The sequence below is a fragment of the Lynx canadensis genome, chromosome E1, assembly GCF_007474595.2.
Source record: "Lynx canadensis isolate LIC74 chromosome E1, mLynCan4.pri.v2, whole genome shotgun sequence".
Lineage (NCBI taxonomy): Eukaryota > Metazoa > Chordata > Mammalia > Carnivora > Felidae > Lynx > Lynx canadensis.
The window spans coordinates 33,073,918-34,180,194 of NC_044316.2; the positions used below are offsets into that span (position 1 = coordinate 33,073,918).

General features: G+C 42.2%; 5 protein-coding genes and 1 pseudogene across 16 annotated transcripts; 2 read left to right on the plus strand and 4 right to left on the minus strand.

Moving 5' to 3' along the window:
• Positions 1-192,417: 192,417 nt before the first annotated feature.
• On the plus strand, positions 192,418-678,067 carry CA10 (carbonic anhydrase 10). The gene is made up of 9 exons (XM_030296817.1): positions 192,418-192,487; positions 272,100-272,174; positions 393,397-393,539; positions 575,196-575,381; positions 653,484-653,579; positions 658,102-658,174; positions 672,161-672,315; positions 674,193-674,367; positions 676,776-678,067. The coding sequence occupies exons 1-9, from the start codon at positions 192,427-192,429 to the stop codon at positions 676,796-676,798; spliced, it is 987 nt and encodes a 328-aa protein (XP_030152677.1). The 5' UTR covers positions 192,418-192,426; the 3' UTR covers positions 676,799-678,067.
• Positions 678,068-773,465: 95,398 nt separating this feature from the next.
• Positions 773,466-773,563, minus strand: LOC115501890 (annotated as a pseudogene).
• A 171,210-nt stretch (positions 773,564-944,773) lies between these two features.
• Positions 944,774-987,753, minus strand: UTP18 (UTP18 small subunit processome component). 2 transcript variants are annotated; one of them, XM_030294586.2, is made up of 14 exons: positions 987,281-987,753; positions 985,452-985,564; positions 984,026-984,124; positions 980,338-980,405; positions 976,121-976,209; positions 974,161-974,286; positions 973,887-974,061; positions 967,946-968,046; positions 967,623-967,713; positions 962,606-962,729; positions 952,377-952,551; positions 947,325-947,467; positions 945,698-945,736; positions 944,774-944,923 (listed from the first exon to the last, which is right to left on the minus strand). In XM_030294586.2, exons 1-13 carry the CDS (start codon positions 987,617-987,619, stop codon positions 945,712-945,714), a joined length of 1,668 nt encoding a protein of 555 aa, XP_030150446.1. In that variant the 5' UTR covers positions 987,620-987,753; the 3' UTR covers positions 944,774-944,923; positions 945,698-945,711. The 2 variants fall into 2 exon arrangements, with proteins under 2 accessions (XP_030150446.1, XP_030150447.1); XM_030294587.1 differs by lacking the exon at positions 945,698-945,736 and having other exon boundaries at positions 987,281-987,639.
• Positions 987,750-1,058,892, plus strand: MBTD1 (mbt domain containing 1). 10 transcript variants are annotated; one of them, XM_030294582.1, is made up of 18 exons: positions 987,750-988,090; positions 989,014-989,077; positions 993,013-993,111; positions 1,015,845-1,016,046; positions 1,023,152-1,023,291; positions 1,024,600-1,024,714; positions 1,027,169-1,027,254; positions 1,036,303-1,036,420; positions 1,038,765-1,038,899; positions 1,039,178-1,039,266; positions 1,039,479-1,039,713; positions 1,040,332-1,040,387; positions 1,040,727-1,040,831; positions 1,044,247-1,044,394; positions 1,045,266-1,045,348; positions 1,045,739-1,045,973; positions 1,046,505-1,046,582; positions 1,055,661-1,058,892. In XM_030294582.1, the coding sequence occupies exons 4-18, from the start codon at positions 1,015,893-1,015,895 to the stop codon at positions 1,055,777-1,055,779; spliced, it is 1,896 nt and encodes a 631-aa protein (XP_030150442.1). In that variant the 5' UTR covers positions 987,750-988,090; positions 989,014-989,077; positions 993,013-993,111; positions 1,015,845-1,015,892; the 3' UTR covers positions 1,055,780-1,058,892. The 10 variants fall into 10 exon arrangements, with proteins under 10 accessions (XP_030150442.1, XP_030150443.1, XP_030150444.1 ...); XM_030294580.1 differs by lacking the exon at positions 987,750-988,090 and adding an exon at positions 988,160-988,375; XM_030294583.1 differs by lacking the exon at positions 993,013-993,111.
• A 5,823-nt stretch (positions 1,058,893-1,064,715) lies between these two features.
• LOC115501146 (nucleoside diphosphate kinase B) lies at positions 1,064,716-1,068,018 on the minus strand. The gene is made up of 5 exons (XM_030296054.1): positions 1,067,939-1,068,018; positions 1,067,558-1,067,686; positions 1,066,589-1,066,690; positions 1,065,727-1,065,839; positions 1,064,716-1,064,970 (listed from the first exon to the last, which is right to left on the minus strand). The coding sequence occupies exons 2-5, from the start codon at positions 1,067,681-1,067,683 to the stop codon at positions 1,064,853-1,064,855; spliced, it is 459 nt and encodes a 152-aa protein (XP_030151914.1). The 5' UTR covers positions 1,067,684-1,067,686; positions 1,067,939-1,068,018; the 3' UTR covers positions 1,064,716-1,064,852.
• A 3,772-nt stretch (positions 1,068,019-1,071,790) lies between these two features.
• On the minus strand, positions 1,071,791-1,079,047 carry LOC115501147 (nucleoside diphosphate kinase A). 2 transcript variants are annotated; one of them, XM_030296055.1, is made up of 5 exons: positions 1,078,977-1,079,047; positions 1,076,841-1,076,984; positions 1,074,269-1,074,370; positions 1,072,854-1,072,966; positions 1,071,791-1,072,102 (listed from the first exon to the last, which is right to left on the minus strand). In XM_030296055.1, exons 2-5 carry the CDS (start codon positions 1,076,964-1,076,966, stop codon positions 1,071,985-1,071,987), a joined length of 459 nt encoding a protein of 152 aa, XP_030151915.1. In that variant the 5' UTR covers positions 1,076,967-1,076,984; positions 1,078,977-1,079,047; the 3' UTR covers positions 1,071,791-1,071,984. The 2 variants fall into 2 exon arrangements, with proteins under 2 accessions (XP_030151915.1, XP_030151916.1); XM_030296056.2 differs by lacking the exon at positions 1,078,977-1,079,047 and adding an exon at positions 1,078,690-1,078,823.
• Positions 1,079,048-1,106,277: the final 27,230 nt, after the last annotated feature.

Sequence of the window (1,106,277 nt, forward strand, 5' to 3'; positions counted from 1 at the left end):
TTGATGGGTCCAGTTTTAGGATGGCAAGAGGCAGACATTTCAGACACCAGGTTTTACTTTCAAGTCAAACAAGACCGGGATGGATGGCGTTGCTTAGCCTCTCACTGTATCTCAGTGAACAGCTTGGGCACTATAATGAAAAACTGCAGGGAAGCCCAGGTGGTGTGGATTTTTCTTATGAGAGCAATAGCTATGACTAAAAATCTAATAGCAATCAAAAGCGAGTCCCAAGGGGTGAATTCCCTTTCTTCAATGTTGCTGAACAATAGTGGCAGCACTTTGGATGTTGAGAGCTGATGAATGGCCAAGGTTGCTACAGTATTGTATAACTTTTCAAAGCCATTTCTGACATCCAAAAAACTGAGACATGTGGTAAGCAAGCCTAAAAATGGCAAAGGCTCTAAAATAGACTATAAAAAATAATGGTAGGCTGAGCAGCTGCAATCATAATATAATACTTAAAGAACAGTGAGCCCTGCTGTCTTCTTCCTGTTGTGCAAGGCTCCACAAAAGTCCTCACCCTATCTCTCCACCTCTGGAATGCACACACCCCCTCCCCAGTTCTCATCACTTCTCTCTCCATAGACAAAAAAATAGGGTTGCCAGGGAGAAGGTCAGCCTGCCTCTATAAATGGCCTTGCGAATCTTACTTGAGACTCAATTGCTTAATCTGGTTTAATTAAATAATAAATAATGATAAATTTATAATAATAAAAACCATTACACACTAATAAGTTCTGAAGGAAACAACTGTAGGCATTGTCTTATTTAAGTCTCATTTTTAGAAAACTATAAATTGAGGTATTATTATTACTATCTTACAAATAAGGAAATGGAAGTTCTGGATGGTTCAGTAATTTGCCTAAGGTTATTCAGTTAGTAAAGGACAGAATTGTAACTTGATCCCACCAGCCTTGACCTCCTAATTGCTGTGCTTACTGGCATCCTATAGTTTCAAGTGAATTTTGCCGACAGAGCATATTTGACACACTGGCTTTGTAGTGCATGTTCAGAAAATGTTAATGTTTGCCTTTTGCCTTTGTTTGGTAAAGAAATCTTCCCCTTCTCGCCCAAATCCTTATTAGAGTCCCTGCTGCACTGAAGATCCTTCTGAAAAAACTCAAGCCAAAGTTTGCAAAACAAACTATGATTAATACCCACTGAGAGCAATTGCTCAGAAATTATACTAAAGGTTAGCATTGTTTTATCTTAAAGAAATTCTTAGACCAAAGAATGACACCCTTTCTTTTAACACACACAGTATTAAGTAGGATGTTGGAAAAAAATGTCTTTGTTAGGGATGAAATATACGAACCCTAAAATCAAGAGCAGGAGAAGGGGGCTAAAGTCTCTGGAGTTTGGGGGACTTTTATATAACCACTAGCCACTAGAAAATCTACAGTTTCTCCAACCTTTAAAATATATTTGTTCTTAAAATTAGTAAAAAAAAAAATCAGATTTTTAAAAAATTAAATTTGAATTTCAGGAATAAGCATCATCCAAGGCAAAAGTGACCCCAAGACATAATCAATCAAAACTGTGTTGAGGATTCAGCAAATACCACCCTTAAAGGAAAATGATATGCATGTCCTGATGGAATATTGATGTGCTCAGTGTGTACCTCCATCAAGACAAGACAGAACTTAAAGGAATGGAGAGCAACAGAAGGCTGACAGCTACCAGTGGGCAGGCCTCCTGCAGATGTGGGTCTACGCCCACTGATCTTCCAGGTACTCAGCCTGAATGGCCTACTTATAGTAACCTAGCCCTAGGAAACCTGCTCACACCAATCAAACCTACATGGGATTAATTGGTACTAGAAAACCACTTTAATAAATTACAAGGAAAATTTGACTGTTGGGATTCCAGCTATCCACAGCAGCAGATCAGTGCGTTCCCTTCCCAGTGGGGAAACTTACTTGAGAGACCATCTGCACCACAGGCATTTGCTAGAGATTTCAGTCATAAATTGATGGCAAGCCAGTATCTGCTAAAGGATTATTTAAGAGAGATAATTTTAGACAGAGAATCTAATGTATGGTGTAAACAATCCATGCTTCTAGATTTTCCAGGTTGTTACATTATCAGAAAGCAAAGTACTTGACTGTATTAGCTCAATATTTCCCATCATGGAAGATGTATTCTGTCTCCCAGATTCCCATATTCCCAATAAATTAATACTGTGATTGAATAGTCCTTGAGTAAGTTATATGAGAGTATAGAAATAAAGAAATAAAATTTTGTCTCTGCATTTGAAAATTGCAACAGACTTATTATAGTCATTTAGTCATTAGATTGTACAACAGATATCATTAAGCTCCTACTAGACGTTAGGTAATCTGCAAGATGCTGAATTATAAAGTTGAATTAAGACACAGTCCATATCCTGGGGAGTTTATGGTCTATGAGGAAGCCTCACATGTAAGACAGCTAAATTAACCAACACTGGAGGCAAGCCCAAAGGGTGAAACCATTAATTCAGCCAGGATGGAAATGAGAAAATGGTTCAGACAGGCTTTACAGTGGAATTCATAAACTGAGATTCCACAGATGCATACATAGACATGTTTTTTACTGGTCAGAGAACTCTTCTGGTTGGAAGTAGGGTAAATAACCAGTACCTACTAACTACGGGATGGAGGGAAGCTTATTAGCTTATAAAAATAGAATATCCATGAACGTATCCAACATTCACCATTCACTTATTAATTCTATCTATTATCTATCTATCTATCTATCCATCCATCCTATTTATTCACTATTCAGGTATGACTGAAACCAGGTGTTCGTGCAGTATCCTTGATTTGTCTCCTTTTCTATACTCCCCATCTGTATTGCCTTTATTTTCAGGGAGTTCATCCCCTTGATGGGAAAGAGAACAACTGGCAGTTTCAGGCTTGCATATCCCTTGCAGCTTTGATCCTGGAGGATGTTAAACAACAAACTCCTTTCTCAATAAACTCCTTTCTCAACAAGGTATAGGAAAGGACCCTAGGTCTGACTTGTACAGCATGCCCATCCCTAAAATAAGTGCGGTATCCATTGTTGAGATGGTCTGGTAAGGGGTGTATGGGATCTGATAAAGACTATTATGACATCAGAGTGAGGTAGACCCCATAGGAAGGAAATAATCAATATTTCCTTTGGAAAGATAAATAATGTTCCCACTATTCCATAATGCCTGGATACATATTGTGTTCTAGAAATCATAGATGTGGTTACAAGTATATATACTTCAGAAAATAATGAAAAATTGGTCAAGAAAATCAGGTTGTTTTTTAATGAAACTTTGAGAAGAGTAACATATCTGATGATACAATATGTGAATAGTTCACTAAAGGGATTGGTGTTTATTTTAAACATGAGCAGGAAGCAGTTACAACTTATAACTAAAAATGTCTGGTACTTCATAAAGCACTTTTGTGTACATCACTACATCAAATAAATTCCTACAAATTAGGTGCCATTGTCTTCATTTGACAGATGCAGTAAAAAACGTCAAAGATTAGGTGGTTTGTCCAGGTTCACCAGACAGATAAGTAGCAGAGTCAGGATTTAGGTCCTGATCCAATTCCAAGACTCATATTCTCAATCCCCACAAACTTTTATGACACTTTAGATGAGTCTGCCACCATGAAAAAGGTCGGTTTTAAAATGGCAGGTGCGAAAGGAGGGTAGTCTTTGCTGAGAGAAACAAATGAGAGTTGAAGACTCCAGCACTGGCTCAAGGGTTTACTCTGTGACCATCTGGACACCTTGGCCAGATTATGTTTAGTGGTGGAGTGTGACTTATTACCACAACTTGATTAAAAAAATATGTATATATAGGGGCACCTGCGTGGCTCAGTCAGTTAAATGTCTGACTCTTGATTTTGGCTCAGGTCATGATCTCTCAGTTGTGAGATCGAGCTCCATATTGGACTCTGCCCTGGGCATGGAGCCTCCTTGGATTCTCTCTCCCCCCCTCTCTCTCTGTCCCTCCACGCTTACACACTCTATCTCAAAGTAAATAAATAAACATTTAAATATCTATATCGATATCGATATAGATGTAGATATGCATCCATTCCTTTCCTTAAGGGCGGCCAATTCAACCTCTTTCCTCTGCCCTACTTGTAACAGGCCAGCAGTTCCAAGTACTGGCTGTGCATCCTGGCATTTGCAGTTTAACAAGCTCCTCAGGGGCTGTCGATGCTCAGCCACATCTGGGGTACATCATACAAATAATCTTTCAATCCCAATGTGTTTTTCCCCCACTAGGTGCATTGATTTTTATCCCCAGGAGCAAAGGGTTGGAGTGCTTAGTAAAAACGTCAGGTATTGTATACAACCTTATCCTTGGGAAAGAGGGAATCTGCCTCTCCTTCACTAGAACTTACAGTCTCTTGGATAAAAATGAGCAAAATGAATTCCCCTCATCAGCTATTTAATTTTCTATTTTCAAAATTTATTATTTGAAAAGGTTTATTTATCTTAGACATTCTGAATATTTTGGAATTGGGGCTGATTCATCACTGAAGCTTTAAATTTCCTTTGACTTTAAAAGGCTGTGATTACCTCAATATCTTTCTCAAGTTTTAATTTTTCTTACCCTCTGTTTAAAAAATGCCTCTTTGTTGCTTATCCTTCTTCCTTCTTTTAATAAATCAGAACTATTTCATTTTAAATGCTTTACGGTTGCATTAGGAACCAACATTTATTTCCTTGTTCTGAGCACTTTCTTAGCTAATCATTCTCTGTGTTGTTGTTTGTGTGTTAAGCTTCACAAATCCTAGCAGAAATGTGGAAAGCAAACTATCAGGAATGAATCAAGGGACAAAACTCTATCAGAACTTTCCCTAAAATCAGATTGAGAAGGACCTGGAAGGGTATGAAAGCTGTGGGGACCCATATGGAGCCAGCCTAGAAGGAAAGGAGGGAGAAGGCACAGCAAGAGAAATTTGGAATAAAAGACAACATTATCTGTTCTTTAGTTCCTTAGAATGATCCCCCTGCTTGAGTTCCCCCCAAATTCTCAGAATTAGGAATATATTCTGGGGAGAAGAACATAGAGCAGATGTTTTGATTTTTAGGAGGTGGAACTGTTTGGCCACATAGGGCAAGTTAAAGAACATCCATTCAATATTTCCAAAGACTTCATTATATAAACAAATACGAATTAACAGTTTGGAGATCAAAACACTTGAAAGTGTTGTTACCCATCTACGAGTAAGTGGAGAAATATCACATGCAAGACTATTTAGTGAAGCATCTATTTCATTTATAGCAAATATTAGTGGGAGTAACATGAATTTGGAGAAAGGGCAACCGATTTCTATCTGTAGGAAAAGAAAGCAAATTTTCGCAATGGGAAGGAAAACTAAAGCTTAATTATCAGACATTTTCTTAAAGTTAATTTTCCTTGCCTTTGTCTCAGTGAACTAGCTCTTCATCAGAGAGCATCTTATTTTAATTAGCAGCGTGGAAATAAATGTTCTGTGAAAAGTTGAGTGTATGTCCTCATTTCACAAGGCTGCAAGGGGGAAAAAACTGTGAAAGATGTCATACAAGTTTACTAATGCCATATATTATATTTTCAGTTGTGTTTCTTTCTAAAGAATGTTTTTCATATGTGGTCCCTACCATGGTGGGTTAACCATGAAGCTAATAATGATGTGAAAGTATAGAGCCACAGGTGTTATCACAATCTGAAGGTATGTGAACAGTGGAAAAGAAACAAAGCTTGAATTTTTGGAGCCGGAAGCTAGTCTCTGGAAATTCCTCCCAGGTATCACGGGTGTAAAATTATAAGCAGAAGATTTGTTTCATAACATGTCTATTCAAAGCAGAAACTTTCTTATGCCATGAGTATACTAATAAAGCAGCTTATACACTTATAAATGTATCAGTCATTTTTATGTAAATCAGGCAAAATAGAACTTATCAGAATTCTGGTATTTATAAGGGACAGATATGCTGCAGAACTATAAAACAGGATTTTTGCATGGGAATTTGCACATTTTATGAATCCCCAATATCAATAATGTTTTAAAAACCAGTGTCAGTTGTTTACGTTAAAGGAAAGACTGAATTCTTTTCCAGAATCTGCATAGAAAATATTTAAAAATCATTTTCTCATAAAGAGGTGGTTTTAAGATTATGCAGCCAAAGTTGTCCAAAAAAACCAGAAACCAAAACAAACAAACAAAAAACAGTGTTAGTGTGGTGTATCACCAAGTAATTCATGAATAAAACTGTTAGGTTACCTTTCTAAATTTTGTGATATTTATGATATCCAACAGCTTAATGAAATTTGTAATTTGTTTTTTTTTTTCAATTTTAAATAGGTATTCACTTCTATAGCTAATTCGTATTCATAAATCTGAGTGTTTATTCTTATAAACGGATCCCAAATTAAATAAAGTTTCAGATCCCTATACAGCTGGATCTGCCTCTGTGGGTAACTCCATCTAGGAGTGAGGTTTTAGAAATGGAACAGATACTCCCTTATTGCAGAGTGGAGTTGTTCTTTCCAGAAAACATGAAATAGGGTTGGTTCCAGGAATGTAAGAATGGCCAACTTCAGAAAAATCTGTGAATGTAGTTACTCCATTCATTGATTAAAGGAGAAAAATCATATGATCATCTTAGTAGATCTAAAAAATATATTGGATAAAATTTAATACCCATGGAGGTAAAACGCATAGTGAATTGAAAATGGAAGGGATCATCCTTAACCTGATAAAGGCTACCTACCAAAAGGCTATAGCACTGACTGCACTTCAGGTAGAATATTAGAATCAATCACTTTAGGATGAGGAAGCAAATGAAAAACCGCCACCATACTGCTAACCAAAGCAAAAAGACAACAAAAGGCAATAAGAGATAAAAGGATTGGAAAGGAAATTTTTTTTCTTAATCCACATATTATATGATTGTCCTCCTGGGCTATTAAATTCAATCTGCAGGAAATTGCTAGAAACAATAAGCAAGATTGTTGTAGTAAAGATACAAAAATTAATTATAACGCTATGCATTAGAAACAGCGATTAAGAAAATGTAATAATTATTTTTAAAGACACCGTTCACATTAGCAACAGAACCTATCACATAGCCAGAAATAAATCTATCAGGAAAGGTCCAAGACCTATATGGAGAAAATGAATAATATCTTTATTGAAGGACATAAAAAAAGCCCTAAATAAACGGAAAGAGATACTTTTGGTCATGGATGGGAAGAATCAATTTCATAAAGGTGTCAATTCCCTCTAAATTAATCTATAAATTTAATGAATTCCTATCATAATCCCATCACACTTTTTTATAGACTATGACAAGCTGGTCTGAAATTGCATATGGAAGAGGGTATATAGCAAAGAATGATTAAGTTAATTTAAAATAAGAATGAGTAGAAAGAATTTACCCTACCAGATATCAAGACTTAAACAGTTACAGTTTTTAAGATACTATATATTCAAAAATAAATAAATATATTTTAGAAACATAATAGAGTAATAGACTCTGACCCTCAAAAATATGAAAACTTTCTGTGTGACAAAGTCAGTATTTTATAATTCAGCAGGAGGATGGATTTTATAACAGGTAGCTGAGACAATTAGGATCCATATAGAAAAAGACAAAATTATTTATTTACTTATTTATTTTTATTTTTTAAATGTTTGTTTATTTTTGAGAGAGAAAGACTGAGAACAACTGGGGGACAGGCATAGAGAGAGGGAGACACAGACTCCAAACAGACTCCAGGCTCCAAGATGTCAGCACAGAGCCTGGCACAGGGCTTGAACTCATGGACCGTGAGATCATGACCTGAGCCGAAGTTGGACACTTAACTGACTGAGCCACCCAGGCGCCCCAAGATAAAATTATTTATATGCTTTATACCAGTGCTTCTCAATCAGGGTGACTTTGGCCCCCACAGGACATTTGGCAATGTTTGGGTCATTCTTGCTTGCAACAACTAGAGGGGAACATACAGTTAGCATATAGTGGGTAGAGGCCAGGGGTCGTGCTGAACATCCTACAAAACACAGGACAGCTCCCACAACACAGGATTATCTAGCCCAAAATGTCAACAGTGCCCAGTGCCTCTACTTGAGAAACGCAGTTTTGACTGGAAGTGGCTTCCTCCAGAAAACCACACAGTTAACTCCTTTATCACTTTCCAAATCTGTTCCAAGTAACACCTCCTCAGAAAGAGTGCTCTGAACCTCTCTTTTTTAAATTACCACCTCAATTCCTTCTTCCATGACACTTCTGATCTCTTTTATTTTGCTCTCTTTATTTATTCCATTGTGCTCATGATCTTCTAACAACCAATACAATTTAGTTATTTATCATGCTGTATTGTCTATTATCAGCCTGCTAGAATGTCTTGTTTTGTTCGCTGATCTATCCCAAACACTTAGAATATTGCAGTAGTTAGTAATAAGTAAATAAACAACCCCCAGTGCTAATCGGAATGTAGAGTAGCAGAATCACTCATAAACTGCTGGTGGACTGTGTCACTTTGGAGAGGAATTTGGCTTTGTCACGTATACTTGGAGATGCACATACCAGGGAAATCAATGTAAAGATGGTAGGCTGAGTCATCTCAGAACTTCCTTTCCCCAAGACCTAACCAAATGAGTCAATAAAGTCAGCACCTAGAAAAAGAGTCATTAAGTTACTTTTTGAGGAATAACACAAATCCATAAACTTCAACAACATGTGGCTAAGGAAAGAAGCTTAAGAACAGAAGAAAATTGCAGCATAGCAGGGCTCTTACCCCTGCTCACCTCCCAGTCTGTATACCCTGGTTTCTTTCATCTTTGAATAATAAATAGAAATTCATATATATTTTTTCTTCTAATAGAAAAACCTGATTTTAACAGAAGCTCTTATCCAAGAGCACAATTCTAGAAGAATCACATCAGTAATGCATGTGTGTGTGTGTGTGTTAATGTATTTATATCCTAATACCCAACCCTAGACCTACTGAACCAGAGACTCTAGATAAGAAGCCCAAGAATCTGTGTATGTGGTTTCACTTTTTTAAAAGTTTTTCAGCTGATTCTGATGATCAGTCAAGTTTTACAACTATTTATCTAGTAGGTTTTCCAACATGTCCCAAGAAACTCTGGGTATCTAAAGTAGAGGTATCTTACGAGTCATTTCTTGGGCATTCTGGAAAAGTAGCTGCTTTTGTCTCTTCCCTATAGAAAGATTTGTGTAAGCTATTGCTTGGAACAAAAAGTGCTGTTTCTTTAAAAAAAAAAAGTTTGTAATCCACTGGTCTAGGGACTCCATGTAAATTGAGTGACCATCAAAGTGTATGATAGATACTGTGATGTGATCTTCAGGAATGAGAAAGCCTTCCTCTCAGATGTTGCGAGTGCTGTCAGAAGATGACCCTCAGCTGCCATCCATCCTTGAGGATTGTGTCAGTCATGGAAAGCTGCCAGAGCCAGTCAGCCTCCTCCCAGGGAAAGTCCCTACCCAATGACTAATCTATATGAGTGTAGAAAGGCCTGGCTCTCTTGCCTCAATTTGAGACAATTTTGAAGAGCCAACCCATTGCCCCCCAAGGGGTCAACTGAGCCCTTCATGAGGACAGCACCACAGTTTCTTCCACCCAGTTCTGCTCCCTTTCACTCCCCACATCTACACCCTCAGAATACCTGCTAATAAGCACCTTGTTCACGAATCTGAATCTCAGAGTCTGCATCTGAGAAAGGCGACGCACCACACTAAATAAACCTAGGTCATATGATGATATGATGCCCAACACCATATCACGCCCAAGAGGATGAATGGACTAAATGACTTCAAAGGAGGAAAAATTCACCACATGACAACATCAGACTATTCTGCATTCCGGCTGTTTTCCATCATGACACATCTAATCTTCTGCAAGTTGTGAGTTAGCAAAATAGGAAATTTGCAAGTCACGCTGGCATGATGTTGATATGAAAACACATGTGTAGCATTAGCCCCATCCAGATGCACTATTTGGAATCCCCATTCATGACAAGAGTTGTAGAAACATAGGCGAGCAATAATTAAAGTCTGAGGAATTAAACTTCTGGAGAAAAATCAAAGAATTTGTTGTAAAGACAGTAGCCCCTACCTCGGAAGCTCAGTGGAAAGAATTCAATAAACTACACATACATACTTTCCAATTTGGGGTCAATTAACATACTTGTAACCAATTTATGTATTTTGGGGCTAGGTGATAATTCAGTAAATAACTTAAAACGTATACATATTAATATGAGGAAAAAATACATCCCAAAGTTTTGGAAATTGTTTACTGGTGGTGGCAAGTTTTCACTGGTGCTACCAGGGACTTAAGCGCCGTTTTGAGTAAGGACATGAGGCCACTAGTGGGAAGCAAGCTCTGACCAGTTTGTCCCCTCGAATTCTTGTGTTTCTGGGGATTTACGGTTGTTGTTATTTCACTCTTAAATAAATCCTTGTCTAGGAAAACGCCAGTTAATGTCTCGAGGAACCCTTCAGATGAAGAACCACTGGAAAGGGTGAAAGGATCACTGTCAACACAGAGAAGAAGCCCAGTTACAGAGATATTTGACAGAACTGCTAGGGATGTGCAAAGTCTGGAACATGCAAAGAACTTCCTATGCAGGAGTTTCTATGACAGAGAAGATGGAGAATAAGAGAATTCATAGTTTTATTCTGCAGCTGAATTGATCACCGCCTCAAACTTTTCTTTAATTGTTTTGGAGAATACAGGTTTGCATGCATTTATTTCCTCCCAAATCTATGTATTTATCATTACAATAAGTAAATGTGGCAAAAAGAAAATATGAAAACAACTTCGACCTAACATTTTTCCAACCCACTGTAACACAGATGCTACTTAATATATTATTTTATTTCTCATCAGAATATATATTTACATTTGAGTGTTTTCTTAACTTCTTTATACCTTTCATAAACCCAACTGATGCATAAATAAAAAGACAAGCATACTATTGTAAGGAACCCTAGCCAGTTTTCTGGGATTCAACATATGTTAGTTACTTACATTACTTACCCAAACTTTCTCCAATGCTTACAACTTGGCTCAATACACCAGATAAAGAATACTGCCTTGAGTTTTTAAATATAATCAAAATGCTTAGATTTACTACAAACATGAATAACTGCTACAGATATGATGAAAATATTCTTCTTTTTTCAATGACTCTTTATTATAATGGGCTATTTATTAAAATGGAATATGAATTATTTATCTGCTCACCATAAAAAATGTAAAACTTTTGTGAACTGGTAGCAAATTGAGAAATACAATTAAAACTGTAAAACAAAATCTTCATCTCATGCAGATGGGTAATGGAGAATAAGACACATTGTCTAAGAATTTAATTAGACCAGAGTAATTTTAAGGCTTAAATTCACAAAAGGAGCCCCAAAATAAGCCTGTGTGAAGGGACTAGAAAAAAGCCAACTTGCTCTGTATAAGAGAGCAGAAAGTATTTGTTTTTATGTCTGAGAAAAAAGAAGCAAAGGATAGAAAAGATGTGGAGAGAGAGAAAGAGAAGGAGAGGTGGGCTGTAGAGATGGCAAGAAGCAGGATCTGGATTTGTAGGAATGGCTAAGACACTTGAAAATGCAAAGGGTCCACACTCAGATATCACCTCACACCAGTCAGAGTGGCCAAAATGAACAAATCAGGAGACTATAGATGCTGGAGAGGATGTGGAGAAACGGGAACCCTCTTGCACTGTTGGTGGGAATGAAAATTGGTGCAGCCACTCTGGAAAACAGGGTGGAGGTTCCTCAGAAAATTAAAAATAGACCTACCCTATGACCCAGCAATAGCACTGCTAGGAATTTACCCAAGGGATACAGGAGTACTGATGCATAGGGGCACTTGTACCCCAATGTTTATAGCAGCACTCTCAACAATAGCCAAATTATGGAAAGAGCCTAAATGTCCATCAACTGATGAATGGATAAAGAAATTGTGGTTTATATACACAATGGAGTACTACAGGGTAATGAGAAAGAACGAAATATGGCCCTTTGTAGCAACGTGGATGGAACTGGAGAGTGTGATGCTAAGTGAAATAAGCCATACAGAGAAAGACAGATACTATATGTGTTCACTCTTATGTGGATCCTGAGAAACTTAACAGAAACCCATGGGGGAGGGGAAGAAAAAAAAAGAGGTTAGATTGGGAGAGAGCCAAAGCATAAGAGACTCTTAAAAACTGAGAACAAACTGAGGGTTGATGGGGGGTGGGAGGGAGGGGAGGGTGGGTGATGGGTATTGAGGAGGGCACCTTTTGGGATGAGCACTGGGTGTTGTATGGAAACCAGTTTGATGATAAATTTCATATATTGAAAAAAAAAATAAAGTCAAAAAAAAAAAAGAAAATGCAAAGGGTCCAATAATCATTTAAGAATGTTTGTGTGGTTGCAAACCTCTGCTTATTCCCAGATTTCCAGTAGCTGTACCCACAAATGTCTTCACTGAGTGGTGTGGTGTGTGTGTGTGTGTGTGTGTGTGTGTGTAATAAAGTCTATTTGTGGACTTATGTGAAGAAAGGCACATGCATAGGATGGTGAACAGAAGCAAGAACTCAGATCAAAGATGAACTTGTGGGGCGCCTGGGTGGCGCAGTCGGTTAAGCTTCCGACTTCAGCCAGGTCACGATCTCGCGGTCCGGGAGTTCGAGCCCCGCGTCGGGCTCTGGGCTGATGGCTCAGAGCCTGGAGCCTGTTTCCGATTCTGTGTCTCCCTCTCTCTCTGCCCCTCCCCCGTTCATGCTCTGTCTCTCTCTGTCCCAAAAATAAATAAATGTTAAAAAAAAAAAAGATGAACTTGAGAAAAGAATTCCCCTGGGAATTTGTAGCCTTCATGGGGAGAACCTTGGACTTTCCACAAATCATAGAATGCTGGCAGTGTGGTGGTGGGTAGGTAGATAGTCGTATTTAAATGTCATAGATTCACCCCAGCTGACATTTGGGGTTCAAATTTGATCAGGTACTGGTGCATCTTATAACTCAGAATTCAACAATACCAGTTCCTGCTAAATATAGCTCTGTATTCTCTAAGGACTTGAGTTAACTTCATCATGACTCTACACTTAAGGTCAGAGATCTTCTGAGTTATGCTGATTCAAACTTCTATTCAAATCAGTAAGAACAATCCTTCTCTCCACCCCAGACCCCTCCACTGCATCAAGAGGCAGATGCTAGCTTCTCTAGCTAGATCTCAATTAATTGAAAATTTTCACCCCAATTTGAAAACCCTGATCCTGTCACCATCCCTATCATACTAGTGAGAGATTTTTGTTCCAATTCTTTGTAAACCTCTCATGACAAACTCAGATACGAAAAAAGAAAAAGCACACGTTGTGGTCAACACAGTAAGATCCTCCCAAGATGTCTTTTGACCAAGAAAGAACCATGTTGGAGACTTTCTCATGTCTCATACCCCTCTAGTCTCTTCCTCCTCTTAGAACACTTATTGCTTATTGAATATGTAACTGCTCTCTGCAAATCCTCTTCAAGTTTTAGAGATTTTTTTTTATCATCTTACTTCCTATTGATAGGAACTGATTATTTTCCTCCTTTCATAGAAAGGCAGTTTCCTTTACAGAACACTTTTTAGAAATGGGTTTACTGTTGTTTTGGGGCTCCTCCATATTTAAATAGCTTCATTATTGTTTCTCCCATGCCTGATTTATTAAATATATGCTCATTTCATGACTTAATTAAATATAGATGTAAATAATTAAGATAGTGAAAAAAAAATCACATATAACTAACTTGGCTGTATTATTTGTTATCCAAACTGGGACATTTTTTAGAATGAAGAAGTGTATTAATAACTACTTTGGGACAATAGACTGTTCCAGGTGAATCAAGACCCATGGTCACCCTAATAACCCCCCAGAACTTATTCTATGAATATATATGCAAATATATTCATAATAGGTAGAATGCCTATCTATTTAGAAAAACTGGATCATACTATGAAGTTTTGTAGGCTTTAAAAAAGGTATTTATTGATTTTGAGAGAGCGAGAGACAGCAGGAGAGGGACAGAGAGAAAATCCCAAGCAGGCTCCTGACTGAACAGAGCTCGATGTGGGGCTCCATCTCACGAACTATGAGATCATGACTTGAGCCAAAATCGAGAGTCTAACACTTAACCGATATTCACTTTCTCATCATGAAATTGTTCTTTTTATTTCAGGTAATATCCCTTTGTCTAAAAATCTACCTCGTCTAATATTAGTCTAGCTACTCTAGCTTTTATTTATTAGTATTAGCTTGCAATGCTTTTTTTTTTTTTTGCATCTATCTACATTTAATCTGTGTCATTTATTGGAAACAGAGGTCCTATAGACAGCAAATAGTTTGATCTTGACCTTTTTTATCCAGTCTTACAATCTCTACCATCAAAATGTTAAGGCCATTTACATTTAGTTAGATTTAAATACACCATTTTGCTATTTGTTTTCCATTAGTCTCATTTGCTGTTTAAACTTCTCATTTTTGGGGGGCCTGGGTGGCTCAGTCGGTTAAGCGTCCAACTTCATCTCAGGTCATGATCTCGTGGTTCATGAGTTCAAGCCCCATGTCAGGCTCTGTGCTGACAGCTCCGAGCCTGGAGCCTGCTTCAGATTCTGCGTCTCTCTCTCTTTCTTCCCCTCCCCCACTCATACTCTGTCTCTCTCTCTCTCTCTCTCTGTCTCTAAAATAAATAAAACATTTTTTAAAAATTAAACTTTTCATTTTTATAGTGGTTTTCAGTTGGTTCTTCTTTTTTATCTCCACAGATAAACAATATAACCTAAGTATAATGATAATTTCTATTTCTCCTTACTTACTGATATCTGGTATTTTTAATATATGCCAAATAGTACTGTTACAGATAGATATTCATGTTTTAATTTCTAGAATGAAAATGGCTAACAAATATATAGCAGTTAACAAATATGGCAGGCACAGTTCTACATGTTTCTAAATGGATTATTCAGTTAATCCCCACAACAATCTTGTGAAATAGTTAGCATTATTATTCCCAGGATAGGAAAGTGATATAAAAAGGTGTAGAAATTTGTCCAAGATCATACAGCTAATAAGTGGCAGAACTGGATTTAGTTCAGGGCAGCCTAGTTCCAAGGCCCATGCTTTTAAGTAACAACACTATCCCTGTATAAAGAAAATGTCTAGTGATCCTTCAGGAAGCATGATATTGACCATAAGTAGATTTTTTTTCCTTTAGGTTAAAAAGTATCTTCCTATTACTCTATAACTTATACCATAAATAGAGAATGGATGTATTTTCCCCCAATTTTAGCATGTACTAAAGTAAATATAGATTTACCCCTTTTGCTTATTAATATGTTAAATACACATTAAATGTGCTCTCTCTCTTTTGATGATGAATGTACTTTCTTAAGTTTCAGAACAGAAGCAGGGGCAGCTCTTTAATTATAATTTCCTGTGTCATTATAAAACAATGAAAACAAATACTCATCTTAGATGATACAGGGTGAAGTTTCAAGAAGTAGACAGTTTCTTTACTGTTCTCATTATTTATCACCCCTCCTTATAAGAGGTAAGTCTTATATGGCCTTAGCTGATGTGTTGGTATGCATATTCCCTAGCATCTTCCCTGTTTTACTTTCTTTATCTCAAACGATCCACGTAAAAGTCTTCTGTCTATTAAAGCCATCCTTCCTAAGAGTGGTTTCCTGTGCTTTGCTTATTTTTAAGTTAGCCTTCATTTTTTTTTTGAAATGGCTTTGTATTTCTACTTTTAAAAAAAAATTCCAATATAGTTAACATACAGTGTTAGATTCGTTCCAGGTGTACAATATAATGATTCAAGAATTCTCTCGATGACTCAGTGCTCATCATTATACATGTACTCTTAATCCCTTGACCTATTTCACCCATCCCTCCATTCACCCCTCCTCTAGTAACCATCAGTTTGTTCTCTAGAGTTAAGAGTCTATTTTTGGTTTGTCTCTTTTTCTCTTTGTTCATTTGTTTTGTTTCTTAAATTCCACATATGAGTGAAATCATGTAGTATTTATCTTTCTCTGATTGACTTATTTCATTTAGCATTATACCCCCCTAGATCCATCCATGTCATTGCAAATGATTTAGCCTGCATTTTTGAGATTTTTTTTCACATTCCTAAGAATGCATCTTTGCTATGTTTACCTTCTCCAATAAAGCCAACTACTTTACCTTATATCTAGAAACCCCCTGAAACACCGAAATGGGGAGAAAAAATGAAGTGCTTTTTGAACACTCAGAACCTAGTGTTCTGACCCAAAACTCTGATCCTTGGTAGACCGAGTAGGCCTACCCCCCGCCACCAGTATATGCAGCTCAAGTATGTGTAATTTTCTGTTGGGGAGGTTTTAAAATATAAACCCCGGTTTTCTTAACTCAGTGGCAAAGAAGAATCTACAGATCTCTCTATATATGAATGTTATTAGGAATGCTTTTGGCTGATTAGAAATTAGAACAGGTGTACCTCTATGGAAGCTAGAAAAACCTGAGAAATTCTATGTATTGATCAACGAGTAGTTCTCAAATTTCTACCCAGGACCTAGAGTTTAATAACGTATATGCATTATGATATAGTATTTGATATTAAGGTAACCTATAAACTAGTATTTCAAGAGAAGAATAATCATTCAAAATACAAAAGCAGAACGAAATTTGAGGAAAACTATCTTTAGCATCACCTAATTTCCCACTTAAGATGTAAATAATACTGGTATAAATAGTTCCATAAGAAACTGGGTTGTATTTTTCCCCCCAGCTACTTTCTAGTTTTACTCTAAGTACTACTGAAATGAAATTCTGCCTAAGTGTCTATTAAAAAAATAATGGGAAGATAGAAAGATCATTTTAAAAGATGCAGGTGGAAATTCAGAGTCAGCTGTTTTAAAATTTATGAACAGCAGCAGTAATTTAACTTGTGACGGGGACAATTTTATTCCCATTCCCACGAATGCTAATGTTCACTTTCAGTTATTAAAATTAATCTGACTCAATTATATTCTGTGGGCTGTGTTCAGCTGTACTGATTGATAATAGCAACAAACATTAAGTATGGTTTTGTGATCTGTGACACTATATGGCTATTAACACCAAATATGAAAGGGTTGAAAGCATGTCCTTTTGACCCAAAATGCAAGGCCCATTAGGAATTAATGGTAATGATATTCTAAAGATAATGTCATTCATTCGTTTGACAAATATTTATTGAGTCTGTCCACAGAACCATGCTTAGGGAAAGGAAACCAACATTGACTAAGCACTTCAATATATGCCAAGAATTGTGTTAGGCTGTTGCTAAACCTTTCCTATTTAATCTTTACAGCAGCCACATGAGAACAGGTATTATCATTACGGTTTATAGATGAAGAAGTATAAATTTATCAAGGCTAAATAACTATCTCAATGTCAAACAAAGGATAAGCAGTAGCACTGTAATTCATATCCATACCTTCTATAATCCAAAATCTCCGTTCTTTTTATTATACTATGTTCCTAGTTTCTTGGGTGGATTCCAAGAAATATAAGACATCCTATTGTCAAGAGATTATAGCCTAATTGAAAACACAAGATATGAAAATGGTCATTCATTCTACAAATATTTTTAGGCCTTTGTAATGAACAGTGTTTCATAAAGGTGGAGAAAAATACGAGTCAATAATAATTGTGATTTATATCCATTGCGATGAGAAATTCAGAAATTTGCTTCTTTTGTTCTTTTGTGGACAAATAAAATCATTTATGTTTTAAAAATCCATTTCAATAAATTTTTTTTCTTCAGAACTATTAGTAATAAACTAAAGCATGAAATTTTCCAAGAAGTGATCACTTTCTGATGCTTGCAAACTTAATCATACCCTTGGATTTAACTTAAAACACAAGAGTTGCTCATAGACATTTAAGGGGAAACCCAATTCATGCATTTTCTGGCTCTACCTTACATATGTTTATACATATATGTTACATATCTATTGTCTCTTTGGTTAAAATAGCTCTTTTTCTTTTTGTTTTTCAAGTTCTTTTTCATACACCACTTGGAAATCAATAATGTATTTATTGTCTCTAAAATGAATGCCCTGGGGGGTTGGGGGGCACCTGGGTGGCTCAGTGGGTTGGGCGTCTGACTTCGGCTCAGGTCATGATCTCGCGGTTCATGAGTTCGAGCCCCGCGTCAGGCTCTGTGCTGATAGCTTGGAGCCTGGAGCCTGCTTCGGATTCTGTGTCTCCCTCTCTCTCTACCCCTCCCTTGCTCATGCTCTGTCTCTCTCTGTCTCAAAAATAAATAAAACATTTTAAAAAGTTAAAATGAAAGCCCTGGGGCACCTGGGTGGTTCAGTCAGTTGAGCATCCAATTTTGGTTCAGGTCCTGATCTCACGGTTTATGAGTTTGAGCCCCCACATCAGGCTCTGTGCTGTCAGTGCAGAGCCCGCTTCAGATCCTCTGTCTCCCTCTCTCTACTCCTCCCCTGCTCACATTCTCTCCCAAAAATGAATAAACATTTAATAAAATGAAATAAAAGCCCCTATTTTTATCCCTAAACTGTGACAATCCCAAGTTTTCCAACTCAGTGAACGGCACCACCATCATCCAGTTGCTCAAGCCAAAAACCTAGAAGTCATCACTGATTCTTTCCTTTCCAACCCATAATCCCATCACCCATATAATCCACCAGTTCATCTTTCAGTGCTCCGTGTCCACAACATGCACCACAAATATATACTTCCCTCCAATTTCATTTCCTCCACCATAATCTACCCCACTACTACCTGACATCTGGTCAGTGGTAATAACCACCTCATTGATCACTGCTTCTGTTCCTGCGCCACTCCATATTTTCTCTACATGGTAGCCAAATCAAGTCTTCCTTTGTCTTTTAAATATAATTCATATATTGTCTCTTCTCTACTTTAACCCTTAACACCATTCAATGCATCCATTTGTTGATTGCTTTAAAAATAACATCATCTCAAACACTTTTTGTTTCCTTCTACATTTTGATTCCTAAAATCCTCTCCTCCTATTATGTTAGGAACAGCAGCATGATATTTCTAGCTCAGGTACAAACACCCCATGAAATCAGGCACAGTTGCTCACATCTTACACTTCAACTCTACTGGGAGCTGATTTTGTAGCAATAACAGGGGAGTTTCTCCTTTGATTGTTTTGAGATAGATTCAGGCTGCAACTATATGTTCTCTGGCAGGTTTTTGTTTGTTTGTTTGGTTTTAGCTTGAATACAAGCATTTTCTTAGTTCACCTTGGTTCTAGAGACTGAAAAATCCATCAATCCTGGGAGAGAAGAGGAGGATACATATATTTTAGTGCAGGATATACTACTTAAAAAGATATTTTTAAGTCTACTTTAACACATTGATCCCTTTTGAAATGAGAGTTACTTGACACCAGAGATGAAAAGTTAAATCATCGTTATGTCTGTGTGGATCTTACTCTGAAGGCTCCCAGTTCTCTTCCTTGACAGCTTTTGTTCAGAGGTCTAGTGCTGTGTGACCAGAGTCACATCTTAATAATCCTTGGGAGACACAGCAGTCCATTAGAATGCTGAAGAACAAATTCATTCAAGAAGGTTGAATGATCAAAACTGATAGGGTCAGAATATGATACTCTATAGGAGGAAGCATTAATCCAGAGAGAAGATGTAAGACCCATGATCTTCTTACACCTTTGGAGAGGCAGGCACTGACTTGGTATCAGGTTTTCTACCCAGAATCCACCACTACTGCAAATCTCTCATTAGTGGAAAACAAATGATGTATCAATTTTAATGTACCCTGAGTAAAGATTTTCATGTTGCATTTTCAACGCTACATGAATTTTTATTAGTCAATGGCTTGATGACTATTTTGAATCCTCAGGGAGCATTCTTAGAGAAGTCATAACAATGCCAAAAATTATGAAAGGTGTAGAATTTTAAATAAAATCATCAGAGTAGAAGCAAACGACTAAGTAAAGGAATAATTTATTGTCACATTTGCCTGTGCACTTGTTTATTTACTTTGGGTATTTTGACTATATGCACAGAGGGTAAAAATAAAGGTGAGATCAGAAACCAAAACAAAAGAGGAACAATTATAGTATTTGAGCAATATATTGATGTCTGGGCTTCCCAAACAAAACAGGGAAGAGGTCTTTGCGCAAGATCTTACATGGGTTTTATTATCTGATAAAAAGCTTACAAGATTTTTTAAAATGAGAAAGTTTTCCTGCCACTAAAGGCTAAAAATATCTCATAGAAATTTTTTTTCTTTCACAAGGAGTATCAAGATGTCACTGTGAAAAACATGAACACACCTCCTGGGTTCAAAGAACCAAGTCTTCCTTTGAGACTCAGTTTCCACATCTGCAAAATGACAGTAACAACATCTACCTCATAGAACTTTTATAAAGATTAAAAGAAAATTAACTAAAATGTAAAAGTGTGATGTAATACAAAAGTGAAGAACTTACAATAGTTCTTGGCACATAATAAGCACTATATGTTCTATTATTACCATTATTTTTTTTATCGTCATGATGGAAATCACCACTTTCTTTCCACAACCTTCTCCTGTCCAGTCCAGCTCCCAAGAGGTCCCGATTTTTAACTATTTCCAGGTTTATTACATCTGTTTGTTAATTTCACAGAGCTAAATAACATTAAAACATTTGATTCATCAACTTACCAACCCTCCTCCACCTTCTATTCCTGGGTCATGTTCTCTATCCTCCACTGAGCAATTCAGTAATTTCAAGGACTGGCTGCCTAAGCATTCAATACTCATTCATCCAACCCAGGCATTATCGTTTGACTCATACTGTAAAGATAATAAGTCATATTAAGGAAATGATCATTTACAATAGATCTATAGAAGCTGGAAAAAAACCATAAGCTATCCAGCAAAATTTTGTATTAGCTTCACATAAATAGTAATAGCATAGCATCAAATCACTTTCCTCACAGAATCTCTCCAATACCTAAGCTAAAAATGCTTTGCATTCTGGTGCTGTGACCTGATAGAATTTTGTGAGACACCAGAGAAATAGGTGAGCTTGCTCAAATATTAGTCAGTTTAACCATGCTTTTGAAAGAAAACAAACCACATGCAGTTTAAGATTATAGTGTAGATATTGTGTGTTAATGATGGAAGGGAGTACATACGCTTGAATTACTAAGCTTTCACAAGGAAGTCTTCACATTCTGCATTAGCGGGAGAAGGATCTGAGGTGTACTCATGTTGGCAACTTACTCTGAGATGCATGGAAAGTAAGACGGATCAACGGATAGACAGATAGAAGGATGGGTAATGTGACAAAGCAAACACAACAAAATGTGAGCAATTGTAGCATCCAGATCGTAGGTATACGAGTGTCCACTATATAATTCTTTCAACTTTCCTACACGTTTCGTAATTTTTATCATGAGATGATTGGGGAAAGCTAGAAAGTCCTGATTTCCTTCTATCAGCATTGAAAATGCATGGAGGTGGTTTGTATGGAAGCAGAGCTACATGATTTTTTTCCAGAAAAAAGAACATTCACCTGTTTAAAACCTGGATGCACATTCTCAGGCCCTAAAAGTCTTTATCATAAAGTAGAAATGAAAAGTCTCTGTTCTGCACATATTTAAAATAAATATTAACCATTAGCAAGTTTGAGTTAAGAAAATCGCAGTGTAGGGGCGCCTGGGTGGCTCCATTGGTTAGGCATCCGGCTTCGGCTCAGGTCATGATCTCACGGTTTGTGGGTTCCAGCCCCCCATCGGGCTCTGTGCTAACAGCTCAGAGCCTGGAGCCTGCTTCGGATTCTGTGTCTCACTCTCTCTCTGCTCCTCCCCCACTCACACTCTGTCTCTCTCTCAAAAATAAATAAAAACTTGTTAAAAAATTTAAAAAAAATAAAGTTTTTAAAAAATTTAAAAAAAGAAAAGAAAATCCCAGTGTGGTGCCTATAGGCCATATAATTTTCAGTAACGTTGCCTTCTAGTAATCCCCTGGAAGGATGATTTTGCCTCAAAATGTGGACCCCCCCCAAAACCTGCAAGTATTGACTTGTAAGGCAGATTTTCTTAAATATTGTCTTTTAAAATATTAGATAGTGTCAGGAAAGGCCAATAACTTGAGGTGTAGCTTAGTATTAAAGCATGAATATCTCTTAATCCAGGTTGAGAGAAGAGCATTCTAGGAAGAAAACGTAGAGCAAGGCATGGAAATGTGGAACTAAGAGGCTTTTTTAACAAGTGGGAAAGAAGCTAAGAATGGCTACACAAAACATGAGGCAAAAAATGGAAAATATGGGTTCAGAAGGTGGGAGGGTCCCCATTCAAAGTCATGATCCATAATTTAGACTTTGTTCCACATGTAATAAAAAACTGTCAAGTATTTTTTTAGCAAAAGAGAATGACTAGATTTGTGGTTTAAAAAAGTGACTATCCTGGCATAATTGAGAATGTGCTAGAGATAAGATAAAATTAAAGCCAGAAGAACAGACCAATTAGAGGTTTTCTTTTTACTCCCTCTCTCTCTCTTTAACCTTCTCACTATCTCACTTCTCAAATTCTTGGCTTCTTTACTTCTGTATTTTTGGGAAAGGTATGTGTCAATGTATATATGTGTGTGTGCATATATATGTATGTATATGTGTGTGCATGTATACCAGATAGATTGCGTCTCAAGCATCGATATGCAACAACATCTCCTAAGAAGCTTGTTAAAAATACAGGTGCCAGGGCCTGGCCCCAGACCTGGAAAATACTGAAAGACCTCATTAGCTAGATATTCTGAACATTACTAACAAGCATATTACACAAAATGATGTACCTATAAATGAACTTTTAGCAAGCAATCCACTGATCATTTCATAAGGGCAACATCTGTCCTGCCTTTGGCTTGATGTTTCATTGAATTTTTATGAAAAGTACAATTTGATGTGTGATTTGAGTTATCTCAGAAATTAGTGCTTTAAAGAGATTTGCCTGAGGGGCTCCCACGTAAGAATTAACAATGACTTCATTATCACAGTGAGCTGCCATTTAAAGTCTTATCATAGGAGAGAAAACAAAGCCAGCTGCCATTTCTTGGGAGTCCATTCACTTAGCACCCTGCACCTAAATTGCTGTGTTTTACCATTAGGAAACTATGAATGTCAAAGTCCCTTAAGGACAGGGTTCCGTGTTGACATAGTAGGCTTAGTACAGAATGCTGTCAATTAATGCTATCCTTGTTAGGAAAGACAGATATGCATGTGTTCAATATTATGTATTCACTCATGTACTCATTCAGTCAGTCAACACCCATGAAACTTATATATATATATATATATATATATATATATATCATATATATTATATTATATATATAATATACAGTAGGAGGATTTAATGAGAATTAAAATTAGCAGGACATAAAAACACAGAAGTTTGGGGCTTGCTAGGATGAGACATATGTGCCTAATTTGGACAAACATTTTTTTGAAGAAAGTTGACTTACCATAACACAATAAAATATCTCCCTCTGCCAACCCCAACCCCAGGAAACAGGGAGGACCTTTTGCAGGATTTCTTTTTTTTTTTTCTTTCTTTCTTTTCTTTTCTTCTTTTCTTTTCTTTTCTTTTCTCTCTCTCTCTTTTTTATTTTTTTTTACTATAATTGACACACAATGTTACATTAGTTTCAGGTGTACAATTTAATGACACACCAAGCGTATACATTATGTTATGGTTACTACAGTGGTAGTTACCATCTGTCCCAATATATCATTATTACAGTATTCCTTATGCTGTGACTTTTATCCCCATGGTTTACTCATTTCATAACTAGAAGCCTGTATCTCCCACTCCCCTTCACAAATTTCACTCAGACCCCCACCTGCCTCTACTCTGGCAACCACCAGTCTGTTCTCTGTATTTATAGATCTGACTCTGCTTTTTGTTTGTTTATTCATTTTTGTTTTTTTATATTCCACTTATGAATGAAGTCATATGGTATTTGCCTTTTACAATCTGACTTATTTCACTTAGTGTTCTACCTTCTAGGCCCATCCATGTTGTCTCAAATGGCATAATTTTATCATTTTTATGGCTGCATAATATTATATATATATATGTGTGTATATATATATATATATATATTCCATATGTATAATATAATGGAATATTATTCCGTATAATATATGGAAATGATATTTCCAATAAGGGGTTAATATCCAAAAATATGTAAAGAGCTTATACAACTCTTTGAGAAACCTCCATACTATTTCCTAGAGTGGCTGCATGAGTTTGCATTCCCACCAACAGTATAAGAGGGTTCCCCCTTTGACAGCATCTGTTGTTTCCTGTTTTGTTAATTTTAGCCATTCTGACAGGTGTGAGGTAATAGCTCAATATAGCTTTGATGTGCATTTCCCTGATGAGTGATACTGAGCATCTTTTCATGTATGTGTTAGCCATCTGTATGTCTTCTTTGGAAAAATATCTATTCATGTCTTCTACTCATTTCTTAATTAGGTTATTTGTTTTTTGGGTGTTGAGTTTGGTAAGTTCTTTATAGATTTTGGATACTAGCCTTTTATCAGATATGAAACTTGAAAATATCTTTTCCCATTCTGAAGTTTGCCTTTTAGTTTTGTGGATTGGTTCTTTTGCTGTGCAGAAGCTTTTGTCTTGATGAAGTCCCTATAGTTCATTTTTGCTTTTGTTTCCCCTGTCTCCAGAGACATGTCTACTAAGAAGTTGCTAGGGCCAAAGTTGAAGAGGTTGCTGTCAATATTCTTCCCTAGGATTTTGATGATTTCCTGTCCCACATTTAGGTATTTCATCCATTTTGAATTTATTTTTTGTGTATGGAATAAGAAAGCAGTCCAGGCTTATTCTTTTGCATGTTGCTGTCCAGTTTTCCCAACACCATGTGTTGAAGACACTGTCTTTTTTCCAATGGATATTCTTTCCTGCTTTGTCAAAAATTAGTTGACCATAATCCTGAGAAACTTAACAGAAGACCATGGGGGAGGGGAAGGAAAAAAAAAGTTAGAGAGGGAGGGAGCCAAGTCATAAGAGACTGCTAAAAACTGCGAATAAACTGAGGGTTGATGGGGGGTGGGAGGGAGGCGAAAGTGGGTGATGGGCATTGAGGAGGGCACCTGTTGGGATGAGCACTGGGTGTTGTACGGAAACCAATTTGACAATAAATTTCATTAAAAAATTAGAAATAGGGGCGCCTGGGTGGCGCAGTCGGTTAAACGTCCGACTTCAGCCAGGTCACGATCTCGCGGTCCGTGAGTTCGAGCCCCGCGTCGGGCTCTGGGCTGATGGCTCAGAGGCTGGAGCCTGTTTCCGATTCTGTGTCTCCCTCTCTCTCTGCCCCTCCCCCGTTTATGCTCTGTCTCTCTCTGTCCCAAAAATAAATGAACGTTGAAAGAAAAAAAACATTTTTAAAAAAAATAGAAATAAAAGTAAAAATAAATTAAAAATAGAAATACCTTATGAAAAAAATTAGTTGACCATATAGTCATGGATCCATTTCTGTGTTTTCTATTCTGTTCCATTGATCTATATATCTGTTTTTGTTCTAGTACCGTACTATCTTGATCACTACAGCTTTGTAAAATAACTTGAGGTCCAGAATTGTGATGCCTCCAGCTTTGGTTTTCATTTATTTATTTTTTTATTTTTTTAATTTTAATATGAAAAGTGTCTATTCATGTCTTCTGCCCATTTCTTCACTGGATTTTTTGTTTTTCAGGTGTGGAGTTTGGTGAGTTCTTTATAGATTTTGGATACTAGCCCTTTGTCTGATATGTCATTTGCAAATGTCTTTTCCCATTCTATCAGTTGCCTTTTAGTTTTGTTGATTGTTTCCTTTGCTGTGCAGAAGCTTTTTATCTTCATAAGGTCCCAGTAATTCATTTTTGCTTTTAATTCCCTTGCTTTTGGGGATGTGTCAAGTAAGAGATTGCTACTGCTGAGGTCAGAGAGGTCTTTTCCTGCTTTCTCCTCTAGGGTTTTGATGGTTTCCTGCCTCACATTCAGGTCCTTTATCCATTTTGAGTTTATTTTTGTGAATGGTGTGAGAAAGTGGTCTAGTTTCAACCTTCTGCATGTTGCTGTCCAGTTCTCCCAGCACCATTTGTTAAAGAGACTGTCTTTTTTTCCATTGGATGTTCTTTCCTGCTTTGTCAAAGATTATTTGGCCATACGTTTGTGGGTCTAGTTCTGGGGTTCTATTCTATTCCATTGGTCTATGTGTCTGTTTTTATGCCAATACCATGCTGTCTGGATGATTACAGCTTTGTAGTAGAGGCTAAAGTCTGGGATTGTGATGCCTCCTGCTTTTGTCTTCTTCAAAATTACTTTGGCTATTCGGGGCCTTTGGTGGTTCCATATGAATTTTAGGATTGCTTGTTCTAGTTTCGAGAAGAATGCTGGTACAATTTTGATTGGGATTGCATTGAATGTGTAGATAGCTTTGGGTAGTATTGACATTTTGACAATATTTATTCTTCCAATCCATGAGATCGTCTTTCCATTTCTTTATATCTTCTTAAATTTCCTTCATAAGCTTTCTATAGTTTTCAGCATACAGATCTTCTACATCGTTGGTTAGGTTTATCCCTAGGTATTTTATGCTTCTTGGTGCAATTGTGAATGGGATCAGTTTCTTTATTTGTCTTTCTGTTGCTTCATTGTTAGTGTATAAGAATGCAACTGATTTCTGTACATTGATTTTGTATCCTGCAACTTTGCTAAATTCATGTATCAGTTCTAGCAGACTTTTGGTGGAGTCTATCAGATTTTCCATGTATAGTACCATGTCATCTGCAAAAAGCGAAAGCTTGACTTCATCTTTGCCAATTTGGATGCCTTTGATTTCCTTTTGTTGTCTGATTGCTGATGCTAGAACTTCCAACACTATGTTAAACAACAGCAGTGAGAGTGGGCATCCCTGTCGTGTTCCTGATCTCAGGGAAAAAGCTCTCAGTTTTTCCCCATTGAGGATGATGTTAGCTGTGGGCTTTTCATAAATGGCTTTTATGATGTTTAAATATGTTCCTTCTATCCCGACTTTCTGAAGGGTTTTTATTAAGAAAGGGTGCTGAATTTTGTCAAATGCCTTTTCTGCATCGATTGACAGGATCATATGGTTCTTATCTTTTCTTTTATTAATGTGATGTATCACATTGATTGATTTGCGAATGTTGAACCAGCCCTGCATCCCAGGAATGAATCCCACTTGATCATGGTGAATAATTCTTTTTATATGCTGTTGAATTCGACTTGCTAGTATCTTATTGAGAATATTTGCATCCATATTCATCAGGGATATTGGCCTGTAGTTCTCTTTTTTATTGGGTCTCTGTCTGTAAACCACAATTTCTTTATCCATTCATCAGTTGATAGACATTTAGGCTCTTTCCATAGTTTGGCTATTGTTGAAAATGCTGCTATAAACATTGGGGTACAAGTGCCCCAGCACTCCTATATCCCTTGAGTAAATTCCTAGCAGTGCTATTGCTGGGTCATAGGGTAGGTCTATTTTTAATTTTCTTTTCAAAATTGCTTTGGTTAGTCAGGGTAGTTGTGATTCCATAAAAATTTTAGGATTATTTGTTCTAGCTCCGTGAAAAATGCTGGTGGTATTATGATAGGGATTGCATCAAATGTTTAGATTGCTTTTGGGTAGACATTTTAACAATATTTTTTCTCCCAATCCATGAGCATGGAATGTTTTTTCATTTCTTTGTGTCCTCTTCAATTTTTTTCATAAGTGTTTTGTAGTTTCCAGAGTATAGATCTTTTTCTTCTTTGATTGGGTTTATTCCTAGATATCTTATAGTTTTGGGTACAACTGTAAATGGGACCAATTCCTTGATTTTTCTTTCTGATGCTTCATAATTGGTGTATAGAAATTCAAGATGCAACACGCAAAATGCAACAAAAAAAGATTTCCATACAGCGATTTTGTATCCTGTGACTTTACTGAATACGTGTATCACTTCTAGCAATTTTTTGGTGGAGTCTTCTGGGTTTTCTACAGAGAGTATCATGTCATCTGTGAATAATGAAAGTTTGACCTCTTCCTTGCTGATATGGATGCTTTGTATTTCTTTTTGTTGTCTGATTGCTGAGGCTAGAACTTCCAGTACTTTGTCAAATAACAATGGTGAGAGTGGGCATCCCTGTATTGTTCCTAACTATAGAGGAAAAACTCTCAGTTTTTCCCCATTGAGGATTATATTAGCTATAGAACTACCCTATGATCCAGCAATTGCACTAGTAGGTATTTACCCAAAGGATACAAAAATGCTAATTTGAAGGGACACATGAACTCCAGTGTTTATAGCAGCATTATTAACAATAGCCAAATTATGGAAAGAGCCCAAATTTCCATCAACTGATGAATGGATAAAGAATTTGTAGAATATTACTCAGCCATAAAAAATGAATCTTGCCATTTGTAAAGACATGGATGGAGCTAGAGTGTATTTTGCTAACTGAAATAAGTCAGTCAGAGAAAGACAAATACCATATGATTTCACTCATATGTGGAATTAAGAAACAAAACAGATGAACATGGTGGAGGAAAGAGAGGCAAACCATAACACACATTGTTAACTATAGAGATCAAACTGAGGGTTGCTGGAGGGGAGGTGGGCGGGCGTGGTGAGTTAAATGGGTGATGGGTATTAAGGAGGGCTCTTGCTGTGATGAGCCCTAGGTATTATACATAAGTGATGAATCACTAAATTCTACTCCTGAAACTAATATTACACCTTATGTTAACAAAAACAAAACAAAACAAAACAAAACAAAAAAACACCCCAAAACCTCCAAAAATCTAACACAACTCAACACCAAAAAAGGCAATTAAAAAATGGGCAGAAAACCTGAATAGACATCTTCCCAAAGAAGATGTCAACAGACACATGAAAAGATGCTCAACATCATTAATCAGCAGGGAAGTGCAAATTGAAACCACAATGAGATGTCATCTCACACCTGTCAGTACAGCTAAGGCTTTTGCAGTTTTAGGAAATGAGACCTGGATATGTAACTATCGGGTAAGTCTTAATAAGTGATTAAACCTCATTCACCTTGGTCATGAAACAGAGGACCCAGTGTTAGAATAGAGGGAATTATACCTCAAGGATAAACATGATTTAAAGATAACTCATCTGTGGTGAGTAGACACCTGAGTGAAATGGAATGTAATTCCCTGTAAAAGTGTGAGGATCTGGGGTGGCAAATTAAAGATGGTCACAAATTCTTGGATACTCCTTCCACTTAGAAGTGTGGACTATGCCCTCTCCTTTAGAATCTGGGCAGGATGTGGGGCTGTTTTGATCATTAGAAAGTGATGCTCTGGGGCACCTGGGTGGCTCAGTGGGTTAAGTGTCTGACTTCGGCTCAGGTCATGATCTCGTGGTTTGTGAGTTCGAGCCCCACGTTGGGCTCTGTGCTGACAGGTCAGAGCCCGGAGCCTGCTTCAGATTCTGTGTCTCCCTCTCTCTGCCTGTCCCCTGCTCGCACTCTATCTCTCTCTGTCAATAATAAATAATCGTTAAAAACAATTAAAAAAGAAAGTTATGCTATGCCACATCACGTGGACCCAGGCCTTAGGAACAGTTTATAGAGCCTATCTTTTGGAACACTTTTGGAACATGGAGCCCTATTTACCCAGGAGCTGTCCTGCTATGAGAAAGCCCAGGGTAGCCACATAAAAAGGTAAGACAGGGGTGTGAGGAGACAGAGAGAGAGAGAGTTCTGGCCAGTTTTCAGTTGTCCCAGATTCAGCCATTTGAATCAGCTCAGCAGAACCATGTTTTGGGGTAGTTTGTACCATGGCAGTAGATAACCAATGGGGAAGCCTGTGAAGGTGTCCATGATGGTATGGCCTTGAGAGGTTAGGCAAAGGGTCTCATGGCTGAACCCGTTAAGGAGGTAAAAGTGCTCCAGGGAAGCTTCCTATCCTCAAGGAGATCACTCAGGCCTGGCCAAGGACCAATGACAGTGGTGACCACTATGACAAAAGATACTCTCCAAAGAGTTGCTTAACCCAAGGAAAGGGAAGGCAACCTTGAAAGGTGATGGCCCCTGCACTGCCTGACAGCCTTGGAGAGATACTTGAGCAGGTTTAATTTAAACAAAGAAAGTTAACATCTCGCAGCTGAGTGTGAAGCAATTCTTCACTGGTTAGAAATGGATTGAGGGGTCTCCATCACTTCCTTGAAGGATGAACTTGGAAAAACCATTGAGTCTCAATTTCTTCTTTTATAAAATAGTGGAAACTCCTGCCCTGTATGCCTTGGAGACTTATTGTAAGATAATTAAACTAATGGACATGAAATCATTTTGAAAACTATAAATAACATATATGGACAATAAACACCTAAACTATGATAACCACTTAATCTATTATATGCGCAAATATGTTTTGAATCAAATGAAAAGGCAATCCCTTTGCCCATATCCATGTATATGTGTGCACACACACATACACATACACACAGAACTCTCTTTCTTGGCCATCTCTATACCTGAGCATAGCCTCCATATTCCATAGACAGAGGATAGGCCTAGTTGACAAGATGATCTCAAAACTAAAGGGGAAGGTAGGTGGAGTTATCTCTCCGCTAGCATCATGCTGGGTGCTTTTCATGCAATTATGTCATAAACCATATAATCTAATATATTATTATTATCCCTTTGTTCAAATGAGGAAGCTGAAGCATAAGTAGGTAAGTTAATTTGCCCAGAGTCACAGACTGCTAAATGGTAGAGCTTGGTTTAGGCTCCAGTATGTTTAAGTACCAAAACCTGTGCTTTTTCTCTTTCTATGCCTTGTTGAACAAAATAATAATCATAATCGCAATCATAATAGAGAACGATGAAAACTTTTCATTGTAGCTGGTGTATACCAGGGCTCACCAGCCTCGTGAATTACACAGTCAGAGTGATGACTAAACTAATTTCCACTAAACGTCTGGACTCATCAACTTTTGATGTGCAGATCTGGATTTCTGGGCTCAGCCAAATGCGAGGAAAGCCTGACAAGAAAAGTGAACCAAGCATTGTGTAAGAAATGAAGGTTGAAAATAGAACTGAAGGCTCAGCATCCTATTAGAGAAGGCAGCAATTTGCTATTTCCTATCCTTTCCCCTCCCTATTCTTCTTACCAACACGGAAACCCATCCTCAAATCCCTGTTGTGCTGTCCCATACATGCACCTTGTAAGCTTTAAATTTTAACCTGCTAAACCACCCTCCTATCTACACCAGGACACCACCAGGAATTCAGCCATGTGATTGAGAGACAGCCTCTCTCCATCAATCCTGCAGGGTGTGGAGGAGTATAAAAGACAGTAAGTATTAAGTCCAGAACAAAAAATAAACATCCATCTGCCTTGCTGGGATGGTGAGTCAATGAAACAGCCTATGTAGTTCTGCTGAGCAGCTAGAGTTGAGCTTGATTGGGTAAGTTTGAGGTGCTGAGGAGAACTGGAGAGCTACACTTACGAAGAAAAAATATTTGGGAGTAATTGGGCAGAAGAGGGAGAGGACCTGAAAGGAGAAGATTCCATGATGTGACTTGTCCTCTGTAACCTCCACAATCTTCTGCAAGTCTACTAACCTTACAAAGCACTGTGTGAGTAGATTTGTCTTAGAAACTGGTAGCAGCATTAAGTTTTGTGTCTGAGCTGATGTGGAACACAACAGAAAGTAAGTTATCAATGCTAGAGTAGGAAGGTCTTTAGGGGTGCCTGCATGGCTCAGTGGGTTAAGCGTCCCAACTCTTGATTGCAGCTCAGATCATGATCTCAGTGTTCATGAGATAAAACCCTAGGCCAGGCTCTGTACTGACAGCAGGGAGCCTGCTTAGGATTCTCTCTCTCTCTCCCCCTCCCTCTCTCTCTCTCTCAAAATAAACAAATAAACTTACAAAAAAAAAGAGGGTCTTTAGACTTCCACACTGCGTGAATTCTGTAGTTAGAACCAATTTTAACTAGATCTCTTAGAAAAGGAGTCCTTCCTGTCACATATGGATTACATATGAATCTATACAGATTTCTTACCCATTAGCCTTTTCATTCATTTACTTATTCACTCAACACCTGTTGTGGTCACTATGCTAAATAATCTGAGTAGAGAAATAATAAGTCACAGTCCAGTGCTGCTCAAACTTGTTTGCACCAAATTACACGTTTGTTGCAAAGGATGCAGATTTGGGAGATTTTCTCCCCATCTCCAATTAATCTGACTTAGTAAATCTGGAGTGGGGCCCAAGAAACTTGCATGTTCTCTATGGACCGCACTTTAAAGGAACATAGACCTAATCTTCCATTCAAGAAATGCAGTAGGGAAGATAGACACATGAACAAAGACCATCATAGTAAGAATTGTAAGCGTTGTGATTGTTGTACGTACAGTGTTGGAAATAAAAGAGGGATGCTCATTTCTTCTGTAGAAAGGAATTTCTGGTAGAAGTGACAGTAAGGCTGATAACTGAAAAGTGACTAGGAGTTGAATAAGGGTGGGAACTAATTTCCAAAGAGAAATAACGCAAAGCAGGTATTAGAAACATGAGTTGGCACAGAGAACTGCAAGAGGTTGAGAGGTGGTTGTGTAGGACCAACAAAAGGTACAATATCGTAGGCTACTAGAGATGAACACAAGCAAGACTCGGAAGGCTTTGCCAGCTACATGAGTTGCTGGACATTAGGGGAACCACTGGAAGAACTCATTAGGGGAGCCACTGGAAGAACTCACAAGAACCACTGCAGGAGGGTAAAATAGTCCAACTTTCCTTCATTGAGGCTTAATACAGCTACTAAGTACAAAGCTAACACTGAATCGTGTCTCACCTCTAGACTACAGCCTAGGAAAGCTGTCCTGGTACAATCTCAAAGTTGTGAGGTGCAATTCCTTAGAAGATGAACTGAGGCTCTGAGTAAGCAGAAGGAGAGCTGGAAGAGCATCCCCCACCCCCCCGCCGAGTATGACCCCAAGAAGACAAATGCATTTGTCTGTGCTGATATCGTTCCAGTGGAGAATAGTGGGTTTTATGCCTGTCTTTTAGTGGATCACCAAATAAAGTTATACTTATTGCTCTCTGCTTCATCAATAGAATCTGTAGCTTTCCAGGTCCATCTCTGAAAACTTAGAATTCTAAATCTGAAGGCTAAAATACCCAAAGGAAATAGATGTGCTTTTTTTATGTTGTTATATTTTGTCTTCATTCCTTTGCAGCTTCTGTAAGTTTGTAACCAAAGATTTACCACAGCCTGACTTTCAATCTGCACATTTGCGATTGAATTCAGTATTTGTAGGATATCCAGAAAACCACAAGTTCCCTAGTTATCCAGGGCCAAATCATAGCTAGACTCACCTCTATGAGGGACCTATAACACTGGATAAAATTGGGTAGTATAGCCATTTAGGCCAAAGGGAGGAATTAGAGATCAAGAGAGTTCTATTCCATTCATTCTTTAATCTGTACTAAATATCAATTGCTGAGTCTTTATTCAGGGTTGAATGTCATCCTAAGAGCCTGGCTAAGTCAGTTTGAATTCCAAAATGTCCCACTGGTGCCTTCATGCCCAGAAAGACTTACCTAAGTATGTACAAGCATTTCTACTTAAACGTGAGCAATCTGGGACTCCTGGCTGGCTCAGTCAATAGAACATGCTTCTCTTGAATTTAGGGTCATGAGTTTAGCCCCACATTGGGTGTAAACCTTGTTAAAAAAAAAAGAAAGAAAAGTAAAGAACTCTTTAAAAAATAAATGAGATAAAAGTGAGCAATCTAATGTTCTTTAGACATGGATTTGGTAAAAATACTATCAATCCTACTAACAAATAGTAATTCAGAAAATGACTGAATAAATATTAGGGGCATGAATATAAACATTAGCACCATCCTAAGTATATACAAACAAGTAACATGCCATCACTCATTTGAAAGCAAAACTTTTGGTTTTAAAAACTCTTGGAAACCATCTGTTTAATCACAGTGACATCAAACAGTAGAGACATAGGATTTAGAGCGAACTCAGAAAACCTCACATTCCATCTTTCTTGAGAAAAAATTCTTTAATAATTATTTTTAGAGTAGTAAGTGTTAATATTTCTTTATCACCCAGAGAGCTTAAGATTCTTGATCAAGGTCACACAGGTATTGAGGAGTAAAGCCAGGCTCACAAGATCTTAATGTGCATATACGTGGACATTCTCATTGCCTTCCTTAACTTCCCCGTTCCCTTTCCAGCTATCATGACCCCCCCACCCCCACCCTTGACATTGAGTCTGAAATTGAGTCTGAACACTGAGAAGCACAAGGCTTTATCTTAAAATTTGTCTTCAAACTCTCAGCGACCACAGCCCCTTCTTTCCTGCACTTGCTTACACAGGATTATTACAAGGGAACGTTGTATATTGCTATCCAGAATTGGCAGAAGGTTTTGGAATTGGAAAACTCAAGGAGTCAACCAGGGATAAAGGGGAAGACTTACTCTTACTTTCAAGTACAAAGTGTGATGTGATTAATAAAGTACCAGAAAAAAACAAAACAAAACAAACCAGGATCACATTTTCCTGGAACCTGAGAAGGTTCGCATAGGTGAGAAGAGTCACATTGTTTGAGAACGAGATGCACCAAGGTTCTAGTGCCCAAATGATTCTTCTGGACATTTCAAAAAGAGGATCAAGGAGGGGAAAATGTTAGCAGCTTATTGATATACAAGAATTTTCTTTAGAATGACCTCCAACCTGCACAGAGTGCTTTTTCAACAAGAAAAACTGGAATCTAGTCCTGTCTTACCACCCGTCAAGCTCTGGGACTTGGGAGGTCCAGTCATTTTCTTCCCCTAGACCCCATTGACTGGTCTTTACAATGGATCCACTGAACTAAATTATGAATCACTCTAGTGGTTTTTTCCAACTCTTAACTTTCAGGATTCTAAATAGAAGAAACCTCTAGTGTACCCATACACGTAAGAATTATTCTATTGAGGAAGCAGAGAATGTCTCCAGATACCACAGGTCTTCCTCCTTCATGGATTCCTGTCCAGTCACCAACAGAGTGCTGATCCAAGACAGTTTGATCTTGTTTGATCCTTTTATCAGTAAATAAAGTGAAAGGATTCAGTCCTACTTCAAAATACCTATAACTATGACTCAAGTGATCAGGGCAGCAAGAAGGGAATTGCAGTTTAAAATCACCTAGAAACTGTCTCAAGCTTCACTGACCACAGACTCCTCTGCCCTCAAGGAAAACGAAGAGCCAATGTGTGCGATGGGAACATTCCCTAAGGGATTCTTGTAATCAACCAGTTGGGGGAATCAGTGGCATAGACCAGTAACCTCCAGGCAGGACTGAGCTTTGTAAAGGGGAGACTCAGCTGGGAGAAGTTGAGGAAGGTAGAAAAAAAGAGCAGCCAGTGGTACCCTCTACTGACTGTCCTATGGGAAGCGTCCCATTCTTTGAATAAGCAGCCAACTCGGGATGTCTCTTGTTGTTTTTTAGAACTTTATGATTTACATTATTGGCTCTAATTAATCTTCTGAATTGGTTTTGCCTAGATGGGGCTTTGGTGTGTGTGTGTTTATTACAGCTGCATATTTTTAACTATTTTATCATTGCCACTTTATGTAGTGATCTTTTAGCTTATTTTATTTTATTCATTCTATTTCTCTTTTACTTTCACTCTTAAAAGTGGAACAAGAAGTGACAGAGTGATGGACGTGGTTATGAAAATAGTCTATGCCCCAAAGAGGAGAACAAATGGAACAAATGTCTCCACTCTGGTTAGCTCTGCATAGCCCCCGGGATCACAGCATGATGCTAAATTCAGCCAGTCAGGCCAGGCTAGGGGCTCTGCATTACATAACAAGTGTTTAGAAGGGTGTGGAGAAAGGGAAACTCTAGTGCACTGTTGGTGGGAACGTAAATTGATGCCACTATGGGAAATAGGATGAAGATTCCTCACAATCTTAAAACAGCACTACCATATGAGCCAGCAATCCCACTTCTGGGTGTATATATTCAAAGGAAATGAAAGCAGTATCTGAAAGAGATACCTGTACTTACACTTTCTTTACAGCATTATTCACAATAGCCAAGATATAGACACAACCTAAATGTCCATTGGCAGATGAATATGTAAAGAAAATGTGGATTATACTGAAAATTAAATATTATTCAGCTTCAAAAAAGAGGGAAATCCTGCCATATGTGGACAACTTGGATGAACCTGGAAGACATTATGCTAAGTGAAATAAGCCAGATAGACAGAGATAAACAAGGCATGACCTCACTTATATGTGGAATCTAAAATAGTCAGACTCATAAAAACAGAGCAGGGTAGTGATTACCAGGGGTGCAGTGGAGGGGGGAGAGGGGAGGTATTGGTCAAAGGGCACAAAGTTTTATTTATACAAGAAGAATAAATTCCATTGATCTGATGTACAACACTGTGACTGTAGTTAACAATACTGAAGTGTATATTTGAAATTTGCTAAGAGGATGAACTTAAGTATTCTCACTACAAAGAAGAAAGAAATGAAGAAAGAAGGAAAGAAAGAAAGAAAGAAAGAAAGAAAAGAAAAGAAATTTTAGTTATAGGAGGTGGTAGGTACGTTGATTAGCTTGATTGTGGTGACCATTTCACAACATATATATAGCACATCAAAACATCAAGTTGTATACATTAAATATATACAATTTCTATTTCTGTTCTCAATAAAGCTGAAATTTAAAAAAAAAGAAAAATAGAAATAAGGAAGGTGGGAGAATGTAACAAAAGAGAGAAAGAAATAGAGGAAAAAAAAAAAAACAGAAGAGAAGTAGAAGGAGAGGAAGAAGGAAGGAAAGGAAACCTACTTATACCGGGAACTCCAAAGGACCTCCAGCCAAAACTTACTTAAAGCAGCTTGAGAGTAGAGAATAGTCCTAGCACAAGACTCTTATCTTGTTTCAGAATTCCTAAAAGGGAGTCTGTTGCTGAAAAACTAAATTCTGTGGCATAAATTTAATAATCAAAGTAATAGCTATACTAGTGAAGAAACAACGCAGGATAAAAAATCAGATTCTAAGATCAGACTTCCTAGGTTCACATCCCCAATCCACTAATTCTTTCATCACTTACTATTTATATGACCTTGAGCCAAATATTAAACATTTATAAGTTGAATTGCCTTTAAAGCAAGGGTAAGAGGTTTATTTACCATACTGGGTTCTGAACATTGGATGAGATGATAGATGTAAGCTGTACACTGTCCCAACACAAATTGATGAATGTATGTTAGCTCTGATTACTCATCATTAGTTAAGCATCTACTAGAGGCTCTGAGCTCCCTTATAACTAGTCCTTACAACATGCCTAAAATTCTTTCTCCCATTAGACTGAATACCATCTTTTTATCAAGATCATCCAACAAATAAACAACAGAGCTGTCTGATTCCAAAGCCTGCATGCCTTATGCTATATCACTATCCCTAAAATAAGACCCTACTAACAGAAGCAATTCAGAAAAAAAAAAAAAGATAACAAAAGGATGATGATGTAACTAAACCCATATGCCTGAGACAAAATAAATTAGCACTAATTTCAAGTACTCATATTTTCGTGGGAGATTTTCTCTTCTATTACAACTGAATTTTGAAAGCAAAGAGATGATTCGCATTGTTGTTCTCCATTCGGCTTACTACATATAGTAAATGGTTATATCATTCTTTTTTTTTAAGTTTTCATGAGTCAGGAAAAATAAAAATGTAAATGAGAATGTGCATAAATCAAATGGACAAATCTGGGGGAAAAACATCTAGAGATGGAAGATAAAATAAACTTTTTCTTTAGGTCAAACAAAACTTCATAACAGGAAAATATAAGGCATAATTATCAAACATTTCAGAGATAGGATTTTTTAAATCTACAGTAAAGATATTCACTTTGATTAATAAGATATTCAAAATTGGATGATACAGAAAGACTTCCCAGTGAGTGCACCACAATGAATTCCAAATGGCAACACATTTGCTATTGAGCTCTGGACTACGTTAGATGCTCACTGAAAGAATTTGTTATAATTAATGTCACTGCACTGAATGTCAAAGGAATTAATAATGATTAGCCCCTGATTATAAAGAGCTGCCTATCATGGTTATTATGTTAACATTCAAAAACAACTTGCTTTATTAAAGCATTTGTTTTTAAATTGTCAACAGCAATCTGTAAATCAATGAGTTGCATTTTTAAGGATCAGGGATCTCGTATAGGTCGCTGGTTTTCTTGCTAGAGCTGTGTTCCATAATTATGTTATTCAGGCAGATGATCAATTTGAAAAGGGAAGAAAGCCGAAGCTCCTTATATCTTATATATCTTGACATTGCCCATTACCCTGTGTGGGGTTATGTCTAGACTTACCTGGATAAATTGGAAACCATTTTGCTATTTGAAATGTAGACTGTATCACTAGCTATGGTCTAATCTAGAATCAATGGACATAAAAATTGACTTAAAAAAATTGACACATTGGCCTTTGTGAAATGCCAGAATATTTGTCCAGATATACAAAACAAGTATCTACAAAAATTAACTAAAGGCCCTGAAGTCCGAGTGTCACCCTTCTCTTTATCAATTTGAAAATCTTCACAATTGTTGAAATTGATGAGCAAAATGCCTCACAAAATAGTTGAATTTTTGAAAATGTAAAATTAGCATTGATATTCTGAACCGGGAAAAACTGAATGAGCAAAATAAAAATAGTCCAGGAGAGTGGTATATTTAAGCCAAAGAAATGGTGGAGAACACTGCATGATTATCAAACCCCAGAGAACAAAAATCTTCAGAGTTTAAGGCAGATAATTAAGTTCAGACAATGTGTGAAAAGGAGAAAAGCATCCTTTCCACATACACATGCAGTCAGCTGGCCATCAAAAGATCATTTACTTCCTTCTTTTAACACAAGATGATGTATGTGAAATGCACATCATGTTTGCTTGTACTGTAAACCTTTCAGTCTTTGTCAACTTCTTAAGAGAGAAATAATAGAAACAGAGCTTTGAAGCTTCAATACAATATGATTTGAGATATGGAAATCAGACAAACTACCAAAGTATGGCTCACTTGAGCTGGCCATGAAAAGAACTTTTAACACAATAAACAATATAAGAATATTCTATACCTTCCATGAAAAAAAATCCTTGTTATTTCTTCTTTTTTCTTGTTTAAAAATTTCTTAAAAAAAAAAAAAGATGCTGCTGTTTTGACCTCTGCTGACATATCACCCATAAAACTTCCATTTATACATCAATGGGAATCTTTCAAAGAATAATAGTAAAACGAGGGAACAAAACCCATATTTCGAAGGAAAATCAGTCCTGATGAACTTCTAGCCACCCTTTTTTTAAGTTTATTTATTTATTTTGAGACAGATTAGAGAGAGCACAGGCAGGGGAGGGGCAGAAAGAGACGGGGAGAGAGGATCCCAAGGGGGCTCTGTGCTGACAGCAGATATCCCAAAGGAAGGCTCAAACCCACACACCGTGAGATCGTGACCTGAGCCGAAGTCAGATGTTTAACCACCCAGGCACCCTGTCTAGCCACTCTTAAGGATACATTGCTCTTCTGTGCTGCCATTCCTTTGTTAGTATGACCACTGAATTCTGGAATGTTTTGGAATTCTGGACTAAAATTCCTATTTCTAGATTTTCTCTCATATTATATTAGAATTATTTGTTTATGCTTCTGTATCATTTCACTTGACTCGGGGTTGGAGATTCTGACCACATTTTCATTGCAGCATCTCAGTCAGACACACTGGACTAAAGCCCCTGTTCACCAAATGAAATGATTTCTCAAATTCAGAATAGTTAAACAGTCATTCAACTACTCTAAGGAGGAGTCTTTCCTAAAAATGGCTGATTTTAGATTTTAAAATTTGTTTTAACTCCTATTTGAGTCATAAAATAGTTATCTCAAACATCTTGGTCTCCAAAAACCTTTGTATTCATAAAACTAACTAAAGACCCGAAAAGCTCCTGTTCGTATGGGTTGTCTATCGATATTTGCCATATTGGAAATTAAAACTGAGAAATTGTTTAAAGACGAACAATACACATTAATGATGCACTGCAACGATGATGTCATCACATATCACACAACAGGAAACTCCATTGTTCTCTCAGGAAAGAATGATAGTGTGTGAAACAAGCACCTTATATTTATGATGAAAATAAGTTGGCCTCATAGGCCTCGTAAAAGGGTTTTCGGAACCCCTCAGGGTCCCCAGACCATGCTTTGAGAAATTGCTGCAATAGGCTAATAAAACTAATAGGTAATGACTAGTATTTTTATATCATTTTATAATTTCACACTACTTTTGCATCATCCCATGTGGTGCTGACAGCAATTTAGGAAAAGTATATAGCAAACTGGGAAATCAAAGCTTGGGCAAAAGAGCTTGCCTAAAGACACACTATAAATATCAGAACCACATTTTAAAAGGAAGGTTTCTGATTTCGATTCCTTTATCCTTCACATAACATTAAACAGTGCCTTTCATCATGATCTTGGAGAAGTCTTTAGGATGTTAATGAGTAGGGTATTCTTTTTTAATTTGCTAAACTTATTTTCAGTTTTACTTATTTTGTTCTTTGGATTATAACTCAATACTGTACGTAGTACGTATGTGTGTGTGTATTTATATCATTTTCTTACTTTTTTGGCATTATAACACGTTCCTGGTCTATCTTATGTTTTCTGTGCCATAACCACTAGCACCAGCCACTTCTCCAAGGTGCTCTGACTTCTTTGATTGGAGTATGGTGTTTAGAAACCAAGATCCAGATGCTGAGGGTGCTTGCTTCTGCTGAGCTATTACTGTTTCTAGGCCTCCTCAGGAGACAGAGCCAAGAAATGCACATACACATACACATAATAATCCACATATCCACACATATCTGCATCTATCCATCTATTTATCACTATTTATCTATAAATATGAGTTTATACTGATATTTCTGATTGTAACCCAGTACTAAAGGGATTATTCTGATCTTTTTTTCCCCTCGCTCCTATGTAAGTTCTGTAACAGTAAGAAATCTATAGAGTCTGTGTTTTTAACCATATACTATATCTTTCCAATTCATACATAAGTGTATTCTAAAAACTGACTTTAGAATTTGGGATGTATTTTCCCATAGACAGAAACAATTTTGGACATGGTACCCTATTATATATTGGAATTAGGTCCCCTGCTAGCCTACACAAACCAGATAAGAATTGAGTACTCACCTCCCTGTCCAAAATCCATACTATCAAAATTCAGTGAGTGCTATCACCATTAGCACGATAATTACTACCACATTTCACAGTTGAATAAAACTTCTCATTTTAGAAAGTGCTTTCACATGGACCATCTCATCCAATCTCATAAAAACTATAAAAGGTAGGTGTTATTATGTGCAATTTCCATTATATTAGAAACTAGAACATGAGAATCAGAGTGAAAGATTCTTAGAGAAAATAATATATTTGTTTGCTGTATACTCTATTAGCTTAGCCAATACTTACTTAACATAACCTGTGAGCAAATTAATAGACAATAACACAGTAGCACTTTAGAAGAGTACTTCTCACTGTACCCATTAGGCCAGCAGCAACATCACCTGAGCACTTGTTGGAAATGCAACTATTTGGATTCCACTCCTGGTGAGTTGAATCAGAATGGCTGGATTTGGGGTCAGGAATTCATGTTTTGAAAATTTTTCTACAGGGAGCGCCTGGCTGGCTCAGTCGGTTAAGGGGCCAACTTTTGATTCGGCTCAGGTCATGATCTCATGGATTGTGAGTTCCAGGCCTGAATCAGACTCTGTGCCAGCAGTGAAGAGCCTGCTTGGAATTCTCTCTCTCTGTCCCTCCCTCACTTGTTCTCTCTCTCTCACTCAAAGTAAATAAATAACCTTAAAATTTTTTTCTAGGCAATTTTGATGCTCACTAAAGCTTGATAACCACTGCCTTCCATTTAGATAAACTTGCAAGGGGCTAGAAATCAAGACTCATAAGAAATAAGGCTTAAGCTGGGCTTTCTCCGAGTCAGGGACAGGGTTTTATTATATTCTATTAAGTATTTGGGTAGGTCATTCCTGCCATGTTTTTTTTACATTTATTTTAGACATTTTTAAGGATTTTGGAAAGCAAGTAACAAACTAATTGTTCCCTTTCCAGGCAGACCTGGGTAGAAAGATGATTGAAAATATTCTTGGTGGCCTGATAAATATGCGATTCCTATTTAAAAGGCTGGTCTATATTATCTTGGCTTTCCTCAAAAACAAAACAAAACAAAACAAAACAAAACAGATTCTTAATGTTATCCATGATCACCCTGAAGAATGAGCCATGGATCTGAGAAAGAATATTCTTGGACCTGGAGCTCAGGAGAAGGAAGATCCTGGTAGTCATTGGAGCTCATCCTATGAAATGTCTAAATGCCCTCATTAGTATTCACCAAACCCGATGAGCAGCACTTCTGAACACAGACTTTAAATCAAAAGCTTTGCTCAAAATTCTCATCTCTTTGCAAATCACAATGAATATCAATGATGAAAAAAAAATTACAGCATAGAAGATTGCAAATGGATCTCAGAAATCATCTGGTCTGACTCTGTCACTTTACAAATGAGGAACCTGAGGTAGAGAGAGATTCATTGGTTTGTCCATGGTCATACAGGGTCAGCAACAGTGCTGGGACCAGCTTAGGGGTTTCCTGCCTTCTAGGGTGGCTGTGGATATTTAAATCTGACCCTAAAAACAGGATTTTTCTCAAGTGTCTCATCCAGTTTATCACACACAAAATAGCACTATTCTTAAAAGAGAGGTTTTCTTAGATGTCTCCATATCATTGTCAGGCTGCTTGGAAAATATGTAAGATGATACAGATGACAGGGAAGCCAGAGACCCTAGTGAATTAACATATATGGAACAAAACTGGAAATAGCACAGAAAGGTGATGTTTGTAAATTCCCTGAATGATTTTGTTGTAAGTCAACTCATTTTAGGTGAGTGTACATACAGCCAAAGTTGATTTAAGTTTTCATAGTCTTAAGTACCTGTTTGAGAGTGAAATGAGAGTTACAGGATTTTTTTAAATTTTTTTTTCCACGTTTATTTATTTTTGGGACAGAGAGAGACAGAGCATGAACGGGGGAGGGGCAGAGAGAGAGGGAGACACAGAATCGGAAACAGGCTCCAGGCTCTGAGCCATCAGCCCAGAGCCCGACGCGGGGCTCGAACTCACGGACCGTGAGATCGTGACCTGGCTGAAGTCGGACGCTTAACCGACTGCGCCACCCAGGCGCCCCAAGAGAGTTACAGGATTTTTAAATAAGAATGTCCCACAGAGGGGGCTAGCGAACCAAGGGGCAGAGTACCTCACGGAGAAACATATCGGCACAGAAAATAACTCTCCAGAGACAAAAGGATGTAAAGGAAGAAAAAAAATATGACTATTGTCTGCGAAGTGGATTTGATTCTTGCCACTCCTGCAGGACAACCGAGAATTCATTGATAGGAAGCTGCAAGGTGAAGAAAAACCATAGAAGCAGCCTGAAATAATGACAGGAGTCATCAAATCCTGAAAGCTCATAATTGAACTTTACCAAAGTACAAATAGTAAAAAGAAGAGCTATGTATGTTCAAGGAAGAACTAAATCTTCAGGAAAATTTTAATGTACAAACTTCAAATTCTGCAAGTAGATGAGGTGAATTGATTTTAGAGACTGAAGTTGCCCAGAAATTGTTAGTGTCTATATATAGCCTGTGTGCTTAATATTAAATAAATGTGTTATGTAATATTTTTGGTTAATTAAATGTCTTAATGCAGGTTTATAGTAAGAGTGCTTACATTAAATTGAAGCTCTTTAGGAGTCCTGTAAAAATTTTATATGCTAGACAATATCCCATGAAAATAACAACATGGTAGAATTCAGGTAAATATCCATGGAAAAATGTGCTACAGAAATAAAGAACTCTCCTTGGGCCTAAAACTGGGTTTCCTGCTTCCTTGAACAGCTGTGGATATTGAAAATCAGAACCAGACCCTAAAAACAGGACCCTAAAAGCAATTTTCTAAACCTTGTAACATTTTTTATTTTATTTAGAGTTGACTATATGCCTATCACTCTCCTAGGCTCTGCAAGAGATTAAGTGAAAAATAGGACACAAATGAGCACATATGAGTTGAATTGTGCAATCAGGAAAACACTGTGAGTCCTGAATTAAGTATTTATCTACTAATTTAGGAGAAAACTCAAAGATGAATCAAGGAAAAACCAAGCAAAATGCTAAACTGAGCATGGGGAATGAAGGGATTAGCATGTCTTGGATACACAAAGAATGTTTCACAGAAGTCATAGAGGTTGGTTCTTAAAGGGTAAATACGATCTAGGTAGATGAATAAAAGAGTTGATGCCATTTAGGCTAGGAAAATATCACCAAGCCAATAATAGCATGGCCTATATGTATGGAAGGTGGAAGAAGATGGTGGAAATGATGAGAGAAATGGCCTGTCCAGACTATGGGGAACATACTGGAGAGCAGTCATAATGGTAGATATTACTCATCAACTTGACTAGGCCACAGGACATCCAGATAATTGGTTAAACATTAGTTATAGGTGTCGGTGAGGGTATCTCTAGAGAAGATTAGCATTTGAATTGATGGGCTGAGTAAAGCAGATGGTCCTCCCCAATGTGAATTGACATCATCCAATCCACTGAGGGCCTGAATAGAACAAAAAAACAAATGAAAATGGAATTTACTCTCTGCCCCACTGCTCAGGATGGGACATCTATCTTTCACCTTTTTCTCACAGCACTCCTGGCTCTCAGGCCTTTAGACCCCACACTAGGATCTACACTGTTGGCTATCTGAGTCTCAGGCTTTTGAACTATACCACAAGCTTTCCTGGGTCTCCAGTCTGCAGACAGAAGATGGTGGGAATTCTCAGCCTCCATAGTCATGTGAGCTGATACAATATAATAAATCTCTTTCTAGATAGATTGGAGGTGGAGGTGGAGACACAGACACAGACACAGACACAGACACAGATACTGACACAGACATAGACACAGACCTATATGTAGACATTCTATTGGTTCTGATTCTCTGGGGAGCCCTGACTGATACAGCAATAGAAAATTAAGTCCTCTTGGGGCGCCTGGGTGGCACAGTCGGTTAAGCGTCCGACTTCAGCCAGGTCACGATCTCGCGGTCCGTGAGTTCGAGCCCCGCGTCAGGCTCTGGGCTGATGGCTCAGAGCCTGGAGCCTGTTTCCCATTCTGTGTCTCCCTCTCTCTCTGCCCGCCCCCCCCCCATTCATGCTCTGTCTCTCTCTGTCCCAAAAATAAATAAACGTTAAAAAAAAAAATTTAAAAAAAAAAAAAAAAAAAAAAGAAAATTAAGTCCTCTGGATGGTATGGGACTGCTGATGCAAAACTCTGAGATCCAAGAGTGTTTGGACTTGATACTGAGAAAAATAAAAAAGTCATTTATGCAGGGAAGAAATGCGGGGGGGAAAAACATTGTTTTAGGAAGATATTTCCAGAAAAACAATACAGGATAAACTGAAAAGAGAAATGAAATAAAGAGGTGTCTGAAGTGATACAAGCAGGAAGTTTATGACTCGGTGGTCTAAGGTAGCAATACTGAAAATGTCTGACTGACATTTTAAAAGAAGAAATGATAAGATTTGGTGTCAAATTTTATATAAGGAATAAAGTAGGATGATTTGTTAAAGATAATGCTTTTAAGTTTGAGATACTTATGAAAAAGTAATGGGTAACTATTGGAAATAGTTTGTTATAATTGGTTAGCTACTGTTTGGAAAGGAAAATGATAGATTGGAGTTAGATTGGATTTGAGGGAGAATCCTGTTGTAGAAAAAAATATTCTTTGTTTCCTTTGGTGCTCACATGAAGACTACATTTATGAGTCTCCCTCAAGTTAGGCTGGGATCATGTGACCGGGTTTCAGCCAGTTGGGTATGTTTGGAAGAGATGTATGCCACTTCCGCCTCTGGCCTGAGCTGGATGCCACATGTTTAAAAAGGAAAGGTTTTGGATCCTTGAGTCACTGCTTAGAAGAAAGCAATCTGCCCCCCCCCCACACACCGGGCATGAAATGGGTAGCAATAAAACTTAGTTGTATTGTCACTAATCTTCCAGGCTTATCTGTTGTGCCACAGAGTTTGTTTTGCCCTGGCTCTTGTAGATGTGCCATCTAAGGAGACACAACCTATAGACAGTGCTGGATATGTATGAACAGTCAGTAACTGTCCATCAGTATGGATAGTACATAACTAGAACCATAGTTTGAGATTTAGATTTGGAACTCATTTGCCAGGTAGTAATGGTTGAGGAAACAGCAGAAGATAAGCTTTCTGAGGGAGGGAGGGAGTGCCCAGAAATCCAGGCATGAAAGATGGGGTGTGAGTAGACATTAATAGCTAAATAACAGGAAAGAGAAGATGACGGAGCAAAACATTTCAGAGAGGTTTAAAGAAGCAATGTATGATTAATAGCATTCAGTGCCTTAAAACCATTGAAGATAGTGATGATTAGGAAAAGAGACTGATTTTTCAAAAGTAGTTTCTCAGTGATATTTGGGATCATTTCAGTAGAGTAGTGGGGTCTTGAGTCACACTGATGAGAACTGGTAAGGGAAAGGAGAAAGAGAATTTGTGTCTATTAAGGTATGGGAACCTCCAAGTTCTGTCCACCCAAATCCCCCACAAAACACCTAACGGCCTGGTTGGAACTCTATATGTATTAAAATGGCTGAACAGAAAGCAGCATGCCTATAACAGAATTCTAAGAGACAAACCCCAGCCAAGATGTTCTTTTAATCACTTTGAGACTTCCGGGTTGAAACTGGCTCACAGGGTGCCTTCCTACTGCAGCCGTCTTCTTGCCGAGTTTCTTCAGAGCACACAGCACCCGAAAATGACTTAGTTCTAATCATTGTATTCTCTCATCTATCCAAAAGCAGGTTGGTGATGCTTTTTTCCTTTTTCATCTTCCAATTCCATCAACATGGAAAGACATCTTATCTTATGCTAGATGCAGCTAAACAGATCCATTCATTTTAATCCCAGACTTTGCCACATCTAAGATGTCTTTGAGGGACTTGCTATAATCATGTCTTTGTTCTTATCATTCTTGGGCAAATCACATTTCCAAAACTCTGGCCAGCTCTTCAACCCTGTCACACTCCCTACACCAAATTCTGTTTCTCTTCTTCGCTTTGTTATTTAGATAAGGTTCCTATCCCACACATCTAAGGAAAAGTTGAAAGCGCACTGTGTAGGTGACAGTTTCCAACAGAACAGAAAGCTGATTTCACCTGGATACTCATTGGGTATTTTTATTGGAATTTTATTGTTCAAGTTCAAGTGAATTTTAAGTACTGCCTTACAAACATATTAAGGACTGCCTGTCCAAGAGCATCACCATTAAAATATGTTTGCATAATTTTAATGCCTTACAAAATTATATTCCCTGTGGGCATAAATTCATGAAATTTTTAGTCCTCCTCTATATGGTCATTTCTAAATAGTCCTAATATGATTTAATAGACGTTGAAAATGTACACATATTAAAATAAAATTACAGTATTTCAGTATTTTAAGCGATTTAAATTTCATTTCATCTGACTACTCTTTGAAGAATAAATCTCCTCTACAAAAATTGTATACATGGCTTTTAATTGGACAGTAGAAGCACACAGCAAACTTGTTAACTCTGAACTGCTGCAGTCCAGACAAGATGATTATTGATTTATGGATAAATAATATGGTTATCATGCTCACACTCAACAGAAAAACAACTTATTTCTGCTTGAAATGAAATTGGGGAGTAATTCCTTCTACCAAAATTACTCTTTCCCACAGCAGTAGAGATAGCACAAGGGACACCATAGTTTGGGTTACCATGTATTCCATTTGGATACCAGAGACAGCAAAACTGTATACCCAGAGATGTCATTTCCAGGTTAACCTACATGAGAGCAAGCATTTTTCAGGGAGCCTTACAGGCCACAAACTTCTCTAGAAATCACTCCATAATGTCCATCCTTAAAATGAATCTTGGGCAAGTTCATAAGTAGAAGCTGACATTAAGGCCCTGGTAATAATATAATAGTAATAATAAACATTTATTGTGTATTTACTAAGCACCCAGAGCTGTGTGTGGTGCTTTGCATTTATTATCTCATTTAATATCTGCAACAACTCTTGGAGTAAGATGACAAAGTAGGTCAAATGAAGAAATGGAGGCACAGTGATTTTAGAATTTCACCAAAGTCACATAATCCGTAAGTGTCAGAGCTGGGATTAAAACCCAGGTATGTGTGATCCAGAGTCTTTGACTCTGACTCTTGGACATCACATTATCCCACAATGTGGGAAGTGACATCCCACAACAGCATAAGAATAGGGTGGGGCACAGAAAGGGATCATCGCAGAACAGGAAAGAGGATCCCAGACAAGACCCAAAGAAAGGCTACATGTAGTGGATTAAGATCAGCCGCAAAATCTTTGCCTATCTTCCCTTAACAGGTAGCACTATTTTCCCTCTCCTTCAGTCTGGCCTGGTGTGTGACTCACTTTGACTGAAAGGATGTGGCAAAAGTAGTGAAATGGGCCTTCTGGGCCCAAGCCCTAAAACAGCTGGGAGCTTCCTCTTTCCCTTTCTCGGAAGCCAGCTACCATGTTTAAAAATCTTGGTTGGGCCAGACTGATTCTTCTCAATCCGGGGACAAATTTGCCTCAGGACATTTGGCAATGTCTGGAAATATATTTGATTGTCAGGACTTGGGGGAGAGGAGAAAGGGCTGTCGCTGGCATCTGGTGGGTAGAGGCCAGGGAGGCTGCTACAGAGCACAGAACAGCTCTTGGCAGCAAAAAACTGTTCAGCCCAAAACGTCAGTAGTACAGAAGCTGAGTAGCCCTGGCTTAGACTACAAATGACAACAGCATGAACGTGGAAGGGAGGCCACCTGGAGCACCGAGACACCAAAGCTTTGAGCAGAAGATTTACTGGACCTTCTTCTTGCTCAGCCTTGGTGGTGGTTAAATGAAATTCAAAGAGTGAAATACCTCAGCGGACCCAACTTGGAGAAGAATGCTGACCAAACTCCCATACTACAGGATTGTGGAAAATACCACATCGAAGTCACTAAGTTTGGGGCTGGTTTTTTACACAGCAACGGACAATGGAAACACTATCCTTTCAGCCATATGTGGATGGATTAAACCCTTTTGTTAAAAAGGGTATGCATTGAAATGCAACTGTCCAATACCTCCAGACTGTGACATATTCATATGCTTACATTAGTAGCACCATTCAAGCTTATATGTTTTATGTACTCTCCTGAATTTGGGCTCATTCGTTCCCATTAAAATATTTATTTTCTGTGTGACGTCCCAAGCCATGCCATTACTCTGATGACCTTATTGATTAAAATGTCTAATTCTTTCTCAGATGTGGTGTTCCTGACACCTATCTGCCCCATTTTACATTTGAACAGTTTGTTTTTCAACTCAGATCCAACTTCTAACATTTAGTTCTTTTAAATTCCATGTTGTATCTGCACTTGTGGTGAGCATAACATAATATATAAGCTTGTCGAATGAAAGATGAAACTAATGTAATGTTGTGTATCAACTATACTCAAATTAAAAAAAAGTTTTTTTGGGGGGCGCCTGGGTGGCTTAGTCGGTTAAGCATCCGACTTCGGCTCAGGTCATGATCTCATGGTCCATGAGTTCAAGCCCTGCATCGGGCTCTGTGATGATAGCTCAGAGCCTGGAGCCTGTTTCAGATTCTGTGTCTCCCTCTCTGTCTCTGACCCTCCCCCATTCATGCTCTGTCTCTCTCTGTCTCAAAAATAAATAAATGTTAAAAATAAATAAATAAGTAAATAAATAAATAAAAATTAAAAAAAGTTTTTTAAATAATAAATAAATTCCATGTTGTTTTATTTATGTATCATCCCAAACTGTCAAGTTTCTTTTTTCTTTATGTTTTCTTGCAATTGAAAGTATTTTTTAATATTTTTTAGCTCTTGTTATTTGAAAATTTGGTAAGCCTGCCCTCAATTTGGCATAAAACTCTGAAGAGGTCAGGGCTGTAGACAAAACTCTGTATCATGCTCTTAAAAAACGCCTGTTTCCTGGGTTGACATTTGAAATATACTATGTGGCAGGCACATACACAGTGGAAAATTATGATGAACTGAGAATTTTTCAGGCACAGGTGCAGCCATTTGGACAAATGAGTTGTAATGGCGAAGTTTTAGAAGGATGTTGTCCTCTTGTGAATTGATCCAAAATAAACAAATGAGCATGAAGCCATTAATATGGGCATGTTAGGATGATGTTCAATTGCTAAACCCACAGGCTTCTAGCATACTTTAGTTTATTATGATTACTTTGGTAATAATGAAATCATTCCATTTAAAGTTGAGTCACATCATATTCTTAATTAACTCATGTAAATTCTATCATACTTGTGTGGTCTGTAAAGACAAAGGAGAGATTTAAATAGCACGTGATTCCATCTGCTTTTCCACTCACTGAGTGCACACCCAACAGCAACCTTGGTGTGGGGGATGAAGATCTGCTGGTCTCTTAAGCACAGATTCCTCATGCTTCTGACAGCAGAGACTTCTTACCTCTCTGAGTGATTATGACATTTACAGATACAATTTTTAGTATAATTCCATCCTTAAATATAAGACAACTCCTTTATATACTTTATATATGACATTTTAACTGGAAAAAAAGAAAGTTTCCAAAGCAGGAGGTGAGATGCTGTGCTCAGTCTCAATGAGACTGACTGTCTACAGGATTTTCAAGGGCAGTTTGGGCTACCTTTCATTTTTTTTTGACCAAGTTGTTACCCCACCATACAGTGCATTTGCTGCTACTATGTTGGTTATTTCCCTACCTTGGTGGTGATTTATTGATTTAGTCAGGGTACCAGTGATTTTTATTGCTGTTGCTAGGTTTTATTTAAGTACTTCTGCATCCAACACGGGGCTCGAACTTGCAACCCAGAGATTAAGAGTCACATGCTCCTCTGACTGAGCCAGCCAGGCCCCCCTGAACCAGCATATTTTAATAACAGCTATATGCTTGTTTGGGGTAGTAGAGCTTCAAGGAACTCAGTTTCTTACACAGAATCCCATGTTGCACACCAGTTGAACTGATTTGGAGACTAAGAAGGAAGATTGATACCTCGCCCCTGGGGAGAGTGATAAGGAAGGTGCTGTTATATATTCCCCTACAGTATTTGAAGGTTGAAATCTCTCAGAGATATGACCACCCGGCTTCTGGTGTCAGGTTCCGAGTCTTCTGCACCTCCTCCTCCTCTTTGTCTTCTTTTACTTCAACATGTATAAAGTTCTCAAGTATAAACTCAAGCAGGAAATATGGCGCACAAACAAGAATGGGAATAATGCTATGGACACACATATTCGCAATGCTTGATTTAACACTTTATCATTTTGGCACACTTGTTTCAGAACATATTTTGAAAGAAGTAACAATGAAAATGGAACCCTTCCCCTTACCCCTTCCTCTGTGGAGGTAAACATGATTTCAAAATTGGTGTCTACGCTTTATATCCATGATGTCAATACTTTCACTACATATATATCCCCAAACTACAGCGAATGTTTTTTTAAGTTTATTTATTTTGAGAGAGAGAGAGAAAGAGAGCAATATGAGTGGGGGAGGGAGAGTGGCAGAAAGGGAGGGAGAGACAGAATTCCAAGCAGTCTCTGCACTGTCAGCACAGAGCCCAACGTGGGTCTCAAACCCATGAACTGTGAGATCATGACTTAGCTGAAATTAAGTCAGAAGCTTAACTGACTGAGCCTCCCAGGTGCCCAAGAATGTTTTCTTTTTTATTATTTCTTTTATTTAAAAAAATTTTAAGTGTTTATTTTTGAGAAAGAACATGTACACACACAGGAAGGGGCAGAGAGAGAGGGATAATCACAGAATCCGAAGTAGGCTCCAGGCTCTGAGCTGTCAGCACAGAGTCCTATGCGGCGCTCAAACTCACAGACCGCGAGGTCATGATCTGAGCTGAAGTCGGACACTTAACCTACTGAGCCACTCAGGTGCCCCAGAATATTTTCTTTTTTAATGCAAACAAGACATGACACAATTCAGCATGCCATTTCAATTTTTGGCCACCCAACATTGTTTTGACATCCCTGGTGCATATTTGTTTTGTTAATCCATTTTAACTATGTGGAGTTTCATTGACTAAAACTGGAATCATTTATATATTTATCCTTCTATTGACTTCCTGGGTTGCTGTCAAGACTTAAATGTTACAAACATCTTTGTACACACCTCGCTGAGCATTTAGAAAGGGCATCTCCAGCCTACCTACTTGTCAGGTCATAGGTATGTGTGGCTTCCATTTGATCTAATAAGTACTCTGCCACATGGCTGTACCTATTTACATCAGCAATTGGCATAGAGCAAGTCCATTTACATCACAATTCCATCAGCAATAGTGATAAGTTATCTTTTACCATTGCTCCTTCAGCTGGTCTTAGTAGATGTTTAACGTTGTCTTCTGTGATGAGCGTGAAGAATTATCTCATTGTTTAATTTGCATTTCCCTGAATACTAGTGCTGTTGAGCATCTTTTCATATCCTAGTTAGCCATTCAGTTCAGGTTTTCTCCTCTGAAATGCCTGGTCATTTGTAAATTCTTTTATGGATTTGGTAAGTGTTCTTTATACAGTTTGGATATGAATTGTATTAGTCGCTGTTCTTACCTGCAGACAGAAGAACACACGAGCCAGTTTAAGCAGAAAAGTTCTGTAGTAGAAGGATATTGGGCAGTTAATAGGATCTCTGGAAGGACCAGAGGGTCAAGCTTGGAGGATCTATGGTCCACTCAAGTCACATTGCAGGATTGTCACAGCAAAGGCTTCCCTGCGGTACAGCTGGAACCAAACACTGTGTGTGCCATTAATGAACCTGAAGACTGAAGGCTGAAAAAATTGCTTGCTGTCCCCTACAGCTGGGACTTTGCTCCTAATCAGACTCTTGCCCGGCACATCTGATCATTTACATCTAGGCCCCCTCCCTTTGCCCTAGCTGGTTTCTGCCTTGGGGAAGCAGCACCCACATGATGGGAAATTTGCCAAATATCAGGAAGGGTGAGCAAAACATTCCAGGCATGGTTAATGCCCACCTCGCTAATCAGTTGTGGCCTATATGCGATAAAAATATCTATTTCTTGTCAGTGGCTCATCTTTTAACTCTGTTTTATGATATTTTTTTGGTATGTAGTAGCTTTACATTCGGATTCAGATTTATCAATCTTTTCCTCTATATCCTGTGCTTTGTGTGAGTTATTTATGAAATCTTTCTCCATGTGAATATTTTTCTATATTTTTTTCCAAAAATTGAAGTTTTATTGTTCACATTTGTATCATTATTCTATCTAGAATGGACTTCTCATGGGAGAAAGAGACTGGATTTTTTTCTCCCAATATTTAACCCAGTTGTCACAGGACCGTTCTTGAATAGCCCCTGACTTTCTCACTCATTAAGGCTGCTATCTCATATACCAATATTCCCTATTTATACAGGTTTCTGTTTGGATGTTCCATTGTGTTCTATTCATCTACTTGGCAATTTTGCATACTACTGCATGGTTTTCATTACTAGACCTTTATAATAGGTCAACGTCTTACAGAGTGAATGCCACTTTTTACTATTTTTCTTGTTTGGGTTATTTTTGGTCCTTCCACATAAATTTTCCTCATTTATCAACCCATGGTATGATTTCAGGTGAAACTGTATTAAATGCATTGATTTATAACAATTTTTTATTCTTTTAATTATATCTTTTCATTAAAATTTTCTAATTGGTTTTTGCTTCTGAATCAGAACATTGTTGATTTTGGCATATTAAACTTGCAACAGATAAACTTACCAAACCTTTTATAAATTCTGTTTTTCTTTAGATTCTTTACCGAACTTCTATAGGACACAATTATTTCTCTTCAAATAAATCTGTTTCATGTTTTCTTTTCTACTTTTGTACAATTTGTTTATGATGTCTCAGTGGATTGACATGACCACAGGGTGGTAGAGAAGAGAAATAGCAATAGTGGGTATTGTTGCCTTGTTCCTTTGAGGGAAGGCTGCCAACATTACTCAATAAAGTACAATGCTTGATGGAAATTATTGGTGGTAACCCTTACCAGATTAAGTATATTCTATTCTGTTATCAAGACTAGATGTTGAATTTTATCCAGTGCTTTGTTCTCTCTTGAGATGATCATATTTTTCTCTTCTTTCCTATTATTATGGTTAATTATGCTAATAGATTCTTGCATTCTTCGAATCAATCCTAATCATTCATGGTATATTTTTACTGTGTGTGTATACTTGTGTATATGTGTATGTAAGGAGATGATCCAGGTTCTATAGGACCTGAAACCTACACTATTTGTGGACCCTCTTCAAGATAAAGATCACAAATTAAATTAAAAAACCCAAATTAAACAATATGACTTAGAAGACTCTGAGGCTTAAATTTCATTATTGCCATGGTAAATCCACTTCTGTCTGTGTATGATCAACTAGATTCTGTTTGCTCAATATTTATTTAAAACCCTATTATTTATGTTAGAAAATGAAATTGCCCTATAATTTGCTTCACTCACATTTTCCTTAAGATCGTACTATCATCATAAAATAAGTCAGGTAGCTTTTCATCATTTTTTTCATCTCTAGGGCAATTTGAATAAGATTGGAGTTAGCAATTCCTTGAAGTTTTCAGTCTGGAGCTGGTACTTTCATTAGTCCAATTCTGACAATGGGCCTACACTTCAAAGAGGAGGAGGGAAGGGAACGGAAAAGGGATGCAAAGGAAAGCCCATTGTGTGCCATAACTATGTCGTATTCTCAACTTTGGCTTTAACAAGTAATAAAATGATGCATTTCCCCTTCTTCCTTAATCTTTTGTCTATCTCAATTGATTCAGAACTCAGAAAAGGAAAATGGGCCTGTCATTTATCAGCATTCCTGCCCCCAAACCCTACTACTTAAGTTCCTATTGTGTGACTCACATTCAGAAGCCTGAAGTATGGGCATCATTTGGACAACCTGCACTAACTATGGAAGCTTCCACACTTCTACAAGGGGGCAGCCACCTAAATGTTTACTGAGCCCCTACCAAGTGTTCAGAAACACTCAAGATAGATTCTGATTAATAGACACTATCCTTGCCCTGGGGAAGAAAAGTCGAACCCAAGAATGAGGACTTGCTTCTGCCTCTGGTTTTATATTATCATAACACTCATAACACCATGTGAATAAATTATTTCACATAGAAGAATAACCCAGATAAATACATATTTCCAAAGTCAACACCAAGATTGCATCACTAACTACTTGGATAGGGAAATGTCTAAAGTTTCTTTACCTCTCTATTTTCTTATTCAAAGCAGTATACTGAGCATGGACATCGGCTTCAGGGCTCTGGATTCACACTGCAGGACTTTACAAAGACCTTTATAGCAAGGTCCTAAGGAAACACTCATGAATACACAACAACCAATGACCACATCTGCCTCTTGAGAGTGTGAGCCAATCAGGCTCAAAGAGGCTGACTAAGACAATGCACTGGAGTTGCAAAGTCACATACAGTTAGAGAGAGAATCAGACTCATGATAAGCTATTGTCTGTGCAAGGCACAATTATGGGAAAAGAAATTAAGAGTCCCACTGACAAAAACATGAAACAAAGACAATCATGACATGTTCGGAAAGAGGCAAAACAAATTTTACCATACAGCCAGAAAAAGAGAAGAGAGAGAGAGGTTGCCTAAAGACTTTTCAGTCCCATGACATGCAGTTCTGTTTTCTGCAGTTGGTTCCATTAGGTTCTCATAGAGCCTTTATTGGGTATCATTGAGTGGCTACCTTATCTTTGCTACCAAACAATCCCTAAATAAGAATTAGTAATATTGGGGCTCCAGGCTGGCTCAGTCGGTTAAGTGTCCAGCTTCGGCTCAGGTCATGATCTCCTAGTTAATGAGTTTGAGCCCCACATCAGGCTCTGTGCTGACAGCTCAGAGCCTGGAGCCTGCTTAAGATTCTGTGTCTCCCTCTCTCTCTGCACCCCCTACTTGCCCTGGGTCTCCCTCACTCTCTCTCTCTTTCTTAAAAATAAACATTTAAAAAAAGAATTCGTAATATTCATTTGAACTATAATGAAGTATTATATTAATATAAGTAATGAAGACTATACTAATATATTAATATTAGTAAATTAATATGTAAATTAATGTGTAAATTAATATGATCACTGTTTATTATAAAATTAAATTTTTCATCAGTTGCCATTTAAAAAATTTTTTTAACATTTATTCATTTTTGAGAGACAGAGTGTGAGCAGGGGAGGGGCAGAGAGAGAGAGCAGACAGAATCTGAAGCAGGCTCCACGCTCTGAACTGTCAGTACAGAGCCTAATGCAAGGCTTGAACTCATGGATGACGAGATTATGACGTGAACTGAAGTCAGATGCTCAAACAACTGAGCCATCCAGGCACCCCATCAATTGCCATTTTTATAGTAAGTTGGTACCCACTGCACCCAAAGATGTGCAATAGTTGTACAAGGCTGAGTCCAGAGTTGAATGAGTAATGGGAGGGCAAATATTTATTCACACAGAAATATTTACTGAGTTTCCATTATGTGCTGGATGTGGGATATGTAAAACCAAATAAACATGGTCCCTGACATAGTTTTTAACCACTGAGAAAAAGGTGGGATGTATTTTAAATAATTACATGAAAACTACAGAGTAAGAGCATATGGTGATATGAGACAGGAAAAATAGAGAAGACAGTGGATCTCCCCTGGAAAGGGCAAGGTCCTCTTTGAGAAAGTGGCACATCAGCTGAGACTGAGGTCAGAGGTTAGAGGTTGGTCAGACATGGCGAAGCGGGTGAAAGAGCGGAAACAGGAACAGAGGCAGTCTGTGCAAAGAAGTCAAGTCTGAAAGAGAAGAAGCCAATGTGTATGTGAGCAGGGGAGAAACTGCAAACACAATGGAGGAAGGAGACAAAGCCAGATCATTTGGAATCTTTCAGAGGTTACTCCGTGGAGGGAGATTGCAAGTCATAAACCCAGTGCCCCTCATTTCTGGTCTGGATAGCTTTTTTATGAGGTTTGACCTCTGGCTGGTTTTTAATAAATGGTTTTACGTATTCATAAAGTAGGAAAATACTGATCCTTCATGTTCTCGTCCTCACTCCCCACAAACACCCAGAAAGTAAAATAGAAGTCATTTGTAACAGCACATTATCCAAGATACTTTGTCAACCTCTAAAGGAGTATCTATTTCATGTAAGCCTGCCACAATGTGTAAAATATTTCATTCTTCCAAGACAATCATGCCCCGCCAACTGTAGGCCAAACTGCCTTACCAGAATCCCAGTTTGGGTGTGTGAACCAAACTGCAGCGTTAAAATGCATGGCACTGAACGAAATGCCAAATAAAGAATCATTAGACAATAAACTGACATCCAGTATCAAATCTCAGTCTTGCAATCATCCAGTTAAACATATAATGGAACCGGTAATGATATTTAGCATCTCTAAATAGTGTAGGTGACATTAGAAGAACTGCTTTCCTTGTAATGTGCCAGAGTGATCCAGAATAAACCTTGCTGAGTTGCAGGCTGCAGGGGCTGATGGTAAGAACAAGAACATGGAATTCTGTTGGGGGAGGAACGTTTGGTGAATTTCAAAACAGGAGCTAAGTGCTGTAGGAGGAGGAAACAAAGCTGATGGGCTGTGACTGTGTGGGAACCAGAGCAAATTTAGTAAAATAACTTTCATAGGCTAATTGACCCATTTTATTCCTGCTGTTACAAAGGACAAGACCAGGGACAAAAGCTAGCATCCTCTGGTAGACTGATATCCCAGCAACAGAGTCAAATACTTAAATAAAATTCACTTTAATAAAAGTCTTGGGGGTGAATACACCTGAGTGGCCCTCTATTACAAACCTTCTCTGCTTTTGGTATATGAGAAGTGAGGCGTGGAAAAAGATGTCATTTTTAGCTACCATCAGAGAATGATTGAATTTGGAGGGACCATCAAAATACCTGTTCATGTGTCTCATTGTACAGGTAGGGAAGGACTAACAGGTGAAGTGACTTGCTGAATCCACAGCAAGTGAGGGGCAGAGCCAGATTTAGAACTCAGCTCTGACTCCCAAACCTGGTGTAGTTACACTCATGTGATTGATTACATGCTTCTTTCGGCAGAAAGCTGCTTTTACCATATTCCACAGTTCATGGAACACTATCTTCAACTGCCCGAGAAAGATTGCTCACTGGTTTATTATTTCTCCACCTTCATCCCAGATCCAAATGCCCATTCCCACCTTTCTAGATTTCAGCCATGACACGGGTCACTTTCCTTTTTCCTTTAAATAATATGATAGAAATACTCGAGTATCTCTTATACAAATTGCTTTGTAAACAGAAGTAGTTTCAGGCAAAATTGTGAGGTTATTTTGGATAGGGAGAAGAGGGGACTTTGAAGAAAGTTTCATGGCAGGTAGGAGACATTGAATTTCTCACGTAAGAGTTTCTACTCATTTATCTAACATGGCATCATGGATATTAGAACAACACAACATAATTCTGTGTTAAATATCTGATATTTGACCATTGATCTCCCTGGTGGGATGGTTTCCGGCAAGCCCTAACCCTTTCTGCAACCCTAACCCTAACCCTTGAGTTCATTCAAATATCAAATGAGGGGTTTCGACAGATCACTGGTTTGCAGACCTCTGTTCTGTTGATACATGCTTTGTTAATAGTATCACCAGTTCTTTTCAACACAAAACAGATGAAAATGGAGAACTCTTCCATCCCTCAGGTGGTGTTGAGGACAACTCTGAGAAACCCCAGGGATTCATACGATAGAACTTCAAAATTCTGGGGGAGATGAGTCCCATGAGCCCGTACAGCTGTAATACTTAAAAGTGATTAATTCCCAGTCTATTAGGGAAAACCATCCAAGTTGGGAAGAAAAGTAGAAGGTCACGCATCCAGTAGGTGGCAGGTACTGCATTAGCTGCTTAAGTACATTCTCAAATTCAATACTTAGAGCCACCTTAGGAGAGAAGTACTATACTCTAGTTATACCAACAAAATAACTGTACTCAAAGGGGTTGGTCATTTCATTTCAAAGAGATTAAATGACTCTCAGGGTCATGGGGTTAGGAAGTAGCTGAGCCAGAATTTGAACCTAGTTCTTCCTGGTTACAAAATCCCCTGATCTTTCCACCATGATAAGTCTGAGTTACGAGTTCAGAGGCTAGTCTAGGTATCAGACATGCTCTATTCATTTGATCTATCTGGAGGTGTTAGCCGCTGCACCAGTTGGGTGGGAAGATTAAGTAGACCCTCTGATCCCTCTCAATCTGAAATAAGTCTCAAGTGGTTTAGTAAGCCCCTGAGTTATCTTACCTCCTTATGCATATTTGATTCCACTTCATCCCCATTTCTGAATCAGCTGGGTTTTTTTTTTTTTTCCATGCTCACGAAGGACACAGAGGTATAATAAATGTCCTGTCAGAACGTTCTCTTTTTTTGAAGAGAAATGAGGGACATTTATTGAGCACCAATTGCACGCCAGATTTGGAGCTACATATCTATTATTTCATTTTATCACCAACAGTGCTGCAATGTAGAAATTAATATGTACAGTTTATGGACAAAAGAAGTGGAGAGGCAGCTACGAAGGCAGAGCTGAGAACAGGTGAACCAGGGATTTCAAATCCAGACCAGACCTTCTGGCTCTAAGCCTAATCCTTTTTTTTTTTTCATTTTTCCATGCTGCCTCCCTAATGGTTCCCTGTCTGAACTAAATCACAGTTCGGCTTCTCTTTCATCCTGCTGCTGTTGAGGTTTGTATGCTTAACCAGATTTCAAAATAGTTGCCTGAATTTTCAAAGAAACGTGTTATTTCATTCTGACATCTTTACTCTCATTAGTTCTAAATGCTATTAACTTAACTGCCAGTTTACTCTGAAATTCTCCCACCACCAGATAATGATCACCAGCGAAGGATTCGAACCCCGTGACAAAGTAGAAAGATTAATGCGTGGATGTTAATTACGCAGCGTGGAGGATACCAAGTGTTCTCTCCTGTCACCAAGAAAAAGATTACTTCATTTTAAAAGATGAACCTCTCTCAGGTGAGCACCATATTACTCCTGAAAATCTATTGCTTGGTGATAGGCAGATGACACAAATATTGGCTTTGAGGTGACAGCCAGGCAAAGGCTCTCGGTTCCTGATCATTGGAACTGATTATGGCTAAGACAGAGTCTAGAGCTGAGACTGTCTGCTCAAAGAAGAAGTACCCATAAGGGTGAAGCTTTCTGGTCTCACATGTGTGACTCACTCACTCACCACTCATTGATAGTTTCCTTCTTTAGGCAAATATTTAATTGCTCTTCTAAGCGCTGTGCTGGGCATTGGAGATACAAAGATGCATCGGGTCTCTGCTCTCAGTAGGTACACCTGCTAGAGGAAAGGCAACAGTTCATGCAGCCTGAGGAATGAAAGGGGTGGAGAAGGACCCAGTGCGGTCACTGGGCTGAACTAGGAAATAAGAGAAATTACTTAGCCTTGCAGAAAAAAATGGGAAGGGATCAAAAGGCAGAGAACACATTGTATGTAGGAGACTGGAAGAAGATACAGTGACCTAGAAATAATAATGGTAATTATCTCAGATGACTGGTAGGTTGATTTGGAGACTGAAAGTGATGGAAGATAAATGCAAGGAGTAGAATGATACCAGATTAGGGGGGTCCTTGAATGCCCTGCTGAAGGCTGCAGACATTATTATACAGATGTTTGGAAGCTAGCTTCCTTTCCGATCAAGTGTCCCTGGGATCACCAGTGGGGAGGAATAAGGTGAAGGTCACAAGGACTTTGGACAGCTGTTTTCAGCTTACACCAATCACACAGCTCCTGAGCTAGCATCAAAAAAAAAGACATGATGTTCTCTCCATTTCAATTTTCATTTGCACTAAAATGGATGGCCTTTTTACACACTATCAATAATGCCTGTGCTGGAGGAGCTTTTAATAGGACAAACATTCATCATTTTAAGGTTACTCTTTCCCCAAAAGCATGAGAGCAATCTGTTGGTAAAATGGAAAAAACCTTGTGCACTGGGCTGCCCTGCTGCCTTTTTTCCAGGTGGTGCCCACTGATAGGAAACAGTGGCAGTGAGTGGAGACAAAGTAATATGAATTATCATTTTCCTAAGCCTCCGTCCCTCCGAAGAAGCTGTGCTATGTAATAGAAAGGGTCAGCACAAGAGCAATTGACAAAGGCTCTAACTCCATTTTTGCTTCCAAATAATTGTATGGATTCTCAGTGTAACTCCATAATTGTGAGGTCTTGTGAAATCTTGATAGTAGTTTAAAAATGAAAAGCATCATGTTCAAAGTTCCTGGTATGTTATCCACAACACCACTGTAGCTCACATACCTTACTTGAACATAACAGCTACTTTTGACCATATTATCACTCAGATTGAATATTCTTTCAATTCAAATATACCCAACATTGGTACGATAATGAACTGTGATTCGCTCACTTAAATTTAATACAAGCATTGCAGATGGGCTGTCCGTCCAAACTGAAAGACCAAAAATGTATATGGTGCTCAGACATTCTTCATTAATGAGATTTTAAACTCCAATTCCCAGTTAGTCCACTGGGTGGTGACTATGGTGTAGAGAAGTTGCTTTGAGCCAGATCATATAATAGTGTAATCATGCAGTAGGTACACTGGATTTGAATTCAATCTACCTTCACACCGTCAACATTTAGAGATGACCTGGTATGTACCAGACTCTGTGGGAAGTCTTGGTAACCACTGGAAAATAGCAGAAGAAAACATTCCTGACCTCAGGAAGGCTATAGGCTATTTGGTGGGGGCAAAACAAATACCCATGAGAAAGAAAGTCCAAAGTGTTCTATAACAGTGCCCCAAGAATTCATGGTAATAAAGGTTATCAAGGGGTACAGTTGTCTCAGAGTGTTTCAACTCAAAGTGATCGTCCTCCTCCCCATTTTGTAAATTGTCCTAGCAACAAGCGGTTCCTTTTCAATGTTTCTTCTAATTTCTAGCACTACAGTATAGGGATTGGTATCTTCTCCTTTTTGTTTTAAGTGCTCTGAGAGCAGGAACTATATTGTTTTCATTTTAGTGTCCTCCAAATGGCCTAGTAAAGTGCACTGCTTGCATCAGACGTTAAAAAAGGGATATCGAACACATTGGTTGAATCAGTGATGAACATGAATTGAAATGAGCATCAAAGGATACAGTAACAGGAGTCACAGAATGCCTGCAGGGAACAGTAAGGGGGGACAGAGAGGCTGAACCAAGGAACCTATTTTGGGGTATACTGGGAGATAAGTTTGTGTAGGAAAAAGAGGGCTGGCTGAGAAGGGGTTGGTAGATACATATTAGACCCGAGGACTTTGCTTTTGGGCTGGCAAAGTAGTAAAGGTTTTGGAGAAGAGGAAAGGCATGTGATAAAATCTGTGCCTTAGGAATATCTATCTGACAATCTTGTATGTGATGGCTGAGTAGAGGCAGAATCAACCAGGGGTCTATTACCACAGTACAGACATAGAAATAATGCCTTTACTATATGGCTTTTGATCTTTAATTAATTAAGACTTAGTATGAGAAGAGCCTTATTTTATCTTGTCCCAGCTACTTCTCTAACTTCCTCTTCAATCATTCACCCTCTTGCTTACTCCAGTCCAGCCTTGCTGCATCTTCAACAGGTCTAGTAAAACTCTTGATGCAAGACTTTTGCTCTTTGATTCTTCCTGGAAAGCTATTCTCTGAGCAGAATACTCTTCTCCTAGATAACTAACTGGCTCCCCCCACTTCATTTAAGCATCCCGTCACACATCACGTTATTAGGGAGCCTCTCTAACCACCCTATCTATGGTAGTACCTTACACCCTCCACCCTGGCAACTCTATCTCCCTAATCTGAATTGATTTTTCCTCAGAGTTTTTATTGTCTACCTAGGTAAAATGAAAACTCTATAATGGAAGATATCAGAGAGTTTTGTTTGTTGGTTTGTTTGTTTGTTTGTTAGCTGTATTCCCAGGAGCAGTGCCTGGCAAATAGCTGGTGCTTAAAAATACTTACCGAATGGATGAATGAATCGGCAACTCCAAGTCCCAACATGAGCTAATAAACAGTTTTTTCTTTTCTATCTTACTTCCATTCCTATTATTTTATCCTAACATTCACACTAAGGCTAAAATTACCATCTTTCAATGCAGTGTAGAGGACAAGCACTAGCCTGTGGATACAGGATCTTGGCTGTAGAGGTTGAAATGTGGGGCTCCAACTCATGACCCTGAAATCAAGAGTCACATCTCTACCAACTGAGCCAGCCAGGTGGCTGCTGTAGATGTCACTCTGCATGTTACATGTTGAGTGGCTTTGGGCCTTTCCTTTTGCCATATTCTCCTGCCTTACCTACTAAACCATCTTCCTAATTATCATCTCTGCATGGTCCCTTGCCTCCTACAATCCAGTCTCCAAAACACCAGCCAAAGTAGCGCTTTAAAAGTGAGTCCTCTTTGTTTAAAACCAGCCAATGAACTCACAAGGCTCCATATGCTCTGGTGATTTATCATTTCTTTAGATTTAACATATGTCACAAATGTCTTTTCCGCTCAAACCATAAAGGCTTTTTTCTAGGATCTTGATTATGTCTGGCTTTTTCCCTCTGAAGGGTTCTTACGCATGCTAGTCCTTACTGCTTGGAATGCTTTCTTCCTTATCACCACCCTCTCTTTCCTACTAATTCCTAGTCACTGGGAAAATCTCATAGTGAACATTTCCTTAGGGAAACCATCCCTGGTCCTTCAACTAGGCTGCACACCACATACTTTTCTTAGTAAAGCAAACTTTTTTTCCTTAATGTCAATTATTTTAAACCAATTTTATGGAATCAAAATAATTTAAGCAGATAATTATTTCTAAATAATAGGCTTATACCTCTTTCTTATCTATTAACTTACTATTAGGGGAAATGAACATTTTTAGCACTCTTACACTGCCATTTTTTTCTATGTCCCCTCATCCTCTTGATAAAATTATAATATACCTCTTGGTTAAAAATATGCAATATTTGGTTCCTATGGCTAGACAAAAACCGTTCACAGCCAAGCAATGTTGGGTATAACAATTAGATTTCCCTTCTTTTTAAAAAAATAATAGTCTCATTTTTTCATTTAAAAAGTCCTTTGTGTCTATTTACAATTCTTTCCACCTCTCAGTAAGTTTTCATGATATTTTTCCATAAACTCAGTCCTATCAGAGGCACCATCAGATCTAAGTTTTATTTTTCTCAAAGTCATTCCTCAGATAGACTTCTGTTCTTCTTCCATCTGGGTTGGTGGCTCTCCAGGCCCATAGAGTGGATGCAGGACACAGCTGTTATCTCTGGTTTCCCTTCTGCTATTATTTTTTTAATTCCCTTGGCCTGCCTCTTAGGTTGCATTCTCTGCTTCCTTGATACTGGCTTAGATTTTGATTATGTCCTTTTTTTTTTTTCTCTTCCAGGATTTATTTTCTTATTTGCATGGAGTACTTTTTCTAGTTTGTTTCTCAGGTTAAAAAGATGGCACCCTGGAAGAGGGGATGATAATGACAGTCCTTGGATCTTGAGTCACGTTCTCCAGTTGGACTGGTTCCCCTCCATAGCGGGGTCCCAGCTGTTCTCAGGCATTTTCGCTGCACCAACATCCTAGGGATGCCTTCTGCATTGCTCCTGTATCCCCTCTTCTTCTTGCCTTCTTGCTCTACTCATTGTAGTGGAAGAAATCCTCCCGGAGTTTCCAGAGGAGTTCATGGGAGATTATGTCTTAAGACGTTAAAAATGTCATTATTCTACCCGTACATTTAATTGGTATTTGGCTAAATAGGATTTTAAGTGTGAAATAATCTTCTTTTTTAATTTTAAGACATAGATCCATTATCTTCATGGGTCCAGCTTTGCTTTGAGAAAGCTGAAGCCATCTGGATTTCTGTTTTAGGACAGAAAGCTCGTTTGTCCTCTGTACTCTGAAATTATAGAATGATTTGTCTTGGTGTTGATGTATTTTCATCCTTTATTCTGGGCATTCAGTGATCTCTTTCATTCTGAGAATTCAAGTCCTTTAGTTCTAGAGACTTACTATAATTTTTTATTGATAATCCCTATTCCAACTCCTCAATTTTCCCTTCCAGAGTGCCTATGATTCAGATGTCCTGGAACTGATTATTTCTTGTTGTTGTTGTTATTTTTTTTTTAATTTGCTTCATATCTTTCCCTAACTCTGTCTTTTTGCTTTAAAGAGATATCTCCAATTTTATCTTCCAAATCATCCAGTTGGTTTTTAAATTTTGCAGTATATTTTCAATTCCTACATCTTTTTATATGCATGCATATATTTACACATGTAGTTTCCAATACATAATCTAATATATGTGTGTGTATATATAGTTTCTAATTCCTCCAATTTGCTTCCCTCCCCCTCCCCTTTTTTTCTTGTTCTTGTCTCCTCTGTTGGAGGCTTTCTTCAGTTGTCTCAGGTATCAATGGACTGTGGTCTGCACATAGTTAATAGCAAGCAACTAAAATCTGATTGGAATCTCTGAGAGGATGTGTAATTTGGGCTTTGCTTTAGGATGATCCTGGTGGGCTTTTTGTTGGGGAGCCCTTGATGGGGTGCAGTGGACTCTTCCATTGGTGACCTCTAATGAATGATGTCTCCTGGAATTCATGAATGTCCACACTGACTCTGAGCTGGGTTTATGACTAATTTCATAAATAGAATATGGCAGAAGTGGATACTGTGCTAGTTCTCAACCTTTCTGGGCTTCCCTTTTAAACTGCTTCCTCTTGAAACACTACTTGGAAGCTCCATGATGGAAGGCAGCCCAAGCAGCCACATGGAGAGACCCACAGGGAGGGGAGCTCCAACTGAGCACCCAGTTGAGACTTCATAGGATTCCACCCATCCTAGTACCTCAGCCAATCCCAGAGAAGCAGAAGAACTGCTCACTGAATCCACAGAATTTTGAGAAATAATAAGCTGTTACTTTAAGCCACCAAGTTTTTCAGTGGTTTGTTACACAACATTAGATAATTTAAAGAGTCAGTGTAGTTAGCTTTTTTTTGAGGGGGGCAGGGCTTGTTAGATTTCCAGGAAGGAGTTTTTCAAACCCCTATCTGGAAGTCAATGTTTATCAGCCTATACTCTGAGACCTAACTGGAAGAAGGTCTCAGCATTCAGTATGCACATGGTCAGTTACACCCCCGACCCCCTACTTATATTTCAGCTGGTACTCATGTTCTCAACTCTTCCCCCTCGATCCTGGTGAAAATGAGTTTCCCCCAAAAATAAATATCCATTCTTCTGCCAAGGAGGAGGATGGGCTGTCACTCAGCATCATGGGATAGGGGAGAAGACTTAGATTTCTAATTTTCAAAAATATTTTACTCAAGAAAATATGTTTTAGCTTTCCCCACACCCCTTTCCCCTAATTCTAAAAGTTCCTGGAACTGCCAGAACGTAAACCTTTCCTTTCAGAGGTTTTGTAGTATTGAGTTGCTTTCCATCTGTAATGCTGGCTCAGGGTTTGCCTTTCTTTGGGGTACTAAGCCCATTATAACTGGCTCATCTGCTTTTCAGGTTCCAAAACACCATTAATGTTACTTTGCTTCTGTTTTCCCTGCACTTTTGGATTGAACTCCTAAGGAAAATAAATGTTTCCAGTAGTTTTAATGGTGCTTTTGGAGAAGGAGAAATTAGATATTAGATGAATGTGTTCAGTCTGTCATCCTAACGGGGAATTCCTCATTATTATTATTTTATAACTCTGTGTTTTTACTTTTATTTTGAAATAATCATAGATTTATAGGAGGCTGACCCAAAAATGTACAGAGAGGTCTCATGTACTCTTTACACATTTACCTTCAATGGTAACAACCTCGTATTAGCTAGTAAAATATCAAACCAGGAATTTGACATGGATACAACCCATAGACACTATTTAGCCTCATTATTTCATGCTCTAGTGTGCGTGCGTGTGTGTGTGGTGTATGTGATTCTATCATATATGATACAGAAATATTCTAATACCACAGACCTACTTTATAGCCACCACCACAACCCCCATCCCTAACCCCTGACAATCACTAGCATGTTCTCCATTTCCATCATTTTGTTACTTTAAAAATGCCATTTAAACAAAATCATACGTATGGAACCATTTCCCGAGGTTGGCTTTTTTTTACTCAGCACAATCTCAGGACCCTTGAGATCCTGCTTGTATTTTAAAACGTCTGAAATCTTCACTAAGCTGTAGGCTTCCATGAAAGTGGGACAATGTCTGACTCACACATAGCAGGAACTAAATCAAAATGGTTCTAAGTGCTGAATAAAGCTCTGGTTCTTGATCCTCTTTATTAAGGATAATTTGACTCCATGTACTAGAAAAATAGTAACTTCAAAGGCTTACAAACACAGAGATGTTTTATCTTCCATATTCAGGAGTCAGGATGCAGAGTAGTTCCAACTGTATGTCAACATTGATTGTTATCAAGTACTGAGGCTCTTCCTGAGCTATCCTCCCTAATGGTCCCCGCATGCTGACCACAATTCTAGACATCACAATGCAGATGCTGCAATATTCAATGAGATGCGACAGGTATATCAATGATAAAATGGAAGCATTATTGATACAGAATAGCAAAAAGATCATTTTCACCTCTGAGTACCCTGATTATAATCTAAAAGTTTTGAAAATATATCCACACCCCCATGTTCACAGCAACATTATTTACAATAGCCAAAACATGGAAACAACCTAAGTGTCCATCAATAGATAAATGGATAAAGGTGCGTGCGTGTCTGTGTGTGTGTGTGTGTGTGTGTGTGTGTGTCTGTATGTCTGTGTGTATTTTTCAGCCATAAAAAAATGTATGGTCTCACTTATATATGAAATAAAACAAACAAAAAACTCATAGAAAAAGAGATCAGGCTTGTAGTTACCAGAGGTAGGGCAACAGGGAATTGGAGAAAGGTGGTCAAAATGTACAAATTTCCAGTTACAAGATAAATAAGTTCTAGGAAGGTTCAGAATGTAATGTGCAACATGATGACTAGAGCTAACACTGCTGTATGATACACATGAAAGTTGTTAAAATAAATCCTCAGAGTTCTCATCATCAGAAAATTTTTTTTCTTCATTGCTTTATCTCTTTTTTTTCTAAAGAGAGAGACAGAGGGTGGGAGACATAGAGAGAGGGGGAGAGAGAATCTTAAGCAGGCTCCACACTCAGTGCAGAGCCTGATGCAGAGCTCAATCCCTCAACCACGAGATATGACCTAAGCCAAAATCAAGAATTGGACGCTCAACCAACTGAACCACCCCAATGCTGCTTTTGCTTTCTCTTTTTACTGTGTCTGTATCCAATAGATGCTAACTAAACTTTGTGACGATCATTTCCAATATATTTAAGATCACCTTAAACGTATACGGTGATGCTGTCAATTACATCTCAATAACACTTAAAAAAACCATCGGACGTTTTGGTAGAACTCTTACTCCTATAAACCCAGGATCTGCAGTGTTTTGAAATTTATGTTCTAAAAAACAAATTTAAAGCTGTGAGATGGTTTATATTAATGATGCGGGGGTGGGGGGAAAGCGACGGTTTTGCCTCTTACTGAGGAAATATTACCCTTCGTTTTCCCCTGAGCTTTTCAGTACAAGTTTCCCATTTGTCTTCTTGATCATATCACGTCTTCTCTTCAGATGGCACTGCTCTACCCAAAAGACTAACAGATATTCAGGAATGCTGCTAGTGGAGGTTCCACAGAAATGTACAAACAAGCACCAGCATCCCTGGGTCTGTTGAGAATGTGGGTGGTTTGCATTTTACTTCTGAGATCTGATTTTCTCCATTATGAAAGAACAATCATTAAGGGAGTCTGCTCTGTCCATAATGTTCTTTCCAGACCCTTCATTTCAGTCCAGTTTCATTAATTGTGGTGCTTAAATTTATTGCTCTGGAGTCTAATGGGTATTACTCCTGTCGCATTAAATTAATTTACTGCGACGGGGCAAAGGGGTGGCTGAAACCAGATTTTAATTCCCAAGCCATTAAAACATGTTGCCCTTGATAAACAAGATCTTTATTACAGACTAGTAAAGATGTGTGTGCCTACAGAGCTATCGCTCTGCAGAATGTGCTTTTGGGATAGCTTTTTCTTTTTAAAGTGAGGTTTAGTCTCTTTCTTCTGCAGATTATGAATGTTCCAGAAATGTGGGCTGTTGAAGCATTTTGTTCTATGATTTTTTTTTTCTGATGAAATAGGAAATCTAAGCCCAGCCAGACTACAGAATTCTGCTGTATTCCTGCTGAGACCTTCTCACCAGTGGATTATAGCCAAAGACACAATGTTGACATTTTTGTAAGGGGCAGATACTAGATCAGCAGGGATTTCTTTATTGTCAAAATGAAAATAGATTTTTTTTAAATATTTAAAAATTTCAAAGAATATTTTGTTGTTAAAGTCATATGTGCTTGTAAAGAATGCAATTTGCACGAAATGTTATACACTGTCAGCATTTTGTCCTATATCCTTCCAGATCACTCCTACTTTTTTCCTCTCCACCTTCTGTCTTCATATATGTGTACATGTATAGGGTTGCTGTATATATATAATTTGTGTGTGCGTGTATACATTTGCTGCATATATTTATTAAACTCTCTCTGTCTATGCATAGTACATAATCATTTAATAAATGCTTATAGAATAATTGAGTTGACTAACTTATTCTTTTCATTAATTGTATCAATTAAATGCATACTACTGAATGTAAACAGAGCAAACAAAAAATAACCTCAAATTGACTGGAGATGAGAACACCTACTAGCTCACCTTAAAAGAAGCTCATCTGAAGAGTGGACTCAGGTTGATTTATGGGCAGCTCCAGGATGTTTTCAAGACCCTAGACTTTCCATGTCTCCCTACTCTGTGGTCCCCAGTAAAGGCTGTGTCCTAAGATGAATTTCCTTGCTCCTGTAGCAGTTAGAGATCCATATTTCCTCATTCACAATTGGCATTCTTTGGCTCACTCAAACACGAGGAAAAACTTTCCCGGAAGTCTGTAGCATGCCTCTTCTCCCATATTGTTAGCCAGAATTGGTTTGCATGGTCATTCCTCACCCCGCCCCTGGCAGGGGAGGTGAGAGTTCCAACGTATCCATCAGGCCATTTCCTAGCTTGTTCTGAGAAACAGAACTGCAGATCTGAAGGGTAGCAACATCTAGTTTCTAGTAAGAAGAAAAGGCAGAATATATCCAGATTTACCACCAGAAAAATTCACTATGGTAATATGAGTGTTTAAAGTTCTGAATGTTTCAAGTTTTCCTGTGGAAACTACTAGAGACCTACTGGAGAGAATTGTTTTTCATTTAATTTTCAGGTGCTTGCTTTTTGTTTTGTTTTTAGTGGGTATTATTTTTAAAATGTTTGCTTTGTGATGTAGGTTTCTTTCTAGCTATCTTTTTGGCCTTTTCCCCTTTTGGTAATTTCAAAGTTTTGAAATAAAATTGTAGGTTTTCCAGTGGCCCTTTTAATATTTTCCAACTTTAAAATAATACAGCAAAATTTATTTGCTGGTTTAGGAGCGACTTCAACAACATCTATTGATAACTTGCCCTGAAAAAATATGGACAATATTTTACTTAAAATGCCTCCTACCTATAGTGTCTTCCTTTTCTTTGATTTTATTAGTATAAAATTTACATTGTCAGGTCTGATACCCCTCGCATTGTATTCTGTAAACCATTAAATACAGATTCTAAAGTCTAATTTTGTATTTATGTACATTCAGTGATCAATTCTTTTATCATTCAGCTCCCGAATTTCTGGTTTATATTCATTTTGATTCTCCTCCTCCTCCTCTTTTTTCTGATTAGCTAGATTTCAAAAATATATTTATCCAATCAATCTAGCTGAGTGCAACTTTTCCTCTAAATTCTTAAATACAGACATTACATTTCCATGACATTTTAAAAGAACAAAAACCTAGCAGGGTATGGAATTCTTATATTTGCTTTTCTCACAATTCTGAAAATATCATTCTGATGTATTGTTCTGCTGAAGTGTGGCTAAGGAGAATTGTGAAGCCAATCTGATTTTTTTCTTTGTTTAGATATATCTGTTCTACTTAGATAACAGTCGTGTTAATTTTCATATCCAGGAATTATAGTAACTTGATCAGGATATGTTTCAGTGATTGTCATTCTTTAGCAGTTTTTCTCCCTTGGGTCACATAGTATTCTTTCAATCTCTGCATTTATGGCTTTATTCCTTTTAGAAAAGCTTTCTTGTATTATATCCCTGCATATTTTTTTCTGGTCCATATGCAACATGTGTTGTGTGTTGTTTTTTCTGTTTCAGCAATGAGGATGGTGATTATCTATATGTTGAATATTTTTTTTGTGTCCCCCAAATATTCCTACCTCTCTCTAACTGCTGTAATTATTACCTTCTATATTATATAATTTTCACAATCCAATTCACCATGCCCCTATGTTTTATCAGTATCTATTCAAACTCCTTCTACATTTTTGTGTGGTTGTCATTTACATAAAATATCTTATTTTTGTCTCCTCTGACATATGGCAGCTCACTCTTAACTCTCTTTCTGTAGACTTAATAGCTTTTCTTTGATTCCTTATAATTTTTGAAATGCTTATGTTTCTTTAATGATTTGAGAGTATGACAGTAGTTATCTAAAATATCCTTTTATTCATTAAATAACTTTTTTAAGATACATATTTTCCATTTGTCTTTTAAGTTTTAGATCTCCTTTTTATCAGGTTAGTTTTGCTTGTTTTCTGAATAAGAATAGTTCATTTGCGACCTCTATTTTTCTCAACAGGAGGGAACAGTAGGATAATTTGGGGCAGACAGTCCCTCATTTCTGATTTGTTGGCTGAGAATACTATCTTATCCAAACTGTAATATATTCTGTGAGTATACTCCCTCTCGGGGTTTAGAGTTCCTTCTTTTATGGGTCATCATATCAGTCAAAGAGGGGATTATGCTTTTTAAAAAAATTTTTTACTGTTTATTTATTTTTGAGAGAGAGAGAGAGAGAGAGAGAGAGTACAAGCGGGGGAGGGGAGAGAGGGAGACACAGAATCTGAAGCAGGCTCCAGCCTCTGACCTGTCAGCCCAGAACCCGACACAGGGTTGAACTCATGGACCGTGAGATCATGACCTGAGCCAAAGTTGGACACTTAACTGACTGAACCACCCAGGTGCCCCAAGGGGATTAGTTTTAATCAGCGAATTTCTATAGCTCATAGAGATTTTTAATGATAAACTACCAATTTAGCTCTCCTCAATTACCATTGTTCAGGAACTACCAACAGCGTTGACATTTTTCCATCTCTTCTCTACCAAATGTAGATCTGATAAAACACAGATGTCACTTTGCACTGCCCCTCCTTCCTCCTTGCCTCTTCCACCAATCTGAAATGTGGATTTGGCTTCCCCAAATGTATTCCCCACATATGATTGTGACCACAGGCTCAGGAGTCAGATGGTCTCAACTGAATACTGGCTTCACCTGTGTCTCTTAAGCAAGTTGGCTTGCCTCTCTGCTTTATAGACATTACCTCATCCATAAAATGGGGATACTAACAGTACCTGGCTTAGTGCTATAATAAGATGATGAAATAAACCAGTATACATAAAATACTTAGGGAAGTTTCTGACACACAGCAGGCATTCACAGGCTCCTTATACCCCTGCATCATTACAAGATGCTTACTCATTTGGCCTTCCAGGATAGTTTAACTTTCAATGTTACATACATTTTATTTGAAATCTGGAGAGGTATGAAGACACTTGACAGCCTTCTTGATTTGAGAGAAAAGTTACTGTATTGCAAGGACTTTTCATAGCTTAGGGACCAAAGTCTCAGTTACTTCTTGTTGTTATCAATGATGATGTTTTATTCCCTAATATGGGTTTCAATCATTTATTTATTACAGTTTCAGGACCAGTGGAATAAATAGTTTATTTCTGTCCTTCAGGGGAATTCTGTTTTACTTTTTATTCTTATTCTAGAAATATATATGTTCCTTGTTAAAATGTTTTCACATAAATAAAAATCTATCACTACAAATGTCACCAATCAAAATTTGTACCAATTTGTACTGTTCACCAGCAATTTGGTGAACATCTTTTAAGCACTTACATGCACATGCATGTACACACACACACACACACACACACTCACACACTCATGCTATTAATTTGAATACTCCCCTCCATCCTCTTTTTTCCTTCCACAATGTTATGAACTTATTTCTATGTAAAGAAACTGATAACTTTAAATGGGTGCATATCATTCCATTGGATAAAAATAACTTAATCTCTTGATAGACATTCAGTTTGCTTCCAGATTTTGTGGGACCTTTTCTTCCAATGACAAATAATGCTTTAATGAGCATACTTGTCCAGCAATATCTTTAATGCTACAATCCAAATCATAGAATGAGACAGCAGGTCTGTGCCTCGCTCAATTTAGCCTGCTCTTTGAAAGTGCACCTTTTGGCCAAGAGGCTGATAGCTCTCTCTTTTTCTCTAAGAGATAAGTCATATGCTTTAAAAAAAATGCTATATCAGCCAGCACAAAGATGGGCTGTGACTCAAGCCTAGAATGAAACGTGTTTTCTCTTTTCAGGGGAAGTCTGAAGTATTAAAAGGGTGGATGTAGGGTGCTAAAAGAACAATTACAGTCTCTGATTTTTCCCTAAACTGGCATCTCTACCCGAGGAAGCTCTAAATATGAAATCCACTTGTTCGGCTAAAGCCTTACTTTGTTCAGTAAAATCCAAGCTTGAGGGCTGTCAAGAATCGTGAGTCTCATCACTTGTCAAAAGCCCAGAGAAAAGACAGGGCTATTGAAATCAGCTGGAAAGGAGAGAAAGGAAACTCTCAGAGGTGCAGAAATCAAAACTCAAAAAAGTTTAAAAAATCTGCTCCTTTTTTTTTTTGGTATTTATATAAATTTCTATTTCTGGACATTTTGGGAAATTAATGGGCAAGCCTACAGTGTCTGTGTTAATGACTCTAGCTATCCAGCAGTGTATCATCTCATATGGTTTCTTCTATCATGGAAATTCTTCATGACACTCCTTTTACATAATGTATATTCTTTGAGAATCAAATTCTAGCAATATTTTTTATGTGGTTGTTCTTTCCTTGTATTTTTCCCATGCAGAAATATTCTGTTTCCCTGTAGATATTTATCAGGCAGATTGTGCCTATGTTGCAGAGAGAGAGTACTCTGCTACCATTGCCTGCATGGTAAATAGATAACCCTGAAAGAGTAACCGTGTGTACAAAATGTTCCAGGAAAAGTACTAAGACAAAGATGGTAGGGTATGTATCAACGAACATCACGAGTCTTCTCTGTTAATGGGCATTATTGCATCTTTGAAAAGAATTTTGGCTGATCCCAGCACTACTCTAAGATTCTTCTTTTTCAAGTCTTTGCCAAAAAAAAAAAAAGACAGAGAGAGAGAGAAAAGATGTTAAGTCTGCTAAATCATCCAAATAAAGTAAAAGATTTATTCAGATTCATCTTATAACCAGTTTTGCTGTAATACTTGTTGTGAAAATATAAATTTGTTCCAACGTGATTGATATATTAAGGAATAATTTAAGCATACCTCAAATGTCACATTTGCTTATTTGTGATTTTATCAGGAAGAAATTTAGCGAGTGCAGAAAACCACACTGAGTTGAACCCAGTCAAGGAGAAATACATAAAATATGGCATATCCACACACGGACAAATAGATTGCAAAGATCTGCAGCTGCTTCAGTTCATTGTTAGAAGCCTCATCCATCCACATCTGGTCATACAACTTTCTCTCTGATTTCAGATAACCCTCCGTCCACCTGACAGGATTCAGTGAGGGGAATAAGCAGCATTTCTGTATTATTCCTGCCAAAGATACATGAAATGAATCTAATTTGAAACACTAAACAAACCCAAATTAAGGGTCATTCTACAAAATTGACCTGTTCTCTTCAAAAGGAGAGAGTAGCTCTTCCAGACTGGAGACTAAAGAGACATGAGAACTGCATGCAATACCTGATCCTGAGTAGGATCCTTTTGACATATGAAACATTATGGGGGTACTTGGGGTGCCTGGGTAGCTCAGTTGGTTAAGCATCCAACTCTTAATTTTAGCTCAGGTCATGATCTCATGGTTCGGTTCATGAGATCAATCCCCACATCAGGCTCTGTGCTGACAGTGCAGAGTCCACTTGGGATTCTCTCTCTGCCCCTAGTGAGTCATGCACACACTCTCTCTCTCTCAAAATAAATAAACATTAGAAAAGTAAAATAAAATAAAGGCCTTATTTCTTTTCAAAAAAGATAGCTTCTTGTGATATGTCACAAGCTGCTTGAAATTTTAGATGTCAATTTGGCTAAGTCACAGTCCCTAGATATTTGACGAAATATTATCCTAGATGGTTCTGTGAAGGCATTTTGTAGATGAGATGTTTAGATGAGATTACATTTAATCAGAAGATTAAATAAAGCAGATTACCCTCCATAATATGAAGATTACCTTCATCAGATGCCTCCAGAGGCAAGCTACAATTCTTCTCTGAGCCAAATTGTGTGAGCCAATTCCTTAAAATTAGTCTCTCGATAGATAGATAGATGATAGATAGATAAATAGATAGATAGATAGACAGACAGACAGATGTGGAGATACATGGATACAGGAATGTATGTATCCATCCTACTGGTCCTATTTTCTGAAGAACTCTAATACACTGCTCTTCTTTTTTTTAAATGGTCATTTATTTATTTTGAGAGAGAGAGCATGCAAGCAGGGTTGGAGCAGAGAGAGAGAGAGAGAGAGGGGAGAGAGAGAGAGGGGGGGGAGAGAGAGAGAGAGAGAGAGAGAGAGAGAATTCCAAGCAGGCTCCATGCTGGCAACACAGAGCCCTAGATGAGGCTTTATCTCATGAACCTTGAGACCATGTCCTGAGCCGAAATCAAAAGTGGACGCTTAATGACTGAGCTACCCAGGTTTTTTCTTTTCTACGCTGTTTTTCTTTTCTAAACTAGTTTTTCTTTTCTAAACTAGTATTATTGGGTGAGAATTCAGGTTCCATATTGAATGAACTTCAATATTCAGGAGAGACAGAAAACTAAACCATTTAATGTGAATTAGAACATTTAAAGGGGTGCCTGGGTGACTCAGTTGGTTAAGCACCGGACTTTGACTCAGGTCATGATCTCACAGTCCATAAGTTTGAGCCCTGCGTGGGGCTCTGTGCTGACAGCTCAGAGCCTGGAGCCTGCTTTGGATTTTGTGTCTCCCTCTCTCTCTGCCACTCCCCCACCCTTCTCAAAAATAAATAAGAAACATTCAAAAAAATGTTTTTAAATAATGACTCAAGTTTTTGTAAAACATTGTGAGATCCAAGCCGGACATCCACATGCCAGATCCAGCTCTAGGGACATCCGTTTGTGGTCTCTGCTCTGTGGACATGACACTGAGAGCTTTGCCAGCCTTGGGTGCTGCCATAGTGAGAGGGTTGGAGAGGAAAGATGGTGGCCAGGGCTCAGCCACTCCACAATTGCTTCAACCTGAGCAGCTCTGTCTTGGATGCTTTCCATATTAATTTTCTACATAAGTTTCCCTTGACAGAAGGGTTTCAATGCTGAATTTTTAAGAGGTTAAAAAAAAACAAAACACTGCTCTTAAGAACCAGCATCAAATCCTTTTAAAATGGCAAAACATCACCACAGAGATGCTCTCAATCATTCTCTTGCTCAGTACCCTGCCCACAAGTACGACTTTTCATTCTGTCACCATGCAATGTGATGGTCCCACAGCAGGGTCGTCTCCTGCCACAGTTTCTTCAAAGCCTTCATAACCTCTTTATCCTGGGAAGACTGGAGTGCTTTTGTTTATATGTGTTCAGGTCAAATAAAAACAAAAATCTGAATTTTGGGGGGAAACTTTATGGTGATGTCTGGAATATCTCTTCTCTGCATCTCTTTTTCTTGTGGTTCCTCTTCCACAGCTCTAATCCTATACCTCATTAGCTCCTACATGGATTCTTTCCATGTTCTCAACTTGTGTGGAGGGGCAACAAACAATACTCTAGATAATCAGGGTCCAAGAAGTTTATTCAGTTGTAAAGGAGGCTTTGGGGAGATGAAGAATTTAAAGTGAGTATGATGATATTATCATCTCCAAATCCTAAAAACAGTCAGAGCTGGAACATCACATCAAGTCAATGCTCCAAAGATCAAGGCAGCAACACAAATTTAAGAGCCAAGCACTCCTGATTCATGGATCAGAATGAATGAATGATTTTCTCATATGTGTCGATTCACCAGGAAACATGGTAAGAACGTGGAATATAGAATTTAGCAGTCAGGGGGAAGTTAAGTTGGGTATTAGAATACCAACCAACTGTTTGGGATTGTATAATGGGAACCCAAGTTCCAAAATAAAAGTAGAAGTCTGCTCCAGGAAAAAGGGTAGTCTATGGGTGTAAAGGGATAAAGACCCAGTCTATAGGAATGAATTGACCCAGAAGGTAGAGAGTGGTACAGAATGGGAGCCATGTGTTTGTCTACCATTTATTCAATAGTTGAGTCTTGGTCAGGTTGGCAGAGGAGACTCAGATAGAACAAGGATATGGCAAGTCATGAAGGGGCCCATAGGTCATGGCTCAGCCCTTACATCCAAGGATTGGGAAATATGACTTTACCCAAGCTTTCAACAAACAGCTAAGTCTAATGAAGCCACCAAAGTAGGGTTGATTCTACTACCGTGGCCAATTCTAATAGTGCAACAAAAGGATAGAAAATAAATCAGGATCTGAAGGTAGCCTCTGATGGCCACTCTTTCCTAGAGCACAGTTACACACTTTTCCTTAGAGTAAGTCTCATTTCCCTAGAAAAAATAGGAAGCCCTCGAGGCAAGGACAGATCTTCTGCCTTTCTACATCACATCTGCCTGTCACTGTGGCCACTGTGCAGAGGCCTTCCACCCAATCTTGACTCCCTCCCAAGCATTGTCGTGAGCCTGTTAAAATTTTCTATTTAAAGATATGTAACATTTATTATCAGTGCATAAAACAATCACAACACACAAAAGCTTTATAACCTGCCTCCCATCCAACCTCCCTAACTCCCCTTTCATCCTATATGTGAGCCATGCAAACCACTCAAATTTCCCCATGTGTATCAAGCCAGAAATAAGTATTGAATTTCACTCTGAAAACTTATATGCAAGAAATATCTCATTTCTTTGTTCTCTCTGAACTGATTAGATCTAATGTTGCACCCATTTTAACCCGGTTGAAGGGAAATTCAGTCTTAGTCAATATGGTGCTGCCTCCTTACCCACCCCCTCCTCTAGGGCTCTTTACAATTTTATACTTCAGGGTATAAACTGTATAGTATACTGAGCAGAGTATTCAGAGGTGCTGTCCACACTCATGGGTGACATGACTGCTGTCCAAACCCAGGAGGTCTACAGACCTCAGCTTCCCCTTCTCCCCCTCCCCCCTATACCCCAGCTGGGCACCTCCCTTCTCACACATCCCGCTGTCCCCTCAGCATCCACTGGAAGGAGGTTGCTTCCAGGTATCACCTTTAAGCCCCAAACACGGATCTCCCCTGATTTATTTATTCATTTGTCTGTTTGGCCTTCATCTTAGAAATGAAAAGGAGTGGCACCTGGATGGCTCAGTTGGTTAAGTGTCTGACTCTTGATCTCAGCTCAGGCCATGATCTCATGGTTCATGGGTTCAAAGCCCTGCATGTCTGCCTCTCTCTCTGCTCCTCCCCAGCTCAAGCATGCGTGTGTTCATGCTCTCTCTCTAAATAAATGAATAAACATTAAAAAAAAAAAGAAGTGGAAAGGAAGTGTTGTGGGAGTGGGGAACAACAACAACAATAAACACTACAAATTAATCCATTAATAAACTATGCTTCTTATACTTCCAAGTTCTCTCGTCCTAGGCAACACTCTCTCTCCTTCTGGTAATTTCTCTCCCTTCTTCCAAAAGGAACTCAAATGTTATCTTCTCAGTGAAATCTTTCTACCTTTTTTTCCCCTACCAGAAGTTATAGCTCCCTCTTCTGGCCTCTGGCACTTTATACCAACCTTTCTGTGGCACTTACCCAGCTGCACTGTGTTTTTATTAACCATGTCTGTCCTGCCTTACATATTATGAGTTCCTCAAGGGTAAAAAATATATATTATTTTTGTATAATGCTGGAAAATAATGAAGGCTCAATAAATGCTACATGGAATGAATGGGCTTAAAAATAAGTTTTTTCAACACTTATTTCATTGGACTACATATATGTATATATTTGTGTGTGTGTGTGTGTGTGTGTGTGTGTTTGGGGCAACCATACACAACATCTAAATAAATAAGCCCAACTTATTTTTCCTGCCAATCTGGGTTAGATTAGGACCCCGATCTAAGAGGCAGCCAAGGGACACTGTCAAGGACCAGTCCTGACCCAGCAGCAAGCAGCTTTCTCCAAAAGGGCAGAACTGAGTCCAGGTGGCAAATATTCTTCCTTTCCTAGGGAAAACATTTTCTAGATGCTTTCAACTAGGAGACTATTTTCAGTTGGCTTCCTCAAGCCAGACCCTGAGATGAGGATTTATGAGCAAGTGATTTTGTTATGTAAATTTGAGGAAAACCCAGTAGGAGACTGGGGAAATCCAAAAAGGTCAAGCAAGGGTACAATTTCAGGCAGGTTTCCAGAACTTACACTCATCCTGACCACCCCTGGAAACAGGAGTGGAGAGGAGACAAACTCAGGCACTTTGCACTTTTTGTACTTTAAGCACAAGTGGCTCCAGTGGCTTAAAAGTGGCTTCCAAAGAGGAGCCACAGGCACAAGCCATTGAAGGCAGAAGCTCACAGAAGCCTAGAGAGGGGCTAGAAACAGAAGCAGAAGAGATGTGATTTGAAACATGGGGAGTGTCCTCCAGAAAGCACACCTGCCTCCCAGCAGCAGGGCTGTGCTTCCTCACAGGGGCTCTGGGAAGGGGTATGTTGAAGAAACTATTCCAAATCAGCAAACATCCTCTGCCAACAACAGGCTTGTGTCAATGTCATCCAACCATAGTCATCAAATGCCCCAGAGTGACCACTGTCCTCAGACATCAGAATTCTGCACAAAGCCTGAATACATGGCATATTGCTTAGAATGTGTACATTGGGATTGGAGAGATGGCAACTGAATCCAGAAAAATACCCTTCAACAGCTTAGTATATTCAGTTTCCTCAAACTTTAAATAGGAATAATAACATCCATCATATAGAACTATCATAAAGATTAAATGCAGGTAACAATAACTTATGTAAAATATTCAGTAACACATAGGTAACTCAATATATGACTTACCAATGTTGTTTTTTCTTTGTTTTGTTCATTGCTGTTCCCCAGCACCCAGAGATGAGACTGGTAGTTTGTTGTTAAACAAATGAGTGAATGAAGGAAGGAAGGAAGGAATTTACTATGTTAAAGCCACTCATTTATTCCCCAAATACTTAATTAACATAAGTCACAGTAATTTGGGGGATTCAAACTTTAATAAAATAGCCCACATCCTTGAGGAGCTTATAGTCTAATCAAGAAGATGAAATTATAATGCCTATTATATGTAGAACAACTAGGTATGTGATCAGGTAAAAAAGTGTTCAATGTCTTAAATGTTTATTTATTTTGGGGGGAGGGGGGAAGGGCAAAGAGACAGGGGACAGAAGATCCAAGCAGGCTTCACTCTGTCAGGGCAGAGCCTGATGGTGAGGCTCGATCTCATGAGCCGTGAAATCATGACCTGAGCCGAAGTCAGAAGCTTAACCAACAGAGCCAGCCACATGCCCTATGTTCAATGTCCTAATAAAGGGTTATAGAAGCAGAGGAAGAGAGGAGAGAACCAAAGTTAGAGGTTGGGGATGAGAGATGGCTTAATGAAGTAAGGGGCACATTTTAACTGAGATTTGGGGGAGGGGTTGCATTGCCATCAGTTTCGACAATATTTGAATTGCTTCTCTATAGGAGCAGCGCACACATAGACACAACCCCTACTCTAGTGGAACTCACATTCCAAATACAGGGACAGTGACAAACAAGTGACAAACAAAGCAATTAATAAATGATTAGTAATTAATTAATTAATAATTAATATATAAGTGAGCAGTGATGACTGCTACGGAGAAAAATAAAACAGGGAAAGAGAAATGGAGGAGAAGGTGGTGTTTCTGACACATCAACAGGCCACAAACAGAGCAAGTCTCATTATACATACCCAGGAGAAGAGCATTTCAACTGAAGAACAATAGTGAAGACCCCAGGGCAAAAGCAGGTTGGTGGGTCTGGAGACTGATGAAGAGGCCAATGTGGCTGGGGCAAACTGTCTGGTAAGAGATAAGGTCAGAGAAGTGATGGGGAGATTATGAGCTTGAAGCAATGGAGAAAGGATATTTCAGGTCAAAAGATCACTTGGATAAAGTTCAGGGCATGACCAGCAACACTATCTAATAGCTGATACCAGCAAGGTCAACAGGCCCATTTCAGGCCATGTGAAATATCTTCCCCAAATAAAGAGTTTTGTAGGAGAGTCTGGATTCCCTTTGCTAATTGCCAGGGCCCTGACCAGCTGCTCCTTCCTAAATCTGTCAACCTGTGTCTTCAAGAAGACTAGAATCCTTGGTCTCATGAGCCAAGTAGGTGGGGCTGTTGAAGAGAGAAAAGGTCTGCTAGTGAAGTTTCATTGACTGTGTTGCCTTGGACTTCACCATCTTAATGCAGCAAAAGATCAGCATTTTCAGAGAAAGTTGGCAGAGATCATGCTGGCCCAAGTTGTGTTTGGTGATGCTGTTATTTATCATCCCTTAGCTCTTGTCTGCTGACATGTGTGACAGCTAAATGGTAGTTTTGAAGGGGTCCCTGTGATGCTGAGGAATGACTTAAAAGCAATGAGGGGACCATGAGCTTGGCTATTAGGTTAGACTTATTGTCAACATATGGTATTCAAAGGTACCTGAGTCCCTTTATGACAGCAGGAAGAATTCTGTGGCAGGATGTACTGGACTTTATTGGCACAAATGAATGATACTAACCATGCCAGGGGTTTCTGAATTATGGAGATGAACTGGCTGGCAAACAGGAGGTCTGAAATTACATCCCACACAGCTTTATTTGGGAAAACATGTGTACTATTCCCCCAGATTCAGTTTCAGGGAAATATGTACTCTTGTTCATGAAAAGGAGCATCTGATAGAAGAAAAAGTGCATATAATCTACCTTCTTACACCACCTTGGCTTTCTAGATCTAATTCTGTTATCAAATAAGAGAGACAGCAGCAAAATAAGGTTAAGGAAAAATCTTTAGACACCTGGGTCCAGAAATTAGTAAAAGGAAAGTTATCTTTGCCATTGGCATGTTATGTTGGCATAGAGCTTTGCCATTTACAAAGTGTATATAAGTGTGTGTGTGTGTGTGTGTGTATGTATTTAAAATTAGCTTTTATTCATCTGATTATCATAAAAATCCAGTAAGGTATGTATGCCAGATACATTACCATTCTAGACATAAACAAACAAAAAAACAAACATACAAACCAGCAAACAAAAACAAAACCTGGGATCCAATGAGGCTATGTGACTTCCCAGAAGATGAATATTGGCAAAACCAAATCCACTCATGCTTACTCTTTTGCATGCATTTTACCTGATGCATTTTAATTCAATACTGAGCACAGAATATAATAAATAGATTATCTAGTATTAGCTTTCCTTACTTGTATGTACATATTGTTGAAAAAATTAAAGAAGACACAAATAAACAGAAAAACATCCGTGTTCATGGATTAGAAGAATTAATATTGTTAAAATGTTTGCATTACCCAAAGCAATCTACAGATTCAATGCAATACCTATTAAAATTCCAATTGTATTTTCCTCAGAAATAGAAAAACAATCCTAAAGTTCATATGGAACCACAAGACCCCAAATAGCCAAAGCAATCTTAGCAAGAACAAAGCTGGAGGCATCACACTTCCTGATTTCAAAATACATTATAAATCTATAGCATTAATCAAAATAGCAAGGTACAGGCATAAAAGCAGACATAGAGATCAATGGAACAGAATAGAAATCCCAGAAATAAACCAATCTAGTGTGAAAGGAGAGCAATTAAAAATAATCGCACAGGTATTGGTACAATGATAGACAAGGCAATGGAAGAAAATGCTGAATCTAGACACAGAACCATTCATATAAGGTCACCTAATGGCAAATATACCACTGCAATTCACTGGGGAGAAACTGGTATTTTTAATAAATTATAATAAAATAGTTTTGATCCCTATCTTAATTTGTTTTTTTCCAGGTTTATTGAGATATAATTAACACATAACATTATATAAGTTTAAAGTGTTCAATGTGATTATTTGATAAATGTATATATTGTGAATGATTACCACAATAAGGTAAATTAAAACACCCATCATCTCATGTAAGTACATTTTTTTTTTTTTTTGGTGAGAACCTTTAAGATTTACTCTTTTAGAAACTTTCAAGTTTATAATACAGTATCATTAGCTTTAGTCACCATGCTGTATATTAAACCCTCAGAACATATTCAGCTCATAAATGGGAGTTTGCACCCTTTGACCAACTTCACCCATATCCCCCACCTTCTCACCCCTGGCCACCACCAATCTATGTTCTGTTTCTATGAGTTCCTATGTAAGTGAGATTACATAATATTTGGATTTCTCTCTCTGGCTTATTTCACATAGCATAATACCCTCAAAATTTATCCAAGTTGTTGCAAATGGCAGAACAGGGTCACAGACTGTGTCCCCAAATTGAGTGGGCTTTGTGATTGTGTAGACCTTTGGCTGTACTAAACTATTGGGTGAAGTTGCTGGCTGGGCTCTCTGGTTGGGCAGGGTTCTCTAGATGGACTCCCTGCCTAGGGGAAAGCCACAGGCTGTGTTCAGCAATCAGACAAGGTTGTATGCTGGACTCCACTGCTTGGTAGGGTTGTAGTCCTGACTCCATGGCTGGGTGGTACCATAGGCTGTGCTCCATGGCTACTTAGGGTCACTGTTCAGTCTCCCTGGTTATGAGGACCAGAGGTTATGCTCAACAGCTGGACCAGGCTGCTGGCTTGACTGCCAACCTGAGTGGGCACCTGATGTGCTCTACAGCTGCTGGATGTCTGTGGCCATGTTTTCTGGAGGGGTAACAGCAGAAATTATGCTCAGTAGTTGGACAAGGTACATATTTGCTCCCCTGCCCAGTCACAACGTTAGGATAGGCTCTACAGCTGGTATTTCCCACTGGCTGGGTATCCAAATCAGGGAAATCCACCAACTGAGGTCCCTGGCCATATGGGGCACTGGTTCTGCTCAGCAGATGGGCAATGCTGCTGGCTGGGGATCTGGGCTGTAAGCCCCACCCCCATTCCAGTCTCTATCTAATCCCCAGGGTCATGGATCCTTTTGAGGTGAAGTGTACCTCAAGGCTTGGGTTCTCATTTTCCCACTGGAGAAACTGTAGGCCCATGGGGGCTATGTGGTGCTGCATTGGTCCAGCCTGGGGGAGGGGCAACCTGGTCAAAGTGTAGCTGCTCCTCAGTCTGTGCTATCCACAGAGGTGTTTCAGCCTTACATCCAAGGGTTCTGGGATTTTCATAATGGTGTTCTGCCTCTGGATAGTTACTATGTGTCTGTTTGTATGCCAACACCATGCTATTTTGATCGCTACTATAGATTTATAATATAGTTTGAAATCAGAAAGAGTGATGCCTCCAACTTTACTCTTAGGAAGGGGACTGAAGTCAGTGAGCGTCCTATGTTGCCATCGTGATGATGTCACTCCCTTACCTTAATTAAAACTGAATTCAAAACATCTTTGAAAAAGAAGAATAAAGTTAGAGAACACACACTATCTGATTTCAAGGTTTTTTTTATAAAGTTACAATAATCAAAACAGTGTAATATTGGTAAAATTATAGATATAGCAATTGAATATAGAGTTGAGATAAAGATCCATACAAATATGGTCAACTGATTTTTGACCAAGGTTCGATTTAATGGACAAAAGATAGTCTTTTCAACAAATAGTGTTGGGCCAATTGGACATCCATATGCAAACAAAATTTAACCTCAACCCATATCTCGCACTTTATGTGTAAAAATTAACTCAAAATGGGCCATACACCTAAATGTAAAATCTAATACCTATACCACTTTTAGAAGAGAACATAGGAGAAAATTTTTATGACCTTGAGGTAGACAAGTAATTTGTAGATTTGAAACCAAAAGCATGATCCAAAAAGAAAAACATGAAGGTAAGTTGGAGCTTTTCAAAATTGGCAATTTGGCTATGCAAAAGACACCATTCAATGACACTGTGCATAGGAAACCCTAAAGACTCCCCCCAAAAGCTGCTAGGATAGTAGTACAGGGATAGTAACTACCAGGATACAGAATTGTACCTTTATACACTAATAATGAAATAGCAAAAAGAGAAATTAAGAAAACAATTCTGTTTAAAATTGAACCCAAAAGAATAAAATACCTGGGAATAAACTTAACCAAGGAGGTGTGAAAGACTTGTACCACAAGAACTATAAAACACTGATAAAAAATATTTAAGGTGACCCAAACAAATGCAAAGATATTCCATGCTCATGGATTGGAAGAATTAATATTGTTAAAATGTCTGTACTACTGAAAACAATTTACAGATTCAATGCAATTCCTATCAAAATATCAATAGCATTTTTCACAGAATTAGAATAATACTAATATTTGTATGGAATTTGGCTCAAAGAGCCAAAGCAATCTTGAAAAAGAACAAAGCTGGAGGTATCAGAATCCCAGATTTTAAGATATACTACGAATCAAAACACTATGGTACTGACACAAACAGACACATAGATCAACGGAGCAGAATAGAGAGCAGAGAAATAAACTCACACTTATATAGTCAATTAATGTATGACAAAGGAGGCAAGAACATACAATGAGGAAAAAACAGTCCCTTCAACAAATAGTGTTGGGAAAACTGGACAGCTACATGCAAAAGAATGAAATTGGACCACTTTCTTACACTATAAATCAGAGATAATCTCAAAATGGATTAAATACCTAAATGTGAGACCTGAAACCATAAAACTCTTAGAAGAAAATATAGGCGGTAATTTCTTTAATATCGCTGTCACCACATTTTTCTAATCTATCTCCTAAGGCAAAGGAAATCAGAACAAAAATAAACTATTGGGACTCCATCAAAATAAAAATCTCTTGTATCATAAGGGAAACCATCAATAAAATGAAAAGACAACCTACTGAGTGGGAGAAGATATTTACAAATGATAGATATTTATAAATAATATCTGATAGAAGGTTGTGTATCTAAAATATATAAAGAACTGATAAAACTCAACACCAAAAAGACGAATAATCCAATTAAGAAATGGGCTGAGAACTTGAATAGACATTTTTCCAAAGAAGACATACAGATGGCCAACAGACACATGAAAAGAGAGTCAACATAACTAATCATCAGTGAAATGCAAATCAAAACCACAATGAGGATATCACCTTATACTTGTTAGAATGGTTAACATCAAAAAAAAAAAAAAAAAAAAGACAAGAAATAACAAGTGCTGGTGAGGAGGTAGAGAAAAAGGAACCCTCGTGACCTTTGGTGGGAATGCAAACTGGTGCAGCCGCTGTGGAAAACAGCATGGAATTTCCCCAAAAAACTATAAATAGAAATACCACATGATCCAGTAATTCATCTACTGAGTATTCATCCATAGAAAAGAAAACACTAATTCAAAAAGATGTATGCACCCTTATGTTTATTGCAGCATTATTTACCATAGCCAAGATCTGGGAACAACCTTAGTGTCCATCAATAGATAAATAGATAAGGAAGGTGGATACACACACACACACACACACACACACACACACACACAGTGGAATATTACTCAGCTCTAATAAATGATGAGATCTTGCCACTTGCAATAACATGGATGGACCTAGAGGGTATTATGCTAAATGAAATAAGTCAGAGAAAGACAAATGCCCTATGATTTAACTTCTATGTGGATTCTAAAAAATAAAATGAACAAAAAGCAGAAATAGACTCACAAATACAGAGAATAAACTGATCGTAGCCAGAGGGGAGGAGATGGGGGAATGGACAGAAAGAGTGAAGAGGAGTGAGAGATACAGGCTTCTGGTTATGAAATGAATTAGGCATGGGAATAAAAGGCACAGCACAGGGAATATAGTCAATAGCACTGCGGTAGCATTGTATGGTGACAGATGGTAGCTACACTTGTGATGAGCATAGCATAATGTAGAGACTTGTGCAATCACTATGTTGTACACCTGAACGTTGTGCACGTTGCGTGTCAGCTACACTTCAAGTTTTTTAAAAGACACCAGTCAGAGAATGAGAAAACAAACAACAGACTGAAAGAAAACATTTGCAGATCATATTTCTAACAAAAGACTTGTCTTGAAAATATATAAACAACCCTCAAAACTCAAAAAAATAAGTAAACAACCCAATTAAAGAAAACAGACAAAAGATTTAAGTAGAAACCCTGCCAAAATAGATACACGGATGGCAAGAAAGTATATGAAAAGATGTTCCACATTATTACTCATTAGGGACATTTAAATTAAACCCACAATGAGATACCACTAACACCCATTATAGTAACTAAAAAATAATAATAATAATGTTTTTAGTTACTATACCAAAGCAAGGATGAGGCACAAGGAACTCTCAGATGCTGCTGGTAGAAGTGTAAAATTATATAGCCATTCAAAAACCTCTCTGGCAGCTTCTTATAAAGTTAGATACTTTTATGATATGATCCAGAAAAAACTCTCCTAGGTATTTCCCCCAAATAAATAAAAACTTATATTCACACACAAAAAATTTACACAGAGGTTTGCAGCACCTTTATCTGTACAGCCAAAAGTTGGGAACACCCCCAGGTCCTTCCACTGGTAAATGTATGACCCAATTTTAATATAGCCATACAAAGAGTACTATTTATCAAAAACAAAAACAAGAAACGATTGATTTACATACAACGGGGTGAACCTCAAATGCATTTTCCTAAGTGAAAGAAGTCCAACCAAAAACTTGGACATATCGTACGATTCCATTTATATGATGACAAGTCAGTGAGAGAAAGATAGACCCCAATTAAAAGAGGAAAACCAGGTGAAGAATGCAAATTCACGAAAGAATGTCAGTGCCAATAAATGTGTGTCAGTCAAATATATTTAGAAAGTACACATAAAAACGCAAAATGTTACCATTTGTATTTATGAGTTTGGAAAAGTAAATTATTTAAAATGCCTAATGTTGATTTTTTTTTTGAAGTGTAGAGAAACAGTCTGCACTTTTAGTGGGAGTATATAAGGCTTTTGGAGTGATTATTTACATCAATATTTTATATTGTCAATCACTAGACCCAAACATACCACTGCTCATGCACACACAAAATGTATATTGCAAAATCATTACACATGTTCGCAAAAATATAAACACAAATATAATCAGTATGGTATTATCTGTAAGAGTAAGAAAATGAACAAAACATAAATATGCCTCAGTAGGAAACTGGTTATATATCATTATACATAACAACAATGGACCCTCAGTCATGTCCAGCGCTAACACTCCATGGCTCTGAATTCCAGCAACCTGATTCACACTAACATTCAATTTCCAAGATGTTTCAGGATCTAGAGGGTACAATATCACTGCACTAAGCGCTCAGGTTACAAAGATGAATAAGGCACAGACCTGAGTCTCAGGGATCTTACGGTTTAAAAGAAGACCTAGTCTTGGAAATTAACAACTTCAATAAACCATAAGTGCATGTGATAAAGGTATTTATAAGTTCCTAATGGAGTACAGAGGACGGTCATTTAATTCAGACTCTAATGAAGACCTACTTGCCAAACAGTTAATACTTCCTGCATTTTCCACTAATAATTTACCCGATGCCACAGAGCAGTAAGTTTTTTTGTCAGTACTGGCGCACGTGTCTGCCTGGGGTTATAGATCCTTTAGACCTCCATCGCACCATTTATGGTTGGCATTAAGGGATATCCATAGGGAAGAGCTCACTCTTGGGGCTAAAATAGAAGGAGTTATGTGTCAAGTATAGTGGACCGGCTCATTTCCTTCGCAGAGCACAGGGAATATAGTGGATCCTTAGTAAAAGCTTGTTGTTTCATTGATTTTCCAAAATTCTCCAAGAGAGGATTGTCATGAGGTATGTTAAGATGAAGTGCTAAGACTGCAACCAAGATTAGCAAGAATAAACTGTACTTGTTGGATATACTTGATAGAGTCATACACTGGTGAGTACATTTGATGATGAAAACTCTTAAACCCAATTCTTTGTTATTCCAAACACTGGGTCATGCAGATGCTAATGTGTTCTCTTAAAAATCTGAACTCTAACAGACTGTCCAGAGGAAGTTTTGGTATGAATCATACTAATATTCCAGCAGCCGCCATGCCCAGAGAGAATTTTGAAAACCAACAACTTCTTTGTTAATTTTTTATCACCTTCCCTAAAGAAAACAACCAAAAATTTATAAATGATAATGAAACCATTCATTGCACTAAGTTTAAAGACAAATCACTTGATCAGGCTTTTAGGAAGGAGGGAAGGGAAGAAGCAATTAATTTATTTTTTTTCTTCCTTTGAACAATGCATAGATAATAGCCCATTGTGTGTGCAAATTACAGTCAGGCTGCAAAAATGCTGTATAATTTTAACATTCTACTAGCCTTTCCCAATCAATCTCATTGATGTTCTTTCCAAGTATAAAAAATGGAAGTTTGGCTTCTCCAACTTAAAGAAAATATAAGATCTCATTCTGTGCTTCTTAGTTTCTTTGTTATGATTCTTTAATGCCACTGGTATAATTGATTTCTTTCTTTCTCCTGGAGTTGAATGCTCATTTTTGATTCTAGAATGACAGAATCTGCTTCTCTGAAGCTGTGATGAATGAGGTATATGTACTTTTCTAAATCTTCTGTTTACGTCCAAAAGATGCACTTGAAGAAGGGAATTGCTGCTTGTCAGAACTGGATGCTCATTTTTCCACACTGGTGAAATATTTCCTGACTGTCTTTGTCTCAACTAGAGAACAAGCAAGCAAGACAGTCATCATAAAATCCTAAGGAAGCAGGCAAAAATCCCTTGCAGGCTTGCATAGAAAAATCCAGACCAAAACTGGAGAAATGCATCAATTGTAATGATACATGGATAAACATTTTTAAACAATTTCTCTTCAAATACCTGTTAGCCACCCAAACTCCCAAAGAATATAGGAAGCCCAAAATTCTCACTAAAGCCAAGTAATATTGGGAATGTTAGGAAGATTATACAAATTTCACTAACTCCTACAATACCTTAGGAAATTACCATCATTGATGATCTTCCCAGATGAAAGCAATATGACTTCATAGTTTCACAGTCAGTCTCAAGGTTACTGAGCTAGTAAGTACTGGAGTTGAGATTCAAACCCAAACACATGTGTCTTCAAAGCCCAGGCTCAACCAACATCTCACTGACAAGGATGTGGGATGACTGCAAGATACAGTCTTTAACACTTGGCTGGGCTCAAAACCATAACCAACGTTTTATCTCTCCGTCCCACTGCCCCTTGAACTAATCAAAAGACACACCGTATTCTCTATTCCCATTTAAACAAATCAAGAACCATAAATAATTATTTTTAATATTTGTTTGAACTCCGGCGAGATATAATTTGAGTAAACACCATGACAGGCAATGAAGCCTACTTTAAAAGGATTTTGTTTTATAGACTTGGCTCTTTGTGAAGTTGATTTTTACCTATTAGCTGCTGATATAATTTAAGTGCGCCGCCAGGAGACAAATGGCAGAGTGTTGAGAAAAGGATAGCACAGCAGCGAAAATGCATGCTTCCTTTTCAGCTCCCAAGAGAGTGACTTTTGTATTACCTCTCCCCTGAAATAATATGTTTTATTCCCAATACTTTGCGTTGATACCGCACCCCATCAAAAGAGTTTTCTTTCTTTGTCTCTCTGTCTCCTTGAATCTGTTGCTTTTTTCTCTGTCATGGGCCTACTCAGTACCAAGAAATGTTCATGTTATCTCATTTCATCCACTAGGGAAGAACTGTCCTATTTTCTACTGCATGATTACATAGCCAATAAGACGTGAACTTAAAATTTAAGTCCAGATAGTTCTGACTTAATTTCTACAATATCGTGGCACATTTCTATTATTCTTTTTTGGTCTCTTTGCCTTTATTTCTCTATATAGCCCGGCTTAACTGAATTTCCTTTCTTTGGCCCTCTGTCCAGTGATATATCTTCACTCCTATTCCTTTCATCTCTTTCTTTTTACCTCCCTCTTCCACCTGTACTAGACCACCATCTGACTAGCTCTCCATTTCTAGGACTATATTATACATTTATTTATTCAACCAATCATTCATACATTAATCCCTTCATTTAATAATTCAACAAATACCTATAAAACATATATTATGTGTCAGGCCCCCTGATGAGAATCACATACCCTCCCGTCTATGAAAGAGTTCATCGTCAATCAAGACAAACACAGTAGAAGTGTAAACAGGCCTAGGAAGCAAAAACATTGGGCATTCCATTTCATGGAAACAGAGACATCTCTCTACATACATATTTTTTTCCAAAAGTGAAAACCTTGTTTACTTAATTTGGATCCTAAGTAACTCTTTAAAATCTAATTTATCATGCATATTTTCTAATGAGATGAAATATTCTTTGAAATATTCTTTTAATGACTACATAATAGTCAGTGCATGGATTTATTATAATTTATTTTTAAATTCTACCCCTGTTGGTGACAGAGGTTGTTTCCATTTTTTTTTTTAATTTTTTTTTCAACGTTTATTTATTTTTGGGACAGAGAGAGACAGAGCATGAACGGGGGAGGGGCAGAGAGAGAGAGGGAGACACAGAATCAGAAACAGGCTCCAGGCTCTGAGCCATCAGCCCAGAGCCTGACGCGGGGCTCGAACTCCCGGACCGCGAGATCGTGACCTGGCTGAAGTCGGACGCTTAACCGACTGCGCCACCCAGGCGCCCCTCCATTTTTTCCTCTATTAGACTAGTAATGTTGCAATGATTTATCCACATTTAAAAAAATTTTGTTAATGTTCATTTTTGAGAGGCAGACCGCAAGCAGGGGAGAGGCAGAGAAAGAGGGAGACACAGAATCCGAACTAGGCTCCAGGCTCTGAGCTGTTAGCACAGAGCCCAACGCAGGGCTTGAACCCACAAACCATGAGATCATGACCTGAGCTGAAGTCAGATGCTCAACTGACTGAGCCACCCAGGTGCCCCTATCCACGTTTCTTATTGTACTTATAAGGTAGATGCCTAGAAGTTGATCTTCTGATTCAAAAAAAGAAACATAGGAAAGTGTCCATAACACATCTTGCTAAAGTTCTTTCAACAAGTTTCAAATGTGCATGCTCACTGGCAGTCTATAAAGGGGCTACCTCCCAGCACTCAGTATTAAGTAACATAAAATTTTTAAAGATTCAATTTAACACATGGAAAAGAATACTTTGTTACATAAACTTCCCTTCATTTGATTATTAACAAGGTTTAAAATATTCCCAAAGACTTATTGGTTATTTGAATTTCTTTAGTTTATTTCTTTGCCCTTGTAGCCCACTGAGTCATTACTATTTTTTATAACTATTTATAAAAGCATCTCTCTATGAAATGTTAATTTTGATAGGAAACATTTCATTATTTGGCATTTTATTTAAAATTGTAAAGTATGCTTCCATTTCCATTAAATCAAATATTCCTACAACATTTATTGAAAGACTACTAGTTTCAGATGATTGACTGAGCCAACAGTGTTTTTCTCCGTCTCTATTGTGTTTCCACTAAAATTATGGTACAGTAGGAAAAAACGGAAATAAAATCAGAGGGACAAAAAGAACACAAGGGGAGCATCAGCAGAGGAGAAATTGCAACAGATTTTTTTTTCTATCAAAAATACATGGAAGCATATCACGGGTATTTGTATACGCCCAAACTCATCAAAACGCATACTTTAGATAGGTGCCATTTAAAAAAAATTCTTTTTTTAACGTTTATTTATTTTTGAGACAGAGACAGAGCATGAACAGGGGAGGGGCAGAGAGAGAGGGAGACACAGAATCTGAAATGGACTCCAAGCTCTGAGCTGTCAGCACAGAGCCCGACGTGGGGCTCGAACTCACAGACCATGAGATCATGACCTGAGCCGAAGTCGGACGCTTAACCGACTGAGCCCCCAGGCGCCCCAATAGGTGCCATTTTTTACCTATCAATTATATTTCAATAAGGCTTTAAAGAACTAATTAAAAAAATTAAAAGGAGATGGAAGCATGTTGATAATGGAAACAGTCTGGAGGACCCACAGCCCCAAAAATCAAGAAGGGAATAAGCAGAAGAGGAACCCCATCTGCCCAGGAGACCTCCAGAGAGGGTCAGGCTGATGAGAGGAAGGGTAAGTGTGAAGAAGAAGACTACCTCTGTTCCCAGAAAAACTCCGATGGTCATCCACACCCCCTTCCCCATGCCTGTCTACAGTAAGAGATAGCTGAGTGTTTATGCCCAAACAAACAGAATCTGGAGAACACTATGCTAAGCGAAACAAGCCAGATGCAGAAAGAAAAAAAAATCTGCACGATCTCACTTAAATGTGGAATATAAAAATTTGGATATACAGAAGCAGAAAGTACCACAGTGGTTATGAGGGATGATGAGGTAGGGGAAATGGTAGATGTTGATTAAAATGTACAAAGGTGCAGTTATGTAGAAGAAATCTAGAATGAATCTAGAAATCTAATGCACAGCACCATGACCATAGTTCACAAGAGAGTAGTGAAAACTGGAAATTTGTTGAAAGATTAGGCTTCAGGGGCTGTAACTACACACACACACACGGTAACTATGTGAGGAGATGATCTGTTAATTAGCTTGACTGTAGTAATCATGTCACTATGTGTATGCATATCAAATCATCATGTTGCATACCTCAAATATATATAATTTTTATTTAAAAATTCAATTATTTGAAAATTTTAAAATAAAGAAATTAAGTGGGTAACCTGGGAAAGCTAAGGCTGCTGGGGGGCGGAGAAGTAGGGACTGGGAGGGGGCAGTACAAACCCTAGTAAAACGTATGTCACTGATGGGGGTAGGGTCACCAGCATAATAGTCAGTCCCTGGCTCCTCACCCTAAAGACATGCCTGATAGACTCAGCAAGCATAGGGCGTTCTGTTTTAACACTCAAAACCTCATTTTTATATAGTACAAACTCCTTATCCTTATGGGGGGATTCCTGCCATTGGTTTTAACGCTTAGAAACATCACCTAAACTCATGGTCAATTTAATTATTGCTTATCTTTTCTCCAATATTTTCTAATATTTAAACATTTCTAAATATTCTCTAATATTGAAACATTTCATGCTTTAATCCCTCAAAAATGTATTTTCTAATATATCATAAGATCTAACCTAATATTTGAATATCAAATTTTAAAACATCATTTTTTATGTTTTAAATTATTATTATTATTATTATTATTATTATTAATTTGAGACAGATTGAGAGAGGGAGGGAGATAGGGACAGAGAGAGAGAGAGAGGCAGACACAGAATCTGAAGCAGGCTCCAGGCTCTGAGCTGTCAGCACAGAGCCCAACGCGGGGCTTGAACTCACGAACAGCAAGATCATGACCTGAGCTGAAGTTGGACGCTTAACAGATGGAGCCACCCAGGCGCCCCATATGTTTTTATGTAAACTATGGAGTTTTTCAAAAGCTATTTACTCTTTTCCATTTTACTATAATGTGTCAATTCCACTCTGCTTTAATTTTAACCTCAAAATACCTTTTAACATTTGAAAAGAGTTATTATTTTATTGTTTTTCAAACTTATTATTGTATTGTTATTGTATTATCATTACTTTATTTTTTTTTCAGAATTATCCTATTTATTTCCCAGATTAAATTTAATAACATTTCACCAAAACCTCTAAAACCTCTCATAATATTTCAATTGATATTTTCTTAAAACTATAAATAAAGAATAGACAATATTAAAATATTTAGTCTTCCTACTCAGGAACACACTATGTCTCTTTATTAATTTATATACATTTTTCCTTCTGGTAAAATTTTGCCATTTTCTTCACATAACAGCAAAACATTTTTCTTCATGGTTACCATCAGGTATTTTTGGTTCTCTTACTACTGTGAAATGATATTTCTCTCTAGTAATTCTTTTTTAGCTGTTGTCATTAAATTTTTATTGTTATCACAACATATACACATACAGAGGGTAAAGGGGTCAAATACATCTACAAATCCTGTTACACCTAAAAACACTCTCATGCCACCCACCTGCACATTTCCTCATTCCTAGCAGCAACCTTCAAATGTTTGAGCTGGTTCTTTCGGTAGTTAACTCCACATTTCTAGATAACCTGCTTATATTACTATTTACTGAGCATTTTAGTTTTAAGGACTATCTACTGATTTTTCTCCCATAAAAAGTCTAATTAAGCTTTCTTTTACAATCCCTTCGTTCCATCCTTCAAAATGTTTTGAGATATAATTGACATTTAACATTCTATTTCTTTCGAGTGTACAACACAATGATATATACAAATATTTGTATATTGCATAATAGTTACCACAATAAGTGTAGTTAACATCTGTCACCACAAATAGTTACAAAAAATCTTTTTTCTTGTGCTGGGCACTTTTTTTTTTTTTTTTTTTTTTTTAATTTATTTTGGGACAGAGAGAGACAGAGCATGAACGGGGAGGGGCAGAGAGAGAGGGAGACACAGAATCGGAAACAGGCTCCAGGCTCCGAGCCATCAGCCCAGAGCCTGACGCGGGGCTCAAACTCACGGACCGGCGAGATCGTGACCTGGCTGAAGTCGGACGCTTAACCGACTGCGCCACCCAGGCGCCCCTGTGCTGGGCACTTTTAAGATCCTCTCAGCGACTTTCAAATACACAATACAGTATTGTTAAATACAGTCACCATACTGTATATTACATCCCCATGACTTATTTTATAACTTTTGACTCCCATTTTTCACCCATTTTGCTCAGTCTCCTAATTTTTATTTGAGCAATGTTTACATTGTTATTTGTATGTAAATGCTACTGAGAGCTAAACAGTAGTTTAACTTCCCTGGTCAGCTCTTTATTCTGACATTATCATTGTTTTGTTTCTATTTATTTATTTGTTTGCGTGGGGATTTTTTTTTAATTTTGTAAAAATTTTAATGTTTATTTTTGAGAGAGAGAGAGAGAGAGAGAGAGAGAGAGAGCACAAGTGGGGGAGGGGCAGAGAGAGGGAGACACAGAATCCGAAGCAGTCTCCAGGCTCAGAGCTGTCAGCACAGAGCCCTACACAGGGCTCAAACTCGGAACTGTGAGATCTTGCATGACCCGAGCAGAAGTCGGAAGCCTAACCGACTGAGCCACCTAGGCGTCCCAGGGTGGGGTTTTTTAGAGGGGGTGAGGCAGGCATAGTTTTCCATGTGCTACTCTTTGTCATCATTTTCTTTCCTGGTGGAGTGAAATCCTCTTGAGATATCCAAAAACATAACGTGTTCTTTCATGTTCATTTTTTTCGAGAAGTTTTTACTAGAGATGTCTGCTCTTTAGGTCTACTTCAGGTGTGATCTCTCTACCTATAGTGTTTGTTTTGTTTTGTTTTGTTGTTTTGTTTTGTTTTGTCTTTCTCTTCCATTGACGATCTCTCTGGTATGTTGGATACATTGTCTCTTGGATTCCATCTCTTCCTCCTTTTGCTTTATTACTGTATTTTGGCAGAGCATATCTGCCAGTAGCTTCCTGAAGCAAAGGAAATAATTTTTGCCTGTCTATAAATGCCTTTATTCTACCCTCACACTTCATTGATAATGACATTGGGTATAGAATTCTAAATTAGAAATTATTTTCATTCAGAAATTTTGAAGGCATTTCTACGCAGGTCTCCCAGTTTCCAGTGTCTCCGTGGAAACGGACTTTGCCAGGCAGACTCTTGGTCCTTTTTTCCCTTGTGTTATGAAATTTTACAATAAGATGAGGGGTTTTTTTCATCCATTTTGCAGGGTACTCAGTGGGCCTTTCAACTCTGGCATCATGAGTCGCTCACGAGCACTTCCATTCTAGATCTTCTTTCATTTTCTTGGATTATTTCATGTTTCATCTCCTTGTCCATTTTTTCTGTTTTTCTGAAACTCTCATCCACTGTTATTAGTCTTTTCCTCGAATTCTTTTCCTCTCTCCTCATCTGAGATTTGACTCTACTTTCTGAGATATAGCCTCAATTCTATTGTCCAATTCTTCTTTTAAATTTTGCCTTTCTGCAATTATAGTTTTAATTTCCTACAGCTCTGTTTTGCTTGCAAAATGTTATTTGATTTTACTCCCATTCTTTAGGGTTGGGTGGGTTTTTAAATTTTTTATTTATTTTTAAGTTTATTTATTTTGAGAGAGAGAGAGCAGGGGAGGGGCAGAGAGAGAGGGAGAGGGAGAATCCCAAGCACGTTCCATGCTATCAGTGTGGAGCCCAATGCAGGTCTTGAACTCAACAGATTCTGAGATCATGACCTGAGCCAAAATCAAGAGTGAGACACTTAATCAACTATTTATAGTTGGCTATTTATAATAGCCAAGATGTGGAAGCAACCCAAGTGTCCACTGATATATGAATGGATAAAGAAGATGTGGCATATATATACAATAGAATATTACTCAGCCACACACATACACACACACACACACACACACACACACACAATGAAAGCTTGCCATTTGCAACAACATGGATGGATCTAGAAAGTGTTATGCTAAGTGAAATAAGTCAGTCAGAGAAAGACAAATACCATATGACTTAACTCATACATGGAATTTAAGAAACAAAGCAAATGAACAAACAAAAAACCAGACTCTTAAATAGAACAAACTAGTGGCTGCCAGAGGGAAGGGGGGTGGGGGGATGGGTGAAATAGATAAAGGGGATTAGAGTACATTTATCATCATGATGAGCACTGAGAATTGTATAGAATTATTGAATCATCATATTGACACCTAAAACAAATTTAACACTGCATGTTAATTATACGTGAAGAAAAAAGTAAATTAAAAAATTTTTAAATTAAAAATAAATAAAAATATCTCTTGAAACAATTTGTTTCTTTCAAGCTCCTTTAACGTTTGCAGTAGATGTGATCTTTGTGTTCCCTCATATTTTAGAAACAAAAACTAAAAAATTGATTGGAAACACTGTGGACACCAGTAGATGTCTTCACAGTGGGATGATCTGATTGAACCAGTTCTTTTGGAACTCCCCAGTGTTATACGTTTTAGTCTTTCCTCTTGAACTGGTCAAATTCACTACAAAAGCCTCTTATGGTCTCCTGACTGGAGGGTGTAAACCAACTGGTCCTCTGTCTTCAAGGGCCACCAAGAGAGAAGAAAGGTAAAGATCTCCGTAGTTGGTGAATGAATGTATACCTACGTCCTTCTTCTTGTACTAACCCTCTCCACTGAGGCTGTGAGCTTCCACAGATATCCTCTGCAGAGAAAACATTCAGTCTTCTGCTACCACAGTAGTCAAGGGCAATCATGTATGTGGGCGAGGATGGGGAGAGCCTGGGCAGTTTACACAGCCTTTTAATCCCTCTTCCTGTTTTAAGGTCCATATCACCCATACCTACTGCCTCCCCATTTCTGAGCCTTTTGATGGATCCACAGTAAAAATTAGTTTGCTTCACTATTTTTCCTTCTGGAAGCCTAGAGTTCACATTTCTTGGGTCTATAAGTGAATGTTGCATGAGAGATGATCAACCTTAACCTTTTGTGCTTCCAAAAGATCGTCCATGTTCTTTATTCTTGTGCGTGAATGTCTTTAGCTGGTAGTCTCATTACTTTTTTTAGTCTGATATAGATATATAGATATAGATATAGATAGATATAGATATAGATATAGATAGACATAATAATGATATCTATAATAATATATATAATAATGACATATATATTTATAAATAAATATAAAGAAAATATTATATATCTTATATAAATATATGAATATATACATATATAATATATGTGAAATATATAAATATATAAATATTTATATACATTAATATATAAATATAAATATAGAATTATATGTGTATGTGTGTATATATGTATATATGTACATATATATATGTATATATATATATGCACACACACATATTTGTTGTTCTTGTTTTCCTCATGTATTATCGCATTTGCTAGAACTTCCTGGAAAATGCTATATAACAATAGTTTTAGTGGCTATTTTTTTTTTATTGCTAAGTTTCTCACGTTTTACCATTGAAGATTTCTTTCACCATTAGTTGTTGGTAGTATACATTTTTTATTGTCCTAGAAGAATATCATTCATAGTATCTTAAGAAAGTATCAAAGCTATATGCTTTACAAAGCTTTACAGAAGAGTAAAAGCAAATTTCTTTGCATTAACTGTATATGCATTTTTACATTATTTACAACTAACATACATCGGCTTTGGAAACTGCCTTCGGAACAGATTACCCAAATTTTTAAAAACCCCCTAAGAGTTACTAGAAATATTTATTGAATTTTATTTTGTCCAGTGCATGTTCCTTCATCAACCACTCACTTACAAACAATATGGGGGTGATGCTATATGGCGGGCAGTCTGGCAGGCACTGGGCAAAATAAACAAGGTCCTTACAGCTATGGAGCTGACACCTTGTTCATGTTGCAATAAAAGGATCCAGATATCCAGATCGAGTAGTCAGGAAAGACTTCTCAGAATACGTGGACATTGAAGCAGAGGTTTGGGGCCTCAGTAATATGGTAAATGATGGTGTTATTTAATGAAATGAGAAATATGGTGAAGGTTTGGTTGAAGGGGTCACAGGTCATATTTGGGCATATTAAATACACGATATCTGTTAGGCAACAGTGGTGGAAAAGTCCAGTAAGGAGGCTGCTATAGAAATCTGAAGCTCAGGGGAGATGCCAGAATGATAGATATAAATTCAAGGATAAATGATGTTTAAAAGAGCCTGCATGATATCATCAAGGGAATGAAGTCACTAGAGAGGAGGAGAGGAATGAGCATGAAGCCCCGAGGACGACCAAGAAGTTACAGGATTGGAAAGGAGCCAGCAAGAGAGTCTGAGAGGAGTGTCCACAGAGACAGGGGGAAAACAGGAGAGTGGAAAATAATCAGCACAGTAAAGCAGCCTCTCCAGAGGAAGGAGAGCTCATCAGTCATAAAGAGTTGTACCTGTGGTTGTAAGATGCAAACATTCAAGGTGTCTGGGTGAGGAGTACAAGGGAATTCCCTGCACTATTTTTGTGACTTTTTTTGGAAATTGAAATTGTTTTGCAATGAAAAGTTAACACTTGAAAAGTAAATTTAAAACTCAAGTGTTTAAAAACCTTAAAAACTGCGAACAGGTAAAATTAAATTTAAGAATATCATAACATTCAGAAAAGGCTTTCAAATCGGTAGTGTTTTCTCTCTAGGCTCCTACTAAAAGGCAAGTAAAATTTTAGCAAGCCTCAAGTTAAATAATTAAATGGCTAGAAAATAAGCAGTCCAGGGCTTTCCAAATCAAATGAAGTAATATTTTTTTTAATTTTTTTTCAACGTTTATTTATTTTTGGGACAGAGAGAGACAGAGCATGAACGGGGGAGGGGCAGAGAGAGAGGGAGACACAGAATTGGAAACAGGCTCCAGGCTCCGAGCCATCAGCCCAGAGCCCGACGCGGGGCTCGAACCCACGGACCGTGAGATCGTGACCTGGCTGAAGTCGGACACTTAACCGACTGCGCCACCCAGGCGCCCCAAATGAAGTAATATTTAATGAGGATTTCCTGCATGCAAATAATAGAACCACATAGTAGATGTAATACGTAAATGAAAAAGATGCCATTTCTTTCCTCAGTGAGCATCCAGGCCAATAAAGAGCCAAGACCTAAAATAATGCGATAAACTCGACAACTATCAAGTAGTGATCAAACACAATTAAAGAAGAATTAAGAGGGGCGCCTGGGTGGCGCAGTCGGCTAAGCGTCCGACTTCAGCCAGGTCACGATCTCGCGGTCCGTGAGTTCGAGCCCCGCGTCGGGCTCTGGGCTGATGGCTCAGAGCCTGGAGCCTGCTTCCGATTCTGTGTCTCCCTCTCTCTCTGCCCCTCCCCCGTTTATGCTCTGTCTCTCTCTGTCCCAAAAATAAATAAACGTTGGAAAAAAAAATTAAAAAAAAAAAAGAAGAATTAAGAGATGACCTTATTTGGTGACATTGCCAAATGCATCTTTCTGATCTGCGGGACAGGCTCACAGATAGCCTGCGGGACAGGCTATTCCTGGGGCAGTGCTGTTTCCACCCATCTCAGTAGAGTATAGCTCCAACTAATGGCTCAACCCACATCCTTAGGTCACAGGAATGTCATAAGGACAGCACATGTAGCACAAAAAACAGAATAGCATAAGAAGGGCAAGCATGGATTCTGCAGCCAGACATACGTCCAAGTTCAGATCATGGCTCTGCCATTTACCAGCTGTGTGTCTTTGGACAGGTAGCTTGACCACTCTGTGCCTCCATTCTTTACTTTAAAAAAATGAGAATAATAAAGTACAGAGTTGTTAAAAAGAGCCAAGTGATTTAATATGTGCAAACACCTGGCAGGAAATAAATGTTATACAAATATAATTACTCTCTTTCTCATACCTACCCCACCCACAACAGTCCCCACAGGCACATATACATGATCTTTCAGTGAATCCTTTTCACGTTCCTCAAAACAGATTTCCTAAATGAACCCACTTTTCTGTCTTCACTGCTAACTTGTCCATCGTGATCATCTCTAATTGTGTCCCAACCAGTCCCTTTGTTTCCACGTTGGCCACCTACCATCCATTCTGCACACAGCGAGAGCATCTTCCTAATGTGAAGGAGATGCCACACTTCTTTTTTTTTTTTTTTTATGAAATTTATTGACAAATTGGTTTCCATACAACACCCAGTGCTCATCCCAAAAGGTGCCCTCCTCAATACCCATCACCCACCCTCCCCTCCCTCCCACCCCCCATCAACCCTCAGTTTGTTCTCAGTTTTTAACAGTCTCTTATGCTTTGGCTCTCTCCCACTCTAACCTCTTTTTTTTTTTCCTTCCCCTCCCCCATGGGTTCCTGTTAAGTTTCTCAGGATCCACATAAGAGTGAAACCATATGGTATCTGTCTTTCTCTGTATGGCTTATTTCACTTAGCATTACACTCTCCAGTTCCATCCACGTTGCTACAAAGGGCCATATTTCATTTTTTCTCATTGCCACATAGTATTCCATTGTGTATATAAACCACAATTTCTTTATCCATTCATCAGTTGATGGACATTTAGGCTCTTTCCATAATTTGGCTATTGTTGAGAGTGCTGCTATGTCTTCTCTAAAGAAGACATCCAGATGGCCAACAGACACATGAAAAGATGTTCAGCGTCGCTCCTTATCAGGGAAATACAAATCAAAACCACACTCAGGTATCACCTCACGCCAGTCAGAGTGGCCAAAATGAACAAATCAGGAGACTATAGATGCTGGAGAGGATGTGGAGAAACGGGAACCCTCTTGCACTGTTGGTGGGAATGCAAATTGGTGCAGCCGCTCTGGAAAGCAGTGTGGAGGTTCCTCAGAAAATTAAAAATAGACCTACCCTATGACCCGGAGATGCCACACTTCTAAACCAACCAGGAGCTTCCGACTGCACTTAGAATAACTGCTAACTTTCTTACCATGGTCCGAATGCCCCCTGTGGTCTGAATAGCTGCTCCTCTTTGAACGCATCTGAACTCCCTCCTGGTGGTCACCACCCTCCGGCAGATGGCCTTTCCCTGTCTCCGTCACCCTGTCGGCTCATCACTTCCTTTGGACTTGCTCTTTCCTCACCTGTGTTTTTCCCTCACCTCTTGTATGACCCGTCTCCTGCCTCTCACCTGTTGCACACACTGTTGGCCACTTCAGCAGCAAGGCCCCACTTCTGTCAGGATCCAGTGTTGTTCAGATATTTATCCCTCCTTCACATGACCCACAGGATGACTTTAGAATAGTCCCAGTTTATGCCTATTGTTTAAGTTTAAAAAGTCATGGCATCCCCCTTCAATGTCAAAGAACCCTGGTTTGGACTAAAAATCGTATAGTCACCCTATCCATGGGCAAATCCCAACTGCAAGCCAGCTGTCAGCAAACTGTGGCCTGATGGTCAAACCCAATGCCTGCTTTTGTAAATAAAATGTTATTGGACACAGCCACACTCATCCCAGTGCATACTGTCTATGGCTACTTTTGTGCTACAACAACAGAGATAAGTGGTTACAACAGAGATCTCATGGTCCACAATGCTGAAAACATTTACAGAACCCCCCCCCCCCTTATCCATAGGGATACATTCCAAGACCCTCAGGGAATGCCTGAAACCACATAGTACCAAATGCTATGTTTTTCCTATACAAACATACTTATAATAAAGCTTAATTTAAATTTTTTAATGTTCACTTATTTTATTTTATTTTTTTTTTTTGAGAGAGAGAGAGAGTGCACAAGTGCGGGGGGGGCAGAGAGAGAGGGAGACAGAATCTGAAGCAGACTCCAGGCTATGAGCTGTCAGCACAGAGCCCGACACGGAGCTCGACCTCCTGAACCCCGAGATCATGACCTGAGCTAAAGTCAGATGCTTAACCAACTGAGTCACCCAGGGTGCTCCCAATAAAGCTTAATTTATAAAGTAGGCACAGTAAGAGACTAACAACAACTAATAATAAAACAGAATAAGTATACAATATACTATAATAAAAGTTATGCGAGTGTGGTCTCTTTCAAAATATCTTATTATACTATACTCACCCTTCCTGTGATGATGTGAGATGATAAGATGCTGAGTGATGAGATGAGGTGAGGTGAATGACGTTGGTGTTGTGTCCAAGGGTTAGTTAGGCTCTACTGACCTTCTGAACATATATCAGACGAGTCATTACCCACGGTTGACGGTGGGTAACAACGGTGGAAAGCAAACCCGCGGATGGGGAGAGGACTTACTGTATTAGTTTGCCCTTTACAGAAGACTTTTGCTGACCCCTGATCTAAGCCAATCAAGTTGCCCTATTCCCCCTGCCAGTGATGGATTTAGGAAGGTGTATAAAACCCAATCCTGGCCAACGAAATGTGAGGGGACATCTCTCTTAAGAACCTAAGAATTCTTAGCTGGTGAAAGAGACACACAGGGAGAGCTGCTACTTTTCTTTGTCTTCCAGATGACCTAGGTATGGGGATAGGATAGCCTGAACACTGACTGCAGCCATCTTTCAACCAGCCTGAGGCTGAACCCAAGAGGCTGAAGTCAGAGCTGGGAGATTTTCAGGGAAGTGGAGCTAAATCCCCAAAGTGCCACTTCTGGAGGCTGCCATACCTATGTATATCCCCTTAACCTTAAAAATCCAATTGCCAGGGGAGCCTGGGTGGCTCAGTCTGTTGAGCGTTGACTTCTGCTCAGGGCCTGATCTCCCGATTCATGAGTTCCAGCCCCGCGGCAGGCTCTGTGCTGACAGCTCAGAGCCCGGAACCTGCTTCGGATTCTGTGTCTCCCTCTCTCTCTGCCCCTCCCCTGCTCGCATTCTGTCTCTCTCTTCTCTCAAAAATAAATAAACATTTAAAAAAAATTGTTTAATTAAAAAAATACTGTTGCCAGTTAGTTTACCAGCAAAAATGGGTTGATTCGGGAATAGCAGAGAATTGCAACCTCAGACAAGCGAGCTACAGGGAAACCATAGGCAAGTCCTGAGAACAAAGGAGAGAAAAGCACTTTTACATTGAAAAGAGGGGAAGTTGGGAAGCTGTTAAAAACAAAAAGTCCACTGGAGTAAATTGGGAGTTGGAAGCGTAGCGGCTTTGCATTGGCTGAGTTGTGTCGGTCTCTCATTGGCTGGGCTGTTACCGGGGCAGCCGGGGAGGGGGCTGAAAAAAGCCTTTCTTGCTCCTGCTGGGATTCTAGCATAGGAGCTAAAATAGTAGGGACTTGCAAGGTCTTCCTCTTCGGTCTGCAGTTGACCATGAGTGGTAGTGTCCGAGAGCTCCCCCTTCTGGCCTCCTGACCCCATTTTAAATGAGGTTTCCTTTTATTAATTTCCACAATCTTCTCATGTGAGAAGAAAATCCGATTATTTAAGCTGATTGAATGCTTGCTGTTATAACCGAAATCACATTAACTGATATAAGGTCACACCATCCAAATGTCACCGCTACACAGAGTCACTAAATTTTCTGTTGTTTCTGTCTAACCCCATTGGCCACCATATTGCCCCGTTTATTTTATTAGCAGCACTTTTTAAAGTCTCTGAAATCATTATTATTTATTTATGTGCTTTGTCGCTCATTAGCTGATTCCTCCACTAGAGTGACGTTCCCATTAAAGATTTCAACTGTATTGTTCTACCCTAAACCTCTGTAACCTCTGTTTACTCCATCACATAGAAGCCCTCAAAAAATACTTGCTAACTGAATAAATAAAAACTAAAACTCTACAAGGGAGCTAGGATTTAAGTTAGGAAGGATGCCAGGACCTGGGGTAGCCTGGAAACAGTGGGAGTTGGTGTGTTTTCTAGGGAGGCATAACAGGATAAAAACACTGGTCACATCTCTGTGTTGTGACTGGGTCCCACTCCCTGAGCTTTGTTACAAGGCTTGCTGAGATTTCAGTAGTGGCCTGAGCAACAAGGGAAGGGATCTGGGCATGGGCTTAACTGGACTTAGGGAATTGACCAGCCTGTAGGATACATTCTTGAAGGCATTGTCCAAAAATCTAATGAGAGTGTACAGGCTTTGTGTATTCATACAATATCAGTACCCAAGAAGGTCTCACAAAGGGAGTGGAGGGAGAGAGAAAAAGGCTTAGATAGCTGTCTGCCAACTGAAGAGATTACAGTCTGTCTCATTTCAATGCAATGTATCTTTCCTGAGCAGGACAGAAAGATCACAGTTGTGCTGACCCTGGAAGAGAGAGTCAGCAAGAGCTCAGCAAATGGCCAGTGTTCCAGCCAAGCAGGCTGAGTTTCTGAACAAGGCTCCAGAAGTAACATGCGAACCATGTCAATGCAATAGGTTTCTATGTATGGTCCAAAATATATGGAATCATATGAACCAGATCAGAGGTGGTGAACTCACCCATCTACAGCACCAGGCTAAGTGTGTGTAGAGTGGATCAATGAGCATGTACCCCCTCTAAACGAGAGGGTGGCTCCCAGATCCATCTGCTTAATGCCATTTGCAACAATGAAAGCAAGAGTATTGCTAGATCTGATCTAGAAATCGGAATATTTTTTGTCTCAGAACCCCACATTGTAAATGTCGACAACTCACTTAAATGTTCAGACAATACCATGCTACCCAACCAGAGAAGGGCCAAAGACATTTTTTCTATGTCTGAATGAAACAGACATGGCAGTGGTTAGGTTGCAGCTTAGTGAAATGGGGAGGTCCAAAAGAACTCTGCAGGTAGCTAGAGAAACCTAGAACAGCAAGATGGCTCCTTGATGCCACCTATAGGTAGAGGTGGGGCTAACAACATACTTCTTCACCCAGGCAGGACCAATTCAGTAATGGGTCAGCCCTGAACCTGTGGTTCAAATCTCAGTGACTCCACCTGCTGCCAGCAAAGAAAGCTAAGTCTGGTTCAAGTAGAAGGTTTGTGTATTGGGGAATGAGAGATAAGGCTAAGGACATAGATGACGTAAATCCAATTTGTTGTAAAGGAATATTATCAGGGTATGAGGCTAATCAAGACAGAGATCCTTTTGCCATAAGTATAATGAATATGCCAGAACTTGGTTTACCTAACAGAAGTGTTTGCACACCACTGAGTAGATACACCTGTCTTATTAGCAGGCAGCCTGAGATCAAATGAACCAGAAAAAAAAAATAACATCACAAATGTTACAATTAAAATTCTCATTTTTTTTTAAATGTCACTATGCTGATCTGGCCCTAAAGCTATGGCAGTGAACATCAGGAAGGTTTGCAAATAACATCTGCAAAAAGTGAGAGTTGTGAGCTCATACCTTTCTCCCTCAGTTCCTAAATTTATTCTCAAAGCTATAAAGGAATTATTCAGGAACAAGTGCCTCTTCCCCCTTGCCCTCAATCTGCCTGACATCAGCTTATATCTCTGTGGAGAAAGGGTGACAGTTTTTGAACATAAAACAGTCTTGGGAACTTGGTCATTTACCTGTTAAGGTGAAATAAGAGAAAATCTGTGTCCACACTGCTGTATGTGCATCCCGATGGGTACCTGGGAGCACACAGCATGGACACACAATCACTGGCAGAAGCAGCCTTCATCCTGCCTCAGCAGGTAACACAACCTGATAATAAGGGGCCGGGGAAAGCACTGCCTACAACTTAGGTCTTTGCTGATCAATTTCAAACCCACAGAAGAAGACCCAGAGCAGTGACTCATGCGTAAAAATAATTACGTCGCGAGATCTGAATCTGCTGTAAAAGAAACTGAAGGTCTTTTCACCAGGTAAATTCACAGCTCAGGAACTTCACACGGCCCAGCTGGATGCTTTAAGTGTACAAATTCTTTCGGTGTAATTTGTGTCCATAAATACTCATTTTTCTTTCTCAACACCATCATCATCACCCTCATCACTGTCACCATTAACAAGCTAAGCAGCATTTACGTTATGCCAGACACTTTAGCAGACATTTTATATGACTTATCTCAGTGAACACATTGCTATGGGATAGGTACTATTTTTATTCCCCATTTAATAGATGGGCGGAAATAAGACTGAATAAGAACTTCACCAAGGTTCCAAGCTAATCCATGGCAACATTAAGATTTGAACTTCAGTCTCTCTGAGGTTCATCTCTGGCTCTCCACCTTGATTTCTGATTGCTTCTTTAACACTATTTGCCTCTGACACTCTGTTTTGGACTTTCCTTTCCAACTCAGCTCTTAAGTTTACTTTGAACATCCCTTTTCCCCTCCGACCCCAATTCTAGTCCTCAAAAGATTCAGACCACCTGAATCTACCCTACCTCAGCCTTTCCCTTAAGAAAGAGAAAACTGACAGAGCACCTGTGTGGCTCAGTCAGTTATGCGTCTGACTCTTGGTTTCTGATCAGGTCATGATCTCACAGTTTGTGAGATCGAGCCCTGGATCAAGCTCCGTGCTGACAGCATGGAGCCTACTTGGGATTCTCTTTCTCTCCTTCTCTCTCTGCCCCTCCACCACTCGTTTTCTCTCCTGTGCACATGTGCTCTCTCTCTCTCTCTCTCAAAATAAATAAACTTTAAAAAAGGAAATAAAGAGAAAACTGACAATGAATAACCAGTTATGGAATTCCAGCTAATTTTACTTAAAATTTCTGTACCTTCTCCTCCTGCTTCAGTAACTGGCAGTAACATACGGAGATCCCACGCAGCAAATGTCAAAATCCAGGAGACCCTGCCAGCATTTCAGGTCATTACTCCGTCTACACCTGGGGCAGGCATTCCAGGCAGCCAATTACAATAAGCCAATTATAGGGCCCTGACCAAGGGCTGAGTCTGACCCATGTTTACGACAGCATGAGGTAAGAGATTTAATGAGAAGTAAGAAAAACAGTTTGCTTTCTATTTCCTGCCTTTCCTTGACTCAAAACCCACTGTCTACCTCCATGTGTTCAAGGACTGTAAGGCAGGGCTTTTAATGGGCTGGTTGCCATTCCCGAGGGAAGTACAACTGAGCTGGATCTGGAGTCCGCTTGCAGCTAATAAGGTCAGAGTGTGCATGCCCAGCCCCAAATGGAATAATAATATACGGTCACTCACAGTGAGAGGATTAAGTTCCCATAATTCACATCATTAGACAATAACAATAAAGCACCAGCAGGCTCTGGTCTAATAATGTGTCTGGTTCCTCGAAGAGAGTGAAAAGAAATCCCTGGCAATGAGTCCTTTGGTTCACACTACTATTTACTGTACCTGGTTTTATTGGAGGCTTTGTCCAAAGCCCTACATGGGAGCTGGGGCCCTGACAAAGTTAATGTACCTCTTTGCTTCATTCAGTTAACCTAATTTTTCCTAAAAAATGCTGGTTGATGACGTTGCTAACTGATCTTCCCCACTGTTAATCCCCATGCATATTTTTTTCTTTCTATAAATACACACTTGTACACGGGCATGCACATACACACACACACACACACACACACACACGGTAGTTTGTGTTCATGATACTGCTGTTCTTGGTGCAATTAAGCATTCTCTTGCATGCTTCTATCCTTGACATGTACTGATACCTCTCCCTGGAGACTCTTTCCTCTTTTCTGGACCTCAAAGACTCTTGCTCGTGCTTCTATAACCCATATGAATGTCACCCCCTGGAAATTTTTCCCTAGCTCCTGATAGAACTCATTGTTTCTTGCTGTTAATATTTTAGGTATAACTACAGTCATACTGCAAACCACTACGCTCTTTTTTTGCTTTATGGACAAATCTGTTCAAAGCCACATAAGAATATAGTTTCCTTTGACTTTCATCAGTCTTTGATTCTGTACATGGGAACCAAAGAACTTAATATGTGCTAAGGTTATTACTAAATGGTCATGTTTATTACCATTTCTTCAAAATCTGTACTCTAAACACTGCCAAGACTAATGGAAGATGACATTTTTCATAATCTATAAAAATGTAGTTCGATACCTCTCTATTTTAAAATTTATATTTATGTTGAAGTGAATTGGTTCTTCTCACCATACTGAAACAGAAGGCTAAACATTCTTCTATATTCCAAGCCAATATCTGTAGGACAGATCACCCTTGCTTAAGTGTCCATTGCTACTGATATATGGGCATGTCATTACTCTAAAAATAAAGCATGGCCTTCGCATAATATCTCTAACACATAAAGAGTCTGTATTTATCAGTGGAACTCTGTGCTTGGGGGTTCCCAATAAGGGTGTTGGTGCTAGTCAGGGAATCAGAGGCAAGTTTCCATGTGAAGGAAAACTTCACATTCACACTACAGCCCATTCAAGATCATCAGCCAAACTCAAGTTAGACTGAAAGGTAGGAATGCAAAATCCAAGTGTATGTCAACAACAGAGCTATAACATCTCCATACCTGAACTGCTCACATTGTTTTTGGTTAATGATGACCTCTGCATCAGCCATCTGTTGTTGCATAACTAGGCTAAGACTCTAGTGGATTAAAACAATAGCCATATCTTTATTGCAAAAAAAAGTATATTTAGTTTATTTTGAGAGAAAGAGAGTGCATGTGCAAGCAGGGGAAGAGCAGAGAAAAAGAGAGAGAGAATTCCAAGCAGGCTTCTGCTGTCAGTGTGGAGAGCAATGCAGGGCTTTGTCTCATGAACCTCAAAAATCATAATCCGAGCCGAAATCAAGAGTCAGACCCTCAACCAACGGAGCCACCCAGGTACCCCAACAGCCATTTCTTAATGCTTACAAGTTTACAGGTCAGCTGGGTGGTTCTGCTGATCTAGGGAAGTCTCAGCTGATCTTGGCTGGGCTTGATTTTAAGTCTGTGTCAGTGGGCAGGGTGGCTGGAGCTTGGCATCCCTGTGATGATCTTACTCACGTGCCTGGAAGGTGGCCAGCTGAAATTTGGTGTGATGCATGGAACCAAGCCACATGCTTCTCTTTCTCCAGCAAGCCTGGGCTTGCTCACATGGCAGGGTTCCAAGAGAGCCAGTGGAAGTGCTGGCACTTAGCCTTGGAAGTGACACACCATGACTTCTATTGTATTCTATTGGCTACAGAAAATCACAAGTTTAAAATCACGCTTGCAGCTTGACAATTGTACTTATCAAGGCTCATCCCCAATGTTGTTTCCATAAGCAATTGGGAGTCAACACGTAGAGGCAAAAAAATCTTTAGTTCCAACAGATCAAGGTTAAGGCTGTTCTTGTTGGGAGGATTATAAGAATAATGCTCAAGTGGGAGAAAGAGCCTCGTCAAACGTTTCATCTATAGCTGGTTCTAATAATAGTGCAACCAAAAGCAACTGGTTGGAGGGGGTGAGAGGAGGGAATCTGAAGGCATCTCTTTTGAAAAACACAGTTCTTCTTTGGGGAAAAGAGCACTGTATATGCTATCCCCTGGTGAATCTGCTCTATCCTGGATATTTTGATGCAGAAGATATTTCAGACAGTGAGCACCAGGCTCTAGTTTCAAAAGAGCTGCTTATGAATTTACTCCAGAAGCATTAAGCTAAAAGGGATGCCATGCTGGCTGCAGTGACACTGGGGGATCTCAAAGACCCCAGTCATGGATAGGCCACAGGGTCAAAGAAGGATGGAGTACAGGCAGTCAGAGGATTTGGCTGGAAATGATTCAACCCATAAGAAATGAAGGCAGTATCCTGCATCCATAATCGCACACCATATTTGCATAGCACTTTAAAATGAAAGACATTTGCTGCAGAATTTTCACAACTTTCAGTTTATTTTATCCACACACCTTCCCTTGAGGACTGTGTGGAGCAAGATCCATGAAATTTGCTGCATTTCGCAAGGGAGGAAATGAAGGCAAAAAGAGATAAAGTGATTTGTCCAATGTCAATCAAATAATCAAGAACAAATTCAGAATTAGGACTTCTCCAGGACTCTGCTTTTGAAAGTCACCCTTCTTCCAGAAGCTTAGTGAATTTCTCAGACACGTCTAGTAACAACCCCTCAGGGAGAATGCCTAAATGCGACTAATTAAATTCTCACCGTTCATCCCTTCCTTCTTCCCAATCTCTGGTCACTTCCTTCCCACCATCCCTTCCTGAGACCTGTTAACTGACTCTGGGCAGAGGGGACATGCCTTTAGCAGCTGCTTACTCTGTTTTATTAACTCAATCCAATTCTAAAACTAGACTAGAGTGATATTGAAAAGCAAAGAGGACCAATCAATATTAGATGTAGTCATTTGCTACAATCCCTATGGCATGATAAGCCTGCTGTTGGTCGGTGGACAATGGCCATAGGTAAACGTGGTCCAGCCTTGGAATCAGCCAGACCCCATTTGCTTATTCTGTGACCTTGGGCAGGTTATTTAATCTCTCTGAGCCTCAGTTTATTCAACTACAAAAATGGGTATAATAACCCCCATCTCACAGGATTCTTGGGAATACTGAATGATGATAAATGTAAAAACCCCCAAACAGTCCAATAATTATTGTTTCCTTTACACAAAGTCAGTTGCAAAGCAATCTACGGATAACCCACCTAGGTAATTCAAATAAAATAGGGGGGAAAATTTGTCTGAAATATCTAACATAGTTATATATTTTTTATTATTTCAATATATTCAGAAACATAATGGCCAAATATTTCCAAACTAGAAGTAATACTCTCTGTTTAGTTAAACAAAATACTATGTCATTTGAACATTGCATGTAAATATTAATAAAGTTATGAAAGAATTGAATGAGGTAGACATTTCTTCTTCACTGCGCTTTATTGACTTAATTTATTAACTAAATTTCTGTGATGGTCTTTTTGATGTGTCAGTTTGCCTGGACTATACTCCCCAGTGTAAAAATAAAGGAAACCTCATTTGTTTTTTAAGTTTTTAATGTTTATTTGTTTATTTTGAGAGAAAGAGAGTGCACAAGTGGGGTTGTGGCAGAGAGAGAGAGAGAGAGAGAGAGAGATTGAGACACAGAATCTGAAGCAGGCTCCAGGCTCTGAGCCATCAGCACAGAGCCTGTCATGGGACTCAAACTCACAAACAGTGAGATCATGACCTGAGCTGAAGTCAGCCCACTGAATCGACTGAGCCACCCAGGTGTCCCAAAGGAAACTTCATTTAAATTGGAGCCGACGTGGCACCTAGCAGGCTCAGTCTGTAAAGCATGAGACTCTTGATCTCTGGGCTGTGAGTTAGAGGCCCATGTTGGGTGTAGAGATTACTTGAAATAAAATAAAATAAAATCTGGAAAAACAAATTGTGCTGGGAAGCCCTGAAAGGGGGAGCTCTCACACACATTTCACTCATGGCAGCCTGTGTGACCAGCAGGAAGAAGGAAGAGAAGAATTGCTTTGACAAGAGAGGACATTTTTCACACAGGAATTTCATCCCCTGCTTTTAAGAAAAAGAAGGGATATCTCTCTCTGCCCCAGCAATAACCAATGAGAAGCCGGCAGCCAATGAGAAGTTGCCACAACTTTAAACTCTTGGTCTTCTCCAATAAATTTTGTTCAGAACAAAATCCCCCCCCCCAATTTCCTCCCAAAACCTAATAAAAGCCGACCTTCCCTTTGTCTTTTCAGATTCGCCTATGGTTCTCTATAGCTTGAACATTCCTAAATGTAATTTCTCCACTAATCCCGAATAAACCCATTTTGCTAGTAAAATAAATGACAATTTTGTTTTTAAGGATGACACCAGCTACACAACCAAACACGAATCTCAGCAGTTGCTGTGAAGGTACAAAAGTAGATGAAGAAAGTCCATAATCAGTTTGCTGAAATTTAAGGAGATTATCCTAATAACCTGGGTTGCTTGATTCAATCATTGGAAAGACCTTAAAAGCAGAGCTGCGGTTTCCCTAAGGAAAAAGAAATTTTGCCTGTGGATTGCAGCTTTCATTCATGCCTAAGAGTTCCAGCCTGCCTTTCTTGCTGATCTGTCCTCCAGATGGCAATTCCTTGTGTGTGTGTGTATGTTGTGTGTGTGTGTGTGTGTGTATATATACACATATATACATATATATATACACATACATATATACACATATATATTTCTGTAATGCATGTACATACATATATTATATAAACAATATTGTATATATTTTGTGTAAAAATATTGCACATATATGCATACATGTATATGTGCATAAATGTATGTGTGATTGAACTTTATGACTTTTCTTTTGCAGATCAAAAGAGATCCACGTGGAAAATAGATTTGACTGTACTTCTGTGTTCTAGAGGTCTTGGCCTGCTTTATCTGGCAAGTACTTGTGAAATGTGGGCTCTTAACGAGCCCACGTGATTAACTCTGGCCCCTGGTCCTCAATGCCCTCACAGTCAGCAAACAGACTGGGAGCCTATAAGAATTCTATGAACACAAATGGGCCGTCCTTCTGTCTCGCTGTTCCCAAGAGCGGTGGAAACTCCTGCCGGCTTTATGGAATACACTTTGTGCATTACCAAACCTCAGTGTCACCTTGACTCATCCAAAACCTTAGTAGGATTTCGGAGCAGAGTTTAGGAGAAGTCAAACATTGAAAGCGTACAAATAAAACATCCATTTGTGAACCCAAAGCCTCAGAAAAACAAACTCCCAAGTAATAGGTCCTTGTTCTTTTCATTCTCAGACAAACATAATCAATACCTTCAGGTTTGAGGATATAATCTTTCTTGCATTCCCCCACCCAGTCTTCCAGACACCCCTATTGTTCACAGAATTATATCTAGCACAACATGGCAAAGAGGCCACGGGCCTGATTTGAATTGAACCAAAACATTTCTCCTGCCCAGACAAAGCCGAGAAACTTTTCTTTGTGCACTTTTCAGCTGATGTGCAGCTTCCTATTATGTGAGCAAGCAGGCCACCATCCATCTTCCTTTGGAAGGTTGTGACATCGTTCTGCAATTCCTAATGAACTGGCAAGGCCAATTAAGCACTGCATAGAATATCCATAGCCAATTCACCCGATGAAGACAGTTACACGCATTAATACTCTGTCTTTTGTAGGTGAGAATTATTTGGAAAGAGGACTTTTGTGTTGTGTGCCAGCCCTGAGGAAAGCAATTGCCCAAATTTACTGGATCAGCGTCCTTTTCTCCCCTTCGGGACCTCTTGGCCAACTAGATTCAACTAACATTTATTAGGTATCTAGTATGTGCTGGGTACTCAACTAGTCAGTTTTGTGTCTATAATGGCATTCACTTATCACAAGAAATGCAGGATGTAAGGATCTCCATGTGATGGAAATATTGGCACTCATAAACTTGCCAAATCATGCAGCTAAAATAATGGCAAGCTAAAAAAAAAATGCAGATTTCTTAACACCGAGTCTGAGAACACCATGTTCTTTCCACTCTGGTATAGCTCTGATGCGTGTTAGTGCTTGCATTTAAGAGACAACTGACTTCACTGGGTATAGTTTAGAGTGGGTTCCCCAAAATGTCTTCCTCTCTGGATACCATGCCTCTGCTTTCTTTTGAGTACTTCCATTCTCCCACCTCCACTGGAATTCTTTCCATGGATTTTGGAAAAAGAGACAGAGGGGAGAAAGGTCAGTTTCACCCTGGATAATGGAAATTGAGAATCAAGAACCTTGGGAGCTGTTATTGGCTATATCCTACCTGGACCTGTTCAGTCTCCGAGGAGAAGGAGGCCATGACAGAGATGAGCATACAGAGCAGCAGCAAGAGGAAAGATAGCTCTGTCCCCTCTTTTCAGTCTGTTACTGGCGTCAGCCCACCTTTGGGTGTCCCCAGAATAGTTCTCTGAATCCTTTTCTTTTGTTCAGGCAGTTTTTGTTCCTTGGGATCCAAAGAGCTCTGATACACCAGAGAAGTCACAGAGTACACTGGGTCACTGGAAACGAATCGGGGGCTGTGCTTGGATGTGTATCAGGATCATTTTGTAAGCATGACCATGGGAAATGCAAATTGTAATAAGACAAGGGGAGTATGGGCATGGAATTTAGGTCAACCTAGAAGTTAGCCAAAGCCACCGGGGAAACCACTGAAGGGCAGGTAAAGAAGAATTCTGGAATTGGTACCCACAGGTAATGTCACATTTATAAAGTGAGAGGAACAAGATGGTCAAAGGGAAAGGCAGAGGAGTCACGGTCAAAAGAGTAGAAGAATCAGACAAGCGCGGAGTCATAGGAATTAATGAATGTGTTTCCAAAGGGGAAAAAAAATCTTCCACAGCAGCCAATGTGGGTGACAAAGTGAAGGGAACTGGAGGCCATTTCTGACCCATAAGAAAGCTTTTTCAGGGGCGCCTGGATGGCTCAGTCGGTTAAGCCTCCAACTTCGGCTCAGGTCAGGATCTCACAGCCCGTGGGTTCGAGTCCTGCATTGGGCTCTGTGCTATGGCTCAGAGCCTGGAGCCTGTTTCGGATTCTGTGTCTCCCTCTCTCTCTGCCCTTCTCCCTCTCATACTCTCTCTCTCTCTCAAAAATAAATACACATTAAAGATTTTTTTTAAAAAGAAAGATTTTCATAAAAGACATAGGCACAGAATTGCCATGGGTTACAGAGAAAGCAGGTGGTAGGAAAGTCGGTGCACTGAGTATAAGTGATTATTTTATAGAATTCTGGTGTTCAATAAAATGAAAAGAGGGCAGTAGCCTGAGGGGATAGCAAACTGCAATTCATGTGTTTTTAGCACATGGGAAATTCTAGTTAGTGATCTATTAGCTAAGGAGAAAGCACATTCACTTCCCTATAGTGACACCCTAGCACCACATGGCAGAGACTGGTAATTTTCCCACAGTACACATTCTCCCCTCTTCATTTTACTTTTTTAATGTTTATTTATTTATTTATTTTGAGAGAGAGAGAGAGAGAGAGAGAGAGAGAAAGCAGGGGAGGGGCACAGAGGGAGGGGGGTAGAGAGAGAATCCCAAGCAGGCCTCACACTCAGTGTTGAGCCCAATGCAGGGCTCAATCTCATGACCTTGAGATCATGACCTGAGTTGAAATCAAGAGTTGGACACTTAACTCATTGAGCCACCCGGGGCCCCTCCCCTTCTTCCTCTTAGTAATAAACTCCTAGCAACCTGTGTGTCAGCAAGGCCCATGGCTGCCCAGCTAGAAACTGCACATCCCAGCCTTCCTGGCTGCAGCCTCCCATATGCCAATTCTCATTAATGGTCTAAAAATAATATGTGCAACTTTCACATCCCTTCCATAAGTAAGACGTTCTTGTCCTCTGTGTGAGCTCTTTCCCTTTTCCCATAAGCTAGAAAGTGTACTTCCTGATGGGCCAGCTCAACAAGCATTCTAAAGAATGGTGGAATAATCAGAAAGAAGGAACACGAGCCCCTGATGGAGTAAAGCTGCCCATCGGTTGCTCGTTTGACGATACATAGACCTTCTGGACTGCTATGAAAGAGAGAGAGGAGGAAAAAAGGAAAGGGGAGAGAGACTATCATTCTTGAGTATTTATTTTGTCTTGGGCATCTACATTTCAGAAGGCCTTGCCCCAACATATACCCCTATCAAACACAAAAGCTGTAAGTATCCTCTGTGGTTTTTATAGGTCTGCCTTAGCGACCACTGAATGAGATCACCTACATGGAAAAAGTTGGGAAGAGCAAATATGGCTATTTCTTAGCTACAGAATAAGCCTAATTTGGGACATTGTCCTTCTGAGAAAGTCGACTATTGACTTCGGAGAAAAAGAAGTCAGAATTTTTTTTTTAATCCACTAAGTTGATTTATAAATGCCCAGGGCAATTGGAAGAGGGTTTGCTAAGAGGGGCAGAAGATTTCATTTTGATGTTGGTCGTGGAAGTTGGTTCTTATAAGTGACAGAATCAGATCTCAATGAGCTTAGGAAATAACAGGGATGTGTTGGTTCATACAACCAAAGAAAGATCAGGGATAAAACTAGCCTCTATGAAAAAGAAACTAAGGTTGTCCTCTTCTCCTCAACCCCCTCCCTCCTCTGCTTATCCTGACTCTTCCTCGTACCTCTTCATTATGATCTTAATCGTCGTATCCGGATAAGGATGGAACTATCTCGGCGTCTATATCGCTCTAGCTCTCTCTCTTTCTCTCTCTCTCTCTCTCTTCCTCTTCTCTCTCTATCTTTCCTCTCTCTCCTGCCCCCTGGCATTTATTGCAGGCCAGCTCCATCTTTTACAGAAGCTTTCTCCACAAGATAGAGAACCCAGACACAACAGCTTTGGCACGTCTCATCACTCAACTTCACCTCCTGAGAGGACCTGGGATTTCCTCTCCCAAATTCAATAGACCTGGAAAAATGCTCAGACTGGCCTAGCTCAGCTCAGGTCTCCATGCTGGGGTCAATGAATTCTTGGCAGAGAAAATGATATCTAAGAAGATAGTAACTCCCATTTCATTATTTATTCAATGATTTACATTTGAAATCAAGCACCTCACTTGCCCCAGAAAGCAGATGAGAGCATTTGGGAAGAAAGTTTGATACTGTTTATTCTGCTTCTCAGAACTCACATCTTACAATAAATAAAGTGTAGGCTTCTGAAAAAGAGCGTGCTTGTCTGCAGATAAGCTATAGGACAAATCAATGCCCTTCTCACCTCATCTGCTATTTTCTGGAACAAGGACATTAAATGAGTTTGTAGAAATCAGGCCTTCATCCACTTTCTTTTTAATTTTTTTTAACGTTTATTTATTTTTGAGACAGAGAGAGACAGAGCATGAACAGAGGAGGGGCAGAGAGAGAGGGAGACACAGAATCTGAAACAGGCTCCAGGCTCCGAGCTGTCAGCACAGAGCCCGACGCGGGGCTCGAACTCACGGACCGTGAGATCATGACCTGAGCCGAAGTCGGACACTTAACTGACCAAGCCACCCAGGCGCCCCGACTTATTTAACCATAATTTATGAATGTGGACCTTCTGTTAGGAAATAGCCAAATCACAGCCTGATAAATATAGGAAACAACTGAGTTGAAATATCTGGAAACAATGGTCAAAACAAATACATGTGGCATTAAGCAGGGCAACGGCTGCTGGGGCGCCTGGGTAGCTCAGTCAGTTAAGCGTTTGACTCTTGATCTCCACTCAGGTCATGATCTCTTGGTTTGTGGGATGGAGCCCATGTCCAGCTCTCAGCTGATGGCACGGAGCCTGCTTGGGGTTCTCTCTGTCTCTGCCCTTCCCCTGATCACACTATCTCTCTCAAAATAAATAAATAAACATTTAAAAAAAATAAAAGAAGGACAACTGCTGAAAGTTTTGTGTGATAGAGGTCTCACCCAATACCAGCCTCTTTGGGGCCCTAAAAACAGAATATGATTGACCGCAAAGCTCGCCTCCAACTTGAGTCAGGCTTTCACGATGCAGAAAGGACCCCCTTGGTTGCACGACGACCAGATCTGCTTAGCACCTCCACAGTCAGACCAGGATCTGCACCCATCTTTTTCTTTCTTATTTGGTACAGTGGAAGAATTCAAAGGGAGTTCCTCATCCCATAAAACGACCTCGGGCTGAAGCTGAATTATGACTTTCAGATCCCAACTTCCCCATCTCCTCTACCTCAGGGGAGTGTGTGTCCTGCTGAATGCTCACCTGCAGAGTTAAATAAAATAAGAGGCTGGAATCTTTGAGACTAGACCATAAAACATAATTGGACGAATCTCCGTAGACAGCATAAAATATCGTATCCTGTCTCACACAGATGGGATTATTTAGCCTTCACACAACCTTCAAATAACACGTTGTGCTCCTTTTAATCAATCCATAATTCAAAGAGGACATGCCTTAGCCCCCAGAGGCTTTCACTATGACAATAGTGTGGGCAGGCTAAGGCGAGCTATGTTTTATTAGGAAAGTCAAAGTCAGCTTGGGTTGAATTTCATAAATCTCATTAGTGATTATGGTTTCTGATTTCCAGGTTCGATAAAATACCGTTTTTACTTTGTAAACGTACCTCCGCCAGGAGGAGGAGTCCCAGGGCCTCCCCACCAGGCACAGTAACAGAGGGATCCCTGGTGTGGGGAGGATGCCAGGGCCAATAGGAGCTCTGCTGAGCACCAGTGTCCTTTGCTTACAAGCCTTAATGAAAGGTCCCAGGGCAGAGTGGCCTCCGTCTGTGTGTCCCAAGGAGAGAGAGGCGAGGAGTTTTATGACTGTCCCAACAAATAGCTCCCCGCTGCCTCTCATGCTCTCATCCCTCTGTATGGCCCGCTGTCATATAATCTGGGAATAAGAATTCCCTACAATCACCAACGGCACATGCACTTGCAGAAGCAGAGATGTGGACTCTCAGAGAGGTTAAGTTGCAGCTGGAGAAATCCCTAATGGAAGATGGTGGCATCCCCATCAATCTGCCCACAAAGCAGACCTCTGCAGCTGTGGCTCTTAGCTGGGATGAGAGGGAAGAGCCAATTAATATTGGAAACACTTTTCAAATGCCAAATCCAGGCAAGGCCATGGGCTGGGTGCTGGGGAGACAACAAGAAAAAGACCCGTTTCACGTGCTCAAGAAATAGACAAACAGTGGAGGGATGGGGAAGAGGCCCTAATAATATAGGAGAGAGGGCGGGATAGGGCAGTGTGCCCGGAAATCACTCCAGCGGAGTGCCCAATGGGTGGTGGTCTTGGGGAACCATTAAAGAAATGCATACAATGAAATCTGAGAAATGATTGGAAGGGAGCCCTGACAGGAAAGAGAAGGAAGAGTATTTTAGGTAGAAGGAACAACAAAAGCAAATGCACCTGACTCGTGGCTCAGCAAAGCTAGACTACAAAAGGGGCTTTCTTGGGCCAATCCCAGTTTATGCCAACAACGTTATCCCAATATTGTCACTGACAGTGCCCTCTTCCCACCGGGAAAGTGTCCCACATTGCTTGAACAAAAAATTAGATGTCACCTTCATTATCAGGCACATATACAGAGGGGTAAGAGTGGCTTACCTTCCTAAGGTGGCAAAGTTGAAGACTGAAGCACGGAAAGCCAGGGGGAGCTTTGTAGCGGTATTGGGAGGGCTGGATTTTATTCATCAGGCATTGAGAAACCAACAAAAGGAGTTTCAGCAGAAGAGTGGACAAAACTAGCTTTGTGTTTAAGGAAGTAAACTCTGGCAGGAAAGGGAAGGATGGATTATAGGAAGGGAAAAACTGGACTTAAGGAGACCAATTCATTCAGTGAAACTCAGGGTTCAGGCCCCACAGAAATGCATTATGTATATCAGTGCTTTCCAATTGAAATAGAAAGCAGGGCAACATACGTAATTTAAAATAGTCTTGTGGAGCACCTGGATGGCTCAGTCAGTTCGTGAGTTCGAGCTCCGTGTCGGGCTCTGTGCAGACAGCTCTGTGCTGACAGATCCTGGAGCCTGCTTTGGATTCTGTGTCTCCCTCTCTCTCTCTCTATTCCTCCCCTGCGTGCACTCTGTCTCTCTCTCACACAAATAAATAAAGATTAAAAATTTTTTTAAATACATAGAAAAAATTCTCGTAGCCACATAAACAAAAGTAAAAAGAAGCAGATTAAATTAACTTTAGTATGTTGCATATAATCCAATATATCAATAATATTATCATCAATAAATACTAAAAAATTAGTAAGTTTATTTATGTTCTCTTTTGTACTAAGTCGTCAAAATCTGGTAGGCATCTCAAACTTACAACAGATCACTGGCCACGTTTCAATAGCTCAGTAGCCTCATTTGCTAGAGTCCACTGTGTTGGCCAGCACGGGTGTAGACAGACAGAAAAGACACATGCCTAAAAAGGGTTGAATGCTCAATTTAAAAATTTTACCACTTAAAAAACATTTTTCAGGTGCCTTATATTTCACTAAAATTATCAAGTGAGTTATAAAACACCTGTACACATTAAGAGTGACTTTTTACTTTGTAAATTTACAAATATATAGAATATAGCATTCACCTTCACTGGTCTCACAGAGCTCATATGTGGTGGAGGTGGCTCTTGACCCTGGATTCTCATGCTCCCTGGATGTTTGTCTGCCGTGTTAACTCCATGTGCCCCCTTCCTTTGCCCAGCGTGGGGTCTTACTGACTCCCACATCTGACCACTGAATCTCTAATCCTTTCTGTTTCTGTATCAGCCCCCTGTTCTAATCCTTCTGTTTTTGTATCAGCCCCCAGGAAGCAAGAATTACAACCCAATACAATTTGGGGAGCAAAAGCATAGAGATAGGAACAGCGTGGTATATGGTGGACAGAAAGAGAAAGGCAAGGATATTTACCTGAGTTGAACAGTGGTTCAGAGGCAGGGTGGTTTGCTTTTTGGAGTCAGACAGACCTGAACACAAGATCTGGCTTCACTGTTCATTTCATTCTGTATGCCAGGCCTGGGCTTAAATCGTGAATTTCAATCTCTGCATCTGGAAAATGGGCAATCTGATATTACCATCTCATTTGAATTAGTATTTCCTCGATCACTCTTGGGATAAGTAGAGCATCCTTTCATATGGCCAGGAGCCAATCATATTTCTTTGATTCATCTGCCTATATTTTTTTCCTATATTTGTACTTAAAGGTATCAACCACCATTCAGGCTTGCTAAGAAGATCATACATTATTTTCATAAAGGTCCTAGAACATAATATGCATTCAATAAATGGGAGCTGTGTTTACTATAGTAGAAAATTATAATAATTAAGTCAATCATTGTGTCCCTCCCCTGACTGGAAATCCTCAACAGTTCCCCATTAATACCTTGAAAATACTGCCAGGATTCAATGACCATATTGGAGATGCACAGCATAATACAAGTAACAAGTGATAGATACCATTAAGAGCTCTGTGTTCAGAGAAAGAAAAAAAGCCAAAAATAAAACCCAGTGAAAAAAATAGATAAAAGAAATAAAGATTTAAATAAGAAAAGCCAAACTTAAACCACTTAGAAATGAATACAGGAAAATATTTTATGACTTTGAAGTAATTAAGAATTTTAAATACAAAATATAAAAGCACTAAACATAAAGGAAAATATGTACAATGTATCAACAGACAAAGGATTAATGTTCCAACTGTCCAACAGGAAAAAAAAATGCTAAGAATACAGTTGGCAATTCATAGAAGAGAACATACAAATGACTAGTAATAAACACTTGAAAAGATGTTCAATCTCATAGATACCAACAGAAATGAAAATCGAACCAAATTATATATATATATTTTTTTTTAATGTTTATTTTTGAGAGAGAGAGACAGAGCATGAGCAAGGGAGGGGCGGAGAGAGAGGGAGACCCAGAATCTGAAGCAGATTCCAGGCTCTGAGCTGTCAGCACAAAGCCTGACGCAGGGCTCGAACTCACAGAGATCATGACCCGAGCCGAAGTCGGATGCTCAACTGACTAAGCCACCCAGGCGCCCCTCAAAACAAATATTTAATGGGTATTGTTTGCTTATCAGATTGGCAAAAATGAAAGGAGATTGTAAATATCAAGGGCTGGTCAGGATGTTGGGAAATGGGCACTTTCATATATTTTGGGTGAGAAAGTAAGTATCCAGACACTTACGGAAAGTAATCTGATAATTTTTATGAAAATGAAGAAGTACAGTCATGGGAGCAAAGGCATAGCAGAGGGGAATACGGGCAGTTAAGATTGTGATAACACTGTGTGCTGAACATAGCATGACATATGGAGCAGTTGTACACTTGACATAATGTAGTGTAACATTGTGTCAGCCACACTCAGAAAAATAAAACAATGAAATTAAAAGTGCGTACATATTTTGGTTCAACAATACAACTTTGGACAATAATAAAATACAATATTAGAGAGCAAATACAGAAAGATAAGGACAAATTGCTGAATTGCATGTACAAGCAAAACACTGGTACCAATCTGAGTCACGTGGGGCATATTTTCATAATAATACATCATGCTAGAAAATACTAAGATCTATGAAAGCAGACATAGCTTTAATTGTATTGACTTGGAAGCGTGTTCACAGTTTGCTTTAGCATAAAGAAAAAAAACTACAAAGTAATATTATCTGATCCGTTTTCATAAACGAAAAGGAATCAAATCAAAATGCTTTTAATGTGGGACATATATAACTATATAAACAAAGTTAGCAGGTTTGGGGAAAAAAAAGAGAGAGGGAGGCTATTTGTTTTACTTTGGACACTCGTGGTTCTTGAGTGATTAAATTTGATTTTTTAATTTAATTCAAATTGCTGAAAAACAGATAATCAATTAAACACCTTTTTAAAAAATAATAAGACAGAAAAAGAGAGAAAATATATCCAGGCTACATCTGGGGCCATAACACTCAGAAAATAAATCGGCATGATGAAGACAAACATGGAAATCAAAATCTGCTTATTTAATTTAATTCAAATTGCTGAAAAACAGATAATCAATTAAACACCTTTTTAAAAAATAATAAGACAGAAAAAGAGAGAAAATGTATCCAGGCTACATCTGGGGCCATAACACTCAGAAAATAAACTGGCATGATGAAGACAAGCATGGACATCAAAGTAAGAATCAAGTAGAAGAAAGCATTGTGTGAACCTGGAAAAGAAACCCAGTCCTTAAGTGAGGTTGGGTGGTGATTAGAAAGTAATGCAATCTGATGTTATCATCTCATTTTAATTAGTATTTCCTTGATCACTCTTGGGGTAGGTACAGCATCCTTTCATATGGCCATGAGCCAATCATATTTCTTCAATTCATCAGCCTACATTTTTGTTTCCTATTTGTACATAAATGTATCAGTTTGTAAGAGCTCCAGGTATCATAGGGATATAAACACTTGAAAAAAAATTCTTACCTCCTCAAAGTTCCAGTCTGTCACACACCAAATGAGCATAATAAAACCTACCTCACAGGACAAATACCTTGTTTTTCCACAGAGAAAATATCAAAACTTAATAGGAAAGGCAAGGGTTGATGTCTGGCCATTTGCATAAGGGGTTGAGTTTGAAAACATATCCTGTATTTCTACAATATGTCAGTTACTCTGCTAGTCGCTGGTAACAGAAAGATGAATAAGATGGGTCCTTAACCCCCAGGAATTCATGTGTGTAAGTGATAAAGTAAAATAAATCGACGGTTGTACCAGTTTAATAGCTGTAATATTAGTTTAATAGCTGTAATAATAGAAGCCTTCACCAACACCCTAATAACGCGCCTCCTCCTTGCCTTACGCTCTTAAAGAATCCTGCATTTCTCCTTGGTGGCATTTACCATAATTGCAATTAATCAGTTATGGTGTGTCTCCTGGATGACTCTGCCTGCAAACTGTTTACCACACCTAGAGTGTAGTTAGCATGGGGTTAGCTTCCAGTAAGTACTTATTGGCTGAATGACAGAATGCAAGTGGTGTAGTGACAGGACAAGAAGAAAAGACAGCGTGGATGGGTTGGTGAAGGAAAATCTGAGACATTTGATTTTCCCCCCACACGTGGGGTGAGATTCCCCAGATGGATGAGAGCAGAAATACTGGCATGACCAGTGAGAATACCCAATGTGATGGTAGAACAAAAGCACAGAAAATGTGAAACAGAATTGGTAGGAGGTGAAATTGAAGACCTAAATAGGGATCAAACCCCAGAAAGTTATGCTAAAGACTTTAGAGTTTTTCCTGTAGGCAATGAAAAGCCGTTGGGGAGTTTCTAACAGAGTGAAAAATCACATTTGGGCTTTCAGAAAATTATACTGTGGCAGCATGGGGGAAGAAACTAAGGCTGAGGACACGTTAAGGAGAGTAAGTATGGCACACAGTAGGCTCAGTAAATATGTCTTAAATAAGTGAATGGGATGGGCAAGTCACAGTTAACCTTTACATAAGAAAAAAAAAAGGTGCCTCTCTTTTATGTTGCCTTATCCATGTAGAGTCAACGGATTACTAACATCAGACACTGCATAAATGACCCAAGATTCCCAGGTTTTCATCAAAGAACCAAATTCTTCATGGCAAGCAAGAAGGCGATATTGAGGGAGGAAGTGAAGCAGCCAATCAGGGTGGGAATGGGTTTCATCAATGACTGGAGACAGCATTTCATTAAGTTGCATGTCAATGGCAGGAACAATTTAACTTAGAATGTCAATGGTTTTACCATTTTTTTAATCTTGTGCTGAGATAATCTGGGTAAATTTCAGCAGTAAACACTACAAGTCAAAGGGGAGATAAGAAAGCAAAAAGTAATGCATAATTTATCCTCGTCCATATTTTATTATAAAAAGTAAAACACAAGAGAAGATCTTGAGAGGAGAACTCATTTTCTTCCCTTGGCTTTCAATTTCTTGTTTGGAAGTTTGGTCGCAATGCTTCATCTCTATAACCTTAAGGGACAGACTCTTCATGCCCTAGGCACCATTTTTGGCCTCTTTGCATGCCAAAGTTGTTAGCTGCCTATATATTTTTCATGGATGCCAGCAAGAGAGCAAGATTACATTCTCTTTAAACTTGGAAAACAACTGTCTCAGGGTTTCAAACAAGCAGATTGACCTACACCTGTTGCCATCTCTTATTCTGATAATCAGGGAAACATATAAAACCCAGCATTTTCTTTTAACCTGCTGCTTGAGAGGGCTGCTTAAGCTATCAATGAACTGAATTAGGAAAAGGCACAAGAAAATAAAATATATCCACACCTCACCTGCAAATTCCCAGCTCTGAGATTAATTCTGAGTCTAGATTCAGTAAATATTCTCTTACCAGGACAATCATTAAACTCTGAAAATTAGCCATTTCTCTCTGGGCCTCTGTTTTCTCATTTATAGAGACTTCCCAGAGACCTCAAAGGGCCTTTCCAGTCTTACATTCCAGGATTTACAAGAGAAGATAAAACAAGCCATGCACAGGAGATAATTAAGGAACAAAATCTCTAATGATTAGGAGAATAAGGAAGAATCAAAACCCAGTGCTGTTGGCTTTTAAATACCAAGTACTTCCTCCTTCTCTTCCTTCCCTTCATGGGTAACGTAGAAAACTTTGACATAGATCTCTTTAAAATGTCCTAGACCATAGCTTATTCCACTGTTGCTACTTGAAATACACTGCCTTTTAAAGGGTGAATGAGTTGTTAAATTCACTTCCGCATTTTGGCTTATTTTTAGTACAGTTAATTGAACGTGGCTGCATTTTATCTACAAGATCTGCTGGGGATTTCTGCTCTCCAATGCTTCGTACGGTATATATTTTGCTGTAGATACTACCCAGTGTGCATGTCTTCATACCTTTTCAATGAAATACGTGAACTTCTGCAGGAGCGGAGCAAGAAATTGGAAACCCAAGTTACGTACCGTGCGAGCCACAGGGCAATCCAGCGTTCTGTATTTTAAACGAAATCTTTTCATCTTTGCGGATGCCTCTCTGGCTCTCTGCTTAACGCAGGTCTCTTTCCAGGACAGTTGACTCATCAGCAGCCCTCCTCATGCCCCTGCAGGGTGACAAAGGCCATTAAGCACAACTCCAGAGACTTCTCATTGTTTCAAATATAGTTGCTTTCTCTCATTTCCTTGTTCTTTTTTTTCTTTCCTTAATTTCACAGACACCCAGCAGAATCACTTGCAAATGCCCTCTCTGCAATCTTTTCCAAAGAAAGAAAGAACTGGGGTGGGGGGAGAGGGGCACGAGGTGACTTTGTTCTACTTGAGTGTTCCTGTTTTTCTCAGCGGAACAATTGGACTTTTTTTTTTTTTTTCTGGTGTCTCTCGCCGGACCATTTTAGATTTCCTAAAATAAAAGTGAGGATTCCAAACCCCACTTCTCTCCTGTCTGGCTCTCACTCATATGCAAAGGTCTGTAAGGGTCATGTGTCTGGATTCCTCAGCATTTGCTTGCATTTCTTTCTTCTCTCCTCTCTGGTTGTTGTTGGCCTCACCAACAGAACATTTCCTCTAGCCTCAGCTGTTTCTTGTCCATCCCACTAATGAGAAACCTAATTGCAATGTCTTTCTTCTCTCAGTACTTTCTCAGATCCCTGGCTCTGAGAGCTGGAGAGCTGGAAGTGGGTCTCTGTGTACCTTGTTCTGTTCTGGTGACTTGGTCAAAACTTATCGCCTGTTTTTTACCCGCCCGCCAGGGCAGTTTGGTCAGGACAAACGAGAGACAGGCAGAAAGTGGGGACCATCCCATGGAATACCCCCAAAAGGAGAGAAACCTGGGAGAATTTTTAGAAACAATTAACAAATGGCAGTTTTTAGTATAGACCCTCAATATCTTTAACCCAGATTCTTCTAACAATGTCCTATAAGGTTCCCCTTCACTAAGCTTACACCTTTCAGAACTTCATAGCATTCCTCTGGGACTCATCTCTCTAAATGTCAAATCTGATTGGCATGTCTAATGTAGATCTCTGCATGGCCCCCGGAACCTTCAGAATAATGTCTTGGTCTTTAGGCAGGGCATGCGAAGCCCTCTATGACCTGGCCCTTCTTACCCCTCCAGTCCTGTGTCTTACCTCCACGACCCGCGACCCCCTACTTGAATTCGATGCTGCAGGCACACCGGTAACCGGGTAACATGCAGATCACTGGATGCATCCTGTGCAAATGTCTCCCTCTCAGAATCCCCTCCATGATTTCATTCACTCAGAGTGCCTCTTTACTTTTTAAAAACTCAGCTCATGCTACCAAGCCTGTTCCTGAACAACTCTTCAGGGAAAACTGAAAACTCTCTTCAGAGTCACAAACGTATCTTATATCGACATCTATCAGTATATGAGCAACACTTCTTGGATTTACAACACAGAGTCTGTTATTCTCTTCCCCAGGAAGGCTTTAAGTTCCTCAAGGATAAAGTCATGCCTGCTCTATTTATTTCTGATGCACCAAGGTCTAGTGCAGTGCCTGCCACATAATGTCTACACCATAATAGGTGCTCAGTAAATGTGAAATGAATGAGCAACTTACCCCATTATTTTCCTTCCTAAAAATCTATCTATGAGCACCTTAAGGTGCTTCATTTAAATGAAGCCTAAACTGGAATCAGTTTATTTTCATTTTCTCCACTGATTCTGTCATGAACTTAGCACCCTAATCAGGAAAAGGACCTGTCGGGCATTTTGATAATTTCATCCAAAGGACTACTGGACCCCAAGTGAAGCATTAGGTCAACTGTGACATGTACCATGGAATTTTTTTTAATTATGCAAATGACCATCTGTTCAGATACCATTCTGGATTTCTTTAATGTGTATAGTTTAGGATAAAGGGGGAACTAGAAAAGGCATGTCTCACTTTGGGCCCATAAAAATCTGAGTGGTACCTGATTCATATCAAGTTATGAAGGGTCTCAACTTTAATGGTTGCATCTTTTCTCTTTGGTCAGAATTCTAAATCTTTTTAATTGCAGTTTAAACACCTGTGGTCAAACCTTAAATGTCTTTCTCATTTAAATTCCAAACATTAAAATTCCAAGCACCTTGATTATGTAAATAGTAAAAGTAAGGGACAGTTCTTCTTTAAGTTTCTTTGGTTCTGGTTTTGTTTTTTTGTTTTTTTTTTTTTTGTGTGTGTGTCCACCACTACCTCCCACTGCTCCCAATTATGATTGTTCTTTATGTCCCTAGCATGGTGGCTAAGTTTCCTGAATACTTTTGGAATTGAACAGGAAGGTCAAATCCTGGTGATACGTTTTAAAGAGAGCAAAAATAGCAAAAAATAACTACCATTTGTTTAGCACCTGTTATCTGCTGGTCACAATACTGTGCCCTTGAATATCTGATATATGTTCACTCTTCACAACTGTACAGTTTTATATGATTAAGCCCATTTATCAGTTCAGGAAACTGAGGCTACCATACATAAGCAACTTTTCCTGGGTCGTACAGCTAGCAACTGGTGAGGCTAGAATTCAGAATAGACGGGTCTGAGTCTGCATGATCTCTTTACCACATTGCTGCCCCCCAGACACCTGGCTCATTGTTTTCTGCCAGGAGATATTGTTGGAAATTTTCTGAAGAATGGATGTAGCAAGGAAGATTGTGATTCAGTGGACAGACAGAGACCTGGAGAAGTATGCTTTAATCCAAAGGGAAGATAATATACAGAATGAATAATGTTTGTGGTTAAAATTTATTTTTTTTAAGAATGGTCTAGCATGCACACCAGGCTGAGGCGCGAAGAAGACACCATCAAGGAGCTCCGTCTATTAAAGACCTATGTAGCTTACCTTTCAGTTTGAGACCAATTTCAGTGTTTTCATTCTGCTCTGGCTTCCTGTGAGACCTACCTCCAACCCTGTTCCATCTGATTCCTACATGGAATGATCCTTATCATGGTTTAATGGCACAGCTCTGCTCTGGATGTTTCTGGTCCTTTTCGTATTACCCAATTGTTTCTCCTTTTACCCAGACATAGCAGTTATGCACCAACAGTCTAAATCTTTCTCCTTGCCAAATTGAGGCAGCATGGTGTACTGGAAGGAATATGTAGCAGACTAGTTGTACGAACTTAGTCAGGATATTGAAGCTCTCTGGCTCTCAGTTTCCATATCTGTGACATGAGGAGAGTAAAAGCTACAGCCCAGGAGCGTGTAAGATTATGACAATAATATATACAAGAGGGCTTGTGACACAAAGCCAAGTGCTGTATGAATCGTATTTACTCGACAAATACTGGGAGTGCTAGATGCTCTCCCTTCTAGATGCTTTGGGATACGTTGGTAAACATAAAGTCTTGGAACTTTATTCTAGAATGTGGAGTCAGATAATAAACTCCAGACAAATTAGGAAAGTCTACACTACGTTATAGAGGAACTTGTGCTGTGGAGAAAAATAAAGGGAAGGTAGAGAATAAATACGAAGATCAGGAGAGCAGGGAAGGGTGAGGGAGGAGATATAGTTGGAATATTAAAGAAGATAATGGTTGAGAGAGTTAAGAAAGTTAGCCAAGCAGATCTATGGAAGAAGAGGTCTGTGGCCAGAAGAAACAGTCACTGCTAATGGTTCATTCAGGGAACAATGAACAGAACTGGGATGTTGGAGCTGAGTCATGGGAGGGGAGAGTGGGGGAGATGAGGTCAGAGAGATGAGAAGAATAAGATATGCAGACCAGGGGGCTATTGCAAGGATTTTTAACTTTACTTGAGTGAGATGCTGACTTAACCTTCCTTTGGTATGACAGGGGATCCTTAAGAACTTTTCCCTATTCTCATGCATCCTCTGTGTAATGAGTTCAGAGCTAGATGCTCATGGGTAGGATCATGTCCTACTCATCTTTACAATGCCAAAGCCTAACATAGTGCCTGGGATATAGACCATACTCAAGAAACATCTCTTGAATCGGTGCCATTGTTTTAGCTTCTTATCCTGGAACATTTTTAGGTATCATAAGGCTTTCACATGGTTAAACTGTATATGTCTCCCGAAGGCCACTAGGAAAGATGGCTTATTATAGGCATTCTTCAATTTCTCTCAAGTCAGAGCCATAAGTGGATGTGTGCTCCTGCTGTGTAATTATGAACCTTATCTCACAAGATTTAATAAAAAAGTATGGACTTGGAATTTAGACCTAGGTGTGACTGCCAGAAATACTACTTAGTAGTTATGTGGTCTTAAATTACATAATCTCTCAAAACCTTTTATATCACTCTAAATTATATCCAAATCATGGGGTCAATGAGAATCTAAAATATAATGTGTAGGAAAACATTTCAGTAAATTACACTGTAATATACAAATGCTAAATGTTATTATAATAATTCAGGCACTAGCTGACTAATATTTGGCATAGAAGTTTGAAATTTTGTCTAAAAACGATTTACATGCTCCTGGGCAGAAGAACCAGAGATTGCATTGTATTTGTTGCTGTGGATCCACAGTGAAGAGAAGACCCATTTCACCAAAGAAAGAAACACTTCTGTTGCTCTAATAGCTTACCATACTGTTGAATTTTTCCCACTTTTGTATAACAACTGTACTTGCATTAGAATGTTCTTAAAATAGCATTTTGCCCAATTAAGAGGTCATTAAAGATGCAGAAGAGTTTGTGCCAGATCAATAACACCAGTTCAAACCATGTGATCTATAGGAAAACTCAGTTACAAGGTGATGGATGCACTCAGCTCTCCATTTACATTCTCTCAATTTTTTAGACACTTCTCTGGGCAACTACAGCAGACCCAGGGGCAGAGGCTCTGCTATCCTTCAGGGTTTGCTGAACTCATTTCCAACTGGCATGTTGAGAGGAATCTAGAAACATCTCAGTAACATTAGTAAGGCAGCTGCCCAACAGATCCACAGGAGTCCCCACTCTCAATTTTGACCAAATTCTTTCCAAAACCGAGTGTATTTGTAGATAGACAGCATGAGCATTTCCCCACAGAAGATTATATAAACCTACAAAGAAAATAGAGAGATGCATCCATTTCCCATGACTGGGTGGAATAACATATTCAGCTTTAATTGACTCTGGAGAATCCAAGTTAATTAGACTGGGGGTATAATAAGAATGAGAAGCTGTATTATTTTACTACCTTGATCATTTTGTAAAAATAGAAAGAAAGAAATGTAAAATTTGAATAGTCCCACAGCATTGAGATGTGTCATCTATGCTAGGCTGTTTTAAACAATTAAGGGTAGGTTTCTTTAAGTTATTTTTAAATGAGTTGAAAAGAAGATCTACTTGTCCAATAGTCTGAGTCTTAAATTGTCCTATAAAACGTTAAGTCACCTCTGGTCAAGTGACCAAAGCACTTCTATGTGGGTTAAATATATTTATGGAAGTAGAACCAAATGTCAACATAATCTTTTGGAAGAATGAACCAAAAGTAAGAATTCTGAGAAAAACAAGAAAGGATCAATTTGACATTCATTAGGCACCTACTATGTTCCACACACTGAGCTAGGTTCAGAGGATTGAGGAATAAATAAATTCCTTAAAGGGTTTCTCAAAAGCACTACAACTATACAGACAGTCAAGGAAAAGTAATTCATTGGCTACAAAAAGATTATTTGGGGGAGAGCACTAATGAGAAAGTGGTTAATTTTATTTAAAAAATGAGTTTATGGAAGTTTCTATGGAAGCAGAGAGCTGAGTCTCGCAAGATTCATAGAATTTCAACAGATAGAGGTGAAGGAGACACATATTCTAGGCAAGAACACCATCATATAGCTTGGAAAGTACAAGAACATATGGGGTTGAAAATAGCCCTGTCTAGCTAGCCCAGAAGGAATGTAGTGAGGGGAAAAAGCTAAGACAAAGCCTTGAGGCATGTGAAGAGGGGAGGCTAGATGTGCTGATCCAAATAGATTGTAAAGAGAATTGTTCTCTGTAGACTTTGAGCTTTGTGCTATAAGAAATGAAGAACTATTAAAGATGATAAAGACAAGATAGGGCATAGCCAAGCTGAGAATTTTTTTTTAATTAGTAGGTTAAATATCAGTAAAGGTGAGGTACAAACCCATCTCCCGAAGAACAAACCTATCTATCATCTGTTTCATACTAGTAATATTTTGCCTAGACCCTGCAATAATCACTGATTTTTCATACTTAATCATCCTTTTATGCAATCAATATGTATTAAATTCCCTGGATTGGTGGAACGCAATGGGGACCAAGACAAATATATTCCTGGTCCTTATGGGGTTTATAACATTGGGGCAATAAACATTGAACATATAAAAGAGATAATTACAGATTGTGATAAGTACCACTACAACAACATGCTAAATAGCCCCAGCACTCACTTGTACCGAGTTACAAAATTTCATATTGAGCTCATCACCAAAAGTCTGAGTATAGTTACCTTTTTTTTTCTGAATAGCAGAACAACATTCTCCTTTTGAGCCATGCCACTTGCCAGTGAATTGGGGGTTGGGTAACCTCAACACAAACCATTGTAATATCTACAAGACTTTTTTCTATTCCAAAAGTTTATAAATTACTGGAAATCATTATATTTTGCTGGAGAAGAGAGATAGTCAAGCTTTTCTCAGCTGGAGTCTTTGAAATGTATGGGTTTACTGGTAGAAAGGACAGATGGCTGAGCTAATGTTAGTAATTACAGAGAGGAAAAAGTCCACTGTTGACCTAAAAATGCAACAAAATCTATTTCTTTATAACTTCCCAGTGACTGTTTCGCTCAAGTCCTAATTATTACACTGAGAAAAGAATAACTTAACATTAGAAAATTTCCCTAAGAACATAAGAATACTAGGCCATATCTCTATATGTGACTATAAGCCCATTTACTTAACGGCTTACTTACTCCATCTTATCTTGTCTGTGACACATTTGAGAATTTAATTAAATGCTCACATCTTGTCCTATGGGAATGAAGGTGAAGGCTAGCCTCAACAGAAAAGCAATTCAACAATCTAATATAAAGAGATTCTTATGAGATAATTTTTCTCTTTGAAAATTCAAAGTTCATTTTTCAGGGTATAATCATCACCCTTTCCCATTCTGATAACACTGTACTTGTTTGGTGGGGTTTTGTAAAAAGTACCACAAACCGGGTGGCTCAAAAAACAAAAATGTGTGCTCTCACGTATCTGGAGGCTAGAAGTCCAAGTTTCAAGATGTCAGCAGGGCTTCTTTCTTCTGAGGGCAGTGAAGAAGCTGTTTGTGCCCGTTGCCTATCTTCTGGTAGGTTGCTGGCAATCTTTGGTGTCTCTTGGCTTGTAGATGCATCACCCACCCGGATCCCTGCCTTCATCTACACATGGCGTTCTTCCTGTGTGTTGTGTCTCTCACCTGTTTTTAATTTTTTTTTTCAACGTTTATTTATTTTTGGGACAGAGAGAGACAGAGCATGAACGGGGGAGGGGCAGAGAGAGAGGGAGACACAGAATCGGAAACAGGTTCCAGGCTCTGAGCCATCAGCCCAGAGCCCGACGCGGGGCTCGAACTCACAGACTGCAAGATCGTGACCTGGCTGAAGTCGGACGCTTAACCGACTGCGCCACCCAGGCGCCCCTCTCACCTGTTTTTAAATTACCTAGTTTTTATAAGAATATCAGTCATATTGCATTAGATCCCACCCTAATAACCTCATTTGAAATTGATTACCTCTGTAAAGTCCTTATCTCCAAATAAAGTCACATTCTGAGGTATTGGGGGATAGGACTTCAACATACAAATTTGGGATACACACAATCCAGCCCATAATCAACATTCTATGAGCTAACGAGCAAATTTTCTCTTCAGCAACAAAGCTTCAGCATCTTTGATATATATATAAGCATAAAATCACTGTAATACATTTTTTTTCTTCTTCAGATTGTGTGTGTGTGTGTGTGTGTGCACATGTGTGTACTTCATTTTCATTTTTCATGTGATCTATAGTTGAGCTTTGGGAATAATTGCGAGAGTTAAGGTTGGGATATAAGGTGTGTGGCAAACAGTATGGGGGCATGGGGTGGGTGGCTATTCAACTCAAAACAAATACTCTTGTCTGAGACTGACCCAGGCCACATGGATGTGTCCCAGAAGCTTTGTCCATCCTGTGTGACTCTACCCCCTGGCCTAAGTTTAATTCAGAGGAGCCTAGGTGGTTCAGTCAGCTATGCATCCAACTGGCTCAGGTCATGATCTCGTGGTTTGAGAGTTCAAACCCCACATCGGGATCTGTGCTGACAGCTCAGAACCTGGAGCCTGATTTGGATTCTGTGTCTCCCTCTCTATCTGCCCCTCCTCCACTCACTTTGTCTCTCTCTCTCTCTCTCTCTCTCTCTCAAAAATAAAAATAAACATTAAAAACCACTAAAAATAAAACAGTTTAATTCAAAGATAGTCACCTAACCCAGAATGATCTGCTGGGGTTTTGACATTTGGAATGGCAATATTTGGAAACAGAACAATTGAAACTGATCAGTTGTTACCTCAAGAAAAAGACCCTAAATTTCTACTGATAAAGCATCCATGCTGCCTTCATTCCCTCCCCCTATGAGCCTCAGTTATTCATCTCTTCCTTCAGTTCTGTAAGAACCACGCTATGATTATGACAAAATGTTTTTTAATGTGCCTGAGCTTCCCTGGGTTATTTTACGGTGCATGTGACCAAAAGAACCTTAACAACTACAGGTGGCTCTGCAGTGATCTATGTCTCAATTGTGCACTTCTGGTTCTTTATCTCATCCCATCTCTTCTGGCTCATGATTGCAGATGATACTCCTGGCACCTGTCGATCCATGTCGTTGGTCATAATAGGAACTCGGGGAAAGAGTGAGAGTTTGGGGCAGAAAAACAGCCCTCCTTCTGGAATAACAATAAAAAGCATGCATTTTATCTATGCTGGGTCTATCCTGTGATCTTTGTACATCTAATTTTTTTAATGATATGATGGACTGCCAGATTGATTCTCTAATTTAAAAACAACTCAAAGTAGTAGCAAATACCCTGGAACAAGTCTGAGGGTCAAAGTAGTCAGCCTATATTGAGAAAAAATTGCAAATATAGATCCCTGGAAGTTAATATTTGCAGTCCATGATTGCCATTCAGGGTGTCCTTCAGAGTTTCTGCTTCTACTATTCATAGAAGCAAAAACAATTTCTGTTGCCTGTGAGAAAGGACATATTAAATGTGGGCAGTAGTGCACAACAACTTAATCCCCTGTGTTCCACTCATTCTCACTCAAGTGCCCATCAGTGCCCAAACATTGCACCCAAGACCTCTTTGGTTCTGTTATCATTTATGTAAATAAAGGTCAAAATTAGAACTGGCTTTATTTTGTGGTGTTATATCAAGTGTCTCTGAAGGAGTTCCTCATCGATTTATCTAGTGGTATTTCAGACATTTACAAGTATATATGCAAGGCTCTTTGGATGATGAAATAAATAACAAAAGGAAAAGTTTGAGGTGCCTAAAGCTTGTCCAAGAAACATGGCTCACAATCAGAAGGAAGAGCTGACCCCCAGCCATGAATCCCTGCTCTGCCAAACCTCATGAAGGGAAAGAGTTGCATCACTGAAACCCCACAATGAGTATCTGAGAACTTGTTCACAGCTTTACATCAGAGAGTAACAGAGAGTTATAGCTCAAGGAAAAGGTAGATGATATGAGAATATTAATGTCCTTCACAGATCAGTTTCCCTGTGATATCTACATCAACCTTTTATTTTACCTGCAGATCTTCTAAAGACTGGTTAGATCAAGACAGCTTGGTGCAAGAAACTATTGAAACTTATCAGCAGGAGAAAACAAAGGAGCTGGGTTGGTATAGAATCTAGGTGGATGTGTTAACTGAAGTAGAGAATTGGCACTTGATGGCGTTGACTCAGGGTCCAACCACAACATTCAGAAATATGAGGTGAGCTTGGGCTTATTCTGATTCTGTTCTCCATCCACATGGAGCAGGACCCAGTCAGTATCAAGGGCTCCAAATGACAGCGCCCATCTCTGAAAGGGGTGTTAAGGACTAGGCAGGTTGTCACGGTCTCAGCAAAGTGTCCTGAACTTGACTAGAGGAATCAGCATGCAGATCAGGACACCAAGGCAGATGTTGAGGACCAAAGCTGTACAAACTAATGAAAAGAAAGAAAGTAGAAAACCATGCTCCCAAGCATATTGGCTAATATGCTTCAGGACTCAAAGAATATTTCCAGGTCCCAGCAGCTAGACCAGTTGATTTTGCTATTCTGACCCCTATCTTACTCACATTTGGCTGAGGACCTCGATGAGGTAGTTGAAATAGTCTTCAGTCTCTGAACTGACTCATGTCAAGAGAGACAGGAACTAATTTATGAGCACACTGGATTTGCCTAGACTCATTTTATCAGTCTATTCACTTCACACAGACACCTGCACAGTGCCCATTTTTCTCTTTATTCCTAAGATTATGTAACCCTTACCATCACTTCTATAAAAGTTAGGTTTGATGTTGCCTGATAAATGCTGCTATTTTTTGAGTACCTATTATATCTCAGGTACTGTGCTCTGTATTTCACATGCAGTGCTGCTAATTTTCACAACAACATTGCAAATCAGTATCCTTATTGTCGGAAGAGGTAAGTTACTGACTCAAGGTCAGGACACAGGGCTGAGATGTAAACCCAGATCCGTCTGGCTCCAAAGTATGTATATCTTACACTATATTCTTCTGAGAAATCTTTGAAAAGGATGATTCATTTTGATGTAATTTTGCTTTGTGAAGTTCTTAATACAACCAATTAAACATTAGCTCTTTCCTCCAACTTGAGTTGAATGTGAATATTGCACATTCAACATTTTTTAAAAATACTTTTCATAGTGAAAAACAATTTTAGCAGAATGAGCACTGATCAGAAATAAGATTTGAGAATGCATGCCGATGAGTCATGTGACCTTGGGAAGACCTTCACTTGTCTGGGAAATTTTCCTTATTTGTAAAAAGGGAGTCGAGACTGAGGGGTGGTGGGGAAGGTTGAAGCTCAAAAATTAAACTCTACCAGTATCTTCTAACTCTCCCAGAATCTAAAGGTCTTTCCAATTCTTCAGAGCACACGCTCTTTATATATTTCAATGATACCTTTTGCAAAGGAGCCATAAGAATTTGAGTTCTATTTTTCAAATTTATTTTTTAAAGAAAAATTTCCCAGCTGTATGCATATCCCAAGTTCATCAATGTCTTTCATGTGTATGCAACTTAAGAAAAAAGCAGTTACAGTACTTGAAGTTGACAACTGAGATCTAGTTGAAGCCTTGTTGACCAATGAAAATAAATAAATGTACCTGACAAATAAGTCCAATTCTTGTCCTCAACTAGAGATGGATTTTCCAGATAATTCAAGTTAAGGAACTGGTGTCTTCATTTTAGCCATGAAAATGTCTTTAGATGATTTGGATGAGAAGAATGGAGACTGGACTTAGTCATGTTCTTCACAAAAGCCGTGGCAGCTGCAACACTAGAGAAGGTACTGCAGATAAAACCATCCACAGACCTTAAAATGAGGAGGCCACAGAATGTTTCCAGCAGAGAGCTGTTACAAAATCACCTATCTCATTGCCTTTGTGGCCTAAGTTAAGAACTACATAGAAGATGGAGAGGAAATAAAGAAAGAGAAGGAGGGTATGGGAAGACTGGACAGAAATACATAATGAACTGCTTCCATGGGGTAATTTTTCACACGATGGTGGGTGCAGACAGTTAGAATAGTTCACCATGATTTTGCAGTCTGGTCTCAGATTTATTGCTGGAATTAATTCCTACATTTCTGTGAAAGGCATTATACATTCCATTCCTACCATTTTAAATAATAAATTAATTTTAATGCATTTTTGCTCTAGCTTGAATGGGAAAGATGAAGAGCAATTGATAGGCTCTGAGTTTTTAGAGCGCCTTTCAACAAGATTAAATGCATAAGGCAGCCCAAGTCGCCTCTTCTAGAAACAGAAAGTAGCCAACTTCTGGGGCTGCAGAGTTACTCTACTCTAAAGTGCTGTGTGGTCCAGTACCGTAGATGCTGCCCAAAGTACACCCTTTGACCAAACTGATCCTTGGACAGAGTTGCAACCCTGTGGGCTTTAAGAAACTTAAGATGCTTCTTTAAGATGCCTTCAATCTATATTTGACAGAACTAATGAAAAGTAAGAGGCTGCTTATAATTATCTTAGACCTAGAAGATGTAAGTACCTCTAGCGAACTCACTACTATTCTTAAAGACTACCCGGGTCTCCCACAGTTATCCAGAGAGGAGGTGGGACCAGGAAGAGAGATTGCCTTGCTCTTCATAAACTAAATGCTAGGCTAGGACTTGAGCAGAGAGAGAAATGACACTATTTTAATTTTGTTTGTTCATTTGTTTTGTTTTGTCTTCTTGGGTGTTTTGCTTTCTTCTGGCACCTCTTTACTGTTTCCAAATCTTCTCTCAACTATAGTGTTTTTGTGTTTAACTGTCTACACTGGACTGGATTGGAAACTGCAGTGGAATGCTACTTTTCAGGGGCCCCTTCTTCTCTTAACATCCCTGATCAGCTTCTAATGGGTGCATTTCCTTCTCTTACACCCAAGGGAAAACTCTATGATCTTTATTTAAAGTTTATGGATATCTTCTGAGGGTTGATGGGGGGGTGGGAGGGAGGGGAGTGTGGGTGATGGGTATTGAGGAGGGCACCTGTGGGGATGAGCACTGGGTGTTGTATGGAAGCCAAATTGACAATAAATTCCATATTAAAAAAAGAAAAAAAAATAGAATAAAATAAAATAAAATAAAATAAAATAAAATAGTTTATGGATATCTGAAGGAAAGACCAGACAACCAAAAACACATGCTGACTCTTAATCACCCTTAGTGGCGACTTCCTCCCCCACTGGAAGCTGCTTTGAGAACTCAGTGCTATGCTTGATCATTCAACAACTGATTAAAAACTGAGATGTTCAAGAAAATGTGGTAAACGCTGTTGGCTGGCAAGCCCAGCATCCACTCTCAACCTCCTTCTTCCTTGCTCACCTGAAGTCTCTAGTCTTCCGTGGCACGTGAAGTGGCCATGGGAATTCCAGGCATTGAGATGGGAGAAGTCTGATGAAGGCTCCTAGAAAAGCTTGTGCTTCTTAACAAAGAGAACAAGTGGATCTTGTGCTTCCTCCTTAATCTCCCTTTGTCCTGCCATGAATGAAGATGTCAAGTCTGTAACTACTGCAGCCATCTTTGAGGAAACAAGCATGAAGACAAAAACCAATGTGCTAAAGATGATGGAGTAAAACTAGAGAACGGACCCTGAGTCCCTGATACATTACTGAATCAGCTGAACCAACTATTTACTCCCATATTTCCTGTTGATGAGAAAAATAGACTTCTGTTTCTTAAACCACCATTTTTCCGGTTTTGTTTCTTGCAGTTGAAATCATTCCAAATGACTGAAAAATTGTGCTTTCTGTATCAATAAACCATTTAGGTGTGGTGATCATACTATCTTGTATTTTTAAAGCATTCTTCAGTTCACAAGGTTGATTTGCTACATACGATCTCATCTAATCTGCACAATAGGATAGTAAGGCAGGAACTGTTAGCCTAACTTTAAAGCTGAGCCAATTTAAGCTCAGAGGGCTTTTAAAAATAACTTGTCTAAACTCACAATAAGAGAATCGGGTGGAATTCAGGACTTGAACCCGTAGCCTCTGACCCCAACTCCCAGTTGAGCCCAGTCTGCTCGTATTGGAGATCAAACTCTTGTCCTCACATATTTATTATGTTCTTAACAATTCCTGAAAGACTTCTGTGAATAAGTCTTTAGACAGATAACAGGAATTGGATAAAAATGACTGAATACATAGTCTGGGGTGAACTGAGGCACTGTGATAAACCCTATGGTTTTAATGGTGAATAGTATAAAATATCCTATTCTAAGGATTTCACAGGCCACTAGGAAAGACAAACATTTAAATAAGTTATTATAAATATGCCATATCGTGGGCCATAAGGGATATATTTACACTATAGTATGGGAATACTGGTTTCTTATTTTGGGGGGAGTGGGGACGAGGGGTAAGTGGAGAAGAGTGACAAGGACACAAATGCAGGGCGTGTCATTAAGCAGTTCTGTACGGTCACGTACATTTTGGGGAAGTGGCAATTTATGAGGCTCCAAAGCTGATCACATCTAGGTCATAAAAGTTCTTGGAGGGCCTACGGTGTTGTATTCATGTGTGTGGTTACAATCAATAGATTCCATATTATAGACATCATATTATATAAAGAATTATATTTTTGAATACTCCTCTGGCATCAGGCGGTAAAGTATTGCCTGGACACAAGGTTAAGAAGGTTTCTGGGGCAATCTTAACAGCAAGATATAAGGAGACCTAAAACTCAGGCAACGTCTATGAACTGGATAGAAGGAAGCAGTTTGGGGAGATATTCAGATATTATTATCTATGGGCAATTGTAGGCAACTAGACATGGTGGGAGGGTGTTGTGTGAGAAAGAAGAAAACAGGAATTCATGAAGGTTTCTGACTTGGGATTTTATGGTGGTGATAGCACCATTCATGATAGGCAGTGCTAAAGGAATCACAGAAAGGAGTAGAGAAGCGTCACAGAAGAAATAAATTCCACATTGCATATGTTAAAACATCCAGCTAGCGATATTCATAAAAGAATCAGAAGAATCCACAATATAATAAAAAATTTGCAACTAGAGAAATGACTTTCTGAAGTTATAGAAGTAAATGGAACCTCACTGGGACATGTGTAGGGAGAGAAAAGCAGAGGATGGAACTCTGGAGAATACAAACATTAAAAAAAGGTAAGCAAAGGCATAGGACCCAGTAAAGGAAATGAACCGAGAAAGATCAGATGGGTAGGAGAAAAGCAAGCAAACAAACCAAAGTTGCTTCCAGAAAGTCTTAGGATAGTTTCAAAAAGTTAAGGAGTGAGCAATAATATAGTAATAACAGATGACATTAATAAGCACTTACTATACATGCAATATTACTTTTCATCTCTGCACTGTCAGTTACTCTGAAGGGGGTAAGTGTTATAAGGGCTGGACATTTACAGTTGGGTTTCACCATGGCCAATCACTAGTGACCTATGACCTCAAAAAGGGAGTTTCAGTCAAGAAGTAAGAGTAGAAGCCAGACTGCAGTGGGGTGAGAGATGAGTGGGAGGTAAGGAAACAGAAGACAGGGAGGGGTGTCTATTCTTTTTAAGGACCTTGACTGGAAGAGAGAGAAAACACCCCAAGGTCCCAGGATCATTTTTGGAACACAGTAAAGACTCTCCCTAGGAGGAAAGAGCGGAAAGAGAGAAGCAGAAGAACAAAAGAGATATTACAGTAATGCAGAAGGATCCCTGAGGAAAGCAAATTGAGATCACCACACCGGTGGAGGAAGAATTAGCCCTGAATAGGAAGAAAGATGCATGTTCACCTCAGAACAGTGGGAGGCAATGTGTGCAACTGCAGAATTTGATGACAAACATAAACATATAAATAAAACCTGGAATTAGTACACATCCAGCTAGGGAGTTACAGTGCTTCTCCAATAGCCGATGACCATCAGTCATTGGCCATTGGTCTCCATTGACGCTAGTCTCCTTGTGTGCTCAGTCTGAGGGAAGTTAGTTTGTAATTGCTGATTTCAAGTTGCTCTCTGATTTCAAGCTGATTTATTAACTAAGGAAAACCCCCACATTCTCTTTCCACACATGCTCAAAGTTCAAATTTTAAAGAGGAATGTCTTAACTTGGGTTCCTCTGGAAGCAGACCTTGAAATTTGAGTTTTAGTGTGAGTAGTTTGTTTAGGAGGTGATACCAGGAAGCACCAAGAGGGAGATGAGGAAGTGAAATGCAGAAGACAAGGGAGCCATTGCAGGCTCCCCCGGTGTGGAGCTGAGGTTCAGTGTCCTTGGGGAACTCCACGAGATGGAGCCTAAGAGGCCTTAGAGTTGACCCCCCCTCTATGAGGAGAGGAGGAAACAAGATATTTATCTACTGTTAGTCATTGATGAGAGCTACCCCTCAAGGGGGTTGACTCTGCTCCCAGGGGTGTTAACTCCCTGGCACTTCTGGGCTGCTTGGGGGCTAAAGCATGCCTGTATCGATAAGAAAGCTCCAGGCAGAAAGTCATGGATGGCAGCAGTGAGGAAGCTTAGGTAATAGAGGCCAGACACAAATAGTATCTACTATAAGCTCCTGCTCATGAACTGAATCTCTCAATTGCTATCAGTGTTTATATTTTATAGTGCACATGTCTGGAACAGGTGGGAAGTGAGTCTCTCTTAAGTCCATGTGCCCGGCAAGATCTGTCTGAGACTCGTTCCTGCACTGTGGACAGTAGACTCTGAGGATGGGGGTGGGGTTGTGGGGAAAGGACAGCTACAGCTCCCTCTAGTCTTCAGTCATAATGGACCAAATTCTCGGCAGAACACTACCAGAAAGAGTCTCTATTCTTTAGTCACTGAATTTCATCGCAAATTAAACATACACAGCTATGGAATCACAATAGAGACATCAAAAATGTAGCCGACTTATAGATAGAACATTATAGATTCAAATTTGCTGCCGCTACTTTCTGGATAAACTTGGACCAACCAAGGCTTCAGCTTCCGTGTCTGTAAAGAAGGATTCTATGGACTGTCCCATCTACTGCGTCAGGTTGTGAAAATCCAACGAGATCACGCACATGAAAATAATTTAAAACCACGTCACATCCCGAGTATTACTCATCACCATTACTGCAAGAGGTGGCCTTCTCTTTCTTCCTCTCTTCACCAAACAATGCTAACCACATCCTGTTTGCCTCCCCTGCTCCCCTCCATCTGCCCCTGCTCTCTCCATCCCTATTTGTATGTGTGTGTGTGTTTGCAAACGTCCACACATTTTCTTTGTCCAAATCCTAAACCTTGAGAAGGCAGGCGTCCATTTTTCATGATGAGACTCGCACAACAGGTGTAAACTGAGCCTTTCATGCATTAACCTGAAGTCATGCTCTCAGGAGGAGGAGACCAGCAAGGGAAATGGAGGGTGAGGAAGGAAGGCACTCCGAGCAGTGCCCTCTAGTTCTAAGAAAGAGAGAGAAAAAAACTGAGAGAAAAAGAGAAAAGAAGGAATTCCAAAAGAGGAACATGATCATTTTCACCAAGTTCAAAAGTAAGAGGTCACCTCCTCCAGCTTATCTGAATAGAAGAAACCATGGCGTCAATCTGGTGTGACCTGTTTGATTTATGATTCCACCCCTTCAAGCCTTATTTCCTCTCTCATGTTTGTACGTGGTCTTATTTTCCAGCAAACATCCACTAGTTATGTGAATAAGCATAAATCAATCCAAGCGGTAGCTGTGGGAAGCTTACTGTGTGGCAGGTGCTATGCTAAATGCTAGAGACACAGAAATGAGTAAGATATAGTCTGTGCCTGCAAGAAGTTATAATTAAGTAAGAGAGAGATATAAACAAATTATAATATACAGTAAGTGCACCAATACAGGCATGTACAAGAGACAGAAATAATTGTGAGGAGGAAATGATTAAATACACAGACAATAAGTCAGAAAAGATATTCTAAAAGAGGTGCTGGCATGGGGTTTGAAGGATGACTAGAACATCCCCAGCCCTGAGATTAAAAAGATGTGGCATTCCAATCAGAGGCATGGAAGGCAAAGGAGCTATGAAAAGCACAGCTGTGGGTAGAGATAGAGAACAACCATGAATTCCATTATAAGTAGTTTGGACTTGATTCTATAGGCAATAGGGAGCCATAGACGTTTTAAGCAGGAGAGCAATGCAATAGATATATATTTTTGGAATATCACTTTCACAACTATGTGGAGAATAGTTTGTATTTCTTTTTGGCAAGAGAGATGGAAACTGGAGACAGGAAGGCAAGTTAAGATGTTATATTAAAAATCCCATCTCTGAGGTGTATCTAGCAGCCTCCTTTTGAGTGACGTGGTAAGGGCTGGGAAAGGGGTAGGAAAATGGAGATAGGAAGTGATATTTGGGAAATGGCCCTAAGGTGGGTTGAGCACACAGGCACTCCAGACTAGTGAGAATTCAGAATCCAGCTTACAGCTCGAGAAGACATTTTTGCAGAGGGGACAGGATTACAAGCAGCCTTTGGGGTAACATGAAGCCTGCACATAATGCTTACAAATACATAAGACATCCAAACAGTCTTCCTGATTCAGCTCAAATTAAATACACTTACTTTAGAAAGGTTAGCGAGCTTGGCTTTTGCTGAAGTGTTTCTTCTTCACACTTCATTTTAATATTGCGCTGACAAATTGCCTTCGCTTTGAGGATTTATCTCCCTTCAGATGTAGCTCACCAAACAGTGGTTGTAAAGTCATAAAACTTCAAGGTGGTGATTAGCGGTAATGGGGAGAGGGCGGAGGGCGGGGTGCGGTGTGCAGGGAGAGGAGCGTGTGCCGTGCCATTTCTGGAATGGGAGGCATCCCCAGAGCCAGCTGAAAACATCTGCAACCCAGGCTTTCAAGGTGTCATCAGCACCCCCTCTAATCGGCCTTCTGGTTATGCCACCAAGCGAAATTCCGCACTTGTGACAAGTGTGAGTAATCACACGGCCCGGCGGTCCCCTCCAGAGCTTGTTCAAGGGTGATCCTCAGAGAACAACGATTCCGTTAGAGCCTGGAAGGGGAAAGCTGCCTTCTAATTCAGCTCTGGGCTTCCAAGGATCTTGTCCTGGCAGCCACCAGGCTCTTGTCACTGAGAAATTAACAAAGCAGCGTCAGCTCGGAGCAGGCAGCCCCTTGGTAGGCAAGACTCCTAGGAAAAAATAGTCTGCCTTATTTTGGTCCTTGCTCATGAACTCTCCTAGCAGCAGCGTCTCCAAGGTATTTCCGTACACGCAGCTGGCACTGGCTTTTCCAATTTATCGAGACGGAAGCCTGCAAAATACCAGGTATTGTGAGGGCACAGGGACTTTGCATAAGCCTTCGGTTAATGTTAGTTGTTCTTATGGGAGTAGTGGCTCCTTCTTAGCTAGTGGGAGGGAGGGTAATTTCCGTCTGTCACCAGCAGAAGAAATCTCTGTTAGGCAATCTTGAACTCACAGAGACCAGAGGTGGAGCAAAATGGTCCTTTATTTTAGTCATGCAATCACATGTTAGTTCATACAACTGGTGCCCTGAAGTCTGCTTCATTACTGGTGGCCCTCACCCTTATTCCTTAGCATGGCTTCTGTCTACCAGGGTCAGAGCCCCATCCTGGAGAGAGGGAAAGAGAGTGTCTTTCAGACTTAATGCTCTGGATGGTGGCCCATGTCCTTCTTCTGCTGAAGAGGGAATCCTATTCAAGACAGACAATCTCTTCCTTATACCGTATTGCCTTCCTCTCACAGCAATACTCCAGTGTATTATTATTATACAAACATTGTCTCTGTTTTATCATCTTTCTTGCTGGACACCTCCAATCCTATAAGGAATAAAAAAGAGCAAAGAAGGATGAGTGGAAAATAAAAATATGCCCTGCCATATCACTGTTGCCGTCATGCTTGCTATCATTACTATTATCTCTGTGTTTATTATTGGAGCTGGAGATAACAGCTCCCCCACTCAGATCTAAACTCCAAAGATTCGAAAAAGCCTGTGTCTTTCCACAATAAATGTTTGTCTCCATTTTTTCCCCCTAGTGAATAACTCAAAAACCTTTATGGTTGCAAAAGTTCAGTTATTATAGAAAATACCTTCATTTTCTAAATGAAAAGGAAAAAAAAAAACTATAAAAAGTGTACTGTAATCCAGTAGCCGGTATCAGAAAAACAGTGGCAGGGATTTCAACAAGGTGAGGAGAATTGGTTTATAACACATTAAATCCAAGCATTAGGAGAGATTAGAAAAAAATTAGAAACCAGAGCATTGGAAAGCTGATTCCAAAGCTGGCTTACAACTGAAAGCAATAGCTACGCAGAGCTGAGCCAAGAAGCAAATGGCATGGAGGTCCTTCTGGCGGTTCTGCTCAGAGCCAGGACTGGTTTTGGGGTCCAGGGCATCCTTCGTTGCAGGGTAGGATCAAAGAGAAATAGGTCCCCCTGTCAGAGGCTATAGGAAAGGAGAGCTGATATTACCATCATTTGTTATGAAGAATTCCTTGTTCACATTTGATTGCAGGAAGAAATCTCTCTTTTTTTTAAATTTTATTTATTTATTTTGAGAGAGAGAGAGACAGAGAGACAGAAAGAGAGCACAAGCAGGGGAGGAGCAGAGAGAGAGAGAAAGGGAGAGAGAGAATCCCAAGCAGGCTCCTCCCTGTCAGTGCAGGACCAGAGACTGGGCTCCACCTCATGAACCTTGAGATTGTGACCTGAGCCGAGATCAAGAGTCCTATGGTTAACCAGCTGAGCCACCCTGACGCCCCAGGAAGAAAACTCTCAAAAACAATCAAGAATACAACCTTTTAGGGGCATGTGGATGTCTCAGTCGGTTAAGTGGCCAACTCGTGATCTCGCGTCAGGTCATGATCTCAAGGTGGTAAGATTGAGTATGGAGCCTGCTCGGGATTCTCTCTCTCTCTCTCTCTCTCTCTGCCCCTCCCCTCTGTGTGCATGCACTCTCTCTCTCTCCAATTAAATAAGTAAACTTTAAATAAATAAATAAGTAAATAAATATTATATTTATTATAAATATATAGATAATAATAATTAATAAATAAATAAATTCTGAAGATTTCAATGGTGGTGGTACTTTTTTAACGTTTCTTGGATGTAAGTTATTATTTTAGTCTCCAATTCAACTTTGACAACTGCTTCCCAAGTCCCAGCCTGCCCCCAGAGAGGGACAAAGGTGAGCTTTCAAGCCAGAAAATAAACCCTTGTAAAAATATATTTTTTCTGTGTTCAGATTATAGCACAATATGTGTACACGGGTAGCTTTCACGAATAGCACAAACTTCCTAATTATACTGTATGGGCCTGCTATATTTTCTTCCTTACCTTCCAGGGGAGAGTTAGGTATTGATACATTATTCATGTCTGCTCAGATCACAGTAAACCTAATGGACATTTTGCCTGCCTCACATCTAAGGTGAGAGGAAAGGGGGGGGGGGCGTGTACCTTACAGTTACTACTCTTCCTGGTTCCCTTCTCCGCAGAGCAGCCTGCAGGATTCTTTAAGACAATGGTTCTCAGCAGGGTACCTTCCACAAGACAACTGGCATTGTCTGAAGACATTTTGGCTTGGGGGATGGGGGTTCTACTGGCATCAGGCGGGTAGAAGCCTCAGGTGCTGCTAAACAGCCCAGGGGAACACTCCCCACAACTAAGAAGTATCTGACCCCAAATGTCAATAATGCTGCAGTTTGGGAAACTACTTCGAAACCTGAGTTAGATCATGTTGCTTTTTGTGCCTAAGTCACTCCAACAGCTTGCCCCCACACTGAGAATGAAATTCACCTCTTTTGAAATTGCTTGTTTATAAATAAATAAGCAAAACACAAACAAACAAGCAGCAGGATTCCTTTGCCATCCTCTGCCATCTTGTTGAAAATAAATCTTAAGTTGAACCAAAAGGGACTATGGGATAAACGTCATATGATTGAGGACAGAACATTCACATCTAAAGGTTGCTGGACTTCATAGCTGAGTAAGGTGTGTAAGAAGTCCATTTTAGGTAGTGGCTAATGTTATGCCCAGAATTCGTGATCCCCAAAGACCACTAGGGAGCCGAGTCCGATGCAAAAGCAAAAGAGCCTTTATTCGAGCTAGCTTGAGCTCAATCCCCTACCTGCACCGATGCAGCGGTGAGATACCAGGGAGAGAGAGCAAGTTTCAAAAGCACAAAGGTTTTATAGGGGTCTAGGGGCAGTTGGTGAGGTAATGGCTATGGCCTCAGCCGATTGGCTGGAGAAGGGTCCTGGGGAAGGGTCCCAGTCCTGTTAGGCAGGTGAGGGGGGGGTTACTCAAGGGGAGGGGGTGTGGTCAAGGTGAAGGACACAGAACAAGACGGAGTTGACTGGCGTAGGCCCACCCTTTCATTCCCCCCTTGTCATGTAGCTTAGGGACCCAATCATGGGACCGGCTGCATTTATGGTGACAAGGGGAACAGAGTTTGGAGGTTTACGCAAAGTTCTGGGAACCAAGTGTCCCTGGGGTGGCTCTGGGACGTCTGATTAAGTATTGTCCCCGAGCTGGTGTCTATGATCTGCCAGGTGATGTTTTGGGGGGCGTGGGGACTCCCGGCAGCATGAGCAATGACAAGCAGAGTTAACAGAGTTACCAATATTAGGTGGGTCGAATGCACTGTAGCTTGAGCTTGAGCGGGCTGTGTTGGTCCCGACTGATGGCCCATCGCGTGACAACGTCCTTCCGGATCGAGGAGGGGTCCGCTGGCCGAGCGTGGGTGTGATGGACCCAGGTCGCGATGCCGTCTACTTTGAGAGCGGTGGGGGTTGTCAGCACCACGATGTAGGGTCCCTTCCAGCGCGGCTCGAGGGTCTCTCGGTGGTGCCTCTTGACATAGACCCAGTCTCCCGGCCTGTACTGATGAGGTGTCAGGGTTGGGCCAGCCTCGTAGATGGCACGGAGGTGCGGCCAAATGTCCTCGTGCGCCCTCTGGAGCCCTCTCAAGGAAAGAAAAAGTTCTTGATCTTTAAACTCAGCAATAAGTTCAGCTCAAAGGCTGGGAATAACAGGGGGTGGCCTGCCAAACATGATCTCGTAGGGAGTAAAACCCAGAGTGTAAGGAGTGTTTCTAACCCGGTAAAGGGCGTACGGTAGGAGAGTCACCCAGTCCCCGCCAGTCTCCATGGTTAATTTGGTAAGGGTCTCTTTTAGGGTTCTATTCATTCTTTCTACCTGTCCTGAGCTCTGGGGCCTATAAGCACAATGTAATTTCCAGTTTGCCCCCACCGCCTTGGCTACTGCCTGTGTTACCTGCGAGATAAAAGCTGGTCCATTGTCTGATCCTATCATGGCAGGAAAACCATACCTGGGTAAGATGTCTTCTAGTAGCTTCTTAGCCACCGTCTGAGCTGTTTCATGCTTGGTTGGGTATGCCTCCACCCAGCCAGAGAAGGTGTCTGTAAATACTAAAAGATATTTATAACCATACTTTCCTGGTTTGACTTCAGCGAAGTCGACTTCCCATTGGGCTCCCGGTCTGGTGCTTCTGAACCTGGTTCCTTTTTTATTTGATGTGGCTCTCGCGTTGGTGAGTTGGCAGGTCTTGCAGGCAGATACAGCTTGCTCTATTTTGGTGTCCTGTTGGTGAATCTTGATTCTGGCATGTCGGATTAAGTCTTTTAATTTTCGGGCCCCCATGTGAGTAGACCGATGCATGTGCTCTAATATTGAGACTCCGAGCCGGTCTGGCAGCACGAGCTCCTTGTTAGGTGTATACCACCATCCCTTTATCTCCTGGGCCATGGGGAGTTTCTTGATCCGCTGTAACTCCTCCTGGGAGTATTTGGGCTGGTCTGGTAAAACTGGGTCTCCGGGTCCGGTAGTTGTTAAGCCATTTTCTAGCTCCCAACGTTAGCGCCTTAGTAAGGGCGACTAGCTCTGCTTGCTGGGCTGATGTTCCGGAGGGTAGAGCCTCCGCCCATACAGTGTCCGTATGCACCCGCTGCACCCGCATACCTGTGTCCAGCTCGCACAATGCTGCTGCCATCAGTGAACCAAGTAGCCTCAGCATCGGGGAGGGGCCGGTCGGTCAGGTCCATCTGGAATCCAGGTACTTGTTCCAGGATTCCCGCAGAGTCATGTAGTGGAGCACCTAGGTCAGGGTCAGGCAGCAGGGTTGCAGGATTGAGGGCTGCACTGGGTGGAACCGAACTCGTGAAGGGTTGAGTAGGAGGCTCTGGTAATGAGTCATATGTGTATTGCTCATCCATCTATCCGGAGGCTGTTTCAGGACCCCTTCAATGGCGTGTGGGGTCGTGATCCAGATCTCCTGTCCTAGGGTCAGTTTGTCTGCATCCTTGACTAGGAGTGCTGTCGCCGCAATAATTCTTAGGCATGGTGGCCAGCCGGCAGCCACTGGGTCTAGTTTCTTAGACAGGTAAGCCACTGGGCGGTTCCAGGGGCCTAAGGCTTGAGTTAGAACCCCTTTTGCTATTCCCTTATGTTCGTCTACAAAGAGGTGGAAGGGTTTCGTAATGTCTGGTAGGCCCAGGGCTGGGGCACTTAAGAGGGCCTTTTTTAACTGATTAAAGGCAGTTTCTTCTTTTTCAGCCCATTTAAATGTTTTCCCCTCTTTGGTAGCTTCATATAGGGGCCCGGCGATCTCAGCAAAACCTGGAACCCAGAGGCGGCAGTAGCCGGCTGATCCTAGGAATTCCCTCACTTCTCTTCGGAAGGTGGGAGTACAGATCTTTAGGACAGTTTCTTTTCTGGCATCTGATAACCGCCGCTGTCCGCCCTCCAGGATATATCCCAGGTAACTTACCCTCTCCCTGCATATCTGAGCCTTCTTCGTGGATGCCCGGTACCCTAAGGCCCCCAGGGTAGCCAGCAGGTCCTGGGTCCCTCGCTCACAGTCTTTGGCCATGTCGGCAGCAATCAGGATGTCATCTACATACTGTAGAAGGGTGAGGCCAGGGTGCTCCCTTCTGTACTCACCCAGGTCCTCGTGTAGTGCCTCGTCAAAGATGGTGGGTGAATTTTTGAATCCCTGAGGTAGCCGTGTCCAGGTGAGTTGCCCACTGTAGCCCTCCTCCGGATCATGCCACTCAAAGGCGAACAAGGGTTGGCTCTGGGGTGCCAGCGGCAGACTGAAGAAGGCATCCTTTAAATCTAGTACAGTATACCAGACCCTGGAGGGCACCAAGGAGCTCAAGAGAGTATATGGGTTGGGAACAGTTGGGTGTATGTCCGCGACCCTCTTATATACTTCCCGGAGGTCTTGTACCGGTCGATAGTCATTTGTGTGAGGCTTTTTGACCAGCAGTAGGGGGGTGTTCCAGGCAGACTGGCAAGGGACTAGTACCCCTAGGCTTTGTAGTCTCCGGATGTGTGGCTGGATCCCCTTCCGGGCCTCCTGAGACATGGGGTATTGTTTGATCCTTACCGGACTCTCTCCTGGCTTGACCTCTACCAGGACTGGGGTCCTGTGAGCAGCTAGTCCCATCCCCCCCGTCTCTGCCCAAACCGAGGGGAATTCTTGTAGCCATCTGTCTATATTACCCTCTCTCGGGAGCGCCTCCTGGTGGAGGAGGTATTCATCCTCCAGTTTCATGGTCGGTACCTCGATGGGGTGGCCCTTGCCATCGGTGACCTGAGGCCCCCCTTGTATGAAAGTTATCTGAGTTCCAATCTTGGTCAGTAAGTCCCATCCTAACAGCGGGTAGGGGCATTCTGGTATTACCATAAAGGAGTGGGATACCCGTCCCGTCCCCAAATCTACTGTTCTTCGGGTAGTCCATGAATACTGGCTCATACCAATTGCCCCTTGTACCCAGGACTTCTTGCTGGCTAGTTTTCCTTGTGGGGTGCGGAGGACCAAATGTTGTGCTCCGGTGTCGATAAGGAAGTCAACAGGGGTCCCCTCCACTTTAAGAGTTACCCTGGGTTCGGGGAGAGGGTCTGAACCCCAACTCCCCTAATCACTTAGTTCATCTAGCTCTAGGACTTTTACTCGATCAGTCTTGATTCCCTTCCCGCCGGCCCTTTTTGGACAATCTCGGGCCCAATGCCCTATCTCCTTGCAGTATGCGCACTGATCCTTCTGCAGCCTCTGCTTCCCCCCCTTGGTGGTTCCTTTACCTTTTCTTGCATCGTCTGCCAGCTGCCGGAGATGGCGGTCTTGTTCCTCGGGGAAGTCAGCAGTGGTAGCTAGTAGTATTCTGGCCAGGTCTCGAGTCTGCTTACTGCTGGCAGCCGCCATGGCGCAAGCCTGCTTGTCCTCAGGAGGCTCCCGGTTATTATATACCTTTTCGGCTACCACCAGTAAGTCCTGCAGACTTTTTTCTCCTAGTCTATCTATTTTCTGTAATTTTCTCCTAATGTCTTTGGCCGATTGGTTTACAAAGGCCATGATAACAGCTGCCTTGCTTTCCGGAGCCTCTGGATCCATGGGGGTATAGGTACGGAATGCCTCCATGATCCGTTCTAAAAAGGCAGCCAGAGATTCATCTTTTCCCTGTTGTACATTTCCTACCTTGGCCAAATTGGTTGGCTTTCTAGCAGCCATTCGGAGACCCCCCCATTAGAGTCTGGCGGTAGACCCGGAGCCTCTCCTTACCTTCTGCCGTGTTGAAATCCCACTGGGGCCGAGTTAAGGGGAAGGAGGCATCTATCTGAGCCTGGTTGGTGGTGGGATTCCCATCTGTGCCCAGAACTAGTTTTTGGGCCCCATTGAGGATTCATTCTCTTTCTTCAGTCGTGAACAGGACCTGCAAAAGCTGCTGGCAATCGTCCCACGTGGGCTGATGGGTAAAAAGAACAGAGTCTAATAAATCAATAAGCCCTGCCAGTTTCTTGGAAAACTTAGGATTCTGAGCTTTCCAATTGTAGAGGTCACTAGTGGCAAAAGGCCAATAGTGATGGGGCTGATTCCCCTCCACGTCTGGGGGTCCGGTGGCTCGCAGAAGCAGAATAGTGGAGTTGGCGGCGGAGGCGGATTGCTCCTTCTGAGCCCTTTGTCTGGTAAAGGGCGGGCTTCCCACTGGAGCGTTTCTGCCTCCCACTCTCAGAACAGCGTCTGCCTCCCCCGGAGGGGGAGGATGGTGTTCTTCCAGCATCCTAGAGGGGTTATACAGGGGAGGAAAAATTAATTCTTCTTCAGTACCCCCCTGTAGGACAGGGTAGAGGGGTGCTGAAGGCTGGGTAAGACTTTTCTTCTTCTTTGTCCCCTGCAAAGCAAGAATGGGTTTGGCTCCAGAGGGAGCGGGGCTAGGAAGGGCTTAAGCCAAGAGGGTGGGTAGAGGGGTAGTCTGAGTCTGTCCCATAACGTCCGTCCAGTAAGTCCACAGAACAAAACAGAGAAACAGACAAACAGAGGGCCCCTAGAAAGTCTTCCAACCAAAACAGATGAGGGGATTCCACGGCCCTCCAGAAGGGAGAATCGGAATGTCTTCCGAAACTCCCGGCCCGTGGTCCTCCTGTGCGTCCACTTAGACCGCGTCGGGCACTACCAGAATTCCAGAAATGAGCTCACACAGAAAAGACAGAACAAACAGACACTAACCGTGGCCAGTCAGGCTCTCTGGGTCGGGGGTCCCTCGGGGGTCTTGGGGATCCCGGATGAGCCCCCAAATGTTATGCCCAGAATTCGTGATCCCCAAAGACCACTAGGGAGCTGAGTCCGATGCAAAAGCAAAAGAGCCTTTATTCGAGTTAGCTCGAGCTCAATCCCCTACCTGCACCGACGCAGCAGTGAGATACCAGGGAGAGAGAGCGAGTTTCAAAAGCACAAAGGTTTTATTGGGGCCTAGGGGAAGTTGGTGAGGTAATGGCTATGGCCTCAGCCGATTGGCTGGGGAAGGGTCCGAGTCCTGTTAGGCAGGTGGGGGGGGGGGTTACTCAAGGGGAGGAGGTGTGGTCAAGGTGAAGGACACAGAACAAGATGGAGTCGGCCGGCGTAGGCCCGCCCTTTCAACTAATATGATCAAAGAAGCAACAGTGGGGAAACGAAAGACACGTAAGGAGTGACTAAGCCAGCTGGAATTGGGGGTTCAGATATGGGAGGCAGTAGTAGGGAAAGGAATGAAAAGTCAGATGGATTTACTTTGGAGGGTTCTGAATGTCTGAATGATATTTTTAATGATGTGAAGCCGTGGAAGATTCTCAGACCAAGCCACAAGTAGACTGTTCTGTCAGCATAGGGCACTATGGATTAGAGAAGAATGAGCGGAGACAGGAAACAGGAAATTTACAAAAATCATCTGAGTGTGACGTCACTTGCACCTGAACAAGAGTGAAGGCAGTGAGAATGGACAGGAAGGTGGCAAAACATTCACAGTTCGCGAGGGTTTTAAAAATCCATCCAGGAACAATTGGTAAGTGCAAGTGGGCCAGAAAAAAGAACTCAGTGCTAAAAATATAAGAAAGAAATTCCCACTCTAGAAACTCCTAGTTCCGTGAACATGATTCATTCATTCGTTCATTCGTGGCTAAATATTTAATGACTCTCCATATGTGCCAACCAAAGTTTTAGGGTGTTTGCAATTCAGCAAAGAACAAAACAAGTAGATGTCTCCCTCGTGAAGTTGATATTCCGGTGGGGAAGATAGATAGTCAACAAGTATGAGAACACAAATGTTCAGTTCTATGATTTTGGTAAGTAAATATTGAGAGCCCAGCCTCTAGTCCAGATTCTTGGAGGAGAAACAAAAGTACATTTGAAGCATAAGCTCAGAGTCTTACAGCCTTGCTGGCAAGGCAAAACTGATGCACAGGACACAGACGACGACATGAGACAACATAAGATAGCACCATATGGTTTACAAAGCTTATACCACCTCACTTATTTGACCCTCACAAGTACTCTTTGAAGTAAAAGTGTTGATGGCTCTATTACAGAAGAGGAAACAGAACCTCAGTGATTTATCAATCGAAGCCCCTAGAGCTAAAAAGCAGCAGAGCTTGTACCCTCTCTAGCCATGAGGCATCGCCCTGCTCATCCCCCAGGAGTAGAGGGGCACCTGTTGCCAGCTATGACCTCCTGAGGCCACATGCGTCCACCGACGAGTGTTTCTTTGCTAATGCTGCTTTTAATCTCAACTAGTAATTCAGGTGTGATCCAAGGACACGGGTCACCCTTAAGACAGTATGTAGATTCAGATTCCGGTCCCCACAGTGCCAGATTACAAGGAGACATCACTTCTGGGGGCTCTGTGGGTAACTGAAGCCAGAGTGAGAGGCAGTTAAGTAAAGGCACATGGAGGCATCCGATTTACTCCCCGCCTTCTTTATCATTTCACCATCATCAGGGGCCATTTGGGGAGCTGCCATTTAGGACATGGCTTCCAGAAATTCGTTTTAAAATCTCAACTTTTCTGTGGCACCTGGGTGGCTCCATCGATTACCTGCCCGACTCCTGATCTCAGCTCATGTCACGATCTCATGGTTCGAGCCGCGCTCTGGTTCCTCCATGACAGCACGAAGCCTGGGATTCTGTTTCTCCCTCCCTCTCTCTCTCTCTCTCTCGCTCGCTCTCTCTCAAAATAAAGAAATAAACATAAACAAATCTGAACTTTTCTTTCAGAAGCAGCATGACTCAGTAGCAAGGCTGGAGTAAAGTAGCATGCCGGAGTGGTTACAACATCGTGTATATAAACAACCTACAGTTTGGACACTGAGGATCTTGATTCAAGTCAGATTAGATGCTTCATAGAATGTGACTTTGGGAACCAAAGAACCGTTATCAGACTCAGCATCTTCCTGTGTAAAATGAGGAGTAGGACCATAAAGTACCATGAACCATGTAAAGAGCATTAACTGAAGGTGTAAAAACGTATTGTTAACTTTGGTTACTCGCGAGGTATTTTTCTCTCGCGTATTTCCGTATGACGTGAGAAAAATAAAGACATAGTTGCGAAGAGCAAATGAGGCAAATATTGTAAATTATAATGATGGGTATGAGTGTAAGTTGTCATCACTGACAGCTATCACCCAAAAATCCTGCCTCACCAGGCAAAGACAACTCCTCTGGGTTTGTCTCTACAAATCCATGTGCCTGCCCAGTACCCAAGAGAAGGTATCCCACGGGACTCAAGAGTGTAGGCTTTAAAGAGCGCCTGGGTGGTTCAGTCGGTTAAGCATCCGACTTCGGCCCACGTCATGATCTCACGGTTCATGAGTTCGAACCCCGCATCGGGCTCTATGCTGACAGCTCAGAGCCTGAAGCCTGCTTCCGATTCTGTGTCTCCCTCTCTCATTCTGTCCCTCCCCCACTCATGCTCTGTCTGTCTGTCTCTCTCTTAAGAATAAACATCTTTAAAAAAGAGTATAAGCTGTACAGTCTAGAAAACTTAGATTTGAATGCTAGCTCTACCCCTTTGCAAGTATTTAAACTAAAGTCCATTTCCTAAAACCCTATTAGAATCATGTTGTGGTGGGGCACCTGGGTGGTTCAGTCAGTTGAGTGTCCGGCTTCCGCTCAGGTCATGATCTCACGATTTATGGGTTCGGGCCCCACATCGGGGCTGACAGCTCAGAGCCTGGAGCCTGCTTCGGATTCTTTGTCTCCCTCCCTCTGCCCCTCGCCCTGCTCGTGCTCTGCCTCTGTATCTTCCTCAAAAATAAATAAACATTAAAAAAAATTTAAAAAAAAAGATCATGTTGTGGTGTTTTACTTCTTCCACTTTATCTGTCAAATGATCTTACATTTTTTATCCTCTCATCCCTTTGTTCCGTATGGAATATTTACTTACCAATCTTTGTCTTCCATTCCATGAATTCTCTCTTTTTTAAATGTTTACCTATTTTTGAGAGAGAGAGGAGAGAGAGAGAAAGAGAGAGAGAGAGTGGGGGAGGGGCACACAAGATGCCAAGTGGGCTCCACACTGACAGCAGAGAGCCCGATGTGGGCCCCAAACTCATGAACCACAAGACCATGACCTGATCTGAAGTTCAGTGCTCAACCAACTGAGCCACCCAGATGCCCCAGTGAATTCTCTCTTAAGCTATGCTTAAGCTACTCTTTGGATGCTTAAGCTATGCTTAAGCTACTCTGAGGGGTTATTTTGTTTGTTTGTTTCCTCATTCTATCTTTTGTAAATGTGTATTTAGCTCCTTACCAAATATATCTTTGTTCATAAGTGCCTCTTTCTCACCATTGTCTCTGTAACTTATTTTATCTCTTTGCACATTTACCCATAATTAACACCTGTATTGGAGTTCCATTTCCCAAAATTCATTGCCCATGATTTCTCTAATTAGCCCCATTATTTGACTATTTTTCTAGCATTGTTTAAAAATGTCTGTGCTTTACAGCAAAGGAAACAACCAACAAAACTAAAAGGCAACCAACAGAATGGGAAAAGATATTTGCAAATGACATATCGGACAAAGGGCTAGTATCCAAAATCTATAAAGAGCTCACCAAACTCCACACCTGAAAAACAAATAACCCAGTGAAGAAATGGGCAGAAAACATGAATAGACACTTCTGTAAAGAAGACATCCGGATAGCCAACAGGCACGTGAAAGATGCTCAACGTCGCTCCTCATCAGGGAAATACAAATCAAAACCACACTCAGATATCACCTCACGCCAGTCAGAGTGGCCAAAATGAACAAATCAGGAGACCATAGATGCTGGAGAGGATGTGGAGAAACGGGAACCCTCTTGCACTGTTGGTGGGAATGCAAACTGGTGCAGCCACTGGAAAACAGTGTGGAGGTTCCTCAGAAAATTAAAAATAGGCCTACCCTATGACCCAGCAATAGCACTGCTAGGAATTTACCCAAGGGATACAGGAGTGCTGATGCATAGGGGCACTTGTACCCCAATGTTTATAGCAGCACTCTCAACAATAGCCAAATTATGGAAAGAGCCTAAATGTCCATCAACTGATGAATGGATAAAGAAATTGTGGTTCATATACACAATGGAGTACTACGTGGCAATGAGAAAGAATGAAATATGGCCTTTTGTAGCAAATGGATGGAACTGGAGAGTGTTATGCTAAGTGAAATAAGCCATGCAGAGAAAGACAGATACCATATGTTTTCACTCTTATGTGGATCCTGAGAAACTTAACAGAAACCCATGGGGGAGGGGAAGGAAAAAAAAAGAGGTTAGAGTGGGAGAGAGCCAAAGCATAAGAGACTCTTAAAAACTGAGAACAAACTGAGGGTTGATGGGGGGGTGGGAGGGAGGAAGGGTGGGTGATGGGTATTGAGGAGGGCACCTTTTGGGATGAGCACTGGGTGTTGTATGGAAAACAATTTGACAATAAATTTCATATATTGGAAAAAAAATGTGTGTGCTTTATCAGTTTTGTCTGTGGGCTGATCCTCAGTGGTCCCTCAGAATTGTTTTCTAAGGGTTTTGCAGATGTTCCTGTGTTTGGAGAAGCCCTTAAGGGGCTATTTTGTGAACAGCCATGCTTGGGCCTAATAGAGCCCAGGCCAATGTCTACATTAGTTTCCATCTATGGGCTTTTACACAAAAGGATGGCATACACAGTCATATGTGGTTCAGCATTTTTTATTCAATTTCCCACAAGTAACTCTGCTTATAGCCATGACTTGGGGGAGTTGACTTACTTTCTGGAAGCATCCTTGAGGTGATAGGTTAAAGTTTTCCAAAAGGGAGTCCTTTCTTGTCTTCCAGATTTTAAAGGGAACCATAGTTCCTATTCCAGTTACATAAGGAGTCTGAGACTTTGATACCAATTTCTATGAATGTGTTTAGACATCAGCCGTTAAGGCACATATCTTGTGCAATTGCCCTATGAGCCATGCAATTTCATGCACCTCTGGGACTACACTTCCATTGTGGTGGAATAGTTCATAAGTGTTTTTAAAAATTCTTAGCTTGGCTTGGTTCTATATTTAAATGACGGTGATAATTATAATAATCTCATCATTTTCATCAAGCATTTCCATCTGTTTAAAATTGAGGGAAGAGACTCGTGTAACTCATTTGTCCATCTCTACTGGAAGATCCTCCTTGACTTACTTTGGAGATGGTACTTTGTTCATTATAATCCTAGATTCAGTATAATTCTCTCCCATTCTTAAGACATCATAAAAATGAACAAACACAACATTATCTAAAATACCAAAATCTAAACTAGTAAGTTCTAATATTCTGGTTTAAAAAAAAAATCAAACAGATGAAGCTATCAGGGGAAACCATCTCAGTGGACCTCTCCTTTTGATGCTAAAACCGGAATTACTGCCAGCTCACTAATTTGTGAGAGAGAAAGAGTGACAGAGAGATAGAGTAACAAGAGACACTCCCCTAGGAACCACATGATTTCTGATACTGATAGTGATCACAGAGAACAGGAACTCCAGATCTGATCCTAACAGGAGACACACCGAGTTAATTTTCATCCACTTTCCTTAAAAACAAAACAAAACAAAACAAAACAAAAAACAGGGGCACCTGGGTGGCTCAGTTGGTTAAGCATCTGACTTCAGCTCAGGTCACATCACCATCTCACACCTTGTGAGTTCGAGCCCCGCGTTGGGCTCTGTGCTGACAGCTGGAAGCCTGAAGCCTGTTTTGGATTCTGTGTCTCCCTCTCTCTCTCTGTCCCTACCTCGCTCACACTGTTTCCCTCTAGCTCTCAAAAATAAATAGACATTTAAAAAAAACCAAACAAACAAATCAATGCAATTGTTTGCAAGTAGTTTATCATGTAGTTTTAAGATACATATTAAGAAAAGAACCTGGGTCACCTGGGTGGCTCAGTCAAGCATCAGACTCTTGATTTCCAATCAGGTCATGGGATCAAGCCCCAAGTTGGGCTTCTTGCTGATAGCAAAGGAGTCTGCTTGGGATTCCTTCTCTTCCTCTCTATCTGCCTCTCCCCTGCTCGCTCTCTCTCTCTCTCTCTCTCTCTCAAAATAAATAAATAAACTTAAAAAAAATGAATGTCATTAAAAAAAACACACAAAATTGGTGTTTGGGTAAGACACTTCACCCTGTAGTCTACATCCTATAATAGGCTTTTCAGCTTGAGTGATTTCCCTTTAAGGACTGGAAACCTATGAACTTTCTTTTCATAGGAGAACAACTAGTATACATTTGTAGACAGCTAGCCTGATCCTGAAATATTCCTGCAGCCAAAATTCAGGCTGCAGCTCATTTCTCAGGCTTCCAGTTTTGCCAAAACAATAGGCTAGATAACCAGAAAATGTCCTCACCTAGAACACTTAGGAGGTCTAAACAAATATATTGAACATCCTTTAAACTCATAGCTAAACTTGTGATTAAGTAAGAGAGATTCTCAGGGATCAGATATGAAGAGAATATTGAAAAGTACAAATGTCAGCAGGTGAGGAAGTTGCAATGGCCCTAGGAGGTGCCGTCAGCTTCAATGATGTGTTTTATATTCTTATATTTTATTACCATGGTAGATGAAATCTTGGGCCAATGGGAAACAGGGAAAGGAAACGAACTCCTACATAAAGCTGAGACCCTTGACAGCTGGATTAGTAAAATATATCAAAAAGACTTTGTCTGAGTCTCCTTGGTATTTGAATGAGAAAACAGAATTCCCTTAAAAATTCATAACGATGCAACTGTACCACATAGATTTGGGGTCAAATGTAGAGCATCTGCATGGTGTGTGCACTTTTGAACAAAGAAAAGGATATTAAATTGATCCCAATTTGTAATACTTCAAAGCTCTTGCCAAAGAAAATTTGAAACCACCTTAGAAAAGCATGTCCTTTAGCCAAGTCATACAGGATTTCCACAGGGAAGGCCAGTGTAAGGAAGCTTCACATTAAAAAATGTAAAGGTCATGAGGAAACAACAAACCATGAGCAAGAGTCAGTATATACACACACACACATACATGCACACACACACATACACACGCATACATCTACACACATACACACATACACACACATACACACACACGCACAGAATTAGGCTACCAAGAACATCAGATTGTAGAATAATCTGAAATTATAAATTATTCTATTGAAAATTATTAATCATATAATATAAGGAATTAAGACATATAAGTAGTTTATGAAAAAAAAGAACAGATATTTGAGAAATAAACACCTAACACTTGCAGAGATAGAAAACCTTATCATTTAAATTAAAACAGAGCAAATGGGTTAAAGAACAAATTGGAAACAATTTCAGAGAGCTGGAAAATACAGGAAAGAAAATTACTCCTCATGAATTACTGATGGGGCACCTGGATGGCTTAGCCAGGAGAGCATGAATCTCTTGGTCTCAGGGTTGCGAGTTCAAGCCCCATGTTGGACATGGAACCTACTGAAAAATGAAGAGAAACACTGAAAAATTAAAAGATAAAAAAATATAAAAGGAAAGTTAAAAAACATGGGGTTAGAGAGAAGATTTTCCATATATCTTGTAGGATTTCCAGACAAATAGGTCTTTGTGACCTTGGATTTAAGCAATTATTTCTTAGATATGATATCAAAAGTACAGTGAGCAAAGAAAAGCAGACACACCGGATTTCATGAAAATTAAAACTTTTGTATTTTAAAAGACACAAGAAAATGGAAAGAAGTCACAAAATGGGAGAAAATATTTGCAAATCATGTGTCTGATAAGGATCTAAGCCATAATATGTAACTAATTCTCAAAACTCAACAATAAAAAGATAACCCAATGTTAAAATGGTGCAAAGGATGTAAGCTGATATTTCTCCAAAGATGATACACGAATGGCCAATAAGCACATGAAAAATGTTCAACATCATTATTCAGTGGGAAAATGCAAACCAAACCATGAGATACTACTTTATGCTTTCTAAAATATGTACAATAAAAAATGGCAATTACAAGTATAGATGAGGATATGCAGAAATTGTAACCCTCACACACTACTGGTGGGAATTTAAAATAGTGTAGCCATTTTGGACAATAGTTTGGAAGTTCCTCAAAAAGTTAAACATCGAGTTATGTTGTTATGTAGCAATTTTCCACTCTAGTAGACAAAATAGTTGAAAGCACGTCTACATGAAAGCTTATGCATAAATGCCCGTAGCAGCATTATTTATGTTAGTCAAAAAGTGGAAACAATTCAAATGCCCATTGACTGTTGAATGGATAAGCAAATGTGGCGTGTTCACATGATGAAATATTATTCAGCCATAGAAAAGGAAGTGCTGTCTCATGCCACAGTGTGGATGACCCTTGAAAACATTGTGCTGAGTAAAAGAAGCCAGAAAAAAAAATAAACAGTCACATATGGTGTGATACCATTTTTATATGTGATGACCACAATCATCAAATCCATACAGACCTAGAAAGGATTAGTGTTCACCAAGAGCTGGTAGAAGAGGGTACTGAGGACCGCTAACGGACATGGCGTTACTTTTGGGGTGATGAAAATGTTCTCAAATTAGATAGCAGCGGTGGTTGCACTACTTTGTGAATGTCCTAAAAACCATTCAACGTACACTTTAAAAGTGTGAATTTAAGGTAAGTGAATTAGATCTCAAAAAAAAAAAAAAAGAAAGGAAATAAATAAGGAGCCCACTGTACAAACTTGTCAAACTCTACTCACATCACATCTATGAATATCTCATGAGCCAAAGCATGCCACATGATGTATGGGGGACAGGGAATCATACTTTGTCCATGGAGGTAGTGGGGAAAGACAGGATATTTCCTGAGCAATAATCTAATGGACCACAGACCATAATAAATCATAACTTTGGGTATATGAAATCATGGAGGAATAAAAATACTGGGCAAACTCAATATGTAAGGTCAGTGACTTAAAGCATTTTAAGGTTATTGTATTGATTAAGTGGAGGGTAAAATATTCATTAACTTTAGACTTAGTCAAGAAGCACATTACACCTCTAAGAATATATACATACATATATACCTATATGTATATACATATACACCTACATAAAACATGCACATACATGTATGCATATGAGTATGTGTGTGTGTATGCACATGTAAATTCTAAAACAATAGGAAAGAAAAAGGGAACAAGGATGACTTAATTCATTTAAAAAGGTGAAAAAGAAGGGGGGAAAGAGGTAAAGAGAAAGACTAGGGCATAGAAAACACAAAGTGTCATAGTAGAAATAATCCCAAATATATGAATAGTCACAATAAATGCCCCAAAGTCATCAGGGAAAACAAATTCTCTGCCGCAGTTTTTAAAATAATAACACCTTTATGTGTTACACACAAATGAGAGCAAAGGAGGCTTTTCACCTTATTGCTAACCAAATACAAATATCCACTCTCCCCCCACCTTCAAGTTTGGCTCTAATGATAACACTTTATTCGTGTTTGAAAGCACTTTGCTTCAAATCTTGATTTGAAGGGCCTTTAAGCTCGCTGTAGAATTTTCCCACGCTCATCCTCATATCCACCCCACACTGTGGGTGGCAAATAGGAAAAGCCAACTTTTTCAAGTGGAAAAAATGAGCAGGCCCAGAGAAATTTGCAAGTGATTTCCCAAGTGTATGTTGCGGAACGCTGGAACATAAAACACGTTATCTCCACGTGAAGATACAGCTGGGGTGAGTCTGTGACACGGAGCACAGATTCGTGGTCTCTCCTTCCCTAACCTATTGCTTTCAATTGTCCGAAAGCACAGCCCAATTTGGAAGCCAGCGAAGCGAGGTTCGGAAAAGTAGGCAGGACACTGTCTGAGGTCAGTTGCTACAAACCACAATTCCCCTCTCAGGTTCTGGGCTTGGAGAGTATGGCTCACCATGCTCTCTGGTTTGAATGAAGTAAATAGACAAAAATATCCCAAGCATTTCATGGAATTGTGTTGGGAAAAAAATAAAACAAAACAAAACAAACAAGCAAAGCAAAACAAAACAAAACAACAAAACAAAAAAACCCAAGCTTATCTGTTGTCGTTTAACCCCTAAAAAAAAAATCCCCTTGTCCCTGAACTCGCACTGTGCCATATAGGCTGCAAACTGCATATAAAAATGGAATTCTAGACAATGGCCATATTAAAATATAACCACAGAGTGAAATGAAAAGGAAGAATCTAGAATCTACCAAACAACAGAACTTGGGGCTACCAGAGTGACCAAGAAATTCCCTAGCCTATCAGGGATCGACATTCCCATCTTCGGACCTACAGTATGTGATGATCATCATGGATATATGACGACCACTGTATATTATTTACCAGTATTTTCTTTTCCAAAGAGAAGGTTTATACCATCTATACCTCCACAGTGTGCTGGATGAGTCAGGTGTGGATAAATTTATAATCTAGACATATATCAAAAGACAAGGAGATGTTACATCCCCACGGGGCCAAGAGAGTTACATATCAGCTAAGGAGGAATATTGGACTTGAACTTTCTCCCTTTGAGTGAGTTTTATGTATGGAAAAGTAGATGTATGATTTATTTTGAACAGCAGAGATGTAGACTTTCCAGGATGCCTGTGATTATCATCCCTGCATTCATTTCTCCTCCTTTTGGAAAAAAGACCCTGAATTTCCTTTGGAAACTATCCCACCTCTTTTCTCAGTCCTACAGATTGGGTTGGATTGACCACACACCTACTCAATGGACCCTGAGTAGCTTAAGCCAATAGGAGAGATTCCATTTCCCTATTCATTCAAATCATTGGCAGAATTCAATTCCTTATGTTTATAGGACTGTGGCCCCCGTTTCTTGGCTGAATGTCAGCTGAGGGCCATTCCCAGCTACTAGAGATTGCCTGCATTCCTTAATTTGGGGCCCCCTTCCTCCATCATTAAAGCCAGCAACATAGGGTTGAGTCCTTTTCAAGCTTGCAGCGTCCTTTTTTCTTCCATCAAATCTGTCTGACTTTTCTGTCTTCCTCTTCTACATTTAAGTATGCTTGTGCTTAGATTGGGCCCACCTCGATAATCCAGGGTAATCTCAGAGTTCATACCCTTAATCAGATCTGCAAAGTCCCTTTCACCATGTAAGTAACATAGTCATATGCTCCAGATATTCTAGTCTAGACATTTGGGAAAAGGGAGACATTACTCTGCCTGCCGTAGCATTGTTACTATGGTTTTTAACAGGATTTCAACAGAATTTGTTTTGGATACAGAAATCACAGTCTGAATGTTTATAAGAAGCGACTCCGTCTACTCTTCAAATTAACTAAGCATGTTGTTTGTAACATTTGCACAAAGTGAAAACAGTACTCATTACCCAAGTCTACTGATGTGTGACATGTACTGTACATCTGAGTGACGTCTCCAAGTACATAGTGTTACTAGTATGGGAATAGTTTACCAATAACAGAAATCTTCCACTTTGGGTCACTAAAGTGAATAATCATGGATTATTCCTCTCTGCCTAATGGATCATCATATCCACATCTCCAAATTCTATTTAGCTGGATATGGCCAGGCCAGTAGGACTTCCTAAAAAATATGGAAACCATCATCTTCATATTAAGGTTTGTCCTAATTGTTTTTATCTGGTCTATATCAGAGCCAAATGCATTGTGTTTAATTTACTAAATTCAAACCTACCTTCCTGGGTGGCTCAGCCGGTTGAGCATCCTCTCTCTGCTGTCAGCTCAGAGCCCACTCCGGATCCTCTGTCCCTGCTCCCCCCCCCCCTGCCCCTCCTCCACTCATGCTCTCTTTCTCCCAGAAATAAATATTTAGAAAGAAAGTAAAAAAGAAAGAAAGAAAGAAAGAAAGAAAGAAAGAAAGAAAGAAAGAAAGAAAGAAAGAAAGAAAGAAGTAATAACACTGGGGATAAGAGGCTCAAAGTTCCGGTCTCTACTTTTCCTGTGCCCTTGGGCATGTCACTTCATTCCAGAGGATTTTCTCATTTACTAAAGGAAAGAGGGAAGAGAAAATAATTTCTTAAGTAACTTCTAGTTCTGGAAGTCTATGTATTACTAACTATATCAGATATAGAATCCAAAGAGTATTTTGAAATCCCTCACTCTTATTGAATTTGCCAGTTAAATCAGGACCCAATGGAATAACTATCTGTTAATACTTAAAAACACACAAAAATAAAAAAAAATTTAAATCCTAAAAATACAAAAAAAAACACAAATAATGGGTGTTAACTAGACCTATTGTAAAGATTATTTCACAACATATATAAATATCAAAGCATTATGTTGCACACCCGCAACTATATGTCAATTATATCTTAATTTTAAAAGGAAGGGGAAACAGAGAATCCCAAGCAGGCTCCGTACTGTCAGCACAGGGACTGAAACCCACAGACCATGAGATCGTGAACCTCAGCCGAAATCAAGAATCAGACTTAACCGATTGAGTCACCCAGGCATCCAGTCAATTGTAAAAGGTTAAATAAATAAATAACATAGTAATATTCACTATTAGCTATCGAAAATTGCATTTTGCTTTTTACAACCTATCTTCTGAAAAATCACTTCTCTGAGCTCTTAAAGAGAGTACCTTTCCTTTCACAGAAGAGGCCGTATGTTGTCAGGTAAGCAGGCGCTATCTGCACTAGACCACCTGCATTCAAAGTCCAGGCTCTTACTTAGTAGCTGTATAATTGTGGAAAGGTCACTTAGCCTCCTTCTGCTTCAGTTCCCTCAGCTACAAAATAAAGACAATAATTTATTTTGATTGTATCCATATGAGACGATGGATGTTAACTCACTATGGATACCATGTGGCAATGTATGTGAGTCCAACCCTCATGCCTTATACTTGAAACACATATGGGGACATACGTCAATTATATCTCAATAAAACCTGGATGAGGTAAAATAATAAAAACACTCTCACAAGTAACAGAGTGCAGTCGGTGAGTTAATACAATGCAGTCTCACTACAGAGTGAGACATGTAACAAATCCCGAATAAATGAGAGTTACTATTATTGCAAGACTTACAGATTCAGTTCTCATAAATGAAAAGTCTACCATCGTGAGATGATCATAGGGCCCATTCTTGAATTTACATGTCCTATGTCCAAATGCCTGGGTTTCTCAAATAAATTTTCAGCAGAAATAACAGCAGGGAAGACAAGGAAAACACATACAAAGGGGCACTCCTTGTAACAGTGGGGGTAAAGCTTAATTGAGCTAAAATTGTTGTTTTTTTTTTCTGTTTGCATTTTAAGCATTTGAGAGTTTTTAAGCAAGTCTTGGAGCTGCTAGAACAAATTATGAGGCTTCTGATTCTACACTGAAAAATGGAAGGGTGGGGGTGAGGTCATTGTTAAGCAGGCTTTAAAATTCCTGTGAGGTCCTAGACATTAGCTCTTAGTGATATTCAGGCCAGGACTTGAGGCAGGCTCTGGGGGTTGAACTGCATCTTCTGAGAAGACACCATTGTGCCTCCCTGCAAACTTTAGACCTTCACCCGATTTGTACGTTGGTGGCACTAACGAGCTCAGTGTGCATTTCCTGGTGCCCCTGGGTGGCTCTGTCTGTTGCGCTACCAACTCTTGGTTTCTGCTCAGGTCTTGATCTCACAGTTGGTGAGATCGAGGCCCCCATGGGCTCTGCTCTGACAGCACAGAGCCTGCTTGGGATTCTCTCTCTCTCTGTCCCAACCCTGCATGCTCTCTCTCTCAAAATAAGTAAATACACTTAAAAAAGAAAAAAGAAAACAGGAAAGTGTGTCTTCGGTCATTCCTTCCTTCAAGGGTGATTCGTACAGCCCAGGCCTTCTCTGCAGAGACAGTACAGGAGCGTACGTGGTGACCAGCATGAATTGTGGTTTCTTCTGGGACTCCCCCAAAATAAAAAGAGTTCCGTAGTAAGGAAAGCTTGGTAGTCCTAGAATAAGTGATGATGTTGATAAGAAGAAACATTCGTGTGTTTATTAAGTATCAGCACTTTATTTTTTAATGTTTATTTATTTATTTTGAGAGAGAGAGAGAGAGCAAGTAGGGGAGGTGCAGAGAGAGAGGATGACAGAGGATCCCAAGCAGGCTCCACACTGTCAGCCCAGAGCCTAACATGGGGCTCGAACTCGTGAACCATGAGATCATGACCTGAGCCCAAATCAGGAATCTGATGCTTAACTGACTGAGCCACCCAGGGGCGCCTGAATGCCAGTGCTTTAAATACACTGTGTAACTCGATCCCTGTCACTAATCAGTAAGGCGGAAATATCACGCCCATTTTCTGTGGAAGAAAACCAACGCACGCCAAGCTCAAGCAACTGGCACACGATCACAACATTATTTAAACCTGAGTCTCTTTGCGTTCGGAGACCCTGATATTGACTGCCGTACTTTATTGCCTCCATAAAGACTGCAGGGAGGGCCCCTGCCACCCCTCCTAACCTCATCCCCAGAGGTGGTCTCTCACTTGGCTTGTCTCACTTTTCATCGGCATCCAGCTTCACATCCCCTATTTGTGTTTACTTAGGAAGGGCTTTGCTCCAGTGATTAAGGACCTAAGGCGGATAATTACCCTGTGATTTGCAAGCAGTGCAGTGGCTGGTATTTCTCAAGGTAGCATCGCCATATAAATATTACCTGTGTGCTGTGTCAGCTTATTGCCCACCTTGAGAGCAATCTCCCTGTTAGTTTTATGGCACATTAAGTCTCCTTTTGGAATGAATTGAGTTTGCACGAGTGGGATTGGTTACATCAGAATAAGAGAGTAAACAGCGGAGATGACTGGAAAAGCTATAAAACAGAAGCATTAGGCAAAGGAAAGGGAGGGGGGGAGGAAGGAAGGGGAGACACTGAAAGGAGAGGTTCAAAATGATAAACTGATTGAAATGGGGTGACTGTCTGAGCAGATCATACCCAAGGCAGAGAGTATGACCGTTACCAAGAACAGTGAGTCAGAGGATGGGATGACACTTAGCTCTACAGGAAGGAAATTACTTGGAGAAGAGAGAGGGGAGAAGAGAATCATTACTATTTATTAAATGTCTACGATGTGTTTCTCCCTGTACCTTCAAGCCAGCATGAGGCCCCAAACAGGCACCCCTGAAGTCTCTCGACTTGCCCCCTACGGACTGCACCATCACCGAAACCATCAAGGGAAATTAAGCACCATGAGCCAAGCACTTATCACACAGTATGGTCACTACTAGTCTGCTCACACTTCAACTATATGAAGCCAGAAAGCATCTCCTTGATCTTGATATACCTAGTAACTAACACCAAGTTCTCCATAAGCATCTGTTTATTAAAAAGAAAATAAAGCGAATGCGCTAAGCAAGAAAGCCTCTCTATGAAAGAGCAGAGAGAATTGGAGTTCTTGGTGTGAATTTCAGGACAAGAATCATAGCCATTCAAACGCAGTTCAGTTTACTAATTTTAGGATACTGGGGGCACCGAGTTTGATCAGAGTCCCTAACTGAAATCATCTATTAACTTTGAGATTGGTTTGTGTTACAGGTGTGAAATTACGATAGTACAAGAAATACAATATTTCTTCTATTCACCACTACAGAGGTGTCTCTATGATGTAACATTAAGGGGAAAAAAAAAATGCACGGTGGGGAGAAGTGTTTTAAAAGAGAGCACACAAACATGTGTGCTGTTTGCTCGTTTTAAAAAATAATTGAGGGCCCATGGTTGGCTCAGTTGGTTAAGTGTCTGACTCTTGATTTCAGCTTAGGTCATGATTTCATTCATGGTCGTGAGATTGAGCCCTGAGTCAGGCTCTGCACTGGGCCTGGAGCCTGCTTAGGATTCTCTCTGTCTCCCTCTGCCCCTCCCCTGCTTTCTCTCTGTCTCAAAACATAATACATAAAATAAAAATAAAAATAAAAATTGTTTTAAATTGATAAATTGAAAAATAAAATGGTAACCTATGGGAGGGAGGAAGAAGGTCTAAGGGACAGAGATTGAAGCTAGAAATATCTAAATATATCTTGTTTTATATGTTTTATCTCAGGATCAGATATTTAATATAAATAGAAAATAAAAATAAAATTTAAAAAGCAGTTCCTAAAAATCAAAAGCATAGTAAAACAAAGGAACCGAGCTGTGTATTGAGTTAGTAGCATAGCCATACATAGAAGAATTATTTCAAGCAATGTAAAACATTTATTATACTGAATATCTCTAGTGGCATATATCCTAAATAGTAAGATTACTTTTAAAGTTTTTTAATGTTTATTTATTTTTGAGAGAGAGACAGAGAGACAGAGACAGGGGGAGAGAGAGAGAGAGAGAGAGAGAGAGAGAGAGAGAACGAGCAGGAAAGGAGTAGAGAAAGAAGGAGACACGGAATCTGAAGCAGGCTCCAGGCTCCGAGCTGTCAGCACAGAGCCCAATGTGGGGCTCAAACCCATGAGCTGTGAGATCATGACCTGAGCCAAAGTCAGACACTCAACCGACTAAGCCACCCAGGCACCTCAACAGTAAGATTATTTTTAGAAAGTCTTAGTGACCATGCTTTCGAGGTGGCACTGACATTGTTATTCTGAGACTGTCATGAATTTTGGAATTTCACACATTAACCATTAAGCTGGTGACACCGCAAACCGAGCTTTTTGACATAACAGGATGTTATATAGACGTAAGATTGAAGAAATTAAGGTTAAAACTTGGTAACCCTAAATTTTAATTGGAAGCATATATTCTATCTTTATAAATACATGTAAATAAATATGCATGTATGTGACACGCATTTTCATATTTATATACACATACGTCATGTATACGTGGATGTACATAAACACACGTATTTCCTCCCCCTATTATGCTGTCCACCTAAAAGACCCAGAAACAAAGTAGCAACCAGTGCCCCTACCACACAGATTCTGGTCTTAAATACCTGGGGTCTTTGAAAAACAACTTAAAAAAAAACTTTTTTTAATGTTTATTTATTTTTGAGAGAGAGAGTACGCGCAAGTTGGAGAAGAGCAGAGAGAGAGGGAGACACAGGATCTGAAGCAGGCTCCAGGCTCAGAACTGTCAGCTCAGAGCCCGACCTGGGGCTTGAACTCATGAACGGTGAGATCATGACCTGAGATGAAGTCGGATGCTTAACCAACTGAGCCACCCAAGCACCCTGAGAAATTTTTAATTTTAGATCTTGAACAAGAATTGTACAAGATTAGCTTATGATATTTCATTATACCATAAAACAAAGAAGTATTCAAGTACTATGTTGCAAAAAATAAAAAACAAAAACAAACAAAACAAAACAAAAAACCCACAACGACTGTGTTGCTGTTTTACGTACTAACACATTTTGGAAACAAACAGAAAAGTGTTTTTGTTAATCACTATTTTTGTGTTTCTATTATTTTCTCCTGCATTACTGTAACACACACACACACACGCATACACACATACCATAAATTTATGGTGGATAACATAGCATGGTTACATTTGGAGGGAGGAAAAGAGTAAACCCACTAAAAGTTCATTTAGATAAATAAAAAGTACCCTCTATGTCTGGCATAGGGTCTCCCACATCTACTCTCATTTAAAATTGCTGTTACATGTTACTGATTAACTTAAAGACGTGGCCATTCATTGGCTTTTTAATTTTATCTTTTGTTTCAAATAAATAGTATTTTCAGTTGTTTTGTTTTGCTCACATTCTGTGCTCTACTTTTCACTACCAAATTAAGCGTGGAGTAATTTTTATGCTTTTACCAAAATCAATAAAAGGTTTATGTTGCCTTTAATACAAATTAAATACAGAGGAAACTGGGTAGAATCAGCTGCAAGGCTGTTTCAATTACACAATTTATATTAAAACCTCTCACAATTTTTAAAAATTTGCCCTATTTTGAAAAGTTACATTTTATATATTTGATGTTTTATTGGTGCATAAATGCTCACAATTGTTATCTCTTTATTGGAGACTGTGCTTCAGCAGTATAAAATAACCAGCCTTTTCCCATTGAATGTTTCTTACCTTGAGTTCTACTGAGCTGGAATAAAAATTTTCTCCCATGCGCCCGTTTTCCTGGTGCGTTTCTTTTAAGCAGCACAGGCTTGAACTTTGCATTTTATCCAGTCAGCAAATTTTATGATAGTTCCCCTCTACCTATAGAATTTCACCAAAGATAAATGCCCCTAAACCAGAAAAATTACCCTTTTCAGCTCAACTTTGATACAACAAAGGGAAAGAGCCTGACTACATACTCTGTGGCCTCTTGAAAGATGGCTATTCAGGGGCACCTGGGTGGCTCAGTCTGTTGAGCCAATTTGGCCCAGGTCATGATCTCACAGTTCCTGAGTTGGAGCCCTGCATCAGATTCTGCTTCGGATTCTGTGTCTCTGACTCTCTCTCTCTGCCCCTCCCCTGCTCTCTCTCTCTCAAAAATCAATAAACATTAAAAAACAAAAAAGATGGATATTCAAATGTGGTCTGTGGACCTACCTGCATCAGAATCAGCTGAGATGTTTGGAAAAAGGTAGGCTGGGGGCTCCACCTCAGAGGTGAAGTCTGCATCTTTGGGGAGTGGAGCCCTGGCATGTGCATTTTCAGCAAGTTCCCTGGGTGATTCCTACAGTTATTAGAGCTTGAGAACCACTGACCAAAAGGCTAGTGAAAAGGTACACTAAGTTTGCTTCTTATTTATTTGGATGCTTTTAAAAAGAAGGGTTTCAAATGAACTTTTTCTCTGGACAGGAACAGTTAAAGAGTTAATAAGAAGAATTTGGCAAGATTGATGGAGAAATTTGTTTTCCTATTCCCCCTCCCTCACCAACTCAGGGTAACTGAAGATAAGAGAGGTATAGTGTTTGAATTTGCCCTCTGTCCGGCTTTCTCCTGCATTTTTCTCCCACTTTGCCCAAATGTTTCCCATTTCTACCTTTCTTCCATTGTTAGTTCTGGCTGCTTGCCTATTTATATTTTACGATCCTGGCCTATAGGATCTTTTGTGTAAACAAACCAAGGCTCTTTCTCAGATTTTTTTTTTTCTTGCAAAAGGGAGAAAACACATATTTGAAATAATAACAGTGTGTTAACATGCTCTGATTACACAATCAAGGTTTCTTCCTTTTTTTTTACTTCCTATGCAAGAGTTTCAATTTGCCAGGCCAAATATCTCAGTACTTTTGCTGTCAATCAATGAAGCTATAATATGTAATTCAATCATCATGCATTTCTTTCCCCACTGAACAAACATTTACTGACTTTTTAGATTAATCTTTTGGCTGAAGAACTCGCAACATTGTCAAACACATAGTAGAGTATAATAACTAGATTGAGCCTCTTCCCTCTGCCCAAGGCATTAGTGAGGCAAATTTCTGTTTATTCAGTCTGTTTTATTAGGTCAGGTCATCAGAATGGGATTCTGTGTAAGCTTTAAATGACATCTCAATTCATTGGGTACACTCCTAATGGAATTCTATACACTTTTCCCTTGGGAAATACTTCTCTTGCAGGCCCCTAGGAAGTAAAGTCACCAGCAAAGTCACTAATGGGTTCAGAATATCTATTAACAAATAAAGGTTGCGTTTAATCCTTGGAGACATTGCACAAATGAAGTAAATGGACTTGTAGAGAGTATATACTTTACCTTTTAATTTCTACATACAAAAAAACCTGAGGTGGCCAGTGATGGGAAATTTTTTTTTGCTCAAGGCCAAATCATGAGTAACAAGGCTCAAAAAAAAAAAAAAAAAAAAAAAGAGTCCAGTGTTATATTATTGGTTGTGCCATGCTGTGAATGGGCTGTGTCAGAATATAATTTTTCACATATCAGTAAAACTTTTCTTTGGACCCACTGATTCTTTACCTGTTTGTAAAAACTGTCATGCACGTGTTCTACAATGAATTCCTTAACCCTCTATTTTTCCATCCCTATAATTATCAACAAGTCCTGTGAACACTACTCTTCAAGTAGATTCCACATTCAACCACTTGCCCTAGTTCAAGTCCCCAACATCTTTGGCTGTGATATTGTGATTTATCCTAAGAAATATGTAGTTGGTCTTCATCCTGTCATTGGCAGAGAGTTCCAAAAGCTCTTGGAATCCTCCTACCTGATAAAAGCAATGAAGGTGTCTTTTGTTATGTTAATGAGGTGGCTTGAAGGGCTGGTTGGAAGCTACTGGGGAGTTGGAAATTAAGGTCCCTCCTCTCTCCTTCCCAACACACACACTTCTTGGGCTGGAGGTTGTATCCATCCTGTTCTGTGTACTGAAGCCCCCATAAAACCCCAAAAGGGCAGAGTTCAGAGAGATTCTGGGTTGGTGAACTCACATGAAGCTGCTGGGAAAGCCCAGCCTGGAGAAGGCAAGGAAGCATGGAGCCCTTTCGCCCTGCCTTGCCCTCTACATCCCTTTCATCTGCTTGTTCCTGAGTTATATCTTTTCATAATAAATCAGTGATCCAGAGAGTAAAAGCATGTCCTGAGTTCTGTGAGCCACTCTAGCAAATTAATTGCACCCACCCAGGGGCTTGTGGGAACCTCTGATCTATAGCCAGCGAATCAGAAGTACAGGTCACAACCTGAGCTTGGGACTGGACTGAAGTCTGAAGTGTTAGAGTCGGGGGCAGACTTGCGGGACTCAGCCCTCAACCTGTGGAATCTGATACTGTCTCGGATACTCGCACGGATAGCGTCAGAACTGGGTTGAATTGTGGGACACACAGTTGGTGTCTTGAGCATTGCTTATTGGTGTGGTGACCTCCACCACTCTCACACACATAGATACACACTGGAATTGGTCATCAGAACACCATTTTACCTGCCTAGTCTTCAGCTATCACTCATCCCAGGTGATCTCCCCACTTCTCTCCATGGCTTCCCTACCACTGTCACCCAGATCAATTCCCTACCCTGGAGCCAAAGTCAGTGATCTCAAAATGACAGTCTTTGATGAAAACACCCAATGGATTCCCTATTCCTCTTGGCATGGAATCAATTTATTATCAAATCCTACAAGGTGTGATAGCATATGATTTGTGCCTAACTCCCTGACCTTACCTCTTACCACCCTCCCTCTTGCACATTTAACCAGAGGCACCCAGGTCTCTTATGGTTTCTCAGACATGCCAAGCTCACTTGCTCCTGAGCCTTTGTACTTGCTCTGCCAGAAATGCTCTTCCTTCAGATTCCACTGGTTCATTCCTTTGCTTTTTTTCTGCCTCCTATTTAAATGTTACATCATTGGGGCACCTGGGTGGCTCAGTCGGTTGAGTGTCCGACTTCAGCTCAGGTCATGATCTCACAGCTCGTGAGTTCAAGCCCCGTGTCGGGCTCTGTGCTGACAGCTCAGAGCTTGGAGCCTGCTTCAGATTCTGTGTCTCCCTCTCTCTCTGCCCCTTCCCTGCTCATGCTCTGTCTCTCTCTCTCTCTCAAAAATAAATAAACATTTTAAAAAATGGTTAAATATTACATCATTACAGAGAACAGAATGTGGTTGCCAGAGGGGAGGGTGTTAGGAAACATGGGTGAAATACATCAAGGGGATTAAGAGGTACAAATTTCCAGTTATAAAATAAACAAGTCGCGTGATGTATAGACTTGTCGAATCGCTATGTTGTGCACCTGAAGCTAATGTAACATTGTGTGTCAACTGTACTTCAATTAAAAAAAATAAGTCGCAGGGATTAAAATTATAGAATCAGGAATATAGTCAATAATATTGTAATAATTCTGTATGGTGGCTACACTCATCATGGTGAGCACTGAGTAAGTATAGAGTTGTCAAATCAATACGTTGCATACCTGGGACCTAATATAACATTGTATGTCAATTGTACTTCCATAATAAAATTTTTTAAAAAGATATGCTGATTAAAATAAAAAGTTACATGATGAGCAAGGCCTATCCCGATCACCTGATCTCAAAGAGCTACCCTTTCTTCATCAGCCATTCCCTATTACCTTACTCTACTTTCGTTTTCTCAATATTTACCTAGATAATTATACATTGATATATTTGTCTCTCTCCAACTAGCCTCCCGAGAGCAGGAAATATATCTATCGTGCATGTCTTTGATGTCTGACTAGCAGCATCAGCACCCTGCATGTCAAGACCTTAATTAATATTCATTGAGTAAATAAATAAACACCATCATTTCCTACACAGTCTGTTAAAAGCAAGAGGACATACAGTCATATGCATACGTACACAGTACAGACACACACACACGTGCCAACACACAAATGCACGACCTACCCCGCTCAGAACACACTTGAAGAGATACATTTAATTCTGGGTACACTTTCATAGACTGAAGAAGCCAGGCTATTAAAAAATGATTGAGTATAATGAAAACATCATTGAAAACCTGAAAATTTGCTTAACTTGAAAGAAGAGTAAACAGAGCATGGATAGAGCCAGGATAGATGGCAATTTTGGAAGAAAAATGTTGCAGGAAAACAGATTCCAACTCCATTATTAGAAGGATTTTCAAAAGGCATAAATAACCAAAGATAGTATGGACTACAATGTGGAATGGTGAGTCCTGTGTCACTTAGAGTATGCAACCATAGCCTGGACCACCAGCGATGAGCACGACGATGGAAGGAGTTTTAGCATCACACAGAGAGCTGCGGGCGGTGGTCTGAGTGGTCCTTTCCAGCCCCAGGATGCTCTAATCCAGGGAGTCTACCATGATATCACTATTCGGAACACTGCTGAGAGTCTTTCTTAGAGACTGCTTTCAAAATCTATGACTTATTCCTTAGAATATCTTCATGAAGAATGAACTCTAGTTTTCTGAAGCAAGTGAGTGATAAAACTTGTTTACACATTTTCTAGTTTCAAAAAAAAAATTGGTTGTGACCGTAAATTAGCCATTTTATTTTGGCATGACTTTTAAAATCCATTTTTTAATGTTTATTTATTTTGGAGAGAGAGAGAGAGAGAGAGAGAGAGCGAGAGAGCAGGGGAGGAGCAGAAAGAGAGGGAGACACAGAATCTGAAGCAGGCTCCAGGCTCTGAGCTGTCAGCCCAGAACCCAACGCAGGGCTTGAACCCACAAACCCGCGAGATTGTGACCTGAGCCGAAAGTGGACGCTCAACTGACTGAGCCACCCAGGTGCCCCTTAAATTCCATTTTCAAATAAGAATTGCCATACTCTTTGGAGAAACGATGGAACTGCTGGAAAAATTCTTTTTAGAGGCTCTTCTTTGGAAGAACAAAATTTTCTGAACATGAAAATTCTGTAGGAATAAAAAAACACACAACGGAAGATACTAACTTCCTCAAATTGCATGATAACGTCGCTGTTTGTGTAACCTTCATTAACCTCCATGATATATGTAAAGTGCTTTAATTAATATCTCATTTTATTCTCTCATAACATGTTTAGTAATAATATTATCTGTGATTTTATGTTTCTGATGTGTAAACTGAGGATCATATAGGTGAAATGGCCTTGTCGTTAGTTACAGAGCAAATTAAGTACGGAGCCCGGGTCCCGAACCCTCTGATGCCATGTTCGTGCTCATATTTTCCACCCAGGCTTTCTGAAGGGAAGACCCTCACCAACACTTCAGGATCCCAGGCCCCAGCAAAGGTGCATGGAAGAAATAATTCTGGGAGATTTACTTTTTATTTCCCCTCAAGCTACGCTGTATAAGAAACCTCCTATCCAGCTTCCTTGTTGGACTGTTCCAGCTATAAAGCACAATAAAAATGTCAAAAATTATTCTCCTCTCCCATAATGTGGGCCTTTTCTTGCCAGTGTGTAGAAGGCAATGATGGATTTTCCATACACTTTATAAATTGTCACACCCTTGTTATTTTGTTTTCCAAAATCTATTTACATTCCGTGGCTTTATGTTAAGCTTGGGTTACTAACTCGCACATTTATTCTAAACTTAATTGAATTTTTATTACTCATGATAAAATTGGTGTTTTGCATTTTGCACAATATTTCTCTGCTGTGGGCTTTCATAAGGTACAATTATACTTGAATCAGAGCCTGGGGCAATTAATTATTAATAAATAGAATAAAGATATTAATGTTTATCTGTAACAAATGAGAGGCTACATTTGCTCTCCTCAAGTGTCACAGCACAGCCTGGATTTTGATGCCCTTCTCTTGTGTTAATTAGTAAATTCCAATCCCAGGGCTACCATAGATAAATTATGTAATATTCAGACATTTGCAAGTCAAAGTCCAAATTAAGGCTTACACATTTGTACATGTGTGTGTGTATACAAGCATATGCATATATACATACATATGTAATACACATACACACAGGTGTCCATATAGATATATGTACATATACACATATATAAGATGTCTTGCACTGAGTTTTTCCTCCGACCCACTACCCATTTACCCAGGGAAGTTGGGACACTCAGTATTTGTCTCTTAGTTTTAAAGATGAAGAAACTAAGAAACTAAGTCAATTACCCAAGATCACATAGCTAGTTAAGCGGCAAAGCCTTGAGACTCAAATTCCACATCGCTCCGATCTGTCCACAAAAACTGAGAGCTTAGGAGCTAAAAGTAATGGCCCCCAGGAATATAGGGCTGACTGTGCACCAGGCACTTTGTATGTCTTACCTCACACATTTCTCAAAGTACCCCAGTAGGGTAGATACTAATCCACCTATGACAGAGTCAAACAAAACAAAACAAAACAAAATAAAAACAACAAGTAAAACACAAACCTATCTGGGGAAATGTCAAGTAACCTGCCCACATCACTTCTAAATGGCACAGTGGTGACTTCAACCCACACCTTCTCATTCCTATCTCAGTTCTCCTTCAAGTATCTTCCTGGTGTCCCCCCCCCCGCATAAGAATAAGAAAAGTTTAGTTAGTGAACATCAAACGAATATTTGCTTAACATGTAAAAATCTGTTTGTATGAGTATCCACTCCACTTTATGTCACTTTCCTAACCCAGAACCCCACCAGCTAATCAGACACACCATAGTAGCTAGGGTGGAAAGGGATACAGAACAGGGTGCATGAGAGCCATACCTTGGTATATGCTGAGTGTCTGCTGCCTGATGTTTTAAAATTCCCGGTTGGCATGTTTTTTTAAAACCACAGGTTACATTTTCCAATTACAGGTCCTTATAGATTTAGGTTAATAATTATTAAGTATCTATAATGCATTAAATGCTTTTATGTATACTATTCATGCAATTATCTCAACAATTCTATACGAGAGATGTTTTTATTCTGCTTTTGTAAAGGAAACTGTGGCTTAAAGCACTCAAGTGCCTTTTGAAATCTCACAGATGGTGAATGGTAGACCTCAGATTCAAACACCAGCCTTCCGATTTGAGGTCCAGTCCTTTTTCATCCACTGTGCTCTCTGCGGGGCTAAGGTTAGCTACTTTTGAATTTAGAGTGACTCACCTCTGCCGTCAAGCTTTGCTTGGTTCGTATTGGACATTTCTTTTCTGAGTTCCTATAATGGTTTCTAAGTCTGTAGGTCAGATGTATTGCCTATCCAATTCAGACAACCTTAGGATCGAGTCTCCAGACTAGAAGACCTCTTTTCTGTTTGCCTCTATACTGTTATCTGGCAGGTTCTAGGAACATGGAAGTGAAGCATGATCTTTGGCACCACTGGCTATTTGGAAGCTGGTCCCAATCATTCTTAGGAGGAGGGCTTAGCCTTCGATTATGGTGGAAAAGCCAAAGTTATGATATTAGAAGGCAGGGGAAGAGACTTTGGGATAGGCTGCTTAGTCTCATAAGGCAATGGGAAATTAACACAGAAACAGGTTCTGGGAAATCGCATACGGCATATACGAAGTTATGTGTAACATATCAGAACTGCTGGTGCATCAGAGAGAAGAGTACTGGTTAGGTCTCATCAAGCCCTGTGAAAAGCAGCCAAGAAGCAACACTTCATTTTCAAAATCCTGGACGACAGCAACCTATGTAACTCTATAGCATGAGAGGATAATTTTCCTCCATCAAAGTCCTGTCGTTGTAATTAGAGGGTGCCAGTTATTAACCTATCATCCCTCCTTTTCAATTCCTTCCATCCTCTGGGATGCTGTGGCTGAGTCTTTAGCAAGCACTTTTCTCTTTTGTCAGGCTCTTCTCTGCTAGGTTTGTGCCAACAGAGGGTGGTAGAGGGAGATTAGAAGGCGGGAAGCAGAGAAAGGACTTGATCCATTCAGTTTTGCATCCAGTTTTTGCTTCAGCAAGGGGCAGTTGTTCCAATTTCCAGTCTTTTCCAGTGGTGTCAAAAGCTGCCCCCTTTGCGCCGCATCGGAGATAAAAGATATTGGTCTCAGCGGAGCAATACCCTCCTTAGGGGTCTGAGTGACAACCCCTCCTCAGAGTTTCTCAGGTACCAGCACCAATGGGAGAGCACCTTCTCTTGAGGGGTACGGGTGCTAGACCGTCAGGGACCCCTCCCCCAAGACTTCTGATAACCCTGACATCTTTGTTTTGTCTCCCCTATCATAACAGTGGTAGCTGTTCCCTACACTTACTCTGTCCCTGTTAATTTAGTGTTTCCTGTTGGCTATTCGGTCATCCAATGCCTGTTCGACCAATTCTCTACATTAAGTTCTCTCAGAAAAATAACGAGTGGTTTTTGTGTTCCGACAGGACCCTGCTTCGTTCACTGGGTCCACGTTATCTAATTTGGGTTTCCTCTAGAGTAGCTAGGAGAGTCTTCCCCTCAGTGGGGAATGGTGTAGGGGGACGCTCTTAGGTCCCCTTACCTCTAGTTACCTCCAAGTCTGGCCATTGCTTTTCCACAGTGATAAGGCATATCCAGGCTAACTCAAGGTTGCACCCTGCTGGTGTAAAGTGGTTAGCTGGGAGCAGGTGGCCAGAAGAGGGTCTCTTGACAGTGTTCCATGGCTGGTTTGGAACAAAATCAGTGTCTGCACCATTATCGACCCGACTTCCCTTCACCAATGGGCCTTATCCAAGCTCTCCATCATTTGATTTTATGACACAATCACCCCGCACCTCCTTAAAAGTCATTGCAATTCAAGTATATTAAAATCAATTTTCTTTGAGAATTTTATGAAATTCCTGCATGTAAATGAGAAATCTTTGAGAGTGGCATTCACATTCTGCTTTATTAGGGGCCCAGTTCTCTTTCTTTGGTTAGTGAGGACTATTGAACAAGCTAATTCAATTAGTTATTGATGAGCGGAATGCAAGAATCCAAAAATTATTATGGCAACACCTCCAAACGTTACCACTGCTGCCTTCTGAAATTCACTTACAGGAGAGGAGAAAATAGGACTCATTCCACTCATTTTCTCTCTAATGAAAAACCGGAAATGAAGAGGGTACGATGAAAATCTGTGTCCTGTTTTGTAGGTAGGAGAGTGAGAAACAGCCACCAGGAACTCCTATTTTCTTACGAGAGAAATTAGTGACATGAAGTGAATGCTCTCTTTTTTAATAGTTGATCATTTAAAGCACACTGAAGATCTCATTCGCATCCATTTAAAATCCATTTTCCTAAAAATAACTTAAGGGAGATGAAAAGGAAATATGTTTGCACATGTGATATTTTTATGTTCTTTCCCCTCCCAAGAGGAATTTCAACGTCAGGTAACATCAGCTCATAAGGGTCCTAAAAGATTCATTAAGAGAAAGTATTCAAGTCGATGAGATGAAAACCATCGCTGGGTTATAAGTTTATGTGACATTTGCTACAATCTTGATATGTTACAGTCCCTGACAAAGGCATGTTTACATCTTTGTAACAAAAGCTCTAGTCTTACAACCCTCTTTGGTCTCAAGTGTTGTTAACTCTGCGGTAGGGTTATGGCTACTCATATCTCTCCTGTTCTGCTTGGCAGGAAGTTCTTTTTGTTTTAATGAGTTTTCTCCTCTGTCCAGCAGCAGAGAACAGACACAGAGCTTGGTGGGTTCCCTACCATGGCAATCCAGCTCCTGCTTTATTAAATCTACGCAGTCGTATCAGGAAGAAAAAAAATATATCTGTTGCTGAAGTTGGCTGAAAATCGAGAAATTCCATGTGCAGGAGAAGGAAACAAGGGAGATGTGGAGACCCCTTACAGCAAGGTCTCCTCTGTGTTGATTTAAAAATGGGATTCTTTTGGGGCGCCTGTGTGGCTCAGTCAGTTGAGCATCTGACTTCGGCTCAGGTCATGACCTCATGGTTTGTGAGTTCGAGCCCTGTGTCAGGCTCTGTGCTGACAGCTTAGAGCCTAGAGCCTCCTTCAGATTCTGTGTCTCCTCCTCTCTCTGCCCCTCCTGTGCTCAGGCTCTGTCTCTCTCTGTCTCTCAATAATAAATAAACTTTTAAAAAATCTAAAAAAACCAGAAATGGAATTCTTTTCAGAATCTTCCAGTTGCAGTATTCCTCAGTATCAAACATTTTCAATGCTTTGAAGAAAAGGGCACAAGCATTTGATGTCTAATACTGTTGAGGGGGGCAGGTCTGTTTTGCCAAGAGTGACTGCAGTGCTGGTGAGTGCCTACCCAGGACTGAGGGCGTGGCCAAGACATGGCTCTTTAAAGAAGTGTGTGTGGAAGAAACACAGGCTTGAAGCACTTAACCTTGAGGCATCTCACTTAAGCACGAAAGAGCCCACATGAGGCCCCTGACAATGGGAGACGGTGTCTGGCTGCTGAAGAGACAGAGCAAGGGCTATAGCTTGGGGAGGGAAGACTCCCTCAGATTTACTCTTGACTTGAGCCTCCAAATATTTGGGGCGGGTCTATCTGCCACCCTCATTATTTGTAGCTTTTTCTAACAAATAAATGGGACATAAGACTCTCTAATTCAGCCTGTAGAAAATGCTGAGTAGTGAACCAGAACGTGGTTTTCAAGGGCAAACTAAAAAGCGAAACTTAATACTTATAATTTTAATGCTAATCATTGGGGAGGCGATGGGAAAAAAATCTTGGCAAATAATTTAAAAACCTAATGCATTAGTTGCTAACTCCAAAATTATACAAGCTGAGATAGGAGCATACTGTTGTTCTAATTGAAGCCTTTCTTTAAACCTTAGAACCATTATGAAGCTAAAATCCTCTATATTGATCTATAACTGCTACCTGAAGTTACTGCAGCTGGCTTAAGAAGACAAGGGAAGTCGTATTGGTATGACACTTCACCAGAAAGCATTTAATGTAAAAAAATACACGTGTACACACACACACACGTACACACACAGACACACATACACACAAATGACAGGGTGGAGTGGAAAGTCCATTGGACAGAAAGCAGCAGAAAATCCAGGAAAAGCATCTTCCACGGAGTTGTATGGATTTGGATAATCTATTTATCTTCTGTGTTTCAGCTGCTGCAGTGCGTTACTTAGTAACAACAGAAAGAAGGATGGGCATGGTAGGTTGTTGGAGAAGGTCATCGAGAGGACATGGCTTCTAGCTGCCCTTCAAAGCGGGACCAGGCAATCAGAGACTCCTTACCCCGTTCCCTGTCCTTGGCTCATGTGCTCTGTCTACAGATCCTATCATAGGAGCTGTTTCAAGGAGAGCAGCGTAAGATGCTGTTGAGACCTTCCGTACTGAACACGTGACTGAATCTGGTTAAGGCCTCTCTATAAACTTTTAGGATTCTGGATGGGTGCAGAGATCTATTCAGCTTGCTGCCACAAGATGAGCCTCATGTGTAAGTTCCCTGACTCATCAAACCTGCCACCTACTGGTCCAGAGTGCTCTGCCCCTTTAGTTTCCCCTTGCGCTCTGTGTACAGGACCAGTCTGCAAACCAATGAAGGTTTAAAATAAATAATTAAAGGGGCGCCTGGGTGGCGCAGTCGGTTAGGCGTCCGACTTCAACCAGGTCACGATCTTGCGGTCCGTGAGTTCGAGCCCCGCGTCAGGCTCTGGGCTGATGGCTCAGAGCCTGGAGCCTGTTTCCGATTCTGTGTCTCCCTCTCTCTCTGCCCCTCCCCCGTTCATGCTCTGTCTCTCTCTGTCCCAAAAATAAATAAACGTTGGAAAAAAAATTTTTTTTTTAAATTTAAAAAAATAAATAAATAAATAAATAATTAGGAAGGCTGGAGTCAAGTTCTAACTCTGCCTCTGCTTCTGCTTATATTTGAACTTGGACACCTTAACCCCTTCATCTTCGCACCCGGAAATTAAGGGGTTAGATCATGTCTAGAATTTTATTAGTGTGCACTCGAAATGGACTGTAAAACATCTACCATCAAATCCGTGACAAAAATGCAAGAAAGTATGGAGCTATTTAAATCAACAAATAAACCTATTCAATTCTCCAGCAATCATTGACAAAGTTCCTGCTGTTTCTTCATTGCAAACAAGTCTTCCGTGTGTAAGAGCCTGAGTTCAGGAGATTGGATATGTAAGAGAAATTCACACTGATGAAAAGAGAAAAGGTATAGAATGGGTTTCACTGACTTCCAAAATGATGCCCAAATCATTGGCCAAAATGCCATCCAGTTAGGGTGTATCATCCCTAGTTACTGTTCATCTGCCTAAAGTTAAGTGCCAAATAAGGCATAATGTTTGATAGGAATAAAATGTCTGCTATCTCCTTTGAAAACATAAAATTCCTTTATGTTGGTCACAAATTACAAAAAGGAATGAGAAGAAATCCTAGTTACAAAATATCCTGCACACTGGTGGTAACAAACCTGTTATCCAGCCTGATGTCAAAGAGAGGAAGATGTTGACCTGTTTTCCTATGGTATATGCCATCTTAACATCTTCACATTCTGTGTCCAGAGAGGTGAACTGCATCCACTCAAACACATCAACACCTCCTCCCGATTGACTCATTTATAGAGAACAAGGTCTCATACCAACGCCTTGGTCTCATACCAACCCACATGAACTCGCCGTTGAAAAATATAAGGTATATTACTGAATGGTATTGAAAAGTGTCAAGCTTTTCTTTTATTTCAATTACTTCCTGAGAGGCTCCATTGACCTACATTTGGCACTTTTCATGTGACCCAAATATCTACCTGTTTGTGGTATGCAGACTAATGCACCCCCACCCCCACCCCCACCTAATCCCTAGAATCCACAAGTATGTTACCTTATATGGCAGAAGAGATTCTCTAGATGCCCTTCAGTGAAGGGTTTTGAGATGGAGAGACAACCCTGCGTTATTTAAGTGGGCCCACCCAGTGTAACCACAAGAGTCCTTAGAAGGAAAACAGGGAATAAAGACGAAAGCAGAGATTGGAGTAAAGCCATTGCTGAAAAGAAACCACGAGCCAAGGAATGCACATGACCTCTTGAACCTGGAAAAGGCAAGGAATGGGGTCCTCTTCTTGAGCCTCCAGAAAGAATACAGTCCTGCAGACACCTTGATTATAGCCCCAGAAGACTCATTTCAGACTTCTGACCTTCAGAACCACAGGATAAAAAGTGTGTGTTTTAAGCCACTAAATTTATCCTAATTTATCACAACAGCAATAGGACACTAACATACTGCTTCATGGCCTCAACCTGCCCACTGGAGAGCAGAGTCCTGCCCCCCACCCCTTTCCAGGTCTCCACCTAACTCTTAAGGAGTCCCTGAGGGGATAACGCATCTCTGCTCACAATCCATGTTATCACCAGGGTCTTTACCACCACCCACATAGCTCTCTGGTCTACCAATGGGCTGCTCTTTGTGTCACTGTCCATCACACTCTGCAGTTTGGGGTACCACCAAGAGTTTGCTTCTGCTTCTGATACCATCTCCATATTGGTTTTGGAATGGCTGCATTGGGTGTTGGCACAGAGATTTTCCCACACAACGTTATCATGTTCATCAATAGTCATCTGAAGGGATAGCAGAAAGGAAAAACATTCAGAGACTAACTTTTAACTGGTTACTAGATATGACTGCTCTCAGATAACAGAATTACATGCCAATCTTACTGGTTTTGCTCCTGGTATGTTCATGCCTTACCAAAAGGCTTCCTCCCCAGCTAGCTCATAGCCTGTGTCTCAGTGGCAGAATGCAATTTCCCATCACCATTAAACACGCTCCTGAATGTACAGCTCCTTTGCCTCTCATCCTAACTCTGAAGAAAAGGATTCCTTGGTCAACTCACTCTAAGACGCATCTCCTAAGTTTTCATTTCTGCTCCAAGATCTGCCTTTCTCCAGGAATGACTGAATGAATGATTTCTATTGCCTTTAAGGGAATACTCCCCACTTAATACAAGGAGAGTTTATCCTATGTTCCCAAGAGGATGATTTCATGACATCATATTCCAATACCTGTAAAACAAAGATACAGATACAGTGTCAGAACCACCACTTTACATAATAGCTTCCAAACTAAAGAAAGAAAACTCCTTTAATTTTTAACATTTCACAAAGTCTGAGCAATTTGGTAGTAAGTAACAATTCACATAGAACAATAACAGCACACTAAGGATGAGTTCCAAGCCTAGCCCAGCCATGGTTTATTAAATGTATCTATTTATGATTATTTGTGATTACAGTCTCTGACTTATGTTTGCAAAAGTGAATCATCCATCTGGATGGATAATCTTGAGATTTAATTGACATAAAATCAACTGCACATGTTTAAAGTGCACAATTTGATAACTTTTGACATATCTATACACCCATAAACCACCAACACAGTTAATATACTGATCATATCCATTACTCTAAAAACTTTCCTTTTTTTTTCAAAGTTTATTTTTTTGGGGACAGAGAGAGACAGAGCATGAACGGGGGAGGGGCAGAGAGAGAGGGAGACACAGAATCGGAAGCAGGCTCCAGGCTCTGAGCCATCAGCCCAGAGCCTGACGCGGGGCTCGAACTCACGGACCGCGAGATCGTGACCTGGCTGAAGTCGGACACTTAACCGACTGCGCCACCCAGGCGCCCCTAAAAAGTTTCCTTTTTATCCTTTGTAATCCCACCCTCCTGACCCTCTCCATTCCTCCACCCCCCTTAGGCAACCACTATTCTTTCCAAGTTAGATGTGGGATGGAGACCAGTGAAATAGTGAGCCCATTGTGCCTGAACGCAGGTTCACTGAGACAGATGGACCTGCTTTGGCTTCTAATACAGATGTCCAGACTCTGGGGAATGTGCCTTAATGGATATCAAGCTCCTCAAAATTTTACCAATCAGGTAAGTCACTCTTCTTTCTATGGGGCTGACAAAAAGAGAACATGGGCAAAGAATCCAAAGGATTTCAATATTGTCTTTTCCTGGGGAGAATTGTAATCCACTGCTTTCCATGGGACACTGGAACTGGCCCCCACACCTGGGCTTAGCGAAGACTTTCTGTTATATGTGTAACATATTGGCACTGAATTCACAGGGAAGAAATGTAGAGCAGGACAGAGACAAAAGACAAAGGCAGATATACAGGAGACAGATTCTTTGTCCTAATCAAGATATGGGCACAAGCTCATTAAAATATGAAAAAAAAACCTTGTGAATTAATATTCCTAGCTACATAGACTTATTTTTTCATTTCTTTTGTTTTATAGACTAAAAAAATAAACAGTTCAGTAAAGAGTGAAGACAGAAGGTTCCTACTTAGTAGTGCATGCTTTTTCTGAGTTATCTTCTGGATTAACATGGAGATTTTCTTAAAAAGACATACAGGTTAAGCCTAGAAATGACTAAAAAAAGTTTTTTTTTTTCTTCTAGAAAATGAGAATATTGAAACTAAATGTTGAGGAACCGTTGTGTTCAGAGCTATCTTCCAAGTGTGGAGAACAGAATCGGCAGTTAGCAGGCTCTTGGATTCTTTCATTAGAAATGCCTTTGATTACCTCTAAATCCCAGTGATCTGGTCTTTCTCTCAATTCTACAGTAGTGAAGTTCTCAACTGCATAAGATGCCATTACATTTCACCCCACCTTTGTTTAATTTCTAGCTGTGTCTAGTGAGGGCTCCTGCTTTACCTAAATACAAAATAAGCTCCCCAGGATGATACTTGAATTTTGCAGAGCATGAAGGGAGTTGGTGGAGAATGTCCTCTGAGTTTGAAATGCCTGTAGAAATGCCTCTACACTACCAATTAATAACTGTGACACCTTGGGCAAATAACTACTCTGGGGCTCTCTTTCATCATCTGTAAAATGGAAGTAATAATGATATTTCTCTCATATAGATGTAATGACAAAAGGATTTGGCAATACATGACACATAGCAAAAAAAAAAAATTGATGCGTGCCACCATTTTTATTTAAATACTATCAAATGAATTGATTTTTTTTTTATTGAAAGGACTTGGTGGCAGAGCATAGATTAACTATTCCTTGAGAGTACAGAAGGTCGGTGCACAAGTTGAAAAGCGGGGGGGGGGTTAAGTATTATTTTACTGGCATTGGCTCTTAAGGCAAAATGTAGAATATGGCCTGTAAGCATTCTGAAAGAAAGGTTTATGGATTTTTCAATTAGGAAACTCCAGCATCTCGCCACAGTGCTTGCCACGTATAAGGCGCTCGCTTAATATATGCACAATTCATTAATAAATAAATGGGTCGTGGTATAAAAATCCAGGCGCCCCGCTTCTGCTTCCAGAGAGAGGTCTCCTGCTGGCAGCCAATTCCACTCCCAAGTGCAGAAGGTCAGTCACTGCCCATGTTTCCAAACCCTGCTAGGGTGGCATTTCTTCATCTTTGGCAAACTGCTTTCCTCTCTTTCCCTTCAAAAATCTCTTTTCGCGCGGTCGACTTTCAAGGCACGGAGACAAACATCCCCCCTCCCCCCCCCCCCACATTTCCCAAATGTGCTAATTCCCACTATCTCAGGTTCTTTAAATGTGACTTCCCCGCCTAGCCTCGAAGCCCCCCCCCCCCCCCCCCCCGTAAGAATCTTGGACTTTCTTCATCTGGGCAGGGATTTTTCATGTGCTGACCACATCAAGTCCTTGGCCGTCACCGGATAACAGATCCCTCGGCCACACCTCCTTGTTCAAGTCAGCCGGCGGTTCCTTTTGCCAATCCCCAGAGGTAGCAGGGCTACGCAACTCCCCAAGTCTGTCCAACCCAGGCAGCCCAGGCTGTTCGGCTCCGCTCCCTCCCACCCCTACCGCTACCCCCACCTCCACGCCTACCACTCCGCAAAAAGACCCGCCAGACTCCAGGGCAGTTGAAGTCGGTTCAAGAAGCCTGGAGCTCCGCAGTGTTACTCCTTTGGCTCCAACCCTGCCCGCCCTCCCATGCCACACAGCCTGCAAGCCTCCCTAACTGTGCGGAGGCACGGTACCCTCTTTCCCTTTCCTGCTCCCTCTCCACTCCTCCGCCCTTTCTGCGGTGATTAGACCGAGACTCACACGGAAATGGCTTCTAAACACGAAAAATTAAAAAGTGCAAAAAATACCCTGCGGGTTACGTGTGTGTTTGTGTTTGTTGTGTGTGTCCATCCGCGCTTGTGCAAAATCTCCAAACGTCACAGTTTGCAATCCGGACAAGTGCGCCGAGAAATCCGAGATCTTTCCAGGGATTCCCCTCCCCTGCCCTCCGCTTCTCCAGCTCTCCCAAAGAGGTAGGTCTGGGGCTTTCTCTACCCGCTGCTGCGGCGAGAGAGGCGATGCAAATGTGCTACAATTTTTCTTTTCTTCTCTCGCTCCCAGCCCTCTTCTCGGGCGAACAGTCCCGAGCGCAGGGTTTCCTCCCAATTCCCCCGCATCTGCATTCCGAGCGGCGGCCCGGACGCACGTCCTTCCCCGGGTCGCGGCGAGTCGTTCTGCGCACCCGCGGCCTCGGGCCTGGGCCTCGGCCTCGGCCGCGGCGGTGGGTGGTGCTCACGCCGCCCCCACCTTCCCCCCGGGACTCGGAAAGCCGCGCGCTGGGCGTGTGTGCGCGCGCGCGCGCGCGGATTTGGTGGGGAAATCTCCTTCGGTGGAAGCAGCTGAGTATCGCTGGCAGAGAGTATTCTGGAGCCCAGCAAAAGCCTCCAAAGCACTTGAGCTTCCCGAAAGAAAAGCAGACTAAAAAAAAAAACCGAAAAGAAGGGAAGCCGGCTCCCCTCAAGCCCGGGTTTCCAATAGTCTCGGATCCGCCCGGAGCTGAGCGGAGGCGCAGTTTGGCGGCGGCCACTGTTCGCACCCGGACTTGGAAAGACGGTTTTTCCCCCTTCGGGGAGGAGGGAGGTGAGGGACTCGCGGGCGAGAGTTGCACCTGGTCTAGGAACGTACACAGAGGAGAACTCTGGGGTAAGTAGTGTTCTGGCACTGGAGCGGAAAGGGGAAAGGAGGGGGGGGCAGGAGAGGGACGAGCGGGAGAGGGCAGGGAATGAATTATGCAAAAAAAAAAAAAAAAAAAAAATCCCCACTATTCCGCAGCAGGGGGAGAGCGCATCACAGCGCCCCGGCTGAGTCCCGCCCGGGTCTCCCGCGCCCCAGCGGCGGGCGCGAAGTTCTTTCCAAGGAGATGAGAAACTCCCAGTCCTGGTGGGCGACCGAGCGGCCGGGGCCCAGGCGCCTCCGCGCTGGCCCGCGGCTCCGACGCCCAGCCCTCGCCTCCTCCTTATGGCCGCGCTAAGCCTGGGCTCCCCAGCCCGGCCTCCTGCCTCCGCCCCCGGGCGCCGGGCGGCGGGGCTGCGGCGGGGGCTGGCGGCGGCGGCGGGGACGCTCACCTGGCCGGGCCGCCCCCTCCTCCCCCTCCTCCCGCCCCACCTGCCCTCCTCCTCCCCTCTGAATCGGGCAGCGTCGGGCTCCGTAGGCGAGGAAATAACGACCCCTGCAGTTGCATTGCGGAAAATCGCGGCGGCGGCGGCGGCGGCGGTGCTAGTTGCGGGCGATGGAAGCGAGGCAACGGGGGTTCCGGGGAGCCTAGGAAAATAGCAGAGGGACCGAAAGCGCGCGCGCGACGTGGGGAGCCCGCGGGCCCCCGACGCGCCCGGGTCCCCGGCTCCCCGCCTTCGGCGCTTGGCGCCCTGGATGCGCCGCCCGAGCCGGGCTCGGAGGCGGCGGGCTGCGCGCGACTTGGGGAGCAGGGAGGGTCGGCGGAGCCTGCCGGCGGTTTCGGGCAATAATTCCTGCCTCTCTTTCTCTGTCTCCCTGTCTGCGGTGGCGTCTCCTCCCCCCGCCCCCCGGAAGCAGGAGGAGAGCGGCCCCGGAGCGCGGCAGCCGGCCTCTGACCATGCCCCGGTGAGGGGGGCGGACTTCGAGGGCAACTTGTCGCGGACTGCCTGGGCTTAGCCAGCGAGCTGCGAGCGCCGGGGGCCCGGAACTGTGCAGCGCGGCCCGGCGGGGGGCTATCGTCTATGTCTTCTTGGGGCGCCAGGCGGATCGGGGTCTCGTTTTTGCAGGAAGAGCCCGGCGCTGGTGGCTTCAGGTGGCTGCCGCCGCCGCTGCTAGTGCTGTTTCCGCCTCTCGTGCGAGGAGGAGCGGAGACCGGCGATCGGGGAGACCTCCGGGGCAGCGAGGCATCGGACATGTGTCAGCACATCTGGGGCGCACATCCGTCGAGCCCGAGGGGAGATTTGCCGGAACAATTCAAACTGCGATATTGATCTTGGGGGTGACTGTCCCTGGCCGGCTGTCGGGTGGGAGTGCGAGTGTGCGCTCGCTCGCAAGTGTGTGCGTGTTTGTATGTGTGTGTGCCGTGTCGGGCTCTCCCCTTCCCCCCCTGTTTTCCCGTCGAGTGATGCACTTGGAATGAGAATCAGAGGATGGAAATAGTCTGGGAGGTGCTTTTTCTTCTTCAAGCCAATTTCATCGTCTGCATATCAGGTATGGGACGCGCTGGAACCCCTGGCGGGTTGGGGTTCTGTTGTGCTGTTGGGAATGTGTGGGATTTTATTGTGTGTAGGCGCTCAAGTAGCCTCGCGGGGTAGGAGGGGAAGGGGGGGGTGGCAGAGATCCTTTCAGTTCTGAGGGTTTGCTGCCTTGAGAATGAAAAACCTTCTAAGCCCAAGGGTGTGTGTGTGTGTGTGTGTGTGTGTGTGAGAGAGAGAGAGAGAGAGAGAGAGAGAGAGAGAGAGATGGTGATTATCTGTTAGGAGTCCTGGAACATAGAAGGGGTGGGGGATGAGAAACAAGAGGCAGATGGGTGTTGATTTTCAACGGCTTTCCTGCTGAGAACTCTGGCCCCCAAATCTGAGCCTTGGCAACCCCCAGCCCCATCCCCTGGCTTTCAAAGTTCCCAAACTCGGAGGTTCCCGGCAGGCAAAATGGACGCAGAGCCCTGCCCTGGTTATCTAGGCACTTTCAAGAGACTGCGGGAGGATGCGGGACTGGAGAGTGCCACCAGCAGGGACAGGAGGGATGTGGAGGTCCTCCGTGCCTTCCCCAAGCACATCAGAACTGGTGGTCTAAAACATGCTAGCATGCCATGCTCCACATCAAGTAAAAGCCAAGCCTGCCTGAAACAACACTCTGTGGGAAATACCACTCTAGAGGGTAGCCTTTCCTAATTCCCAGTGGAATGGTAGCTCTGCCTCACTGACCTGAGGCCACTTATGTCAGTCTGTGGTTTCAGGAGTTGATGAGGTGAATCGGGTAGGGATTGTGCCTGCCTGCCTGTGTGTCTGCGTGTTGGAGGGGATTCTGATTTCCAAGCAGTGTCTTTGTTGGTGCAGGGAGTTGGCTGTGTGGAGGGGAGCCATGAGAAAAAGCCCCAGGATCAGCAGTATTTCCCAGTTCAGTTCAGTGTCTCCTCCCACTGAGAGTGTCTACCCCATTTCCCCTCACACCTGTCATTAAAGTGCCTAGGGTAGGACCCATTCCCAGCGCTCCCCTCAGCCTGCATTCCCTCTGCAGAACTGGGGACTCAGCCAACTTCCCACTGAAGCCACCAAAAGAGGAGAACAGGAACCTTGCCCCTGTGAGCAGACACGTTTGAGCAGCACTGAAGTGGAGGGACCTGTTTCCTGCATCTTCCCTGGCCCAGCCAATCCCCACCCTCTAAGCTAGTTCTGGTTCTGGATCTTCAAAATCCTTGTCTGTGCACACCCTGGACCTCGTTCCAAATACCACTGCTCAGTGTCAACTTTCTCTTCCTAGGGCAGGAATGGGGAATCTTGAATTCAAAATCATTCTGTTTGGGGCTTTGCCACCAAACTAAGGATTTTGCCTCTGTAATACTTTAGAGACAAGAAAAAGTACCCTGGGACCACCCCAAATCCTCTAGTGGGACCTGTTTTACCCCATTCTGCGTCTGAAAGGAAACATTCCCTGGTGACTTGTAAGGGCTGATATCAGTCATATGTCCAGGAATGGACTGGATGGCACCTTAGAAGACCACAGTTTACGTCTTTCTCTTCTACATGTCTATTCCAAACTCTCTCGTTCCTTAATATTTCACTAGTTAGTTATATTCCTTAATATTTCACTAGTTATAGCCTTTCCTTACCTTTCTTCACCATCATAAATAATTTGCAAAGCAGACAAGCCAACTGAGTCCCTTTAAGGTTTACAAAGGGTTAACATGCATTGAGGCTCTGGACCCCCCACAGTCCTTTGTCTCCCACCCCTACCCTGCATTTATTTGGTCAGGCCATTACAAAGGAACCATTTGAGAATGGGTCTGTTCTTAGCTTCCAAAAGAGGCACTAGTGGGCTCCTTATCACAGCTGTACTTGGTGTATCAGTAACTAAATTATATAAATACAAGTATTAGGAAGGGGTTATTTCCAACCCAGAAGAGGTGCTATGGAGTATGTGGCCTTTCACATGTATTTACTAAATGATCATCATTGCTACGTAATGAGAGGATAAAAGTGTAAGCAAAATTGCCAGCTATTAGCTAAACACAGAAAACTAGGTTAGCGTTCCAAATGCCTAGTTAGGCTCTGCATTAATTTGCACTGTATGAAGACATTTAGGCAGAGTTGCAACATTATGTACTCTACATTTACACATCCATAAACTTAATTTTCAAAGACTGTACTTTCTCCAGGGCCAAGGTGGCCTCCCTCCTAAAACAACTACACGTTCAGTGGTATCCATGTACGTCCTAATTCTGATTAATAATATAATTATGACTCACAGTTGCCACAGTTTGGGGGACATCCCCCCCCCCCCATCGAGCAGCCTTAAGAGGTGTAGGTATACAGTGCACTAAGGTTGAATAATTGCGGCTCAGGGAGAGTTTAGTGGGTCTTTCATTTCTGTTTCCATGATTTGCAGTTTTAATTTACTCATGACTGAGCTTTTACCAAAAGGAACATAACCCTCTGATCATAGAACCTACTACATCTTAAATTTAAAAAAATTTAAAAAACAAGGCACCTCTCTTCTATCTTGGGATGAATTACCCTACCCAGTAAATGGGTACTAATTCTTCCTGAGTCACCAGGCATCCGTGATGGATGCATTGGTGGGGTGGACTTCATGACTAGAAAAGGTCAGCAAAAATCTGCAGTGTAAACACTTTACAGAAGGAAAATTTTGGTGGTAGATCTGGCCTAGTGACTGCATTTCCCTTGGTAGCCTTGGCTTTCAGGAACACTCTGGTGCTTTGTAGCTTAGTGCTTTGTTAACCAAAGATTCCTACCCTCCCCACTCCCCATTCCCCAAATTAAGCATACCCAAGGCATTTTTTTGCCTGGGCCTGAGTGGCTATATTTGTTAAAATACAGAGCCCTGGTTTTCGTGTATTTGATGGCTCTGCACTCATCACTTGGTTGTGATGAAGCTGTCAACAGAGGGGACTGGGGGTCCGCTTGACCAGGCTTAACTAACTGCTGGGGCTGTAGCATGTGTACCTTCCGTTTGAGAGAGCATTTCAATTTTGGCTACTAAAAGGACAGCACAGCTAGGTTTAAGAGGGAATGCCACGATCTGGGAGTTCTGTTCCACATCAGACTCAGATGTCATTTTCCCAAAAGTGTAAGGCAGTGAAAATCTGTGAAGAGGAATGAAGGGGGGAGAGAGAGAGAGAGAAAGAGAGAGAGAGGAAGGGAGGGAGAGGGAGGGAGGGGGGAAGAGAGAGGGAGAGAGAGGAGAACCAGGATGTTTTTTTTTTTTTCTATGTTAGCAAGAGCACCATTCCAATCTTACAAAAGCAGCTCAGATCAGCGAGAATGAATGCTTAGCAGCGCCAGGAGAGAATTTCCAGGTCCAAAGACAGCTGTCGGATTTAATTTCCACAACACATCCTACGTGCCTCTATGTAACTTTACTTTTTTGTCAGTTTATTCATAATAATAGCAATAGCAATTAAAATTATGTGGTGCTTTCACGGGTATTATATAATATTGCACATATTTTAATTCATCTAAGAATTTGTAGGGTAGTTTTATAGATGAGGCAGCCAAATCCCACAGCAGTTCAGCGTGGAGGGGTCACACCCAGGTCTAACTGAGTCAGAATTCAGTATTTCATTTCTTTTGGGATCAAGAGTTCTTGTAAATGTTTTTTTGTAAGTGTTTTTTATTGCAAGGTCTCCAGACTGAAAGAATGAATTATGTGAAATGGATGTGAGTTAGAGAGTTTGGAAGTGAAGGTTTAGGGTGATTGCAGTTCAGGACTAGAAATCAGGTAGCATTTGAGTTGTATATATGACTGTCAGTCAAACAGTGGATACTACTACCTGGGTTTGCCACCTGCACCTGATGGTCAGCAATCCCTATAAGCAAGGAATATTTCATACGTTCTTTTCCTAATTGGAAAATTAAAATGGTTCAACTTCTGTGTCTTTATGTGTGGAAAGGAGATCATAGTACATACCCCACCCTTTTGTGACATGGATTATAATGTATTCAGTGATTTTCACTTAGCACGGTATCTGAGGCACAGGAAGCTTGCAGTAATAGAATTATTTTTTTTCTCCCTCCAAATCAGGCATTGCACAGGTTTGTGAGGCCAGGAAAGAACAGAGCCTTTACCTTCCTTCCTTCAACTTGTTTAAAAGCAAAAGAACATCATGAGAAAGCGCATTTTATAACACTGAGTATGAATCCTACTTTCAAGGAGGCCTTGGCTTCACAACTTTGAAATGTCTCTTCACTTTCTCATATAAACGAGGTTGGTAGTATTGGGCTTTGGTGCATATTATGAGTAAAACCCACTTTATCTCGTTGAGCCCAGTACTCAGGTGAGGCTTGGAAAGTTTAATAAATCACCTGGGAACAACGTAGTACTTATTACCCAGGGGGCCATAAGCCTCTTTCTGCTTGTAAATTATAACTCTGTATAAACCCAGCTTTAAAGTGCTTCCAAAATGGCAAACTACGTATGCCGTCAATAGGACTTGAAAGAGAACATTCCGTTACACACAAAAAGAGCCCCACCCCAACAAAGACTACTTATCTGATGATGTTATTGGCAATATGGTTCCTGTAAATGCAGTTTGCCATTTTGATGTCCTATAGCCCAGTCCCTGACAGATACCATCATCACAGATGGGACTTTCTTGTCTGTGAGATGAGAGTCTTTCTGAGTAATATAAAACCCCTGGGGGAAAGAGAAGTGTCAATGTGGACAGTCATTTTCTTGGGTGGGGAGGAGAGGGGGTTTGATTTGCCATCTTTGGCCATCAGCACCTAACACCTCAACTTTTCACCTTGATTAAGCATTGCATATGTAGCTCTGGGGTTTAGGTCAGGAAGAGATAGATCCAGGTTCCATAAATGTGTATGGTGGCAAGCCTTTATACAAAGAGTATAGAAATTAGAAGACCCACTCTGCAGTCAGACTCTTCCTTAATTACTTCTTTGGGTGAGTCCCTTAGCCTCTTAGAGTCTCAGTTTCCTCTTCTGTGACATGGAAACAATATCCTCTTTGCCCGTTTCAAGGAATTGTTGAGGGAAACATCAGAGGGTGATCCTGAATGTTCTTTGTGTTATGTAAATGTAAAGTACCTGTATCGTTAGTGTATTATGGAATGATCCATGCTTAAGGTATAGTTAGAAAGTCAAAGTTGAGGTACATATGCATAATGTAGAGTGATGTAAAATGATAAGAATAATGCTTGACTGCTAAGATAGAAGAACAAAGTTGTAATGCACAAAGTGTATAGTGATACAAAAACATTAAGAATAATGCCTTGTTGTTTGCTAATGGACATACATGCTGCAGAAGAGAGAAGTCCGGATGCAAAGGAAAAGGAGGATATTAGATAAATGTTGGAGGTTGGAGAGAAGGGATGGAGGGGACCACATCATCCAAAGGAGAGGAGAAGGAATGAGTGATGTAGAGTGAAGACAGTCCCAGTTGGAACAAAAGGTTCACTTTTATGGCAAATTGGGATGAGCTCACATTGGGAGCTATTGAATTGAGAGAATGTAGAGTGCCTTCAGATATTTAATTACTTCATGATTTTTATTTTTTTTTTATTATGGATCTTGGCATGCCTTCAATGGACTGAACTTGGTTAAAATTTGTGTGAAATCCTAACATTTCTTTGGGTTGTAAGTCTGGGTTGCGAGTCTCCAGCCACTGCTGCACTTTGCATGGTTTGTAGCCTATTTGGGATTGTAGATGGTTGAGTTTGGGGAGACTGCAGCTTTCTCGTCTGTAAAATGGTTGATTCCCCAAGGTTGTTGATCCTACAGTGTAATTGTCACTTACTATTTGTAAAATGCCAATATGGTGTCCGGAATACATTTACCATGAGCCAAGTGACACCTGTCAAAGGGGAGTAAGTATAGGCCTTGGAACGAAGAGAGGCCTGTACATAATAATCCTCCCTTTGGCATTCTCTCCCTGTGTGTGGTCTTAGAGAACATCTTTAAGCTCTCGGAGCCATCTATAAAATGAGGATTGGAAAAAATATGCTTAAGATCCTGCCCTGGTGCCTAACATGTAGTGGTCACTCAGTGAACTAGAGCTACTCCTGTAAAATCACCATTGGCATCAATAACTTGTCACTTGTTATTGACACCTTGCACCTGTGCATGTAAATTCCAGTGAACAACTCAGTCATTTCTTTAGTGTTCAGCAAAACAGGATTGCCAGCTAGCTTTGTGTCAGGCATAGGAATCACAAAAATGAACAACACTTGGTCCTTAGTACTTACAAGATGGTACCTGCCAGGGGATAGAGTTGGGCACAAAGTGCTGTGGGAGTGTAAAGAAGGAGCAGTTAACTCTTGTTGGTGGATACCAGTGGGGGAGGGAAGGATTCATAGAGGAGAAGACATTTGAATAAGGCTGGAAGAATACATGAGATTTCAAAAGAATAGGAAGGAAAAGGCACTCAAGGAGGCAAGGATAGTCTGTCAAAAAAACCCAACAAAGTATCAGAAGTGCTTCGAACTGGGCATGGGGAGTGGCTGGGCCGGAGTAAGTGACTAGAGACAGGGCTGGAAGAATAACCTGGGGCCAGTGTGAAGGGGGCTTGAAAGCCAAGATAAGAAGTTTAGACTTTATCTTTTGTTATGAGGAGCTAAAGTGGAGGTACGGAAAAGGACATAAAAAAGGTTTATGTGCAATTCTTTTTAAACTTTGATCGCAATAAGCAATAACTTAGAAACCCCATTCCTTGTCTTCTTGTCAGCCTTTATTCTTGCTCACAAAACCCATTTAAGAAATACCGGTCTAATAGATCAATTAGGCCATTAATGGAACATTCTGAGTGACAGACCTTAAAAAAGAAAAAAAGTCAGTTGTCCTATCTGTTATGGACCTGATTTACCCTAATCTTTGAGATTCGGTATTTTCATGTGGAGCAAATGCAAATGTCTCCAATTTTGTACTTGAATAACAATGATAACATTAACAGTGATGGCTTTAACATTAGAGGCAGGCTAAGAGAAATGAATCATCCGTGCACGCTTTTGTGCTGTTGAAGATCGTGCACCAAGCAATAGATTCTCTAGTTGACATGAAACGGATGCTTGACGCACTGCAAAGCATTTTCTAGCCGTTTTCCCTTATTCCACTCTGCACTCCTACTTCCAATAGACTCTGTTCACTTGGGAGGGTATCCTCATGGCCCACTAAATTATATACCCATTTTACCCTCTCGAAGGTCCAGTTACCGTAGAGCAAGTGTAGAGACCTAAAATGAAATGGCTTCCTTTGTCCACTTAATCACTCAGCATTTATGGAGGGTGCACTATGCGTGAGGTCCTGGGGATCCTACAGGAATGAGTCAGACATGGACCTTTCCCTCCAGCAATTCACAATCCAGTAAGAGACCAATTTAAAGAATATTAGTAGTTACAGCAGAATCTGATAAGTATTGAGAAGGGACATCTGACTCATTCTGGGGGTGGGAGGGAGGAAAGGAGTGTTAAACGATTCTTGGGCCGAGTCTCGAGAATGGAAGATTTTTGCCGACTGACCAGGAGGAGTGTAACGGGGGGAAGGGTGATCACGGGAAAGAGCATTTGCAAAGGCAGGAGTATTAGATAAGACGCGATGAATGCAGGGGCTGTCAAGAGGTCAATACGGCAACCACTAGAGAGTGGGGTGTGATGGATGAGGTTGAGATAGAGGAGGTTGGGGAGATAGGATTCCAATAACAGTAACACCTTGCAAGCAAAAATTGTCAGTGAAAACCACCCTTGCACCTCTCAGTGCAGGGGAGGCGTCCTTTAAAGGCCCAAGAAGTAGCTCTAGCTTACATCTTTCTTTTCATTAGGAACAGATGAGTCAGGGTTAAAGCTTTGAACCCGCTCTGCTTCATTTGGCCCAGATCACTGGTTATTTTCCAGTGTCACCTGTAGTTCCAGGTGGCTTCCCAGAAGCTTTTGAAATAAGCCAGATATACATTGCAGAATTTATCTCCTGACTTAGTTTGCCCCCATGTGTTTCTACCCTAGGAAAAAGCCAGAACCCACTGGCTGACTCTGGAGTGGGCAGTATGCTAATTGTCATCTTATCGTCTTTGATAATCGAGTCTTCCCTCTACCTTTTTGCAGTTTTTGTCTCATAAAACCCTACACAAAGCTTTGGAGGATTTCCATCGTGCAGGGGCTGGGGTGGGGAGCTGTAAGTGGTAAGAGATGGTCCACGATTGCCTTTTTAAGAGAGCCATAATTGCTTTTTATTAGCAGGATTGGGCTGGTAATGGGGTAGCCAGTGTTTGGGCTTGATTACATTTGCATTAAGGTACCATCAGGATGGCAGTGGAGAGATTATCCGTGGCTGTGAAGGAGACAGCCTGCAAGTGCCTTTTCCTCCTCATGTGGGAGAGGTGTGACCTTTGTCACAGTAAATGCAGAATTAATCTTTAACTTTGTCCAATGCTTCATGCCCCGTGGCTGAAGGGGCTGGCGGTAGGAAATGAAGCCTGTGACTTTCAGGTGACGTTTTCCAGAGCCAAGTCCCGCTGGTTTCACAACACATTTGGCAGCAGTGCTAGAATTGGAATAAACACACTTACTGAAGGATATGAGTCAACATATTCCCCTTCCGCTGCCCCCTCTTCCTACCACACACAGCTACCTTTCACCCTCAAGGAAAACAGTTTTGATGGCAGCGTGTATTGAGTGAGCACAGGCCATTCTTCCTCTGTGAGGTTGGGATGATATGAATGCTTCATGGGATTCTTGAAATGAACAAAAAAGGGACATATCTGGGGGAGGGCTCTGCCCCCCACCCCTAGCGTTTAACGTGTCAGTTCATTCATTAACAAAATGTTAGTGAATGCCTCCTTTGAGGGAGGCACTCGGCCAGGCAATGTAGTGAACAAATCAGTCGTGATCTTTGCCCTTATAGAATGTATGGTAGGTGATACATAAATATCGTGGGGTTTTCCCCCCATTGTTCAACCCAGTGCCTTGCATTTAGTAGATGATCAATAACGAATGATTGGATTATTACATAAATGAGTAACAAGGAGTGGGGTTAGAATGGTTTTCTTGCTTTTGTGGGAGAATGGGAGATAAGATGTGAGGCCAGGAGGGAGGAGAGATGAAGAAGATCTCTGTTGGCTGCCCTTTGACTTCTACTGCAGGGGGGTCTTTGAGCGTGCAGAGCCGACTGGAACCTTCCCAGGGAGCCATATATTTGGTAGCTTCCTATTTTCTTCTCAGACTGAACTCATCTCTGCATTTGACAAACCCACCGTTAGCTGTTTACAATGTATTTTGGCTCCTTTGTGTTGATTCCACACTGTAACACCTGCACCAGGAAGACTGAGGATCAGCGGATGTGTTGTTGTTCCTTTCTCCGTGTCATCTCTGTTCCCGTTAAAGGAGTTTGCTTAGGATATGGCATGTGCTTGTTGGATTCCAGTTTGCGAGAAGCCAGCACTTGAGAAAGCTCACTGCCCTATAGCATTGCACTAGAGTGCTTTGGGGGAAAAAGCCCACCCAGTCTTTAGTCTGGGTGCAGACTAATACAGAAAATGACTCTGGTTCCTAAGGTGTTTCCAGTCTTGTATCAGAGAACTTGACTTCTCCCTCTGGCCTTCTGTAACTGAACCACTAGTTCTTACCAGCGGGGAGACTCTGGGGCCCAGAAATGGAAAGAACTGGCTGCACATTCTGCTTAGAATCTTCTAGGTGATCTCCACAGCTGCGGGGAAATGCTCAGTTGGATGGTTTGTTGTGGTCAGTTTGCTTGTTAATTTAATTTCGAAAAAAAAAAATTAGGGCCCCTAATTTTAAAAAGGCTCCTCCTATTAACTTCTCCGTAGATATATGGAGATTATACTAGTAGTTAGAAAGCGAGGCATCTATGAGTAATCAGTCGGCTTCTTCTGTATGGCCCGGGTGTGAATAAGAATGTCATTGGATGGCTGACTCTTATAATCACTGTGATGATAGCAGCTGTAAGTCCCAGAGGCTCAAATCCCGGTAGAATGACATATAGTGAAGTCATTATTTTTTGTGTCTGTAATAGACTCCATCTCTGTTTTTCCACCGTGTTGAAGACGTTCTGTGCGGTCTTTGAAGGGCTGTGCTGTGGCTAAGTGAGAGTCGTATGCATTTTAATTGCAGGGGTTGGTGCACCCCCCTCCCTTTTCTTTCCTCCTGCTCTTAGAACTGCTGAAATTACGGCTTGACTGAGCCAGGTAAAGTCTTGTAATGTGCCCCATCTGAAGGTAAGACGTGCTGAACAAATTAATGAATGAGAGTTGTGTTTGTGCATTTGCTGTTTGGGCTGAAGGCATGTTCAACTGAAATGCTCCTCCTTGATCAGGGTTCCTTGCAAGTTGGGGACTGTGTGTGCAGGTTTTCAGCATCACAGATGTGAGTGATGGTGGAAGTCATTGAGTACCTTTTAATGCAAAATCACAGCATCAAAGGAAATTGCGAAAAACGAATGGATTCCTTATAGACTAGGTTTTTATTTACCAAAGTTTGCAATTACAACATTTTCAACCTTAAATCTTTATAGTTTTTTTAACTCTACATTGTATCTGAAGTATTTCCCTGTTTGCTTCCTCACTATGTTAGTTCAGGAAATCCTAGACTTTGTGACAGATAAACACCAAAATCTTGGTGACCTAACACAATAGAAGCTTACTTCCTGCTCACATTAATTGGCCGTTGGTGTCAATGCGTGTGTGTGCACGTGCATGTATAAGGTGCATATGGCCATGGTGAGGGGGGAGGGATGGAAGGGAAGGAATCTTGTCTTTGTGGTGACTTGGAAGTCTCCAGGCTGACAGAGGCTCTGCTGTCTCTAGGGTAGGGTTTCCAATGCTGTCCTAGGTCAGTATCAGCAAATGGAGCAGAAGGAGAAGGATCATGGGAGAGTTTTTATGGGCTTAGCAGGAAAGCTGTGTGCATCACTTATGGTCAGACACATGGCCCCATCTTATTGCCAAAGAGCTTGGGAATTGTACCCTAGCCTTGTGTCCAGGAGCAGAGGGACAGCGGTTTGGCAAACCATTAGTTGGTGTCTGTCGCTTTAATGTTCATGACTTTCTTTATAATAGTTCCATGTAACTTATTCATCTAAAATAGCATCATTTATATTTATCTTTTTCCCTGTTTTTGAGATCTAGGTTTCTACGTTTGGCCATTTTGGGGGGGCGTATGTTTTGTTTTGTTTTTTGTCTATAGAGATATGTTTTTAAGTTCTTATTTAAATTCTAGTTAGTTAGCATTTAAATTCTAGTTAGTTAGTAATATTAGCTCCAGGTATACAGTATAGTGATTCAATGCTTCCGTACAATACCCAGTGCTCATCATAACACCTGTTTCTTACCCCCCATCACCTGTTTCTCCCACCTCCCCCTCCCACCTCTCATCGGTTTGTTTTGTATGATTAAGACTCTGTTTCTTAGTTTGCCTCTCTCTCTCTTTTTTTCCCTTTTGCTCATTTGTTTTGTTTCTGAAATTCTATTTATGAGTGAAATCATATGGTGTTTGTCTTTCTCTGACTGACTTATTTTGCCTAGCATAATACTCTCTAGTCCCATCCACATCGTTGCAAATAGCAAGGTTTCATTCTTTTTGATGGCTGAATAATATTCTGTTATATATATATATATGTATATATATATGTATATATATATGTATGTATATACGTATATACGTATATGTATATACGTATATACGTATGTACATATATATATAAACAAAACCCATATATATATAAATATATGTGTGTGTGTATATATATATATATATATATATATAACCTATATATCACATCTTTTTTATCCATTCATCTATCAGTGGACACTTGGGCTGTTTCTGTAATTTGGCTATTGTTGATAATGCTGCTATAAACATCAGGGTGCATGTATCCCTTTGAATTAATGTTTCTGTATTCTTTGGGTAAACACCTACTCATTCAGTTGCTGAATCATAGGATAGTTCTACTTTTAACTTTTTGAGGAACCTCCATACTGTTTTCCAGAGTGGCTGTAGCAGTTTACATTCCCACCAACAGGGCAAGACAGTTCCTTTTTCTCCACATGTTCATCAGCACTTGTTTCTTGTGCTTATTTTAGCCACTCGGACAGGTATGAAGTGACATCTCACTGTGGTTTTGGTTTGTATTTCCCTGATGATGAGTAATGTGGAACATCTTTTCATGTGTCTGTTAGCCATCCGTATATCTTCTTTGGAAAATGTCTATTTGTGTCTTCCGCATACTTTTCAATTGTTCTTTCGGTGTTGAGTTTTGTAAGTTCTTTATATATTTTGGATACTAACCCTTTATCAGATATGTCATTTGCCAATATCTTCTCCCATTGCTTAGGTTGCCTTTTAGTTTTATTAATTATTTCTGTCTCTTTGTAGAAGCTTTTCATTTTGATGAAGTTCCAGTAGTTTATTTTGGCTTTTATGTCCCTTGCCTCAAGAGACATATCTAGAAGGCGGTTGCTATAACTGATGTCAAAGAGGCATAGATATTTATTTATATTGAATTATTTCTTTAAAATCATCCCTGTATTGTGATAAATGGATAAAACAGTATGAAGTTCTTTATGGTTTGACCATATTACATCTTTAAGTAATGCACAACCTTTTTATAAGTCTCCAGAAGTATGCCTAAATTCCTTGAGAAAGTAAACAAGTATGTAGAACAGTGATTAAACTTTCAAAAATCGTTTCAACAGTGGCCCACCCCAGAAACTATTAGACAAAACCCAAATAGCTTTGGTATTCAAAATGTTGTTCTGCTCAATAAGTCAGATCAGACACAGGAAACCTGGTTAAGAACAAGCAAATCACTATCCTAAATCCAGAATTTTGAGACTTTTTAAAAACAATGTTTATTTATTTATTTTGAGAGAGAGAGAGCGCGCGCGTGAGAGAGCGCGTGTGTGCATGTGTGTGTGAACAGGAAAGGGGCAGAGAGAGAGAGGGACAGAGAGAGAATCCCAAGCAGGCTGTGCACTGTCAGTGTGGGCTCGATTCCATGAACAGTGAGACGTTAACTGAGCTGAAATCAAGAGTTGGACACTTAATGGACTGAGCCACCCAGGCGCCTCCAGAATTTTGAGACTTCTGGAATATTGTTCTAATAACATATTTCTATAAATTGTACAGAAGAACATTTCAGGTGGATGGCAGCAAAGATTAATGGGATGGAAGTTAGAAAATGTTGATGTGAGTGCTGCTACCAGCTCTGTGGTCTGGGGAAAGTCGTTTTACCGGCCTGGGCCCCAGTGTTTTCCATTTAAACAGGGACATTGGACAGGTAATTTCTAGGTCCCTTTCCAACTCGGAATTTTATAATGTTAAGAGGCTTTTACCGAGAGTTATCCAAGTTTACTGTCCAGTTGTCCAGTGATGCTAAACTTTCCCAGTTTGGGAAACGTTAAGGCAGAAAAATTGCAGGAAGAACTTTCATGACAGTGAGTAGGCGGGAAAGTGGCCAATGATTTCAAAGATGGACAAGTATAAGACAAGGGGTGATAAGAGAATAGCCTGAACTATGCCTGTAGAAAGATGACCTTATAGCCCTCTAGTGAGACCCTTGGAAAGACTCAAGTGGGCATCATTGCTTCATAAAAGCATATACTGAAAACCATGTGGTCCATATATTGGAGTCTTAGAATTTCACCTCTTGTTTTGTGACCTTGGGAAGTCACTTAAAATCTCTAAGTAATCCTCAGTATCCTCTTTCATAGGCTGGAAGTAATAACATCTATAACATCAGTTAAGAGAGACTGAAATTTTAAAACGCAGCCGAGTGCTTAGCACATAGGATATACTTGATAAATGGTTTCGTATTGTTATGGCTGAAGCTAGAAGAACAAAAGATGTTGGGCAAAATTAGGAAGGAATTTGGCAATATCATGTAAAACATGGGGATTAAATGAGCCAATTCATGTGAAAGTGTTTAGCACAATGCCTGCACATAACATATAATCAGTTGAGGTTGGTTGAATCTGATTCACCAGGGAAAGCTAGGATGTTTGGGGAATATTTTAAAGGTAATAAGAAAGAAGACAATCATGTCTTTTTCATAAAATGATCTTCAGAGGCAATCTACTGAGTCTGGCTCACATTTTATTTAATAATTTAAAAAATGTGCATTTAATGCCACGTCCTTTTCATTCTACAACTAGGGTTTAGACTTATCAAGGCCTGTATATCCAGTAAATATTTGGCCTTGAGATTGGTGGCATAAACAAATCCCTGAGTCAGGAATTTGCTCATAGGTTTTCTTGCTTGATGTAAATGTTGGCTTATTGGCCAGAGCAATAAAGAAATGAGGTATTAGGATCTAATCCATTTATGATAAAAGATATAATATTTACATCTTCTAAAACTATCCCTTGCTCGTTTTTTACTGGAATTTGGTTATTCTGTTTTCTTTTCATTACTCAGTCTTGCCAGGTTCCCCAACCACTAATTTATGCAGATGGTAACCTTAACTATGTTTTTTCAACAAATTTGCAACATGAAATGATAGTTCTGATTTATGCTTCATAGCCACTCGAGAGAATGATTTTTAAAATGATAATTAAATGCTGAGCTATTCCTGGGATTGCGACATGGTTCCCTTTCAAATATATCTGATCTGAGAATTTCAGCAAAAGGCATAAAAGAAAAACTAACAAGAAATTTGACAGATGACAAAGGCTGTCTTGATGTTAAGTAAAGAGAAGCAAACTGTGACCTAAGCATGTGTGTCTCTAGGGAGCCAGCTTGGGAGCTTTTCTGAGTGTGTGGGTGTTTTTGTGGGATTCTCCCCACCACCCCCCTCCCCCAGTCACGTTGGTAGGGGCTGGATTACAATGGAGAATGTGCAGATTAATGGCCTGTTGGGGCTAATCCACTAAACCCCTACTCCTGTTTCTCTTAAATTGATTGAGTTTTGAGGAGCTGATGATACACCCATACCTGATACTAGAGCCCCGTGAATTAATGAGACCTGCTAGCTTAAAGTGCACATAAGCAAGAATCACTGACTTCATGGGACATACCTCCTTTTTGCACTAGGAAATTCTTTTATTAATTGCATTTAGTTCCCAATGTGTTGTTTCATAACCTTTTTTTCTGAGACTATTTTTACATGATTACATTTTAAAATTATAGCCCTAATATAACCCAATTTTTAAGAGAAGACTAGAAGAGGAAACAGATTACCTATAATCCATAACCTGAAAGTAACTATTATGAATAGTTTGTTCTCCTGTAAAATTTTATTTATAAGCGGTTTTAGTTACTTGAAATTTTATTCCACTATTCTGTTTGAGCAAGAGGCACATGAGATAAATGCATGGTTTGTGTGCATTAAAGCAGGTCCTGCCTAACATGTAGACCAAACCAATATGAAAATAATTATGTACGTGGATGGATAGATGTGGGATTGATGAAAATCACAATTTCATGCTAAATTAGTGAACTCACATCAGATGAACTTTGAACAGAATTTAAATTTCTAAATCTTCAATTATGAATCTGTTGCTCTTGAAAAAAATAATTAGGAAGATAAAAAGATGAGACATGCAATCATAGTATTGGGGATTTTTTGAGTAGGAAACATTTGGAAGAGACAATTTAGAAATGAGGTTTTAAAAAATACATCATTTAACTATTAAAACACAGAAATATGTTTGAATGCACCGGGAAACTATTTGAGAGAGTGATTTTAAAGCTTACAGACAGACAGACAGACAGACAGACCTAGGTTTAAACCCACACACTGCCTCTTCCAACCTGGAAGGCTTTGGGGATGTTGACTTCTCCTGCATCTGTTTTCTAATCTGTAATATGGGGATAAAAAGAACCACCTCAGTGATTTTTTTGTGTGTGTTAAATGGCATTATGAAAGTAAAGCATTTAGTGTGTCGTTATTGGCCATATAATAATGGCTTAATAAAGGTGGCTCATTAGTAACATCATGTTCATAACTTGGGAGATGAGGCCAGTCACATGGTCTTTGTAAAGGAGGAGGATTCTTTGAGTTACCTCCTTTGTAAGGAACATTGCAGTAGAAGTTCAGAAACTTCATACCCCCCGCTGACTCTACAAGAGTTCACACTGTTAAAACCGATGTTTAAAAGTCGTCTGTAATACTCCGTAAACACCTTTCCAGCTTTGCTCCAACTTGGCTGCTCTCTATTCCGCGAATGCATTTTGCCCATCCTTACCTGTGCTATTGTTCGTGTTGTGTTTCCCCACCTGGTTTTCAACCACCTGAATCTTGCCCATGTCACACGTTCAGCCGGAGGGCTCCTTCTCTGTGGAGGCTGTTGTGATCCCGCAAGTTGGAAGTCCTCTCTTGGTTCTTTACACCCCATTGGCTCTTCCAGTCTTCAGTGCTACTCATCACTGACCTGACTTGCTTCCTCTGTCAGATGGAAAACTCACCGTGGTCAAGAATTGTCTAGTCTGCTTGTGTGTTCTGTTCTCACTCCTAGCCCAGCATGCTGGTTGGGTGGGTTTTACTCCCCAGTCTGTAGTGATAATTGCAAGATTATTTGTAGATATGCTGAGTAGTGTTTGTTGACTTAAGTTGTATTACCTCTTTCTGCCCAGTCCCTCTTGGAGATACTACCACTTAGGACAGGGCTCAGCACACAACGGCCTCTGGGCCAAATCTGGCTTGCCGCCTTGCATTGTAAAGGAAGTTTTCTTGGAACACAGCCATGCTTGTTCATTCATTTGTCTCTGGCTGTTTTTATACAGCAACGGACTTGAGTAGCTGCAACAGAGACTCTGTTCCCTGAAATGCCTGAAATATTTAGTGTTTGGCCCTTTACAGAAAAAGTTTGCAACCCCTTAATGCAAACAATTAATTTGAATACTTCCTAACAGGTAGAATAAGAAACCAGGTGCCCGGGCAACCTGTTTTTTTCAATGAAAGATTAAATTATATACAAAATGTTAAAAAAAAAAAAAGTTTTTAAAGCCTTGAGGTTTTTGAACGACAGGATTATCTTGACTTTCGTAGGTATCTTGGCAGTCTCTACCACCCCCAGGGGGTTCCTTAAGCACCTACCACTCTCAGAAACCAAAAAGGAACTCTTATTTTGTGCTGAGTTGGATTTGTAAAGCCTTCTTTACTGTCAGAGGAGCTTGGAGTAGCTGTGGCCCTGCCCAGACAAACATTCTGAGGGGAAGCCACTGTCCCCTAAGGGATGGTTCTTGCCGGGGATGGCAGCTTGGCAGGGAAGGAGCAAGCTTTCTGTGAGCACCTTCTGCCACCAGTCCTTTGAAAAAATAACCCTCCTCTTTAGGGAATGTGAAGGTCAGACCACATTCAGAAATAAGAACATCACCTGGAAAGGCAAGCAATTTTAGGAATGACAACCTGAAAAATCAAACCTTTCCCCCTGACGATTGAGACAGGCCAGACACATAACCTGAGCCATGATCAGTTTCTGCACTTGGACGGGAGCATTTTCTCCCAAATAACAAGCCGAATGAGTTCTGCTGGGCTCTGGGAGATGGTTGCCGTCCTCCCTGGACAGATGGGGAAATTGAAGTCAAGATGCAGAGGCTTAGCCTGGCCACAGAGGGAGTGGGTTCTGGCATTCCCAGCTCTTAGACCTGACATTTGCACTGAGAAGCCACTAAAGCAGATTTCAGAATGTTGCTTGACACGGGCTCTTTGGGACTCTAGAGCAGGGCTTGGCAAACAGTGGCCCACAGACCAAAGCCAGCCTGCTGGCTGTTTTTATAAAGCCGGGAGCTAAAAATGATTTTTACATTTTTAAATGAATTCGATAAAAACAAAAGAAGGAGAAGATTTCGTGAAACGTGAAAAATATACAAAACCACATTCTGATCCATAAATAAAATTGTATCAAAATCCGGCTACACCCATTCACTTATATATTAGCTACCTATCCTCTGTGGCTGCCTCTGCATTACAATAGCAGACCTGAGCCTATAGTATTAGAGCCTGTATGTAGCCTTCAAAGACTAAAATACTCTCTGGCCCTTCACAGAAAAAAATCTTGCCAACCCCTGCTCTAGTGTGCCTATAACATAATAATTAAAATCAACTTTACCAAAGTGTGCTGTATATAAAATGTACTCATTTGTTTTATTTAAAAAATTTTTAATGTGTATTTATTTTTGAGAGAGAGAGAGAGAGAGACAGAATCTGAAGCAGGCTTCAGGCTCTGAGCTGTCAGCACAGAGCCCAACGTGGGGCTCGGACTCGTGAACCGCGAGATCATGACACGAGCTGAAGTGGGATGCTTAACTGCTGAGCCTCCCAGGCGCCTGTAAAATGCACTGATTTTAACTCTGCTGTTTAGTGCGTTTAGGGAAGGAATATAGTTACGTAACCACCACAACCATCATGCTACAGAACATTTCAACCATCCCCCTAATTTCCTTGTGCCCCTTTCGAGTCATTCCTCTCTGAGTTCATCCTTGAACTCAAGCAACTGCAGATCTGATCTCTGCCAATAGCATCAGCTTTTAAATGTCTGTTTCCTGAGCATTTGAGAACACTAGAGACCACAAGAAGGTGGTGGTTGGGGATGTGTGAAAACAAGTTGATTGTATTCTTCCGTGTGAAAATGCCTTAACTCTCTACAAAGACTCACTCCAGACAACTCCTTCACTGTTTGTAGCTAACAGGCATGGTGCAAAGAGCTCTCCGCCTATCATCTCATTTATTGGTTTTACCTTTATAAGGGAGTGCTTGCCCATCTCCCATTTTATTGATCAGGGCAACCAGGCTAACTTGCTGAAGGACATACAGCTGATAGGATGTAGCTTAAGATTTGAACTCTGATATGTCTGGATCCAGAGCTTGAGCTCAGTGGCATCCCATACACTTACTCAGTATTGTCTGCAAACCTGCTTGGAGGTGTCAGCACTTGCTAGAGAAAGCTCAGAGAGTTAAGTGACCATTCCCAAGTCACCCAGCTACTCACTGCCAGAGTCAGGATTTGAACTGCTAACGGCAAGCAAAAGGCAGAGAGCAGAGAGCAATTGAAAAAAATGTTATTTTGAAAGATCAAAATCCCCCGTCCTACAAAGGGGTGAACTAAGAGCCCCAGGTGAGCATGCTGTAGATAATGCAGGGGTGAGGGTGGCAGTGGGTGAGAGGAAGTCTTAAGCCAGATGTACTTTTGTTTTCTAAACTAATGGATAGTCCAAGACTATGTAATTTAATATAAATAAGTAATGGTGGTAAAGCATTTTGAAAAACACTGAAGGGTACATCCGTGCTGACCAACATTAATAATCAAAATCTCTTCCTGTTCCCTTACAAACAGCATTATATCTACCTTGGAAGAGGTGAAAAGAGAATAGTCTCAGAGTCCAGCTACGTAGAGTATTCCCTTTTAGTCCTCCTCCTCACCCCTTCTATGATAAAGAATGGTGCCGTTTACCAACCCCTAGTTAGAATGATGTCACAGCATTTCTTCAGAGCCCTTTTACTAAGTACTCGGCCCTTAAAAGGCACCCCAAACAATTCTTTGTTGTCCCCATTTTCTAGGAACACTCCCAGCCTCTCTTCAGGCTCTCCTTATAACCTAAGACCAGAGGCTGTGTCCACTTGAGGTTCTTAGTTTGAAATAACAGAACCCTTTTCAGACTCAGGCAAGCAGACAAGATGCTCATTAAAGCATTTGAGGTGCTCAGAATCTATGAGTGAGCCAAAGAATTGGACTTGGAGGGTAGACTTACAAGAATGTACTATAGGATTGTTCTAGAAAGCACTCCTCCTCTTGCCACTACTGGGCAGAGATAGATCCCTTCACTGATGTGGAGGGGTCATTAGACACCACTGGTGGCCATAGAGCTGGACACTTTTGCCATCAGCATCACCAGAAAATGGATGCTCCTTCCTCATACTGCTAACTTCAGAACTGAAGAGTCTGGCATCCCAGATTGGCCAGCTTCAGTCACATGCCTATGCTTTATTAAAAGCAAAGTTCAGGATTCTGCCTGGGCAGGATTGAACACTAAAGGCAGGAAGTACTCCAAACACAGTGGATTGGTTGGGTGGGTTGAATAATGACCCCCACCAAAGTTGTCCACATCCTAATCTTGGGAGCCTGTGTATGTGTTACCATAGACAGTAGAAGGGACTTTGCATGTATGACCAAGTTAAGGATCTTGAGATAGGGAGATTTTCCTGGATTATCCAGGCAGGCCCAGTGTAATCACAAGAGTCCCTATAAGAGAGAGGCAGGAAGATCAGAGTCAGAAAAAGGAGATGTGATAATAGAAGCAGAGGTTGAAGTGATCTACTCTGAAGAAGGAGTAAGGGGGCTGTAGGCTATACAATGCAGAAGGTCTCCAGTGGTTGGAAAGGCCCTGGAAAGTCTCCCCTGGGAGCCTCGACAACTAACACAGGCCTGTTGACACCTTGATCTTGGCCCCATAACACTCATTTCGGACTTCTGAGCTCCAGAAATATTAAGATAATAAATTTGCATTCCTTAAAGCCAGTAAGTAGTAATTTGTTACAGCAGCAATAGGAAACTAATACACATCATAAAAGCATTCAAAAGGTGGTAGGAGATTAGAAAGCATGACAGATGTCCAGCACAGCACCACAGAAGGAAGGCTAGAAAGATAGTTTCCCCACATCCTATTCATAGGTCACATCTCTCCATTTTTTTGACAGCGTTTCACCAGAATCCTGAAGCTAGGTTGGGTGAACAAGTTGAGTAATTGCTTGTGATTATTCATCTTGTTCCCCTACTTTATTCATTCCGTGATTTACTCAGCAAATGTCCCGTTCATTAAATTAACATTCACTGGAGCTAAGTGCCAAGAACTGTGAAAGATATTATGGTCATAAAAGCAAATACAAGAATAAGACTTGGAGCTAACATTTGAGATGCTCATAGACACTGGATTAAGTTTAACCAATTTTCAGTCGTCTCTACATATCAAATCCCACTAAAAACTTACATTAAGGTGGTTTTGAAGAATGGGAATTAGGATGTCCTAGTGACTTCAGAAGAGGAGCCCCAACAATTTATGGATAAGACATCATAATTGGAATAACTAATTTAAAAAAAAACAGTAATGCCTAGGGGCGCCTGGGTGATTCAGTGGGTTAAGCATCTGACTTCGGCTTAGGTTGTGATTTCGTGGTCCGTGGGTTTGAGCCCTGCATCGGGCTCTGTGCTGACAGCTCAGAGCCTAGAGCCTGCTTTGGATTCTGTGTCTCCCTCTCTCTCTGCCCCTTCCCCTGCTTGTGCTCTGTTTCTCTCTCTCAAAAATAAACAAACATTAAAAAAAATGCCTATTTATAACAGTAGTCAACTCCGAGTGCTGTCTCTGTGTTAAAGGTAATACTAAGTATTTTATATGCGTTATTTTCATATAATTATAGAAACTCCAGGAGTTGTGGACAATTACCATCCCCATTTTACAGATGAGGAAACTGAGGCTCAGGGCATAGGACCAAATTCACATTGCTAGCTTAACAGAGCTGGGATTTGAACCTTGGGTCTTCTGACTCCTGGGCGCATGTATCTGGCTGTTCTGCCTGCTTTTGTGCCAAGCACTAGGTTAAGGGCTAGAGAGTCACATGTGTAAGAGAAAAAAATGCCCAGAGAAGTGAGCCTCGAAATTTAGTAAGTGAAATGAGCTACGGAAATGCAGACAAAGAATTATTTAGCATTCTAAGGTGACTGCTTTTAAAGGAGAAAACCCTCATTTGGATACATAATTTCTGGTCCGTTTGGTTAAAGATCATATTATTTTCCTATTGAGATAGGAGCCACTCCTATATCGCTTTCACTGATTAAGATACAAAATGCACTCTCCTGGATTATTTCAATTTTAAAATCATACTCCATAAGGAATATACATGAATCATACTCTTTCTGTTTTCCTCCCCCCACCCCCATAGTTGTATGCTAAGGTAAATGGTTTGGCTGGTGTTATTGTCTGCATTAATACCTTGGAAGCTTCTTGCTGGAAAGTGTAATGGTCAAGGATGTAACCCTCTTAACACCTTGTTGTATGCTGGATGTCTCCTTCTGCAATGGCTTATCAAGCACCCACGCATAAAATGTTAAGGCTGGGTTAGACTGTGAACAAGAACACAGGTTTCACTTATCATTCCCAGGTTGAGTAGATAAGGTACGTAAGGTCTCTTGACTACAGAGCCAAGGGCTACGTCTTACCCAAATGGCACCCAAGTGTTCTCCTCCTTGAGGTCTGAGAGCTGCTGTTAGCTGAGTTACTGCTCAGCAGTCCTGTTGACAGATGGTGTGCCTTGCTCATTAAATCAGAATCCTCCCCACTCCAAGGGCCCCAGGCATGTTGGGAGACAGACTTGATGGTGTTTTCTAATGCTGAATGGTCTACAGCTCAAGAGCGTGAAGATAAATATTCTACTTCATTGTGCATCCACTAACTTAAGCCTTACTGGGTCTATTCCCTTCACTTTGACAGGGCACATTTAGAAAAGTGAAATGAAGTGCTTTTAGGCACCCAGCTCCTCCATCCATCACTTTGTCTTGTACTTTACAAGCTTGGCCCTTTTCTCTGAGACTTGTCTTTGCCCAGTGCTTTGTATCAGTTACATACAATATCCTGAACCAAAAAGAGACCTTCCTAGTCCAAAGTTCAGGGCTTACCTTTGTCTTTGAGCCCGTGTTGTGCAAGTCTTGTTTCTTTGGAGAGCTTGTTGGAGGAAAAGAGAACAACCCATGTGAAGAGGAGCCCTGATATAAACCAGCGTGATTGCAACACAGGTAATAAGTCTGATTCTAGAACAACCAGGTTAGCAAGTTGTGCGTTTACCCTAAGAGCAATGGGAGGCTGCGAGGGGGTCACATGATCGCGTTTGAGTTTTAAGAAGACCTCTCTGGCTGTAGGATAGAGAATTGACTGGCAGCAAAGATGGGTGAGGGAGACAGGTAATCTTGAGAGGGGCAGTCAGGAGACCCTGGTGGCAGTCTCAGAGATGGAGGTCAGCAGATCAAGGTGGTTGTGGATATGGAGAGCAGTGTAGAGAATCAGGAGCTGTTTAGGACATGGGCCAACAGAGCATAGTGAATTGCATATGGTGGGCATGAGGGAGAATGGCGGGTCAGAACAAGACCCAGGTTTCTGGCTTGTGAACTGGGTGGATGACAGTGTCATTCATGAAGCTAGGGCACAGTGGCAAAGGGGAACCATGATGCATAGCAGACACTCTGCATTGAGTTACAGAGAATAGCAAGACACCTTGAAGGGGAGAAGGTGATGTAGAGTTGGGGGAGGGGGAGAAAAGGAAATAACAACATGAGAAAGAGAAGACAGTGTCCCCTCTCAGAGAGTAGAGCAGGGCATAAGAACAAACAGATCTGTGACTACAATTTTAAACTAATATTGGCGACTCCACTGTTGCTAGCTGCTATTGATTGCTTAGGATATATCTAAACCTTAAATAGCCTTCACTTCTTACAAAAACCATGTTGATAGGCGTCATTCATCACCCCGATATAGCTGAACAGACTGAGGCGCAGAGATATTAGGTAATTTAGTTGGAGTGAGAAAGCTAGCAAATAGCCAAGCCATGATTTGAACCTAAGTTTGTTTGGCTCTAAAGAAGAAACTCATAACTTCTAGGGGAACACTGTTACCCCGAGGGACAAATAAACAGGTGCGGAGTTGGAATGATGTAAGTTAAGAAAAAAAGTACTGAGATAATGAAGAGTCGGATAGGAGGTCATTTTAAGAATATTTCTTGGAGGAGTTGGGGTCTGCTGGTTTTGAATGAGGCCATAGATGCCAAATCTCTGGGCTCAAGAACATTAATTTGAAGTAGGGAGCAAATAAATGAGATTAATAACATGTAGGGTGAAGAGGGCATTGGAGACAGCTTTTTCAAATATCATTCTGCTCTATAACTTTTGATTATGCTACTTTGCCCATGAGGTAAATACTCAGCTTGGTACACATGACTCTTAGGACATGCTGAGCTACGTTTATGGACTCACTTCCTGCCACCCCTCCATGCACCCTGTACTTAACAGCCATAAAAGGTCTTTCTTCACTCCCTTCCTCCTTCCTTCTGTGGTTCCTTCCTTCCTGTTTTTCCTTTATTCATTCTTTTTCACGCATTTCCTCAGGTATCATAAATGGACTACCCACTGTGTGCCAGGAACTATATTAAGTCTTGGGGGGGTCTTGGGGGTAGAAAGATGGACATCCTCAAGGAGATCGTGCGTGGCCGCAGTGCACAGACTTCATAACCCATTATTGTAGACTTTGAAATATGCTATTAACAAATGGTGAAAACAGAGACCAAAAGAGAGTGTGGCTTTGCCTGAAGGAGGTGATCTCTGAACCAGGGTTAAGAGCACATAGAAGTCTGTCAGATGCATAGAGGAGGGGGCTTTTCAGGCAGAGGAAATAACGTGCCTGAAAAAGCAGCAGGTATTTGGAGAATGGAAAACAGTGTTCCCAATTGTCGACTTGAGCCATTTCTGAGATGTGGCCATTATGTTTTTCCCCTTGTTCCCAACCTTTGTATTTCTCTCCCCAAATCCTGGGGCCTCTTCTTCCACTGTCTTCTGTTTCTGCTTCCTTTCACCTCTTTGCTGACTCGGAATTAAACTCTTCATTTCAGATCTCTGACAGTTTCTCCCCTGCTTTGCTAACCACTTTAAAAAATAGACATTTAAAAGCCTTCTGTGGGTCTCCCGCTATGTTATGGCTCTCGTGCTGTGTGAATCGACGCTCCCTGCCCGGAGGACGTGGGCCCCACCGCTGGGGCCCCGGAGGCTCTGAGGCTTGCAGTCAAGTCTCGCACCATGGGCTGTGCCCACTGACAGCTTGGTTTCCGCTTCCCAGGGTCAGTCACCTGCTGTGCACCTGCCTTCAGCAAAGGGCACGGCACCAGACTGCTGGCTCACCAACGGGGTGAGGCCCAGATAGGGCCGTGAGGCAGCCCCGTGCAGCATGGAACAGGTCCAGACCCACTCCCAGCTTTTCCTTACCTGCACTGTCATGTGATCCTCAGTGCAAGCTCATTCTGCCCGTGGTTCTCTATTCCTGAGCAGAGGTAGGGCTGATTTAGGCTGTTCCACCCCATCTTGATTGGGCTCTGCCCCAAGATACCCTTGCTGCTGTCTTGCTCCAGTCCTATGCCTCAGGTGACCCATGAGATTTCACCTATGCCTGGCACCAAATCCTGTATGTGGCCTGGTCCTGACTTGGGGACCTTTTCCCTGTACTCAGGGCTTGAATTTCTATAGGCATTACACAGGGACCTTGGAATCCCTAGGCTTAGGGTCCAGTGCCCTCCTGAAATTTGGCTCTACTACCTGTGGCTAGGCTCTCTAGAGCGCCAAGGACTCAGGTTGCCAGAGCCCCAGAAAAAGATGCTGAATTCTGAATATCCACTGTGCCTCATTCCCTTGCTGTGTCCCATATAGAAGTCAGGAACCCAGATACCAGATATTGTTCTCCCTTCTAATTATTATGAATAATACAGCAGTTAATGCACGTGGAGCGTCTACTGTGCCCATTACTGTGCTGAGCACTTGAGAAGAATTAGCTCCAGGAGAAAAGTGTTCCATGGTGCTGGGATTCCAGCTCAGCAGCCTTGCCCTAAACCCCATCTTCTTAAGCAGGATGCATTTCACTGTCTGCCTCAAATGGACCCTGACCTCTCGTTGTCATGCTTCGTGCCTCTCTAGCCAAACCAGCTTTCAATAGCAGCTTCCTCTGGGTCAGCTTTCTCCAAGGCTTTCATAGCTCTGTGGGCAAATCTTGCTCCAGTATGAGCCCTTCCTCCGCAATTAGACAACGACCAATTAAGTAAGGCGCAAGGGAGTCCTGAAATGATTGTAAAGTGGACTTAGGGACACTGAAAGGGCAGCTAATATCAACTTGTATACCAAGTAGCCAATGAGTGTTTATTGTGCAATATCTCTGCTTTTGGTACTATCGCGGGATTGCATGGAAGAGGGGTCTCAGTTGTTAAGCCCATAGACTCCAGGACCAGACTGCTCAGACTTGAAAACTTACTTTACCACATTGATATCCACGTGACCTTGAGCAAGTTATTTATTCTCTCCATGCCTCAGTATTCTCATCTGCAAAATGGAGATAATCATAGTACCTCTCTCTTAGGGTTCTTATAAAGATTAAATGAGTTAATTCATGTAGTGTTAAATAAATATTTGCTATATTGATGATGGTGATTACAGAGAATATGGCAATATGGTACCTGTTTAAATAAATATTTGCTATATTGATGATAATGATTATGGAGAAAATGGCAATATGGTACCTGTTTCAAGAAGCTTTTTGGTCTGTGAGGGCAGACTTCAAATCACATGAAACAAAATGAGACAATGTATAATTAAATATTAGTTTGGAAAATGGATATGAGATGTCTAATGAAGTTCTCAATAATTATTGGGGAAAATTGGGAAAGGCATTATGGAGGAGGAACTTGACTGTGGCTTTCAGCCTGAGTAGGCTGAAGAGAGGCCAAGGGGAAAGTGATGGTCTAGTCTTACTGACATGAGGGCTGCTTCCTTGCATAGAGCACCGATAGTCCGATGTGGGAATCAGCCCTGGGACAGATCCAGGGTACGATACCCATGAAGGCCATGGTCAGATTCAGCATGGAGGGCATTCAGTCATGTGGGAATGTACAGGAAGAAATGTTATGAGATTGAATAGTACGTCTTTCATTTAAAATATTAAGTTTCTACTGTGTTCGAGGTACTGTGTTTTTGAAACATTGGTGAAGACAGAGGTGACTCAGCCATGCATCTTTCGTTCCAGAAGCTAATAGTCGAAAAGATAAGATAAATACTATTGACAAATAACTAACACGAGGCAGAAAGCAGCGCCTGACATAGGGAGGTGGAGATAGAGAGCCTCAGCGGGGAGTGATTGTTTGCTGTGGAGCCTGGTGGCTCACAGTCTCAGAACCCACATTGGAACTACCTAGCCCAGGTCCAGGTTTCTACACTATGGGATGTATGTTGTGACCCTGAATGGTAGGTACATTTGACCGTATCCTCATCTGTGAACTGTGGACCAGAAGGCACCTACATAACGGAACTATCTCGCGGACCGACGGACATAGTGCGTGCAAACTGTGTGCCAATAAATGATAGTTGCTGCTAATTCCAGTGGACTGTGTCATTAGGGTCACATCCCAGGGGAATATAAAGCCACAGGATGTCTGATACCAGAGACCTAAGGTCAGCAGAAGATGGAATAAAAGAGCAAAGTAACATAATGGAGGAATTCACACTAGTGTAATAGAAGAGAAAGAATTGTTGCTGGGCTCAACCCCTTCCACTGCTTCAGGATTTACCCATTGAATGTTTGTATGTAACTCCCAGAGGGCTAGAGAGCCCTCTTCTCCTTCCCCACCTGCTTCCTCCCTGAACAGCATAGTGATGCCCCCTAATGGGAGTGGAGCTAGTTGGTGAGGGTGTAAATGGAGATTCCATTACTGGAGAGCAAGTCTGCAGTGTCCGTTAAAATTTAAATGAAGAAAAAAAGGTGAATATCCCCGAAGCCACGGGTCCACCTCTCCACGAACACCCTAGAGCAGAATGCACACACAGGCAGTGGGAGCCATATACCAAGTATTCAGTGTTGCACAGTTTGAACATAAAGACCTTGCTGTGTGGCGGGATCCCCAGACACAGGTGAAGAAACAAAGTTGCTGGACAGTAGGTACAGTGCACTATTCATATAAAAACCAGTGTGTATGTCTGTAAACATGTATTAACAGGTCTACAAAGGCTACACGGTGAAATTATGATGGCAGAGGGGAGGAGAGAAGAGAAACCTGAGCCTTATAAGTGCTGTCAGAATTACTGGGAGACGTAGTCCCATTTTATTGTATAATTACAAACAGACAGCACGTAAGTAATATAAGGAAGCTTCAGTTGTCTACCCACATTTGCCACATCCTCACCTCACTCCTGTGTCCCTTTCAAAATGGTGGATGTCAGGTTCTTTGGCAAATGCAATGTAAAAAAAAGCGTGGTTTCATTTATTCTCATGCACTATCCCCTTTAAAGCTAGTAAAAAAAAAAGTGTGTTGCCATTTTTTAAAAATTTTGCAAACAGTTGCAAAATTAAATTTGGCTCCTAAGTTTCATGGGGAATGATTTAATGTTCTCCCACACGTCGTTGGCATGCACATATGTCCTAAATAAAAATGAGCTACACAGAAGTATAAATAACGTTTATGTGAGATGGACAGTCCCGCTTAGCTTGTTTTCCCAGATGAGCATGAAAATGCCCATTTAAAATTTACATTTAGACAGGAAAATTACCATTATCTCAATAGTATGAGGAAAAATAATAATTCTAGAGGTTGATGCCTTCAAATGCACAGCAGCCAACACATGACTTTTGCAACCATGCAGGTACGTTAACTAAACGTTCAGATGCAGAACTGAGCCGTCAGTCAGACATTTGTTCGTTTTCAAATATCTAGATGACTGATGCATTTCTTTTTTATTCATGTATTGGCTGCTAGAGAGAGTAAATAGAGACCACATTACTTCAAAATTAATAATTATAACAGCATATACTTGGTGTGTTTTCAAAACTGCATTCCTGTTTCTACCTACCAGAACCTCACAGAAACCCTGCTCGTTTATTTAGAGCAAATATTATTGACACCATTGTATAAACTGACACTGAGTTTCAGAGAGATTTAATAGGTTTGTCCAGGTTAGCACAGGCAGTATCATAGCCACGCTTTTGCTCACAGCACTTATCCCTAACACGCGTAACATTGTATGTTTGTCTTTTTTGTTTTGATCTGACGCCCCCACTAGAATGAAAATTTTATGAGAGCAGCGGCTTTGCCTGTTCTCTTCCTTGCCTGGAATAGTGCTGGGCACAAAGATAGAAAGTACTCTATAAATACCTATTGAGTGAACGGATGAATGAATGAATGGGACCTGAGACTGAGCCAGCACCGAGTTCAGCATTCGTTACACCACAACATTTACCCCCAAACGTTTTAGTGATGATTATAAAGATGGGGAGGCATCTCCAATAAGGAACATCAAGGAGGATCTGGTTATAGACTCTCTTCTGGGACAGACATGGTATATATCAAAGAAGAAAAAAATCAGGGGTGACGTTGGGGGAGTTGGTCAAAGAGTACTTATCATGGTGAGGAGGTAGCAAGGTGCAAGGAAGAGGGCCACCAATTCTGACTCTGGACACCTTCCTGGAGGAAGTGACAACTCAGCTGAAAGATTGAGTTGGAATTCTCCCAGTAAAGGGGAAGAGAAAGCAGGGAGCCTGCATGTGCAGGGGCTTACGGGAGAGATAGCCAGTGATGTGTATGTGCAAACTGAAGGTTGTTCAGTGTAGAAAGGGAATAGTGTGAGAGAGCGTGTGAAGTACAGGAAGATATAAGACTGAAGATGTAAGTAAGAGCCAGATCACAGAGGGCCTTAGCAGGCCATGTGGAATGAAAGCTCAGACTTTATCCCAAGAGCTGTGGAGAGCTACTTGAATGATACGGTGTTGTAGGTACAGAGCAGAGCAGGCCTCACCCAGAAAGTTTCTTAAGTCTTGCTTATGCAGGCTCTAGAAGGATGAATAGGAGTTTGCCAGGTGAGCAGGATAGGATAGATGTGAGGGATCCTGCAAGGTCGGCATGACTGGGGCACTGTGTGAGTCATGGGGAGTGATGCAAAAGGAGCTGGGAAGTCAGTCCAAATTATGAGAATCTTGTGAATCATGCTAAAGAATTACTATTTGATTCCATAGGCAGAGAAAGATACAGTGTTCTCCAGTATCTTCTGGACCTTTCTGTATGACTTGTTATGCCACTTCTTACATTAGGCTCTAATTGACTGCATGCTATATATAAGGCTGAAGTTCTTGGTGACATAGGAGAATCCTGTACTCATTTGAAGGTAGTGGTAAAAGGCTTGCCTTGGGGAAAGAAAGCCTTGTTCTGAATCCTGGATATATCACTTACTGAGATCTGGGGCCAATGCACTTAACTTCTGTGACTCTCAGTTTTGCCAACGAGAAAATGGGACCAATTTCCAATTGCTCTGCCAGCTTCGTGGGATTGTTGTGAGGGCCAGCAAAAACAAAACAAAACAAAAAAAACGTGTAAAAAACTGTCTAAGCTGGACTGAACTGTGTGTGTGGTAGGGGGTGGGGTGAAATAGAGGAGGATAAGTACAGATTAGAGGAGGCAAGCTCAGCTGTTGGAGAGCCAGGAAGTACAGGAAGGAGCCACACAGTTAAAAGGAAGAAATTAGGAGGGTGTGACAGGGTGGGAAAATAGGCCAAACAAGAGACTGGAGAGTCCATGGGAAACAAATGAAAGGGGAAGAGTCTATGGGATAGGTCACTGGTTTGTTAGTCATTAGGTGTGAATAAATAGATATGTTCCATACTGTCTTTTGATGATTGTTGTTGATAAGATGCCTTTTTTTAAATGTTTATTTTATTTTTGAGAGAGAGCACAAGCGAGCAGGGGAGGGGAGGGGCAGAGAGAGAGGCAGAGAGAGAATCCCAAGCAGGCTCCACTCTGGCAGCACAGAGCTCCATGCAGGGATTGAACTCAAGAACTGTGAGATCATGACCTGACTGGAAATGAGGAGTCCGCTGCTTAACCGACTGAGCCACCCAGGTGCCCCTCCAAGAAGCCTTTTTTTTTTTTTTTTTTTTAATTTTTTTTTCAACGTTTTTATTTATTTTTGGGACAGAGAGAGACAGAGCATGAACGGGGGAGGGGCAGAGAGAGAGGGAGACACAGAATCGGAAACAGGCTCCAGGCTCTGAGCCATCAGCCCAGAGCCTGATGCGGGGCTCGAACTCACGGACCGCGAGATCGTGACCTGGCTGAAGTCGGACGCTTAACCGACTGCGCCACCCAGGCGCCCCAAGAAGCCTTTTTTAAAAAAGGGGCCCAAGGCTATGCTTCCATGGAAGGCCTGTGAAGGCAGACTTCTCCAATCCTGATGCCTCTTGAAGTGCATTCATATGTTAAAACGGCAGTGAAATAAAAACTCAACTCATTCATTCATTTATTCAGTAAATACTTACTGTGCCCTGGGAGAGAGCCTCTGCCAGATACTGGGACACAGGGATGGACTCAGGGAGCTTACAGTCTAGCAGGTAATCTTGAAAAGTATCTGGAAATGTCATATTCTTAAGGAAAGATATCAAGCTTCAGTCAATGGCCTTTAGCCCCTCGCCCTGCTTACCATATATTCACGAGCCTTCTGTTCATGAATTCTTGCTCAGAAGTTTATTATTCTAGTAGGAATCTTCCCCCACCACTGATTTGTTTTCAGTACAACAGTGGTTCTTCCTTGGGAGCCCTCAGGCCTCAAGAAGACCAGGAATTTGGTAATGAGATCTGGATCCTTTTTCAACTTTTAAATGGAAACACCACATGAGTTTTAAACAAATGGTCTGTAATCCTATTACTAGAACACCAAACTGTTTTTCTTTGCACATGTTTGTTATCTTTTTATAAACCTAAGGGAAAATGTAGCATACATACTAGTTTTTATGTCACTCCTTTTAATTAATAGTTCATCGTAACCGTTTTTGAGAATTCCCCAAATTTTGAAATATCTGAGAAAAAGCTTGACATCCTTGATGAAGCCACACAGGCTGACCTGAAGGTCAGGTATTTCTGTCTTTGGTCAGCCTGGCAGTCACAGACTGTCTCTCACCCGTCAGAAGATGAGGCTGACAGCTGTAGATGTGTTGGCCTATTAAAATGGTGGACAGAGGTATTGATAATGTATTAATAAATATCCAGGAAAATAAACCATTTTTTAAAACTCCAGACTTGGCTGGGGAGGGGGGGGGAGAAATAATGTCTTTAGTGGTGCAAAGACCAAATTACTGATGAAAAAGGACTTTGCAGGGGTGCCTGGGTGGCTCAGTCTGTTAAGCAATCCGACTCTTGGTTTCGGCTCAGGTCATGATCTCATAGTTCTTGCATTTGAGCCCCAAGTCAGGCTCTGCGCTGACAGTGCTGGGCTTGCCTAGAATTCTCACTGTCTTTCTTTGTCCCTCCCCCACTTGTGTTGTCTCTGTCTGTCTCAAAACAAATAAACTTTTTTAAAAAATTCAAAAAATAAAAAGGGCTTTGCCAAACAAGACCCATCATGTAACAGAAATGGGTAAATTAATGTTAAATTGGGGGGCTTTCCAATAATAATTTCTCTTGAATCTAATCCATGGCATTTGAACGCAAGGGGAGTGGTTAACCTGTTTAATAATGCTTAAGTAGGAACTGGGCTCTGTGCTACTGTACTAATTCTGGGTAGCCGTGTTCCAGAAGGCTGTATCAGAAGTCAGTACCCTTGCTTTTCCTAGTGATATGAGGATTCTCAGTCATTTGGAGAAGGACAGAGATGAGGGTAAGCTAAGTGAGGCACTTGCCTGGGGTGCAAATCGAAGGGAGGGGGTACCAAAACCACAGAAATCAAGACAAGTTCTACCTTAATGAAGTATTTTTAAGAAATCAAAATTGGCACAGGAAGGAAAAAAAACCCACTATGGATGAAATAATCCAAATTTTTAATAAAGATAGGATCAGCATTACTGATTTTTCCTTTTGTCTTAGGCTGTGAAAATGGTTCATCATGGCACTATTGAATTTTCTTCTTATTTAAAATTTGGATATTATGTTCCCAATGGAGTTTTTGCATTAACTTTGATTTTTAAAAATATTGCATTGAAATATTATTCAGCTCAGTGGCTGAGTTCTACCTCACCTGCCTCACTCCATCACCGTAGTTAGTCCCCAGCATCTGTGAAGTTCTTCATACAGATCTGACTTGGAAGTGCGTTGTCTGGTGTTTTAACTTTTTCTTACTCTTCTCCCTGTCCAAGCCATCTTAACACCTACTTGGGTAGTTCCGATTGAAGTTGCAAAAAGTGCTATTTGCTATGGAATAAAAGGCAGTAGGAAGCATATTTGTGGAAGAGATTTCAGCCTGCAGATCCCAGTGCTGGCATAGTAATTGTTACATCCTCAGACATGCACTAGAGGTCAGGGAGGAGTGAGAAGGTCAAGGCTCTCAGTGACCAGCTTTTTGCCTACAGGCTCCTGGAGGCCTTTGGATGAGAGGGCAGCACAGGTGTGTAGTAGGGGCAAGAGTATTGCCAGGGAAACGCAACTTGGACTCTGAATTCTGAGCTGCCAGTTGTGGTAGACCTGGTGCCATAACAGTGGCTAGAAATTAATACCCAACATTTTATTTTGCCTGTACATACAGTGTGCGTGTGTGTGTGTGTGTGTGTGTGTGTGTGTAACATAGCCAAGAATGCCCTCAATTTTTTCCCTTGATGTGATTGCTGGAGGATGCCACCAAGAAGCTACAATTGTTCCTTCTCCATGAAGGTCTCTTTCTAAAGAGAATTGTGCAATGGGTTCATAGCTTCGCATACCTAAGCTCTGCAGAGTGATTTAGATAAGAGTTACTCAGCATTTTTGTTGTGTACACACACTGTGGGTCGGGCTTTAGTTTATGTTCGAATCAGCAGTATATTCTAGAGGCAGTGTCCCCTGTCACTTGTGTCTTCTCCCCATGTTAATGCCGGTGAGTAGATTTGCCGATTATAGCAGAATTGAGAGGAGCTGTGAATGTCTACCTTGTCTTCTCATGTTGTCAAACCAGCTGAACAAGAGGTAATGTGGAGAAGGTGAATCCTTTGAGAGTGCCTGGAAGAAACTCATTATGGCCTTTGCCATAATGTCTGAAGAACAGTTGATGACCCAGCCTTTTGAGGATACTTGCCATAAGGAAACACTAACAGTACTTGAGTGGATTAGATGCCAAACCACAAATGCAAAATGTTGAAACCAGTCAGATTCTTGGAGCCATAGCTGGTGATGGGGGAAGGTCTCAACAGGACAGTGGAAGATATCCAGGTAGACATGCAGTCATCACTCGAGTGGTCCTGCCATAGAAAAGATCCCGAGAGCGAGAAGAACATAGCATTGGAGGGACCCAGCAGCAGGAGGGGGCCTGGATGTAAGACTGCATCCAGGCCTAAGAATGACTGACACGGGTCAACACAAAGGGCACCCAGCAGAGAAAATGGGGTACGTTGAACTCAGGATAGGAGGAATAAGAAAGTTAGAATCAAGTTACTAAAATTAAGTCCTCTGGGTGGAACCAGGGTTGGAGAAAGATACACACAGGGCCAGAAAGAGGGCTACCAAATAAACTCAGACTTGATTGTCCCCCTTTGTAGGGCCCGTGTTCATTCCAGAGAAGGAGGGAGGACTGCCCCTCTGGCTGGAAGGTTAAGTAACAAAGACAATGACAAGGGTATGGCAGCTTATACTTATTAGGCTGTCTGTACCAGGGATGGTTTTAAAAGGCCCACATGTACAAATTCACTTGACCCTAGTGACACACTGTGAATTCAGTAGTATCATCCTCCCCATTGGGGTAAGCACCTTGCTCAAGATTAAAGTGGCAGACCTGGGGCTTGAACTAAGACACTTTGCTTTTGTAGCCACATTCTTCACCACTGTGCTATAGAGTTTATGTAAGCATGTCATCTAAACACTCAAATTACAACTTCAGTGGTTCAAAAGAAATGGAGATCTGAGTATGTGGTTAAACTGGAATTTGGTGACAGGTCTGGGAATAAACACCTTTCCCAAACTGGGAAATAAGGATGCCTACAGTGAATTGGTAAATGCAGTAGAGAAGCTTCATCCATGAGCCTTGCTCACAGGTTTCAGCTTGGTCTTTCTAGAACATTCTAGAATTCAGCCACCCATGCTCATTTATGCTGACTCTGGGGAGGTGCTCCCCTGAGTTCTACATTCCTTCAGCTTTTGGGTCTTTTGACACTGTTCAGGGCTTGGTCTTTCTAGAACGTTCTAGAATTCAGCCACACATGCTCATTCATGCTGACTCTGGGGAGGCGCTCCCCTGAGTTCTGCTGTGTTCCTTCAGCATTTGGGTCTTCTAACACTGTTCAGGACCCCATCGCATCTTCCCTCACCTAAAGCCCCTCTGTATAATGCATCTTGATTTCTATCTACACCACTTGGTCCAACCTATGCCAAAAACATTCCAATGGAAGTTAGAAAACAGTGTTCAGTGGCTCCTTCACACACGTTGTTAGCTGGGGAAGCTAGTTAATTAATGTTCATTTTAAACTAAAACACCTTAAATTACTCACTTGAAATGTAAATACGTATTTAACTTTGGCATTTCATCTTCTTTGAGTAGGAGGAAGTAGGAGGGCCATTCTCTCCTGTTTTGGATTTCAAATTCACATGTCATGTGGATCTTATTCTCTTCTAAAGTTTCTATAATGTTCACTATCTAAAGAAAGCATTTAGCAACTAATTCCTTATTACGTGGCAATATATTTTCTGTTGTTGTTTTGTACTGTCATTGAACTCATTAATTGCTATTTAGCTTTTCATGGGCTTGTCTTGTCTTCCCAAAGGAAGTACTAACTAACTCCCTAGGACAGGAGTTAAAACTCATGGGTTTTTCCTGTGGTCCCCAGGGCAGTACCTTGCGCATCTGGGTATCAGTGTAATTTTTTTACTTCCCAACACTGATCTTTTTATTATTGAAAACTTCCAGAAGGAGAGGTAGAAAGAAAATGAGAGAAAGAGAGAGAGAGAAAGGTGTCACAGAAAAGCAGGAGAGAAAAAGAGAGGAAGGAGTCATCTACTCGTCCATCTGTGTTTTTCAAGGAGATGGGTTATTCACAACTGGTACTAAGTTTACCTCCTCCTTTGCATTCCTGCTTTACAGAGGCGGGGCCCTCTGTGCATTTTGAGCAGCTAATCTGTACATGCTAATAAACTCTCTTAGGAATTGGGGGTTGGTGTTTTAAGCCATAGTCCCTTGATTATACAATATCTTTAGAGCCCCTGACTGATTTTAAAGGTGAGAAGAGAGGCTATTAGTTGGGAAAGCAAACTGTTATTTTATCAGTTGTCAGACTGGTGATTGAATATTTTAGTAGCAGACAGAGGAAGGAGGTTTCAAATCTCTGCATGAGCTTTGGACTGGATGCCTCTTATGGAAATAAACTGAAGAAAGGGAAAAAAATTATTTCTTCTCTGAATGGCTGTTATGGAATACCTAGAGGGTGATCCATTTGCATTCATAGTAAGTTGTTTCTGAAAGAAATTCCAAATTTCTGCACGAGAAAAGGAAGCAAGGTGTCTAGGTGGTCTTTTGGGCAGAAGAGCCAATGACATATCTGGGGAGAAGGAGGAGGTTTGATCTTGCTGTTTATAATAACAGTGGCCACCAGTTATTGATTCTCATTAATATATGCTAGACACTGTTCTAGGTGTCTTGAAAGTTTTAATTCATTCTTTATATCAACCTTATGTGGTAGGTAGTGTTCGTTTCCTCATGATGAGACTGAGGAACTTGCTTAAGGTAACACAATGAATAAGTAAGTGATAGAGTTTAATCCCAAGAAGTCTGACGGTAGAGCAAGGATTCAGCAAACATTTTCTGGAAAGGGCCAAATAGTGAATATATTTTTGGCATTGTGGGCCAAGATGGCCTCACCTCCTTAGCTTTTCTGTTGTAGAGTAAAAACAGTCTAGAGAATATGTAAATGAATGGGCATCACTGTGTTCCAATAAAACTTGATTTACAAAAACAGACAAAGGGCCAGATTTGGCCAATAGTTTGCCAACCCCTACTCTAGAGCTCAACTGTTTGCCCTTCCAGAGTCTGCCTACCCCCTGCCCCCACCAGACCATTTTTTCCATTACTGTGAATTCACATGTATATGTAATTGAGGGATTGATTATTTTGTGGATTATCTGTGCCAAAAAGTGGGTGTTGTTTTTTTTCCTTTTTCTTCCTTTCTCAAATACCCTGTGGTCCTGAAAGAACTACAATGAAGTCTGGTGAATCAGAGCAGTAGGTCTAGTTGTTTCCCAAACTCAACACCTGGTTGTTTGGCATTCATTTCCTTGAGGTCATGATGGTGATGATTGTCTCTAGAATCCCCATTCCCTTTCCATATGATACCCAGAGGCTACTCAGCATTAAGGCTCGTCTAGCACGTACTGAGACTTATTTTCTGAATTCAGTTTGATCCCTACCAATAGAGAGAGTATCAGATGAAAGTGTACGAAAAGAGCTGGTCACTCAACCTGGATGGGCTCCTTTTAATTTGTCCCTAATCACTGGAACAGAAGCAAAATCTCTGCCAGGGACTGATTGATTCAGTAGGAAATGTGGGGTTAGAGGATTTGCTGAGTACCGAACATAAGGTTGATGGTAAAAGTATTAATATAATACTAATAACTGACCTTTATAGAGCACTTCATGATTTACAAAATGCTTCCCCCCCCCTCCTGTCAGTGACCAGCCCATCTCTGCCCTCCTCTCCCCTCCGCTCCCTGGGTGTTTGGGGATTTGTTTTAATGGTGTTTTAGAGTGTACGGCTGCTGATACAATCTAATCTGAGCAGGTACTGGGACCTGAGCACATTACTTATTCATGCATTTGCTGATGGGGATGGAAATCCAGGCATGACATCAGTAGATCCAGAAGGCACTGCCTTTACATCTTCTATCTCTTTAAATCTGGGTCCTTGCATGTCAAGGAGACAAGAAAGTGCATCATTTAAAAACGCATCTGTCACTTACGTGCTTGGAAACATGTCACAGTGAGTGGTGAAACATTATTAATTCCTTTTGCCTTCGAAGAATAATTCATGCACTTACAAGTATAATCTGCATCACAATGAAATATTTGGATGTAAGCATAGGTGTAATTAACGCCAGAAAAAAAATCTCTGAAACAAGTATAAAGCAAGGAAATTCACAGTTAAGTTAGCTTTAGCCGTAATCAGCGTGCCAAGGAACTTAGGGACCTGCTACAATCTTGCGTAGTCTTGGTAATTATGAGGGCCAGCGAGGGGGAAGACGCGTGAGAGCTGTCTCCAAAGCTCTTGGACCCATGGATGAGGCTTGAGCAACTCGTGCTGGTTTGGCATGCTCTCCATAGTTTGGAGCCTTTCATTTAATTCATTGCAATAACCGTTTATTGAGTCCCTGTCATATCAAAAGCACAGATCTAGACATGGGATGATATAAATTGATAATAATAGTGTAGTGGGTGCTGTTGATGCCCTGCCCAGATTTCTCTTACACAGTTGCTGTGAATATTGCCTGCTGTCAGCCCACAGGTGCCCTCTTCTCCAGAGAATTATCCTCAGCCAAAGGGGAACTGCCTGGCCCTGGAGAAGAGGATCTGACTTCCTCTGCCCTCAAGGGGACAGCCCATAGCCGATGACTGATGGATGTGGATGGGGGGAGGGTACAAAGCACTGGATCCAAGTTGATTTGGATTGGATCCATGTTGGATCCAAGACTTTGGTGCAATTTATCCTCCAGAGCTCCCCCTGAGATCAGGCTGGAGCTAGATTTCGGCAAAGCTTCTCTTCCTGCTCTATCTTGCTTTCCTTTCTTCCTGAGATCTCTCCTTCAATGAAGCCATATCCTTAAGCCATATCCTCATCTCAGATTTTTCCTCCAGGGAGCCTAACTCAAGGTACAGAGCATTGCCTCAGTTACTAGGGACAAGGCATTGCCTAGGCAATTCACAAGTATTAGCTCATTTGATCTTTAAAACTACCATTTTGCTGTTGGAATTGAGGCTCAAAGAGGTTAATTAAGGGCTCCAGGTTCCACAGGTAGGAGAAGCAGCTTCCTGGGACAGGTCTTTCAGACTGTATAGACTTCGCTGAATCTGACTGCCTGAGTAGGGTAAGAGACGTGGTCATGCATGTTTTCTACCCACAGGAGCCTGAGTTCAATAGACAGAGAAAGAAAATGCAAAAATATTATCAGAGAGATGCAAGAAAGGTTAGGGGGAGAGGAAAGCTCATATCCAGATGAAAAGCGTGACTGTGGAGATTTTGTCACATGCCTGCACAGAGATCATGCTGATGTCTGAATTTTTCCAACTGGACTCACACTGGTGTCTAGTCTGGTATATTTTAAGCTTTGTACTTGCAGAATAGTCATGCGGATGAGATTGAGAAGGTATGAACACGCATAGTTATGTCGTATGAACTCCTGCATCAGCCTGTTGCAGATAAAACTTTGTGAGCATGACATCAAAGGAGACATGGGGCATGTTATCTCCTGATTCCAGAGATGACAGGAAGAGGGGGTCAGGTTTTTTAAATACATCGGCAGAGGACCCCTCTTTGATGCTCATGTCTCTGACATTGGCCACCTAAAAGTCATGAAACATACCTTCCGTGGTCCTATTCCCACGTTTTAGACCACTAGCCTGGTATGGTGATAGTAGAGATGCAGAGAATGAGGAGATTTGGGATGTATTTTGAGCTAGAGCTGATAGATTTTTTTAAAGACTTGCTTGTGGGATTGGACGTGACCTGCACAAAGCTTCCTCTCCATTGTTTTCCAACCCCTGGGAACTAATAGCTGCCATATTGTCCACAAGCCGCATGGGAAACAGAATTTAATCTGCATTCATCTGCATAGCTTGTTCCCCAACCAGGCAGTGAACTTGGAAGGGAAGCCGTGTTTCCCACTCAGTCCCTTTTAGGTGCTCAGTCAACGTTCAAAGTGATCTTCACATTGAAGAGAACTCTTGATTTGGAGACATCAGTGCACAGTCAAACTCAAAGACTTCCTGTCCCAGCTCTGTGACTCTGGTTTTCCCCTGGGAATCAATGGTTTGCTTCTCCTTTGCTCTCCTTGGAAAAGGAGATGCATACATGCATACATACATGCATATAATCCTAACATCTTTGGAATGACTTGTGTATTTTCCTAAACAAATCTATTAGAGCATGATTTTGAATATCTAAAGATGGTGCTTATCGTTTGTGTGATTTGGCTTTATAGGCAAGGTGCATATGCTTTCCAGTTTCATCTACGAAATGGGCGTAATAATGCTCCTGCCTGCCCCTTCCAGGGTTGTTTTAAGAAGCAAGTCGAAGTATGCATTTGAAAGTGCCCAGTCAGATAAATGGCTAGTTAGATGCAAGGGAGTTATGATTTTTGTTTTTAGTTCTTGAAGCTTGGTGCATTTTATCTAGGCCAGATCACTGCTAGGTCGATCGATTTCATGCTGATTTAGGTGGCATTTTCTGTTTTGCCCATGATAGAAAAAGACCTTCTTCCAGCATTGCTTCACTCTGACTTTCTTAAATGCTCTCAGTGTTTGTTTCAAGGATGGAGAATCACATCATGCTCACTTTGCCTGAGCAGCTGTCTCCTCTGAACGGTGACCAGGGGCTGAGGAGTCCAGCACAAAGTGAGGGAAGCAAAAGCTTGCCTGCCGACCACATTACAGGTCTGCTTGGTAGAGGGAGGTAGTCCAGTTTGTTTTTTCCCAAGTGTCTCCAAATACTCAGAGGTGGCTCTTCTTCCTTGGACTTGAAAGGGCCTCTTCATGTCATATTTTCAATTTATGAAAACCTGTGCCTACAATCTAGTGTCTGAATTTTTTCCCTCCCCTATCTTCTATACAATAAAAATGTTAGGGTTTATTCAGACTGTTCATGAGATACAGTCATTTCAGTGACAGGTGTAAGTGTTTCTGTAAGGGATAAACCCTGTATTTTCCGGGGAATATTGATAGGAAAAAAAAAACCCACAAATACAAAAACACAAAGGGATTTAACTGGAATTATCCTCTGGAAATTTCTCCCAGTCATTTATATGTGCTTAAGCTTAGTATGACTTGTTAATAACATGGCGGAATTCAAAGGAACCCTAGAGATTTAATCCCCTCTTTTTTTTTTTTTTTTTTTTTTCACTTTACACCAAGAGTAAACATTAGAATAAGGACTAGACCTCAGGGTACATGTGTGCCATCTATACCACAGCAGTTGGAGAGACTCAAAAGGAACCTTGGGCTTGTCTTACCTCAACCTGCTCCTTTCACAGATGAGAAGACTGATTTCTATGAACTCAGGTCTCCTGGCTCCTGGCCATGTTTCTTCATTAATCACCAAACATATGATATAAGATCATCTCCTTTCAGGAAGCAGAATATTCAAAAATAAGGCAGACAGTTTGGGGTTTAGTGTAGCTGGGTCTCTCGACTATACTCATAACTGACCCATAGAAAGTATTTTGGAGTTTAAAAGCCCATTGCTTTCTAAAAATAGCTGTCGCTTTTGTAGGACCTGGTCACAACCAGGTGTGTGCTCCATCTTATGGCCAGTAGAGGGCGATCAAGTTAATACAATCTGTCTGAGCTGTTGAGCTTTCAATTAATGTACAGATATGAATAAATAAAACAACCAAGTTAGCCTAAATGTTTTAAAACAAACCCTTCAATCAATATCCACTAAATGGGGGAAATGCATTCTGCTTTATACACTGTAGTCATTCACCGAGGAGTATTACAGAGTCATAGCATAGACCGTAACAGTTCATTAATCGAGCCCCTGAAATCCAGGTGGCTTGTCCTCCATCACTCTCAGGGCCGTGGTGGCCGTCAGGTGAAAGACACAGGCATGGAACTTGCCATGTGTTTTTGTAACAGCTGTAGAGTTTTCATATTAACAACAACACAAAGCTATACTCCGCCACAGTGAAAGGACCTCTTATCAAATGTGATGGGGAGTAGCTCTTAATTCATTCTTCATCCCTCCCTCTCCCTCCCTATTCAATTTTCAAGGACTCAGCGATAAACAAATCAGCGGTGGAGGATTCCACCTCCCTGGCTCACTCCACAGGCAGCATAAATCAGGTCTGCTCTTGATTAGAACTGTGGGCAGGTCGGCAGCATTTGGAAACAAAATGAATGGCCCGTGGTCAGTGAGGTTTTCACAGTCCTGGGACACGGGCAAGATCAGTGTGAGAGTGAAGGCACATGCACATTCTCTGGTCATTCATTCATTCATTCATTCATATGTTTGGGAAACATGCGTTGAACTCCTGACAAGGACCAGCCACTGGGCTAAAATCTGGAGAAATAAATATGAGTAAGACATTTGGCTTTGTTTAAGGAGCCAAGTTGGACCGTCTTCTTGAATAATTGTATTGAAAATGCTAAAGGAATGAGGCGCCTGGGTGGTTCAGTCAGTTGAGCGTCCAACTTCAGCTCAGCTCATGATCTCACGGTTTGTGAGTTGGAGGCCTGCATCAAGCTCTGTGTTGACAGCTCAGAGCCTGGAGACTGCTTCGGGTTCTGTGTCTCCCTCTCTCTCTCTCTGCACCTTTCCCGCTCATGTGCTTTCTCTCTCTATCTCAAAAATAAATACTTAAAAATTAAAAAAAAAATTAAAAAGTGGTGAAAGAATATTATCTTTTATTGATGTTCTATTTGTAGTTATAACATCTGAAATTTATTGATCGTTTACTGTGTGCCAGGCCTCTGCTGAACACTTTACATGCAATATTTCATTGGATCCTCATGATATACTTAGTCTATAGACGCTGTTTATGATTTCTAGAGGCACAGGGGGATTAGGTAACTGGCTCATGTAATTTATTTATTTTATTTATTTTTGAGAGAGTATAAGCAGGGGAGGGGCACAGAGAGGGGGACAGAGGATCCGAAGCAGGCTTTGTGCAGACAAGCTCTCAGCACTGAGCCCAATATGGGCCTCGAACTCCTGAACTGTGAGATCATGACCTGAGCTGAAGTCGGACACTCAACCAGCTGAGCCACCCAGGTACCCCCATTTATATATATTTTATATATATGTACACACACATACATACATTGCTTGCCCACAGTAAGAGCCAAATAAATGCTTCAAATGCTAATAACCTGCTAATAATAATAATAGCCCCTACTTAATGATATTTTCTATGTGCCTTAAGTTATGCTAAGTGATTTAAATCTTGTTTAATTCCACAAACACTTTTGGCGCAGGTACTGTTGCTACTGTCATTTTATAGGTGGGTAAAGTGGGGTACCCACCCATTTAGGACATGGGTAAGTACCTTACTCAAGATACTATGGTAGCAAATGCAAGGGTAAGGATTTGAACCTGAGTTTGGCTCCAGAGCTGGTGTGAGTGCCCAACAGGACACCAGTGGATTTTTAAGTTGTAGTGAGTGTAAGAATTTCTTGGGAGCAAATTCTTTGATCCCATTCTGGTGACTTCACCCTAATCACCAATAAAAATCACCTGAAAAGCTTTTTTAAATTACCCACTTGGCCCCACTCCAGATCATTTGAACCAGAATCCCTGGAGGTGGGTCTGATGTGAAGCCGGAGGTCAGGTGGGGTGGGGTGGGGTGGGGGGCGCTGAATTGCTTTCAAATGTCTGACATGAGGCTTGGAAACCTGTATTTTTTTTACCTTAACCCCAGTGAGAAAAGTTGCCTAAGCTTTATTGTTAACTAACCTAAACTGTATCTAAACTACCAGGAGAAAGGAAATGATTGTCCTCAGTGTGGCACATGGTAGTTGAGGCAATGAAATCCCCAGCGGGTCAGGACTAGAGTGAGGTACCCAGCGTGCCGGATGTAAGGAAGCACATGCTGTCGGGATTGTGCGGGAGTGGGGGCCTCCTTAAACTGTGCACCCCAGACACCACACTTGCCTCACGTGAGTCTGTCACCTTAGAGCGATTTGAAGTCACTGAGAGAGTGGCAGACAAGAAAGATAAGGTTGAGAGTTTGGATAAGGTTGGATCCAGAGGTGGGGGAATGGATGCTTGACAGAGCTCTCCCAATAATTATTATCTGTGCCCTTGTTGGAAGAAGGAGGATAAAAAGAAGGCAGGGGTGTGGTGTGGTGTGGACTCTGCCCTCCTCTGTGAGGGGAGCCAAGGGAAGAAGGAGCACCTGCTACGTGCCTGACGTACGGACCCCAGGTCATCTTATTTCATTCCATTCGACTCCTGAGGCAGTTATTATGTCACTACCTCCATTTTATAGGTAGCAAATGGACTCTCAGTCAGGTGTGGTTGTTGGCCCAAGGCCACAATGCTTGATGTGACAGAGCTGGGATTTGAACCCAGATCAGTCTGGCTCCCGGGCCTGAGCTTGTGTCACTCCTTCGGGCTGGCTCCCAGCCCACGTGGACACATTTCACGTCTGATGTGGCACCGGTGCCAGTGTGCTGGTATGTTGTCAGCCTGACCACCCCCAGGGCCTCGGGGGCGGGCCTCCGGGTGGGGGTAAGGAGAAACCCTGATGGTGGATGGTAGAACTAGAACCAGTGGAAGAAGGAACAAGCCAGCCTTCGTTCTTCATCTTGTCTATGCGAGGAGCTCACCAAGGGGTAGTCCCCAGGTCTGTGGCTGAAGGAAAACTTCCGGGCTGAAATCCCCACAGTCCATACAGGCAGCACCTAGCTGCTCACATGGGCACACTACAACACTCCAGTTATACATCCAAAGGGGGAACCAGCGAAGGTCAAGTTTAAGGGTCAGAGTCTCAGGCACAGACAGGTTTATGAGTCCCTCTCAGTAGGAAGGGGCTGACCAACTCCCCCTGATGGGGCGCAAGAGTGAAATCAGAGTGACCCCCAGTGATATGACTACTGAACATGCAGATGAGCACAAACATGGCTGTCACTGTGGGTTGTGCTGTGGACACCGGGGCAAGTGATGAGGAAGAAGTTACTACAGGAGCAAGTGACAGGGTTGTGTGTAAGGTCACCAGAAGCCTCAAGCCTCCACCTCGCCACAGGAAGCAGTATTCTGGCGCCCCCCACAAAGACATTTGTCAAGTTCCTCCGTGGGGGTGAAGAGCTTAATCAGGGCTGGACACCAAAATTCCTTTTGAAGATGGTTTTATAAAACACAGATTCTCGGTGTCGCCCCACTGTTACTGATTTAGGAGATCTAAGATGTTCTTGAGCAGTTTCAAAATCTCTCCAAGGTCTTCTGATCCCTGTAGGCTGAGCGCTACAATTCTAACTACTTAAAGTCGGGGACAACAAAAGGAAATGAGGAGGATGGTCCCACAATCTGCTTTGGGGCATGTGTCCAAAGGAAATGAAACAGATATGGAGGCTGTATCTGCACTCCCGGGTTCATTACAACATTATTCACAATAACGGAGACATGGAAACACACTGTGTCCATCCACAGATGAATGGAAAAAGACATGTGAGATACAGATGTGTGTGTGCATAAAGAAATATCATTCAGCCATGACAAAGAAATCCTGCCATCACCACATGGATGCGTTATGCTAAGAGAAATCAGCTAGATAGGGAAAGACAAATACTGCATGGTATCGCTTATATGTGGAATCTAAAAACAAAAACAAAACTGAGGGTTGATGGGGGGTGGAGGGAGGGGAGGGTGGGGGATGGGTATTGAGGAGGGCACCTTTTGGGATGAGCACTGAGTGTTGAATGGAAACCAATTTGGCAATAAATTTCATATATTGAAAAAAAATAAAAAAAATAAAAACAAAAACAAAAACAAAAGCCAAACTCAGAAACAGAGTAGAAAAGTGGTTGCCAGGAGCTGGGAGGGGGGGATGGGGAAATAAGGAAAGGTCGGTAAAAAGGTACAAACTTCCAACTGTAAGATGAATAAGGTCTGAGAATCAAATGTAATAAAACATGGTGACTATAGTTGATAACACTAGTGTATAACTGAAATTTGCTAAGAGAATAGAACTTAAATGTTCTCACTGAAAAAAGAGATAAATATGTGACGTGATGTCTGTGTTAATTAAGTAGATGGAGGGTTATCCTTTCACAATGTATGTGTATATATCACATCGTCACAACATATACTTTAGATATTTGTCAGTTATACCTCAGTAAAGCTGAGATTTTTAAAAAAATGAAGAAGGCATGTAGACAACAACAACAAAAAAAAAATCTAATGCAGGAGAGCCCTGGAATATTTATATTATATTTGCATCAAGGGTAAGTGCCTTCCATAAAGATGGAGGGTAGGTGAGTACATATCTGGAATAAAATGCATTTTGGATTTTGCCTGAGACTTTAATAATTAAGAATGATTTCTCATTCTGAAAATCTGTAATGCAGTGATGAAAATTTTATTTACCAACATTCTTCCTGAGGAAAACACTGTATTTATTTTGGAGAAATGCTCAGAAATACGACATAGGAACAGGGTGGGGGGAGGTGGAGGCCACAAGGACACATTTAAGGCATTAAAGATGTTCCACAAATAGCCTTTGAATGAGGCCAGGCTCTGTGCCCTGCAAGAGCCTTTGTTTTTCCTAAGAATCTTGGTGTTTGGGTTTGCAAGTTAAAGACTAAATGAGTGCTGTGTTAGGAGGCAGAATTCTATAGGAAAGTAATTTGAAATTTCCTAAGGGAGGGAACAGGATGCAGGAAAAGAGAGCCACGAGTGGCAGTGTGGCCAAGAGGGATTTTGGAGAACAGAGTTGTCTGTGGATTTTAATTTTTAGTGAAATGCTCCACACTCCAAAATATGATCCTTTCTTATGATGCCATCACTCTTCAGTATGGACTACCAAGAAAAAAAAAAGAGCAGGAAGGAGGGAGAGAGGAAGGGGGGACAGAGGAGGAGGGGGAGAGGGAAGAAGAAGAGAGGGAAGGGAGGAAATGGAGTGGGGAGGAAGAATTTATTAACTTCTGTGTAAGTTGCTTTAGAGCATTCCTATTTAAACCCTGTGCTATGTGTGTGTAAGTTGATTTTACCCATATCCTGGAAGCAGCTAACATTTGAAGTGTCCTGGAAAAGGATACACACTGCAGAGGGTAGCATTTGAGAGATACTGATGGGGAGTTAACAGTTCAAAGGCAAAGACATGACAAACAGTCAACTCTCCATATCTAAATCTATGCCTAGAAGTTACGTTGATTAGCACAAGAGATATTAGCAATAAAATTTTATTGGTAAAATGAAAGGCATTCAAAACCTGTGGATTAGGCTAGAGGTATCATCAGGGCACCCCCGCCCTAGGATGAATGAGGTCTGAGGTTCTAGCAAGCCCCAGAGCCTTCACTCCTTTCTAGTGGTGCCTTCAGCTGACGTAGGGCTTCAGTGAAGTCCTGCATACAGCAGATTATCTGAGGATTTGGTTGCCTGACTCTAAGAGAAGATTGGCTGGATTCTGCTGCTGATACAGTGTCACATTGGGCTCAAGTAACCCTTTCATACAAGGATCCTTTTGAGAGAGCCTCAGAGAACAGAGAGATGGTGCTTTCCCAGCTCACGAAGTACGAACTTTTGTATACGTACTCATGAATCCAGGTCTGTGTGTGTTGCAAAAATCAGGGACGTGTTTACATTGCAGCACCCACCAGGGTTGGGGAGGGGACCTAGCTCCAGCCTGTATCTTGTTACAGGAAGACATCGGTATGCATCCCAGAGGTCCTGCTAACTGTGAATGCCAACACTGGCTTAGACCATTCTTAGGCTTGTTGAGACCAGACTTCTTGGGGGACTCTGTTAGGTCTGAGTTTTGCAGAGAACCAAAAGAGAGTGAGGCTGTCTAGACAAGGGAGCAGTTGATACTGGGATCATGAGTTAGAGTAGCAAAATAATATTTGGAAGGCATAGCAGGCAATCGACACATCATTATTTCCTTCCAGGAGTACAAAACTATAATACAGGAAGGACTTTGCTGAGTGATGTAGTAAGACTGAGAAATCCAAAGAGGTCAAGACAGGTACCAATGTTGGGGGCATTGGGTGGGTATTAGGAAAGGCTTGATGAGGTGAGCTTTTAAAGATGAAGGAAATTCTCAACATACCAAGAGGAGAAGCAGAATATGGGGAGAAGTCTGTCAGGAAGGGGACATTAAAGTGTTAGGAATGGGGGTGCCTGGGTGGCTTAGTCGGCTAAGCGTCCGACTTCAGCTCAGGTCATGATCTCATGGTTTGTGAGTTTGGGCCCTGTTTCAGGCTCTGTGGTGACAGCTCAGAGCCTGGAGCCTGCTTCAGATTCTGTGTCTCCCTCTCTCTCTGCCCCTCCCCTGCTCACACTCTGTCTCTGTCTCTCTCTCAAAAATAAATAAACATTAAAAAAATATTAAAAAACAATAAAGTGTCAGGAATGGTCATGGGAAAGTAGGATATAATGGAACATGTTTTGAGAATTTTGAGAGGTTTAAATGCTCTAAAGGAGATCACATTTCCTCTCCCAGACTTCTCGGGGTACAAGGTACCTACCTCTCCCTTGCTCACTTTCACAGAGTTGTTTGTTTGTTTCTTTGTTTGTTTGTTTGTTTGTAGCTGTGGTGGGGTCATGCCAGATGTTGGCTTGTCTGTTTTTCTTGCATGTGAGAATAGGTTATGCCTTTTTGATCTCCAACGTAGAGAAAATGGAGGGCGACGGACCCCTCCATTGTCAGTACCAAAATCACCTCTCTGACTCTGTACACCCTTCTTTCCCTCCTGTTTCTATGGAGACAGTGTCTCCACATCCCATCCTACTGCTTTTCGTTTGGATCCCAGTCTCTTTCACCTTAAAGTCTTTCCTGCTGTAGTTGTATCTTCCTTCACTCCTGACTCTTCCTCATTATTCCTTCCCTACTAGTTCATTCCTGTCATCATTCATATATGCTCTGGGCTCTCCTGCAGGAAAAAAAAAATCTTTTGTTTCCCTCTGGCTTCTCCTGTCTCTGCTCCCTTACATGAAGTCTTGAGCTGTTTGTCAACCATCACTATTTCCATTTCCTCTCTAGCATTTTCTTTTCAACTCACCGTATACGCTTATCTCCCCTCACTCCACTGGGGACACAGCTGCCAAGGTCACTGGTGATCTCTGTATTGCCAAATTTGGCAGGCGATGAACTATTCTTATCTACTGTGACCTTAAAGTAGCATCAGATACAGTGGCCCACTGCCTCCTTGAATGATTTCTTAGAGCTCACAGGTCTCCAAGTCCTTACTTTACTCTTCCTCCTTTTTAATTGGCCTTTCTACCTCTAATCGGTCTGTAAGTGTGGTATCTCTTATAGGTCTGCCAGGGAACCACCGGCTGTATATGCCGGGCCTTTCTCTCCAGCCTAATCGCTCACTAGCTCTCTAGTAGATGCCCCACAGCTGACTTGGCATCTAAAGTATCTTGGATATTTAGCATGCATCTCAAGCTTACCATGTTTAAATGAAACTCTTGCATTTCCCCCATAAATACCCTCCATATTACAATTCCCCTCAGCCAAGTGAATGATCTGAACACCCAACGGATTGCTAAAGCTCAAAAATCAAAACACAACAAATTCTATAGATGAAAGCAAGCCTTGCAGACTCTACTTCTAAAACAAATCCAAAGATTTCAAGGATCTCTTATGGCTGCCCATCTAAACTAAACTAAACTAAACTAAACTAAACTAAACTAAACTAAATAAAATCTAAACTCCTACTCTGACTTTTGTAGCGCAGCAGGCTCTGGCCCCTTCCCTCCCTCCCTTCAGTGTCGGTGAGTACTACCCCCTACCCCACTTATTATGCCCCAGGCAGCTTACTGGCCTTCTTGATCTGTGAACATGCTTCTTTCTTGCTTCCAGGTCTGGTACTGTTTATTTTCCCTACCTGAATTTCCCCCCCCCCTATAATCTCTGTATGGTTTCTTCCTTATAGTCTAGATCCAGAAGATCTCGGCCTAAATGAGATCATTTCTGAGAGACTTTTTTTCTTTTTTTTTTTTACCGCCCAATCCATGGTAGCAACCTTATCACTTACTCACTTCATTCTCAGCATATGAAACTCTTCTTGTTTCTTAATTCGGGTTGGTTTTGTTTATTTAGTATATCTGGCCTCAAAAGAATGTCAGTTCCATGAGAGAAGGGACTTCGTCTCAGTCCCTAAAACAGGGATAGCCAGGTGTGAGTGCTCAAAAACTCCTTGTTAACGTAATGAACGAAACATTATAATGATATGCCTTTGAACCTTAGGTCCCTAGAAGGCTACTTTCATTTAGCAGTGGACCTTTCGACAGGCTAGCAGACACTGAGGTGCATTGTCAGACACAACATGGGATATAGCTTCTCTATAAACTGACCTGTTTGAGTAACAGCCAGGATGCAGTTTCACTAGCCTCCAAATCAGTATGTATTCTTATTATTATGTATGCACAAAAATGCATATTTGCACAAAGGAGAGATGAGAAAGAGTAGACTTTAACCTCCACCCTTCTTAAAAAGACTTGGGTGATGTAGGCCAATACGTGTGATTAGTGTCTTTGCCAAAAAGCTGATGTGACGGTGGGCTGGGTTGTTAACAGTGTTGTGTGAAAATTAGGGTGGTGTTAGTTGCACCGTATTCCAAGTTGATGAGGCCCTTGCTACTCAAAATGTGGTTTCCAGACCAGCAGCACTGGCCTCAGTTGGCAAGTGGTCAGAAACATGGTCTCAGGCCCCACCCTCAAACCTTCTGAATCAGTGCATTTTAACAAGATCCTTAGATGTTTCAGATACACATTGAAGTTTGACAAAAATGGTGCTTAGACCATTTCCTCCTAGACGGAAATATTGTTTGGGATGTTATAATTTATGACGGATAAAGACAAGCCTAAAAGAGGATGGTGAGAATACCTGGATAAAGACAAGCCTAAAAGAGGATGGTGAGAATACCTGAAACCAGGTCCCACGAGAAGGTAGCCCCCTCCCAGGGGAGACAGTCAGAATATATGACAACAGGGCTAAGCACCAACCAGTGGGAACTGGGGCCCGTTGTAGCATGGAGCGGGGTCCTAGAGCCCCTGACCCATACCACCCCTTTAATGTCAAGATGTTGGGGGGGTTGTGCCTGTAAGGTGCCAGGGTGGCCAGGTGATTGAAGGAGGAGATACACAGGGCTTAAGACAATAGATATTTATAATAGATAATTTTTATGCAAATATCTTAATGTTTCAGTAAATTGTGTGTTGAAATGGTATCTTCTGAAATCATCCTTGTTCTGCCCTATCTTTGTTTCTTATATATACCACTATTCTTAGACTTAACCATGTTATTGTTATTAATTGGTGCAGTGTCTGTCTCTTCCTCTAAACTGTATCTCCTGATGTCATGACCCATGTCTTCTTCCTGACCTTGGTGACCACTTAATTAGCGTTTGCCAAAATGAATGAATGAGTGAGTGTGTGAGCAAATGAATGTTTAAGGCAGCCTTGTGAAAGAAAGATCAGTCTTACTGTGTGTCATACCAGAATGCAAACCCAGTGTACTGGGGGCGGGTGTGTGGGGGGAAATATCAATGCAGGTTTGGGTTTGACCTTAAAGAAGAAACTCCTGAAAATTGGAGCTGTGAGAAAATGGGTTGAGCTTCCCTGGGAGGAGTCCAATTCCCTGGCACCAGATATATTCAAATATTCTGATAAACCATTGCATGTACAAACTGTATAAACAAGCCTGTTTATAGACGAAGAAACTCAAACAGCCATAAATATATCGAAAATGTGCTCAGTCTCGCTGGGATTCGGGGGAAATTAAAATTGCAGTAGATTACCATTTCAAACCCATCATACTGGCACACATTTTAAAATCTGATTACACCAACTGTGGGCAAACGATATGGTGGTTTAAATTGTTGTAACCACTTTAGAAAGCTCTAATTTATTTCAAGATAAGCTTGCTCTACAATTCAGCCATTCTACTTTTCAGCATCCATTCTAGTTTTTTTTTAAATGGGATATCCTAGAGTAGAAACGAGATCTACCCAAGGGTATTCATTGCAGCACAATTTGAAATGGCTAAAAAAGAAGGGGTGGTGGAATCCAACTGATTATTGGTAGGGGAAGGAACAAAGCAATGAGAATGTATACAGTGTTGTACCGCACGGCAGTTGAAATGAATGAATGGAGCCTCCAATATGACAAATTGGAAAAAGCAAGTTTGAAGGGATGGCTATGGGCTGAATTCATTTTATTTGACTTCATTGACACCCCCAAGCGGTAGTAGAGGGGGATTATGGGTTGAAAACCAAAAGGATGTTTGCAAATGATGCACACCAGCTTCAGACGAGAGGTGCCTCAAGGGAGGGGACAGATAAGAAGGAGGGATGGCAGTCGAACTTGAGCTCTACCTGTAATATTTAATTTTTTTTTAAAGAAAGAGATCCTAGCACATTGAACATACTGTCAACTTCTCTTCCAAAAGGATAGTGTAGACATTGGTGTCTATCATACCATTGTCTGAGCTTTTTGATATCCCACGATGCATAATGAATTTTAAAAACTAAAAGGAGCCATTGTCATGGAAGTAAGGGGGTGGAGGACATAAGGCATCAGTTAAATTCTGTTGGAAGCTTGTTCACTTTGTCCTCTGTCTCCCATCTCTTTCTTCTGTGAGCAGACATGCAGGGGTGGCCTGGGATTGTCTCTCTAAGGGGAGACAAAAGAAGGTAGACCTGAGCTTCAGAGTTCCATGGTCATTATCCAGCCAAGCCTTTCGAGACACTTTCACAGGCTTCTTATGGAGACTCTCCTTCCTGACAGCAGGAGGTGTGTTTCATTAGGGGGGACACCCACCAAGTTCCAGAAAGGAAATGTAGGTCAGAGGAAATGTGGCAGATGGAGAGCGATGAGGTCCTAAGTCTGTGGCAGGGGCACTCAGACTTCACTGACGTCAGCTCATGCACCCCTGTATTGGTAGCCAGGTGAACGCTACTACCTTGCTTTCTGGAACTTTTGCAGGCACTATCCTGGGAGATAGTCACAACACCTGTGGGATGGGTCCTGGCATCCTGGTTTGAGAGGCAAGGCTGCAGAGGTTTAAAAAATTCAATGGTTTGCTCTATAGCCTGCAGGCAACAAAGGAAGTGGCCAAACCAAAAGTTTTCTGAGTGAATATTATCCTCTTTCTACCACCTTTCAACTGTCCTCCGCACCTTATTCATTTGGCACATTATTTGTGTTATGCATCCTGTGTGGTTTTGAAGTGGCAAAAGGCATACGTGAAAGGTATTTATCAAATGGAAATGGGGTTGGAATTTGGGGAGTAGGCAGAAGAAAGAGGGAATAGAAGTAAATATACCAAAACCCAGGCCAGGAAAGTGATCAATTTAGTACTGAGTTCGTGTGTGCTTATTGGCACAAGTTAAGACACGGCAGGATATATGGTTTTACTGCCTGGTAAAGGGAAGATTGACACTGTGACAGGAGAGTCTGCTGTTTTCCCCTGGACCTTGATTATAAAAGGGAAAGATCATATAAATCCTTATAAAGGAAATTTGTAGTTACAAATATATTTTCATTTACCATACTATCCTCACTGGGAGACAGTGTTTTTTATTGATTTTTATTGAGATATATATGAAATGTGCAAATACTAATTGTATGGGTTAATATATATTAATTTTTTTAATATGGCTATGTTACATTACATTATATGGTTACATGGGTGTATATATACTTATATGTTATGTAAGTATATATGTTATATATAAATACACACCCATTTATATGTTGTATATTATATGTGTTATATATAAATATATCTCCCATGTAACCACCATCCATATAAAAATAGAGAATATTTCCAGTCCTTGCCTTGTTTGTTTCTTAAATTCCACATATAACTGAAATCATATGGTATTTGTCTTTCTCTGACTGACTTATTTTGCTTAGAATTATACTGTCTAGCTCCATCCATGTTGTTGAAAATAGCAAGATTTCATTCCTTTTTATGGCTGAAGAATATTCTACTGGTGTGTGTGTGTGTGTGTGTGTGTGTGTATACACACACCACATCTTTATAATCCCCCAGTAGAGTCCCTCTTACTCCTACTCCTTCCCAGTCAATTAGCGACCTCTCCACTCCTACCCCATAGTGGTAAAAACTGTGATGACTATTATAAACATTGACTTGTTTTGCCTGCCCTTAAACTGGATATAAATAACTGCTTTGTTTCTTGCGTCTTTCATTTAACAATTTGTGAGATTCAGCCACGTTTTTGCAGACACCAACTGTTCATTTTCTTTAATCGATGTGTGGTATGCCATTGTATGAACATACAAATATATATATTTATTTCATTCTACTGTCAACGGCCATGTTGGCATGTTGGTTGTTTACAGTCTTTGGCTATGTGTGAGCGAAGCTGCCGTAAACATTTTTGTGCATTTCTTTTGGTAAACATGCACACTAATTTCTTTTGTGTGTATGCCTACAGGTGAAATTGCTGTGTTGTAGAGTAGGTGGAGTCTGTAGTTTTAACTTTTAGGAGATACTGCCAAACATTTTTCCAAAGTACTTGCGCCAGTTTATACTCCCACCAGCAGCATATGAGAATTCCATTTGCTCCATATCTTTGCCAATACTTGGTATTGTCAGTTGTTTCAATTTTAGCCATTCTGGTGGGTGTTATTGGCGTTTCATTGTGGTTTTAATTTGCTTGATGAGTAATGACCTTGAGCAAGTTTTCGTATGGTTACTGTTCATTTTGATGTTCTCTTTTGTGAAGGTCCTGTTCAAGTCTTTTGCTCATTTCTATTTTTTAAAGTAATCTCTACACCCAACCTGGGACTTGAACCCACAACTCTGAGATCAAGAGTTGCACACTCCACCTACTGAGGCAACCAGGGACCCAAATCTTTTGCCCATTTTTAAAAAATCAGGTTGCTTATCCTCTTCCTATTAGTTTGTGGAAGTATTTCATACTTTCTGGGTACAAATCTTTTGCCTGGAAGTATTTTCTACCAACCCATGACTTCCTTTTATGCCCTTTTAATGATATTTTAAGATGAATAGAAGTTCTTGATTTTAATGAAGTCCAATTTATCCACCTTTTTCCTCAGTGGTTAGGGCTATTTGCATCCTGTTAAAGAAACCTTGGCCTGTTCCACAGTCCTGAAGATACTCTTGTATGTATTCTTCTGGAATTTTCTTGTTCACTGTGACATAATTTTGAACACATGATTCTAGTTGGATCTTGGTTTCAAATCTCAGCTTCCCTACTTAACAGATGCATAACCCTGACCAGGTAATTCAGCTTCCTCAAGTGTAGATGAGATAAAACCCACTTAATAAATCGAGGGTGAGGGGAGCCTAGGTGGCTCAGTCGGTTTAGTGACCCAACTCTTGATTCCATCTTAGGTCATGATTCCAGGGTCACGGAATTGAGCCTCATGTCAGACTCTGTGCTGAATGTGGAGCCTGATTAGGATTCTCTCTCCCTCTGCCCCTCCCCCACTTGCGCTCACTCTCTCTCTCTCTTTCTCGTGGTCTAAAATAAAAATATAAATAAATAAATAAATGTCAAGAATAGAACTGGATATGCATGTAAAGCATCTAGCGTACAGGAGAATCTCACCCAATTTCATTACCCCTTTCCCCCATTCTGTCACATAAATGGTAGACATTTGTCTCCTGATTTCAACGTATTAATCAAACATGTGTTGAGTATGTACTTACTTATTGAGGATGTTAGAAGAACACAGTAAAGACACAAAAACTAAGTTTCACTCAGTGGCAGGGAGAATAACAAGGGAAATGTGAAATCACAATACAGGAGGTAGGTCATCACTGAAAGCACTAAAGACTATTCACAGAAGAGTACTGGATAAATTGCCAACAGGAAAAAAGTGCCAGAACTGTTCTGAGAGGAGTAGTTTTTCAATCTAAAGTAGCAAAGAAGACTTTCAGTGGGTGCAGTGATTCGAGCCAGGATGTGAACAGCACTTGTAATGGACAGGGCATTCTCTCAAGGGGGTGTGCTGCAGCAAGCAAGACAGTAAATGGCATGTGTAGCCAGTACTTTTCTAGTTGGCTGGAGCGGAAGATTTGTCGAGACAAGGATTATAATACTGCCAATTGGTTCATTCATTAATTCAACAAATATTTTTTGAGCACCTACTATGTGCCCAGCTCTATGACACTTGATTTTCCCAACTACATGCTCTCATTTAATTCCCTAATATGTTTCTGTGTATCTATATCACACACACATATATAAGTATATGAAAAATATGGATATATACACGAATGTCTTTAAAAAGGAAGAGACAGAATAATATATACATATAATATATAGACATATGTATCTGTCTATATATATTAGTTATATATATGTGTATAAGTCTATATATATTATTTTACCTTTAAAAGAGAATAAATAGAAAATGGTTGAATATAATACCATTTTACAGCGGCTAAGGACACAGTAAGTTAAAATGAGTTTCATGGTGCTCAGTCTTTAGAGAGAGCCAAGTACAGTAAAGACTCGGTTGTGGCCATTGGGTCTTGGACATTAGAAGACCCTTGGAAAAAGGTAAGGCTATATTGCCTTAGGAACAAAAATCAGGTTGGAGGATGTTTAAAAACAGCAGGTTGGAAGGCAGAGGAGCTGAGAGGGATGGGAAGCTGGTTGCTCTGCTCTCTAAACCCTTGGCTAGGTCGGCTAACGTCTTGCCATGGATTCCCCAGTTTGTAGATTATGAAGACTAAGCCCTTCTATCATAGAAAACGTGCCTGCTCCAAGTGTATCCACAGACCAAGAGAGGTATTATTCCAAGAGGATGACCACAGCAGCTCACTGCCAGATAGCTTACTCTGCCTTCTTTGAGCAGAGAGGACAGACAGACCAGTGTCCAAAACCCCATCTCTACCACTCACCTGCGACATTGGACACAATCCTTCTCTGAGCCTCCATTTCTTCCTCTTAGTGTTCCTGAGTGACTTCAATGAAATAATAAAGTAACAGAGTGCCAGGCAAAATAGGTATATTAGCCACCCCCAACTTTTTTGTTGAGATTCCATGAACAAGGAGAAGGGATGTTGTACAGAGAGAGACTGAGATACAGAGAGACAGACTCCCAGAAAAGCACACTGATGCAAAGAGATGTGAGAGAGACACAACGAATCAAAGACACAGAGTCAGGAGGAGACAGAGCTGATAGACACAGAGGAGGCTTTTTTAACTCCTCCCTCTCTTAGAGATCTATGTCTGGGTTTGTGCAGTGCTTTAGAAGCACCAGAGTGTGTGAAAAGCATAGACAGCATTCACCTTTTACAGGCATTCCCTACGCACCTCTCATTTGCACCTCTTATTCACAAGGGCCTCACGAAACATCATTAGCTGTGCAGAGAATGGTTCCTTCCAGAGCAGATATCATCATGCAGCTGATATCCTAGTAGGGAGACCTCACGTCATGGAAGTGAGCTTTGAGTTTGCTAACAGTATTCAGGATTTCCTGATAAATTGAATGCTGGCATACACAACAAAGCTCCCCAGAGTGAGGTCTGCTGTCATTTTACAGGAGCAAAGTAAAATGGAGTCCAAAATGTTGTCACGTTTCCTGAGCTTACGGCTGGAAGCAACACTCCAGGCTCCCTTCCTTAATAATTGCCCTTAAGGAGGTTTCTCTGATTTAACATGTATCTTTTATGCATGAGTCAAAATGAGTAACCAAGAACGGGGGAAATAGTTTAGCCAGCAGCGTAGTGGGCAGTGCGTAAGAGTGAGAAATGATGTTCAAGAATGATTGTCTTTTGGGTTTTCTTGCTCCTATCTATAGGTCTAAAAATTAAATATTAATGTTGGAAAACTCATTATTTTTATGACTAAGAAGAGAAGTTGTTAGGGTCCTCTCTGAAATCTGGGTCACTAGTTCTGGGAAGCTCAGCACACAGTGGGAGGTTTTATCTTTTAAATTTTTAATCACTTTTTATATCCTAATCACACAAAATAAACAGGTTACAGGAAAATGTTGGAAAATACAGAAAAATGAAAGTTAAAGAATTCATTTCACTTCATAATCTTACCTCCTGGAAATAACCTTGCTCAACATTTTTTCTTCCAGGTTTTATTGTCCCTTCTCAAAACCAGGATCATATTTTATGTACTTCTTTTTTTTGTATTCTGCTTTTTTCACATAGTGTTATTTGGTGAGGATTTTTCTGTCTTTAAATAATCTTCAAAAAACATGGTTTAGTCCTCCACTGTATGGATGATCCATAGTATATTTGTTAATGCTTTTTTGTTCAACATTTAGTTATTTTCAAGTTTGTTAATAATGAATGTGTAGATAGCACTCATTTATAGAAGTCTTTTTTTTCCCTGGTTCATGGTAATCTCCTGGAAGGGGGGCCTTTATTTTTCCTTCAAGGGGCATCTCAGTCCATCAGATAATCGACACAAGCCTGCATCCCAGTTTTAGACCAGGTTCCAGTTCATTTCCCATAATGGCATGGACAATATTTGTTTCCATTTCCCTGAATGTTTTATGAGGGTTAGGCTGCTGGTCTACCTAGAATCCATAAGCAAGCTAGGTTTAGTGGAAGAGGGTGACCTACATTAACTTAAAATTGCTTTACTTGTTTATTTTTTATTGGCGTATAGTTGTCATACAATATTCTATTAGTTTCAGGTTTACAACATTGTGATTTGGCAATTAAATTATCTACATTACAAAATGCTCACCATAAGTGTAGTTAGTGTTTGTCACCATACAAAGTTATTACAGTATTATTGATGCTATTCACAATACTGTATGTTTCATCCCTGTGACTTGTTTGTTTTACACCTGGAAGTTTGTACCTCTTAATCCCTTTCACATATTTCATCCACCAACCCACACCCCCTCCCCCAGCCCCCCGGCTGCCACCACCTTGTTCTCTGTATTTAACAAGTCTGTTTCCAATTTGTTTTTTTCATTTGTTTTGTTTTGTTTTTTTGTTTTTTAGATTCTACATATAAGTGAAATCATACAGTATTTAGCTTTTTCTCTGACCTGTTTCACTTAGCATTATACCCTTAGTCCCATCCATGTTCTCACAAATGGGAAGATTTCACTCCTTTTTGTGACTGAGTAATATTCCATTGTAAATATGTGTCACATCTTTATCCATTCATCAGTCAACTGATACTTGAGTTGCTTCAATATCTTGACTATTGTAAATCATTGTCAGGAACCATTGGAATACATATAGCTTTTTGAGTTAGTGTTTTTGTTTTTAAGGAATGTTTCTGCACCAGTAGAATCAGTGCTATTTCACTGATCTGTCTGCCAATTGCTTATCAATAATTCATCATATTAGTTATTGTAACTTTAAAATTTTGATATCTGAACACATAAGTCCCTAACAGTATTCTTTTTCTAAAGTCTTATTTATTTTTTCCATATAAACTTTGGGAATAATTTGGGCTACTAAAAAGAATCTCTGATATTGAAGTAGATTATCATTAAAACTACACATCCATTTGGGAAGAATTGACATCTGTTCATTCTACTGCTTCTGAAACACGAAAGGCTCTTACTGATCTCTGTCTTACTGACTATTATTACTTATCTATTCTAAGGTTGTTTTTTCCCAGCTGATTTAAAAAAAAATAGGTATTTAAGGTTATATGATAACATGTTTATTTGCCACCCTACCTATTTCTTTTCACCTATTCTAAAATTAGGAATTCTTTTGGGGCACCTGGGTGACCCAACTGGTTGAGCGTCCAACTCCAGCTCAGGTCGTGATCTCACGGTTTGTGAGTTCAGCCCCGAGTCTGGCTCTGTGTTGATAGCTCAGAGCCTGGAGCCTGCTTCGGATTCTGTGTGTGTCTCTCTCTCTGCCCCTCCCCCACTCATGTTCTGTCTCTCTCTCTCTCAAAAACATTAAAAAATTTTTTTAAGTAAATGAAATAAAAATTAGTAATTCTTTTAAACGTACTGCAAAACTACTAAGACTATATCAAACTGTAATGTACCCACCACTCTGAAATAGCAAATATTAACATTTTGCCATATTTCTTCAAATCCTTTTAAATAAGTAAAATTTATAGTAATCTGGATACCCCTTTCCAACTCCATTCCCCATTCCCTGTCTTCCTCTTGAGATAATCACTTCCTTGAAGTTAGTGTGGATCTGTGTTTTTATAATTTTATTATATATGCATGCATGCATAAAATTTATAGTTTTATTTTGTGAGTTTTAGGGTAGGCATATATAAGTTATATTTTATATATCTTTAAATGATCACTATCATTTACAAATTGCTTTTTCATTTAATATAGTTTTAGATCTATCCTGATACTTAAAGACCTAATTCAATTGTTTGAACTACTTACTGTATGGCATTCTGAAATATAAATATGACAGTTGATTCACCTATTGCTATATTGATGAGTATTTGAGTTCTTTTCATTGTTCACTTCCAGTCTTTTTTTTTAATGTTTATTTACTTTTGAGACAGAGACAGAGAGATAGAGAGAGAGAGAGAGAGAGAGGGCACAAATTGGGAAGAGGCAGGGAGAGAGAGAGAGACACAGAATCCAAAGCCAGCTCCAGGCTCTGAACTGTCTGCACAGAGCCCAACACGGGGCTTGAACTCACAAGAGTGAGATCATGCATGACCTGAACCAAAGTCAGAAGCTTAACTGAGCCACCCAGGCGCCCCTTTAACTTCCAGTCTTTTTGTGTCATTTTATTTCAGGCATATTGTTAGAATATAGAATGTCTCATTTTTAAACCAGTGTGAGAGTCTGTATCTTATAATAGTTAAGTGTAATCCATTTACATTTATAGTGATGACTAATATAAATTTAAATTTATTTTCCCATTTTGTTTTTTTTTCCTATCTGTATGATTTTCTTTGGTCCTCCGCTGACCCCTGCTCTGGGTGTGTCTCTCTCTGTCTGCCTCTCTCCCTCTGTTCTTCTATCTCCGTTCTTGACTCTACTAGATTATTTTCTTCATGGCTTTTTTGGGGTGGTTTTTTGGAAGTAATACATTTCTTTTGACAAGATATGGTGTACAAATAATGATTTTTCCCCACTTCTTTTCTATAGATATGGTTATGGCTCCCAGTCCTCCTCTATTGATTGTTCAGAGCTTCCAGACAATATAGCTAGTAAAACCCGTGAGCTTTATTTAAATCCTGCATCTGCCATTGAGTAGCTTATGACTTTGGATAAGTTATATAACGTATTTGAATTTTAATCTCCAGAATGTTTTCTGTGTTGTAGATTTGACTTGATTGAGTGAAGTGCTATATATGAAGTACCCAGGAGAGTGTCTGGCATGCTACCGTCACCAAGTAAATGGTAGATTTTACTTTCTCATCATTATTTTAATCGTCCTTGTTTTATTTCTGATTAGATTTGGAATACCCATTGATTTAAGTTATTTCTCCCCTTTGACCCAAGTAACTATTCTTCTCAAATGTTTTTGAAGGAATTAAGCACAGGTGCACTAAAGGTTTATTCACAAGAATGACTAGTTTTCTGAATAGTTGTGAGGGAATAGTCTGACAAGGAGAGGACAGCTTTGGTGAAGGGGCAATAGGTCTTTTCTTGAGTGCCCACCTGAACCTGTGCCTTTACACCTGTGCCTTTTTAAAAAAATATTTATTTATTTATTTTGAGAGAGAGAAAGGGTGTGAGTCAGGGAGGGTCAGAGGGAAAGGGAAAGAATCCCAGGCAGGCTCCACGCTCAGTACAGAGCCCCACATGGGGCTCGATCCCTTGACTGCAAGGTCATGACCTGAGCTGAAATCAAGTCAGATGCTTAACCAACTGAGCCACCCAGGCGCCCTTACGTGAGGCCTTTTTATTTTTTTTTTTAATTTTTTTTTCAACGTTTATTTATTTTTGGGACAGAAAGAGACAGAGCATGAAAGGGCGAGGGGCAGAGAGAGAGGGAGACACAGAATCGGAAACAGGCTCCAGGCTCTGAGCCATCAGCCCAGAGCCCGACGCGGGGCTCGAACTCACGGACTGCGAGATCGTGACCTGGCTGAAGTCGGACGCTCAACCGACTGCGCCACCCAGGCGCCCCATGTGAGGCCTTTTTAAACATGAGCCAGCTATTTGCTAGAGGCCTCTTGCCTCCCCCCTGCCCTTTTTCTAACTGTTTCTTCTGTCTTGGTGACCTCTTATCTCTACTGTCATCTCAAGTCCTGTTTCACCTCTTGGCATTTGATGAGCTTTTCTCTGTCTCTCTCTCAAGCTCTCAATCTCTTTTTATTAGAGTTCTCTAAAGATAAATGTGATATTTTCCCTGTGACTCTTGAAAAGCAATGGGCATAGTAGTTAAGAGCCCAATCATTGGAGCCAGACTGCTCGAGTGTGTTAAGTCTCAGCTCTACCATTTATTATTAGAGAGACCCTGGGCAAATTACTTGACGTCTTTAATTTTGGTTTCCTCACCTGTAAAATGGGAAAGATGAAAGTTAACAGTAAAGAGGATCTATGTGAGTTTAATGAGTCAATATACATGAAGTGCTTAAATAGTGCCTAGTTTTAAAAGCTATTTAAATGTTAGCTATTATTTTTTTTTTTAATTTTTTTTTTTTCAATGTTTATTTATTTTTGGGACAGAGAGAGACAGAGCATGAACGGGGGAGGGGCAGAGTGAGAGGGAGACACAGAATCGGAAACAGGCTCCAGGCTCCGAGCCATCAGCCCGGAGCCTGACGCGGGGCTCGAACTCACGGACCGCGAGATCGTGACCTGGCTGAAGTCGGACGCTTAACCGACTGCGCCACCCAGGCGCCCCTAAATGTTAGCTATTATTATGACCTTTTCTTCTCTTGGCTGACTCTTGACTGCTAAGTCACCTTCCAGTACAACTCAAGCCCACAACCTAATGCCAGCCAGTCCTGACCCCTCAATGGCACTTTTGTGCACCTTCCGCTGCCCCAAGCCAGCATCTGTTTAGCAGCTATACATGCACAAGGTAGTGACACAGAAACTCAGCTAAGGTCAACATTGGTGTATTTCATGTGAATGTCTTCACTCTTCCAATCCAATCTTTTCGACCTTGAAAATTAGAGCACAGCATTTGCTTCTGCAGCACACAGACTGTGTCTGTTTTTGACCACCTTTTGAAATTTATGGTTGCATGCCCCTGGATGTTCCAAAGGAAGTGGATTTGTAGAATTGCAGAGCATTAACTAATGATGAAAGGGCATTTGCTTCCTTTCTAAACAAAATATGGTCCGAGGAAATCTGGCCAGGATGATGGGGGAATTTTATTGACTGAGCTCTTTATAATCCTTAGTGTAGTTTTCCATGTTTGTGCTCAGTGACTTTCTTTCTGAAAGCCAAGTGTGCTCCCGGCTCTAAGGAATGGCATCTGCCTCGCTTGTGTGATAAAGCCGTATTTGTTTGTAAGGGTTTTCCTTTCTTGCTTTTGTTACTAAATGACTGCACGTAACATCCAACATCCGTAGTAGAGATAGGATGTTCTCCGCATTCCTGGAAGTCTGAGAAAACCTATCGTCTGAGGGGGGAAGAAGTCATTTTAAAGGACATTTGCCTTTGTTCCTTTAAAGATGAACTTTTGGAAAGCATCTCAGAGAAAGCACAGTTGTCTCTTTTCATTCATCATAATCTGTGATTTAGAAGTGAGTAGACCTTGAGCGTGTTGCACGGAGTTCTGAAGGCGAATGATCACAGAACCAAGGAAGCTGTCTTGTCAAACTCTGTCCCCACACTCGGCTTTCCTAGGCACGGAGTGCATGTTCTGCTTCAGGACCCCGTTGCACCGGTTAACAAGACCAAAATCTCACCGCTGCAGATTTCTTGGGTGAAACCTTGGATTTGCTGACTGCCAAACTAATAATCCAGAATAACTGAGGCTGGATGTTCTGCTGGACTGACAAACGAATCTTTCCTTTTACAAATCACGGAAAATCCTTCTATATGAAGTTTGGAAGAGCCACAGATAGGTCACCAGAGGTCTTAAGTCACAGTACTGGCTCCCTGCCATTCACTCTTTTGAAGGCTTTAACTCCTCTGGGCCTCAGTTTCTCCATCTGATAAACAAGGGAAGCAGAAAAACAAGATTTCCAAGCTCTCTTCCACATCCGTTGTTCTATGTCATATCTTCATTCTTCTGAACAGGTTAGCCTGTATAATTAGAAGAAAAGTTGTAAGTAGGGAGTTTGTTTATAAAATAATTATAATTTATCACATCCACTCTCTTACACTACAATTCATTCCAGTAGCCATTCTCATTGTATAGAACAGGAGGAAGGAACTGGGGTTCATGTTGAATATTTGCCGATAGAGAAAGGCTACTCAGAGAAAGGAGAACCCTCCCCCCACTCAGCCCTGTCACAACCCAGCCTTTAATACCTTCAATAAGCTTATTTCTTTAAAATATGCTTCTTTCATCTAACATTTAAATAAAAGGAAAAAGATCTGGGTCATCAGGTTGCCAGTAATTGGGGCTTTTCTGTGGTCAGATAAACTGGTTTTATTGATTTGTCAGGTAGCAAATAGTGATGAGGAAAGCAGGAGAAAGAGGGTATAGGAGGGGAGGGAGAAGGTACACATTCTTGCTTTAGGGTGGACAGCATACACGAGACAAAATATTGGCCAATATGTGGATGATCTCACACGAGTCTAGATGCTCTGTAGGCAGATTCCTCACAATGGCCATTGCTACATATGGCAGATGCTATTATCTGGAGGGACAACCGTATAACTTACCATCTAAACTGGAACATCTTTAGGACCTTAAAAAAGAGGATCTTATTTATAATTATTTTGAGACAACAAGGGTAAATTGGGAATATCCTAAGCAAATTAAAAGTTATAGCCATCCTGGCTATATATTCCCCCAAATGTATTTCCGTTCCTTCTTAGTTCATCTCAGGGAATGCAGAAGCTTTCAAATTCTCTTTAGTATGCCTGAGGGATATGGAGGGTTCCACAAGACTTACCTGAGTTCTATCCAGTCAAACACCATGATTTAGTCTACAACTAGACAACATTGCCCTGGCCCCCTTTACATTTAGGTATGTTCAGAAGATGAAGTTCTAGTCAATGAAATGTGCACAGAAGGAACAGGCCTCATTTCCAGGCTTCTGCCACAAGAACAGCTTATGAGAGCTATCCTACGGTCTTCTCCCTTCTGGCCTGATGGGCACAGCTTGGTGGATAGTGCAGATAGCAGAGCTACAAGGAAGAAGGAGCCTGGGCCCTGCACCCAGCTTAGGATTTCGCACGTGGGAAAAATGAATTTGAACTACGCCACTGAGGTTTAAGAGATTACCTGTTACATGGGGCGCCTGGGTGGCTCAGTCGGTTAAGCACCCAACTTTGGGTCAGGTCATGATCTCGCAGTTTGTGAGTTCAAGCCCCTTGTAGGGCTCTGTGCTGACAGCTCAGAGCCTGGGGCCTGCTTCAGATTCTCTGTCTCCCTTCTCTGCCCCTCCCCACTCATACTGGCTCTCTCTCTTAAAAATAAATAAACATTAAGAAAAATTTAGAGATTACCTGTTATAGTAGGTAAACTAACATTATCATCAGTAGCATTATCTTAACGAATGCACTGCATAGATGTTAGCCTCAGATATGTTAAAAACGTCTCTTTCTTACTGAACTGTGAGCCTCTCCAAAATAAAAACCAAGAATAGGTAGTCAAATACAGATTGCATTCTAACCATTTTTTGGATTGGATTGAATTGAATCATGTTGAACTGGATAGAAATGAAATAAATTGTACATACACCGGTAGTAAACTTCACAGATGATAAAACCTCCCTGCAGCTGGATGGAACATGGAAGTTTTCAAGGAGAAAGTGGTCTTTGAGCTGATATTTGAAGAATTGATTTACTTTGGATATGTCATGGAGAAAATGATTGATGTTACAGGGAAAATAAAGAGCATGAGCATTTGACACACATAAACAAGAGCAGAGATAGTTCAGTCTAAGACACAGAGGCAGTAGGTGAAAAACAAATGTCTAAACTTACTTCAGCTCAGAAATATTTATTGGGAACTGGAAGACAAACCCATGAAGAGATACGTTAAGCAAATAGTAGATATGATGAAGCAGAAGTATGTAATAAATGCTCTGAGAGCACAGAGGAAAGATCCCCAAAGGAGATTAGAGTTGTTGTTTTTTTTTAACGTTTATTTATTTTTGAGAGAGAGACAGAGTATGAGCAGGGTTGGGGTAGAGAGAGGAAGACACAGAATCCAAAGCAGGCTCCAGGCTCTGAGCTGTCCGCACAGAGCCCAATGTGGGGCTTGAACCCACAAACCGTGAGATCATGACCCAAGCCGAAGTCGGACGCTTAACCTACTGAGCCACCCAGGCTCTCCGGATTAGAGGGAGTGTTAAAAGAACAGATAAATTAACCACACCACACAGGGCATTGAAAGTTTCACTAGGACACCTCCCCACTACTGTGTAACCAGTGAGAGCCATTGAAGGGGTGTGGTGGTGATCTAGTTTGGACATTGTTTTGTAAATAGTTGGAGTTGTTGAAGATTTTTGAAGGGTCAATAAAAGACAGGAGCAAAACATTGCTCTAGGGGGAGCGATCTTAATAGTGGGGTAGGTAGAGATGGGGAAAGTCATGTGATGAGGCAGTTGTAATTGCCCACATAAGTAATTATTGAGGTCCTGTTTCTAATACTTGTGTCAGGGCACCATAAATGTATAGGAAAGGATGAATTAGAGCTATAGTGGGAGTAGAATCAATGTCTTAATTCCTTCTTATTGGAGGTGGGTACGTATAGGTTGGGATTCATTTCAGCTGTGAGTGACAGAAAATACCAAATAAGATGGAAATTTCCTTCCTTGTGAATGTAGTCAGTATAGGGATTCCAGCTCCTTCTATCTTGTTACTGGAAGCGAGGCTTTTGTTTCATGGTTCAGAGGGCAGCTTGAGGTCTTGCCATCCAATGCACACTCCAGCCTGCCAGAAGGGGTGAGAAGAGGCATAGCATTTCCCTTTAATATTTCCTGGATGTCTTACACACTAAGATCTCATTGGCCAGAACTTAGTCACATGTCCATAGCTACAAGGGAGGAAGGGGAATGAATGTCTTTATTCTGAGAAGTCATGTGCCTTTCTAAAAACCAGGGCTTCTCTTGTAAAGGGAGAAAAGGAAAATGGATATTGGGACAGTATTTATACTGTGTTTGCCATAGCTGCAAAACACAACTGTTGTGGTCATGAGGTTCTGGAAGAAAGCAGTACGACTATTGAGTGAGCCACTGAAGAGGTTGAGTGAAAGCGGGATGAAACATGCAGGAGAGGAATAGAAGTTTTTGAGTTTCACTGAAATTGTAGCTGCAGTGGGTAGAATGATCAAGTCTTTCCAGTTACAACTCTCTAGGCAATTGGAATTTCACACTTAACTTTCATCTTTGTTATTTCAATAACGAAACTCAAACAAATGAAGGGTGCCTGGGTGGTTCAATCCCTTAAGTGTCTGACGCTTGGTTTCAGCTCAGGTCATGATCTCAAGGTTCATGAGTTCAAGCCCCGCGTCCAGATTCTGCTTGGGATTCTCTCTGTCTCCGCCTCTCTCTGCCCCACCGTTGCTCACGCTCGCTTGCTCGCTCTCTCTCAAAATAAATAAATAAACTTAAACAATGAAACTCTAGTTTGGCCCATCTACACAGCCCAGATCTGCTCCTAACTCACTGGCCCCACCACTTAAAGTGTGTGACCGTCCCTGTTACGTAGTGCACGATCAGCACACAGGCAGTGGATCAGAACCTGAAAAGAAGGAAAAGAAGCACAAAAAGATAATGAGCTGCTTCTACATGAGAAAAATAAATTAATAAAACCATTCTGGCCTTTTCCTAAGGTTTGGACCTGACCTTCTGTCCCACCCTGGCTAATTGATCGCGGAGGGTCATTTTGTCTGCTTTCCATACAGCCCATTGGGCCTTGGGCTTGGCTAGGCTTTGTCCCAGTGAATAGCATAGGCTCCCCACATGAGTTCCCAGAATCCGTGTTTTCCTGCTCCAGGTCTCCTGCCCTGTTGCCACAGATGGCTAGCTGCGCTTTGACTTGCAAATGCTCTAAGTGTCTTCAGGTGCTCCTGAGCTCTTCCTCAGTCTAGCAGGGCCAGCTTTTACCTTCCAGGAGTTGGCTCAGAATTTAGAGAATGGAGAATGCAGATCAATGCTTCTTTAGGCTGTGATTTTTTTTTTTTAACTTCAACCAGATTCAAGTGAAATTATGCCATAGCCTCTGATTCCTTTTCCCAAGCATTTTCTGCCTTTTTCCTTTTGCTAGATTCCCATGCTGTCCCTGGTTGCACTCCCCTCCCCACCAATACCACTGCCACTGCCATCAAAGAATACAAGTATTGATTGCGTGCTACTTATTGAGCATAAAGTATTGTCTTATATACATGAGTATATTTAGTATTTCTGACAGTCCTTCAAGATATTTATTCCCAATGTTCAGATAAGGACACCGAGGTATGTAGTGTGTGAGTGTGTGTGTGTGTGTGTGTGTGTGTGTGTGTGTGTGTGTTTTAGCTGCACATTTAAAAGTGAAATAATTTGCCCAGAGTGACACAAAATTTAGTAGTAAATTTGGGACTCAACTCCAGGATGCTGCACATTTTCCTTGATTTCACACTATTTCTCAAAAGACAACCAACAACTCTGTTTCTTTCTTTTCATTTGACTTAGCCCTGCTGAATTCAAGTTAAAGAGAGAGAGGAGGAAGTTTTAGTCTCAATCAAAGCTACTCGTTTTGATTGAAAGTTTTGTATGAAATGAGATTAATCCCAAAATTGACTAACTCATTGATTTTAGGAATTACCAGTCGTTTATCAACTGCAGTTTAAAAATTGTTTCATTGCATGGGGTGCCTGGGTGGCTCAGTTGATTGAGCATCCAACGTCAGCTCAGGTCGTGATCTCATGGTTTGTGGGTTAAGAGCCCTGCGTCGGGCTTTGTGCTTACAGCTCAGAGCCTGGAGCCTGCTTCGGATTCTGTGTCTTCCTTTCTCTCTGCCCTTATCCTGCTTACACTCCATTTCTCTCTCAAAGATAAGTAAACATTAAACAATTTTTAAAAAATAGAATAAAATAAAAATTGTTTCATTGTATCAATACCCTTTTAGTATTCTGAATACAACACACACACATTTACCTTCTTCTGATGGGGGGCAGAGGATGCAGGGTGCATCTGGGGGTGGACTTGAACGTTTGAGGTCTGAAGTTTCCTCCAGCTGTTTTAAAACATGGACAGGAACTTACTACCAAATTGATCTATAATATTTATGGAAAATACATCTATACCTGATTCCAAGATGATAAATAATAGTAAAAAAATGGAATACAAAATGTGTCCTGACTTCAATGAAATGTTCATAACATGAATTTGTGATGGAAAACAATCCTTTTTTAGACAGAGTTACAGTGCTTCTTGATAGTTGCCTATTTGTCAGAGGTCAAATTTGCTTTTCAGTTAGATTAGAATTATTCTATCATTATTTATTTGTCTTGAAGTTACCCCAGAATTTCCCCTTAAAAATAATCACTTACATTACTATGGGAATGCAAATCGCTATACATTTTTTTTTTTTACCAGGTAAGTTAACAAACGTATGCTTTGTCCTTTGACCTTGATTTTGGTATGCTGCACTTGAAGATTAAGATTCTAAAAGGGGAGCAGGGGAAACTCTGGACTTAAAGAACTGCAGTATTCATGGGGCGCCTGGGTGGCGCAGTCGGTTAAGCGTCCGACTTCAGCCAGGTCACGATCTCGTGGTCCGTGAGTTCGAGCCCCGCGTCGGGCTCTGGGCTGATGGCTCAGAGCCTGGAGCCTGTTTCCGATTCTGTGTCTCCCTCTCTCTCTGCCCCTCCCCCGTTCATGCTCTGTCTCTCTCTGTCCCAAAAATAAATAAACGTTGAAAAAAAAAATTAAAAAAATAAATAAATAAATAAATAAATAAATAAAAAAAAAAAAGAACTGCAGTATTCAAATAACCAGATAGCCCACTGGAAGGGCATAATGGAGGAATTATGGCATATCCACTACAAGGACTATCAAAAAAGACATTAACAACAAGAAGAAAACAACTCAGGAAGTGATGTTTGGTGAGAGAAGCAGAAAACGAAATTACAGCTACAGTCTCACATAGATGAGAGATTTTTTTCATCCCTTTTCTTTTGTGTTCTACTGTTGTTATTATTTGAGTGACATGGTTCTTAAGTTCTCATGACTCTTTACCATTAAACTTACCTTAGGGAAAATGGCAAGGATTCTGAAGGGTGGGTATTCCTAGAAAACTTGTGAATGGCATTTCTAAATGGAGCTTCACCTGTCTCTCTCGCCCCCTTCCTAGGTTTGTTAAACAGATATTTATTAAACAGCATGCCCAGGGCACCTATTACATGTGTTATGTTAGAGTAGACGAGGCACAAGATTTACCCTTGAGATGGTTTTAATTTAGTTAGGGAGACAGGGCCGTCAGAAGCCACAAATTAAAAGTATATGAGGAAATTGCTGCAGCCATGAGAAGCCTAAGGAGACATGACAGCTAAGTGGAATGTGGGATCCTGATGGGATCCCGGAACAGGGAAAGGACTTCAGGTTAGACAATACAGGACATCTGAATAGAGTGTGGACATTAGTTACTACTAACGTATCGATACTGTTTCACTAATTGTGACAAAGATACTGATGAAGGATAGAGATAATAACAGAGATTGAGTGTGAGCTTATGTGGGAAGCGTCTATCTTTGTAATTTTTCTATGAAATTAAAAATATTCTAAAATGTATCTATCTATATCTACATCTGTCTATCTATCTATCTATCTATCTAACAAGAGAAAGTAAATAAAGATAACAAGGAATAGCACCAGACTACTATTTTTCTCTCTTGTTTCTTTTTTGTCTCTACCCTTAACGGCCTGTCCCTCTCAATCTTTTCTCAGATTTTCCTCTTCAGTTCAACCTCTAAATATTGAACATCCCAGAGCTCTATTCTCTGTCCCTTTTGGTCTCTCTCTTTACATTTTCACATTCTTCTTGGTGACCTCTTCTAAACTCAGTGTTTTAAATATCATTTATATGTCAAAGAGTCATAAATGCATATCCCACTTTGACTCTTCAGAATTCCTTTTCTATCCAGCCACCTACCTGACACCTCTGTGTAAATGCTCATTCACCATCTCAAGTGGAACTCCTTTTTTTTAAGTTTATTTATTTTGAGAGAGAGAGAAAGAAAGAAAGAACGAGTGAGGGAGGGGCAGAGAGAGAGGGAGAGAGAGGATCCAGGCAGGTTCTGCACTGTTAATGCAGAGCCCCACGTGGGTCTTGAACTCCCGAACCGTGAGATGGTGAACTGAGCTGAAACCAAGAGTCAGACACTTAACCCACTGAGCCACCCAGGTGCCACTCAAATGGAACTTTTGACTTTCCTTCATGCTGCAATGATACTCCTCCCCCATCTCCTTTGTTATCTCAATAACTGTCAACATTGAATCACTCAGGTCAAAAAAGGTAGGAGCTCTCTGGGAGCCTGGGTGGCTTAGTCAGTTAAGTGTCCGACTTCAGCTCAAGTCATGATCTCATGGTTCATGGGTGTGAGCCCTGCATTGGTCTCTATGCTGACAGCTGGGAGCCTGGAGCCTGCTTTGGATTCTGTGTCTCCCTCTCTCTCTACTCCTCCCCTGCTCATGATGTCTCTCTCTTTCAAAAATAAACATTAAAAAAAACTTTTTTAGAAAGGTAGGAGCTCTCTTTGATCTGTGGTCTTTAACTTCCCTCATTCTTTCCATCAGGCTGTTCTCTTCAGTCTTCCTTTAAATCATATGGTGTCCATCCACTTCTGTTTTCACCAACATGATCCTAGTTGAAGCCACTGCCACCTTTCTTCTGGACCGCAACCTAAATCATCAGCTTCATCTTAAACCTCTCTTTCCATGCATCTACTGTTGTTCACCCCTAATGGCTACTTTTCTGTCTCTTGAAAAGTTCCTTCTGCCTCCTTAGGGCCTTTGAATCCACTTGAAATACTAGTGCTATTCATTTTCAGGAGGCCATATCTTTTTTGTCATTTAAATCTCAGATTAAGTATCATAATCTCAAAGGCCATCAACTGTCACACAATCTAAAGTCTGTCTTGTCCTAATCTTTGATTATACTGCAGAATACTTTCTGTACATAATGTTCTCCTTATAGTTTAATTTAGTTACTTGTGTTTTTTTTTTCTATCCCCTCCAATAGATTACAAGTCCTTGGAAAACAGGAACTTTGTATGTTCGATGCTTAGAACACTGCCTCACAAACACAGGTACTCAGTGATGTTTGTTGAAATAATGAAAGTGACAAATGAGACACTAACATGCTGAAATTCAGGGAAGTGAGGGATCACAGTGGAACTAAAATGATCAGGAATAATTTCTTGAAAAGAGGGCAAATTGGTGAGGCTTTGAGAATCAAGTAAGGCTAGTCAAGAAGTAGATAAAGAGAGAATTCCAGGCAGTAAAACAAAAAGGCAAAAGCAAAGGTGTGAGAAGAGTAGTAAACAGGAATACTTGGGGACAGCAGGTAGAGCAGAAATTTTGTAAAGATTATGTGAAATGAGCTCAGACTGGTAAATCCAAATGGCAGGGATTCTAGAATACCAGTTAGAGGGGCTAAAAATCATCCATGTTAGGGACTTTTCCTCATGTTGATTTTTTAAAAATGTTTATTTATTTTGAGAGAGAGAGATTGCACATGCAAGCAAGGGAAGGACAGAGAGAGAGAGAGGGAGAGAGAGAATCCCAAGCAAGCTCTGTGCTGTCAGCACAGAGGTCTCGATCTCATGATTATGACCTGAGCTGAAATCAAGAGTCAGATGCTTAACCGACTGAGCCACCCAGACACCCTCCTTTCATTGATTTTTGACTATAGCTACATTTGAACCTCTTGATTGCCATTTCATTCTGAGTCATTTAGGTGAAAGTAATACAGTCCGTTCTACCACCGAGTTGTTTTTTTTTTCTTACTCTCCCAATGCACATACAATGTTAATGCCAGCTTGCTGGAGTCTGACCGAATGTGCAAGGTGATTCTGGCTTATGTGTGATTTCTGTGCTTGGAACAGTCATTTTGTGGCTCAGTTAGCCAGTGCAATCCTTGGTCTGAGTGTTCTGTCTAGTTTTTATGGTAAATGGGGGTCACGTCGGATAGGGGGATAGAGAGGAGTCTCACCCTTTTCTCACAACTTAAAAAAAATGTAAAGAATGGCACAGATGTAAGTACCCTCAGGTAGAGTATCACCCCCAGCCCCCACCATACTTTTCAATGAAACACGTTGAGCCAGATAACGGTCTGCTGTGGCTTTGATTTCTCTAGGCAGAGTGTCAGCTCCTGGTGCCCTTCCATCTGTCAAGTGAGTGTGGGCCTGTCAGCCAACTTCAACACGCTTCTGTGGACGTTCCCATTGCCACAGATACAGGCATCACACCAACAAGTCTTTGGATATAAACTACAACCTCCCAAGGACTGTTTGAGCTGCACCGCAATTTTGTATATCATGTTCCGCTTGACACAGCATTTTTCACGCACTCCTCCAGCTTTGTTGGGCACCTCTTGTGGACCGAGCTTTGCGCAAATCATGGGATTTCAAGAGAAGACATGTTTTCTGGCCTCAAGAAAGTTACAGTTGACTGTGAAAGAATGACATGGAACCAGATAAGTGTGGAGCATGATCTCAGTGCCCACATGGAGGATAACATAATATGACAGGTGCATGGAGGAGGGAGAGACCTACGCCATGTATAAAAGTCAAGCACTTGGCAAGAGCATTATCCCTGGCAGGTCCAGGGGGGCCGTGCAGTGTACCAGGATGGCCATTTCCATTTCCTCTGGTGATCCATGCTCTTCTCTGTTCCTGCTTCCCGTGTAGGGGACAGGCTTGACCCTTTAAGGGAAAACAGTGATTGTCGTGGGGATAGGGAGTGTGACATTTTGCATCCTGCATCCAGTGATAGCACGGCTTTTTTTTTTTTTTCACCTTCTAACATCTGGTGTTCTGATCCAACAGGCTCGGTGTGTCCTTCCTTATGTTACCTCCTAGGCAGAGAAAAGGCGTTTCCTAAGGAAGCTACTCTTCAGGACTCCTCACATCCCATTAAAACTAAGTAACACAGTAGTCCCTAGACTCTAACTGCCTCTCCCCTATATTTGGTTCCATCTCCCCTTGTCCTAGACCACCTGGCACAGATAACATTGTACTGACCAAGGGCTTGGAAGTACACTTTTTGCAATGTGCATGCTCACGGTTAGGTGCCTGTTGACTGAAGTTTTATCAAGCCATTGCCCTTCTCCTGCAGATCCCTTGGTGAGGGCTCTTCTGTTCCATCTTGTGCCATTTCCTCCGCCACCACACCAGGGTACTCTCAATTGTTGCTCTTGAGTTTTCTTTTCCATTAGGTCAAGAAGCCACTGTAATTTCCACATGGAGATGGTCCATGATTGTGTTTTCTCTGAATACAAGATGTTAGGTGTTAGGTGTTAGGTGGTGATAGGGTTGAAAATATAGAGCGAGGGGAGAGTTGCAAAAGTTCATCTCAAAATGATGTGAGGGAATTAGCGTGTGAAAACATAATTACTCTATCTATGGAAACAGTTGAGAATCCCATGAGTCATCCAGAAACATGCTTTATAGATGTATGGGAAGGGTAAGAAGGGTTTTAGGAATCAGTCTGTTCCTTAATGACTGTTTGAAAAACCCAGCATGAGGGTGTGGACTGGCATGTTTATATGAGGTCCCTACAAGTTTGATGGTTTAGCCCAGAGGAAATGGACTTGGATGGGGCATGGTGGTATTTTGTGTAGACTCTGGTGATCAATTTCAGGGAGTTTGGAAAAGATTTAGGATTATACATGCGTTCTACAGTGCTTATCGATCAGATGCCATTTACTTGTAATTAGAAACTCATTTCCTTCCAAATTCTTTCTAATTTTCCTTTTAAAGTAGCTCACCTCTGAATGTTTGAGCAGGGAAGCAGAACTAGATGACAAAAATGGTTCCTAGCTCTAAGACAGGAATCAGCACAGTGCTGCCCACCGCAGACCAAATCCAGCCCTCTGTCTGTGTTTGTAAATGCATTTTACTGGCACATAGCTACAGCCATTCATTTATATATAGTCCCTGGCTGCTTTTGGACTACAGTGGCACAGAGGAGTAGTGGGGACAGGGACTGAATGGCCTTCAAAGCCTCCAATATTTATTATCTGGCCATTTACAGAAAAAGTTTGCTGACTCTTGTTCTAAGACACCATATACATTTTTTTTTCTTTTTAGTGGCGGCCCTCTTCTGTTCGTCAATTTCCTCAAATGCCCAGAAGGAGATTGGAGCAATGAATTCTGTGTCTCTTTCCAAATGCGGAGATTCTGAGTTTTCTTTTGAAACTCACAAGTTCTCAAACTGCCACAATGAAAAAAAGGAGAATAACATTGAAATATGTTTTCCTTACTATCAAGAGAGGGGCCCTTGCTATGTATATCTCTCCTCATCTGGCAGGGATGACAGCTTTTACTGTCAACACAATTTTTTTTGATTAGACACCTGGATCTTTCCCAAGGGCTGGCTGCACGTTAAGTAAAGAAATCCTATCCACCGGCAGAGTGCTGCAGCAGCTAAGGCTGCTTTCTGTTCACCTGTTTGCTGTGAGGAATTCTCAACCGGCTCTCCACTCACTGGGTATCAGATGTAAACAACAGGTGATAATGGAGGATCTGGCTAGGAAGATTTAAAATGGAAAGCCAGTATTTCTCCCTCAGCTCTGTTGCAACACTCATGGTTACTGTAGCAGGGCTTTCAATGAGGTGCGTTTACAATGTGCTGTCCTGTCTTTCCACATTGCCCAACAGTATGAGGCCAGACAGGGCATACAAGGGCATTTGAAAACACATTATATAAAGCACCTTGCTTTTCTTCAAATCTAGCCTGCAGGCATCGTATTTTGTAATTGATGGACAGCAAGTGGGCTCAGCTCAGGCTGATGGATTTTTGCAGGGCGAGTTTGGATCCTTCACAAGGCATGTCAAAGAAAGCAAACAGAGACTATGCAGTTCTATCATTATAACAGACTTCATTCAGATGATCTGATTGTCTTGCCGCCTATTAAAGTCTTACATAATTTCACTTCTGAATGGATGGGCTGGCCGAGGAGGAATGAAGGGAGAGCAAGGCTTTTTGCAGCCTTCTGAATGGGACAGAAGCTTTCAGTGATACATTTGTCAGTTGCAATACCCTTAATTATCCAAAGACTTTATTTTCTTCTACCTTTTAAATCACATCTCTTAAATCAGTGCTTCAGTCAGACTGATAGGTCTTCCTTAAACGGCCTCTGTGTGTGGCTGGGGGGTGGGGGGGAGTGCACAGAGAGAAGAGAGAGAGAGAATATGAATGTATCTACAAATCTGAAAACTTAGTCGACTAGTTTACTCAGGACTGTGTTGGAATCAGCTTTCCTTTGTGGTCGTCTTAAGAGCAAACATCTTTGCTTTCTCTTTCTTCCTCACTGGAAATGATAGTTTCTTGAGGATATGGTCAAATGGCAGGAAAAAGCAGAAAAAATACTTGAATATACAACGCGGTGATGACATGTGGACTTGACACTACAATTCAGATAGACCTTTAGGGAAAACAGTCTCCTCTGATCAGTATTCAACATGATGTTTTATCCTCACTCATTTAGCATATGTAAATAGTGCTATAAATAATCCCATTAGGTCAATGACTGTCAAGAAGGGCATGGTGAGATTGTTTTAATGAAAGATACTGCATTTGACACCAACTGGGTCAGGGTGGGCAGAGAATATGCTCTGTAACGTATTTGACGGTTTCAGACAGTGATACGTTGTCCCATGTCCCAGCAGACATTCAAGTGAGTGACAAATTTTTATTTATCTGAACTTACAAACTCCATGTTGCCTATGAACAGAATATCTCTTACATAGTTTTAGTATGCCCTGTTCTTCGGCAGTGCAAATACTGTGTATATCAAGGGAAGATGGTACTTTATTTTGTTCTGAACTTTACCAAGAGTTGTTGAGTATTTTGGAAAATCAGACTACCAAGAGCAATGCCACCTGTGGATCATGGCCTCCCAGATACAGCACCACCGTATTATTTGTTCCTGTTTCAATCAAGCATCCAACTTCTTCATTCTTCTGGTGCATAACAACCAAGTATTTATAAACTGAAATATATATTTTTTATTACAGATTATGCATTAATCCTTTGTATTACAGGTAAAGCATTACACTGTGTTGTTTTTTGAAATTATGTGTGTAAATTAACTATCAGCAAACTTTCTGTAAAGAGCCATATAGGAGATATTTTAAGTTTTGCAGGCCATTTGGTTTCTGTCACAATTATTCAACTCTGCCATTCTAGTGAGAAAGCAGCCATAGGCAATATGTAAATAGGTGGGCATGGCTGTGTTTCAATAAAACTTTATTTATAGACACTGAAATTTCCATTTAATATAATTTTCACATGTCACAAGACATCCTTTTTTATTTTCTTAACTACTTAAAAATGCAAAACCATTCTTAGCTCTTGACTGGTACCAAAACAGTCAGTGGGCCATCTTTGTTTAGTAGATGATCATTTACCAGTGTCCGTTCTAATGCGTCAGGCTCAAGCATACACAAATATATATTATTTCGAATTACATTTATCCTTTACATTATAGCTAAAGCACTACGTTAGTTTTTGAAATGGATGTGTGTAAGTACTAGCAACAAAGGTTTTTGTAAAACAGCTTGGTAAAAATATTTAATATAAAACAGTTTTTAGTGCTGTGCAGATCTTTACTTGTAATGATAAATATATACAAGAAACTATGGTTTTCCCAACAACTACCTCTGAGAATAAAGAAAGAAGGCCATATTAAAAAGCAAGCAAGCAAAAGAAAGAGCAAGCAAGCTGCATTTATGGTTAAAATTGTTCAAGACAGGCAACAATCCTGATTGGATAAAATTTGGTGCCTTTTTATAAAACTCAGAAATTCTTGTCTTTTTTGGTAGGGAAAATCAATCCTGGCTTATCTGTAATGCAAAGCTGTCAGGTGATGTTTGCCATCCAATACTTTTGGGCTTTCAGATGTGTGTTATTTCTTCCAGGCTTGGGACATGCTTCATGTGCAGCAGAGTTGAGCTGAGGTTTAGTGAAATATCAGAGTTGTTTTTCTTTCTTTCTTTCTTTCTTTCTTTCTTTCTTTCTTTCTTTCTTTCTTTCTTTCTTTCTTTCTTTCTTTTATAGAATGTACTGCCTATAAGTTTTATTTACTTATCAAGGCGAGCGTTACAAAATGTTTCAAAAATGAGCCCCTGGGTCTGAGTACATTAGGTGAATCTGATCTCATAGATTTCTGAGCCTCTGGCATTCCCTTCTTTCCCTCCCGTGAGCTGGGAAGGAGGGTAAGAGTGGATCCGGCAATGTCAGGTCTCAGAGGAGGCATCAGAATTGTGCTGAACCTGAGAAGTGTCCTTTGTCCACCTACTTGGTAAACTTTCCAACCATGTAAGTCTTGATCTGGTTTCTCAACTTGATCAGATGTAAAGATTTCCTGGCTGACTTCAAATCTCCTTGTCTTTCCCTAGTGACACAAATACGTGGAGTCTCTGTTAACTCTGTTGTCCTTGGCTGGACAAAGCCATTGCAGCCTCTGCTTTGAGGCCACTTCCTGCCTGCTGCCCCAGGACAGATGCACTGGCTTTCAACTCCCCTGCCTTTAGGGCTTCCTCCAGGGCTGTAGGAACATCTGAGCTCTCTATCCACTCCACCCGGAAGTGGGGTACTGGGTAACCCAGGGTACTTTGATGCATCCCAAAGCCCTAGATTTGTACTGGGTGACTTCCAAGGTGATACCTTTCCAGAGCCTTCAATAGGTTCTTTGTTCCTGTTCTGGTCGTGTCTGAAGACACCAAACCTCATTGTCAACTCCAGAAGGAGTTGGCTTCTCTTTCACTCATCCTGTGTTATAAACCCTTCTTCATCACAGAGCTGCAAGCCTCAGGGGCCTTAAGGTCATAGGCAGAAAAAGTATCTTCACTCTGGGAAGACACTTGGATCTAAGCAGCTGGAGCTTATATGGAAGATGAAGTTTAATTTGGCAAATCCTTTCTCTACACAAAACTGTGCTTTCAGACACATTGTCTTGTGTCATTATCTCTAACTCAGAATGATGAGTCTGAAGGAGACTGAAAAAAAGAATAAGATTTAAAGAAAGGAAATAAAAGTCAAGGTTTAACATTTCTATTTACTTGCCAGATTACAAATATGGTTGAAATGACCTTATTTTCTTCCAGTGTGAAGGGAAGCTGAAATATGAATACTGTTCAGTAGTAAAGGGATCCACACAAGTCTGTATTATCTGCGCTTTGGGGTGTATACCCACATGTAATAGAATCGCCCCAATTCACCCACCATCTGTCATAAGGTCAGAGATTATCCTGAGATCACGTCAGCATGAGCTCACAGATCCCTATGCTCTGTCCCAGTTACTTGGGCTTTCCATTTTTTCTCTTCATGGTGTCAAAACCTCTCACCATGATTGTTTATATTCTTGTTTTCATTTTCCTGGAACCTGAGGAAAGCTGGCCAATTGCACCTTTCCCTCTTTTAGCCTAGCCCTTTTAGCAAATGCCTTATGCCCTCTCTGTTCCTAAGGGGTTTGTGCACATGGAGAGTTCTTGCCTGGCTTGTGCATGGGATCAGCCTCAATCTGAGTGGTGTGTGTGTGTGTGTGTGTGTGTGTGTGTGTACGTGCATGTGTGTGTACATGAGTGTAGGGGCAGGTGTGGAAAAGAGGTGATTCAGAGGTAGAGACAAGTGATGGGGGAATTCAGATAGGCTTAAATACATAATTACTGTCTACTTCTCTTCAATAGACCTCTCTTGAGTGCTTTGTATAAAAACGCAATGACAGTATATTTACAGGTTAATAATCTGTTTTAAAGAAAAGAAGAGGGAGGGATGCTGGATGGCTTGTGGGTAGAAAAGGAGTACTGTATGTCTATTCACCCTTCTTACGTGGCCAGGACCAAAGGATTGTCTGCTATTCTCTTAATCTCTCTTCCTCTCTTCCCCCTTTTAGCTCAACAGAATTCACCAAAAATCCATGAAGGCTGGTGGGCGTACAAGGAGGTGGTCCAGGGAAGCTTTGTTCCAGGTAAAGACACATTTATTCTTGTCATTTTATTTTTAAGAAAAGAATTTGAATGAAATAGAATATTATTTCCAGAATTTTGCATTTGCTACATGGCAGGAAAGGTATCGCCAGAAGCAGCAGGGTTCCTCTGCCACTGCAGGTGAATGCTCCATCCGGGGAAGGTTTGTTCAGGAGTGGCGGTTTAGGCAAGACCACCTTTTTCCATCTGAGCCTACCTGCCAAGGCCTTTCCCTCTGCAGGTGGCTCTTCCAGGGAGAGGCCAGGGGAGGACAGAGTGTTGAAGCTCTGTCTGCTGGAGTTCGGTGAAGCGAGAAAGAGCCATCTTTGAACATTGATGAAACAGGAAGGCTGGAAAGGCTGACCATGACAGTGAGGCTTGCTGGGATGCATGCTGTCACTGATGTCACTTCAGTAGCATCTGTGGTCAGGACTTAGCACATTGAGCCAAGCACAGGCTAAAAATAACAGGTGGAGTGGATGCCGTCAGCATTGGGGGAAGAGAACTGAAGACAAGGCAGAGCCAGAAATTAAAGCCATGACTCTAGTTTCGAAGGAAGGTGGAGAGTTCTCCTGTCTTCCCCACCACTCTCACCTCATCCTTCTGCTGTATCAGACTTCCGTGGGAGAGAGGTGAGAGAAAGAGCAAGAATGGTAAGGAGAAGGATGGAGGGGAAGGCAGGTGAGATATGTCAAAATATTTTAAACTGCTGAGATGTGGGAAGGTAAGAAAGAAAGCTCTTGAGAGAAGCGAGTATGGAGCCCCCACTTAGGCCCTAAGAACAGAAAGCTCCAGTGTCAGTGGAGATCTTTGTAGTTGGTGGCAGGTGGGAAGAACAGTGCCCCTGGTTCATTCTTGGCTGCTATATGGCCTGTGCCTGTTCTTCTGTAGAGTTCATTACATCACCTGTGCAGAGCTCAGCAAGTTGTTAAAGCCCTTGGAGCATCACTTTCTCGGTTTTGCCATGGGACAGTAATACACGCTCTTGGGGCTTTCCAAGAAGAGGAAACAGCTTGGTGGGGGAGGGTGGGTGACCCACAAAAAAGCCAGCTGGCTGCCAAAGAGCCTCATAAATTGATATTATTAACTGCACAAATTTACTCTGGTACATTTATCCCTTGGCCCAGTGGGCATAGAAACCGGTCTTGATTAATTCACCCAGAAACGATCAGGTTTCTAATAATAATCTTGGAACAACTTAATTGACACGTGCTATATTCATATGGTGTGATATAGATACATGGCATTTTATCCATAACAACTGGAGACATCCCTTTCCAATGGAGTGCTTACTGTGTTTCTAAGGAATCTGCTTCCCATATTCGAGACATCCCAGAAGTTGTGTTTATAATGACACTCATGTGCTTTGTGATTATGGGAGTAGAGCCACAAAGGGCATTCCCTTCAGGTTATAATGAGTCCTGCTAAACTAATAATATCCTCTGTAGTGACTGAAGTGTTGATGGATAATATGGAAGAGGCGGTGCAAAGTTTTGCTCTTCTGCCCCACATTTTATTTTTGATGTTTTCCGCTCTGTTGACACATTCCTTCTCTACACACTTGCAAGGTCCTCTTTTGATTTGGCAGTTGCTTCTCAGACAGCCACAGGAAAGAAGTTTTATCTTTCCTTTTTTACGTGTTGATTTTAAAAAGTCAAACTTCCCCTCATTTCCAGCTTTATATGAGATACTATGAATAAAACCTGCTATATGGTAAGCAGTAAGGTGCGGAGGTCTGAGAGTGGAATCTGGAGCCAGGCAGACCTGGCATTGAGTCTGGGTTCTATGGCTTCCTATTGGTAGTTCTGTCAGCCAGTTGCCTGCCTACTCTCAGATCCTTGGGTTATCCATCTGTTAAAATAGAGATAAGGACTCAGTCAGCCTCATGAGGTTTTGTGAGGATTAAATTAGATAATGCAGATAAGGTGCTTATGGTAAGGTGTGGTGCATGGTGTGAGGCAGGACATATCAGTTGTTCTTGATATAACTATTACTATTTTATCGGTAGCAGTGTATTTGGATATCTGATACTTCTCTGCTTCAGAAAAGGCAGAGAGCCATAAACTGGAAATATAATAATTCAAGTGAAGGTCTCTCATGATGTGTAGAACATGGGGGATGCTTAGTAATTGTTCCCAGGATGGGTGAACGCAACTGGTCTGGACGCAGTGGCCAACTGAGGAGTGACTTGATCATCCTTTGCATTGAATGGTCTCAAAGCCCTTTGGCTTCCTGGTACAGACGACTGGTAGCTGATGATTTTACTTCCTAAACTTTGGGGCACTACACTCTGTTAAAAAAAAGATAAGAGTCATGAGAATTTTTGAATTAAGTAATTGGACCTGAGGCCCTAACATCTGACAGACTTCAAATGACCTACTTTATCTAAATTGGTGCTTAGGGCAATAAAGAGATCCTTTATCTCTTATTGTCATTGCTGAATATAAGGTTGACAGTGTTCCTTGATTTGCCACTGGGATTTTTTTTCATGGTATGGATGTGTGAAAGAAAAGAGAACTCTGTATGACGAGACGATTTGGACAAGTTTTATTGCCCTGTAAGTTCTTTACAAGAGTATCTAGAAATAATTGTCAGTTGGCATAACAGTTGTGAATCTGTGATTTCAACAGCTTGTGGTGCGTAGAAATATAGGACTTCTCTAAGAGTGGCAAGCCTGGGGTTGATTTAGCACAAGAATAACCCACTTTGGTCAGTTCAAAGCACCTATGGGGTAGGCTCCTAGTGTTGAGAACCATGTATGGGGCTGTTGATAAAGAGGTAATGGGTACACAGTTATTATTCAAGGGTGAACCTACTGTCTCAAGAGGAAGATAAGCCATAAACCCATGACTCAGTGTAACAAGACCTCTAATAGGGTCTAGAGAACATGTAAAGGAGCCTATAAAGTGTTGTGATTCTGCCTGCCTGTTGACGAGTAGACTTCGTTTACCTGCTCAAATCCACATCTTCATCTAGCCTCACCCCTAACTACAGCCTACTTTGCAGGCAGAGCCCCGATTTGATTTGTGTTCACCGCCCCCCCCAGACAGCCATGGGCTCAGAAGGAGTCCTTCCCCAGCCCCAGAAAGTTACTCTTGATTAATATCTACCCCAATCATGGTGATTTCATATTATTCTTGAGACTGATGGATTTAGACATCATGATGGCTAATTTCCTGCATCAGATTGGATGGTCTGCAGTACCAAGATACTTTGTCAAACACTATCCTTGATGTCTCCGTGAAGATTTTTTTTAGATGAGATTACCATTTACAACAGTGGAGCTTAACTGAAGCAGACTACTCTCCCTAATGGCAGTGGGCCTCATAAAATCAGTTGAAGGCCTTGAGAGAAAAAGACTGAGGTTCCCCCAAGAAAAAGGGAATTATGCTTCTAGAACCTTTTGGCCTCAAACTACACCATCTCCTCTCTGGATGTCCAACCTGCCAGCCTGCCCTGCAAGTTACAGATCTGTCAGTGTCCACAATCAAATGAGCCAATTCCTTAGAATAAATCTCTCTTTACATATAGACACATACAGATGGGGTGCACATACACACACACACACACACACACTATTGGTTCTGTTTCTCTGGAAAACCCTGACTGATTCACTAATATAAACATAAGCCTGTGGTAAACAATTCTACCCATGGTGGGGACAAAAGTTATGCCAAAGATGGTAAAACAGAAACTTGGAATGAACCCAGATCTTGTATGGCTTACTTAGCATTAAATTAACCGTGGAATTGCCTCAACATTGATTTTCTTAAGTGAGATAACAGACTCCTTACTGTTGGAGCTGTTTTGAGTCAGGCTTTCTGTCACTTGCAGCCCAAAGCATTCTTCCAGATTCTGGATTCTCGTGGAAAAGGAGGAGAAGGGGGAGGGGGACATCAGAGCAAATAGCACTGGCAGAGAGGGGTGGAAATGCACCATGCATACGGGCACTGTCTATAGGACAGAGCACACCATGGAGCTTGATATGTGAGGAGGCCAGAAGGGGGCTTGGCTATGGGACTCTGTGTTTTGTGTTCAAGAGCTTAGACACAGTCCCTTTAAAAGTAGAGGAATTATAAGACACCCCTAAGCTCTAGAGAGACACAGTGATGTGTATTTTAAAAAGCCAGCTATCAACAGGCACATGAAAAGATGCTCAACGTCGCTCCTCATCAGGGAAATACAAATCAAAACCACACTCAGATATCACCTCACGCCAGTCAGAGTGGCCAAAATGAACAAATCAGGAGACTCTAGATGCTGGAGAGGATGTGGAGAAATGGGAACCCTCTTGCACTGTTGGTGGGAATGCAAACTGGTGCAGCCACTCTGGAAAACAGTGTGGAGGTTCCTCAAAAAATTAAAAATAGACCTACCCTACGACCCAGCAGTAGCACTGCTAGGAATTTACCCAAGGGATACAGGAGTACTGATGCATAGGGGCACTTGTACCCCAATGTTTATAGCAGCACTCTCAACAATAGCCAAATTATGGAAAGAGCCTAAATGTCCATCAACTGATGAATGGATAAAGAAATTGTGGTTTATATACACAATGGAATACTACGTGGCAATGAGAAAGAATGAAATATGGCCTTTTGTAGCAACGTGGATGGAACTGGAGAGTGTGATGCTAAGTGAAATAAGCCATACAGAGAAAGACAGATACCATATGGTTTCACTCTTATGTGGATCCTGAGAAACTTAACAGAGACCCATGGGGAAGGAGAAGGAAAAAAAAAAAGAGGTTAGAGTGGGAGAGAGCCAAAGCATAAGAGACTCTCAAAAACTGAGAACAAACTGAGGGTTAATGGGGGGTGGGAGGGAGGGGAGCGTGGGTGATGGGTATTGAGGAGGGCACCTTTTGGGATGAGCACTGGGTGTTGTATGGAAACCAATTTGACAATAAATTTCATATATTGAAAAAAAAATAAAAGTCAAGGAGAGGTAAAAAAAATTAAAAAATTAAAAAATTAAAAAAAATAAAAAAACAGCTTATTGGGGCACACAGGTAGCTCAGTTGGTTAAGCACCTGACTCTTGGTTTTGGCTCAGATCATCATCGCAGGGTTATGGGATTGAGCCCTGTGTTAAGCTCCACACTGAGCATGGAGCCTACTTAACATCCTCTCTCAGGGTGCCTGGGCAGCTCAGTCAGTTGAGCATCTGGCTTAGGCTCAGGTCATGAACTCGTGGATCATGAGTTCGAGCCCCGTGTCAGGCTCTGTGCTGACAGCTCAGAGCCTGGAGCCTGCTTTGGATTCTGTGTCTCCCTCTCTCTCTGTTGGTCTCACGCTTGCTGTCTCTCTCTCTCAAAAATAAAGATTTAAAAAAATCAAAAAAAAAAAAAAAAGATCCTGTCTTTCCCTCTCTCTCTGCCCTCCCCCTCCTCCAAAAAAAACAAAAAACAAAAAAAACAGCTATGACTATAGTAATGGAGATGTATACTGTATTTTGAAAAGAATAGCAGAGGCAAAAGGATTCATGAGGTGATTTTGTTTTGTTTTTAATGTTTATTTTTGAGAGAGAGAGAGAGACAGTGTGTGAGCGGGGGGGGGGGGGTGGGGGGGGTGGGGGGGGTGCAGAGAGAGAGGGAGACACAGTATCCAAAGCAGGCTCCAGGCTCTGAGCTGTCAGCACAGAGCCCATCACGGGGCTCGAACTCAAGAACTGTGAGATCATGACCTGAGCTGAAGTCAGACGCTCAACTGACTGAGCCACCCCAGCGCCTCAAGGTGGTTTCTTTCTTTCTTTCTTTCTTTCTTTCTTTCTTTCTTTCTTTCTTTCTTTCTTTCTTTCTTTCTTAATCATCCAGGCAAGAGATGGCAAGCACCTGTACTAATACTGTGAAATAAAAAAAAAATCCTAAAAACAAAACCCCAAAACTGGGTTAATCATGTTATGGAAGGATTCAGCATAGGGTTTGTTTAGTGACATTTAAAGTATATCTCTCTTTCACACATGTAGATAACACATTTATCATTTAGCATAAATATACACATTTAACACATTTCAGAAAAATTTGTGCCAAATACTGTCTTTTCACATTCCATTTATCCAAAACAGTGGGGGAATCAGGCATTCTCTATGGAGGAGGCACTATGCTGGGACCTGGGGTTTTAAAAAAGAGATGCCCTCTGGGGCACCTGGGTGGCTCAGTCAGTCAGGCTCTGACTCTTGATCATGGGTCAGGGCTTGATTTCATGGTTCTGGTCATTAGATTGAGCCTCGAGTTGGGCTCCGTGCTGAGTATGGAGCCTGCCTGGGATATTCTCTCTCTCTCTCTCTCTCTCTCTCTCTCTCTCTCTCTCTCTCTCTCTGCCTCTTCCCTATTCATGCTCTCTCTCTCTCTCAATAAATAAATAAACATTTAAAAAAAAATAAAAAGGAGTTGGCCTCTAACTTCTTTCCATCTAGTGGGAGAGACAGTCACTAAAAGTACTAAGTAGCTTCTCACTCCCAACACCTGCTTCACATGGCAATGTTTGGATGGGCAGTTTCTTTTTCTCTGTTCAGACTAGGGCATCAGAATCAAGGGGTTGCTTCCATTTTAAAGCTTTAAATCATGACACTGGGGGTATATATTTTTAGAACTTTATGAAACCCTGGAGCAGGTGAAGAACCTCTTTTCCATTTCACCACCTCCTAAGGGTCGCTCTCAGGTTGCTGAATGTGAGCTCTTGAACTCACTCATTCTGCGGTCTGTCTCTGGACGCCTGCTTTCAGCATGGCCATACTTGATTCTTGGTGGATAAAGACACAAAGAACATTGCACTGTGGCTTAAAGGAGCCGAGGATAGTGACAGAGAGAGAGAGAGAGAGAAATATCCATCATGCTATAGCACTTCCAGGATTGCCATGGAGGGTGTCTGGGGCTACCCAGTTCGAGAAAGCACAGAGGGGACTTCCCAGCAGATGAAATGCCTGGACTGAGTCCCCAAGGGTAACATGTATGAATGATTCTGCTAGGGGAATAAGGGAAGAAATGGTGTTTCAGAAAGGGGAGGAGTCTGGGAAGAGAGGGGCTCACTGTGCAGATAGCTCAGGGGGAGTTAGGGCTGAGGAGGGCAGCAGAGGTCCAGTCATGGAAGGCCATACCAGCTGTCAGTGTAGATGTTACCCTAAAGGTTTTTGGGGGGGGGGCAAGGGAGGGATGAAAACTAGTGCAAGCTTCAGAATGAGGGAGATGGGAGCTAAGATAGGAGCAGTGGGGGCCCTGAGGAGGGTCTAGCCTCCAGGGACAGGAGCCTCATGTCCTTTTACCCCTACCCCTCCAGGACATAGCACAGACGTTGCATACAGCCGGGGGGGGGGGGACCTCCATGTTTGCTAAATCAACTTGGATCAGAACAGAGGAGTTACTGCTCCTTGAAGCCAGGTGGACAGCACCAGCAGCAGCATCAAAATAGACACAGCACGACAAACTATATGGGCTGTATGGGCTATAAAGGTGCATTGGGAAAACCTCCAGTTTCCCACGTGTGTCCCCTTCTCACACTTTACTGCTGACACTTCTGGTCACCAAATGTGTGGAGGTTTTTTTCGCACAGCAAGTAATTCTCCATGACGCAACTGATTGTCTTTTACTCAATTGTAACACTTTCTACCTGGAGTTAGTGTCGGATCCCACAGCTTAAGGGCTAAGTCCCATGAGACTGCCACCACCCCACTGCAGATGCCAGTTACACATTGTATAGGTCCCCAGGTTACCCACAACTTCTGCCTGACTGGGCTACAAATCAGAAGTCCCCACCATCTCTTCTTCCAGTTCAATTAATTTGCTAGAGTGGCTCACCGAACTCAGGGAAACACTCACTTATATTTAGCACTTTATTAAAGGATGTTATAAAGGATACAGATGAACAGCCAGTTGAAGAAATACACAGGGAGAGGAGCTTCTGTCCCTGTGGAGTTGGGGTGTGCACCCTCCTAGTACGTGAACGTGTTCACCAGCCTCGAAGCTCTCCAAACACCCCGCCATGGGGATTTTTATGGAGGCTTCATCAGGTGAGCACGATCGATTGCTAACTCTATTTCTAGTTGCCCTCCACATTATGGAGGAATTGGTGGAGGTTCCTGAAGCTGAAAATTCTAAGCTTCTAATCATGGCTTGGTCTTTCTGTTGACCAGCCCCCATCCAGAGGCCATCCAGGAACCCACCTTAAGTTGCCTCATTAGAACTGGAGATGCTCCTAGTGCTGGTGTCTCTTGGGAATGTGGAAGGGTTTCAGGAGCCCTAGATGTGACAAATAGGCTTAGAGGTGTGTCCCAGGCAGAAGAGTGCACCTGCATGAAGTCTCAGAGGCATGCATGCGTGAGCATGGCGTGCATTAGAAACGGAGCAAACTTCACTGTGGCCTGAGTGTAGAGTGTCAGAGGCAAAGTGGTTTGAGACCGGAGGTGGTCAGGAGCCAGATCACACTTGGTTGGGCCACACTTCAAGTTTGTGAACTTGAAGGATCCCGGAACAATGGAAGGAGAGTAAGCAGTTGTAAGCAATTCACTCTTCCTCGGAGATCCGGCAAGCACCAAGGGATCATGAAAGTGAGTTTCTAACTGTCTGAATGATGAATAGAGAAACTCAAAGCTTCATTTCTGATCATGGGTGGGATTAGGAGGCTGCTTTGGCTCACTGGTAGAGCCAGATGGCTCACCATGTTCTGGTATATTCTTCAAAATCAAGTAGAGATGGCTCGTGCAGGACAGTAAAGTCTCCCAGCCTGCACAGCTTCCCACCTCTTCCTTGTTGGGGAGTTTTAAAACCTCAAGATTGTTAGAAGATGACAGTAATAATATCTGTTGCCGGCGTTACCTGTAGTTTAGCACTGATACCTAATTACCTGCGTTGTTCCAAATGGCCAGGTTTCTTGGCTTGGGAAAGGTTCCTATAGACATGGGTAAGGAATGTGAGCTCTCTTTTCTCCCTGCAGCCCTCCTAGGGAGGGAAGCTGGGTGGTGGGTGCTTGGTGACGTGGGGTGACCTGCCAGGGGTCACACCTGCCTCTTATTCCTCCATAGAGCAGATGGTGTCTATATTTGTTTTCTATTGCTGCATAGCCAATCACCATTCGTCTAGGAGTTTAAATGTGTGTAAACAGACACGTATTTTATTGTCTTGCAGTTTCCACGGGAGTTCAGGCATGGCTCAGCTAGGTCGTCTACTCAGGGTCTTATAAGGCTGTGAAAGGTGTCAGTCCCGTTGCTTCTCATTTGGGACTAAGCTCACACAGGTTCTGGGCAGAATTCAGTTGTTTGCAGTTGTAGGACTGATGCCCTTAGCTACTGTAGGCTGGCCCGTCTCCACGGTTCACAGCATGACCGACTGTTTGAAGGCCAAGAAGAAACTGTCTTGCTTTGAATCTCTCCTTTCTCCTCCAGGAAGGTTTGGACTCTCTTTTAAAAGTTAGACCTACCCAGGAAACTCTCCTTATGCTGATGGAGGGCCTCATTCACATCTGCAGAGTCCCTTCATCTCTGACATAACACGTAACGTAGTCACAGGAGTGAAATTATTCACACAATTATTCACACAAATCCGATTCATGCTCAGGTGGTGTGTGCACCAGCGGGTGAGAATCTTGGGGGCCATCATGGAATTTGGCCCTACCACCTTGACCTTCATTCCTCTACATGGTAACCAGTGCCGGGCTGTGCCCCTCATTCCTTCATATGTACGAGGCTGCTAAAATGCTCATTCTAAATCGATCACAGTTGAAGATGAAATAGACATTGTTCTAGGCTAACATCTCCAAAAGGAGAGGTGAGAAATAATATTTTTTGGATCAGATATTGTTTCTGTTGCCTTTCCATGAAGAGTATCCTCAGAAGAAAACCAAAGCTAGCTTCCCCCACTGCGCCTCTGATTTCTCAGCCAGTGCTCCTAGATTTATAATCAACGTAAAGTGTGAGGGAGACAGACGGAAGGATTTTATACAAGACTCCCAGGTTTCTGGTTTGGGCAACTTGCTGGAGGGTGGAATTGTTCCCCATTGCGGACACAGGAAAGAAGCAGTGAGGGGGGCAGGACAAGGCTCGTAGAGGCTCCCAGTGGACAACACCCCTCAGGGGCTCATCCAGGCGCCACCCCGAATTGCTCTCCAGCCATTCTCCCCCTGCTTTTATCTCCCCTGCCCTTCTATCCTCCAGCCGCAGACTCTGGCTTCTGATACTTCTCCCTACTCAGACCTCTGTCCTTGTGTTTGGCGAGCTTGCCTTTTGGCGGCTGGCTCAGACTCAGCATTTGCTTGCCACCATCTTCCCAAGCTCCCACTCCACTTCCAACTGACAGGCTCTGTTGACACCGGGGTCAGGTATTGCTCAGGCTTTCTCCCCTCAGGAATTCACTGCATGACCACGCCTGCCCCACTCAGTCTCCTGCGGAAGGGAAGAGGATGCCACAGCCCCTAAACGTTACCTGCCCTCCAGCATCCTTTAACACACCCCAGTTGAGTATTGGATAAAGTCATTGCATTGGTTTCACGTGACTGCCTTAACAAATTACACAAGCAGTGGCTCAAAACGACACAGTAATTATATAATTATTAGCATTCTGGAGGTAGATATTCTAAAATCAAGCCCCTCTTGATATGTCACTTTGACATCAGTTTCTTTGCTACAAAAGTATGTGCACACCTTTTTGTTTGACTGTAAAATTTCATTTTAGTTTCTCTGAGGTAAAACTCGCATTTTACAGAGTCCTGGTTCCATATTGTTTGGTCAAGGGAAATAACCCTCTGCTGTTGGAGGTAGTCACTCCTTACTGTGTATGTTCCTGTTTTATCTGTTTCATTTACTAGAGCGGGGAGTGGGTGAGTCCACACAGCAGTGCTCTCCCCCTTGGACTTTGCTTTGGTCATTACCAATCTTCTTTCTTCTCTGGGTCCCGGAAGCAGCAGGAAGACTATGGGAAAGTGCTTACTGGCTTGGCTCGTCCACTAACCAAACGTGTAATTTTAGGCAAGTCATTTAGTATCTCAGGCTCTTGATTTCCTCACGTATAAAATCACTGTGTTGGGCTGCATTAATTTCGGAGACCCATTCTGGCTCCAATATTCTCTGAGAGTTTGCTAATGTGATAGAAGATTGGTTTGGGAGATACATTTAGCAGCATTAAGAAATAGAATATTGATTTCATTCACAGGATAATTTTATTATGTTCTCGGTATCAGTATTTGGAAATGGAGTCAGTGATGTAAGCGTGTCTGTCTAGATTTCTGATCTCTTGTCTCTATGAGAAAGCAAATAGAACGTAATGGATGAATTCTTCTCAGTATAGGAGGGTGATGTTATGCTGACTCACCCTCAATTATAAAAAACTTCATTTATGTTTTTTTTTCTCAGAAATTGGGATGTGTAGAGATTAAAATGTGCTCTGAGCTTGAAAGATGCCAGACACCCTGCGAGACACTGGGGCTACAAATAAGAATAATGCTCTTGAACTTAAGGAGTTCACAGATACGTTTAGAGGCAGGTGGCAAATCACAGGTTCCAGTTCAGCCTGGTAGGCGATGTGAGACTGGAGTGGAGAGACAAAGGAGAAAGTTTCCCCTAACTGTGCCTTCAGGTCAGAGAAGGCTTTGCAGATGAAGACGTCTCTTGAGATAGGTCTTAAAAGATATGGAAGAGTCTGCCAGGTGGACGCCATGGAAAAGGTCACTGCCGGTGGATTAAGCGTAATGGAATCTGACCTGCCACTAAATAACAGATTGTAAACTTCTTGCGAGCAGTAAGCGTTTCTCTTTCTAGTCCTCTGTATGACAGCCCCTATTATTACCATACTTCAAAGCTGTGTGGTGGAAAGTGCACTGGACTCAGAAGATCACTCTTTGTGTTCCACTCCATTGTGAACCAGCTGTGTGATGTTTAGAAATCACCTAACTTCTCAGAGCCTCAGTTTACTCACTTGTAAAATAAGGACAATGAAACTTACGTCTCAAATATTTTTGTAAAAATAAAGTTACAGTAATTGGCCCCTTATCTGTAGAGAATGCAAGGTACTAGACCCCCAGTGGATGCCTGAAATGCAGGTTGTACCAAACCCTATATATACTGTGGTTTTTCTTATACATACATACCTACAATAAAATTTAAAAAAATTTTTTTAATGTTCATTTATTTTTGAGAGAGAGAGAGAGTGAGACAGAGCGTGACCAGGGGAGGGCCAGAGAGAGAGGGAGACACAGAATCTGAAGAAGGCTCCAGGCTCTGAGCCGTCAGCACAGAGCCCGACATGGGGCTTGAACCACAAACCGTGAGATCATGACCTGAGCCGAAGTCAGACGCTCAATTGACTGAGCCACTCAGGCGTCCCGTACAATAAAATTTAATTTAGAGGCACCTGGGTGGCTCAGTCGGTTGAGCGTCAGACTTCGGCTCAGGACATGATCTTGTGGTTCATGAATTCAAGCCCCGTGTGGAGCTCTGTGCTGACAGCTGGGAGCTTGGAGCCTGCTTCCGATTCTGTGTCTCCCTCTCTCTCTGCCCCTCCCCTGCTCATGCTCTGTCAATCCCTCTCTCAAAAATAAATAAACGTCAAAACAGTTTTTTGTTTAATTTACTTTATAAGTTAGGCACAGTAAGAGGTCAACAACAAACAGTAGTGAGTAATAAAATAGAATAATTATAATCATACATTATAATAAAAGTTATGTGCATGTGGTTTCTCTCCAAATATACTAGTGTACTGAACTCATCCTTGTTCTTGTGATGAGGTGAAACGATAAAATGCCTACATGACGAGATGAAGCGAAGTAAATGTAGGCATGTGGTGTCGCATGATGCTATTGTGGATCTTTTGATGATAATTCAGAAGGCAGATCATTTGCTGTTGGACTGGGGTTGACCGCCAGTGGGTGAAACTGCAGAAAGCGAAACCGCGGGTAAGGAGGGAGCCCTGCGTATATTAGACCTAGAGGTGCCTTATAGACTCAGAAAGACTATAAAGGTATTGCTCTTGGTGTTACCATAATTTTGCATTGGGCTTTTTACCTTTGCAAGGAAGGGCCCTGCTTGTACTGCTGTTCTGCGTTCCTGTTCCTAACACATCGTTCTAATCCAGAAAGGCACGGTAAGCCTTTTGAAGACATGTTAGCACGTTGTGCAAACAGATACAACTTGAGCACAAGTATACATAAAGCTTGTATATATGCTTCACCATGGAAGCCTGTTCGGTTGTAGCCATCATAGAAAGTGCTGCTGCCAGATGGGCTGTTGCACCAAGCCTTCTGAGGGGCACATGTCTTTCCTGGTGCCATGACACTGCTTCCTATTCCAGTCAGCACAGATGGCTCTAGCCAGTCACCCACTTTGGAAATACTTCTGGAGCTTTAGGACCTACCCAGTTGGGAGTGGACCCAGGCAGGCTCTGTGGCAGTGGGCCACACTGGGTTCAGGCAGGAAGGGGTACCCTGTCTGTAGAGAATTTCAAACAAATGGTGAAACCCGCTGAAAGTTCGATCTGCTTTTCATTATCTTCGTGTGCTGAAAATTCTGGAGATGCCAGTGAGAAAATACTCCTCCTGAAAAAGTCGTTTGTTGGCCTAAGCTCTAAACAATTCCTGTGGTTGCTGTTGTGTTTTAATAATATATGTGTGGTCTTCAGGTTAGCACGTCTTTGTTACTTACCCTTGAATGAGCACCGTATCCTACACGGAAGTTACTGGAGGAACCCTCAGTTACTCAATTAGCTTCTAACACACGGGGACGCACTGACATATGTTTGTTCCTAGACAACCGTCCCGAGGGTTCAGAATTGGTGGAGTTCACTGTTGGTAAGAAAGTCCCTGCCTCCGATCCCTGTCGTACTACATATTCCTGAATTTAAACAGTTGAACAGCAATAGCACTGTGCTTGTAAACACAAAGAAGCAGAACTTGAATTCCTTCAATTACGTCATTCTCTTCATTTACGTCAAACTCTATGGAGTTTTTATTTGTACTTTTAAAACATGGAACCAGAATGAACTGCAAAGGTAAAAAAATTTTTTCTTTGGGAAGTGCAGTTTTAATTTCGTACGCAAACTATTTTATTGAATCTGAACCATGCCTTTACCACCTGTTTTGTGTGTTTTAAAGCCAAAGAAAAAAAAACATTATTAATTATTGTGATTGCTAGTGGAAATAATTGTGTTGTTCAGAGCAGGGAGTGCTAAAAATGAGAAGCTCTTAAGTCACATACTTTAGGTTTGCCCCTGTATTCAGCCCTAGGTTCGGTAACTGTACCCGCATTGAGTAAACAGCACAAAGCTGAGCTCATGGCTGCTCTCTGGCCATGAAACACATGGTTTCTTTGAGTGAAGCTAACTGGGTTAACATCCATGGTGTTGGCCATCCCAGCTAGCTGAAAATCCACTCCTTCCTCCTCCTGGCAAGGCCTCCCATTTGAAAGATGTGCCTGGGTTACCTTCACAAGCCACAGGTAATAGCTTTATTGAAAAGCAGCTTGGTGAGTTGTTGAGAGGTACCTTGTAAGGGTAAATAGTGCTCGTTGAGTTGTTGTGTGATAATGGGATTGTTTACAGAATACGCAGCAGGCTGCTGCCTCTTCACCCTCAGGTTATACCTCTTTGTCAGGTGGAAGATAATCAAAGGCAGCAAGACTATAATCCCAACCAGGAATCCTTCTCCCTGCCAATGGATGACAGGGAGGTGCCTGTGGACTTTGTTATAGACTGTAACATTCGACAACATTCTCAAAAAGACAAACTATGCAGCAAAGGCTTTTATGCCTCAAGTGTGCACAGAATGCTCTTTGAAGATTTGGCAATAGGAGGGCGTCAACTCCCTAGGTTGCAGTGTCCCCATGTGATGATAAGGGCTGGAAGGGTGGGGGTGGGGGGCATCCTTTCTCTCCTTACACACTCCGTGCCTCCGTATGACTGGACCCCATGGTAGCTGTGCTGTTTTTGCATTCCATCTCCAGTTTACCCTGCAAGCTGTCTTTTCCCCCCTTACTGACCAGAATTGGGTCACCAGTTCCTGCCAGGTGCCGTACCATTGGCTCCTTTTCAGCCTGGACTCAGATCCCCGATGATGCTTCTTTCTGGAAGAGTGCACATTTCTCTATCGACAGCTTAGATATGAGGGCCCCTTTGCAACCTTCTGTGCCTACCCATGGTCCATGATTGGGTGTTCCAGAGCCTCTTTCTTTGCCCGCTAAACTCTTCTCACAGCCTCGCAGCACCCCCCCCCTCCGCGCCGCCTGCCCCCCCTGCTTGGTGCAAACAATTCCCAACATCTCCAGCACTGGTTCTAGCCTCTTCCCAGTTTTGTCCTCATTGTCCGAGCTTTTGAACAGCTCTACTTTCCCATCTTTTGAGCACCACAGTTTCACAAGGTATAGTTAATATCAGTTATACACTCTATTTTATTTCAGACAATCTGCCTTACTCCTAGAAAGTTGATTTTTTTTTCCCCCAAAGTGATCTCTCTAACACTGCGGCAGTTGTCCAGAATCCTGTCTCCTTTTAAAGTGTTTATTTAGATCACACCCTTCTTGCATTTGTTTCCCTGGGAAAAATATCACCCAGGCTAATCGGAAGAAATTCTGCCCTCATCTCAGCAGGGTGGAAATATATAAATAATGTATCATATTATCATAATACCTTATACAACATGTCATAGCATAGTGTACCAGTATAACAACATATAATATACTTACTGACTTTCAATTATGCATTTTGTTATTGCAGCTGCTTTTTTTCTTGAGGACATCCTCCTTGGTGCCTTTTAATATTCTTTCTTTTCTAATTCAGACTGATCGCATTCTAAGTTGCTCAGCTGTCACACTGACTTTTGTTTTAGTTTGAGTTTTACTTCATAGGTTATTTGTATTCTTTCTCAGATGTTGTGGTATACTCTTGAATTCACTGTATAATTTTCTGAACTCCATATTTAAGTTTTTCTCTTTTTTTTTTTTGGCACTAAAGGTACAGGGGTGATCAGTATTCTGGGTCTCTATATATTCAATAAGAGGCCTTTCTTTTGCCCTTACACTTGAGTGATAGTTTCTTTGGTAATCAAATTTTATTTACAAAACTACCTTCCTTCAGATTTTTCTTGGTACCACTCCACTGTCAACTTGTAAATGGTGTCCAAGATGAGAAGTCTGATGCTATTATAGATAACTGTCTCCCACCAACCCAGGCTCCTACTGGCTTTTAGGACATTATCTTTATCCTTGAAGTTCAGAAATGTCATGGGACGTATCCAAATGTGTGTCTTTTTTCATTAATTGCACTCAGCAAGCTGCAATCTAGGGTCTAACAGAGCTGAGGGTTTTTTGGATTTTTTTTTTCCTGTTTTGTTCGCTGTTCTATGAATGCTAAGAAGAGTACCTGACAAACAATAAGAGCTCCTTAAATCTTATTGGCTAAGTGAACTAGTATTCAAGTCTCTGCTTATTTTAGGGAAATTTTCTTCTTTTATGTCTTTGATTATTTCTTCTATTATTTCCCCCATCTGTTCCTTCTGCTCTCACATTCTGGACAGGTTTGGGAACGTATGGATCTATTTTCTAAGCCTTTCTTTTCTTTCCATGTACAACTTCTATGTCCTTTGCTTTCTCTCATCATTTTATTCTCTTTTTATTTTAAGTTCTAGAATGTTTCATTTACTTACCTTTTCATTGCTCGACTTTGGCCTTTGGCAGTATCTGTTCTTTTAGACAGGATCTTTTATTAACTTTTTAAGTTTGGCAATCATATATTTTTTAACATTTATTTTTGAGAGACAGAGAGAGAGCATGAGTGGGGGAGGTGCAGGGAGAGAGAGGGAGACACAATCTGAAGCAGGTTCCAGGCTCTGAGCTGTCAGCATAGAGCCCCACGTGGGGCTCAAACCCAGGGACCGCGAGATCATAACCTGAGCCGAAGTCCGATGCTTAACTGACTGAGCACCCAGGCGCCCCGGCAATCATATTTTAATTTCTAAAAAACTATTTTTGTTTTCTGATTTATCTTTTTAATGTTTATCTTGTTTATCTGGTTTATCTTGTTTTATGTACTCATTATCTTCCTGACTTTGTTCAAGTTTTCTTTTCTCTTCAATGTTGTCCCTCTTTGTTAATCACGGTTCTTCTCTGTTCTGTTGCTGACTTCCCTCAAATGTCTGGTTATCATTGGCTGTCCATGTTTTAAACAAAGGATTCAGTAGTTTAGTATTGGAAACTGGTATGGTTTTCTCTGCTGTTAATGCCCATCAGTGTCTATGATAAATCTCTAACCTTGAAGGAGGGGGTCAAAATGGAAAATGCCGATGGGCCATCTTTTACAGGTATAGGAGGAGTAGATAAAAAAAGAGAAGCTGGTGAATCTTGGCCTCCAAAATCAGGACGCCTTTATTGAGGGGATGGTGTGTGTCGTAGCTGATGCTGTTACAGAATTGCCTTATTATTATTCATCTCAGAGATGAACACACATCACTTGTGTGGTTCTGAAGTTACCTTAGGTTTGGTCAGCTTCTCTTTCTGGCCTCAGGCAGAGAACCCCCAGTGCCACCACTACCTCACACGTGTGCACACATACACACAGACACAGTTGATGTCTGCTCCCTTGGAAGGGCCTTCTCATGGCTTTAACACAGGAGCAAATGCCATTTCCAGCCTTAGCACAAATATGCAGAGGAGGAGCGGCTAAGGCAGCCGAACCTTTCCGTAGGCTGCACTCTAATCATTGCCCTGTGTTTGGCCGGTGCCCGTTTCCTATTCTTATGTCTGCAGGTTTGACCTTTCTCTAGGAAGCCAGTGAGAAATTAGGAAGCAAGACTGTCACCACTGCAAGGAGTTTATTCTCCCTCCTAGTTATTTATTTATCCTGCTACTAAATCCAATTTTATCTGCTTGATATCTTCTGAAAACTCCTCCAAATTCCTGGCCCTGTAAATGGCACTTGTTCATATTTATCAGAGTTGTTATATATTTATTCCTTTTGTAATGTCTTTTCTTTAATTATATCTGGGAAGTAATAGTGGAAGAGAATAAATATGTGTGTCCTGAATGATAATGAACCACAACTTGAATAAGTCACCTTTTCTCACCAAACTAGTTCTTTTCTACTCCGATTTCTTTCTACTTTCTACTACTTCTACTACTTTCTATTTTCCACTTCTTTCCACTCCCATTTCTACTCCAACTCTCCCATTATTTTAATGGCTCCCTACTTCAGAGAAGGAAAGGTTAATGGCTGTTGATCAGTGTTGCTGATTGCCTTTCTTTTCCTTCCATCCTTTCTTCCTTCCTTCCTTCCTTCCATCCTTCATGCCTGTTAAAAACTGTATTTCTATCTAGGCACTGGAAAGGGGCTGGATATATAGGGGTAAACAAACAAATATGGCCTTGTGCTTTTAGAGCTTATAATAGTGGGGGAGAAAAATATCAACCAAACAAGCACACAGTTAAAATACATATTTACAAAGTATGGTAGAGTCCTTGAAGGAAATAAGGGTGAGAAGGCCTTACTGGTCAAATGCCATTTTAGGTGAGCTCTGAAGGGTAAGTAGAATTTGGCCAGCAGAAGGGCAAAGAAGGTTTCAATAAGATGGAGCATGAACATTGGAAGTCCTTGAGTTGGGAAAGAGTTTGGCATGTTGGAGGCCAGTAGAGAAAACCAGGGATGGGATTGAAGTGCAGAGCAACATGAAAAAAGAATGAAACCTGAGAGTAAGGGGCCTCTAGGCCATGTAAGGAATTGAGATTTAAATCTTTATTCAGTAGTAAGCAATGGCAGTATTAAACAGAGGAGCTACATGCATGATACACATTTTTAAAAATGATCTTTTTAGCTACTGTGGAGAGAGTGAGTAGACTGTAAGAAGGAAAGAGTGGACTCAGGGAAAGTCTTACAGGAGGGCAGGTGCAGAGTGCTGCAGAGGCTAGAGTGAAGGTGGAGGTGAATGTGCTCATGCTGGGAATGTTCTGGAGGTAGTGGGGATTGGACATTGATATATTGGATGGGAAGAGAGTCATGGAGGATGAATCTTAAATTTGGAGTAAATGACGGTGCCATCATCTGAGTTGGTGAACCATGGGAGAGGCAGGTCTGGAGTACAGAGTCCAGTGTTCTGTTTCAGCCATGCTAATTTTTACACGCTCGCGAAACACTCAAGAGGAGGCAACATGTTGGCAAGAGATGTCTGAGGGGAAATATGCATTTACCTCCTGCCAACGTACAAATGGTTTTTAAAAGCCACTGAGTGAATGAGATTGCCTAAAGAGAAAATATAGCTCACAGACAGAAGATTAGACACGGAGAAGAGCCAACATTTCAGGACATGGGCAGACATGGAAGCAGTTTCACCTCCTATGACAACTCACATTAGTGTAGGACTACATGAGCATTTGTATTTTTTAACAAACATTTATGCCACACTTACTTTGTGCCAGGCATGATTTCAAATGTTCATTTGGAAACAAACTTTGTGAATGTTAACTGAGTTATTCCTTGCAACCACCCCATGAAGTAGTTATGGTTATTAGCTCCATTTTTACAAATAAAGAAATGGAGGCATGTGGATGCATCTTACCCAAGGTCACATAGCTATTAGATGACAGGGCCAAGTCTCAAACCCAGGCAGACTGCCTCTAGAATTCATACTCTTGAACACTGTGCCATGGTACCTCTCAGCATCCTGCTGTCTCACCTGGATTCAGTGAGACCGGGTCATCAGTGAATATGGCAGGTGCGAATGGAAGTATATTTGCTCTTGTTGGCCTTGTAGACTTAGATTCTAACTCTTGCCACTATAAACCAATCTGTTGCCCAAACTCATATCTTTTAACTCCAAAAATAACTCTTGCATCTGTCATTTTGTTACATTTTTTGTATCATTTGAATTTCAGACTTTCAGAATATTGTGATAGGGGTGCCTGAGTGGCTCAGTGGGTTGAGAGTCTGACTCTTGATTTTGGCTCAGGTCATGATCTCACAGTTTGTGGGATTGAGTCTGGCGTTACGGTCTGTGCTGTCAATGGGGAACCCACTTGGGATTCTCTCTCTCCCTCTCTCTTCCCCTCCCCCACCCCTATGTACATTCTTTCTCTTTTCTCAAAATAAATAAACTTTTAAAAAAGAATATTATGATAAACTCCTAAGTGCTTTTGGTTTTTTCCAGCTCCTATCACGTTTTCCCGTTACAACCAGATTAACCAAAGCACGACCACATACTATTATTTCCTAGATCAAAAACCTTCCGTGACCTCACATTTCTTACAGAATGTTCACAAGCCTCTCCTCATATCCAAAATCACCTGTAATTTGGCCTCAACTTCCAAGCTCATCAGTTACAATTCCCCAGCATGTGGTCGTGGCTTTCAACCAGGACTAATTCATTATTCCGAGTATGTCCTGGACATTCTCAGCTTAGCAACTTTGTCATGCTTCCCAGCATACATAGAACCTCTCTTCCTACTCCGCCACGCCCCAGAGGTTCCTGCTGCTGCCAGTTAGAATCTGACTCATCCCACACAACCCAGTATCAGGGTCCTCCCTTTCGCCATTGCATCATTTTCAGCTGGAACTGATCAGATTCTCTTCTGAAAGAAACCCTGTTCCTTTTATACTAGTTATTGGATTCTAAATATTATGGGAATTTGTGCGTACAGATTGTCCAGTCTTAGAGAGCAAGTGGTCTGTAGCTTTCCACCACCATCTAGAATGCCTGCACCGTGCCTAGCCAACAGTTGGTGCTTTAGGGGTTTAAGTACTCCATAAACAGATGCAGTCTCTCCCACTCAGCTGCTTTTTCCTGTCTGATTAGTACCTGAAGAGCGCTGCCTCTTTGTCTTGCTTTTCATTGGACTGATTCTGCTTCCCAAATGCATTCGCATCATGAAGTGATTTTTATTACATGTGTTTCCCAAACACATGTTAAAACCAAGAATGCTAAGTGGCTGACTCCCCAGTTAAGCCACTTGCAGGTTAGGATGAACTCTGTACATGACATTTTCCCCCCTAGTTTGCCTCTCGGCAAATTGCCTCTCAGATACTTCAGGAAAAGAAACAAAAGTTTTAAAAAAGGATTTTTTTGAGGAGAGTGGAGATACCAGTTTATAGATGGGAACCAAGTACTGAAAAGTCATGTGTTTTAATCTAAATAGAACAAATGGAACTTCTTCAGTCTCTCGTTTTACTAACACATTTCTTTTTTACCATAAGACACATTTTCTTTTAATTTTTTGAATTTTTCAAATGCTTATTTATTTTGAAAGAGAGAGAGGAAGGGGCAGAGAGAGGGAGACAGAGGACCTGAAGTGGGATCCACACTGACAGCAGAGAGCCCGATGTGGGGCTCAAACTCATCAACTGTGAGATCATGACCTGAGCTGAAGTTGGACACTGAACTGACTGAGCCACCCAGGTGCCCCACTATAGACACATTTTCTAACTGGCATTTATTTTTATTTTTATTTATTTGTTTTTTAATATTTGTTTATTTTTGAGAGAGAGAGAGAGAGAGAGAGAGAGAGACAGACAGAGCATGAGTGGGGAGGGGCAGACAGAGAGGGAGACACAGAATCTGAAGCAGGCTCCAGGCTCTGAGCTGTCAGCACAGCCCGGCACGAGGCTCGAACTCATGGACTGCGAGATCATGACCTGAGCCGAAGTCGGACACTTAACCGACTGAGCCACCCAAGATGCCCCTGGAATTTATTTTTAATAATAAATAGTTATAAACTAGATATTTTGACCAGGAAAATAAACACCATATATTAAGTTTTAACATTATAGTTTTTGTGATAAAAACAAGGTATTAAATCAAATATACAGTATGATTCAATTTTTTTTCATATTCTATCATAACTATATAACAAAGCCCTGGAAGGAAAAACAGCAGAATAAAAAAAAGTATATCTTTGGGTGATGGGTTATTTCTTTTCTCTACATTTCTGTATTTTCTAATTGCTTAATAATTAGCAGATATTACCAGTATGTTAAAAATTTATTTTAAATATAGCTTTTTTTCTAATAGGGGGGTTGTGGAAAAGGGAGGTGGTGGTGAGGGTTTATTTAGAAACCCTATATGAAATTTAGGACTTTTGAAAATCTCATAGTCTTTTTAAAATCTCTTTTATTGAGATATAATTTATAGTAAAATTGTCTAATTTTAAATGTATAAGTCCATGATTTTTGACAAATGTATACAGTACTGTAACTAATACCACAATCATGATATATAACATTTTTATCATCCCCAAAAGTTTCTTTGTACCCCTGTATAATTTGTTGACTCACTCCTCCTAACTCTTGTTCCCTCACAACCACTGGTGAACTTTCTATCAGTAACATTTTACATTTTCTAGAGGTCCATATTGATGGAACTATAGGTATATATAGACTCTTTAGTGCACGGTTTCTTTCCTTTAGAATAATGTAAATTGCATCCATGTTGTTGAGTCTATCAGTAGTTCACCTCTTTATTTTGCTGAATAGTAGTTTATTGTATACATATATGAGATGTACTTACTGATGGACATTTGAATTGTTGCCAGATTTAAGCTATTTGGAATAAAGCTGCTGTGAACATTCAGTATAAGTCCCTATCTGATATATATATATATATATTTATTTACCTTGATTAAATACCTAGGAGAGGGATTACGGAGTCATTTGGTAAGTGCATTTTATTTTACAAGAAACTACCAAACTGTTTTCTAAAATGACTTACCATTTTACATTCCCACAAGCAATGTGTGAGAGTTCCAGTATCTCTACATCCTCATCAATACTTGGTATTATCAGTCTTTTTATTTTTAGCTATTCTAGTGAGTGTGTAGTAATACAGCTTCTTATATTTATAATTTTGCATTTTCCTTATGATTAATTTTCATGTGCTTATTTACTATTCATATATCTTCTTTTTTTTTTATATATGAAATTTATTGACAAATTGGTTTCCATTCAACACCCAGTGCTCATCCCAAAAGGTGCCCTACTCAATACCCATCACCCACCCTCCCCTCCCTCCCACCCCCCATCATCATATATCTTCTTTAGTGAAGTATCTGTTCAAGTATTTTGCTCATTTTAGAAACTGGGTTGTTTTCAGGGCTCCTGGGTGGCTCAGTTGGTTAAGAATCCAACTCTTGATTTCAGTTCAGTTCATGATCTCAAGGTTCTTGAGTTCAAGCCCCACATCAGACTCTGCACTGGCAGAGTAGAACCTGCTTGGGATTCTGTCTCCCTCTCTCTCTGCCCCTCCCCTGCTTGTGCACATGCATGCTCTCTCTCTAAAAAGTAAATAAACATTTTTTAAAATTGGGTTGTTTTCCTTATTTTTATTGATTTATGGGGGACCTTTATGTCTTCTGGTCACAGGTCATCTATTGGATACATTTTAAAACATATTTCTTTTGGTCTGTGGCTTGTATTTTCATTTTCTTAGTTTTGAAGGGCAGATTTTTTAATCTGGAGGATATCAATTTATCTTGCTAATTGTGAGCTAAAGAATCCTTTATTTTATGGTTCATGCTTTTTATGAGCTAAGACATTTTTATTTAATCCAAGATAACAGATTTTTTTCAAATGCTTATTTCTGTAAGTTTTATTATTGTCTTATTATCATGCTTTTATGACTATGCTATATTTTGAGATAATTTTTACAAATCATTCAAGGTAAGGGTGCATATGAATTTCAAGTTGTTCCAGTTCATATATTAAAAACCTAATCCTTTCTCACTGAAACAGCTTGAGACTTTTGTTATGCAGATCTACTTCTGGACTCTATTCTGGTCAACTGATGTCTATCACCCAATAAATATTATCTTAATGATTGTAGCTTTATAAGAAGTCTTAAACTCAAGTGATATAAATCCTGTAATTTGTTTATCTTCTTCAAAATTATTTTGGCTTTTCTAACATCTTTGCATTTCCATAAACTTATGTAAATAACATCAAGTTCTACAAAAAAGAAAAAGTCCTTTGGGACTTTGACATTGACCAAGTTGAATCTCTACATCAGTTTGGAAATTCAGATTTAATACTATTGAACCTTCTGATCCATGAACATAATATATGCCTTTACATTTATTTAGGGCTTTTTAATTTTTTTAGAAATATTAAAAAACATATTTCTTAGAAATATGCTATTCTTTATAGTATAGGTCTTTCTCATATTTTAAAACTTATACCTAAATTTTTTTGATATCATAAATTATACTCATTTCCTATGTTTAATTTTTGTTTTTTTTACTATATAGAAATATAATTTTTATGTGTGGACGTCCTGCCCTGTGGCCTTGCTAAACTCACTTATTCTAAATATTTTGCTTTACATTAGATGATCATGTTTTTGTAACATAAATAAAGTTTTACATTTTCCTTTGATTGTTATGACTTTGATTTATTTTTTCTTGCCTTATTGCATAGCCACTATTTCCAGGTCAATGTATAATACAAGATTTGGGAGCAAATATTACCCTCATGTTTCTCATATTAGGGAGAATACAATCAGTGTTTTCTAATCAATTATGACTGATTATGGTTAAAGGCTTTTAATGTCCTTTATCAAGTTGAAGGAGTTTCCTTCTATTTTGAGTATACTAAGAATTTTGGCTCGAACAGTAATTGAATTTTATCAGAAGTTTTTTTCTGCATCTATTGATATAATCATGTGGCCCTTTGTTTTTCACAGTTAATAAGGTTCATTACTGATTGATTCTGGAATGTGGAACCAACCTTGTATTTATGGGATAAACCATACTTGGTGATAGCCTGCTACCATTTAATATATTGTTAGATTCTATTTGTTAATATTTTCTTAAGGATCTTTGTATTTATCTTCAAGAGCTGTATTGGTCTAAAATTTTCTTTTAGTATAATATGTTTCCCTAGTTTGGAGGCCAGGGTAATTTTGATTCTGATTTCATGGAATGGGTTGGAATTGTGTCATAACTTCTATTTTCTGAAAGTCTGAATATTTGGTAGAAGTAATCAGTGAGGCCATCCAGGCCTAGAGAGTTTCAATAGGAAGATTTTTTAACTACTAATTCAATTTCTTGAATAATTATAGAGCTATTCGGATTACCTATTTCTTCTTGAGCAAACTTTCATAGAATGTGTTTTTAGGGAATTCATCCTTTTCATCTTTGTTGTCAGATTTAGTGGCATAAAGTTGCTTACTATACTTTTCAGTGTCTGTAGGATGTTAATGATGACATTAACAAAAGGATCCTTCCCTTTGTGCTATTAATGATTTGTGCCTTTTCTTCCTTTTTCTTTTCCAGAACAGTTTGACTAGAGGCTTATCAATTTTGTTCATTTCTCAGAGCCAGTTTTGGTATCGCTGATTTTCTTTCTTTTTTCTCCCTATATTCTATATCACTGATTTCTCTCCACTATTTATTACTTTATTCCTTTTCTTTATTTTCAGTTCAATTTTCTTTCCTCTTTTTAGGGTTTTGTTTCAGTTTTTGTTTTTGCTTTTTAGTAGAAGCTAAAGATCTTGCTTGTATTCTTTTTTAATAAAAGCATTTAATAGTTCAAATTTCCTACCTTAGTGGCATCCCACAGATTTTAATATAAAAATAATATGATTCAATTTTCATTCCAATCAAACCATTTCCTGATTTCTCTGTGATTTTTTTTTTATTTAATCCATCAACTGTTTAGAAGTATGCTGTTTAATTTCCAGATATTTTAGAATTTTCCCAGGTATCATTCCATTATTTATTTCTGGTTCATTTCTGTTGTGATCAGAAATACTACTTCGTATATTTTCAAACTTCTTAAATTTATTAAGATTTGTTTATGTCTCAGAATAGGTCTGCTTGGAAAATGTTTAATGTGCACTTGAAAAGAATACTATTTTCGTGGAGTGTTTTATAAATGTGATTTAGCTTCCATTTGTTGAAAGTGTCATTCTACATTTTCCATGTATTCATTGATTTTATTATTGTTATATCAATTATTAAAAGAAGAGTGTGGAAATCTCCAATTGTAATTGTGGATTTTTAGCTATTTTCTTTCAGTTCTATGAATTTTTGTTCTGTGCATTTCAAAGCTATCTTATTATGATGAAAACCTAACAAGAGTACACATCATTTCTGTCTTCCTGGCTTTGTATTATCAATGTCATACATGTTACTCCTATATGTGTTAGAGACCCTATTTATTATATGTCATATTTTTGCTTTACACAGTTTTCTTTTAAAGAGATTAAAAATGGGGGGGGGAAGTCTTTCATATTTATCCACCTATTTACTATTTCCGATATTCTGTATTTCTTTGTGTAAATCCAAATTTTCATCACTTTCCCTCTGATGGAAGAGCCTCCTTTAGAGCAGATCTCCTAGCAATGGATATTCTCATATTTTATTTTTCTAAAAAATACTTTATTTAACAATTGTTTCTAGAATGTATTTCCACTGGATAACAAATTCTGAGTTTTGTGTTTTTTAATATTTTTTCTTTTAATGTTTGATACCACTCCACTGACTTTTGGCTTGCATGGCTTTAAATAAGTTCACTGTAATTCTTTTATTCTTTATTTTTTTATTTTTTTAAGTTTATTTATTTAGAGAGAGAGAGCAAGAGCAAGTGAGCGGGAGAGAGACAGAGAAAGAGAGGGAGGGAGAGAATCCCAAGCAGGTTCCACACCCCTAGCACAGAGACTGATGCAGTGCTGGAACTCACAAACCATGAGATCATAGCCTGAGCCAAAGCTGAGAGTCTGATGCCCAACCACCTGAGCCAACCAGGTACCCCAAGTTCACTATAATTCTTATCTTTACTTTTTGTATATAATAGCATTTTTTTCTCCGGCCACTAAGATTTTTCTGTTTATTGCTGGGTGTCGTCACTTAAGTTATGATGCTTTTTTTTTAATGTTTATTTATTTATTTTTGAGAGAGACAGCATGTGTGTGTTTGTGCGTGGGCAGGAGAAAGGGCAGAAAGAGAGGGGGAGAGAGAATACCAATAAGCCTTTGTGCTGAAATCATGACCTGAGCTGAAATCAAGTTGGACACTTAATCGACTGAGCCACCCAGGTGCCCCACGTTATGATGCTTCCTATCATGGTTTTCTTTAGGTTCAATTGCTCATAGCTCAATGAGCTTCTTGGATTGTATTTCTTTGTAACATCTGACATTTTTTATCATTATTTCATCACACTTCATTCCACCATGCCCTCATCCACCTAAACCCTCTGGGATTCCAGTTATATGTTTCTTAGACTGCTTGCTATTATTTCACAAGTCTTTAAGATTCTCTGTTCAATTTTTAAATTCTTTTTTTTTCCCTCTGTGTGCTTAATGTTTGAAATTTCTACTGCTATTTCTTCAAGTTCATGGATCTTTTCTTCTGTAGTATCTAATCTGTTATTAATTTCAGAAAGTGTGTTTTTCTTTTCAGATATTTTGTTTCTCATCTCTGGAGGACCCTTTGTGTATTTTTTAAAGCTTCCATTTCTCATCATGCTCATGTTTTCCTCTACTCTCTTGAACATATAGAAAATAATTATAATAGTTATTTTTGTGTTTTTGTCTAAAAATTCTACCATTTGTGTTTCTCTGCATTTGTTTCCATTGATTAATTTTTCACCAGGGGATGAGTTGTCTTTTTATGTTTCTTTGAATGACTTGCCATGCTGACTTGATGGCAGGTAACTGCAAATTGTATATTTTTGATTGCTGGATTTTGTTATATTTGCTTTCTGATGCTAGATTTTGCTCCAGTATGCAGTTAAGTTACTTGGAATCTTTTCATTTTTGAAGCCTTGCCAGAGGAGCCTTTATTTGGGGGTTAATTTATTAGCTCCACTACCAAGACTGAACTCTTCTATGGCTTCTACCTAATGCCCTCTGAATTCTACACCTGTGTATTTCCTCTTTGGATATTGGGAATACAAACTACTCCCAGCCCTGTATGAACTTCAGAAATTGTTGTGACTATTTCTTTCCAGTGTTTTCTCCCTGACTCTGGGTAGTTTCCTGTTATGCATGCTAAGATTAGTAAAGCCAAGGGCTCAGGGGTCCCTTCTGCTTATCTCTAATATAGTTTCCTCCTCTCAATAAACAGCTCACAAATCCTAGCCATCCTAGCCTCTCCAAACACTGAATTCTGTCTCTTCAATTCAGAAAGACCACCTGGTTCTGTTTGGGCAACCCCCTCTAGAGCTTTGACCTGGAAACATTTTTCAGGTAGTGATCTGGGAATTCACATGCCTCATCGTGTTTGTTTTCCTTCTTTCAGGAATTATTGTCCTACACAGCTTGTTGCCCAGTGTCTGAAACCCATTTTTTAAATAGATCTATTCCAGTTTTCTTCTTGTTTAAGGCAGGTGGGTAATCTGATCCCTGCCATTCCATCAGGCCTGAAATAAAAGTTTCTTTATCCATTTCATATTTTGATCCCTACCTTTGACATCTGTAGAATTCAGAAAAGACTTTAAAGGAAAAACAAGAAGCAAATTACTATGATGGAAGAGGATCTGAGGGCCCAAGTATCTGTACTATAAAAGACATGATTAGTTGCAGAAGAGTGAACACTTGTAAATTGACCAGGTACCTGACATTGATTTGGAATTAGAATCCCATGATTCTAAATGAGCCTCAAAAGCCACACTTTCTCTTCAGTGGAAGTGGTGGTTTTTCTAAGGAATCGATTTTGAAAGTCACTTGAGAATAACTCAAAAACAGGAAAAAAAAAACAAAAAGGAAAGAAAAAGGAATCTTAATGATCTAAGGAACCTTTACTATTTCCCACCCATATCATCTCTGGTAGATGGCCACCCACCCTCTGTTTACACATGTTCTGTGTCCAGGCAGTGCCCTTCTGGAAGGACCTGTTCTAATACAGAAGTGCTTGGTCATTTGCAACCTTCTCTGTATCAATAAGCCAAATATCTCTTCCTTTATGTTCCTCCTATTTATCTGCTCTGTCCTCCTGGATAACTAGAATATATTGTGTTAAATTACTGACAACCATTTTGAAATCTCCTTCAAGTCTTTTTTATCTGGATTAAAATCCTCTGCTGCTCTTACAGAGAGCATGGCTTTCAGACCCTCTCCCCATATTAGTCATTTATCCTCTGGACAAATGCTAATGTGTTACTTTTATGCTTAACATCTGATAGCCAGAAGTAAGTACTCTACTTTAAATATAGATTGAATGGGTCAATTCTTTCCCATGGCAAGGAAACCAGACTTCTATTAATGCAGATTAAGGTGTATTAACTTTTGTCAAATGTGGATAGACTTAATTTCTTAGGTATATCTGAAACCATAAGTAATTTAAAACACATTTATTTCCTTCCCCCATTGATATATGGGGAGCAGAGGTGATCACAGGAAGCCCATTGGTTCATCCATCTGTCTGGGCTTTAGGTAGAGAAATGTTCTGGTTTGAGATCACTTCAAAAAATCAGTGTAACCTTTTATTCCCTGAACTAAAGCAGGTGTCTGCTGCTTGAGGTGATCACTTTTCCCTGGAAATTTCCTATCAGCTGCTAGCTGACAAAAGATGCTATGAACAATGGAAGTATTTTTTAAAATACCTGTCAACAGTAAGAATGTGGAGTCAATCTAATATTTAGACAGAAGCTTACTCATCAATATTGTAATCAGGATATTCGTAGTCAGAGAAAGTGGCCTAATAGGTATATCCTTTCCTAGAACCATTGCAGGTCAAGAAAATAAACATGACTCCAGATTCTTAAGAACCAGGTTGGAAAGATTAAACCATGTTTCACACATCAGTTGATTTCAGAGGAGTAAATAGTCATTAAATTGGAGAGTTGGAAAATATTTTAGAAATCATTGAATTCCACTCACTTGATAAGTACGGGAAATGAGACCAAGAGAAGAAAAATTGTTTCCACATGGTCACATAGTTGGTTTGTGGCAGAACAGGCTTTCTGGTATCCTAGTCAAACTTCTATCCTATTTGGAATGTTTCTTAAAACTACTTCTCGGGGCCCCTGCATAGTAGTTCAGTTGGTTAAGTGTCCAACTCTTGATTTGGGCTCAGGTCATGATCTCGTGGTTGTGATATCGTCCGTGCTGTGAGTGGAACCTGCTTAACATTCTCTGTCTCTCCCTTTGCCCTTCCCCTGCTCACATGCATGTGCTGTCTCTCAAATAAACAAACAAAATTACTTCTAAAAAGGGCTCATAAAACCAGTATGTATATACGTAATTGTATTCACATTAATATAATTAAGACACGAAAGAACAAGCAAAAATTCTATGAGAGAAATGTCTCAAAGAGTATAGGGTGGAGGAGATGACAGGGGGCCTAGAATTAATGATCCCTTAGGTACCTATCGCTTGTTTCAGTTTTCAAAATGCTTGCAAAGTGTGTTATCTTGTTTGCTCCTCATTACAACTGTGGGAGCTAAGTACTCAGGTGGCACCTAAAGGCACGATGTGGGTGATATGGCTTAAACAAGGCAACCCAAGTCTAAGTGGCAGAGTCAGGAGCAAAGTCTAGGTTATTAAACCTTGTTCAGGACTGTTTTCACTGTACAATTCTCTGCACACAGTGATTAATTATGATCCATCCCTAAATTATAAGTCTATCTGCTCCTACGTGGGCAGTTCTGTGACCCTCTGCTAGATCAATTAATGGCCGCCAAGTCTCTATTCATATCATGTTTAATTTTTAATTTAGTCTGCTCTTACACATTCTAATTCATGAGAGCAACATACTGTCGTACAATGCCATGGTGTTGTACAATCAGGCTCATTTCCGTGCTGCCACTTATTAGCTGTGTGAGTTGGGCAACACATTAGTAGCCTCTTTAAGCTCCTGTGCCCTCATTCATGAAATGAGAAAAATACCACTTACGTGGTGTTGTTCATGGGAGGATAAAATTACTAATGAGGGATGTTTCTAATAGGTACCTGGTGACTTCTCTCCCCTTGATAAACCTTCTCTACTCCCACTTGCTCTTCCCAAACTTCAGCTCTGTGACCCCATTCAACTCTCCAGTAGACATGCATTCCTTCGTTATGAGCTTTCTTACACTTGTCCTAAATTAGTTTAAAATGCTTTTTTAAGCATGACATGTTGTTCCCTACGTTCATTCCATAACTATTCATTGAGTTCCTTCCATATACCAGGCACCTGAATATAATAGGTCCAACTGGACAGAACGTAGACCTAGACAGGTGTGTGACCCTTCACGTGTGATGCTTGCATTCCAGAGAAAAGACAGGGACTAAAGAGATAAGTGAATATATGAAATGTAGCTTGTGAAAACGTGCTGTGAAGGAAATAAAGAGTATTGGGGCAGAGGATCATGGTCGGTGGGCAAGGTGAGAGTCTGGCATGGCACAGAAATTAAGCTTAAAGTGTAAGTAGGATGTTTTTTTACTCATAATTTTTCATCATTTTAGAGGAGGATAAGGAACAGAATGGCCACAGGCCTGGAGGTCATAAAGTCATGGCGTGTATGAGGAAGATACTCTGACCATGGCTGGGACAATCTTCATGGACGAATGTAGGGGTATAGGGGTGGGATGAGGCTGGCATCATCGGTGGCCAGATCACAGAGGGCCTGGAATGGCCATGCACAACCTTGAGTGGACAATGAGAGTAAATTATTCAAATCATTTTTCTTCAGGTTTTTAGCAGATGTTTTTATCTGCTTGTTTTTGAAGAAAAATATCATATTAGCTGTTTGACTAATCACTACCCATCCCCTTTATCTTCTTATATGTCAGATTATAGTTCTTTATAAAATGTAGGTGATATAATCCATCTGGCATAAAGCAGATTTTAAAACTCTGTCTCCTGGTTCTGAATCCAGGAGTCACTCTGTGATCCTTCTATTGCTTGATCTCTGAAGTATCTGTATTGTTGACTGTGTCTTCTTGAAGCTGTTATCCCTGAACCACTGGGGTAGTATCTCATGAATCTTCCCTTCCACTTCTCAATGCTGACTGTATAAGCACCTTGTGGACACTCTTCTCTCTACATAGTGTCACTGGGTCATTTCATCCACTTCCGTGGATTCAGCTGCCAACTGACAGATCCCAGATTTGCATAGCTGAGATATTTCATTTGAGTTCGAGAGAGTTCCATTTAAATACTCCACTTGGTTCGAAAATTGACCTCCTTGTCTTTTCTTCTAAATCTGCCCCTACCTCTTAATGGGGCACCTGTACCTCTTAATGGGGCACCTGGGTGGCTCAGTCAGTTGAGCGTCTGACTTCGGCTCAGGTCATGATCTCACGGTTTGTGAGTTCAAGCCTCATGTCAGGCCCTGTGCTGACAGCTCACAGCCTGAAGCGTGTTTCGGATTCTGTGTCTCCCTCTCTCTCTGCTCCTTCCCTTCTCATGCCCTGTCTCTCTCTGTGTCTCTCAAAAATAAATAAACATTAAATCTGCCCCTACCTCTTGGATCACTACATCACCCATCAGTGTCATCCTCCTTTCCTCTGGTTATAGTGCAGACCTTGGCACATCACTCTTCTGCCTGAATTCTTCACTGGCTGTTCATTGCCTTCACGTTGAAAGACACGGTTGCGGACAGTCCTTTACTGTCTAACCTAGCCTGCCTCCGTACCTTCACCTACACTTCATACTCCAGGTCTGTTCGTGCTTGTGAACGTGGGGGTGTTCTGACATACTGCTGTGCTGTGATAACAATGCCCACAACAGTTGTTCCTGTTTATACGGGGACAGGTGCGTTTAAGACACTATGCCAAAGCATCTTACCTTCATCATCATATATGGTCTACGCATCAGCCCTATGAGGTAGGTATGTGTCATGTCCCTGTTTTCAGAAGAGGACACAGAGGTGTGGAGATCAAAGAATTCACCTAGGCTGGCAGTTAATAAGAACCAAAGGTAGAACTCCTACTGCGAAGCATGATGCTGGGTTGCTTCTCAAATATCTCACAAAGCTGTTCCCTCTGCCTGGAATTTCCTCCTTCTACCTGTTTATTTATTTTTTTTAAATTAATTTATTTTTGAGAGACAGAGACACAGAGTGCAAGTGGGGGGAGGGGCAGAGAGAATCTGAAGCAGGCTCCAGGCTCTGAGCTGTCAGCACAGAGCCCGATGCGGGGCTTGAACCCAAGAACCGCGAGATCATGACCTGAGCCGAAATCGGACGCTCAACTGACTGAGCCACCAGGCACCCCCCCCCAACCTGTTTATTTTGACAGGATGCCTCCGATGTCACCTCCTTCAATAAGCCAGGCCCTTCTTCACTGTGGTCCCACTGCTTCCCGTACTCTCAGGAGTCATACACGCTCTCATCTCTCATTTCATTTTCTTCCACTAGACTGCTAGCCCACATCACATTCATCCTTTCATACCCAGGACCTAGCCCAGTGCCCAGAATATGGTTGGCGCTTCATACATACTTTCAGACTAAATAAGATTTTAATCGAAGCCCCAATTCCCTCACTTACTGGCTGTGAGACCTCTGGTAAGAAATTCAGTCGGTATCTCTGGTGTTAGTCTCCTCATGTATAAAGTAAAGAAGTTGGATCATAGCAGTGGTTCCCCAAGTATGTAGTATCAGCATCAGGCTCTCCTGGGAACTTGGTGGAAATAAAAATTCTAGGGCTCTTCCCCCAGACCTGCTGAATTAGAATCTCTGGGTGGGCGGGGCGGGGGGGGGGTGGCAGAAACTTGTTCACCAAGCCCTCCGGGTGATGCTAATGCATGGCAGTATTTAAAAACCACCATACTAGGGGCTGGAAAACTAGGGCCCGGGGGCCCATGAGCCAAATCCCACCCAAGGCCCATTTTTGTAAAGAAAAGCCCTGCAGTAAATGATAGGATCACTGATGGACCTTCTAGTTCTCATTCCTTGGTGATAAGTCCAGTGTGTTTTCTCTGATTGATGTGGACTGCCAGACAGGAAGACTTGGGTTCTAGACTGTCTGTTTTACCTCATTGTAATATAAGTTATTTCTTTTCTCCAAAGCTTAGTCTTCTCAGCCTGAAAAATGACATGAGGGTAAGCTTGCTGAATCAGTCAGAGTCCGGTTAGGAAAAAGAAAAACCATGCCAGCTAATTCAAACAAAGGGGATTTAATACAGGAAGCTGTGCAGATGTTTGGAAGCAAAGGTGCAAAAAGAGGGAGCCAAGGAAACTCGGCATGAGTAAAAACAGAAAGCAGTGCCCCCTCTTAGAACTCAAGGATCTGAAAGGAAGAGGCCGCAAGGAAGAATTTGGGACCCAGGAGGTGGGCCTTGAGGGACTGTGACTTACATGTCTACAGAGGGAGGTGACGCACTGCTTATACTGCTGAGAAGGCAGTGCCCCGTGGCTGGTACTTGGATGACCAGGGAGGCAGAGTTTTATGGTTTGAGGAACGAGTAAAAGAGTGTCGCCCACAGTGAGTGCTTGGACTGTCAGGCAGCCATGGTCCAGCAGATGCCAGGAGGACAGTCTGGTGGATACAGCTCTGTAGCTGGAGACTGTGGCAAGGGGGTTCACCCCGGGGGCGCTGGGGGAAGCTGAAGAGCAAACTCCTAACTGCTCCTTGCTAATACTGCTACAGTAACATTGACTGATCCTGAAGGTGGAAGGAGCCCATACTCTCCCCCTCCCAGCCTCCTAACAGGAAGCCAGCTAAAAGGGAGAGAAATGCAGCATATAGAGTCCCAGCATCACAGAACAGAGAGTGGAAAGGGGGACAGAGAGTCTTGGAAGGGGGGATGGAGAGAGACAGGCAAATAAGCAGCACAGTCAGTCTGATGATCTTCCAGGTCCTTCTCTCCATGAAGAAATGCATTACGTAAATATGTGGTTATGTAGATAATGCCATGAGTCTGCTCAGGCCTCCGATAGCCACTCCAGATACTACAGAACATAACCATCCTCTAAACATGGTCTTAGTCATGACCCCAAATATCAGGGCAGTGGTGGAACCTGTATTTTAGGTTGAGAGAAGAATAAAGGAAAGAAACATACTTGCTTTTTGGGCACTACTTACTTCCCAGGCGTTGTTTTCAAATACAATAATAGATTGAATTTCAGTCCTTCCAGGAATGTTCCAAGTGCAGACTCTTCTTTTGTCATCTATGGTCACTCAAACTCAGGGACTTCCCAGGAGGACTACTGGCTTCCAAGGCCCTGTGCTTCAGCCTGTCATTCATCGTGACCCAGCCCAGCTATCCTGTTCTCTATCCAGCTGAGCTGTGCGCCACACGAATTGTTTTTTATTTAACAAATGCAATCCTTACTTTGTGTTCTAAGGGCTTTTCAAACACTGATTCATTCAATCCTCATAGCCACCCCATGATGTGGGCGCTGTTGTTGGCCATAGTTTACAGGTGAGGAGTTGAGACGTGAAGAAAAATCATACTCTCAAGGTCACACACTGGTGAAATGGTAGAGCCAGGGGATTAGATTGGACTCAGGCTTGACTGCACTGATTACCACACAAATATACGTTGGCCCCCCTGTACCTGTCACCCAGTGCAGTCACATCTAAAATTCCTGCCACATTTGTTTCATCTCTCTCTCTTCTAAGAATAAAGCTGGATTACAGTCAAAGGCATCTGTGCATCTCTTGTTCTCTCCCTTTTCTTTCCTACCTCAAGTAAAACCACCATCCAATATTTTGTATTTCTCACTCCCATGCAAGCTTTTTATCATATATTTTTACTGTATTTGTATATATGTATCCATGAAACAATGTATAGTAGGATTTCCATACTGTTAATCTTTAAGGGTATGGTATCCTATAATACATAGTCTTTCTGTAGGTTCCCCCCCCCTTTTTTCACCAAACATGTTTGTGTGATTTATTTATATTGACAGATGCTTTGGGTTTTAGTTCATTTAACTGCTGAATAGCAGTCTATTTTATGGATTTACTACAATATTTTTTTCATTCTGCAGTTGAGCAACGAAGGTATTTCTTTTTTTTTAATTATTTTTTTTAATGTTTGCTTATTTTTGACAGGGAGAGAGAAACAGAGTGCAAGTGGGGGAGGGACAGAGAGAGGGAGGGACAGAGAGAGAGGGAGACACAGAATCTGAAGCAGGCTCCAGGCTCTGAGCTGTCAGCACAGAGCCTGACATGGGGCTCGAACCATGAATTGTGAGATCATGACCTGAGCTGAAGTCTGACGCTCAACCGACTGAGCCACCCAGGTGCCCCAGGGTATTTCTAGTTTTTCACTATTACAGACAATGTACAGTAAATATTCATCTATGTGTCTTCTTGGGCACACCGGTAGGTTTATGCCAGGAATTTTATTTTTAGATAGTAGGTTACACATAGTAGATACTTCCATGGCAGTCACCAAATTGATTGTGCTCAAATATAGGATATTAATCAATGTGGTTATACAATGCTGGGTATTATTGGTATTATCAGGCTTTTGCATTTTCTCAGTATGATGAGACCAAAATGGCCTCTTGTGGTTGTTTTCTTTGGGTTCATCTGGATGGGTAGAGCCACATGATACAATTTTACTGCTTCACACCTTTGTGCTTGCTGTTTCATTATGCCTGGAATATTCTCCTATTTTTTCACTTCACAACATGTATTTTTCTTTGATGACCCAAACTCAAAAATTCCTCTGAAATTCCTGGTGGCCTTTCTTCCCAGCTAGGGTAATGTTTATGCCAGTTGTCCTTGCATAATTATTAACAGTGCCCCTTTCACTCTCAAAAGTGACCCAGTTTGGACAACAAATCATTAGTGACCTTGATGTTAACTCCATCATGGCCTGAACTGCAGTTTATAGACAGTCCATGTTTGCCTATTTTTCCCCCTTGCAAATCAAAGTTCTCCTAGACTACTGATAGCTTCGTCCAAAGGGCCTGACTTCTAGTTGTTGCCAATAAATGTTTGTTTCAGCCAGCCACTCCTTTGTCATCCAGAAGGAAGGTTTTGGTCACTCATGTCTTACTTCCTTTTAAGGGGCCTGACTTGGCCCAAATCCTCCTTCTTGCAAGGGGCAAATGTGAAGAACCCTTTGTCTGCAACAGGCATATCCCATTTCTTATTTGCACTTTGCCAAGAAGAAGGCACCATGAAACAAATAGCTTTATGTTTTTACTTCAAGTTTTATTTAAGAGTTGAGTTTCATGAGATAATTAGAATAAGCCATTGTATTTCCAGCATGCAAAAAGAGATACAAAGCCTATGGACTAGAATTATTCAGGGAGCTATCAAGTAGACCCAGGCAGAAAGGGAATTGCTCTTCAAAGAAGGTGACTTGCAAAGTGAAAATAATAATAATAAAGTGATATTGATAGTCTTTCGTTGCCATGGAAATACTAGTTCATCTGCTCTTGTTAGTATGTGGTTCATTTCACTATATTAGGTTTCAAAGAAAATCACATACCCAGATATATTTTTAACCGTATCTGGGATTTAAAACATTCACTGGGCTGTACTGCTAGTGGGTAAGCACAGAATTATGCATTTCAGCTTGTGCATTGATATGACCTCCCTGTTGGGTTTAGAAGGCAGAACAGTCAGTGCTTTTAACTTAATCCATTTTTATTTGTGTGTATGAGATTAGAGATGTTTGCTGTGCCCATGGCGGCTCCTGTATTTTTCAGAGTGCTTCCAATTCTAAATTCCTGTACCTCTGTTAAAATTCTATATTGCACCAAAAATGTGTTCACCGTAATTATATCTCAAAGATGCCAAGGGAGTCAGATAATCTCAATTTCTAATTTTTAACTTTATCAGTTTGTTCCACCCTATGATTTGTGGATTGAACAACTTAGTACAAAGAGGGGATTCTGGGGGTAGAGGGAGAGACCCTGGCATTTATTGAACCCTTGGTAGGACCAAGGCACTGTATGAAGAATTTGTCAATTACTATTTTCTTCAAACTTTAAGATGTTAGAAACCTTTGATTTATTTTAAGTTTATTTATTTTGAGAGAGAGAAAGAGAGCACATACAAGCAGGGGAGAGGCAGAGAGAGAGGGAAAGAGAGAATTCCAAGGATGCTCTGCTCTGCTCTGTCAATGCAGAGGCCGATGCAGGACTGGATCTCACAAACTGTGAGATCATGACCTGAGCCCAAATCAACAGCCAGATGTTTAACCAACAGAGCCACCCAGGTGCCCCAAGATGTTAGAAACCCTTGATTTAAAAAAAATGGGGGGAGGGATTCAGTACTAGAGAAGGGAGGCACTTTGCATACAATCTTTTGTATGATTAGTGATTGAATCCAGTGCTGTTCCCAGTATATAGTGGTGAATTGATGAACATCACCTATTTTTTAATAGACATTCACATTATTGGGTATAAAGAAAGCATGTTGGAGTCATTGTCAACCACCTCATTATAAGTCAGATATTTTAGTCTTGGCTCATGCCTTGATGTATGCCCAAGGATTTCGTATTTGAAGTAGAAACAGAAATGGAGTTCAGTTTGCTTCCATTTACATGTGACTCCTCAGTCCCCCCCACAAGACCAAAGCTAGTTCCTATTATTATCCTGAACATCTCTTTCTCACCTCTTGCACTCCACAGGGACAGCTCCTGAGTACACACTCTTTCTCACTTCATTCCATTAATGTTATCCAACGGTTTTGCAACTCATCATTAAGACAGAAAGGTCAACAGGCCCTACTGCATGATCTTTAAAAGGCTGATAATGTCAAGATAAATGCATTCTCCTAAATCTGTTTTTAAAGGCCAGAATCATTCATGCATTTCTGGGAGAGGATAACGACATCAGAATTATTACCGGGAGCCAGTCCCTACAATCGTTAGGACCAGCTAAGATTTACTGCTTAGCTGGACAGAAGCCTCTGCCACCAAAAGCCTGTTTTCCATCATTGGTGAACTCAATTTGAGGATGTAAGAGCGAGTCATTACTCTGTACTATGCAACAAAGCAATGCACACTCTATGCAAATGAGCAGCTGCCCTTACTTGACATAAAAATTCTCAACTTTTAAAAAAAAAAGTCTTTCTCTCTGAGAGTATACCTATAAACTGTGTGGGAAAAATACACATGTAATATTGTGATACAATAAACTATTGAATAAATCTACTTTTTAGTTCAGCCACATGGCTTTTTTATACTTGGATTTGAAAGTATATGGCTTTCTGGCAGCTGGGTGGCTCAGTCAGTTGCTCGTCTGACTTTGGCTCAGGTCATGATCTTGCAGTTCATGGGTTCAATCCCACATCAGGCTCACTGCTGTCAGTGCAGAGCCCGCTTCAGATCCTCTGTATGCCTCTCTGTGCCCCTCACCTGCTTGAGCTCTCTCAAAAATAAATAAATATTAAAAAAAAAAAAATATATATATATATAGATATATATATATATATATATATATATGGCTTTCAAGTGGCTAAGGAGTTATGAGTTTCTTGGAAGTATTTGGGAACAGGATTTAATGGCTCATACTTCTTGATTTCTTGACTCCCCTCCTGAGATTCAGATTCAAGCTGACTGTGAGGTGCCCACTGAAGGCCAGACACCATGCCAAACACTTTGCACCTTACTAGCCTCCCACGACAATGAGGAGAATATCATTTGTGTGATAGGATAAGAATCTTTGGTATTTTACAGTTGAGAAACAGACGGGGCCTTGAGGGGCTAAGCAGCCTGCCCAAGGATGTGTGATTTAGGCCTTTTAACTTCCACATCCTGTGCTCTATTACTACACTATAGCTTTCGTCTCCATAGGACAAGGTGAGGCCACGTGATGCTCTATATCAGTGTTGTTCATTCTAGAATCAGAAAAAGTACTCAAGTGTTGCTGAAATATGGATTTGTCAACCAAAGGATGTTTTGAGATAATCTTGAGATGCTAATTGTCCATCTCCTGTGATGGTCATCCCTAAATTAGGCAAGGCAGGGATCCAGGAAGCCTAACTGGGCCCCTTTTGTTTCTTGGAATGTTGTAGAGGAGACGTGAGACAGAAAGATTTGAGGTGACCCTCAACAACAAATAAACATAAAAGGGCTCAGTTAAGTTATTTGATGAACTTACAACGTAAAACTGAAGATGTTCAGTGTTTGCCAGTGGAAAACTGTAAATGCTGACATGTTTGGGCCATTGTAGCACCCTCAAAAGGAATTATCCAGTAATTCTAAAGGAATATAATTGAACAGGTTTTGGCAAGGCGGAGGCGGGGCATGATGTAAAACCAGAAAAATATGTTCTCTAGGCTACCATCTGGGAAGAGAGTTTTAGTGACAAGCTATGTGGGGGAAAAGGTAAAAATTGAAATGTAAAAGTTAGCCTTCGGCTCTTCATGACCCTAAAAGGCATGCCATCAAAGCAGAAGTTTCCTGGGCACCCAAAATGCCAACATTTTGTGGATGCACGTTAGAGAAGGGGACAATCTACTTAATTCAAGATTATATCCACAGTCCTATCTTGACTAGCACAGCCCCTTTGCAGTGCAGTGACCCACAGCACAAGTGTGCCTCCATTCTCATGCCCAGATATTCATTCTAGATGCTTTTATGGGTTCCAAAGGCAGCCCAAGGCAGCAGCTGCCAGTATTTTCAAGTAATGCAATCGGCTGGTAGAATCTTATCCCAGGAGAGACCCGTTGCTGAATTTCAAGTGGTAACTTCTGTTGTACCTCGCTTAATACCAAAGATGTGCCCTTGAAAGACTTTGTTTCAATCATAATTTTACAACTCCAGCATCACTGAAATGCCACAAAGCATGAAACATATCAAAGAAGTCTCTTCTTTTTTTAAAATGTTTATTTATTTTTGAGAGAGAGAAAGAGAGACAGAGCATGAATGGGGGAGGGGCAGATAGAGAGGGAGACACAGAATCTGGAGCAGGGTCCAGGCTCTGAGCCATCAGCACAGGGCCCGATGCAGGGCTCGAACTCAAAAATCGTGAGCTCGTGACCTGAGCCGAAGTTGGACGTTTAACTGACTAAGCCACCCAGGCCCCTCACAGAAGTCTCTTTTTAGTTAAATCCAGAATAGTTCCATTAAAGGTATATATAGATTGATAAAGTCACCTTCTGATGTACTTTTGCTGTTAATTGGGTTTACATATAATGGGTTTGTTTGGAAGTGAAAGCATACTGGCTGTCAGTTTCATTATTAGTAAACATGGATTCCACATCTATGTTTCCTTACTAAAAAACTGGAGGTGCAAGATTTTGGCCATATGTAACTCTGCAGCCCCTGCATTTTGTTAATAACACCATAATACTCCATGGGGTTTTTAGCACCGACATTAAAAGGAGGTCATCTGGTTCTCACCTTTATTACCTCATTTATCTTCCCATCCCTGGGAGGCACGAAGTCAGATATTGTAACCTGCATTTACAGGGGGGAAGTTCTGAAAGGTCAGCCAACATAAAGCAATGGTCAGCAAGAGGGCTCCAGAGAGAACGCAGGTGGGCACAAATTAGTCCAGCCCACCAGTGTTTGTTGGAAGTCTGATCCCGGAGGCCCTTGGTACAGAAGCCCAAGAAAAGCAAGGTTCTATCAAGTGATTTCCCTTGTCTCCTACTTGTCCTGCTCTGCCGCTTAGTAGAGACACTGTGTGACTGTGGACAAATCACTCAACGCCTCTGACTCACAACTATGCTGTTGGAAGAGTGCAGAGAATAACATCTGCCTCGATTCCAGGAGGAGAACATTCCTCCCCAAGAGAGATGGGCACGGGGTTGGATTAGGAGTGAGGGAAAGAACTGCCCTTTCTGCAGAATGTGGCAAAGTCAGTCCATCCTGACCTTAGGGGTTCTTTCCTGCCTAGATAGACTTTTCAAAGTTAACTTCTAAGGGGGAGTGTCTTCTCTCCCCAGTTTTATTGTGGGATATCAATTATTTGTGGGATATATTTATTTTTATTTATTTTTTATAAATATATAAATATATATTTATATTTTTATATAAATATATTTATATAAATATATATTTATATATAAATATATAAAAATTATTTATATATAAATTTATATATAAATATAAAAATATTTATATTTTATTTATTTAAAAAATAAAATATATTTATTTTATATCAATTACTTGTGGGATAATTTATTGTGGGATATATCAATTTTCTCATGATCCCATCCTAGAACCTAGAGCAGCAGGACTTTGAAAATGTGTCCTGTTCCTGGAAGGTTGGAATTATTTTTAGTCTTTGTACTTAATGGGAAGAACCAGACAAAGAGTGGGTGGGATTTGGGCTCCCAGAGCTCCCAGCTGGGATAGGCTTCAGAGAATTATAGTTCAGACTCCTCCTTTTACAGAAAAAAAATAAACAAAACAGAGATCCAGGGGTGAAGTTCCAAGCAGGAAGGCAGCTAGTTGCATTTCCTTTCCTTGAGGAGGTTTCTTTCCTTCTGGCACCTGCCTTTGTGTATGAAAACCTGAGGTCATTGGGATGATTAAAGTAGAAAAGAAGGGACAGTGGTAGGTGCCATTGAGCAGAGGAGTGTGAAGTTCTGTTGTCGGGGAGGGGAAGACTCTCCACGTCTGAGGGGACAGAGCCTCAGAATGACTGGATTTTGCCTAAGTGCACACCCCACTTTGTGAAGCAGGATATGCACCTACATGTGGCCCCCAAACCCACATCACTGAGACAAATCCACTCAGACTGGGGGCACATATCTGCCAGAATCTTAACCTCAGACAACCTGGAGAAAGACTGCTGTGTTCCCCTTAGTTTAAAAGATATTTTTCCCAGGGCACTTGGGTGGCTCAGTGAGTTAAACATCTGGCTTTTGATTTCGGCTCAGGTCATGATCTTGTGATTCATGAGTTCGAGCCCTGCATCGGGCTCCTCCCTGGTGGTGTGGAGTCTGCTTGGGATTCTGTCTCTCTCCCTCTCTGTCTACCTCCCTCTCTCTCAAAAATAAATAAATAAAGTTAAAAAAAAGATATTTTCCCTTTATACATATATATACGTATATATATATATATATACACGTACACACACACTATATAATTATATTACATTAAAACATATACACAAATATATACTATATATATTATATAATATTTTAAATATTTTTATTTTATCATTTTTATGTATATACGTATATGTATACATATACTGTGTGAAATTTTTTATTTTTATTATTTTTTTAGCCTATCTGGCCATCAAAAGAAAGTGTAAACATACACTTCTCCTTTTGGTACCTGTTTCCTCAACTACCCTGTGCCTGTGTCTCATCCCTTCCCTGCTATCACCATCCCCCTCTTTACCCACAGCTTCAAAAGCAATCATCAAATCCATTTGTCTCAACAAAGCTGCCTATCACATTCTGAAAAGGCTCGTATTTTATGCATGTTTCACTTCTCTACAATCAAAAAATATTTTAAGATAAATGAGGACAGGAAAGGTGTTCACGAATAGAAATGGCAGTGCCCAGATTTTGTCTCTTCCCATCTAGGTGCCTTAGCCATTTGGTTCAAGTGACAGATTTTTTTTTTCAAATTATCCCCTTTTAAAAATGCAGTGTATTCGAAGCAGAAAACCATCTAGTCCTATGCGAATGAGCCTTAAGGAAATTGCTTCCTGTTATCAATATTTTCAGCAAGAGCCACAATGAGGAATGTGTCCATACTGAGGTGTTTTCTGTTTCTCCTTTGAGATCTCGTGTATTAATCATTGTGAAATTCCAAGCCATATAAACCAGCATTGAGTCCTTTTGCCAGATCTGTGACAGTAAGTGAATTAGCTTTCTCCCCTCCTTGTTACTATGAGTTTTGGGCGACAATAGGGCAGGACCATTGTTGTGACATGTCATGTGTCCCATGAGATCTGTTTGGGGTACTGGTCCCCCAAACAGAACTTGACCCTTTCAATCAGATGTACCCTCAGGGGCGTCACCACTTTCAGGTGGAACAAATATTTTAAATCAATAAACACTAGACTTCCCATTTATCTTAAAAAAAGGAAAAAAAAACATGCCATGGAAAGTCAGCTGTAACATGTTAGGACTGTGCACTCTGATATCCTCTGACTTCCTGCTGATAATAATGATGACCATTCTCATTTCATGGTCATCATCACATCATCATTACCACCATCACCTATCGTGGCTCTGACTTATTAAGCAGATACTATGAACGAGACACTATTCTAACCACCATACATATTTATTATTTCCAATCACTACAAGCCTATAGGATAATTATTCGTGATTATCATCATTTTAAGAAAACTGAACCTTAGAGACAGGAAGTTGTCTGCTGTTTGAGGGAGGCCTGAGCCTTAGCTATAGTTGAGGAGGTAGCTTGTCAAGGATCCCAGAGTGCATTTGGATATCTTCTGATACATCACTCTGCTTCTCCTTTGACTTGGTTTACTTCCTCTGCTTCTCTGACCCCAGCTTATGATTTGGCAGCCCCTCTGGTCGCTGTGGGCTTATAGTGGGGGTCACAGTGCCCTAGTCCTACGTGAATGAGCCTTAGAGCAACTGGTGGCTGGGACAGCAGAAGAACTAAATTGTATTTAATAGGCTTGCCATTATTACTTACTTAATACCTTCAACTTGGTTCCCATTTCATGTATGTGACTATGTCTAAGTAAGAATAAGAAGACTGTGTGTTCAGTTTATGACTGGGATTAGTACAGTAGAAGAAATATCTCCTCAAAAGAGGTTGTTCTCCTTCTGGCTATTAGAGGATTAGCTCCTACCGATCTGTCCTTTTGCTGAGAGCTAGATAACATGCATAAAATATTTTTTTAAATATCTCAGAAGGAATCATAGAGCCAAGGCTGCCAATGCCTAAAAGGCCAAGAGCCCAGACAGAAGCTTAGTGCAGAATGAAGTAGAAGTAGAAGTTTGATGAGATCATGGCTGAGACTTTTCTAAACCTGATAATGCACTAGCCCACAGATTAAAGACACTTGACACATGGCACGCAGAATAAAAGAAAATAAAAACACATCTAGGGATAGCATAGCAAAATTGTTAATAAAGACAAAGTGAAAATCTTAAATACAGAGGGAAAACCTATATTACTTTCGAAGAAGGAGCAATAAAACAGACTTCCCCCTCTCACCAGATGCTATGGAAGGCAGAGCAAATGGAATGACATTTTTAAAGAATTAAAGAAAATTATAGAAATCCTGATATTGTCTCCTAAGTGAAAATATCCTTTCAACATGAAGGCAAATAAACACATCTTTAGAAGCCAAATTGCAATACAAAAAAATACAAGGAAATGCTTTAGGCAAAAGAAAAATGGTCCTGTATGCAAGCAAGAAAATTCAGTAAGGTGTGAAGAAAAATAAAGGTACATCTAAGTTAATATTGACTCTCCAGGGATGCCTGGATGGCTCAGTCACTTAAGTGTACAACTTTGGCCCACGTCATGATCTCGAGGTTTGTGAGTTCAAGCTCCACGTTGGGCTCTGTGCAGACAGCTCAGATCCTAGAGCCTGCTTCAGATTATGTGTCTCCCTCTCTCTCTGCCCCTCGTCAAGTCATGTCTCTCTCTCTCTCTCTCTCAAAAATAAATAAACATTAAAAAGTTTAAAAAAATATTGACTCTCCAAGGCAATAATGAAAATAAAATACTAACAGTATTGTTTTGGATTTAAGATGTATGCAGAGTTACAATACCCAAAAATAATAACATAAAGTGTAGGAAGGACATCATTGGAATTGTAATATTCTAAGAACCTTGCATAGCTTAAGAGGTGGCAGAAACACTAATTTATATTAGCCTTCAGTAAGTCAAGTATTGAGGTGATAATCTCAACAACTATAAGAGCAGGAAGATCATATAACCAACAAGTGAAATTCCTTAAAAATAAGGAAAGATAAGACTGAACATAGAAAACTAGAAAAAAAAAAAACCTCCCCAAACAGTTTAATATCAGATAATGTAGAATTTAAGGCAAGAAGCATTACTAGAGAGAAAGAGGACATTTCATAATGATAAAAGGGTCAGTCCACCAAGAAGATATAACAGTTCTAAATTCGTGCTCACCTAAAACTATAGCTTCAAGCTTATTAAAGCAAAAATCGACAAAACTACAAGAAAAATGGAGGCATCTACAATCATAGTAAGAGACTTTATCAACACTCTCCCAACAACTGATATGACAAACATAACAAAACAAACAGAAGACCTACAGATAGCCAACAGACACATGAAAAGATGCTCAACATCACTCATCGTTAGGGAAATGCAAATCAAAACCGCAATGAAATATCACTCACACCTGTCAGAATGGCTAAATTCCAAACACAAGAACAACAGGTATTGGCAAGGATGTGGAGAAAGGGGAACCTTCGTGTACTGTTGGTGGGAATGCAAACTGGTGCAGCCACTATGGAAAACAATATGGAGGTTCCTCAAAAAGCTAAAAGTGTAACTGTACTGTGATCCAGCAATTGAACTACTAGGTATTTACCCAAAGAATACAAAAATATTAATTCAAAGGGATACGTGAACCCTGATGTTTATAGCAGCATTATCAACAACAGCCAAATTATGGAAACAGCCCAAGTGTCCATCAACTGAGGAACAGATAAAAGAAGATACGGCACACACACACACACACACACACACACACACACACACACACCATATCTATACATGTAGTGGAATATTACTCAGACATCAAAAAGAGTGAAAACTTACTATTTGCAACAATGTGGATGGAGCTAGAGAGTATAATGCTAAGTGAAATAAGTCAGTGAGAGAATGAGAAGTACCATATGACTTCACTCATGTATGAAATTTAAGAAACAAAAAAAAATGAGCAAAGGGGGAAAAAGAGAGAGAGGCAAACCAAGAAACAGACTTTTAACTATAGAGAACAAAGTGATGGTTACCAGAGGGGAGGGGGGGTGGGGGAAGGGTGAACAGGTGATGGGAATTAAGTAGTGCACTTTTTGTGATGAGCACCTGGTGTTGTGTCAAAGCGTTGAATTACTGTATTGTACACCTGAGACTAATATTACACTGTATGTTAACTAATTGTAATTTAAATAGAAACTTTTTTAAAAAGCAAGCAAACAGATAAAAACAGGTAAGATATAAAAGATTGAATATTCTATTCATAGAGAGATTAAACTATAATATAAATCAATGGTAGAAATGTAAGTAGAAAATACCCAAATGTTAGCAAACTAAGCAACACATTTCTGACTAGCCCAAGGATCAAAAGATAAATTACAGAGACAATTTGAAACTATTTCTTGCTTCTCCTTGCTTCCATCTGGGGCTTCTGGGATGTTGATGTTCTTCCATTTCTTGGCTAAAGACCTAGATTTTAGATGCTAAATACAAAAGTTATTTATTATATAAAAATTCATCAGTCTTTGTACACCTGTAGTTTGTGCACTGTTTTGCATGTATAGTCTATATCGATTCCTTTAAGTTAAAAATATAATATTTTTATATTTTACATTGCTCCTTGTAAAAACAAAATCCCCAAATTGCTTTCAGCTGCTGAAAGCTGTTTGTGGGGATTTGCATAAATTAAACAAACAAAAAAGACTAAGTTTTCTCTCCCAGTATTCAGAATGGCTGAAGTGGTGACACATAATCTTTTTGGCATCAGAGTCAGTGCAGAACAAAATAAAAATGTTTATAATCTACAAATGTAGACAAATGGCTATATTGAATTCTGTGAAAAAATATATATAAATTTACCACTAAGATTGTCTTTTTTGTTAAAGAGAATAAAGCAATGAGAAAACTGACCCTCTCTTTAAACTGCCAAAATGTCCAAGTATCTGTAAAAAAAAAAAAAAAAAAGGTGGAATTAGCTCTTTTCAATCAATACCACATTTACTAAGTGGCATTTTCTCTTTGGGGTCACTGATCTTTGTTCGGATTTTGGCTCTTTTATCTGCTGTTAAGTCACTCAGTGTCTCCAGTCTTACATTCTCTTATCTGTCAATAAGATTAATAGTGCTGATTTTGTAGGGTCGTTATGAGGATTCAGGGTTTTGAAAGAATTTGGGGACAAGTTACTTAACCTCTCTGTTCCTAAATTTTTTCATCTATAAAATTGAGATAATGATCATCACTGAACTGTAAGAATTATACAAGAAATTGTAATAAATTGCTTAGTATCTTGTGTAACAAATGAGAAGCTACCGGCACTAGCTCAGTTCATGACGTATCGGGGTGGAAAGGTGGAAGGTCTTCTATCTTCCTCAGCCCAGGTCCATGCTCCCTGATGCAGCCCCCAGCTCACCCTGGATGTGGGCTCACCTTCTGTCCTGTCTGCCTCTTTGACCATGGATGACGTGAAAACACAGCTGTGTGTACTGCCATGTCCCTGAGGCTAGCTACCTAGGGAACAATGATCGTTTCTTCTTGAGTTTTCACTTTGCTCTTACATGATGCTGAAGTCAGTTCTCTATCCACGTGTACTTCTTGATTCTGTTCCCTCGAAGACTCTCTCTTCCCCACAAATCCATAAGCCCTTCTCTCTTTCCCCTATAGCTTTTCCTGCGTCATGTCCCTTACAATGTATGTTGTCCTTACAGAGTTCCATGTGTATTTCACATACATTTCCATGATAAAATGTGAAACCAGCTAGCCCATGTTACAGATCATTGATATATTGTAAAGAAAAAGAGGAAGAAGAAGAGAAGGAAAAGAAAGAAAAGGAGGAAGGGGTGAGATTGAGGGGAAGGGGAGGGGAGAAGAGGAGGAGGAAATCTAAATGTACTTTTGCAAAGTGGACTTTTTTGTCATTTGTTTTAATAAAGCATCTCATGTTTTATATATTGGTTAATATACTGAATAAAATTATTTAGTATCATCTTCCTGTTGTGATGAACTATTCCACTTTATCATGATCAGCTAATAAAAAATTAATGCCCAAGCCATTTAGAATGTAATTTTTTAAATTGCCCAAAGTAGTTGCACCAGAACATATTGTCATGTTGATGACCCTAAGACCAAACTACTTATTTCCACTTGATCAAAGCAGAAACTCAATTCTAAGTTTACAAGGCTGATCCTATGGCCCACAAGCTCAGGAGACACTGCTGACCTCGTGAACATTTATCAGCATCATCACCACCATCATCATCATCATGATAAATACCATGATAAATGGTCATGATTATAAATTATACAATGAATGATCGGTGCATACTACACAGGACACATGCAGACTTTTCTATAACCATCACAAATATTCTGCAAGGTCAGAATTACAATTCCCAATCTTCTGGCACAGAAAGCAAGGCTCAGAAAGGCTTAAATGACCTTCCCAGCTTGGGAGTTGACCTGCCCAAGACATTGGTCTTCTTGGCCCCACTGTGTGTGCATATGCAACATCCCACTCTGCATGTGATTTCTCATTCTCTACAGATAGTTTACTGAAACTTGACTTCATTCTCTGATCAGAGGACTTAAACATTAGTTATATATCTAATGGAGTAATGAATGTAGGACATCGACTTGATGACATCAGCCTTGCTAAATCTAATTGAAATAGGACAGTGTGCATTTTTATGAAATAAAAATACTAATAAATACACCTTGAACAGAATGTGAAAATAATATAGGTGTTTTTTAATGTTTGGGGTTTAAAAATGTGAGTTTTGAATCATAAACTTTTCTTAATCTTATAAAATTAAACATCTCCAAATAAGTTCAGAAGAGAAATAAATGCTCTTGCAGATTACAATTGATTGTTGCTTTAGATATTGTCTAAAAGCTGGGGCATTGGGGCGCCTGGGTGGCGCAGTCGGTTAAAGCGTCCGACTTCAGCCAGGTCACGATCTCGCGGTCCGTGAGTTCGAGCCCCGCGTCGGGCTCTGGGCTGATGGCTCAGAGCCTGGAGCCTGTTTCCGATTCTGTGTCTCCCTCTCTCTCTGCCCCTCCCCTGTTCATGCTCTGTCTCTCTCTGTCCCAAAAATAAATAAAAAAAAAAAAACGTTGATAAAAGCTGGGGCATTGTGTATAGCCCTGCTATGAAGCCACTGCTAAGGAGTATATTCTGCTCTGAAAGGAAGGAAAACAATATTTAACGCCTAGAGGATGTCTTCTCTCCAAACGCCATGTCAAAACCATAGTTCAGGAACCTTCATGAAGGCCTGATAAAATAGTGATTGATTAAGTAGTGAACAAATGGAAATTTCATTTTTTTACAATTTATCTTTATATTTTAAACTTTTTATTCAGCAAACATTTGTAATTTGCTTTACTATGTGTAAAACACAAATCAGATCCTGGTCTAGAGAGTTTTGGGGTCCTATAAAAAAGAGAGTCTGTGTTCATTAATCACTGTCCTTTAACATCGAAAATAAAGTGGCATAAAAAGTTATATTAAAATACTTTACAGATTAAAAGAGAAATGAAATGATTTCCAGTTGGGAGTATAAAGGAAAGCTTTATTATAGAGGACAGCTGATTCTTGTAGGAGTGAGATTTAGACTTGTAGTGTCTTTATGGTCTGGTATTCATAGTTTTAGAGATGAGACAGACTAATATTAGTGGCTGAAAGCAGCATTTTTATATATCCAAGAAACATTGGTTAAGTGCTCTGTGCCAGGCACTGTACTAGATGCACTTTCTATCCCAGGAGCCTCCAGTCCAGTGTACAGGTGTGGGACTGGGGAGAAGGTGGAAGGTGTGGACAAAGGCAGAAAGGGACATCAAGTACAGTTGACTCTTGAACAACACGGATTTGAACTGTGCGGGTCTACATATATGCAGATTTTTTTAGATACATACAAAACAATATTGTAAGTGTATTTTCTGTTATGATTTTTCTTAACATTTTCTTTAGTTTACTTTATTGTAAAATACAGTATATAATGCATATGACAAACAAAATATATGTTAATCCACAGTTTGCGTTATAAGTAAGGCTTCCAGTGAACCTTAGACTATTAGTAGTTGGGGGAGTCAAAAGTTGTATGCAGGTTTTCCACTGTAGATTTTTCGAATGGCCAAGGAGTTGGCACTCCTAATCCCCCTCATGGTTGAAGGGTCAGCTAACTGTGTTCTGTTTAGGAAAAGGGGACGCTGTGCCCAAGCAGGAATAGGAGAAAACTCAGATAGGAAGGCCACTACACTCATGTTTAAATTCAGTGTTTTAATTTAGTTAAGTTCAAAGAGCTTTGTGTATATCAAGTCTGCATGACACTTGAGACTGAGAGAGTCTTTCAAAATTTCTTTAAGTAAAAGTGGGTACTGAGAGATCTGAAACTTCTGATAATGTCTGCTACTGATATCAAGTCAAAATGACATTGTAAGTTCATATTTTGAGCCCCACTCTGCTTCAAACACATGGCAGTAACAATACACACACACACACACACACACACATGTTTTATAAAAAGAAATTAGAACAGCTTAGGCAGTCTATTCCCTTAAATTTTTAACATACTTAACCAAAGTATAAATTATTTATTTTCTCTACCATGTTCCCACCAAAAAACAATCATGCATCAGGTATTTTTTGCACTCCCACCTTCCTAGTAATTTTTGTCTAAAGCCTTATCTTTTCAATAAAAAAAGACACAGTTCTTACGATATTTTTATCAAGTCAAGGATCCTGAACTTTCCATCTTAAATCTATTTTTAGTTTCCTCTATTATTTTCATTCCATCTGGAGTATATTCACATCCTAATTGCTGATTTTATTGAATTCCTTTGTAAAAGCTCTCCTTGAGGGCTTTACACCTTTGTTTGCAAGGGAATCCTCTGGAAAGAAGCAGTAATAAAATGGGAAACAAACAAGAGATCATCAACAGAACCAAAGCTTGCCCTCTGAAAAGTAAACAAACTAGATTGTATTACAAAATAAATAAGCAAGATTGATTAAGAAATAAGACAAGCTGCATGAATAAATAATATGAGTAGCAAAAAAAAAAACCCACTCAAACAAACAAGTAGTGTAACCATAGATACAGTGGAGACATAAAAGAAAATTGGATACTGTTCTGATCACATTTAAAATTTCACGAGATGGATAATTTTCTAGAAAAATATAAGTAATTAAGCATGCTTGAAAAAATGAACCAGTAAGCATTGTAGAAAATTTTTTTTTAATTTTTTTTTTCAACGTTTATTTATTTTTGGGACAGAGAGAGACAGAGCATGAACGGGGGAGGGGCAGAGAGAGAGGGAGACACAGAATCAGAAACAGGCTCCAGGCTCTGAGCCATCAGCCCAGAGCCTGACGCGGGGCTCGAACTCACGGACCGCGAGATCGTGACCTGGCTGAAGTCGGACGCTTAACCGACTGCGCCACCCAGGCGCCCCAGAAAATTTTTAATAGAAAACCATAGATATAAATGGATTTATGAGCAATAGATAGTTCACATATAATACAAACTGTATCAGACAATAGGAAAATAAGAAAAGCTGCCCAACTCACAGAGACTAATACAATATTAACACCAAAATCAGATAAAAAAAGAAAAGAAAATATAAATTTAATTCAACAGAATGTTAAAAATACACTGTAGTATTTTTTTAAAAATCCTTTTTTTCCGGGAAAGTGACAGTTGGCCAACATCCTAAAAATATCTCAGTGTAATTCACTACACTGATTAACAACAAAAAAATCACATGGTCATCTCAAGAGAAACAGAAAAAAAAAATCCAAATTTTAGCATTATTTGTAATAAAATTCTTTTTGAACTAAGGATCAAATAAACCCCCTTAATCTATTGAACATATCCACCAAAACCATATATCAAACACCTTACTTATAGATGAAATGTTAAAAAGTATTTCTGTTAAAGACAGGCATCCGCTAAGATATTCAGTGCCACAGCTAGCATTTAAATTTGTTACTGGAGGTCCCACCCATAAAAAATATAAGAAAAATAAACTGTAGAAGGGTTGGAAAAGAAGAAAAAAATAATTGTTAATATTTGAATATCATATGATTATATAAAAACTTGAAAGAGAATTTACAGCTAAGTTTTTAAACAAAGAGCATTTAACAGGTTTTTTGGATATAATATCAATAGGCAAAAATTGAAAGTATTTATATAATATCAGTCATAACAAAACAGAATGTAATAGGAGGAAAAAAGGTACCATTCACCACAGTGACTACAAGGAATCTACATTGTACAAGTATGTGTCAAAGGCCTATAACAACAGCCACAAAATTTATCATATATGAAGGAAAGATCTAGAAGATTGGATGAAAGGGAAAGAATCATAATGTATGTGAATGGCAAAAGTTAAAATAATAAAGAAGCTCATTCTCCCCAGATTAATCAATTCAGTAACATTTTAATCAAAACCCTAAGAGGGTGCAAGAATTTCCATGACATTTTTAGAAAAGACATTTATGCAGGAGTATTTTACTACACTTAAAATAAATGAACTAGTATGCCCATATCAACATTGATACATCTCAACCAATCTCATATGAAAAAGCAAGTTGCAGAATAAATTGCTATATGATTGCGTTCATGTAAAATTTTAATATGTATATACATTAAAAACATGAAAACAAAGATCTTAAAGCAGCTGTGGGACATTGATTACCTCCAGTGAGAGAGGGAAAAAATGGGCTTAAAAATGACAAAAATGAATCTTCCACTGCATTTGCATTTTTTCACAAAGAGAGATCTGTTGAAAGAATGGCAAATATTAACAATGGTTAATCTGGGTGTGTGGCTGATGGTACATGGCACTTTTATTTTTTGTATATTCGGTAATTTTTAATTGAGGTATAGTTGACGTACAGTGTTATATTAGTTTCAGGTGCGCAAAATAGTGACTTGACGATTTCTATACATTACATGGTTCTCACCATGGTAAGTGTGGTCACCATCTGTCATCATACAAAGTTATTACGATATTATTGACTATATTCCCTATGCTGTACTTTTCATCCTTGTTACTTACTTATTTTATAACTGGAAGTTTGTACCTCTTAATCCTCTTCACCTGTAATTATTTTCTGTAATAATTATTGCAGTAGTTATGAATTTTAGACTCAAGTGTGCCCCATTTTCTTTTTGAGTTTAAGTGGTTGGGATGAAGGGGCAGTGAATAGAGTGGGTTGTATATCATAACTTCATCCTTTCTCCTATGGTGGCTGCTGGTTTCATCCTGTAACATTCAAGCACAGTCAATATGGAAGTTCAGATTTAGGTGAAAGCAGAAATCCTGTCAGGGGCTACTTCCTTCTATAGAGGCAAAGCCTGATCATTTCACTATTCATCAGAGATTTTGGAGTATGTGCCTCATGTGTCTTTTTCTGTATGGAACTCATTACCTTGCTGTCTATATCACATGATGAAAGTTGCAAGCTGGCATTATCACTAAGACCCATGGAAGCTCTATGTATGATGATTTTTTTTTTACTTTAGGGCATTTTTTTCATCCTCTTTTCTCCTTGAACCTTAATCTCAGTTTCCCCTCATTTTCCCTATTGCTTCATTTGTCACTTTTCTCCTTCTTTGTCCAAGTATGAAAAGTAAATCTGGCTTATGGCACAAACTTCCAAGCCCCTGGTTAATTCTCATGTGACTACTTAGTACAGACCAATGGAGCCAAGAGCTCCATATATTTCAGAGAAAGTTCCCTGAAACCAAGAATTTGTGAGGATATAAGAGGCTCTTTTTGGAAAGCTTCTTATTACATCAACATTGTAGATCAAATCTTCATCAATCATCCATTATATCTACTCTATACCATGAAAGTCTGGTAAGGAATTGGTCACCCATGAAATGGTTTTAACAACTGCTCTCCAAACAGTGAAATAGATTTCTTTTTAGGGCTAGAAGGAACACTCATTATGTTTTTTTATTGTAAAGTGCCTTAAAGAGCCATATGTTTGATAAGTATAATGCCAAATAGGATGGGCTAGACATCTGGTAATGGAACCAGTCACTTGGGTAAGGAATGGCCCCAGTGGATGGCACACCCTTTTGATTTCAATGAACCTTGAAGTTATCTATTACTGCTTAGAGAATAACTCCAAAAGGTAGATATCCAATGGAGACAGAAAGGTTCTTTAAAGTCTCCGTAAGTTTAGGGTGCTTAGGTGGCTCAGTCAGTTGAGTGTCTGACTCTTGATTTTGGCTCAGGTCATTGGAGGTTTGAGCCCTGTGTCAGGTTCCACACTGGCAGTGTGGAGCATGCCTGGGATTCTCTCTCCCTCTCTGTCTTTTTCTCAAAAAATAAATAGAGATGTCTGGGTGACTCCGTCGGTTAAGCATCCGACTTCAGCTTCAGGTCATGATCTCACAGTCTGTGAGTTTGAGCCCTGCGTCAGGCTCTGTGCTGACAGCTCGGAGCCTAGAGCCTGCTTTGGATTCTGTGTCTCCCTCTCTCTGACCCTCCCCCATTCATGCTCTGTCTCTCTCTGTCTCAAAAATAAATAAACATTTAAAAAACATAAAAATAAATAAATAAACTTAAAACAAAAGAATATTTTAAAATTCCATAAGTTTATAATTAATGTTATAGAGTAGCATGGAAGCATAATGAAGTGTAGAGTTTATTTTAAAAGCACAAATTATTTTTATGGCTTTAGAAATGATTTTATTATTATATATATATATATATATATATATATATATATATATATATATATATAAAATCATTAAGGTTCTCAAGGGTCGACTAAATTATTATGTTATACTTTACTACATTTTGTGGGGGAAAAGATGTGCTATAGAGATATTCACAACTTTGGGGATTTATGAAGGTCCAGGTTCTGATGTTTCATCGTTATATACTTCAGAATAAATTGCTAATACACCAGTGAAGTTGAAAAAAACATTTAAGTAGTCAAGAGTCTTAAGGCTTTGTTTTGTGTTTTGTACAAGTTTAAGATTTGAGTAAGAAAAATAAGAGCCTTGTTCTTGACCTGGTTCTGAGATGTCTTGGAACAATTAGCAAATTTCTTTAGAGACTAAAAATAAGTTGGTATTTTCATAATTTTATGTTAAAAATAGAAATTTTTTCATTATTGAGGAATACCATTTATCTGTTATCTTGTAAAACAAGAACTAGACTGGTTGACAACAAACGCTGTTTATCACTATCTCATTCTAGATTTTGAGGTATTCTTAGAACCTCACCATGCCTCAGCTTCTCTAAAAAATTGGGAAAAACTTATTAATTACTGAAACACATCTCTTTGCAGAAATGGTGTGAAAACAATGTAGAGTGGTGGCATGTCAATTAATGCAAAATTCATAACTCTACTCCAGATGTTGGATGTCATTTATTTCAGTAGCTGTAACTCTTTTTAATGTCAAAGGCACAGAATGGAGGTCCTTCTGTCACCCTTCTGAGAAAGTCATCCTTCTAAGAAAGCACATACAGGTGTCTTTTCCACAGGATTGGTTATGAATCACAGTTTTGGTAGAATCAGCAAGATATTGCACTTATTTCAGAAATCTACAGCTGGCTTTGTTGTTAACTGGGCATTTCTGTTGTTGTGATTCCTAATTAGGTTAGATACTTCTCTTTGTTCCTTTTGATTTAAGAAATTACAAGGTGAGACATGTCTTCCATTAACTCCTGAAATGCATGTGTGAATATCAAATGCATTTTTTGTGATGGACTCCTAAAGGATCACATAGGGAAACTGTATACTTATCATGGGGATTTATTCTGGTGCTGAAAAACAAGATAGAAAATTATACCATAAAAAGAAGCATAATTCAATGAATTTTTATGATCTGCAGAGATGGGCAAATTGCATTGCAAATGATAAATGAGTTTTCAGCATCAAGATCTACAAATAAATCATCATAAGTAGATATTTTGATGTATTAATATAAGTAGGAAGCAGCCCCATGGGATGTGGGTGTTATTTTCAGTGGTTGTCCTGGTAAGAGACAGATAACTTATTTATGTGTTGTGTTATTTTGTTCCCTAGAAGTGACTACTCTAGATTTTTTAGGGAAGAGTTTACTCCCTCAGAAAGAAGTTTCCTTGCCCGTGGAAGTAGGATGAGATACTAATGGATTAGCCCAATACCAACACATAGTTCAAAGCTGATACAATTCAACAGAGCATTTGGGAGGACTCTTTTCTCTGCCTTTTCCTTTAAAGAAAGTTCTTGCATCTAAATGTTCCCACTTCCCCTGTGAGTAAACTCTGGATGTCTTATTTTCTACTGAGTTGCAGACTTCCACGTCAAATCCCTCTGTCTTCAGCTTTTCCTACTCAAATATCATGGAAAGAGTAATGAACATTCATGTGTATTTCCTTTATCAACTCCTATCCAAAACTGTGGCCTAGAAAGTATTAAACAGGAGGGGCTCCTGGTTGGCTCAGTTGGTTAAATGTCCAACTCTTGATTTTGGCTCAGGTCATGATTGTGAGATCAAGCCCTGCTTTGGGCTCTGCACCGGGCATGGAGCCTGCTTGGGATTCTGTCTCTTTCTCATTCTGCCTCTCTCTCTCTCTCTCTCTCAAGTAAATAAGTAAGTAAGTAAGTAAATAAATAAATAAATAAATATTAAACAGGAAAAAAAATAAGTTTCATCCCCTCATTAACAGATACTGACTGCTTATAGGTCAAGAACCATGCAAGAGCCTGGGAAGCTCCTGCCTTCAAGGAGCGTTCCATGAAGTGAGAGAAAAAAAAAATCTAAACTGGCTATTATTAATAGTAATAGTATTAAAGTATTACTCATATTAATAGTACTACTCTTAGTAATAGTACTATTAGTAATAGTATTAACCGGATATTATTGTTAGTGTAGTGTGGTATGTGCTTTATAGGGAGAGGACGAGGCATGTAAACTGGAGGGCATCCTGGGGGCCAAGGATGGGGGGTCATGAGGAGATGATGCCCCAGCTGAATCTTTAAAGATATAAAGAAAAAAAAAGATATAAAGGGCAGGGAAGGATATCCCTTCAAGGGGAATGGCACATGTTATGGCCCACTGGTTAAAGGGAGCACATGCAGGGATCTAAAAAGAGATAAGTCTGTTGAATGGTCCACAATGCAGCTTCAGGAGCAAAGTGGAAGTAGCTTGGCATCTAGAAAGAGCAAAAGACTTGGGAGACAGAAAACCTCATTCTTTCCCCAAACTCCTTTTCCTTACTTTTGAAAGTAGGATAGTCCTACATCTTCTAGCTGTTCTGACATAGGGAAGGCAGGTAGCAAGAGGTCAGGGTTGTAGCCAGACATGGAGTTCCCATTCCACCTTCAGAACCCGACATTTGTGAGCCTTTCCTACACATCTCAATCTCAGTGTTCTCATATGTTAAGCATGATAATACGGTGATGATGTCCACATGAGAGAATGTGGGCGTGTCTGGAGAGTGCAGGATACAGCAAAGGTTCTTAATGCATATTTGTTGCCTTTCCTTTTCTTTCCTTAATTTCTAAGATGGAGGACTTGATTCCTGCCCCCCCTCCATAATTGCATCTTAAGGATCAAATAAGATAATCATACCTGGAAAATAAACAATAAATGAACTTAGATATATTGTATGTTCATTATCTATGTGTGGGAATAAATGTAGAGCACCCCTGAAGTCTCACCATTTGTGTAGATATCGGGCCTTTGCTACTTTTCTGCTCCGTGACCCCAAATGGGTCACTCCCCTGCAGTTGCACCTCCTGTATGTGGTCTCAAAAGTGCTGGTCTTTTTTATGGCCCCAAGTGAATCCTTAGGCCTGTTTTACCTGCCCACTGGCCTCTCCTCTCTCCCTCATATCATTGCTTCTTTTTGCTCTCACATACCTTACCTCTGCAATAGGTCAACCTCTATGGTAAATATGTCTCCAGAAGCTTCATATTTTTAATTCAAATGGCATGACAGCCTCAGAAGCACATGCTTGCTTTAATACATAGGCTCTTGCCCACATATTCAACTCTGAGCTTCCACAGCCCCTGTGACTTGTCACACCATATGGAGAGACCATCTCCCCAGCCTCTCTTTACCCCCTTGATCAGGTTTCAGGTAAAACCAGAATCACTCCTACAGTGGCTATCAGGTTATATGTCTTGAGCTCTTCTTGACCCTTCTGTTTTTCTTTGATCTGGAAACCAAGCCAGTAGCCTGGGACTTCCAGGTACCTCTTATCCCCAGGAAAACCCAACTAACCCCACTGATTGAAGCCCAGGGTCTTCCAGTAAATGACTTGGCTTCTCTTTTTTTGTGTCTTGCATGAGGATGCATGCCATCTCCCAAACGCTTTTATCATAGGAAGATGTCAGGAACGGAAGCTGCAAATCTGTTGCTGGATAGTTTGGGGAGGATATATATGCAACCCTAATATAGCTGGGCTGCCTCATGGCCTATTTCCATACAGCATAATAGCCTAAAATAATCTACAACTCCACCTTCAAAAAGTAATATAAATCTTTCTTAGTCTCTTTTAAAAAATGGCAGGAGATCACATGTCATGACAGATAGCAAGATCTTCTAGAAAACCCCTCTCCCCTGCAGTCACTGTGCTGTACTTGCCTATAGGGGGAGGGGCAGTGGAGCTGCTATGGCAGAGAGGACATCTGGCCTCTCATTATTTTTATTCGCTGCACTGGAAAACACAAAACATGACTCTCTTCTGCCTCTTTCACCTCCTCCTTCTGTCTTCTAGGATCTGCTCATTCTCTAGGCAAGGTCTTCCTTTTTTTTTTTTTTTTTTTTTTTTTTTTTTTTAAGAGTAAATCAGTGTAGCCTTTTGGGTTCTTTCACTTCCGTGTCTCAAGGCCAAATAAGCAACATGAGAAAGACCATGGGTTGGCAAACTTTCTGTGTAAAAAGCTGGATAGTAAATGTTTCAGGGCTTGTGAACTACATAGGTCTTTGTTGTTTGTACTTCTTTGTTTGTTTGTTGCAACCCATGAAACTCTAAAAATCATTCTTATGGGCCATATGGAAACAGCCCTCATGCTGCATTTGGGCCAGAAGATACAGTTTTGTAATCCTTGGTATCAGCAATAAAAGCACCAGTTCTGCTTAGACTGAGTAAGAAGGTCTTAGAACATGTCAGGTATAATACAAGAAGCTTTCTTATATTCCCTTGTCCAGTCCTTGGGGCAACGTGTACTGTACAGATCCACTGTTAAGAAGCTGGTGATGGGGGTGCCCTCCCCAGCCCCTCTCAGGCCGTGGCTCATCAACCATCCAGCTTTTGGTCCCCACTCACCATTTACCTCTGTATGATGTAAAGCAGATAACTTAACCCCTTAATCTTTAAACTTCATTTTCATAATCTGTAAAAAAGATAGTATTATTGCTTATTATAGAGTTTAGGGGTCTTTTTTTTTCTTAGTAAGGATGAAGTAAGCTAATATGTAGCCATTGTCTGATGTGCCATAGAATCACATATGTTCCATATTCATCAGGTTTATCACCATTGTTTCAGTGGATTGAGTTATTGGCCCCTGTTCTATCACTTGCTGTTGGTCCTTGTAAGCCCTTGCTAGCCATATGACCTTGATCAAGGCATTTATATACTTTGCTTATATACTCTTTTTTCTTACTAAGTAAAGTGGATGATAATAGCATTCCAAGGTTATCCTGAGGGTTCACTGAGGACAGCCAGTAAAAATCAAATAAACATACAAACTTAAGAAATAATAACCACTTATTCACTGCTTTGTGCCTCGCTTCATCCTGAGGTCTCCACTTCTGTTATCAGTGTTTCCCACAGCATCTCCATAAGGCAGGCATTTTGACAAGTGGGCAGTAGTGTGAAAGCACTTGAAAGAAGCGAGGTGCTACACAAGTGTGAATTTATTGCCTTCACTGAACCTACATGAAAGGAGGCTCAACAACCTCAGATCTTGCTCTCGACCTTCATCTTCTCATGCACTTCTTCATGCAGGTGGCTCCAGGCTTGAGTGCTCCCTTGAAACATTGTTCCCATCATGAAGTCCAAGACCCTGGGCCTAGTGGTGACTCTTATCTTCACAAGAACATCTTTTCATTTACCTTGTGATTGTCCATATGCAAATTACCTATTTTGTGATTTGTCTGTCAACAAAAAGAAAATCCCCTTAGCATATTTTTGGTCAGGGGACTAATTCACTGATACAAAAGAGGAAGTGATTTCCTAGGATTGCATGGGTCAGAGTTTGATAAGAAAAGCAGATCTAACTGACACTCTGGAGAGTAAGAGATTGTTATAGGGATTGGACCTTGCACACTCGTGGGGCTAGGTGAGCAGACCATGTGAGGCTGCTGCTTCTCTGAAGCCTGAAAGTCCGCACAGAAAGCCATGAGGAAGGAAAGATAGATGTGAAGAGAGGGAAACAAGGACAAAGTGGACAGGCTGGAACTCATTAGGACAGCCTGAACACACACTGCTCTCTCACATCCCCCAAATCTTCAACTTTGGTGATGGACTCATCTGTCTGCAGGAAAAGCCAGCATCCTTTCTTCACAGTGCTAACCACACACACAGTGTCCAGGAGAAACAGAATTTGCTGAATACTGACCAGCTACATGGGCAAGAAGCATTTCCAACATTTTCAGGAAGTGTAGGGTGATCCACAACTTGAACTCTGTTTTCCCTAATTCTTTGCCCAGAGATTTTCACACAATGCTCTTCTGCCCCTGAATTTTCTCCTCTACAAACTGGAAATAGTAATGCCTTCCTCATAAAGTGACTGCCCGAGATAGTGTTTATAAAGCACCCCCCAAAATGCTTGACCTTCTAAAAAGTACTAGCTTCTTTTCCTTGATATCTCCTTAGGGACCAAGAAAATATAGTTAATAAGAAAGGTAAATCTTTTGAGAGGGAGAAAAATATATATATTGTATTCCTCAAGACAACTATGATTGATTTAGAACCAACCATTATTTTGGATTATCCACTCCACCGATTCCCATTACTAGTAGGGGTAATGGACAGTCAGTGACAATTTCACCAGACCAATTTAGAATCTGGCTTTAGCTCCAGTTTATGTGGAGTGGAAGAAATGTGCTGTTCCATTTGGAAGAGAGAAGAATGGGGAGGAGGGACTCATTTGATTACTCTCAGCTCATGGCCTACCTGACACCACTGGGTGATTACCAAGAATTATTCTGTGACCAAAATAAGTTGATTAAAACCAGAGTCCTGCCGATGAAGTGAAATTAAACCACACAGTGTGATCTTAATACTAGGCTCTTTCCCTGTGGTGTGTTGCATAATAGAAACCAATTGAAAAAATATGTATCAGTACAAATAAATATAAATAAATTGATGTACTGTGCAAAAAGTTGGCCCAGGGGAGCCCAGAATGAAAGGAGATACTGTCAAAGTTGTGAGTGGTACATTTTAATTGATAAAAAGAAAATGGGAAGGAAGAGAAATACATCAAAGGAAGATGAGATGGTGCTGTAATTTTATGTTGGTATTTTATGGGATAAGGAATTCCCAGGGACAGGTACTTAAAATAAAGTAAAGCTAAATTTATCCTTGGCTGACTCACTACATGAAGGATTGCAGGAGAGCAAATATTTGTATCCCATCCTTTTCTAGATGCTCCTTCTCCCGTCTCTAAAATATCTGTAGCACCTGCAGTCTGTACATGTAATTTGAGTACAAAATTATTTCACTGCTTTTATTGTTCCTTCATTCTCTCACCTGGTATGTCTTTATAGTTCTTGTTCCCCAGGATGTACCAGTGTAGAATGGGTGAACAAAACACATGACCGGCCATGGCTTCTGTAAAGAATGTATGCTTTCACTTGGGTCCTGACCCAAAGAAACAGCTGAGTCTCCCAATGCCTTCTTTGTCTTTCTTCACCAGTCTAGGTGACCAGGGTGATTGACCCATCTTTTACCTTGGCAGACACTACCGTTAACATGCAGCTCTTCAGTTTGCCATTTGGTGGTCATAATGCCCAGATTCTTCTATCCCTGTGGTTCTCAATGGGAAGGTGACCTTGGGGTTGCCATTGGAGGCTGACATTGTTACCATAGCTTATATTGATTCCTTTCTGTTATCCCAAGTGCTTCTCTCACAGGGAATGAGGTGAGGTATTTCTTCAGTGGTGTCAATTTTATTTGGAGATCCCTAAAATATTGCCCTATTCTTTTAGTTTCTTGGAGCATGCTATTTTAAATATGACCAAGTTTCTCCCAGGTTGAGTCAGATAATACTTAATTGCTCCCACATTATGTTTCATCTCACAAGATTTCTTCCTTGCCAAAAATCAACATGTTTCACGGAAGAAGCCTGGGCAACTTGACTTTTTTCTATGTCAGGATGTATTTTCTGTCCTGAGAGAGTTTGACTGCAAATTTCAAAGTTCTTCTTTTGCCCTTCTTCCTCTCAGCACCTCCTTGGGGTCTTCATGTACACAAAACTATTGGAAATCACTTAGCTACCCTGATATGTATAGATCTTCATCAATAATTGATTTCTCCAGCAATTAGACTGTAACTCTGTCATCTACTTTTTTTTTTTCTGCTTTCATGCCATCTGGCATAATACAATGTGGAAGAATTGTCATTCAACACATATTTATTGAGGCTCACTTTGTGCCTAGTAGGCTAGTGCTGGATAGGTATGGATGAATAAAACAAAAGTGTTCCCTATCATTATAGACTTTACAAATTTGTGCAGGAAAATAGAAAATCAAACAATAAAATAAAACAATAAATTGGGGTAAGTGATGTAAATGAAAAGAATCTTTGTCATGATTCTGTAAGAGAGATGATAGCAGGGACTAACCTGGGAAGAATATCTAGAAATGTTTCTTAAAGAGCCTGAATATGAGCCAAAATTTGAAGGATAAGCCAAAATACAGAGTGGTTGGAAGTTAGGAAGGTTAGGGTATAATTCAGTCTCTGTCACCTTGATGCTCTGAAACCCCAGGATGGCTATGAGGAAGGTAGATAATTTGAGAGTTATAATAACATCTTTTAATCCGTAGAAAATAGTTAAGCACATTATAGCAGCTCTCTTGGTGACATTTTTACCACATGTGAATGTTGTGTGCTTGGCTGAAATGTGGTCCTCAGCTGTTATTTAAAAGTCAAGTTTTTGCCTTTATATGGAGTGGCCTGAGGTTGTTGGGTGAGTGGCCATCTGGTAGCCTTCGCAAGCTGGGTACTGAAAAGGCCAAGTGGGAATGGATCTGCTAGATAAGAATTTTCCCACAAAGATGGGCTCAGAAAGAAAGGTATGCCAAGCAGAGAAAAGGGCATGCTCAAAGCCGTAGATAGTGGAAAGAACATGGCATGTGGAGAGAATTAGGAAAATTTTGGTGTCACCTGGAGAACGACGTGGGCTCTGAGGCTGAAGAAGTATGTGAGGGCCGGATTGTGAAAAGTTACATGGGCCGTGTGGAAGAAATTGAACTTCTTAATCTTATGAACAAGTCAGAGCCCATGGCAATTTTTTTTTTAATTTCTTGAAGTTTCATTTTAACTCCACAAAATAGTGAGTCTGAAAAGGAAGAAAATGAAACATAAAAGAACGGAAAATGGATTGTTCACATTTTTATTCAATTATTTAGCTAGCTCCTTGAGTTAAGCAATGATTCCATAAAAATGGCGAACTCTTTGTTAATTTCCACAAGGCATTAAAAAGTTCCCGTGACTCTTGCCTGAGCAAAAATTCTAGCCTCTTGGGAAGAGCTCCTAATGTATAGCTGTTTAGCATCATGTTATAATGGCTTCACATTAGCCACGATGGTCTCTCTAGTTTCTATTAGTAGTATTATGACTGCTCCTACTACTATTACTGAGGTGTAGCTGACACACAATGTTACCTTAGTTTTAGACGTACAGCATAGTGATTCCACAACTCTGTGCTCACAAGTGCAGCTACCATCTGTCACCATGCAACGCTATTACAACGCCGTTGGCTGTATTCCCTATGCGGTGCCTTTTATTCCCATGATTTCTTTGTTCCATAACTAGAAGCCTGTCCCTCCTGTTCATCTGTTTTGCCCACCCTCCACCCACTTCCCCCAGTGGTAATTTTTGAATCCGTGCTGCTTAACATTAAATAATATACAAGTTTTGGAGGAAAGACCGGAGTGGCAAAGAGGTTATTGTAGAGTCACTCAGGCAAGAGATGTGGGGGGGGGCCCAGTTCACTGGCAGTGAGAAGAGATGTCAGGGATACTTCTGAAGTAGAAATCCCCATTTGATGAGAAGAGAGAAGAGAGGAGATGGGTGTGACATTGAAGCATCGGGGAAAGGGTGGATGATGATACCATGAAAAGGAGATGTGGGAGAGTCACCTTTCTCCCGTTGGACTGATCCTCCCTCTTCTGTACTTTTCTAGCACAGACCTTCTCTGCAGTGAACATCTGCTTACCTGTTTGCCTCTCGTGGTGGACTGGGAGCTCCTCAAGGGCAAAAATGCTTTATTTATCACTGAATCCCCAGCACAGCTGGCAAAGGCATATTTGAGCAGTTCAGTAAATAGTAACTATGATTATTATTTGGCTTTCAATGGTTGTGTTTTTGACATGCTTTTGACAGTGTAATGGTGAGTTCTGAAGGCTCCAGAGAGAAGGATGGGCAGTTGATTGAGAGAAATGGCTTTGACTCTTTAGGTGAATTTCTTTCAAGGAGAAGAAAAGTGACAGCTCCTAAGGGAAGGAGAAACGTAATATGTGAGGGGATACAATGGCTGACCTAGTTTGGCTCGACTGCTGAAAGGCAGCCATGGGAAAGGTTTGAAAGCAAGAATAACACAGGAAATGAGTTCTGAAAATCCAGCCATCTCAGTTGGGTCATCCTTAGCCTTGGATAGACAGAGAACCTTTGCATAAAGAACACATAACTTTCTTAGGTATTACAGAAACTTTGGAATTAACCTCAGCTATACTTTTCTCCATTTACATCCTTTTTTTGTTAGACCCATTTCCCTTAGTTAGGGAAAGCCACTGAATGTAAGGCTTGGATATAACTTTAATGAAAATGTTAATTTGGCCTGCTGAGGGTTTTTACATTTTTTTAATGGTTGAACAATGTCTTCTAATGATCAGACTTCAATTATTTGGTTAAACAATTATTTGCATAAGTTTTTTTTTTTTTTCTGGAAGCAATGCTGAGGCACATAAACAGAATTCTTAGTTGAAAATTCAGCATTTGTGTTTCAGGCATTTTATTTCCTGAATATTTTTACTTATTTGCAATAAGTGAAGCACAGCATAAAAGCAATTAACAATTTTAATTAAGGAATGATGTTTTTCTAATAATCCAAATGCTGAGTGTTGAGCTTTATTTTCTTCTCTTGGTTGCTTTGTTTATATTAAGTATTTTATGAACTTGAGATTTGAGAGGTAAAATGCATTACATGTTTTTACTCTTGTAAGTTAGCTTTGTGTATCAGCCATGATCTTGACATATTATCAGCTTTATTCCTTTTTTTAAAAAAATGTGACTGTGCCTATTTGTTTATTTCTGGGTTGCCATTCAATTCCATTTAAGCATCTTCTGTTAGGTCTAATATTGTACACACCATGAAAAGATAAGTTATTCTATGTCTTAGAATTTTAGAGTTGGAGGATGTAGGTGGGTAAGGAATAACAAGGGACCTCAGAACTGAGCTATATGAAAGATAAGATTGTGCTCTCCAACTTGAACTATCAAATCAACTCTTGGAACAGTAGAAATAGGCAATCATCTTAAGGAGAATGAATGCCCCATAAAGTAGTGGAGACTTTATTGAGGCATCAGTAGTTGTAGATAATACATATTTACTGAGTCTTATAGGAAAGGCAAAGAATGGTAAGTAATGAAAGTTTAGATGAAAAGAAAGGCCAGGAGCTGAACATTGGCACTGACTCTTTAACAGGAGTTCCTGTTCCAGCCTCTATGAAAAGAGTTCCCCTTGACGGACAGACCCTCCCATGGAGATGGATGCATTCAGAGAGGTGCTTTCAGCATCTGATGTCATGAAAGATTAAAATCATTCAATTCCCTTTGCTTTGAGTTTATGCTTAAGTAAGCTTTGATTAAAATATAGCTTTCCCTATAGTTTTTCCTGTAAGAAGAAAATTTCAAGGTAGGCTGACAAGAACATTCATTATAGATTAAGAACTTTATATATATACCTCAGTCTCTTATAAATCTAGTCTGCATAAATCAGGTACTCCAGCCCAGCACTGATAAGAGGGTTTCCGGACTTGCAGAATGAGAAGCCAGACCCTGATTTATAGTGAATTCTCCAAGGTAGTCTACGAGCCACCTCTTAGGGAGATAGACCAACCTCATTCTCCACTATTGGGCGAATTTTTGCAGACCTTCAGTAGGATGTGTCCTTGCCAAACTCTGCATATTACAGTGGAAGAAATGAAAGCCCAGACAATGCAAGTGACTTGACAAAAGTCACATGCAAATTTGGCTTCTTGCCAGGTATCTGTTCCTTCCATTACATAATATGGCCTCATAATACGCCATAATCTTTGGAGAACTGAGGAAATAATTCAACACATTTTATCTAACTCTTAGGGGGTGAACAAAACCTTATTTGTTAGTCTAATCCCTACTCTGGTACCTCAGTGAATGATGCATCTACATGCCATTTAGTTCACCCTGTATTCTTTCTCTTCTTTCTGGTGGAGTCAGGATCTGGAAAATTCTACTCCATCTTTGGAGACTCACCCTGTTTCTTACTTCCAGTTTCAAAAGCCTTCCAATACCTCTAGACCAATCCAGTAGGATTAGTTATCCTTCTTCTGCCCCATTCATATCTCTAGTGTGTACTTCTCACATGCTGTTAAATTGCTACATACCTATATTATTGCCTGATAAGATGCCAACTTGTCTACGAGAGTAACCACAGTTTGTTCATCTCTGCATACTCACGCCCATCACAGCATCTGTCACTTAGTAATATCATAGTAAAGGAAGAGATGGATCGGAAGAAAGAGGGAAAGGAGGGAGGGCAGGAGAAAGGGAAAACACTCAAGTGCATCTTTCACTGGGAGAGGCTTCCGTTTTCTCAACAGCAGCTATTGAGATCACACGAGAAAGGAAAGGTGCAGAAAATGTAGGCAGAACTGCATCTCAAAAGGACTTTAATTTTCAAGGCTGATTTGGAAGACCCTAAGTTATTTTCTCTTCCAGTTACCTTATGCAATATGAATACAATTATAAATTATTAGAATTTTCCTTCACATTCCACAGTGGATTTAAATAATAATATCCTTTGAATACTGGAGGCACGGGGGAGGATTTTTGCTCGTGGTTACACAGAGGCTAATAAATAACTCTCTTTTCGCCAAAGTGACCTCATGTCAAAGCTGAAGGGTAGTCGGTTCCAGTGGCAACTGAGATGCTGCATCAGTTGAACAGATGGAAAAGAATCAAAGTGTATGCTTGAGAAGAGGTCCTTATGACATTCAGTGTCAGAGACAACAGTGGATGTTAATCCAGCAGACCTAATTCTATAGTGGGGAGTGAAATATTATTTAATCAGCAGTGCTTCATACATAATTCAATTAACTGCCTTCACTCATCAGTATTAACGAGAACAGGAGCCTGGATTAATGTGCAAGAGCCTCATGAAGGAGCTCCCAGCCTACCTAAACGCTGCCAAAACTTAATAAAGTCCTGCCAATCAAATTCTGGTATCTGGACCCAGTGCATCAGTGCACTGATATTACAAATTATCCCGAGCACTTCTCATTGTTTCCTAATTCTTTAATTATGCTGATCCCTGCACTAAAATGTTTAATTAGTGTATGGGGGAAAACGAGTAAGATTGCCTGCCACTTCCTTGACTATTGGTGTTTAGTGTCGAGTAAACAAAATCGAATTTTATTGCAAATAATTTAAAATGGCAAGTTGTGCTTTTTTTTCTGTCTGTAAATCTCAGTAATTGAATAGGAGACAGCAAGTGGGGTTTTAACAAACTAAAAGGCTGCTTTTATCTTGAGAGGATATTGAGGATGCCAGGACACTGGGTGCACATCTGTCCATTACCTGGCCATCTTTTAGTTCAGCTTCTGAACTTTAGAAACCTTAATTTTGTCCCATTCTCCTCTGAGTCAGGGACTCGAGAAGAATAAGGGATACAAACAAATGAGTAACCAGGACCATTTGAAAGAACTAAGAGATTATTGTTACTCTGGATGTTTTCAAGATGAGTGAATGAATTCCGGTCTGCATATAATGGTCAATTTTCTGATTTAGACACTTGGTAAAGGACCGTGCCTAAAGTGTTTTAAGATAATGCCTAAAATTAGAGAATGAACGGCAGTCAGTCCAGCCTTTATAACACTTGTTTAATTTATAAATTTTGTGTGTTGGCTATGTATTGGGAACCGGGCTACGCTGTAGGTATATAGAGGGGAAAGACAGTTCCAAATCTAAAAAAAAAAAAAAAAAAAAAAGGCATAACTCTACTGGAAGAGACAGATAAACATGCAGAGAAAAGTAATGGTGACAATAATGATGGGGAGGGCAATGATGGTGATGGTGCTGATAGATCCAACTATTGAGCAGTTAGCTCATTATCGGCCACATTATATGTTTTATTTTACTTAATCCTCATAAGCCTGTAAGACAGATATTGTAACTCCATTTTTACAGGAAGTAAAAATGAAACTTACAGACATAACAAGACAGCAGTTGCCTCAGAGGGAGGAGGAAGAGAACAGGGTTGAAAAGTTTATGACTGTATCTGAAGCATTTACAGATCTCTACAAACCAGAACTTGAATAATATGACAAAAGGTCAACATTAATGAAATCTGAGTGGTAGAGACATGGAGGTTTTCCTTCCCTGTGTGTTTGAAATGTTTTGTAATAATAACACCTGCTTCGCAAAGAAGTGAGGGAAGGTCTGTGATGGAGGATCCCGGGATAGGACCAGAGGGTAGAGCTGGAGTAGTGACCAAACTGTGGGGTTTATGGATAGTTTTCCAAAGACATTGGGGGTGCCTGTTATCAATAAAAAAAGCCTTTGTCAAGCACCTGTTTGTTCCTGGCATTGTATTAGATACCCGAGAAGGAAAGTGATATGACCCAGACCCTATCTGTTCACAATATAGTGCTGATGAGTAAGTAAGTAGAGTGTTTGCATACGAATACTGTTTAGCACAGAATGCATCTGAAGGGTAAATGCAACTTGGATGGGGGTGGCATGGAAGTGTGCGGTTGGCCATTGAGAGGTCTAAAATACTGACGCTACCAAAGCCTCAAAACTCCATAGTTAAGTAAGATAGGATCACAGCAGAATGATAATGTGATCTTATTCACTGGATGCCAGGCTCTGGCTTGTATGTTTTTGTATCTTTTATTTTCAGCTATTGTATTAGAAACTCTAGGCAGTTAATGCCACATTATAATAAGTGAAACATGAGGTTCATAGTAAACTTGTCATCCAAGTTTGCACATTTAAGAAAAGTAAGGTGCAAAGGGTCTGGGTAACGTGCCCAAGAGCACACAGCTTTTGAGTGGTAGAAGGTACATCACACGATAGCCGTCTCTACACCTGCTCAGAAAGGAACAGACTCCTCTCTCCCTTTCTGGGGTCTGCCATTGTTGGAGCAGATACCGGGACCATCTGTGAGGCAGGTGGTTCTCCTGACTTGGCAGCATCTTCTTGGAAAAGCAGCTGGATGTTGGCAGCCAGCGTGAGCTTCTAGCAAAAGGGCACAAGGTGCTTCCCCACCCACAACTCCATGTCCTGGAGAGCATTTCAGCCACTTCAGTGTGGTAAGATGAGAAACAGGGAGTTAAAAGTGCAAAAGGAAGAAGAACTGGTCCCTTTCCAAAGGGCAGGATGGTAACTGAGAAAATATAAATGGAACTGGACTGATTCAGTTAGAACAAAAAGCAAGAGAATCTGAAAAGGTCAGTACTGGATGTACAATGAAACTTAGCAACTGGAGGGTCGCCTGGGTGGCTCAGTCAGTTAAGCGTCCGACTTCGGTTCGGGTCATGATCTCATGGTTCGTGGGTTCGACTCCCACATCAGGCTCTGTTCTGACAGCTCAGACCCTGGACCCTGCTTCAGATTTTGTGTCTCCCTCTCTCTCTCTCTCTCTCTCTCTCTCTCAAAAAAAAAAACCAAAAAAAAAAACCAAAAACACTTTAAAAAAAAAGTCATCACCTGGATATCAAGAAGATAGTGTTTGGATTTAGAATCATTCAACTTACTTTCTCCCTTAAATCTCTTACTTACTTTATGGTCATTTCATTAGTTTTCACAACTTCCACTCATAGAACTCAGACCAGTTAGATTACCAGTGAGACAAAATGTATCTTCTAAATATTTAGGAAGAAACAATTTCATAAGCAAAAATTGTGTTTGGATATTATCCATAACTTTCAAATATGAAACCCCATTTGTTACTTCCAATTTCCAAGCCTTCTCAACTTCCCCAAGTGGCATTAGTCACTTTGCTTAATATTAATGGGAAATAGTAGAGAGAAAACTGGTGCTTGGACAATAGCCTACCACAGTTATACTGTATCCACTAGCTTCCGTAAGATAAGGATCATCAGTAATGGAAGCATGCATGGCAGACACTACAGGGCATTTGGTCCTGGAAGGACAGTCCTAGTGGGAGAACATACAGGAGTTCTCCTTCCCTTCCTTCCAGAAACATTTAGTGTATTATACAGGTGTTATGAAGCAAAGATGTGTAAGATATGGTATACGTCCTTGAAGAGCTGGATGTATCTCAGGTAGAAGAGACAGATATGTGAACATATAATTGCTGATTAAGACATAGGACTTTGGAGCAGACTGGTTTCAAATCCCAGCCCTACCAATTACTAGGTGGCCTTGGGCACTTAGCCAAGGTAAGTCCTGGGTTGGGTGATCTTGGGCACATTACATAATGTAATGTGTACATACATTACATAGACAATACATAATTTTCAGTGCCTCTGTTTTCTCCTCTGTAAAATGAGCATGATAGGACTTCTAAAGTATTAGCACAAGGTAACCAACACATAATAAATGCTGTTTGGAGAAATGATGGAGATGAAGAGAGAAAGAATAGTGACAGGAAATAGGTTAGGGAACCACTGCAGATATTCTAGAGGAAGATTGAGTTGGAAATATACAGTCTTGCTACTCAGCGTGTGGTCTGTAGGTCAACATCATATGACAATTTGTTAGAAACAGATAGGTGCAGGGTGGGGACTGAGGGGCATTTCTTACAAGTTCCTCAGTGATGCCAATGCTGCTGGCCTCTAGACCATACTTTGAATAGCAAGGATCTAGAATTTCACCATCCATTATGGTAGTAACTAGCTACATGTGGCCACTGAGCCCTTGAAATGAGTATGAGTTGAGATGTGGTACAATTGTGAAAGACACCAGACTTCAGAGACTTGAGAGAAAAAGATGAGATAGCTCATTTATATTTTTATTGATTAGGTGTTGGAATGGTAATACTTTGGACATCCTGGGTTAAATAAAAATATTATTAAAACTAATTTCATCTTCCCCTTTTAATGCTTTGCAGTATGCCCAATAAGAAGTTTTAAATGATATATGCGGCCCCCATTGTATTTCCATTGGCTGATGCTCCCCCAGAGCATGTTATCAACAGGGTTCCCTATAACATGTGCATCACCGTAAGTATTTTACCTAGGCACTGACTTTCCTGGAAAGGTAGACGTAAAGAATGTATACTCTTGAGTAAGAGTAAGGGGCCTGATATTTTTTAACATGACTTTCATGGTCTCATTTCTTATTACTATGGTGTTGCTATCCTATTGCAGAACAGTTGTTGAAGATAGAAACAGAAAAACCAAAATAAAATCGCCCACAAACCCACTGCATCAAAGCAACCACTGCTAACATTCTGTTTTATATTTGCTCAACATTTTTATGCATCTTAAACACACTTTTATCTTCTTTTATGAGACTCTTTCTTCACCGGTCCTCTGGAAACCATCCTATCTTGGATTTTTCCTAGCTCACCAGTTGCTACTTTTCATTTTCTCCCCGCCTGTGTCTTCATCCTCCCACCCCCCCGCAATGGACTTGACTGTTTAAAATGTTTCTCAGAGTTAATGTGTCTAAGACCCAACTCCTGATTCTTGATTTCTGTCTCTTACCTAGACTTTCTTGTGAGTGTGTGTGTGTGTGTGTGTGTGTGTTAACCCTAAAGTTCACCAATTACGTTTCTAATTAGTCCAAGTCTACTTTCAAGTAATATACACATTATTTTGAACAAATGTTATTTGGTAACATGATTAAGAATAAGAAAAATGAAAGATTTTGTTTTACCTTCATCTATTCCTTTCTGATGCTCTTCCTTTCTTTATGTAGTTCTGAGTTTCTGACCTATATCGTTTCCTTTTTCTAAGGAACTTCTTTTAATATTGTTTGCAAGGCAGATCTGCTGGCAACAAATTCCCTCCAGTTTTGTTTTCCTTTCGAATTTATATTTTTTTTTTGTATTTGTGCTTTACTCTTTCCCTTTCTTAATTAGCTTGGTGAGTAATCTATTTTTGTATTTTTATTGTTGCTGTTTCTTTGTTCCCATAGAACAAATTCTCAGATTTAGTCCTCAAATCTGTAGTTTCTCTGTCTTCTATTTTCTCATTTTATGCCTTTATCTGGCACACAGTAGATTCTCAATAAACGTTTGTTGAATAGATTTTTCAATAAATCTTTTCATGTCTATTTTTTGCTCTTTTTGTATCTTCTTAGATTATGATTTATTCATTGGATTTTCTAGACTTTCTCTAAGTGAACCTTAAAATATACTTCATAGGTCAAATACGTAGTATTTCAGTCATTTTACAGATAATCTTCAATGAGTTTAATTTCCTTTTTGACATAAGAACTGGTAGATTTAATTCTGAACAGCTTGTTGTCATTTCTGTTTTAACCAGTTCTACATTTAAAAATCTATTTGGGGCTCTGGGTAGCTCAGTTAAGTGTCTGACTCTTGATTTTGACTCAGGTCATGATCTCATGGTCATGGGATTGAGCCCTACATCAGGCTCCTTGCTGAGCATGGAGCCTGGTTAAGGTTCTCTCCCTCCCTTTCCTTCTGCCCCTTCCACACACACCCCCAAAAAAGAAAAAAAATATATATATATATATAAAGGTATTTGTGGTCTAAAACATATGATAAATTTCTGCAAATCTTCCATGGCTACTAAAATAGAAGGTACTTGCAGAGTATAGAATTATACATACACACAAACACATACACATATTAGATAATTTTTTAAAATTGTTATTTACATGCTTCATTTTCTCCCTTTGTTTTGTTTTCTTATCAAAAACTGAGAAAGAAATATGAAATTCTTCTTTATTACATTGTTTCCCTAACTTTTGCCCTAAAACTTCCTTGTATTCTCTGTCATTTTACTTTAGGTATTTCAGTGCATTGTTATTGAGTATGTAAAAGTTCAAAACAGCCATGGTTCCAATTCTGACTTTACCTACAAATTTATCTCCTCTTTCAGCGCAATGCTTTTTTCCTTAAATCCAACCTGGTTTGCTTTTTGTATTGTGACATTGACTTTCTTTTTGTTTGCATTTTGCTTTGTGTATTTTTGTCCATTCTGTCAGTCCCTGAAATTGTATACACTATCATAGGTGGGTGGATGTATGTTTTTTGGTGAAAGCATGCAGTGCTTCCATTAAGTTAGCCATTGAAAGGATCCAGAAGCCATTGAAGGTTGAGAAGTACTAGAATAGAATAATTTGGGGAAAGCTAATTGAAAGGAGATAGCTATGATTGTCATACTAATCATAGTCCACGCTCTTGTAGAGACTTTATGTTAGGAATGTTTGCTAAGAATAAAAGTCACGGCTCTCCTGCCAAAGCACCCTGTTATGTGGCAAACTTCTCCTCCCTCTCTGAGCTCTAGGCTCTATACGCACAACAGGCTGTTTCTGCATGTGATGTAATTGATTTTGTCTTCACCCTCACCCATCCAATTTCTTTCTTCTGTGGGTGATATTTTGCTTCACCTACACATAATCCTCCTTTTCTTAATCTGTCGTTCACCATATTCCAGCCACAAAGCTCCTAAAATAATGACAGTGCCCAGTAATCCAGGAGGACATGGCAGCACATGTGCCCCTGAAAATTGTCCTACAAAACATTCTTTTGACCTTATAGAAAAACGAGCCACCCAGACAGTGAATGTACTGCTAAATGTTCTTGATTTGTGGCATAGCTTAAAATATATGTGTATAAATATATAAAAATTTAAAATATATATACTATATATATATAGTGTATGTGTGTATATATATATATATATATATATTTATATATACACACCCATATTTATGTATATATGTGTGTGTATATGTTTATATAGTAGACCCTTGAACAACATGGAGGTTGGGTTAGGAATGCAAATCCTCCCCAGATCTGTGCATAAGTTTTAACTCTCCCCGAACTTAACTACTAATAGCCTACTGCTGACCAGAGCTTTACCAATAAAAGAAATAGCCAATTAATTCATATTTTGTATGTGGTATTTAATATATACTGAATTCTTACAATAAAGTAAGCTAGAGAAAAGGAAATGTTATTAAGAAAATCATAAGAAAGAGAAAATACAGCACTGTAGTGTATTTATCTAAACAGAAAGTCCATGTGTAAGTGTAACAATGCAGTTCAAACCGGTGTTCAAGTATCAACTGTGTATGTGTATGTGTGCATGTGTGTATATCTATCTATCTATCTATCTATCTATATATCTATATATCTTCAGTTATAAAGGTATGAATGAATAACCAATAGTCATTGACTTCTGGTTCCATTTTTGAGTAACTAGACCTTCTTGTTGCTGTGGCTTTGATGAAATTCTATCTAATTACAGTGTTCTTTTCATGCCTGATGTATAGCCATAGGCCGCCTCTTATTTTGTCTTTGCATAATGTTTTAAATCAATAAAATAAACAAATAAGAGGCGAAATACATATGCAGTCATCTGGCAAAAAATGAGGAGCTAGGACCCATGAAAATAAATAAGGCCTGCCATCCATTTTCAGAGTTATTTAAGAAGAGTGTATTATTGCAGATTCAAGGGACAGAGAAGAGGCATTCTAGGTGCAGATAATTTATTGAGATTTCTATGGTACTTTTGATATTGCACAGTATAGTGGAAGGAATCAGTCTAACAAATCAGAAAGCCTGATGTGAGAGAGATTTTGTACATTATCCCCAGTTTGTTTCTAGGAGAGAAAGAGAAGTTATTCATGATGGCAGAAAGCACTCTATGTTATGAATGTCTTAGATAGGAATATAGCTTGAAAAGTGTTCAGGTTTCCTGACACCCAGAAAGCTGGCAGGGAACATTAGACGATGAGTAATCTGGACAGAGTTAGTTTCATGCTGGATAAATGACAGACTCTATTAAGGGTGACCAGATATAAAACACGAAAGAGTTTGGAATCAAGAAAATAGAAAAAATATATCATTTCCTATAGCAAAATTGAAAGATTTTGACTCAAAGATGTGAAACCAGATTAGGCTGGAGATAAAAAGCAATATTACTGGAATAAAAAAAAAGTAAAAAAAAAATCCAAAACAACTGAATATTTTGAGCTAAAATACCTTCATGAAGTTGACACCTAGATGAGATGATATGGGCGGCAGTGTTCCAAAATCTCTGCTTCATGTAGTTGATTTGGTCCTTATCAAAGTTATTTAGCACCTATTGTGAGCCAGACAACAAGGACACAAAGATTAATGTTACAAAGTGCTTCCCTCAATGAGTTCCCTATCTTCTAGAAAAGACAGAGACGTGAGCAAATATATTTAAAACACCTAAAGTTGGTGAGGTAATATATTGGGGAGATGTTGTGGTATTTTCACAGCCCTGAGTGGAGAGTAGGACTTTAACCAGTAGAGAAAAGGGGAAAGAACAGTCCAGAGGAAAAGAGATAAAAGACCCTGGAGAGTGTTTAGTACCATGCATGGCTTGCAGCAGCCCTTACAGTTCTAAATCAGTCCAAGCAAAGGTTGGATATGGACCTGGAATCTCTTGTAAGTATTTCCTCTTCTTAATGCTTTATCTTTGAAAGTTGGAATGACCTGGAATCTCTTGTAAGTATTTCCTCTTCTTAATGCTTTATCTTTGAAAGTTGGAATGAATCGGGCATTACATTTCTTTCCCTGGATATCTTTAACTTACAGATGCAAAATGCGTTATAACATTTGACAAAATATAGCTGAATACATGCATAGACCCTGATAGCACAATTTCAGTCAATCAAGACACTGAGCACATTGTTGTTGGTGATAGTAATTAGAATCTTTCCTACTTACCTACCTCCAAGACCACCTCAGTTAGATCCTCAGGGGAGGTCTGTGCACAAGGGATGTGCTGGCAGATGTTCAATACCAGGATAAACAATCATGGAAAGACACAACGCCTGTATTATTTCTGCATCATTTTTTCCTTGATGTATACCTAGCCACCGTAGTTCTAGTGTTGGAGGTAAGAGAGAGAAAATGTTCAAAGGAATTTTTTGTGGCCTGACAGTGAATTATAAATTAAAATTAATGATTGAGAATCCAGCTTTGCCTCTGATACTTGTTTAGTTGCTTGTAAGGTTGAATGGCAATTTTCCAAGCATGCTTAAATTTTTAATACCTTTACATATTATGTCCTGCTTACCTGTAGAATGTGTTAGGGAAAAGAGACAATACATAAATTCAGTTCATTTTTCTGAATCCAGCCCATTTCTTCTTATGTTTAAATGAATTCTTTCATCTTAATAGATATATCCCCAGCGGTCAGACCAATTTCAGTATTGACAAAATCTGCTACTTTCATTATCATTTATACACCTCAGCAACAGAAAGAAAAGAAAAAAGAAAAAGGAAGTAAATGCTGTCCCGGGCAGGCAGAAGTAAATATCAGCTTGCATTACTAATCCCATGTGTAGCCTTTTAAAATCTTGAGATATAATCTATGTACAGGAAAATGTATATACCTTAACTCTAAATAAAGTTCAGTGAGTTTTGACAAGTGTGAACACATATATAACCCACCCCCATCATAAACCATTTTTGTCACTCTGAAGTTTCTTTGTGTACCTTCCCCATCAATCATATTCCACCCCCACCAAAAAAAAACTAGTGTTCTCATTTCTTTCATCGTAGTTTAATTTTGCCTCTTCTAGAATTTCATACAGTAGAGTCATTTAGTAATGTACTCTTTTCTGTTTGACTTTTTTCTCAACGTCATGTTTTTGAGATTCCTTCATATTGTAGCATGTTACAAATAGCTCTTTGCCTTTTATACTTGGACAATATTTCCTTGTATAACTGGGTCACAGTTTATCGTTTCTCCTGTTGATGGTCATTTGGGGTATTTCCAATTTGGAGCTAGGATGAATAAGATTGCTGTGAACATTTATGTACCAGTCTTTCTGTGAACATGTGTTTCTATTCTTCTTGGATACATACCTAAGAATGAAAAGGCTAAGTCATATGATGGGTATGCGATTAACCTTTTAAGAAGCTATCAGAACTTCTTACAAAGCGATTGTACCATTTTATACTTACACCAACAGGGTGTGGGTATTAGAGTTGCTCCACCTTCTCACCAGCATTTGGTGTTGCCAAGGTTTTTAATTGTATTGATTCTATTGGGTGGGTAGTGGTAAACCACTCTTCTAATTGTATTTCCTTGATTACAATTGATGTTGAACACTTTCACGTGTGTATTGTCCATTTGTACATAGCCCTTGTGAAGTGATTGTTCAAGCCTTTCCCTTATGTTTTTAAGTTGGGTTGTTTGTACTATTGGGTTATTTACCTACTCTAGAGAGATTAGTGGAGCTACATTAGTGGAATTTTGTGTATTTAACCAATCTTAAATTCCTGATTGAATTCCTAAACATTACATTGAATTCAACTCTAAATAGTTTATACTTGGGATGATATTGTCAATGGTATTTTTTATTTTTACTTTTTCAAACATTTATTGCCATTATATGGAACCCAGTTGCTCTTTTTATATTGGTTTTATCCATGATATTGATAAATTCACTTTTTAATTTGTTGGATAAAAAGTCCTTTGGTCGAGATATATATTTTGCAAATATTTTCCCAATCTATTACTTGCCTATTCATTTTCTCAACAAGATCTTTAAAAAAATTTTTTTAATGTTTATTTCTGAGAGAGAGAGAGAGAGATAGAGAGAGAGAGAGCATTAGCGGGGGAAGGGCAGAGTGAGAGGGGGACAGAGGATCCAAAGCGGGCTCCACACTGACAGCAAAGAGCCCAATGCAGGGCTCGAACTCATAAACCATGAGATCATGACTTGAGCCGAAGTCAGACACTTAACCTACTGAGCCACCCAGGCACCCCTCAACAAGGTCTTTTTATGAGCAGAAGACTTTTTATTTTGATGAAATTTTTTTCCCTAATGATTAGTCCTTTATTGTATACTATTTAAGAAATCTTTGCTTACTGTATGTTCAAAAAGAAATTTTGCTACATTTTATACTCTGATTTTTATCATTTTAGCTAGTCTATGATTGCCTAATACCAATTTTTATTTATGATATGAGATAGAAGTTGAGATATTTCCCCCTGTATGAATATCTAGTTTTAGCAGGACCATTTGTTGAAAATAGGTTTTTTGTTTGTTTGTTCCTTTCCTTTTTTTTTTTTCTTTCTGCATTGCTTTGGTGACTTTGACAAAAAAAGAAAGAAAGGAAGAAAGAAAGAAAGAAAGAAAGAAAGAAAGAAAGAAAGAAAGAAAGAAAGAAGAGAAAGAAAGGAGGAAAGAAAGGAGGAAAGAAAAGAAAAAAAAAGAAAAAGCAAGTCTACATATAACTGTGGTTCTGTTTCTGGAATCTCAATTCTGTTCCATTGATCTATTTGTTTATATTTATTTCAATACCTTATGATTTTGATTATTGTAGCTTTATGCTAAGTTTTGAAATTCTCCAACTTTGTTCTTTCTCAGGATTGTTCTGGTTATTCTAGATTCGTTGCTTTTCTGTATAAATTTGAGAATCAACTTGTTTCTATTAATAATACAAGCTCACTGGACTTTAAGTAGAAATGCATTGAATCTTCAGACCTATTTGGAAAGAAAATACTTTCTTCATAACATTGAGCCTTCTAATCCCAGAGCGTGATACATCTTGCCATTTACTGAGGTCTTCTTCTGTTTATTAGAGTAATGTTTTAAGTGTCAGCATAGAGCTGTTGCACAGCTTTCCTTAAATTTTCCCCTAAATATTTTATGATTTGTATGATTATTGTAAGTTCTACTTTTGTATCTTCAGTAAAATATTTATAAAGTTTTTTTCTTTTAATTTTATTTATTTTGAGAGAGACAGAGACAGTGTGAGCAGGAGAGGGGCAGAGAGAGGGAGACAGAGAGAATCCCAAGCAGGCTCTGTGCTGCCAGTGCGGAGCCCGACATGGGGCTCAAACCCTCAAACCAGGAGATCATGACTTGAGCTGAAACCAAGAGTCCTATGCTTAAAAATGAGCCACCAAGGTGCCCCTCTTCGGTAAAATATTTAAATAAAAGTGCTGCAAATGGACTTCCTTTTCAAATCTTAAGGGAGGGTTTCATATTTTATAATTAGATGTGATATTAGCTATAGGTGTTCTAGCAGATGTATTTTATTAAGTTGAAGACATATCCTTCTGGTCATTGTTTGCTGAGAATTTTTCAATGATAGGGTGTTGAATTTTATCTAAAAATGTTTTTCTTGTGGCAATTGAAATGATCATATGCAATTTCTATTATAATCTTTTAATGTGGTAATTATATTCATTGCCTTTTGTGTATTTAACCAACCTTGAATTCCTAGAGTAAGCATCACTTAGTCATTATGTACAATCTTTTAAAAAATTATTACTGGGTTTTGTTTACTAATACTTTGGTAAGAGCTTTTTGTATCTAGGTTCATGAGAGGTATAAGTCTGCATTTTTTTTCTTATAATGCCCTTGTATAGATTTGTTATCAACCATATGCTAGCCTCATAAACTTAACTGGAAAGCCATTCCATCTCGGCTGTTTTCTGAAAAAGTACATATAAAATTGATATCAAATATTTCTTTTTTTAAAATTTTTTTAACATTTATTCATTTTTGAAAGGCAGCGAGAGACAGAGTGTGAATGGGGGAGGGGCAGAGAGAGAGGGAGACACAGAAACAGAAGCAGGCTCCGGGCTCCAAGCTGTCAGCACAGAGCCCGATGCAGGCTCTAACTCATGAACCACGAGATCATGACCTGAGCCGAAGTCGGTCGCTTAACCAACTGAGCTACCCAGGCGCCCCACAAATATTTCTTAGAGATTTTATGTATTCATCAGTGAAGATTTTAATGCCTGAGTGGAAAATCTTTAATTAAAATTAAATTTTGTTAATGGCCACAGGGTTGATCACACTTTCTGCACTGTCAGTGTGGAGCCTGACGTGGGGCTTGAAATCACGAACTGTGAGACTGTGACTTGAGCTGAATTCAAGAGTAAGACGTTTAGTCAAGTAAGCCACCCAGGTGCCCCATATTTTCTTTTTTTTTTTATGTTTATTTGTTCATTTTTGAGATACAGAGAGAACACAAGTGGGGCAGCAGCAGAGAGAGAGGGAGACCCAGAATCTGAAGCAGGCTCCATAGCCCAACCTGGGGCTCAAACCCATGAACTGTGAGATCATGACCTGAGCTGTAGTTGGACTCTTAACCAACTGAGCCACCCAAGCACCCCATATATTTTCTACTTGTTATTTCATGTTTGTTTTCTACGTTTGTTGTTTGCTCTTTTACTTCATTTCTACCTTTCCTGCCTTCTTTATGATTAAATGAGTAATCTTCAGTATTTCATTTCCTTTTTCCCTTTCTTTTTTTTTTTTTTTTTTTTTTTAGAGAGAGAGTAAGAGCATGAGTGGGGAGGGACCAAGGAAGAGGGAGAGAGAAGGAGAATCTCAAGCAGGCTCCATACCCAGCTTGGAGCCCTATGTGGGGCTTGATCTCACAATCCTGAGATCATGACCTGAGCTGAAATCAAGAGTTGGACGCTCAACGAACTGAGCCACCCAGGCACCTCTATTTCATCTCCTATGTTGACATTTCTGTCATGTCTCTTTGTGTTATTTAGTTGTTGAGCTGGGCATCATAATATGTGTGTTTAACTTATTGTAACTTACCTTCAAAACCATAAATTCTCCAAGAAACAAGAAAGATGTTCTGTTTGCTGACATATTTTACCGTTTCTTGTGCTCTTTATTCTTTCAACTAGATTTGTGTTCCAAGTTTTTAAACAAAAATCTTAACAGTTCTTTTCACTTTAGTTTTTATGGAAATGTCTTTATTTTCCCCTCATATCTGAAAGACATTTTTTTGAATATAGAAATTAATATTGGCAGCTTTTTCAGTTTTTTATGTCTTTTTGCTTGCATTATTTCTGGTAAGAAGTCAGTGATAAGTCCTATCATTTTTTCCTTGTATGTAATGTGCCTTTTATTACTGCTTTTACTATTTTCTTTTTATTTTCAGTAAGATAGTAAAATTGGTTTTCAATAGTTTGACTATGATGTATGTGTCTATGGCTGATTTTCTTTGTGTTTATGTAACTTGGGGTTTGTTCTCATTGCATTTGTGATTTGAAATTTTTCACCAAATTTGGAAATGTTTAATCATTAATTCTTCAAATATGTTTGCCTGATTCTCTCTTCTCCTTCTGGCACTTCAACTACACGTTAGACTGCTTGATGTTGTCCCACAATTCACTAAGGCTCTGTTCCTTTTTTCAAGCTTATTTTCTTTTTGAGCTTTAATTAATATAGATTCTTTCATTCTGTCTTCAAGTTCACTAATATTTTCTTTTGCATTGTCCATCTACTGTTAGGTCATCTAATTTTTTTTTCATTTTAGCTATTGTAATTTTCTGTTGTAGAATTTCTGGTCTTTTTTTAGTTTCTCTTTGCTGAGATTCTCAGTTTTTTTTTTTTAAAAAGTTGAATCTATTTGTAATAGCTAGTTTTAAAATCTTTACCTGCTAATTACAACATCATTGTCATATCTGAGTCTGTTCATATTGATGTTCCTTCCAAGTTATGTGTTATATTTCCTTGCTTTGTCTTCTAGTAAATTTTTTTATTATATGCTGTATGGTATGTTTGACTCATGTTTAGAGTTTAAATAGTATTGTCTTTAAATAAAACTGACTTTTTTTTTTTGCTAGAAAATAGTTAAATTAATGGAGAATCAGCTTTATGCTCTCAAGGCTATTTGGGGCTTCATTAGGATGAATCTAAGGATACTTTAAGGCTAATGTATCCATACTCTTTGTTTTTTTTTAGGTTTATTAATTTATTTCGAGAGAGAGAGAGACCACAAGTGGAAGAGGAACAGAGAAAAGGGAGGAGATTCTGACAGTGCAGAGCCAGATGCAGGGCTCGAACTCATAAACCATGAGATCATGACCTGAGCTGAAATCAAGAGTCAGACACTTAACCGACTGACAAGAGTCAGACACTTAACCAACTCTTTATTTGCAAATTTTATAAAATTTTAACTGAATGCTTGGGACATTTAGGGAAGTCTTCCTACTCTGAATGACAGAATTCCAATGTTTCCCCACGTTAAGCAACCTTCAGAAACTCCATTAAGCTCAACATTCCCCAAAAGCTATTCTCTGGTAAACCTCATAAAGTCTAGCCGTGCACATGTGTAGGAGACACCAAAGCAGATTCTGGGGCTCCTTATGTTCAAAGCTTGCTCTTCAACTGCACCCTTCCCTGAAGATTCCACCCTTCTCACCTTCCCTATTAGCATAATCTCTGTTCCCTTCACCCAGTTGAGAATGTCATTCTCTGCTTGGGCTCCACTTCCGTATGTCAGGGCTTGGAATGTGCCCTCTGGCAGAAATTCAGGGTAAATATGGAGCTCATTTTGTGAGTATGTTTTCTCTCAAAGATCACAACGTTATGCTATCTAGCCGGTGCCTGAAAATAGTTGTGTTCCATTATATAGTTGTTTATGGAAGGAAAGTTTGTCCAGTATTCATTACTTGGTTATGTCAGGACCTGAAAATCCTGATGCTTCATTAGATTTAGATCCTGTAGAATGCCGCCTCATCATTTGGCTCATTCTCCCTGCACCCAGTTTTGCAGCATTTTGTAACCTATTTGACCAGGCAACGGGGAGCCACATCAGCCTGAAGTGCAGTGACTGCAAGTCCCTCCCTGTGTTTTTTTTACAGCTGTGCTTGCACTTTGTTTTTGTTTTTGTTTTGGAGGCATTTGGATGGTGTTTTCATTTAAACAATCATATACCATAGATGATACCACACAAAATTGATTAAGCTGGCCATCATGGTCAAATTCCTTCAGTACCGCTTAATATTTCGTTTTTGTTGTTGTTGTTGTTGTTGTTGTTGTTTTCTTCATCACTTCTTGCCTTTATTTACTCATTTCATTTTTCTTCATTGTCTTCAGAGATGAAAACACTTCATGCGTATTTCACTTTTGGCCTGTCTGTTACGAGATACAGTTTTCAGGAATGCGTGACATTTTCAAACAATATCCTCCTTTTGCTCCCCTAGTATCTTGGGGTTTTTTTTGGTTTTTTTTTTTTTTTTTTTTGTTTTTTTTGTTTTTTTTTTATCACAGCATGTTAAATTGATATCTGTTCTTGAATCTGTTTCCCACAAAGGATGGTCGCTCCCTTTAGACAGGAGTCTTGTCTTATTAATCTCTTTGTGGGCATTACTGTTGTTCTTCAGATTTTTAGATGTTAGGCCATGTTTATATACAAACTTAATTCAGAATGTCACTTAGGGGCGCCTGAGTGGCTCAGTTGGTTAGCGTCTGACTTTGGCTCAAGTCATGATCTCACGGTTTGTGAGTTCGAGCCCCACGTCAGGCTCTGTGCTAACAGCTCAGAGCCTGGAGCCTGCTTCAGATTTTGTGTCTCCCTCTCTCTCTGCTCCTCCCCTGTTCATGCTCTGTCTCTCTCAAAAATAAATAAATGTTAAAAAAAATTAAATATCTGGAAAAGTCTATATACAAACTTGATTCAGAATATCACTTTGGGGTACCTGGGTGGCTCAGTTGGTTAAGTACCTGACTTCCGTTCAGGTCATGATCTCATGGTTCATGAGTTTGAGCCCTGCATTGGGCTTTTTGCTATTTGCTGTTGGTATGGAGCCTGCTTCGGATCCTCTGTCCCCCATTCTCTCTCTGCCCCTCCTTCCCTCGTTCTCTCCTTCCTCTCTCTCTCTCAAAATAAATAAATAAACTTAAAAAAAAAAGTATCACTTATAATCTTTGGCATTCAGGGTATAGATCTAGAATCTAAGAATAAAGATTGGAGATTCATGAATATCAGTGAACATAAAGACAGAAGGCAAATTATATTCACACTGTTCTTTTTCAGAGTTAGCCTCCATAAAGTATTATAGTCTACAGTATGAACGAACTTTTCTAGGACCAACCAGAAAAAAAGGGAGGGGACCCAGAGTAAATTTCACATCTTTTTTGAAACCTTGCTCTTTTTCTCATTCCTCAAATAGCATCCTTCCCTTATGTAATTCTCATATCACATTTTGTATAATTTCTGATTCTATTTGGTTCTATAATTGCCTATGCCCATATATTTTTCTTCCTCCAAGATTATAAGGTATTTAGATAAATAACTATGCTTAGATTTTTTAAAATACCCCTTTACTTTGGTTAAATGCATAATCTGAAAAATCAATAGATCTATAGTGGCTTTATTCTATATATAAATAGGTAACAGTAACTTTTTTTTTTAAATTTTTTTTCAACGTTTTTATTTTGGGACAGAGAGAGACAGAGCATGAACGGGGGAGGGGCAGAGAGAGAGGGAGACACAGAATCGGAAACAGGCTCCAGGCTCCGAGCCATCAGCCCAGAGCCTGACGCGGGGCTCGAACTCACGGACCGCGAGATCGTGACCTGAGCCGAAGTCGGACGCTTAACCGACTGCGCCACCCAGGCACCCCAATAACTTTTTTATTAACACAAGATTCTATGTAAAATATGAGTTTTTTGAAAGTGGTATAAGTAAAAATTTCAAAAATACAGCAGTAAATATTTTTAAACAGTTCCACTGTCTTGTTAAAATTCCCTATTTTTTAACTATGACTGAAAGTGAGCTAGGTAAGGGTAACTTTCATTCCCACATCAATGTTAATCTGAAACATTACAAGTTCTGATAAGCAGATGTTACTTTTCTATTGTGGTTTCTATCCAGATTGATCATTCTCAAATAATGCTGAGGAAGCTTTCTCCTGCAAAGAAAAGGCTAGACTTTCTAAAGAGTCCTTCTGTAATAAGGGATCCATAGCTCACACACAGATACATTTTTATTCCTCATGCCCAAGGACAAATTTAAACACAGTCTCAATAAGTATTTGTTCTTCTTAGGGGAGAAATTGTTTTGTAACAGTGTGTAAGAAATTTTAGAAGTAGAATATGTTTTTCCTGCTTCTAGGCACATGCAGGCAATAAGCATAATGTTGCCATTTCTGGAAACCAAAACTGTAAGCCCACCATTGCATGCAAATATCATGTTGTGTTCCAGATTCATTTTTAGATTCTCTTCATCATTGATCTGAGACAAATGAACAGCTCTAGGTCCTTAGGTACTAAATCATTTGTGACAGTTTTCCAGACAAGTCAAAAATCTTATCTAGAACTAATTTATAGTGTATTTTCAAATCCTTGTTTAGTTCACACCCCTTCATAAATTGACTCCAATTACCACGTAATACCTGTTCTGATATGGAGTTTTTAGAGCAGTATTTCCTGTGCAGGTCCGTGATGTAGTCAAGTGCATTTTCATCACTTCCTGTCCATTTTCTCCATGCCTCTTGGCCCACCCTCACATCCGCCTCTTATTGCTGGTTGCTTCTTCACTCTTTTCTATTTCTGTTTCATTCCTGGAATGTGGATGTTTTACCTACATTACTTTTAAAAAGACCCAGTCATAGAGCGAACAAAACTTATCTGTGATTTTGGATAAGCAGAATAAAAACAGTGAATGCTTTCAGAATAAAGGGATTTTTGGAGAATTTGTCTTAGTAACTTTAGAAAGGCTGATTAATTAGATCACGGAAGGATTAATGCTTATCATGCTTATCCTACACGTGCTAATAGTTCAAATAATTTTGAATAGGCCAAATAGTCATTCCAGCACTTAAGCAGTGATGCATGTATGCTTCCTCAACAAACATTGTGCAGAGTGGTACTTGAATCACTTTTCGTCTATTTAAGCCATCTAGCATGAAATAAAAAAATGTATATATACTTCAGCGATAGCTTTAAATTCAGATTTTAGACTCCTCGTCTCTATCCCTCATACGTAAGAGAGAGAGAAAAAAACATAAAAATAATAAAACTAAAAGATTCCTTTTGCTTTGTGGAGGCCTTTTTTTTCCTTCCTCCAGGAAATGCCTTTCTTTGGGTAATTCCCTTTGTTCTCTATAAGCATTTTTAATCCATACTCCATAAAATTAAATTGAAGAATTAGACTTTCTAGACATCATAAAAGGATATTTGAGAAGATTGTGCTTTAATAGGATTTAAATGAAGTCGAGACTTAGCCTGCGTAGCTTGGAATTGGACAAGTTTTCACCCAGGCTTGCATTGTATTTTTTTAAATTAAAGATGCTGTGAACATTCCACTGGGGAGCATGAAATCTGCATTGGCCTGAGATGTGTGTTCCATCGCTCCTGTTTTCATTCCTCCAGCTAGGTAGCTATTGTGTGATCTGTTACTCTACAAACAGCCCTCTCAGTAACTCTGTATGCTTTGGCTGCCTCATTAGAGTCATGAATCCAGTCCCCACTGTCAGAGGCCCGTTAAAGGAAGCAAAGGGCATTGGAGGGGCAGAAAAGGTAATTAATATCTCAAAGCATAATTTTTCTGATTCTATTTCTGTTTCTTTGTTTCCATTATTTCCCTCTGCCTGGAATGGGGATTTTTCTGCTTATTCCCCACTCCTTCTTTAAATTGCACACAAAAGTTTCTTAAAGATTCATTCATTCATTTATGTTAATTTTAGGTCTAATCTTCATTGCTTATCACAGGACTTGGCACACAGAGGGTATCAGTAAATATCCTTCTGGGTGGAAGGGTGAATATATAGTTGAGTTCCAATAAGCACTGGCCTGTTTCTTATGGTTCAAATCTGTTGTTTCATGCAGAATGCTCACAGCAGGTCAGGGAAGGTATTTTAGAGGGACACCTTTTTTTTTTTTAATTTTTTTAATGTTTATTTTTGAGAGAGAGAGAGACAGAGCATGAGTGAGTGAGGGGCAAAGAGAGAGGGAGAAACAGAACTGGAAGCAGGCTTCAGGCTCTGAACTGTCAGCACAGAGCCCAATGTGGGGCTTGAACTCACCAACCATGAGATCATGACCTGAGCTGAAGTTGGATGCTTACCCGACTGAGCCACCCAGTTGCCCATAGAGGGACACCTTTATAAAATATCTTTATTTTACCTTTTCAACTAATTATCTGCCTTATTTACAGTAAAATGACTGTAGACTTTAACCATATCTATGTCACAGCAGCACCTAGGTTCCTGCTTGATTCAGTAATAACAACAATAGCCTAGCTAAGTTGGTCACATGAAACTGATCACCTCTTGTAATATTTTCATTTTCACTTAGTTCAAAATATTTTCTAATGTTCCTTGACACTTTCTTTCTCACAGAGGTACTATTTATAAGTGTGTTATTTAATTTTCAAATATTTGTGGGTTTTTTTCCCCGAACATCTTTCTGTTACTGATTTCTCATTTAATTCCATTATGGTTAGAGAACACACATGGTATTAATTGAGTCACTTCACATTTGTTAAGGTTCATTTTATGACCCAAGATATTGTCTATAGACACTTCAAAAGAATGTGTATTCTGCACTTGTGTTGAATGTTCAATATACATCAAGTTGGTTAAGTCTCGTTCAAAACTTCTATGTCCCTGCTGATAGTTTACTTGTTCTATTAATTACAATGAGGAGTGTTTTTAATCTAACTGTAATTTTTTATTTTTCTATTTTTTCCAGCTTCATCCACTTTTTTTTTTTAATGTTTATTTTTTTTTTAATTTTTTTCAACGTTTTTTTATTTATTTTTGGGACAGAGCGAGACAGAGCATGAACGGGGGAGGGGCAGAGAGAGAGGGAGACACAGAATCGGAAACAGGCTCCAGGCTCCGAGCCATCAGCCCAGAGCCCGACGCGGGGCTGGAACTCACGGACCGCGAGATCGTGACCTGGCTGAAGTCGGACGCTTAACCGACTGCGCCACCCAGGCGCCCCAAAATAATACCCTTTTAAATGCGATGTCTAGTGTTTTTCTTCTTGCCTTTTCAATTTTCTTCCTTGGACATACTTTTGAAGTAGTTGTTTACTTTAATTAAAATAAGCATTTCACTGTATGCTATCTAGGAAAGGTGAGGAATCTAGTAGGAAATGACTTACTTTGAACACAATTTGTAGGAAAGGTCATGAGGACTACCCTCATATACCCACTCAAACATACACAACTTGCTTTCTTGCTCAGGGAATTGAACCCTGGACTTCCACATGGAGCCAAGGGAATCAATGCCAATTATCAAAAACAAAAAATGAAAAACACAGTTATTTTCAAAGGAATCATATCCATGTGAAGTTTAAGGCAAAGTACACTCCTGGGATGCGCTGCTTACTCTCGTTCCCAGTGCTGTTTTCTTCTCAGCTATGCAAGTCATTTAATGAACTTCGTATTGAACACTTACTATGATGGGCACTGTGCCAGGTACTGAGGGGACCACAAAGATGAATGAGATGAATCCCTGTCTTCTAAGAGGGGAGGACACAGAGGCATGCACAATTAAGAGACTATTTGTCAGACTGTGCCGAGTGCTTACTTTACAGGGACAGACGCTGCCTTCTCGGGAAGCACACACAGGGATGATTCACCCCTCCCAAGAGGTGTGAGGAAGGTTTCCTGGGGAGGTGAGGTTTCAAATGAGTTCTGAGGATGCATTAGTCCACAAGGAAGTGGAGCACGCAGAGAATGTCATCAAAGTAGGGGTGTAGGTAAGGCTGGGTGGCTTGCAAATTCACAGCACTCTTCGGGGGTAGAAAATAGTTCAGTGTAGCTGGTGTGTGGTGTACTGTATTTTGTTTTTATACTTTTGAGTCAGGTTGTATTATTTCTTCCACATGATGGTTTGGGTAGTGGTGTAATTGGCAAAACTATGGAAACCAGGATTTACGTTCCAAGAACATGTACTGTCACAGGTGTTCCTTGGGGGCAGTGATAGTTTGTTACTGCTTCGTGCCTTTGCTCCAGCTCCCTTTGTGTGGCATTCCCACTCAATCTCCTGCTTCCCTCCAAAGGACCATGCCATCTTGCTCTCTCTCTCTCTCTCTTTCAATTATGTTTTCACCTATTTGCAGGGTGGCTAATAGCTTCTTTTTAAAATTTTTTTTTTAATTTTTATTTACTCTTTGAGAGAGAGAGAGACAGAGCATGAGCAGGGGAGGGCAGGGAGAGAGGGAAACACAGAATCTGAAGCAGGCTCCAGGCTCTGAGCTGTCAGCTCACGGACCGCGAGATCATGAACTCACGGACCGCGAGATCATGACCTGAGCTGAAGTCAGTCACTCAACCAACTGAGTCACCCAGGTGCCCCTGTGGCTAATAGCTTCTTAAAAGCAGACTTAATCGTATTCACCCCAATGTCCCCATTCCTACCACCATGCCTATGAGATTATATACTATCACAGTAAGCAGAAAGGGAAAGGTAATAAATGCAAATATCCCAGTGGAGCCCTGGGGCATCTCTGAGTTCAGATAAGGCATCTATTTTCCTGCCTGACCACCTTGTAATAACATGTCTCACCTTCCTGCCAATTTGTGTAACATCATTAAGAAATAAAACCCAAGTTCTGCTTTAATTAGCCCACAAAATAGTTGAGCTTGTCTACTCCCCTGTTTTCTATAGACTTATTTATAGGCGTATTTTAAAATTGTTTGGGGAAAAACAATGACATCACCTATATCCTGGGTTGTTTGTTTGGATTTTTTTAAAGAGTTTATTATTTCAAGGGAATATTAAAGCAATCTGGGCCAGTGCTAGGTACAGGAAATTAGAATTTAGAGAGATAAGACTCCAGGTACCCTTTGGACTTAATTCAGTGATTTTTGTTTAATAGTATGAACAACTCCTTTTACCTCTATTTTTGAGATTTGGAAGAGTTTGGCAGAGGAAGAGGTGCCTCTGTGCCTCTGTTATATGTGTATTTTCCTTAAAAAATGCTGGTGGGTGCCCCTCCTGCTTTTTTTTTTTTTTTATAGCTCTAAAGAAGAAAAAGATTTCTACTGAACAAAAATGAATGAGACACTTCTCACCACTGTCAAAATATTATTTTGATATCTCTAATTTTTTTTCTTTTGTAAGAGCTTGAATAGTGCTCTAGGGTGGGAAAGTTCATGAGTTAATGGCTTAATCCATCCAGATCCACGTCCTGGTTTTCCTAATAAAACCAGTGCTGCAGTGTGCATTGTTGTATGTTTCTCCTTGTTCACACACACACACACACACACACACACACACACACACACGGTAAATAAATGAGAAACTGAAATGCTGAGCAATTGAATAGAATACATGGTTGTGTATTCCTATTAAAATAATGAACTAGTGGGGCGCCTGGGTGGCTCAGTCGGTTAAGCGGCCGACTTCGGCTCAGGTCATGATCTCACGGTCCGTGAGTTCGAGCCCCGCATCGGGCTCTGTGCTAACGGCTCAGAGCCTGGAGCCTGTTTCAGATTCTGTGTGGCCCTCTCTCTGACCCTCCCCTGTTCATGCTCTGTCTCTCCCTGTCTCAAAAATAAATAAAACATTAAAAAAAATTAAAAAAAATAATGAACTAGATTTAGAAAATCACCAACACATGTTACATGAGAAAACAAAATATAGAAAAACCGATTGATATACACAGAACAATGACATGTATATCAAGTTTGACAACATACAACACAATCCAGTATGATTTCTGGGATACATACATGTGTGGCAAACATACAGAAGTGTGCCAATTAATCATAAACACAAAATAAAGAGTGACTAATTCTGAGCAGGAAAAGAGATTGGGAACAGGGAGATATGCACAGAGGACTTTAAAAATAACAGCAATGCTGAGGTTCCTGGGTGGCTCAATTGGTTAAGTGTCCAACCCTGGATTTCAGTTCAGGTCATGGTCTAATGGTTTGTGAGACCAAGCCCTGCATCAGGCTCTGTGCTGACAGTGTGGAGCCTGCTTGGGATTCTCCCTTTCCCTCTCTCTCTGTTCCTCCCCCACCCTCTCAAAATAAATAAATAAACTTAAAAAAATAGCAGTAATGCTTTATATCTTAAAAAAAAATCTGAAGCAAATGACATAATGTTAAGATTTGATAAAGATGGAGGTAAGGGTATGTTTGTAATACTATTCTTTATACGTCTCTATAAAATGCTTTTTATTCTAAAAAGTTATTAGGTGGGAATTGTCTGTATTATCTCTGCAACCTTTCTGTAAATCTAAAATTAGTCCAAAACTGGGGCATTTGGGTGGCTCAGTTGGTTGAGCATCCCACTCTTTTTTTTATATGTTTTATTTATTTTAGAGAAAGAGAGAGAGACAGAGTATGAGTAGGGGGGGGCAGAGAGAGAGGGAGACACAGAACCCGAAGCAGGATCCAGGCTCTGAGCTGTCAGCACAGAGCCCGACGTGAGGCTCGAACTCACGGACTGTGAGACCATGACCTAAGCCAAAGTTGGACACTTAACTGACTGAACCACTCAGGCACCCCAAGCATCCCACTCTTGATTTCGGCTCAGGTAATGATCTCACGGTCATGAAACCAAGCCCCACGTTGGGCTCCATGCGGGATGTAGAGCCTGCTTGAGATTTGTCTCTCTCCCTCTCTCCCTCTGCCCCATCCCCTGCTCACACGCTCTGTCTCTCTGTCCTCTCTCTCAAAACAAAACGAAAAAGATAAAATTAATCCGAAATAAAAAGGATTTTTTTTTTAAGTTTTTACATTTGGCATTGATTTACAAATGCCTTTGTGTTTAGGTTTAATCAAAAGAACGAAAGCTTAAAAGTAGGAGGCTTTGAGCTGAGGCCCGAAGAAAGAGCTCAGGCTGGGGAGCGATTTGTTCTGACTAGAAGATTTCCCACAGAACAGAGCTTCTGAGCTGAGCCTTGTTCTCGGGGAGAATCTTGATTGACAAGAGAACAGCAAGGTCATGCCCAAGGCAGAGGCAACAGGTGACCTGTCTGAGGAGCGGCAGGTGCCCCAGTGTGGCAGAAACGTGAGTACGTAGAACAGAGAAGCAGGAAATGAGGCGGAGTGGGTGCTGGGTTTCCAAGCACCTGCCATCTCATGCTGGGAAATGTAGACTTTACAGTGTGGAGAAAATAGAGGTTTCTGAGGGTAATGGCAAAACGCAACCTGGTTAGCAGTGGGGAGAATGGCTGAGACGAGTTGAGGCCGTGGAGAACACCACTCAGAGGCAGTGAGGCCCTGAGGTCAAAGACAGGACCCCGTTGAGGTCCAGAAAGATTCAGGAGCAGGGAGACCAGCTTCTTGGCTTCTCCCTTCCCTCTCTCTGCTCTGCTCTTTATTCCTTTCAAGACTTCTGGCAAAGCTTTCAGTTTCTTTATGAAGGCCATCAAATACTCCACCCAACAGGAGCGAGGCTATTTTTAAAAACGAGATGCAGCATATTCTGTGGGAAGGTCATCGGTAATAGAGCCTCAAACTTCCCATCTCTTTTGTGAATCTTGACGCCAGGAGAGAAGCATACACTACCTTTACACAGACCCCCTGGAAGGAACTGATGTCTTGTCCTCTGGAGCTGTAATGGGGTCTCTGTCGAAAGAAGCCTCGTGCCTCAACATGCAACCTCTTTTTATAACCTTACAGACGAGCTGCTTTGTGCCTGCGAAGGGCACTGCGGCCACCAATTTAATAATTTTGAATATCACTCTTGCACAGTATTGTATTCTTTTACGGTCTCACCCGTGCATCTTTAATGACCTTTCGTGCCTTCAGAGAGAGTGGGATAAAAGCAGTCTGATCGGGACTTTCTTCCAGCCTGTCTTTCTCTTTTTGAAATGGCTATAGATCCTAAAGTCCTCAGAACACTGGGCTGAGAGTCATCAGAACCCAGGATCCTGGGTTTTTAACTCACTGCAGGACCTAGAGACACAGGTTCCTTGTCTGGGAAAAAAAAAGTGTTATTTAGAAATCCTCTAAGCTCGTTCAAATCCTAAGCTTATGTGACTCTGTGACTCTCTAAGATCTGAAGACGGACTGTCATCATTTGCTCATATTTTATGACCTTCTGCTGAGTGGAAAGCAGTGGACACCGAAATCACTTGGTTGGCCTGTGAAGCATTGTCTTAAATTTATATTTCAAGAGAAAAGTAGGAAAAAAAAACTCAAATGTAAATACTAAGAAGTTTATGAACCTTAAACATGTTTAGCTTAGTTTTGCTCAGAATAGTAAGAATTTGGGAGACAGCACGGTGGAAGTTGAATCCAAACTTGAGATAAAATACAAGCTCTATCAAGTCAGGCTGTAACACTTTTGCTTAAAAAGATTGTTTGTCTTTGAACCTCAGTTTCTCTTTCTGTCAAACAGAAACAATGCATATCTCAGAGTTGGCAGGGAACAAATAGATAATGGATTTGAAAACACTTTATACAACTGAAGCTCTAAGTGCCGTGAGTAATTCTTTGTACTACTAAAAGTAGTTTAACGTATTAATTCAGAATTGCTCAGAATGCAGTGCAAGTTGTCAGGTGAGTGTCCGCCCCTCAGGTTTATTTTTCAGTACTCACACCTGGCTTTCCCTTTTTTAATTGCCTGTTGGGGGTCACCCTCCTAAAGCAAGCTGGTGTAGACGTGCTACATCAGCCTTTGGGCAGCTTTTTCCAGATAGGATGGTCAAGGCTGCAATGTCCCCTCTGCGAATGCAAATGAGTCTCAGCTTCAGGAAGAAGAAAATTAAAGGCAGTGTCATGTGCTTAGGAAAACACCAGAAGCAGAGCCAGAGGCCCTGTGTTCTGGGTCTGTCTACGCTGCTAACTGTCAGGAAGCCCTGGACAAGTCACTTTATCTTTCTGTTCCCTACTAAAATAATGGGGTTTAATACAGTGATCTCTTAGCATCTTCTTGACACATAATTTAATTTTTACCATTGTTATGGGTTGACTTGTGGCTCCTCTCCCCACCCCCAAATAGCTCATGTGGAAATCCTAATCCCCAGTACCTCAGAATGTGACCTTATTTGGAATAGAGTTGTTGCAGATGTATTGACTTAAATTAGAATGAATTCGTACCAGAGTTTGGGGGGGGGGGTCTAATCTAATATGATAGGTATCCTTATGAAAAGGGGAGTTTGGACACAGACATGCACACCAAGAAAATGCCAAGTGGAGGTGAAGGCAGAGATAGGGGTGATGCAGAGAAGCGAAGAAACACAAAAGATTGCCAGCAAAGCACCAGAAGCTAAGGCAGAGGCATGGAAAACCTAGAAAGCGAATGCAACACTGGAGAGTCAGACCACTGCTAACAGTGGGAAACTATAAATGGTGTTCGTGTTGCAGTGAAAGAAGGCTGTTATCTTACTCTGTGCCTGTTTGTGCAAGCTCATCCACTTTGGTTGTAATAGAAAGCAGAGTTCCATTTTATTTTTTTTAAGTTTAGTCATTTAGTTTGAAAGAGAAAGAGTGAGCATGAGCAGAGGAGGGGCAGAGAGAGGGAAAGAAAGAATCCCAAGCAGGCTCCACGCTGTCAGCCCAGAGCCCCACGTGGGGCTTGAACTCAGGAACCGTGAGATCATGACCTGAGCTGAAATCAAGAGTCGGACGCTCAGCTGTCTGAGCCACCCAGGTGCCTCTGAAGTTCCGTCTTAATAATATTGGCAGTTAATTTCTTCTTCCCAAAGACTGAACATCACAACGTTTTGACTCGCAGCTTGAACAACTTAAAACCACATAAGAAAACACTTACTCATGCTACTATATATAGCCAGAGATGAGCACAGCATTTAAAAATGGAGCCACACCCACGTGGCAGTCATTGTGTTTACAAAATGTTTCTTCCTGGATGCAGGATTCAGCAGTTTCTTGTTACTTCTGTCCTCCCTCCCAAAGCAACCTCAGCAGCTTCCATGAGGTTGTCTTGAAGATCAGGTTCTTTTCAGCACAGTAGCAACTCTTAGAACCCAGCTGCATTTATCGATTAACACAGAGAAAGAAACTCAGGCATGTGAAAAATGATCTGGTTTATCCAAAAGTAAAGTACCTGGCATGTTTAATAGGCATAAGGTAATTCAGTCAGAGGCAATTACCCAAATGTTCACATTGAAGGACAAAAAAGGAAATGTATGTGCCTCTGATTTTAAAAAAAGAAATCATTCCTGTTTAATTAGCTATTCTGCTCTAAGGGATGTGTTACTAAAGACAATTGTTAAGTCTGATCTGGGCAACTAAGCCCTAGAAGATGTAAGTTAATTAAATAATGGGGCATTGTATGCAAATTAAGTAACTGAGCTGGGGAACAAGATATTGAGTGATTTTTCTCCTGTTGTGAATAGGGACAAAATGAGCGACCCATGTCTATACCTCCTTGGGCAGTTTTTATCTTCCTGTTTAGAAAAAGGAAGACAGGATCTTAAAGCAGAAATCAGGAGGGAGAAGGACAAATCTGTTAACTCAAAGACAGCATAGAAAGGTGAACTAATAAAGACTTTCCCGTGATTGGCTCCATATCTGTTGGGGCCATGATTATAGGAATCTTGTGGGAGGCAAGTTTGAGCCTCCAGGAGGATTTGATACTAAATTACATTTCTTACCATTTAAAAATAATTAGAGCTCTGTATTAAGTGGGAAGGAGGCTAAATTAGTCCAAGAGTTAGTAAAATCAGGCAAAGAACAATATATTTGCACCTTCAGCTAGTGATTGTCAAAATAGGATGTGTAAGACAATCCACAGAGATCCAGGAGAAAAATATTATTCATCTATTTACCTGAGTGCCTGCTGTGAGATGGGAACTGCACAGATAGCAGTGAACAACAGCAAAAAAAAAAAAAAAAAAAAAAAGCAAGATGAAAAATGTCTGTCCTCAGGAATTTTACATTTTAATGAGAGGAAACAGATTATCAATAGAAATAACTGATAACGTCCTGGGAAGCAACATTTGCCACACTCAAGGTAAGTAATTGAGGAGAGATTAATGAAGAGCTGTTTATAGAGGGCAAGTCAGGGTTTAAGAGAAACCAGGAGGGAATGATGGAACACCTCATGGGCTACAGTAGTGCGGAGTTGTCTCTCCCAGAGGAGGGATCCGTGTTCCGGTGCTCAGAAGGCAGAGCAGCAGCTGTGGATGGAAGAGAAGGATACCCAACAGGAGGTGTGGCCTCCGGAGGGGAAGCAGCCCTTTCCAATCCTCAACCCTGTAGGATAGTTGCTGAGGGAATAAGCCTCAGGCTTCTCCCTCCTGTCTCTCTCTCTCTCTCTCCAGTGCCCTGGTGTGCCCCCTATAGCCAATCTCAACTGAAAGCCAGGGTACAGAAGAGCCCAGTTGGTGTAATCCTTGCAGGACAGGCTCTTAGGGCATAGAGAAGGGTGGAGAAGGAGGAAGAGGTATCTCCAGGGTCAGTGGGGAACACCCAGCGCAAGAGATCTGGAGAGAAATAAAGCAAGAGTGGGGAGAAGGAGGGCAAGGGCAGAACTGGGAAGGATTTTCAATTTAAATGAGGCAGTGAGGGAAGGCCTGTTGAGAAAGTGACCCTTGAGCAAAGACTTGAAGTAACTGAGGGTATGAACCAAGGGGCTAGCTGAAGAAGGGGCATCCAGGGCAGAGATGGTGAGGTCAGGACATGCTTGGCAAGGTCAGGGGTCAGATAGGAGGCCCATGTGGCTGCACCTGAATCAGAGGATGCTGGCTATTCATTGTTTTGTAAGAGACCAAGTGCTAGGAATAATTAGTACAATGGTGTACGTGTCTAACTTATGAATAAATGCTTCTATATGGAGGTTGCCTTCTGAACTTTTTTTTTTTCACCGATAGGGAGGGCTATGGCTATCCAAAGGTTTGGCAACCATTGCCTTAGACTAATGGCTTTAAGACATTGAAGGTAAATGATCTTATTACTATAATGGCAGGCTGCATAGTTGCCGACAAAGCTCTTCTAGTTCAATGCCCATACTCACAGATTGGGATTAGCCTAATGTCACAGTACGGAACGTGGCCTTGAACTCAGGTCCCCTGAAGTTTCTATTCATTGCTTGCTTCTTTACCTGATGCTCCCCTCCTTTATCATGTGTTGAAGGTCAATTCTCTTAAGAAGGAGCTCTATTTTGGCTTACATATCAAACGAACACTCTCTGGATGTGGTATCTCGGTCACATTCAGAGACCAGACTTGTTGCCTCTGCCTTAGAGCCTCCCCCACATGGCATAAAGTTGAAATGTTGACAAAGGAATCAAGATGTAGAAATTTCGAACATATGTGCAGATATTCAAACGGTGTCATTTTCTGGCAGGTACTTACAGTTTGATTGAAGGCAGAGGCACAGAGTTAAAATTAATTCATGAATGGGCTTGAAAATAGAAGTGTCAATGAGACCATAATGAAAGTTTTTGCTAATTCTTCTTCCCAGCTGTGGACTTGAATGTGAGTTGGTGTTCGCTATATTTAGCTAAAAAGTTAAATTTTAGATACAGTAGCCTGTATGCCTTTGAATTAAGCGTATTATGTAAATGTTTGGGGTTTCATATTATGGCAGACGCATCAAAAAAATTGCATCTTAATTGTTTTATGGTTACTGCAATCCCAGCTAAATATGGGCAAAAAAAATCATGTCCTGATTACATATGTTAAAGATATTTTAAGAGTTATTTTAACAGGGTTAATAAAGTACTCTCTTAGAAATTACAGTATCCTGTTATTTTATCCCTCTTAAACATTTCCTTTATCTCCAATTACAAGACGAATGCTTGCCACTTATAAAAGCATTTGCTTTTATCAATCTATCATGGGCATCTTTCAGGATTGTAATATTGATCCTTCATGTGCTTTTTAACAAATGCAGTTTTAGCACATGGATGCCCCTTCCAAAATATAAACATATTAACTATATAGTAAAAGTCTGTGTCACTCCATGATGAGCAATAAATTATATCAATTAGGGCCCAGTCAAGAAAACAGAAACCACATAATTATTTCAATAGAGATAATTTAATAGAAAATAATTATTTAATTAGAGGATTGGAAAGGGGACAAAAGGGACCCTAGTGTATGACAGGAGTCATGATAAAAGTAATCAGCTTCCACTCCAGGGCTAGGAGAAGAGATTGGGGGAGAATTTATAAGCTTAGTGGAGGAGACCCCAGAAGTGGGGATTCGGAGTGGGGCCGGCTGCTGAGGGGTCAGGAGCTCAGGGGAGACTCACAGTCAGCTGGTTGGTGCTGATATCTCAAAGAGGGTGTGATGAAGCTGGTTCTGGGAGCAGGGGATGGAAAACCTGCAAAGTAGAACCAGATGGTGCTGCCTGGGCGAATGAAGCCCCATGCCTGGGGTAATACCGGCAGGAGGGGGAAGGGAAGCAAACAGGAAGGAGCGGGTCCTTCACGCCAGCCTTCCAGTGTCCCTCTAGATCTCCCTCTGGCACAGTCTGCAGAAGCCAGCTGGTAAAGCACAAATGTGGCTGTTGAGCCCCGCGGCAGCCTCACACAGTGTAGAAGGGCACAGTGGAAGCTGCGAGAACCTCGTGTAGGTGGCCGTGCCCTCCTAAGTCCCAGCATTAAAGGAAATTCCACTGTGTCAAACTCAGGTCTAGCTCAGTTTCCCGGGCCCCTTTCTGCTCAAGTTCCAAAGGACAATTATCCTTGATAACCACCAGCAGACAGGTGGATCTGTTCGTGATAGGCCAAAGCCACCAAGAATAAATCTAGATGTGTTGTGTGTGATCTAAACCCACCCACCCCTGTGTCCCCTCTTGAGTTCCATAAGCTTTCCTCGAATCTTTGGAAAAGACCTGTTTCATATTCTTCTGGGTCTGACTTCTGCAATTGGAAGTAAGTCACCATTATGTTAGCCCGTAGGGGTTTGCAAGCAGAAGTGCTTAAAAGTTCTCAGAAAGGCTGAAAAAGTCCATCACAGACACCTCCTGCATCATCTTGTAATTCCCAAGGTCTGCTAGGTACACGGTGGCCTCTGCAAGTGACATTGCTGAGAGGAGCTTCAGAGAGGCAGAGTTTTTAGTGAGAAAGAGGTAATGACTTAATCTATGCTACATAGAGCCGTGGTGTTAAAATATGGCATTCGCAATTTTACTCGAGCTTGAAAAAGGACCCCTGTCTCACATTAAGAATTCAGACTATAGTGTCATATTAAGTGAAGTTAAACATCTGTCTGTTTGCTGGGAGAATAATTTCCCTGAGTATAATGTGCCTTCACAACTGAGTAGGAATATTTGCACAGCACTAATATAGTCGGCAAAGAGACCCACAAGGTCATGTCTATACCAATAAGAACATATGCTCTGTTTACAAACCTCACGTAGGTGAACCACCGTCAGATTTAATGAGGCTTTCCCATATACCACTCTACCATTTACCACTTTCTACAGAAATCTGGGCTATTTGTTTCTGTCTTTCACCACCACACTGATAAGGGTAGCTCAGAAGGTCTAGACAAAGTGTTTTCTGCCATGCAAAGATGCATCCTAAAATCAAGACTTCGGTGTAAAACACACCCAAAGGCCTCTGTGGACCAAAGTGGATTTCACGTACAGAAATTCATAAATAATTATGTTCTAAAAGACAAGTAGAAAAAGATCTGTCTTATTGAGACAATGGAAGTATTAATCACTCTTTTTTTTTTTTTTTTACTATTTTTCCCTCTGCTTATCAATCTTTTATATTTCAATTAAGGTATCTGAATTGTTCTCATGGACAGAAATGTATGAGTATATATGTGTGCGCATATGAGAACAAGAGAGAGTAAGCAAGAATAAGAGAAAGCACCATCATATGGTGTGGTGGCATTAACTCAGAATTTGCAGTCAGGATTCTTCATTCATTGATCAAACCATTGATACCCCATTATCACACCATAAGCTACAAGGAATGTTAGGACATAAAAACATGGTTTCTGCCACTATTTTCAAGACATTATAAGATGTGGCATAAGAGAGATCGAGGATACAACAGAATTTTAGAGGAAAAAGGGAGTACCACTTCATGAGGCAGAAAGGGGCATCGAAGGAGATTCCCGAAGGAAGAGATACTTGAAGAATGAGTGGGGTTTTAATGAGTAGGCACATCAGGCAAAGAGCATAGTTCTGCTGAAGAGGAGAAAGCCCCAGGACACATGGGGGATGACAGTTCTTGTTCAGCTGTTCAGGGGCAGCGGGAAGACCAGTGGGAGGTAAGCCCCAAGGACAGGTTCCTTCCAGACCATGGAGGGTCTTGAAAGCCACGCTGAAGGAGGCCTCAGCAGACCAGGAAGCAGTTATATTCTGTGCCTGGGAAAAGAAAGCAAGGAGAAACTGAATGTTCTAAGATCTCCCAGTAGGTGATTATCCTAGACAAGACAAGAGGTTCAAAAGATATACAGGAGGAATGGAAAGGGACAAACATGGAAGAGACTTCATTCTGCATGTTTTGTGAATCCTGGGTTCCTTTCCTTTGGAATCCTTTCCTTTGCTGTGGTGGCTGATGGCCTGAGCCTTGGGGCCTTTATCAGTTGGTCTTGAGGTCAGCATTGGTGGTATGTTAGCTCTTCCGCCATATGCTTTTTTCCATATTCCCTTCCACTGTGTGTGTGTGTGTGTGTGTGTGTGTGTGTGTGTGTGTTTAATACTTTTCCTTCCATCAGCTCTCATCTGTTCTGACTCTCTGATCCAGCACATTCTGTCTCAGACATTCTGTCATCCATCCTGCAAGTGTGTTCGTGAGTGTGTGATCATCAGGGCTGAGTTATGGCTCAGACTGTATGATTATGATACATGCAGTACCTGTTATCAGGAGCGGCAGAGGTAGAAAGGGGGCGAGAAAAGGAAACACAGATGACCTGGGGAAAGAATGGGGAGGGAAGGAGGGTAAAAGGCCAGTGAAAAGATAGGGAAAACCAATTTCACCTACCTTGAAATTTTGCAGAACGCTAGTTCCGCTAAGTAGTTTGATCCTGATCCTTTGACGAATCAGCCCCAGGAAATGAGATTGTTAATCCCTGTGTTAAATGGCAGAACTAATTGGTGTGAGGAAAGAAAGAGCAAACTCAGCTCAGATGGATTTAACTCATACCTTCCATAAGATGCTAGTACCCACGTGGTATAAGAGATTCAGCTCTCTCAGAGCTTCTATTCCCAGCCCAGAGTGAGCCTGCCTTTGCTTTAAGCTAAGTTCAGTGTGAGATGACAAAATCAAACGGGTGCCATCAGTTTCATTTTGTCTTTAAAGAGACAGGAAGGCCGGGGGTGTCCCAGTAGGGACGCTCACCCCTTCCTTTATGGAGTCCCCCCCCCCCCCGTCCAGGGAGCTAATGCTCTGAGCCCAGGACCTCAGACCTCCGGACACATAAAATGCTATCTCTTTTGAACATCAATCGGCAGCTGAACCCCTCCTGTTATTTGTTTCCTCTTCTTTGGTTTTTCTCAAGATTGGAATAGATTCGTTAGCCAATTAGAATGAAAACCAGCCAATTAACTAAATCCCCATTAATGTCTCTTGTCCAAGGGCAGAGATGAAAAGGAAGAATTCTTGCTCAATATATTGAGGTTTCTTGCATCTCCTGTTTGGTGGTTGCTAAGTATGATCACCATTTCTCTCTTTACTTATGAGGGGAAGTATCCCCTGCATTTTATTCCTCGGTGTGACCAGATCATCCCAATTGGCCCAGAAATTTGGAAAGTGGGGGCAGGGAGGCAGTTTTTCTTTATTATTCCTGCTCTCAAAACAGAGGTGATGAGAAAATTAATCTCAGTTTAACAAAATAGAATTCTTTGGAAGGTTAAACTTTGGCCCAGATAAACAGTCTTTGTTTTGTAATTGTTGTTGTTGTTTTTAATTGTGAAAGTACTATGCCTTCATATAGAAAGCTTGGCACATATGAACACACCTATGTATACATTAGTATTAGCCAATAATTTCACTATCCAGAGATAACTTCTAGCCATGTTTCTGTTATTTTTCCCTTCCAGTGCCCATCGTTGTATATATTCGAAACAATAATCTATATAAAAATTTGTGGTGTAGTTAAAATTTATGTTAATAACTGCACAAGTATTCTTTATGTGAATGTACCTAATTTACTAAACCATTCCCCTATTATTGTTGCACATTTTTTTTATTTTTTACTTAAAATTTTTTTTTAATGTTTATTTCTTTTTGAGAGAGAGAGAGAGACAGAGCATGAGCAGGGGAGGGGCAGAGAGAGAGAGGGAGACACATATCTGAAGCAGACTCCAGGCTCTGAGCTGTCAGCAGGGAGCCCGACGCGGGGCTTGAATTCATGAACTGTGAGATCATGACCTGGGCTGAAATCAGACGCTTAACCGACTGAACCACCCAGGTGCCCCTGTTGTTGTACATTGAGTTTGTTTTCAGTGTTTCATTATTATAAACTATGCTCGGGTGAACATCTCTGTGTGCAAATCATTTTTGGTTTTTAAATGCAGTTTAGGTTTCTGAAGTAGAGACGAGTGTGGATTGTTCTGGGGAGGTTAGGGGGAGCTGCTACAGAGGCAGGCCATGAAGAGGTATGGTCTGGTTGCTGGCAGTGCCTATGTCAGAAGCCATGTGCTGGTCAAAACCTCATGCCTGGTGTCTTGTCTGGTGCATAGATTCACAAATGCAGAAATAGGATAGTCCCAGTATATCCACAGGTGATCAGGCCATTGGAACTGACTGGTACTTTTAAAAATAGCACAGGATGATAAATAAGCCATCATGACAATTTAAAATGAGAAAATTAGCACCCTCTTTTCAGTAATAGAACTATTTCTGTCTACCAGCTAAAACAACTTCTTTTTTTGTTTGTTTCTTGAGATTAGAACTTGGGAAAGTTTCTCCAAGGGTTGCTTGGAGGACAAAGAATTAGAACAAAAGAAGGTGAGTGTTGGTGAAATATTACTACCTACCCCCCCTCCCCCGCCCACTAAGAAACAACTTTTTGTGCCATTCTCTCATGGCAGGATGGGAAGCAAAATGCGGGTGTTTCTCTGTTTTATTCTTTCTTATTGACCCTTCAGTTGATAGGTTTTTCCCCTTAGATCTGTCACTGTTTGGGTCACATGGCTGACCTTGTGAATCTGGTAGGTAGACCTACTTTCTCCCAATATATGTTAATTTTATCAGCTGATTTTTCCCATTATTATGGTCTATGAGCAACCAGCATAAGAAGCACCTTGGATGCTTGTTAATAACACAAATCTCTGGACTCCACAGTACATTTATTTAATCAGAATCTCTGGTATTAGGGCTCTTTTGACAAGCTCCCTACTTGATTGTTTTGTATCCTTAAAGATCAGAACTCAAAGTGAGTAAGTGGCCATGGTTTTTAAGGGGTGCAGGTTCCGGAGCCAGACGTCTTGGCTTTGAATCCCAAGTTGACAACTACTATCCGTGAGACATAAGCTCCCTCTCCTTCACTGTCTTCACCCGTTTAATGGGGATAATGGTTATATTCACATGATATGGCTGTTGTGAGGATTAAGTGAGTTAATACACATATAAACACTTAGAGCAGGGCCTAAAGTGGAGTTAGCACCGAATAAAGGTTAATTATTCAACCATGGTATTAGTCGATTCTCTGCATAGCATCCTGTAAAGACCATTGACCCTTTAGCCAGCTTCCCCTTTCTGTCTCCCTTTCTTTTTGAACATTTTCTACCCCCCCATTTCCTCACTGAACCAGTATTAACTCAGTGCCTCCTGTGTTCATGGCTTCTTGCTATGCCCTGACATTAATGCTTCATCAGTACTCTAAGACTTCATTGGTGTACACTTATAATGACCAGTAATCCATTACCTCTGATTGCTTCTGGATTTGGGTGTAGCATCCTGTTTCTTAGAAGATCACAGACAATTTTATTTTTATTTTTATTTTTATTTTTACTTTTATTTTTATTTTTATTTTTATTTTTATTTTTATTTTTATTTTACCAAGAGAACACATGTGCAAGAGAGAGAGAGAGAGAGAGAGCGGGGGTGGGGCAGAGGGAGAGAGAGACAACATTAAGCAGGCTCCACACTCAGCACAGAGCCCATCGTGGGGCTTGATCCCCAAACCCTAGGACCATGACCTGAGCTGAAATCAAGAGTAGGATGCTCAACCAACTGAGCCACCCAGGCGCCCCATGATCACAGAAAATTTTAAAAGGGTGCCTCCTGCTGAGAGAAGAGGGTATGCATTCTTATATTTGGTGACCCAGACTTTTGCACAGTGGTTTTTGTTGAACTTCTAACTCGCTGATGAAGTTGTGTACTGCTCCCCAGGAAGTAGTAGAATTGCATGTTTTGAGAACATGCTTTATAAACCTTCAAGTGTTGCAAAAGTGAAAACTCTGCTGATTTTTCTGATTTCCCCATGCATAGGCAGAGACAGGAAAGGCAGGAGAGGGCAGCCTTATGATGAACCCAGAGCTGGGGTTCAGGTCACTCACAGAGGAAACTTTTAAGGATGTGTTCACTGCTGATTAAATTTCTGAGCAGTCCTTGCTGACTCTCTTGGGCATTGGGGACTTTGAAACTCAAATGATCTTTTAATGTCTTGTCACCATGAACTGGTGTTTCCTTGGGGCAATTCACGTTCTTAGTAAAGCCCAGGGAGCCACCAACTATAATGAGGAAACTTCAGATTTTTTGCTGTTTCAAAAAGAAGATGTCGGACTTTAATGTCCCAAGCCATTGATTTGAGAGACTCTTCTAAACTGGATCAGTCTCTAAAAGAAAGCTTTACTTAGATCAGCATGGATTTCTTTTGGTGCACTGTCACGGATCTCCTGAGGAGGCTGAAAGTTGGAGTATAGTTTGTTAAGCACCTCACTTTTGTCCTTAGGAAACAATAATAAAGCAAAAGGCGAACATCCATGCTGTCTGTTTGAGCAAGCATTACAGCAAAGATCTAGATCTTGTGTTTAGTACATGAACCTGAGTAATCCTGCCAAAGAGCCAGAATGTACTGAAATTCAGAGAGCCAGCTGACCAAGAGAGTGCTGGTCATTTGTAGGCATACTGAAAGCAAACATGAATGATTAAGAAATGAAGAATGTGTAACAGTTTCCAAGGCACTCCTGCATTCGTTTATTATTGAATCTTTATACAATACCCTGTGGAGATGAGAAATGCCTTCAAAATGGAAACATAAGTACCAGCAGAGTTAGGCATTCTTTAATGTTCTAAAGCCATGTTGACCAATGTCAGAGTCTCCGATGGTGGTAACATTCTAGTTCTTTTTGCAATCTGATCATTTGATGTAGCCTTCAATCCACCTTTTATGATTGTTACAAGGATGGATCAAATATCGGCCCCAGGGCTACACTTTTGAAAGCTCAGAACATACCATGCTCATGGACATACAAATGAATAAAATGCATCTCTGTCTCCTCATTGGCTGACTCATGAAATCCTTTATTCTCCTTCCTACTGCCCACTGCAGACCTCGCCACTCATCCACTTTCTTCCTTTGATTTCACATCTTGAATCATTCTTTTTTTCTTCATTCCGTGTGGTAAGCCAACTTTGGATGTTTGCCTTGATCACAATACCATCAAATCCCCACCATGTCTGGTATTCATACTTCACAACCTGGATAAATAAGACCGTGTTGCTGGCATCAGGCCTTATCTCCCACTTCATCTGGGGAAAGTGATCAGACGTGAAATAGACATCCTGAGTAAGTGCCTAATACCAAGGCTATCACGCAGTGAATGCTCAGTAAAATGACAGATCACCCCACTCCTCACCCTTTGCCTTCTCTTTCACTTGTATATATCAGGTCTTGACTGCTTTTTATTCCTTTTTAAAAATTTTAAAAATTCAAACAGTATTGCCTATGAATTTACTATATCCCAGGCATTGTGCTTAGTGATGGTGATTTAGAGACAAAGGTTTTCTAATCATGTCCATCGTAACTGGGGAGAAAGGCATGTACAAAATTGCAAGATTGGAACAGAGGAGTGCCCAAGCTGCACAGGGGCAGGGCATGTGACTCCAGCAGGAAGAATAGAGAGTAGAGGGAGGAGTGGATGAAGAGGCAGCCTGCATCTTGAAAGATAAGAATGTGCTCTCTGCATGGGCGATTGGAAAGGGTATTCTAGGCATGAAGCCATTGCAGGCAGGGTGTGTTAGTTGGAACTGCAAGGAGCTTCCTACGGCTGGGCATATGTTTGGGCACTGGGTGGCAAGGAGTGTCAAAATATCACTAAATCTATTTCCCTGCTGGTGTCTTTTCAAATACAAATCCTCTCCATTAAAACCCCTTAGAGAGATTTAATTTTGGTCAGTCACTTCATGAATCTTTTATGGGTTTGGACCCTATAATCAGGTGCTGTGCTCTGTTTGAGTACCTGATCTTAAAGCGCTTGCTTTGACTTAGGAGATGACATTAATGCCTTTGTAAAACTGTGAACAGTATAGCCATGCATAGTTAAGTACAAAATGGTCTGGCATCTGACTGGCTTCACCAGAAATCCAGAATGATGGCCTTGAATAGTAGAGAGTGACTTAATGGAGGGATTGGGATTTACATTAGGAATTAGAGAATGTGTAGGATTTGATTATGAGAAGGTCAAGAGAGAAAAGAAGAACTAAAATGTGGAATCTAAAAATTCTAACTCTTAGAACTAGAGAATAGACAGGTGGTTGCTAGGGACTGGAGAGGGGGGGAATGGGAATAAATAAGTCACATGACACATAATTTCAGTTATGAGATGAACAACTAATTTACAGCATGGTGGTTATTAATAAACTATATTATGTACTTGAGATTTACTAAGAAAGTAATTTTTTTTAAGTTTATTTATTTTTGAGAGAAAGAGAGAGAAAGAGGGAGAGAGAGAGCAAGCAGAGGAGGGACAGAGAGAAAGGGAGAGAGAGTATCCCAAGCAGGCTCCATACTGTCAGCACAGAGCCCAGTGCAGGGCTTGAACTCACAAACTGCAAGATCATGACCTGAGCCAAAATCAAGAGTCGGATGCTTAGCTGACTGAGTCATCCAGGTGCCCTCTAGGAAAGTAAATCTTTTTTTTTTTTTTAATTTTTTTTTTCAACGTTTATTTATTTTTTTGGGGACAGAGAGAGACAGAGCATGAACGGGGTAGGGGCAGAGAGAGAGGGAGACACAGAATCCGAAACAGGCTCCAGGCTCTGAGCCATCAGCCCAGAGCCCGACGCGGGGCTCGAACTCACGGACCGCGAGATCGTGACCTGAGCTGAAGTCGGACGCTTAACCGACTGCGCCACCCAGGCGCCCCTAGGAAAGTAAATCTTAATTGTTTTCACCTCACACCCAAAAAATAACTGTGGATGTGTTAATTAACTTGGTTGTAATCATTTTACAACATACACACACACACACACACACACACACACACATATAAAATCGTCACATTGTACACCTTAAAAAAATCACATCATAAACCTAAATATATGTGATTTTTATTTGTCAGCTATATCTCAGTGAAGGTGGAGGGAAAGGAGGACTGAAGTAGGAATGAGCACACTCTGTTGTTGGGAGTATAGAAATGAAACATAATGATGAGTATCCATTCATTCCACAATTTGTATTAAAAGACTAATACAGGGGCGCCTGGGTGGCGCAGTCGGTTAAGCGTCCGACTTCAGCCAGGTCACGATCTCGCGGTCCGTGAGTTCGAGCCCCGCGTCGGGCTCTGGGCTGATGGCTCAGAGCCTGGAGCCTGTTTCCGATTCTGTGTCTCCCTCTCTCTCTGCCCCTCCCCCATTCATGCTCTGTCTCTCTCTGTCCCAAAAATAAATAAACGTTGAAAAAAAAAATTAAAAAAAATAAAATAAAAGACTAATACAACAAGCAAAAGGGAGAAATGGTATGCAAGGCAGACAGCATGGTCCTGTGCTCTCTCTTCCATCCATACATTTATGTATCTACCCATTTCATAAGTAGTTATTGAGTGACTACTCTGTGCCAAGCATTGGGGACATAATGGTGGCATCAAACGAGAGCCCTAGGGTCACAAGGAAACACAAATCTAAAGAAACCTAATCCTGACCCTTGCTGTGTACTAAATTCTGTCGTGGACCTCAGATCTGGCACAGTTTACAGTCCTGGTTTTTCCTTGTGTGCTCAGCTGTCATGCCATTTGTGATGTGGAAATTCCCCGGCTCTGGGGAATTTATTTAAGGAATTATTATAGAGACTAAGGTAGGTGGCAGTGGGAACCTGGATTAGGCTAGAAGTACCAAGGTTGGATAAGGGGCATTTCAAAGCAAAGCACTCACCTAGATTTGACTGTTGATAAGATTTTGACAGAGATCTACAATCCGTGAGATGCCTGCATGGTTTTTTGCCTGCTAAGAGGAAGCATGTTAATGCACAAGTCAAATAGAGAAGTTACGAGGAGAAATTCAATGTGTCCGTCCTGTAACTATATCAGTGAAGCTAAATCTAGTGTCTCTATAGAAAATACGTTGCAGACATATTGGTCAGTCCACCCTAGCACAAAATCAGAAGACCAGCAGACTGTTTGTGTGTCTTTGTTCCCTGTTTAGTGACTGATTCTTTTGTGTTTGGGACCCAAGATTCAGTGCTGGCATGAAGATTATGTCTCCTGATGTATCATGAAGATAACAAAGACCTGTTATTTGTGCAAGTGATAAATGCCCTAAATACATGCCAAACTCCAGGCAGATTGGAACAGCTGGATGTTTCTGTGGGATTACACAAATGTGAACCCAGTGAGATGTTGTAAAAGGCTGCCCATCACTGGGAGGGCTATAAGGCTAGGCTCAGCTGATCTCCACACATCTGGGTCACAGGGCTTTCGTTGTTTGCTTACTTTTGACATTTGTATAAGGGGATGGATTTGTGCGCATATACAGAGGGAGTGAGAGGGAAAAGGAGGTGTTTACACATTCAAATAGGTAAAGGATGGTATATTCCAAGATATCCAGATGTTTTGCAGGATTTTAACAGTGGTTCACCAGATGTTTGAATTTGTAGGAAATTGTTGCCTGTATCAGTGACATTTTCAGAATTTCCAAAGGCTGAAGAAGATCGCCTACTTTCACTAGCTAAATGTTTTTTACCTGGTGTTCAATCCTCATGCTCCAGCAGGTTCCAGCATTACAGATCTGTACTTCTTGGAGCCAAGAGGATGCAGCTCTTATATAAATTTCAAGTAGGTCATGTGGTTTTTCAGAGGCATCAGGTTGGTCATTTTCTTCCAAGTTGAATAGGTGGAAATAATTAATGGGCTGGATTATTGACATGCATTGAGACGTTCTTCTCCTTGTGGTTTCAATTACCAGCTTCAGTAGACTAATTTCAGATTTTATCTGAAGCAACAGTAATTATACAGGGCAAGAAAAATGTCCACCGAAATACGATCGGATAATGCTTAACACCATTGTTAGGCTTAAATCTTAACCCTAAGACAGACACCCAGGGCTTAATGCCTACATAAACCAGACTGTGTTTTATGCCTTCCTGTGGGCTCTCAAGAATGAGTCATCTAGAGAAAGCAATGAATTCTGAGAAAGCAAAATATTGAGGGGAAAATAATGGTGTCAGTTGAGTTCCACTGAGCTCGGTGCTGGATGTGGGATGTGGGAGTCAGACCTGGATTTGAGTCACCACCAGCTCAGCTGCGTATTAGCTAAATGTCCTCATTGAATGACTCAGTTCTGTGAGCTTCAGTTCCTCATTTATAACATGGGATAAATAATACCTAGCCCTGAGGATGACAGTTATGAATGATTTGATGTAAAGCTAGCCTCTTTCCAGTCTACCACCAGTAGCATAACCCATGACTAAGTGCATAAATGGACTGGCTGTGATGGACTTTGCTGTGTGTGTGTGTGTGTGTGTGTGTGTGATTTTAATTTTAATTTTTACTTAGATGGGCACACGTATCTAGTGAAGTGTATATTTTTTATGATCTTGATTTTACAAATGAGAGGCCTGAAGCTCAAGAGAAAATGTGTTTGGCTCAAGCCAGTGCACCAGCATTAGAAGAAAGTGTAACACAGGGATGAAAGTCAAGGTTGCAGGCCAGACAACCTGAGTCTGGAATCCTCACTTCTCCACTGTCAAGTTGGGCTGTTTGTTTATATCTTGGGCAATTTAATTAATGTCTTTGTGCCTCAGATACCTATAAGACCTGGTAAGAAAGAAGATAATAATAAGATCTACCTCCTAGAATATTAAGTGAGCTGATGAATAGAAAATGTCTAGTGTGGTGTTCAACACATGGTAAGCACTCAGTAGATGTGACTGTTATTAGTAGAACCAGGACCTGGTTCTACTGGACCTAAATGCTATGCTATTTCCATCTCAATGCCCTGTCTTCCAAGGAGTTAATTCTGGAGTTTGAGTATGCTTTTTGCACTTCTAGGGCTTTTTGAGGAAAGGGACAAGCACTGTCCTGTCTATCAGGTATGATTCAAATACATAACTACCTGAAGATAAGAAGATGGGTCAGATAACCTCTAATGACCTGGTGTTCCCAAGAATACTAGATCTGTGTTCCATATCTAAAGTCAGTAATCCTCGCTGGTTTCCCTGGAGCTCAGGCATTTTATGGTCCCCTAGAGGTAGCAGGGAACAAGAGTAGGCTTTTGGATCAGAAAGTCTGATCTTATAAATTACCATAAATGTTACTATACTCAAGACAATATGGCAGTGATACAGAAATAGACAAATATGTGGAACGGTCTCCAAGTTGAGAGGCAAATGTGATCTATACCAAAACCTAATATGTAATCAAAGTAACATTCATTTTGGTGGAGAAAGAGGACTTATTTAATGAATAATGCTGGCATTATTTACTTTCTACCTGGGAAAAATCTTAGACCACTGTCATAGCATATGCAGATTCATTTCTGATAGATTTTAAAAGTCAAAAATTGTAACGATAAAATTTTTGTTTGTTTTTAGTGTTTACTTATTTTTGGGAGAGAGAGAGTGAGTGTGAATGGGGGAGTGGCAGAAAGAGAGGGAGACACAGAATCTGAAGCAGGCTCCAGGATCCGAGCTGTCAGCACAGAGCCTGACGTGGAACTTTAACTCACAAGCCGTGAGATCATGACCTGAGCCGAAGTCAGACGTTTAACCGACTGAGCCACCCAGGTGCCATGATAAAAATTGTTTTTAATCATATAGAAAATATTTATATGATCTGCATTTGGAGATACAACCTTAAGTAACAGAGGAAGCTCAGAAACCTTGTAAAGAAATAGATCAATATAACCAACCATATAAAATTTAAAAATCCCTAAATAGCCCAACACTCGAAGTGAGGTTAAAAGCTAGGTAATAAGCTTGGAGAAAACATTTACTGCACATGACAAAGAGTAAGTGTTTCTACAGTTCAAATTACAACAAAAATTTACATGAAAAATATAAATAACCCAGAGGAAAATGCCTGAAGAATGTGATCAGAAGAGAAATGCACATAGCTAATGAGCATAACATGCTCAACATCAGCAATGGTTAGGAAATGCAAATTAAATCAATGAGATTTCATTTTTCCCGTTAGATGTCCATAAATAAATAAATAAATAACATCCCATGCTATGGAGATTATGGGGAAGTGGACATACTCATGGCTGATAGCATAAATATTTACAGACACAGCCGGTATCCTTTAAAGGAACCTGGCAGCATCTGTTAAAGCAGGTGCCTACCGTGACTGGACAATACTACCGTTAGGGATCTTTCCTGCTGAAATGAAAGTGTTAGTGCGAAAAGTATACAAAAGCATAGTAAAATAAGATGTAAATAACCTCAATGTCTTACGTTCAGGGAAGCCTGAGAAAAGGGAGGTGCGTCCAAACTATGAGAGTTCTGTTGCCTTACATGTGAACAAGAAGCTCTAGGAAAGACTGACATGGAAGACATTCGTGGCATATTGTTACCCTAAACAAAAAGTACTTTTACAAAGAGAACCTGTCTGAATACAGGGATATGTATTTGGGTGTGTTTATGAGAGCATAGTGAAAGATACCTGGCCAGGAGTTCACACCGATTACCTCAAGGGTGTCACCGGAAGGAAGGAGAGGGAGATGATTACCCCCTTGTTTTACACACTTGTGTATCACTTCACATGCTGTCACACATGCATGCTTTTGTCTGGTTGTTTGTCTGCTTTAAAGAAAGGAACTGATCTCAAATTGTAGGCACTTTACTTACTAGCCAAGTGACCTTGGAAAGTCACATAACCTCTTGAAGTCTTAACTTTTCACATCTATAAAATAATGATAAAAGTATCTCACAGAGTTGTGGGGAGGATTAGCAAGATAAGATACGTCAGGCTCGCTGCACAGAGATTATGGTGCATGATCAGCAGACGCGGACTCCCTCTTCCTTCCTTTCTCCTCACCCTCAAGGGATATGTTTTCAGAAGTGCAAGCCAGTCCCCACGCCGGAACCAAGTGCAAATGGGCAGATGAAGATGCAATGCACACAATTAATCCAGCAACTTCCAAAAGCCAAATAAAAATGGTTTTCTTTGGAGTTAAAGCCACTGTGGATGATTCATATCACTTCTCAGTCCCCCCATTCATCCAGACATGGAGAGTTCTGGATTCAGGGAATAATTGCACATGGCGCATTCTGGGTGTGACAGGAAGGGGCCAATCCTATGATCTAGACGGCTCCCTGTTCTGAATCCAGGGTGGGTTGTGTGGGCATCTGAAAGCTGCCTCTCCCCCACCCCCCATTCTGCCTTTTCCATCTCCAGAATGCTGCAGTGGTGCGTCTGGTATCGGTAGCCAAACACCATCCTCCCCCATCCCCTCACCCGCTCTTTCTCCAATACTCTTTGAATACTTATAAAAAACACATGATGCTGGACCTTTGATAAACATGTTCTCACTTAATCTTCCCAGCACCTCTGTGAAGTAACTATCACCCCCATTTTACAAATGGAGAAACTAAGACTACAGAAATTTAGCCACAGACTCAAGGTTCCATGGTGAGGATATGGCAGCTCGTGATCTTTCTCCTCTGCAATACTAACCACCCCCCCAAGTTGGACAAGTTAGATGACCCGGTGGCTTAACTCTCCTTGCATAATAGTTATTTAGATTCCAGTGATAGTCTGTCTTGATTGCTAGGAATGTCAAGTTTCTCTGTTTGAGGAAAAAACTTCAGACTTTTAACTAGTTATAAGATTTCTGTGGCTTGTAGCCTCTATTCGTACTTGCCGGCTGAGCTCAAATATCCCCTCTATTAGGAAGGCTTATCTGAACACTTGAGAAAAGGGTCAAGGTCAGGGTCACTTAAGCCTTAATATGGACACACCTTAATTACAACACTTACCATGTTTTATTATAATTATTTCTTAGTTTGCCTATCTTCCCACCATATGGGATATACTTAGGAGTGGCGCATTTTTAAAAAATCTGACTCATTGGGGATATTTCATTAATTTGAAAATGAATGCACAACCTAATGATTATGTGTTAAGTATATGTGTTACTCACAACCCCTGAAAGGTCCCCAAGTGAGAAAATGGGAAGCCCTAGTTAGACGCTCTTTATGTAGTATGAATCAGAGTCCCAGCAAAGGAAGAATCCAGAAGCAAAAGAGTTATTCAAATGCTATTCCTCCTATGAAATAAATCTGAAATCAGAAAGGGGCCAAAAGCCTGCAGCAGTGGGTATTTTAAACATGCTTATTAATAATGGCTCAAAGTGGAGATTTATTACAGTTGAGAATAGGGAAAGGGACAGTAAATCAGCATTGGTGAGGAAAAGAGCAAGGGAAAGATAGGAGTTCTTATTTAAAATGTATTCATATGCTTTATAACACTGAAATAGAGACAGCTATATTGAAGTAGAAGGCTTTATTTGTAGGATTGAATTCGCCAAAGATACGTTTTATGCCAGTATTCATTTTCCCAGCTTTCATTTGCTTTCTTTTGGCCGAAAAGTTGGGGGCCTTAGTTTATTGCTTGAAAGCAAGAAAAGATTGCCTTAGCCAAGTCTCTTCATGAAAATATTCCTTGCTTCGAGTGGTGACTTCTAAAGTGCTAGTTGGATCCCAGGAAAATGCTATTTTATTGGCACATATGTTGAAGAGAATAGTTTTTAAAACATTCAATTAGTTCTGCCTTTGAGACAGAATTTAAACCTATCTAAAGCAGTAGGATTAAATTCACGTAAAAACCCCAACTGTTGCTTGGGAACCAATCCTTTCCCCACTCAAACTACCCTAAGGATAATCAAGCTCACACGTGGCTGTATTCCAGCCAAGGCAGCAGATACATGCTTTTAATTCATCAATCAGACCTCGCTACTCCCTGGCCTAAAAACTCTCAGTGGCTTTCTAATACATTAGAGTAAAATACAAACTCCTCACTGTGGTCAGCAGAGCTCTGGAACGTCTGTGCCTTGTCTCGACAGCCAGCCTCCTCTCCTCCAGCTTTTTTTTTTTTTTTCTTTTTCTCATCTGGTTCATCAGGTTTGTTAACTGGCTTCCTCTGGATTCCTTGAACATATTAGGCTCTTCTCTGTCAACACCAGTGCCGCTTCTCTGCCTAAGACCCACTTTTCTCTGCCAGTCTTCAGGAACAACTCTTCTCAGTCCTTCCAGAGAAATTATCCCTGGCCATTCTAGGTTATCTCCCTATCCATGCTTTATTCTGTAATCCATTACCATCTTAATTGTCTCTACAGCGAGGTCATCAGAAGTGCTAATGACACAGATAAACAAGATCTCCCATATTCCCCACTAGACTGGAAGACCCCTAAGAGCGTGAGCTGTTTGAGCTGTTTCCATTAGTCGCTAACTACCCACAACTGCTAACAGTGCCTGGCCTGTAATAGGTCCCCAGCAAATATTTGCTGCATGAATTCTCACTGTCAGGCCTGAAGCCTGACATGTTATAGGCTGTCAGTAAACACTTTTTTAGTGAGTTTGTCTTGTTCCCATAGGATTTAGCAAATTCACATAAGCCGCATAAATTAATTCCAAGTGCCCAACTCCCTGCCCGCGACAGCATGGTCTCTGCAAATTCTGCTAAGATGAAAAATAAAAAGAGGACAGATGAATGAAGGAGATGCCTAAGACTAACTTTCTAGGATTAAAAAAAAAAAAAAAAGTCCCAGGACAAATTTTAACTCTCAATATCAGACTTGATTCCTCTGGTTCCTTGCTCTCCTGATCTATTTCTTGTTTTGGTGAGAACTTTTTCGTTATTGTATGGGAGTTACCATGATGTGTTAATAAACTAAACTGGGGCTTTTTTGGTTCACTGGTTTTGAACGAGCAGCTGATAGGTTTTGCTTTGGGTTTTCCAAGGCTCATGTTTTAAGCAGCTGAAATCCCAGTCTTTCATAGCTCGCTGGACCCTGAGCCAAGAGACTGCTTGGGATTTGTGGTTTATGGTAACAATACAGCATTGCCATGGAGAGATGTTTTGGCAAAATAACACATGGTCGTGATGCAGCAGTTAAGTGCCATCGTTTGGGCTCTGCAGAAATTAATTTGCAAAAACATCCCGGTCTGTTGTGTGTTCTAGTTTATATGTAAATTAGAAGATTGTGTGAAAAAGATGGCCCGGATGATGCCATTCAATTTCAGACCACTTGTCCATTAATTGGTTAGAGTGATTCTCACTCAGTTTTCTTTTATGTACATTTACATTATTTTCTTAATAAGGTGTACAGTCAAGCTAGAAAAAGACACAGCATTAGCCAATAAGTCATAATAACTGATGCTTTTAAAATTTTTTTTTTCAACGTTTATTTATTTTTGGGACAGAGAGAGACAGAGCATGAACGGGGGAGGGGCAGAGAGAGAGGGAGACACAGAATCGGAAACAGGCTCCAGGCTCTGAGCCATCAGCCCAGAGCCTGACGCGGGGCTCGAACTCACGGACCGCGAGATCGTGACCTGGCTGAAGTCGGACGCTTAACCGACTGCGCCACCCAGGCGCCCCTAACTGATGCTTTTAAAGTATGATGGAAAGTCTGCAAATTTGATTCACGGGGACAGTCATGGAAACTAAGAGAAAAAGAATTCTGTAGCAGTTCTCTAAATTTGGAAGTAGAAGCAGTGCCATAGTATCCTGCAATGCAATTCTGCTCCCAGGGGTGACATGGGGTGTTTATTAACCTGAAGGATCAATAACATGCAGGATGGTTAAGTGTCAGAATGCTGGGGATAATGGTCTGCACAAATCCAGAGGGAGAGTTTCTGATTCTAACTCTTGAAGCCTTAGTTCACATGTCCAGCCTTGTTCTTCAGGTAAAGTGTGCAGGCTTACTCCCATGCCCCAATAAGCATGGGATCTCCATGCCCTCCTGTCTCCAGAGCCTTCCTCCTAATGCATTTCCCTAGAACCTAGATTACACCACATTTGCAGACATTTGAGTTGATCCTTTTGGTACCTGAGTTCCCTGGACTGGTTTTGACACCTTCATTATTGTCCCAACACCAAACACTGATTCTAAGAGCATTAGCTTCTTTCATTGGACCGTAGAACCTGGCCCAGTCCAGCTGGGCCCAGGACACAACCCCTGGAGCCTCTCTTCATGAGCAGTCATCCCCATTAGATTTCCTTGGGGCCCTGCAGATGAGACCCAAGCTCATCCGCTCTTTCCTGGATTGAAGCCTTTTTTTTTCCTAACACAGTCATAGATATATGGCTTTTTTTTTTTGCTTTTAACATTTATTTATTTTTGAGAGGAAGAGCAGCAGAGAGAGGGGGGGGACAGAGGATTTGAAGCAGGCTCTGTGCTGATAGCACAGAGCCCAATGCAGGGCTCGAACTCATGAACCATGAGATCATAACCGGAGCTGAAGTCGGACGCTTAACAGACTTCTGAGCCACCCAAGCGCTCCCCTGTATGGCTTTTTAAAAATCCTAATTTTATTTGGGATGTTTGACATTCAAAGCAGTTTGATTTGAAGCTTGGCACTTGAAATGTATTTTAACTAGCAAATGGGCACTGATGTTGCTTTTGATTTACCAAAAAAGAAAGGGTAGCAAAGTCTACAGTTGGCCATGGCAACAATTAACTCTGAAACTCCCTGGCTACAGTAATATGCCCTCCTATGGAGCCTGCTGGGAAGGGAGGGAGGTGGAGAAGCACCAGGAATCTTGAGACCCAGGCATTGGTCCTTACTCTGTTCCCCCCTGCCTCTCCCTTGGCTGCGTGGCCTCGGGTTGAGGACGTCACCCTCTGCTGTTTAATCCTTGATTTCATGAATGTGTTTAGGCCAGATGATCTCTAAGGTGGCTTCTGTTTCTGAAAGACAATGAATCCATGGCTGACTTCAAGTGAGCAGTCCAGTGGGGAGCAAATGCAGGTACCCCTTCAGGAGCGGAGCAGGGGCGAGCGCCTTCCAGCCTCCCAGCCTCCCAGCCTCCAAGCCATTCCTCAATTGTCTGAGCAGGTGGTTAGAACCAGACACTTAGGCCTTGATAGTGAAGTGGGAATATAAAACCCTGAAACTGTTTGTCATAAAGAATGCCATGCCCAATAAAAGCAAAGGCAGATGTTCGCATAAAGTTTTTGTTGTTTGTGTTTTTGTGGGGGTGCTTTTGGGGTGGGAGGTTTGTTAGGAAGGCACAGCAGCACCTGCCCACACGTGCTGCCATCTATTAGCAGTCTCGCAGTCCATTTATAGGGTTGGAATTATTTTTGTTAATGATTTTCATGGGAATAGATGAAATGCACTGTGTGCTATAGCTGTAACTACATTTATTGTGCAGCTGCCTTCCAGGGGAAGCCCCCCACACATCATAGGTGGCCCGGCTGTCCAAGAGGCTCTGGTCTCACAGAGTGTTAAAAATAAAAGGGGCTGTATTCATTTCCTACTGTGGCTGTAATAAGTAATCACAACTTAGGGACTTAACACATCACAAATTTATCATCTTACAGTTCAGGGATGAGGGAGCCCCAAATGAGTCTTATGGGGTTAAAACCAGGGTCAGCATGCTGGTGGTTCCTTCTGGAGGCTCTAGGGGAAGAATCTGTTGCTTCATCAGTTCCAGCTTTTGGAAGTCACCTTAGCTCCTGTCCTCTTCCTCCACCTTCCATGCCAGTATCTTCTTTCCTCTCTGACTCTCTTTCTATCCCTAGAGCTTTTCTCTAAATCTTTGACCCTCCTGCCCCTCTCTCTTAAAAAAGATCCTTTTGATTACATTGGGCCCACCCAGACAATCAAGGATAATCATCTCAGTACCCTTAACTTAATCATTTCTGCACAGCACCATTGCCTATGGAAGGTAACATATTAGGATGTGGACATCTTTGAAGGAGGGCCATTATTCAGCCTACCACACAGACTGTAGAGACCAACCAAAGCCCAAGGGATAAATGCCTTATCTAAAGTCACACAACTGATCTGTGGCAGTGCCATGGCTATATCCCTGGAATCCCCAGAGCTTCCACGTTGATGTGCATCGCTGACAAAGATAGGTGGGAGCAGGCACTGAGGGAGGCTTTATTTTCATAATAAACTGGAAATGATTGAGGAATAAATATAGGATTTTTGGTGATTTAAAAATAGTTTAGAGAAGACTTCTGTTTATATATTTTTTAAATACATGTTTAATTCAAGAGCTTCCTTAAATATTATAATTTGGCTAGGGCATGGTACTTTCTAAAGATGTTAAGTGACTTGCAGAGATAATAGAACTTAAATAATAAGGGGAAATGAAAGTGCCAAGGAACACACATACAGGTTCTTCTTTCTACTCCACCTTCTTCTCTTTTACCCCTCTTACTCTGGCCATGGCTGCCATTTTGAAAATCAGTTACAGCTGGAAAACCAGTTCAAGCTCTTTAAACTAAAGGGAATGGAACCAGCAGATATGCTCATTGAATGGGTTAAGCCAAATAGATATTTTCCTTATTTCACAAGGAACCTCACCTTATTTTGGTGTTGAAACAGGCTTCTAAGAATCTGAGGAACTTGTTTTTGGCTTTCCTCCCACTTCTGCCCAACAATGGCCTGTAACAAATAAAAGGTTCGTAGAGTTTTGGATTTTGGTGGTACTAGACGTGCCATCCAGCCCAATTCTTCTCCTGAATTACGGGTCTCTTATAGACTATCTTTGGCAAGTATTTACCATACTCCTCTCTTGCCTCAATTTTCTCCATCTGTGACATGAGGAGGAATGATGGCTACCGTAAATTAAAGGCTGAATTAAACTTGAGTTCCTGAGAGGACAGGTGCATCTGGGAGGGTCGTGACTTGGTTGTTAGGTTCATCTTCTCTAGGAATCACTCCCGAACTCCACTTCCACTGCTTCAGGGTTCAGTGCCCTCACCTAGAGATTTATAACCCACTTACCTCATCCTGCAGCCACCCACCACCACAGTGTGATAATTGTTCTTGTACGTAACTCCCTTCCTCTAAATTCAGCCTAACCCAGGGCTGAACATGCGCCAGGAGCTTACTGTAGTGTTGATGGACGCTGCGGGTGGATGAGTGAATGATGACCATATAATCTCAAGGCCACGTAGAGATGGATCCAGAGCCTCAGTGGAAATACGGAGCTGGGGGTGGGGGGTTGGGCAGGAAAAGGCTGAAGATATAGTCTGTGATCTTCCATGACATGAAATTAGTAACTGGCTCCCCACTGCTCTGCTGACTTTCTTAAACAGAAGAAAATAACTGGAAATTGCCATAGAAATTTATTTCCGTCAATTTTTAATGTGATACTGAAGAGGAGTAGACATTTCCCCTTTGGATATTTGGACTCAGTACTCCCGAGTCATTTTTCTCTTCCTATCAAGTGAATGCATTCTTGAGCTGCTGGTACATTAGGTTAGTGACACAGTGCTTGACTAAACAAAGACAGAGTCATGTTGCTGAGCTCCTGTCTGGCATTGATTGGGGTCATAAAAGTAATTCACTCCCTCAGTTTGGTTTCGACAACCCACAGAATACATAATACCTTGCATATGTCGAATGCTACTTTCTTTGAAAAGCTTTCAATACCTACTGTATAGGGCAAGGTTGATTCCCACATCATTCCTGCCACACAGAAAAGTGGAGCATCAGCTCAGGAGTTACTAAAACTCTGGTGTGCCTCCACATGAAAAGATGATGCAGGTGGACTATGCTGTCTTCCCATTAAGGTGTTAATGCCAACTGTACTCATCCAAGAGGCCACAAGGTGAATGGATCTGACACAAAAAAATCTGAAGGTGGACCTTAGAGAAATTGACCAAGATCCAAGTCAGTAAAATACCATAGCAACACCCAGGGGTCTTTATGGGTGGGAAACATTAGGTGTCTGTCTCTGATGTCACCCTTTTTGTGCCATGGCCCTTTTGCATTGTTTCTCAAACCTTCCACCTGGACTAATCCTACAATTGTTTGTTTGTTTGTTTCTAGTTCCTTCTTTCTGGGGATTGGTGAACTCAGCTTGGAACCTTTGCTCTGTGGGTAAACGGCAGTCGCCAGTCAACATCGAGACCAGTCACATGATCTTCGACCCCTTTCTGACGCCCCTTCGCATCAATACTGGGGGCAGGAAGGTAAGCAGCCATGTTGCTTCCATTGTGAAGTTGAGGATGCCGAGAGATGCTGATTCTGAAAGCTAGTCTTACAGGTCTCCTTCTCTGTGATGAGTTTGTCTTTCCACCTAGGAGTGAAATCAAAGACCTCAGGCTTACTGCCAACAAATATAATTATGTCTAAATTGTACTTTCTCTCTCTAGCTGGTCAAACCCTCATGCTTCTCTAATTACTTTGTACCCCCTGGAGGTTGCTGGAGGCCCTATCCCTCAGTACCCCATGAAGGTCAGAAAGCAGTGTTGCTTCCCAAGCATATCACACTGGGAAAATCTCTCCTCTCAGAAACCTCTTTACTGGGGCTTCTTTTAACTTCAACAAAGTGAAAGAATAATTTGTTTAACAAAAGTAAAATCAGATATTTATCATTTTGGAAAGAAAAACAAACAAAAATCACCTTAGATGATTTATAAGAAAATCAACAATTAATCTTTCTAGGGGCATCTTGCTGGCTAAGAATCCTAACTTCTGCACAGAAATGCTGAGTTGTGCCTTGTCATTCTCATACCAATGTCCCTTCCCCTCACCAACCTCCCTCGATGCACTCCACCTTCATGTGTGGAAGGGCATGATGCCCATGGGGATCTTCTCGTCGCTGGGTTCTAGTGTTTCTCTTGTGGGCTGATTTCTTTTTGGCTACCTTTTACTGTTGAATAGATCATTGAAAATGGAAAACACACACACACAGAAAATTGTGTTTGAAGGTGATTTAGTTATTGCAAACTCAAGAGGAATGGAAAATCGTTTGTGTGCAAGAAATTGGGATTAAAATTATGGACAACTTTGTTACTGCCGGCAGCTGATTCTCCAGGGTTTGCATTTCTTGGGCTCTGCTCTCTACATCCGCAGCCTGTTTACCTCACTTATCATGGAATCTATAAGAATTTTTGCCCCCTTCTGATGTATTGGAATATGTTTTTTCCTATTACCTGTCACCAAAACACCAACCAACCAAACAAACAAACCCAAACTCGAATGACTTATTTAAGAGTTGTTAGTGGCTTTGACTCCAGTCATAAAGTGAGTTCTAAAGACCTTGCACGTGATTGTAACTATTTCTCTATGTAGTATCTGTGTGTTATTTTAAATAGGACTTGAGAAGCATTTGTGTAGAAAAGTCCTATGTAGGTCATGTAGTTTATTGCTCTGATTCCACAAAAATTAACCTATCCAAATTATTGGTCCATTTGAAGTTTTATTTTTACAAACTCTAAAGGGAACTTAACCTGGGTTCTACACACACCTCTCTTATTCAAGTCACGAACATGGGTAGGTCCACTGACCAGTAAAGGGCAAGTTGAACTTTTGAGTACTCAGTCTATCTTTCCTTCTTGGGGAGGATGATGGAGGGAATAATTTGTGTCCTACACAGAGGAAGAAGCAGTAAAAATTCAGAATGAGGGGTGGGACCTGAGTTCCAGAAATTAGCTGAAAGGTAACCAGCAAGACTGAAGCCCAGAGACCACAGAGGTATAGGCAGGAGGAACAGATGGAAAAGGAAGATGGAGGCCAGATCTAGAGGCTGTGTTAAGGAGCTGGATCTTTTTTCCTGAGTGATGGCAAGCGAATGAAGCATTGTTCAGTCAAGAGCACACTGGGCACGGGATGGGAAAGGTGGCGATCTAACACAGGAATGGATACATAATTCTCACTTTCTATCAGCCCATCTTAGAGGAAAATATTGATGTGAAAGAAAAAAAATAACTAATTCAAGCCTGCTTCTCCCTTAAATTTATTGGGAAAGAAGAGATGGGGGAGACAGCCTAGTGTTAAAAAGCACTCATATGTTTTGGTTTGATATTTTTGTTGTTGTTGAAAGTGATATATATATTTTTTTATGTTTCCAATTCAGTAAAGTGTACCTGATCCAAATCAATTTTCAAAAGCACTGGAGTTTGGAATTTTGGAAACATTTACTTTTGACAATGTAAATATTTATATCTGGCACGATTTGTGTTGTCAGCTGTTTGAAAAGCTGAGAACTGTCTGATGGTTTTCCTTTGCATTAGCAAAAGGTGGAAAATAGAATAGAGATAGTAGTAGGGCCAACTGGTAATGAAATGTCTAAACTTGATAGACAATAGCTAAATCACGTTTGCAAGCTTTTTAAAGGTGGTGTTTAATGAGTTGGAGACTTATTTTGGAATGAGTATTCAAATGACTGCTGTGAATTTAGTTTTGCCTTGAAGAAATATGTATCCAATTCAAAAGGTTTAAAAGACTGGGAGGTTTTGGGCAAGGTACCACATTTTGAAGTCTGAGATCAGCTGGATATCAGCATGTTAAGTGTATCCCAGTCATTATGTGTTTCATGTCACATTTTTATCCATGAGCATTATTCTTGCTCCTGTTTAAGTGTACCTTATGCGTAATAAGCCCATGAAGTACCCTTGCTACGATCTCTGACTTGTGTTACTGTGTTTGTTTTTTTCATGTATTTGGCCTGACATAGGGTTCAGATGATGAATTACGGCTTATCTTAGCATGAGCAAGGGCTGAAATTTACCCCGAATGCAAGAATACAAAGAATGATAATAGTTACATGACAATCAAAACATATGATGTCTTGGATACAACAGAGTATATTCATTATACTTGAACAGTGATAGTTCTTCTACTTTTTAGGTTGCTTATTTTCAATGGTAATTCTTAAGCAATGTTTGGTGTTGTTGTGTTTTTTTTTTTCTTGAAAGAGAGTATTTGTTACCCAGTTGTTTTTATCTGACACATAGGATTCTTATGGGCAAAATTTAAAATGACTCTGCTTTTCAAACAATACTCACTTGGGGTGCCTGGGTGGCTCAGTCAGTTAAGCGTCTGACGTCAGCTCAGGTCATGATCTCACAGTCTGTGAGTTCGAGCCCCGCATCGGGCTCTGTGCTGACAGCTGAGAGCCTGGAGCCTGCTTCAGATTCTGTGTCTCCCTCTCTCTCTGCCCCTCCACTGCTCATGCTCTGTCTCTCTCTGTCTCAAAAATAAATAATAACATTAAAAAAGTGTTTAAAAAAACAATACTCACTTAAGTTTAGGTTGCATATGGACATAACAATTTTACCTTGGAATCCATCTCCCACCCTTGACCCCCGTTCAACTTAATTCCCAACAGTCTAAACAGTTTTTTAAAATCTTGGAGATAATTAATCTATTCTAGATAAAGCTCCTGAGTCAACTCAGGAATCAGAGTGGGCGGGTGGAGATAATTCTTCCCTCACGATCTCAGATCATTTAACACCCTATATGTAGGAAATTGGATTATGATGTGTTTTAAGCTCAGTTCAAGCCTGATTGACTGTTTTAAAGATGGACACCCTTGGTAGTCAATGGGCATGTACAGATTCACATGTGGTCTTTTTCCCCACACCAAAGTGAGTGTACAATATGTGTTTGTGTATTAATTTTCATGTGCTATTCACGTAAGTCAGCTTCTTGGTAATTTGCATACAATAGTGTAAAGTGTGAATGTTATTCACAGCAAAATCTGAGTGGTTGGCTTGATCATTTTGGGGGTGCAGAAATTCCTCTAGATATGTGCCTGGAGTATTCTGACACAGGTGAGTGCTGGAGGGTTTCTGGATTAAGAGGTTGGGTTAGCCTTCATGGAAGACGTGGTTTGTAGTAAAAGAAGAAAACGCGTATTAAAACTGAGTCAAAAATCACTTGCCGATCCTGCCATTTTTTTTTATTTACTTTTTTAAATTTTTTTATTTTTTTTTCAGTTTGCTCATCTTTATTTTATTTTTTTTCACACTCTTTTTTTTTTCAATATATGAAATTTATTGTCAAATTGGTTTCCATACAACACCCAGTGCTCATCCCAAAAGGTGCCCTCCTCAATACCCATCACCCACTCTCCCCTCCCTCCCACCCCCCATCAACCCTCAGTTTGTTCTCAGTTTTTAACAGTCTCTTATGCTTTGGCTCTCTCCCACTCTAACCTCTTTTTTTTTTCCTTCCCCTCCCCCGTGGGTTTCTGTTAAGTTTCTCAAGATCCACATAAGAGTGAAACCATATGGTATCTGTCTTTCTCTGTATGGCTTATTTCACTTAGCATCACACTCTCCAGTTCCATCCACGTTGCTACAAAAGGCCATATTTCATTCTTTCTCATTGCCACGTAGTATTCCATTGTGTATATAAACCACAATTTCTTTATCCATTCATCAGTAGATGGACATTTAGGCTCTTTCCACAATTTGGCTATTGTTGAGAGTGCTGCTATAAACATTGGGGTACAAGTGCCCCTATGCATCAGTACTCCTGTATCCCTTGGGTAAATTCCTAGCAGTGCTACTGCTGGGTCATAGGGTAGGTCTATTTTTAATTTTCTGAGGAACCTCCACACTGCTTTCTAGAGCAGCTGCACCAATTTGCATTCCTACCAACAGTGCAAGAGGGTTCCCGTTTCTCCACATCCTCTCCAGCATCTATAGTCTCCTGATTTGTTCATTTGGGCCACTCCGACTGGCGTGAGGTGATATCTGAGTGTGGTTTTGATTTGTATTTCCCTGATAAGGAGCGACGTTGAACATCTTTTCATGTGCCTGTTGGCCATCCGGATGTCTTCTTTAGAGAAGTGTCTATTCATGTTTTCTGCCCATTTCTTCACTGGGTTATTTGTTTTTCGGGTGTGGAGTTTGGTGAGCTCTTTATAGATTTTGGATACTAGCCCTTTGTCCGATGCGTCATTTGCAAATATCTTTTCCCATTCCATTGGTTGCCTTTTAGTTTTGTTGGTTGTTTCCTTTGCTGTGCAGAAGCTTTTTATCTTGATGAGGTCCCAATAGTTCATTTTTCTCTTTTAATTCCCTTGCCTTTGGGGATGTGTCGAGTAAGAGATTGCTACGGCTGAGGTCAGAGAGGTCTTTTCCTGCTTTCTCCTCTAGGGTTTTGATGGTTTCCTGTCTCACATTCAGGTCCTTTATCCATTTTGAATTTATTTTTGTGAATGGTGTGAGAAAGTGGTCTAGTTTCAACCTTCTGCATGTTGCTGTCCAGGTCTCCCAGCACCATTTGTTAAAGAGACTGTCTTTTTTCCATTGGATGTTCTTTCCTGCTTTGTCAAAGATGAGTTGGCCATACGTTTGTGGGTCTAGTTCTGGGGTTTCTATTCTATTCCATTGGTCTATGTGTCTGTTTTTGTGCCAATACCATGCTGTCTTGATGATTACAGCTTTGTAGTAGAGGCTAAAGTCTGGGATTGTGATGCCTCCTGCTTTGGTCTTCTTCTTCAAAATTCCTTTGGCTATTCGGGGCCTTTTGTGGTTCCATATGAATTTTAGGATTGCTTGTTCTAGTTTCGAGAAGAATGCTGGTGCAATTTTGATTGGGATTGCATTGAATGTGTAGATAGCTTTGGGTAGTATTGACATTTTGACAATATTTATTCTTCCAATCCATGAGCAGGGAATGTCTTTCCATTTCTTTATATCTTCTTCAACTACCTTCATAAGCTTTCTATAGTTTTCAGCATACAGATCTTTTACATCTTTGGTTAGATTTATTCCCAGGTATTTTATGCTTCTTGGTGCAATTGTGAATGGGATCAGTTTCTTTATTTGTCTTTCTGTTGCTTCATTGTTAGTGTATAAGAATGCAACTGATTTCTGTACATTGATTTTGTATCCTGCAACTTTGCTGAATTCATGTATCAGTTCTAGCAGACTTTTGGTGGAGTCTATCGGATTTTCCATGTATAATATCATGTCATCTGCAAAAAGCGAAAGCTTGACTTCATCTTTGCCAATTTTGATGCCTTTGATTTCCTTTGGTTGTCTGATTGCTGATGCTAGAACTTCCAACACTATGTTAAACAACAGCGGTGAGAGTGGGCATCCCTGTCATGTTCCTGATCGCAGGGAAAAAGCTCCCAGTTTTTCCCCATTGAGGATGATGTTAGCTGTGGGCTTTTCATAAATGGCTTTTATGATGTGTAAGTATGTTCCTTCTATCCTGACTTTCTCAAGGGTGTTTATTAAGAAAGGTGCTGGATTTTGTCAAAGGCCTTTTCTGCATCGATTGACAGGCCGATCCTGCCATTTTAACCAAAAATTAGTTTTGGCATTTTTCCTCACCTTTTAGCTCTTTTGATAAAATGGACATCTCAGTAGTTAGTGACATGGGAATTGCTCATGATATGTTAAATGTAAAAGGTAGCATCTGAAGTCATTCACTTCATGATCCCAATTTCATTTAAAAAGTACTCATGCTATGGGGCGCCTGGATGACTCAGTCATTTAAGCGTCCAACTTCGGCTCAGGTCATGATCTCAGTTTGTGAGTTCAAGCCCCGTGTCGGGCTCTGTGCTGACAGCTCAGAGCCTGGAGCCTGCTTCAGACTCTGTGTCTCCCTCTCTCTCTGCCCCTTTCCTGCTTGTGCTCTGTCTCTCAAAAACAAACAAACAAACAAACAAATAAATAAATAAACCCATGCTATGCATAGAAAAGAGACCAGGATTAAATGAGATGTTGTTTTCTTTCTACTTTCCTGAAGCTTCTAGTTTTTCTATGACAAGCTTGCATTAATTTAATAATCTGAAAAACACCTTTTTTTTTTTTTTTACTTATCCTTTCAGTTTAGGCAAAGATATACTTACAGTTGGCAAATATGGTAGTTGGAATAATGCCCTCTCCTAAAGATATGCATCTCCTGATCCCCAGAACTTGTACATATGTTATCTTACATGGCACAAGGTATCTTGAAGGTGTGATTAAATTAAGCATCTTAAAATGGGAAGTTCATCTGATATCATCCAGATAGACCCATTGGAATCACAGGGTTCTTATAAGGAAAAGACAGAGAGGCAGGAGAATCCAAGGCACAGAAGGGGATGTGACAAAGGAAGCAGAGGTCAGAGTGATGTGTTGCCATGAGCCAAAGAATCTGGGCAGCCTCTAGAAGCTTGAAAAGGGCAAAGAAACAGATTCTTCCCTATAGTCTCCAGAAGGAACACAGCCGTGCTAAAACCTGGATTTTAGCCCAGCAAAACTGATTTTTTACCTCTGACTTCCAGAATGTAAGATGACCCAGAATATAAGGCAGGATTAATTGCTAGCCCATGCCACCCACTGGGATGGATCTGAGGACTAAAGACCTCAGCTGCACTTCTCCCCACCCCCACTTATGCCAGGCTCCCTCTAGGGAGAAGTCAGAGACCAAGACAAGACTGTTGACTCAGTCTGCATAAGCCAGCCTCCAGGCCACAGAGCAAGGTGAAGGCAGATTGGAAGGGGCAAACAGATAACATCCAACACAAGGCTATACATTTTATCTGTATGACCATTTCCAAATTTCCCATTAAATGAATATGAGGTAATAAAACTCATCATTACCTATCAAATTAGGTATAAATGTCTCGGCCTGGCATTCACAGTCCTTGTAAGATGGCCCCAGATCTCCCCTCCAGAGCCTTATTCCTCGTGCATGTTATGTCTATGTTTTGTTTTCAGTGAGATTGTAATACTTTTTTTTTTTTTTTAATTGACTGTATCTCACCTTCCCCTGTGCTTTGGACACAACATAACCCTTCACCTGATGTACCTCTGTACCTTAGCAATCCCCATCCCTACCTTTTTATTATTCAACCTCTCTGGTACCAGTGTTACCTCCTCCATGATACTCCTCTTGATCTCTTTAGTGGATGGTGAAATCTCTCATCATTTGACTTCTTAAGTAACTTGCTTGTATTTCTTTTAGGACCTAACCTTGGCCTATAGTATATTAGTTTTACTTGCCTTGTCTCCCTGGCTTCAATTAAGGGCTCCTCATGATAAATGTGCTTTCATATTTTCATTTTATATCTGTGGGGTTATCTGTGACAGTGCTGGCTGGTTTGAACTGAACCGAGATTATCTTTGATTACCAAACAAATGGTTTATGTGGACTTAGTTAAAAGTTGCTTTGACTCAAGGCAGGAAAAATATGAGCAAGTCCCATGATGAAGAGTAACCTTGCTATCAACAGAATCTGTCATTAGAAACTAATTTTCAGTTATAGTACTTTTCCTGAAATATGTTGAGAAAAATAATGACTGTGGATTGGTTTGGTGCCTAAAATCTTATCACTTCTCTATTTTCAAATTTCTCCATGAACCTGATAGGAAAATATAGTTGGCCACAATTAATCATTGCATTTCATGGCATGTCTACATTTGCTACGCTAAGAAACCTTTTATGAGTGAGGCATTTATGTTCCTTCAAGGACTTTGAGATATATTAGGGGAGAAAATACAGATATACAGAAGTTAAATCATAGTAACTGATTTAAATAACTATTTGAGATAATAATGGAAGAGATACTAAGGCACCAGTGAAATGATTAATTAGCAAATCAATCATTTTGACGTTAATATTTAATGGTGGTAAGAAGTTGGGTTGGCCAAACCAGACTTTATGGAGGTGCTAGAATGTGAGCTAGCATGGAAAGATAGGTAGAATGAAATACTGTTTGCAGAAGGGTCTTTAAATGTTAAATGTTCTGGCTCCACGTGTGAAAGATTACAGAAATATAAGGATAGATCCATTTTGCCATCTAAATGTGTTACAGTGGTGCTGGTTTTTATTGGATAACTGATATTAAACTTTCATAGGTAAGTATTCCTTCCCATTTGGAACTCATTAGCTATCTTTAAGTACCATGGGTCTTTTTATACTGAAGCTCTGGTGTGAAAATGATACACATAATTTCACATAGGCTTGTGGGATAGAGCAGATCTGTAAGAGCTGATGAAGAAGTGAATGTAATTCGTACTCATTTGTATTTTGTGGTTTGATAAATTTCTTGACTTGCCACATTGATAATATCCTTTCTCAGAAGGAGGCAATAAAGGGTCTCTTTATTTGGATCTAAAGCAGCTTGGTGGTATGGAATGGACAATAAAATTCTAGAAGAAAGTGGGTGTATTATCTTAGAAAATACGGTAGCTAATATAAAAAAAAAAGCTAATAACTGTTGTCAGACATAGATTCTAAACCTTCAAAAGGTGAATTTTTGTAATATAGTTAGAATAGATGTGATCTCTTTGCCTCACGGAAGGTAACTCTAGAGGATTGAGAAGCTCTTAACAATGAAATTATGGTAATAAAATTACAAATGATGATACCAAATAAAGGAAGTTGTAGTGACTAAAGATACTGGTGTGGTGGTTCAGGGAGTTTTGCCAAAAATATGTGTTAAAATGGCATGTAAAAGATGTAAGAGAAAGGGCTTATAGTCACAGAGGGGGACAAAAGTGGAAGGAATCTTTGAAAATGGTTAAGGGAGAATAAGGCCCAGAATGAGTGTAGGATTGCAGAGCAGGAAGGTTTTTTAAAGTTACAGTTAGAGGAAGCAAGGGCATTAAGACAATGTTGACCTTGGGGCACCTGGGTGACTTGGTTAGGCGTCCAAACTCTTGATTTTGGCTCAGGTCATGATTTCACGGTTCATGAGTTCCAGTCTTGAGACAGGCTCCATGCTGACAGAACAGAGCCTGCTTGGGATTCTCTCCGCCCCCCCCCCCCCCGAACTCACTCTCTCTCTCTCAAAAATAAATAAACTTAAAAAAAAAAAAAGACAACGTAGACCTTCGTTTGGGGGAGGATAGATGTCCACAGATGTTCTGCTTTGGGTTTGGATTTTAGGTTTATCACCAACCACCTAGATGGGAGAAACCTAACTCTCGGAGCTTTAGTTCCCTCTCCTGTAAAAGAGAGGTTGTAACAGTCCCCCTCTTGCAGGGCTGGGATGAAGGGAAGTACATGGAATAGCGTCCCTATTAGGCGGGTTATAACCAAGTTATCGGGCCAGTGGCTGGCAGAGGAGATACACCACAATTGTTAACTACTGTCTTCGTCCATTCAGGCTGCTGTAACAAACTGTCAGTGACTGGGTGGCTTCTAAAGAATGGAAATTTATCTCTCACAGTGTTGGCAGCTGGGGGGGATGTCCAAGATCAAGGCACTGGCATGGTTGCGTGCTGGCACCTTCCTTCTTGCTGAGTCCTCACATGCTGAAGGGACCGGGAAGCTCTGTGGGGCCTCTTTTATAATGGCTCCAATCCTAATCACGAGGGCTCTGCCCTTATAACCTAATCACCTCCCAAAGACCCCTCCTCTTGTTACCACCACCTTAGGGGTTAAGATTCGAACATATGAACTTTGGGGGGACACCAACATTCAAAAACCATGGCAGCGACCATCAGACATGTTGTGGCTGTTAGCGAGAAAACACAACTTAACTCCCACTTGGGTTTCTCTGTCAAAGAAACTCATACTCACTTTAAAATCTGTAACATATATGCCAAGAGGTAAAGTGGATGGCAAACTAAAAATCCCAAACCACCTCGCCAGTGCCCCCTGTCCAAAAGTTTGAAATTCAGGAGGCATAAAGGTAAAGCTTTCCTCTCAGGTGTGTGTTTATAAATAGCTGCACAGATTCAGGCTGGGCTGCGTTTGTTGTAAAATCGCTACATGCGAAATGGTAGAGGAAGTTACTGGATAATGTGTGCAGCATGCGTAAATAGCACGGGGAAGATACCAGGAGACAAATTCAACCTAATTACATAGTACATAAGGTACTGCTCCACGATAAGTGAGGTCACTGTCCTGTAATCACCTTCAGCGAGAAGAGACTATCTGGGATATTACGGTCAGATCCCTCCGTGCTGATGGCTAGAATAACTAATGGGAAAATGTTGACAAAGTGCAGAAGGAGACGCAGGAAAGAGTGATGAGAAGAAGCAGACATTCGGTATATTCTCTGTTCAATTCTCTTTCTGTTTCTTTCTCTGTTTCTCTCTCTCTCTCTCTCTCTCTCTCTCTCTCTGAAAGGATGGTATTTTAAGGTAAATTACAGGTGGCTTCTAACAGTACCTGTCCCGTGCAGCCTCAGACACAGAGAACCAGTGCTGGTGTCTGGAAATGGCTTGGACCAGACTTTATTTCAAAGTGTGGAGGGTGAATGACCTCCCTGTGTTTCGCTGAGAACCCCCAGCACAGAAAGAGTTGCAGCAGGCTCCCGGGTCCACTGGCTGTGGTGGAAAAGCTCCAGCATCAGAGGGCAGCCTCGACCTGGCCCGGAATCCTCTTCCCATCTGGCAACTATGAATAATGGTTAGGCGGGCACGTGGAATATGTTTCTTTGAGGCTGACCCCCGAAATGCGGATTTAGCTAGGATGCACACCCTCTCAAAGGAAAGCTCCCTTTAAAGCCCTAGCGTAGGTTTGGAACTAACCTGCCTTCTCGTCTTTCTCATCCACTATCAAAATTACTCCTCAGAGTTTTGAATAGAGGACTCTTTCTCCTTTGGGATATTTTGTTCTGAATAGCTAGGATGGGGGAATGTTCCAAGAAAGGACTTTGATTAAAGATAAAGAAAATGAGGCCAAGGTAATTGTGTTTATGCTCAGAGCAGAGCGTTTCGCAGGCAGTGGCAGGTTCAGTGCGCGGTGCTGAAGAGTGATGAGAGATAAGCAAAATGCAAGAGACTGACGCTGTCTTGAAAGTTGGAAACGGGCTCGGGGCTAAGGCGCTCTGTGGTTGTTTTCTGGCTCTCCTGCACTGTCGCCCAGCTTAGAGCGAGACTCAGGACTGCTGCTCACTCTCTTGGCCGCTGCTTGTAATGTGTCCCTCTTGACATCACGCAGGTAATCAATGCAGTCATTAGGCAAGCCTTTGAAGGAAACACCTGGATGTTGGCTTTAGTAGTTTATAAATATATCTGGTTCTGTCTCATTCTTTATTCCTCTGGTGAGTATTAGAAAAGTCTTTGCTCTCCTTTCCTGATTCTTGGTCTTCCCTGACCACCCCCTCTCTCCTCATTTACATTTCTCTTCTCTGTCACTCTGACTTGCTCTCCTACCCTTTGCTCCTCTCCCCAGTCTCCTTTCTCCAGTTCACCTTGCCCCATTTCTCTGTCCCCCTTTCCTTTCCTCCCTCCTTCCTCCTGGTTGGGTACAGGTGACTGAGGGATGACCTGTGTGCCTTCTCTCCTCTGCATCAGAGTGGAATAGGGACTCCCCTTTCACACATTTTAGAAGGACTGACAGTTCTCTGATCTGGGCAGCAACACTTAAATAAGAGAAAATTCAAGTTATCTGGGGACTGAGTCCAATTTTTTATGAGAATATGAAGGGAATTAAGTCAAGATGCCTAATGAATTTACAGGCAAATGAATTTCTAGAAGGAATCATTTCTTCCAGGAATTTCATGGGTGTTAACCACATGGTAGTTTAGTTTTCTGGTTAATTGATTCCACAGATGAAACCAACAGGCATTTTACAAATTAACTGTCCTTCCAAACATAGATGACAAAGTGTCTTATTTGCATAAGACAAATTTGCTTGGAACTCAGCTCTCTTGCCATTCACCTAAAAATGGGGGAGAAGAGCAGGAGAAAAGGGAAAGACATGACCTAATTTTTACAGACCTCTCCCAGCTTGCCTCATCTTTCAAGCATTCCAGAAGAAGTGTCTCCATCACAGTCAAAGAGATAAAACTGATAGAACACCTGGGCGATACAGAAAGAGTTGTATACCCAAGAGAAGTTCTGGATTTTGATATTAAAAAATCTGATATCAGTTGTGTATTCTATCCAAGAAGGCTCTGTCTACTCCAGGTAAGCCTTTTCGTTTGACTGCATAAACTGGCCAGGCTCCCCCTACCTGAACTTCCGAGACCTTGAGTCCTGTTAAAGGGCTCTATCGTTGCCTAGAAACCAGGTACCTTTGGTCCGAAAATAAAAACAAATAATAATTTCCCCATCACTTCAGGGAAAAAAGCGAAGCATATTCTGTTTGAAGGACTTAAGAAAATACAAATTTTCTTCTAAGTTCTGCTTTTCTGAAGCAAAAGAACTACATTAAAACCGGAAAACTAGAATAAAAGGTCTGAATTGGGGAGTGTAAGCATCATAAGCCATTGAACATATAAGCAACTACAGACTTCTAATTTTTCTTATGAAAATTTAATGTCCTATAGAAACAACTTTATTAATATTGCATGAAGGATTAAGAATAATTAATCAATCCATTTCTTTCCAATATCTCATATTTTTATCACTTTAGAATGTCAGCATTCTTGGGGCGCCTGGGTGGCGCAGTCGGTTAAGAGTCCGACTTCAGCCAGGTCACGATCTCGCGCTCCGTGAGTTCGAGCCCCGCGTCAGGCTCTGGGCTGATGGCTCGGAGCCTGGAGCCTGTTTCCGATTCTGTGTCTCCCTCTCTCTCTGCCCCTCCCCCGTTCATGCTCTGTCTCTCTCTGTCCCAAAAATAAATAAACGTTGAAAAAAAAAATTTAAAAAAAAAAAAAAAAAAAAAAAAAGAATGTCAGCATTCTAATCCCTTGTTCTGTTAGGGCCAAGATCCAAATTGTACAAAATGTTAAGAGTAGCCATTTCATTCTTCCATTTCCCCACCTCCCCACCCCAATGTTGTAGTTTGTTTGTTTGTTTGTTTGTTTGTTTGTTTTTGTATTTATTTTGAATTTTTTAATGTTTATTTATGAGAGAGAGAGCGTGCACATGCGACCATGAGTGGGGGAGGGTCAGAGAGAGAGGGAGACACAGAATCCCAAGCAGGCTCCAGGCTCTGAGCTGTCAGCACAGAGCCTGACGCGGGGCTCAAACTCATGGACTACGAGATCATGGCCTGAGCCGAAGTTGGACGCTACATCGACTGAGCCACCCAGGCACCTCTGTTTGTCTATTTTTAAATGTTTATTTATTTTGAGAGAGAGAGAGAAAGAGTGCAAGTGCTCACACAAGTGGGGAAAGAGCAGAGAGAAGGAGAGAGAATTCCAAGCCTGCTTAGCATGGAGCCTGACGCAGGGCTCAATCTCATGAACCGTGAGATCATGACCTGAGCCCAAATCAAGAATTGGACGCTCAACCAACTGAGCCACCACCCAGGCACCCCCACCCGCCAGCACCGCAGTGTGTAGTTACATAAGATGAGTAAGCACAGAGATCTAATAAGGAGCATGATGCCATATTGAATGCTGGAAATTGTGTTCTCACCAACAATAAGAAAATGCTAACTCTGAGTAGATAGGTATGTTAGTTTGACTGTGGTAATCATTTCACTCTCTATCTATCTGTCTATCTATATCAAATCATCATGTTGCACACCTTAACTATATACAATTTTTATTAAAAAGATAAATAAAAAATTTTAAGAGATTAGCTGGCTCAGCCTGGCATCTGTTTTTCTTTTTCTTTTTTTTTCATACAATAAATCCAGTGTCTATTCAGTAAGGTATTTCATTTTGTTAATGTGAGCCTTACCTACTTCAGGTTCTGAACAGATCCTTTTCCTGTGTTTACTAAGCTCTTCATCTGACGTGACACTTAATATAACATTAGTCATTGGCCATTAGCCCTGAAACCCACATGCTCTAACCATGTACAAAACATATTTACCTATGATATCATATGATATCATATGATGAAGGTGCATGATTTCCAAGGAGTGAAAACATACACACCCACACAGTTTGGTGTGTCAGAGTCAATAGAAACCTGTCAACGTGGCAGCATCTCACCTGCCTGAAAATATCTCCTCCTACCTTCATATCTCAGAGAGGCCTCACATCACATTCTAGGGAGCAGAGATATTTCTTAATTTGCATTTTCCTCTGAAATATTCAGAAAACATATTTTTTTAGTTGAGAGAAAGCAAGTCTTTTTTTTTTTTTTTTTTTTTTTTTTTTTTTTTTTTTTTTAGCCAAGTAGCTATTTTCACTGATTTCTCAACAGGAGCAGTATGCATGACTCGTGCTGGGATAGAAAGGGATTATGCAGTATGTATAGCTTGCTACTATTTATTGCTGGTGTGCTAGGTAGGCTTGAATATAGAAATCAGCTCAGTGCTTGATGACTCCCAAATTGTTTATTTTGAGCTTGAGTGACTCTGGTAGAATAAGATTTGGGCAAAATGATCTGTTCAAATTAAGTGCTGTGTCACCCCTTCAGAGTCTGATGCTCCCCCAAGCCCAAGTTTAGAGCCCGACCTGCAGCTTCTTATACCAATGAATTGCAGAGGAAGTGTTCTTCAGTGTGAGCTGCAAATGTGTGGGGGGAGCACAGCGGGGGAGATCAGCAAATGTATGGGTCCACCTGGAGCCCAACTACAGCCTGATCGCCCAGGAAGCTCTTGAGCATGAATGAGTGTCACTATTCCAGAAGTCTTCCACTCCCCCCCGCAGGGGCCGAGGAGGGGCATAACCTCCCTGAGGTTCCTGGGCAAGGTGGCTCTCATGCACTGGCACACTGGAGAAGGGCTGGCTTTCCAAAGCCCATCCTGAACATCTCTTCCCACCTCTGCACTCACTAACATCAAGCTGGTATCTTGGCATCCCCCATGGTAGGTGTGTTTACACCACAGAAATCTGCAGGCACGACACAACAGGGCCTTTTTTTCCTGGAGAGCTGGTTGATAAACATTTACCAGCACACCGCAGTTCTTATAGGCTAAGGGCACTTCCCAAGAGGAAGGTGAGTTGATTGCAGCCAACACTCATAGAAGCTGGGAGACCTGCCCCCTAGCCCAGACCGGGGGATCTGAGCGGATCACCAGCAGCATCTATTACAGCTCGTGTTGCAAAGAAAATTTTAGATTTGTTACAAATATCCCTTATTGAAAATGACTCCAATGACTGTGCTTTGGCCTCCTTAAATATCACTCACATCCGGCTGGCCTGTCTTCTACCCTCCCCAAGCCCCGTTGCCACTACCTGGGGAGGAGGTGGGAAGCATAGAAATAATTCTATGAAATTCTGACTCTCCTTACCTTCATCCTTTTAATACATCTTCTTTACTTGGTTGCCTCCTACAAGCCTACATCCCTCCTGATCATGTCGTTGTACAGGTAAGGCTAGCATGTGGGGACAGCTTTTTCCCAATGCCTTGGCGATCACAAAGCAGTGTCACCAACAACTTTTCCATGTTAAGCTTCAGAATCAGGGATGCCCTGGGCTATTTCACAACCACACTTCCCCAACCCCATCCCCCAGCTTCCTGTCAGTGATAGTACACTTCCAGCAGAACAGCAGGCCACACTCTAAACACATGCTATAAACATATTTGCAGGTCTGAAGGAAAGAAATGGGGAGGCGCTTCTGGGCTTTTCAGTAAGTGATCCTTATTTAACACGTTGCTTTGTGATGATGAGTTCACAGTTTCTGAACCTAAGGGGTATGATTAAAAAAAAAAAAATCTGAATAAGAGTAAGGAAACAGCCCTGTGCCAGGCAGTTTTAAGTCCACACTGTTCAATCAATTCGAAGTATTACTAGCATTTTTCTCAAGAGTGTAATATACAACAACTGCCAAGCTTTCCTTTTGCGATTACGAAAAGGACAGATACTGGAGTGAGCCATATTTCAGCACTGCAGGGATATAAAAAATGAACTGCTAAAAACGGCCCAGGAGGAATGAATAGCAATAAGACATCAATGTCATCCGGATACTGATTTGTGATGAATTTCCAAAAGGCTTAATGGTATGATGCTATGATATATAGGGGCTTCCTGAAAGTTAATAACTGTAAGGTACCCACTTGGAAGAATGTAATGGAGGAAAGCGAGTGATCACAGATAATCTATAAATAAGTAACTTCACTAATACAGTCAAACTGTTCTGTGTCTTCTGGATTGCTACGCTCGGTGATTAGAAATATAAAATTAAAAGGATTGTGAAGAGAGAAGAAGGTCAAATGTTACACAAACATCCGTAATCACACATCTGGTGAAACTTGAATTTGCCTCTCACAGATTGGCACCTGCGTAGTAAGGGAAAAGTGGATGCCTTGATCACCTTTCAGAGGTGAATTAACCACCGCCAGAGACCTTTGATGCAGATTCAGTTGGGAGCAACAAAATCTGTTGGGATGAACACATCGTTCTTGCTAATTACCACGTGGTCTGGCATTTCCCCCATGGGTTGTGTGCTTAACGCGCCAACAGCTATGAGGCATAGGGTCTTGAATGAGGGTAGCCCCTTTCAACCTGCAGTCTGGGCTCATCTGGCCCACTTAACTGTCATGGCTGTGGCTGACAGATTCTGGTTAGCAGGAAAGTATGTGGCACAAAGACAGCACTCAATAAATGTTCATTGAATGAAATGATAAACAGATAAGTGAAAAAAATGCCCCAGATCCTGGAATTACAAATGGATGGGAAGAGGGAAAGCAACTAAATTTATTGGCTACCTACCACATCCATTTATATATACATATTTTATTTCACTTAATTCCCCAAACAACCTGAGATGGTCAGTTGTGCAGACCAGGAAGCCAAAATGTACAGTTGTTAAATAATTCACCTAGAGTTACAGGGATGACAAGAAAAAGAGCTGAGTTTCAGCCTCAGCTTGTCTGCCCAAAACACTGTGTTCCTTTCCAGAATGCTGCACGAATGCTGAAGACAGGGGAAAATATTTGCCATGATAGCACGGATTCAGGAAGAAGAGGGCAGGGGATCAGAAGAGCCCTGACCTTCAGCCAATTTCCATCTCTTTGCCAGCATTTGAGAGAATGAGGGGAGGTGGTGCCCTGTGCTGGGTTCCTGCCATGTTCTGCCTGTTAATTGCATCTCTGCAGCCTGTTTATTTTGGCCATAGCATCATACATATTTTATCCTTCGAGGTGATGCTGTAAGTCTGCTTTGTTATCTGGCTGCCACTTTCTCCTCCCTGGCACGGTGGCAGAGCACGTACTGAATGTCATTTCTAAATGGGTAGTTAATTCTCCTGCATCCTTCATCAAAAAAGTGCCACATAAAATGCTCCCCGATAGTTATTGTCGTCACTGCACCAGATCTGGCAGCTGTAGAGTCAGGGGAAAGACATATAGTTTTAATTTCTAGGACACAGACATGGGTGTTTTCTCTCTGTGTAGAAGGTGGCTGGGCTTCCTCCGTTTCCTCTCTTTGCTCTGTCTCTTTCACTTCGTGCCGAGTACACACCGTGGTGTTTCTGCGTGTACGGGTACTCCCCCGTAGACATGAATTGCACTGTGGAAATCCCAATAGACACATTTCCATGTACCACAGGGCTCACGGCAGATCACGAGAAAAACTTCTAAAGTCATGAGACTCAGAGGACCGGCCAGTGTAAATGGCCTGTCCCTGTGTCTCCTGTGGGCCGTCATCCTGTAAGTCACCCCATGTGATGTGCATAATTTAATAGGGGCGAAGCTGGCACACCCCTGCCATTCATTTCTCGGTCTGCCCTTAGTTCTCTGTGGATAATAATGACGGTAATGGATGGAGATTTTAGGTTTGCTCTTCTCCACATCCAGTGTTAAGACTGAAAGGTCTTCAGAGGTGACCCTTGGTTCTCAAATCATGTCGGGAATGGGGCAAAGCAAAGACTTAAAATTGCAGTGGTAGTTCATGTCCCCACTCAAGACCATTGCTCTCTCCCTTTGCGTGGTTCGGGGTGACTTGGGCTGTCTGGGAGGCTGATGCACACCTGTGCAGGCGGGGTCATTCCTGCCCCTTCCACCCACCCACTGTTACTCTGCCTGGCTCTTGTAGGCACTGAACATGGTCTTTCTCTCCCATCCTGGCAGTGGTATTTCTCCAAAGCTTCTGAAGGCCTTTATTCCCGAGCCCAGATGGTCTGACCTTGAAGGGACTTCAACTTTCTTTTTAGTACCTAGAAGATGGCATGGCTTTTCTAATTTCATAGGAGCCTCTGACAAAAAGTTTAAACCAGGATCTTAGGGACTTGCCTGGAAGCCATTTGAGTGACCGTGCCTGGTGGAAATCATAAGTGAAGCTCTCAGCCACCAACAGAAGGATGCCTTACCCAAGACATGTGTCTTTATACTCTCTTTCTACCTCTAACTAATTCACCCAGCTTCCAATCCTCCAACTATCCTTGCCTTTTTGTTTTAATGTTTATTTATTTATTTTTGAGAGAGAGAGAGAGAGAGAGAGAGAGCAGGTGAGGGTCAGAGAGAGAGGGAGAGAGAATCCCAAGCAGGCTTTGCGCTGTCAGCACAGAGCCCAACATAGGGCTCAAACTCATGAACCCATGACATCATGGCCTGAGCCGAAATCAAGAGTCAGACACTTAACCTTGAGCCACCCAGGTGCCCCCTTTCTCCTTGCTTTTCTTGAGACTGTCTTTATCAGTTTCAAAATCCTCTTTGTTGTTTCCTAAAAATGCCCTGAAACCTTTATGTAAATTATTTCTCAGAGGCTAGACTCAACACCCCTGTGATTCTAGAAGAATATGCAAATTAAGCTAAGCTAGTCCTTAACTCCCAGGGCACAGGACATTCCTCCCCGATCTTGCCAATTGGGAGAAAGCCTTTATGAATGGATGCCCTCCAGTCTGCCCCTTAGCTTCCACCTAGCCTCTGCTATAAGGAGTGAGCAAAGCCACAGGCTTGAGCCCTTCTTCCAGTAATGGAGGGATATTCATTCCTGGCTCAGACTGGTGAGCTACCAGAGCCCCATGAATTGTTTTTAATGATATTAGTGTGCATGCAGCATTATTAGAAAGTACTTTGAGTTTTAGACAGATATTTTATTCTTTTGTTACCAAGGCTTCTCAAAAGATAAAATATACATTATACTGCATGGAGTATATGAAAGTTCAATAAAATATGATAATGTTCCTCCACACGCTGTTCTCTTGGGTATGATATCAGGAAAATATTTTCCCCTGACAAGCCTCTTATAATGGATGAAAATATTCCCTCTCATTGCACATACAGTGCAAGGTTTGAGCCATATTATTGGAGTCAGGTAATCTGCCTCTGAAATACTGGTATTTGAAAAGCAAATTTAAGGCTTAGGACGTTTCGTTTTATGATCATTGACACTGATGTTAGTAAACTCTTTCTCTAGCTATGAGGAAGAGAAATGGCAGGCAAGTTGTTGTTGTGTGTGTGTGTTTTTTTCCAGTTGCCATTTGCTTTTTACTGACTGCACCATATGGAGCACAGTAAATAAACTATGAGGGTAGCAAGGATGCAGAGAAAAAAAAGGAATGCATTTGGATTCTGACAGCCCTTAAGCAAGTTACTTTATCCCCTGTTTCCTGATCTATAAACTGGAGTTAATATTAAGCATTTTATGGTGAGGATCCCGGTTTATTGGAATGCTCCCATTATTGTGCACGGCACAAATAGTGTTTCCACAATTTAATTTGAATTTAACAGAGAAGTAGCTGACCCTGCAAATTATGTCAACATAGTAACGATACCCATGTAATAGTACGTACCCATGTAATAATATGCTCATGATTTGAAGTCAGTTTTATTTATACCATCAGCATTACTATATGTTTTAGTCCATAAAAAGAGGTAAAAGGCACTACATATATTATGCTAAAATATATAGTAGATGATAAGCTTTGAAAAAAATATCATTTTCCTCCTGTCCTAGATTCTTCAGCTGGGGCCCTGTACATTAGGCTGACAAAAGACAGATTAACAAGAGAAAAACAAGTTAATTAGCAGGTGCATGGTGCCTATTAATACATGGGAGTAATACATGGATAGAAATGAGTAACTCAGGGGCACCTGGATGGCTCAGTCGGTTGAGCATCCAACTTCGGCTCAGGTCATGATCTCACGGTTCGTGAGTTCGAGCCCTGCGTCGGGCTCTGTGCTGACAGCTCAGAGCCTGGGGCCTGCTTCAGATTCTGTGTCCCCCTCTCTCTCTGTCCCACCCCTGCTTGTGCTCTGTCAATCTCTGTCTTTCAAAAATGAATAAACATTTAAAAAAATTTAAAAAAAAGAAATGAGTAACTCAAAGGGATAGTTCAAATTTGGGATGTTAGTAGGGGAAAGAGGGAGAAGGGTACTTACGGAAAAGCAAATGACTTTTGGAAAGATAAATGGGCTCTTAGGAGACTGGATGGGAGATATGATAATTTGTGACAATGGCTGTGGGAGTGTGGTGCTGTCCCAGAAGAGAAATTAGAGTTGCTTCAGGACAGGGACTTTATGACAGTTGAGTTCTTTGGGGAGGCCCTGCTTTTAGGAGGACAAGGGATTTCAGGAACTCAGATGCTTCAGCTCAAAATAATTCTTATGCCAAAATGGTATATTTGAGGGTGGCATGTCCTGGTCCCAATCAGTGATAGCTGTACTTCTTAGTCTTTGTGACATACAGTCCTCATGTATTTTATAATCTGGTATATATTTAACTCTGTCTGTCTTGCTTCTTCCTGAAGTTACATATAATTTGGCTCATTGTAGGTGCCCAAAAAATACGCACTAAAATGTGTTGGTAGCCACTGGAGAAGTGTTTATTGTATTTAATCCGTGCTCAAATGGCCAAAGTAGGTTAAATAAGATATACGGAAATGTGGATATTGTCATTATAATTCCTATGGTTACGCTCAGGAAAGGACAAATAGGGAATTCAAATTTTTACCGACTGAACAAAGTCATCTCCATCACATCAAATGTTTAGTGTTTAACAGTACATCAGCCAGACTTGCACTTGGGTTTCCAAACTCTAGTTGGTAGCTCTTTACTATTTTATCCCAGTCGTATGAGCTTCTCCTGGATTGTCCTTTGGCATCACTGCAGCCAAGTCTCAACTCCCTCTCCTGTCCATGCATGATGGACCGAATAAACACAGTATGTGTTGCAATACACAAGGGTCCATATAACATGTCAATCAATGGGCCTCGTGATGCCAGGCAGAATGAACCACCTCCTCTACTATTCACTTGCTGGGTATGTGACTGTCCCAGAATCATCAGTTCATTTGCCAGCAAGCAAAAGGCAGGTCTACTGTAAACTCTATAAGCCATATATTGGAGTAGACATCAGAGACGTAAATGATCATAATACACCCAGTAAGTTTGGTTATGCAAATAATATCCTTGATCATCCTCTCACTTAACCTTCACAATGCCTTTGTGGCATAGTCAAGGCAGGGTATTAGCAAGCTATTGCCGCAGTAATGCTATTTAACAAAATCACTACAGGATCTCGGTGGTATAAAACATAAGCATTAATTGCTTACCCATGGGTCTTCAGGTCTGCAGGAGCTGGTCTCATTCAAGTCAAGGTCAGGTATGCTTTGTGGCCCAGACTGAAGGTCATAGAGCATGACCTTTTCGATGAGATCAGAAGTTCTTAGAGGGGTTAGTGGAAGCACACAATGCCACATAAGCCTTAGGTGCAAAATTGGGCCGTTGTCACTTCTGCACACATTCCACTGGCCAAGTTGTGTAGCCGTCTATAGTTTCTACTACATTCACACCACTACCCAGATTGGCCTTTAATTGAGAAAATTTCACATAAAACAATGCAGTTAACAAAAGTGACAAATTAAAAGGTGGTAACTTACAGACCAAAATGTGTCCCCTCTCCCCAGTGACAAACACCTGTAAGATTCATTTTGCCTTACAAAACTCAAATTTATGAACAATCTGTGGCAAGTGTCTACCCTTTAAATTGCTGCTGGCATTTTGTAAAGGACACCATGTCATTGTGTCTTCCTGAACGAAGCCCTCGGTAAGAAATTTCTTTAACGCTAAGTGTTAGGAAAAGCCTTGCTCCCTCTGCACAATTGATGTGCCTTTTCCCTCCATGAGAACTGTGTTGTTCATTTCCTTTTAAGTATAAAGAACTTCAGAGCCAAATTTTCACCCGTAATAAAATTAGTGGGCCTTTATAACCTGCTGAATTACTCTCTGGGTCCTGCCATTCTATTCTGTCTTTAACCTGCTTTGATATTTTTGTTATATATAATTTTTTTTCTGTAAGGCGTATGAATTCTAGAAGACTTTCATCTAGAAGATAGAAAGAAGAACAAAACAAATAGTTAAATAAATCAGAGGTACCTAATTAAGAAGAGGGAAACCAGCTGGTCTGTTTCTCTGCTTTCTAGCTTTATTCATTACCACTGGTAGAAAGATATTTTGTTTATAATCAACATTAAACTAAATCTTTGGAGATTAGGTTTTTCTAAAAGAGCTTAAGGGTAGGATCAAAGGGGATTCTGTGCATTGTCTGTAAGTCTCCCCTCTGACACCATCCCCCTCGCAAAGCCTCTCTTCTTCCCACCCTCCAGCCTGACCCCACAAGAGGACATGTGCTTCCCTCCCCTTCTGCTGTTAGTTACTGTCACCCTGCTTCTGACTGGTAGGTCTGGTTCAAATAGTTCAGTCACCAGGATTTGAAAAGAAAGGACAACAGACAGAAGCAGGAGCTTAACCCATCTGAGTTAAGCAAAACAGCACAGGGCCCCCTTTTATAACATATCTACAATTTTAAACGCTGAGGCGGAAAATATTCCCAGTTGTGTACAAAATAGAAGAAGTTGCAATCATTTAAAAACACCCAGTGCATTGAAAATAGAGGAGGGTGCTCTGAGGTAGCCTGCGGGCTGTTGAAGGAGAGGGTTCTAGCTCTCGTTACCTTCTGAGGTGAACATCAATGAGGTGAGCACATTGCGCAAGAGTGAATTCTACAACTCTCAGAGGCACTGAATAGACTCCTAAGAGAAGATGATGCTTTTCCTAGGAAACCAAATTATAAAAAGCTGAGCCTCCAGTTGCCTATTAAAGAAAAAGCTATCAAAAGAACATCTGTAGAAGATTCCCTAAAATGGGCTCTTTGTCCTTTAAATGATGATTGGAAATTGACAGGTTCGGGCTCTGACACTATAATTTTGCTCTTCTAAAGGGTGTTGCTTCTCATTTCTTATACTTTCCATGTTTCTCCACTGTCTTCCTATGTCTCAGAATAACCCAGTAGAAAGAACAGAGGACCCCATGTGTCCCTCTTTCAAACTGGTAGTGTTTACCTCTGAATTCCACCTGATTTGTGTGGCTTTCATTTCCTGAAATCATGATAGGAAGTTCTATGCTTAGTCTATAGATAAACAGTGACTAATTCCACAGGCCCGACCCCCAGTTTCAGAGAAACCTGAGCATCCCTTCACTGGAATTTTGCAGGAGCAGAGATGGCATCCAGTGTTAGTATTGCTTGAACTGGGGAAATGATTTTTTTTTTTATCTTCACCAAAGGCCAGGAAAGAGCTACCTCAGTGCACCTTCTACTTTCTGTCTCCCCCAGGAAATGGCTGCACATTTATTCCGGCTGTGGAAAAGACAGCACGGCTGCTCTGAAACATTGTGTGTGCTTGTGCATGCGTTCTCTTCTTGAGTTACGGTCTTCCTGGAAATACAAGGGCAGCCGAAGCTCTGGCTTCTGCAGAGAACCAGGTGAAGTCAAGTCAAGAGATTACTTAGGAAAGCCAAGGACATTTTATTCAGTGCGAGTAGCCTGTTTCACTAACGTCCTTGCATTGGTATCAGATTTACATAATCAGAGTGTGATTCTCTCTGCATTTGGACAAATGTCACGGCACATAGCTTTCCTAGTGATTTGGTAAAGTAAGTACCAAACACATCACTGGAAAATGAGCTGCAGTGCTGTGAGTTTTAATCCAGTGGTTGTGACAGGAGTCATTGGGAAGGTACAGCATCATTCCTTAACTGAATTGGCTTTTTATTTAGTAACTGAATTTGTATTTCCCCAGTAGTCTGGAATGAAGGTGGCCAATATACTCAGCTATTTCTATTGGCTGCCTCCCATTTTATTCTGGTGTAGAGCTTAGCTAATACCAAAAGCGTCTATAGTGGAAATCCACAGTAGGAAGATAACGGAGTTGAATGCTCTCCGAGGAAAACTCAGCTCCTTAACAAAATCTAATCTAGCAGGCGGGAGCTGTCAACATGATAAATATTCTAGTCTTTAATATCAGTTTACATACCAGGGCATAAGAAAAGGAGAAATTATTCACACACTCAAAATTTGTTAAAATGATGTTGTTTGACTTCAAGAGACAGAGGCCCAAGGAAATTCAAAGTTAAGATGGAAACCTCTCGGGCTGAGCCTGTTTCTGGACCCTCCAGGGCCTTCTGATGTGTTGACGCCACCAGAGTAATTACACTGCCACGCATGAGCTCTCCCAGGTTTACCATTTGTGAGAGCGAGTTCTTCCAATTAATCTCTGTGCGTTAGCTAACTGCAAGTTTCATCTGTTACCAGCTGCATGCAGACTCGAGGGCAGAGTTTCAAATTGAACTGGATCTCAAAGTTAGACGTTGGAAGTTTCTTTGTGGTAGTATTTGCGGAGCAGAGAGCACTGGCTTTGAATCTTGCAGAACTGGGTCTGATACTAGCTCTGCCACTTTTCCCATTCATTTCCCGGCTATCTATTGAACATCTGCTGTATACCGGGCACTGTTCTAGACTGCAGCCTCCAGCTGAAAAACAGCCAGATAAGGTCCCAGCACTGGTGGAACTTAACATTTTAGTGGAGGTATTACAGGCCACTTTTCCCAGGAAAAGACTCAGAGATGAGCATTTGTGTGCAGGAAGTTGACTGGGGATGGCTCCCAAGCTTAACTCCTGTGGGGAAAAGCAAGGCTGGAAGACTGAGCAGAAGTTGGGTTGCAATGTAGGTGACCCTGTGGTGAGCTCTGAAGCGAGAATGGCCCTTCAGAATGATTCCCCATTGGAACGTGGGGGACCTGAGTGAGGGCTATCTGGGAAGGGGGCATGACCTTGGGCAGGAGGTTCTTAGCAGCTAAAAGCAATTCTGGGAGAGAGCTGGCAACTGAGGACTCCCAGCTGTAGCACTCAGAACAGTTGGGGTGATAAGTCCTGCAGCCTTGATTCGGGATCTGGTCAGCAACAGACATGAAACAGACATGTATACACACACACACACACACACACACACACACACACTACATAGAGTATATACATAATATACATACTAGAGACAGAAAGACAAGTTAGAGAAGAATAAGGATCAAAATAAAGTGTTGTTTTCTATTTCAGACAGGAGGTATTATGAAGTATTCATATGCTAATAGGAATAATCCAATTCATTTGGTGAGGCTAAGGGAAGACAAGTTCCCTGCAGGCATCAAGTCTTCCTTTAGGCAAGAGAAGGTGGCATCCAATGCAAAAGAGGAGGTGTTGGTCATAGGTGGGTGAGAGGACATCTCACCCCCATAACTGGAGAGATGAGGAGAGCCTAGGTGCAGATGGGGCTGGGGAAGTGGGTTTGGTTATGGAAAGGCGAAGTAGCTCTGTGTCTGGCTGTTTTTTGTTATCAGTAAAATAATCAAGGTCATCAAGTAAGAGTGAAAAATGGGAATGGGAAATTTGAGGAGGATGGGGTGGAGGTATAAAATAGATATCCCTGAATGTGGATCATGAATTGACCAAAGCATTGCTAGGGAGTACTGAGGGCATACTTGAGAGTTATGGTTACAAATGAAAATATAGTGGTATGTTTTTTTGTTTTTCCAAACTTACTCTATAGTTGGGGGCAGGAACAAGGTAGGCAGAGAGGTAGTTCCAGCCAGCTATATAGCCTGTGGCAGGTGACTGTGATAAAGGAGTTGAATTGTAGGGAAGGGGCTGATTATGGTGATGAGCTGTGGTTTCTAAGAGAGGAAGAAGGGAAGCAAGAGAGTGATAGAAACACTACTTACTAGCCATATGACCCTTTGATTCCCCTTACCAGAAGGGAAAAAGAAGTCTACCTAACTTAACCAATGGACATTCCTGGTCTGTGCCCCATGGTCTGTGTCTCGTGTTTTTTAGATCTATTCTCATTTAATTCTCACAAGTCAGTGAGGTCAGGAGGAATTATCCCCACCTAAGATGCAATGTGAACTGTTTGCCCAACCCCTTCTAACTCCATGCCTAAGTCTCATATCCCAATTGTACAGCTCTCTCTGTGCCATAGGGGAGAGCCATCTGCAATTTCTGGGTCACTGATGAATAACCCTTCAGATTTCCAATCTTGGAGCAAATCATCAGCCACTTCCTTGCCTTAATGAAGAAAACATAGAAACCTTACTTGTATCTTTCTCTGATTGTTGAGATTCCTTTGTGTCTCATAACTATCTATCATGCTGAACATTAGAGCAAACAAAGCAGCCTCCTTAGAAGGCTGGAAACATGTAAATATTAACTTTTTGATGCTTTTTACATCTTTGTGACAATATAATGAGTAAACTGAGGTTCAGAGGGATACAATAATTCATTCAAGCATATTCAGCTAAAGAGTGGCAGAGCCAGAATCTGAAACCAGCTCTGAACAGGCCGAGAACCCTAAAATCCACATGGTTTATAGTACATTCACTGCCCCCTATGGCCATGGGAAGTGGGAGGAGCCTAGGATAGAGACCTCTTTGCCAAGCCTGCAAATAGTAGAGGCCAAGAGAGAGGTTGGGGATGGAATAGAGGTGGGAATGACTCTCTCAGGCACACAATTAGTAACTAAGGATGCTAGGGTAGAAGTTGCTCCATGTATGTGTTAGAGAATTCCAAAAGTTATTTTTATTGTGACGTTTTTGAGGCTCTTTATCACTTGAATGTTGATCTCATGTTTTTTTTTTCTGTCCCCTGGTTAAAAATCTCTAGAAAATGTGAACAAAGCTCTGGGCTTGCTTTGCGAACAGGGGATAGATGAGTCTGAGAATCTTCTCATGCTGCTGTCAGCGATTGACTGTATTTAGCCCGGAAGCTGTGAGGGTGGGAGCTAGACCACAGGGAACAGGGCCAGAAGAGAAGCAAGATGGTAGAGAGTAGTATGGGATTTGGACAGAGGAGCCTGGTTAGGAACCAAAAACATCTTTTCTGATGTTCCTATGAACAGTCTGCCTCGTTCCTCCAAATGGTCAAAGGAGAGCAACAGAAACCACTGACTTGGTCAATATGACCTTCTAAGTTTGCAATAAAATTTTTTTATGACCATTGTTTACATGCATCAAAGGTGATAGACGCATCTCCATTTGTCTGGGACTTCCCTCATTTTAGCACTGAAAGTTTGCATCTCAAAAGACCCCTCCATTCTAGGCAAAGCAGGATGGTTGAGCACCTTATGATGCATGCCCGATACACAGGAACTGTACTTTATTCAAATGTGCCAGCCCCTGATCCCCTAAAATTACACACATACATGCCAGAATTTCCCATTTTTGTGTAGACAGTATGCCAACCCTCCTGCAGGAACCAAGAAACTTTCTACTGCTTTGCTTGTCTGAGAAAGGATTAAGGCCTTGGTAACATAAGATAGCTTATCGCATTAATCTTTCTCCTTTGTGTCCTAAGAATTCCCTTCCTGCCAGAATATTTTAAGCTCTTTTCTCTTGCTTTTGAAAACATAGTTTCCAGCATAATGTAGATGGGGTACAAGTGTTGGCTAATTAAGTTTTGACACATCACCATATTCGATGAGGTGGCTATAGCGTGCTTCATGTAGGAGGGGGAAAAAAAATTAGAAGGAGTATAATCAGGTTTCCATTCCTTCTAGCATAGGCGTCCCGATGCCATCTGTTACCCTCAGCAGAGGACGCTTCAGGTTAGGAGCTAATGCTTTACTATGAATAATGTGATAAGATTGCAGCGTTGTTTTTTTTTCCCCTCCTGGGGGGTTGGGCGGGCGGGAACAAACCCTGTGGGGGTTGGCTTATTTGGAAAGAGAGGAACATTCCAACTTTACATTCCTTCCATAAACTGAGGGCAAGAGAACAAGCATTTACTCTGGGCAGTGGTGGGGAGGGGAAAACAGAACAGCAGTGTGTTAAGAAATAGAGTCTATCAAATTATTATCATAAAGAGATAAGCATTATCGAGTAGGTTACTTCCAATCAGCACCTGAAAGTCATCCTGTGAATTCCCAAGCCTTCAAGGAAGTACAAAATTTCTGTTTCTAGTAGAGGGTTGCAAAGAAACTTTCTCTTGAATCAAAAGTATGTGTTGTATGTAGATCGTATGCTTTTGACAGCACTGATTATCCTTTGCCATATTGATCATATTTCCATTTAATTTAGGTCTGTATAATCAATATAATTCTGTCTTCCCCATTAGATAATCCTCACGGGTAAAGATCATGTGTTCTTTACTATGGGTCCCCAGAACCCAACACAAAGCATGGCAGCAAGAAGGCACTCCATGGTTATTTCTAGAATGAATGAGTGAATGAATGAGGAGCAGTGTGCCCCTCTTTTGAGAGCTTGTGACATCTTGCTATGTCTCTTTCACATTACTCATTCCATTGTATTATATTACTAGATTTAATTCCCCATGATAGGCTACCTGAAGACAGACATCACTGAATCCCCAGGACTTCCGTAATGCTTGGCATGCAAAAACTGAATATTGCATGAATGGCTGAATCATTGTGAAACAACTGGTATTCCTTTTATTTTGCTGAGGTTGTACCAAACCAAATTTATAGCAGACATGACACAAAACCTTCAACCATGAATGTTTTAGATAGCTGATAGCCTGGTAAGCTTGTCTTTCCTGCCAAGGGTAATCAGGACTCCATGTAGGTAGCTATTATCCTTAAAGAGAGCACTGAATTGAGAGCCAAGATTGGGTTCCAGTCTCAGATGTTTACTTTCTCATTGTGTGGCCTTGGTGGGTAGCTGTTCTCATTGCCCCTCATTTTCTGGAACGTGGACATTAATGGTGCCTGTTTTTCCCATCTCTAGGGGGTCTTGTGAGGGGCAAGTGAAAAGAGATGAAAATAAAGTTACTGAGAAGAGTATAAATCACCATACACACCCAAGGTGCCTGCGTTCCTTCCTTTTTGGTTCACCAGGAGCATTTTTCCATCTCTGAGACGTCTCTAACTATGTTCCTCTTTGGGTGAACTTTGAAGTAGTGCCTCCTAAAAAAAAATGGTAGGAAATGGCTTTTCAACCTGATGAAGGACCAGATCTAACCTAGGTTCTGTGGAGCCCCTCAAAGACCATTTGAGAACCAATATTTTCGAGTTAGTCATCTTCAGAAGAGAAATTACACAGCGCTTGTTTATTTTAAATAAAGTTGCATGTGTTTTCCCAGTGGAGAAGTAACAAGGGCTTATAAGAGACAAGAAATTAAGGAAAAGAAGGAAGAAAAGATGCAGATAGTCCCACCTTCAAGAATCAATCACCAGTAATGGACTGTATTTATTTCCAGGTTTTTTTTCATTAAGTAGTTTTTCTCCTGCAGAAGAAAGAATTTTTATCTTACTTTTTTTCCTCCACTTTATCATAAACTGTTGCCAACGTTTTCTTATACTGAGCTTCATAAGATTGCTGTGAAAATGAATGGAGGAGGGGGTGGATCTATTCCTAATATTCCTAATGAGGACTTGAGAAATGTGTGCTGTTGCTTACCATCAACAAGGACATCATCGTCAGCATTATTAATATTGCCATAGTTTATTCAGTGTTCTCTTATGTTGGCCATGTAGAGTGTTTCTGAACTTGGATATTAGGAGTAAGTTCTAGGCTCCTAACTCCTTTTTTAATAAATTTCTCTCAAATGCTGAGGAGTTGTCATGATTGTTTAAAAACTACCCAAAAGCAAGAAACATAAAATTAAAAAAAAATAATGATACTGATAATTCTTTTTCCTTTTAGCCTTGCTGCACTAGATTCACAAGAGTACACAGGTATTACAGCTGGGGTATCAGAAAGCCGGGGAGAACGTATCATGTTCTTGGTGCTCATATTCACAAGGGTGTCTGCCAGCATTGTAGCTTGGAGCATTTACTCTTTCAGTGGACCTTAGTCTTCATGTCATCATTATTTGTAAGCAACACTAACTTGAAGTTGACTCTGGGCCGGGCCCTCATTGTACATACAGAACTATATGTAGACAGTTCCTCCTTACCTGGGGCCTGTGGGACTAGTGGGCCCTCAAGAGCAGGTTGTAGGGGCCAGGCTAAAGCACAAGGGATATTCATTGAGGTAGTTCACCAGTGGTTAAGCACACGGTCTCTGGGTGCACATGGGATCCCAGATCTGCTTCTTCCCCTTACACCTCCTTCTCTAAGTGACCTGAGGTAGCATTTATAAGACAGAACATCAGGGAATATCAACAAAAGGAGCTGAGATGGTAGCCAGAAAGTGGTTCCAAGTATGAAATCTTTTTCAAAAATTTTTTAATGTTTATTTATTTTATATATAGAGAGAGACAGAGTGCAGAGTGTGAGCAGGGGAGAGACAGAGAGAGAGGGATACACAGAATCTGAAGCGGGCTCCAGGATCCGAGATGTCAGCACAGAGCTCGACACGGAGCTCAAACTCATGAACCACGAGACCATGACCTGAGCCAAAGTCGGACTCTTAACCAACTAAGCTACCCAGGCACCTCTCAAGCATGAAATCTTAAGGGTGGGGTAAGGCTAATAGTAAGAACATGAGGAAAGGCATCTGTTATAAGAATGACAGTTAAAGAGTAGCTCAGTTTGTGAAAAAGAATTTGAGACCAAATTTATGAAAAAAATGTGAGAACTTTATGTCACAGGTTTGTTTTCATCTGGCTTTTATTTGGACCATGACAAAAGGTGGATCTATTGGCTAACTGATCCAATCTTCACTGGTATGGTCCATTTGTGACTTAAAGAAATAGAGAAAGTTTGTGGGGGGAGATATAGGGACAGAGATAGATAGATAGATAGATAGATAGATAGATAGATAGATAGATAGATAGAAAGAAGATATTGCTAAGACTCAATTGACAGAACACAACCTATTTAACTTAAACATGACTTAAAGGCAGTGATACATATAGGTTAGAGCTAATTTTGTTTTAGATTTAGTAGTATGGTATAAAAAATAGTTCTATTGTTCTTTAATGCATGATCCAGCCTGGTGTAGCATATAGAGCCTATACATGGTATGGTATAGGATATAAGTGAGCCATCTAGGGGAGACATCTGGTATGAAGAGCTTTGTTCTAGATTGGCTGAAAAAGAGAAGAGTACATACACCACCCTATAGCCAGAAACACTGAGGAAAAACCATCAGTAGTGTGTCATTTTATTTCCTGTTGACGAGCAGAAACTATGGGTTCAGTTGCTGTCTCTACATCTGAGAGACCCACAGAGCCCATACCTCTCTAAACCATGAAGTAAGCCAATTTGAAAAGAGTAGTTTTTGCCTCTTGATTTTAATTACAACTACTCAGGGAAGAAAATACATTAAAAAATCACTTGGCATTCCATTAAACACAGACTTTTTTAATGCATATTAAGTGGGTTTAAAATCAATTAAGATTCAAATAAATGGGTCAAGTCCCCATTACAAGTCAGAAGAAAGAAAATCAGTCTTTGGTAAGAGCCCAGTCTAGGCTTGATTTCAGAAGAATGATTTGCCTACATGAATGTCAGTGTCACCTCTTGTGTATTTCTCAAATCTATTCACTTCTCTGTATACTCCCATCTTTATCCTAATCCAGACCATTGTCCCTTTTGAAGACAATTTAATAATCTTCTAATTGTTATTCCCACCACCCCACACACACACTTACTTTCTACTTCATCAGCTGTTCACTCTATCCAGAGATTTTTGAATTATAATTTCCCTACCTCCAGCACTAGCACTGTTTCACACTTTTCAAAAATTTCCCATAGTGTTTAGAATGAAAACAAAATTCCTTACCACAGGCCATATTATAATCTCTCATTGAACCTTTTACCATTCTTTGGAAGCAATTATGACAGTTATAATTTTACCTTCATTGATGTGATTATTTAAATAACACCTGCCTTCCCCAACTATACTACAACCTCCAGTGGGTCAGGGACCACATAATTTTACCCAACACATGACTTAGCAAATAGCAGCTGACCCAAAGAAAATGTATTAAATAAGTGGATGTGACCTAAATCCTCATGTTGAATCTTTAGGAGTATTTTCCACCCTCACTGCCATTAGTTCTAGGCAAGGCTGCCAGAGTAAACATTTAGAATCAGAGACCTGAGTACTTCTGGCTCTTGATATTTCTACCATTCCAGAAATGCATGGTCATGAATTTGGTATTTTCTTAGACTTTTTCAGCTAGTATAAAAGAGTGGAAACAGAATGAACTGTATGCTCAGACAGACCTTGGTGTAAGTCTCAGCTATGCCACTGAATAATTCTACAGTCTTGGGGAAACTTCTGAATTCTGTGACCCTCAGTTTTGTTATCTGTACCTCCTAGAATGGCCATGAGGATTAAATAAAATAACACTAATGAAGCACTTAGCAAAATGCCTGGAAAATATTGAGCATTCGTGGAAGGTAGCTATGATTTTTGCTATTAGGATTGCCATAGTTACCATCAAATTACTATCACTACTACTACTACTACTTATTATTATTATTATTATTATTATTATTATATTTTCTATCAAAAATTCTGTGATCTGATTCCCTGATCTCTCCAAAAGATATACTCAAAGTATATGGTTTTACTAAAAGGCAGCCAGGAATCTCATTTACGTTCCTTTACAATGTCTGCTACTGCTGGGGATAACTTAGTGATTTTTACGTTTTTTACTTAATAAAGATAACAATGCCATAACCATCCTGATGGATCCAAGGATGCAGGAAATGTCTAGGCAAGGGGGGCTTGGGATTCTAACCAATAGCCCTTGGAATGTTCTTACTTACCTAGATTTGGAAACACTCGTCACATCAATGTGGTGTGAGCAAACAGAGCTATATTCTTAGTGACTGGAAAGTGACAGAGGTGAGAAGACAGTATTTCCTGACTCAAGTGATAATTGCTCATGGTTTACTCAACATTATTATTGAATTAGTATTGAAAAGGTAATTTCAGGGGCGCCTGGGTGGCGCAGTCGGTTAAGCGTCCGACTTCAGCCAGGTCACCATCTCGCGGTCTGTGAGTTCGAGCCCCGCGTCAGACTCTGGGCTGATGGCTCGGAGCCTGGAGCCTGTTTCCGATTCTGTGTCTCCCTCTCTCTCTGCCCCTCCCCCGTTCATGCTCTGTCTCTCTCTGTCCCAAAAATAAATAAACGTTTTAAAAAAAAAAAAAGAAAAAAAAAAAAAAGAAAAGGTAATTTCATGCTTCATGAAGTGGCAAATTTGATTCATATGCTAGGCAGGCAAAGGAACGAATGTGACATTGATGGTAGTAATTATATCCCACCCTAAAACAAGGCAAGGTAAACATTTCACATCACTTTGGCATGAAGCATGTTTTCCCTTACCACCTCCTTAATAGACTAAGGATAGAACATCCTAAGATAACAGAAGTCCCTTTGTTGGAATTTATTGGCCTGATTTTTTTTCTAAGTAATAAATTACTGCATTTTGTTTGTTCTGCCCAGGAACAAATTTGTCACTTGCTGACATAAATTAATGAATTACTCATATTTACCTTATATGTAGGTGTGAATAAGCTGTTCATCCCCAAATGATCATCATATTATTTATCCAGCTTCGTAATGGCTTTGATTTAAAAAGAGCTCTAATTCTTGAGGGGGGAGTTTGTGGGATCACAGGCTTGCTTCATCTCAAATATCCCACTGGCCATTAATTCTTTTATTCTTCATTTTGTACAAGTGGGTAGTGATTTTTTTTTCAATGATTTTGCTGCTATGGATGTTTCTGTCTGAAGAACTTAACTGAGATTCACTAATATTTTCTCAAAGAAGAAGGACTTTGCTCCTCATTGGGACTAATCCTATGAATGTCTATGAGGTCAGCCTAAGAAATCATGGTATTTCTTGTGGGTAGGGTTTTTCATTTCATTTGCATCCATGCTTTATATGAAGCCCCAAGAGAATCTCTTTTAGTACCTGGGAAAATGGTACCTCTCAAGAATATGGCAACTGTTTTGCATAATTACTATGGTTTCTGTAGCCATATACTGGTTATGTTTTTCTTCTTGCTTTGGCTTCTGAGAATCTCAGTGCTGGATTTATGGCCCACCTAGCCCTGAATACCCTGAATTTATGTAAACTCACCTACCCTCAGTGTCCGCTTACTACTGTAATCTTATCTTACTTCCACCTTGGTTAATTTATCTATTGTTAGTTTTGGATTCTAAAGTAATGTTACATGTTTAAATAAAAAATATATATATACAATTGTATAAAATTAAGTCCCACATGTCATTCCATAGGGAAAGTCATTGTTGAAAATTCAGCAGCATGTATTCTTTTAGGCTTTTCTGTAAACATAGTCACATATAAGCAACATGTGTACATATATATGTTTATACATACATGTATGCATGGGGGGCACACATGTATACACACACAGCCTTTTCTTAACTCAGCAATATATGGACATTCTTCCATGGCAGTTCTTAAAGACCTGTTGCATTATATTGGAGAGTTGTTTGGTATTGTATGGAATAGCTGGGATGTACTCGATCTAGCCATTCTGTTGTCAGTTGGAGTTGTCTTCAGGTTTTTCTTTCTTCAAAAAAATCATACATTGAGTATCCTTGCAGGATAGATTCCTAGAGGTTAATCTTACTGTTTCAAAGGATCTATGTTTTAAAATGTTTGATAAGTACTGCTAAATTGCCCTCCAAAAATCTGAACCTGTTTAAAAACCAGCCAAAAAGTGTAAGAATGTTTATTTCCCTGCCTCCTAACCAAACTGGTTATTAGCAGACTTAAATTATTTTTCCAAACCAGTGGACAAAAACAGTATCTTATTTCGACATGCATTTTCCCCATCACCAGTGTGGACATATGTTGTTATATTTACTGGCCATTTCTGTTTCTTCCTGGGTGAGTTGCCATTTCTCAATTTTTTTTTCCTCCAGAATTTATACATTCTTTTTGTATGTTACATGTGCTAACCCTTTATTATATAGAATGCAAGTGTGTTTCTCCTCCATTTTCAACCAATCAGTGGGTTTTTCATATAAAGTTTAATTTTCTGTTACCAAACCCAAGGTTCTTCATGACTTTTATGTCTCATGTTTCTTATAGTGTTCTCATTTTCCCTCATGCCCAAGGAGGCTGCAAGGTCAGTGCTGACTTTTACTTTACACAAAATGTTACATAGACGAGTCTTTAAAAAATGTCCAAGGATTTTGATTTTCTTTTACTTTTCTTTGTTGTTGTTGTTATGCCTTTGGTTTTAATACCCAGCTTTATCATACAATGGTCAGAGAATGTAACTTGTAGGACTTGATCTTTTGCATATTTGTCCAGAGTTTCTTTATGGCCAAGTACATGATCAATTTTTGTAAAGACTTCATAGTCTAATAAAAAGAATGCATTGTCTCAATATGTCTGGAAGAAAATCTGATTTTTCCCCTTCCTGTCTTTCTTCATTCTTTCTTATCTCCTGCCTCCATCCCTTCTTTCTGTCAACTCCTTCCTTTCTTCCTTCTCCCCTCTGTTTCTCTCATTCTTTACAGATTGTTAACTATGTTATTCAAACTTTCTAAATCCTTACTTTTGGGTCTACTTAATTCAATTAAAAAATATCTCAGTGTGTTTCATTAAATAAAACTCTCCTTTTATTATCTTTTTTCCCCCTTGATTGTACAGTTAACCCTTGAACAACACAGGTTTGAACTGCATGAGTCCACTTATATGTGGATTTTTCACAGTGTAGTCCTGTAAATGTGTTTTCTCTTCCTTATGATTTTCTTTATAACATTTTCTTTTCTCTGGCTTACTTTATGGTAAGAATATGGTATATAATGCATATAACATACAAAATGTGTTCATGGAGTGTTACGTTCTCAGTAAGGCTTCTGGTCAACAGTAGGCTTTTAGTAGTTAAGTTTTTGAGGAGTCAGAAGTTATACATGGGGGTTTTCAACTGCATGGGGCATCAGTGCTCCTAACCCATGCACTGTTCAAGGGTCAATTGTATTGTCCTGGTTATTAATGCTCATAGCTATGGTAATATATTATTAGAACATGTATTTTTATCAATATAAATTTACTCTCTTCTGTGTGTATGTGTGTGTATAATGCTTTTTGTCTTGAATGATACTTTGTCTATAACTCTCAAGTTGTTTTTGTACTGACATTGGCCTGATAAATCTTTGTCTTTTTTTTTTATTATTTTCAACTTCTTTATATGATTTTAAGTATTTCTCCTTAAATGTAGTGGGATACTTTTGTTTCCCCCACTCCAACCTGAGAGTCCTTTCAGTGAAAAAATTCAGCTGATGGTCATTCTTTATAATGTCTGCCATGTTTGTTATTTCCTGTTTTCCATACTTTATCATATTTTCTTCATTATTTCATATTTTACCTTTTGGTACTTATAAAAAATTTTTTTAGTGTTCATTTATTTTTGAGAAAGAGAGAGAGAGAAAAAGAGAGAGAGAGAGAGAGAGAGAGAGAGAGAGAGAGAGAGACCAAGTGTGAGTGGGGGAGGGGCAGAGAGAGAGGGAGACACAGAATCCAAAGAAGGCTCCAGGCTCCAAGCTATCAGCACAGAGCCCGACGCGGGGCTTGAACTCATGAACCTTGAGATCATGACTTGAGCCTAAGTCAGATGCTTAACCAACTGAGCCACCCAGGTGCCCCATTACCTTTTGGTACTTTTCAAGTTTTACCTTATATTTTTTTTCTGCTAGTGGTCATCCTGAAATGCTTCACTACCAGAAATTATTTTCCTTTCTCCCTAAAAATGAAGCTGTATGTATAGCCGCGTCACTGAAACAAAATAAGAGAGTTGTATCTCTGGTTATTTTATATCTTCCCTTTATTTCTTCCTTACTGCCTCCTCTGTACTATTAAAATTATCTTCAATTTTGGTTCCAGATTGTTAATTTTTTACTTTGTGCCTCTTCTGTTTTATGAAGACCTACTTAACAATTCCATTAAATTTCACTGCCATATTTTCAACAATTACTTGGTATTAACTATAAGTTTTACTGATATCATGGCTCATTTTATTGGTATCTTATGTTATATTTCTGTTCTCAGCTTTACTTTGCTAAAGTACAACCAGAAATTTTGTCTTTTTGTTTGTTTATTTTGTTTTCAGAAAAGGTTACATGGATGGTAAACTTGCCAAATTCTTGCATGTCGAAAAATGCCATTTTCCCTCTGCCCCATACTCTTAATGATAGGACTCCAGCTTCAGAACATATTATTTCCTTAGCTCCTTATATTTGTACTTATATTTTTATATATACCTCTTATATTAATATAAATATATTTGTATTATATATTTAGCATTGGCCTGTTGTTTTTCTGCTTTCTTTATTATAGATGAGATGCTTGATTCAGTGAGCAACTAAGGTCAGAAGAATCAGAAATAGGCAACCTGAGTTGTAATTCCATTTCTACCACTAACTGTATAACCCCTACTGTCAATGAGGCTCTTCTTTCTCATGCATATGTATGAGATAAGCATGTGGTATAGGGTCCTCGTGCAGCAAAGATTAAAGTAAAATCCTGAGTACCATTGAATCAATGGATTGACTAATGAGAATGATCACAGTTTCTTTCTACCAGCCTTAATTTTTCTTTCCTCTCTGGAAGCTTGTTAGGATTTTTCTTTCTCCTCAAGGATCCCAATTTTCTATGATTTTGCCATCAAGGACTCCATTGGCCTTTTTCTCTCTGAAAACTCAAGTCCCTTTCAGCTCAGAGATATTCCTTCAGTTATTTATTTGGTCGCATACTTCCCTCCATCCACGTATCTTTCTTTACGCCTGAACTCTCCCTACACAGCTATCAGGTCGGCTGCCTGTTCTCCATGTATATTCGTTCCTTTGGCCTCTGTAACACATGACCACACACTTCATGGCTTAAAACAAAACAAATCTATTATATTATAGCTCTGGAGCTGCAAAGTCGGAAATGTTTCACTAGGCTAAAATCAAGGTGCCTGCAGTACAGCATTCCTTCAGAAGGCTCTGGGGAGAAGCCACTTGGTGACTTTCTCCAGCTTCCAGAAGCTACTCCATTCCTTGGCTTGTGCCCCCTTCCTTTATCTTCAAAGCTAGCTGCACATCATCTTTAAGTTTCTCTCTGACTGGTACTCCTGCCTCCCTCTTTCACTTGCAAGGGCCCTTGTGACTACAGATAGTCTCTAATTTATGATGGCTTGACTTAGAATTTTTCAACTTTACGATGGTGTAAAAGCGACACACATTCTGTAGAAACTGCACTTCAAGTTTTGAATTTGGATCTTCTCCTGGGCTGGTGACAGGTGGTATGGTGCTCTCTCAAGATGCTGGGAAGTGGCAGTGAGCTGCAGCATCCAGTCAGCCACACGACCGTGAGAGCAAACAAACAACATACTTAACAACCATCCTGGACCCACACACCATTCTGTTTTTTGCTTTCAGTGCAGTATTCAATAAATTACATGAGATAGTCAATACTTCAGCATCAAATAGGTTTCGTGTTATGTGATTTTGCCCAAATGTAGGCTACTGTAAGTGTTGAGCATGGTTCAAGTAGGTGAGGCTGAGCTGTGGTGTTCCATAGGTTGAGAGTATCACATGCATTTTCAACTGACAGTACTTTCAACGCGTGATGGGTTTATTGGGACGTTATGGTTATGCCCATTGTAAGGTAAGGAAGATATCTTGAGCCCACCCGAATAATCCAGAGACTGTCCCCATCTCAAGATCCTTAACTTAATCACATCGGTGAAATCCCTTTTGCCACGTAAGAGAATGTATTTACAGTTTTTAGAGATTAGATATGGGCATTTTTGGAAGGGCTGGTACCCTGCCTACCATATCAGTCTCATTACTTTCTACACAAAGTTCATCTCTTTGACTTTTTACGTTGTTTTCTGTGAGAGTTCTTTGTCTTGTTTTTTCAGGTCTCACACATTTTATTTGCACAATGATAGTTTCAATTTTCAAGAATTCTGATTCATCTTTAAAAAAAAAACCCGAGAGGAAACTCACAATTATTTCTGAAGATACTAATTTTACTTGCCTTAATTTTTTTTCTATTTTATGCATTAACTCCTCCTCCTAGGGGATTTTTCTATTTATTCATCCTATGAATCACTTCAGACTATTATATTTCATTCAGTATTAATGATGAGGTCATATGTTCACATTTACAAATCAGGATCTAGATGAACAGAATGGGTATCTTGAGTTTGGCATTCTCATCACGTGCAAAACTCATTGTTTTGCCAGCAATGGGTACAGACTCTGATGCGAAAAGCCTTGATTCCTTACAGGAGGTGGGGACTAACCAGGAAGCCCTTTTCTTAGCAGGTGTGGGGATTTATCTGTTGTTAGTGGTAACAAAAGTTAGTTGGAAGCATAATGCTGCATTTTTTTGGACCCTATTGCCCACTTTGGGGGTCCCCTATAGGTCATTTCACCCTAATCAGCAAGCCAATTCCTTCAGCTTTACTCAGCGCGGGCAAGGGGAGTGGGCATATGATGCATCAGCCTTCCAGACATTACAGCTCCTTCATTCAGTTACCCCTCGCTCTTTTCCTGCCCCTGATCTTGGGGCCCTTCCAGAATTTAGCTGGGAAGTCTCCTGTTTTCTTGGTCTTATCCTTTCTCCAGTTTGTTTTGTGAGTCATTTAGTCTGTTCCCCATTAGATATGTTGCCATCTGCCCTACACCTTTCAGAAATTCCTGAATATTCTGATCTGTCTATGGCAAGTTCCTGTGTTTTTCCAGTGATAATTTTGTTCTCATTTGCATGTACCTCGTGTTGTTTAATGAGATGCAAGGCAGGACATACATGGTCTGCTATCTTGAACTGCAAAATTCTCCTATCAGTTGTTTATTCTATTGCTGTGTATGTGTTTCTGTAAATTGTAGGAAATATTTTTGAAACTGTATAAATAAATAAAAGTGATATAGAGAGGTGGCAGATAGACTGGCAGAAATTTTGATCTATTGATCTCATGAATATAGAATCTCTGATTTTGTCTGAACAACTGTATATTATTTATTTGATCATTCACTTACTTAGCAGACATATATATGCCCAGGGCTATGCTCTGCACTGGAGTTGTTTGTTTTTTAATAACCTTTCTGGTTTTGGTGCTTATTGTTCATAGCATTTAATTTTGCACTTTAGTTTCATGAAAATCTGCCCATTTAACATACATTATAGATTAAGTTTATCTCACTCAATACCTGGTTGGAGAATTCTGTAGGTCAGAAAATGCATTTCCGTGGACCTTGGCTTCCCTGATTCCTAAATTCTTTACCAGAAACCAGTCTCTCTCTTTGCCAGTCTGATTCTCTCCATCCCCATGAGCACTCAATTTAAGTTAGAGCCATGGAAAGAATTTTTCTTCCAGAGTCAGAGCACTGATTTCGTCACCATCACTCAGAATTCTCCAGAAAAGAATTCTTCCAGAAGAGAATTCTTCCCTCCCCCCAATCCCCTGCCGTGTGCACTCTGTTCCCACATCTGGATAGAGAGTCCTTCACTTTAATCCTGGATTTGGGCTTGTAGCCTGGATTTTCCCAACATATGTACAGACAGTTTCCACCCCTGCAGGATCAACTTTGTTTTAGGTTATACTCAATCCTTGGTGGTGACTTTGTTTTCATCTTTTCATGGGGATATCACATATCCATTTTTGTATTTTGATTAGTCTTCTCATCTGCAAGTTAACATTAGCTTGATGTTTTCCAATGCTTACCATAACAATAACAATAATATCGATGATGATAGTAACAAGCATCATTTATTGTCAACTAGGCACCAAGAGCTTTTGTACGCTATATCAATTTTAAGGGCTTTTAACTGAAAGTAATAGAATAGTTTCTTCAACAAGTACTCTATTTTTGTCACATAATGAGAGGTCTGGGGGTTGACAGCTTTTAGAGCCGATCCAATTGTTCATTTTTATCCATGGTGAAATCACTAGAATTCTCATGGCCTTTTCCTTATTGTGGTAGGATGTCTATATCAGCTCCAGCTATCATCGGGAAGAAAGGATAAAAGGAAAGAACCTCCATCAGAAAAATAAATGCATTACTAAAAATACAGCCAACCTCACTTGTGTGCAATTGGTGACACACAACTAATCCTGGCTGCCATTGTCTAGGAGAAGAAATTTAAGAATGCAGGTAGGGCCAACTAACCCATGCTGGCCATATGTTTGGCAGACTCACATTTTCTTATTTTGCACATCTCTTTCATTGTGATTCTCTTTCCCACTGTACACATGAAGATACTAGAAGTCAAAGAATTTATGTGACTAACCCCAAATCATACCATTGGGAAGAGGAATAAGAGCTGGGATTTAACCCACCTCCGTCTTTCTTTTAACTCCATTCTTTCCACTTTATTACACTCTCTCTCTGGACTGTTCCTAACACACCTGCAGCACTGAAGAGGGGTGGCTGGGTGGCTCACTCAGTTAAGTGTCTGACTTCAGCTCAGGTCATGATCTCGTGGTCCCTGAGTTCGAGCCCCACATCAGGCTCTGTGCTGACAGCTCAGAGCCCAGAGCCTGCTTCAGATTCTGTGTCTTCCTCTCTCTCTTTGGCCCTCCCCAACCTGCGCTCTGTCTCTCAAAATAAATAAACATAAAAAAATAAAATAATAAAAATAAAGCAGGACTGAAGGAATGGATGAATGGCTTTTTAGTTTTGGTGCTGATGCCTATGACTCTATGTATGAAAAAGTTCTATTAAGGGCTCTATAGGCTCTCAATCATAAGGCTCCAATCCTTGGAGTCCTTAGAAAGGTGGGTGAAAAGAGCTTTGGGAGCCACCAGCCTGGATTCAGATCCCAATTTCATGATTTACTAATATACAAACACTTATGAATCCATCACTTAATCTCTGTGCCTTAGAGTTCTTTCTCTCTTCCACCATTTTCTCAAAGTGTGGTTATATATTACAGGCAAATTTGTTATGAAGAAGCACAGTTTTAATTCTATCATTCCCCTGTTCAAAACCATCAGTCGTTCTATGGTAGACACTGTGAAATAAGTCTTTTTTCCCTTAGCTTTCTTTGCCTCAGAGGCAGGAAATGTAAACTACTCAAAACTTCTCAGCCTCCCCTGCAGTGAGGGATGGTACCACAAATTTCTAGTGAGATGTATGTGAAAATCTTAGGAGGGGCTTGACCAGCATGTCACTTTACCCTGAACCCTTCTTCCTGCCTGTAGCACACACCTGAGGCCCGAGGTGGAACAGCCATATTACCACTATGGCATGACAAACAGGAGGACAAAAACTACCTGTGAGACCCATTGTTGAGCCAGCATACTGACTCTGGACTACCTGCCTGCCCTCTGACTTTTTCTGCATGGAATAAACAAACTTTCTTCTCATTTACATCACTATCTGTTATGGGGTTATCTGTCACTTGACCCATTCGGTCAGTATTGAAAATGCTCTAGAGTCTGGCATCAACCTTCTTTACAGACTTTCCTTCCTCCTCTTTCATTCCTAAACTGTGATTCCTCTAAACCAACCCATTTACTGCTTCTGCCTCTACTTCACGGCCAGGCTGAAGTGGGACCTCCGTTCCCAACAAGTCTTCCTCCTGTTTATCTGACTGCTGACATTTCTCAGTCCTCAGAACCCTGAGCTTTTATAACTCTTAGCACTTTCTTCAATTATGGCTATTTAGGTATGTGTCTAACCCCCTTTTGTGAGCTCCTAAAAGCCTTGTTATTCATCCAAGTGCCTGCACGCGTGCGCGCACACACACACACACACACACACACACACCTCAATCCCTCCATGGCATCTTGCTCAGGTGGGTCCTCAGTACCTCTTTGGTGATGGGTGGGTGGTAGTTTTGAGTTCTTACCATTCGTTTTAACTACCAAAGACAATCATTGGTATCCTTCATTTATCCCTACTGCCAGGGACAAATTTGAATCTTGGTCAGTTGAAACAGTTTTCTGATTCAAAAGTAAATCTTTCTTGAACTGCTCTTGACCTACTTGTGAAAACCTGGAAAGGAGGAGACATGGCCTCGTGTTCAGTGCTTGGTTTGCAGGAGTCTTTCTGAGCCAGCTACTATGCACTAAGCAGAAGGAAGCTTTCACTTCTCTGCTTGGCAGGCAGAGTGATCTGTGCTGGTGGCCTAACCATCAAACAGCTCCCAATTCAACAATTGGGGGTAAGTAGACTTACTAATTCTGGGTATGTAGACTGGAAGAAGCTTTGAATGCAGGGACGTAAAGTGAACCTTGTCTTCTATGGAGACTCGCACAGTGCCTTACAAATGCTTGTGACCCAGTAGATATATTTGGTTGGTTTGAAACTGTGATTTGAGCCCAAATGGTCAAATATGCTTGCTTTGCTTTGAAATACGGTTCATTCATTTATTATTTATGTGTATTATTCATACCTGGGATACTTTGCAAACAGATTTGTGGTAACTAAAAGCTACAGGTACACCATAACCATTAAGCCATTCAAGTGAAGTTAAAAGACAAAACCAGACAACAAAAATGTCCCAGTATTAAAAAGACCTGGAGTAGGATCTTAAAGTGCATCTCATTTATTCCTGCCAACAAAACTGTGGACTCTATTTTTTACAAATGAGAAAGCCTAGGATCGGAGAGGTTATGCACATGGGAACAGGTCTCACCCTTGTGAATATCAGAACCAATGACTCAAACCCAGTACCTGCTGCTTCCGTGTCTGGACTCTGATCTCCACCACACTGTGATGGAACCACGGTTCTGTGCACCCTGCCTGCTCCAGTCTCATGAATGAACCAAAAGATAAATAGGAGGTGATTTAGGAAAATGCATTACAACAACCGTAAGTTAACTAAAATGTTCTATTCTGTGAAGTTCCCTGAGCCACTGGCACATTAATGGAATGTCAGGAGGGAAGAGACCATAAAAATCATCTAGTATTGCTCTAGTCATCTAGTATTTTTTTCCAGATGAAGGAACTAGGGGAAGTGAGTTGCCCAAAATATTCAACGTAAATGGTTCATCTGTGCCAGCTTACTCCCTCAGGACTCCTTAGCATCTGGGAGACTCCAACTCCCTTTCTGTCTAGGGATTGGGGCCAAAAACTCTCAAAGGATGGATATCTCTAGTGGAACCCTATTTAGTAAAAACTCTTTCACAGATGTTTTAGCAGGCTATTTTTGGTCATGTGTTTTGTTACCTTTGATAGTAACCTTCTTTTCAGGTGAAACTTCCATTTGGAATTTGTATTAAAATTGTTTTTTAAAGGTAGAAATGCCTCTATGAGCAGAAAAGTTAATTACAAGATAATGGATGTGACACCTAGTCTGCCAGGTGGCCCCCACAAACTCTGCTTCTGAGGAGTCATTCTCTTGCAGAATCAGGCGCTGGTACACTTTGATTCTTGACTGGCCCTGTGTAACCAATAGAATACAGTAGAAGTGGCATTGGGTGACTTGAAGACTAGATCATAAGAAGCCTTGCAGCCTCCTCCTGGTTCTTTTGAAGTGCTCACTCTTGGGGCTTTCCCTCTCAAGTTAGTTCCCTCCTAGCCACTATACCCAAGAAGCTGGAGCCACCTGGAGAGGCCATGTGTAGGTTTTCTGGTTGACAGCCCCAGCTGAGCTCCAGCCAACTTCTTAAATCAACTGCTGGTTTTGAGAATGATCCAGCTTCACATCCAGCCCAGAGAGCCTTCATAGTCTATAGTCCCAGACTGCAACCACATGAAAGACCCAAGGGAAAGCCACCCAGCTGAGCCCAGTCAATTTAAAGAACCATGAGTGACAATAACAAATTGTTACTTTAAATCACTGAGTTTTGAGATGATTTGTTATGTAGCCGTAGATAATGGGAGCAGTAGAAAATATCAAAAGATTTTTTTTTTCTCTCCAGTTTCCACAAAACTCAGTGGTAAAACAATCAATATATACCAAGATCTAGGAGATGGTCAAATTGAAATTTATTTAAACTCCCTTCCTATCCCACCCCAGATGGAGCTGTTTCCAGCTAGGTTATTTCTTTCATTCCTAAGCGAGACACTAGGGATAGAAAGATCTTGAAAAAGGAATGCAATTTAAAAATATCTATCGAGACACGTATTTTGACATTTGAGGGAAGAAAAAACAATTTAGGATGCTTTAAAAGCTTTCCAATGTTTACTTCCCTATTATTTCACTCCGAGCTACAGAAAACAGTCTTATTCTACTATCTAGTTATTTGGAGCAATCTACAGTGACATGATGGATCCTTTAAAGGTATTAATTGAAATATTCAGTAGAACATTTTATATACAGGTAACTTACTTTATATCTGCAAAACTGGACCAAGCTAATTTTCTTTTCTTTTAATATTTTTTCTTTTTTCTTTTACTTTTCTTTCTCATTCTCTCTTTCCCTTTGATTCCTTCCTCCCTTCTTCCCTCCTTTCCTTTCCTCCTCCTGATCCACCTTTTTTTCTCCCTCCTTCCCCTTCCCTCACTCCTCCCCTCCTCCTCCCCCTCTTCTTCCCTCCTTCCCTCCTCCTCCTCCTCCTCCTCCTCTTCTTCTTCTTCTTCTTCCTCTTCCTCTTCCTCTTCCTCTAATACCAACCTCTGATTATCTCTTCCTGGGACAAGGGAAACAAATCTAGAAGAAGATTCTAGGGCCTCACAAGTATCAAGTGTCATGGTAGGTGATATTTTATTTCATTTAATCTTTACCACAGACCACTCAAGTGGTAATGTTCCTATTGTGCAGTTGAGGAAACTGAGACTGAGATAAATTAAATAACTTGCCCAAATTCAGCCAGAAATAACTGATGGAACAGGAATTAAAGCCTTGTTCTTTCTTATTCCGAAGACCTTGTTGTTTCCACTAGACCACCTGCATCTGGAATCAATATTTAGTTCCATGGGCTGTGAAAAAGTATACAGAATAACTGTCCAGAGTACCTCTTCATCCCAGAATCCCTGCCTGTCTTTGAGTATGATTGATAATAAGCTGTCAAGAATTGCTCTTTTGTTCTGTATCCCAGCCCTGTGGGACTACTTGCTTCTGCCCACAGGCTCCTTTCTGGGGACCTACTCTCTAAGAATAGTTCTATTTGGAGATGGTAGAGTATTTAGAGAAACCCCAGCTTGATCCAAAGACTTCCTATTTATTTCCCTCTTTTCTCTCTCCAGCTTTGTCAAAAATACAGTTAATCATGATAGCTTCTATAGATGGATTTAGCAGTGGGTTCCTTTTAGACAGGAATCTTAAAACTCCTTATGCGTTGTATTTTCCAGGGGCAGGGGGATGTTCATTGACAATGAAGATTTTAGGGGTCCACCCAAAAATCTGATTCAGGGGAGATTTAGATGGGCCCTAGGAATTAGATTTTCAAAAAGCACTCACATGATTCTAATTTAGTAGTTCTAAGACTTTGTGGAACGCTGCCTAAAGATGAAACAGATCAATTGTACCTTTCGGTTACTTTGGGGGAAGGATTGTTCCTCTAGGAAATTTGTGTAGTTGGCAGCTGCGATTTTATAGCCACTCTGGCTCATCTACATCTAAGACCACACTACTAAATTCACCCGCAATGCTGAAAATACCTCTGGAAATGGCTCTAAGGAAATGGACTTTGGAGACAGTGCAGATGACTGGAGGAAGATCTACCCTGCCTCCACTTACTGGATTGGCCATCACTGGTAGACAGTTTGGAGAGACAAAGCCCCTCTTTTGGCCTCCTGCACCATCTATTTTGAGTGTTTGAGTGCTAAGCTCTGCACTCTCTGCCCATAACTGAGGACTTTACTGGAAGGCATGTGGTGACTGTTTTAAAAAGCCTTAGAAGCCTCATCTTTCCTACTTTACTCATTGTCCGACTCTCTAGGACAGATGTTCTGGGGCCCATGGCCAACACTGTATCTGCTGTCACTTCAAATCCCAGGATTTGAATCTGGTTTGCCTCTTTCATTCCATCTATAGGTTTTTACCTCTCAGCTATTATAGTCCAAGTGCTGGATGGATTTTGGAGGTTGAAGCAAAGGGAAGATAGAAAGATAAGGAAGGCATCGGCCACTTCCAGAAGGGTCTCTCAGTTTAATGGAATGGTCAGAGTGGTCATGACAACAAGCCAATAGATTCATGTTATAAAAAGAAAATCCTACTAAGTTGCCAATGGAAAAGCTAGCACAATAGGAGGGACCAGGGGAGGAGGCTGTCACATGCATATGGAGAACTGAGCTGATCTTAGGAGGATGTTTGAGATTTGAACAGAGTAATGAATGTTGTGAGGAAGAGAAGGAGCATATTTTAGGATATGGGGAAAGAAAGAACAAATATGGGGAGTTGCAGAAGGACTTGTTTGAAGAAGAGCCAGGACTTCACTTCAGTAGAAATTTAGGACCCTGAGAAACAAGAGCTGTAAGACAAGAGCTACACATGAAAAGTTAACTGAAGGGCAGATTGTCGAGGCATGTCAATGCCATGTTAATGGTGGGGCCTTTATCCTCTTCATCTTGGCAAGCTAGCAGGAAGACTCCAGTCATTCAACAAGTCTTTATGGGACACATCCCACTGTGTTAGTCCCTGAGAGGATAACAGCAAGAAAAAAAAAAAAAAGATCAGACAAAAAGCTCAGCCCTCTGAGAGCTTGCATCTTGTATGAATTGAAAAACAAACAAAATAAGTGAAATAAGTTGTATGTCAGATGGTGCTATGGGCTGACTGTGTCCTCCAAAGTTGTGAAGTCTAACCCCTGGCACCTTGGCAGGTGAATGTATTTGGAAATAGTCTTTGCAGATGCAATCAAGTTAAGATGGGGTCATACTGGATTAAGATGATCCCAAAATCCAACGGCTGATGTCCTAATAAGAAAATCATGTGAAGACACAGGGACACAGACACGCAAGGAAGAAGGGATGATAGAGAAAGGGATAAAAGTGATATATTTACAAGTCAAAGAACACCAAGTTTTGCCAGCAGCCACCACAGTTATGAGAGCCTAGAACAGATTCTCCCTCAGAGCCACCAGGAGGAACCAAGCCTGCCAGCACCTTGATTTTAGACTTCTAGCCTCCAGAACTATGAGACAATAAGTTTCTGTTGTTTTAAGCACCCCCCCCCCCACCGCAGTCTGTAATTATTTGTTATGGGAACCTTAGGAAACAAATACAGATGGTAATAATAGCCATGAAGAAGAAAAGACTGGAAAAGGAAATAGGAAATGCCAAGAGGTTGGGAGGAATGCTGTTCTAAGCAGTGTAGTAATGGAAAGCCTCACTAAGAATAGGGAATAAAGTCAAACAGCTATATGGATTAAATTTGCAAGCCATTAGATATTTGGGAAAGAGTGTTCCAAGTAAGGGAAAGGGAACCGCAAATGCAAAGGTCCAGAGGCACAGCCTTGCCTGGCCTGCCCTAGGGAAAACTGGGAGGCTGAAGTGAGGGACAGAGGAAGGAAAGAGCAGTGAGGTCAGAGGCATCCCTCATGTTATGTGAGGTCTAGTTGGTCATTATAAGGACTTTGCTTTACTCTGAGAAAGATGAGGGACTTTTGTAGGGTTGTGAGTAAAGTGACAATCTGCTTATGATTTAGCAGAATCACCCTATGTTGAATCATGGAAGGGACTCAAAACTGAGTCAGGGCAGCCAGTGAAAAGGCTGTTACAACAATCCAGGGCGAAGGTGATTGTGTCTTGAGCCAAAGAGGTGGCACGAGAGTTGGTGAGAAGTGTTCAGATTCTGTATATAAGTTGAAGGTAGAGTCAACAAGATTTGCTGGTGGGTTGCATATGGAATGTGAGAAAAGGAGAGGGATCAAGGATGACTCCGAGATTTTTGCTTGGGCCATTCAAAGGATGGAGTTATCATTTATCATCTTGAGAAGAAGGCGAGAAGATCAGTTTTGAGAGGGAATATCATGAGTTCAGTTTTGGGTATGCTGAATTTGACATAGTTACCACACTTCTAAGTGGAGATATTGAATGGGCAGCAGGATATATGACTCTAGAATTCAGGAATGTCAGGCTAGGCTAACAGTAAAATATTGGGGTATGGTTCACATACCTGGTATTGAAAGTCATGCCTAATGAAATCACACTAGAGAAGAAGCTCAAGGACTGAGTCCTGAAGCACCCAACATCAAGATGGGAAGGAGTTGAGGCAAAATCAGTAAAGGAGACTAAGATGGCTCTGCCAGCAAAGGAGCAGGAAAACTCAAAGTACTGCTATTCTGGAAGCCAGGAGAGCATACTCTAAAATGGAAGGAGTTGCTCATGGGTCAGGTGTGATGAATACTGAAACCGACCACTGAATCAACACTATGGAGCCCATTAGTGACCTTGATGAGAGTAGTAGCAATGAGTGAAGGGAGAAAACATCATCAGCGTGATTTATAAAGACAATTTGAAGACTTTTGCTGTAAAGGGCAGCAGAGAAATATGGTTATAGCTCAAGAGGGAAGGGTGATCATGAGGGGATTTGTTTTAAGTCAAAAGGAATAATGGCATCGGTGTAGGATGATGGAAGTAGTCCAGGTGAGAGAAAGAAACGTTTTGGTTATTTTTAAGTTAGTTTGCATATATGTAATATGTATGTGTATGTGTGTGTACACACAACTTCCCTGATCCTCCCAAAATACAGTCAACCCCAAATTTAGTCCATTCAAATTCCTGTGGAGTAAATAGAACCATACTTCATATGATTCCCACCTTCCTACAAGGCGATGACCAACCATAATAGTTTGATGTGCCTCCCTCCAGACCTGTGCAGTGCATGTCACATCTATCCTATCAGTGAACTGTTCCATCAGGACTTTAACTAAGGTAGACCCCACAAGAATTATATTTGTTGGAAGCACAGGCTCTCCTTCCTGGGAGAAGTGCTAACCTATTGCTCTGTTCTGGGGAAGGTGAATGAATAATGACTTCTGAGGTTTAAAAAGGAAAACTTGCCTGAACCCCTTGGTGGATTTCTTAGAGAGCGAAGGAGGGTGGCAGTGTTGTGGTTCTGAGCTGGAAGATTCCAGTCTTGACTTGATGCTCTCTGCCTGACGGGTGCCCTGGAAGTTGGTTGCATGGGAACTAAGACAGCTGAGCATGGAAAGCCTCACTCTCAGCTGGCCTTAGGTCAAAAGGCATGGAGAGCCTCACTCTCAGCTGGCCTTAGGTCAAAAGGCATGGAGAGCATGTCCTTCAAGGACCAAGTACAGATAGATGCCTAGATCAGGGAGCATGATTACAGCCAAGCGTCAGCATCACAGACCACACTGGAGGAGGCCTGTCTTCACAGTGGCATCTTCTGAAAGCCAGCCCCATTCTACTGCATATTTTGGGTCTGGAAGCTGGATTGACATCCTTCCCCAGAACAGAGACACACACAGGATTCACAGTTGACATTCATGAGACTCTAAGGGATTTTGGACAGTTTGGGGGATGGGCAACCACAAATGAGATCCTGGATTTCTTCGTACTAAGACATATGGGGACTCAAATGATCATCTGGGGAAAATGAGAAAGGATATGATGATGTAATACTATGATGTTATGAAGATTTTTTTCAGTTACTTTATTTATATGTATATACATGTATAAATACACACCTTTAGGGGTGCCTGGGTGGCTCAGTCGATTAAGCATCTGACTTCAGCTCAGGTCATGATCTCACAGTTCGAGTTTAAGCCCTGCGTCAGTCTCTGTGCTGACAGCTTAGAGCCTGGAGGCTGCTTCAGATTCTGTGTCTCCCTCTCTCTCTGCACCTTCCCCACTCATGTTCTGTCTCTCTCTCTCAAAAATAAATAAACATTAAAAAAAATTTAAATACACACCTTTAAAGATATGAACATATCTTTTATATATGAAAACATGCACATATCAATAGATAATACTGTACATGTTACATCATTTTGCAAATTTCATTCTGTTTTTTTTTTTTCTTTCTAACCAACACTCTAAGATAGGTGTCTATTTTAAAGCCAGGCCAGGGGCGCCTGGGTGGTTCAGTCGGTTAAACGTCCGACTTCAGCTCAGGTCACGATCTCACAGTCTGTGGGTTCAAGCCCATCGTCGGGCTCTGGGCTGATGGCTCAGAGCCTGGAGCCTGCTTCTGATTCTGTGTCTCCTTCTCTCTCTGCCCCTCCCCCATTCATGCTCTGTCTCTCTCTGTCTCAAAAATAAATAAAAATGTTAAAAAAAAATTTAAATAAAAAAAAAATAAAGTCAGGCCATAAGTCTACTTTTTCTTTTTAGCCACTGTGAAAGCTTTCTAAGGTATTTGACCATGCCCCTAATTAATGAGCCTCTACAATGCTTCCACTTTTTTACTATTACCAACACTATTGCATCTAACATGTTACACCCATGCCTTTCTGCGCTTGAGCAAGATTACAATAGGATATGTTATTAGGAGTGGAATTGCTGAGCCCCAAAGTCACAAACTTGTAATTTTATTTTATTTTTTTTTTTAATTTATTTTTGGGACAGAGAGAGACAGAGCATGAACGGGGGAGGGGCAGAGAGAGAGGGAGACACAGAATCGGAAACAGGCTCCAGGCTCTGAGCCATCAGCCCAGAGCCCGACGCGGGGCTCGAACTCACGGACCGCGAGATCGTGACCTGGCTGAAGTCGGACGCGTAACCGACTGCGCCACCCAGGCGCCCCACAAACTTGTAATTTTAAAGGATTCTGCCAAATTGTCCTCCCCAGAGCTGTCTCCCTCCCACACCAGTATAAAATGTTCCTTTTCCTCCTTAGCTTTGCCATCTTTGGGTATTCTGTCTTTAAAATTTCTGCCAATCTGATATGTGAAAAAGGCTGTCTTATTGTTGACTGAATTTGCATTTCCCTGATTGCTAGTGAGGTTCATCACCTTTTCATATGTTTATTTGCCTTTTGTGTTTTTATGTGAATTGCCTATTCATAGCCCTCACTCTTTTTTTTCTATTAGATATGCTGCCTACTTCATATTGATTTTTATGAATTTGTTATACATATCATGAATATTAACCAGTTTCTGTTTTAGATGTTGAAAATATTTTTTTCCATTTTATCATTTTTCTTTTATGTGTGTTTATAGTGACTTTTGCTGTTATGCAGAAACTTCCATTTTTAAGATACAAAATCTGTAAATCTTTTCCTTTGTGATTTCTGGGTTTTGTTCTTGCCTGGGAAAGCATCAGATTATGAAAACATTATCCTATTAATTTAATTATGGTGGAATTTTTTTTTGGCATTTATGTCTGTAATCCATCTCAAGATTATTTTTAGTCTATCTTTGCAAAAGACATATATCTAACATTTTTCCAGTTACTCAATTCCTTCAATAAATCATCTATCCCCACTAATCTCAAATGTGGCTAAGTTCTTGCATGTGGATAGACCTGTACTATGATTTCTCTTTTAATTTCTCTGATTTCTTCAGGCACCAGGATCATCCTATTATTCTATATGTTAGATTGGGCAGGGAGTTGGGAACACCAAGAGTACCACAGTAAGGAAGCCTTTGTCCTAAATATAGTGCAATAATAGAAAGGTAGAGTGAGGTCAACCAATCAGAAGATGATTGCCATTGAAAAGAGTTTGTGATAGTTGCCAAGAAGAGGTGGCATGCCACACCAAGGGAGACCACCCCAGGAAGCAGGAGGGCCTATCATGGGCAGAGGGGGGAGAGGGGAACTTAAGGCAAAAGGCTTTATTATGGTTCCTTCTTTGGGAAGGAACCAGGGAGTCAGGGTAACCAGGTTTAAGATTGAGTCCTTTGAACAACTTCACTGGGCTCTGAGGCATAGGGGCAGTCCCTAGTTTTCTGGCACCTGGCCGTGGGGTAATTTGGGCCAATGAATAGTGGCCCAGAGTAGGAAAGCCCAGTAAAGGAGGTGGTAGAGTGTGGAGTCTGGATTGGTTGGTTTGAATATGAAAAGCACACTCAGGCAAGTCGTTTGTGTCTAGAAATTGGCTAACTTTGGCAGTGGTAGTCCCTCCAAGATCAGCCCAGCCTCAGATGTTTAGGCATCAGAATACAGATTATAAAAGACATAATTAATACACCTTCACTCAAAGAGCACTACCCATCAGTGAATTTCACTCCTGGACATGTTTCACTGCCTTTCCTTTTTCAAAGAATTCCCCTCTGTAATATGACTTTGAAGGACATCTTTATATTCCATTCCTGCTCCTCAGACTTGTAGATATCCCCATGGAATTTCTTCAGGATTCTTTTGGGAACAATTGGCTCTCCCCTCTGCAGGGAGTCTTTTTTTGGATAGGTTTAGGGTCACTCTGCTCTATAGTCTTCACTTTCTGCCAAATCTATCACATTTGTTCTTTATATTCATAAATTCTTCAACATTTCTGCTCATTCCTATTTTCATGAGCTTGAATTGATTTAATTCTTTACTTTGTATCTTTTTGTTCATTGGAATATTAGGAGGCTGAGGGGAGGTAACCACCATCTTGAACAGGGATCCTGTCACAGATCTAGTCTAATGGGAGAGAAAGGGGACAAAAACCATATGTTGGAAAAGAGAGTCTTGGCAGTAGCAAAGATGAGTAGAGGAAGGAAAGAATAGAGAGAGGAAGACCATTTAGAAGGCTTGTGCAACTGTTTGCAGCATTTGAATCCCCAATAATTCCAATTCTATTGGCTTATTCTAAAGAAATAAGCGGAGCTACACATAAAAATACATGTACAAAGAATAGTCATCATTGTATGATGTTCAATGAAAAATAATTGGAAACTACCTAAGACGTCTGAGGGGTGGTTACCTAAGACTGATAACTATCTAATAAAATACTACGCCAGATACTTAAAGTTCTGTGTTGAATAGTGTTGAATCATGAAAAAATTCTCATGTTACAATGGAGAGAAATTTTTTAAAGGTTACAGAGCTACATATATGGCATATTTTATTTTAATATATGAAGGAAATAATCGAAGCTGTTAACAGTGGGTATTTCTGCATGTTGGAATTATGAAATGTTACTGTTCTTTATATTTGTTTTTCAGATCTTGTATAATGAGCCCATGTTGTATTTGGAATGATAAAAAATATTATTTTAAAAATAAAACCTGGAGCTTCCAGGTTGGTGAACACGTGGAGGTATTGGGAGAATGGGGCACCCAGAGAGAGCATGGGAGCTCTGTGCTTCTTCCCCACACTTCACCCTGTGCTTCTCTTCCATTTGGCTGAACCCAAGTTATATCATTTTATAATAACCTGGAGATCTAGTAAATGAGAAGTACATACAGACAGATATACAAATAAAACCTGAACTGATGAGAACCTCACTTAGGCAGATACCCCATTTGTTAGTGAATGAATAGTTACAAATTTGAAAAACATTTACTGGGACCGTATCATGCATTAAAATCCAAAGTAAAGGAGAAGGTCCTCAACTCATACAACAATCTCGTGGTGTAATCAAAATAAATGTTTGGATTACAGAAGATAATAGATCAAGGGCTTTTGTAGGTCTCACCCATTTTGCAAATGTGGATCCTGGTGCCCAAAGAGCTGTTTTCTGCCTAAGGTCTCTCTGCCAAGTTAAAGTAGAGCCAAAGATAAATATTGGGAAAGAACATGAAAAAATTGCTATGACAATTTATAATTCTTCCAAATGAGTAGTATGGACTGTTGTCATTCCTGAATGGCTAGGATGATTTCAGCAGTTTTTCTGAGTCCTACCGGGATTCTTGGGGTCACATCTACTGCCCTTCTGTAACTAATGAAGTGGTCCCCAAACTTGTCTATTCATCAAAATTAATAATAGGGAACTCTTTAAAAATATTTTTAAATATTAATATTAAAAATTAGGTCCCAGACCTTACCTTGGATCTGTTGCTTTAGAATCTCAGTGGGGTTAGGTCTCAGAATCAGATTTTTCAGATTCCTACAGGTAATTCTGATGCACCATCAGCTTTGGGAACCATTGTGTTTTTATACCTCTTTACATTCTTGGAAAATGGGTAAGTGGACAGAAAATGTGAAAAGGTTAGCTGACCAATGAAAGACCTTCAAAACATACAGTGACTTGTAGGAGATAGGCTTTAACATGACTTGTTAGTTGTCATTCAGAAGAATATGTTTGCAGCATCACAATGATGCTGTGTCCTTGAACCCTGGATGGTGTACTTGATGGGCAGGTGGCCAGTGAAATGTGTGCTTGCTCCAGTCTGTCTCTTTGAGATCAATCTGTTCACAGAGTACCTTGAAGGAGTTGAAGTAATTCTGTTAATGCATTATAGAGAATAAATGCTGTATTTATAAATGGAAGAATCACCCTGGGATAGGATGGTCAGGGAAGAATAAATAGTTATGATAATAGCAACCATTTACTGAGCACTTATTTTGAGCCAGGAACTGTGCTGAATGCATTAACCACATTTATCTTGTAAATGCTTACAGTGTGTCTATCACATAAGAATTTGTTTTAGTCAAGATAGACTAAATATGATGAGGTAGCAAATGATCTCAAAATATCAGTGGCTTAAAACAACAAAGGTTTAGTTCCTGCTCATACGTCATGTCCATTTGAGGTTTGGCAGGAGCTCTATTCCATGTCATTTTCACTCAAGGACATTGGCCGATGAAGTCCTCACCATCTGGAGTGTAACTGGTTGCCAAAGCTGGGAGAAGGGAAGACAGAGAGAGGTGCACCAGCTCTTATATGTGGCCATCCTGAAGTGACCCAGCTTGCTTCCACTCTTTGGTCAAGGTAATTCACAAAGTGAAATGAACTTAATGCGATCTGGAAATGAAATCTGCTCAAGTGACAGGCATCACAGAACTGAAAATATTGGTGAGCTGCACTAATATCTGACACAGTATTGTATTTTTATCCCTTACTTTAAAATGAAGGAACTGCCTGTTCGAATGGCTAAAATTTAAAAAACCTGCTAACACCAAGTGCTGACAAAGACAGGGAGCAATGTGACATCTCATGCATTGCTGGTAGGGATGTCAAATGGTACAGATGACCTTGAAAAATAGCCCAGCAGTGTCTTTTAAAGGTAAACATATACTTACCATATGGACCAGCAATCTCGTCTTGGTTTTTACCCTAGAGCATTGATTCTCTACTGAGAGCATTTTTGCCCTGCCCTCTCTGGAACATTCAGCAACGTGAGGAGACATTTTTGGTGATCACATGGGGTCAAAGGATGCCACTGGTATCTAATGGGCAGACCCAGTGCTGCTGCCACACATCTTACAAAGCACAAGTAGCCTCCTACATCAAAAAATTATCCCACTTAAAATTCTGCCTAACACCCAATATGCAGTCATTGAAAACTTCTGTACTCGAGAAATGAAAACTTACATTCACATGAAAACTTTCCCATAAAAGTTTATGAGAGCATTATTTATAATAACTAGAAACAACCTAATGTCCTTCATTGGATGAATGGATATACCTATTCAGTGGAATACTACTCAGCAATAAAAAATAAAGAGCTGCTGGTGGGTCCAACGACATAGACGAACCTGCAATGCACTATACTAAGCAAAGGAAACCAGTCTCAGAAAGTTATTTACTGTATGATTTCATCTATACGCTGTTTCAGAAAGGACACGACTACAGGGATGGAGAATATGAAGAACAGATCAATGGTTTCTAGGGGTAAAATGTGGCAGAGATGATGGAATTGTCCTGTGTCCTGATTTTTGGCAGTGTTCACATGAATCCACATATTGAACTAAACTCTCCCCCCAAAAGTGAATTTTATTATATGTAAATAAAGTTGAAAAACAAAGTAAAAAACATGAAGGAATGTGGTCTGAGAGACTTGTCTGTGACACAGAACTTGAAGTCATAGAGCAGGGAATAGAACCCAGATCCATTATGACTGCTTCCCTTTACATAAAGCCGTCTGCACAGGGAAGGGCAATGAGCTATGAGCAGAGCTTAAAGGACGTTCAAGGTGAAGGTATTTGTTGTTCAGTCATATTGACTGCCGAGAGTGTTAAGTTTACTAATGGTGGCTTGAGTACCCTTGTAATAATACGGTGGCTCTCTGTCTCCCTGTGAATGCAAATCCAGACACGGGTTAAAACCAGGCTCCCCACCCTGACTAGCCTTCTTTGTACCCCACACAGGATGCCCAAGTGTAAGTATGGAGACATGCCACCATGGGGAGAGACCCAGTTCAAGATGCAGTACCCTTAGGTAAAGCAGGCATTCTATAGGAGTGATCAAGCAGCCACTGAGTTACGTGTCGCAGTGTTATTCCAACTCACATCTCCGTTTCATTTTCTAGGCCTTCATTTTGCAATACTCTTGCAATTTTTAGCTGTGATAGTGAGCGGTTGCCTGAGGTGTCAGAAACAAAACCAGGAAGAGCTGAGCAGCAGTGTTTGCAGCACGTTTTACATTGAGGTTAATATAATACACCATGTTAATAATGAGGTCATCCTCACAAATGTAGCTCTCTCACACACGGCTTTCTTGGTACATGTGGTCAGAGGCTATTCTAATCTTTATTTATTTTGGGGAGAGACAGAGACAGAGTGTGAGCAGGGGAGGAACAGAGAGAGGGAGACACAGAATCTGAAGCAGGCTTCAGGCTCCGAGCTGACAGCACAGAGCCCAATGTGGGGCTCGAACCCACGAACCGTGAGATCATGACCTGAGCCAAAGTCAGACGCTTAACTGCCTGAGCCACCCAAGCGCCCCCATCAGAGGCTATTCTAATCAGCCGTGCCCACCTCCTGAAATTGTAATCACTGAAACAATGACTAATTCTTAGAAAACAACTTGAAAAGGACTTGAATAAAAGAGCAGAGGAAAGAGAACTGAGTTTTGTTTTGTTTTTTAATAATTACTCCCAGAGTAGATGCTCACAGAGCAATGTTTTAAAATGGAGTTAATAAGATAATGTTGGGGTTGGATACCACCTCCACTAGGAATAGTCATATATTAATGCAAAACTAATTTTTGGATCCCATGGAAAACTTTCCCAAGCCATGCCATCTTCTATCAGTTTCCAGAAGGGATGGTCTTACCTCCTAAGTTCAGCAACTACTCTATAGTTCTGTGCATGAAGGCCACAGTCTTATAACATTGTTTAGCATCCTTTGAGGATTTGCATATATAAAAATGGACTTAGATCAGTGTTCTAGCTTCCCAGAGAGTGAATACACCCCCACAATTCCCCCACACGCTGGACAGAAAGGTCATAAAACAGATTATGCTGATTACAAGCCATGATGAGCTGGGTCTTTTCCTTACATAGTGATAGGAGGGTTGGAGTGTGGAAAGAATTGCTTAATGTTCCAAGTCACCCTGTGGAATAGCCCCTACCTTCTTTGATGAAAGGAGTAGAAGGTATTTCCATTCCAGAGGCTTATGTGAGCACAGCATTGTAGTGGTGCTCTGTAGAGAAAAATCACCCCTGCCTTTCTCTTCCTTAGGTCTTTAACATGCTATTCCCTAGCTGAAGATGCTTGTCCTTTTCTTCTCCTGATGAAAATCCTATTCCATCTTATATGAGATACTATCTCCAAATATCTACAGTTGGAATTAGTTTTTCTTTCCTTTGCTTATATTCTCCTTTAAATTATACACTTCTTCTTTTTTGACATTATCATCAATAGTGTACCCATGTTTTTCTGACAGGAGATGATGAACTCTTTGAGGGCAGGGTGGTAACTCTGCTTGCATAACAAAGAGCCTGTCACCTACAGATGCTCACTAAGTAATACTGGTGTTGGCAATAAGCACCTGGTCTTAGAGTGTGCTTTTCCCCCAAAACTCCAGGGAAGGAGTTAGGGGGGAGAAGGGAAAGAGAGAGGTGAGAAAAAAGGAAGGAAGGAAGGAAGGAAGGAAGGAAGGAAGGAAGGAAGGAAGGAAGGGAAAGGAAAGGAAAGGAAAGGAAAGGAAGGATATAAGGAGGGTAGGGGAGGACCTCTACTTCTTTTTTTTTAATGTTTATTTATTTTTGAGATAGAGAAAGAGAGAGAGAGAGAGGGCGAGCACAAGCAGGGGAGGGGCAGAGAGACAGGACGACACAGAATCCAAAGCAGGCTCCAGGCTCCAAGCTATCAGCACAGAGCCCAACGCTAACTGTGAGATCATGACCTGAGCCAAAGTTGGATGCTCAACCAACTGAGCCACGCAGGTGCCCCAGGGACCTCTGCTTCTTAACTTATTCATTGTCTGGCCTGAAGGTTGGGGGTACATTTTGCCACCATGATCTGAGATTAAAAACATGGCTTTGGAGGAAGGCAAACAAGAGAATCACTTTAAAACCTCTTAGAGCTACCTACCTGAGAATCTTCTTTTATGACGTAAATGTAATCTTTCTGTATTTCCTATTTATGAGTCATTCTTTTTAGGGACACACATTTTTCCCCATGAGAGGTATTCACCAAAGAGATTGTCCTTGGCAGAGCCATTGATCAGAAGTTAAAGCATTGTTTCATTCGATGTGCCTGTGCCTCCTTGAGAGTAAATGCTTCCATGATGCAAACACCTTAATCACTTTGTGTTTCTCCAAGTGTGTCAATAAGTGCTCATATATAATATATGTGTGCTTACAGCATATATAATATATATGGCTGTATGTGGTGTTTGGTATTCCATGCCTGAAAGAACAGCTGATTTATTTCATAGCTTTTATGGACTGTTTTATTATTCTCAACAACATCACATCCATTCTCTTTGCATGCATATTTTATAGCACCTTGATGGACTTATTTGATTTGACCCAGTGTTTTGATGACAGCACGGCTATAGGAGGTGCACATTAACTTACACAAATCATTTGCTCAAGTCACTTCAGAGTGTGATCCTGCCCTCAGGTGATTTGTGGACCGCCAGCCCTTTCATGATGGGCAAAATAGCACAGCATGTCCTATAAAGCCATGGCCCAAGAAAAGCTATTGGTGATTCCTGGACCAGCAGGGCAATCTCCTAGGAGGGGCTGCTAACTGTGTAAGTATAGTCAGTCTTGCCAGAATTGTATCATTGGCTTCAGTTCCCTGTGATTCTTTTCTTCTGGCTTTCAACTTCCTTATAGAGAAAGTGTAAGACAGAGCATAGTGGCTGTAGTTCAGATTCTTGAATCCTAAATGATTGTGCAGCAGTGGAACAGTCGTAATAAATGCTAATTTAAAAAAAAATGATTAGGGAAGGAAGGTCTGAGACTTGATTTTGGATACTTCCTGACCTCTGCTTTTATCTCCATCTGAGAAACCAGACCTAAATGCCAAGGTTTGCATCCTTCTCTTTTTGGTGTCCTAGTTTTTACCTGGCTAGTTTTATTCCTTGTACCCTAGGAAATGAAAGTTTCTTTGTAGTGGTGTAACCTTCCATCCTTATCACCATAGGGTAACCTCGGATGATATCACCTGGCTTTATTTAAAAACATCTTTGGTGTAGTGACAGTGGATGGAAGTTTGATGCCCAGAGTAATTTGTTCTATAAAGGTCAGTGTTTATGCTGGATTGCAGAATCTGAAACACATTAATTCATTCAGCACGTGCCTTCTTTTAGCATACTTTTTTGGCAGTCTAGTAAGGTCTGTGAAAAATGCACATTTCTGCATGTGGGAATCTCTAGATAGAAGGCTCAAGTGCGCCCTAAACATCAAGGAGCCCTGCTTTAAGAAGCTTATGATCTTGCCATGGATGTTAACATGGATGTAAACATCTCCGTCGCATGCTATGGGAAGCCCAGAGAGTCCATGACAAACTCCATCTGGGGTATTTAAGGCCAGTCTTTCCAAAGATTTGATATCCAGCCTTTCTCATCCCCCCACTTTTTCTGCCCTGTCAGATAAGCTAATTTTCCTGCTTTCCCTCTTCCTGAGTCCAAGTGGCTCTGTCCAGGGTTCTGAACCCTGCCTTTTCTGTGACCGTCGTATGAAATAGTATCAAGGATCTGGAAGAGTCTCCTGTTACAGTTCCAGGTGAGTTTTGCATTCTTTCCTGATGAGCTCTTATATTGATCAGATGTGAGGGCCACACCAGTAAATTTACATATCAGGAAACTGAGGCTTTAAGAGGTCTGGTAACTCAGCCTGGATCACAAAGTAGTTCATGGCCAGAGAGACCAGATCCCAGGCTTCCTGATCCCGATGCAGCTAGTCTTTCCAGGGCAGCGAGTTTCCTCTGATCTCCTCCCTTTGTCTTCAAAGATTCTCCCTGTGCGTTTGAAATGGTCTGTGATTGGGTTTGTGGTCATCAAAGGAGTACACAAGAGAATTCAGTGTTCAAGACTGAAGTTTTCACTACTTAACTTCAATAGACATGAACTTCTTAACCTTGAGATTGTGGTATTCTTTTGTTTCTATCCTTAATTAGAAGATAATAATTCCCCCTGTTGTTTTTTTTTTTTTAGAGTTTCTCTCTGATGTTTTTCTTTTTGTGTTTTTTTTTTTGTTTTGTTTTAAAACTATTATAAGCATTAACATCATCCTGTGTCACCATATTTGGAATGTTTTTAGAGGTGCATAACTCTTTTTAAAAGTACTATGTTCCTATTAAAAGTAGTAAACATAACTTAGATGAGACATTATTTTGACTTTGTATGTTTTATACATGCAATGCTTGTGTATGTGTGTGTATGTGACTTTTTGTAAAAAGACTTAGGCTTCATAGCTAACTTGGAATTCCTTCTGATAACATTTCTCTGAGAATGACCATAAGTGTCTAGCATCAACCCTCTTGGGCAAGCACTGAGAAAGTCAAGTGACTGTAAGCCACTTGGACTGAGCCATGTCCCAACAAAGTTGCTCACAGGTGTTGTATGTAAAGGAGAATCTTGACATCAAGCAGGACATGTCAAAGTACGAGGTGGTCAGTCTGAACAGTGCTGGGCCAGGATAAAAAAAAATGTGGGTGAGGCACTAAATCTTTCAGTTGGAGATTAGAGAAGCCGCTAAATCAAGGGCACAACTCTGTAAAGTTTATTAAAAGAGAGGCCATCAGATTGGGGGGCGTGTACACAAAAGCCAGACAAAGATTGTACAGTGCAGGGCTAGGTCTTGTCATCTTAACCATGGAGTGCCTCTTATGGGGGACTTGTTACGCTCATCCTGAGTGGGGCAAGAGATAGCACACTTGAAGCATCAGCACATTCTGCACGGAGGGTCAGTTTGTTCCAGAAGCAGTGTCACAGTCATACATTTATAACCCATGGCAGTAAAAATAATTTGAGCATTATGAGAAAAAGTAGAAGAGATTCTAGTGCTTTGTGTAAAAACCTTCAAATTCCCATTTCATTAAAAATTCCTCTCTGCAGCTGGTAGCAGAGATTACCATGGTTCACCATCTGTGTGGATTAATGTTTACTAAAAACGAGAGAGGGAGAAGGAGAGAGCGGCACGTAAGATGAATGGTTTCCCAGATAGAAAGCCAAAGTAGAATACCTTTCCCTGAATTTTCTCTTTTTTCTTCTTTCCTTTCCTTTTATTTTTTTTTTTTTGCATCTTATACCTGTTTTATTTGAATCTTTATAGAATTGTTTAAGGAAAACACAGAGTTACTTATTTTTAAAGGACTGAATAATGTAAAAACTGTAAGCCATCAAACTGTTTAGATTTACATTTATGCAAAATGCATGTTGAGAGGCTTTTAAAATTTGTTGGAAATAATTAGGCACCTTTGGCACTTCCCTTTTAAATTTCCTGTTCTGTGAAGATTTTTTCCTGCTCCTTGCAGCCTGGGTTCACAAGGCAGAATCTCAGATCCTGTCCTGAGGGACCACAGATTGTCAGTTGCCTCCAGGTCTGAAGTTAATCAGTTACAAAAGTCCATCTCGTCCGTAGGCCGACTTAGTTTCAATAGATCACTGGGTGGTTGCTTCCTAGGATCAGGAGTTTCTAGTGAACTAATACAACATTGTAGATAGCTTTTTTTTTCTTACTTTCTCTTTTCCTTGTTGATCACTTGCTGTGTGAGAGACACAGACTTTGCTCTACTTGCATTTTCTTTTAATCCTTACAGTCACCTAGAGGAGTAAACATTATTAGCATTCCCATTTCGTTGTAGGGAGGACAGAGACCTGGAGAGTTTAAAGAACTTGCTGCCTGTCAAAAAAAACGAACACATGTTGAAATTGATCTCTGAAGTCAGAACTGTCTCCTTGTAAAGCCCATGTGCTTAACCATGACACCCTACAGTCTCATTCAATAGTTAGGTTATTTCCAATTCTCTCTGGGCACTTTTAGACCCAGTCTTAATATTGGGAATCTCATTTCCTTGCAAATCATGCTTTTTCCTCTCAATATGCCATGAGTCATCATTACCAGGAGCAGAGAGCATCTTACTTACTGCAATTACACTTGCTAATCAATTCTGCATCACTGCCCAGTGCTATAAACGTCTAGTTACCTATATTCTATTGACATGTGGCCTCATTTCTTACTGAAATGGGCAGTAGTCTCAATTTTAGAGGCCCTCTTTCTAATAGCACAGGGGAGCCAAGGAAATATGTCAATCTTATTGCCAGCCAAACAGAAATAAACCACTGTAGTCATTTCTCATAGTGGAGATTCATCAGCCAAGTGCAACCCAGGTATTTCTGAGTTTTAACTTGTCAGTCAAGGGGACTGTTTCTGAGGAGTTCTGCTTCCTACCATTATTTTCAGTTTTTCCCTTCAATTTTTTATTAATACTTGTCTAATTTGCATTAAAAATATTTTCACAGGGGTGCCTGGGTGGCTCAGTTGGTTAAGCGTCCAACTTTGGCTCAGGTCATGATCTCACAGTTCGTGAGTTCGAGCCCCACATCGGGCTCTGTGCTGACAGCTCAGAGCCTGAAGCCTGCTTTGGATTCTGTGTCTCCCTCTCTCTCTCTGCCCCTCCCCTGCCCATGCACATTCACATGCTCTCTGTCTCTTAAAAATAAACATTAAAAAATATATGTATTTTTTCATTATTTCTTCTCCGGGTCTAAAACCATTAAATGGGGCAACATTTCTACCCAGTTTTTAAAAGTAAACATCATAAGCCATGAAACTGTGTTAGAAGACATCTGACATTGGTTTCCCTGCTGTCTGGCTAGCCACTGGGGAGGTGGTATGATAGGACCTGAAAATTAAATAAGCCAAAAACGGTGCCCTCCTGTTCTCTCCAGAGGAGTCGGAAAATCCAGGGGGTATCCTAGTGTCAGTCCAGTCCAGGTGGGCAATGCTTTTCAGTGTGCAGAGGGAGCAAGGATTTTAGGAAGGAGAGGTCTTAGCATCTCTTAGTTGCTCTTTGCAGAAAAACCTGGTGGCTGGGGATAGGCTGGAAGGATGGTCCAGTCTTAAAGAGAGACTGACAAGAGCCAAATGAGGAGGACACTGGAAAGAACTGGAATAAAACCAGCTGCCAGGGTGAATATCTGCAAGGAGGGAAGATAGTTACGTGGAGAGGCTGTTCTGTGAGATCTGATCCATCTTGAAGCAAGGCATGGCGACAGCATTCAAATTTCAGAGCTTTCTTTCTGCTACAGGGATGGTTCTTAACCTAATGCCTCACTGGGGCTTGACTGGCTCAGATCTGGAGACAGTGTAGGGGGGGAAAGGGGGTGTTTAATCAGGAGGAGTCAGATTAGGATTAAGAAGTGTTGCAGTGGGTTTACTGGAGCAGTCATGAGCTAGCAGGACATGACAGATTTTTTAAACATTGCCTTTTTTTTTTTTATTTGGTAATAGCCTATTTTTTTTCCTCTCTAGTTTTGCTCCTTTGATCTCTCTTGACAGTGAGTCTTCAGGGGCACAGTCAACATGGAGATGAGGGAAGCCAACAGCTCATTCATTGCAGCATTCTTCTGTCTACCCCATCCAGCCTTCTGTGAATGTTGTAAAGGGGTGCACAGTCTCAACCTTACAGACCAGTGTGGTTTCTTAGGTGAGGGTTTGTCCAGTTTATTCTGTCAGTGCCTGTGGTCTTGCCCATTTTTGGCAATCAGTAGGACTTGGTATAGAGACAGCCTAACAACATTGTACATGGGAAGAACATGGGCCAGGGAGTTCCAAAGTATTAGTCTTAAAGCTCATCTCTAGCATTAGGGCTCCTGGATGGCTTAGTTGATTAAGCATCCGACTCTTGATTTTGCCTCAGGTTGTGATCTTATGTTTCGTGAGATTGATCCCTGCATCAGGCTCTGTGCAGACAGTGAGGAGCCTGCTTGGGATTCTCTCTCTTCCCCTATCTCCTGTTCCTCCCCCACTCATGTTTGCACCTTCTCTCTCTCTTTCTCTCTCAAAATGAATAAATAAACTTCAAAAAAAGCTCACCTTCTAGCACTGATGAGATGTGGGACCATACGCAAGCTATTTGACTACCCCTCTCCTCATTAAGGATTAAAATGAGACAACACACACAAAGTACACACTTCAGGGTCTGGCTTTGAGTGCATATAGGTTCCCTTTCCCTCCTTTCTGTGGCCACAGACACTTCCCCGTGGCCTGGCACCCTGAGGAACATCTCTAGCCCACTCTGGAGGGGTGATCTTATCATAAACACATCTTTTAAATTTTTTCATTAGCAAAGAAGAGTCTTATTTGAAACAAAGAAAATAAAATTCCCTGTAGATTCATCCTATAGATTGGTAGTGAACACACATTGATATTGGTATTGATACATTCCAAGCACAGATTTAGGAATTGGAGATAGAGCCATGAGTAAAAGTAGATGAAAACCCTTATCCTCATGGGGCTTACATTCTAGTGGGAGAGGGCAAGCCAACAAATAGGCAAATTAGATAGTATGCTGGATGGTGATAAATAAATACCATGGGGGAAAAGTAAAGCAGAGAGGAAAGATGAGGAGTGCCAGAGTGCAATGGAAGAATTCGGATCTTGGATACACCAGTCATACCTCAGAAGGTGACTTAGGGCCTCTGAGGAGTTTCTACTGGGTAGAAAGAACCTAGGAGGGAGAATCCATTCTGCCTGTACCCCATCTAGGGTACAGGTTAGGTTAGGTATTAGGTTCCTTGAGGCAAGAAACTATGCCTTCTAGGGACTCCCAGGTGGCTCAGTCGGCTAAGCATCCTACTTTGGCTCAAGTCATGATCTCACAGTTTGTGAGTTCGAGCGCTGCATCAGGCCATCAACACAGAACGGGCTTCGGATCCTCTGTCCCCTTCTCTCTCTGCCTCTCCCCCACTTGTGCTCTGTCTCTCTCAAAAATAAACATTAAAAAACTTTTTTCTAAATAAATAAATAAGGAACTGTGCCTTCTTAGTACTCGCCTCCCCAGCACAACATCTGACCCAAGAGTAGGCACTCAGTAACTGCTTGTTGAACCAAACTACAAAACTCAAACCTCTGTCTGTCTGTCTGTCTCTCTCTCTCTCTCTGAAACCAGTGGGCCTGTTTGACACCTGAAATACCGGTTTGCGTTAACAGCTCCACTGGCATGCCTCAGTTTGACAGGCAGGAAGTGCCAGACCTGCAGGTTGCTTATTGATTTAACTAATAATAAGTAATGGAGTGGCAACTGGAGTGACATTAATATAATGTGGAGAGGAGTGAGCTTCAGGATTGAAACGCTGTCATGCATCAAGACACCTCTGCCGCTGGGGGAGGAACCTCATTTTCTTGCGGGGTGTTTTCTGTCTCACTTCCTCAGCTCTGAGCCTGTAGAATCCCATTGAAAAGGTGTGAAAGGCAAAGCCAGAGTTTTAAGGAGGAACCCAAAGTCAGTTTCATGGTAGTAAGGAATGGTGATAGTGGGAAGAACTCAGTGAAAATAGGAGAAAGTGGAAGAGGAATGGAATAAGGGATGTGAGGGTTTCAAATGCCAGAAATAAATCTACCCCCCCAAAATAAAGGTAATTGCCCAACTCTTTTTTTTTTCCTGTGGGGTTAAAACAGTAGTCTTGTTTTGACTTTTACTCCTTATTCTGTTATTTATTAAGCAAATATTTACTGACCACCTACCCTGTGCTCTACTGAGCACTCGGGATCCATAATCTCTATCCCTGTGTAATAAAGAATTTGGCTGACCTTTGCCCCACATTCCAGGGAGGTAACCACTAATCCTTGGAAGTCCCTGAGTGATAGGAGTGCCTTTGTTATTCATAGTGGACCCCTTGGACCACACACCTGCACCTGATAGCTTATGCTGACATGGAGACCCAGGATGGGAGCTGGCTACACCAGAAAAACCCACCACGTGACTGGCTTTGATCCACTTGATATCAGCCCAATGCTGGGAAGGGAAGAAGGGCTAGAGATTGAGTACAGCCACGTAGCCAATGATTCAGTCAATCGTGCGGGTATAACAAAACCTCAGTAAAAACCCTGGGCACCAAAGTTCAGGTAAGCATTCGTGTTTGGATGCATTCTGTATGTTATCTCACACTGATGTGCCATGAGGGTAATGCATCCCAAAGATGATGGGAGCTTCTCATCTGAAACCCTCCCAGACTTTACCCTATGTGTCTCTTCTTTGGGTGGTTCCTGATTCATATTCTAATCATAAGTACAGTGCTTTCCTGAGTTCTGTGAATTGTTCTAGTGAATTATCAAGCCTGAGGGAGTCTGTGGGGACACCCTGAATGTGTGGCCAGCTAATCAGAAGTGAGGGTGGCTCAGGGGACCCTGAACTTGTGGCTGGTAGCAGAAGTGACAGCAGTCTTGTGAAACGCTGTGCCCTTGACCTTAGCGCTGAAGTTTGGCTACCTATGGGTAGTCCCTCAGGTAGCTCATAGTCTAGCTAGTGTCATGAAGATCAAAACTGCTTTCATAATGCAGTGAGAAAACTGTCTGCTCACAAGTGTAGGCTTAGTCGTGGGAGAGCAGAGTAGGTGCCATCTAACTCATTGAGGATAATCCGAGGTAGCCTTCTGTACAGAGTGAGCTGAATTCAAGTCTATATTATAATTAGCAAAGTAAGGCAAGGACAGAGAACACACATGGATCAACTTTCAGAATTGACTTTGTGCCATCTGAATTCATGATAATAATGCTAATAATAAGAAAAGGAATAGCAACTAAAATCTCTTGCACTATTTGTATGAGAAATGTGCTTTGTGTGTATTGACTCAATCTCCACAACACCTTTGTCAGGAAGGAGTTGTTGGGGTTTCTGTTTTCCAAAATCATCTGATATTTATTTATTTATTTATTTATTTATTTATTTATAATTTTTTAATTTTTTTTAACATTTATTTATTTTTGAGACAGAGAGAGAGCATGAACAGGGGAGGGTCAGAGAATGAGGGAGACACAGAATCTGAAACAGGCTCCAGGCTCTGAGCTGTCAGCACAGAGCCTGACGCGGGGCTCGAACCCACGGACCGCGGATCATGACCTGAGCCGAAGTCGGACGCTTAACCCACTGAGCCACCCAGGCGACCCAAAATCATCTGATATTTAAATGTACAATGTGGTGGGGTGCCTGGGTGGCACAGTCGGTTGGGCATCCAACTTCAGCTGAGGTCATGATCTCATGGTTTGTGAGTTCAAGCCCACGTCGGGCTCTGTGCTGTCAGCTCAGAGCCTGGAGCCTGCTTCGGATTCTGTGTCTCCCTCTCTCTGTGCCCCTCCCCCACTCACACTGTCTCTCTCTCTCTCTCTCTCTCTCTCTCTCTCTCAAAAATAAAGATTAAATAAAAATTTTTAAATATACAATGTGGCTAAAGTCACATAGCTACTAAGTTGGCATACCTTTGCTTCATACTTAGGTTTCTATTGTGGAATGAGTGTTTGTGTTCCCCCTCAAAATTCATATGTTGACGCTCTAACTCCCAGTGAGGTGGTATTTGCAGATGGGGCATTTGCATGGTAATTAGGGTTAGATGAAGATATGAGGGTGGAGCCCTCATGGCCTTAGAAGAAGAGACACCAGAGAGCTCGCACTCTCTCCACACACATGAGCTGAGGAAAGGACACGTGAGCACAGGGAGAGAGCCCTCCTCAGAACCTGACCAGGCTGGCACCCTGATCTCAGACTTCCAGCCTCTAGTACTGTGAGAAAAGAAATTTATGTTGTTTTAAGCCACCTAGTCTATGGTATTTTGTTTTATGATATTTCAGTAGAAGACATCCTGTGTCTTTTGGAGCCAAGTGGGGATGTCCTGTTAAACAGGACAATAGAGTCCTGTTTAGTGCTGGTTTTATCTAAAATCTCTCTAATCTGAATGAATTGAAGCTCTAAATGTCTGTTGTAACATGTTCTTGCTCACTGCACTACTTAACAACCTAAGAATCTCAATGCGAATGTCCCCGTCTGATTCTAGATTCTGGTAGTCTTCCAACTTCAGCTTGACTACGTTTCCTGGCACGTGATACCTCCTTCATGCAGATCAGATCCCATGAAAATTTCTTCAAGGAGTTGAAATTACTTCAGTGTTGTTGTCCACTCATTGATCCTGGCTCTGTCTGTGAGAGAATTAAGGAAGAAATAGTACCAGTAGCAAGAAGGTAGCTGGTGTATATGGCGGACCATACATGAAGTCTTGCAGCTCTATTTTGGACCCTTTCTAGCCTTGTGGAATCCATTCTCGTTTGTTTGAAGAAAGCCATGGTTCTGGAGTTCTTTTTTAGATGTAGCCTTTAGTGATTCATCATTCACCATGAGTGTTTGAAGTGTCTAGTCATATACATAAGTAATCTTTTATTCAGCTCTTATTTTCTGTGTGTCCGTTCATTGTTCACATTAGACTTCTTTTATGTAAATCAAGTCCCCGGATATGAGGAAACAAAGCAAAGCCAGATTAATTAGCTAATTTTCAAAGGCTTATTCTACATTGATTGCAACTTTTTTTTTCCATGAATTTTTTATTACGTTCTCTCTTTGCTATGCCGAGTCGCCTTTGAAACAATAGCATGTAAAGTTAGTATATAGAAAATTGACCCAAATCATCTCATTTAAAAAAAAAAGACACACATATCATGACCTATTTCTCGTTTTTCCAACTCACTGGGTTTAAAATATAATAGGAGAAAAGAGGGAGTTTTTTCATAGGTGCGGGCTTTCCTGATGCCTTTCTAACCTTATACTTCGCATCTGTTCAAATTCTTTGCTTTTTCTCTCTCACATCCTCATTATTTTTCCACCTTTGCAATTTTAACCTGTGAATCTAGAAAACTTAGACTAAAACCAGAGGATTAAACAGCACTGGGTTTGAAAAGAACTTTCACAAGTATCTCCACTGCTGCTCAAAGCCCCGCTTTCTCAGCCTAGCAGAAACCACCTTTGATGAGTCTCCTCATCTGGTGGAGATCTCACTGCTTCCCCCGGCAGTGGAATTTCTGTTTATCTTAAGCAAAAATTATTCTTTTTCTCCTACCATCCTTTGTCTGACCTCTTGGGCTGTGGAAAACGTGCCATATTTCCCACCTACTTCAGATCTCTGACGATAATTAAAGAGACTTAAGTCTCTTTAAGCCCTCTCTCTTCTTCGGGCTAAAAGGAACATGAGCCATCTCCTTTTATCCCTGCTAATTTTGTACAGCAAAAACAGGCAAAGGGATACAGCTTCCAGTTTTATTTTCCTAAATCCCCACATACAACGGTGTCCCTTCCTATAACAACTTTTCGGGAAACAGCATAATCACTTGTCCTGCTTAAAAAAGTATTTGCACGCACACACAATTGTCTAGTATTTTTGGAGACTTATAATCTGCTGAGTGCTTTATATGGCTGTCTCAGTTACTATCCCCAGTAGCTCAGGGAGATAAGTATGTACCTCCATGATCCCAGCATGTGGCTTTAGGTGCTCCGGCTTAATGAAAAATGGAGACTTTTCCAGTATGAATAGTTACTATGGTCCCTAGATTATCCCTCTCAAATATCAGCTGTCTCTCACGGGCTTTCAACAGACAACCCATAGAGCATGCAATGGGTCTTTGATTAAAAAGCAATGCTGTGAGCTCTCAATGCCAAGCATGCCAGACAGCAAAAGTGATGCATCTGTCAGAGTCCAATCCGGAGACAGAAACCACACCAAGTATTTTAACAGAGAGAGCTTAGTAGAAAAGAGGGTTAACAAGGTCTTGCATATCTGAAAAGGCAAAGAGATAGCAAGAAGGTATCGTAGAGCCAACAGTTTTATGGAGCGCATGACAGTTCTAAGGCAGGGAAAGTAAGAGTGAAGCCTAGAAGCTTGGCTGATGTGGCTGAAACTTAGAGCTCTGAGAAGTGGGAGTTGTTTGGCCAATGTTCACATCTCTGCGCTGAGAGGACCCAACCCCCTGAGGAGCCTGGATGGTGCTGATGTCTCTGAAGGGTCGCCATGAGGCTGGCTCCGTGACGTTGGGAAAACTGCAAACTGGATTAAATTGCTGTTACCAGACGGAACTGCTGCTGCTGGAGCAGAGAAAGCAGAGGCCAGCAGCATGTTGCCAGGAGCTCACAGCGGACCGGGGAACCGCGCTGTCCTTGGCCTCCCAGGCTCCGACAGCGCCCCCTCCTGGCGGAACCTGGCATGGCTGCAGCCAGCAAAGGCAGAATGTGGTTCGCAGGGTCCTGGCCCCAGCCTCACAAAACAAAGTGTGGAAAGCTGAATTTGAAGCGGAGTGGCAGTAGCTTCACACGGGGCATGCAACGTGTTTTATGTTAAAATTTCAAAACTTCCAGTGTCTGTGCTCGGCTTTAATGGATCAGCACAACACAGCTCACAAGTAGTGGGGAGTAGGGAGGGCGAGTAAATCAAGAAGCTGGTGCAATGTCTCTTGGTCCCATTCTCAGTCTTTATTTCCTTTTTTCCACACCTCAGCCCATCAGGATGGCTGTTGCTGGGACTTACATTCTGAATACCGCTACCCCCCCCCCAATATTTTAATGGGGTAGAGAAGTCAATGCGGTTATTGGCATATATATCAGTACAAGTCTTTAGCATGTTTCTGCTGCATGGATAAAAGTCGAGGAGGCAGAGGAAACCTACTTGCTGCTGGTTCTCCAAAGTCAGGGTCATGAGGAACTGTTTGGGACAGCTAACATTGGGGAGCACGTCCATCCTCCAGACCATCTCTCAGAACGATAACTGTGGAGCATGGACAGTGGCCGACAACCCCTACCAGCCAGCTCTTCCCCTCAGACAGTTCCCCTTGCAGATCTGCAGCAGGAAACAGCAGGTCTGCCTCCCCCATGCCCTCAAATTTATACCGAAGGGGTACCTGGGTGGCTCAGTTGGTTAGGGTCCAGCTCTTAATCTCAGCTCAGATCTTGATCTCAGGGTTGTGGATACACACACCCACACACACGCGCGCGCACGCACGCACACTCACTGCATATTTGGCCCACTCCCCTAACTAGTGCTTGCAGCCAGACTTCCAGCCACTCAATTTGCTCGGTGTTTCAGAGAGGAAAACAAGAGAAGGCTACAAATGAGGCCTCTAGACAGGTGAGGCCATGAGCATTGCAATGCGGGCTGGGGTCGAGCCTCTCCCTAATGGGATGGCTCCAAATAGTTAGGACTAATTTCATGGGGTCAGTACTAGGTCTCCTAAAAGCCTCTACCATTTAAAAATTAATACTTGATGAGTGCTAATTCCAAAGGGTCTCAAGAGACTGGAGGAGAAAGGGTTTCCAGGAATGGGATTGAAAAGAACCTAAGGATGAAATGGGATATGGCTGTAAGGAAGGAAGAAAAATGTAAAGAAATTCACTTCCAATAAATCAGAAGTAAAGCAAACTTACTGTCTCCCTGGCTCACTTGCCTTTCCATAGCCACGTAGTCTGGCATGGCCCTGTGCAAGGAGGCCCTGTCTCTCCCCATCATACCCTATCTTCAGCCACTCCCACTGCTCTGACATATGAGTAAGAAACACAACAAATAGGGGCACCTCGGTAGCTCAGTCAGTTGGGCCTCCAACTCTTGGTCATGATCTTGTGGTTTGTGGGTTGGAGCACTGCTTTGGGCTCTGTGCTGACAATCCCTGCTTGGGATTCTCTCTTTCTGTCTGTCTCTCTCTCTCTCTCTCTCTCTCTCTCTCTCAAAATAAATAAACTTAAAGAGATACAACAAATATTTTTAGGTGTATCCTGGCCATCTTCAGCCATAGAAACCCTCAGACTTCTTATGATATAATGGACTGAGCAGACGGTCATGACCCTGCTTACCAAAAGTAATAATAAGTAACCTTTATGTAATCCTCATCTTGGTTTATCAACACACGATGTTCTTTTTTTGTTACATCTTTTAGTCTTCATGAAAACTCTTTGAAATAAATAGTAATGTAGTTTCCCTTTTTTAGATGAGAAAACTGAGGCCCAGAGAGTTTAGGTAATTTCTTCCAGATTACATCATCAATACTTGGGACTTAAAATCCAGCTCTCCAGACTCCACTATTTGCAGCCTTGCAGTGGTCTGTGTGAAAAGTGGCACAAGGAATTGTGTGGCTCACTGGGTAGGTGGGTCCCTCAAGGTTATTTCCAAATCCAGCCCAAGAGTATAATTTCGGATAGCCCTGTGGGCCAAATAATTTCCAGTCTGAGGTAAACGTCTGTTAACAAACATGGCATCTGGAAGGTACTCTCGTACGAATGCAGGATGCTGACAGTTCTATGCCAAGTCCTGCCTTTACTTGTTCACAGACAAGGTCAAATGGGAGTATTAATCTTGCTGGACCCCTTTGGTAAAGGCAGAAAAATGTAGAGTTCACCATTGTTCACTTTCAGTTGCCTTAAGAAAACGCTTACAGGTATCATGGAGGTTCCTCAAAATGTTAAAAATAGAACTACCATATGATCCAGCAATCCCACTTCTGGGAGTAGATTCATAGGAAATGAAATCTGGATCTCAGAGAGACATCTGCAGCCCCGTGTTTATTGCAGCACTATTCACGATAATCAAGATATGGAAACAGCCTATATGTCAGTGGGCAAATGGATAAAGAAATGTGATGCACACACATGTGCACACACATACGTGCACACACACACATGCACACACACACACACACACACACACACGATAGAATATTATCGAGGAAACCCTCACATCTGTGACAACGAGGACAAAGAACAAAGAGGACATTATGCTGAGTGAAATAAGCCAGACACAGAAAGACAAATACTGTGTGATCCCACATGTGGAACCTTACATAGTCACACTGACTACTTTACAGCAGAGTAGGATGGTGGTTGCCAGGGCTCAGGGAAGAAAGAGGGGAGGAGAGGTTAATGAGGAGGTGTTGGTCAAATGGTAGAAGGTTTAGGGGCACCTGGGTGGCTCAGTCGGTTAAGCAGCAGACTTTTGATCTCGGCTCAGGTCACTATGTCACAGTTCATGAGTTCAAGCCTCACATGGGGCTCTGTGCTGACCGCATGGAGCCTGCTTGGAATTCTCTCTTCCCCTCTCTCTGCCCCTACCCCACTTGTGCTCTCTCTCTTGAAATAAATAAACTTAAAAAAATTTTTTTAATTAAAAAAATGGCAAAAGGTTCAGTTACACAGTTCTGGACAAGGACTGAACGAGTCCTGGACATCTAATATACAGCATGGTGACAATAGTTAAGAATACTGCATTGTGTGCTTGAAGTTTGCTAAGAGGAGAAGTCTTAATCTCAACATGCAGACACATACACACTCCAAAAAAAATGATAACTATGTAGAGATGATGGATAAATTATTTAGCTTATGGTGATCATTTCATAACATATAGATATATCAAAACATCTGGTTGTACACCTTAAATATACACAATTTTTATGTATCAAAGATCTCTCACTAAAGTTTTTTCAAAGAGTAAGTGATTACAACAGAAGGACATGGTTGTAAAATCTCACTTTGTCACAGATTCTAGAACCCTGCTCTGATGCAAAAAAAGATAATGATATTAATTCAACAACAATAATACCTAATTTTTTTTAACGTTTATTTATTTTTGAGACAGAGAGAGACAGAGCATGAACGGGGGAGGGGCAGAGAGAGAGGGAGACACAGAATCAGAAGCAGGCTCCAGGCTCTGAGCCATCAGCCCAGAACCCGACGCGGGGCTCGAACTCACAGACCGCGAGATCGTGACCTGGGCTGACCTTGGGCAGGGACCAAGACTCACCAGAGCCAAGTGTTTTAATAATAAGTTCCTGTGCTAGAAGTTACAAAAAAGTGACCGTAGCTGCAGGTTTCAAGAATTAAAATATGGCAAGGTAGAAGAACCTCATAAAGCCGGTTTTCAGAACGACGACTCTGCCCTTGTAAACAAGTTTTATATACCCTTTTTGGAGTGTGTATAATGAAATGACTAACATTTTCAGCTGTAACCGAAGCTATTACACAACAGCTGAGTGTTTTGTAGCTGGAAATCTGTTCAGGAAAACACTGAAAATTGGTGGAAAGAGTGGGCTGTGGGGACTCCACGTCTCTGCAGGGCACATTGTCCCCATCCTGCCAGCAGGAGTGGCCTGCACAGAGCACAGCCACGTAAGAGCACCACGGAAATCACACCCTGCTTTCTCAGAGTAAAATGGAGCTCTTAGCTGCTCTTAATGCTTGCGTCTCTTTACTCTTGCTCACTAAAGTGGAACGTATGGTTCATCTTTTTTTTTTAATCTTCCCCCCAAAGAAAACTACAAGCTGAGATTCCAGGTGCCCACCTAGAATCCAGAAACTTCTATGATCTGCGTTTCTGATGAAGGTCCTCAGAGAGATTTTTGATGAGTCATTTCTTTCTTCCTCTGCTTCACGATTTACATAATAATATAGTTGCAGGTCACAGTTATGAATATTCAGGAGAAGGACAAGGTGAGGTTACTGAGCTCTTTTTCCCCGGAATTCCAGAAGATGGGACTCAGCAGATTGAGCCGTGGGAGCTAAAGAGAAAGTCTTGAGTGTCTCATCCAATCTCCATGCTAACTGTGCCAGAAATGAGTATTTTCTGAGGGGAGACACTATCACAGAATCAGAAGGATTCTCCTGCTTGCTCCTGCAGACTAGACCAGAAATCAGAACATTATGGGAACAGAACATGGTGCCTGTGTCATCCACTGCCTCTTACATCATTCGCATCAGAAAGACAGATTCTCTTCTCTTTTTAGCCTTTTCATATGGGAATGGCTCCAGGGACAGAATGTGGGAATGTCGCTCTACCCACTCAAACCCAACGGCAGTTTCTTGCTAGAATAGGAGAAAAATGAAGTCATGTGTGACCCAGCCATATCATGGTAGGTGGTCAGGCGAGTGTTGTTACCTGGGCCAATTTTTTGTATAGTGTCTTATGGTGTGGCACTTGGCATTCCTAAGAGTGAACCTCGACAAGCTAGACTGATAATGGTGTTTCTTGTCCGAGGCTCTTTCTATTAAAATCCAGGGCCATTGTTTTGTTTGATAAAATCAGTAGCATATGGTGAAAGGTGTCTACTGCAGGTAGGGACCAGCAGCCTTTAGAATGTGAGAGCCTTAGGGCGCCTCCGTGGCTCAGTCAGTTGGGCGTCTGACTTCGGCTCAGGTCATGATCTCGCAGTTGGTGGGTTGGAGCCCCACATTGGGCTCTGTGCTGACAGCTCAGAGCCTGGAGCCTGCTTCAGATTCTTTGTGTCTCCTCCTCTCTCTGCCCCTCCCATGCTCATGCTCTGTCTCACTCTGTCTCTCAATAATAAATAAACATTAAAAAAAAAATTTTTTAAAAAGAATGTGAGAGCCTTTTCTGTGGCCCTTGCTCCACCATTGATATGCAGATTAAGTTCTTTCTTAGAACTTCAGGTCCTCACCTGTGAAATGGGAACCATAATACATATTTAAGGTTACAGCAAAGAATAAACAAGATCACAATTATGGAATGCCTGGCAATGGCAAATGTTCAGTATATGGTGCTTATTAGTGTTATCCTGGAGTGTATGGTTTTGTGGGGGAAAGCAGTGGGTTTGATTTCCTTGGAATATATTTAAAAAACATTTTTTTTAATGTTTATTTATTTTGGAGACGGAGAGAGAGCATGAGTGGGGGAGGGGCAGAGAGAGAGGGAGACACAGAATCCGAAGCAGCTCCAGGCTCTGAGCTGTCAGCACAGAGCCCGATGCGGGGCTCAAACTCACAGACTGCAAGATCATGACCTGAGCCGAAGTCAGATGCTCAACGGGCTGAGCCACCCAGGCACCCCTGGAAGATAATTTTTTTAAATCCCTGATCTAACTAATTATCATGTCACTTCCCTCTTTAAAACAAATGAATTACTTTGCACAGCATATAGGTTAAAGTGAATCTCTTTCTCTATCTCTGTTTTTGTCCCTCCATGTCTCTTACCGCACACACATACCTGCGTGAAATCCAGGATAGTCACCATATCCTGGATTATTGCCCCGAAGCCTGGATTTTGTTCCTGCCACCCTAGTCACCTGGAATGTGGATTCCTCCTTTCTCCACCTGCTGAACCGTGTTATCAAACTCTTCCACTCCAGCCCCCCTCCTCCACAGATCTTTTTACAAACCCTCTGGTTCAAGTCAGGGTCCCCATTTCTCCAAGGAACCTCCTGTGCCCCGGCACACAGCTCTGTAGAAAAGAGGTCTTGACCCTTTCTCTCAGCCCCATGGGAATGGGAGAACCCAGTGGGTGCAGGAATTGTGGTATATTCACCTCCCAACTGTGGACCAAGTAGGTGGATGTTGATTTGAGCTGAAGTTTAGCATTTATGCCATTCCTATGGCTTTTCAGAATCTTCTAGTTGGTGATTTGTGATTTGTGTGTCTTGTCATTATTTTCATGCTCCTTGGTGGCCACTTACTTTACAGCGATCTCTCCTTTCACAGTAAGCGTTTCTGGACACTCATGGTGATTTGGGGGGAGTTGCCGTTGCTGCTTTGCTGAAATGTCTCTGGCATCTGTTTTCCCATGGGCGACCCCTTAAGTAACCAGAATGGACATTGGGAAAGAAACGGAAACAAGAGTTTGGAGCGCAGCGTCTTTCCCATTGCTGGTTGGTGGTGTGAAAGAAAAATCTCGAGTACGTTAGGACTGGATCTGCTTTCGGAGGGCATTGACCCCAGGGTGCTAGTCCTCTTTTCAGGCAGGAAGCTCAGGCAGCACAGGGCCGGGATTGTCCCGGTGACAGATCAGAAAGACACAAGGTGCTGCAGAGTCCAGATTCCTGGTATCGTCTTCAACTTAACCTTGGCACATTTGCCTTCAGCAAAGACACATACTGGTTCAGAGCAAGAGAAACTTCATTATCTTCTCCGTTGGGCCCTCACTGGTAGCCAGGGTAATTGAGGTCCAAAGGTGACCTGACCAGCCCAAGTCCCATAGATAATTAGGGAGGAAAGTAGGGGCCAGACAAGTCTTCAGGCTCTGTGTCCCCTCCACTTTCCTCTCCTGCACCCTGTGGCCTCTTCCTGTGCCTGGATTATTCACACAGTCCACATGTTGACATTTTAAGGATTCACTTGAGGAATTAATCACACCTCTTTGTTTTACCTCTTTTTGCTTTGAGGTAGAGCCAGAGTTCACCATTACTAAACTCTGCAACTCCACAAGTGATGAAGAGGCTAGCCAGGCCTAACTGCCTTCATACGTCACTGGCCAGCCCTGTGAACACCTGTTGTGTGGCCCTTCAGTTCCCTTGAGGTCTGGGTCCCGAGCTCCTCCTAAAACTGGCACTCTGTCTTTGTTTCTTTTCATTGCTTCCCTTCCTTGCGGGAGGGCGGGGGTGAGCAGGGAGGCCTCCATTCTTTTTAGGTTGTCTGTACATAGATACAGCATTTTAGCATCCCTGAAATTGAGGTGTATCTTACAGTCAGTGGTGTGTGATAGTTTAATTGTCAATATTGTGTCCTTACTTAAATAACGGTGCATGTTACAACATTGCCATTAGGGAGTCAAAAAGTGTAGGATAGTTTCAATTTTGCAAAGTGCTTTCCCACATAATAAGAGCTAACATATATAGATACCCACCGTGTGTCAGGCACTGTGGGCTCGGTGTTTACACCAATTGTTTTATTCCCGTCTCATACTCACTCTTCAAGCTGGCATGTCCCCGTTTCATAGAAGATGAAACTAAGGTAAAGTACTTTTTGCAGAGTCACAAAGCAATAGGATGAGGGCCATAGCCACATCCAGGGTGGTTTTAATCTAGAGTCAATGTTTCTTCTGCCTCCTTTCCTGTCGGATTTTGCTCTCGGTCTCCCCCAGAGCTGAATGGAGGGCTAGGTGGGCAGCATAAGAAAACAGACTCACCATTGACCTTGGGCAAGTCGCTTGACCTTTCTGTGCCTCAGTTTTCTCATCTGTAAAGTAGGGATGAAAATAACACCTTGCCATAAGTAGTTGGGAGGGGGAAGTGGACCCAGCACATACCAAGAGTTCAGTAAATGTAAGTGATCACATCATTCTCTGTTTTTGCTGAATCCTCTATGGGTATCATCTGAAGCTTAGAAATGGCCTTCAGCTCCTTTTCCCAGGTCATAAGCCGTGTGCCCAGAAGCTTCTTGGATGCCCTGTACCATATCCCCTCTTCCAAGAGAGCAGAAGCAGACTGCAGACTCTGCCTGCCAGGACCCCCGTCTGTAGCCCTGGGAAGGTGCCCTGAGCAGACCTTGCCTTTCTCAGATGCTGCTGTCACTGCAAAGTGACTTCTCTGCCAGCCCCTCCATTCATCCATATTCCCAGCAAAAAGGAGTTCCCAGGATTAGCCTCTAGAATCTGCACATGCTAGTGCTAGTGAACCCAAGAGGTTCATTGCCTGTTGACCATTTAACAACTGCACGGAAAGGTATCTCACTCTCCCCCCTCGAGGAATGTTTTCCAGCCATGAGTCATAATGCTGCCCACTTCCTGGCCTGAATCCCATGTCCCCGGATGGCCAGAAACAGTCTGACCTCACTGAAAATTAACAGTGTGCCCAGCAGGGGTGAAGCCGCTGCCTCGCTGTACCACGTGCTCATTCTCCTGGCCTCAGTTCCTCATTCTGGACGGTAGGTTGGCCAGGGTACCAGGAATGAAGACGCCAAGTGAGCAGGTTGACTGGCCAAGCATTCCCTTGGAATCTTGGAGGAGAGAGGGTGCCTGTCACCTATGGAGAAGGGTGCCAGAGGGCAGGTGCAGAGATGGAGTCAGAAAACACTTCTGTGTAACATGTCACCAAAGCCAGGGAGCCGGAAGTGAAACAAAGAACTGACCAGAATGAAGAGCCTGGGGACAGAGTGTGGAGCCCAGGGCAGGCTGAGGTACACCCACCAGGAGGTGGTGACCTGGGCTAAGCAGGGTCATGGCCAGGGACCTCTGTTGGGGCTTGGGGGCCATCCAGTGTGGGCAGACCCCATCTGCTGACAGGGCTCGCTGGGAGAGCATTCAAGTGGCAGCTCTCTGGCTCTTGGCGTGGGGCCACCAACAGGAGCAGGGACAACAGTGGGCTCCTGGCCACGCCCTAGCTGACCGATCTCCAGCCCCTTGCCAAGCAGCCTGAGCAGCCTTGGTCTGAGTGGCAACACAGTACATTCCAGAATTATTAGCTTATGACAGTATTTCATCACCCACTTTCTATCTGGCAGTTTCTGTGGGTTTTATTGCAGTTAAATATCATCAGGACCTTTTTAATATTCTCTTTTTTATGAAACAACTGATATATCAGTATTCAAGCTAATGTCTTGTGTTAAAGTAGACTCAAGCTTATTAAGCTGTCCACTTACGCCTTTCAATTTTTCCAAGGACGTATGATAAAGTTCCCCTATAGCTAAATAGGATACCTTCTCACTTACATAAAACAGGTGAGGAAGATTAGGATTTCTAAATGAAAAATCCGTAAAGCCATTGTTCTCTTAAGAATTGGGGGAATGGGGAACATCATGGGTAAATAGCATGCTGTAGGAAGAGTACATTTAAAATATAGTAATAAGTAACCAAACTTGATGGAACACCTACTTTGTGGTAGACGTTTCGCGAAGTGAATCAGATGCCTTATTTCATTTAACCTTGACAACACCTCTGTAAGGTGAATACAGCTGCTGTTCTCGTTTTACATGGGATAGAGCGGAGACTCAGAAAGTTTCCATAGGGTCCCTAATACAGCACTGCTTTTGAGAAACAGACCTAGAATTTAAACCTAGATTTATCTGATTTCAGAACCCAAGCAATGAACCCTGCACACCGTATTTAAATTTGACCTAGACTGGAATTTCAGCTGTGTGACTTTGGGCAATTTACTTAACCTCTCTGAGTCTGTGATCTGGAGGCTCATTGTCCTTGTCTTCATTTCCATGGTGACTAAATTAAATAATATATAAGCAAGTGCTCAGTACTGTAAAAGTGCGATAACTGGCAAGTATTCACTACTTAAAAATTGTCATCCAGGGGCGCCTGGGTGGCGCAGTCGGTTAAGCGTCCGACTTCAGCCAGGTCACGATCTCGCGGTCCGTGAGTTCGAGCCCCGCGTCAGGCTCTGGGCTGATGGCTCAGAGCCTGGAGCCTGTTTCCCATTCTGTGTCTCCCTCTCTCTCTGGCCCTCCCCCGTTCATGCTCTGTCTCTCTCTCTCTGTCCCAAAAATAAATAAACGTTGAAAAAAAAATTTAAAAAAAATAAAAAAAAAAATTGTCATCCAGAGGCACCTGGGTGGCTCAGTTGGTTAAGCGTCTGACTCTTGGTTTCAGTTCAGGTCATGATCTCTCAGCTTGTGAATTCAAGCCCCCACGTTGGGCTCTGTGTGGGCAGTGTGGAGCCTGCTTGGGATTCTCTCTCTCCCTCTGTCTCTGCCCCTCCCTCGTTTGCACTATCTCTGTCTCTCTCAAAATAAATAAATAAACTTTTTTTAAAAAATTGCCTGAATTCCTAAATCATTCAGAAAAGTAATGGGAGCTTTTTCTCTTCATCTGAAATTTCTCTGGCAGTCACCTCCACTCACCACTATAGTGAGTGAGAAGTCTTCCCTTTTAATTCAGTGAAGCTGAAATCTGCTTGAATGGAGCTGGACTGTGGTTATCAGCGAGGGCCCGCTTATCCCCATACTGTCCTACAAACGTGGACAAGCCCAGTGCTGCATGACCCTGATTTTCACTCTGGCCCTGAAAGGTATAAAGTCTGCATTATGCTGGGTCCTGGGTAGACGGTGTAGCCTATATATTTCATCTACTTAATTGTATGACCCCAAAAAGTACAGCAGGGAAAAAATTCCTTTAAAATAGCCCTTCTTATGTGTGGATTTCTGGCTGACAGCCAGATAGAAAGCTCTCTATTAATGTCTCTCTAAGTAAAAGGATTTGAGTTGGGTCTGAGGGTGAGAAAGGAAGATTTAGTTGAAATCTGAAGTTTAGTTCAATCGAAACCTTTAAGATAATTTAAGAGGTACTTGGCTCAGGTTTCAAGTCCAAAACAGAAGAAGACAATCCTTGATGGGACGTGGTCAAAGAACTGAGGCTTTGCCAATGGCTGGTTCAGTGGGGCTCAACAAATATTTATCAAGGGTCCAGTGTATGCACAGCACCAGGAGAATGGTGATAGATGGATGAGTGGCCACAATCCTTGCCTTCTAGAAGCCTCCCGTCTAGTCAGGCAACTTGATCTAAAATAGGTTGCTTTAATACAGCATTTAAAAATGGTAAAATGGCATAATAAAGTAATGGCAACAAAATGTTAAATGCTTTGCGTACATGTAAGTGCTTTACATGTATTCATTCATTTTGTCCTCAAAACAAGCCTATGAGACACGTACTCCTCTTATTCCCATTTACAGGTGAGGAAACTGAGGCAAGGCTGTCCACCTGACCATGGCAGAGCTGATTTGTGCTTAGGTTTGTCTGGCTCCATTCGTGGCTTCTTTGTCCTGTGTTCCCGCTGGGAGCAGAACTGCTGTGTTGCACAACCCCAGGGGCCGCCATTCTCACCACAGGTTCTGGGGTGTGCAGTTGTGCAGCATATGACCTCCGAGGCTTCATCCAGCCCAGAAGATCATAAGAGAGGGTGAATACAGCCCTTGCAGAGACAAGGAGCTTGAGGCTTAGAAGGCTCGGGTGACATCTCCAAGGTCGTATCTCTAATAAGTGGCAGGGCTAAGGCTTGGAACTGAGTCTGCTGCCCCTAAGCATCGTGCTGTTTCTAGATTCCACACTGCCTCCACTTTGCTCCTTGTGGGTACTGTAAGAGCATCAGGACAGGGCATGTAGTTCAGCCAGGTCTAGAGATGTGGCAGGGGCAGACACTGGGGAAAAGTGGCAGCTTGCTTCTTAAACTGTGGGATTTTCCTAGATCTCCATAACCTGCCTCTTGGAAGTTCCAGCTCTCATCCAGCCCCCAAGAACCTTCTCTGTTCTGTGCAGATGAGCCATTTTATTCCCCTCACCACCGCACAGAGCCCAGGAGAAGCACACCAGGCATAGAGTTAACTGGACCTGCATTTGCCATCTCCCCTCACTTGTTCTCAACAAATAATTTATTTTGTTGTCAGGCATTGTTCTAAGAGCTGAGAGAACAAGACCCTTGTGATTCAGCCTCTCTGGGTCTCAGTTCTCCCATCTGTGAAATGGGAACAGTAGTACCTGCCTCATAGGATTTTGTGGAGAAGCTGAGTGGGATAATAGAGGTGAGGTGCTTCACAGAGACCTGGCCCATCGCAGGAGGTCAAGAAATGCCAGTCTGTTCCCCACCCACCTGCCCCTCTATAACATGAATATGATCAGGGCTGCCTTTGCCACTTGGATCCTTCTGAGATGGTGGTTGTACTTGTTTGATGCTATATGAATTTAACAGATTGTTCCAAGTCCATTTGGCCAGCATGGGTTAAAGCAATGAACCAGTTCTCTGTGTTCCTCTACTTTATATACATTATGACTCTGTATATGGAACCATAAAACTCAGGACAGATTTATACATATGCCATACTACATATTTTCATAGAAATGTTTTGCCAGGCACCTGTAATGCATTGATATATGCGAGCACTTTTCTAAAGTTTATTTCTCATAGATCTCTCTTAAATTGTATGCGAAGTGACATTTTATGGTTTAAGTTGTGTTTTCCTGACACAGCCCCAATTTGCGTCTCTGCAGCGGCACTCAGGACATTCCTGCTCATGGCACGTAGGTCTCTTCAGTCCTAAGAAGCATTTCTTTGGGTCCACATCTCTTCAGATCCCGGTTTGGCATCTTTCCTGGAGAAGCCAATCCATTTGTGACTGTCTCGTGGAAATGGGCTTGAATTATTCAAACCCCTCATGCAGCTTGCTTATGGGGTATTGATGCGAAGAAACAGACCGTTCCCATTCTTTGTGTGGTCAGAGCCCTTGGCGTGACAGCCGCGATGAGATCTCCTTGCCCCTTTCCCAAATGGTTTTCTTTGCCCGGGGTTGTCTGGGACTTTCTGACCCACACTTCCATCAATTTCTGGAGCAAAGTGGAAAGGGAAAAAAAAAAGTGCACAATATCTCCAACGAGCCAGACTTTACGAAACACTGTACAGGCCCGGAGTCTCATTAAAGACCTGCAAGTTTGGTAGAATTAACCTTCTTGGAGGAGATAGTTTCAGAAGGATTAAGTACATTGACCAAGGTCACGAGCTAACCAGTGGTGGAGCCAAGTTCAAGTTCAGATCCATCGACTGCAAAGTCTGATTGTTCCCTCCGTGCTAAGCCCTCCGGCATCCAAAGCAAACAAAGGGATTCCAAGTAGGGAGACTGTAACTTATCATCTCCGTCTTACTTACAGGAATCCATTAGTTTGAACAGACATTTCACAAACATTTACTTATTGAGTGCGTCTTACGTGGTAGGCACTGTGGGAGGTGGTGCATCCGAAGTAGCCACAAAGATTTTTGAATTCCAAAAAGATTTCTCACTGCCTCCTGGTAGGCCATGGTAAATGTGTGTTTTACAAGGAAATATTGACCCACATAGAGGTGACCGTTCTCTTCCTGAGTCCCCTGTTGTACCTGGTACATACTGAGTGCCTGGCACATACAGAGGAAGCATTCCCTGAACAATGTGGCCTGAATCAATGGACGGATGCATCTCTGGCGCCCCTAAAGGATATATGACACATAGTATTTGCATTTCAGTGTTTCCCACAAGCCAGTGCTGTGTCTCGTCACTGTGTATCCCCAGTGACGAGACACAGCACTTGGCATAGACCAGAGGCTTGCTGAATGAGTGCCTGAGTGACAAGAACATTAATGATTAGAAACGGTCCAGGGGCGCCTGGGTGGCTCAGTCGGTTAAGCGTCTGACATCAGCTCAGGTCACTATCTCGCGGTTCGCCAGTTCAAGCCCCGCATCGGGCTCTTCTCTCTCTAAAATAAATAGAACATTAGAAAAAAAAAATTTTTTAACTCCATTTAGAAACAGTCCAGCATCAGAGATGTAACCAGAGCAGGGACTAGGGTTAAGGAAATGAGGCACTAGCCTCCCCAAAAACTTCACAGTTGAGATATATAATATTTTAATGCAATATGTAAAAAAAAAAAAAGTAAAAATGGGATCCTACAGGGCAGAGATTAGGGTAAAGCAATGAGGGGTGTCATCCAGGAAAGATCCAGACCCTGTCTTTGTTAAAAAGTTTGATCTGTTTTCTTTCATTTTATTTTTTAATTTTGCATGAAAGTATTATTTATCCTTATCATTTATACTGAGATTCTGAAACCCCTTAAGTTTTTCAGCAAAGGTGAATGCCCCCACTCACCTCTGACCCTGACCCTGGCCCTGTAAAACTGAACAGCAGTGACTAAGTTTCTTGGATGTCATAGTATAGGAATGTGGTCTATGTATGTAAACTCACAGAAGGCTTGCTCAAGTCTCTTATCAGAAAAGTGTTGTTATGATTTCTGTTTTATAGACAGAGTGTCTGAGACTTGAGGAGGCAGCGCCCTCTTGGAATGTCACAGAGGGGTCACAGGTGTACCTGAGATACTGAGTCTATAAGCCCCCGAGGGGTGCTGACCAGAACCTAGGGCTGCAGGAGCCCCCACACTGGCTGCCTCCAGTCCAGAAGCAGCCTCATGAGCTTACCCCAGCGTGCTTCACAAATACCACAGTTCATGGCATCCGAAGACTCCAGCCAGAAGGAAGCAGCATGATGGTCACTGCTGCTACCAAAGTGACAGCTATTGGAAGGCACAAATGATCGGATGTTTGGTGTGTGTCTCGGGATGGGATAAACAGGGATAAAAATACATTACTCCATCATGATCATATCCCACATGGCCATGACATTGAAAAAAGGTTGGGGAGACTCTGTGTAAGGGTGCATTGCAATGACAGGCATGGAAAGATTAGGGCGTTCTGTATATCTCCAAATATCTGGAAGTCCACTCACCACCCTCAGCTCAGCAAAAGCTGTGATTCCTGCAGTGAGATAAACTTTGAACCAACAGAAAGGCAGGGGATTCTTAGGAAGAGTCTGCTTCATTTGCGCTCTGGAGAGACTTCCCCGAGAGAGAAAGATTGCATTTTTAGTTGTCTGATTATTTTATTCTTGGACGGGTTAAGGATTTTATCTACTTACAGAATTATCTGGAGCCTCAGATTAGGGAGCGAAGGGCTGGCACAGGAGAGCTGACTCAAGAGTCAGAATCTGGTTTCTTTCACAACTTCCGTTTAAAGTAAATCTGTGATGAGCTGCCGAGATTCCCTAGCTGGCATGCAGAGCCTCGTAGAACGGCCCCGGGTTTATTACATAACACCGAATTGTCCATGCTGTTCCACCATCATCTGATCTATGTACCCCACCAGGCAGACTCAGCTGCTTTGTGTTTTGTGACCCTTCCCTGCAGTGGTTGAGATGCCAATGGCTGGCTTGGATCAATGTATCACTAGGATTACTTTAAATTTTAATGTGATTATTTTGGAATGCAATTGATTAGGTGTGCTCATAATGCCTTGGGGGGAGTGGGGTAGGCATATCAGATGGTCCCACAGCTGTAGAACCGTATCCTATTCTCCCTTGGCTGCCAACGGTCTAACATTCTGTGCCTGGTGCTTAGTAGGTATTAGATAAATCTGTTAAATCAGGCAGTGACCAATGCCCAACTCTGTGGACCTGTGTTGCATGTTTGTGGGAGTTGTTCTCTTGGGGACCCCCTCCCTCCTTTGTATACATACTGGTAAAGCTGTTGGAGCAGCTGAACCACCTTAAGTGAGCTTTCTGGGGAATGGGGGAGCCCAGAGACCAGCTGTTTCCCACATGAATGCACCCCTTGGACATTCTCTGAAGCTTACTGAGTAGAATGCATCCAAGGGAATATGAGAAACTTTAGATTATTTTTAAATATCTGAGGTAATAAAACTAATAACTCATTTATAAAAGTGGCAGCCACCCTTTATTTTCAATCTTTACATCTCAGAGATGATAGAGCTCTGTGGGGGAGGGGGAGAGAGAGAGAGAGAGAGAGAGAGCTCTATGTAAGAAGAAGCCTATTTTTTTAATCTATCAGAAATAGATAGGAGGGGGATAAGCAGTGGAAATAAAGTTATGGAAAATTATAATAGTCTTGGGAGAAGAAATCTCTGTTGAATTCTAAATGTGTTTTATTTGTAGCTGGATCTTTGGGAACTTTGAGGGTAGCGAAATTAGATCTGAGGGAACAAAGGTATTAGGTGTTTGTTGCTGCATAAAAAACTATGCCAAGGCTCAGTGGCTTAAAACAATGAATATTTATTATCATATGGTTTCTGGGGGTCAGAAAGTTGGAAGCAACGTAATTGGGGTTCAGACTCTAGGGTTTCTCAGGTGGGTGCTGTCACCATGTTGGCAGAGGCTGGAGTCTGACAGACAGAGGCTTGACTAGGACTGGAAGGTCCACTTTCAAGATGACCCGCTCACGTGACCATTGGCAGGAGGCCTCAGTTCCTCACCTCAGGGGCCTCTCTAGAGGCTGCTTCAGTGTCTTCATGATATGGCATCTAACTTCCCCTAGAGTGAGAGACCCAAGAGGGAGTGAGCAAAGAGGAAGCTGCAGTGTTGTAACAGAATCTCTGAATTTATCTCTTTATTAGTCTCCTAAGGCCGCCATAATGAGGTACCACAAATCAAGTGGCTTAAAAAACTATAGGAATGTATTCTTTGATGCTTCTGGAGGTGAAAAGTCCAGAATGAAGGTGCTGGCAGGGCCACACTGTCTCTGAAGACCCTAGGGGAGGAATCTTTTCTTGCATCTTCCTGGCTTCCGGTAATTGCCAACAATCCTTGGCATTCCTAAATTAAGGAATTAGGAATAAGGAATTAGTTCCCACCTCCCTCTTCACATGACTCTCTTTCCCCTGTATGTCTGCTTTCTCATAAGAGCACCAGTCATTGGATTTAGGACCCACCCTAATCCTCTAGGACCACATTTTAACTAATTACATCTTGCAAAGACCCTATTTCCAAGTAGGGATTCCATGTGGACGTGAATTTTCTTTATTTTTGAGGAAGTAAAGGGACACATTCAACCCAGTTCCCCTGCCATCACTTCTGTTGTCTTTTCATCAGAAGGACATTACTAGATCCAGCCCACACTCAAGAAAAGAGTCCAGCCCTTTAAAGAGTCCAGAAATATGTGGACAAAGCTACCACACCAGATATCCTTAATGCTAGACTTTTCTAGTCCCGTGTGAGGTAATGTAGCCCAGTGACAAGAGAACATTTACAGAAGCTCCATCTTATTTAACAGTAAGGGACACCTGGAAACAGCCATTTAAAGTGAATTCTCAGGGAACCTGGGTGGCTCAGTTGATTAAGCAACTGACTCTTGATCTCAGCCCAGGTCATGATCTCTTGGTTCTTGGGATTGAGCCCCGAGTCTGGCTTTGCACTGAGCGCAGCGTCTGCCTGGGATATTCTCTATCTCTCTCTGTCTGTCTCTCTCTGCCCCTCCCCTGATCACGTGCATGTTCTCTTTCTCTCTCTCTCTTTCCCAAAATAAATAAAATAAAAATAAATAAAGTGAATTCTCCTAAAATGAAGGCCAGAATTTCTAAAACTTGAATGAAAAATGTTTTATCATGAAACATTAGGAAAATAAGTGTGGTTAAATTTGGGGGGAAATCAGGCTGTAAATAGAACCACTAATTCTTAAAACAAAGAATGAATTGTCTTGTTTTACTTCCCCCTTTGGATTAATTTTTCCAACAAAAATCACATGATTTTACAACAGATCCTACCTTTCACTTTCTCAGCATAATCATAAAGGAGGTTGTTTTTGCACAATTCAAGGATTTTATCAGTACTGTCTAATCTCTTTGGTATTTGTGGCATTCTCTCCATAATGCCTAAGCTGTCATTATCCTTGAGAATCTTTTTTTTTTCTTCTTTAAATGCCTAGTTGTGTTTCTGCCACATCATCATCAGTAATTCTGCATGTGATTCCAGCCATTCTTCGACAGCACCTATTTTAACTTCAGGAAATTTTCCGTTTCTTGGAAAATTTTAAAATGTATAAGCCATTTACAAAGTATATTTATAAGCCTGTGTTTTACAAGAGTCAATGAGAGATTTGTAATGACATTGGCTAAGGCTCCAGTGTTAAGTGGGGACTGATTTTGAATGGAGGCTGATTTTATAAGTGGTCAATTCAGTAAAGAATACGTTCATGCTATTGTGAATTTACTTCCCTCTGAAACCTTGCCACTGTAGAGACTCCAGCCATGCAAACCAAGATTAGTAAGGACTCCCTGACTTTTTTTTTTCTTCTTTCTGCAACTCTGCCTCCATCCCACTAAAGATATCATTAAGATCTTTCCATCTTCTTTAAAGCAATAAGGTAAAAAATAAAAATAATAACATTAGATAGAGTTACTTTGGTATATTTGTGTAGGAAAAGGATGTTGTGTAGACTTTTACTAGGACTGCATTGTATCAGGATCTTCTCTACCTAAGATGGGTCTACATCATTTCAGATAACCAGGAGAAGGTATGATGCCTTGGTTCCAAGAGAGCCCTCATGTGGGAGAAAAGTCAAGTAGCATTGGATGATTCCAGTTTAACCTTCCCTGTAGCAGAGATCTGGAACTTGTTCTTTAAAAGTCTTTTCCAGATGAAGTCTTGAACCAATGTTCAAGGCAATTAGAGTGACAAAATAAACGAGTCTGTCTTTTCTTACAAATGTAGTGGTTTATTCAGAGGCTGCATGATTGGAGAGATGTCAATTAGAGAATTTTTCTGAACCAGATATTAGGAGCTCAGCCAACATAAGCTGCGCCCCTCTCCTTAACAGAATGGCTCTTTGCCACGACAAACGTCTCCACACCCCATCTACCCGCTTGGAATGTGCTAGATGCTTGGAATGTGCTAGATGCTTGGAATTTCCTTCCTAGCTTCAAGGAACAGACTTCCCCAGCTGCAGATGTCTCTGTGGTTCATTTTTTCTGCAGCTGTTTTCCTGCCATCACTTTTAGCTTGTCTGTAGGTGCATTTGGCTGGCCACTTCGGTATCTCCATCAATCCCAACTTCAGCGTGTAAATGGTGGTTTTCCAGCGATGGATATAGCCACAGTACTTAACCATTTGCAGGTTACTTAACAAAGCTCTGTGTAAGCCTTCCTCTTGCTCAGCCTGTGGAAATACCCATTTGCAGCCCCCACACTGCTCATTTTTCTGCAACAGAAATGAATTTTTTCTCATCTCTCATAGGTTTGTTGGTAAAGTCTGAAAGCCAGCTGAGGATAGAGAGTTGGGTTATACGGTCCCATATACTCTTTGTCTTCCCAGACTGAATGCTTAAATTTTAATTACTTATTGATTTATTGATGTGACTTTTACTAAAACAAAAATGGTTTAATATGCATGAAAAATAAGTGATTTGTTACATTTTTTGTAAGTGCATATGTGAACGAGAGTTTCATGCCAGTGATGCCTTATCTTTTATAGGGTTATGTTTCCAATGGGTAAGCTTAGTAGCTGCCAACCCTTTGAAGCTACACAAAATGTAGCACAATGACTTTCAACCCTAACACTGCACACAATTGCAAGCCAGCACAGAGTTACCTGACATGGCGGTGCTCAATCACAGTCATGTCTAATGGATACACAGGAGATATTTTGATACCCTTGCAGCTGCCACACACAGGCAGCTGGCTCTTTAAATTTCCAGATTTTCTCTAAAAGAGTATCACGCCATCCGGAACCAGAATCCCTTTTTCTGAATCAACCTACCTCCCTGAGCCTGGCCATATTCTAGTAGCATTCTTCATTTTTAGTTTTGTTCTTTTTCTTGTAACATAGAAAGTGTTACATGCAGAGAGTGACTGCAGAGCGGACCCCATTGGCTGCCCACTTTGAATCTGTTCTTTTTCTCTTCATGCGTGGAGTACTAAGCCTCTCTATAAAAACATGACTGCTCAGGGGACAAATCCCAGATGGCCTAACACCATCATGAAGAAGTTTCAGACCCCTTCAAAGTGACTGGCTTAGAGGCAGGCACATGATTCTGTCCAGGCCAGTGAGAAACTGTTAGGGCACGAATGGGAACTATCCCCTTGCTGCTAAAAAGAAGCACTAGGAGGAGACAGTCCCTAATCAGTGAGATGCCTGGAACTGCTGACAAAGCAAAACCCACAAAGGAAGCCAGGGCCACAGTGAAGTGGGGTCACAGCCCTGATGTACCTTGCCTGGAGCCTTCCCAACCTGTGGACAGCTTACTCTGTGAGATCATAAATCTCCTTAAATTTAAGCTGACCAAGTCCAGGTTTTCAGGTCCTTACTACCAGTGTGGTTAGACATAGGAGCCAAATAATAAATCAACCCATGCTGTGGCTTCTGCTTGGAGGGGGCTTCTGCCTGAGCTTACCTGGTGATTTTGAAGACTAGCCAAGGATGCCCACTCTTCAGAGGGGAATGAACCGGTTCCTCATCCAGTCTCCCAGGAATCCCTGTGCCTACTTCCTGTTACGTATCCTATTTTTTAGGATCCTGGAGCTTCTTTGTAGGTTTGTAGGCTTGTCTTCTCACATTCACGTTGGGAGTTGTCTTGCAGAAGGGTCAGATCTGCACCAGAAAGAGTAGCAAGGTGCTATAGAAATAGTACCACCCTTAAACAAAATGTTTACCAGCAAAGATGATGCACTGTTGTGCACACCGGTCTATTGGAGAATATGCTGCCAGAGTTAGAGATCATAACAGTGGCATTGATGTGTATGGAGGCCATGAAACCAGAAAGGGGACCATAAAACCCAGTTCTCAGTATATATACACATAAAGTCACCTAGGGTGGCAAATATGAATTACATGTGGACTAAAGACCTAATGTGGGAGTGAGATGGTGAAGTCCTGATCTTGGCTGCTGTGGGTGAAGTGTGGGGGGCAGTGGGGGAGCAGACACCCAAAGGGCACGTCCGTCCTAACATTAGGCAAAGGGACCCTATGTCACATAAGAGTCTGGTCCTCTCCAGGAAATCAGGATCCTGACTGCCTGGCTGATGGGCTTGAAGGCCATCACCATCAATCTCTACTGCTGTCACTTAACACTTCAGGATGTTAATATAACTCTGCTTCCAAACAATCACATGGGTCCCTTGAAGTGGACTCAACTTTGTTTTGCTTTCTGTTTCTTGACTGATAAACTATGAGTTTTTTCTCCCCAAGGTCTGCCTCTACTGCTGTTTTGGTTTCATTGTTGATCTGTTTTGTTCAAGACATCTTGAGTAACACCCACACATTTTTTATTGTGGTTCTGATGTTCTGCCTCCTTGCTCAAAACCTGGCTATCTCCCTCATGTGGTTGCCTCCTGCTGGCAATGCCTTCATGATGTCTTTTCCATTTGTACCTTCCTGTGCTTGGTTCGTATGATATCCACAGAAAACTCAGACCCAAAACATTCGAAATTAAAATCGCCCTTCCCATCCTCAGGCTTAGACTTACTCTCCAAAGTCAAAAACATAGGAAAGACTTGTAATTTCTTCCTTCCTTTATCTATGATATACCAGCTCTGTATTGTTGTATCCACAAGGAACTGTCCCAACCTGAACTCAACCCAATTAGATATTGGGATTGGGTTGACAGTTCAAGTTAGGTCAGAAATAATGTGATCAGAAGAGCTGCATCCTCCCTTTTGGTCCATATCGGACATCTAGTGAATGTGTGTCAAACCATGCAGTCTTCCCAGAAAGGGAACGAGCATGAAAGAACATGAACTTTGGAATTAAGAGGGCCTGGTTATAAAGCCCTGCCTTGACTCTTGCTAGCTGTGTGGTCTTTTTTTTTTTTTTTTTCTAATCCCAGAAACTATTTTTTTTTTGTTAAATATAATTTATTGTCAAATTGGTTTCCATACCAACACTCACACTGAGATACCATCTCACACCAGTCAGAGTGGCTAAAATGAACAAATCAGGAAACTATAGATGCTGGCAAGGATGTGGAGAAATGGGAACCCTCTTGCACTGTTGGTGGGAATGCAAACTGGTGCAGCCACTCTGGAAAACAGTGTGAAGTTTCCTCAAAAAATTAAAAATAGATCTACCCTATGACCCAGCAGTAGCACTGCTAGGAATTTACCCAAGGGATACAGGAGTATTGATGCATAGGGGCACTTGTACCCCAATGTTTATAGCAGCACTTTCAACAATAGCTAGCTATGTGGTCTTGAACTAAAGAAGTAGTCAACACTTAGTGGGTTCTATAATAGGCAGTGGGCTAATAAGTACCTTACCTGCCTCACCAGTGAGGTGGGTGCTATCATTTGCCCCTATTCCAGGTAAAAAACTGAAGCTTGACATGATTTGTCCAAGGTCACAGAGGTAAGTGATGGACCCATAAGTCAAACCCAGCTCTGCAAATGCCAAAGCTGGTATTCTTAGCCCGTACACTCTATTTGCTTTTTCTCCTCGATCCCAAGTTTCTCTCTTTAGACCAGTGCTTACTTGTTAGGGCTAGTGAAAGGAATAAGTTGAATAGTCTTTCAGTAGAGATTACATGCCCACCATATTCTCTGACATTCAATAACACTTCATCTCAGTGCTAGGGACTCCACTGATCATAGATCATGATGCTAACTCCTAGAATTGATCTTCATGTTAATTCCTGTACCAGAGCTATATTGGTATCTTTTTTGAAATTTCCTAGCTTTCTGTTTCAGTCTTCCTTTTCATTTAGGCTATTGATTTACTTTCTTTTTGCTACTTGGTTAGAGCCCAGCCTCTTCCTTCCAAGCTGTAAGCCCCTCAAGGGTCCCTGTCATTCCTTTGTATACCTAGTCAGCAGCTGGTGCCTATGCCAAAGTATGGGTTTACCTTATATCTGATGAACAAATCAATGATATTTTTATATCACTTACATATTCATTTATATTTTCTATAATGTAGAGTCTTTTAGCTGTAGTGTTCTGTGAATGGTAAAAAGCACCCGATATATTCAAAGCTTGTTACCTGTTGTTTCTTTACTCAACATTGAACATATAGTTAATCAGTTTTCCTGATTTCATGCATTTGTGTTTTCCTCCAACAAGCATTCTCCAGTGCCTGCTTTTTTCAGGCACTGGGTTAGGCATCAAGGCTACAATTGTCAATAAAACAATATCTCTGCCTTTTGGAAGCCTATGATTTAGCAGGGGGGAAAAAAACAAGAGATATAAACAAAATAGCTGTTAATCATAGAGGTCTGTAAAGGGCCCATTGGTGGTAGATGGTGTCAGAGAGCTAATCCATAGACTCCCTTGAGCAGAATTGTGTAATTTCTAACCATCCACTCTCTAAGAAGTATAGAATATGTATGCAGAGATATTTGCTATTAAACTGGCTCTCTTGTGGAATGTCTTACTGAATTTCTATGGAAGTTTTGATAATGCATCAAGTCATGCCAGAAGATAATTGTCAGTTTTCAAAGAAAATAAGAAATTGGGCTCTTTCACTTTGAGTGGCAATTAAGCAGGCCCATCCCCTATAGTTGAGTCAGAGCACAGGCCACCTCAGACATTTCTCAGGATTCCTGAAGCTACAGTTCTAAGAGCCATACTTCCGTAGGGGGTTGGGGGCAAATTGGAGTTGATTTGGAAAGTACTGGTTCCATTAGGATCTTTCCTACAATAAAATAAATCAGCTAGAACATCAAGAGTACATGTCCAAAAGACCTAGATAAGAAGGAAGACTCAGGCAAGACAGGTTAGTGAGAAATGCCCCAAATTCAAAACGGAGAGCCCAGCCTGGGTGGCTCAGTCGGTTGAGCGTCCGACTTCGCTCAGGTCACGATCTCACGGTCCGTGAGTTCGAGCCCCGCGTCGGGCTCTGGGCTGATGGCTCAGAGCCTGGAGCCTGCTTCAGATTCTGTGTCTCCCTCTCTCTCTGCCCCTCCCCCGTTCATGCTCTGTTTCTCTCTGTCTCAAAAATAAATAAACGTTAAAAAAAATTTAAAACAAAACAAAACAAAACAAAACAAAACGGAGAGCCCTGATTCCAGCCTGCCATTAGCTTCCTCTGTTGACCCAGAGGCATATCAACTCTCTCTCTCTGGGACTTAGATATTTTTAATCTGTTCATAAATATTTGTAAAGTGAATGAATTAATGGATGCATGTAAGGTGAAAATTATAATACCTATACCACCTACTTCATAAGAGCTTTAAACAAGGTAATTAATTATACATTGAAAAGATAAAATGCTTCAAGACACTTCCACTCCAATTTTTAAATCAGTGGTGATAAATATTACTTTAAGGACTTCAGAGTTGCAGAATATATGGATTCTTTCATCATCCCAATTCGTCCTTGGCCGGGAGACAAAAAAGCATTAACTTGAAGAGCAGGTGTTCTGTTGTACTTCTATTAGATAATTAGCTGGTTAGGAACTCTAAGCATCAAGGCTCCTATGGACTCAAAAATAAAATTCAGAAATTGTAAATAGTGCAAGAATAACATAAAAATAATGACAAATAATCATGATAATCCTTCACATGGTTATACTTGACATATATAAATCATCTTGCATATTTTTCACATTTGATCATATATGTGTACAAGACACTATTTATTATAGTATACTGTTATTATTAAAGTAATACTGTTGGCTGATGTTTTCAGGGCAGCGTTACAGAGTGGACAGAATATATGCTTTGGAATGAAAGAGGCCTGACCTGTGTAAGCTGTATGACCTTAGACAAAGTGTTTCAGAACTCCAAGTCACAATTGGGTAGAAGAGGGTCCAACTTTTATATCAGGTGCCATGATAATGCTAAATGAGGAGACATATTTTCTGGAAAGTCATCTTGCCAAGGAAAGCTGTACAAAGTCCTGCTAACCTTAAGCTTCTGATGCTTCTTTCTTGAAGAATTGCCCTGAAGGCTTAAACCTTACACAGCACCAACCCGGATCCTTTCATTGACTCTCTCCCCAAGTTGTGTGTGTGTGTGTGTGTGTGTGTGTGTGTGTGTGTGTGTGTGTCTGTGTCTGTGATCTGAAAACCAGTATATAGGTACCATTTCTTATGACATTATAAATATTCACACAGTATTTCACTTTTCAGTGTTCCTCCCCAGCCTCACATTACCCTCCTTCATTACCTCTTTACTGTCTCTTGAGTGTTTTACCTCCTGGGTAAAATGGAAGGAACTAAATATATTCAATAAGAATGAAAACATAAGACAAGCTCCCCTTCCTCTTTTCTTTCATACTCGATCGAGTATGTTCACCTTTTGAGAGGATTCCCTATGCCCACAGCCCTCCTTGGCAAACCTCACCCCACCAACAGTTTCATAACATTTGGCACATGTAATATACGATTATTTTTTACAGGTCTGTTTCCCTCATTCACCAGGAGATCCTTGACCATGGTGTCCACAGCACCTGGCACAGGCTCTCCGTTTATGTTATCCTGCAAGTGAATGATTGAAGTGAACCTATGTATTTTTCTCCACCCTGAGTGTTTTACTTCCTGCTGGAGATGAGTGTGGACAGAATACTAAGGGGGCACCCTGCAGGCTGGTGTGAAGAGCTGGGTTACCCATGTGAAATGTCCTCTGTCCTTAGACTGCTTGGCCATGGTGGTCTCCATCCTGTGAGCTCTGACTGTAAAGGAGGAACCTGACTTCTTTACACAACCAACTTTACCTGTGTGCTGGGTCTTGATACCTTTCTCAAAGTCCTTTTATATAGAGAATCTTGCTGGATTTACAAAGAGATTATAGGATCTTGGGAAGAAAGACCCCAGGAGAAGCTATGACATTCTTCCTTTGCAGCGTGTTTGCCTTGGCCAGCAAGAATGGTAGGTGAGGGGCACCTGGGTGGCTCAGAGGATTGAGTGTCTGACTCTTGATTTCGGCTCAGGTCATGATCTCACAGTTTGTGGGATGGAGCCCCTCATTGGGCTCTACACTGACAGCATGGAGACTGCTTAGGATTCTTTCTCTGTCTCTCTCTGCCCCTCCCCCCTCAAAAATAAATAAATAAAAGCTTAAAAAAAGAATGACAGGTGAGAGATGCAGAGCCAACCTGAAGCCTGCAGAGAGGATGACTCACTTTTTGGCAAATCCAGCAAAAGGCATAGTCATCCTGTTCGGGTTTGCTTCTCCTGGTCCCTTCCAAGTCAATGAATGAAAAATGTGTGTTGAAAACCTGTCCTGAGAGGTGTGCTGATGGTGACTGGGAGTCTCTTGTCTCTTAAATCTTATTTAATTTTTTCCCTTTCTACTCCTCCTTCTCTTTTTCCCTCCTTCTCCTTGGATTTTGTTCACCATCATCATCACCACCACCATCATGCCTTTCTCCGCACCCTCCTTCCATCCCTCTTCTACCTGGCTCGTTTTTACTCACCCTTCTAGCTCTAATGTCACTTGCACTTAACCTTTCCTCACAGTCCTTCTCTGGACTCCCATGGCACTCTCTTACCCTCTTATAGCACTTAGCACTAGCATTGGCCATTCGGTTGGTTAAGTGGCTGACTCCCCAGCTAACTCAAAGGCAGGTGTAATATATTAGTGTTTTTTTTTTAATATAAAGCACATAAAGTACTTAGAGTACTGACTGCAGGCAGGATAACTTAACTGTTAGGAGTTACTGTTGTTGGTATAACACCATCCCCACTACTACATTCCCTGGTGCCTAGAAGGTACAACGTGAATGTTTATTTTATTGAATTGAAAGACAAACAAAACAACAAAAACACCTTTCTTGTAAACCTAATTACATCTTGCCTTATGCTGATTTGTTTTCAGTGCCTGTGCTGGACTCGTGTTGTAGCAGAGGGAGAAAGCCAGTACTGATTGAGAGTAGCAAGCCGCAGATCTCTAGGATATTTAAGTAGTACAGCTGTATTGTCCTCAGACCACAGTGACACTTCTGAGGGGCCCCAAAGTAAATCTTGACTTACAGAACCGAGGGGTCAAGAGAAAGTGGTCTCTCTTCTCAACTATACTATATAATCCAAGGCATAGGCTCAACTCAGATTCAAACCTGGCTGCTGTCTCCTCAGAGATTCCCCTGTGACTCCAGCACATGTCACTCTTGGTGGCTGTCTGTTACCTCTTACAGTGGGAGGGAATTGGACTTCCCACAAGGTGAGGCTGATATTATCCTGGGAATGAACAGCCCCCTGAGGAGCTAGTGTCCAGCTGCAAGATATGTATCTACAGCTCTCTTGAGCAAGTGGGGTACAATGCCTGATTGGTTTTGCCACTCTTTTGAGAACCCTCTCACACTCTGCCTATAAAAGGATAGGAGAGTAGCGGGGTGGGGGGCGGTGAAGTAAGAGCACAGCCTTACACTATGCCCTGCCAGCTTGGCCCCTACACACCTCTCTATGGCAGAGGGGAGAATGGGTGACCAGTCTTGCAGACTCTCTGCTTATAAATTTCCCCAATACAGCCTACTTTTGCATGACACGGGATAGTTGCCATTACCTCCAGTTCCCATCCATGACTATCTTTGGTTCTGTCCATAGCCATGTGAGAGATGTTTCATCAGCCCTTTTAGCAGGTGAGAAATCTGGAGCCCATTTAATTTAAGGAGTTGACGCAAGGACTCACAGCAAATGGAGAAGCAAGGAGTCAAGGTCAAGTTTGTCTGACACCAAAGCCTTAGTGCCTTTGCTACCTGCCTCACGTGGCAGCTGCCCATTCAGATTGGGAGATGATGTACTGCTGGAAAAAAGGATCCTTCTCACAGCTCTTGCCAGCCCAGATGTGCAGATTGTGCTGGTCTCTCTGAACCTCCATTAAAAAAGAAGTAAGAGACTGGTGGCCCAATGTTATTATGATCATTTGGACAACGAGCAATCTCCCTCTCTTCTAAGCAATTGCCATTGTATGGACAATCGTTTGCAGGAGCATGGACAGAGAATCCAAGGAAGGAGCCAGCTCCATGAAGAGTATCCATTCTCTTCCTGTTTCTCCATGAAAACCTGGAAAGTTGCTATGTGCAATTTCGCTTCATGAAATTCAAGTCTGGGATAATCTCTAAATCATTCTCATGCATCATACGCTGCTTTTCAAAGGGAGAGAATATGCATTAAAGAGATTTGTTCAGTCTCAAACCTGCCTCTGAGCATCTAGGATCAATGCAGAGGCTGATTAAGTTGTGCTCTATAGATTTCTGCAGTCAAGTTCATCAGGTGCCCATTTCTCTTCTTTTAATGATGTTGAACCCCAAGCTCTTCTCTGAAGTGCTTTAATTTTCACTTGGTCACTGTGAGAAGACAGTGACTTAATGAACTGCAAATGGGAAAAGAAAGTTACATAAATCATCTTTGTATCCTTTTCCATGTTCTTACCATGGCTATTCTTTCATCATTATGGTGCCTCCAGTGGCTTCTCTGGACTCGGCAGTGGAAATTAAATTATAAGCCACACTTTTGGCAATGTAGCATACCAATAAAATCATTAGGGTAAATAACAAAGATAAATTAATGTCAACATGGTACAATATTATTTTACCCTGTGTTACAGTAACTTTCTCCCAGCGGATTCTTGTCAGATCTTTCAGAAAACAGTTGTCTCCTAAAAGATATCTATTTCAGGGCTACTGTCTATCGATACAGATTTTACAAAGCCTACTTTCAGGAGGAGACTACTACACAGCACTTTTTTTTTTTTATTCGCTGGCAAACATTCCTGCTTTTTCTAAATGATGGGATAATGAGTTTGAGGTTTGAACACAGCTCTGTGTTTTAAAGGTAGCATTGAAAATTAAAGTGAAGTATTAAAGATTAATCAAAAGTACTAGACCTCTAGTAAATGCAGTGCTTTTTGCTTAATTCTGAATGGCCCAATTTGAAAGAGTATTTCAGTTTAACTAGAATTTTAATCAGCTGGCTAGAAGTTGGGAGAACAAAAGAGAGAGGGAAAAAGAAATAATCCTGAGGGCAAATGCTTACAATGCATAAATGGCTGTTGAAAAATAAACTCTTAATCTGCAAGGAAGGAAAGAAGGCTGATAGGAAGACAGGATGCATTGGTTTCTCTTGGCCTCTAGGGTGGTAACATTACTGAGATCCACCAGTGAGAATGGTTAGCTACCTTTCTTTCAGAAGAGACCACTCCTGTTAATGCCCAAGGGAGAAACCTGAATACCCAAAGGACCTTACGGGCATCTCTCAGCAGAGGTACTAAGGAGAGGGCAAGCTGTGTTTGACTCCAGATCGCCTAAGATCAGCAACTCTTCCTGCCAGACAGGTAGATTCCACTCACCCCAGAACCTCCCATGAGGCTAATGTTCGCTTTGCCCCCATCTCTCCCAAAATCTTGATCTCAGAACTGAAAAGGTCCTCATGATCATCTGGCCTTACTTCCCTGCCTCAATCCAATGCAAGAGTTATCTCTACAAGAGACCAGGGCTATTTGATTACCTCTAGTGACAGGAAACTCACTTTACACCAAAGTCACTCATTCCTCTGTTGCTTAGCTCGTATTTCATATTTTTCCTCCTATTGGTCAGAACTTCTGCCCTGTCTTTAATCTCTGGAGCCGAAAAATATCAATGAAATCACTGTTCCACAAGCCAGTGCTGCCGGTATTTAACGACAACCAGCATCATGCTCCTGAGCTTTCTCCAGATTAATCCTCAGTGGTTTTCAAGTGATCTGCTACTGGTCTTCCTGGTTGGTTTCCAGGTTCCAGGGTAGAATGCAAAAAGCACAGGCAGACCTGGATGAGTAATTCTGGCCCTGCCCCTTCCAGATGTACTGTCAGGTCCACCGTGAACATCCTCTGATTCTTCAACGGCCAAAAGGGGTTGTATGACAAGTGAGATGATGTGTGTAATATTTCCATACAACACACTCATAAACACACTTGGTGAGCACCTAACCTTGTAACTGGTATCAAACCAACTCTATTCTTTTTCTAAATTTATTTATTTATTTTAAAGAGAGAGCGTAAAGGATGCTTGTGCATGTACATGAGCGGGGAAGAGGCAGAGAGAAGGGGAGACAGAGAATCCCAAGCAGGCTCCGTGCTGTCAGCGCAGAGCCCAGCATGGGGCTGGATCCCACAAACCGTGAGATCACAACTGAGCCGAAATCAAGAATTGGATGCTTGACCTATGGAGCCACCCAGTATAGGCCACAACTCTATTCTGAAATCTCCAGGTTATGTGCATGTATGGTCAGGCCACCCTCCCTCAAAGGATTATGTGTCAGAACATTCGACATTAGCACTCCTCCTTTCTGAAATAGTTGTCGCTAGCCACGTGCCAGGAATCACGCACCACTGTAGCTTCAGTCTTCACAGCAGTGCACAAGGCAGCCCTACTGTTATCCCCATTTTGCACGTGAAGAAAGAGTGACGAGGAAGTCCCTGCCCATGCCCCACTGGGGCATATGACAGAGCCAGGATTCAAACCCAGATCTCTCTGACAGTGGGTCCATTGGGAGGTTCTGAAGCACCTGGACGTTGGCCTGCGGGAAATGGAAACCAGAATCCATTAGGAAATCTTCCTATTGTAAGAGCAGGTTCCCACTGCCAGGCTGGTGAAGAGGAGAAGCTTGGAATGCAATGGTGCTGGACATGAGTTGCCTATCACCCCGCTTCTTTCCAGCTCCTGGTAATACATCATTGTTGGTCTGAGCTTACAGTGGCTACCACGGTCCTCTTTGTCAGCTGTTCCCTTTGCAACTAGTGGTGGCCTGGTGACCCGCCTGTGACCAGTGAAAAATAAGGGATGGCCTGGAGGAACTTCTAGAAAATATTTCATCTTTATTTCTTTTTAATGTTTATTTATTTTTGAGAGTGGGAGGCAGAGAGAGAGGGAGACAGAGGATCAGAAGCGTGCTCTACGCTGACAGCAAAGAGCCCAATGCGAGGCTCAGACTCACCAACCTGAGCTGAAGTCAGACATTTAACCTACTGAGCCACCCAGGCACCCCAAGATATCTCATATTTAATTTAAAAAACATTAAAGAAAGAAAGAAATCTCCTTTTCTGCCTTTTCATTTCTTTTCTACTTGGAACAATAAAATGTGAAGATGTGATATTGGGAGCCATTGATAGTCAACTTGGTTGTTGAGAATGACCATAAGGCAACCAATGTTAAGATAAAAAGTGAACACACAAAACTTGAAAGGATAGAGGCTGAATCCTTAAGGATACTTTGAGCCACTGAACTGACCAGGACCCACCTGCCCACTGTCACTTGACAGCACTGGTCAGGGTTTTGACTTGCAAATAACAGCATTCACTGTGGCTGGTTTAAGTTTAAAAAAAAAAAAACAATAGTTTTATAAGAATATTAGGTGACTTGTAGACTCGGAAGGAGGACCAAGGAGCCAGGCATTAGAACTACAGAGATAATGACAATGTCCAACCATGCCATGGGAACTGCTTTAGTGAAAACATCCACTGTCACAGCCATTGCCCCTCAGCCCCAATTCTGATCATTCCTGGATGCTAAAATCTCTGAAGAATTAGAAGCCATAGTCACAGCGATCACTGGCGTATTTAAGTGTCCCACACCTGACCGCCTCTTCAGTTGTCCACTTTGGAAACCAAGTCTTACATGAGTGCGGCCAACTGGTAGAAACCAAGTCTCAGATCTGTACTCTAGCTACAAGGGAGTTTGGGGATATGAGTTTTCTGGTCTCTATCCTTGAGAAAGAAGGACGTGTAATATGAGAGACAACCAAAATATAGGGAGGCTATGGGGCAGCCACAAGTGACAAGTATCCACCAGAGAGATATGGGCACATGCCATCATCTCTTAAGCCAATGTCAGTCAAACATTCTCCTCGCCACTGATGCAGAGTAGGCAGCAAGGTTGCATGCTGGCCCCCCTCACTGAAGCAGTGTCCATTTTCTATGCCTGGAATGCCTGGGACCCAATGAGGTGAATTCCTGAAGTTTACAAGAATTGCAGCTTATTGGCACCAGCTGGTCATAAACCTTTCATGAATAAGGATAACAGGAGCTACAAAGCATAGAAGCATAGAATTATAAAGCTGGAATAGATCTCAGAAACGGATTCTTAAAAAGCACATTACTCTTTCTAAATCAGGTGCATCTTAGAGAGAGAAGGAAGACAGAGGCATCCCTATTCTACTGTGCATGAATCTAATGCATTCTGAAGTTAAGGCACTGCTCTGAGACCCCAGACCACACTCACCCTCAGCCCCTAGTGTGTACTCTCTAGACTTCTTTATGTCTACGTTGACCCTTTGGGTCAGGATCATTCCTGAGCCTCATAACAGAGTTTCAATCACCTTCTGTACCAGGAACAAACAATGGCTTGGAAATCAACATAGCCTGGGCTCTGGTTCTATCTGAGTGAGGCCTGAAATAGGCACTTGTCTCTCTAAACCAGAGCTTCCAGTTTTGTCCAGTGGGAGCCATGACTGCAACCACCTCACCGGGCCACTATGGGAACTGAATTGCCAACCTACTAATGAAGGTATTTAGCACAATGCCTGGCATATAGTAGGCACCTAATGGATGCTAGTTCTCCTTCTTCTCCCCTTTCCCATTGTGGTTCCTCTGGGATTGCAGTGGCTTCCAATCACATGTATCTCCCATGTGACCCCGTATTTGCATGGAGCTGTCTTTGCAAGATGTCAGAGGAGCAGTCCTCCCAACCCCCACTGAACACGGCCTCAGCACCTCCCTGCTGCCCACTGTGCAGCCCCTGACACTCAGCTCCACACACACAGCTCTTGAGTTTCTTGGGAGCAGGAATTGAGGCTCTGGCTGTCCCTGTATATTACAAATGTTTACAAGTCACTGAACTTTGGTAAAGATTTCAAATGCTTTAAAAATTAAAGGGAGGCTGCAGTGTGCTGTTCAGAGGATGCGGAACACATCTGTGGGGGGCAGTCCTTGAATAACATGAATTTCTCCTGCCTGCAGCCTTCATTCCTGTAAAATCACTTAGACCCTCCGGCAGGACTCCGTGTGCCAGGAGAATCAGGAAGAACCAAGAAAAGCTGGAGCACAGTTTTTCAAAGGGGGCTCCTTCTGTGTGATCAGGACTCCATTGCCCTCCTGGGTCCTATAACATCAGGACGCTAACACGGGGCTTCCCCAGTCCTCCCTGGGCCTCCTGATGGCTGTGCGCACAGGGCTCATACTGTGCTCTGAAGCCACAGTTTTGCCTATTAAAAAGAATCTTGGAATTCCTGGTCCAGTAGAATAGTACTGATGTGAAGAGGAAAAGACACAGTAGCCACTGAACCCCTAGTTGGAGGCACTGGGCTGGGTATCTGGACATCCATGTCCGTGTGAAATTCTTCAAACATCCCTTGAAGTGGGCATGACCACCCACCCACCCTGGTGTACAGGGACAAAATTAAATTTTGCATGTTACAGGAAACCATGGCTAAGAAAAGTGACATGATTTGTCCAACCAAAAAAATCTAGGAAGGGCCAAGGGTCTGAGTCCACTATTCAGGCCCCTCTCCACTCTATCATACTAGCTGTCAAGAAGAAGAGAGAGCTCTGTTGTGCTCACTAGTAAATCACAGTTACTCTAAAGCAGAGATTGGCAAAGGGCTGGAAAATAAATATTTTAGGCTTTTCCAGACACATATGGCCCATCCCATGTTCTGTTTTGTTTTTCTTTGTTTTTGTTTTACACCTTAAAAATATAACAGTCATTCGGGGCGCCTGGGTGGCTCAGTTGGTTAAGTGTCCAACTTCGGCCCAGGTCGTGATCTCAAGGCTCATGAGTTCAGGCCCCACGTTGGTCTGTGCTGACGTCTCAGAGCCTGGAGCTGCTTCTGGATCTGTGTCTCCCTCTCTCTGCCCTTCCCCTGCTCATGCTCTGTCTCTGCCTCTCTCTCAAAAATAAATAAACATTAAAAATATGTGTGTGTGGGTGCACATACACATACATATCAGCCATTCTTAGCTTACAAGGCCATACAGACACAGGCTGTGGGCTGGACCTGACTTACAGGCCATAGTTTCCCAACCGAGGTGAGAACCAGACACATTAACAAAGTCAGAAAATAAAACTGCTCGCCTATGAAATAATAAAAATAGCTAACATTTAGGGAGTATTTACCATGTGCTATGTACTTTTTGACACACTTTATATACATTCACTCTTCATAATAACTGTATTATTTATTATTATACCCATACTACAAGTGAAAAAAAGGAGGCAAAAAGGATCAAGCCACTTAGTGTCACACAGCTGAATGGTTTCCAGACCTCCAGTTTTAAATCACGACCGACAATATATCTTTGGAAGATTCATTTCATTTTGTGAACAAAATGTATTTAACAATAGAAGAGCCCTTTTGAGAAGTTTGTGGGTGAAAGATACTTTTACTTTTAATGTCTCCTTTTCTCAAAACTCTTAATTCCTCTGGGGGAATTTTGCATTAGTTTTATTACCTATTTGGTTGAATGCTGGGAGTTTCTTGGAGGTGCTCTAAATATATGGGGAAGATGCCTTATTGAACCATCCAAAGTCCTAGTAACTCATTCATTCAATAAGATATTTTTTAACTATGCACCTAATGCCATCCCTATGTAGGGCATTTAGAATAGGGATGTTGATTCATCAAGGTCCTGACTTCATGGAACTTGTAATGAAATAAGGGAGATAAACATCTACACAGAGGCATGAAATGCAACTTAATAAGCACTTTAGTAAAGTTCTGCCCAAAGAAGCAGGAAAAATGCAGGGGAGCCTGGGTGGTTTAGTCGTGGTTAGGTGTCTGACTTGGGCTCAGTTCGTGATCTGATGGGTTCGAGCCCCGTGTCAGGCTCTACACTGACCACTCAGAGCCTGGAACCTGGTAGATTCTGTGTCTCCTTCTCTCTCTGCCCCCCCCCCTCCTCTCACTCTGTCTCTCAAAAATGAATAAACATTAAAAAAGAAAAAAGAAATTAAAGAAGCAGGAAGAATGGGAAGGGAGCAGCCATCAGGTGGGACACAGGGAAGACTTCCAAGAGGAGAAGGCTGGAGGAAGAGGGGTGTTCTGACTTTAGAGGCCAAGGCTATGTGCAGTCTGCAGCCACAGGCCACATTCCTAACCCCAGACACTCTTTGGTCACAAAGAGGCTGTGTTAGCTTGTGCAGTACCAGCCACAGTAACAGATGAAGTCCATGGGTGAAGTGTACGATAGAAATGTATTTCTTGCTCACTCATAGCCCCACAGCAATGATGTGAGAATGGATGTAGAGGGAGCTCATGTGTTTAGAGATCGAACCTTATGATGTCTGCCATCCTCAGTTCATGGCTCCAGCTTTGCCAGGGGGCGATCCGGGGGGTGATATCCCACCAGCCGATGGGAGGAGAGAGCATGATGGGGAGAGTTTCATGAGCCAAGCCTGAACATGGCACCCATTATTCCGACTGCTGTCTGTTAGCCAGAACTCACATGGCCACACCTAACTGTGAGGAAGGCTGAGAAGTGTGTGAGCCCTGTGCCTAGGGGGAAACTGAACTCAGCCTCTGCACAGAACCCTGTAACCACTGAGTATCTGTGAAGCCAATGGGATGTTATCTCTGTGTCTAGAGATGGAATTAATAGTGATTACCTGCCAGCAGGAGACTAGTAAATTTATAGCTAAACAACAATGTAATAATAAATAAATGCAATAATGCAATAATAAAAGAAATGCACAGGTGCTATGTTTGTTGTTGGCTGGTAAAAGGCATGGGCTAGTGTTTGCCAAAATATATCCCTTAGAGCTCTATTCTGGTGAGATTTTCTACCAAAATTGGTTCCTCAAACAAGAAAATTTGGAACGTTTGCATACTATTGTATCCCATCAATTCTAAGATCAGCATATTTTTCTTTTTCACATTATAATATCTCTGAAATAGTAAAATATTTTATCGTCGATGGCTTCTCACAATTACATTGTGTGTGTGTGTGTGTGTGTGTGTCTTCTCTCCTACTGGTATATAATATGCATAATAGCAAATGCTCTAAAAAGTCTTGCAGATAAAAAAGGGGGGGCAATGGTTGTGTGGTCTGTTCAACCTGTGCCTCCCAATGAAATTTTTTTAAATGTCGCTTACTGATATCCATTAGACTGACTATTCCATGCTACACTCTCTGGCAAAAATTGGTTTAAACCACAAATGAGATCTTTGACTTCAGAGCTAGGTGGCTTAGCTCTCAGCTGGATTGGAGAGCCTCATGAAGAAAGTGTAAGACCTTGAGCAGGGGAATCAATCAGAGTCTCAGTAGGAAATGATAGCACAAGTCAGGATAAGAGGAGGAGGGTTTGGTAGAGGGGCTGTGTATGTAGGTTTGGGGGGAGGGTAGGGAAACCACAGGGGGACTACAGTGCCCAGCACTGGCTGTCACTGCCCTAAGACCTAAAGAGACAAATTAAGGAGACGTCCAGGTATAGAGAGCTGCCTTAAAAAAAATATCCAGGTGAAGAGAATAAATATCCTGGCCTTTTGCTCCTTCCTTGCTCCAGTCTCCTGCCAGGATCCCTCATTGGCCAAACCCAAATGGAAGCCAGAGAGCAAGGGAGCCAGTGATGACCATAAGAACCATCCTTCTAGAGCAGAGACAAGTAGAAATGGCAGACGGAGGCAGGACTTAGCAATAAAGCAGTTTCCAACACATGCATGGCTTTGAAAGATGTGTGGAACATGGATTGAGAATGATTAAATCCACCCAGGGAAAATATGATCGCCGCCTAGACTCCTCATTCCTTTAGAGCTTATGGGCCCCTTGCATATCTTCGTTCATTTGCTATCACAACAACCCCATAAGGAGCACAGAGCAGGAGGGATTATCTGTATTTTATGCATGATTAAGCTGCCTTCCCCACATCTGAGCTTCAGAAGCCTGACTGGGACTTGAAGGTGGAATTTCCTGGAACCAACCTACTGCTAATTCCACCATGTCAGTGATCTACTTTGCTGACGATGTCCCCGAAGGGTCATCTCCATGAAAAGATATTATGAGTCACTGACTCCTATACTTTTCGGTAGTTTGTACCCTTTGCTTCTTCCATAATTGTATAGCTCTTCATGGTTTCCATCCACTACGTAGAGAGGTCATGGAAAATCCATGGGAATCTCTGGATTTCAGGAGCTGAGGCCATTTCTACTGCATAAAGCCCATTCTTCTGTTCCTTGTTCAGCAAGTACTTTTACTTGCTGTTTTGCACAATGCAAATATGAAATCCACACAGTCCGTGAAGAGAGAGAAGACATTGTGTTGAGTAAAAGAATAATAAAGAACTTTGAGAGATGAAGAAACTAAAGTGCTGTGGGGCACTCTGGAAGGATAGACTCTAGCATGTCAAGGAAAGCAATATGAAGAGGTAGCTTTTCACCAATACCCTGGAAAAGGCAAGGATTAGGGCCAGGAGAAATGGGAGAGGGCCTTGGGCAGGGCACTCCTTCTATATGTAATGCTTATGGATTTAAAAACAAAAATGTATGTGCAAAAGTAAAATACATAAAGTCCAGTACATCTACATGTTATGCAAGAGGTTTGGTGTCCTAAAAGTTAGGATTCTGGGGGCGCCTGGGTGGCTCAGTCGGTTAAGCATCCAACTTCGGCTCAGGTCATGATCTCGCGGTCCGTGAGTTCAAGCCCCGCATCAGGCTCTGTGCTGACAGCTCAGAGCCTGGAGCCTGTTTCAAATTCTGTGTCTCCCTCTCTCTCTGACCTTCCCCCATTCATGCTGTCTCTCCCTGTCTCAAAAATAAATAAACGTTAAAAAAAAAAATTTAAAAAAAAAAGTTAGGATTCTGGAACCAGACTACTTGGGTTCATCTTCTGGCTCTGACAATTACTGGCTGTGTGGCCTTGGGCAAATCACTTAGTCTCTTTGTGCCTCAGTTTCCTTACCTGTACTAGATAAACAGATGAAATAGATAATCTTAGCACTTACCTCCTAGGGTTGCTATGTGGATTACATGAATTAACATATGTAAAGTGCCTGACACAGAGTACATTCTAGATTAACAATTACAGCTGACCCTTGAACAACACAGGTTTGAACTGCACAGGTCCACTTATATGGATTTTTTTTCAATGAATACAGTAATACTGTAAATGTTTTTCTTTTCCTTATGGTTTTCTTGATAGCATTTTCTTTTCTCTAGCTTAATTTATTGTAAGAACATGATATAGAATACATGCAACATACAAAGTAGGTGTTGACTGTTTATGCTATTAGTAATGCTTCCAGTCAGCGGTAGGCTATAGGAGTTAGGTTGGAGTGGGGGGAGTCAGAAGTTATATGTGGATGTTTAGCTGTGCTCCAAACCCCTGAATTGTTCAGGGGGTCAACTGTATAATGATATTGGAGAGAAAGCATCACAACCTGACTAAACCTCACCTTTTGACTCCATCTTTGATCATGTATCTGTAGCATTTCTTTACATACTCTCTAATCCTGTTCTTTTCTTCCCCACGTGGATACACAATCAACAGGCAATTGCAGCAAACCTCTGATTGAAGCTCAGAAAGCATTGCTGTTGGCATGCCTAATTGTTTCCATTTTTATTTCAATTAGATGAGATTATAAGATTTATGCTTCCTCTCGCCGGGTTAAGCCTTTTATTTGTCCGTTTTCCATGCTTTCACAAAACAAACAAGGGAAATGCAACAAAACAGCCCATGAGCAACATGGCAGAACAGACAGTGGTTCTGACAAACTGAGCTAGTAGTTGGTGACCAATGCCAATACCATCCTTTGAGATGGTCACTAGTTAGCCAAGTGAGGAAGTCAGAATAAGTGGGGCCCAAGCCGCTGAGCCCCAGCGCATAAGAGACATCACCCATGGTGCGTGCCGGTCCTCTGTGGCTGAGAGAGATCTGTAAAACACACAAAGTGCACATGGTGCAGGAGGCAATGATCCGAAAACCCAGCAACATGTGAGCAGAGTCCTGGAAGTTCAACACATAACTGGCCTGAGCCCAGGGCAGGGGTCAGGGTAATATCAGCATTTTAAATAAGGACACATCAGTGCCGGCCGAACCACAATGGAGCCCGAGGCAAAAGAAAGAATCAGGAATACAGATCCTTTCTTTACTTATAATTTTGAAATTTTGTTCATCATGGTTTTAGGGCATTAAAACTTGTGATTCTTTAAAAAAAAAAAAAAAAGGCAGTGCATTATGGGGCACCTGGGTGGCTCAGTCGGTTAAGCGCCAGACTTCAGCTCAGGTCGTGATCTAATGGTTTGTGGGTCCAAGCAGCCCCGCGTCAGGCTCTGTGCTGACCACCTGCTCAGAGCCTGGAGCCTGCTTCGGATTCTGTGTCTCCTTCTCTCTCTGCCCCTCATCCACTTGCGTGCTGTCTCTCTCTCTCTCAAAAATAAACATTTTAAAAAAATTTTTAAACAGTGCAGTAAAACATTATCTATTCTAATTACTAAATTTTTTAGTAGCACCTTAAATTTTGCACGAAGATGAGTGCCTCCCGTGCCTCACCCTAATCCTGGCCTCTGTAGAGTGTAGGGGGCATGAAGGAATATAGTAAAAGAGATGTCTTTGAAGATCCCTGGCCTGGGACCAAATGATGCCCAGCTTCACTGTCAACTTCATTCTGAGTGTGTTATCTTGGGCCATTTATTTCCCTTCTATTTTTTTTTTTTTAAGTTTTAAGTTAAGTTTTTTATTTATTTTCAGAGAGAGAGTGCATGTGTGAGCAGAAGAAGGCAGAGAGAGAGAGAGGAAGGGAGACAGAAAGAATCCAGAGCAGGCTCCACGCTGTCAGTGTGGAGCCTGATGCAGGGCTTGAACTCACAAACCACGAGACCATGACCTGAGCTGAAATCAAGAGTTGGATGCTCAACCAGCTGAGCCACCCAGGCGCCCCCATTTATTTCCCTTTTAAATGTTTGTTTCTTCCTCAGTAAAAAGGGTAATAAAACCTAACTCATGTGTTTATTCATTCATCCACCAACAAATATTTGTTGAGCACCTATTACATGCTTGAGGGAGAGGGGATATAGCAGTTATCAAAACAAAACTAAAAGTCTCTGTTCTTTTTTTTAATTTTTTAAAAATTTATTTATTTTTGAGAGAGAGAGAGAGAGACAGAGAGAGACAGAGAGACAGAGTGCAAGCAGGGGAGGGGCAGAGAGAGGGAGCCACAGAATCCAAAGCAGGCTCCAGACTCTGAGCTGTCAGCACAGATCCCAAGGCAGGGCTCGAACCCATGAACCATGAGCTCATGACCTGAGCCGAAGTCGGATGCTTAACCAACTGAGACACTCAGGCACCCCCAAAAAGTCTCTGTTCTTATGACAGTTTTTATTTTCATTTGGGAGAGTAATGCATAATAAGAGTAAGTACATTACATCAGGTAGGATAGTTATGGAAAGTGCTTAGAAGGACAGTCAAGCAAGGTAGGCTGACTGAGTGTGATAGCAGCAGAGGGTGGGGAGGAAGAGGTGATACTAGCTTGGAAAAGGGTTACAGGGAAGAATAAAGGAAGTCATGGCCTCCAGTGTGCAGGACATTGCTGGACACTTCTTAATGCCTTAATAAATGGTTGTTTATCTTGGGTGCATAGAGAGAGATAAGTTTGGAAAGGCAGGTTAGATCAATGGACATGGCTATGCTGCCATTTCTGAGGCAGAAACTCCAGGATTCTGGATAATTCTACCACTAGGAGCCCAGATAGAGCAGTTTTGCCATGTTAACAGCTGTCTTCATCCCTCGGTTCAACTCCAGGAACATGGCATCCTCTGGCCCTGAGGCCCGGAAAATGCAATTATCTGAAGAAAGTTTTACCCTTTTCTCCCTCCATTGGGAGCACACTTGGGCTTCATCCTGTTCTTTACAGAGAGAACAGAGGAGAAAGACCATATGTGCTGAGGAAGTAAAAAGGATGAGAGGAACTGGAAAACAGCCCCACGGTAATTGGTATTCCATAATGAACGTGGTTCACTTCCCGAGCAGCACCCAACCGTGGGCAGAAAACATCAGGGGAAGCCATTGCCCTTGGCTGGGGCTGGAGGGGCCGCCCTGTGCTCTGGACTGCATCCTTCCTCGGCTTCCTGCGGGTCGGCTGATCCAGCCTGGCCTGGCCCACATGGCCCTCCGCCAGTGCTCTGGATGGGACTATCCTGGCATTCCACCAACTCATTTCATGGTGTTTGGGTTCCAGCAAAGCAGCATGAGAAAGCAGCAGTAAAGAAAGAAGTGAAAGTTTCCTTTTCTTCATCTGGATGTTTTATGCCTGTTAAAAGCTAAGTAAAAACAAAACCAAAAAAAAAGGAAAACAAAAGTAAAGAAAATAAGGTATTGCCCAGGTTGGAAAGAGCAGAGCTTGGAAAAGGCTTTAAACATATCTCAGTTCATAACACCAGCAGTGAGTTATTAGGGAGGAAAGAAGATTATGGCAATCTCCTCCTGAGATCATTGTAGAAGGATTCTGGACTTCATCCCATCTAGAACTACTTAAAGTTCCCCAAATTCATCATAGTCTCTCACTCTTTGAATAAAGACCCTCCATTGTGTTTGGACCCTCCATCAAATACATGTTTCCCATTGCTGCTCAGCCTTTTGGCTAAGGTCAAGTAAAAATTCACTTTCCCCCCATTTCTGTGTAGCTAATACCCTTCAGTTCTTCAGATCTCAAAGCAAGTAGCACTTTCCTCTAAAGGGACTCATGCACCCTTCCTTTGCCCCACCAAGTCCATTGACATGCCCTTTCTCTGTGTTTTTCATGTACCACCTTTTTACATTCTATTTCATATTCATTGAATACCTACCATGTGCCAGGTATAGTTCTGTATACTAGGAAGACATCAGTAAACCAGACAATCCATCATGGAACTTCCATTCTATGGGATAAAGGACAGTGAACACCTCAACAATTAAATATATGTACAGCAACATGAAGTCCTTTGAAGACAAATTAAGCAAGAGGTAGTGATAACAGGAGAATGTAGATGCTGTTGTAGATAGAATGGTCAAGAATGGAAGTTTAGGATGAGAAATGGTCACATTCGTGATGTATTTTGAGGGTAGAGCTGACATGATTTGCTGGGAGATGGGCCATGGGATGTAAGAGAAATGGAAAAGGCAAGGATGATTCCAAGGCTTAGTAGATATTCATGAGACACTGACTCTCCTTCCTTCCACCTGTTTCATCGAACTTGACCAACTGTAGTGGTCAGACTACAGGCAGCATGAGGGGCAGGTGTTCTGTATCACATGTCTTTGATATCTGGCATCCAGCAATTAGCACTGAATGCTTGCCATGCAGTAAGTGCATAATAAATACTTGAAGGAAGAATTTTAGATGGAATCAAGCATATTCATAGCCCCTTGTCCTTAGTAATTTGCTCTGGGAAAGGCATCCTCAAGATTTCTGCTGACTGTTCTCCAGAAGGAACCACAACTCAATTACTCCACCACCAGCTTGTGGTCAGAAGAACAACCGATCTACAGATTGATGCAATGTATGTTCTCTAATTTAATCCCCACACCAGCTCTGTGAGGTGGTCTGGGTGATCAGGAAAAATCGAGACTAAAGAATCTGGAGCCAGTTGCCAAAGGTCACAGCTAATAGATGACAGATGGGATTCAAACTTAGGTCTTCTGACTCTAAACTCCATGCTCTTCTCTCCTATTCAGGTGGCTCGGTATTCAGTAGTCTTCGGGTTCAGGTGAACATTTTCAAACATGTCTCAGCCTAAAGGAAATGAGTTTAAATTGCTGTGTCAGAGATTTCATCTAGATAGGAGAAAGAACTTGCCCAAATAAATAGGACTATCTGATATTCAGTGAAAATGTAATAGCTTCAAACTATGAGCTCAACATGGTGCAAGGAACTTGCGGGGGAGGGTCCCCAGATATATAAAACAAAATCATTACTTTCAAGAAGTTGATAACCCGTGGAGTCATGCAACAAATATTGACTGAACGCCTACCGCGTGCTGGTCAGGGAGGTGTGCCGCGTATGTGTACAAGACAAGAATACATTGAAGTGGGAAATGGTGTGGGTGCAGACTGAGAACATTCTAAGTTCTCACAGTTGAAGGCAGTCTTACATGGGAGAATTCAGGTTCTGGAGTCAGACTTTGGGGTTCAAATTCTGGCTCTGCCCCTTACTAGCTGTGGGACTTGGGAAACGTCACTTAACCTCACTGAGTCTCATTTATAAAACAGGAATGATGGTAGTGACCGTGTCATACGGTAGGTCCTTTTAATGATTAAATGAGACAGCGCATATGGTAACCCAGCATAGAATAAATCATCAAACAAAGACAGAGAGAGAGAGAGAGAGAGAGAGAGAGAGAACACACTTCAGGTGGGGAGTCAGATTTGAGCAGAGCTCTGGGGGTGAGATCCAGATGCAAAGAGAGGAGTGGGGAGGGAACTCTGCTGGACAGACCCCTCAATCCAAGAAAAGAAGTACAAAAATGCACCCAGAGCCCCTGCAATTTCTCCCAGAGGAAATACAAACATGGTACTTTGAGGCCTTGGGAAAGTGCCAGGAAGTTACTTTATTTTTAGGTTGCAAAATCTGCTAAGTGACTTCAGATTGTGACTACATTTCGATTCCATTAGCTCATCCACAGTTTCTTAATGAGGCTAATTAGCCCCAAACAGATCCCACCCCTGCAGGCTTCCGCTGAGAGCTTGGCTGTGTGTAAACCAGCCAGCCTGTGACCTCCTCAGGCAGTGGCTGAAAGGCCTAGTTCCTGGGCATCGACCATCAAAGCCTGATGCTTACAGACTTCTCACAGCTAGTGCCCGTTTGCGGTGCCCTGGATCCCTGAGCCACTAAGCGCTGAACCCCGGCTCTGTGGCCAGGAAGGAGGCTGCCACCGTGGTGACCCCAGGTACAGATTCAATCAAATGCTGAGGGCCAGCTGTTTGCTGCCACGAAAACCTCCCCACAGGAGATGTACCTGAGAAACTTTAAGTTGTTTATGGGTGAGTTCCTCGGTATTCTGACTACTTGCTAATATCAGAACGTGAACTCACATCTTGTGAGTTTCGAGTAAGGGACCCTAACTCCCAGTGACTTTCTACCATGCAGTTGTTCTCAATCATAAAACCAGGCAAATAGCCACGGCTACTGATGCCTTGTTTCTAAACATCTTTTTTCAGGACCTCGGGGTGATACATCACAGCCTCTTTCCTGCCCCATGAGTGGATTAGGCCAGTTAGTACTTGATATAGGATTCGTAGCTTAGCTGCTAGAACAATGTAGCACTATTGTAGCATTTATTACATCTTACTGTATGCTGGGGACTTTATTATACATGCTTTCTCTACATCATCCTGTCCAGCCTCTTAGCATCTAGGAGGTAGGTACTATGGCTATTCTGATTTGACAGGCAGGGAGACAGGGGCTCTGCAGGAAGGGTAAGAAATGAGCTCTCAGTCCGATCATCTGTCAGTGGCAAAGGCAACATTCACACCCAGATCTTTAAGCCACAGCTGGCAGATGTAACAGCCCACACCTACCTGCAAAGGAAAGGGACGTGTCAGTGGTGACTTCTGTGCTTGAAGAACCATCATCACGAAATCGGCACCTGGAAGGGGCCCCACCTCCGAGATGCAGTAAAGTCAGGGGGAGAACACAGTCCGTGGAAGTCAAGGACCAGAGTCGCAGCTTCAGCTCACACTTGCTGGGTGGCCCAAAGCAAATCGCTGATCCCTCAACTGCGGAACTAAAGGTTGGCTTCGAAAAAATCTCTTAAACTCCCTTCTAGCTCTGGCATCATATCATTCTATGATGTGCCAAAATATTGGAATCAAGTAAGATGTATTTAAATAAAAGGAAAAGAGCCAGATGCTAATCTTGGCAGCTGTCAGTTTTAGGAGTCTTTCAAAGAAAAAATACTTTTGTTGTTGTTTTTTTTAGTGATGAGACTATAAAAAGAAAAATCTACCCAACTAATTGCTTTCCTTTTTTCTTTGAATGCGTGCTAAATTACCCAGTGAAGTAGGATAAAGATGATAATTCTGTTTTGACAGTTGAATGAACTGAGGCTCAGAGAGGTTAAATGACTTACTTAGGAGCACACAGCAGTTCAGCAGCAGAGGACAGACAAGTCTTGACTTGGTATCGCTTGGAAGACCATTCCAGACGGGATTATGGCAGAGGTCTGGCCACAGCTTCACTCAGTAACCACCTGCGCTGCACAGAGGTGGTTTGATACTGATGCTGGTGGCAGCAAAAGTGATGACAGGAGGCGGTGTGGAGCAGCGTATACCGTGGTGGCCATGAAACCAAGCTGAGTCAAAAGCCCAGCTTTGCCGCCTACTGATTACGTCATCTTGGGCAAATCCTGTGACTACCCCTCCCCTCAAAACCTGCTTCCTCATGGTGGGGTTTTAAGGAAAGTGCACGATAATTGAAGGCACTTGTCCATTATGTGGTAGCTTCCTTCGCACACTCCCTTAGCCCGCCATGACTCAGTTTCCTCATCTGTAAACTGGGTGTGATGGTTTCTTCACAGTTTAGGTAGAAAGAGTAATACTGCTGGAAGGATATGGAACAAACTGCCCTTGGTAGTCTGCCTCATGCACGTCCTCCAGATATGAGGCTGTCTGTCCACCTGATCAAAGGAATCAACCCCATGGAAGCCTCAATATATTGAACCGGTTCAAGCAAATGCCAAAGAGGCTGCCAGTTGGGGCTTGTAATCCTGTCAGTGCCCTTAGGTGGCAGGACATGCTCTGTGTCCCCACGTCCCCCAACCCCAACCTCACAATTGGGTCTGAAGAGGATAGCATTTCCCCAGGGTTTTTATTCACACGAAGGGGCTATAACTTTCCCTCCCCCTACCACCAACATGAGAAAAGCAGGGCTTAGGGGTAGGGCAGAGGTGGGCAGACTTTTTCTTAAAGAGCTGAATGGTAAATGTTTTAGGCTTACAGGCCATACATACAGCCTCTGCCCCAAGTACCCCACTCTTCCTTGAAAGCAGCCACAGACGGTCCAGAAATGAATGGGTGGGACTGTGTTCTAATAAAACATTGTTTACCAACAGGTGGGTCATAGTTTGCTGACTCCTGGCTCAGGGAAAAGCAGCCCCACTTAGCGATTCATAATAACCCCTTCATCGGTGCCATACACCACAGACATTTTCCTCTTTACTCTTCTGAGCCACCGTGTGGATAGATAGGATTCTTCCCAAGAAGTTTGGGAGCTAGGTTTAGAGCAGTGGAAACGCTCAGCAGGGTTAATCCGTGAGGGTCAGGAGAGGCTGAGGGCTATGCCAGATATCCTCCAAATCTCAGTGGCTTGTGCTATGGCCCAGTGTGGGTTGGTAGGGCCTCCCAGGGAGGGGGTGGGGCTGTCGTGGGAGGGAGGATTGTGATTCACACTGCCATTCAGAGAGCAGTGGCTCTGAACCTTCTTGTGCCAGGAATCCCTCTGGGAGTCTGGTGCAGCCTGGAAACCCTTCTCTGCATAATGCTTGCCAGTGAATAGAACAAAATGCATCGGATTACAAAGGAAACCAAATTTGAAAAGATTATCAAAATAGTAAAATAAAGAGAATTATAATAGAATAATATGTGTGCTTCTTTATTAGTGCCTTATTAAAGATCTAGCAGCCACTCTGATAACTACTGTAATTATAAAGTAGCAATGAGCAAACATGACATTTTGAGACATTGATTTAACAGCTGCAACGTGATGTGAAAACCTCTCTGATTCCTAATGGAAAAGAAGTCACAGTTACTGTTAACACTGCAATTGAAAAAAAAAAAAAAATGAGAGATTCAAAGATTCAGTCCTTCGATGAGAGATTCGTGAAAGTAAAGAGATAATGGCTCCCCTCCCGAGTTCCAGCATCCGTGAACTTCTTGGGGATTCAAGGGCCTAAGATTCAGAACTCTCGATCTGGTATCTAGGTGGGACCCCAGCATCCTCCAGTGGGCTCTCAGCCGGCAGGTGATGGAAGAGAGTGCAAATGGAATGTGTCATGGACGGATGGCTTAGGGGCTAGGCCCAGAAGGGGGTCACACTGCTTCACCTGTGCTCCACCACCAGGTGCTAAGTCACAGGGCTTATCAACCTGCGGTTCACAGAGCAGGGAGGGACTCGCAGTGTGAACTTTGTGTGCCTGGAAGGAGCCGAGAACTGCATAGCAGTGAGCCCTAGAAGTCTCCTTCACACTGGGGGAGCCGGGACTTGAGCCCTGGCTTTCGGCAAGCGGTCTGTGCTCTTTTCACGATTCTTCACTGCCTCAGTGATTTGGGGTACATCTATAGGCCAGCATTTCTCTTACCTCAGCACTGTTGACATTTGGAGCAGGATGCTTCCTTGTGGGGGGCTGTCTTGTGTATTGGATATTTAGCAGAATCCTCAGCCTCTATCCACTAATGCACCTCCTAGAGGTGACAGCCAGGAATGTCTCCAGACACTTCCAAATGTCCCCTGGCAGAAGGAACCCCGGTGATTGTTCCTGGTTGTGAACAACTGTTTTAATCCCCCTACCTAATCTTCGGTGTTGGATATCTGGACTAGTATCTCAAATGTTCAGAACAACTGAGAAAGACCCCAAAGGTTATGTCTACAAGACATACAAGACCCCGGAAGTTATATCTACACTACACAATCTTAGACTTGAAAGACTGGAACACAGAAACCTCAATACACCTTTTCCCAGTCTCCCACCCCTATACCCCTGTGGCTGGAAGTTTAAGGAGGAGTGCAGCCCCAGACATGGGAGAAATCTGGGCCAGCTTCACAGTGATGTAAAGTTAGCTTGGTACCCGGCCTCAGCATTTCATTGGCAACAATGACTTTCACTTGCCAAAGCAGACAGGAAACTGAGCCATAAAGGTACTTAAATTTATTATGAACAGAGGGCTTCAATTTGTTTCTGCTAATGACCACATCAACTGCATATTGACTCAGAGACAGAAGATCAGTTCTCACGGCCACACAGCGTTGATTAAATTGCTTAGTTGAGACCATGCTAAAGGTCAGTTCTACAGAACAGGAGCTCCACAGGAACCCAGTTTCACAAAATACTAACAACTGTTCAGAGACCGGGGTATCTTTTGTGGTTATGTAAGTTTACGCAACCGTAGTTTAAACAAGATTCAGCAGGTTTCCTTACTGCGGGACTTATCAAGGCCTTTCATGTGCTGGGCACTTTTAATTTTCTAAGCAGGGGACATAGCATACAGCTATTTCCCACTAGGCCCTCTTTCCTCGAGTATTTCCAGGGATTAATATGCTTCCAAAACACACTTTGTAAAATGCTGCTCTACGCCTCAGTTTCTTCACCCTCACATTGGGACAGTACCGTCTGCCTTTTTGACCTTACAGAGCAATTGGGGAAGGAGAAAATGCTTGAGAAAGTGCTTTGTAAACTCTGAACAGTTATAAAAGTTTAAGAGGTCATTATTAATGCATACTTATTAATAATTTACTACTAATAAAATCTTCCCTGCCTCACTTGGATGTTGCATTGATGAATGTGATAATTGAAGTAACAGAGGCCGTGAGAGGTGAAGGTCCTGCCCAAGGTCACAAGGCTAGGAATGGAGTCATGGTGCAGATTAATTAAGATGACAAGCACAGAAGCGCTCTGAGCTCAGGAAGGAGCTCCCTGTGATGGCAGCTGGGTTTGTAGTTGAGACGGTTATGGTTTTGAATGCAGTGAGGAAGCCAGGCAGTGGGAAATCAAACAGAGGTTTGGAAACAATGAGGAAAGGGTGCTAGAATGAGTGGGAGCTAGGCTTGAGGTCTTCTGCAAGCTGCTTGACCTTCTTGAGCCTTTGAGACTTTGAGCCTTTGTTCTCCAGCCTACAGGTTTTATAAAACACCTGACGTCCAGAGTGGGTAGAAGAATTAGAATATTCCATGAGCTACCAGGGTTGGTGTAGCAGTGGAGACCGTTTGGAGGAGAAAGCTTTCACACTGTGCAATTGCACACAGCTTTATGGAGAGTCCCCTAAGGCAGGCCCTATGCAGAGGGCAGGAGAAGCAGGGAGAACAATGCCAGGCCTCCAAGCAAAGCATGCAAATGGCCATGCAAAGCAGCATTGACCCTACAGGTGCAGAGCTGCTGGGGTTCTGACAAAAAGCCTGGTGATCCAGAAGGGCCCCATGCAGGCACTGGAACTTGTGAAGACTCCCTCTCGCTTCACATATAAGAGTGAGCCTAACCTCTCATACACCTCTGCGTGTGGAAGCCGATGGACTCTGGTAGGGACTGGCATCTCCCATTTAAGAACCCCCACTGTGAGCATGTGCACTGAAGCTGATATAGTGGCACAGTTAGATCTCAGCACTGACGCAGTGCTTTTTGCTGTTGAAGTATTTCACAACTGTTGGTTGCCTGGGCCAGTAAGGTGCCAGATACCATCATTGGAGGAAGCCCCTTCCTTCAGAGATTCCTCTCCAGTGCCGTGATTGTTAGTGGTATGTATGACTCTCTTTTTAATCGTTTTCTATCCACCCTGTGTTTTTCTATTAGCTGCTTTGGTCTCAGTGAAATTTTCATGCTGATTGAAAAAATTTTCAAAGTAAATAAATTTTATGCATCTGCACTTCCAAACCATCCCTTGAAGCAAATTTAACACACAGGTTGTCTTATTCTCTTAGTTGATAATGGTGAGCCACTTGGGAGATGGCTAAGCAGGGTTCCCTCATCCCGATGGCTCTAAAGCCAAGGGCCAGAAATCAGCCAGGAGCAGGCAGGACCCAGGTCAGGGTAGAGGGAATTGGGAAAGGATATTCCAGTACTAAAGACAGGCCTCCTTAGGCAAAAGAAACCCAAGGCTTTGTACTCTTCACACAGGAGGACAGAGGGAAAACTCAGATAATTAATTGCCTTCCCTGTCAACTCTCTTACCACGGAAGTAGTTCTTGAATCCACCCACTGGTCTGCCCTGTTCTTGGTGCCTCTGTGCGAGGTCTCGACACTTATGGATTAGTAGGAGAGAGGGATGCTGGCTTACCAACCAGCTGGAGGGAGGAGAGCAGGAGAAGCTGTGATTTGTACTGTTTGCCAATTTCCCTGGTGTAAATACTCACAACGTGACATCATTAAACATGGCACAGTAGCACATGATTTTATACTATTTCCACCCTGCAGATAAAACAGATATGCATAGTCTCCAGAGGAGAGAGGAGAGTGAAGCATGATGAAAGAATAAAGAAGGAATGAGTGTTTAGGATGCCTTGCTATTGTCTCAATGTAATTAAACTGATTGAATTGAAAGTTTATATCACTGAATTATTAATAATGATGTGTTTAACCACTGGCTTGTTTGCAAAAGTCCTAGAAATGTAACAGAGCACTGTTGAGTGTTACGACTTTTGGGCAGTATCCTTGCCTTCCAGCCAAGACCACCAGGAACACCTGCCATTGAGCAAATCTGTTGGTCCTTCCGGGGAGGGAGAATGCGTGGGGTGGGGGTGGGGGTGGGGGTGTCATGAGGCATCTCAGTAAGAGGCACCAGGAGGGACTTGCAGGAGCGAGATTTGTGTTCCATGCTTTGGAGGAGGGTTCAAGGAAGCAGCCCTTGGCTCTGGCCTGTTGTCTGGGAGACAGGGGTAATTCTAAGATGAGATATTTCGGTAAATCTTACCAATAGAGCTGGAGGAAGGAGGGATCATTAGAACTGTAATGGGTACCAAAGTCACGGCCACGCATACCAGCCATGAAAGGGAGGTGTCTGGTCATTTTTGTAGTTTGGAGGGTGTGCCTTTTGTTTGTGTTCAGACACCATTGTGGAGTGGGCTTGCTTTTGAATGGACCCATCACAGTCGTAGAGAGGCCTTATCTGCTGTGGGCTGTGAAGGGGTTTATGTTCATCAGGAGAACACCAAGGCCTGGCTGGTAGTTCCAGGCCAGCCCCTGGGGGCCAGGCATCCTCATCCCAAGGCTTGTGACATCCAAATGTGTCTTTCTGTACAGCCAGACTTCCTAAAACATAGATCTGATCTTGTCACATCCCACTTACAACCCTCCAATTGAACTCCCTTGTCCTCCAAATACATGGAAGCTTCCAGGTCAGGTCGTGCTGGAGCCTGGTCCCTGCCTCATTTTGAGCCTCACCTTTAGGCATGCCCTGCTTTACACTTTCCATCTTCTCCCATGCCATTCCTCTCCACCGAGTCTTGCCTGTGCTCTGCAGTGTCTTTACTCCCTTCCCTCAGCCCTCCCACTCCTACGCTGAGTCTGGAAAGAACCTACTCACATCCTTCAAGGCCCATCTCACTGCCACCACCTTCAGGAAGGCTTCCCTGACATCTGCCACCCTACTTCCATCCAGGCTAGGAACCCATCTTGATGCTTCTATAAAGCCAGTTAATGCATTCAGCAAATATTTAGTGAATGTTTTCTTTTCCAGGCTCTGCTTCAGGCTCTAAGAATTAAGCTAGGAATGAGACACCCATGGTCCCCATTCTCTTGGATTTTACATTCTATGGAAAGAAATAAGCGGTGATTTTGTTAAAGTCTACAGAACAAGAAACATAACCAATACTGATAAATGTTCTGTATAGATTTTTGATTGGATTTTATGGAAAATGAGTGGATGGCTATTTCAGATTCAGCCTTTCTGCAGAGGTGATAAACTGAGACTGGAATCTGAATTGACAAGATAGCCTGTCCTGTGGTCTAGCCTCATTATCTGATTATGGGCCCACTTTCCTTACGAGACTATCAGATCATGGGATCCTTCTCACCTCCCTGATTTTCTGAGTTGCTGGAATATATTCCCTGTCATCTCCATGTATCCGAATCCTACCCACTGAGGCCCAGTGAGGTCATCCCTGGTCCCTGGAGCCTTTACCAGCTACTCAGTGTCTGTCCTGCAGCATCCATACCTACATCACTCAATGGTCTGCAGGACCAGGATGTCACAGAGGAGCAACCAAAATCCTGGCTCCAGCACTGGCTTTCTGTGGGACACTGGACAAGTCACTTAAGTTGTCTGAATGGTTTTCACATCTGTCCAGTGGTGAGCTCCCTTGAGATAAAGGGCTGTACTCTTTTCTTTAGGTAGAATTTGCATACAACTGTATGCAACCATAAGGACTGTATCTTAGGACTGTAACCCCACCGTGGAACACAGATCTGGTTAACAGTAAGTGGATTAAATGAATAGCCATGGTCATATCCACCTTCATCAAGGAATATTTTCAAAATAACTGATTTTAAGTATCTAATAGGAAATAGGTCAAAATAAACTTAGTTTTCATTATTCCATTAGCCTCTGTTTGTCCCTTGTTGCTTTTGTTGCTTTTATTTGCACTGTTGCACTTTTATTTTATCCCACGTAGTGTTGTGAAGAGCCTCAAACACAAAGTTAGGGCTTAATAAGCCTCAATTTACTGGTTTAAAAGTATAGTGTTATTACTACGAACTTGCCTCTTAGAACTGCTTTTGCCGCATACCAAAGATTTTAGACTGTTGTGTTTTCATTTTCATTAGTCTCTATGTATTCTTTCATTTCCTCTTTGATTTCTTCATTGACATGTTGGTTGCTCAGTAACGTGTTGGTTAACCTCCACATGTTTGTGTTTTTCGTGGGTTCATTTTTTTCTTGCAATTGATTTCTAGTTTCATACTGTTGTGGTCCAAAAAGATGTTTGATGTGATTTCAGTCTTCTTAAATGTACTAAGACTTATTTTGTGTCCAGAGCGCCAGGGTGGCTCAGTCAGTTAAGCGGCTGACTTAGGCTCAGGTCATGATCTCGCAGTTCATGGGTTCAAGCCCTGCATCAGGCTCTGTGCTTAGAGCCTGGAGCCTGCTTTGGATTCTCTATGTCTCTCTCTCTCCTCCTGTGTCACCCACTTGTGCTCTATCTGTCTCTCAAAAAATAAATGTTTTTTTTTTAAAAGACATTTTGTGGCCTACCATGTGATCTGTCTTGAAGAATGTAAATTGGTACAATCACTGTGGGAAACAGTTTGGAGGTTCCTCAAAAAATTAAAATAGAAATACCATATGATTGAGGTATTCCACTGCTGGGTATTTCCCCAAAGAAAATGAAAACACTAATTTGAAAAAAATGTATGCACTGCTATGTTCACTGCAGCATTATTTATGATAGCTAAGATATAGAAGCAGGTTAAGTATCCCATCAGTAGATAAATGGCTAAAGAAGATGATATATAGATAACAGATACACATGCACATGTGTGTGTGTATGTATATATATAATAAAGGAAATATCACACAGCTATGAAAAAGAATGAGACCTTGCCATTTACAACCTAACCTATAGGATATTATGCTAAGTGAAACAAGTCAGACAAAGGAAGATAAATACCATGTTATTTCACTCATATATATTAATCTAAAAAACAAAATAACAGAATCAGAATCATAAATACAGAAAACAAACTGGTGTTTGCCAGAGGGGCTGGGGTTGGAGCAAGGGACTAAGGGCTACAGACTTCCAGTTGCAAAATAAATAAGTCATGGGATGAAAAGTACTGCAAGGGTAATCGAGTCAATAATATAGTAATGTCATATGGTGATAGGTGCTAACTTTACTTATGGTGAGCATAGCTTCATGTGTAGAATAGTCAAATCACTATGTTGTACCCCTGAAACTAACATAACATTGTATGTTAACCCAAAACATAAAAAAATACAATGTTATTAGTAGCATGAGGCACTGAAAAGCTCTGAAAAACAGAAGACAATAGGAAGTACATCTCAAAGACATTGAAAATTAGCTTTGTCCTCAAAGGTACCATTTTTAAATTGTAAATGGAGTGCACACTCATTAAAGAAAATTTGAAAAATATAGCAGAAAGAAGATCAAAATGGCCTAGTTCTCTTATCTAAATATAATCACTGTTGACATTTCAGTATGTGTATATATTTTTGAACATGTGTAACTTTGTTTAGTTGAGACCCACTGCATGCACAGTTTAATTTGCCTTTTTCCCCCTTAACCTACCATAAGCACTTTCCAAGCTACTATCTAATTTCAGTGCCCATGTTGTATTCCATCTAGCAGATGGACCATAGTACACATAGGCATTCCTCATCAGTAGACATTTATTTGCTTCCTGCTAGTTTCTGTTGTAAATAAAGCTGCATTAGTGTTCATGTGGATAAAGATTCTTCCCTAAAAGTCAAACAAAACCAAAAATTCAAGAAACAGATATGTAGGTATAAATATGAAATTGCCTCCTGAACTTTTTGCTGGTAAATCAAACTATACATAGTACTTAAAAGTAATCCCTTCAATTCAAACTCCAGTAGCTCCATTGGTATAGGTTGAGAAGTCAGAAAAAGATTTCAGAAGTTAATTGAGAAATAACAAGCAAGTTGAGTAAATTGCCTAATCTAAGCCCATTAGATAAGCATTTACTGCAATACAAAATCTTGATGACTGTAATTAACACATTTATAAACTCTCTCGGAAACTTAAAACGTTCTCTCTGTTGGCTGAAGGCTTCAAACGCTCTGCATTTTCAAGTGGAGCTGTGGCTGGGCAGGCACATTCCCTGGGCTGTGGGGTTGGCCAGCAAATTCCCTTAGCAAATCCTCTAATACTCCTAGGCTGGCCTTACCTCTCAGAGCTGTTGTAAGGAGCAGAAGGTGACAATTAGAAACTTTTTTTTGTCATTCATCAAATCTGTTGAGCTGTAACTTACATTCAGAAACATGCACAGATCTTAGGAGGACAACTTGAGGAATTATGCATGTTTACACCTGTGTTGTCTCCAATCAGATCAAGACCCAGAACATTTCCAGCACCCTGGACATCTCCCCCATGACCTCCTCCCAGCCAGCAGCCTACCCAGTGTAACTCCTGTCAGGACCTCTGTCACTAGTTGGCATATTCTTGAACTTCATATAAGTGAAAGTGTATGGTACAACTTCTTTTGCACATCAATATATCTGTTAATATTTTCCCACCTTGTTTTGTGACACAGTAGCTCATTCTTTCTCATTGATGTATAGTATTCCATTGTGTGCCCATGCTTATTCTACCATTGATGGACATTTTTGTTATTTGTACTTCTTGGCTATTATGATTAAGGGCTGTATGGACATTTTTTGTATGTTTTCTGGTAGAAAACAGATATAAGCCTTTAGGTTTCTTTGCAAATAGTAGTGAGAGCAATGAACCAAGAGCTGGGTTCTTTTTGCAGCACTGCCATTCGTAGTTGTGTGATTTTATGCAAATCATTTTACGACTCTGCCTCTGAATTCCCTCAATATAAAATGTCTGAGGACTTTTCGCTCTGAGAGCTTATGGCTTTCTGACTAAATACCTGTGTAATGTGAAGGAAAGTCATTTCATTTCTCGGAGCCTCAATTTCCTTATCTGTGAAATAAAGTGGTCGAACCAAATGCTCCCCAAGGTCCCTTCCAGCGGTAAATGCCATGTTTCAAAAGCATCCAACATGGTCTGCATCCCAGGGACAATTGTTATTTTCCTTAGGGAAATGCTGAATGTCCCGAATGTGGCAGTTCTTTCCACTGTCCAGCAAAGGGACTTACAGGCAGAAGACATGGGTTCGAGTCTCAGCTGATAGCTCAATCTGCCTTGGTTTCCTTACGGGTAAAATGGGGTAATGATGTTTGATTCACCCACTTCAAGCCTGCTGTATGATACCCTGGCCCTCTGCTTTCTCCAGCAAGACCATAGCCCCATGCAAGGAAACTCTTCCTGTCTTGTCGAAACAGGTACCACCCACCAACACCCAGCACAGCGTCTGCTTAGCAGTAGGTGCTCAGCAACTATTTCCTGGATGAATGGAAGTGCTTTGCGAACTCTACATTGTTGCAAGAATGTTAGTTTTCATTATCATTGCACGCTATATATTCCATGTGCTGATAGAATCAAATCTCAAGGGAGATTCATTTACGCAACATGAAATTATACATTGCCTGTCTTGTGCACTAAATCATGCTACTTGCTGAGGGGATTCAAAACATGAGGCATGGTCACAGCCCTTAAAGAGATGCATCATTCAATTCAACAAACATTTATTTCCTGAGCACCTGTTACTGCACCAGGCACGTTGCCAAGTGCTAGGGATAGAAGGATAAATAACACATAATTCTTTTCTCTTACTCATTTTTGTTTGTTGTATTTTCCATTAATTTATTGATTGGGCGAGATTTTTCCCCCCCATGAGATCCACCAAAGACATTCATACCCTATCGGGAAGACAGACAAGTAAACAGATTATTAACATTCCCTTGTAATTGGTTTTTAATGGAAGTGTGACTGGGGCTCTATGGGAGAAAAGCAGGGACACCGAGAAAGCCTCCTAAGGTGGGTCACATTTATCCAAGCCCTTCAGGAGGAGCAGAAGCTGGTCATATGGGGGTAGCTCCCTGACTGTCACCCTGCTTCTCTCTTTTGCCCCTCTCTCATCTAGTCTCTACAAAGCTGTCTATACAAAGAAGCCTGGTTTAAAGGAAAATCACAGGGTGCTTGGGTGGCTCAGTCAGTTAAGTGTCTGACTCTCGATTTCAGCTCAGGTCATGATCTCTTGGTTTGTGAGTTCAAGCCCCACATTGGGCTCTGCACTGACAGCGTGAAACCTGCTTGGGATTCTGTCTCTCTCTCTGTCTCTCTCTACACCTCCCCCACTCATTCTCTCTCTCTCTCTCTCTCTCTCTGTCTCTCTCAAAAATAAATAAAACTTAAAACAAATAAAGGAAAATCACAGCATGTCCCACTCCTACATAAGTGATCTCCCATTGCTCTCAAAGGAAACCCCAGCTCCTTGCCATGCCTCAGAGCCCTGTGTGTTCTGTATCCTGCCTCCTGCTCTGCTCTCAGCCTGCTCACTGTGTGCAGTGGCCTCTGTTCTGCTCCTGGGCCACACCAAGTTCTTTCCGTCCTCTGAGCCTTTGCCCTCTCTGTTCCCTCTGCCAGGAGTGCCCTTCTCCATGTGCCCTGTATGTCCGGTTTATTCTCATCCTGCAGACCTAGCTTGACCACTCCCTCCCTCTCCTCATCACTCGGTGTTGGCCTTCCTCAGTCCAGGCTGCACATCAAAAGTACCTGGCAAATGAAACACGTGGAAGAGGAAAGTCTGCAGAAAGATCAGGGGCTACCTGGGGCTGGGGACAGGAGTATACAGTTACCACAAATGGGCAAGAAGGATCTTTTGGAGTGATGGAAACATTTCAAAACCAATCTGTGGGGATGGTTGCACAGCTATAGTTCACCAAAAAGCATCAAACTGTGCACTTACAGTGGGTGAACTTATAGTATGTAAATCATACTTCAATAAAGCTTTTTATAATAAAGAGTTTTTTTTATTTGACTACCTCTGATATACAATGTTACATTAGTTTCAGGTGTACAACATAGTGATTAGACAAGTGTATACATTCTGATAGAGTTTTCAATAAAGTTTTTAAAAAATTACTTGAGTTTGTAAATACTAGTCCTGGGGGCGCTTGGGTGGCTCAGTCAGTTAAGCATCCGACTTCGGTTCAGGTCATGATCTCACAGTTCGTGAGTTTGAGCCCCATGTCAGGCTCCATGCAGACACTTGGGAGCCTGGAGCCTGCTTTGGATTCTGTGTCCCCCTCTCTCTCTGCCCCTTTCCCACTCATGCTGCATCCATCTCTCTCTCTCTCTCTCTCTCTCTCTCAAAAGTAAACAAACATTTAAAAAAAATGTTAAATAATCCTGATACTTGGACCCCACTCCCAGAAATTCTCATTTAATTGATCTGGGGACGGGCCAAAGCACCCATAAATATTTAAAGCTCAGGTATAATTTGGATGTATAGCCATGACTGGGAACCACTGCTCCGTCTTGTCATCCTGTTTATTGCCTCCCTAGCATGGTAATTATCTTATTTACTCAATCGTTTACTTGGTTATTGTCCTGATCACACATAATAAAAGCTCCCTACAGGAGGTACATTTACTGGATCACCTGTGAATGTCCAGCAAGTGGCACACGGTAACTATGTAATATATGTTTATTAAGTGAATGGCTAAGAAAGTGGACGATAGAGGGAAAGCCCTTACTAAAGCACAGAAACATGAAAGAACACGGTGTGTTAACACAGCGTGTTTGCTGAAGAGTTGCCCAGAATGGCGACCGTGTGGCTGGAACCACGCATCTGTGAAAATCATTCATCAGGGCTGAAAGGGGTAGTCAGATAACCATGCAAAGCAAGGGATAAAGACCCCAAACACAGGAATTAGAGGTATTCAGCACAGGAACCCAGAACTATGGAATGGAGAATTCAGGGAAAGTATTGTCCCTCCCCTTCCTAACTGTGCACCCTCAGCGTGGAAAAGTTTGCCACTAAGGAATTCAAGACCTTGTGTCACAGTCTCAAAGAGACATCTGCACTCCCATGTTCACTGATTGCAGCATTACCCACAATAGCCAAGATGTGGAAACGAGCTAAGCATCATTGACAGATGAGTGGATAAAGAAAATGTAGAATATATGTATAGATACATAAACATACATACAATCAAATATTATTCAGCCATAAGAAAGTAGGAGTTCCTGCCATTTGCAGCAACATGGATGAGCCCTGAGGGCATTAGCTAAGTGAAATAAGTCAGGGAAAGACAAATACTGTATGATATCACTTTGATATCTCCCTGCTTCTCTCTTTTGCCCCTCTTTCATCTAGTCTCTACAAAGCTGTCTATACAAAGAAACCTAGTTTAAAGGAAAATCACAGGGTGCTTGGGTGGCTCAGTCAGTTAAGTGTCTGACTCTCGATTTCAGCTCAGGTCATGATCTCTTGGTTTGTGAGTTCGAGCCCCACATTGGGCTCTGCACTGACAGTGTGAAACCTGCTTGGGATTCTGTCTCTCTCTCTGTCTCTCTCTACACCTCCCCCACTCATTCTCTCTCTCTCTCTCTCTCTCTCTCTCTCTCTGTATGATATGTGTAATCTAAAAACAAATTTAAAAAAACAATAAAAAATAAAATCATAGAAACAAAGAACAGATTGGTAATTGTGAGGACCAGAGGCAAGGGGTGGGGGAACAGTGGAGGTGCTCAAAGGGCACAAACTTCCAGTTATATGATGAAAAACTTCCGGGAACATAATGTACAGCCCAGTGACTGTAGTTCACAATATTGTGCTGTATATTTGAAAGTAGTGAAGAGAGAAGAACTTAAGAGTTTGCAGCACAAACATAATTTGTTACTAGGAGAGGTGTTGGATATGTTAACCAACCGGACAATGGTGATCATTTTGCAATATTTACATATATGAAAGCACTATGTTTTACACCTTCAACTTATACAACATTATAGGCCAATTCTATCTCCAAGCTAGGGGGGAAGAAAGACCTTATAATGGCAAAAAGTTTAAAGTGCTCCCACCCACAAACCTATGCAGGCCTTATCGATGCTTTTGCATTCACTAAGATAGAACAACAGACAGATTGCTAAATAATAAAATATAAAATATAAATGATGCTGCATACATATTTAATTAGTAAAAATGGGCTAGGAAGTTTTCAGGCTCTCCCTCCTCCATTTTCAATTAGATGTGTGTAACTTCATTTTGTATTGTTGCAGATCATTTTCTCCTGGGAAAGCAAAAAAAAATTTTTTCCTTTGGAGCTCTATCCAAGTTGGAAGAATGAAAATGGCAACTAGGGCCACGTCTGGGTGAAGACTGGAGGTGAGGGTAGAAACAGAGGCTTATTTCAATAAGGAGAATCCAAATGTCCAACCTGAGGTCGAAAGTTGACCACGAATGGGTTGTGGGGGACAGGTTTCAAAGGAAAGGACCCAGTGGACAGAAATGAGAGTCTGGGGCTGGGGAGAACATGGGGGTACGCAGGATGGGGAGTAGAGTTTGCCCAGGGCTCAGCAAGACAGCAGATGCCTTACTTTCTTGCAAATATGATTCCCATGGGGCACTCTGCATCCCAATGCTTTCAATGGTTCCTTGCCTGAGGTCATGTTACTATAGGCCACTTGGGCTGAAAATTCAGAAGCAGGAGTGCAAGAAGGATACTAACAAATTGATCTATTGAACGGAATTCATGAATACAGTTTTGGAGAATGTCTGTGACCAATAGTGATTTTAACTTTTGGTATAGTTGATAGTCAAGAACTCATGTGTGTGAAGAGCTATATGGGGCAACCATCAGCCGGTTTCAGCATCTCCTAGTTTGTGACATCATAGAAGACAGTCTTTTGATTTTCTATGCCTGGAAAGTTTGCATGAAGATGATCGCAAGGTTATTTAAGATCGTAAATATGTAAGCCAAGAAGAGGTTTCCCAGTATAACCCTCTGTTGCTAACATAGTTATCTGATTTCTCAGAAGGGGACACACACTTATCCTAGGTCTCTTAATGGAATTGCAATGCAGATTTTGACTGTGCCATGAACTAAGAATCTGCAACTTAAACCCACATGAGGCCAAATAAAACACCAAGAAGAGGTCATTGAAAGCTGCAAAGATTTTGATTATTCCTAAAAAGTTTTTCACAAACAATAACAAATGTAACAGCCATCAGTAGAAGACTAACTTTGCCTAAATAAAGCCCATTTGCTCCTCAAGAAAAATATTAGCATGAGTCTGTATGTAGTGGGTTAAGAAAAAAAAAAAAATAACTGACCAAGGTTTTGTGTTTTATATATCCAAGTTTTATGGATATGTGATACCGCACCAATTTTTCGAAGGGAGTAAAAACATACTCTTTCTGAAGATGGATAAATTATATGCCAAATCTATTCAGGTGTGATCATGCCATGGTCTTTACGAGGGTAAACAGGTTGGCAAGGGTCAAGTCTGCTAGTCAGAAAGGGCTTGAACTCTTCTGGGGCCAGAGAGTCTTTACCTGTTAATTGGATTGTGCAAACACTGTCTATTAATTAGATTGTGAATTACCAAGCAAGCCACATACTCACACGTAATGCTGGAAGGCTACCTCCCAGAGCCAAGACTAAGAATGCAACTAGGAATGCAGTCTGTGACTCTGCCCAAGGCACCTCCCAGAGCAAGGTAGCCCATGTCTTTGACCAACTTCATTTTCCCCACCTCCTGCCAACTTCACATTCCTCCGTATTTTGAAACATGTGAAAGAAACTGGTCTATTATCCAAGTACCTCAAGCATTTTTTATTTTAATGCTTCTCTCTTCTCATGGCCTCTATTAATGTTCCCAGAAAGGTCCTCACCTGACCCAAATCAAGAAAGGAACTAGCGGTTCTGGTCATTTCCAAAACTTCAGTTCAGAATTTATGAAGGGGATGAGAGAGAAACATTGGGCGCAGAAATGTGGGCACTGATAGGTCACAAATTAAGAATGATTGGCAGATGCTATCATCAGTGAGTTTAGGCTCTTGTCCCCTTTTTTCCTCCAGATCCATTTCTAGAAATTTATATTTTCGAATGGGCTTGGCATTAGGGGAGATAAGTTCAGAAAACATAAGGATTGTTAAAAAAAAAATCATCACAAATAACACTAATTTAGCATGTGCCAGGCAACATTCTAAAATTTATGAGCCAGCTCATTTATTCCTCATGAAAACTCTATGAGATACGTACTAATATAAAGAAACTGGGGCACAGAGAGGTTTAGTAACTTGGTTAAGATTACAGAGCCCAACCATATGATTCATATACATACAACGTAGAAAGAAAGTCTTTTTTATTATCACTGTTTCTCCTGCTTTTTATTCACTGACAAAAGAAAAGATGCTAAATTCCTTACAGTTCAGTAACTTATAGCTCCATTTGTGGCAAGAGTTGAAACCATGGAAAAGCCAATTTAATTAGTTCACTGATAATTATTGTCTGGCTAAATTATACTTTAAAATTTAATATACCAATCCCCCACTTAATTAGCAAACCGCGTTGTAGAGAGTAGCCTTATGCTCCTAAGTTGACTAAAACTTGCACTTAAAAATAGGCATTGTGTAGATTTCTACTTTTCCTAAAATGTGGTGTTTTTTTGCTTATTCCTCCACACTATTCTTTTGCCCAAACACAACATACATACATACATACATGGGAAAAAGGTAGAAATAAACCAAAACTTTTTCATGATTTTAAATTTCCCAGACATTTTTCATTGTTAGATTAGATCCTTAGAGCTAGGAGAGAGGTACAGAAATCAGGATTTGGGGAGAAGAGGCAGTAAAGAGGAAATGAGGTCTCTGGCTGAGGTCTGGAATGCAGGAATGGGGGGGGGGGGGGTGGCAGAAGCAGCAGAGAAAGTTGCCTGCTTCCAGCTGCCATTTTGAAACAGCAAAGGCTCAGGAAGGGGAGACTGAATCCTAGGAGGATGGAGGGCAGGGCTGCTGCTTCAGGAAACCTGAGGCAGAGTTCCTTATCTTCATCAGCCTCTCTGAACCCAACCCTCAAACCCACCCCATCCTGTACAGCCTCCTAGCTAGACTTTCTCAGTTGCCTACCAGTTGGAGAATTGGGGACTGTCCATTTTCTGGTATGGTTTCAAGTGATGTCAGGGACAGTAAAGGAAAAACTGGCTTGTATTGCAATGGGCTGATTCCCCATGTAAACCACAAGTAGTGTGTTAATTGTTTACCAGAAGGGTATCTGAGCATCACTGGCAGGGTCCTGAGATGTTAGGATATGAGTCTTGCTGTCTGCTACTCTGCATTTAATGCCCATGAGATAGCTGTTTTGTTGTTACTGGTGAAGGGGTAGGTACTGAAATAAGGGCAGAATCTGGAAGCCGTTACAACTCGGTGACTTAAAAGCAGACACAGGTTGCAGAGCTGTGTGTTGGCTATTAGGCATCATGTCCTAAAAGGCATGGAACGGAAGTGGCCGGGTCCTTCCTCACCACACCCCTCAATGCCATCTGCACGTAAACCAGAGGTGACTCTATGGGTGCCCTTAGCCATTGCACTCCCTCTCACTTTAGACTTAATCTTCAGATGACCTTTGGCTCGAAGGCAGGAAGCACTCCTGGTTTTTCAGATTTCATGCACACGTTCTCTCGCTATGGCAATGGACTGAGAAGGAAGAATTTTCCCTCGTGGAAGACATCTTCCTTCTACAATGTCAGGGATCTGACTGCACTGGGCACTTACAAGGACCACATGAGTTAAAAAATATAAAGCCCTTTTAGCACCTGGGTGGCTCAGTTGGTTAAGCGTCCGACTTCAGCTCAGGTCATGATCTCACAGTCCATGAGTTCGAGCCCCGCTCGGGCTCTGTGCTGACAGCTCAGAGCCTGGAGCCTGCTTCAGATTCTGTGTCTCCCTCTCTCTCTGCCCCTCCCATGCCCATGCTCTGTCTCTCTCTGTCTCAAAAATAAAAACATAAAAAAAATTTTTAATAAAAAAATCCAAAGCCCTTTTAAACAATGCCTGGCACCAAGTGTGCAAGGCACACGAGGTTACAATTGTTATTATTACTGCTATTTGCAGATGAGAACCCGAACCACTGTCATGTGGCAAAAAGCAGAACCAGGATGGTAACCTGGTGTGCCTGGCTCCACATCGTTCCCTCCTAGGTTGCTGCCTCCCTGAAGGAAACTAAAAAGAAGCATCATAACAGACTGACCCCGCCATATCCCCAATCCCTGCTAAAAGAACAGACAGCGCACATCCAGGATGATAGTGCACTTTTCCCAGTTGATGTTCTGAAGCAGCCTCTGAATCCCCCTCAACATGGTATGCTAAGCAGCCACTTGCCATTATTTGGAATCCAGAGGGAAAACGAAGCTATTTGCCTTCTCTGAGTTGTGCTAACCCACTGTCAGGCATCCAGAGCCTGTGACCCACACCCCTGCAATCCTTCCCCTCTTGAAGCTTCAACTATGATCTATTTGCGATTGTTCTCTGATCGGTATCTCTGTTGGGGCTGAAATTAAGACTTCAGGACAACAGCCTCCCATGCTTTTAGTACACACACCGCTCTGAGGGTCACACACCTCAGACACCATGATCAAAGACACTGTGGTGTCACCAGGCCAGATACTTTCCATAAAACGCTGCTAGAATGCCTTCTTTTGTCACTGGAATTTTCATGGTGTTATACTGTGAACCTGGAATCATTCAGAACAAAAGACCAGCCCAGAAGTATCGTCATGTAGCCATGGTATATCCATGCTGCTTCTCACTGTTCTCTTTCTAGGTTTTGTTTCTGAGAGAGATTGCTTCTAAGCACTACTTTTTCTGAATTGCCTTTCCCCACAAGAACATTCCATAGCTCAGATAAGGTTCATATATATGGAAGAGAGGGCTGAAGAGGGTTGGGTTTTTTTTTTTTTTTCCTCTAGCTTGAAAATTAGAAAACTAATAAAGTGCATGAGAGCCTGTCTACAATGAAGCTATTCTGCTATCTTCCTAAATGAGACTGGTCAATTGCAAGAGGGAGAAAAGACTTCTCCCCAGTTCCCAAGGGGAACAGATATACTGACAACCAAAAGATGGATGGGCAGTGTTTTTATTCATCCCATTGTCCGTCAGTCAACAGCTCTGACTGCTCATCACCCAAACAAAAGCGTACGTGTGTGGTTTTTCACTCCCTTCTCAGTGGAAGCTGCCACTGGGGGCCAGACATCTCTCACCACAACAAAGCACTCTCCTTGTTTATCCCAGTCACATCCCATCATGGGGGAGAGAAAAGATGCCTGAAGGGCTTCAAGAGTAGAAATGACCTCCAGTCCCAGAGGGAAGGAGAGGCTCATTCCAGGGCCAGGCCTCCCTCCCTACAAAGAGATACTCAAGCGGACCAGGGACTCCTAGACAGGGCTGAGTGCGGATGGCAAGGCAGGTTGGCCCCAGGAGGGTACACATTCACCTGGACACACCTGCTGAATTTGATGGAGAGTGGGAGTCAAGAATGGATACCCAGAAAACCATTAATCCAGGAAAGGTGCGTGAGCCTCCAATTTGAATCTGAAGACAGAAACATCTGTCTTTCTGTTGAATAGATTTAATTTCAGATGCTACTAACTTCTTCAATGTGTACCATATTTCACTGGTTCTAAGACACGCATTTTTCCACATTTTAACATCTCTAAAATTAGAATATGTCTTATAATTGATGATCTGTCACAGTTTATTTGGCAGTGTTGTTTTCTCTCTTGGTGGTACATAAAATAATGGCGCATCTTACAATCTACAGCATCACTGATTTCATAAAGTACAGTTAACACGGCCAAGCACTGGGCCGAGTACCTTTATAGGAGTTATTTCATTTAATTCTTTTTATTAATAAAAGCTTTATTAAGATGCCATCTAATTTGTCCACATAAAGCGTACAGTTCACTGTTTTTTATACATCGACAGAGTTGTGCAGCTATCACACATTTGTAGAACACTCTCGTCACCATATAAGAAACCCTATACCTGTAGAAACTATCTCCAGTTCACCCAGCCCATCGGCCCTAGGCAACCAACCACCAGTCTACTCTCTAGCCCTGTAGGTTTGCCTATTCTGGACATTTCACATGAATAGAATCATAGCATACGTGGCCTTTTGTGTCTGGCTTCTTTTGTTTAGCAGAACATTTTCAAGATTCATCCCTGTTTGTAGCATGTGTCAATTCTTTGTTCCCTTTTATGGATGTTATTCCACTGTACAGGTACACTACATTTTACATACCCATTCATCAATTGACAGGTATTTGGATGGTTTCCACCCTTTGGCTCTTATGAATAATGATGCTGCAAACATTGGTGTACAAGTTTTTATTTCTCTTGGGTGTATCCCTAGAGTGGAATTTCTATGTGAAGTGATAACACTATGTTTAACTTTTTGAGGAATGGCCAAACTGTTTCCCGAAATGTCTACACCAACCTGCATTCCTGCAAGCAGTGTATAAGAGTTCCAATTTCTGCACGTCCTTACAAACACTTATCCTAGTAGGTGTGAAGTGACATCGCATTGTGGTTTTGGTTTGCATTTCTCTGATGACTAATGATATTAAACATCTCTTCATTGTGCTTATTGGCCATTTGTATATCTTCTTAGGAGAACATTCATTTTTTGCAACAAACTTTTATTGAACTTTGAACAGATTTGAGGCATGTGAGAGACCCCCATTCTTTCGTGCTGTCTGTATCCACACCTTTTGCCAACTAAGTTGGTAGTACCCCCCTCATTCATACTCAGAACTTAGCCATATGTCTTACTTTGTCCGGTGAGATGTTAGGAGATTGTGCAAAGCTAGTCTCCTGGAAGATGAGATAGATACATGGTGCGGGGCTGACGTACCCCATCATCCAAGACTTACCCAGATTGGCCAATAGCCAGGCAGCCCCCAGACATGAAAGTGAGCCCAGCAAGCTTGACACAGCTGTCTAGATATCTTGTAGCTTATCACAGATACACAAGCAAGTCCAGTCCAGATCACCTGAACCCCAAAGACTCATAAACTAAATAAATATTTATTGTCATCTGCCACTGATGGTTTGTGATTGTTTTTCAGTATTATTGTGGGGCCAGATAACTAATACAAGGTGTATCTTCAGTACTGAGGATAGAAAAATGAAAGACACAGTCCCTACTCTCAGGAAACCATATTGAACGAACTAGGGAAGGCAGGAAAGTACCAAGGAGTGATAATGCACTTCTGTCTGTTCTGTGAAAGACATTTGGACACTCCTTGGACAAGGGAGAAATCCCTGCTCATTTTGCAGAAGAAGGAGGGTTTGAGAGCATCAGTGACAAAGCTTCCTAGCTTTTCCCACCAATATCTCCACCTTGTGCATTTGACCGGCTCCCTCGACATTCACTGCAGTGTATCCTGTACCCACACCATGTTCTTCCTGGAGCCATTAAAAATGTTTGGTGATGCGCAGAGTTGGCATAAAATTTTAATTATGGATCTTGGTTGCCCAAATTAGTCTACTAGCTTAACTTTAATTAAAAGTCACTGCTTCATATTCCTCCCAAGTCCTGCCCTGATAAAATGGTTTCTTATCCTTTCACGTCTTAAGCCGCTCTCACTTCTCTTGCCTTTCCTTGAGGCATTTTGGTTGGCCATACTTTTGCTTCACATTAGTGACAATGCAGCTTTAAGCCAACTTCAATTTTTTTTTTTCTCAAGCTGCATTAGCTTTTATGATCATGTCTTCTACATTGACACTTTATCAAACACTTTCACTATGCTTAGTACAGCTAGATGTGCCAAAAACAAGTATGTCAAGCTGGATCTCTAAAGTGAACTTTTTTTTTTCTCTTTTCTTTCTTTTTTTAAGTTCTGAGCCTTCTCCTTCAAAATGGCAGGTGAACTACTTCTTATCAGGGATATTATAAACCAGAGAATTCAGCTATTTTAGAGATATAGATAGATGCCTTTGACGATCTGATGGGAGCTATGAATCCTCTTTAAAAAAAAAAAAAACAGGGGCGCCTGGGTGGCGCAGTCGGTTAAGCGTCCGACTTCAGCCAGGTCACGATCTCACGGTCCGTGAGTTCGAGCCCCGCGTCGGGCTCTGTGCTGACAGCTCAGAGCCTGGAGCCTGTTTCCGATTCTGTGTCTCCCTCTCTCTCTGCCCCTCCCCTGTTCATGCTCTGTCTCTCTCTGTCCCAAAAATAAATAAACGTTGAAAAAAAAATTTAAAAAAAAAAAAAAAAAACAAACACAGATGTGTGTATACAACAGTTGACATGCATTTTCAGACACTGTTCTCTGAAGCCCCAGGGTCTCTGTAAAGCCTTGAGGACTCTTTAAAGGATTCATGTGTAGAGAGAATTTGAGCTTCCTAAGGGAAGCAGGGTTAGATTAAATATTTTTTATCAGTAAATGTGGTTGCCTATTCCAGTGTACATGTGTCTTGTTGTGAACATAAAAAAAACAAGAAGGAAGCTTTGGCCATTCATAAGGACAGGGGAGTATAGCTGCAGGAAGGAGGAAACAGAAGAAATCAAGCAATTTGCTTTTATACCTGCTTCTATCAGGGTTTTACCATGGGTTCAAGGCAAATCACTTTCTCTCCTAGGGCCATCATGTCCTTTATAACATTATAGTGGCGAAGGGAGGGTATCTGAACTACAGTCCCTAGACCCTAAATGCTAATCTGTAGATGCATGCTAGGCCAGTTACATTCAAATTATTTGGAAAGTTTGTTCAAATATATATGTGTGTATGTATGTATGTATGTATGTATATTTTGCTTTACCTCTGGATATTCTTTATTCTTATTTACTAGGTCAGAGGGTGGAGCCTAAGAATCTGTGATTTCTAAAAGTTCCCCAGGTTGTTAGTATAGTCAATAGGCATGGTCAAATGTAGGAACCACTGGATTAAATGATCCTCAGATCACTTCCAGAACGACCATTCCAGGAGTCAGTGATCGTGTGTGTGTGTGTGTGTGTGTGTTATGAATTAGGATAGGTGGAGTGTGCAGCTTAAGCCTGGGAAGTCCACAGAAATATCATCCCTTTGCACAGTGTGGACAAGTGTGTGTTTATTTTCATACTGCCTGAATGCCCTCAGTACCTATGCCATGCCCAAATTGGCTGTGTCAGCCACCAACAGCTGGGGCTTTCCGTGACAAGCCTGCCTACCTCCCTGATGCTGGAGATGCGCTGTGGAACCATGCAGAGGCTCTCTGGGTCCCTCCTCCACCTGAAGGGCAGCTGTTCTGGCAGACACATCTGGCAGATGGTCTGTGGGTAGGAGCCTTAGTGTACCTGGGATGCTTCTGAGGAAAGGGGGGGGGGGATATGTCTTTAAAGATGCAGCTAATGACTGGATAATTGTTAATGAGGTCACCATCCTCTTCTTTAAAGACCTTCTTCCTATGGATCATAGAAAAAAAGTGCCAGCGTCCCTGACAGCTGTGAGAACTGGCTTTGCAGTGACCTTCCCAGGCTTTGGTGGCTTTAGGGAAAGCACCAGTGTTCTTGGCACAGATGCTGGAGGCCTTGGCAATGGACAGAACTTTGGGGAGTTGGAGAGGAAGGGGATGGAATGACAGATGCTACACTGTAAGTAGGAGATGGCTTTCCTGATTTGAAATGCTCCAGGCAGCCTGACTGCAGGTAGAGAAAAAGCCCAGAGCAGAAAAATTCTATGACTCTTGTGAGTTTAGCTTTAATCCCAGGCTAAGGTGGTCTGGGATTCATGAATATTACTTGAATTATCTAAACAGATTTAAACCAGGGGATATGAGGTCTTCTTATCTATTCTGTTGACTTAATCCCCTTCCTATCTCTTCACCCCAAAGGATATAGGTTTCTCTGCAGGGTGCTCTAGAATGTCCTCACTGTTCCATCTTATAAGGAAGATGATGCCGGAGACAAGGCACTTGAACTCATAGTTCCTTCCGTCCGTAACATCCAAGTCCATGTTAGCGGTCCAGAAATGCCCTAGGAAAGTCAGCTAAGACCCAGGCTGTCAGAGGGATGGCAGAATGATCCTGAATGAAAAATTAGCACCCCTGGACTCCAGTCCCACTGCTGCCATTTACTAGAAACCTCTGTCCCTTTCTAGACTGTAGTTTCTCATTCTATAAAATAAAGCATCCAGGAAAATCACTCTCTGACTCCTAGGCCTTTAAAAAAAAACAAAGACTTTATTTTTTAAAGCAGTTTTAGGTCCACAGCAAAATTGAGAGGAAGATACAGAATTTCCCATATACCCATCCCCTGTCCCCCACATACATAGCCTACCAATTATCAATGTCCCCCACCAGAGTGGTCCATTTGTTACAATTAATGAATCTATATTGACACATCGTATAGTGTACCTTAGAGTCCCCTCTTGATGTTGTACATTCTGTGGGTTTGGACAGATGTATAATGACATTTATCTACCACTGTAATGTCATAGAGTATTTTCACTGCCCTAAAAACCCTCTGTGCTCTGCCTGTTTATCTCTCCCACCCTCCCCACCCCACTGCTGGCAACCACTGATCTTTTTACTGTCTCCATAATTTTGCCTTTTCCAGAATGTCATACAGTTGGAATCATACAGTCTGTAGCCTTTTCAGATAGCTTTCTTTCTAAGACTTTTTTAGGCCATGATTTCCCTGTGCTTTGGATTCTCCCCCACTCCCACCTACCCTCCAAATCCGTTTTTGGAAAGCAGGGGGATTTGACACATCCAGAAGCATTAGCATATGCCCAGCACAGCACTGCCCTGTCACCACCACGAGTGTGGGCAGTGCCTTTCAGAGGACACTGTGTGCCTCCCTGGGGTCAGCCCTGAGCTCCGTCAGCACTGGTCCCATCCAGGGGAGGCTATTTTTAGTAAGGGCACTCAGGTCCTTTACCTCCTGGAGGAAGCTGATACCAAGAAACACAGACCTGCATCTAAAGGCGCCTTTGTTAGGTTAATATAAAACAAACCTTAATCTTACCCATTTCTTACACCAGCCATGCTCTGATTAATTGACTCTCCCCATTGACTTTTCAATGCCTAAGTCTTTCCAAACTGTGTAATTCCATTTTTCTCCTTTGGTAAGTGGAACACATTGTTAGCAATGGAATCATCATGGATGGCTGTGGCTCCCTAGAACATCATCACATCATCCCGAATATTGGTCCTTACTGTTCCATCTTACAAGGAAGATGATGCCAGAGACAGCTCTGAATATGGACCAAATCCAGAAATGTCCTCTGGAAGTGCATTTTTAAGAAATAAGGAAGGGGCGCCTGGGTGGCTCAGTCAGTTGAGTGTCTGACTCTTGATTTCGGCTCAGGTCATGATCTCATGGCTCATGGGTTCAAGCCCCGAGACAGGCTCAGCACTGACAGTGTGGGCCCTGCTTGGAGTTCTCTCTCCCTCTCTCTTGGCTCCTCCCCCACTTGTGCTCTCTTTCTCTCTCTCTCTCTCTCTCTCTCTCTCTCTCTCTCTCTCTCAAAATAAATAAATAAACTTAAAAAATTATTGAAAATAAAAATAGAAAAGCTTAGGAGTACCTGGGTGGATCAATTGGCTGAGCATCCAACTCTGGGCTTGGGCTCTAGTCATGATCTCATGGTTCGTGGGATAGAGCCCCGCATCAGGCTCCATGGCTGACAGTGTGGAGCCTGCTTGGGATTCTCTCTCTCTCTCTTCCTCTCTCTGCCCCTCCCCTGCTTGTGTTCTTTCTCTCTCACTCTCTCTCTCAAAATGAATAACTTTAAAGGAAGTAAAGAAGGAAGAAAGGAGGGAAGAAAGGAAGGAGGGAAGGAAGGAAAGGAAGGAAGGAAGGAAGGGAGGGAGGGAGGGAGGGAGGGAGGAAAACAATGAACACTTACTGAGCGGAAGGAAGGAAGGAAGGAAGGAAGGAAGGAAGGAAGGAAGGGAGGAAGGGAGGGAGGGAAACAATGAACACTTACTGAGCAGATGTAATGTGCCAGCCTCTGGGCCAGATGTTCCACTTATGCTATATCTTCCCACCCAGTCAGTGACACTTCACACTGGCCATTTGCAGGAGACAAAACTGAGTGACAGAAAAGTTCAGTCTTCTGGAAAACCTACAGTTTGGACCCAGGCTCTTTCTAGATGCCACCCTGCCCGCTATACCTTATGTGCTTTGTGGTTTGTCTTTTTCTCCCAAAGCTGGGAGAAACTGGCAAGCCAGTTCTGATTAACTGAGAGTCTCAGACAATTAATTATCTTCTAGTTAACTGAGTTTTTACTATAAGCACTGTTTAAAGTGAGGACTTTTAGATTTTTTTAATGTAAATTTTTTAACGTTTATTTATTTTTTGAGAGACAGAGCACGAGTGAGAGGGGCAGAGAGAGAGGGAGACACAGAATCCAAAGCAGGCTCCTTGCTCTGAGCTTTTAGCACAGAGCCCGACGTGGGGCTCAAACTCACAAACTGCCAGATCATGACCTGAGGCAAAGTTGGACACTTAACCTACTGAGCCACCCACTGAGCCGCCCCTGGATATTTTTTTAAAAAGTCTCAAATGTCTTGCCTTGTATATGTGGAAATATCCTTGATTTTGCTGTAATGAATACATTTCCTGAGTTGCACTCTTTACTTCTTCCTTTCCCTACTTTTTCCCCTCTGTGATAAATTTCCTTTATTGAAACTCCGTCTCTATTCCAGTGCTGTACAAAGGTCTTAAATAAATATTTGTTGAAAGAAAGAGGAAATTTATAACATTGCATATTATATTTAGTGTATATATTATACATGATACTTATTTGGTTTTATTTGTTTGGTATAAATTTTTAAATATCATACAATTGAATTTATGATATAAAAAAGATCCCTGCCTGAGTAGGAGAAGGTCTCAGAGCCCAATACACAGAAATTAAAGTTAATACAATATAGTAGGATGACACCTGCTGACCAGGGGTAAAATGACCTCATCTCCACTTCACCTCAGTTACCAATTAGCTGTATGACTTTGAGCCAAGCATGTAACCTCTCTGCCCTCAATTTTCTACTGGTTACATGGAGAAGGGGCACCTCCAGCAGCTTTCCTTCCAGCTCTCAGGTGATGTCTATACATGCAGGTGCCCAGGAAGCATAATGTCCTATTTACACGCTCATTTTTGTTAACAATGGAGCCAGAAACAAACTAAAATTACACCTTTCCCTCTTGTGATACTCAGGAAATTCAAGGTGACTGGTGTAATTAACTTCTCTTCTTGTGCCTTGTGAGACTCCACAAAAACCCTGGCAGAAAAGGCAGTTGTTGTAATTTGCAAATATCTGTACTGCCTAGTTCAATTCCGCCTTTTTCCAAACAACTACCAGGCATCTGTTGACTTTGCAGAGGTGGGTCCCACGGTCACAGTTTGCTGTTTGATGTATTGTGTACAAAGAGAAAAGGACTCTGAAAGGCAAATCCCCATCAGATGGTACCGGACATCCAGAATCTGAGCATGCGCAGGCATTTAAAGGCAGATGGAGGCACAGCAGGTGGATAAATGATAACCCTACACTGAATGAGCAGTTGACAAGGAAAGGTCAGAAATGAGATGGTAAGGAAAGAAAGCACAAGGAACACCAAACATCTGTCTAAAACACGCAAGGGGAAAAGAAATTGTCTTTCCTCCATGGATACCATGTGGGTCTGTGTACTAATTTACCAATCAGCAGCTGTTCAGTGTTTCCACTGTCCACCACACAAGAGATAAGTGTATAACCAAGCTACAGCAAATTTCGCTAAGCCCAATCTCTAGTCAAAAACTGTTTTATCCTTTGTCTTAGCCAATAGCTTCAGCACAGGGCAAAATCTAACTTTCTGAGGGGTACTGAGCCTCCCGGGGAATATTGTAATAATTTGCACCAAATTAAATATCATCAAGAATTATCGTTCCAACTGTGGCCCATTATTCAGTGTTGTTGCAATCTGTAGTCTTCTTTTTTTTAAGTTTATTTCTTTATTTTGAGAGAGAGTGTGTGTGTATGCACAAGTGGGGAAGGGGCAAAGAGAGAGGGAGAGAGAGAGAATCCTAAGCAGGCTCTGGGAGCCCAACGCAGGGATTGTTGATCTCACAAACCATGAGATCGTGACCTGAGCCAAAATCAAGAGTCAGATGTTTAACCAACTGAGCCACCCAGGACCCCCCTTTCCTTTGTTTTTAACCAGCAGTGACTTCTAGACTTTAATAGGTATGTGTCATGTGGTAAAACAACAGGGTCGGGCAAATAATCTTAGACCTGCACTCATCACATGGAACAACACCCATATGGTTTCCATTAGGTTTCCCTAATAGGATTCTTGGCTTTTGTGTCTTTGAATTTTTCCCCCAATGGCCACTGATCCCAAGAAAGTTGTCAGGAATTCCAGACTCGATAGGAAGTTCATGGTCTCAAATGCTCTCCACCCTCCCCTCCACCCAAGTTTATTTTAAACCATGAATTATTGGGGTGCCTGAGTGGCTCAGTCGGGTAAGTGTCTGACAGCTCAAGTCATGATCTCACGGTTCATGGGTTTGAGCCCTGCATCAGACTCTGTGCTGACAACTCAGAGCCTGGAGCCTGCTTCAGATTCTGTGTCTCCCTCTCTCTCTGCCCCTCCCCTGCTCTCTCTCTCTCTCTCTCTCTCTCTCTCCCTCACTCTCTCTCTTTCTCAAAAATAAATAAACATTAAAGAAAATTAAACCATGAAGTATCATTTCTTTCTTCGACTCAGATGGGCTCAGATGTAAGGCATGCTAGGTCCTCAGCAGTATGGGCCGCAGAGAAAAGGAAGAAAAGCATAAGTTAAGAATAAAGTGATTGGACTAATCAGTTTCTCTCTGTGGACCTTACTGGGAACTGTAACACCATTAAAAAAAAAGTAGTTCCTTAGAGATTTTCATTGTCTTCTAGCTTTTCCCATTAACCGTGGGCAACCTTAGGTAAGGAGCTTGAACCTCTGAACTTCTGTTTCTTCACCTGTGAAATAGAGATAGTACATACCTTGTAGTGTTCGTTTAAGACTTAACATTGATGAGGGGGTTGAGATTATGTTTAAACTGCAAAGAGCTGCATAAGCATAAGATATTGTTATAATTGTAATAGTTGTGGTTGGGTGAAACATCATTCCTAAAATTCACTCCCACCTGATTTGTGGCCCCTATCTGCATAACATACGTAAGCCTCTCCAGTGGATCTGTTGATCCCAGTGCTTATTTTCCTATTTTTTTTTCATTTCCAGATGTATGAAAACATAATTAATAGCTACCAGTCAATTTACTTTTGATTTGAACATAATGAACAGCATGCTATGATGATGGCTTTCCACATATCCAACAACTGAGGCTGAGCTCCTACACTAATCATCATTCATTAATTCAATCTTGGCTTCTTACTTAAATGAATTGGCTCCTTGTAATGTAGTTATTCTGACAAACATATGCTGGCACCCATCTTCTACTGCTCAAGTACTTTGAAGCTGTTAAACGAAATGGGATTTGATTATGGTTAGCCATGATCACATACACTCTGTCCGTTATTGGGTTTATCAGGTCACGGTTTGACAATTACTGATGCTCTGTTACATGCAAAGCACTAGGATAGAGCTGGAAGAACAGACTTTGAAGCAAAACAGAATTGGGCTCTATCTCTAGCTCCCCTGTCTGCTGTCTTTATCATTGTGTAACCTCTCTGTGCCTGTCTTCTCTTTGGTAAAATTAAGGAAGTAATACCTGTCGCTCAGGTGAGAATTACCCATGATATCCATAAAGCACTTGGCATAATAACAAGCAGTAGGAGTAGGTACGATGTAGCACTTTTCCATTTATTTATCTTTCAGTGTTTCTCTCCTACACATCATGCATGATGTTCCCCTGTGTAAAGGTGAATATATGATTGTTTTCAAGAACTTACCATCTAGTAGGAAAAAAGAACAATAAACACAAGTAATTTTGATACAAGATAGAATTAAATGGGCTCTAAAATACAGGCTCAAACAAAGTTCTACAGCATCACATGGAAAGGGAATTAATCCCAAGGATGGAAAGGCTTTAAATTGGCTTCAAAGGCTAGCAGCATCCTAATATGTGGGAAGGAGGATATTCACTTAGGTGGTTGATCCAGAAGAGCTGAGTCCACCATGAAGAATTCATTTGTGTCTGGTCATCTGAGTTGGTGGCACTAAGTGCTGATGATTCCCATATAAGGAATAAGTCTTTATCTCTTTATGGGGCATGGATGAATTTCTCTAGATTCTTGCTCATAGACAGTCTTCCTCATGTGAGCCAGAGAGAATGGGATGACTTTTGACTTTTGACTCAAACCCTTCTGAGCAGATGTCCCTAATTTCTCAAGGAGCTAGTTGTCTCCTCTCTGGAGTCACCACTGTACTATGTATACCTACTACTTTGTATTTGTCACATTATATCTCAGTTGTTCATTTACAGGTCTGTGTGACCTAAACGACGCGGTTCTTGGGGCTCTTATTTTCTACATCTTTTCATGCCACCCAATTCCTTGAATACATGGGGTTCTTCTCACTTAACATTTATGAAACAAACTGGAGTCCTTCCTGCTTTCCCTCCTCCCTGGCTTATTGTAGCTATATAATGAGAGAGTCTCAGAAGCAGTGAGGTATAGCACAAGAGGGTGCTGGAAGCCAGAATCCAGTGTTTAGGAAAGGAAAGATGGCAGCTCTCTCCCATCTTTGGGTATCTCATATGTCATCACCTGAGTGGCATGTCCCCCCACCTCTCTGAGACAGCATGCTCTCATCTGCACTTTAAAGGGGTTGGACTTATTATCTTGAAGATCCTTCCTGCCCTAAAAAATACCATGAGACTCTGATGTCTGTGTCTGAGGGTCAGCAGTTAGAAATACAGTTAGCCGACATTTAAAAAAGAAAAAAAGTTGGGGGGAGGGCCGCCTGGGTGGCTCCCTTGGTTAAGCATCCAGCTTCGGCTCAGGTCATGATCTCAGGTGAGTTCAAGCCCCACATCAGGCTCTGCACTAACAGCTCAGAGCCTGGAGCCTGCTTTGGATTCTGTGTCTCCCTCTCTCTCTGTTCCTCCCCTGCTTGTGTGTGTGTTTTCTTTCTCTCTCTCAAAAATAAACAAACACTAAAAAAAAAAAAAAAAGAAATACAGTTAGCCAGGAAGGCATCTAAGACACAAACTCTCCTGTCTTGTTGTCAAGGGAGGTTTTGTTTGCAAGAATATCCAAAATATTCCAGAATTCCAGGCTGGGTATCCATCATCACACTCCCAAAGCTATTTATTTTCTCTGTCTTATTTATAAAAGAATAGTATTAATTGGCAAATTGTGATGCCCTCTTCTTGTTTTCATGCCTATTGGATTAAACCACTACTCACTCAGCATCCATGGAGAGATACAGCCCTTGGGATACAACATATGACGAGGCCAAACCAAAAGGGATAGTGAATGTCACTCCCATGTCCCACCATCATCCAGCCCCAAAGAGAACATTTCACAGTCCTGGTTCAGCCTTAGCCTTCACTGAAGCACATTCCCTAAACATGTCTCATAACAAGAGTCCCATGAGTCTTTTTTTAAGTTACAAATTTGGAGCCCCTCTCCCGACTCCTTGAACTTGAATCACCTGGCATGGGGCTGAGGGATCTATGTATTCACAAGCAGTGATTTGATGAGCTAGTTTGGGAATCCTGACTTGGGACTCTGATTCCAAGTGTGAAGTTCTGCTGGCTCCTGAGCCACAGAGGTTCATCATCACTGTTCAGTCGAAATGGCAACTCCATTTGTCACCCAAACAAAAGGAAATGCGAGGAAAGCGTTTGCTGGAGGGGAGGCATTTTTCAAGCCCTGCCGCAGTGCCTCCAGGTAGAGCTCATTTGCACACCTGCATATTTTGCCCAAATTTTCAGCATAACCCTCTGTGAATAATTGCAGTTTTGCTAATTGAATCTGAGAGCACCTGTTTCTTAATCAATATTAATGCATCTCATGGACACAGAATCGTAATGAATCCTTCTAGGGGGGGAAATATTAAATTTGTAAAAAAGCAGCATCCAGTGTTCATCTGTGAGCCAGAATCCTGTCTGGGGATTGGGGTCAGAGTGGGACTGCTAGATAGGCAGGGATCCCTGAGATGCCAAGCCCCTTGGCAAGGGTCTCACTCCAGCTACTACTGTCCACTTATCTTTCCCCCAGTTTTTGGGAAAAAGAAAACAGAGCTCATTTCCTACCAGTCCCCAAATGCCTATGCCACGATTACTCCTGTGAAAGCCCCTCACAGCACTAACCACTTATTGGTTTTCGGTTTTACTGAACTCCAGGCCCTGTACTTCCCACTACAGACTCTCTCTTGATCTTGCAGTGCATCAAAAGGTTCTTAGTTCAGCCAACTAGGGCAGAGTGCTTCAGGATCAGGGGGCAGGAAACTGAGTTCGTGGCTCCCAGGGACCCCTCTCAACTCTTTGACCCAGGAGCAGGAGCTTGGGTTTCCGTGCCCCTGATCCCTCAGCAGGCCCAGTACAGAGGTTGCTTTCTGCAGGGAAACATCCCCATCTCCTCCTCCCTGCATAGCCTGAGCTAGATGCCTCATTTCTGTGACCCTTCCATCATACCTTCTAGCACATTCTACCCTGATTGTTTACTGATCCTCCCTCCTAAGTGGGAGCAGAAACAGTGCCCTGCTCACTTCTGACTCCTCTCCTAGCACAAGGCCTGGGAAAATGTCAGCACTTTTACAACTTCAAGTTGAACAAATGATTGAGCACTGCATTATTTCCTCTGTATTAAAGGTCTTAGGTGTGATTTTACAGTTATCAGAGTTATTAGCGTGTGGTCAAGGTGTGTTTTCTGCAATCTGACCTAAACTAATGGAACAAAACCCCTTGACAAAGTGTGAAATCCTGTAGGACCTCATCATCTGGATCACCTGGAGTGGCCCTGTCCTTAGGAACCTGTCTGCAGAGTAGACATGCACCAGTTCGTGCCCCCAAACCAGCCTGCAAGCCAGACAGCCAAGCTTGACTTCCAAACAATACTGGATCTGAAGGACCAGTGAGCTGAGCCACTGGTCCTCTGATCCATCAGTTGTCTTGGGTGAGAGCCATCTGTGTGCCTAGCACTGGGCTTGTCCCATGGGCCAGGACTCTCAGAGTTGATGAGTCCCAGGGAGATTGATCAGCCCAAGGTGGACAAACACCTAGAATGTGATATAACCCGAAAACTGCTGTTATTTACAGTCAGAACACCCTTTCAAACAACTATTTCCTTTCTCTAAAACAGCCTCTCTCCACTATTACTTGCCAAGGAAAGACACCTGAGGAGTCTGGACTCAGGGCAAAGAGGAATATACATTCCTGATGGCTTTTTTTTTCTGCCCAAGCTAAGAGGAGCCCCATGAACCAATCCTGCACCACAAAAGATGAGACCCCACCAAGAGCCACATTCTAAAAATGTTGATATCTGCATTTTGGCTATTGTTGCATCATACTCTCAGTCCAGGAGCTATACTGTAATATTTCAGGTTTACTATTCTGACATATTTTTTGATCTCTCAGCCAATTTATCCCAAAACCAACTCAACATCTCTACTTAGATATTTCATAGGAACTTCAAACTCAAATATTTGAAACTAAATTGATGGTCTTATTCTCAAACCAAGGCCTCCTTCCAACTTCCCTATCTCAATTAATGTTCCTACTATCCACACTACTGTAAACCATGAACTACAGATCATATTTGATTTCTGTCTCCCTCTCTGCACCCCCCATCTCTCTCTCCCTCTTTATCTCTCCTTATTTTGCACAGCCTGTAAACTCTATGTCCAACACCAGTCTTTCTGTAGAAGATTCAATCCTTGTTGGGCTTTACTTCAAAGTGCGTGACCACCCAACTACCAACTGCCCGGGACTTCCTCTGATTACTAGAATCCACTCTGGTGACCAAGCAGAGGCAGGCCTGGAGTGACAGGAGAAATCCTCATCCAATGACTGACTGCAGTTGGTGCATAAATATCCCAGCTCCCATGCCTCACGCCTTGGTAGGATAGTCTCTGGTCAAGCTATCCAGTAATAGTAGCCACTAGCCACGTGTGACCACTGAGCCCATGTAAGGTGGCTGGTGCAATTGAGAAACTGAAGTTTTGATTTTATTTCATTTTAATTAACTTAAGTTCAAGTGCTGACACTCAGTTCAGTTACTGGGAAACTTTTACATAAGTGTCACACAGCATAGATATAGGAATCTACTTTTTCAACCAGAAGCTCTATGAACCCTAAACACAGATCAAGTATGTACAAAGATAATTCAGTGTTCACACTGTGCAGTCAGTATAGAATACACACTGGATTTTGAAGATTTACTATAAGAAAATGCATGTAAAATATCTCATTCATAATTTTTATTTTGACCGACTACATGTTGAAATGATAATCTTTGGGATACATTAGACTAAACAATATATATTCTTAAAACTAATTTTACCCGTTTTCTTTTGCTTTTTTTAATGTGCTTTTTTAAATTTTTTTAATTTAATCTTTAATTAAATTTTAAGTTATGTATGTGGCTCGTGCTCTATTTTGTAGGAGAGTTCTGCTCTCAGGCATGTGTGCGGGCAAGAACAAGCATGAGTTACCAAAGAAGCTTGATTACTCACTTTCATTGACCTCCTTCCCTTTTCTGTCCCCTAGCCCCTCTCCATCCTGCTGTTTCCTGAAATCACCTCCCTAACAAGTCACTGTACTATAATATCTGTGGCAACCTGAACTAAGACAACTAAACTACCCTCAATGCAACAAGATGAATCCCTGTCTCTAGTATCATGTTTGGACTATAACGGGCTCCTAACTGGGTTCCCAGCTTTCATTCTTACTCTGCTTTACTCCATTTGTTACACAGCAGCTACAGTGATCTTTGCGAAACACAAGTCTTAACAAATCCCACTCTTGCTCGAAGACCTTTCAATGCCTTCTTGTTGATCTTAGCAAAAAACTAGGATATCCCCAACCTGACCCACAAGATCCTGCACCATTGGGCTATCTTACCACCCCGATCTTGCTGTGTACCCCAATTCCTTTCCATTTTTCTGTTTCATCCACACCTGCTGCCTTCCAGAGTCCCAGGGACCATGCGCTAAGGTCATTATTGACCCTTCTCTGCATAAATACTTTGGCCAGCCTCCTCCTGCCCATTCTTTAGAGCCCAGTTTAAATGTTATTTGCTCAAAGAAGACAACCTTCCGTTTCCAGACAAAACTATGTCAGAGCCCCCATTACACATTCTCTTAGCATCCTGTCCTTCTTTGCTTAGTCCTCATTACCATGTAATTGTGTATTTAATTATCGACTGCCTTTCTCTACCATTAAAATATACACTTGATGAGGATTCTTTGCTTTAAAACCTATGCCCTGACATAGAGCAGACACCCTATGAATATGTGTGAAATAACTAAAAGAACAAACTCACCATTTACTATTTAATCATGGATTTGATTCTTTTTTTAATATTCATTTATTTTGGGGAGAGCTCAAGCAGGGAAGGGGCGGAAAGGGGGGAACAGAGGATCCAAAGCAGGCTCTGCACTGACAGGCTGATAGCAGAGAGCCCAATGGGGGGGGCTTGAACTCACGAACCGAACCACAAGGTCATGACCTGAGCTGAAGTTGGATGCTCAACAGACTGAGCCATCCAGGTGCCCCTGGATTTGATTCTTCTTATTTGTGTTTGAGAAGGCTAATAAATAATATTCCTCACTCACCCCCGTCACCACTACCCACACACCTTGCATCTTTACATGGTTCATATTAAGTAAGAGATGAACCCAGGAGTTGGATAGTTGGAGACTTAAAATGTCACCTTTCTTCATGATGAAAACTGTGTTGGAGGATGTGGCTATCATGTGCTACAAAGTGAATTTGAGAACTTCACCCCTTTCATCACCTCAAATTGGGCTTACCCTCCCAAACACAGTCCTGACCTCAGAGGGGACAGGTCTTTACCATGGAGGCCCCAGCATGACCAAGAGAGCCACGTCCCTCTTTAGGCAGGTCATTCTGAGTAAGGCACTGAGCTTCCCAGACTCACTTCTCCCTCTCAAAGCAGAGAGGTCAGGGGCGCCTGGGTGGCGCAGTCGGTTAAGCATCCGACTTCAGCCAGGTCACGATCTCGCGGTCCGTGAGTTCAAGCCCCGCGTCGGGCTCTGGGCTGATGGCTCAGAGCCTGGAGCCTGTTTCCGATTCTGTGTCTCCCTCTCTCTCTGCCCCTCGCCCGTTCATGCTCTGTCTCTCTCTGTCCCAAAAATAAATAAAAACGTTGAAAAAAAAATTAAAAAAAAAAAGCAGAGAGGTCAGTCTCCTCTTCCTTGGGAAGGAGTGAGAAGGGGACAGACAGACCAGAAATATTTGTCTGAAAAGAGTCCCTCCTCACAAGTCAGGAGGCATGGGGAAGCAAGGTCTCCCCAAGACCCGGAAAAATGTTTATGCCTCTGTAAGAGGATGAGAATAGACACCACTGGTGGGAGGCTCAAGGGCACTGGGGTATGTGCAAGTGATCTGAGAAGTACTGTGAAAATAGAAGCTCTTATTAAGAAACTTGAGGCATGCCCGAGTGGCTCAGTCGGTTAAGCATCTGACCCTTGATCTTGGCTCAGGTCATGATCTCATGGTTCATGTGGAGCTTCGTATTGACAGTGCAGAGCCTACTTGGGATTCTTTCCCTCTGTGTCTGCCCCTCGTCTCTCTCTCTCTCTCTCTCTCTCTCTCTCTCTCTCTCAAAATAAATAAACATTTTTTAAAAAAGGAAAGGAAAGAAACTTCACACACGCCACACATACCTAGCTGGCTGGCATCCTGCTTCCCTTGTTCACCTTTCTTTAAAAAAATAAATAAAAATCATTCATTGTCTGACAAAGCTAGTCTCGGGCCTGTGGCCTTGGGCCTAGAAGGTAGCCTTGAAATTAAGCAAGCTTCCCACCCAACCGTCCCAGCAACCCAGCATTATATTGCCACCCCACTCAATGGAATGTAATAGCCAAACAGATTGGTTTGCAGGCTGAGGGGGAAAAACAACTCCAATTAAAAATGTGCTAAAGCCCTTTGAAAATTCATAAGTAACAGCTAAGGATCTAGCCTGGTGCCCATATTCCGATAGTCTGACAGCAACACTGGTTGAACCCTTTTGAAAAAGTAACTTTAAAACTCGCATCAGTGGCACCTTTTGCATTTTAAGTCACACAGGCATGACAACATGATTATTCATGACTTTGGAGAATGTTCCTGACAAAGGGAGGACATTCATATCCCCAGCCCTGTACCCCATTAATAAGAAGCCCCAAGAATCAAAGAGAACAAATAAGCAGAGCCCCTTCTGCATAGGAGGAGATAAAGGTCTGTGCTTTGAAAGGTGCTGGAGCCTGGGATGTCACTGTTGAGAAGACAGGTGTGTGTTTCTGGCTAGTGGGTAATAAACATGCTCAGTATGTAGCTGTTGAAGAGGCAGGTCTCTCTACTGGCGATGGAGAGGGCTTTGATTTGCTTTGTGTTGCAAGTTTCAATTGAGCCTCCGAGAGTTCTGAAATGAGGAAGGAAAAGTATTCAAGATGCCCGAAACATACAGATGGGAAGCCTGGCAGAATCAAATGCAGATACAATCTTAAATGGTAGCTGCTCTTCACTGAGGGTGGATGATGCGTCCAACTCTGTGCTGAAGCAGGTGGCATGGGATCCCGAGGAAGGCACGACCATCCTCATTTTACAGAGGGGGAAACTGAGGCCCAGGGAAGTTAAACAGTGTTCTTCTGGTCACGCTGATTGTAAAGGGGCAGAACTAGGATTTGGACCCAAGCCATCTGCCTCCAGAAACCCTTCTGGTTTCCTTCCGTGGTCTCCTTCCATGATGCACACCCCTGCCGAAATCTAGCAGATTCTCCCTTAGGGTGTGAGGACATCTTGTCTCTGAATGTGTGCTTCATCTTTCTGTCTGCTTCGCAGGCAGGAGATGACCAGCCCATGGTTCCTGGGTTTACATCCCCATGGTCCAAGAGACCAGCCCAGAATGAATGTCCTTGTCCTAGTCACAAATCAGGAAGAAGAGAACCTGAACAGCCCAGCTTCAGGAAGGGATCCAGCCTTGATCGAATCACTTATGCCCCGGGGAGGAACTTGTTGCTCAAACCTGGCTTCCAGAGGGCTCTGTACACCGAGGTCATTGCCAGGGGCTCTGGCTCTGCTTTGGCAAAAAAGTTTCCATTGCTTATGAAAGTCCTTGCCTCCTCCCCAGTCTTGCACATCATAGAATTTGTCCTTTCCACCAGGCCATCCAACAGACACTTACCATGTCCAAGACCACATGTTGGTGGGAAATACAAAAGCAACTAGGCACTGAACTGCCTTCAAGAGACTTCCATAAAGCCTGATAGTAGAGATCCCTCAAGTGTGCAAATAACTCCGTGCAAGCTGTAAGTGTTACATGTGCAAGTGAGTGTGTAAATTCCAGACACCAAGTGCTGTACAAGTTCAGAGATGGGAGAAACCACAATCAGATTATGGTGATGTTTGCTGGTGAGGTAGAAGTATGGGCTTTGGAGTCCAGTGTCCATTCTGTGACCTTGACAAGTTGCCCAACTCTCTGAGTCTCAGTGTCTTCATGTGTAAAATGGGCACAGCGCCACGGGTCTTTGACACGACAGTTATTGGGATTGAATTGCATGAGTATTTTCTCTGGTCCAGTAAAAAGAAATTACTTCTCTTCTTTCCCCTCTCCTCCTCCTCCCTGCTCCCGTGACAACCGTAGCCCTTACCTCATGTGAACCTGTTCACCATGTGTGTGTGTCCGCCTCTATGTCTTTCCCATTTGTGTATGGCCTGAGGATTTAGTCCAGATTTAAGTCCCCCTGTGGCCTTAGTTACTGAAGCATACACTGTCTGAGCCGTGTATCAAAACAAGTTTGGAAAACCGTATTTTATATCACTGTTTTACCCCGTATCACACAGCAATTACTACATTTTATAAGCAAGTGCTCATTTGCTTGGATTTACATATTCCTTATAAGCGTTATGTAGTTGTGTGGACATCATCATAGTAGTGGTAATAGTGACTCCAATAACTGTAAGTAGTAACTAACTGCTGGTACCTAGTGTTTGATAAGTAATTACTGTGTGTATTACCTTACTTATCATCACAGCAGACCAGTATTACTGCTGTTCTCCCCATTTCACAGAGGAGGAAAGCGAGGCACCAGGAGGGTAAGGAGTGTGTGAGAATGAAAAAGAGAAGTGGGAGGAGGAGTAGGACTGAGCAGCAGTGCAGAGCCCTCCGCGTGGCATCACGTGCATGGTGTCCCGCCCTGACTCTGCAGGCGGTGTGGCCGTAGACAAGTGGCTTCAACTCAGTGAGATGGGCTGCATGCTCCCACTGCAGAACATTCTCTGTGGGAGCCAGAGGAGAACAGGCCTGTGAACAAGCTCTGTGAAAGGGAAGGGGCCCTGGTGATGCTGCTGGCTCATGGCCAAGTCCGGTCTCACTGGTCCCCCCTACCCCGTCCTGGTCCCATTCCACCACCCCAGGCCTCGGAGAACATTGGCACAGGGTGCATGCGCTGTCATTGCTTTGCCAGCTGAGCCAGGCTGGCTGATGTTCACTTTCTTGAATATAGGAAGCATAGTGACAAGGCTGGGACGTGGCGGGAAAGCCACCTGTGATAAGAGCAGAAAAGATGGATTTCAAAGAGTTCCAAAAAGGTGACTTCTGAGTTTCATAGCAAGTCAAAGGGTCCCCAGATCTACCACAGCCAGTACGGAGAGTCAGCATGGTCGAGTATAGCAGAGGGAGGCTCCCTTGATTGATTTGGGGAGGTGGTATAATAGAAGGCTTTGCAAGTGGACGAGCCTGCATTGGTAACCCAGTTTCATTACCATCTAGCTGTGTGATCTCACGTCAGTTATCTTCTCTGAGCCTCTGTTTCATATCCAGAAAGTAAATGTAATATTAATACCAGCTTATAGGATTGCTCTTATGATTCAATGAGATATTACGCTCAGTGCATGGTCTGGCACAGAGGAGGCATTGAATACAGTTTAGCAAATAATAGGAGTAATGTTTGTGTGATTTTGTGACCCTTCAAGCTCTTGGGGGCTTTGTGTCTTATTTGCTTTGTTGTTTTAGGATTCTTTGTTCCTCTGTAGTATGTGGAGAGAACTCAGGGTGTTATAGCCACACGTGATAATTTGCTGCCAACCACAGATAACTATAATTTAGAGAACATGTAAGTCTTGCCTGGAAAGCTTTTTATTTCGGTGGGGGACAGGGGAGGGGGTGCAGTTTTACAATGTGCGGTTACTGTGCATTCCTATGCATTAAAAAAAAAAAGACAGGCACTCTCAAATATTGCTACAAAACAAAACAAAACTACAAGGGTTATTTTAAAAGGGTTTAACCTTGATCCTCTAAGACAATAATGGAGCTATAACCTTAAAATTTGAGAGGAAGCCTGTCTTGCTCTCTTGCACCAGATCCGTCAGTAACTGGACTAAAAACAAAAACAAAAAACAAAAAAAAACAAAAAGCAAATAAAAACAAACACACACACACACACACACACACACACACACACACACACAAAACCCAAGCAGCAACTTCATGGCCTCAGGCTAACATAGGATATATCTATCTGCCTCTTAAGCGCAAATGAATCCCCATATTTTACGCACTGCCTCACATTGCTGTTTGATAGTTGCCCGAGGGGAAATTGTGGCTACCCTCCCATCATTGACCACATTGTCTTCTCTTGCACCTCTGTTTCAACTGCTCTGGGACTGAGCAATCAATTCTTGCTGATCAGCTTTTTAGGATGTACTAGCGAATGCCCAGGAAACAGTGTTTAACCTATTAGCTATATTGGATGTTCTTGGTCTCTGGTCCAGTTAAAATAGATGGAAGACCATATGTGTGTCCTTGATGGTGCCATGTTGACTCCATAGGGGTCATTTGAGGTTGCGCCCGCCCCCCACCTTTACAGGTAGCTGATGCCTGCCAATTCTGCTACACTCAGATCAGGTTTTATCTTCTTCAGGGAAACTTTCCTGAACACCTCTTTCTCCCCCTACACTGCCTCCCAAATACACACACACACACACACACGCACGCACGCACGCACACACACACACACACACAGACTGGCTTATGGGCCTCTTTATATATTCCAATGGCATCCTTTGCAAACCTTTTCCATGGCACTTAACATTTCATATATAATTATGGTTTTGCAACTCAGTCCCCACCAGCCTAAGGAGACTCTCTCTCTTTGACCTTTATTTTTCTAGTCCTAGAACACTATCTGGCACATTGTAGTTGCTTAAGGAATGTTGGATGAACCACCCAATTGGCCTAGTGGTGGCAAAGCCCTGCCTTCAGCTCTCCCATTCCACAAACTTTGCCATGGATCCTGGGATATTATCTCAAGCGAAGATGTCCACCCATATGAAAAGACTATGAACAGGCTAAATATTAGTCATCCAAATACTCTTTTCTCATTGAGTTGCCTTAACAAATGGCAGGAACAGATGGCATTCAAGACATGTTGTCATTATAAAAGCATGAAAATGTTATTTGTGTGTTTTTTTTTTAATTTCTAAAAGAACCCCGCACATAACTGCAAACTATTTCAAGAGTGGCCCTGGGAAAGCTGGCATGGGGGCAACACTGCACTTTGACTTTTTTCCTTTTTGGTCTTGTGTGTCGTCTGTCTTCATCTTTGTCCCTTTCCTTTCTTTAATTGTGATCACCCTCAAAATTGAGTTCTGAGACTGGTTCGGTTTCCTTTTGTTCTAGAAGGAAAGGGAGCATGAACACGGATGGGCACACTCACTGTGTAGCACGTATTAGCTCCAGTGCAGATTCACAGAGCTACTCTGCACAGTAAGCATCAGTGGAATTTTACTATAAAACTTCAGGTGGCAGCAGTGGAGAGAAGGTCACTGTGGATCAGTTCAGGTTTGATGTAGGGCCAGAAACTAAAATTTAGAGTCAGAGACCCTGACCTCACAAATGTCCCTGCCCATGTAAGTACACAACACACCCTCCTTGCAGAAAGTTCCAGCTAGTAGTTCTGGCTGGCTTGCCTTGTTGTAAGCTGAGCATTAAGATCAATAGAGCAATATTTTATGAAATTCAATTTATCAGAAAATTTGACGCCTTAAAGATGATGGACTGTCTTATTTATTGGCAATCGTTGAAACTTCAGGAATGTTTGGCACAGTGAATGCAGAAACCTAAAGCTGATTCAAAATTTCCTGTCCTTGAGAGAAGACAATGATGGAGAGTTGCTTTTGAAAGCTGAATCTCAATCCCGAACCTTCGTAGCCATGCACAAGCAAGCCAAAATCCTGCGCCAGAATGAAAGTGTCATTTGTGAGGAGTTTTGAGAACTGCTTCTACTAAAGACGGAATCAAAACCAAACAACAACAAAATGAGCATATCCTTACAAGTGGGTACAGCCTACAAAAACGCTAGCCTTTAAACTTTATCCCTTTGCCAAGCTCCTCCCAAATGAAGTTGCAACAAATACCAAGTTATAACTGAGAATCCCTAAATGTTGTATGGTATCCTGGTTTGCATACTGGAACAGAAAAAGGGGACAAATGGAAAAGCTGATGAAATCCAAATAAAACCTGTAGTTGAGTTGATAGTAATGTACTAATGTTCATTTCTTCGTTGTGACCAGTGTGCAATAGTGATATAAGATGTCAACATTAGGGAAAGCTGGGTGAGGGGTTTCTGTACTATCCTTGCAACTTTTCTCTAAATCTAAAATTATTCCAAAATATAAAGGTTAATTTAAAAATTGAAGAGAATCAAGTCCAGAAGTCACTGAGAATAAGACGTGAAATACAAAAAAAGGATGTGAGACCTGTCTGTCCTCTGTCCTCAAACTAGCTATCCCTGTAATTAAGTTCTTAACCTTCCTGAACCTCAGTTTCTTTGTCTCTAAAAATTGGGCACAATTAAACCCTCTTTATGTAATTATTATGATTAAAAGACAGAGCATAGAAAACAAACTTACAGGCAGTAAATATTCATCCCCATTAATTGAATTTAATTAAAGGCCAAGACAAGTGTCAAAAGCCAAAAAAAGAAAGTTATTTTTTTAATATAAAATCCTTGCCAAGTCACCTCTCACAACTTCTGAACAACCAGGAGTCTCGTTTCAAGGACAGGGCAAACGGATGAGCACTGCCAGTCATTGCCCATCAGGGACCTCTGGCAAGACTCTGCAGAAGGTTGAACTTGGCACAATCCATTTCTCACCTTAAGCAAACACCTCTAATTAATGCATAATCATTTCAGCCCTCTGACTCATGGAAAAATCCTTTTTTTTACGAATGTTTTCCCAAGTTACTTGAATTAACAGCAACCTTACTTCCCTAGGTAAGTCCCATTATAGATAAGAATTGCTTCAAGGGAAAAAAAATCCTGATTCTGTCTGTAACATATTTTTTCTTATCTCTGGTGTTGGAGAAATACATAAAAAATAAACAAAAGGAAGCAAACTGACACATTCATTTATCTTCCCATCTCCCCTGAAATAGATAGATTGCCGAGCAAATTAAATGTCAGTTAAGGAAACTACAGCTCAGAGACCTTGAGCCACCTGCCCACTGCCACCCAGCTGAGAGCAGAAGAGTCAGAACTTGAGCCTGATTCCAGGAACTGTCCTGTCTCCTGCTACGTCGCCTGTCCACCCCACTGGAATCAAGTTGAAGAATGCTAGTGGGACTCCTCTTTCCCAACTGGTTTTTCCCTCCAAAGCAAAGCTTCCCAACTTGTTTGGGTAGCATGTGAGGCAATCATCTGTTCTTGCATGGAGATGTGAAATTCATTCCGTCTACTTCTGTCTTCAGAACCAAATTGGTGCCTTTCTGCTGTTGGGTACAGACTGCAGAATCAAGCATTTCCAACATGCCTGACTATGGGGTCCTTGCTCTTATAGGAGCTTTCTCTATCCAGGTGGAGCCTCTTAGAGACACCCATTGTGCTTGGCTGCCCTTGGCCCCATCACCATGAAGCACCCAATTCTTCCTACACTGCATGGGCAACTCTGGATTGGCATGAATTCCTAGCAGCTTTTCTTGCCTCTGAGCCTGGGTCCTACACTGTTTTGCCGCCCAGCACTCCTGTTTTTCAAGGGAGTCCTGTTTGCCTTACCTAAAGTCTGGATCTCACACTTAGTACTGCTTGCCTTGTGGTGACCTCAGCTCCACTTCTCGGATGTGATTTCAACCATCCACTTCTAACTTTTCCAGGTGCCCATCTGTCTGTCTGGCCTGAGTCATGTCAGCTCTCTGAACCCTACCTTAGTCCCCTCCCAGGTTCCTGACTCTCTTGCTGGATTGCCCGAGCCCAACACATGCACGTGAGCGGGCGCGCGCGCACGCGCGCACACACACACACACACACACACACACACAGCTGCCTAACTTGCAAATGCTCATTAGCATTAAATGCCAAGTTTCGGGAATAACCAGCCTTCTTGGTTACAAGTAAATCAGAGATTGCTGCATTAATGCAGTAATGGAAATATAATGAAGGAGTTTATTGTCCCTGAAAGACACTATCTGCCACACAAACCCCATGGGGTATCTCCAGACGGTAAGTACAGCTTCATGCCTCTAATTCCTCTGGCCCATAATTATCTCGGGAGGACCATGACCCTACAGTTCTTCCTATTAAAAGTATATTTCCTTACAAAATGAACTGCGCTTTATTGAATCGCATCATTTTGATCACTGGAAATTGACATATTGGGCTCATTAGCCAGGAAGTTGGATAGTTAATTTATGAGGTTTCCTCAGAGTCTGTCCCAGACCACTCATTGAGGGACCTAAACAGCCCACAATGAGATGGAAGAAAGTTACTCTGGCAGAGTTGCATTATTTTGCTCTCATTACGGAGATAATGAACAGCAAACTTCCCTGGCATAGATACCGCTTCACCCCCCTTGCCTCCTCCCCCCCACCTCAAAATGATTTTGCTTTATTGCAACCCGATACCGTTTGATGGGCCAACAGTCTTATTCTGCTCATTAGCACCGTTTTTCGTTTAAAATGCTCCAACTGCTAAGATGAAAAGGCAATCTGAGGCTTTGCCTCTATCTTTAATATTTAAAACTGTTCACACAACCTTTTAAAAATCAAATATTGATGCTGCTACCTGTTGTTCTTCAGAGTACAGCAATTATCCTGCAGGCCCTTCTCGGCAAGCCTGTCTTTATTAGAAAGGAGGATGGGGATGCTAAGAAGGCATTTCTTCCCCTCTCCGTGGCCTCCCCCTTCCAGCCAGGATGGAAAGCTGGGAAGAGCACTTGGCTCTTGTTAAAGGAATGTGCTGAGGCAGCCACGCGAAAGCTCCTAGTGGGCGGGCTGGCAGGGGATCTGCAGACGCAGGGAGCATCCTCAGAGTAGACTCTGCAGAGCGGTACGGCGCCCTTGGAGCTATAGAGCCTCCTAGGCTCTCAGCCAGCTTGCCCACAGGAGGCCGGCTCCTTCAGCCTTTACTACCTAGATTTCTGGGGAACTGCGGTTCTGGGGGATGGAGTGGTTCCACACTGCCCTCTAGTGGCTGTGCCCAGAAGCAAGCAGCAGCGCGCAGCCCCCACCGGCTTTTCAGCAGTCTCACGGAGGACCCGCCCTGTGCCGGGTACTGGGGATATTTGGGAATATTGGGGTGGACAAGACACACAGCCTGTCCTCAAATTCTTCATAGTCTTTGAAGGGGAAAACACATAGGCGGATAATTAAAAGCAGTGTGTCTGTGTTATTACACATGAGCATGTTCAGCATGCCAGGGGAGTACATTACACCAGGCATGTGAAGTCTCAGGGGACCCTGAGAAGGTGACCTGCAAGGAGGAGAGGGGGTTGCCAGGCAGAGGAAAAAGAGAGGTAGCTCAGGGCCTGCGCCAGGACTAGAGTGAAGGGGTGAGCAGTTAGGAGACAGTAAGAGTCTCATTGAGATAGTCTGGACTGTCAGTTTTCAAGATGTGCATTTTCTCTTCATGTTTTTCAACATCTCTTTGGGATGCTTTCTACAAACGGTGGATTGTCACTTGTAGTATTTTCTCTGCTCAGGGTGGGACGTAAAATCTCAGTGCATTTTACAGTCTGTAGCATCTGAGATTTGAAGAAATACAGTAAAATAAGGGCTTAAATTAGGCAGAATGTTTGGGGAGGATGGAGAGGACAGGACAGGACAGCGTAAAATAAAGGGACGGAACAAGATAAGGTAGTAGCTTTATAAAGACAGAGAGAAAGAGACAGATTATGGAGGTGAAGTTTTTTTATAATTTTTGAGTGATTGCATGTCAGGGATGAAGAAGAGAATTCCTCTGAGGGGTGTGTGTGTGTGTGTGTGTGTGTGTGTGTGTGTAAACACCTGGAAGAAATGAATAAAAACGGGTTTGCTGTGAATATTTTAAGTTCTTTGACCATGAAAGAGATATGGAGAATTGCATACCAAAAACATCACCATGAAGTCACCTCATTGAATAAAATTCTGCGCATGTTTTCAATGGACCACAATGATGGAAGCAGGACAGGGAGGGGGTCTGGAAAGGGACGACATGATTTCTTTGGGCCCCTTTGGGGTTTAAGATTGCCTTCTGCATGTAGAAAACAGGAGCACAGCACTGCATTTAATTTCCTCTAACTTCTCTGGCAAATACACTCTCCTAATATCAGCCGGATCAATTGTACAGATAACTTCAGAGCCACACAGTACGTTTGTCACGGATGAGATGGAAGGGGACCATTTGCTTGCCCATGCTGGATCCCCAGCGAGCCAATTCTAGGATCCTCAATCAAGAACCCCCACCCCGTGCTGCAGGCACACTCCACAGCCCTCCCTCCATAGGCATTTTACCATATTAAGGATGCAGACTGGCTGATGTAACTGTTGCTTTCGAGCCATGAAATGGAATATCAGTTGCATAAAACGGAGCCACACATTTCCGAGGTTTTGGTTATTGCGGTATTTATTTTCTCATCCCTAAGGTGAGATTCTAGTTGGTGGTGACAGCTACTTAATCATTTGGTTGGGCTTTTCGTGGTTGCTGATCTTTAGATCTTATTCCTACAGACAAGGACTGGAAAGAGGGAGAAGAGGGATGGTGGGGTGGCAAAGGCAGTGATGGTGGACAGTCTGGAGGGGTCGGGGGAGGGCAGGGTTCTCTCTGATAAAGAAATGTGACAAATCTGGAGAATCAGTGTGGTAGGACAGAGTGTCGGCAGGAAATTAATTCTTGGGAAAAGTGTCCTTTCCTAGCATGATTTTGCGTTGTCTCAGAAGGACTAGGACAGCCGTGCACTCAAATCCTCCCTCCTTTGCTCGCTGGCTGGGGACCTCGGCAAGTCATTTAACCTCTCAGAGCCCGGTTCTCCTCATTTGTGAGTCAGAGATGGTCGTGCGCCATACTGCACAGGTTTTGCTGAAAGGTAAATGCAATGACCTTTGTAAAGCACCAGCAAAGAGCGCGTCCCACAGCCGTGTCTGGTACCTCCTGTCACAGATGCCCTGTGCGACCCCCACGCTGGGTCCCTCAAGTCTCCATCACTCCGAGAACACAGAACGGTCTCTCTGCCACATCCTTTGCACCACCTGTATTTCCCATCCCCAGTCCCTGCTGATGCTGGCCTCTATCCTGGGTATCTCTGGACATCCACATCCTCCCACCTCCGAGGTCCACTTCCAATGCCAGCTCCCGAGGGAAACATCCCTGGCATTCCTGAATGGAAGTCATTTCTCTCTCCTCAGAGCCAAAATAACAGCTCAGTGTGCAGTCCGCATGGGCTCTTCCACATACATTATCTCTGACACGTATAGCTCTGTGACCTATTTACCCTCGCTGAGCCTCAGTTTCTTCATAAAAATAGTGATCGTAAAAATAGCTGCTTCCTGGGGCAGTGGCAAGGATCAAGTTCCTAATGCATGCCCAGTGGCAGACACATAGAACTCAATAGATGGTAGTGATGTCGACGTAGTAGTATATCTAGATGTGATCTCTAGTCAGAAAATGTCATTTCCTTGGTTGCTTGCTTCTGGAAAGGATGCATGCTGTTTCTAGAAATCGGTCTCTTTTTTCATGGTCACCCCGCACTGGTTAGGCGCTGCGCTCATAAACGGCAGCAGTGATGAATCCAGTAAAATAAATGCATCAGAGTCCAATTCTGATTCTGATTAGGGACAATGTTTATTTATCAGCTTACGGCCTTAAGCCTGCCTTCCTGGGCAAGAAACATTCCTGACACTTGCAGAGCCACTGAGAAATGCAAAACATGTGAAGACTGGACCATAATGTAAAATCTCAAATGCACTGCATTTAATATGACAAGATGAAATGCTTTGGTGAATATAGAATAAGGAGCCTTCCGGATGGGAACAGGGGCTCTCTCATCTTGGGAGAAAGAGGAAACCGTGGGACGGAAGCACTTGGGAATCCTTCTGTGATCCCCCAACAAATACACCTGTGAGCAAAAGGTTGCCTGCTTTTATGTCATGTATCTTCTCTGTTTATGTCATGATTTTCAGATTCATCCAACATCTGAGGAGGAATATTAAGAGGTTCGTCATTTAGATAATGGGGCATGTTATACATTCCTAGTAAATAGGACTAGCCCATGCCTTACTGGGTTTCAAGGTCAGTAGATTCTAACTACCCAGGCGACTGTCATTTGTCTGCTCCCATGCATGGTTGCCCCACAAAATTTGTGATATGAATCACAAAGAAAGAAGGGAAGGAAAAGGAGAAGAGAAAGGAAGGGAAGAGAAGAAAAAGGAAAGGAAACGAAACGAAACGAAATGAAACAAAACCTCAGTAAATAAGGCACTGTGTTCTTGAATGAGTAACGGATATAAATTACTGGCACTATATTCCTAATTTATTCCTGGGGTGTTCAGTGCCCCTCAGAGTCCGGTACCCTCAGCAGCTACCCAGATGGCACACTCCTTCGTGTAGGGAAGGAGTTTGCATGAGGGAAAACAGATTAGAAAGGAAGACGGAGTAGGCTATATTGTCCAATATTGTAGCCACTAACTGCATGTGGCTATTGAGTACTTGAAATGCCTCAAGATCAAATTGGCCTGTGTTTTGAGTACAAAATATATTCTGAGTTTCAAAAATTTACTATGAAAAAAGAACATAAATGATCTCATTAATAATTATCTGTATAGATTACCTGTTGAAATAATATTTGGGATATTTGGGTCAAATGAAGTATATTCTTGGGGTGCCTGGGTGGCTCGGTCAGTTGAGCGTCTGACTTTGGTGCAAGTCATGATCTTGCTGTTCGTGGGTTCGAGCCCTGCATTGGGCTCTGCGCTGACAGCTCAGAGCCTGGAGCCTGCTTCAGATTCTGTCTGCCTCTCTCCCTGTCCCTCCCCCACTCATACTGTGTGTGTGTGTGTGTCTCTCTCTCTCTGTCTCTCAAAAATAAATAAAAGCATTTAAAAATGTTTTAATGAAATATATTCTTAATGTTAATTTCATTTTTTTAATGTAACTATTAGAAAATTTCAAATTGCAGATGTAAACTTGCTTTCTTTCTCTATGGACAGCTGCTCTAGACTGGCTCCTGGGTCCAACATCATACCCACCGTACCATAGCCCAGATTTAAGCATGAGATGTGATTGTCTGTAGAGCATCTTATTTCAAAATTTTAAATTTGTCTTCTTTAAAAATTATTTTGTTTACTTTTAAAATTCAAACAATGCAAAGGGCACAAGATGAAAAGTTAGTCTTATACCCCTGGCCCTCCTTTTTTTGATTCCTCTTGGTTTCTTCCCCAGAGGCAACCACCACCCTCCTCAGTGTCCTGTACAGCCTTCCAGAGATATCCAAGAAATGGTGCCCCCCAGTGTTTCCCCAGTCTCCGCCACTCCCTGTTGTCTCCCACCTGGCCTGTCTCACTTATTTACATTACTGCTGACCCTTGTGGGCATTTGAGTGTGCCCTAGAGCGTGGCACAGCTCACGGTGGACAAGAGTCCCTAAGAGCAAAGACACTGAGGGAGATAAACATTGAATAATTGACTTGCACATGAGGATGTGAGGAATGAGCAAGGGGCTTATTATCTGATTATCTCCCAAACATTTGCTATTTCTAATGTCTTTGAAAAATTGGCATCAGTGATTCTAGTATGACCGGTGGGACCAGCGACACCCACAGGGGGGAATGCTAAGAAGGTGATCTTTGTGCTCTGCTTGCTAGCACCCATGTGCCATTGTGCCCCCACCCAGATTCCCCTCAAAAGGCATTTTCCTCTTTGGAGATGAAATGACTGGAGATGGGGAGTTATTTGCCTAAAGCCTTGTGTGTCAGGGATTGAATTAAACGACATTAAGCTAGAAATAACTTTCCTAAGGCAAGTTTTAGTGTGTTAATTAAGGTGGTCTAACCTTGAATTTTCACGGTTTAGGGAAAAACAGGGGCCTGAAGACGAATCCATTCATAGCTCACTACATGTTTAGGGAGAGCGTTAATGCTATCGTCTTTATAATTATCAAAGCAACCCTTAAAGCTTGGAAGATAGGGAAATGATAAAGAAAATTACCCTGTATTACTGTGCCCCTGTCCCCAGCATTGAATATCTGACAGCCTAGGTTAAAAAGAACATCAGGAGAAACTGGAAGAGGAGTCCCACCTCAGACCCACCAAGTCAGACTGGGGGACGGAGCTGGGGACAGGCACCTGGATGATGCTGGGTATCATCCTGTCCATTTTTTTTTTTTTTTGCAACAAATAGAAATCTAGCATCATTCAGGTGCTGAGGATACAGCAGGAAATGGGAAGGGTAAATGCAAACTTGCCTAAGCTATCTTTTCCCAAAATGTATAAATATATTTAAATAAATAAGAGGGAGCTCAACCCAGCTTGACTTGAACCAGTGCAGATTACTAAGGTGGGCCCCCGGTGCACAGAAGGAACAGAGGCTTCCATGGAGGCAGTACTGCTAGAAATCAGCGGATACTATCTGGATTCTGGTTCTTTCCAATTGGCCTCTCCTTAGAGAGTCATAAAAATTGGATCCAGGCGCGCCTAGCTGGCTCAGTCAGTTAAGTGTCCAACTTCAGCTCAGGTCATGATATCAGGGTTCATGAGTTTGAGCCCCACATTGGGCTCTACACTGCCAGTGCAGAGCCTGCTTGGGATTCTCTGTCTCTCTCTGCCCCTCCCGCACTTGCTTGCTCTCTCTCTCCCTCTCCCTCAAAATAAATAAAATGTTAAAATTTTTTTAAAAATAAATAAAATTAGGGACGCCTGGGTGGCTCAGTCGGTCGAGCGTCTGACTTCGGCTCAGGTCATGGTCTCACAGTTTGTGACTTCGAGCCCCACGTCAGGCTCTGTGCTGTCAGCTAGAGCCTGGAGCCTGCTTCGGATTCTGTGTCTCCTTCTCTCTCTGCCCCTCCCCCACTTGTGCTCTGTCTCTCAAAAATAAATAAATGTAACAAAATTTTTTTTAAAAATAAATTAATTAATTAATTAATTAAAATTTTAAAAAAATTGGATCCAGATAACCAACTAACTATGAGAGGCTTGGCAGGAACTCTGCAGGCTCTCAAAGTCCTGGCAGCCTAAGATTTAAAGCAGAGTGCTGGTCCAGCTAGGGGGATTGGGAAACTATTCGTGAAACCAACATTAAGCCAGGGTCACACAGACAAGGCCTGCTTGTGGAGGATTAGGAGAAAGACAGTGAGGCAGGAGACTGTCTTTGAAATCAGTCTTTGTCCAAACTCTGACTCTTTAACCCACTAGCTGTGAGATGCTGGATGGGTCACATAACCCCTCTCTGTGACAGTTTTCTCATCCAGAAAATGGGAAGATCACACCTATCTTGCTGATTTCATGTAGAGACTTAAAATGTTCATAAAGCATAGAAAGACACGTGTAAGGCAGATTATTAAATTTAAATTTTTCTCATAATGTTAAATTGGTAAGATAATTTTTTATTGCTTATTTATTTTTGAGAGACAGAGAGAGAATGCAAGCTGGGGAGCGGGGGGAAGAGTGAGAGAGGGAGACGCAGAATCTGAAACAGACTCCAGGCTCTGAGCTGTCAGCACAGAGCCTGACGTGGGGCTCGAAGTCAGGAATGGTGAGATCATGACCTGAGCCAAAGCCGGATGCCCCACCGACTGAGCCACCCAGGTGCCCCCAAATTAGTAAAATAATATTAAATTAATGAAATCATTAGTTGGCAACACTGACTCAGACAAGTAGTACATAGGATTCACATCCAAAAACCCATATACCAAGACTATCCAGGACTATAATGGAAAAACTCACCCCAGACACCATTCTCTGGGGTCCCCCTCCCTGGGTAGAGACTGGACAGGGCTGAGGTATAAGTCAAGGGTTTCATTGCCAAAAACTATGAGTGGCAGAACATACCTAGCCTAATGTTGGCCCCTGCCATACATTCCCTTGAGGAAAACGGAGGATAAAGGGCATTATCCTTTAAAGGATAAAGGGCATAGCCCACACGACCAGACAACATTGTTCGCACCTGCTCTCTGTTCCTCTCTCCATTACCACCAGTGCCCGTCACGTTCCAGAGATGCTTTACTGCAGTGATGCTGCCTAGCATCTCTATAGAATTTGCATACCTGTTATTTGAAGAGTCACTATTGCCATGGTACATAGTTTTAATTTTTTCTTAATAATAATAATAATAGGATTCATATAATAACAAGTAGAACATGTGATCATTTCGTGTGGTTTTTCAACATTGACTCCAAGAGCCTGGTCTCTTCATATAGGAAAAGCAGACTGAGTCAGATGGACAGGATAGAGAAAGATTGGAGGAAACTTAGCCTTGCTAAGGAAGAAACTTCCATCTGCCCTGCAGGGTTAAGAGTGGTGGGTGAGATCTTGGAAGTACTCCTTCAGCCTTCCTCCACTACTCCATGTATGGTAACTCAAAGCAGAACTCTCCAGTCGGGTTCCATTTTCTTCCTTACCCACATCTCAGCCACTTCCTTCCTAACAGCCCCAACCCACAAGCTCCAAATCCAAATACTTTTCCTCTGCTTTCTTTCAAAGCTGCGTTAAAAAATAAACAAATAAATAAAAGCCTTTTCCTAATGTTCCATATCCTTTACTTTCATCTCTCAACAATTAATCCCTCCAATGTCTAATTATTACTCTGAAGTCTACACAGCATACACTGTCTGGGAAAGCACTGAGAAGAGCCCTGAATCCAGATGAATAACATCATGTAAATGGGATGTCCAGATGTCAGGCTGAATCTTCTCTAATTTTCTATGGGTTGTGGTGTTCGCATATACACACCCAGCATTTCCAGCCCTGAATCTCTGAGTCCATATGCTTGGGTACACTCAGCATAAAATAATTTAAAATAAAAACAAAAGAATAAGAGGGAAAGGAGATGTGCTTCCCAGAGCAAAGAACATTGTCAGTTGGTTGATTTCTAGTCTTGAATCTGCCAGTTTCTTGCTGTGCAGTCCTGGATAAGCTTCTCAACTTCTCTGTGTCCGAGTTTTATGGTTTTTTGAGGAAGAGGTTAGGCTTGTCTCTGAAGTCCTTTTAGCTTTGGAATCCACAGTACCCAGATTTTGCAAATCCATGTATGTGCTATGGCTGCAGTGAAGCCGTGATTTGACTCCAGTTTTTTCTGCCGTGTTGCATTTTCTTGAAGTGAGTGATGCCTCCGGAGTGCCCGTGGGAGCGAGCAGCCCACTGGCTTCTTGAATCCTGCCTTTACAAATAAGCCCTTTGGCATCTCGAGCTACTCTACAGGAAATCAGACTAAGTGGTGTTCTTAAATCTCTTAGGCTCACTAATTACATTCAAAGAAGACCTATTACACACCTTAGCAGAGTGGTCAGAGACATAAAATAGAAAACCTCAGTTGCAATGAAAGGACACCTAATTTATACAGCATGCCATCAGACCTTCTTCACTAACATTTCTAGGCACTGAGCCAACATTATGGGCTTGGCCACCCACTTGCTAAGCCAACAATAAGATAGGTAGGTGTAACCCATCTCTCAACCCCCGGCAAATAGGGGCTGGGATTTGCCCTGCCGTTCTGGGTCTAGAAACAACCAAGGGTAGGGGTGCTTTGGTATCTCCATAGGTTAAGCGTCCCACACTTGGTTTCAGCTCAGGTCATAATCTCATGGTTTGTGGGTTCAAGCCCCACATCAAGCTCTTTGCTGATGGTGCAAAGCCTTCTTGGATTCTCTCTCTCCCTCTGTCTCTGCCATCTCTCTCTCTCTTTCTCTCAAAATAAATAAATAAACTTAAAAAAGAAAAGAAGAAGAAGAGATCACCAAGGGTATTCAGGCTAGGACTAGCCAAATTGAACCCATTCTGGCATATCCATGGGGATACCATATTTGGGCTTTAACAGTTTATCCTTGATCCCAGAAGCTACTTATAAGCTATGTGATTTCCCCAAAGCTCTTTCTTATCAACTTCCGGATTTCTCTTTCAAGAGCTGTAGAACTTGGAACCAAACAGGCCTGGGCTGGCAGCACCTGGGTGGCTCAGTCAATGGAGCACCCAACTTCAGCTCAGGTCATGATCTCACAGTTCCTGGGTTCGAGCCCCATGCCGGTCTCTGTGCTGACAGCTTAGAGCCTGGAGCCTGCTTCAGATTCTCTCTCTCTCTCTCTCTCTCTCCTTCTCTCCCTCTCTCCCTCTCTCCCTCCCTCCCTCCCCTTCCCCCACTCCTGCTCTGTCTCTCTCTGTCTCTCAAAAATAAATAAACGTTTAAAAAAAATTAAAAAAAAACAGGCGTGGGCTGGAATTCTGTCTCTGCCAATTTCTAACTCTGGAGCTATAGTTAGGAGTCACTGAACCCCTTTGAACCTCTTTGAACCTCCATCTCCTTCTCTGTAGAATATGGATAATAATACCTTCCTCACATGGGCAGCGTAAGAATTAAACAAGATAATGTATGTGAAGGAATAAGTATAAGGCCTAAAATATATATAGTCACAGCTTTTATTGTGGATATTACGGCAATATCCATTAGCCTATTGTGTTCACTCATATTATAGTAGACAATCTGCTGAGTAAGACTGTATTTTAAAGGCAAGAATGCCAACACTCCTGCATTATGAGTGAAGAGAGCTCATACGCCAACTCTAAAATAAATAAATAAAATTGCCATTATGAAATTTCTGAAATTTACAGGGTCACAAGAAACGGACCGCAGCCTCTCATTGGTGGTTTTGAAGTTGCTCTCTGAGACAGTTGGACGACCATGAACTTTGGATCATCAAGGCTTCTTTTGAGCTGTAGTTCCCTTACTTGCTTCCCCTGGGTGGAGTTCTTAGCCTAACTGTACCGAGTTTCCTGATCTAAAAAGTGGCACAGCTGTGTTGGTGGGAATGTAAACCAGTGTAGCCACTGTGGAAGACAGTATGGACGTTCCTCAAAAAATGAAAAATGGAATTACCCTATGATCCAGCAATCTTACTGCTGGCTATTTACCCAAAGAATATGAAAACACTTATTAGATATATGCACCCCTATGTTTATAGCAGCATTATTCACGACAGCCAAACTATGGAAGCAGTAAAGTGTCCATCGATAGATGAATGGATAAAGAAGGTGTGTGTGTGTGTGTGTGTGTGTGTGTGTGTGTGTGATGGAATATTATTCAGCCACAAAAAATAGTGAAATCTTGCCATTTTCAACACCAGGGACAGAGCTAGAAAGGATAATGCTAAGCGAAATAAGCTAGTCAGAGAAAAACAGATACCATAGAATCTCACTCATACATGGAATTTAAGAAACAAAACAAATCAGTAAAGAAGAAAACAGAGAGAGAGAGAGAGAGAGAGAAACCAAAAAGCAGACTCTTCACTATAGAGAACAAACTGATGGTTACCATAGGGGAGGTGGGTGAGGGGATGGGTGAAACAGGTGAAGCGGGTTACGGAGTGTGCTTGTGGTGATGAGCACCGGGTGTTGTATGGAATTGGTGAATCACTATACTGTGCACCTGAAACTGAGATAACACTGTATGTTAACTACACTGGAATTAAAACTTTTTTTTTTTCAACGTTTATTTATTTTTGGGACAGAGAGAGACAGAGCATGAACGGGGGAGGGGCAGAGAGAGAGGGAGACACAGAATCGGAAACAGGCTCCAGGCTCCGAGCCATCAGCCCAGAGCCCGACGCGGGGCTCGAACTCACGGACCGTGAGATCGTGACCTGGCTGAAGTCGGACGCTTAACCGACTGCGCCACCCAGGCGCCCCAAGGAATTAAAACTTTTTAAAACATTGGCACAGCATCCGACCCAGTCCTCAGAATTCGCGGGGCATTCCTCCTGCCTTTCTTAATGAACTGCGTTGAGAATGCTGTAGCTTTTATGTAAGTAAATGGTCATCTCTTCCTTTTACACAATTGGGATTCTGTTTCCTCTCAGCGACACCATTTGTAGTGTTAACATTTCCATTTAAGCTGTAGGGAATTATTTTTGAGTATATTAGAGGAGATTCAGGTCAGGCCGCCTCGAGAGAGCATATAAAGGAAATCTCACACGAGCTTTGTATCACACCAAGCAAGTAACTGCTTCTTGAACCTTTTGGAATTTCTGAAGGTAAGGTTTACTTATGCTTAGCTGTCCTCAACTAACATCAACCCTATAGGTGTGATCTCCATTAAACCAAAAAATCTTCTATATGTTTATTTTGTGAATTGGGTCTTTAAAAATATATATACTTCCTCTCTTTTTTTCCAATCTGGAAATAGGAACTTAAACAAGAGGGACTTACAGCAGAATTGTCTCTGAATTCCCTTCCAGACTTAAGGATAAATTTACCTTGTTGTGCACATAGCTTTTGACAAAGCTTTCCTTTACAATTCTTCTGTAATTCAGACATACATTATTTCAAAGTGGCTCTCCTTCCATGTGACTGAGGTTTGTTGAACAATTTAGGACAGCTGAATTTTTATATTATGTGATGTAAAAGATATATTTATTCCATATACCAATGTGTTGGTATAGTATCAGCATGACTGTTTGGTTAAGATAAATGTGATGGTTAATTTTACATGTTAATTTGGCTGGGCCACAGTGTCCAGATATTTGGTCAAACATTATTCTGGATGTTTCTGTGAGGGTGTTTTTGGATGAGACAAACTTTTAAATCAGTGGGCTTGGAATATATCGGATTGCACTCCATAATGTGGGTGGGTACACCCAATCAGATGAACACCAGATTAGAACAAAAACACTGGGCATCCCGGAGCCAGAAGGAATTCTGTGGCAGACGGCCTCTGGACTTAAGCTACAGCAGTGGCTCTTCTCTGGTTCTCCAGCCTGAAGCCCACCCTACAGAATTTGGACTTCCCATTTACATCTTACTGATTCCTTTTCTCTGGAGAACTCTAACTAATACAATAAACAATCCCAAACACCCTCAGCTCTCAACCACTGTGGGGTTCCTACACTATCAACTCATATTTAAAGAAGACCTGTCATATTGCTAAGGTAGTCAGCTGTGCAATTTAATAATCTCCAGCAGCTAAAAGCACAGGCTTTAGAGCCAGAAGTATGTGGGGCCAAGCCCCGGCTCCCCAACCGATGGGCTGTTTGCCTTTTGGTGGAAAATCACCATAGGGGCCTGGAAGGAGTGGGAGGCCTCCACTCCACAGGTGGGGTGAGCCCGATATCTTCTCATCTAAGGGGAAGCAAATGGCATGGGTCTAAGTACCTTACTTGTTTGCTGCTGGGTTTGGTGAGGGATACACTGTGATAATTAATTAAGTTCAGGTTCAGAACTTAGCATGGTATCTGACACCAAACAGGGGTTCAAACCAAGATGGCGGCTATTGTGAGTAAGATCATCACTGACTGTCAAAGAATCAAACTTCTCCTTACCCCCAAAACACACTGACTGAATTTATTTCCCTCTAACGCAGCAGTGCCATCAAAATAAAAGAGATGAGCCCATTAATAACAGGACCTGGCCAATCATGAGCTGCTACAAATCTCTGCATTTGCTCTGTGAAGACATCCAATTTTACAAAATGAATAACCTGAGGGTTTTTTTGTTTTGTTTTGTTTTGTTGTTTTGTTGGGGTTTTTTGGGGTTTTTTTGTTTTTGTTTTTGTTTTTGTTTTTTTTTTGGTTTGCAAAAGAACACATGGCTTTTAGAGGTTTTCAAATTATCAAGATAATACTGAGTGACATACACTCTTGACAGGCCTCTCTGTGGAACACCTGTCACCTGCTTCGTTCAACACATATAGCTCCACCCTGTCTCAAACCAGTGTAAATGCCTGCAGAGGAGGAAATCAAGGGACTTCCCTGACCTTCAGATTTCTCCAGGTCTCCTCCCGGGAAGAACTTCAGCAGCAAAGTGTTCACTCCAGGCCCCTATTTTCCTGAAAAAAAGAATCTCGCTGTCTCTGTACCTGCCTAAGTCCTGCAGTTACAGACTGGAGGAGAAATCAAAATCCCAGCATAGCTAGCTTCCCTCTGAAATGGGCTGAGATGCTCGCATTTGCTCACATCAAGACTATTAGACTTGGAATCCGGAAGACCTAGCTTTGCCACCACCGCCAGTTGTGTGACCCCAGATAAGTCACCGAGCCTTCAGCAACCGCACTCACTTCCCTCACTTGCAAAATGATTATCGCTTCCACCTCTCGCCTCATTTTGCAGTGGATTAAAACAAAACGTACAGGAGAACCAGGAGGCAGCCAGAGGCAACCGGGATCTCCCCTGCTGCTTCAACTTTTCTATGCAGCTCTGCTCTGCTTCCTGGTCTGCGTGAGACAACTTTTTCTAACATGCCCTGCACCAAAGTAGTTCATTGGAAACACTGTAATTAGCATTCCAGTTAAAATAGCACCATTGCAATGTTAATTACTACAGTGCAGATGTACCATTAGATATCATACATAATGTTGTCAAGCCTTTATTTTTAAATTAAAGTGCAACAAACCATACCCTGGTTACACAGCTTTTTTTGATTAATACAAATTAATGTTATTTCAGTGTCTAGGGAAAAGGGTGGGGACGAGGGAGTGTTGCATCTATCTGGAACAACGCATAGGCAAATGGGAGAGTTTCCTATGGATTCCCCATGACTTCCCTCCTCCACTCTGGTCTCTACATGGTGGAGAGTGTGAGCTCTATGAGGGCAGGAACTGTACCTGGTTTCGCTTCCCATGCCAGCCTCAGCTCCTAGCACACAGTTAGAGGCGTTGATTATTTTCTGAATAACTGACAAGAGGAATGAGTGAATGAAGATAAAGCAGTGTAAGCAGAAGTAGTAGGGGAAAAGAGTGGAGGAACTGGAAGGTACCGTGCCTTATTTACTCCTGATTACCCCCGTTTTGTGTTTGCTGTGTGGCCTTTAAAATGATCCTGGGGGCACCTGGGGGGCTCAGTCGGTTGAGTGTCCGACTTCAGCTCAGGTCATGATCTCACAGCTCGTGAGTTCAAGCCCCGTGTCGGGCTCTGTGCTGACAGCTCAGAGCCTGGAGCCTGCTTCCGATTCTGTGTCTCCCTCTCTCTCTGCCCCTAACCCACTTGCATTCTGTCTCTGTCTCTCTCAAAAATAAATAAACATTAAAAAAACAATTTTTTAATGATCCTGGATGCTTCCTCGCCCCCTGGAGCGTTAAAATCCAAAATGAGGAGCAAGTGAAGCATCACAGAGCAGAAGTCAGTGGAAGTCCTTCAATGTGATGTTTTGCAAGCAAAGCTGTATTCCACCAGGCCCTGGGAAGTGGGGAAGATCAGCAGGGGTCCCTCCACATCCGAGAGGTGCCCATGCATCAGTCAAAAGGGAGGGAAGGAAGAGAATGAAAATGTTGGGCTGTTACAGGTATTATTTATTTCATTCTCAGAGCTCAGGAGGGAATTCTTCCCCAATTACTTTTTACTGTGGTCAAATACACGTATAAAATTACCATAGTAACCATTATTCTGTATACATTTCAGTGGCATTCAGTACATTCACTTTGTCATGCAACCGTGACCACCACCCAATCTCCAGAACTCTTTGCATCTTGCAAAACTGTCTCTGCCCATGAAGCACTAACTCCCTGTTCCTCTCCCCCCAGCCCCTGGCAGCCACCATTCTCTTTTCTGTCTCTACGACTCTGACTACTCTAGATTCCTCATAGAAGTGGAATCGATTTACATTTAAAGTAATTACTGATAAGGAAGGATTTACTTCTGTCATTTTGATGTTTGTTTTCTGTATGCATTATAGTTTTCTATCTCCCGTTTTTATAGGGGAGATTTTCTTATCTCTACATTACATTTCGGGAAACTGAGGCTTCAGGAAATTAACTGAGCCTCCCAAGGTCACCAAGAGGCAGTCTGGGAATCTTTTGACTTGATTCTTGAATCAAGAGTCCTTGATTCTTCCACCTGCTATGTGCCAATATGTTTTCTAAGTCCTGGGAAAATGCAGACAGGCATGCAGTCCCTGCCTTATTTCAATGTGCAACAGTTTACTTAGGAACATGAGACAGACACAGATGGAAAGATTTCTAGAAGTGCAGGAAGGCCCTAGATACTTGCCTGCTGGGACAGAGCATATAGCCTCTAAGAATTCAGAGCAGTTCCTCTTACTCTGCCTCACATACATAGGTGCCCAGGGGTGTTACCAGTTGAATCTCATGGTTCTGTTCTCCGTATCATTTGAAGAGAATTCCAGGGATCCAGCTCTGCTCTGTGGGATCTACTCTCCATAGTAGATGGATTTGGCAATGGATAGTAAGCACTGTAATCGTGTGTACACCATTTGACCCAGAATTTGCCAAGTGAAATACCCCTAGATTAGTAAAAATATTTATCCATAAGGAGATTCATTGCAAATCTATTTTTGCAATAGTGAAAAAGTGAAAAGGCTATAAGATTCAACAATAAGTTATGTATTTTTTGCAGTGGAGTATTATGCAACCAATTCAAAATGATAATACAGAACAACAGGCTCATAACCTGGAAATATTCATGTTTGTGAAAATTATATATACTTATATAATATATATAATAACATGTGATATGTATATATTGTTAACTAATAAATAATATGTTTGTATATATAATATGTATATAATTATTTGTGCATATAAAATATATGCAATAATTATATATAATATTTATTTACATATTAAATATGACATTTGTCTATTATGGTATAGCATATCATATATTAATATGCAATTACTATAATTAATATAATATAGTAATATCAATACTGTAATCAATATAATTACTATAATATACACTAAATATTATAGTATATTATTTATATATTAATACAATTATAATTGATATATGAATGTAATAAATATATATTAAATATATATTATACTATAGTGTTAATATATTGATGTTATACTTACACATTATAATAATAATATGTATTTATCTACACAAACTCATATATACATGTGTATGAAAAATCACTTATCTGAATATACAGACACAGCCATAAGCCGATCCTGTTAAAATATGGGTATATATAGTTATAAATATGAAGGGTATATATACCAAAATATGAGTGGAAATATATAAGTATGAAGAATATAATACCAAAATATGAGGTAATTGTGGAATTGTAGCTGAATTTATTTCCTTGAGCCATTCTATATCTTTCTAACTATACATAATATCTGTATATTATCTTAATTTTAGAAAAAGTAAATTTTACTTAACGATGAATGCAGAGTCAAACACAAACCTATCTAACCATTTTACTGCAAAAAAAATCACGAACTGGGACATGAAAAAAAGACAAGTTCTTATGATCTCATATCGACTACATATACATTTATTTTTGACGGGGGTTATTTGGTTACAAAGAATGGAGAACTTGAGAAAAAATAAATTTATTGATGAGATGTAAAATATCTGAGAAAATGCAGCTCAGGCCTCATGAAGGAACCGCAAACAAGGAGGGGAAAGGGTTTCTGAAGGTCAAGTAGTTCTGTCTCGATGCATGGTTTCCTCTGTCGCTGTTGGTACATCTGCTTCTCTCTCTTTTCTCTCTGTCTGACCTTCAGCTACCTAGCAGGCTGAGTCTCTGGCCCCCATGTGACTTTCCAGTTCAGGTACTCAATACTGCCAGGCACTCAACAGTGTTTCTGTTGATAGTTCCAGATTCAGGACAGGGAAGATCATTGCTTTAGTGTGTATTAGTTAGCTTTTGATACATAACAAACTACCTCCAAAACTTAGGCACTTAGAAAACACCTGTTATTTAGTTTCCAAGTCTGTGGGTCTGTGGGAAGTTCCTCTGGTCTGGGCCAGGCTAAGCTGACCTTGGCTGGAGCAGTCAGCTGACAGGTCAGCCATGGAATGGCCAGTCTAAGATGGCCAGTCTAAGATGGCTGGGATGACTCTCTTCAGTGTCATGTCACCCTCCAGCAGGCTAGCCCAGGCTTGTTTATGTGGTGGTCTCCACGTTCCAAGAAGGAGTGAGAAAATATGCAAGAACCCCAAAGACCTCTTCTTGGAGCACACATTATATCCACTGTTGGCCAAAGCAAGTGACAAGGCCAGCCCAGAGTTAAGAGGTGGAGAAGTAGACCCCTATCTTGATGGGAGCAGCTACAGAGTCATACTGTAAAGAGTGTAGTTACAGGGAGGGGGAAATTCTGCTCATTTTTGCAATCTGCCTTTTCATCTTCCAGCTTCCAATGCTGACATGAGCTCCATCTTGTACCTGCAGCCTATTTACATCTTTCCACATAGCCCCAGGGGTTGGTGTAGCAGGGAGAGAGAGGGACTGGAGACACGTGCATATATTTTTCACTGTTTCACCCTGGAAGTGATGTTCGTCATGTCTCCTCACATCCCATGGCCAACACCAGTCACATGAGCTCCACCATACAGCAAAATAGCAGAATAATGAGTCAATGAAGTATTTAGTTGACATTACTGCACCGTGAGCAATCTACAAACCCATCTGATTATTCACAAGGCTAATGTCAGACAGGTTGAGGGGCAGGTAAGGATGGTTCTGTAGAGAAAATATATGAAAATTGTGACTAGTGAAGGTATCAGACATTACATGAAGCCCTTAAGGAATCCCTAGGGCAGAAACCTAGGCCCAAAGGAGTCAGAGTAAGCAGGAAGAAAATCCAATTATCTCAGCCTCTGAGGGCCCAGAAGCGCTCCATTCAGACCCATTCAAAGTCTCCTTTAAGCTTCATTCTGCTCCAAGAGCTATGTCGACGCAGGGCACTAAGGCAGTAGAGTCACAGGTGGGAATCAAGGTTATCGGATCAAGTATTGAGAGGTGCTAAGTTAAGAAAATGAAGCTGAATATCAAATTCAAAGAGGGAAAAGGGAAAAAGAACACAAAGCAGTAAGGTGAGCAGCTGGAGAGGCTGAAGCAAGACAGAATCAGAAGTGAAGAAGGGAAATAGGGAGCTTATATTAACTTCTTTAGCTTAGCACTGGATTCCCAAGCTCTGAGAAGGCATCAGCACTCACATTCTGTGCAGCGTCTGGTGGCAGGGGCAGGAGAGTGACCTAACAGACACACTGGGCAGCACACTTGAGACTTGAGACCATAGCCTTCAGCGTCCCACTAGGGTTGCTCCTTTTTACCCATTTTGATATCCTTGTCTCTCATTTGGCCTTTGTGGCATCTCTAGCTTTCTCCAGTGTCTCACACCTGAGATCTTAACTTTCACAGTATCTCTACATTCCAAATATTTATGGTAAGAGTGGCAAGTTATTTTTTGAAGTTTTAGTTTTAATTCCAGCATAGTGAACATACAGCGTAATACTAGTTTCAGGTGTACAATATAGTGATTCAACAATTCCATATATCACTTGGTGCTCATCATGACAAACACACTCCTTAATCCCCATCACCCATTTCACCCATCCCCCACCCCCTCTCGTAATCATCTGTTTGTTCTCTATAGTTAAGAGTCTGTTTCTCGGTATCTCTCTCTCTCTCTCTCTCTCTCCCTCTCTCTCTCTCTCTCTCCCTCCTTCCTTTGCTCATTTGTTTTGTTTCTTAAATTCCACATTTGAGTGAAGTCATACGGTATTTGTCTTTCTCTGACTTATATTGCTTTGCATCATAGTCTCTGGCTCCATCCACGTTGTTGCAGATGGCAAGATTTCTTTTTTTTTATGGCTGAGTTATATTCTGTTGTCCATTTGTACCACATCTTCTTTGGTACATTCATCTATCAATGGATACTTGGGCTGCTTCCATAGTTTGACTATTGTAAATAATGCTGCTGTAAACATAGGGGTGCATGTATCCCTTTGAATTAGTGTTTTGGTATTCTTTGGGTAAATACCCAGTAGTGTGATTGCTGGATCGTAGGGTAGCTGTATTTTTAACTTTTTGAGGAACTTCCAAACTGTTTTTCATAGTGGCTGCACCAGTGTGCATTCCCTCCAGCAGTGCAAGAGGGTTCCTTTTTCTCCACATCCTCGCCAACCCCTGTCGTTAACAGCAACAAGTTATATTTTTTATGAGGTTCAGTGTCCTAAATATTAGTCACAGTTGCTGAGGTCTCCATTGAGTTCATACCTCAAATTTATAAATTATCATGTGATCATAGATGTGGTTTATACCTCACGGTAAGTAACACGTAAACTAGGTAGGGCAGGAATGCTCCCCAGGAGACTGATGCTCCATTCTCCACATGTGGACTTAACCTAATGTGTTCCCATCCAGGGGAGGCAAAAGGCATGGTCTAAGGACCATGCTGGGTTTGGTGAGAAATGGGAAGAGAGCCTTGCTTGACCTGTTGCACATTGCCTTGCAGGTGAGTGGGACCATGTACAACACTGGAAGACACGTGTCCCTGCGCCTGGACAAGGAGCACTTGGTTAACATATCAGGAGGGCCCATGACATACAGCCACCGGCTGGAGGAGATCCGACTACACTTTGGGAGTGAGGACAGCCAAGGGTCGGAGCACCTCCTCAACGGACAAGCCTTCTCTGGGGAGGTATGTGGGGCTGTTGAAGTACTATAGCTGAGTGCCAATTAATAAGGTTTGGTGCCTATTTATATCCAAGGTGGGATAACAGATGGAAAGCTTTCATTTAAATCTGTGAAATGAGAAGGTCAGTGCCTCCTTTCTCCATCTGTCTTTTGCGAAGCCTATAAACGTGCTTCCAGTGTTTTCCAGGAAAGTCCACAATGAAACTGGGCATTTCATTCTGAGACATTGGTGCCCCTCTCATGCCTCATGCCCTACAGTATATCTGGAGCATCATTTTAACCCCAGACCCTCACCTTTCATGCACACCTTCCCTCACACCTATCTGGACCATCATCTATGCTCCCATATGAGAGCATGGCTTCCATAATTCTCCCTTCTGGCAGACTGGGTCTTATTTGCACAAAACTATAATGTACCGTGAAACAAATGTCAGACAACTAAATAGTCTGCCTGACTTTCTACAGATTGGAAATGTCATTGTATGCCACCATTAATGGTGAGTATCACTGTGTTCCGCCATCAACCCAGAGAGAGTTCAGGCCACAGCAGTGAGCCAAACCAGGTTCAATTATAGGATGAAAGTTATACTTTAAACAGATGTCATCTGACATCTTGACAAGTGGGGTGTAGTTAATTTGTCCCATTTAATTTCTCTTACGCTTGAGGGTGGTTATCAGCTAGGGGTCAGGGGTGCTTATATGCTAAATATCCTGTAACTATGTTCTGTTTCAAAGTCCTCAGTAACCGATGTCAAGAAAGCTTTGAAATAGCAGAAGTAGGTATCTCATTATCGACTTGGTCTTTTTAATTTTGTTTTCAGTCAACATCATTTCTAGAACTCTCTTTGTTTTTAATATAGCAAGATCATACACTGAGAAAGGGAACCCAACTTTAATGAGTCCGGTGGCCATATTTTAATGACTGTTCAAAGTGGGTCAACTGAGAATCTGCCTAGGCACTCTGCTTGATATCAGGGATACAAAGATTTAAAAATTAAAAAAAAAAAAAAAAGACAAAGCTCCTACCACAGAGGAGCTCAAAGGTTTGATTCATTCATGCAAATCATTATTCAAATCATTGAAACTATTAAAGTATAGTGCCCTTCTGTTCTGGAGGTGTACAGGGACCCTGGCCAACTCACAACTCACCTGAAGGGGTCAGGAGAAGTCCCAGAGGAGGTTCCCTCTGAACTGGACTGAGAAGAGAGGCAGTGTAGGATCATTTATAAGAACATCAGCTTTGGAGTCAAAGAACCTGGGTTTGTACCTCCTGCTTTAATGCACACTTACTGGGTGATCTTGAGATGGTTTCTTGATCTGTTTGAGGCCGAGTTTAGATACCTCTCAAGGTTATTTTGGAAAATTAAGTAGGATTCCAGATGTAAGGAACACTTGGAGCACTCAAGAGTGGATAACAACAAAGATAAAGTGGGAAATGCGGGACTACTAAGGGCACCAAATGTGTCAGGGCCTTGCTTATTGGGGAGGCGGCTGGTAGAGATCACTTGTGATCGATTAGTAATGGCTGCAGGAGGACAGGGTTGAGCAGGCATGAGCCTCCTTCCTGGATCTGTAGGGAAAACATGCTAGGATCGATTAGGGATGTCTGCCAAAGGCACCTTAATGGAAAAACTCCCTGGAGTTTTAGATTCTGAGCTAGAGTTTAGCAGGGAATGTGATGAAAGCAGGGCGAAAATCCACGAATTGAGAGTGACTAGAGACTGCCAGTCTGAATTACAGACTATTCTAAATTAGATAAATGCTTCCTTTTTAAATACATATTATTTTAATATTTATAACTATTTTATTGTTGGCTTCCTTGCTCATTTATTTGCTTTTATTTCTTTGCCTTTCTCCCTCACTGAACTGTTCTATTCTGATCCTTATCTAAAAATTAATGTATTAATGAATTTATGAAATGAATGAGTGAAAGTCTGTAGGTGGTTACTTGGCCAAAATCTCTACGTTTTAGCATTCCTTAGAATTGCTCTTTTTCTTCAATGTGTAATAAGGGTGCTTTATACTTTGTACGGACACTACAATTTTGGAATAAATGAGTGTTTCCAGAATCCTTAAGGGAAATATATCACAATTTGATCTCTCAGAGTATTCGTTTTCCTAGAAATCCCAGACCACAGGTATCAGACACTCCAAGGAATCTGCATTTTTAATGCCCCAGGAGAGTCTGATTATTAGGTTTGTGAAGCACTCTCTCAGTAGTACACTCAGTGAATAAAGCATCTAAACAGGGGCGCCTGGGTGGCTCAGTCGGTTAAGCATCCGACTTCAGCTCAGGTCACGATCTTGCCGTCCCGTGAGTTCGAGCCCCGCCTCGGGCTCTGGGCTGATGGCTCAGAGCCTGGAGCCTGCTTCCGGTTCTGTGTCTCCCTCTCTCTCTGCCCCTCCCCCGTTCATGCTCTGTCTCTCTCTGTCTCAAAAATAAATAAACGTTAAAAAAAATTTTTTTAAAAAAGCATCTAAACAGAGTTGCAAATCAGAATTAACTGGGGAACACTGTCAAAATATTTACATTTGAACCCTTCCCTAAGGCAATTGAATCAGAGTCTCTGGGAGTGGGGTCCAGGTATGCGCATTTGTAAAAAATTCCCCCAAGAGATTTTGGTTAGTGACCACTGTGCCAATTTTAGCTCAGGCTCTGCCTGAATTACCCTGGTTTTCTAAACAATGAGGACTTAATCAATAAAACCATACTGCACAAAAATTAAAAAGGGTACCCAGGTGTCATTGCAAATGGCAGAGCTGGGGTGCTTTCTAGGCTGGTGGGATTTGGGGGAACAGCTTTCCAAGCAGGACAGCCATACACAGCCATTACCCCAAGGCAAGCCAGAGTATTGGCCTCAGCATAAGTACTGTTACACCTTGTCCTAGGCAGACCACATCATCTGTGTTACAATTCATTCCAAACCCCTCAGTATGAGTGGTCTCTAAACCGGTGTGGATTTAGGTGCAAGAAATCAGAACGTTGGAAGCATCAAAACGATGTCATGTGGCTAGGTATTGGCTTTCGAGATATTTAAAACAGTTTAGTGAACAAGAAAAGTCTGGCATCTTCTCTGTGATGTAAAGGAAAAAACTTAGGGTCCATGGATGAAAGTCCTGGAAAGATGGAGTTCAGCTAAATAAATATGTGTTCTAACAATGAGAGCTATCCATCGATGGAATGAGTTTGCCTCTGAAAATAGTGAATTCCCATCACTGGAATTATTAAGCATGGAGTGGAATTTGAGGACTTCATTAAAGTGACTCATATCCCAATGAACAAGTAGACTACTAGCTGTCATGCATCGTCTAGTGCTGAAATTCCACACAATCTATGATTTCCTTATAGAAAAGGTCCTCCAGTCGGATTCCACTGAGTGTTAGCCGCAGTTAAAGTAATTATGTCCCATCCTGTAGGTTCATGTCTTACTTTTATTTTGTGCTATGTTCAAAGCTACCTTTGGTCTCTGTTTCTGGCTATCCTCTGAGAGGACCCAAGTAGACACTTCTCGCAACAGAGCATGTGTTTATTTTGTTGACAATGAATAATCACATTGCCATCTGTCCCATCTATCATTGCTGATCGTGATAAGTCAATTAATGCCAGGCATTTTCCTTGGCACAGCACAACAGTCGTTATCTGAAGAGCTGTAGATTAATTGCAGTCTTGTCTAGTGAGGTTATTGTAATTGATGGTAATCATTTGCTTTGTTTTATAAAGCTGCGTGGATGTACGACACAGTCAGCAACTGCATTTTTATAAAAATTATTCATGTCCTACATGGAGAACTCCTGGATGCCTTGTTGGGGGTTGGTGATAAATGAGCATATTCAGGGATTCAAATGTCTCAATTTTTTTAAGAAGGGAAAATTAACCGTTTTTAATAAGTAAGACCCTTAGCTTGCTAATCATGTCTAAGTGGTTAGATTAATGTCCACTATAGAGTAGGGTATTTATGAAAAGAAACAAATACATTAACCAGGCAAAAGATAATATTTGAAAAGAACCCTGTCTATGGATCAAGTTCTAGTAGTGAGGCTAGACAAAAAGAATCTTTCTTATCGAGTGCAGATTGGAAATATTCATTTTAAAAATCTTCCTTAAGCTCTTCTTTCCAGAGAAGTAAGGGAGCATAGGGAGATTCCTACCAGCCACTTTACAGGATACCTGTACCAGATCCTCCCATTTATTTCATCTACTCTTCACCTGCCTCTACTGCCTCTGCTGTGTGCTGAGCTCCACAGCCCAGCTTCTGCCCAGAGAAGCAGACAGTCTATTGAGGGATACATATAGTTAAAATACAGGGTAACATGGGTTATATTTGAGGATTGTCCTGGCAGGAGATTATGAAATAGCCCTCTCAGGATGTGTTAAGGAGAGGATGGATGGACACCTGTGTGGCCTGACATAGTTGCTGCTCCCGTGAAGGTGAGGCAGAAAAACATGGCAGCCGTTCCAGGCTCAGCCTCTTGAGTCACTGATTCGGCCCAAACACATCTGAGCAAGGGAAGCAGTCCACAGCTATTGCTATGGTAATGTATATAAGATTGTTTAATTAAAAGGGGGAATAAAAGTCATATGTTTGTTTGTTTGTTTGTTTCCTATTCTGAACCAGAGTAGGGAAAGCAGTTATCTCCGTGCAAACAACTCAGAAATGCAGGCCCTGTCCCCTTAAAGGAATGGATTATTTACCTTCTTTAGAGACTGGCTTCACTAAAGACATACAAATTTGTAGTAATAAGCAACACCAAATTGTCCTGAAGTGTGCTAGAGTATGAAAAGTGCTGAGGATCACATAACTGAGAACCAGGACCCCGTTAGGTATTGAACATGGCTCGGGGGGGATGTACTCAGGCAATCTAATTAGCACTTTGCTGGGAGGCTGGGACCTCCTAGTAGAGATGTTCATTGGTGCAAGTGGAGTTTTGAAGGGGAATGAGAACTAGGATGTTTAAGAATAACAGGTACATGGTAATACGTATGGAAGAGCTACTTGAGTGTCATGGTAAAGGTGTTTCCTCTGTCCTGAAGGCCAGCTTTATCTCACTCTGCCTCATTCCAGCACAGCCCTACCCCCCGCCAACCCCCATAGCATTCCAAGCCTCCTTCCCTCGACTGAGCCAGGAACGTGTTATTTCCTTTCTTGACTTCCAGAGAATCCTCTATATTTATTTACTTCAACAGTCCATAAACTGTAGCCCATGAACCAAATTCAGTGGTGTAGCTAAGAATGGTTTACATTTTTAAAGGATTGTTTTGTTTGTTTGTATGTTTGTTTGTTTATTTATTTTGAGAGAGAGGGAGGGAGGGATGGAAGAGAAGCAGAGAGATAGAGAATCCCAAGCAGGCTCAGTGCTATCAGCACACAGCCCAACGCAGGGGTTGAACTCATGAACCATGAGATCATGATCTGAGCCGAAGTTGAACACTTAACCAACTGAGCCACCCAGGCGCCCCTGGACTGTTTTTTTGAAACAGAAGAAGAATATGCAACAGAGATCATGTGTGGCCTGCAAAAGCCAAAATATTTACAAAATATCTGGTCTTTTACAGAAAAATGTTGCTGACCCAATCTATTATGTTGCCCATCACTGTAGATTTTATAACTGTTCACTCTCACTTGTCTTGGAACTGTAGTTCTTTGTTGATAGAGATTGTACCTGATCATCACTGTATTCCTAGCACCTTGGACATTGTCTAACACATGAGGGCAGATTCAGTAAGTGTTTACTGAATGAAAGATAAATGATCTTGGTAAACTCCTCAAGGGCAGGGACTTTTTTTGCTATTCATCTTGTATACCATACACCTAGCACAGTACCCAACATACAGTGGGTGCTTAATTGATGTTTGTGGAATGAGTCATTCAATCATTGAATCCATAACTCAGTCGACTATTGGCTCCTAGGAATTCAAAACTCATAGGCTTTTCCCCTGGAATTTTGGATGTGTTGTCTTGTTGACTATACCACAAATATAAAGCCTCATTTAAATTGAAGATGGAGTGTTTCAATAAAGGTTGTCCAAAACATCAAATTCTATTAGAAACTGGAAAAGAGGAAGAGTATTTTAGTTCACAGTAGCCACTAAGATGTATTCTGGGCTTTCTTTGAGAAAGGATTATGCTTTGAGAAATTCAAAATGTAGTAACAAGGTACTAACCTAACCCTATCCTCAATGTGGCAAAGAACACAAAAGGATTGAACTATTGTTACCCTGGAGGAACAAGGCACAGATTTGAATCAATTACTATGCAACATAGGGGCACCTAAGTGACTCAGTTGGTTGAGCATCCTACTCTTGATCTCAGCTCAGGTCTTGATCTCAAGGTCTTGAGTTCAAACATGCTTTGGACCCCATGCTGGGTGTGAAGCCTACTTAAGAAAGAGAGACAGGGAGAAAGAGGGAGGGAGGGAGGGAGGGAGGGAGGGAGGGAGGGAGGGAGGAAGGAAGGAAGAGGAAAGAAAGAAAGAAAGAAAGAAAGAAAGAAAGAAAGAAAGAAAGAAAAGAAAGAAAGAAAGGAAAGGAAGGAAGGAAAAGAAAGAAAGAAAGAAAGCAAGCAAGCAAGAAAGAAAGAAAGAAAGAGAAGGAAAGGAAGGAAGGAAGGAAGGAAGGAGGAAGAAAGGACAAAAGGAAGGAGGGAGGGAGTGAAGAAAGAGGGAGGGAGGAAGGAAGGTAAGGAGGGAGGGAAGAAAAGAAAGAGAGAGAGAAGAAAGAAAAGAAAGAGAAAACATTAGTATGCAACGCAATCCAGAACTTGCTCAGTCACATCCACAGGTGCCTATGGAATCTCACTGCTAATATCCGGCCATTGTTTTCTGCATGCTTTGTGATTTGCTTTCATTCATTCATTCATTCATTCAGTTAACAAATATTGATTGAGTGCCTACCATGTGCTACAGTGAAGAAAACAGATAAAAATCCTTCCTGTATGGTGCTTCCAGTCTAGTGAGAATGGACAAATAATAAATAATAAACATAATAAATGAGTAAATGTGTATGGTAAGTTAGAATATGATAAATGCTATGGGGAAAGAAATAGGGTGGGAAGGTATCAGAGCATGAGGAGTGGAGGTAGCAAATTACAAGGGTAAAAAGGGTGGTCACTGTAAGCTGTATGGAGAGGATGACATTTATGAGGTTGCCATAGAGATGTTTAGGGGAAGGATGTTGCAGGAAGAGGTAACAGCCAGAACCATAGCTTTGAAGTGGGAGAGGGGTGTCAATGTTCTGGGAAAAGGGGGAGCAGCATGAGCACAGGGTAAGTGACAGGGCATGAGAAGTCAGAGAGGCAAGAGTGGAGCGAGGCTGCTGCATAGCATGTCCTCTTTTCCTGGACTTTGTATGGACTTTGGCTTTTACTCTGAGAATTTATGGCACAACATAAATTCTCCCATTTAATCACCAAACACTAGCTCAGTGAAGTTGCCCTTAGTATTATCTTCTTCTTACCTGGAGAAACTAAGGTCCAAGACCATCCAGACAATAAATGATTGAGGTTCAGCTTAGCTCAGGTCTTCTATTCATAACATTGCTTAACATAAGCCAGGGTTTACCCATAAACCCCATAATGATGACTGCTCACCTACTCTGGGCCTTAGCCCATTGGGGGAATTCAAAGACCTATATATATGCCATGCAGAAGACCCTAACTTCCCAGACCGTTAGCTCCCTGCAGGCACAAAGTAAGTTCTACTTGTTACTGTCTCCACATACATGTTACAGGCACTTGATAGATACTATTGAACAAAAAAATTGAATGAGTATATTGAAAATAATTTAAAATATTGCAACTTTCAGAGTGCCTAAATTATGCCAAGTATATAGTGAATTAAATTCTGTTGTCATAATGGCAAACCTTATAAAGTTAATGTCAATATCAACAGAAGTTCTAGACATTTTATGTTAAATTATTCACAAATATGGAGTAAGTGAATTCTTCAGGGTACCTGGGAGGAGGAATGGGACAATTGATAGCCAGTGTGCTAGAATAATTCATTTAGATTGCTCATTTCACACTGTAATTACTCCCAGGATCAGACCAGGGAACATGTCTTTGCCAATGCTAGCAGCCAAAGTTCTGGATCCCAGGAGCCAGTCCCATTCAGAGTGAGCAAACTGGCCTTTGAGAGGCACAACAAATAGAAGGCAGAAGCCCAGATGGTGGTAGGGCATATTATGATGATACCAGCAAGCAGATGAGGACTGTGATCCAGGATAAGGAGTCTTCCCTTTGGACGTTCTTCTAATTACTTCTGGGAAGGGACAACCCAATCAAGTCAGCAGCTCTCTGGATTGCAATTTTAGATGGACATCATGGGGCAGCCAAAGAGAGAAGACATTGCATTTAAAGACAGCTTGCTGAAGTCAACTCATTATCTCGTCAACTCCCATCCTAACCTGCATCATAACCCTGACCTGGTCCTGCCAGGATGGCATTGTGACAGCCACCATCCTCCTCCTCCTCTGTTTGACTCTAATCTCCCCCCCTGGTGTCCTGTCTAAAGCAGGGAAGGAGGTATTATATTACAAAGACATTGTTAGAGACAGGCATTAACTGGGACTTGATCAAGTTTCAGCATGGAACCTGTCACCATGGACACCATCACTGCTACAGCTTTACAAGTGTTGAATGTGGCCTTCCATTATGTAGTAACTAACGACATTGTAGTTGGGGATGAGTACTGGTCCAGCACTTCTGTGAACTAGCTGTACTTTTTCCATCCATTTCCAAAGCCACAGGAATAAAATCAGTTGGAAAAAGAAATGTGTGAAGTAAGAATGACCCATTCACGACCATTCCGACCACTGTCAACAGTTCATTAAAATGTGTAGATGTTCCACCAAAGATCACATCTCCCACCTCCAAATATACAACTGCTATTGGAAATAACAAGTCTGCTCAAAGCCTCCATCTGAAGTGTTAAAATTGAGGCCCCGCGGAGGTCATCTCCTCCAACCTACTTCCTGTACAAAAGAAAAATCAGATACCAGAAAAGACAAGAGACCTGGCCAAAGTCACTGGCAGAGTTAGTCAGTGTCAGAATTAGGACCAGAACCCAAGTTTTTAGACCCCTAGTTTGTGCTTTAAATTTTTCAAATAAAAGTTTAAATTATATTGAATCCCAAGATTCAACAGACCCTTTTCTAGACCATCTGGTTTAGTTGCCCCATAGAAGAGGTGTAGCTTGGTAATCAGATTTCCTGCCTTAGTGAGCAGAACCCATCACAAAGATGTTTTTACAGCCAACCTCCAAAAGGTAAAGACATTGGCAAATTATTTTACAAACATGAGCACTCATAAGCATCCATGAGGAAATGGATCTAGAAGTCCCTGCATCGCTCCCAACAAAAATACCACCGATGTGAGAACCATAATAGTGCCCAATTGCAAGAAATGTGGAAACAAAAGACTGGAAGACTAAAATAGAAAGTAAAATTCCTTTAAAGATCCTTTTTTTTGGTTTTAATAGGAAAAGGCATTCATGAGAACCTAAGATTAAGCCATGCTTTTCTACAGTTTGAATCCCCCATTCCATCCGCTCTCCCTAATAACCATCTAGAACAGCTCAGTAATATTAAATATAAGTGATCTAGATAATAATATTGCAAAATTAAATCATTAGATGTCTAGCCGCTCCATGGATGTGCTCCTATACAATTCAAAATAAAACCGTTTAAAACCCCCAGATTCATTTGCTCTGACATATCGATAAACTTTTGCTAAAACAAAGCTAATCATCTCAATGGCGCCAACTTAATTGCTCACCAGTTGACGGATAATAAACAGACCTGAGGATTAAAATATGAACTAATTACTGTACTCAATTCCATTTACTTGATTTCATGTTCCATTAATTTTTTGCATCATTTCTGGTGGAAGCCTTAGATTTATGATCGCCCCAAATGAATTATGCCACTTAGTTGCCTGTGGCAAGCTCGTGTTCAGAATTGGTTGGAAAGGGCAGAATTCTGGGCAGTAAATATTTAGCCGAAGCAACCTAGGATATAGTAAGTGAAGGTAATTATCCATTCCCAAATACCAGCCAGAGTCAGCCTCTATAAATCTGTCCCCATCTCAGCAGTAAAAGGGCAACAGTAGGATTGCTCTCATGATTATTCATTGGATCAGCTTGTTAGAGGCAGTTTCCAAGAGCAGTGGTTTCTTGGCCCAGAAGAGGGCTGCTGGGAAGCAAAGACCAGCACACCATGGGGAAGGGGTGTTGGCCTGGGAGTCAGACTCTTGTGCCACCGGATAGAGGGCAACATTTTGGCTTAAAAGATCTGCCTTCAAGACCCCATTCTGTCACTCACTAGCTGTGTGATCTCAGTAAGGGCAGAACTGGGCAAATCGCTTAGCCTTCCTTCACCTTTTTAAACTCTCGATATGGGTTTAATAATGCCAGGCCTACATACATGATAAGGTGATTGTGCAGTGTAAAAAAGCACTCCTATGATAGGGCCTTTGAAGCTGTAAAGTCCTGTGCCAGTCATCTGTTCCAGAATCTTTGCAGATAAGACACATAAAGATAATCACAATGTACCCATATGATTACTACCACCGGCTTTCATTTACTGAACACATAAATGACCCAGGCATTGTGCTCAGTGCCTTATCACACCCAATGCCCACAACAAGGCTGTGAGCTAGCATTCATAAGCACCACTTCACAAAAAGGAAAAGAAAGAGACATTAAAGAACCTGCCTTCAATCACATGGTCCATACAGGGAAGAGCTAGGATTTGAACCCAGCTCTCTGACTTTATGCAGTGAGTGAACTCGGACAAGACATAGCAGCTAGCTGATTCTGCTTCCAAGTAGCTGCTTGATCATAGGCAAGTTCATTCTCTGTAATCACAAGTGCCCTGTTTGTTGCCTGAAATGATATTTCAGCCCCTCCCAGTTTTGCATCAGCCTTAGGAATAACCTGCACTTTGGCTGTAAAGGGAGACAGGAACCTATTTCTCCAAGTGGCACAAATTGCAGTGGGAAATATAACACAGCATCATTTTGTGCACCCGCTGAGGCCTGTAGATTCATCCACCTTCCCCTCTCAGATGGACAGCAACGGGGACATCGCATACAGATGGACGGTGATGTTTTTGTCTCTCGCTTCTTTGAAATATAATAAGCAAGGTATTGTATATCCATAAATTTGTGTATAAATACATCTGTTTCCCTCTGCAAAGCATGAGAAACCATATTCCTTGGTCTCAGAGGTAGCTTGGGGGAAATACATTTTCTTGCAGTGGGTCTGTTTGCTGAGCTAGAAATTTCTGGATTGAGCCTTAAAAATGGATTCTGCAGGAGCTGTTTGGCAAAATGAGCTTAGCCAGGAGGTTTTAAATCACCCTCCCAGCCAGGAAAAGGGGGAAGGCTCAGGGATCACCAGATACCTGCATCAGGACTTGTGCCCCTGCTCCAGTTTTTTCCAAGCAAATAACTGTGTCTGCTTCAGGAAGGATCATTGTGGTGGACCCAAATGGCCAGCCAGAGCAACTACTGTTTCTGTAAGGTCCTCGGTGAGGACCACATACATCTGCCTGTTGCACCTTTCTGTCTAGGGCTGATGTGTTCCCCTACCCCAGCTGAGGAGCTGGGACTGACTGCAGGAGCAGCGATTAGTTGCAGAGGTTGAAATCAACAGAGTTATTCATTCCTGTGTTTGAATCTGGCTTTGTCATTTATCACCTGTGACCTTGGGCAAGTTACTCAACCTACTTGTGTCTCAGTTTCCTCTGATGAGACTAACAGCGATGCCCATGCCGTAGGGTTCCCCTCCCAAGCTTTATTGAGGCATAGTTTATATACGATAAAAGTCAGCAATTTTAACTGTACAGTTTGATGTGTTTTCATAAACATATAGTCATGTCACCATCACTACCACCATGATCTAGAACTTTCATCACCACGAAAAGTGCCCTCATGTCTCTCAGCAATCACCTCCCCCACCTAACCCTGACCCTTGGCAACCACTGGTCTGCTATCACTCTGGTTTTGCTTTTTTCAAATTTCAATCAATGGACTCCTACAGTATGTAGACTTTTCTTTTTTACTTTATTTTTTAAATGATCACACAGTGAGATTAACTGCTTCTCTAGCATGGCATACAGTTCTCTGAACTTCAGCGCATACAGATTTTCATACCTATTATCATGATCAGGATACAGAACAGGTCCACCCAATAAGGTAGTTTGTAGGATTAGGAAGGTCGATGTATGTCAAGTGCTCAGAACAGTGCCTGGCACACAGTGAGTGCTCCAAAATGGTAGCTTTTTTTTTTTTTTTTTTTTTGGCTACAGTATGCTTCTTCAAGCTCTGTCTTTCAGGGTCAGCATTTCTATCCTCTCTCCGTCTAAGAATCCCGAGTGACATCATGCACGGGGTGAAATTCCTACATTTCACCTTTTTTGCTTGCTGACTTCTTATCGATATCAATATCCCCTAAAATAGGGCTGCAGATGAGCCACCCACAGGCCAAGGTGTTTGTCCTCAGCATTACATCTCTTGTAATACACAGGTGCTTCTAGGCCAGTCAGGCTCCTGCTAACACCAGCTTGGAAGTGTGGGGGAAACTATCAGCTAGAGCGTGTGCAAGGAAGTGCAATTCCCATCCTGGCCTCTGGGAGCGCCCTTCCCCATCCCCAAAGGTCACCAGCAAGTACAGCATTTTCTCATACTCTGTGGGTCTGAGGCCACACGTTGAGCTCTCTACACAGGATGATCTCATACACCTAGGGCAGTCTGGATTGAGACCAGTTGGTCCTGGTATCATTGAAATAGCACCTCTTTTTCTCTCAAAAATGCCTCACTCTGTACAATGAATCATATGGTCACCTTGCACCTAGAAGACCTTGGGCAAGCTGGTTAACCTCTCTGGATCTCCTGCCCCTCAATCCAGAAAATTAAAGGATTGGAATAGCTCTGTCAGGGCCCTTCCAGAACTAAGGGGCTCATGGAAGTAAAATCTTCCTGCATAATTTTATCATTGCATATAAACATTGACAGAGAGAGGGGTCACTGTGCCATGTAGAGAGTCTGAAAGATAGATCTGCAATAACGTATGTTTCATTGGACAGGTTCCACTAGAGGTTAAGTATACACTATGTAAGTGACCACCATCATATTCTCCTTCAAGGCAAAAGCTTAGGAAATTAAAACATTTGATGTGACACCAAAAATTGAGGCTGAAATTGTTCTCTTGACTTGGGTATGTCACCTTTACTTGTTATAATGCCTGAAACGTTGAACCTCCTACTTGTATCCCTGTTACCACAATCACAGTACTAGAGCGTGATTGCGTGCGCGCGCACACACACACACGCACACACACAGACACACACACATACACGCACATTCTATAAGGCTTTGGTCATCCAGCTACATCCCAGGTGAAATGCTCCTGTGGTTAGTAGAGTATTTTACTAGAAACTAGGGGTTCCCTTTGAACCATTTTGCTTTGTATATTTTAATTACAATTTAAGTGATTTCTCTACACTGAACACCCCTAGGAAGAAACCCCAGGAATTATCATCATCATCCACTTAGGCTTTGTTTCAGTTCTGGTCTTTAGAGAGCCAGAACAGCCAGAAGATTCTGTCACCTTAAATTCCTCTGTAAATCCCTGTTGGCATCAGCATTTAGTCCTCTTTGCCTTCAAACAAAAGGGAGAGTGTTCCTGCTCCAAAACACAGTTGCAGGCTTTGCTTTTAAAACCTCGGGGGCATCCAAACGCTCAATCCCACCAAGCTCTAATGTTGCTCCTAGAGTATTCATTTAGCTTGATTTACATTATTTTAATTTTCTTAGGGGTGTCTTTACTAGCTGGAGGGTGATTTTTCCCCCCTTAATTAAAGAACAAGCTGATTCCAAAGCACACGGAACAAAACAAACCCCTTCGTAGCTTGTCTCGCTTGTCACTTTTCTCCTGCTGTTCTCTTTTTTGGGTGCTTTTCAGCTTTCGCTGCACCTGCCTTCTCAAACTGAAAACGAGATGGAACAGTGAGACGAAGTCCTGTCTTTCAGTGAACTCAACCAACCCTGGGTTTCAATTCTTTTAATTTCCTGGAGCATATGACAGTTTGGAGGAGGGCCAGGTAGTATTAGCTCTATCTCTTAGATACAAAAGCTGTATTATCAGTTAGTGCAATTCAACAGAGACACATGGAGTTGAGCAGAGAAGTTTTCCAGCCTAGGGCTGCACGGGTGAAGAAACCCGGCCACTGTCCTCATTGGAGTTCAGCTTCCCGAGGGCATCTTAGGTGTGGTGCTTGGGATACATGTAACAGGAACTCACTCAAGCTAAGTTAAGCTACAAGGGCAATCTATGGAAGGCCTCTAGGATATGTCATAGGACTCAAGGTCACCTGAGCCAGCGAAGAGACTGGAATCCAGAACTGAAACAAGATCATGACCCCAGGAACTACTCCAACCCTACGTCTTATCTCTGTATGGTCGCTTTATTCTCATTCTCTCCAGAAGCTGGCCTTTTTTTCTGATTTTCTGTGCATGTGAAGCACATACATGACCCCCCTTAAGCCCCCAAGTTTACACCCCCTGGGATCAAGACCATCCTGGACTCACTGGCTCTTCATCCCAATTCCATATTCTCCAAAGAAGAGGTTTGATTTGTTCAACCTACATCTGATGTCCTCTCTGACCCAACCAGCTATGCATGTGGGGTGGGGTCACGTAGACAAACAGGTCTTGGGGGACCTGCCCCTATGGGGGGGAAGGCAATTACATGGAGAAGGCGGTCACTGTAAGCCACGTAGACACCCGCAAAAATGTCAACTGTGATGGGGAACATCATTTTTTTTTCTGCTCAGCCCAATGAAATCCACGTGATACATTGGGGTTAGAGAAGGCTTTCAGACATGAGCAAGATCTTGAAAGAGAAGTATGAATGTGGCTCACATAGGCTGAGAGCATCCCAGACAAATAGGAATATCACCTGTTAATAGAAAGAATAACTGTAGTCAGCCCATAATGTGTTCTCAAAGAATTTAGCATCTCGTGATTGTCAACAACAATCTGACTGAGCACAGGGACGTCAGTGGCACATCACAACCATGTCACTCACCTTCCTGGCTGCTGGCATTGCTCTCCCTCTCCTCCCTTTCTGCCAATACATAAATCACAGGGTGGGCTCAAATAAGTTTCCCAGGGATTGACATCAAGCAAACACATTTACATGCCAGCTCTGCCACTTACTGTGTGCCCTTCAAAAATATTTTGGCTCCTCCAAGATGAGAAAAGTGGTGACAACAATATCAACCTCAGAGGGTTGTGGTTCAGGTAAAACAAGGGAATGTGCATCAAGAATGTTTGTTCCCAGCCCCTTCCCTCTCTATCTGTTGTCTTCTCCAGTAGTGGGCTGATAAGATGTCTTGGGTAAAATATGCAGGCTTGGGAGGGATGTGGTCTAACAATGGAACAGAATAGTTAAAATAAGGACTCTCCCCTACCCGCCCAAAATGGGAACATTTCTAACATAATCAGTGGACCTTTACAGTGTCCTCACCTCTTGCCTGTCAGTTTTCAGAACTCAGAGCAAGAAAAGAAAGGATTGTTTACATTGTTCACAATTACTCACTGACTTGGAACCACTTTCACTTTCTTGGTATTAAGCCTGTCGAGTGAGGCATCCAGTGGGACCAATCATCCTAGCTCACTCTTGCCCAACCTCGGTCAGGGACCATCTTATCTGGGCACAGGTGATTAGCTTACGACAAGTGTCTCTAATCTCTGTCCCTTCCAAGGCACTGCAACAACCCAAAGAATTATTCTGTCTCTTGTGTTGACTTAACTTCTCAAAGAGTCCTGGATACAGGACGCTCTCCAAAAGCCTTTTGAATTTCAAAGTCCAGAATATCCCCATTGGGATAGGTTTCTCATTATTAGTGTTCTGGAAATGCCAACAGGTGAGAAATGCATGGCTTTCTTAGGCAGAAACATAGCTTGTTCAGCATTGTAGGTTATATTATTTAATTTTGGTGCTCATTTTAATTAAAAGAAAAGTTCATTTACAGTGGACCTTTAATATCGAAGATGCATTTTTTTTCATACTGGCATATATTCAATTTCTTTTTCAACAGAAAAAAATAAAAGAATGTTTGCTTGAGTTAAGAGCTGGGGATCAGGGTTAAATTTGCAAAACCAGCTACTTCCCTAGCTGTAGTATGACTTGCTTCCGTGCAAATACTTGTTAATCCCTTAACGTTGCTCAAGTCCCTGTTGCTTTTCTGGCCAGATTTACAAAACATTTCTACCAGGAAATAATAGCCAATGAGTTCAGAAAGGGAACCCAACAAGGAAGAAAAAATTCTTGCATCACAGGGTCTGACAAAGTCTGATTGGTGTGTTTAATAACTTCCTCATCAAGGAAACACAAGAATGACTAATTCAAAATAATGAAAAATCCAAAAACTCTGTATAATGAGTTGCATTTATTCCTCGTAGACACATATTTGAGTTTTCAGTGTGTGAAAAATTTTGCCAGCCGTTGAGTTCAAATGTGAATAATGAACAGTCCATATCCTCGGGGAGTTTCTGTTCTAGTAAGGGGACATTGACAGTCTTTCTTACTGAGTTCTGTGCTAAGAGACAGCACTCCTTGTGGTGGGAAGAGAAAGGAAAGCTGTGGGCCTAGGGTCATGAGTGCATGTAGATTGCTTGGACTTGACTCTTGGCTCTACTGCTGGTGCTAGGCCTTGGCAAGTTATTTACCAGTCTCTGCCTCAGTTTCCTCATCTGTAAAATGGGAATAATAATGGCACCAACTTGCACCTCACTGATCCATCTTCTGTCCTGATTTGTTGGCCCTTTGAGAGAGATGTCTATTCAAGACTTACTTCTGGGGCATCTGGGTGGCTCAGTCGGTTAAGCATCCAACGTAGGCTCAGGTCATGATCTCGCAGTTGGTGAGTTTGAGCCCTGCATCAGGCTCTGTGCTGACAGCTCAGAGCCCGGAGCCTGCTTTGGCTTCTGTGTCTCCCTTTCTCTCTGACCCTTCCCCACTTGTGCGTTCTGTCTCTCTCTCTCAAAAATATCTCTCCCTCTCTCTCTCTCTCTGTCTCTCAAAACTATATAAACTTTAAAAAATTTTAAAAAAGAAGACTTACTTCCTCTTATCTGACCACATGGGTTGGCTTACCCTTCGTGTTTTCTGAAAATTAATGTCACCTCAGTATCCCCATCATTAGAGAAAATGAGGATTTATGAGATTTAGCAGAAATGGTATGATACAGAACAACACAGGCCAGCTGTAGTTCTTAGTCTGCTTTCCTGGTCTTTCTGGGCACCCGTTCTCTGCCATCACTGCATAGCTTCTAACAGGGGTAGACAGCTTGTCTACCCCACTGGAATGCCTCCAAAGAGGGCTTCAGGAGTTGAATATTTGCTGAGTGGGCAAGAGATGGACTGAAGAGATGACCATTAAAGGAAGTTTAAGAAATCCTGGATTTTACTTCTTTCAGAAATACTGGAAACTTCCACTCAAAATGTCAGTTTCTCCTCAAAATAGCTTTATTCACGCATAGGCTGGTGGAGAACATGAAGCAGATGCCTCTTCAGTCACCAGCAAATGAAGAGGGAGTTACAGGATTCACTATTGCCTGAACCATAGGCAGTGACTAAAGCAAAGAGAGAGGGGGTTCATTGCTGGTAAACTTGGCAGTGGTAACTGTCAGGGAAAAGTGTATTAAGGGGGTGGAAATTATAGAATCATGCAGGCCTATTGGCTTGTCACATGGGCCTCTTTAGCTAAAGAAAGTGACCATGACATGATTCTATACAAGGGGCTTCCTTCTAACCCGGTGCTGGTGTTCCTGGTGACGGGGTTACCTGCTCACTCCTTGGGTCTGGGGTGCGTGTGGTTGTGTGTGTTGCAAGGTAAAGGGGAAGCACAAAAAGAGAACAGGTTCAGCAGCTCGAAGCTACCAGCAGTGGGTACATGCTGCTCTTTTAATAAGAAGGTCGAGGTGGGTATCACTGTGAAAAGATGACATTTGAGCACAACCTTAAAGGTGAGGGGGCTGACCGTGAGCACAGGTGGCAGGAGAGAATTTCCCCAGAGGGAGCAGCCAGCACCAAGGCCTGAGTGTGGATTGTGGCCTGGTGCATTCGGGGAACAGGGAGGCAGCCAGTGAGGTGGAGCTGAAGGGGTGCGAGGTCAGAGAGGTGGGGCGGGGAAGGCGGATGGTGCAGGTTTTGTGGGCCAAGGTGAGGACTTGGGCTTTCTTCTGGGTGAGGAGGGAGTCACTGCAGCAGAGTGACATGGGCTGATGACACCAAGCTTGTTCCTGCATCAGAAACCATTCCCTTTCCTAAGAACGTTCTTCCCCCTGGCCTTTTCATGTCTGACTCCTTGTTACCCAGATCTTAGCTGCTGTTGTCCCTAACTACGCGGTCACTCACAGTCACATCACCCTGTTTTGGTTCCCGGTGCAGAATTTATCACTTGCTGACCATTTCCCTCACGTATAGATTTACTTGTATATCTTCTGTGTCCCTTCCTTAAAAGGCAAGTTCCATTAATTCCTCCCCTGTTGAGTGTGGGCAGGACTTACTGACTTCCTTTCCAAAGAAAGAGAATGGAAAGGGGGAAACAGCGTTACGGAGGAGAAACCCGAACCAAGTGGTGAAAGCTCACATCACCAGGGATGCCACAGGACGTTAGGTGCTCCTGGATTGTGATGTGAAGGACACTTTACCTTTTGAAATGCATTCAAAACCCCCATAATCATGGTATACTCACGAGAGGACATCAGACAAACCCAAACGGAGGGATTTTCTACGAAATATCTGATAAGCATCCTTCAGAAATACTTAGATCATGAAAAACAAGGAAGGACTGAATAACTACCAGAGATCAGAGGGGAGCAGGATCCGAGGTTGGTCCTGGGACAGAAAAAACAGTCAGTGGTGGAAAAACTGGGGGAATCTGAATACAGTCCCCAACTACTTAAGAATGTTGTGCCAATGTTTACGTCTTCATTTTGATCAAAGTCCCATGGTCATGGAACACTAAGGGAAGGTGGATGAAAGGTATACGTGAACTCCCTGTACTATTTTTACAGCTCTTATGTGAATACAAAATAATTTCAAAATAAAAAGTTTGGGGCTGGGGAAAGCAAGCACTACAATGTCAGACGTTGTCAGGGACATTGTTCATCTTTTTCAATGCTGTGCCCCTGGTGGTTAGAATAGTAATAGGAGGGACGCCTGGGTGGCTCAGTCAGTTGAGCATCCAACTCTTGATTTAAGCTCAGGTCATGATCCCAGGGTCGTGAGATCGAACACTATATCAGGCTCCACGCCGAGCATGGAGCTTGCTTGAGATTCTCTCTCCCTCTGCCCCTCTCCCCCATTCGCATGCATTCTCTCTCTCTCTCTCTCTCTCTCTCTCTCTCTCTCTCTCTCCCCCCCCAAATAAAAAAACTTTTAAAAAAGAATAGTAATAGGAGCTCAAGAAATATCTGGTAAATCAATAAGATGGATACTCAGCTCAGTAATGATAGCCTAAAAAATATATGGAGCAACTAAAGTGCTTTGCAAGTAGCTCTTTAGAAATATAAGACAATATTGTTATTATCCCATTTTGGTTTTTTAGTGGGGGGAAAAGACTGCCCCCATTTAAAGACTAACTCCCTGGGGCATAGCTGCAGAAAGGAACAGCTTGGCTCAGTACCACTAGGAGCCACTGGGCATCACTGACATGCAGCCAACTCTGTTCATAAAGATTTTCCATCTCAAAGGCTCTGAGACAAGAGAAACTTCTTTAAAAAATTTTTTTAAAAGAAAAGAAAAATCATCATCTTGGTGACAACTTGTTAATCTGGGTTGATTAAGAATGTGTGGGACACCCCTCTTACTCCATAGCTGATTATTATTCTGAAAACACTTACCAAAGACAGGGGGAAGACCTATCTTTCTGAAGAATTGAAAATAAAAGCAGATGATTGTGTCCTCTTCCCTCTGCCCTCTACCCCCTAAATGCCCCTAATGAAAGGGGTCATTAGAAGTCTCTGGTGGAAGGTAGTCTATGGATGAAGAGTCTCAGCTTCTAGAGATGCTCCTCCCCAAAGGTAGTGTGGGGGCATCAGGGAGAAGGGTGAAGGGCTTAGAAAATGGCTGGAGCGTGGGTAGCACTGAGGCAAGGCTGCAGCTAATGCTCATCATGCACCATTGTGTCCATCCATCCGCCCACACATACCCCTATCTACTCAACAAATAGGGAAGCAGCTGATGCATGAGAAGCAGAAGCCCTGGGTTCTGATCCCACCAAATGGTTTCATAAATGTAAGCAATTCACTTTATCTTTCTGGGCCTCTCCTCCATCCAGCGAGGGCAGATCTCTGGAAAATCTCTAAGTCTTTTTCTGGGTCATTCAAGGTGCGTATTAAATATTTCTAGGTGCTCTGTGCCATGCTTGTCCTAGAAGGGGAACAAAACAGATACAGGATGTGCTCCATGCTTTGTAAGAGCTACCAGTATAGTCAGAAAAAAAAAAAAACAAAACAAAACAAAACAGACACGCATTGAAAGCTACGTAACAACATAAGACACTTGACAGTTAGGTATAGACAAATAATTTCATAAAATTATTTTAAAAGAAAGCTGGGGTATCTCTTGGGGCAGTCAAGCTCAGCCTCTTACATAAATGAGACTGAGACGGACCTTAAGGATGCATCATATTCACATAAACAGAAAACAGAAGAGTAGATTTCCAGTCACTCCTCCCAAAACAACATGTTTGTTTACATCTCCAGGCCTTCACATAGACCGTTTCTCTGGCCAGGAGATTTGGCCCTCCTGCCCCACTTGTCTGCCTACCACATCCCACTTCTTCAAGATCCTGTTCGGATGTGCACCTCATTTCTGAAGACTTCTCTGTGCCCCCAGCCACACCAGCATCACTAATTCCACTCCTTGGGGCTCCCACAGAATGTGGAAATGTGTCCCTACAGTATATCACATTCTTTTACAGCTAGAGAGACTCTCTGTCCCCAAGATTGTTCAAGGTCCCTGTCTTTATCATATATCTATCTCCAGCAAATCAGAGGCATTCTAGAATGAATGAATGACTGAATGAATGAATGAATATATGGGCAAAGACCAGCTGCCAGCATCTGCCTTCTACTCAAACCCAAGGGACAGATATGCAGGATGAATAAAGAGAAAAAGAATCCTGTTAATGAGCAAACATACCCTCTTTGATGCTGGGGAAGCAGAGAAAAAACAAAAATCATCCTTCACCTATCAGCCAGCAAGTGGTGGTGGGGTACCTCCATGCACCTGCTCCCACTTGCCAGGATGTGTGCAGACCCCCAGGAGGGCCGCACTCCTGACCTGGACATGGCGGTTACCAGGGAAGCACTCCTCACTCTTGTTGGTATGCTGGTGCACACTCCCTCCCTGAAAAGCATGGCTTGCGCTAATAAAACTTTGACATTTCGTGAAACTGAAAGGGAAGAAGATGTGCATTCTATTAAAGTTCAAGCTAGAGCAATGGGAAGCCCAAGAAACCAGGCTGATTTACTGGGCGTTTCTCATGTGGGTTATTCAGAAGCTGTTTTCAAAGGGGTTCTGGCATGCTCATGAATCCAAGTGGGAACAGAGAGGGGCACACTGGCCAACCACATTAATACGTGTTTGGCCCCCACACAGATGCCACCAAGATCTCCTCCCGGGGCAGGGCCTTTGGAATCCAGCAAAGCTGGAATCAAGTGCCAGTCCTGCTACTTATGAACTGTGTGGCCTTCATGAGGCCACATGAGGCTGACTCTCTTGGAGTCTCAGCCTGACCATTTGTAAAATGGGATGTCACTCCTTCCTTGCTGGCATGTCACGAGGACCAGAGATGACAACTACAAAGCTGCCCCCACCAGTGCTGGCTCCTGGTAGACACTCAATAGTGGAAAGGGTCATCATTATTATTATTACTCCCTATTACTATGCCCTTCATCTTCAGCAAGTATTCACTGAAAGACCACAGGGCTCCCACCAATGTGCTGGGCCCTGGGGAGACACAGAGATATTTAAGAGAGGACTTCCATGGAGGAGATGGAATTTGCCCCACATCATCAGGGATAGGCACAGTTTACTTTCATTCTCAAATCAGGAAGGGAAATATTCTCTCTTATGTCGTGTTTTCAGTTGCAAACTCATTCCTTGAGAGAGCAGGTGATTGTTTTTCTGCATTACACAGCCATCGTAACAATGTTCTGAGAAAACAAAATAAATAAAAAGAAGGAAAAATTTGCCCGCAATTCTCCATCCCCCAAATCAAGCCATGTTTGATTGCCCAAGTTCAGGGTGAGTGAAATTTCGTTAGGTAAAGACAGAGACAGTGTTTTCTTCAGAAGCAGTGGGGCCTCTTTTTCTTCATCCAAAAGATGAAGATCTTAGCTCACCCTACACTTTTGTTGCAAATGGCCAGTGTTTACTGAAACAAAACAAAACAAAACAAAATCAAACAAAAAACACATTCCCAATGTTTGTGCATGTGAATGGAAAACAGTTTTCTTAAGTAGAAAATAAGCAGGCAGGCCCAGATCATCTCAACACATCTCTCAACCTAGGGATGTCCTTTCTTGTGACCATACTCTTTCCTATTGTATCAATTATAGCATGCGTGGGAGGGGATGTCCCTGCTGTTTTGTGAGGAGGACAGCCATGTAAACTGCACTTCCTTCATTTAGAATGGCCGTTTACAAAATCACTCACACTTTCGAACTCTAACCACCGAGACCTTGTTCCTCACTAGCCCCCTCAAAAGTCCAAACTCCCAGGCCACCTCGTACCCTGATTACTATTCTCCAGGCCTGTCTGTCTGCTTCTGTTGTGTACCAGGCCCACGCAGCCCTGCAGCACCATTGGGAGCCGGGATTCAGGGCAGAGGATGTCCGGGCCATCGGCTGCTCACGCAGGTGCCCAGGGCAAGGCCGTGCACCCCATGGGCACCCGGTAAACACGGCTGGCTTGCTACAGCGGTACCCAGCTAATGAGTGCCAGACTTTTATCTGTACTCAGAACTGTGAGTGGGGGAAGGGGACAGAGGGGGAACACAGCCTCACACTGAAGCCCAAATAGCATTGCACTAGCACACTCATCAGACATAAAGGATTCTGATTTCAGTAAAGATAAAAGGGTCAGCAAGCACCCCATATGAATGACAAGTAGGTGAAAAAAAGATTTCAGTCTGAATCTGCTTTTCTCACATCAAAGGGAAGATGAACTGAGTTTCAAAAAACTTTCTCAGACACCTAAAAAATATATATGTTTATATATAAAATTTTATATATATGTAATTCTTTAAGATTATGACTAGTTAATTCTCTAAAAGATATGTCTTTCCCATAAATGACATGCACAGAATTGCTCATTGGACATGTTCAGTCCTTCACGGTACCTCCAGGCAGCATGCTTGTCCCCACACCACATCCCAGGCACTGATAGCTTGTGGTGGCCATTCACATCCTTGGCTTTGAACCACTCTTCTTTGTACTGAATCCATCCTGTTCTTGAACCTCTCAGCATCAACCTCATGGCCTGCCCTCCAATTTTATCCCCAGCCTCATGCTTTGGACTTGACATTCGGCACTAATTTTTCAGCTACAGTAACCCCGGTTTCCCTGTAACAGTTCACGTTCTGCCACCCATGACATGCTCTAGGATAGCTTGAATAAATATATGCCCAGATATGAGGCATCCCCATTTGACCCAGTCCTAAAAGTGAGAACGAGGGCAGCATCTTGAAAGGTTCGTTGATAAAGCTGTTAGTATTGTCAGTTGAATTACATTTTTTTTTCAATCAACTAGCCACTCTTTGTCTCAAAAGGAGGGGGACTAACTTCAGGAAGAGCCTGTATTTCATAGATGGTGGTATTAAGGGGTTGGGGTGAGGTTAAGCACTAAATTTGTTATAAAAAAAGAAAAAAAGTCTGCATTTGAGACCTAAGAGTTGTAACCAAAAGGCAAGCACCAAACTAAGAATCAAGACAAATAGGTTTCAATCCCAGCTCTACCAATGACAGTGTGGCCTCAGGCATGTCACTTTCTGATCCAAGCTTCCTTTTCCAATCGGAAAATAACGGGACTGTGCCACGTGATCTCCAGGACACCCTCCAGCTTTAATATGCTTTGATTCTTTTATTACAAGTCTTTCTGGGATCCCATTTTCTCATTTGGAAAATAGTGGCAATTTGTCTAGTCCAAACTTCCTCCCAGGGCTATTATGAATGTCACATAAGAGAATGTATGAAGGTCCGTGGCATACTGTTAATTTTGGTAAGGGAGCCAGGGGATGGGAAGCCCTGAAGCCATCCCAGAGCCTAAAGGTTAGTGGAGTCACTTACACGAACTGGGACTGTAAAGTACGTCCCTCTTCCTCATTTCTTCAATTTAATTTTCAAGCCATACACAATAGACCTGGATTAAAGGGACACCCACATCTGTCCTTTAAAAAAATGCTTGTTAGGAGTAAAATGTCACCACATCCACATGGTTGTAATAGACCTTGATATTTGGAGCAAAAAGTGGGACTAGTGGAATCAGGCCAAATCAGTGAAAAGGCTGGAGAAGTCAAGAACAAGCATGCATATGGTGTCTCATGTGCTCGTCCCTTGGGGTGCATTATTTGCTGTCTTTGAAATAATGCTTTGAAGGTGTAATTGGTTATAATGGTGATTATTATTAATATGAGAGCTATTGCTGTTATCATCATCATCATCATCATCATCATCATCATCTCAGTGGTGGAAAACCAGGGCTCAGAGTTTATTTATATGCCTATTATATTTCAGACATGAGACCCAAACTCCAACCTATCTGGGCTCAAACCCCACCTCATTGCCTCCTTAAAAGGCTAAAAAACCCAGGTTTATCCCCATCTGTGCATACTTAACCCTTTAAATCATGAATGAAACACATCTGCTGATGAGGTCTTAACCCCTCCTAGAGCCAGCTCGCCTTCCCTTTTAGATATATGCAGGAAACACTGACATCTACTGTGTCCCAATCCTGTATGAGGTGCTGGGACTACAGGGGCACATACAATGAGGACCTTGCCTTCAAACCCCCAATGACTCAACTTTCCAGTCCACTTTTCAGCAACAGGCTGAGTTCAAGTGTCATCTAAGTTCAATGGTGAGTGATATAGCCTTTGCATAAGTTTTGTGAAGACAGCTGAAAAGAAACAGAGGGGGAGCCATATGGGAGTTTAAACTTTCATGACCTCATGCCTCAGTTTACAGGCAATGTCATGCATCATTTATGTGAAGGGTTTGGTGGCATTATTTTATTCAAAGCTCATTTATCCTGGACTTTCTCCAGTACTGTATGAGATTTTATAAGTCATCAAATCCCTCTTCTTTATAATGTAGTTTTGCGCACATGCTAATGTGTAGTATGCTCGAATGAGCCCTCAGTGGAGAATGAGGGATAGGAGTTGAGGTCAAAGGAAGAAGTGTGACCATTTTTGGAAGTGCCCACCACTTACAGTTTACAATGTTGTGGTGTAAAAGGAGATACAGAAGACTACCTCAAAGAGGTGGGTTTCCAAAGACAGCAGCAACCCATTTCACAGATTACTCAGATAATACTATAAATTATTTCTCTATGTCCACCTCCTACTTGAGATCCCCTTGCCTGCAGAGTTAAAGCCCCAAAGACCATAAGCTTGATGAACAGATGCTGGTCCTACCACAAACCTGGTGAACTTCGGGCTCTCTGTTGAATGCAAAACCCATTTTTCAGCAGCAGGCCCTCAAGTTGAAGAGTCTATAAGGGAAAGAATTCAGTTCAGCATTTACTGAAACCTGCAATTCCATGGGGGAGACCAGCATATGCTTGAGTAATGCCCCTACCAGATATGGAGAGTGGCAAAATGAGGTCCCCAAGTTTATCCATTTAGTTAAGTGTTGAGGTAGTACTTAACCCACAGTACTGACATCACCTGAGGGGGTGGTTCTGCTCCTTACTCCAGTAAGGAGGGACAGGAGGGAAAGGAGCCAAGGGATGGACAGTCTGGCTTTTTTTTTTTTCCTTCTTTCTTTTTTTTTTTTTTTAATCTCTGAATAAGTATCACTTTTTGAGGCAAAGAAGGGAACTGTGAACAGTTTAGACATTCTTTTATTCCTTCTCCCCAAAATATACTAATCCATTTCCCTAACTGGTCACTTCCACACCCAGAACTTTCCCCCAACCCAGCCAGATTCCTCTGAAAATGATTTAAGGGGCTGTGATGGATCACTCACTCGCATTTGCTGGATCACACCTGGAGGAAGAACCCCCGAGTGAGGTGGCTCTGGGGACTGTCCTCGGGAGGAGAGCAGGAGAAGAAATTAGTAGCCTTTTTACGTTATTGTGGGTAATATTTATTGATTCAGGACAACAAACACAAAATCCTCAATACAATTACTTGGAAACTGTCCCCCTCAAAAAAAATTGTTTTATACTCCCTGCCATCACTTCATTCTTTTTGCTATAATTCACTTATAATGTAAGAGTGGGAACTAAAAGAAGTATGATTATTGAGAAGTCAGAAGTCGTAAAATAGAATTTGAGGAAAGGGTGCTGTGTTGATCGGCTAGGCTGTTTTTCACTCTCTGAATATTAAGCACCTTATGTCGCCAGGATCACAAGTGTGGAAAGGGACGCATGAGTCCTCATTCCACCCTGCCCCCTCTCAAACCGCTAACTGAAACTGTCCCTCCCAGATATATGTGGAAAAGTGCTGTCTGCAGATTCCTTCATCCTGTAGACTTCTCTATACTGAGCTTCTCCCATCATCATTTAATGAGGGCACATATCACCTTTTCAATTCTATCTCCCATGTTTGAAGCCAGACTCTCTCACTCCCACCAATGAGGGTGTCCCTCATCAAGTAGCCTAAGAAGGCCCAGCATTGGAAAATAGCCATAGTGATTAAGATCCCAACCCACCTCCCAATAGAGCTGCAAGGGTGGGAGGGAATTACTTGTTCTAGGGAAAATCACAATACTTGATCATTTACATACATTAACTTATTTAATTCTCACACCACCCTGTGAGAAGATAGCATTGTTGTCCCCATTTTGCAGGTGCTGGAAGTAAAAGGGTATATAACCCAGGGTTGCCCAGGGCTACATGAATTGCAAATGGTAGAATTGGCAGTCAAAGCCAGTTTTCTTTGATTGCAAAACTGTACTCATTCCACCATGAGACTTTGCCTCTTTAAGACTGAGATGGATCGTAACACATAGTATCACACCTCTCCTCTCAAAATGACACCATCACGTGTACACACATATGCAGAGAGAGCAAGAGAGATGGGGAAAAAGAGACTGACATTTCTCTCCTTAGGAACACCATGGCCCTCTATACTGGAGCACTTGATTTTCCTTGGTTATAAGTAGCAGAAAGCCACTGAAACTAATTAAAGGATTAAATTTATTTTTTAAATGATACCAGGTATCTTATAGACTCAAGGGCCACAAGACGGTCAGGAACATCAGATCAACACCAAGGATCGCAGACTGACTCTGAGTACTGCCATCAAATAGTGAGTCATCTTCCATCCATATTTCACTCCACTTATAATTCAAATGCCCAGGGGATTGAATCTGGCTTAAATTGTGAGGATATGGATGCCAGGGTACCAGGGATTGGCATTTCCCCAGTGGCCATATGGAATAGGATAGGGGCCTTTCTCAAAAGGAAGGGAAGGATGGTGTCATCAAGAGAATAGGGAATAGATAGATGCTGGGCAGGAAAACAGTGAACCCTCATTACCCACGCTCCATCTTTTGCTGTAGTCTAAGTAAGTCTAGTGGTCATAGAATCTTGCCTTTGATTCTAGGCTTACGTGATAGCTAGGGAGCCATATTCAGAAAAAGATACAGAACTGAAATTTATATTCTTTCACACCATACTCTTCTCGTATGACTTACCATCACCAATGTCCTCAGGTGCCCCACATTGTCCCCATCGTTGATGGATTCATTTTTGATGGACATCTTTGATAGGTTCAGTCAATGCAGTATTCTAATTGTCCTCTTACACCTGCTTGTTAGACAGCTATTCCCTTACTATGGTCATGATCAAATCAAGAAATGTCCAGTCATTCCTTCTTCTGACCATGCATGAAGTTCAGCCATTAGTCTAGTCCCTTAGTCAATGAGGAGAACATTGTTCAGAACATTCAACGAGTGTGAGAAAAGGTCATGTTGAGTAGCAGCTCTCAATTCACCAGGAACTCTAATATAGGCAGGAAAAAACTCCCTTGAGAAGTCCTTCAGTTGGACAACTGAAGTCTTCATGTTCCCAAATAATTAAAATATGATCTCTGATTTATTGTTTGGGTGAGTCTCTAAATGACTTCTATTCTGGACCTATGAACAGTTGCCCAGCAGGGGCAGGAAAGGAGAGTCTATGGAGGCCAAGATAGGCCACCAGACAGCTGCAACACCATGGCATGGGGTGCCTGCATTACCATGGTCTATCTCGAAAAGCCCACTCACTTTCCCTTTGCTTTCTTTACTGTTGGTAGGAAGTGTTTGTTTTGACAACCCACAAAAGTAAATAATACCACATAGTCTGAGAAGGAGTAGTAAGTGTTGTGCATTTGCAAATGGCCAACGCATGGGAAACTCTTTTACTTACAACTCACAATCTAGTTAAGAAGAGTTCAGAGCCTAAGCTGCAAACTAGATTGGGAAATAAAACAAGGAGACACTTGCTCTAGGTCTACCTCACTCTATGTAGTAGCTTCATTCCTGAAAGTGTGTTCTGTGGATCAATATCAATGCATGCCGCCTATTGACTTACAGCATGGTTCCAGTGTTGCTTTATCTATACACAGTAGATTTTTATTATTAAAGTCTTCCACTACTTTGGCTTTAAGTGTCTCTATTCCTTCACTTCAGCTTCTCTGTCAAAGGACAGCATTTTGTGACAAAAAGCCAAATTACTAAACATTTCCCTGTGCTATTTCTCTTAATCCCCAATGAGAGCCTGTGACATTGTATTGTCCCCGTTTTAAAGATTTGACAACTGCAGTCCAAAGCCATATACCTAATGACAAGCTACACTGGGGCTCCAACCTATGTATCTTCATAAGACTGAACCTCACGTAGCATATTATTGTTTTATCTCCAATGGGTGTTTGTGAAATGTCTGGAAAGGGCATGAAGACTGCTCCATCTCAAGTTGATACTCTAAGTGATTGATTCATTATTCATTTAATGTGTTGGCTCAATATGCTTGGAGGTGAACAAGACAGTATCTGGAGCTGGTATAGCTCACACTCTAGAATGGTCTTGTGCATCAAAGGTAACTTTCAGCCCTGCCCTTACCTAAGATCACCCAGTGATTTCTATGAGGTAGAAGTTCCTGGGTCCAGTAGAGTAGACCCTCTACCCAGATCCCATTTGGTAGCCACTGTGTCTGTTCCCCAGAGGCTGTGACTTTGTCATATCAACCTGACAGCTGCCCCTCTTCCTGGGAAATTGCCTTCTGTTATTTCCCATGAAACCACACCCCAATACTCCCACCCATCCCCAGCAGAAGCCCATAGTCAGTGACTGATGTATACAGGGCAAGGGCATAATGAGCTGACCTTGCCTTAGGCGGTACTGATCTTGTTGTATAATCCACACTCCAATGCTTCCGTAAGGGTTCAGACTGAAACAGTCTCCATCTGAGTCAACATCCTTTCTTAGATATTTGTTCCTGCTCTGTCCTGCTCCTCCAGCCCACCTTGTCTAGGGAAGACATCCTCAGTAAATCACTTGAACTAGACTTCCCATCTCAGACTTCATCTAAGGGCACCCAACCAAAGACATCTAGTTTGACTTCATTTCCTAGCAGAAGAGTTTACAAAATACAGGTCTTTGAAAAGAATATGCATGCCACATTCACACATTCAGATTGGGCCTTCTAAATTTAAACAAAATCAGCAAGATCTAGTTGCATTTGTATAGTTTTATTTATATTGAAGGTGAGGAAACAGTGGTCTCTTATACTATTCAGGACCATTTAAAAGCCACATGGTCATTACCAATTTCCCAATAGTCTATGTCTAAACCAGTTCCTTTGGGGAACATCACACCCATTGGTAGGAATGGTGGGTTTTTGCTTTTGAGTACTGGAGTTAGCATAAGTATGAGCTGCAATGGAAATTAATGCACTGTCTGATCATTTCCAGAGCCTTTGGTGAGGTTGATGTTGAGCTTGTCGGGCAATTATCTGTTTTTTTTTTTTTAATCTAAGCATCCTTTTTATACATTGCGATTTCTGTTTGCAAGTTTAGCTTCAAGTTTACTGAACCATTTAATTAACTTAAGTGTTTAAACTTCTAGAGGTGTTGATTGATTCTAATCAGTATTTTCTGCTACTCTAATTGAAGACTTCCTCTCTTGGACTATTGTCAGTGAAGCAAAAAATAAAAAATAAAGCAAAATGTTGTTTAGTCTTTGGCATAATCTAACACAAATTTAGTTGGGCCCATAATTGCATGAACTTCAGGAGGACAGAATGGAGCCAATTTCTGTTTCCTTTGAAGCTGGAGAGCCAGCCCCAGGAAGAGAGACTGTGCAGCAGGCACAGGGAAGAGACTCTTGCAACCTCTCACCAGGACTTAGACTTCAAGCCAAGCCACTTTCAGGTTTGGCAGATTTCACTCTTCATGGAAGCTCAGTGGGGGGATGTTTGCAGGGACACATGCCATCCAGAGAAAGCGCTTTTCTCTTTTAACAGCTCTTCTTGTCTCAGAAAAACAAAAAAATCACCCCGCCTTCCACCTCCTGCAATAACACCCCAAGCAAACACAAACCTGACCCCTAGGGTAAGAGCTGCCCCACATTGAGGACACCTTTCTGCTGGTTGTGAGGATGGACGCCAGGCTTTTGAACTCCAGGTGTTCAGACAGCCTGGGGATGGTATTTCTGTGCCCGTTGGAGTCCCACCAGAGGGAGCAAGAGGGGGAGAGAGGCAACTCAGGACAGCTCTGGGGAGCACCTCTGACCTGCAAGCACCTGAGACAGTGGCCCCCAAGACCACTCCTCAGCTTCAGCTTTTGAAGACTCGGTTTCCTGTTGCTGATTTCAAAATGATTTTCTGGCAAGCTGCTGTTGGCCTCTCCTGAGACAATTCTGTTCTAGTTGACTTCTGTTCGGCGCAAAATAATGTATTATGGATACCGCATTTTTCTGCTAAGAAAATGTCGGCTGCTGAACTAGATCAAACCGCCCTCCAGTCCTTCAGTGCTGACTCATTTTAATTATTGAACTTCTCTCCCTGGAAAGTATGCTCTGTGCTGTTTGCCGAAAAACTGGCAGTTTTAACACAATTTGGAAACTTTTCATAGATTGATCACCCCAGGAAAACAGGCAACTGATCACCAGAGAAATTCTGCAGTTAAGATTAGTTTGCTATTTGATGACACTGAAGAAGTGAAATGTGTCCCTGGGACACATTTCACTCCCTAGCATCCATCCTGCCTCCCTGGCTGCCTTCAGAACAATACCCTCCTCTGCATGTAGCCAGGAACCTTTTTTCCCTCTGTACTTCAGGGGTCCAGCTCCAAAGCCAAGCTTGCCAGCTCACCCTGGCCAATATAATCCCTGCCTCCTCCAATCCTCTCTGTTAACTTCTGTCTGCTTCAGTCATTCCCTTCCAGCCACACTCATCTTTCTGCTTTGAGAATACGCCAAGCTTTACCCTACCTCGGGGCATTTGCATATGCTATTGTATCTAGTAAGTTTTTCTTATAGTCTACATACATGGTTTGCAATCCTGGGTACATATTAGAATAATCTTGGGTTTAATGTCCACATCGATTACACTGTAGAGATAGAGTCCACCATCAGTATTTTTTTAAAAGCTCTGTGTGAACCATCACCTTAGATCTTCATGGGACTGGGGCCTCCTCATTGTTCAGGTCTCAGCTCCAACATCCCTTCCCAAAGGAGGATTCCTTGCCTATCCCTTCTAAAGTAGCCTAAACACTAACCAACAGAATTCTTCACCATGCATTGATTTTATCATCTTTACAATATTCATCACTATCAAAAGTTATCTTTTCTGGGGTTGTTTGTTTGTTTGTTTATTAGTTTATTGTCTTCCCATGCCATAATTCAAGCTCTAAGATAGCAGGAATCATGTTCATCTTGTTGACTTCTGTATCATCAGGACATATATTGATACATAGTAGGTACTCAAAACATATTTTCTGGGGGGGTGAGTAAATGAATGAACAGATATATAAATGAGTGAATGAATGAATGAATGAATGAGTAAATGAGTGAGTGAGCTTCTGTCCTTAGAGTCCAAGTGACTATTTTTTGATGCATACTTTCCTTGATAATAGTCTGATTCAGTACACCTGGGGAGAATATGTTTACAGACAACCATCATCAAATTCTGATCAACAACAACAAATTTATATAACCACAACATCGTGAGTAATTTATCAATATTAAAAATTCTATTAAACTGTAGAATTTTAATGTCCTCTCCTACATGTCCTATACATGGCCATCGCCAGCAAGTCAAGTTTTACTGTCCTGCATCTGCACTCACCCCTTCCCACCATCAAGCCTAAATGGAGGCATTTCCCCCTCCCTGTTTTCTTGCCTTCCCGTCTAAGCTTCCAAGAGGAGCATTTAGATAATATACTGGTCATCAGTAGAATCTGATTAGAATAACTACTGAAGACCACTTATGATCACCAAAGCAGCAAGGAATGATTATGTCTTGGGATTCTCCATCAATTTTAGTGCCATCTTCTGCTCGTCTCCACTCCCAGGTCCTTCCTGGGGTGATATCCTCCTTTAAACATTTGCCTAGGTGCTTACCCCAGCAAAGTACCATTATCATGAATCTCCCAAGGCTCACCCTTTGACCACCACATGCCCCAACATGAACAAACCTGATGAGTAGTGCTGGGTGCCACCAACAACACCATTTACCCCTTCCCCAGAGTTGCCTCCAATTTTATTATACAAGCTAAGCCACTATTCTCTAAAACAGGAAGTACAGCCCCACATTAAGCCAGCCAGTCTTCCAGGAGGGATTCCATTGTTCTGCTTAAGGATAGGAGTACAAGAAACAAATGTATGTATACTTATCCAATTTTCTTCCCTGCCCACTTATCATAATGCTTGGTGGCCAGGATGGTAAGCATCAGACAGCTTCTTCTTACTTGTCTTGGCTATTTATGCACACCAGAAAGTGTGTTTCTGCGTCAGAGAACCAAGAGCTCCTTCTGAGACAACTAATTCACCTTCAGAAGGCAAGTGGCTAAATATTTATACTGTATCAGAGTCTGACTCATTGTCTGCTGTTGTGAAAATGTGTCACGATGCGTGAAGCTTGAGCTGGTATGAGGGACATCTGAGGTCCAGGATTGACTCTGCAGCCCAGAAAATTCAGGAAGTTGACAATATCAGAGCCCTCCTATAAAGAAGAAGCTTAGGGATCCTGACACAGCCACTATATAATCCAAGGCAATTTCTGAGTATACACAGAAGGCATCCGCACCTCAAGAACTGGGGCTGACCACTCATTCATTCATATATTCATACAATACATATTTATTAAGCACCCAGCATGTTGCCTCTGTCAGGATCTAGACACTGAGGCTACCACAGGGAACAAAAAAAGAACAAAAGTTCCTTCATATTGGAACTTAGTGGAAAAGACAGACAACCAGCAAATGTGCAAAATGTATAATACATCAAATGGTGACAAGTGTGATGGGGAAAGTGAAGTAGGGGATAGTTGATAAGAAAAAGGGTCCTGTGTGGAGATGGTGGTGTTAAATAAGGCGGTCAGAGAAAGCCTGGCCAAGAATGTTAACATGTGAAGAAGAAAGACCTCCCCTCCATGGGGAGGCTGGCGTGAAGGTTGGCAGGTGGAGAGGTTTCTGACCCTCAGGCAGGAGTGTGCACACTGTGTGGCAAGGAGGCCACTGTCATTGGGACCTGTGTTCCGGGAGAGTGAGTAGGGTTGGGAAGGTCAGGAGGCTTTGGGAGGGCAGGGTCTGGATTTGGATTTCATTCTAAATGTGACAGCCATGAAAGGTTCTCAGAGGAGTTGCAGGATCCAGTTGAGATATTAACAGGCTTGTTCTGGCTGTTGCACCAAGAAACGATGGTAGGGGTTAAAGGCAGAGGCAGGGAGACACATTAGGAGGCCACTGTAATCATCGGGGCGAGAGTTGCTGGCAGCTTAGACCAGAAGGTAGCAGGGGATTCTGGGTACGGTTTGAAAAGAGGGCCATCTCTGGTAGGTGACGGACCTGGCATGTTGTGGGGAGAAGGAGAGGCATCAAGGTTTGGAGCCGTGAAGGCCAACAGTTCCCATGGGAGCCCACTCCTGGCACAGGGGTGCACTCAAGAATCAGGAACACCAGATGGACTTGTAGGTGAGCACAGAATCATGACAAAGGAACTAACTGATCTCATTGGTAACAGTTTCCATTTACAGAGCACCAAATACATGCCAGGTGCAGTGTGAACCACTGAGCCTACATAACTCCACTCCCGTTTCCAACAACCCAGTAATAAATATACCATTGTGTTCATGTGAGGAAATAGGGGCTTTGAACAAAGTGACTTGCCCAGTGCTAGAACCATGACTCCAAAGCTTGACTTCCAGACTCGTGCTCTCAACCACTGTGCTACTCAGAATCATGTTCGCAGTATTTTTTAACCAAGTTCAAGAAAAATTATCAATTGCCATTCTTCCTCTAAGGTTTTTTAAGCTACAGAACCAGTTTCCTAGACTGAAAACAGCCCCGACCTTTGCCAGTGGCAGAGACCCCTCATCAAATTCTGACTCTGTTCTTCTATTTACATCCTTTCCTACTTGTTGCCCAAATCCTCTGCCTGCCATTCTGCAGTGGCTTCATGGCTGGTGATGGGCCCCAGGCTTCCCCACCCATCTGGTGTGACATCCATTGTGGTTCAGAGTCCTCCTCTCCCTTAAGATTTGAAAGACACCCTTGGGGTGCCTGGGTGGCTCAACAGGTTAAGCGTCTGACTCTTGGTTTCAGCTTCAGGTCATGATCTCGCAGTTTTGTGGGTTCAAGCCCCACATCAGGGTCTGTGCTGGCAGTGCGGAGCCTGCTTGGGATTCTCTCTCTCCCACTCTATGCCCGTCCCCCACTCATGCTGTCCCTCTCTCTCTCTCTCTCTTTCTCTCTCTCTCTGTCTCTCTCTCTCAAAATAAATAAACCTTAAAAAAAAAAGATTTCAGAGACACCCTTAATCATTTGATGGGATTTAGTGACCACCTTACTCTTATATGCAGCAAGTGTAAAACATATGAGTGCCTTTTTTTTGAGGCATTTTTGCCCAGGTGAACTACCCCAATGAGGATACCATTTCCCGGTCTCATTTCCAAGTGTGGTGGACTTTATATTTAACAGCCTATGGCACTAACCATCATCTCTTTATTGTTCAGAAAACTGGGTATTGAGCGCCCCCTATGTGCCAGGCACTGTATTAGGGAATGCCAGGCGAGCAAACTAGACTCAGTTCCTGCTCTCTTGAGGCTATAGGCTGATGGGGGAGCCAAACATTAAACCAAGAGACCCCTTTATTAAGGTTTATAACAGGCATGGGGTTTGTGCTCTAAAGGAAAGATACATGGTTTTATGTGCATATATGACAAAGGAGCCAGACCTTGCCTGAGAGGTAAGAGAAAGTGTCCCTGAAGAAATGTGAGCAGGCTACTATCTGAAGGACGGGTAAATCTCCGTGGGTGGAGGATGGGGAAAAAATAAGTGGTCCAGATGGAGGCAAGGGGAGCTATAATGAGCTTAAGGGGCAAAGAAAGCAAGTCAAGACTTGATACAAAATGAGGTGAAGAGCTGGGCAAGATTACAAAATGAAGAATGTTGATCTTTAGCCTGAGGGATAGCAATCCACCCTGCAGGAGACAAATGAAAAGAGAGAAACATGATACATTTTCCTTAACAAGAACAGAAGACACATTGGAGGGGTGAGGTGAACAGAGGAGACCCCTTACTAGGTGACATGTACACTCACGAGATGAACTGCTTTACACTGAATTTCCCTGGACATAGAATCTTAGCATGTCTGGACTGGAAGAGGTCTTTGAGTGCATTCCTGTAGTCCAGCTGCATTATTTTACGTAGGAGGAATTTGGTAGAGAGAGAAGCAACTTGATCAAGAGCACGTGGCCATTTGAATCACTCAAACCCAGGTCTTGTGACTCAGAGTCTTATACTTGCAAACACTGTTTTAGTTAACTGTTTGCATAAAGACTGAGCTCTTTCAAATATAACACATATAAATTGTGTTATATTTAGTGTTGTATCTCCAGTATTTGATGGGAGTAAGTAGTCAGTATGTGTTAGATGGATGAACAGAGAGGTAAGTGGATGGATGGATGGATGAATGGATGGATGGACGCACGGACAGACAGATGGTCAGAAATATGGAAGGATAGATGGATGGGTGATTTGGAAGGATGCTGTTTCTTTTGGACTCCATAAACTTACATAGCAACAGTTGAAAGATATTTTGTATCATTCTCAGCCTATCAATAACCAATGTTGTGGCTGGGTCAGCCCTTATGGTTTAGCAATAACCATTAGGAAACTTTGAAAAACTGTAGGCTTATTACTTATAGGCCCTGGAAATTACACAGTACACCTGGGGCCACACAGCCAGGTTGCAGGTAGAGAGAGAGAACACACAAGCCTGGAGTTCTGCTTTTATTGGGGTTAAAGGTGAGGGCTGGGGTTTCACAGTCTCAGTCTTTCTTGGTGAATTTAAATCTTAAGAGTGGAAATTTAACACACAGGAAGAGAAATGACAAGGGGCCCAAATAGTCAGTTATTGAAATCAACCAAGATCTCTAAAACAAAGGAGCTTCAGTGGAGACAGGTGGCCTGGCTTTTTGTCTCGTCGTGTGTTTATTTGATTGCCTCAGCAATCAAAGCTTTAGTGAGGCACTTGCATTACACAAAAGGAAAAAAAATAACTGTCAGGGCTTATGCTACAAAAGAGAAATCACTTTTCCCTTGGTGAGAACCGTACTTTATGACTTTCCTCCCCCATAAAGCACCTCCTCAAAGTCATGGCAGCCACTCTTGGACCATGACATCAGTGTGATCCCACAGGACACCTTCCTTACCAAAGACTGTGCCCAGGCAGCCTGGGTCCCTGAAAGAAGCAGACACACCCACTCTGCTGTTTGAGATGGCAGGCAGCCTGGGATCACTTAGGTCATTGCACCGACTCCTCATTCCTCCTGGAAAGGAGCCTAGCTTGCTAACTGTCCAAATTGAATTTTAAAAACTTTAATTAGGTCACCATAAAGATCTATCTCTTTTAATGGCAGAAAGCCCAGTTTCCTAAGTGTTTCCCCAGGAGCTCATTCTTTGCCACCCCACTACTCCCGTTCATCATGCACCCCCATTAAGGACGCGGAGTGAAATGCTGAAGAAATATTGTCACAAGTGACGATAAGCACAGGGCTGCTTGGAGGGACACGGGGGCTGTTGCCAAAACACAGCCCTGACAGGTATCTTCTCTATTAATTCTCACAGAAACGCTGGAGAATGAGGCCTGGGCTCAGTGTTAACAGACAAGGACCGTGAGAGCACAGGGCCTCAGGGCCTTGCCTACCACAGGCCAATATTCAGACTCACACCTACTAGGGACTTTTCCAGTCTTCCTTCCATGAGAATGATCTTCCAAATGGGCTGATTTCCTACTTGTGGTTATTCAGAACGTAATCATCGTAACTAATGAGCGCAAAAAACTTTGTCGTCAGGCAACATTTATTGATCACCTACTGTATACAGGGGTGTAACAAGAACCACCTGTCAGCAGCCCTCTGTGGGCTTGGTGTGCCACCAAGAGGCTTATCTCAGGCCAACTGGACATTCCTCTTGGCCCTCAGAGTACTAAACCAGGGACTTCATTCCATCCCCCAGTCATGTGCTTTCTCCACATCTGACCTGGGGGAAGACGTTTGGTCTTCCTGATCCTTGGGGTCCTCCTCTACCATATGGGCACAGTTATTTGTATACAACAGATTCCCAACAGGATGAACATGGTGCCCTCACAACTGGATAATTTGAGGGAAGCGAATTATAACAGTGTGAGTGTGAGAGAACCACCAGGGATAAGACAAACAGCATGTTTGTTACTACCCTGAGGTCCAGAGGGACAAAGGGCAGGAGAAGTGACCAGAAGCTGGAAGGAGAGATTCTTGTAGGGTTTGGAAGCCTGGAGGGGGTCAGTGATTTGTAGGACACAGCCAACCTCACAGGGCAGAAGAACCCTGATCTCCCTGGCCTCCTCCCTCTTATATCCTCCCTGTGGCTGCCACTGGCCAAACTCTATGAGAGACAGTCTCCCCAGGCAGAGAGGAGAAGGGTGGAGAGGGAGTCTGGAGGCAGATATGTCTGCTGTCACCCAGTGCCTGTTCTACCTGCAGCAAAGTGACCTTAGGAAAATGAGATAAAAAAAAGAGTTGTTTACTAACCCGGGAATAAGAACTACCTGTCGTAGCCCTCTATAGGCTATTTAGTGTGTCACCAGGACAGGGATGAGAGTGATCTACAATCTAAAAGATGAGCAGAATAGAATCTGTGTCTCTCCTCTTTGAACTGAATGGTGAGGAGCTGGGTTACAAGACAGTGTCATTCAAGGAGCTTCAAACATAAGCATCCTGGATTTGGGTCTGAATCTGCCACCTACCAGTGAGTAATCCCAGTGAGTCCTCACCCTCCCTCTGCCTCCGTGCCCTCACCTGCAGGGCAGGGACCCTACTGCCCATGTCACAGGGTGCTGTGAGGCTTAAAGGGGACAGAAAGGGAAACTCATAAAGCCTGACACTTGGTAGGTACTCAAGAAATATATTATGGAGTGAGTGAATGAACGAATGATTCCTAGGATACCTTCTGGCTCTCAGATGACAGGGATCTGATTCTCTGGATTGGTTGTCAGGTTCTATAAGGAACAGCTTGTGACATCTGGGCAAGGTACTAAACTTTGAACAAGACCTAGGGCAGGACAGGTGGTTGGAGGGCAGGTGACTGTAAGGTCTGCAGAAGGAAGGGGTCACAGTAGAAACAATACACCTAAGACTCTATCCTAAGTCATAGCCTTCTGTGGTAGCCTCTGTGTGTGTGGAACTTGAATATAAGCCAGTCATTTTGATAGAATATCCAATTTGTCAGAGTAGGGTTCTTCTGGCAATACATTAGAAACAACTGTGAAATTACCTTTCTTGGCCAATTCCCAAGTATGGGTGGATAATTGAGAATTAACTATTATGAGACTTTCATTTGGGGATATAAATAATACTTAAAGGATGAAGATCTTGAGGGAAGGAAGCCAGTTGAGTATCTTAGGATCTAACCAGTCCATGTAAAAAAGGCACCTGTCTTCACAGAGCTTACCTAACAGAGGAAAACAGACCATAACCAAAAACAATAATATGATATTTAAATTTATCCTGTTGGGGATTGAGTTACATCCCCCCAAAAGATATGTTCACATCTGAACCCCAGGTGCCTGTGGATGTGACCTTATTTGGAAATAGTCTTTGCAGATATCATCAAAGCGAATTAAGATGAGATGATTAAGGTGGGCTCTGATCCAATGCCTGGCGTCCTTGTGACAAGAGGAAAATGTGGACACGCACACACACAGAAGACAGCCACGTGAGCACAGAGGCAAAGATTAGAGTCATGCTGCTACAAGCCAAAGGCTGATGGCAGCCTGCAGGAGCTAAGGAGAGAGGCATGGGACAGATTGTCCCTCGGAGACACCAGAAGGAGCTAACCCTCCCCACACCTTGATTTTGGACTTCTAGCCTCCAGAACTGTGAGGGAATACGTTTCTGTGTTTTGTTGTAATTCGCTATAGCCACGTGGGGAAGTTAACACATATATTATGTTAAAAGAAGAAAGCGTCACAGAGAAAAAGCAATACGCGGATCAGAGCAAGAGGGATAAGGAAGCAAGAAGAAGGGTGGGCAGATGAGCGGGGTTCTTGAGAAGCCGGGGCAGGACCCATTGAGAAGGAGAGGGGGGAGCCATGCAGAGATGGGGTGGAATGTGGCAGGCAGAGAGAGCAGATGCCATGGAGGCCCTGAGGTGACATGAGCTGTGTTCGAGAAGCACCAAAGAGGCCAGCGTGGCAGAAGTGTGAACAAGCAGAGGCGGGGGCATGAGGGTTGCAGGGTCAGACCGTGAGTGGGAGGCCCTTGTCAGGTGTTCCACCTTCACTGGAAGTGGGGTGGGAGCTGGGGGAGGGGGGCGCTGCAGTACACAGTCTGAAATAGGATTTGAAATGCTCCCTTTGGCTGCTGTGTTGAGAACAGATGGAAGCAGGGCAAGGACGGAGGCAGTGGGGGCACCTGTTCAGGGAGCCCTGCCACAAGCCGGTGAAGGGTACCACCACCTTCATGGACAGCTTCACCAGGTTCCCGAGGACACCCTGCGGGGGAGGAAGCAGGGCTGGGATTCCCGCTCTGCTTCTCTCTATAGCATCTCACGGCCTGCAGGCGCACCACCCAAAGACCAGGCTTCCAGCCACGGAGGACTTGATGCAAACTTACTCTGAGACAGAGAAGGAAGGAAACTTGCCTGCCTTCCTGGGTTCACCGCCCTCGATCTCATGTCCACCTCACAGAGATATCACAAGAATCGAATGAGGGAACAGCTGTGGAAGCATTTTTGAAAAAGCATAAAGCACTAGATAAATGCCAATGATTGCAATTAATACTAATATCAGTCACCCCTCTCTTCACCCTACAACCATCAGCCTATAAATACCAACAAAGCAATGTCTTCATGAAGAGACGCATCCCCACGTGGGTACGAAGCTGATGTGCACACCTGCTGGGGAGGGTTTTGCATTTAATGGATTTCACTGTAACAAGATCAGCGCTGCTCCGGTACCGTGGGCCATCTGTTGGGCTGTGACAGTAGCCTTGTCATGCACAACCGGACCTTTGGAGGGAACGGCAGTCTACCAACACGCAGTAATTGAAAGCATTCTGTTCTGCGATGCTGCTCTTTTCTCCTTCATAATTTCATTTTAACGACGACTGGTTTTGTTTCTGATGCTCTGGAGGGATGTGTTGGCTGAAGCGAAGCAAAGATTGGGTGGGTGAGGGGTGGGGGTCAGAGGACACGTGCTGGCAGTCAGGCATCTGCCTGAATCAGGGGCCTGGGGGCCATGCATGCCTCTGGGTGAAGGAAGAAGAAGGAGATTGGTTCAAAGGAAGCTTGGAGCAAAGACAAGAGGGAAGGCAAGATAATGGAGAGCAGGTTGGTGTCTCTTTGCCAGCTGCTGGTCCTCTGTGAAAACTGAAGGGGAGTTGTTTTGTCCAGCAGCAACCTTCAGCGGCTGGGACTGCAAGCTGTTTTGCTTCAGGTCTGGGTGAGTCATCGCAGCAGAGAGTAGAGGAGGGAACATTTTGTCCAATTCCAGGGAGCACGTAGGGATGGTGGTCAGAGCCAATGGTAGAGCAGCAGTAGTGGCATCTGCTGTGCTGGGGAGTCAGGGGTGGAGGGGAGGGCAATGCATAAGCAGTGCCAGAGCTCACTGGGCCTGGAGGGAGGCAGTGAAGCAGCATCCTACAGAGGGTTACGACCCAGGAGGGGGCTACCTCCACATGACCAAGTATCTCATCCCACTGCAAGTGTGGAGCTGGAAAACCAAAGCAGATGGGTTACCTGGGCCCCTGCAGGGTCTTAGAAATGACTGGAAGGCACAGGAGTGTCAGGGGAGAGGGATGAGGGTGTGCAGTTGTGCAGGGCTGGTAGGTAGTAAAATTGAGGCATATAAAACCATTCGTAACTCCGCAGTGAAGAATACTAGGGTTATCCAGTTTGCAACAGTAAGACCTAACTCTCCTGGATGTCTACAATATGGCAGGCATGGCACTGAGTGATTTCACTCACGTATTTATTCATATACTTTTTTGTTTGTTCATTCATGCAGTAGATATTTATGGCATGTCTACTACATGCCAGGCTCTGTTCTGGTTGCTGGGGATACATCAGTGTGTAAAGCACAAAGATTGTGGCCCTTGTGTGGCTTATGTTCTAGCAATAGAAGATGGATCATAAATAATAGATAAATAAATACATTGCTTTGCATATAAGGAGATGCCGAATGGTATGGCAAAAAGAAACAGCAGACCAAGGGGTCTCAGGAGTGGTTGGAGGAGAGTGCAAAACTAATTAGTCAGAACAGACCTCATGGAAAAGGGGACATGGTAGCCATGACTCGCAGGAGTGAGCCATTGGGTATCTGAAGGGGAAATATTTGAAGCAAAGAGAAGAGCTGGTGCAAAGGCCCTGTTGTAGGCACATGCCTGATGATTTTAAGGAATGGTTAGGAGGTTGATGCAGCTGAAAAGAAGTGTACAGTGGGATAGTATCATAGGATATTAGCTCAGAGAAGAATCGGAGGCCCAGATCAGGTAGGACTTCATATATGCTTAATCCTCACAGTGAAACTGAAATAGATGTTACCATCCCCATTTTACAGATGAGAAGATGGAGGTTCAGAGAGTTTAAGTAATTTGCCCACATGTATACAACACATAGGTAACGGGATAGTCCAGGTCTAGCATGATGCATTTTCCAATACATTGCATTATTACCTCTTAGAGGTCCCTGTTGGAAACCTACCCGTGTACATATGCTAAAATCAGTATCACATGCTTTACTAAACTATTCTCCATAGCCAAAACACATAGACATATACACATACACTTTTACATCAAGTGTCCAGAGTCACATTTCATTTATAAGCACCCCTACTACTTGGGATTTTTTTTTTCTCAGCAAACTCTGAAAATGACTCAGGCCGATATGAAAGGAAGGGCATACTCTCTGCACCATGGGGCATCTGGAGAGTGGGGACAGTTTAGAATGTACAGGACGTCAGCCTGTATTCTAGAAATTGTCATTGGCAATCACCAGGTCACACGAAACAAAAAGCTGTCCACTACAAAGCCAAAATTCCACTTCCTGTGACACCATTTCCTCATGTAATTGTATTTATCTCAAAGTGGAAGTGAGTGCACACAGATCATCTACCTTTTCCCTTTGCTGTTTGTGTAACAGATGATGTTCCCTCACGTATTCACTCATTCATTCAGAAATTACTGAGCGTACTCTGATGTCAAGAAAAGAGAATGGCCTTTGGGATTGAATAGCCCTGGGCTACGATCCTGGCTGCTCATGTTAGCACTGGGGACCTCACATGAGGTTATTCAGCCTCCCCAAGCCCTGGGTTTCTCATTTGTAGATGGAGACTTAAAAAATCCCTGCTCTGTAAAGTCCCAGCATAGCGTATGATGTCGCAGATGATAAACAGCTGCTGTTATTTTGATTACATGCTTCTGGAAGAAGACAGGTAGATGGGGGGAAAGATGCAGATCACACAAAGAAAACAGTACTACAAACTGATGAAGGCGTGAAACAACCCAAAACAATAATAAAATACAAGAATAATGATAAAAAATATTATTACCAATTATGGTTCCAAACACAGGCATCATGTCATTTAATCTTTCACAGCAACATAAGAGATAGGCATCAATATTATACCCGTTTTACAGACAAGAAAACTGAAGCTTAAAATGCTCAGTGATAAAACTGGTCAGCAGTACAAACCATGGTTCAGAATAGTTTAGAGCAATGCAGAGGTCTCCAGATTCTTGGATTTTTTATTAATCAACATATCAGTTATCCATTGCTCCATAACAAATTATCCCAAAACTTAGTGGCTTTGAAACAGTAAACATTTATTATATAGCCCAGTTTCCATGGGTCAGGGTTCTGGGTGGTTCTGCTAGAAATCTCACAAGAAGTTGCAGACAGATGTCAGCTGGGATTTCAGTCATCTGAGGGCTTGACTGGGGTGGGGATCCATTTCCAAGATGGCACACTCATGTGGCTTGGGAGTCAGCACTGGCTGGTGGCTGGAGGCCTCAGGTCCTCACCACACATTCTTCTCCATGGGGCTGCTCGTGTGTCTTCGTGACATTTGTAGCCGCCTTTTCCGAGAGCAAGTGATCCAAGAGAACATAGGAGGAGGTTGTGATGTTTTATTATGCAGCCTGGGAAGTCACACACTGTCATTTACTCAGTACCCCATTGGTTTCACAGAATAGGGCTTCAGAAGTCCGAGTAATTAGCTTGGATTTTATTCTACACAGGATGGAAGCCATCAGAGTCTTTTAAGCAAGGTATGACATGGTCTGTTTTTAGTTTTAAGATCGCCTTGGGTACCAGAGGGAGAATGGATTGGAGAGAAGTCAAATGTAAGCAAAGGGTCACAATGTTGCAGTTTAGACAATGACAGGATGGCACTGGATGTTTTCACATTAGTGCTGAAGAATTTGCTGGTGGATTAGGTATAGGTACTGAAAGAAAGAGAGGAAAATAGAATAAAGCTTAGATTTGGAACTTGAGCAATCAGTGGATGATGAAGACTAGGTGTGACGTGGGGGTAATAATCAAGTTTGTTGTCCATGTTAACTTTTATACATCCAGTCAGAGAAATCGGTAGGCAATTGGGTACAGAAGCCTAGAGTGGTGGTTCTCAAACTTGGCTACATGTGGAAATCACTTGTAGAGTTCAGATTCTGACTACTTGGTCTAGGGTGTGGTGTGGATATTGGGATTTTTTACAACAATTCTTCAGATGATTCTAATACGTAGGAACCTTTGAGATCCGCTGAGCTGGGGTTCTGGGGAGAGGTCAATTGAAGATTTAAATTTTGGGTGTCTTCAGGGTGTAGATGATACTTAAGTCAAGGGATTGATTGAGATTCTCTGGAGAGACAATGGACTGGAGAAGAGAAGGCCAAGGTCCAAGCCTGGGGGCACCCCCAAACCCCAACATTGGGAGGGTGAGTAGAAGCCCAAGAGGCAGCCACCAACACTTAACTCAGGCATCAGTACCTGAAAGGCAGGTGTTAAGCTGGCCATTCTCCTCCCTCTGACTTTTCTGGGCTTCTTGTACATTCTCTCCAGCCTATCCCTCTGTCAACTTTGGCTGCTGCTGAGGACCATTTCTATTCCCTGGTCAGTGTAATACAAAGCAATTCATTTACCAGCTGTTCCCCCTTCTGATTGTTTGTTCCAAGACATATTATTCCACATTTGTCCACATTAAACTGCATTTTATCACCCATTATCCCAAGTCCTTCAGTGATCCGGGCCCCTTTGCGTTTGATTGCAAGGCCCCATGATTTGTGGTGCCTGCAAAAGCTGTCATTTGCAAATTTGAAATCCTTCTTGCAGGACCATTAGGTGGGTCATTAGCATCAATAACACGGAGGAGCTGTACCTGGTGGCTTTGCAGAGGCAGGAAGAGACACAAGGGACCGTTCCTGGGTTTGTTTGTTTTCTGCACCTGAAAGACACAGTGACACCCTAGTGCCCCCTCCGCTCCTCCCCCATCCACAGCTTCCCCTCCTGTCCTGCCGTGAACACGAGAGTATCTCCAGTGATTTGCAGACTCTGACTCTTCACGTCATCCTCTCCGGCATCCTTAGCCTCCAGACATCTCAATAATTTAATAAACCGCTCACACCAGCGCGCCTCTGGCTATCTCTAATCAAGCTGGGTGTGTTTTCCAGCCATCTCTTGCCTAATGGTAAGGGACGTTTGTGAAGATCAAACATACATTTGCATTTCTAGTGTGCGAGTCTCCACGGGGCCATGTCTGGTAAACATGTCTTTCCTGACACCCTCCTAAGGATTCGCCTTTGACCTCCACCTGGGACCCAAAGGGATGTGTAAGTGAGTGGTGCCCATCTAACTTTTGCAGTCAGAAATTCAAGGCCAAAGGTGGCATTCAGACACAAGACCCCAATCCCCCTACATCCCTCTACCTCCCACCCCAGGTGCCCAGGCATCTCTTTCTATGCTCCTTTTAATGAGATTTTAGTTCATTATTTTCAGCTTACACATGTTAATATTTTAAGGCATCATAAATCCTTCTTGAAGGCCTGAGAAATAATTAATCACAGAACCCATTTATTTTCCTCACAAACACTTAGAGCGCACCTACCCTGGGCCCTGATGTGTAGGGGACACGCAGGTGTGGATAAGAGCTTGCAGTCCGGTGGTGAGCTGATAATGCTAATGAGGACCATTGAGCTTTAAATGTGTTTCCTAAATTCTGCATTTTGGAAGCCTGCTCTCACATATTCCTTTCCCCCCCAGATGTCCCATCCCACGTATTCTTTTCCCCGCCAGATGTCCCATCCATATAAGCTGTTCTTTTCAACCTGGGCAATGCCAGCTCCCACCATGGGGCCTTTGGGGACACAATGACATGTACTCAGTGCCCCACGGTGCTTGGGACCAGGCTTCACTGGCATGCTTTCAAGCACCCCTCTGCTCAACACTGAGAGAGGAGGTACATTCGTTTCCTGGGGCTGCTCTAACACATTCCCACAAACGTCGTGGCTCAAAACAACAGTAATTTCTTGTCTCACAGTTCTGGAGGTCAGAAGTCCAAATTGGTTCCACTGGGTAAAATTAAGGTGCTGGTCAGGCTGCATTCCCTCTGGAGGCGCTGGGGAAGAGTCTGTCTTCAAAGCCAGCAATGGCCGGCTGAGTCTTTTCTCACACTGGATGGCTCCAGTCCCTGCCTCCCACGTCCCATCGCCTCTGTTCTCCCCCTTTCCTCTTTCACTTACAAGACCCCGTGTGGTTAAATTGAGCTCACCCGGATAATCCAGGATAATGTGCTCATCTCAAGATCCTTCACTTAATCACATCTGCAAAGTCTCTTTTTCTATGTAAGGTAACCAAGCCACAGGTTCCGGGGATCGGAACATGAACATCTTAAGGGGCATGTCTTCTCCCTGCAAAGGGCTGGGTGGGGGGGGGTGGGAGTGGAGCCATGTTTAGGTCTCTCTTAGGTGCACTGACAGCCTCAGCCACTAGAGGGTGACCTCACATGACGCAGGCAACACTCTGCTATCCCGGCTAAAACGGTGGTGGCCTGGTTAATATTCCATTATCTAAGTGAACCCAGTGGCGCGTTTGCTGTGGCATATCAGTTCACAACATATGTACACATGCCCTTGGAGGGTGGCCTACACTGAGTAGCTGCCTTTGACGGGGAGCGCTATTCATGCATAATTTAATCTGTCAGTGTAAGTGTGAATTCCTTGTCCTCACATTGACCACACAATGGGGAGTGATCCAGAGATGAGAAGGAAAGGTCAGACCTTTACAAAGGCTTTGCACAAAATAGGAACCGGTTATGCGGATAATTGGACATCGACTCCATCATAGTAAGACCTCACAGACGGCTTTACCATTTGCAAAACTCTTTCACATCTGTTATCTCATTCGATCCGTACAGTGATTCTGGAAGTAGTCAGAGCAAGTATTATTTTTTATCACCATTTTACAGATGAAAAAACTGACCAGGAGAGCTTTAGTAACTCGCCCAAGGTCACAGAGCTAATAAACTCCAGAGCTGTAACTCAGGTCCTCAAATTCCTGTCACAGGCTTTGTCCTCTTCACTACACTGGCTCTCAAAGCTCTAAGGAGCTAATATGCAAAGCAGAGACAAATTTTAAGCCTGTCTTGTCTGAGTCTTAATTGGACCTGTCATTTCCAAGGAGGCAGCACGGAAACACAAAAAGTCTTTGGAAGTAGGGGTCAGGCAAAGCCCGGTTTCCATGTCGATAACTTTGGGATGATAAATTACAGTTTACCGCAGTGTTTCCCAAACTAGCCTGATCATTGGAGACCCTGATCATTAGAAGGTGCTGTCTAAAAATACAGATTTCCCTGTTTCCCCAGAGAGTCAGATTCAGAAAGTTTAAGGGTGGGATACACATCTCTGGATTTGTAGTAAGGATGCCTGGTGGTTCTTATAAGCAGACAGGATGGGAAATTATCGTTCCACAGGATTTTTATTTGAATTAACTGAGATGGTGTATGTGTAAATATCAAGTATCTGGCACAGAGTAGCTCTTCATAAACAATGGGTTTCCTCTCTTCTCCCCACCCTCATCAGGGAGTGTCCTGGCTGTCTATTTCTTTACTTTTCAATCATTGATGTCAAGAAGACAAGATCTTATATCCAATGCCAACATTCTAGAACTTTCTCATAGAGAATATGACCTTGGGGTGCAGGGGAGCCTTTGGGTAGTGGTGGTAACCGATCATTTAAGGGAGAATCCAGTAAGTTTATTGAATTCCTGTGAATAAGTGTATTTCACCATCTCCTTTCACCTTTATCCAAAGAGCGGGAGTATCTAGCCCAATGCATTTATTTTACTTATCTGCTGATTTATAAAACCCACCTTCTGCCTTGAGCCCTGAGTACATTACACTCATATAAACAATACACCCCATATAATCAGTCTTGTCACCAAACCATATCCCCTGAGATAAATCCGGCCTCCCTCCGGTGGCAAGGGAATTTTCCTTTTGCCAGGAGGTTCAACCTGTGCCTTGCTTGGTTCAGCTTTCAAAATAAACACTAGCATAAATCCACCCAGCCTCCCATCTTATCAGTTCACTTGTTTTCCAGAGACCCAATGGCAGGCTCTGCCTAGAAAATGAATGGCTACTTGGTGGCCAGAGTTTCAAGAACCTTCTTCCTCAGATGGGACTCTGCAGAACAGGTTGTTCATGCCTGGAAAGCAGGGACCATGCCTTGTTTCTGTCTGTCCCCAGGACCTAGTGCATTCCCTGGCATTGAGTGGAAATGTGCTATGTTGTAGTGTTTATAGACTATAGAGTCTGGTCAGAATTTTTGCTTGGACAACAAAACAAAGCAATCCCACATTTCTCCCTTCATCCAAAACAGCCATTACTTATTTTTCTCCCATCTTAAACCAGTGGTTCTTAAACCAAGGGCAATTTTGCCTCCCTGAGAACATTTTGCAATGTCTGGAAACAGTTTGTGTTGTCATGACTGGGGGATGCTACTGGACAATCCCTACAACAAAGAATTATCCAGCCCAAAATGTCTGTAGTGCCAAGGGTGAGAAATTGGCTTTGTATTTATCAATGCCATGCTTGGCTAAAACTGGTTCCCCAACTGGCCAATGGTAGCACCATTAGCAGCAGAAATTAGTGTATGCTCATTGAAGCAAAGAGAGAAGGAAACATATTTACTGGGCATCGCTATGGGCCCCAGTATTGTGCAAAGCCTGCCCCAAAGAGTATGTTAATCAACTTTTACAAAAATCCTTCACCATACACATTTTACAGGTCAAGAAAGTAAGGTTGAGTGGAAATAACTTGCCTAAGATCAATGTCTAGGAAGAGACAAAGCAGAAATCATACCCAGATCCTCCTGATTCCAAAACCAGCAATCTCGCCACCATGCAGATTAAGGCCGAAAGAGTAGGGTGGGTAAATGATCATGAAAAGAAGCACCCTAAGTATCCCCAAAACATAGATTTTCTTGGAATTTTTACATTAGCCTGGCATTCTGGCTGTTCTGGAATCTGGTGGAGAAATGGAAGATTTCCAGTCTAATGGCCAAGCATATCAGTTCACATCGATACACCCTCCTGCCTGCTTTCCGTCCGTCAGTGTCCAAACAGGGCTGGACCTTTATTCCTTTTAATCCGTCTTTTCATTCCTCAGCCCATGGCCATTATGCACCACAGAAGAGTCCCCAGCCTGACTTTGTTTAAGGGGGTGCTTTCAGCATTTAGGAGAAACCAGTTCGATGTTGCCAAGAACTACTGTCCTCTGCATCTCGTTAAAAATCTGTTTAGCTTCCCTGGACGATAGATGTCAGTAGATGTTCCCCAGCTATTGTGATAACCCAAAACACTTTGACACATTTCCAAACACTCCCTGGGGGACAGTGTCATTCTCCAACTTTGAGAACCACTGGGTCCCAAATCCTCACTCATACTTAATTAACGTTCTGCCTAGGCTTCATTGTTACTCACTCGCACACACACACGTAGTTCACCAGACACTTGCCCAGCTGGTTCCATCTTCCCGGAGCTGGGAACAGGTTTCTTTGTATCAGGCCATTTTTCTTTGACATTCAGGGGGAAGCTTTCAGGATGAGTCCACATTGACAACCCTGACAGTGGCCTGATTTGTTCAGGGCCTTGTTCATGGTTTTAACACTGAGATCTGCTGTCACATCTCCTACATTTCCCATGTCCACGACTTTGTACCTAGTGGATTTCTTTCTTCCCAAAAGGCTGCCATTCAGATTCCACCCACAGTCAAGGCACTCAGATGCCCCTCCTCCTTGAAGTCTACCCATGATTAATCCAGCAGGAATTAGTCTCTTCCTCTGACATGAAATCCCTTCTTATTTTATGCCAGGGGTAGACAGACTTCCCATAAAAGGCCAGAGAGTGAATATTTTAGGTTTTGTGGGCCATATGGTTTCAGCTGCAATTACTCAATTCTGTCTTTGTAGTGAGAAAGCAGTCAGTCATAGATAATGTGTAGAGAAATGGGTGCATCTGCATTCCAACAAAACATTATTTATGGATGCTAAATTTGAATTGTATATAATTTTCAGATGTCATGAAATAGCATTCTTCTTTTATTTTCCATTTAAACATGTCTAACCTTCCTTAGTTCATGGGCCAGTAAGCCACATGTAGCCCACAGGCCATAGTTTGCCAAACCCCGCTTTATATCATCACCCTGTTATCACATATGGGTTCCTTGCTGTGCCAGATGGGGTCCTCAGACCAGAATCTCAGGCCCTGCTCCAGACATAATAAATCAAACCTGCATTTTTAACAAGATCCCCAAGTGATTCGTGTGTGCAGTACAGTGTGACAGGTGCTACCCTGGCTTGTGTAATAATTGCTGGTGCTCTTGTCTCCCCCTCAACCCTCAATAGATAGATAGGAAACTCCTTGAGGGGGGACACTATGTCACGTATATCTTTGCTTCCTTCGAGTACACAAAAAAGAAATGCAATTGTTTTTGAGAGTGAAGGAATTAATATGGGAATTAATGTTGGGAAAGTGTTGTTCACCAACCAGTACATAGCTCTTAGTCTATAAGCTGCCCTTCCCTCTTTCCCTCACTCCCTGGTTATTAGACTCTCCCAAAATCTTAGTTTCCTATTTTCCAGCTAATCCGTTAGGGAAGGAGAGAGCTTACTGTACCTAAGACTTTGCTTTACTAATTAAGATAAAGAGAGAGACAGGAACTTGGAGAAGACTTCAGATCATCCTAAATTGCTTAATGGAGAAGAAGTGCCAATTTTATGCCCCTGAATCTGTCTCTCAGGAGGGCTTGCCTACATCCATTTCTTTCACATGTTTCTCCTGACTGCACTCAAACCTTGCCCAGGGCCCTGTCTTAGATGCTCACCTGTCTTGGAAACAGCTGAGTTGTTAACAACTTTCGCAGTTCCTGATTCTTACCTGAAATCCCCGACACCAGCAAAGCCAAATTTATGACCATGTACACTTGCCAGAGAGCCATACATCCCTCACCAGAGTTCCCCACGTGGACAGATGGATTTTTAGTTCTAGCAAGAAGCAACAGAAACAGAAGATCTTTTTCAATGGCTGTGCTTTTAAGAATCCCTAAATCAATCATTCAGGCTCAACCTTTCATTTTTTTATTGCTCTTTAAACATGTAGACATATATGTTTATTTATTTATTTTTTAATTTCAGTAACATGACATTAACTATTTTAAGGTGGACACTTCTATGGCTTTTAGTACATTAACAAAGTCATGCAACCACCACCTTTATCTAATTCCAAAACACTTTCTTCACCCCCCCAAAAAAAAACCCCATACCTGTTAAATAGTCATGCCCCAGGCTTTCCCCCACCCCCAGCCCCTGGCTACTACCAACCTGCTTTCTGTCTATAGGTTTCCCTTTTCTGGATATTGCACATAAATGGAATTGTACCATGTATACTCCTTGGTGTCTGGCTTCTTTCACTCAGAATGATGTTTTTGAGGTTCACCTCTGTTGTAGCATGTGTGGGGGTTTTATTCCTCTTCATGACTGACCAGCACTCCATGGTATGGGTTGCCCATAATTTGTTTATTCATTTATCCATCGATGGACATTTGGATTGTTTCCACCTCTGGTCTGTTGTGAATAGTGTGGCTATAAGTATACAGGCAGAAGTTTTTGTTTGGATGCCTGCTTTCAGTTCTTTCGGACGTATACCTGGGAGTGGAATTGCTGAGCTACATGGTATTTGTATGTTTAACGTTTTGAGGAACAGCCAAACTGTTTTTCTGTATGTTTACATTGAGCACTTAACCCTGTGCCAGGCACTGAGTTTAAGAGCGCACAGGAGAGTGCACTTGAGTGAAAAAACATCCAGAGATAGAAGGAGACCAGAGGGTTGCAGTACTTTAAGAAGCTTTTAGTGTTCTATGATGGTTGCATCTCTCTTGCTCTACTTTACCTTAACCGTCTGCCTTTTTCCATGTACTTCTTTTTTTATTATTAAAAGGAGAGAAGGAGGGAGGACAGAAGCACCGTGGAGAGCTCCCACACGTATCATCAGCAAGAATCAATAACAATAATAACCACCATTTACTGGACACCTAGTCCATGCAATAGATATTATGAACCCATTTTGCAGGCAGGGTATTGACTACCTGAAGAATTAAGAAACATGTTCAAGTTCAAGTGGCAGGTTTGAATCCTGGTCTGTCTGACAACAAAATAGATGGTCTCAACAGTCTACTAACATAACCGTTTCTTGACCAGCAGAGATGGGAAAGGCCTAATACAAGCACCAGATATCACACATCAACACTGCCATTGGCTGTCAGGAAGCCACAGAGGGCTAACCCTCGGTGGGGCATTTGACTCCACTGCAGACCAGTCATCACACTCACAGGTTGGCCTGGTGCTGAGGAAGGGCACAGCCTCTGGGATTACTAAGACGATCCAGGATTATTTCTGCAGGGACCAGTTGACAGACACTCGCATACTGTCAGTGGCTTTCCATGCAGGACTGCCCAGAATGGTCTGGTATTATTATTATAAATGAAGTGGGGTACACACAGTCTACTCAAAGTGGAGAGTGTTGCAAATGATTGGTTTTATATCAATTAGAGCAGACTCAGTGCTGTACCTAATGTGGCATCTCCCTCACTCACTTTGCTGCTGCGGGGGTGGCCGGAAGTCTGTGCCCAGGTCTGTCTCAGAGCTTCTCACACCTGAGAAATCATCACAATCACCTGGACGGCTTCTAAGCACAGGTTCCTGGTCCTCGCCCCCAGGGATGCTGACGCAGTAGGTCTGGATGGGGCCCCAGCTTCTGCATTTCCAACAAGCTCCTAGGTGATATTGATGCTGGATGCAGCCACTCATGGCAGATGGTTAAGGTGGGAGAGAGAGAGAGAGCAAGAGCTAACAAGAGAGTGAGAAGGACAATGTGACAGATACATAAAGACTGCTTGGAATCCACCAGCCCCTCTGGAGGAGGGTCTCCTGTTGTGCAAGTGCGCTGTCTTATGAATTCTTAATCAATGCCTGGACGGGCATGTGCTATTTAAAAATGTAGGAAAACAGGGGCACGTGGGTGGCTCAGTCAGTTAGGCGTCCGACTTCAGCTCAGGTCATGATCTCACAGTTTGTGAGTTTGAGCCCCACGTCAGGCTCTGTGCTGACAGCTCAGAGCCTGGAGCCTGCTTCGGGTTCTGTGTCTCCCTCTCTCTCTCTGCCCCTCCCCTGCTTGTGCTCTCCCTCTCTCTCTCTCTGTCAAAAATAAACATTAAAAAATGTTTTAAATAAAATAAAAATGTAGGAAAACAGTTTGGCAAGTCCTTAAAAGGTTAAACATACAATTGCCGTATGACCTTGCAATTCCAGTCAAAGGTATACATCCAGAACTGAAAATGAGTCCTCAAACAAACACGTAGAATGTAGGCTTGTAGATTCCACCTTAAGTAGCACTGGTCAAACTTATTTGTGCCAAAACCCCCAATAACCAACCATTACTCACTTACCATTACTACTTAGGGCAGCTGCAAATGACCATGGTGCTTTCTGTCCCGACAAGATCTCTGTGGGTCTTTCTCCAAAGGCAGAGGATTCCCAGGGGAGTGTGTATCACAGGTGAATGTCCACAGGTGTCCAAGAGACAGAAAACTTTAGAACCACTGGACCAGAGAACTGGGAGGTTTTAGAGTCCCGGATCCCATTCACATTGCTCAGGCCACACAGGAATAATGGCAGTTTTGCCAGTTATATGAATCATACTCCCGAAAACCCCGTGGCAGGTCAGGGGAATGTGTTTACAACATGGGTGTCAGCCAGTAGTCCTTCCCAGCGGCCACCTCCATAGCCGTGTCCTCTGCGAAGCTACACTTCCCCTCCACCTTGCCTCGTCAGAGCTCATCTCTTACAAAGGAGCACACAGTCTCCTTGAGATGGTTCTCTGTTTATTTAAGGCAACTGGGGGGCAAAAGACTGTGTGCTGAAGATGAAAATGGGAGCCGTTCTAATTCCGTGTTAATGACAGCAGAGCAATTTTCTTACAGGAAATAACTAGTTACCTTAATCATTTTAAGTAGTTATTAGCAGCAGCCTAAAAAGGATGGCTATGCTTATCACAATATACACACAAAGGGAATGAAGACATGAATAACGAGACTTTAAACAGATTTCTGGCGTCTTCCTTCTGGGTGGTATTAAATGGTATTAATCTTTTTAACTGACTTCAATCCTGAGACCACAGCCGCGTGATAAAACGTTAAGTGAACGGCTGGAAATGGAGGTGGTCCCACCAGATTTATCGTGCCAATTTACCAACGGCAGAAGTGTGCACCACTGCTGTGAGGAAGGCCATAGAAAAGAAAGAATGACAGGTAGATGTATGGATTAATTAATAAAATGCAGATAATAGCATCTTCCTCAATATTAATACTTCTTCAGAGGCTGCTCTATATATGTCTCTGGGAAAGAAAAAAAGCTACAATATATTGTTTGTTGTTTCCCCCCCCCCGCCCCCCCCCCCAAGATAACGATCAGAGTTTGGAGAATGAATAAAACTCGGGCAACTTATCCAGGCTGCAGCCACACAGTAACAAAGAAAAAGTAACTGCAAAAAGAAGGATAAAGTGCTTGTTCAAGGGTTTTACAGTTTTAAGACATGTCAAGTAATTCTTTTTCCTAAGTAAGAGGACGGTTTTTCTTCCCAATGGTGGCTGTGTTTGGTGAGAGGAATCAGCTTGATCAATTTGGGGAAAATCACCCATATCAACAAACTGTATGTATTTAGGGCCTATGATGTGATGGGGATTGTGCTAGATCCTGGGCAGTCGCCTTCTAGAAAATCTGGGGGATGTTCTTATGAACGATCATTGTAACGCAGAGCAGTAAAGGCCTTACTAGAGGTACGTTGTAGGTACGAAGGTGGCACAGAGGCATATGAGAGCCTTTGTACCTGGAAGGTGAAGCCTGAGCAGGGTTTTGAAGGCTGAGTAAGAGTCTGCCAGATGAACACAGGGGTGAAGGGCACGTTGGGTGGAGGGAAAGGCATTAGTCAGAGATACAGATATGCAAGCAGTCGGGTCTGTCCAGGAAGCTGCAGTGACTTGGGGTGACTGGCATGTGTGGTTGGACAGGAAAGTGAAATCTGGAGGTCATGAAGTGCCTCTCAGCCCATGCAAAAGGGCTTGGACGTTTCCCTAAGGAGAGTGAGGTGCCACAGAAGGGTTCCCTAAGCAGGGGAGTGAAGTGTCTGCCCTTAGAGCCATCACAATGACCGTTGTGCAGAGACTAGATTGGAAGCAGCAAGGCCACTTAGGAGGTTGTGAAACATTCCAGGTAAGATTAGGCGAGACCCTGAACTGTAGCAGCGGCACTGGAAATAGGGATGAGGAGAGTTGCAAGAACTATTAGAAAGATCATGGAAATCCATGGGACGCAGTGACTAATTGGCTCCCTGGAGTAAGGAAGACAGCAGAGTCTTCCTAGGTGCCCAAGTTCATAAGCACGGTGCTGGGTAGATGGCGGCGTTATTAGAGCAGGTGCAGGAGGGGGCAGATCCAGAAGGAGGTTCTGTGGCAGGACCCCGAGTGTGGCTTGAGACAGCTTGAGATTTGGAGTATAAAATTCCTTGCAAGTGTTTGTTGTCTCCCTTGCTGATACGCCGTGATTCGCCACAACCAGTTGCGGCAGCTGTGTGGGATTGCCTTGAGTTAGCTTTGGATCTCAGCCATCCAGTCTTCAGGGGTCCTGCTTGCCAAATGCCAAAGAAAGAAAACGAACACGAGAATTTCCAGAGCAGGGACTGGGAAGCCGTGTTTGCTTATCCCTGCTCTACCCAGCTCTGTATGCAAGGTCCCAGAAAGCAAAGAATGGCCCTTTCTGGCACCCACGCAATTCAACAGGTCTTAAGGCCACAAGCCTGCTCAGCTCAGAATGACCAGCAAGAGAGGTGTGTGTTCTGTGTCAGCCCAAGACAGAGTTAAGAGTCTCCGACTCTGGCAGGCCTAAGGGCAGTCCTCCTCCTCTGCAAAGCTCTCAGGAATCCCCCCACCAGAAAGCAGTCGGCCCTTGGGCAGCTCATTCTAGCTATTGAGGGAGGAGACTGGGAGGGCAAGGGGTCTGGCTGGTGGAACTCATTTCTGTTCAATGCAGCTCCACTGGGCAGAGCTGGGGAAATAGCCTTGGCAAAAGAATTGGGAAATGAGCTTTTTCTGAATCCTCTCCTGATGCACTGGAGAGGATTCTGGGAAGAATGCAGGGTATCCAGGGTCCACTTTTGTTTTAAGCTTCTGGTTAAGAGCCAGCCTCTAGAATTGGGCTCTGGGGTTCAGATTCTAACTCTTCAATTTATTAGCAAAATGAGATATTGACCAAGCAACTTGACTTCTTTAGGCTTGGGTTTCCCCCCTTGTATAAAATAGGGATGATGAAAATGTTATTACCTGAACTCCTAGGGGATTTATCAGGAGGATCGAATAAGATAAGGCTTGTAAAATACCAAGCACATGCCTGGCATATTGTAGGATACCAATAAATGTTAGCTGTATAGCCATACTACCTAAGGGCAACTGAGAGCAAGGACCCCCAGCTCAGGTGTTTCTTACTCATATGCAAAACAATGACCCAAACAATGGACCACTAATGAGTCTAACAGCTCTTACATGCGGTGATCCCATGTTTGCTGGCAGTGAGCCATCTTCCTGGCATGGTAGTGGTGGGGGTGGGGTGTGTGTATGTGTGTGTGAGAGAGTATATGTATATTTGGAGGAGGAGGCAATAAGGAAAGTGAGATAGAAGGTAAATTAGAATCCGTGAGTGCCTATTGCCAGTCTGGCATGTGCTAAGTGTTTTACATGCATTCACTTATATAATGATTGGAAAATAAGTAGTATTATCCCCATCTAAAAGATGAAGAAACTCAAGTTCAGAGAGGTTACAGTCCCTGGCCTTAAGTCACAGACTTAGTGCCAGGACTTGGGTCAGATTTCCAACTCTTTCTACTACTCAGAGGCTAAGGGGGAATTCCTACAAGGACACAAAAAGTTATTATTTAAAGCAGAGGAAAATACACATTTTAGTACTATGAGAATTCAAAAGGATGAATACAGCAAATCCAGAGGAAAAATCCAGAAAGCCAGCATGGAGGAGATGGCTTTCCATTGGCATTAGGAGGGGCTTTCAATTGGCAGAAATGGCAGCTTTAAAAAGAGTGGCCATTCCAGATGGAGACAAACAGCTTGAGCAAAGGCCAGACATTATGAAATTATGAGGCATGTGCACAGAGAGAAAGGAAACCCTTTAACGATAAGTTGTATGTTGTAGAGAAGTAGGCAAGAGAAGGACAGAAACATGGGGATTTGGCAGTAGAGGGCAGGGAGGTCAGAGCGGGGAAGGACAAGACAGCTGTAACAATTGGGAAAAGCCAAGAGGCTGGCCCCTGCCTGGAACTCACAGGGGAAGGGTTAGCGGTATATCTGGGGTGGCTCCTACCTGGAGAGACAACCTGAGACTCACAGGTGACCAACACACTGGGCCAGCTCCCTCCAACCTTAGAGGACAGGATGCCGGGCAGCTGGAGCTGAGGAAGGAGAGAGAGAGAGAGAGAGAGAGACAGAGAGAGAGAGAGAGACAGAGAGAGAGAGAGAGAGAGAGAGAGAACGAGCCTCTATGCCTTTTTCTCTGCAGCTGACACTAGACAAAACCCTCCAGTGCATGAGGCCTCCATTCCACAGGGATTCATTTCTTGAGACTGGTCCTCAGGTCTGCTTAACCATCTGAGTCCCAAAGCATTTCCATGCATTTGGAGGCTATAGAGCTCAGGAGTCCACATGTTGGCTTTGCCATCAGGCACCAGCCCTTGTTCCATCCATTAATGTGACCCATCCACGTTACTTAACATCTCTACACCATATCTGTAAACTGGAGGTAATGGTGAGGTCCTCGTGCAGAAGGGTTTTGTGAGGATTAAAAGAGATAATGCACATGACTGGCTAGCACAGTTCTGGTTCACACTAAGGGCTCAATAACGGTCACTAATGTATAGTTGTTGCAGCTACTCATTGTGGATGTGAAACATAGAAATCTGGGGGTGGTGTAGACACTACAGAGAGAACTGGAGAAAGGCAGAGCTGGAATGGAGCTCAGAAATCATCCAACTCGTCGCCAGGGCCCAATGACAGGAGGTGACTCCCCCAGGTGCACCCATGAGTTGGTGTCCCAGAGGCCCTAAGCAGGCAGAGGAGCCGTGCTAATCCCAGGGAAGCAGAAGCTGTTCCTGTGGCGCCCAGACCAGGAACAGCTTGATCTATAACTCCACCTTTTACCATCTGGGAGATCTCAAGGAAGTCATCCCGCCTCTCTGACCTCAGTTTCCACATCTGTTAAGTGGGAACAACAGTTCCTGCCACTATATCTGTTACAGGATTTGAATGAGATGATGTCTATGGGGCATTCTAGACCCTGTTGGCCTGTAGAAAACTCTCTGTGTATGGTAGCTCCTTTAATTCTTTTCTAAATTGATAATCATCCCAGACAGGGATAGGTGGAGAGAATTAGAGAATCTACACAAGATGAAAGAAGCAGCTTGGACAAATTCTAGGGATGGGAAATAGACTGTGTTTGGAAAATAAGAGACCTGGATTCAAGTCTAAGATCTACCACTTTCCAGTTGAGTGTCTTTGAGTCCTCAGTCTCTCTTGTTTGAAAGTAGTTTCAAGGCTTCTTGGTCTAATTCCAGCAGGGCTATTATGTGAGTCCAGTAAGGAAATGGATATGAAGATCCATGATAAATTACAAAGCTCTCCAGGTATGAGCTGGTTTTCTCTCTCTGTGGACTGGGAACTGCTTGACACCAAGACTCAGTTTCCATCTTGGAATCTCCACACTGACACCATTCCTGGTACAGAGTGGGTGCTACCTCTCTGGGGATGTGAACTGCACTGTCTCCACTCCCCCTTGGGAATGTCCCAGACACCAACTGTGCAAGAGAATCAAACCTTCCCCTCCCACTGACCTGGTTCTGCTGGTAACTACTCTTTCCCGTCCAGGATGGAGCCATGATTTGAGGCCAAACCCTTCACTGAATGGTTGGGCCTGGCTTACAGGATAGTAGGGAAAGAATGAAATGTGGTCTCTCCCTGGGATGTTAGGCCGAGTAGTTTGCAAGTAAAGCCAAGGTGCTCTCACATGCACACAGAAACCCTTAGAATGGATATTGAAGCTTTAATATAAACTGCCCACATGCCTCTTCCCAATTGCTGTCAGCAAAATGCTGTCTCTGCTCCCCTCCAAGAGTGTATTTTGGGAGACTAGGACAAGAGCACCATCTGGGCTCCCCTGTCGTACAGCGAGGGTTAATTCAGCTTCCCTTCCTCTGCCACCTTTTCTCCACTGTCAGCACCAACCCACCTCTCCACAACAGAACCCTTCTATAAAACAAGATCCAAGAGGAGAGGAAGGAACTAGGTGCATCCTGCAAAGCATTGGCACTGAGTGAGAGTCAGACCACACAGGGCTGTAGCAGGAAGGGTATTGCAACCCAAGCTCATTTTTGCTTCACCCCTGAGACACTGCACATACGTGTAGCATGAGAACCCCATCATAAGCTCCACTTGACAGATAAGGAAACTGACTTTCCCAGCCATGACCCTCAGTCAGAGCAGTACCACCAATCCACACCCACCACCACACTCCAGTTGTTTGCACCAGAAGGGTTGTTCAGAAAAGTGCAGGAGGCATTTGGGATTGTCACCATGATTGGGAGGTACTACAAGCAATTAGTGGGAGGGGCCCTAAGGTTGTAAAGGCCTTGTAATGCATGAGATAGTCACACACATTGAAGACTTGACCAGAGCCAACTGTGCACAGCTCCCTGCCTATAGAACACCACCTGGGTAGCAGAGAGAGGGCTGGATTCTAAGACTGTATCAACCTAGCCAGTAAACCCCTCAGCACCCGTAATTTCTTCCTTCTTCTTCAACATGCCATATCTCTGTGGCTTCCTCCCTCCTGTGTGGTGTGTGAGAACCCCCAGAGCAGATCCCATTATCCTCTGGCATTTGGTTTCATTGTGAGTTGCAGCAAGAGTCTGGAACCAACATGGCCATCCTTGCATCATTCAAATTAGTTCCTGAATTATTGTTTTTGTACTTTTTCATTTAAGTATTAGCTCTTTCTTGGTGGTTTTTTTTGGGGTTTTTTTTTCTATTTGTTTTTCAGTGATTGGCTGACCTTCTCTTTTTTCTTGGAACAAGCTAATACTTTTCTGTGTTTGCCAAAAGTTGTTTTGTAGTCATTACTCATCTTTTATAATCTTCCTGAATACTTTTCCTGATGTTTCAGAAGCTTGTCTGAGGGTGTCCTGTGCCCTGTAATCTGGGTTGATATGTTATTCTTTTAATTCTATATGTTTCAAGGGAAAAAAAATCACTAAATAATTTTCAGTGCCATTTATGTGTAAAAAAGGTAAGCACATATTCAAATGACTTTTAACTTGTCTGGCACCATGACGTGAGCTATGCTGTTGAGTTGCGGTGATCAGATCCAGGATCTGGAAAGCCTGGCTTACAGAGAACCTGGAAGAGTCTGACATGATAGTGAGGAAATGCACCCTGGTGAAGAGTCCCCTGTGCTTACAGACTTCTCTCTATAGTTTTTGGTCGAGTGATCTGTGCAAAAAGCAAATCTGATGTTATCACCATTCCCCATCCCTTCACACATACCCCTTCTGTCGTCTTAAAACTTCTGGTGACTTTCCATTTTTCTTGGAATAAAGGCAAAATTCTTAACAGGATCTCCAAGACTGGGCATGGGTGTGGTCCCTATATTTTTCTCCTGGCTCATTTTACCTTCATCCCCCTAACCTGAGCTCCAGCTGTTTCTTCTTATATATGCTTCCCTGGTGCCACGGGGCATTTGTACATGTGCTTCCTTCTGCCTCTGACGGCTTCCTTCTTTTTATCACCTCATGCCCAGTACAGTGCCTGGTGCACAGGGGGCACAAATAAATGGTAATTGAAAGAATAAATGAGAGAAGACATGGAATTCAGTTCTCAGGTTTGGGATATTTTGTTTTGGTTGGGTTTGATTTCGTTTGGCCTAAACACTATCAAACCAGAGGTCACAGACTGGCAGCCAGGAGGCCCAGAAACTGTTCCTGACTTGCACACAGGTGTTCTTTGATATTGGTCCCTATCATCCCCCTGGTCTTGTCAACCTTCTTGGCCCCCTATCATCATTCCATTTGCAACTGCAGGCCTAAACATGCTGTCTACTGTAACTTTCATTTAAATATTCCATATAACCTTTCATTTAAGTATTTCAAATAAATATTTGGTTTCAATTTTATGGGACTTAATTGACTTTGACAAAAACTCAGGAGGCAACAGCCCACACCTCCCACCAATGTGCTTTTTTTTTTTTTTTTTTTTTTTTTTAGAAAGCACAAAACCCTGTCCTTGAAATCTTTGTGTTTCCAGATAAAGACCCTGAGGTCTAAACGGGAGCAAGGACCCACCCAACTACTGAGTGGCAGAACTGTCCTTTGAAACCCAGTCCCCTTGACTGCCAACTTGGGGCTGTTTCTACTCCTCGTCCCTAGAGTCAATCCACTGTGGATGGTGTTTATGTCTATTTAATGGCTTTGAAAGTGTGCGTTTCTAGTGAAGTATTACACTTTACACAATTAACGTGTACAAAATAAAGCCTAGTTTTATGAACGTCGTTTCCAAACTGCTTCACAGATTGATTTACAAGAGGAGAGAAAACTTTCCTCTCTTCTCTAAGAGATGTCGTGTTTCGATTTCCCTTAATACGACAGGCAGGAAAGCACTCATCGAAAGTGACTCTTCTGAATTAACACTGACTAAACATGGGGGGTTGGCAAGAGGTCTGTGAGGATTTCATCTTCCTTCCTCCATGATGGCTTGTTTACAGCCTCTGCAGAAAGCAGATGTGACTGAATAATGTGTCATCAAAGTCTTGGTAGAGTTACTTGCTTATAGAGTTGGAGTCTGGCCCGGTGGTTCCTTTGCTCTGGTCTGAGAATCTGGAGCAATAGGGCTCTGTGCCTCTATAATTCACCTAACTTAACCTTTGTTATCTCACTATTCTTCAGAGGACTTCTTTTTCTTCTAAAGACATCATCCAGGTAGCCCCAACCTGCCCACCCCAGCTATTCCCACTAGGATACCTGTAGGAATCATTTGTTAGACTTCTGAAAAGATTGAGTCCTCCAGTGTTCAGAATAAAAAGGAAATGTGTATATGTTTCATTATGCATATATTGCATTACCATATATAAAGGATTTTCCAAACATGCATTGCTTCCTTCAAGTACCTAAGCACATAGAATACGCCAGGCATTGTGCCACTCGCTGAAAATACAGCCAGATGTATAATTCGTTAACTTCTCAAATCCTTCCCCCAAAAGCCTAGAAGGCACAAGTGGTTGGCCTCACATCACAGATCAGGAAACGGAGACAGAAAAACATTAGGTGATTACCTGAGGTCACACAGCAGTAAGACACAGAACTTGGATCTTGAGCACCAGAATTTGAGATTCCGAGGCCCTCACACAATCCAGCACCACACAGCTGCCTCTAATTAACAGGAAGAGTCTGATTGCTCCTCTTTTTCTCACTGATCTGAGGTTGGCTCATCCCAGGACCGACTGCAAAGTGGGGCTCAGAAGTCTTTTCGGTTAAGGCCTTGGCACGCACCTGCTGCAGGGCACCTAATAATGGTCATTGCCTGTGGATATTTGACAGATTATGTGTCTCTACTGTTTAATTATATCTAAACTAGTGAGTGCATAAGCACTTACAAACAGCTACAATAGGACAGAAACCTTACAGCATGGTCCCCTGGAACGTCATTCACGTTGCACTGTGGGTAGTGGCCCCAAAGCAATGGAGAAGGAAGCTTTCAGAGCCTGACTCAGCCTCCCATGGACATGCTCAAGTCATCACATGATCACTGGGAGGCTGTTCCTTCTTCAAGCCCAGAGGCCAGACCTCAAACAGACACGATCATTTGGAGGCTGTTCCTTCTTCAAGCCCAGAGGTCAGACCCCAGACAGAGACATGCTGGCCATCAGGTTGAAGCACTGGACTCTTCTTTTTTAAGTTCAAAACTGAAGTCATTTTAAGCATAACAATAAAACAGGAGTAACTTACCAGTTTCTATGGTGTCTAAGAGATGGAAGAACCAACGTCACATTGGTTAAGTCAGAAGAGTCAACTGTTAAAGCCATGTTCTTGGGCCAAGATGAAAAATGATTCCACTAAGATAGGTATTAGTTGGTATAGATGTGACTTAAATGTAGGTAAATCCTTCCTGAAATGTTCATGGTTCTTTTTTTCCCCCACTTCATTCGACCAAATTACATCGGAAGGTTTTTTTTTCCAATATTGACCTACTCTTGATTCCTGATACAAAACCTATTTGATCATAATAAAATAATAAAACAAAATACATAAAATAAAATGTAAAGTAAAATAATAATAAAAATAATTTTTAACATAATATTGTTTTTCACTAGCTAATATTCGTTTAGTCTTCTTGAAAATATGATTATAAGAGACACTGGCCTATTGCCCTTTAAATTTCTCATGGAACATGCTTATAAACCCATTTGACCAAGGCTATTCTCTGGGTAATAGAAGTAGAAAAATGATTCTTGTCTTAATCAAAGGAACTATATAACATGATATCCCTGCAATAATTAGAACAAAATGAGCCTTCATTAATACTATTTATGTGGGCTCTGGAGTTCCTTATTCAATAAACATTGAACAAAAATGACCTGAAGATACTGGAACATGGGTTTTCACCCAGGGGACAAGCTCTTCCACAGTATGACATTGAGGCTAAGAGAGTCGATGCATAGATAGTTTGAGACAACATGGCGAGTACATCTACCATTTTCATCATACAAACTACAGAAAGAAAAGACTGTCAGAAGGTTCTTGGCATCAGATGACAATAAGATAAAGTAAGGTGCAAAAATGAATAATAGACCAACCTCGACCTCAAGAAATATAGTCTCCAAGTGTTCACGACCTGGCTCCATTTTTATCTATGGAATATAACGGGTCACTTCATCCTTCTGGGCCTCTTTTCCCTTTATCTGAGCCCCAGCAGCCAGACATGTCTAATAGTAATAACCAAAACTCCCATTTAATGAGTACTTGCTTTGTGCCAGGCACAGTATCTAAACCCTGCTTTAGCTCATTTACATGCTTTAGCTCATTTAATCATCCTGACTCTTTGCGACGTTATGTTGGAATCACATTTTCTCACGTGAAGAAATCGAGGCTCAAAGAGACTAAATAACCCAGAACTTGAACCCAAGACATTTAACTCCAGAACCAGTGGATGATCCTCATCCATGTCCTTCTCTGGGATGCATAGGAGGTCATGGGAGCACAGGCAGGAAGTAGTAGGGTGCCAGTGGTGAGAGCATTAATTAAAATCAGCCAAGGTTCAGAACACACCTGCAAGCATCACTTTCCATCCTGGCAGGTAGCAACCACTGGCTAATAGTTCCAGGAGGATCCCCAGAGAGCATCCTGCTCTGACTTTCTGCAGCTTCTTTTCATGAGCATTGGAAGGGATACAGATGCTTTGAAAAAAAGGATCATGGGAAGAAGGTTTGGCTTCTAGAAACGGCTATTTCAGAATGCTTCATGGTGGGAGGGGGTGGAGAAAAGCATCAGGGAATAGCCTCACTTACTGGTTCTTGGTAAAGGTGCGGGAAATATGTCTCTTCAGAAGAGAGAACTCTCTAGAAGACTGTTGGCATGCCATTTGTTTTGTGACAACATATTTCAAGTCCAGAAACCAGTAAGAAGGAAAGTATGTCCAGTCTTTGCATCACAGAAGGAAAAACGAGGGACATTGAATAACTGCCTTTCATATGTGTGATACTTCGTATGTGTCACCTTGTTTATTTTGCATGTTTGACTATACCCTGCCTAGTTCCTGAAAGACAGTGTAGTGCATTTTGTATTTTATTCTCATGACGATCCTTAGGTGCATTCCCATATTACACATGAAGAAACTACGGCACAAAGGGAATAGACAACTAGCCCGAGGTTATTTGGACAGAAGAGGCATTTGGCTGGATTCAAAGGGATGCCTTTCCAGCACCCTCCTGCACCCAAACATAGCACTCAACACTTGTGTCAACCATCATTCATCTCAGTGAAAAACACCAAATAATCCAAGTTGTGTAGAGGCACCTGGGTGGCTCAGTCAGTTGAGCGTCCGACTTTGGCTCAGGTCATGATCTCACAGTTCGTGGGTTCGAGCCCCGCATTGGGCTCTGTGCAGACAGCTCAGAGCCTGGAGCCTGCTTCGGATTCTGTGTGTGTGTGTGTGTGTGTGTGTGTGTGTGTCTACCCCTCCCCCACTCACACTCTGTCTCTCTCAGAAATAAATAAACATTAAAAAAATTTTTTTTGGGGGGGGCGCCTGGGTGGCGCAGTCGGTTAAGCGTCCGACTTCAGCCAGGTCACGATCTCGCGGTCCGTGAGTTCGAGCCCCGCGTCAGGCTCTGGGCTGATGGCTCAGAGCCTGGAGCCTGCTTCAGATTCTGTGTCTCCCTCTCTCTCTGCCCCTCCCCCGTTCATGCTCTGTCTCTCTCTGTCCCAAAAATAAATAAAAACGTTGGAAAAAAAAAATTTTTTTTTTTAAATTTTTTTTAATCCAAGTTGTGTTATCTTTTGGGAGAAAATACCATAGTTCACTCACATTTTATAGGTTGCTGTGATCGCTGGACCATATTTGGGGGTCTTTAGTCAATGAAATTATAGGCACTTCTTTTTATTTTTAGCCATAATTGCATTCTGTGTCTTAAAATGGAGGAAATGATCAGTCACCAGGCAGACAGTGATAATTGCCAAACCTTAGGGTGAGAATGTGGCAGTTGGTAAATATCAAACTGCCTTCTCCACCGCAGACCGTGTGCTCTTCCACATAAAGACAAACTTGTTAATGACTCTCTATAAATAAGTTCTAGCTTATAATTGTTGTTCCAAGCAACCAATGTTGAAATGTGATCTGCTCTCAAATACAAAACACCTTTCCTTTCCTCTTTCCTTTCTTGTGGAAAGAAAATGTTTGTACACTCAAAAGCAAAGTGGACCAGAGTCGCTTGGCTGTGTGACCTTGGAAGAGTTGTCTAACCTCTCTGTGCCTTTGTTTCATCTTTTGCCTATTTCGGGAACAAATGGGGTACAATGGGTGAGCTCCTTGAGGGAATCGAATATTCGCCATTCATCTCTGGATGCCTGGGGTCTGGTATAGGCTGGGTGGAATTTGTGTCTTGACTGGAAGGAATCAGACTCTCCTGAATTGAATCTGTCCTTGAAATGTTTAAAGGGCTATAGAAATGTGACAGTGGTAATCAATATCATCTAAAAAGAAGGGAGAGGTTAATATTGATATTCCTTCAGCATGTATTTTCTTCCTATCTTTATAGAACACTTACCAGGTAACGTATGCCCATGAAGTTTTGTATTCATCTCTCAAATTTAAGCTAGCAGGATTGGCAGACTATGACCTGCCACCCATTTTTATAAAAATAGAGTTTTGCTGGAACCCAGAGAGTTTTGCTGGAACCCATTCTTTTATTTTGTCCGTGGCTGCTTTCATACAAAAGCAGGCTTGAGGAGTTGTGTCAGAGACCATATAACCCACATAGCTGGATATATTTACTATCTCACTCTACAGAAAGCCTGCCAACCTCTCAATTATAGTATGAGCTACTGGGAATATGTTTCTCTTTAAAAGCCCTCATCTCATATCCAGTGCCCGGAACACGGGGTGCTCCGGAACACGGGGTGTCTGAACGGAACAAGATAAATCGGAAAATGATCCAGGTTCTGAACAGGCAACATCTTGCTCAAGCTTCCTGAGTGAACAGACTCAAAGTCAGGACCCAGAAGAGGCGGCTGCACACACCTCACCCCTGTTTCTGCAGGAGCTGAGGGCTCTATTATCAATTGCTTGTTTAGTAATTCTGAAGAGCTAATTACTGAGCGCTTACTAGATGCCAGGCCTTGGGCTAAATGCTTTCTGTATTTCGTCTTATAAAATCCTCAGCACAGTTCTGTGAAGTGGTTAATATTATTATCCCTGTTCATAATGAGAGCATGCCTTGTCCAGGGGTACCCAGTGGCGAGTTCCCATTAGAGATACCCTTTAGGATTCCAAGCTGTCCCTTTACCGGCTCAGCCAGGTGCCTTGCTTTCCCTGTCCCTCGGACATCCCGTTTTATTGTATTACCTCCAGCCTGCATGGCTTCATTCACTCATTTTACAATTGTTTCTACCTTGCTACAGCTAATATGTGCCAGGTACTGTGCTGGACACAAGGGACATCACAGGACCCATTAGATACCATCCTTGCCTGAATGAAGCTTAAAGACTAGTGAAAGTGATGAGCATTAATCAGTCACACCATATATTGAAATAAAAGGGTGATATGTTTCAAAGAGGAAAGGCACAGGATGCCATGAGGGCATGTTATGAGGATCTCTCTCAAGAGGTGGCCCTCGAGCTCAAATCTAAAGGAGTTTGTAAATAAAAGGCAGGCACAGAGGTGAGGGAATGGTGTCCTAGAAGGAAGCATGGTGTGTAAGGGAGACTAAAAGGTCACTCTGGCCAGAGCACATAGAACAAGGAGACGTGATTGCACAAGCCAGGGACCACACAAGGCTTGTGCTCAGATTTGGGTCTTTGTCTCGGAAGCATTGGGAAACCACTGAGGTATTTAAGCAGGGGAAATTAGAGTGGTGGTGTTATCACTCCAAATGCTGTGTGTGTCGTCTTCTGCTACAAGGCTGCTCTTTCCTGGGTTCACTGAGGGGCTCCTGATAATGGAGCACCACACTGAGAAAGACGAACTAAGGTGTCTACGTCAGAGTCTGAGAACACAGCTGGCCAGCCATGCCGAGGCATGAAGGGTGAACAAGCAGCAGCCTGGCATGCACCTGCAGGTCACCTCGTTGCTGCAAAGTGTGAGCTCGTTTTGAGACCTTTACGCCACAGGCTGTTCTCAGCCTAACCAGTGACAAGGACAACTTGCTGTCGACTTGGAAGTTTGCTTGCAGCAGTTCTGCTCATTTAGTAAAGATGACCTACCAGCTTGGAAGCTGAGATACTTGTCACCAGAGACAAGTCAGCCTCCTCACTTCCATTATGAGGCACAGAAGCTTTGCCTGTGGTCTTGAGTATAGTCATAAACACAATTCTCCACCACCCTTAGAGTGGAGTCCAGACTCTTTAGCATGGCCTCCCAGGCTCTCCATGGTCTGGTCTGCCTCCCTGTTCAACTCCAACTCGTACTCTTCTCCCTCACTTAGTAGCTGCTCACTGAATGCTTTTGAATGAATCAATGTATAATTGACCATATGATCCTGGGCAGGCACCTCTCTGGTTTCAGTTTCTTCATTTTTATATTTTTTTAATTTTTTAAAATATTCATTTTTGAGAGTGAGAGAGAGACAGAGCATGAGTGGGGGAGGGGCAGACAGAGTGGGAGACACAGAATCCGAAGCAGGCTCCAGACTCTCAGCTGCCAGCACAGAGCCTGATGCGGGGCTTGAACTCATGGACCAAGAGATCATGACCTGAGCTGAAGTCAGATGCCCAACCGACTGAGCCATCCAGGAGCCCCTCAGTTTCTTCATTTTTAAAAGAAGTGGCTGGCCTGGGTTTTCTCTGAGGCCCCTTCCAGGATGAAGAATCTGTAGTATGCAAATTGGGATTCATTCAGCAAACACCTGCCAACATCTCCTCCAAGCAAGTCCCATGGAAGGCACAGAGGATATGATATGATGAAAGACATTCCTGCCCGTGAGATGTTTACTCAAAGGTAGAGAAAAGAAGAGCTTCAAAATAACATGGTGCATGAGTGTGAGTAGAGCGTAAATTCTACAGGCATAGGAACTACATGTAATCCCAACTCTTACCACTCCTTTGAGCAAAGCATCTCATGGAGGCCCGGTGTCCCCATGACTCAAATGGACCTAACGGCACAACTCATGGAATTTTGCGAGGGTTAAATGAGGTGATGTTACTGCTGGTGTTATCTCTCTCATAAATAAGTGTTCAGCAAGTGTTGGTGATGATTATCAACAAATGATGATGGTGACTAATGTCAACAATAACATCCAGAGCCCATGCGATTGTACCAGCTGTCTATGGCTTACATCTGTTCTGATCACACAGTACTTAGGCCATCCCAGCTGTAAAATATTTTGAACCTGACCCTGGATGAGAGCGCCATGGAGCAGAGAGGAGCTGCACTTGATGCTCAAGGTCAGTGATTCATGGAGGATGTCCTCCTGGAGAAGCTGAGGCTAAAACTGAGCTGTACGGTAAAGAAGGGTAGGCAAGATCTCCTCTGTCTCCACTCTGCCCTGGGAAATCTTTCAAAAACACACTTTGGGTCAAGTGATTTCTTCCTTAAAACCAGTGACTTCCAGTTGCACTTGGAATAAAATCAAAGCTCTTTACCATTATCAGCAAAGCCCTCCATGAGCTGGTCCTTCACCCTTTCCCAGCCATACTCAGCCATTTGTCCCTACCCCTTTGCATAGGCTGTTCTCTCTGCCAGCTAGGAGCCTCCCTCTAGTCTTGTATGCCCAGCTCCTTTTCGTCATCAGAACGCAGCTTGGATGTCGCCTCTGCAGACAAGCCTTCACCAACAATACACTTCCTGACCTTTTTCCCCGCTCCCACATGCCCTCCACTACTGCCGTCCACTTTGCAAGCCAAAGTCTTGTTTGTTTCCTTCAAAGCTCTTGATACTATCTGAAATCATCTCCAGGAGGTCAAGGACTTCATCTGTCTTACCCAGCTGGCCTCGGCATGCAGTTGGCCTTCCAAGATTTTTTGAACAAGTGAATTCCAGGTCCCTGTAAAGGTCTGAGTGAAGCAGCTTGTTCTGGGATGAGAACACAAGGTTCAAGCTAGTGCCACAAGGAAGAGTCCCATGAGTTCACGAAGGACTTAAGTACAGAGAATGTGCTGGACCCTGGTGTCAGGCTCTGAGCCGCATCTGAGCATCATGAAAAAAACCAACAATACCTTATTTCATCCTCTAAGATAGCTATTTCTCAGCCTTACATTTCCCTCTACGAGGGCACCCATCTAAATTAATAAGAAGTCAAGATTATAAAATAATTTCCTGTAATCCAGGGTTAACACTTCACATGGTAATTCCAATGAGGCTGGCAAAAGCCCTTGGGGCATCTCTTTAATGAATAACTAAACTTGGTGCTTAATTAGCATGTCACTAACAGCCCCCAAAGAGTTTGTGAGCAGTTTCCACATTGTCCCCTCTTGTCTTCGTTTCCTTGCACTTGCTAAGAGGTCAAACATCCACTTGCTATCCCTTATTTCATGTCAGACACTGATTACCTTGAGTAAACCCCAAAGTTGAGTCTCAAGCCATACCTGAGTGCTCATGCAAATTATTAAAAATTCTAAATTTGTAGGCATTGGGTTTTAAAATATTACCTGTAACTGGCAAGAAGTAATCCATAGACATCCCTTTCAGAATCCACCTGCCAATCTAACTAGCAAGCTACACCCTGTACGTGGCTGCTCCCCCACCAACCCAAATCGACAGCAGGACCAACAGTAGACCCTCTTCCCCCACCCCACCCACGCCACGCACATTGTGAGTGGTTAGTGGGTGCTTGATTGGCATCCCGGTGCCTGGCTGCAGACGAACAAAGCAACAGCTGCAGGAACTATAATTGCCACTGAAGGGACCTGGAAGGTAGCTCTTTTTCACAGAGAAGCCCTACTTATGGTACGTGAGCTGGTGCAGGCCCCATGCATCTTCTGCTCTTTGCTTTAATGCCAGAATTGTGTCCTGACAAGTGGAAACAGGAAGCCTGGCCACTGCCAAGCTGCCTCGTAGGGTCTTCTGGGGCTCCTGACAGTTCTGAGGCTTGGGAGTTCCCACTCATCCCAAACACATACACATTCTGAGGCTCCTACGGAACACTGTCTGCCTGAAATAGCTGCCTCCTGAAAGTATGCCCTCCCTCCCTCCAGGCTCTCCCTGCTTTAATCTGCCTTCTTACAGCCCATGCTGATTATCTTACCCTCTGCTCAGAACCCTTCCATAGGTCATCTTCTGGGCCTTCTATGATCTGGACTCAGCCCACCTCCTCACATACATAATTCACATACCCCTCAACCCAGTCTAAATGAACCAGAAGAGCAGGGAACAGCCAGACACGACAGGGCTCTGCCAGCCAACAAACAGTGTCTGCTAAACCAGTGTTTCTCCCAAGTTTCATGTGCATTCAAATCACTGGGGGTTTGCTAAAATGCAGATTTTCATGCAGGAGATCTAGAGTAGGGCTCAAGACTCTACATTTCTAACAAGTTCCCTTCTGGAGGCCATGGAGCTGCTGGTCCCTGCAGTACACACTGAGTAGGAAAGCACTATGGATCTTTTTAACATCTGATTTGTATGCCTTGGGAGGGGGAATATGCTGTATTCAAAATAGCTTTATTTTAAGATTATATTAATTCTGTAAAATCACCATTTTGGTAGATCAAAAAGTCAATTTCATATGGTTCAACCTAACGTAAGAAGCGGGCCATCAATGACTCCTAATAGGAACCAGAGCTCATGATCTCAGAATCCTAGCCAAGTTACCTTGGAACAAAGAGGAGGCAAGACATCAGATCAAGATGCCAGATGTGTCGACTTAAGCTTAGAGCAGAGCACAGCCTCACCCCTATATTTACCATCCCCTTTCTCACAGTCCCTGGCCCCTACAGAATGCCACCCTGTGGGCCTCCTCGTGGCTCAAGAGACTTCTTCCTGCATTTTTCAGTCTTGTAATTTGGAGAGAAGAACCACTCCACTGGACTGCCTTCCACTTCCCATCTCTCCAATGCCAGGTTCTCAGAACACGCTGAAATTTCAAGGCATACCCTGTAGCACTGGCACTTCCCCAGGTGGCTTTGTAGGTCACCTGGTGGGAAGATCTTAGCAGATGGCAGGATGTGTTTTGATTCTCATTAAGAACCTTACTCAACACTGAAGGGTGGTGTGGCAGGTCCCCCACAGCTCCTGGTTCTTCCACATGGCAACACTTCTCCACCTGCAGAAAGTCCTGGCTGTGTGTGTTGGTGAGTGGGAGGGAGGAAGGCAAATGATAAGCATAGGCCTGAACAACCTGCCTGGTAAACTGGCAGACCACACTTGCCAGCCCCTGCCTATGGTTGACTTTCTGATTGCAGAAGAGCTGCTGTATGACCATCTGCCACCATTGGCAAAACGCACAAGAAGTGAAAAAGCAATATGCACGTAGGATATTTCAAGAGCAGCAATACCGTGCTCCCTCCATGAAAAGCTCTACTGACTCAAGATGTTCAGGGTTTTCTCAGATCCAAGGTTCTATCCACGCGATTGGGCATTGATGGGATGTTGATGCTCATTGCTTATGTTGCACTGGTTCTCCACTTCAGCTGCCCACTAGCTGGAGAGCATTTAACAAATCCCGGAGCTCTGTCCCCACCCCAAATCAATTAAATCAGAATTGGGGGAGCAAGCACAGGTGGGTATTAAAAGCACCCAGGTGATTTGAATGCACCCTGAAGGTTGCAAACCACTGTGTTAGAGGTGGTTTATCTTTTTAAGTTTATTTATTTATTTTGAGAGAGAGGGAGAGCATGAACCAGGGAGGGACAGAGAGAGAGAGGAAGAGAGAATTCCAAGCCAGCTCCACACTGCCAATGCAGAGCCCAATGCGGGATTCAAACTCACAAACCAGACACTTAACCAACTGAACCACCCAGGCACTCCGGTTTTTTCAAAAATCAAAGAAAAGCACCTTTTTCCTTTTTTTTTTGTTTTTTTTATCATTGACTTCCTTAGCTTCTGAAACTTCACTTCCTTTTTTTTAATGTGTTACAGGATATTGGTAATAATGAATACACTTAAACTTTTCAGAGGCACAAAACCATTTTACATACACTATCTTACTAGATTCTCAAATCAGCCTGTGGAAAATGTTAACACCACTACAGAGAGATATACGCTGAGCTTGCTGTGACATTGTTTATCAGAGAGAAGAAAAAATTGAAACAACCAGAAAGCTAGTAAGAGGCTAGTAAAATGTGTTGTGGGGCATTCGTGCAACAGAAAATTGTACAGCTATTGTAAAGACTTAGGTAGCTCTGTACACACTGGCTTATAAAGACAGCCACAAACTATTTTTAAATTTAACAAATCAAGTCCACAATCATACTTAGAAATGATTCCATTGTTACTGGGTTTATTCATTTTTTAACAACTTTTTGAGTTTTCTTTGAAATGTAAAAATTGTATATGTTTAAGGTGTGTAGCTTGATGTTTTGATATATGAATATACTTTGGAAAGATCACCACAGACAAACTAAGTAACACATCCATCACCTCTACATAGTTACTATTGTGCGTGCGTGTATAAAGATTTAAGAACTGTACTCTTAGCAAATTTCAAGTATACAGTGCACTATTGTTAACTATCATCACCAGGCTGTACTCAGAGCTCCTGAACTCATTTATTTTGCATAACTGAAACTTTGAACCCTTTGACCAACCTCTCATTTCCCCTCCCTCCCCCATCCCTTGACAACCACCAAGCTATTCTTTGTTTCTATGAGTTTGACTATTTTAGATTCTTTACATAAGTGAGATCAGACAGTATTTGTCTTTCTGGGTCTGCCTTATTTCACTTAGCATGATGTCCTTCTGGTTCATCCATGTTGTCACAAATGGCAGGATTTCCTTCATTTTTATGGATAAATAATATTCCATCTTATTTTCCTTTATACAGTTACTTTATCCATTCATTCATCAATAGAAACTTGGGTTATCTCCATATCTTGGATATTGTGAATAATGCTGCAATGAACATAGGACTGAAGATGTCTGTTTGAGATCCAGATTTGCTTTGGATCTATACCCAGAATGGTATTGCTGAATCAAATGGTAGTTCTATTTTTAACTTTTTGAAGAACCTCCATAGTGTTTTCCATGATGGTGATATACCAGTTTACATTCCTATCAACGGACTACAAGGGTTCCCTTTTCTCTGTATCCTCACCAACACTTGTGATCTCTTGTCTTTTGGACCATAGCTATTCTAACAAGTGTGTAGTGATATTTCATTGTGGTTTTGATTGGCATTTTCCTGATGACTGTTGCTGTTGAGCACCTTTCCAGGTACCTATTGGCCATTTGTGTGTCTTATTTTGAGAAATGTCAATTCAAGTCCTTTGCCTATTTTTAACCAGGCTATTTGGTTTTTGGCTAATGAGTCGTATGAGTTCCCTATATAGTTTGGATATTGACCCCTCATTAGATATATGGTTTGAGAATATTTTCTCCATCCTATTGGTTGCCTTTTCACTGTTTGATTGTTTCCTTTGCTGTGCAGAAGCTTTTTAGTTGGAGACAATCCTGCCTGTCTGCTTTTGCTTTTATTGCCTGTACTTTTTGGTGTCATGACCAAAAACTCATTGCCAAGAAGCTTTTTCCCTGTGTCTTCTTCTACTATATTACCATTTCAGGTCTTATCTATGTCTTTAGTTTAAGTTAACTTTGATATATGATGTAAGATAGGGTCCAATTTCATTCTTCTTCATGGGATATCCAATTTTCCCAACATCTTTTACTGAAGAGACTATCCTTTGCCCATTGTGTATTCTTAGCATACTTGTTGAAGATCTGTTAACCATAAGTGTATGGATTTATTTCTGGGCCCTTCATTCTGTTCCACCAGTCCATACATGTTTTTATGTCAATACTATACTGACATAAAATTATTATAGCTTTGAAGTATATTGTGGAATCAGGAAGCTTTGTTCTTCTTATTCAAGATTGCTTTGACTATTTCAGAGTCTTACGTGGTTCCATATTAATTTTAGGAAGGTTTGTTCTATTTCTGTAAAGAATGCCATTGGAATTTTGATAGGGACTTAATTGAATAGTAGTATGAACATTAACAATATTAATATTAATTTTTGCAGCCCATGTGCACAGGATGACTTTTCATTTATCTGTGTCTTCTTTAATTTTCTTTCATCACTGCTTTATAGTTTTTGGTGTACAACCCTTTCACTTCTTTGGTTAAGCTTATTCTTAAGTACAGTTGAGCCTTGAACAATGTGAGGGTTAAGGGTACCAACCCCCATGAAGTCAAAAATCCCTGTGAACTTTTGACTTCACACAAACTTAATTGCTAATAGCCTACTATTGACCAAAAGCCTTACAGATAACATAAAGTCAGGTAACACATATTTTGTACATACCTGTGTTAAGGTAACAGGTAAGCTTACCTGTGTAAGCTAGAGAAAATAAAATGTTATTAAGAAAATCATAAGGAAGAGAAAAAATATTTACAATATTGTACTGTATTTATAAAAAAAAAAAACAAATCTGCATGTAAGTGGACCAGCTCAGTTCAAACCTGTGTTGTTCAAGGTCAACTGTATTTTATTCTTTTTGTTGCTATTGTAAATGAGATTGACTTTATTAATTCCCTTTTCAGATACTTCATTGTTAGTGTATAGAAATGCCACCAATTTTTGTGTACTGAATGTGTATCCTGCAACTTTACTGAATTCATTTATTAGTGCTAACAGTTTTTTGTTGTGGGTGAATCTTCAGTGTGTTCTACATATATGATTATTTCATCTGGAGAGATAATTTTCCTCCTTTCTTTCTGATTTGGATGCCTTTTATTTCTTTTTCTTATCTAATTGCTCTGCCTAGGACATTCAGCACTATGTTGACTAGAAGTGGAAAGGTTGGGTATCATTGCCTTGTAATGGATCTTAAAGAAAAAGTTTTCAGTTTTTCCCTATTGATTATGATGTTAGCTATGGGCTTTTCATATATGGCCTTTATTGTGTGGAGGTAAGTTCCTTCTATACCTGCTTTTGTTGAGAGTTTTTGTCGTGAACGGATGGCGAATTTTGCCAGATGCTTTTTCTAAATCTATTGAGATGGTCATGTGGTTTTTATTTTTCATTCTGTTAATGTGGTAGGTCACACCAATTGATTTACATATGTTAAACCATCCTTGCATCCCAGGAATAAATCCTACTTGGTCCTGATGTATAATGCTTTCAATGTGTTATTGAATTCAGTTTGCTAGAATTCTACTGAGGTTTTTTGCCTCTGTGTTCATTAGGGATATTGGCCTATAATTCTCTTTTCTTAAAGTCTTTGGCTTTGTTTGGTATCAGGATGATGCTGGCCTCACAGGTTTGCAAGTATTCTCTCTTCAATTTTTTGGAAGAATTTAAAAAGGATCAGTATGCGTTCTTCTTTGAATGACTGGTGGAATTCACCCACAAAGCCATCTGGTCCAGGGCTTTTCTTTGTTGGGGGGTGGGAGATTGATTACTACTTCAGTTCTCTTTATTTGTATTAATCTGTTCAGGTTTTTATTTCTTCTTGATTCAGTGTTGGTAGGTTGTGTGTTTCTAGGAATTTATCAATCCTAGAAAATTTCTAGGATCCTAGATGATCCTAGGAATTTATAGATCTTAGACCTATATGATTTCTTAAACCCTACATGTGTATCTGTGTGTGATCTATAAGCATAAAAAATATATATCTGGAAGGATAGATGCTAAGCTGTTAATAGTCATATTGCTTGGGCTAGGATTACACAAAGGTGGAGGGAAACTTTTTTTAGTTTGTTACAAATATTATACCTCCATGATTTTTTAAAAAATCTATTTTAAAATCACAGCCTGAGATGAATTCTAAGGAGAAAATCACACCTGTTTTTCAGAGGAAGCAATCAAGTCTCAGTGAGGTAGAGTAAATTATTCATATGGCTAAAAATTGGTGGGGCATTAGTTGAACATGTATGTGTGCTATGTTTCAAAATTTCTTAGAAAATAATTTTCGAAAAATTAAGTAAAAGAGGGAAACCCTAGTTTCCTGGAGCCAAGATCCAAGACTCCATGTGCTACCCACACTAACTATGGCACAAAGCCTCAACGAGCAGAGTGCTGACTTTCACTGAGCAAGGAGGGAATTGAGTCCCACACGGTCAGATGACCTTGGCAGACTGGTGCATCAGGAGCTTCAGCCATCACTCTCTCTCTGTCAGGACTTCAGCATTTCATAGGCTGGCCACTGTCCTCTCAGAGTCACTGGGCTAACTCAGAACCTAACCATTCCCTGCTTGCCCAAGGCCATGAGGAAGATTCACTCAGTGCCAGTGACAGCTGTGGATGCAGCCGGGAGAGCGCGTCCACCCCTACAGGGCAGTTCTACTCCTAATAAGGGAAACTCACTTTACACACACTTTAGGGGGAATGTCCTGGGTTGGAGCCAGAGCCAGATGGGCACTGAGCTTATTAAAGGCATGATTATTACCAGAAAACATTTGCAAATATGTATGGGTTCTTTTCTGTGTGTGTGTGTGTGCATGCATTACACACACACACACACACACACACACCTCCCTGAATTGCTTTCAATTACAAGATTGCCTTTACAATTGTTCTACAATACACCTTATGGTGAACCCTTCTGTAGGGTGGCTATGCTGTGCCTCACACCTTTTCATGTGAGACTGTTGTTCTTACTGCTGTTTTTCCCTCCTGCCAGGTGCAGCTCATCCACTATAACCATGAGTTATACACAAATGTCACAGAAGCCGCAAAGAGCCCTAATGGATTGGTGGTAGTTTCTATATTTATAAAAGTAAGTGTCTTTCGTTCTTTCGTTCTTTTCTTGCCATTCCCACCCCAGGTCGGAATACCAGCTTAGTCTCTGTTGGATCTTAGAAATAACAAAAGGGGTGATGTCCATGCCCAGGAAAAGCTGCAGGGTGGTGACTTTTATATCCATGAGATCTATGAAAAAAGAGGTCTCTTTCATGAAGATGCAACAAAATGATGGTTCTTCCATTTCATAGCATCAGGGGCCTGAGGATTTAGGCAGCCTTTGTCTCAGAAAGAAAAAGGGTGCTAGATCCAGGGACAGGCTTCAGGTCCCACATCATGCAAAAGATTCAAAAGGATGCAACAGAAAGGGAGGGGTGGCTCCCTGACAGCCCACAGGATCACACTCCTGTCCACCAGTTGCCCCTTGGAAACAGAGATGCAAGGGCAACGTGGGATGTCCCTCCCCTCCCTCACTGCCCTGAACAGCTCCCTCCAGCTTCCCTGAAGGTGCTCTGAACATCACCTCCCATCCTCCCCTTTCCCTCGTAAGTATCCCCAGGAGAAATTAAGCAAAGATCACCATGGCTGACTTTATGACATTCTTAGGAGACTCTACACCTCCCTAACAGTCAACGACAACGACAGATCTCCAGCCGTGAAAATTCTAAGTTGTTAAAAAAAAAAAATACTCCCCTTGAGCATTTTGACAGATATGGAGTGAAGCAGGTATGCACATTTAAAAGAAAATGGACAAAGAAGAAATGTCTTTCCAATTGGAAAAAGAAAGAGAGAGAGAGAGAGAGAGAAAACAAAAGGCATGTGTGACAGTTCCAAAAGTTGGAAGTTGCCGTGTCAGCCCCTTGGGAAGTTTTGGCCAGATCGTGAGAGGAGGTGCCCAGTTGGAACTTGGAATCTGGTGGATATGATCAATAGAAATCCAGCATTTGCTACTGGGGGGTTTTTAACAGAGTCCTCGTGGTGACATCATCACTGCTTAGGACAATAGGCATGGGGGTACCCCAGGCACTATACCCACTATTCCCTCCCCAAAAGCATCACCCTTTGCAATAGGCACATTGTGCCATCTGGTCATCCTTCTCCAGAGCCCATGCCACCTCCTGAGTTCCTCTCCCTCACCTGGTTCCCGTCAGGCCTTTTTTGTGGCCTGGGCAAAACTGTACATTGGGCAGAGGCATTTGTGACATGTTGGCCACCAAACTCCTGTAGCTTGTCATCGGCAAATATAGGAAGGGGCTGTTGGCCAAGGAAGCATATTTTTAGGCTGCCATGCCTTCTGAGTACCTGATGTGATGCCCCAAAGAAAATTGATCCTAGCACGGATCCTGCCAGTCCCTGCCCTACACCTCTTGGTGCTGTCACAGACCCTGTTATAATGAACACAGATTCCTGAATTCCAGGCAATGGAGATGTGTATTTTACAGAGATTTTATTACTTAACCCAAATAATGAGTCTGTGGGGTAGGCATTAGTGTCCTTATCTTGCAGATGAGGAAAATGGCTCAGAGAATCTTGGCTTTCCACCCAAGTGTATGTAGCTCTTAACAGCCCATCCAGGAATGGAGCCCAGGTCTTCCTTGATTTTAATACTATGACCTTATTCACACTATATGCCTCTGCGACAGAGCATGGAGAAAGCAACTGAGATGAAGAAGACAGAACATGATATTCATAAACATCTCCGCCACATCCCTATGCTACCCACAAGCACAAGGCCAATTCCCATATCCCCCAACCAGCCTCAGTCATGATATTGGTAACAGCTAGTGTGTTCATCCTGGGCCATGCTCATTGCTGTGTCACAATATTGCATCATGCATGCCTGGGAGCTCACCTCCTTCATTGGCTTTCCCGATGCCAGGGTTCCATGTCAGACAACCTGGGCTGCCCAACAATGCCCGTCCTTTGGTGGGTGCTTCAGCCTTGGCCCTTGACTGCCTCACTTTGCTCAAAGCACCTGAGTCAGCAGATGTCATCCTGGAAGCTCAGGCACATTACAGCTGACAGGGTGATTGATACTCCAGGAAGCCAGCCTCCTCAACAGCAAACTATGGGAGTGTTTCACCAGCTTTTGCAGGAGCACGCTGTGCACCAAGAATACTGACACAGGTCTTGGCTGCGTCCCTGCAGGTTGCTGGAGGAACTTCTGCCTCTGCCCCTGCAGTCAGTGAAAAGGTGAGGACTAGCCCCTGCACCTTCTCAGGCCAGTTTGGCCCCTAGGGATGCTTCCAGTCTTTTCCTGAGCAAAGCTGACACTTTCTGGCCAGACCTCAAACAAAATAAGCCACAGCATTTCTATCTTTGTCCAACATAATCAACTCCCAGATGCTTCACAGTGAGTTATCCAAGCTGAGACTTGTCATTTACTCATCCCGAAACACTGATTGAGTGTGGGACACAGGTGGGTCCTGTACTCAGCACGGGCCTAGAAATGAGATGAACCTAAGCCCTTAGCACTAAGGGCACACAGGCTCTGGTGGTCCTTCCCTCCTTCTGATTTTTCTGCCTCTTCTTCCCAGCTCCCTGCCTGGTAGGCAGGCATAGAAAATGAGAGGCCCCCACCTCTAGGTAAGCAGATCCCTAGAGATGGCACCCTGCTGAAAGCTGAGTCGTTGAAAGGTTGGAGTTGTTGGCTAAAATAAGGGAATTGTTTATCTGGGGGTTTTATTTATCTCTGTCCCCTTCTAATCCCCCATCCTTCCCATGACCACAGGGAGCTGAGGTTTGGCTGTGATTACTGCTCAATCACACACCATTAACTTCCCACTTAAGCTCACTTATACCCAGTACATACTTTATCCTCCCTCCCACGCCGTGAACACACTAGAGCCCACAAATCATCTGTGTGCACTTTGGAAATTTTTCAGTTATTTTTAATCAGCTTTTCAAAAGGGTCCAGTCCCAACGTTAGCGCGGTCCAGACTCACCGGGTACCAGGAGCCCAAGGCACCCACTTAAGGGGGACAGCAGATTCCTTACCTGCCATGGCAGTATCTTTTTGTCTCTCTTTTCATATGAATTGGCACAAACAGGTGGCTTCAAGCTATGTTTTAAATGGCCAAACAGGATGTCAAAGGAGAAGCTAAATTTGCCACAAAAGCTTCTGAGGAGCAGCAGTGTTTGCTTTGGGACTTCTCTCCATTTGGGGGTGGCTTTGAAAAACTCCACTGAGCATTGTCACTCACCAAGCCCCCCACCAGTGTGCGTTTGTCTCACCACAACACACCCAGGAAACTGTGTGGGAAAGGAGAGACAGATGGAGGGAAAATAAACAGTCTGTGCTTTCTCCAAACTAAAAATTACCTGTTGCTTACCTAATAATAATAATCATCATCTGCTACAATTTTTCCCGCCCTCAGAATAAATCAAATCTAAAATGCTGATGTGTCACAGCATCCAATTAGCAGCTGAGGCATAAATTGCAGAACTGAGAGAAGTAGGAGAGAAATGACTAGATGGATCCTCATACTTTGGAAAAGACTGAGTAGAAGGGAGGTGGTAAATAAAACAGTGTGCACAGCTATTTGAGGGCACATCACAGTCTCCAAATGGTGGTCCTCTGGCTTAAGACCCTCGAAGCTTGCCTTGTTCTCCCAAAGAAGGAATTTGGAGACCTGAGGGCATGGGTACAAAATGAGAACTGATCCCTGAACATCTAGTACAATGTTTGGCTTGTAATAAGCACTTGGTAAATATCGATTGGATGTATGGGCGCATGGATAGATGCATGGATGGATGGATGGGTGGGTGGATGGATGGACGCGTGGATGGATGATTGGTTGACTGAATGGCATGGCTTATGGTATATTTTATTCTTGTGATAATAAGCAGTGATATAAGGTTCTATAGTCTTAGAGAATTTTTTTTTTTTTTTAATACCTCTCTTCTGGGTACTCTTCTCTCTGTCTACTTAGATTAACTGTCCCTTTCCTGAAATGTCATTCCCTACCCTCTACTTAAAACTCTTTGATGGTCCCTCATCCCTACAGAATAAAGCTTAAAATGTCCTCACATGACATTCAAAGCCTGATATGAGCTAACCCCTGCCTACCTACCTCTCTAGCCTCACCTTTCATCTTTCCCCCGGAAGTACTTGCCTAAGTATAACTAGTTCTCACTCCCTCATGTCCGTATGCACATATTCTCTGTATGTAATTTTTTTCCTTACCCTTCCCTCCTTTTGCACACTCTACCAGCAAAGCACCTTGTAACTTCCACCCATCCTTCAAGACTCATCTCATTCCTTAGCTCCCCAGATGCCCCAGGTAAGTGAACTTCCTCTAATATCATCACACCTGTGATTCTATCATAGCACTCTTTACATTCTATTATGACCATTCATTTACTCACCTGTCTTCTTTCTCTAGACTGGGATTTCTTGAAAGCATAGTCTGTGTATTTAATGTCTGAATTTCCAGCCACCACGGTGTTTGGCACATGGTAGGCACTCAGTAAATATGAATGAATAAGTGAATGCATGGAGGCAGTGTTCATCCTGGGATAGTACTGCCCAGTCATTAATATTTTCTTTTCTCTCCTAGGTTTCTGATTCATCAAACCCATTTCTTAATCGAATGCTCAACAGAGATACTATCACAAGAATAACATATAAAAGTAAGTTTGGTTCAATTTCCTATACAGCAACTATTCTATAAAGGTTAGTCCTGTCTGAAGGCAGAAAGCCAGAACTGATGATCTCAGAGGGCCTCTTTCAGCTTCATGATCCTTTAATTCTCTAGAAAGTCACTCTGGAGAGTCAGGGTTGGCTAAGAAGCAGCTCATTTCAAAAGGACGTCCCCGGGGTGTCTTTGTCATCCACGCCTGTCTAAGGCGATAATGATTATTATGATGATGGTCATCGTTATCCCATGGATTGGTAATGAGCTGGGGGACTCCACTAGCTCACAAACTCCACCATGTCAGCTGGCCACATTTGGGGCTCTGCCAGTTATGTGATTGAAAAAGCATTCACCAGGTAGTTTGGATCCAACCTCAACATTTCCAGAGCTGGACCACATCTCCCTCTCTCTGTCACTGAGTCCCTTTTCAGGCCAAGGCAGGGTGGCATCTTTCTTCATTGCTATGTGTGATCTCCTGCTCTAGAGGACTCTGTCCATTTCCATGCCTTCAGGTTTCTAGAATGTTTTCTCCCCAGGATCCTTAAGCAGAAAAGAAAGAACATTGCAAAGTTGAAAGGGGAAGAAGGAAAAGGGAACTATTGTGTCTCCCAGAGCAATCCCAGAAGTTGCAGGGTCTAGGAAAAGTTATACCTCACACCTCGAGATGAAAGAAGCAGGACAGGAAAAACTATTTTTTAAATGAATTAGGAAGGAGCAGAAAAGTGGGATTCAGGTCCTGACTTTGTCCTTAAGCAAGGAGCCTCTTCATGTTAACTCTGTTTCTTCATTTATAAAGTGAAGAAGTTCAACTTCAGGTTTCTAGGGTCCTTCTGGGTCTGGGATTTTGAATTAAGCAATAGGTAGATCATGACTTCACCGAAGTAAAAAGCAAAATGCAAACATTCTTATACCCACATCCTTGCGGAGCACCCTTTCGCCAAGCCAGGAGCTCAGCTCTGTCTGCTGTTTCTGCTTCCAGTGGTGATGGGGGAAAGACAGAGTGAATGCTTTCGGGTCTCCGTGGACTGCTGGAAGGAGAGTATGGAGAACCCTTCCCTCATTCATTTATTCACGCATTCAGAAAACATTTTCCACACACCTGCCCATGACAGACACCAGGCAAGTCTCCCGAAGTATAAAAATGGCCAGACACCAGCCCTCCCCACAAGTGCTCACTGCCAAGTCACTTCCATATGAAAAGGTTGGGGTGTGGGGCAGTGGGGGTGACGAATGAACTTGGAGAATCACAGTCCCCCTAGATAGACATCACCTGGAAGAATGAGTCGTCTCCAAAACCTACCCGCCCTTCCTCACCAGAGCCCCTATGGAGTCCTCTCTCAGTATACACTCAAGTTACTCATCTAAGGAAGGCGTTTCTATTTTGTGTGCAAAGAGCACATTTTATAACTGCCCATAAAATATTATTAGTCTTTTAACTTTTTTTGATTAAAAAAGCATGAAAATTAAGTAAAATGTTTTCAAATAATCTTGAATTTGCAGTTTAGAGACCGTGAAAAGCCATGAAATCACACATTAAGCCCCAACACATAATCTAACAGATTGCTAGCTGCAGAGTCACTCATTAGTGGGACTTTCCTCCCCCAACCCACCCCCAGCACAGGTCTGATTAATATTAAGTGATGTGGCTGCTGTCGAAAATGAAACCCTCCACGGGGGTCTGAGCTACAGAAAGGTGGCCTTCCTCAGGAACTGGTACCAATCCTTGTGCAAACAAGGGGCTGGAGAGCCAGGGGGACAGATCTTGTCGGGACCAATGACAGATGGCCCTTTTGTGGGTAAGGGAAACTTCAGCTTCATCTGTTTTGAATGAGGCATCCCTGCTGACTGCCACCCCATCAGCTCCGTGGGGATTGAGAAGGACGACTTTGACAATAGCTGAAGTGGATCACAATGTGAAAACCCAAGACCTTCATTCAGTTGTTCACTCACTCCATAAATATTTACTGAGTGGATCCTAGGTGCCACAAGATAGATCAACAGGACGTGTTTTCTGTCCACAGGGTCCTCACTCTAGGTCGGGAGACAGACATACGGTAGTGCATTATAGAGATTTATGTAACAAACATAATGCAAAAAAAAAAAAAAACTGGAGAGAACTCTTTGGGATCATGGAAAAACTGCCCAGAATACATGGCAAGGGTGCACAACGCAGGTGCCTTTAAAATAAGGACTGAATCAATGAATAACTTTGCTGGAGAAAGAGAGGTGTGGAAAAGGGGGGGGGAGGGGAGAGAAGAAAAGAGGGAGGAAGGAAGGAAGCAAGGGAGGAAAAAGAGGAAGAGGGAGGGAAGGAAGGAAGGAGGGGGGGATGGCAGAAAGGAAAAAGAGGGAAGGAGGGAGGACATTCCAAGCACAGAGGGCCACATCCAAAGCAAGAAGAGCATTACAAGGGCTGTGAAGGGTTTAGAGGAAGGAACTTTGCCTTCATCAGCTGTCCATTGCAGCGCCCACAATAAACATGGGTTAGGCTTGAATTAATAGAGGAATGAGTGGCCCCTGCAGTGTTAGTGACAGGGGCAGAGAGAGTGACAGGAGAGGTCATTTGGGTCCAGATATCGAAGGGTCTTGATGCCAGGCTGAGGAGTTTCTGCAGAAGACTGATTTGCATAAACTCCCTCACCCCTAGAAATGCAAATGGAAAAGAGTGGGAGCATCCCCTTCTCCTTCTGTCCCTCATAATCTATCAGTCACGGCGAAGGGAAGAGAAAGGGAATGAAAGCAAGATAAAGAGACCCCACATGGGGAGAGGTAACTGCTTTTGGCCCCATAATCACAGGTATTTGTGCTCTTACACTCTGGGCAATAATGGAGGCATTCCCAGTAGCACCTTTATCAGGCGCCACAGGGATAATGATGGCCCTACCAGTGGGAATGACCTCGACGCCGCTATGTGCAGGACACTGTGGCCAAAAGGGATTGATTTGCTCAGCAGGAGAGCGCCAGCACTCTTCCATCCGCTAAACTCTCTGACGCAGCCAGCCTGTGGAAAGTTGGCCTGGTAGCAAGTGGGGGATGTTCTGAAGCAGGAATCATTTACTAGGAAGCAGGCAGTGGGTGGGAAACACAAGCCTGGAAGCCTCCCCAGAGGCTCTGGAGACGTGCTAGCATCAGCCGCTGAGTTCCAGTGGAGACACCACCACCTGATCAGGGACATCTATCAGGCTACCCTGCTTCTGTACTTCTAAGTAGGATTGAAAGAAATCAACCCCTTCCCCCACTGCCACCCAACCACACTCCCCAGGGACACATGACCCCGACCCACACCCACTCTCCCAACCAGCCCATTCTTCTGCTGCTACTCAAAATGACACCCCAGCATAACTTCAACTTGCCCCACTCACTTAGACATGGTACCCACTCCACAATGTGCTGAGTATCAGGAGTAGGGAAGCGACACTGAGTACCTTCAACATTTCGGGCTCTGTGCTAATAGCTTTCATGCAACACCTTACCTAGTGTTCCCAAAGTACCCACCTTCAAAGTGGGTATGATTTGCTATCCCAGTGTACATATGAGGAAACCAAGGCCCAGGAAGTGAAACGATTTGACAAGAACATACATCTAGTAAGTGATTGTGTATGTCAGCAACTTCTGCATAACAAACAAACATTCAACAAGCAGCATTGATATTTCCTGCTGCAGCTTGGGTGGCTTGGCTGTCACTTCTCTGGGATTCAGGAAGATACCCATGGCAAGTACTTCTGATGGTGGAGGTCAGAAATGTGTGATGTTACTTATGGTGTAGGCTTGAAACTCACACACTGTCACTTCTATCCAGTTTTAACTGGCCAAAGAAAGAGACATGGCCAAGCCCAACCTCAGAATCCTCCCATGGAGGTGGGGATGGGAAGGGAGTGAACATTCCCTGAACAGTAATCTGGTCCTCCATAGTGAAGGAGCAAGGATTCAAACATAGGTCCTCCTAAGAACTTTTCTATGCCCTCATCTTCCCATCATGCTTCCTCTCTAGGGATAGAGAAAAACCTTACCTCTGAGGTCTTAGAACTAGTTGTAAGGCTGATCCTTTCACATTGCATGAAACTCATCAGCATGTTTTTTTTCTTAATTCTAACTTTGGTTCAATGTCAAGAGTCATCTCCTCGCATTTTGCATTTGTTTCTACTTGGAAGGGACATAAACTAGCCACAGAACTTGTGGGCACATTGAAAGTTCAGGTGATGGGCATTGAGGAGGGCACCTGTTGGGATGAGCACTGGGTGTTGTATGGAAATCAATCTGACAATGAATTTCATATTAAAAAAAAGAAAGAAAGTTCAGGTTCATTCTATCCTAAGCTCTCTGCAACTCTTGCCTATGCCTTGGCATGGGACCACCAATGGAAATCAGCATCATCCAGAAGGACACAGCAGCACTGCCATCATTGGCAAACAGAGTAACCAGAGAAGGCATAGACATTTGTTCCAGATGGGGGTCAATCTTCCCCATCATTCTTTCTCTTGGAGGCCATTGCTAGGAGAAATCAGTCTAAGACTTTGAGCAGTGACACCATCTGCTGATAAGGATCACTCTGGTCGCTTCATTGGAAGGAGACAGTAGAGGAGCAAAGGTCAACATTGGGAGATAACTTGCAAAATCCAAGTGACTTGACAATGTCAATAGTAATCCCAGGCCAATGTGGATGGGGTGGTGAGAAATGCTTGGGTATATTTTGAAGGAAGAACCACAAGATTTCTTGATAGATCAGATTTGTGATATGAGGGAAAGTGAGGAACCAAGATGACTGTAAGGCTTTTAGCCTGAGCAACTGAAGGGAGGACACTCTCATCAGTGGAGATGGGGAAGACTGAGATGAAGCATATTCGTGGGTGGGGAAAGGAATCAGAATTTTCTAATGTGTTAAGCTTGAGATGTCTATTGGGCATCCAAGAAGAGGTGTGGAGTGGGCAGTTAGATATGAGTCTGGATTTCAGGAGAGAGAACTGAAGATATAAATGTGAAGTCATTGGGATCCAGATGGCATTTAAACCTGGGTGAAATCATGAGTGAGAATAAATAGAGAAGAGAGGCGGGACATGTCCTCATTTTTGAAAGAGCAGCTCAAATCCCCATGACTTAGGATTGCAAATCATTTCTAAAAATATCTTTTAAATCCCACCCTGGAAGAGGCTCTTGTGTGTCTGTCTCATCAACTAGCTAAAGAGGTGCAGGTGAGTGGGAGCAAGCATGGAAGCACAGGGTGCAATGACCACAAAATGGCAACTATTTGCTTGAGTTGGTCACAGATTAGAGGACTCAGAAAAAAGGAATTGTGCAAAGTCATTCTATTGAGCCAGTTAAGAAAATCAATGCCAGGGAAAATAGGTAAAAGACAACCAGAAGGAAAATCTTACCAAAAGGACTAGAAATTTTGGAAGCCAGATACCATGGTGGTGAAACCACCATACTTAGAGAAAGGAACGTGCTCTCGTGAAGAGAGAGAGAACTGAGCAGACCTGGGCTCCTGTCTCTACCACTTCCTTGGCTGTACGACTTCAGGCAGTTTTTATAACATCTCTGAAATTACGATTTCCTCGTCAGTAAAAGGAGGATAGACTGATATTGAGAGGGTTGGGTGAGGATTAAGCAAGGTAGTCTGTTGCCTAGACAATGACTGGTGTAAGCTAGCTATATTATTTTGTGTGTTCCTAAATTGTCCAAAGGACAGGTGGGAGAAAGATCACTATGAAGCCAAATAAAAACTATATTCACAGTGAATACAGTGCTGGGCACACAATATGGCTTACTTTAAGCAAAGGACAGCTCCTGTATATGAAGCCATGCAGTGGGTAGTAATGGCCTAGTGACGTTCTACTTTCCTTGGAAGCTTAGATTTCATATGTCTGAGCAAATCTTAGAAAACACTCTCACGAACCCAGGCCAACAATGGAAAAGACCAGCCTGAATTAATTTCAGGCTGAATTTAGAAGGTCTTCTAAAGAAAATCCATTTTATTAAAGTGAAATTCCCCTTCAATAGATTGAGGGTCAAGACCGGAATCATGACATTGAAAAATGGATTTTCTGAATGGATTTTCTGGAGGAGATATCAGTAATTTATGCGAAGTATTTTAATTTTTTAATGTAGTATCGTGTAAGAATGCCAATATCCCTCCATTTTTCTTGTGTTAATTAATTAGCAGCCCCAATTACATAAAAGGTAACATTTTTATCATTTTAGTATCCACCTGACTTCATCAAGCTGGCGTTATTTTTTTAAAAACGATTTTATGATATTTTCAAGGGTGAAACCAGTAAACTAATGGAGTGCAAAGAGCCTTCTTAAATTGAGAACAGGGAGTAGTTATTAGAACATTACATATAAATGAAGGCTTTCTTCCGATGTCCTAGGACAGAGTATCATTTGGATAGCTTCATTCTCTCTCACATAGTCCATTCATTTCATAGATTGTAAATACAGTACTGAACTTCAGCCCATTATGAATCCAAAAGATCACAGATTCCAAACTTTAACAGTTCTGGCTGTTGTCCTAATATATTTCCTCCAAGGAAATAAAGACACACAACCAAAGGCATTTAGAGGAGAGATTTTAAACATGGTGATTTGACGCACAGTACGAGCCCCTTAAAACACTGTTTTCAGTCTTTCCTGCTTACAACTTTGCTTTGGTCCCCTACCCTGACCCCGGCTAAAAGATGAATGCATAGGAAAGGAGAGACCAGCTCGTGACTGCCTTATACCTCTCAGCTCCTTGGGAAGTGCTCCAGGCACCCGCTCCTCAGAGGGACGCAGTGGTAAATGTGATGAAATATCACCAGGGAGTTTAAGCATATTGCTCCTGGTGCCTCTCTCTATGCTTAATTGAACTTGTACTTTCATTTCAAAAGAATGGCTTTGGAGATGTTGTCACAGAATGAGAAATGCAGCACACTGCTTGCCATGTTGCAATCTAAGCAGTAACTCAGGGAAGCGAGGCACAGAAAAGGAGGGGCTTACCTCCATGAATCCAATTCTTAGAGGCCCTGTTTTTCACTGATTGTTTGTATAAAACAAAAAATCATATGACTTTATTCTTTAGTAATTGCCTTTTTTCATTTCACTTGGATTTGCCACAGATTATGAGAGGAAATGTCATTCCATGTGAGAAAATTGCCGAATAGTTCCTTATTGATCAGAAGCAAGCCCAGGATCGATCTCTGGAACCACCATGCCTTTTTCTCATTGGCATCATTCTCTTTGAATGGGAACTTCATAAGCAGGGACCGGGTGATGTTAAATCTCTCAGTGATCCACATAAGTAAACACGACACATTTAATAGAGGCTGCTGTTGGAGCTCAGATGAAGGGAACGATTCCCCCACTATGCAGTCCTGGGTGTGTCATCATCGTACATTTTACTTATAAAAATAAGTAAGAAAAAGTCAGCTTGAGAATTGTATCCATGACCAAGAACTCAGTAGAAGATGAATCACAGATTCAGCAAGGGCATGTCATAAAATTAAAAAGCACAGCTGTTGACTTCTCCAGTCATTTGAAAGAATAAAATCAGGCTATGAACCGCATGTAACTATTCTATACCTATTGAGTATCCAAGGGGTCTTCCGGTACTATAAAGATATAGCCGACACATTAAACATTACAAAAGTTTGAGCTACTGAGGGTAAATTTGTTTGGGTAAACTTGTTTATGTTTATCCCACCAAATACACCAAGCAAGTCTCCTTGGGGAAAAAAGCTGTAAAAATGTGGCCTGGGGTTCTCAAACTCTATTCCCTGAAAGATGGAACCCTGACTTAAAGGCAGCCTGAGGCAGAGTGAGAATTCATGAGGACAAACATTACATGTTAAATGCATGCCAATTTCAGCAATGTAAATACAGGGTATAGACGTGTTTGGTGTAGAAACACGGTAATGCCAGCTGAAGACTGGCACCGGTCTCTCACCCTGGTATCTTGGGGTGTGATATATATGGGAGTAATAGTGAGCAGTATGTATTTAAGCTAATGGTACGAACTGGAGCCTCAGAGATTTTTCTCCATCGTCTGACAAATGATATTTCCTCTTCTTCCTTTAGTTTCTGCCCAGCACCATTACCAGGTGGAGCTGCTGGGCAGAAACGATTTTTGCTGATTCATCCCATCAGTGTTTGTTGAGCACCCACTATGTGGTGGACCTCATGCTGAGGCCTGGGGATTCAGAAGTAAAAGACAGAAGCCCTTCTCCAAAGGCTCACAGGGTAGTGGGGACGTTTAAATAGTAAGTTATTCTTGGCAAGCAGAGTCAGCAAATATGGTGGAAAATGAACCACTAACCCAGCTGGGGAGAGTCAGGAGACCTCAGGGAGGTCAAGCGTGGTTATCCCGGGGAAGTAGTCATCCTGGGTGAGGAAGCGGGAGTGCCATCAATGCTACCCAGTACAGCATGTGCCAAGTACAAATCTTCCTCAACTTACCGTGGGACTGTGTTCAGTAAACCCATCATAAGTTGAAAATATCCCAAGTCAAAAATGCCGCTAGGGGCACCTGGGTGTCTCAGTCGGTTGAGTGTCCGACTTCAGCTCAGATCATGATCACTCAGTCCATGAGTTCAAGCCCCGCATGAGGCTCTGTGCTGACAGCTCGCAGCCTGGAGTCTGCTTCAGATTCTGTGTCTCCCTCTCTCTCTCTGCCCCTCCCCCACTCAATCTCTCTCTCTCTCTCTCTCTCTCTCTCTCTCTCTCTCTCAAAAATAAATAAACATTGGGGTGCCTGGGTGGCTCAGTCAGTTAAGTGGCTGACTTCAGCTCAGGTCATGATCTCACAGTTTGTGAGCTCCAGCCCCGAATCACGCTCTGTGCTGATGGCTCAGAGCCTGGAGCCTGCTTCAGATTCTGTGTCTCCCTCTCTGTCTCTCTGCCCCTCCCCCATTCATGCTCTGTCTCTCTCTATCTCTGTCTGTCAAAAATAAATAAACATTAAAAAAAATTTTTTTAATGCCGCTAATACACCCCACCTACCCACCATCATCACTTAGCCTCGCTGACCTTAAACATGTCCAGAATACTCACATTATCCCACAGTTGGGCAAAATCATCTGACACAAAGCCTATTTTATAATGAAGTGTTGATTATCCCATGTAATTTATTGAATACTGCACTGAAAGTGGAGAACGGAATATAAACGGTTGTATCTGGGTACAGAATGGTTGGAGGTTACCATTCTGGGTACAGAATGGTTGTTTACATAACCTCATGATCAAGAGGCTGACTGGGAGCTTCAGCTCGCTGCCCAGCATCATGGGAGAGGATCATACTGTATATCGCTGGCCTGGGAAAAGATCCAAATGGACAATTCGAAGTATGGTTTCTACTGGATGAGTATTACTTTCACACCATTATAAAGCTGAAGAATCGTAAATTGACCCATCCAAAGTTAGAGACCATCTGTACTCAAAAAGCGTGATCTTATTCTTCAAACAACTCTGAGGCAAGTACTCGGTCTCAGTCTGGGCTGCTGTCATAAACTACCACAGACAGGTGGCTTACAAACAGATTTACTTCTGACAGCTCCAGAGGCTGGAATTCCAAGATCAAGATGCCAGCCAGCATGGTTGGATTCTGGCGAGGACCCTGTCTTGGGTTGCAGAAATTTTGTTGCGTCTTCACATGGACGAAGGGGTGAGAGCGTTCCCTGGAGTCCCTTTAATAAGGGCGCTAATCCCATTTGTGAGGGCCCCATCCTCATGATCTAATTATCTCCCCAAAGCCCTGCCTCCTAATACTGTCACATTAGAGGCTAGGACTTCAAGATACGAATTTGGGGGGGGACACACACATTCAGTCCATTGGTTACCCCAACCATCTGCGTACTACAGATGTGAAAACTGAGGCTGAAGTGGTTACCTGCACATCCACGGCCACACAGAAGGTGAGCAGTGATGTCAGCACTCCCCAAGACAGGTCTGAGTCCAGTCCTCACACTCTTCACACTCAGTCTTCCCAACTTCTGTGGTGTGAGGAAATAAAAAGGGCAAAAGGTGGAGCACCTGGAGGGCTCAGACAGTAGAGCGTGTGACTCTGATCTCGGGGTTTTGAGTTCAAGCCCCACGTTGGATTTGGGCTTACTTGAAAACAAAATCTTAATTTCAAAAAGGTCAAAAGGTGAAGGATGAATATTAGCAAGATTCGTGGAAAGAAAGCAGCAAAGGAGGAGCAGGGGAGAGTGGAAGCACCCACAAGCTGACTGAGTTCTCTCACAGAGTGTTGCATCTCTCAGGGATGTGGGCGAAGAGGAACCTCCTGGCAGGACCCCAGCAGGTGGAGTTGGGATACGGGCATGCCAGTGTTTTGGAAGCACACTGTTACCCTACTGTGTGGGTTAAATTCACTAACAGGGCGTCTTGCTCCTAGCCTGCCCCCCCACCACCACCCACACACACCGACACTTTCCTCCAACATGGACGCAACACAGAGGCTGGTGACAGTTTCAGAGAAACATAAATGTTCTTTTTCTTATTTCCAGCCATGCATGCAGTGCTACTCATTCTGCTGCCTCCTTCCTTCCCTCCTCTCCACCGCCCCAAATAAAATAAAATACAATAATAGCAGCACGCTAGAGTACCCAATATGCTCTGCGTGCAAGCTTGGTTAAACAAATCGCATTGACCTTTAATAAAGATGTGCCGAATGCTTCCTTCTCTCATTCAGTATGTTAATCTTCAGGCCAAACCGCCATCAGAGCAAGCATCATTAAGTGCAGATCTGATCTTGCCACTCCCCTGCTGTAAACCCTTCGGTGCCTCCACATTGCCTACAGGATGAAGCCCAAACTCCCAATAGTGCAGAGAAGGACCTCCCGGGTGTGGCCTGTGCCAGCGGCCAACTTCATCTTGCACAACACCCCTCCCTCCCTCTGCACCTGACCAGCACTCCAGCCCTCTTCCAAGGGGAGTCTCTCTCTCTCCATCCTCAGTTCTTTCCCTACAGTGCCGTTGACACTCACCCCACTGGCAGCTACACTGATTACCTCCTGTCATTCAAAATGCAGTTCGGGTCAGCTCCTCCATTAATACTCTCCTGAGTCCCACCCCTAGGCAGAACTGACAACCTCTCAGTGGACATAGTACAGATATATGTCACTGTCTCTGTGGCTCCTTGCTACATTCACTTAATTACATCCTGCTCACCTACACTTAGCTTAGTGCTTGACATACATTAGGGGCTTAAGAAACAGTGAGAGCCAAATAATGGATATTCAACAGAAGCTTACTGTGTTGATGCCTGATCTGACTCTCAAGGACCATCACATTGACATGTGCTCTGGACACTATGGCTTTATTAGAGAAGCATCTGACCATACAGGGCAGGGTACAGATCCAGTCCAGCCATACTCCAATCATTGCACCTCTCCTGGGCTTGTCCTGATTCCTTCGTGTTTGGATAGGAAGGTAGATACATTTAAATGGAAATTGAAAGAAAGTCCTTTCTCCTAGGGTCGGTCTCCAAATCCAGTTTGACCTCTCTGTCTGTCTTATGGTCATTTTGTGGACAAAGCTCTAGAGATGTTCAATTCCCCCCATCAGGGTAGTCAGAGCAGTTGGGGAAGGAGGAGGGAAACGGTGGTTTTGTTTACATCATTCCAAACCACTGAATCAGTTGATTTGTTAATTCAGTTGACGAGGGAAGGAGCACTGAAGTTCAAGTTCCCTTGACAGAGATGACTCTTTCTTATCAGAGAAACTTGAGTGAGCAATTTCTGGAGATGCAGAAGGTAGGGGGCCTCTGCCCAGGAAAATGGATTAGCATCTTTGATGCTCTCAGGATCAGAAGGTAGGAACAGGCCTGACCAAGGTGCGCTCACCACCACCTGATAGAAGAGCTCACATGTATTTATTTTGCCATTTGTTGTCCGTCTCCTCAATAAAATGAGGAGGGTGGACACTGCATCTATCTTGTTGACTGCTCTATCCCCAGACCTTAACCCTATGCCTGGCACAAAGAGGTGCTTAGTGAACATTTGTTGAGTGAATGAATGACTTTGGTCTGGAAGTCAGGAAAGCTGGCTTCCAGTTCGCACTCTGAAGTCACCAGCAAGCTCTGTGACCTTAGGCATGTTACTGTGCCTCTCTGATCTTAAGCTTCTTGTCAATGAGGAATTATTATCCGCCTGACCAGTTTTACAGGTCACTGTGAGTTTCCAGCTGTATATGAAAGTCCTTTTTTTAGCATTATATGTGCACAGTACTAAACCTGAGAGATGATGTCGACTATTGAAGAGTTAGTCCTTTTCCACTGGGCATTAGAAACGTGGATGAGAGGATCTAGGAGGACTGGAGGAACCAGGCTCATCCCTCCACCTGCCAGGCACTGGGTTCCTGTCGTGCATTCTCTGGGCCTCCTGGACTGGCCACAGTGGTGGACACTTATGATAAACTGGGAATGCAAGACCCCTGGACACTTAGATCTGGAATCACCAGGATAGAGAGGGCAGTGGAAGCCATGAATGTAAATGGTCTTCTCACTGTAGAGTGGGGGAGGGGAAGCCTTGGACATGTCCCCCAATAAATGTCAACACAGAGAGAAGTAGGTGGAAAATCAGGAGCCAGCAACAGAACCTGAGAAGGAATGACCAAAAAAAAAAAATAGGAATACCAAGCATGGCATTTTGGAAGCCAGGAGAAGAGAGTAAGAGTGCACAGAAAGAAGGGGAGGGATCATAGAGGATAGGAGTGAGAGAGGCTCATTGGAATTTGTGGATATTTGAAAACTTCAGTACATTCAGTGTTTACAAAGTACAACCAGTGTGTTGAATTTAAAAATCAGAATGAAACAAACCAAAACGGCAATTGTTTTTAGTTGATCGAGGTGCTTATTATCCTCTCGTTTTCTCTCTTTTTTCCATATAGTCTGATATATACTTATGTCACTTTTATAACTGAAAAAGCATATTTAATACTAAAATACATATGAGTGTGACTACCTCAAATACGTGTAAAAAGAGAAAAGGCTATGTACATGGGCCCGATAGAGAGGAGATCCACAAAAATGAAATCCATTGTTGAACTTAACTGTTGAATCTCATGGTAGGATCTGGCCTGATTTGCTTTTCTTTCTAAAAGTGTTTTCTTAACGTCCTTTTAATTGAGAAATGTAAACAAATAAGAATGGTGACCAGGCGATGTTTCAATAGGTCCTGAAGCCTTTAATTGTATATTTCATTATGACTATAATGCTATGGGTCTAGGTCTCAGGGGCCATCACCACAGACTTGGTTCTTTCCTGTGTCCTTGTAGTGACCACATTTCTGTTCACCAGTATTCATTGCCCCCATCCTGCTGGAGAAATGTGCTTCTTTGAATCCCCGATGTCAACCTTGACCATGTTACTTCTTGGGCTGCCAAAGTGTGAGCAGAAGTGACATGTGTCCCTTCTAGGATGGAAGTTTTAAGAGACAACATATGCTTCATCATGCTTGCTTTCTATCATTGCTACTCACAAGGGTCTTAAATGGCAGCTGCTCTATGGGCCCAAGTCCCTGAGTGTGAACAGCAGTGACATGGAGGCAGCTCCCAGCCAACCTAGGGTGAACATGTACACAAGCAAGAAATAAACCTTTGTTGTTTAAAATAACTGAGATTCATGGGGAGCCTGGGTGGCTCAGTCAGTTGAGTGTCCAACTTTGGCTCGGGTCATGATCTCACCATTCGTAGGTTTGAGCCCTGCGTCAGGCTCTGTGCTGATAGCTCAGAGCCTGGAGCCTGCTTCAGATTCTGTGTCTACCTCTCTCTCTGCCCCTCCCCTGCTCATGCTCTGTCTCTCTCTGTCTTGAAAATAAATAAAACATTAAAAAATTTAAAAATAACTGAGATGGGGGGGGTGGGGGCAGGAGGCTGTTCATTACTATAGCCTGTCCTAGCAGATACGGTCTTCTGGAATCTGAAAAGAAAAAGAAAAAAAAAACAATTATCAGCAATATCACACTTTCTCAAGAAACCTAACTCAAATCTTTCTTATTTTCTTCTCTAGATGATGCATATTTACTACAGGGACTTAATATAGAGGAACTATATCCAGAGACCTCTAGTTTCATTACTTATGATGGGTCGATGACTATCCCACCCTGCTATGAGACAGCAAGTTGGATAATAATGAACAAACCTGTGTACATAACCAGGATGCAGGTGAGCTTTTCCAGGGTCTTTTAGCTCATGGGGAAGACGGTATAAAGACCGACTGGGTTTGTGGAGCGCCTGTTCTATCAGTTTGCTAGGACTGCTTCAATGAAGCATCATAGACTTGGTGGCTTACACAACAGAAATGTACTGCCTCACAGCTCTGGAAGCTGTAAATCCAAGATCAAGGTGTCAGCAGGGTTGATCCATTCCAAGGGATGTAAGGAAGAAACTGTTCCGCACCTGTCCTTCAGGTGGGTTGCTGGCAATCTCTGGTGCTCCTTGGCTTGTAGAAGCATTGCCCGCTCTGCCTTCATCTTTACATGGCGTTCTTCCTCTGTGTCTCTGTCCGAATCCCCTTTTCTATAAGGCCACCAGTCATAATGAATCAGGGCCCACCTTATGACCTTAGCTAATTACATCTGTAATGACCCCATTTCCAAATAAAGTCACATTCTGAGGTGCTGGGGTTAGGACTTCAATTTATGAATTCTGGGGGTACACAATTGAAATCACCACACCTGTGTTTGAAGAACCAGCCTCTGAAAAGGCTTAGCATGAACTAATTATAGATAAAACCATCCCACCTGTCTGAATGAGAAAAGAGAGCAGGGTTCCCAAAGTGTGACAGCTGTGATGTTCAGACAGCAAGTGAGCAAAATGGATATGTAGAAATATGTTTGAAAAAGCTGCATTTAAAAAAAAAAAGTTAAATAGATTTTCTTATTGGGAAACTTCTCAGGGCCTTTAAATTAATAATACATGTGTCCGTCTCCAAGGGAAGGCACAGGATGTTTAGCATTTCACGAACCTATTTGAATGTGGAATTTTTTAGAGCACCTCACGGGACTAGCATTCCTCTGAACTGCATGAGAACCACTGGCCACGTGGTGCCAGCTTTGCTAATGGCTCAACTGTGTGCTCCTAAAGCTGTCACCCCCACTTATGTGAAGGGAATACTCCTCCTCTTTATAACGAGGGGGGCAAATTACATCTGTTCGAGTTTGGACTTCTCTGATGGTGAGTGTCTATAAAAACTCAAAAGGAAGATAGATGAGCAAAGGAAGTGGAATCCAATCTCCTTATCCAGTCTCCTTGACAGAATATGTTCTCACAAGCCAACAGTCTGAACCATTTGAAGGCTCTGATCCTATCTGTAGTGATTGGGATTCTTTAGGTGACAAGCCACCCCCTCCAGATGACTTAAACTTAGGGAAAAGGATGTATTCAAGAGATATGGGGGCATCTCATGGAAGTTGAGATCAGAAATTGATGTCAGGAATTCACGAGAAGTCCATCCTCCCTGTTCTTCTCTGCTCCTTGTTGCACATATGCTTTATTCTTCTTTTCTGTTGGAGACTCTTCCTTTGCTTCACAGTCCTGGGGTGGAACATGGTGGAAAATGCTTTAGTCCAGCCACCTTGTCCTGATAGTCACAGAAAATGAACCAGACTGATCCAGCGTAATGTAGCTCCGACCCTGGGACCAATCACTACCGTTTGGCTAATACCCATGTGGGGGAATGATTCCCTGAATTAGTGAAAGTTATCAAACCATGAGGTGTCAGAGAAAAAAAAGGACACTGGAGAACAACTAGATAGATTTCCTCCTTTGACAGAGAGTGTATTTGAGGATAAGAGAGAGCAAAAGGACTTGTTCAGAGCCATGTATGACCTAGTCAGATAGAAGCAAGGCTCACTCCATGCACGGAGGCATCAGTGGGCCTGCAGCACAACTGAATCCATGAAACAAGGGTCTCTGCAGGGCTCACACGCCCTCTCCCAGGCAGCCAGTACCACCAGGCGTGGCCACAGTCTACGCGGTCCTCCTTTTTCCCTAGTGCATTTAGGAGAATGGGTTGGACTCAGCTGTGTCTCTCTCCACAGATGCATTCCTTACGCCTGCTCAGCCAGAATCAGCCATCTCAGATCTTTCTGAGCATGAGTGACAACTTCAGGCCTGTGCAGCCGCTCAATAACCGCTGCATCCGCACCAACATCAACTTCAGTTTACAGGGGAAGGACTGTCCAAACAACCGAGCCCAGAAGCTTCAGTATAGAGGTGGGTGCAGTGGCTCTGAGGGCAGTCGACCCCAGCCAGAGCTCAGCCATCTTGTTTAGGCTGGCTCTTAAAGGCCTGGTGTTAGCTCCCAATATAAGAACCATGATTACAAATGACGATGAGACCACCACCTTCCATTTGTATCGTGTTTTCCTGTTGGTAAAACCTATATATCATTAGAGATAGAGATTAGAGAGAGAGAGAGAGAGAGAAAGAGAGAGAGAGAGAGAAAGAGAAAGAGGTAGAGATAGAGAGAGATATTAGAGATAGCAATAGAGTTAGGGATAGGGATAGGGATAGATAGGGAAAGAAAAAGAAAGAAAGAGAAAGGAAAGATAGAGATAGAGAGGTGAGGCAGGGGCGCCGGGGGTGGGGGGAATGCTCAAACCTTCAAATCCCTTCTGGTTCAAGCAAGACAGCATTAAAAAAAAAAAAGGAAAGAAGGAAGGAAGGAAGAAAGTTTTATCGGAGCCCAAGTTAGGACAGCTGCCAGGTATATACAATCTTCACAAAGAAGAGAGTGCTCCCATGAAGGAACATTTGGTGTAGGGTTATATACATTTTTTATATAAATAGTTACAAGTCATTACACTAAGGACATTTCCCAAAATTGCAGACCTTATTTAAGCTTCTAGAATCTACAGTGCCATATCACTTTAAACTTATGGGAACCAGGGAGGTTTTTCTCCTTTTTCTATTTCTTTCAGTTTTTACTTAAATTCCAGTTAGTTAACCTATAGTGTAATATTAGTTTCTGGTATATGGTATAGTGATTCAACACTTCCGTACGTCACCCTGTGCTCATCACAACAAGTGCACTCCTTAATCCCCGTCACCTATTTCACCCATCCCCCCACTTACCCCTCACTTACCCCTCCCCCCCCCCCCCCCCCCCCGCCGCCCTGGTAACCATCAGTTTGCTCTCTGTAGTTAAGAGTCTGTTTCCTGGTTTGCGCCCCCCTCTCTTTTTCCCTTTGCTTGTTTGTTTTGTTTCTTAAATTCCACATATGAGTGACATCATATGGTGTCTGTCTTTCTCTGACTGATTTCGCTTAGCCGTAAGGCAAGGTTTTTATTGCCATTTTACCAAGGGCCCAGCGAGGCTGATTTTCCAGTGTTATTTGTTAGAACAGGACAGAACAGAACATTTAAGATGACTCCTGCCTCCTATAACCCTGTTGTCCATATCCAGCTCCCTCTCTTCCCTTATGCATGCTCAGTAACTGCCAGCCGTTGTGGTAAACCCTCAACATGGAAAGGAAGATGGAGACAGAAGAAAGTCATGCAGATGCCTTCAGCAGGGAATCCACACACCTGAGCTACAGGCCTGGTTCTGTCACTATCAAGCCATGTAAACCCAACAGTCATTTCCCCCAGGGCCTGGCTTTTTTCATGACAGTCCCTATACCATCTACTTCATGACTTGTGAGGAGCAAATGAGAGCCTGGGTGGGGAAGCCCTTTGTAGCAATAATGTGCTGCCCAAATGTGGGAGCTACGGATGTTATCAGGCAGCTTTTAGAAGCAACTACCACTGCTGCCCCGAGGTCCCCCACTTGAGCTCTCCTGCTTCCCCCACATTTCCCTCTTTTTTCTCTGTCAGATATATGCAGAGTGTCCAAACTACAATTTTCTGTTCCCTTCTAGCCAGAACTACCAGAAAAATACTCAACTCATTCATTGAACCTTCCCTTTATTCAACACCTAGTTGTTGTGCACCTACTAGGTGCCAGGCACATACTTAGCTAGGTGATGGGAATACAGTGGTGAGGAAGACAGATATGACCCATGCAGAGCTTACAGTCTGGAGCAGGGATCACAAACTTTTTCTGTAAAGGGCCAGCTGTTAAATACTTTGGGCTTTTGAGTCATATGGTCTCTGCTACACTCTTATGTTGTAGTGTGAAAGCAGCCATAGACATTATGTAAATTAATGGGTGTGGCCATGTTCCAATAAAACTTTATTTACAAAAACAGATCACAGGCTGTATTTGGCCCATGGGCTGTCATTTGCCCACCCCTGGTCTCGAGCACTGCCATCCACTAGAGTTTTCTGTGACTATGGAAATGTTCTATATCTACATTGTTCAGTATGGTCGCGACTAGCCACATGTGGCTGTCAAACATTTGAAGCATGGCTAGTACGATGATACACACTAAATTTTTAGTTTTATTTCATTTTAATTAATTTTAATTAATGTTAGCCACGTGTGAGTGGTAACAAACGTATTGGAGAGCTCAGGCCTAGAGGTTTATGAGGAAGTGGAAGAGGTAGTTGGGATACATACATACAATTCCCAGAACTGTCCCTTCCCCTTTGGAGTAACCTCCCCCCCAACTTCATTCACATTAATTCAACTATGCCTTGTTTTGTACTGTGTGTGTCTGTGTTTTTTTTTTTCTTTCCAGTAAATGAATGGCTCCTCAAGTAGGGAACAAGGCCAAGAAGAATCTCAAGAAGAAATGCTACAACTGTGAATTGATGTAACCTAGATACCCCTTCTTTCTTCTCTCTCCTTCCCTCCCTCAAGCCTCATCCACTCTTTGGATTGGCCCTTTCTTCATGAAAAGTGTCTGCAACACCATGCCAGAGGAACACATCTCTTATACACACCCACCAACACACACACACAAGCACTCACACACACACATGGACACACGCAAACGTATCCACACACAGACACACTTACATGGCCTCCAAGATGGGAAGTCAAGTTTCAGAAAAAAAAACAGGCTCATTCATAAGAGGTCTTAGAAGAAAATAACCAGTTAACCTAATTACAATTTTGATACTGTTTTCCTGAACTAATAAATCTACCCAATGAGACTTTTCAGCCTTTGTACATACAAAATTCTTCCAAAAGAGAGAGAGGAGGAAACACAGCTCCGACAGCATCAAGTGGACTTTGTTCTTGGCATCAAGTGATCTCGGGTGGTGTCCTAGGATCCTCTGAGGGTGCTGGTGACAGGTGAACCAGGACAAAGTTGGCCAAGGACACTTATTTCTAGATTATGATTCTTCTGTTTACTCAAAAATTTAAAAAGAAAAGGACAGACATTGAAGAGATACACATTGTATATATATCACTGCAGACTATAAAGAAATGGAATTATTTCCCCTCTTTGTCACATATCTGTAGTAGGATTTGCCAAGATCAGAATCGATCCATTCACTGTTTCTTGTTTTCCAAAGGTCATACATTGTGTTTGGTTATTGTTAACAGCTCAATAAATGTGTTTAACGAGTTCATTTCATTTTTCTGGCTTTGGTCTGTTCTCCTTCCTTACAGGCGAAGCCTCAGTTCCATGCAACTGCATTCTTTGATTTCACTTATTCCTTCATCTACCTGTTCCGTTCGTTTGCAGCCAGTTTTTACTGAGTTTGTGGCAATCAGGAATGCATTTGCTAAGCAAGTATAACTTTAATTCCACTCCATGGCTCGATCATTCATACAAGGTGAGCTTCAGCCTGAGATAGCAGGCGACAGATTTCTTGCGTTTCAAAACTGCCATCCCCCCTGTGATGTTCCCTTGAAGGAATGCACTTTGCCTTGTAAATTCCTGGGAAGGGGGTGTCTTTTCTCTCCAGGTGCAGCCGGATCTCACAAAATACAAACGAATGCCTTTCTTTCCTTGTTTATAATGGTCACTCACTGTGTTTGGTTACTGTCAAGAAATCAATAAATGTGTTTAACAAGTTACCCGGTACCCATGTCTGCCTTTATTGAGCAGGAGGATGCTCCCTGCTGAAGCCTCTGCATCCTGCTGTGTCTGTGAGCAATTGCGCTGTGGCTGGCAGGGCAGCAGAGCCTCAGAGCAGCCTGGCTGGCCATTCCCAGAGCCGGGTAATTAATACCCTGTTGAGAAAACATATAAGCTTAGCTGCTGGAAGGGAAGATCTGGATGTTCGTTCAGTGGCGAAATTAAAAATAACTCGCGTCTCTCCTTTCTGTCACGGTCTCCTGAAGGAGGGAAGGCACAGGCATAAAGGGGCTGTGCGAATGGGAAACTTCGCAAACACATGGGAAGCTTCAGCCAAGTGACGCATTAGCCATATTAACGACAAAAATAAACAAACAAATAAAAATAAGAACAGCCAGATGGCTCATACTTGAAATAATACGCTTAATTGAATTTTTTTCACTTTTTACACCAATGTTAGTTAGATGGTGGCCTTAGGCGTGATGACATGTGAGCCTGTTTCCAAGCAAATGTATTTTTCCAGAACACCAAATCTGCAAAGGTTTAGGGTAGGCAGGTGGCAGCTTGCTGCTTTCTCTCCGAGTCGGAACCTTCCCTAGCCAGCAAGGTCAGGCAACGTTTCATATAGTGGTTGGGGAATATTGGTAAATCAACCAAACTTGGCTTCAGACCTTCACTCTGTCACTTGTCTGCCTGCTGTGTGACCCTAGGCAAGTTGCTTTACTTCTCTGATCTGTATGTTGGGGATACTAGTAACCGCCTCTGTGAGGTGGGAGGCTTAAATGCAACACAGCTCCTTTAAACAGCTAGCCCAATACCAGTGACGGTTCTATACATGGTGCCTAGAGGCCGCGTGTGTGGCTCCCCTGTCAGGGTTTCTCTGGACCATACCATACCTCCCTCTACAAGGAGGGGTCAGCACCAGTCACAAAAAAGCCATCAATTAATATCAAACAAGAGTAACAGGTACCCCGCAGACTGCATATAGGTAAATGCCTGACGTGTGTCAGGGCACAGAAGGAGCACCAGTGAGGAAGAAAATGGGCCAGGGCTTCTAGACTCTGTTCCATTACTGGCATCCTCTGTGATACAAATCAACTCCCCTTCCTGGGACACTGTCCTTATCTAGAAAGAACGTGGGCATGGCAATCTCCCATGGCCTCTCCACTGTCATTCCCTAACTCTGCTCTCATTCAGCTCTCAGTCCAGGGAGAGCAGAAGAAAATCCAGGCCTGACACCGTAGGGTCCCTGGGCACAGGAAGAATTTCACTCTGGCCACACAGAACCGGAAATGGAGTGAACTCACCGGTCTCCCAGCTCCTTGGCCCCGTCCCAAATGTGCCTTCTCCCCACTCACCGGGTCGCCCAAACTACAAAATAGAAATAGAGGCACTTTGCCCTCAAACCATGTGGAAACAATAAAGATTAGCTAGATTTGTACCACTCTAAGGGAAAAAAAATAGAAAAATTTTAAAAATATCAAAAAGCCCGTGAGAGTTGACCTGTAAAGCCATGAAGAAACAAAAAAAGATTTATCCACGTGAAGTGCGTGGGTGCTCAGAAAGGAGGTGGCCAGCAGTGCTGGGTTGCGGGCAGAGCTGCAGGCTTACATGCAGGGATATGCATGCCATGCCCGAGTTCCCTCCTTGGCAAAATGGGGAGGGGAGGTAAATATATGGAGAAGAGAATGCTGGGCAAATTGCATGAGAAAAAGAGAAGACCTGGTGTGGAGATCCCCAGTGCCCCTCTCAAGGACACCTTCTGTGGTGTCCAACAGGATTTAGAGCCTGGTGCCCACCTCCCTCGGTAGCAGTTTGGTTTCCATGGTGACGCCGGGACAGCCACAACTCGCTGCACTAAATGTGTCTGGAATGTAACATGGACTTTGGTCAGGAGAGCAGTCCTCCATCGCAGCCCATAGGCACCCAGCTTAGGCCGAAAGGTTTGACTGAGAATCCTCAATTAACATATGCCAGCGCCCCCAGGGTGGGTCCTTACCCTGCTGGACCCCAGAGCACTCATAGCTCAGGAGAATGACTGTTTTCCTCTTCCAGAAAGCCTGAAAGTAGGACCCGCAGGAGCAGAAACTCACTTGGACATCATCCACCGGCTGGCACGGTTGAACATAAGGAAACACCCCAATAAAGTCTACCGTGGGCTGCACGTGTCCTGTGGGCCAAGCCTTGTGCTAAACAACTTACAAATGTCATTTCGCTTCACCTACAGAGAGACCCGCCAGATAATCACCATTGCTGCTGTGTGTTATAAAAGCAGAAACTGCACTTCTTAAGACTGGGTGACACAGGGTCACACAGCTCACAAACAGCAAAGCCAGACCCCGCTCTTTTAAGCCAGTGGTTCTCCAAGTGTGGCCCTTTCAGCATCACAGGGAAACCGGGTGGAAATGCAAATTCTCAGACTGCACTCTAGGGGTAGGAGCCCAACTGCGTGTGTTTACACAAGTCCTCCAGGTGATTCTGGGGCTCACTCAAGTGAGGAGTTACTGGAAATTGCTCACTTCCACTCCCTCCTACTCTGGAGCCTCCAATCTTTGTTACACACTAGACTCTCCTGGGATGTTTTAAAAACCTGTTTGCCCAGGCTGCACTGGGTACGACTGAAGTCAGAATGTCAGAGTGGAAGCCAACTGTTGGTGTTTGTAAAAATCCCCAGATGATTCCAACGTGCTGCAAAGTTGGGAACCACATGCCTGTCTGAAGGACCTGCTCAGAGAAAGGCTTGCCTGTAAGGTGCGTCCGTGGGACCCCAGAGACCAGTATTATCTCATCAGTCTTCTCTTTTCGGAATCACATCCCAATCTTTGTGCACAGTAACTTTTTTGGATGGTCTCAGAATGTCTCCGGGCCATTTTCCTTCCCCAAATTTTCAGTTAACCAGGTCTAGCATTTGAATAACAAATATCCCTGTTTTAAATAAGAGAAGCATCAGTATTGAAATACTGGCTTGACACCAGCCTTCCAAAACCCACTCTAGGTGATCACTCCTGATGACTCAGATCATAGGTAATGTTTCCAAGACTTCAGACCATCATGAATGAATGAAAACAGGCAGTGAGTCAGGAGACCAGATGTTCAGAAAGATAAGCTGGGTGCATAATTAAGACACAGGCAAATTATAGCCTTGTCAGTTCCAACGTCTTGGTGTCTCTTCCATGCAGTGCTCTCTCCCCGCAGCCCTGCAGCCCTGTGACAAGCCCCAGTCCCTGCCCTCATCTTCTCAGCCCAGACCACAGTAACATCCACTCAGCAGATCCTTCAGTCTCCAATCTCCCAATTGTGAAAGACCCTAGGCCAAGATACACCCCCAAAAATATCCACACTCTGCTCTCAGATCAGGGGAATTTGAGTCCACACTGCGGGGGGAAGGAGGGAGGGAGGATAATCTAAGACACTTTCCAGGAGAGAGACCAAAACACAAAGCTAAGCAGATAATCCGATGGGGCAGCACTCCAAACTAATTTAATAAACAGACTCCGGGAGCAATGCAAGAGGACACGTCCTGTTTGTCATACCTGGAATACAGATTAGAAAGCAGAACCCAGGAAATCGGCTCAGCTGCTCTTCATAGGGTGTCTGCCATGGGCAGGGTGGGGAGGAAGAGATTGAGAGTCATAGCCTGACTGAGACATTTCCAACACATTCCCAACTCATCAGGATCAGTGAACCAAAACGAAATCTCCAACCAGAGCACATCTCCAAGATGCCCACTTCCAATATTCCCCACTTGTTTTCAGGTTGAACATTCAACTTCTGGAGCAAAGCAGGCAAATCCTTCCCTTGATGGATTCTCAGCAGATGCCTGCAAATTCGTAGCTCAGCCTCCCAACCTCTGTCCGGGTTATCCCTCAGCTTAGAATGCTTTCTGGTCCTTCCTCACCTGTGGAAATGCACACCTTTCAAGAAACCCAGGTCAAATGCTACCCCGGGCATCCCTGATCTCCCCAGGGAAAATTTCCTGAGCTCACACAGCCTGATTTTATCTCTGATTCACATGTACTTCATTCAGGTCTGTATTAGAAAATACAGATACAGAAATAGATGTGTGTGGTGTATAGAGAACTTCATGTGGTTCTGTATTTTCCTATCTTCCCATGCCACTCCAAAGTTCACCAACATTATCCCTTCATTAATCTTTGTATCTCTCCCTCCTATGCACAGAGAGAAAAAGGTAAAGAAATCATATCATTATTCTTTGTAAATAGGAGGTACTCAAGAAACGTGGTTGATATGTAGAATTTTCCTATGAGAAGCAGGATAATGATTTGATCCTTTCCTTTGGGGCTGCTTGGCTCCTTCTCTGCCAGGTATACACCAGGCATGGTGCTGGGTTCTTTAAATATATTTTACATGTATTTTTTTTATTCTATTGGGTGCTCATCGAGGTTCTTCCAAGTAGTTCTTGGCTTTGTTTTATACATAAAGAAGTTAGGGAAAGTTACCTTAGATGATACAGTTGTTGAGCATCAGAGCCAGCAAAGGCTGATTCTAGAGAAGCGTCAGGTGAATGTGCTGTCAGCTGGGGCTAGAATGGAAAGGTTCTTCCCACTAAGACCATGGTCATTTAGTCTTATTCTTAATGTTTATTTTTGAGAGAGAGAGCATGAGCAGGGGAGGGGCAGAGAGAGAAGGAGGCACAGAATCCAAAGCAGGATCCAGGCTCTGAGTGGTCAGCACAGAGCCTGATGTGGGGCTCGAACCCATGAACTGTGGGGCTCGAACCCGTGAACTGCGAGATCATGACCTGAGCCGAAGTCGGACGCTTAACCGACCGAGCCACCCAGGCGCCCCTAGCCTTATTCTTCACAGTGGACCCAAGACACAGAGTCCTGCCAATGGTTCCCATCCCCAGACCAATTAAACCAGAGTCTCTATGAGCGCAGGCCATCAGTAGCATTGAGAACCATTCTCAACATTGGCTGACCTTAAGAGTCACCTGGAGGGAGCTTAGAAAGACGCCAAGCGTTGGTGGTTCTAAAAGTGCCCCAGGTGACTCTACCGTCAGCCAAGACAGAACCACCACTCTATAACAAGGTATTTGCCAAACAGTTCCAAATATATATAGGCTGCCTGCCCCTGGTAGAGATGCTCAAAAAGAATGAATAAATGGAGAGTAGATGTGAGAAAAGCATGATCCCTTTGGGTGCCTAGGATGCAGGGTTCTGACACATCATTCCAATGAGTTGTGCTCATAGGATTTCGGAGTTGACAAGGCTACTCAGTCCTCCCGCCTAGTCAGCCCCCTGACCTCAAGGCTCACACTCAGTGGGAATTCGAAGGATAATGAATGGTTAACTTCAGGCAAGAGTTAGGATGAAACTAGACCCAAACTGTCACCATTCCCCAGTGGTCCATTGGGCTCGCGACACCCAAGCGAGTGGCAGTGTGCCCCTGTCACCAGATAGTGAGACAATGAGTCTGCCTCCTGGACTTAAGGTGCCTCACGAGTGAAATGGATATAATCATTTCTTTTCTCGTAGTATACAAGTTGTGAAAACAAAACCAGAGAAGAGGTGAAAAAAACTTGGGAAATGTGTCAACCATGTGTCAGGCAATGCTAATAGAAAGGATGCAAATGTTTCTGTTCTGTGAATAAAGATGCACTGCTGGCAAATGTGTGCAGCCAGGGCACCCTGCTGGAAACGAATTCAACAGCCATTGAGTGAGGGCCTACTATGTGCCCAGCCAGCACAAGTCCGGTCCTCAAAAAAACCTAGTATACAAGGGGAGATGAGGCTCCTGTGTATTTTGGGATACACCGTCCTGATGCAAACAGATTTCAGAAATGAAAACTTTATTATTTATTTATTTAAATTCAAGTTAGGTAACATACAGTATAGCATTGGTTTCAGGAGTAGAGCCCAGTTATTCATCACTTACATACAACACCCAGTGCTCATCCCAACAGGTGTCCTCTTTAATGCCCATCACCCATATAGCTCATCCCCCACCCACCTTGTCTCCAGCAACCCTCAGGTTTTTTTCTCTGTATTTAATAGTCTCTTATGGTTGGGGTGCCTGGATGGTTCAGTCGGTTAAGTGTCTGGCTCTTGACTTTGGCTCAGATCATGATCTCACAGTTCATGGCTTCAAGCCCCACACCAGGCTCTGCACTTACAGTTGGAGCCTGCTTAGGATGCTCTCTTTCTCCCTCTCTCTCTGCCCCTCCCCTGTTCATGTTCTCTCTCTCTCTTTCTGAAAATAAAGAAATCTCAAAAAAAAGTCTTAAAAAGTCTTTTTTAAGGTTTATTTATTTTGAGAGAGAGAGCCAGGGAGGGGCAGAGAGAGAGGGAGAGAGAGAATCACAAGCAGGCTCTGCACCATCAGCATGGAGCCTAATGCGGGGCTCAAACCCACAAACCATGAGATCAGGACCTGAGCAGAAACCAAGAGTCAGAAGCCTAGCCAAATGAGCCACCCAGGCACCCCTAAAAAAAGAGTATCTTATCATTTGCCTCTTTCTCTGTTTTTATCTTATTTTTTCTTCCCTTCCTCTATGTTCATCTGTTTTGTTTCTTAAATTCGAAATATAAGTGAATTCATATGATATTTGTCTTTCTTCGACTGACTTGAGAAATGAAAACTTGAGCTACATCTGAAGAAACACTTCTGAGAGTCAGGAATGGTGGGTTAGAAGGGAAAACACTGAGGGAATTGGTGGAGGGAGAAATTGATTTCAACAGAGGCTTCTGAAAGAGAAGGCTCCCAGAGGAAGTGACATCTGGGCTGACAAAGCTCCAAGTCTGTCTGGCCAAATAGAGAAGGAGCCGGCATTCCAGAAAGGAAGGAACTTGAAGGAATAGGCTAGGTGTGTTCCAAACCTATGCAATGACCCATGTGGCTGGAGTGGGACAGAGTCCCTGAGCTCACCTGTGGGTGTCAGTCAAATCTAACCTGCAAGGGTTTTGCTGGATCCTTTCAGAGCCAAGGGTTAACACAGCACTTGCTCAGAGTCCCTGCATCAGCTGGACACTGAGGTCTTAAATGGGGAGGCGGTGGGACACAGAAGGATAAATTATGGTTCCCGCCTTCAAGAAGTTTAAAAACTAGTTGTCAGAGACAATGAATGAATGTGGAACTCTTATAATCTTAGGAATATTTTACACTCAGAAGACAATCATTTTTGAAACTGTCCGGTAGGCAAGTTGGCCAAGTGTGGTTGTACAGTCTGTACACTGCACAAAAGTGAACACCTGGGAAGGTGATTGGGGACATCTTCTTTGCAATTCAGTAGCTTAGAAAGAATGCTTTCTTGTAACTCACACAAAGGCAATGCTTGTGAGAGCTGAAGCCCCGAAAGGCAACAACTTTAAGAGGGATGGGAGATTCCAAAATGAAGAACATCTTGATTGAAAAGCTCAGTGGGCAACTTTAGTGAAGGAAGAGAGGTTTGAATTAGGCCTGCCAGGTGGCAGGATTGGCATAGGTGGGAGGTATGGTGTTCCAGATAAGCAGAACAGCTGGCACTGAGATCTGAGGCTAGAACAAGCCTGGCAGGTGCTCTCTGCAAGATGAGACTTCACTGGCTTAGTACAGATTGGATGAAAATGGACCAAGGAAAATTCAGCTGGGTTTGATATCAGAAGGCCAGTGTGGGTGGCTGTGTACAAACCAGGTGGGCCTGGCTAGCGTGCTCAAATCTGAGCTCTTCAATTTACTTGCTGGTGACCCTGACAATTATGCCTCCGAGTCGAAGATTTCTCATCCAAAAAAAAAAAAGGGGGGGGTGGACACTTGTTTTGCAAGCAAATACACAGAAATAAAATGGGGACAGAGCTACCTACTTCATCAGGTTGTAGAGAAATAGTCTTAGTATAATGGGCAATAGGGAGCCATTATAAGTCTTGAGCAGGGATATGACAGGAAGATTAAAAAGTTATGAGTCAACTGGCAACTCTGAGTAAGGACACCTCCCCTAGAGAGAAGATAGTCATATGGAATCTAGGTATACACTGGAGCCATAGGACCTGGGGGTTTGGGGGGAGAGAGGAAGAAAGCAGCTTCAGACTCCTAATGGTCTAGCAGGAATACACTGAAAGGCCACCTCTTCTAAAGCTTCTTCCTGTTTCAGAGACCCTGGTCCTCCAGCATCCCAAGACCCCCAGTGTTAAGGGAGAGCCTAGTAGCTCAGCCACCTTGTCCAAGAAGAAACATCAGCCATTGGTACTCCAGGAAATATATGAGAGCCCCTAAAAAACTGGGGTTTAAGGGGGAGACACCAGGAAGGAAGTAGTGGAAGGAGAGGCTAGCAGTGATGACTAATGTTCACTAAGCACAGACTATGGGCTCCACAGGTATCAGTCCATTTCATCATCACAATCCTCCTGTAAGGGAAGAAATGTTTATGACTCTATTTTACAGAAGGGAACCAGAGGTGCAGAGAAGTCAAGCCCCTCACTCAACTAGTAAGTAGCCGAGGAGAGAGCCTGGCACCAGAGCCTTCATACCTCACCTCTCTGTCATGGCTCCTTGAAGAAAACGTGCTGGTAAGAAGCGCGTGGAAGGGGCACCTGGGTGGCTCAGTCGGTTAAGCGTCCAGCTTCAGCTCAGGTCATGATCTCATGGTTTGTGAGTTCAAGCCCCGCATCGGGCTCTGTGCTGACAGCTCAGAGCCTGGAGCCTGCTTCGGATTCTGTGTCTCCCTCTCGCTCTGCCCCTCCTCTGCTCGTGCTCTGTCTCTCTCTGTCTCTCCAAGATAAATAAACATTTAAAAAATAATTAAAAACAAAAAAGAAATGCGTGGCAGAGCTGAATTAAAATAGGTAACCAGCATATACCCAAAAGAACTGAAAACAGAGACTCAAACAAGTACATGTACACTCATGTTCCTAGCAGTGCTATTCACAATCCCCAGAAGGTGTATGCAGCCCAAATGTCCAGCAATGGATGAGTGAATAAACAAAATGTGGTATATCCATGCAATGGAATAATGGAACAGTATTCATTCATAAAAAGAAATGAAGTAATGACATATTCTACAACGTGGATGAAACTTGAAAACATTATGCTGAGTGAAAGAAGCCAGACACTACAGTCTACATATTTTATTTATATGAAATATTCTGATTAAGGAAATCCATGTAGACAAAACACAGATTGGTGGTTACCAGGGGCTTAGGGAAGGCGGCAGAGGAAATAGCAACTGCTTAACAGGTACAGAGTTTTCTCTTGGGGTGATCAAAAGGTTTTGGAATTACATAGAGGTGTGGTTGTACAATATTGTGAATGTACTCAATGCCACTGAATGATTCACTTTAAAATGGTTCACTTTATGTTACATCAATTTCACTTCAAAGTGAGAAGAAGGAGGGGGAGGAGAAAGAGGAGGAAAAGAAGAACAAGAACAAGAACAAGAAGGAGGTGGGGAGGAGAAGGGCAAAGAGGAGGAGGAAAGGAAGAGGGGAAGAAGGATAAGGAAGAGGAGGAGGGGGAGGAAACCAAAGCTCAGGATGAACAAGGTTAGGGATGGAGGCACCTGCTTGAGTGGGAAGAGAATTATAGAGAGGTGTAGAATTTAAATTGTTTAACATTTTTTTGTTTTTGAGAGACAGAGAGAGACAGAGAACAAGCAGGGGAGGGGCAGAGGGAGAGGGAGATGCAGAATCTGAAGCAGGCTCCAGGCTCTGAGCTGTCAGCACAGAGCTCGATGTGGGCTCGAACTCACGAGCTGCGAGATGATGACCTGAGCCAAAGTCATACACTCTACCAACTGAGCCACCCAGGTGCCCCAAGAGGTGTAGAAATTCTAATCAATGTCTAACTTGTGCACCGCAGGCCTTATTTAGGCCCAACTTTGTGGCATCACTTGGTTGGTGAGAAAATATGGTGGATAACAACGTCTGACAGTCACTGAATACCTACTCTACATGAGGGATTGTGCTAAGCACTTTGCAGACATTATTTTAGCCAATCCTCCAACAGTCTTCTGTAATATACACACATGATGGCCCCAAGCACAGTGAGCCAAGTGAGGGCTCAGAATGTGTAACTTGCTCAATAGCCTACTTTTAGTAAGTGGCAGAGCCAAGATTCAAACCCAGGTCTCTCAGACTGTGCCACAGCCCACCCTAGTATACTTACTCCTCTGTCTGTCCCTGGAGCTTCAGAATCCCTGCCCACCAGGGATACTCTGGGACTGGGGACATCTGCAGACCACCAGCAATGCTTCCCCTCAGTGTGTTACCATCCTTCGGGCAAAGAGAAGTGAGCTCATTTTCCCTACAGCAGTGTGTCCCAGAGCCCCCAGCCTTGAGTTTGAACTAGCAGTGGGCAGCTCGGCCATGCCATTTCCAATTTTCTTTCGCAACCAGAGATGGACAGGAGAAATCATTGGAGCTCAGGGCAATTGTTTTGTTTCTAGTGAATTAAAACAACTGTCAAACCATTGCGGCCATCTTCCACACTCTTGCCATGGAATTATTCAGAAGAAAAGTTTGCGTGATTAAAGACCTAAACCAATTACAGTGAGAATCCCAGCAACAGAGAGAACCCAGACTCCTTCCTGCAGTGTATCAAAGCGTGGAAATAACTAAGGATCTGTCAAATGCCCAAGCTGACGCAGAGGATGAAGGATTGATAATAAATTTTTTCAAGAGGAAACTGGGCACTGACAAGGAGAAAACACTGGAAACAGCCCCATTCCAGGAACTCAGACAGCTCAACCCTCACCGGAGTGGCAAACAACCCTGGCTTCCCAGAAAAGAATTGGTGACAAAAAGGGAAGTAGTAGAATAGTAGAATTTGATGAAAATGAGAAGAAGTCTGGTGACCCTGAGCACCAGAAATCTCCAACCCCCCCCCCACTCACAAATACCCCACACTTCAGCCCATGTTGATACCAAAGAAAGACATGTAGCTAGTTGGACTTTCCTTGGGCACATGCTATAAAATTAATAATTCTGGAGGAAAAAAATAATTAAGGTCAATGGTTGATATTGATAGTTCTTAAATCGGTGATGAAAAATATTAGAAGCAAAGTGAAGGTATGACTTCATTTGAGTGGAGAAATTTGTCAGAATTGGGAACTTTTTATGTGTCAGCCCCCTCCACCTATCACAGATGCAGACACCCCCCCACACACCACCACTAAGCTTGGTTCCCCTAATGTTGAAATGTGGCCATGTGGTGGGTTATTTATAAAATTAAGCTGGAACGATTCTAGAAGTTCTGATTAAGGGCTGACCACTTTCTAAGGGAACTTACACTTTCCATAGAAGACAAAGGACGTGGGCACGGGTTCCCATCCCAGTGCCCCATCTTCCCAGCCAGATGTCCTCGATGTGGCATTTCCTCTCTGTGAACTTCCGGTGTCTCATCCACAGCAGCAGAGTATCACCTTCTATTCTCTTAAATTGTTTTCACTGAGAACACACGTGTTCTACTGATGCCTGACAAAGCTCTCTGAGAATTCGGAGCTCTTTTGCTCTGGGTCCCCTCTGCATTAACAGATAATGCCTTTCCTCACATTGCCTTGGTCTTCTTCATACGCCGTTTTGAAAGTCTTCTGTTTTTCACCCGAGGGTCACCTCTCTCCCTCCAGATTATTAGTAACTTGATGGCTTCCCAGCTGTGCGATGATAGGAGTTATTTAATTTCTTTGAGCCACAGTGTCTTCTCATGCAAAACAGGAATAATGAATACTAAATAATATCTAACTCTCATGATTTTGAAAGGATTAAGTGAACTAACATGTGTGAAAATGCCTAGCATATGAAAAAAAAACGGCTATAAACATGTCACTTTCATCTTTGCCTATAACTGGAACCCCAAAATAGAGGTGATATCTCTCCACACACATAGTAGATATTTCTCCCCTGAATATCTCCATTTCAGGGCACATTAATGAAACTGCTTAAAAGCATAAGGTTGAACAAAAATCAAAATGGCTGCACTAATGCTTCCTTGAGGCTGGATTTTAAATGAAGTAACCTTTTTCCTCTCTTCTGCAAACCTCCCCTCCTCCCTTCTTGGCCTTTAATTTCAGGAACGTGATACCACCCTAAAGACATGAGGCACGAGGCTGGCAGCCTATATACAATTTCTGTCAAAACCAGCTAGATCCTGAATTTCCCTATAAATCCCCCCCCCCCACCAAGCCCCTTCTTCCAGGGGGATTACGATGTTTCTGAAGGCCTTAGCCTGCTGCAGTCTCCTTTTCCTGGCAATGTAATAAACTATCTTTCTTCTTTATTCCAAACTCTATCTTTGAGTTACATATTTCTGCACCAGAGCACAGAGGTCGGTCTTGGACAACATTAACACACATTTGGGACATCATCAATAGGGATGTAGATGAGAGGGAGTCTAGCCAGTGAGTAGGAGGAGGGTACATCGGTGAGATTAATTAAAGCTAATCACTGCAACAATCAACCCCCAAAATCTCAGGGGCTCCACATAATAAAGATTTATGTCTCTCGTGCATCATAGTTCAATGCCAACATTAGGTCTTCTTGGTAGCTCTCCTCCAAGCAGTGAGTGACTCAGGGATCCAGTTTCCTTCCATTCAGGCTAGTCCTGCAAGGATCATAGATCATTTCTCCCCACATCCTATTGGCCACAACCTAGTCACATGGCCCCACCCTAGCTGCAAGGGAAACTGGGAAATGTAGTATCCTTGTGTGACCAGAGGAACATGGAAATGGTTTGATAAGCATGTGGCATTCCCCCTGACACAGTCAATGCAGGGTTGCAGGGAGGAGGGCTAGCCCACTCTACCTACTACCTTGAGAAATACAGCAGCTGTGGGGCACCTGGGTAGCTCAGTCAGTTAAGCATCCAACTCTCCATTTTGGCCCAAGTCATGATCTCACAGTTTGTGAGTTTGAGCCCTCGCCTCGGTGTAGAGCCTTCTTGTCATTCTCTCTCTCTCTCTCTCTCTCTCTCTCTCAATAAATAAATTTTTAAAAAATTGAAAACAAAAAACAAAAAATAAAACAAGAAACACAGCAGCTGTGACAAGAGCCCAGCTAGGGCCCACCCTGCTCTTGAGAAGCTCTGCCTACTCTTGGTCCAACAGGGAGAAGGCTGAGCCTCCCAGGCAGGAGGAGAAAATTTCACTCAGTACCAACTTGTCTAGCCCTCTGCTTGTGTAAGCCCTCAGAGAGGGAGAGTTGACTCACCTTACGGGGGGGACACCAGTGAAAGCAGTTGTCTCTGCAGAGACATGTACACTTACCATGGACACCCTACACAGAAAGCATTTATTTAAAACTACTCCAACTCTGTTTCCTATCTCAGCAACCCACTTCTTTCTATCTTTATGCCCTTGGAAGAAAGAAAGGCAAAACAAATTCAGGAATGTGAAAGATAGTGTGTAAAGAAAGATACTGTCCAATAACAACAAAGGTTTCCCTCCTAATGGGAACCCAGGAGTGGAAGTGGAAGGACGGGACTTCAGACACTGGGTCCCACACCCTCTCTAGACACGTCCCACAACAGAAGTCTCTCACCTCCCCAGGTGCCACCCAGGTGTCTCCTTTTCAGATCCGTTCTCTACACGTCTTCGCCCTGCTCTGTGCTGCAGGAGGCTGACCATGGGGACCCGTTAGCAGGCTCCCCGACCCTCTCACTTCCATTTGGGTCCTGCAGTAGGTCCTGTCACAAACAGGAGACTGGAGGTAGGGAGGAAGTGGTGTGGAAAGATGTATTCCCACAGCTCTCTCCTGGGTGGGAGGCGGACAGGTCTGCACTTTTGGTTGAAGGCCACAGCTCCAGTGACCAGCGCCCTCCTGGAGCTACTGATCTCAGAGGGCAACTCCTCCATCCCCAGCCCCATGTTCCACTTGCCCATGACAAGTGCGTCCGCCATGCTCCCTTGACTAAGGCACTGACATTGTACGTGAAGGTTCTATCTTGCCCAGGTATCTGGTGACCTACCCAAGGAGAGGAGCTATGTTCCCATCAAAGCCCCAGATGCTGAAGGAATTGGCTGTGGACTCCAAGGCTGAAAGACCCAATGCCACGTGGACCCCTCACTGCAGCCTCAGGCCCAGGAAGCAATGACATGATCTAGAAAGAACCCTGAGTTCTAGACCCCATTTGGGCCACTACTTTGTGTCACAAACAGGGGCAGATTCATTGGCCTCTCTGAGCCTCATTTCCCTTACCTGTAAAAAACAGAGGGATCCTAGTCCCATCATGAGGACTCAGTGAACAATGTAGATGGAGTGCAATGCCAGCCACAGAGGAGCCTTTGATCACTGTCAGCTTCCTCCCTCCCTCCCTCTTCAATTCCTCACCTGTTAAAAGAAAGAGGAATTGTTTTCATCAGATTTGGAACAACCACCTTAATCAAGCAGCTACCACGTGTAAGCGGACTCTGCAGCATGTTGTGGGGGACAGACTGGTGCTTGCTTCCGGACAGGTGAGGACACGTAGGTTCCCACAACCTGCTGCTCACACAGGTGGGAGAGAGCAGAGGACGGAACCCCACGCCAAGGGAGCACAGTGCAGGGGGCAATTATGAACCTGGGAAATGGAAAAGCACGTCCTGAAGGAGCACAGTTCTGAAGTTCTGGGTCTCCCATCAAACAGTTGGGACCGCTAATTGCCTATTCACACCAAGTACCTCATTTCATACAGCAACCTGTCACCATACGGCAGCTGGGGCCCGACGTCCAATTTTGCCCTGGGCCAAACACTCTTCAGAGTGTAAATGACATTTTCTTATGGTGTGTCCAAAAAATAAAAAAGAATGTGAAAAGAAAGGAAAACAACAATGCTCTACACTCTGGGCTTCCGATGGCCCTGGTAACAGTAGGTTTATTGAGGAATCCTCCAGGAGGCTTCCCTGGAGTCCCAGGGCAGTAGTACCCCCTTATCTGACACGTGTGACTCACCACTCCTCGCTTGGACCGTTCGAGGTCCCCAGTTGCCCTCAGAATAAAGAGGAAATGCAAGCCACTTAGTCTGGTGCATGAGGCCTTTCATTATCCTATCCCACCTTCCTCCCCATCCCAGGACGCCAGACTCTCCCCTCCACCTATGCTCCCGTCACACAAATTGCCTAGAAAACCTTAAGCAAATAACAGTATTTCAAGCCATGGTATATGCTTTCCCCTCTGCTTGGAACATCCTTCCCCAACTTACCCACCTCTCACCTACTTACTGAAAACTAACTCTAAGTACCACTTCCTCCCAGAAGCCCCCCTGACTTTACCAGCTGAGCCACCTGCTCTTCTCTATGTGTATCTATATCACAAACACATTTGTACTGTCCAGGAATTGCTTGCTTGTCTAGATAAACAACTAGATTAGCAACGCCTTTGAGACAAGCACCGTGTCTTATTTGTTGTCGGAGCACCAGGCATAATGCCTGGTACATAGCAGATGTCCAACTGGTGCAGAAAGAATGAATGAATGAATGAGTGAATGAATGAAATAATAACTCAGTGACTGCTAAGAGAATCAATTCAGAAATCAAGCCACATACATTCACTCATTCGACAGAATGGTCACGTAAAGTCTGGGGCTGGGGTGAGCATTTGGGGTCATGTGCAAGCTGGAACAAGAGGGAAGCAGCCACTTGGCACTCTCGGGTAATCAAGCAGTTCCTTAGATGTAGAAGATAGCCATAGTTAGCCCTCACCGCAGTCTCGTGCCCTGGGCACAATTACAGCCTCCATTTTACATGTTGGGCAACCAACACGCACTGTTGCCCAGCGATAGGTATGCTGCTGTCCATGGATGATGCTGTGAGCTCCTACTTGTTACGTAGGGTGCTCTTTCAGTAACGCAGACAAGATTCATCATGGCATCCGTTTGGATAAGGAATCCACTCAAATTGTTTATTGTTTCTCAGAGGAAATGTCACCTACGAGCTGTCAGCGTATGCCTCAGAAAAGCCTGAACTAAAAATAGCAGCAGAATCCAGAAACTCCTAGATGCCTTGAATATTAGAGCTGGAAGAGTAAAAGTGACGATAGAAGCTGCAATCCCACCTCCACCAGACCCCGGATGAATACTTGATGCACGGTCACCTCATTCCCACAGCAACCAGCCCTCAAGGAACACCATCCTGATTTCTACCGCAGAACAGCCTCAGGAGACGAAAAATTGATTAACTTGCCCAAGGCTGCACAGCTGGGGTCCAAGCTGGGGTCAAACTCATGTGGGTCTAAGCCTACTACTCAAGCCCTTCCACCGACAGGGTCAGCCTGTCGCCTATTTTTGTAAATAAAGCTTTATTGGAACACAGCCATGTTCACTCATCCTGTGCCTGCTACTGGATGATGGCTGGAAGGCCAAGTTGAGCAGTTGCCACAGAGACCATATGGCCTGCAAAGCCTAAAATATTTATATTCTCTGGACATTCCCAGGAAAATTTTCCTGACCCCTGCCTTAGACTCTGCTGCTCTGGAGAGTTTTTAGTCCAACCTTTGTTTTTTAAGATTATCAAAGTGATGGCCAAGATAGGTGAAGTGATTTGGCTGGGGCCATGCTAGCTCTCACCTGTTATCTCACTGTTTTCACTCAATAAATATTTACTTTCTTCACTGTGCTGTTCACTCTGAGGAAAAGAAATTGGTTCCATCCCCCAAGGAACTGAAAATATAGTTACAAAAACAGATGTACATACTAGAAAAGTTTTTTTAATGCAAGTCCATACATACCACACACTGTCCCCATGAATCTCTCCAGGCTCACCTCCTGCCACCCTCCCCGTGTCTTGCTACACTCTGGCCTGCCTTCTGTTTTCTAGCGGGGTTGTTAAAGACTGACCCTGAGCCAGAAAAGGAGCCCCAGATTTAGAAGCTAGAGAATCAACTGGATGTAGGTAGGAAAGTAAAGTGTGAGCAGGTCAGACAAGTGACTCGGGATGGGGCCCGTAAACAGTGTCAGGGTGGACAGGTGACTCAGAAGCCCAGGACCAGACATTCCAAGTCAGGGATGCAACAGGTACACCACTATCCATAGAAAAGATGATGCTTTGAGCTCCACTTGTTACAAGAAACGTAGGGTGCTCTTTCAGTAATGCAGACAGGGAGAACTCAGTAAACAACATTCTCTTACTTGCTTGCAATTTCCAAGTGTCTTATCTGATATAAAAGGTTTGTCTGGGTTTCTCCCTGTAGAGAGCTTGAACATTTGTATGAGAATCTGTTGGTTGACTGCATTAGCTAAGCCTGTTACCTAGGCCAGGACAAAGACAACCTCCTGGAAATCAAAACTCATTTTGACAGTGTGAAATACAAAGCAAAGAAGAATCTTCCCCTCAGAGGGGCTGTGATACGGGAGGGGAGAAAGGACACACACAAAGAAGCAATGTGAGAGAACGTGCTGGATTTAGAAGTCACAGCTGGCAGACCAGCCCCTCCCAAGCTACGAGGCCCCAGGTCAGCCTCGTTTCCAACCTGGGGATAATCTTATCTGTGACATAGGCCTGAGGATTATGAGATTATTTGTGATTGTTAACAGTCTAACTAGCATTTGTTCAACACTTTGCGCTTAACAAATCACCTGCACCTAGTGTTTTAATAAACAGCAAACGTGTTGCTCTGAGAATTAAATCTTTGCAGCAACACCTACCGCTATTGTAACTATGGAGAACCATACAAACTGACCTCCCACGAGTTTCCCCGTTTGATCTCAAGGGTCTGTCCAGGTGTTGATACACTTGCACCCTGGAGGAGGCTCATTCTTCTAGACAGAAGAGGCACACGCACTACCTTACATAGAATCTTGGTGGGATGCCTGCCTGGCTCAGTCCGAGGAGCATGTGAGTCTTGATCTTGAAGTCATGAGTTCGAGCCCCACATTGGGTGTAGAGATGACCTAAGCAAACAAAACTTATATATACAAAAAAAAAAAAAAAAGAATCTTGAGCAGGTTACTTCTTCTTGAATTTGAGTTTTCTCATTCGTAAAATGGGATTATTCCCACATCGGTTATTGTGCTATCGGGAAAGAGTTCCCGAATCCAAGCAGAGGAGAGGTACAGGAGAGAAGTAGCTTAGTAATACCTCTTAACCAGAGGCCAGCCATTTCCTAAGTCAGACCAGAATCCAGGATGTTCATTTGCACCCGTATGAAGTTCCAGGTCGAACAGAAGCCCTACGAGCTCACAGAGATCTATTTTTAAATGTTCAGGAATTCTAGGGGTGCCTGGAGGGCTCAGTCGGTTAAATGTCCGACTTCGGCTCAGGTCATGATCTCGTGGTTCATGAGTTCGAGCCCTCGGTGGGGGACGGCTCAGAGCCTGGAGCCTGCTTCAGATTCTGTGTCTCCCTCTCTTTGCTTCTCCCTTGCTCATGCTCTGTCTTTCTCTCTCTCAAAAATAAACAAACATTTTTTTAAAAAATAAATAAATAAATGTTCGGGAATTCTATAAGCCAGTTGCTTAAACTGATGATGATTTGAAACCTGACCCTGGTGAAAGCGTTGATACCATATAAAGGGGCAAATCCTGTAAGTCAGGGTTTGTTTGTCAAACTCAGTTTTTCCTCCTGGCACTTTGTTTCCCTGCACTCCACAACAACACTCTACTCACAGAATACTTCACTGCTGGTCCCTGAATGTCTGGGGCTTTTCCATCAAGCAATTCTCAGCCGCCGGGTGTCCTCCAGTTAACTCCATTCTGACACTATCTACCTGGAGTTAACATCAAATCCCACAGGTTGAGGGCTCAGTCCCTCACTTCGCTGCCCCCACTTCAGACTCTAATGGCAAGCCCAGGTTGTTCCCTGTGCGTCTGGCCACTGGCTATAAATCAGAGGCTCCCCTACCCCTCCTGAGGTTCGATAATTTGCTAGGGCAGCTCACAGAACTCAAGATAACATCTTAGTTACTAAATTACCGGTTTATTACAAAAGGGTGTGACACAGGAACAGCCAGATGGAAGAGATACATGGGGCAAAGCATGTGGGAAGGGGCACGGAACTCCTCTGCCCTCTCAGGACACACCACACTCCCAGCACCCCACCAGAGGAGCTCTTGGAACCCCCTTCAGCTAGGGTCTTTCTAGAGGCATCATTTCACAAGCATCATCGATTGACGCATTGCCCACTGGTGACTGACTCAACCTTTGACCCCTCTCCTCTCCTGAGAGGTTTGGGGGTGGGAGGCAAGGTCTGAAAGTTCTGACCCTCTAATTGCCCATCGGTGGCCCTGGCAACCAGCAGGCCATCCTAAAGTGCTTTCCAAAAGTCACCTTATTAACGTAAACTGAGGTGTGGTTGAAAGGGGCTTGTTATGAATAACAAAAGATGCTCATTTTACATTTATCACTCTATCACTTAGGAAAGTCCAAAGTTATTAGGAGCTCTGTGCCAGGACAGGACAAAGACCAAATACGCATTTGTCATAAATCACAATATCACAGCTTATTTTGTGCTGTTGTTCCCAGAGTTCTAGTTTACCAGCACACCCCTGGCAAGGTGAACAGCTTGGTACTAACCCCAGCATCAGGGTCATGTTTAGTTCCAAGAATTCCATCCCCTGGGAATAGCATGAATGGAAGGGAAGCTGTCAAAACAACTCAATTCTGTGGTACTTTAAGTTTCGGGGGGGGGGGGGGCATTTTCCTTTCCTTAAGACAGAGGTTCCTTGGGGGCACCTGGGTGGCTCAGTCATCTGACTCATGATCCCAGGGTATTGAGATGGAACCCCAAGTTGGGCTCTGTGCTGACAGCACGGAGCCTGCTTGGGACTCTCTCTCCCTCTCTCTCTACCCTTCACCCCCTCTCTCCTTCTCAAAAAAGAAAAAAAAATGACAGGGGTTCTTTAAATTTTTTCCTATTCCAACACACATACCACAGGTAAGACACATTCCTCTGGGTGTTCTGGCCTCAGCCAGATTTTTTTTTTTTTTTTTTTTTTTACTTTTTTTTTCAACGTTTTTTATTTATTTTGGGGACAGAGAGAGACAGAGCATGAACGGGGGAGGGGCAGAGAGAGAGGGAGACACAGAATCGGAAACAGGCTCCAGGCTCCGAGCCATCAGCCCAGAGCCTGACGCGGGGCTCGAACTCACGGACCGCGAGATCGTGACCTGGCTGAAGTCGGACGCTTAACCGACTGCGCCACCCAGGCGCCCCTGTCTGTCAGCCAGATTTCTAATCACCCTGCCTTTACCCATCTCTTTGCCTCCACTGAAGACAGCACATCAATGCCATGAGTGGGTTGGCACTTTTATAGGCATAGTCTTGAGGCTACTCTTAATTTACTAAGTAAAGAATTTGCAAGCATTACTGCTTTGTTACTACCAAAATATTGGCTGTGACAAACCTCACCAAGAAACCAAGAGCTGGCTGTTGCAAATCACCGTGTGGAGCATATATAACATTTGCCTCCTGAATGGTATTCAATCCAGTTTCCTCATTTTTCAAGCTACCTAAAAGCCACTCACAGCATTCTCTGAATTGACTTGGAAAAGGAGAAAAAAGTCATAGATTTGGCACTTCTGATTTCACACTCAGGCTTTTCCATAAGAAGTCAGTCATTCACTCAGCTGTCCATCCAAGAAACACATACTGAGCACCAGTCCTGTCCCCATTCCCCAACTGCTGCCAGGGACAGCCATCAGAAATACTCATCTGATCCCCTTTCTTCTCTTCTTAAACCCTTCAATAACTCTCCATAGCTTACAGAATTAATTTAAACTGGAGCCTGACATACAGCGCTCTCACAGTCTGGTGCCAGCCTATTGCTTCAACAACCCCTTTGTAGTTTCTGGAATGAAGCATGTGCTCTCAAAACTCTGGCTTCCTTAAAAAAAAAAAGAAAGAAAGAAAAGAAAGAAAGAAAAGAAAAGAAAAAAAAGAAACTCTGGCTTCTGAGAAAATAATTAAGGAATACACTCTCATGATTAAAATCTTAATAAAAAACATATGGAATGAAATAAAGTTCGTTTTCACCCTCCACCTCTGATCCCCAATTTCAGTCCTCTTCCCAAAGGTAACTACATAACAATTTAGGTTCTATCTTTAGAAATAAAAAAAAAAAAACACTCATAGGGGCGGCTGGGTGGCTCAGTTGAGCAGGTGGCTCTTGATTTTGCCCAGGTCATGATCTCACAGGTTCCTTGGATCCAGTCCCATGTGGGGCTATATACTGACAGCACAGAGCCTGCTTGGGATTCTCTCTCCTCTGTCTCTGCCTTTCCCCCATTCACGTGAACATGATCTCTCGCTCTCTCTCAAAATAAATAAATAAACATTTAAAAAAATACACTTATGGGGCGCCTGGGTGGCTCAGTTGGTTAAGCGTGTGAATTCGGCTCAGGTCATGATCTCATGGTTCGTGGGTTTGAGCCCTGCATCAGGCTCTGTGCTGACAGCTCGGGGCCTGAAGCCCTGCTTCAGATTCTGTGTCTCCCTGTCTCTGCCCCTCCCCCACTTATGTTTTCTCTCTCTCTATCTCTCTCTCTGTCTCTCTCTCAAAAACAAATATTTAAACATTAAAATATATATATACTTACATATTACATATATGAATATATTTTTTGATGTCAAAAAATAATTAATGAGATGATACTACATGTATTACATGAAAAATAATTTTTTCACTTTATATCTTAGAGATCTTCCCCAGCCTGTACGTTACTCTAGAGAATTACATTGTGGGGCGCCTGGGTGGCTCAGTCGGTTGAGCGTCAGACTTCAGCTCAGGACATGATCTCACAGCTCATGAGTTCGAGCCTCGTGATGGGCTCTGTGCTGACGGCTCGGAGCCTGGAGCCTGCTTCTGATTCTGTGTCTCCCTCTCTCTCTGCCCCTCCCCTGCTCACGCTCTATCTCTTTCTGTCTCTGAAAAATAAATAAATGTAAAAAATTTTAAAATGAAACAATTACATGATTTTCATATTATGAATATATTAAATTATTTAATCAATTTCCATGTGATGGACGTTGGGGTTGTTAACTGCTTTTCACAATTGCCAACAATTCTGCAAGGAGTATCCTCATACATATTTGTGCACATGTAGAGATATATCTCAAGAACAAAAATTTTGAATTGGCATTTCTGGGTTAAAGGGTATGTTCATTAAAATTCTATAGGTAACAGGGCGCCTGGGTGGCTCAGTCAGTTAAGCAGCCGACTTCACCTCAGGTCATGATCTCATGGGCTCATGAGTTCGAGCCCGGCCTTGGCCTCTGTGCTGACAGCTCAGAGCCTGGAGCCTGCTTCCGATTCTGTGTCTCCCTCTCTCTCTGCCCCTCCCCTGCTCCCACTCTGTGTCTCTTTCTCTCTCTCAAAAATAAACAAACATTAAAAAAATTTGTTTTTCTAATTCTAATAGGTACTACCAAAATGCCTCCCATTAAGACAGACAATTTGTACTTCCAACTATACTATATGACTGTTCCTATGTCTTCACAATCCATCCAATCCTAGACTTGATCACTTTCTAATGTTCGCTGATCTGAGAGGTTTTCAAAAAGATATCACTTGACTTTGTATTTCCCTGGTTAATTAGGAGAGGGTATGCAATTTTTCAAATATGGTTTGGCAGTCTTTATTTTGTTTTTTTCAGGTTACCTGTTTGCTCACTTTGTCTGTTTTTCTATTGGGTTGTCTTTCTTACTGATTTGTAGGAGTTTGTTACATGTTAGAAAGAATAATCCTGTGTCTATTAGATATGTTTATTCATCACCCCTTTTACTTCCTAAGCAGAAAGCTTGACTGTACAAAGCATCTCTAATGGATACAGAATTATTTCTTGTAATACATAAAGAATCTCAGGGCACCTGGGTGGCTCTGTCAGTTAAGCATCCGACACTTGGTTTCAGCTCAGGTCAGCATCTCACTGTGAGTTCTCATGAGTTCGAGCCCCACACTAGGCTCCCTGCTGACAGCACAGAACCTACTTGGGATTCTCTCTCTCTTCCCCTCTCTCTGCCCCTCCCCTCCTCTCTCTCTCTCTCTATCTCTCAAAATAAATTTTTAAAAAAATGTAAAGAATCTCTACAAATACTTCTATACCCATGTTACTTACCCCTCAATAGGTACCACTATTGCCACTTTCTGTATCTGTGATAGACTCACCAAATAAGCATGACCTTCCTTAACCCACTGAGCCTGAATATGGCCCTTGAATCTGTGTCAATGCAACGATCCAGGTGGCTAATCTGAATACACCCAAACCAGCCCAAGAGCATAAACCTATTTGCCACATCAGCTGTGAAACACACATGGTATATGGTGAACATGGCCCTGTCCAAAGAAACATCATCCCTCAGGCCGTGATCTCTGGGTAAATATTCCAGAGCTCCTCCTAGTGCGAGAGAACAATCCCAGTCCTGCTGTCTATCTGATAGGTGTGAAATAAAGCAAAGTACAAGACTCCTTGCTCAATCCTCACTCTTGAGATGAGGGCCAGGAGGTCCTTCTTTAGGTGTCGCTACACCAGTATTGTGTTCCAGCTCTAATGTTTATCTTATCCCCAACATCCCTCCTGCACCAGGTGGATCAATTCATCTTTAGTTATCAAAGAAAAACAATAGCCGCTCTCTCCTTTCAAATAGAAATGGGATCTATCGAATGGAGTCTTCTTGATACAAATAATAATGCTCTGTGCATGTAACTGATTGTTCTAATTCTCCTCCAAATGTCCTACAGGCTATCTCCCTGTGTGCCAGAAATCATCTGCCTCAAGAAAAACACGAATTCTCTATGGGGCCTCCATTTCTCAGTTGAGTTACAGACCTCTTCCCTGGCTTAAGAACTCCAAGAGGCCCTTCGTGGGGCTCTGTTCTAGTAATTTCCATCCTATGAGAACTGTCTATCAGGTCTGTTCATAGCCCTTTGGCTAGCATGGCTGACCCAGGCATCAGAACATTGAGTCTCTTTTTGGCCTTGAACAATGTCTCCAGCAGTTAAGGAACTAGGGGATGAAGGAGGGGTGGTCCTTCACAGAGCAAGCGAACAACGGACACACTTGTGAGGCCGACACTGATTTCTTCTGTTTCCTGGGGAAAGCAGGAAGTAACAACATGCCTCAGAGTACATGACAACTGTGTCCTTTATGTGACACAGCCATTCAGAAAACCTAAGCACCCCCCGGTCCAGTGAGCATTAGTCAATACCACAGCTCTTATCTCCTTGTTCTATAACTATATTCTTATTTATTGGTGAGCTTCCTGAGGGTAAGGATGGGTCCATATTCTAATTTCTTAGCCTGAGCATTTGTCATTGTGGCTGAAACTCTATAGCTATTCAGCAAATGCACTCATGCATGAATGAATTACACCTGGTCATGGCTATATAACTATTTTGTGTCAGGCCGTGTGCTTAGAAGTTTACATGCCTCGTATAATCAAATCCTCAAAACAACCCTGTGAAGTTGAGGCTATTATAAATATTTTACTGCTGGTGAACTCAAGGTAAGAGAAGTTAAGTGAATTCTCTAACATCATATAGCACGAAAGTGGCAGATCCAGAAATAATGCAAAGGTCATCCTGAATCCAAAGCCACTACTCTGACCCATTGCCCTGTACTTCTTCCTGAACTCAGGTCCACAGTTAAGCAGGGTAATATAATGTAATGAAATGTAATGTAATGTAATGTAATGTAATGTAATGTAATGTAATTATCTTTATAGAGAAAAAAAAGCATGAGTACACCTTCAGTGTATAAAACATACCTTACCTAAAAGAAGGATGTTTGCAGCTTTTACAACTGATGCTAGGATATTCATTGATAAGAGAATTATTTATAAAATATCATTAAGTGAAAACCAGGTATTTAAAAAACAATAGACCCCATCATATGTGTATAATTATGACAGAAAAATCTAGAAGATGATATATGCTGAGTTATTATAATAATTATCATAGGTCTTGTGAATTTTCTTCTCAAATTTATTTTCTGATGTAGCTGGGTATGAACCACCCTGCCAGGTTAGGGTACACGTAAGTTCTATTTGAGTTTTTTTAGAAGTCAGTTAATCACTCACACATTCCCACATTAGCAGAATGCCCATTTTCTCAATCCTGGGCTTGACCCTCTTCCTGAATGGTCCAGGAATTGTCAGACTTACATAGTTCTGTTCCCTGCCACTACATGAGGAGAGAGAGAAATCTCTGACAAGCACTGGTCTTCTGTTGCTGCTAAAATTGGGGCTTGCTCATCTTGATGCTTCCCCATTGAACCTCTCCCTGACTCACACCTTTGCTCAAGCCAAGGGTATCCTTTGAGGAAGGACCATTCCCTCCCTCCATAGTATCTCAGCTAAGGTACTCCACGTGTGAGTGCCCAGGGATCCAGGTCTGTAGTTCACATTCACAAACAGATTCTTTGTTCTGGTCTCCATCACTATCCAGACTCCCATCTCTCTTGAGCGCCTCTTGGAAACCTGGCTCTTCTTTCCAATCACTGCATCTCCCTGGGGACCACTGCAACACATCTGAAAGCGTCCACTAACTTTGAACCTCAAAAGGAAGCATCTAGTTTCACATCTCACCTGTTAGAATGGCTATTGTTACCTTCTAATAAGTGCTGGTGAGGATGTGGAGAAAAGGGAACCCTTATGCACTGTTGGTGGGAATGCAAATTGGTGCAGCCTCTATGGAAAACAATATGGAGGCACCTCAAAAAATTAAAAATCTGTCTACCATGTGATCCAGCAATCCCACTTCTGGGCATTTATCCAAAGGAATTGAAAGCAGGATCTCAAAGAGATAATCTGCATTCCCACATTCACTGCAGCAGTGATCACAATAGCGAAGATACAGAAACAACCCAAGTGTCTGTCAACAGATGAGTGGATAAAGAAAATGTGGGATGGAATATTAGCCATGAGAAAAAATGTCTCCTACCATTTGAGAGAATATGGATGGGCTTAAGGAGATTATGCTAAGTGAGGCAATTTAGGGAAACACAAATCCTGTATGATATCACTAAGAAAAAACTGAATTCATAAAAACAGAGAGTAGAATGGTGCTTGCCAGGGACTTGGGGGTGGGTAAATAGGAGAGATATTGTTTAAAGATACAAACTTGCAACTAGTAGATAAATAAATCCTGTAGATTAAATGTAAAATATTATCTATAATGATTATAGACAATAATACTGTATTACAAACATCAAACATGCTAAGACTCTAGATTTTAATTATTCTTACAACAAAAAAGGAAATGATAGTTATGTGACATGAGAGGGGCGTTAGCTAAGCCCATAATGGCAATCACATTGCAGTATATAAATGTGTCAAATCAGCGGGGCTCAGTGACTCAATCCATTAAGTGACTCTCAATTTGGGCTCAGGTCATGATCTTATGGTTCCTGAGTTCAATCCCTGCATCAGGCTCTGCACTGAGTGTGCAGAGCCTGCTTGAGATTCTCTCTCTCTCTCTCTCTCTCAAAAATAAACATTTTTAAAAAATAATAAATGTATCAAATCAACACGTGTACACCTGAAACTTACACATGGCTATATGTCAAATATATTTCAATTTTTTAAAAAAGGAAATCTCTAGAGCTTTGACCCCTTTCTTCCCAAAGGCTCCTTCGCCCCTTTGCAAATGGATCCACCTTTTCTAAAACACCAACCAAGCATATCAAAGGGTATCCGCAAGGAGCTGCCCCTTAGGTGACAAAAGGTCAGTAGTCTCATACCCTTTCCCAAGGATGAAAAGTAGCCACGAAGACTTCCATTTGTATACTCTTCAAAGCCACCTGAGTACCTCTTCCTTGAAAAAAGATCTGCTTCAAATCCACTTGCTTGTCCCACCAAAACAAGGAAACCACAATTGCAAATAGCAACTTCTTAAAGATCTGGCTGTCACCCCACCCCCCAATTCCATCAATTTCTATAAAAGATACGTATTGCTTTTTTAATAAGAAATAGGTTTACTTTTTTATTAAGATATAACCTTTATTGTATGGGCTCTTCATAGTTTATGTGTGGAGAGTATCATGACCCAAAAGGACAATCCAACAATTAAATGTAATAAAAAAAAAAAAACCCCAAAACCTGCATTTCTCAAAAAGCATGAATGGAATCCAAATGTAGCCCCGGTTGACTTTAAAAAACAAAAACAAAAACAAAAACTCTTTCTTTCCCCTCTTAGCCATGCTTGGCCCAGCACTGATTTTCTCTCTCTCTCTCTCTCTCTCTCTCTCTTCTTCCCCAGCCCCAAACTCTGCTTTCCTGACTCTCCAATCAGGAAAAATAAATAAATAAATCGAGAATTGAGCAGGAAAGTACAGGATTTACTTTTGTGGTCTGCTATTGTAGATACATTATTGGGGGGGCTGTCCTGTCCAACTCAGGGAAGCCCCCCACCCAATTCTGTGTGCACTTAGACAGCTGTTCCACAGCCGCCCCTGCTGGGAGCAGGTGGAGAGTGGGACTGTCTAGTGGAGGTGCACAGGAAGTGCCACACTCGATTTATTTTATGTGTTCATTTATTCTCATCCTATGCATGCAGCACAGTGGGGGAATCTACTTTTAGTTCAGAACTCCAGCAGCACATGTCCTCTCCCATTCCAGGCAATGAAGACCCTCTTCCTTTGGCACAGTTTAGGGACCATTGTCACCGACCTGAGCACTCTGGAGAAAAAGAGTCAGTTAGAAAAATATGAAGATTTCCCATTGATAGGGACACAGACAGTCCACATTTTGCACTTGTTGGATTATATTACAGAAAAGTGTTGCTTTCCTTGAAAGTCAGTGAAAAATGACCAACTCCTTAAGGATTTCTCTGAGCAGGTGGGATTAATTATTAGAGCCTCTTGCAAGAAGTCAATTTGGGAAACACGGATGATCCCTAAAACCTAAGGGAAGAAGAACCATCCTAGGCCAGCACTGAGAGTTACTACTAACCCTCTCCTAAGGAGGGGCTCTAGATTGGTAGCATCATTTATGTATCTTTCGGGTTCATTTCTATCAAGTGTGCACGGTAAATAATTTTTATTCCAGAATGAGGTTTCAATCATCTTTCACAAATATTTCCCATGTGTTATTTAGAGCAACGGGTATAGACCTATGTGTCTTGCTGGCTGGCATCTGTTTTAAATGGTCAGGGCTATGACAGACCCATTGTTAGTTTTTTAATAGCAGGCCTGATATGCATACCAGGATCAGTTAAGATTCTGGGGTCTATAATAAGAAACACTAAGGGGAACATGTTGACTTATAAAATTCCTCCCTAATGAAATGTATCATAATATGATTGCACTGTCCATTATATAAACTCACCTATTTTCTTGTTGGAAAAAAAGTCAAAGATGAGATAGAAATGCTGTGTCACAGATGTGGTTTGGGGCATCTATCTACTCACCATGGGCCATTATCTAAATCTACATGTGGCAGAAACTGCCTTCCTAATATCCATTCTTCCCTTTTGTCCTACATATTACAGAGAAGCAATGTGCCACGCTAAAACACTGCATTTCCTGGAGGATGAGAGTGGCTGCTGGCACATAAACAGAATTAATTTTGTGGAGTTTCCAGGGAAGTTACCTAAAAGACTTCCTTTTTGCTTTTGCCCCTTCCTCTGATCTGATGCTTGGGATGTGAGTGTGATGGCTGGAACTACAGTGGCCTTAATGACACCATGAAGCAAACTTGAGGATGAAATCCATATAGTGAGAGTAGTGGGACAGAAAGATAGCAGGATCCAAGTCCCAATTCACATCCTGAAGCTACCATATTAGCCCTAGACAACTGGTTGAGAGAAAAATAAACACCTATATCATAATCTTTACTTTTGGATTTTCTCTTACAAGAAGACTTCATTATAATTTATATACTACATTATCCTCAAGATATGAGAAGACAAAAACTCCCTTAAGTTAAAAATTCTTGTGCCAGTCAGCAACTGATTATCAGAGATATAAAATAAAATCTTAATAAATTTAATAACAATAAGGATCATGGAAATAATAATAATCCCATTTTGCAGATAAGAACATTGAAATCCAAAGACATGAAGTGACTTATCTAAAATATCCAGCTCCTGAGGAAAATATCCTGAGTCAAAACTAAATTTTCCATCTCCCAACTCAGGTTACCTCCAATACAAAAAGGAGGCCAGCTTCCTCCAGCATGGATGAGGGTCCCTCTCTGTCAGTGCCCAAACACAGCACATGATATCTCCTTGCACCAGACTCCCTCTCCCCCTGCCTCTCTCCCTCACAAGGTGACCTCTGAGAGTATCCCAGGATAGACTGCTAACCTATGTCTGAAAAGACATAGTCCAGCAAACAACAAATGCACAAATATACAAGGAAAGGTAAGAAGCTAAAAGGTAAAATTACTCTAAAACAAACGTCAACAAACTAAGGTTCCTGAGCCAAACCTGGCCCACTGCCTGTTTCTGTTAATAATTGGAACACAGCCCTGCCTATTCCTTTAGGTGTCATCTTTGGTCACTTTTGCACAACAGCAGAGTTGGGTAGTTGCCACAAAAACCAAATGACTTGAGAAGAGGAACATTTTACTACGCAGTTCTTTACAGAAAAAGTTTGCTGACCCCTGATATACAAGAATAAGCATACTTCCCCCCCCCCTTGGTGACACTCATCAACAATGACCATCTGCCCATCTAAAAACCCCCATGAGCTTCAGAGGTGGTTCCTGAAGGTCACAGGTCCACGTGGTGGCTCCCTCCAGCTCCAGCAGGTGCAAGAAGGGAGATACACACACAGCCAGATCCCTTCTCAAATGCTAACACTCAGACAATGACTGTGCATTTAATGTTTGTAGTTTTCTTTCTTTTTTTTTTAATAAGAGAAAAACACAAACCGCTAAAATACAACTAAAGGTCACTGAGACAGTTGAGAGAGAGGGCAAGTTATGAGAGAAATACCGTCAGGGCATCTGTGGGATTCCAACCAATCACACCACGTGCGGAAGGAACAACGGCACATCCCAAGAGTCAGAAAAGGACAGGGCATGCTACGTGGGTGATACTGAAAGGAAATAAGGAAAACTGGAAAAGGCAAAGTATTCGTAAGTGGGGGCAGGGGAAACGGATGGACTGTCACGGAGGGTAAATTGCTCTGAGAGAGGATGAGAAATGTGACAAAAGCCGAGAGAAAATCAAATCCTCGGCCCACCACGTGAGGCAGGGAGAGGAATAATAAAGACAAGTCTGCAAGCAAAATGATGTACAAATGGTATTTTTTCCAGAAATAGACTAATAAAATGCAGATGAAACCCATCAAATTGAAAAATGCTTTTCATCACTTGAAACACGGCACACTGTGCGGAAGAGCGTGGGGCCGCAGGAGCCACCCAGGAAGGGTTTTGCATTCTGGCTTCAACGCTTGCTACAGCACCCGGTTCCCAACTACTTAGTGAAAGATTCTACAAGTGATCTTGCTTACCTCGCTTGGCTCGCCATAGGGACCAGAATCCTGACTGATCCTGGTACTTCTATCAGGGTGACTATTCAAAATAGCCAATGACAGGTATGCCAATCGCAACAGGGGTGTACCAGATAAGTACTGACGCACAGCAGCAGCCGGGGTGGATTTGTGAAGAATGACCGGAGCATCCCTCTGAAGGGGGAACTACTTCCTCAGTAGGCATGTAGTGAGTGAACGGGAAGAAGCTGCGAACTTGTTACCAGCTCGTGCTTCCTTCTCAGGAAGGGCTGGTGGTAACTCTCAGTGCTGCCCTGGGGTAGATCCTCCTTCCTCCGGGTTTTGGAGCTCTTCCCCATCTTTTCCAAGTTGGCTTCTTACTGTACGCCCTAATCACTAACCCCACCTGATCCAAGAGAAGTCTTGAAGGATTTAGTCATTTTTAATCGATTTCTAGGAAAGGCATGCCTTTCTTCTGACGTAAGCCAACAAGCACAAAATGTGGTTGGCCGTGTTTCTATCCGTGAGAAATCTCCATATTTTCTCTGACTCTCTTTCAGGTGTCCCCACACTGAGACAATAAAAGGGCTTTCATGTCTTCGAATACGAAGAGACATTTGCTGATTGAAAGCTGAGCTGAAAATGGAGAGAAGGCGTATCACTTAACCCTTCTGATCCCAGTATCCTCACCTGAGAATGATTGGAGCAGAATGAAGGAATTATTTTAGCAGGTGGCACATGTTTGAGACAGGATGACAACATGAGATACACATTTGAACCTGAACTTTCTGGTTGAAAACATTCTTCCACCCACCCAGCAGAGAACACCTGTATCTCTCACCTTATCAGTGAGGGGGGGGGGGGGCAGGGGGAATCAAACAAAACAAAAATTTGGATTTAGGCTAATGTAGCAAAGTGAAAAAAAACTCCATCTGAAAGGCCAACTCCAGAAGCCCAGGTGTGAGTGTCCTTCTGGTGGTAACTGGCCATGTATGTGTCCTTGAGCTGACTATGCTCCCCCTCTGGGCCGTAGTTTTCCTATCTGTCAAATGGAAAGCTCAAATCTAGAACTGTGTTTTCTCTGAGGCTCCAGTGAGAAGCTTCAGGAGCCACAGAGGATGAGGCTGGATATTAGGGATGCTATCCTCTCCCCATTGGGAATCCATCTCTACTTGAACAATTTGCCATAATCTGTTTTATAATTATCCGGTCACCTAACATTTCATCTGATAAAAGACACCCATTCTTTAAAGAGATAAAAAGTTGTAAAACCCCTATTAATATTCTGTGTTTCCAGAGTGCCCGGCTGGCTCAGTTGGAAGGGCATGTGACTCTTGATCATAAGTTTGAGCCCCACATTGGGTGTAGAGATTACTTAAATAAATAACACTTTTAAAATATATTGTATGCTTCTATACCATGAGAAATTTTTTAATCATTTGAAAAAAATTGTCACACAAAAATGTAATATTTGACGTTAAAATTGAAAGGCAGAAGAGAATATATGGAAGATTATGGTATGGTACTTAATACTAAATACTGAAATGTGGTATTTAGTGACAAATCATAAGAATAAAAGGTTTTTTTCTCTCCACATCAAAATGGCGGTGGATAACTGGGGTGATCATTGGACTGATATTATTTGCAATAACTTGCCTGTGTACCATGTCTTCCTGGAAATCCATATTACCTCATCTTCCTATCTTTAAGATTGGACCAATCCATGGAAGAACAAATATTGTTAAAATGTCAATATTACCCAAAGCAATCTACATATTCAATGCAATACCTATAAAAATAACACCAGCATTCTTCACAGAGCTAGAACAAACAATCCTAAAATTTGTATGGAACCAGAATAGACCCTGAAAGAGCCAAAGCAATCCTGAAGAAGAAAACCAAAGTTGGAGGCATCATAATTCCAGACTTCAAGATGTACTACAAAGTTGTAATCTATAGTACTGGCACAAAAATAGACACTTAGATCAGTGGAACAGAATAGAGAACCCAGAAATGGACCCACAAATGTATGACCAACTAATCTTTGACAAAGCAGGAAAGAATACCCAATGGAATAAAGACAGTCCCTTCAGCAAATGATGTTGGGAAAACTGGACAGCAACATGCGTAAGAATGAACCTGAACCACTTTCTTAGACCATACACAAAAATAAACTCAAATGGATGAAAGACCTGAATGTAAGACAAAAACAATCAAAATCCTTGAGGAGAAAGCAGGCAAAAACCTCTTTGACCTCAGCCGCAGCAACTTCTTACTCAACACATCTCCAGAGGCAAGGGAAACAAAAACAAAAATGAACTATTGAGACCTTATCAAGATAAAAAAGCTTCTGCACAGCAAAGGAAACAATCAGCAAAACTAAAAGGCAACCAATGAAATGGAAGAAGATACTTGCAAATGACATATCAGATAATGACAGATCAGATTTTGGCTAGTATCCAAAATCTATAAAGAACTTATCAAACTCAACACCCAAAAAACAAATAATTCAGTGAAGAAATGGGCAAAAGACATGAATAGACACTTCTCCAAAGAAGACATCCAGATGGCAAACAGACACATGAAAAAATGCTCAACATCACTCATCATCAGGGAAATACAAATCAAAACCACAATGAGATACCATTCCACACTAGTCAGAATGGCTAAAATTAACATCTCAGGCAATGACAGATGCTGGCAAGGATGTGGAGGAAGAAGAACCCTTTTGCACTGTTGGTAAGAATGCAAACTGGTACAACCACTCTGGAAAACAGTATGAAGTTTCCTCAAAAAGTTAAAAATAGAACTACCTTACAACCCCACAATTGCACTACTAGGTATTTATCCCAAGGATACAGGTGTGCTGTTTCAAAGGGGCACATGCACCCCAATGTTTATAGCAGCACTATCAACAATAGCCAAATGTCCATGAATGGACAAAGAATGATATGGATTCAAAGATGAATGGATAAAGAATGTGTGGTACACACACACACACACACACAATGGAGTATTACTCAGCAATCAAAAAGAATGAAATCTCGCCATTTGCAACAACATGGATGGAACTAGAATGTATTATGTTGAGTGAAATTAGTCAGAGAAAGACAAATATCATATGACTTCATTCATATGTCAAATTTAAGATACAAAACAGAGGAGCATAAGGGAAGGGAAGCAAAAATAATATAAAAACAGAGAGGGGGACAAAACATAAGAGACTCTTAAATACAGAGAACAAAATGAGGGTTTCTAGAGGGGTTGTCAGTGGAGGGGATGGGCTAAATGGGCAAGGGGCATTAAGGAAGACACTTGTTGGGATGAGTACTGGGTGTAATATGTAGGGGGTGAATCACTGGATTCTACTCCTGAAATCATTGCTAACTAACTAATATATGCTAACTAACTTGAATTTATATTAAAAAATAAATAAATACATACATACATAAATATATTACATATAAAAAATAATAAAGCATGCATCCTGTAGAAAAAGAGAGAGAAAAAAAATGACTGGACCAATCCACTGGAAAGCACACAGCTCACCTGAAAAGACAGAGCATTCATTTCCTATTGCTTCTGTGAAAAACTACCACCAGATTAGTGGCTTGACACAATGCAGATTTATTAACCTCACAGTTCTAGAGGTCAGAAGTCTGAAGATGGACCTGTTCTGCTAAAATAGAGACCGCGCTGTGTTTTCTTCTGGAGGCTCTAGGGGAAGATCTGTTCTTTTGTCTTTCTGGCTTCTAGAGACTGCCCGTATTCCTTGGATCACAGTCCCTTCCACCTTCATCACCAACAATGGCCATTTGAATCTCTCTCACACACCTCCCTCTGATCTGACTCTCCTGCCTGCCTCTTTCCCATATATGGACACTTGTGATTACATTGGCTCACCTAGAGAAGCCAGGATCATCTCCCCATCCAGGAGCAGCTGATTGGCATCCCTAATTCCATCTGCAAATGTAACTCCCCCTCACCGTACACCATAACATATTCACAGGTTGTGGAAATCAGAACAGAACAGGAGGACATTATTCTGCCCACCACAGGCACTCTACATGGAAGGGGGTCTCAGGGCCTGCCAGAGCAGGAGGTAGGTGGGAAATAATGGAGGCAGGGAGGGTCATTACCAGGACACCTGCAAGTGCTAATATCAGAGTAGAAGGCTGAACTAAAATTAAAGTATCAGACACCAAGGCTCAAGCGTTGAGCACTCTGCTCGAGCAAGTTGGCTACAGGGCTGGAAGTATTTATTAGAGGTGAGGATGGAGAGAAGGACTAGGGTCAGCAGTAAGGAGATGGCCAGAGTCAGGAGAGGTGTGGATAGCAGATCAGGATGAAGCAGGACTGGGGCTGGGAAACCTGTCTCAAGAACCCCAACAATGATCACAACTGCCTTTTATTGGGTGCTTATTACATGCCAAATATAATATTGAGCACTTCACAATCGCTCTGATTCTATCCTTAGAACAACCCTATGAGATAAGTAGTGTTGACCCCATTTCAAAGATGAGAAACTAAAGCTTAGAGAAAGGATCTGACTTGGCTAAGAACACACAAGTTTTCGAGCTAGGATTCTTTTTTTTTTTTAAGGTTTATGTATTTTTGAGAGAGAGCACATGAGAGAGCAGGAGGGGCAGAGAGGGAGAGAGAAAATCTGGAGCCTTCTCTGTACTGACAGCGGAGAGCCCAACATGGGGTTCAAACCCACGAACCATGAGATCATGACCTGAGCCAAAATCAAGAGTCTGATGCTTAACCAGCCGAGTCACCCTCTTGATTTCACCTCCCCACATAGGGCTCCATGCTGACCACGCGGAGCCTGTTTGGGATTCTTTCTTCCTGCCCCTCCCCTGATCATGTGTGCGCACATGCTTTCTCTCTCTCCCCCCTTTCTGCATCTCCCCTGTTTGCGTGCGTGCTCTCTCTCAAAATGAATAAACTTAAAAAAATAAATCTAAAATAATTTTTTAATGTTCTATTTATTTTTGGGAAAGTGAGAGAGAGCATGAGCAGGGGAGGGGCAGAGAGAGAGGGAGACACAGAATCCAAAGCAGGCTCCAGGTTCTGAGCTGTCAGCACAGAGCCTGACGTGGGGCTCAAACTCACAAACCGTGAGATCATGACCTGAGCCGAAGTCAGACACTTAACCAACTGAGCCACCCAGGCACCCCTAAAATAATTTTTAAACATTCCCAACTTGAAAGGTTTCATTTGAAGCATTTTTTAATATATTCCTTCTAGCATCTAATCACCGAAGACCACCATACAAAGTACCTTAAGCCACGTGTTTGTATAACATTGTCCCAACGACAGGCAGTTTGCAAGTGTGAGTTACACTCATATTGGAAAAACACTATCCCCAAAGTGTTTGGTGTTAGAATCCTCTCCAGCATGGAGCTACAGACAAAGCCTTCACCTCCAGGTCTTCTCCCCATCCCTCCACTCACTTCTCTTTCACCCCTAAAGCTGTTGGTCCTCCCCTCCAGGTTTCTGAACACGAGGCAAAGTATTCAGTTCACTTCAGCTTCAAGGGGAAAGAGAGCCAATAATTTAATTTTGTTTTCCAGAGTTTATTGCATGAATCAAAATTGGCATCGATTTACCTCCAGCAGAAAATTCACCCACAGAATGCCTTGACATTTGAGGCAAAGGCAGCTTTCCCTCTAATCTCAAGTGCAGTAGAAAAGTACCTTTCAAGACTGAGTGGTGGGGCCCTCCACCCACAGAACCCTTTCAGGCTCTGACATTATCTGTCCTTGATGTATCACCTTTCATACACAGGCTCTGGCTAAGCACAGTGAGAATCCTGGCCCACCAAAGAGATAAGGTGTTCTCCCAAAGGGCACTCCCCACATATCTGGCCAGTGATACTAGTCATGTCAGAAGAGTTAGAGACAATATGCAGGGAGAGAAAGCTTTCTGAAATAAAGCCAGATCATGTCACTCCCCTTTAATTCTTCAGTGATCCTTCATCACCTACAGGACTCATTCCAAACTACTTAGAAAAACACAAAGGCTCTTCATACTCTGGCCTCTCTTGACCTTCCCAGCCTCATTTCCAGGCCTTTCTCCAACCTGCAGACAGATCCTATGCTCTGGTCTCACCCAACTACACAGTTTTCAAGTGCATCATGTCTTCAGGCATTCATCCATGCTGTTTCTTCTGCCTGGAAAGCCAATTCTTCACCTCAACTTCCACCCTGCTGACTGAGCTAAGTCTTATGAAGCCTTTCATACCCTGGTCTGATGTGACCTCCTCCAACTGTCCATTTGGTTGCCTACTGTTGCCATAATGGTTGTGTCTGATATACATCTTCACCCAAATAGTGTGACTCAGGGCAGAGAAGGCAGTTTTTCTCTCCACAGCTGTTTCAGTTGCCTATAGTCATCCCTAACCCAACATCTGGGTTGAATCTCTCTCCCTTTATGATTCCTCATAGGAATATATACTTCTAGAGAGGCCAGCCTCAGAGTATCTATCTGATTGAGGGACCAGAGAGACCAGAGTTCCAATCCAGTACTGCCCCTTATTAGTTATTTCATCTTGTGTAAGTTATTATTCTGATCCTCAGTTTTTCTCTTCTGGAAAATAGGGGTATTAATATCTACCATATAGAAATTTTATAGACATTAATTGAAGTAGCTTATATAAAGTAACTAACAGTGCCTGGTACATAGTAGGTACTCAGCAAGTGGTATTAGATGTTTTATATGTAACAACTTAAAAGCTCACATTTTAATGAAAAAAAAAGGAAATCTATACATAGCATGTTTTAAACTTAGTCTTCTTCAGAAGTGCAGCTAAAAGTGTTGAAGACATTTACCCATGAAGAAGTGGGTGTGTGTGTATGGAGTGGTCCCCAGATGAGTGGTCATTAACTGCCTCTACTTTGTGAAGAGAGGTTCAAACTGTCACAACTATAAAAGAGCCTAGAGATCATCCAATCCAACCACCCAACGTCGTATTCTTCAAAAAGGAATCAAAGACCCAGTGGCACCACTGGGAAACCTCACCAGGTCTGAAAGCTTCAAAGGGCAGGGTAGAAAGTAATTAAGAGAAGTTAGCTGCCTCAAATTGGCTTGAGAGCAGGTGGGGCGTAAATAATACATAAAATAAATAAAGAAGATTAATATTTTTCTTCTTAAACAGCAACAAACACTGCCTGAAGCTGATAAACCAGAAGCCAAGTAAAAAGACCTGGGAGATGAGCTGCAGATATCAACCTACCTTCAATCATAAAAGAGAGGCAATGTTTTAATAAGGACAGATCATAGTAAAACAGCCTTCAAAGAAAGAGTATGTGCCTTACTTATAAGCAAAAGCTAGAAATTAAAGTGTCCTCTTTCTTAATAAGGAAAGGCTTTTGTAGAAAAGCGTGGGTGAATGTGAAAGTCCATTTACTATAAGTTAGTACAAACAGAAAGTTCCCCAAAGTGCTCACATTATTTCTAAGAGGATCAATGTCCCTGCCTCAGGCTAGCATTTCACCCATTAGATGACATTACTGATGAAACATTCATTTATTTGGCAAATATTTATTGAGCACCTATTAAGTATCAGTCCTGTTTGTCTAGACACCAGGAATATACTAGTAAATAAAATAAAGCAAGATTCTGATGAAGAAGGGAAATAGAGTAAACAATTAAACACACAAATGGCAATTTTTAGGATGTGACAGTGCTGCATGGAAAATAAAACAGGCTGGTGAGGAGAAGATAAAGAAAGACCTTTCTGAGAGGGAAACAAACCATAAGAGACTCTCAAAGACAGAAAACAAATTGATGAAGAGATGTGGGCAGGGGATGGGCTAGATGAGTGTTGGGTATTAAGAAGGGCACTTGTTAGGATGAGCACTGGGTGTTGTATATAAGTGATGAACCACTGAATTCAACCCCTGAAACCAATATACTGTAATGTTGATTAACTAGAATTTAAATACAAATTTGGGAAAAAATAAAGAAAAGAAAAAAAAAAGACCTCTGGCAAGGTGAAATCTGCACTGAACAACAATAAATTCCCAAATGAAAATCTGAAGACAGTGTTCTAAACAGAGGGAAATCCAAGTTTAAAAGTCCTAAGGAATGGGCCAGGATGTTGTTCAAAGAACGGAAGGAAACCAAGTATGGCTGTAGGAGAAAGAGCTGAAACGAATGTAAAAGAGGAGGCCAGAAAAGTACAAAGAGAACAGATAGTGTCCAGACCAGTAGGTCAGGAAAGGGACTTTGAATTTTACTCCACATGCAAGAGGAAGTCATTTGAGGGTTTAAGCATGGAAGTGAAATCATCTGATTTGCATTCTCAACATCAGTTTTAAAATCTTCAGTAGAATGGCAGTCAATCTTTAAGACAGGTAGTCTTAGAGAAGGAGCCTGATGCCAGGAAGCAGCAGAGTTTTCCCAAGTGAGGCTAAAACATCAGTTTAGAGAATATGTGCATGTAACTCAAATAAACCCCAGGGCCCACATGGCCCAGTGTCAGTATGATTCATTCATTCATTTGTTTGTTCATTCGACAAATATTTATTGCAAACTCTGTTCAAAATTCTAGGCATACAGCAGTAAAAAAAACAAAGAGGAAGGAAAGAAAAAAATGTTATTTCCTGATGGATCTTACCTTTTAAGAGCAAGACCACCAATAAACAAACAAATATTTAAAGTTAGCCAAGAACTGTTAAGAAATATAGAATGAAGTGAGGAACTAAAGACTAGCTAGAAATGATATTTTGGATTTCCCAATTTTCAGAGGAAAAGTCCTTCTGAAGGACTGAGATTTGAGCCTAGGGTGAAGCATGCAGATATCCAGGGAAGAACATTCTAAGGAAAGGGATAGCAACACAGAAGCTCTGTGTCCAACAAGCAACAAAAAGGCCAGATGCATAGTAGGAGGTGTGGTCAGAGAGCAGCTCCATTTATAGAAAAGACCACTTTCTCACCACTGCTCTGCAGGGTCAAATTTCTCATAAACTAATTGTCCACAAATGTCCTGGGTCCACATGGGCACCCTCTATTCTCTTCTATTGGTCTATTTACCTTACCTGGTGTCAACACCACTGTATCAGTCAAGATACAGTCAGGAGACAGAAATAACACCATAATTAGGATTGAGAAAAATTAATATTAATCATTATTAACTAGTAAAAAGTGGTTAATTGCTAGAAGAGTTCAAAGAGAACTCTAAAGAAGATAGAAATATAAAATGTAAAGAGTAGCTACTGCCCCTAGTGCTAAGAAAACGGGCCCTCCCACCAAGGCTGAGATTCAGACCTCTAATTACCCTAAAATTTGTGAATTGACTTGTGACATACAGTAGGGTTCACTGAGAGCCCATGTGAGACTCATGGCCCCGAAATTTAAGTAAGAATCGGTACAGTTCCAATATCTGTTAGACTGCATTCCACTCCTTGGGTGTAGATATGGTGTTTGAAGAGAGATTTCACTTGGGGTGGTGTTTTTCTGGTTGAGTAGGACAGAGGGAAATGGGAGCAAGAAAGTTGAGGATTTATCCCAGGGGTTGAAATGATGGATCATGAAACTTAAGTTGGGTAAGGTAGAAACTGAGGATATGTCAAGGAAATTAATGGACAGTGAAAAGTGCTGACTGAGGTCAGTGGATTGAAGGTCCTGGCAGAGTCAAAGAATTATCAGAGTCGGGTACCTGAGGGAGTGAGCTACTTAAGATGGTGGTCTGGAAACATAATTCTTGAAACTGGTTATTATCATGCCAAGTTTTTAGTGTAGTGCTATTCCATAGACTTTTTGCAATGATGGAAATGTTCTGTATCTGCATAGTCCAATATGGTAGCCACTTGCCACAAATGGCTATTGGACACTTGAAATGTGGCTAGTTCTACTGAGGGGCTAATTTTTAAATGTTATTTCATTGAATTCAAATTAAATAATAGCCTGTGGCTAGCAGCTACAGTGTTGGACAATGCGGGTCTAACATATGACCATGGGGATTGTGGCTGAGTGTGGTGAAGAAAAAAATCAATAGAGGTGAGAAGGTCAAGGAACAGGGGGACCAGGAAGATGGATGAATCATCCATGTGGAGTTTGAAAATACCAAGAATGATGGCAGGACTAGCAATGGAAAAAAAAGTCACAAAACCAGATTCTTTGATTTTCAGTGAATGAGTTTAACCATAAGAACTGAAGATGACTGCAACAAGAAAGGGTACTGGGTGGTACAGTCTGAAGGGCTGGCTTATTTAGGAATGAGGAAGGAAGAGTGATCTGGAAGTGGTGAAAAGGAACAGAAAGGACACCTAGGCCCACCTCCAATGGGGGGTGGGAAGTGAAGGGAAAAAACAACCACCACATGAGAAGCTATAGGGGAATCAGTGGCCTCAGGGAAGGGTCAGTTTTCAGATACAGCAAGAAGAAGAAGGACATGTCCCAAGAGGGTTAGAGAATACTGGAAATTTTGCTAATGACCAAACCATGAGTTCCCAAGGGCAGAGTGGAAAGGTCTGAGAAGTCAGGATGGGTGATGTATTGGGTCAGATTGGGAGATGTACAGATCCACATGGGTATGAGAGTCCAGATGACAAAGGGTCAGCTGAGAAGCTTGAAATTCTTACCAATTATGGAGAGTAAACACAGGTAAACGTAGGGTACGATTGGCTTTGTGGTCACTTAGAGCAGTGACTTCCAATTGTTTCTTACTGAAACTCACAATAAGAAACATCTCATATAAGAAATACTAATATAAGAAATACAAGAGTATAATATCAATAGCACTACACTCATATACACATAGTGAGACAAAGGCTTTAACAAATGTCTGCCCTCACTGTCTGCCACATACTCTGTTTATTTTCTGGTCTATTCTTTTGCATTAAAAACACAATATGCGATCACAAGCCATTAAATTGATTTCATGACCCTATAATATGCAAAACACTGGCTTACAGGGAGATGGCTAATCAGGTCTTGTTATATCCTTCTTCTTGTAAAGGGTGTCGTTTGAAGGGATCATGCAAGGAGCTCATATATGGGGGGTATTAGAGGGTGAGAGAGGGTGTGATACATAGCTCTGTGGTTCCCCAACACCAACTTAAATTCTGTAAAAAGGACTGTTAAAGCCAAAAGAAGGAAATTCTCACCATGATATGATGTTGTCTTAGAGAAAACATGGATCATCAACCAAAAACAATTTTAATCTCTACATACATCTCTTGGGGAAAAAAAATTAAAGACCTTGGACCTAACACACATCTACAGAACTTTCTATATGATAACTGTAAATCAACAATAGGAGTAAAACTAGAAAATGCATAAGGACTCCTGGGTGGCTCAGTCAGTTAAGCGTCCTACTCTTGATTTCAGCTCAGATCATGATCTCATGGTTTATGACTTTGAGCTCCATGTTGGACTCTTCCCTGACAGCACAGAGCCTGATTGGGGTCCCCTCTCTCTCTCCCTCTCTCTCCCTGTCTCTCTCTCTCTGCCCCTCTCCTGCTTTCTCTCTCTCTCTCTCTCTCAAACAGACTTAAAAAGAACTAGAAAATGCATAAATACATGGAAATTGAACAACACTCACCTTAACAACGAATAGATCAAAGGAAAAAAATAAAGACAAAAATATGAAAGTATCTTGAGACAAATGAAAATGGGAACATGACATACCAAAATTATGGGATGCAGCAAAAGCAGTTATAAGGGGTAAATTCATAGTGAGAATCATCTACATTAACAAAACAAGAAAAATCTCAAAGAACCTAACTCTATGTCACAGGGACTATAAAAAAAGAATATACTGAGCTAAAATTTAGCATAAGAAAGGAAATAATAAAGATTAGCAGTACTAAATGAAATAGAGAATAGGAAACAATAGAAAATATCGATAAAAGTGAGAGTTAATTCTTAGAAAAGATAAGCAAAAGGGACACATATTTAACTACAGTAACCAAGAAAAAAAGAGGACCCAAATCAAAAACTTTTAAATGAAAGAGGTGACATTTCAAGTGATACTACAGAAATACAAAGGATTATAAGAAGCTACTATATGGGGCGCCTGGGTGGCTCAGTCGGTTGGGCGTCTGACTTCAGCTCGGGTCATGATCTCAAGGTCCGTGAGTTCGAGCCCCGCGTCGGGCTCTCTGCTGACAGCTCAGAGCCTGGAGCCTGCTTCCGATGCTGTGTCTCCCTCTCTGGCCCTCCTCCGCTCACACTCTGTCTCACTCTCTCTCTCAAAAATTAAAAAAAAAAAAAAGCTACTATAAACAACTATACACCAACAAACTGCACAACTTAGAAGAAAATGGGATAAGTCTTAGAAACATAGTATCTACAAAGACTGAGTCAAGAAGAAATAGCAAATCTGCATAAATCATTTACTACTAAGAAGATTGAAATCAGGGGTCCCTGGGTGGCTCAGTCGGTTGAACATCTGACTTTGGCTCAGGTCATGATCTCATGGTTCGTGATTTCAAGCCCTGCATCGGGCTCACTGCTGTCAATGCAGAGCCCACTTCATATCCTCTGTCCCCCTTTCTCTCTGCCTCTCCCCGACTCGTGCACTCTCTCTCTCTCAAAACTAAATAAACAGAAGAAGAAGAAGAAGAAGAAGAAGAAGAAGAAGAAAGAAGAAGAAGAAAATTGAAATCAGTAACCAAAAAATCTCTAAACACAGAAAATCCCAGGGCCAGATGGTTTCACTGGTGAATTTTACCAAACACTTAAAGAATTAATAAAAAATAGAAATAAATAAAGATCCAATGTATAATCCAGAGAAGTACTTCTTAACACCTCTTAAAATCCTCTTTCTCCTGGTCATCCTTCATGTTGACCCTGTCTTTGTTTCCGTGGCTTGGCATCAAGGGGCCATGAAGAAAGAAACTCCTCAAGACTAAGATTCCCCACTCCAGAATTAGTCCAAGAAGCACCTTGCATACTAATTCCAACCTATTCCTCCACATTTTCATCTCCTGTCATTTTCTGACCTCCCATTTGATTCTAAATCTTGGGCCCACATTTGGTGACCTTTCATTAACTACCCACTTAAGGTCTTACTGGATCTCTGCACTGTTTGGGGGCACAAAGTTGGTTCCTTGTTATGTAATTTCATTCAGGAGCCAAGTAGTACGCCTACTTCCTGTCCATCTTCACCTTGGGAGAGAAGAATTATACATGGTCCACTGCTCAGGGGTTAAAATCTAATGCACTTCTTGCCTCTCCCCATCTGGTGTCCATCCATGGGGTTGGGCTGTGCTGTCTACAAGGGGAAATACACAAGTATCAAATGAGCTCGATGATGCCAAACAGGAGGCTTACTCCTAGAGATAATTCCCTTGAAACCTGCACAGAAAGGGGAAAAAAGACACCAGGGAACAAAGCCAGGGTAGACACAGGACACTACAAGGTGAAGATTTTAGATAAAAGAAAAGCCTGACAATAGAAAAGGTAGATACCATGAAGGGCACAAACTAAAGAAAGGTGCACCTGTAGCAGTTTTATGTCTTATTCTATGATATTGAACATCTATAAGCATTTTCTAGATCCAAATTAACCCTTGGAAGAATATTGGATCAATACTATCCTTGCTTGGACTCAAACATTTCCACTAAAAGACTGGCCCTCTGCATTCACCTTTTCTAAAGCTGTTCTGCCTATCACATGTCAGCATGATACAAGTGGTGTCAGCTTATAATGAGGAGAAACGTAATATTTTCTCTGTTGTTCAGCCACTGGGATGTTACCCCAGTTCCCTCTCATTCTTTGCTTTGGTCAAATTCTCTTCGAGAGGCAGTAAACAAAATTCTGTTTTCAGGATAGTTGGCTCTGTGAAATTCAGTCACCTCCTGTGGTGGAAAGAACAGAGCAACTAAGATGGAATTGCTTTATGGGCTTTTGGGTTTGCTTCGGTTTTATTTCTCACCTCTTTGCTCAAGTAAGAAGCAATCTTCAGAAATTAAATGTAACATGAAAATAAAAATATAAAAACCTCCTCCTTTGGTGCAAATAGAAACCAAAGCATGGCACAACACCTTCTACCTGCCCATGGTCGCTAAGGAATTGCAGGTGTGAAAATCATGCGAGATGCTAACATTTCTGTGTAGGATGGATTAAGCATATATGCGGGAAATAATAGAACGCTACGGCATAGAGATCAGACAATCTCTTGACTGGGTAGTCAAAATTAACGTCATCAATGAGGGACAGATGGACACTGGGGGCCTCCAGATGTGATACCTTGAGAGAGACACAGCGTCCATCCAGGATGCACAATTCTAGCCATGAAGAAACATCAGATAGACCCTCAATGAGAAACTCTCTATTAGCCACAGAAACAGGAGTATACCTTCAAAAATGCCACAAGTGACAAAAAAAAAAAAACCGCTGCAAACTCTTCCAGATTCAAGGAGACAGATATGACAAATAAATGAAATACTTGATCCTACGCTTGTTCCTGTGCTGGAGGAAAAAAGCGATGCTCTACAGGACATTACTGAGTCAATTGACAAAAATGGAATATTGGAGGAAAGGCTTGTACTGATGTTAAATTACTAAAGGTGACATATAAGAGACTATTTCTATTCTAAGGAGATAAGGCATTTAAGGGTAAAAAGGCATGATGTATGCAACCTAGTATCAAATGACTCAGAAAAAATTATGCGTGTGCATGCGTGCATGTGTGTGAGAAATAGAGAGAGAGAGAGAGAATGAGAATGCCCAGGTTATAAAACAAATGAGGTAAGATGTTAACAATAGGCAATCCAGATAAAAGGATATATTGGTGGTCTTTGTATGAGTCTATTTTCTTGCAGCTTTTCTGTAAGTCTACTTCCAAATAAAACAAAGGGTATATTTTGGTTTGGGGCTTGTTTTCCTGAGTTCCTATGGAGTCTTGTTACTTGATTTACCCTTAATTTCACAAGCAAGAGCCTTGGAGATGTTCTTCTTTTAAGATGAACCAAGGCAACAACAGCCCAGAAAATTCAGGCATTAGTGGAATTTAATAAACATTAGAGAAAACAGCAAGCACCATGCTCTCTTCTGCCTCCATTGTCAACCAAATGTCTTTATTAACCCAACCATTCAGGCATACATATAAAACAGGATGTCACCCTGTCCTTGGAAACTTTAATCGGCTCATTCCTCTATCCTTGCCTGGCAAAAGAGTCCAATGTCTGTCCCCCAAGTAACCTGAATATCCTGAATTTCCTCATTCCAGTATCACTTACAACATGCCCAGTGGCACCTGGGTGGCTCAGTCAGTTAAGAGTCCAACTCTTGATTTCAGCTCAGGTCATGATCTCATGGTTCATGAGTTCAACCCTCGTGTCGTGCTCTGTGCTGACACAGTGGAGCCTGTTTCGGATTCTCTCTCTCTCCCTCTTTCTCTGCCCCACCCCCGCTCAAGATAGATAGATAGATACATAGATACATAGATACATAGATTTAAAAAAAAAAGGGGTGCCCGATCATCCTGATCTGTCTGGAATTGAGGGATTTTCTGGAATGTGGACCAAGACAGTCCCCAACAGTCACTCTCCATCATGATACAGCGTTCTGGCTCCAGATGAAAATCTAGTTTCATTCCTATTATCTACAGCAGCTCTTTTTCTTCTGCCCCTCACTGATGCAGATCTGGAACTCGACCCCTTTTTCTGTGGTGACACCTGCTATCTGCCCCAACGTGACAACAAGCCTCTAAAGTCATTTGAGGAAGTAATAAACATGTTTGAGGACCTGACACAGTGAGGAGCTTCTTATCACCAGGTTGTTCAGTTCCTTCTTGTCCCCAGAGATTCCCTGCATCTTAGTGTCTGCACCCCCTTCCCTCTTGGGGTCCTTCTGACACACAAACCCTCTCATTTTATTAGGCAAAGAGCTTACCTCTGTGACCTGTACTTCTGCATGATCTAAAACATCTTCAGTGTCTCACTAAATAGGAGGTCAACTCCTGATTTTTCACTTTAGAGCCCAAACCCTGCACAGTGGCTTTGAATTCCCACGTTTACTTTCTCTCCACCATTGCCTTCTCTCCATGATACCAAAAAATGTTCTGTATCGTGAGGAAATAAAAATCTCTTCTGCACAGTTTGAACTTTATGTGTACTTCATCCTATTCTAATGCTTTTGAACTGGCAGTTCATGGCTGGTGTATGTGGTAAGACTACAAACAGCATCTTACATATACATGTGCCTACATTTGCAAAGCTCTCTTCCACATGTCACCTCACTTGATCACTGAATCATCACCGACAAGACAGGACGGGTGTATGACACCCATTTAGCAAATTCAAAATGTGAAGCTAGGCAAATCGATGTGACTCACTAGAAACAATAGAACTATGTCTTTGGACTCTAAGTCCAGGACTTCTGTCACCATTCTGCAGCCTCATGTTAATTCTTTATAAACAAAAATGTCCAATTAATAACAAAAAAAATTTGATTGTTCAGCCTGCTTTACTTGAGAAGGTGATAGAGCAGATCCGAGTAGATGAGAGGAGATTCCTTTTGATGTTGTTGAGAACTGCTTGGTCTTGGCAGGTGTAGACAGGTGCTACCCTACAGGAGCCTTTGCCTCCAGACCATGGGTGAATAAGGCCCTGGACAGCCAGTGATTATTCTCTGCTACCCTGGAAGAGTGCTAGAGGCTTTGCAGGACAAGTTTTGTCTCCATTTCCAGGCGCTCTGACCTCCACCGGCCCACGTCCACCTCTGTCTCTAGATGTCCCGGGCTCTCCTCCCTGCATCGTCTTCCACTTTCTGTGCAACGTGATAGCTTGAGCAATGTTGCCCTTCCATTTATCTCCTATCAAGCCACCCTAACTGATTCCTTTGCATGCTACTGTGTATCAATTACCCTTTATGGTTTGGTTTTTACAGCCATTTACCCACTTCCAATCCTTTCCTGTAACTGAGCCTCCTAGTTCCTTCCACCTGACACAGTCAAGATCCTATTTCACCTCTACTACTTAAACAGGGCTCCCTTACACTTCACCCTAATGATTTCTGTCTCAGCTTCTTTCTCCCTGGGCTTGCCTGGAAAACAAGATAAATCACTCTGGCATACCTCATCCCGATCTGAGTCCCTTTTTGGAGGATCAAGTTAGTGGGGACAATGACCCAATAGTGTAGTATTCTCAGGTCTGGGCTATATTTAGTAGAATCCCTCAGAGCCAGGAGTTACTGGGGACAGAGTTGAGTGTAAGCTAAGAGACAGATTTGGCATAGGATTTAAGCCAAAATGATGTAGCTGCTAGGTCTAAGGCAGGGCTTCTCAAGCCAATGCTGGTGACATATTGGGTTGGTAATTACCATTGTGGGGAATGTTCTGTGCCCTGCAGGGTGTTTATCAGTAACTCTGTGCTCTGCCCATTAGATGCCAGTAGCACTTCCCTCCAAGTTGCAACAACCAAAAATATCTCCAGGCATTGCCAGATGTCCTTGCGGGTGGAAGGGGAAAACAAAATCATCCCCCATTGAGAAGCCCTGGCCCAAGCTGTGAGGACAGGGTGGAAAAAGAGAGACAAAGCCATAAGGTTAGGGTCAGGTAGATAAGGAACAGAGAAGAAAGCAAGTGACAATGCTGGGTCAAGTAAGAATTTTTATTGTCTTTAGGAGAGGGATGTCACATGTTCACATGGCCCAAGAGCTCGGTATGAACTAATATGGTTTAAGGGAACTGAATCTAAGTGACCTCCTATTTGTCTGAGCTGGTTCTCACCACTAGCCTAGGGTACCCTGTGATCAATCTGTAGTGCATTAGCCATGCTGCTCAGGATGTGGGCTGCAGGGTGGGACAGTGCTTAACGTGCTGCATTTCAGAGAAACCTGGTGTTCGTGGTTTAACTTAAGAGAGCTGATTGTTTTCACATAATAGGAAGTCCAGAAGAGGATGGTCCAGGGCTGGTGCAGCTAAGTGAAGGAAATCAACAAGGTCCTAGATCCTTCTAGCTTCTAGTTCCACTACATTTGATATGTAGCGCCCTTGTGGTTATAACCTACTGAGCTCATCCCAATTTTACATTTTACATTTTCTTTCATAAAAATAAACAAGCAATTTAGTTGTTTTTTTATTTTTTTAACGTTTTTTTTTTTCATTTTTTGAGACACAGAGAGAGACAGAGAATGAGCAGGGAAGGTGTAGAGAGAGAGGAATACACAGAATCAGAAGCAAGTTCAGGGCTCTGAGCTGTCAGCACAGAGCCCGACATGGGGCTCAAAATCACGAACGGTGAGACCACGACCCGAGCCTAAGTAGGCCGCTTAACCAACTAAGCCACCCAGGTGCCCCGAGTTGTTTTTTTAAATTAAGAGTACAGAGAATTATAAACAAGGAAGCTTAAAAATGATGCCACATCTCATCACTGTGACTATTTGGTGACTATCATTTCTAGTAATGACCATGCATATATATGGATGAAAGGATAGATGGACAGACAGAATAGATAAATAGGCACATAGATAAACAAGATGAGGCTGTGTTATGCATGTTATTTTTAGTTAAAACAAACTTTTTTAAAAAAGGAATAAAGAGAGATTATACAAACTGAGCTCATGCAGGCTTAAAATGTTTGTATGCTGCCTTCCCTCTATGGCCTTTATATGTGAAAGAAATCTTTGCTGAGTATGAAATTTGAGGGTCCCCATGCTTTCCTTGTAGATCTCAGTAGACACTTCCCTGGCATTGGTGTAGCTGTGGAGAATTCTAAACCTCAGGGCTCCAGTCAGATGATTAGAGAAGAGTCTGTCGGGGTGCCTGTTGTTGAGCTTCCAGCTCTTGATTTCAGCTCAGGTCATGATCCCAGGGTTGTGCAATCGAGCCCTGCATCAAGGTCTTGTGGTGAGTGTGGAGCCTGCTTAAGATTCTCTCTCTCTCTCTCTCTCTCTCTCTCTCTCTCTGTCTGTCTCTGCCCCTCTTCCCCCACCTCCCTTTCTCAAAATAAATGTTAAAAAAGTGTCTGTCAATTTGTTTCCTACTTGAGCTCTGAGGGAAAGCGTTAGATTGCAGCATCTCCTCTCATTTTGGTCCAGATTGCTCCGTTTAAGGCATGCGTGCTTGATATTCATAATTCAGGGCTGCAGCCATGGCTGCATTTCACCAAAGGTGGAAATTTTCAATTTTTGTTTAATTTTTGTTGTTTTTCCAAACGTGGGGGGAAAAGGAACTGGGATAAAAAATGACTTTACGTCATCAACTTAATCACAAATTTCCCTTGTTTTTTAATTTTGGTAACTTAAGAAACAATGAGTAGGAAAAAGAACGCACTGAAACGAAATCGCTATTCTTCGTGTACCACAAGTCCATACACTTTTCTCTGCATCTACGACGTTATCCCTCTGTGACAAATCTATCATGCTTGCCTGCCCAGGCCACTGTAATCATTTCTGTCTCTCTTTTTTTTTTAATGTTTTATTTATTTATTTTTGAGAGAAAGAGTAGGGGAGGAGGGGCAGAGAGAGAAGAAGACAGAGGACCTGAAGTGGGCTCTGTGGGGCTCAAACTCACAAAGCATGAGATCATGTCCTGAGCGAAAGTCAGATGCTTAACTGACTGAACCACCCAGGTGTCCCATCAACTGCAATAGTTTCTTAACTGCCCTACCTCTTTCCATTGGTGCCTCTCTTTGCTCTGTCCTCAACACAATAGCCATGCTGATCTTCCCACATGTAAATCACATCACGTTATTCAGTCCCTAATAAAACCTTGGTTCATTGGTTCAAGCCCACCTTTGGGCTCTGCACTGACAGCTCAGAGCCTGGAACCTGTTTGGGATTCATGTCTCCCTTTCTCTCTGCTTCTCCTTTGCTTGTGCTCTCTCTCTCTCAAAAATAAATAAATAGAGGTGCCTGGGTAGCTCAGTTGGTTAAGCGCCGGACTTTGGCTCAGGTCGTGATCTCATGGTCGGTAGGTTCAAGCCCTGCATCTGGCTCTGTAAAAAATAAGTAAATAAATAAACAAACAAACAAACTTAAAAAAAATAAAAAGACAGGGGTGCCTGGGTGGCTCGGTCGGTTAAGCGTCTGACTTTGGCTCAGGTCATGATCTTGTGGTTAGTAAGTTCGAGCCCCGCATCAGGCTCTGTGCTGACAGCTCAGAGCCTGGAGCCTGCTTCAGATTCTGTGTCTCCCTCTCTCTCTGCCCCTCCCCTGCCTCTCTCTCTCTCTCAAAAATAAACATTTTAGGGGCGCCTCGGTGGCGCCGTCGGTTGAGCGTCCGACTTCGGCCAGGTCACGATCTCACGGGTCCGGGAGTTCGAGCCCCGCGTCAGGCTTTGGGCTGATGGCTCAGAGCCTGGAGCCTGTTTCCGATTCTGTGTCTCCCTCTCTCTCTGCCCCTCCCCCGTTCATGCTCTGTCTCTCTCTGTCCCAAAAATAAATAAACGTTGAAAAAAAATTTAAAAAAAAAAATAAAAAAAAAAAATAAACATTTTATATATATATATAAATGTTTATTTTATAAACATTTATATTTTATAAACATTTATTTTATAAACATTTATATATATAAAACCTTCCAGGGTTTTTTTTTACTTGTTATTATTTACAATACCCAAAAACTAGAAACAGGCCTAATATCCACCAACTGGTGAATGTATTTCAAAAAAAAAAAAAACTTGGGCTATTCATAAAATGAGCTACTCGGTCAAAAAAAAAGGTGGAGGGTAAGTAATGACGTACTGATACAGGTTACAGCATGGATGAATCTCAAAAGCTCATGAAAGGAAACCAGACACAAACACTACATATTATATGATTCCCTTTACATGAAAGATCCGGTAAAAGCAAATTTATAGAGACAGAAAGTAGATGAGTAGTTGCCAAGTGCTGGGGACAGGAAGCTGCAAAGGAGCAGGAGGGATCTCTTTGGGATAATGAAAACCTTCTAAAACGGAATAGTGCTGATGGCCGCATACCTCTGCAAATTTACTACAAAGCATTTAATTATACACTGAAGGTGAATTTTATAGTATGTAAATTATACCTGAGTAAAACTGTTTTTTACAAAGAAGGGCCCCTCAAGGGTATCCATAGTACTTAGAATAATCTTCCCCTGACTTACAAAGCCCTACATGATGTGACCCTACCCACATTTCTGTTCTCACTTTCCACTCTTCCCTTATTCACCACACCCCAAGCACCAGTGCCCTGCTTTCTGTCCTTTGAACATACCATTGTTGACCTCATCTTAAGGTTTGAACTCCCCTGCCCTCCACATAGCCGAACCCTCCTTGACCTTCAGACACTGGCTTCTTAGAAGGGCCTTCCCTGGCTACCCAATTAAAAACAGCCACCTACTAACACCACCACCCTGTTTTCATTCTCTGCATTGCCTCATCTCTACCTGATATTTTTCTTGTGGTTTAATATTTGTCATCATCCACCAGAATGCCCACGTGAACTGGAAACTTTTCAACAGGGTATCCTTCATCCCAGCATATTCTTTGACTCATAGACAGTATCAATAGATATTCATTGAATGAATAAAGGATTGAATGAATGAATAATTGAGATGGTCAGAAAGCCATGCAGATAAAAATGCTAAGATAATCCCATTCTCTCCAAGGAAGAAAACAGAAGCTTGCCTCGAGCTATAGAGAGGATGCATCACAAAAACACAAGATGACTTCCCTTTGACCCGGATAATACTACTAAACAAGACCATCAGCTCTCACTACCAAAGAAAATGGACTCCAGTCAAACCTAAAAGCACGGAAGAGCCTCCGAAATTATTGTTATTTGGGAGAATGTGGATTGCTTTGCTAAAGGCACATTGAGTGTCAAGGAACAAACCCATTTCAAATGGCCCCAGCAAAGAGGAGTTTATTCAAAATGGACAAACAACAGGCAACTAGAAACGTAAGGCTTCATGGAGGCGGGAACCACAGCCATTCTCTCCACGTCTCAGGAGCTCTGTGGTTGCATCTTCATTTATTTGGCTTACTAGCAATTTAGCTCCTGGTCATTTTTCCAACTCCTTCATCAAGACCTTGGCCCTGAGCAAGTGTGACAAAGGGGAGGTAAGAGTTAAAAAGACAGGTCCTGAGGACCAGAGGAGCACTTGATTGGGGTGCCCTGAAAGAATGAGTAGGGTGATGGAGGCTATGGACAGATTAGAGCGGAAAGAATGGATAAAGTGAGAGAGAATGTAGAGTTGGAAGATACAACGAAGCTGGATGTGGACAATTGCAGGTTACTGGTTGGGTCACCAGATCTAGAGGGGGAAAGAGTCCCACATACATATGAGTGCTTCTATACAGACCGGCACTCTGTTTGGCACAGCATCACTGTACCAAGTTAGAACAGTGAAATTCCTGACCTCAATGGCCTCACAGCCAAGCTTGTCAGAATCTTGAGCCTAATTTGTGCCTATCCCTGGGATTTGGAGGAGCCCAGAGAAGTTAAGTGAACTGGATCTGTAAAAATTTCCTGAGAAAGAATTCATCCTACAGAAATAGAGCCAGGGAAAAAAGCTAGTAAGGGATCTAGGGCTAGTAAGGGATCTTTGGATTATTGAAAAAGGGCGATAATTTAAAAGTCAGCATAATCTATTTGAAAATACAACTCAGGTCCTCACATGCTCCCTGTTCAAATGACATCCAAGTCTTATAGGGTGTTTGTTTCTTTTTATTTTTCTCAAAAGTTTATTGATTTATTTTAAGAAAGATAAAGAGAGGGAGAGAGACAGCACAAGCTGGGAAAGGGCAAAGAGAGAGGCAGAGAGAGAAAATCCCAAGCTGACTCTGTGCCATCAGTGCAGAGCCTGATGCAGGGCTTGAACTCATGAGCCTTGAGATCGTGACCTAAGCCAAAATCAAGAGTCAGATGCTTAACCAACTGAGCCACCCGGGCACCCCACTTTTTTTTTTAAAACAATGACCATGTATTTCTATTATAGTAATTGTAATAATAACAACAACAATAATAATAAAGTTCTCTTAAAGAAAGAGCGTTTATGCATATGTGGAATTTAAGAAACAAAACAGATGAACATATGGAAAATGGGAAGCCAGGGGTGAGCGGGGTGAGAAGAGGAGAGAGGGAAACAAACCACAGAGACTCTTAAGGATAGAGAACAAACTGAGGGTTGACAGAGGAAGGTGGATGGGGGATGGGCTAGATGGGGGATGGGCATTAAGGAGGGCACTTGTTGTGATGAGCACTGGGTGTTGTATGTAAGTGATGAATCACTGAATTCTACTCCTGAAACTAATATTGCACTGTTTGTTAACTAACTGAAATTTACATAAGGAAGGGAGGAAGGGAGAGAGGGAGGAAGGGAGGAAGAAAAGGAGGGAGGGAGGGAGGAAGAGAGGGAGGGAGGGAGGAAGAAAGGGAGGGAGGGAGGAAGGAAGGAAGGAAGGAAAAAAGGAAGGAAAGAAGGGAGGAAGGGAGAGGGAGGGAGGGAGGGAGGGAGTTTATGGTGTTAGTAATCTACAAAGGTTGAAGGAGGTATCCTTTGTGAAGTTTTCCTGGGACCCAGAACCTCTCCTCTTGTCCACTGTTACTGTCTTGTGCTGTCTTCAGAGGCACCACATTCAAGCCTGGAAACAGATGTTTTCATTCCACTCTCCACATTCTGCTTCCTGAGCGACATCCTCCACACTGGTGACAGCAGATGGCTGCTCCCATCACGATGGCAGCATTGCCGTCTGTCTGTCTTCTGCAGCGATTTGTGAGCCTTGGAAGCTGGTGTTTTCAGTGCATGTGCTTGTTTTATGGCAAATCACCACCCACACGAGGCAAAACACCAAGATGGCACCATTAAGGACACAAGCCCAAAGCAGAATGGCTCACTTAATAGTCACATACAAGTCACCTTAGTGTGAGCCTCATGTGGCAGCTACAAGTGACTGAGAGGGAGTGACATTTGGTCCAGGCTGGGATTACCTCTAGAAACAGATTGGGGTTCAGAGCCAAAAAGCAATGTGGCAGGCACTTGGGGAAGTCTAGAATCCAGGATAAGGTATAGAGAAGTGATACTAATTCAGGACAGGATCCAGGGGCCAGTGGTCAGGACAGAGGAAGGTCCCAAAATTGGAAGAATGATCTAGAGCAGGGATGGGCAAACTTTTTCTGTAAAGGGCCAGATGGTATATACTTGTGGGCTTTGCGGGCTGTATGGTCATTATAGCCACCATCGAAATCTGTGGTTGTAAAACAAAAGCAGCCATACAAAGTATAAATGAATATGTGTGTCTGTGTCCCAATAAAACTTTATTTAGGAACACTGAAACTTGAATATTAGTCTTCTTTTCATTTTTTTTTGTTCAGCCACTTAAAAATGTAAAACCTGGGGCACCTGAGTGGCTCAGTGAGTTGAACATCTGACTCTTGATTTCAGCTCAGGTCATGATCTCATGGTTCATGGGATTCTCACTCTCCTCTCTCTCTGCCCCTTCCCCCACTTACACACTCTCTCTCTCTCAAAATAAGTAAATAAACATTAAATAAATAAATAAATAAATAAATAAATAAAATGTAAAACCCACTGTTGTCTTATGGACCACATCAAAGCAGGCAGAGAACCAGATTTGACCCACAAGCAGTTTAGCACCCTCCAATAGAAATATAATTTGAATATAAATATAATCCACAAGCAGGAGACAAACACATAATTTAAAATTTTCGGGGCGCCTGGGTGGCGCAGTCGGTTAAGCGTCCGACTTCAGCCAGGTCACGATCTCGCGGTCTGGGAGTTCGAGCCCCGCGTCAGGCTCTGGGCTGATGGCTCGGAGCCTGGAGCCTGTTTCCGATTCTGTGTCTCCCTCTCTCTCTGCCCCTCCCCCGTTCATGCTCTGTCTCTCTCTCTCTCCCAAAAATAAATAAACGTTGAAAAAAAAATTAAAAAAAAAAATAAAATAAAATAAAATAAAATTTTCTAGCAGCCAGGGGTGCCTGCGTGGCTCAATCGGTTGAGTATCTGACTTCAGCTCAGGTCATGATCTCACAGTTCATGAGTTCGAGCCCCGCATCAGGCTCTGTGCTGACAGCTCAGAACCTGGAACCTGCTTCAGATTCTGTGTCTCCCTCTCTCTGACCCTCCCCTGTTCATGCTCTGTCTCTCTCTCAAAAAATAAATAAACATTTTAAAAAAATTGTTTTTTCTAGCAGCCAGATTTTAAAACATAAAATAAATAAATAAAACAGGTGTTTAAGGATTTATCTTAAACTCTTTAAACCCCAGTTTTCTTAACTGTAAAATCAGGCTAATAACAGTAACTTATGGGACTTGGGGGAAGATTTAATCACTCAAGCCATGTGATGTGCTTGGAAGAGCGCCTAGCACATCTTGAGTCCCCAGTAAACTTAACTTTATTGGCACCATTTCAAAAAAAGGAAACAGGTAAAGTTAATTTTATATATTTCATTTAATTCAGTACATTCAAAGTATCATTTCAATAGGTAATCAATATCAGAACATAATTTATCAGATATTTCACATCTGGGGAAAAAAAAAGGATCTTTTACATTTGGTTTTTCAAACTAAATTTTTGAGATTCAGTGTGTATCTTATGCTTATGTCACATTTCCAGTGCTCAAGAGCCACATGCAGCTAGTGGCTATACATAAGACAGCACAGATCTCGAGCAAAGATGAGCCCAGGTGTCAAAGATCAGAGTCAGGCTTCAGAGAGGATCCAGGGAGACCAGGAAGAGGCAGGCTGCATCACACAGAAAGGCCAGGTCCAAGGTGAGGGACGCAGGCAAGTTATAGGCATCTGGGAAAGTGCCAGAGCAGACCACAATCCAGGAGAACATCTGGGTGGCAGAGAGAAATTTTGGGACAACCCCTTATTTAGGACCTTCTGGGTCAGGCATCATAGGAAAAAGTGCTTCACACTCACTCTCTCATTTAATCATGAAGACAGCCCTGTGAGGCCAGTGCTCTCACCCTCACGTTGGAAATGAGACTCAGGGGGAAAAAATGAGCTGTTTTGCTCAAAATCATACCACTGGTGAGTGGTAGAGGTGGGATTTGAACCTCTGCCTGTCTGGGTGTCACACGTCCTCAGCCTCTTCATTACACTATGTCCTGCACAGTGAAGGCAGGGACGGTGCATAAATACATGATCAGAATTCAGGGAAAGACGCTGAGCCGTGATGTCTCTTGAATCTGCTTACTCCCCTCGGTCCTCACTGCTTGGCTCCAGCTCATTCTCTCTTCACCTGCCACCTGAACTAGAGCAGCAGCCTCAACCCTGCTCTCCCTGCCCACCCCCCACCCCACCCCTGTCTCCTTGGCTTCAGTTTGTCCAGTTTCAAATGACAAAATAATTTGCTTAAAGCCCAACTCTGGATGCATTCCTTTCTGGCTTAAAACCCTCCGCTGGCTCCTCTCGCCTGCAGAATAAAACCCCAAGTTCAGGAAATGTGGGTCCTAGACCACCTATCTTACCCAACCAGCTCACTGACTTCCAAGCATGGCATTGCAGACTCTCCACATTCCATCCTATCATGCTGCCTTCGTGGTCCTTGATCTCCCTTTACAGATTTCAAGCAGATGTTCTAGCATCCAGTCAACCACCCATGCATTCCTGACACTGACTTTTCTCTGAACACGATGTCTGATTTTCTTTTTTAATGTTTAGTCATTTTTGAGAGACAGTGTGAGCAGGGGAAGGGCAGAGAGAGGAGGACAGAGGATCTGAAGCAGGCTTTGCACTGACAGCAGCAAGCCCAATGCAGGGCTCAAAACCACAAACCAGGAGACCATGACCTGAGCCGAAGTCGGACGCTCAACCAGCTGAGCCACCCAGGTGCCCCACAACCTATGATTTTTATAGCAGTGTCCCACATCACACTATTCCTTCAACTTGAAATGCCCTTTCCTTTTACTTGTCCCTCTCACCACTGCACAGACCCTAATGACCTCAAGCTCATTTCTCCATGAAACTTGGGGCCCCTTGTCCCCTTTCTGGACTTTTCCAGCATCACGTTCCTGTCACTCTTAGAATTCTTATCACTTCCTACCTTGTTTTGTGACATATAGATGTGTCTATCATCTCCCTTTCTACACTGTGAGCCTCTCAAGGAAAGGTTCTGTATCCTCTTTCCCAGAGCATATGCCATAATGTTTCATGCTGACAGATGAGGCACTCAGGAAGCTTGTTTAATTAAAAGAATAAATCAATGTTGGTTGAATTAAATTGATCTATCATGATGCTTAAGACTTTGCCATTCGAATAATTCCTTAAGAATGTCCAGGAAATTCTAACTGAAACAGTGCACTGTATTAAACCTTAAAGATATAAAATTAAGTGATATTCAGCAAGATCTTAGAGAACCACCATTAAGCAGAAGAGGGAACCATACAACTCATTGTATTTTCTCTTTGGCTTTGGCTGCTAGAAAATTCAATTGACAATGTTGTTCTCAAAGATAAAAATATCCTTAATCTAGGCTTCTAGCACTGCTCCAACCCCGTCTTCCACTTTGTGGTTCAGTCTTGTATAGACCAATTTTAACTACTGTTTACTGAAAGCTGCCTGAAGTGCTTTTGAAAGTGTATGCAGAAGAGAGTGGCTATAAATCATAAATCAGTGCTATTGGTAGGAATTGTTTATGAGCTTAGCCATGAGGCACAAGCATGAGGCATTCTGGGCACTTGGCCCTATGGATGTATGGGCAAAGGGAGGGGCCAAGATGAAAAGGGTCTTGAACTGAAAGTGGCTCAGCAGTAGGGCTGGCTGCTGAAGGGGAAGCCATCAGTCCAAAGCCATGATCCAGCAGAACCCCGTGGCCTCAGGCTTGGCTGGGTTGTAGCTGCAATGCAAGGGAGCCAAACCCAGAGTGTGGATGAAGCAGCAGGAGGAACGAGACAACAGCAATACACAGAGCCCAGCAATGAGCCTCATAAGAACAGAACCCGTCTAATGGTGAGAAATTACTGGGATGAGGTCCCGACTTCCAGGGGAAGGGTTGGCAAGACCTGGAAGGGGATCAAAGCCCCTGTTCCAAAACTGGAATTCAGAACCAGACTCCAGCCCCAGAGTATAACAATAGACCTGATCAGGAAACCAATGCAGAAACAGCTAAGAAGAATGAGCAATGATGCTAAGCTTAGGGGAAGGCCGTGCCTCTGAATGCCACAGGCGCCAGCTCCTCGGCATATCCTGCCTGATTGTCAGTGGGCTCAGAGCCGCCCACCTGCCAACAAAGTCTTAAATGGATGGCTCTTACCTATTAGCCTAAAGGTTGAAGCTTTCACTCCCTTGCAGGAAATGTAATAAGATACATAATTTCCATTCTTGACCAAGGATCTGAGACAATGCAAGATAGGATGGGTCAGCTTTGATGAGGGGCAGTGGGCAGGAAAGCTCCACAGAAGACGCCAAAAGCCAGAGAAGGTGCCTGAATTGGCAGAAAACAACATGGAGTATAGAACCTGTTAGCAAGAAGGCAGAGGCCTGCCAAGCTGGTGACTTCACCATTTATTGGATCAAGAGCCAGCTCTGATAACAGTAAGGAAGACACATAAGAGGGGAAAGGGAGCAGCACTTCCTCCCCACCCCCCCCCCACTATGACCAATGCACTTTCCCTTCTCTACTTTTCTTCCCATTCTACAGGTGGGAAAATGGAAGCTGAGAGTGCTATGTGCCCAAGTCATCCCACTATTATACGGCAGGGTTAGGATTCAAATCCAAGTCCCTCTGATCTCGGGCTGGTTCTCCTCACGCACACAGGACTTTTATCCAATGGGAGGTGAAGAAAAATAAATGAAACTATTGGTGCTCACTAAAGACCACCCTGGGCCCTGGGCTGGGGTAAGGTCAATCCTTTTCCACTCTGGGACTGGAGGTCTGATTGGCTTCTGAGAGAAAACACATGTCCCTGAGGAACCCAGAGAGAAATTCCAGTCCCACAGGCGCCCTCCATGGCTTCAGCTCATGGAGCACATTAGGTTTACCAGTTCTTCAGGCAGAGGGCTCTGCTGCAGCACTGAAAGGTCAAGAGTGCTGTTCCTTGTCACCTGATGGCAGGGCCAGGCTGGCAGCCAAGGGCTTCAATCTGGACAGTTACACCACTGAGAACACGGATCCTTCAGGCCCGCCCTGCCTGGCTTGACATTTCCTCTTCAATTGCTAACCCTTGCTTTCTACCTCTCTTTCAGGAGCTGACTCATCGTTTCAAGCTATGTAGCTGGCATTTTCACACATGCTGAGAGCATTGGGAAAAGCTTGGGCATAAAGCCTTTAACATGCATTTAACATACATTTATTGCTTGATGTCTTTCTGTTCACAAGCAACTGTGCAGGCATGATAGTGGACCCAGAGTTCTCCAACCACAGCAAAGGCAGAAATATATATCATTATGATGCCAAACTTGCTTAAGAAATCTCCAAAAGCTATAGTGAAGGTGAGGGGGAGAGCAATCCAGTAGAGCCTTAAACCCTCACCTTGTACAATCTATGGGATCCTTTCATCCAGCAGGTTCTAGGAAGATAGCATCCCCTCCTGGCCACTAAAATCTTCCGCCTTGTGCTAAAGGTGCCCCTCTCTGTTGTGCTGAAAGGTATTATAATCAACTGCTGCCAATACTTCAGGAAATCCTTTGAATGCCTCATTTGTTGACCCATCACTTCTGTATTACCATGGAGATGGGGGACGGAAAGCCCTCTCTCTGCCAACATTAAGACAATTTCACTCTATTTCCAAGAAACGGGCCTCATTGTGTCTGTTCTTCACTAAGAAACCCAAGACAAGTTTCCATCTGAAGCTGGGTTGCAAGATAGTTGAGCATCACTGTCTGCCGTGCCCAAAGCCTCTCTCCTTGTTAGTAATCTGTGTCTCAAGACAAGAGGAGACTCACCTTCAAGGGGAACTTCTAACCTATGCCAGAAACTTCCCGCAGTGATGGGTACCATGGGTTGACCCCCTCTCTTTGTTGGTGAGACTTGGTTTTTGCTTCCCAAGGTTCAACCATCAGTTTCGAAGTGCCCTTCTCTAATATCCCTGAGGTCTCTAAAGTCCCCAGATAGGATGCCTGGCAACATGCTCCATGGAGCCAAAGTCCCCACAGGAGCAGACGGATTAGGCTTCTCTCTCAAAATCACACGGCACCAGTAGAGTTAGACACACACACATACATATAGTTATTTATTAAGGATGACATAAAGTCCAGGAACACTGGACCCCAAAAGCTGTGAGAGGCGATTTCTAAGTCAAATCTAGGAATGAGGCAATATTCGAGTCAGAAGCCAGGGAGACCGGCAGCAAGTTGTTATGGGATGCGTTCCATAAATGGCTCACAAGTCTGGCTGTGAATGGGGAGAAGGTACAGGGAGCACAGTTTTACATGCTACAGACTGTGTAACCCGAGCAGGCCCAACCAAGCAAAGGGCTAGAAGAGAGTTAGTGTGGTCAGAGAGGGACAGGCCCGTGGGTCCCCCAAGGGCAATGAATTATGATGGTCAAGGTCTCATAGCTTCACACTGATCTGAACTGAGAGATACTTCCTCTTCTTGCCCAGGCTTACACTGGGCCTTCTTTCAAAGCTGCCCTGAGGGAAAAAAAAAAAAAAAAAGCTGCCCTGAGAGAGGGGAGGGAGTGGGGCTGGGGCACTTGCAATGAATTGGCTGCCCCTGGAGTTCACCTTGATTGATGCTAATTGAATTCTAATTGAAACCATCCAGCCAGGCCCCAAGTGCACCTGAAAGAAACTTCAATATCCGGAAGCCACGCCCCAGAGGGTTTGCAAGCATCTCTCTCACCGCACAATTCTACCAAGTACATTATTTGCCTATTAAACCTTGATACATCTTTAAAGACTCCATGGACTGCCCTGCTACAGACAAAAGGATCACAGCCTCTATTTTGGGCTGCCCTACAAAGCTGGGTTTTGACCTGATAAGACTATTACAGTTCATTTAGCATCACTGCCATGCACCATGCTAATTAGAACTTAGGGACTCTTAAAATCACTGGATTATGGAGTGCTTCCTCCCAAGCCTTTCTGTGTTGTGGTCCAAATCCTTATGAAATTTGTATTCAGTGAATACGGAGGGGGCAGGAAAAACATGGAGAGTCAAGGGGAATAGTTAGAGGTGAATAGGAATCTTATATTGCATCACAGGGTAAATAGGTTCTTCCAAGAGCCTTTGTGCATTCATTCTACAAACATTTACTGAGCTCCTACTACGTGCAGGGTGTTAATTATTTCAAAACTTGGGGATACAGCCTCCCCAAAAGGCATATTTTAACAGAAGGAAGCAAACATCAAACAAGTGAAAATGAGTAAATGAAATACTTTCAGGTGCTAAGTGCAATCAAGAAAACAAAATGGAGTAATAAGGTAAAAAGCAAATTGGGAGAACAAAGGGTCAATTAGGGTTGATAGAACACTTGGGTTAAAAGCTGAAGGATGGGAAAGGGATCTGTGAAAAGGTCCAAGGGAAGGGTATTCTAGATGAGGCACAGCAGGTATGTATAGACAAAGGCAGGAAAGAACTCGGCATGTTCAAGGGCCAGAAAGAAAGTCACTGTGGATGAATAAGGACAAAAGACAGATAAGACTAGAGAAGTAAGCAGGAGCCAGATCCTATAGGGCCTTGAAGGTCATAGAACAGAATGTGTGTGTGTGTGTGTGTGTGTGTGTGTGTGTGTGTGTGAGAGAGAGAGAGAGAGGGAGGGAGAGAGATTCCCAAATGGACACCATTCAAGGGTTTTAAGCAGGAAAGTTCATGGCCAATGCCCACCTTGGGAAGATTATTCTGGCTGTTATATGGAAGGTGGTTTGAGGTGTAGAGGGGACAGAGGCAAAAACAGCCAAAGAGACCCGTTAAGAAGTTGCTGCAAGAGTCCAGCAAGAAATAATAATGACTTCTACTGCATAAGACCAGTGGAGATGGAAAAACACGGGCACAGAGTCCATGGAATGTATGAATGGATTTCATTTGTGAGTGCATGAAAAGAGAAGGAATAGAAAAGCTCAGGTTTGGGACCTAAGCAATGAAATGGATGCAGAACTCTTTCTGGAGGTGGAGAGACCTGGATGGGGGTGGGGGTGGAGTTGGAGGAAAGTCCAAGAGCTGCGCTTAGCCACATTTCCTCTGACATGACAATTGGCTATCCAAGAGGAGATGTCAAGGAGGAGGCACTTAGACAAGACTGTGCTCATAGGAGAGCCCAGCAATAATGCCTCAGCACGTGGAGCATGGATGGAGGGAATCACAAGAAAGAGGGTGGAAGCCCACTGAGGTCAGAACCCAGGGCACTGAGTGTGAAGTGGGGAAAGGGGTCCCATAGAGGCCTGGAGAGAGTGGTTAGCCCCGTCAGATGCTGCTGAGAGGCCGAATAAAGTTGTCTCTAAGAAGCAACCACTGGTTTTCCCCGGATGTGGTTGCTAATGACCTTGTTAAAGGGAGAGTCCATGGAAAGGAGGTGGGGGTGACCACCCAACCAAGGGGAAATGAGAAGAAAGTGGGCAGTGGCAAACTGGAGACAGTGAAGAAAGACAGCACTGCTTACTTACAAATAGAAGCAGAGAAATGGGATGATAGCTGGAGGGAGATGTGGGGTCAATGGAGGGTACGGACTTTTGTTTTAAAGATGAGTGACATTATGGTATGTTTATGTACTGGTGGATATAACCCCACAGTGAGGGAGAAATTGATTACCTAGAGAAAAAAAGAGATCATCCTGGAACAGAGTCCCTGAGGAGGCAAGAGAGGACAGGATCCAGGGTTCAGGTAGATGTATTAGCCTTGAACAAGGTCAAGGACACTTCCCTGGCAAAACTGACAAGGCTGTTCTGAAAGCTTATTTGCAAATGCGAGGGTACAGACAATAAAGACAGGTATGTAAACAGGAAAATCTCTAAGAATAGTGAGTTTTAATGAGAAATAAAACAATGACAAAGTGACAAAGGGCAGCGTGACAGTAAAGCATGGCTACCTCAAGCCATAAAGACCTCAGTCACCGTACCACAGTGGCCCCTGATGCATTCATGGTACTCTGTGACATAGGCCCTCTGCTCCAGCTGAAGTGGAAACTAGTTTGGGAAACCAATAACCCTCAAGCACCTTTTATCTGCTAAATGCCTTATCAGTATCTCTTATGAAGTTCTACTTTGATCCTTACAAGAACCCCATGGGACAAATATTTGCCCCATTTTATAGATGGCAATACAGAGGCTTAAAGAGTCTATTGCCTTTCCCAGGGTCTAGCAGCCAGGGAGCGTCAGAGCTGGTATCTGACCTCAGATCTGCCTGATTTCAGATATCAGACACTCCAATGTCCCACATTGCATTTATAGTAGGAGGAATTAGGTGGGGAGGCACAGGAGATGGTAAGCGGGAACTTCCTGAAATTCTTCCTAGCATAGAATGCCCTCCCCATGTTCCCACTCCTGACTTTCAGATCCTAAATTAAAAATTCACCCTCCTGGGGCACCTGGGTGGCTCAATCAGTTAAGTATCTGACTCGGGCTCATGTCATGATCTCACGGTTTGTGAGTTTGACATCACATGGGGGCATCGCGCCCCACACTGACAGTGCAGAGCCTGCCTGGGACTCTCTCTCTCTCTCTACCCCTCCTCCCACCCCTCTCTCTCTTTAAATAAATAAATAAACTTAAAAAAATTCACCCTCCAGAAAATCTTCCCTGGATTCCCTTTCCAACCCAGTTTCTCAACATATGACTTCTGCATCATTTGGTAAAGGGAGGATGATATTCCTTACTTGGCAGAAGAGACACCGGAATTAAGAATGAAATATGAAAGTGCTTGGCACTGAGATGCTCATTATCACTGTATTGTTATTATTATTGTTATTGTTATTATTATTACTCTGGCCTTTATTACTGTTAGCATTATTAGCACGGCATTGATTGCTAAAGGCTTTCTCAGACATGGTTTTCTGCCTCCCTTCACTCTAAGATACGTGGACCACAACAAAACAGAAAAACAATGCAGATAACGCTCATTTGTACACAAGTAACCAAATCCTTGCTATAGCCTGCTATCTTGTAAAGCTCATTCATAATGCAAAGGTACAACGAATTCCATCCACATCACAGCTTTCCATTTTCCCTAGCTCATTGCTTGGAGTCACACATTATAAATTGCCTTTTATGTTATCTCCCTATTCCAGTAAACCCTTCCCCTAATCCTTTTACCCTGCCCAGAGCTCATGCTCTGGGGCGTCCAGCAGCCGCCCACTAGCACCCGGGTGGACTGCTCTTTGTAAAGCTATCGATCCCTATAAACTACTTTATTAGTGGTCATTATTACTCTGTTTCTAATCACCACTTTAATTAAAGTTTTATCATCCACATTAAAGAGGGTATATGACTTTTAATAGGCTGGATGGTTTTCCCTCAGCCATGAAGCATTCCCGTGAAATCAGCCAACAGACTCCTGGTTTCAAGGACTTTCTGAAGCTCGTCTCCCTTCAGGGTACAGGTGCGTGTGTTTACGAGCGAGAACGGGGGCATGGTGCATGGGCCAAGTTCCATCCTAGGCAGCCCCCTCGTCTCCCCAACTTGCGAACCACCCCCCCCCTCCCGGGCAGGGAGAGCCAAAAGTGGCTCATTAGAACATTCTATCCACAGTACTAGAGGCACCAGTTCTGTATCTCAGAAGTCAAAAGAGGATATTGATCAGGACTCCACACTTCTTATAATACATACTTTAGCTAAACCTTCTCTTACGGGAGTTACCTGCTCATTCAAGAACCAAAAGAATAAACGGAAGCAATTGCTTCTCTTAGCAAAACAACATCCAAGCAGAGTCATTTGTTGATGAATTGAACCTGCATTAAACCAAGTTCTTGGAGAGGAGCGGCATGTCTTGGTCGATTTTGTATCTGCAGCAACAAATGAAATACCCATGACACAGTGGGTCCTCAAAGGGTCTAAAGCCAGCCGGCACCCAGGCCGGTGTGCCTGGGTGGCTCATATCAGGTTCTGTCTGTGCTGACAGCTCAGAGCCTGGAGCCTGCTTCGGATCCTGTGTCTCCCTCTCTCTCTGCCCCTCCTCTGCTCGTGCTCTCTCTCTCTCTCAAAAATAAATAAAAACATTTTAAAAATTACAATAAAAATGGTAATGGTGAATTTTATAGTATAGATCTAAAATTTGAAAAGTGGAAGAGTATTCCTTATAGTTCGGGGACTGGGAGAGATAACATTTTTTGCAGATAGCCAGATCTTTTGAAAATCTCCTCTTGGGGACCCAGGAAGTCTAATCATACCATGGTACGTGTTGTGAATTATGTTCATACTTTTACTGCATGGACACGGAGTGGCAACCACATGTTAAGAACTTCAACAGCAAAGATTAACCACACATCGTGGGTTCACTCCAGGGAGGCCAGGCTCCCAATACTGCCAACCCCTCCAGGGGCCACATGTTGTATATCCCTCAGTTCCTAGCAGGCCGAGTCCCCCTGGCTCCTACAAAAGAGGGGGGAATGCCCCTGGCCAAAAGTTCTGTCACACTTTGTCACTGGGCCTAAAGCCTCTCTGTTTTCCAAATCCCATGACATCTTAGTAAAAACAGTCCTTTCACCTGAAACTGATACCTCTTCTTACTCCAGAAGGCTCAGAATGGAGCTGTCTTGGGGTCAAACACCATCTATCTACCACAAGGGGCTGGGACTGGCCTTGGGCACAAATTTTAAGGGGGTGCCAAAAACCTTAGGACTCAAGACAAATAATATTTTGATGCTGTATTTTTTTTAAAAAATCAAATTTGATGCAAAAAATGGCAAGAGGTACAAAACACCAAAATTTTAAACAAAGACAAAGTCAATAACTGCCTTGCCAAGGCCACCTTAAAGCCTGAGGCAAAACACAGATCAGGAATGCTGATCCTATCTTCATTTAAAATGCTGATATTTTGTTCATCGTGACTTTTTGGCATTGATTTTTATGTTTTAAAATATTGCATCTGATTCTTACTTATCTCAATCCCTGAGTTTTTGCCACCCGAGCTCCTTCACGTCACCTTAATCAAATCCTGCTTCTCTGTGTCATTGTGTCTTCCCCAGCAGCCTGCACACAAAGCCTCCTCCTCTCAGACTTGCATCATCTCCTGCCAACAGATACTCAGGGGTCCATCTGCTCGGCAGAGAGAGTGTGGCCTGAGCCAGTCCAGACTCACCCCTCACCCCTCTGAGAACAGAGAGTGAGGGCATCTCTCCCATCAGCCTGCAAGCTCTTGAGGACAGGATCTGTGTTTCTTTGTTAGCATCTATATCCCTAGCACCTAGCACAGCACCTAGAACAGGGCAGGATCTCAAGCAGTGTGGTCAAACCCAATTCCATGCCTCTGAGAGCTCCTGGGGAAACATACAACCAAGTACATTTGCTTTCACGGTTCCTCTCTCATTCCCCTCTCCCCAAACTCATGGTGAGTTTCATGGCAGCTTTATAGTTTCCTTCCTTCCTTCCTTCCTTCCTTCCTTCCTTCCTTCCTCCCTCTCTCTTTCTCTCTTTCTTTCTTCCTTTCTCTTTCTCTCTCTTTTCTTTTTCCCTTCCTTCCTTCCTTCCTTCCTCCCTCCCTCTCTCTCTCTTTTCTTTTTTTCTTCTTTTCTTTCTTTCTTTCTTTCTTCCCCAAATCAGCATTCTTGGAGAGGTTAAGTTGCTTTTTAATCAAATGAATTTCCCTCACTGCCTGTTCCTCTTGTCTTCTCCACAGCATGGGTCACCAACTCTTGCCTTCAATCACCTCATCCCCAGCTTTGCCTTCAAAAGCCTGCAGTGTGGAGTGCAGCCACTGCGGGTAATTTTCAGCTCTTCTGTGAACTCCAACAAACTCCCACCCCTACCCCCAACAACCTCTCATGGGTACTTCACCGTTCTCTATTTTATTTCTTTAATTGGATTTTAATTTGTCTCACTAAGCCCAGATTTACTTGAAAAGTCCTTATCCCATGTTGAAATTGCAAATGGAAACGATACACACACCTCGCAGAAGGAAGAAGAAACAGGATACAGGCCAGGATACAGGCCAGGAAAATTACAAAGGGCAGAAAAAAAGATGGATGAAGAAAGAAAGAAAGAAAGAAAGAAAGAAAGAAAGAAAGAAAGAAAGAAAGAAAGAAGAAAAAGAAGGGTCAGGGATGACCCCTAGCTCAATTCTGGAATATTTTTACACTAGGAAAATGTTTCAGAAAGCCCACCTCACCTGCTAATAGCAAAGAGGGTCTCTGGGTTTGCCTTGGCTGGTCCAGCTGCAAGAATCAGACAACATTCCCATTGAACATCATCATGATAAAAAAAATGCCTTCCCTTACAAAACAGCCTTGGTGGGCAGGACTACCACCTCTGCGCTTGGAAATGGGCATCAGCTAGGATCAGCTTTCTCAAAAAGTAAGCACAGGGGCACACACTCTCTTACACCAATACAGTCCACACTGTGTGTCCCAGGCTGGCTTCTCGAGAAGCAGATGCTGAGATGCAATTTGAGGAGAAAGTGGTTTATTATGGATCAGCACCGGCAAAAGAGGGGAGGTGTGCAGGATCAGACAGAGAAAACAGTCAAACCACAATGCAGGTGCAAATCCAGTACTTCCTGTTGGCATGTCCACATCAGGACAACATGTCCAGGCCTTGAGATCCCCTTATATTCCAACCTCTCTCAGTCACCAGATATATCAGGTACGGTGGCTTTTCGGCAATGACAGATCCTGAAGTTGCTGATGGTTAGAAGGAAATCCTTGAGGGGGGACCTGGGTGGTGAATCTCTGTGTCTACCACACCATGGAATGAGACATCAGTCTTAGCAGTCAGTGGGTTATTTGGTAAGACTCAGCGTCAAATGGAAGCAAATAGGGCTTTAAACTCTTGCAATATCCCTTCATTTTTTTTTAATTTTTTTTTTAATGTTTATTTATTTCTGAGACAGAGACAGAGCATGAGTAGGGGAGGGGCAGAAAGAGAGGGAGACACAGAATCAGAAGCAGGCTCCAGGCTCTGAGCTGTCAGCACAGAGCCCGACGCCGGGCTCGAACTCACAGACCGCGAGATCATGACCTGGGCTGAAGTCAGACGCTTAACCGACTGAGCCACCCAGGCGCCCCTCCTTCCTTTTATAGAGTCCATTATAGGGTCAGAGACTATGGAAAATTGGGAGATGAACTTCAGAGAGTACAAGTGAGCAGAAGTAGGGATTGAGGACTTCCAGTTCGAGAAAACTGACTCCTTGAGGAATGCCAAATGGATGTCCTGCCTCGACAGATCTGTCAGGAACGCGTCATCGACACCTCAGAAAATTAGATTCTCAGGATTTCTGTTGTCATGATCCGTTCATGATTTCCCTGACCAGTGGTTCAGTCAAGTCCAGGTCCAAAACATGTTTGAGGATGTCCTCAAGATCAGCAGTAGGATCCCAGTGCCCAGAGGTCACAATGCTTCCTGTTGATCACCTTTTGAAAGGCCATGGACATGTTCCAGATGGCATCCCTGGGTATTAGAAGGTCACATCATCTTCAAAGCCATCTTTGATTAATCTCCCTCTCTGATCCAGATTAATTAAGGGCTTATAGAAGCCCTAGAGGTTCTACTTCACCCTAAACACCAGGGAATCACCCTAAACACCAGTGAAAACTCCCTAGGATGGCAACAATATCAAGGTATCAGGATCCTAGCATGGACAGTTACCTCTGTCTGTATGAAACCTCACTGGCAGCCTTAACCTTCAAATGTATAAAGGGTTCTCAGAAATGGAAAAGTCATGGGTATCAAAGTAGGAACTGCTCAAGTCCAAGGGAAGTAAGTGTATATAGTCCATATGGGTGTCTCAGCCATTCACTGTGATACCCCTCCCCTTCATAAGGCCCCCATCCCCAACCAGCCCAACCACTATCCCTCAAACAGGGCCATGTTGTGAGTGACTGGGCCCTCCTGGATCTGTAGGGGCAGTCCATCATCCACCTGCATGGGAGTGGGTTTGAGTATAAGAGGGCCACCTTGTGGCCATGTTCAACTTTACATTCAGAAAAACTTCCAGTCTGTAACCCAAAAAATATACACACTGAAAAGTAATGTTAAGTCTTTACTTTGTTTATCACTCCTGTCTCTCACTACCACCCTCTCTTTGTAAATCAATATAACAGCTCTTCAGCCTCCTGCTGAGCCTCCCCATCCTTTACCCTAACCAGCTCAAGGAGGCCAGGAGCCAGGTGGATGATTACAGGATCCTCCCAGAAAGCCTTGGAGAGGTCAAGGCTATGAATACTTAGACACCGAACTATTTTTGTCTTGGTCATGTCTTCCATGCCTCTGAATCCATTTCTAGGTGAATCTCTCTCTCTCTCTCTCTCTCTCTCTCTCTCTCTCTCACACACACACACACACACACACACACACACCTCAGATGGAGTTGGAATACAGGATGCAGTCCAACTCCTCGACAAGAAGCAGTGTGGTTTTCCCTTACACCCCAGTTCCTGAGAATGTATGACTGGGTTCCAAGTTGTATCTCCATCCCACATTCAATTTTAGTACGTATCTAGGGATGTGTTTTCTAAATTAATTGTAACTTGGCATCTGTGCCCTCTCTGGCCCTGGACTAATGTTTCCAAACTTCCGTGCTAATAAGCATCCCCTGGGAAACTTGTTAAAACTGTGAATCCCCACCCCATCCCAGACCCAATGGCTGAGAATCATTCATGGAAGGGCCTGAGGAGCTATATAATTAACAAGTATCCCAGGGGGGTTCTTAACATCAGGAAAATTGAAAAACACTTGTGGTCCCTATTGCCTACCCTCAGAAATCCCAGGGCAGAGTTTCTCAACTTTGGTATTATTGTCATTTTAGACTAGATAATATTTTGTTTTGAGGGACTGTCCTGTGCACAGGAAGAAGTTTATCAGCATGCCTAGCCTCTACCCACTGGATACCAATAGCACCTGCAACCAGTTATAACAACCAAACTGTCCCCAGACTTTGGCAAGTGTGGGAGCTGGGACAGGTAAAATCAACATGGTTGAAATCCACTGGTCTGGGGTATGACATGAACACTGTCATTTTTTTTTAAAAGCTCTCTAGATGTACAGCCAAGGTGCTTTAGGCTAGAGCTTCTCAAACCTTCTTGTGCCTCAGAATCTCATGAAAATGTAGATTCTTATTTCTGTGGGTCTGGGTGGCTCCTGAAAGTCTGTATTCCCAACAAGACCCTGGATGATGCTGATGCTGCTGGCCAGCATTTTGGGCAGAAAGGCTGAAGATCAGCTTTGAATTGGGCCAGTCATGAGGGTCATTTTATCCAACTGTTATAGCAAATGTTTCCCCCCTGAGTCAGCAAAGAGGGTATCACCATATAGCAACGGTTAAACTTGCTAACATGGTTCATGTAGACAGGATACAGAAAGTTTCTACCATGGAGGCTTCAAATTATAGAAGCCAGGATTCCCACCATTCAGTCTCCTGGAAAATGATTTGTAGGAAAAGCCACCTCTATGGCTCCCCTGAATACCATGCTGCTAGCCATGGGATCCATAAATTACCCAATGATATGAGGGGATCTCCAGCATTAGCTAGAATCACCCAACTCCTTCCAGGGGACAGACAGAGGGGGTGAGCACCGCCATAGGTGACTCCGATCTTAACTGTGTCAACTAAGATAGGATCAGTCTTCTGTCCATAGAGTTCTTCACTTTTCTTCCTCAGTACCAAGCAGAGAGAGGGAGAGAGAGAATCCCAAGCAGAATCTCCACCCTGACAGCGAGGAGCCCAACGCAGGGCTTGAACACGCAAACCATGAGATCATGACCTGAGCAGACATCAAGAGTCGGGCACTTAACCGACTGAAGCCACCCAGGTGCCCCGACAAAGAGTTCTTTTAAAGAGAGTGGCAGAACAGAGGAAGAAAGGAACCTGGGAGCACTAAGTTCAAAGCAAAATTTCTGAATCTCCCTGCCTTACCCTGTGGAAATGGGCCCTGGCCTAGCCCGGTGCCAGGACTCTGGGAGCCGGGAACTCTTCACTTGAAGCTTTAGGAAATCCAAGTGTGTTCAATGCCTGAAGCTTTGCAGTAAAGCCAAGCTCTGAAAACCAGGGAGAGTTAAAAATTCTTCTTAAACTAGCACAAGAAAGGTGCTTCCTTAACATAATAAACCAAGAGCAGCCTACATTGTTCTTATCACTGAAACATTAAAGACATTCCCATTATAGTGAGGAATGAAACTAGGATGCCCACTACCACCACCATTATTTATCTTTATTATTTATGGTTATTATTCAGATAATTCTAGTCAGTGGTAGGGAAAATGAGAAGAAAAAAAACCCATATAAATAGTAAAGGAAAAGAAAAACATGATTATCCACCTGGGAACCCCAAAAGAATTAACTAAAAGCTTTTTGACTTAATAAGAGTTTAGCAAGTGGGCTAATTAAAAATGCAAACAGCAAAATCAATAGCTTTCCTAGGCATGAGAAGTATGGAAAGATAGCCTATAATAGTTTTCATTCTTTCCCAACCCATTATAAGAAAAGAGTCATGATAGTTTTCAAGATATTCCACAATGCTTTGATACCTCTTCTCTCAAGAGGTGGGGCTTAAGGGGTGTCTGGGTGGCACAGCTGGTTAAATGTTCAACTCCTGATTTCAGCTCAGGTCATGATCCCAGGGTCATGAGATGGAGACCCACGTCTGGCTCCATGCTGAGTGTGGGGCCTGCATGGGAGTCTCTCTCCCTCTCTCTGCCCATCCCCCCTCTCATGCTTGCACTCTCTCTCTCTCAAAATAAATAAATTTAAAAAATAAAATAAAATGGTGGAGCTTAATTCCACTTTCTTTGTCTTCTTACTTGGGATCGATCTCTCTCTCTCTCTTTCCCTCCCTACCTCTCTCTCTACTCTCTCTCTCTGCCTGTGGAGATGCCCACATGGCAAAGAAATACGGCCCACCAGCAGCCACACCAGAAAGCTTGGATCCAGCTCCTCCCCCTAGTTGAGTCTTGAGATGACCATGACCGTAGTCCCAGTCAATGAGACTACAACCTCATGAGACAGCCTGGACCACATTCACTAAGCTAAGCTGCTCCCAGATTCCTGACCCACAGACACTGTGAGATAATAAATGTTTTAAGGCATATGTTTGGAGTAATTTGTCACACAGCAATAGATAACTAATACAGGCTTCTTTGTCACTCCAGCCACCAAGGATCTTGGCTTGGGTGGTGCTGATCAGAATAATAGAGTCAGAATAAACCTAGAAATAACTAGTTTGGGTGACATAAAAAGGGCCTGGAGCTACCCAAGAAAGAACAGAATAGATCTGGAAGAAGAAAATGGAGAAAGAGAGAGGGGTACAGCTGACATGATGGGAGATAGATGAAGAGGAACTTAGCATGTGTTTCTGTGCGCCATGCGATGTAATGCTCCCCTTGCACCATTCTGTGAGCCTTCAGGGAAGATTTTAATTGTTTTTCAGTGTTTTTGAATATCACCCTTGTGTTCTGTTCAATGTGGCACTGCTAAAACCTGCCCCGAGGCAGTTCAGCTGAATACAGTTCAGCTGCATTTGCATATCAACAAAAGCAACAGCAACCAGTTGGAAATGTAATGGAATATGGGGGAAATATTCCATTTATAATATTAGCCAAAAACTGCAAAATATTCAGGAATCCAGTGAACATACAGGATTCATATGACATAAGTGATAAATGGTTACTATGGGACATACAAGCAGATATGAATAAAGGATAACATTATTTATTCATTTCATCAACAGACCCTTGGTTGAAAAGTCAAGGTCTCACAGAAAATAAAGGGGAAGCAATTTAAAGGATATATACGGTTTAAATATTAATATGTATAGTAAAACACAATGAGTAAAAAATGTAGACTATATTTCCTTCCGAAACAAACCATACATGTTGGCATTAGAACTCTTCTTTAATAGGAAACCCTTCTCTTGAAAAGAAAATTTTGAATAATCACTGCTGTGGGGCATCACAGTGTTCTGGGCACATTATCCTCAAAATATCATATTATGTACACAGCTACATTTTGAATGCCATTCCTGAATTTAAATATCATGCCTTCTCACTTGTAGTCCCTCTTCTTTGACAAGTCACCAAAAAAAAAAAAATGCCTTTGCAGAAATTATGATGGTCTAAAGATAAATTATCCAAGACCTCCTATCCTATCTGTGTACAGAAAATTCAAATTAGAGTATACACTGATTTTCTGTCTGCACTACCCCATTGACCAATTCGTGTGGCCTACAAAAGAAGCAGCGATTGTTAGAATGTTCACTTAATGATAGGTTTTTAAGTCATCATTCTTAAATTTTGTTATGCAAATATATGAAATTAAGTAATTCAAAACTGAGATAGGCAAAATCATTGTAACCTATGCATATGTCTCCCTAGAGCTCTCCTATGGCAGTGGATACTATTATTATTCCCATTTTACAAAAAAGGAAACTGAGGCCGGGGGCACAGTTGAATACATAGCTAATAAGTGGCAGAGCTGAGATTCAAACCCCAGCAGGCTGGCTCCCACCTTGTTAACCACTTCGTAATCTCAAGGTTCAACAGTAGAGAACTCGTTGCAGCCATTAAAAATAACCTCTAACAGGGGTGCCAGGGGTGGCTCAGTCGGTTAAGTGTCCGACTTCGGCTCAGGTAATGATCTCATGGTTTGTGAGTTTGAGCCCTACGTCGGGCTCTGCGCTGACAGCTCAGAGTCTGGAGCCTGCTTTGGATTCTGTGTCTCCCTGTCTCTCTCTGCCCCTCCTCTACTCACACTCTGTTTTTCTCCCTCAAAAATAAATAAATGTTTAAAAAAAATTTTTTTTTAATAATCTCTAAGAGCCCTTTGAAAACGTGGCCTTCAAAAGCACACAAGGGGGCCAAGTGATCTGGCAGGAGCCACTGCGCCCAACTTCTACCCAGAGAAGCTCTGCTTCCCATCCTGTAGATTGAGATTCCACAAAAGATTTCATTTGTAAGAATGATTATATTGAGGAGGGAGAGGTTGTAGAGGAATACCTAACGATGTGAAGAAATGTGGAGAGAAAAAGTAATTTTCAAAACTGAATATACAGTAAGACACCAACTTATGAAAAAGATGCACAGCAGGTACTTGGACTGAAGAAACATCAAATGGTTAATGGTTCTATCTAGATTGTGGAAATACAAAGGGGTATTTTTTCTTTGATTTTTCTGTATTTTTTTAAAATTTTCTGCGATGGATATCTTTCATTTTAAATGATTTAAAGGGCATAAAAATGCTCAACATCATTAGTCATTAAGGAAGCGCAAATTAAAGGCACAGCAAGATACCCCTTCATACTTACTGATGGCCATCATGGAAAAGACAGGCAATAACAAACGTTGGTAAGGATGTGGGAAACAGGAAACCCTTAATTCATTGCTGGTGGGAATATAAAATGGCACAACCACTTTGGAAAACAGTTTGTAATTTCTTAAAAAGTTAAACACAAATTTGCCATACGATCTAGCAATTCCCCTCTTAAGTATCTACCCGAGAGAAACGAAAACATATGTGCGCACAGATCTGCACATGAATGTTCTTTGCTGCACTATTCATAACAATAAAAAATTGGAAACAACTCAAATGTCCAGCAACTGGTAAATGGATACACAAAATGCGGTGTAAACGTACAATGACAAACTATCTAGTGATAAAAACAAATGGGCCGCTGATATATGCTACAGCATGGAAGGACCTTTAAAACATTATGCTCAATAAAAAAAGCCAGAGACAAGAGACTACAAATTGTATGATTCCATTTATATGAAATGTCCAGAAAAGGCAACATTATAAAGACAGAAAGTAGATTAGTGGTTGCCTGGGGGCAAGGACGGAGAAGGAGGGGAAAGGAGAATTAACAGTAAAAATGCATAAGGGATCCTATTGAAGTGATGAGAATATTCTAAAGCTGATTTATGGTGATGGCGGCACAACTTAGTAAATCTAACAAAAAAATGATGGAATTGTGTACTTTAAAAGAATGAATTATGTGATAAGTAAAACATGCGTCAATGAAGTCAGTTTTAAATATTTTTTAATGTTTATTTTTGAGAGAGAGAGAGAGACAGAGCACTATCAGGGGAGGGGCAGAGATAGAGGGAGACAAAGAATTTGAGGCAGGCTCCAGGCTCTGAGCTGTCAGCACAGAGCCCCACGCAGGGCTTGAACCCACAAGCCATGAGATCATGACCTGAGCTGAAGTGGGACACTCAACCGACTGAGCCACCCAGGTGCCCCAATGAAGTCATTTTTAAACAAAAACAGCATTAGGAAAACATTCAGGTGGACTCAAAACCAAGGAGGGGCAAAGATAAAATTGCAAAGTTGAAAAGTAAAATACCAAAGTGAGGACAAGTGAGTCCAACGAAAGTGGAAGAGAAGAGAGATCATTCTAAAAGGTGTTCCTCAAACTTTTCTCAGAAAGAATCCCTCTGTTGGTGGGAATGTGACCCACAAGTCCCCTCCAGAAGGTCATCTGTCCACAGGTCTCTCTTAAAATGTATACCGCTATGGGTGCCTGGGTGGCTCAGTCGGTTGAGCATCCGACTCTTGATTTCAGCTCAGGTCATGACCTCACAGTTGGTGAGTCCCAGCCCCGCATCAAGCTCCAAGCTGATAGTGCAGAGTCCAATTGGGATTCTCACTCTCTGCCCCTCCCCCCACCCACCACGTGCTCACAGCAGATTCTCTCTCTCTCAAGATAAATAAATAAACTTAAAAAAAAGAAGTGCACTGCTACTTTGCTCCCAATTCCACTTCTAGCAAAATATGCTCTGGGAAAATGCTGCCCAGATGTTCAAAGATACATGAACAAGAATGTACATCACAGCATTGTTTTTTTTGTTTTTTTGTTTTTTTTAACGTTTATTTACTTTTGAGACAGAGACAGAGCATGAACGGGGGAGGGTCAGAGAGAGGGAGACACAGAATCTGAAACAGGCTCCAGGCTCCGAAGCTGTCAGCACAGAGCCCGACGCGGGGCTCGAACTCACGGACAAGTCGGCCGCTTAACCCACTGAGCCAACCAGGCACCCCACAGCATTGTTAATAAGAGCAAAATATTGGCAGCACCCAGGAAGTGAGGATTGGCTAAAAAAAAAAAAAAATAGGGTGCACTCATATCGTGGAACACTATGCAGTTATTTTTTTTAAAAAATCCTCATTTGAGATGACATATATTGATATGAAAACATGTCCATAAAGTATTATGAAAGAAAACTTCAAAAACTGTAAAACAGCATAGAAAATGTCTGGAAGGCGATGTGCCAAAATGTTAACAGTTTCCTTTGATGGATGGAATTGTGAACGCTTTTCTTTTTCTTTTTTTTCATTAAAAAAATTTTTAAAGTTTTTTTTTATTTTTGAGAGAGAGAGAGAGAGAGAGAGAGCACGAGCAGGGTGGGGAGAGAGAGGGATACACAGAATCCAAAGCAGGCTCCAGGCTCCGAGCCGTCAGCACAGAGCCTGACGTGGAGCTCGAACTCACAAACCATGAGATCATGACCCGAGCTGAAGTTGGGACGCATAACCAACTGAGCCACCCAGGCACCCCTCTTTCTCTCTTTATAACAGCCTAGATTTCTATCCATGGAAAAGGCATTAAGGCATTTTGATAAAAGAAGGGCCTTTGAAGCAAAGTGTCATTTCCGTCCTCTACAATGCTAGCTTATGTCATCAGCAAATTATCTGGGTTTTCTAAGTTACACTTTTCCCATCTGTAAAATGGGCATAATAATAATTTTCCCTTCCAATGTTCCTTATATATGTAAAGTGCTTAGCCCAGTTCTGGCACAGAGTAAGCACTGAGTAAATATCAACTATGATTATTTCTCAATAACAACTCTTAGAATACATAATTTTGGGGAAAAGAAAAGTAACTTGGCAGAGAGGAATGAAGGGGCAGAAAGTGGTAGAAAGGAACAAACACCAGATATGAGCATCTTTTCCTTCACTCTTCCCTAAAGCCCGGTGTGGCCTCATCTGCTCACACTGCCCTGGCCTCTCTGCAGACCCTGGGATTCCCTCTGGGAGACCACAGAGGCCAGACGTGGCCAACACCGCACCTGCGCACTTGGCAGGAAGAAAGGCCCCACACTGTGGAGTCTAATTTGTTTCAAGAGCCTTTAACCGTTTCTGTAACGGATGCCTGGTCTGCAGAGAGCTTCTGTTTGTGGAAAAGAGCAGGGGACAAACCATGTTCTGTTCTGCCTGCTACCTCACTGACTCCTCTCAACCTCGTTCCAAGGAAGGAAGGGGTCGCAGCTAGAATTTCAGACTGGGGAACAAAGCAGAGAGGTGCCATGGCTCATGAGAGGTGCCCCCCCTGGTGACTGCCCGGCCCAGGACTTTTGATGCTAACTCTGTACGGCCCTTCCAGTTTACAGGCTGCCTTAGCATACGTTGTCTCCTCTGCCCCTCCCAGCAACTGCCCCTCCCCAAGTCCTCCAGCCCGCAAGCCCATCCCCACAGCTTGCAGTCAGCCGCCAGTACACCAGAACTTGGTGCTTTCATGAGGGTCACAACTGGTGAAACTGCTCCTGAACCAGCCCATTTGCCTCTGTCCCTAATAACCCTGGTTTCTGAATTAGTGGCCCATTTCCCATCAGTGGCCCTATTCTTCCTCAGATGTCACCCCGGCGATTGCTTTTGCTGGGAGGGTGTCGGACCACAGGCCCTGGGTGGAGGGGACGAGAACAGAGGGATAACCATCCCATGAGGTCCTTTGAGAAGCTGTCTCTGCCCCTATTGTAGGGTTTTGTCTCTCCTGGACCCCCTGAGCATTCTGGGGACCTGCTTGTGTGCCAATATGATGACTGGGTTCGAGAACCACAACATGTCCCAGCATCCCCCTGAGAGTTTCCCATCACCTTCCAAGGTATGCCACTTCCTAAGGCCTAGGCAGTAGGACTGCTGGAGGTCTGTGGTAGGACCAGCTTGCCTTCTAGCTGATATGGTGTGAACACTTTAATCCTTGATCTGCAAGACTTACACACATTCAATAAAAGCATTTGATTCCTGCTCATGGGTTCCTGTGAGTTGGAAAGAATGCCTCCCACAAATAAGATGCCAAAGTAGGAGGACTTTTCCACAGCCAGGTCGCCCAAGGAAAGGCTGCCCAGGGCAAATTATGCAGGGCACAGAAGTCATGGTCGTAGCTGTAGGAACAATGCCAAGTGTCAAATGTGAAGGGTTAGGGGATGACAAAGTCAAATGGATGAACAGAAATAAGCCCCTCTGAACCCTCTGAGGCAGGCTCTGCCTAGAACAAAGTCCTCCTGGCCCTCCCCTACCTTGCCTGTTCAGGTCCCCTGAGAAGCAGCCACCGACCCAGGAGTAAATGTGCAAGGTGAATGGCTGTGCAGGATGAAGGGCAATGCAGCCATAAACAAAGCAGTGCACGCAAGTCCACTGTGCAAAGCCAACATCTGTGAAAGGAAAGAGAGAATGAAGAATTGCATAGGAAGAGCCACAGCTTGCAGTGCATTTCTGGGACAATCTTGACCATCCCAATGGCGCATCCTCAAGCAAAAGCCGTCCATTAGAGGAATCCGGCACTGGGCTGAAATAGTAAGCCTGCTGTGCTCATCATTGGTTGGAAGCAGCCTGGGGGACAGGCAGCCTCCACATTCATGGACTTATAGCTGGAAGCTGTCAGTTAACACTTGTCCCTGTAGTTTACCCTCTTGAGGTACATCCTCTACCACAGCCACAGCTGCCCACGAGCTTTCTGGAGACATGCAGCTCCATCCTGTGGGAGCCTTTCCCCAGCCTGGGCCTTTGTTATCACATCTCAAACTATGAAACAACGTTGGCCCAGAACTAGGCTCTTTCTGTCTCTCTCCACAAGCCCTGTGGCAGCCTTCACTACTTTCCCAAGACCAGGCTAGATACTCTGTGGGATCCTCAGACCTTCCTGGGACCAAATCTCCTGGTGAGATGTTTTGGCTTTTGCCAAAATTAGCTAGTTGGAGGCAAGTCACTGCCACTAGACATCTCATCCTCCGTCACCCAAAGAAAAGGAGAGCCTGAGCCTGCTTACTAAAAATGAAATACAAACAAACAAATCTCATAACTATGCCCCCTGCAAAGCTCACTCCATCATGAATGTTAACAAACACACCCGTATCCTCAGCCTCTTTGCAGAACCTTCTCAATTGCACCTTCATGAGAATCTGACCCTCACCTAAGAATCCCAGATAGCCCACTTCACATCAAATTGAAGTCGGACTTTCACTGGATCCCCTGCCACTTTCTAGACTTTATCCTTCTCATTTTGCCCCAAAGCTCATGCCATTTGGCTCAGCCATCCTCAACCTCACTCATCTGACCATTCAGAAACCTCTTAGTCACGTCCCCTCATTCCATGAAGACAGAGGCACCAGCTCACGGTCTTTTGCTTCACTTCAGCAGGAGGTGTGCATTGGCCTGCATATAAATGATACATTCAGAAATCTAGCCTTAGGCTTGGAGTAGGTAGGGATGCGTCTGGGGGCTCAATGTTAAGAGCAGCAGAGTGTTGGAGAAGCAGTTCACGAAGTGAGCCTGGGAAGACCAGACACCTGGAAGAAAGGAGGCTGTGTGGAGAGGGAAGGCTGGTAGAGGGTAATCCACAAGGCATTGGAGGCTGGTGTCCTGTTTAAAAGAATATCTATCTCACACCTATTTAAATGGCTAAAATCCAAAAAACTGGCAATGCCAATGGCTGGATGTCAAGCCATGGGAACTCTTAATCATTGCTAGCGAGAATGCAAAATGTCACAGCCGCTGAGGAAGGTATTTGGGCAGTTTCTTACAAAGCTAGACAGAGCCTTATACAATCCAGAGCCTTATCACACAACCCAACAATTGCACTCATAGGTATCCACTCAAATAACTTGAAAACTTAAGTCCATACAAACACTGACCAAGAATAGTTTGGTATTCCCCTCAGCTCGACTAGGCTTTACACAGATTTCTTCCTGATCCCAAGCACCTGACCCCACTTTTCTCAGAGCATTTACTTTAGAAAACTTGCAATTGTAAATTCTTTCTCTGCTCCTTTGAGATGTAAATCTTCTCTCAGCCTTTTGCCAGTTTTACAACCCAGGAATGTCTTTCTCAAGGATGTGGGAGCCATGCCATTGAGATGTAATCATCAAGACAGATAGGCCCCCTATCTCCCAGTCTCTGTGGGAGGGTAGGTCTAACATCAATAAACCAGCAAATTCGGAAGTCTTAGTCACACTGAGCAGCCTCCCTCCAAAAATCTCCCCCAACAAACCCCTCCTTTTCCACTAATGAACCCCAGCATGTAAAAATTCTCCCTCCTTGTGTTTCATTGGAATTGAGGTCGACCTCTCTCCCCAGTTGCAATAGTCCTTTTTTTATTTTTTATTTTTTTATAACAATTCTCCTTACTTTTACTTTTATTTTTTTTTAATCTTTATTTATTTTTGAGAGAGAGAGAGAGAGAGACAGAGCATGAGCAGGGGAGGAACAGAGAGAGGAGACACAGAATCTGAAGCAGGCTCCAGGCTCTGAGCTGTCAGCACAGAGACCGACGTGGGGCTTGAACCCAGGAACCGTGAGATCATGACCTGAGCCGAAGTCGGACACTTAACAGACTGAGCCGCCCAAACTGTGATACATCTATCCAATGGAGTACCATTCAGTGATAAAAAAAAAATAATAATAATGAGCTATCAAGCCATCCAAAGTCATGAATGAATCTTTATGCACATGGTCAAGTGAAAGAAGCCAGTCTAAAAATACTACATACTATGCAATTCCATTAATATGACATTCTAGAACGTCATATAAGCAAGTTGGTAAACAGATCACAGGTTCAGGAAGAGGAAGGGATTTTTTTTTTAGGGCAATGAAACTATTTCATGGTATTCTAATGGTGGATACATGACACTATACATTTGTCAAAACCCACAGAGCTTTACAACAGAGAATAAATCTTAATATATCAAATTTCTAAAAATTCATTTTGGAGGTTGAGAGATCCCAGAATGGATCTGTTGTATTGTTGTACAAACGTATGAATTAATCTCACTGAAAGCGATGGGAGAACAGGATGTTGAACTAAATCACTTTGGAAATGAATACTGTCTGCAGAACTAAAGACAAAAGGAATTGTACATTAGCACTATACGACAGCTGATAAAGTTGTTTCCCATGTAACTGTGAGCTAACTTGAAGCCATTATACATGAATACTGGAACTGAACAATTAAGAGAACAGATAGCAGATGGTGGGGGCTGGGTTTCTCACTGTTGGAGTGAGTGGTTACAGATAAGCAAGGAAGTGGCTAGAATGATCCATGTAATTCTACTTCAAAGTCAGAGAAATCAGTATGAACTCAGTTAATTTAATTTACATACAGGTGGATGCATACAAAAAGAAGGTGCTGATAGAGAGTGATAGTACATTGTCCATCTGAAGAGAGAGAAGGAGCCCACCAGGTGTGAAAAGCCTGGGGGAGCCTGAAGGTGCCACCAGAATGGCCCACTTGAAAGATTTGCCTGGGGTCAGGCTTGCAAGGCACCCTGCTTGTGATGGCTCATCTACTTCTCAAACCTCTGCGGAAAGAACGGGAAGACGGAGAGTGAGAGATGAAAGTAAATTTTCAGGTAGGCAAAAGTGAGACACTAGACATGAAAAATACCAACCCCAGGACTGCCTGGCAACACACAGCAACCCGGTTTTAAACCCACATAAAACCCAGGCATCCATGTCCCCCTTCGCCACTGCCTGTGACTTTGTGAATACAGACGTGACTCTTTTTTAAATTTTTTTTTTCAACGTTTATTTATTTTTGGGACAGAGAGAGACAGAGCATGAACGGGGGAGGGGCAGAGAGAGAGGGAGACACAGACTCGGAAACAGGCTCCAGGCTCTGAGCCACCAGCCCAGAGCCCGACGCGGGGCTCGAACTCACGGACCGCGAGATCGTGACCTGGCTGAAGTCGGACGCTTAACCGACTGCGCCACCCAGGCGCCCCAAAATGCACAAATTTCTTAAGGAACATGAATAGGCAAAGCACAATGAAGAAGAAATAGATAATCTGAATAGCTCGAAATCTGTTTTTTTTTTTTCAACGTTTATTTATTTTTGGGACAGAGAGAGACAGAGCATGAACGGGCGAGGGGCAGAGAGAGAGAGAGGGAGACACAGAATGGGAAACAGGCTCCAGGCTCCGAGCCATCAGCCCAGAGCCCGACGCGGGGCTCGAACTCACGGACCGCGAGATCGTGACCTGGCTGAAGTCGGACGCTTAACCGACTGCGCCACCCAGGCGCCCCCAGACGTGACTCTTGCATAAGATTTTCTAATGGCTATAAAGTTTCTTCTTGACAGAATTTAGATTCATTAGCATGACACTCAGGACTCCAAAAATATATTTCTATTCTTGTGTGACATTCCCCAAATGTTTACTCTGTGCTCCAATCACAAGACTCACTGCTGATCCAGGACCCTGAAAGGATTTTCACATCTCCCTCATGCTTTCTCTCTGAACTATCCTTCCTCTTTTACCTCCTTGGCCTAGCAGATTTGTATGCTCCAGCCTGGTGAATGCTTCTCTTGTTTCCCTTGCAAAGTTTTTCATTAATTTCCCTGTTTTCTCGGTGATACAGTAGTCAGACTTTATTACGGTGTTGGAGATGTAAACTGTCAAGTACCTCCCTTTCCTCCCCTCTTGGCTCTAACTGATTGAGAACAGATACCAGGAGTCAAATGGGGTTCACAGTCAAATAAACCTCATTAAGGATAAAACTAGGCTGGAGAACATAGCGTGAATGGAGCCCTCCATGAAGCCTTCTTCTCCCTGCCTCACAAATGGAAGACAATCGGTCTCCGGTAAAGACCTGACATGATCTTCTTCCACCATTCACAGGCTGAGAAGCTAGAACCGAAAGAGCCAAGACCTGCTGGCTGAGCAAGAGGCAGGTCCTACCTGGTCTGTGTACCCTCTAGAGGCTGGACTGTCAAAGAGCCTGACTCCATCAATCCAGTGGTTCTTGGCCACGACTGCATGTTAGAATCACCTAGGAGCTTTGGAAACATTGCTACCCAAACCTCACCCAAGACCAGTGGCGTTTGAAGCGCTGGAGGTGGGGCCTAGTGCCAATAGTTTTTAAAAGCTCCTCCGTGTGATTTTAATGTGCCACCATGGCTGAGAATCTCCCAATTAGTCCAAGATGGCAGAAGGAAACATGAACTTGACCCAATTGATAAACTAGGCTAACGAATGTCAGTGGCTTCACCTGCTTCATTAGTCAGGTTAACACTGCTCACCCCTTGGAAAGAGGTGAATAATGAATGAGTAGAGGATTTCTTTTCAGCTCTTCCCTGCTAGCTAGGCAACAGTGTTCTGTTTATCCTCTTATGGGCTGAGCAAGATATGTGGGAAGAGAATAAATGTTGCTGCCCATTATTTCATTTGAAGTTCACAATACTTCCTGTGAGGTATACAGGTAGGCAGAATGGTCTCCATGTCACAGGGAAGGGAAATTATTTATACATTATCATTCTTATCTTCCTCTTTGATCTTTGCTTCTTTTTATCTGATTATAAAAGATATACATGGTCATTCTGGGTAATTTAACAAAAACAAAGCAGAAAGCAGAACATAAAAATACATAATTCTACCACCAGCCACTGCTATTATTTTGTTGTATTTCCTTCCAATTTCATTTATATTCTGCCTCTTTCCTTTCACTATATATACTTTTGTATACATACTTTTAATGACAACATAATCTTCTGCCATATGAATATACCACAACTTCTGAGCCATTCACCCAATGTTACGTATCTAAAATATTTCCTAATTTACACCAGAGTAAATAAAGTTGCAAGTAACATCTCATCTTAAGTATACAGCTTTCTGCATTTCACATTTTTTTCCATAGAATAAGTTATTAGAGGTGCGCCTGAGTGGTTCAGTCGGTTAAGTGTCAGCTTCAGCTCAGGTCATGATCTCACAGTTCGTGGGCTTGAGCCCCGTGTCAGGCTCTGTGCTGACAGCTCAGAGCCTGGAGCCTGCTTCTGATTCTGTATCTCCCTCTCTCTCTGCCCTCCTCCACTCACAGTCTGTCTCTCTCCCTCTCTCAAGAATAAATAAAACATTAAAAAATGTTTTTAATAAAATATAAAATAAAATAAAAAATGTTTTAAACAAGATATAAAATTAAATTAAATTAAATTAAATTAAATTAAATTAAATTAAAATTAAAATGGGGCACCTGACTGACTCACTCAGTAAAGCGTGCAACTCTTAATCTTGGGGTTGTGAGTTCAAGCCCCATGTTGGGTTCTGTGCTGACAGTTCAGAGCCTGCTTGGGATTCTGTGTCTCCTTCTCTCTCTCTCTGCCCCTTCCCTGCTCATTCTCTCTCTTTCTCACTCTCTCTCTTAAAAATAAATTTTAAAAAAAACATTAAAAACTTTTTTAAAAAGAATAAGTTATTAGAAATGGAATTCCTATGTCAAGGAATACAAAGATTTTTAAGGGTCTTGATATGTTTTTCCATATTGCTGTTTGAAAAAGGTTTTACCAACAGAAGCCATAATAATTTATGAAAACAGCCAAAACACGGGAGTCTTCTTTACTAGTGACAACTCAGAGGGTTTTCCTCACATACTTTAGCAGCAAAAAGGATTCTGCTTTTATCCTTCATTCAGGGGGTGTTTTCACTCCATAAGAAATAACAGAGGTACTTCTCAAGTTGGTTATCCGTACAGTGACTTCTCACTACTCCTGGTCAAACCTCCAAGGGATTCCACTAGAGCCTGGGTAAAAGTTGTCACTCTTCCCAAGGAATAACAAGCTTTCATGTACTCTCCCTGAAGCCACAAAGCTCCATAAAGCAGTCATGGCAAGGTTTACTAGCCTCATGCCACTGCTGGAGGGAAATGGGGCTCAGAGTAATTGCTATCCGAGGTCAAACACTGGTGAGTGTCCAAGCCTAGAGAGTAGCCGGGCCTCCTGGTTCTGTATCTTAGTGCTTTGCCCCCTTCACCTCTGCAGCCTCTCCTTTGTCATGCACTATATAAATGGGATGGATACATCATTGCTTGCCAAAATTATTTCAGGTGTCAGCTGAGAGCTCCCTGCCTCTTGAGATCTAGGCAAGATGGTCTAATTCCTTGTATTAGTTTGCTAGGGCTGCCGTTAAAAAAATTCCACAGACTGAGTGGCTTAAACAGTAGAAATTGATTCCTTACAGTTCTGTAGCCTGGAAGTCCAAGATCAAGGTGCCAGCAGGTTGTTTTCTCCAGAGGCCTCTCTTGTTGACTTGTGGATGGTCACCTTCTTGCACATGGCCTTTTCTCTGTGTACATCGTCCCTGGTATTTCTTCCTCTTCTTATAAGGACATCAGTCCTGTTGGATTAGTGTACCACTCTTATGGGTTTATCTAACCTAATTACTGTGTCTCCAAATATACGTTCTAAAGGACTGGGGGTTAGGACCTCAACATAGGAATTCGGGGGGAGGGTACAATTCAGTCCGTAATATCCCTCATTCCACATCCTACGGGAATGTAAAGCACTCCTCAACATGACATCGGTTCTTGGTGGTGGAAAATAAGGGGGGAGCAAGGAGGGGAACTGCACCTCTCTGGTTCCAAACGCTTGCTTTTACCAGATTAAACCAGCGTATTAATCTTGTGTCCATCCAACATCTACTCTTTCCGCCCTACTTCCTGTTGACATAGAAATGAGAGCCAGCTCTTCTATTTTCCAGGGTAAGATTATTCTCAGAAGCCATGTGGGTGTGTGTTAGATGTTACTAAGAAGTCCAAGAAGAGAAGGGGGAGCAACGGAGTCTATATGAACAATTTCAAATAGGACTCCAGACAGCCTTGTCCTTAGGAGAGCATGCTTACTACATCTGACTCCTGATATCTGTTCTCAACCAGTTAGAGCCAAGAGGGCAGGAGGGATGGTTAATTGATTGTTTATATCTCCAACACTGTAGTAAAGTGTGTTCTGTATCACAGAGTAAACAGGAGAAGTAGTGAAATTTCACCTCTGGGAATTTTTCACTGGCTACTTCATCCTATGTCGTCCCAAGCCTAGTGCACAGCATGGGTTCTTCTCTCTTGCTCAGCCTTCCTTTATTCCTTCTGGTCCTCAACCTCTAGAATTGCCACTGGAACCCCCAAATTCTTCTCATCCCATTAGGTAGAGTCTTTGACAATCCATAGCTCCTAATAACAATCTCTGCTCCAGACTGACTTTGAATAGCCAGACCAAACCCCTTGGGAGTTCAGTAAGAGGGAAGACCTTCTCGGGCTCCTGGGCAGCTCAGTCAGTTAAATGTCTTGCTTCAGCTCAGGTCATGATCTCACAGTTCATGGGTTCAAACCCCATGTCGGGCTCTGTGCTGACAGCTTGAAGCCTGGAGCCTGCTTCAGATTCTGTGTCTCCCTCTCTCTCTGTCCCTCCTTGCTTGCACTCTCTCTCTCTCTCTCTGTCTCTTTCTCAAAAATAAACGTTTTTTAAAAATATGGAAGGCCTTCAATTTAAACAGCTCCACTTTCCTTAGATGCCAGTCACAGTTTTAAATAGTATTTGTGTCTTCATTACTCAAATAAACCTAATGATTGTTGATATTAGTGAGGGTACATTTTTAACAGCATGGGACTGAAGTGATGAAGTTGCTAAATAAAGAATGAGGTCAGAGTCACTAAAATGCTTGAAAAAAATGTCAGCTGGGATGGATAAAAGGGCACACTGTTGATGAGTGGCTTAAGAATATAAACTAGAAGCATCTGAGAGAGAAAGTTAAGTGCTACACGCTACAGCCCTACAGTCCTCGGTTTGCATTCAGCTACAGCCAGAGTTACGGTTTAGTCCTGCTTGTGACCCCCAACCACATGCCAGGCATTGTTCTAACTGGAAACAACCAAACACAATGAATAAACAGACTATGGTGCACCCACACATCGAAATATTACTCAGCAAAAAAAAAAAAAAAAAGAAGCAACCCCTGATACACACAATGACTTGGATGAAGTGCAAAGGCATTATTGTTGAATGAAACAAGCCAGTCCCAAAAGATCAAATGCTACTTGATTCTACTTATTTGACATTCTCAGAAAGACAAAAGCACAGTGATGGACAACAAATCAGTGGTTTCCAGGGATTCAGAGTGGGGGAGGTTGTGATGATACTGATAAATATAAAACTGATCTATATATTACTATCATAGTAGTGGTTCTACAAATCTGTACCCATATTAAAACTCACAGGACTGGGGCACCTGGGTGTTTCAGTTGGTTGAGCATCTAACTCTTGATCAGGTTCAGGTCATGATCCCAGGGTCATGGGATCAAGCCCTGCATCAGGCTCAGTGCTGAGTGTGGAGCCTGCTTCTCTCTCTCTCCCCCTGCTCCCTCCCCCACTCTCTCTCTCTCTCTCTCTCTCACTCACTCACTTGCTCTCTCTCTCTTCCCCCTCCCAATAAAACCTCATAGGACTGTACACCCTTAAAAGGTCAATATTAACTGCATATTAATCATAAAAACACTTTTTAATTCCTCAACATAAAAAATAAAAAATAAAAAATGCATTGACACACACAAAATATCTATATGATATGATTCCACCTGATGTTTCTTCAATCCCAAGGCTCCTCACAGATGCCCCAAAGACTACAGTACAAATATGGGAGAAGGCCCAGCAGACTGGCTTCCCATCCCCTTTCAAGTAGAATCTTCCACTCTGACTTTTTTTGTGTGTGTTTATTTTTAAAGAACACTTATTTGGAGAAGAAAAAAAAAGGTTGCTATAATAAAACCCAATGATTATTTAACATTCAAGAGTTTACTCTGTGCCCAGCACTGTGCAAAATGCTTTTTTATATGCATCATCTCATTTAGTCCTCCATACATATAATCCCATGAGATGTGAATTCTCTTATTTTAGAGAAGAGGAAAGATGAGGCTTAGAGAGATTACTTAACTTGGCCACAGTCACCCAGACAGTGAGTTCCAAAGCAGGGGGTTGGACTATGGCAGTACCTCTTAGATCCCCTGTTGCTGGGAGTGAGGTTGGCCAGCAACCCCAGTGCTGTACTCTAGAATTTATCAGTGTTTCATACAAGGCGACGCACGTCATGGGCTGCTCTTTGTCAATGACTGAGTATGGCAGGGGTACTAAAGACAGGCTTATTCCTGGGAGATGGGCATTCCTCTCATGAGTGACTCTCAAGATTCCCCATCAACCTGGCTTTGAGAACTGTTACAGTCTTCCTCCTCCCCTCCCTCCCTCCCATCCTTCCCTCTCTCCTTCATAGAGGCCAGACGGGCAGCAGTCAGATGGCTCTCCCAGCCTTCTCTGGCTCCCTTCTCATTTCCCCCAGTGAACCTCTTACTCGGCATCTGCTTCTTGAAGGACCCAAACTAACACATCTTACTCCGGAAGCAAAGTTCTTACAAGCTTTGCAACAAGAGAGCAGTCTGAGTCTTTGAGATGATAATACCTAAGGTATAGGGTTGTCCTTAGGATTAAGCTCCCTGTCACAGATGAAACACCACCAGATATCCCTCACCTGACTTATAGTGGATACTCAATAGTTACTGGATGAATGAAATGAAATGGAGCCTGTATGACCATTAAGCTAGGAGATACTTAGTAAAGGCTTATTTCCTTCTGGTTGTTAAAGAAAACAGGGGAGGGAACAAAAAGCAGATTTCCTCCAGGCATCTGGCAGTTCCCATCTAAGTGTCCATGGGACCACAGAGCTATCAGCTTCTTCCTCTCTCCAAACCCAGCCAGACACAGACAGGCCTGGCTGATTTCTTCCCACTTCCATCAGCTTTTTATACAAAGAAGAGTTTTATGCTGACATCCCAGCTGGCCCCCATATCTCATGAGAGTCACTTCCATGGGCTGAAAAATCTCTCTCTGAAAGAATTACTCTCATAAAGTGCTGTGAATTGGATGCTGACCTGGAGCCAACCAAAGGAATTTTTCAATACCCACTTTTATATATAAAATTTGTAACCTTTTTCTTCTCATTGAAACTAGGTGGTATTGATTGAGCAGAAATTTCAAGAGAGTGTGTTTGGGGGCTTAATAGGGGTGAGCCTGTGGTAATCGTGTCTACCCACAGTTCATTTAAGATTCCTCACCAAAAGGAGAAAATAAAATCAGAATCAATACTGCCACAGGCACACAGTTTAAAATTTTTTGCAGTGATTTGAGCAGAGCCCCCTTCAGCCACAGGCTTCTCCAATTCCCACCATGGGCCTGTTTCTCCATCATTTGTCAATCAGAGGACAAAGAAGGAAGAACCGAAGGGGGAAATAGATGGAAAGCAATTCCAGCAGAGAGATAAGACATCCAACTCAGTGACAGCAAGGAAAAGAGAGCATAAGTAAGAGCCAACCAGAGAGCAAGACAAATGTGTCCAGAGAACAATAGAGTTCCAAGTGTTCCCAGGCAATGGTGAGCAAGGAACCCTGTCTCCAAAGCTTGTGGGAAAATTAGAAAATGTCAGATCTGGAAGGGTTCAAGAGACTCTTGGTTTGAAAATAAAACTGAAGCTTAGAGGGACAAAGCAGCTGACCCAAGATCTTGAAGAAATGGATGAAGAAGGGACTAGAATCTAGTCAATCATGTTACACCACTACTTTTCTCGGGCAAAACAATCTCACTTCTTATCAGCCTCCCTCTTTCCTACCCTATAGTTGTCTGGAGGACTCTACTTTCAACTTTCTTTAAGCCTTCCAAGGCCCAGGTATCCAACAGTTTATCCAGCTTTTACTTCCACTGTGCTATAGGGCTTATGGACTGGTGCATAAAGCATCACATTACTCAGAGAACCCTGTCGGCAGTATCCGACAGGTAGAGTCATGGTGCACAGTGAGAGGATGGGGATGGGACTTAGTGTTAAGGGTTCCTCTTTCTTAGGTTGACCAAAAAAGGTGGGTCCCCTTCCAACCATAGCTTTCATATTATACCCTGAATTGTCCTCTCCACTGGCCCACTATACCCTCTTCTGATAATGCATGACTAAAAATCCTAAAGAACTGAGATCCTCTCCCATTGGTCTTGTTCTGATTATGCACTGTCTTGTGTAGAGGCAGGGTGCAGGATGAGTTGATCTTTTGCTGACCAAAAGAAGCCAACTTTACATTATCTTCTCCAACTCATGAGCCCTTTCTCCACAGTCCCATTTCTGGACTGTTTGGTCCATCTAACATCCAACACAAAACTTATCACTCGGTAGAGGCACTCAGGAACTGTGTTGAATGAGTGCATGAAAGGGTAAATGAGCTCACACACACAAAAAAAGTAGTGTTGCTCAAACAGTGACTTTAAAGATAGGGGTTCCTTATGATAAAATGCTGTAGGGTCTTAGAATTCTTGTGGTTGCCTTTAAAAGCAATCACATTTAGGGCACCTGGGTGGCTCGGTCGGTTGGGCAGCCGACTTCGGCTCAGGTCATGATCTCGTGGTCTGTGAGTTCGAGCCCCGCGACAGGCTCTGTGCTGACAGCTCAGAGCCTGGAGCCTGTTTCAGATTCTGTGTCTCCCTCTCTCTGACCCTCCCCCGTTCATGCTCTGTCTCTCTCTGTCTCAAAAATAAATAAACAGTAAAAAAAATAATAAAATAAAGAAATAAATAAAAAGGAAAAAAAGAAGGCAAAATAAAATCTAATGTGTTTTTAAAAAATAAATAAATAAATAAATAAAAGCAATCACATTTATAAATACAGAGAGAAAAACAGAAAAGCATGGACTTTGGAGTGAGATAAACCTCATTCTGAAATCCAATTTCTCAACAATGAGCCATGTGACCTCAGTTAAATTATTTACCTGAGTTCCAAGATATCATCTACAAGAATAGACTAATGGTACATATTTCATGCAGTTGTTATGTGCTAAATGGGATAACATGTGTGTAATTAAATGGGGGAGAACAGCAAGTTTAAAACCATTTAAATAAATGGAGTCTTACCTGGAGATAAGAATCTTGAGCTGGCAGGAATCTAAGTGAAGAGTGGCCTGGCTTAGCCAGCAACCTCATAGTAGTGGCCAACAGAGATAAAAAAAATAAGGAATTTTAATAGTAAATTTGAAATGACTGACATTGATGTGATATAACTCCTTCTCTCCTCAACCTTCAGTAAAGTCTTCTGCCTTTCTTGCCCCAGAAAGGCCCTTTGTAACTGGAGGGTGGGGAGGAGTCTGTGGAGGGAACTGTCCAACATCCAGGTTGGTATGGTGCTTAACAGTCAACAAGAATGATCCAACCAACACTTACTTTCAGCAGAAAAATGAGCTCAGAGCCAGAGCAGACTATGAGAACTTAAGCCTTCAGGAAATTTTCATAAGTTTGGGGGAGGGCTTTGGATGTTCCATACTTCATGGAATAGCATTTTGAATCAATTGTATCTAGATCTTAAAAGATCTGGAAGAGTCAGCTGACTGCGTTACATGTGAAATGCCTTGACATTATAAACCCATGATAAAATATTGTTTTCTTTCCCTTCAAAGACACTATTGACAGATTATGTCTCTTGAAAAGCTTGTTCCACTCTAACCACTGGCAACTTAGAATAAATGAAAAACAAAGGAATAGGTGGACAATTATCTCAAAGAAAAACACTGTCTGTTCCACCTGGGTGCACATGTCCAGCAAATGAAAGAACACAATAGTTGGTCCATCAATTTCCAGTAACACAACATTTTTTTTAAAGGCACTTGGAAACCCAGATGCCTCTCAAATAGCTGAGCTGCAGCCTTATATGAGTCCTTTTGCCATAACTGCTTGGAAACAAGTAAAGTGCTTAGTTAACTAAGGGCAGAAAAGGAAAGACAAAAAATAAAAATACTCATTTCTTTGAGAAATAGTTCACTCAATCCTCTGGAAATCCTAAAGCTACTCTACTGGGACTGAAATTACTCAAATCATGTGATGACGTGAAGCCTGCTGGTGCACTGCTTGGGGACCTGTGGATTGCGAGGGCCTCTTGCCACCATGTCTAGAGTGAGAAGGTCCCTACACAACCTTCTGTGCCCTTAGATGTCACCAGTGACATCTGGCTCCACTCTGGAGATGAAAGTGAGAAAACACTTCTCAGCAGTCCACTTCCTCCTCTGACCACCACCAATGACACCAACAACAACAATCCTGAGCTTCCAAATGATGGGAGAAAGGTCAAGAAAAGAGAGATTTTCCTTCCCTATCCATATGAGCTGGACAGTATAGTCTTGCTCCTAAGAAGGTCTCCAAGTCAACTTCTCCCTTCTCATAGCCCCATCCTCTTCATTCCATTATGCAACTCTACAAATTTTATTGATTGAGCACTTTCTATGTTCCAGGAACTGTGCTAGAATAATAGGGATCAATGGCAATCAAAAAATAAGACACATGGGGCGCCTGGGTGGCTCAGTCAGTTAAGCATCTGACTTTGGCTCAGATCATGATCTCCAAATTTGTGAGTTCAAGCCCCACATCAGGCTCTGTGCTGACAGCTCAGAGCCTGGAGCCTGCTTCAGATTCTCTGACTCCCTCTCTCTCTTCCCCTCTCCTACTCATGCTCTGTCTCTCTCAAAAATAAACACTAAAAAAAAAAAAAAGACACTCTCCCTAATGTCATGGAATTTAACTAAGAGAAAAATGAAAAACATCTTGATGTGGGAGGTCCCCACCGTGCTGTGAATTGGGATTCATTTTATTAGCTATATCATTGCCGGTAAAACATGTCAACCTTAAATTAGCCAGTTCTTTTACTAGCAAAATGAGTTTATTCAGGAATAACACAGGAATTGCAATTTGGGGCAAGCAAACTATGGAGAACCCACAGGCAAGTCTGAAGAGACCAGTGGAAGGCCAGCTTTTATTAGGTTTTAGGAGGAAATTGATTGTTCTGAACAAAAGTTTATTGGAGAAGGACAAACGTTTGAGGTAGAGGAGGTTTTCTGATTGGCTGCCAGTGGTGGTCAGTGCATTGTTGCTGGGGCAGGAAGGGTCTTCCTTCTTTTTCTAAAAGCAGGATTTGAAATTCCTATGTGAAAAATGTCCTCTCTTGTCAAAATAATCTTATCTTCCTTCTGCTGCTCACAGAGGCTGCCATGAATGGGATGTGCATGAGAGCTCCCCCTTCAGGACTTCTCGATTCTGGTTTTGTTTGTTTGTTTATTTGTTTGGGAGGCTTTTGTTTTTGTTTTTGTTTTTTTTGTTCTTTGTGGGGTTTTTTTTTTTTTGTTTTTTTTTGACAGGAAGTAGGATTTCTTGGTGGGCATGAATAGGGAGAGGCAGTGACGAGGTTCTCATGAATGCAGAGTCTGCCATTTGTCCAAGGAGCCATGATTAGGGACGTATTTGACCCCACAGTCATCTGGGATGAGTCACTTTTCAACCACCATATCTTCAAATTCGCCCACATTACACTTAGTAAAGCCCCTGGCACAAGAACAGACACTCAGATCAATGGAACAGAATAGAGAACCCAGAAATGGACCCACAAACGTATGGCCAACTAATCTTTGACAAAGCAGGAAAGAATATCCCATAGAATAAAGACAGTCTCTTCAGCAAGTGGTGCTGGGAAAAGTGGACAGCAACATGCAGAAGAATGAACCTGGACCACTTTCTTTCACCATACACAAAAATAAACTCTAAATGGATAAAAGACCTAAATGTAAGACAGGAAAACATCAAAATCCTCAAGGAGACAGCAGGCAGAAACCTCTTTGACCTTAGCAACAGCAACTTCTTACTCAACACATCTCCAGAGGCAAGGGAAACAAAAGCAAAAATGAACTATTGGGACCTCATCAGGATAAAAAACTTCTGCACAGCAAAGGAAACAATCAGCAAAACTAAAAGGCAACCAACAGAATGGGAGAAGATATTTGCAAATGACATATCAGATAAAGGGTTAGTATCCAAAATCAAGAAAGAACTTATCAAACCCAACACCCCAAAAACAAATAATGCAGTAAAGAAATGGGCAGAAGACATGAATAGACACTTCTCCAAAGAAGACATCCAGATGGTCAGCCGACACATGAAAAAATGTTCAACATCACTCATGATCAGGGAAATACAAATCAAAACCACAATGAGATACCCCCCTCACACCTGTCAGAATGGCTAATATTAACAACGTAGGCAACAACAGATGTTGGCGAGGATGCGGAGAAAGAGGATCTCCTTTGCACTGCTGGTGGGAATGCAGGCTGATGCAACCACTCTGGAAAACAGTATGGAGGCTACTCAAAAAATTAAAAATAGAACTACCTACGACCCAGCAAATGCATTACTAGGTATTTATCCAAGGGATACAGGTATGCTGTTTCTAAGGGGCACATGCACCCCCATGTTTATAGCAGCACTATCAACAATAGCCAAAATATGGAAAGAGCCCAAATGTCCATTGATGGATTAATGGATAAAGAAGATGTGTTATATATATATATATATATATATATATATATATATATATATATATCTCCATCCAATGGAGAATTACTCAGCAACAAAAAGAATGAAATCTTGCCATTTGCAACTATGTGGATGGAACTAGAGGGTATTATGCTAAGCGAAATTAGTCAGTCAGAGAAAGACAAATATCATATGACCTCACTCATATGAGTGAACATAACGGAAGGGAAGAAAAATAATATAAAAACAGGGAGGCGGACAAAACAGAAGAGACTCATAAATATGGAGAACAAACAGAAGGTTACTGGAGGGGTTGGGGGAGGGGGGAGGGGCTAAATGGGTAAGAGGCATTAAGGAATCTACTCCTGAAATCATTGTTGCATTATATGCTAACTAACTTGGATGTAAATTTTAAAAAATTAAATTAAATTTTAAAAAAAAGTAAAGTTGGAACAGCACGTGACTCTTGATCTTGGGGTCACAGAGTCGTGAGTTTGAGCCCCACGTTGGGTGTAGAGATTACTTATAAATAAGTAAATAACATTTAAAAAATCAAAAACAAACAAACAAACAAAAACTTATTAAACCCCCCTTCTTGGAAATTTGGATCTTCTGGCAACCAGGAAACTTGAACTTGGCCATATGTAGGACCTCAATCACATGCTCCTTGTTCTGCAACTTGGTTCAGATGGACATGATGACTTGGTCAATGTGGACCCTGGCCACTGTGCCCCAGGTCTTTCCAAAGGCACCACACACACCTGTCTGGAGACTAGATTGGAGAAGGCATGAGGCCAAACTTCAATGTCCACCAGAAAAAGCTGTCTCCAAGGTCCCTGAGGGCAGCCCGTACAATCAACAGGCACATACACTACCAAGGAGGCTGTTGTTTGCAGCCATTTTACTCTCTTTTAAACAAGGTTTCCTTTATTCATTTTCACAAACACATCCACTACTCTGCACACAAGACTCTTCCCATAGAACAACCACTGTACAGAACCATTTGTGGAAATGTTTTATTCCCACTCCCCTGGAAGGCAGCACAGACTTAAGCCTCCCCCTTTGGGGATGTCATACTCTCACATGCAAACAATACCAATATTTTGTGGATCTGACTAGGTGCGTCTATGAGGCATGATTGTCCTTGCTCAATGACTACTATGTAGCAGGCACAGAAGTTGTTGCATGCACATATATCGTTAATGAGTTCTCACAATAGCACTGTAAGGTGGGTACTATTATCACATTTTTAAAAATGAAATTCAGGTTCTGAATGTATGAGCAAATTTGCTAAAGATCACACAGAAAACAATTAGTGAAGGGGACTTAAAGAGAAATTAAAAAACAATCCCACTTACAATTGCATCAAAAAGAATAAAATACGCAAGAGTAAATTTAACCAAGGAGGTGAAAGACCTGTGTGCTGAAAACTATAAGGCAATGTGGAGAAGACACAAATAAAAAGAAATATATTCTGTTTTCTGGAATAGAAGAATTGATATTGTTCAGATGTCCATACTACCTAAAGCAATCTATGGATTCAAGGCAGTCTCTATCAAAATTCCAATGGCATTTTTCCTAGAAATAGTACAAATAATCTTAAAATGTGTATGGAACCATGGGGCGCCTGGGTGGCTCAGTCGGTTAAGCGGCCGACTTCGGCTCAGGTCATGATCTCGCAGTCCATGGGTTCGAGCCCCGCGTCAGGCTCTGTGCTGAAAGCACAGAGCCTGGAGCCTGTTTCAGATTCTGTGTCTCCCTCTCTCTGACCATCCCCTGTTCATACTCTGTCTCTCCCTGTCTCAAAAATAAGTAAAACGTTAAAAAAAAATTTTAAAAATGTGTATGGAACCATAGAATATCCCAAATAGTCAAAGTAATCTTGAGAAAGAACAAAACTGGAGGCATCACGTTTCCTGAGTTCAAGCTACACTGCAGAGCTGCAGTAATCGAAACAGTATGGTATTGGCATAAAATTAGACACACAGATCAATAGAACAGGATTGAGAGCCCAGAAGTAAACCCACGCAAATATGGTCAATTAATCTATAACAAAGAATCCAAGAATAGACAATGGAGAATAAACAGTCCCTTCAATAAATGATACTAGGAAAACTGGACAGCCACATGCAAAACAATGAAACTGGACCACCGTCTCCTACCACATACAAAATTAATTCTCAAAGGGTTAAAGATTTGAATGTAAGACCTGAAACCATAACATTCCTAGAAGAAAACATAGGTGATAAACTTCTTGACATTGGTCTTGGCAGTGATTTTCTGGACTTCACAAAAGCAAAGTCAACAAAAGGAAAATCAAAAAGTGGGACCACATCAAACTACAAAGCTTCTGCACAGCAAAGGAAATTATCAACAAAACGAAAAAGCAACGTATCAAATGGGAGAAAATATTTGCAAATCATATATCAGATAAGAGCTTAACATCCAAAATGTATAAAGAACTCTTACAAGGGCGCGTGGGTGGCTCAGCCGGTAAGCGTCCGACTTCAGCTCAGATCATGATCTCATGGTTTGTGAGTTCGAGACCCTCCTCGGGCTCTGTGCTAACTGCTCAGAGCCTGGAGCCTGCTTCGGATTCTGTGTCTCCCTCTCTCTCTGCTCCTCCCCCACTCACTCTCTGTCTCTCAAAAATAAGTAAACATTAAAACAAAATTAAAAAAAGAACTCTTACAACGAGAGCAAAAAAAAAAATTTTTTTATTAAAAAATAAGCAGAGAATCTGAATAGAGAGTTTTCCAAACAAGACATACAGATGGCCAACAGGTACATTAAAAGGTGCTCAACATTACTGATAATCAGGGGAATGCAAATCAAAACCACAATGAACTATCACCTTTACACCTGTCATAATGGCTATTATCAAAAAGACAAGAAACAGCAAGTGTTAGCTAGGATGCGAAGAAAAGGGAACCCTTTTGCACTGTTGCTGGGAATGTAAATTGGTGCAGCCACTGTGGAAAACAATACAGAGGTTCCTCAAAAAATTAAAAATAAAACTACCACATGATCCAGCAATTCCACTTGTGGGTATTTATCCAAAGGAAATTAAAACTCCCAACTCAAAAAGATATACACACTCCCGTGTTCACTGCCGCATTATTTAGAATAGCTAAGACGTGGAAGCAACCTAAGTGTCCACTGATGGACAAATGGGAAAATAAGTGTGTGTGATCTATATACAACAGGATATTATTCAGCCATCAAAACAAAAGAAGAAGAAGAAGGAAATCCTTCCACCTGCAACAACATGGATGGGCCTTGAGGGCATTATGCTAAGTGAATAAGTCAGACCGAGAAAGACAAATACTCTATGATCTCACTTAGATATGGGATCTAAAAAAAAAAAGAAAAGAAAAGAAAGAATAAAAGAGGCAGTGGCAGGATAAGGAATGCAAAGAGCTGTTAGTAAGCTGGTGGTTGTTGTCAATAAATCTTGGTCCCAAACTACTAAAAAGTTGCCAGAACTGTGTGAGAAGTTTTCTACTGCTCTCCTCTTGGGAAGGGGCTTGGCAGGAGAGGGAGTAGGGAGAAAGGAACTCAAGGTGAGATGAAAAGCTATTGCAATTATTCCCTACACTGATGTTTACTGACAGGCACCAAAGGGGAGAAAAAATATCTCTCCAGCCCAAGGGGAAGCTATCTCAACACAACTATTCCTTATTGAGCATCTGCTATGTGCTTACTTATGGTATTACCTTTAATGGTCACAATATCTGTGAAAGTAAGGTGACATCTCTATTTTTAAATAAACTTTTAATTTTATAGTTGTTTTAGATATCTAGAAAAGTTGCAGAGATAGTGCAGAGATTTCCAGTGTATTCCTCCCACAGTTTTCCCCATTGTCAATCTCTTAACATCACCGGGGTACATTTGTCAAAACTAAGCAACTGACATTGTTAGGTTACTATTAACCAAATTCCAGACCGTATTTGGATTTCACCAATTTCCCAATTAATGTCCATGTCTGAGTCCATTCGGGCTGCTGCTATAATAAAAATACCATAGGGGTGCCCGCGTGGCTCAGTCAGTTGAGCATGCGACTCTTCTTTTTGACTCAGATCATGGGATCAAGCCCTGTATCAGGCTCTGTACTGAACATGAAGCCTGCTTGGGATTCTCTCTCTCTCTCCCCCTCTTTCTTCTCTCTCACTCATGCTCTTTCTCTCTCTAAAAAAAGAAATAAATAAAAATAAAAATGCCATAGACTAGGTGGCTTAAACAGTAGAAACTTATTTCTCACAGTTCTGGAAGTTGGAAAGTCCTAGATCAAAGTGTAGGTAGATCCAGTGTCTGGTGAGAATCCACTCTGGTTCATAGAGAGTTGTCTTCTCACTATGTCCTCAACATGTCAGAAAGGGACAGGTTGCTCCCTGGAGTCTCTTTTATACAGGTAAAAAAAAATTGTAAATATGTGAGAATCTGGAGCTGTTAACTAACCTTTTTTTTATCATATAATTTTGATATATATCATCATATTGTGTCCCTTAAACATATATGCTGTATGTCAATAATATCTCAATAAATCTGTAAAAAAAATCAATAAAACTTCTTCCTGATTACTGGGCTATTCAGAGTCCCTACTTCTTCTTGAGTCGATTATTGTAAATAATATTGTCTCAGAAAATCGTATATTCCTTAGCATCTCAAATTTGTCTCTGTGTAATGGAATTGAATATCCCACTTTAATATCAGTTACTAAATCCTCTTTCTAATTCTTCATTTTCTGTGATTATGTTTTCTCCTAATTCTTGATTTGAGTTGCTAGCAACTTGTCTAATATCTTACCAATTTTTTTAAGTCTGCCATAATTTTGGTTTGCTTTACATAAGTCTATTTTGTTTGCCAATTGTTGAATTAAATCCTGCATACAGTCATTCCTTATTGAAAAGCAAAGTATTTCAGGCTATGCATTTTCTCTGAGTACAATGCTAGTCATTCTGTAAGTTCTAATATCTAGTGCCCTTAATGTCGTTATTGTCTAATAATACTCTAATTGTACCTCTTATATTCCCCCTGACCTAAGCATTATTTAAGTGAATGCTTTGCATTTGTTATGTTTTTTTTAAATTTTTGAGTGGTTGAGTTTTTAGTTCAACTCTTTTTTTACCAATAATGCTGTCCTTAGAAAATATGACCTGTATGATTTCCCTATTTTAGAACATGAGACAGTTTTATGGCCCAGTTTTTAAACAGTCTTTTAACCCTGATGAAGGGGAGAAAGAACAATTTCGATTTACTGCAGAATTCCAGAGATCCAGCAGACTGAGGGAAGAAGCTGAAGCTGTCAAATACCACAGCAGAAGTTTTATCTCTGTGTTCATAATCTTCTGCGCCATGCTGGAGTGGCCGCCCCGAGTTGCTGGGGAGTGTCCAGTGTTTTGCCTCGTGGGGACATCTGGGCCGAGTGCCGTCTGTAAGTAGGTACCACATGGGCACAAGGCACTTAATGAGTTCTTGCAGGATTCAGATAGGACTCGAACTGCATGCAGCCCACCCTTGGGTCTAGTTGGCGTCTCTCAGAGTGAAGCAGAGTTGCTGAATTCTGAAGAAGTCTCCCCTACTCACCTTCCAGGCAAGCTTTTTTCTCTCTCTCTTTCCTTTCTTTCTTCTTTCTTTCTTTCTTTCTTTCTTTCTTCTTTCTTTTTCTTTCTTCCTTCCTTCTTTCTTTCTTTCTTTCTTTTTCTGAAGCTCAAAACAAATAGCCTATTGGCAAAGTACTCGTAGAGGTATAGGTTAATATTTCCCCTTCGGACATATACTTACCATTCAAGGATACGAAATCAAAGTCATTGAAAGGTGCGACCGTTACAGAATATGTTCTGCCTGAGAGTTTGGTTTTAGCTGAGCCTCAAGATCACATCCCACCCCTACCAGAATAGCAGATGTCCCTTAGTCACCAGAGCTCACTGTCAGTAATATCTTACATCTGAAAATAAATCCAGCTTTAGGCAGCTTGACCACATATGCGCCTCTGAAACTATGGCAACAGAAAGTCCTTTTACCTCTGAGTCCCAATTAAAAGTGTTCTGTTGGCTATAATTGGAATGTTTGGTCTCCAAAACTAGTATATCAAAGCAATCATGTAAGCCTCAAATGTCACCATCACACAAATTGATATTTCCCATGCAAGCGGCTAATGAGTGGTCAGACCAAAGAGCATGTGTGATTGAGGTTACAGAGAACAACTGGATAAATTCATTTGGGGATCTTTTTCTCTAGGCCCCATCTGACCCACCAAAGGGTGGGGAGAGAAAAGGTGGAGATTTTCAAGTCTGGGTATCCAGGAGGGTAGAGGGGCTTTTAATAGAAACCATTAAATACTTGAAGAGTAGGTTTCATGTAAAGAACGACACTTGGTGAGAAATGTATTTGATTTTACTCTACTAGAAAGCAGGCATCTGGCACTGAACCAGGACGCATCATGTTTGAGTTTCCTGCCTGGTTAAAAAAAAAAAGAGAAAAAGAATGTGGGGTGGGGGAAGGAGGAAGGAGGAAGGAGGAAGGGGGAAGGAGGAAGGAGGAAGGAGGAAGGAGGAGGAGGAAGGAGGAAGGAGGAAGAAGAAAGGAGGAAGGAGGAAGGAGGAGGAGAAAGGAGGAAGGAGGAAGGAGGAGGAGGAAGAGGAGGAAGAGTATTGATTAGTAATAAGAATGTCTTTTTTTGAACATTATACTTTCAGATTGGTTTTATCTTTGTTTCTGATTGATTCTTAGCAGTAGCATGGAACAACTCAGCTTTTAGTCTCTCCTCTGTTAAGTATGAAATGATCTATAAACAAACACTTAAAAACATGCAATTGAAATGGATCTTGTGATCCTTTTGTAATGTGAAAATCTCCTGGTAATGTAAATAATTTCACCTTCTAAAAATCTGTTCGCGAACATATTCAGTGCTGTTTAATAATGTTAAAAGACTATTTTCTGGGCCTTTATTTTCTGGGAATTAGGAGATAGATAGATAGATAGATAGATAGATAGATAGATAGATAAGATAGAGGGAGGGAGGGAGAAATTTCTTTCTTCTTGGATGATATCATAGGAATATGCAAATAACAGAAAGATCAACCGACAGTGGTTTCATCAACTCAGAAGGTAGACATTACATGTCTACAACTCACATGCTCATCCCTGGGAAATGTGCTCTTTTAGTGGACATGCCATTACCTTTCAGCTGGGGTTAGGTTAATGAAGAAGGGAGAAGAGTTATTGGGTAAGCAACGACCATATTCCCTCCCCATCTAACACATCTAGAAGGCCTGGTGCTTTTTAGAGCAATGATCATTCAGCTTTCAATTGAGGATTTCAAGTCATACACCATCTGTCACTATTTTAAATGAATTCAAGTCAAAACACTTGGGATCACGTGCTGGCCTGGCCACTAACTCTGTGACCTTGGACAACAAAGTGATTTACTTTTATTTCTTAGTAAAATGAGATAACTTAAAGCAATCATTAGAAAGACCCTGAAATTCTATGCTTCCATGCTACATCCTTAGCTGGTATATACCCAGGTTCTCTGGTATTGGTCTCCTGAACCCCGATCCCCACCCTTTATTCCTGGGAGATAGTCTTCCAAGGACCTAGGAGCATCGCTGCAGGAATCATAGTGCTTTGGAGAAATGAAAATATCCCCTTGTATCCCTTATACAGAGAAGATTGGAAAGCAGTGGTGGTTCTAAGGTGACATACCTGATCCATTTCAGCAAGGCCCCCGGACTCTGTGTGACCAGCACACCTGTGCCAGAGGTAAAATGATCTCCACTGGAAGTGAGGAAGACAGAACCAACCTCTGCCACCACCACTGCACACGGACTGCTGGGGAAGCTCCTCGAAGAGAAGTAGCAAACAGGAAGGAAATGAGAAGAGAGGATTGAGAAAAGTTTAGGGTGACATGTGAAGTCTTGCTCAGATACAAACCCTACGGCATCCACGGTGCTTTCTGTCCTCCCACTGTCTCCATCCAGGAACCTCATCCTCACATAGCTAAACCCCCTTTCCAGTGAGCTGGAGAAAAGGTGAGAGTTCTATTTGTTACATGCAAGAGGGGCCTATTACATTCTGCATCAGGAACCTGTTTTACTTACACTGTTGTGGGTGAACCCTGTTCAATCCAGAGAAGTTTCGCCCTCCACCTCTTTCAGCTCTGCCTACCCACCCTCTCACTGCATCCGATTTATCGGTGAACAGAGACTTTCCATAGCTGCCTCTGGTTAGCTGATAAATTGGGCTTTGCAATGCATCTGTGGCTTTATATCACCCACTAAATTTTTTTAGATATTTAATAAGAGAGAAAGCTGGTCTCTGCTGGAAATAATCCTCAAAGGAGTACAGCAAATAGAAGAATAAAAAAGGGCCCTTTTCCCATGCAAACTGCACACGTTAGAACCAGATCTACCAAAGTATCTGAGAGATCTCTGAAGTTTCTGGAAGGAAAGAGATTGCTCAGACCTCTAAGGACTCATTAGAGAAAAAGAAATAACAGAAACTTCATCTAGATACAAAGAATTTCTTCACTCTTTTTTGGACTACTATTTCACATCTCACACCAAAGTGAAACCACAAAAGTTTCATGAGAATCCATGTGAGAAAATAAAAATGGCACAAAGCCTGGAAGTCATAACTTCCAGTTGTAACTCAGTAAAAATGTTTCTAAATCTTTGAAACATTAGCCAAGTCAAAAGATAAATGAAAACTGGAGAGAAATGTGTAAACTGTATTACAAATAAAGACATAATTCCCTTCATATATAAAAAGCACCTGCAAAACCAATAAGAAAAAGACCAACAATCCAGCAGAAAAAAAGAAAACTGGCAAAGAATAAGAACATGACTGTTCACTGAGTAGGTAATACAAACAGAAAGCAAACATTAAAATGCTCAACTATGAGAGCTCAGTTATGCTAGGGAGGAACAGACACACTTTTCCTCCCTAAGCCCAACTCTGTCTTTCAGAAATAAATTTTGATATTCAGAGTCATTTTGTCAAAACTTATCACCCCACACGAGCCTACCTCCAAATCACACGTGAAATAGATGAGCTACAGATTGAACAAGGCAGATAATTGTCTATTTGGTGGGATTTCAGGATTGTTAATAAGGCTCCCCAAAATGATTCCCATGTTGCCCACCAATGTCTGAACTCCCACCATAGGAGACCTATTCATTTAGTTTACAGACTTCCTTGTTGAAAGCAAATAGTCATGAGAGAAACAGGCCCTGAGTCTTCTAATTATTTCTTGGTGTGAGCGGCAAAATAGCAACTTCATAACTTTGTGTTATGTTTTGCCATTTACAATATACTGTCACAACAGGATCTATCTTGTCTTATCAATCACTCTGTAGAATAAGAAAAGGGAATATGATTCCAATTTCATGGATACCTCTTCATTGATGGAGGCACACCTCAAGCGCAAGCTTTCTGATTCCTAATCCTAAACACTTTTCAGCACCCTATGCTCTATGTAGATCTGTAACGCCTTTCCTGGGATGGCATTGTGGCGGTGAGGGGGGTGGGTGGAGTGAAAGTGTAATACCATGACGTGCTGTTGTTGCTAAGAGTGAAGGGAAATGAAAGAGAAAGAGCCACCAGAGAGGAAATGGCACCACAGTCATGGTCAACCACACTAAAGACACATTCAACTCACAATTTCATTTGCCGATCTGAAAATAGACCTGGTCATTTGTAACCCCTTCTCACCTCCCAAGTATGCCATGAAAAGAAAGTAAACACCTCAATGTTTCCCAAAAAGGGATTGCTGGAAATTTCTGAACACCTGCTGATTGGAAGCATTTGAGTTTACTCATATTCTTGCCACTGTGGCCAGCCCACTCTTCATCCTGCCCACCATTTTCATCTCAATGACCACATTTTTTCATTTCTACAAGTTCTGCTTTATTCTTTTCCCACATTCTCACTTCTTTCTGTTATAACTTTGATGATTTTTTTAGTACACTCATTTCATGGTCTCCATCAAATAGCTCTGTGATTGGATGTTACTGGGTTCCATCCCTACTATGTGTTTTGCCTGATGACCCTTAGATATGGCAGATGGCTTCCTTGTGCATTTTGTAATTTGGCTTTTGAGATTATTCTAGCGGAGCTTCATCTATGGAAGCACCAAGTGGGCAGAATTAAAAATCTACCCAGCTTCCTAAGGTAGTTTTATATTTGCAACTATAGTCATTCTGAGGGTATCACCTGCACGGAACAAGTGGTATGTTCATTTTTCGGTTTGGGGGTTTCCAAGACCTTGCATGCAGTATACATTAGAACCCCAAAGTTGTGCAAGGAGTCTGTTATAAATGTATACTGTTATGAATTCTCAAGAGGAAATTAACCCTCACTCAGAACCCGGGAGACAGATAAATTCCATTGCAGTATCTCTGCCATGGAATATAATATCTAATCATTTCTCCAAGTACATAGCCTTTCAAGTACCCCAGATGTTTTCAGAGGTCTCAGTTCCAATTCCCTGCCACACAAGAGCCCAAGATCTCATCTCCCATCTCTATGTGAGCTTCGGAATCTAAAACCCTTGTTTACCAGAAACAGTAAACTCTCGCCTCTCAACATTGCTGGACCATCATCAGTCCTTGTCATTATCCCCTCTGTTTTCAGCTCCTGGGAATTTCCTCTTACTTTTTAGGCATTTGAAAGGATGTTTGTTATAATCTACTCAGCATTTCTAAGCATTTTCTAGTAGGAAGCTTTTCAGACAACTTAGTTTATTATATTATTGAAAATGGAACCACAAGTCTCTTTATATACATTATTCAATTTAATCCTCATCCTATTCCTGCAAGATAGATAATCATAGTCCCATTTCACAAGTGAGGAAATTGAGACTCACAGAAGTTAAATAATTTTCTCAAGGTCACACAACTAATCCTGACCTTGAAGATCATGTTCTTTCCCCTATTATGTCTGAAGAGCTAGCCTGTTTCCTCTACTGTGTCTGAAAGGAGCCCAGAGCTTTTGAAGAGTTTAAACTGAAGAGTCCTTTGAAAATTCTCCTTGAAGAACAGTATTTTTTTTTAAGTTTTGGCAGGGTTCCATTATTAATTATAAGGGTGAATGGTAAGCCAAAGAATTACGAAGCCTAAATGTGGCTTGATGTCACCTTTGGGGAAAACATCAAGAATCACTGACTAGGCTTGTGTTTGAACATACTGAGAATGTGAGAGAGGCAGACCTTCCCTCCCCAAGCAGTCAACCTCATTATATCCAAGGGTGGGTCAGCAGAAGGTCTGGAGGACTGGCTCTGACTGAAATATGTAGGAGAAAGTGGATCAGGAGAGGTTAATGTCCATGCTGTGGAATCATGAAACCAATGAAAACCTGGATCATTGGGTTAGAAACTGGCCCAAGGCCAAACACAAATATAGTCATAATTGGAGCCTTCCCAAGTAGAAAAAGGTTATTAGTGGAATCACATTAATCACAATGATTAATGCTGAAACCCGAGCTTTTTATTATGGAAAAGGCTAGGAAGAGTCTATTGACAGAGAGAAATAAAAAGGTTCCAGTTTTGCAGAAAATAGTGAACACAAGAAGGACAGTAAATATTCAGGATGTGATTTGAAATCAGAAACCTGGATGAGTCACACAAATCATGCTTAAAAGCCGCTTATGCAAAGAAGTTTGCCAGAAAGCAAATGTGCCTACAGATGGCCCATCAGGAGGCAGTTGGGTAGTCCCTGAGTGCTGCAAGGGCAGCCAGACTAAAGGACAGGGCGGAGGGGAGGACGGGAGGACGGGAGGAGGGGAGGATGAGCCCAGAACAGGGATCAGGGAACAGGGATCTTGCCATCCACCAGACTTCCTTAGTTCACAGCCTGCCAAAGGTTGTGCCCAGGATAGGTCATCTTGGAACCCCAGAGCCTTCACACACTTTTACTCCAGATAAGCAGGACCAAAGACACAGGGCTAACTGGGTGCAAGCTGTGAGTTTAAGAAGAAATTGCAAGGAAGAGTGATTAATCAAAATGAAAGTACATAGATCGAAGCCTCACCCTTGAATCCAAACCAAGCTAGATGAGAGGTTGGTCGGTGACTAAGAGGATGCAGAAAAATGAGGCCACTTAAAAAGGAAGGAGAAATGTGACCCCAGAAAAACCTCTAAACTGGAATTAGGTGCTCAGAAGGCTTTTGATGGTCTGACCATCACCATTGATGTGGGCCCAAACTGATAGGCTTCCCAAACTGAGAACAAACCATTAAATAATTTTTCCCTGACTTATATTTTATAGGAAAAAAAAATTCTGGAAGAAGAGAGGCAGATTGTGTGTCTTTTAAAATTAATTTATAACATGCCTGTTTCCAAAACGATCCAAAGTAAGTCATAATATTAAAGTATATGCACAAGGTAGTTACATAAAGATTCTTGGCAAAGTCTGGCTCACTCTTCATCAAACTCATTTCCTCTTCTTACTAGATATAAACTAGACCACATTTCCTCCTGTGCAAGTAGGAATGACTGAGTTCTAGCCAATAAAACATGAGCAGAAGTATGTGCACCAGTTTCAGGACTGGCCCATAAATACCTCCCTAGCCTGACCATCCATACCCTTTCTTCATCTTCCATCTACATACGAAGGACTCTGAAGCCCCAAAGTGGAATGAGCCTAAGTCCCTGATCTCTGCTTGTGGAAGAACCACCTGATGATTGGGAATACCCATTTGAACTTTACATGAGAAAGAAATTCCTCATGTGATGAGCCACTGGAACTTGGAAGATTATTTGTTACAGCAGCTAGCATTACTCAACACAGAACTTGGTAACTTGGAGAGGAATATTGGCATAACAAAAATCTAAAATACACCGCATTGGCTTAGCAATCCGGTGGCAGGCAGAGAGGAATCTGTGAGGCCCATAATACTCTATGGCAAAACATTAAAACGGTTACATGCCATAACCTGGATGGCAGATCAGGTACAATGGATAATGAGCCTGTAGCTCTAGATAAGTAGTTGAGAAAAGACCCAGATATCTTTTGGTTTTTAAATTTTTTTTTTCAACATTTATTTATTTTTTGGGACAGAGAGAGACAGAGCATGAACGGGAGAGGGGCAGAGAGAGAGGGAGACACAGAATCGGAAGCAGGCTCCAGGCTCTGAGCCATCAGCCCAGAGCCCGACGCGGGGCTCGAACTCACGGACCGCGAGATCGTGACCTGGCTGAAGTCGGACGCTTAACCGACTGCGCCACCCAGGCGCCCCTCTTTTGGTTTTTAATAAGGAGAGAGGGAGGGGGTAGAAAGAGAGATTGTACTTGGAACCTCTAGAGACTGAAAAAGCTTACCATTTCAAGACCCCAGATAGTCATAGTTTAGAACAAAAAAATGTTTAAAGAAATATGCCCCAGCAAGACCCTGCCCTAGGATAAAGCTTAGATTCAGGAGAGGCACCTTCCCACCAAAGCATATTTTTGCAGATGGCATCCAATTATGACAAGTATGTAAAGAAATAAGCCAGATCAGGGAATTTTGGCTGGAAAGGATTTGGAACACGGCTCCTGGTAATTGGGACTGCCTGGGAGGAAAGAAACAAGGTGAGAATTGATTGAGTTTTGGGGATTTTTTCCCCCAAAGAAGTGTGACTGGCCAGATTTGTGTGATCGGGTACCAGGCCAGAAAAGCTCTACAATCCCCAAGAGGGGGCATCCTCCCAAAGCCTACTTTACTTTTTTTAATATGAAATTTATTGTCAAATTCGTTTCCATACAACACCCAGTGCTCATCCCAACAGGTGCCCTCCTCAATACCCATGACCCACTTTCCCCTCCCTCCCACCCCCATCAACCCTCAGTTTGTTCTCAGTTTTTAACAGTCTCTTATGCTTTGGCTCCCTCCCTAACTTTTTTTTTCCCTTCCCCTCCCCCATGGTCTTCTGTTAACTTTCTCAGGATCCACATAGGAGTGAAAACATGTGGTATCTTTCTCTGTGTAACTTACTTCACTTAGCATAACACTCTCCAGTTCCATCCACATTGCCACAAAAGGCCATATTTCATTCTTTCTCATTGCCAAGTAGTATTCCATTGTGTATATAAACCACAAGTTCTTTATCCATTCATCAGTTGATGGACATTTAGGCTCTTTCCATAATTTCCAAAGCCTACTTTAGAAGGCTGTGGAGGAAAAGGACTTGGTAGACTCTTACAGAGAGTGCAGTAGGAGTTATACAGGACAATGAACAAGGAAATAAGGAAATTCTTCAACCAAATCCGAGTCAGGTCAATTCAAGAAACTTCCCCACTAATAGGCAGTGACAGGCCTCACCCCACGTCTCTGACAAAACCCCCTTCTTGCTTTGAACCAGCCACATGTGGTTCCCACTTTGCCCTTTTTTGAATGAGAGTTTTTTGTAAGGTATCCAGTCCCTGCTGTACATGGCATGTTGGAAGTTGGGATGGGACATGACAATCATCTTTTCAGATCCACAGGAGTCACCTGCAGACATAAGGGAGACAAATGCATATCATCAGCCAGAGATCCTGCACTTGGAGTTTGAGGGAATGACTGGGTGAGACTTTGGATGGTCTTTCTTGGGGAGAGTGTTTTCCATGTGTGGAAAGAACAAAATGGGTACCTGGTAACCAGAGGAGAGATAGGCAAATGCCTTAGTTGGCTCAGGATGTTATAGCAAAATACCATTAACTGGGTGGCTTAAACAACAGAAAATTAAATTTATTTCTCACAGCTCTGGACCAGCTAGGAAGTCTAAGATCAAGGTGCTGGCTGATTTGGCTCCAGTTCCTGGTGAAAGCTCTCTCCCTGGTGTGCAGGCCACTGTCTTTTTTTTTTTTTTCTCTGAATCCTCACACAGTGAGGGGAGAGAGAGGATGCTTTGGTCTCTTCATATAAAAACACTAATACCATCATAAGGAACCAACCCTTGTGATTTCATCTAAACCTAATTAACTCCCAAAGGCCACACGCCTAGTACCTTCACATTGGTAGTTAAGGCTTCAACACATGAATTTCATGTGAACACAGACATTCAGTCCATAATAACAGAGGCTGACTATTCATCAAGTAAGTTTCCTTTTCTTCCAGCACACAATGTGTCAACGGTTCTCAGCTTCCCTTATTAGGTGGAGGCCCTGTGTGTGATTGAATTCTAGTCAGTGGAACATGAGCAGAAGTTACGTGTGCCATTTCCTGATCTAGCCGCCATTTCCTGATCTAGCCCATACACAATCCTGCATTTCTTTCCTCACCTGCCACTGGAATTCAGAGCATTACCCCTAACAGAGACATAAAAGAAAAACTGGAGACCACTTGGAATTAGAAAATATATAAATGTACAAGACAGAGAATTAAGGCACTTACTAACTTAGTATTTGGCTCTGAGCTTCATGGAACCCAAACAAACAAATCAATAGCTGGTATCGTTCACAATATCTAAGTTAGAAAGTACGTAAATGTCAAGAGACAAACTTTGGCACTCACTGCAGGGAAAGTTCATCACATGGATCCACATCTTCGGGAAACTACAAAATGGGCTTCTTCAACTACATTTTGGTAAATCATGGAAAGTGAGTCTTATTGGACAATTTCAATAAAAGTCACAAGCTTAAAATCAAAGATTGCCTGAGTGAGGGGAACCAAATGATTTAGTGACTGACCACATATCTTTACATATTTATTTTGTGGTCTTTCCTTACCTGATCCTATGCAAGATTTCAATGGCTCTCCAGTGCCTTCCATATTAACTTCAAGGCACTAACCTGTTGTCCTTTACCATTCTTTCCAATCTCATCTCTCTCTCTTCCCCCACAGGTACCTACTGTTGTCATCAAACTGTCCTGCATTCTGTTCTTCACATTCCTAACTCTGATACTTTCCTCAAATTTCTCCCTTACCTGGGACTCTGTCTCTTCATCTCCAAACTGCACTAACCTCTACCTTTCCTTCAAAACACAGCTAAGTTGCCACCTCTTTCCTAAAGCCATCAGCCAGGCACCAGTCATGTGTATGGCCTTGTGGGAGAATATATGTGGTAATTAGAGCAATGCCTTACCCTGAAAATACTCACGTTCAAGTCCCAAAACTTTTTGCTATGTTAGGTTTCCATGGCAAAGGAAAGTAAAAGTTGCAGACAGAATTAAGGTTGCTTATCAGCTGACACTGAAATGGGGATATTAACCTAGATTATCCAGTGGGCCCAATGTAATCATGGAGATAAATACAAGAGGGAGGCAGAAGAAAGATCAGAGATATGGCATCATGAGAAATATTTGGCCCTATGTTCCTGGCTTTAAGGATGGAGGAAGGGGCCACAAGCTAAAAATGTATGGTCACTAGAAGCTGGAAAAGCAAGAAATGGGATTCTCCCCTAAAGACTCCAGAAAGAATGCACTTCTGCGAACATATTGATTTTAGCCCAGTGAGATCATTTTGGACATCTCACCTCCAGACATGTAAGACAATATACTAAGTGTGTGGTAATTTGGTACAGCAGCAATAGGAAACTAAAACAACATCCAACCATGGGATCCAAGGGGGTACTTCTTTTTTTTTTTTTTTTATAAATTTTTTTTTTCAACGTTTATTTATTTTTGGGACAGAGAGAGACAGAGCATGAACGGGGGAGGGGCAGAGAGAGAGGGAGACACAGAATCGGAAACAGGCTCCAGGCTCCGAGCCATCAGCCCAGAGCCTGACGCGGGGCTCGAACTCACGGACCACGAGATCGTGACCTGGCTGAAGTCGGACGCTTAACCGACTGCACCACCCAGGCGCCCCCCCAAGGGGGTACTTCTGATCACAATCCCACAGACCCACATTCATGCCCAAACCAGCTCTTTTTTGAGACCATATACTTCTGCTATCCAATGCCTCACTTCATATGACTTCTGTGTTCTCCAAACCATTCCTCTGTACTCTTGCTCTAGACCACTGTCTAATGAGAACTTACCACAGCCATCTACCAGCTCATGGCTTGTCTCCTGTCTCAAACTTGAGCATGGATCCAATCATTAATGTGATGAATGAGATACTCTTAGGAATGGTTGACCTGGTCTGGCCACTGAGTACTATACTGGCATTTACTACCACATGATTAATTCTGCCCAGTTCATTTGGGGCATGCCAATGGCATTCACAGCTGAGGTATGGCCTTCTTGACCCAGAATCAAGCCTTCTAAGCCCATCACTTCTGTAGCATTTGCATACCCCACCCCACCCCCCACTGAGATACTCAGGAACCTCTGATTCCCTGGATGTTATGCATGGACGCTGGAGTACTGGAAAGTGTCTCAGGTCCAGATATATGGACACTTCCCCAGCCACTTCTAATATACATTCCTCCCTCAACCAGCACCATGTTATCAGGTACAGCAGTGAAACTGGAACATCTCTAAGGGTCCCACAATTTTCTCAGGCTATGACTTGGAAAATGTAAAGAAGATGTTTCCTGCACTAGGTTTTTCCCAAACCCCTCTGGGAGTTTCTTCTCTCTACCCCCAAATTCTTTCCTCCCACACCAGAAGGGAGTCTTTCTTCTTCCTCTGTCGATATGAAAGGAACTACCTCTAAGGAAGGTCTCTTAAAAAATATTGACCCTCTTACACCTACACTCAGCTAGACTATGACATCCATGATAGCAAGAATTCACCTTCATGTATTTATTCCCCACCTAGTGTCTGACATTCAGTAGGCACTGATGTGTGTTGAAATACATCTGAATTAAATAAACTGATTTATATTGAATTGAGGAATGGTGATATGGGCTTGGGAGCTAGATGTGAAAGAGGAGCCTCAAGGTCCCAGTATAATATAACGCTGTGTGTGTGTGTGTGTGTGTGTGTGTGTGTGTGTGTGTGACAGAGAGAGAGAGCGAGCGCCAGGGTAACAAGGTGTGGCTGGCTCTGGTATAAACTTCCCAAGAGGAACTGTGAATTCAACTTGTTGCCATCCCTTTTTTCCCACAGATCCCAAGGCAAAGTACAAGCATGACACTCACAGAGGTCCAGGCTTAAAACCCTAAGCTGAATTCATTGTGATTCAAACACCTCCAGGTATGAGAGGAAGGTTGGTGGGGCAAACCTTCCAAGGGTCAGTCTGCAAGAAGCACTAAGGAGTCTCCTGAGACATAATTCATCCTAAGGGAAGGAGTTGAAGTGAACAAGTCTGGACTAAAGAGGATAATGAGTCAGGAAGGGAGGGGCAATTTTGAGCACAGCATAATGGCTGTCTTTCAGCTCATTATCTAGTCCAGTCCTTATGGATGCATGCCAGAAACCAAGATGAAGGACACTGCACACTACATTAAAGAATAATTTTTAAAGGGATGTGTTTTTCTTTTTAAAAATTATATATATATACACATTTGTGTGTATTTATTTATATAAACATATATATGATAAAGTTGTACTCTAGAGATTACAGGAAAATTTGAGTTCTATATAGGGTGACCATATACCCCAGTTTTTTCTGAACAGTCCAAGTGTACACCTGTTGTTTCAACATGGAAACATCTTCCCTCTTCCGGATGCATTGTAAAGTGCCCCAGTTCAGATAACAAATTACATGGTCACCTAGTCCTAAGGACTATGTTGGGATAAGTTTAGGTAACTCATACACTCGTTCTCTGACACATAAGGTCCTTGTGTTCATAAAGGGAGCCTCTTATTGGAAAAATATTGTAGAACAAAGAGAACAAGACAAAGGAACATAAACAAGCCCCATTTTTATGAGACTAGAAGACATCTGTAGAGCAGAACCACAACATATGAATCCAGAAAGCAGAGAGAGGAGTGCACTTAGCAGAGCAGTCAAGTAAAACCCAAACATCTTCAAAGGGAGAAACCAGTGAAGAGAGAACTAATTGACCTGAAGAGCCTACAAAAGATTAAGAAACTGAAGTCATCAAGTACCAACATGGCAAGAGTAAAACCATCACCATGTGCTACAAAGCAGTTACCCTCCTCCATCTTGTTGGGAGATAGATGTAGACTCTCTGGATGGATTAAATCAGACTGCCTCCATCTCAGGGATGCCAAGCACAGAGAAGGATGTGCATGAGATGCCAGACTCACATCAAGAAGAATTAACTGGACACTATATTTTGAAGGTAAGACCTGCAGCCTTCTTCCTTATTCCAGCTTTAGAACACTGTTATCTAACTTGATTCCTCAAAAAGATGTAAAAAAAATAAACACCCTCATGGGAGAAAGAAGACCTATAAATAATGACATTTGAGGGAAGTCTGGTTGGCCAACAAATTTCCCTACATGAAATCCAGAGAAGTCAACAAGGCCAAAACAAGCCTAATTACCTTTTTAGTGCCTCATTATTAAAAATGAATGGACACCAGGCATTTGGGGAAAGCTGAAGACTTGAAAGACAAAGACAAAAGCAAACAGAAAAAAAGACATTAGAAAAAGAAAAACAAAACAAAAAGAAATGAAGCAAGAAAAAAAATTTCAAGAAAGTTATAATTAATGACTTCAGAGAATGAAGAAAGATAGCCTGCTATCTTCTTAAATAATCAGATTCCAGTAATAAGACCTTAAAATTTTAAATATTATATCTGGCTTCCTTAAACTATTCAACAAAAAGATGAAGAAATGGACACTAGGAAAGGAAAGATAATAAAAATAAAGGATCAGTCCAAGAGGCCTAATATCTGCCTAATAGGAATTGCAAAAAGAATGAAAAACAACAACAAAAATGGTAGGGAAAATTGCTTCAGAGAAATACTGCCAGCAAATACCCAGAACTGAAGGACACAACTGTTCCAATTAAAAGAGCTCACCAAGTATACAATACTTAATGAATAAAAGCACATCATTTGTGAAATTTCAGAACACCATGCATAAAGGGAAGATCTCAAAAGATCTTAAGAGATTCCAGAGAGGAAAAAAACAAGTCACATACAAAAAACTGGAAATGAAAATGGCATCAGATTGTTGTTGTTGTTGTTGTTTAAGTTATTTTTGAGAGATAGCACAAGATGGGGATGGGCAGAGAGAAAGAGGCAGACATAGAATCCATAGCAGGCTCCAGGCTCTGAGCTGTCAGTGCAGAGCCTGATGTGGGGCTGGAACCCACAAACCGTGAGATCATGTCCTGAACTGAAATCGAATGCCAAACCAAGCTACCCAGGTGCTCCAAATGGCATCAGATTTTTTTTTAATGTTTATTTATCTTTGAGAGACAGAAAGAGACAAAGCATGAGTCAGGGAGGCGCAGAGAGAAAGCAAGACACAGAGTCTGAAGCAGGCTCCAGGCTCTAAGCTGGCAGCACAGAGCCTGATGCAGGGCTTGAACTCACGAACCACAACTTCATGACCTGAGCCGAAGTCAGACGCTTAACTGACTGAGCCATGCAGGCGTCCCCCAAATGGCATCAAAATTTTAAACAGCAATACTATAAGCTGGAAGAAATTAGAATACCTTATAAATGAGTAAAATGATCTCCATCAGAAAATTCTATACCCATTTAAACTATCAATCCATTTTGAAAGTAGAATAAGGTAAACAAAGCCTCATACAAGTTATCTCTCATATTTTTTTTTCAGAATACTGCAGAAAAATGTACTTCACAAAATAATGGAGTTAACCAAAAAAACAGAGCGCATGGGATCCAGGAAATAGGAGATTCAACAGAGAAGAAAGGCAAAAGGAAGGTCCAGGATGGGAAACCATCCAGGGAACAAATAGCTATGATTAAAACAAGGGAAGAAGGCCCCAGGAGAGCAGACTCCAAGAAAGGTTAAATTGTTAACCAACAGGTTATCTGACAGATGTGTTCATAGAAAACTGAATTGAGTTGAATTTCATAGAACTATGGGAAAATGTAAGAAGATTTAGCCAGAAATCCCACAAAGTCAAAGAAGTAAAAAATCAATGAGATCACTATTAATTCTAACAAAAACAACTTGCCCAAGTAGGAATTAGAAAATATACTCTTAATCCAGAAGTGGACAACATTAAACAGTTATACAAAAAGTGGAAAATATGGACTTCATTATAGTTACAGTGTATAGTGCTCTCATTATATTTGAAGTGTGAAAAGAGAAAAAGGAGTAGCAGAGATTTAAAGTTCTCATTTCCCCATAATGGGAAGCCAATAAATAATGTCTAAAGGTGATTAATCAAGAGAGAGTAGTGTATCCATATTTAGAAATACAGAGACATTTAAGAGAAGAAAAGTTTAAAAGTTCAAAGACATTGTTTCTGGAGAGGTGGAATAAGGGCTGTTCAGCAAGGGAGAGCCAAGTATTTTTCAAATAAGTCTTTTAGCACTGCTTGACTTTTTAAAATTATGCGCATGTAGTTTTTAAACAAAAAATAACAATACTCTCTTTAAAAAGTAAGACTTCTTTGTAGGCTCTTTTTCTTCTATCTAGTAATTTTTTAAATTATAATAATAAATCTATGTAAGATGATAGGAGCCTAAGGCACTAATGAGGGGTGAAAGGCATTATCTCCATTTCAAAGTCATTGTTGAAATGCAGAATAGACCTGACAGCCTGAACAGTGAGTACCAAGGATATTTTTCATAGTTTCTGGCACCCAGTACTGTTTGAATAGCCTTCCTGAGTTTAGAAAAGTTTCCACCTTAGGACTACTGCCTCCTCAGGGGAGAAGTCAGAACCTTGCTTTCCCAGCTTCTTTGCAGCCAGGGCACAGGCATGACAATTCAGTAGGAAAGGAAATGATATGAAATCTCGGATATAGGAAAGAACACTCCAACACACACACACACACACACACACACACACACACACACACACCAAACCATAGGTAGTAATTCTCCCAAGATTTGAGGAGTTGACTTCGTACCAAGCCTTAAATACAACTAAATATCCAAACACTGTGAATGAACTGAGAATGGACATCCTCTCTGGCACAGAATTCCATTCACTTTAACATTTCCAGCAGAGTTCAGATTTGAAATGAGCATGAATTAAGTGCTGCCAGCGGCCTGGTCAATGCCCCTGAGGGGAATTCAGATGAGCAGCTGCTCTATCACCTCCCTCAACTGCATGCTCATGAGTGGTCTTGTGCCCACCTGGGAAAGTGCCAATGTAACTGGAACCCACGAGCATCTGGAGGGTCACGTAGGGTGTCTAAGCTCCCTCCCAGACAGGTGAGGCCCCCACTCAGCCTGGGGTTGCTGGAGCATGCTGATGGGCGAGAGGCCAAGGCTGGTGTATGTGGTGAAAAGCAGGACAGAACGTGCCAAGGACAAAGAGCTCTCAGAAGCAGGGAGCCTTCTAGATCATTGGTTTTAAGGAATCAAGCAGAGAGACCACAACAGAATCAAGGTGAGAGGTCTCCACCCAAATGCAGGTCAGACGCAGCAGGAAGGTTCGGGAGTCAGTGCCAAGAGCAGTTCCCTGGACACACAGGAGGAAAACCTTTCCAGAGCCCTGAGGCCTCACTCTTGAACAGGAAGAGAATCATTGAGGGCACTGAATCACACTGAACTTGGGGGAGGGGAGGGAGAGAACAGAGTGGCTGAAAAGGCAGCTGACATCATTGTCATCAAGAGTTGAAGCCCATATGGGCCAAAATGAAGTAGATGGAGAGCACTGAATAAACATGTCCTGGACCCAACATGCAAGGTTAACCACTCAAAAGGTGTTTCAAAAATCGATTTTTGGTAAGCCAAGGTTTTTAAAAAGTATATTAAGCAGTGATTTTTTTAACGGAGCAATGATTTTTTAAAGGAAATTCTTGTAATATAAATAATCTTTGAACTGTGTGTAACTTGAAACCTCTGGATATTTGAATTTCTGGAAGCAAGTCAAACAAGTACGCAAATAGAAATGACTGCTTCTAGTTTGCACCCTGCCTGCTGTTGGGAGGGTATATGTAAGAGCTACATCTCCCAGACAAGCAAGAAAAAAACCTCATGGAAGCAGAATTCTGCAGGGCAGGAGGAAGGGAGGGGTCCTTTTATTTGATCGTTATGAGGATCAGAACCTTGACTATAATGATCATTTCAGACTCACCCAGCTTGGTTATCTGCGTAGGATACCTGAAAACATTCTTTAACTTGAAATTTTGTGAGGGGGACAAAATCATTTTTTGAGAATGCCCAAGTTTCTTGTCTGTAGTGAGGACACCATGCAGATTATTCTGTTTGTTGGTACACAACAAACGACAGGATATGCAGGAGGTTCTCCTCCTGAATTCCCATTTCCTCTGCTTTGCAAAGCTGGTAAGTGACTATCAACCAGCAGGCTCAAGGGCAAGCATATTTGCCCCGAATCTCTTTGTTTATATTTCAGATTGCTCTTGGCAAATGATGCTTGTTACTTATCCTCTACCTTTACAGCCACTCAATATATAATTTCTAAGCACAGAAGACTTCTGTCATCTACAAGCCTTTTGGGTTTAGCATTCTCCAGTCTTGACCATTCTTATTTTATTTTATTTTATTTTATTTTATTTTATCTTATTTATTTAATTTACATCCAAGTTAGTTAGCATATAGTGCAATAATGATTTCAGGAGTAGATTCCAGTGTTTCATCCCCTATGTATAACACCCAGTGCTCATCCTAACAAGTGTCTTCCTTAATGCCCCTTACCCATTTAGCCCTTTCCCCCACCCACAAGCCCTCCATCAACCTTCAGTGTGTTCTCTGCATTTAAGAGTCTCTTATGTTTTGTCCCATTCCTTGTTTTTATATTATTTTTGCTTCCCTTCCCTTATGTTCACCTGTTTTATATCTTAAATTCCACATATGAGTGAAGTCATATGATATTTGTCTTTCTCTGACTCACTAATTTTGCTTAGCATAATACCCTCTAGTTCCATCCATGTTGTTGCAAATGGCAAGATTTCATTCTTTTTGATTGCCGAGTGATACTCCATTGTATATACATACCATATCTTCTTTATCCATTCATCCATCGATGGACATTTGGCCTCTTTCCATACTTTGGCTATTGTTGATAGTGCTGCTATAAACATGGGGGTGCATGTGCCCCTTCAAAACAGCATATCCGGGGGCGCCTGGGTGGCGCAGTCGGTTAAGCGTCCGACTTCAGCCAGGTCACGATCTCGCGTTCCGTGAGTTCGAGCCCCGCGTCAGGCTCTGGGCTGACGGCTCAGAGCCTGGAACCTGCTTCCGATTCTGTGTCTCCCTCTCTCTCTGCCCCTCGCCCGTTCATGCTCTGTCTCTCTCTGTCCCAAAAATAAATAAACGCTGAAAAAAAAAATTTTCAAAACAGCATATCCGTATCCCTTGGATAAATACCTAGTAATGCAATTGCTGGGTCGTAGGTAGTTCTATTTTTAATTTTTTGAGGAACCTCCATACTGTTTTCCAGAGTGGCCACACCAGTTTGCATTCCCACCAGCAGTGCAAAAGAGATCCTCTTTCTCCGCATCCCCGCCAACATCTGTTGTTGCCTACGTTGTTAATATTAGCCATTCTGACAGGTGTGAGGGGGGTATCTCATTGTGGTTTTGATTTGTATTTCCCTGATCATGAGTGATGCTGAACATTTTTTCATGTGTCAAAATGTGTTGAACACATTTTTCATGTGTCATGCTTTCATGACATCTGGATGTCTTCTTCGGAGAAGTGTCTATTCATGTCTTTTTCCCATTTCTTCACTGGATTACTTATTTTTTGGGTGTTGAGTTTGATAAGTTCTTTATAGATTTTGGATACTAACCCTTTATTTTATATGTCGTTTGCAAATATCTTCTCCCATTCTGTCGGTTGCCTTTTAGTTTTGCTGATTGTTTCCTTTGCTGTGCAGAAGTTTTTTATCCTGATGAGGTCCCAATAGTTCATTTTTGCTTTTGTTTCCCTTGCCTCTGGAGATGTGTTGAGTAAGAAGTTGCTGTTGCTAAGGTCAAAGAGGTTTCTGCCTGCTTTCTCCTCAAGGACTTTGATGGTTTCTTGTCTTACATTTAGGTCTTTTATCCATTTAGAGTTTATTTTTGTGTATGGTGTAAGAAAGTGGTCCAGTTTCATTCTTTCTGCATGTCGCTGTCCAGTTTTCCCAGCACCATTTGCTGAAGAGACTGTCTTTATTCCATGGGATATTCTTTCCTGCTTTGTCAAAGATTAGTTGGCCATATGTTTGTGGGTCCATTTCTGGGTTCTCTCTTCTGTTCCAAAGATTGGAGTGTCAGTTTTTGTGCCAGTACCATACTGTCTTGATGATTGCAGCTTTGTAATACAACTTGAAGTCCACGATTGTGATGCCTCCAACTTTGATTTTCTTCTTCAGGATTGCTTTGGCCATTCGGGGTCTTTTCTGGTTCCATACAAATTTTACGACTGTTTGTTCTAGCTCTGTGAAGAATGCTGGTGTTATTTTGATAAGGATTGCATTGAATATGTAAATTGCTTTGGGTAGTATTGACATTTTAACAATATTTGCCCTTCTAGTCCATAGCATGGAATATTTTTCCATTTTTGTGTCTTCTTCAATTTCTTTCATAAGCTTTCTATAGTTTTCGGTTTGACCATTCTTGAATAGCACTGAAGGCCCACAACACGTATTATTTTTTAGTGTCTTTAAGACACAAATTTGCAGGGGCGCCTGGGTGGCGCAGTCGGTTGAGCGTCCGACTTCAGCCAGGTCACGATCTCGCGGTCCGTGAGTTCGAGCCCCGCGTCGGGCTCTGGGCTGATGGCTCAGAGCCTGGAGCCTGTTTCCGATTCTGTCTCCCTCTCTCTCTGCCCCTCCCCCGTTCATGCTCTGTCTCTCTCTGTCCCAAAAATAAATAAAAACGTTGAAAAAAAAAATTTAAAAAAAAAAAAAAAAAGACACAAATTTGCAGTCTTATATTCTGTAAGATAAGTAGTCTGAACCAAGTCATCAACCTAGCTAGTGAATAACCCTAACCAAATCACCGATTATCAACACAATTCACTCATTCTCTCTTTTGTTGTCTTATATGCCATAACCTTTATGAACTGACTTAAGTTTTGTTTCTGTGTGAAAAGTAGCTCCCAGAAGTCAGCTGCTGGTGCTAATGATAAAAATGAAGAAAAGGTGAAGATACCTGAGAAAGCACTGGTTCTTATCAGAGATCAAAACGTTGGATATGTGTACGATAGAATGTCAAATTTGGCCACACCCACACCCTGAAGGACTCTACTATGCCTTCTATATAAAAACAACAAAAGGTAATTTGTAAAACTGCTTCAGGACCTATTACATCCAGTGTGAAAATTTCTCAATGAGTGAGCAATAAATCATTTTTGTAAGAGTCACTGAAATTTTTCCATTATACTTATGGAGAAAAGTAGACATTATAATGTTGGAGATTCTTGTTGCTCTTGAGACATACCTTAAAGAGCAAAAAAATATCTCAAACATCTGTTCTATAGGTCTTTATTAGCTGGCAGCTGGAAAGGGTTTTTCTTTCCCCCAGCTCACACTACCATGTGATAGCCATGTCTGTGATGTTGCAGCTCTTGGCCATTGCTCCCACCTGAGGACTCTGTGCTGCGTAGGCATTGCCCTGTATCACCCTCATTTACTCAGGAGATGGGTAGTGTCACAGTCGCCTCAGGCTGCTCTAACAAACAGAATAGAGTGGGTGAGCTTAAACAACAGAAATTTCTTTCTCATAGTTCTAGGGGCTGTAAATCCAAGATAAAGTGGCAGAATTATCAGGTTTGGGAATGAGCCTCTTCCTGGGGTTGTAGGCAGCTGCCTTCTTGATGTGTCCTCACATATAGGAGAGAAAGACTATCTCTCTCATGCCTCTTTTATAAGGACACTAATTCTCATGATCTAATTAGCTCTCTAAGAACCTACCTCCCAATAGCATCACATTAGGGATTAAGGATTCAACATATGAATGCTGGGACACCGTAAGCATTCAGTCCATAACAAGGAGGATGTTCCCTAGGTGGGGGCTCTTCCTGCCTGGAGTTCATACTGAAAATAGCTCCCTCCTGAGGCAGAAAATCCATGTCCTGACACCCCCCTGGGTAACAACACTGAAGAATTAACCATGATTATTCCATCACTTCGTTCATTCACTGACAAATTTTTCCTTTTTGTATTAGGCCCTTAAAAAATAAACAGCATGGGTCTTCATCATCTTGAAAAACAAATTGCTTTATAAGTTATCCCTAGACCCTTTGTGTACACATACATGCATTATTGCTTGGGAACGGTAAAGTCTACAGTCTTGATGGGCTTAACCTTAACCCCCTGAGACCCACCAAATCCTGTAAGTTTTCGTCTCTCTTCAGAAGAAACTTCTGGGGTACCTGGCTGGCTCAGTCAGTAAAGCGTCTGACTTTGGCTCAGGTCATGATCTCATGGTTCATGGGTTTAAGTCCCTCATTGGGCTCACTGCTGTCAGTACAGAACCTACTTCAGACCCTCTGTCCCCCTCCCTGCCCTTCCACAACTCTCTCTCTCTCTCTCTCTCTCAAAATAAATAAATAAATTTAAAGAAGAAGAAAAACCTTCTTCCTCCTTTTTACCATTTTCACACATGCCAGGCCAAGGTTCACTAGTTCCATCTCCTCCTATGCAGGGCATGCTTAACATATTTGACACCTGGGACAGATTATTTTATAATACCACCCTCCTCTACAAAAAGAAAATTATCTTCGATAATAATCATAAATAAAACAAGTGACAATAATAGCCAAATGCAGACAATAATAAATTTCTTCTATTGAGTTTTGTATGCATAAAATCATGTCAGTAGGGCACCTGGGTGGCTCAGTCAGTTGAGTGTCTGACTTCTGCTCAGGTCATGATCTCGCCATTCATGAGTTCGAGCCTTGTGTCAGGCTCTGTGCTGACAGCTCAGAGCCTGGAGCCTGCTTCAGACTCTGTATCTCCCTCTCTTTCTGCCCCTCCCCTGCTCACACTCTCTCTCTCTCTATGTCTCTCTCTCTGTCTCTCTCTCTCTCTCTCAAGATAAATAAGCGTTAAAAATTTTTTTCAAATCATGTCAGTAAAATTATAAACTGCCAAAGTCAGACGCTTTACTGACTGAGCCACCCAGGTACCCCAGAAGTTTCTTCTGAAGAGAGACAAAAACTTACAGGATTTGGTGGGTCTCAGGGGGTTAAGGTTAAGCCCATCAAGACTTTATAGTAAAACTATAAAAAAGGAAAAAAGTAATAGATGAACGCTTTTTAATTACTTGCACTCACCTCCCCAATCTATGTGCCCCCCAAGACTGAGAAAAGGGGTAAAGGGACCACAAAGAAATGCCACAAAGGGACACTGAGGCAAGTAACTGTCTTGTTAAGATGGTAAGATGACTCCCTCTGGACATACCATTCTTGTTTCAGTTATAGGAAGGAATTTAGACCTTCACATATTTATCCTACATAAGCTTTTTGGTCTTATCCAGAGCATCTAATATATTCAAAACTCTTTTGGCAAACATGTGTCCAAGACTTCTCCTGGGACAGCACAGTGTCCTTCTGGATCTTGCCTGCTTTGGGGCCAGATTAGTTCAGATTCATGTTTGGTTCTCTAGTTACTGTGGATAGAAATATATAGTGGCCTATAACACATTCCTATTATGTGCTAGTTATTATCTTGGCTGTTTCATCTTTTCTGAAATATGCCTGTGCATAGGATTTGGTCCTCAAGTCAGAAAGTCCATGCACAATAATGCTTCCAGGGTACAGAGCTGCTTGGTCCACTTCTGCAGCTGCCCTCTCAGTCTGAGCTTTAATTTTGCATGTATTACATAACTGTTGATACCTCAATTTCATATCCATCACTATTCCTAGACAGTAAAATTAGTCTCTTGCCAATTCACTTACTCAGTAGGTATGTACCAAGTCCCTACTTAAGCACAGGGAATGTAAGAGCAAACCAAATCCAGTGCTTGACATCAAGGAACTTCAAGTCTACTAAGGATCCAGAAAGTAGTAAATTACAATATAGGGGGCTTTTGTGAAGCCTTGGCTCCTTGCCACAAGACAGTATTTCTTCCCTCTGTGAACCTGGTAAAATATTCACTAGATCAAAAGACTAATTCATATAAGTTACAGCAGGGAATTGAACGGATGCCTGTGAGTTCAATAGTTTTTCTTTTGTGACCTTGTTAATTTGTAAAATCTCTAATAGAGAATTCAGAAATATCAATTCTCAGTACCCAAAGAGAAAGAAAAATCTATAATGGGATGACATCACTCGGGATAAAACAGGCAGTTTACATCAAGAGGCAGCAATGATTTGGTTGTGTCTGCAGAACCTGATGGTGGGCTGTCCTTCTATGTTACCTTCATAAAATGGACCTAGGGTAAGGTGCTCTCCAACTCTGTGCAGATATTACAAACAGTTCAAGGAGAAAGATCACACCCACAAAGAGCTGAGAATGCACTGTTGCCAAGTCCTGATTATTTAACGTTATCTTAAGCAGAAAATGAAGAAAGTATTTCAAAACACTTATGTAGCTGTATCTTAGAATTCTGAACCATTCACTCACTCCGTTATTTCAAGAATCTATTAACTTAATTTGAGGACTGTAAAGAAAAAGAGAATGTCCACTGATCTTTGGCTAAAATTTTTCCCAACACAGATGGATAGGATGTAGAAACCATTGCTTTTGCCATAACAATCGGAAAATACTTTTTAAAACCATCAAAAAGCTATGAATGCAAAAAGTCTGAATGAATTAAATTCCAGAGAAGGACAAGCCCTTACTAGAGGAGTAAAAACTGGTGATCGCTTTTGTTTCTGGAGGCATCAACCAAGTCAAGGCAGGGCAGGAGAGGATCAGATTAGCCAGAGATTGAGGGACTTTTCTGGGGTAAAGAAAATAATAATAATAAGCAGCCAAATGCCATATGTGAGCTGATAGAGCACATAGGAATATGGGGAAATTCCAAATGCTAAGCTAGTTCTTTAAGCCAGCCAATTTTTTCCATGGGAATTTTGCTTAGGAAGTGTTGGTGCAGGAGCAAGAGCTAGACTGGAAAGCAGGGAAAGATCTTTCATGAACTTATTTATATTCCAAAACTTTGCTGAAGGGAGGGACTTGATCCCACTGTGAAGACCCTTGAAACCAGAGGAGACCTGAAGCTAATTAAGCAACAAATGAGCCCCAACCCCACTCATCTCCTGAGTTGATAAAAGAGATCAGTCTTCTACCTAGCTGCCTGATGGAGAAAAAATTTCCCCCCTTCTGTGGGAAAATATTATCAGACTCCACCATTTTCTTTTATATAATGTGTCCCATCATCAGGAGAAAAAGCGATCAATGCAAGCAAACCCACAGATGACTGAGATATTAGAATAAGCAGGAAATATCTTTAAAATAACTATTACACAGGGGTGTCTGGGTGGCTCGGTAAGTTAAGTGTCTGACTCTTGGTTTTGGCTCAGGTCATGATCTCGCAGTTTTGTGAGTTCACACCCTGCATCAGGCTCTGAGCCTGCTTGGGATTCTCTCTCCCTCTCTGTCCCTTCCCCATGAGTGCTGTCAAAATAAATAAATAAACTTAAAAACTTAAAATACATAAAATAACTTATACATACGGTAAATAAATTAAAATAAAAACCAAAAAATTGAATGAAAATATGGAGAATTTCCACAGATAAATAAAAACCAAAAAACAACCCAATTGAAAAATAAAATATATGAACTAAAGAACTTATCAGATGGGCTTCATAGCAAATTGTACACAGAAGAAGACAGGATTAATGAACTTAAAGACAGGTCAGTAGACATCATCCAAGCTGAAGCATAAAGAGAAAAAAATAATAGGGGGGTAGAGGGGAGAAAAAAGCATCAGAGACCTCTAGAATAATGTCACATGTAATCTCAGAAAGAGAGCAGAGAGAACATTTGAATGTTCAAAATGTTTGAAGAGACAATAGTCAAGAATTTTCCAAAATTGATTAAAGTTATCAACCTGCATATTCAAGAGGCTAAGTGAAACCCAAATAAAATAAACCCCAAGAAATCCAGTCTAAGAAATATGATTAAATTTCTGAAAACTGAAGACAAAGAAAAAATCTGGAAGCAGCCAGAGAAAAAAAAACACTTTGCCTATAGGGGAAAACCAATTCAAACGAACAGGTTTTTCATTAGGAAAGTGGTTACTTCTGGATGTATTACCAACTGGAAAGGGAAACAAGGGAAATTTCTGGGGTGATGGAAATATTCCATATCTTGATCTGAGTGGGGGTCACGTTGTAGAAATTCATCTAGTTGAACAATTAGAATGTGTGCAGCAGACAGTCTCTCCTTTGCTGTCCTGCCTGCAGCTTCCTTGCAGTGTATTCAATAAACTTTTATTTCTTTAAAAAAATAAAATAAAATGTGTGCATTTTTGGTATGTGAATTTTTCCTCAATGAAGTACCATAAGAAAAGGGGGGAGGTTTAAGTGTTGATTTGGAACAAGAAGGAGAAACACAAGAATAAGTTAGTTATGATATGGCCTAGTACAATTTTTCCACAATGTCTTCTCCACCACTCAGCCACCGTGGGAGACTGTGGGAGAATAAGATAAAGCTGTCTATTCTAATAAGTTTGACTGTGATTCAAATGAGTCCCTCATCATATTAGGGTGGTCAGACTATAGGGGACAATGCCTCCTTTAACATCTTTTTGTCATATAATTAACTCCATCCCTTGTCAAAACTAACCACTGTTTTCAAGGGTTCCTGGGTGGCTCAGTTGGCTGAGTGGCCACGTCTTGATTTGGGCTCAGATCAGGATCACAGGGTCATGGAATTGAGCCCAGCATGGGGTTCTGTGTTGAGCATAGAACCTGCTTAAGATTCTCTCTCTCTCTCCCTCTCTCTGTCTTTCTCTCTCTCTCTCTCTCCCTCTGCCTCTCTCCCCAGCTTGAGCACGCTCTCTCTCTCTAAACTAATTTTTTTAATTTAAAAATAAATAAATACCTTTTTAAGATAAACCATTTCATACAAAGCTTATAAAAATGAATATTAATTAATGCAAATGTGCAGGCATCCATTTTAATGTTTTTATTTTCAATTTACTTAACAAATGTTGGTCTCCTTACTTTCTTTTCAGAAAAGTTTTTGTTTCAATGCCTGTACTAATTTGATTATACATTTTTTAAGATTTTATTTTTAAGTAGTCTCTACACCCGACGTGGGGCTCAAACTTACAACCCTGAGATCAAGAGTCGCACACTCTACTACCTGAGCCAACCAGCTGCCCCTAATTTGCTTATTATATTAATTATATTAATATTTATATTCACTGGATACTTTTCTGTTAAGGACTTTCTGGACTTTATACCCAGGAAACATCTGAAAGGGAAATCCTGTTAGAAGGGAGGGGATGTTAAAATACAGCAGTGGGAAGGGAAGAAACGTTCACTGACAATACTTAGGAAATATAATGTTTTATATTATTACTCTTTAAAAATTAATTCCCTGGGGCTCTCATTAATCAAATTATAGAAGTTGAAGGGATGATAACAAGAGATTACTTCAGTCATAAAATTGTTTTTAAAGCTCTTCCTGTAATGGTAATATGCAGCCAGGATTGAGATTCACTGCACCAAGTACATGTGGTACTGACCCCTGATCCCCAAGTGCAAACGGACCCCAAACAGGCAGCACCAAATTGGGTCCAAAAAAGGAGGAGTCCTTTCCCAGACTAGCCATAGTGGGGGAAGCCGCAATGCTTACAAAAGAGCATGTCAAGGTGTGTAAGTGTTCCAGGCAGACCCATATCCTCCGTTGAGCTGGGTCCCCAGAGCACAAGAGACAGCTGGGGAAAGAAAACCATGATCCATGCTTCCTATTGGACTCAATCTCCTACCCAAATCAATCAAAGAATTTTTCCCACAAAATGTATAAGACTTCGTGTCCTCAGACTTCAGCATCTCTGAAATAGCTTGGAGAAGACACCCGTACCCCCAACACTGAATGTTGTTTTTTTTTTTAAGTTTGCCCTGAGACAGCTGGATGACACTGCAGGAGATGTTTGCAACTCAGGCAGATCCTTGGTTTTAGGTGTACACACCCAGGACATGAGTGTTATGAAACCCTTGCCCTGGGTGACAGCCCCAGCTTTCTCAGATTCTCCCTGTAGAGTCTAACATCAAGTTTAGTGTCTCTGCCCTGGCCCCGGGGTTGAGTGTCCTGGGGCTATGCCCTGAGTTCCTGCATTCCCTGGAGATTGCAGTTTTTCCTTTCTAGCTGCCCATCTGAACTCTAGCCTTCACTCAAGCCCATCCTCTTTGCTGGGGCTCTGACATCAGTCTCATATTTGCAAACTCCTTTCCTCTGGAAGCTAAATCCTATGTCCTGTGTCCCTGTTCACTGACTGAATACTTGCTCTGGAGGAATATGAAAATGGGCACCTTACCCTCTTGAATATCCTTGGCTGCCTTCTGCTCACAGGTCCACGAGACTGAGTTCCAACATCAAGCTCAAGTGTTTCATGGCCATTTTAACATAGATGTTGGATCTCTAAGCCATCCTTATTGAATCTATTCACTATGGTTTTGGCAGTGTCCTTGACCTGTGTATTCTGTCTCCATTTTCTAGCTTTATTGACACATAACATTATGTAAGTTTAAGGTATACAACATGATGGGGCGCCTGGGTGGCTCAGTCGGTCAAGTGTCCGACTTTGGGTCAAGTCATGATATCACAGCTGAGTTCAAGCTCCGTGTGGGGCTCTGTGCTGACAGCCTGTTTGGGATTCTCTCTCTCTCTCTCTCTCCCTCTCTCTCTCTCTCTCTCTCTGTCCTTCCCCCACCTTCTCTCTCTCTCTCTCTCAAAAAAAAAAAAAAAAACTTTTTTTAAAAAGGTGTACAACATGATGATTTGATGTCTGTATATATTTCAAAATTATTACAATAAGGTTAGTTAATACATTCATCACTTCACATAGTTTCTTTGTGTGTGTGTGTGTGGTAAGAACATTTAGATCTAATCTCTTAGCTACTTTCAGATATACAATATAGTATTGTTAACTATAGTCACAATGCTGTACATTATATCTCCAGAACTTAGTTATCTACAAACTGGAAGTTTGTATCCTTTGACCACCAGAACCCTTTTCCTCCACACTTCCCCCAACCCCCAGAAACCAACAACCAACTCTCAGTTCCTCTGAATTGGGTTTTTTTAGATTCTACGTATAATTGAAATCATACAGTATTTGTCTTTCTCTGTCCTACTTACTTTATTTATCATAATGCCCTCAAGAAGTATTTCCTTCTTTTTTTATGGCTGAGTAACACCCCACTGTGTGTAGGTCTGGGCGTGTCTGTGTGTGTGTGTCTGTCTGTGTGTGTTTTGTGTGTTACATTTTCTTTTTCCACATATTCATCACAGACACTTAGGTTGTATTTCTATATCTTGGCCATTGTAAATAATACTTCAATGAACATGGAAGTGCAGCTATCTCCTCAAGATAGAAATTACATTTCCTTTGGATATACATCCAGATATGGGATTGCTGAATCACATGGTAGTTCCTGTTTCAATTTTTTGAAGAAATACATACTGATTGCCATAGTAGCTACACCAATTCACATTCCCAGCAGTACAGAAGGGTTCCCTTTTCTGTACATCCTCACCAGTGCTTGTTATCTTTTGTCTTTTTGATAACAGATATCCTAACAAGTGTGACTTGATAGCTCATTGTGGTTTTGATTTGCATTTCTCTGATTAACTAGTGATGTTGAGTACCTTTTCATGTACCTATTGGACATTTGTAGGTCTATTTTGGAAAAATATCTATTAGGTCCTGTGCCCATTTTTTCATTGGATTACCTGTTGTTGTTGTTGTTTTATATTGAGTTGTATGAGTTTCAAATATATTTTGGATATTAACCCCTTAACCCCTTATCAATAGGTGGTTTGCAACTATTTCCTTTCATTCCATAGGTTGCCATCTCATTTTGTTGATTGTTTCTTTTGCTGTGCAGAATATATATATATATATATATATATATATATATATATATATGTATTGTGCCTCGCACCTTCGGTGTCATAGGCCAAAATTACCAAGACCAATGTCCAGGAGTTTTTTTCCCCGTGTTTTTTTAAAGGAGTTTTACAGTTTCAGTTCTTATGTTTAAGTCTTTAATCCATTTTGGGTTAATTTTTGTTAATTTTGGGTCCAATATAACTCTTTTGCATGCCAATATCCAGTTTTCCCACAACCATTTACAGAAAATACTATAGCTTTGCATTGGCTATTCCTGGCTCCTTGGTCAAATATTAGTCATATATGCATGGGTTAATTTCTGGATCCCCAATTCTGGAGTTTTATTAGTTTGTTTTGATGGTGTTATATTTGCCTGATTCTTCATGATCCTTGTAGTCTTGCATTGGTGTCAGTGCATTTGAAAGAGCAAACACCTCTTCCAGTGTTTACAGATTAGTTTTGGCAGGTAAAGACCCTCTCCTGTCAGTTCCCCAGGCTGATGAGATTACCTCTGGGATCACAGTCATACTGGGCTGGGGCTGACTTACAAGGCTGTTGCTGCATTCACAGTCATATCACTAGAGGCTCAAGCAGGCGTGAATCCCATTCAGTCCCTGGACGGGTGGCACTACCTCCAGGGTCTTGTTCAGTAAGATGGCCCTGGGACAAGGGTCTGCTTCAGAGTCCACAGCTGGGTCCTTAAACAGCTCACCTATTACCAGCTGCATGGACAGGTATGGTTCCTACCACATCTCTGGGAAGGCTCCTGCCAAGTCACTGGGTAGGTCCCTGGGTGGACAAAACTAGCCCTGAACCATGGTTGAGAGGGGCTAGACCCAAGTCCCAAGGCTGTTTTAGGATCGGTAGCCATGACTGAGGTCTACAGACCTGGCTTTGGGAGACAGATGGGTGTGTCTCCCACCACATTCCTGGACAGCCTGGATGGCTCCCTGACAGTGACTGGAGCTGGAACTGATTACAGGGCAATTTCAGAATTTCTGGAGGCTCAGACAGGAGTGTGTCCCACAGGGTGCCTGCACCAGCTGGACTGCTTACAGACTGTGGCTGGAAAGCTTGGGACCTAGTCTAGGGCCTTTTCAGAATGTCCAAGACTGCAGAAGGGAGTGTCTCCCACTGGGTCCCTGGGCCAGCAGGATTGCTTATTCAGCCCTGATTTCCTGCACCTCCCCAGGATCCAAGTTCCTGAGATTCCAGTATATCCCATGAAGATCCTATCAGAACTGTAACTCCTGGAAATTGAGAGTTCTTCAGATGGGAGGAGATTGCATTTTTCTGTTACTCTGTCTTTTTTAAAAGGATAAACAGTGGACATTGATATACCTCATGCACAATAACAGAATTTTGGATAGGAAACAATTGCTCTGTGCTAGAGTGGCAAATAGTTTTCATCTCTAGTAACCCCAATCAATTAGCCAATCATTTTGTCTGCCATGGACAAGAAGAGGGAGGAGAAGGAGGTATGTCAAATATGTGCAGATACAGATTTTATTCCAAATTAGCCACAAAGTCAGGCCAAAAACCCAGGTCTTGTGACACCCAGTTGCTCATACATTCCATTACATCCAACCAACATGCATCTGAGTTTATCAGACAGAAATTGGGCATGATCTGTTGCATTACAGAACACTTCTTTGCCTTAAAATGTTTTTACGTGGGAAATACAAGCGTTCGGTAAATTAAAGGGCTGCTTGGCAGATCATTAACTACTTGACAGTGAGACCTGGGAGCAGAATATTAGGGGCACACACTGAATGACCATTAGAGAGAAATTAAGCTAAAATGTAAGGTCAGATATGATAGTGTAAACTCCTGGTGAAATAGCACATAGTTTGTAAGAATTCCATTTACTCAGAGCTTTTTCAGAATCATGGCCCCTGAGGGGATAACTATATAGTCCAATTGCAAAGACAAAAATGTGTAATATCTTATTTTTAGGTCTTCATAAAATATGAAAATGATTCTTTTTGATATAATGATTTAAGTTAAACATTCATTTAAAAAGTGAAAGAAAGAGAAGAGTTTTAAAGTGTGAATACGCTTTGAGCCAGCAATTTTGCTTGAGTTGATGGAATAGCCAGAAGTCACAGGAAAAGATTTAATACCCATCTCCTGGGAGAATAAACCTCCAAGTGACTTTTCTAATTGTAGCTGAGGTGTAATGAGACGTGATGAAATAAACAGTAAATTAAGGGAAAGTACCCAGGGACCGAGACTTGATAGACAGGAGTTTCTGGGAAAGAGTAGGAGGAAAGAAGGGAGGGGGGAACTCTGGTCATGAAGACTCTGTAAAGCAGACTCCCCACTGGCCACTGAGCCCTGATGGGCTAGCACTGACTATGGACCCCTGGCTGGTGACACAAGAGGTTCTCAGAGGGGATAAAGTGATGAGAGAAGGCAGTCAGCTGCCTATGGAATTGCTGATTGTCTTCTGGCTGACTCAATGGCCTGCTGGTGATCTGGGGGCCTGCAGCACTGCACTATGGGACTCCAGCTCACAGGCTGGGATTTAGGTACAGAGTCCCACACTTGCCCCCAGAAAGGAATCAGAACCAGCTGCCCACCCCTGGTCAAGGGCATAGCTCAACCATCACCTTTTTGAATCTGTAATACAATCTATATCCACAGCATCTTGAAAGAATTAAAATCCCCAACAATAAATGAAGAGGGTGTTCAACTTCCATTGAAGCAAGAGAAGCAAATTCACACACTTTTTAAGACCCAAGATACAATCTATGTTATACCTATATAAAGTTCAGGCATTGAAACTTCATTGGGATATCCATGGACAGTGGTGCTTCCCTTATCCATGGTTTCAGTTACCTGTGGTCAACTGTGATCCAAAAGTAGATCCTCCTGCTGACTTACTGTCGGGTCAACAGGAGCCTGAAGCCATATCACATGCCTACATAATTCACCTCATTCGGTCTCATCACATGAGCATTTTATCATCTTACATCAACATAAGCGGAAGGGTGAGTGCAGTACAGGAAGATATTTTGAGAGAGAGACCACATTCATGGAACTGTTATTACATATATGGTTACAATTGTTCTATTTTATTATTACTGCTGTTAATCTCTTATTGTGCCTAATTCATTATAAATTAAACTTTATCATAGGTATGAATGCTTAGGAAAAAGCATAGTATATATCCCTGGTTTCAGGCATCCACAAAGGGTCTTGGAACATATTCTAGAGGATAAGAGATAAGGGGGGGCGGGGGGTGCTACTGAACATAGAGCTCACTGATTTTTTAATCTTCTCTTTTTAAATAAAAGAAGGCAAAACAAAATTATATCAATGATTCTTGTGGACTAGAACCATATATCTATGTCAAGTGACTGCCTTTGGCAATTTTTTTTTCATTTTTTAACTGCATAATTACAAACCTGCAAGGTGTATGGTGTATAATGAAGTCGCCAGTGTAACCTTAACTGACTCCGTGCTAATAGGTGTCTCTCTCATTTTGCAAATTACAACCTGCAAAATGATGACATGCCTGGAAAGTAGTGATTGGGACTCATGAAGCTTGGCACCGAGAGTCAGAAAACGCCCATGAGAAGCCATCACAGGCAGATTGATGATGACATTAGACAATATGCGTATGGCATTAATTATAGCCTCCGAGTTTTGCTAGATTGCAGCCCCAGACAGTGTGTCAGGCAGTAACACCCCATCCACGGTGTCTCTCAGCCACTTACTGGTGACATCTTGACATCTTTGTCAAACACAACATGAGCACTAGAAGGCCCCAGGCCCAGGTCCAGAGGACGAAGACTCTAAATGTTCCATCCTCTGTCTGGTGAGCCGCCAGGGGAAGCTAAGTGAATGAAAAGAAAGCAGGGCCTCTCCCCCAAAAGAGACATCTCAAGACTGAAGGGGGAAAGGACGGAATACCCGAGAAGCTGGAAACAGAACTAGAGGAGACGGAAGAGGGAATTTGGAATTTTGTAGGTCAGGCCAGAGAGGGCTAGAAATGGCAGAAGGAAAAAAGGTATCTTTATATCCTTAAATCTTTGAACTCTTAGTCCTCATGACTAGAAGGGACCTAAAACTGCAAGCCAATCCATTATCCTTCAATCCTGGTATAACATCCCACCAAAAGCCCCCCGAACCTGCCTGTACAACCCCAACCACAAAAACTCACTACTCGGAAGGCAGCCATTTTTGTTTTTGAGCAATTGTGATGACGAGCTCATTTAGGAGTTCATCTCCCTGTGGAGCCCAAACCTGCCTCCCTGTAACTGACAGCTGCTGATGGAGCCATGGGATGAATGGCTCTGCCCCTCCTGCACATGGCACCCCACAAGTATTTTATTAAAACTGTTGTGTCCCACAGACTGCCCTTCCTCGATCTGGCATAGATCTGTCTCTGACCCCATTGGGACATGATCATCAAAAGCAGAAAAGAGAAAAATGCTAAATAAAGCAGTGTATAGAACATGTGGAAGAACTCACTGATAATGAGGAATTGGTAAAGGATAATCCACCCCCTCTGCCCCAAAAGTAAAGTCATGACTCTCCTACAGATATGAAATAAACACGTGTTAATGATTTTAACTCATTATCAAATGAGGAACCCAGTAAAATGTTACATCCAGTTCAAAGAATAAACCAAAGAACAGACAGACTTCAAGATGAAGAACATTGACATCAGTGTGCAAATAGGAACAAAACTGGTTTCTCTTGCAGTAGGGGAAGGAAGCCAATTAAACCTCTGTGTGGACAGGACAAAATTTGCATATCTATGGACAAGAATTATTTTGCATTCCATTATCAGCTATTGACCATTCACAGACCTTATAATAGCTCAAAGGCAATGAAATATGTTACTCGTTTTCCAGGCTGCCTTAACAAAGTGCCACAAACTGGGTGGCTTAAAAAATAGAAACATATCGTGTCACAGTTTTGGAGGCTGAAAGGCCAAGATCAAGATGTCAGCAGGGCTGACATCCTTCTAGGGATGGTAAGGGAGGATCTGTTCCGTGCCTCTCACCTGGCTTCTGGAGGTTTGCTGGCAATCTTTAGCATTCCTCAGCTTGTAGATTCATCCTCCCAGTCTCTGCCTTCTTGTGTCCCATGGTGCTCTACCCATGCATGGCTATGTCTACATTTCCCCTTTCTTCAAAGACACCTGTCCTCTTTGGATCAGGGGCCCACCCTACTCCAGTATGACCTCATCTTCAGTTTAATTACATCAACAATGACCCTATTTCCAAACAAGGTCACATTCTTAGGTCCTGGGTGTTAGGACTCCAACAGATGAATTGGGTAGGAACTGGGGGACAAAAGTTGACCCATAATGGGCTCAAAGCCCCCACAGAATCAGAATAAAATAATCTGAAAGGGTATGCTCCAAACAATGCACATTTTTCCACTGAAACATAAATCTCTTCCTCACAGAGCTGTGTAGAAAGCGTCCATAAAACAATTTCAGGAAATATTGGAAAAGTGGAGGCTTGGATATTCAGAACTTGCTCCCAGTTTCTTCGTATAATTTGTCAAAAGAATGTAAATTCTGTTCTGTTGATCATTCTCTAAATAGCCTAAAATGAGGAAAAACAGTCATAACTCAAAAAAGCTCAGGAAGTTGCCCACTACTCCAAATTTACCCTAAAAATCTTGTCTAACTCATTTGTAGTGGAAGCTGATTAGGCTGGTTTGGGGGAGCAGGGAAGAATCTCAGCTTTGGTAACCATAATTCATTCATAGAGTGATTTCTAGTGTAATTCTCGTGACCTTTTGAGGGAAGCTTTGGTTCCCATTTTTTAAACGAGAGAGTTGAAGGATTTAAATGAACTCCCTAGAGCCAGAAAGCTGTCCACAGGATGTATGGCAAACACCCTTACTCTGCTTTATCTTTTCCCCTTTGTCCAAATGTCCTGATCAGTTATTTAAACTGTTGATCAGGGCACCTGAGTGGCTCAGTCAGTTGAGCGTCTGACTTCGTCTCAGGTCATCATAATCTCGCAGTTCGTGGGTTGGAGCCCCACAAGAGGCTCTGTGCTGACAGCTCAGAACCTGGAGCCTGCTTCTGATTCTGTGTCCCCCTCTCTCTCCACCCCACCCCTGCTTGTGCTCTGTCTCTCTCCCTGTCTCTCAAAAATAAATAAACGTTAAAAAAAATTAAAACTGTTGATGAGTATTTGTTTCTCATGCCATATCCAAATGCTTTCTGGAAATGGAGCAAGGAGTAAATTAGTTAAAAGCCATACAACCAGGACTTGAACGTAGGACTACTGCCTATGTCAGCACAGATACTAAGACAAGGAGCCCTGCCTCCCCAACCACTGCCATCCCACCCCAGGCTCCCTTCTCAGTGGGTCTGGTGAACAGGGCCAGTGGACAAAACTTGTGGTCAGAGCCCTGCAAAAAAAAAAAGAATAAAAAAACTGACAAGTGTCCCAGATTCTACATATCACACAAGTAGTCAGACATTAGCCAAAAACATGAAAAAAATTATAGCCCCTTGTAGCCTCCTCATATCAGCAAGATCAACAAAAATGAGAAGTGTGGGATCTCAGTACCTGGATATGCTGTGTGGCAGGGACTCGAAAAATATTAGCAGGTGTTCAATAAATAATTTGGTTAATTTCCTCCTTTCTGCTTTTTGACTAAAACCAGACCCACAAAGTTTGTATACTTAACTCATCCCCTTCAGAACATATTTTTCATGCATTTTCCAGTGTTCAAAGTAGAAGGGATATAGGGGCACCTGGATGGCCATCCCAGTTGGCCATCCAACTCTTGATTTCGGCTCAGGTCATTATCTCGCAGTTTGTGAATTCGAGCCCCACACCGGGCTCTACACTGACAGTGCAGAACCTGCTTGGGATTTTCTCTCTCCCTCTCTCTCCCTGCCTCAATCTCTCTCTCTCTCTAAATAAATACATATAAATAAACACTTTTTAAAAAAAGTATAAGGGATATATAGAGTATCCTTTTTACAAGGTGAAAAAGTTCTAGAGCTCTGTTACTAATAATGTAAATATACTTAACTGTACACTTAAAAATGGTTAAGATGGTAAAGTTTATAGTATGTGTTTTTTATCAGAACTTTTAAAAAATAAAGCTGGAGGGAGATCCAGAAGCTTCCTAATCAGTTATGGTTATTCCTCAGGTGTTAGTGTTTCAAGTAATTCTTTTTTCCAATGGGAGATTGGTTGTCCCACATGCACAATCATAATTGACACGCGGTGAAGAAAGGGGCACTGATGAACTTTGTTTTAATAGAATAACCTAGCGCTGGTGATGCCTGTATTATGCCACACTTTATTAGTATGTGCACATACTAATTAATACTAATTAATTAATACTAATAATTAATACTAACTAATACTAATTAGTATGTGCACATACTACAAAGAAAGGGGGAGAAAAAGTGAGAAAGTCATTTGAAGGGGGACTGCTTGATCTAGGATCTAGGTATTTTGGGGGGAAGAGGCTGCTTTTCAAGAGATTCTCATGATAGCCACTTCCTTTCTCAGACTGATGGTAGTTGGGATTTTCTAAGGAAACCCGTGTATGAACCCTGGCTCCTCCAAGCCACTGCACCCACCCTGACCCCACCCCCAAACATACCTACTTCTTCAAACCCTCCCTCTGTGAGTGAAAAGCAGCAGCGGGCCGTGAGGCCAATCACTCAGACACAAATTGCGTAGTGACAGCAGAGGAAACAGCTATTTGTCTCCCCAGGCGGAGTGAAGAGAATCGTCAAAGAAACCCCAAATGGATCTTTTATTCATCAAATATTTTGAGTACCTACTACATGCCAGACACTGCGACCATTTCTGCAGACCATCATTCTAGGAGTTGGCACACGTTTCTCTACAAAAGTACCATGACTGCCTATGGGATGGGCAAATTCAGACTCCTGGGAGCGAATCATTAGCTGACCCCTTTGCACGGACAGAGAGACGTGAACCAACATTGCAGTACGATGCACATCCCTCTCTCCCGGGCTAAGCAGTGTCTTTCTACTTCCTACAGCTGCAGGCTACATACTTTTTCTTGCGATGAATTCATGTGAGTCTAAGGCTTTACCATGCTTCGGAGACCTTTCACAAATAGAATTAATCCAGTAGGAAGGAGGCATGCCCACCTGGGCGACACCCACAGTGAGAGAAGAGTGGAGGACCAAACCCTCTGCTGTTTTGTTGTGTGTGTTTGTTTGTTTGTTTGTTAAGAAAAAATAGAGATAAAGGTGAAAGAGAGCCCAAGGTCACAGGTCAACAAGCAGAAGCCACGTCTTCTGCCACCAAGTTCAGCCATCTTTCCACTCTCCAAAGCTGGGCTGCTAGAGGCATTCTTGCTCAAACGCGAGCATTCGTGAAGCTTTCCAGTGAAAGGGCCTTGTGTGTTAATAGATGTTGGGCCTTGCGGTATTTGCATTTTATATTCAATTTGGGTGTTAATGGCCTCCCTTTACTCACTTAGATGGAAAGATGAGCCACAGCTACTCCTCTGAAGAATGTGATCTATCTTAGTTTCCTCATCTATAAAATGAATTGATTGAACCAATTGATCTGTAAGCTTCCTTCATTTATTCAGGCAGTTGGTCAGCTATGTGTTTGGAGTTTTCACTGTTGGCCAATCTCTGACCCTCTATCGCTTTCAGGTCTCATGGTCCGTGGACAAATCGACCCAATCATTTATTCTATTTTGAGGGGATACAATTCAACCCATAATATGGAGCTTTGAAAAACAGCAATACCGGGGCCCCGACAAAACCTGATTTAGTGGGACACTGGCACTTTTTTTTAATACTCCCAGGGGACTCTACTGTGTGTCCAACATCAAGAGCCACCAGGGAGAACCTTCAATGGAAATTCTAGTCCCAGTTCAAGCTAAAAGAATGTAGACCATAGTTTTCCCAACTCTAAAATGAACAAAAGAATTTTAAAGCCTCTTTTCAGTGTTGGAATTTCATGGCCCAGAGGAAAGAAAATAGTCCATAGCCTTATTCTTCTTTTCATCCTGGATCCTGCTACCTTTCAGGGCATCCTCATGAGAAGTGGCACATCTGGGGTTCAAGAGTAAGTGTGAAGAAAGTCGGAAAGTTGCAGCAGGACCAACTTGTAGCCAATGAGGTAGTCCCCAGTAATACAGTGAGACAGGATACTCATGGCATGGTGCCCAAACACTTTTGCAGATAAAAGCTATCGGGAAAACATCACAGGGCCCTGTCATTACTGTCTCCACGCGGTTGCGATGGGACTCCTCTGAGAGCAAATTTGCACAAAGAGTGTGGTATGCTAATTAAAATGGAATTCTGTGTGGACGTTTCATTTGTGGATTAGTTAAAAGCAATTAGCATTTGGGGCAGAAGTGCTGTGGAAAAGAGGCTGAGCTGGGGACTTTGTCTGATGGAATGGAGGGCTGAGCTTTGGCTAGGGTGCTTCAGGGAGCTGAGTCTGCAATCTCGTTGGGGGCTCTGCCACAGTGAGGAGAAATCCACAAAAGCAGGCTGGCAGAACCCAAAGGTCAGGCCCCATGTGACAGATTTGCTACATTCTTAGGCTTACGCTGGCCTTCTTTCTACTTCTTGTCTTGCTCACCACCATTGAAAGCATAATATAATAAAAGCAGAGTGCTACCTGGCATATTCATTTGTGGCCAACTGGTAAACTAAGACATCAAATATCATGTTTCTAGAAAACCCCTACAAAGAATCTTTTTTAAAAAGTGGGTGGGGTATGCCCCCAGGTGCTAGATACAGTGGACAGGGAGCCACCGAGACAAATTTGTGGAGAGCATTGGGAGAATTGATTTTTCAATCCAATTCAATTCAATTCAATTCAATTCAATTCCAATCAATTCTGGGAGAATTGATTTTTTTCCTCCCTCTGCCCAAAGGCAAGATAGAAAGGGCTAGAAATGAAAGACAAGGGTTGACAAAAGATGAAGCAAGTTAGAGTTTAGTGGATGAGATTTTCAGTTAATGAGAAGAAATCAGGGGAAAGGGAAGAAAACTATGAGAGAATCCCCAGGAGTTTGAGTCTATCTTTAAATGGGCGAACCAAGGTGCTCTTTCTTGACTGACATTAGAAACCAAGAGTCCCACTAATGCCACACAGAGCACAAGACATGGACATAACAATGAAGAGATGGCAGCAGGTGTTCCAGACAGGAAATGGCAAAGAATGTCCCCTGGTTCCTTGCCAAGTGCTCCTCAGTTGGAGAATACCCAGAAAATCCCTTGTGCCCAGTGGAGGGGAAGCTAGAGGGCCACAGAAGCTGAGTCTTGGTTGGCACCCTTGACCAGGGATTTCCATGGCAAGTGGCAAGATGGCTCTGGAGTGGAAGGTTTGAAAGGCAGTCTGCCCCAGCCCCAGAATCCCCAGTTCCAACCAGAACCAACCCTGAAGCTCTCCTGAAAGAGTCTGCTAATGTATCAGAAGACACAAACCACATCAGTTATTTGTACAAAAGAGAATTTACCATAAAGAACTGTTAACTAAGTAACTGGAAATGACAAAAGGGAATTCTAAGATGTCTTAGAAGCAGAAAGGGCAGGAAGAGCCCCAAACCCTTACAGCTGATGGAGCAGGAAAGAGAGTAAGGCAACATGGGGGCATTACAACCACAGCATCCTAACAAATGTCTCCACCTATGCACTAGATGCCATCCTCTTGGACCTATCCACTATTTTCACCAACTTGGGACCTACAATTAATCTCTCATGCTGACTGGTGCTCTCTTTCTCTCTCAACCTCTCTCCTATCGCCTTCACATCTACACTTAAATGCACTCAAGCCTATAGAATCTTCAAAAAACCCTCCTCCCATGGTTTGCCTCCCTCCCTCGCTGTTTGTAACTATTTCTTCCCCTTCCCTTCCCCCATGGTCTTCTGTTAAGTTTCTCAACTTCCACATATGAGTGAAAACATTTGATATCTGTCTTTCTCTGGCCAACTTATTTCACTTAGCATAATACTTAAATACAGAGAACATCCTGAGGGTTGATGGGGGGGCAGGGGAGAGGGGAAAATGGATGATGGACATTGAGGAGGGCACTTGTTGGGATGAGCACTTGGTGTTGTATGTAAGTGATAAATAATAGGAATCTACTCCCCAAACCAAGAGCACAAGGTACACACTGTATATTAGCTAACTTGGCAATAAATTATATTAAAAATAAATAATAAATAAATAAATAAATGTCATTTTCATAACATAAGTAAATATATAAATAAACAAACAAACCCTCTTCCCTCCTCCTAATATGCCCCTCCAAAGACCCCCTTATCTTTCTCCTCTGACCCTCTCCCTCAAACCTCTTAAAAGGGTTGTCCACTGGCTCTTATCCCCTGTAAATCCTCAATACCCTCCACATTCCCACCATTCATCTAACGTGGTTCTTGCAAAGTCTCTTCTCAGAGAAGACACCCCTCCGCTCGACAATCATAGCATTTTGTACCCCTCACAAGCCTCCATTCTTCCTGCTCTCCCACAGTGGACCATAAGCCTCCTGAAGGCAGGGCCTTTCTATCTTGTTCACGCCAGGATCTCCAGCACTTAGCACAGTGTGTGACCCATAGTGGACACCCAGTGATTGACTGTTAAGAAAAATGTTTAGGGAGATTTTTCAAATCATGAATCACTTGATGAAAAATCATCAGAATTTGCATTAATCCCTTGAAGTTTTATCCTCATTTATATTTTTGTCACTGTGTATATCTGATTAATTTTAATATAATGATGTTTTTACCATCTTTCAATCATCCCTAGTGTTGAACGTCTTCTCTCTTAGCCTCGAATGATTCCACTAAGTTAAATAAAAACATTTCTGCAAATTAGGAAGGGCCACTTGTATCAGATTGTATGTTTAGTCACTAATTGTGTCTTAAATTGATATAGTTATTGCATTCAGGTAAAGAGTTCTCCACTCCCTGACTTTTCAGGAACTTCAATTAAACCTGTTTACCAGCTGATTCTCTTGAGAAGCTTCAGGGACAGAGCAGAGAGAAGGGTCAGTGTAATTAACCCGGAGGTGTCACTGTCAGTCAAGACCAGATGCCCAGGACCAGATCTTAAAACATAGAGAGTGAACCTGGTTCCCACTGAAACTGCAGTCTTGTTGACCATGTCTAACAAAGAGTTTGGCCTCTCTTCTCACACCCCCCCCTTGAGTTTCATGCAGATGCAAATGGGCAGTGGAGGGATTAATGAAGCACCTTGTTATTTTTGTTATACCTAGGCTTAAGCATTTGCCTTTGGTCTGGCAATTTTAAAGTTTATCGTGTTCTGATTCATGTAGTCAAGAATGACATCAGCACAACCTCCATGTTGATATATAAGAGGATGACAACTATTACCTTATCATTGCCGAAAGCCTACATGTGCTCTTTCTCCTTCCAGAGACAGTAAATTCACATTGGCTTAGAAGACATCTTCCCAAGACAGATGTCAAACTTTATTAAGGAGGTTCTCTCCTTAGGTCAGTTGACTCAGCTGGCTGCTCTGCCCGTGCGGAATTTTTCAGTGTTACTGAGGTTAGAATCCCCTTCTCAGTGGTTGTGGCTCTTGTTCCAAGGCTACTTAAAAACAGACAGAAAGCAATTGGGCTTCCATCCACCAGAGAGGCTTTGTCACCTTCATGAAGCCAAAGGGTCTGAAAGGAAAGTTAGCCCTGTCCCCAAGCCTCTCTCAAAAGTGCCCATGTGTTGATCAAGACTATAGTTGTGTAACTCCAGCATGGCCACTATCAATTCTTTCCTCCCTGCACACACAAGCCACCCTCCCATCAAGTTGTGGAGCCTATTCGTAGGTGCAGGAATAAATAGAAAATGTTGTCCTGGGCATTACCTCATAGGCAAAGCTTCCCTTGAGCCTCCAGACTGACCTGAGCTTACTCCCCACCCCCACCCCCCACTTACCCATGACACTTTGCACATTCTTCCGTGACAGCACTTACCTTATCATGAGTGACTGTTCCAATACCCATCAGATTACAAGGCCCTGGAGAGTTCTGAGCACAAGGCCCAGCAGGTGGTGGGCAGTGTAGCACAGTGATTAACCCCAAGACTTTTGACGATATACAATATCAATATACAAGATTTAATTCCTGCTTCCTCCACTTACATTGTGTGACCTTCCGCAGTTCCTGAATTTCTCTGATTCTTACTTTCCTGACCTGCGAAAGTGGGTAAAGATATCGATCTCATAGTATTGTGCAAGCATTCCAATGAGATAATGTGTGTAAAGCACTCAGCACAGGGCCTGACAGAGCAAAGCCTCCAATACATGGTAGTTATTATTATTAGGTACTCAGCAAGTGTTATTGAACAAATGAAAACACTTCTAAACTTTCACCTGCTCTGCTGAGATGGCTCTCCATCTTATTCCCCCTCCTGTCATCTCCTTCGATCAATAGCTCTCCTTCTATCAATAGCTGCACAGTACAATTACCTGGGGAGCTTTACAGTGTTTGATGCCCTGACTGCCTCCCAAGTCAACGAAATCAGAATATCTGGCTTTGGACCCAGGCATCAGGAGATTTTATAGTCTCTAGTGATTCCAACATAGGGCCAAGGTTGAGAACCACTCCCCTAAACAGAAGTACTTCTCAAAGACCAACCCTCTGTCCCCTGCTCCTCCTGCTCTGCATGTTGTCCCTGTAGGACCTCATCCCTACTCATTGCTTCACAGCCATCCCCTGGGCTGGTGACTCCAGAACTCTCCTTTGGGATGAACTTCCATCCCTAGCTCCAAACGTGCGCATCCTTCTACTGCTAGGCACTCTCATTGGGATAGCTCACAAAGCTTTGAATCAACAAAGCCAAAACAGGAGTCTCTTTTCTCTTCTCCACACCCTCAATCTACCCTCATCCTGGGTCTCCCATCCCAGATAAGGGCAGAAGCAGCTCCCACATGCTCACGCTGAAAATAACAAGATCGTGTTTTCTCCTTACTCACAAAATGCTTCACAAAAGTCAGTCATGCAAACCTCTCAGTCTCAGCTTCATGTGGCCTTTGCATCATCCCCATCTTTCTGCTCAAGTTGCCTCTTCCCTAAATGGAACTCCAAATGCCTCTAGCGTGGACTGCTGCAGTGATCTCTCATCCCGGTCTGTCCATCCTTTCATAAATCTTTCCATATTTTCTGCAAGATGTTCCTAAACAGCTCTGGTCACATCATATCTCTGCTCTAAAATGTAATGGCTTTCTATTGTCCTCAGTCCAACCTCTTGCCTGGGCTCAGAGTTTTCCAAGATTTGAAACCAACTACCCTTCCTTATGTCCCACCTAACCCATCTGCGGCTTGCTTCCAGCCATTGGTTTATCATCCCTTCCCAGGACAACTCGCCCTCATACCCTGCCCTTTGGCCTTCCAGCTTCCATCCAAGCTGGAGTTCCCACCTGATCCTGTCTATCTCTCTGCCTCTTCTTCTCTCTCTCTCCTCATCATACTCTAGCTCTCTTCCCTCTTCACAACCAATGCACCATTCAGACCTCCAAAAAGAGTTCATTTTCCTGTGTCTGGCCCTAGGTCATTTACCCATCCCTGGGTCTCCTCCAATGCTACCCTTGTAATGGAAAATTCCAGGGAAAACTCCATGATCCTCATTCCTCTGTTCCATCCTGAAGAACTGCCCAGATGTGGGGCAATTGAGCTCCTACAGGCCCCTTTCAGCTCTGTCCCTAAAAGGATGGCCTTGGCAAGCTGGAAGCCCATCTCCATGTTAGCCTCCATGATTGAATGTAGGGTTTCCAAGCTGCTGGTTTAACATCTCAATGCTGAGAAGTTTATTATCTGTTGTGCACAGGATTAACAACACAGATTCTATAGCCAGGATGATTCATAGGTTAGACTCCTGGGTCTGGCAGTCATCACCAGTGAGACCTTAAGCAAGCTACTTAACTTCTCTGCTTCAGCTTTTTCATTTGTAAAATGGAAATAATGATACTACTGATTTACAGGGTTGTCATAAGGATTAAATGACTTAATATGTTAAGGTCCTCAGAAAACTCTCTGACACATTGTAAGGATTGTATAAGTGCTTGTCAGATACAGAGGGAAACTTAGCACATGCTAACAAGCCACCTAATAGAATGTAAACCCCCTCAGGGCAAAAATAATGTCTATTTGTCTGGAACAGATTTCGAGCTCAAAAAATATGTGAGAGCTGATAGCTGGTAGAGGTGGAAACTGGGACATTTCTGGGTGATTATTGGATGATATGTATCAAAATGTTTAACATTTCTGCTCTTTGATCCAGTAAGTCTACCTCTCAGGATGTTTTCTATGACAGAACTAAAAATGTGAAAAGAGGCATCCTTGATGATATTCCCCATGTACAGTAGGGGAAAATGGAAACAACCTTAATGCCCTAATGTCGGTTCCATCAGGCATGGGACACACATATGATGGAATATCATGCATCTATTAAAGGATGATGGTATGTAACTATATTCCAAGGGCATGAAAAGATGTCTAAGGCCTATTATTAGGTTTCAAAAGGCTGGTATGATCTCATTTTTTAAACAAAAATGTACACGTGTTTACATATGGATAGAAACACATTAGGAAGAATCCACATCAAATGTTGAAAGTTATCACATCTGGGGGTCACCTGGATGGCTCGGTCAGTTAAGCATCTGTCTCTCAGCTCAGGTCATGATCTTGCCGTTTGGGACACTGAGCCCCACATCGGGCTCTACACTGTCAGCATGGAGCCTGCTTGGGATTCTCTCTTTCTCTCTCTCTCTCTGCCTCTCCCTCCCTCTCTCTCTCTCTCTCTCCAAATAAATAAATAAATAAACTTACCAAAAAAAAGTTATCACATCTGGGCAGTAAGATCATGGGCAATTTGCACCTTTTTTTTTTCATTTTAAATTATAACATGGTCCATTTTTAAAATTCATATGTCTTTAAATGAAATAATACTAAAGTATATGTGGTGGGAACAGTGAAGGTTCCTCACCTTCCCAGTCACTCACATAAAGCCACACTCCCCAAATGCAACTGAGCAGTGGTCTTCCTGAACTTTTTCTTCTTGCCCTTTGTCTATGTGCAACCCTACACACTCAAGTATTATATAAGGTTTTTCTCAGCTTTAGGATTTAAGTAAAAGGCACTAGCACCTGCCCTTACATCCTGCAGGAGATCCAATGCCTTCCCCAAGATTTCCATGAATCCCCCAAAACACATTGTCATGACCTCTGCTGGCTCTCCATCCCTGCTCTGACCACGATCTCCGTCCTGTTTATGAATCCCCTCCCCCACATCCTCTTTCCTCTACTCGCACAAATCCTAACATGCAGCAGGGTTCCTTTTTCCTGACTTAGCCCCAAACCCCACCCCAACCCACATGTCAAGAAGAATTTGCTGAGGGTTCAGTTGCAAAGGGTAAGAATTTCTTTCACAGAAAGACGATTTGCAATTTCATATCAAAAATCCCCATTCTTGAAAATCCTCTGGTCTCTCCTTGCCACTCCCCCTCGAGCGGTGGGGGTTTTTCCTCATTCCTTTCTCAGCAGATTCAAGGTTCCAGCCAGGTCTCTGGAACTTTCCGTATCTCCCAAGACCCTCCTCATATTTACTTTGTATATGTGAGAACTTACAGACTCTGCCCAACAAAATGTCATGTTCTTTGGATCTCATCTTTATGGTGACATATTGGGGGCCCCAAAACACACTGTACAGCTGAAGCATCCAGATACTTCCCAGGTGGTGCCTCAAGGTGGAAGTGGAGGGTGACCACAGTGCACAGAACACTGGTCTGTGTGGATGATGTCTTCATCTCACCCTTCATGGGATCTAAAACTATTTCAAGATAAAGGATGAATTTCTAACTTTCCCTATAGAGACATCTCTCCTGCTTCATTGCCCTCTGGAGGGATTTTTTCCAGCCACTGACATTAATGTTACTTCATCTGCATAGAAGCTTTGGTTCAATTGACTCATCCAAGGTGCCCCACACTTAGCTTCAGATCATTGGGTGCCCAGGAAGTATGGTTCCACGTTCAAGAGTATCATTGGTCCCTCTTTCATTTTCATCTTCACTGTCCACACCCCACCTCCCTTCCCTTTTTTCCTACCATTTTGGAAACTCCCCATAGGAATATCTCCCAAAAGTCAGAAGGAAGTTGTGAAACTCCTTGGAGATCAACCATACAACAGGGGGGGCGGGGAGCATGAGGTGGGAGGTGGGTATGGGTAACCTGTCCAAGGGCCAAGCATGAATAGTATGAGGTCCAGAAAATTCCCTCCGGTAAAGGCAGGCAAGGAAGCCCCTGGAAGTTGGCCATAAAAATCAGCATCTATCAGACACAGGATTTCTTGAAGAGTTGAAGTCTGTTTGGGACGGATCAAAAATCCCTACCCAGCTCTACCTGCCAAGGCACACGTCTGAGGAGACTGGCTGATGAGGTGCAGAAAGAAATCAGGGGCTCGATGGACTCATCAGTAGAAGACACGTGCTACAGACACAGGGGAAATCCTAACTAAAGGCAGCACAGGGTCTAGAGAGGATCATTGTAACGTGTGGCTAGACACGCTCTGCGGATGTTACAACACTGGCGGGGCCCCCAGGCAGAGGCGTGGAGCTGACAGCCAGTCTCCAAGTCCCTGGCTTCAAAGTCGATGGCTGCCTTAGAGCTTCAATGCCTCAGTCCCCGTGGCGGACTGCCTAACAACACTCAAACAGGTGGTTGGAAATGCAGAGGGAAGCAGGCACCCAGATGCTAACATTTTGACTGTGTACCAACAGAGAGGAGAAAATAATCTCTTTGTACATGTGTGCAGAGAACAGTTGGTGGGGACAGCGTGGGAATTCTGAGCTGGCTCCAGACGGCCGTCCATCCCCGGGTGCATCAAGGTGGTGTGACCAGGCCTCTAGGGTTCTGCCTTGGACATTCAAGATTCAGCGGAGTGGGAGAGGTCAGCGCCTCTGTCAGAAGGCTCCCAGCACAGACTTAGCCAGGATCAGCAATCCTGTTCATATTTGGCTACCCGTGGAGATGGTTACAGACCAACAGGCAAATTGTCTTCCGGTGCTTAGCAAAGGGACTGTGGCAGATCCAGAAATGGGCAGAGAAGGTTAGCAGCCCAGGCCTCGAGGACACAGGGTGTCTGAACTACCCCTGAGCTGGCTATCGGCACCCACGGGGGCCGGGCACTCCGGAACTCAGCACTTTCAACATCTTACTTGATGAGAGATGAACTTCAAAGGTTCAGGCAGCAGGGACAGGCAAGTCAGTAAGCAGCAAGCCCCAGACGTGGATCTAAGACTTTCTGGCCCCGGGTTCTTTCAGCTGCAGCAGACCCATCTCCATGGCGCTTCAGCAACAATTTTTAGGGTTCTGGGGGGGCATTAAAGGCACTTCTTAGCATATCAACGACTCATCTCACTTCCAACTGTAAAGCACTGTCAGTGGGTTAAGCAGGGAAATCCACACGCTTACAACCATTCCAATCAACCAACAGTTATCAGGATCTAGGCAGCGCTGGTGCATGTGCTGAGCAGGCATAGACGTCACCACACCAATTATGTCATCGCTAATATAGTAGCTGCACTTGTGGACATCTTCCCATGTGTCACATCAGCGACAGTGCTGAATGCTTTGCGCAGATCATCTCCACAGGAAGCCTATGAGGTAGCCATTGTTCCTATCCCCGTTTTCCAAGTGAGGAACCTGGAGCTCAGAGAGATTAATTTATTTTCCCAAAGTCACACAGCAAATACATTATGGAACCGAGACTCCAAAAGCTCCGCTCTGCATTGCCCCTGGGAGGGAACAGGAAGGAACAAGCATTTATTAGGCTACGACAGTATGCCAAGCACTCTCCTATGGGCTGGAGAGGCTGAAGTGAGTAGAAATGCTCTCTGCCTTGAGGAAGCATAAGGTCTCCTGAGGAAGGGTTTGTACAAGGCAAATTATAAAGCAATAACATGAGGTCAGTGGTTTTCCGCCACGGAAAGGTGAGCTGGGTACTCACCTCCATTCCGTGGCCCCCTCTGCTTACTGTCCAACCGCTGCCTATTTCCGTCTCTGTCTCTGTCTTCCCCGAGCTCTGAGCGTGTAGGGGACAGAACTATCACTCGGTCAGCCCAGTGTCCCTGCTGTGCCGCATCAGGCCTCACAAACCCCAATGTCTCAACTGCACGATTCCTTTATTAAAAAGAAAATTAAATACTGAATGTATTCATTAATTAGAGTGTGAAGGCTGAGCTATTCACATCCTCAAGAAACAGAGGACATACAGGGACATAGAGAAGCAGGACAGAAAGCCAGGCAAGGCCTAGCATGGTGCTCACCCGAAATCTCCCCCCTCGGACAGAAGCAGTTAAATAGTTGAAAGAGTGCCAGGCATGAGTCAGAAGGCGGGGGTTCTGGTTCAGCAGGGCCTCTAGAGAGATGCAGTCAGCGGGTTAACTCCCAACCCCTACTTCCATCGTCTCTGAAATGGGAATAATCATGCGGGTTCTGCCTTCCCGCACACAGTTGTGGCAAGGCACACTCAGTCAAGGAGGAGACCCAATGTTAAAAAGTGCTTTGGGGGCGCCTGGGTGACTCAGTCGGCTGAGCATCTGACTTCGGCTCAGGTCATGATCTCGTGTTCATGGGTTCAAGCCCCACGTTGGGCTCTGTGCTGACAGCTCAGAGCCTGGAGCCTGCTTCGGATTCTGTGTGTGTCTCTCTCTCTGCCCCTCCCATGCTCATACTCTGTCTCTCTCTGTCTCTCAAAAAATAAAATAAAATGTTAAAAAAAAAAAAAGAACAGTGTTTTCTAGCTATCAAGAGCTATTCAGGAGTCGAAGGCTACAGTGGCTCCCATTTTCCCACCAGATGGACACAAAGGTCACCGCAGGCCAGCAGGGGAAGTGGCATCTCAGGGCCAGGTGAGAAAGATCTGACTGGAACCTCATACCAGCCTCTCTCAGTAGCATCAAGCTCACATTGGTTCCCAGGACTCCCCACAGCACCCTTGCCTCCCATGGGCCCTTGGCCCGGTGGACAAATCAGCAGACTGGAAGCATCTCTTCTCCAAGAAGAGACCTATACAGGCCCTACCCAGCCTGGCAATATGAAAGGAGCCACAAGGGACCCCCTCATTCCCATCAAAAGCCCCTTCCTATATTCCTTGACTGAAACCACTCAGCTCAGTGTGAACATCACTCACTGGGGTGCAGTAAACCAGTCTTTGGTCTCATCTCTACCTCCCATGAGCTGTGTTACCTGGCAGGGGGACTGGGAGTGGGGGACACCTCACCTCTTGGAAGCTGTTTACACACCTGTAAATACCAAGACCAGGCTTTCTCAGTCTCAGCACCATTGACCTTCTAGGTCAGATGATTCTGTGATGTGGAGGGCTATCCTGTGCCCTGTAACATGTTCAGCAACATCTGTGGCCCCTACCCATGGAAGGCTAGCACACCTCCATCCCCATCACAAGCAAAAACATTTCTAGACATTACCAAAATCACCACCATTTGAGAACGACCGCACCAAACGATTTCTAAGGACCCCCAACCTATCTCAGCATCTCCAGCCCAGGCACCAAGCTTTTGGTCCAGGCTTCTCATGCTTGAGACAGACACCCCCTCACATCAGCTGTCATGTCCTCTCCAACAACCACATCCAACACAAGGACCCCTCTATCTGTGGGTCTTGCCAATTATCTGCATTCTTGTATTTCATTTAAGGGATGGTCAGAGATAGAAATCGTAGCAGAAAGGACCCAGCCATCCTATCAAGGATCCAAAGGAAAGGTACATTTCTGGAGTCAAGCTGATCTGCACTAGAATCCTGACTCTGCCAGATGTCCTTCCCAAATTCACATAATCTCCCCAAACTTTGGTTTCCTGTCTATAGAGTAAGACAATAAGGTAAGTTTGCGGGGGGTGGGGGGGGGTGACATGCAGATTAATTGAAGTAAGTATTGAACGGGACTGTCGCTGTGTCTCCCTCTCCCAGCAGGCTGTGGATGTTGGGTCGCCACTCCCCACTCTCTAAGTACGCCGCCCCTTCTGGCTGCTTGACTAGACAACTTGTTCAAGCCCATGTTCCCACCCCACGGCTCTGCTCCAGCTCCCTTGGCTGTGCCAGTCTGCGGCCAGAGCCCTGGCCAGTCCTCCCTCTGGCCTTGGCAGTGGATGTCTAGTCCCTGGGCCAGCTCCCCAAGAGGAGAGCTGATCTTTATCTTCAGAGTTGCAACCAGGGCAGAGCAATGAAGCCCATCTTCACATCCTGTCAATACATCCGGACTAAGTGCGAACAGCTGCTGGGAAATTCATTACTTGCTGAAAACAGAGTCCTCTTTTAACCCTATCTCCCCTCCCTTCCTGTTCACCCTCCCCAGTCCTTGAAGTTTGGTAACTTAATGAGAAGGAAGTTGAGCCAACGGGAAACAGGAGCTGCCTGACTGTTTGCAATAAACACAATGAAAATTCACTTCAAGAACAAATCCAGGAGCACAGGCTATGAGTCATGCCTACTGATGAGGCTGCCTCCCTCCCTGACTCCAGCTGCAATGCCTTCCCCGAGACCTGGAGAAGGATGCAGAGAAAGAACACAGATCCCACAGTGTGCGTGTGATGTTGGCCTGCCTGCCCAGCCTTCTCTCTGTCAGAAAACATCAGAGCACATCAAGTACTCCAGGAGGCCTTGAGCAAGTTATATAACTGTTCTACGCCTCAGTTCCTCATGTGTAAAGTCGAGGGGATGAGATCCAACACAGCACCATAATCCACCCACGTTTTCACGATTGCAGTCAAAAACAGATTCAATGTTTATTGAGAACTTACTACAAACATCTTTTTTTAATCTTTACAACCATTCTATGTGACTGGTATTATTATTACACCCATTTAATAGACAAGAAAACCAAGGCTTAGGGTGTTCCAGAGAGTGTATCCAAGGATACCAGTAGGCGAAGGAGTCACTAGATGTCACATCCAATTTGGCTTAGGTCTGGTTAATTCCAGAGCCTTAATATCACTGGGTGGCATGCCCAGTACTTCCCTGAACTTTGGAAATATCTGAAATGCAAAGCAAAGATTCTTGCTATCAGTACACATTTAAGAAGTCAAGCAGAAAGTCCTTTACTATTTACAGGTCTATGGTTGCAAACAACAGAAACTAATTTTGCCTAGCTCAAGCAAAAGGGAGTAACACCAAAGGAGATCAGGGCCTCTCAGAGTCAACTGGAGAGCTGGGACCCAGGCCTGGACACCACTAGGGCATAGACAGCTCCTGGAAGCAGGAAGTAGAGGAATGGCCAGACCAAGATGCCACCAGGGGAGGGGGCAACACCAGACATTTGCAGCATTTTCCTATTTGGTCAAGATTCAAATTCCTAAAAAGGATCATCTGATTGACCTGGTTTGGGCCACATGTCCCTATGTTTAGAGAAGGACAGGATGCCACTAGACTAAAGTCGCTGGAGAAGGGTAATTGTCCAAAAAGATTTTGGGGTGCTGTTAGGAATGGAAAGTGGATGTTGGGTGGCCAAAAGCAACCCCTCCACTACCATGATGCTTCCCAAAGTCCTCACTTCATGGCACGTAGAGAAAAGGAGTCCTTTAGTGAGAGGTAAGCCAAGCTGTTTTGGGTGTGACAGAGCTAAATAAAAGTCACAGCTTGTGGAGCGCACCTGGGTGGCTCAATCGGTTGAGCATCCAACTCTTGATTTCGGCTCAGGTCATGATCAGGCTCTAAGCCGACGGTGTGGAGCCTGCTTGGGATTCTCTCTCTACCTCTCTCTCTGCTCCTCCCCCACTCTCTAAATAAATAAATAAATAAACATTAAAAAAAAGAATCACAGTTTGCTAGATTTTTAAGGAAACTGAGAATTATCTATCCACTCCCCCTTTCTTTTTTACAAACAAGGAATCTAAGGATAGTGAGTGACCTCAAATGTCACCACCAGTTAGCAGCACAGCCGGCACCACCCAGTGCTTCTTGCACAGTATGAAACCTCGCTCACCATCCAGAAGCACTGCCACCCATTCCAAACCCCAAGTCAGGACTCCATGCAGGTCCAGAGATCTTTCTAGAAAATCAGGTCAATCATCCTACTCTGGACTTTGTAGGGCCTCCCTCTCCTGAGGAGCCAGCCATGCACATGTGGAGGGGAGGCAGAGAGTGGGAAACCTTGGCCAGCTGCAGGATAGCCATGTGCACACATTGACCTGAAAACCAAGAGGGATTGCTCTCCACTCATTTCTCCTTCTCCATATTCCTCCCAAGCTCATGAGGTGCTTCCTTGTTGTACGTTTCCATCCTTTCCTCTTCAGGGGCCTTGATGTTCACCATAACCACATTTTCCTGTGGTTCCTGATGTGGGGAAGTCTGGGGTGCCCTCCATGAGACATCCCCAGGTGCCACACTCAGATAAAGCTAGCCTTATTGACTCTTCGTCTTCTAGTTTGTGAACTTTGGGCTGCCATGGCTTGTTGTCTTAATTTAGACTCTCCATCCCCACAGAGGCAAAGACAGAGGAAAATATGTGTCCCCAACTGCCAGGGTGAGGACAGAGGGAAATATGGATCCCCAGATGCCAGGGAGGTGGTCCCTGCAAAGATGCTGGTCTTTGCAAATCCTAGCCCAGATATGCAGCCTATGGGGAGCGTGGGCAAAACCATACATAACATCACACAGGGGCATCGTTAACCCGTCCACGCTGTGCACTCTCTGTTCACACACTGAGTCAGGGTCATGGAGGTAAAGAATTAAATACCCCCCAAACTTGTGGATAGGGAAGAAACTTACGGCCCCAAATGCTTTGCAAGTAATCCTCTTAGAATGTTGATGCCACTACAAGGAAAATGGCTTAAGAGAGGAGATTTCTCATCTGAGAATGTGGAAAAGAATGAATTAATTGTTCTTCCTCCTTTCTAAATGCAAGAGAACTTGAGTTCCCCTAAATTACAATGAGGTACTCTTCAAAACCTTCAAAATCGTGAAAAGGAATAAAAGACTGAGAAACTATCACAGATGGGAGGAGGCTCAGGGCCTATGATAACTGCATGCAACGTGGGATCGTGGACTGGATCTTGAAACACAAAAGGGGAGTTAGCGGAAAACCCAATGAATTCTGAAATATGTAGCTTGGCCAATAATATTGGGCCAAAAATTGCTAATATTAATGGGAGCTGCATGAAGGGTATTAAAGAAGTCTCTATATCACCCCTGCAACTTTTCTGATGATCCAACGTTAGAAGTTCGTTGGGGGGTGGGGGGGTCTCAAGTAGAGCAAAGGATGTACCACCTACTGATACCAAGAGCACAATGGGTAAATGGGAGGCTCACATGAGGCACAGTGGATAGCAAATCTAGCTCAAGGTCACTCAGCCCCTGAGTGTTTAGAAGCACTCCAGCAGAAATGCCAGAGAGAAGGAAAAGGAGGGGCACAGACAGACTGGGGTGAGCAAGCAACACCAGCAGTAAAGCCAAGAGAGGTCAACTGGCGGTGTCTTCCCTGCCGTGGGGATTTCACTCTTCCTGGTGAGAAACAGAAAGCAAATAAACATCAAGCTGGACCAGTCTGGGTGCTAAGTTCCCAGATTAAAATATATATACAGTATTGGGGCTCCCGGGTGGCTCAGTCGGTTGAGCGCCTGACTTCAGCTCAGGTCAGGATCTAGCGGTTTGTGGGTTCGAGCCCCACGTCGGGCTCTGTGCTGACAGCTCAGAGCCTGGAGCCTGTTTCAGATTCTATGTCTCCCTCTCTCTATCCCTTCCCCACTCATGCTCTGTCTCTGTCTCCCAAAAATGAATAAACGTTAAAAAAAATTAAAAAATATATATATACAGTATATACATAATATATATATCTTATATATAAATACATAATACATATTATATCCTATATATAAATATATAAGATATATATTATATCCTATATATAGACATATAATAAATATTATATTGTGTATATAAATATATTTTAGATATTTATATATTAATATATATATTTTGTATATACATATATATACACATATATAGATGGAGAGAAAGAGGGAGCTTTTTTATATATATAATTTATCATCAGGTTAGCTAACATACAGTGTGCACAGTGTCAGGAGCACAGTGTTGGTTTCAGGAGCAGCTTCCCATGATTCATCACTTCCATACAACACCCAGTGCTCATCCCAACAAGTGCCCTCCTCAGTGGCCATCACCCATTTTCCCCTCACCCCACCCCTCCATCAACCCTCATTGTGCTTTCTGTATTTAAGAGTCTCTTGGCGGGGAGGGGGGGGGGGGCGCACCTGGGTGGCTCCGTCAGTTGAGTGTCTGACTTTAGATCGAGTCATGATCTCGTGTTCATGAATTCAAGCTCCACACCAGGCTCTGTGCTGACAGTTCAGAACCTGGAGCCTTCTTCAGATTCTCTCTCTCTCTCTCTCTCTGTCTGCCCCTTCCCACCCCCGTGATCTGACTCTCTCTCTCTCAAAAATAAATAAACATTAAAAGAAGTCTTTGAAAAAGAGTCTCTTATGGTTTGCCTTCCTCTCTGTTTGAAACAAGAGGGAGTTTTTTAATAAAGGAAAACCTTAACATTTTAAAGTAGCATTAAAAATAGAGTCAAGGGGTCAGGCAAACAAACGGTGGGGAGGGGAGAAAGACAAACATGGAATCTCCTCATGTCAGGGAGAAGGAGAAATCAGTCTGAGCGCACAAACCCACTGGAAGCCAAGTACGCCCTCGCTAAGCCCCCAAGTCACCCTTCTCAAGTCACAGCTCTCTGCCAGCCTGACCCCCAGTGAACAGCAGGACAGCACAGTCTGGCATCCCACATGGTAAGCAGGCTGTCTATAAACGGGGTTGGAAGGTGGGCTCACAAAACCCCACACTCTTGCCAATGCCTCCACCTACATTATGCAGCCACTTCTTGGCCAAGCTCACCCAAAACACTTTCACCTGAAAAGCAGAGGCTTCAGAGAAGGGCTCAAGGGAGAGGTCTTCCCATTCAGGATACATCCGAGTCTCTAGGCTTTGACTGTTTTTCTTCATTTCCCACACATCCATTGGTTTATCCAGCAACTGCACACAATGGGTCTCAAAACCATTGCAGATTTGACCTTCTCATCCTTGTTAACTAGCCTGCCAAGTTATTACCATTTTAGAGCTGGGGAAGCTGAGGGCATAGTTTATGTAAGCTGGTGACACTGACAAGTGGTAGAGTTGAGACAAACACGGATCAAGATTCAGGGCCAATCCTTGGTCTCCAATATCACACTATGTCACACTTACTGTTTGTAAGGCTCTGGGGGAATATAAGAAACTATTTTTTAAGTTTACTTATTTTGAGACAGAGAGAGCACATGAGCAGGGGAGAGGCAGAGAGAGAGAGAGAGAGAGAGAGAGAGAGAATGAATCCCAAGCAGGCTCCACACTGCAAACATAGAGCCCAATATGGGGCTCGAACTCATGAACTATGAGATCATGACCTGAGTCAAAACCAAGAGTCAGTTGCTTAACCAACTGAACCACCCAGGCACCCCAAGAAACTATGTTCTAATGGTTCCTACTCTCAAGCAGATGAACAAAGAGGCCAAAATGCCCCCTACAATCAATTGAATAAACATTTCTTAATAATTAATTAATTATTAAGTTAAATTTAATAATTAATCTCAGTAAACAATAAAAATGTGACTTAAAACTGCAATGCAACTGTTAATGGATTCCTGAAATATAAAAGACATACTCTAAGAAAAAGAGTTAACAGGGTTGCCTGGGTGACTTAGTCAGTTAAGCATCCAACTTCAGCTCGGATCATGATCTCATGGTTCATGAGATTGAGCCCCGCATCAGGCTCTGTACTGACAGTTCAGAGCCTGGAGCCTGTTTCAGATTCTGTGTCTCAGTCTCTCTGCCCCTATTGCATTTTCATACTTGCATTCATTCTCTCTCTCTCTCTCTCTCTCTCTCTCTCTCTCTCTCTCTCTCCCAAAAATAAATAAACATTTTAAAAAATATATGTATATTAAATATTTAAATATAAACACTAGTAGAATATGAATGCATATTAGAACTTCCAATTTCCAACTGGAAAGAAAAAGAAAAGAAATAAAGAATATTTAATCAATTTAACAAAAATAAATAATGGGGAAATAAGAAAACAAAAAGAAAGTATAATAAATAGAGAACATAAAGAGCAAGAATAAGCATCCTGGATGCCAAATAAATGTTAAGAGAGTTGAATTCTACTATAAAAAACTCAAGATTCTTAGAACAGCTTTGAAAAACAAAAATGGAATTATGCTTTGTTTAAAAAAGATGAACCTAAAACAAAATGACACAGCGGAGTTGTAAAACATTAAATGAGCAAACAGATATTAGATAAAAGCAAACAAAAAGAAGCAGGGGTATAAATATTAAGAGCTACAAAGAAAGTGTTAGGCCAAAAATTTAGACAGTTTAAAGAAGGATATTATAAATGATGAAAGGTCACTCCATGAAGAAGCTACAATGATAAATACATGAAAATGTATACAGCAAACAATATTCAAGGCAATGGCTCTTAGAAATGCAAAGAGAATTCAGAAAGAAAGAAAGAAAGAAAGAAAGAAAGAAAGACAAGAAGAAAAGAAAAAAAAGAAAAGAAAAGAAAGGAAAAGAAAAGAAAAGAGGTGCCTGGGGGGCTCAGTCAGTTATGCATCTGACTTCAACTCAGGTCAGGATCTCACGGTTCCTGGGTTCAAACCCCATGTAGGGCTCTGTGCTGACAACTCAGAGCCTGGAGCCTGCTTCAGATTCTGTGTCTCCGTCTGTCTCTGACCCTCCCCTGCTGGTGCTCTCTCTCTGTCTCTCTTAAAAATAAATAAACATTAGAAAGAAAAAGAGAGAGAAAGGAAGGAAAGAAGGAAGTGGGAGGGAGGGAGGATGGAAGGAAGGAAGAAAAGCACAGCAAGACACTCTAAAATGCCTCTGTTTAAATTTTTTAATCAGACAGACAAAAAAAGGAACAAGTATGTAAATTATTTTGACAACATAATTATCAATCTTGATTTATAGAGATGTAGAAAGAGAATCATATACACTGAAAAAAAAAGAATATATTCTTCATGCGTATAGAAGATTGAAAAGTAGTGACCATGTACTTGGCCACAACTGTATGTTTTTTCTCAGAAGTTAATAGTTTACAGGTCATGCTCACTGACAACAATGTCATAAATTCAGAAGCAAATACTAAAGAGAAGCAGGCAAAACATTTTAACCACTGAGTAAATCTGGAAAATATCCTTTAAATAACTTAGCAAATGAAACAATTATTAGAAATAAAATGACAAAATTATTTAGGACTAAAAACATTTAGAGCCCTTCTTTTCAATCCCTTTGGGATATGGCTAAACCTATACTCAAAGGAAAATTCATAGTCTTAAATTATTTTTTAATTATAAGAAAGATTTAAAAATGAATTTTGCACAAATAATAAGCACATGTAAAAATAATCAATATCATTAGTCCCCAGGGAAACTAAAACCATGATGAAATACCATTATATACCTGCTAAAATTGATAAAATGAAAACGATTGATAACACCTAAAGTTAGAGAAGATGTGAAGTAACCAGGACTCTCATATGTTGCTGGTGAGATGTAAAATGGCATAACCAGTTTAGAAAAATGGTTGGCAGTTTCTTAAAAAGTTAAACATATATCTATCCTCTAATCCAGGCTTTCCATCTGTAGGCATTTATCTAAGACTTAATAAGTTAATTCCTAACAAGGGTTTAGAACAGTGCCTGGCACACACAGTGTGTGCTCAATACATGTTGACAATTATTATTTCAAAAGAAAGGAGCTGATGGCAGAGAGGCCAGATGATTTGGTGAAGTCAAGCCCTCCCACTCTATTGTACGGTCTCGTATTTTAATGATGTACCTTGTACAGCAGATCAAGTAGTGTGATCACCCCCCCCCCATTAAGGATTTCTGTCTTTTTCTATGAACAATAACAGAAAACATCTTAATGGGGATAACCCACTAGGCCTTCTGAGTAATAAAACAGGGTGCGAACTGTAAAACCTTGCTGCCATTTCCTCCCGTCTCCCTTTCAGGAGAAGCAGAGACCAGCTGAGGGCAGATCAATGCTAAGGGGAACTGACAAGTCCCCTGCCCAGCTCTGTTCAAATTAACCTCTTGCCCATGTCCCTGTCTGCAGACATCTACTCACTGAGAGCAGCACCATTTGGAGGAAGCAACATGGATGGAGACCACCGTGGTCTGCATCCCAACACTGTGGACGTGGAGTGCAAGAGCCCCCCTGGCCCCATCTGTAAAGCCCGGGTGACCGCACGCAGCTCTCAGAGCATGGGGAAGCTCACCTGTGATGTTCTACCTAAGCAGCACCCAGAATCAGCAGCATCCAGTACGTTTCATTTCTCTTCTAAATTTAGCCAAGTCCTTTGTCGGTCACAAAATCCTTCTGACAGTTGAACTGCCTATATTGTTTGAATTTGGTTTACAATGTATACAGAGTATGCATCACTATGTAATCAGAAGAAACAACAAAGATGTTCTCTCTACAGGGAGAAAGAAATCAATAACTCTGGACAAATAACCATCTAAGCATTTATTAGCTAATCTCTTAGCAAGGCAGTCTGGATGAAGTGGGGAGTGAGCGGGCAGGCAGCAACTGCTAACAATAATAATACCGCCACGTTACATTTGGGGGACCCTTCTCCACTGATGATCTCAGACGCGATTTTGCTTCAGCTGCACAGCATAACAGCACAGGCTCCTCCTCCCAGATACCCGCTTTCCCTTAGTGCAGGCCTCTGTCATCCCAACAAGAGACTGTCCATTACACCATCCCCTATCCTGCTCTCTATGTCTGTAGAGCACTGATCGCTACCTGACCCTAAATACAGATAGATCCCTATCTATACCTACCTCTCTAGGTAGATAGACCTAGATCTATCTAGAGATCTGTATCTAGAGAAGTAGATATAGATCTAGATATTTCTCTAGATATAGCTATAGATATATAGCCTATCTCTCCTACCAGAATGTTTGTGTGTCTTACGTGCTATTGCAGCAACGACAGACATAGTAGGCACTCAGTAAATTTCTGTTGTATGAATGAATGACTGTGATCGGCAATATATCCCTGTGTATCCCTCCTCCTGGTCTGCACGTCTCATGTAATCTCTCCTCCTTGAGTGTGGGCTGCACTGAGTGCCTCAGTTTTAACAAATAGGATACAGCTGAAGTGACAAGAGGTCACCTCCAAGATTAGGTCACAGAAAGACTGTGTTCGGGGTGTACTTTCTGACCCTCGAGGATCCCCCACTGCCATGTAGTGAGAACACTGAGGCAGCTTATGGAAAGACCCATGTTGTGAGGAGCTGCTATGGACTGAATTGTGTTCCCCCAAAATTCAAGGTTTGAGTTATTATAGTCTAATATATGGCTATATGTGGAGACAGGGTCTTTAAAGAGGTCATTAAGGTGAAAAAATAACAAGGGTTATTAAGGTTAAATTGTAATAATAAGAGGGGTGCCTGGGTGGCTCAGTCGGTTAAGCATCAGACTTCAGGTCATGATCTCGCAGTTTGTGAGTTTGAGTCCCTCACCGGGCCCTGTGCTGACAGCTCAGAGCCTGAAGCCTACTTTGGATTCTGTGTGTGTGTGTGTGTGTGTGTGTCTGCCCCTCCCCTGCTCACACTCTGTCTCTGTCTCCCTCAAAAATAAATAAACATTAACAAAAAATAGTAATAATAGGGCGGAACCCTAGCCCAATATGACTGCTGTCCTTATAAGAAAGAGGGACACCAAGAACGCACATGCACCCAGAGAAAAGGCCATGTAAGGACACAGCAAGAAAGCAGCTATCTGCAAGCCATGGAGAGAGGCCTCAGAACAAAGCAGACCTGTGGGCACCTTGATCTTAGACTTCTAGCCCTCATAATTGTGAGAAAATGAATTTCTGCTGTTGACGTCACCCATTTTGTTACGGCACCCCTAGCAGATTAACACAGGAACCAAGGGCATGGGAGCAATCTTGGAAGCAGATTCTCCAGCCCCAGTTGAGCCTTGAGATGACTATAGCCTTGGTCCCCAGCTTGATGACAACCTCATGATAGACCAGAAGCCGGAGCCATCCAATTAGCTGGGTCCAAATATCTGACCGGTAGAAACCTAGAGAAAATAAATGTTTGTTTTAGGCCGCTACATTTTGGTATAACTTGGCATGCAGCAGTAGGAACTAATACAATGAAGGACGGGTTCTTTGAGTTAGGTAAAGTCATATTATCATTATCCCCTGGTTGTGGGAGAGGAAGCTAGGCGTCAAAGAGGTGGAGTGCCTTGCCTGAGGTCAAACAGCCTGGCAGACCCTCTCAAGGGAGAGGAGAGGAGGCCAGAGGTAAGCTTGGCCTCCAAACAGCTTTTGCCTTGGGCTACCCCGGCAGGCCGGTCCAGCTGGGGGCACCAGGATACAGACAACATTCCTGAAATATCCCAGAGTGTCACTTTAATGGTCTCCTTGGTGTCTTTGCTGCCAAACAGAATTAAAAGAGAATTGGTATTTTAACAAGGACCTTCCTGGTAACCTTACCATATGCAGTAACGAGGCCCCTTGGATGTGGCCTCAGAGAACCACCTCCCTTACTACCAAACAGCATGCTTTTGAGGGTCATGTTCAAAAGGACTCTAATGTGCAGGATCCTATCAGAAATTATAACAGCAAAGACTTATAGAACATTAGCTACATTCTAGGCGGTGTCCTAAGCATTTTATTATACTCATGTAATCATCTGAAGCATTCTGCTATTATCCCATTTTATAAACAAGGAAACTGAGTCACCAAAGAGCTTAGCAATTTGCCCAAGGTCACACAGCTAGCAAGCAACAGAACCTAGATCTAAACCCAGGCATGTTAGCCCCAGAGTTAATGCTTTGAAGATTTTTCTCCAGGTCTTCCCTTTTTTTAATATCTGCAATGGAATAACCATTCGTTGGCAAGTCTCTTTATCCCATACTCTCTCTAGTTTTAAAATATCGAAGTGAAAAATAACCACAGCGCATGAAAGATACCTTGCCACTCCCCATGGAAAGCTTTTCCTGGCTCCCTGGTGCCCTTGGTGTGACTTGTGAGGCTCTCCAGGCCTCCGACCCCAGCCTGAGCCCACCATCCTCCTCCACTCATCTGGCAGCATTTCCTCTGCGGAAACCCAGCAGCCAGCGCCCCGCCTCGCTGCCTTTGCACAGGCTCTACGGGACACACCCTGCCTCCTCCCCCCACCCCTGCTAAACAGGCCCCATCCTTCACCACTTCTGGGCAGTCTTGCTGCCACTCTCACACCAGTCAGGTGCCTTAGCCCAGCCCCCAGCCCCCTGCCCCCCACCCATGAATCCCCCTGCCCCAGCACCTGTGTCCTACCTCGTCTCCCTCTCCCACTGGACAATGATTTCCGCAAGAGCAGAAACAGGCTATTTGTCTTTATATTCCCGGCAATTAGCACAGCACCTGGCACCTATTAAGAACCAGTTTGTTGAATGAACACAAGCCCTCCAAAGAACCTAGCAACACTTTTAGTTATGCACTGCAACTGTCTCCACTAGACACTCCCAGAGCACAGAGCCATACAAAAGTCACACCGGAAGGGGCCCAGGAGAGATGCTGGCTTAGTCCAATACCTTCAGTAAACAGCTTTAAAAAACAACTTCAGAGAAAACAATCAACTTGTCTCAAGTAGTCAAGGGCAGATGTGGGAACCCAGCGGGGTCATGCTTCCAGGTGTCTGAGCCCCTCAAATTCTCAAATGCCTCTCAAAGGTATCTTATTAGTTTCCTCTTGCTGCTGTGACAAATTGTCGTAAACTTAGCTTAAAAGCAACATGAATTTATTATCTTACTGCTCCAGAGATGGAAAGTCCAAAAGGACTCTCGCTGAGCTAAAGTCGTTAATGGAGCTGGATTCCTTTTGGAGGCTGTAGGGGAGAATTGGTTCCCTTTTCCAGCTTCTAGACGCCACGGCGTTCCTTGACTTGTGACCCCTTCCTTCTTCAGAACGAGCACGGCAGCAGCTTCTGTCCTCTCCTCTCCTGCCTCCCTCTTTCCCTTGTCAGGACCCTGATGACAATCCAAGATAATTTCCTCAATTTCCTTAACTCAACGCACCTGCAAAATTCCTTTCGCCATGGAAAGAAACCTACGCACAGCTTGTGGGGGTTAGATGTGGGCATCTTTGAGGACCACTCTGCAGTCTACCACAGCATCCTACTGTTTCTGACGTGAGAAGATCCATGATCTGATGGCATCTTCTGTGGACACGATGGCAAAACGAAAACAAAAACAAACAAAAAAAAACCTTCCCCAGTGTTGGAACATACATTGTTCTCTCTTTCCACTTCTGAAGGTCCAGTTTTGAACAGGTGGGAGAAGTCGTTCCCAATATATTTATATATAGTATTGTGTGTGAATAACTATCGTATCTCCTCTGTAATGTTTATGCCTTAGGCATGTATTTCTAATATTTTAATCCTTCTGATTGATCCCCTACAGAGTCGGGAATATCTAATTTGCAAAGAGAGGGCACGGCAGAAATGTTTAGTGAGAAATGTTTTGTGAGTATCACCATGTGCCAGGCAGTCTGGGTCTTATTTAATTTAAACCCCAACATAGCCTTCTGAGCCTGGCTCTATAATGTCCTATTTCATAGATGAAGAAACTCACACAGAGAGATGAGGCAGCTTATCTAACCCACAGAACCAGTTAAGTGGCACAGTGGGTTTGGAATCCGTATTTATTTGGCTCCAGAACTTACGCTCTTCCCACTAGACCTTGTTGGTTCCCCCCACAAAATTCAACTTTCTTTTAGCTGCCAGGTTGATTGACTGATGAAGAGAAACAGAGAAAGGGGGATGGGGTAGGAGAGAGAAAGAGATGAAGAGAACCAGAGAAAGACTGTCAGGGTGGATGAATTTGGTTGAAATCTTCCATGAGCAGGCAACTTGGGGGGAACCCTTCTGGAAGTTATGGCTGCCCCTCCACCAAAATCTGCAGTGAGGTCCAGGAGGCTGCTGGTTGCTAGCCAATCCCTCACCAACCACACTTCATACCAATCTAATTAGCAGATTTCACCTGAACTTCAACTGTTGCTAGGTAACTTTCTGGGGGTCTTTTCCCCTCCCCTCCAGGCCAATAATGGATCGCAAAGGAAGAGGACGAGGTGGCTGTGCAAAATCCACTGAAGATATAGCTACATGTAAAACTCCCCTTGTGGCCTCACTATATCCACCAAGAGTACACAAATCCAGGAAATACAATGCAGTGGCACTGGCCTTGTTAAAAAAAAAAAAAAAAAAAAGAGGTCCCACAAGCCAGTGAATTGATTCTTCAGAGGCAAGAGACTTATGGGAACAGATAAGGCCAGACACCAGGCAGAACTATCTTTGGGAACCACTTAGACCAAGAATTCTTTTTGGAGACTCTGAACTGACTGATCCTTTGAGTCACTTGAGAGGGAGGAAAGGGGGCTAATATTTATGGAACACCTGTTATTCCTGGCAACAGGTTAGATGCTTCCGCAAACACCTCATTTCAGCTTTGTGAGATTCCAGTGAGATGAGCAGCTGTTACCATCCACATTTTAGCCATGAGAAACTACAGTTCAGAAATAGTAAGTAATTTGATCGTGATCCTTCCCCCAAAGGAACGGGAAGCTAAAGACAAAATAGGCTGACTAAATTCCATATGTGATCCTTCCACTCCTCCCTGCATGGGACTATCTCCACAGGATGACAGATATTCGTTCAGGGTAACCTCAGTATCACAACAAACCAGCAACAAAAATGCGAGCTGGAAAAGCATGTGTTCCCCTCCCCTGTTCATTACCAGGGATTTAATGCCAACTTAAGCGAATGACTCTTAAACTTTTTGGTCCCAGAACCCCTTTACACTGTTAAAAATTGACGAGGACTCCAAAGAGTTTTTGTTTCCGTGGGTTATATCTATTAACACTTACCATATGAGACATTAAAACCAAGAATTAAAAAAATATATATATATATATATATTTATAGATCAACTAATCTCAACAATAACAACAAGGAACCCACTGCATGGTTAACATAAATAATTCATTAAAAAAAATTTTTTTTACATTTATTTATTTTTGAGAGACAGAGCACAAGTGGGTTGGGGCAGAGAGAGAAGGAGACACAGAATCCGAAGCAGGCTCCAGGCTCTGACCTGTCAGCACAGAGCCGGATGCGGGGCTGGAACCCACAAACCGCGAGATCATGACCTGAGCTGAAGTCCAACGCTCAACCGACTGAGCCACCCAGGCGCTCCTAAATAATTCATTTTTATGTAAAGTAACCGCTTTCAACAAGGAAACAAAAAAGAACAGGGAAGAGGGGCCCTGTTTTACATTCCTGCAGATTTCTTTGATGTGCGGCTTCATAGAAGAGGATTCTCATCCCTGCTTCTGCATTCAATGGGTAGCATTATCACAAGCCACACAGTCCCCGGAACATCTCGCTCTCCTTCTCCACTGTACATTCGTGACAGCACGGGAGTGAAAGAAGCAAATAGCATCCTATATTATTATAAAACGATTTTGACCATGAGGACCCACGGAAATGGTCTCAGAGTCCCCCGGGGGATCCCCCGACCACACTTGGCGAAACATTGCCTTAAGCATACTTATTTGAATGCCCAAAACGCATTCAGGGTTTGACTGTGTTCCTTCCTGTTTCCAACGAACTGTCTTAGAATATCCCACATCTTTCTGGCCTGTAGCATTTCACGGTCCCTTAAAACCCCAGACTACCTCCTCTGGTATGCAATCTCAGCAACGCTATCTGCAAAAAGACAAGATACACATACTGGCTCCCGACTGACTGAAATGGTTCAAAATATCAGAACACGTATAGTTTGTGTCTTCCCAGCTCCCTTTCCCCCACCTGTTCTGGTAACTGGCGCAGAAAGAAACTTGCAATCTCCTGGCCTCTGTGATTGGTAGAACGGACAGATATCAGAGCCAGCTAGGCCAATCAGAACCCTCCCTTTACCTTTTTTCACCGTGGCTTGCAATTTCTTTTGCTCCTGAGGTATTAGCATCATCAACTTTATGCGGGCACTTTAGAGTCATTCCTCCTGCCCACCCACCCCAATCCCACCCTTACACTTCACATGTTGGGGATTCTATCAGATGATTTCTGTAGCCTCTTTTAACATGGAAGCGCTGCTCCGATTCTTCTTACTGAACACTTCACTGTCCCAGTGAAATTCCCTCTCGGCTGTACTGCCCATCAGAGTCCATGTGGCTGAATTACAACCCCCTCCCACCCCGCCAAAGCCTGGAACACAGATGCTCTTCTCTTTGCCCCCTCCCACCCTCCTACACTCTTGCCCAAACTCTTCTTCAAGGAGCTGAAGTCTTCTCTGCTTTCACAGCAGGGGTGAAGCAGCCCAGGATGTCTTCCTACCTTGCAACTAAGTGCCACCCACTCTAACACCCACATTTACTGACATGGAGGTGTGCCACGGCAGGGGTGCCTTGTGACTTTGCATAAACTCATCCCTCTGCCCTAGGATTCCGTTTGATTTGCTTCAGCATGCATTCACGGAGCATCTACTTTGGGCCAGACATGTCACTGAGAGAGAATACAGTAGGGAAGACGAAACATTCAGTAGCCCCCTTTATCCAGGAGGGATATGTTCCAAGACCCCCAGTAGATTCCTGAAACCATGGAGAGTACCAAACCCTATCAATACTAAGTTTTTTCCTATGCATGCATACCTATGATGAAGTTTAATTTCTAAATTAGGCACAATAAGAGAGTAACAACGAGTAATAATCAAATAGAATTATTATAACAATATACTGTAAGAAAAATTATGGGTATGTGGTCTCCCTCACTCTCAAAAGATCTTATTATACTGTACTCACCCTTTTTCCTGTGATGGTGTCAGAAGATAAAATGCTGCCTGAGGAGAAAAAGTGAGCCGGATGACGAGGCTTTGTGATGTAGCATTAGGCTATTTCTGCTCTTCTGACAATATGTCAGAAGGAGGTTCATCTGCTTCTGGACCACAGCTGACCACAGGTAACTGAAACCATGCAAAGCAAAACCATGGATGGGGGGGAGGAGGGGGGAGGTGCAGGGAGATGGGAGGACTGCGTAACCACTAACAACAATAGTTAACTAGTAAGCTTCATGCTACACATGGGACTGTCCAGTACAAATGAGAGATCAGCCACCCAATCCCAGCTAAAGCAAAAGGGTTTATCCTAACTAATAAACCATCAAGAACATCTTTGTGTGGGTTTTCTCCATTTACCGCCCCCACCCCAGATCTGTTCTCTGCCCTTCTCTCCCCTGCTCTGCATCCAGGAGGCTGGCCTGGGCTCGATCTCGTTCTTTGATTGTGCCCAGCCAATGCAAGTACCAGCAGAAGAGACTGGAGGGCTTGAGGGGGGTGAGGTCAGAGTATTTACTTCTGCCCAGCCCATCCCCACTTCCTCTCTGCCTTGTCAGTCTGGCAGCGACTGATTCCCTGTTCCCTGGCTCCAGCTCTGGTCAGGTTCTGATAACACTGCTCCCTTGTGTCACCCCTTCAGTACTAAGGCTACCAATAGCTCCCCACTGTTGCTGGTCCCCGGGTAAATCACTGTGCTTTCTCAGTTTCCTTAATCCTCCACCCCCACACCTCGCCAACGCTTCTGTAAATAGTCCTGACTTTAGCCTCTTTTCATCTAAGCCCTTCTGAATAGTCCATCTCTCCTCACAGGACAAGGTGGCTACTGGCCTCTAGAGTCTCCCATCCTCGCACCATCACGGCGCAAGGCAACGGAGAGTACCTCTCGCCTGTGAGGTACCCGCTACGTTCTGGTCACATGCCCATCCCTGAACCAATCACTGGAGCTAGAAGAATTCAGTAGTCTGATTGTCCAGGTGTGGTTGCATGGCCCACTTCCAAAGCCACAATGGAGCTATCATCATCCAAAGCCATGACTTGAGTGCTTGAAAGTGGGAGAGAAGGATTGCCCAAAGGAAATTCTGGGTCCTGTTACCAAAAGAAGGAAAGGGCCTGTGTGGGCCCAAAACAAGGAATTTCTACTTCAACATAGACAGAGAGAGAGTACCAGAGGAAAGGCTGGTGGAGTTAGAGATGAAAGAGGTCACCAGTGACAGGGATTGTCCCTCCGTTGACTACCTGTGCCAGGAAGTTCTTATCTCCCTTTTACATCAAAGGTAGTTCTGAACTCTAGCCTGCTCACTATCTCTCACCAAGAAGAAGACAGCCTTAGTGTGTTCCTCTGTGGTTCTCTGGACTGTAGGCTTTCTCCAGTGCAGTTACAGGAACACGCCTGCTGCCATTTTGTTTCACGATAATAAGCTACTGCAAAAGTTGAAGTTGAGGTGTGTGACAAACCTCATCAGAGTCAGTGACTTCTTCCAAAATTATCATAATGGGCATGGACACGTGAGAACTTTCGAGTAATAACTTAAAACAAAGATCTCCCTTCATTCAGTTTAATGCAGCAAATATACTGCATGGAATTATTTTGGAAATTTTAAAACACCGTACAGTTAGCAGGCATAATTAATGTTGTGTTTAAGGCATTGTCCTGGACCCTGTCCACCCACTCAGCCCTTTAAGGGAGCAATCCCATCTCCCATGACATGCAGCCAATACCATCAAAGGCACATCCTTCACATCCACTGCCCATTCATACCTCAGAACTGCCTATTCCACCCACACCCCATCCCAACCTCCTCCAAATCCCAAGTCCTCCTGACCTCATTGTTCTTTCTCTCCTCCCTCTTCAGACTTAAAACCTTCCTGGATATGATGTTGCTTCTGTGATGTTGCCAGGCTACCTCTGGCTACCCTGTCTGAGTCCACATGATACAGGGCCTCCCTCTGACCCAGAATGGTCAAACACTCCTTTCAAGATGCTTTAGTTCTCATGTCTTCCTGATTCATAAGAAAAAAAAGTGGACAACTCAGGAATCCTGAGCCATGACCGCTAAAGAAAATATATTTTCCAGGCTGCTCATGATGTCAAGTGGTGGGAGAGGGTAGTGAAATACTGCAAGCCCCTAGAAGAAGCTCCTTGACTCTGAGACTTGCACACCTGTCCACCAGTGTATTCAGAGAGTCCAAAATGATGACTGACAACCTTGTAGTCGATTCAATCTGATCCCCTACGGTCAATTTGTTGTCCTTCTGTGCTTTCTCCTCCCTTAATTTGGATTCCTACATCTATGGCTATATAACATAGACATTAAAAGCAAAAGTTATAGAATCACATGACCTATTTTCAATTTGGGCACTGTCTCTTACCAGTTGTGTGACCTCAAACAACTCACTTAATTTTTCTAAGCTGCAGTTAGTAAAATGGGGAAAACACTTCTAGATTATCTGAGAATTAAGCAAGACAGTGAGAGAACCCAGTAGGTACTTTTTAAAAAGTATGAGTGATTATTATTTTATTATTCTCATTATTATTAACAAAACTCAAGGGGACATAAATTGTTTTCCTCCCCTTCCCATCACCACACAGCACCCCTCAAATCACCCTTTGAATGCAGCTGCCTACTCCACCCAAGTCCAAGTCCTCCCAGACCACCAGGGAACTATTTTCCTCATATGGCCCTCTTGAGAAGAATCACCACTCAGAGCTCATCTCTCCATAGAAACCCAGAGAATAAATAGAAGCAGCAGGTTTTCAGCAGTTTCAATTCTGACTGGTTCAATTAAATTAAATCCCACAAAACTCTTCCATTAGCATGTGGGTGGAGAAGCCAGAGATGTCTCAGTGACCTTTGTTCCATGGTTCGCTCAGACCTTCCAATTATTTTCAGTTAATATCTCATCTCCTTGCCTGGTATTATTACAAGTAACCTGCACCAGTCTCTGTGTGAGGAGATGTGGTTAGGACAAATCTGCTGTAACCTTAACATCTCTTTCAAGGGTGGAAATTATAAATATGTTCTTCTAAATCATGAAATACTTTATCAAGTACCTTTCATTTTTCTCCTAGTGGGCTCTCTCTCCAATAAATAGCTTTTCTCTGTTAGCAGATTCTTGGACTTACAGAAAAGTAAGTGGCAAAATAATAGAAATGGGATTTCTCAGTTCAGGTGAGAATGTGCCAGATATACTGTGTATATTCAAAGCCCCATGGCTGTGAAGGCACATCACAAGTCAACATGCCATGGATAGGATCGCCAAATCTCTCCCCATGAGGGCTTTCTTCAAGAACAGGAATGCAGACATCAAGCCCTCTTGTTCCCATTCAGATATACCCAGGTGGCATCTCAAAGGTATGGTTTGGCTGGCTGCCAGGGGAAGAGGTATAACTGCAGTGAAGGTGAAGATCTCAGGGAATAAGAAGGGAAACCGTAGCTTTGGTGTCAGGGGAGATATGGGGAGGAAAGGACAAGGATGTTCCTGGTCCCAGCTGGTGCAAGGGAAGGTGCTCTGCATTTGGATCAGCCTTGAGTATGAAATAGAAAAGTGGTAGCTCCTGAGGTGCGTGGGTGGCTCAGTTGGTTAAGCGTCCAACTTCAGCTCAGGTCATGATCTCACGGTTCATGAGTTCAAGCCCTGCATCAGGTTCTGTGCTGATGGCTCAGAGTCTGGAACCTGGTTTGGATTCTGTCTCCCTGTCTCTCTGTCCCTACCCTGCTCATGTTCTGTCTCTCTCTCAAAAATAAATAAACATTAAAATTAAAAGAAGGAAGGAAGGAAGGGAAAAGTGGTAGCTCCGTACTGAGGAAAATGCAGCATTTTTAAAACAATGAATCAGATCTGCATAAACTAACATGGAAACATCTCCAAAACACACTGTTAAAAGAAAAAGCTAGTTGCAGTTTATCTACTTATCTACACTATTCCATGCACGCAAAAGACACACATTAATTTGGCCCCAAAAGCAAAGGCAACAAAGGCAAAAATAAACAAGTGGGATTACATCAAGCTAAAAAGCTTCTACACATCAGAGGAAACTATCAACAAAATGAGAAGGCAGCCTATGGAATGGAAGCAAATATTTGCAAATCATATATCCGATAAGGGGTTATTATCCAACATATATAAAGAACCCATACAACCCAATAGCAAATAATAATAATAATAATAATAATCCAATTTAAAAATAGGCAGAGGAACAGAGTAGACATTTTTCCACAGAAAACATACAAATGGCCAACAGGTACATGAAAATGTGCTTAACATCATCATCATCATCATCAGGGAAACACAAATCAAAACCACGATGAGGTATCACCTCACACCTGTTAGAATGGCTATCCATGTTGGCGAGGATGTGGAGTAAAGGGGACTGTTGTGCATTATTAGTAAGAATGTAAACTGGCACAGCCACTATGGAAAAAATATGGAGGTTCCTCAAAAAATTAAAAATAGAACTACTGTATGTTCCAGCAACTCCAACTGTGAGTGCATGTCCAAAGGAAGCAAAACCACTGTCTCAGGGAGATATCTGTACCTCCACATTCATTGCAGCATTATTTACAATAGCCAAGACATAGAAATTATCTAAGTGTCCATCAACAGATGAGTGGATAAAGAAGTTACGATATACCTATATGGATATATAGAGATATAATAGAATATTATTCACCAATGAAGGAAATCCTGCCATTTGTGACAACATGAACAGACCTTGAAGGCATTATGCTAAGTGGATTAAGTCAGACAAAGAAGACAAATACTATTATGATCTCACTTATATGAGGCATCTAAAAAAACCAAGCTTATAGAAACAGAGTACAGATTGGTTGTTGCCAGAGGTGGGGAGGAGAATAGGGGAACTGGGTGAAGTTGAACAAAAGATGCAAATTTCCAGATAAATAAGTCCTAGAGATGTAATGTGTCTCATGCTGACTGTAGTTAACAATGCTGTGAGATATATTTGAAAGTTGCTAAGAAGGTAGATCTTAAAAGTTCTTACAACAACAACACAAAAAACATTATACTTGTGAGATGATAAATGTTAACTAAACTTATTGTAGTGATCATTTTACAATATATCCATATACCAAATCCTTATACACCTTGTATACCTTCTGCTAATACAATGTCATATGTCAATTATATCTCAATAAAACTGGGGGAATTGTTTAATAAGGAAAGAAAATCTCTTACATTGACCATAAAGAATATTTTGCAAATGAAAAATAAAACTATATATTTGCATAGAAGTATATATACATACATGCATAGAAGGTCTGAAAGGTTAAACACCAAACTGTTCACAATAGATACATCTTGAGAGGAGACTGGGCTTGACAGGGGAGGAAGAGAACTTGGATCCCACCACTTGGGAACTTCTGCATTAGGCTCATTCTGATTTGCCCCATTCTCCCCATGGGAAGTCTCTAACCTTTTCCATAAACATTGAACCTCTTCCCTTTTATAAGTGAGGATGGCGTCCTCTGCTCCTTCATGCACCTGTGTGTCCACAGGCATCCTGCTAGTTGGTGATTCTCACCATCTACATGCACCCTTCTAATGTATTTTATTTAACTTGGACAAGTCTCAAGAGACTCCTAACCAGTCTCCTTGCTTTTATCTAATCCACCCTACACTCCCCTCTAGAACAAGTGATCTAAACCACAGGAACAACATCACCACTTGAAACTCTTCAATGACTCTTATCTCCTGAAGTGGCAGTTCTCAATGTCTCAGTGTACACCAGAATCATCTGGGAGCTTCTCTAAAATACAGACTTCTTGATGCCTCCTCCAAAGGCTCTAATCCAGTGGATCCTGAATTTTTAACAACCACCTAAGACATGATTCTGATGCAGAGGGTATGGGGATCAAACTTTGAAAAACACTAACCACAGGCTAAGGGCAGCCCCAGTTCCTTAGAACAGTAATCAGACCCCTCATAAGTTGATTCTTACCTCTCCAGCTTCACTTTGCACCTCTCCCACATCACACTTCCTGCCACCAACGTAGACAAGCCTCTGGTCTCCCACTCACTGTCTTGCCTCTCAACGTTGTTGTTCTCAACTGTGCCCATAGTGCTCTTTATGCTAAGGGCTAATATCCAAAATCTATAAAGAATAAAGAAACTCCACACCCAGAAAACACCAAACTCCGCACCCAGAAAACAAATAATCCAGTGAAGAAATGGGCAGAAGACATGAACAGACACTTTTCTAAAGAAGACATCTAGATGGCCAACAGACACATGAAAAGACGCTCAGTGTCACTCCTCATCAGGGAAATACAAATCAAAACCACCCTGAGATATCACCTCACACAGTCAGAGTGGCTAAAATGAACAAATCAGGAGACTATAGATGCTGGAGAGGATGTGGAGAAACAGGAACCCTCTTGCACTGTTGGTGGAAATGCAAACTGGTGCAGACACTCTGGAAAACAGTGTGGAGGTTCCTCAAAAAATTAAAAATAGATCTACCCTGTGACCCAGCAATAGCATTGCTAGGAGTTTATCCAAGGGATACAGGAGTGCTGATGCATAGGGGCACTTGTACCCCAATGTTTATAGTAGCACTTTCAACAATAGCCACATTATGGAAAGAGCCTAAATGTCCATCAACTGACAAATCGATAAAGAAGATGTGGTTTATATATACAATGGAATACAACTTGGTAACGAGAAAGAATGAAATCTGGCCATTTGTAGAAACGTGGATGGAACTGGAGAGTATTATGCTAAGTGAAATAAGTCAGGCAGAGAAAGACAGATACCATATGTTTTCACTCATATGTGGATCCTGAGAAACTTAACAGAGAGCCATGGGGGAGGGAAAGGGTGAAAAAGTTACAGAGAGGGAGGGAGGCAAACCATAAGAGACTTAAATATTGAGAACAAACTGAGGGTTGATGGGGGGGTGGGAGGGAGGGGAAAGTGGGTGATGGGCATTGAGGAGGGCACCTGTTGGGATGTGCACTGGGTATTGTATGGAAACCAATCTGACAGTAAATTATATTTAACATAAAAAATAATAATAATGCCCTTTATGCTCATCTGCCAATATGCTTCTGGCTACTGCTTGCACATCCTTCAAAACCTAGTTCAGGCATCATCTCTCCCAGGAAACCTTCCCCAACACTCCCACATTATGTTACATGCCCCCATCTTGTCCTCCAAATACTAGAGCTTTGTCAGACAAGTTGTTACCCCATTTCCTAGATTTTCTAGGTATCCTGGATTCTGAGGTCTTTGCAGGATGCCTATGCCTTATTCATCCTCCAAAATCCCCAGGAGCAAACACAAAATCTGGCACACTGTAGGCACACATAGGTACAATGTAGGTAGTTACACTGGTACATTCTAGCTGGGTCCACTGGCACACTGTAGATAGTTACGCTGGTGCATTCGAGATAGTTACACCGGGACGCTGTAGATGATTACACTACCTACAATGGTAGGCAGTTGCACTGGTACAATGTAGGTATTTACACAGATACACTGAAGGTATTTTCATTGGTGCACTGTAAATTGTTTGCTGATGGTTAGATAAGCCACAACAAGGTGAAGGGGAGAGACAGAGAGAGAGAGAGAGAGAGAGAGAGAGAGAGAGAGTCTTAAGTAAGCTCTGCACTCAGCGTGGGGCCCAACATGGGGCTTGATCTCACCACCTTGAGATCATGACCTGAGCAGAAACCAAGAGTCAGAAGCTCAACCGACTGAGCCACGCAGGCGCCCCAAGGCAAGACCTTTTAGTTGACACCTCTCTGAATCCACAAGAGCAAGTTGGTCAAGCACTAATACACAAGCCCCCACTCCTACTTCAACCACAGGATGGTGCTGCTCAACCTCAGGTTTGATCTTTTTGCCAACCCCATGGAAACAAACAAAGGCTGTGACTCAATACTTTTAGCAGCAGCTTGGTTCCAAAATTTCAATATCCAAGATGCCATCCACCAAGCTCATGCCACCCACACAATTGAGAAAGAGGATTTTGTCTGGTCCCCTCAGCAGAGCAGACAGATGCATACTGGACGCAGTCCTTAATCATCCCACACCCTCTCTGGGCTGCCATGCCATCCGCTGACTGTACCCTCATCACCAAATGATTTTTAAATTCTGTTAAGTTCTCTCATAAAGACCTTACTCCCTAGAGAGCAACGCCTACTCCCAGGGGCAAAAGTGAAGAACAAACCCTTCCCTCCCTCCTTGCTTACCTGCAACATGCGTCTTGACATCCTCAGTAAGTGACTCTGTGATGTTCATCTCATTCCTGGAGGATCTGTGTTAACCAGCCATAACCCTGGTCAGTTCCAGGTCACGATTCTTTAACTTGCTGCTATACAATAGGCGTCTCTATTTTTCTTTCTTTCTTTCTTTCTTTCTTTCTTTCTTTCTTTCTTTCTTTCTTTTGAGAGAGAGTGGCAGGGGTGGGGGTGGGGGTGAGGGTTGCGGCAAAGAAAGAAGGAGACACAGAACCTGAAGCAGGCTCCACGCTCTCAGCTGTCAGCACAGAGCCCAGTGCGGGGCTTGAACTCATGAACCAGAGATCATGACCTGAGCTGAACTCGGTGCTTATCCAGCTGAGCCACCCAGGCGTCCCTCTATTTTTCATAATGAGGTTACACTACTTTTCAACTAAAACAAACAAACAAATTAACTTATTAAAATTAAAATTCTGACAGGTTCTCATCATCTATAGCTGGATTTTCCAAAGTAGCAGATCCTATGTGAAAAAACAGGGATGGTAACAGATCTTAAGGTAAAAAAAAAAAAAGAGAGAGAGAGGGAAGTTGATGATCAAGTAAATTTGGGAAATATTTGATTAAACAAAGTTAAACATATCTCTTTGCTGAAGAACTTCTTGGGTACTTTAAATTATGAATGTTCATGATGAATTTTCAGATGAGGGATAGAGTATGTGATGATACCCAAAGTTATTTGATCTTTGGACCTCAGAGCATGTCAAGGGACAAAACACTTGTTTGGAATCTCTGTCCTACAGGGAAAGATAATGAAACCTAGGAAGCCTTTCATAACCTGGCCCAGCCCACCTCTCAGACTCCTCTCATTCATTCTGTCTTCCTGATCTGTATTAATGTCCTACTGTGACAGTAACAGATTACCACAACCTTGGTGTCTTAAACACTTCAAATTTATTGTCTTGTTTTGTTTTGTTTTAATTGTATTTAATCCAAGTTGGTTAACATATAGTGTAATAATGGTTTCAGGAGTAGAATTTAGTGATTCATCACTGATGTACAACACCAGTGTTCATTCCAACAAGTGCCCTCCTTAGTACCCATTACCCATTTAGCTCATCCCCTGCCACCCTCCCCCAGCAACCCTCAGTTTGTTCTCTGTATTTAAGAGTCTCTTATGGTTTGTCTCCCTCTCTGTTTTTATCTTATTTTTCCTTCCCTTCCCCTGTGGCCATCTGTTTTGTTTCTTAAATTCCACATATTAGTGAAATCATATGGTATTTGTCTTTTTCTGACTTCTATCACTTAGCATAATACACTCTCGTTCCACCCATGTTGTCGCCAATGGCAAGATTTCATTCTTTTTTTGGTTGCTGAGGAATATTGCATTGTATACATATACAACATCTTCTTTATCCATTCATCCATCAATGGACATTTGGGCCCTTTCCATAACTTGGCTATTGTTGGTAGTGCTGCTACAAACATGGGGTGCATGTACTCCTTTGAATCAGCATTTTTGTATCCTTTGGATAAATACCTAATAGTGCAGTTCCTGGGTCATAAGGTAGTTCTATTTTCAATTTTTTGAGGAACCTCCATACTGTTTTCCAGAGAGGCTACGCCAGTTTGCATTCCTACCAGCAGTGCAAAAGTGCTCCCCTTTCTTCTCATCCTTGCCAACATGTGTTGTTGCCTGAGTTGTTAATTTTAGCAATTCTGATGGGTGTGAAGTGATATCTCATTGGGGTTTTGATTTGTATTTCCCTGATGATGAGTGATGTTGAGCATGTTTTCATGTGACCGTTAGCCATCTGGATGTCTTCTTTGGAAAAGTGTCTGTTCATGTCTTTTGCCCATTTCTTCACTGGATTATTCGTTTTTGGGGTGTTGAGTTTGATAAGTTCTTTATAGATTTTGGATACTAACCCTTTATTTGATATGTCATTTGCAAATCTCTTCTCCCATTCTGTAAGCTGCCTTTTAGTTTTGCTGACTGTTTCTTTCACTGTGCAGAAGCTTTTTATCTTGATGAGGTCCAAATACACTGCAATTTATTATTTTTCAATTCTGAAGGTTAAAAGTCTGACACAGGTGTCACGGAAGGGAAAGCAAGATGTGAGCAGGGCTGTGGTTCATTTCTGGAGACTATAGAGGAATATCCATTTCCTTTCCTTTTACAGCTTCCAGAGGCCACCACATTCTTTGGCTCATGACTCCTTTGTTTCCCCTTCTCACACTGCATCACTTTAACTCCTTCTTCTGCCTCCACTTTTAAGGACACTTGTGATTACACAAAGGCCACCCAGGGAATACAGGATAATCTCCCATTTTAAGACCAGCTGATTAGCCACCTTCATTCCATTGACAATTTTAATTCCCCATCGCCATGTGAGGTGACATAATCAAAGTACCAAAGATTAGGATGCAGGCATTTGACAGCAGGGGAGCCATGTTCTGCTTACCACACCATACTTCTCATTTCCCCTCCTTTTCTCCCATAGTACCCACTACACTTTTTGCCAAAGCCTATCTGCTGTCCTCAGAGAAAAAGAAAATATGTTCTACACCCCTAGTTTCCTCAGCCTCCAATGCCCGTCCCCACCCTTACCATTGTCTTCTCCTAAAAGCATTCCTACTCACCCATTGGAGCCATATTCCAATCTTACTCCCTCTGTGAATGCCTCCCAGAACTCCCCAGGCACAACTGGATATTTGGCTCCAAAAGTGTTTCATACACGTCACCAAGATAACATTCATCACCTATTCATAATAATATAACAGTTAATACTCATTGAGCACTTACTAATGTGTCCAGTACTGTGCAAAGGCTCCACCTGCGGCCTCACAACAACCCTCTCAGACAGGCATTATTGCTCATCTATCTCCTCCTTCGGCCCCAGGCTGTGAGCACTTACAATTCACGAACCATACACACCTTATTCATCTTCATATCACCAACACTTCACTCAAGGGTTAGCACATAATTCAGGCTCGGCTCATTTGGATCCATTTAACTGCACTGCTAGTTCTTTGAGCCAAAAAGTGCTGCTGGCTACCTTATAAAATGATGGAACCAAGGCTTTTCCAAAGGTCAAATTAAAGGCATGTGACTGACACCTGATTTGTCTCAAGTTTTGGGGTCAGGAGCAAATGCGAGTGAGCCTGGCACATGATGGATCACAATGGAGCCCAGCTGTTTGAAGATCACCATGCAAAGCCCCCAACAACCAGGAGAGAACAGCTTGCAAAGCAAGTGCTGTGTCAGCAGCCAATTTCTGCTGCAGCATCTGCAAACACCACTGGAGTGTCCAGCTGGTCATATGCTCCTTCTAAAGGAATGAGCTATCCATCACTGACTGATGACTCAGTTCTTGAGCCAACCGGGAATGATCGTTTGTTGAGCATACCCCATTATGGGTCCATATGAAATAAATTCACCAATATATATTAATGTATTGAGTGGTAATGTTTCTTCGTACAATAAATAGCTGCTGAGGACATACCATTTTCAGGCAAGAAGATGAATAAAACCAGGCTCCTGCCTCTTCATGGTCCCACTGGAGTGACAGACAGGAAAATGAATCAGTACCATGAACTGTGACATCCCCTAAGCCTCAGTTTCCTCATCTTTGAGTTGGGGAGAATAATAGTACCTACTTCACAGAGTTTGTGTGAGGGGGTCATAAGGGTTAATGCATGTAAAGAGCTCAGAACAGGGTCTGGCACATAGAAAAATCTGATCAGTGTTAACATTAGACAAAGCACTGGGGAAGCAAAGAAATGGACCAGGGCCCATGTGGGGCCAGGAACGTCTTCCCAGGAGTGTTGATGTGAGGCAAAGCCTGGAAGGATAAGGAGATGTCCACATGCCAAGAACAGCAGGGGAAGGAGAGTCTAGGCAGAAGAAACACCAGGGACAAAGACACAAAGATTTAAATGATAGAGACAATGCTAGTCAGTCATCAAATCCATTTCTTCATCCTCTTGGGCACACAGCTAAACTACATTGCCCAGGATCCCCTGCAGTTAACTGGGGTCACGTGATTGAGCTCTAGCCTATGAAAGTGGTATAAGATCTGGCTCGTAACACTTCTTGAGTACCCCTCCAGGCACTTTCATCCTCTCCTCTGCTATTGGTTGGATGACTCTGGGCTGAGCTTGCAGACACTTTTAGAGATAGAGGAAACCTTGATCCCCAAGTCATTGCTTGGAGGAGAGCTGCCCAGGAAAGCCACCCAACCAGGAACAGCACATTGGGCTATATATAAGTGGTATATAAAGTTTTACTGCATTAAGGCACTGACATTTCAGCATTTATTTGTTACCTCTGCAGAGCCCAGCATTACTTACCCTGATTAACACAGTATTAAACATCATTGTTGGGCTTGAACTATAATTGGAAATCATTCACTAAAGTTTAGATTTATGGGAGAAAAGCCTGAAAAGATAAATAGGGATCAATTTGCAAAGGAGCCTCACTAAGGACTGGGGAGTTTGTCCTACAGGCAAATTACTGGGAAATTATGAAGATGTTTTAACTAGAATAGCAGAATCAAATGTGTGCTTTCAAAAGAGCACCCTGAAAACAGGGAAGAAGAAAAACCTGGGTGGAGGTGAGTCTGGAAGTAGAAATTCAGTTATTAAAGACCATTAGCTATGAGCCCTTGAAGACAAGGACTGTATCGTTCTCAGCATTCTATCCCAGGGCTTAGCTCAGTACATGGCACACAGCAGGCACTCAGTACAACTGGATGGATGGATGGATGGATGGATGGATGGATGGATAAATAGGCAGGCAGATGTAATTATAGTAATCCTAGTGAGAGACAATGAGGCCTTAGGATTATGGCAGTGGAGATGGAAAGGAAGGGACAGACTGAAGATATATTTAAGGAGTCAGAGTAGACAGGGTTTGGGGACCAGTTGGCTATAGAGGATGATGGATTTCCAAGAAACATCAAGTTCAGGGTCCTAAAGTCAGAGCCCAGAGGCAGAGAAGACAAATAGTAGATGAGAGCCCTGTCGCCAGCCAGGCTTTCAGAAGGACCATCTCGAGACTTGGCCTTTTGCCAGACATTCAACACATATTTTCTCATAATCTCTGCAAACAGCTTTGCATCCCCCGCAGAGACAAAGGAATTAAAGGGAGCAGATTTATCGATTTCCTAATATTTCCTGGCTCGTCTTTTGGGGCTATTGCCAGGTCTGCTGAAGGTCTATATTCTCCTTTCACTCCCCTCCCTCCTTTCTCTGGAAGCCAGTGTTTTCTCCCAAACCCTTCTCCTCTTCAACCTTTTGGGATTTCCTCACTTTCCTGACTCTGTGATTCCCCGCTCTGAAATTCCTCCCACCCAAGCAGGCAATGACATTCTATACCCCAAATTGGTGAACTTCTCTACAGAGGACCAAACAATAGAAATTGTAAGTTTTATGGGCCATTCAAGCTCAACTCTGCTATTGAGTCATAGACAATAGGAAAATGAATGAACATAGCTGTTTGCCAATAAATTTTACTTACAAAACCAAGCAAAGGGCCTGACTTGGCCCCAGGACCATAGTTTGCCAACCTCTTCTCTAGACTGATCCAAGGCCATATTGGAGTGGAAACTACAGCAGGCAAGCAGCTGACCACCTCTGGCCAGATTGGTCCTCAACCTCACCACCACACCCCTGGGTCTTGCCCTCAGCTTGCAGGGCCAAGAGCTGATGAACTCGTCACTCTGGACAGACTCCCAGTAACCAAACTCACAATGAACTAGTTATAAATCAGAATGCCTATTTTTCATGGGGGGGGGGGGGGTGGGAAACATGAGAATTCCTCTTTTTGTAACCACAAGGTTCTGGTCCCTTAACTAGCACACAACTCTCCTTGCTATCAGAGCACACAAAGTTCAGATTAGAAACCCCCGTGGCTTCCAAGGGAGCAGTGCCAAATGCAAGTGATCGTGGGGGCAGACTCTGCTGTTGTCCAGAAGTAGCATTTGTTCTGACTTCAGGAATCTTCGTTTATCTCCACAGAGGCTATCGGTCTGGGGAACAAATAAAGCACTCCAAATAATACCCATAACAAGTTTTAAAAACAATAATAAATAACAAAATAAAAACCACTGGATTCAAATTCCCAGCTCAAATCCTACCAACTCCGTGGCCTTGGGGACACTGCTTAACTTCAACATGCATCAGTTTCCTCACCTGTAAGTTAGTGATCGAATAATGTCTACTTTAAGGACGGTCTGAGGAGCATAAAATAATGTATAAGTGTTAATGTATGTGCCAGGCATACATCGGTAGGCTTGAGATATTTTATTATTATAACTATAATCATCATCATGATGATTACTTCTACATTATTGTTATTTATTATGATTACCGTTATTGTTGTTAAAGGAGGTTAAGGGACATCTCAGAGCCAGCCACACAGGGAAGAACCTGGGCCTTGATAAATTTCAGCTCACTGGGGCCCGTAACAACTCCATTATCACAGCCATAAACCACTGGGGGCACCTTCAGCACGCTGGCTGATATAATGCTGTACTCTGGGTGACAGAGGCCAGCCCATAAATAAATCAGACCAAGCTTCAAAGCCAAGATATTCAGACTCCTAAAATTTAGTGGTTTGCTTCTCCTCACAGCTAACACCATGCTCCCATCCACAGGACCCAACTATTCTGTCACCGCTCACCGGTCTAATGAAGATGGGGGGGGGGGGTGGTGAGAAGGATCACGGCAGAAGTAAGGGAGGCCGTGAGCAGAAGGGAGAGGCACGATGGTGGTAGTAGTGGTGGATGTGTCTAGGGATGGACAGACCACAAGACAACCACCGCTACAGCCTTTCAAGGACTCAGACCTACCGCCGTTCATCCCCTCAGCCATTTGAAACTAATAGAAACTGACCCAGGACACAGCATGCAGGATGCCAACCTAGAGCATAAGTTGGTGGCCAGAACAATGGGTCAAACAGGAGACTAAGGAGTCAAAGTTATTTTGGCATACCTTTCCCCAGGATATCTTTAAAAAGAAAAATAGGGACACCTGGGTGGCTCAGTCGGTTAACCATCTGACTTTGGCTCAGGGCATGATCTCATGGTTTGTGAGTTCGAGCCCCATATTGGACTCTGCACGGACAGTGTGGAGGCTACCTGGGATTCTCTCTCTCCCTCTCTCTCTCTGCCCCTCCCCCACTTGCGTGCATGTGCTCTCTCTCCCTCTCTCTTTCTCTCAAAACAAATAAAGAAAAGAAAAGAAAAGAAAAGAAAAGAAAAGAAAAGAAAAGAAAAGAAAAGAAAAACCGATCCGTTCTCATTAGTCCAGGCCAGCTTCCCCGGGAGAGAGGAAAAGAGGCCAAAATGGGGAAGAGAGGCCGCGAACAAAATGTCAGACGAGCAACCCGTACCTGCTCGCCACATTCTCACTTTGCTCAGAGATCAATTACATAACAAGTTTATATGCTCTAAAGTCAATCATGACATCAATTCCAAAATGAGATTTATTTCCTCTCCTGAGTCGAAAGTCGCATATTGACACACGTCTGCTACTTCGTGCCCTTCTTGTAAATTAATGCCTCTTTTCATCAGGGTCTGCATGGTGATGAGAGCAGGTGGTTTTTAGTAGCAGAGTCAGGCTCCAGCTGCATGGCTTGAAATTAAACTCCAGGGTGCAGCTTGATCCCACGCAATTCACCCCCTCCAGGCTGAAGACCGCACCCCCACAATCACCCCCAGGAAAGGCTCTCTTCCTGTGCTCTATGAGATGGGAAGGGACTGCCTTACCTGTGCCCTCATTCTCTTCTGCCCACTCTAACTCCTTCCTGAGTGCGGGTCCTTGGAAAGGCAGAAAAAGAGGCACTTTGCTTGGACAAATGCCCCCCCCCCCGCTGCCGGTTCTCCTGTAAGAGGCCATCTATAATGCAAAGCACAAGTTTTTGGTCTTAGGGAGGCTTCACTCTGATGACTCAGCAGAACCTGGAGAACCAAGGTTGGGACCGTGATGAGGCCCTTCAGGATGGAGTCGGGACTCTGTGGGGAGAAGCAAGAACCTGAAGAGACCAGGAGGATCCCAGAGTGGAAGTAGAGAAGAAGGGGGACAGTCAGAGACAGAAGAGCCTTCCAGGCAACAAAGAGTTCAGCGTGGACTGAGAAATGATCCAATAAAGCAGCAAAGGAAACAGCTTTTACCCTCGGTGTGTTCTTCTTGGTTGGCTGTGGGGAAGAATTTCCTTCTGGCAATAGTCCGCATCACCACACCCCTGCAGATGTCATGGATATTAGCAAGGGTTCCCTCCTGCACTGACACTCTGTCTGCCTTTCTGTGACAGCCTATTGAGAGCTCAAGAAGGACATTATTATAATAATATCAATAGGGATTATAATAACAGCAAACAGAGATTTGATGCATACCATGTGTTGGGTGCTAGTCTAAGCACTTTACAAACATGAACTCATCTCATCCTCTCAACAGCCCTTTGAGGGGGCACACCTATTATCTTCATTTTACTAATGAGGAAAGTGAAGAGCAGAGAGGTGAAGGAATTTACCCAAAGCCACACAGCTGGACAGAAGACCAAGCTTAAATTCAAACTCAGGCACTCTTACTCCAATGAAAGACCATGGGCCAGGATAAAGCTGAGGACCAGAGCTTACGGCCATATCCAGAAGTTTGGCACCAAGAGACAAAATGAAAGGGAGAGGTCCATGGCAAAAGTGAGCAATGAGAGAGGATTTGAGTAATTCCCTAGAACATGCTGGCGTTCAGGACTTGTTTGGTATAAAGGAGTATGGGGCATGGCAGGTGGATGATTCCACCTGGCTGGGTGGGCTGGGATAGTAGACAAACCAGGTAAGCAGCATCCATTACATTAGGGAATGAGATCCTGACAAGTTCCCACCTCCTGCAGGCGACCTTTTTCCCTTCTCTGACCTCTTCACTATATTAAATAGGAAAAGCCCATCAGTTAGGCAATAAATATTAATTGAGAGACTCCTATGAGCTAGGCACATCCTAGGTGCCGGGGGCACATGGCAGGGAATAAGACAGAGCCCTGCCTTTAATGCACTTGCTTTCACATGGGCCCAGAGGAATGCCTTTGGAGCCAGAAATGGAGTGAGTGACTGGGATGAACACATCCAAAAGGTGGCCTTGAAAACAAATGTCCAAATATACTCTGGGAACAAGGTAATGTTTTTTATATAGCCTTTTTACACCAGTCTGTAGGGAATCTTGGTGCTAAGGAAACCAATTTGATAAACTGTCATCAAAAAGCAGGGAATTGTCTTGCATGTGGTAATTACCCTAAGTCTTTTAAGGTTTAGCTGAACGCCAAAAAGTGGTTCCAATAAACTCATCATAATGAGTCATTTCTATCACCTTTTTATGAGTTCCATACATTTTTAAAGTGATAATATTTGAATGCACTTTGCAAATTATGGTGCCTTCCCCAAATAATATCTAAAGTTCACGTGACAGCATTTGGGTAAGTGAGTGCGGCATACATTCCTTTATACAGTCAACAATCAATTATTGAGTGCAGGCTCTGTGCTGGGCACATGGCAGGCAATGGTGAAAAAGACAAAGGCTTTGCCCTCAAGGGTCTATGGGAGAGTGGGGACACAGATAACGAGCAGGCAATCACAATACAGCATGAAACATAGCACTGAGTAGACAAGCACCCAGTACCAAGGAGGACCTAGCCTTGAGGGGTCAGACTACATGAAGGAAGGGACATGTGAGACCCGCAGGATGCAAAGTAGCGAGCATTAAAATACCCAGGTAAAAAAACATGCCATCACTTCTGTAAAGAACATTCCAGTCTTGGAAAAAAGTAGGTTTGAATCGTAGCTGACCTGTTGGGTGTTTGGGGTAGATTCCTTCATTTATCTGAGCCTTGGCTTCCCAATTTATGAGATGAGCATAGTAATACTTACTTTGCAGGCTTAGGTTAAGGTACTTGTAAATTGCCCAGCACCGTGCCTGGCACATAGTAAGTGCTTAATAAATGGAAAGCATTGTTTTTATGTTAGTGAGAAGCCAATAAACATTCACCCCTTTCAGCAGAGCAGAAGTAACTCTGAGCTGAGAAGCATGGGGTGGCCAGGGAAAATAAAGTAAAAACACTGCCATATTTCCTCATTAAAACCTGGCTTCGCTTTAGAAACGGAGATTTTTTTCCTTCCTCTTCTCCCATACGTGGTGATTAACTAACCTACTCTAAAGTGGGAGAAATGCCACCTTCCCCTCCAATAAATAATAAGGTGAAATTTTCCAACATGCTCCAGGCCACCCAGGTCTCATCTTTGTAAGCCAGCAGGAAACCTCTCCTGAGTGCTGAGGGTGACCGTAATTGAATCATTTGGCATGAAATTGGGGAAGGCACCATAATAAATCAGACCTTCTCCTGCATCCTCAAAGAAGCAGGCACCTATGAGACCCTGATGCCAGATCTAGCCGAGAGGGCCCAGCTGTGGGGCCACAGGGGATCACAGGCACTTCTGCACAGTTGGCAAATATACACTTCCTGGAAATGTTGAAAGGAAGGATATTGAGAGGTCATCGCACCTATTTTCTGTCTCCAGGTAGCCCTGCGTTAACCTGCTGCACACAGATTGAGTTTTTGATGTGTTCGAAGGTGTACTTCGGAAAGATGACTCCTCAGGCAACAAAATCAGAGGGTAGGAAACACAGGTTCTGAGTCTGACAGCGTTGGAACCAAAGCTTGGTTCCATCTCTCACTAGCTGTGAGTCCTTGGGAAAGTTATTCAAGCACAGTGAGCTTCCTTGTTTGTAGAAATGGGGAATGTAAGAATATGATCGTGTTAGTGTCCAATTGCTTCTATAACAAACTGACACAAATTTAGTGGCTTAAAACAACACAGATTTACTCTCTCAAAGTTCTGGAGGTCAGAAGTCTGAACTATGATTCACTAGGCTAAAGTCAAGGTGGTCTAGATGGATTAAATCCAAGGTGGATTAAACACTGAAATGTGAGACCTGGAAGCATAAAAATCCTACAAGAGAGCACAAGCAGTAACTTCTCTGACATCGGCTGTAGCAACATTTTTCTAGAGGTATCTTCTGAGGCAAGGAAAATAAAAGTAAAAATAAACTATTGGGACTACATCAAAATAAAAAGCTTCTGCACAATGAAGGAAACAATCAATGAAACTAAAAGGCAACCTACTAAATGGGAGACAACATTTGCAAATGACCTATCCAAAAAAGGGTTAGTATCCAAAATATATAAAGAACTGATACAACTTAACACCCAAAGAGCAAATAATCCAATTTAAAAAATGGCAGAAGACATGAACAGACATTTCTCCAAAGAAGACATCTACATGGCCAACAAACACATGAAAAGATGCCCAACATCATGCATCATCAGGGAGTTGCAAATCAAATGAGATATCACCTCATACCTGTCAGAATGGGTAATATCTAAAACACAAGAAACAACAGGGGTTGGCGAGGATGTGGAGAGAAAGGAATCCTCCTGCACTGTTGGTGGGAATGCAAACTGGTGCAGCCACTATGGAAAATAGTATAGAGGTTCGTCAAAAAGTTAAAAATAGAACTACCTGTGATCTAGCAATCACAGTACTGGGTATTTACCCAAAGAATACAAAAATATTAATTCAATGTGATGTATGCACCCCAATGTTTGTTGCAGTATTATTTGCAATAGCTAAATTATGGAAGCAGCCCAAGTATCCATCAATAGCTGAATGGGTAAAGAAGATGTGGTATATATACACTATGGAATATTATTCAGCCACCTAAAAAAATTAAATCTTGCCATTTGCAACAACATGGATGGAGCTAGAGAGTTTTATGTTAAGTGAAATAAGTCACTCAGAGAAAGACAAATACCATATGATTTCACTCATATGTGGACTTTAAGAAACAAAACAAGTGAGCAAAGGAAAAAAAAAAGAGAGAGAGAGAGAGAGAGAGACGAGCCAAGAAACAGATTCTTAACTACAGAGAACAAACTGATGGTTACCAGAGGGGAGGTGAATGAAGGGATGGGTGAACTATACTGGAATTAAAATTTAAAACTTGATAAAAAAAATCAAAGTCAAGGTGGTCAGCAGGACTGGTTCCGTCTGGAGGTTCTGAGGGGAGGACCCAGTTCCTTGCTTTTTTCAGCTTTTAGTGGCTGCTTATATTTCTTGGCTTGTGGCCCCTGCCTCAACCTTGAAAGCACATCACTCCAACCTCTGATTCCTCACATTGCCTTTTCTGCCTCTGACTTGACTGTCTCCCTCTTATAAAAACCCTGATGGTGGCACACCTGGGTGGCTCAGTCGGTTAAGCATCCGACTTCAGTTCAGGTCGTGATCACCTGGTTTGTGAGTTGGAGCCCCGTCTTGGGCTCTGTGCTGACAGCTCAGAGCCTGGAGACTGCTTCAGATTCTGTGTCTCCCTCTGTCTCTGCCCCTCCCCTGCTCATGCTGTGTCTCTCTCACACACGCAAAAATAAATAAATATTTTTAAAAATTAAAAAAATAAAAACCCTTGTGGTTACATTGGGCCCACCTGGACAGTGTGGTTAAGAATCTCACGATTCCTGAGGCGCCTGGGTGGCTCAGTCGGTTAAGTGTGCGACCTCAGCTCAGGTCATGATCTTGCGGTTTGTGAGCTCGAGCCCCTTGTCGGGCTCTGTGCTGACGGCTCAGAGCCTAGAGACTCTTCCGATTCTGTGTCTCCCTCTCTCTCCGCCCATCCCCTGTTCATGCTCTGTCTCTTAATAAGAAATAAACGTTAAAAAAAAAAAAAGAATCTCACGATTCTTAATCACATCTGCAAGGTCCCTTTTACCATATAAAATTGTATAGACTCTGAGGATTAGGATGTATACACACAGTGGCCGGGGGGGGGGGGGGGGGCGTCCATTATTCAACCTACCATAACCATAAAAGGACAAAAGAAGACATGTGCAAAGCACCTAACACAGTTTCTGGTATCCGAAAGGCCCATGGTAACTTTCCATCTCTTCCCCACTCCTCACATATGACACCTGTGCCCAGAGGGATGGTCGCCTGGCATGCCCTACCCTGACCGCATGGGGTAAATGGTGCACTTGAGCACCAATGCAGACTTTTATGGCCCATCTGGAAGCTGCATATCCTCTTACTGAGACTGACTATTCCTGGCCCTGTGATGAGTCACCTCTGGCCATCAGAAGCCATTCTTCTGGTCAGGAGCTATTTGCTTGCGAGGAAGAGAAACACTCAAACTAGATGGGGTCACTGCAGGACAACAATAAGCAGGGAGCATCCAGGGACAGGAAACTGGGCTACGGGAAACGAAGGGCACTCCCCACAACCCTCCCTCTGGGCCACGTGCTCTTGCAGCTCTACTTCCCTCTGTTCATGCTCCCCAAAGACCAGCTCTAGAGTCTCTCTAGCTTGCCCATGGGTCTGGCTGGCCTTGGCACCGACTCTGGCCCCAACACCGTGTGGTTTTCCTTTGCCTGGTGTCTTATCCAGCCAGTCTCTACAGCCCTTTGTTCAACTTACCAATAGAAATAATGGACTGGCCCAATGCATCATAGATCCCTGTCTTAGTTCAGGCTGCAGTAGCAAAGTACCATAGCCTGGGTGGCTTATCACAACAGAAATTTCTTTCTTACAGCTCTGGAGGCTGGAAGTCCATGATGGGTGCCAGCCTGGTTGGACTGTGGTGAGAACCCTTTTCTGGGTTGCAGAGGGCCAACTACTTATTGTATCCTCATATGGGAGGGAGGAAGGAAGCAAGCTCTCTTGTAACCCTTATATGGGCATGAATCCCATTCATGAAGCCTTCACCTCAGGACCTCATCTAACCCCAATTACCTCCCAAAGGATCTACCTCCTGGTACCTGGGAGGTAGACAGCCAACATACAAATTTTGGTAGGAACACACTCAGTCCCTAATAATCTCCATAAGTTAGGAGTACACTAGAGATTCAATCAGCTGTGTGGTTAAGGGGCCAAGATCACAGGCTCTTAGAAGGGGAGAGAGCAGTTTCCAAAAAGTCAGTCTGGGCTGGACACTCACTGTAAAGCATATGTACCTGACAACCACCCATCTCTAAAAGGGACACACAATTCTGCTAATATTCAAACGTAATCATTAGTTTCATTAGTGCTTGGAACACCTGAGAATCATTAATAATAAACTGCCTTGTCATTAAGAATGAGAACTCCATGAATTGTTCATCACAATCTCCACTTCCTTGCCCTTACCTGGTATAGGGAAAGACACCAACAGGGCACAGAATCTAAAGCTGCTGGTGCTCTGTCCCTAAAAGCAAAGTTGTCCATTTCCTCCAAGGGTCCATTAAGCTCAAAACATGGATGAGAGTGCCTGATCGCAGAACTTTAGGAACATCTTTCTATACTCTTAGACCTGAGGTGCCTGGGTGGCTCAGTCAGTTGAGCATCTGACTTCCGCTCAGGTCATGATCTCACAGCTCATGAGTTTGAGCCCCTCGTCAGGCTCTGTGTTGACAGCTCAGAGCCTGGAACCTGCTTCGGATTCTGTGTCTCCCTCTCTCTCTGCCCCTCCCCTGCTCACATTCTGCCTCTCTCTCTCTCTCTTTCTCTCTCTCAAAAATAAATAAATGTTAAAAAAAATTATACTCTTAGACCTAAGACAGTCATTGTCCAGCAAAACAAGTAACCTAAGCCTTGATGTCTGAGCTTTCAATGATTAATGCAAAATTTGCCCATTTAAGGAAATATGGAGGTAAGTCTTGAACTCAGAAAGCCAAAAATTAAAAGGCAGGCAGAGAAAAAGGAAGAATCTGATCAATGAAAGACCTTAGCCACACCCTTGAATCATGGGGGATGGAGTCAGTGTGTCGTAAGAGTACCAATGGTGTCACTTATCACTAAGGTCTTGTGAGTCTCATGACCACATGACTATTCTCCCAAAAGGGAGGCGGGATATCCCTGTGTGAATAAGCCTCCCCTGCTTTGCCTAGCCCATGGAAAGGTAGTGAAATAAATGTGAGCTTGCTTCCATCCAGACCTCACCTGTTTCAAACACACTGGAGAAACGGAGATAGTTTAGGAGACTCTATTGGAACAGCCGGACTCCTGCCATCAGGGAGGAAAGGGGGGGACCCTTCTGGGCCAGAGCTGACAGGGCCCTGCCTCTGCTGAGCACAGTGTAATGGAACACAGAGGGAATGAGGGATACGTGCTGTGTATGTTTATCAGGCCGTTTCCAATTTTGTGTCTGAAATCAAACAGCCAAGGATCTGTATGCTTTGAATTTCAATCTGTCCCTTTAGGGCAGTCACAGGTTATGAATACAGAGAACAAGTTCTGGGTACAGTGAACCAGCTATGTATGTACATTTATCCCTGTGTTTCCTTTACCACGTCCTCAGCATAGAGGTCCTCCTGGTCTTATTTTAGCCAAAATTCTCATGCCAAAAAAAAAGATAGAGCCATTTTTATTTCCATCCAATAAAGACCATCTGACCATGCTCTGGAGGCACAGAGTGGCTGATGAAATTTCATTTCCTCTCAAACAGCTTATCTACTGTGACATCTCAGTCCGCAGGTGACCAAGTTAGGAAAGGACTTTACTTATCACTGGAGTTTGGCCACCACAAAAGCGGACGCTTCGTTTTCAAAACATTCTTCTCCATTTAGAAAAAAAATGAAATGCTCATTCCATGGGGTCTCAAAATTGTAATAGAAGTTAAAATGATTATCAAAATACAGACCATTAGAACGTGGTGAGTAGCCATTGATTTTAGATACTTTGAATTTATGTATTCCTTTTACAGTGCCTCACATTATGCATTCTAATGTCTTTGGTCACGTTCTGCATTCTCAAAAGTGATATGCTGTCTACAGATGTGAGAGACGGAGTTCTAAATTATGAGGGGTGGAAAAAAGACACATTTTCTGAGTAGGAAAAGATGATGCCACAAGCAGCTCCTAAAGTTCCCTGTAAATCAAAGCACCTGACACTCAACTTGGCCATGAGGAGATCTGACGCTCCGCCAGGTCGAAGTCTACATATTTGGCAAGTGTATAATGAATGGCTGATTGGGATTTAATCCTATTTAACTTGCGAACATAAAAAGAGAAAGAAAATGAGATAAGTTTTTTCAAGGCAAATTGGTTTTATTTTTGTAGAATCAAAGGGCAGTTCTGCTTTCTTTTCCCATTTTAGACTCTATTCAAGATGTCCGTTTAAATCTAATCAAAGGCTTCTTCTCTTGCATACTGCATCAGTGTTCCTGAAATTATGGGTGATCAACCACCATACAAGTCAGAAAATATCAAACCGTGGTTTTTTTTTTAATTTATGATCTGCTTTGATAAATGGGTTAGACTACTGAGTGAACCTACAAACTTCATGTCAATTACACTTCCTCTGGGATTGATCAATCAAAAAATATTTTTAAAAAGACTCGATCTTTTCTGGAGGGAAATCTTTGGCCACAAGCCATCTACGCAAACATAACTGTGAAAAAGAACCCCAAATTGCACAAAGACATTTATCCCTGTACTTTTCCCACTTTAAATTGGTCTCAATGCTAAATGGACCCCTGCAGTTCATTGATTTCTTTCTCTGCTGCCTTGAAGGACAAAATTTCCTAGAAAAGGGTTACTAGGAGACTCAACTCTGCAAAGTAGATTGAGAAAAGCTGCAACTCGAAGATATTCTCCCAGGAGATGGGCAACAGGGCATTTTTCTGGCACCAGGAGGGTAATCTCACTAGAAACCAAGGGAAATAGGGCTGTGCCCAGCAGCCTAAAATTCTAATGATATACTTGACCTACTCTTTGTTCTATTTCAATGGCCCCTCTTTAGCCACCCCCCAATCTTTGTCAGCTGGAAGAACCACCCATCCTTCCAGGCCTGGCCACACTGACACTTCCTGTCTAAAGTTTCATTGGCGTTTTGGCCAGATGAAGATAACCCTGAAGGAGAAAGGGTTTTTCAATGAGGATGAATGAAAAATGGTCTGAAAATGGCAATGGAGACTAAGAGAAAGTCCAAAATCACACCCCACTGAACAGGACCACTAGACTTCATCTGCCCTCTGATTCGATCACGTGTTCTCAAGGGTCAGAACTGTATTCCCAAAACCTCCTACAGAGCCAAAGATATAATCAGCTCTCAAAAAACTGTTGAATGGATGAATGATGGAGGCCATCTACCCTTGGATACAAAGAAAGATGGAAAGTGGTATTGTCTAATTTAGAAGCTATTGAGCATGATGAGGATTTGGAAGACAAGAACAGAGAAAATGGAAGGAAGGAAGGAAGGAAGGAAGGAAGGAAGGAAGGAAGGAAGGGAGGGAGGAGGAAGGGAAGGAGGGAGGGAGGGAAGGGGGGAGTGAGGGAGTAAAGAAGGAAGGAAGGAGGGAGGGAGGAAGGGAGGGAGGGAAGAAGGAAGGAAGGAAGGAAGGAAGGAAGGAAGGAAGGAAGGAAGGAAGGAAGGAAGGAAGGAAGCAGGGAGGGAGGAAGGGAAGGGAGGGAAGAACTGTTGACCACAGCTTAGCCACAAATCCTTTGTCTAGAGCCACTCTTTGGCACCTAAAGTGTTTTTGACCTGCTACCCAGAAATTCATTGCCTTTATTTTCTCTCTTATCAGGGCCCACCCTCAAGCCTAAACTAGCCAAATCTTAGAGGTAGCAAAGGACCAGCCAGGAACATACCTTTGATATGCAAACTAACCCATCCAAAGCCATCCCCCCTCTTATCTGACCCATACACCCCAGGAGGCAATGTTCTATTGTAATCATCCCAGTACCGGGCAACTAAGGACTACCTCTATAGCCTGGAGCCCCCCGACATTTTTAAACTAGCCAATCCTCAAGTGCTTATCCTGTCCTGCCTTGCCTTTCCCATGGAAACTCCAATAAAGGCCATGGCCTTGGCTTTCTCCTCGCTTCTGCCCTTCTACCTCCTGACTACGACTAGTGCCTTCTCATTTGGCCTTGCATGACATGCCTCCTACTTCTGTGACCTATGAGCATAATATACTGTTTTCCTGAGCCTCTCTCTCCTGTATCTCCTCTCATGGCTATTCCTGATTGACCGTCACCTAAAGAACACACACAAAAAGCTCTGACTCACACAACATACACGCCGAAAGAGACTTCTCTTTCCCCACAGCTCTGCACACCCCAGGAGTGGATCACTGTGCCCTCCCTTTAGTTTCATTGCAACATGATAAGGTGCTTTCTACCTTCTCTGCACTGGGTGTTTCCTTTATTTGCCCCATACTCTTTCATTCCCTGCTTCTGGATTATATCCAGCCTGCAGCCAATAAAAGAACAAAATATCCTTCCATGATGAGACCCAAGCTGGGGCCATGAGAATCTTTTTATGTTGGATCTGACAAGAAATACTCTCTTGTTTGGGGGGTCATGGAGAAAGTCACCTGCACAAAAAGAGAATGAAACCAAATAAGCCAAGCAGAGAGAGGTAGAGATCAGAGAGATACCAAGAGGCCTAGAGAGACAGAGAAATAGGGCCTCAGTTCCTGGTGTCCAGCTTTCTCTTTTTTTTTTTTTTTTTTTTAATTTTATGCTTTGTACATTTTACCGTGATTTAATTTTAATTTTAATTTTTTAATATTTTTTAATGTTTATTTTTGAGACAGACAGACAGACAAAGCACAAGCCGGGGAGGGGCAGAGAGAAGGGGAGACACAGAATCAAAGCAGGGTCCAGGCTCTGAGCTGTCAGCACAGAGCCTGACACGGGGCTCAAACCCACGAACTGGGAGATCATGACCTTAGCAAGAGTCAGAGCCTTAACTAAGCCATTCAGGCGCCCTTCTTTTTTTTTTTTTTCTTTTTAATTTTTGTTTAATGTTTATTTTATTTTTATGTTTATTTATTTTATTTATTATTTATTTTTGAAAGGGAGAAAGAGCACAAGCAGGGGAGGGGCAAAAAGAGAGGGAGATACAGAATCCAGAGCAGGCTCCAGGCTCTGAGCCATCAGCACAGAGCCTGATGCGGGGCTCAAACTCATGAACTGTGAGATCATGACCTGAGCCAAAGCTGGAAACTTAACTGACTGAACCACCCAGGCACTCCTCCAGCCTTCCCTTCTATGTACTACTCCATATTCTTACTAAATAAATAAATAAAATTTTTAAAAAGCTGTTGTTTCTAGCCAGCTCTATCCCTTCCCCTAGACATCCACCATCATATGCTTCTGACTTTCATCATGAGACCAGTCATAGCAAATTTTGGACATTGGTGCAGGTCATGCATCTTCTCAGCTGTGGCCTGTTTGTTTCCCAAGAGCACCATTTCCTGAAGAATGTTCCTTCACCACAAATTCCTCAACACCACAAAGGATTCTGCCACCCACTATGATGGGGAAACACTGACGGTGAGGGGCTGAATTCCGTCTCCTCCAAAATGCTTATTTTGAGGCCCTAACCTCCAGTACCTCAGGATGTGACTGCATTTAGAGACCGGGGCTCTTAAGAGGTGATTCAGTTAAAATGAAGCCTTTACAATGGGCCCTAATCCAATCTGACTGGTGTCCTTATAAGAAGTCATTTGGATATGCAGAGAGACACCACCGAGCTACTCACACGGAGGAAAGACCATGTGAAGACAGACACAGCAAGAAGGTCACCATCTGAAGGCCAAGGAGAAAGGCCTTGAAAGAAACCAACCCTGATAACAACTTGATCTTGGACTTCCAGCCTACATACTGTGAGAAAATAAATCTCTGTTGGTGTAGCCACCTGGTCTGTGGTTGGTTTGGTTATGGCAGCCAAAGCAGACTAATATACTGGCCATTCATCCCTTAAAGAGTTACCACATACACTGACGAGGTAAAGGCTCTGAGAGGTCTTGCCATAAGGATGACTGTTTACCTTTAAACCGCATTTCCCAAACTTCTGTATTTATTCCCTCCACACAACTGCCATTATCAAGACTGATGGCAGAGAAAAGGCCATCTGGATATCAGTAAAAATTATGTTCTTGCTCTTCAGAAATAAAGAGGTAGATAGATAATTGTCAAAAGCATTCCCAAATTATAAACAAAGGAGAGATGTCACAAAAATGTCAAAGTCTTAACGGTACAATAATAAAGAGCGCCAAAGTTAAAACCAAAGTTCAGATTCCATCTCTGCTTTTAAGTGACTCAGCGACCTTGGTCAAGTCCCTTCCCTTCCCTGACCTCAGTTTTCCCCATTTGTAAAGTGAGTGGAATAGCTAGCCTTTGCTAGATTTTGCCTGAGTCGTCAAACGCTGGCGTGTCAAGGTTTCTTAGAGTTCCATAATTAACTTGCCAGGCTCTCCTTCTCATAGTTTCTAACATTCAAGTTGGAGTTTTCTTGTGGTGTCCATTTTAAATTTGAAAGCCTATCTCATGACTAAGTGCCCAGCTTCTCTCTGAAGCTTTCAGTGTTCCCGATCTTTAATTTTTCTAATCTTTAACTGTTATAACAGAATAACACATTTTGACAAATGACCAGGATGCCCCAACTCTGTACATTTCTTTTACCCTTTGTCCTCTTCTCTTCACAAATCTGAGCATTCATTTTATGCTAACCATCTCCAGGAAAGGATCATATAGCAAAATACAGAGAGCAAGGGAGTCAATTCTTGGCTTTTGAACTGAAAATTCATAAATCCTGAGTGGATCTGGGGCACAGAAGACACATGAAGAAGAACCATGCTGCACTGACTCGCTGGGGATTTCCTGGAAAGACTTCAGACTTTAAAATGGTAGAGCGGGGCGCCTGGGTGGCTCAGTCGGTTGGGCGGCCGACTTCGGCTCAGGTCACGATCTCGCGGTCCATGAGTTCGAGCCCCGGGTCGGGCTCTGGGCTGATGGCTCAGAGCCTGGAGCCTGCTTCCAATTCTGTGTCTCCCTCTCTCTCTGTCCCTCCCCCGTTCATGCTCTGTCTCTCTCTGTCTCAAAAATAAATAAAACGTTAAAAAAAGAAAAAAAAAATGGTAGAGCAAAACTCTTTCTATCCCCCGCCTTCCCTTCTCAAAAATCATCCCAAGATAATAAGGAAAGCAAGATATAGAAACAGAAACTCCATGTTAATGAGGCTACAAGTTATCTGTAAAATCAAACCATGACGTATAGAAATAGAGAAGAATAAAGGAGTGAAAAATGGCATGACAGAGAAAGGTCAAAGCTGAGTGCCAGAGCAAGAGATCATGAGAAGCACACCGGTTCGTCACCTCGGACCCAAAGCAAAGGCAAAAGATAGCCTGGAACATGGGGTACCAAAAATGGCGCACTTCTTGAAAATCTGTATAAAGAACACATAGACCTTATAATAGCCACGATCTAAGATGGCCCCCAATGATCCCCATCCACTGCTCCCCACGCATTTGCACTATGTCCTCCCACGCTGCACCAGGCTCAGTTGTGTGGTCAGCAGAACACAGCAGAAGCAAGGGTAAGTCGCTTCCAAGATTAGGTTATAAAAGACCACTACCCCCATGCACTAGTCTGGGGCTTCTCACAGCAATGCTGGAAGCTAGAAAATAATGAAGCAACGCCTTAACATTCTGACTTAAAGTTATTTTCAGCCTAAAATTCTTGCCCCAGCAAAACTATCAATCAAGTGTGAGGCTAGGACAAAGATACTTTTCGACCTTCATAGACTCCAAAAGTTTACCTCCGTGTACCCCTGTCCCAACAACTACCGGAAGCTGTACTTGGCCAAGGTGAAGGACTAAACCATGACAAACAGAGCCATGGGGTTGAGGAAACAGAGTTCCCAGCACAGGTGAGAAGTAAAGGGAACCCCAGGAGGATGGCCATCCAGTGGGCCAGGACAGGGTGGAACAGCAGCACAGAGGACTCTAAGAGTCTCTTTTCTTCTCTGGGGGGGCAGGGGGGGAGCAGGGGGGAGGATAAAGGTTTATATGCAAATTCGTACTAAAAAACTAGTACGAATTATTAGAGGCTGTGAATTATTAGAGGCTGTGAGTAGGTTTTGCCGGGAATGGAAAGAAAACAAGAAAACAAATAAAATGCCACAATTAATAACTTTTCAAAAGAGCTGTTCAAAAAAGGACATAGGTTCATAGTGCATTCAATAGTGAACAGTAACAGTGTAAGAACACCTTGGACTGTCAAAACACAAAAAACAAAAAAACCTCTAACACAAGAAAATTGAAAGAATGGGAGAGTTGAAGGAGACAAACAAAAGCAAAAGAAAAACAAAAACAAAACAACAAACAAACAAAAAACCTCTCAACTACCATAACAGGAATTAAGCAGAAAATGTCCAAAGTGGACAAATCAAGAGAGAGCCATGAACACATATTATTTATGATCCTGGAAAAAGAGCTTTTTACAAATGGAAAAGGATGCCTCTGGGGGAGGAGAAGAAGTCAAGGAGTGGGAGATGGAGGCTGGTGTTTTTCTTTTTCATTGCAAGACTTTCAGCACTATTTGTTCTCATGGGGAGGGGACCCAGATGAGAGGAGGACTCCCCGAGAATGACAGCTTGGACAGCACCGAGTCCCCACCTGAAACTCTGACATTACATGAGACGCCTAGCATCACGGGAAAAGGGAGAGGAACCCCAAACAGAACCTAAGGTGTCCTTTACCCAGCAGAAGAGGGGCTTGAGCTAAAAATTAACTTCGGCCACACAAATGTGAAACTACATTTCTTTTTTTTTTTATTATTGTTTTCAATGTTTATTTATTTTTGAGAGAGAGAGCGAATGGGGGAGGGGCAGAGAGAGAGGGAGACGCAAAATCCGAAGCAGGCTCCAGGCTCTGAGCTGTCAGCACAGAGCCCGACGCGGGGCTCGAACCCACAAACTGTGAGATCATGACCTGAGCCAAAGTCAGAAGCTTAACCGACTAAGCCACTCAGGCACCCCCTGAAAGTACATTTCTTAGCCACCCGTGTGAATGGACCGAGGATCCTACCGGCTCTCGGCATGGCCCGAAGAACCTTCTGCAGGTGGAAAGATTCTGCACCTGCCCAAGGCAGTAGCCATTAGTCACAAGTGGCTGGAGAGCACTTGAAATGTGGTCAATGGGTGTGAGGAACTCCATCTTTTTATCTTATTTAACTTTAATCATTTAAATGTAAATAACCGGGGCACCTGGGTGGCTCAGTCGGTTAGGCGTCCGGCTTTGGCTCAGGTCACGATCTCACAGTTCGTGAGTTCAAGCCCTGCATCGGGCTCTGCACTGACAGCTCAGAGCCTGGAGCCCGCTTTGGATTCTGTGTCTCCCTCTCTCTCTACCCCTCCCCTGCTCATGCTCTGTCTCTCTCTGTCTCAAAAATAAATAAGACATTAAAAAAAATTCGATGTAAATAACCACGTGTGGCTAGTGCCTACTGTAGGGAATGGTGGAGCCGAGCGGCATTCCTTAAGTCAGTCTGTCGTTCTATAAACATCGGGGTCTACTGTGCGCCAGGTTCTGTTCAGGGCTATTGAATAAAACATCCCTGGTCTTTTTAGTCCCAAGTGTACAGAGGTAGGTGAGACAAGACAATCATCACTCCAATGAGAATATTATTGTGAATTATGGTAAATGCAACGGAGGAAAAGGATGGGCTGGCACAAGACAGCAGAACCAAGACTTCTCCTTTAGACTGAGGAGGCCTCTTGGGATAGAAAAACGAAAACGAGGAATGAAAAATGTGGCCGGAGAGGCCCCGGGAGGTGAGACTGGACAGGTGAGCAAGAACCAGACCGTAAGGGCCTCCTAGGCCAAGCGGGGGATCTCCTATTTTATTCTCAGTGACAGGAGCAGAAAAGCTTCCAAAGCAATCGGCATGGGCACGTTTGCACCTGGCGAAGACCGCTCCGGGAGCGGAGTGGAGAATGCAGCAGAGAGGCAGAGGCTTGTAGGAGGCTGCCACAGGCAGGTGGCTGGGGAGGGGTGACGGTGACAGAGATGCGGGCCAAGCCAGAGGCAGCTGGGTAAAGAGATGTGACCAGGTTCCAGAAGCTTCTGGGGAAGAGTCCAGGGATGGACTGGATGTGGGAGGGGCCAGGAAGGGCGCAGCAAGGAGGCCCCCTGCTTCAGGGGTAAGCGAATGAGGGTGTGCTGGAGCTGAGAGGGGGAGCAGGTGAGGAAGAAGGAGCCCCATCTTGGAGGGTCAGAAGTTGTTCCCTTGGCTCCCCGCTGGCTCTTCCCTCCCGGGGCCTGAGCCTCGGCTCGCAGCCCCTTCCTCAGCAGCGGCGCCCTCTGGTGGCCAAGCTCCTGCTCCCACTCCCCACGTCCCCATCTCCCCCGCCATCTGAGTCTCCAGGGCAGGTGCTCACTTTCACCCGGAGTTCTTCCGCCACTTGGGGTCTCTCAGCACCCCGTGCCTGAGACCGGTCCCCAAGAGCTTGTCGCAGGCTTCCCAGAGCAAAGACCCCATGCTCAGGACAGGGTTGGGGGCTCAGCATGAAGGGCTGGCCATGGGAAGGGCCCGGTGTCAGATTCCAGGACTTGAGCGTGACTGGAAATCCAGGGAAAAGCCAGACCGATAGAAGCAAGGAGCAGGGACAGAGCCCAAGCAGGATGGAAGGCAAGGGTAGGCAATAAGCCCCTTGGGGAAAGGTCGTGGAGAAGACTGCCCTGATCCCTCCACCCCCCCACCGACCCGGGGCAGTGAGGGTTTTCTATGGCCTGCCTGCAAAGGAGGTCCTCGGCTGACTCAGGATAAACATTTGTGATCAGTTCTGAAAGGCTGAGCCCATTTGTTCTTCCTCTCATGCTAACTCAATACTACAATTTCACGGCCCCTCTGTCTTCCTCCCCCTTTTGTGTCTGCACAGAAAGTGTCCCCTCCCCTCTGTGCCTGTGCCATCTTATCTCCCTCAATTCACACACAGGCATCTCGATCCCGCCAAGCTGTCTCCCTCCACCTGGGGAGATCCTTCTGCCACTCCGCAGATTGATTTCCCAGGGGGTCCCAAGTGATCTGACCTCAATACAGCTGTGTTTGAGTGGCGAGAGAAATCCCGGTCGCCCTACTTCTCCGCCATCTTAACTCCCCCTCCCCATTTGTTCTCCTCCACACAGAAGAAACACTGCACCCCAAACTCAGCAAAACCTCACAACCAAGGACCATCTGGCCCAGGCATATGTGCCCTGAAGAAGCATATGTGCCCTGCATATGGCCCAAGCATATGTGCCCTGCTGGCTGTTGTGGGGCCATGCAACCCTGGCCACATCTCTTAGGCCCAGCCAGTCCCAAAGCCTCCCCGGTGAGGCCCCTGATGACCTTGTGTTAGTCTTCTTGTCCCATAACCTGACGGTTAAGTCTGAGCTCTCAGGGATGTATGCTTTCTTCATCTGGGACAGAGATCCTAGTCAGAATGGCTCAGCAGAGAGGATTCAGGTCCATCTGGAAAATCTGAAGAGTCAGGGACACTACCCCACCAGCAATCCATGTGCAAAGAAGAAATGGGGGCCTCCTGGGGTGGGGGGATAGGGATCTCCGCCTAAGGAAAGAGTAAGTGAGGTCTATAAACTTCTTTGAAAGGTTGGGGGTGGGGGGCATTTCTGGCCACAGCCCTGGGAAAAGCAGTTGGCTGAAATAAGAGCCGTGAGGCAGTTTCTACAAGGTGATGTGATGTGAGCAGAAGCCAGCTCTGCCTCTTAGCCTACATTCCATGCATCCAGACTACAGGCCTCAGCATAAATGTCACCTCCTCCAGGAGGGCCTCCAGGCACCCCAGACTAGCTAAGTTCCCCCTGCCATATATTCCCACAGGGCCCTATGCTTCCTTCTCTGAGTTCATCAACTTTCCAGCAACTGCCTGTTGACTCATCTGTCCTCCCCCACTGGACGTCACCACCCTGAGCTCGGGGACCACATCAGCCTCGTCCACTGGTAGAGGCGTAGCACCCGCAGCAGTGCCTGGCACAGAACCAGAACGTCGTGGTACAAGTGCAGGCCCTCTCCCCATTTCGATCCCATGTCAACAAGGGACCTTCCGCAGGGAAGGTACCTTACCATCACTGCCCTCCAGGGCCAGAGACCTCCCCAAGGAGCTGGCAGGAAGCCAGAAGAGGCCGTACTTTCACAAAAGCAGACAAACACCACACTAGTATACCCATCACCCCTACACAGGCCTAGCTGGGAAACAACAAATGCACACACTTGCACGTCCTCAGCAAAGAATACCAAGGTCAGGGCCACCGCTCTCCCATCGGAGATTTAAAACATTTGCACGAAGGTGTTGCCAACGGATGTATATTAAAGCAAAAGTTCTATCAGAAGCAACAGCATCTCCTCAGCTTAACAGAAGCTATCAGATGCCACTACAATATTCAGTGTCTTTTCCCCAGACTTAAATCATGTCCTCAGCCACAGAGACCATCAGTTTAGAGTCTGATGTACAGCTATCCGAGAGAATAACAGGCACTAGCTGCTCCAACCTTGACTCCTAAAATAAGATAATAATTCTTTTGACACCTCAGAGAATATACCATCAGTTGGTCAAAAATGGATGAAGTCATCTAACCATTTCCAGGACCCAGGGGGTGGGGGGTGATTTAAGCACATTTGTTTTAAGGAATCGAAGGTGGGGAGAGGAGATTGCTGATTCTTTTCTGGAAAAGTCACGGATTTACTACTTGACCGCAGGCTAAAACCATATTAATTTTATTTCCAATGTATGTATCCAAGCTAAGAGAGGTTGTCGCGAAAGGTTTAAATCTTAAATCAAATGTTCTTTCCAATAAGGTCATTAGTGACAGGCTGAAATGTTGCAAGGGATGTATTACATGATGGATGTTTGTCATTTATTCAAAGAAAAATGCTACAGTGAGCCTAAAGGGTCATTTCCCAAAGCACAAGGTATTCTCAGGAGGCAAAGCTGCCACGTGATGAGGTCCAAATTACCCCACTCCCTCCTCTGGCCACGTTCATTACCCCTGCACTTTGCAAGGACAAGCTTCCAGCTAGTGCTCTGCTGTCTCCCGACGTTGCCTGCCTGAAGAACTCAGAGCAGCATCGTTTGAGCCTGTGATCGCCAAACCCCATGAAAGGGAGAAGGAGAGGAATCCTACGCATTCAGAGACGTCTGGAGGCTTTTTCCTGAGCATGATGTCTATGGACATTCCAGGACATTCATATTTGGGGGTAACCAAGGACACAGAGGTGCCTGTGGATTCAAATTCCGCCAGCTGGTATAAGAACCATCACTGGGGCATTAAGTAACAATACCAGATATATCCCCAGCTTCTATAGCAGTGATGATCGGATATTCGCGAAATCCCTGAAGTCTCTACAGCAATCAAAGGTTCCACAGAGCATAGTTCAAAAACCACTGGGGAATTTGAGTTTGCATGGGTGTAGGCAAGGTCAAAGGCTGACCCCACAACTTCCTCGTTGGGTGACCATGTATAAGTGATGTAACAAAGTGGGGCGCCTGGGTGGTTCAGTCGGTTGGGCGTCTGACTTCGGCTCAGGTCATGATCTCGCAGTGTGTGAGTTCGAGCCCCGCATTGGGCTCTATGCTGACAGCTCAGAGCCTGGAAGCTGCTTCAGGTTCTGTGTCTCCCTCTCTCTCTCTCTACCCCTCCTCCACTCATGCTCTGTCTCTCTCTGTCTCAAAAATAAATAAACATTAAAAAAAATTGATGATGTAACAGAGTAACAACCTTCCCTGAGTGCCCCTCCCAAATCCTCCCAGAATCCTTTCTTTCATTCCAAAGACTGGCAGTATATCCTCACTGACAAGTAACTACAATAATCAACTAGCAACAGTGATTGCAGTAAACAGAATACCTCATAGAATAGGTATAAGTATAGAGCTTTACACTTTGCAGAGCATTTTCATGCCCAGAGTTACCTCACGCCCTGCTCCTGACCACCTTCCACGGGAGGGAAGGGGTAACAAGTCTCTCTCTCTCTCTGTGTTACAGACCGAGAAGCTGAAGCTCAGAGAGATGAAGCCACTAGCCCAAAATCACACAGCAAAAGGAGATGTGCAGGAACTAAAACAAAGTTTCTGTCTCCAGCTCTGGTGTGCTCTCCCCTACGTGGGGTGGCCTCCTCATTCAGCGCCTAGAAGTTCCAGTCAGACAGCACACACATGGCTACATCACCACACACAGTCTACGCCAAGAGGCTTGATGTCAGCCTAGGGTCCCAGGAAAAACGACTGACCACATCACAAGACTACCATGGATTGAGCTTTATGAGGCATGGAGTAAATGAATTGGCTCTTGCATAACACCCAAACCCGTCTCCTGCGTATTGCAAACAAAGGTTCATAGATGTCCAAAGAAAAGACGATGCTAAGGCGACACTGCTACTCTAGGCTCTCTGGTCAACGCTCTTCCGCAATATTGGATTTTCCACTCTGAAATTGCATGGAAAAGTCATTATAAAAGGATAATTTCCTATACTCATAGTAACTGCCAGGATGAACAAGCCGTCTTTGATATCAGATTCAAGTGGCATTTGATATTGGAAAACACTTTGTAATCCACAAGTCTTCCTGGACCAGCAACTTCACGCTATGTAAGCAGAGCACGAAATCTGGAAAATCAAACGGCAAGGCAGCCTCTTTCCTTCACACACACTGACAAAACACTTCCGTCCTGCTTGGGTCTTTCCAGGCTGCTGGATTCAGAGGGAGGTACCCTTGCCTTCTAGCCGTCTTGTGACTGGTCCATCTTGGAGGCTTAGGCTCTGGGGAGCCCATGCTCTCTCCCAGAGGACCCCCTGCACCTGGGCTTTCATGCCAGGAGGGACCTAGGAAATGGTCTTATCTCACAACCTCATTTTACAGATGGGAAAACTGAGGCCAAAAGAGTTGAAGCTCCTTGCCCAAAGACAACCAGCAATTCAAGGTACGAGCTAGGACACAGAGAGACACAGGATAAGCCAAAGCAGCGGGTGTGGTTCCTAACGGACTACAATAATATAGTAACACTTTTTGTGTCTTTGGGATAAACATAATTCCCTTGTATCCCCAAGCTAAGCCCTGGGCCTTATACGATCCTATGTCGATAGAACAAAAGACAAACATTCGTAGCCCCATTTTATAGATGAGGAAGCTAAGACTGAGTTGTCCAAGTTACACGACTAGTGAGACGCAGAACCAGAGTCCATAGTTTCGCCTGGCTCCAAAGCTCATGCTCATTCTCCTTCTTTGACGTGCAGAGTCTCTAGAGGCACGCAGTTGGCCCGGCCTGGAGGCTGAAGGTCATCTGGATTTTGGAAGTACGGTTCCAGGTAGGCTGCCGGGCATTGGGTCCTTGCTCTCGGAGCAGAGAACTCTTGCTGCTGAGCTGCGAGGACGCTTGCTGCCCACCCGAAGATGCTGAGGCTATCCTCCTAACCGCTGCCCACAAGGTGCCTTTGATGAACGGAGTAGCTGGAGTCCCCACCACGCCCGGGCCTCCGATGCACACCCCTTCCTCCTCTGGCACTGAGGAGCCAGCCAGCTTCAGAGACTTCCGCCAGAGGGTGCAGAAAACCAAACCCAAGCAGAAATGGGGCAAAGGTCGAGGAGGGGCGCACAGCTCAGACCCACGTGACTCCAACCCGCACCTGAAACCTGTCTCGCCCCGGGCACAAATCCCTCCCAGACCAGGCAGCCTGCCTCCCCTGGGCCCCGGGGCTCCACGCTTCAGGAGCCGGCTCACTCGGACGAACCAAGAGACGGCCTCTGAATGCTGGTGGGAAAAGGAAAGCAATTGATTTTGTTTGGGAGAATTTCGTGTGCGTCCTTTTTATTATCTCAAGAAGGGTCAGGAAATCCTCTGAAGCAAAATCAATTACAGCCAGGCTCTGGGAGGCCAGGGCAGCCCTTTGGCTTCAGAGCAACAGGCGGGTCTCCAGACGAGGAGCCCTGGCCTTTGAGTGGCTGCTGGTCAGCTCCCTGCTGACCGGGATCCATGCCACCCTCTGCCCTCCACAGAGCACTTACGTCAGCTTGTAGGATGGCCCTGCCTTCGAGACCCTCATCAGGTGATAGGGCTGGGAGCAGGATGGGGTGAGACCCTGGTCCACGGTGCACCCCGATTCCCTCTCCCAGAAATTAGAAAGTAGACACAGAGCCTCTGAATGGTGAGAACAGAAGGGATATTAACCTGGCATTTGGGGAGAGGGTATCTCCTGCCACATGCTCTAAAAAAGCAGAGGAAACCCATCTGAGCAGAGAGAGAGCAGCGGGTGGGTGGAAAGAAGCAGAAACAAAAGAGGGAGTTCTGGCAAGTTTTACACCCTGGCAACCAGACCCTCTGACTGGGCTCGACTTCGGGTGGGTTGGGAATCCGCCCCCCTTTCTCAGTTAAGCTGGCTCGAGCTGATCTATCTGTGTTGTTGGCAGCCAAATATTAGAAATAATGTCTTTTCAGGGCACCTGGGAGGCTCAGTCGGTTAAGCGTCCAACTTCAGCTCTGGTCATGGTCTCACCGTTCCTGAGTTTGAGCCCCGCATTGGGCTCTGTGCTGACAGCTCAGAGCCTGGAGCCTGCTTCAGATTCTGTCTCCTTCTCTCTCTGCCCCTCCCCCCCCCTCTCTTTCTCTCTCTCTCAAAAAACGAATAAACATTTTTTTTTAATTTCTAAAAAAAGAATGTCTTTTCTTCCATTAGTTTGGTAACTATAAGAAAAATACCCCATAAATATGCTTAAGAAATAGTATGTCTTTATGAAATATCCAGAGCAAGTAAATCCATAGAGACAGAGAGTGGATTGGTGGTTGCCAGGGGCTGGAGGGGAGGGGTTAATGGGAGTGACTGCTTTCATAGGTAGGGGGTTTTCTTTGGGGTGATGAAAATGTTTCAGAACTTCATATAGGTGCTGGTTGTACAACACTGTTATCAATGTACTAAATACCACTGAATTGTACATCTTTATAGAGGGTTAATGTTTATGTTATGTAAATTTCCCCTCAAAAAAAAAACAAACAAACAAAAGGAAACAGTATGCTATACCTACGGATAACTGGAAGTCCCGTTAGAGATGCAGAATTCACCACCTAACTGGCTGAAGTATCTCGTTCATTTGTTCATTTATCCGTTAATTCAACAAATACATATTAAGTGTTGACTGCATGCCACTGGGCAGAGGGTGCTGTGGTGAGGGATTGCAGTGGACGGTTAACAAGCTGTAACATTAGAGTATAGCAGGGGGGCCGGTGCTTTGTCCTCTGGCACCTGCTCCTCCTTTTCTTCCAGCAGGAGAACCCCCCTTCCCAGCAGGGAATGCATTCCCTTGTGGTACAGAAAGGAGGCTGATTCTGCCCACCCACTCCTTCAAGAGGTCAATCAGGGTAACCCCGTGCTCCTGACCACCAGGATCATTGGTTCAGGAATGGACACATGGCAGAACATGAGCCAATCAGACCTCCCTGGAACTCTTCTGCCATTGCCCTCCCGAAAGACCCTGTCTTTGCCCTGTCGTTGCTAAGCAGAAGGATGCAAGCATTGGATGTTGGCCATCTTGCCCATCAGTGGAGATGACCGGTCCAAGAAAGTGAGAGAGAGAGAGACCTGGAGCCCTGAAATGAGCTACCCCACTGATGTTTCCAGTGATCGAGCCAAGAAAGTCTCTTCTTTTTGGATTAAGCTAGTTTGAGTTGTGTCCATCACTTTAAAAATTTTTTTAATGTTTATTTATTCATTTTGAGAGAGCGAGAGCGAGAGTGCATGTATGAGTTGGGGAGAAGCAGAGAGACAGGGAGAGGGAGCATCCCAGGCAGGCCCCATGCTGTCAGTACAGAACCTGATGCAGGGCTCCAATTCAGGAACCTCGAGATCGTGACCCAAGGAGGAATCAAGAGTCGGACGCTCAAGCGACTGAGCCACCCGGGCACCCCGTGTTGCGTCACTCTTATTGAAGATTCTTTCCTTGGAAGGAGGACAAGTGTTACAGCAAGTAAAGTAGGGAGTGCCAGAGAAGCTCACAGCAGGCGCATCCAGTGAAGATCACAGGTTGTATGAGGTACTTTGTCCTGTAATTTACATGCATATTCGAGATTTCAGTATTGACTACTGAACACTTATGCTCACACTCCTATTGCAGTAAATCACTACATTATGATTTCTAAAATGTTTAGGGTCAATGATGCTTGAGAAACACTACACCACAGCCTACCGTAAGCCATCAGAGAACAGTCCATAAGGCGGATACTCCCAGGGCCTCGGTGTCTCCAGAAACCTGAGAGAACAGCAGGCTGGAGCCACATCACAGTCTTGGGAGGGCAGGGAGAGCCCTCAGTCAACGCTGGCAGCTCAGAACAGACTGAACTGATCATGAACATTTGGTGCCCTGTATCACATCCTTCATCCCAGCAGGGCTGAGCCTCGTTCCCTAGCAACTCTGCTCCCTCCCTGCCCACCCACCAGAACTGCAGTCCATTCTTCCTCCTTAGGCTACTGGGATGGCTCCCTGATAGTCTGATTCTCAAAGCCTCAGAGAAACTACCTCTTCCTGCCCTTATCTACCCTCCACGGATGGAATTCTCACTGTTCATGGCACATGACATTTACACACAGCTTTCAGAGCTTATAACATGCTTCCATTTACCTTTCTTCATCAGATGTTCCCTGCCACTCTGTGAAGTAGGAATTACTCTGTGTCCATTTTACAGATGAGAAAGCTGAGGCTCAGAGGGGCTCAGGAACTTACCTCAGGTCACACAGCTTGCAAATGAAGGAGCTAGGGTAGGACAGTTAAAGAAGAAATCACCCCATCCCAACAGACTGCTTTCCACATGAAGGCACATAGACCACACACCCTCCTGCCCAGGTTTCTGGAATTTCCAGATCATTCTACTCTCAGTCTCATTGAAACTTTGTGCCTCCTGCTGTTTTAACTGGCATGGGTCCTGACCCTGCCTTACCAGCCTGGATGGGGCTGCTACATCTTGCCCATGTTCTCAGGGATGCCTTGTCTCTGTTTTCCTTCTCCCTCATGGACACCCCCAGGGGTCAGAGGCTTTGTAGCAAAGAGAACTTGACCCCAGAAGTTTCTCCAGAAGAAGGCACTGAGTGAGCAGAAGAGACTGTGCAAACTTGTTCAATTCAATTTGCAATTCTGAGAAAAATGCCAGGAGATACTCTGTCACAATGTCAGCTACGACACTTGTCTGTGGCCAGGCTGGTTGTTCTGAGCCCATTTGCCATCCCCCGGGATCGTAAGTCTCCCTGTACATGACAGTACATGTTGATGTGCATGTGTGTATCTGTGTACGTGTATCGTTTTATCATTATGGCCTTTAAGTGGCTGTTTCTGTAAGTCCAAAGCTACTGGCAATTTCACTTGGTTTGACCTGATGTTTTTGAAAAATGGAAAACTCCATATTTGTAGATGATTTATTCACAACTCTCCTCTGAAGATCTGCTTTTCAAAACCAACAAGCAACACAAAAGAATTGTTTGGGTTTTTTTTGACAAGTGTTCGAGACAGGAGGCCTGGGAGAAGCAGGCCTTGCTCCCAATTACACCCAGGACCTGGCGGCTCCTGCAGTGGGGGGGGGGGGGGGAGGGGAGGGGGGCGGGGGCGGGGCTTACAGCTGGCCTTTTAGACGTTGCACCTGCTGGAGTCAAGTCAGACCCTCCCTTCCAGGTTCTGCTCTGCCCCTCTGTTTGCTCCATTTGCTGGCAAGATTATCACATCTCCCCGCCATAGCCATGGATCCAAGCACAAGTCTCTCAACCCAGCCTGCGACCCCCTCCCACTCCCGGCTTCTCAGCCTGGGGGTGTCTCCCTTGCCTCCATCCGCCCCCTCCACTTCCCCCACTCCCTGGCTATGCCCCAGTGAGTACCAACACACCACAGGACGGCTTTTGCAACTGCTTTTAAATGCCTCAGAAATGTATCACAGTGAAAATGCTTGTCATTTTTCTCCAGGTCTCTTCTCCTAAAAACGTGGGCAGTCTTGAGAACACCTCAGATAAATAGGCAGCATGCTGCTTTCAGGGAAAGGAGGTTCGGGGGGAAGCTGGGAGCCTCGCAACCTCGTCGAGGACCCAGAGAAGAGAGACCTGGTAGATGGCAACCCAGAAAGGAGCCGAGTCCACCAGAAGAAGGGTGGTAAAGGGGTCGAGCCCTGAAAAGACTCCCAGAAGAGTCGGCAAGGTCTGATTCGCCTCTGGAAGGCTTTTCCAGGGAAAACACTCTGAATTAACACCCTGGGTTTACTTTATTTTTTTTAATTTTTTTAATGTTTATTTATTTTTGATAGAGAGAAACAGAGCATGAACAGGGGAGAAGCAGAGAGATAGGGAGACACAGAACCCGAAGCAGGCTCCAGGCTCCAAACTGTCAGCACAGAGCCCGACGCAGGGCTCGAACTCACAAACTGTGAGATCATGACCTGAGCCAAAGTCGGACGCTTAACCGACTGAACCACCCAGGTGCCCCAACACCCTGGGTTTAGACATCCCTGCTGGCAGTCCTGTAGGAAGAAGGCAGAGGTTGGGAAGAGAGAAAAGAAGTGCATAAGGAGAGGGAGGAAGTTAATTTTACTGGGTTTCAGGTCCCCACAATGATAGGAGCCCCTCCAACTCCCTTGCTTCTTATAAAACAGGCCACATCACCAAAACAAGGCTCTTGAGCTTGGTAGGGTTATCTGAAGGGTGCAGTATTTGGGCCAGGTCTATACTAAAATATGGTTCATTGTTTATTTGAAATTGAAGTGTAGCTGGGCCTCCTGCATTTTATCTAGCAACCCTAAGAGTGTGGGGAAGCTCCCAGAAGAGATACAGAACCAACTACCCAGACTGGGGTGACATCTCCCCTACCCCACGTCTCTCATCAGACACTAAACCCGCACAACTCTTAGCCCAGATGAGGGACACGCTCACACTTCAGAGAGAACGTCAAGAAGGTCTCAGGATGGACAGCCGAGAGACAAAAGTGTCAGCTCCGCACGGCATCCCCTACCTCCGTGTTCCTCAGCTCCTCACACCCAGGCTGGGCTCTGCCCCAGCACCCGGACCAAAGGTCTAAGCGTAAATGACTTAAATAGCTGCCCACACCTCACCCGTCACTGCCAGGAGGTACTGGGTCCCTCGCCCTATGCCATCTTCTCCAAGGCACAGTCTTGGAGTTGCATTTCTGGTCCCTACAGCAGTCTTGGCTAAGAATAACTGTTTTCTTTTAATCTTGACTATGCAAAGGATAGATGTGAATGATGATGCAAATGATTCACTGTAAAAAAAAAATAGGAAATGGAGAAAATTCTAAATAAGAGAACAGGACACAATCACAATGTGCATATACAGATAGACTCTTGCCATCTTTTTCTACGCATCTATGAACTTCTTTTCACATAGCTGGCATCAGGCTGAATGTTTGGGGGATTTTTTTTCCGGCTTTTTTTGCGCAAATTGTTTTTCATTTGACGTCATCCCACTCAGTTCAACCTTAGTCAATAAATATTTGCCACATGCCTACTATCGGCCCTGCACTGTGTGCAGAGCAGTAAACAAGCCTGACACAGTCCCTGCCCTGTGAGGCCTACGGTTCAGGGTGGGGGGAAGACATTGAACCAGGGAGATAAGAAGAGAAATAGTCTCCGACAAAGTCTGCAGCATAATTCAATGGTACACGTTGCTTTTGAGGAACTGTGTTCCTAAAAATGCAGAGAGACTCTCTTAAAGAGTTACATTTAAAGTAAATATTTTGTATGTGACGCTGAGGGGTAGAACGTTTAACAGATAATGCCTGACCGTATTTTATCCTTGATTCCCGTGAGCCTTGAATTACTACTGAAGAAAGCGCTTGATGACCATGGGCCCAAAACACATCCTTCCACAGCACAATTTCTAGCGGCGGCATAGAATTCCATTGCGTGAACAGACCGTAAGGTCTTTGATCCCTCATTGTTAAATATTGAAGTCGATTCTGAATGTTCACTTTTATAATAACAGAGCAATGAACATTTTCATGCGTGAATATCTGGGTGTGCAAATCTGATGATTTCTTTGGGATAGACTCTATGGTCTGACTGTTTCAACAATGAGTCTCGGGGCAGAGACCGGCTAGTCATACACAAAACCCACTTCGTCCTCCTGGGCACACACTAGGCTACATTTCCCAGGCTCCTTAGTAGTTAGGTGTGGGCAAAGACGCATTTCTGGCCACTGGAATAGAGGTGGGAAAAATGTGTCAGGCTGGGCCTGGCCCGTGAACCCTCCCATCCATGCTGTTTCATGCTCCTTCCCCTTCTTCTAAGAGTCCTTGGAAGGCACGTGTTGAAAATGGCAGGGCCACAAGTTAGAAGGAGGCCGGGTCCCTGAATCACCACTTGGAGAAGAGCTATCTCCTGGCCGGTCAGGATCCCCCATTTTGAACATTTCACAAAGAGGAAATGAACCCCTTTTGTGGTAAGCCGCTGAGATTTGAAGTGACATCTGTTACAGCAGCTAGTGTGGACTGATCCAGGGATCCTGACCCCACTTCCCACCCTGAATCCAGTCCCTCCTGGGCATCTCAGACGGTAGAAATGCAGTGGCCCCTCCACCCCAGGCTTCCATCCCTGGTCACCTGTGCATGTCCACCGGTTTCACCACAGAGCCCGGGGCCCCGTCTTGTTCTTGGCAGTCTTCCTCCCTGGGGACTGGCCCCCAAGCTGAGGCTCAACTGAAGCTGCTTCACCCAGCCTCTCACCTGGGAAGACTCAGGTGAAGGCTACCAGCTTCCTGTCCTGGGACTCGCCCAGTAGCCACTGCACCTGGAGGGCCGGCACCAGTTTCTTTCCATGGAGCAAAAAAGAATCTACAGAAGTCGCAAGATAAATAGCCCCACAGACTACAAATAACCCATTCTCCAAGCTCGCCAGCACTCATTCCGTGCCCAGAAACCTCTATGTTGTTTTGTCTCTATGTCTCTTTCATCAGAAAGCAAAATGGATAATGCAGCCTTGTTCAGGGGAAGTCACGGCTGCTGCGTCTGGACACATCTGCCTGGCTGCCCAGGGTTTGGGTCGGCAGGGCATGTCGGCTTCCTGGTCCCTATCTAAAAGCCCCTTCCTCCCACTGTGCACAGGGGAGGCTCCAGTGTCCCTCAAAGAGCCTGCAGGCTGGTCCATTCATTGTGCTGTGATTGCCATCTTGTGGCAGAAAGGGCTCAAGGCAGTGGAGCGTCCCTGGTAGGCTTCGGGAGGACCCAACAGATAATCAGCCTCCAAAGAGCACCAGAAGACAACGGCCAAGATCAATGTTGCTTCTTCTCACTGGCTCCCAAAGCCCTTTCCTTTGCCTGGAAAAAAAAAAAAACAAAACAAGCCTGCTTCCTGTTTAGCCTCCTGCAAATCATATGCTTTGCAGATTATCTGCAACTAGCTCTTTTAGCTTATTTCATTGTTATAAAAATGATACATGCACTTTATTCAAAAGTTAAAACACGACTGAGGATTCTAAAGAAGACAGTCACAAATCACCCCAAATCCACCGCTCAGAAATCACCAGCATTAGTACCTGGGAGAAGTCGCCGTAGGTGTCTCTCCATGCTACCCACAAAGAGAGAAACAGCGTGGCTTCTAGCAGGGCTTGGGCCGTGGCACCAGGCTGCAGGGGTCCCTGGTTGGCTGTGCCACTTCCTTGGGCAAGCCACTTACCGTCTGTATATCTCGTTTTCTCATCTTAAAAACAGAGGTGATAGTCACATCTCCCGCTCAGCATTACTGTGAGGGATCAACCCTGAAATATTCAGCACAGTTCCCAGTCCGTGGGAAACCTTCAAATGTCAGCCATCATTATGGTGGATGGGTGAATAGGCAGATAGCAAGGTAGACTGTTAGGAGAAGGAGATTTAACTACGTACATTACTTTTTGCATTAAAAAGATAGAACTACCAGGGCACCTGGGTGGCTCAGTCAGTCAAGCGTCTCTTGATTTCACGACTCTTGATTTCGGCTCAGGTCATGATCTCTCAGTTCGTGAGTTTGAGCCCCACATAAGTCTCTGCCCTGATGGTGGGGATCTTGCTTGGGATTCTCTCTCTCTCCCTCTCTCTCTGCCCCTTCAGCTCTCTCTCTCTTTCTCTTTCAAATTAAATAAATACACTTTAAAAAAATAAAATAATTTAAAAATAGAACTACCATTTGATTCATCAATTCCACTTATGGCCATTAATCTGAAGAAAATGAAAAGACATACACACTCCCATGTTCGTTGCAGCATTATTCACAATAGCTAAGATATGGAAACAGCTGAAGTGTCCATCAAGAGATAAATGGATAAAGAAAATGTGATGTATATGTGTAGATATATATATATCTCTATATATATCTATATCTATATATATCTACACATATACACACACAATTTAATATTATTCAACCACTAAAAAACGAAGGAAATCTCCATTTGCAACAACATAGATGAGTCTTGAGGGCATTATGCTAAGTGAAATAAGCCAGACAGAGAAAGACAAATACTGTATGATCTCTCTTCTACGTGTAATGTAAAACCACAAACAAACAACAAAAATGAGCTCGTAGATACAGAGAACAGATGGGTGGCTGCCAAAGGCAGGGAGTCGGGGATGCATAAAATGGGTGAAGGGGTAAAAATAAAGTTATAACATAAGTTAAAAGTTATAAAATAAGTAAGTCATGGAGATGTGACTTGCATGGAGATGTGATGTGCAGTGTGGCATCTCTACCTAATAATACTGTATTGCATATTTGAAAGTTGCTTGGAGTAGATCTTAAAAGTTCTCATAACACACACAAAAATCTGGATGAGTGGGGATGGACAGCAACCAGACCTACTATGGGGATCGTTTCACAATATATACAAATATCAAACCATTATATTGTGCCTCTGAAACTAACAGAATGTTATCTGCAATAAAAACAAAAGGACGGGGGTGCCTGGGTGGCTCAGTCCGTTGGGCATCCAACTTCAGCTCAGGTCATGATCTCGTGGTTCGTGGGTTCGAGCCCTGCATTGGGCTCTGTGCTGCCAACTCAGAGCGTGGAGCCTGCTTCAGATTCTGTGTCTCCCTCTCTCTCTGTCCCTCCCCAACTCATACTGTCTCCCTCTCTCAAAAATAAATAAGCATTAAAAAAAATTTTTTTAAAGGATAAACCATGGAAAGGGCGGGGATAGGGACTCCATAATTGGAGAGGCTAAGAACTGAGTACCTGAATCCCCCTGGGTCCACAGGTGACCAACCATGTGTCTCCTGGCTGGTTCTCTGTCCCCAGCCACCAGCAAGCCCCCAGGGATGCTGCCTCCAGCAAGAGCAGTACCCACTTAAGCAATTCCCACTCGGGAGGAACAAGGAGTGCTAAAAACCAACCAGGGAGAAACAGAACTGGGAGAGAAAACCCATCGTGCTGCCGGCACAAATCTGTGAGTTCCCTGCGGGCGGACACTGGCTCTCACGCACCGTGTTGCCCCCGCTCCTCTCTCTTCACCTGGCTTATCGTGGATGCTCAGCCACATGCATGTACTGAAGGAACAAGTGACTGGCGGGGGGACCTGAAAGGCCAGACCTAAAGAGTCACTCGAGGGGATGCTCCCCACTAAGAAGTCACTCTGCCAGAACTCCTGCTTTCTATTAACACACGTCGGCCGTAATAGAGAGCTCCCGACCAATGCTGGCAGGAAGTACCTGAGATAACACCTGTCACCTTAACCTCTGAGTTAGATGTTATTGTCTCCATTTGGCAGTTGGGCACACTGAGGGTCAAAGAGACAGAACCTTACTTAGGGGCACATAGCTAGTAAGTAGCAGAGCTGGGGTTTAAATTCAGGATCCATGCTGTCTGCCTCCCAAGTTCTTCCAACTGATCCTGTTCTTACAGCAAAGGGAAAGTGATAATCAACCCACTTGCTTGTGAAGTTTCCACATCTGGCCACAACCCACAATCAGCCTAGCCAAGGAATCCCAGGGCAATTAGAAGCTGGCTTTTTGATCCTTACATCTTTTGACCAGTACCTTGCAGAGTAAAATCTTGGCCATCTAGAGTCCTTATGAAATTGGGGTGGGTTGGTTAGTTGGGTCATACCAAAGAGGTAGCCCTAAATTTTTCAAACAGTGGTATTAAAAATAGTCACCACAGATCATCTAAGCAACTATGATGGATACAGGAGTGACCCTCTCCCTCTGTTCTCTTCTCTACAATCTATTGCTAACACAGCCACTGCCTTAGTTTGGGCAGCTACAACAAAGCACCATAGACGGGGTGGCTTACATAGTTCATGGCTCTGGAGGCTGGAAGTCCAATATCAGTGCATCACTATGGTCAAGTTCTGGTGAGAACTAGTTCCTGGTTCACAGATGATGGCTGTTTTCTCACTATGTCTTCACAAGGCTGAAGGCATAAAGGAACTTTCTGGGGTTCCTTTTATGGACACTAACTTTTAATTTTTTTTTTTTAAGTAGGCTTCATGCCCAGTGTGGAGCCCAACATGGGACTTGAATTCATGACCCTGAGATCAAGACCTGAGCTGAGATCAAGGGTCGGACACTTAACTAAGTCACCCAGGAATCCCTAATTTTTAATTTTTAAGGACATTAATCCCATTCATGAGATTATCTAATTATCTCCCAAAGCCCCCACCTCCAAATATCATTACATTGGGAATTAGGTTTCAACATCGGAACTGGGGACGCAAACATTCAGTGTCTAACAGCTACCAAAATAACTTAACTTTCTCTAACACAGAGTCCGCCTTGCTTACTGTCTCACTTAAAATTTGTTCTTGACTCCCTATCACTAAAGAACAAGGCCTAAGACCCTTTGCATGACACACAGGAGCCTGCGCTATTTACCTTACCCACCGCATCCGCACACCCTCCGCAGGATAAGCCCATGCCTTTAGCCAAGCTGTTCCCTCTACCTGGAAGTCCTTTTCCATTTTCTACACCAGGAATTCCTTGAGAAACACCAAAGCCCAGCAAAAAAGAAAACAACACGATTACCCCTGGAAAGCTCTCTCTGATACCACTTGGACAAAATTAATCATGCCCTCCTTCATGTTCAGCTGAAACAACGGGCGCTGCCTAGGTCACCTTCACAGGTGTCTGATAGGTGATCAAGAAATGTCTGGTTAATTGTTTAGAACAGATGGAGAATAACCAAACCTTCACAGGTGTTAGATAGGTGATCAAGAAATGTCTGGTAATTATTTAGAACAGATGGAGAATAACCAAACCTTCAGGGAATAATGTCTAAAAGAAAGTCTATCCATGAAGAAAGTCTACCCAGACCCACATGTTGCTCTGTCCAATGGCTTCAAAGTCACCAAAGAGCATGAAAGAAATCACGGGTCATTCCTGTCTCTGTGAAAGGCATCTTGTATGTGGTACCTCATCAGGGCCCTCATCCACTGCCCAGGGCCTGGTTCAATGCAGGTATCCTCCCAGCCCCAAATGTAACATGGGTCTGCCCTGGCTCTGTCCACCCTAGAATCCAGAGGCAGGTGATTGGACCCATTCCCACTCTGAACAGTGGGCAGGATGGCCAATTGATGCAGAGCTGACCAATGGGGCCAGTGTGCTTCCCAGCTTCCCAGCTTCCAAACCAGAACATGTAGAATGGACCCAGAGTTTCCAAAGCAGGAAAAAGAGGCCCTCAGAACAGTCACAGAGCTGGAAGAAAAGCTCCTGGGGTGAGGTGGGCAGGCGGGGGGGGGGGGGGGGGTCTTTTCTCCCTGATCTCTGAGATCTGACAGCTAGGAATGGGGCATGAAAGATTATATCCAGTTCCCCTTATGGTTCCCCTAGCCCTATGATAAAGGGAGACTGGCACACAAATGTGCTCTCAACAATGGCCAGCCATTGTTTACAGCCCCAGGGGCTGAGGGTGTGGGCACTCCCTCTTGCCCAGGACAGGAGCACACTCCCTGGGGCCAATACTGTCCCTTCATCCTTGCCTCCCTCCCTCCATTGAGTCAAAGACTGCATCCATATGATGAGGCACCAGGAAGGGAAGAACAACATCCCTAGAAATCCCACTGGCCCACAGATTTGTCACATTTATAGCCCTGAGAAGGCCTCTAGATCTCTTTGCCTATTAACTTGGCTTTGTAAACAGACATTGGATCTGGAGTCTGAAAACTTGGGTTCAAGTCTCAATCCAGCCACTTACTAACCATGTGACCTTATGCAAGTCACTCCCCATCTCTGGGTCTCAGTTTGCTCAGGAGCACGAGAGGATAAACAAAGACCTACCTCCAGGCCTCTTCCAAATCTAACTCCACAGTCCTCAGTGGTGACCATAGTGGGGAAAAGGAGAGGAGGAGTTATATGTGAGTCTCCTGTCACCTGAGCTAGTCCCCAGATTTAACAAATGAATGACTGGCTGTGTTTGCACTCACCCTGTCTGCCAAAATGTGCCTGCACTTGGATTGAGGAAGAAACTCCTGATCTTTGTCTTGACTTCATATAAGGGAGACATAAACAAGGACGCCTGGGTGGCTCAGTCAGTTAAGTGTCCAACTCTCGATTTCAGCTCAGGTCATGATCTCACACTTCGTGGGATTGCGCCCCACATTGGGCTCTGCACTGACAATATGGAGCCTGCTTGGGATTCTCTCTCTCCCTCTCTCTCTCTCCCCCTCCCCTGCTTGTACTCTCTCTCTCTCAGGATAAATTTTCAGAAAGAAAGAAAGAAAGAAAGAAAGAAAGAAAGAAAGAAAGAAAGAAAAAGGAAGAAAGACATAAGCAAAATGGACCACAGAAGGTCAGGGGAGATTTGGTAGCCATCTGACCATTCCCCACATTTTACAGACAAGGGAGATAAAGCCCTGGAAGATAAAAGCAAGTCTGTGAGTGCAGTCCAGGACTCTGGGTCTACCTCAGGAGTGACTTCAGGCTTTCCAGGTCACCCTATCTTCTGAACCAGACTTCCCAGAACCACTGGGGTCAAAATGGCGCTAGAGGCACTAGGGTAGTATGCACAGAGTATGGATGCGGAAATTATTAATTCTAGGGATCCAGATGCATTAGAGCCCAATTATTTGCATGATCTCAGCAATGGCAATTTCATATATTTAGAGTTAATTAAATAACTTTTCTACCTTATAAGAAAGTCAGCATAATGCAATGGTTTGCTTTGTGGAGCTAAAGAAAGCAATGGACCCTGTCCCCCCAAAACACAAACACCCGATTTTGAAACTATTTCAAAGAATCCCCAAGCCCAATGAAACCTACAAATAATCTACTAGGTGTTCTTGGGCCCCAGATTAAGAACACCTAAGAAGAAAGACCTTGGGCTTTTCAGTTACGAGTCCAAGGCTCAAGTCTTTTCACTACCACTTACTAGTATATGACCTTGGGTCACTTTCCCAAATCCCTAATCTTCTGTTTCCTCGTCTACGAAATGAGATGATACTTCCTACCTCATAGGGAGGGATTTGAAGGAAATGTGAAGCCACGTATTATAGGCCTGCCAGAGGGTTTGCAGAGGTTAATAAAAGCTCTTAGAGACCATGTTCTCTGACAGCCAGGCTCTGCCCCATGCACTTTACCTGTACTTTCTCAACAACCCTAGGAGACAGGTATTAGCTATTATAATCTTTGTTTCCATAGATGAAGAGTATGAGACACAGAGGAGCTAGGAATTTGCCCGTAATGACACAGTTTCTAAATGGCAGGGCCATATGGTGGGCTCCAGAGAAAATGTTCTTAACCGCTATACCATATTGTCTCACCGAGTGACAATTTAATTTATTCCAGAAGTGTGGTTTACAAAATAAATAAATAAATAAAAATAAAAGCAGAGGAGAGGAAAGCGGAAAGAAACCGATGGATCTTATGAGAAAGGAGTTGACCCAAAGACCCCTCCGCAAACATGCCCGTTTTGCCATTTTCCTGGGACAGGAGCAGAGAAGCAGTGTCCTCAGCCTGGGGCAGCAGGTTCTTAAGATCTGTCTCACCCAGGTTCTGGCAGAGGGTGCTCTGAGGACAGTCGCATATTTACACGCATGGGCACCGTTCTAAGAATGCTTTCCATAAATCATCCCACTCGATTCTCATTATCCCTATGAGAGAGGGATACCACTAGCCTCATTTTACAGACGAGGAAGCTGAAACCCAGGTTGAAAATGTCCCCCCGAGACCACAAGCTAGAGAGAGGCAGAGCCGGGCTGAAAACTGAGACTGGCCTGAGGCCAAAGCTCTCAAATGCCGCTCTAAGCCACTTCCCACTACGGTATCCCACAGTTTTAGTATAACATGATGGTTAACACCAGAGGCTTTGGGGTGAAATCCAGGTAAATTGGGGCTGGGGGTGTTAGGGAGAGGTGTTAAGGCATCACAATCCGTATATTGCACATTGGCACGGACTCCACCCAGCGTGAACCACTTGGGTGTGGTGGGGCTCATCTGAGAAGCTGCCCAAGGACAAGAGTGGGGGGAGTGAGTTGGTGTATGTGAGAGGGGAGGGTTGGTGGACAAGGCAGGTGATACCTCAAAGTGATAATCAGACACCTGGACTCCAGCCAGGAAGTAACAATATTCTGAGTTCCGGGACCCCCTGAGGAAACTCACACGCCCACCAGCCTGCAAGTTGGCCCCACTGGTCTGGTGTAAACACCAGTAGGGTACAGCGATAGCCCCTCGCCCCATCACCTCCAGCCAGGTGAACCAGACCTTGTTCCTTGGCTCCCAATTCAACCTGAAGACAGCAGCAGGAGTCGGTGGGGTCAGACCAGGACCCTCCAAAGGAAGAAGTGCAGTGCAACCAAAATGCTGGCATCCCCTTCTGCATGTGACTTCTCATGCACTTAACCTGGGTTTTGCTTATTTGTTAGTTTTAAGTCTTTTCATTCATTTTGAGAGAGACAGAGAGCTCTCGAGTGAGCAGGGAAGGGGCAGAGAGGAAGAGAAAGAGAATCCCAAGCAGGCTCTGCACTCTCAGCACAGAGTCGGACACAGGACTTGATCCCACCAACCATGAGGTCATGGCCTGAGCCGAAACCAAGAGAGTCGGACGCTTAACTGACCGAGCCACCCAGGCGTCCCGCACCTCACCTTGTTTTAAAATAGTGGTCCCTACACCTGTTGGAATGAGCACTGGGTGTTGTATGGAAACCAATTTGACAATAAATTTCATATAATAAATAAATAAATAAAGTAAAATAAAATAAAATAGTGGTCACTACACCTGTTGGCATGAGCACTGCCAACCAATTGGAAAACCAATTTGACAATAAATATCATATAAAAATAAATAAATAAATAAATAAACAAATTGGAAACCAATTTGACAATAAATCTCATATAAAAATAAATAAATAAATAAGTAAATAAGTAAACAATAAAATAAAATAAAATAAAATAAAATAGTGCTCCCTAATCTTGGCCACACAATGGAATTACCTAAGGGGCTTTTACAAAATACCAATTCTCTCTAGGGACGGGGCCTTGAGATTGGTATGTCAAAAATTCACTAGGGGTCCAAATGTACAGCCCGAACTGAGACTCCATTCTTCATTCATCTAGGATGGCCCCTATGACCCCTGCGACTGAAAGTGTGCTCCATGGAAATTTGGCATCAGTGTCACCTGGGATCTTGCTAGAAATGCAGAAACACAGCTCCCACCCTGGACCTCTTGAACCTGAATCTGCGTTGTCACAAGATCGCTAGATGATGTATGTGCACAGTATAGTTTGAGAACCACCAGTTTAGACTTTGGCCATTACTACCCACTGGGACAGGCAGCAGCTGTACAGCTCACTACTCAGCCCAAGACAGACAACAAGACGTTACGCAGGAATTGCCAAGTTAAAGCATGCCTCAGAAGCAACTAGGCAGCTTGTCAAAAATACAAATTCTCATGGGAATGCAAGCTGGTGCAGCCACTCTGGAAAACAGTATGGAGGTGCCTCAAAGAACTAAAAATAGAACTACCCTACGACCCAGCAATTGCACTACTAGGCATTTATCCACAGGATACAGGTGTGCTGTTTCGAAGGGACATATGCACCCCCACGTTTATAGCAGCACTATCCACAATAGCCAAAGTATGGAAAGAGCCCAAATGTCCATCGATGGATGAATGGATAAAGAAGATGAGGTATAAATATATACAATGGAGTACTACTCGGCAATTGAAAAGAATAAAATCTTGCCATTTGCAACTACGTGGATGGAACTGGAGGGTATTATGCTAAGTGAAATTAGTCAGAGAAAGACAAACATCCTATGACTTCACTCACATGAGGACTTTAAGAGACAAAACAGATGAACATAAAGGAAGGGGAACAAAAATAATATGAAAACAGGGAGGGGGACAAAACAGAAGAGACTCTTCAATATGGAGAACAAACTGAAGGTTGCTGGAGGGGTTGTGGGAGGGGGAATGGGCTAAGTGGGTAAGGGGCACTAAGGAATCTACTACTGAAGTCATTGTTGTACTATATGCTGACTAATTTGGATGTAAATTAAAAAAAAAACAATAAAACAAAAAAAAATACAAATTCCCAGGGCACAGACGTGTTTCACAAGCACTCCCTGCCTCAGGTGCTTCTAACCCAGGTGATCCAGAGGCTGTGAGTAGAAATGCTCCGTTAGGGGCGCCTGGGTGGATCAGTCGGTTAAGCAGCTGACTTTTGATTTCACCTCAGGTCATGATCTCACAGTTTCATGAGTTCAAGCCCCAGGCTGGGCTCTGTGCTGATAGCACAGAGTCTGCATGGGATTCTCTCTCTCCCTCTCTCGGCCCCTCCCTCACACATGCACATGCTAACGCTCTCTCAAAATAAATAAATAAAGGGGCGCCTGGGTGGCGCAGTCGGTTAAGCGTCCGACTTCAGCCAGGTCACGATCTCGCAGTCCGCGAGTTCGAGCCCCGCGTCGGGCTCTGGGCTGATGGCTCAGAGCCTGGAGCCTGTTTCCGATTCTGTGTCTCCCTCTCTCTCTGCCCCTCCCCTGTTCATGCTCTGTCTCTCTCTGTCCCGAAAATAAATAAAAAAACGTTGAAAAAAAAAAAATAAATAAATAAATAAATAAATAAAAATTAAAAAGAAAAGGAAACGTTCTGTGAGAGTGGAGGGGAAAGGGGCATTGGGATCAGTTGAATTACACCCCAAATTCTGACTCTGCCACTTGTCACACATATGAATTTAGAGGAGTCATAAACTTCTCCGAGTCTATTTTCTTAACTAGAAAAATCAGACCCTTGCTTATAGTGATGTTATGCATTCAGTTGTGACACACACCCCCAACATATACTCACGTCCTAAACCCCAGTACCAGAAAATGTGAACTTATTTGATATTAGGGTCATTGCAGATGTAAATACTTAAAAGGAGGTCATACTGGAGTAGGATGGGCCCTTAATCCAATGTGACTGGTGTCTATAAGAAAACACCACAGTGGCATGAGGGGAGAATGACATGTGGCAAAGGAGGCAGGGATCGGAGTGATGTGGCTGTCAGCCAAGGGACGCCACGGACCGCCACAGACCTCTAGAAAGTAGAGGCAAGGAAGGGTTCTCTCCTCCCAGTTTCAGAGAATGTGGCCCCGTGACACCTTGGTTTCTGTTGTTCCAAACTACCCGCCTTGTGGCGCTTTGTTATAGCAGTTCTGAGAAACCAATATAAGTAGGGTTCAAGAATTAGGGCGCTAACATGAGAGTTGCACAAATAGGAAGTATCAATAAAACAGGGCTATCATGTCCTGTATCCCAATTTTTGACCTTCTAGTCCTTTGTCATTACATAGACATGACGGCAGTGTTGGTGCCCATTCCTTCAGAGCAGAGGGTCCAGTGCAAAGTGACAGGGGAAATTCTTTGCAGGGAAATACATGAAGAAACTCAAAGTCCTTGTCCGATGAGCAGCCAGACAACAGCTCTCCAACCAGGGCAATGTGACCAAAACCTAACTCTACCTGTGCAGAGATAGCGGCGGCAAGGAGACCCCTGCGTGGCCACAGCAACTGTCAGCAACCCTGAAGGAAGCCTTCACCCTGAACAGCCCACTCCCCCTCCTGCCCACACCGCCAAAGGAGAACACAAAGGCTGGATCAAAGAGCTAGTCAGAGTTGGAAAATAATTTCTGAAAAGCCATAAAATCTTAAAAGGAATTTTGAGTGATGCCAACTGGATGGGGTAAAAGAGAAAAGAGATGCAAGGGATATTTGAATCGGAAAAGCAAAGAAGTGCTCTTAGAGTGAGTGAAGAATCTTAACACATTCACAGTGAAAGGGGGCTCCCTGTCCACACCATCATGTTTGCTGCAGCATCATTCACAATAGCCAAGACATGGAAACAACCTCAGTGTCTGTCCACAGATGAATGGATAAAGGAGACGCGGTATATATACAGTGGGCTATAATTCAGCCACGAGCAAGGGTTATCTTGCCATCTTCAGCAACAGGGATTGACCTTGAGGGTGTTATGCTAAGTGAAATAAACCAGAGAAAGACAAATACTGTATGGACTCACTCACATGGAATCCAAACTCAGGGTGCCTGGATGGCTCAGTTGGTTGAATGTCCAACTCTTGATTTCAGCTCAGGTCATGATCCCAGGATCCTAGTAGTGAGCCCTGCATCAGGCTCTGCACTGAGAGTGGAGTCTGCTCAGGATTCTCTCTCTCTCTCTCTCTCTCTCTCTCTCTCTCTGTCTCCTTCTGCCCCTCCCCTGCAGCTCTCTGTCTCTCTGTCTCTCTCTCTTTCTCAAATAAAAAAATTAAAAATAAAAAGCCAAATTCATAGAAACAGAGAGCAGAATGGTGGTTATGCGAGGTTAGGGGGGGAAATGGGGAAATGTTGGTCAAAGGGTATAAATTTCCAGTTACAAGATGAATAAGTTTTGGAGATCTAATAATCCTGTGTTATGTACTTGAAAGTTATCAAGAGAGTAGATCATAAATGTTCTCCCCATAAAAAAGAAAGTGTAGTTATGTGATGTGATGTGATGAAGGTGTTAATGCTACAGTGGTAACCATATCACAGTATGTAAGTGTCACCTTAAACTTGCACAATGTTATGTGTCGATTACAGTAGCCTTCCCCCTTATCTGTGGGGGACCTACTCCAAGATCCCCCAGCAGATGCCTGAAACCACAGGGGGTACCAAACCTCATACGTATTATGTTTTTTCCTATGCATAAAGTTTACGGTGAGGTTTAATTTCTAAATTAGACACAATAAGGGATTAACACCAACTAATAATAAAATAGAACAGCTATAACAATATACTACAGTAAAAGTCATGTGAATGTGCTCTTTCTCTCTCTCAAAATATCTTCCTGTACCATATTCACCCTTCTTCTTGTGTGGATGTGAGATGATAAGATGCTACGTGATGAGATGAAGTGAGGTCAGTGTCATAGGCATTGTGACATAGTGTTAGGTTACTACTGACCTTCATACCATATGTCAGAAGGATCCTTGCTGCCAGACCATGGTTGACCACAGGTGACAAGCTGCAGATAAAGGGAGATGACTGTGTATCTCAATAAACCATATCCCATCTAACCATCTCCCATTCCCACTGTTGAGAGGCCAGTGAGCTCACTTAAATCATTTTACAGATGGGGACACTGAGGCCCAAAGCCAGGAAGACTTTCCAAGGCTGTATAAGTAAATATGCAACAGAGCTAAGCCCTAAGACTTCCAAGCCCCAGACTGCTGCAGGATTCCTGGAAGAACCCTTCCTTCCCTTGCCTTTATAAGATTGTCGCGTCCAAGTTGGGTTGACTGGGAGTGACTCTCTCAAACCATCAAGCTATGGGCATGTGAAAGAAACCCCACCCTAGATTGTGTCCTCACCCTTAGGATGCTGGGATGGCTGGGCCAGTCCCTTGGGGGACTTCTGCTCAAACCCCCTCATTTCGCCCTGAACGCTAAGCCCAGAAAGGGAAGGAGCTCTCCCAAGAGCAGGGCTGAGTCAGGGACGGAATCAACTGGAACTCCGGTCTTCTGGCTTTAATTCTACTTCCGCACAAAGCTCTATTTTTTTTGGCTGCAGGTGTTATGAACTAAATGTGTCCTCCCAAAGTTCACAGGTTGAAGCCCTAACCCCCCAGTGTGACTATGCCTGGAGTAAGGCCTTTATGGAGGTAATGAATGGTTAAATGAGGCCATTAGGGTGGGCTCCTAATCCAATAGACCTTATAAGGTCCATGATAGGAAGAGGCAGAGATAGCAGGAGAGGGCATGTACAGAGGAAAAGCCATGGGAAAATACAGCAAGAAAGTGGAGGCAAGCCCAGGGAAGAAGCTCAGGAGAAACCAACCATCCCAGCCCTTGATGTGGACCTCCAGCCTCCAAAACTATGATAAGATAAATGTCTGTGTCGTAGCCACCCTGTCTGTAGCATTTTGTTACCACAGCCCTGGCAGGTCAATATGGTAAGCTTTCCCTCAGGCCCCCTCAAGTACTGGGTATTTATTGCTCTGATGCTTGTTACCATCTGAAAACCACCGGGCCCCCTCCTCTGTGGGTTCAATCACGGATCATACCAAATGCCTATGAGCTAATTAGAGACCTTTCAGAGGACTAGGGGAGATGAATTGAAAATAGTGAAGAATCAGGACCCTAGAACATATTAAAAGAAATGGTGTCATTATTTCCAGGGTCTTCATTTGTGTATCATTTCTTCCTGAAGTTCGGTTGTTATTTCCAACTACTAGGGGAAGTTATTCTTATCAAAGATCATTAGAACAACAAAGAATCTCAAAACCCCATTTGCAAATGGAGAAACAAAAGCCCAGAAAGGCTGTGGGACCTTCCTAAGGTCACACGGAAAATAGGTGGCAGGACAGGAGCTTGAGATGATGCCTCACATGCGGATGTGTGACTAAATGGGAGCAGTCCCACCTGCCCACGAGGCCTCCCCATGCCACCCTGGCTCTTGCGTGACAATACAAACCACTGGCCTCATCCAGAAGCTCAAGGGTTTCCTTTAACATTGATGAAAGCATCCTTGGAATGATAAAGTTCTTCTGGGCACATGCACATCCCTTTTACACCTTCATCACACCGGGCTAGACAATCATGGCCTGGAAAGTTCCAAAGGGGAGACTGCCCACACACTACCCCTCTCGGGGAAAGAAAAATGTGCCACCTGGAAGTGAACTCTGCCTAGAAGTTCCAGACAAGCCACCTTGTGGGACAGGAGCCTTGCAAAGGCAAACGGGTGGGGAGGATTTTACAGGAATTTAGACACCCTCACACCTTCTCCTGTACCAAGCAGAGCTGGCTCACTTCACATTTTGCCTCTGCCTTTCTGGCAATGCGAAGGATTCTAAACCCTGGATCTCAGCTCCAAGAATAGCCCTGATTGCTCAAGCAGAATATCTCACATTCCCTTTACATGTCCTGCTGGGACCTCTGGAAGCCTTGGGAGGATATTATAATTTATTATCATGCCCATTTTATAGGACACCGTGGTTAAGGCAACTAATCTGAGAACAGTTAGTTACATGGCAGAGCCAGGATAAGAACCTGGGGGATCTAAATCCAAACCTGTGCCTCTCTGCCACACCAGTTCTGCCTGGAACCTCTCCATTAGGAAAATCCTATTATGCCACTGCCTTGCTTAAAACACCTTCTGTGGCTCCCCATTCCCCCAGGACTGAATCCCAGTTCCTGAGCCTGACTGGAAAGATCTTCATAACCTGGCTCCTTCCCACTTCTGCTACTGTGCCTCCCACTTTGTGCCCTACACCTTGCCTCTGTGACTTTGTCAATGCTGTTCCCTCTGCTGGACATGCCGTTCCCCTCCCTCTGCACTTGGCAAATGTCCATTCTGCCTTTAAGGCTCTTGCTTTATTCAACCTGGAAAGAGTGAGTCAATTCTCCCTACCCCTGCCTTTCCCTATAAATGTGTCTAGGGTGGCAGTTGCCATAGCTGCCCTGTAATTGTTGCCCTTTTGGACCAGGCTCCTGGATGCCTAGGAGGCAGAAACTGGCTCTTATCCACCGTTGACTCCCCAGTCCCCCAGCAAAGCGGGTGCAAAAGGTTAGCTCCAGCGACTGGAGTAGACTCCAGCTGCTGCCCACCAAGCTTCATAGATGAAGGGAGCCACCTCCCAGAACCAGAGATTCCTGCTGAAGCAAGATGCAAATATTCAGACTCTTGGCAAAGCTACTCCTCGCCCTGCATTAGGAATACATGAAAGGCTCCAGTGATAATCATGCCTAAACAGTAATAGCAAGATGTCTACATGTTCCCAAGGGGCAGGGGGTCATCTTTCCCAAGGATTTCCCTCCTGCCAGTCCCAACAAGTCAGAATGAGCCAAGTTCTTTGGCAGATGCCAGAAGGACTGTCTCAGTGAAGGCCCAGAGCAGACTCAAAGTGGAGTGGAGGGGAACCTCCATAAGCTCACTGGGTCGTTGGATCTTCACCCCACACCTTGTGATGCCTGCCCCTCCAAGGGTGGAAAAGGCAATGAAAGACGAGCAAAATCAAACTGGTTAATGTTGCTGCTTCTCAGCAGATGACTCTGGGACCACAGCAATGGATTCTAGCAGGATTAACATACCTACAGCTAATCATGTTATTGTGGGGTCCTGCAGGAAGTGATTAGTAAGGCTGGTGGTGGGAGGCAGGGAATCAAAAGGCCTTTAAAAAATACAGAGCTCAGGAGGGGCCAAGATGGCGGAAGAGCATGGAAGGTTTTTTTGCAGCTCTCATCCCTGAAATACAGCCAGATCAACACTAAACCATCCTGCACACCTAAAAAACTGATTTGAGGATTAACACAACAATCTCACAACCTCAACCAGAGAACTCAGCAGGTATGTGGTGCACGGAGAGGTGAACTTGGGGACAGAGAAGCCATGGAAGGCAGGGAACTGTTTTTGCTTGCAGAGAGAGGATGGAGATGAGGAGAGAGTACGTACGTAATGCATCCCACCTGCCTCAAAGCAGCTGGAGGGAAAAGAAAGAGCATGCAAGGGACTGAACAAAAAAAGGGAGAAAGGAGAGGGTTTAAATTCCATTAAGACTCTATAAACAGGGGGAGCACAGAATCTGAAACTCTGCAGCTCGATACCTGGCGGTGCTCTGGTGGGAAGGGCGAATTCCCAAGAGCAGAGTGAAGTCCAGGGGTCCTTGGGTCACACTGGGAGAGGCGGTTCCCCTGCTGGGAGGACATTTGGTAGAGGCTGTGCGGACTCCCCACAGGCAAAGGTCCCATTGGATCCTGGAGAACAACCACATTCACTGGTGCTGGAACAAGGACATTAAGGGAAGCCCTGCGCCAGATGTGTGTTGTGATTTTCTATAATCCATGAAACACTGCTGCTACACAATCACGTGAAATTTTCTGGGGCGGGCCGGCGGCTTGGCCGAAGTATCTGGGCGTCGGCAGCAGCACAGTCCTGTGAACATTCCTGGGTGTGGCCGGCACCTATCCATTGCTTGGTGAGACCGCCTCCAGAAGGTCTGGGCGGGTCATACCCCCAGTCCCTCAGAAGTGAGGGATCCGGAAACACATCCACATCTGAGATAAAACACAGAATGGAGGTGCTGCCTGGCAACCTGACTGCTTAGTCACAGTGTAAAAGCGGGGAGTGGACAGAAGCCAGAGACAAAGGACGGATGTACAGTTGCTGGTTTGGGAGAACAGAGTTCCAATATTAGAGCCTGGGTAGCTGGGTGACGCCATTTTCACCCCTCCCACGCATGCACATACACACCTATGAGCACGACAATCCACCCCCGTAAGCTAAGCAGCACCATCCAGTGGAAAGCAGAGCTGTTACACTAAGCCCCGACCAACTGGGCCAACATCGCTTTTCAGGAACACCACAAGTCTCTCTGCCTGCTTAGTTTACAGACTATAAAGTGCTTCATAGTTCAACTTCTAGGCGAAACCAATGTTATTTCAATCGTACTTCAGTCTGTTTACTGATCCATCTATTCAATTTTTTTCTTTTCTTTTCTTGAATACAGAAAGAGAAAAAATTTATTTTTATTTTCCATTTCTATTAAAAATATTTTTTAATTTTTTTCTACTAAATTTGTTACTTTTATGTAAATTTTTCAAATTCTATTATTTTACTTCCATCATTTCATTTGATTCTATTTCATTGTATTCATTTTTCAAATTTTTAAACATTTTCCTTTTTTTTTCTTTTCTAATCTTTCCCTTTTTTCTCTAATCTATCAAGCTCCTTTCAACAACCAGACTAGAACACACCTAGGATCTAGCACCCTTTATTTGATTTTTTGTGTTGTTTTTAATTTTTTAATTTTAATTTTTTCTTTACCTTATTAATTCCTTTTCTTCCTTCAAAATGATGAAATGAAGGAATTCACCCCAAAAGAAAGAACAGGAAGAAATGACAGCCAGGGACTTAATCAACACAGATACAAACAAGATGTCTGAACCAGAATTTATAATCACGATAATAAGATTACTAGCTGGGGTTGAAAACAGATTAGAATCCCTTTCTGCGGAGATAAAAGCTAGTCAGGTTAAAATAAAAGATGCTTTAACTGAGCTGCAATCTCGAATGCATGCCACAGCAGCAAGGATGGATGAGACACAGCAGCAAATCAGCGATATAGAGGACAAGCTTATGGAAAACAATGAAGCAGAAAAAAAGAGGGAGAGTAAGGCAAAAGAGCACTATTTAAGAATTAGAGAAATCAGTGACCCACTAAAAAGGAACAACATCAGAATCATAGGGGTCCCAGAAGATGAAGAGAGAGAAAAAGGGGTAGAAGGGTTAGGTGAGCAAATCATAGAGGAAAACTTTCCTAACCTGGGGAAAGACAGAGACATCAAACTCCAGGAAGCACAGAGGACTCCCATTAGATTCAACAAAAACCGACCATCAGCAAGGCATATCACAGTCAAATTCACAAAATACTCAGGCAAGGAAAGAATCATTAAAGTGGCAAGGGAAAAAAGGTCCTTAACCTACAAGGGAAGACAGATCAGGTTTGCCGCAGACCTAGCCACAGAAATTTAGTAGGCCAAAAAGGAGTGGTAGGATATATTCAATGTTCAGAATCGGAAAAATATGCAGCCAAGAATCCTTTATCCAGCAAGGCTGTCATTCAAAACAGAAGGAGAGTAAAATTTTCCCGAACAAAAATTAAAGGAGTTCGTGACCACTAAACCAGCCCTGCAAGAAATTTTAAGGAGGACTCTCTGAGGGGAGAAAAGATGGGGAGAAAAAAAAAGACCAAAAGCAACAAAGACTATAAAGGACCAGAGAACACCACCAGAAACTCCAACTCTACAGGCAACTTAATGGCAATAAATTCATATCTTTCGGTACTAACTATAAACGTCAATGGACTAACTGCTCCAATCAAAAGACATAGGGTAACAGAATGGATAAGAAAATAAGATCCATCTATATGCTGTTTACAAGAGACCCACTGTAGACCTAAAGACACCTTCAGATTGAAAGTAAGGGGATGGAGAACCATCTATCATGCTAATCGTCAACAAAAGAAAGCTGGAGTAGCCATACTTTTATTAGATGATCTAGATTTTAAAATAAAGACTGCATGGGGCGCCTGGGTGGCTCAGTTGGTTAAGCATCTGACTTCGGCTCAGGTCATGATCTCATGGTCCGTGGGTTTGAGCCCCGTGCTGGGTTCTGTGCTGACAACTCAGAGCCTGGAGCCTGCTTCGGATTCTGTGTCTCCCTCTCTCTCTGCCCCTTCCCCGCTCATGCTCTGTCTCTGTCTCTCAAAAATGAATAAACATTAAAAAAAGTTTTTTTTTTAAACATAAAAAGTATGGGAACTGATCATATTGGTTGGCCAGCTTTTTTTAAATGAAAAAATAAATAAAAGGAATATGGTAACTTTTTTTAAGAACCACTATGAATCTTTAAAATCAATTCATAAAAGTGAATCTCAAGTTTTAAGTCCTCTGGACGGTAAGATGTTTCAGGGGATGAAGCCTGTTTTCAGCTTCACCCCCAGGGCCGGGTAGGACAGGCACTTGGGATGGAATGATAATGATTGCGATAGTGATCTAACTGATGGTTCTTAAACCTGGCTCTGCTCGCCATGTGCCGAGCTGGCCACTTGGTTCTTTCGTGACCTCCCTGAATCTTCACACCAACTGGGGGAGGCACTTGGATCAGTCAGGGTTCGGTACAAGAAACTGGAACAACTCTGGATCTTTTAAGGAGGGAGGGATCTCACAAAGGAAATCCGATGCTGCAAAGTCATTGGAAGGTCGAGATGAGTAGGCTCTCCTTTAGGTGCCCAAAACTGATTTCTAGAATAGTAAGAACTGGTCAACGTCAGGAGAGGTTTCCCTGAGGCTGACACTAGAAACGCTGAGTCCACAGTGCAGCCCCGTCACTATGAGCCAGAATCCAGGACCCTCTGCCCCCACTGCTGCCTCCACAACTACCACTCGCCCCAAGAGGCTAGTGACAGGACTCTAGGATGTTGCCCCAAAACCTTGCATTCTCATGTCCTCGCTTTGCCAGCAGAAGAGTCAAGAAGAAATTCTGCACGTCCTCCTCACTTAGCCATCCATATCTTGGGCAAGGGTCTCTAATTAGCAGACCCTACATTGCAATGTGAACCCTCACTGCAGAGGCATCTGGAAAATGTAGACTTGAGCTCTCCAAGCTCTGTAGTACAGGAAGGCAGCCTGGAAGGAGGGTGGAATAGAGATTGAGCAAGCTAAACCACAGCATCACCAGCCAATCCATGGCAGTTAGTGGAACTATTTCTACATGTTGCAGACAAGGACCCTGGGGCATGGAGATGGTGAAGTAATTTTCCCATGATAACACAGCAAATTAAAAGTGGAGTCAGGGTTTGAAACCGAAGGATCTGACTTCAAAGCCTCACTCTTAAAATGATCCCTTTCAAGAAACAACTGTTTGCAACTTTAAACAACATATTTATAAAAGAGATACACTTTTTTCAACTGCAGAAAATTACACCATAAAACTTTATTTTTTGATATTATACTATCAAAAAAACACAACAATATGGGGCTTTAAATTTGGCAAAACTGCCTGAAGTAGAGTTCACATATTTAAGATTTTTTTTAATAGCCATTGTATAAAATCCAGCTTCACTTGTTGATAGAAATAGAAAGATAAAGTAACACTATTTCATTCAACTCAGCATGTTCTGGGAGAACAGACAGAAGCCAAGAAACCACAACCCCTAGGATTGTCCTGCCTTCTTGCTGGGCCATGAGGAGAGGCAGATCCACGCCTGGAGAGGGTTCCATGAGTTTCCCAGTCCAAGACTACTTATCACAGAGTCAGAAATATATATCAAGGAGCTATACTAAAAACCAGGGACAAGCTGGTCAAGTTTGACCAATGGTTCCCAAACCCTCACGTAGGGCACAAGACCCAGAGGCCTGGCATGCAGGCAGGCAGGAGAAATCAACAAGCCTCATTCATCATAGTGACTCTGGCCTCTGATTATCTTACCTCAGGATTTTTGGATGACTCCCCTCCTTTCTTCAGTTTTATAAATCTGGCCTTCACATATGGGGTCTAAAACCCCAGTCCACAAAGGAGGCTGGGAAGATGGTGGAATAGCGGGACCTAAGCTTACCTCCTCCCACGGATACAACTAAAACCCCAGGCAGCATAAATTTGACTTCCTTCTTCCCCATCTTCAACAGACAAGAAGAGAACATTTTAGGGGAAGCAAGAGAGTCTATAAATTCAAATAAAGTTTAAGAGTAACTGAAATTTTCTTTCTTTTTTTTTTTTCTTAATTCTCTGTGCTTTCTACAACCACAGGAAAGCATGAGTGATTTGCAAGGGTTGTCCCTTAACTAAGTATCTTAACCTTTGCAAATTCAGAGCAATGGCAGGCATAGAGGAATGATTAGATAGATGAATGATGGAATCTGTGGATGGATAAATTGGTAGATAGATAATACCAGGAGGGAAGGAGGCACAGAAACAGGGAGAGGAAACTTGCAAGGCCAGGGCTGGAACAAACACTGTCTCTCCAGAAATGTCAGGAAGAACAGTGTGGCTGCAAGGAACCTACTGGGGTATCCAGCAAAAAATATGCGAATTGCCAAAAGAAATAATAACAGCAAAAAATAACAGTCACCAAACTACAAAATGGCAAACAGGATGATTATAGGGGCACCTGGGTGGCTCAGTCGGTTGAGCATCTGACTTTGGCTCGGGTGATGATCTCACGGCTTGTGAGTTCAAGCCCTGCGTTGGTCTCTGTGCTGATGGTTCAGAGCCTGGAGCCTGCTTCAGATTCTGTGTCTCCCTCTCTCTCTGCCCCTCCCCTGCTCACGTTCTGTCTCTTTCTCTCTCTTAAAAACAAATAAACATTTTTAAAAAATGTTAGAAGAGGAAGCCAAATGGAAAGAGAGACCTATGAAAAACCCTAACACCTCTATCTACCACCAGGTTCAAAGTCAAGTTGAAACCCATCATGGAAACTCCTGAGAGGAGCCTGCAGTGGCAAGAAATCCTACCAAGGTCACTAGTCAAGACCTGCCTCATGGCAGAGCTGTTCCTAACCACCCTTCCCCAAGGCAGACGCTCACTACTGCTCAGGTCCCACAGGCTCACCCCTGAGCCTTGCAGAAACACTCCAAAATTAAAGGATCCCTTTGGCAGATCCCCGCTCTTACCCAGTGATGCATTACCAAAAGGAAGAATGAGCTGCCACGGTCAGGTCCAGCAGCCCCACACGAGTTGAGGAAGTCTACATGTGCACCATAGGTAGGCTCCATGCCTCCCTCATGCCCCAGAGTGAAGGCAGCTCCAGATTGAAATAGCAGCTCACCACCAAGCCTTCCTTGCTGCCATCCCCCCATCGCGGGGTCGTCCCAGCACTGGGGGTGGGCCTTGACCCCCGTATGTGCCTGCAATACCTTGTTCTCATAAATAGCCTCATAGTTTTACTGGATGTTTCCTGAACACCTGCTGACTCAGGACCCTCCTCCAACAGACACCCTATCCTGTCTGGTTCCTGCCTTGCTCTTGCCGTCCTTCTCCCGGAGATGGGAGCCCCCGTTGGCTGGAAGATGCTCTGTTATTCAGCGGGAGGCCACCATGCCAGCAGAATGCTAAGGATCTCCTACATCAGGGTTCCTGCAGCGGGATTCTGCCCACTTCACCCCTCTTCCCTTCATTCCAGCCCCACCCCTGCTTCAGACTGCCTGCCAGAGCTCACCCAACACCTCCTGCCTTCCCGCCAAATCTCTCTCCTTCTGCAGCATGTTAACTTAGTGATAGAACCAGACTACTCTGTCCATCTACTATGTGACCTTGGGTGAGTTCCTTCACCTCTCTGAACCTCATCTATAAAATGAGGATAACAGGGGGTCTGGGTGGCTCGGTCAGTTAAGCGTCTGACTCTTGGTTGCAGCTCAGGTCATGATCTCATAGTTTGTGAGATCGAGCCCCATGTGGGGCTCTGAGCTGACAGCATGAAGATTCTGCTTTTGGGATTGTCTCTCTACACCTACACTGCTTGCTCTTTCTCTCTTTATGTCTCTCTCTCTCTCAAAATAAATAAACTTTGGAGCACCTGGGTGGTTCAGTCGGTTGGGCATCCAACTTCTGCTCAGGTCATGATCTCGTCATTCCCGAGTTCAAGCCCTGGGTCAGGCTCTGTGCTGACAGCTCAGAGACTGGAGCCTGCTTCGGATTGTGTGTCTCCCTCTCTCTCTGCCTCTTCCCTGCTCGTGCTCTCTCTCTCTCTCAAAAATAAATAAACATCAAAACAAACAAACTTTAAAAAAATAAAATAAAATATAAAATAAATTAAAATAAAATAAATAAAATAAAATAAAGGATAACAGCTTCACTGGGCCATGGAGAAAATTCAAGGCCTGGTGTGCATCCTAGCCTGGTGCAGTGTCTGACACATAGGGAGTGCTCCCTAAAGGCAAACTCCCTCCCTTCTGCCTCCTCCCACCCCAGATGGCCTGTAACTAGTCCTACCTCTCTAAATCCAGAGATATGACAGTGGTCATTAAAATAAATTTGTCACTTGATTCTATAGCCAGGTGGCACATGACAGCCATTAATTTTTCACATGAAAAATGGCTCTGCTAATTGAAAAACATCAAAAAGATTGAGGTTTACACAAATGTTCAGCTCCGTTTATTTTTTCTAATTTACTTTTCAGCAGTCAGTAAGAACTTAATGAGCTCTCATTTATGGCTTCCTCCCTATTTATAGATATTAGCGCCTGTGGTGTTCTAGATGTATATACTGAGAGCATTCGGCCTGCACTACACAGCCAGCAGGGAACAGTTACAATACCCAGGCGAATTCCAGATGGGAATTACGGCTCCTCACACACCTAGCTGATACACTTACTGTTCATCAGTTAAACACGTCAGCTAGTACCTTACATCAGCTGGATTCTCTTTTCCTTTCTTGGCATAGATTTGTCTGTCTTGAAACTTTTTTATTGTTTTATTTGGTAGGAAATGAAAGTCGGTAACGTTTATTGGGCAATTACTCTGTGCCAGGCCCTGTGCTGTGCCCTTGACGTGGACTGTCTAATTTTATCATGACACCACGCGGAAGGCGCCATTACTACCCCTGTTTCCAGAGGAGAGAACTGAGCCGAAGGGGGAGATTGGAAATTCAGACATCCAGGTCTCCCCAGGTCCAGAGCCCATTTTGTATTATTATATCTAGACGGCTGTGTTCTCTTTTCAGCAAGCAGAGCATCACTGATGAACTCTGCTCATTGGAGGAGGGAGATGTCGAGGAAAGAGGACCAGCCAAGAGTCAGAAGACCACAGTTCAAGTCCCACATCTGCCAAGAGTCCCCATGACCTTGAGCGAGCCCCTCACTCTCTCTGCCTCTGAGTTTAGAGATCTGGCGTAGGGGTGGAGCTGGAACACTGACACCCGCCCTTCTTCCTCTCTACCTGGCCAGCCACCAAAGACACATGAAAAACTAGGGTGTGGATTTTTTCTTTTTTTATAATTTTTTAATGTTTATTTATTTTTGAGAGAGAGAGCGAGGAGGGGAGGGGCAGAGAGAGAGGGAAACACAGAATCGGAAGCAGGCTCCAGGCTCTGAGCTGTCAGCACAGAGCCCGACGCGGGGCTCGAACTCACTCGACCGTGAGATCATAACCTGAGCCGAAGTCAGACGCTCAACCGACTGAGCCACCCAGGTATCCCAGGGTATGGATTTCTTAATGGCCAGCTTTGCACCCAATAACTCCCAAAAGAAAGAGCCCTCCGTCAAAGCTGGAAGGGCAAATACAATTGGACAGAGGCCAAAGTGGAAGCCTCCCACCTCCTCCCAAATTTAGAGCTTAGAACCCACAGGACAGGAGGACGTCTCTCCAGCCAGGCATGGGTTGAGAAGAGAGCTCTTTGGTTCCTGGGGTGGACAGGTCAAAAAGACAGAGTGGAGACACCAGGAACCCTGCCCACTAGTATAACATGACAAAACCAATCCTTGGTGAAGAAAAACAAGTAAGAGGGCAGAGAAAGGTGCTCCCACAGCCTCACTCTCCTGAGCGGAGAGCCCTGATGGGGAAGTTCCCTCCACTACTGGCCAAGGTGGGCACTTGGGGAGAGAAGGAGAAAGAGCCCCTTAATTTCTTCACCTGTAAAAGAACAGGCATGACCACTGAGGCAAGAAGCCTGGGGGGATGGACTAGAGTAACAAGGAGCAGAGATGGAAAGTGAATGAATTCCAGAGGTTTGCTGGTATCTGGCTGCAGATCAGAGCTGCAGTTGGGGAGAGAGTAGAGTTTCTGGTTTCAAGAAATGGAGGGTGATGCCCCTGGAGGATGAGTAGGAAGGGGTCTTATTCATTTCTGAGTCCTCTGCCCCCAGCCTGGAAAGAGCCTGGCTCAGGGTCAAGGCAGTATCTGCTGAACGAACAAGAGAAGGAAAAGAACAGCTGTGGTTTCAGCAGCGTCCGGAAATAATAGGCTCACGGGGCTGCTGAGATTTGATTCATAATCCTTATGCAGGGAGGTTAGTTCGTGCTATACCTGTTCGTTCTGACCCCCAGTCACATAATTAACAGCCCAGGCGACAGCAGGCTCTATAATAGTGTTTGTGGGGAGATCATAGAAATTGAAATAATTCACTCAGGAGATCAAGGTGTTACAGCTCTTGCATAATCACAGACCTCAGGCCTTGAGAAGGTATTCAAAACTTAGCCTGGAGCCCTGGGCCTCTGACTCCCCTTCCAGTGCTCTTTCCCTGCACCCTCGGGCAGGGGCAGAGGCTGCTGTGGAGGCAGAGAGCTACACACAGCACAGGACTCTGTGATGAATGGGGTTTGTCACCTACTCCCAGCTTTGCCATCATCCTACAACCTCTGAATAATCACCATCCTCTTCTTAGGCTCCAAATAAATGCCAGGGATGGGCAGAAAAAAAGAGGAGAGGAGATCTAATCCCTCCCCTTTCCAATATTCCAAAATTCTGTTCTGCAGATCACTAATCATGGAAAACACTCCATAATGATAAGAGCTCTGAACTCAAATAAAATGGGAAACACCACATGTTATATCCTCTTGTTGACAATTCACAACTTGTTAACAATTTAAACACCCTGATAAGTCCTGCAGTAAAGAACAGGGGCTCTCCAAAATCATTCGACTATTTTTCTCATGCCATACCTATTTAATATTCCACAGAACCATGTCAGGGAAAGACTGCCATAAATTAATTTCAACAGCCACGTGGAGAGTGCCCACTCTGACATCAGCCCCAAGGACCAAAAGCTCTTTAATAGAACAGTCTATTGCTACAAGTTTCCTATGCGGCCCCATGAGCATCACAAATGCCCCGGTCAAGCCCCAGGCTTAAGGCGCCCATCCCCAAGACTACAGGCATGCGGAATGAAACTCACACTCACCATTTGATCTCTGGGCAGAAGGAGGAGGAGGCATGACTCGGGCTGGCTTAACAGAGATTTACTTCCCCGGCATCCTTTGGAATGGATATCCTGCATGATTGAGCCGGGCTTTGTTCAATTCTCAAAGCAATTTGCCAGGAGTGAGAAAGGAACGCTTAGTAAAGCAAGTTGGTCAGTCCTGGATGATTACTTCTTATTCCAAAACAATTACTATAAAGGTAAAATGGGTTATGTTGCTGTAAAAAATATGACTCTCTCCAAACAGTAACACATGAATTCCCAACCAGAGCCTCAAGGCCACAGCCAAAAGCAGGCCAGGCATAGGAAGTACGGGGAAGGCATTTTTGCCCTGTCAAACAGCGCTGGTTTCAAACAGAATGAGAACAAACTAGGGAAGGCTAGATAAGTGGAGGGGGCGGGGAGTGATGGGGTGCCCCGGAGACAAGTACCTACTTGGCAGCTGGAGCCCATCCCTACAGCCGCTCTGAGGCTGTAAGGGTATCCTGTTTCCTTCTACCCAAACCCCTAGTCTCACTGAACCTCCTAAGAGAATAGGGCTAAGCAGGGTTTCTCAACCTGGCACTACAGACATTGGGGTTGGGTAATTCCTTGTTGGGGCGGGGCTGTCCTGTACACTGTAGTCCCTGACCTCTATCCACTAGATGCCAGTCACACCCCCCACTGCCCCACAAGTCGTCTCCAGACATTGCCAAGTGTCCCCAGGGTAGGAAGTGAGGCAAAATCACTCCCAGTTGAGAACCCCTGGACTAAAGCAATATGGGCCAGGTCCCTGGATCTAGCACATCTCCAAGAGAACACTGTGCTCAGGACTGGCCTCTCCCAGACAGCAAAGGGGAAGGTATTCAGAGGCTGTCACTTGTCCAGGCACTGAGGAGAACAGGAGTAGCCTGAGTCCCTGGACATGCTGCCCAGTGGCTGGCATCCTAACAGTGCACCTGCTCTTAGTGGGCAGCCATCATGGGGAATGGAAGCCGACAGATGTCAGGGAGCCCTCCTGACAAGCCCAGGAAACCATCCCAGGGAGCCTCTCCCCTTTCCCTACCAACCGTTCCTGTGCTATTGAAGAAAGGCAGTTTAAACTAAAAAGGTATCAAGGGGTACCTGTCTGGTTCAGTCGGTGAAGCACGTGACTCTTGATCTTGAGGTCATGAGTTCGAGCCCCATGTTGGGTACAGTTTATTTATTTTTTTTAATGTTTATTTTTGAGAAAGAGAGAGAGAGAAGGGAAGGGGCAGAGATGAGGGAGACACAGAATCCAAAGCAGGCTCCAGACTCTGAGCTGTCAGCACTGAGCCCGACTGGGGGGGCTTGAATCCACGAACCACAAGATCATGACCTGAACCAAAGTTGGACGCTTAACCGACTGATGCACCCAGGCACCCCAAGTTTACTTTTAAAAAGCAAGAAAAAAAAGTATGAGGCATCTGGGTGGCTCAGTCGGTTGAGCAGCCGACTTTGGCTCAGGTCATGATCTCGTGGTTTGTGGGTTCGAGCCCTGTGTAGGCTCTGCACTGACAGGGTAGAGCCTGCTTTGGATTCTCTTTCTTCCTCTCTCTCTGCCCCTCCCCCCCTCCCCTTTCTCAAAAATAAACATTAAAAAAAGAAAAAAGTAGGGACACCTAGGTGGCTCGGTTGGTTAAGCATCTGACTTCAGCTCAGATCATGATCCCGAGGTTCGTGGGTTCAAGCCCCACATCGGGTTCTGGGCTGACAGCTCGGAGCCTGGAGCCTGCTTCGGATTCTGTGTTTCCTTCTTTCTCTGCCCCTCCCCCGCTCATGCCCTGTCTCTGTCTCTCTGTCTCAAAAATAAATAAAACATTAAGAAAAGAAAAGAAAGAAAAGAGAAAAGTAGCAACGTGTCCCGGAAGACTCAGGGAGGCCCAGCGAAAAGAGCTTCAGGGCTCTTCCTCAAAAGGGATTGTTCCTCTAATGGCAACAAGTGACGTTGCTGTACAATGACCTCCATCCATTTCCCACCATTTACGACTAACCTCCCATCAGCATCAACTGCCTGTGGACAAAAAAAATGAGAGGACTGTCTTGGCTGGAAGTGGAAGCTGTGGTATGGGTTGTGGTGCTGACATCTACTCAAGGTCGTTCATTTCAGCGGCCCTCGTTTTCTCCCCACCCTGAAATGAAAACGGTAGCAATCCCCAACCTCACGCGGTCATTTCAAAGTTCAGCTGGGACAAGTGCATCCACGCACTTTGTAAATGTAGAGCACCGGGCAGATGCTAGTTGTTTCTATGAACTCAGGAGGTGTCATGAAAGTTGCAAAGCAAATCAATTTTAATTCACTTAAAAGTAGATGCTGTGCAGACATTTGCGGAGGAGAAGCCCGGGAAGGAATACCTGCTTTGAATACAGTGATTAAGAGCAGCTAGGAGAGAAGAAAAGAACGTAGGAGAGTGTTTTTAAGATTTTAAGTGTGAATATTAAAACACCTCAAACTCCTAGGTACACTGAGAATAAAATAGCGCTGCTCTTCAAAGTGGTCCTTTCTGGCTCTTTTTTTTTTCCACTTCTTTAGACCTTTATTCTCTTTTTCCCCATTCACCTCATTTCCATTGCTGCTCAGGCACCTCAAATGCACTTAATTGTCATTGCCAGCCTCATCCAGAGCTCCTAAGAAGCATTTAACTGCTCATGGCACCATACCAGCCACTGTACCGAGAAAATTACTATTGGTGTGGGAGAAAGGGGGTGGGGGGGGAGGTACAGGGAGTGGAACGGAGGGGAAAACTGGACCGGACCGCTCTGAGGCTGTAAGTCCCAGACTGGATGTCCAAATCGGGAAGTGGGAAGAGAAACTACCATCGACAGGGCTCCCAGTGCCAGGCTCTCTGCCTCCAATCTTTACAGCACCCCGAGGAGGCCAGCGCTTGGTCCCCGAAGCACATTCCATGTAGTGCAGGCCCAGTCCTTGATTCATTCATTCAACCTGTGTGTTTACTGTGTGTTCTCTGCACCAGGCACTGGTCTTGTTAACCGTAAAAGCAAATCGAGAAAGTCCCTGCTGTTTGCCACACACTTTCTCTATATGTTAACTCATTTAATACAACTTTATGAAGAAGATATTAGCATCGCCATCCCAATATGACAGGTGAGAAGATGAAGGCACAGAGTTAAGTTATTGTCCAAAGTCACACAACTAGGGTGACAGGCAGGCAGACCTCCCGAAGGCCCCTGATGGTCCCTGCCTCCTGGTATTCGTGCCTTTACATAGTCTCTCCCCTTGAGTGTGGGCTGGTCAAATAACTACTTGTAACCAAGGGAATTTGGCAAATGCACACTTCCACGATTAGGCTACGTAAGATTGTGACTTCCGTCTCGCTAGCCGACTGGATTTTTTTTTTTTTTAATTTATTTATTTGGACGCCTGAGTGGCTCAGTTGATTAGGCGTCCAGCTTTGGTTCAGGTCATGATCTTGCGCTTCATGAGTTCAAGTCCCATGTCGGGCTCTGTGCTGACAGCTCAGAGCCTGGAGCCTGCTTCTGATTCTGTGTCTCCCTCTCTCTGCCCCTCCCCCGCTTGTGCTCTGTCTCTCCTCTCTCTCTCTCAAAAATAAATAAACATTAAAAAATTATTTTAAGTTTATTTATTTTGAGAGAGAGAGAGTGAGCACAAATGGAGGAGGGGCAGAGAGAGAGGAGAGAGAGAGAGAGAGAGAGAGAGAGAGAGAGAGAATCCCAAGCAGGCTCCTCATTGCCAGCCTAGAGCCTGAGGTGGGGTTCAAACTCACAAACGGTGAGGTCATGACTTAAGCTGAAACCATGAGCCGGACGCTGACTCAACCAAGCCACCCAGGCACCCCTCCCCTGCTGGATTTGAGGAAGCAGACTGCCATGCTGGAGAGGCAGGCATAGTAAGAAACTGAGGGCATCCTCCAGCCAATAGCCCCCAGGAAACTCAATCCTGCCAACAACCACACAGGCTTGGAATCACATCCTTCCCCAGCAAAGCCTTCAGCTGACACCCCAACCCTGGCCAAAACCTTGATTGCAGCCTTGTGGAAGACACTTAAGCAACGACCCAGCTGCACTTTCCCAGATTCCTGACCCACAGAAACTGGGAGATGATAAATCTGTGTTATGTTCAACCCCTAGGTTTGTGGTAATATGTCACACAGCAGCAAATAACGAATACAACTAGTAAGTAGCAAAGGTGGGGCTTAGGCTCAGGGAATCTGGCTCCCAAGTCCATATCCTTCCCCCACTACACGACACTGCATCCCCTATCGTGTCTAGGGGGATATTCGAGGGCTAAGAACAATTTAAAATGTTGAATATTACAGGCCCCTCTTGAAGATTCAAATCGCATGAAGAGAAGGCTTACAGCAAAGAGGAGTCTTTTAACCTTGCCCACATTTACCTGATCACATAACTCTGTTCACGAGACACCTGTAGCCTTTTCCCAAACCAGGATCCCACAGAAGACATTTTGGGAAAATCCTGAGACAGGTATACTCCCTTGATTTTGCAGACGAGGAAACAGAGGCTCAGAAAGGCTAAATAATTGTCAGAAGTCACACATAAAGGTGCTGATCCTGGGCAGTGGAGAAGAAATAGGCTGAAGGAAGCATCAGTTGGCGGGTCATTGTGCACGACTTTAACCTCAACCCATCAGAATGCAGCCAGCCCCCACAGCTCACAAGCCCTCGGGGCCCAGATGATGTCACCTGAGCAGTGGGAAAGAAGGAAGTCTCAACCCCAGTGGCCACTGCTGCAAAGTGAGTGTGGTGAGAAAGGCTGGGTGGGGAGGTGTGGCCTGGTGAGCAGGGGAGAAGGCGTCCTGGGACCTGTGTCTGGGCATACGCAATCACAACTTTCCTACCTCTTCGCTTTGCTTGGCCAAACGGGACCTGAGTCCCTGCAGGTGCTGCCAGAAATGAACTGGAGAGCCGCTGTCTTCTTAAGCTGAGGGGCCATCCAGAATCATTCCCCGTTTGAGGCAACTTAGCATCATCACACCTAATTAGTTCACCTTTTCAACAGACCCTAAAGAAACGAGGGGAAGGACAGAGGAACATTACCAAGTGGCTACACAGTTCCATGCTCTCTTCCCTCCCCCCATTTTACAGATGAGGAAACGGAGGCTCACAAAGATTAAGGCATCTTCTCAAGGTAAGGAAATGGTACAGCGAGGCTCTAAATGCAGGTGGGTCTGAGGCCAAAGCCCGGGATTCATCTACATGCAGTTTGGGGCAGGCAGAAGTTTAACAGAAACCCTCTCCCCTCTCTCTGCCTTCACATACAGGTGATGAAAAATGGATGCTTTGGGAGCTTCTGGAGAACTAGCATTGCGAGAGGAAGGCACCTGCCTCTTCAGCACGTGGGACACTCCATCCTTCCCACGTTTCAGAAAAAAACCATGACACTAAGAACACCTGTAGAAAGGGAACGTTTTTATCCCATTGGTGGACGAATGTAGAAAAATGCCCTCAGGGTTAGCTTAGGGTGGGAGGTTTGGTTTCCTTTTAATAGCCATTTTTATAAATGAAATGAAAGGAGCTACACTTTCTGAAATAACAGAGAGGGAGCTTTGTCATCAGGACGTCTCGGAAGCTGCATGGCTCTGACAGAGCCGAGTTCATCCACAGCAGAAGTTCCGCCTCGTACAGAGGCGTCATTTTGGTACACGGTTGGCATACCAACGCAAGCGGACTCCACAAACAGCACTCTGTGCAGACAGGCTGTGAAAGCAGACATCTCAGTATTCTGCGGAGCCACCCCTGGGCTCACATTTCCTTCTGCAAATGTGTGTGTGTTGTAAGGATAGCCACGATTCACTCCATCAGTCCACAAAGGAATGTGGACGAGGAAATTTGCATGTAATCAACTCACCCCCAACTCCGCACCGGGCACTGCACGTGCATTATTTTTCATAAGGCTCAGCATGCGACATGGGACCTTCCCCCACCTGCTATCCCCGCGTCACAAATGAGAAAAGGGAGGTCTGGGAGGTTAAGCCACGGGCGCGGGACCAGGCAGCTAGTCCATGGCCAAGCCAGGATCTCAGCTAAGTCCCTCTGGCTGCAAAACTCACACCCATCCTCTGCACCACGCTACTTTCTAAAGGAGAGATGACAGAAACAGGAGGGAGCAAACACGAAGGAGTCCCAACTCTACGCGCAGTGTCTGTGCTGGCCACTTTGCACGCTCAGTGCTTACAGGGATCCTGTAGGGCATTTCTCATTATACTCATTTCACAGATGAGAAGGCAAAAGCTTTCAGAAAGGGTCAGTAAATCGCCACAAGATAAGCCGTGGTCTGGACCTAGATGTTTCTGACCCCAAAGCCTTTGGATTTTTTTTTTCCTACCACCTCATCAATACTCATTGACACATCTGTGCCCCTCTTCCCCACCCCTCCACCTCCCTACCCATCCCCTTCCCACGCTGCTGCTGAAGCACCGACTCAAGGGAGATGAGAAACAGGGCTAGGAACTAGACCGGTCCTTTGGGCACCAACACATAGAAGGGGCTTGGGGGATGAGTGCTTCTTCTCCCCACCAGCTATGGTGAGAAGTGATGGATTCCAGGGTACAGCTAAGAATGGTCCTCATTTATGGAGTGGCACGTATGCCCTGAGGAGGCTTTGGACTCGGGAGAAAACATGTATTTGTTGCCTCTGACCCAGTTTCTGTGCTGGCTCAGCTTCAGTGGTCCCATTCGTAAAGCATGGTCAACTCAACCATCCCTGCAGGCAATTAACCCTAGAGACGCACAGGCAGAGGGCGGAGGTGGTTTCTGGAGAGGTACAGCACACGAGGCAAGTGCATTTGGTCCGAAGCCAAAATCATTCAAGCGCCAAGTGGCTAAAGAAAGTTCACACGAGACGGCACAAGCTCATCTTACACGCCTGCCTTCCTCTCCCACTCTCCCCACCTCTCCGTTCTAGAAGATCCATGAATGTTACATTTCAGTTTCCAGTCTGTTTATTTTTGCCTAGGTAGGAACCACTTTGCTTCATTTTTTTTTTTTTTTGTCGGATTACATTATGTGATTCCTGGTTTTAGTTCAATGCATCCATTCAGGAAAGCTTCTTAAAATAATGAAACATGTTTTTAAGTAAGTACTTCAAAAATGAGTCTCCATCTTCTTGCAGGAGGCAAGAGGTCTCAACCGGGTGTTCTGCCTTGTTCAGTTTTGCCCTTGATCCCCACACAGCACGCTGCCTTGAGTCAAGGCTCCCTGTTGCATCATCCACTCATTTATTGGTTAATTCCCTCATTCACTAAAATGTATTTATCTATTTATTTAACAATTACCAAGTCATAGTCTGTGTTGGTTGCTTGGGAAACATGGTCATAGATGAGCAAAAAATAAACAATATCCTTCTCCTTGTGGAATTTAAAGTCTAGAGGAGGAGAAAGAAATTAATCACATATTATTCACATATGAATCACATATTATATATATTTATATATATATACACATTGTATATATATATGTATATAAATATATACATATATACATGTATATAAATACATATAGATATATAAATATATAAAGTATATATAAAGTATACTTATATATAAATATATAAGTATATAAATATATAAATGCATAAATATATACATGTATACATAAATATAAATATATACATGTATATAAATATATATATTTTTCATATATTATATAATATATATATAAATATATATATATATTATATATATAAAATGAGGAAGCCATGCTAGGGCCTTGGAAGGAACAATCCATGGTGCTCTAAAAGCAGATAACAGAAGGACCTGACCCAGCTGGAGAAAGTGAAGTTAGAGATGAGATCTAAAGAATGGGGCTGGAACAAAGGCTCTGGGACAAAGGTCGGGAGTGGTGCAGCCAGAGAGGGTGCGTGCTCCAGGAAATAAGAGGAGAGCAGACAGGAGGCTATCACAGAACTCCAGGAGGAAGGTGACATTCCCCTGGACAAGGGTGATGGCTACAGGGGGGAGAACAATGGACACAGTTATGTCATTGACCAGAGGGTGACAGGAGGTGCCATGGTAGACGGTTGGCTTTGGATCCGGGGAACTGGATGCTATCACTGCTCCCTGGACTGTGCTTGGAACCCAAGCCAGGGGGAATCTCACATTCTTTCTGTCCCAGAAAATGCCAGGCCCCATTCTGGATTCAGAGTAGACGGAACAGAAAAGGACTTTCCTTCCCACAACCCCATTTGCAGCCACTGTCTCAGCCCCTTTGACTGTTGTGACCTTGCTGTCAGCGTCCATCCTGTCCCAATTTCCATGGGCTTCTCATGCATTGCCCGCCCCTCCCCCCATATCATCCATTCGTCTAGGGCCTGCATCGTTGATGACTATATTTGGCCCCTCTGGTGTCAGTTCTTGCACACCATGAGGTCAGACTCTGTTCTTGCTCTGGCTCTTTCCACTATCCTTACAGGGCAGGCTTCTATCATTAAGACAATTGTAAGAGAGCGATTAAAATCCCTGTGACATGGGGCGCCTGGGTGGCGCAGTCGGTTAAGCGTCCGACTTCAGCCAGGTCACGATCTCGCGGTCCGGGAGTTCGAGCCCCGCGTCGGGCTCTGGGCTGATGGCTCAGAGCCTGGAGCATGTTTCCGATTCTGTGTCTCCCTCTCTCTCTGCCCCTCCCCCGTTCATGCTCTGTCTCTCTCTGTCCCAAAAAATAAATAAACGTTGAAAAAAAAAAATTTAAAATCCCTGTGACAAAGAACATGAGTGTATCCATTTTTAGTTTTGTTTTGGGGGAAGAACAGTAAATGTGTGAGAATGTGACAATTATCTACATCATTCAAGATTACCAGAAAGCAAGAATGAAAAGTGCTTATTTTCTTTTTTTTATGTTTATTTTTGAGAGAGACAGAGAGACAGAGTGTGAGCGGAGAAGGGGCAGAGAGAGAGAGAGAGACATAGAATCCAAAGCAGGCTCCGGGCTCTGAACTGTCAGCACAGAGCCCAGCACGGAGCTCGAACTCATGAACCGTGAGATCATGACCTGAGCCAAAGTCAGACGCTTAACCAACTGAGCCACCCAGGAGCCCCAAGAATGAAAAGTGTTTACATTCTTCTGTGAAATCACCACTGTGAAGACAGGTAGATGTTCTCGTGAAGGAATATTTACGAGGTTCTAGAAGAAGACCAAACTTGAGTCCCCACTCAGCTGTTTGTTTAAGTAAACAGTATCAGGGAATTTAGATAGTCTTTCTGAATTTGGTTTCTTTCCTCCGTAAAACAGAAAAAACATCCACCCAACAAAGTCATTATGAGGTCCACATAGGGTTGTGGCAACCACAAGCCACTGCACACAAGCGCGTCTTGTTACTGCCAGCAGGGCTATGGGTTCATTTTAAAGCCCCTGTCCTCGTGTCCACCTTCTTCAGACATATTTCCTCTGCCCTCTGTTCAACAGGGCACTGTGGTCTGCAGAAGACTTTTGCAGAGGCCTGACAGATATTGTTTCTTCTCTCTCATCCAGAGGAGAAGGGAGTGATGCATTCCAGTCCCAGAATTTCAGCCCAGTAGGGTCACTCCCTGGCAAGGCACCCTGACCCATTCATTCAGTCAGTGAATATTTAGTGTGGATCAGTTTTGTGATGGCCATGATTTGGGTGCTAGGGGTGCAGATATTTTTTAAAGACAGCATGCTTTAAGAAACCCATGGTCAGGGGGCACCTAAGTGGTTCAGTTGGTTGAGGCTCTGACTCTTAATTTTGGCCCAGGTCATGATCACAGGGTCATGGGATCAAACCCTGCCTGGGACTCCACACTGAGCATGGAGTCTGCTTAAGACTCTCTCTCTCTCTCTCTCTCTCTCTCTCTCTCTCTCTCTCATTAAAAATAAATAAATAAAAAGAAGCAGCCCATGGTGGGGTGGGGGTGGGAACAGCTAGGTCAACAGACAAGTATCATGATAAGACATGTACCTTAAGGCAGTTGGGCTTTTGAGATAGAATGGCAACCATGAAGAAGAAGACTTATCCAGAATCCAAGAGAGTCACAGAAGAAGTAAAACTTGAAGAGGCATGGGACAAATACAGTCAACCTGTGATCTTCACGGGGATCAGGAGCAGGAAAGAGATGTCGACAAAAGACAGGCTTTCTTGAAATCAAAGGAAACCATATTGGAAAATAGAGAGACAGGAAGAATTTTCTCCTTATGTTCCTCTCTGGGTGGTTTCCTGTCAAGTAGGGTATTTTTCATCACAGAGGAATCAAACATTCCTGGATTGGAAAGTGAGACAATTCACGCATGCCTGTTCTTTTCAAAGTGTGTTGCGACCAAACCCAAGACCTGGTAGGAGCCTATGATGAGTTGTCTTCGTTTCTTAATTCCTTTGCTCCCCCTTTTACCTGCAATGGACAAACATGATATATACCACCCACACTGACAAATTAGACGGCCACAAACCATAAGCTGAGCAACATTTGGGGAAAGCAAATATTTTTTGCAGCAATCACACACAAGCGTAATCAAGAGACAAAGAAATTAACAAACTCTTCAAGTTACATTCAACACCCCATCCCTGTCATTTACTTGAAAATATTAAGTACCTTCAAGGCAAATCACTGAAGTGGCTGAACAATCTCTACTGCAATATTTAATGATGCTTATAAATCCTAAAATCCTTACGGGGCCATTCCTGGCTGGCAATGAACAGCGTTTGGTGTTTCTGAAATTGCAAGTGCTTAATTATGTCTAACAAAGTCGGTTATCAATAAAGTGTGCATCCATGTCTGAACTCAATTTGTCTCTGCCTCTGTCACTCAGGGTGTCCGGGAATCTATCTGAACAGGGTTGGCAAAGTTTTTCTATCAAAGTCCAGATTTTTATGTTTTTTCATAGTTTATGTTTTGCTAGCCATGGTGTCTTTGCCACAACTACTCAACTCTGTCACGGTAGGGCAAAAGCAGCCATAGATAACCTATTAACAAATGACCAGGTCCCCGTTCCAACAACACTTTGTTTATGGACACCAGAATGTGAATTTCATGTGATTTTCATGTGTCCTGAAATATTCTTCTTTTGATCTCTTTAGCCATTAAAAAATGTAACGACTATTCTTAGATCATAGCGGCCCAGAAACAGGGAGCTGGGTGGATTTAGCCTGCCAGCTGTGGTTTGCCCACCTCTGAGTTTGAGCGATGGGATGGGGTATGTTGAAATAGTTCAAAGAACATAAACTCTGCCTTTCCATAGTCCTTACACCTGGGAAGCCAGGCAAAATCTTTAACCTCACTGGGTCTCCATTTCTTCTCCCTGAAATGAAGACGATCAGAGAAAGTTGGTGCAAATTAAGTAAGGCAATGTTTGTAACACAAGTTCCAGAAGAGTCCGGATAGGTGGGCTCGGGAGAAACCGGAGTGCTTCATGTGCCAGTTGTTCTTGCTTTTACAGTCTGTCTTTCTACCTTTGTTTTTCATTTCTTTCTCTTACTTTGTATTTAATGTTCCCTTGTAGCAACGGATTCAATGATGATGCACGAAAATGGATTTGTTCCCAACAGGAGGAAAACCAGCCCCCTCCCTTGTTGACTTGAACGCTCCCAGCCTGACGTTTTCCCCTTGGTGTCAGTGCCAGAACTGGCCCCTGGAGGGCTGGGTATCAGCTAACATTACATATCAGGGAGAGACTAATGAAGCCACAATTGATTCATCAAGCTGGGTGCCATTTCCCTGTGAAGGCATCCCATTAGGGATGCAGTATCTCTCTGAGAGGATTTACGGTAGCAGCAAATGTCAGTGGCAATTATATATGTTTCATCTTTCTTAACAGAGCTGCCACCCACTCCCCCCACCTTCCTCCAGCTCCCCAGGGTTTGCAGTGATCACAGCTTCCAATCACAAAACTACGGGTCAGAGCTTCCTCCCCCAAGCTCAGTGTGTCCCACAGGCTAGATGGAGGTGGGGAGACATCCCTCCCCATCATGGAAGGAAAAAGTGAACAACGAGACCCAGGAAGAAAGGGGGTGGGGGGTGGCCTGAGATTCCTGAGAGCTGGAGAATAGAATCCAAGTGGAGTCTTCAGAACCACCAAAACTTGATCCTTTCCAATTGTGAAAATATCCAGAAGCTATTTTACAAAGGCATGTTCTGACCTACTTCTTCTTCTTGAATGGGAGCAGATAAATCCCCTTTTCAAGTGATTTCTATCAGACCATGAGAACACCCAGGAAGTCTATTCCCGCTGGCCAAGACTCCACAGTTGAACAGGTGTCCTCAGGAAGAGTAGATGAATTATATTAGGAACAGTGATGCTTTGGAATTAGGAGTCAATGCCCAAATGCCACTTACTGGCTTGTGACCCTTGAACATACCCAAACGAGATACCTGGTGAGACAGTACCTGTTGAGCTGCTGGGTTTCCCTATTAGTATTTCTTCCAAGAAGTTCTATATGATCATAAATTCCTCTCCAAAGGTTTTTGCCTTCAGTGAGATTTTTTTTTAAGTTTATTTATTTATTTTGAGAGAGATTGCAAGCAAGGAAGGGGCAGAGAGAGGGAGAGAGAGAATCCCAAGAAGCCTCCACACTGTCAAAGGAGCTCAATGTGGGGGGCTCAAACCCACAAACCGTGAGACCATGACATAAGCCAAAACCAAGAGTCAGATGCTTAACTAAGCCACCCAGGCACCCAGCCTTCAGTGAGATTCTTAATGGCAGGGGGGGTACCTCATATCCCTCACTATCTCCAGTAACTAGCAGAGTATCTGGACCCAGCAAGTGCTCAAAAGGTCCAAAGTCTACCTATTGACTTAGGAGTTTTGGAAAAGGGGAACAGAGAAACTAGAGGGAGTGAAATTATTAATGAAATAGTTCAAGATAATTCCCAGATTTAATGTTTCTACACAGAAAGTTCCACTGAGTACCCAGAACAGAGATGCAAAAAGCCACATACCAAGACATGTCATTATAAAGCCCTGTTTTACCAAAAATAATGTACTCCAAAAGTTTCCACAGGAAAATATTTTTTAAGTTAACTTGAAAGTAAATAGAATTTTAATATTATCCTATTTCTCAGTAATAACACTGTATGTCAGAAGAACAATGCCCCAAAATACTAAAGGAGTTAATTTTCAGACTTAGGTAGATATTTTCATACACACACATTCTTAAAAAAAAATTATCTTGGGGCACCTGGGTGGCTCAGTTGGTTAAGCATCCAACTTTTAGTTTCAGCTCAGGTCATGATCTCATGATTTGTGAGTTCCAGCTCTGCATCGGGCTCTGCACTTATGGTGCAGAGACTGCCTGAATTCTCTCTTTCTCTTCCTCTCTCTCTGCCCTTCCCATGCATGCACTCTCTCTCAAAAGAAATACACCCCAAAAACAAATAATCCAGTGAAGAAATCGGCAAAAGTCATGAATAGACACTTCTCCAAAGAAGACATCCAGATGGCCAACCAACACATGAAAAAATGCTCAACTTCACTCATCATCAAGGAAATATAAACCAAAACCACAATGAGATACCACCTTATACCTGTCAGAATGGCTAACATTAACAACTCAGGCAACAACAGATGTTGGCGAGGATGCGAAGAAAGAGGATTTCTTTTGCATTGTTGGTGGGAATGCAAGCTGGTGCAGCCACTCTGGAAAACAGTATGGAGGTTCCTCAAAAAACTAAAAATAGAACTACCCTACAACCCAGCAATTGCACTACCAGGTATTTATCCAAGGGATACAGTGTGCTGTTTCGAAGGGACACTTGCACCCCCATGTTCATAGCAGCACTATCAACAATAGCCAAAGTATGGAAAGAGCCCAAATGCCCATCGATGGATGAATGGATAAAGAAGATGTGATATATATATATATATATATATATATATATATATACACACACACCCACACACACACACACACACACACAATGGAGTATTAATCAGCAACCAAAAAAATGAAATCTTGCCATTTGCAACTATGTGGATGGAACTGGAGGGTATTATGCTAAGTGAAGTTAGAGAAAGACAAAAATCATATTACTTCACTCATATGAGGACTTTAAGACACAAAACAGATGAACATAAGGGAAGGGAAACAAAAATAATATAAAAACAGAGGGGGACAAAATAGAAGAGACTCATAAATATGGAGAACAAACTGAGGGTTACGGGAGGGGTTATGGGAGGGGGGATGGGCTAAATGGATAAGGGGCACTAAGGAATCTACTCCTGAAATCATTGTTGCACTATATGCTAACTAATTTGGATGTAAATTTTTAAATAAATAAATAAATAAATGTAGTAAAAAAAATAAAAAGAAATAAAGAAATAAACTTAAAACAATTATATCTAATACACCTTATTTTAGGAAGTTATTTGAGAATGTGCTAGAGCAAAACAAGGAACCAAACCAAGAAAATGGAAGATGTGGGACCAGGAAACAGAGGATAACAACCAAGAAAGGAAATGGAGAATCCCAGATTCCAGATGAGGGCAGAAGGAAAGGTCCCAGGAAGCAGATACTTGATCTAATGGCACAGCATGGGATGGGGGTGGGGGTGGGGTGAATATAAAGGAACGCAATGCAAGAAATTAAATGTAATCGAAATACGCCACTTCCTTTTGTAGTAAATAATATTTACTTAGTCATAATAATGGAAATACCCTTTAACTGAAAAAAACAAAACTCCCATATTGGAAGAATTGTACAGGGGAGGGGAGACTAGTGCAATAGATACCAATCCTCATTTGTTATAGCAGGAAGAAAACAGAAAATGTCTAAGAATGATAGATCACGAAATAATAGCATGAGCGTATTACTTATAGAAGTAACTACCAGAGGGAAGGACTAAGGGGACTCAAAATGGCAGCCTCCAAGGGATGCCTGGGTGGCTCAGTCAGTAGAGTGCCTGACTTCTGCACAGAGCCTGCCTGCTTCAGATCCTCTGTCTCCCTCTCTCTCTGCCCCTCCCCCGTTTCCACACAACTCTCTCTCTCTCAAAAATAAACAAACCTTAAAAAAAAAAAAAAAAAAGAATGGCATCCTCCAAGAAGTAGGACTGAGGGTTAGGAGGGGTGAGGCAGGGGGCGTTCTTTTTTGTTTTGTTTTTTTTCAACGTTTATTTATTTTTGGGACAGAGAGAGACAGAGCATGAACGGAGGAGGGGCAGAGAGAGAGGGAGACACAGAATCGGAAACAGGCTCCAGGCTCCGAGCCATCAGCCCAGAGCCTGACGCGGGGCTCGAACTCACGGACCGCGAGATCGTGACCTGGCTGAAGTCGGACGCTTAACCGACTGCGCCACCCAGGCGCCCCGGTATCACTTGATTTCTAAACCATGCATATTACTGCTTTCACAAAAATTTTTAAATCTAAGTGAAGTATGACATGAAACACTAAATCTGATGGACAAAGACTTGAGGAAGAACACAAATCAACTCAGGGACTGGGGGCTTTGGGTGTTTGTTTTCTTTCCCTTTGTCACATTTTGTTGTAGTGTGAAATTGTATATATGTCTACAAATATACATACATTATATGATTATATACTATATAATTATTGTTACATATGATACCTTTTTATATCTATTTTATACATATTTCTTTTTACATCAGGCCTAATTTCCGGACCTGATATAACATGAAAATGTTTAAATTGTTACAAAGAGGATTCTAGGAAGATGGCACCCACGGGATCATAATTTCTCAATTATCTCCATATCAAAAGCAAACAAATAAACAAAAAGCAACCAAATAACAAACTCAAACACAGACAACATTTACATCAAAGTGTGACCAGGTGTACTCATGAACCCCAAAATACAAATGAGTGGGGATAAACCACAAAGGCCACAAGACCTGAGCACTATCAGTATCCGTGCAGGAGGCAGTACAGAGAAGTCACCAGGGAGCACCCAAGAACAGGAGCGCCTTGATAGAGGCCGCAGATCCTCTCTAGGAAACATGGAGGGCCATTCTCAAAACAGCAGCTGAAATGGGGAAAAGTCTAGCCCTCTCCCACCCTGGGTGAGCAGAAGGGGTCTGCGGTAAAGACCGAGGGCTCGCTTACTTCTAGCATGGGGCTCCATACCCAGGAAACACTGCACACAGAAAGACAGGTCCTTAAAACAAAATAAAACTATGACTGTTTCCAATCAAGCTCAAACACATTTTTCAAACAACAAGACATAAAAGAACATTATAGATCAGAATTGGAAAAACTCAGAAGTGAGGTGACAGATACCCAGGAAAGAACAGAAAACAAAAGAAACACTCTATTTCAGAAATGAAGACTAGACCAGAGGGAACACAAGATCAGACAGACACAACGTGTTTCTTAAGAGAAATAGGTGAAAATGGGGAGAGGGGATGATTAAAATTAAAAGATATAAAGAATAAATACAAAAACAAGACTGATAAATATTAAAGACAGGCAAAGAATATCAGACAGACAGTAGAGTTCCTGAAGAAGAAAACCCACACAAGGGAACAAAACAGATACTGAAAAGCATAATTCAAGAAAACTTTCCTGAGTCACTGTATTGTACACCTGAAACACTTAATAAAAAAAGAAAGAAAGGGGCACCTGGGTGGCTCAGGTGGTTAAGCAACTGACTCTTGATGTCGGCTCAGGTCATGATCTCACTGTTCGTGAGTTCAAACCCCACGTCGGGCTCTATGCTGACAGTATGGAGCCTGCTTGGGATTCTCTCTCTCTCCCTCTCTCTCTGCCCCTCTTCCCCACTCACTTGCGTGCTAGAAAGAAAGAAAGAAAGAAAGAAAGAAAGAAAGAAAGAAAAGACTTTCCTGAAATAAAAAAAAAATTCAAAACCTCACATTGGAAGAGCAGACCTCATACCTGAAAATGCGGACCCAGAATGACTAGCACCAAGACAGTCCAGTACAATTACCCAGGACTTTTAAAGAAAAAAAGGAAAAAAAAAAAAAAAAAACAACAACTCCTTTAACCATCTAGAAAATAAGAACATGTGTCTTGCTAACCACACTTTATGCCAAAAGGAAAAGGAGAAACATATTTAAGATACTCAGAAGGAAAGTATGAGGAAAGTATGAGGTAAGATACTCAGAAGGAAAGTATGAGTATCTAGTAAAACTGACCTTCCAGTGGAAAAGGCTGTTGGTGGTCAAACCCAGGAGCTTCCAAGTGGGAGTTGAACCGGCCCCCAGACGGGTTGGGCGAGGAGAGACGGAAGAAAGAGGCAGGCAGCTCCAGTTGGGCAGGTGCGGGGTGAACAAGCAAGAGAACTTACTTCCCAGGCTGGTCTAGGGTGGCTTCAAGAAGAGTCCATCTCAACCTACACCCACCAGAATCTGTAAACCTTCTGTGGAGGCCTTAATGGGGTTCAACCACATGGATCGTCCAGAGTCCAACAGATGCTGAGTCAGGGCTGCATCCTGCAGACAGCTTCTAGCGTGGGGAACGCAAGCAGGAAGCACACTCCAAGGACAGCGGAGGGGGCGACGAGCCTCCGGTTACCAGAGTTCAGTTCCTGGGTCAACCGGTGGTCATGTCCTCTCCATGACCTCTTCCAACAAAGGCACAGACAAAGCTTACCAACATGGAATAGATTCGCCACCCCCCCACCCAGTTCTAGTCACTGAAAATGTTTAGACACAGTAACCAACCTCAGTAGCAGTGACCATCACCGGCAAGACTGTGTGGTTCTGAAATACAATGTCTCACTCAAAGAAATCAGTGATTCTCAGAGAAACGGCTCCTTCCAGGTCTGGAGCAGCAAATATGCAAGGTGAACCTGGAACATCCTGTCATACCAAATAGCGAGGAAACAATTGAAAAACCACTAGAGCATGTCTCTAGGGCTCAGAACAAACTTGAAGAAGCTTCCACTGCTCCAAGACAATAAATGCAATAGATTAAAACCCATCAGATACCTAAGTCCATAGGTTTGTAATAATATGTACATATTTTTTTTTAAACTACGAGTCACCATCAGAGCATGATAGGAAACTAACTCGTCTTGAAAACTGGTCAGTAAACGGAAATAATCCAGCATTTATCCTGCCATTCCTAAATGACTGGTTACCAACACTTGGTAACCAAATAGTAAATGAGGGTATCTCTTTATAAAGGTATTCCAACTAATAAATGAAAAAGGGGCACTGGGTGGCTCAGTTGGTTAAGCGTCTGACTTTGGCTCAGGTCATGATCTCACGGTTTGTGGGTTCGAGCCCCACTGACAGCTCAGAGCCTGGAACCTGCTTCAGATTCTGTGTCTCCCTCTCTCTCTGCCCCCCTCCTGCTCGCACTCTGTCTCTCTCTCAAAAATAAACATTAATAAATGAAAAAGAAATGACAGAATTGGAATGTCACCATTTTGCAACTTTTCATGAACATAAGCATAAAAAGAAAGACTATCAGACATTACCCACCTCCCATAGTCATGTCTAAGACCACCTACAGTTTTGCTAAAGAAACTGACCCTGAGTTCTGAGCCAGTCTCTGATCTATCTGCCAGTTTGTAAGAAATATAGAAGACCAAAAAAAAACAAAAACAAAAAAAAAAAAAGAAAAAGAAAAAAGAAATATAGAAGACCAAGGAATATGCTTAACTGTACCATGAGCACACCATCAGCAAAACCCAGACTGTGCAAAACTCTGCAAGTCACATGGCTTGAATTCTCTACAATCCTTGTAAAGAAAAAAAAAAAAAAAAGAGGAGGAACTTACAGATTGAAAGAGACTTACAAGAAATATGACATTTTTTTCATTTAAAAAAAAAATCTATTTATTTATTTTTGAGAGAGAGAGACACAGCACGAGCTGGAAAGGGGCAGAGAGAGGGAGAGAAATAATCCCAAGCAGGGTCTGTGCTGTGAGCACAGAGCCTGGCATGGGGCTCGAACTCACAAACCGGAAATATCACATTTTTTAAATGGGCTAGACTAACCGATATTGTCTCAGAGCATGCATTTGTATAATAAAACTTTAAAAAAGCAAAAAAGTGGTTGGGGCGCCTGGGTGGCTCAGTTGGTTAGGCGTCTGACTTCGGCTCAGGTCATGATATCATGGTCTGTGAGTTTGAGCCCCGCATTGGGCTCTGTACTGACAGCTCAGAGCCTGGAGCCTGCTTCAGATTCTCCCTGTCTTTCTGACCCTCCCCCATTCGTGCTCTGTCTCTCTCTGTCTCAAAAATAAAATAAACATTAAAAAAATTTTTTTAATAAAAAAAAGCAAAAAAGTGGCAACTATGCAAATTGAGAGAGAGATTATTTATAGGAAGAGAGGATGTTGGGGTTGGGACAGTGTACGTGGAGGGGTCCCTGGAGTGGGGGCAAAATTCTGTTTCTTAACCTGGGCAGTGTTGACCTTATAATAATTCATGAAGCCATACATTTGTTGTGTGTGGCTTTTTCTTTCTGTGTTCTGTTTTTCAATACCTTATAATAATTCATGAAGCCATACATTTGTTGTGTGTGGCTTTTCCTTTCTGTGCTCTGTTTTTCAATAAAAAATTACGATATGCTTAAGATAGTAAATTGGGGATTTTCACGCAGGATCGATGAAAGTGTTAACCGATAAAGGTTTTTGTAAGGCCGTTTACCATATCTATCAATATTTCAAACTAACACTGGTCCCCTGTGCTTCACAGGGTCAGAGGCAAATACAATCATGAATGTGGCTATGGATGAATAAATGTGAAAGTCTACAGAAATACAAGATAAAGATGAACTCAGGCTAAGCGAGTACTCACTACATGTCAGGGACAGTGCTATGGGAGGCACTTTAGACACATCCTCTCACTGAACCTTTTACATGATCTCTGCGAGATAATTATCACCCCTTCCAGTGTGGCAACAAAGGCTCAGAGGGGTTCCGTGACTTACCCAAAGTCACCTACCCAACAGGTGAAAGAACTTTTCACTTTAGAAATTAATACACCAGAGGTAAGAGAATAAGGAAACACTAGCATCTGCCCGTCAATGCAGCAAGCAACGAGGAAGGATGAAACCCAAGGCTTTTATTAAACAAAATGGCATGTTCTTGGTGACATACAAAAGCAAGAAGCCAGAGGTCTTACGTGAGGAATGATCCTTTGTAGAAAGAGCAACGGTGTAAAATTCATTTGTATCTTTTTAGCAATTTCGTATATGTATTTTACAATACCTGTTACAAGGAATTAAACAATTCTGCAAACTTCAAATGCATGAACATATAGATAGGTCTTTGGAGGGACTCGAAGTAATTCCATTTAACAGACAGCTAAGTGAACGCCCAGCTGAGGACTCCGTGCCCCTTCTGTCTGGGGGAACCTACCTGCCCCATGGCCACTGAGTACTCTTCCTGATCTGTCCTAAGAGAGACCTGCATCCCATCCTGGCGACCTCTGAGCGACAGGCCTAAGTTTGGCCCTTGGGTTTCTGCAGACAAGCAGCAGACAGAATTCTGGTGGTCAGAGGAGAAGAGAGAATTCGCAGACATGAAAGTGGGTCAGGCAGGTCCCCAAGGGAAATACCATTCATTCCAGAGGCCATTCTGAGAGCAGAAAGAACACTGAACTCAGAGTCAGGACACCTGGGGTCCTGACTGCCATTTACTGCATTTGTGACCTCAGATCAAGTCATTTAACATTTCTGAAACGGAGCCTTCCCAGGGTATAAAAGGGTTAATAACACCTGCCCTGCCTACCTCCCCAAGCTGCTGTGGAACCAGATGAGAAAATAATAACAGCTTGCATTTACGTGCCAGACAACAGGGCCCGCGCTTTATATGCTGTAGTTCCTCCTAATTCTCCACCAACACTCTGAAGGGGCTCTGTTGTTGTCCCTCTTTTACAGGTGAAGAATTTGAGGCTTGGAGAGTGTCCCTGATCTGGGCTATTTAAATACAAGCTGATTGGGGCGCCTGGGTGGCTCAGTTAGTTGAGCACCCAATTCTTGATTTCGGCTGAGGTCACGAGCTCACAGTTTGTGAGCTCAGACCCCCTCATTGGGCTCCATATTGGCAGCACAGAGCCTGCTTAGGATTCCCTCTTTCCCTCTCTCTGCCCCTCCCCCCCTTAAAATAAATAAATTTTTAAAATTAAAAATAAATAATAAAAAAATAAAATAAAAGCAAGTTGATTGACTCTGGGCTCTGTGCTTTTTACTACGATGCCATACTGCCTCCCGGAGCACATCTCTAAGAAGGCCCTGTATCTCTCTTTTTTTTTTTTTTAATGTTTATTTATTTTTGAGAGACAGAGACAGAGACAGAGATAGAGGGAGACACAGAAACCGGAGCAGGCTCCAGACTCTGAGCTGTCAGCACAGAGCTCGACGCAGGGCTCGAACTCATGAGCCGCAAGATCATGATCTGAACTGAAGTCGGATGCTTAACCAACTGAGCCATCCAGGCGCCCCAAAAGGCCCTGTGTCTTTAAAACTGTACAACAGTGGGGGTGCCTGGGTGGCTCAGTCAGTTAAGCGTCTGACTTCAGCTCAGGTCATGATCTCACAGTTTTGGGTTCAAGCCCCACGTCGGGCTCTGTGCTGACAGCTCAGAGCCTGGGGCCTGCTCCGGTTTCTGTGTCTCCCTCTCTCTCTCTGCCCCTCCCCTGCTCATGCTCTGTCTCTCTCTCTCAAAAAGTAAATAAACATTAAAAAAATATATTTTTTTAGAATAAAAAATAAATAAATAAAACTGTGCGACAAAAGACACAAGTGTTCTCCACAAGCAAACCTGAAGAGAGGCTTCAAGAACACCTCCAAACCAACACTAAGGGATGTAGGGAGCTCCAAGAACATAGGTCCTCCAGACCCTCACGACCGGACAGACTTGCAAATAGTCCAGAGTAGCCACTGTATGTTCTCCCCATCCCACGCCCTCCCCAAGAGACAGCCAGCAATGCTCTCCCGAGAAGAGAGAATTTCCGGGGGCTGCACTAGAGAGCCAACTTTTTGCAAAGGAGACAAGAGGAGCCTTCTCAGAGCTCAGACCCAAGGCCTTTGTTACTCTTCCGGTGATAAGAGACAGTGAGCCCCACCAACAATCCCCACAGAGACTGCAGAGCATGGGATACTGCAGTAGAAAGTGAATTATATGCAAGCTGAGAACTGGTCTCAAGTCTCATGTGACATTAACAAGTTAGGTGACTTTAAACATCCACTGTTGGAACCCAACAAGCTCCAGGGTCCCTACTGAACATATGACTTCTATGGCCCCATCTTCCCTGCCCTGATTGGGCCATGGGGCCCTGGGACAGATGAAGGGACCCAGCTCTTATGATGTGCCTATAATGTGTGATGTACCATCTGAGTCTTTAAAAAAAAAATAATAGCAGTAATAAAACTTTTCAAGAGCTTACTCTGTCGGACCCAGTGCTAAAGTGCCTTATGAATGTCTTAAGGCAAGTTATCCGAGACTTGGAAATAAAACAAAATGATTACTCCATGCCCTTTCAAAGTCATGTTAAGGCCTCCTCTAAGAAGAGTTTCTGCAGCAAGAGTCCTTCCTCAGCAAACTGAGGGGGGCGAGGTGGGGCAGAGCGATCAAAGAGGAAGCAGAGGTCCGGGGCACCTGGGTGGCTCAGTCGGTTAAGCTTCCAACTCTTGGTTTAGGCTCAGGTCATGATCTCACAGTTTGTGAGTTCGAGCCCTGCATCGGGCTCTGCACTGACAGTGTGGAGCCTGCTTGGGATTCTGTGTCTCCCTCTCTCTCTGCCCCTCCCCACCTCGTGCTCTCTCTCTGTCTCTCTCTCTCTCTGTCTCTCTCTCTCTCTCTCTCTCTCTCTCTCTCTCTGTCTCTCTCTCTCTCTCAGGTCCAAGGGAGACTCAGGAGTTTCAGGGAGGATCAGGGTTCCACATAAGGAGAAGCAGTTAGGGAATGCACAGGGAGTCGTCACAAGAGGTTGGGGAATTCCATAGAACATGATGGAAGGCAGGCCCTGGGGAGAAGGGGAGTGAGGCGGCTGGAAGGGCGGGGGTGAAATACTCCCCCTGCCCTGGCCAACTCCTACTCACTCTTCCAAACTCAACTTCGACAAGGCCTCCTCAGGGACCCAACAGGCCAGGTCAATTTTCCCTGCTCCATGTTCCCAAAGTATTCGGCCCTTCCCCTTTGGTCACACTGGTCCAACTTGTCTAATGTGTGAGTCTCCCTCCGTGAGGGCATGGACTGTGTCCGCCCATGACTGCTGGGAATCCGGCATGAACAACATAGTGCCTGACATACACAGGTGCTCAACTGAGGTTCCTTGGGGGTTAGGATGGGTAGGGAGGTAAGGAGTTGGATGGACGATCTGAAAATCCAGGTGAAGGCAACAGGAGGAAGAAATTACATTTGAAGAAGCAAGGGCTTGAGGGAGAACGGCGGCATAGAAAATAACAGTAGTCCATCTTATTGGAACTCCTGGAAATTTTATTTCATTTTACTATGCCAAGCCCATGTGTGCTTTCTGATGGAGAGGCAGGACCTACAATGAGGGAATTTTATCACTGCTTAGCTGTCAATGAGAAAATGCATTTGCCGGCTGCTGGCCGATTCAAAGTTTCACGGTTTATTCTCAACTCATCATCTATTTTAAAAACTACTGATTTGAGCTTCGCCTCTGGCTACCTATAGTTCATCTCTCCTTATGCCTCAGGATTCTCTCTTAAGCTCTACTTTACAATTTAACCTCTAAAATAGTCCTGGTTCCAAAAATTCTGACCTGCTGTCTGTACAAACCATCAAAATACCTTAGAAGTTTCATCATTCCTGATTTCATATTATACCTCCAGGATGGCTTCTCACATCTGAAAGTGGCACAAAAATCCTTAGTCAATCCATGTATCTTGATTTGGATTTCAGGAAATGTGCTCTTGGTCATTATTGCCCCATATTTACCCTTTGTTCTCTCCATAATCAAGTCAGATTTTTTTTAAGCTCATAGAATTATGTATCTAATATATGCAACAAGCATTGAAGCAGATGTTGGAGATACGAAGATGGATAAAGTGCTAACAGGAGAGAAATAGATTAACAAATACAGTCAAGAAAGATGGAAGTATTAACTTCTTTTAGAGACTGTGAATTATATAACTTGTCCCTTTTCCAATGGAAGAAATCAAAATTACAGCACAAGCAAACTAAAACTATAGCTATCATTTTTCACTCATTAGGTTATAATATCTAGTGGTAAAATTTTATCACTGCTTGGATGTCAAAGAGAAAGAGGGGAGGGGATTCTCTCCTCTACTATTGGTGGGAATGTCATTGTCATAGCCATTTTAGAAAAGGATTTTATTTTAAAAAATTTAATGTTTATTTATTTTTGAGAGAGGCCAAGTGGGGGAGGGGGAGAGAGAGAGAAAGGGGGACAGAAGATCCAAAGTGGGCTCTGTGCTGACAGCAGCAAGCCTGATGCGGGGCTGGAACTCACTAACCGTGAGATCATGACCTGAACTGAAGTTGGACACTCAACCGAGTCACCCACGTGCCCCTTTCAAAATTGTGAATCAAAATTGTAAATGGCCGTTCTACTTCAGGTATCTCTTGTGGAGAAATACACACATACAAAGAGACCTGTATAAGAAGGTAACTCCAGGGGCACCTGGGTGGCTCAGTTGGTTAAGCATCTGACTTCGGCTCAGGTCACGATCTAGCGGTCCAATGGTTCGAGCCCTGCATCGGGCTCTGTGCTGACAGCTCAGAGCCTGGCACCTGCTTGGGATTCTGTGTCTCCCTCTCTCTCTCTGACCCTTCCTCAGTCACACTCTGTCTGTCTGTCTCTCTCAAACATAAATAAGCATTAAAAAAAATTTTTTTTTAAGAAAGTAACTCCAGTATTATTTGCACTACTGTGCAAAAGTTACGTCTAACAATAAGGTAAATCCATTATCTACCCCATCTACTGGATAAGTGAAATTAAATGAAAATAATTATTGGAGAATATTAAAATCTGGGACCAATAATGTTAAAAAATTAAACAGCAGGCACGCATGTACCTGTGGCAAGCGCTGCTGTTTTTCTCCCAAAAGTCATTCCCTACTTCTGCTTCCTCTTGCAAACAGAATGCCTGGAGTTTTGTTTTTGTTTTTGTTTTTTTCAAGCAACAGGCAGATAGCTATGTGCTCAGAGACAGCAGGCCCCACTGCCAGCCCCTGGGATGAAGCATGAACAGTTTTATGGAAAATTCCTCCTTTTTGACAGTGGTCTGGAGGCCTGTGACCCAGTTCTGCCAAGGAAACATTAGGGAAAGTCTGCAGGGAGACTTCTAGGAGAAACTTTCTGCTTTGATCAAAAGGAAGAATCCTGCCAGGAATGAGACTGTTTTTCCTCCATCCCCTTCACTCTGGCTTAGGGTGCTCTCGTGTTGTGAGAGGATGTGGGACTTGAGGTATACAGCAGCTATTCTGCAACCATGAGAAACAGGCAAAGAGAACCAAAACCACACTGACCAAAGATGGGACATCGGTGAGGCACCAAATGGATTCCAAAGCCAGTCAGCCACCTCTAGACATCTTAAATACGTTAAATACCCTTATGATTCAAGCCACTGTTTTTCAGGATTTGTGTCTCGCATGTAAACACATAATTGATTCAATGACAAAGACAGAAACAAAACCTACTAGGAAGATATACATCAAACTATTAATAGAGGCTCCCTTGGATAGGGAGGAAAAAGACAACTTTCGCTTCTTCTTGAAATACATTATTTTCCAAAAAATATATTTGAGCATTGTTTAAGCTAAAAATTAAAAAAAAAAAATTACAGTTCAACTTTACTAACCACATATGGCCTACATATTTGGGTTCTAATTTCTCCGGTCTTATCTTCATTTTCCCAGAACCTGATTCATTTCTCTTTTTTCTCTTTACTGTGTTTGGGAAAGCCACTTCAAATCTTCCATGAAAAGACCATATAAACAAAGAAACAAATGCAACAAAGGGTGTAGGTACTATGATAGAAGTTCATCTCTGTCGTGCTAGATGCACAGTATTTGAAAGGCAGAAAATGAAAAGGCAAGGAGGAAGCATCAGCAAGAACAAAGGAAGGGGGAAGAAAAATAGCTTGGCTCCTTCAGGGAAATTTCAAGTAGCTCAAGATTTCTGGAGCACAAAGTAAGTGAGAAAGCTGGAGAGAAGGGAAGAGCCTGAGATAATGGGCCTCTCTACCAAGGGAAGGAGCTTGAGTATCATCTTGTACAGGACTGTGGTCACAATGATTATAATGGCAGCAGCTAACATTCACTGAGAGCTAGCTTGCTCTGGGCCAGGTACTGTTCTGAGCCTGATAACCAGCCCTGCGAGGCAGGTCTATTATTACGCCTATTCCATAGATGGGGAAACGAAAGGCTTTGGGAGAGGAGCCGTTGAAGGATTTCAAGCAAGAGTAGCATGTTGAGATTTGTAATTTTAAAACACATCTCTATATATACTCAAATATTTACAAATGAAGTGATACATTTTGGCTTGGCTTCCAAATAACCAGAGAGTGTGTGGGTGGGGACATAAAAATCTCCAGGAGCTGATTATTGCCAAAGCTGGGTGATCCCTCCGAAGAAGTTTATTATATTAGTATCTCTCTTTCTGTATATGTTTGAAGTTTTCCATAATAAATGTTTAAAAAAATCCTGGCGGCAGTGCGGACATCCAACTGAAAAGCGGGAAGCAAGTCAGGGGATTAATAGGCGAGAGCAGATTAGAGCCGGAGAAGCCACAGGATAGGAGAAAAAAAAAAAAGGAGGACTTTTTGAGAGCAAAATAAAAGCACTCAGCAACTCCTCTTTGTGGTGGGAAGCAGAGGTAGAGGAAAACCTCAGGTTTAAAGTCAGTCCCAGGTACCTAGCTTAAGTGACTAGGTTAATGGTGGAGGAACTATTAACATTGTAAAGAATACAAAGCCAAGTTTGGGAAGAATGGAGGGGAGGGTGTGGCAACCTGTGCAGTTTGGGATGTGTCAAGTTTGGTGTGGCAGGAGGCCGGGTCTCCAAACCAGTGGCCCCTTCGTAGAAAATCTTTGAGCACATACCCCCACGTAAGCCTATTTGTTTATAAATCATCTACATGATATGTAGCACAAATACTTTATGCACGGCACAGGAGTTCTATTCCTTCCGTCTAATGAGCTGTCTACTGTTAAAGAGTGTGCACACCCAGCCTTGAGGATCAGTGGTCACTGTGAGGATGACAGCGTTAGGGACTGGCATGTTCAACCTCTCTGACCCTCGATTTATTTTCCTGTAAAAAGAAAGTATTACTTTCCTCACAAAGGAACCAGGAGAGTTTTGTGAGATTACATGTACATACAGACGTCGGTGAAAGTACAGGGCCAGGGGCTCAGAAATGCTGTTCCCACCCCACATTCTACCTTTCCCCCACACCTCTTGCCCCAGTCCCCATTTCCTCCTTAGAGTAACAGAATAGACCATGCTCGTGTCTCACGCGACTTTTCTTTGAGTTTGGAGATGCATGTCAACGGGATGCCAAGAAGGCCTAAGAGCCAGCTGACTGCAAGTGTGGGCAAGCACTTCCTCCCGTGGGCATTTGCTTGCTTTCATCCTGCCCCCCCACCCCACCCCTTAGCTAAAGTCCAGAAATGCTGGTCACAAGCCCTGTAGCAGGTCACTTCATTCTGTGCAGACTTATGAAGGTCTCCAAGTCCTCACCGGAGACACACACATGCCCGTAAGACTTCTCACCTGTAGTTGGTTCAAACAACAGGAAGAATTTCGATAGGCTAGTAATTCTTTACTTCCCTATTAGTGGGGATAGGGGAGAAATGGGCAGGCGCACCAGATTTCAACAAGTCGTCACTGTGGGTAAACCTATGTCCCATGAGGCTCTGGATGGCAAACTATCACCTCACAGCCCACGACATCCCCCGCCCGGAACAGAGATAAGCCACATTCACACTATCACAGCAAGTGCCAATAAAGAACTGTTAAGTGAGATCATGGCTGTGGCTCTCACCTCCTCGAGGAGTTCACTTGGCACTTGCTATGAGAAGCAATGAGAGCCTGACTCAAATCCCCAACTCCCATCGAGGGGAAATAAACATTAAAAAACAAGACACAGGTTTGGTAGCATTTCTGTCTGTAGAACAAATGCACATTTGTCTATCTTGGAGATTAGAACAGACAGTTCTTTCCTCTGTCTCTAGCAGAGTATAAAAATGATCTAGAGGTGTTAAGAAGTAGTTAAAATTTCAACTCCTACTTCCATCATTTTCTCTAGAATGGTAAATTCCTGAAAATCTTTACACTCTTAGGAACTGAAAATCGTATCCAAAATAAGCACATATAAGGCTCGGTATCCGTATCGGAGCTAAACAATGAGGTAGCTAAGAGAGATGGTAAACGGCTGTCAAGAGCCTTGCCTTTGATTACTCACGGCCCAATGCTGCCCTCTAGCACTTCAGGAGAGAATCAACCCTGACAAGCCAACCGGTTTCAGGACTGGACTCCAGCATTTTTACTATGGAAGCAGTTGCAGGGCGGGGGGGGGGGGGGGGGTAGGGCCTCTACAATTACACAGCAACAGCCCATCTTAATAAAAGGCGTTTTCAGAAAGACGCCGGCATACGTGAACACAGTTATCTATCGAGCTGCTCTAGGTCATTGCCAGCAGACCTGGCAGGACCTTGAAGACATTGAAGATGCCCTTCACTGAGCTGTTGGCTGGACTAGAGTTAAGTGGGATCTATTAATTCTTTGGGCAGAGTCAGAGCCATTTTTCATCACTGGGAGAACTTCCTCCTCTAACCTGACTTTCCCAGGTGTCCGCAAGGAGTGGGGTGAGGGCTCTCAGACTTACTTGATACTTCTCATAACGAATCCTCCTTAGATACATGGTCTAGTGTCTGCTTTCCCTAAGAAACGTAGGGACTGGTTTAAAGCAAGGTTATGCCACAACTGAATTATGCAACCAACTGTCGACCCTGGAACCTAAATTAAATGAAACATTTAAATTGACATGAGAGGGGGTGCCTGGGTGGCTCAGTTGGTTAAGGGTCCAACTCTTGATTTCGGCTCAGGTCACAATCTTGCAGTTTGTGGGATCAAGCCCCACATCGGGCTCTGTGCTGACAGTGCAGAGCCTGCTTGAGATTCTCTCTCTCCCTCTCTCTGCCTCTCCCCCCAAACACTCTCTTTCAAAATAAATAAATAAACCAAAAAATGTTTTTGAACAGACAGACAAAAAATACTTCCAGGGAATGGAGTGGCTAATTAGTAGGACACAAGTACCAGGCTCTTATGTGACCCTCTCCCGCAAATAACAATGACAACCACTTGAAGTACCAAGCCCAGGAAAATCTCATTTCCATTATCACCTTTCCAAGAAAACTTGCAAGTTCAAAATTAATCCCATGAGCCCTCACTGCTCTCATCTCAAGCCAACTGACTCCATCGCTCATCAGAACCTCGCTTAGCATGGAGAGCTCTATGCTGGGAAAGGGGGAAATCTTAAGTAGGGTAAACTGTGAAATAGAGTATCTGTCTGTGTTATTTCTGGCTGCAGACAGGTGTTTCCAATCTCTGTGTGGTCTGAAAAGAAATGCATCCAAGTCAGTGTGCTTGTGTGTAGGTAGGAAGGGAAGAACAACTTACACTTGTTTTCAAACAAAAGTTGCTATGTGTTTATTAAAACGTTTCTGTTAACTTAAATAATACAGCTGGCTCAGTAAATCATTAGCCATATATTATCACACATTCAGAAAGTTTCTGGGAAGATCAAGACGGCTTCTCTTCCGGCTCAACTGGATCTGAGAAAACAGAAGAAATTATACATTTGATTTATAGCTGCTGGTCATCAACAAACATGTACTGGCTATACAGTTTGGGCAGGCAGGAAACCTAGACTGCTTTCCCCTCTTGGCTGATGTTTTGCTCAACATTAAAGCGATATGCACTCCCACAGTCTCCTCAACATGGAAGAATCTCAGAAAAGACCAACTTAGTCAATTGTGAGGAACAGGCCAACTGCAAAGCTCAACCTCAGAACTACTATATTTCCACATCAAAGATCAAGCCATGGAAAGGGAAGCACGTCTTACTGTTTTAAATACTAGGCAGCAAAACTAATGACCAGCCACTAACTAGCTCTGTGACAAGCTTCCACCAACTAGCCACAGGGCACGCCACTTTTAATTTCTCAAGAAACACATACAAAATAAGAGGGTGTGAGCTCATGGAAGTTACAACTGGATGTGAAGATCGTCATCTCTCACTGCTACGTCTAGCCTTTGTGGATTAAATGTTCAGTAATAACAATTTTGATGACCACCACTGAACAGTATATTAGAGATCTGACCTCAGAAAGAGAGAACCAGACTGTTGTGATTTGGGATAAAAATTCCCAGGGAAGGTTCAGGTCCAGCTGCGCTGCTCCTGATCTACTTCCATCCCGCTCCCCTATGTAAAGATAGAGCAACCCTGGGGCAAGGAAACAAAGGTCAGCTCATGTGGTCCCTCTGCCAACTGACAGCAACGGGTGTAACCTTAAAACCTGAAGAATCAATAAAAAAGGATTTTCTTACTTCATATAATCTCTTTAGAAGTCTGAGTAATGGTGCAACCTGAAAAAGTAAAAGACAAATCATCTAAACAAACAACTTTGTGATTACCCACAGTATGGTCAATCAGATCACAGAATGGCACTGAAGAAGCATTTTTGGGGGGTAAAAAATGTATTCATAATCATTCTCAACAGGCAGCTAGGTTAAGACTCCTCAATGTGTGACATTCTGAAGGATCCTAAGGCTACTACCTCAGGTTTTACTAAAAGCATCAAGCTTGCTCCAAAGCATCGAACTGGAGTCTTTGAAATACCTGACCAGCCACACCCAACACAAAGGTTGTCAGTCCCACACACTTGCTACAAACAGTCTCCCCACTCAGCAATGCTCTGGATAAAATGTGAATGGCCTCCGGTGCTTAAACTTCAGAAAAGAAAATTCAATTAGATAAACCAAAGTTTTAGGAGAGAATTTGTAAGTGCAGTAGGAATCTGCATTCTTGAAAACCCAAACTGAAACAATCACCCCAAAAACGACTGCAAGCAAGTGAGAATGATGGAATGTACCAACCATTCCAATGGTGGAATGATGGAATGTGTAACCATCTTCCTTTCTGAACAGAACTTGAGACCCCATTACTCTTTGCCATAACCTCTCTTCACAACTATCTCCTTAAAACTGATTTACATTTCTCCTCTTCTTCAAACCAGATTCCAGGTCTGTGAAAGCAGGCCTTCCCTAAAGCACACAAACATAAACACAGGGTCCTACACACATTCGCCACCAACACAAGGGAGAAGGGGCAGGGAGCTGTGACGGAAGGCACTAGCTTCCAGCTTGTCAGCAACCCCAGAAGAGCCACCTTGTCACCTGCATCTCTAGCAACTGTGCAGTTAGATTTTATTTGTTCCCGCCTTATAACCAAGTGTGTTGAGTGCAGAAAAGAACCTGGACAGAATGTAACTTTTAGACATCTCTGTGGCTGACATTCTTATTTACAGCTCACAGCTACAGAGAAAGCAGCACCTTTTCCAAAAAAAAAAAAAAATATCACTTTTATCAAGTGAAGTAGGTAGTGAATTAACAAATCAACAAAGGTCCATCTAGACATAAGGCACCAAGAAAGCCGCAATATTATTAAAGTGGCTACGCTGGGGGTGCCTGGGTGGCTCAATCGATTAAGCAACTAACTTTTGATTTCGGCTCAGGTCGTGATCTCACGGCTGGGGAGTTTGAGTCTCATCAGGCTCTGTGCTGACAGCGTGGAGTCTGCTTGGGATCCTCTGTGCCCGTCCCCTGCTTGTGCTCTCTCTCAAAATAAATAAATACGCTTAAAAAAAAAATTAAAAACTAAAGTGGCTACTCTTCCTTGACTACTGCCAAATAAATAAATAAAGTTATTTTTAATTAATAAATAAATCCTCAGGTGAACTTTTCTTCTAGTCACATTTTATGGTAGAGAAATGCATTTTGTTAGATAATGAAGAGGACAGTCAGGCTAAACACTCTACAATTAATAATTTATCATTGTAGTTGATTAAGACACTGTGTGTTAAGTGTAGAACTGGGAATGTAACAAGAGTATCTCTTCATACTTTCAAAAGAACGTTATGGGTATTTCTGACGTTTAAACATAAATAACACCCACCTATATATCAGGGCTTTGCCTTTTTCGTTCCCCAAGGCAAAGTACCCACTTCTGGGAGAAAAATCCATGGTATGAACAAGAGAGACTGTCTTCTTTTTAATGACGGGGAAGTTTGAAAATACCGTACAGGAAGGAAGGTGCACCTGTAGGAAATAATATGAAGCTTTAAATCACAACAACTACAAACTCTTCTTTCTTAAATTTTAGTCTTCATTCTACCTGTTTGCTGGAACAAAAAGTTCATTTTGATTGTAGTACACATGATGTACAACTCTCATAATGGAGCAGAGTGTTCTGAAATTAAAATTTGGTTTTCAATGTGCTATTAACCTAGAGGGAAGGGAGGGAAGAGAAGAAAGCATTTCTTTGATGCTTCTAATGCACCATCTAGCATGGCGCCTGCCAGATTCCAATGTTTGCTGGCTAAATAAATGAATACACTAAAGTAAAAAGTCAATAGCAGTACTCAATAATGCTCTAACTTAATGACCACAGTAAACAATACTCAAATTTGGTCACAGGGAACAGATACTTTAAATGTTACAAAGAGTCTGATTTTATATAACTGAAGCCCAGCAAAGTCATACGAACTCTTCCAGTATCATATAATCTCCTTTCCATACTTTACTTTTCTGCTTTATGATATATTCTCTGTCTTTTTCAATCTCCTCTCAAGGAAGACAAAATCATGGAAACCTGGTTTGTCAAGTGAAAACTGTGTTCTGATTTAAAGAGAGATGAAATGCTCACCACCAGGCCTAAACATGAGGAAGGGCACTGTCTCTTTCTCCAAGAGACTCCACTGTTGGGGAAAATGAGCCAAGTCGAAGATCGATGCAACCAGTCCTCACTCGATTTGTGGGTAAATAAAACCCCAGCATGGAAGCAGTTACCCGAAGTACACTAGGATTTTAACAACTCTCACTTTCAAAGATTCTCCAGCTCTTCCAACAAATAGAGGACCTTAGTGTCCCAGTATGTGTGGAGAGCCCTCACTCAGCTATTTCCCTTTGGCAGTCTGTCATCCTCCACACTTTTAAATGAGGCTTTAAACCGTCCAAACAAGGTGATTTCGTAGACGAGCCCCAGGTAAAACCCAGTGATATACACATCTGTCTGTGGAACAGGTTTCAGTGAGTCACTTATTAGGCCCTATTCCTTCTGGTATATACCTATTGACCATTTTGTCAAGAAAGTAAAGCTTACTGCGGATCTCCAAGCAATTTCAATTATTCTCAACTTTCCCAGGAACCAGGTTCTGCCTGCACAGCACGGCATCAATGCACAGGCATTAGTGCTAATGAGAAGTGGTCTTGACCCATTAAAGCTAAGAAGCTGGCAGACTTGATCCGAACTTGTAAACTTCTTAAATACCACTCTTTATATAGGTTCCTTGAAAAATATATTTAAAAAGAACAACAACTTAAAGCAGACTAGTTATTTTAGGAGAGGAGCCACAATATGAACATTGCAAAATCTTTTTACTCTTAGTTTGGAAATGTGGAAATTACATGCATTTTTAATAAGCGGTCTGGCTTCTCAATTGCATTTTGCTTAGGCCACTGTAAGTTTGCATCCTCTAGGCACGCACCAACTTTGAACAGGTGATCCACGGCATCACAGGAGCAAATCAGGAAGTAACTACTTCCTACGAGCGCCAAGAACAGAACTGTCCTATACCTAACTTTGGTCTCCATCCTATGTGTCAACTGGTACTTTTAAACCGTGCTCCAGACACTTGCTCATTAACTTTGCTGGCAGGACTTTGAAGTCTTTTGTGGCTCTTCCAAAATAAAATACACCAGAACCAAACTTTCTACTTCAATGACTTTTTTTTAAACATAATTCATTGTCAAATTGGCTTACATACAACAGCCAGCACTCATCCCAACAAGTGCCCTCCTCAGTGCCCACCACCCGCTTTTTGCTCTCCCCCCATCCCCATCAACCCTCAGTTTGTTCTCTGTATTTAAGAGTCTCTTATGGTTTGCCTCCCTCCCTGTTTGTAACTATTTTTTTCCCCTTCCCTTCCCCCATGATCTTCTGTTAAGTTTCTCAAGATCCACATATGAGTGAAAACACAGGATATCTGTTTTTCTGACTTATTTCACTCAGCAGAATACCCTCCAGTTCCATCCACATTGCTGCAAATGGCATGATTTCATTCCTTCTCATTGCCAGGTAGTATTCCATTGTATTTGAATGACTTCTTAAAGATAATTATGTTAAATCATGCTTTTTATTTTCTAACCTAAATTGGAAAAAACAGTCTCCTAATTTGGATTCAATGTAACTTCATACTTAAGTCAACTCGTTATTACAAACAGGGAGCTCACTGTGGGGCAAAAATTGGGGCACAACACACATATCAATTTTTTAAAACTCATGTCCACCAGACGGGAGCTGTTTATTTTTGTAGCTAAATAAAAAGAAGAGAGTGCCAGAAACACTATGGTAAACACACACTCTTAATAAAGTTTAAGATGTAAACGGTGTCGCCTTAGATGCGGTGCCCTCAGGCAACAAAAAGCCTACACAACCGTATACAGTGGCCATGACTTCACACAAGAGGACCGTGTGTTTTTCCAATGGAGGACAAACACCAACCTATCAACAATGTATTTTTATATTTTATCTCCTGTATTGACTTGATTCTCAGGAGCAAAACCACGTTTACAACAGTCTCCTAAGAGACTCACATGTATGTATCTGTGAGGTCCCCCAGTGGACTCTCTCACTGCATTAGCACTTTCTTCTCAGACCAATGGCTCCCACCCACATGCTTAGACGTCAGCTGTGTTCTAACCTCTCTTTACGGCCCTTGTATCCAAAACTATAGGTGAACTGTTAATGAAGAAAAAGCCCATAAAAACCCAACCTCCTTACCTCAGAAAGTTCCCTTTACCTCCAACACTATTTCTGTCATCACATTTAAGGGCCCCGGTAACAAAATTCAACAAGTGAAAAGCTCACTCATCCTTAATTTAATGGATAACCAGTTCCACAACTTTCTACTACATCAAAGATTGTAGATGCAATAACAATTTAACTTCTGTGTCTCTTACTGGTGCAATGGCTTAGATTTATATTCACTGCTTTGTGCTGGGATAACAGAACTGTTTGGATCATTATAAGAGACTGCATTTAATGATACTAACGCTGTTTCACCGAGGCATTCTGAAGCTGCTATGCCTGGCTACTTTCCATTAGATATTATGGTTGACTACCATTTAAAAAATGGGATTTGGCTGTTACTAATGAATTCCTTGTGTGATTTTGCCACAGTAAAGAACCATAAATGTTGCCATGATCACTGAAGCAAACTAGGCAGAACTAACTACTAGGCGTCTTGCAGAATATATTATGTCAACAGGAGATAGATCCCATGGTTTTCTAAAAACAATTTACTACCATTAAAATGATAAAAGGTTAATGTGTGCTAGTCCACCACTCCCATTAGAGGAGTGGGGATTTTAAAGCTGCCTTGAATTAGAACCTTCTCATTTATCAAACAATTCATTCGACACAGAGGCAATAAAACACAGTGCTGTATTTTTTCACTCTTTTCCAACAGAATTCTTTCTTCCTTCCAAGAAAATCTTATGCAGAATGCCAATATACAGCACAGATCAGAGCAGAGCTGCTCTATGTGATACAGGCAGAGCTTGGCCTCCTCCTTGCCCCACTTGCCATCTCAAGTTCTGCACACGTTCTAGGGGTCAGAGGATTTCAGATGGAAAACCATTAAAGTTCTACAAAGAACGGAGAATCCAGAAGCACAGTTCTGCCCTTTACTAGCTGCTGACTTTGGGGGAGTTAATCCTCTGAGGACTGTTATTTGGCTCAACATTTTTGTGAGAAGTCTTTATAAATCTTTGGAAACTATACGCTATTACACTTGGTCGAAGCTTTGCTAAGTCAACAAGGTAAAAATAATAGTTTCTGTAAAGTGCTTATACTGCGATAGCATACACGTAACAACACAAGCCAGTGCTGCCATTCAAAGCTCTGTGCCATCTGTCTACCTGGGGCCTAGAGCAAATAACTGTGAAATGAATAAAGAAACTGGTTCTGCCTGAAGAGTAGGAAACTTCACAGAGACGCGATGACATTTAAAATGGGCTCTGAGGTGGGGCAGAAAAGAGTTAACACAGACCCGAGGCTGCTATCCTCAGGAAGTCATGCTCGCACGGACGGCTCTTAGATCATGTCTGGGAACTTGACTGGTAAACAGTTTCCCTACACTGATGTGACATTTTCCCTAAATGATAAGGATGGCTCACCAGGCCTCAAGCATTTGTATAATGCGGTTTCTGCTCAACACCTGTCTTTCCTTCTGGGAGCCTAGAATCTGGGTACATGCTAGGCAGAGTGTAGCTACGTGATCAACCAGCAATAAAAACCTTGGGCATGAAGTCCCTAATGAGGGACTTCCCGGAAGAAAACACCAAACACATGTGGTCACAACTTGTCGGAGGAATTAAACATGTCGTGTGTGACTCCACTAAGAGAGGACTCTTGGAAGTCTGTGCCTGGCTTCCTCCAGACTGCCCCATGCACCGTTCCCTTGGCTGGTTTCGCTGTGTATCCTTTCCCCGTAACAACTCTTCACTGTGAATAAGACCATATACGGAGTTCTGGGAGTCCTAGTAAATCACCAAACCTGGAGAAGGTCCTGGGGACTCCTGGCACAGAGGCATATTCACAAGTAGTACTGAGCCCTTTAAATTGCAATCTTTTTACATAATTTATTTTCAAGCTCAGTTTACTTTCAAAATGTAAGAAAATCATGCTTTAAGAAGCAGAGATAAGGAAAGAAAACTGTAGAAACATGAAGAATTTGCCTTAAATACGTTCCTTAGTACAAATTTGGTGGCTACTGTGCATCATTTCTACAACCACACCCAAAAGCCACAATACTAGTAATGTCTACATCAAAAGAAGCTACTCTTTTTAAAATAACCCAACACTCCCCTTTCCTCCCATCCTTCCATGCCTTCAACTTACATTTTAAGATTATTAATAATGTTTTTAAAGGTAAAGACATATTACCAATCTGACTGCTTCTTTCATTTCTTCTGAAGCAACTGCCAAGATTTCTGTAGTAGGATTGAAGGTCAGAGAAGTAACGCCTGTAACCAAGTTCATTATAGCTTTTATCGGCTTTGGGTTTGTTTCTTGGAGACAAGAATCTTGATTGTATATGTTTACCACTCCACAATTAGAACTGCAAAGAGAAAAGGGAATAAGACAGATTAAAAAAACAAGCAGAAGGGCTTTCACAACCTAAATCAATACAGATTGAACCGCACAAACTGGTTTTTGCAGGAATCGTATGGTCTTGTGTTACAAAGGGACCAGGGCTGAAGAGTACATCCCAGGCAAAAACTAGACACATTCTACCGGTTCTACTGCAGTCTTCCTAAACTCTTGTTAAGTCTGACAGCTTTTCAACTACGAGCTAGAAAACCCAAGAAAGCACAGACTCTCCATTATTCATCCCTTCAATAAACACTCACTGAATGTCACCTTTAGGCCAGGCACCAGACTTAAGTGCAGAGGTGAACAAGAGAGACCAAGCCTGCCACTCCCACAGTGTGTATGGCCAACCTAACATGCGAAAAGTGTGCCTGAGAGCTGTCCTTCCCCTATTTAGAGGACCTCTTCTTTTTCCTTCTATCATATTTGTGGGAACCGTCAAAATGGCCGAGTAGCAGCTGTAACAGCAGGTCTCTTCGTTCTACTCTCCCAGGAATATGTCCACTCTGAGTTTACAGAAATATTTACCAGCAACAAATTACACCCAATACTCATAAAAAGTAAATCCTGACAGGGTGCCTGGGTGGCTCAGTCGGTTGAGCGTCCGACTTCAGCTCAGGTCATGGTCTTGCAGTTTGTGAATTTGAGCCTCGTGTCGGGCTCTGTGCTAACAAACAGCTCAGAGCCTGGAGCCTGCTTCAGATTCTGTATCTCTCTCTCTCTCCCCCTCCCCTGCTCATGCTCTGCCTCTGTCTCTCAAAAATAAATAAATGTTAAAAAAAAAAATTTATAAAAAAAGTAAATCCTGACAACCTTACCATTAACAGAATCATTTCACAGACAAGAACTTTTTTTTTTAAGATTTTTTTTAAAAAAGTTTATTTATTTGCTTTGAGAGAGCAAGCGTGAGAGAGAACAAGAGCCGGGCAGGGGCAGAGAGAGAGGGGGAGAGAGAATCCCAAGCATGCTCCATACTGTCAGCGCAGAGCCTGACTCAGGGCTCAAACTCACGAACTGTAACATCATGACCTGAGCCGAAATCAAGAGCTGGACACTTGACCAACTGAGCCACCGAGGCACTCCGAGACAAGAACTTTCAGGAAAAGTTTTGACCTCAGTGTTCAGACTACCTCCTGCTATGGGCAGCTCTTATAAAGAACAAGGATAAAGGACTTGCAATACGTACTTAATTCAAACTTTATCAGCAAATGCAACACAAACTCGAAAGATGCATTAAGTCACAAGAGTGACACACACCCATTCCACGAAGTGTGTTCTCATTCCTACCAGACGTGCACCGGCTGCCTACACTGAACCAGATACGATGCATGAACAAGACCAATTCAGTTCACACACGTTCTGTAGCCTGAAACGACAGCCAACCACACAAACAGTATGGTAGTGCTTTCGAGTCTTCAAATTCCTTACATACACATTTTCTCACTCGATCCTAAGAACACAAGAACGCTTTCGGTAGAGCTAACCGCGTGTAGTCCATACTAACCACTCAAGAGACACCACATACATCCTTGATTTAATTTTGTTATGGACTGAATATTTGTGCCCCACCAAAATTCCTATGATGAAACCTTATTTTATTAGGAGGTGGGGCCTGAGGGAGGCGATTAGGGCATGTCGGTGAAGCCCTCATGAATGGGATCAGGGCCCTCCTAAAAGAGACCCCAGAGGCTCTCTCCCTCTTTCCATGCGAGGACACAACAAGAAGTCGACAATCTGCAACCTGGGACAGGGTCTTCACCAGAACCCAGTGACAGTGGTACCCTGACCTTAGACTCCCCGTCGCCAGGAATAGAAGAAATAAATTTCTGCTACCTAGTCTATGGGGGTCTTTATAATGGCAACCCAAACTAAGACAAATTTCCTCTTCTCCTTATTTGTATTTTTGACTGGGATCAAAATGTCTATTCACTGTACTTATTTTACACCAAATCTCTTACCTTGCTGAAAACTAATTTACAGCTAAATCCACCTTAATTAAGGACAAAAAGTTATAATCCATACGGCTCTCTTCTAAATATCAACTTTAGATCAAATCTTACCATCATGAACATCAGAGGCTCCTTATACAATGCCTATTCATTCTTATTTGACTATTGCTTAAATTGATGGAACAAAACTGGCACACGTTAACCATTTTGATGTATGGAAACTTACTTATAGTGGTATTTCTGCTCAAAGACCATAACTAATTCTAATATGCCACTGAGAGTGGGTGGTATTTACTGAATGAGAACTGTGTGTCCAACAGTATGCAATACAGGAATACAGAATATCAAAAGGAATTTATCCCAGAAAAAAATATACGTGCATAAAATAGCCAGAAATACAAGAGGATATAACACAGTACACTAAGCTCTATATGTGACCCAGAACCTCGAAGAAAGGAAAAATCAGCATGAGGTGAAGCGGCAGCCAAATGAAGTTTTGGGGAAGACAAAGGACTTAGGCTGGGGAAGGCAGACATGAAGTGAAAAAACAAAACAGAACAGAACAGAACAAGGTATCACAGATAAGGAGGAGAACAGGAACAAACAGAGAAATAAGCATGCTTACTAGCTTACCCCCGAACTCGTAACTAAAGAAACAGACCTGATAATTATCCTTCCACCCACAACCATAGCTGACTGGCAAGTCACACACAACCATAGCAGAAGCAAGTTCCTGAATCCGGGACAGTAAACCCATTAGCAGATCAGCAACCACAGAGTCCTGGCCCACAAAAATCTCCACAAACAGGAATGGTGGCAATTAGCCAGATCAATGTTTGTCTTATGAATCAGGACTGGGATGGTGGTCGTGGTAGTGGTAGTTGGTGTCAAAGCTAAAAGACACAGAGAGGAGCCTGGGTGGCTCAGTCGGCTAAGCGTCTGACTTCGGCTCAGGTCATGGTCTCAAGGTTCATGAGTTCGAGCCCCACGTCAGGTTCTCTGCCGTCAGCACAGAGCCCGCTTCGGATCCTCTGTCCCTCTCTCTCTCTCTCTCTCTCTCTCTCTCTCTGCTTCTCCCCTGCTCTCTCTCTTAAAACTAAATAAACATTAAAGAAAAAAAAAGACATATAGAAAGGGCACACAGGGGCCACAAATAAATTAATATTATGAGCAAGAAGATATCGTAAGGTAGAACAGTAGTTATCAACCAGGAACAGTTCTGCCCCTGGGGGGACATTTGGCAATGTCTGGAGACAGTTTAATGGTCACAACTAGGGGGACACCTTAGCCAAGGATGTCCTACAGAACTTAAAGCAAACAGTTTGAACACAGAACTCAAATGCTCTCCTCTGTTGAATTCTCTAAGACTGAACTCTACCGATTTTAGTCTCGTTCTCAGTTACCCTTCCTCCACGGACTCTTACCCCAAGGTTCTCTTTGCTACCTGCCTCTAATGTCTCACTCACCTTATTTATGGCCACGGGCCACCCATCTCCTATCACGTCCAAATCAGCATCTTTATGCCACACCCCACTTCTACCTGCCTGTAGACATGAATGCACCTCTCCCAACACCACTCCTCCTTCTCCTCATACAATGACAAGTCCACTCTTCTGGCCACTCAGGCCTGCACCCTGAGAGTGTCACTGCTTCTCTCCCACCCCAATTTTCTAAGCAGCTATGACAAACATCACAAACATCATTTCCTGTCTCTCCCATATTCCCGCTCCCACTGTCCCCAGTGATGGCCCCACCCAGGTTATGTCAATGACTTCAAGGCTCCCTGTACCTCTGCTGCCCCCCTAAAGGCTGTCATGGGAATTATCTACTTCAAACCCTAAAATTCAGATGTGACCACAATTCTCCTCTATGGAAAAACCCTTGGTGGTTGCTCTTTCCACTCAATATAATGTCCACACTCTTCGACACAGGGTAAAAGTTGTCCCCTTCCTGCTTTCCTTTGTGGCCTAAGCCCTCAGGAGTCATCCATCTGCACTCCACTCAGAATCCAAACCAGAACTTTCTCACCTCCACACCCTTCCTTTCTACTTCCTGCCATGCCTTTCTCTGAACCCTACCTGGCCCTCAAGTGCTTAGCTGGAGTGCCAATACCTACAATGACACCTCTCCTGATGGCCCTTACAACAGCCCTCACCATTCCTTACAGTCTTTTATTTTTTGAGAAAAAGAGAGAGAGAGAGAAAGCATAAGTGAATAAGGGGCAGAGAGAGAGAGAGAGAGAGAGAGAGAGAAGCAGGGCTTGAGCTCACCCAATGTGGGACTCAAACTCATGAACCATGAGATCATGACCTGAGCCAAAGTCAGATGCTTAACAACTAAGCCTACCAAGCACCCGTATTCCTTACACTCTTAAGAAATACCATCTCAACTGCAGACCTCATGATGACTCATGATGTACATGGATACATGTGTCCCCACCATGGGACCACTAACTAACTCACAATCCCTAGCTAAATGGTAAATGTTTTTATAAGTGAGAAAACCAAGGCAGAAACACATCATCGAATAAAACAGGTTTTCCTCACATTGTAAAACATCTATGGCTTGAAGATTCTCTAGATGAAGTAAAATGAAACCCACTTCATATGTTCAATGGGAATGTTAAAATAAAAGAACTATTAACTCCAGGCCCTAAAACCTAATGAATTTCATATTTTTCTGGAGTCCTGAATTATCCAGTATTTTTTAAATATAAAATCCACATATCTGGGGACTGGCAGCGTGGAAAGAACAGTGAACTGGGAACCAGACGAGCTGCGTTCCAGATCCAGCTCTACCAATAATCAGTTTAATGAGTAACAACCAATAAACAAAACTAAAATTACCCAACTCTTAGACCTCAGTTTCCTTACCGATCAAATGACTAGATTGGACTCGCACTGTCTACACCTTTCTGTGATGGTGGGAATGCTCTGTATCTGCACTGTCCTAGATGGAAGCCACTAGATGCACACAGCTCCTGAACACTTAAAATGTGGCTAGCGTCACAAAGGAACAAATTTTTATTTTAATTAATTTAAACTGAACTAGCCACATGTGGCTAGTGGCTACCATGATGGACATGCAGGATCAGACTACCATACAAAGATGAAAGAAAAACTTTTGTTTATTTAGCTTTAAGTTACAGAAGACTAGCTCCCACATTCTTCAAACCCAGAGAGGTTACTGAAATCACAAAACTCCTGAAGCAAGTCTTAAGCTAAGGGTTTAAAATCCAGATTTAAGTAGGAGAAATAGCAAGCCAAGGTCATTTAGAGACTTAAAGAGATAAAAGATAAAACTATGTAAAAGCTGAAGCACCGAATGGTTGAAGCCGACTTTCCAAAGGGATTATATATTGGCACAAAAGGATTCATACACAAGACAAACTGGACTATAAATGTTCTTCTTGTGAGATTTCTTAATTAGCAGAACTCCTAGTAACTGTACCTTCATATATTTAAAAACATGAACACAGAGAGGTACACCTTTAAAAAAAGGCAGCAGCATGGTTAAGAGCTCAGGCTTTGTAGCCAGATGTGGGTTGTAATGTTGGCTCTACCACTTACTATTTGTGTGACCTTAACCAAGTAATTTAACTCACAGTACCTCGCCCTTCTCCACCTGTAAAGTGGCGACAGCAGGACCTATACTGTGAAGTAGAAAATAAGAAATAGTTTACGTATGAAAAATATATGTATACACACATAATATGTGTACAGTTAACATACACACGTGTATAATTACATATGGAAAACAACAATTCTTGGCACGTGGTAAATGCTGGGAAAACATTTGCAAGTAAGGGGCCCCTGGGGGGCTCAGTTGGTTAAGCATCTGACTCTTGATTTCATGAGGTCATGACCTCATGGTCTATGAGTTCGAGCCCCATGTTGGGCTGTGTGCTGATAGCACGGAGCCTGCTGGGGATTCTCTCTCTCTCCCTCTCCTGCTCGTGCTCAATCTTTTTATTCTAATTATTATTCAAAGTTTGAAATTATTTAAATGGGAACCATAATAAAAACACAATTTTGTATATTTATAAGAAGTTGATGAAGAGTAGAATCAACAAATCTCTAATCACCTGATAGGACTTTGATCTGAAAATACAAAAGTACATATTTCTATAGCGTTCGCCTAAAATTCTCAAAATGCAAAGACCCCAAGGTGGTTTGTAGCTTGCACCCCAAGTAAAGGCAGGAGCCTAAGCTAGCGATCTGTGCCACAGCTGCAACAGGAGACATTGGCAATCTCCTCATGGTAAGCACAGAAAATAAAACAAAGGAGATTCTCCAAGTCACATTATGAGGTCATTTGAATTTGGTGAGGTCATAAGGGCCTCTGCACACAAAGGGCTGTCACACCTCTTTCCCATTCTTCAATATACAGTGCTTTGTACATAGTGGACGTTCATATGTCTATTTCTTTTTTTTACTGATGGACTTCCAGACCAGCTAGGAAGTCACAGAACACTACTGCATTTACAGAAGATGCAGCATAAAGGTATGATTTAACCACAGATTCCACCCAGTGGAGTGAGAGAGGCACTGCACCTGAAAAAGTAAGACCACAAGCCTCCAGACCCCACTCTGTCCATGTTTTCAGTGGTCTCTGACAGAACGCTTCAGAGCATCAGTCCCTGTCTATAGAATGAAGGACAGTCCAGAGATCTCCCAAGTACATTCTAACAATGATGTTGTGTGAATTAACATCAAATTTTCTAAAAGTATATAGCATTCCTTACAGGAACAGATGCCATAAAAAACAGTAATATAAGTGAAAAGAGATCTCTATTTACAGCATACTCAGCTTTCCTACTGCTCTGTCAGAGCAAAACTGCAAAGCAAAGAAAGCATCTACTTTCTGTCAGGACACTGAATGAGAAGAATTAACAGATACAAACAGATGAGTTTTTAGATCAAAGGAGTTAATTCCTAACAGCAGGAGCCAAGACAGAGGAGTTTCACACCAGTACTAGCAGGAGGAGGGAGAGGGCGGGAGAGGGCAGAGAGAGGAGAAGAGAGTCAGAGAGAGGGGAAGAAAGGGGAGGACAAAAGGAGAGAAAGGGAGCCAACACCTCACCAGTGGGGCTCTCTGCCTCTCCTGCCTCTGGCTTCTCCACCACCAGTAACTCTTCCCCAACCTCCCTAATAACTCCAGAAATTCTTCTAAGATTAAGGCCCTGCTTTACAAGTATAACAATAACAACCTAATTATGTTCTTGGACCAAGCACATCAGAGTTCCATTACACTGAGGGCAACTCAAATCAGTTTAAACTAGTATTAGATTTTTCCTATTTGGGTCCTTCAAAGGGCCCAATGAATAAAATAATAAAAGTGATTCAAAAAAGAGAGGCAAACTCTGGAGAACAGTATGGAGGTTCTTCAGAAAGTTAAAAAACAGAACTACCCTACGACCCAGCAATTGCACTACTAGGCATTTATCCACGGGATACAGGTGTGCTTTTTCGAAGGGGCACACGCACCACAATGTTTACAGCAGCATTATCAACAGTAGCCAAACTATGGACACAGCCCAAATGTCCATCAACTGATAAATGGATTAACAAGATGTGGTGTGGGGCACCTGGGTGGCTCAGGTGGCTAAGCATCCGACTTCGGCTTAAGGTCACAGGTCAGGTCATGATCTCACAGTTTTCAAGTTCAAGCCCTGCATCGGGCTCTCTGCTGTCAGTGCAGAGCCAGAGAGCCTGCTTCGGATCCTCTGTCCCTGTCTCTCTGCCCCTCCCCTGCGTGCTCACTCTCTCACTTGCTCTCTATATATAAAATAAAACATTAAATAAAAAAAAATAGGTGTAGTGTATATACACGTATGTGTGTATATTCATATATATAATCAAGTATTACTCAGCCATTAAAAGGAATGAAATGTTGCCATTTGCAATGACGTGACTGGAGCTAGAGTGTATAACGCTAAGTGAAATAAGTCAATCAGGGAAAGACAAATACCGTATGATTTCACTCACGTGGAATTTAAGAAACAAAATAGATATGGGAGGGGGGAAAAGAGAGAGGGAAACAAACCATGAAGGAACTTTTTTTTTTTTTTTTGGAGAGAGAGACAGCAAATGGGGGGGGGGGGGTGCAGGGAGAGGGGGAGAGAGAGGATTCCAAGCAGGCTCCAGACTGCCAGCACAGAACCCGACACAGGCTCAAAATCATGAACTGTGAGATCATGACTTGAAACGAAATAAAGAGACGCTTAACTAAGCCACCCAGGTGCCCTAAACCATCACACTCTTAAAGACACAGAACAAACTGAGGGCTGATGGGGGGAGGTGGGTGGGGGATGGGCTAGACAGGTGATTGGCACTGAGGAGGGCACTTGTGATGAGCACTGGGCACTGTATGTAAGTGATCAATCACTGAATTCTACTCCTGAAACCAATGTTACACTGTACGCTGACTAGAATTTAGGTAAAAAAAAATTTTTTAATTTTTTTTTTTTTCAACGTTTATTTTTTTGGGGACAGAGAGAGACACAGCATGAACGGGGGAGGGGCAGAGAGAGAGGGAGACACAGAATCAGAAACAGGCTCCAGGCTCTGAGCCATCAGCCCAGAGCCTGACGCGGGGCTCGAACTCCCGGACCGCGAGATCGTGACCTGGCTGAAGTCGGACGCTTAACCGACTGCGCCACCCAGGCGCCCCTAGATAAAAATTTGAAAAGAAGAAGAAAAAAAAAAAAAAGGCAAGGATCAGAAAAACACCAACTTCACAAATTTAAGTGAAGATCATTTCTGGGCAGTTCTGCTTAAAATTACTCAAAATTAGTATTTTGACAATGCTAGTCTTCGCTTTAAAGGAGCTTCATTCCCAGAAGTTGTGCTTGCCATGACTGCTGCCACAGTGCACAGTGCACACACTGCACAAATGCTGGGCTCACACCGAGACAGCCCTCCCTACAGGTGTCACAGGGGTGGTGACTAGGGAGAACACAGGACAGGGAAGGGCCTTCGTCTAGGCCTTTATTTCGGCTGGGTCTCCAAGCTCCACAGCCTGGTCCCACTTTCCCTTCCTCCAGGCCCCAAAGGTGACCAATTTTCAAATGGTGGTGGGCATGTTCCTCAATTTTAACCCTGAAGGGAATGAAGTGAAAAAAGAACGGGGAATATGCTGTGCTTCCAGATGGTAAGACCCGCTTCATCTCTCACTCAGGGAGGATTTGACTGAAGTGGTGTCCAGTCTAAGAAAGTCATAAAAATCCACTGTTGGAAGCTCTAAAGTTACAGGTGCTAATGAGTGGTTTGGTAGGTAAGATGATTTAGAAACACAGGTAAGATGTATCCAATGCCTCCTCCCACCATGCAGCTTTAGAATCAAGTAGGAGAATAGCGTCATCTTTTCCCGAGTGTAATAACCATTTTTTTCCCAATGATAATACGATAGCATGCTCTAGGTAGTATTTTCAAGGGGTCTACAGTATTAACAAACAGTATTTCTAAGGAACATATATTTGCTTTATACCACTAGCCAGACAAAGAAAACTATGCCTTAAGGGGCGCCTGGGTGGCTCAGTAGCTTGAGCGTCTGACTTCAGCTCAGGTCATGTTCTCAGTTTGTGAGTTCAAGCCCCGCATCAGGCTCTGTGCGGACAGCTCGGAGCCTGGAGCCTGCTTCGCATTCTTGTCTCCCTCTCTCTCTGCCCCTCCCCTGCTCACACGCTCTCTCTCAAAAATAAAGATTAAACAAAAAATTAAAAAAAAAAAAAAAACTATGCCTTAAGTATCTTCAAATTTAACTTGTTCTGTATCTTTGTCAATGGCAAGAAAACTAAAACAGCAAGAAAACTTGATGTGATCAAATGAATATTTCAAATATAAGAAAAACTACAATGATATAAAGAAGTGCTATATTTCTTTGGTAAAGAGCCGGTAAACTACCATTACTAAACACTGCATTAAGAATGCAAAAAAAACTGGGTCTACTGATTTTCTATTACTGAACAGTTTATAAACAAAACCACTTAAGCATCACGCAGTATATTCAATTCTTTAATATTTTCTCATTAGTACAATGGGATTGAGGTTATAAGAACCTCTCTTTACCTACCCACAAGCCACATACTGTCCATTCCTAGATGTGGCAATGCTTAATCCATATAAACTGCCTTCATCAACGAATCTGTTAAGGCACTTTCTAGAGTTCACATCCCAAACATAAACTTCCCCATCGCCTGAAAGAAAGAGCCAAAAGGGTTTGGTTAATGTTGCTTTAAACTTGAAAGCCAAGTGAACTGACCATTCATTCTTAGCCACACTTTATTTTTTTTTATTTTTTTTAAATGTTTTTATTTATTTTTGAAGGAGAGACAGACAGAGCATGAGCCGGGGAGGAGCAGAGAGAGAGGGAGACGTAGAATTTGAAGCAGGCTCCAGGCTCTAAGCTGTCAGCACAGAGCCCAATGCGGGGCTCGAACTCATGAACTGTGAGATCATGACCTGAGCTGAAGTCAGACGCTTAACTGACTGAGCCACCCAGGCGCCCCCTCTTAGCCCCACTTTAACAGTACAAGGGACTAAAAACAAAAACTCCCTATAAATGTCCTAGGTCTAGAAAACTGGCCTAAAAGGATTCCTTGTATACATTTGTACATGTAGAAAATGCATTCTCAAATAGCCATTAATAAACAGTATCTTTAAGTTTAGAGTGAAAACCACAAACTCTTGGCTTGAGTTGAGCTTTCAGACAGAACTTCTACATTTCACTCAGATGAGTTATTAGAGCAAAAAACTTAAAATAACAAAAAACAGGGGCGCCTGGGTGGCGCAGTCGGTTAAGCATCCGACTTCAGCCAGGTCACGATCTCGCGGTCCGTGAGTTCGAGCCCCGCGTCAGGCTCTGAGCTGATGGCTCGGAGCCTGGAGCCTGTTTCCGATTCTGTGTCTCCCTCTCTCTCTGCCCCTCCCCCGTTCATGCTGTGTCTCTCTCTGTCCCAAAAATAAATAAAAAACGTTGAAAAAAAATTAAAAAAAAAATAAATAAATAACAAAAAACAAAATACTTATCATCATAAGTTCCAATATCCATCAATAGGCAGAGCACCTATTTGTAGGGTAAGTTGATTAATATATCAAACTGATGATGATGGCAATGACAGAGAAAGCGGAAAATAAACTGATCCAGACCACAAGAAATTTATAATTTATGATACATACAGTGTATCTATTACCAAGTCACTTAAATGATAAGAAACGCTAACTGTGAGCAACAAGCACAAATAGTTTAGAGAAAGAAGAATGTGGGTAAGATCAAGGAGGATGTTAAACCTGAAAAGAACACCAATATTTTCATGATAGAAATGACCATCGGGGCACCTGGCTGGCTCAGTCAGAAGATCATGCAACTCTTGATCTCAGGGATCATGGTTCTGAGCCCCACACTGGGTAAAGGAATTACTAAAAAAAATAAATAAACTTCAAAAAATAAAAAGAAAGGACTATTGCCAAAATCAGTCCTTATTCTTTTTTCTCTCTCCTATAAGCACAATACTGATGATCACTGTCTTCTTCATACCCATTTACAGATTTTTTTTTTAATCTTTATTTATTTTTGAGAGGGAGGGGGAGGAGCATGAGGAGAGGGGGACAGAGGATCCAAAGCAGACTCCGCACTGACAGGAGAGAGCCCAATGTGGGGCTTGAACCCACAAACCACAAGATCATGACCCAAGTCGGAAGTCAGATGCTCAACTGACTAAGCCACCCAGGCTCCCCATTTACAGATTTGTATAATGATCCTACACTCATCTCAAAAGTGTCTCCTCACTCACCCATTTCATCTCTGTCTTTCCTGCGGATATTGTGCTAAAGTTCACTTTTCTATACTCTTCTCCTCCCAATGAGAATTCAATTAATCTCACTGTTTCAAATATTTCCTTGACAAAGATTTTCCAGGCTGGCATAAGGTTTAGATTAAGCAGTAATAAAATATATTTGGAAAAACTGAACAAGGTCAAACATGAAATTCTTTGTGTTTGCCTGTACAGTAATGTTACGATAAAGGAAAGCATTTACAGAGGCGCCTGGGTGGCGCAGTCGGTTAAGCGTCCGACTTCAGCCAGGTCACGATCTCGCGGTCCATGAGTTCGAGCCCCGTGTCGGGCTCTGGGCTGATGGCTCAGAGCCTGGAGCCTGTTTCTGATTCTGTGTCTCCCTCTCTCTCTGCCCCTCCCCCGTTCATGCTCTGTCTCTCTCTGTCCCAAAAATAAATAAACGTTGAAAAAAAAAATTAAAAAAAAAAGGAAAGCATTTACAGATTAGCCCAGCTAGCAACACACTAAAATGGGAAGAGAAGGGATTGACGGCAGGAAGGTCATCTAGATGTTACCAAAGCTGGACTTTTGATTACTCGTCCCCCTGCTTTTACAGGACCTTTGTTATAGAAAATAAGACCTCCACAATCATGACCAATTTTGTAAATACTTCACATCTGCACCTAATTCACATACCAAATTTCAGTATCTCTGACCCTCCACCTCTTCTCCCCGACTCTAGCCCCCCAGGATCCAAGGGCCATTACATTAGGAACATCACTCTGAACCAGTATTTATTCCTTACCTCTCATGAAATCTATTATGACAATAGTTGATTAAAAAAATACAAATGTGACTAACTCAACTTTGTGAAAGTTTGATTCTAGGACAAAAACAGAACATGGCAGAAAACATGAATATACACCTTGCCAAAGAAGACATCCAGATGGCTAACAGACACATGAAAACATGCTCAACATCACTCATCATGATGGAAATACAAATGAAAACCACAAAATATCACCTCACGCCTGTCAGAATGGCTAAAATTAACAATGCAGGAAACAACAGATGTTGGCAAGGATGCAGAGAAAGGGGAACCCTCTTACACTGTTGGTGAGAATGCAAACTGCTGTGGCCACTCTGGAAAACAGTATGGAGGTTCCTCAAGAAACTAAAAATAGAATTACCCTACAATCCAGCAATTGTACTATTAGGTATTTACCCAAAGGATACAAAAATACAGATTCGAAGGGGTGCATGCACCCCCTAATGTTTATAGGAGCATTATCAATAGCCAAACTATGGAGAGAGCCCAAATGTCCACTGACTGATGAATAAAGATATGGGGTGTGTGTGTGTGTGTGTGTGTGTGTGTGTGCATATACATACATACACATACACACACATACTGGACTATCACTCAGCCATCAAAAAGAATGAAATTTTGCCATTTACAATGACGTGAATGGAGTTAGGGTATTATGCTAAGTGAAATAAGTCAATAGGAGAAAAACAAATACCATCTGATTTCACTCATGTGGAATTTAAGAAACAAAACAGATAAACATATGGGAAGGGGGAGGAAGAAGAGAGGGAAACAAACCACAAGAGACTCTTAATGACAGAGAACTATGGGTTGATAGAGGGAGGTGGCTGGGGGATGGGCTAGATGGGTGCTGGGTACTAAGGAGAGCACTTGTTGTGATGAGCAGCAGGTGTTGTATGTAGGTGATGAATCACTGAATTCTATTCCTGAAACTAATACTGCACTGCATGTTATCAGACCATAAATTAAAAAAAAAAAAAAGGAAAAAAGAAACACAACAAAAATTAAACAAAAGTTAATGCCAATGTTAATCCTTTTTTTAAAAAAAGCTTTTAAAACTTTTTAATCCAGTTGTAAGTCAAGTAGATGTACTTTACAGCATGGTGACTATAGTTAATAACACAGAACTACCTATTTGAAAGCTGCTGAGAGTAGATCTTAAAAGTTCTCATCACAAGAAAAAAATTAACTATGTGTGGTGACAGATAACCAGACAATGTGGTAATCATTTTGCAACATATACAAGTATCAAATCATTATGCTGCACACCTGACTAATTTAATGTTATATGTCACATTACACCTCAAAAAAACAACAAAAAAACTAATGCTATACTATCAAGTGCTCTTAGCTGAGGTATAGCAAAAATTCTGCAAAAAGGCCCCACAGAGATTGCAGAGTAAGTACTGACACAACCACCCTGATGCCTCCCCCTACCCAGCAGCACGAGCTACACTGAGATTAGGACGGCCCCAAGATCCTGTGGGAAAGGGAGCAAGAGTCCAAAAAGGCACAGGATGATCAGAAAGGCAGAAGAGCAGGAAAGTGCAAGATTAGAGTCTGTCAAGGATGACTGACAGCTGGCCAACTGCACCATAGAAATGTCAGAGGGTGAGCTCTGAATTGTTTTCAATCAATCATGAAGAACATTCAAGACATTATCCAAGTGAAAAGGTACTGTTAAAAGAAAAAGGGTAATGATTGTAAGTAACTTTCAAAAAGAAAGGAAGTCTGAGAATGAATCATTTTTTAAATAAGCGTTTTCTTCCCATCTTCTCCCCTAATGTGTTAACATGGTTAAATATGGTTAGCCCCTCACTATTTTAAGTTTGTTTATTTATTTTGAGAGACAGAGAGAGAGAAAGAGCGCGCACGCGCGCAAGCGTGTGAGTGCAAGCAGGGAACAAGCAAAGAGGGGGAGAGACAGAACCCCAAGCAGGCTCTGCAGTGTCAGCATGAACTGTGAAATCATGACCTGAGCCGAAATCAAGAGTCGGATGCTTAACCTACTGAGCCACCCAGGAGTCCCGGCCCCTCACCGTTAACATGCTAGCATGTTAAATGTGTAGCCCTTCACTATCACTAGTCAGTAAATAAGAAGGCAAATGGGGGGCGCCTGGGTGGTTCAGTCATTTAAGCGGCCAACTTCAGCTCAGGTCATGATTTGTGAGTTGGAGCCCTGCATCAGGCTCTGTGCTGTGCTGACCGCTCAGAGCCTGGAGCCTGCTTCAGATTCTGTGTCTCCCTCTCTCTCTGCTTCTCCCCTGTTCACATGCTGTCTCTCTCACTCTCAAAAATAAAAATAAATATTAAAAAAAAAAAATTTTTTTTAAAAAGGCAAATGGTAATGACAATCCTAAAAATAAAAAATTACTTTCTTACTAACATAAAAAAATCTAAAATCAAGCACTGTTTTTGGTTAAATCTGAAATGAAACATATCCAAAGCTTCAAAAAAGCTTTAGATGATCATGTCAATTAACCCACCTGAAGAGGCATACATTCTCTTACTATCTGAAGAGAACGTGGATGCTGCAACCCTTCCATTAATTTTCATGCTGCCAATCAGTTCTTTAGTCTGAAAAAACAACAAACATTACTTATCAAATTGTTAGGAGGTACACAGAAGAATCACACTGGGAATAAAAACAATGTAGGTCTGTTTTGTTATACCTACTTGACTTTGTTTTTCCCTATAGTCAAAAGTTCTCCCCAAGTCCTACTGTTGCCCTCTGCCTGAGATGATTCAATACCATCCCTCCACTAATGTCTTATCCTAAAAGAGCAAGCAACCACCAATAAGCATTCACCTTCATTGACAGCAAATGAAGATATCCAGCAACACCATTTATCAGCAAGAAGGACCCATCTGGAGAGACTTCAAAGCTCCTCACTATCTTCTCTTTCAAGCCTTAGAGAGGAGATGAATCAATAAGGATTAATATGATTTTCAGTAACATTATCTTTCACTAGCAACTGAGAGTTCCTTACCTTCTAAAATAAAAAGTGCCTCAAACTAAAAAAAAAAAAAAAAAAAAAGCTAGGCTCAGACTCTGAAGAAGTCTGACCCCATGCATCACTGAGTATGACCCAAGTATAAGGTCATTACAAAATGCTCACTTTTCTTCTCTGTCTTGGTTAACATTCACCATTTGAATGACAGGCTAGAGATTCTCCAAACAGTAAACATAACAACTAATTTTCCAAATGTACACGGTGACATCTGTAATTAACTAAAAGGATAAATTATACTTCTTTCTCACAAAGTTCATTACCAGAAGAGAAACACACAGACATCAGAGACTGCTAAAACATAGTAACATATAGAAACTAGTTGTTGGCCACCTACTAAACATCCCATGATGAATGAGTCCAGTCCTTAACTTTGTGATTCCAAAAAGGAAAAAAAGGAAAAGAGAAAACCACGAAGTGTCGTTGTATTCAAGGGTCGATCAGCTTCTCAAAATGTGACTCATGTAACCAAACCACATGAGCTAAGTATATAAACCAGAGAGTCAATTTACTTATTTACAAAGGGACATGTTCCTTTTCCATGCCTAAAAGATTCAGATTACCCATTCAAGAGACTCTTTCCGACAAGACTGCTTAGTGAACAAACTTAATAAAAAAGTGCCTAACAGAAAGGATACCTAAAGAATAGGTACAACTGGGGGAAGGGAAGCAAGTGGCCAGGGGGATAGAGCAGAGTTTTCACGTCTGCTCTTTCCTATGTACTGGATTTTTGTACATTTGAATGTATCGTTTAGTCAAAAAAATATTATTTTTTAATCGTTTTAATATTTATTTATTTTTTCAACGTTTATTTATTTTTGGGACAGAGAGAGACAGAGCATGAACGGGGGAGGGGCAGAGAGAGAGGGAGACACAGAATCGGAAACAGGCTCCAGGCTCTGAGCCATCAGCCCAGAGCCTGATGCGGGGCTCGAACTCACGGACTGCAAGATCGTGACCTGGCTGAAGTCGGACGCTTAACCGACTGCGCCACCCAGGCGCCCCAATATTTATTTATTTTTGAGAGAGAAAGAGAGGAGACTCAGAATTGGAAGCAGGCTCCAGGCTCTGAGCTATCAGCACAGAGCCTGATGTGGGGCTTGAATTCACAAACTGTGAGATCACGACCTGAGCCAGAGTCGGGTGCTTAACCAACTGAGCCACCCAAGCACCCACCCCCGCAAAAAAAAAATTATTTAAAAAAATGTTTGGGGCACCTAGGTGGCTCAGTCAGTTAAGCATCCAACTCGATTTAGGCTCAGGTCATGACCCCATGGTTGTGGGATTGACCCTCACATCAGGCTCTACACTGAGCATGGAGCCTGCTTGAGATTCTCTTTCTCCCTCTGCCCCTCTCCCCGGCTTACGCTTTCTCTCTCTCTAAAATAAATAAAATGAGGGGCGCCTGGGTGGGTCTGTTGGTTGAGCGTCCAACTTCAGCTCAGGTCATGATCTCATGGTCCGTGAGTTCGAGCCCAGCGTCAGGCTCTGTGCTGGCAGCTCAGAGCCTAGAGCCTGCTTCGGATTCTATGCCTCCCTCTCTCTCTGCACCTCCCCAGCTCATACTTGGTCTCTCTCAAAAATAAGTAAAATAAAATGAAAAACATGTTTTAAAGTTGCTAAATTAAAACATTAATCAAAATAAATAAATTTAGAAAAACCTAGTGAAGACCCTTGTTCCCCTACCGGAAAATGCTGGTTTAGCAAGCTCCCACAGACCACTTCTACCCTTTTAACAGTCTTTATCCAGATGGTTTACAATCCTACAAACTGGGCCTCCTACTCTAATCCTGCTTCCACAGACTATACCCAATATTCCTTGATGGAAATCAATCCAGACACATATTTCCAATTACTGGAGTTACTCCTGCTAGGGATGACCAGTCTTCTTAACTATGAACCTATTCCTACCTAGGGTCATTTCATCCCCAAATCTGGGCAAACTTTAGGTTCTGACTACCGTAGACAGAAACAGCTCTAAACAGAAGGAAAATACCATTACATGATGAAACAGGGAGGGAGGCTGATTCTAGCACAGTGTGAGGCTGCAGGTGGAACCCTTTCCCCCCCCAGACCCAATCCTACTGACACAAAACTGGGCGGAAGAAATGCAAGAGAAAACTAAAAAGCCTACAGCTGAGGGCCACCAGACCACGGAAGGATATGGACTGCACAAGTATCATCAGAGCAACAGGGAACAAAGTTCCCTCATACTGTGCAGACAAACCCAGTGTGGCAAAGTGCCAGCGGGCTCATTACATAGGTGGCTAGAAGATCTTATGCATTTAGCCTGAGTAAGCTTGCTGTTTTGAGGGAATTCAGGAGAGGGGAGTGTCTTCCAGAAGGAAATACTGGACTTAGAACAAATAAGGATAGGTAGCTGCTTTAGCAATTAATTGGAAAAATAAGAAACACAACTATATTTTCATCCAAAACTTGCAGTATACTAGCTATATGTATACATTACTTTAATTTTAACCTCAAAAAAAGTGATAATAAATGCTAATATCAATACTGCAATTGCTTCTTACAAATGGTGAACCTTCCAAAATAGAAACCAGATAAAATTTGTAACATGGCCTTGAGAAAGAAGATACGATGCTTTAAAGGTGTCAGATATAAATCTTTTTATAGATCTGTGAATGAGATTTTTAGGTCAACTAATAAGCAACTGATAAGAAAAGGAAAGGCCAATTTAATTATAATAGTGCCAAATTCCATGGGATGGAAAGTGGACTTCGCTGTGATCTGTCATCCGATAAATGATATGCTGCTCCAAACAATGGCGGCAGTTACCACTGAGCATTTACCATGTGGCAGGTGCTGATTTAGGACCTTATAAAAAATTATCTCTTTTGAACAAACTGAAGGCTACCAGAGGGGAGGGGAGGGAGTGATATAGGTGATGGGGATTAAGACGTGCACCTGTGATGAGCACAGGGTGATGTATCAAACTGCTGAATCACCGTACTGTACACCTGAAACTAATATAACACAGTATGTTAACTGGAATTAAAATAAGAACAAAACACGGGGTGCCCGGGTGGCGCAGTCGGTTAAGCGTCCGACTTCAGCCAGGTCACGATCTCGCGGTCTGTGAGTTCGAGCCCCGCGTCAGGCTCTGGGCTGATGGCTCGGAGCCTGGAGCCTGTTTCCGATTCTGTGTCTCCCTCTCTCTGCCCCTCCCCTGTTCATGCTCTGTCTCTCTCTGTCCCAAAAATAAATAAACGTTGAAAAAAATAAAGTTCTTTAAAAAAAATAAATAAATAAAATAAAATAAGAACAAAAAATAAAATAAAAAATTTTTAAAAAGTATCTTTCGGGGCGCCTGGGTGGCGCAGTCAGTTAAGCGTCCGACTTCAGCCAGGTCACGATCTCGCGGTCCGTGAGTTCGAGCCCCGCGTCAGGCTCTGGGCTGATGGCTCAGAGCCTGGAGCTTGCTTCCGATTCTGTGTCTCCTTCTCTCTCTGCCCCTCCCCCGTTCATGCTCTGTCTCTCTCTGTCCCAAAAATAAATAAACGTTGAAAAAAAAAAAAAAGTATCTTTCAATATTTAGGACCCTCTATTTCAAAGAAAGAATCAAAATGGCTGCCTGACCAACTAATTTAATTCCCAAATCGTCAATTCCTTATGTGTTTACCTGGAACAAGATATCTCTCGTAAGAATTACCCTTATAAATGACTCAACAGAAACGGTTTCTGGAATCTGAACTAGTAATCTGGGGTTCTCAAAATTTTTGTGTGTCAGTCTCGTGAAACGTATGATTCCCCCTCTCAAAATAACAGTTGTTCAAAACTTTCATAACTGAAGGAAATGCTAAACTTCAGTTATAGGTTAGTGAAAATAAAGACATAATGTTTTTCCCATCTGATTTTACATACTCCTGAATTCTATCAGAATTTTGAGAGTCCGTGGACCCGACATTATGAACCCCATCGGTTAATGGAACTATCAATTCAAAATTCTTCAGAATGCACCAATTCTGCATTCTTCATTTTTCAAGCTTGCATTTAAGACAGTGAATGAGTTTGTTGCGCCTGGGTGGCTCAGTCGGTTAAGCGTCCAACTTTGGCTCAGGGCATGATTCACAGCTTGTGAGTCTAAGCCCCACGTTGGGCTCTGTGCTGATGGCTCGGAGCCTGGAGCCTGCTTCGGATTCTGTGTCTCCCTCCCTCTCTGCCCCTCCCCTGCTCATGCTCTCTCTCTCTCAAAAATAAACATTAAAAAGATAAAAAAAAAAAGACAATGAAAGAGTTCTGAGGTGTATAAGTTTGCACATTCTAACCAGTCAGCGATTTTTCTAATTCTAGTGTCCTTAGTTTCTTGAATTATTTACAGTTTTATAGTAATAGACTGAAAACAGTGTTCAACAACCAACCCCACCAAAAAAAAAAAAAAGTTTAATTTATCATTATCACCATTAATGTGCCAAGTTATGCTTACTGAGGAAAGAGGAGGGGAAATATTGAGAGCAAAAGATAAATGCCACGTCTTAGAAGAAAGTTAGTGGTCAGATCCACACTCCTGTGCACCAGCAGATCCACAGTAACCATCACTAACTGCATGTGGGCCAACCCTGGGCTTGCTTTTCCCAAGAAGATGCAAGGCAAGGATGGACAAAAGCCCACTCCTTTTCATAAGTGGAATAATAAGTAAAAACACTAACACTATGTGTTGTTTTCTGCTACAACATGGGGGGACTATTTAAGGCTTTTCAACTCAAAGTGAGGTCCATGGACCAGCACCAGCACCATCAACTAAGAGCTTGTGAGTGATGCAGAATCAGGCCCACCTCAGACCCACAGAACCACAATCTGCACTTTAACCAGATCCCCAGGTAATTCATATGCACATTAATGTCTGAGAACCACTGGTTTAAAGCATTCTTAAACTAAGAATCCACTGAAGGTGTCTGGAAACTTAGGAAACAGAAGATTGGGAACACTGAACACAAACACCATAAATGTTTCTAAAGCTGGCCTTGTTCACTTGGAACCATTAGTAGAAAAAAGACTACACAGAGCCACCCCGGTCCTTTACAGCCCCAAACATACACGCAGTCTAACAAGGAGATGGTCATGGAGCCACAGCGCTGTTCGCACCACCTCTCAAGACTTAAAATGCTAACGCAGCCAACCTCACTACGAGGGAAACCAAAGTTCACAGAGGGTTCATGACTGCGTCACTGCATTTTGTGGTGATGTGGGTTGGGGCATGCAGGGGAAGAATGGGTAAGGCAGAGGAAGATAAATTTTCACCTAAAAGATTTTTTAAATAGTCTTTAAAATATATCACAACCTCCAAAAGTAGTGCTTTATTTCTTTTAAACGTAAACCAAAAATCTATCACAGACACTGGAAGAACAAGAAGAGTATCCAAATTTCCTGACTACCAGAGAGGAGAAAGTTTATCCGAGGACGTGGAACTCAGGTTTTCTAGCTCCCAGGCTCTTTCAGCTGCATAAATTGCTAATTTTATAGCCAAGTATTTGCAACTGCTTTTCTGGTCTGGGGGACATATGTTTCCAAATTATGATTTTCCTGTAAGTGCTCAATAAAAAGGTCCCTATTTTCATTCAAATGTATCATCTCAACACAACATTTCCCAAATACCAAACTAATGGCACTCTTTTTAAGAATCCTATGGGAAAGAAGTGGTTGTAAATTCTGTTAAGTGAACTCAGTCGTGGGCTGGCAGGGAAGGTGTGTGACCGGCTGCCTGTTCAATAGAAACCTTACCTCTCACTTGATGCACAGGAATTAACTTTCCAGCCAGCATATCATAAACATAAAGAACCTTGCTGTGGATACTCGTGGCTAAAACCTCTTCTCCATTAGCACTAAAACAAGCCTTATAGATTGGAAACTTTTCCAAATAGATGCTCTGGATTTTAGGATTTGTTTTTCCATCAACCTATAAGGAAATGCAAAACATTCCTTTTGGTTATTTCCACAGACTGTATCCTGGGAGTCAATACGTTTCACTACAAGTTTTTCACGTAAAAATGCATACCTGAAACAGCGATATGGCATTATCTAGAGCAGCAACCATCACAACCTGCGCACGAGGATGGAATTGCACAGACGAAATCCTGGCTGTGGTAGGACGTTCTGCGTTAGCATGTTGACAATTCTTTATCTGGGGAAAAATAAAGCTGGAATTTTATCAATTCAAATGGGGTGACATTACCTTCTTCAAAGCATGGAGGAAAAACACAGTAACATAACTTATAACATAGAACAAAGTGCACTGGAACGGTAACCAGAAGACCCCAGCTCTACCAACTAGCAAGTCATTCTACTATGCAATGATCCATTTTTACCATCTTTCAAGTGAGGGGATAAAATCGTTACGGTCTTAGAGCACCAGGATACAGTCATTTCCTCATGATATACACATAAAGGTTAGGAGACTTTGACTTCCAGGGATATTTTACTTAAAACTGTTACTCTAGCGTCTTTGCAATCATGGCACAAAATAAGAGGCACTATGTAATCATCTCCATGGTTCTATGGTTGGCATGGACAGCTTATGTTCTCCTCTCAGCATACATGGTTGCTAGTTTAAACTATTTTTTTTTTTTTTTTTAACATTTATCCACTTTTTGAGAGACACAGCGTGAGCAGGACAGGAGCTGAGAGGGAGACACAGAATCCGAAGCAGGCTCCAGGCTCTGAGCTGTCAGCACAGAGCCCGATGCGGGGCTTGAACTCATGAACTGTGAGATCATGACCTGAGCTGAAGTCGGACACTTAACCAACTGAGCCACCCAGGCACCCCAACAGGGTTACTAGTTTAAAGCAGCGATGATCCTGGGGCACCTGGGTGACTCAGTCAGTTAAGCATCTGACTCTTGAATTCATCTCAGGTCATGATCTCATGATTCCTAAGTTCAAGCTCCACATCAAGCTCTGTGCTGTCAGCTTGGGATTCTCTCCCTCCCTCTCTCTCTCTGCCCCTCCCCTGTTCGCTCGCTCTCAAAATAATTAAACATTTTTTTAAAAACTCAATTATACAAAAAATAAAGCAATTACTATATGGATGTTTTGTTTGTAACAAATGAAGTTAGATTTTTATGTAACTGCATTTTCACTGGAGGTAAATTTACCATATGAAGAGCTGAATGAATTGTCTTCACAAGGTAGGGGGAAACACAATCTCTGTCTCCTAGTGATTTGCCATAATAGGGTTCCCTCCCCCAACTAAAGCATGCCACCATTTTATAATGGGGAAAAATACCTATGGCAGAGACGGATCTGGTCATTTAACAGACACTTAACTTAAGCACTGTGTTGGGTAGGCACGTCATTACTGCAACGAACAAGTTAGATACAGTGATGAGTTGGAAAGTAATTAACATAGACCACTTCAGACAAGCTAGCCAGGAAGGATGTAAGTGTCATCTAACGAGGAAGGTACAAATCGATTGGCCACCAGCAGTATTTAAAGAGCAGACACTCAGGAGGAAGAGTGAAGGTGTGAGGCAAAAAAGCATTTGGCATGTTTAAGAAACAGAAAGAAGGCCTAGGGAACTTGGGTAGGAAATAAGGGGAAAACTTCTAACATGAAGTTTCAGACGCAGGCAGATGCGAGATTATGAAGGGCAGTGTAGACTGTGATAAAGAACTCAGAAGTTTTCAAAAAGCAAGGAAAAGTGACAAGACTGAGGTTTCATTTTTTGAAGACTCCCCTGGCTCCTACTAAATGAAGAATAAAGTGAAGTGGGAAACCAGTCATGAAGCAAGAGAGGACAGGGCAGGAACCAAGCTAGTGCCCGTGGAAATGAAGAGAAACCCAAAAGGAGAAATCAAATACAACTTTCAAAAGATCCCTGGGGATATAATTTAATCTTCTTGACCATTTCTGCAAAATAAATAACAGCAACACGTTTAATCCCACAGATAACACGAATCCATACGTTTGTAACAGGAAGCACACTGGGCGGGAGAGACCCAACTTCACCAACTCTCACCTTTAAGATTCCTTTAGGAAGAGAGGTTGATGTGGATATGAAATTCCCAGTCCTTTGCAACAAATCATCTTCATCCTCTTCACTTTCATCTAAGTCAAACAAACCCACAAGGCTGATCTTTAGAATCAATGAGATGGCCAGTACCTTCCACAAACATCTGCATTCCAAACTTCAATTCCCCCCACTCCAGCCTCCAATCTCAATCCCTTTATTTTTTTTTTTATTTTTTTTTTTTATTTTTTTTTTAAATTTTTTTTTTCAACGTTTATTTATTTTTGGGACAGAGAGAGACAGAGCATGAATGGGGGAGGGGCAGAGAGAGAGGGAGACACAGAGTCGGAAACAGGCTCCAGGCTCTGAGCCATCAGCCCAGAGCCCGACGCGGGGCTCGAACTCACGGACCGCGAGATCGTGACCTGGCTGAAGTCGGACGCTTAACCGACTGCGCCACCCAGGCGCCCCTCAATCCCTTTATTTAAGCTGCAATTAGTAAAAGTAAAACAGCAAAATAAATTTGAGGGTGGGGGGATGACAGAGAATTCAATTATATGGTTAAAATAAAAGCCTGACTCTGGAATGAAAGGTACACATTCACAGACAGTGACTAAAACAGGATGGAAAAAAATAAGTCAGTATTCAATTTAAAAAGGACAATTCACAATTACAGCCAAATTGGCAATAAGGTAGACAGCAGATCTAGCTTAATTCACATGGAAAAAGGTTAACACTTTTAGTTGTAGGAGAGATCAAGGTCAGCAAATTGTGTATCAGAACTTCAAAGAGACCTAACAGGGCTGCTTTTTTCCTGATGATTCTAGTAAAGACAGCCAAGAAGCTGGGCAATAGTTCCAAAACACTCATGGGGATGAGGGCAAAAACCAGCACTAAAAGCCCTCTGAGGTTCTGAAGGGAGTCTAATAAACCACCAGGCTTCAGCATGGGGCCATAAAAGGCTACATACACCAAGGATCAAGGGTGAAATTAAAGAATCATAAGAAAATCCTCCATAAACTGAAACCCAGCTTTGAATCCTTACAATCTCTCACTGGAGATGCTTGGGACTGCTAGTGCCCCTTACCCAGCCTCTACCCAGAAACAAACATACGAATTCTCTGGAGAAAGATATCCTCATCCTCTTATTAAACAATAGTATTCTTTCACACACAGTGTCAACACTCAATGAAATACAACTAGGTCAATAATGACAACATAAAGTAACTTGAATGAAAACCTAAGGAATAACAGACAATCTCCATAGGAGATCTAGATAACAGATTTTCAGACACAAACTTCTAAAGGAATATGTTTAGTATGTTCAAAAACAATGAAAGACAATATTCAGACTTGAACCAGAGAAATGGACTATTAAAAAAAGAACCAAATGCAAACTCTAGAACTAAAATATACAGTAGTTAAAATTAAGATCCCAGTGGTCATTTTTAACAATATATAAAAATTAGATGGAGGGACAATCAGTGGTCTGGAAAACGGATCAGAAAAAAATATCCAGACTAAGGTACAGAAAGCAAAAAGGACAGAAAATGCAGGGGGAAAAAATGACACAACATGTTTAAAAAAATAAAAACATTTAATATACATGTAATTGGTATCCCAGAAGAAAAGGAAGACTGGAACATTGTTTCATGTTTGAAAAGGCAGTCAAGAAGAATTTCCAAAACTTAACAAAAAACGACATCAGGCCAGATTCAAAAGCATGGTGAAGACCAAGCAGGATGCAAAGCAAGCTACAATGATCTGGGGGGTGGGAGGAGGAAATAAACAAACAAAACAGCAACAATAAAACAATCCATAGTATCAAGGAATTACTGTTGCTAAATTTTGAAAGTCTATGACAATAATATTGTAATTATGTTTAAAGAGAAGGGTACTATTCTTTTAAAGATAGCCAATGTAGTATTTAGCAATAAAAATAACATGTTGGGACAACCATGACGATGGGGTCTAGTTATCACTGTGCCAGTAAGAAGTATACCTTGGACAAGTCTTTGAACCTCTTTGAATCTCACTCCCCTCATCTATAAAGGAAAGGTATAAGGCTGGGATATTCCAGATGGTAGCAGACTAGCTAATTGCTGACCTAACCCATTTCTTTTCTTTTCTTTTTTTTTTTTTTTTATGGGCACAAAGACAAATTACATTTCCACTTAGTATGGCAATGTGACTGAGCTCTGGCCAATTAAATCTAAGTCAAGGTATCATGTACCTCTTCCAAGACAGGCCAATAAAAATCTCTTTGGGATGAGCTGCTCACTCTTCCCCTGTAAGATGCCTGGATGTCAACCTCTTGGGCAACTTTGAAAAACCCAGCGTGTAGTTGACAGAGCCTCTTGGGTCCCCGAAGGACACTATCCCCTTCTCACCTCTGAAATTTTACATGCATGAGAAAAAAACTTGCAGTGGATTAACCTCCTGAGATCTGGGAGGTTTTCTGTTTCAACAGCTAGCATAATCTTATCTAAAATATTCTATGAATGCAGCATTCTAAAATGGATAATAAAATTACATTTCATCTAGAAGGGCAAACTGGTGACCAAGGGTGTAGAAATCATTCAACGCAAAAAAAGGTTAAAAGATAAGAGGTGTGAAACTTGTTAAAAAACAAACTTGAAAATACATTTCTCCAATAACAACAGTTTTACATTAGGTAGAGATAAGAAACACTGCATACTTTTATTTGTACGTTTTTTAAACTGTACACTTTTAAAGAGTAGAACTACAGAGTATAAGGAGGTAAATTTCAAAATTGGGGCAAAAATTTTATTATTTAAAAAAAAATTTTTTTACTGTTCGAGTTTTGAGAGAAAGAGAGCGAGAGTGAGCATGAATGGGGGAGGGGCGGACAGAGAGGGAGACACAGAATCTGAAGCAGGCTCCATGCTCTGAGCTGTTCACACAGAGCCCAATGGGGGGCTCGAACCTACAAACTGTGAGATCATGACCTGAACCAAAGTCGGATGCTTAACTGACTGAGCAACCCAGGCACCAAGGAAAAAAAAATTTAAGTATTTATCTTGAGAGAGAGCATGTTCCCAGGGCGGGGGGGAGGAGGGGGATGCAGAGAGAGGAAGAGAGAGAATCTCATGCAGGCTCTGTGGTGTCAGCACAGAGCCCAACTCAGGGCTTGAAATGACAAACCATGAGATCATGACCTGAGCTGAAATCAAGAGTCAGACACTCAACCAAATGAGCCACCCAGGTGCCCCAAAACTGGAAAAATTTCTAACAGTTAGTTCTTAAAGGGGAAAAAACAGTCCAGTAAAGAGTACATTATCTGACATGTTTAGGCAGAGACTAAATTACCATCTAACAGATGCTGTAGAGAAGATTCTCATTGTGGATAAAGTCAGGCTGTATCACTAAGATTCCTTCAACCTCTAAAAGTATCTGGCTGGAAATCAGAAGGTAAATTCTGACTTAATAACAGATTGAGTTTTCTAACAGAATTACAGAAAGCTGGCTCTTTATATGGGCTCCCTGTACTGGAGTATCATTAGGACTGGACGCGGGGGGTGGGGAGGAGGTGGGGGGGGAGGTGATGGCAATCGAACAAAAGCTCATAAGAAACCAAGGATGCTAAGGAAAGAGCTCCTACGTTATGAGGGAGAATATACTCTGGACTCCCTAAAGGATTTCCAAAGTCAATTCCAAGTCTAAAATGTGTAACTCCAAGCACACAAATCAAATCTTGGTAAGCCATCCATATATATAATCTCTAAACTCAAGGATCTAAAAAGGAGAGCGCAATTATGGTTCAAACCAAACTTAAAACCTGGAGTTGAAAAATAGGTTTTTACAAAGTGACTAATCATCTGGGCCTGACCTGACATGTGCTCCCTAGATATCCCATTTCCTAGTAGAAAGCTAGATTAGCTGCCAATGTCTTCAGAAGGGGCTCTGAATGAAGAATAACAGTCATCTTTCCTTAATCCCATAATGCAATACAGTTCTGTTGAAAATGAAACATAAAATTCATCAGTTACTGTCCATACTATAGAGAACACATGATAAAATGAGTCTTACGCTATTGTGAAAAGGCTTCCCTCAGAGAAATGGCAGACTTCAAAACCAGACATTTCAGGGAAAAAATATATATATATTTGAAACACCAGGTTTTAACGAGCCTCATGAGAAAGCTCAAATAACAAAACAGGAACAGAGACTTATTTACTAACTTAAACAGAGATATCAATACTCACCATCTGAAGATGTTTTCCGCTTCTTAGTCTCTGCCCAGGCAGGTACTCCTCCCATGGCATGCTGGAATCTAAGCAAAAACACAAAAATGAAATTCTGTGGCAACTAATGAATGTTCACAGAGCTTGAGACATTTAAATGGTATACATTAGCTCACCCATTAGAGCATGTATAGAATCTCTGCCAAGGAAATTATCTTTAAGAACAAAAGGGCAACTCACACAGAGTAGTCCCAACTTACTTATTCAGGAAACTTTCATAAACCTCTCTAACCATATAAACTACTCTCAGATATAGGACACCTGGATACATATTTGTTAGTTACTTTCATCTAGTTACATGGTTGCTCACTTGCTCATATCAATGCATCTCAGATCTTGGGACAAAGTAAAAGCTCTTTGTGATTACAAACCAATGCTACAGTAATAGAGTACTTGATAAAACACATCTGAAAAAAAATGACCAGGTTGGTAAGAACATACAAAACACAATCAACATATCCTTTGAATAAAACTGGAGCATTTCACTCTGGAAAAAGTAAGTTTAAAGAGAAGCATGAGAAGCATATTCTAAAGGGCTGGTTTTGGGAAGAGTGCAGAGAATCATTCTAATTGTTTAATGCAGAAATATAGACAAGGCCACCAAACTCAGCCTACTGGCCATAAACTAAAAAACTAGACAAAATATATGAAACTGTTTTCCGATTGGACAACAGGCAACAAAGGATTGTGATCCCTGGGAGGAAGGAAATAACAAGGTGAGCCCTTCTATCCCAGGAATTTTACCCTGAAGACAATTTTGTGAGACCCTGGCACAGAACCAATGAGAAAAAGTCAGACTTAAGAGGAGCTAAGAAAATTGGAATTTGAGGGGCAGTGGACAGAAGAAAAAAAAGAGCTCCAAAAATCTGCACAGGGGTCCACAGATATTTTTGCTGAATAATAAGCTGCACATTCACAGGATGAAACTCCATGAGGTCAGGCAAAGAACTACCACGGAGCTGTAAGTTGCACAACACCAGAGATGAGACACTTGAGTTTCAACCCATCAAAGGAAGGTCCTTATTGAAAATTCAGGGCATTCAGTAGAGATGGCAGAGAGGTCATACCTTAAAAATGGAGCTAAACCAGCCTAGAATAAATGCTACTCTACAAGCAAGCTAAAAAAAAACCTTGAAAGGATCAAACTGATCTCCAAGCCAATTAATTGTCTACCAAGACAAACCCATTAAAAGCACTCACTCAGGGCGCCTGGCTCACTAAGTCAGTAGAGCATGCAACTGTGAACGTGGGGTGGTGAGTTTGAGTCCTCCATTAGGTGTAGAGATTACTTAAATAAATACTTTAAAAACATAAAAAAATATGGGGGTGCCTGGGTGGCTCAGTTGGTTAAGTGACCAACTTTGGCTCAGGTCAGGATCTTGCAGTTTGTGACTTCGAGCCCTGTGTCGGGCTCTGTGCTGACAGCTCAGAGCCTGGAGCCTACCTCATGTTCTATGTCTCCCCCTCTCTCTACCCCTCCCCTGCTCACACTCTGCATCTGTCTCTCAATAATAAATCCACATTAAAAAAAATTTTAAGTAAAAATAAAAAAATGAAAATAAAAACATAAAAAAATATGGGGCGCTGGGTGGCTTAGTTGGTTAAGCGTCTGACTCATGATTTCAGCTCAGCTCATGATCTTAACAGTTCATCGTGTTCTGTGCTGATTGCACGGAGCCTATTTAAGATTCTCTCTCTCCCTCTCTCTCTGCCCCTCTCCTTCTCTCTCCTCAAAATAAATACTCATTCAATAATCATTAAAAGCAAAATCCAAAACCCAGACACTGACCAACATTCACACTGCCAAAAATCCAATCAAAATTTCTAAACACGCAGAGAAGCAGAAAAGCATGAACCATGACCAGAAAAAAAATCAGTCAATAGGAAGACACAGAAATGACAGCGGTGACAGAATTAGCACACAAGGACTTTGAAATAGCCAATACAAATATATTTAAGTATTTAAAGGAATTATAAACATAACAAAAGGGAAAGCAGGAACAAACCAGAACAAAAGGTCTCAAGCTGAAAAGACCTTCTCCAAAGCTGAAAAATGTAATATTTAAAACAGAGTTACTAAATGAATTTAACAGACTCAAAAGACGATCTACTGTATGATTTCACTTATGTGACATTTTGGAAAAGGCAAATCTATAAGAACAGAAAACAGATCAGTGGTTGTCAGGGGCTAGAGAATTAAAAGTTGAGGAGAGGGGTGTCTGGGTGGCTCAGTCAGATGAGCAACTGACTCAATTTCAGCGCAGGTCATGATACCAGGATCGTGGGATCTAGCTCTCCTTCGGGCTCCACCCTCAGTGTGGAGCGTTCCTACAATGCTCTCTTTCCGTCCTTCTCCTTAAGGCTCTCTCTCTCTCTCTCTCTCTCTCTCTCTCTCTCTGTCCCTCTCCCTTGTTCACTCTCTCCCTCTAAAAAAAAAAAAGTTGAGAGACGGTTGACTACAAAGAGATATAAGATAACTTTCTGGGGTGATGGCCATATTCTGTATCTTGATTCCCTATCTTAGTTGTTGTGGTATTTACATTACTATATGTGTTTAACGAAATTCATAAAAAGATACTTTAAAACGATGAATTCCGCTTTATGTAAATTATACAATAAACCTACTTTAAAAAAACGAGTAATACAATGAACCTATATGAATATATAAAAAAAAGTTGTCAATACAAATAAAAATTTTCATTTTCATTTATTTATTTGTTTAAAAGTAGGCTCTACACCCAAAGTGGGGCTTGAAGTCATGACCCTGAGATCAAAAGTCACATGCTCTACCGACTGACCCAGCCAGGTACCCCTAAAAATTTTTCATTTTTCAAATATTTTTGAAGATCTGTAAGTTGGAACTGGAAGAATCAAGATGAAATCATTATTTTAAAATATATGTATATTTGGGGCACCTGGGTGGGTGGCTCAGTCGGTTAAGCGTCCAACTTCAGCTCAGGTTATGATCTCAGTTTGTGAGTTTGAGCCCCCATCAGGCTCTGCGCTGACAGCTCAGAGCCTGGAGCCTGCTTCGGCTTCTGTGTCTCCCTCTCTCTGCCCCTCCCCCACTGTGCTCTGTCTCTCTCTCTCTCTCAAAAATAAATAAAATGTAAAATATATGTATATTTCCCAGCTGTGATCAACTAAAAGCCTAGAAGTTTAGTTTACCATATAGAAATGAACAAGCAAGTAAGCAATATTATCACTGCTTATAAGTGGGTAGTGGGATTACAAAATTTTTCCAAAATTTTTTTGTACTTGTAATCCCTCTCCTTCCAAAAAACTAACACTTGGGGCACCTGGGTGGCTTAGTCGGTTAAGTGTCCGACTCCTGATCTTAGCTCAGGTCTTGATCTAAGGGTCATTAGTTCAAGCCCTGTGTTGGGTTCCACGCTGGGTGGAGCCTACTTAAAAAAATAAAAATACTAAAACTTAATCATTTCTTCCAACAGCAGTGCTCTTACTATCTGCAAAATGGAAATCTAACCAAAAAAAAAAAAAAGGAAATCTCACTACCCAAGAAGCTGTGAGAGCCAAAGACTCAGGGAATCCAAATAAACCACTGATTATAAACACAGCTTAGTGCTCGCTTCGGCAGCACATATACTAAAAACACAGCTTGGTAAATCACATGGAAAAGGACACTTACTCTTCCTTAAGTCTCTTTTGAAGTTTGTCTTTTGAAAGTTTACTTTCACTGGCATTTTTCATCATATCTTTCCGAAACCGATTGTTCTTCATGTCAACCCTATAAAAAACAAAATAGTATACTTTAAATGATGTTTAAGGATTTGTCCTAACTAGTTGTTGCCTTTAATAATTTGAAAACACATTTAACCAAATACAAACATTTGTAAGGTGTGGAACATCACATACACGTTTATTTTTTAAAAAAATAAATACACGTAATAGAAAACGCTCTGAAAAAATACCAATGATTAATGACAAAAATGTTTTCTCAACACAGATTAAGTAGATATTTCCCACCCAATTAAACTGACAAAGTCTGAAAAAAAGATAAGCATTGGTTATAAGAATGGACTGCAATGGACACCTTTCAATGGGAAGGTATGTTGGTAGAACCTCACAGTCAATCTGGCAGTATTTATCAAGAACCATACTCGTGCCTATGCTCTTTAAGTAATCCTACCTCAAAAAAATCTTTCTTCAATAATTAGAAACTGGAAAAAGATTTATACAGAAAAATATCTGTCTCACTATGAACTTAAGGAAAAAATAAGAAAACCTATCTGTCCAACAATAATACTTTGATAAATTACAATTAGTTCACAAAATGGACTGTATTTTATCCATTTTAAAATGTTTACAAAGCTTTTACTCCTAAGTGGGGAGAAATGCTCGCAAGACAAGACATTCTCACTTATTAAAGTAGATATTTTGTGTGCTTTGTCCCTAGCCTTTCGTTTCAGGCATTGCGCTAAGAGCTTCACATATACCATTTCATTTATTCTCAAAAGCCTTCTGATATTGTTACTATTGTTACCTCCATTCAAAAGAGAAAAGGCAGTTCCAAACTTGCCCTTGGTCAGTTAGGAAGTGGCCAAATAAAAAGGCAAACTCAAACATGACACCAAACACCGTGCTTTCTTTGCTATTCCATATGGCACACAGGAGAAGAGAGCAGGAAAGAATGCCAGCGTGTTAACTGGTTCTCCCTTGCTTGTGGGATCATGAATGACCTTTTTCTTTTCTCTGCTTTACAGTATTTTTCAAATCTTCACATAATCACCAACTTGTAAAGAAAACTTTAAGGGGCGCCTGGGTGGCTCAGTCAGTTAAGCATCCGACTTCGGCTCAGGCCATGATCTCACGGTCCGTGAGTTCGAGCCCCGCGTCGGGCTCTGTGCTGACAGCTTGGAGCCTGGAGCCTGCTTCAGATTCTGTGTCTCCCTCTCTCTCTGACCGCCCCCCCCCCCATTCATGCTCTGTCTCTCTCTGTCTCAAAAATAATTAAATGGTAAAAAAAAAAAAAATTAAAAAAGAAAACTTTAAAACTTGCAAAATAATTTTTAAAGTACACAGAGGAATTCTGGAAGAAAAACTCAGCAACCTACATTTCATCATCTTCATCCTCTTCATCCACCCAAACTGGCTTCTTTTGAAATAGAAAATTATCTTTTGCTTCATTCTCCACTTCCGAGTCACCGGAGTCTTCCTGTACTTGAACCTAGAGATGACAAAATTGCCTTCAAACACGAGTTTTTCAGCAGACTAGTTAGATGTCTTGTAAGAATGCTTCGTAGGCCCTCTGATGAAATAATGGGACAATGCTACCAAAGCAAATGCTAGAGACAGAACATAAAAGCAAAGATTAGAGAACGGCACCATAAGATGGACGGGCAGGTAGGATGAGAGCACTCGGACATGCTGAAAGGAAAAGATCAAGTAAGACAAGAACAACAAAAGGTAAGTTGACAGGTGAGGAAAGGAGCAGGAAAAATCTGGGAACTACAGAAATCACGGGATGAGAGACAGACTAGCATCAAAAACAACGTGATTGAGGGGTGCCTGGGTGGCTCCGTTGGGTAAGTGTCCAACTCTTGATATCAGTTCAGGTCATGAGCTCAGCGTTTGTGGGATGGAGCCCAATGTCCGGCTCCATGCTGACCGCACTGAGCCTGTTTGGGATTCTCTCTCTCCCTCTCTGCCTCTCCCCTGCTCATGCTAGCTTATTTTAAAAAAAGAAAACTTACACTCAACTATCAAATGTAAATCTAGACCATAGAACGCTCCCAGAAATGAGCTTGAGCTTTTCCAAAGACCATATTAGACATGTCCACTTGATTTCTCCCTAGTCTATTACCAGCCTATGATCCTTCAAAGCTCAACAAATCCCACCTCGCACATAATGTCCCTTTTCTGGACTATAAAACTGTCCCACCCGCCAGCATTTGTCCAGTAACAGTTCTCTACTTCCCAACTAGTTTTCTGCAGCTTCTCTCATAAGCACCCAAAGGAGATTCTGGCAATCAATTGACACTGGCCACTTAGTAGGTCTGCATTCATTTCCCAAACTGAGTATTCTGTGAGGCTTTGCTGGGCCATCCTACGTAAAATTTCACAGCTCTCCACACACACTCATCTTCCTTTCCCTAATACTTCCATTTTTTTCTCTTCAACACATGTCCCTGACATGTTTGCATTTCATCTTCTTCTAGTACACGTGCTCCAAGACAGCAGGGATTTTTGTCAGGTTTTGTCCGTTGCTGTGTCTCCTCCACTGACTAGAACAATTTCTGGAACTCTCCTTGTCTCGAAAAAAAAAAAAAGTTATAGCATAAAAGGGATGATACAAGTGTGCAAAAAAAAAAAACTGATAAAAAAGTGTGCAAAAGGAAAAGGGATGATGAAAAGAATGCAAGATTTTCACTGCCAGGAAAAGTACGTGGTCCCCAACAGGCTAACAACGACCTAACAGGCAAATACACGATCATTCTCAAAACTTGGCTAGTCAATCCCTTGGGAAGCTGTTAAAACGCACATTCCCAGGCCCGGGCCCACGAATTCTGATTCCACAACTCCCAAATCACTGCAAGGTACTGAGTGAGGCAGGGGATGGAACGACGAGGAAAGAAACAATGATTTGGGGGAGAGGAGGTGGGGCTGAGCCGCGAAAAAAGCTCGCGCCTGCAGTTCGCTCAGCGTACGTGTAGAGCGCCTGCTGGATACTAGGCGCAGGGGCTGCCCCGGGGGCGGAGAAAGGCGATGTCCCCGCCCAGCTGAGACTTCCAGTCTGGCACCCGTCGGCGCCCGCCTTCTCGGGCGCCCGCCGACCTGAGCGCTCCCGGCGCCGCAGGTCGCCCAGGCTCCGCCCCCGGAGGCTCGCCGCCCACCGCGCGCCCCGCCCGAGCGCGCCCAGTCCGCGCGCCGCGGCCTCCCTCACCCGCGGGCCCTGCAGACGCCGTAGCAGCGCGTCCTCGTCGTCCTCGACGTCGCCGAACACCAGCTCCTCCAGGCACCGCTCCACGGCCGGCTTGTCCTCCTCCAGCGTCAGGCGGTTCTGCTGCCGGAGCCGTCTCTCTTCCTCCGCCGCGACTGCGATCGCAGCGGCCGCTGTGCTCGGCCGGGCCGGCGGTTTCCGCTGGGATGAAGGAGCAGCCTTTCGGGGCGGCCCGCCCGGCCCTGCTCCGGCTCTCCGGTCCGGCTTCATTCGGCTCTTCCGGCCCGGCCTCACTCCGGTTCTCCGGTCCGGTCTCGTTCGGCTTCTACGTTCCGGCGGCATCGTTGGGTTTGAGAAGAAACGCAGGCGCTCACGTGGAACCTCGCTGCGCGTGCGCCGAGACGGTTCGGTTTCCGCGGCCGCTGAGGCCCCGCGGGGTCGGAAGGAGCCTGCGCGGCCTGCTAGCACGTGACCGACACTCTCTCCCTACGTAACGCCCACTCCCCTCACCAACCCCTCCCCGTAGGGGAGTTCCTCCGGGAGGACCAATCTTCCGGGTGGAGGGGGAAGCGGCGTGACTGGAGTGGAAAATTTTTTCCAACACAACTTCGCGGCTGCAACTGATTGAAAGGAGCACAAGAAAGCCAGAGTATAGAGTGGGATGACTGAATCAAACTTCTACTTTTCTTCCTGACTCTGTAACCACTCGACTTCACACGAGCCGCGGTTGCCTTTCCCACCCCTTCGTCTTGGTACAGCCCTTGGAGTACGGAGCCTGCAGAGGGTCCCACGCTGGAGGAGAGAGAGAGGAGGGTATGTAGGGAAGTGGGCCAATCGGGGCGCGGGTCACGGCGCAGGCGCGCTGGGGAGGGAGGGCTATGCTAATGTTGTTGATATCCTGGGGCCACCCGAGTTAAAGGGGGGAAATCCGGGGGCTGCCGCAGCCGCCACCGGTCTGGGCCCAGCGGGGGCTCCCCTGTAGTCGCCGTAGTCCTGGGGAGAGGCGCCTGCCCCCAGCTCGGGGAGGGGGCGCCGCGGGCCCGGGGAGCACGGACAACCCCTACCCATGAGGCCCTGATGGAAAACACAAAGGATCTGGTGAGAGCCGAGCGCGGCAGCCGCTTTGTGTGCCAGGTGGGGGGGACGCCTGCAGCTCCCCGACCCCAGGAACCCCTGCAGCTCCCTGACCCCGCTCCCAGGCCTGCTTCTCCATCCCACGCCCCCTCAACCTCCAGAGTCCCCCTCCCCCTACCGGCCGTTAAACGATTCGGGGGGTTCCCCTCCCCCCACCTCTCAGCCCCGGACTCGGCGGGGTTCTCTCTGCTCCCTTCGCTCTTTGGAGGAAAAATTTTAGAAGAAAGTTTTTCTCTGCGTCCCGCCCCCCCTCCCCCTTCAGCCCTGGCTGGTGGGGGGAGGGAGACTGGGTTTGAGACTTTTCCTTTTTTAGCCGTCCAGGGTGGGAGAGTGGAGTCCTCACTTGCCCCGGGGGCGGGGGCTAGATTCGGGTGCTTTGCGGGGGAAGGTGCCTGTCCCCTCCGGGGCGAGTGCCGCGAGGCATTTCGCACGTGGAGGTGAAAATAGCGAAAGGGGGCGGGGTGGGCACGTGTGGGAGGGAGAGGTGGGAGTGGTGTTTTGGGCAGCAGCCGCCTGGGCCGCTTGTTTAAAAGGGTTCTAGGTCGATGGGCTTCTGGGACCGTTGCGTTCTCTTTTGTGAAATAAGAATCCTAACATTTCAGAGTCGGAAGAGACATTAGAGGTCACCCAAAGCAGCCGTCCCCTCTGCAGCCTCTCTGACAAGTGGTAGGTAGTCTGGCCTGTGCCTAAACCCTTCCCAAACCTGACCGCTCTCTGCCGCCCTGGAAAGCCCTTCCGCTTTTCCAGCTGTTCGTATCGTTGTTCGCCTGCCCCTGTTAGACCTTCCAGTCTCATTCATGCCCTTGTTCAGATGCTCCCTTTTTTACTTCTCAAATTTTCTCTCACATCCTCCTCACCCACCCACCGCTCATTGGCCTATATTTTGTGTGCCAGGAAAGAACAGCAGGGAAGTGGAGGAAGGAGGGTTTGGGAGATAGTGAGGGCCAGCTGAAAACTTTGCTGGGTCATTTTTCAGATGCACTGGCTTGCATGTCTGAGGACGGTTGATATTTTTCTACAGGAAGCTTGGGAATTACAGTCTGGGATTTCATGGCTGTTCTCTGTCACTAGAGTGCATCTTTTTTGTACTTGGAAAACTCAGCTTCATTCTCTATGTCTCCTCTCTCAAAGCACATTAGCTTGTTGCCTAAATCACTCTCCCTAAGGATTCCTCAGATTGCCTTTGGGGATAGTACTGAAGCATCTCCTGGTGCAGACGTGGTCAGAGCCACTCCCCCCCCTCCCCCCAGCTTTGACCTGTGTCTTCCTTTCCAACCCGGCTTCCTTTCAAGGCCCCTCCCTCGCAATGCTCTCGTTTCTTTCTTTGTTATTTTCTTGTGCAGTTCTTATAGGAGATTTGAAGTTTTTGGAGCACTTTTGTATTTGTTTACAGTTTGCATCAGTTTTTATGTTCTTCATTTTCGTGTATGCTGTTTATCACTCAGGAGCTGAGATAGTTCAGTTTCTGCTGTTGTCAGTTAACGTTTTCCTAATGTTGTCCTTCAATTGGTGAGCTGTGCTGCCCCCGAAAGTAGTTTTGTTGGCATTAGAATCTGCAGGGCGCTTGTCATTCCTCTTCCTTGAAATGGAGTCAAGACTATAGAAGATGTAGAAGTAATGAATCTGGTGTAAAAACCAAAGAATAAATTTCTTTTTAAACTCCCAGTGCCCTGTTTAAAATATTGAAACAACGTTTTTCTCTCTCCCCCTCTTCTGACTTAGAGACTCTTGCTGTGCTCTGCCATGCTTACTTAGACTGTTTGTTGTTTGTTTGGTTTTTTTTCATTTATTTACCTCAACACCAATGAGTGTTTAGAAAGAAAATAGCTGTCTTTTTTTTGCACTCTTTCTCTGAATAACAAGTAGCTTCTATTTATATAGAACCCATCTCAGGGCTTCTGGGTGCCTTATAAATTACATAAAACTGTCTTGAATAAGTATTTGTTCATAAGTATTTTCTATTGGGCCATGTTTTTTAGCTTTCAAATTTTTAATTTTAATTTTTAGTTTAATCCAAATAGAGTTTGACATCTATTTCATCCACATGTAGTCACTAGAATTTAACATGGAAATGAATACTAGGTGCTGAAAAAAGCTGACAGAGCTGTGTAATTCTGTCTTTAAAGTTTTAATTACTATGGAGTCCCAAGTTATTTTCCTGCTTGCTTTAAACATGAACTGTCATGACTTAAATTGACTTAGGAGACATTTGCGTTCTGAACGTACTAGACAGGAACAACTGGTTTTATTTTTAAAGAAGACACTGTTGTATTTTTTTTTTTTTTTTTTTTTTTAATGGGTGGTTACATGTTGGTGTCTAAACCCTCCTGCAGTTCAGTTGCTTCTAGTCCCTGGAGTTGTTTGAAAATATAACATAGTAGTCAAAAGAAGGTAGAGCTGTAAGTTGCAAGTGAAAACAACATATTAATGTCATAAATACGAAACCACTAGATTACTGAAAGCCAAGAGTGCTCAGTGGTTTGAGTGACCACATTCTAAAATTAGACAAGTACTATTTTTTGGTTGCTCCTTATTTCTCAGTTTTCATCTTTAAAACATTTGCTGAATAAGATGTAACCTATTCACGTTTATAATTTTAAGGTAAGCCAGTTAAAATGTAACATTAGTTTCAGCATTTCAAGTCCAAGAGAAAGATAAAAACAACGGGTCAGTGGACGAGGAAGGAGTTAAAATGGTTAAAGCAAGCTAAGAAATGCCTCCGAACACCAGAGTATTCTTAACTGTCAGACACTACTCTTAGTTTTATACAAATTTGCAGATTGGTTTAGATTTAATCATGATTTCTTCATGACCTTCCCCCCTGACATGCACACACACAAATGTAGACTTTTTTTCTTTCTTTGCTGGAACTGAGAAGAAAGGGTGGAAAGAAAGTAATTCCCATTTGAATAAAGCATGGTTTGAGGTGGGATGAAGTGACACAGTAAGAGAGGCACTAGCAGACTAGGTTAGCGTTTCAGTTCTGCCACTGACTAGCTTCATAGCACTTCTCAGACGAGATCCTGTGCCTCTGTTTGCTCATCCTCCCGTTGAAGGGCTGGTCTAGAATCAGCACTGTCCTACAGAACTTTGTGCAGTGATTGGAATGTTTTATACGTGTGCTGTGCAGTATGGCAGCCGCTAGCCACATGTGGCTATTGAGCACCTAAATGGTAGCTAGTGCAACAGAAGGACCGGGTTTTTTATTTTGATTTATTTTGATTTTTGGACACGCATATATGAAAGAGTGTTTTCCAGGCTTAACTAATCATTAAAACCACCTCTTGTGGCCCTTGCAGCAATACAAAACCTCTCTCCTGATGGTTAGCATTCAGTAGGTGTGCAGCGGGGCCTCTGTTTTTAACGCATGCCCCAGAAACTTTTTCAGATTGCTTAGGGAAACACTGCATTTGAATATTTCTGAGCTCCCTCCTAGTTCTCACTTCAGTGTTGGTAACTTAGAGTGTAGTTAGAAATGAGCTTCTGGGAAAAGTTGGCAAACTGGCCAGGCTCTCACTCTGCTGCTTCTGACCTGTGATCTTAAGTTGCTTAACCGCTTCAGTCTTCGTCTTTCTCACCTGAATGTGGGCCGAGCTTCAGCACTGCCTCAATCCCAAGATTTCTGTAAATCAGCCAGTGTGTAAGAAACTGTAAGGTGCTATGAATGATAAAGTATTAAGTATCCTCCCCAAATCCCTTTTTCTTTTTTTTTTTCCACTGTTACCTATTACTACTCTTATTCTCATGGAACAGATTGTATGCAGTACTCATGACTTCAGTAATTTCTTGTTCTCCCAACTATTTCTTGTTCTCCGTAGTTGGCAGTGTGTGTGTAGGACATGCATAGTAAATCTGAAACATTTTTGTATTTCTGTTGCTTAGCATAATGATTTGTCTATATTGCTCAATAAATATTGGCTGATATGTCATCTATTGCTTTACTTTTAGACCTCAAAACTTTAGTTAGCTGGTTGCAAATTATTTTATACACCAAAGAAATAATCCCCTTATGTACACATATGTGTTTAACCATATTTTAATTGTATCGTTATTAATACCCAACGGTTATTAGTGTTCAGTGATAATACATCTTTTGTACGACCTGCTCCAGATATATTTTCAAAAGATAAACACCAAGAGAATATCTTCTTACATCAGTGTTTTTATTAAGTTTTTTTTTTTAATGTTTATTTTTGAAAGAAAGAGAGCATGAATGGGGGAGGGGCAGAGAGAGAGTGAGGAAGACACAGAATCTGAAGCAGGCTCCAGGCCCCAAGCTGTCAGCACAGAGACCAATGCAGGGCTCGAACCCACAAAACGTGAGGTCGTGACCTGAGCCACCCAGGCGCCCCTACATCAGTGTTTTGGGTTGTATCAAATCAACATCATGCTGAATAGACTGTTTAACTTGTTTTTTGCCATATTTACTTATTAATAAATGATCTCATTTGATTGCTCAAACTGCATTTGTACTACAGTCCCAGCCTTAGTATGAATTCTGTTATTTGTGATAGAATAGATAGCTGGTAATGATATTAAAGACCGTCTTGGCTACTGCATTTCATATTTAATTTTGACATGGTCATCTTATTTTTAATTAGCTTTTCAGGTTCATACTTAAGGATTCATAGCTTTCTTCTGAAGAACTGAAAGCCCATTCATGTGAATTATTTTATTTAATCATACATCCTTCCTGTGTGGTAAGTGATGTTTTCCTTATTTAGAAGAGAGGGAAACTGAGACCAAAGTAATTGTTAACATCCAAAGTCTTAAGTGGTAGAACCAGAACTTGAACCCCAAAAGATAGAAATTTGTATTTCTTACATATCCAAGAACAGCTTTCTTTTGTTCACTGTTGGATGTAGAATATTGTCTTCTCCTGTTATTCCCAGGGTACTTTTCAGTCTAAAAAGGTGATTCAGTATATTATTGCTTTCAGTATCCTCTTGATTGTATCATTGACATGAATTTATTCTTTCTCATTGAACTTGTGGAAAACAGAAGCCCAGTAATCCCAAGTCCTCACCATTTATCTCCCTCCTAATAGTAAGCTGAGCAAGAATAAATGCATTTCGGTTTAGGCCAGTGAATTGTACCCCTATGCCAGACAGCTTTTCACCTGATGGCAGAATGAGGAAAACCAGCAAGGGCTAAAGAGCTCTCTAGCTCCTACTGAGTCTAGTTATCATAGATCTCTTAACTCCTTTAGTTTTCACTTTGTGAGTTTACACATACAACTTTCAAACACAAGGTTTTAGGAAACTTACACTTCATGACTATAAAACCTAGAAAATTAGGTGGGCTGCTGTACCCTATTGGTTTGGATAATGGAGAGTTGATTAACTTATGATGAGTTTAATCATATTGAAATTAGACTATTACCTGGTTGTATATTTATCTGTGCTTGCATTTAGAATCTCAAATATCTTCTGTAAAATTTCTCCTAGGAAAGTTTTATAATTCCTTTGTAAGCTTTATAGGGAGAGAGGTTCATCAGGTGACAGTTACAGTAGGGAAATGAAATTCTGCTGTGATTTGGCACTCCTGCTTATGTTTTACCACTACAAAAACCTTGTTTTATTTTTTTCACTACAGAAGTATTACACATTTTTTGTTTAAACAAGGAAAATGGGGGCACCTGGGTGGCTCAGTTGGTTGTACATCCGACTCTTGATTTCAGTTCAGGCCATGATCTCATGGTTGTGGGATCAAGCCCCACTTTGGACTCCATGCTGAACGTGGAGCTTGCTTAAGATTCTTTCCGCCCCCTCCCCCCCTTTAAAAAAAAAAAAAGGAAAATGAAAACCATAGAAAATTAATAATCCTTCCATCCCATTCTCACCCTGTTAATAGTTTAGCTGTTTCTTCTAGGATCTTCCTAAATGCATATACAAACAAACATAGATCTATCAATCTGTGCACATATCAGCATATATTGTTTCTTTTAATAAAAAGTGAGTCATGCCATTCCTACGTGCAATTTGCTTTTTTCCTCAGTACTTTACCTATTAGTATTTATCTCCCTACTGGTGGTTAGATTGCCTCCAGTTTCTCACTGCTACATTATTGCTGCAAGAAACCTTTTTCCACACAGATTCTTGTGTCCTTTGAGTATTTCTGAAGGACAGATTCCAAAAAGCAGAATTACATGGTCAAAAGGCATACTCCTGTTTTTGTAAGATTTCAGAAATAATGTCAAATTGTCCTCCAAAAAGGTGGCATAAATTTTCCCTCCTATGAAGGGTGTGTCAGGGCTGTTTCACACATACATTTGCCAATGCCAAATATCATCAACCTCTCCATTTTTACCAGCTTAATGAATTTTAAGAAGGTGATTTACACTTCATAGAAATTGACCTTTATTTTTATAAGAATAATACATGCGCCTAATGTGAAACCATGGTAAAAGTGCCCCCAAAACAGGGTCCTTTATAACAATCTCTTTCTCTTCCCAATATAGCTCTCATGAAACAAGTCCTTTTAATTCTTTAGCTTTTTCACCTAGAATGTGTCTCCATGATTCTGATTAGGCTTATATCACCCAGTGTATGAATCCTAGATATTTTGACTTTCTCTGTGGTGAGTGAGGAGTTTTCACATTTGCCCGAATACCAAGTAACATATTCTCCCACCTGCAGTTTCCCATCACCTTACACTCAAGGTCTCAAATAGATAGTAAACAAATGAACATGATTTTTCAGTTTCATTTTGAAGAGCAAAGTGCTAAAAAAAAAAAAAAAAAAAAAAAAATGGCACACTACTGGAAATAGTTTTATTTGATCCTTGTTATCTGTGCTTACCAGAAGTTAGCTGATAAACAATAATTAAAGGGAAGAAAGAAAGCAGGTTAAAATTTAACATAGGTTTAAGAGGTTTAAGATTATTTTCTTGATTCATGTGGCTAGTGTTCATTTTAGCAGTATGACCTTGGGCAAGTTGCTTAGCCTGTTAGAGCCTCTGCTTCCTCATCTGTAAAATGGGAGTAATAACATTTATGAGGATTAAATGCATTACTACACATCAAGTGCTTAGAATGTGCCTGCCACATACCAAGCATCTTGTATGTATTGTATTAATCATAATAGACCTTTACAAATCACTAGTAAAAACAGTCCAGTGAGGGATTTCTATGGAATTTAAAATAAACTCCCATACAGCAAAATGTGCTTCTGAATCAGATTTGATAAATATGGAGAAGACTTACTCTGTAAAACTGTTAGCTGATACAAAAAGTGAATCTGATGAGGACAACGTGTTTCAAAAAATGGCAAAACCAGTATTTCTAAAAAGGAGTAAATATGTATGTGTAAACTTCAGTTTTGGAGAACAGTGGCAGCAGCCTGATCCAATTTCCCCACCCACCTTTCCATAAATCTATATAAAGCCAACAAAGAGTACACGTCAATCAGACACCACCCATGCCTTTAGCATTATTAATAAGCAGGTTATCAGGGGCGCCTGGGTGGCTCAGTCGGTTAAGCGGCCGACTTCAGCTCAGGTCATGATCTCGCGGTCCGTGAGTTCGAGCCCTGCGTCGGGCTCTGTGCTGACAGCTCAGAGCCTGGAGCCTGTTTCAGATTCTGTGTCTCCCTCTCTCTGACCCTCCCCCGTTCATGCTCTGTCTCTCTCTGTCTCAAAAATAAATAAACGTTAAAAAAAAAAAAAAAATAAGCAGATTATCACAACCTTCAGATTACCTCTAAGGGAAATAATCAGATTCCAGGAGCTCCTTCTGCCAAGTCCTGCGGGATGTGAAGAATGAGAGAGAGAAGGCTTAATGGTTTTAATGGGTTCAGTGATAGGGTTTTAGGCCATGGAACACTTAGATGAAGCACAGAGTATCGCTTCCAAAAGAGAAGACTCCAACACTAAGTTCCAAAATACTGAACACAGGTTTGAAATTTGGTAGTTTGCAGCTTCAGCCATGGAGAAGAGCTTGAAAGTAACCAGTGCCTCGTAGGGAAGAGGTGGAGACATGGCAGTGAAGAGAAAGAAGGAAAAGGAGAAACTAACAACTCTTACAGAAAAAGAAAGAGAAAGTAAACGTAGGAGTGTTCTGGAACCAGGAACCCTTGACCATGAAATAAATAGAAATAGGAAAGAGTGGAATACATGCAGACAGAACTATTGGAAAAAATAATGTGAATCAGAACATCTCAACTAATGAAAATCTTCCTCTCCCCCACCCAGAAAAACGCAGAAAAAAATTGACACAACACTCAAAATGAAATAAAACGCCGTCAAACCATTGGTTAGAGATACAAGGAAAAGAAAACCATGATTCAGAAATCTAAAACTAAGAAAGGAAAATAAAAATTAAAAAAAAAAAAAACAGGGAGAAATCAAATCAGAGTAGATTACACTTAGAGAAAAGAAGAAGAAATCCTGTCAGATGAAGACTGAATTATAAAGTTTTCCCCAAACAATAGATTCAAAGGCAAACATAATAAAAGAGATGCAAGCAAAGCAGGAAAATGTTCAAGAGAATGAAAATGAAGTTCTTTTCTAACTGATACTTTAAATGGAAGAGGGGTCCAAAAAGTAACATGTATTTAGTGTCCCTCAATAAGGAAAAAGAATAGGGGCACCTGGACTGGCTCAGTTGGTAGAACATGTGGCTCTTGATTTCGGAGTTGTGAGTTCAAGCCCCATGTTGGGTATAAAGATTACTTTAAAAAGTAAAAATTTGGGGGGGCACCTGGGTGGCTCAGTCGGTTAAGCGCCCAACTTCAGTTCAGGTCATGATCTCATTACCGTTCATGAGTTTGAACCTCATATCAGCCTCTCTGCTGTCATCACAGAGCCTGCTTCAGATCCTTGATCTCCCGCTGTCTCTCTCTGCTCCTCCCTGCCTGAGCTCTCTCTCCCTCAAAAATAAATATTTTTTAGAAAAAGAAAAATCTTTTAGAGGCGCCTGGGTGGCTCCATTGGGTAAGCATCTGACTTTGGCTCAGGTTGTGATCTCACAGTTCATGGGTTCAAGCCCTGCATCGGGCTCTGTCCTGACAGCTCAGAGCCTGGAGCCTGCTTCAGATTCTGTGACTCCCTCTCTCTCTCCTCCCCCACTTGCACGTGTGTGTGTGTAAGTGTGCTCTCAAAAATAAACATTAGGGGGGGAATTTTTTTAATAAAATCTTTTTTTTTTTTTTTTTTTAATTTTTTTTCAACGTTTATTTATTTTTTTTGGGACAGAGAGAGACAGAGCATGAACGGGGGAGGGGCAGGAGACACAGAATCGGAAACAGGCTCCAGGCTCTGAGCCATCAGCCCAGAGCCTGACGCGGGGCTCGAACTCACGGACCGGGAGATCGTGACCTGGCTGAAGTCGGACGCTTAACCGACTGCGCCACCCAGGCGCCCCTTAATAAAATCTTTTAATAAAACCATAATCAAGAAAACTTTCTGGCTATAGAGATCTAGGTCTATACATCAGAAGTTCATACCAGAAGGTGAACTGCAGGCTATGTTTTAGTAAAGCTGTATGACTTTAAGGAAACAGAAAAATTCTCCAAGCTTACAGGTAAAAGATGAAGTGCCTTACAAGGTCTAGAGAATTCGACTGGTATCACCTACAAAGCAAGACAATAATGTGGTAGCATAAGGAAAGAAAATTCTAACCAAAGATTTTATATCCAGTCAACTGTCTTTTGAATGTCAAGACTGTAGAAAACGTTTCAAACACGGACAAGAATTTAGAGAATACTGTTCTCAGGAGCCCTTCCCAAGGAAACTTAAAGGATGAGCTGCATCTAAAAGAGATATTTGGGAAATTTTCTGCAAAAAGTTTGACAGTATTTTACATGTCTTTTTGAACTAAGGTTAAAATCAGGAGTAGGGGTGTAGGTAGCAGAATGGTGTACATAAATGTTACAGGATCTGACAGTGGAAAGAAGGGAGCTAAAAAAACTAGGAGGGAAAAACTAGAGTAACACTATTGACTGTAGGTTAACTATCACAAGGGATTAAAATGATACCATTTGAAGCTGAAAAAAAAGGTTAGGTAAGAAAAAAGATACATGGAAATATAATAGAGGGAGGGGCGCCTGGGTGGCTCAGTAGGTTAAGCATCCAACTTCAGCTCAGGTCATGATCTCCTGGTTTGTGAGTTTGAGCCCTGCATCAGGCTCTGTGCTGACAGCTTAGAGCCTGGAACCTGCTTCAGATTCTGTCTCCCTCTCTTCCCCACTCAGGCTCTGTCTCTGTCTCTCTCTCTCAAAAATAAGCATACATTTAAAAAAAGTCTTTAAAGAAATACAAAATATTCAAAGGTAAGCATTAGAAAAAAATATATATATAAACCTTTCAAAACACTGCAAATTTAATTTAAAAGGCCAAAGAAAACCATCATGAAAAATCATGTGATGAATGTTCCATAATGCACGTAGTAATTATAACAAAATAATATGACAGAATTGAAATCAAACATACCAGTCATATCAGTAAGGATTCCCTCACCAATAAAAAGATTTTCAGATTAGCTCAAAAATCAAACTCCAACAAACTAATCTATGTCAGTTATATGAGAATAAAATCAAAATCTAACTTTATAACATGAGATGTTTAAAACAGCGAAAAATAAAAAGATGGACAAAGATAAACCAAGCAAATAGAAGTAATATGAAAGCAGGATCGGCAGTGCTGATACTACACTAGAAGTCAAACCAAAAAGCATTAAATGACAAAGGAAGATAGCTTGTAATGCTAAAACCCATAATTCATAACAAAGATATAATAGTTCTATACCAAATACAGCAACAATCTTTATAAAGCAAAAATTATGAGAAATGCAAATCATAAAAAGCACTTGAAGTTGGTGATTGACACTGAACACAGGATAGTGTACGTACAGTAGACAGAAAGTAGGACTATAAAAGATCAAAACTTAATGAGACAGATTTTCTGGTATATCTGCATCCTAAAACCAGAATACTGTACATTCTCTCAACCACAAAATATTCATAAAAATAGTTTATACTTTAGGAAAACATTAGTAGGTCCCATATAAGAAAACAAAAAGCAAAAGGACATTCCCACTTCGAAATTTAGAAGCCTCTGTTGTATGTTAGAAAGCCTTGTACGAGAATATTCATAGCGACTTTATTCAAAGTAGTCAAATCTAGATGGAGAATGCATAAACAAATATTGTTAAAGTGCAGTATTAGTAAAAAGCAATGAACCAATCATATGTGTAATAATATGGATAAATCTCAAATATGCTGAAAAAAATACTATGTTGAGCGAGCTAAATTAGTTATAAAAATGTCCGTGGTGTTATATTCTATTTAAATAAATATATGCAGGGACACCTGGGTGGCTCAGTCGGTTAAGTGTCCCAACTTCAGATCAGGTCATGATCTTAGAGTTCGTGAGTTCGAGCCCCGTGTCGGGCTCTGTGCTAACAGCTCAGAGCCTGGAGCCTGCTTCAGATTCTGTGTCTCCCTCGCTCTTTGCCCCTCCCCCGTTCGCACTGTCTGTCTCCCAAAATAAATAAACATTAAAAAAAATTTTTTTTAAATAAGCATATGCAAAATTAACCAGTAGTAATAGAACTTTAATGGGGGAGGAGAAGGATTGACTGGGAAAGGACATGAGGGTGCTTTCTAGAGTGACAGAAAAATTCTGCGCCTTGATACACATTCAAAATTATTCCTCAGTCAAGGAAAAAACCTCTTGGGTACAAGGAGTATTGTAAACAAGTTACAGAGTTTCTAAAAAATTATGATAATGAAAATCCTGCATATACAAATCTATGAAATACATGTAAGGCAGTGAGCAGAGGAAAATTCATAGTCCTAACTCTATCGTATTAAAGAACAAAATTCGACTGAGTAATTTTTTAAAAATCTTACAGACTTTATTTAGCAGTTGATAAATTGGCCAGCATCCAATCTAGCAGATAGAAAGGAGCTCCAAATTGCTTTACAAAGCAAGAGATTTTTATAGACCAAAGTGGAAGCAGGAACAAGGAAGTTACACTGGGCATTTTGCTGGTTGGTTTTCTTACTGGAGCAAAGGGAAGTATTAGAGCTGGGTCAGGCAATGTGTGCTGAGTGGGTGAGCACTGATAGTTTACATAAGCCTGCCTTTTTACACAGAGGTGAGCATAGAAACTTGGTTACTAAATCTTGATTTACTGAGATGGCTTAGCCAGAGCAAATCTTAGGCCTTATTGGGTTACTTTGTTTATTTGTTTTTATTATTATTGTTTTTGTTTTTGTTTTTTTTTGAGAGAGAGGGAGAGTGCACATGTGTGTACATGCAGGGGAAGGACAAAGAGAGAGAATTCCATGCAGGCTCTGCGCTATCAGCACAGAGCCTGACTTGGGGCTCAAACTCCAGAACCATGAGATCATCACCTGAGCCAAAATGAAGAATTGGACGCCTAACCGACTGAGCTCCCCCCGGGTGCCCGTAATCTGGTTACTTTGTCACGGTAAAAACAAAAGAGTGAAAATAAATAATTCCCAGCTCAGAAAGGAAAAAGAACAAAAAAAGTAAGCCAGAAAAAAAGTGGGGTGGGTCAACTGGTGTCTCAGTCAGTTAAGCATCTGACTCTTGATTTTGGCTCAGGTCGTGATCCCACAGTTGTGGGATCAAGCCCCATGTCAGGCTCTGGTCTGCCTGTGTGGAGGCTGCTTTAGATTCTCTCTCTCATCCTCTCTCTCTCTGCCTTTCCCCCACTTGCACACATGCACGCTCTCAAAAATAAGTACTAAAAAATATGTTAAGATATGGGTAAACTTTTCTATACACTGGTTCTAAGAAACAATTTTCTAAGAGTCAAAATCAAGTTGCAATAAAAGTAGTGATAAATATTACTGTGTTTACAAAATTAATTTCATGACCACTTTATAAGCAAAATAAAATTTTGCCATATGTTACAAAGGGTCAATTCCTAAATACAAAGAACTTTGAAAAAAATATTTAAAAGATGAAAAACCCTAAAGATAAAAGGACAAAAGAACACGAATCACACAGATGCAGAAAAGAAGATACAGAAATGGCTCTGTGTAAAACAGCTGAGCACATCTTGGTGGTTAATACCATTCCCCACTGAAAAGAATGAGAGCTCCTTGGAGAAATGGTTGATTTCAGGGCTGGAATAATGTAGGTACAAAATGATCCTGGAATATCTTGATATGCCAGAAAGTCAATACTCAAAAAATGATTGTATCATGTGAAAATGATGCAGGAGCAAGTTCAGAAGAATGTGTGTAGTTTGATGGGCACCTGGGTGGCTCAGTCAGTTGGGTGTCCAACTCTTGATTTTTGCTCAGGTCATGTTCTCGCAGTTCATGGGATTGAGCCCCAATATCAGGCTCCACAATAACAGCACGGAGCCTGTTTGGGATTCTCTCTCTGCCCCTACCCCGCCCCCCCCCCCCCGCAAAATAAATAAAAGAAAAATTTTTTAAAAATCCATGTAGCTGAGTATGGGATAATTTGAGCTCCCAAATAAAATAGGACAGTAGTGAATTATAAACCATTGGGGAAGAAAAGAAGTATGAGTTGATACTGATAATAAAGGTAGGTAGGTAGGTAGGTAGGTAGGTAGGTAGGTAGGTAGGTAGGTAAACCTAAGGAGAAGATGGAAGAATTTTATGCTGACTGGTAAAAGAGTACTAGAATTACAAAATCATTTTTCAGCCATCACAGTAATGTTTGGTTTGGCAAGAGCTATTGGACGTTAAATTTAGGGATGGGATTGGGTGGGGTGAGATTTCAATGAGAAACAATATTCACATACTTTAAAATATGTCTACAAGATTGCTTGCTAGTTGCAAGGAGAAATATGATAAGTACTGTGTAAAATTTCAACACCTTGAAGAATGATTAAAATTAGCATCAGCGATGAGGAACAGATAGGCATCTTTTGCCTCTAGATGTAATATTCTGAGAAGGTTATATCACTTATGTAGTATTACGGGGATACATAACCTGATCTAATGAGGAAACAGGAGCCTCAAATGAGAAACAGTCTATTAAAAAGGTGGGGAGGCAGGGCGCCTGGGTGGCTCAGTCAGTTAAGCATCTGACTTCAGCTCAGGTCATGATCTCACAGCTTGTGAGTTCGAGCCCTGCATCGGGCTCTGTGCTCCCGGATCCTGCTTCGGATTCTGTCTCCCTCTCTCTCTCTCTGCCCCTCCCCTGCTCACACTCTGTCTGTCTCTCTCAAAAAGTAAATAAACATTAAAAAAAATTTTTTAAGGTGGGGAGGGAGCCTGCATTATTTAAAAGTAATCTTCCAGATTGAAGAAACTAAGCAAACAAATACGATATGTGATCCTGGAGACTGAAAGGAAGAAATGCTATATAAAGGACATTATTGGGTTCACTGGACTGTGGATGGTAAATTGGGGGAGAATATCACATTAATGTTAAATTTCCTGAAGCTGATAACTATGCTGTAGTTACGAGAGAACAATTTTATTCTTAGGAAATGCATACTGAATTTGGGGAGGACAAAAAGATGTGATCTATGCAACTTACTCTTAAATGTTTTAGTAAAAGTCAGTATATCTAGAGAGAAGAATGAAACCAACGAGGCAAAATGTTAGTCGTTGGCAAATCTGAATAGAGTACACAGGATTTCACTGTACGATTTTTCCAACTTTCCTAGAAGTTTGAAGTTCTTTCCAAGTAGAAAGTTTAAAAAAAAGAAAGACTACACAGACATACCATTTTCATCTGTTATATTGGCAAAAAGAAATCACATGCTGAGACTGTAGGGAAACACACACTCTCACTGTTGCTGATGCAAATGCAAAATGGTAAAATTTCTGTGGGAAGAAATTGGGTAATACCTAACTAAATTACATATACATTCACTCCTCTACCCAAAGAATATATTCTGAAGGTGATCCTCAGTTTTAAATATATACATAGGTTCACACATGCATAAGTTCATTCATTGCAGCAGTATTTGTAATTGTAAAGCATTGAAAACTGTCCAAAGAAGATTGAATAAACATGCACACAGTGGAGTACTGTGCAGTTGAAAAAAGAATGAAGAAGATGTCTGTGCACTGTGAAATGGAATGATTTCCAGGATATATTTCTAAGTTAATAAAAGCAAAGGACAGAGAAATTTAGCATGTGGCCTTTTCTATAAGAAAGAAGGAATAAGAAAATATACCTATTTACCTTTTCAAAACACAAGAAGGATGAACCAGAAAGCAGTAAAGTTGGTTACCTGCCTACAAAGGTGGATGGTGAAGCAGGGAAGGAGCAACATGTTTCCAAGTTACAACTTTTTATATAGTTCTTTATCTTTGGAAGCAAAGCCATTTTTTTTAGATAGTCTCCAGAAATGAAATTAATTCAATAAGAATGGCAGGGAAGACTAAAAACCAAAGTCAACTTACTTCAAATCATTAACAGTCACATTGAAGGAAGGAGAAAATAATCCAAGTAACTTTTTTTTTTTAGTGTTTATCTTTGAGAGAGAGTGTTGGCGGGGGCAGGGGGTCGCGGGGAGGCAGAACGAGAGGGAGACACAGAATCTGAAACAGACTCCAGGCTCCGAGCTGTCAGCACAGAGCCCAACACGGGGCTCAAACTCAGAGATCATGAGATCACGACCTGAGCTGAAGTCAGACGCCCAACCAACCAAGCCACCCAAGTGCCCCCCAAGTAACTCTTAATACTCTGTCCTTCAGTTGAGGGAGATAGAACTACAAAGAAATTCTGGACTCATAAGTTTGTTTGTTTGTTTGTTTGTTTTTAGCAGTAGTGCTCCTGAAACTAAATGTATGAAAGAATTGAGCAAATAGGTACATGTAATTTGGGTGGGAGCCAAGGTTTTTACTGTGGCAGAAGAGAGATACAAATACAGATATGGGAGGGGCGCCTGGGTGGCGCAGTCGGTTAAGCGTCCGACTTCAGCCAGGTCACGATCTCGCGGTCCGGGAGTTCGAGCCCCGCGTCGGGCTCTGGGCTGATGGCTCAGAGCCTGGAGCCTGTTTCCGATTCTGTGTCTCCCTCTCTCTCTGCCCCTCCCCCATTCATGCTCTGTCTCTCTCTGTCCGAAAAATAAATAAACGTTGAAAAAAAAAAATTTTTTTTTTAAAAAAAATTCAAATACAGATATGGGAAAATAAAAAGTCTTGTGGGATGGGTTGGAATTGGACTTATAAATATGAATTCATGATATTCTAAGGTACATGTGTGTATTCATGCGACATGTCACATGCATATATATACGTATATCTACACGTATATATTCCATCTCTGCCTACCGAAGGGCCCAGAGACAGAGGTCTCAATAGCAATGACCATGTGGAGTACGTACATCTTTATTTCTAATACTCTCCACCAAAAGAAACCAAGGCTCTTTGGAGAAATGGTTGATTCTAGGCTTGGGACAGGAAAATTAGTATATGCTTGAATATCTTGCTATTCCAGAAAGGAATTGCTGAAACAATGATAGGGGCTTGTCAGAATGACAGGAGTCAGCTTGATGGGGCTCCCATCGGCTAAATCTGGGACAGTTTGAGTTTGCAGATAATTAAGGACTATCATGAATTATAAATTATAAAAGTAGTAATCCATGAGTTGATGCCCTTAATAAGAAAAAAGAGGGGCACCTGGGTGGCTCTGTCGGTTGAGCGTCCAACTTCAGCTCAGGTCATGATCTCATGGTCCGTGAGTTCGAGCTCTGCGTCGGGCTCTGTGCTGCCAGCTCAGAGCCTGGAGCCTGCTTCAGATTCTGTGTCTCCCTCTCTCTCTCTGCCCCTCCCCTGCTCATGCTCTGTCTCTCTCTGAATCAAAAATAAATAAACATTAAAAAAAATTTAAAAAAAAGAAAAAAGAGAGGGGTCTTCCCTATAGAAGAATGCCAGCTGAAACTATGAAGAAATTCTGAGCCTGGAAAGTCATAGGATTGGGCAAAAATCCTCACTGAGTATTCAATCTATAGTGAAATTTTGCTGAACAGAATATTTGCATGGTCTTTAAGTATCTCCTTGCAGATTGCTTACTAAAAGGGAAAATAGTAAGACAACAATGGAGAACCAGACCACACCTACACCAGGACTTCAAACGTATCATCACCGTATCATCACCGTTAAGAGGCAGGTGGAAATCACGTAATCTGGATTTCTACCCTGAGAGCATCAGTTAGATGGTATTTCAACTAGAGATATACAACCTGAGAGAAAAACCTCCAACCCTGAAAGAGGAAATACTTATTTTAGAAAAGGAGAGGGAATCTATGTGGAAGAATTACAAATTATTTTTGTGGATGCGCCATTGTCAAGAGGAAGCGTAACTCCCTACTTTGGAAGTGTGGGCTTCACAAAGCCACTGTACTTCTGAAAAGTACAGTATGGAAAGAGGTTAGGAGTAATTTTGTAACCTGGGAAACCTGAAAAAATACTGCTTCAGGTAGAGGTGGTCAAGGTCAATACCAAGAGTGATGACTCAGGTTAATAACATGTTTCTTTGTATAATTGGATACAAAGGTTACTGCACAGTACCTCTGATCTTTTTTCAAAAAACAACCCCAGTCTGGTCATTAGAAAATTAGGAGACAAATCCCAGTGGAGGATCATTCAACAAAATACCTACCAGTACTCCTCAAAACTGTCAAGGTCATGAAAAACCTGAGAAATTGTCACAGCCAAAAGGAGCTTAAGGGGACGTGAAAACTAAATGTAATGTGCGATCTTGGAATAGAAATAGAACTTTAAGTAAAAATGAAGGAAATGCAAAAATAGTTTGCATTTTCTAAAATTTTATATAAATGGGAGTCATACAGCATGTGCTCTTGTCTGGATTTTCATGCAGTGTAATTATTTTGAGACTTACTGCTGTTGTATATATCAATTCATTACTTTTTATTAAGCTGAGCAGCAAGATGGAATCACTATATGGATATGCCATAATTTGTTTATTCATTCACCTGTTGATATTTGGGTTGTTTCCAATTTTGAGCTGTTTTGACCATTCCTGTGTGTATGTGTGTGTGTGTGTACATGTGATATATGTGTTTTTATGTGGATGTATCTTTTCGTTTATCTTAGGCAAATAGAAATGCTGTGGGTAGTTGGTGGTGTATATTTAACATTTTAGCAAACTGCTTTTCTGAAATGCTTTTATAGTATTTTACCTTCCCATCTGCAGTGTTTGAGAGTTCCATTTGCTGCCTAGACCATAGAGGGTTTTTTATTTTTCTATTTTAGGCATTCTGATAGATGTATAAGAGTGTCTCGTGGTTTTAATTTGCATTTTCCTAATGACCAGTGATGTTGAGCATCTTTTCATGTCCTTATTTGCCATCCATATATAAATGAATTGTCTGTTTAGATGTTGTGCTTTTTTATTTTTTAATTGGATTGTTTCAGTTACTGAGTTTTGATAGTTCTTTATATTTTTTTATTTTATTTTCAAGTTTATTTATTTTGAGAGAGAGAGAGAATGCATGTGCACGTGCAATAGGGAGAGGAGCATAGAGGGAGAGAGAATCCCAAGCAAGCTTGGATTGCACAGAGTCAGACCTGGGCCTCAATCTCATGAACCGTGAGATCATGACCTGAGCCAAGACCAAGAGTCTGGCCACATAACTGACTGAGCCACCCAAACACCCCTTGATAGTTCTTTATGTATCCTAGATACCAGTCCTTTGTCAGACACACGTGATTTGCAAATATTGTTGTCCAGTCTGTGGCTTGTCTTATTCTCTTAATAGTAGCTCCCTAGGACCAGTTTTTAATTTTAATAAAGTCCAGTTTGTCAGTATTTTTCTTTTATGGATCTTATGTTTTGATGTCATACCTAAAAATTTTGTGCCCACCCAAGGTCATGAAGATTTTGTCCTATTTTTTTTCCTAGAGGTTTTATAGTTTTAGTTCTTACATTTAGGTCTGTGTCCCATTTTGAGTTAATTTTTGTACATGTGAGGTACGGATCAGAGTTTGGTTTTTGTTTTGTTTTTTTAATTTAGTAATGTATTTGATCCAACACCTTTTGTTGAAAAGACTTTTTTCCACTGAATTGCCTTGTTTTTTTCTTTCTTCTTTTTACGTTTTTGTTTTTGTTTTTTTGTTTTTTTGTTTTTTTTTGAGACAGAGAGAGACAGAGCATGAGCAGGGGAGGGGCAGAGAGAGAGGGAGACACAGAATCCGAAGCAGGCTCCAGGCTCTGAGCTGTCAGCACAGAGCCTGATGCAGGGCTCGAACTCACGGACTGCGAGATCATAACCTGAGCTGAAGTCGGACGCCCAACCGACTGAGCCACCCAGGCGCCCCTCTTTCTTCTTTTTAATTGTTTTTTTTTTAATATAGTTGACCGTGTTATCTTGGTTTCAGGTATACAGCATTCAGCTTCTCTGTACATTGTGCTGTGCTCGCCATAAGTGTAGCTACCATCTGTCACCATACAATGCTGTTAATTGATTTTTCACCGTTGTCAAATATTAGTTGACCATACATGTATGGCTCTATTTCTGGGCTCTGTTCCCTTCTGTTGATGTTTATCTATATTTTATGTCAAAGTAGTGCAGCTTCATGATGCACCTTGGAGAGGAAGTATTAAGTGTTTCAACTTTGTTCTTTTCAAATTTGTTTTGGCTCTTCTAGGTCCTTTACAGTTCCATATGAATTTTAGAATCTGCTTGTTGATTTCCACAAAAAAAAAATGTGTGATTTGATTGGGTCGCGTTGAATCTGTAAATCAAGTTGAATCTGTAAATCAAGTTGGGAGAATTTTTTTTTTTTTTTAAGTTTGTTTATTTTGAGAGAGAGAGAGAGAGAGAGAGAGAGAGAGAGAAAGCATGAGTGGGGGAGGGGCGAGACAGAGAATCCCAAGCAGGCTCCATGCTGTCAGCACAGAGCCCGACACGGGGCTCAAACCCACGAAACCACAAGATCATGAACTGAGCCAAGATCCAAGAGTTGGACGCTTAACCAACTGAGCCACCCAGGCACGCCAAAATATCACTTACCGTTATTGGTTCTTCTGATCCATGAACACTGCATCTTCCCGTTTATTTAGATCTTTCTTTAATTATTTAAGCAACGTTTAGTAGTTTTCAAGGTAGCAGCCTTGCACATCTGTTGCCAGATTTATCTCAAATTATTTCTTTTTCTTTTTTTAAGTAGGCTTCACGCCCAGCGTGGAGCCCAATGTGGGGCTTGAAGTCACGACCCTGAGATCAAGACCTGAGCTGAGATCAAGAGTCGGATGCTTAACCGACTGAGTCACCCAAGCACCCCTTATTCCATATTTTTTTGATGCTTTGTAAATGGTATTTTCTAATCAATCTCTGGTTGCTTGTTGCTAATATATGGAAATATGGTTGATTTTTGTATATTGACATTCTATCCTGTATCCTTGCTAAGCTCACTTAATATAGCCAAGCAGCTCTTTGTATATTTTATCAGATTTTCTACAGTGTTGTCTGGGAATAAAGATTTATTTATTACTTTTTTCCCCAATCTGAATTCCTTTATTTCTTTTTTGCCTACTACATGGTCTTAGAATCTCTAGTACACTATTGAATAAAAGTAGCAAAGGCAGATACACTTATCTTGTTCCTGGTCTTAGAAAACATCCATATTGTCACCATTAAATATGATGCTAGCTTTAGGACTTTCCTAATGCTCTTTATCAGGTGAGGAAGTTCTTTCATATTCCTCTTCTGCTGAGGTTTTGTTTTTTTTAATCAGGAATAGATGTTGGATTTTGTCAAATGCTTTTTCTGCATCTCTTGAGATAATCCTATGGCTTTTATTTATTTATTTTTTAGGCTTAATATAATGAATGTATTGATTTTCTTTCTTTCTTTCCTTTTTTTTAAGTAATCCCTATGCCCATCTTGGGGCTCAAACTCAGGACCCCAAGATCAAGAGTTGCATGCTCTACCTACTGAGCCAGCCAGGTACCCCATGAGTGTATTGATTTTCAAATGTTAAATTAGCTTTGCGTTCCTGGAATAAACCCACTCGGTCACTTTTATTATTATTATTATATATTGTTTGATTTAGATACTAAAATTTTGTTAAAAACATTTGCATACATGAGGGATATTGTTCTGTAGTTTTCTTGTAAGGGCTTTGTCTAGTTTGGGATCAGTAATGTTAGCCTCAGAGAATGAGTTGAAAACTAGCCTATATCCCAGTTTTCTGAACAAGTTGGTATAGGGTTTTTTTAATGTTTATTTATTTTGAGAGAAAGAGTGCACCTTGGTTTGGAGCAGAGAGAAAGAGAGAAAAAGAGAATCCCAAGCAGGCTCCGTGGTGTCAGTATAAACCCCAAGGTGCAGCTCCATCCCACGAACTGTGATATCACGACCAGAGCAGAAATCAAGAGTCAGACGCTTAACTGACTGAGCCAACCCTGGTGCGCCAGTAATATTTTTTTAATTTATTTTTAAATTTTTTTAATTTACATCCAAGTCAGTTAGCATATAGTGCAACAATGGTTTCAGGAGTAGATTCCTTAATGCCTCTTATCCATTTAGCCCATCCCCCCCCCCCCAACAACCCTTCCAGTAACCCTCTGTTTGTTCTCCATATTTAAGAGTCTCTTCTGTTTTGTCCCCCTCCCTGTTTGTATATTCTTTTTGCTTCCCTTCCCTTATGTTCATCTGTTCTGTGTTTTAAAGTCTTCATATGAGTGAAGTCATATGATTTTTGTCTTTCTCTGACTAATTTCACTTAGCATAATACCCCTCTAGTTCCATCCATGTAGTTGCAAATGGCATGATTTCATTCTTTTTGACCCCAGTAGTATTTTTTAAGTAGACTTCCCTGGTGAAGCCATTTGGGCCTGAGGTTTTCTTTGTGTGAAGGTTTTAGTTTCTTTATTCAAATTATTATAGTTATTTACCCATTCAAAGAACCAGCTTTTGCTGTTATCTTTTTTTGTTCTTATTTCATTGATTTTTTTTCACTTGAAACATTAAGTATAGATTTTCCAATTACATATTTTTTCCCTTGAGAAGTTTGAAGGCCTTGCTTTCAATCCTGTTGTTGAAAAGCCCACTGATATTCCAGTTCCCCCCCCCTTTTTTTTTTTTTACATGACATAGTGTTTTTCTTGAAGCTTTTAGTATCTTCATTGGGAGAGTTCTGTAATTTTTATAATGATGCACCTTGGTGTAGTTTTGGTGTTTGGGCGGGGGCTTTTAAGTTATTAAGCTGGGCTTCCTTGGTCTAAGTATAGAAACTCTTTTTTGATCCTGGAAGTGTGTGTGTGTGTGTGTGTGTGTGTGTGTGTGTGTGTGTGTGTTTTCTTTATATAACTTGTTTCTCATTCTCATGTATATCTCTATGCTTTGGGTTTTGGTTCTTCTGGATTTAACCCTTATTTTTTCTCTTATTTTCTAGCTTTTTTGTCACATGTACACACTCCACACACATGCACTCGTGGTTTTTGAAAGATTTCCTTGGTTTTACTGTCCATTTATTGAAGTTATTGTTTTGCCTTTTCTGTTTGTAAATTCCAAGATCTTGTTCACCAGTAGTATCCTACCCTTATGTCCCTGGAGAATTAATTTCATTTTTTGAAGTTTTCTTTTGGTCCCTGCCTTACTTCTGTTTCCTTATAGATTATTTTTTCCTGAGGGTTTGTTTTGGCCTTTCACATTTTTAGAGGTCTTTCTCAAATGGTAGGTGATCCTCACTTGTCTATTCATATCTAAGGATTAGTTACTAAGCAGCTGATTGGACTGAATGAGCTGGAGGTTAAGCTTTTTGACTAGTGAGATTCACTGTGGCAATTAATCCCTTTTTAAAAAAAATTTTTAATGTTTATTTTTGAGAGAGATAGAGAGACAGTGTGAGTGGGGAAGGTGCAGAGAGACAGGGAGACACAGAATCCGAAACAGGCTCCAGGCTCTGAGCTGTCAGTACAGAGCCTGACGCAGGGCTCGAACTCACAAACTATGAGATCATGACCTGAGCCGAAGTCGGACACTGAGCCGACTGAGCCACCGAAGCGCCCCCCTCCACTTTTTTTTTTTTGTTTTTATTGGTCCCTTTTTAAATCTTCTCCCTAGTGTTTTACACTGGTACTGTGATCTATTTAAATGTGGTTTTTTTCTTGTGTTTAATATATGTGGTAGTTCTGTCTGAATTTGTGTTTTCAGTGTTTCTGCAGAATTCTCAGCCAGTCTTTCATTCAGCATCTCTGTATCCTCTCCTTTGAGAATTCCTATTAGACATTTTATTAGATCTTTGTTTTATGCCATTTGAACCTCTTATTTTCTATGTTTCTGTTTTTCTTTGCAGTGTTCTGGGTATTTTCTTAATGTTTATCATTTCCCCAGTTCTTTTTTAGCCATGGCTGATCTGCTATTCATCCCATCCATTGAGGTGTTTTAGTGGTGGTGTCTTTTTTTTTTTTTTTTAATTATAGCACTTACATTTTTTATTTACAGAAGTTACATTTGGGTCTTTTCAGATCTGCCTGGTTGCTTTTTATTCCTTTATTCCATTTTTCAATAATATTTTTGTTTCTTCTTAAACATTTCTTGAATGGTTCTTTTATACTGTGTGCCTGGCAATTTCAGTACCTAACAATTTGGGATTCCTAATCTGTTTCTACTGACACTTGTGACGGATTGCTTATTGTATGTTTGTTATTGATTGTGTGCTCGTACTTGATCAAATCTGTAGGAATGCTGAAAGGCCTGAAGTGTAGGTGATTATTTCCTGAAGTGATCCAGTATGCTTCTGCTGAGTGTCAAGGGGCACTGGTGGCCCTTTAATGTCTTGATCTGGGTATTTTCTGACCATTTAGGGCAAGTTAAGGTATATCCTCTGAGTCACTCAGAAGGGCAGGCCCATGATTATACAATGTCAGAGTAGCCTCTCCACCCAGAGCCTGGGCAGAAAAGACCCACATGTAGGTCTTATTTTGCCTCCATGTAGTCAGATTTTTGATTCCTACCTGCCCTTTGACTGAAGTTGAAGCCCTCTTAGGGGTTTCGGTCTGATGCGGGCATTTCCATTCCCTGCAGTAAATGGTAAGTTTTACATGGAATAAATGGATTACAATTCATACATTGAATTAGTTCATTAGTATTCTGTCCTGATCTAAGAAAAAAATGCTGAGGGAACATTTTCTCCTGAGTAGAATATAGCTTTCCAACTAGTGTGTTCTAGATTTGTCAAGATAATTCATCCCTGCAATATTTGGGACCGTCTGAGGCCTCAGGCTGGGTGCATTCAGGGGCCAATTTCTCTTGCATTGTATAGATGATCGTTTTCTGTGCGTGCTGGAACTATGCAAAAGGTTAGCATTTTTCTAGATCATTAGTTCTTGGAGTTGCTTTGGAGAAGACCGAATACTATATGTCTCTCTTAAGTTGTCATAATGTTCACAAGCATATTAAAAGCTTAAAGAGGCCTTGAAATAAGGAAAATTTTCTTATTTGACCATAATACTTTTATTTTTTAATGTTAACAGTCTATAATATTGAAACCAAGATGTTCGTAATTATTGACCCCCTGAAATTTCAGGGTTATATTTGCTGACAAGTAGAGTCAGAGTAAGATATTCTGTGTTGATATTTGAGGGTCAATAAATATGCATTAGCTGCTAACCGAGGTGGCTGTAAAGTGGACGAGCTTATACGAAAACTGCAAGAGATCTTCTTCACATGGAAGTAGGCTATATGAATCTACTAGAACTAGAATTCTAGCCATTGTTTGTAAGTGTGTATTCCAGGCACTGTGATAAATATTTCACAATGTCTTTTCATTGCCCTCGGGGGGGAAAAAAAATCAATTCTTTACCCTGGCCTTCAAGGACCCTCATGTCTACTAGCTCTGTGCTAACAACGCAGAGCCTGCTTGGGGTTCTCTCACTGTGTCCTCCTCCAACCTCATCTTTTACACCTGTCACTCTGGGCACCAGCCACACTGGCCTTTCAGTGGGCTAGGGATATTCCTACTGGAAAGCCTTTGTCTTGTTCTTTGCTTTGCCTAGAACATTCCAGCTGCCCTTTTTGGCCTCGAGGTCTTAACTCACCAATGCCTTTCCTCACCACTGAACATGAGTCGACGACTCCTGTCTCAGTTTGACTCTGCCTTCACATGGTCTAACTTGGGTTCCTCCTGCCAGTAAACTGTCACCTTGGTGAAAAGCATGCATCTTGTCTGCTCTGTACACCACTTGATCTGTAGCCTCTGCTACTGTGAGACACACAGATGCTTGATAGTTGTTGAATGTTGAATGAGTAAGAGAAGAAACTCATAATTTGCCCAGTGTTGACAGCTAATAAATGGCAAAACCAGGACTCAGACTTAGGGCTATCAGAATTCCGAGCTCTTGGCACCACACTTCATTCAGACAAGGACTCTCCCATTCCTTATCACCTTATCAGTTCAGAATGTTGCTAGACTTGACTTTTGCATCACCTTCAAAATTTTATTCTTTTGAAATCCAGTGGTAGCCGATTTTGGTTCTTTGAAAATACATTTGACTTTTTTTTATAAGTTTATTTATTTTGAGAAAGAGAGCACACACAATTGGGAGAAGGGCAGAGAAAGGGAGAGAGAGAATCCCAAGCAGGCTCTGTGCTGTCATCAGTTTGCAGCTCGAATTCACAAACCATGAGATCTTGACCTGAGCTGAAATCAAGAGTCGAATGCTTAACCAAGTGAGCTACTCAGGCACCCTGAAAACACATTTGATTTTTTTTTTTTTTAATACCTGCAACTTATTCAGAACCAAATTTGTTAAATTAGATGGGTAGTCAAGCTAGGGAAAACTGTTGAGGGAAACGGATTAATTACAAAGTAGCCAGAAACAGTAGGGTTTTCTTTTTAAAATTGGGTCTAAAGGAAAAATACTGTAAGAAGTTGGAGGTTGTGGCAACAGCATTAGAACACGCATAGAGCCTCATGAGGGGACTTCTTAAAAGATAGTATTCATCTGGGCATAAAATATTTCCATTGTGTGGATTAAGGAACTACTTTTGTTGCTTTCATAGTTTACTTGATTCAAGTGAAAAATCAGTTGTCCGCTTTAGTGCAAATGTTTCGTAACTGCACTTCTGAAAAAGACAGCTTACTCTTCTCAAGCTAAGAGATGCGTTTGGATGGTTTTATTTTGTCAAACTTTACACAACAGATTTCAGCTTTGTATTGGTCATGGGAGGAAGTTACCCTAGCCAGAAGAGACATTGTGCATAAAGTGTAAAATGATACCAAAAAATACTAACTGAAGCAAAACATTGAAAGGTGCCAGCTGATAATTTTTACTCTAGTGGTCCCATCGCGGATTCTCAGCTGATAATTTTTACTCTAGTTGCCCCATCGCATATTATCTTTTTTTTTTTTTTTTTTTTTTTTTTGACGTTTTCTTTTGCTCCCTGCATTGGTCCTGTTTCCTTATAGATTCTTTTTTCTGGAGATTTTTTTCCTCTTTATTATTTCCTATTTTCTTTTTAGTTTCTTCTCCCTAAACTTGAAGTTTTGCAATTTATTTCAGGACAGGTTGAGTTGGCAGTGTTACTTTTTGGGGATTTAGGCAGCTTGAGAGAGCGCATATCTTTCGGAAGAGCAAACATGTATCATTCACTGAAGATGATGTAGTGTCTTTGCAGTTTTTCTTTTGAAAAGGAAATAATGTTTAGCTTGAGATACTTGGAGTTTTTTTAACCATTGTTTATGCTAAAGAAAAAAATGAGGTAAGACTGCAAATGTACAAATGTTATCTTCTCTAATATTTGAAATAGTTAATATCTAAAAATTCTCTAAAATTAAAAATTCCCAATTAATCACTCCAGAACTCTTCACAGCGATTTTTAAAAGCATCTATATATTTCCTGGATGCTCTAAATTATAATAAAAATCTACGCTTTTAGAGATGAAAGGTAAATTAAGAAATCATCTGTTTGTTATGTGTATTTCACAACAACTTAAAAAAATCATCTAATTTTTAAAAAATTTTTTTGATGTTTATTCATTTTTTTGAGAGAGAGAGCATGAGAACGCGCACGAGCAAGTGGGGGAGGAGCAGAGAGAGAGGGAGACATAGAGGGTGAAGCAAGCTCCAGGCTCTGAGCTGTCAGCACAGAGCCTCATGCAGGGCTCGATCCCACGAACTGTGAGATCATGACCCAAGACACTTAACCAACTGAGCCACCCAGGCACCCCTCTGATTCTTTCTATAGAGAAGTGACCTACCTAGTTTATAGCAATTACTATTTGAATTTGAATTACATGGTGATCCTCTGATTGTGTTCCGTGTTTATTGTTGTCATTGGTATTCTTATTAGCTAACATGGTGGCTGATAAATTTGCACCCTGTAGAAAGGAAAGGCTCCATTTTGAAACAAACATTTTGTTACAAAATAAAATTATCATTTGTCAGGGCTGGATCTTCGTTTTCCAAATATCATCACAATTTGAACTAAATTCTTTGGGGTGGTGGTTGTGTATCTGTGCTGTGTCATGTATTATTGATTTTTTCTACTTTTAAGACTGAACATTCTTCACGCCCTGAAAGGAAAAGAAGAGACTCTTTCGGGATGTTTGACGGTTATGATAGCTGCAGTGAGGACACAAGTAGCAGCTCCAGCTCCGAGGAGAGTGAAGAAGAAGTTGCTCCTTTACCTTCTAACCTCCCAATTATCAAAAACAATGGACAAGTCTACACATACCCTGATGGCAAATCAGGCATGGGTGAGTATACCGCCTTTCACTGTTATGCAGCTTCATATTGGAGGATATGTTCTGATTTCATTTCTTCTTTCATTTCCCTTCCTTGGAATTTTTCAAGGGAAAAAGAAACACAGTCTGAAACTTACAGTTGTAGATGAGATCACTAGATTTCCATTTGATCTATCTTGCCGACCTGCCGTGTTCTGGCAGAAAGCAAGTAGAGCAAAATAAAAACAAAAGGCTGTTGAGAAACACAATGTGGACGTAAATTCAGTAATTAGGTAATAAATCCCAATGTAACTGAAAGTGTGTAGGATCACAGGCTTATAGAGCTGATACACTTGCAGAATGAGTTTCTCTCCTCTACAAAAATTCCTTATAAGAAGTTTTCTATTTTAACACTTCCAGTGATAGGGTATCTCTAATTACCAGATTATTCTTCATATTGAACCAAAATTATCCTTGTTCTGAATTTTGTCTTTGGGTCTTAATTTTGCCTCTTAAAGGTACAGAGAAGAATTCTAATCCTTGTTATGATGATAACTGTTCACACTAGAACAGTCCCAAGTGACCCTAATTGCTTCAGCGATCTGTCATAGTGTCACAATGATTTTAATTCATCAATAGCCTGCTCACTTTCCTCTGGGCATGCTTCAGATTTCATGGTGCTGGAGTGACAGCTTACATGACTTGCCCAAGACTGTCCTGTTTTTAGGATTGAAAATCCCATATCCTGGGAAGCACCTCAGGCAAATGGCTAGTCACCTGTGTAATAAGGGCAGCTGGTCACCTGTGTAATTAGGGCAGCAGGTAGGCCACAGAATTGCTTTAACTTTTTTGAAAGTAATACTTATTTCATGTATAACTGAAACCTTTTAGTCTTTACTACAGATTCACCACTAAACCAGTTAAACCAGTCTTGTCTGTTAGCAGTTGACTTTTTAAAAGATATTTTATTTGTGAGTAATTTCTACACCCAACATGGGACTCAGACTCACAACCCCAAGATCAAGAGTCACGTGCTGCACCGACTGAGCCAGCCAGATGCTCCGACTTTTTATTTTTTAATAAACGATATGAGGTTGATTTGAATAATACCTTAGGAGAGGCACCAGCAAGGGCTATGGGAACATGAAGGGCAGGTGATGAATTCTAATCTGGGAGGGCTTCACAGGGCAGGCAGATTTGAGCTGGCTTTGAAGGACAAAGGTGGAAGCTATGGGAGAACCCTGTGGAAGAAGGGAACTATACTAGCAAAGATTGGGAAGTAGGACTTTGAAGGAATCATGCTGAGCCATTCAGATGCGGCAGGCACGTAAGTGATTGTCCAAACGAAACATTGCAGAGAGATGAAAGATCTGGTGTACAACCATCTTTGGGCATGCAGTGTCCGAAAGCTTATTTTTAAATCAGTCAGTGCTCACCGAGGGCCTCTTTCAGGATCCAGGCATCTGGTACTTGCTGTCAGCAGAGAGGCTTCCTATTGGCAAAAGTGGAAGGACATGCTCCCACTTCACTTGGGAGCCAGACAAGGTCATTTCCAAGGACATCGCAGAGACTAGGGAAGAGGGGAAAGAAGGTGGATCAGGAAGATTTGGAGTTAAGTTTTTGGCTTTGGGCAGGCCTCTAACTCACTGAGCCTGTTTTTCCATCTGTACAGTTGGGATGTGGGTACCTGCTAGGCAGGGTGGCCGGAGGACAAGGATAAGAGAAAGTATCCCCAAAAACCCCAGCTGGGGCTGCAGTTACACCATGGATGCCTGGGAATGCTGAATGAGAACAGGAGCCAGCCTTGTTTGATACCACTTAGATTCAGGAGTGAGTCTGCCATGATAACATTCTGATTGTAAAAATTGAAAAATGATTTGGGCCCTGAAGAGGGCCCAGGAGTGATTTCAAGCTTACTCCCAAGTTGGGTCTATAGGTGGACCTGATAGATGAAATCAGCTGTACGTTTCTCTTAATGGCTCTCTTGATGAAAGGAAGTGGAGTGGAGGTGATCCGTGCTGGAATAACTGTCCTAGAACCTCAGCAGCCCAAAGCCAGGTTAAGAGGCCTGGCTGACGCAGTCTGAGGGCAGAAAACTGGTCGGGGCGCCTGGGTGGCTCAGTCGGTTGAGTGTCCGACTTCGGCTCAGGTCATGATCTCTCGGTCCGTGAGTTCGAGCCCCACGTCAGGCTCTGTGCTGACAGCTCAGAGCCTGGAGCCTGTTTCAGGTTCTGTGTCTCCCTGTCTCTCTCTGACCCTCCCCTGTTCATGCTCTGTCTCAAAAATAAATAAACATTAAAACTGGTGTGGACGTCCCCGGGCCTGTCCACTAGGATGATGGACAGCAGGTGTGGCTGCAGAGGTTTCCCCTGTGGACACGGGTTGAGCTACACACTGTGCTGTCCTGGGAGCCTGTCCCTGAGTGTGGCAGGTATCTGGTGAGAATTAGGCACCTCCTCAGTCCGCAACAGGACAGGCTCTGGATTTGGAGACAAGAATCTTCTGGGGGCTTTCCTTTTGAGACCTGCTAAGTTCCAGCCCCTTTCCAGCTGCAGTGGATTTTTTAAAACTTTAAATTATCTCATGTAACCTTTTTCTTACTGAATTTTGATCTTCTTAGAAATTGTTTACTTCTAATTCTATCATTTAACATTGAAGGTTGTGTTATATAATCTTCTAGTTTTATGTCATTTGCAGATTTGATAATAATGCCCTGGAGGTATTCTAGTCTTAAAAAGTTGAACAGCACAGGGCCTGGTACAGAATCTTGTAGGCTGTGTCAAAATACTTCCCATTATTGGGGCACCTGACTGACTCACTTGAGAGAGCGTGCACCTCTTGATCTCAGGGTCGTGAGTTCAAGCCCCAAGTTGCATGTAGAGATTACTGAAAAGTAAATAAATAAATAAACTTTAAAAGAAAAAAAATTCCTTGGGACACCAGGGTGGCTCAGCTGATTAAGAGTCCGACTCTTGGTTTCAGCACAGGTGATGATCTCACGGTTCATGGATTTGAGCCCCACGTTGGGCTCTGTGCTGACACTGCTGGGCCTGCTTGGGATTCTCTGTCTCCCTCTTTCTCTGCCCTTCCCCTGCTCTCTAAATAAATAAATAAATAAATAAACATTAAAAAAAACAAAGAAAAGTTTCTACTCACTTATCAGGACCTTAAATTTCTCCATCTTTATTGACAAAGCTGCGTGAGAGATTTTATCAAATGTTTTAACTCCTAAAAAAAAAAATTAAAAAAAAACCCATATTAACTCCTATTAATATATGGTTGACCCTCAAACAACATAGGTTAGGAATGCCAATCTCCCATGCAGTTGAAAATCTATGTGTAACTTCTGACTCCCCAAAAACTTAATTACTAGGGGCACCTGGGTGGCTCAGCCCTTTAAGCATCCAACTCTTGATTTCAGCTCAAGTTATGGTCTGATGGTTTGTAAGTTCATGCCCTGCATTAGGCTCTGTGCTGATTCTCTCTCTCCCTCTCTCTCTGCCCCTCCCTTGCTTGTGCTGTCTATCTCAAAATAAATAAATAAATAATATTTTTTAGAAAGGTGTCTGACCCTTGATTTCTGCTCAGGTCATGATCTCACAGTCATGAGATCTAGCATGGCATTTGAGTTAGCACAGAGCGTGGAACCTCCTTGGGGTTCTCTCTCCCTCTCCCTCTCCCTCTCTCTCTCTCTCTCTCTCTCTCTCTCTCAAAATAAATAAACAAAAACTTAATTACTAATAGCCCACTGTTGGTAACACTAATAGTCGATTAACACATGATATTTTGTTTTTTGTATTATTTAATCTATTCTTACAATAGAGTAAGGTAAAGAAAAAATATTTTTAGGAAAATCGTAAGAGGGAAAACACATTTACAACACTGTATCTTATTTATTGGAAAAAACCCACATATAGATGGACCCATGCAGTTCAAAACCCCTGTTGTTCAAGGGTTGATTGTATACTCTTGCCATGGTTTAGTTATACCAGTCCAGTAATATTATAACAAAAGGAAATAAGGTTTATTGAAGCTTTATATGTGCCAGGCTCTGTTTTAAATACTAGAGATACAGAGATAAAACAATATAGAATAGTCCCTGCCCTGGTGGAGCTTACATCCTACTCACAGGAAGTATACTTTGATATGTATAATTCTTGCCAAAGATTCACTATCCCCTTTGGGTCACAGCTTCTTTAGCTAGATGGTCACAGACCTTTTTAATCTGTTCTATAACTCTTTCTCCTTTTTTTTAAACTTTTTTTTTAATGCTTACTTATCTTTGACAGAAAGAGACACAGCAATAGCGGGGGAGGGGCAGAGAGAGAGAGGGAGACACAGAGTCTGAAACAGGCTCCAGGCTCTGAGCTGTCAGCACAGAGCCCGACGCTGGGCTCAAACTCACAGACCGCGAGATCTTGACCTGAGCCGAAGTCGGACGCTCAACAGACTGAGCCACCCAGGAGCCCTTCCTTTTTTTTAAATGCTTATTTATTTTGAGAGAGAGAGGACGTGTGTGCCAGCAGAGTTGGGGCAGAGAGAGAGAGAGAGAGAGAGAGAGAGAAACCCAAGTAGCCTCCGTGCTATCCACACAGAACTCAACGCAGGGGGCTCCATCTCATGAACCCTGAAGTCATGACCTGAGCCGAAATCAAGAATTGGATGCTCAACCCACTGAGCCACCCAGGCACCCCTGTAACTTTTTCGACAGAAAACCATTCAGTTTTTTCTCTCCTTAAACACCCTTTCTTCATCTCTAATCCTGTGGTACCTTTCTTTAATGTTTCTCAATAGATTTATAAGTACTGGTTAAAACTATAAGGCCTTCTAAGTTTAACTGTTTGGGTGGAGATTTGAGCCCACTCCAGCAGTTTTTCGCTCTGTTACTTTCTGGTATTTTATTTTTTGTTTTTTGTTTTTTCCTAACTCTTCTCAGGAATAATTGACAAAGATAGTTGCATATGTTTAACATGTACAGTGTGATGATTTGATATACGTTGTGGGATGATTACCAAGATTGAGATAAATAATACCCATGGTTTCACATAGTTAACTCTTTGTGTTGGGGTGGTGGGGAAGAACACAGTATCTACTCTCAGCAACTTCCCAGTATGCAGTACAGTATTATTAACTATAGTTACCATGCTGTATGTTAGAGTCTCATAATTTACTCTTCTTATAACTAAAATGTCGTACCCTTTGACCTACCTGTCCCCCTCCCTCCAATCCCTGGTAATCACCATTCTATTTTCTGTTTCTATGAAATCGGCTTTTTTTTTTTTTTTAGGATTCCACATGAAAATGATCCCATACAGTATTTCACTTAGCATATGCCCTGCCCTCCAGGTTCAACCGTGTTGTCACAGTGCCAGGATTTCCTTCTTTTTTGTGGATGCATAATATTCCACTACAATGAAGAATACTTCATATATGTATATATATACCACACTTTATGCATCCATTCAGCTATCAAAGGACATTTAAGTGTTTGCATTTTCTTGGCTCTTGTGACTAATGCTGCAGTGAACATGGGAATTCAGATATCTGTTCAAGATACTGATTTACAGTCAACTAATTTTTGACAAGGGCACCAAGAATGCAGAATAGGGCAAGGACAGTCTCTTTAATAAAGGGTGTTGGCAAAACTGGATATGCACATGCAAAAGAATGAAAATGGATCCTTGTCTTACACCACTCAACAAAAATTAACTTAAAATGGATTAGACTTAGGGGCACCTGGGTGGCTCAGTTGGTTAAGGGCCAACTCTTGGTTTCACCTCAGGTCATGATCTGGTTTGTGGGTTTGAGCCCCACATTGGGCTCTGCGCTGACAGTGCAGAGCCTGCTTGGGATTCTCTCCCCTCTCTCTCAAAGTAAATAAACTTTGAAAAGAACAAAAAGAATTTAAAAAATGGATTAGACTTCAGTGTAAAACCTAGAAATATAAAACTAGAAGAAAACATAGGAGAAAGCTTTTTGACACTGGTCTTGTAGTGATTCCTTGGATAAGAGAACAAAAACAAATGGGCCTACGTCAAACTAAAGAGGTCTGCGCGGCAATGGAAACAATAAATTGAAAAGCCAACCTACAGAATGGGAAAAAGTATTTGCAAACCATATCTGATAAAGACCTCCTACAACTCAGTAGCAAAAAAACAAATAATCTAAGTGAAAAATGGACAAAGGACCTGAATAGACATTTTTCCTAAGAAGACATACAGTTGGCCTACAGGTACATGAAAACGTGTTCCACAACACTGATCATCAGGGAAATACCCATCAAAACCACAATGAGATACCATCTTACACCTATTATGATTGCTATTATCAAAAAGATAAGAGATAATGTTGGTAAGGATGTGGAAAAAAGGGAACTCTTATATACTGCTGGTGGGAATGTAAATTGGTATATCCGTTATGGAACACCATATGGCAGTTCCCCAAAAAATTAAAAATAGAACTGTCATGACCTAGCAGTCCCAAGTCCCACGTATATATCTGTTTACCTATTCTGAACTTCAGTTCTTGTGACCCTTCTTCTAATTCTGCGTTTCAGATCATTGTCTATTATGCTAATTTACAAAAGAGGCACATTAATAGGGTTTTGTTTTCCTCTGTTATCAGTGAGTAATCAAGCACCTACCTCAGGCTTTGACCCTCTCCTTTCCTCCTTGTCCTCTGAACATAACGAAAGAATCTTCGTATGACCCTTAACATTTTTCCAAGACTTGGCTCTTTTTACCTTGCCCTTTGTGTTACTCCTTAGCTGCATTGCACTTCTTTTCCTCTTTTGTTTATAATCCTTTCAAAGGCTGGAGCTCTTAACGTATAGGAAAATGCCTGGCACACAGTGAGCACTAAGGAAATGTAAGTTGAATCTGATTTATTTTGTTTGTGGGCTTAGACCCTCTGTTAAACCTTGAGCTGCGGTCAGACCCTCTGGAGCCGTGGCCATGGCATCATACCAGTATTTTCTCTAACTTTTGTGTGGGCTTTTCTGTCGTTTGTATAACAGAAGAAATTTTCTGTTAGAAGGCAAATATTTAAATTAACACTTAAGTAATTATTAAACTGTTAGATAAAAATTGGTTTTATTACATGATCATAATAACACCATTGTTTTTGTTCTCTTAATTAGCTACCTGCGAAATGTGTGGGATGGTTGGTGTGCGAGATGCTTTTTACTCCAAAACAAAGCGTTTCTGTAGTGTTTCATGTTCAAGAAGCTATTCGTCAAACTCCAAGAAGGCAAGCATTTTGGCCAGACTTCAGGTAACGGTACAGAAACCTTCTTATTCTTTATATCTGTTATTTCTATGGCTTTCACTGTTTATCTGTCATTGGATTGTGATTCACTGCACTCCACTTCTACCCAGTTGGCCAGTTACCATTTTATACCCCACATTTTTTCAGAAATATGTGATCCCCAAAGTTTGGTCAGCCTGTAAAATTGAACAGCTATTATAATAGACAAGGCATACTATCCAAAGTAAACAATGAAACTGTTTAAGTGAATTAAAAACACGCTTTTTCTAAATAAGTATAAATATAATAAACGCCTTGTTATATACAGAAATTGAAGCCATTTTTCCCCCCTGGTTTCCTTTTGAGTTAACATCAAGGTAGAATCAATGCAGCATTTGGGGGGAAATGATATACCCTGTGGTTCTACTTCTCCATCATATCTGCTTTGTACTTTTGATTGCAGCCTGTTTGATACCTTGAACGATTGTGTTTGGTTAATCCAACTAACCTTTTTGAAAACGTTCATGGTATAAAAAGAAAATCATCTTTCTTTAAATGTACATCAATGCTTACAATACAAAATGGAGATTCGACCATTTGACTAAGTTGTTAACTACTGTAGCATATAAACAGTGTTTTTAAGGCATTTAACTGATTTTTGTAATATATTTTATTTGAGTGATCACATTTTTCTTATTCGCCTGTAATTGGTTGTGATCCTTACATAGCACTGAAAGGATTTATAAAAATTCCCCAAATTAAGGAAATACATCACTTAGATGTATTTCTATATTTCAGATAGACAGTACCTAAGATCCTGAGCAGTGGTCTGTACCCAAATGGATGGCAGTTTGTCACACTGTGAATTTGGCCCATGATCATTTTGTCATTGATCTTTTGCGTTAGCACTAAAGGTATAAACCTCAGTCACTTGCTCTTTAAACATTAAATTATCTTCTCTTACCATATAAATAGCAATGCTTGGCAACCTGCATGAGTGAATAACCACTGGTTTTATCTAGTATAAGAAAGAATCAAGTATCCACCACAGCCTATATTTTAACATCTTATGGGATATAATTTTTTATTAACATATTAATTTGCATATTGCTGTTTTAGTCTGTGCCAGCTCTGCTACCCATAATAGATGTCTACATTGTAGCAGAACTCCAAAAAACAATTCTCATGTTAAAATTCCTTGTATGTTTCCTCTGCTTTAATAATTTTCTAAACCCTTGATGTTTACTTAAGCAGAATGAGTAGTATGCGATCAAGTTAATTTTTTCGGTGGAGGGGGATGAATGAAAAAGAATCCTATTTACTTAACTCTTCTTGTTTTAGGGTAAGCCTCCAACAAAGAAAGCAAAAGTTCTTCAGAAACAACCTTTAGTTGCTAAACTAGCTGCATATGCTCAGTATCAAGCTACCTTGCAAAATCAAGCAAAGACTAAAGCAGGTAATATTGGTGAATATAGTAGAAGTGAAATGTTTGATAATGATTCACCTAGTTTTAGTCAACATTTAAATTTTGGATTTTGTTAACTAAGCTATTTCTCTGTCCTACTAGTACATTATGACATTAGGCTTCTTGATGATGGTTTTGGTTTCAGTAATTTATTCTAGGGGTACCTGGGTGGCTTAGTCGGTTAAGCATCCAACTCTAGATTTCAGCTCAGGTCATGACCTCACGGTTTCAGAGTTCAAGCCCCACAGTGGGCTCTGCGCTGGCAGCTCAGAGCCTGCTTGGGATTCTCTCTCTCTCTCTCTCTCTCTCTCTCTCTCTCTGCCTTACCCCTGCTCACCTTGTCTCTCTCTCTTTCAAATAAACTTCATAAAAATAAATAAATACACAAATAATTCTAGAAGAGAGTAATTGTGTTGACAGTTTCACAGTGCTTGTGGCAATATCCTTAACGTATTTTATTGGGGGGGCGCCTAGGTGGCTCAGTTGGTTACGCATCCAGCTTTGGCTCAGGTCATGATCTCATGATTAGTGAGTTCGAGCCCTGCGTCAGGCTCTGTGCCAGCAGCTCGGAGCCTAGAGCCTGTTTCAGATCCTGTGTCTCCCTCTCTCGCTGCCCCTCCCCTGCTCACACCCTCTCTCAAAAATAAATAAAAAAATAATTCTGGGGTGCCTGAGTGGCACAGTCAGTTGAGCGTCTGGCTCTTGCTTTCAGCCTAGGTCAAGATGTCACAGTTTGTGAGATCAATCCCCACATCAGACTCCATGCTGACAACACAGAGCCTGCTTGGGATTCTCTCTCTCCTCTCTCTCTGCCCTTCCCCTGCTCGCTAGCCCTCTCTCTCTCAAAAATAAATGAACATCAAAAAAAATTTTTTTTTAAATAATTTCAAAAACATTTTTTATTTGGTTATTTTCTGTGTTCCACTTCTATGCTGTGGCTGGTGGGGAGCATTATGGAGATAATAAGCAAAATGATAGGACGTTTAGTGGGCTTCAAAGGTAGTAGGGAGGTGAGAGTCATAAAAGGAAGAGATTGAGAAAGGATCATTTCTAATAGATTTTTTTAAGTGTATTTTGAGAGAGAGAGAGAGAGAGAGAGAGAGAGAGCGTGCACAAGTTGGGGAGGGGCAGAGAGTGAGAATCCCAAGCAGGCTTTGTGCTATCAGTGCGGCACCTGCCAGGGGCCTCAAATTCACAAACCACAAGATATGATCTGAGCCAAAGCCAAGAGCCGGACACTTAACTGACTAAGCCATCTAGGGCCCCTGATAGAAGATTCTTAACAGGAAGGCAGAAGCAAGGAAGTATAGTAGGGACTGAAGCAATGAAAAACCCTAGTGAAGGTAAGGTATTAGTGGCAGATACTGGAGAGAAATCTCACTGAAAGGGGCACCTGGCTGCCTTAGTCAGAAGAGTGGCAACTATTCGTCTCAGGATCATGAGTTCGACCCCCACATTGGGTGTAGAGATTACTTAAAATTTTGGGGAAGCCTGGGTGGCTCAGTCAGTTAAGTGTCTGACTCTTGATTTCAGCTCAGGTTGTGATCTCATGGTTCGTGGGTTCAAGCCCTATGTTGTGCTCTCCGCTGACAGTGCAGAGCCTGCTTGGGATTCTCTCTCTCTCTCTCTCTCTCTCTCTCTCTCTCTCTTTCTGCTGCTCCCTCACTCATGTTCGCTCGTGCTCGCTCTCAAAATAAATAAACTTTATAAAACTTTATAAAAAAAGACATGGAGAAAGGGAGAGAAAGAATCTTAAGAATCTTAAGTTAACTCCATGCCCAGCACAGAGCCCTTTGCAGGACTCCCATCTCATGACCCTGAGATCATCACCTGAGCCAAAATCAAGAGTCAAATGGTTAACCAACTGAGCCACCCAGGTGCCCCCCAAAAAAACACTTCAAAAAAAAAAAAAGAAAGAAAGAAATCTCATTGAGATGCACAGTAAAAGCTACATGGGAATAAAAACCCAAAAGCAGCCATGGTAGTGTTTCTTATTCTGAACAGTTCTGCGCTCAGCTGTTCTTTGCTGCTTAGAACATGGAAGACTTAAGCTAATATTAGTTTTCAAATATGATCTATGTGAAAGTTCATGTTTATTTAGAAAAGTTCTTAAAATTTTGTAGGAGAAAAGAAAACTTTCAAGATGATGTTATTTTTTTCTCTAAGTTTACTTATTTATTTTGAGAGAGAGAGAGAGAGAGAACAGGGGAGGGGCAGACAGAAAGGGAGAAAGAACAATCCCAGGAAGGCTCTGTGCTGCACGCAGAACCCAACATGGGGCTCAATCTCTCCGTGAGATTGTGACCTGAGCCAAAACCAAGAGACCGTTAACTCACTTGAACCACCCAGGTGCTCCAAATGATACGTTAGTTTTATGTCATTTCACATTTTCTCATAAATAAAAGATTTGAGCATTGTAATATATCTAAATTTATTTTTTTTCAGCAGCAGTCTCCATGGAAGGCTTCAGCTGGGGTAACTACATCAACAGCAATAGCTTTATAGCAGCTCCAGTTACCTGCTTTAAACATGTGAGTATGGAATTTCTCACCTTGTACTGAAATGCATTGTCATTGTTTAAATCTGAAGGTACAGTAACACCTAAGCATCTTACCTTTAGAAGATCTTTTTTTTTATACATTGTCATAAAAGTGCTAATTTTTAAATGATACTTATTAGTACCTAGAAATAACTTGTAGAAATTGTACAAGTAAACGCGTCCTATGAAGAAATTACAATTTGAAATTATTTGAATAGGGAAAAGTACTAGTCTCCTCCAATTTTCATATTAAGTTGAACCATATCCAGTGCTGGTTTTGTTGTATATCATGTGTATTGGCAATGTCACGTGGTTCAGTGTAACACAAAGCATCCATCTTGCATGTGACCTAAATCTTTGTGGTCTGACCTGATAATTCAGAAAGGGAGGGATCTTTCTTCCAGTTATGTTTTGTCCTCAAGGGTAAAATCAGAAAAACAAAAAAAGAACTATTAGAAACATAGTATTGTGGGCTGGAATACATGATATATCATGGAAACCCCTTTGCAGGATATTCTTTTTAGCAAGTAGATTCTTAGAGAGTATATGTTGTAATTCAGAATTATGTTAAAAATTTTATCTGACAGTAGGTTCGTTCCTTTTGATCCTCTTCCTTTTTATTCAATTATTTGTGATGCTCTCCCGTACGTTTTTGTACCTTTCTACAAGTTTAATTTATATTTAAAGGTTCTATCTGCTACTGACTATGTACAAAAAGAAAAGAGAATTTGAAAAATGAATGAATGAAATTTTGTTTATACTAAACATTTTGTTAAGTTAGCACTTTACTTTTAAATAACAGCATGTGGACAAGTGACCTTGAGTTCTTGCTGTGGAAACCCAAGTGAATTTTCATTTGTTCACGGCCAATAAAGGATCTTGATCAAGCCTGAGCTAATGAAATCAGTGGTAGAAATATAAAATAAAGCTTGAGTTCATTAATTTGCTAGTTTTCTTTCCTGAAAGCATAAGTGTTCAGCCCTTATGTGGTGGCATGCTGACCCTCTGAACCAAGCTAAGTAGAATCTTAGATACTTTTATCGTGGTGTAAAGTAGATAATTTGCTTTACATAATGTGGATAGTAGTGTCACTTTGTGAAATACATTACATACGTGGCAACAGCAACATTAAAGAGAACAGCAAAACAAATGTTTAACTCTTCTCTCTGTATTTCTTTCTGCTTTTCAGAAGCTCAAAATCAGATTAAGTTCTGTTATAATAACTCTTTTATCCCAAATACCTAGAACCTTTGCTGTCTCTTTCTGAATAGTCTTTATCTCTTTTCCTATCTTTAATATTTCGGTTTTTTCCTGTTTTGCTGTCATAAACCATGTAAAGCTGTGTTAATGTAAGTAGTCAAGGTATTTTTTTAAAAGCATATTTTATTTCATGCCCATGTCTTTGAATAATATATTAAAGTTCCTTATAAGAAAATCTCCTTTATAATAACAAAATTGATTTTGTTTTCAACTTTGCTGTTAAGATTAAAATGTTCCATCATATAGGTTAGAGCAGCTAGCCTTCACTGTATTATTAATGATACCATGCAGGCTCCTGTCTCTAGCTCAGAAGTAAAGCATCTGTCCCCCATTGTCTTCTTATTCCACTTGTCTTTCTTTACTGCCTTTTTCTCACCAAGTAGAAAAGCAACTAATACTGGTAACTTATGAGTGTATTTTAGTACAAATGACTTTGCTTTATTGCCTTAACCAGCATCTTCACTTGAGGCCATTTGGTTTATGTCAGACCTCATGCTACAGTTGATTTTATCCTTTAGAGCTGACGCTTCCTGGTTCTTCCCCAGAATAGTTTTCTAGGGGCGCCTGGGTGGCTCAGTCGGTTAAACATCCTGCTTCGGCTCAGATCATGATCTCATGGTTCTTGAGTTAAAGCCCCGAGTCAGGCTCTGTGCTGACAGCTGGGAGCTTGGAGCCTGCTTCTGAATCTGTGACTCCCTCTCTCTCTCTGCCCTTCCCCCTGCTCACATTCTGTCTCTGTCTCTCAAAAAATAAATATTAGGAAAAAAAAATAGTTTTCTAGATCTCCAAGGAGAGTCACTGGCTTTGGCTTTAGAAAGTCTGTTGCCAGGAGCTGCTGGGAACACAAGGCCCTGCCTTTTTTCATCCGCCCTCTAATCTGCTAAGACTCAAACCGCTCACCCTAACACTGGTTCATCAGTAGGGCCCACTTCCTCCAGACTCTGCATCTGCCTTATCCCCAACTGAAGCACAGGTTGGGGGCCTTTTCCTGCTCCTAGAAGATTCTTTTTCAAACATAATTTCACTTGGCACCTGGGTGGCTCAGTCAGTAAAGCATCTGACTCTTGATTTCGGCACAGGTCACGACCTCAGAGTTGTTGAGATTGAGCCCCAAGCTGATCTCAACATGGAGCCTGCTTAGGATTCTCTCTCTTCCTCCCTCTCTCTGCCCCTCCCCAACGTGCACTCACATGCGCGCGCACTCTCTCTCTCTCTCAAAAATAAATAAATCAACTTAAAAAAAAATAATTTTAAGAAACCTCCAGTGTGTAACATGGAAGCAGAGCTGTTCTGAATGAACCAAGAATTGGGGGTGGGAGCAGTGTCAGGGCCCTGACTACCTTGCTTCGCTAACACAACCCACCCTCATCTGGAGTAAGGATCACAGGTAAACAAACACTTTATATTTTCTGGCACTTAAGTATGATTGTGATTTGTTCTAAAATCACAGGATTTCAAGAGAGGAATTCTCTTTTCCACTGTCTTTCAGCTTCTGAGACCGAAGTTTCTGCAAAGTATAGCATAGGACTGGGTCCTCTTTGGTAATTGCTGTAATTATGCAGTGGTTTATATTCAGTCCCTCAGTTACAGCGATGTTGGGCATTTTTTATAATTAGCAATGGAAGTTGAGTCTCAACTGTTATAAATATGTCTACTAATAATATCTTTCATTTTGTCTAGGTGAAAGTTTGGTAGTTGTGAGACTTTTTCTTTTTTTTTTAAGCTTCAGAATTACTGCTCTTTTCCCTTAGTCTAGGTAGGATAAGAGGAAGCTGCACCACTCGGTCTAGCAAGAGTGGGATGAGGTGGCCAGAGCCTTGGCCCCTGATCCTGGGCTCTCCCCTTCCGTGGCAGTCTCTGAGGTTGGAAACCACTGAATTATGTAATAACGCTTTTAATTAATCGTAAATCATGTCGCAACACTGTAAAATGTCTTAAAAATCATCTAGCTCATCTGATTCATCTCTTGTTGTAAATGAAACTCTTGCTACTTTTTTCAGTAGCTGGATTATAATTTCAGTGTGGGGGTTTAACCTGCTTTGCCTAATGCAAAGTATTTTGTTTTTTTAATGTGGTTTTGAATTAAGCCCTTATAGGAAAACCACTTTTCTTATAGTTTGTCTTTTACTCACACACTACTGCCACATAATATTTCTGACCCCAGATATGCAGGTTTTCCACACATCAAGCAGTTCTCTTACACCAGCTGGGTATCTGAAATTCAGCTCACTTCTGATGTGGTCTACCTGGAGTTCATCACACCCTCAAGTTAAGGGCTCACTCCCACGAGATTACCCCCACTTCAGATACCAGTCAAAAGTTTTAGGTTGTTACCTGTGCTTCTGACCAGCTAGCTCTAAATCAGCGTTCCCATGACCTGCTCCTTGGGTTCAGTAATTTCAGCCATTCAGTAGAATGGCTCACAGCACCCAGGAAAACAAATACTTAATATTTGCCCATTTATTACACAGGTTATAATAAAGGATACAGGTGAACAGCCAGATGAAAAGATACATAAGTCGAGGTTGTGAGAAGGGACCTAGAGCCTCCATACCCTCTCTGGGCGTATCTGTCTCCCAGCACTGCCAGGTGCTCACCAACTTGGAAGCTCTCTGAATCCCATATACAGATTTCTCTTGCCATCTAAAAGTCGACTTAATGCCTCTTTACTTTTACGAAAGGCCTGCGTTAGTACGTTTTTTCACTAAGAACGAAATCAGAAAAGGATTTTTGCTTTTAGGGAATGTTACTGCTTCCTCACATTATGCCTCTTCAGCTTTTTTAGGGTTATAGTTATGGTTTTATCTACTTTTAGATGACAGGGGAAGCCTGTATTTTGAGATTCTGATGAACGCTTCATCGTACAGTCATGATCAATCATGAAGTCAGTCTCCAGACCCTCTCCTGGAGGATGGGGACTGGGGCTGAAAGTTGTAAGCTTCTACTACTAGCCCGGTCTTTCTAGTGACCGGCCCACATCCTGAGGCCATCTAGGAGCCTACCCAGAGTCTCCTCATTAGAACAAAAGATGCTTCTATCACTCAGGAGATTCCAAAGGATTTAGGAGCTCTTTGTCGGGATCCAGGGTCAGAGACCAAATGTGAGAACATAAGGTGCTCGTGGTGCTCTTACCACTTAGGAAGTTACAAAGGTTTTAAGAGCTCTGTGCCAGGAACCAGGGGCAGAGACTGATATACAGATACGTATTTCCTACCTTTGTTTCCTACTGGTTCACAGCTCCTAAAAGCAGTATCTGTATCTATCCTAACTGTGGAAAAACCCAAAACGGTACTGCAGCACCACATGCCAGTTAGGTACATGGCATTAATGAAATTCAAGGTGATTTTCTTCTAGTAATTTGTGTTTGAAACCAAGAGAGCCTCCGGTTGGTCACTGTGTATGTACAACATTGAGCTTTAAAGCAGTCTTAATTTTTTAAAGACTGTAGTCTAAGATTGAAGCAGTGCTGTTTCCCATTATCTACCTTATAAAATCAAGTAACACATTCCTTTCCTAGACACTACAGCACAAGCCAAAATGCACTAATCCCAAGTGGTCGTGAAACATATACATCACAGTCTTTCAGACACATATTCACAGACTTAAGATTTCTTTTGTTTGATACCCGGACTGTGTACTCTGGTGTCTTGTTGACTCCTTACTAAGACCAAAAATCATCCTACATTTTTCTCCCTTGAAAATAGTTGCAGTTTTGATTTTTTTAATAAAAGGTCCTTTGTACACATACATGGAATCACTTTAAACCTGAGCTTACTATGCTTTTTCATCCTGCCTCCACAGATATTCCTGCTATTACTTACGTGTTCTATTCTAATCCTCTGGCGCCTGACCTGTGTGCCAGGTGTTTTGAGAAGACAAGTTTGTTTCTTCACACTTCTTTGCAATATATATCACAAGCATGTTTTTGTATTTTAAGGTCAAAAACGAAAGTCCTTCATTTGTGTATGAACAGCAACGGTAGTTTTTCTTTACTGTAAAACTCATAATCCACTTCTCAACTTCTCAAGTATGTGTTTATTGGTTAAAATAATCCATTTCAAGTAAAATTATTTTTGACTTTTTTCCCTGGCCTTGACTACGCATACCCAGGACTTCCCTGAAAGTTGGAGACCAGTATTCGTGTCCGTTTTAACTGAAGTTAGAGTCTTCAGTATGTCACCCGGGATCGCAGAATTTCTTCCTACTGGAAATCAAACTTCAGTGTGTTCCCAGTACTTGTTAGCGCTCCATCTGATTTAGCTGTCGTGGGTGTTGCCATGAAGTAGAGTTTCTGCAGGAAAGCAGGGGGCTCTAGTATTATAAGATCCACCTGTTTTTTATGTTTTAAAGAAAGCCTAAAGAATCTAGATTATTTTAATTTTGCTCTGTTTTCTAAAGTGGCTCTTGTTTTTCTGTTGGGATCTCCTGATTCTTAAACAGTATTGGTTTAATAATTTCTTTTTAAGTTGTGGACTGTTTTATGCCTTTCAGATTAGTAGTCACTGCTTTCTACCCCTTTTTACACACTCATAACATTCTCCCATTCTTAACCTTCTACCCCACGCATCCCATTTTCCTTTTATACTCTTGGCACCCTTCCCTCAGCTGCTGCCACCACCTCATAGAGTAGATTCTGGTCTCAAAGCAAAAGGTGAGTGGACTTTCTGGAGAAAGAGGGAACAATTTTTTTCCTGTTTCGACCTCCTACCAGTTCCAGCCAAGTAGCATTTAGGAGTTCTAATTTCCTTCCAGTTAATTTCCAGTAATGTTTTCTCCCCTTTTTGGCCAAACAGTATTTCATCTTTCTGTACTAGATGAACTTCAATAATCACATGCCTGTTAGTCTTAAGATGTTTCAGTGGTGGCTTTTTGTACATTTGCCATATCATCCATCAGTGGGATAGATTCTTTCTTGGTTACTTATGTGCAATTTCAGGGCTAACGTCTGCCCACTTGTTGAAGTGTGTGGGCGGTTATCAAAGTAGGTTGGCAGTTCTGTGGAGGGAAATTGTATTTCTGCCATAAAACATCATATATGGGCAGTGTATCAGCCCTCTGAGAGTCTAAATACTAGCCATCTGGGCTGTTGGCCTATCTGGGAATGTTCTTGAAGTGCAGGAAATAAAACTTCCCGCTCCGTTGTTTTTTGATAGACAACAGTCAGGTGTAGGTTATCATTCATTTGTGCTGGGGAGCCCTCAGCATGTGGATTTGGCCATGTCCTGCAGGACCTGATGACAGCTTACCTTGCAGGGAAGGAGAGTCGCTCCCAGATAGCCCTCACGAGTGGCCCTGGAGCAGGAAGTGGTGAAGCAGATCTTCCTGATTTGGGAGGAGCCTGAGGTGGACCTCTCGTCCTGAGTCTGGAAGGTAAATTTGTTGTTACCTGTAAATTATGGTTCTGCTAGTTCATGCTATGCCAATCCAGACTTTCAGAGGTATCCCTCCTGCCAGCAAGAGAAGACAGATGACTTGGATGAAGATGGCTGTCAAGCCCTGGGTCATTTAGTCTTCCACACTTAAGAATATTCATTTTAAACAAAAGGGCAGATATATCTATGAAATTACCTTATCATATCAACACATTGAGCACACACTATGTAGTAGTAACTATGGTGCTCTTTTTTGTTGTTCTTGTTTCTTCGTTTTTTGTTTCTCAGAGTGAACCATATGGATTGGTTTAAGAGGGCCTAGCAGAACCACAACCTTACAGGCAAGAACAAATGTCACTTTCTGCTACTTTCTCCTATACCAATCCAGACTGTAGGGACAAAAACATAATATCCCCCAATAAAGTGAATATTAACCTATTTTTTAAGTGAGCAATATATTGACACTTCATCTTCTTTAATAAAATGTAACTAAAAGTTATTTTCTCCAAACAATTGTTAAGGCTGAGAAAAAAAAAAAAAAAGTTGGTATGACATTGTCATATCTAGCTCGAAGAGGAGTGCTGTATGCCAAATTCACTTAACAGTGTGCCAACCTCACCCCCAGCTTATCGGCATAACCATGCTTCTTTCTTCTCAACAAAAACTAAACCCATTCCACAAGATTTGGCAGCCAAACAAAGAGGGATTGATACCCTACCTTAATTTAGTGCATACATTTAGCTGCATCTATCTGCTCTAATTGGTTCTTCCTCACAGAAATGAATACATGGTCTTGGTGTTACTATATCTTAGCTTAATCCACGTTACCTATCATCCTTCCAGCCTCTCCTTTTCTGATCGTATCTGCTGGCAATAGGGATGGCCCTACAGTCTAGAATGATATAGGGGGAGATAGCAGAACCTGAAGAGTCCAGTCTTTCAGTTCAAAAACAGCAGCAAGAGGTAGTCGTATTGGATGTATTGTTTTATTTTTGCACGGCTCAGGGAGATAGTTTACATGTACTCTTCCAGAATCACAAATATTTGAGGTAGGCCACTGTCTCCAAGTTACTAAGGTATATTCATTGCTTGCTACTTAAAGTAATCACCATAATTTGATTCTGTCTTTGGTTTCCAGACTTACTGTAGTTCAGTATTAATTTGACCTTTTCTTCCTCTCCTTCAGAAACATCAGAACTATTGAGAGGATAGGGGTTGAGTACTGTTTTAGGCTAATCCTCCTATTGGGTTGGCATCTACCAAAGTATAAGAAGCCTTGCATGGAAGACATTTGCCCACTGTTCAAATTGGCTAGACCGTGTAACTCGTAGATGTCTTTGTTTAGTCATCTTTGAGCTCTGAAGCTGTTTTGTCTTTTCCTGATTTGTTCATATTATCAGGTCTTTTATAACCTCACCCAGTCCTTTTCTTTGTGTTCAGGGTTCTAAGTTATATTTAATGAGGAGCCAATTATCAAGGCCACAGAGACTATTTAATATTATCAGCATTTATATTCCTAAATTCACTTATTTGACTTAATTAGCTATTGCATAAACTTCAAATAATTGTAAATGGCCTCAAGTTGTAAGGATTAAAATGTAATGGAAATTATAATTTGGGAACATGGTAGATTTGGGAAAGTCTCTTCATGATGCTCTTTTAATCAGTTTCCTGAGTCCCCATCATAACCATGTAGTGTGGAGGCTAATGATTACCAGTTCTAACACTGAAAGTTTTCTCTTGTTTGTAGTAATTCCTGCATGAGAAATTTAGAAATAATAAGTTACTTGACAATTTACCACGGTATGCAGCTCCAAAAACTCTTCAACTCCACCTTTTTTAATAACTTTAGCCAATGTTTTTGCCATATCTGTTTTAACAGACTCTATTTCTATTTTATGAATTTAACTTAAGTTGAAAATATAGATAAGTTTTGTTTCTCCTGTTAATAGAAACCACATGCTGATTGGAATTATTTTTCTTTCTGCTCGTTAGCCAGATCCTTTAAAATTAGAGGTTGAGGTAAAGTGCATTCATTGAGTGTATATTAAAAATAACAAGTTTCTTAAATCGGCTTTATCCTGTGAAATCTGTTGAGTTTGTGATTCAGCTTTTATAAAAATTGCTGTTCAAGTCTTATATTAGAACAGTATTGGATTTTGAAGTTAATGTGGATCTATTTTAATATATGTGAATTCTCTTCATCTTGAGCTTGCCCCTGACACTGGCTTTTTCCCAATAGAATTCTGTGAAAAGGGAAATAACAATTATATTTTTAGAGAAAAATGAATGAATTAAATGGCATTTTTAATTTAATATTTCCGTTATTGATGGTAATGCTTATTTTAAATAACGTGTTTTAGGCTTTATGTTAATAAGATGATAATTGAATAATTTTTATATGACAGGCACCTATGGGGACCTGCTGGGGTGATATCTCAGAAAATGTGAGAGTAGAAGTTCCCAATACAGACTGCAGCCTACCTACCAAAGTCTTCTGGATTGCTGGAATTGTAAAATTAGCAGGTGAAAGCACATGTAATAATTTACCCGAAAATGCCAATTATATCTGTAACTTTTAAGAAAGCGTATTTGTAAATTTTGCAATTGTTGCCACATAAATAATAAATATGATAACAGGGCAGAGGTTAGCAAAAAAATTTTTTTTTCTATAAAAGCCAGGTGGTAAATATTTTTAGCTTTGTGGGCAGTACAATCTCTGTCACAGTTACTCAGCCGTGCAGTTGTAGCATGAAAGCAGCCATAGCGATACATAAATGAATAGGCGTGGCTGTGAGCTGGTGACACTTTATTTATGAGCACTGAAATTTGAATTTTATAGAACTGTCATGTATCAAGACATGCAACCATTTAAAAACGTAAAACCAATAAAAGTAAAAATGTAAAACCATTCTTAGATGGCAGAGTGTAAAACACATCAGAGACAGTAGACCAGATCTGTGGGCCAACATCTGGTATAGGGAAATACTTTGAAAGGTAACAAAAACCTGAAGTGCTAAGAAAAGTGGTAAGGTCCATAACCCAAAAGTAAACTAGTGTTGATAATTTCATACATCTTAGGTTCTTTTTCTTCACCCCCACTGCTTTCCATGTACCCTAGTCCTTGTTACCCTCTGGCTCATCACATAAATGCATTAGGTATCTACTGTGTTAGACATGATGCACAGTGATGTGCAGAAGTGTAAAACCTAGTTTATTCCATGACCTGATATCTGCCAAACGCGGACTACCTTTATGATGAGGTGCTCAGTGAGTGGTGTGGTGGGGCACTGTAGCACTTTATGGCAGGCAGGGGTGTGGGGGTGCACAGCCATTCAAAAGATAAGAAGTTGTCCTTAAATTAGTGAGCGATATCTCATGCATCCTACTTTTCCTATTTCTCTCCAGCCATTCTCCCCCAAACACCCTGCCCACTGCTCACTATGTACTGCTGACAGCCTTGATCTACTAAACATGATCTTCTGTTTTTCTGCTCGAGCACTTCTGATGGCTTCTTTGTCCTTAAAGGATCAAGATGGTTGGCATTTACAGTTATTGATGAGTTGCACCATAGACCACTAGCCAGATTTTTGGTTGCTCCCCACCATAAATGCGGTCTATGTCCCGATGAGGCTAGTTCTCTCCCTCCTCCCTCATAGAACACATTGTCACCTCTGTGCCTTTGCACATAACATATCACCCAGTTCAATTCCCACCTTTCCCTTGAAACATTCCCCCAGCTGTTTAAGCCTTCTCTAAATCTTGCATTGTTCTCTATACTATAATTTAAAACAACATAATCTTTCTGTCTAGATGTTTAAGCTAGTTGCATTTAAATAGCTCTAAAGATCAATGCGTTTAATATCCAAGAATTATTTCTACCTTCCATCTCCAATTTTACATTTCTGTTTTATCTCATTGCACCATGTATCTTATTTTAAGCCACTTTAATGACGTTTTAGAATCGAGCCTGATGTTAATCATGAACTAGAGCTCGGCAACAGTTGGCAAACTCATGAATTATGTTGTAAATTGTTGAATTTTGAAACTAAAGGTTTAATGCTATAAATTTTCTCCATGGATCTTAACACGTGAAAATGCTGCTGAACTGAGCTACCTGCCTGGAATATAAGTTTGTTGGGCCTTTTTTATTCCCCTGAAGGCCTTAAATTAAACTGTAATGTTGCCAACAGAAGGTTTATTAAATTATAAATAGGATATATCATACACTTTTTGTTCTTCCTAAGAAATAAGTCATTTCACATACTTTCTTTGGTGTTTATTGAACTTTTTTACTTAGTATTTTCACATTTTGTTTCCAGATAAATAGGACAGAAAAATTTGGGCTCTTGAGGCAGCCACATCCAAATCATCCCAAAATAATTGGTCATCTAATCAGCTGGACAAAGCCGTTTCTTTGAAATGACTTCAACTAGATTTCTATGATGTCTTGACAAGATTTTCCTAACTTAACCATAACCTTTTTTTGTTTATTTTCAAAACTACTCATTCTAGTAGGACTTTCCCACCCTTGTTTTAACTAAGAATTTATTTTCTAGAAAATTTAAGAAACTATGGGTAAAATTGAACTCAATATTTAAGGGGGGAAGCCATGTCTGAAAACAGTTAAACTACTGGCATTGTACCTCACCTGGGGACTTGTTAGAAATGCGTGTTCTCAGACTTACCCAAGATCGACTCACTCAGAATCTCTGGGGGTAGGGCCCAGCCCTCCGTGTGTTAACGCGCCCTGCACGTGATTGTGTTGCAGGTGCACCCTGACATTTGACACCTACACTACCAGCAGCTGTGTCCTGTTTGATCCCATTCCATTTTTCTTACTGTGTGGTGATTGATCTGTTGGTTTCAGGTTACAATGCCCTTTTAAGATATGAAGGATTTGAAAATGACTCTGGGCTGGACTTCTGGTGCAATATCTGTGGTTCTGACATCCATCCCGTTGGTTGGTGTGCAGCCAGTGGCAAACCCCTCGTCCCTCCCAGAAGTAGGTGGCCTATTTACCCTCACTGTCATTGAAATATATGTACTTTATTGCAGTGTCACACGTAGTAACATTCAAGTGATACAGAAATTAAAGTAATCATTTTTGGTTTTAAGTAACTTCTCTGATGGCAAAACATGCTCGTTTTCTTTATTTTTGTGACTTTTCTTCATAACCTTAATGCTCTGAATTGCAGGGGAAAATTGTTATTTTTTTAAAAATAGTTTATGAAGCAATTCTGCTCTTTGCTAAAGTGTAACTGGTTATTTCTTTTGTTTTAGCTATTCAGCATAAGTATACAAACTGGAAAGCTTTTCTAGTGAAACGACTTACTGGTGCCAAAACACTTCCTCCCGATTTCTCACAGAAGGTAAAGACAGGATCTTAGAAAGGACTGAAGTGTCAATTGAGAGCTCTGAAAAGGAATAGCCTGGAAGTTTTTAAAGGAATTGTTTTCATTTAGTGAGCCAGATGATCTAGTTAAATATCGAGTGCACTCAGTATTTTTAATGGTACAAAATTGAAATCAGTTGTAGAGTTCTGTCATGAATTCCGAACAGTTTTTGTCTGCTTTTGTTTAAGGTTTCAGAGAGTATGCAGTATCCTTTCAAACCTTGCATGAGAGTAGAAGTGGTTGACAAGAGGCATTTGTGTCGCACACGAGTGGCAGTGGTGGAAAGTGTCATCGGAGGAAGATTAAGACTAGTGTACGAAGAAAGTGAAGACAGAACAGATGACTTCTGGTGCCATATGCACAGCCCGTTAATCCATCATATTGGTTGGTCTCGAAGCATAGGCCATCGATTCAAAAGATCTGGTAAGCACCTGTCACAAGCCCGCCTATTGAAAACATCATTGAGGCTGAATTGTACTACCGTGGTTATCTTTCTTTACAGAATAGCAAAGATCCGAAATAGCATTCTAGTTGTCTGGGCTGCTTATTCTACCTTAATTAGGGGATGTTCACACCAGAATATGAGTGTCCCGGCTAACTCCTTTATATTCCTTCCATTTGTTCTCAATTAAAATATAATGCACTTTTGGTCACAACTACATTTTGTTCTCTTCTACTTTTCTTATCCAGCCCATTTGGAAGATCCAAAGGTAGCCTTTCCATTTGCATTCAGTTTTAATCAAAATAGCAAAATTATATGTGGTTAGACCTAATACTGAACACATTAAAACATACTTCTGAAGCTGTGATTCCCTCACTAGGGAATTGCAAGCATTCTGATTGGCTGAGCGTATTTCATAGCACATGTACTCTGAAGAGAGCATTCTATTAAAGAATTATTTTTCACCATAAATGTAGAAGGCATGTATTTCTGCCATGTTTTAGAATATACATACCTTGTGAGTTTGAAACCTTCAAAGAAACGTGGTTTTTGGTCTTCTCACAAATGCTGACAGATTAGTATGTAACTTTTCCTTGTAGATATTACAAAGAAACAGGATGGACATTTTGATACACCACCACATTTATTTGCTAAGGTAAGAAGTTTTTATAAGAACCCTCATTTGTAAATTAGGTTTGAAAGAGGGTTGTGGGTTTTTTCCTAACATTATGGAAATCACAATTACATTTGTTCACTTAAAAGGATTAAGACCTTGTGATCCATAGGTGTCACAACTATTGATTATAATTATTCTTAAATTCTGTCCATTTGCCTGAACTCTCTCTATCCTCCGACGGAGGTTTGAGTTACAATACTAGGTAGGTAGGAGAAGGCATTTGGTTTTTTCATCTGGTAAACATTTTCAAAGTGGTAATATTTATTATAAAAATGATAACATTTGTAACAGCCGATGTGCTTTCATGTAATTCTTTAGGTAAAAGAAGTAGACCAGAGTGGGGAATGGTTCAAGGAAGGAATGAAATTGGAAGCTATAGACCCATTAAATCTTTCCACAATATGTGTCGCGACTATTAGAAAGGTAAGACAATAGGTTTTAAAGTATAGAAATGCAATTGTAAGAACTGGGTTTAAGGTAATAGGAGAAGGAGGCCCTTAACATACTCGAGAGGGTTGGTAGTAATTTTGAAATAAATTTCAGTTCTCTTATCAGTGGTTCTCTTTCTACGTAGCTTGTTGTCAAGATTGTCATCTTGAGTCTGCTGCCTCTAGTTATGGAAATATGTATCCTGAGTTAGAGGAAGAATATTTATTTAAATTACTTCTGGTCAAAGCTAGTCCAACACAGAATTGCAACAAGGCCAAATTTATCTTCACTTTACTGTTTTTCCCTTTGTGCCTTTTTTCTTCTTTTGGTAGTACTTTATTTCTTCTTTTTTTCTCTCTTCTGAAGCTGGGTTTATGAAAAGGTCTAGAAGTGTGGTTCTCAGTTCTCAGTAGGCATCAGAACACCCTGGGGAACTTAAAAAAATACAGGTGACCAGACTTCTTAAATGCCTACCCCACCCTGTTCCGATTTCATCAGTCTGGTGGGGGGCCCTAGCATTGGCATTTTTTAAAAGTCCCCAGGTAATTCTCCAGTTCCGCCATGGTTAAGAACCACTGATCCAGAGTCTACCTATATAAGGGTGGAGCTTAAATTGTGATTTGCATTTCAGCACAGTTTAAAGCCTTGAGCCAAAAGAATTAAAACCAGTTATGGTTGCTGCCATGTCCCAGGCACTTGAGCTCAAGGTCACACAGCTAGACAAAACCGGCTCCAAGTTTTTGTTCTTCCTCTTTACCTGACCCAGTGATCAGAGTCACCTGGTATGATTTCAAACATAGATTTCCAAGACCTACTCCAGACCTACTCGATCGGAATCACAAGAAGTATTACAACAGGATGATGTATTTGTTTTAAAAATGATAAAGTTGTCTAAGTGATTCTGACAGTCAGGTTTGGGAACCAGTCCATTATGCCATGCTCTGTTCCATGAAATGAGAATGAAGCGTCCAGTGAGTAGAGCGTCAGACTTCGTTCAGGAATTACTTAGTTCATGCTTGCCACACTAGGTTTGGTTTGGACTCTAAATAAAAAGCTTACAGTCTTGTAGAACAAGGTAAGATACATAAAAATAAGTTTGATACAGGATTGACTATGACTTAAATGTACACAGTACTGTTGGGATTCGCATAAAAGGGCACATTGTCTCAGAGGAATCAGGGAAAGCTCTATAGAAGGGAGGCTATTTGAAAACTTCACCTTGTAGGTTGGGAAAAACAGCCCAGCAGAGATGCAGGGAGGAAACTGTTGTGGAAAGAGAATGTGCACAAAAGCCTCGAGATAGGAAAGCACAGGCCAGGTTTAGGAAGAGACTGAGTCGTTCGTACAGTACACATCAAACAAGTCATACTGAGTATGGTGGTCAAGGCTTTTCTTTCATCAGGAACAGAGACCCATGCAAGTTAGCTCTAAGAAAGTTACCCTAAGGACATGGCAGTCTCACAGACAGACATGCAAGGACACAGGGACAAGAACTGGAAAGCTGTAAACCTAGTGTTATTCTCCCCAACTCTCGGGGCCTCTTTGTCCCATCTCTTCCCTGCTCTGAGTCTCTGCCATTTTCCTTCACTCTTGTGATTGGTGTTCCTCTCGCTCCGTCTCCCTGTGTGGCTGCTAGCTCCATCCTGTATCACAGCCTTTCAGGTCCAGTTCTGACCCATGACTTGACAATAGCCTCTGTGTCTGTTAATGGTAATTACTGAGAGAGATTCTAGCTGAGCCCAGCCTTTGGCTTCGTTCCCTAAAGGTTAGATACTAGCCCCCAGCCCAGTCAGCTGTATTTGGAAAAAGAATCCGTGCTGAATGGAGGTAGCTCTTGCCAAAGGTATAGGCAAAGCTGTTAAGCTGGAAGAGGAAGTTATTATACACATCCGCTGTAGTAGAAACCACTAGAAAAAAGGCACTTGGGGGCAGAGACTAAAAGATGATTTAGGACCAGGCATGCAGGCTTTGAATACTCGGTCGGGCCATCTGAGCTCTCTCTGGTGAACAGGTGAGTTGGAGAAGCTTTCTGGCGTGAATAGAGATCCTAACACAGGAAAGTTAAACTGTAAGAGGAGAAATGTCCGAAAAGGAAGCCTGAAAGCAGTGATCTCAAACAGTGCAGTGGAGACAGAATTCATGGCACAGAGAGAGGAACTAACATTAAGGGGAGTTGTGGGGTCTGGTGCTTGCTTACCTCTGAAGGTGACTTTGACAGCCTGCATGGACTCTGAGAGGGCGTGTGCAGCACTCAGGGAAAAGGCAGGACTGAGACCCTGCGAGGGAGACAAACTCCTGACTTCAATGGAGGAATTGTGGGTGTAGAGGTCAGTTATTGAAGCACTGGGTGTGGGTGATATCAGCAAAACAGAGAGAAAAGGGCTAATATCACAAATGTAAGGATTGGATGTGAAAGGACACTACCAAAAGAAGCATCACCAATCAGAAGAGGTGAGAAGGTCGGGCAGTAGACTGTAATGTAATGAGAGTCTGGGAAAAAACGTCGCAGAAAGTTGAGAGTAGTCAGTGGGTATCAGATATTTCAGGGAGGCTGAGGTTTGAGGAGGATAAGTGTTGGGAGAAAGGCTCTGGATTTGACAAACTAGGTCACTAGTGAAATTTGGCATTTTAGCAGGATCAGGACAGAAATCAGACTGCAAAGAGTTACATAGTATAAACCTTGAAGTGGGTCTCTGGGTGAAGTATATAGGAGTTCACTGTGCTATTTTTGTACCTTTTCTGTAAGTGTGAACGGTTTCAAAATTAAATATTTTTCAATATTTTTAATGTAATGAAAATTGGGAGACGTTAGATTATACAAGATAGTGTTTTTGGAACCAGGTACCAGTGGTAATGGTACAAGATGGAAAAGTTATTTTGTGGGGTGGGGTACTACCTCTTAAAATAGTCAGGGGTGCCAAAGAAGGAATACGGGGACCCTTGCACGGGGTGGCCTTCGTTTCTGTCATACGGGAGCGTGGGTATCTGTAGCATAGGAGAGGGAAAGTGAAAGCTTGACGAAGGTAGAAAAGGTTTGGAAAAACTCCTCTGCGAGATCAGAAGGAAAGGAGTAGAGTTACCGAATAGGACGCAGAGCCGCGCTGAGACTAGACGGTTAAATCGGAGAGGAGCACTCAGCCCTGTTTCATGGGCCACAGCAGCCAGCACCTCAGCCATCCGCAAAGGCACTGCTTTTCCTACACCTCTGAGGTCACTCTGTGTAACCCTGCTTTTGTTGCTGGTGCACACTGCAGTCCGCATAGGTTCTTACCGTTCGAGTTGCTAGCGTAATTCAGTGAGGAGACCATTATGTGGTAGATTTTCATTTCTTGTAGAATGTCACTTAAAGGATCACTTTTACAATAGTGATGTCTAATTTCAAATACTTGAAATTCTCTTAATTTGAAAGGTGCTGGCTGACGGATTCCTGATGATTGGGATCGATGGCTCAGAAGCAGCAGATGGATCTGACTGGTTCTGTTATCACGCAACCTCCCCTTCTATTTTCCCTGTTGGTTTCTGTGAAATTAACATGATTGAACTTACTCCACCTAGAGGTATTTCATCCTAATATGAACGCTGGGTCTTTATCCTTGCCTTCTTTTTACGTGGTATCTATTTACATCATTTAACACAGCCCTGGGTTTTTTTTTTTTTTGCTGTGTGGACATATTACATGTGTTCCTATATGCAAACATACATACACATAACAAGAGCTGTGGGGTGCTTTACACACATATAAAGCACTATATTCTAGCTACCTTTGATAAATTATATTAGTATAGAATTTTTCCTGTGTATCTGTACATTTTGTAATCTGAATTGGTATTCTCGAGCCCTGTGGAGATGGTGATGTAGGTTATGGCATACATAAACGTTTTTTAAAAATAGATACAGGCTAAAGCCTTTGAGGGAAAGCAAGTTTCCATCTTTAGAATACCATGTGGCTTTTTTTTTTTTTTTAAAGGCATACCCTTAAATAGCTCTCAAGTCTTAACTAGTGACTTTCCTAATTTCAGTATCTGAGCGTTGGGTTTTTCTCTTCAGAAAAGAAGGGGGGAAAACTAAAAACAGAGGCCTATAAAATAGCGTGTGCCCAGCAGAAAAATATCACTGTGACATAGGAAATGCTGGACTATCCTAAGTGTAGGATTACAAAAGCAAAAGTTTATAATTCTTCTGGTAGACAGGAGAGAGACACTCTTGCATTGGGTAAGTAGGTGCACCTGTGTCTGTCTAGAAAAAGAAGAAATCCTTATAACATGGAGGAATTATTGCATTAAATAATGTGAGTGCAAGAGTTAAAGTTTATTATATAATCTAAAATCCCGAGATTTTAGTGTGTACTGAGTTAACCTTTTATATCTACGTTTTAATATGATGGTAATTTTAAATGAACTGCCAGTTAAATCAGGTGTGTTTTTTCAGGTTACACAAAACTTCCTTTTAAATGGTTTGACTACCTCAGGGAAACTGGCTCCATTGCAGCACCAGTAAAACTATTTAATAAGGTAAATTTAAATAATGGCATAATTATGTGGAATTTTTTTGATGCCTCACGAATGCAGATCATTGTTGGTCAAAATGTGTTTGCTTTATATTAGAACTTCTTAATGGAGATTAGTATAAACAGAACAATATATTTTCTTTACCTAGGAAATGAAGCTTGTTTTCCAACTTTGCTTCATTTTTAATCTGAGTAAAACAGAAATTAATACATTTCCTGACTAGTTCTGAAATGCTTCACCTTCACATGCTTTAATAATTAGAGAAGAATTTGCGATTTTTTTTTTTGGTTTAAATTAGGTTATTTGGATCCGTCGCTGCTTTTGTTTCTTAGTGATGGTGGACTCGGGCATACTTCTTCTCACCAGTGTTCCTGTTGTGCTTCTCCATGTCAGGATGTTCCAAATCACGGATTTCGTGTAGGAATGAAATTAGAAGCAGTAGATCTCATGGAGCCACGGTTAATATGTGTAGCCACAGTCACTCGAATTATTCATCGTCTCTTGAGGATACATTTTGATGGATGGGAAGAAGAGTATGATCAGTGGGTAGACTGTGAGTCCCCTGACCTCTATCCTGTAGGGTGGTGTCAATTAACTGGATATCAGCTACAGCCTCCAGCATCACAGTGTAAGTTGGTATACAGAAAAGGTGTCCTTTTGTAAAAATCAGCAATTCTCCAGAGGACTATTTCACATAAATCATCTTGTGAGCTCACAGGACAAGAATATTCCTTTATCTGATTGGTTGCCAGGTAAGATCTTAAGATTCACCAACAATATCCCAGAATCAGACCATGAGTACCATGGCAGTGTGAACTCAGTATTCGGTTACATGATGACTGTAGAGACACGACAGTAAGAGCACCCACCAAATTAGACTTGTCTTAACGCGTTTGAAAGTATAAGCTAAAATTTATTGGTATACATACGTGTGTGTGTGTGTGTGTGTATATATATATATATATAAAATAAATGCTTATTGATTAAGTAGTGGCATCTGTGGTATCATGGGTTTTACAGGAACAAGCACCCTTATTTTCAAAGCATCATGTACTTTTATAAGTATAATGGCCTTGGTAAAGATAATCTATCTAAGTTGTATCTAGAGTTGTATGCTTGCAGTGCTTATCTGGTACCAATTTTCCCTTTTATTTTTCAGCATCAAGAGAAAGCCAATCAGGTTCATCAAAACAGAAGAAAAAGGCTAAGTCCCAGCAATACAAAGGACATAAGAAAAGTGGGTCACCACATGGTGTTTATATACATTTTCTAAGTTATTAACCAGTTGGGGTCATGGTTTTCTTGCACAGAAACGAATATACCATACGAGAGCCGATGACTGTGCATTATATAAATTATGCTTAAAGGTGCAGTATGCCATAAAAGGCAAACCTTTTCAGTAATGAGAAACACTTATGTTTTAGTTGACAGGAAACATGATTACCATCATATTTTAAAACCTATATGGTAAAGAAGAGAATACAAGTAGTTCTTGAAATAATATGCAAACCTACTGAAAATTAATTCTTTTTTTTAAACTTTAAAAAAATAAATGCTTGATACTTACAAGAGACTTGGAGCCTAGGAAACCCATCCTTCATAAACCAAAACAATCTTTCTAGAATGAGACTTACACAAAACTCAAGTTGATGGCTAACAAAGTCAGGCTTAAGAATATTTTTTTAAAGTGTGTTTTCTATATTATGTTTTACCTTACAGTGAATGATTATGGCCATTAATAGCCAAAATAACATAATAAAATATATTGATAACTCTATTCATATGAGTTGATAACTCTGTTGATAACTCTGATACTGATATTGATAACTCTATTGATAACACTGATAACTCTAATCATATCTAAAGATATGATTCTTTTCAAAGTCCCCCCACCATAGGAAACCACAAGTTTTTCTCTTCACGAAACTTGTCATGGAATATTTCGTTCTGAGATCAGATTATTTTTATGTAAGGATATTTTTAAAAGTAAAAAGTATGTTTGAGGATTAAAACTAAAACAGATTTTTCAAGCTGACTTGCCATATGTTCAAATAAGTGTTAATCTGTCTCATTAACAACCAAGAGACTGAAGCAGCATGAAGAACCAAATATACCCTTACTTTCTGATTATCGTCATTTATGTATAATTTCTTTCTCACTGGGGACTACAAACTTTCCCCACCCACTGCCATGGCGCTCTCATGTCCTCCCGGCATGGAACCCAAGTCAGATTCAACAGGGATAACCTCCAGGCCTTTCTCTCGTGCTCTCTTTTATATTAGAGGTATAGGTTTCCCATTTGCCCAGAGTTATTTTGCCCACTAGCTGCTTGCCATGTTTGATATTCACCTAAAAGAACTTTAGAGAGCATTGCCAGACAGGCAGATGGAAGCGATCCCCAACATATCTGGAAATGATGAGGAAGAATTCACAAGGCAGCTTTGTCAGTGGACTAACCATAGCACATGTGATCCCTAAGCTTTCTGTGAGATTAGATAGCACAGCCTGCTTTGGCCTGTCTTCTCACTTTCTATTGGACAAGACTGAGAGAGATTTCAGAATTTTTTTCCCAAGGTGTTACAAACATTTATTACTCCGTGGCTATGTGACATACAATTTTTAGGACTAATTTCTGAGCACTGGGTACACAATTCACACACCTCCCTCACTGTGACTCTTGCGGGTTTGTTTCCAGCTTACGGGGTTTAATTATTTTGGATTAATGGGCCATGGGAAGAAGTAAGAAACTAACGAAGTGATATCAGTATGCCAGTTTATAGTGACATTTAATAGTACCGCATTTCTGGGTTAGCTGGAAAAAGGAATTCAGCTTTAAATGTATAACATGTTCTTTAACTGTAACATTGCAAGAGCTCTCGATATTGAGAGCAATATTGAGTGCAAAGGCATCATCTTTGATGCCTTTAACTTGTCCTTTGGACATATGAAGGAAAAGGACTATAAAGCCACAGTCCCTTATTAGAAACTTTGGGACCAGATGTGTTTTGGAATTCAGAATTTTTCAGATTTTAGAAAAGAAGTGTAGTACGTAGCATATATTATGTAACACTGCTTACAGACTCTGGCACATTTTCTGAGACAAAATATATGTAAATGTTTACATTAAGTGGGCCAAATAAAGATTATAAATAGTATCACCAAGTGAGATCTAGTTTTGTTGCCAAAGTTTTACAGAAAAACTGTGGATTTTGGAATTGAGGATAAGGAATATAGTGCCATGTGAATGAAGAAGAAGCAGTCTTCATTGTGAGGGTACTCTCTGTTCCTTTTATTTTTTTATAATGCTCACTAGATAGTTGATTAGAAATTTTTCCCACAAAACTTTACTTGCCCCAATAAGAAAGATTTTGGGGTCCGTGAACCTAATTTGTCCATTGCATATGCAATGTCAACAGCAGATTGGCCACAAACCCTATTGTTTTTAAATTTGCCTACAGATTCTTTATGGCTCTGTGGTTTCATCTTCTAGCTCTTTGGTCTTTTTGTCCTGAAAATCCTCCATCAGTGTGTTCTTTGGTAGTGTTGTGTTTTTGTTTGGTTGGTCTTTTTTTTTTTTTTTTTTTTTTTAAACAGAAATAGATGGTTGGCTTCATTGTTCTAGCTTGTTTTGTAATGATCTGTGTTCATTCTATAGAGGGACAACTTCTAGTGCTTTTAGAAAATAGGGTCATGTTCTGCCAAGAGGATCATTTAGACCGTCGTATGCATGTGATCTGTCCAATCTGAAAAGCCTTAATTTTTTCAAGGTTTAGTAATTCTAGAGCAGGAAACCCAGCACTAATTTCTGAACCATCTTCAGGGGCTGTTATAGGTAGGAGAGAGTTGGAGAACCTCCTTGCGTTTTAACTTGCGAGTGTGGGGGACATGAGGAAAAGTCTAAACGATTGCTGCACGTGATTTTGGTTTGGCAGCTGCAAGTTGAATGTGTACTTGCGATTACTTCTAGCTTAGTTATCAGACCATTTTACATAGGAGGTACGGTGTAACTTAGATTTATCTTGTAGCCCTGATTTCATGAAGCCTAAGTTCTGATTGCTCTTGCCTGAGTCATTTGTATACTCTGGAAGAAAACAGGTATAATTGCTAGTCCCAGAGATGTGTAAGTATCCTTTAGCTTTCAACCTGACTAATGGAATATGTTGGTGGTTCACTATTTGCAAAGTTTAGTGTACTTTTTTTGCTGGTGAAAGCATTGTATAAGTCTTCGAAGGCTTATGTTTGCTTAGGAAACTATAATCAAAAGGGCGTTTCAGAAGATACTAGATTGCTTAAGTACTTGCGGGCAACAAGCTTTATATTTTAGAAATGGTTTTCAGTGTAAGAATTACAAGTGTTATCTAAAAGACTAGACTATAAACCAGAAGGTAGGGGAGCACATTTCATATCGGTACAATCCTGCCACCTGGATACTACATTTATTCAACTGATTCTCCCTGAAAACCAGTGTTTGGCCTTGTCTGGGCAGTGGAATGCTACCCTGCAGTCGGGTTTTAAAACCTTCTTTCTCTACTGTTGGATTGTCAACCCCCTCAAGCTAAAATTTTCTTGAAGGAAGTTAGCCAGCTATTCTCCACACAAAATGCTCTCTGTAGTTCATTTTGTTTTATTTTATATGTTTTTAAGTATTTTGTTTTTAAGTAATCTCTACACCCAACATGGGGCTCACACTCATGACCCTGAGATCAAGAGTCAGCATGCTTCATTGACAGCCAGCCAGGCACCGTGCTTTTTTTTTTTTTAATTGATTTAAGAATCAGGAACCAGAGGAGCACCTGGGTGTGTCAGTGGGTGAAGCGTCTGACTTTGGCTCGGGTCATGATCTCATGGTTCATGGGTTTGATCCCTGCCTCAGGCTCTATGCTGATAGCTCTGAGCCTGCTTTGGATTCTCTGTCTCCTTCTCTCTCTCTCCCCCGCCCCCCTCTCTCTGTCTCTCTCTCTGCCCCTCCCCCACTTGCACTTATGTTCTCTCTCAAAAATAAACAAACATTTAAAATATATATATATATATATATATAAAATTTATTTATGTATTAGCGTGTGTGTATATCCTTTTTTTTTGTTGTTGTTTAAGAGAGTCAGGAACCAGGATTACCAGGCTCTCAGAGACCAGAAATAATCTCCCCCACCATTCACTCCCAACATACACACCCACGTGTACACACACTCACACTCCTTGTTTTCAGAAACACAGACCTTGCATAGTTGGTTCTCTTTTCAGAGTATCCTATGCAACATAATCTTTCCTAGTTATATTGCACTTTTCTTACCACGCATGTAAGTAAAAGCTTACTTTAGTCTGACTTGATATTTAGAGAGGAAGATGCCAGTTGGGAAGAAGCCTGTCAGTTTGTCGAGCCTGCCCATGACAGGTGGGGTGCGGAGGAGCTTCTCTGGTGACGAAGAGTTGACTCCTCCTCCAGCACAGACAGCCCCAGAGGCCTTCCCACCTCCCAGCACTAGCCGAGAGTTCATTCCCAGCCTCAAAACAGGTAATAGTCCCATCAGCACCTCAGGTACTACAGGGGGTGAAAGTCTGGGCAGGGCGGTGGGAGACAAAGCATGGTCTGGCGTGACAGATGCTGACTCATTAAATTTTTATTTTTCTTTCAACTAAAAACTTCATCTTCACTAGTCCTTGGTAGTCACTTCACTAAGTTAAGTCATCAGGGAGGGGTTTTTATTTTATTATAAACCACTTCTGAGCTTCACATTAGGAGAAAGCTCATCATTTCAGTTGGTGGAATTGAGAGGCAGCATGTCCTGGTTCGTGGTTTCATTAAAATGGCTGAACATTTTCCATTGCAGAATTCCATGTAGCTTGACCAGGGGAGAAGCACACCGTTAGGGATCAGTCTGATTAATCAGAGCCAAATATGAGGCTTTGCATTCCCATGGAATTTTGGTTCTGGTGGTAACATTTACCACAATCTTAGTTGAATAACATGGACTTGGAAATACAGTCTTGTGTAATTTTGGTGTTGAATTTGAGTAAAATTTAATTCCCATTATTTCACGCTTATGTACTTACAGTGATTAAGTAAGTGACATTTAATTTGAATTTAATTGGTTTGGCGAAGCTACTAGCTTGTAAGGAATGCAAAATATTTTGCCCTTTGTAATTGCTAAGAACAAACATAGCACCATAAAATACTAGAAAGGTTTCACTTGCGTGTGATGAACCTCAGACAGAAGTGCGGAGGAGAGCACTTAGAAGCCAGAGTTGTCTTAGCCTTGGCATCTGTTCTGCCATATCCTAATTATTGCTTTTAAACTCCCTTGTTTTATTTAATCCGTATTCTTTAAAATGCCTTTTGTATGTTGAAAACCCTGATGGGTGTTAATACCTAGCTGTGTTTTCTTCTTCTTCCTCCTCTGTTCGTAATATCTTTATACCTGAAGTTTTGGGGGACTTGGGGGTTTTGGGGGGTGGGGGACAGGAGTGCCATTTTTAAGATACGTTCTTTAGCTTTAGTCTCCTTACCAGGGTATTAGGTCATCATCATTCTTCCTACTCTGTCTTCCTGAAGATCACTCTAATAATATCCTTATTTCTAGAAGAAATTACTCTCTTTTGTATAAAAAGTAGATGAGGACTGCAAATATGAGTTTATCTGCTCTTTAATGGAAAAACATTTAAAGTCTATCTAAAGAGCATTTCAGTTTCTTTTCTTGTTTGTCTCTTTTGTTTTGACCTTGTTATTTATGAAATAGTCTTTAAGCAATTAACTATAGATATTGTGAGCTCTGAATACGTTTGAATTTTTATTGAGTTTTGTTGGATTTATTGGCGTTTTTATCGGGTTTTAAGAATTAGACTAATTTAGAAGGTGCGTGTCACATTTTGTAAGATGTTACTAATTCACGTATAATAGAACCTAAGTTCTAGGATTGGCAGAACCCAAGAACTTAGAGTACATGCATGGGATGGAAACCACAGGGTCTCCTAAGTGACTTCCTTCTTTCACCGGTGTCTGTAGTGTCTTCTGAGCTGGGGGCACATCGTGTGGGACTTGGTGTGATTTTACTCTGGTGAAACTGTGTGGTACTACATTGCTATCTGACCTACCTGGAAGCTACAGTTTGATTAGCTACTCAGAGTTTATTACTTCTGGACTTCCAGCTAGGAAAATATGATTTCCATTAGTTCATCTCCTGAAATATTAGTGATGAGAGTCAGCAAAGTGACTTCCTTTTAAAAACGGAGCTAGAAAAATGCACTTGCGCCGCATTCAGCCACAGGATCTATTTTATTTCATCCGTCATTCATTGAGTATAAGGCCTAGAAAGGAGAAATGATTCGTGTGAAGATACCAGACCGGCATTGTTTTAGGTTCCATGAAAACCGTCAGACTGTGCATCAAAGCATTCCACATCTGAGTGAGCCTTTCACCTTTCTCTTGAGTTACTTTTTTTTAAGCACATTATTTCCATATTTTAACATGAGTGGAAGCATACTCCAGAAATTTGTTGTTTATAGTAAATGCAGATAGTTTCAGGATGTGCTTTAGAATCTCGACTTACCTTTGTCCCATTTCAAAAAAACAAACATCCATTTGAATGGAACGTTTGGTCTGAAGCACAGGAACTCTTTTCTCATTCATTTAGCCATCTGATCATCCTAGAACAAGATACTGTTTTAACCAACCTTTTATTGTGGGTACTGCACCTTTAATGAAACATGGTTTGTTGTTTTTTTTTTTTTTTCTTTTCCATGTATTTATTTTCATGGTATTGTTCAAATGTCCTTAACAATTAATATGTGTTGGTTAGATTTAAAGGTTGACTATTATATTCTTGATAGTCTCCATAAAAGTATTGTTAATTATACTACGCAAAAGAAGAACTGCACAGTCGTGTTTACTTTGAGTTTCCCAACAGTCTGATTGGTGTTTGTTTTGCTGTTATTATAGGCTTAGTGTATTCGCTTTTCTGTCTTTGGACTATTAAATTTTTTAACACCATTACCAAAACAAATACCAAAGTAAAATGAAGTGAATTGACCTCTCTCAAAAGATTATTCTTTAAATTATTAAGATATCAAATACCACTATTCTTTTAAAGATTTTATTTGTAAGTAATCTCTACACCCAGTGTGGGGCTCAAACTCACCACCCTGAGATCAAGAGTCCATTGCCTTACCAACTGAGCCAGCCAGGCACCGGAAAGACCACTATTTTTTAAACTAATCTTTGTAACTATGATCAGGAAGAAAGTATTTTTCTGCGACTGCACTACTTGACTTTAAAAATATAACCATTTTAATATTGTTCCACATGGTGGTACTATCTAGTTAGTGATTCAGGTAAACTTAATTGGCTTACTGTTCATCTAAATACTCTCTGAGCCCTAATTCTTCTCATAAATTGACTTTTTCCTTTCTGTATAAGCAGTTCCCAGTTTACATTCCATATATGTGCACATCGTCTTGTTCCAATTGTAATGAAAAGATCCGTAATGGAAAAAACAAAACTTGCACCTTTGATTTGAAGACGAGTTATCTCAGAGAGTAACACAGCCAGCATGGGTGGGAGTCACACGTTGCTCAAACGCGATTGTGGCAGGCACCGCGGCCCAGGGAGGCTTGCGCTGGCAGTCAGTTCCCCCAGCCACAGCCCCTGGAAAAGCTGGCTGTCTGTGGCCAAGTGTCCCTACTTTCCAGGGTCTTAACGGGAAATCTCTTGTTTCCAAATATTCAGTCAAATTTAAAAGAACCATGGGAGGAGGGAGTGGGAAGGACACAGTTTGTGACCTCTGATTTAACACATCCTTGTGCTGAAGAAATTGGAGAAGGAAGGATTGGATCCCAGTCAGTGTGTTAGCATACAGGACCACCCATTTCCAGTATTTGGAGCTTGACCAGCCCAATTTTGGTTAAACGGTAACTTCTTTAAGAAACCTGAGTACCTTTCTGAGAAGTTGGTGGTTACTAAGACTAGTTTTTAGCACCTAGCTGAGACCATTTTTATTTAAAAAGTAGGGAAGTAATTTTTTGAAGGAGAGTTCTGTAGGAAGTAACGGTAGACCATGAACCTCCAGGAAAGGATTCAGAGGAATCTGAAGTTACTGGATAATTGTGTTGAAGGACGGTAACTTAAGAGGGATTTATTTTTTTAAAAAAGGAAAATTTCGGTATTAAATAGCCTAAAGTTTTTGCCCAAGGCCACTGCTGGGCCCAGCAAAGAAAAAAATTTTTTTCTTCGTCTTTGCCCATGCATTAGAAAGAAGCCTTCCTGTCCCTAACGATTCTGACTAGCCATGACTTCAGTGGCTATCAAGAAATCTAAACCCCACTGAAAATACTAGAAACTTAAAAACAGTTGTCCACAGAAATAAAGACTTACTGGAACATGGCCTGTTTATGAATCGAGGACCGTCTAGACTGTTGGGTTTGTCTTCATTAAAAAGGAAGTCATCAGGGGCACCTGCCTGGCCCAGTTGGTAGAACATGCAACTCAGTCTCAGGGTCATGTGTTCAAGTTCCATGTTAGGCGTGGAGCCTACTTAAAATTTTAAAAAAGGAAGTCCTCAGATCCTCCGATAAGGACTCAGGCAGTACTGCTGTTAGGTGATGCCGTTGCCATCATTAGCCATTTTGCACCAATGATTTTCACATTGCTGATGTCAGTAAAGTTTTATTTTACCTAAAATGATTGTTCAAGTTTTCCAGGATTTTAGTTTTAATATAGGTGTTTATCCAATATCAGATTTATGACTTATTTTTATGAATATGAAAATTATGTATAAACATGTCTATCATAGATGATATCATACTTTATATTATTTATAATAGTATTTTACTATTATTATCAAATTTATATCTTTTTTCTACAGGGAGTCTTTTTAATGAAGGTACTCCTTGGAGATGATAAGATTATATTGAAGTCATTTATTAACGTCACTTATTTTAAATATTAGAGTTCAGAATCATGCAAGAAATGCGTCACTGTTGTATAGACATTGACATAAAAGTGAATACTTAGTTATAAGAAAAATTCAAATTATTCTCATCAAATCAGCGATCACTATTAACTTGACCACTTCATTGAAGAGGTTCATTGTGCAGTGTCTAGATTACGGCATTGTTCCTTTCTGGGACTTTCCTAACTGCCAATATATTTTAAGAATTAAAGTGAATTAAAGGTTCATACTTCTGGGGGTTAATTTTAAGAGTTATGGAAGACATGAAGAAGTCTTATTAGCTGTATAAAGCTGGTGGAACCTGAAGACTGAAAGTAATCTGAATTTTCCAGAAAGGCTTAATCACATCCCCTGCATTTATCTCTCTCATGCAGTGACTACATTGCAGCTGAAGGAGGAGTTGATAGATGGAGAGGATTATAATTTCCTCCAAGGAGCGTCCGATCAGGAGAGCAATGGCTCTGCCAGCTTCTACATCAAACAGGAGCCCTGAGGCGGGCTCCGGACCCAGGGGCGGGAGGGAGGGGTTTTACAAAACAGGACTGATTTATAACCAACCGAGCTGTACAGCGGGGCTATTCCACTGGGACATTTTGCTAAACATAGAAAATTTCAGTTCCAGATTTTTCAGGTGGGTGGGGAAACTATTTTAGTCGTGGGGGGAAATTTTTCAATTTATAAAGATGGACAATTTTTGTGTTGTATTTGAAGCTTTTGGAAGAATTTTGTAATATTTTCCAAGTTTGGATTTATGTGCATTGTTAACAACTGAAATTCTAACTTTTTGGTAAGATTAAAGTTTAGGTAGCAGGATTGAAGGAAATGATTTAAAAGAAGGATATAGTTGTAAATGCAAATGAACTGTCATTACAAATGAACCTTTTTGGTACCTGTTGGGAGATTTTGGGATTTTAGAAGTTAGGCCAGTCACATCTCCAGCTTCCTTTGCTGCAGAAATATGCAACTGAACCCCCCTCCCAGGGAGGGTTCATCACCACATAGGATCATGGAAGGGGTAATTAATTCTGCTTGTTGGCATTTTATTGCAGCCCATTTTAAATGTTTGTACAGAAATGTTTTTCATTCTGTGAAAATTTATTTGGAGTTCTATATGAAACTGGAAGAACTCTGGATACTTTTATATGTTCTCTTTTAATTAAAAAAAAAAAAAAAAGATTAAAATTATCCTAACACTAAAGTGTTAAACTGGAATGGTTGACAAGATATACAGGATCTCAGTCTACATGTCGAGGGGTTGGGGAAAATGCAATATTGTCCGTAGTTCATTTTATTTTCCTTACTAAAGATACCCCACATGAGGGATTCTGGTCAGGCCTCTACCATTTCCCTCCATCAGTTAGATGATACTTGGTATAACCACACCCCAAAACAGATGTTCTACTGTATTACCAGTGGAATCAAATTCAGAGTTGTTTAAAGCCAAAAATCCGTTTAGATTTCAAAATCATTCCAGCTCTGCTTTTAACTATCCTGGATTTGTTAGAAAACTAATTTGAAAGAGAATTTAATTTTCTTAAAATTCCATATATATAAATATAAATATATATATATATAGTATGAATTGTCTTTTAATTGTATTCAAAATTAATTTTAACGATAATAACTGATTTGGACCATTTCAGACATTCCCTATTTTAAAATTCACATGGCTTCCTTTAAAAAAAGGATACAAGGGTAAATTGGTGAAAGGTTTGCTCTCTGCATTTTTCAGACCTTCTGAGTTGTGACTGAATGAGAGAGCTCTAGCGTTTACCAGTGAGGTTCATAAACTAAACTCTCAGGAATTAATTGCATCTGTTCTAGAAGTGCTTCTGGGTCTTAGCCTGGCCTCTTCAGAGTGGTAACATTGGCCATCTCCTCTGGAATATAGGTAGGGCTAATTAGAAATTAATCAAAATGATTAACCTCTAAAGTCCTTCAGCCTATGGAATGCTTTAAAAAAATGGTAATGGAAAGCCCCAGGAGATCATTTTAGGTAAGATTTTTGTTTGAATTTTAAAATGCATAGAACATTAAAAACCAGCAATTTATTTTCTAAAATATTGCTCTACTTTTGGGAATAAATAGCATTGGTAATACGCACAGGTTTACCTCATTCTATGCAAGAGGGGTTAATAACATAAGGTTTTGTAGTTGCTACTGGAAGTAAAATTTGTTACTTTATAGTGTAAGAATGTATGGAATCGCATGTCAACATTTCTTAATACTGACTCTTTAGGGGCATAAATGCAGATCATATCAACGCCAGGTTGATTCTCACGTGTCAAATATATGTGAATTCAGCTGTTAAATTACTGGATATTTATCTTAAACAACCTTACTGAGAGGGACCTACTGTAAATGTGACATCCTCACACTTCCCAAATCTTTAACTTAAAGAATCTTCCCATAAACTTAAAGCCTGGAAGACTTCCAAAGCAGGGCTTACCACGATCTTCGTTCTCAGGCTCTGGTTCCATGACACGTGACAGGGGCACAGGAAGCAGCTGCATGGTGCGCTTTGCCAGTACCTTGGGCTCTGGGGCTCTGCAGGGACCTGAGAAACCCAGGAGGGATTTGATTTGGAGCCTGGTAATGAGTTGTGTACAGTGCTCATTTGGAGCCAGGTCCTGTAAGCTTCCAATTATCTAGCAAAACCAGGCTCTGAGTGTTTTCGAATTTCCCACCTGTTTGCCAAGTGTTTCCTGTCTTGACCCCGTGACCAACAGCTAAAGGTTGGCAAGGACTTCCTAGCAGCCTAAACACAATCTGAAGCCCTCCTCATCATTCAGGCTCTAACTCCTGCCGCTGATAAACAGGAAATAAGTCAGTGCAGAGGAGATTGGTGTCTTAGCCATAACTCCAGTCGTACAACCCAATAGCCCCATTCTCTTTTACGGTTCAAAATGTACTGCTGACCTTGGGTTTGCTTTCATTTTTTTCCTGTTAGGATTATTTGGGGATTTTTGGTAGTTTAAACTCTTTTAACCTTTTCCTTGCTGTGTATGAGGAAAGCTAAAGCTGTTATCAACAACTTCTACGGATACTAACACGGGTTTTCAGTGTTTGTTTGTTTTTATTATATTAATTTTGCGTGATGTGAATACCCTCTCCCATCAATATTTGTATTATGGTGCTATATATTTGGTAATGATCCTTTACTATTGGGAAGGGATTTTAAAAATACTGTGATTAAACTGGGTTGCTTCCTTTGATTTTCATATTTTAAATAAAGCCACAGTCATTTATACAAAAGAAAAGCATCTGTCCCTGGGCAAATCTTTTGAGGACAGAGGTCAAAGTAAACTGCATAAGGTTTTTACATCATTTCTGTATGTATTTGATATATAGATCAATATCTGTACAAATTAATCTTTTATTTTCTTGGTAACTTGTGATCATTGAGAAAGTGTTTGAGACTTTCTCAGGAAGTGTATATAATGGCGTGAAAAATTCCTTCAGAGAAACTTATGTTCCTTTCATTTTTACCAAACTGCAAATTTTCAGCATGGATGTGAAAAGCATTAAAATTATAACTTTGTGTACAAGATGAAAATAATTCACTAAATTTGCCCTTTTTTACACAAAATAAAATGTTAAAGTTGAGTTGTATCTGAGCGGTTCTTTAATACGCTTTAGTCTTTGAAGGGTGTCATTTTTTATTCAAAGTACTGAGTGCCTTCTGTAAGCAATCACAGGTCTCTGAGAGAGTCAGGTCAGTTCCTTCCTCCCAGAACCTGTGCCCCTTATGTGGGAAAGCAAGCACATGAGTGAGGAAGAATCTGCTGGTAGCTGACAAGGGAGGAACAGAATATGGATGGATATGTGGATGTGGCTGCATTTGAGCCAGGATTTCATAGAAAGGTAAATGGCAAAAGCACAGCATGGGCAGAGGGGAGTGCGACCGCCGGCAGGGAGGTTTCGTCACTTTCGAACATGCTGTTTCAGCCTTGGCATGCTTGCTAGAGGACTTTTTTTTTTTTTTTCATTTTTTATTATTTTTTAGTCTTACATTTATTTATTTTTGAGAGACAGAATGAGACAGAGTGTGAGTGGGGGAGGGGCAGAGAGAGAGGGAGACACAGAATGTGAACCAGGTTCCAGGCTCTGAGCTGTCAGCACAGAGCCCGACACAGGGCCCAAACCCATGAACGGTGAGATCATGATGTGAGCCAAAGTCAGACACTTAACTGACTGAGCCACCCAGGTGCCCCATGGGGACTTTTTTTTAAGCTCCCTTAACCTCAACAGCAGACAATTCATAGGCTGTATATAAATTATCCCAGCTAGGGCACTATCAGCAATAACCAAAGTATGGAAAGAGCCCAAATGTCCCATCGATGGATGAATGGATAAAGATGTGGTATATATACAATGTAATATTACTCGGCAATCAAAAAGAATGAAATCTTGCCATTTGCAACTAAGTGGATGGAACTAGAGGGTATTATGCTAAGCAAAATTAGTCAGAGAAAGACAAATATCATATGACTTCACTCCTATGAAGACTTCAAGATACAAAACAAATGAACATAAGGAAAGCAAAAATATAAAAACGGGGACAAAAAAATAGATACAAATATGGAGAACAAACGGTTACTGGAGGGGTTGTGGGGGGGGTGGGCTAAATGGGCAAGGGGCATTAAGGAATCTACTGAATCATCGTTGCACTATATGCTAACTAGCTTGGATATAAATTTTTTTAAAAAATCAATTAAAAAAATTTAAAAATTATCCCAGCTAGCTCTTGTTGTTTACATGAAGAGGAAATGCAAGACACCCTCCTTTACCAACTGTCTCTTCGGTAAGTTACTCAACGTTTACTAAAAAAGCTGCAGAGAATTTTATGGATGTAAGATAATGGGTTGAGTCTCTTCTGGGGTTAATTTCATCATCACACTTTAGAAATATAGAACACATTCCAAGAAAAACAGTATCTGCCTTGCTTTCTACCTTAAATGGCTTGAATAGTTGCCTACTACATGGGAATTCCCAGCTTGGCTCTCATTTACAGTCCCATGAGTTTTACATATATATATATTACTCTTTAAGCCTCTTAGGAAACTAGTTTTCTGGTGTGCTTTATGCCCAGCATATGCATTAAGAGTAGTAAGTGTTTCCCAGAAGTAAGTAACTTTTTAGCCCTGTGTTGTTTATCCAGTCTTGTGAGATCAGGGGGAACAGTAAAGGATTTCCTCTTATAGACTTGCTGAGGCTGGCGTAACCCTCTTTGGCCAGTCTCACAAGCAGGCCAAATAGGGTTTGCCTATTGACAAAAAGCAAATAACCCTGGAAAAAAGTAATGCATTTTATTTTTTTATTTAACGTTTATTTATTTTTGAGACAGAGACAGAGCATGAACGGGGGAGGGTCAGAGAGAGAGGGAGACACAGAATCTGAAGCAGGCTCCAGGCTCTGAGCGGTCAGCACAGAGCCCGATGCGGGGCTCGAACTCACGGAGTGTGAGATCGTGACCTGAGCCGAAGTCGGCCGCTTAACCGACTGAGCCACCCAGGCGCCCCAGTAATGCATTTTAAAGAAGAAACACAGATGGCTAACAGACACATGAAAAGATGCTCATCATCCCTTACCATCAGGGAAATACAAATCAAAACCACGATGAGATATCACCTCACACCTGTCAGAATGGCCAAAATCAAAAACATAAGAAACAAGTGTTGGCGAAGATGCAGAGAAAAAGGAACCCTCATGCACTGGTGGGAATGCAAACTGGTGCAGCCACTGAACACAGTATGGAGGCTCCTCAAGGTTAAAACCAGAACCACCTCTCCCTCTCTCTGTCTCTCAAACTTAAAAAACAAACAAAAAACTACCCTACCATCCAGCAATCACACTACTGGGTATTTACCCGAAGAATACAAAAACACTTCAAAGGGATACACGCACCATTATTTATTGCGGCATTATTTAGAATTGCCAAACTATGGAAGCAGCCCAAGTGTCCATCCATAGATAAATGGGTAAAGAAAATATAGTGTATAAATAAACACAATGGAGTATTATTCAGCCATAAAAATAAAAAAGGGCCGCCTGGGTGGCTGAGTCAGTTAAGCATCTCTTGATTTCGGCTCAGGTCATGATGTCACGGTTTGTGGGATTGAGCCCCGCGTCGGACTCTGTGCTGACGGTGTGGAGCCTGCTTGGGATTCTCTCTGTTCCTCTTCTGCTTGTGTGTGCTCTCTCTCAAAATAAATAAACTTTAAGAATAAATTAATAGGGGCTCTAGGCGGCTCAGTTAAGTGTCTGACTTCAGCTCAGGTCATAATCTCACAGTTTATGGGTTTGAGCCCCATGTCGGGCTCTGTACTGACAGCTCAGAGCCTGGAGCCTGCTTAGGATTCTGTCTCCCTCTCTCTCTGCCCCTCCTCTGCTCACACACACTGTCTCTCTAAAATGAACATTTAAGGGGCGCCTGGGTGGCTCAGTCGGTTGGGTGGCCGACTTCGGCTCAGGTCATGATGTCGCGGTCGGTGAGTTCGAGCCCCGCGTCGGGCTCTGTGCTGATAGCTCGGAGCCTGGAGCCTGTTTCAAATTCTGTGTCTCCCTCTCTCTGACCCTCCCCCATTCATGCTCTGTCTCTCTCTGTCTCAAAAGTAAATAAACGTTAAAAAAAAAAAAAAATTTAAAGTGAACATTTAAAAAAATGTTTTTTAATTTAAAAATAAATAAAAATAATAAAATACTATAAAAAAGAATGGGAGGTGCCTGGGTGGCCTAGTTGGTTAAGTATCTGACTCTTGATTTTGGCTTAAGTCATGATCTCATGGTTTGTGGGATCAAGCCCTGCATCAGGCTCTGTGCTGACAGCTCAGATTCTCACTCCCACTCTCTCTCTCTCTAACTTTAAAAATAAATAAAAAGCATGAAATCTTGCCATTTGCAACAACATGGATAGAGCAGAGTATAATGCTAAGTGAAATAAATCTGAGAAAGATAAATACCACATGATTTCACTCAATGTGGAATTTAAAAAAAAAAGCAAAGGAGGGAAAATAGAGACAAACCAAGAAGCAGACTCAACTCTGGACAACTGACCATTACCAGAGGGGAGGTGGGTGGGGGCACGAGGGAACCAGGGGGTGGGGATTAAAGAACATATGATGAAAAAAATAAAGCATTTTGGTTTTTAAAAAAAATTTTTTTTAACGTTTATTTTTGGGACAGAGAGAGAGCATGAATGGGGGAGGGGCAGAGAGAGAGAGAGAGACACAGAATCGGAAACAGGCTCCAGGCTCTGAGCCATCAGCCCAGAGCCTGACGCGGGGCTCGAACTCACGGACCGTGAGATCGTGACCTGGCTGAAGTCGGACGCTTAACCGACTGCGCCACCCAGGCGCCCCAGTTTTTTAAAGGTTTTATATACATATATATGTATATATACATATATATATTTTTTTTTTTTTTAGAGAGAGGGCAAGCAAGTAGGGGAGAGGGAGAGAGGGAGAGAATCTTAAGCAGGCTCCACACTCACAGAGCCCAATGTGGGGCTTGAATCCCATGACCCTGGGATCGTGACCTAAGCCAAAAACAAGAGTCGGACATTCGAGCCACCCAGGGCCCCTAAAGTAACGCATTTTAAACAATGCGTGTAATACACGTTCAAATAAAAGTTGTACTGAAATCATAAAAGGTTCTGAAGGAGTTAACTGCTTTCACACACCTAGCTGGTATATAGGATTTACCCTCACCACAGTCCACCCTTTCTCATTCACTACCAAAGTAAGTCCTTAAGTCCACACCATAAAGTCCACAGCTTTCCCCACTCCAAATTTGACTCCAGTTACCCTCCAACCTTATAATTTTCTGGAGTCACTTGGAAGGAAAACTAGGTAAAGCAGAGTGGCCAAGAGCGTGGGGTCCGAATCCAGCTGCCGGCACTGAAACCTTACTCCTTTACTGGTTAAGTCTGTAATCTGGCTCCGTTTCCTCAGTCGTAAAGTGAGGATACCAACCTCCTAAGAGTTGTGAAGACTGTAAATAAACTGATGTATGTAAAGTTGTTAGAACAGCCTTGACACAAAATAAGCCCATAATTAACTGCTGCTGCTAATCCAAGTACCTCAGCCCGTGTGCAGAGGGGTCACTGGGGGACACATTAAAATGCTGAACCTCGGGACTGTCCCATCTGTAACTTTAATAATCAAACTTCTACTTAATGTAGTGAGAGCACGTAGCGTATATAAACATTAAATGTGACATTGAAAAATAATTTAGAAAATGTTAAACTCATTGACTTGTAACATTTTTTGCACCAAACTGTCAATGTATTTTTGTCTTTGTTTTGTAGTCTAGCAATATGCATTAAAAAAAGTAACAATGGGGCACCTGGGTGGCCCAGTCTGTCAGGCATCCAACTCCGGCTCAGGTCATGACCTCACGGTTTGCACGTTCAAACCCCACGTCGGGCTCTGTGCTGACAGCTCAGAGACTGGACCCTGCTTCAGATTCTGTGTCTCCCTCTCTCTCTGACCCTCCCCTGCTCATGCTCTCTCACTCTCTCTCAAAAATAATACAGAAAGGGGCGCCTGGGTGGCGCAGTCGGTTAAGCGTCCGACTTCAGCCAGGTCACGATCTCGCGGTCCGGGAGTTCGAGCCCTGCGTCAGGCTCTGGGCTGATGGCTCAGAGCCTGGAGCCTGTTTCCCATTCTGTGTCTCCCTCTCTCTCTGCCCCTCCCCCGTTCATGCTCTGTCTCTCTCTGTCCCAAAAATAAAATAATAATAATAATAATAATACAGAAAAATAATTTTTTTTAATTTTTTTTTAATCTTTATTTTTGAGAGAGAGAAAAACAGAGTGCGAGCAGGGGAGGGGCAGAGAGAGAGGGGACACAGAATCCGAAGCAGGCTCCAGGCTCTGAGCTGTCAGCACCGAGCCCGACGTAGGGCTCGAACTCACGGACCGCAAGATCGTGACCTGAGCCGAAGTTGGACGCTCAACCGACTGAGCCACCCAGGTGCCCCACATTGTTCCTTTTACACCTGCATTGCAGGGGCATCATCCTCATCCTACAGATGTCCTTAGACTTCCATTTCTTCAGACACAACTCGCCCAGTTTTCAGTCAACAAAGATGTAACTCTGGACTGGACGGGTCCGCGTTTCACCCTTGGCGAGTCTCAACAAATTCTGGGTACGGAAACACACCTTTTTCTACATCCTCTAAGGCAGCTGCGATACTTATTTTCATTATTTCCTCTTCAGTTTCCGTACTCACCCAACCAGTGCCACACTCGTCCTCGTCTGCCTCACTACTTTCCCTCCTAGAGTCTACAAGTGCACCCAGATGCTGACAAGGGGCAGATGGTTCTTCCACCGCAAGTAGGATCATTTGCTTCTGGATAATGCTATGAAAGCCAAGGGACCAAGTCACTTCTTCCAGTTTGGCATCAAGTAAGCACAGGAGACTGCACCAGTTTCCAAGGGCTTTATTAGTAAGTTTTAGAAAAGAAAGATTGATTCTCTGGCTTCCAAGTCAGTGGAATGCAGAGCAGTGTCCGGGGACGTATCGGGGGTGCCGAAGGGGACTGATGCTCCGTCGTCCACCTTTTATTCGTAGATCCAGTCAAAAGCACAAGGCTTGTAGTCAACCAATTCTTCAGGCTTAAACCACAGGCTGATTTCTTTCTCTGCACTTTTTACTGAATCGCTGCCATGAATGATGTTCCTGAGAGAGACAACAATTACTGACTACCACATTTTAGAGTGCAAAAGTCTGTTCATGGCTGAAGCAAAGGATGGTCGCTGCAGACCTTTCCCGCCAAACTGCCACCTGAAGCAGGAGACCCAAGGCATTTCCGCTTAAAAGCAACTATAAAATTCTAAGAGTATTGGATCAAAAGCATCCCGTGGCTCAGCTCTGTTATGCTCCCGCTTCCAAAACGAGTGTTTGTACCCCAAGACTGCTGTGCCACAAAACATTACTTCTCTCATTTTGAAAAACAGGGAGAACCAGACCGAGAGCCAGACGAGATGTGATACATTCACTATCGGGGGCCATTTCTGTTGCATTTTCTTACAACCCTAATTTGCAAAGCTCAGCCAAGACATTCACACGCCCAACCCCTCTATTCCATTTGGATCTTAAACTCTGTAAGGTTTTTGCCCAGATTTTATACAGCAAGGGAACCAAAGGGTTAAATGACACGCCTACAGACACAGCACCGCACAGAGCAGAGGCTCTTTGGCTGTGTCCCCTGAGACCTACCACATGCAGCTCCCTTCTGTGAGGTTTTGGTTAAAATTTTAAGTAGCCCAGGGGGAAGTAACTTTTTAAGGGAGCTTTCATCCAGTGATCATTACCACCTAATTTTAAAAGTTCAAACCTTCCTAAAATTGGGATATGCCCCAAATGGTTTGTACCCATCCCCCACCCTTTTTAAGTGGCTTTGAGGAAACATCATTGGCGCCCCTCGGGACTCACCTGCCAACTTGAATGCAGAAGTCCCCACGGATGGTGCCTGGCTTAGAATCTGCTGGGTTGGTCTCCCCAAGCATCACTCGCCCCGTCTTTACCACGTTCAGTCCCTCCCAGACCTGGACAGGAGGGAAAAGGAACTGCATCAGATCTGTCCTTTGGGGCCACCAGGAACAAACACTCAGCCCTGCCTGACGGCACACTTCAATCAGACCAGTCTGTGCCATGGCCAACCAGCCGGCCCCAGCAGACAGCAGGGGCCGGTGCAAGGTGCTTGCGCTCCATCCCGGGCACGCTGCGAGGAGACAGAGAAACCACCTACCCAACCCAGGGACTTCCCAGCCATGAGAGGAAGGCTAACAGGACTGAAGACCCTTCTGCAGCCACAAACACGGACAAGAAACGGTGATGGAAGGGTGGAGAAAAGTGATCAGACTGGAACAGGGGCAGTGGGATGGGCATCTGACTGTTAGCACGGGACACTAGGTTTGCATGAAAACAAAAAGTGCATTGCAGGGAAGAGCAGAAACAAAGCCATCCTCAGAGAACAGGAAGGAGGTCCACTTTCTCCTCGACTCTGCGCCTCCTTATTGTACCCTCTGTTCTCTTCCTTCCCAACTGGACACAAATGCCACAGGAGGAAATCGACTGCTCTATTTCTAGCACTGGATTAGAAAACTTCTTCCCCTTGCTTTTGCCCCCCAAGCTCCTAGCAGCTCCGTTGACTGAGTAACTCCAGCAGGCTCCGTTTGTAAAACAAGGCATTTGGAGTAGCTGGGGCCGATGTCTAAAAAGACACACGGGCACTGTGCAAGCCCAGTCCTGTATCAGCCCTTATTTTCCTCCATACCCCCCCAAAAGTACTTGCCATGGCCACAACCGGCCCGGAATTCATGTACTTCACCAGCCCGGGGAAGAACGGGCGGTCCTTCAGGTCAATGTAGTGCTGCTTCAGGAGTTCCTCTGAGGCCTGGCATTGAACAGGAGGTTGCAGTTAGGAAGTAAACTGGAGAGGCTCAAATACGGATCCATCCATCCCCAGAACCCCCCACTCAAAGGTCGGCTTTTCTAAAAGTCCAGTTATATGTTAACCCGCATTCATATGTAAGTGTGTATATATGTATGTAATATGTGTGCATATATATATATATACACACATACATATACGCATATACATACATGTGTATAGATATATACACATATATCTATAAAATAATTATCCTCTCCAAACCCTGACACTCTTTTAGTAGAAAGACTGTTCAGATCATGAAGACACCCTCATAATGTCCCTGGCGTTAGGGCTGGTACAACCCTAAAGAGTAGGTGATTTGAAAATCTAGATGTGGAGGGTCTGCCGTTGAAGGAAATACGCCAGAGAGAGGTCCGTTCCCAGTGTCCTTGTAAACATTTCAGATGTTAACCGAGAACATTCTCTTCTTCCCAGATGGGCCTGGTTGAGATTTCAATACTTATCCCTTAAGGTCCAGATCTGTGCCCCTACCTGTGGCGTGGAAGTGACAGGCACTGCCCTAAGCTGGAGGAAGCCGGCTGCGGGAGGGCTCCCCCCCGCCACCGCCCAGGGCACTTGCAGCGTCCCCCCCCCCCCCCCACACACACACTTGCAGCCCGCGGGGGCCGGGGCATAGGCCCGGGCGGGGGCGGGCTTCCCCCGCAGGCAGCGAGCCCGGGCAGGCGACACGTCACCTCCGCTTAACCTTGCGGAGGGCGCCGGGGGCTCGCGGGCCTCGGGGCTGGGCTCGGGCGGCTGTGTCGCCGCGGAGGCGAGGGCCACGGCTGGGAGCGGAAGCAGGAGCACCCCGGCGGCGCGCCGCGTTACCTGCAGGAACTTCATGGCCACGAGGCGGAAGCCCTTCTGCTCGAAGCGCTTGATGATCTCGCCCACCAGGCCGCGCTGCACGCCGTCCGGCTTGACGGCGATGAACGTGCGCTCCTGGTGGGCCATGGCCTGCGGGCGACAAGGGCGACTCAGGGCCCGGCGGCCGCGCGGACAAGGGAGGCGGCCCGCGCCTCCCCCCACCCCGCGGGCGCCCCGGCCCCTCCGCCCGCTCCGCGGGGACACGCGCCTCCAGGCCGCCGCCGCCCCGCCGGAGGGGACCCGGCACCGGGCCTGGGAGGAGGGGGGAAAGGAGCGGGGAGGTGAGCACGCCTGCGGGGAGGGGTCGGGGGGCGACAGGGGAGCGCGCCCGCGGCGTCTTACCGGGAAGCTGGCTGCGCTGCGGGGCGGGAGGCGCGACGTGGAGGGGGCGGCGGGGCCGGGAGCCGCTCGGGGGGAGGGCCCTGCGACGGCCACACCCCGGACGCCCCGCCGCCCAACCCGCGAGGCCGCCGCGGCCCGTGGTCCCTGTCCACGCCCCGGGCTCGCTCTCAGTGCGTGGGGGCTCGGGAGCGGGAAGTGGCTTCTCCACCCGGGTGTCCCGCGGCCGGGGCGCAGCTACGCACGTCCAGTCCGCACCCTCCCTTCTGTACCTGTTGCCGCCACACACGCGGGCACGTGCGCGCGCACACGCACACACACTGTGTACCTCCTGCCGACACACACACACACACACACACACACACTCTGGTCAGGTTCTCCAGTTCAGCCTGAGACCTACCCCTGACAAGATTCTCGAGTGTCTTACAGCAGACCTGTCATGTTTGCGGAGGGCTCTCCACCCTTGGGGGGCTCCCAGGTCCCTGGGGAGGCGGCGGGCCCCTCCTCTCGGCCCTTCCAGACCCCCATCCAGCAGCGCTTGTACCCCGAGCTGGTGAGAGCCCTGTGTCTGTCTCCCTTCAGGACAGTGAGCTGATCAAGGGGAGCCCTGTGTCCTCACCCTAGTGCTCCCGGCACTGCACTGACAAGCTGTACCTGCTAGATTGAAACTGGGCTTCAACTACCTCCATTTTGACCTCAAACTCGCTAATTGATTAAATTCTTCCTTCTAGTTTCCCTGTTAACTCAGGCAGAAAACCCTGCAGGCGAGCATCCCGTGATGGAAACAAACCACCCCCTCAAGCAACAAGAACTGCCCTGAGCCAGCAAGACCAGGGTGACTGACTGCAAGACAGTGAGCGATTTGACCTTCGCTGCTCACTTGTGGGTACGCACCGACCTTTGTCCCACGTAAGCTTTATGTGAACCTAGAAGCAGGGCACCTGGGTGGCTGAATCGGTTAAGTGTCCAACTCTTGGTCTCTGCTCAGGTCTTGATCTCAGGGCCACGAGTCTGAGCCCCACACTGGGCTCCACACTGCGTGTGGATGCTTTAAAAACAAAAAAGCAATGGGGTGCCTGGGTGGCTCGGTCAGTTAAGCCTCCGCTTCTTGATTTCAGCCCAAGTCGTGATCTCCTGTTTATCAGATCGAGCCCCACTGCCAGCTCTGTGCTAACAGCATGGAGGCCGCTTGGGATTCTCTCTGCCCCTCCCGCACTCCCTCTCTCTCAAAACAAATAAACTTTTAAAAAATGTTTAAAAGAACAAAAACAAACAAAAAGCAAAACAACAAAAGACCTGGAAGGTATTTTCAGCCCTTTGGAGACAGTCTTTGAGAGGGTCCACTGTCTTCCGGGTGGTGGCCTCCCTGGAATAAATCCCATTCTTGTTTCACCATGACTCCTCTCTGCCTTTGGGTTGTGTGGAACCTGGTCTGAATGGGTCCCTCCGAGCTGGGTGCCTTTGCACCCATGAGTCCTGGCTGCAAGGCGACAGACAGTCCAGCCCTGTTACACCTTGCTGGCTTCCCAAACTTCTGGTCACAGAGCATGAACACACAGCTCTCATTCTGGAGAAGAGACGACTAGTGTTCCCTGTGGCTTCGAGGCCAAGCCCTAATTTGAACTTCTTTTTCGGAGTTATCCAATGTCAACTGTGGGAAGGAGGCTGGGAATCTCACCGGACAATTCTCTGGAGAGCTGTTTGCCCCTTTGGCCCCGTCACTAATACCTCCCTGCAGGGGCAGCCTTCTGCTCACTTTTCTGTCCTTCCTGGAAAGACTGCCCTTAACTGGGCAAGGTGTGACCCCTGACCCTGCCTCACGACACACAAACTCATTCCCCAAAGGGCTGGCACTTCATCTCACTCCCCCCAAAACAAACAGGCCAGGCTTTGCATGCAACAGAAATGCCTCTAGTCCTCAGCTGGACGAGAAAACAGTAGCCCCTCGTGGAGGAAATCCTCCCACGAAGTATGCAAAGGTCAACTCTCATTGCGCACTTTAAATAATCTTAGTTTTGTCAGGGATGCCCCAGGGAAACTGGGAGGACACGGAAGCCCCCATCCCAACTCCCCTCCTCTCTACTCTCTACCAAAGCCAGGGCACAGGCAAAATACCAAGAAAGAAAAGCCGCTCAAGTTTGTGGCAAAAGTCATAGTCCCCAACATCTGTTCTCACTTTCCTCCTTCTCAGAGAATTTGAGTATTCTCCAAGCACAAGGTCGCCCAAATAAAAACCAGATAAAAAAGGTTCCACTTTCTCTTGCAGCGAGACACTTGCCCGTGACTAAGTTCTGGCCAATGAGATGGGACGGGGAGCAAAGGGGGTAAATCCAGGATTACCCCCTTGAAAGAACGCTCCACTCCCTTTCCCAACTTGCTGTTAGGCATGGGTGGTAACCCATGTTAGGATGGTTAGAAGGAAAGGAGTCACCGGACCACCTCAAGGCTCACAACCTCACCATCACTGCCTCCACTTAGCTATGTGGACTTTCTGGGCTTTTTACAGCTTTACTGAGGTATAACTGACAAATAAAACTTGTATGTAGTTAAGGTATACGATTTGATGTTTCAATTTACATCTAGTGTGACGTCATCACCACAATGAAGCTAATGAACGTTATCGATCACTTCACATAGTTACCATTTTTCTTTATTTTTGTGTGGTGAGCGCACTTAAGATCTACCCTCCTCGCAAGTTTCAAGTATACATACAGTATTGTGAACTATAGTCACAGTGCTGTCCATTTTAAAATAAAGGGTAAGTAAGTCCCAGGGCGCCTAGGTGGCTCAGTGGGTTAAGCGTCGACTTTTGGTCCCAGCTCTGGTCATAATCTCATGGTTTCTGAGTTCAAGCCCTGCACTGGGCTCTGTGCTGACAGTGCAGAGCCTGCCTGGGATCCTGTCTCCTCCCCTCTCTTTCTCTAAAAAATAAAAAATAAACTTTAAATAAATAAACATTAAAAAAAAAAGGTAAGTAAATTTCCAGCTTGCCCATTAAAGCAACCAAATCAGTGCCCTAACAAATCAAAGCTACTTACAAGATTTTACCTTTTTTAAAAAAATTTTTTTAAGTTTCAGGGTGCCTGGGTGGCTCAGCCAGTTGGGCGTCCCTTCGGCTCAGGGCATGATCTTGCAGTCTGTGAGTTCAATCCCCACGTCAGGCTCTGCATTGACAGCTCAGAGCCTGGAGCCTACTTCAGATTCTGTCTTCCCTCCCCCACTCACACTCTGTCTCTCTCTCTCAAAAATAAAATAAAAACATAAAAAGTTAAACAAAAATTTTTTTAAGTTTTATTTGAGAGAGCATACACACGAGTGGGGGAGGGGCAGGGAGGAGAGACAGAATCCCAAGCAGGCTCCACACCATCAGCACAGAGCCCCGTGCAGGGCTTGAACTCACAAACTGTGAGATCAGGACCTGAGCCGAGACCAACAGTCAGACGCTTAACTGACTGTGCCACCCAGGCGCCCCTCACCTGCTTCTTTTAAGGTCATCCCAGGGACCCAGGCCCACTGTCCACACAGCCTTTCTGTTTTGGAGTAGTTACAACTTCTCACACTCCCCCATCCATTGAATCCCCGAGAGCTTCTCAAGAGCAGAAAGGCTTTTATTTCCAATGAATCCTCTGCAGATCCTAGCAGATCCTTCCTGGATGGCTGCTGACTGGCTCAGTGTCAAAAGTGGACAGGATACAGGGTGAAGAGAGGGACAGGGAAAGAGAGAGAGAGAGATCTCTCAGGCCAATAAAAATATTTTATATAGTATTTACACTATTAGCTCAGTTATCCAGAGTACATGAAAAGGAAAAAAGAATCCAAAGCAGTAAGGCGATACAAAGTAACCAACTCCACAGATCCTATACTGGGATGAGATATTTTAATCTGATGGTGGTACATAATACTGTTCAGGGAGCACTCCCAGCTCCAGGAGTTCCCCTCCGCATTACAAGGAAGTTCTCAAAAATAACCGGATTTGCTAGAGGCTGGCCCCCTGCTCACGGGAGGGGAGAGGGGCTGGAACGGGCAAAGCATTGAGGTCTGCTGTCTCGTCACTCGTAGATCCAGTTCTGAGCACAGCTCTTGTAATCCACCAGCTCTTCAGGCTGAAACCACAAGCCAATCTCCTTCTCCGCACTTTCCACGGAATCACTGCCATGGATGATGTTCCTGGAAGGGGGAAGAGATGGCCACGTTACCGAGACCCAAAGGATTAAACTGCCCAGGAGCTCCCCCTGACACCCACTGCCAGACAGCTCGCAGCCACTGCAGCAGAAAGAGCCAAAGCTCCGTGTACATTAGTTCGTGTTAAAAGAAAAAGCCCACAGCTGCAGTTAAGGTCAGGATGAAGGATGCCCTCCCCATATCCGGCCCTCCTAGCAACACTGATGCCAGCAGTGAACGGGCTCCGGCCAGCAAGGTATGCTGTCCCAGGCCCTACCCTCTCGAGAGAGGCACAACCACAGTGATGTCGATGGCCGGTGGCAGGGAGCTCGCCAGGCCAGACACCAAATTCAGAGGGAGAAACACAATGAACTTATTTTAAATTCATCTGCATATGGCATCATGTCCATCCCAGACTCAGGAACCCAAATTTTTTTTTAATTATTATTATTTTAAAGTAGGCTTCATACCCAGTGCAAAACCCAACATGGGGCTTGAACTCACGGCTGTGAGATCAAGACCTGAGCTGAGATCAAGAGTCGGACACTTAACCAACTGAGCCACCCAGGTGCCCACCCCCGCCTTTTTAAAAGACTTTTTTAAAGTAATCTCTGCACCCAACATGGGGCTCCAACTTACAACCCCAAGATCAAGAGTCACATGTTCTGCCAACTGAGCCAGCCGGGTACACGAGGAACCCAAATTCTTGTGTCACCTTACTCAGATTTTGGAAGAAGGCAAAAGCACCAACTCTCACCTGCCAACTTGGATGCAAAAGTCTCCACGGATGGTCCCGGGCTTGGAGTCCGCAGGGTTGGTCTCTCCCAGCATCACCCGGCCTGTCTTCACCACATTCAGCCCCTCCCAGACCTCCAGGGATAAAAGAACATATGGTCAAGGAAGAAAACCAACCTCAGCAGAAAATCTGAAAACTATTAATTCAAAACAAGAAAACAAAAAAGCCCCCTTAACATTGAAGAAATGTCTATGGAGCATCTGCTTATTCCAACAACGGGAATACCAGTCTCCCTGCCTCCACTCCTGCCTTTCTACAATCCCTTCTGAACAGAGCAGTCTCTAAAAACGCCCAGTGTAAAACCTCCCAGGCATTCGTCCCAGAGCCCATGAAGTGCATGGCCGACACGGCCCTACCTGATCTGGCCCCTGCCCGTATCTCTGAACTCATGTCATCTGACCTTCTCTTCTACCCACCAGGCTTCAGCCACTCCAACCTTCCTTCTGTCCTTCAAGAGCCCAGGCCCTCTGCACATGCTGTTTTCCTGCCGAGAATGCTCTTCAGTGTGATTTTGTGCACGTCTGGCTCCTTCTCACTCAGATCTCAGCTTGAAAAGCGTGTTCCTTGACCACCCAATCTAAAGCGGTCACTTGTCACATCATCTATTTCACTCTGTGCAAATCACTGATCACTAGCTAATAGATATACATATATATATAAATGTAAATAAATATATATATACATATGTATATGTATATATATATGTTTCTTCATTATGTGCCCGTCTTCCCCTTCAAGATGTATAGGCAAGGAAAGCTATGAAAATAAGTTCCTGTGTTGTCTCATTCATGACTATATCCCCAGCGTCTGGAAGAGAGTGTGGCACAATGAGGACAACCCATGTATACTGCAATAAACAAGAGACAATCTGCCTCCCTCCAGAAGTGCAGAATCAGGCAGACTCTCCTGATCGCTCCCAGCTTTGAGTCGCGATGAGTCTTCAGTTCAGCAAACAAATGTATTTTGTGTTTGGTGGGTCAGAGAGCCAACTCACATCCTAACTGTCCAATCCTCCCAGCCCCCACTGCCTCTGTATTAAGTGAGGACTTGCGGGGCGCCTGGGTGGCGCAGTCGGTTAAGCGTCCGACTTCAGCCAGGTCACGATCTCGCTGTCCGTGAGTTCGAGCCCCGCATCAGGCTCTGGGCTGATGGCTCAGAGCCTGGAGCCTGTTTCCGATTCTGTGTCTCCCTCTCTCTCTGCCCCTCCCCCGTTCATGCTCTGTCTCTCTCTGTCCCAAAAATAAATAAACGTTGAAAAAAAAAAAATTAAAAAAAAAAAAAAGTGAGGACTTGGTGTCAGAGGCGACAATCACAGCACACACTCTTGGCTCCCAACTGAGTCATTTGCATCAATACCCCCACACATGCGCACTCACCATGGCAACCACAGGCCCTGACTGCATGTACTTCACCAGGCCGGCAAAGAATGGACGGTCCTTCAGGTCAATGTAGTGTTCCTTGAGAAGGTCTTCGGAAGCCTATTTCACAGAACAGAGGATGAGAACTGACCCTCAAACTATCTAAGGATCAGCCATCTAGTTATTTCCCACTCACTGCTGTTTGAAATGTGAGCTCGTAGCGCACTGATTCTGTTACAAACCAATCCATTCCCAACACGACCAGAGGGGAGCTGTGCCAGAGACTAAAAGTGCGTCAGCTTTGTACCAATGTCCCCCCTACTGGCCTTGGCTGATCAGAACAGAACCACAGAACGTTAGAACTGAATCCAGCCATCCCAACTCAGACAGGAAAACTAACAATACGATGAATTTCCATTCATTGAGAGTAAGCCTCAACTAAAACGTGAAAAGGAAGTCAGGGTTGGGGGGGGTCTTGGCAATGGATGAGAAGCAAATTGAACCCGGCCACTTCTCAGGGATACTTCAGATTTATTCAGAAGATGAAGGCCGGGTATGGCAACTATGCGATTTCCACACAAACCACTCAAAAGAGCGTGACATCTGGGGCCCCTGGGTGGCTCAGATGGTTAAGTGTCTGACTGTCGGTATCAGCTCAGGTCATGATCTTCCGGTTTCATGGGTTGGAGCCCCACGTCTGGCTCTGCGTTGGCAGCATGGAGCCTGCTTGGGATTCCCTCTCTCTCTCTCTCTCTCTCTCTCTCTCTCTCTGCCCCTCCCCTGCTAGCGCTGTCTCTCTCTCAAAATAAATAAATAAAAATTTTAAAAAAAGGGGGGGAAAAAGATGACATCTAGCAATAAATAATTTTGATGAAGAAGGAACTAGAAACTGTCACACTGCCAAGGCCGGTATGTGGGACCAAATCAAATTAGCTGGAGAGGAAACCACCTGCCTAGCAATCCCGACTCACCCAGCTGTGTTCTCTCTTTGCCACTGCACACACACTTGTTCAGGGTCTAACAAGGACCCTTAGTTTTCCCAGTTCTGTAGGACTGCATTGTGGAGGGCACACTGCAGGGATACCCACAAGCGTGGACATCTGCTGCCAAAAAGCACATTCAGAACATCCTGCCGCTCAGCCTCTGGTTGATACTTACTTGCCAAAGTAAAATCACATAGCCTCGTGATCACGCCATGTTAGCAATTCACCCTCTCCCACCAACCCCCAATCCAAATGGAAGACTGGTAGGGGTAGCCTCCGGACACACTGACTTGACCTTCCCTTACCAGAACACTCTTTTAATTCTAGTCATTGCTTCTGATTACCTTTAATCTGCAGAACAGATTACAGCGTGGTTTTTTTGTTTTTTTTTTTTCTGGAGGAGGGGACATCAGGTTTTTCCTCCTCCAAGTCACCTATAAACAACCCTAGACTCAAGGCAGTCATCCCTCGCCCCATTCTTCACCAAGCCCACACCCTGGATGGGAACTTGGTATAACAGGAAAAATGCACACACTTAAGAGTCAGAGAGACCCGGGTTAAAATCTTCCCTGCATCACTGACTGCATGCCTTCAGATTCATTACTTAACCTCTCCAAGCCCCAGGTTCCAATGACCACAGGCATAGAGATAAGTACACCTCTGGGTCATCGTGAGGGCTACAGAAAACACATGCATCCAGCACACGTGATCAACAATACTGTTCATTTCGCTTTACCTTCAAAACCTAATTTAATATGCAAACTCTCTGGAAAGCAGTACTGACCCGATACCCGGCACTAACGATTCCATCACGTACCCCCCTCTGCATTAACACCCATCTACCCCTCCCACCCCGCCCCTTACACTAAAGCGGTTTCCCCAAAACACCACACGGGAACTAAATTGCAAACCAAATTCCATTTAAAATGCACCAGCAGTGTCCAAAGATGACTCTAGTGCTGGGAAAAAAGACTGTCCCCTAATTTATCTGCTCTGAGAATTTGAATTCTCACTTCCCAGGTCTGTCTGAAAAAGGGTTCTTGGCCAATTAATTCTTTTCATTTTTCCGGAATACTGCTTGGCAGGTGTGTTGAAAATGTGTCTGTTCTCTACTGTTTTCTGGGGGGCTTCCCCAAGACCAAAACCACAGCTTTCCCCCCAACATCCCCTGATGGCGCCTAATATATGCCACACACTAAGTGGGCGGTAAGTAAGGACAGAAAGATTTCCTTGCTGACAAACAACCTGCCTCAGAGAGGGAGGTGGGGGAGGGGAGAAGCTCTCTGAAATAATCTGCTCAAGAAGTTCAAGACCAGGAGCTCAAACATGCCCAGGGCTTTGAGTCAGAAATCACAGTGCTGCGGTAACATATGGAACTCTGCATTGCTAAAGGGAAAGGGAGGCTATTTCCAAAGTCCCAGTAATTGGTTTGTTGCAGGACTCAGCCACAACACCAGCCACCGAGTTGTTTCCAGGTCTCAGGACATCTGTGTTCACCCTTCGTGGGGAAGACTACAAAGGAGGGGAAGGGAGAAACCGAGAGGCTAACGTACAACGTTGCCCTGTACTCCGAGAGAACAGAAATATGAAGAATGAAGTCCACTTACCTGAATTAATTTCATAGCAACGAGGCGGAATCCCTTTTGCTCAAAACGCTTGATGATCTCTCCCATGAGGCCGCGCTGGACCCCATCAGGCTTGATGGCAATGAAGGTGCGTTCGCTGTTGGCCATGGTCCTGAGGATAGACAGCTGCAGGGATGAAACAGCACTGAATATCCTGCCTACATCATTATCCTTCTCAAGCGGATTACCCCATAAAGCTGGTTTATATCTGTCAAGCCAACTCCAAAAGTCTCTTTGGTAAAAAAAAATGCGTTCACCACAAGTGCCGCACTGAAAATACTCTAGAAGAGCACACGTATAAAAAATGTTCCTAAAGGGGGCACCTGAGTCAGTCAGGATCAGGTCATGATCTCAGTTTCATAAGTTTGAGTCCCACATCAGGTTGTCTGCTCACCGCGCGGAGCCTGCTTGGGATTCTCCCTCTCTCTCTGCTCCTCGTCCTGTCGTTTGCACTCTCTCTCTCTCAAAATAAATAAATTAAAAAGAAAAGAGGGCGGCCTGGGTCGTTCAGTCGGTTGAGCGCCAACTTTGGTGCAGCTCATGATCTCACAGTTCGTAAGTTCAAGCCCCTTGTCTGGCTCTGTGCTGACTGCTCAGAGACTGGGGCCTCCTTCAGATTCTGTCTCCCTCTCTCTCTGCCCCTCCCCACTCATTCTCTCTCTCTTTCTCTCTCTCTCTCTCTCAAGAATAAAATAAACGTAAAAAAAAAGGACATTTTGTTAAAAAAAAAAAAAGTACCTAAAGGAAAAAAGAACTTTCCCTAAAAGAAAAAACAAAGAAACCCAAAAACCCAGTTCCTCCTCAGTGCCCTTAATTGTGAACTAATATCCCAGGATGGGGGAGCGTGCAAAAGCAGGGACCATAATTTCTATGGCATTTGACTTAATAAGCTTCCATTAAGCATCTATTTTGTATCCAACACTGTGGCAGAACTAAGGTAGGGGATGTTAAAAAAAAAAAAGAAGACATTTTCTGAGTAATCCAGAGAAGGGAAACTAGAGGGATAAAGTGGTGTCAGGCAAAAAGCAGAATGAAACGGTCTGACCTACTACCACAGTCATGGTATTAGAACTGAAAGGGGTTTTAGAGATTATTTTTCATTGGAATCCCCTTCATTTTACGAACGAGAAAACAAATCTAGGGCACCAGAACGAAGGCCACATTCCCAATTTCCCGATGCAATTTATGCTCCATCATAAGACATCATGAAGATTCTGACAAACCAATAAAAGGTGGATCCTGAGAGAACTAGGGCCATGTGAGGTGGGACATCGTGCAGGAAAGAGGCCTAGAGAATGTCTATCCCAGACCTCGCCTTTTACAGAGAAGACTGGGCTCATGACCTGCTCTGTCTACACAAGATGAGAATGGAGGAGGCCCCTGACCTTGAAAGACAATCCCTAATGTGGATCGCCACACCACCTCCTGGCTCTCTCTTCCTGTACTTTAACCTCTTATTACAGCACCTTAACATATTTGAATTTTCTGTTTGTGGGTCTGTCTCCCCACTGGTCTGCGGCCTGTATACACGTATGGTTTACTGCTGTGTCTGTCCCTGGCACCTAGCCTCCTGGCCCAGCACTCAATAAGAGCAAAGAAAATGTCTTAAATGGTAATCACCCTGCACCTCCGAGAAAAAGAGACAAAGCCCAAGGGCTGGCGGAGAACTCCCAATGGAAGCTCGAGACAGGCAGAGATTCCACAGGAGAAAATGGGGGTAAGGAGCCAAAATACTCCTTATACCCATACGGTGAATTCCTATAAAGGTCCACCATACCAACCCAGACACACACTCGTCATTCATTCATTCATTCATTCAGCAAGAACTTACTGATCCCCAACTCCGTGCCCAGCACTGCACGCGACACAGACAAATAAGGCACAATCCCAGTCGTCGCGGCCCGATGTTCGGAAAGGTAGCCTCGGACAAAGGCGAGTCCACGTGGCGTGGGACCTGCGCTGACAGGTCTGCACCTGTCCACCGGCTCTGCCCCGCCCTTCCCTCCCAACCGATCCCTCTGGCCACCTCTCAGAGCCGGACTCATCCGACCCCTTAGCCTCCCCCGACCCCGACCCCACTGCTCTCCCCCTCCTCTCAGGACCCCGAACCCATCTCACCCCTCCAGATGCTCGAGCTGCAACTCCGGCTGGGGAAGCCGGCACCGGAAACACGCCCCGGCCCCACGTGGTTCCTGGAGCCGGCAGGCGCGGAACGCTTCTTTCCGGCTCGGCTGCCGGGGAGTCCGTTTTGGCAGAACACCACTCGCCCACGCTTCCTCTGGAGGGTCGGGTGTCATTCTAAGGAGCAACGTTCCGACGTTTAACTTCCGGCACTGCTTTTTCTTGCTTTTCCGGCATGCTGCTTTTTTTTTTTTTTTTTTTTTTTTTTTTTTAAGATTCTGTGACTCACTTCCTTCGTTCTGGAGTCACTTGGCTTCCCGAGAGGTGGCGCTCCCACTTTGCATGAAGTCTGAACGGGCACCTGACCTAGAAGTAGACATGTCTTTCTCACTTTACATTTACTCACTTTTTCCAGCCTATCAAGCACTGCTTATTAATTGAGTACCTACTATGTGCCAGGCACTACTCCACAGCCTGGGGGCATAGCAGTAAACTCTCTAAGGAGCTTCTGGCGGGGTAGGGAGTGGGGGACCAAGAATAAACAAATAAGCAAATTGATGTGTAATACTTTGCATTATGTTAGCGCTGTTAAGAAAAAGTAGGGCAAGGGAGAAAGATTGAAGGAGTGGACTATCTTAAAAGGTTGGTTGGGGAAAATGTCTCCGAGGAAGTGACAATGGAATAGAGCTGCATGAAGTGAGGGAACAAGCCCAGTGATGATCTGACAGCAGAGTATGGCAGTGCGCATCCAGTAATAGAAAATGCCATCGGAGGGGCGACTGGGTGACTCAGTCCCTTGAGCCTCCAGCTCTTGATTTAGGCTCAGACTCTGGTTTTGATCTTAGGTTAGTGAGTTCCAGCTCCAAGTCTGGCTCTGTGCTGACAGTGCAAAGCCTGCTTGGGATTCTCTCTCTCTCAAAGAATGAATACATAAACTTTAATTAAAACCACAATGAAATATCACTACACACCTATCCTAATGGCTAAAAAATAAAAATATAGTAAGAATGCCCCACTGGCCTAGTGGGTAGAGCATGACATTCTTGATAATCGCTGTGGTGAGACTGTGAGTTTGAGACCCGCATTGGGTATAGCGTTTACTTTAAAAAAGAAAAAGAAATAGTGAAAATGCTGTCCGGGAGGTGGAGAAACTGGACCTACTCATATATTGCTGGTGGGAATGTAAGATGAATGGTATGGCCATTCTAGAAAAGTTTGGCAGTTTCTTATAAAACTAGGCACTTACCGCATGATCCAATAATTGCACTCTTGGGTGTTTATCGCTGAGAAATTAAAGATTTTTGTTCTGTTTACACAGAAACCTGTATTTAAATGTTCCTAGCAGCTTTATTTGTAATAGCCAAGGACTAGACACAACCCAAATGTCCATCAAGTGAAAGCTTAAACAAACTACAGTCCATCCATACCATGGAACACTACTCAATAATAAAAAAAAGAAAAAAAGAAAAAGAAACAACTATTGACACACAGCAATTTGGCTAGATCTCAAGAGAGATTATGCTAAGTGAAAAAAAAAAGCCAATCACAAAAGGTCATATACTATATTATTGCATTTATATAAGGTTCTTGAATTCTCAAAATTCTAAATATAGAGAATTCATGAGGGGTGTCTAGGAGTTCAGGATGGGAGAGAAGGCGTGAGTATATTCCTACTGGGGTAGTACAAGGGAGCCTTGGAGTGATGGACTAGTTCTGTATCTTGATGCTTGATTGTGGTGACAGTTACATGAATCTACACATGTGATAAAGTTGCATAGAACTGCACACACACTCAAGTGAATGCATGTGAAACTGATGAGATCCAAATAAACTCTGTGGATTATACCAATGTCAATTTCCTGGTTTTGATATCATTCTATAGTTATGCGAGATGTTAGCATTAGAAGACACTGGGTGAAAGATACATAGGACTTCCGGGGCGCCTGGGTGGCTCAGTCGGTTGGGTGTCCGACTTCGGCTCAGGTCGTGATCTCATGGTCTGTGAGTTCAAGCCCCACGTCGGGCTCTGTGCTGACAGCTTGGAGCCTGGAGCCTGTTTCGGATTCTGTGTCTCCCTCTCTCTCTGACCTTCCCCCATTCATGCTCTCTCTCTGTCTCAAAAATGAATAAACGTTAGGGGCGCCTGGGTGGCGCAGTCGGTTAAGCGTCCGACTTCAGCCAGGTCACGATCTCGCGGTCCGTGAGTTCGAGCCCCGCGTCGGGCTCTGGGCTGATGGCTCAGAGCCTGGAGCCTGTTTCCGATTCTGTGTCTCCCTCTCTCTCTGCCCCTCGCCCGTTCATGCTCTGTCTCTCTCTGTCCCAAAAAAAAAAAAAAAAAAAAAAAAAAAAAATTTAAAAAAAAAAAAAAAAAAATGAATAAACGTTAAAAAAAAAAAAAAGATACATAGGACTTCCTTCTACATGTTTTGTTTTGTTTTGTTTGCAGCTTCCCATAAATCTTTTCTTTTTTTTCTTTTTCTTTTCCTTTTTTTTTTTAAGTGAGCCCTACACCCAATATGGTGCTTGAACTCACAACCTTGAGGTCAACAGTCCCATGCTCCACTGACTGAGCCAGCCAGGCACCCTACAATTTCCCATAAATCTATAATTATTTCAAAAAAATTTTAAAGTTTACAGGGGCACCTGGCTGACTTAGTTAGAAGAGTGTGCAACTCTTGATCTCAGGGTGGTGAGATCAAGCCACACCGTTGGGTGTAGAGATTACTAAGAAAAATACATAAACTAAAAAAAGGGGGTGCCTGGATGGCTCAGTTGGAAGAGCATGTGACTCTTGATCTTGGGATTGTGAGTTTGAGCCGCCTGAGTTTGGATGTAGAGATTACTTAAGAATAAAAGCTTAGAGGGGTGCCTGGGTGGCTTAGTCCATTAAGTGTCTGACTCTGGATCTCACCTCAGGTCATGATCTCACAGTTCATAAGTTCGAGCCCTGAGCCTGGTTCTGCACTGACAGTGCAGAGTCTGCTTGGAGTTCTGTTTCCCTCTCTCTGTCTCTACCCCACTTGTGTCCTCTCTCTCTCTCAAAATAAATAAATAAATGTTAAAAATTTTTAAAATAAAAATAAAAGCTTAGGGGTGCCTGGGTGGCTCAGTTGGTTGAGCATCTGATTCTTGGTTTCTGCTCAGGTCATGATCTCATGGGTTGGTGAGTTCGAGCCCTCTCTCTCTCTCTCTCTCTCTCCCTCTGCCCCCAAAATAAACTTAATAAAATAAAATAAAATAAAATTAAATTAAATTAAATTAAATTAAATTAAATTAAATTAAATAATAAAAGCTTAGGGTTACCTGACTGGCTCAGTGAGTAGAAGATGTGACTCTTGAGCTTGGGGTCATGGGTTTGAGCCCCATGTTGGGCATAGAACTCACTTAATTGAAAGGAAAGAAAGAAAGAAAGAAAGAAAGAAAGAAAGAAAGAAGAAAGGGAGGGAAGGAAGGAAGAAAAGAGGGAGGGAGGGAGGGAGGGTGGAAGGAAAGATAAAGTGCTTGGGGCTCAGTTGGTTAAAGCATCTGACTACAGCCTGGGTCATGATCTTGAAGCTCATGAGTTTGAGCCCCATATCAGGCTCTCTGCTGTCAGCACAGAGCCCACTTCAGATCCTCTGTCCCCCCCCTCTCTCTGCCCCTCCATTGCTCAGAAATAAACATTTTTTTTAAAAAGAAGGGAACTTAAAAAATTATTTGTAATATTTTGATTTTTTTTAAGAGAAAGAGAGAGAATTTGAGCTGGGAGAGGGGCAGAAGGAGAGAGAGAGAGAGAAAGAGCGAGAGAGAGAGAGAGAGAGAGAGAGAGAGAGAGAGAGAATCTTAAGCAGACTCCATGCTCAGCTCAGAGCCTGAAGTGGGGCTCGATCCCATGACTTGTGAGATCATGACCTGAGCCTGAATAAAGAGTGTTCAACCAAGTGAAACACCCAGGTGTCCCCCCCCCACCAAAAATCTTTAAATGGAATGAGAAAAGCTGATTGAGACTACACTGTTAATCCAAGTGGGAGATGATGGTTATGACAAAGGAGAGAGAGAGACAAATGATTGGTACAGGATATATATTCAAGGTTAAGCCCATAGGTCTTACTGATGGATAGGATATGGGATGTGAGGGGGGAAAAATGGATGTTGGCTCCTAGTTTTCTTTCCTTTTTTTTTTTTAAGCTTTTTAAAAAATTTAAAAAATTTTATTTTACAGAGAATGAGAGTGTGTGAGCTGGGGAAAGGGGCAGAGGGGGGGAGAGAGAGAGAATCTTAAGCAGGCTCCACCCTCAGTGCAGAGCCTGATGTGGGGCTCCATCCCATGACCCTGGGATCATGACCTGAGCCAAAATCAAGAGTAGGACACTCAACCAACTGAGCCACCCAGGCATCCCAATTTTATTTTAGTTTTTTTTTATACTTTTTTTTTAAGTTTATTTACTTGGGAGGGGGAGTGGGCAGAGATAGATAGAAATAGAGAGAGAATTCCAAGCAGGCTCTGCATTGTCAGCTTGGAGCCCATTGTGGGACTCAAACTCACAAACCGTGAGACCATGACCTGAGCCAAAACCAAGAATTGAACTCCTAGCCAAATGAACCACCCAGGTACCCTTACTTTAGTTTTTTTTAAAGTGTTGTTTTGTTTTGTTTTTGCCTTTAAACTTTTTATCTTTAAGCAATCTCTACGTCCAACATGGGGCTCAAACCCACAACCCTGAGATCAAGAGTCACACCCTCCGCTGACTAAGCCAGCCAGGCACCCCTAAGATTTTATTTTTAAGTAATCTCTATACCCAATGTGGGACTGGAATGTGTAACCCCAAGATCAAGAGTCACAAGCTCTACTGGCTGAGCCAGCCGGTGTCCCCTAGGTTTCTTCTTTTTCTTTTATTTGGAGGAATGCATTAAATATGAGTTCAACAGAGTTATCTACAAAGGTCCTTCTTAAGTGGCTGGGGTCCAGTGCAGTAATGCTTCTAAAACCTCTATGTACAAACAAGTCATTTGTGGAATTGTTAAAATGCAAACTCTTGATTCAGTAGATCCAGAGTGAAGCCTGAGAGTTTGATGATTCAAATGTTGTTGACTGATAAACTCTACAAGACCGTGTCCTAGAGCCAGGTTCTTTTAAAGACGTTTAAGCTTTATTAGGTGGGGAGGATCTTGCCCAGGCAGATGCTGGGGAAGACGAATGGGCAGTAAAAAAATGTGAAGATCTCATCTCTTCCTGGAAGCCATCCTAATTACATGACTCAGCCTCACCTTCCTTTCCCAACCCAATCCTTCAGGCTTCCATAGGTAAATGCTTCAGCAAACCAAATCAGAAAACAGCAAGCTTTAAAGCTAACAGTAACCTTTTTTTTTTTTTTTTAAGTTTTATTTATTCATTTAAGAATTTCTACACCCAGCATGGACTCAAACTCATGACCCAGAGATCAAGAATCCCATGCTTTTCTGCTGAGCCAGCCAGGTGCCCCTAAACTAACAGTAATCTGAATGGGCATATGGATCGATCTCTCCAGAAACCTTGGCAAAGGGTTCGTTCCAGTTTCTGCTTGAAACCTCCAAGAATAGGAATTCACTACCTCAGACATCTGATCCCCAGCCTTTCACCCTCCCCTTGCTTAAACAGCAACAAAAAACTTGCAAATTGAATATATCCACCCGCCCCCCAAATTAATAACAGGAGTAATGTTTAGTGAACTGCACTAATGATATCAACTATTGTGGAGAAAGGAAAGAGTGGTCACTGGGCTCCCTTGATAGAGAAGGGGGAGTGGGGCACCTGGGTGGCTCAGTCGGTTAAGCATGTGACTTTTTGGCTCAGGTCGTGATCTCACATTTCGTGGGTTTGAGCCCCACATCAGGCTCTGTGCTGACAGCTCAGAGCTGAAATCTGCTTCAGATTCTGTGTCTCCCTCTCTCTCTCTGCCTTCCTCTGCTCACGCTGTCTCTCTCTCTCTCAAAAATAAATAATAAACATTTTTAAAAATTTTAATACATAAATAAACGTTAAAAATTTTTTAAAAAATCAGGGGTGCCTGGGTGGCTCAGTCGGTTGAGTGACCGACTTCTGCTCAGGTCATGATCTCACAGGTCGTGAGTTCGAGCCCCATGTCAGGCTTTGTGCTGACAGCTCAGAGCCTGGAGCCTGTTTCGGATTCTGTGTCTCCCTCTCTCTCTGCTCCTCCCCCGTTCACACACTGTCTCTCTCTCTCTCAAAGATAAATAAACATTAAAAAAAAAGTTGGGACTGTAGTTAGTGGAAATTCACAGAATCTTTGAGGGTAAAACAGTGACACGAGAAACATCTTAAAATTCTAGAACTCAGGGGTTCCTGGGTGGTTCAGTTACTTGAGCATCAGACTCTTGGTTTCAGCTCAGGTCATGATCCACAATTCATGGGTTCAAGCCCTGTATTGGGCTCTGCACTGAAATGCAGAGCGTGCTTGGGATTCTCTCTCTCTCTCTCTCTCTCTCTCTCTCTACTCCCTCCACTTGCATGCGTTCTCTATCTGTCTCTCTCTCAAAAAAAAAAAAAAAAAAAGGAAGAAAGAAAGAAAGAACGAAAGAAAGAAAGAGAAAGAAAAACCGTCATAGCTACCTAATTCACTCCCTTTACAGAGATACACACAGACCAAAAGAGATGACTCAATTTATTCTAGATTACAGGTGTTTATGGGGAAAGTTCTGCTTTAGAACGGCGAAGAATCTAGCTATAGTTTGGAGGGTAGATTGGACGGGGAGAGGCTGGAAGCAAAGACTCCCATAAGGAAGATACTGGCATCACCAATAATCAAGATATGAGGACTGAAGTGGTCAAAAGAATGTGTGTGCTAAAATTCATAGGATAAACCCACAAGATTTGGGAATTGATTAAGTACAATTAACAAAGGATGGAGAGGAACTGTATCCCAGCAATGATGGTGCTGAAGGTCATGAATCTGTTCTCAAAAGATGTAGGGGCACTTCTTAGCTCAACCACATGTTAGTTATGTGACCTTGGACAAGATATTCAACATCACCAAGCAAATCTCAGTTTCTGTTTGTTAAATGGGAGTAAGAATAGTCACAACATCTTAAGAGTATTGTGAGGATTACATAAAGTAATGCAATGAAAATTTTAGCACTGTCTGGCACATAGTATATAATAAATGTCAGCTGTTTGGGCTTTTTTTTTTTTTTTTATAGTTCAGGGTGACAGAATCTTACACCTAAGAACTGTGACAATTATGATATTAACAGAAATAGGGAAGACTAGAAAAAGCCAGCTAGAGGAAAATGAGTTTGGAGTAATGCAGTTGATGCAGGGAGATACAAGAGAGAAAATATACAGTAATCAATTGGAGACATTTATCTGGGGGTCAGAAGCGATGCTAAGGCTTAGGGGAGACATGAGGGGATTATTTGCATAAAAGTGATCTGTAAATGCCTTGAAGCTAAACACAAAGCATTGGCAAGATTCTTTTTTTTTTTAAAGGCAGACTTTTTTTTTTTTTTAATTTTTTTTTTCAACGTTTATTTATTTTTGGGACAGACAGAGACAGAGCATGAACGGGGAGGGGCAGAGAGAGAGGGAGACACAGAATCGGAAACAGGCTCCAGGCTCTGAGCCATCAGCCCAGAGCCTGACGTGGGGCTCGAACTCCCGGACCGCGAGATCGTGACCTGGCTGAAGTCGGACGCTTAACCGACTGCGCCACCCAGGCGCCCCAAAAGGCAGACTTTTTTGTGGTTGTGCAGGTATGAATTCCAATGATATTTGATAACTAACATGCATACTAACGATGTCACATTTATACAATTATACATTATGTGCTATAATTTGCTGAGCCTAGAGTCTTTTAGAAGTGAAATTATTAAAAAAAAATTATTTTAGGGGCACCTGGGTGGCTCAGTCGGTTAAGCATCTGACCTCGGCTCAGGTCATGATCTCACGTTTCGTGAGTTCGAGTCCTGCATCAGGCTCTGTGCTGACAGCTCAGAGCCTGGAGCCTGCTTTGGATTCTGTCTCCCTCTCTCTCTGCCCCTCCCCCACTCACGCTCTATCTTTCTCTGTCTCTCAAAAATAAATAAATGTTAAAAATAATTTTGGGGGGCGCTTGGGTGGCTCAGTCGGTTAAGCGTTTGACTTCAACTCAGGTCATGATCTCGCGGTCCGTGGGTTTAAGCCCCACAATGGGCTCTGTGCTGACAGCTCAGAGCCTGGAGCCTGTTTCAGATTCTGTGTCTCCCTCTCTCACTGACCCTCCCCCGTTCATGCTCTGTCTTTCTCTGTCTCAAAAATAAATTAACTTAAAATTTTTTAACTTAATTTTTAACTTAAAAAAATAACTTAATTTTTAACTTAAAAAACTAAAAAATTTTAAATTATTTTACTATTCTAATGTATGTTATCTAAAACTGACAGGGGTGTCTGGGTGGCTCAGTTGGTTAAGCATCTGACTTTGGCTCCGGTCCTGACCTCGCAGTTTGTGATTTCTAGCCCCACATTGGGCTCTGTGTTGACAGCTCAGAGCCTGGAGCCTGCTTCGGATTCTGGGTCTCAATCTCTCTCTCTCTCTCTCTCTCTCTGCCCCTCCCCCGCTCATGCTCGCTCTCTCTCTCTCTCAAAATAAATAAATAAACATTTTTAAATTTAATTAAAAAATAAATAAAACTGACATTAATTATACTGCTATTAAAATAGTCTTAGAAGAAAAGGTGATCTGTGATATTAAAAATTATCTTTTAGGGGCGCCTGGGTGGCGCAGTCGGTTAAGCGTCCGACTTCAGCCAGGTCACGATCTCGCGGTGCGTGAGTTCGAGCCCCGCGTCAGGCTCTGGGCTGATGGCTCAGAGCCTGGAGCCTGTTTCCGATTCTGTGTCTCCCTCTCTCTCTGCCCCTCCCCCGTTCATGCTCTGTCTCTCTCTGTCCCAAAAATAAATAAACGTTGAAAAAAAAAATTTTATAAAAAAAAAAAATTATCTTTTAGTTTTAGTAGGCTCCACACTCAAGGCGGGGCTTGAATTCATGAACCTGAGATCAAGAGTTGAATGCTTTACCGACTGAGCCAGCCAGGTGCCCCTATTACAAAGTATCTTAGAGGGCATCTGGGTGACTCAGTTCATTAAGCCTCAGACTCCTGGTCTCAGCCCAAGTCATGATGTCACCGTTCATGAGATCCAGCCCCAGAGAACCTGCTTGGGATTCTCTCTCTGCCCCTCCCCCTTTCTTTCTCTCTCTCAAAATAAATACATAAACTTTAAAAAAAAAGTATCTTGGGGCGCCTGGGTGGCTCAGTCGGTTAAGCGTCCGACTTCGGCTCAGGTCATGATCTCTCGGTCCGTGAGTTCAAGCCCCGCGTCGGGCTCTGTGCTGACAGCTCAGAGCCTGGAGCCTGTTTCAGATTCTGTGTCTCCCTCTCTCTGACCCTCCCCCGTTCATGCTCTGTCTCTCCCTGTCTCAAAAATAAATAAACATTAAAAAAATTTAAAAATAAATAAATAAATAAATAAATAAATAAAATTAAAAAATAAAATAAAATAAAAGTATCTTAAAAGAAGTAATAATTACCATTCGTTACACAAACATGAGTAATAATGGCCAACCCTTACTGGAAGAAGATTGCTCTGTGCCAGGCGCAAAGTGCTTTGTGTATTGTAATGTGTTACAACTGCATAATGAGGTTAATACTATTTTTTTTAGGTGGGGAAACTGAAGCTTGTGGCGGGTAGGTGATTTGCCCGAGTTCAGACAGCTAGGAGGAATGGAACTAGGATTTAAAGCCAGTCACTGTGAGGTGCAAAGAAATCATAATTTGAAACCAGTGAGATAGCTAGTTCTAACACGGGGCAAAGAATAGGAGTGATTCAGATCATGACTGTCCTGCTATAAATGATTTATGGAATCAGAGCAACTAATGCATTATGCCCACGTGTGAGAAACAGAAAGGCATCTTGGGATGCAAGGCAAAGAGAGGCCATTCATAATACTAATTAGGAATGAGTCCCGAGGGAATCTTCACTGCCCATAATCAAGAATGAAGAATGAAGCCTTCCACTTTTGACTCCAGAGTCAAACTACAAATCAAGCAGCAGGATCATTCAGTGAAGGTAATTGCCTCTGCTTCACAAAAACTACACACAGGTCATCTGTCTGTCTCTGGCTCTACAATATGCATAAGGAAACTGCCTCCTCAATCTTCTGAGCGACGTGCTGATCCTTGAGGGAGGGAGGGGAGGCGATTTGGGGGAAACCTGCAAAATTTGCTGATTGGGACAGGAAGTCGTAACAGACTTCTCATGTAGTCTGGTGCAACAGCCGTATGAGGTGGGTCTGATTCTAATTCCAATTTTACAAATGGAGAAAATGAGGCACAAAAAGGTTAAATAACTTGCCCGAGGCCACAAAACCCCTAAGTGGCAGAGACTGGCTGTGACTCTATCTCACTCTTGCTCCAGCTCACACGCTTAACTACCACGCTGTGCCATGAGACATCATGTCCTCAGAAATTATACACTTCCCTGGCCCAGTGAGACCACAGGGATTACAATGCAACCCAAATTATATCAGTCATCTCTTTTCTTTCTATTCAACTGTACTGCCTTCCTCTGACTTTCTGCTCTTGACTACGAGCAATGACTCTAATACCATTGATTCCTTTCTCCGTAAGCTCCTCAATCCCATTTATTTTTACATTCTCTTACAACCCTCCTCTTGTTTCCACTTTCTAAACTTAGATATAATAAAGCCTTTAGCAAAGACATGGGCTCTTTGCCTGTAACAGTCTTTCCACTTGCCTTGACCCAGGTCTAGTCTTTCCGACTAAAACTCTCTGGGGGGAAGATTACATGGCTGAAGAGGCTCCACATTCCGAGCAGCGGTTTCACATTAGTCTCCCTCTTGCTTTCTTGTAGTTTGATTCCCCAGGGCCCTTAGTGGGAGTCTTTGACGTGGGCCTGGTGTCTTTTGTCACCACTGATAATGACCATTGACACTAGGACTGGTTCGATTTGTCTCCCCAGTCTCTCCAGATTGCGGCTGAATGTCACATAATCTGTAATTCCTCTGATACTATGATTGGAGTGCCTTTTGCATTTGTCGGGATAGGCTACCGTGTGCTACAGCCGAAAATCAATCACAAGGCTCAGTGGTTTAATGCCTTGGTTCATCAGACTTGTATAAAAAACCACAATGGACTGGGTGACTGCTAAACAACAAACAACTTCATTTCTCACAGTTTTGGAGACCGGGAAGTCCAAGATCATGATGCTGACAGATTCAGCATCAGCAGATTTCCGGTAAGTTTGGTTTAGTTCAGTGCAGTGGACTGAATGTTTACATGTGGTCTGGTGAGAGGCCCCTTCTTCCCTTCCCACTGCAACCTCACGTGGTAAAAGGGGTGAGGGCTCTCTCCGAGGAGGTTTTTTTTACACTGGCACTGCTGGGGAGCAAGAATTTCCTGTCCCTTTCAAAAGTCCTTTGAAGGCTGGACAAAGAACGAAATTGACAGGATACGGATTAAGAGGAGAAAATCAAATTTCATTTCATGCCTACGGGGAATCCACACAGACATGAAAATTCCAAAGACAGTCAGGCAAAATGAGGTATATATGTCAGCCCGTACTCAGGAGAAAGGGGGAGGGGGTCTGGGACTTTGAAGAGTAGGAATGCAATTTATAGGGCTGTAAGAAAAAGAGAAGATGTTTGGTAATTAGATGTTTGCCCTACAGATGAGTCACTCAGATAAAATTTATCTCTGCTTCTAATCATTATTCTGGGAAAGACCCCCAATTTTAGAATTTTTTTTTTCTTTTGGATTCTTCCATGTAGTTAAGGGAAGGGCAAAAAGGTTCTCTTGAGCCTGCAGGCCCTCAATATTGCCATCAGCTCAGAAAAAGATTCATGCTAAAATGGTCCACCTTAAGGTGGCCCCTGTACCACTAATCCCATTCATGAGGGGCCCACCCTCAGGCCTGATCACCTCCCTAAGGGTCCACCTCCTATTTTTTTTTTTTATGTTTATTTATTCTTAAATTTTTTTTTTCAACGTTTATTTATTTTTTGGGACAGAGAGAGACAGAGCATGAACGGGGGAGGGGCAGAGAGAGAGGGAGACACAGAATCGGAAACATGCTCCAGGCTCTGAGCCATCAGCCCAGAGCCCGACGCGGGGCTCGAACTCACGGACCGCGAGATCGTGACCTGGCTGAAGTCGGACGCTTAACCAACTGCGCCACCCAGGCGCCCCTATGTTTATTTATTCTTGACAGAGACAGAGACAGCAGGAGTGGAGAAGGGGCAAGGGAAAGAGGGAGAGAGAAAATTCCAAGCAGGCTCAGCACTGCCAGCGCAGAGCCCGACACAGGGCTCGAACCCACGAAACAGTGAGATCATGACCTGAGCCGAAACCAAGAGTCGGATGCTTAACCAACTGAGCCACTGAGGAATGCCCCCCAAAATTTTTTTAATGTTTATTTTTGAGAGAGACAGAGACAGAGCATAAGTGGGGGAGGGGCAGAGAGAGAGAGAGAGGGACACACAGATTTCAGAGCAGGCTCCAGGCTCTGAGCTGTCAGCACAGAGCCTGACGCGGGGCTCGAACCCACAAACCACGAGATTGTGACCTGAGCTGAGGTCCAGCAAACGCTTCACCGACTGAGCCACCCAGGCGCCCCTAGGCTCCACCTCCTAATCCCATCACCTGGGGGGTTAAGATTTCACTATATGAATTTTGGAGGAAACATGGATTCCATTGCCCTGAACAAAACCAAACTTACCCAAAATCTGCAGGGCTAGCACCTCTGCAGTTAGATGCCCCTCTTCTAGGGATTCTGAGATCCTGTTTTTTTTCCAATCTGTCATCTCAGTACAAAGCCTATACGCAGCACAAGAGGGCAGAGATAGCTAGGTGGGGGGTGTCTTACAGTAGCTCTTAAACAGTTGGCTTAGGAGTCGAGCACCTGACTTTGGCTCAAGTCATGATCTCGCCGTTCATGAGTTCTGCTGTCAGTGCAGAGCCCGCTTCTCTCTCCCTCTCTCTCTGCTCCTCGTCTGGCCTGTGTTCTCTCTCTCTCAATCTCTCTGTCTCTCTCAAACATAAATAAACACTAAAGAAAAAAAAAGAACAAGAAGAAAGTGGTTGGCTTGGCCTGGAGGTCACTGCTCCTTCCGACCCATTCACCAGAACTAGTCGATTGGCCCTATAACTCTAAGGCCCCTAGAAAATACGGAGAGCCACACAGCATTCTGTGGGCAGGAAATGTCTCTGCCTTCTTCTCATTCCTGTATCCTACACTGTAATCCCGTCTCTTCTTTTCCCAGTCTGGTCCCAGCCATCAGCCTGTACCTTGAACTTTAACCTTCGACCTCTAAATCCACAAATTATAGTTTACTCCAGTTCTTGTTCTTTGGAGTATTTTAACTCCTGCCAAATGACCCTGCCTCTGCCCTTTCCCTGGCATACACCTCGTGATCGGAATGTTTTCTCCTTCATCCCCATGTCTCATTTTGCATCTAGTCATTTTCCAGGAGCCACACCTCTGAGAGTGGTCTGGAAAGACACCCCCAAACTTTCTAAAATCAAAACTGAAGTTATTGGGGTGCCTGGGTGACTCAGTCGGTTGGTTGAGCATTGGACTTTGGCTCAGGTCATGATCTCACGGTTCATGGGTTCAAGCCCCACAGCGGGCTTTATGCTGACAGTTCAGAGCCTGTTTTGGATTCTCTGTCTCCCTCTCCCTGCCCCTCCCCTGCTTTTTCTTTTTCTCACTGTCTCTCTCAAAAATAAATAAACACTAAAAAAAACAAACAAACAAACAAACAAAAAAAAACACACACCTGAAGTTATTAAGCCTAAGAAACATTCTTTCTCAGTGGAGTAAAGAAAGGGAGATGGAGGGCGCCTGGGTGGCGCAGTCGGTTAAGCGTCCGACTTCAGCCAGGTCACGATCTTGCGGTCCGTGAGTTCGAGCCCCACGTCAGGCTCTGGGCTGATGGCTCAGAGCCTGGAGCCTGTTTCCGATTCTGTGTCTCCCTCTCTCTCTGCCCCTCCCCCGTTCATGCTCTGTCTCTGTCTGTCCCAAAAATAAATAAACGTTGAAAAAAAAAATTTAAAAAAAAAAAAAAGAAAGGGAGATGGAGGTGACACTGAAAAGATAAAAACAGGTGGAAAGCCCAGAGCCCGGAGCCTGGAAGCCAGAGCCAGGAGTCACCCCTGGTCCCCAACTATCTCCCTAGGACAGTTTTTTTTTTTTAATTTTTTAATGTTTTATTCATTTTTGAGACAGAGAGACAGAGCATGAATGGGGGAGGGTCAGAGAGAGAGGGAGACACAGAATCGGAAACAGGCTCCAGCCTCGGAGCTGTCAGCACAGAGCCCGACGCCGGGCTCGAACTCACGTATCGTGAGATCACGACCTGAGCCGAAGTCAGACGCTCAACCGACAGAGCCACCCAGGCGCCCCTCCCTAGGACAGTTTAATACAGATCAGAGGCGCCTGGGTGGCTCAGTCAGTTGGGTGTCCGACTTTGGCTCAGGTCATGATCTCATGGTTCATGGGTTCGAGCCCCGCGTCAGGCTCTGTGCTGACAGTGCAGAGCCTGGAGCCTGCTTTGGATTCTGTGTCTCCCTCTCTCTCTGCTCCTCCCCCACTTGCACGTACACTCTCTCTCTCCCTCTCAAAAATAAGTAAATAAACATTTAAGAAATCTCTACACCCAACATGGGGCTCAAACTTACAACCCTGAGATGGAGACCCTGGGATCAAGAGTCACATGCTCTTTCGAATGAGTCAGCCAGGCATCCCAACATGTTTGTGATTATACCAAACATATCTTAGCAAACAAACAAACAAACAAACAACCGTAGTGACCATAACCTTGCAAACAAATTCTTTTAAATGGATGTATCACTGAGAAAAAAACACATAAAGTGAATGACTTAGTCATTTGTATTTTAGTAAGAATTAGCTTGGGAGCCTTTTTTTTTTTTTTTAATTTTTTTTTCAACATTTTTAATTTATTTTTGGGACAGAGAGAGACAGAGCGTGAACGGGCGAGGGGCAGAGAGAGAGGGAGACACAGAATCGGAAACAGGCTCCAGGCTCTGAGCCATCAGCCCAGAGCCTGACGCGGGGCTCGAACTCACGGACCGCGAGATCGTGACCTGGCTGAAGTCGGACGCTTAACCGACTGCGCCACCCAGGCGCCCCATCCTTTTTTTTTTTTAACAGCTGCTTGGGATCACTGAAGGTTGGATACAGAAGGAGGTGTAGGCAGCTGGTGGGTCTCTGTGAAGTACTGTGGTATATGACTTTGGGTAGCCCATGGCAGCATGCAGTCACTGGGCCTTGGGGAATGGAGGGCCAATGAGAGTAGAATATTCGAATTTTAAAAGTAGTGGAAAAAGGGAAATGGTGGACTCCAAAAGCAAATTTTGCCAGCCTAATAATTTTTTTAAGTTTATCTATTTCGGGGTGCCTGGGTGGCTCAGTTGGTTGAGCATACGATTTCAGCTCAGGTCACAATCTCTGGGTTCGTGAGTTCAAGCCCCATGATAGGCTCTGGGCTGACCACTCGGAGCCTGGAGTCTACTTCAGATTCTGTGTCTTCCTCTCTCTCTGCCCCTCCCCTGCTAGTGCTCTGTCTCTGTCTCTCTCTCTTTCTCTCGCTCTCTCAAAATAAAAAACATTAAAAAAATTATTTATTTAGAGAAAGAGAGAAGAATGAGCAAGGGAGGGGCAGAGGGAGACAAAGGCTCCCAAGCAGGCTCTGTGCTGTCAGCACAGAGCCCAATGCAGGGCTCGAACTGGTAAACCGTGAGATCATGACCTGCGCTGAGGTTGGAAGCTTAACCAACTGAGCCACCCAGGTGCCCCGTGCCAGCCTAATTATTTTATTTTATTTTATTTTATTTTATTTTATTTTATTTTATTTTATTTATTTTATTTTATTGTTTAAAACAACAGACTCTTAAAAAATTTTTTGTTTTGATGTTTATTTACTTTTGAGAGCGACAGAGCAACAGAGTGCGAGAGGGGGAGGGGCAGAGAAAGAGGGAGACGCAGAATCCGAAACAGGCTCCAGGCTCTGTGCTTTCAGCACAGAGCCTGACTCGGGGCTTGAACTCACGAAACACGAGATCATGACCTGAGCCAAAGTTGGATGTTCAACCGACTGAGCCATCCAGGTGCCCTGTGCCAGACTAATAATTTTAATGTCACACATATAGTGAACAGGATCTTGAAACCCACCCATTCCAGCTCCCATCTTGTTTCCCTTGACCATATTGAAGGAGGACCCTGGCTGCCTCCATTTTGACTTCAAACTTTCTTGGGTTCTTCTCTCCAGCTTGTCTCTTGGCTCAGGCAGAAGACCCTGAGAGCAAAGCATCCCCTGATGGGAACCAAAACTCCCCCCTCGAACAAGGAGGACTGCCCCAATCAGCAAGACCCAACTTGCGAATGACTCCCAGATCCATCTGACATTCACTTATAGCCCTGAGCATCAGCTACAGCATCCCTGATATGTGCTGCCCACACTAGGCTTGAAGAGCCCCAGTGCTGGCGACTCGGCTATTTCTCAAGATTCCCCCTAACCATTGTTTTAAAGATTTATTTATTTATTTATTTATTTAATCTCTACACCCAACGTGGGGCTTGAACTCACAACCCTGAGATCAAGATTCACGTGCCAGGGGCACCTGGGTGGCTCAGCGGGGTAAGCATCTGACTTCGGCTCAGGTCATGATCTCACCATTCGTGAATTCTAGCCCCGAGTCTGGTTCTGTGCTGACAGCTCAGAGCCTGGAGCCTGCTTCAGATTCTGTATCTCTCTTTCTCTGACCCTCCCCTGCTCACGTTCTGTCTCTCTCACTCTCTGAAAAATGAATACACTTTAAACAAAGTAAAAATCAAAAAAAATTCGAAAAGTCACATGCTCTACTGACTGAGCCAAGCCAGGGACCCCCGCTCCCAAGCCATTTTTGGACAACTTCTATTGACTTAAAAAATTTTTCTTTTTTGTTTTAAATTCCAACTTTAAAAAAAAGTAAAAAAATAAATTTCAGCTTTATTGAGATTTTTTAAAAAGGTGTTGTTTTTTTTTTTTAATTAAAGGTTTTTTCTTAGAAAAAAATGCACTTCCTCACAGGTTTGTTTATAATCCTGCCTCTAGTCCTCCGTAGAGGACATGCTGTTTTGAAGGAATCCTCTCAAAAGCTGTCTTCAGTAGGGTAATCAGGTTTAGTTACTTCGAGCATCCTTCTAGGGGCAGTTGTTTTTTTTTTATGCTTATTTTTGAGAGAGAGAGAGAGGAGAGAGAGAGTCGAGCAGGGGAGGGGCAGAGAGAGGGAGAGAAAGAATCCCAAGCAGGATCTGAGCTGGCAGCCTGAAGTGGGGCTCGAACCCACAAACCACGTGATCACGACCTCAGCCCTCAGTCAAGAGTCGGAGGCTTACCCCACTGAACCCCCCAGGCGCCCCTTGTGTCCAGGTTTTAAGTTCCATCTCCAACCGTGCCACTTGTCCCCTGGACATACATGGCCTCTGTAGTTTTCAAGGGCTATAATCCCATAGAAATCCTTCCAAGAGAATGGAGACACTGCTATAGACATACAGGGTGTGATTTTGACACAGGACTTGTCGCAAGAAGAGATGCCCATAGGAGATGGAACTGAACTTGGCTCCTTGCTAATAATTCAACAGGAATTTAAAAACAAATAATAACTCAACAGGAATTAATAATGTAGCTCGCGTTTACCGAGTACTTCTGGGCCAGCCTCCATTCAAAAACGCTTTGTGTGCATTATATCAGTGAACCTTCACTGCAACCCTGTGGGATGGGGGCTCTTATTCTCAACCTCTTTTACAGAAGAGGAAACCTGAGGTGCAGAGAGTAACTTGTCTAAGACAGCCACAGCTGGTGGGTAGCACATTCAGACCCCAGCAACGAATTCCAGACCGCTCGGACTCTCTCAGTCACTGGTGTTCGTGGCTTTGTGCGTGGCCAAGATTTTGAATTTTAGCATTGTTACAAAGCAGCAAAGAGTATCTTCCTCTCAGTCTTGATTTCTGCTAATCTGATAGTAAATAATATTATTCCCTTAGAGCAACATTTACACAGCAGTAGAATGGGACATAGGTCCTCTTCTTCCAGACTTATGAGCTTGTATCCAATGTACCGTATCATTTGGCTTCTGACTTCAGAATTTGAAAAAAACAGAGGTCGAACGTGACATTGAACCGGGTCCAGAGTTCCGGATACGAAGTCCAATGCAGTCAGAAGCTGACACATGACCATGGGTGATTCCCTCAGTTGTAAAAGGAGGGCATTGGATTCCACCCCGCGCTAGCTGAGGGATCTCCTAATGCTCAGATCTCCCGTCCAAAAGAGTAACTCTCTGCGGGGGGGTTTCCCGGGAACTGCGGCAGAAGGAAAGAGCAAACATATCTTGAAAAAGGCCGACTCTCCGGTGCCCCTTGAGTCACACCACACAATTGAAATGAACAAATGAGTATCTGTTCCCTGCTTCTGATGTGTGAGACTGAGTTGGCAATGGTTACTATGCTTAGGTTTTTCACTGGCTCTGTTGCCCCTACTAAAAATAAGCTGCCAGTGTTGGGGTTGAGTCATTTTCATACATGAATATGTGGAGGAAAAAAGTGACAAAGGTCATAGAGGCTCTGTGTACGATGATTTCCCTTCTGACCAGATACCACACCTTGTTCCCAACACCCAGCCCCTCTTTTTTGTTTTACTTCAGATAAGCCATATGCCTCAAATAGAAAAAATATTTGACCATATGTTATTATGTTTTAGATTGGCATATCCTGTTCTCTGCTTGTGGATTGGCCTTGTCCTTATTTTTTAACTTTTCTGAGGAATAGAGGTTGATATTAACAACATTTGTAACAGTACTTTATAGTTTGCACAGTGATTGCATATGCATATGTACATATGCATAGTTTCTTTGGAATAGTTTCTTTGGAATAGTCAGCCATGCCTCTGGTGATGTGGCAATCTGACGATGGGTTCCCAACCTTCTTTAGAGGTGGTAAAGTCTTATCAAGACAGGATCCATCCCAGGCAATTTGTAAAGTAATGTTGTCTTGTTTTAAGGGAATCTTTCTATTTTATTATTTTTTTGAATATATATATATATATATATATATATATATATGTTTTGAGTTTTGTTTTTTGCTTTTGTTTTTGTTTTTGTTTTTTTGAAGTAGAAAGAGTGATCTGGGAGGGACAGAGAGAGGGGGAGAGAGAAAGAATCCCAAGCAGGCTCCACATTGTCAGCATGGAGCCAGATGCAGGGCTCAAACTCATGAACCCCAAGATCATGACCTGAGCTGAAATCAAGAGTCAGATGCTCAACCGACTGAGCCACCCACATGCCCATTTAATATATTTTGTAATGTTATTTATTTACTTTGGAGGGGGAGGGGCAAAGAGAGAGGAAGAGAGAGAATCCCAGGCAGGGTGCACTAATGTCTCAGAGCCCAATGCAGGGCTCAACCTCATGAACTGCAAGATCATGACTCAAGTGGGAACCGAGAGTCACTCAACTACTGAGCCACCCAGGTGCCTCCCCTTATCATCTTTCTTTGTGATCCAGTACAGAAGGTCCTCAAACAAAAGTGTCCAAAGCAAACATTTTATTTTAAAAAGCAAACTTCCTCCCTGAATTAGCTCTCTTGATTGGGGGTATCACCATCTACTCATTTGCCCAAGCCAGAAACCCGTGAGTCCCTTTCTGTCACCTTCTAAATCCAGCGGGTTCTGTCCATTGGTTCTCTCACATATTTTGCGCACCCATAACCACTGCCATCACCTTAACATGGGGATGGGGAGGCAGGGAGGGAGATTAGACAGATACTGATTGAATACTAATAGAAATATCTGAGATCAGTTGAAGCATATACACCAAGGACGTTAGCTGGTAAACCAGACAACATTTTGTCCCCTACCCACAGTATTCTGCTTCCCCCCCCTCAACATATCAGTAGCTTCACCTGCAGAGCTCCCAGATGGAGAAAAAAATTACTTTTATTTATTTATTTATTTAATTTTTTTTTATATTTATTTATTTTTGAGAGAGAGACAGAGTGTGAGCAGGGGACAGGTCAGAGAGAGGGAGACACAGAATGTGAGCACGCTCTAGGCTCTGAGCTGTCAGCACAGAGCCCTATCTATGTGGGGCTCGGAACTCACAAACAGTGAGATCATGACCTAAAGCCGAAGTCGGACGCTTAACGGCTGAGCCACCCAGGCGCCCCGAGAAAAAATACTTTAATCACTGCTAAGACTTAACCAGGAGTTGAGATAGAAAAAGAACATAGGGGGGGCGCCTGGGTGGCGCAGTCGGTTAAGCGTCCGACTTCAGCCAGGTCACGATCTCACGGTCTGTGGGTTCGAGCCCCGCGTCGGGCTCTGGGCTGATGGCCCAGAGCCTGGAGCCTGTTTCCGATTCTGTGTCTCCCTCTCTCTCTGCCCCTCCCCCGTTCATGCTCTGTCTCGCTCTGTCCCAAAAATAAATTAAAAACGTTGAAAAAAAAATTTAAAAGAAAAAGAACATAGGGGAAAAGTCCTCACTATTCGGACTAGAAGATTGGTAGGACGGAGGGAAGGAAAACAGGTGTGAAGAAAATAAAAGTATCAGATGTAGAATCCACATTTTTCGAAGTCCACATTTTGTCCCAGGGAGTAAGAGGTGTGTCAAATAAACGAATGTACCACTGACAACTCCACCCTCCTCTCCTCTGGGGCTCAGGAAGATGCTACCCTGAGGACCACCCATAGCAACCTGGGGAACAAGGGCATCAAGTTGCCTGTGCTGCGTGGTTAGGTCCTGGGAGGCCTTGAGGCTTAGCTTTGCAAGCCTAGTCTGGGAACTCGGTGGCGTAAGTGGATGGCGGGCAGCAGGTGGCTCTGAGGTGAGGGCTGCAGGGAAGGCTGCCGTCACAGCCGGACTTCAGAGACATCTCACATAACATCGGAGTCAAAAGAGGCCAGATGAGACCGGGAGTGATCCATGGGGGGTGAGGAGGGAGGCCTGAGTTGCAGTAGTTCAAAACTTCAACTTTAAAGGCCAGCGAGTATCTAGAGACCAGGAAAGCAAGGAATATCACTTGCTTGAGACCAGCAAGAGACCAGAAGACTGAGAGCAAAGGTCCCTGTGTGGATTCCGAATCCCTGAGAACTTCCTCCAAATAATATACACAAATGAATTGGCATTAAGAAATTGGCCCATCAAGTGGGCCAAAGACACGCTTCTCCCTCGTACTCTAAGGACTCCTAAGGGGACGACCAGGCAGGGGAGGAGTTAGCTAAAAGTCTCCGTATTCTTGTGCAAGGGAGACCACACACGCTTAGGTCCTAAAGGGACTGTTTCAATAATCCCTTTAGACCAAGCTTTCATTTGACCTAGGTCTGCTCTTTGAGTGAGGTCTCAGGAAGTAGGTCAGCTTACGTTCAGACAAGACAAATCATTTTTTCTCTGCTTATCTGAATCTGTGAGTTAACCTCCTAGTCAAATCTCTGTCAGATTACTTTCCCCTTGGTAAAATCCTCCAGGATACCTTCACCTAAATAACCTCCAGAGAGAACTTTCTTCCCTCTTTACCATCACCATACCTTGTACATATTTAGATTGCACTAAGCACGTGGTTTATGCTTCCCAGGCCTGCCTCCCTCATTAGACTGCTCATCTTTTTTTTTTATTTTTTTAATGTTTATTTATTTTTGAGAGACGGAGTGTGAGTGGGGGAGGGGCAGAGAGAGAGAGAAAGACACAGAATCTGAAGAGGCTCCAGGCTCTGAGCTGTCAGCACAGAGCCCGATGAGGGGCTCGAACTCACAAGCTGTGAGATCATGACCTGAGCCGAAGTCAGACGCTTAACCGACTGAGCCACCCAGGCGCCCCTAGGCTGCTCATCTTAAGGGAAAGTACCGTGCCTGATTTATCTTTTTAAAAAAAATATTTTTATTTTATTTTATTATTATTTTTTAAATGTTTATTTACTTTTGAGAGAGACAGAGACAGAATGCAAGTGGGTTTAGGGGCAGAGAGAGAGGGAGACACAGATCTGAAGCAGGATCCAGGCTCTGAGCTGTCAGCACAGAGCCGGATGCCGGGCTCGAACTCACAAGCCATGAGATCATGACCCGAGCTGAAGTCGGCCACCCAACCAACTGAGCCACCCAGGTGCCCCCCCCAAATTTTTATTTTAGAGAGAGTGCCAGTGGGGGAGAGGGGCAGAAGGAGAGAGAGAATCTCAGGCAGACTCCATGCTGAGCACAGAGCCTGATGCAGGGCTTAATCCCACGACCCTGAGATCATGACCTGAGCCAAAATGAAGAGTTGGACACTCCAACAACTGAGCCACCCAAGCAACTGAGCCACCCAGGTACTCCTGGGTGTAGGTATTTATCTTAATCTTGGCCTAGAACCTTCACTCTGGGTCTAGCACAGGACCCAGCATTTACTAGGCAACAAATGTTGGCTGAATTGCACTGAGTTCTGAAAGATGGTGAATTTCAAGAGTGTTGTTTGGGATCACTGAGAACTTCCTCCAAATAATATACACAAATGAATTGGCATTTAGAAAACATAATTTCTTCTCATCTCCATTCCTTTCCTTAGCATGCCTGTTAATAAGTGTGTCAAAATTAATTTCTCAACCAAAATGAATTTGCAGTGTAATCCCCAATGAAATCTTTTAAACACTTTTGGAAATGGGCTTTGGGTTTGTCTGATGTTTCCTAAAATTCTAATCTATTTCTTTCTCATCTATTTACTTAGGAGACTCAAGTGAGGGAATGGGGGTAGAGTGGGGACCAAAATTCAGGTTTCTTGCCGCAAGTCTCACTGGATGCTTACTTACTCCAGAGAAAACAAGTCCCCTTGTACATACTGGACTCCTCTCCCCAAGGACAATGAAGATTTCCTGGATCGCCCTATAGATTGCCAAATGTTAACCATGTGATGTCTGGAAGATGGGATTGTATGGGTGATTTTAATTTTCTTCTCTGTGCTTTTTTGCACTTAGCACATTTTCTATAGTGAGTATGCATCTGTCTGTGATTGGGGGGAAATCCAACCCACTATTTAAAAAATTTATCTTTTAGGGGCATCTGGGTGGCTCAATTTGTTAAGCGTCTAACTCCTGATTTTGGCTCAGGTTATGATCTCACGGTTCATGAGTCTGAGCAGTGCGTCAGGCTCCACACATAGAGTGCAAAGCCTGCTTAGAATTCTCTCTCTCCCTGCCCCTCCTCCCTAGCTCACTTTCACTTTCAAAATAAATAAATGAACTTTAAAAAAAGTATATATATATATATATATATCTATATATATATATATCTTTTATTCCCAGAATGAACTTCAGTTCTATGTGTAAAAAACATACAGAGGTAGGTGATGGGCCTTTTCTTTCATTTAACACAAGTCAGAAGGAAGTGGAGAAAAAAATTGACCTGAACACAAATATGACCAATATCACCTTGGACCCATTAAAAAGAGCCTTAGATACTGGGATTCTTGCTTCAACCATATGTTCAGCCTCTTCATTTTATTTTTATTTTGTTAAAGTAAGCTCTTAGGCCCACTGTGGGGCTTGAACTCAGGACCTCAAGATCAAGAATCAAACGCTCCACCACCTGAACCAGACAGGTGCCCCACAGTCTGCTCATTTTAGCAGCAGTTTCTGCTAGTCTAAAGTTCCAAGTGTGTGTGTGTGTGTGTGTGTGCGCGCGCGCGCGCGCGCGCGCGTGCGCGTGCACGCGGGGTGGGGGGGCAGTGTTAGGGGGAATAGCTCTTGCCTAGAGGCCTTCTTGCAACTAGAAGCTGGACAGATTTACACATTTTTTTTTAATGTTTATTTATTTTTGAAGGAGAGAGAGACAGAGTGTGAGTGGGGGAGGGGCAGAGAGAGAGAGACACACACACATACACAGAATCCGAAGCAGGCTCCAGGCTCTAAGCTGTCAGCACAGAGCCCGACGCGGGGCTCCAACTCACAAACCACGAGATCGTGACCTGAGCCGAAGTTGGAGGCTCAACCGACTGAGCCACCCAGGCACCCCCAGATTTATGCATCTTATTCGGACACAAAGGCTTTTGAACTCCTCTGAAACTTTTTAAGAGAATTCCACAGCTAGACTGTCTCACCAAGAATATTCAGGTTTGTGCTCTAGTTTGTGATCACTCGTCATTTCACACAGCCATAGGTGGAGGGCCTTGGGCACTGGGAGTCCTCTTTTCTCTTCTTCTTTCAGTGACCCTCTCTCCACCTGTGAGCAAATGTAGTTTGTGAAACTGGAGAACTTGATTCACACAGAAATAACTGTAAAATTTCCAGAAGGCTAGACAAACAACAGGACTAGTGATTTCAGTCTCCCAGTGATTATAGTTATTGTGCTTAGGAAGAAACACCTCCCTTCCTGCCCCCATCAACTCCTCCCCTCTGCTTGCCCACACTAGTGTCCTCACTATTTTTGTAAGGCCAAAGAATCTCTTAAAATGGGATTTCCTTCCTTTTAGGAATCAAGAGTAAACATTGGCTCTAAAGTTCACAACATGACCTGTTTTCCTGAATGACTCTTAGTCTTAAACAATAATCTCAGCCCTAGTGGGTGCTGGAAATATGTGGGTGCAGCAATTATGACTAATGGGACCAAATCTCAAGGCCCTTGCTCCTGTCTTTTACTCCCACCTACAAATGAGAATAGGATTGTAGAATTGCAAGAAATCTTTACAGATTCTGTAACACACCTCGTCATTATGCAGATGAAGCTGAGGCTGGTAGTCCTTACTGCAGCGAATGGCACCCAGTAGGTACTCAGTAACTACAGGCTTTTTTTGTTTTTGGCTTCAGTTGTTCAAGTCCATACCAGTCCATACTAGAAGTTTCTCAATGTAAAAGCCATTTTCTTTCTGCTGTATCATATTGTTATGTGCTTCTATTGAGTTTACTATAAAGCCATTATCTTCATAAATTTTATTTAACAGCTTTACTGAGATATAATTCATATACCCCACAATTCACCTCTTTATTTGTTTTTATTATTTTTTTAATGTTTATATATTTTTGAGAGAGGGAGCATAAGCAGGGGAGGGGCAGAGAGGGGGACAGAGGATCCCCTCTGTCAGCGGCTTGAACTCATGAACCATGAGATCATAACCTAAGCCACAGTTGGATGCCTTACTGACTGAGCTACCCAAGCACCTCACAATTCGCTTAAAAAAAATTTTATGTTTATTTATTTTTGAGAGAGAGAGAGAGAGAGACAGTGCATAAGTGGGGGAAGGGGACGGGGGAAGCAGAGAGAGACAGAAACACAGAATCCCAAGCAGGCTCCAGTCTCTGTCAGCACAGAGCCTGATGCAGGGCTCGAACTCGTGAACCATGAGATCATGACCTGAGCCGAAGTCGGACACTCAACCAACTGAGCCACCCAGGTGCCCCCCACAATTCACCTTTTACAATTCAGGGGTATCTGGGTGGCTCAGTCGGTTGAGTGTCTGACTTCGGCTCAGGTCATGATCTCATGGTTCATGAGTTTGACCCCCTCATGGGGCTCGCTGCTGTTAGCATGGAGCCTGCTTCAGATCCTCTGCCCCCTCTCCCTAGGCCATTCCCTTGCTTGTGCTATCTCAAAAATAAATAAACATTAAAAATAATAATAATAAAGTGTACAATTCAATCGCTTTTAGTATACTCAGAGTCATGTACAATCAATTTTAGAGCATTTTCATTACCCTCAAAAGAAACCCCATACTCATTAGCATCACTCATTTTCCCTCATTCCCCCACCTAGCCCAAAGCAACCACTGATCTTTCATATGTGGTCCTTTGTAACTGGTTTCTTCTACTTAGAAAATATTTTCAAGGTCCATCTCTGTGTAACATGTACTTTATTTCTTTTTATTGACGAATGATAAATATTCCTAGACACAGACCATTTATATCTATTCAACATTTGATGTATATTTGGCTGGATTTTATTTTAAACAAATATGGCCTTTGAGAGCTAGCAGAAGCTTAAAATCAAGATATAAACATATGTCATATCTTCCTTTTTAAAGTTTATTTATTTATTTTAAGAGAGAGAAAGTGTGTGCGTTGCATACATGCAAGCGGCTGGGAGGGGTGCAAGGAAAAGGAGAGAGAGAATCCAAGTAGGCTCCTCTGTGCTGTCTGCGAGAGCCTGACACAAGGCTCCACCCCATGGACTGTGAGATCATGACTTGAGCTGAAATCAAGAGTTGAATCAAGAGCTGGACACTTAATCCACTGAGCCACCTAAGCGCCCCTCTCATATCTTTCTTCTTTGAATTCTTTATATCTATCTATCTATCTATCTATCTATCTAGAGATAGAGAGAGAGAATGTTAGCAGGGGAGGGGCAGAGAGGGGAGAGACAGAATCCCAAGCAGACTCTGTGCTGATAGCCAATTTCGGCTCCTACTCAGGAACCATGAGATCATGACCCGAGTCAAAATCAAGAGTCGGTGGCTTTACTGTCAGAGCCACCCCGGTGTCCCCTTTTTAAAATTCTTATTTTAGAGAGATTGTGGGCACGCAAGTGGGGGAGAGGGGCAGAGGGAGAGAATCTTGAGCACAGAGCCCAACAGGGGCTCAATCCCCAGACCCTGGGATCATGACCTGGGCCGAAATCAAGAGCCTGATGCTCAACTGACTGAGCCACCGACGCCTTTGTAACTCCTATCTTTCTTCTTTCAACGTTCTATCTTTCAACATTCTTTCTATGTTGAATTTATGCCTAAAGGAGCATACTTATGAAAACTTTATTATAAACTCATATCTAAAAACCAACACTTCCCCCCTAAATTTTTTTTTTTTTCCTTGTCTTTCTTTAGTAATCTCCATGCCCAAGGTGGGGCTGGAACTCATGAGCCACTGGGAGATCAAGAGTAGCACGCTCTAACAACTAAGCTAGCCAGGCACGCCTCCACTAAATTTTTTGATGTGTATGATAATATTGTGGAAAGACAAAGTACAGCTTTGCCCTAGCTCTTCCTGCTCCTCTGACTCCCAGGAAAATAAGGATATGTATATTTATATGTATGTATATAAATACCTAGTTGACAGCCCCCAGGAGGGGAAAAAAGAAAAGAAATATCGGGAGCAAGACTCTTGACACAGTCATATACACTAACAATATAAGGGTGGATGTGGGGTGAGGTGAGAAAGGGGGGGCAGTATAGACTGCTATAAGGCTTAGTATTTTCTTTTTCGTCCTTCTGAGTTTACAGGTTGGCCTTCGTCCAACTTCCATACCGTTTTTGTGGGTCTCCAGGTG

What these genes read in the sequence shown, in the direction of transcription:
- CA10 (XM_030296817.1), top strand. Translation starts at nt 192,427, where the DNA reads ATGGAAATAGTCTGGGAGGTGCTTTTTCTTCTTCAAGCCAATTTCATC. An exon ending in TTTCATCGTCTGCATATCAG is followed by an intron (nt 192,488 to 272,099) that starts GTATGGGACGCG and finishes TCCCCCTTTTAG; the next exon opens with CTCAACAGAATTCACCAAAA. An exon ending in GACAAGCCTTCTCTGGGGAG is followed by an intron (nt 575,382 to 653,483) that starts GTATGTGGGGCT and finishes CCCTCCTGCCAG; the next exon opens with GTGCAGCTCATCCACTATAA.
- UTP18 (XM_030294586.2), bottom strand. Translation starts at nt 987,619, where the DNA reads ATGCCGCCGGAACGTAGAAGCCGAACGAGACCGGACCGGAGAACCGGA. An exon ending in TTCATTTGCTGTCAATGAAG is followed by an intron (nt 967,714 to 967,945) that starts GTGAATGCTTAT and finishes TTGTTTTTTCAG; the next exon opens with ACTAAAGAACTGATTGGCAG. An exon ending in GGACAGTATGTGGCTTGTGG is followed by an intron (nt 952,552 to 962,605) that starts GTAGGTAAAGAG and finishes TTCTCTTTGCAG; the next exon opens with TTCTAATTGTGGAGTGGTAA.
- MBTD1 (XM_030294576.1), top strand. Translation starts at nt 988,355, where the DNA reads ATGGAAAACACAAAGGATCTG. An exon ending in TGATGGCAAATCAGGCATGG is followed by an intron (nt 1,016,047 to 1,023,151) that starts GTGAGTATACCG and finishes TCTCTTAATTAG; the next exon opens with CTACCTGCGAAATGTGTGGG. An exon ending in TGGCCAGACTTCAGGTAACG is followed by an intron (nt 1,023,292 to 1,024,599) that starts GTACAGAAACCT and finishes TTCTTGTTTTAG; the next exon opens with GGTAAGCCTCCAACAAAGAA.
- LOC115501146 (XM_030296054.1), bottom strand. Translation starts at nt 1,067,683, where the DNA reads ATGGCCCACCAGGAGCGCACGTTCATCGCCGTCAAGCCGGACGGCGTG. An exon ending in CCGGGCCGGTTGTGGCCATG is followed by an intron (nt 1,065,840 to 1,066,588) that starts GCAAGTACTTTT and finishes CCTCCTGTCCAG; the next exon opens with GTCTGGGAGGGACTGAACGT. An exon ending in TTCTGCATTCAAGTTGGCAG is followed by an intron (nt 1,064,971 to 1,065,726) that starts GTGAGTCCCGAG and finishes TGTCTCTCTCAG; the next exon opens with GAACATCATTCATGGCAGCG.
- LOC115501147 (XM_030296055.1), bottom strand. Translation starts at nt 1,076,966, where the DNA reads ATGGCCAACAGCGAACGCACCTTCATTGCCATCAAGCCTGATGGGGTC. An exon ending in TTGCTATGAAATTAATTCAG is followed by an intron (nt 1,074,371 to 1,076,840) that starts GTAAGTGGACTT and finishes TCTGTGAAATAG; the next exon opens with GCTTCCGAAGACCTTCTCAA. An exon ending in CAGGGCCTGTGGTTGCCATG is followed by an intron (nt 1,072,967 to 1,074,268) that starts GTGAGTGCGCAT and finishes TTATCCCTGGAG; the next exon opens with GTCTGGGAGGGGCTGAATGT.